The 1,144,594-nt window shown below is 44.0% G+C and overlaps 2 protein-coding genes and 1 pseudogene across 5 annotated transcripts in view; 1 reads left to right on the top strand and 2 right to left on the bottom strand.

Annotated features, from left to right (window-relative positions):
• The first annotated feature begins 355,580 nt into the window (after positions 1-355,580).
• Positions 355,581-969,908, top strand: SHANK3 (SH3 and multiple ankyrin repeat domains 3). 4 transcript variants are annotated; one of them, XM_069765496.1, is made up of 24 exons: positions 393,571-393,767; positions 494,265-494,304; positions 603,611-604,177; positions 673,264-673,467; positions 675,191-675,262; positions 747,599-747,707; positions 752,892-753,043; positions 755,278-755,445; positions 756,581-756,697; positions 767,296-767,373; positions 772,672-772,738; positions 774,282-774,615; positions 855,485-855,636; positions 895,349-895,462; positions 895,664-895,739; positions 896,829-896,911; positions 900,668-900,792; positions 901,460-901,595; positions 930,636-930,716; positions 932,251-932,378; positions 932,522-932,627; positions 933,504-935,736; positions 959,930-959,961; positions 961,902-962,142. In XM_069765496.1, the coding sequence occupies exons 1-24, from the start codon at positions 393,757-393,759 to the stop codon at positions 961,991-961,993; spliced, it is 5,277 nt and encodes a 1,758-aa protein (XP_069621597.1). In that variant the 5' UTR covers positions 393,571-393,756; the 3' UTR covers positions 961,994-962,142. The 4 variants fall into 4 exon arrangements, with proteins under 4 accessions (XP_069621595.1, XP_069621596.1, XP_069621597.1 ...); XM_069765494.1 differs by lacking the exons at positions 393,571-393,767; positions 959,930-959,961 and adding an exon at positions 355,581-355,666 and having other exon boundaries at positions 961,902-969,908; XM_069765495.1 differs by having other exon boundaries at positions 393,570-393,767; positions 959,930-962,025.
• On the bottom strand, positions 909,645-909,719 carry LOC138678081 (U2 spliceosomal RNA; annotated as a pseudogene).
• Positions 969,909-1,041,960: 72,052 nt separating the features above from the next.
• The window catches only part of MAPK8IP2 (mitogen-activated protein kinase 8 interacting protein 2), a 106,220-nt gene continuing 3,586 nt past the window's right edge, over positions 1,041,961-1,144,594 (bottom strand). Inside the window, exons 2-12 of the mRNA XM_069765497.1 lie at positions 1,113,606-1,113,711; positions 1,076,563-1,076,811; positions 1,074,044-1,074,116; positions 1,071,904-1,073,748; positions 1,070,934-1,071,009; positions 1,067,480-1,067,649; positions 1,066,009-1,066,118; positions 1,059,639-1,059,749; positions 1,055,738-1,055,808; positions 1,053,077-1,053,175; positions 1,041,961-1,043,780 (exon numbers count right to left, since the gene is read on the bottom strand). Coding sequence (XP_069621598.1) covers positions 1,043,708-1,043,780; positions 1,053,077-1,053,175; positions 1,055,738-1,055,808; positions 1,059,639-1,059,749; positions 1,066,009-1,066,118; positions 1,067,480-1,067,649; positions 1,070,934-1,071,009; positions 1,071,904-1,073,748; positions 1,074,044-1,074,116; positions 1,076,563-1,076,811; positions 1,113,606-1,113,711 — 2,983 coding nt within the window. The 3' untranslated portion in view covers positions 1,041,961-1,043,707. The remainder of the gene's footprint in view (positions 1,043,781-1,053,076; positions 1,053,176-1,055,737; positions 1,055,809-1,059,638; positions 1,059,750-1,066,008; positions 1,066,119-1,067,479; positions 1,067,650-1,070,933; positions 1,071,010-1,071,903; positions 1,073,749-1,074,043; positions 1,074,117-1,076,562; positions 1,076,812-1,113,605; positions 1,113,712-1,144,594) is intronic.

Genomic DNA, 1,144,594 nt, shown 5'->3' on the forward strand with positions numbered 1-1,144,594 from the left:
ACAATATTGGCCTCTGGGCTTGTGTGCCACTCCTGACTCCTGTGTGCGTCATCTCCCACTCAGTGGGCCATAGAAAGCCTATTTTTTGTTTTATTTGTTTTCTAAATTCTCCCTGAAAAAATCATTTTATTTTATTTGTTTTCTAAATTCTTCCTGTAAAAATCATTTTATTCTATTATTTTTTTTTTCTAAAGTCTCCCTGAAAAAAAAAAAAAATCAGTGGGAGATTAATATTGCCCTTTCTGCTTGTGTGCCAGTCTTGACTCCTGGGTGTGCCATCTCTCTCTCTCTCTCTCCAATTGTGGGCCATAGAAAGCCTATTATTTTTTTTGCTTGATTTGGGTTCCAAAATCTACCTGAAAAAATCACTACATCAATCATTGGGAGAAAAATATTGGCCTCTGGGCTTGTGTGCCACTCCTGACTCCTGTGTGTGGCATCTCTCACTCAGTGGGGCATAGAATGCCTTTTTTTTATTTTATTTTTTTTTATTTGGTTTCTAAATTGTCATTGGAAAAATCATTTTATGTTATTTGGTTTCTAAATTCTTCCTGAAAAAATCATTTTATTTTATTTTGTTTCTAAAGTCTCCCTGAAAAAAAAAATAAAAAAAAACAGTGGGAGATTAATATTAACATTTGTGCTTCAGTGACAGTCCTGCGTGTGTGGCATCTCTCTCATTTGGTGCCACCAAAAACAGAGTGTGTAACATTGTGCCTGATTTTCGTTGTGGTCTCACCCACCTGTAAAGGGGTAGCTAAATCATACTGAAGTTATAGCTCACCGTGTAAGTTGTGTGACAGCAACAAATACCGTTAGTTTGGTTACGTTTTTAAAACAATGAGGAAGTCTGGTGGAAGAGGTCGTGGCCGGGGGCGTTCATTGTCAGCTGGTAATGAGGGTAGTGGTAGTGGTGGAGCATCAGGTGGTCGTGGGAAAAAAAATATTGCACCTAAGTCTGGAGCTGTGGAGCCAGGTTCGTCGTCTGGCTACACAAGGCCTCGAACGCTCCATTTTCTGGGAGTAGGAAAACCGCTTTTAAAGCCGGAGCAGCAAGAGCAAGTTTTGGCTTATCTTGCTGACTCAGCCTCTAGCTCTGTTGCCTCCTCTCGTGAAACTGGTAAATGTAAAAGCAGCGCGTCGTTAGTGGATGTTCACGGTCAGGGACAAGTCGCTTCCTTGTCCTCTTCAGCAAAAACAACAACAGAGAAGAATGCAGCAGGCGACACAACGGGTTACTCCATGGAGCTCTTTACACATACCGTCCCTGGCTTAGAAAGTGAAGCAGTTAACAGTCCATGCCCATTACAAGTTGAATCTGACATGGAGTGCACTGATGCACAGCCACAGCCAGACTACTATGCTGGTCCTTTAACTCAGACCACAACATTGCCCTCGCAGGGTAATGATCAAGAATCAGACCCTGATGAGACTATGTTGCCCCATCACGAACGCTATACCACCGACCGACACGGTGACACAGACGAAGTTGCACACGAGCTACAAGAAGAGGTAATAGATGACCCAGTTCTTGACCCCGATTGGCAGCCATTGGGGGAACAGGGTGCAGGCGGCAGCAGTTCTGAAGCGGAGGAGGAGGGGCCGCAGCAGGCATCAACATCGCAACAGGTTCCATCTGCCGGGCCCGTATCTTGCCCAAAACGCGTGGCAAAGCCAAATCCTGTTGGAGGACAGCGTGGCCATCCGGTTAAAGCTCAGTCTGCAATGCCTGAAAAGGTATCTGATGCTAGAAAGAGTGCAGTCTGGCATTTTTTTACACAACATCCAATTGATCAGCGCAAAGTCATCTGTCAAAAATGTTCAACTACCTTAAGCAGAGGGCAGAATCTGAAAAGTCTCAATACAAGTTGCATGCATAGACATTTAACCACCATGCATTTGCAAGCTTGGACTAACTACCAAAGTCCCTTAAGGTTGTAGCACCCTCGGCCAATGAAGCTAGTCATCAACGCAACATCCCTTCCGGCAGTGTAGGGCCACCATTTTCCGCACCACCTGCAGTATCTGTGCAGGTTTCTGTTGTGAATTCTGTGGCAGAGTTCACTCCTGTGGTCACAAGTGGTACTTCGGCTGATTCTCTCTGGGATCTTCCGTTTGTGGAGGAAAGTGGTACTGCAGCTTCTGAGGTTCCTCCCTCAGGTGATCTGGTGAGCTCGTTAGCTTCTTCTCTACTTAACTCCACCTGATGCTTTGATCTATGCTTCCTGTCAATGTTTCAGTGTGGGACTTGTTTTTTCCCTGGATCATTCCTGTGGCCTGCTGCTCTGCAAAGCTAAGTTTTGCTTATGTTATTTTGTTGCTATTTTTCTGTCCAGCTTGCTTTATTGGTTTTTCTCGCCTGCTGGAAGCTCTGAGACGCAGAGGGACCACCTCCGTACCGTTAGTCGGTGCGGAGGGTCTTTTTGTCCCCTCTGCGAGGTTTTGTATAGGTATTTTTGCTGACCGCAAAGTTATCTTCCCTATCCTCGTTCTGTTAAGCTAGTCGGGCCTCACTTTGCTAAATCTGTTTCATCTCTATGTTTGTGTTTTCATCTTGCTCACAGTCATTATATGTGGGGGGCTGCCTTTTCCTTTGGGGAATTTCTCTGAGGCAAGGTAGGCTTATTTTTCTATCTTCAGGATTAGCTAGTTTCTCAGGCTGTGACGAGGCGCCTAGGTTCTGGTCAGGAGCGCTCCACGGCTACCTTTAGTGTGGTTTGATAGGCTTAGGGATTGTTCCCACGTCTCAGAGCTCGTTCTATTATTTTGGGTTATTGTCAGTTCACTGAATGTGCTCTGACCTCCATGTCCATTGTGATTCTGAATTGCCTTTCATAACAGTACAGGAAGCCCAAAGTGCTAATGATTCTCAATAGAGGGAAAAAAGAAGTTCTGAGACCATTTTTTTTTCTTTGCACTGTGTTTTGTCTTTTTTTTCCCCTAGACATTTGGGTGATTCAGGACACAGGTGTAGCAATGGACATTAAAGGTCTGTCTTCATGTGTGGATCAGCTCACGGCAAGAGTTCAAAATATTCAAGATTTTGTGGTCCAGAATTCTTTGCTTGAACCGAGAATTCCTATTCCAGATTTGTTTTTTTGGAGATAGAACTAAATTTCTGAGTTTCAAAAATAATTGTAAACTATTTCTGGCTTTGAAACCTCGCTCTTCTAGTGACCCAATTCAACAGGTTATGATCGTCATTTCTTGTTTGCGCGGCGACCCTCAGGACTGGGCGTTTTCTCTTGCGTCAGGAGATCCTGCATTGAGTAATATCGATGCGTTTTTCCTGGCGCTTGGGTTGCTGTACGATGAGCCTAATTCAGTGGATCAGGCAGAAAAAAATTTGCTGGCTCTTTGTCAGGCTCAGGATGAGATAGAGGTGTATTGTCAGAAATTTAGAAAGTGGTCAGGGCTCACTCAATGGAATGAATCTGCGCTGGCAGCAATATTCAGAAAGGGTCTCTCTGAAGCCCTTAAGGATGTCATGGTGGGATTTCCTATGCCTGCTGGTTTGAATGAGTCTATGTCTTTGGCCATTCAGATCGGTCGACGCTTGCGTGAGCGTAAACCTGTGCACCATTTGGCGGTATTACCTGAGCTTAAACCTGAGCCTATGCAGTGTGATAGGACCTTGACCAGAGTTGAACGGCAAGAACATAGACGTCTGAATGGTCTGTGTTTCTACTGTGGTGATTCCACTCATGCTATCTCTGATTGTCCTAAGCGCACTAAGCGGTTCGCTAGGTCTGCCACCATTGGTACTGTACAGTCAAAATTTCTTCTGTCCGTTACCTTGATCTGCTCTTTGTCATCATATTCTGTCATGGCATTTGTGGATTCAGGCGCTGCCCTGAATTTGATGGACTTGGAATATGCTAAGCGTTGTGGGTTTTTCTTGGAGCCCTTGCAGTGTCCTATTCCATTGAGAGGAATTGATGCTACACCTTTGGCCAAGAATAAGCCTCAATACTGGACCCAGCTGACCATGTGCATGGCTCCTGCACATCAGGAGGTTATTCGCTTTCTGGTGTTGCATAATCTGCATGATGTGGTCGTGTTGGGGTTGCCATGGCTACAAGCCCATAATCCAGTATTAGATTGGAAATCCATGTCGGTGTCCAGCTGGGGTTGTCAGGGGGTACATGGTGATGTTCCATTTCTGTCAATTTCGTCATCCACCCCTTCTGAGGTCCCAGAGTTCTTGTCTGATTACCGGGATGTATTTGATGAGCCCAAGTCCAATACCCTACCTCCGCATAGGGATTGTGATTGTGCTATCAATTTGATTCCTGGTAGTAAATTCCCAAAAGGTCAATTGTTTAATTTATCCGTGCCTGAGCACACCGCTATGCGCAGTTATGTGAAGGAATCCCTGGAGAAGGGGCATATTCGCCCGTCATCGTCGCCATTAGGAGCAGGGTTCTTTTTTGTAGCCAAGAAGGATGGTTCGCTGAGACCTTGTATAGATTACCGCCTTCTTAATAAGATCACGGTTTAATTTCAGTACCCCTTACCATTGTTATCTGATCTGTTTGCTCGGATTAAGGGGGCTAGTTGGTTCACAAAGATAGATCTTCGTGGTGCGTATAATCTGGTGCGAATTAAGCAAGGTGATGAATGGAAAACTGCATTTAATACGCCCGAGGGTCATTTTGAGTATCTCGTGATGCCGTTCGGACTTGCCAATGCTCCATCAGTGTTTCAGTCCTTTATGCATGACATCTTCCGAGAGTACCTGGATAAATTCCTGATTGTGTACTTGGATGACATTTTGATCTTCTCGGATGATTGGGAGTCTCATGTGAAGCAGGTCAGAACGGTTTTTCAGGTCCTGCGTGCTAATTCTTTGTTTGTGAAGGGATCAAAGTGTCTCTTTGGTGTGCAGAAGGTTTCATTTTTGGGGTTCATCTTTTCCCCTTCTACTATCGAGATGGATCCTGTTAAGGTCCAAGCCATCCATGATTGGACTCAGCCAACATCTCTGAAAAGTCTGCAAAAGTTCCTGGGCTTTGCTAATTTTTATCGTCGCTTCATCTGCAATTTTTCTAGTATTGCTAAACCATTGACCGATTTGACCAAGAAGGGTGCTGATGTGGTCAATTGGTCTTCTGCTGCTGTGGAAGCTTTTCAAGAGTTGAAGCGTCGTTTTTCTTCTGCCCCTGTGTTGTGTCAACCAGATGTTTCTCTTCCGTTCCAGGTCGAGGTTGATGCTTCTGAGATTGGAGCAGGGGCTGTTTTGTCGCAGAGAGGTTCTGGTTGCTCAGTGATTAAACCATGCACTTTCTTTTCCAGGAAGTTTTCGCCTGCTGAGCGTAATTATGATGTGGGCAACCGAGAGTTGCTGGCCATGAAGTGGGCATTCGAGGAGTGGCGTCATTGGCTTGAAGGAGCTAAGCATCGCGTGGTGGTATTGACTGATCATAAGAACTTGACTTATCTCGAGTCTGCCAAGCGCTTGAATCCTAGACAAGCTCGTTGGTCGTTGTTTTTTGCCCGTTTTGACTTTGTGATTTCGTACCTTCCGGGCTCTAAAAATGTGAAGGCGGATGCTCTGTCTAGGAGTTTTGTACCCGACTCTCCGGGTTTATCTGAGCCGGCGGGTATCCTCAAGGAAGGAGTAATTGTGTCTGCCATCTCCCCTGATTTGCGGCGGGTGCTGCAAAAATTTCAGGCTAATAAACCTGATCGTTGCCCAGCGGAGAAACTGTTTGTCCCTGATAGGTGGACGAATAGAGTTATCTCTGATCTTCATTGTTCGGTGTTGGCTGGTCATCCTGGAATCTTTGGTACCAGAGAGTTAGTGGCTAGATCCTTTTGGTGGCCCTCTCTGTCGCGGGATGTGCGTGCTTTTGTGCAGTCCTGTGGGATTTGTGCTCGGGCTAAGCCCTGCTGTTCTCGTGCCAGTGGGTTGCTTTTGCCCTTGCCGGTCCCGAAGAGGCCTTGGACACATATCTCTATGGATTTTATTTCTGACCTTCCCGTTTCTCAAAAGATGTCAGTCATTTGGGTGGTCTGTGATCGCTTTTCTAAGATGGTCCATCTGGTACCCTTGTCTAAATTGCCTTCCTCCTCTGATTTGGTGCCTTTGTTCTTCCAGCATGTGGTTCGTTTGCATGGCATTCCAGAGAATATTGTTTCTGACAGAGGTTCCCAGTTTGTTTCGAGGTTTTGGCGAGCCTTTTGTGGTAGGATGGGCATTGACTTGTCTTTTTCCTCGGCTTTCCATCCTCAGACTAATGGCCAGACCGAGCGAACCAATCAGACCTTGGAAACATATCTGAGGTGCTTTGTTTCTGCTGATCAGGATGACTGGGTGTCCTTTTTGCCTTTGGCTGAGTTCGCCCTTAATAATCGGGCCAGCTCGGCTACCTTGGTTTCACCGTTTTTCTGCAATTCTGGGTTCCATCCTCGTTTCTCTTCTGGACAGGTTGAGTCTTCGGACTGTCCTGGTGTGGATACTGTGGTGGACAGGTTGCATCAGATTTGGACTCAGGTAGTGGACAATTTGACCTTGTCCCAGGAGAAGGCTCAACTTTTCGCTAATCGCAGACGCCGTGTGGGTCTCCGACTTCGTGTTGGGGATCTGGTTTGGTTATCTTCTCGTCATATTCCTATGAAGGTTTCCTCTCCTAAGTTTAAACCTCGTTTTATTGGTCCGTATAGGATTTCTGAGGTTCTTAATCCTGTGTCTTTTCGTCTGACCCTTCCAGATTCTTTTTCCATACATAACGTATTCCATAGGTCATTGTTGCGGAGATACGTGGCACCTATGGTTCCATCTGTTGAGCCTCCTGCCCCGGTTTTGGTGGAGGGGGAATTGGAGTATATTGTGGAGAAGATTTTGGATTCTCGTGTTTCAAGACGGAAACTTCAGTATCTGGTTAAATGGAAGGGTTATGCTCAGGAGGATAATTCCTGGGTTTTTGCCTCTGATGTCCATGCTCCCGCTCTTGTTCGTGCCTTTCATGTGGCTCATCCTGGTCGGCCTGGGGGCTCTGGTGAGGGTTCGGTGACCCCTCCTCAAGGGGGGGTACTGTTGTGAATTCTGTGGCAGAGTTCACTCCTGTGGTCACAAGTGGTACTTCGGCTGATTCTCTCTGGGATCTTCCGTTTGTGGAGGAAAGTGGTACTGCAGCTTCTGAGGTTCCTCCCTCAGGTGATCTGGTGAGCTCGTTAGCTTCTTCTCTACTTAACTCCACCTGATGCTTTGATCTATGCTTCCTGTCAATGTTTCAGTGTGGGACTTGTTTTTTCCCTGGATCATTCCTGTGGCCTGCTGCTCTGCAAAGCTAAGTTTTGCTTATGTTATTTTGTTGCTATTTTTCTGTCCAGCTTGCTTTATTGGTTTTTCTCGCCTGCTGGAAGCTCTGAGATGCAGAGGGACCACCTCCGTACCGTTAGTTGGTGCGGAGGGTCTTTTTGTCCCCTCTGCGTGGTTTTTTATAGGATTTTGTGCTGACCGCAAAGTTATCTTCCCTATCCTCGTTCTGTTCAGCTAGTCGGGCCTCACTTTGCTAAATCTGTTTCATCTCTATGTTTGTGTTTTCATCTTGCTCACAGTCATTATATGTGGGGGGCTGCCTTTTCCTTTGGGGAATTTCTCTGAGGCAAGGTAGGCTTATTTTTCTATCTTCAGGATTAGCTAGTTTCTCAGGCTGTGACGAGGCGCCTAGGTTCTGGTCAGGAGCGCTCCACGGCTACCTTTAATGTGGTTTGATAGGCTTAGGGATTGTGGTCTGCAGAGTTCCCACGTCTCAGAGCTCGTTCTATTATTTTGGGTTATTGTCAGTTCACTGAATGTGCTCTGACCTCCATGTCCATTGTGATTCTGAATTGCCTTTCATAACAGGTTTCTTTGCCAGGCCAAAGCAGTCAGGGTCAGGGAATCACCAGTTTCGTAGTAGGAAACACTGCATCTAGGGCACCGGCGGCAACAATACCATCTCCAACCGTCTCTCAGTCTGCCATGTCCACCGGCACCCCCGCTAGTTCCACGATCTCCAGCTCTCCAGTCCAGCTCACCCTACATGAGACTATGGTTAGAAAAAGGAAGTACTTAGCCTCGCATCCGCGTACACAGGGTTTGAACGCCCACATAGCTAGACTAATCTCGTTAGAGATGATGCCCTACCGGTTAGTTGAAAGCGAAGCTTTCAAAGCCCTGATGGACTACGCTGTACCACGCTACGAGCTACCCAGTCGACACTTTTTTTCCAGAAAAGCCATCCCAGCCCTCCACCAGCATGTTAAAGAGCGCATCGTCCATGCACTCAGGCAATCTGTGAGCACAAAGGTGCACCTGACAACAGATGCATGGACCAGTAGGCATGGCCAGGGACGTTACGTGTCCATCACGGCACACTGGGTGAATGTTGTGGATGCAGGGTCCACAGGGGACAGCAAGTTTGGGACAGTTCTGCCTAGCCCACGGTCTAGGAAACAGTTGGCTGTAGCCGTTCGCACCCCCTCCTCCTCCTCCTCGTCCTCCTGCAGAAGCAAGAGCTCATCCACAGACCGCAGTCGCACAACCACTCCATCCGCAGCTGCCACTATTGCACACCAGGTCTCCCATTATGGGGCAGCTACTGGCAAACGTCAGCAGGCTGTATTGGCTATGAAGTGTTTGGGCGACAACAGACACACCGCGGAAGTTCTGTCCGAGTTCTTGCAGAAAGAAACGCAGTCGTGGCTGGGCACTGTAGATCTTGCGGCAGGCAAGGTAGTGAGTGATAACGGAAGGAATTTCATGTCTGCCATCTCCCTTTCCCAACTGAAACACATTCCTTGCCTGGCTCACACCTTAAACCTGGTGGTGCAGTGCTTCCTGAAAAGTTATCCGGGGTTATCCGACCTGCTCCTCAAAGTGCGTGGACTTTGCTCACATATCCGCCGTTCACCCGTACACTCCAGCCGTATGCAGACCTATCAGCGTTCTTTGAACCTTCCCCAGCATCGCCTAATCATAGACGTTGCAACAAGGTGGAACTCAACACTGCACATGCTTCAGAGACTGTGCGAACAGAGGCGGGCTGTTATGTTTTTGTGGGAGGATACACATACACGGGCAGGCAGTAGGATGGCAGACATGGAGTTGTCAGGTGTGCAGTGGTCGAAGATTCAAGACATGTGTCAAGTCCTTCAGTGTTTTGAGGAATGCACACGGCTGGTTAGTGCAGACAACGCCATAATAAGCATGAGCATCCCCCTAATGCGTCTGCTGATGCAAAGTTTGACGCACATAAAGGATCAGGCGTCTGCAGCTGAGGAAGAGGAAAGCCTTGATGACAGTCAGCCATTGTCTGGCCAGGGCAGTGTACAGGAAGAGGTAGCGGGCGAAGAGGAGTAGGAGGACGAGGAGGATGATGGGGATGATTATATTTTTAATGAGGAAGCTTTTCCGGGGCCACTGGAAATTGTTGGCGCGGCAAGGCCGGGTTCTGGTTTTTGGAGGGACACAAGTGACGTGGATTTGCCTGAAACTGCCCCTCAACCAAGCACAACCGCAGATTTGAGAACTGGAACTTTGGCCCACATGGCGGATTATGCCTTACGTATCCTCAAAAGGGACACACGCATTACTAAAATGATGAACGATGACGATTACTGGTTGGCCTGCCTCCTTGATCCTCGCTATAAAGGCAAATTGCAAAATATAATGCCACATGACAACTTGGAAATAATATTAGCAACCAAACAATCAACTCTTGTTGACCGTTTGCTTCTGGCATTCCCTGCACACAACGCCCGTGATCGTTCTCACACGAGCTGCAGGGGCCAGCAGACCAGAGGTGTTAGAGGGGCAGAAATCAGAAGTGGCGTTGGCCAGAGGGGTTTTCTGACCAGGTTGTGGAGTGATTTTGCTATGACCGCAGACAGGACAGGTACTGCAGCATCAATTCAAAGTGACAGGAGACAACATTTGTCCAGTATGGTTACAAACTATTTTTCATCCCTTATCGACGTTCTCCCTCAACCGTCATTCCCATTTGATTACTGGGCATCCAAATTAGACACCTGGCCAGAATTGGCAGAATATGCATTGCAGGAGCTTGCTTGCCCGGCAGCTAGTGTCCTATCAGAAAGAGTATTCAGTGCTGCAGGTTCAATACTAACAGAAAAAAGGACTCGTCTGGCTACCCAAAATGTAGATGATCTAACCTTCATTAAAATGAACCACAACTGGATTTCGAAATCTTTTGCCCCACCTTGCCCGGCTGACACCTAGCTTTCCTATGAAAAGGTCTTGCCTGTGGACTATTCTGAATGACTTTTCCAATCTCGTAATTTTCTGCACCTGATTGTCCAGCATACGACATGTTTACACCTCACTAAATGGCCAAACTCCCCACACGGGGCCGTGGTATCGCCACTTGGCGCCAGCACCCGTGAGAGTGCTGTTTGTCTGAAGAGGTGGGTGTGCCCGCTTTTGGTCGACGGCACTGCCACTGGGTCCCTCATAGTACAATAAAGTGTCTCTGGCGGTGGTGGTGCGCACCCAACGTCAGACACACCGTTGTAATATGAGGGGCCCTGGGCCTGTATCGCCGGCCACAAGACAGTTCCCCCCCCAGCTCAAACAGTGCTCTACCACTTGCAAAATTATCTCTCACAGCTCCACCAATGTTTAGTCTATGCGCTGACATCCTTCAATGCCTGGCACTGACAATACCATTGTATTGACATTTTTGTTATGTTAGGCCTTCGAAGCCTGTCTGCGGTCCCTCCTTCCACTAGGCCTCCACTGACCATTGTACTGCTGTCCGTGTACCCCTGGAACCAATTTTAAATTGCCAACAGCCCTATTTTTTTATGTTAGGCCTTCGAAGCCTGTCTGCGGTCCCTCCTTCCACTAGGCCTCCACTGACCATTGTACTGCTGCCCTTGTACCACTGGAACCAATTTTAAATTGCCAACAGCCCTATTTTTTTATGTTAGGCCTTCGAAGCCTGTCTGCGGTCCCTCCTTCCACTAGGCCTCCACTGACCATTGTACTGCTGCCCTTGTACCACTGGAACCAATTTTAAATTGCCAACAGCCCTATTTTTTTATGTTAGGCCTTCGAAGCCTGTCTGCGGTCCCTCCTTCCACTAGGCCTCCACTGACCATTGTACTGCTGCCCGTGTACCCCTGGAACCAATTTTAAATTGCCAACAGCCCTATTTTTTTATGTTAGGCCTTCGAAGCCTGTCTGCGGTCCCTCCTTCCACTAGGCCTCCACTGACCATTGTACTGCTGCCCTTGTACCACTGGAACCAATTTTAAATTGCCAACAGCCCTATTTTTTTATGTTAGGCCTTCAAAGCCTGTCTGCGGTCCCTCCTTCCACTAGGCCTCCACTGACCACACCACTGCTGCCCGTGTACCCCTGGAACCAATTTAAAATTGCCGACAGCCAGCCCAATTTTATTATGTTAGGCCTTCGATGCCTGTTTGCGGTCACTCCTTCCACTAGGCCTCCACTGACCACACCACTGCTGCCCGTGTACCCCTGGAACCAATTTAAAATTGCCTACAGCCATCTGTTATTATGTTAGGCCTTCGATGCCTGTCTGCGGTCACTCCTTCCACTAGGCCTCCACTGACCACACCACTGCTGCCCGTGTACCCCTGGAACCAATTTAAAATTGCCTACAGCCATCTGTTATTATGTTAGGCCTTCGAAGCCTGTCTGCGGTCCTTCCTTCCAATAGTTCTCCACTGACCAGACCAATGCTGGCCGTGTACCCCTGGAACCCAGCTGAAGGTGCATATAGCCTCCTTTTTTTCTTTGTTTTATATTTAGAAAGCCCAGATGAACTACGCTATGCAACGGTTCAAGCTACCCAGTCGACATTTCTTTTGCGAGAAAAGCCATCCCAGCCCTCCAGCGGCATGAAAAAGTCTGCATTGTCATAGCACTCAGGCAATCAAACAGTAGAAAGGTGCACCTGACAAGAGACGCATGGACCAGTAGGCATGTCCACAAAAAATTACGTGTCCATTACGGCGCACTGGGTTAATGTGTTGGATGCATGGTCCACAGGGGACAGCCTACAAAGTCTGTCTGCAGTCCCTAATTCCAATTTTCCTCCGCTGACCACACCACTGCTGCCCGTGTACCCCTGGAACCAATTTTACAGTGTCTACAGCCTAATTTTGTTATGTTAGGCCTACTACGCCTGTCTGCGGTCCCTCCTTCCAATACTCGTCCACTGACCACACCACTGCTGCCCGTGGACCCCTGGAACCTATTTTTAATTGCATAGAGCATCCTTTTTTTAATAGTAGGCGTACAAAGTCTGTCTGCGGTCCACTATTGAAATTGTCCTCCACTGCCCAGAGCACTGCTGCTTGTGTACCCCTGTAACTTTTTTAAGCTGCAGTGAGCCACATTTTTGGTTTAAGTCCTACTACCTGTGTCTGTCTGCGCCACTCAATTCAGCTGTGTTCCTTTGAAAAAAGCTGAGCGTCAATAGTCTTGTTTTCAGCCTCTAGGAATTTTAAAACTGCATTGGGGGTACAACTTTGGTAGGGCCTACTAACGGTGTCTGCCTCCCCAAGGTGTGCCCCAGGTTTCCTCGCCATTGCTTCGATCTTAATGCTCTCGTTTAGTAGTTGTTGGAAACTACACTGCATTAGGCCTACAAATTGGGTATGGGGTGTAGAGAGATGGTGTGTTCCACTCCAAGGTGTTCCCCAGGTTTCCTCTCCATTGCTTCGATCTTCATGCTCTCGTTTAGTAGTTGTTGGAAACTACACTGCATTAGGCCTACAAATTGGGTATGGGGTGTAGAGAGATGGTGTGTTCCACTCCAAGGTGTTCCCCAGGTTTCCTCTCCATTGCTTCGATCTTCATGCTCTCGTTTAGTAGTTGTTGGAAACTACACTGCATTAGGCCTACAAATTGGGTATGGGGTGTAGAGAGATGGTGTGTTCCACTCCAAGGTGTTCCCCAGGTTTCGTCCACATTGCTTCGGTCTTCCGACTCTCGTTTAGTAGTTGTAGAAAACTACACTGCATTAGGCCTACAAATTGGGTATGGGGTGTAGAGAGACGGTGTGTTACACTCCAAGGTGTTCCCCAGGTTTCGTCCACATTGCTTCGATCTTCCGACTCTCGTTTAGTAGTTGTTGAAAACTACACTGCATTAGGCCTACAAATTGGGTATGGGGTGTAGAGAGATGGTGTGTTACACTCCTAGGTGTTCTCCAGGTTGCCTTTCCTGAACTTCTATCTTCAGGCTCTCATTAAATTGTGGTTAAATGGAACAACTGCATTTGGCGTACTAGTTGGTTTGGGGCCTACTATCGGTGTCTGCCACTCCTTGCTGTTCTCCTGGTTTCCTGTCCTGAAATTCCATTTTCAGGCTCTCGTTAAGTAGTTGTTAATGTTAGACTGCATTTGGCCTACTAGTTGGGTTGGGGCCTACTATCAGTGTCTGCCACTCCTTGCTGTTCTCCACTGAACAAAGCTGTGCCGCCTGTTTACTACGGTTGCCAATTTTGAACTGCATTTCGACTACTTACTGATTTGGGCCTACTCTCTGTGTCAGCCTCTCATTCCAGTTGTCCTCCACTGCAATGCCCCCTGGTTAGTCCTGTGTTACCAATTTTGAACTGCATTTAGCCAACTTTATTCTTTAAGCCTATATCTGTGTTTCCTCCTCATCCTGCCCATTGCCCAGCCAGTGATAGATGAGTCTGCTGGTACATTGACCCATAACGCAAAATTCCCCGTGCACGCTACACAGCAAGATTGTGACCCTGCTGAAAGTCAGGTTCCTCTTCCCGCATACCATACCACCTTACACGGGGACAAAGAGGAAGGTGCAGATGAAAGTGCAGGTTCCTTCATCAGGTGGGGGGAGGAATACTAGTTGGCGACGTCACTGGCACAGGGCCTCTCATAGTACGCAAAAGTGTTGCTGCCGGTGGGAGGCGCCCCTGCCGTGCAAACACACCGCTGTACTTTGAGGGGCCCTGTGCCAGTGCCAATGCCAACGAGTGGGCCCCCCCTGCTTGCTCAGGATCACAGCACTTGCAAAGTTGAAATACTTACCTCTCCCTGCTCCACTGCTGTGACGTGGTCCAGATTTACTGGGCCCACTAATTACTTGAACCAGCCCTACCCCCCACAACTTTAGCCAAATGACCCCCAATTTCAAATGCCTTCCAATTATTATAAGCTAAATTACGATTGACAAGCTTCTGTAACAAGAATGGATGTTTTTGCCATTAAAATGGGCAGTGTAGGTGTTTTCCTGGCCTCCACTCACTGCCGACTATGCTCCCCCATTGACTTGCATTGGGTTTCGTGTTTCGGGAGATACCCGACTTTTCGCCATAATCGGCCGATTCCACTCGACTCGACTTCTAAGATAGTCGGGTTTCGCGAAACACGACTCGACTCTAAAAAGGTCAAGGTCGCTCAACCCTAGTCAGGAGGACTGAACACATGTAAGCACATGACCGGATGCAACGAACAGAAGAGCATATTAAAAAAATATAAAAGTTCAAATCACCCCATTTCGCCCCATAAAAAAATCAAATATAAACATATTTGGTATCACCGCATTCAGAATCGCCCGATCTAGCAATATAAAAAAAATTAACCCAATCGTTAACAGCTTAACAAGAAAAAGTCAAAATGCCAGAATTACGTTTTTTTTAGTCGAAACAACATTGCATTTAAATGCAATAACAGGCGATCAAAATATCATCCCATTAGATCATCATTGATGATGAGGTAGATTTTTTGATAAACCCTTACAGGTGCTGGTAGAATCTTTTTAAAGGATATGTTAATCAAATTCACAAATATAGTAGAATAGTGAGATATAGAATTTCTACTCACTTGGGTACTGAAAGGCAATATGCGGTTGGGAACCGTGATTCTTTTGTGTCCACAATTATTACTGGTGTCGTGATGGCTAAAAGTGCTTTTTCCAAGGCTGAACGGTTCCTCCTGCTTAGGCCGGGGTCACACTAGACTGTAAGGCTGGTTTCACACTAGCGTTTTTGAACGCATGCGTTTTTTTTTAAAAACGCATGGTACAAAAACGCATGTAAACGCGTGTAAACGCTGCGTTTTTTTTACGCACGCGTTAAACGCGTGCGTCAAAAAAACGCAGCGTTTACACGCGTTTACATGCGTTTTTGCATGCGTTTGCGTTTTTTGTGCATTTTTGGAAAAAAAAAAAAAAAGTTACAATAACCAACCAATGAGAATAGAGTGGGCTAGAGAGGGCGTACATGATTGGGACTCAATATATAGACCCTAGGGGTACATAAAGTTTCAGAGCTTGCTACTGTTTCCGGTGTCACGATGGATCTTTCAATAGCGAACTTTAATTTCCAACTGGAGTTCAGCTTCAAGATTTTCCTTGCCTGTGTTTTTGCTTGGGAGCAAGACCGAAACCGCCAAAGATGGAGAAGGAGACAGCGTCGGCGTTTTTGGAGGCACCCCATCATTGAAGTGCGTGAGACCCGCGGAGCATATCACACCCTGTATGCGGAGCTGAATGCCAACCCGGAGAAATTCCAGGATTACACCAGAATGTCGCAAGATTCTTTCCGTGAATTACTGTCTCGTGTCGAAGGTTCCATACGGCGACAGGACACACGGCTCCGTAGAGCAATTCCACCCGAGGAACGTCTGTTGGTGACATTACGGTACGTTCCAAAAATAAACCAATGATAGTCAAATTTTGGGGTTATGACATGTATTTTGGGTTGTTTTTTTAAAATTTTTCTTATTGAAAAACAACATAAAATAAGAGCCGTTTTATAATGTTTTTTTTGGTTTCTTTTCCTTCTAGATTTCTGGCCACAGGAGAGAGTTTATCTTCCCTGCACTTCCAATACCGCCTTGGAATCTCAACCCTGTCCGGAATTGTTGTGGACACCTGTCGTGCGTTATGGAATGTACTCCGTGAGGAGTTTATACCCGTACCCACCGTGGACATGTGGCGGGAAATATCCAAAACATTTTTGAACGTGTGTGATTTTCCAAACTGTTTAGGGGCGGTGGATGGGAAGCACATCCGCATTGTTAAACCTGCAAGAACCGGATCTGAGTTTTTTAATTATAAAAAATATTTTTCGATAGTGCTCATGGCAATAGCGGATGCGGAGTGTCGCTTCATCGCCGTGGACGTTGGAGCTTTTGGCCGTGGCAATGATTCCCAGACCTTCAAGAGCTCTGATATGGGCCGCCGTGTGTATGGCAACAATTTTAATTTCCCACCTCCACAGCCTCTCCCCAACACTCAAGGGTCACCGCTGCCATTTGTTATGGTTGGGGATGAGGCCTTCCAGATGTGTGAAAATCTCCTGAAGCCATATTCTAGTAGGGACTTGGACCATACTCGCAGAATATTCAACTACAGACTGACAAGGGCAAGAAGAACCGTAGAGTGCAGCTTTGGCATTCTGGTTGCAAAATGGCGCATTCTCGCAACAGCCATCAATCTAAAAGTGGAAACAGTGGACGAGGTGGTCAAAGCCTGTGTGGTTCTACACAATTATATAATGGCTAAGGAGCGACCCCACATTGAACTTGATGAACCAATTTCACACCCATTGCCCGATTTTCATCATCACCCGATGAGGTCAACTGCAGCCGTTGGTCTTATGCGTGACCAATTTGCGGCCTATTTTGTGTCCGATATTGGACGGGTTTCATGGCAGGACAATGTTGTTTAAATGTCCTGTTGTATGTTAATGTTTACCAAATATTAAATACTGATACCAATTTTTCAAATTAATAAACTTTTTTGTGTTCACCAGGTCTCCTGTCTTTTTCCTCTCTAAAGGTTGAACAAAGATGGGCAGTAGTAGTATATCATAATTTGTAATCCAAAACAAGGAGTGGGTGATAGTTGATGAGGTAATAATTTGATTTTTTTAATCATAATTGACCTCTGTTGCACTCCCTATTTTGGTTTACAAACAATGATATAAACACGCATACTTATAATGTAACCAGATTTAAATTTCTTTATTGGTAATCTTCTTGACGTCATTGCGTCACGACTGGCACGCTCTCTATTCCCGTCAAGTCAAGTGTAAGAAATAATGAATTCATGATGAACATAAACATGATCATGAATTCAAAATTTCTTACACCTGCCAAGGTGAGGATAGATAGTTAGCGTGTGCCAACCATTGTCCCATCAGTTTGACAAACATTGTCACATAATGTGCTATATAGAATATGGTGAATATACAAGTCAGTAATCAACTAAACAGGTCAGGTGTCTATTTTGACATCTGACCGGTTCAGTTGAGTTCTGAACTTGATTTACACCATTTTCTCTTTGTACAGTGACACTACACCAGTTAAAAATTAAAAATAAGAGTATGGAAATAACTACTATTTTTTTGGCCAACTCATATCTGTATACTAAAGAAACACATATAGATGTTGTCTGGTATTTTATACTACTGGAGATATGTGTAGGCCAAAAGAATAAAAGTGTGTAAACGCAGTTTATTGGTGTGTATTTAGAGCGGTGAAAGACACAATAAACCAAACATAATTGTTGAAAATAAACTTTTTTTTATTGGGGAAAAACACAAATTTATTTTTTTTTACCGCGCCGGGTTGAACCACGCCGGCTTGGGGTTGAGTGCCGTAACTGGGGGGTATTTAGAACTGAAGCCTGGCTCACCGTGGAGGAGGCAGAGGTTGCAGGAGAATGGGCAACAAAACTTGAAGGGTCTGGAAGTTCGGGGATGGGGCTTAAAACATGAGGGGCTTGAGACAAACTGCACGGTAGAGACACATCGGAAGGTGATGGGGGAGGAATAAACAAAGTTTTCTGTTTCTTATGGGTTTTGCCAGTTTTCTGTGTTTTCCGGGTTGGGGGAAGTCTTTTGGGGCTAGGGTGTAAACTTTGGGTGGGAGACACGTCAGGACCCGGCTCCACAATTTCACAGTCAGTCTCCATTGTGGAGCGCTCGGCAATCTCTGAGTCCAATGGGGGGAAAGATAAAGTCCCGCCTGGGTCCTGGTGCCTCGTTGGGGGGGGGGAAACAAAAACCCTCCCAGGATCCTGGTGCCTCGTTGGGGGGGGGGGGGGGAAATTAACACCCTCCCAGGGTCCTGGGGCATCGTTGGGGTGGGGGAAACAAATCCCATACCAGCGTCCTGCTGCATTGCTGGTGGGGGGGAACATAAAGCCATGGATGGTTCTTGGTGCATCGGGGTGGGTCCTGCCCGGAAACGTATGGCTTGGTCATGCATCATGGGGTGCCCGGTGCGATACGCCATGGATGTGTCCTGCTGCATCGGGGGGTTTCCTGCCCGGAAAGCAACGCCTCGGTCCTGCTGCATCGGGGTTGGTCCGGTCCGATATGCCAGGCCTCGGTCCTCCTGCATCGGGGTGGGTCCGGTCAGATATGCCAGGCCTCTGTCCTGCTGCATCGGGGGTGGGCCGGTCCGATATTGCATGGATGGGTCCTGCTGCATCGGGGGTGGGCCGGTCCGATATTGCATGGATTGGTCCTGCTGCATCGGGAGGTTGCCGGGCCGATAAGCCACGCCAGGGTCCTGCGTCATAGAGGTGTCAGCGGAGGAGGTCCAAGCCGGAGCAGCGGTCGTCACGGTGGTGGCGGTGGGATGTCCAACAGCACTCGTCATCGTGTTGGCGCTGTACTGGAGAACACCTGTTGAGGGAATAGAGGTGGCCGTGCAGTGGTATGCAGCAGAGGTAGGAATGGTGTTTACTTCGGACAGTGACGGCACAGTTGGATATGCCGCCACATTACGACTCTGACTCTGCTGCATAGCCTGCCCCAAAGCAACATTGCAGGCCTGCATCACACTCAGCTGGAGATCAGGGCTAAGGTGTTCCGACATGCTCTGGTGGATTTTATTAAAAAAATGATGAGCTGGCTTCTGGAGGTCGGCTTTAACTTGATCAAGGCTTTTAGCGACATCCTGGATGCGGCACTGTAACAGGTTATGGGACACATCCATTTTGTCACTTAAAGCCTTGATAGCTTCGTGTAAAACCGAGCTCAAGTGCAAAAACTCGGGCATGAGGGACCTATCCGAAGCCCTCTGTCGCTGCCGGGATGAGCCCGCAAAAATGGGTGCAGCGAAAGAGGACTGCGAAAGGGGAAGACCTGATGGGCCAGCTCCCTGGTCTCCAGTGACTGTGGAAGACCCACCTGGTGCTGCGCTGCTGGATGGCTGGGACGGGTCCGTGGCTGTCGGCTGAAGGACCGCTCCAGAACCTGTGGCGACAGTCGTGCAGTGTGTGCTGTGAAAAAATAAAACAGAAAATTAATACCAAACGATAACAAGACGGTACATCCTATGGAATTAAAAATGACAGATTATGTCAATGCAATACAACCGGAGGCATGTGACAAATACTTACGTTCTCAAGAGAAGGACCGGTCTCAGGAAGGCCAGCACACGGTGGTACTTGTACAGCCGGTGCCTTGCTCCGGAACCACTAGCTGCACTCTTCTCTGCACGCAGGTCCTTGTTGAAGCGGTCCTTCATGGAACGCCAACGTGTTCTTACTTTGTCCACTGTGAAATAACAATAAAATATAATGGTCAGAATCAGGACTTTTGGCCATGCTCTCGTGACTGTGTGTGATGACAGAAACTACGAAAAGTTTCTGTCATCACACACAGTCAAGAGAGCATGGCCAAGGTCTGTTTCTTCACACTATCGTGCAATACTTACCAAATGCATTACGGACCCGTGGCGTTGAATTCTCCCAGCCATCCCACAACGCTTGGGCCACCTCACTCCACAAACGACGGATAACACTATTGACGGAGTGCTGTTGATCCCGGCTGTCCCACAACGGGACTCGCTCCTGTACCAGAGTGATTAGCAGGTCATTATCGATGTGGTCATCGTCCCGTTGTGAAACCTAAAATTTAATTAAAAAAAATTAAGTTTGCTCAACCACATTTAAAAAAAAAAAAAAAAAAAATGAGAAAGGGCAGAAATATGAAAGACAACTTAAATAAGGACAGTCTGCCTGGTATACATACCCGCTGCCGTCTTCCACCTGGACCTTGACTCCGCTGCTCCGTACCTCTCTGTCCCTCAGTTGAAGTGCTCTATAGAATAAAAAAAATATAATTGCCTCGTGTCGATGTGACAGTCAATACTTACCAAGCTGACGGAACAAAAAATTACCTCGCTCACGTGATCCACTTCTGATTGCCGTGGCTGGAATTCATCATCAGACGAAGAAACCGGAGAAGACATTCTGATGCGTGTTGAAAGAAAAACATTGAAAAAATTAGGACATGTAGATCCAAAAAATTGAAGAATAAATGCATTGGCAAGGATATACTCACATTGCTCTGTGTCTTGTCCAACAATGCGTCCGGGCAGGGTGCTGTCTTCCTTGGAGTCTGATGAGAAGTGACCAGAAACTTCCCCCAGCCTTCCTTTTATAACCCTTCAGCTATGGGGGAGCCTTATCAGTGTCTAGACAACCTTATCTTAACTATGGTGCCAAAAAAAACGCATGCTTCAAAAAAACGCATGCGTCAAAAAAAACGCATGCAAACGCATGTCCAAAAAAACGCATGCGTCTCCATTGACTCCAATGCAATTTTTTTCCAAAAAAAAAACGCATGTGAACGCATGCGTTTTTTTGAAAAAAAAAAACGCTTTGCAAAATACTACATGTTGCATTTTAGAAAGTGAACGCATGCAGTTAAAAAACGCATGCGTTCAAAAACGCGGACATCAAAAAACGCACGCGTTTTTAATGTTAAATATAGGGAAAAAAACGCATGCGTTTTTTTTTGTAAAAACGCATGCGTTCAAAAACGCTAGTGTGAAACCAGCCTTATATGGACGAGTGCAATGCGATAAAAAAATTGCATAGCACTCGTCCCAATGTTAATCTATGGGGCAGCTTCCATCATCATCATTCTCGGCCGTATTCAGGATCCGAGTGAAATCGCAGCATGCTGCGATTGTCAGTGTATCTCGTCCGGGAATTGCCAATGCAAGTCTATGGGTGCGAGAAAAAATCGGATTACACACGGACCATGCGTGTGCATTGCGAGAAATACGGAAGACTTCTCCAGGTGAAAGGAAATTGAATCATCCATTATGAGGAAGCTTTGGCATGCTAATATTTTGGCCACGATGGATTGAAAAGCAGGAAGCACGCCTCCACGGAGTGTACTGTGTAGCAGCATGGCCAGGCATATAAATGTGGAGATGCTGATTGCTATGGTCCATGATAGGCCAGAATTATGGGACCAACGCGACGCGCGACGCACATTATGTGGACCGTGCACGTAAAGACGCAGCATGGAGTGCAATCTGTCGCCACATGTTCCCCGATTTTGATGAGCGACCTCATGAGGTTCAGCAAGAAATTTGTAAGTACCATCCTTTACCAAAATTGTGTATAAAATTGGGTTCCTGATAAAACTAACCAAGAACACATCATATGTGGTGTGTTTATTAGTGAGGTAAATGTTAAAATCTCACAAATATTGTTTAAATGTACTAGCAATAGTCCTTTAATATAGGACAAAGGGACTTTTATGTCCCCCTAGGCTCCAGGGCCCGTGTGCGATTGCAAACCCTGTACCTGTTGGAGTTATGTGCTTGATAGTTAAAACAATTCTTGTGTTTCTTTGCAGTGAATGATGTCAATAGACGCTGGCGGAGTTGCAGGGACCAATACCGGCGTGAACGTCAACTTTTTGGGCGTAGTGGTGATGCAGCCCCCCAAAAAAGAAAATATCTTTTTTTTGAGCGTCTTAATTTTCTTGCACCGGTGATGGAGCTCAGACCGTAAGTGCATGCATGTCACAAAATTTTGAACACATGTTATAACGTGAATATGTTTTTTTATTTTTTTAAATCCAGAACAGAGTCAAATCTGACAGAAAGGGAGACTGCATCTGATTCCGAGGTGGTGATTGACCCCGCTGGTGAAGGTGCCGAAATGGCTGGACCATCTGGCCAACCAACAAGCAGCAACCAACCACCACCAGCAGCACAACCAGCAGCAGCGTCTTCTGCCGCACAGGAGGCCAATCCAGAGGTGGAGGAAGGCGCCCATAGCAGCAGTCCAACCTTGGCTCTGGATACATCACCACAGCCTACTACAAGACCACACCATGGTCGGCGCAGAAGGGTGGCTTCTACCACTGGCACCAGGAGGCACTGGATACAGGGGTGTTGGACGATTTATCCAGGGCTGCCCATGACGATGGGGAGGAAGCGTACTTCCGCAGCCTTGCCCGCTACGTACGTCCCATTCCGCGCTCGCTCAGGCTGCGGACCAGAGGTTGTCTACAAATAGTGATAGATGCGGCAACATCCCCAAACAACCCTACTCCTGTGTTTAACTACCTAGAAACTTGGCAAATGTCATCAACAAACCTTCTGGCAGTGCAAGACCTTCCACAGGAACAAACAACCAGTCGCAGCACCACCCCCGCCACGTATATAGCACCACAACAACAGCCTGCCCAAAGCAACCAACAAACACTACTTAGGCCAAGTTATGATTATCCAGCAACTGCCCAATCTGACCACTTGAACAGTAACAAGTTTGGAGGCTGGTCCCAACATGTGTCTGCTCGACATGGCCATATTGCGGGGTATGACCAAATGGGACAATCCAGTACACAGGAGTTAATGCACTTCTACCCTCAACAATTTTTACCTCAGACGACACAGGATAGATCCTTGCAACACCACCCTCCATATATATCTGGCATACCACAGGTTGACAGTCAGGTTGGTCATCCACCTAGGCCAGGTTCTGCACATGCTGGACACCCGCCATCACCATCACCACCCCCCAAACCTACCAGAATCTGTAATTTTTTTAAACAAGTTTTTTGCCTGTCATTTACGCTGTTTTTGGTGTAATGTTATTTGTGCCCTTGGCATGCTATGCTTTCTTGTTTGCTCAGGTTAATATGCCTACAATTACATATGATGTGAATATGTTGTTGGCTACTAGCTATACAGTGGGGCAAAAAAGTATTTAGTCAGTCAGCAATAGTGCAAGTTCCACCACTTAAAAAGATGAGAGGCGTCTGTAATTTACATCATAGGTAGACCTCAACTATGGGAGACAAACTGAGAAAAAAAAATCCAGAAAATCACATTGTCTGTTTTTTTATCATTTTTTTTGCATATTATGGTGGAAAATAAGTATTTGGTCAGAAACAAACAATCAAGATTTCTGGCTCTCACAGACCTGTAACTTCTTCGTTAAGAGTCTCCTCTTTCCTCCACTCATTACCTGTAGTAATGGCACCTGTTTAAACTTGTTATCAGTATAAAAAGACACCTGTGCACACCCTCAAACAGTCTGACTCCAAACGCCACTATGGTGAAGACCAAAGAGCTGTCAAAGGACACTAGAAACAAAATTGTAGCCCTGCACCAGGCTGGGAAGACTGAATCTGCAATAGCCAACCAGCTTGGAGCGAAGAAATCAACAGTGGGAGCAATAATTAGAAAATGGAAGACATACAAGACCACTGATAATCTCCCTCGATCTGGGGCTCCACGCAAAATCCCACCCCGTGGGGTCAGAATGATCACAAGAACGGTGAGCAAAAATCCCAGAACCACGCGGGGGGGACCTAGTGAATGAACTGCAGAGAGCTGGGACCAATGTAACAAGGCCTACCATAAGTAGCACACTACGCCACCATGGACTCAGATCCTGCAGTGCCAGACGTGTCCCACTGCTTAAGCCAGTACATGTCCGGGCCCATCTGAAGTTTGCTAGAGAGCATTTGGATGATCCAGAGGAGTTTTGGGAGAATGTCCTATGGTCTGATGAAACCAAACTGGAACTGTTTGGTAGAAACACAACTTGTCGTGTTTGGAGGAAAAAGAATACTGAGTTGCATCCATCAAACACCATACCTACTGTAAAGCATGGTGGTGGAAACATCATGCTTTGGGGCTGTTTCTCTGCAAAGGGGCCAGGACGACTGCTCCGGGTACATGAAAGAATGAATGGGGCCATGTATCGTGAGATTTTGAGTGCAAACCTCCTTCCATCAGCAAGGGCATTGAAGATGAAACAAGGCTGGGTCTTTCAACATGACAATGATCCAAAGCACACCGCCAGGGCAACGAAGGAGTGGCTTCGTAAGAAGCATTTCAAGGTCCTGGAGTGGCCTAGCCAGTCTCCAGATCTCAACCCTATAGAAAACCTTTGGAGGGAGTTGAAAGTCCGTGTTGCCAAGCGAAAAGCCAAAAACATCACTGCTCTAGAGGAGATCTGCATGGAGGAATGGGCCAACATACCAACAACAGTGTGTGGCAACCTTGTGAAGACTTACAGAAAACGTTTGACCTCTGTCATTGCCAACAAAGGATATATTACAAAGTATTGAGATGAAATTTTGTTTCTGACCAAATACTTATTTTCCACCATAATATGCAAATAAAATGTTAAAAAAACAGACAATGTGATTTTCTGGATTTTTTTTTCTCAGTTTGTCTCCCATAGTTGAGGTCTACCTATGATGTAAATTACAGACGCCTCTCATCTTTTTAAGTGGTGGAACTTGCACTATTGCTGACTGACTAAATACTTTTTTGCCCCACTGTATGCTTTGAGCAGTAAAAATGGTTTTACAAATATGAGTGTTATGTATTGTTATGACTACATACATGCTGTGACTACTTAACCCCTTCATGACCCAGCCTATTTTGACCTTAAAGACCTTGCCGTTTTTTGCAATTCTGACCAGTGTCCCTTTATGAGGTAATAACTCAGGAACGCTTCAACGGATCCTAGCGGTTCTGAGATTGTTTTTTCGTGACATATTGGGCTTCATGTTAGTGGTAAATTTAGGTCAATAAATTTTGCGTTTATTTGTGATAAAAACGGAAATTTGGTGAAAATTTTGAAAATTTCGCAATTTTCACATTTTGAATTTTTATTCTGTTAAACCAGAGAGTTATGTGACACAAAATAGTTAATAAATAACATTTCCCACATGTATACTTTACATCAGCACAATTTTGGAAACAAAATTTTTTTTTGTTAGGAAGTTATAAGGGTTAAAATTTGACCAGCGATTTCTCATTTTTACAACGAAATTTACAAAACCTTTTTTTTAGGGACCACCTCACATTTGAAGTCAGTTTGAGGGGTCTATATGGCTGAAAATACCCAAAAGTGACACCATTCTAAAAACTGCACCCCTCAAGGTACTCAAAACCACATTCAAGAAGTTTATTAACCCTTCAGGTGCTTCACAGCAGCAGAAGCAACATGGAAGGAAAAAATGAACATTTAACTTTTTAGTCACAAAAATTATCTTTTAGCAACAATTTTTTTATTTTCCCAATGGTAAAAGGAGAAACTGAACCACGAAAGTTGTTGTCCAATTTGTCGTGAGTACGCTGATACCTCATATGTGGGGGTAAACCACTGTTTGGGCGCACGGCAGGGCTTGGAAGGGAAGGAGCGCCATTTGACTTTTTGAATGAAAAATTGGCTCCACTCTTTAGCGGACACCATGTCACGTTTGGAGAGCCCCCGTGTGCCTAAAAATTGGAGCTCCCCCACAAATGACCCCATTTTGGAAACTAGACACCCCAAGGAACTTATCTAGATGCATAGTGAGCACTTTGAACCCCCAGGTGCTTCACAAATTGATCCGTAAAAATGAAAAAGTACTTTTTTTTCACAAAAATATTTTTTAGCCTCAATTTTTTCATTTTCACATGGGCAACAGGATAAAATGGATCCTAAAATTTGTTGGGCAATTTCTCCTGAGTACACCAATACCTCACATGTGGGGGTAAACCACTTTTTGGGCACATGGTAAGGCTCGGAAGGGAAGGAGCGCCATTTGACTTTTTGAATGAAAAATTATCTCCATCGTTAGCGGACACCATGTCGCGTTTGGAGAGCCCCTGTGTGCCTAAACATTGGCGCTCCCCCACAAGTGACCCCATTTTGGAAACTAGACCCCCAAGGAACTTATCTAGATGCATATTGAGCACTTTAAACCCCCAGGTGCTTCACAGAAGTTTATAACGCAGAGCCATGAAAATAAAAAATAATTTTTCTTTCCTCAAAAATGATTTTTTTGCCTGGAATTTCCTATTTTGCCAAGGGTAATAGGAGAAATTGGACCCCAAATGTTGTTGTCCAGTTTGTCCTGAGTACGCTGATACCCCATATGTGGGGGTAAACCACTGTTTGGGTGCACGGCAGGGCTCGGAAGGGAAGGCACGCCATTTGGCTTTTTAAATGGAAAATTAGCTCCAATCATTAGCGGACACCATGTCACGTTTGGAGAGCCCCTGTGTGCCTAAACATTGGAGATCCCCCAGAAATGACCCCATTTTGGAAACTAGACCCCCAAAGGAACTAATCTAGATGTGTGGTGAGCAGGGGCGGACTGGGCCGGGTGGCAGGAATGCATCTGCCCCCCGGGCCGGTGCCTGAGCAGGTACACAGGGCCGCTGGAGGAGCAGCAGCTATTTTAATACATAGCGCGCCGCATCCCTCCAGCCGGCCCTATGTGCGCGCGTTGCCTGCTCTGACAAGTGCCGCGGCGGCCCGCACTAGTGTGCGAGCACGGCCGCGGTCCTTGTTCCTGCGTGTGCTCGTCTGCCAGCTGCTGCGCTGCCCATGTCAGAGCGGGCAAGCAGGAGACCAGGCGCGCGCGCGGCCCGCACTAGTGTGCGAGCACGGCCGCGGTCCTCATTCCTGCGCGTGCTCGTCTGCTGCCCATCAGTCAGAGTGGGCAAGCAGGAGACCATGCGCGCGCGCGCGCGCACATGGTGATATTTCAAAAAGCCGCGCGCGCATAGACGGTGTCTGACGCTGGCCGGCCTGCACCAGCGTCAGAGAAGACTGCTCACCAATGCCTGGGCCCTGGGATGATCCTCTCCTCCTCTTCACTGCCAACGCTGGCCAGGACGCGACACCCGACCCACCTCAGCTCTTCATCCTCCCGACCTCCCCCCATCTCAGGGACCTGGGTGAGTCCCAAGATGATTTTTTTTAATGTATATACAGCAGTATTGCCTATATAATGTGTATAGACTGCTATATATACATTATATAGGTGGTACTGCTGTATATAATCACTATACCACTATAATGCATGTATAGCAGTCTATATCTTATATGGGTGACACTGCTACTTATGCGTATATACCTTATATAGGTGACACTGCAATGTGTGTGTATGTATATGTGTATGTGTATATATATATATATATATATATATACACACACACACCGCAGTGTCACCTATATAAGGTATATACGCATAAGTAGCAGTGTCACCCATATAAGATATAGACTGCTATACATGCATTATAGTGGTATAGTGATTATATACAGCAGTATCACCTATATAATGCATATATAGCAGTCTATACACATTATATAGGCAATACTGCTACTGATGTGTATATAGGTGATACTTCTGTGTATATATGTCGTTATGTAGGTGATACTGGTGTGTGTGTGTGTGTATGTATACACACACACACGTACATATATACACAGCAGTAACACCTATATATAACGTATATACACATCAGTAGCAGTATTGCCTATATAATGAATATAGACTGCTGTATATATGATATATAGGTGATACTATCATTATATACAGCAGTAGCAGTATCGCCTATATAACGTGTATGCAACATTTGCAGTATCACCTATATAATGTACAGACTAATGTATATACGTTATATAGGTGACACTGCTGTGTATAGTCGCACTATCTATTTGTATCTAATCTATATATATAATTGCCTACGGGTTACTTCCGTCTTTCTGTCCTCAACTTCCGTAACGGAAATCCAGCGTTGCTGATTGGTCTCGCCAGCTGCCTGTCATGGCTGCCGCGACCAATCAGCGACGGGCACAGTCCGATTAGTCCCTCCCCTACTCCCCTGCAGTCACAGTGCCCGCCGCCCACTCCATACTTCCCGCAGTCAGTGCCCAGCGCCCGCTCCATACTCCCCGCAGTCAGTGTGCCCGGCGCCCGCTCCATACTCCCCGCAGTCAGTGCCCAGCGCCCGCTCCATACTCCCCGCAGTCAGTGTGCCCGGCGCCCGCTCCATACTCCCCGCAGTCAGTGTGCCCGGCGCCCGCTCCATACTCCCCGCAGTCAGTGTGCCCGGCGCCCGCTCCATACTCTCCGCAGTCAGTGTGCCCGGCGCCCGCTCCATACTCTCCGCAGTCAGTGTGCCTGGCGCTCCGCTCCATACTCCCCGCAGTCAGTGTCCCCTGCGCCTGCTCCATACTCCCCGCTCCATACTCCCCGCAGTCAGTGTCCCCAGCGCCCGCTCCATACTCCCCGCTCCTTACTCCCCGCAGTCAGTGCCTGCTCCATAATCCCCTCCAGTCAGCGCTCACACAGGGTTAATGCCAGCGGTAACAGACCGCGTTATGGCACGGGTAACGCATTCCGTTACCGCTGCTATTAACCCTGTGTGACCAAGTTTTTACTATTGATTCTGCCTATGCAGCATCAATAGTAAAAAGATGTAATGTTAAAAATATTAATAAAAAAAACCAAAAACCTGCTATACTCACCTTCCGTCATTGGACGATGCGCTCCAGCCGGCCGCCATCTTCCGTTCCCAGAGATGCATTGCGAACTTACCCAGAAGACTTGGCGGTCTCACTGGCGGTTTCCTGGGAATGGAAGATGGCGGCCGCATCACACAGCTTCGCTGGATCCCAGGGGTGAGTATATAACTATTTTTAATTTTAATTTTTTTTTTTTAACAAGGATATGGTGCCCACACTGCTAAATACTGCGTGGGCAGTGTTACATACCTACGTGACTGGCCAATATACTACGTGGCTCTGTGCTGAATATTACGTGGCTGGGCAATATACTACGTGACTGGGCAATATACTACGTGACTGGGCAATATACTACGTGACTGGGCAATATACTACGTGACTGGGCAATATACTATGTGGCTGGGCAATATACTATGTGGTTGGGCAATATACTACGTGGCTGGGCAATATACTACGTGACTGGGCAATATACTACGTTGCTGGGCAATATACTACGTGGCTGGACAATATACTACGTGGCTCTGTGCTGAATACTACGTGGCTGGGCAATATACTACGTGGCTGGGCAATAAACTACGTGGCTGGGCAATAAACTAAGTGGCTGGGCAATATGCTACGTGGACATGCATATTCTAGAATACCCGATGCGTTTGAATCGGCCCACCATCTAGTGTATGTGTATGTATGTATGTATGTATGTATGTATATATATATATATATATATATATATATATATATATAATCAGTTTCATCTATACAATGTGTGTACAGCAGTCACAGTATCACATACAATATATAGGTGATACTACAACTACACACATCAGTCGCAGTATCGACTATTGTATATACAGTAGTTTCAATGTGATATATGTTCAGCAGTCGCAGTGTCTCCTATGTGATGTATGCATCATAATATAGTATAATGCTGTCTTAATTACCGAATATTGTAGAGAGGTTTATAGTGTAGAGATGTTTATATAGTATGGCGCTATGCATATAGTGTGGAATTCACACTATTTACACTGCTGCCACATCTCTACACTATATAATATATGCACCGCTCTATATTCCTTAACACGGTATATAATATGCCGCTGTGTATATAATATATTGTAGTATACCATTTATACTTGTGTATAAGCCGAGTTTTTCAGCATATTTTTTTTTGTGCTGAAAACACCCCCCTCGACTTATACACAAATCATTGTCCCAGAAAGACGGAGAAGGAGCAGCAGGTGACAGAGGCAGGAGCCGGCGGCTGTGGCTAAAGCCTGTGCCGCTGCTAAAGAGAAATGAATATTCACTGCACTGGCAGTGAATATTCATTTCTCTTGTAGCATTGACAGCCACAGCCGCCGGCTTCCAGCACACATCCTACTTACCATCCCTGCGCACCCTCGCTGCATCTCGTTTCGGCGCTAGCAGCTCTTCAGGATGACCGATCACGAGTCTTCCGCTCATTAAGGTAATGAATATTCACCCCTCTCCACTCCCATAGGTGTGATAAATATTCATTACCTTAATGAGCGGGGGACATGTGATCGCCCGGCCGGAGCTGCTGGCACCGGAACGAGATGCTGCGAGGCCATGCAAAGAAGGTAAGTAGGATGTGGTTTTTTATTATTTTTTAGGAACCATGCATACATGAACAGGGATAAGGAGCCATGCATACAAGGATGGGGATAAGGATTCATGCAGACAAGGATGGGGATAAGGAGCCATGCACACACAGACGGGGATAAGGAGCCATGCATACAAGGATGGGGATAAGGAGTCATACAGACAAGGATGGGGATAAGGAGCCATACAGACAAGGATGGGGATAAGGAGCCATGCAGACAAGGATGGGGATAAGGAGCCATACAGACAAGGATGGGGATAAGGAGCCATGCAGACAAGGATGGGGATAAGGAGCCATACAGACAAGGATGGGGATAAGGAGCCATGCAGACAAGGATGGGGATAAGGAGCCATACAGACAAGGATGGGGATAAGGAGCCATACAGACAAGGATGGGGATAAGGAGCCATGCAGACAAGGATGGGGATAAGGAGCCATACAGACAAGGATGGGGATAAGGAGCCATACAGACAAGGATGGGGATAAGGAGCCATACATACAAGGATGGGGATGAGGAGCCATACAGACAAGGATGGGGATAAGGAGCCATGCAGACCAGGATGGGGATAAGGAGCCATGCAGACAAGGATGGGGATGAGGAGCCATACAGACAAGGATGGGGATAAGGAGCCATACAGACAAGGATGGGGATAAGGAGCCATGCAGACAAGGATGGGGATAAGGAGCCATACAGACAAGGATGGGGATAAGGAGCCATACAGACAAGGATGGTGATAAGGAGCCATGCAGACAAGGATGGGGATAAGGAGCCATGCAGACAAGGATGGGGATGAGGAGCCATGCAGACAAGGATGGGGATGAGGAGCCATGCAGACAAGGATGGGGATGAGGAGCCATGCAGACAAGAATGGGGATGAGGAGCCATGCAGACAAGGATGAGGAGCCATGCAGACAAGGATGGGGATGAGGAGCCAAGCAGACAAGGATGGGGATGAGGAGCCATGCAGACAAGGATGGGGATGAGGAGCCATTCATACAGGGACAGGGGAGCCATGCATACAAGGACGGGATGTGGGGACAATGCATACCCAGCTTATACTCGACTCAATACATTTTCACAGTTTTTTGTGGCAAAATTAGGTGTCTCGGCATATACTTGGGTCGACTTATACTCAAGTATATACGGTATGTTGTGGAGCTGTGTATACTTCTAATGTCCTGCATAAATGGTGTAATTCTCAGTATCTATTCTGATGTATATGTGTATCTGTCTATCTATCACTCCGATTAATTGTTAGAAAACTAGTGGACTCTTTATTGGCCCATGTGGCAACGTTTTGGATCCATAACTGAACATTTCTCTGATATGGAAGTGAAATGTTGCCACTTTGACTAATAAAGAGTATTAAAAAAAATCGGTTCCATTTTCTTCCACAAAAGTGGTACAATCATCTTCTCACTTGCTGTCCGTGTGCAGTTGTGGTTTTTTTTTCTCAGCAGATGTTGCAGTCTGATACACGGTGAGTCAGACCATTGAGGAGATGGAGAAATTAATTTCTCCGTCTCCTCCACACCTGTGCTGCGAGAGCATTGGAGCACGGACACTCTGATCACGCTCACAGCAGAGCAAGAGCCGAGTATCATTGGCATATCACATCCGATGCCATATTCTAGTGTTATTCCACCCTAATGAGCACCTGTATTAAGCCCACGTTCACACGGTCAGTATTTGTTCAGTGTTTTCATCAGTATTTGTAAGCCAAAACCGGGAGTGGAACAATCCAGAGGAAAAGTATAATAGAGACATCTGCACCAATTCTGTATTTATCACCCACTCCTGGTTTTGGCTACAAATACTGAGGTCAAATACTGACCATATACTGACCGTGTGAATGTGGCCTTATTCTGTATCTATACACTGCACAGTACCACTCCTCATTATACAGTGGGGCTGTGTGTGTGTCACTATACAGTGGGGCTGTGTGTGTCATGAATTATACAGTGGGTGTGTGTGTGTGTGTGTCATGATACAGTGGGACTGTGTGTGTCAATATATATATATAAATAATATCTCTATCTATCGCATTCTTGCAGTCACCAGACCACCTGTTGCCGGCACCAGAGAATCCTCATAGCGCACAGTGCGCACGATATGAGGATTCACACATAGTGACTGTAGACATGTAGCTTAAGATCTGACAACCCCTTTAAGGATGGGCCGCTACTCATGGGCCACTGCTTGTGCTTGCCCCCCAGGCTAAAATTTGCCAGCCAGCCCCTGGTGGTGAGGACTTTGAACCCCCAAGTGCTTCACAGAAGTTTATAACGCAGAGCCATGAAAATAAAAAAAAAAATTATTTTCTCAAAAATGATCTTTTAGCCTGCAATTTCTTATTTTCCCAAGGGTAACAGGAGATATTTGACCCCAAAAGTTGTTGTCCAGTTTCTCCTGAGAACGCTGATACCCCATATGTGGGGGTAAACCACTGTTTGGGCACATGCCGGGGCTCGGAAGTGAAGTAGTGACGTTTTGAAATGCAGACTTTGATGGAATGCTCTGTGGGCGTCACGTTGCGTTTGCAGAGCCCCTGATGTGGCTTAACAGTAGAAACCCCCCACAAGTGACCCCATTTTAGAAACTAGACCCCCCAAGGAACTTATCTAGATATGTGGTGAGCACTTTGAACCCCCAAGTGCTTTACAGACGTTTACAACGCAGAGCCGTGAAAATAAAAAATCATTTTTCTTTCCTCAAAAATGATGTTTTAGCAAGCATTTTTTTATTTTCACAAGGGTAACAGGAGAAATTGGACCCCAGTAATTGTTGCGCAGTTTATCCTGAGTATGCTGGTACCCCATATGTGGGGGTAAACCACTGTTTGGGCACACATCAGGGCTCGGAAGTGAGGGAGCACCATTTGACTTTTTGAATACGAGATTGGCTGGAATCAATGGTGGCGCCATGTTGCGTTTGGAGACCCCTGATGTGCCTAAACAGTGGTAACCCCTCAATTCTACCTCCAACACTAACCCAAACACACCCCTAACCCTAATCCCAACTGTAGCCATAACCCTAATCACAACCCTAATTCTAACCCTAAGGCTATGTGCCCACGTTGCGGATTCGTGTGAGATTTTTCAGCATCATTTTTGAAAAATCCGCGGGTAAAAGGCACTGCGTTTTACCTGCGGATTTTCCGCGGATTTCCAGTGTTTTTTGTGCGGATTTCACCTGCGGATTCCTATTGAGGAACAGGTGTAAAACGCTGCGGAATCCGCACAAAGAATTGACATGCTGCGGAAAATACAACGCAGTGTTTCCGCGCGGTATTTTACGCACCATGGGCACAGCGGATTTGGTTTTCCATAGGTTTACATGGTACTGTAAACCTGATGGAACACTGCTGCGAATCCGCAGCGGCCAATCCGCTGCGGATCCGCAGCCAAATCCGCACCGTGTGCACATAGCCTAATTCTAAATGTATGTGCACACGCTGCGGATCCGCAGCAGTTTCCCATGAGTTTACAGTTCAATGTAAACCTATGGGAAACAAAAATCGCTGTACACATGCTGCAGAAAAACTGCACGGAAACACAGCGGTTTACATTCCGCAGCATGTCACTTCTTTGTGCGGTTTTACAACTGCTCCAATAGAAAATAGCAGTTGTAAAACCGCAGTGAAATGCGCAGGAAAAACGCGGTTTAGCACTGCGGATTTATCAAATCCGCAGCGGAAAAATCCACAGAGGACCAGAATACGTGTGCACATACCGAAACCCTAACCCTAACCCTAGCCCTAGCCCTAACCCTAGCCCTACCCCTAACCCTACCCCTAACCCTACCCCTAACCCTACCCCTATCCCTAGCCCTAACCCTAACCCTATTCTAACATTAGTGGAAAAAAAAAATTCTTTATTTTTTTATTGTCCCTACCTATGGGGGTGACAAAGGGGGGGGGTCATTTATTATCTTTTTTATTTTGATCACTGAGATATAATCTATCTCAGTGACCAAAATGCACTTTGGAACGAATCTGCCGGCCGGCAGATTCGGCGGGCGCACTGCGCATGCGCCCGCCATTTTGGAAGATGGCGGCGCCCAGGGAGAAGACGGACGGACCCCGGCAGGATCGGTAAGTATGATGGGGTGGGAGGAGCACGGGGGGGGATCGGAGCATGGGGGGGTGGATCAAAGCGCGGGAGGGGTGGAACGGAGCACGGGGGTGGAACGGAGCACGGGGGGTGGAACGGAGCACGGGGGGGTGGATCGGAGTGCAGGGGGGGTGATTGGAGCACGGGGAGGGTGATTGGAGCACGGGGGGAGCGGACAAGAGCACGGGGGGAGCGGAGCACAGGACGGAGGGGAGCCGGAGCAGTGTACCGGACAGATCGGAGGGCTGGGGGGGCGATCGGTGGGGTGGGGTGGGGGCACATTAGTGTTTCCAGCCATGGCTGATGATATTGCAGCATCGGCCATGGCTGGATTGTAATATTTCACCAGTTATAATAGGTGAAATATTACAAATCGCTCTGATTGGCAGTTTCACTTTCAACAGCCAATCAGAGCGATCGTAGCCACGGGGGGGGGGGTGATGCCACCCCCCCTGGGCTAAACTACCACTCCCCCTGTCCCTGCAGATTGGGTGAAATGGGAGTTAACCCTTTCACCCGATCTGCAGGGACGCGATCTTTCCATGACGCCACATAGGCGTCATGGGTCGGATTGGCACCGACTTTCATGACGCCTACGTGGCGTCAAAGGTCGGGAAGGGGTTAACAAAATAATTATTTTGTAAGGACAAACATACTACACAATTCAAACAGGAACATTATGATATTTATTAAGTTAGAATATAACTAAAGATTAAAGCAAAACAGCTTTGTCTTGCCAGACTGTCGATCCCTCTGGTGACACAAAATAATTTGTTAACACATCACGAACTTTTAGGCCTGAGGGCTGACGACGTGAAGGAAGAACACGTGTAGTAGACAAGACAGTATTTGCATAATCAACTTCATCATCAGCAGATGATGGGCAATCATGGTATCTTGTAAAGTTGTGAAGAACAACACATGCTTTTATCACGCCAATGACATTGCCTTCACTCAGTTGAATTACTGACTGAAGTACCCGCCATTTTGCAGTGAGAATGCCGAAGGAACATTCTACCAGACGGCGGACCCAGGAAAGACGCAAATTAAAAATTCGCCGCCTGTAGTCCAGGCCTCTCCATGGATAGGGCCTCATGATGTTCCTTGATAATTGAAACGCCTCATCTGCTACCATCATGTAAGGCACCGCATCCAAATTAGCCCCTGGTATGTGACTTGGGAGTGGGAGATCCAAATCATTGTTGCGCATCCGCCGACCCATAATGGAAGAACTGAAGACTCTAGAGTCTCCAGTTCTCCCATAGGCCCCAATATCTACAATTATAAACCTGTAGTTGCTGTCGACCAGGGCCAACAGCACTACAGAGAAAAAACTGTTTATAATTATAGAATTGGGTCCCTGAGTTTGGCGGCTTACGCACACGGATGTGCTTTCCATCCACAGCACCAATACAGTGCGGAAACTGGCACGTGTCCTGAAATCCTTGGGCAATACGTAACCAGTCTGCCATTTTAGGCTCAGGCATCACCTCTTGATGGAGTCTTCTCCAGATTTCCGAACATGTATCCCGCACAATTCCAGAAATTGTGGATTTGCCCAGTAAAAACTCTAAATGCAGTGCCGCATATGAAAGTCCAGTGGCAAGGAATCTAAAAGAAAACAGAGTATGTTTTTTTAAAAAAATTGAACACATTACAGTGTTATATGGACAAAAACTAAGATTAGATAACTAAGAAGCCATGTTTAATCAAACATTAAGGACATGCAATGGCTTTAATGTTCTATAAAATAAAATATTATAAAAGCACATATGATCTTGAAGCTACCTAAAAATTTAATGATCTAATTATAAAAAGGGGTAAGACAATGAAATTAAAAACATTATTTCTAAAAAGAGGATTTATACATACGTAAGGTAAGGATAAGGCGCTCCTCTGCAGAAATAGATTTGCGCATCCTGGTGTCCTTCTTGGTGATCCCTGGTCGCAAAATCGCCAACAACATATCAAATGTTTGTATCCTCATCCGACAATAGTTGAAGAACTAGTCCGGATGTGTCCTCAGAGCAGCATACAGACCTATATTGATCCGTTGCTTCAAAAATGGATGTACCCACATCCGTCTCCGCCTCCTCGGATCTACAATAACTGGGTATGGCTCCCCAAAACGTTGGGAAAGTACCCAGTTGTAAAGCACACGCTCTGTGGTGTTAAAAGTCAGTAGATCAGACATGTTGCTCAGCAAGAAGAAATCCAGCAACACAAGCAGGGACTGTACTGCATAGATTGGTGGCTGCCACCTGTTTTAGGGCCATTAAATATTGTTCTTGATGATGATTTAAATTATTTTTAAGAAAACCGTTATATGTCCATTTTGCAAGCCTGCGAGAAAGTCTCGCCATGCGGTTGCCATATGGATGTCACACGGATAATTTGATGCGAGGAAATCGCATCCTCGCACTGCACACGGATCACTGTTTTGTAAACATTTGTGCGATTCTCGTCCGTGTAAAACGGACCGTATATTTATACGTTGTGTGTGTCCCCGGCCTCAGAAGGATATACACCCTTTTACAAGTGTGATTCTAAATGTCTGTGATCCAGTTCTCTCAACGTTAAGTATACTTACTACTGATAACGTCAGTAGTGAAGCAAGGTTTAGTTGGTGGTGGGTATGTAAGTTGCCGTCAGGTGGTGTTTGAAGTAGGTTACTTTAAATAGAGACAGTTACCCGTGCATAAAAAATGAGTGGTAACTTTTTTTATTGTTTTTTCCAATGAACAAAGTCAAAACCCATTGGCGTTCGATGAGGGATCACTTCAACAAGGACCTTCGTCAGGAGGGCCAGGTTCACAGTGGTGATGCAGCAAGTATCAGAAAGTACAAATATCGCATGCTGGCATTTTGGAGACCAGTCCTTGCCTAGAGAACGTAAGTATTTTTGTGTTGTATTCATTAATCTGTTTTTTTCTAGTCCACAGGAGATGGTGTTTTTACTATTATACATTTTTGGTACTAATGTTTTTCTTTTATTTTCACAGAACCTGGAGCAGCACCCTCGAACCTGGATCTGGAGCGGTCCTTCATCGAACAGCCACGGACACGTCCCAGCCATCCACCAGGGCAGCAGCAAGTGGGCCTGCAACACAATAATAATATAACAAGCCCAAACTGAAACAAAGAATGCGAGACCTCTCCACCATGCTCACAACCACAATAGGGGAGCCAAACTACAGAGAAGTATCATTCATAATTGCATATAGGACACTCCCAATACTGCATTATATAGAAGAAAACGGAGTATATGTTCATAAAAATATCAAGTTTATTAAATGTACATAGACAATAATCAAATTTCAAACAATACAAAAAGTAGTACACAAAGGTATTGCAGGCAGAAGAGATAGCTATGGTAGCACAGATAAAAAACAACGTGGAGAAAAACTGATGCCAATTTATATTTTCATAAAGTGCATAGTGCGACAGTTAAACAGAGGGGGAAGGGGTCAGGGTGTATCAGGTCTAAAGAGGCTAATCAAGTCCGTGTGGACGGATCCCTGAGCGCTGTACACAGGCTCCAATCACTGACAGTATAGTGAACGATCACATAAAAACCCTGAATCCTTACCCCACAAGATGGCACTCAGGAGAACACCACGCTGTAGCCCCAACGCGCTTTTCGCGTCAGCTTCGTCAGGGGCTGACGAAGCTGACGCGAAACGCGCGTTGGGGCTACAGCGTGGTGAAGGAAGAATTTGGCTCCATCTTATCTGCAAAGAGGCACTGGAAGCCTGAAGAAGAGGGGGCGTAAAAGGGAGTACTGTAGGACTATGCCGGCACCCCTGAATGGTGTCCCCTTCTCCCTCCATGCAGGAACGCTTTCTTCTTCACCGCACCGGCCTGCGGTGCATGCTCCTGTCTCCTCTGTGCACACCACCTCTGTGCCTAGGGAACGTGTGTGTTCTCATCTGTTCTTAAAGGGGAAGCGCACACATGGTAAATACTCCCAGAAACTGCTGGGAGGGATTTAGTTAAATGCGTGTTCACCTGCAGATGTTGTCCTTGATGGGATTTGAACAAGGACCCCAGTGCTGCAAGGCTGCAGTGCTAACCACTGAGCCATTGTGCTGCCCTCAGACAACTCAAACACAATAGACACTTAGTTATAGTTTGGTATATCAAAGCCACTGGCAGGGTATCTTTTGTATGCAGTATATTTTCACAAAAATATGTTTGGATTCATCTAAAATATATGTTTTTGCATTGTGGATTCTGCACAATAAAATGATCTGAGATTGCAAGCAACTGGATCTCTAAGTCACATCCAGTAGAAGTCTTAAATCTGCATGTATAGCCTGACATGTTGAACATTATCATTAATCAGCATGTAATGACAAAGAGAAATCAATATGATTAACTGGGAATTTATTTTCCTAAAAAAGAAAACACACAAAAATGTTCCAATGGCTTTGCAGAGTCAAGAAAATATATTTTCACTCTTATCAGGTATACTGTTTTGTGACAACCTTTTTCCTCCATGTCATTTGTGAAGGTACAGAAACAAGAGCCTTCGCATGTGTGGTCTGCAACAAAACTACAGATTCATTACCAGATTTTTGTGTTTTAGTACAATCTGATTGCTCATTGTGTTGTTCTTCTGTTATTCCTCTTATAAATTTATTACTAAATTGACAACTCATTACAAGTTAGGAGTGTGTCCTACACAGTCTAAGGGGGAAGTTTGGTCCCTGTGGAGAGTGCCAGACTAGTTTAAGGAGACTTATATGCCATCAAATACTCCATAGGGACTTTAAATATGTACAGTAAATTTGTCTGCATAGTCTCATACTGTCCAATCAGTTCTAAAAGCACCCCTTTGACCAAGGCTGGAGAAGGGTGTTTAATGAATAGGTTAAACTATGATACCACCTCATCTCTCTTTTCCACAATGTAAAAATTCCTTCTTCATGGAATCAAATAAAAATGAGTCATTACGTTATTGGTGGTTAAATGGTTAATGAGAACTTTTCTGAGAAACATTCCTGGTGTCCAGTAGTTTAAAAATCTCCTCAAGATCCATTACCATCTGGTTCTCTCATATGCAGGGATTTTACCACACATATCCTGTGCTCATATCATAGCCTGAGCCAGATGTGCAGTTACTAACACTAACACTGATATGGAAGGTCAAAGACAGGCCCAAGTGAAGGACCACATTCCATAGTCAGGATGCCTCCTCCAGACCCCCTCTCTCTCTAGTCCTCACAGAGTATAATGTAACCCCCCATAGAATATAATGCAGCCCCCCTCATATTATTATTATTATTAATTTATATAGCACCATTAATTCCATGGTGCTGTACATGAGAAAGGGGTTACATACAGGGTTATAGAGTATAATGTAGCCCCCTCATAGAGTATGATGCAATCACCCCTCATAGAATATAAATAAAATACAGCCCCCCATAGAATATAATGTAGCCCCCCCCACAGAATATAATACAGACAACCTCCCCGTAGTATATGATGTAGTCCCCATAGTATATAACACAGCTTCCCCATAGAATATAATGTACCCCCATAGTATATAACACAGCCTCCCCCATAGAATATAATGTACCCCCATAGTATATAACACAGCCACATATTATATAACACAGCCTCCCCCATAGAATATAATATACCCCCTATAGTATAATATACCCCCCAATAGTATAGAACACAGCCACATAGTATATAACAGCCTCCCCATAGAATATAATATACCCCCCATAGTATATAACACAGCCCGCATAATAAAAAGACAAGACCCCAAATTGTAAGTCAAACTTATATTATAATATATACCAAGAAAATGAGGAAAAGGCAAATATAATATAACCAAATAGTATCTTTATTAGATCATAAAAAGTGGCACTACAAAAGTGTGCCTGTGCTTGGAGATATAAGAGACACAATGAATAAATATGTGCTATCAAAAAGTAGCCTATAAGATGGAAAATATTCCAATACCCATAGCACAAACAAGTGAACGGACACACCAGAAGGTAGAATAATGATGCTCATAGAAGATCACTTAATCACTTGGACCTATGGCGTGCAAGGATGCATGTGAAGGAACATGTATGCATATACTGTAGATGCAGAGGGAGCCAAAAAATAATATATAAAAATAATAATATATACACGTATGTACTACAGGGCAGTAACAAAAAGGTGAAGGGTGCTAGCAATTAATGTACATAATATAAAAATATATATATGTAATATATACCCAAAGTATGTGGAAAGAATATATGAGGTGACACAAAAATATATATATGAAGTGACACAAAAGGTGTCTCCGTGCTGGCGGCCTCGACCAATCAGAGAGGCGGGATTTCCAGGACAGACAGACAGAAAGACAGACAGAAAGACAGACAGACGGAAAAACCCCTAGGCAATTATATGTATAGATCAGTTTGACTCACATTTTGGGGTCTTGTCTTTTTATTCATTAATCCGAATGGTTTGCCATTCACAGGTTTTAGCGGCCATATCATTACGTACATATTTATTTTACTATATATATTTTATATTATCGTGGTAATTTGTGGTCTGCTATATTTTTTTGTTCACAGCCCGCATAATATATAGCACAGCCCACATAGTATATAGCACAGACCGCATAGTATATAACACAGCCCGCATAGTATATAGCACAGCCCGCATAGTATATAGCACAACCCGCATAGTATATAGCACAGCCCGCATAGTATATAACACAGCCCGCATAGTATAGAGTACAGCCCGCATAGTATAGAGCACAGCCCGCATAGTATAGAGCACAGCCCACATCCCCCTGCACCCCCCCCAAGAATAGCCCCACAGTCCAGTACTCACTGTTATAGTAAAAAAAAAAACACTCCTCACCTCTCCTCGTGCCCGCGCTGGTCCTTGCTCCTGTCTCAGCAGCTGCACTGCCTGGCATACAGTGAGTATGTGATGACGTCATCACGCACCCGCAGTGTCAGAGGCAGAGCGCTGTAGTGATGGGCAGTCCGGCTCTTTTTGGTGACCCAGCTTACTCGGCTCTACTCACCAAAAAGAGTCGGCTCTTTTTGGCTCAAAAAACGGCTCTTCTTGCACATAGAGCTACTTTTCCTACTTTTATCACTCCTGTCCCTTAACTATAAAGCATGGGCCTCATTATACAGCTGTACAGGTGTCTAGTGAAGGCTTTTAGCATTGCCATCATTTCAGATTGTAAGCTCATGGTAACAGGCCCTCCCTCCTAGTCTGTATTTCTGACTTGTGTTATTTTCTAAAATCCATGTACTCACCTGTTCTAATTGTCCCCCCCAACCCTCCCCCCCCCCCCCCCCCCCCGTAATGCTCTTGACCGCTCATGCAGCGGAGCCGGGGAGAATGCGCTCATGCAGCGGAGCCGAGGAGAATGACGCCTGCAGCGAGCGGCCCTGGACCTCAGTGAGTGACAGGACACGGGGCCCGCTCTCTGCAGGCGTCATTCTCCCCGTCTCCTTTGCATGATTGGTCACATGGACTACAGTGGGGGACATTTAAAACAGGTGAGTATAAGGATTTTTTTGTATTTTATTCTTATTTTTACAGGTGGAGACAGTGGGAGCAGACTACTACTCTCATCATTATCCCCTGCTGGTGCTGAGAACCATGATGAGGGCAGCGTTCAGCACTCGGTGCTTGGGAACAGAGCAAACTGTGCACTGATTCCCAGGCTCCGATACGTGTTGCACGGATGGCATCCATGTGGGGTACGTGTCACATGAACTCATTGACTTGAATGGGTCCATATGATCTGTGCTGTCATCCACGACACACGGTCCGTGGAAACACAATGACATGTGCGCAGACTCATTTATTTAAATGGGTCTGTGTGTGTCACTCTCTCCGGTACGTGTGGAAACTGTCACCAAACGTACCGGAGATAGTGACGTGTGAAAGAGCCCTAATAAAGAAGTGCAGGTTTTATTTTAAAGTATAAATGTGTCCACAAAAGTATAATCTATGTAAATCTGAAATTAACATGATCTGTAAAAACTATTTAAAAAAAAATGTTTATTTAATGCCAGAATTGTTGGGTTTTGGTCACAATGCCACAAAAAAAAGCATTAAGAAGCAATCAAAGCATCATATGTACCCCAACTGTACCCCAACATTTAATATATAGAAGTCCCAGATGTTTTGAAAAATTGCAACTCAAGTAATTTTTTTGTTATGAATTTCTCAATTTTTTTCAACTCAATAAAAAAACAAAAAAAACAAGCCAACACAACATTTTTTATTTTGCCGCCGACAAAGTCAAAGCTACAGCTCTTAGGCCTTTTTCATACATCCCTGTCTCTGGTACATGTGGTGACAGTTTTCACACATACTGGAAACACGTACACATGTAGACCCAGTCAAATAAATGGGTCTGTGCACATGTCCGTGTATTTCCACGGACCGTGTGTCCGTGTGCTCCACAAGTAGACATGTTCGTTCTTTCCTGTCAGCACGGACGGCAAAATGTCCCGCACACGTGCACACAGAGAACACATGGCTGTCCTCCGTGTGACACTCATTGGCAACGCGAAGAAGTGCTACAGTAAGTTGTATGGCAAATAAAGACATGGCCAGAATAAAGTTCTTTATTGGAAATAAAAAAGTAAAACTGTGTTTTATTTTATTTAAAAATAATAAACACAGTTATACTCACCTAACACCTAATTCCACCAAAAACTAAGTAAAAAGCCTGATGTCATTGTTCTGACTTGAATATAAGGCTGGGGTCACACTTGCGAGTTCAATGCGAGAAACTCGCACATCAAGTCCCTGCACTGCCACCGGCACTGCCGCATGCTCCAGTCCCGAATGCCGGTGGCAGTGCAGGAACTTGATGCACGAGTTTCTCGCATTGAACTCGCAAGTGTGATCCTGGCCTTACTCTCATCATTCTCCACTGCTCGCGCCGATCGCTGGCAGAGCAGGGGAGAATGATGAGAGCTGCGTTCTGCACCCGGCGCCAGGAAACAGCGCTTACTGTAGTGCGTCTTCCTTGCCAGCCGTCTTTGTGGTATTGATGCGGCAAGGGATGCCACATGTGTGCCGCAAGTATTACACACATGGACACTGATATCTCTGGTACCGTTTTTCTGGTACCAGAAATAAATGGATGTGTGAAACCAGCCTTAGAAGAAGGGGAGGGGAAAATGAAAGAGCAGAAAAAAAAACAGTAGCATTGCATGATTGCACACTTAGGCCGGTTTCACACTTATGTTTCAGTCCGCAGCATACGCCTGTGTACTTTTTTCCTTACATCCACATGTGCCTATGTTTAACATTGTGTATGCAGGGATATGCGTTGTGTGCGGATACATCCCTGTGTGTCATTTTGACATGCCCGCCGCACTCGTCAAAACAACGCACAGGGACGCTGTTAAACATAGGTACGCAAGACACATGCAGAACTTAAGGAATAAAGTGCGTAGGCGTATGCTGCGGACTGAAACGCAAGTGTGAAACCGGCCTTGAGGGGTTATAGAGGCCATGTGTTTGAGTCAGTGCTGCTGATACTGTTATTTTACATACATCTGCATCTGTCCACAGTTTTTGTCTGCCTAAGATTTATGTTATTAGTTTCCCAATGTACAGCAGGAACTACAGGAATTAATGAGAGGTAGAAATCCTCCTCCTGTTATTAACCTAATCGCTGGCAGTGCCTGACCTCAGTGCCTCTGCTCATCCTGCAGCTGCCAGACATCCGCCACTGTCCAGTCTGTAATTTTGACTACACTCACTACACTGAGCAGTCAATCATAGTAATGTATGTGTTCATGTGGGAGGAGCCCAGTCACCACAGAGCATTGCCAATCATTCCCCACTTGTACACTCTGCTCTATGTCTCCTCCTCGGCTCCTACCAGCCCCCATTCAGGAAGGAAGAAGCTAAGCAAACAGCAGGGGAAAAAAAAATTAGCTCAGCTCCCAGTGGTGATCCGGCCCCCGTCGTTCACATCAAAGAGCCAGCTCTTAGTCTCGGATCATTCACAAACGACATATCACTACAGAGCGGGGAATGATGGGAGAGGGAGCGTCAGCTGACGCTCTCTCCTCCATCATTGCTTTGAACTGTACCGGCAGACGCCGGTATAGTTCAATGCGGCGGCGGGGGATTTGGCGCTGGCAGCAGGCGGGCCCCCTGCCTCACAGGGGCCCCATAGTGGCTGCATGATGTGCCGCTAGCTGGGGGCCCCTGGTCTGCCTGCCCCTAACACCGGCCCTGTCTGCGACCAAACTATGCAACAGGTTATGGGTTCAGCATAGAAGACAAAAAGGACTTGGTGAGTGCAAAAGAATACTTCAGAACAATTCTCTCCAAACAAGTAAGACAAATAAGTTAAAGATGAGCAGTAGTTCAGAGCTGAGACTCACAGTAGCTAAGCTGAACAATGACAACTATCAGTTATGGAAGTTCAAAGTGGAGATGTTATTGTCTAAAGATGATTTATGGGAGGTAATCACTACTGACAGACCCAATGATAATAATTAGACATGGGATAAGAGAAACAGACAACCAAGAGCTACTATCAGCTTATTAGTGGAGGATGGTCAGTTAATCCACATAAGGAATGAGAATACAGCAAAGGGAATTGGGAAGCATTGAGAAAGCTAGATGAAAAATCCAGCTTAAATCACAAACTATTCCTGCTAAGAAAACTTTACAAGATGAGATTAAGTGCAAGGAAAGACTTGCCGGAGCATATCAACTCCATGATGGAGGTAGTAGCACAGCTGAGATCAGTCGATGAGGACATTAAGGAAAGCCATATAGCAGCTAGATTATTGTGCAGTTTACCAGATTCATACACTGCTCTCATAAATGCACTATAGACAAGACCTGAAGCAGACATTACACAAAAGTTTGTGAAGACCAGACTTATAGATGAATATCATAGAAGGAAAGAGCAAACAAACGATTCCACTAAAAGGGATAGTGAAAATACTCTTAAAGCGACAGACAAGAAGCCCCATAATACAGAGACAAGAGAATGTTTCAGATGTAAAAAAAAGGGACATTTAAAGAAAGACGGTACTAAATGGAAAGCAGAACGTCAGAAATTACACCAAAAGGACAATAAACAAAAAGTAAAAGCACAATTTCTAACCCACATGCAGGTCACTGGAATGGTAGATTTAAAGTAACTGATAAAGAGTTATTGTCAGGCTGGTTTATTGACTCAGGAGCATCAAGTCACATGACTAGTGACAAAAGCTTCTTAACTGAACTTGATGAAAATACTGCAATACAAGTCTTTTTGGGGATCAAATGATTTTTATACATGTTGTGCTACTCCAAGCTGTTCAGGCTTGAGAGCCAACTACAATTTAAGTAAATCAGATGATGAGCATCTCTGTAATGAGGAGGGGGTGTTGTCTAATGACATCAAAACCCAATATAAGGTGTGCTTAATTATTAGGCAACTTCCTTTCCTTTGGCAAAATGGGTCAGAAGAGAGATTTGACGGGCTCTGAAAAGTCCAAAATTGTGAGCTGTCTTGCAGAGGGATGCAGTAGTCTTGAAATTGCCAAACTTTTGAAGCGTGATCACTGAACAATCAAGTGTTTCATAGCAAATAGCCAATAGGGTCGCAAGAAGCGTGTTGGGCAAAAAAAAGGCGTAAAATAACTGCCCATGAATTGAGGAAAACCAAGCGTGAAGCTGCCAAGATGCCATTTGCCACCAGTTGTGCCATATTTCAGAGCTGCAACGTTAATGGAATAACAAAAAGCACAAGGTGTGTGATACTCAGGGACATGGCCAAGGTAAGGAAGGCTGAAAAACGAACACCTTTGAACAAGAAACATAAGATAAAATGTCAAGACTGGGCCAAGAAATATCTTAAGACTGACTTTTCAAAGGTTTTATGGACTGATGAAATGAGAGTGACTCTTGATGGGCCAGAGGCTGGATCAGTAAAGGGCAGAGAACTCCACTCCAACTTAGACGCCAGCAAGGTGGAGGTGTACTGGTATGGGCTGGTATCATCAAAGATGAACTTGTGGGACCTTTTCGGGTTGAGGATGGAGTGAAGCTCAACTCCCAGACCTATTGCCAGTTTCTGGAAGACTTCATCAAGCAGTGGTACAGGAAGAAGTCGGTATCGTTCAATAAAAACATGATATTCATGCAGGACAATGCTCCATCAGATGCCTCCAACTACTCCACAGCGTGGCTGGCCAGTAAAGGTCTCAAAGAAGAAAAAATAATGACATGGCCCCCTTGTTCACCTGATCTGAACCCCATAGAGAACCTGTTGTCCCTCATAAAATGTGAGATCTACGGGGAGGGAAAACAGTACACCTCTCGGAACAGTGTCTGGGAGGCTGTGGTGGCTGCTGCACGCAATGTTGATCGTAAACAGATCAAGCAACTGACAGAATCTATGGATGGAAGGCTGTTAGTAAAACAGGGATGGAGGGCACCATCAACAATAGCAGTGAAATATTATAATAGGGGATCTGCCCAAAGTATGTCAATATAGAACATAACAAAAAAAAGAAAAGAGACATACCAAAAATTGGGGAACACCCTGAATACACGATGTACAAATTTAGAGATAATTTATTAAAGTCCAAACAACACATTCCACAAAAAAGATTTACATAAAAACATAAGCATTAAAAACAATAATAAGACAACCCCAAAAAGAGGAGAGGTGAAGCCCCCTGGAAACCCAACACATGGGTCCGGTGCCAATGATGAAGGTATTGCACTGTTACAATAAATACCGTATTTTTCAGACTAAAAGACGCACTTTTTCCCCCCAAAAAAAGGGGGGAAAATGGGGGGTGCGTCTAATAGTCGCAATGCAGGCTTACCTAGGTGGCAGAGGTGCGGTGGCAGAGGTCCGGTGGCAGAGGTGCGGTTGCGGGGGTGTGGCGGCAGAGGAGGCGCAGTAAGCGGGGTCCCTTTCCCCGGTATGGTGATGCAGCAGGCCCGGTATGCAGCAGAGCCGGGTGAATCCTCTTGTTATCGGTGGTGGCGGCCATTTTCCGGAGGCCGCGCGTGCGCAGATGGAGCGCTCTGCTTCCCGGGGCTTCAGGAAAATGGCCGCCGCGATCTCCATCTGCGCACGTGCGGCCTCCCGCGGCCATTTTCCTAAAGCCCCGGGAGCAGAGCGCTTCATCTGCACACGCGCGGCCTCAGGAAGATGGCCGCGCCCACCGATAACAAGAGGATTCACCCGGCTCTGCTGCATACCGGGCCTGCTGCATCACCATACCGGGGAAAGGGACCCCGCTTCCTGCGCCTCCTCTGCTGCCACACCCCCGCCACCGCACCTCTGCCACAGGACCTCTGCCACCGCACCTCTGCCACCTAGGTAAGCCTGCATGGTACGCCAGGGACCCCTCTCACGCCATACCTCTCACTGCACCTCCTGATCCCAGCACCTCCTGATCCCAGCACCTCCTCATCCCAGCACCTCCTGATCCCAGCACCTCCTGATCCCAGCACCTCCTGATCCCAGCACCTTCTCATCCCAGCACCTCCTGATCCCAGCACCTCCTGATCCCAGCACCTCCTGATCCCAGCACCTTCTCATCCCAGCACCTTCTCATCCCAGCACCTTCTCATCCCAGCACCTCCTCATCCCAGCATCACCCCACCTTGCCTCCTGTGACCCTGCTCTGCCACCGCCATAAGATACTGTAAATTCGGACAATAAGATGGACCCCCATGTTATAAAAAATCTTTTTTTCTGCAATTTTCACCCCAAATTTGGGGTGCGTCTTATGGTCCGGTGCGTCTTATAGTCCGAAAAATACGGTATATACAACTATCATAACAATTATGGGACATGGTTGAAGGTGACAATCACAATAGTGCAAAAAAAGCAAAAACAGGCTGCAAATGTACAGTCATGGCCAAATTTTTGAGAATGACACCAAAATTATATTTTCACATGATCTGCTGCCCTCTGGTTTTTATTAGTGTTTGTCTGATGTTTATATCACATACAGAAATATAATTGCAATCATATTATGAGTACCAATAGGTTATATTGACAGTTAGAATGAGTTAATGCAGCAAGTCAACATTTGCAGTGTTGACCCTTCTTCTTGAAGACCTCTGTAATTCTCCCTGGCATGCTCTCAATCAACTTCTGGACCAAATCCTGACTGATAGCAGTCCATTCTTGCATAATCAATGCTTGCATTTTGCCACAATTTGTTGGTTTTTGTTTGTCCACCTGTCTCTTGATGATTGACCACAAGTTCTCAATGGGATTAAGATCTGGGGAGTTTCCAGGCCATGGACCCAAAATCTCTATGTTTTGTTCCATGAGCCATTTAGTTAGCAGCTTTGCTTTATGGCAAGGTGCTCCATCATGCTGGAAAAGGCATTGTTGGGCGCCAAACTGCTCTTGGACGGTTGGGAGAAGTTGCTCTTGGAGGACATTCTGGTACCATTCTTTATTCATGGCTGTGTTTTTAGGCAAGACTATGAGTGAGCCGATTCCCTTGGCTGAGAAGCAACCCCACACATGAATGGTAGCGCTCACCTCTTCTTCTCCGAATAAGCTGTTTTCCAGATGTCCCAAACAATCGAAAAGGGGATTCATCAGAGAAAATGACTTTGCCCCAGTCCTCAGCAGTCCACTCCCTGTACCTTTTACAGAATATCAGGCGGTCCCTGATGTTTTCTCTGGAGAGAAGTGGCTTCTTTGCTGCCCTCATTGAAACCAGGCCTTGCTCAAAGAGTCTCCGCCTCACAGTGCGTGCAGGGCCGGACTGGCCGATTGGAAATTCTGGCAAATGCCAGAAGGGCCGGTCTGGTTGTGGGCTGCCTTGTGTGCTACATTGTTAAAAGAATCAATGTTCTCAAGATACCCATACTGTTAACCCCTTTACCCCCAAGGGTGGTTTGCACGTTAATGACCGGGCCAATTTTTACAATTCTAACCACTGTCCCTTTATGAGGTTATAACTCTGGAAAACTTCAACAGATCTTGGCGATTCTGACATAGTTTTCTTGTGACATATTGTACTTCATGATAGCGGTAAAATTTCTTCAATATAACTTGTGTTTATTTGTGAAGAAAATGGAAATTTGGCGAAAATTTAATTTTTTTTGCAATTTTCCAACTTTGAATTTTTATGCCCTTAAATCACAAAGATATGTCATGTAAAATAATTAATAAGTAACATTTCCCACATGTCTACTTTACATCAGCGCAATTTTGGAACCAAACATTTTTTTGTTAGGGAGTTATAAGGGTTAAAAGTTGACCAGTAATTTCTCATTTTTACAACACCAATATTTTTTAGGGACCACATCACATTTGAAGTTGAAGTCATTTTGAGGGGCCTATATGATAGAAAATAACCAAGTGTGACACCATTCTAAAGACTGCACCCCTCAAGGTGCTCAAAACCACATTCAAGAAGTTTATTAACCCTTCAGGTGTTTTACAGGAATTTTTGGAGTGTTTTAAAAAAAATTAACATTTAACTTTTTTTTTCACAAAAAAATTTACTTCAGCTACAATTTGTTTTATTTTCCCAAGGGTAACAGAAGAAATTGGACCCCAAAAGTTGTTGTGCCATTTGTTCTGAGTACGCCGATACCCCACATGTGGTGGTAAACCACTGTTTGGGCGCATGGCAGAGCTCGGAAGGGAAGGAGGGCCGTTTGACTTTTCAATGCAAAATTGACTGGAATTGAGATGGAACGCCATGTTGCGTTTGGAGAGCCCCTGATGTGCCTAGACATTGAAATCCCCCACAAGTGACACCATTTTGGAAAGTAGACCCCCTAAGGAACTTATCTAGATGTGTGGTGAGCACTTTAACCCACCAAGTGGTTCACAGAAGTTTATAATGCAGAGCCGTAAAAATAAAAAATCATATTTTTTCACAAATATGATCTTTTTGCCCCCAATTTTTTATTTTCCCAAGGGTAAGAGAAGAAATTGGACCTCAAAAGTTGTTGTGCCATTTATTCTGAGTATGCCGATACCCCACATGTGGGGGTAAACCACTGTTTGGGCGCATGGCAGAGCTCAGAAGGGAAGGAGCGCCATTTGACTTTTCAATGCAAAATTGACTGGAATTGAGATGGGACACCATGTCACATTTGGAGAGCCCCTGATGGGCCTAAACATTGAAACCCCCCCCACAAGTGACACCATTTTGGAAAGTAGACCCCGTAAGGAACTTATCTAGCTGTGTTTTGAGAGCTTTGAAGTGTTTCACTACAGTTCATAATGCTGAGCTGTGAAAAAAAAAATTTTTTTCACAAAAATTATTTTTTAGCCCCCAGTTTTGTATTTTCCCAAGGTTAACAGGAGAAATTCGACCCCACAAGTTGTTATCCAATTTGTCCTGAGTACGCTGATACCCCATATGCGGGGGGGGGGGGGAGAACCACCGTTTGTGCGCATGGCAGAGCTCAGAAGTGATGGAGCGCCATTTGGAATGCAAACTCAGATGGATTGGTCTGCAGGCATCACGTTGCATTTGCAAAGCCCCTGATGCACCTAAACAGTAGATACCCCCCAGAAGTGACACCATTTTGGAAAGTAGACCCCCTAATGAACTTATCTAGCTATGTTTTGACAGCTTTGAACCCCCAAATGTTTCACTACAGTTTATAATGCAGAGCTGTGAAAATAAAAAAAAAAAATTTTCACAAAAATTATATTTTAGCCCCCAGTTTTGTATTTTCCCAAGGGTAACAGGAAAAATTTGACCCCAAAAGTTGTTACCCAATTTGTCCTGAGTATGCTGATACCCCATATGTTGGGGGGGAACCACTGTTTGTGCGCATGGCAGAGCTCGGAAGGGAAGGAGCGCTATTTGGAATGCAGACTTAGATGGATTGGTCTGCAGGCCTCATGTTGCATTTGCAAAGCCCCTGATGCACCTAAACAGTTGATACCCCCAGAAGTGACACCATTTTGGAAACTAGACCCCCTAAGGAACTTATCTAGATGTGTTGTGAGAACTTTGAATCCCCAAGTGTTTCACTACAGTTATTAACGCAGAGCAGTGAAAATAAAAATTAATTTTTTTCCCACAAAAATGTTTTTTTAGCCCCCCAAATTTTTATTTTCCCAAGGGTAACAAGAGAAATTGGACCCCAAAAGTTGTTGTCAAATTTGTCCTGAGTACGCTGATTGTTATGATCCGGTGACCTAGGAGCTGCATGAGAACTTTCACTGGAGAAAGTGGCCACTGTACTGACCGCAATCCTGAACTTAACACCGCAACTAGAAGTAGCCGTGGAGTGTACCTAACACACCTAGACACCTCGTCACAGCCGGAGAACCAAATACCCCTAAAGATGGAAATAGGAATACTATCTTGCCTCAGAGAAAATCCCCAAAGGATAGACAGCCCCCCACAAATATTGGTGGTGAGTCTGAGAGGAAAAAACATACACAGGCAGAAAAACAGGATTATCACAGGAGGCCACTCTAGCTAGACAGGACAGGATAGTACAGAGTTCTGTGCGGTATGTATAAAAACCCTTCAAAACATCCACAGCAGAATATACAAAAACTTCCTACATCTTACTGAAAGATGTAGGAGCGTAAATCTGCAACTCCAGTGAATCCTACAATCAGAGCAGCAATAAAACTGAAACAAGCACACCGGCAGTGTGCCACAGAAACAAAAACCAAACACTTATCTTTGCTGAAATTGGCAGCGAGTAGGAGAAGCCAGCAAGTGATCCAACACTTCACAAGGAACATTGACTACTGGCAAGGGCTAAAGGATCCTGCCCACTTAAATATCCCAGTCAGAATTGTAATCATCCGATACACCTGGCCAGGTCTGTGACTCAGAGACAACTGCATTCCCACCTACAACCACTGGAGGGAACCCAAGAGCAGAATTCACAACAGCTGATACCCCATATGTGGGGAAGAACCACCGTTTGGGCGCATGGCAGAGCTCAGAAGGGAAGGAGCGCCATTTGGAATGCAGACTTAGATGGATTGGTCTGCAGGCGTCACGTTGCATTTGCAGAGCCCCTGATGCACCTAAACAGTAGATACCCCCCAGAAGTGACACCATTTTGGAAAGTAGACCCCCTAAGGAACTTATCTAGATGTGTTTTGACAGCTTTGAACCCCAAGTGTTTCACTACAGTTTATAACGCAGAGTTGTGAAAATAAAACTTAATTTTTTTCCCACAAAAATGTTTTTTTAGACCCTCAATAGTTGTTGTCCAATTTGTCCTGAGCATGCTGATACCCCATATGTTGGGGTAAACCCCTGTTTGGGCGCACGGGAGAGCTTGGAAGGGAAGGATCACTGTTTTACTTTTTCAACGCAGAATTGGCTGGAATTGAGATCGGACGCCATGTCGCGTTTGGAGAGCCCTGATGTGCCTAAACAGTGGAAACCCCCAATTCTAACTGAAACCCTAACCTCAACACACCCCTAACCCTAATCCCAACCATATCCCTAACCACAACCCTAACCCTGACACACCCCTAACCCCAGTCCCAACCGTAAATGTAACCCTAACCCTAACTTTAGCCCCAACCCTAATTTTAGCCCCAACCCTAACTTTAGCCCCAACCCCAACTTTAGCCCAAACCCTAACCCTTACTTTAGTCCCAACCCTAACCCTAGCCCTAACCTTAACCCCAACCCTAACCCCAACCCTAACCCTAGCCCTAACCCTAGCCCTAATGGGAAAATGGAAATAAATACATTTTTTAAATGTTTTTGTTTCCCTAACTAAGGGGGTGATGAAGGGGGATTTGATTTACTTTTATAGCGGATTTTCTAGCGGATTTTTATGATTGGTAGCCGTCACACACTAAAAGACGCTTTTTATTGCAAAAAATATTTTTTGCGTTACCACATTTTGAGACCTATAATTTTTCCATATTTTGGTCCACAGAGTCAAGTGAGGTCTTGTTTTTTGCGGGACGAGTTGACGTTTTCATTGGTAACATTTTAGGGCACGTAACATTTTTTGATCGCTTTTTATATTTTTGTGAGGCAGAATGACCAAAAACCGGCTATTCATGAATTTCTTTTGCGGGGGGGGGGGGGTCGGCGTTTACACCGTTCCGCATTTGGTAAAGTGGATAAAGCAGTTTTATTCTTCGGGTCAGTACGTTTACAGCAATACCTCATTTATATCATTTTTTTATGTTTTGGCGCTTTTTATACGATAAAATCTATTTTATAGAAAAAATAATTATTTTTGCATCACTTTATTCTGAGGACTGTAACTTTTTTATCTTTTCGCTGATGATGCTGTATGGCAGCTCGTTTTTTGCGGGACAAGACGTTGTTTTCAGTGGTAACATTGTTATTTATATCCGTCTTTTCGATCGCGTGTTATTCCACTTTTTGTTCAGCAGTATGATAATAAAGCGTTGTTTTTTGCTTCGGTTTTTTTTTTTTTTTACGGTGTTCACTGAAGGGGTTAACTAGTGGGATAGTTTTATAGGTCGGGTCGTTTTTTTTTCTTTATTTAGGTTTTTTTTTTTTTTTTACACATCTAAAAAAATTTGTTTTTTACTTTTTTACTTTGTCCCAGGGGGGACATCACTGTATAGTGACAGATCGCTGATCTGACACTTTGCAGAGCACTGTGTCAGATCAGCGATCTGACGTGCCCTGCTGCTTAGTTACCAGAGCCTGCTCTGGACCCGGAAGTACTCCGTGCAGGACCCGGAAATAGCCCCACGGCCATTTTGGATCCGGGGCCTGCAGGGAGGAGATGCTCGGTACAAGGTGAGCACATCGCCTTGTACCGATCGTCTCAGTGAAGCACGCAGGGAGCCCCCTCCCTGAACGATGCTTCCCTATGCCCCGAAAACACTGCGATCATGTTTGATCGCGGAGTGCCGGGGGTTAATGTGCCGGGAGCGGTCCGTGACCACTCCTGGCACATAGTGCCGGATGTCAGCTGCGATAGCCGATCGCACTGGACGTACTATTCCATCCTTGGGAATTAGGGCCTACCCCACATGGACGGAATAGTACGTCCAATGTCAGAAAGGGGTTAACAGTTGTGACGGAGCACAAAGCCGGTCACTCCGTCACTTACCTCAGCATGCCGTGGGTATAATTAGAAATATTGGTCTTGTAGTAAATCTTCCTTTCCTCCATCCAGGGTAATATTAGTAATATCTCCCATCTGGTTCTTGGGGATGGGGACACCATGGGCCTGTGTGATTTCAAATGCCAGGGCTGAATTTCATCCCCCGTCCGTACCTGTGTACAGCACTACCCTTACTTCCCCCATTCCATTACTGTGACCCCAGTCTAAATGTAGTAGCACCCTCCGAATGATCAGAGATTCTTCTCCGGCAATGTTGACTAACATTTGGCTGGTGAGAACAATACATTGGTCTAGTACTAGATGTTCTTTGATCAATGTGACTGGCTCCGGAGTCACGGAACCCCGCAGCCTCCACGTTCTCTATCCAGACCGATTGCAGATTCTGGTTCATGGTCGCTGAGGTGTCCCATCTAGTCTGGTGACACAAGTCTTTGTACCACATATGCCTCTTACAGTCGGACTAGTGGGATCTTCTCTTCCCCAGAATTCCATGCCCATTGCAGCACAGTTTTCACCGGTTGAGGATGTCGATAATGTGAGCTAGAACGTTCCCAGCATTCCTTGGCAAAAGTGTCCCATGCATCCACTGTTATAGCAGCTTAATCCCCCTCGATGCGGGATGTACTTGGGGCTTGTGAAACCTTCCCAACTTTATGAAGTCTGAAATCCCCGCAGTTCCTCCTCTCGCTGTTCCATGTGTCTCACTGGCCTCCCTGCAAGCCCCTGTTCCAGAGTCGTAGGGGCTGTTCTTTTACGTAGCCTGGGTCGATTGGCACACCAATTATCAGCCAGTCTTGCAGCTTCATTCATACTGAATGGTTTTCTATGTCACCCATTCTTTTAAGTCGCCCAAGAGCTTTGTCACAAATTGTTCCAGCATGAATATATCAAAGACATGTCCTGTTCCCGAGCCCCCGGTCCTTCTTTCCACCGAGTGCATGCCGTACGCAATGTGTTGGCAAACTCCCGGTGCGTGACAGCATACCTCTCTAGTAATGTGCTGTGAATAGTATAGTAACATCTCTGATCCCCAGAAGGGGATTATTAAAGTTATTAAAAGCTTCTCTTGCTTTTCCAGTCAGGAAAACTCTCAAAAATCTGGGCCAGTCGCTGACTGACACCTCATGCAGCAGACATAGGTTCTCAAATACCCAGAGATGTTCATCAATATCTGAGGTGTCTTCATTGAACTGTGGTATGTCCAGGTACCTTAAAGATGCAGGCCCCTCTCTCCTGTTATCTTCTTTCATCTACTCTGGGACGAGAGGGAGTATTGCTACATGCACACCCAGATATTTGCTTTCCACTGCCGCCTGCTCTATCTCCGTGGCCTGCTGTCCTAGTCAGCATCTGCCTCAACTCAGATGCTCGATTCTCCACCATCTCGATGACAGCCATGATCTCTGGTCCCACCACTTGGTCTGAAAGACCAAACAAAATTTCAGTGAGAGGTTGCTCGTAAGATTGCTAGAAAGGCAAATTGAAACCCCCACTTGACTGAAAAAGACTGTCAGAAAGAATTAGCAGGCTCTAAACAGTAGAACAATGTACCACAACTCCAGAGATATCTGCACAAATTTTGCCTTCATGGAAGAATCATCAGTTGAAAACCCCTCCTGCATCCTCACCATGAAATTCAACTTCAGAAGTGTGCAACAGAACATCTAAACACACCACCATAATTGTAATCAGGATTACTTCTTAGGGGCTCACTCAGAAGTTCCCCCACTTGAACCAAAATCTTAGCTACGCCTTTGAGGTGGATCAATTATGCTTTAGGGTTGTGTTGCAGCCAATGGCACTGAGAACATATCACAGGTAGAGGGAAGAATGATTCAATAAAATGTCAACATATCTTTGATGCAAACATTAGACCGTCTGTAAAAAAAAAAGCTGAAATTGAAAAAGAGGATTGCTTTTACAAAGGGAAAATGATCCTAAACACACGTCAAAATCCACAATAGAGTGTCCCAAAATGTGCAAGCTGAAGGTTTTACAATGGCCCTCATGGCCCCTGATCTGAACATCATTGGAAATCTGTGGCTAGACGTCAAAATAACAGTGCGTGCAAGACGACCCAGGAATCTCACAGAACTCAAAGAATTTCCCATAGAAAAATAGATAAAAAAATCCCTCAAACAAGAATTGAAAGTCTCTTCTCTGGCTACAAAAAGCATTTACAAGCTGTGATACTTTCAAAAGAGGGTGCTTCTACGTACTAACTAGTGTTGAGCATTCCGATACCGCAAGTATCGGGTATCGGCCGATATTTGCGGTATCGGAATTCCGATACTGAATTCCGATACTTCCCGCGTATCGGATACCGGAATCGGAAGTTCCCAGAATTCAAATTGAACGCAGCAGCCAATGAGGAATGAATGAAAGTGTGGGCACATCCTGTTTAGCATGGTGGGCATGTAAGTACTGGCAAGGCTGGGATTGGCTGCTGAAATGATGTCACTCTGCACTATAAAAAAGCGCTGCCGCCATTTTGCGCTCACTCTGCTGTGATTTCAGTTAGGGACAGGACGCTGTGTTCTAACTGAGGGCCAGTTGAGCTTGCTAATTGCTTTATTTTCCTTTCCAAAGGCTAATTTAGCAAAACGCTGTGTGTTCTTCACTGTTCACCTTGCTCTTGCCTTGCAGCGCTGTTTTAACAGCGTTCTGCAAGGTCTCTGTGTGTGTGTGTGTGTGCAGCTCACTCTGTAGTCTGTGTGCAGCCATATACCCGGTTGTATTCAGCTCAGGGGGGGTTCACACTGCCTCACACAGTTGTTCTTTTTTGCTCTTAGTGCAGCCTGCTGCACATTTTTTCTCAAATTTCCTATTAGTGTTTTTCCACCAGTCTCCAGCTCTATTGTGGAAAAACACTACATAGGATAACCTAGAGGGGGGTTTTTGGGCCTTGCAGCGCCGTTTACGGCTGTCTGCACGGTCTCCGTGTGAGCCCAGCTCGCCCTGTAGTCTGTGTGCAGCCATAGCCGGTTGGATTCAGCTCAGGGTTCGTTACTGGCTCATACCTTGAGAAAAATTTTCCTTTTTTTCAAATAGTGCAGCCTGTTTAAAATTTGAAAAAAAAAATTCCTATTAGTGTCTTTCCACTCGTATCCAGCTAAATAGTGGAAAAACACTATATAGGATAACCTAGAGGAGGGTTTTTTGGCCTTGCAGCGCCGTTTACGGCTGTCTGCACGGTCTCCGTGTGAGCCCAGCTCGCCCTGTAGTCTGTGTGCAGCCATAGCCGGTTGGATTCAGCTCAGGGTTCGTTACTGGCTCATACCTTGCGAAAAATTTTCCTTTTTTTTCAAATAGTGCAGCCTGTTTAAAATTTGACAAAAAAAAATCCTATAAGTGTCTTTCCATTCGTATCCAGCTAAATAGTGGAAAAACACTATATAGGATAACCTAGAGGAGGGTTTTTTGGCCTTGCAGCGCCGTTTACGGCTGTCTGCACGGTCTCCGTGTGAGCCCAGCTCGCCCTGTAGTCTGTGTGCAGCCATAGCCGGTTGGATTCAGCTCAGGGTTCGTTACTGGCTCATACCTTGAGAAAAATTTTCCTTTTTTTGAAATAGTGCAGCCTGTTTAAAATTTGAAAAAAAAAAAATTCCTATTAGTGTCTTTCCACCAGTCTCCAGCTCAATTGTGGAAAAACACTACATAGGATAACCTAGAGGGTTTTTTTGGGGCCTTGCAGCGCCGTTTACGGCTGTCTGCACGGTCTCTGTGTGAGCGCAGCTCGCCCTGTAGTCTGTGTGCAGCCATAGCCGGTTGGATTCAGCTCAGGGTGCGTTACTGCCTCATACCTTGAAAAACAATTTCCTTTTTTTCAAATAGTGCAGCCAGTTTAAAATTTGAAAAAAAAAATTCCTATTAGTGTCTTTCCACTTGTATCCAGCTAAATAGTGGAAAAACACTATATAGGATAACCTAGAGGAGGGTTTTTTGGCCTTGCAGCGCCGTTTACGGCTGTCTGCACGGTCTCCGTGTGATTTAAACTAGCTCTGTAGCCCGATCTGCACCAAAAAAAAAGTTAAGTTCACCAAACACAACTTAACACTTGTGTAGGCCACATTTGAAAAATAATAAAGTTTAGTCGACAATTTACAACATTAGTGTTTCTTACACCTGTTAGGAGGAGCATTACAGGAATAAGCACACTAAGGCCTTAGTACTTTTCTGCTTATCTTTATCTGTCAACCAAGATGAAGAGGGCAGGGAGTAAGGCACGTGGGCGTGGGCGCGGAGCAGGGAGAGGAGCAGGGAGAGGACGTGGTGATTCTGTGCCTGCTGCGGGCGCCGGTGACTCGTCGTCACTCAGTTTCAGCAGGGAACAGTCCTTCATGCGCAGCTTTGTCGGAGAGCGCCGTGCACCGCTGCTGCGTGAAGACCAAATTGAAGCCGTTGTCGGGTGGATGGCAGCTAACGCCTCGGCATCGACTTCAGTTAGTGCCACATCCTCTCAGGCACAGAGCACTGGAGAGCAGCCATCTGTCTCTTCACCACCTGCCAAATTGGCCAGGCAGTCAGAGAGCCCAGGACAGGAGCCGTCTCTACTTCTGTTCTCTGAATCTCTTGGCTTGGAAACAGGGGGCCAGCCAAGCAGCATTGGAGAAATGGAAGAAGAGGCAGTGTGCAGTGATGCCCAACACCTTTTTCTCTCTGACTCTGAAGAGGCAGGTGGGCCAGTGCCTCCGGTGACCACAGCGCAGTACGCATCTGATGATGAAACTCAGGTGCCGCTTTCTCGTGCGTACTGTGCTGCTGAGACTACCCAGGAGGAGCAGTTGGTGGCAGAGGGTAGTGGAGATGATGAGGTCCTTGACCCATCGTGGCGTGAGGAACAGGAAGGTGGTGGGAGCAGCTCAGAGGAAGAGCTTCCTCTTACGGGCCAAAGAGGGAGAGGGAGGGGGAAGACTGCGGAGCCTGTAGCCTCCACTTTGGCACCCGTTAGGAGCCTGTCTCTTTCCAAAGCCAAAAAGGGCGCTCCCAAGACTTGCAGTGCCTGGTCCTTTTTTGACACAGTTGCAGATGACATTTGTTTTGTCAAATGCAAGCTGTGTCATCATAAAGTAAAAAGAGGGAAAAATGTCAGCAACCTCAATACCACAAATATGTGGAAACATGTGCGGACCAGGCACGCGGTGGAGTTACAGAAACACACTGAAGATGTAGGCCAACCAACAGCGGCAGCTACCACCTCTTCAGCTCGTGTTGCCTCTTCCTCCAGCTCACGCACAGCTGGTTTGGCTTCCTCCCAGAGACCTTGTGTAATTCCACCCACAGCACCACCTTCCCAGTCATCCTCACACTCCCAGTCTACTCTACAGCCATCGGTAGTACAGGCATGGGAGAAAAGGCGGGCATTCTCGGCCAACCACCCCCGAGCACAGGCTCTGAATGCAGGCATTGCCAAACTGTTGTCCCTGGAAATGCTCTCGTTCAGGCTGGTGGAGACTGACAGCTTCCGTGACTTGATGGCATTGGCAGTCCCACAGTACAAGGTGCCCAGCCGCTTTTACTTCAGCAGGCAGGCTGTCCCTGCCCTGCACAGGCATGTTGAGGCAAACATAAAACATGCGCTACTGAACGCCGTCAGTAGCAAGGTCCACCTCACCACCGATGCGTGGACCAGTCAGCATGGACAGGGGCGATATGTTTCCCTCACTGCCCATTGGGTTAATGTTGTTGAGCCAGGTACAGATCGTGCGAGTGGCGCAGGACGTGTCCTGCCCACTCCAAGGATTGCAGGAATCCAGTCTGTACGCATCGACTCCTCCTCTTACACCAGTTCCTCTGATTCCTCTCTGCAGGATCCGTCACAGTCCACCCCCACATGGACCCGTGAACGTTTACCTATGACCGACATGAGCACAGCCGTGGCCAAACGTCAGCAGGCCGTCTTGAAACTAGTTTCATTGGGGCATCGAAGCCACACAGCGCAGGAGCTCTGGAATGCCATCAAGCAGGAGAGCGATGTGTGGTTACTGCCAGCGAATCTCCAGCCAGGCATGGTAGTGTGTGACAATGGCCGAAATCTGGTGGCAGCTTTGGCCCTTGGCAACCTCACTCACATCCCATGTCTGGCACATGTGCTCAATTTGGTTGTGCAGAGTTTTCTGAGGGACTATCCGGATCTTGATGCCCTGCTGCACAAGGTCCGCCTAGAGTGTGCTCACTTGCGGCGTTCCAGCTTGGCCAGATCCCGCATTGCTGCTCTGCAGCGCCGATTCCGCCTTCCGGAACACCGCATCATATGTGACCTACCTACCCGGTGGAATTCCACGTTACATATGTTGGAGCGGTTGTGTGAGCAGCAGCAAGCAGTTATGGAGTACCAGCTGCATCAGGCGAAAGAAGTCGCAGTCAGCGCCGATCAGACTTCACAACCACAGAGTGGGCCACTATGAAGGACGTCTGCCAGGTTTTGCGTCCTTTTGATTATTCCACGCGGATGGCAAGTGCAGATGATGCACTAGTCAGCATGACTGTCCCCCTTATCTGCCTGCTTCAGCAAACTTTGCAAGGGTTAAGGGATGATGTGGTGGAAGAGGTGGAGGATGAGGAGTCACCTTTTCCATCAGCTTCTGGAGAGTCAGCGCCACGTGGTTCCTCACAAAGGGGTACGCAGGGGCCAATTTGTGAGGAGGATGAGGAGGAGTCAATGGAGGAGGAAGAGCTCCGTCCAGAGGAGGGAGCGACACAATTGTCCAGTGGTCAGTGTGTACAGCGAGGGTGGGGTGATGACGAGCGGGCAGAGATCATGTCTCAAGCAGGGGACAGCGTTTCTGGGCCAGTTGGCACTCTGCAGCACATGGTGGATTTCATGCTGCAGTGCCTGAGAAACGACCGCCGCATCGACCACATTCTCAACATGCCTGATTATTGGGTGTTCACCCTCCTCGATCCTCGCTACCGGGACAACGTCCAAAACCTCATCCCTGCGTTGACCCGGGAGCGTAAATTGCGGGAGTACCACGACACACTGGTGAATTCCATCATCTTCTCCTGTCCAACTGAGAGGAGTGCTGCTAGTGCTTTACAAAGCAGCTCAGTGCGTCGAGGCAGTGGGGGAGGCTCTGCCCAAAGAGGGAGCAGAAGCAGTGCCTCTGCCCAAGGCAAGCCCAGTATGGCACAACTCTGGCACACTTTTGTGTGCCCGCCCCAAATGTCTACACCATCACCAGCGGCTCCAGTCAGCAGGAGGCAACGGTTCCGTCAGATGGTGACAGACTACATGGCTTGCCCTCTTACTGTACTCCCAGACGGCTCTTCCCCGTTCAAGTTTTGGGTCTCTAAGCTGGATACATGGCCAGAGCTAAGCCAGTATGCATTGGAGGTGCTGGCTTGCCCTGCGGCTAGTGTCTTATCGGAACGTGTCTTTAGTGCCGCAGGTGGTGTACTAACAGACCGTCGCATGCGACTATCCTCCGATAACGTTGACCGGCTTACTTTCCTGAAAATGAACCAGGCCTGGATCTCGCAGGAATTTGCCACTCCTCTGCCTGATTAAGTAATTGGGTGTCATCCAGGTCTCCTGCTGTGTTCATCTTTCTACCACCTGAACTGCTATTCCTGGGCTCCAACACCGCCAGTTGCGGCTCAGAAGTGCAGGCTGCACAGTAAAAACATACGACCCAGTGTTATTGGGTTTCAGTAACGTCAGCTGATCCCCAGCTGTGTAGCCGGCAATGTGTCCTGCGACCGCCACGCTGGCACAACAACCTAAATGTAAGGGAACCTGTCCCCCCCCCCCGTCGTTTGTTACTGAAAGAGCCATCTTGTGCAGCAGTAATGCTGCACAAGGAAAAGGTAGCTTTTTTTTTTTAGCTCTTTGCACACGCAGAACTTAACACTTATAAAATGTGTTCACTGATACCGTTATACCGTCCCGGAGCTGGGACTTTCCTTCGTAATGTGACGCAGCACAGCCGTCATTCCTACCCCCTTGGTGCCATGCGCTGCCTCCTCAGCGTTGTTTTAAGCTGTCACGGAGCCTGCACTGTTCTGTTATCCCTTGGGCATGCCCTATTTGCGCTGCCTGTCTTCTGACATAATTTGGTGTCAGGCTGGCTGCGCCTGTGCGGCCGCGGTGCCCGAGATCCCGCCTCGCAGTGTCTTCTGATTGAGTCACACTGCGGGCCTGGGATCCATGGGCATGCGCAGTGCATATCTTCCCCTCGGGCTCTCGCTCATTTCCCTCCGCCTTCTTTAGACTGTGCGCCGTCAGCTGATCCCTAGCATGCCACGGCCGTGACACCGCACAGTCTGAAGAAGAGGGAAGGAGGGGAGTGAGAGTCGAGGTTATGCACTGTGCATGCCCATGGTTCCAAGGCCCGCAGTGGGATTACGTTAGATGAGACTGCGAGGTGGGATCTGGAGCAGCGTGGACGCACAGGCACTGACAGCCTGACACCAAATTATGTCAGAAGACAGGCAGCGCTAATTGGGCATGGCCAAGGGCTAACAGAACAGCGCAGGCTCCGTGACAGCTTAAAACAACGCTGAGGAGGCAGCGCACGGCATCAAGGGGATAGGAATGACAGCTGTGCTGTGTCCCATTACGAAGGAAATTCGCACCTCCGGAACGGTTTAACGGTATAAAGGGACACATTTTTAGTGTTTACTTCGGTGTTTGCAAGGAGCATAATTAAAAGAGCAACCTTTTCCTTTTGCATCCTTAGTGCTGCACAACATGGCTCTTTCAGCTACAAACGTCTTGGGGGGGGGTTAAAGGTTTCCTTTCAACTTGCTCCAATCAGGCTTCGGCCTACACTCTGTTCCTCTGCTCCTCCTGCTGTCCCTGGGCTCTAACACCGCCAGTTGGTGCCTGGAAGTGCTGTGTGCACAGTCAACAGTCGCTCCTCTGTTATTGGGGTTCAGTAACGTCAGCTGATCCCCAGCTGTGTGTGCGGCAATACCTCCAATCTGCTCCTCCTGCTGTCCCTGGGCTCTAACACCGCCAGTTGGTGCCTGGAAGTGCTGTGTGCACAGTCAACAGTCGCTCCTCTGTTATTGGGGTTCAGTAACGTCAGCTGATCCCCAGCTGTGTGTGCGGCAATACCTCCAATCTGCTCCTCCTGCTGTCCCTGGGCTCTAACACCGCCAGTTGGTGCCTGGAAGTGCTGTGTGCACAGTCAACAGTCGCTCCTCTGTTATTGGGGTTCAGTAACGTCAGCTGATCCCCAGCTGTGTATCCGGCAACGTGTCATGCGACCGCCACGCTGGCACAACTAAAATGTAAGGGGACCTGTCCCCCCCCCCCCCTAGGCGTTTGTTACTGAAAGAGCCACCATGTGCAGCACTAATACTGCACAAGGGAAAGGTCGCTCTTGAAATTATGCTCCTTGCAAACGCTGAACTACACACTCATGTAATGTGTCCCCTCACACCGTCCAACCGTCCCGGAGGTGGGACTTTCCTTTGTAATGTGACGCAGCACAGCCGTCATTGCTACCCCCTTGGCACCGTGCGCTGCCTCCTTAGCGTTGTTTGATTCCGTCATGGACCCTGCGCTGTTATGTTATCCCTTGGCCATGCACAGTTTGCGCTGCCCGTCCTCTGACATCATTTGTTGTCGTCCTGGCTGCGCCTGTGCGTCCACGCTGCCCGAAATCACACCTCGCAGTGTCGTCTAATGTGATCCCACAGTGGGCCTGGTATCCATGGCCATGCGCAGTGCATATACTAGCCTCTCACTCCCCTTCTTCACGCTTCTTCAGACTAGGCGGCGTCAGCTGATCCCTAATAGCATGCCACGGCCGTGACGCCGCACAGTCTGAAGAAGCAGGAAGGAGGTGAGTGAGAGGCGATGATATGCACTGCGCATGCCCATGGATCCCTGGCCCGCAGTGGGACTACATTAGATGACACTGTAAGGTTGGATCTCGGGCAGCTTGGACGCACAGGCACTGCCAGCCTGACACCTACATGATGTCAGAAGACGGGCACCGCTAACTGTGCATGGCCAAGGGATAACATTACAGCGCGGGCTCCGTGAAAGAACCAAACAACGTTGAGGAGGTGGCGCCCGGCACCAAGGGGGTTGGAATGACGGCTGTGCTGTGTCACATTACAAAGGAAAGTCCCACTTCCGGGATGGTTTGACGGTGTGAGGGGACACATTATATGAGTGTGTACTTAAGCGTTTGCAAGGAGCATAATTTTCGGAGCCACCATTTTCCATGTGCAGTATTACTGCTGTACAAGATGGCTCTTTCAGCAACAAATGCCTGGGGGGGGGGGGTTAAAGGTTCCCTTTCAACTTGCTCCACTGCAGGCTTCGGCCTACACTCTGCTCCTCTTTGATTCCCTGGGTTTCAACACTGTCAGTTGCCACCTGGAAGTGTTGTCTACACAGAAAAAACACTAGGTGATGTGTCAGTGGGGTTCAGCACCGCCAGCTGTTCCCCTGCTGTGTAGTCGGCAACGTGTCCAGCACAAGCCACGCTGGCACAACAGAACAAAAGCTGCCACCAGTGCAGGCTTCGGCCTACACTCTGCTCCTCTCCTCCTCCTGCTGACCCTGGGCTCAAACACCGCTAGTTTTTGCCCGGAAGTGCTAGCTGCACAGAGAAAAACACCAGCCAATGTGTTAGTGGGGTTCAGCAACGCCAGCTGTTCCCCTGCTGTGTAGCCGGCAACGTGACCTGCAAACGCCATGCAGGCACAGGAACTGAAATTAAAAGGGAACCTGGCCCCACCCCCCAGGTGTTTCTATGTATAACAGCCACCTAGTACAGCAGTACTGCTGCATTTGTACAAGGTGGCTGACTTTTTCTCCTTGCCCACGTGGAACTCAACACGTACAAAATGTGTCTCATTGAGACCATTCCACTGTCCCTGAGGTGTGACTTTCCTTTGTAATGATACGCAGCACCCCCCTTGGTAGCGTTTCCCGTCTTTTGTCATCATGGTTAGCTGGCTGCGCCTGTGCATCCGCCCTGCTAGAAACAACGCCCCTCGTTGTCATATTTATTTTGTCAGCGAGGGTGTGGTTTATGGGCACGAGCAGTGCATATATTCGCCTGTCTTAACTCATCTCCTTCCGCCTTCTTCAGACTGTGCGGCCTCCTGGCCGTGGTAGGCGATAAGGGATCAGCTGAGGCCGCCCAGTCTGGAGCAGGTGTAAGGACATGTGTAAGCGGCAAACCTATTTACTGCACAAGGCCACGAATCCCAGCCACGCAGTGTGATTTTTTGAAAACACACTGTGGGTCTGGGATTCATGTCCATCGCTAACCGCAACGGCCGACATGAAATGAGGTCAGAAGACAGGAAGCGCTCACAGCGCATGGCCAAGGGATCACAATAGCGCAGACTCCTGTACAGCAAATAACAACGCTCAGGAATCTGCGCCCAGTACCTAGGTGCAAATTTTGACACCTGTGCTGCGTCTCGTTAAAAAGACAAGTCACTCCTCCACAACTGTTTGACAGTATAATGGGCTAAATAGTGTACGTGTTTTAGTCAGCGTGTGCAAGGAGCAAAACAAATAGAGCAACCTTTTACTTGTGCAGCATTAATGCTGCACAAGGTGTGGCTCTTGTACCTTGCAACACATGAGGGGGGTTAAAGGTAACCTTTGAAATTGGTTCAACTAGGCTTCGGCCTACACTCTGCTCCTCTACTCCTCCTGCTGACCCTGGGCTCAAACACCGCTAGTTTTTGCCCGGAACTGCTAGCTGCACAGAGAAAAACACCAGCCAATGTGTTAGTGGGGTTCAGCACCGCCAGCTGTTCCCCTGCTGTGTAGTCGGCAACGTGTCCAGCACAAGCCACGCTGGCACAACAGAACAAAAGCTGCCACCAGTGCAGGCTTCGGCCTACACTTTGCTCCTCTCCTCCTCCTGCTGACCCTGGGCTCAAACAACGCCAGTTTCTGCCCGGACATGCTAGCTGCACAGAGAAAAACACCAGCCAATGTGTTAGTGGGGTTCAGCACCGCCAGCTGTTCCCCTGCTGTGTAGCTGGCAACGTTTCCTGCAAACGCCACGCAGGAACATGAACTGAAATTGAAGGGAGCCTGCCCCCCACCCCCCCAGGTGTTTCTATGTATAACAGCCACCTTGTACAGCAGTACTGCTGCATTTGTACAAGGTGGCTGACTTTTTCTCCTTGCACACGTGGAACTCAACAAGTACAAAATGTGTCTCATTACAGACCATTACAATGTCCCTGAGGTGTGACTTTCCTTTTTAATGACACGCAGCACCCCCATTGTTAGCGCTGCCCGTCTCCTGACATCATTGGTTGGCTGGCTGTGCCTGTGCGTCCCCCCTGCCCGACACAACGCCCCCCGTTGTCTCATATATTTTGACTGCGAGGGTGTGATTGATGGGCACGAGCAGTGCATATGTTCCCCTGTTTTCACTCCCCTCCTTCCGCCTTCTTCTGACTGTGCGGCCTCATGGCCGCGGCATGCGATAAGGGATCAGCTGAGGCCGCCCAGTCTGAAGCAGGTGTAAGGACATGTGTGAGCGGCGAACATATTTACTGCACAAGGCCACGAATCCCAGCACCGCAGTGTGACTTTAGGAAAAGCCACTGTGGGTCTGGGATTTATGGCCATCGTTAACCGCACCGGCCAACATGAAATGAGGTCATGAGACGGCCTGCACTAACAGGGTATTGCCAAGGGATAACACAAGAGCGCAGTTTCCTGTACTGCAAATAACAACGGTAAGGAATCTGCGCACAGCACCTAGGTGTAAATTTGTACACCTGTGCTGCGTCTCCTTAAAAAGACTAGTAGTCACGCCTCCACTACTGTTTGACAGTATAATGGGCTAAATAGTGTACGTGTATAATTCAGCGTGTGCAAGGAGCAAAATTAAATAGAGCAACCTTTGACTTGTGCATCATTAATGCTGTTCAAGGTGTGGCTCTTGTACCTTGCAACACCTGAGGGGGGGGGTTAAAGGTAACCTTTGAAATTGGTTCAACTAGGCTTCGGCCTACACTCTGCTCCTCTACTCCTCCTGCTGACCCTGGGCTCAAACACCGCTAGTTTTTGCCCGGAAATGCTAGCTGCACAGAGAAAAACACCAGCCAATGTGTTAGTGGGGTTCAGCAACGCCAGCTGTTCCCCTGCTGTGTAGTCGGCAACGTGTCCAGCACAAGCCACGCTGGCACAACAGAACAAAAGCTGCCACCAGTGCAGGCTTCGGCCTACACTTTGCTCCTCTCCTCCTCCTGCTGACCCTGGGCTCAAACAACGCCAGTTTCTGCCCGGACATGCTAGCTGCACAGAGAAAAACACCAGCCAATGTGTTAGTGGGGTTCAGCACCGCCAGCTGTTCCTCTGCTGTGTAGTCGGCATCGTGTCCAGCACAAGCCACGCTGGCACAACTGACCAAAAGCTGCCACCAGTGCAGGCTTCGGCCTACACTTTGCTCCTCTCCTCCTCCTGCTGACCCTGGGCTCAAACAACGCCAGTTTCTGCCCGGACATGCTAGGTGCACAGAGATAAAAAAACCAGCCAATGTGTTAGTGGGGTTCAGCACCGCCAGCTGTTCCCCTGCTGTGTAGCTGGCAACGTGTCCTGCAAACGCCACGTAGGAACATGAACTGAAATTGAAGGGAGCCTGCCCCCCACCCCCCCAGGTGTTTCTATGTATAACAGCCACCTTGTACAGCAGTACTGCTGCATTTGTACAAGGTGGCTGACTTTTTCTCCTTGCACACGTGGAACTCAACAAGTACAAAATGTGTCTCATTACAGACCATTACAATGTCCCTGAGGTGTGACTTTCCTTTTTAATGACACGCAGCACCCCCATTGTTAGCGCTGCCCGTCTCCTGACATCATTGGTTGGCTGGCTGTGCCTGTGCGTCCCCCCTGCCCGACACAACGCCCCCCGTTGTCTCATATATTTTGACTGCGAGGGTGTGATTGATGGGCACGAGCAGTGCATATGTTCCCCTGTTTTCACTCCCCTCCTTCCGCCTTCTTCTGACTGTGCGGCCTCATGGCCGCGGCATGCGATAAGGGATCAGCTGAGGCCGCCCAGTCTGAAGCAGGTGTAAGGACATGTGTGAGCGGCGAACATATTTACTGCACAAGGCCACGAATCCCAGCACCGCAGTGTGACTTTAGGAAAAGCCACTGTGGGTCTGGGATTTATGGCCATCGTTAACCGCACCGGCCAACATGAAATGAGGTCATGAGACGGCCTGCACTAACAGGGTATTGCCAAGGGATAACACAAGAGCGCAGTTTCCTGTACTGCAAATAACAACGGTAAGGAATCTGCGCACAGCACCTAGGTGTAAATTTGTACACCTGTGCTGCGTCTCCTTAAAAAGACTAGTAGTCACGCCTCCACTACTGTTTGACAGTATAATGGGCTAAATAGTGTACGTGTTTAATTCAGCGTGTGCAAGGAGCAAAATTAAATAGAGCAACCTTTGACTTGTGCATCATTAATGCTGTTCAAGGTGTGGCTCTTGTACCTTGCAACACCTGAGGGGGGGGTTAAAGGTAACCTTTGAAATTGGTTCAACTAGGCTTCGGCCTACACTCTGCTCCTCTACTCCTCCTGCTGACCCTGGGCTCAAACACCGCTAGTTTTTGCCCGGAAATGCTAGCTGCACAGAGAAAAACACCAGCCAATGTGTTAGTGGGGTTCAGCACCGCCAGCTGTTCCCCCGCTGTGTAGCCGGCATCGTGTCCAGCACAAGCCACGCTGGCACAACCGACCAAAAGCTGCCACCAGTGCAGGCTTCGGCCTACACTTTGCTCCTCTCCTCCTCCTCCTGCTGACCCTGGGCTCAAACACCGCTAGTTTTTGCCCGGAACTGCTAGCTGCACAGATAAAAACACCAGCCAATGTGTTAGTGGGGTTCAGCACCGCCAGCTGTTCCCCCGCTGTGTAGCCGGCATCGTGTCCAGCACAAGCCACGCTGGCACAACCGACCAAAAGCTGCCACCAGTGCAGGCTTCGGCCTACACTTTGCTCCTCTCCTCCTCCTCCTGCTGACCCTGGGCTCTAACACCGCTAGTTTTTGCCCGGACATGCAATCTGCACAGAGAAAAACACCAGTCAATGTGTCAGTGGGGTTCAGCAACGCCAGCTGTTCCCCTGCTGTGTAGCTTGCAACGTGACCTGCAAACGCCACGCAGGCACATGAACTGAAATTGAAGGGAGCCTGCCCCCCACCCACAGGTGTTTCTATGTATAACAGCCACCTTGTACAGCAGTACTGCTGCATTTGTACAAGGTGGCTGACTTTTTCTCCTTGCCCACGTGGAACTCAACACGTACAAAATGTGTCTCATTAGAGACCATTACAATGTCCCTGAGGTGTGACTTTCCTTTGTAATGACACGCAGCACCACCCTTGTTAGCGCTGCCCGTCTTTTGACATCATTGGTTAGCTGGCTGCGCCTGTGCATCTCCCCTGCTCGAAACAACGCCCCTCGGTGTCTTATTTTTTTGGACAGCGAGGGTGTGATTGATGGGCATGTGCAGTGCATATGTTTGCCTGTGTTCACTCATCTCCTTCCGCCTTCTTCAGACTGGGTGTCCTCATGGCCGCGGCAGGCGATAAGGGATCAGATGAGGCCGCCCAGTCTGAAGCAGGTGTAAGGACATGTGTGAGCGGCAAACATATTTAGTGCACCAGGGCACGAATCCCAGCACCGCAGTGTGATTTTTTAAAAACACACTGTGTGTCTGGGATTCATGTCCATCGCTAACCGCAACGGCCAACATGAAATGAGGTCATAAGACAGGAAGCGCTCACGGCGCATGGCCAAAGGATCACAAAAGCGCAGACTCCTGTACAGCAACTAACAACGCTCAGGAAGCTTCGCCCATGCAAAAAGGTGTTGTTTTCGACACCTGTGCTGCTTTTCTTTAAAAAGACAAGTCACGCCTCCACTACTGTTTAACAGTATAATGGGCTAAATAGTGTACGTGTTGCATTCAGCTTGTGCAAGTAGACAAATTAATAGAGCAACCTTTTACTTGTGCAGCATTAATGCTGCAGAAGGAGTGGCTCTTGTACTTTGTAACACCTGAGGGGGGGTTAAAGGTAACCTTTGAAATTGGTTCAACTAGGCTTCGGCCTACACTCTGCTCCTCTCCTCCTCCTGCTGACCCTGGGCTCTAACAACGCTAGTTTTTGCCCGGAAATGCTAGCTGCACAGAGAAAAACACCAGCCAATGTGTTAGTGGGGTTCAGCACCGCCAGCTGTTCCCCCGCTGTGTAGCCGACATCGTGTCCAGCACAAGCCACGCTGGCACAACCGACCAAAAGCTGCCACCAGTGCAGGCTTCGGCCTACACTTTGCTCCTCTCCTCCTCCTCCTGCTGACCCTGGGCTCTAACACCGCTAGTTTTTGCCCGGAAATGCTAGCTGCACAGAGAAAAACACCAGTCAATGTGTCAGTGGGGTTCAGCAACGCCAGCTGTTCCCCTGCTGTGCAGCTTGCAACGTGACCTGCAAACGCCACGCAGGCACATGAACTGAAATTGAAGGGAGCCTGGCCCCCACCCCCAGGTGTTTCTATGTATAACAGCCACCTTGTACAGCAGTACTGCTGCATTTGTACAAGGTGGCTGATGTTTTCTCCTTGCCCACGTGGAACTCAACACGTACAAAATGTGTCTCTTTGAGACCATTCCACTGTCCCTGACTTTGTGACTTTCCTTTGTAATGACACGCAGCACCACCCTTGGTAGCGCTTCCCGTCTTCTGACATCATTGGTTGGCTACTTGCGCCTGTTCGTCCGCCCTGCCTGAATAAAATGCTCCTCGTTGTCTTAATTATTTTGACTGCGAGGGTGTGATTGATGGGCACGAGCAGTGCATATCTTCGCCTGTCTTAACTCATCTCCTTCCGCCTTCTTCAGACTGTGCAGCCTCATGGCCGCGGCATGCGAGAAGGGATCAGCAGAGGCCGCCCAGTCTGAAGCAGGTGTAAGGACGTGTGTGAGCGGCCAAAATATTTACTGCTCAAGGCCACGAATCCCAGCACCGCAGTGTGGCTTTATGAAAAGACACTGTGGGTCTGGGATTTATGGCCATCGTTAACCGCACCGGCCAACATGAAATGATGTCATAAGATGGGCAGCGCTAACAGGGCATTGCCAAGGGATAACACAAGAGCGCAGACTCCTGTACAGCAAATAACAACGCTCAGGAAGCTGCGCCAAGCACCAAGGCGTTATTTTGGACACCTGTGCTGCGTCTCATCAAAAAACCAAGTCACGCATCCACTACAGTTTGACTGTAGAATGGGGTAAATTGTGTATGTCTTTCATTCAGCGTGTGCAAGTAGACAAATTAATAGAGCAACCTTTCACTTGTGCAGCATTAATACTGCACAAGGTGTGTCTCTTGTACTTTGTAACACCTGAGGGGGGGGTTAAAGGTTTCCTTTGAAATTGGTTCAACTAGGCTTCGGCCTACACTCTGCTCCTCTCCTCCTCCTCCTGCTTCAACACGGGCTCTAACATCGCTAGTTTTTGCCCGCAAGTGCTAGCTGCACAGAGAAAAACACATGCCATTGTGTTAGTGGGGTTCAGCAACGCCAGCTGTTCCCCCAGTGTGTAGCCGGCAAAGTGTCCTGCAAACGCAACGCAGACACAAAGCTGCCTCCAGTGCAGGCTTCGGCCTACACTCATCTCCCCCTGCTTACCCTTTGCTCCAACACCGCTAGTTGGGGCTCTAGGAAGACAATCTTTAATAGGCAAGGCAACGCATCTGGGTTCCAGCACCGCCAGCTGGTTCTCGGCAGTGTTCTTGTCACAGGTACTCCCTCGTGCCAAGCCTGGTTTCAGCACCGTCAGCTGTTTCCGGGTTGTGTCAACTATACTGAGACGCCTATGCTTGCCCCGTCGTGGTGCGGTCGAGTTAGCCAACTCCAGGGTGCCTCCAGTTTAGGAGCTTCCTATGTGGGCTGCGTGAACTGGTAGTCAAGGCTGGTTCTGTAGTGCCAGTAGGCCCAGCTCCCCCTGTAGGACTGTTGGGGTTCGGTAACTGCGGCTGCCTCGCGGCCTAGCTGTTCTCTCCTCTCCTGTGGGCCTTGGGGTCCACCACCTGGTTCCAGCACCGTCAGCTGGTTCCGGGCCGAGCCTTTGGCTTAGGTGCCTCCTCCTGGGTATCCGAGTTCCGCCAACGCCAGGCGGTCCTTGGTAGTGCTTTTAAGCGCGGGCACCTACAGCTTAGTAACCGGGTTCCAGCACCGTCAGCTAGTCCTCGGTCGTGCCATTGGCTCTTGCACACTGGGGCAACGCATCCGGGTTCCAGCACCGCCAGCTGGTTCTCGGCAGTGTTTTTGTCACAGGTACTCCCTCGTGCCAAACCTGGTTTCAGCACCGTCAGCTGTTTCCGGGTTGTGTCAAGCTCACTGAGACACCTATGCTTGCCTCGTCGTGGTGCGGTCGGGTTAGCCAACTCCAGGGTGCCTCCAGTTTAGGAGCTTCCTATGTGGGCTGCGTGAACTGGTAGTCAAGGCTGGTTCTGTAGTGCCAGTAGGCCCAGCTCCCCCTGTAGGACTGTTGGGGTTCGGTAACTGCGGCTGCCTCGCGGCCTAGCTGTTCTCTCCTCTCCTGTGGGCCTTGGGGTCCACCACCTGGTTCCAGCACCGTCAGCTGGTTCCGGGCCGAGCCTTTGGCTTAGGTGCCTCCTCCTGGGTATCCGAGTTCCGCCAACGCCAGGCGGTCCTTGGTAGTGCTTTTAAGCGCGGGCACCTACAGCTTAGTAACCGGGTTCCAGCACCGTCAGCTAGTCCTCGGTCGTGCCATTGGCTCTTGCACACTGGGGCAACGCATCCGGGTTCCAGCACCGCCAGCTGGTTCTCGGCAGTGTTTTTGTCACAGGTACTCCCTCGTGCCAAACCTGGTTTCAGCACCGTCAGCTGTTTCCGGGTTGTGTCAAGCTCACTGAGACACCTATGCTTGCGTCGTCGTGGTGCGGTCGGGTTAGCCAACTCCAGGGTGCCTCCAGTTTAGGAGCTTCCTATGTGGGCTGCGTGAACTGGTAGTCAAGGCTGGTTCTGTAGTGCCAGTAGGCCCAGCTCCCCCTGTAGGACTGTTGGGGTTCGGTAACTGCGGCTGCCTCGCGGCCTAGCTGTTCTCTCCTCTCCTGTGGGCCTTCGGGTCCACCACCTGGTTCCAGCACCGTCAGCTGGTTCCGGGCCGAGCCTTTGGCTTAGGTGCCTCCTCCTGGGTATCCGAGTTCCGCCAACGCCAGGCGGTCCTTGGTAGTGCTTTTAAGCGTGGGCACCTACAGCTTAGTAACCGGGTTCCAGCACCGTCAGCTGGTCCTCGGTCGTGCCATTGGCTCTTGCACACTGGGGCAACGCATCCGGGTTCCAGCACCGCCAGCTGGTTCTCGGCAGTGTTCTTGTCACAGGTACTCCCTCGTGCCAAGCCTGGTTTCAGCACCGTCAGCTGTTTCCGGGTTGTGTCAAGCTCACTGAGACACCTATGCTTGCCTCGTCGTGGTGCGGTCGGGTTAGCCAACTCCAGGGTGCCTCCAGTTTAGAAGCTTCCTATGTGGGCTGCGTGAACTGGTAGTCAAGGCTGGTTCTGTAGTGCCAGTAGGCCCAGCTCCCCCTGTAGGACTGTTGGGGTTCGGTAACTGCGGCTGCCTCGCGGCCTAGCTGTTCTCTCCTCTCCTGTGGGCCTTGGGGTCCACCACCTGGTTCCAGCACCGTCAGCTGGTTCCGGGCCGAGCCTTTGGCTTAGGTGCCTCCTCCTGGGTATCCGAGTTCCGCCAACGCCAGGCGGTCCTTGGTAGTGCTTTTAAGCGCGGGCACCTACAGCTTAGTAACCGGGTTCCAGCACCGTCAGCTAGTCCTCGGTCGTGCCATTGGCTCTTGCACACTGGGGCAACGCATCCGGGTTCCAGCACCGCCAGCTGGTTCTCGGCAGTGTTTTTGTCACAGGTACTCCCTCGTGCCAAACCTGGTTTCAGCACCGTCAGCTGTTTCCGGGTTGTGTCAAGCTCACTGAGACACCTATGCTTGCGTCGTCGTGGTGCGGTCGGGTTAGCCAACTCCAGGGTGCCTCCAGTTTAGGAGCTTCCTATGTGGGCTGCGTGAACTGGTAGTCAAGGCTGGTTCTGTAGTGCCAGTAGGCCCAGCTCCCCCTGTAGGACTGTTGGGGTTCGGTAACTGCGGCTGCCTCGCGGCCTAGCTGTTCTCTCCTCTCCTGTGGGCCTTCGGGTCCACCACCTGGTTCCAGCACCGTCAGCTGGTTCCGGGCCGAGCCTTTGGCTTAGGTGCCTCCTCCTGGGTATCCGAGTTCCGCCAACGCCAGGCGGTCCTTGGTAGTGCTTTTAAGCGTGGGCACCTACAGCTTAGTAACCGGGTTCCAGCACCGTCAGCTGGTCCTCGGTCGTGCCATTGGCTCTTGCACACTGGGGCAACGCATCCGGGTTCCAGCACCGCCAGCTGGTTCTCGGCAGTGTTCTTGTCACAGGTACTCCCTCGTGCCAAGCCTGGTTTCAGCACCGTCAGCTGTTTCCGGGTTGTGTCAAGCTCACTGAGACACCTATGCTTGCCTCGTCGTGGTGCGGTCGGGTTAGCCAACTCCAGGGTGCCTCCAGTTTAGGAGCTTCCTATGTGGGCTGCGTGAACTGGTAGTCAAGGCTGGTTCTGTAGTGCCAGTAGGCCCAGCTCCCCCTGTAGGACTGTTGGGGTTCGGTAACTGCGGCTGCCTCGCGGCCTAGCTGTTCTCTCCTCTCCTGTGGGCCTTGGGGTCCACCACCTGGTTCCAGCACCGTCAGCTGGTTCCGGGCCGAGCCTTTGGCTTAGGTGCCTCCTCCTGGGTATCCGAGTTCCGCCAACGCCAGGCGGTCCTTGGTAGTGCTTTTAAGCGCGGGCACCTACAGCTTAGTAACCGGGTTCCAGCACCGTCAGCTAGTCCTCGGTCGTGCCATTGGCTCTTGCACACTGGGGCAACGCATCCGGGTTCCAGCACCGCCAGCTGGTTCTCGGCAGTGTTTTTGTCACAGGTACTCCCTCGTGCCAAACCTGGTTTCAGCACCGTCAGCTGTTTCCGGGTTGTGTCAAGCTCACTGAGACACCTATGCTTGCCTCGTCGTGGTGCGGTCGGGTTAGCCAACTCCAGGGTGCCTCCAGTTTAGGAGCTTCCTATGTGGGCTGCGTGAACTGGTAGTCAAGGCTGGTTCTGTAGTGCCAGTAGGCCCAGCTCCCCCTGTAGGACTGTTGGGGTTCGGTAACTGCGGCTGCCTCGCGGCCTAGCTGTTCTCTCCTCTCCTGTGGACCTTCGGGTCCACCACCTGGTTCCAGCACCGTCAGCTGGTTCCGGGCCGAGCCTTTAGCTTAGGTGCCTCCTCCTGGGTATCCGAGTTCCGCCAACGCCAGGCGGTCCTTGGTAGTGCTTTTAAGCGCGGGCACCTACAGCTTAGTAACCGGGTTCCAGCACCGTCAGCTGGTCCTCGGTCGTGCCATTGGCTCTTGCACACTGGGGCAACGCATCCGGGTTCCAGCACCGCCAGCTGGTTCTCGGCAGTGTTCTTGTCACAGGTACTCCCTCGTGCCAAGCCTGGTTTCAGCACCGTCAGCTGTTTCCGGGTTGTGTCAAGCTCACTGAGACACCTATGCTTGCCTCGTCGTGGTGCGGTCGGGTTAGCCAACTCCAGGGTGCCTCCAGTTTAGGAGCTTCCTATGTGGGCTGCGTGAACTGGTAGTCAAGGCTGGTTCTGTAGTGCCAGTAGGCCCAGCTCCCCCTGTAGGACTGTTGGGGTTCGGTAACTGCGGCTGCCTCGCGGCCTAGCTGTTCTCTCCTCTCCTGTGGGCCTTGGGGTCCACCACCTGGTTCCAGCACCGTCAGCTGGTTCCGGGCCGAGCCTTTGGCTTAGGTGCCTCCTCCTGGGTATCCGAGTTCCGCCAACGCCAGGCGGTCCTTGGTAGTGCTTTTAAGCGCGGGCACCTACAGCTTAGTAACCGGGTTCCAGCACCGTCAGCTAGTCCTCGGTCGTGCCGTTGGCTCTTGCACACTGGGGCAACGCATCCGGGTTCCAGCACCGCCAGCTGGTTCTCGGCAGTGTTTTTGTCACAGGTACTCCCTCGTGCCAAACCTGGTTTCAGCACCGTCAGCTGTTTCCGGGTTGTGTCAAGCTCACTGAGACACCTATGCTTGCCTCGTCGTGGTGCGGTCGGGTTAGCCAACTCCAGGGTGCCTCCAGTTTAGGAGCTTCCTATGTGGGCTGCGTGAACTGGTAGTCAAGGCTGGTTCTGTAGTGCCAGTAGGCCCAGCTCCCCCTGTAGGACTGTTGGGGTTCGGTAACTGCGGCTGCCTCGCGGCCTAGCTGTTCTCTCCTCTCCTGTGGGCCTTGGGGTCCACCACCTGGTTCCAGCACCGTCAGCTGGTTCCGGGCCGAGCCTTTGGCTTAGGTGCCTCCTCCTGGGTATCCGAGTTCCGCCAACGCCAGGCGGTCCTTGGTAGTGCTTTTAAGCGCGGGCACCTACAGCTTAGTAACCGGGTTCCAGCACCGTCAGCTAGTCCTCGGTCGTGCCATTGGCTCTTGCACACTGGGGCAACGCATCCGGGTTCCAGCACCGCCAGCTGGTTCTCGGCAGTGTTTTTGTCACAGGTACTCCCTCGTGCCAAACCTGGTTTCAGCACCGTCAGCTGTTTCCGGGTTGTGTCAAGCTCACTGAGACACCTATGCTTGCCTCGTCGTGGTGCGGTCGGGTTAGCCAACTCCAGGGTGCCTCCAGTTTAGGAGCTTCCTATGTGGGCTGCGTGAACTGGTAGTCAAGGCTGGTTCTGTAGTGCCAGTAGGCCCAGCTCCCCCTGTAGGACTGTTGGGGTTCGGTAACTGCGGCTGCCTCGCGGCCTAGCTGTTCTCTCCTCTCCTGTGGGCCTTGGGGTCCACCACCTGGTTCCAGCACCGTCAGCTGGTTCCGGGCCGAGTCTTTGGCTTAGGTGCCTCCTCCTGGGTATCCGAGTTCCGCCAACGCCAGGCGGTCCTTGGTAGTGCTTTTAAGCGCGGGCACCTACAGCTTAGTAACCGGGTTCCAGCACCGTCAGCTAGTCCTCGGTCGTGCCATTGGCTCTTGCACACTGGGGCAACGCATCCGGGTTCCAGCACCGCCAGCTGGTTCTCGGCAGTGTTTTTGTCACAGGTACTCCCTCGTGCCAAACCTGGTTTCAGCACCGTCAGCTGTTTCCGGGTTGTGTCAAGCTCACTGAGACACCTATGCTTGCCTCGTCGTGGTGCGGTCGGGTTAGCCAACTCCAGGGTGCCTCCAGTTTAGGAGCTTCCTATGTGGGCTGCGTGAACTGGTAGTCAAGGCTGGTTCTGTAGTGCCAGTAGGCCCAGCTCCCCCTGTAGGACTGTTGGGGTTCGGTAACTGCGGCTGCCTCGCGGCCTAGCTGTTCTCTCCTCTCCTGTGGGCCTTGGGGTCCACCACCTGGTTCCAGCACCGTCAGCTGGTTCCGGGCCGAGCCTTTGGCTTAGGTGACTCCTCCTGGGTATCCGAGTTCCGCCAACGCCAGGCGGTCCTTGGTAGTGCTTTTAAGCGCGGGCACCTACAGCTTAGTAACCGGGTTCCAGCACCGTCAGCTAGTCCTCGGTCGTGCCATTGGCTCTTGCACACTGGGGCAACGCATCCGGGTTCCAGCACCGCCAGCTGGTTCTCGGCAGTGTTCTTGTCACAGGTACTCCTTCGTGCCAAGCCTGGTTTCAGCACCGTCAGCTGTTTCCGGGTTGTGTCAAGCTCACTGAGACACCTATGCTTGCCTCGTCGTGGTGCGGTCGGGTTAGCCAACTCCAGGGTGCCTCCAGTTTAGGAGCTTCCTATGTGGGCTGCGTGAACTGGTAGTCAAGGCTGGTTCTGTAGTGCCAGTAGGCCCAGCTCCCCCTGTAGGACTGTTGGGGTTCGGTAACTGCGGCTGCCTCGCGGCCTAGCTGTTCTCTCCTCTCCTGTGGGCCTTGGGGTCCACCACCTGGTTCCAGCACCGTCAGCTGGTTCCGGGCCGAGCCTTTGGCTTAGGTGCCTCCTCCTGGGTATCCGAGTTCCGCCAACGCCAGGCGGTCCTTGGTAGTGCTTTTAAGCGCGGGCACCTACAGCTTAGTAACTGGGTTCCAGCACCGTCAGCTGGTCCTCGGTCGTGCCATTGGCTCTTGCACACTGGGGCAACGCATCCGGGTTCCAGCACCGCCAGCTGGTTCTCGGCAGTGTTCTTGTCACAGGTACTCCCTCGTGCCAAGCCTGGTTTCAGCACCGTCAGCTGTTTCCGGGTTGTGTCAACTTCACTGAGACGCCTATGCTTGCCCCGTCGTGGTGCGGTCGAGTTAGCCAACTCCAGGGTGCCTCCAGTTTAGGAGCTTCCTATGTGGGCTGCGTGAACTGGTAGTCAAGGCTGGTTCTGTAGTGCCAGTAGGCCCAGCTCCCCCTGTAGGACTGTTGGGGTTCGGTAACTGCGGCTGCCTCGCGGCCTAGCTGTTCTCTCCTCTCCTGTGGGCCTTCGGGTCCACCACCTGGTTCCAGCACCGTCAGCTGGTTCTCGGCAGTGTCTTTTGCTCTTGTACCTTCTGCTCCCCATCCTGGTTCCAGTACCGTCAGCTGGTTCCGGGCAGAGCCTTTGGCTTAGGTGCCTCCTTCTGGGTATCCAAGTTCCACCAACGTCAGGTGGTCCTTGGTAGTGCTTTCAGGCACGGGTACCTCCTGCTTAGTAACCGGGTTCCAGTAACGTCAGCTGGTCCTCGGTAGTTCCATTGGCTCTTGGACCTTCGGCTACCTATCCGGGTTCCAGTACCGTCAGCTGGTTCTCGGCAGTGTCTTTTGCTCTTGTACCTTCTGCTCCCCATCCTGGTTCCAGTAACGTCAGCTGGTTCCGGGCAGAGCCTTTGGCTTAGGTGCCTCCTTCTGGGTATCCGAGTTCCGCCAACGTCAGGCGGTCCTTGGTAGTGCTTTTTAGCACGGGTACCTCCTGCTTAGTAACCGGGTTCCAGTAACGTCAGCTGGTCCTCGGTAGTTCCATAGGCTCTTGAACCTTCGGGTAGCCATCCGAGTTCCAGTTCCATCAGCTGGTTCTTGGCATTTTCTCAGCCTTCTTGTACCTTCTGCTACATTTCCAAGTTGAAGACCCTAACGTCGACGACCCGGAAGACCACCCCGATGACGACGACCCGGAAGACCACCCCGATGACGACGACGACGACGGCGGAGACGACGACGGCGGAGACGACGACGGCTGAGACGACGACGGCGGAGATGACGACACTGGAGACGACGACCCTGGAGACGACAACATGGAAGACCGAGAAGCAGAAGAACAAGAGGCTGCAGAACAAAGAGCAGAAGAACATTAAGCATAAGACTTAATATCAGAGCAAAAGATATTATCTAAATTATATGCAGAAGAAGACTAAGCAGTGTATGGGGGTGAGTCCGTTCCTCCTCGTGGTGCCCCTGGATAAAGCCTGATGCTGCAGGCCAAACTGAACGCGGACAAATGTAACTTTTGTGACTGGCAGAACGGAAGGTGTAATCTTCCAACTTTTATAGATAACAACTACGGGAATGCCTGTCACAAATGAGAATATGATGAAGAAGTAGAATAGGAAGAATAATAACAGTGGAATAAAAAGAATATGTAGAATAGGAAGAATAATAATAGTTGAAGAAAATGAATATGAAGAATGTAATAAAAAAAAAAATATAGGTAGAAGATGAAGAAGAAGATGAATAAGGTGAAGAAGTTGATGTCAAAGATGCTGATGATGATGAAGATGAAAGTGTGGGAAAAGGAAAAAAAAGAAGGGGAAGGTCGTGGAATAGTGAAACATCAATATCTGACAAAATAAAAAAAATTTACATAGTCAATATCTTTTTCAATCCGAACGTCTTTAAAAAAAAAAAAATCATGCTATTCTATTTGATTGGACTAATCCTCATTGCCTTTAATGTCTCCGCCACCTCCCCCATACATCCTACATTATTCTTAGTTGTTTTCCTTCATGTAGAATGAACCTACAAGGAAAGAAAGGGTTTATTTTAATTCCGATATTTTGGTCCCATTGACTTGCATTGGGATCGGGTATCGGTATCGGCGATATCCGATATTTTTTGAATATCGGCCGATCCAAACCGATACCGATACTTTCCGATATCGGAAGGTATCGCTCAACACTAGTACTAACCCAAACTTTTGCATTAACACATTTTCCATTTTGTAATTTTGAAAATGTAAAAGATGAATATATATTTTGTTTTCCCCTAAAATACAAAGGAAATGTGTCATCTTTAACTTTAGCCCTTTTAGCGATCATTTCATATTCAACTTGCTTGTTCACAATAACAGTCATTTTGACCATGGGTGCCACAAACTTTTACATGCCACTGTAGAGAAGCTGTGTGGCCATCATACTGTATGTGAGGTGATGTGGGGCATTATTCTGTATATAGAGGACTATGGGGTCTTCATACTGCATATATGTGGCTGTGGTGTCGCAGTGTCCTAGGCATCGCAATGTGCCACAGTTTTCTTGTATAGTGCTGTGGTGATGTAGGAGCTACACAGGAAATTTTGCCCACACGACCTATATGGCACCATATAGTCCCAGCCTAAAAATATATATGCATGCTAATACAGCAAAGAATGGTCGTCTCACCGGATGGTCCCCTCCATGTGCGTGAGACCTGGGCAGTAGCTATGCTACTAACTTACATCCAGATACTTTGTTGTAGGCTACCACACCTTTATTTGCCACAAAAATCTGATTATTTTTTATAGTAGCCTTTGCATTTTTAAATTTTTATTTTCATAGGTTTGATTTCTACGCTCATTTTATTGTACTTTATTGTTTTAGACATATGATTATAAAACGTGGTTTCCTATAGTATAAAACATGTGTTATGTGAAGTGGAAAGAAATCTGAAAGAAAAGTATAGCGATTTTGCATCAAGGAATGCTATGTTCCAGAAAGTTTGTATCAGTTGGTACGGAAGTTAAGTACTCTTACACTCGTAAAGGCTTTGCACAAAGTACAAAGCCAGGAAAAAATTATAATCAGGGTAATACAGTAATCCTCTTCAAGTGTCTGCTTCATCTTCTCCTTCTTTGTGGCTGGTGGGACTGCCTCCACCTGCTTCCTGGAGCTCGATTTCCACATGTCTGGGCTAAAAGTGACCCAGATTCAGGCAATGTTGGAGCCTCCGACATATAGAAATGGGCAACAGCCCACGTCACCTGCACCATCGACTGCTCACACATAGGAGGTGGGGAACCCCAAGGACATTACGATCTCTCGGGGGTGGTAACAGTAGTGTCTCGAGCTGCCTCAAGGAGCCTCTCCCAGGCCCATTTATTCCTCAAGAAGCATTCCTCATCATGCTCCTTTCCTTTTGGTACCACACCCACTGCATGCAAGCATCCGTTCATTTTGGGGAATGTGACCCTAGTTACAGCTGTCAGCTCTTGCAGCCTTTGATGGTTGAACGAGATGTAATGACGGATAACAAACTCTTCATATGACCCCTTCTTCGCTGACGATCATAAGTAACTACCACCCCCGGCATGCCAACTGTCAGTACTTTACAGCTAGCGAGCGCGTAACATTTGTCCAGACCTGGTCCTGGCTCACCTTGTCTCTTCCTGCCAGCCTAGAACCCACAGCCCACTCACCAGATCCTAAATCCTGGCTCTCCCATCTGTAGTCCACAAACACCCCGGTAAAGGATACGGCCTGAGTTTGTGCCTTGGTGGGTCCGGAATATCGACCAGATCAGGACCACAGGCTCCTGCCATGTCTGTTGTTGCACCAGCTTCCTCAGGCTCCGATAATCCGCCGGTCAGTCCCTCGGAAGTCTTGTCACTTTTCTTTTGTAAACTGCTCCAGGTCTCTTATATTTGAAGGGTGCCTTTTCCGAACAGCAAATTTAAGATCACTCCGTGGGTGTTCAATGGTATTTAGATCCAGACTCATTGCTGACCACTTCAGATTTCTCCAGCGCTTTGTTTCCATCCATTTCTAAGTACTTCTTTAAGTTTGTTTGGGGTTTTGTCCTGCTGGAAGACCCATGACATTGGACGCAAACCAAGCCTGGTGTTACCTGAGGGTTGCTGTGTTGGACATGATCGGACACAAGTTTGAATCTTTGAACCTCCGGCCTAGTAGATAATACCTCATTGTATCTATGGACCATTTTATGTCTACACACTCCTTCTCGACGATGGCATAGTTCTTCTCGCATTACAAGAGCTTCCAGCTCAAATACAGGATAGGATGTTCTTCTCCATTTAGTGCTTGAGACAGCACGGCTCCCAAGCCAACTTCTGATGCATCCATCTGGACGAACTCTTTGCTGAAGTCTGGTGCGACCAGAACCAGATGTTTATGCAGAGTTCTCTTCAGTTCCTGGAACGTTATCTCTGTGTCATCAGTCCATCGTCGATTTGGTGCCTTTAAGAAGATCTGTCAATGGCGATTATAGCGTAGCTATAGCGTAATTATAGCATAATGAGGGCAGCACGGTGGCGCAGTGGTTAGCCCTGCGGCCTTGCAGCGCTGGGGTCCTGGGTTCTAATACCACCCAGGACAACATCTGCAAAGAGTTTGTATGTTCTCTCCGTGTTTGCGTGGGTTTCCTCCGGGCACTCCGGTTTCCTCCCACATTCCAAAGACATACTGATAGGGATTCTAGATTGCAAGCCCCATCTGGGACAGTGATGATAATGTGTGCAAAACTGTAAAGCGCTGCGGAATATGTTAGCGCTATATAAAAAATAAAGATTATTATTATTATTATAACTCGGAATGAATTGCTGTTAGTACCCCACAATTCCAAGTAAGGCCCTCACTTGCTTCTTGGATAGTGGTTGCGGCCACTCTTGAATCACCTCGATCTTGTTGATTTGCAGCTTAATTTCGGTTCTCCTGACAACATACCTAAGTACTTGGCCTCTTCCTTCAGTATGGCACATTTTTTCAGATTTATTGTGAACCCTGCATTTCTTGAAGCATCCAGAACCACCTGTACCTTTGGCAGAGGACTAGCCCAGTCAGGGCTAAAGACCACAATGTCACCAAGGTATGCTGCAGCATACTTCTTATGCGGAGCCAGGATCCGATCCATCACCCTCTGGAAGGTGGCCCCCTGCAGACCGAAGGGCATCCTGGTGTATTCAAAACACCTATCAGGCGTCTAGAAAGCTATCTTCTCCTTGGCACTCTAGGACATGGGGATCTGACAATAGCCCTTCATCAGATCAAGGGTTGTAATGTACCTCGGGGGTCCAAGTCTCTCAATGCGTTTGTCCACATAAAGCATCGGGTAAGCATCAAAAATTGAGACTGCATTCAGTCTGTGGTAGTTCACCGTCGGACTTCGATACGAGGACAATGGGACTCAACCATCCACTTTTCAACTCCTCTATCACCCCAAGGTATAGCATTCTCTTCACCTTATTTGATATCACCTCTCTCCGTGCTTGCGGAATTCTATAGGGTTTGAGGTTCATCATTACATGCAGTTCTGTCAACACGTCATGCTCCACCACCTGTGTATGCCTCGGCAACTCTGGGAACAGGTCACGGTTTTGCTGCAACAGCTCCCAACACTGTTGCCTCTGGGCTGGCGTGAGAGTCTCTGCAATGGTGACATCATCTCCTGTGACTTTGAGACTGGCTCCCAGGCAAGGGGTGTCCAGCGAGTCTCGATCTCGCCAGGGTTTAAGGAAGTTCATATGATAGACTTGGTGCGGCTTCATTCGGCCCGGCTGGTGTACCTTGTAATTAACTTCACCCAGTTTTTCCACCACCTCATATGGGCCTTTCCACTTGGCTAGGAACATGCTCTACACCGCGGGGATAAGCACTAGCACGTGGTCCCTGGGCTGGATTTGCCTCAGCCTTGCTGATTGGTTATACACCCTTGCCTTTGCCTCGAGTAGATGCTCCTTCGCGATAGGCATCACTTTCGCAATTCTCTCCTGCAGCTGGGCGACATGCTCTATGATGCTCTGGTGTGGCTTGACCTCAGCTTCCCATGTTTCCTTGGTGATATCCAGAAGCCCTCGCGGATGTCGACCATACAGGTGTCAAACAGCGAGAAGACTGTAGAGGCTTGGGGAAGTTCCCTGACAGAGAACTGCAAAAACAGAAGCAGGTAGTCCCAGTCTCGACCGGCCTTCTCAATTACCTTTTTGAGCATGGCTTTCAAGGTGTTATAGAAGCGTTCTATTAGGCTGTCGATCTGTGGATCGTACACTGAGGTTCACAGCGGGGCAATCTGGAGGACCCTGCAGAGTTTTTTAATTACCTTGCTCATGAAGGGGGTTCCCTGGTCTTCCAGAATCTCCTTCGACAGATCCAGCAAAAATATGAACAAGTTCCCTGGCGATACTCTAAGCCAAAGAGGTCCTAAGGGGTACTGCTTCAGAGTAGCGGGTCACATAGTCCATGAGCACTAGGATATATTGGTGCCCTTGTGTAGACTTAACTAGTAGACTTAACTAAAGGACCTACTAGGTCCATGGCAATTCGCTCAAATGGGATCTCTATTACTGGTAGCAGTTATCTGACAGGTGGGGCAGAACATACAATGATTCTCCCGATAACATCTCAGCCAATAGAACCTTTGCAATATTCTCTCCTGCATTTTCTCCACCCCCAGATGTTCCCCCAAAGCATGTGAATGGGCCATGTCTAGAACCCTCCGCCAGTATGGCCCTGGATCCAACAGCTACTCCACTATTTGACCTCCCTTCAGTGTAGTCACTCTATACAACAATTCGCTATTGACTGCAAAGTGTGGCTACCTGGTGTCAGTCCCCGGCTCTTGAGCAACCCCATCAATCACAGACACATTTGCAAAGGCCACTTTTATGGTAAGATCCCACATTTGAGCAGTTCAAAAATTTTCCCCAGAAACCCCCAGATCAGGAACTGGTCACTGGTCACCATTTTGTCCTCATCACCAGCTAGGACACACAAGGGAAACTCCTCCACCTCCGACTGCGACAGGGATTCATCAGGGTTGCGCCGGCTCCTAAAACAATAAAAAAACACTTGAAAAAAAATTAACAATAATCACTTAATATATTCATTTTATTTTATTAAATGTAGACACCAAACAATGACAAACTATTAAAAAAAGAGAAAAGTGAAATGACATAATAAAAAACAAGAAACATATAATAAAACCAAAGGGAAGCAGGTCAGCACACACAGCACTGATCACAAAAGGATATTATTAACACGATAAAAAAAAGTATTGCCAGTACCAAAAAAGTGCATAGTGCCTTTCAGATATTGCAGGTAAGTTCGTGCTTAGATTATAAGGCTATGTGCACACATTTCGGATTACTCTGCAGATTTTTAAGGACTGATTTTGGTAAATCCGCAGGGAATCTGCAAGGTGGATTTCCTGCGGAATTACCGCGGTTTTTTTTTTTTGCGGTTTTTGTGCGGATTTCACCTGCGGATTCCTATTAAGGAGCAGGTGTAAACCGCTGCGGAATCAGCACAAAGAATTTACATGCTGCGGAATAAACAACGCTAAGTTTTCGCGCGTTTTTTTCTACAGCATGTGCACTGCGGATTTTGTTTTCCATAGGTTTATATGGTACTGTAAATGCATGGAAAACTGCTGCGAATCTGCAGCGGCCAATCCGCTGCAGATCCACACCAAAATCCGCAGCGTGTGCACATACCCTAAAGAGTAAATAATACTAACAAGTACTCATGCTGGATGTGCTGGTGCCGCCACCCCAAACTCCAACGCACATTTCACACGTTGCTTCGTCAGGAAGTGATCACATCATGTTTCTGATTAACTTACTTGCAATATTTAAATTATATTATATACCCTCTGCCATTGGCAATACTTTTTTGTAATCATATTATTGATATTTTGTTGTGACCTTTTTGTCTACTGATTGTTCTTCCAGTGCAGATTCCTGGGAGACTAGGGAAGCATAATCGTCATGACTGTTAATAATGTATATACAGTATTTGCACTGCACTTTATACCAATTGATGTTTTATTGAATTTGCTTCCTTGGGCTCCTGGTACTTTATACTGTGGAATTAGAATCCTTTGTATTCATTGATCAATAATAATGCTGTGTATGCTGACCTGCTCCCCATTGGCTTTATTACAGGTCCTTCTCAAAAAATTAGCATATAGTGTTAAATTTCATTATTTACCATAATGTAATGATTACAATTAAACTTTCATATATTATAGATTCATTATCCACCAACTGAAATTTGTCAGGTCTTTTATTGTTTTAATACTGATGATTTTGGCATACAACTCCTGATAACCCAAAAAACCTGTCTCAATAAATTAGCATATTAAGAAAAGGTTCTCTAAACGACCTATTACCCTAATCTTCTGAATCAACTAATTAACTCTAAACACATGCAAAAGATACCTGAGGCTTTTATAAACTCCCTGCCTGGTTCATTACTCAAAACCCCCATCATGGGTAAGACTAGCGACCTGACAGATGTCAAGAAGGCCATCATTGACACCCTCAAGCAAGAGGGTAAGACCCAGAAAGAAATTTCTCAACAAATAGGCTGTTCCCAGAGTGCTGTATCAAGGCACCTCAATGGTAAGTCTGTTGGAAGGAAACAATGTGGCAGAAAACGCTGTACAACGAGAAGAGGAGACCGGACCCTGAGGAAGATTGTGGAGAAGGACCGATTCCAGACCTTGGGGAACCTGAGGAAGCAGTGGACTGAGTCTGGTGTGGAAACATCCAGAGCCACCGTGCACAGGCGTGTGCAGGAAATGGGCTACAGGTGCCGCATTCCCCAGGTAAAGCCACTTTTGAACCATAAACAGCGGCAGAGGCGCCTGACCTGGGCTACAGAGAAGCAGCACTGGACTGTTGCTAAGTGGTCCCAAGTACTTTTTTCTGATGAAAGCAAATTTTGCATGTCATTCGGACATCAAGGTGCCAGAGTCTGGAGGAAGACTGGGGAGAAGGAAATGCCAAAATGCCTGAAGTCCAGTGTCAAGTACCCACAGTCAGTGATGGTGTGGGGTGCCATGTCAGCTGCTGGTGTTGGTCCGCTGTGTTTCATCAAGGGCAGGGTCAATGCAGCTAGCTATCAGGAGATTTTGGAGCACTTCATGCTGACCTGGCACCTGCTCACAGTGCCAAAACCACTGGTAAATGGTTTACTGACCATGGTATTACTGTGCTCAATTGGCCTGCCAACTCTCCTGACCTGAACCCCATAGAGAATCTGTGGGATATTGTGAAGAGAAAGTTGAGAGACGCAAGACCCAACACTCTGGATGAGCTTAAGGCCGCTATTAAAGCATCCTGGGCCTCCATAACATCTCAGCAGTGTCACAGGCTGATTGCCTCCATGCCACGCCGCATTGAAGCAGTCATTTCTGCCAAAGGATTCCCGACCAAGTATTGAGTGCATAACTGAACATTATTATTTGATGGTTTTTTTGTTTGTTATTAAAAAACACTTTTATTTGATTGGATGGGTGAAATATGCTAATTTATTGAGACAGGTTTTTTGGGTTATCAGGAGTTGTATGCCAAAATCATCAGTATTAAAACAATAAAAGACCTGACAAATTTCAGTTGGTGGATAATGAATCTATAATATATGAAAGTTTAATTGTAATCATTACATTATGGTAAATAATGAAATTTAACACTATATGCTAATTTTTTGAGAAGGACCTGTATATGTTTCTTGTTTTTTATTATGTCGTGGCACTTCTCTCTCTTTTTAATAGTTTGTCATTGTTTGGTGTCTACATTTAATAAAATAAAATGAATATATTAAGTGATTATTAGTAATTTATTTTCAATTGTTTTTTTTTTGTTTTAAGTGCTGAGGTGTCTACTTGAAATCTAGATGATATAGAATAAGTTATATTTGTTTAGGGTATTCATTTTCTCCTTATTTTTTTAGTTAAATTGCACTGGCTCCTGCCTGAACTACTGGGCAACCCTGCCTTTCCCCACAAGTCCCAGAACAGGCTGAAGTCCCGCCCGATTATCACGGGGTGTAGTAAGTCTGTGACTACCCCAACCTCATGGGACTCTGCACACCGACTCATTTTAATCAGCACTCTGGCAACAGGGTAGTCTTTGGCATCCCCGTGGATACAGTGTACGTCCACACGTTTCCCTGAGATCAACTGGTTTGGAAGTGTGGCCCTTATCAGGGTGACCAAACTCCTGGAGTCTAAGAGTCCTGATACTAGTACTCCTTTTATGGTCATGGGGCATGACTGGGCCCCTCTCCGGGCTGATAGTCCTCACTGCAGGCTGGGTAGGAATAATATGAGCAGCACCTGCCCAGGCTACAATCCATCTGCTCAGGAAACATAGGACAACGGGCTGCTATGTGTCCAGGACAGTGTTCGACCATCTGGACTGGAGTCAAAGACTCCGGCTGTAACCATTTCTGGAACAAATGCAACAAGTCAAACATTTGTGAGCAGGGAGATTTGTCACAATACGCCCAATGATGAACCCTTTGGGCTCTGACAGACATAGTGACACCTGAACTTGCCAGTATCTCAGTTTTCAACTTGGCATATTCCTGGGCATCCTGCAAAGTCAAGTCAAAATAGGCTTTCTGGTGTTCACCTCTCAGATACGGGGCCAGCACCTCCGCCCGCTGCTTAGGGACAGCCTCTCCCACTCTGCAACCTGCTCATAAACAGTCAAAAATGTCTTTATATCATCCCCTGGGGTCATCTTTTGCCTGGCTCATCTTACCGCTTTCTGGACACACAAGTCATCAACTTGATGTGGGGGAGCTTTGGTTTCTCTGCCGTGGACATCTCCCGCCAGGAGTTCCATCTGCCTTTGCCGTTGTTGCAGCTGTTGTATAAGGAGTTTATTTGTCTCCTGTTGTACCTGGTGTTGTTACTGGCTCAGGATCAGGTGCTTGAGTAGCTCCTCCATTTTATCCGACCGCTGTTCCATCTCCATAGCTGCCTTAACCCAGGACATACGATTTGTCCACCGCTGCTACTCATGTTCCTGGAACATTTGCCCACATTCTCCACCACTTGTGGAAGGTCGGCTCACTTAGCTGGACCTCGAGGTAGACACAGGCACACATGTGGTTAAAGTCTCTGTGTGGTTTATCGCATCATTAACCAACAACCCAAGCTAGTAACAGGAAAACCACCTGTCGGGCTCAAATGAAAATAAAAAGTTCATATAGAGTCCTGCCCAGTTCCTCTGGGACAACACATATGGTAGCTCTCACAGAAGCTAGCAGTCAGGAGACTTCCTACCTCCACAATCAGACAGAGAAAAAAAACTACCTGAACATTTATTTTGTGGAGGTATGGTGAGTAGGGTCCCCCCCCATCTCTTACCTACTCACCTAAAAACTTGACCATGACATGGCTGCTAACTCCTTCAGCACATAGCATGCTGAAAAGAAACGTATGGGTTTCTAGATCACGGAGGAAAGTAATCTCTGGGACACATATCTCCCCTCACATACAGTGCCAGTGACCCTGTCACAACAGCAATAGAGCATATTACTTAATATATAATTGTCTAAGTCTTTTTCCGTCTGTCTGTCTGTCTGTCTGTCTGTCTGTCCTGGAAATCCCGAGTCTCTGATTGGTCGAGTCAGGCCTCGACCAATCAGCGATGGGCACAGTATCGACGTAGAAATCCTGCGTCTCTGATTGGTCAAGCCAGGCCTCGACCAATCAGCGACGGGCACAGTATCGACGTAGAAATCCCGCGTCTCTGATTGGTCGAGGCCGCCAGGCCTCGACCAATCAGCGACGGGCACAGCGACGATGATGTCATAAAGGACGTAGACATCCTGCGTCTGATCAGCAACGGGCACAGTTTCGACGTAGATGTCATAATGGTTGCCATGGCGACGATGATGTCATAAAGGTTGCCTCGACCAATCAGCGACGGCCACAGTCTGCGGCGAATTCTGGAATCATCATTGTCCATATACTACGGGGACATGCATATTCTAAAATACCCGATGCGTTAGAATCGGGCCACAATCTAGTTACTTAATATTAATGTTTCTGCCTTCCACTCCATAGCTCTTGACTTTAAATCCCAGTAGTGACAAGTTGCAAAAAAGGCTGAGAATGAATTAAATATATAGAGGTTTCCTCTGAACAGTCATGCTGCCAAGATGGCTTCTCCTTCCCATGTTCTGTGAAGGACGATTTTCCAGGGTGAAAGAGCACAGCAGTATTTGTACAGCTCTGGCAAAAATTAAGAGACCACTGCAAAATTTTCAGTTTGTCTGATTTTTCTCTTTATAGGTATATTTTTGAGTAAAATGTAAATTGTTCTTTTATTCTATAAACTTCTGACAACGTCTCCAAATTTCCAAGCATTATATTTTGTATTTTTTTCTGACAAAGAAAAATGGTCAAAATAAATCAAAACAGTGCTTTCAGACCATAAATAATGCAAAGAAAACAAGTTCATAATCATTTAGAAACAACAATTCTAATGTTTTAACTCGGAAGAGTTCAGAAATCAATATTTTGTGGAATAACCATGATTTTTAATCACAGCATTCATGCATGTTTTCATGCTTTCCACCAGTCTTTCACACTGCTTCTAGCGCAAAATTGTAAGCAGTTCTTCTTTGTTTGATGGCTTGTGACTGTTCATCATCCTCTTGATTACATTCCAGAGGTTTTCAATGGGGTTCAGGTCTGGAGATTGGGCTGCCCATGACAGGGTTTTGATGTGGTAGTCTCTTAATTTTTGCCAGAGCTGTATACAGCCAGCGTCGGACTGGAGCACCTTGGGCGCATCAGAGAAAATTATTCTTGTGCCCACTGTGTAGCTACATAAAAATAAAAATACAAGACCACCAATTGTGTGGTAAAACGCACTAATATCAGGGTACAATATAAGGTAGTACACATCTTAATTATATAGCAGGACTTGGGGTAACCCCCTCATAGAATATAATGTAGTCCCCATGTAGATTATAATGCAGTCTCTCTCATGGAATATAATGCAGCCCACCTCATGGAATATAATGTAGCCCTTCATAGAATATAGTGCAGCCCCCCTCATAGGGTATAATGCAGCACCCCACAAAATAATAATAATAATAATAATAATAATTTTTATTTATATAGCTCCAACATATTCCGCAGCACTTTACATTATAGAGGGGACTTATACAGACAATAGAGATTACAGCATAACAATAAACACAGATCAAGATGGATACCGAGAGGAATGAGGGCCCCGCTCGCAAGCTTACAAACTATGAGGAAAAAGAGGAGACATGAGAGGTGGATCATAACAATTGCTTTCGTTGTTTGGACCAGCCATAGTGTAAGAATCGGGTGTTCATGTAATGCTGCATGAACCGGTTATCAGCCTAAGTATGTAACAGTACAGACACAGAGGGCTATTAAATGCACAAAGCGTACGAGTACATGATGCGAGGAACCTGATTATGGTTTAAGTTTTTCGAATGGGCAACACAGGGATAGTTAGGTTGAGACTGTAGGCCCGTCTGAACAAATGCATTTTTAGGGCACGCTTAAAACTGTGGGGATTGGGGATTAATCATATTAACCTGGGTAGTGCATTCCAAAGAATTGGCGCAGCACGTGAAAAGTCTTGGAGACGGGAGTGGGAGGTTCTAATTATTGAGGATGTTAACCTCAGGTCATTAGCAGAATGGAGAGCACGGGTAGGGTGGTAGGCTGAGACCAGGGAGGAGATGTAGGGTGGTGCTGAGCCATGGAGTGCTTTGTGGACGAGGGTAATAAGTTTGTACTGGATTCTGGAGCGGATGGGTAACCAGTGTAATGACTGGCAAAAGGTAGAGGCATCGGAATAACGTTTGGTGAGGAATATGATCCTGGCGGCAGCATTCAGGACAGATTGGAGAGGGGAGAGTTTGGTAAGAGGGAGGCCGATTAGTAGAGAGTTACAATAGTCCAGACGAAAATGAATAAGAGAAACAATAAGAGTTTTTGCAGAGTCGAAAGTAAGAAAAGGTCGAATTCTAGAAATGTTATAATGTTGCAAAATATAATGCAACCCCCTCATAAAGTATAATGCACCCCCCATATAATATAATATAGCACCCTCACAGGGTATAATGTAGCCCCCCCATACAATATAATGCAGCCCATTCACACAGAATATAATGTAGCCCCCTCAGAGAATAATGCAACCCCCTCATAAGGTATAATGCAGCCCACCCATAGAATATACTGTAGCTCCTTCATAGGGCATAATGCAGCCCCCTCATAGTATTATGTAGCCCCCCAGAATGTAATGTAGCCCCCTGAGAGAATAATGCAGCCCCTCTCAGAATATAATGTAGCCCCTTCAAAATATAATGCAGCTCCCCTCATAGGGTATGATGCAGCCACCTCCACCTCATTGTTCTCATCACCACTTCCATCCTTGCCTTATCACCCACAACCCCTATCATTGCCCATTCCACCACCTCCATCATTGCTTTCTCCCTCACCACCATTGTCCTTTCCACCACTACCATCATTTTCCTTTCCACCAGCTCCACCTTTGCTTTCTTCCCCACCACCCCCACCATTGCCCATTCTACCACCTCCATCATTGCCTCCTCCCCCACAACCACCATTGTCCTTTCCACCACTAGCATCATTGTCCCTTCCACCACCCCCATCATTGCTTTCTTCACCACCACCCCATCAATGCCCATTCCACCACCTCCATCATTGCCTCTTCCCCCACCAAACCCATCATCCTTTCCACCACCACCATCATTGCCTTCTCCCCCACCATTCCCATCACTGCTCTCTCCATCACCCACATCATTGCCAATCTCCAATACACACACAGCACCATTCCCATCACTGCTCTTCTCATACACACACTGCTCTTCTCACACAGACACACACACACACACACAGCACAGCACCACTTACACTCATGCAGGCAGACAGAGACACAACAACACTCACCTATCTGCACGTTCCTCGCAGCCGCAGCACATCCAGGAAGCAGCATCTTCAGCGCCGGCAGCTTTCTCTCTGAAACAGCCACATTCAATGATGACGTCATCCAGCCACGCTGTGTCAGACAGGAAGCGCCGGGCAGTGGACAGGAAGCAGGACGGTCACGGCATCGGATCCCTGCAGGTCCGCTTCACTGCCAAGCTGCAGGAATTAGCCGCCCTGCAGGGGCCCACCTCCGGGGTCCCAAAGCAGCGGCTCCAAATTTATATGTGGGCAGTGTTAGCCTCAGCCTGCGGCTAACACTGCCCGCTATGTGAAATTAATACTCACTCCTCTCCACGCCCATGGGGGCATGGAGAAGCGTGAATATTCATTTCTCTTTAGCAGCGGGGACAGGCTCCTGTCTCCAGCTGCTGCTCAGCTGACACCGGATGGGCCCCCCTGACTCGGGCCCCATAGCTGCTGGGAGTGCCGCTATTAGTGACACACCACTGGCTGGGGTCCTCTGGAGCAGTGTGGGCCCTAGGCAGCTGCTGACCAGTATGCCAGCAGGTATCAGTGCCTGGGCCCACCGGAGAATCCAGCAGTATATAAATGAAGTCATATAGTAATCTGGTCAGCATGTATCCATCTATCTGACGGGGCTCCTTTACCTTGTGGGCCCTATGGATCCCATCTTTTGACATGTGCCACTAAAACAAAATCAAGAACTTTTTAAATTATTTCTTTCATCTTATGACCTTTTTCATAGAAGAAATTGAAACCTGGTGCTTCCATTTGTGTTATATGTTTTGCTGTTTTAGTGACAAGCACATGATTAGTTCAGTTCTTTGCAACATTAGTATCATTAAGTTATTGCCATGGTAGCCTGATCTGGGGAATAGTACTGCAATTAAAAGTAATCAACAATGAAACTGCCAATTTAAATATACAGATTACAGACAAGAAGAGATTATGCACCTTACTTTTATTATTTTTATGGACTGGTTACAGACTATCTTTACATTTAAAAAATGTATTCGATTTTTTGTGGCTCCTGAGAACAATTCCAAATTAGAGTGGAGACAGCATGCCCTTTCAGTGATACATGTTGCATTGTGAAACGCATTGCATTCTCCTCTGCCAGCTGTGTGAGATCGTAACCACCTCACATTTTAATACCCCATTTCACTACTCTATTTGGAAATGTCTCATCTCCTTGTTGCTGCTGCTGAGATGGTTGTTTTCGGTTATTACAGCCTGTTGTGACATCTAAAAGAGAATGTAACCTCTCAGTCAGTGGTAGGGAACGGTCCATTTCCAAAGGAGCATAAAATTAGGGCTACACGGTAACATGTGAAACATCACCAATTTTTAGAAAGGTTACACCACCAGAAACATTTGAGCAACTTGTCTGTGACTTTCTGTCACATAACTATTTTAGAACTGTGATTTTGCTGTAGAAGAAACTTGCATGCGACTTACATTGAAGTCTGTGTCAAGTGTGTCATATGAGACTTGCAACCGGCGATAAAAAAATCAAACACATTTAGAAACATTTAAAACTATGTGCTGCAGTAAGTCGCACTTAGCAATCGGACACTATAAGAAAATATTAGATGCAACACCAGAATCTCAATACTCTGCGACACGTCACCATTTATCTATAGCCTAAGGATATCTCCTTCAATGGTTTGAACTTTAACCCCTTTACAACTAATGACGAACATAGCGCTCATGAGTGGGTGTCAGTTCCCGCATCACCCGCAAGTACCTCCTCTCCCACTATCATCTTTCTGGTGTATCTCTCCTTATTTCATCCTGAGTGGAACATAATTCAGCCTAGATATTCGGGTTATTTTCTCCCCAGCATATACCCTATGTATAGATTGACCAGAGTTTTGTATCGATGCTATTGTCCTTTTCCAAAATACCTTGTATATACTTTATTTTGTATGCAACTTTATTTTCTGTAATTTTTGTTTACACTTGTTTTTGGTTTTCACATGTAGTTACTGACGAAGGTCCATTCAAGGACCGAAACGTTTATTGGGTACTACTACGATTAAAATTGCACTAAAGCATCAGTTGAGTGCTGGGTTCTTTTTCTTTATAGTCTATGAAGGTGTGGGAACCTAACCTAGCACCATTCTTCTCCAGTAGTGCACACGGTTTTTGTATCATCTAACCAGTTCCCGCATCATGACATGCTATGTCCATCATGCTTTAAAACTGTCACTGCGTGTAAACACTAGAGATGAGCGAACATCATCAGCTCCCTCCTTAAGCTATAGCGCTTACCGAAGAAGCTGAATCGGGGACCCGGATACCTGGAGCGCTCCCGATGATCAGCTGTTCAGTGCTGCAGCTGCATGTGTAGCAGCTGTGTGACAGTCACAACACATGACAGGAGAGCCAGTGTGATGTGACTGTCAAACATACACGACACATGCAGCTACTGGCCGAAAAGCTGATTATCGGTAGCGCACCGGGTATCCGGGTTTCCGATGCAGCTTCTTCAGTATTCTGCTTCAGTATTCAGCTTCCTCTTCTATAGCTTGCCGAATAAGGAGGAAGCTGACGATGTTCTCTCATCTCTAATCAACACACAGTGACAGGTCAGTACCATCTGCTGTCAATGACAGCTGAGCATCACTGGAAGAGGTGTGGGGACCCATGTCAGTGGTCCCTGAACTCAGAGCGCTGTGATCGCTGTATCCATGTAAATCTCTGAAATATGTGATTCAGATTGAACCCCCGATGGAAGATTTCCTATGATGAGGCAGATGGAGACACTGTGAACGGTCAATGATCCAGCAGTGTCCTTCATTTTAGGCATGCATAAAAGCACGATCAGCCACAGTTTTGTGCACATCTGAAATCCGAATACCACCAAAGCGAAGCTAGATGGAGTCCAGAGTAACTCTGCTGCCTCATTATATTGAATGGATCCCTCGGGGGTTTTATCTGAATCAGGTATTCTGTAGATTTAGATGGAAACCCCTATGTAAGTGCTCAGCATAGAGCACAGGATAAATGTGAACTGATCCAGAAATGTTCTGCACTTCAAAATGCAAAGAATAAAAGCTACTACTCAACCCACATAAAAGCAAGTTCCCACTCAGGTTTGTAATCTGTTAACAGAATTATAGGAGGCTTACATATTACTAGTAGCACACAGAATCTGGAAAAGTGACGTGGCTCTCACCAAACGAAATCCAGCAAAATCTGCTGTCCCAAATCCAAATGCCTCTCTCCTCCCGAGCCCCACAGTTTGCCTAAACAGTTAGCGTCGACATCCATAGCATTACTGTAGCAAGGAAAGCCCACATAATTTACGGGGTGCGTTTCTCCAGAAGCACAAATTTGGCACAATGCACAAGCACTACAATGTACAGGCACTACAATGTACTGGGCACTGCAATGTATGAGCATTACAATGACATATTTGCATTTTCATTTAGCAACGTTAATTGCTGATTATTTCTGGAAAACACCCATGGAATCAAAATCATCAATACAACTGTAGATAAATTCCCAGAGGGGTGTAATTTCCAAATTGGGGTAAATTGATGGGGATTTTGCTCTTCTGGCACATGGGGCTCTGTATATAAAGTCCACAAATCATTCTCCGAAAATTTGTTCTGCAAGAGCCAAATAGCACTCCTTCTCGCTGTGTGGCCAAACAGTATTGTACAACCACATATAGGGTATTACCTCGTTGAGAAAAAATTGGGTAACAAATTATGTGGTCGTTTTTATCTACTTCTCCATGTGAAAATGTAAAATCTGGGGGTGTTTCCATTGTTTAAGTACATCAGGGGCTCTCCAAATGCCACATGGTATCCACTATCTATTCCAGACAATTTTGCACTCGGAAAGTCATATAGCGCTCCTTCCCTTCCGAGCCCTGCTGTGGGCCCAAACAGTAGTTTTACACCATATATGGAGTATCGGAGTACAAATTTAGAGGTCCATTTTTTCTTATTACCCTTGTGAAAATGAAAAATTTGGAGCTGAAGCAACATGTTTGTGGAAAAAATGTATTTTTTTAGTTTTCACGGCTCATCGTTATAAAATTCAGTGAAGCACCTGTTGGTTCAAGGTACTCACTACACATCTAGATCATTTCCTAGAGGGGCGTAGTTCCAAAAATGGGGTCACTTGAGGGGGATTTCAACTGTTTGCGCATATCAGCAGCTCTGCAAAGCAACATGTCTTCCGCTAACTATTCCAGCCAATTTTGCACTCCAAACGTCAAACGGTGCTTCTTTCCTTCCGAGCCCTGTCGTGCACCGAAACATTAGTTTTCCACCACATATGGGGTATCGACGTACTGAGGAGAAATTTCACAACAAATTTTGGGGTCCATTCTTCTGTTACCCTTTTGAAAATAAAAAAAATTGGGGCTAATGTAACATTTTTCTGAAAAAAGTAAAAATGTTCAGTTTTTTCCCTCGACATTCCTTTAATTCCTGTGAAGAACCTGAAGGGTTAATACATTTTTTGAATGTGATTTTGAGCACTTTGAGAGGTGCAGTTCATAGAATGTTGTCACTTTTGGGTCTTTTCTATGAAATAGGCCCCTCAAACTCACTGCAAATGGGATGTGGGTCCCAAAAAAATAGTTTTGTAAATTTTGTTGGAAAAATTAGAAATTGCTGATAAATTTTAACCCTTCTAACTTCCTAACAAAAAAATATGTTTTAAAAAATGATGCAGATTTAAATTAAACATGTGGGAAATGCTATTTATTAACTACTAGATGGTGGACCGATTCTAACGCAACGGGTATTCTAGAATATGTATGTAGTTTATTTATGAAGATTTCAGAATAATGCAATGAATACACAGGATTCAGCTGGCCGCGTCCAAATAGCGTGGTTAAAATTCTGCGTCAATTCGTGGCCGGACTGCATCTGTCGCTGATTGTTCGCGGCCGTCCGGGCCCGACCGATCAGTAAAGCCAGGGTCGGCTCCAGGTTTTTGAGGGCCCTGAACAAAAGAGTCTCACAGCCCACGTAGCATATAACACAGCCCACGTAGTATATAGCACAGCCACATAGTATATAGCACAGCCACGTAGTATATAGCACAGCTACGTAGTATATAGCACAGCCATGTAGTATATAACACAGCCACGTAGTATATAGCACAGCCATGTAGTATATTGCACAGCCACATAGTATATAGCACAGCCACGTAGTATATAGCACAGCCCATGTAGTATATTGCACAGCCACGTAGTATATTGCACAGCCATGTAGTATATAGCACATCCACGTAGTTTATAGCACAGCCACGTAGTATATTGCACAGCCACGTAGTATATTGCACAGCCACGTAGTATATAGCACAGCCCACGCAGTATATAGCACAGCCCAAGCAGTATATAACACAGCCCACGTAGTATATAGCACAGCCAATGTAGTATATAGCACCACCCATGCAGTATATAACACAGCCCACGTAGTATATAACACAGCCACATAGTATATAGCACAGCCACATAGCATATTGCACAGCCACGTAGTATATAGCACAGCCCACGTAGTATAAAGCACAGCAACATAGTATATAGCACAGCGACATAGTATATAACACAGCCCACGCAGTATATAAGACAGCCCACGTAGTATATAGCAATGTGAGCACCATATCCCTGTTAAAAAAAGAATTAAAATAAAAAATTGTTATATACTCACCTTTTGGCGGCCCCTGGATCCAGCCGAGGCCTTTAGCGATGCTTGTCGCGACGCTCCGTTCCCAGTAATGCCTTGCGGCAATAACACGTGATGATGTAGCGGTCTCGCGAGACCGCTACGTCATCTGGAGTCATTGCGGCAATGCATTCTTGGGACCGGAGCGTCGCGAGGAGCGGGAAAAGCTGCCGCGGACGCCGGAAGGTGAGAATATAATGATTTTTTTTATTATTATTTTTAACATTATATGTTTTTACTATTGATGCTGCATAGGCAGCATCAATAGTAAAAAGTTGGTCACACTTACAGGGGTAAGCCGGCCGCGACCAATCAGCAACGCGCGATTTTCGTGACAGACAGACAAACAGACAGAAGTGGACCTTAGACAATTATGTATAGAGATTTTGTGTGGTATAACGATCTGATTTAATAGCATACAAAAATTGGAACATTTTCAAATTTTTTGTTCGAATTTTTTAAATTTCTGAAATAAACGCAAATCATATTGACCAAAATTTACCACTATCATGAAGGACAACATGTCACGAAAAAACAATATCAGAATTGCTGGGATATGTTAAAGCATTCCAAAGTTATTACCTCATAAAGTGATACTGGTCAGATTTGGAAAATTAAATTTAGTCATTAATGTACAAAGTAGTTCAATCCTTTAGGGGTTAAAGGGGTTGTCCGGTCTAAAATGAAAAGTCTGCAGTCACTCTGTGTGACTGCAGACTTGTGAATCCTCCCTCGCACTGTGCGCTGCAAGGATTTATCATTCTCTGCTCCGGGCACTGCAGTCAGGTATGCAATATGCATACTCTCAGGCAGGACCTGTTTAGTGGCCGCAGCCTCGCTCATTACTAGTGTTGGTTATCGTGGCCTTGCTCAAAATACAGTGGCATGTAAAAGTTGGGCCCCGTTGTCAAAATTGCTGTTATTGTGAACAGTTAAGCAACTTGAAGATGAAATTATTTCTAAAAGGGCTAAAGTTAAAGATGACACGATGACACATTTCCTTTGTATTTAAGGCAATATACAGTATAAAATCATTTTTTACATTTTAAAAATGACAAAAAAGCAACTGGGCTGATGCAAAAGTTTGCTGTTAGTTCCTAGTAGTGCCCCCTTTTGCAAGTATCACAGCTTGTAAATGCTTAGCCAACCAAGAGTATTTCAATTTGTGCTTGAAGGATTTTCATCCATTCTTCCTTGAAAATTCTTCCACTTCTGTGAGATTCTTGGGTCATCTTGCATGCATTGCTATTTTGATGTCTAGCCACAATTTTTCAATGATGTTCATTTCAAGGGACTGTGAGGGCTACTGTAAAACCTTCACATTGCACCTTTTGAGGTAGTCTATTGTGATTTTGACCTGTGTTTAGGATCATTATCTATTTGTAGAAGCCATCATTTTTTCAGCTTTTTTACTTATGATTTTATGTTTGCATCAACAATTTGCTGAAATTACATTTAATCCATTTTTCCCTCTACTCATGAAATGTTCCCAGTGCCATTGGCAGCAAGACAATCTCAATGCATGATTGATCCACCCCCATGCTTAATGGCTGGCGAGATGTTATTTTCCTTAAATTCTGTGCCCTTTATTCTCCACACATACCTTTGATTATTGAGTAGTGATGAGTGAGTGTACTCATTGCTCGGGTTTTCCCGAGCACGCTCGGGTGACCTCCAAGTATTTGTTAGTGTTCAGAGATTTAATTTTCATCACCACAGCTGAATAATTTACAGCTACTAGCCTGCTTGATTACATGTGGGGATTCCCTAGCAACCAGGCCACCCCCACATGTACTCAGCCTGGCTAGTAGCTGTAAATCATTCAGCTGTGGTGATGAAAACTAAATTTCTGAACACTAACAAATACTCGGAGGTCACCCGAGCGTGCTTGGGAAAACCTGAGCAATGAGTACACTCGCTCATCACTATTATTGAGGCCAAAGAGTTCTAATGGTTTCCAAAATCAGGCTTAGTTACAATAGATCGGGCATCAGGCTTGTTTACATGTGCTTTTGCATACTTGAATTTTATGGTGAGGACGCAAGAGAGGTTTTCTTCTGATGACTCTTCCATGAAGACCATATTTGTGCAGGTGTTTCTGAACAGTAGAACAATGCACCACAACACCAGAGTCTGCTAAAACATTCTGAAGTTCTTTTGCAGTGAAGCCGAGATTCTTATTTGCCTCTTTAGCAATCCTATGAGCAGCTCTCATTGACATTTTGTTTCATATTCCAGATCTTATCTTGACCTCCATTGTTCCTTTTAACTGCCATTTCTTAATTACAATTCAAACTGAGCAAAGAGCAACTTCAAAACGCTTTTCTAACTTCTTATAGCCTGAACTTGCTTTGTGGACCTCCACCATTGTCATTTTCAGAGTGCTGGGCAGCTGCTTAGAAGAACCCATGGCTGCTGTTTTTTGGCACAAGGTTAGAGGAGGTTGAATTTTTATAAAGCTGAAAAAATTGCATCACTTGGCCTTTCTTAACGATGATAGTGCACAAGAAAAACCCTAACAGGCGAATTAAGGTCTGAAACCTTGGTGAAAGTTATTTGAGCACACAAAAGTGTGCCCAAACTTTTGCATCCTCCAATTTTCCTTTTTGTAAATTTTAAATTGTAAAAAATGACAATATATTTTTTTGGCCTAAAATACAAAGGAAATGTGTCTTCTTTAACTTCAGCCCTTTTAGAGATCATTTATTCTTCAACTTGCTTAACTGTTCACAATAACAGTTATTTTGACCAGGGGTGCCCATATTTTTAAATGCCACTGTAAGTGTATTTAGCACGGCCACAGCCTCTCTTCTGCCCAGAAGTATGCATATTGCATACTTGACTGCCATTCTTGGGGCAGAAAATGGTGAATCTTTGCAGTGTGCACAGATGTGCACTGGAAGGATTCACAAGTCTGCAGTCACATAGAGTGACTGCAGACTTTTCATTTCACCCCCTTTAATGACATAGAAATAATGGTGTCCTATCTATATATAGGCTTATCATTACCAAGTGGCATCAACAAGTTGTCTGTTATGATAGTGTAGTAACTCACTCAGGATAATAGGTAACACACAAAAAACTGCAATTGAATCTGCTGGTTCCTTTACAGACTAGAGATCTTGACCCTGCAGACTCTTGTGGTTCCTGCATGAGAGCTAAGATAGCCCAAACCACACATTAAACAATGGCAACTTGGACGTATGCTGCCTAAAGGCTGTCGAGCACGTCACATTCCTCCTAAAGAACCAAAGGGCAGAACAGAGTGTAAATTACCTACACATGGTAAAGTGTACTAAAATTGAAATAGATACCAGAGTGAGTAAAACAATCCACGATATACAAAATAAAGGATTACATACATACTGTTACAAAATATACCATCTGTTTCCTAAAAAGAAACAGAAGATGCCATAGTAGCAGAGTAAAAATATAAGCTGCAAAGAGACCCTAGCTGGTCTATCACTGACTGGCTAAAAAATATCAGTATGGCTGAACATCCAAATGAAACTATCACTAGCAGGAAATACCAGCAGGGGAAAAGTATATAAAGCCACGCCCGAAAGGTGATAGGGAAGACAAATGAATAAATGAAAACACATATTACCCCCAAAAAACTGAAGTATGGATAACAGAAACCAAACACCCTGTGAAAAGGTGTGTTTGCTCTGGCTTGGTAGACAGAGAAGCCGACAACAAAGCACATGCTCCAGGGTACGAACCCAGACACATGACATTGTCATTTTACTAAAATAGTCAAGTCAAGATAGTTGATAAGTTATTTTCAAAAATTACATATTATTGCTATTATTTCTTTGCTATATACTTAACCGTTTAAGAATTGAGTGATTTTTTGTTTTTGCGCTTTTGTTTGTTTTCCGCTTATTGCAAAAGCCATAACTTTTGCTGGGATTAGTTTTACTTTAATGACACCATCCACTTTATCATGTGATTTACTGTAAAGCCGGAAAAACATTTCAAGTGTGGTGAAATAGCAAATAACTGTCATGCTGTGATGGTCTTCGGTAAGTAAGAGGGGTCTCAAACTTTCCATGGAACTGACCCTAACTATTCCTGTCCTGGAGATACTCTTGACGGTAGAGAGGCCTGAGTCTCTGACCTTATTATGTGTGGAGACACAGCATTGTATCTTAACTAACCAGATGTCTATTTTTAGCAAGCCATAAAGAATAGACTGTTATCTCTATGATGACTTTTGAATTTATGTGTTTATTTCTGGTTGGTCAAGAAAACAAACTTTTGCTTGTATGAGCCTGTAATATTGTTCTGGAAGTTGACATTTGATGTCATATTCTGTGCTCTTATCCTGGATGACTTGTGATGTTTGCTGATATGCTAATTACACATTGTCCAAGCCAGTTAGCTTGTTGAATTTGAAAACAGAGGCAGAAAAACTATGCAAATAAATCACAAAATCAGGTCTTCACCATTCTTCCCCTTTTCTGTGGCTGCTGGATTGAATGACACTTGAATGCCTCATGAGACCCCTAAGATAAATAGCCAATACATATGATCATAGTTACCTAGTGGAGATTCACCAGAGCCGCTCTGCCCAGATCTCATGAGGCATATACTGTATGTCTTGAAGGAGTATAATATAGTGAAACTACCTTTGACATTCTGATGGCGACTGGCTATATGAATATTTATATGTATTTTAACTATTAATATAGATGAGATCTATTGTGTTCTGTTAATTTTGGTACTATTTTCCTTGTGATTTTCTGTACTTGTATTTTTGCTATGATTGATATTTTTTACCTACTGGAGTGTTGTATCTTTCAATATATGTGGTTGATAATATTTCACTATTTAGTTATATTGCTTCACATGCATATATGTATATGTTTAAGTATGTATATATAGTAGAACAACCTCAAGCACTCCAAAAATAAAAAATGTTCATATCTTGAATCAATAGTGAAATTTTATTCTGGGAATTCACAGCCATGAGAAAAGGATGTAACAGAAGAAATTTATCCCCCAACGTTTCAACCACAAAAAGGTATTTTCCAAGGGTTCATTCTATACAAACAAAATACAACATAACATAGTGCAAACACAAAAGGAAATGTCAGATAGGTTTCTACAACGGGGGTACCCTACGAAGATACTTCAAAGGGCCACTACAAATATTGGGAACAGAAGGAATAGTACAAAAAGACACAGAATACCCTTTGTGAGTACATATCATCCACATTTACAAATGATTAAGAGCTGTATTTTACGTCACTGGGATTTACTGGGTAAGGCTTATCCGGATGTACCTGAGTTTAATGATACTCCAATTATGTGTTACAAGAAACCCCCTAATCTTATAAATCTTCTAGTCAGGGCAGACATTGGGTCAAATTAATCCCAATGTACACAAAGGACATTCCTTACACAGAAACTGTGCACATTCCCTTGCCTATATTGTTTACAGTGTTCCAATATTACAAGAGGAGAAACTTTTTCACACCCTAGATCTGGCAAAATATTTAAAGTGGATGTTTTTTTGACGTGTGAATCATCTTATGTAGTATATCTTATCAAGTGCCCTTGCCGTCTCAGATATGTTGGAGAAACTACCCAACATATCCAGGACCGTGTATCCCAACATAAGTCTACGATCAGATGCAAAAAACTTATGTTACCCATTCCAGCACATTTTGCTGCTGCAGGGCATAATGTGTCCCAATTGAAGTATCAAATAATAGAAAGTGTAGCATTACCCAGAAGGGGTGGTGATAGGATTAAGAGATTAAAATCTGGGGAATCCTATTGGATTTTCACATTGCAAACGCTGGAACCGTGTGGTCTTAATAGGGAGTATGAGATCACCTATTGACTATATAGTCACATTGTTTAACATGTATTTAATATATACAGTAATCATTATAATAATCCTTCTCTCTTTACTCTTACAGGTTACATAGCGAACCTGGTAATATATCCCTTATTGAGCTCTATTATCACTCTGTTTTTTCTTTTTTCTTTCCGTTAATATTTCTGTCAGCATGTGTTTCTCCTATTTTCTTTCTTAGCTATTATATTTAGCATTATACTTTACGATTAGTAGCGCATTTGCTCTGTATTTCTTCCCTTTTTGACCCTTCTCGGCTTTGGTCTGTCTATTAGCATGGCATTAAGTAAACCAGCGCATGCGCTTTGCATCCCCCTTTTTGCATCTCTCTCTCTTCATCGGTTTCCTTTGGCTGTGTTCGGCTTTTGAGATACAGCGCATGCGCACCTTTGACTTGTTTTTTCGGCTCTTTCCGGGATCGCTCGGTCTTTTCACACACGTGGTCTGCAGGATGTGACATCACCGCTCTATAAAAGGTCCTTCTACACCCGGAATACATCACTTTTCTGGGACCTACCGTCTAGAATGCTGTTCACGGTTACAGGTAATTCTAATCTTCACATTGCACGTGGCTTGATGGTCTTTGCGGCTTCTTCCACATTTACTTACTTATTTTCTGCTGAGCTCCGTTTATTATATGGGATATATTTCTTAACCCCTTCACCCCTGAAGCTTTTTTTGTTTTTTCGTTTTTCGCTCCCCTCCTTCCCAGAGCTATAACTTTTTTATTTTTCCGTCAATATGACCATGTGAGGGCTTATTTTTTGCGGGATGAGATGTACTTTTGAACGATACCATTGGTTTTTACCATGCCATGTAACAGAAAAAAATTCCAAGTGCGATGAAATTGCAAAAAAAGTGCAATCTCACACTTGTTTTTTGTTTGGCTTTTTTGCTAGGTTCAACAAATGCTAAAACTAAGATGCCATTATGATTCTGCATGTCATTACGAGTTCATAGACACCAAACATGTATAGGTTCTCTTTATCTAAGTGGTAAAAAAAAAATCCAAAGTTTGCTAAAAATTTTTTAAAAAATTGCGTCATTTTCCGATACCCATAGCGTCTCCAAGTTTTGTGATCTGGGGTTGGATGAGGGCTTATTTTTTGTGTGCCGAGCTGGCATTTTTAATGATATCATTTTGGTGCAGATACGTTCTTTTGATCATCCATTATTGCATTTTAATGCAACGTCGCAGTGACCAAAAAAGTGTAATTTTGGTATTTTGATTTTTTTTTTCTCGCTACGCCATTTAGCGATCAGGTTAATCCTTTGTTTTTATTGATAGATCGGGCGATTCTGAATGTGGCAATACCAAATATGTGTAGGTTTGATTTTTTGTTTATTGTTTTATTTTGATTGGGGCGAAAGGGGGGGTGATTTGAACTTTTATATATTTTCAATTTTTTTTATATTTTTAAACACTTTTTTTTAATTTTGGCATGCTTCAATAGCCTCCATAGGAGGCTAGAAGCATGCACTACACGATCGGCTCTGCTACATAGAGGTGAAGCACAGATCACCTCTATGTAGCAGAAATGCAGGTGTGCTTTGAACGCCGACCACAGGGTGGCGCTCAAAGCAATCGGCCATCAACAACCATAGAGGTCTCGAGGAGACCTCTGGTTGTTATGGAAATGCACCGATGACCCCCGATCATGTGACGGGGGTCAGCGATGCGAGCACTTCCGGCCGCACGGCCGGGAGCGCTAATGAAATGCCGCTGTCAGCGTTTGACGGCGGCATTTAACTAGTTAATGGGCGCGGGCGGATCACGATTCCGCTCGCGCTCATTGCGCAAACATGTCAGCTGTACAAAACAGCTGACATGTCGCGGCTCACCGCCGGAGCCCACCTCAAAGCGGGGGTTCTGCCAGCTGACATACTATTCTGTCAGCTGGCAGAAAGGGGTTAAATGGGATATATTTTCTGCTGATTGTCCCCTTGTGCCATATAAGACATGGCAGGCACTATTGGATTCTGTATGCCGCATGAGATATGGCAGGCTTACTCAACTTATTCTATAATATTCTATTCTCTCATTACTTATGACGCTGATCTCCTACGGGGTGGATATGTATTTCCATATGATGAAATAGATGTGAGTTATATTCATTTTTTGGTTTTGTTTATTATCTAATGGAGGACAATGGTATACAATAGATTGTCTAGTATATGATGGGCATATGAATTAATAGGATGCATTTTTTTCCTTGTAAATGAATACACAATATATCCAGATTGTATGTATTTCATTTTTGTATGTATTATACAGTGGATTATTAATTTCTGTTATTCTGTGTTTGCACTATATTATGTTGTATTTTGTTTGTATAGAATGAACCCTTGAAAAAGACCTTTTTGTGGTTGAAACATTGGGGGATAAATTTCTTCTGTTACATCCTTTTCTCATGGCTGTGAATTCCCAGAATAAAATTTCACTATTGATTCAAGATATGAACATTTCTTATTTTTGGAGTGCTTGAAGTTGTTCTACTATATTGAGTTTGGTTCTCCTCTGAAAGCACCAATTTATTTAATAGTGTGCAGGTAACCCTGATCTTTCTATATATGTTTAAGTATGAGTACGTGCGAGTGTTGGCATAGCCTTCTGTCCATATTACACTTGGCACCTACTGTGAGTACGGAAAGTATTCAGACCCCTTTACATTTTTCACTCTTTGTTTCATTGCAGCCATTTCGTAAATTCAAAAAAAGTTCATTTTTTCTCATTAATGTACACTCTGCACCCCATCTTGACTGAAAAAAAATGTAGGGATCATCTGCCATTCTTCCTTGCAGATCCTCTCCAGTTCCGTCAGGTTGGATGGTGAACATTGGTGGACAGCCATTTTCAGGTCTCTCCAGAGATGCTCAATTGGGTTTAGGTCAGGACTCTGGCTAGGCCAGTCAAGAATGGTCACAGAGTTGTTCTGAAGCCACTCCTTTGTTATTTTAGCTGTGTGCTTAGGGTCATTGTCTTGTTGGAAGGTGAACATTTGGCCAAGTCTGAGGTCCATAGCACTCTGGAAGAGCTTTTCATCCAAGATATCTCTGTACTTGGCCACATTCATGTTTCCTTCAATGACAACCAGTCGTCCTGTCCCTGCAGCTGAAAAACACTCCCATAGTATGATGCTGCCACCACCATGTTTCACTGTTGGGATTGTACTGGGCAGGTGATTAGCAGTGCTTGGTTTTCTCCACACATACCACTTGGAATTATCACCAAAAAGGTTTATCTTCGCCTCATCAGACCAAAGAATCTTATTTCTCATAGTCTGGGAGTCCTTCATGTGTTTTTTAGCAAACTCTATGCAGGCTTTCTTACGTCTTGCACTGAGGAGTGGCTTCCGTTCGGCCACTCTACCATAAAGGCCCGACTGGTGGAGGGCTGAGTGATAGTTGACTTTGTGGAACTTTCTCCCATCTCCCTACTTCATCTCTGGAGCTCAGCCACAGTGATCTTGGGGTTCCTCTTTATCTCTCACCAAGACTCTTCTGCCACGATTGCTCAGTTTGGCTGGACGGCCAGGTCTAGGAAGACTTCTGGTGGTGCCAAACTTCTTCCATTTAAGGATTATGGAGGCCACTGTGCTCTTAGGAACCTTGAGTACTGTAGAAATTCTGTTGAAACCTTGGCCAGATCTGTGCCTTGCCACAATTCTGTCTCTGAGCTCCTTGGCCACTTTCTTTGACCTCACAATTCTCATTTGGTCTGACATGCACTGTGAGCTGTGAGGTCTTATATAGACAGGTGCGTGCCTTTTCAAATCAAGTCCTATGAGTTTGCCTCCACTGAAGGAGTAGAACCATCTCAAGGAGAATCACAAGGAATTGGACAGCATGTGACTTAAATATGAGTGTCTGAGCAAAGGGTCTGAATAATTATGACCATGTGATATTTCAGTTTTTCTTTTTTATTAAATTTGCAAAAATTTCTATATTTCTGTTTTTTTCCAGTCAAAATAGGGTGTACATTAATGTGAAAAAAAAAAGATTTTTTTTTAATTTACCACATGGCTGCAAAGAAACAAAGAGTGAAAAATTTAAAGGGGTCTGAATGCTTTCTGTACCCACTGTATATTTGTGTTTCCTCTTGGATTGTAAGCACAATTCACACATATACCCACTTGTATATATTTCATTTATTTGTTATTTTCTGTACTTCCACTTTAATTATCATTTTGTTCTCTTCATTTATATATCACTCAGGTATTGATCATTCTTATATATTACCTCCCCACTTGCGCTTAACCTGAGCTTGTCTTTCTTCACTGGGTTTTATTTCCTTAGCCTTCTCCTATGGCTTCTTGTTCACTAAGGTAGGTGCACTTCTCATTTTCTTCTGCACACTGCTTTACACTGGTTCTTCCCACTGGGACTCTCACTATGCCTCAACTTTAGATTACTTACTCCCCTTCTATCCTGCCTACCATGATGTTTCCGCCTGCTGGCTCTAGTTGCCATGGACACGTGTCCCAGTGACATCACTCTCTATGCCCCCCTTGCCGGAGTGTCGGCGGTGGGCTTGGATTGCTACGTCGAACGCCATCTCCTGGCTTTCCAGTCCCCACCGTAGCTGCCAGAAGCACTGCTGATGCTGCTTGCACAGATGAGTATTAATTCCCTATAAATACGACCTGCGTCCCCCTCCTTTGACACGACCCCTGAAAAGGCAAACCGCGAAATGCACGTTGGGACCTTCCTCTTCCACGTCCTACAGCATGTTGGTCACTGGGCTGTTAGCTACTAGCATTCTGCCTCATTGATTTAAAAACATTGATTTAAAAACCCTGGTATATCCACACCAAGATTCTTTATCACATTTACTAGCTGTCATTTTTTAACTAATCGTGTACTTATTTACTTTTTTTTTGTGGCTGGAGTTAATCCCTCTATGGGAGGTGGAGCCGCATATTCATTACTGTAATGAGCGATACCATGTGACCGCTCACTACAGGAAGAAGCTGCAGCGCTGGAAGAAGCCGGGACGTGCAGGGACCGCGCCAGGAGTAGGTGAGTATAATTAGACAGTCCCCGCTCCCCCTCCCCTGCTGACCCCTGGGTATGACTCGATTATAAGCCGAGAAGGGGGCTTTCAGCCCAAAAAAGTGGGCTGAAAATCTCGGCTTATACTCGAGTATATACGGTAGGTCTTTCTTGACCATATTTATTGGTCATTATTTACAATTGGCTGTATCCCTTATGTATATTTTCTGTGGTCGGCTGTATTTTCTTCTTGGCACTTTATACTCTGAATATTGGATGTACCAGTCTTTATTAATATCACAGGCACTTTATATTGCCCCACAGACTCTATACATATGTCGCGGCCCTTTTGACTATCAGTCTTTTACCTGCATTTATTATATTTTTTCTTTTTTTTATGAAACATGTTATGTTTGTAACTATTACAGATGAGCTTCTTTGTTGACCGGGTTTTCGTCTTGAGTCTCTATGAGTTACATTAAGGCTGGTTTCACATTTGCGTTTAAAAACGCAGCGTTTTAAACGCAAACGCATGTGGTGAAAAAAACGCATGTAAACACGGTAAAACGCTGCGTTTTTTAGACGCATGCGTATTTGCATGTTTTATTACAAACGCGGCGTTTTGACCCGTTTACATGCGTTTTTTCATGCGTTTGCGTTTTTTAAACGCATGACGAGAAGTGTGTGACAGCTGCCAATCATCAAAATCAACAAGAAAACCCACTATAAACAGAATTAGCTAGGGTTAGGGTTAGGGTTTGGATCCCTAGTAACCCTAGGGATCCTAACCCTAAGGGATCTTAACCCTAACCCTACCCCTAACCCTAACCATCCTAACCCTAACCTTTAGGGTTAGGGTTAGGATCCCAAGGGTTAGGGGTAGGGTTAGGGGTAGGATCCCTTTATCAATTTTATGGTATGGGGTGGCTTATCAGTGTGTTTTCTTGTTTTTTTTATAAAAACGCACGCGTTTTTAATGCAACCAAACGCATGTGCTTAAAAACGCATGCGTTTACATAGACAGCAATACGTTTTTTTGCGGCAAAAAAAGGCATGCGTTTTTTTGCAGCAAAAAACGGCGCTAAAAATTACTACATGTTGCATTTCTGCAACACAACGCATGCATACAAAAGACGCATGCGGCGGCAAAACGCATGCAAACAAACGCATGCGTTTTTAATGTTAAGTATAGGAAAAAAACGCATGCGTTTATTTGCGCTAAAACGCAGTGGCAAAAAACACAAATGTGAAATCAGCCTTAGTTACATTGTTGTAAATGGTATAAAAGAGAGTATTCTTGTGAGAAAAAAACAGAAATTGACTTGGTCACAACAAGTGTGCATTTTTTTCTCCGAGTGCTCGTTATTTGAGGGCTCTATCTCTTAATTTGGCTTGAAATATTCTGCAGCACATTACATTAAATTGGAATATTAAGCTATAATTCATGCATGGCAATCTATAAAAAGGACAAAAATATTTAGTATGTTGTTAGATTTTATTCGATTATAGTAGATAAATATTTCCAAATGTTCCAAGTACACAAATTCTGTACAAGATTATTATTTTGTCTTTTAGCTTTTCAGACAAGATATTAATTTATTTTACAAGAAGAGTAATATTTTTTTTATCTGTTGAACACAATATAGTTCACCTTTTCACATTCGTTTTCCTGTGGTTAGAAGGATTATTTGCTGGAAAACTGCGTCTTTATGATTAGAAAGAGGTAAGCCTCCCCAGTGGTATGATTGACTTCAGTGCAGTGAATGCCAGCTTAGTAACTCCTTTAAAGCCATCTGGCAGGTTTTTGTCCAAGGACAATGGTTTAGGTTTGTACAATTTCTGTTGCTTCTGAAGTGTGTTCTGCTCCTTGAACAACATATTGTAAGGAGCTGGGAAATAATATTACTTTTAGAAGTTTATTGTAGAAGGTCAGCGAAGTATAATATAGTAAAGAAAAACATTAGGAATGTATTACTTAGCTCTTTACATGTACAACGTAAAGTGGAACTTCATTGGTGCCTCCATGTAAATGTGCTTTGCGCTTTCTATAAGTTGGTGTGTGCATTTCCTTCCAGGACATTTATAAGATAATGCAAGTTCTTCTTCAATCTAATGCCAATTGGGAAGCTGTATTTTAAAGCAGACCTCTTTTGCAAAAATAAATGATAATATATAAGGTAGTAGATTAGTAGCGTACAAAACAGGAGAGCAAACGCAAGTGCAATAGGGTCTTAACTGGTAAAACAATGAGAAACCAATAGGGTGTCAACTCACCTGATGGGGTTGCAAAATAGCAACATGGAAGACAACTTAAATCATCTGCATCAGAACACGGGTCCGTGGACCGAAAGAAGAGATTCAAGAAGTGGAGAAAAATACGTGAAACCTAAAGCAAACAAGGATACCTAAAATATAACTTTTATTACTCAACACTAAAAAATACTCTTTCCATAAACTATAAAAAATAATAAAGAAGACATATACAGTGGGGCAAAAAAGTATTTAGTCAGTCAGCAATAGTGCAAGTTCCACCACTTAAAAAGATGAGAGGCGTCTGTAATTTACATCATAGGTAGACGTCAACTATGGGAGACAAACTGAGAAAAAAAAAATCCAGAAAATCACATTGTCTGTTTTTTTATCATTTTATTTGCATATTATGGTGGAAAATAAGTATTTGGTCAGAAACAAACAATCAAGATTTCTGGCTCTCAGAGACCTGTAACTTCTTCTTTAAGAGTCTCCTCTTTCCTCCACTCATTACCTGTAGTAATGGCACCTGTTTAAACTTGTTATCAGTATAAAAAGACACCTGTGCACACCCTCAAAAAGTCTGACTCCAAACTCCACTATGGTGAAGACCAAAGAGCTGTCAAAGGACACCAGAAACAAAATTGTAGCCCTGCACCAGGCTGGGAAGACTGAATCTGCAATAGCCAACCAGCTTGGAGTGAAGAAATCAACAGTGGGAGCAATAATTAGAAAATGGAAGACATACAAGACCACTGATAATCTCCCTCGATCTGGGGCTCCACGCAAAATCCCACCCCGTGGGGTCAGAATGATCACAAGAATGGTGAGCAAAAATCCCAGAACCACGCAGGGGGACCTAGTGAATGAACTGCAGAGAGCTGGGTCCAATGTAACAAGGCCTACCATAAGTAACACACTACGCCACCATGGACTCAGATCCTGCAGTGCCAGACGTGTCCCACTGCTTAAGCCAGTACATGTCCGGGCCCGTCTGAAGTTTGCTAGAGAGCATTTGGATGATCCAGAGGAGTTTTGGGAGAATGTCCTATGTTCTGATGAAACCAAACTGGAACTGTTTGGTAGAAACACAACTTGTCGTGTTTGGAGGAAAAAGAATACTGAGTTGCATCCATCAAACACCATACCTACTGTAAAGCATGGTGGTGGAAACATCATGCTTTGGGGCTGTTTCTCTGCAAAGGGGCCAGGACGACTGATCCGGGTACATGAAAGAATGAATGGGGCCATGTATGGTGAGATTTTGAGTGCAAACCTCCTTCCATCAGCAAGGGCATTGAAGATGAAACGTGGCTGGGTCTTTCAACATGACAATGATCCAAAGCACACCGCCAGGGCAACGAAGGAGTGGCTTCGTAAGAAGCATTTCAAGGTCCTGGAGTGGCCTAGCCAGTCTCCAGATCTCAACCCTATAGAAAACCTTTGGAGGGAGTTGAAAGTCCGTGTTGCCAAGCGAAAAGCCAAAAACATCACTGCTCTAGAGGAGATCTGCATGGAGGAATGGGCCAACATACCAACAACAGTGTGTGGCAACCTTGTGAAGACTTACAGAAAACGTTTGACCTCTGTCATTGCCAACAAAGGATATATTACAAAGTATTGAGATGAAATTTTGTTTCTGACCAAATACTTATTTTCCACCATAATATGCAAATAAAATGATAAAAAAAAAGACAATGTGATTTTCTGGATTTTTCTTTGTCAGTTTGTCTCCCATAGTTGAGGTCTACCTATGATGTAAATTACAGACGCCTCTCATCTTTTTAAGTGGTGGAACTTGCACTATTGCTGACTGACTAAATACTTTTTTGCCCCACTGTAATTATGTACCTGTAAGGTCCTAGGGAGTAACTACACTGAGTCCTACCTGGCAGTGGAGGTTGGCATCCTAAGTTACTGCGGTAGGCGCCCCCACTCAACGTCGACTTACCCTAGGGAGTCCCTAGAAGACCCTAAATAAGGAACCCTAGGAAGAACCCTAGAAAATCCCTATGGGAAAAATCCTACCTGGCAGTGGGGGTAGGCACCCTAATGTGAAGCTGTAGGCGCCCCCACTCCGCGTCGACTGACCCTAGAGTCCCTAAAGAGTCCCTAAATAGGGATAGGATAAAGAAAATGTCCCAAAAAAACCCAAACACCCAAAAAAGGAAAAATACCTAAAGCAAATGACAAAACCTATAATCAAACAAAAATATAGAAAAAAATATATAGAAAAAATATATAGAAAAAATATGTACAACAAATCTTTGCTATTGCGTAAATATTAACGCAATAGCAAAGATTTGTTGTACATATTTTTTCTATATATTTTTTCTATATATTTTTTTCTATATTTTTGTTTGATTATAGGTTTTGTCATTTGCTTTAGGTATTTTTCCTTTTTTGGGTGTTTGGGTTTTTTTGGGACATTTTCTTTATCCTATCCCTATTTAGGGACTCTTTAGGGACTCTAGGGTCAGTCGACGCGGAGTGGGGGCGCCTACCGCTTCACATTAGGGTGCCTACCCCCACTGCCAGGTAGGATTTTTCCCATAGGGATTTTCTAGGGTTCTTCCTAGGGTTCCTTATTTAGGGTCTTCTAGGGACTCCCTAGGGTAAGTCGACGTTGAGTGGGGGCGCCTACCGCAGTAACTTAGGGTGCCAACCTCCACTGCCAGGTAGGACTCAGTGTAGTTACTCCCTAGGACCTTACAGGTACATAATTATATGTCTTCTTTATTATTTTTTATAGTTTATGGAAAGAGTATCTTTTAGTGTTGAGTAATAAAAGTTATATTTTAGGTATCCTTGTTTGCTTTAGGTTTTTAGTTTTTCTAGGATTCCAAATATATTTTTTTGTTATTTTGGTTTTTTGAGAAAAATACGTGTCAAACCTGCGCTACTGAAAGATCCAGGATGTCAGCTTAATTCTTTACAATCGTTTATTCTGAACAGGTTTAGCAGTCAATGTGTTTCAAGGTCACACAGGACCCATTCTTCAGGACAAAAACCTTGTTGGAAAGAACAATTGGCATGTGACATATTTTTAAGTCTTATGAATACAGGTGATCAGGGATGAAGAGGGGAAAGGATCACAGAAAGAGCGGTAATTATATGTGGCAGAGAAACTGGAGATTATACAGAAGGTAAAACGTGGTGTTACATTCGTCAGTTCAAATTTCCACTTGAGGTACTATGTTGACCTGAATCGGACAGTCTAGTTAGGGTTTTGCAATTGAGTTTAATTAAAAATGTCCAACCATTTGCCGTCTATAGCCTGTGTGCATTGTCAATTGCTGACTGGTGAATGAGTTAACTAATCATTTAGTAAACCCTCTAAAAAAGCAGGAGGTATGGTTACTGACAATTTTTTTTTTTTTTACTGGATTTTGGTCCCGGGATTTAGGAGCAAACAGAAAAACCTGGATGGGAGAGGTCGCTCCCATACTCCAGTCCTTGTCTTACAAGTATAATTACACTCCACTGGGTTAGTTCAGCAGAGTGAGTTGTGCTGCAGCTGAACAGAAGTGTTTTTGTTGGTGAAAGCATTTAACCTCTTCACCTGGAAGCCTGATTTCACCTTCCTGACCAGGCCAATTTTTCAAATTCTGACCAGTGTCACTTTATGAGGCCATAGCTCTGAAACTCTTAAATGGATTCCACTGATACTGAGATTTTTTTGTGAGATATTGTACTTCATGATAGTGGTAAAATTTATTTCATATGACTTACGTTTATCTGTGAAAACATCAGAAATTTGGTGAAAATTTTGAAAAGTTTGCAATTTTCAAACTTTTCATTTTTATGCTCTTAAAACAGAGTTACGTCACACAAGATAGTTAATAAATGACATTTCTCACATGTCTACTTTACATCTGCACAATTTTTGAATTTTTTTTTTTGTTAGGAAGTTATAAGGGAAGTTATACAGGTTAAAAGTTGACCAGCGATTTCTCATTTTTACAACAAAATTTACAAAACCATTTTTTTAAGGACCACCTCACATTTGAAATGACTTTTGGTGTGCTTATAAGACAGAAATACCCAAAAGTGACACCATTCTAAAAATGCAACACTCATGGTGCTTAAAACCACATTCAAGAAGTTTATTAGCCCTTCAGATGCTTCACACAAATTTGTGGAATCTGGTAGGAAAAAATTATCATTTAACTTCTTTCACAAAAATTTTCCTTTAGACCGAATTTTATTTTCATAAGGGTAACTGGAGAAATTTCCGCCATACAATTTATTGTGCAATTTCTCCTGAGCATGCTGAAACCCCATATGTGGCCCACTGTTTGGGCGCATGGCAGGACTCAGAAGGGAAGGAGCGCCATTTGACTTTTTAAATGAATAATTGCTTGAAAAACTAGCGGATGACATGTTGTGTTTGGAGAGCCCCTGGTGTGCCTAAACAGTGGAAACCCCCACAGTGACACCATTTCGGAAACTAGATCCCTCAGGGAACATATCTAGATGTGTATTGAGCGCATTGACACCCCAGGTGTTTCACAGAAGTGTATAAAGATTTGTCATGAAAATAAAAAAAATCACATCTTACCCACAAAAATGATTTTTAGTTTAGTAATCTTTGCATTTCATAAGGGTATCTGGATAAATTGCACCATTCTATTTGTTTTGCAATTTCTCCCGAGCATGGCGATAACCCATATGTTGGGGAAAACCACTGTTTGGGTGCACGGCCGGGCTTGGAAGCGCCATTTGACTTTTTGAATGTAAAATTTTCTGGAATAATTAGCGGATGTAATGTCGCATTTGGAGAGCTCCTGATGTGCCTAAACAACGGAAACCCCCAACAAGTGACACCATTTTGGAAACTGGACTCCTTAGGAAACTTATCTAGATGTGTGGTGAGCACCTTGAACCCCCAGGTGCTTCACAGAAGTTTATAACGTTGGGCCGTACAAATGAAAATAATTCCCATTTTTCTCCAAAAAATGTTTTTTCAGCACAAAATTTAGTATTTTCACAAGGGTAACAGGAAAAAATGAACAACAAAATGTGTTGTACAATTTCTCCTGAGTTCACCGATACCCCATATGTTGTCAAAAACTACTTTTGATGCACAGTGCAAAGCTCAGAAGGGAAGTAGCGCCATATTGGAGTTCAGATATTACTGCACTGGTTTGAGGGTGCCATGTTACATTGGCAGAGTCCCTGTGGTGCAAGAACAGCCGAATCCCTCATAAGTGACACTATTTTACAAACTAAACCTATTAATGATTTAAGCTATAGGTGCAGTGATCATATTGAGACCACAGATGTGTCACAAAATCTTATACCATTGGGTGGTAAAGAAAAAATAATTTACATTTTTACCATGAAAATTGTGTGTTAGCCCCAAATTTCACATTTTCATACTGGGAAATGGGTAAAAATGGCACAAAATGTTTCCCACAATTTCTACCGAATGTAGAAATACCCTATATGTGGCAATATAGTACTGCCTAGCCATACGGCGAGACTTGGGAGGGACGGAGCACTATTTGCCTCCTGGAGTGCAAATTTCCCTAGAATAGTTTGCGTACTACATATACAGATCCCCTAACCGCTAGAAAAGCAGAATCTCCCCTCAAGTGACCCCATTTTGGAAATTATACCCTTTTGGGAATTTATGTACAGGTATAGTGACGATTTTGACTCCATGAGTGTTTTCCAGAAACAAGCAGTAGTGGATGTTGGTGAGTGAAAATTGCAAAATGCCATTTTAGTGACTGGTACATTATGCCCAACTCATGCTTCTGGAGATACGCATCCGTAAATTAGGCAGGCTCTCATCACTGCAGAAATGCCAAACATGTGGGTGCTATATGTGGTTTAACCCCTTCATGACCCAGCCTATTTTGACCTTAAAGACCTTGCCGTTTTTTGCAATTCTGACCAGTGTCCCTTCATGAGGTAATAACTCAGGAACGCTTCAATGGATCCTAGCGGTTCTGAGATTGTTTTTTCGTGACATATTGGGCTTCATGTTAGTGGTAAATTTAGGTCAATAAATTCTGTGTTTATTTGTGATAAAAACGGAAATTTGGCGAAAATTTTGAAAATTTCGCAATTTTCACATTTTGAATTTTTATTCTGTTAAACCAGAGAGTTATGTGACACAAAATAGTTAATAAATAACATTTCCCACACGTCTACTTTACATCAGCACAATTTTGGAAACAAAATTTTTTTTTGCTAGGAAGTTATAAGGGTTAAAATTTGACCAGCGATTTCTCATTTTTACAACGAAATTTACAAAACCATTTTTTTTAGGGACCACCTCACATTTGAAGTCAGTTTGAGGGGTCTATATGGCTGAAAATACCCAAAAGTGACACCATTCTAAAAACTGCACCCCTCAAGGTGCACAAAACCACATTCAAGAAGTTTATTAACCCTTCAGGTGCTTCACAGCAGCAGAAGCAACATGGAAGGAAAAAATGAACATTTAACTTTTTAGTCACAAAAATGATTTTTCAGCAACAATTTTTTTATTTTCCCAATGGTAAAAGGAGAAACTGAACCACGTACGTTGTTGTCCAATTTGTCCTGAGTACGCTGATACCTCATATGTGGGGGTAAACCACTGTTTGGGCGCACGGCAGGGCTTGGAAGGGAAGGAGCGCCATTTGACTTTTTGAATGAAAAATTGGCTGCACTCTTTAGCGGACACCATGTCACATTTGGAGAGCCCCCGTGTGCCTAAAAATTGGAGCTCCCCCACAAGTGACCCCATTTTGGAAACTAGACGCCCCAAGGAACTTATCTAGATGCATAGTGAGCCCTTTAAACCCCCAGGTGCTTCACAAATTGATCCGTAAAAATGATTAGTACTTTTTTTTCACAAAAAAATTCTTTTAGCCTCAATTTTTTCATTTTCACATGGACAACAGGATAAAATGGATCCTAAAATTTGTTTGGCAATTTCTCCTGAGTACACCGATACTTCACATGTGGGGGTAAACCACTGTTTGGGCACATGGTAAGGCTCGGAAGGGAAGGAGCGCCATTTGACTTTTTGAATGAAAAATTATCTCCATCGATAGCGGACACCATGTCGCGTTTGGAGAGACCCTGTGTGCTTAAACATTGGAGCTCCCCCACAAGTGACCCCATTTTGGAAACTGGACCCCCCAAGGAACTTATCTAGATGCCTAGTGAGCACTTTAAACCCTCAGGTGCTTCACAAATTGATCCGTAAAAATGAAAAAGTACTTTTTTTTCACAAAAAATTTATTTTCGCCTCAATTTTTTCATTTTCACATGGGCAATAGGATAAAATGGATCCTAAAATTTGTTGAGCAATTTCTCCCGAGTACGCCGATACCTCATATGTGGGGGTAAACCACTGTTTGGGCACACGGCAGGGCTCGGAAGGGAAGGCGCGCCTTTTAACTTTTTGAATGGAAAATTAGCTCCAATTGTTAGCGGACACCATGTCGCATTTGGAGAGCCCCTGTGTGCCTATGCAATGGAGCTCCCCCACAAGTGACCCCATTTTGGAAACTAGACCCCCCAAGGAACTTATCTAGATGCATACTGAGCACTTTAAACCCCCAGGTGCTTCACAGAAGTTTATAATGCAGAGCCATGAAAATAAAAAATAATTTTTCTTTTCTCAAAAATGATTTTTTAGCCTGGAATTTCCTATTTTGCCAATGGTAATAGGAGAAATTGGACCACAAATGTTGTTGTCCAGTTTGTCCTGAGTATGCAGATACCCCATATGTGGGGGTAAACCACTGTTTGGGCGCACGGCAGGGCTCAGAAGGGAAGGCACGCCATTTGGCTTTTTAAATGGAAAATTATCTCCAATCATTAGCGGACACCATGTCGCGTTTGGAGAGCCCCTGTGTGCCTAAACATTGGAGATCCCCCACAAATTACCCCATTTTGGAAACTAGACCCCCAAAGGAACTAATCTAGATGTGTAGTGAGCACTTTGAACCCTCAAGTGCTTCACAGAAGTTTATAACGCAGAGCCATGAAAATAAAAAAAAAAAATTATTTTCTCAAAAATGAATTTTAGCCCGCAATTTTTTATTTTCCCAAGGGTAACAGGAGAAATTTGACCCCAAAAGTTGTTGTCCAGTTTCTCCTGAGTACGCTGATACCCCATATGTGGGGGTAAACCACTGTTTAGGCACATGCTGGGGCTCGGAAGTGAAGTAGTGACGTTTTGAAATGCAGACTTTGATGGAATGCTCTGCGGGCGTCACGTTGCGTTTGCAGAGCCCCTGATGTGGCTAAACAGTAGAAACCCCCCACAAGTGACCCCATTTTGGAAACTAGACCCCGAAAGGAACTTATCTAGATGTGAGGTGAGCACTTTGAACCCCCAAGTGCTTCACAGAAGTTCATAACACAGAGCAGTGAAAATAATAAATACGTTTTCTTTCCTCAAAAATAATTTTTTAGCCCAGAATTTTTTATTTTCCCAAGGGTTACAGGAGAAATTGGACCACAAAAGTTGTTGTCCAGTTTCTCCTGAGTACGCTGATACCCCATGTGTGGGGGTAAACCACTGTTTGGGCACACGTGGGGGCTCAGAAGGGAAGTAGTGACTTTTGAAATGCAGACTTTGATGGAATGGTCTGCGGGCGTCACATTGCGTTTGCAGAGCCCCTGGTGTGCCTAAACAGTAGAAACCCCCCACAAGTGACCCCATTTTGGAAACTAGACCCCCAAAGGAACTTATCTAGATGTGTGGTGAGCACTTTCAACCCCCAAGTGCTTTACAGAAGTTTATAACGCAGAGCCGTGAAAATAATAAATACGTTTTCTTTCCTCAAAAATAATTTTTTAGCCCAGAATTTTTTATTTTCCCAAGGGTTACAGGAGAAATTGGACCACAAAAGTTGTTGTCCAGTTTCTCCTGAGTACGCTGATGCCCCATGTGTGGGGGTAAACCACTGTTTGGGCACACGTGGGGGCTCAGAAGGGAAGTAGTGACTTTTGAAATGCAGACTTTGATGGAATGGTCTGCGGGCGTCACGTTGCGTTTGCAGAGCCCCTGGTGTGCCTAAACAGTAGAAACCCCCCACAAGTGACCCCATTTTGGAAACTAGACCCCCCAAGGAACTTATCTAGATATGTGGTGAGCACTTTGAACCCCCAAGTGCTTCACAGACGTTTACAACGCAGAGCCGTGAAAATAAAAAATCATTTTTCTTTCCTCAAAAATGATGTTTTAGCAAGCAATTTTTTATTTTCTCAAGGGTAACAGGAGAAATTGGACCCCAGTAATTGTTGCGCAGTTTGTCCTGAGTATGCTGGTACCCCATATGTGGGGGTAAACCACTGTTTGGGCACACGTCGGGGTTCGGAAGTGAGGGAGCACCATTTGAATTTTTGAATACAAGATTGGCTGGAATCAATGGTGGCGCCATGTTGCGTTTGGAGACCCCCTGAAGTGCCTAAACAGTGGAAACCCCTCAATTCTACCTCCAACACACCCCTAACCCTTATCCCAACTGTAGCCGTAACCCTAATCACAACCCTAACCCCAACACTCCCCTAACCACAACCCTAACCCCAACACACCCCTAACCCTAACCACAACCCTAATTCCAACCCAACTCTAAGGCTATGTGCCAACGTTGCGGATTCGTATGAGATTTTTCAGCATCATTTTTGAAAAATCCGCGGGTAAAAGGCACTGCGTTTTACCTGTGGATTTACCGTGGATTTCCAGTGTTTTTTGTGCGGATTTCACCTGTGCATTCCTATTGAGGAACAGGTGTAAAACGCTGCGGAATCCGCACAAAGAATTGGCATGCTGCGGAAAATACAACGCAGCGTTCCCGCGCGGTATTTTCTGCACCATGGGCACAGCGGATTTGGTTTTCCATATGTTTACATGGTACTGTAAACCCGATGGAACACTGCTGCGAATCCGCAGCGGCCAATCCACACCGTGTGCACATAGCCTAATTCTAAAGGTATGTGCACACGCTGCGGAAAACGCTGCGGATCCGCAGCAGTTTCCCATGAGTGTACAGTTCAATGTGAACCTATGGGAACCAAAAATCGCTGTACACATGCTGCGGAAAAACTGCACGGAAACGCAGCGGTTTACATTCCGCAGCATGTCACTTCTTTCTGCGGATTCCGCAGCGGTTTTAGAACTGCTCCAATAGAAAATCGCAGTTGTAAAACCGCAGTGAAATGCGCAGAAAAACCGCGGTAAATCCACGATAAATCGGCAGCGGTTTAGCACTGTGGATTTTTCAAATCCGCTGCGGAAAAATCCGCATAGGACCAGAATACGTGTGCACATACCGAAACCCTAACCCTAGCCCTAACCCTACCCCTAACCCTAACCCTAACCCTAGCCCTAACCCTACCCCTAACCCTAGCCCTAACCCTACCCCTACCCCTAACCCTAACCCTACCCCTAACCCTACCCCTAACCCTAACCCTAGTTCTTACCCCAACCTTAGTGAAAAAAAAAAAAATTCTTTATTTTTTTTATTGTCCCTATCTATGGGGGTGACAAAGGGGGGGGTCATTTACTATTTTTTTTATTTTGATCACTGAGATAGGATATATCTCAGTGATCAAAATTCACTCTGGAACGAATCTGCCGGCCGGCAGATTCGGCGGGCGCACTGCACATGCGCCCGCCATTTTGGAAGATGGCGGCGCCCAGGAAAGAAGACGGACGGACCTCGGGCGGCCAGGTAAGTATAAGGGGGGGGGGAGATCAGGGCACGGGGGGGGCGTCGGAGCACGGGGGGGTGGATCGGATCATGGGGGGGGGTGGATCGGAACACGGGAGGGAGGATTGGAGCACGGGGAAGGATTGGAGCACGGGGTGAGGGATCGCTGTGCGGGGGGGGGGTGGATCGGAGCACGGGGGGGGGGGTCGCTGTGTGCGGGGGGGGGATCGGAGTGCGGGGGGGTTTGATTGCAGCACAGGGGGTGTGATTGGTGCACGGGGAAGCGGACAGGAGGACGGGGGAGCGGAGCACAGGACTGAGGGGAGCGGACCACAGATCGGGGGGCTGGGGGGGCGATCGGAGGGGTGGGGTGGGTGCACATAAGTGTTTCCAGCCATGGCCGATGATATTGCAGCATCGGCCATGGCTGGATTGTAATATTTCACCAGTTTTTTAGGTGAAATATTACAAATCGCTCTGATTGGCAGTTTCACTTTCAACAGCCAATCAGAGCGATCGTAGCCACGAGGGGGTGAAGCCACCCCCCCTGGGCTAAACTACCACTCCCCCTGTCCCTGCAGATCGGGTGAAATGGGAGTTAACCCTTTCACCCGGCCTGCAGGGACGCGATCTTTCCATGACGCATATGCTGCGTCATGGGTCGGAATGGCACCGACTTTCATGACGCAGCGTATGCGTCAAAGGTCGGGAAGGGGTTAAGTACACTTTGGGGCTCAGAAGGGAGGAGGGAATTTGGATTTGGAAGCACAAAATTTGTTGAATTTCTTTTGAGGTGCGAGGAGCCATTTTGCTTTTCCAGAGCCTATGTGCTACCAGTAACATGGGAGCCCCCTATATTTCCATTAACAGATGATGGACCTGAGTGGGGACTTGCTTTCAAGCTTTTATTGGGAACATTTTGCATAACATTTAGGATCACATTTATCTGCTGCTCTATGCTGAGCACTTTATTTGTAGTTTCCATCTAAATTTCTAAGTGACTTGACATATGAAACCCCTGAGGGTTCCATTCATTATAATGAAGCAGCAGAGTTACTCTGGACTCCATCTGGCCTCTGTTCAGCAGTGTGCACAAAACTATGGCCAACGGCACTTTTATGCAATCTTAAAAAGATGGACACCGCTGAATCACAGGTCCTATGGCATCCACAGTGCCTCCATCTGCCTCATTACAGGGAATCTTCCAACGGTGTGGTCCGTCTGAATAACGTCTTTCAGAGATTATTTTCATTATTATTATTATTATTTATTTATATATCGCCATTAATTCCATGGTGCTGTACGAGAAGGGGTTACATCAAAATACAAATATCATTTACAGTAAACAAACTAACAATGACAAACTGGTACAGAGGGAAGAGGATCCAGCCTTACAGGCTTACATTCTACAGGATTATGGGGAAGGAGACAGTAGGTCGAGGGTTGTAGTAGCTCCGATGGTGTTGAGGTGGCTGTGTGGTCATTACAGGTTGTAAGCTTTCTTGAAGAGGTGGATTTTCAGGTTTCTTTTGAAGGATCCAAATGTGGTGGATATCCAGACGTGTTGGGGAACAGAATTCCAGAGGATGGGAGATATTCGGGAGAAGTCTTGGAGGCGATTGGATGAGAAGCAAATAAGCGTGGAGGAGAGAAGGAGGTCTTGGGAGGACTGGAAATTACGTGAGGGAAGATATTGAGAGATTAGTTTGGAAATATATACAGAGGAGAAAGATTATGGATGGCTTGGTAGGTCAGTGTTAGTAGTTTATACTGGATACGCTGGGAAATTGGAAGCCAGTGAAGAGATTTGCAAAGAGGGGAAGCAGGAGTGTAGCGAGGAGAGAGATGAATTAGTCGGGCAGCAGAGTTAAGGACGACGGACTGGAGGGGTGCGAGAGTGTTAGAAGGTAGGCCACAGAGGAGGATGTTGCAGTAGTCGAGGTGGGAGAAGATTAGGGCATGCACAAGCATTTTGGTAGAGTGAGGGTTGAGGAAAGGATGGATTCTGGAAATATTTTTGAGCTGGAGGCGACAGGAGGTGGCGAGAGCTTGGATGTGCGGTTTGAAGGACAGGACAGAGTCAAGGGTTACTCCGAGGCAGCAGATTTTGGGGATAGGGGAAAGTGTGATTTCATTTATTTTGATAGATAGATCGATCAGGTAGGGAAGATATGCGAGATGGAGGAAAGATAATTAGTTCAGATTTGTCCACATTGAGCTTGAGGAAGCAGGAGGATAAGGAGAATATGGTTGATAGACACTCTGGGATTCTGGAGAGCAGAGAGGTGACATCTGGGCCAGAGAGGTAGATCTGAGTGTCATCAGCATATAGATGGTACTGGAAGCCATAGGACCTTATGAGTTGTCCCAGGCCGAGTGTATAGATTGAGAAGAGTAAGGGCCCTAGGACAGAGCCTTGAGGGACTCCAACAAAGAGAAGGTGGGGTGAGGAGGTAGTGTGGGAGTAGGAAATGCTAAATGTGCGGTTGGTAACGTATGAGGAGATCCAAGATAGGGCAAGGTCTTTGACACCAAAGGAATAGAGGCTCTGTAGTAGGAGGCAGTGGTCAACTGTGTCGAAGGGAGAGACCAGGTCTAGAAGGAGGAGTATAGAGAATTGTCTGTTAGCTTTGGCTGTAAGTAAGTCGTTAGTAATTTTGGCAGGGCAGTCTCAGTGGAATGGTGGGGACGGAAGTCAGATTGTAAGTTGTCGAAGAGAGAGTAAAGGTACCTTCACACTGAACAACTTTCCAACGAGAACGACAATGATCCGTGACGCTGCAGCGTCCTGGATAGCGATCTCGTTGTGTTTGACACGAAGCAGCGATCAGGATCCTGCTGTGACATCGCTGGTCGTCGCTGAAAGTCCAGAACTTTATTTTTATTTTATTTTATTTATTTATTAGGTCGGTGTGATTCCTCCTGTTTGACAGTAAAAGCAACGATGCCTGCAATGTTTTTTCATGGAGGAACGACCAGCGAGAACAATAAGTACGTCACTGGATCGCTCCTGCATCGTTCTGCTGTTGCCGTGTTTGACGTCTCCTAGCGACCTAAACAGCGACACTGCAGCGATCTATATCGCTGTCTATATCGCTGCAGCGTCGCTAAATGTGACGGTACCTTTAGATGCAAAGTGAGAGGAAAGTCCAGCATGGACGTGCTGCTCAAGGAGTTTGGAAGCAAATAGGAGCGAAGATATGGAGTGATAGCTGGACATAGTGTTTGGGTCAAAGGATGGCACAACTGGTGAGGTGTCATTTGGAGAGAAGATGAGCAAGCTCCCCTTCAGTGATTTTGGAGAGGGAAGTTATGGGGTTAGGGCATTGGTCTGGTATACAAAAGGGTTGTGGTGGTTTGACAACAAAGAGTTGCCGTGTTTGATCTATCTTATTTTTGAAGTGCATGGCAAAGTCCTTGGCAATGATTAGGGAACTCGGAGGGGGCAGTGGTGGGCGGAGGAGGGAGTTAAAAGTGTGGAACAACTGTTTGTGGTTGTGGGATAAAGAATATTCAAGGGATGTAAAATAAGCCTGTTTAGCAGAGGTGAGAGCTGATTTGAATGCGAGTGTTGCTTGTTTGAGTGCAGTGAAATCATCTTGCGAATGTGTTTTCTTCCAATGCTGTTCTGCAATTCTGGATACTTGCCGAAGATTTTTAGTGATGTTATTGTGCCAGGGTTGTCTATTGATTTCACAATTTTATTCGGACATTTTTACCAAAAATATGCAGGGAGGGATGTGAATAAAGCGGACAACGGCCGTTTCGTGCCTCAGCACTTCAACAGGTCCTATCAACAACTCGTTGAAGTGCTAAGGCACGAAACGGCCGTTGTCCGCTTTATTCACATCCCTCCCTGCATATTTTTGGTAAAAATGTCCGAATAAAATTGTGACTTCTGAACACGGGTAAGTGCACTTTTTTTGGCCTTATTTCTTGGACTTTCATGTTGTACTTTTAAAGTTGCACCCCGTTGAATATAAAGGAATTCTTTCGGTTCTCTCCTGAACAAAAGGGTTGTTTAGATAATAGGGTCTAACCATTACAGCAGTGTGGGGTACTATTGTTCTGTTTTGTTGCCTCAGAAGATTTTGTCTATTGATTTGTCGTACTCTGCTATGCATGATGGGGGCGACCATGTCAATAGCTGATGTGGGAATGGCATTGTAGAAAGCAGTGGCACTGTAAGTGTCGTGGAGGGAGGATATGAATGCTAGTGGTAGGATAAAGTCAGAGAGTGTGTGGGTGTCTAGGTGTGCGAGGTTCCTGCTTGGGTGCGCATGTTGCTGGACATGGGTGACCGGTGAGGAGGACAGGGATGAGAAAGTGAGTAGATGGTGGTGAGAGGGGAGGTTGTGAAGTGAGATAGGGAGCAGAGACGAGTGAAGACCAGGTCTAATGTGTGTCCGTCTGTGTGGGTGGCTGTGGAGGACTATTGAGTAAGTCCAAAAGATGAAGTAAGGGACAGGAGTTTGGAGGCTGCTGACTGGTGGGTGTCAATGGGGATGTTGAAGTCACCCATGAAGATGGTGGGAATGTCAGCAGACAGAAAGTGAAGGAGCCAGGTGGAGAATTGGTCAATAAAGGCTGTGGTCGGGCCCGGAGGTCGGTATATGATGGCCATTTGGAGGTTGTAGGGGGAATAGATGCGGACAGAGTGGACTTCAAAAGAGGGGAGGATAAGGGAGGGTGGAGGTGGGATTGGCTTAAAGGTACAGTTGGAAGAGAGGAGAAGGCCCACTCCACCATGTTTGTTGCCAGGGCGAGGAGTGTGAGTGAAGTGGAGGCCACCGTAACATAGTGCAGCAGGGGAGACTGTGTCAGAGGGTGTCAGCCATGTTTCAGTGATGCCCAGAAAAAAAGATTACAATAGGTAAAGAGGTCATGAATAACGTGGAGTTTATTGCAGATGGAGCGGGCATTCCATAGTGATCCAGAGATAGGGTGCAGAGGGGTGGGCGTCATGGGCACGGATTTGAGGTGGGCAAGATTTCAGGTGTTTATATTGAGTTGGGAGCGATAGGAGGGGGAAGTAATGGGAGGTATGAGCTGTGGGGGTCCAGGATTGGGGGATATGTCGCCAGCAGTGAGGAGAAGCAGATAGAAACAGAGCAGGTGGGAGGAGAGTCGGCTGCTTGTTTTGTGTTTTATTAAGAGAGATCTGAGGTTGAGGAGTGGGTGGCTTGTTTTGTATTTTATTAGAAGAGATCTGAGTTTGAGGAGCATGGTAAATGGACGAAGTGAGAGGTACAGCATGTTTAGTGCATCACATACCCCCTCTGTTCAAACTTGTGGGGTTGAGCACCTGTCACACCCAGGGTCTCGAGACAGGTCACGCACATTACCTTGCCCTACCAATCGAGAGAACCGTCTCAGTTGGTTTTGAGCATCATACATCACATCTTTGTTAGGTTTTCCTCACCCCCAGCAGTAAACATGTAGGCCTTGAGCTTTGGCCCTTAAGTTGTGTCACCAGACCTTTAGTCAGCACACTTTCCAAGTGCGCCCATTCACGTCACCTTTCATTCCATGGCCGCCACCCACAGTTGTTGCGGTCATGTGTCCACTGTCCAGTTGACCCTAGCATCTGACCCTTCATTACTATGTCCGCTACTGTCTATGTCCCTTAGCTTTGTACAGGGACTAGAACTGTCACTTTCTGATACTCAACCTCCTTGTCTCTCTGAACATTTTTGGTGGTCAGCTATTCCATTATTTGGAGGGTCCTTTTGTTCCCTTTTCCTTGGGTTGAAGGCGGCCGCCACCTTATGTTCTGCAGCTGTTTATTAACCTGCAGTCGGTCCAGTCTTAGCTGCTCTATTTCTTTCAGGTACGCCACGCGATACACTAGGAGCATCCGGATATTCCTAAGACTCTCCATGGACCCGACAACAAGGAATGGAACCATCCCATCTTCACCCATGACCTGGGCCTCGTCATCAGTCGGAATCCTCAGTCTCTTCACACCAGAGCTATTCACCATCTCCTGCATCACTTTCCCAAGTCTTCCGATGACCTTCCCCACCAGATTTCTGGGTACTTGCACTATGTACTCCACAAAGCCCAGCCAACTTTGAGCTTTCCTTGCATGCTCTAGACGTCGAGCAGCTTCCTTATTCCTCAACAGGATTATCTTTTTCGTGTGGAGGCCATTGTAGGTGCATATCCCTCAGGACAGCCACCCGCTGTGACTTCCTTAGTCGACAGTATAACCAACTGTTTTGTCTCTGGTGCCCAGTGCAACCTACACTCGTTGACCGCCTTTTTAAAGGCCTCATGCACACCCTCACTGGTACATGCATCCCGCAAGTCCTCGGGTATCTCTATCACACACTTGAAGAGCAAAGTCTCATTCTCTCCATGGACGGATGGCTCCCGTTTTGCCTCAGACATTTCCAATAAGACATCTGTCACGACCGGGTGACTGTCTTGTTCTGCTTTTAGTGCCAACTCTTCCTCAGCTTCAACTTCTGCACAAGCCTTCACCAAGATGGGCATTAGCAGCTCCGCCTCATTACCACTCTGGCACTGCTGCTGTAAGTCTGCGACCACCATCTTCTCCTCTGGCGGAAGACCTCTTAATGCTTCTCTGAGCACGTCCACATCTTCCGTTAAGGCCTTATACACACTTTGCCATGTGGACAGGTGACCTCTGAGCTCAGAGACTTCCTTCTTCAGCTCATCCGCCCTGTGCTCAGCCACTTGTCTCAGGACCCTTTCTCGTTCGACATGGTCTATCACTGTCTCTTTTTAGTCATCTCTATTTCGTGATCCTGTTCTCTTTTGGCTAGCACATGTCGCACCATCACTTCTTTAAATATATTTTCAGATGGGCCAACTTAAGCACCTGTTCCTGCATCCGCAGGTTCAACTCTCTCTTTGGTCTCAACAGTGTCAGCTTCAGCCCTCTCTTGGGTTTCAGTAGCGACAACCTTAGCCTCGTCCCGATTCTTGGGGACTTCAAAGTACTTCACACCCTCCACTATTTCACCTCTCTCTGTTACCGCAGACGTGGGTCTACAACAGGTCAGTTCCTCATGACCTCCGTGGAGTCTCAGTACACCAGCACTCTCCAGGTTTTCTTCTCCCACAGCGCCATCAACTGGCCGGTCATCCAACTCCACCCTAGCGGTTGCTAGGGGCAACGACACGTCACCTTCCTTCCAGATCTCTTCAGTGTCTGAAAGAGAACTCATATGGGAGGTAGAAGTACACGACTGTTATGATCAGGTGGCCTTGGAGCAGCATGAAATGACCTTCGCTGGAGCAGTGGTAACTTTACTGACCGCAACCCCTGATCCTATCACCGCAACTAGAAGTAGCCGTGGGGTGTGCCTAACCAGACCTAGACACCTCGACACAGCCTAAGGACTAAATATCCCTAAAGATGGAAATAGGAAAACTCTCTTGCCTCAGAGTAGACCCCCAAAGGATAGGTAGCCCCCCACAAATAATGACTGTGAGTAGGAGAGGAAAAGACACACGCAGACAGGAAACAGGGATAAGCAAAGGAGGCCACTTCTACCTAGATAGGAAAGGATAGTACAGGATACGATGCGGTTAGCATAAAACACTACAAAATATCCACAGCAGAAAAATACAAAAACTCCACCACCTAACTAAAGATGTGGAGAGTATATCTGCGACTCCAGCGAGTCCAACTAGACTGAGAAAAACATCAGGCACAGTCTAGCAGGAACAAAATAGAAACAAGATAAGCACAGAAAATAAACACACAACAGTGTGTCTAAAAAATGAAGAAAACACTTATCTTAGCTGAATTGGCAGCAAGCAGGAGGGGCCAGGCAGAGGACCAACACTTCCAAAGGAACATTGACTACTGGCAAGGACTAATGAGTCCTGCACAGCTAAATACCCCAGTCCGAATTGCAATTAGCAGAAACACCTGTCCAAGACTGCTGCTCAGGAATAACTGCATTACCATCAACAACCACCGGAGGGAGCCCAAGAGCAGAATTCACAACAGTATCCCCCTCTTGAGGAGGGGTCACCGAACCCTCACCAGAGCCCCCAGGCCAGTCAGGATGAGCAAGATGAAAGGCACAAACCAAATCAGCGGCATGGACATCAGAGGCCGAAACCCAAGAATTATCCTCCTGGCCATAACCCTTCCATTTGACAAGGTACTGAAGCTTCCGCCTCGAAAAACGAGAATCCAAAATCTTCTCAACCACATATTCCAACTCCCCATCGACCAACACAGGGGCCGGAGGATCAACAGAGGGAACAACGGGCTCCACATATTTCCGCAACAAAGATCTATGGAAGACATTATGGATAGCAAAAGAGGCCGGAAGCGCCAGACGAAAAGACACCGGATTAATAATCTCAGAAATCCCATAAGGACCAATAAACCGAGGCTTAAACTTAGGAGAAGAAACCTTCACAGGAACATGACGGGAAGATAACCAAACCAGATCCCCAACCCGAAGCCGGGAATCAACACAGCGACGTCGGTTAGCAAAATGTTGAGCCTCCTCCTGAGACAACACCAAATTGTCCACCACCTGAGCCCAAATCTGCTGCAACCTGTCAACCACAGAATCCACACCAGGAAAGTCAGAAGACTCAACCTGCCCAGAAGAAAAACGAGGATGAAAACCAAAATTACAAAAAAAAGGCGAAACCAAAGTAGCCGAACTAGCCCGATTATTAAGGGCAAACTCGGCCAATGGCAAAAAAGCCACCCAATCATCCTGATCAGCAGACACAAAGCATCTCAAATAAGTTTCCAAAGTCTGATTAGTACGCACGGTCTGGCCATTTGTCTGAGGATGAAATGCAGAAGAAAAAGACAAATCAATGCCCAGCCTAGCACAAAAGGCCCGCCAAAATCTAGAAACAATCTGGGAACCTCTGTCGGACACAATATTCTCCGGAATACCATGCAAACGGACCACATGCTGAAAAAACAACGGAACCAAATCAGAAGAAGAAGGCAATTTAGGCAAAGGCACCAAATGAACCATCTTAGAGAATCGGTCACAAACAACCCAGATAACCGACATCCTCTGGGAAACAGGAAGATCGGAAATAAAATCCATAGAAATATGCGTCCAGGGCCTCTCAGGGACTGGCAATGGCAAAAGCAACCCACTAGCACGGGAGCAACAAGGCTTAGCCCGTGCACAAGTCCCACAGGACTGCACAAAAGACCGCACATCATGCGATAAAGAAGGCCACCAAAATGACCTACCAAGCAAGTCTCTGGTACCAAAAATGCCAGGATGACCAGCCAACACAGAAGAGTGAACCTCAGAAATCACTCTACTAGTCCATCTGTCAGGAACAAACAGCTTCCCCACAGGACAACGATCAGGTTTGTCAGCCTGAAATTTCTGAAGAACCCGTCGTAAATCAGGAGAAACGGCAGAAAGGACCACCCCTTCCTTCAATATACCGACTGGTTCCAAGACCTCAGGAGAATCAGGCAAAAAACTCCTAGAGAGGGCATCAGCCTTAATATTCTTAGAACCCAGAAGGTACGAGACCACAAAATCAAAACGAGAAAAAAACAAGGACCATCGAGCCTGTCTAGGATTCAACCGTTTGGCAGACTCGAGGTAAATCAGATTCTTATGATCGGTCAAGACCACAATACGGTGCTTAGCTCCCTCAAGCCAATGTCGCCACTCCTCAAACGCCCACTTCATAGCCAACAACTCCCGATTGCCGACATCATAATTGCGTTCAGCAGGCGAAAACTTACGGGAAAAGAAGGCACACGGTTTCATTAAGGAACCAACAGGATCCCTCTGAGACAAAACAGCCCCTGCCCCAATCTCAGAAGCGTCAACCTCAACCTGAAATGGAAGAGAAACATCCGGTCGACGCAACACAGGAACAGAAGTAAAACGATGCTTAAGTTCCTGAAAGGCAGAGACAGCCGCAGGGGACCAATTCGCCACATCAGCGCCCTTCTTCGTCAAATCAGTCAAGGGTTTAACCACGCTGAAAAAATTAGCAATGAAACGGCGATAAAAATTAGCAAAACCCAAAAATTTCTGAAGGCTCTTCATGGATGTGGGCTGAATCCAATCATGAATGGCCTGAACCTTAACCGGATCCATCTCTATAGACGAGGGAGAAAAAATAAAGCCCAAAAAGGAAACCTTCTGCACCCCAAAAAGACACTTAGACCCTTTCACAAACAAGGCATTGTCACGAAGGATCTGAAAAACCATCCTGACCTGCTGCACATGAGACTCCCAATCATCGGAAAAAATCAAAATATTGTCCAAATATACAATCAGGAATTTATCAAGATAATCCTGGAAGATATCATGCATGAAGGACTGAAAAACAGATGGAGCATTAGAGAGTCCGAATGGCATCACAAGGTATTCAAAATGGCCCTCAGGCGTGTTAAACGCAGTTTTCCATTCATCACCCTGCTTAATACGAACAAGATTATAAGCCCCCCAAAGGTCAATCTTAGTAAACCAACTAGCTCCCTTAATCCTAGCAAACAAATCGGAAAGCAAAGGTAAAGGATATTGAAACTTGACCGTGATCTTATTCAAGAGGCGATAATCAATACAGGGTCTTAAGGAACCATCTTTTTTAGCAACAAAAAGGAACCCCGCTCCCAACGGTGAAGAAGATGGCCGAATATGCCCTTTCTCCAAAGACTCCTTAATATAGCTCCGCATGGCGGTATGTTCAGGTACAGACAGGTTGAAAAGTCGGCCCTTAGGAAACTTACAGCCTGGAATCAAGTCAATAGCACAATTGCAGTCCCTGTGCGGTGGAAGGAAACTGGACTTGGGCTCATCGAATACATCCTGAAAATCAGACAAAAACTCCGGAATTTCAGAAGAGAGAGAAGGGGCGATAGACATCAGAGGAACATCATTATGAACCCCCTGACAACCCCAACTAGTCACAGACATGGACTTCCAATCCAAAACAGGATTATGTACTTGCAACCATGGAAAACCCAGCACGATAGCATCATGCAAATTATGCAACACCAGAAATCGACAATCTTCCTGATGGGCTAGCGCCATGCGCATGGTCACCTGTGTCCAAAACTGGGGCTTATTTTTAGCCAAGGGTGTAGCATCAATGCTCCTTAAAGAAATAGGGTTCTGCAAAGGCTGCAAGGGAAAACCACAACGCCTGGCAAACTCAAAGTCCATTAAGTTCAAGGTGGCGCCTGAATCCACAAACGCCATGACAGAAAATGATGACAATGAACAGATCAAGGACACAGATAACAGAAATTTAGGTTGTACAGTACTGATGGTAAATGAAATGGCGATCCTCTTGGTCCACTTAGGGCAGACAGAAATGACATGGGAAGCGTCGCCACTATAATAACACAACCTATTCTGATGTCTGAAACCTTGTCATTCCGTTCTAGACAGAATCCTATCACACTGCATTGGCTCAGGAATTTGCTCTGAGGATAACGCCATAGCGCGCACAGTTCTGCGCTCTCGCAAGCGCCGATCAATCTGAATGGCCAGAGACATAGAATCACTCAGATTGAAGGGTGTGGGAAACCCCACCATAACATCTTTAACGGATTCAGAAAGACCCTTTCCGAAAATTGCCGCCAAAGCATCATTATTCCATTTAGTCAATACAGACCATTTTCTGAATTTCTGACAATACAATTCTGCCGCCTCTTGACCCTGAGACAGGGCCAACAAGGTCTTCTCAGCTTGATCCACCGAATTAGATTCATCATACAGTAATCCTAACGCCTGAAAGAAGGAGTCTACATTAAGCAAAGCAGGATCCCCAGATTCCAGGGAAAATGCCCAATCCTGTGGATCACCACGCAGCAGGGAAATGATGATTTTAACTTGTTGAATGGAATCACCGGAGGATCGAGGTTTCAATGCAAAAAACAGTTTATAGTTGTTTTAAAAACTCAAAAATTTGGACCTGTCACCAAAAAACAAATCAGGAGTAGATATCTTCGGTTCTAAAGCAGGAGTCTGAACAATGTAATCAGAAATACCCTGTACTCTAGCAGCAAGCTGGTCTACACGAGAAGCTAATTCCAGAACACTCATGCTAGCACAAGGCTCTTCAGCCACCCAGAGATAAAGAGGGAGGATAACACAAAACAGACTGAAGAAAAAAAATGGCTCAAGATCTTTCCTCCCTTCTTCTGAGATGCAATTAACTCATTGTTGGCCAGTAGTACTGTTATGATCAGGTGGCCTTGGAGCAGCATGAAATGACCTTCGCTGGAGCAGTGGTAACTTTACTGACCGCAACCCCTGATCCTATCACCGCAACTAGAAGTAGCCGTGGGGTGTGCCTAACCAGACCTAGACACCTCGACACAGCCTAAGGACTAAATATCCCTAAAGATGGAAATAGGAAAACTCTCTTGCCTCAGAGTAGACCAAAGGATAGGTAGCCCCCCACAAATAATGACTGTGAGTAGGAGAGGAAAAGACACACGCAGACAGAAAACAGGGATAAGCAAAGGAGGCCACTTCTACCTAGATAGGAAAGGATAGTACAGGATACTATGCGGTCAGCATAAAACACTACAAAATATCCACAGCAGAAAAATACAAAAACTCCACCACCTAACTAAAGATGTGGAGAGTATATCTGCGACTCCAGCGAGTCCAACTAGACTGAGAAAAACATCAGGCACAGTCTAGCAGGAACAAAATAGAAACAAGATAAGCACAGAAAATAAACACACAGCAGTGTGTCTAAAAAATGAAGAAAACACTTATCTTAGCTGAATTGGCAGCAAGCAGGAGGGGCCAGGCAGAGGACCAACACTTCCAAAGGAACATTGACTACTGGCAAGGACTAATGAGTCCTGCACAGCTAAATACCCCAGTCCGAATTGCAATTAGCAGAAACACCTGTCCAAGACTGCTGCTCAGGAATAACTGCATTACCATCAACAACCACCGGAGGGAGCCCAAGAGCAGAATTCACAACACACAACCTTCTATTATCAGCAAGAGTCACTTGAACAACTTCTTTGTGGCCATTGTTTCTCCAGCGAAGGGAGGTCTTGCCCTTCTTGTGGGGCTCTTCTTTACTGTACTCCCTTAATTTCTCAGAGTCAGTCACCCCCGGAGTCTGTGTCACACCCCACAGTATGGTGAACCCTCAAGTCACTCTCTAACCGGGTGTCAGCTCCACTCGTTTTATCTACCACACCACTATCAGTCATATTGTGGCACACGTCAGGTGACATCATGTCTGTAAGTTAGGCAAACGCACCCTTCCCACTGGTCAACGCGACATCTGACCTGTCAGTTTTGGAAGGTATTAATGCTTTTAAGTATGCAACCCCATCAGCAGAGAATCCTCCATCCTCCTGCTGTAGAGAAGCTCCCCTCTCCCACAAGTCTGAGAACAACCCAGAGTCTCAGCCTATTATCACCGGACAGGTTAAGTTTGAGACTGTAACAATATCATGGATTGCACTGTCCCTGGCGGTCCCGAGGACCTCCCTGGCCACTGGATAGTCCTTAGTGCCCTCATGGATACAGGTGACTCTGACCCTGCTATTGGGTATTTCAAATCCCTTGGGTGCAACTCTCACTAGAGTCCCCAGGCTCCCAGAATCGACCAGTCCACACATTCTTTCTCATGCATTCGCAGGGCACATCCCTGAAAACAATCGCCGGGTGGATAGTTCACATAGCAGACTGGACACACATAATTCACATGCCCCTGGCAATAGTTCGTCTGCAGCCCCCCATTGGAACACTCCGCCCCTTTTTGGGTAACTACTATTCCTTGGGACTCCACCCCCTTTTGGGCAACTATCCCTGTTCGGGTTACCGCCCCCTTTTGGGATTCCACCCATTCTTGGGCAACTATCCCTGTTCGGGTTACCACCCCCTTTTGGGACTCCACCTCTTTTTGGAAAACCATCCCTGTTTGGGTCACTGCCCACTTTTAAAGACACCACCCCTTTTAGGGACACCACCCCTTTACTGGGGTACACTCCGTGGACTCCCCACGGTACTCTTAGGCACCAGTTCGCACAGTACACACACAAAAACAAAGCAAAACGTCTCTTTGGGTCGGCACTGGCCCTTTAAGAGTCTGCCCAATCTGGAACAATGTCCTTTCACAACACCTCACCAGCTCCTGCTGGCGCTACCACAGCTCCTGCTGCAGTCACAAACTGCGGGCACCTCCGGCTGCCGATCACAAGCCGCTGCTGCCACTGCAGCTCTGAGTGCTGCAGAACCTCTTGCTACAACTGCAGCTCTTCTCCACAAGGCTCTGCACCGCAGACTTCGTGGACCCGTGGATCCACAGAAAATCTTTGTAACCCTGCTGAGTTACAGCAATCACGTCCACACGTGCCTCCTGGACCGTTGCCTCCCCCATTGGTGAGTATGACACTATCGGCATAGACTTTGGCAAGAATCGCTGATGTGAAAGTAGCCTTTTGCAGCACATCGGGCAGTTTTTCTGCATCTGCCGCGTAACGGATCACTTACGGCAACACTGCGTTTGGCCTCATTCATTCCCCATGGGATTTGTGGCACTTGCTATGATCTGGCAAATGTGGTACCATACCTCCCAACTTTTGAAGAAGGTAAAGAGGTATAAAGTTTGCGGCGCACGTAGATCAGCGTCAAATTTTAGGCCACACCTCTGACCACACCCATTTCACAATTAGTCACACCCATATCCACGTCCCAACCACACCCATTTAGCACTGCTGATCACACTGTTTCATATACAATAATTATAATCAAAAATAAATATGGCCACACAGTGCTCCATACTGTATAATGGCCACACATGATGCTCCATACTGTATAATGGCCACACATGATGCACAATACTGTATAATGGCCATACATGATGCTCCATACTGTATAATGGCCACACATGATGCTCCTTACTGTATAATGGCCACACATGATGCTCCATACTGTATAATGGCCACACATGATGCTCAATACTGTATAATAGCCACACATGATGCTCTATACTGTATAATGGCCACACATGATGCTCAATACTGTATAACGGCCCCACATGATGCTCCATACTGTATAATGACCCCACATGATGCTCCATACTGTATAATGACCCCACATGATGCTAAATACTGTATAATGCCCCCCCATCTTCTATGCGTGGCTCATCTCCCTCCCATCCCATATGCATGGCTCATATTCCCCCCTCCTCCTGTATGCACGGCTCATATTCCCCCCTCCTGTATGCATGGATCATATTCCCCCCTCCTGTATGATGGCTCATATGCCCCTCCTGTATGCATGGCTCATAATCCCCCCCGTATGCATGGCTCATAATTCCCCCCCACCTCCTGTATGCATGGCTCATATTCCACCCCCCCTCCTGTATGCATTTTTATAATCCCCCCTTCCTGTATGCATGGCTCATAATCCCCCCCACCTCCTGTATGCATGGCGCATAATCCCCTGTATGCATGGCTCATCTCTCCACCCCCTGCTCCTTCTCCCATGGCTCTGCTCCCCATCCTCTTTCTCCCCCCCCCGTCCCTCATACTTACCTGTCCCACACCGCACGGCCACGCCGACATCCCTCTGGCTCTGTCCCGACTCCCGGTGCAGCACCTTCTTCCTGAGTGAGCGGTCAGGTGGTACCGCTCATTAAGTTCATGAATATGCGCATATTCATGACCTTAATGAGCGGTACCACGTGACCGCTCACTCAGGACGCGGTACAGATGCTGAGACCAGGCATCGCTGGAGCAGGGTGAGTATCATCTTCAAGGAGAGTGGGTGGGAGGCAAGTAGGCAGGTGGGCAGGAGGCGAGGGGAGGGGAGCGGTCGGTCGGGAGGTGACCCAGGACTTTAAAAACAAACAAACAAAAAAAAAAACCTTGCTCAGGTGCCACCCCCCCCGCATCGTCCCCGCCCTAGGCACGTGCCCTCAAGTGCCTAGTGGCAAATACGGCCCTGGCGACACATACCGGCCATTTACAATTCTGCCAGTCACTGTTTCATTATCACCATTATAACCACAGATACGCTTCCATGCATATCCTGAGGAGTGCACACAACGCCCCCTAGCTGTAGCAGGGGTCACTGCATCACACTAAGGAGAGTAAAACTAATCCCAAACTGTTCTTCAACTATATCAATAGTAAAAGAATCAAAAGTGAAAGTGTAGGCCCCTTAAAAAATTGTGAGGAAAGTATGCTTATAGATGACGAGGAAAAAGCTAATATATTAAACACCTTCTCTATGGTATTCACGGTGGAAAATAAAATGCTAGGTGAAATGCTGAGAGGCAAAGAAAACTCTATATTAAGGGTCCCCAATCTAACCCAAGAAGAGGTGCAAAACAGGCTAAATAAGATTAAAATAGATAAATCTCCGCATCCGGATGGCATACACCCACTAGTACTAAAAGAACTAAGTAATGTAATAGACAAACCATTATTTCTTATATTTAGGGACTCTATAGCGATGGGGTCTGTTCCACAGGACTTGTGCATAGCAAATGTGGTACCAATATTCAAAAAGGGCTCTAAAAGTGAACCTGGGAGAACTATCATCTCTGGTATTGGGACTCTAACTGAGAATATCTCTGGCTGGGTGGAGAACATTCTAAAACCCTTGGTGAGGCGCAAACCCAGCTATATACAGGACACCACGGATATTCTTTGCAAATTGTCAGTGCTGGGCCCACTTCCAGAGGACACGCTACTAGCCACCTCTCTATTCCAACATTCCTCATGAGGATGGAATTGCAGCATGCAAATATTTACTTCAAAAGAACAGAACAGAACTAGCCACAGAACCAATACTGCAATTTATCAGGTTTGTGCTCCATCACAACCATTTTTCTTTTGTGGAGTGTGGAGGGAGGCAACCAGGGTGTGCATATTTCCTCCATCTTTTTGTCTCAGTGTAACATTCCTGCTGAAGTGGTGGTTGGCGGGGTTACTGAGACTGTACCAATGGTTGTGGATAGTGGAGCAGGAGTCAATTTGGTGCCCTTAGCGTTCGGGCAATTGACTTTGTCCCACTCAGCCAGGGGAGAGTAACCCAAGTCGTAGATAATATAAACCTGCGTATAGGGATTCTTTATGAAGAATCCCTGTCATTCAATGTCTTGGAGGGTATGCCAACTCCCATCGTCTTACGCCTTCCATGGTTGAAGAAACACAACCCGGTCATAAATTGCCTGTCCAGGGAAGTAGTCAGCTGGGACCAGTCACGTATGCCTGGGAGCTACGATCTCTGCCGTCCTTCTCCAACCTACCCCTTCTTCTCAGGAGGAGGGATCAGAGAAAGGTGGTGGTTCCCTCTGTATGTAGTGAGGGTATGAGTCTGGTGACACAGGGGGATGCCTCTGTTGTCGGTTCCTTAAAGAGTTCACCATCCCTTGGCAAATGCATGAGTGGAAATAAACGTGCAGGTCCGGACCTGTGTGTGAATGAGTGCGTGTGGGTGTCCACCAAAAACATCAGGTGGAAGTATGCTTCTGGGACCTGGAGTTCTAGGGTGATCGGGCCATATCGGGTGTCGACCATTCTCAGCCTGGGGACTTTCCAGCTGGAGTTACCCCAGTAATGCACGTTCACAAAGTATTATACAGGTCGGCGCTCCGGATATTTGTTACGCCTCCAGAGCCTATGTTATTGCCATCTCCATTGGGCTTCGTTTGCCGTAAATCTGGGGATCAGGTGACTGCAGAGGTGAACTCTAGTGGATCAAGGCATCCTCACCATACGTCGTTTCCTGTGAAGTCTGGTGTTCAAAGTCCAAAGGCCCCTCATTGAAAGGGGAGTACTGTCACAATCCAATTATGGATGCCTGGCAGCTCTGGTTCCACTATGTTTTAAATGTAGCTTTTTTTCCTTTCTGGACCAGAGGGGGTTAATGTTAGTTTCCCCTGCTGGCAGCCTGCTGCAACTGCAGAGTGCCTAGGTCAGCTGATGTGTGTGGTGACGATTCCCACCATCCTTTAAATGGTCACCTGATGCATCAGCTGACTGTTGGTGATAGAAAATGTGGCACCCCTAGAGGTATTTGCCACAAATATAGTTACTGACACTGAATACAAATACTAAAATAGCAAGACTGCACTACCTCCTCCGGCCAGAGACTCCCCTTGATCCATTCTGGTCTGAGAGAAGAACTGGCAGTTGGGCAGTTGGGCTAAGGAGCTGAAAGTGAGAGGTCATACAGCTGAATTTCTAACAGCCCTATGACGGTTTCCAGGCCCAAATCACCGGCCTGAGGAGAAGAGGGATAGAGAAAAAGGACATTGTGAGAACCGGGTAGCATTAATCACTACCCAGAACAGGCGCAAAGACGGATACCGGATCCGTGGCTGTATTCATTACATATAATACAGCAACCGGAAAAACGTGAGGTGATATCAGCTTCACTAGGGTCGGACGCAGCAACAGACACAGAGTTCAGCGGTACTCCCGGAGGGGGTAAGCCGATAAAAGGACTCGGGTTGCCCGTCGAACCAGGACCCGGAGGGGACAGATTGGGCCGGCAGCCAGTTCACATACAGCAGCAGGGCCACACAGATATTGCGTACAATAAGAGGCGAAGACCCCGGCAGGGTCAAAGTAACTCAGAGTTCCCATACAGACTCCGGTGACAGGACTGGTTGTAAATCCTTTTTTGTTAAAGTAAACTGGTTAAACGTTTCAGTGCCTCAGTCTTTCATTTGGACAATAGCCATCTATCCAGGATTGGGATCATCACCGCTGGGAGAACCTGCTGCTGATCAAGTAAGTGCCTGTTCCCTCACGATACCCTTTACACTGTGCATTGCCTGAGGCCACAGCACCGGGTCAAGCCACCCGTGACATCCCCCTCAAGAGACAGACCCCATTGGTCCAGTGCTGGGTACCCCGGTCTCTCGGGCGTCACAATTGGCGTCACGAACAGGATAGAGCCAGCCCATATACCGGGTATTGTGTGCCGTGATTGGAGCCCAAAACTTTGAAAACTTGGATGAAAAATCGTGAAAATTGACTTTATTAAAGAAAATTCCATTTCCCATTAAAAACTATTGAAAGTGACTTTTCCCCATTGGTTATAATGGAGTAAAGATGGCCGCCATCCCTTGAGGTAATCACCTCATAACCGTTAGGCGCGAGACTGTTAATTGAGCTACGCCATTACCTGAGCCCCAGTCTAACTGAAAAACTTCAGAATCCGCCATTACAGAGCGCGCGGCGGGCGGGAGCAGCAGGGGGCGTGTCATTGTGGGCGGCACCAAGCTGAGCGCTCTGACGTCAGAGCAAGGGGAAAACCAATCCTGCTGCACAGCAGAACGAATCTACACTATCCCGACGGAAGCGGAGGACCGGAAGGATCCGGATTAACTAAGGGGGCACAGTATGTCGCAGCACGGAGACGCCGCAGCACCCGGCGGCGCTAATGCAGCTGAAAGACAGAGTGTTGATAGAGCGTCTGGTAGCGCAGCGGTGCAAGGAGTGGCGCCCATCATGCCGGTGCTGATGCCATATACCCTAGGTGGCCCGTGGCTTCCAATGTATGAAGGTGAGCCTAATACCCTTGACGATTTCAGAAAAAAGATGCTGGCCCATTTTAACATGTTCCCCGTGGGTGAAGTTCAGCGTGTTAGTCTCCTGATGATGCAGTTAAGTGGCCATGCTAAGCGAGAAGTCACAGCATGGGCAGCTGATCTAAAAGGCACTGTTGAACGCATATTTGCTGGATTAAAAGCTACATTTGAAACCACTGCCAGCAGCAAAGCTAAAATACGATTCTTTAATTGCAAACAAAAAGTTAATGAGGGCGTGAGAGACTTTGCCTTAAACCTGCAGGAAGCCCTTAAATCACTTACACTGGCTGAACCCATTTTTAACACCGGAGCGGATAAACTGCTAAGAGATCAATTTATGGAGGGACTCTACACCCCTTCTCACCGGGGGCATGTGAGCATGCTTGTTTTTAAGAACCCTGAATTGACATTTGCTCAATTAAAGGAGAGCGCTATACGTCTCCAGCTGGCAGAGGCACCTCGGGATCAGGATCCTGCGCAACCTATGGCAGAGGCACCTCAACAACAGGGAGTGCCAGTGACATCAGCTATGTCCGGGGCCATTGCTAAGCCCCTGGGGCCCAGTACTAATGAGGCTCTTCAACAAAAGCTTGACTCTTTAACTGATGTTTTTGCTTCAATGGCTAAAACCATGCAGGAGATGAGAGGACCCAAGATAGAGTTCGCAAACCGTAGAGAGAATGTTCCATGGATGAGACCCCGGAGATACCCGACATGGAGAGGACGACCCCGCGACCGCTACCAACCGGATGGACAGCCCATTTGCCGCCGTTGCCAGCAGCCAGGCCACTTTGCACGAGATTGTGATTTAAACGGGAATCCCCTGTGAATGCGGGCCGCTTCGCAGGAATGAACTTTCAAGGCCCAACACCCTGGCACGACAGGTACATCGGAGGACGACCCATTATCCCTATCGTGCTGGACGGAATTCCCCTCAACGCTTTGCTGGACACAGGTTCCCAGATTTCATCTATACCGTATATCCTTTATAAGAGGTACTGGGCTGATGCAGATATTGATAAATGCCCTCTGATGTTGAACTAGATATATGGGCCAGTAATGGTAAGTTGGTACCGAAACTAGGATTCAGGGAGATGACCATAAAGATTGGTAAAGTAGAATTGAAGAAACAGGGTATAATTGTTGTTGATGTTGACCGGCGGAACTGTGAACCAACTGTATTGATAGGAATGAATGTGTTAGAGAACTGCTTTTCCGAAGTTATTTCTGTCTTACAGCAAATTGCTGAAACTGCCCAATCCTGCCAGCAGAGAGTTCTCCAAAGGGAAATAAAAGTATTGATGTTAAGGCAACAGGTAGAAGTTGCAGGTGGAGAAATCGGCAGTGTGAGGGTAAGTGATCCAACATCTATTGTAATCCCACCAAAAACAGAAATGCTGGTATGGTGTAGAGCAGCCATTGGTACTAAGGGACGAGATTATCAAGCCTTAATAGAACCAGTGTACACCGACAGCAGGCCCACTATACTCACAGCACGAGGGGTAGTCGAGGTACTCCGGGGACGAGTGCCGGTACGACTTTTGAACTGTGGAGAGGAAGAGGTCACTTTGCCAAGGTATGCTACAGTGGCAAAGCTATATACTGTTGACAACAATGCCATCACAACCATTGAGCCCTAGGAACCAACCTGTCAGGTGGAAGGCAACGGCTCAGACGGAGAATTGGAGGATTGGTGTCAACAGCTACACGTGGGCATAAATTCAACACCTACCCATCAAAAACAAGGGGTGTATAGGCTAGTGACGGAATATGAACAAGTCTTCAGTAAACACCCATTGGACTTCGGACGGATAGAAGGGGTAGAACACACAATCCCCACCAGTGACCATCCCCCAATAAAAGAAAGATATAGACCCATACCGCCCGCTCACTATCAATGTGCAAAAGATATGCTGAGGGAGATGAAACAGGCCGGGGTAATAAGAGACAGCTGTAGCCCCTGGGCGGCCCCTCTAGTGCTTGTCAAAAAAAAGGACGGAACCATGAGAATGTGCGTAGACTACCGGCGGATTAATAACATCACCCATAAAGACGCCTACCCCTTGCCTAGGATAGAAGAGTCCTTGACTGCTTTGAAATCTGCTAATTATTTTTCCACCTTAGACTTAACAAGCGGGTATTGGCAAGTCCCTGTGGCTGAGAGAGATAAGGAAAAGACGGCATTCACCACACCAATGGGTCTATGTGAATTTAATCGCATGCCATTCGGACTCTGCAACGCATCCGGTACCTTCCAGCGGCTGAAGGAATGCTGCCTCGGACACAAGAACTTCGAGACCATCCTCCTGTACCTAGATGATGTGATCGTCTACTCAAAGACTTACGAACAACACTTAATAGACCTGGCAGAAGTGTTCGAAGCCTTATCCAGGTATGGCATGAAAATCAAGCCATCCAAATGTCACCTTCTCAAGCCAAAGGTACAGTACCTGGGACACATCGTGAGTTCGGAGGGAGTAGCACCGGATCCCGAGAAAATAAGCGCCATAAGGGATTGGCCAAGACCTACCAACGCAAAAGAAGTGAGGCAATTCCTGGGATTGGTGGGTTACTATCGCAGATTTATAAAAGGATTTACCAAATTGGCAGCACCCTTGCAAGACGCCTTGGTAGGGCAGACGAAGAAACCTTCAAACCGAAACCCTCCTTTTCAGTGGAACGATGAAAGGGAAGACTCCTTTGAACAACTAAAGAAGGCACTAACCGGAGAAGAGGTTCTGGCATACCCAGATTACCATCAACCTTTCATCCTCTACACCGATGCCAGTAATGTGGGACTAGGAGCGGTGCTGTCACAAAAGCAAGAAGGTTGGGAGAAAGTCATCGCCTTTGCAAGTAGAAAGCTCCGGCCTACTGAAAGAAATCCAGAAAATTATAGCTCCTTCAAATTGGAACTACTGGCAGTAGTTTGGGCTGTGACTGAACGTTTCAAACACTATCTGGCTGCTGCAGAATTTATTGTCTATACTGACAACAATCCGTTGACCCACCTGGACACAGCCAAATTAGGTGCGTTAGAACAGCGATGGATAGCCCGGTTATCTAATTACAACTTCAAGATCAAGTATCGAGCAGGTCGCAAGAATGGAAATGCCGATGCCCTATCCCGGATGCCACACTTGAGAGATGTAGAAGAAGAAACGGGGGAGCTTGAAGAAATTGAACTACCAGCCTTCCATCATCCCAAGGCAAAACATCATCAGTCAAGTACCTATCAGAAACAACAAGAGGTGAATTTTAATCCGTTAGCACACCATAGATGGGCTGACACCCAAGACAGCAATCCGGCTGTGAAGTTGGTGAAGGAACTGTTAACTGAGCAAAGTGCATATCCCGAGGAGGATGCCCCAGAAGAGACGCATCAACTCTGGAAAGAGAGAGACAAAATGTTCCTGTATGAAGGGAAGCTCTGTAGAAGGTACACCAATCCGAAAACACATGAATTGGTTTGGCAGATTATCGTGCCTAAACAAGATGTCAAGATGGTCCTCGAAGCTTACCATAATGGTGCTGGTCACTTCGGTTGGAAAAAGTTAGAAGTACTTCTAAGAGAAAGATTTTATTGGGTCGGGATGAGAAAATCAATCGAACAGTGGTGCAGAAATTGTGGCCCGTGCAACCTCAGAAGAAACGATCAAAAGAACCAAAGAGCACCACTGCAGCCCATAATCACCAAACAACCACTTGAACTTGTAGCCATGGACCACGTGAAGTTGACACCAAGCCGGTCCGGCTATGTCTATGCCTTGACCATCGTGGACCATTATTCACGCTTCTTGGTAGTAGTACCCGTAAAAGATCTGACAGCAAAAACAGCAGCCAAAGCGTTCCAAACGTACTTTTGTAGACCCCATGGATATCCGGAACAGGTTCTCACCGACCAAGGTACAGCCTTTGAATCAGAGCTCTTCAGAGAATTCTGTAATATGTATGGTTGCAAAAAGATCCGGACGGCGGCCTATCATCCACAAACAAACGGCTTATGCGAGAAGATGAACCATATTGTAATAGAACTACTAAAGACTTTACCTGAGGCAGAAAGGAATCAATGGCCAGAGAAATTGCCTGACTTGGTGGATCTGTATAATCATGTCCCGGTGAGTTCCACCAATTGCACCCCAGCTTACCTTATGCGTGCAAGACCCGGCCAATTACCAATCGATCTAGAAATGGGAATTCTGAAACCAGACGCAGAAGTCCAAGACTCCAATTGGGATATCATACGGCAAAAGCAATATCGCCAAGTGCAAGAGAGTGTGGAAAGAAGCCTTCAGCAAACTAGAGAAAGACAAGAGCGAACTTTCAACCAGAATGCTCTAGCGACCCCATTATGACCGGGTGACCAAGTGCTCAAGAGAAATTGTCGAACCAATAAACTAGACAATCAGTGGTAAGCCGTACCCTACACAGTTTTACCAACAAGAATGGATAATCCTAAAATGTGTCTCATTAGCAAAAACGGGGGCTTATCATCTGTACTAGTGTCAAGAGACAATCTTAAATTATGTCGGGAAGCATTGAAAGAGACAGAAGTTGTCCAGCCAGAACCAGAAGTTATTCAACCCATGCAGGTCCAACCAGTAAAGGAAAAAGAAGAGGAAATGTATCACACCTGTATAGGGGACTTTCCCAAAACCCTACCATGGTGCAGTAGTGGTTCCCATGGTGGCCTTTTACCCAACACCGAACCCAATACCAGAAGTCCCAAGACAGGAAGAGTCTGACCCCGTACTACAGGAGATTCCAGGCCAGGAAGAACAGATTCCTGATCAGAGTGATCCCATTCACGGTGGACTTGCCAACTCCATAGTCGTGGAATTATCTTTAGCAGAGCGGGCAGATACTACATCCGCAGTAGACAGTAGTACACCACATGGAGAGATACCGCTGTTACGTAGATCACAGCGTAGTACCCAGGGTCAATTACCGGCCAGGTATGCAGATTACCAACTATAAAACTATAGTCATTGTTATCATTCTGCAACGTTTAAGCCCAGTACCTACAGAGACTTGTCTGTATGAACTTCTTGCATATTCTTGAACTTTTTATCAGCCCGGAGGCACTAAATCAAAGCTCCGGAAAGACTGCTTTTTGAACTTTGCTTTTTGCTCTTTTTGAACTTTCTTTAGACGTTATATTGATAACTCCGTTGGAAAAATGGAACTAAATTCTTGGACACAAAGTGCAGTGCCTTTCCTAGTACCTTCAAGGATAGAACTGTATTAATGGACGCTATTTGAAGTGACTTTTTACAGAACTCTATTTTTGTTTCCTTGAGTGGTTTTTGTAACTTTTCATTTTTAAGACTCTGTACATATTAATTGTTATTTCAAAATGTTATCGTCCCACAGTCCCGGAGTACTGTTCTTAACTAAGGGGGAATGTGGCACCCCTAGAGGTATTTGCCACAAATATAGTTACTGACACTGAATACAAATACTAAAATAGCAAGACTGCACTACCTCCTCCGGCCAGAAGGGGGAGCTCCAGAGACTCCCCTTGATCCATTCTGGTCTGAGAGAAGAACTGGCAGTTGGGCAGTTGGGCTAAGGAGCTGAAAGTGAGAGGTCATACAGCTGAATTTCTAACAGCCCTATGACGGTTTCCAGGCCCAAATCACCGGCCTGAGGAGAAGAGGGATAGAGAAAAAGGACATTGTGAGAACCGGGTAGCATTAATCACTACCCAGAACAGGCGCAAAGACGGATACCGGATCCGTGGCTGTATTCATTACATATAATACAGCAACCGGAAAAACGTGAGGTGATATCAGCTTCACTAGGGTCGGACGCAGCAACAGACACAGAGTTCAGCGGTACTCCCGGAGGGGGTAAGCCGATAAAAGGACTCGGGTTGCCCGTCGAACCAGGACCCGGAGGGGACAGATTGGGCCGGCAGCCAGTTCACATACAGCAGCAGGGCCACACAGATATTGCGTACAATAAGAGGCGAAGACCCCGGCAGGGTCAAAGTAACTCAGAGTTCCCATACAGACTCCGGTGACAGGACTGGTTGTAAATCCTTTTTTGTTAAAGTAAACTGGTTAAACGTTTCAGTGCCTCAGTCTTTCATTTGGACAATAGCCATCTATCCAGGATTGGGATCATCACCGCTGGGAGAACCTGCTGCTGATCAAGTAAGTGCCTGTTCCCTCACGATACCCTTTACACTGTGCATTGCCTGAGGCCACAGCACCGGGTCAAGCCACCCGTGACATCCCCCTCAAGAGACAGACCCCATTGGTCCAGTGCTGGGTACCCCGGTCTCTCGGGCGTCACAAATTATTCTATGGAGACCAGCCGTGCAGTTGCAGCTCTCTGGTGTCAGCTACTTCTGGAGTTTGGAGTCCTGATACTGCGTCATCTCCAGTGTGGAGCTTGGCAGTGGAATCTGGAAGCTAAGTGTGGTGTTTTTTCATCACCTGTCTTGTGTTTGTCACTGTCCCCGTGTTGTTCCATCTGCAGTGGTAAGGTTAGCACCCTTGCTGGCCAGTGCACTAGCCAGGGCTAGCTCTTGTAAGCCTGTTTGTTGCACTCCAGCTCATATGAATTACAGTTATATGGAAAAAGTTTGGGCACCCCTATTAATCTTACGCTTAATATTTTATAAAAATTGTTTTTTTTTGCAACAGCTATTTCAGTTTCATATATCTAATAACTGTTGGACACAGTAATGTTTCTGCCTTGAAATGAGGTTTATTGTACTAACAGAAAATTTGCAATCTGCATTCAAACAAAATTTGACAGGTGCATAAGTATGGGCACCCTTATCATTTTCTTGTTTTAAATACTCCTACCTACTTTTTACTGACTTACTAAAGCACTTTTTTTTGTTTTCTAACCTCATTGCGCTTTGAACTTCATAGTCAGGTGTATGCAATCATGAGAAAAGCTACTTAAAGTGGCCACTTGCAAGTTGTTCTCCTGTTTGAATCTCCTCTGAAGAGTGGCATCATGGGCTCCTCAAAACAACTGTCTAATGATCTGAAAACAAAGATTATTCAACATAGTTGTACAGGGGAAGGATACAAAAAGCTGTCTCAGAGATTTAACCTGTCAAATTCCACTGTGAGGAACATAGTAAGGAAATGGAAGAACACAGGTACAGTTCTTGTTAAGGCCAGAAGCGGCAGGCCAAGAAAAACATCAAAAAGGCAGAGAAGAAGAATGGTGAGATCAGTCAAGGACAATCCTCAGACCACCTCTAGAGAGCTGGATTGCACATTTTCTGTTAGTACAATAAACCTCATTTCAAGGCAGAAACATTACTGTGTCCAACAGTTACTAGATACTAGATGGTGGCCCGATTCTAACGCATCGGGTATTCTAGAATATGCATGTCCACGTAGTATATTGCACAGCCCACATAGTATATTACCCAGCCACGTAGTATATTGCCCAGCCACGTAGTATATTGCCCAGCCACATAGTATATTGCACAGCCACGTAGTATATTGCACAGCCACGTAGTATATTGCCCAGCCACGTAGTATATTGCCCAGTGACGTAGTATATTGCACAGCCACGTAGTATATTGGCCAGTTACGTAGTATATTGCCAAGCCACGTAGTATATTGCCCAGTAACGTAGTATATTGCCCAGTTACGTAGTATATTGCCCAGTGACGTAGTATATCGCACAGCAACGTAGTATACAGCACAGAGCCACGTAATATATTGGCCAGTAACGTAGTACATTGCCCAGTGACGTAGTATATTGCCCAGTTACATAGTATATTGCCCAGTGACGTAGTATATTGCACAGCCACGTAGTATATTACCCAGCCACGTAGTATATTGCCCAGCCACGTAGTATATTGCCCAGCCACATAGTATATTGCACAGCCACGTAGTATATTGCACAGCCACGTAGTATATTGCCCAGTTACATAGTATATTGCCCAGTGACGTAGTATATTGCACAGCCACGTAGTATATTGCCCAGCCACGTAGTATATTGCCCAGCCACGTAGTATATTGCCCAGTGACGTAGTATATTTCACAGCCACGTAGTATATTGGCCAGTTACGTAGTATATTGCGCAGTCACGTAGTATATTGCCCAGCCACGTAGTATATTGCCCAGTAACATAGTATATTGCCCAGCCACGTAGTATATTGCCTAGTGACATAGTATATTGCGCAGCCACGTAGTATATTGACCAGTTACGTAGTATATTGCCTAGTCACGTAGTATATTGCGCAGCCACGTAGTATATTGCCCAGTAACGTAGCATATTGCCCAGTTACGTAGTATATTGCCCAGTGACGTAGTATATCGCACAGCAACGTAGTATACAGCACAGAGCCACGTAATATATTGGCCAGTAACGTAGTACATTGCCCAGTGACGTAGTATATTGCCGAGTGATGTAGTATACAGCACAGAGCCACGTAGTATATTGCACAGTGAAGTAGTATACAGCACAAAGCCACGTAGTATATTGGCCAGTCACGTAGTATATTGCCCAGCTATGTAGTATATTGCCCAGCCAGGTTTGTGACAGGTGAAAAAATAAAAAATAAACATATACTCACCTTTCCGGAGGACCCTTGTAGTCCACGGTGTTGTGAATTCTACTCTTGGGCTCCCTCCGGTGGTTATGAGTGGTAGTGCTGCTGTCTGTGGATCGCAGCATTTATCAGGTGTGTTCAATTTGGACTCAGCTATTTAGTCCTGCTTGATCCTTTAGTCAGTGCCAGTTGTCCATTGTTTTTGGAGGATTCACATCCCTTCTGGTCTCTCCTGTTCGCTGTGCTTTTCTTCAAAGATAAGTCCTGGCTTTGTTTTTGCTGTCCACCTGCTGTGGACCTTATAGTTCTGTGCATTTTCATGTTTCATCTTATCCAGCTTTGTCTGTGAAGGATTTTTTGCAGCCTAGCTGTGTCTTTGGAGATGCAGATATACCCCCCATGTCTTTAGTCAGATGTGGTGATTTGTATTTTCTGTGGTGGATATTTTCTAGTGTTTTAATACTGACCGCATAGTACTCTGTTCTATTCTTTCTTTTTAGCTAGTATGGCCTCCTATGCTAAATCCTGATTTCATGTCTGCGTATGTTATTTCCCTCTCCTCTCACAGTCAATAATTGTGGGGGGCTGTCTATCCTTTGGGGATTTTCTCTGAGGCAAGATAGGTTTCCTGTTTCTGTCTTTAAGGGTAGTTAGTTCTTAGGCTGTGTCGAGGGGTCTAGGGAGCGTTAGGTACCCCCCACGGCTACTTCTAGTTGCGCTGCTAAGTTCAGGGTTTGCGGTCAGTACAGGTGCCACCTTCTCCAGAGTACGTCTCATGCTGCTCCAAGGCCACCAGAACATAACAGTACAACTGGCCAACAATGAGTTAATTGCATCTCAAAAGAAGGGAGGAAAGGTTTTGAGCCATTTTTTTCCCTTAGCCTGTTCCTCCCACTTAATCTCTGGGTGGCTGCGGAACCTAGTAATAACATGAGTGTTCAGGAGTTAGTTTCTCGTGTGGATCAGCTTGCTGCTAGGGTACAGGGTATTTCAGATTATATTGTTCAGACTCCTGCCTTAGAACCTAGGATTCCCACTCCTGATTTATTCTTTGGTGACAGATCCAAATTTTTGAGTTTCAAAAATAACTGTAAACTGTTTTTTGCATTGAGACCCCGGTCTTCTGGTGATCCCATTCAGCAGGTTAAAATCATCATATCCCTGCTGCGTGGTGACCCACAGGATTGGGCATTTTCCCTGGAAACTGGCAATCCTGCTTTGCTTAATGTTGATTCTTTCTTTCAAGCATTGGGGTTATTGTATGATGAGCCTAATTCTGTGGATCAAGCTGAGAAAATCTTGCTGGACCTGTGTCAAGGTCAAGAAGCGGCAGAATCGTATTGCCAGAAATTTAGAAAATCGTCTGTACTGACTAAATGGAATGAGGATGCCTTGGCGGCAATTTTCAGAAAGGGTCTTTCTGAATCCATTAAAGATGTTATGGTGGGGTTCCACACGCCTGCTGGTATGAGTGATTCTATGTCTCTGGCCATTCAGATTGATCGGCGCTTGCGCGAGCGCAGAGTTGTGCACACTATGGCGTTGTCCTCTGAGCGGAGCCCTGAGCCTATGCAGTGTGATAGGATTTTGTCTAAAGCTGAACGTCAAAGATTCAGGCGTCAGAATAGGTTGTGTTTTTACTGCGGCGATTCTGCTCATATTATTTCTGATTGCCCTAAGCGTACAAAGAGAATCGCTAGTTCTGTTACCATCAGTACTGTACAACCTAAATTTCTGTTATCTGTGACCTTGATCTGCTCATTATCATCATTTTCTGTCATGGCATTTGTGGATTCAGGCGCCGCTCTGAACTTAATGGACTTAGAATTTGCCAGACGTTGTGGTTTCCCCTTGCAGCCTTTGCAGAACCCTATTCCTTTAAGGGGCATTGATGCTACACCGTTGGCTAAAACCTCAGTTTTGGACACAGCTGACCATGCGCATGGCGCCAGCCCATCAGGAAGATTGTCGTTTTCTGGTGTTGCATAATTTGCATGATGATATTGTGCTGGGTTTTCCATAGTTACAGGTACATAATCCGGTGTTAGATTGGAGATCTATGTCTGTGACTAGTTGGGGTTGTCAGGGGGTTCATGGTCACGTTCCTTTGATGTCAATTTCCTCTTCCCCCTCTTCTGAAATTCCTGAGTTTTTGTCAGACTTCCAGGATGTATTCGATGAACCCAAATCCAGTTCCTTTCCACCGCATAGGGACTGTGATTGTGCTATTGACTTGATTCCAGGTTGTAAGTTCCCTAAGGGCCGACTTTTCAACCTGTCTGTGCCAGAACATGCCGCCATGCGGAGCTATATTAAGGAGTCTTTGGAGAAGGGGCATATTCGGCCATCTTCTTCACCATTGGGAGCAGGTTTTTTTTTTGTTGCCAAGAAGGATGGCTCCTTGAGACCCTGTATTGATTATCGCCTCTTGAATAAGATCACGGTCAAATTTCAATACCCTTTGCCTTTGCTTACTGATTTGTTTGCTAGGATTAAGGGGGCTAGCTGGTTTACTAAGATTGACCTTCGAGGGGCATATAATCTTATTCGTATTAAGCAAGGTGACGAATGGAAAACTGCATTTAATACGCCCAAAGGCCATTTTGAATACCTTGTGATGCCATTCGGACTCTCTAATGCCCCATCTGTGTTCCAATCCTTCATGCATGATATCTTTCGGAGTTATCTTGATAAATTAATGGTTGTTTATTTGGATGATATTTTGATTTTTTCCGATGATTGGGAGTCTCACGTGAAACAGGTCAGGATGGTATTTCAGATCCTCCGTAATAATGCTTTATTTGTGAAGGGGTCAAAGTGCCTCTTTGGAGTGCAGAAGGTTTCTTTTTTGGGCTTCATTTTTTCTCCCGCATCTATAGAAATGGATCCGGTTAAGGTTCAGGCCATTCATGATTGGATTCAGCCCACATCTGTGAAGAGCCTTCAGAAATTCTTGGGCTTTGCTAATTTTTATCGTCGTTTCATTGCCAACTTCTCCAGTGTGGTTAAACCTCTGACCGATTTGACGAAGAAAGGCGCTGATGTGACGAATTGGTCCTCTGCGGCTGATTTTTGCCTTTCAGTAGCTTAAACACCGATTTACTTCTGCCCTGTGTTGCGTCAACTGGATGTTTCTCTTCTATTTCAGGTTGAGGTTGACGCGTCTGAGATTGGGGCAGGGGCCGTTTTGTCTCAGAGGAATTCTGATGGTTCCTTGATGAAACCGTGTGCCTTCTTTTCTCGGAAGTTTTCGCCTGCGGAACGCAATTATGATGTCGGCAATCGGGAGTTGTTGGCTATGAAGTGGGCATTTGAGGAGTGGCGACATTGGCTTGAGGGGGCCAAGCACCGTATTGTGGTCCTGACCGATCATAAGAATCTGATTTACCTCGAGTCTGCCAAATGGCTGAATCCTAGACAGGCTCGATGGTCCCTGTTTTTCTCCCATTTTGATTTTGTGGTCTCGTACATTCCTGGTACTAAGAATGTTAAGGCGGATGCCCTCTCTAGGAGTTTTTTTCCTGATTCCCCTGGGGTTCTTGAGCCGGTCGGCATTCTGAAGGAAGGGGTGATTCTTTCTGCCATCTCCCCTGATTTACGATGGGTTCTTCAGGAATTTCAGGCTAATAAACCTGACCACTGTCCAGTGGGGAAACTGTTCCTGATAGATGGACTAGTAAAGTGATTTCTGAGGTTCATTGTTCTGTATTGGCTGGCTGTTGTGAATTCTGTTGTCGAACTCCCTCCTGTGGTCGTGAATGGTACTTCGGCGAGTTCTGTCTATGGGCTCCCTCTGGTGGCTATGAGTGAAGCTGCTGCTTCTGAGGTTCCTTACACAGGTGACGTGGTTTATCCTTTGGTTGGATTCTCTATTTAACTCCTCTCAGATCGTTACTCCATGCCAGCTGTCAATGTTTTTGCATTCGTTCAGTTCGCTCCTGGATCTCTCTGGTGACCTGCCTTCTCCTGCAGAAGCTAAGTTCCTTATAGTATTATTTTGTTCTCTGTTTTCTTGTCCAGCTGGTTTTCATGATTTTGTCTTGCTAGCTGGAAGCTCTGGGATGCAGAGTGGCTCCTCCGCACTGTGAGTCGGTGCAGAGGTCTTTTTTGCACACTCTGCGTGGTCTTTTGTAGGTTTTTGTGCTGATCGCAAAGTTACCTTTCCTTTCCTCTGTCTATTTAGTAAGTCTGGCCTCCCTTTGCTGAACCTGTTTCATTTCTGCGTTTGTGACTTTCTTCTTTACTCACAGTCAATATATGTGGCGGGCTTCCTTTACCTTTGGGGAATTTCTCTGAGGCAAGGTAGACTTTATTTTCTATCTCTAGGGCTAGATAGTTCTTAGGCTGTGACGAGGCGCCTAGGTCTGGTCAGGAGCGCTCCACGGCTATTTTTAGTGTGTGTGATAGGATTAGAGCTTGCGGTCAGCAGAGCTCCCACATCCCAGAGCTCATCCTGTATGAGGTTTAATTATCAGGTCATTCTGGGTGCTCCTAACCACCAGGTCATAACAGTACAGCTGGCCAAAAGTATTAATGCATCTCAATAGAGGGATAAGAGAACTTCTGAGACCATTTTTTTTTCTTTGCACTGTGTTTTGTCTTTGTTTTCCCCTAGACCTTTGGGTGGTTCAGGACACAGGTGTAGGTATGGACATTCAAGGTCTGTCCTCTTGTGTGGATCATCTCACTGCAAGGGTACAAAACATTCAAGATTTTGTGGTTCAGAATCCTATGTTAGAGCCTAGAATTCCTATTCCTGACTTATTTTCTGGGGATAGATCTAGGTTCTTGAATTTCAAAAATAATTGTAAACTGTTTCTGGCTTTGAAACCCCGCTCCTCTGGTGACCGCGTTCAACAGGTAAAAATCATTATTTCTTTGTTACGTGGTGACCCTCAAGACTGGGCATTTTCCCTTGCGCCAGGAGATCCTGCATTGCGTGATGTTGATGCGTTTTTTCTGGCGCTTGGATTGCTTTATGATGAACCAAATTCAGTGGATCAGGCAGAGAAAATCTTGCTGGCTTTGTGTCAGGGTCAGGATGAAGCGGAGGTGTACTGTCAGAAGTTTAGAAAGTGGTCTGTGCTTACTCAGTGGAATGAATGTGCCCTGGCGGCAATTTTCAGAAAGGGTCTTTCTGAAGCCCTTAAGGATGTCATGGTGGGATTTCCCACGCCTGCTGGTCTGAATGAGTCTATGTCTTTGGCCATTCAGATCGATCGGCGCATGCGTGAGCGCAAAGCTGTGCACCATATGGCGTAATTCTCTGAGCATAGGCCTGAGCCTATGCAGTGTGATAGGACTTTGACCAGAGCTGAACGGCAAGAACACAGACGTCGGAATGGGCTGTGTTTTTACTGTGGTGAATCCACTCATGCTATCTCCGATTGTCCTAAGCGCACTAAGCGGTTCGCTAGGTCTGCCACCATTGGTATGGTACAGTCTAAATTTCTTTTGTCCGTTACTCTGATTTGCTCTCTGTCATCCTATTCTGTAATGGCATTTGTGGATTCAGGAGCTGCCCTGAATTTGATGGACTTGGAGTTTGCCAGGCGCTGTGGTTTTTTCTTGGAGCCCTTGCAGTATCCTATTCCATTGAGAGGAATTGATTCTTTGCCTTTGGCCAAGAATAAGCCTCACTACTGGACTCAATTGACCATGTGCATGGCTCCTGCACATCAGGAGGATATTTGCTTTTTGGTGTTGCATAACCTGCATGATGTGGTCGTTTTGGGGTTGCCATGGCTACAGGTCCATAATCCAGTGTTGGATTGGAAATCTATGTCTGTGTCCAGCTGGGGTTGTCAGGGGGTACATGGTGATGTTCCATTGCTGTCAATTTCGCCATCCACTCCTTTTGAAGTCCCTGAGTTTTTATCAGATTACCGGGATGTATTTGAAGAGCCCAAATCTGGTGCCCTACCTCCTCATAGGGATTGCGACTGTGCTATTAATTTGATTCCTGGTAGTAAGTTTCCTAAAGGCCGTCTGTTTAATTTATCTGTGCCAGAGCACGCCGCTATGCGGAGTTATATAAAGGAATCCTTGGAGAAGGGTCATATTCGTCCGTCGTCGTCACCATTGGGAGCAGGGTTCTTTTTTGTGGCCAAGAAGGATGGTTCTTTGAGACCTTGTATTGATTACCACCTTCTTAATAAGATCACAGTCAAATTTCAGTATCCTTTGCCGCTACTGTCTGATTTATTTGCTCGGATTAAGGGGGCTAGTTGGTTCACCAAGATAGATCTTCGTGGTGCATATAATCTTGTGCGAATTAAACAGGGTGATGAATGGAAAGCGGCATTTAATACGCCCGAGGGCCATTTTGAGTACCTGGTTATGCCATTCGGGATTTCTAATGCTCCATCTGTGTTTCAGTCCTTTATGCATGACATCTTCCGAGAGTACCTGGATAGATTCATGATTGTATATTTGGATGACATTTTGGTCTTTTCAGATGATTGGGAGTCTCATGTGAAGCATGTCAGAATGGTGTTCCAGGTCCTTCGTGCGAATTCCTTGTTTGTGAAGGGGTCAAAGTGTCTCTTTGGAGTTCAGAAGGTTTCATTTTTGGGTTTCATTTTTTCCCCTTCTGCTATCGAGATGGACCCTGTTAAAGTTCAGGCCATTTACGATTGGACTCAGCCGACATCTGTGAAGAGCTTACAGAAGTTCCTGGGCTTTGCTAATTTTTATCGTCGCTTCATCGCTAATTTTTCCAGTATTGCTAAACCGTTGACTGATTTGACCAAGAAAGGTGCTGATGTGGTCAATTGGTCCTCTGCGGCTGTAGAGGCTTTTCAGGAGTTGAAGCGTCGTTTTGCTTCTGCCCCTGTGTTGTGCCAGCCAGATGTTTCGCTCCCTTTTCAGGTTGAGGTTGATGCTTCTAAAATTGGAGCAGGGGCGGTTTTGTCGCAAAGAAGTTCTGATGGCTCGGTGATGAAACCCTGTGCCTTCTTTTCTAGAAAATTCTCGCCTGCTGAGCGCAATTATGATGTGGGCAATCGGGAGTTGTTGGCCATGAAGTGGGCATTCGAGGAGTGGCGACATTGGCTTGAAGGAGCTAAACATCGTGTGGTGGTCTTGACGGATCACAAGAATTTGACTTATCTCGAGTCTGCCAAACGGTTGAATCCTAGACAGGCTCGATGGTCGCTCTTTTTCTCCCATTTTGATTTTGTGGTTTCATACCTTCCGGGATCTAAGAATGTGAAGGCTGAAGCCCTGTCAAGGAGTTTTGTGCCTGACTGTCCGGGTGTTCCGGAGCCGGCGGGTATTCTTAAAGAAGGAGTAATTTTGTCTGCCATTTCCCCTGATTTGCGGCATGTGCTGCAAAAGTTTCAAGCTGATAGACCTGACCGTTGTCCTACGGAGAAACTGTTTGTCCCTGATAAATGGACTAGTAGAGTTATCTCTGAGATTCATTGTTCAGTGTTGGCTGGTCATCCTGGAATCTTTGGTACCAGAGATTTGGTGGCTAGATCCTTTTGGTGGCCTTCTTTGTCACGGGATGTGCGTTCTTTTGTGCAGTCCTGTGGGACTTGTGCTCGGGCTAAGCCCTGCTGTTCTCGTGCCAGTGGGTTGCTTTTGCCCTTGCCGATCCCGAAGAGGCCCTGGACGCATATTTCCATGGATTTTATTTCTGATCTCCCTGTTTCTCAAAAGATGTCGGTCATTTGGGTGGTTTGTGATCGCTTCTCTAAGATGGTCCATTTGGTACCCTTGCCTAAATTGCCTTCCTCCTCTGATTTGGTGCCATTGTTTTTCCAGCATGTGGTTCGTTTGCATGGCATTCCAGAGAACATCGTCTCGGACAGAGGTTCCCAGTTTGTTTCGAGGTTTTGGTGGTCCTTTTGCTAAGATGGGCATTGATTTGTCTTTTTCTTCGGCTTTCCATCCTCAGACTAATGGCCAAACCGAACGAACTAATCAGACTTTGGAGACATATCTGAGATGCTTTGTTTCGGCTGATCAGGATGATTGGGTGTCCTTCTTGCCTTTGGCTGAGTTCGCCCTTAATAATCGGGCCAGCTCGGCTACTTTAGTTTCTCCTTTTTTCTGTAATTCTGGTTTCCATCCTCGTTTTTCTTCAGGGCAGGTTGAACCTTCGGACTGTCCTGGTGTGGATGCGGTGGTGGACACGTTGCAGCAGATTTGGACTCATGTGGTGGACAATTTGACATTGTCCCAGGAGAAGGCTCAATGCTTCGCTAACCGCCGGCGTTGTGTTGGTCCCCGACTTCGTGTTGGGGATTTGGTTTGGTTGTCATCTCGTCACGTTCCTATGAAGGTTTCCTCTCCTAAGTTTAAGCCTCGTTTCATTGGGCCATACAAGATTTCTGAAGTTCTTAATCCTGTGTCATTTTGTTTGGACCTTCCAGCTTCTTTTGCCATCCATAATGTGTTCCATAGGTCGCTGTTGCGGAGATACGTGGCCCCTATGGTTCCCTCCGTTGATCCTCCTGCCCCGGTGTTGGTCGAGGGGGAGTTGGAGTATGTGGTGGAGAAGATTTTGGATTCTCGTGTTTCGAGACGGAAACTCCAGTACCTGGTCAAGTGGAAGGGTTATGGTCAGGAAGATAATTCCTGGGTTTTTGCCTCTGATGTTCATGCTGCCGATCTGGTTCGTGGCTTTCATTTGGCTCATCCTGATCGGCCTGGGGGCTCTAGTGAGGGTTCGGTGACCCCTCCTCAAGGGGGGGTACTGTTGTAAATTCTGTTGTCAAACTCCCTCCTGTGGTCGTGAATGGTACTTCGGCGAGTTCTGTCTATGGGCTCCCGCAGGTGGCTATGAGTGAAGCTGCTGCTTCTGAGGTTCCTTACACAGGTGACGTGGTTTATCCTTTAGTTGGATTCTCTATTTAACTCCTCTCAGATCGTTACTCCATGCCAGCTGTCAATGTTTTTGCATTCGTTCAGTTCGCTCCTGGATCTCTCTGGTGACCTGCCTTCTCCTGCAGAAGCTAAGTTCCTTATAGTCTTATTTTGTTCTCTGTTTTCTTGTCCAGCTGGTTTTCATGATTTTGTCTTGCTAGCTGGAAGCTCTGGGATGCAGAGTGGCCCCTCCGCACCGTGAGTCGGTGTGGAGGTCTTTTTTGCACACTCTGCGTGGTCTTTTGTAGGTTTTTGTGCTGATCGCAAAGTTACCTTTCCTTTCCTCTGTCTATTTAGTAAGTCTGGCCTCCCTTTGCTGAACCTGTTTCATTTCTGCGTTTGTGACTTTCTTCTTTACTCACAGTCAATATATGTGGGGGGCTTCCTTTACCTTTGGGGAATTTCTCTGAGGCAAGGTAGGCTTTATTTTCTATCTCTAGGGCTAGATGGTTCTTAGGCTGTGACGAGGCACCTAGGTCTGGTCAGGAGCGCTCCACGGCTATTTTTAGTGTGTGTGATAGGATTAGGGCTTGCAGTCAGCAGAGCTCCCACATCCCAGAGCTCGTCCTGTATGAGGTTTAATTATCAGGTCATTTTGGGTGCTCCTAACCACCAGGTCATAACAGCTGGCCATCCTGGGATTTTGAGTACCAGAGATTTGGTTGGTAGGTCCTTTTGGTGGCCTTCTTTGTCGCGGGATGTGCGTTCTTTTGTGCAGTCCTGTGGGATTTGTGCGCGGGCTAAGCCTTGCTGTTCCCGCGCTAGTGGGTTGCTTTTGCCTTTGCCGGTCCCTGAGAAACCTTGGACCATATGTCTATGGATTTTATTTCAGAGCTTCCGGTTTCCCAGAGGATGTCTTTTATCTGGGTGGTTTGTGACCGGTTTTCTAAGATGGTTCATTTGGTACCATTGCCTAAATTGCCTTCCTCTTCTGATTTGGTTCCGTTGTTTTTTCAGCATGTGGTTCGTTTACATGGCATTCCGGAGAATATTGTGTCCGATAGAGGTTCCCAGTTTGTTTCTAGGTTTTGGCAGGCCTTTTGTGCTAGGCTGGGCATTGATTTGTCTTTTTGTTCCGCATTTCATCCTCAGACAAATGGCCAAACCGAGCGAACTAATCAGACTTTGGAAACTTATTTGAGATGCTTTGTGTCTGCTGATCAGGATGATTGGGTGGCTTTTTTGCCATTGGCCGAGTTTGCCCTTAATAATCGGGCTAGTTCTGCTACCTTGATTTCGCCTTTTTTTTGTAATTTTGGTTTTCATCCTCGTTTTTCTTCAGGACAGGTTGAGCCTTCTGATTGTCCTGGTGTGGATTCTGTGGTTGACAGGCTGCAGCAGATTTGGGCTCATGTGGTGGACAATTTGGTGTTGTCTCAGGAGGTGGCTCAGCGTTTTGCTAACCGTCGACGGTGTGTTGGTTCCCGGCTTCGGGTTGGGGATTTGGTCTGGTTGTCTTCCCGTCATGTTCCTATGAAGGTTTCTTCCCCAAATTTCAAGCCTCGGTTTATTGGTCCTTATAGGATTTCAGAGATTATCAATCCTGTGTCTTTTCGTTTGGCCCTTGCGGCCTCTTTTTCCATCCATAATGTTTTCCATAGATCTTTGTTGCGGAAGTATGTGGTGCCCGTTGTTCCCTCTGTTGATCCTCCGGCTCCGGTGTTGATTGATGGGGAATTGGAGTATGTGGTTGAGAAGATTTTGGATTCTCGTTTATCGAGGTGGAAGCTTCAGTTACTGGTCAAATGGAAGGGTTATGGCCAGGAGGATAATTCTTGGGTTGTTGCCTCCGATGTTCATGCTGACGATTTGGTTCGTGCCTTTCATTTGGCTCGGCCTGGGGGCTCTGGTGAGGGTTCGTGACCCCTCCTCAAGGTAGGGGTACTGTTGTGAATTCTGCTCTTGGGTTCCCTCCGGTGGTTATGAGTGGTAGTGCTGCTGACTGTGGATCGCAGCATTTATCAGGTGTGGTCAATTTGGACTCAGCTATTTAGTCCTGCTTAATCCTTTAGTCAGTGCCAGTTGTCCATTGTTTTTGGAGGATTCACATCCCTTCTGGTCTCTCCTGTTCGCTGTGCTTTTCTTCAAAGATAAGTCCTGGCTTTGTTTTTGCTGTCCACCTGCTGTGGACCTTATAGTTCTGTGCATTTTCATGTTTTGTCTTGTCCAGCTTTGTCTGTGAAGGATTTTTTGCAGCCTAGCTGTGTCTCTGGAGATGCAGATATACCCTCCATGTCTTTAGTCAGATGTGGTGATTTGTATTTTCTGTGGTGGATATTTTCTAGTGTTTTAATACTGACCGCATAGTACTCTGTTCTATTCTTTCTTTTTAGCTAGTATGGCCTCCTATGCTAAATCCTGATTTCATGTCTGCGTATGTTATTTCCCTCTCCTCTCACAGTCAATATTTGTGGGGGGCTGTCTATCCTTTGGGGATTTTCTCTGAGGCAAGATAGGTTTCCTGTTTCTGTCTTTAGGGGTAGTTAGTTCTTAGGCTGTGTCGAGGGGTCTAGGGAGCGTTAGGTACCCCCCACGGCTACTTCTAGTTGCGCTGCTAAGTTCAGGGTTTGCGGTCAGTACAGGTGCCACCTTCTCCAGAGTACGTCTCATGCTGCTCCAAGGCCACCAGAACATAACACCACGGCAGCTTCCCGTCCCAGCGTTGGTATGGGCGCAGGACCTGTGAGGACGTCGCGGTCACATGACCGTGACATTATGGCAGGTCTTTCTAGCGCAGGCGCGCAGGGCCTGTGATGACGCCGCGGTCACATGACCGTGACGTCATGGCAGGTCCTTGTCACGCAGGCACGCAGGGCCTGTGATGACGTCGCGGTCACATGACTGTGATGTCATGGCAGGTCCTTCTGCCATTCCGTCTTTGCCACCGGAAAAAGCAGCGGAAGATGGTCGGCCTACGCGAGCGACTACGGAGGGTGAGTATAGCAGGTTTTTTTTTTATTATTATTTTTAACATTATATTTTTTTACTATTGATACCGCATAGGCAGCGTCAATAGTAAAAAGTTGGGGACACAGAGTTAGGCCGGCCTCACACTCAGCGTATAAAAATACGGTCCGTAAATTACTGCCTTAATACGCAGAAAAGTCCCCAAAATAGTGGTCCGTATCTCCTCCATAGGCAGGGTGTGTCAGCGTATTTTGTGCATGGCATCCTCCGTATGTAATCCGTATGGCATCCGTACTGCGTGTTTTTCTCGCAGGCTTGCAAAACCGACATACGGATATACAATGGATCCATGGGCTCAAAAAATCATAAAAACATATATACTGTATATATATATATACAGTGGGGCAAAAAAGTATTTAGTCAGTCAGCAATAGTGCAAGTTCCACCACTTAAAAAGATCAGATTCGTCTGTAATTTACATCATAGGTAGACCTCAACTATGGGAGACAAACTGAGAAAAAAAAATCCAGAAAATCACATAGTCTGTTTTTTTAACATTTTATTTGCATATTATGGTGGAAGATAAGTATTTGGTCAGAAACAAACAATCAAGATTTCTGGCTCTCACAGACCTGTAACTTCTTCTTTAAGAGTCTCCTCTTTCCTCCACTCATTACCTGTAGTAATGGCACCTGTTTAAACTTGTTATCAGTATAAAAAGACACCTGTGCACACCCTCAAACAGTCTGACTCCAAACTCCACTATGGTGAAGACCAAAGAGCTGTCAAAGGACACCAGAAACAAAATTGTAGCCCTGCACCAGGCTGGGAAGACTGAATCTGCAATAGCCAACCAGCTTGGAGTGAAGAAATCAACAGTGGGAGCAATAATTAGAAAATGGAAGACATACAAGACCACTGATAATCTCCCTCGATCTGGGGCTCCACGCAAAATCCCACCCCGTGGGGTCAGAATGATCACAAGAACGGTGAGCAAAAACCCCAGAACCACGCGGGGGGACCTAGTGAATGAACTGCAGAGAGCTGGGACCAATGTAACAAGGCCTACCATAAGTAACACACTACGCCACCATGGACTCAGATCCTGCAGTGCCAGACATGTCCCACTGCTTAAGCCAGTACATGTCCGGGCCCGTCTGAAGTTTGCTAGAGAGCATTTGGATGATCCAGAGGAGTTTTGGGAGAATGTCCTATGATCTGATGAAACCAAACTGGAACTGTTTGGTAGAAACACAACTTGTCGGGTTTGGAGGAAAAAGAATACTGAGTTGCATCCATCAAACACCATACCTACTGTAAAGCATAGTGGTGGAAACATCATGCTTTGGGGCTGTTTCTCTGCAAAGGGGCCAGGACGACTGATCCGGGTACATGAAAGAATGAATGGGGCCATGTATTGTGAGATTTTGAGTGCAAACCTCCTTCCATCAGCAAGGGCATTGAAGATGAAACGTGGCTGGGTCTTTCAACATGACAATGATCCAAAGCACACCGCCAGGGCAACGAAGGAGTGGCTTCGTAAGAAGCATTTCAAGGTCCTGGAGTGGCCTAGCCAGTCTCCAGATCTCAACCCTATAGAAAACCTTTGGAGGGAGTTGAAAGTCCGTGTTGCCAAGCGAAAAGCCAAAAACATCACTGCTCTAGAGGAGATCTGCATGGAGGAATGGGCCAACATACCAACAACAGTGTGTGGCAACCTTGTGAAGACTTACAGAAAACATTTGACCGCTGTCATTGCCAACAAAGGATATATTACAAAGTATTGAGATGAAATTTTGTTTCTGACCAAATACTTATTTTCCACCATAATATGCAAATAAAATGTTAAAAAAAACAGACAATGTGATTTTCTGGATTTTTTTTTCTCAGTTTGTCTCCCATAGTTGAGGTCTACCTATGATGTAAATTACAGACGCCTCTCATCTTTTTAAGTGGTGGAACTTGCACTATTGCTGAGTGACTAAATACTTTTTTGCCCCACTGTATATATATATATATATATATGTCAGTAGACACATATATGTATATATATTAATATTTCTTCCAGCGAGAGATAGCTTTAAAGCCGGTAATTCAATTGCCGGCTTTTGCTATCTCCTTCCTAAACCCGACATGATATGAGACATGGTTTACATACAGTAAACCATCTCATATCCCCATTTTTTTTGCATATTCCACACTACTAATGTTAGTAGTGTGTATGTGCAAGATTTGGGCTCTCTAGCTATTAAATTAAAGGGGTAAATGGCGGAAAAAATTGGCGTGGGCTCCCGCGCAATTTTCTCCGCCAGAGTAGTAAAGCCAGTGACTGAGGGCAGATATTAATAGCCTGGAGAGGGTCCATGGTTATTGCCCCCCCCCCCCCCCCGGCTAAAAACATCTGCCCCCAGCCACCCCAGAAAAGGCACATCTGGAAGATGCGCCTCTTCTGGCACTTGGCCACTCTCTTCCCACTCCCGTGTAGCGGTGGGATATGGGGTAATAAAGGGTTAATGTCACCTTGCTATTGTAAGGTGACATTAAGCCAGATTAATAATGGAGAGGCGTCAATTATGACACCTATCCATTATTAATCAAATTGTATGAAATGGTTAAAAAAACACACATTATTAAAAATTATTTTAATGAAATAAACACACAGGTTGTTTTAATATTTTATTGTTCTCTCAATCCACCTGAAGACCCTCGCTCTGTAACAAATAAAAAATAATAAACCAACAATATACATACCTTCCGTTGATCTGTAACATCCCACGATGTAAATCCATCTGAAGGGGTTAAAATATTTTACAGGCAGGAGCTCTGCTATAATGCAGCTGTGCTCCTGCCTGCAAAACCCCGGGGAATGAAGGTAATGTAGGTCAATGACCTATAGTTACCTTCATTCGCGGTGATGCGCCCTCTGCTGGATGTCCCTCGAGCGTGGGAACTTTCCTGGAAAGCTCCCAGGCTCGAGTTCATATGAGGACAACCAGCAAAGGGCGCATCACCGTGAATGAAGGTAACTATAGGTCATTGACCTACATTACCTTCATTCCCCGGGGTTTTGCAGGCAGGAGCACAGCTGCATTATAGCAGAGCTCCTGCCTGTAAAATATTTTAACCCCTTCAGATGGATTTACATCGTGGGACGTTACAGATCACTGGAAGGTATGTATATTGTTGGTTTATTATTTTTTATTTGTTACAGAGCGAGGGTCTTCAGGTGGATTGAGAGAACAATAAAATATTAAAACAACCAACCTGTGTGTTTATTTCATTAAAATAATTTTTAATAATGTGTGTGTTTTTTTTAACCATTTCATACAATTGGATTAATAATGGATAGGTGTCATAATTGACGCCTCTCCATTATTAATCTGGCTTAATGTCACCTTACAATAGCAAGGTGACATTAACCCTTCATTACCCCATATCCCACCACTACATGGGAATGGGAAGAGAGTGGCCAAGTGCCAGAATAGGCGCATCTTCCAGATGTGCCTTTTCTGGGGTGGCTGGGGGCAGATGTTTTTAGCCAGGGGGGGGGGCAATAACCATGGACCCTCTCCAGGCTATTAATATCTGCCCTCAGTCACTGGCTTTACTACTCTGGCGGAGAAAATTGCGCGGGAGCCCACGCCAATTTTTTCCGCCATTTACCCCTTTAATTTAATAGCTAGAGAGCCCAAATTTTGCACATACACACTACTAACATTAGTAGTGTGGAATATGCAAAAAATGGGGATATGAGATGGTTTACTGTATGTAAACCATGCCTCATATCATGTCGGGTTTGGGAAGGAGATAGCAATAGCCGGCAATTGAATTACCGGCTTTAAAGCTATCTAGCGCTGTATTAAATATTAATATATATACAGATATGTGTCTCAATTACATATATATATATACCTATTCTATGTGTACACATTTATTCTACCTATTCTATTGTAAGCTGTCAGTGTGATTTTACTGTACACCGCGCTGAATTGCCGGCTTTTCTCTCTAACACCGCTGCGTATTTCTCGCAAGTCACACTGCTGGTCCGTGTGTAATCCGTATTTTTCTGGCCCCTATAGACTTTCATTGGCGGATTTTTTGCGCAATACGGTGACAAACGCAGCATGCTCCGATTTTCTACGGCCGTAGAAGACCGTATAATACGGATCAGTAAAATACGGCTGATAGGAGCAGGGGCATAGAGAAGCATTATACCGTATGCAATCCGTATTTTCAGCACCTCTCTTACGTCCGTAAAACTCGCTAGTGGGAGGGCAGCCTTAATAGCGGCAGTAACGGAGTGCGTTACTCGCGGCATAACGCGGTCTGTTACCGCCGGCATTAACCCTGTGTTAGTGGTGACCAGAGGGGACTATGCGGGCAACAGGCACTGACTGCGGGGAGTAAGGAGCGGCCATTTTCTTCCGGACTGTGCCCGTCGCTGATTGGTCGCGGCAGCCATGACAGGCAGCTGGCGAGACCAATCATCGAATGAATAACCGTGACAGGACAGACAGACAGACAGACTGAAGTGACCCTTAGACAATTATATGTATAGATATGAAACTGAAATAGCTGTTGCAAAAAAAACCAATTTTTATAAAATATTAAGCTTAAGATTAATAGGGGTGCCCAAACTTTTTCATATAACTGTATCTTCTGGTCTGTAACCCCTCCATTGCACCAATTATTTCAATCTTCCTCTAAACCTTGTAGCATTCAGAATTTTATCCACAATGTACTCTTATTCACCATGGACATTTTCTGGTGGAGGAGATGGCTGAGCTCTCCTGAAAACGGGTTCTCACTGAATGGTTTGAGCAAGGATACATAGAATACAGGGTATATTTTCAGGCTGTTAGGAAGTTTTTTTCAGGAAGTTAGGAAAGCAACTAGATTAATTTGTGCAGAATTTTTTTTTTTAAAAAAAGGTCCTATGAATTTTTGACCCAATTTAAGAAGTATTGTTTCTCCTCGCGGAGAGTGACATGATAAGCATGTCGAGGTGAGGACACTTAAAGCCGCAATGCTCCTCTGGGAAATATGGAAATTGTCTCTTCAGAGAGGAAGAGGACTAGAACACGGTACGTTCGTTTTCAGATTTTTTGCAGATAGCCAAATCTTGTCACCAGCCTGAAGGGTAGAAAGTGCTTTGCAATGTTTATCCGCTGTTTCTTTGCAATCTTCTTGAGCCTTTTGTAACATCTCAGTTAGTTCTTCCTGAGCTTTCCGCAACTTTGTAAGTCTGTCAGTATTGAATGAAAGATTAGAAATAAATACCGGATGAAGGCCATAGTTAGCCAAAAATTTGCTTTGGAATGTAGAACTGTGCTTGGAGTTATTATAGGCACATTCTGCTGTTGGTAAATAGTCCAACAAGTTATCCTGTAGGTGAGAAATAAAACAGCGCAGGTATTGTTAGAGAGTTTGGTTAGTTCTTTCAGTCTGGCCATTGGATTGTGGGTGGAAGGCAGTAGACAAATTGCCAGTAACTCCTAAGGCTGTACAGAGGCTTTTCCAAAATTTTGATGTACACTGAACACCTCTATCAGAAATTACATTGTCTGGAATTCCATGCATCCTAAATATCTCTTTGACCAATAATTCTGAGGCTTGTTCAGCGGTAGGAATCCCTTAAATTGGCATAAAATGGTCCATCTTTCTGAGACGATCCACCACAACAAGGATGATGGTCATCTCTTTAGAGGGAAGTAGGTTCACAGTAAAATCCATTAAGATTGATCCCAGGGCCTGGATGGAACTGGAAGAAGTTGAAGGAGTCCTAGAGGTGAGGATTGTGGCGTATTGACCACAAAAACATGTGGAGACATCTTTTGGTAGGGGCCAATCATCCAGTGACTGTCCAGTTATTCAAAATGTCCATATCTAGTTCTAAAGGCTATTTTCCTCTAATTTCTTGGGCAAATTCGTATGAAATTATAAGCCCCTCTTAGATCGCGTTTTGTAAAAATCTTGGTAATCTTATTTATTTCCCTGTAATGTAATCAGTACATGGCCGCAGAGTTAAGTCCTTCATTTCTACAAAAAGCAAGAGTGCTCCATCTGGCAAAGAAGAAGGTTGAATGAAGCTTTTTCTCTAAATTTTCATCTAGGTTCAGAAAGATTGTAAATTCACCAAAAAGGAGTGGATGCTCCAGGAAGCAATTCAATTGGACAGTCGTACTAACGATGAGGAGGCAGTTGAACGGCTTTCTTCTTACTGCAGACCTCACTGCACTGCTGGTACTGAGGTGGTAGTTTATCATAATTCTGATGAGAAATCTCGGATACTTGAATTTGTTTGAGAACAGATAAATTAGCATGGCAATTGTTCTTACAGTACTCAGAGGGAAAGATAATGGTCGTCGATGCCCAGTTGATATACAGATTTCAAGTTCAATTGACTCGTGAGTAACAGGTACAGAAGATAAAAGTGATACATCCACAGTTTCCATATCAAATGGCATGGATTTAGTCTTACTTGCTATGTTATTATCAAGTGTAAATTGTAAGTCCATAAAATTTCCTCCTGTTCCAGAATTTAATATGGCAGAGCACTGTATTTTATTCAGCAACTTGTTACCTCAGTTGGGTTGCAACAGACTCCATTTTGTGTGCGAGATTATTCTGTTATGGACTGACCTAAGTTGGAGTAGTGATATGGCAACCACTAGGGGCAGCACCGGCAGATAGCATCATCAGGAAGTAGCCAGAGGTCGATAAACAGAGCAGCAGTATAGTTTGGAGGATAAGCAGGTAACATAGTCAAGATATAGCCAGAGGTCGGTACACGGAGCAGTAGTATGGTTGGGAGTAGAGATGGGCGGACACCTGGATGTTCGGGTCTGTTGGGTTTGGCCGAACAGTTACAAAAAGTTTGGGTTTGGGTACCAGAACATTACCCGGATCCGAACCCGAACCCCATTCACTTGAAAGGGGGGTCTGAACATCCAGTGTTTGCTACGCTGTCATGTACATGACAGCGCTGCAAATACCGCTTCTGATTGGCGGTGAAATCATCCCCACCAGTCAGAGAGCCGCGGTTCCCATGCTGCCAAAGGACAGCGTGAGCGCTCAGCTGTGATCAGAGGTATAAAGTTTACCTCCGGTCACTGGTGTCAGCGGATGGGACTACTGCTCCCATCATCCGAAACCCGCTGCCGCTAATAACAGCAAGAACAGGAGCAGCTGATGGGAATATTCATTAGCCGGCTCCTGCGCTGTAATTAAATAATTAAAACATTTTTTTTTAAACGGTGTGGGTTCCCCTGTATTTGTGATAAAATGCCAGGCAAAACTTACAGCTCTCAGCTTCAACAAGGCTGGTTATCAAGAATAGAGGAGTCCCAACCCTGTTTCTTTTTAATTAAATAAATAATTTAAAATAACGGCGTGGGGTCCCTCCATTTTTGACAACCTGCCTTACTAAAGCAGACAGCTGGTGACTGGTTTTCTCAGGTTGGTAAGGGGCTATGGACATTGCCCCCCAGCCTAAAAATAGCAGCCCGCAGCCGCCCAGAAAAAGCACATCTATTAGATGCGCCAATTCTGGTGCTTTGCCCAGCTCTTAGCCCGGTCGCATCTTGGCACCGTCCAAGTGGAAAACTGTTTTTCCCTCAGACATGGATTACGATGTAGGACAGAATGATGGATAGGTGAGGGATATCGTTGTTTTTTATTTTAGTTTTATTGCAGGAAAAAGAGAGCTTCAGTGCAATTAGGAATTAGGTGAGTATAACTGTGTTTGTTTATCTAATATATAAAGCTGAATATGTGTATGTGTGTGTGTATGTGTGTATGTCCGGGATTGGCATTTGCACCGTCGCAGCTACAGCCACAAAATTTTGCACAGTCACACGTCTGGACCCCGAGAGCGTCATAGGCTATGTTGTGAGGCGAAATTTTAACCCCGCGCGTTCCAATTCACCAAACAATTTTGCCCCTATCTACATAATGGGGAAAAAAGTGAAAGGACAAGTGTTGGAGGCGTGGCAGCTACAGCCACAAAATTTTGCACAGTCACACGTCTGGACCCCGAGAGCGTCATAGGCTATGTTGTGAGGTGAAATTTTAACCCCGCGCTTTCCAATTCCCCAAACAATTTTGCCCCTATCTACATAATGGGGAAAAGTGAAAGGAAAAGTGTTGGAAGCAAATTGACAGCTGCCAGATGTGAACAAGGGGGACTTAAAGAATGAGAGCGATGGCGCCAAAGAGTATATACCGTACAGTTGCTAAGGTGGGGCCCCGACATGGGATACTCACCACACACGGGGATATGAACACACACAAAATGCGCCACACACTACCAGATGCTTGAACACATATTACCCTCAGCACACATTTCACCACACATACACCAACCTCGCCACATAAAAGTCGAAACACAAAAGTCGCCGCTCAAAACTCGCCATGCGCAAAACTCACCACATGCAAAAACTAGGCTCACGCAAAACTCGCCACGAGTGCAAAACTCACCTCATGGAAAACTCACCACACGCAAAACTTGCACACGCGCAAAAATTGCCACATGCACAAAAGTTGCAACACATGCAAAAGTTGCCTCACACAAAACTTGCACATACTCAAAAGGCACCACACATAAAACTCGCCACGCGCAAAACTCGCCATGCGCAAAACTTGCTGCACACAACTTGCTGCACTAACCTGTCACATGCAACTCGACACACAAAAAGTTGCTACACGCATGTTGCCACACAAAACTCATCTCACAAAAGTCGCTACATGCATGTCGCCACACGCAACTCAACACACACAACTTGACAAACGAAACTCGCCCTAAAACACACACAAGTCTGGTATTATCTTTCAAAAATAAAAATCTGATTAATAAGCAGACAAACTACAAAAGCAACAAATGTACCATATAGGAAATACGGCAGCTGTCAGTCACATGACCTGTCTATTATGTGTATGTGTGAGCTAATATATACTGTCAGGGGGAGGGCTTCCTGTTGGCTGGGGATTTATCAGGCTGCCAATTTAGCTTACAAATACTGAGGTAAAAATACTGAGTAAACAACGTGTGAACGAGGTCTAATACAGGAGGAGATTACACACAGGTATATTCTATATACAGGGGAGATGACACACAGGTATATACTATATAGAGGAAGAGATGACATACAGGTACATACTATATACAGGAGGAGATGACATACAGGTATATACTATATAGAGGAGGAGATGACATACAGGTATATACTATATACAGGAGATGACACACAGATATATACTATATACAGGGGAGAAGACACAGGTATATTCTATATACAGGAGGAGATGACATACAGGTATATACTATATATAGAAGGAGATGACATACAGGTATATACTATATATAGGAGGAGATGACATACAGGTATATACTATATACAGGGGAGATGACACACAGCAGGTATATACTATATACAGGGGAGATGACATACAGGTATATACTATATACAGGAGATGACATACAGGTGTATACTATATATAAGGGAGATGACAAACATGTATATACTGAGGTGAAAATGAGAGGTGTGAGGTGAAAATGAAAAGGTGTGAGTGCAAAATGAGAGGAGTGAGGGAAAATAGTGCAGTGATCGGAAAATGACAGATGTGAGGTCGAAATGACAAGTGTTAGGGGGGGAATGAGAGGAGTGAGGGAGAAAATGAGAGATGTGAGGGGGAAAATGAAAGATGTGATTGGGAAAATGAGAGGCGTGATGGGAAAATAAGAGAAGTGAGGTGCTATAACTAACCACAGATATTTACTATGCCCAGGCAACGCCGGGCTCTTCAGCTAGTTTCTAATAAAGGACTTTATTCTTGCTGTGTCTTTATTTACCATATAACTATAGGATTAGTAATGGATAGGGGTCTCATAGACACCTCTCCATTACTAAGCCGTGGGCTTGATGTCACCTGACAATAAAAAGGTGACATCAACCGCACAAATATTAATTCCACTTGCCACTGCTTCAGGGCAAGAGGGAAGAACTGGGCAAAGCACCAGAATTGGTGCATCTAATAGATGTGCCTTTTCTGGGTGGCTGTGGACTGCTATTTTTAGGCTGGGGGGCCAATATCCATGGCCCCTACCAGCCTGAGACTACCAGCCCCCAGCTGTCAGCTTTAGCAAGGCTATTTGTCAAAAATAGGGGGACCCCACAACGTTTCAGATAGGACCTGAAGCACCTGACTGCTGGGGGCATGGCCTAAGCTCCGAGAGCTAGGAGCAGAAGGAAAACTCCTAGAAGGGTAACTACAGTATAACTACGAGTTACCAAGGGATTAGACAGAACGGATAGTCAGGACGTAGCCAATGGGTCCTGACTATGACAATGAGGTAGCGCAGTACAAGAGAAGCAGGCAGAGGGTAGTCAGGAAGTAGCAGAGATGACACCTGCTGCTTAGGAATGACCGACAGTATATAGCGGTATAACATAAACACACGCGTGTTAACTTCCCCTGGTATGTAGGGGCGAACCCTGTTGCGTTACAGGGCCGCAATACCGCAGAGTAAACGCTAGAGTTTTGGTCACAGGACTCTGCCCCAAGGACACGGGGTTAGAGTCTTTCGAGAGTCTTTCGGTGCCGCAACTGCGGTGCCAGGGAAAAACAAACTAAAGATTTACCGCACTATGTTCGTACAGCGCCGCTCTGGGGGACCCCACTAACCACCCTAAGCTTGGGCCAGGAAAGAGCACTATTTGCACATGGCTCCGCTCTGATGGATGCTGCTGTAAGCGCAGTACTGTTGTGCCTTGTGCTGGATTGCACAATCTGGCGCTAGTTAGCTCCAATCACCCACACTCAGTCAACAACGCTAGGGAAGGAGATCATTTAGGAGCTGTCATCAGATTGCATACACATGTCAACACATACACGATTCTGGAATTTTACTGTGTCCTTCTGGGACCTTTGCCGTGGTCCTATCAGGACTGCTTCAGAACCTGAGCATGTGGCCCCCAACCTCCAATGAGAGGTCATCCCACGGGCATGCTCAGTTGACAAAAAGCAGGACTTGGTCCCTGGAGCGTCTGCTCGCCACTGATTAATTCTAGTTACAATAGCTGAACCTGGCACAGCAGCAGTAACCAGATGCTCAGCATCAGCTTGAGCAAGACGCTGGGACCGACGTCTCTGCTGAGCAGCTCTTCTGGGGAAGAATGGGAGACTGCAGAGGACATGGTTCGAGATTCCCCCTGTGCAGCAGTGGGAACTCGACACCTAACATACTTGTTTCAAACAAGTGTAATATTTGCCTACTTGTCATTATTTTTTTGTTTTTCCGTTGATTGACCACTAGTCGCTGCTATTATATACCTTGAGAAATTGTAATGCTTTTCCACTTCTTACCACTGGAAGCTACTATTTTGTATCTGGATTTGCCCTTTGCTAAGATGGCCGATATTGTTCTTATGGAAGCCTTTTTTCGATTTTTGTCTCCTTAAAGCACGACTCCAGTTGTTTTGTTTGTTTAATTTTACCTTTGGAGTTGTATTACTAATGTAAATTCCCTGCCCCCAGTAATATACTCACCAGTACTAATCTGTTATCAGTCATCATCTTCAGGTTTTGACCTGCTGGATTGCTCCAGTGTTTCCTGGGCAAGTTGGAAGTCACTTCTCAACGTAAGTCTATGGTAGCAAGAACTAGGCTCTTATAGACGTACATTCAGAGCTTTGAATCTTTACCTTTGACTTCCAGAATCAATCAGAAGTTGCGGTCACAAGATGGCAGATTAGGATGAGCAGAGGACATTGGCTGGTAAGTATATTACTAGGGTCAGATAATTTACGTTAGTGGCACCACCCTAGCTCAGAAATACAAAAAAACTCTGCAGTGGTGAGTATTGTGTCTAGTGTCTAGCATTCTGTCCAGTTCCAGTCTCCAGCTAATGCAAACTGCTTACTCAGACTGTTCCTTCTCCTCTCAGAATTTCTCCTATAATTTAAAGTACTACTTTACAGGACTTTTACTACAACTTGAGGTGTCCTGCTCATGCTCTTCTGGCCACTGGATTTCAGCAGTGCTCCACCATTATTGTAACTATTTTTGCACGCTAATGTAGGTTCAGGTCATTAGTCCCGTTGTTAGGCTGTTACTTGCAGCCATAAAAATGTGGATGCATAAATGGGTCAGTATTACAGATGAGCGGCGTTCGAGTCAAACTGTTCGCCAATCTCAAATTCGAGCTGTTTTGGGTGGTGTTCGAGTCGTTCGACGAACCCGAACAATTTGCTTAAAATTCGGCTGTTCGAGTTTCTGTTCGATAACTGTTCGTTCAGCAAAAGCCTCGCTTGATTTGCACATTAAAACTGTTTATCATTGTCAATAGACTGTTTCAGTGTATAGTGGGCGGGGGGGAGGGGGGCGGGGGATAGATCTGTGATGAAATAACGCCGATCTCCTTTTTTTTTTTCCTGCATTTACAGTGGGGCGGTGCAGTCTCTCAGCCTATCAGCAGTGCGCACACACACAGCAATGTGCATGTGATGCACACAAGCAAGGGCATGTGTCATTGGCTGTGTATGTCACATGTCCTTGCCCTATAAGAACCAGCCATTTGCCCCGTCGCTATCATTTCCTCACTGCTGCAGCTTAGTGTTAGATGGCACCACTGCTGCTGTGGGCGCTATACAAAGAGTGTTTTTTTGGAGCGAATTGTCAGAGAGATAGGTTTAGGGAGGAGTTGGGACTTGTTGTAATATCAGCCCTTTTTAAGGGCAGTTACAGCAGTTCATAGCACTGTTTGCCAGGCTGGTCTGTGCCAGTGCTGTGCAAGTGTTTGTCACAGCATTTGTTGTAATCTAGCTCAGCCAATCCTTTTGGGCTAGTAGCATTGTCTGATAGTCATCTGAGTAGCCCGCCTGTGAAACTAACTACACCGCCTGTGTATCTCTATTTTCACTGCATCTACTCCAGTTAATAGTTTTGGGCCTAGGAGCAGTGTCTGCACGTCAGCAGAGTAGCCCGCCTGTGAAACAAACTATACCGCCTGTGTATTTCTATTTTCACTGCATCTAATCCAGTTATTAGTTTTGGGCCTAGGAGCAGTGTCTGCACGTCAGCAGAGTAGCCCGCCTGTGAAACAAACTACACCGCCTGTGTATCTCAATTTTTATTGCATCTAATCCAGTTAATAGTTTTGGGCCTAGTACCACAGTTTGGCCACTCAGTTCTGCTCGGTTTTCATCCATCAGTTGTTGTGCCAACAACTACAGATACAGAGTTGCCAATTAGTTAAGCACTAAAATGAGTGGCAAAAGGCCTGCTGATGGTGGAAAGGGGAATAGGCGTGTTGGAAAGGGAAAAAAAGGTTGTGTCCGTGGGGTAGGTGGTAAAGCAACAGTAACATCTGCAGAAGAAAGACCATCTTCCAGCCAAAGTAAGATGTCTACTTCTCTTCGTAGACAATCTGATATGATCCCTTTCTTATGACCATCGCTACAAGCATCGCCAAAAATTCCAGATGAGGCACAAAAACAGCAGGTGCTTGAACGAATATCAAGTGCTCGTTCAAGTGGGCTCTCTTCCATGTCAACTTCAACATCACAACTACTCCAGTCCTCAGAGTTGTCACCCCAATTGCACTTGCTTCCTCACAGCTCCCAAGTCTCCAGCTGCCCGTCTGAGCATGGGGTAACACACATAGTTGAGTCTGTAGACCTGTTTACGCATAATATAGCCTGGGAATCAGAGGTCTGCTCCAAAGCTTCAGTGTCTGCTAGTCAGCAAAGTAGCCCAGCCACCCACCGCCTGTTTAACTAAGTACTATTTTTAATGGCAAGTAGCCCAGGAAATCCTTTTGGGCCTAGTAGAATTTAGTGATACTCAGCAGCGTACCCCACCCATGAAGCAAGCTACACCGCCTGTTGATCTAATTACTAATTTTTAACTGCATCTAGCCCAGGAAATCGTTTTGTACCTAATAGCATTTTGTGCTACTCAGCAGAGTACCCCACCCATGAAGCAAGCTACACCACCTGTTTACCTAAGTACTATTTTTTAATGGCATCTAGCCCAGGAAATCATTTTGGGCCTAGTAGAATTTAGTGATACTCAGCAGCGTACCCCACCCATGAAGCAAGCTACACAACCTGTTGATCTAATTACTAATTTTTAACTGCATTTAGCCCAGGAAATCGTTTTGTACCTAATAGCATTTTGTGCTACTCAGCAGAGTACCCCACCCATGAAGCAAGCTACACCGCCTGTTTACCTAAGTACTATTTTTTTACGGCATCTAGCCCAGGAAATCATTTTGGGCCTAGTAGAATTTGGGGCAACTCAGCAACGTACCCCACCCATGAAGCAAGCTACACCGCCTCTTTACCTAAGTACTATTTTTTAACGGCATTTGGCCCAGGAAATCCTTTTGGGCCTAGTAGCAATTTCTGCTACTCAGCAGAGTACCCCACCCATGAAGCAAGCTACACCGCCTTCTTTCTTTCTTTCTCAATCTAACCCCTCAGCTCTGGGGTGTCCACTCTCCCTCCAGCTCTCTCCTTCTCACAGGTGGACTACCGCGTGTTTTCACACTGTGGTGAATCTTTTGGGCCCAGGCATAAGAAGTCGTTGAGGTAATGGATAATATGTACCTCCTTACAAACGTGCATGCCGACACATTCGAGGAAGCAATCAAACACCTCAAATAGTGAGCAGGATATGGAGCACCCTATGGGCAAACAGCGATCTATGTAGTATGCTCCTTCACAGAAGCAGCCCAATGGGAGGACACTATTCGGAGGCACAGGTAGTAACCGGAACGCCCCCTCAATGTCTGTTTTGGCCATTAGGGTGCCCCTTCCCAACTTCTTGGCCTGCCTGATTGCCTCGTCAAAGGAGGTACAGTACATAGTACTGTACTTGGTTCTGCGTCGATGTTGTCATTTACTGACCTGCCCCTTGGATATGACAAATGGTGGATTAGTCTGAATGTATTGGGTTCATTTTTTGGCACAACTCCCAATGGGGGTACCACTACGTCCTCTAAGGAAATTGTTCTGAATGGACCTGACGCCATTCTACCTAAAGATATTTATTTTTTTATTTTTTTTTGTCAAGACGTCTGGGTGTTGGTAGAGTGAGTTTAGATTTTTACTCCAGCCTTTCTTGATTTTAGAAGGGCATGACATGCCTATATCTGTGTCTCCTCCTCCTTTTACTCCTCCACCTGTTTTCTTTTCGCATGACTATATGTAGTTGTGACTTTTCCATGTTTGTTGAGTCTTCTGAGCAGTTTATCAGCTTTTGGACACCTTTTAAGGTGTTTTCTATGTGTTTTCCATGTGTTTATATGTGTTTGTGTTTGCCTGCCATTGGTTTCAATGGGGTTCGACGGTGTTCGTTGAACGTTCGACGAACAGTTCGGCGAACACCTCCCTGTTTGACGAACCGAACCAAACCCGAAGACTAAGGAGGTGGCTCAACACTAGTCAGTATTTGTCTGTGTGAAGCTGGCTTAAAGCTTGATATTGGACTAATTTTTGTGTCTACCTCATTTTCATCACACTTTGATCACATATTTCCAGTCCATGATCTGAACTGTAAAGAGAAATCAACTGACATGCTAATTTCTTATTTTGTTACATTTTCCCCTACAGTATATTAAAAACTTTCTATATGATGAGTAATGTACATGCCATTCACTATATAAGTACTGCTGCCACTTCCTTTTATGTAATCTGCTTGTGGAGCATTTGTATTTCATTTATTCTACCATTTCATTATTGCCATTATTTCTTGGATTCAAAGATTGCGCTGAATTTCTATTTATGGAACTTACAATGACACATCCAGAAAGCAAGTAATATATAATGTGGGCTGTGACATTCTGTGGCAGAATATTTTTTTATTAATAGGTAATTTGTGCAACTTTTACTTTTTGCAAATTTGAACCGGTACTTCTCTTTTTAAAATATATAGTGTAAAAAGATGAAGACAGCACTCCTTTTATAGAAAAAATATGGTGGTTTAATAGCCCGTAGGGGCTCCAGCAACGTTTCAGCTCTAGGTGTAAGCCTTTCTCAATGCTCTGGCACTTTACAGACAAATGGTGTCCCAGTCCCAGTGTGCAGTCAGGTGTGGAGTGCATCACAATCGCTTGTAGGCCACAGGTCTCGGCTGCCTCCAAGCTTCCGTACTCAAGAGCCGCCGCACACAATTCAGGGGACACCAAGTTCTTTGCAACAGGCAAATGTATACTGGTCAGCTCAAGTTCATCAGGTGGTGACAAGTAGGATAAGGCACTTCCTTATACAGTACCTCTTCAGCCCTGCCACTCATTTATCCTGGACTATCCCTATGCCCGCTGACTCCATCAGCCTCAGGGATTTCCTGCCACTTCAGCAGTGCACCCGGGACTGGCCAGCTGCCTGCCACGTAATTCCACATCCACCAACCTTGAAATGTCAGAAGACTAGGCCCACTCCATGGTACATGGCCCTATCCCTAGGCTCCAGACGTTACCGGAATGACCATCGGGGATATCAGGACGGTCCCCCACTGCCTCGAACAATTTTCCCATACTGCCCCTAGCAGCCCACTGAACCTGAAATTGACATTGACATTGCACTTCTTTAACTACTCACTGTCATGAAGTGCCCCCCTTTTATTAACACTAGTTCCCACCCACTGGGCTAGTTCTATGATTAACTATTTCCTATCCTATAGACTAAATCTATTGTTGTTATCCTATGGTCCTATACTGTTCCTAAGCCACTTACCACTACACATATTACACATTAACACTTTACATGACTTAAAAGCTGTACAATACCATAACACATTATATAAGGCACACATCACTATTACAACAAGACCAGTTGACCCGAGGGTCAAAACCTGGCTTCATCTTCCAGGGTCTATTACTCCAGAAGGTAACGACAAGTTTGTTAAGATAACAGTCCATTTAGGTACAAGGACAGTTGACAGGAGGGTCACAACCTGGCTTCTCCGAACATTTCCATGGAGCCAAGCGATCGGCAGGTCCCAATCCTGGCTTTCTCCAAATGTATCCATAGATTCGTGATGGTCAATGGAGCAGATCTGTATTCTTCCAACGGGGGCCAAGGTCCCCTAGACTAGAAAATAGAAAAAAGCCTGAGCACGGCAACGGAGAAGAGGAAGGTGCTAAGGTTAGGTTCCCAAACCATAGAGATAAAAAGTAAGAAACCTAGCACTCAACTTAAACGTGTATTGCAGGAAGATTTATTGTAGTATGAACGAAAACGTTTCGGTCCGTAACGACCTTCATCAGTTAAGGTCCCCTAGACTGGCATCCTGTAGAATAATCTGTGTCCCTCGTGATGGAGCCATGATGTCTTGGCTGCTGTGCTGTCTCTGGTCCTTTTGATATCTGGATGTCTCTCTGGCTCTCTCTCTGTCTCATAGAGGCATATCACCTATTTTTATACTTAACAAGTGTTCTTCATTCAGTATTTACATAAAAGTAAGAATGGAGATTAGATCAAGTAGCATTACTTGATTAATCTATTTGGATTGTTTTTCCTTCTCTGTTTTTGAGTCAACAAACTATCTGGCCTACACAGTGCATAATTAGCATTTCAGTAAACATCACTAGTCATGAAGGATAAGAGCACAATATGTTATATGAAAATTCAGCTTACAAGTCAATATTATAGGCTTACACAAGCAAAAGTCTGTTTTCTTGAACAACCAGAAATCAACGCTTAAATTCAAAAGTCAACATATAGATAACAGTCTATTCTTTCTGGCTCTGGTTAATTACGATACAATGCTGTGTCTCCACAGTTGTCTTCAAGGGCAGAAACAGAGTAAGACAGTCCACTCCCCTACACTGACATAAAGAAGTGGTAGCACACCACCCAGTATTCCCAAGCCGCATTTTTTTCTCATAGCTGCAGAAGCCCCATCCGCACCAAACACTTTGTAGTGTCTTGTTCTGCATCAGGACTTCTAATGCTGCCTTTTACCAACTGTTATGTGAGCATGTATTCCTGGCTCAGAGCTTAAAGGACCCTTTGTCCAAGTCAAGGTTCAGGCATTCAGCTACTGAGATCGCTCTTAGGACAAAAAAAGCAATTGTGTAAGACAGCAGTCTAATGTGTAAAAAAAGTGTGTGTCCCCTCCACTACTAGGTAATTAAATAAATTCATTTTCAAATCCTTGTCAACACCTCAAAAACAGCTTCTGACCTTCGTGACTTGCTGGAAGTTGTACTTTTCTACAGAGATTACATTCAACTAAGGAAATATGTTCAGGGTGACCTTGTATGAAATACAGACCTTGCTCGCATTATCCGGTCTGACTGCTGGCTCTCCTGACCTGTTATAACTGCCTTATAGGCATATTTCATGGATGTGTGAAATGGGACCTAAAGTTGTCCAGGTTTTTTCATGAAAGTTTACGGCCACTCTATGCTATGGCAGACTTGTGAAACATCAAATCATGTGCATTGTGCGGATTCTCCAGTGTCAGCGGTGAGACCAAGCAGTCTTTTGAATGTGCTATGCATACTCTCGGCCACATTCCGATTAGATTCGTATTGAGCAAAACTGCACACGTCTAGTTGGAATGTGCCCAGAAGTATGCATATTTGCATACTTGCACTAACATGACCGCTCGGTCTCACTACCATGATGTATGAATTCACAAGTCAGCAGTCGCATAGAGTGAATGCAAACTTTCATGAAAAAAAACTGGACAACCCTTTTAATGGATATGCCATCTTTAGGATTTCCACTAATTGGATGAATGGATCAATTTCCACTCACGGCTTTCTTCATATATTTTAACAGAGATGTGGCAGCAAATTTGCAATTGAGAGTCAGGTAATATTTGCATTAACTGGAATGAATTTTACTAGTGGTGGGTATCCCAGTTCAACACTGGATATGTACTGTATATTAATATAAATATGTGGGAGGAAACCAGAGTACCAGGAGTAAATTCGCCCAAACACAGGGAGAATATACAAACTCCGTGCAAGTGTATGTCATTGGTGGGATTTAAACCAAGGATCCGAGGTCTGCAAGGCTCCATTAGATAAGGCACTGATCTCCAGTTGACCTTATAGGGTAGCCTAATGGCTCAGAGGTTACAACTTATGGGGATCAGGATGGGAGACATGGGGACAAGGATGGGAGACATGGAGACCGGGATGGAGTTCATGTGTGGACAAAGTGGAGCACATATGAGGAGTGGACCACAATAAGAGACATGGGGACCAGGATGGGAGATATATAGGGAGGACCAGGATGGGGATATTTATGGACAGGATGGAACACATGGGAACCAGGATGAGAGCTATATGGGGGACCAGGATGGGAACATATGGGGACCAGAATGAGATATATTTGTTGACCAGGATGGAAGATATATGGGAAAAAGAATGGGAGACACATGAGGACCACATGGGAGACATATGGGATCAGGATGGCGCACATGTGAGGACCAGGATTAACCACATATGAGGACCAGGATTTGGGACATAAGGGAATCCTGATGGAGCTCATATGGGGACCAGGATGGAGGACATATGAGGATCAAGTTGGAGCAAATATGATGAACCAGGATGAGGGGCATATGGGGACAAGGATGGAGCACATATGGGGACCAGGATGAGGAACATATTAGGATCAGGATGAGAGACATATGGGGACCAGTATGGGAGACATGGGGATGAGGATGGAGCACATATGGGGAAAAGGGTGAAGCATCTGGATGAGGGACAAATGGGGACCAGGATGGGGAACATTACAGGGAGGGGACCAGCATAGGGACATTTCAGCATGGTCCAGGATGGGGACATTGGATCGCCCCCAGAGTAGGGCAATGGGGTACTCGGCACCAGATCCTGCGGTTTGGGGGGATGTCACGGTGGCTGACCCGGTCCGTGGCCCTCAGGGGTGTCCAGTAAAAGAGTTTATATAGGGGGCGAGGTGCAGTAAAGAACGAGGAGACAGGTTTGCAGTCTTTTACCTTGTTTACTGAAGACTTCAGATGGTATCCTCAGCCCGGAGCGCCAGATGACAGGGCAGGCAGAGTCCGGTCGGTGTGAAGGCAATTCCAGAGTCCCCTTATCCAGGTGGAAATCAGTAGCCTTCCTACTAGCGCCTGGGTGTTGTAGTACCTCCCTGCTGAGCTTCTCGGTAAGGTCCTCACAACTCTTGTGTATGTTCTGGATGTTATTTCTTCCTCTCTGTCCCCCAGATGGTGTGGATAGGACAAACCCGTATGACTGATTGCCTGAGGCTTGTTTATAGGGACACTAGAGATGCCCCGACCCCCACAAGTTGCCACCGTGTCTTCTTAGGTGTTTAGGTCGGACAGCTAACTTGGAATTGACTGCCCTGCCAGTCTCTGGAGCAAGGCTTAAAGACAGTTGCTCCCTCAGTGTCCCTGGCTACCGGCTCCTGCGCTTCAGAAAGGAGCAGCTTGTTCCTGGCTGATCTCTCTCTGGTATTTCTCTCTCCTGTGCCCTGCTTTCCTGCACACTCTGTGCAGGATGTTCACCTTTTTGGGTCCTTTCCCAGGAGTTACAGCATGTCATGCCAGCAGAGCTCCTCTTCTTCTATATGCCTTGCAGGAACTGAACCCTTTCCCTCCAGATCAGGATGTTAAATAGGGAAGTTCACCCTAAACAGGCTTAGAGCTCCCCCTTCTGGTCTGGAGTGTGAACATGTTGTATGTCATGATCCCAATGGCAGGGGATCACAAAAGGACAAGCACAAAAACAAAACAAGCTCTAGGGTGATGGAACCTGAGCTGACCGCGATCCTGAACCTAAACACACAACTAGCAGTAGCCGGGGAACGTGCCTACGATGATTCCTAGACGTCTCGTGCCAGCCGAAGGATTAACTTCCCCTATAAGAAGAAACACAGACCTCACTTGCCTCCAGAGAAACACCCCACAGAAATAGCAGCCCCCCACATGTAATAACGGTGAAATGAGAGGAAAGCACATACGTAGTTATGAAAATAGAATCAGCAAAAATGAGGCCCGCTAAAGCTAGATAGCAGAGGATACAAAAGTGAACTGCGCGGTCAGCGAAAAACCCTTCAAAAAACCATCCTGAAATTACTTGAACTCATGTGCCAACTCATGGAACATGAGGAGTAATTTCAGCCCACTAGAGCAACCAGCAGCAAGGAATCACATATCTGCAAGCTGGACTAAGACAAAAATTAAGCAAAACGTGGAACAGGAAAATCAAAACTTAGCTTGTCCTGAAGATAACAGACGCAGGGAGCAGAGGTAAAAAGACACGCTGATTACATTGATAGCCGGCGAGGAAATGACAAAAAAGCCAGGTTAAATAGGAAACTCCCATAACCTGATGGAACAGGTGGACACCAGAGACCGCAGAGAACACAAGTCACCCAGTACCATCAGTAACCACCAGAGGGAGCCCAAAAACAGAACTCACAACAGTACCCCCCCCTTGAGGAGGGGTCACCGAACCCTCACGAGAACCACCAGGGCGACCAGGATGAGCCCTATGAAAAGCACGGACCAAATCGGCAGCATGAACATCAGAGGCAATCACCCAAGAATTATCCTCCTGACCATAACCCTTCCACTTGACCAAATACTGGAGTTTCCGTCTGGAAACACGAGAATCCAAGATCTTCTCCACAACATACTCCAATTCACCCTCCACCAGCACCGGAGCAGGAGGCTCAAGCGAAGGAACAACAGGTACCTCATACTTCCGCAACAACGACCGATGGAACACATTATGAATAGCAAACGATGCCGGGAGATCCAAACGAAACGACACAGGGTTAAGAATTTCCAAGATCCTATAGGGACCGATGAACCGAGGCTTGAACTTAGGAGAAGAGACCTTCATAGGAACAAAACGAGAAGACAACCACACCAAGTCCCCAACAAGAAGTCGAGGACCCACGCGGCGACGGCGATTAGCAAACTGCTGAGCCCTCTCCTGGGACAACTTCAAATTGTCCACCACATGACTCCAAATCCGATGCAACCTATCCACCACCATGTCCACTCCAGGACAATCAGAAGGCTCCACCTGACCAGAGGAAAAACGAGGATGAAACCCCGAATTACAAAAGAAAGGAGAAACCAAGGTAGCAGAACTAGCCCGATTATTAAGGGCAAACTCGGCAAGCGGCAAAAAGGAAACCCAGTCATCTTGATCAGCAGAAACAAAACACCTTAAATAAGTTTCTAAAGTCTGATTAGTTCGTTCCGTCTGGCCATTCGTCTGGGGATGGAATGCAGACGAAAAGGACAAATCAATGCCCATCTTAGCACAGAACGTCCGCCAAAATCTAGACACAAACTGGGATCCCCTGTCAGAAACGATGTTCTCCGGAATGCCATGCAAACGGACCACGTTTTGAAAAAACAGAGGGACCAACTCAGAGGAGGAAGGTAACTTAGGCAAGGGTACCAGATGAACCATCTTAGAAAAGCGGTCACACACAACCCATATGACGGACATTTTTCGAGAGACAGGGAGATCCGAAATAAAGTCCATGGAAATGTGCGTCCAAGGCCTCTTCGGGATAGGCAAAGGTAACAACAATCCACTGGCCCGAGAACAGCAAGGCTTAGCCCGGGCGCAAACTCCACAAGACTGCACAAAAGAACGCACATCCCTCGACAAGGAAGGCCACCAAAAAGACCTGGCCACCAAGTCTCTAGTACCAAATATTCCAGGATGACCTGCCAACACAGAAGAATGGACCTCGGAGATGACTCTACAGGTTCAATTATCCGGAACAAACAGTCTTTCCAGCGGACAACGATCAGGTTTATCCGCCTGAAACTCCTGCAAAGCACGTCGCAAGTCTGGGGAGACAGCCGACAAAATCACCCCATCCCTAAGGATACCAGTGGGCTCAGAATTTCCAGGGGAGTCAGGCACAAAACTCCTAGAAAGAGCATCCGCCTTCACATTCTTTGAACCTGGCAGGTATGAAACCACAAAATTGAAACGGGAGAAAAACAGTGACCAATGAGCCTGTCTAGGATTCAGACGCTTGGCAGACTCAAGGTACATCAGATTTTTGTGATCAGTCAAGACCACCACACGATGTCTAGCACCCTCAAGCCAATGACGCCACTCCTCAAATGCCCACTTCATGGCCAAAAGCTCCCGATTACCAACATCATAATTCCGTTCAGTGGGCGAAAATTTTCTAGAAAAGAACGCACATGGCTTCATCACTGAGCCATCGGAGCTTCTCTGTGACAAAACCGCCCCCGCTCCTATCTCGGAAGCATCAACCTCAACCTGAAAAGGAAGCGACGTATCTGGCTGACGCAACACAGGAGCAGAAGAAAACCGGCGCTTAAGTTCCTGAAAGGCCTCCACAGCTGCAGGAGACCAATCAGTAACATCAGCACCCTTTTTAGTCAAATCCGTCAAAGGCTTAACAACACTAGAAAAATTAGTTATGAAGCGACGATAAAAATTAGCAAAGCCCAAGAACTTCTGTAGACTCTTAAGAGATGTAGGCTGCGTCCAGTCACAAATAGCCTGAACCTTGACGGGATCCATCTCAATAGTAGAAGGGGAAAAAATATACCCCAAAAAAGAAATCTTCTGGACTCCAAAGAGACATTTAGAACCCTTTACAAACAAAGAATTGGCCCGCAGGACCTGAAACACCTTCCTGACCTGCTGAACATGAGACTCCCAGTCATCAGAAAAAACCAAAACATCATCCAAATACACGATAATAAATTTATCCAGATATTCACGGAAAATATCGTGCATAAAAGACTGGAAGACAGAAGGAGCATTAGAAAGTCCAAAAGGCATCACCAAATACTCGAAATGGCCCTCAGGCGTATTAAATGCGGTTTTCCACTCATCACCCTGCCTTATCCGCACAAGATTATACGCACCCCGAAGATCAATCTTAGTGAACCATTTAGCCCCCTTAATGCGAGCGAACAAATCAGTCAACAATGGCAAAGGATACTGATATTTGACTGTAATCTTATTCAAAAGACGATAATCTATGCAAGGCCTCAAGGAACCATCTTTTTTGGCCACAAAAAAAAACCTGCTCCCAAAGGGGACGAAGATGGACGGATATGTCCCTTTTCCAAGGACTCCTTAACATAATTCCGCATAGCAGTATGCTCTGGCACTGACAGATTGAACAAACGACCTTTAGGGAATTTACTGCCAGGAATCAAATCTATAGCACAATCGCAATCCCTGTGAGGAGGAAGCGAACTGAGCTTAGGCTCCTCAAAAACCTCCCGATAATCAGACAAAAATACCGGAACCTCAGAAGGAGTAGATGAAGCGATAGAAATCGGAGATGCATCATCATGAACCCCCTGACATCCCCAGCTTAACACAGACATTGTTTTCCAGTCCAGGACTGGGTTATGAGTTTGTAACCATGGCAGACCAAGCACTAAGACATCATGTAAATTATACAGTACCAGGAAGCGAATCACCTCCTGATGAACGGGAGTCATACGCATGGTCACTTGTGTCCAGTACTGAGGTTTATTCATAGCCAAAGGTGTAGAGTCAATTCCCTTCAAAGGAATAGGAACTTCCAGAGGTTCCAGACTAAACCCACAGCGATTGGCAAATGACCAATCCATAAGACTCAGGGCAGCGCCTGAATCCACATAGGCATCGACGGAAATGGATGATAATGAACAAATAAGCGTCACAGACAGAATGAACTTAGACTGTAAAGTACCAATGGCAACAGACTTATCAACCTTTTTTGTGCATTTAGAGCATGCTGATATAACATGAGCTGAATCACCACAATAAAAACACAATCCATTTTTCCGCCTATAATTTTGCCGTTCACTTCTGGACTGAATTCTATCACATTGCATTATCTCAGGTGCCTGTTCAGAAGACACCGCCAAATGGTGCACAGGTTTGCGCTCCCGTAAACGCCGATCAATCTGAATAGCCATAGTCATGGACTCATTCAGACCTGTAGGCGCCGGGAACCCCACCATAACATCTTTAATGGCCTCAGAATGGCCATCTCTGAATTTTGCAGCCAGAGCGCACTCATTCCACTGAGTAAGCACCGACCATTTCCGAAATTTCTGACAATATATTTCTGCTTCATCTTGCCCCTGAGAGAGAGCCAATAAAGCTTTTTCAGCCTGAATCTCTAGGTTAGGTTCCTCATAGAGCAAACCCAATGCCAGAAAAAACGCATCCACATTGAGCAACGCAGGATCCCCTGGTGCCAATGCAAATGCCCAATTCTGAGGGTCACCCCGCAGGAAAGATATAACAATCTTGACCTGCTGAGCAGGGTCTCCAGAGGAGCGAGATTTCAAGGAAAGAAACAACTTGCAATTGTTCCTAAAATTCAGAAAACTAGATCTATCTCCAGAAAAAAACTCTGGGACAGGAATTCTAGGTTCAGACATAGGCGTATGTACAACAAAATCTTGTATATTTTGAACCTTAGCAGCAAGATTATTCAGGCTGGAAGCCAAACTCTGGACGTCCATGATAAACAGCTGAGGTCAGAGCCATTCAAGGATTAAGAGGAGGAAAGAAGCAGTCAAGCTGCAATTAAGGCTAGGCAGCAAACACTGAGGAGGGGAAAAAAAAAAAAAAAAAACTTCTTCAGACTACTTATCCTCCTACTTCAGCCAAAACGATGACCAATTTTTTCGGGCTGGCTATACTGTCATGATCCCAATGGCAGGGGATCACAAAAGGACAAGCACAAAAACAAAACAAGCTCTAGGGTGATGGAACCTGAGCTGACCGCGATCCTGAACCTAAACACACAACTAGCAGTAGCCGGGGAACGTGCCTACGATGATTCCTAGACGTCTCGCGCCAGCCGAAGGATTAACTTCCCCTATAAGAAGAAACACAGACCTCACTTGCCTCCAGAGAAACACCCCACAGAAATAGCAGCCCCCCACATGTAATAACGGTGAAATGAGAGGAAAGCACATACGTAGTTATGAAAATAGAATCAGCAAAAATGAGGCCCGCTAAAGCTACATAGCAGAGGATACAAAAGTGAACTGCGCGGTCAGCGAAAAACCCTTCAAAAAACCATCCTGAAATTACTTGAACTCATGTGCCAACTCATGGAACATGAGGAGTAATTTCAGCCCACTAGAGCAACCAGCAGCAAGGAATCACATATCTGCAAGCTGGACTAAGACAAAAATTAAGCAAAACGTGGAACAGGAAAATCAAAACTTAGCTTGTCCTGAAGATAACAGACGCAGGGAGCAGAGGTAAAAAGACACGCTGATTACATTGATAGCCGGCGAGGAAATGACAAAAAAGCCAGGTTAAATAGGAAACTCCCATAACCTGATGGAACAGGTGGACACCAGAGACCGCAGAGAACACAAGTCACCCAGTACCATCAGTAACCACCAGAGGGAGCCCAAAAACAGAACTCACAACAGTACCCCCCCCTTGAGGAGGGGTCACCGAACCCTCACGAGAACCACCAGGGCGACCAGGATGAGCCCTATGAAAAGCACGGACCAAATCGGCAGCATGAACATCAGAGGCAATCACCCAAGAATTACCCTCCTGACCATAACCCTTCCACTTGACCAAATACTGGAGTTTCCGTCTGGAAACACAAGAATCCAAGATCTTCTCCACAACATACTCCAATTCACCCTCCACCAGCACCGGAGCAGGAGGTTCAAGCGAAGGAACAACAGGTACCTCATACTTCCGCAACAACGACCGATGGAACACATTATGAATAGCAAACGATGCCGGGAGATCCAAACGAAACGACACAGGGTTAAGAATTTCCAAGATCCTATAGGGACCGATGAACCGAGGCTTGAACTTAGGAGAAGAGACCTTCATAGGAACAAAACGAGAAGACAACCACACCAAGTCCCCAACAAGAAGTCGAGGACCCACGCGGCGACGGCGATTAGCAAACTGCTGAGCCCTCTCCTGGGACAACTTCAAATTGTCCACCACACGACTCCAAATCCGATGCAACCTATCCACCACCATGTCCACTCCAGGACAATCAGAAGGCTCCACCTGACCAGAGGAAAAACGAGGATGAAACCTCGAATTACAAAAGAAAGGAGAAACCAAGGTAGCAGAACTAGCCCGATTATTAAGGGCAAACTCGGCAAGCGGCAAAAAGGAAACCCAGTCATCTTGATCAGCAGAAACAAAACACCTTAAATAAGTTTCTAAAGTCTGATTAGTTCGTTCCGTCTGGCCATTCGTCTGGGGATGGAATGCAGACGAAAAGGACAAATCAATGCCCATCTTAGCACAGAACGTCCGCCAAAATCTAGACACAAACTGGGATCCCCTGTAACATAGTAACATAGTAACATAGTTAGTAAGGCCAAAAAAAGACATTTGTCCATCCAGTTCAGCCTATATTCCATCATAATAAATCCCCAGATCTACGTCCTTCTACAGAACCTAATAATTGTATGATACAATATTGTTCTGCTCCAGGAAGACATCCAGGCCTCTCTTGAACCCCTCGACTGAGTTCGCCATCACCACCTCCTCAGGCAAGCAATTCCAGATTCTCACTGCCCTAACAGTAAAGAATCCTCTTCTATGTTGGTGGAAAAACCTTCTCTCCTCCAGACGCAAAGAATGCCCCCTTGTGCCCGTCACCTTCCTTGGTATAAACAGATCCTCAGCGAGATATTTGTATTGTCCCCTTATATACTTATACATGGTTATTAGATCGCCCCTCAGTCGTCTTTTTTCTAGACTAAATAATCCTAATTTCGCTAATCTATCTGGGTATTGTAGTTCTCCCATCCCCTTTATTAATTTTGTTGCCCTCCTTTGTACTCTCTCTAGTTCCATTATATCCTTCCTGAGCACCGGTGCCCAAAACTGGACACAGTACTCCCTGTGCGGTCTAACTAGGGATTTGTACAGAGGCAGTATAATGCTCTCATCATGTGTATCCAGACCTCTTTTAATGCACCCCATGATCCTGTTTGCCTTGGCAGCTGCTGCCTGGCACTGGCTGCTCCAGGTAAGTTTATCATTAACTAGGATCCCCAAGTCCTTCTCCCTGTCAGATTTACCCAGTGGTTTCCCGTTCAGTGTGTAATGGTGATATTGATTCCCTCTTCCCATGTGTATAACCTTACATTTATCATTGTTAAACCTCATCTGCCACCTTTCAGCCCAAGTTTCCAACTTATCCAGATCCATCTGTAGCAGAATACTATCTTCTCTTGTATTAACTGCTTTACATAGTTTTGTATCATCTGCAAATATCGATATTTTACTGTGTAAACCTTCTACCAGATCATTAATGAATATGTTGAAGAGAACAGGTCCCAATACTGACCCCTGCGGTACCCCACTGGTCACAGCGACCCAGTTAGAGACTATACCATTTATAACCACCCTCTGCTTTCTATCACTAAGCCAGTTACTAACCCATTTACACACATTTTCCCCCAGACCAAGCATTCTCATTTTGTGTACCAACCTCTTGTGCGGCACGGTATCAAACGCTTTGGAAAAATCGAGATATACCACGTCCAATGACTCACCGTGGTCCAGTCTATAGCTTACCTCTTCATAAAAACTGATTAGATTGGTTTGACAGGAGCGATTTCTCATAAACCCATGCTGATATGGAGTTAAACAGTTATTCTCATTGAGATAATCCAGAATAACATCCCTCAGAAACCCTTCAAATATTTTACCAACAATAGAGGTTAGACTTACTGGCCTATAATTTCCAGGTTCACTTTTAGAGCCCTTTTTGAATATTGGCACCACATTTGCTATGCGCCAGTCCTGCGGAACAGACCCTGTCGCTATAGAGTCACTAAAAATAAGAAATAATGGTTTATCTATTACATTACTTAGTTCTCTTAGTACTCGTGGGTGTATGCCATCCGGACCCGGAGATTTATCTATTTTAATCTTATTTAGCCGGTTTCGCACCTCTTCTTGGGTTAGATTGGTGACCCTTAATATAGGGTTTTCATTGTTTCTTGGGATTTCACCTAGCATTTCATTTTCCACCGTGAATACCGTGGAGAAGAAGGTGTTTAATATGTTAGCTTTTTCCTCGTCATCTACAACCATTCTTTCCTCACTATTTTTTAAGGGGCCTACATTTTCAGTTTTTATTCTTTTACTATTGATATAGTTGAAGAACAGTTTGGGATTAGTTTTACTCTCCTTAGCAATGTGCTTCTCTGTTTCCTTTTTGGCAGCTTTAATTAGTTTTTTAGATAAAGTATTTTTCTCCCTATAGTTTTTTAGAGCTTCAATGGTGCCATCCTGCTTTAGTAGTGCAAATGCTTTCTTTTTACTGTTAATTGCCTGTCTTACTTCTTTGTTTAGCCACATTGGGTTTTTCCTATTTCTAGTCCTTTTATTCCCACAAGGTATAAACCGCTTACACTGCCTATTTAGGATGTTCTTAAACATTTCCCATTTATTATCTGTATTCTCATTTCTGAGGATATTGTCCCAGTCTACCAGATTAAGGGCATCTCTAAGCTGTTCAAACTTTGCCTTCCTAAAGTTCAATGTTTTTGTGACTCCCTGACAAGTCCCCCTAGTGAAAGACAGGTGAAACTGCACAATATTGTGGTCGCTATTTCCTAAATGCCCAACCACCTGCAGATTTGTTATTCTGTCAGGTCTATTAGATAGTATTAGGTCTAAAAGTGCTGCTCCTCTGGTTGGATTCTGCACCAATTGTGAAAGATAATTTTTTCTTGGTTATTAGCAGAAACCTGTTGCCTTTATGGGTTTCACAGGTTTCTGTTTCCCAGTTAATATCCGGGTAGTTAAAGTCCCCCATAACCAGGACCTCATTATGGGTTGCAGCTTCATCTATCTGCTTTAGAAGTAGACTTTCCATGCTTTCTGTTATATTTGGGGGTTTGTAACAGACCCCAATGAGAATTTTGTTACCATTTTTCCCTCCATGAATTTCAACCCATATGGACTCGACATCCTCATTCCCTTCGCTAATATCCTCCCTTAAAGTGGACTTTAGACAAGACTTTACATAGAGACAAACCCCTCCTCCTCTCCGATTTTTACGATCCTTTCTAAACAGACTGTAACCCTGTAAGTTAACTGCCCAGTCATAGTTTTCATCTAACCATGTCTCGGTTATTCCCACTATGTCAAAGTTACCTGTAGATATTTCTGCTTCTAGTTCTTCCATCTTGTTTGTCAGGCTTCTGGCGTTTGCGAGCATGCAGTTTAGAGGATTTTGTTTTGTTCCAATCTCCTCACTGTGGATTGTTTTAGAAATGTTCTTACCTCCCTTCTGAGTATGTTTTCCTGGGTCGTCTTTGTTCGAGTCTAATGTTTTTCTTCCCGTCCCCTCTTCTTCTAGTTTAACGCCCTCCTGATGAGTGTAGCGAGTCTTCTGGCGAATGTGTGTTTCCCAGGTTTGTTGAGGTGTAGTCCGTCTCTGGCGAGGAGTCCATCATACCAGTAATTCACACCGTGGTCCAGGAATCCAAATCCTTGTTGTCTGCACCATCGTCTTAGCCAGTTGTTTGCATCAAGGATCCTGTTCCATCTCCTGGTGCCATGCCCGTCTACTGGAAGGATAGAAGAAAAAACTACCTGTGCATCCAGTTCCTTTACTTTCTTCCCCAACTCTTCAAAGTCCTTGCAGATTGTCGGTAGGTCCTTCCTTGCCGTGTCATTGGTGCCAACATGTATCAGAAGAAATGGGTGGACGTCCTTGGAGCTGAAGAGCTTTGGTATCCTATCGGTCACATCCTTGATCATCGCACCTGGAAGGCAGCATACTTCTCTTGCAGTTATGTCCGGTCTGCAGATGGCTGCTTCGGTGCCTCTCAGTAGTGAGTCTCCCACCACCACCACTCTTCGTTGCTTCTTGGCTGTACTTTTTGCTGTCACTTGTTGCTGTGTGCCCTTTTCTTTTTTGCTTGCTGGTATTGCTTCATTCTTAGGTGTGCCATCTTCATCCTCTACAAAGATTTGATATCGGTTCTTCAGTTGTGTGGTTGGTGATTTCTCCATGGTCTTCTTGCTTCTTTTGGTCACATGCTTCCACTCATCTGCTTTTGGAGGTTCTCTGACACTTTTTGCACCTTCTGTGACCAGTAGAGATGCTTCTGTTCTGTCTAGAAAGTCTTCATTCTCTTTGATGAGTTTCAAAGTTGCTATTCTTTCTTCCAGACCCCGCACCTTTTCTTCTAAAAGGGCCACTAGTCTACACTTCTGACAGGTGAAATTGGATTCTTCTTCTGGTCGATCTGTGAACATGTAGCACATGCTGCAGCTCACCATGTAGGTTGTCACATCTGCCATGTTGCTCCTAGATCCTGCTGACTTGCTGTGTGTTTTCCTTCTTGTGTAATCTACTCAGCCAAGCTCTCTTGCAATAATGTCCTACAGGCAAAAATTCGCGCGCCGTACGGCGCGCGGTTTGGTGATGCTTTCGAAGCAGCTGGTCCCGGCTGTACCCAACGATCTTCTAGCTTAGGGAGACTTCGCTTCTCCCAGAATGCACCTGGAATATGCAAATTAGCCTCCTGAAGCTTGAATCCCTGGTTTGGTGATGCTTTCGAAGCAGCTGGTCCCGGCTGTACCCAACGATCTTCTAGCTTAGGGAGACTTCGCTTCTCCCAGAAGGCACCTGGAATATGCAAATTAGCCTCCTGAAGCTTGAATCCCTGGTTTGAAACGATGTTCTCCGGAATGCCATGCAAACGGACCACGTTTTGAAAAAACAGAGGGACCAACTCAGAGGAGGAAGGTAACTTAGGCAAGGGTACCAGATGAACCATCTTAGAAAAGCGGTCACACACAACCCATATGACGGACATTTTTCGAGAGACAGGGAGATCCGAAATAAAGTCCATGGAAATGTGCGTCCAAGGCCTCTTCGGGATAGGCAAAGGTAACAACAATCCACTGGCCCGAGAACAGCAAGGCTTAGCCCGGGCGCAAACTCCACAAGACTGCACAAAAGAACGCACATCCCTCGACAAGGAAGGCCACCAAAAAGACCTGGCCACCAAGTCTCTAGTACCAAATATTCCAGGATGACCTGCCAACACAGAAGAATGGACCTCGGAGATGACTCTACAGGTTCAATTATCCGGAACAAACAGTCTTTCCAGCGGACAACGATCAGGTTTATCCGCCTGAAACTCCTGCAAAGCACGTCGCAAGTCTGGGGAGACAGCCGACAAAATCACCCCATCCCTAAGGATACCAGTGGGCTCAGAATTTCCAGGGGAGTCAGGCACAAAACTCCTAGAAAGAGCATCCGCCTTCACATTCTTTGAACCTGGCAGGTATGAAACCACAAAATTGAAACGGGAGAAAAACAGTGACCAATGAGCCTGTCTAGGATTCAGACGCTTGGCAGACTCAAGGTACATCAGATTTTTGTGATCAGTCAAGACCACCACACGATGTCTAGCACCCTCAAGCCAATGACGCCACTCCTCAAATGCCCACTTCATGGCCAAAAGCTCCCGATTACCAACATCATAATTCCGTTCAGCGGGCGAAAATTTTCTAGAAAAGAACGCACATGGCTTCATCACTGAGCCATCGGAGCTTCTCTGTGACAAAACCGCCCCCGCTCCTATCTCGGAAGCATCAACCTCAACCTGAAAAGGAAGCGACGTATCTGGCTGACGCAACACAGGAGCAGAAGAAAACCGGCGCTTAAGTTCCTGAAAGGCCTCCACAGCTGCAGGAGACCAATCAGTAACATCAGCACCCTTTTTAGTCAAATCCGTCAAAGGCTTAACAACACTAGAAAAATTAGTTATGAAGCGACGATAAAAATTAGCAAAGCCCAAGAACTTCTGTAGACTCTTAAGAGATGTAGGCTGCGTCCAGTCACAAATAGCCTGAACCTTGACGGGATCCATCTCAATAGTAGAAGGGGAAAAAATATACCCTAAAAAAGAAATCTTCAGGACTCCAAAGAGACATTTAGAACCCTTTACAAACAAAGAATTGGCCCGCAGGACCTGAAACACCTTCCTGACCTGCTGAACATGAGACTCCCAGTCATCAGAAAAAACCAAAACATCATCCAAATACACGATAATAAATTTATCCAGATATTCACGGAAAATATCGTGCATAAAAGACTGGAAGACAGAAGGAGCATTAGAAAGTCCAAAAGGCATCACCAAATACTCGAAATGGCCCTCAGGCGTATTAAATGCGGTTTTCCACTCATCACCCTGCCTTATCCGCACAAGATTATACGCACCCCGAAGATCAATCTTAGTGAACCATTTAGCCCCCTTAATGCGAGCGAACAAATCAGTCAACAATGGCAAAGGATACTGATATTTGACTGTAATCTTATTCAAAAGACGATAATCTATGCAAGGCCTCAAGGAACCATCTTTTTTGGCCACAAAAAAAAAACCTGCTCCCAAAGGGGACGAAGATGGACGGATATGTCCCTTTTCCAAGGACTCCTTAACATAATTCCGCATAGCAGTATGCTCTGGCACTGACAGATTGAACAAACGACCTTTAGGGAATTTACTGCCAGGAATCAAATCTATAGCACAATCGCAATCCCTGTGAGGAGGAAGCGAACTGAGCTTAGGCTCCTCAAAAACCTCCCGATAATCAGACAAAAATACCGGAACCTCAGAAGGAGTAGATGAAGCGATAGAAATCGGAGATGCATCATCATGAACCCCCTGACATCCCCAGCTTAACACAGACATTGTTTTCCAGTCCAGGACTGGGTTATGAGTTTGTAACCATGGCAGACCAAGCACTAAGACATCATGTAAATTATACAGTACCAGGAAGCGAATCACCTCCTGATGAACGGGAGTCATACGCATGGTCACTTGTGTCCAGTACTGAGGTTTATTCATAGCCAAAGGTGTAGAGTCAATTCCCTTCAAAGGAATAGGAACTTCCAGAGGTTCCAGACTAAACCCACAGCGATTGGCAAATGACCAATCCATAAGACTCAGGGCAGCGCCTGAATCCACATAGGCATCGACGGAAATGGATGATAATGAACAAATCAGCGTCACAGACAGAATGAACTTAGACTGTAAAGTACCAATGGCAACAGACTTATCAACCTTTTTTGTGCATTTAGAGCATGCTGATATAACATGAGCTGAATCACCACAATAAAAACACAATCCATTTTTCCGCCTATAATTTTGCCGTTCACTTCTGGACTGAATTCTATCACATTGCATTATCTCAGGTGCCTGTTCAGAAGACACCGCCAAATGGTGCACAAGTTTGCGCTCCCGTAAACGCCGATCAATCTGAATAGCCATAGTCATGGACTCATTCAGACCTGTAGGCGCCGGGAACCCCACCATAACATCTTTAATGGCCTCAGAAAGGCCATCTCTGAATTTTGCAGCCAGAGCGCACTCATTCCACTGAGTAAGCACCGACCATTTCCGAAATTTCTGACAATATATTTCTGCTTCATCTTGCCCCTGAGAGAGAGCCAATAAAGCTTTTTCAGCTTGAATCTCTAGGTTAGGTTCCTCATAGAGCAAACCCAATGCCAGAAAAAACGCATCCACATTGAGCAACGCAGGATCCCCTGGTGCCAATGCAAATGCCCAATTCTGAGGGTCACCCCGCAGGAAAGATGTAACAATCTTGACCTGCTGAGCAGGGTCTCCAGAGGAGCGAGATTTCAAGGAAAGAAACAACTTGCAATTGTTCCTAAAATTCAGAAAACTAGATCTATCTCCAGAAAAAAACTCTGGGACAGGAATTCTAGGTTCAGACATAGGCGTATGTACAACAAAATCTTGTATATTTTGAACCTTAGCAGCAAGATTATTCAGGCTGGAAGCCAAACTCTGGACGTCCATGATAAACAGCTGAGGTCAGAGCCATTCAAGGATTAAGAGGAGGAAAGAAGCAGTCAAGCTGCAATTAAGGCTAGGCAGCAAACACTGAGGAGGGGAAAAAAAAAAAAAAAAAAAAAACTTCCTCAGACTACTTATCTTCCTACTTCAGCCAAAACGATGACCAATTTTTTCGGGCCGGCTATACTGTCATGATCCCAATGGCAGGGGATCACAAAAGGACAAGCACAAAAACAAAACAAGCTCTAGGGTGATGGAACCTGAGCTGACCGCGATCCTGAACCTAAACACACAACTAGCAGTAGCCGGGGAACGTGCCTACGATGATTCCTAGACGTCTCGCGCCAGCCGAAGGATTAACTTCCCCTATAAGAAGAAACACAGACCTCACTTGCCTCCAGAGAAACACCCCACAGAAATAGCAGCCCCCCACATGTAATAACGGTGAAATGAGAGGAAAGCACATACGTAGTTATGAAAATAGAATCAGCAAAAATGAGGCCCGCTAAAGCTACATAGCAGAGGATACAAAAGTGAACTGTGCGGTCAGCGAAAAACCCTTCAAAAAACCATCCTGAAATTACTTGAACTCATGTGCCAACTCATGGAACATGAGGAGTAATTTCAGCCCACTAGAGCAGCCAGCAGCAAGGAATCACATATCTGCAAGCTGGACTAAGACAAAAATTAAGCAAAACGTGGAACAGGAAAATCAAAACTTAGCTTGTCCTGAAGATAACAGACGCAGGAAGCAGAGGTAAAAAGACACGCTGATTACATTGATAGCCGGCGAGGAAATGACAAAAAAGCCAGGTTAAATAGGAAACTCCCATAACCTGATGGAACAGGTGGACACCAGAGACCGCAGAGAACACAAGTCACCCAGTACCATCAGTAACCACCAGAGGGAGCCCAAAAACAGAACTCACAACAGTTGTATGTGTGTAATACCTGGATGTGGTTGTCTTTCATTGCCTTCAGACATGACATCACTTCTCCCCTGAATGGATAATGACATCACTGCGACAACCAGGACACTGGGGCGCCGCAACATAGGGACAGAATGAGGAACATACTGCACAATATTAGTTTATGGTAGCAAGTGAGAAACAAAATTATGGTAGGGAATATTATTACTGCTGTAATATATTTTACTTTTGAGGATACTGTTTTCAGTATCCCCTTGGGAGCTTGTGACTTATTATGCTGATTGTGATGTTTTTTAATAATTTACAATAAAATTTGCTTTAATGGGATACCTGAAGCTGGATTCTCTCTCCACTATCAATCTTTTGGAGACGGTGCTGCCACTTTTTCACAAGAACTGAACCTATCTGTCACGGGGTTACCGCAACATTGTGGAGCCAGAAGACCACAGCATCTGATTGTTCCTACTCTGGCACTGAGAAGAAGCACTTATCCTTCATTTTAAATGTGTTTATTCTTTCTGGCAGAATAGGGGTTAATCAGCCATGTTGGAAATCCCTTGTAAGGATTCCGGACTTTCCTGGTGTCTGTTCGCCCTGATCCAAGATGGAGTCTTGGATCTCGCCCTGTCATGGAACTTCCTGTCTGTCCTGACTATTTAAGTCCGGGTCTTCTGTTCACCTGTGCTTGAGTATTTTGTGCTGCTGGCTCCTGAGCATCTGCCTGTTTGCTGGAGAACTCCCTGCTTCTGCAGCTTACTACTCGGTGGTCTGCTTCACCCCATTCAGCTACTTAGTAACATAGTAACATAGTTAGTAAGGCTGAAAAAAGACATTTGTCCATCCAGTTCAGCCTATATTCCATCATAATAAATCCCCAGATCTACGTCCTTCTACAGAACCTAATAATTGTATGATACAATATTGTTCTGCTCCAGGAAGACATCCAGGCCTCTCTTGAACCCCTCGACTGAGTTTGCCATCACCACCTCCTCAGGCAAGCAATTCCAGATTCTCACTGCCCTAACAGTAAAGAATCCTCTTCTATGTTGGTGGAAAAACCTTCTCTCCTCCAGACGCAAAGAATGCCCCCTTGTGCCCGTCACCTTCTTTGGTATAAACAGATCCTCAGCGAGATATTTGTATTGTCCCCTTATATACTTATACATGGTTATTAGATCGCCCCTCAGTCGTCTTTTTTCTAGACTAAATAATCCTAATTTCGCTAATCTATCTGGGTATTGTAGTTCTCCCATCCCCTTTATTAATTTTGTTGCCCTCCTTTGTACTCTCTCTAGTTCCATTATATCCTTCCTGAGCACCGGTGCCCAAAACTGGACACAGTACTCCATGTGCGGTCTAACTAGGGATTTGTACAGAGGCAGTATAATGCTCTCATCATGTGTATCCAGACCTCTTTTAATGCACCCCATGATCCTATTTGCCTTGGCAGCTGCTGCCTGGCACTGGCTGCTCCAGGTAAGTTTATCATTAACTAGGATCCCCAAGTCCTTCTCCCTGTCAGATTTACCCAGTGGTTTCCCGTTCAGTGTGTAATGGTGATATTGATTCCTTCTTCCCATGTGTATAACCTTACATTTATCATTGTTAAACCTCATCTGCCACCTTTCAGCCCAAGTTTCCAACTTATCCAGTTGGATATACTTCTCGCCTTTGGAACTGCTGTGACTTGCAGCACACCAGTGGAAGGATTTCCTTAGTTGTACAAAACTTTTCCCAGTGTTGTGCCTCTTTGCACAACCACACCAGGTGAGCAAGATTTAAGCTGTGCTTTTCTGTCCAAGAACGATGTACTCATCTACTACGCTTAGATAGCGCTCTCCCTCTTTCTCCCCTCGTCCTCTCTTTTCCAGGCCATCATTCACATGACGCACCATCTGTGAACAATTGGACTCCTGCTAACAAGTACTGTGCACACGTGTGAGCAAGTTTGGCTGGACTTCATCATTTGAGTACTGTGTGCATTTGCACTATAACCTTATTGGACTTCCTCGTTCAAGTGTCTTGTTTGCTTCCACATTATTTCCTTGCTGGACTGGTTCACATTAGCGGTCGCGCCCCGCTTCTCAGTTTGCTGTGATTTTCTATATAGAGCTGAGGACCTCGTTACTATTGCAAGAATATCTGTACCATGTTTTGTTCGCTATTCTGTTTGCTGTGATTCTCTATATAGAGCTGAGGACCTCGTTACAATTGCAGAAATATCTGTTAGTTCTGTTTACATTTCTGTTTTTGAGTAAATACATCTTTTGTTGCAACTTTGCTCTCAGACTGGCTTTATCCCATGCTATCAGATTCCGTAGTACCCATATAATTATTACATCCCTGTGCTCACAGCTGTACTCGGTTAGCCACTCCTTTTCCCTTTATAATCTAGGCTCTGATACTAATCTTTGACAGAGCTAGCTTTATTGCTGCATGGCTAAGGGAGGGAGTGAAGTTGGTATGAGAATGAGAGTTGAAGGAGTTATTAGTGACTGTTGCTTGGTTTGTATGCATGGTAATTCCTTATTGGTTTATTCCCCTACCTTCTCACCCTGGTGCACATTTTGTATGCCTGGAGTTTTCGTAAAACCCTTGTTTGTGTGGCTTTGATGTCGGGTTGGTATACTACGATGCACAGTAGCGCCCCCTCTTCCCTGGGTGTGGGTAGAGAACAGACAAAGGGCTAACTCAGGCAAGGGAAGAGGCCCCGACATCTTTTCCATCTGAAGTATCCTGGGGAGCAGGGCGAGCTAGGATGCCCCCTACTGTTAGTGTTAGGGACAGGGAAGGAATCATTGGTCCCAGGTCACCTGACAGCTGTGTCGTGACACTATTTCTTGAATAAATGGTTTAATTTATCTGATCACCCTTCATAACAATTTATAGAGTTAATGCAAATTGACACTGTAAAAACTGAAGTAGCAAATTTTGTGAAAACTAACAATTGTATCAGTCTCAATATTTTTAACCTGTATAACCTCCAGACTATCTGCTCTTATGAACTATAACCTTCACACTGCCCATCTTTATGAACTATGGCCATCACACTGTTCCCCCTTATGAACTATAACCTCCTCACTGTCCATCCTTACAAATTATAACCTTCACACTATCCTTCCAAATGAAGCGTGTCTGCCCATATGAACTATAACCTCCACACAGTCCTCCCTTATAAACTATAATACTTACATCACCTCTTATAACCTAAACCTATTCTCCGTCCTCCTTTTTGAACTATAACCACCAGTTTCCCCACTTCAACCACTTCACTACAAACTGTCCTTCACACTGTCTCTCATGCTACCCCCTTCAGTCTATTCCCATCTTCAAACTGTTTATCCCTTATTCTGCCCTTATTAATATTTTGCCCCTCTTAATTCTACCCCTCTCTATGCTACATACAAGGCCTGCCTGAAGCTGAAACTGTGCCTGGAGGAAATAGAGATTTAGCACAGGACCAATATTACCAATAAAACTGCTATATGAGATTAAATAATACAGGTGCAATTTAACTACATAGTCACAGAATAATGCCATCGAACTTCAAGAAGCCTTTTTTTTATTTATAAAGCCCACCCACCCCTTCATACATACACACACACACACACACACACACAGTCACTGTGCAGCTTCTATATATCTGCCCAGTAGGGGAGCAGACTGTCAGAAAATCTCTGATTTCACGAAGCATAGGCACAGACAGCATGAGAAGCAAAGCTTGGAGAGTGAAGCAGCTCTTGCTCTGTTCCAGAAGAATGTCCTGCCAGCCAGTATCAAACGCCAAAGTAGGACCTTGTGCTCAAATTATCTGGCAGGAATAGTAGGGGCCAAGAGAGGGTGAGCATGTTCAGTTTACAGTGGCTTCGGGCAGCATGGTCCATCCGGAATCTGACTAGTCAGTAGGGTTGAGCGACTTTTAGTTTTTTAGGGTCGAGTCGGGTTTCGCGAAACCGACTATCTCAAAAGTGGAGTCGAGTGGAATCGGCCGATTATCGCGAAAAGTCGGGGATCGACCGAAACACGAAACCCAATGCAAGTCAATGGGGGAGCATAGTCGGCAGTGAGTGGAGGCCAGGAAAACACCTACAGTGCCCATTTTAATGGCAAAAAACATCCATTCTTGTTACTGAAGCTTGTCAATCTTAATTTACTTTATAATAATAGTAAAGCATTGGAAATTGGGGGTCATTTGGCTAAAGTTGTGGGGGGTAGGGCTGGTTCAAGTATCGAGTGGGCCCAGGAAATCTGGAACACGTCACGGCAATGGAGCAGGGTGAGGTAAGTATTTAAACTTTGCAAGTGCTGTGATCCTGAGCAAGCAGGGGGGGCCCACTCGTTGGCATTGGCACTGGCACAGGGCCCCTCAAAGTACGGCGGTGTGTTTGCATGGCGGGGGCGCCTCCCACCGGCAGCGACACTTTTGCGTACTATGAGGGGCCCTGTGCCAGTGACGTTGCCAATGAGTATTCCCCCCCACACCTGATGAAGGAACCTGCACTTTCATCTGCACCTTCCTCTTTGTCCCCGTGTAAGGTGGTATGGTATGCGGGAAGGGGAACCTGACTTTCAGCAGGGTCATATTCTGGCTGTGTAGTGTGCACAGGGAATGTAGCGTTCTGGGTCAATGTACCAGCAGACTCATCTATCACTGGCTGGGCAATGGGCAGGATGAGGAGGAAACACAGATATAGGCCCAAATAATAAAGTGGGCTAAATGCAGTTCAAAATTGGTAACAGGACTAACCAGGGGGCATTGCTTTGTTCAGTGGAGTACAACTGTAATGAGAGGCTGACACAGTGAGTAGGCCCAAATCAGTAAGTAGGCTAAATGCAGTTCAAAATTGGTAACAGAAGTAAACAGGCGGCACTGGTTTGTTCATTGTAGGAGAACTTCAAGGAGCGGCAGACACCGTTAGTAGGGCCAACAAAACAAGTAGGCCAAATGCAGTGTTATATTAAAAACAATTTAACGAAAGCCTGAAGATAGAAGCTAGGGAAAGGCAACCTGGAGAACACCTTGGAGCGGAAGACACCGTTTGTAGAACCCAGACCCAACTTGTAGGCCTAATGCAGTGTTGTTTCAACAACTACTTAACGAGAGCTTCAAAGATAGAAGCTAGGGAGAGGCAACCTGGAGAACACCTTGGAGCGGCAGACACCGTCCCTACAACCCAGACCCAACTTGTAGGCCAAATGCAGTGTTGTTTCAACAACTACTTAACAAGAGCTTGAAGATAGAAGCTAGGGAGAGGCAACCTGGAGAACACCTTGGAGCGGCAGACACCGTCCCTACAACTCAGACCCAACTTGTAGGCCTAATGCAGTGTTGTTTCAACAACTACTTAACAAGAGCTTGAAGATAGAAGCTAGGGAGAGGCAACCTGGAGAACACCTTGGAGCGGAAGACACCGTTTGTAGAACCCAGACCCAACTTGTAGGCCTAATGCAGTGTTGTTTCAACAACTACCGTATTTTTCGGACTATAAGACGCACCGGACCATAAGACGCACCCCAAATTTGGGGTGAAAATTGCAGAAAAAAAGATTTTTTATAAGATGGGGGTCCGTCTTATTGTCCGAATTTACAGTATCTTACCTGAGGGCTGGCGGTGGCAGAGCAGGGTCACAGGAGGCAAGGTGTCGGCAGAGGTGGGGCGATGCTGGGATGAGGAAGTGCTGGGATGAGGAGGTGCTGGAATGAGGAGGTGCTGGGATGAGGAGGTGCTGGGATCAGGAGGTGCTGGGATGAGGAGGTGCTGGGATCAGGAGGTGCTGGGATGAGGAGGTGCTGGGATCAGGAGGTGCTGGGATGAGGAGGTGCTGGGATGAGGAGGTGCTGGGATCAGGAGGTGCTGGGATCAGGAGGTGCTGGGATCAGGAGGTGCTGGGATCAGGAGGTGCTGGGATCAGGAGGTGCAGTGAGAGGTATGGCGTGAGAGGGGTCCCAGGCTTACCGTGCAGGCAATGCAGGCTTACCGTGGCGGCAGAGGTGCGGTGGCAGAGGTGCGGTGGCAGAGGTGCAGCGGCAGAGGAGGCGCAGTGGCAGAGGAGGCGCAGTAAGCGGGGTCCCTTTCCCCGATATGATGATGCAGCAGCCCGGTAAGCAGCAGAGCCGGGTAAATCCTGTTGTTATCGGTGGGCGCGGCCATCTTCCTGAGGCCGCGCGTGTGCAGATGAAGCGATCTGCTTCCTGGGGCTTCAGGAAAATGGCCGCGGGAGGCCGCGCGTGCGCAGATGGAGATCGCGGCGGCCATTTTCCTGAAGCCCCGGGAAGCAGAGCGCTCCATCTGCGCACGCGCGGCCTCAGGAAAATGGCCGCCACCACCGATAACAACAGGATTCACCCGGCTCTGCTGCATATCGGGCTGCTGCATCACCTCACCGGAGAAAGGGACCTCGCTTACTGCGCCTCCTCTGCCGCCACACCTCTGCCACCGCACCTCTGTCGCTGCACCTCTGCCACCGCACCTCTGCCGCCACGGTAAGCCTGCATTGCGACTATTAGATGCACCCCCCATTTTCCCCCCTTTTTTGGGGGGGAAAAAGTACGTCTTGTAGTCCGAAAAATACGGTACTTAACGAGAGCTTCAAAGATAGAAGCTAGGGAGAGGCAACCTGGAGAACACCTTGGAGCGGCAGACACTGTCCCTACAACCCAGACCCAACTTGTAGGCCAAATGCAGTGTTGTTTCAACAACTACTTAACAAGAGCTTGAAGACAGAAGCTAGGGAGAGGCACCCTGGAGAACACCTTGGAGCGGCAGACACCGTCTCTAGAACCCAGACCCAACTTGTAGGCCTAATGCAGTGTTGTTTCAACAACTACTTAACGAGAGCTTCATGATAGAAGCTAGGGAGAGGCAACCTGGAGAACACCTTGGAGCAGCAGACACCGTCTCTACAACACAGACCCAACTTGTAGGCCTAATGCAGTGTTGTTTCAACAACTACTTAACGAGAGCTTCAAAGATAGAAGCTAGGGAGAGGCAACCTGGAGAACACCTTGGAGTGGCAGACACCGTCCCTACAACCCAGACCTAACTTGTAGGCCAAATGCAGTGTTGTTTCAACAATTACTTAACAAGAGCTTGAAGATAGAAGCTAGGGAGAGGCACCCTGGAGAACACCTTGGAGCGGCAGACACCGTCTCTAGAACCCAGACCCAACTTGTAGGCCTAATGCAGTGTTGTTTCAACAACTACTTAACGAGAGCTTCAAGATCGAAGCTAGGGAGAGGCAACCTGGAGAACACCTTGGAGCGGCAGACACCGTCTCTACAACACAGACCCAACTTGTAGGCATAATGCAGTGTTGTTTCAACAACTACTTAACGAGAGCCTGAAAATGGAATTTCAGGACAGGAAACCTGGAGAACAGCACAGAGCGGCATACACCGTTAGTAGGCCCCAACCAAACTAGTAGCCCCACTGCAGTTGTGTGATTAAAAAACTATTTAACAAGAGCCTGAAGATTGAAGCTCAGGAAAGGCAACCAGGAGAACACCTTGGAGCGGCAGACACTGTTAGTAAGCCCCAACCAAACTAGTAGCCCCACTGCAGTTGTTTGATTAAAAAACTATTTAACAAGAGCCTGAAGATTGAAGCTCAGGAAAGGCAACCAGGAGAACACCTTGGAGCGGCAGACACTGTTAGTAGGCCCCAACCAAACTAGTAGCCCCACTGCAGTTGTTCGATTAAAAAACTATTTAACAAGAGCCTGAAGATTGAAGCTCAGGAAAGGCAACCAGGAGAACACATTGGAGCTGCAGACACTGTTAGTAGGCCCCAACCAAACTAGGAGCCCCACTGCAGTTGTTCGATTAAAAAACTATTTAACAAGAGCCTGAAGATTGAAGCTCAGGAAAGGCAACCAGGAGAACACCTTGGAGCGGCAGACACTGTTAGTAGGCCCCAACCAAACTAGTAGCCCCACTGCAGTTGTTTGATTAAAAAACTATTTAACAAGAGCCTGAAGATTGAAGCTCAGGAAAGGCAACCAGGAGAACACCTTGGAGCGGAAGACACTATTAGTAGGCCCCAACCAAACTAGTCGCCCCACTGCAGTTGTTCGATTAAAAAACTATTTAACAAGAGCCTGAAGATAGAAGCTCAGGAAAGGCAACCAGGAGAACACCTTGGAGCGGCAGACACTGTTAGTAGGCCCCAACCAAACTAGTAGCCCCACTGCATTTGTTTGATTAAAAAACTATTTAACAAGAGCCTGAAGATTGAAGCTCAGGAAAGGCAACCAGGAGAACACCTTGGAGCGGCAGACACTGTTAGTAGGCCCCAACCAAATTAGTAGCCCCACTCCAGTTGTTTGATTAAAAAACTATTTAACAAGAGCATGAAGATTGAAGCTCAAGAAAGGCAACCAGGAGAACACCTTGGAACGGCAGACACTGTTAGTAGGCCCCAACCAAACTAGTAGCACCATTGCAGTTGTTTGATTAAAAAACTATTTAACAAGAGCCTGAAGATTGAAGCTCAGGAAAGGCAACCAGGAGAACACCTTGGAGCGGCAGACACCGTCTCTACAACCCAGACCCAACTCCAACTTGTAGGCCTAATGAAGTGTTGTTTCAACAACTACTTAACAAGAGCTTCAAGATAGAAGCAAGGGAGAGGCAACAGAGAGAACACCTTGGAGCGGAAGACTCAGTTTGTAGACCACAACGAAACTTGTGGCCCCAATGCAGTTTTATAATTCTGACAAGCTGAAAATAAGCCTTTTTTTTTTTAGAGGACAGCTGTATTAAGTGGCGCAGACAGACACTGCTAGTAGGCCTTACACCACAAAGTAGGCTCACTGCAGGATGAAAAAAAGTTACATGGGTACACGGTCGGCATTGGTGTGCTCAGCGGAGGACAAATGGAAGGAGGGACCGCAGACAGACTTAGTAGGCCTAAAATTTTAAAAAATAGGCTCAAAGCAGTTTGAATTATCTTGCAGGGGTACACAGGCAGCATTGGTGTGGTCAGCGGAGGACAATTGGAAGGAGGGACCGCAGACAGACTTAGTAGGCCTAAAATAAAAAAATTAGGCTCAATGCAGTTTGAATTATCTTGCAGGGGTACACAGGCAGCATTGGTGTGGTCAGCGGAGGACGATTGGAAGGAGTGTCTGACACAGTTAGTACTCCCAAAAAATAAATAGATGTTAATGTCTCGCAAAACAACAAAACCAAAAAACAAAAGGGTGGCATACTTAGGGACAGGGGTGGGCTCCTCTGCTGAGTTTCAGACATAGTAATTTGGCGCTAAGTATTTATCAATATAGGACACTGACCCTGACTATTTTAACTAGCATCATACATGTCAACAAATTGGTATTGTCAGTGCCAGGCATTGAAGGATGTCAGCGCATAGACTAAACATTGGTGGAGCTGTGAGAGATAATTTTGCAAGTGGTAGAACAGTGTTTGAGCTGGGGGGGGAACTCTCTTGTGGCCGGCGGTACAGGCCCAGGGCCCCTCATGTTACAACGGTGTGTCTGACGTTGGTTGCGCACCACCACCTCCAGAGATACTTTATTGTACTATGAGGGACCCAGTGGCAGTGCCGTCGACCAAAAACGGGCACACCCACCTCTTCAGAATAACGGCACTCTCACGGGTGCTTGCGCCAAGTGGCGAGACCACGGCCCCGTGGGGGGAGTTAGCTCATTTAGGGAGGTGTAAACATGTCATATGCTGGACAAACAGCTGCTGCAAATTAAGAGATTGGAACAGTCAGTAAGACCAGTCCACAAGCGAGACCTTTTTATAGGAAAGCTAGGTGTCAGCCGGGAAAGGTGGGGCAAAATAATTTGAAATCCATGAGTAGTTCATTTTAATGAAGGTTAGATCATCAACATTTTGGGTAGCCAGACGAGTCCTTTTTTCGGTCAATATTGAACCAGCTGCACTGAATACTCTTTCTGATAGTACACTAGCTGCTGGGCAAGCAAGCTCCTGCAATGCATATTCTGCCAATTCAGGCCAGGTGTCTATTTTGCATGCCCAGTAATCAAATGGGAATGACGGTTGAGGGAGAACATCGATAAGGGATGTAAAATAGTTAGTAACCATACTGGACAAATGTTGTCTCCTGTCACTTTGAATTGATGCTGCAGTACCTGTCCTGTCTGCGGTCATTGCGAAATCACTCCACAACCTGGTCAGAAAACCCCTCTGTCCAACACCACTTCTGATTTGTGCAACTCTAACACCTCTGCCCTGTTGCCCCCTGCAGCTCGTGGGAGAACCATAACCGGCGCTGTGTGCTGGGAATGCCTGAATCAAACAGTCTACAAGAGTTGCTTGTTTGGTTGCTAATATTTGTTCGAGGTTCTCATGTGGCATGATATTTTGCAATTTGCCTTTATAGCGAGGATCAAGGAGGCAGGCCAACCAGTAATCGTCATCGGTCATCATTTTAATAATGCGTGGGTCCCTTTTGAGGATACGTAAGGCATAATCCACCATGTGGGCCAAAGTTCCAGTTGTCAAATCTGAGGTTGTGCTGGGTTGAGGGGCAGTTTCAGGCAAATCTAAGTCACTTGTCTCCCTCAAAAAACCTGAACCCGGCCTTGCAACGCCACCAGTTTCTATTGGCCCCGGAGAAGCTTCCTCATTCAAAAAATACTCATCCCCATCATCCTCCTCATCCTCCTCCTCTTCGCCTGCTACCTCGTCCTGTAGACTGCCCTGACCAGACAATGGCTGACTGTCATCAAGGCTATCCTCTTCCTCGGCTGCAGACACCTGCTCCTTTATGTGCATCAAACTTTGCATCAGCAGACGCATTAGGGGGATGCTCATGCTTATTATGGCGTTGTCTGCACTAACCAGCCATGTGCATTCAAAACACTGAAGGACTTGACACAGGTCTTGTACCTTCGACCACTGCACACCTGACAACTCCATGTCTGCCATCCAACTGCCTGCCCGTGTATGTGTATCCTCCCACAAATACATAACAGCACGCCTCTGTTCGCACAGTCTCTGAAGCATGTGCAGTGTGGAGTTCCACCTTGTTGCAACGTCAATGTTTAGGCGATGCTGGGGAAGGTTCAAAGACCGCTGATGGTTCTGCATACGGCTGGAGTGTACGGGCGAACGGCGGATATGCGTTCAAAGTCTGCGCACTTTGAGAAGCAGGTCGGGTAACCCCGGATAACTTTTCAGGAAGCACTGCACCACCAGGTTTAAGGTGTGAGCCAGGCAAGGAATGTGTTTCAGTTGGCAAAGGGCTATGGCAGCCATAAAATTCCTTCCGTTATCACTCACTACCTTGCCTGCCTCAAGATGTACAGTGCCCAGCCATGACTGAGTTTCTTGCTGCAAGAACCCGGACAGAACTTCTGCGGTGTGTCTGTTGTCGCCCAAACACTTCATTGCCAATACAGCCTGCTGACGCTTGCCACTAGCTGTCCCATAATGGACACCTTGTGTGCAACATTGGCAGCTCCGGATGGAGTTCTCGTGCGACTGCGGTCTGTGGACGAGCTCTCACTTCTGCAGGAGGACGAGGAGGAGGAGGAGGGGGGGCGAACGCCTACAGCCAACTGTTTCCTAGACCATGGGCTAGGCAGAACTGTCCCAATATTGCTGTCCCCTGTGGACCCTGCATCCACCACATTAACCCAGTGTGCAGTGATGGACACGTAACGTCCCTGGCCATGCCTACTGGTCCATGCATCTGTTGTCAGGTGCACCTTTGTACTCACAGATTGCCTGAGTGCATGGACGATGCGGTCTTTTACATGCTGGTGGAGGGCTGGGATGGCTTTTCTCGAAAAGAAGTGTCGACTGGGTAGCTCGTAGCGTGGTTCAGCGTAGTCCATCAGGGCTTTGAAAGCTTCGCTTTCAACTAACCGGTAGGGCATCATCTCTAATGAGATTAGTCTAGCAATGTGGGCGTTCAAACCCTGTGTACGCAGATGCGAGGATGAGTACTTCCTTTTCCTAACGAGAGTCTCTTCTATGACCTCCTCTTCTATCTCGTGTGCAACTTCGTCTGTGTCACCGTGTAAGCCGGTGGTATAGAATTTGTGACGGGTCACCATAGTCTCATCAGGGTCTGATTCTGGATCAGTACACTGCGAGGGCAATGTTCTGGTCTCAGTCAAAGGAACAGCATAGTAATCTGGCTGTGGCTGTGCATCTGTGCACTCCATGTCCGATTCAACTTGTAATGGGCATGGCCTGTTAACTGTTTCACTTTCTAACCCAGGAACGGTATGTGTAAAGAGCTCCATGGAGTTACCCGTTGTGTCGCCTGATGCATCCTTCTCTGTTGTTCTTGGTGAAGAAGACAAGGAAGCGACTTGTCTCTGACCGTGAACATCCACTAACGAGGCGCTGCTTTTACATTTAGCAGTTTCAGAAGTGGAGGCGAAAGAGCTAGAGGCTGAGTCAGCAAGGAAAGCCAAAACTTGTTCTTGCTGCTCTGGCTTTAAAAGCGGTTTTCCTACTCCCAGAAAAGGGAGCGTTCGAGGCCTTGTGTAGCCAGACGACGAACCTGGCTCAACAACTCGAGACTTAGGTGCTATATTGCTTTTCCCACGACCACCTGATGCTCCACCACCACTATCATCATTACCAGCTGGCAATGACCGCCCACGGCCACGACCTCTTCCACCAGACTTCTTCATTGTTTGAAAAACGTAACCAAACTAACAGTATTTGTTACTGTAAAACCAGTTACAAGGTGAACTCAAACTTCTGTTGGATTTATATATCCCTTTATAGGTGTGTGAGACTGCAGGGAAAATCAGGCCCAATGTATACCAGTACACAGCTTCAGTGGCAGACAGATATGCAACTAACAGGACTGACGCTGATGCAGACACTACCAATAAAAATCTCCCCCTTTTTATTTTTTCTGGGAGAATATTGAAGAAATGTGGCCCACTCTTATACAGTATATGTTCTGTGGCACAAAATTAGAGACAGATGCCACACACAGCACTAGCAATGAGGCAGAATTGCCAATCTTAATCTCCCACTATTTTTTTTATGGGATAATTTAAAAAAAAAAAAAACTGGCCCAGTATTACACACTAGGTTTAATGTGGCACAAAATTTGAGACAGGTGGCACACACAGGAGTGGCACTGAAACAGAAATGCCAATCTTAATCTCCCACAAATTTTTTTTCAGGGAGAATTGAAAAGAAATCTGGCCCAGTATTACACACTAGGTTTAATGTGGCACAAAATTAGAGACAGATGCCACACACAGCACTGGCACTGAGGCAAAATTGCCAATCTTAATCTCCCACTATTTTTTTTTCAGGGAGAATTGAAAAGAAATCTGGCCCAGTATTACACACTAGGTTTAATGTGGCACAAAATTTGAGACAGGTGGCACACACAGGAGTGGCACTGAAGCAGAAATGCCAATCTTAATCTCCCACTAGTTTTTTTTTTTTCAGGGAGAATTTAAAAGAAATCTGGCCCAGTATTACACACTAGGTTTAATGTGGCACAAAATTTGAGACAGGTGGCACACACAGGACTGGCACTGAAGCAGAAATGCCAATCTTAATCTCCCACTATTTTTTTTTATTTATGGGAGAATTGGCAAGAAATCAGGCCCACTGTTAGACTGTATGTTTTCTGTGCCAGAAAATGAGACACAGATGCCACACACAGGACTGCCACTGATACAGATTTGCCAATTTTAATCTGCACCCTTTTTTTTTTCTTCAGGGAGACTAGTGAATAAATCTGGGCCACTGTATTAGAGTATATTTTATGTGGCAGAAAGTGGCTTGAAGAGATATAACGAAACAAAAAAAAAAAAGGGACTGTCCTACAATTACTATCTCCCTGCAGTAATCTCAGCAAAGTATGGCAGGCAGCAATAACAAGGAGTGGACTGCTGCACAAAAAAGTCAAAAGTGTGGACAAACAAACAAGATCGCTGTGCAGAAAGGAAGGAGCAACAGGATTTGTGCTTTGAAAAAAACAGTTGGTTTGCACAGCGGTGTACAAACAGCAATGCAGCTATCAGGGAGCCTTCTAGGGCAGTCCAATGAGCTACAGCGCTGAGGAAAAAAAAATCTAGCCTCCACTGTCCCTGCTAAGAAAAGGTGGTGTTGGACAGTGGAAATCGCTACGGCACAAGCGGTTTGGGGGTTAATGTACCCTGCCTAACACTATCCCTGCTTCTGACGAAGCGGCAGCAACCTCTCCCTATGCTTAGATCAGCAGCAGTAAGATGGCGGTCGGAGGGAACGCCCCTTTATAGCCCCTGTGACGCCGCAGAAAGCAAGCCAATCACTGCAATACACTTCTCTAAGATGGTGGGGACGAAGACCTATGTCATCACGCCGCTCACACTCTGCGTCCACCTTCATTGGCTGAGAAATGGCGCTTTTCGCATCATTGAAACGCGACTTTGGCGCGAAAGTCGCGTACCGCATGGCCGACCCCACACAGGGATCGGGTCGGATTTCATGAAACCCGACTTTGCCAAAAGTCGGCGACTTATGAAAATGACTGACCCGTTTCGCTCAACCCTACTAGTCAGGTCTGGGTCTTGATAAGTATCTGCTTATATTTCTGAGCATTGTGTTCACCGGTAAAGGGATTGTCCAAAGCCTAATTGTCAATGTCTAACTATCTAATTTTAAAATGTATGTATGTAATACATTTTTGTAATGTATGCATATATGAATCACATTTCTAATTTACATTAATTGAAAGGTCCCTACTGCTCCCTGTGTGCGCCTATTTCCTGTTTCATAATTTTTTTAAACTTTGGATGGTGTTCCATTTGAGTCTCCAATCATCCACTGGGGAGTCTCAAATGGAACATCATCAATGGGTTCAGGCTGCAGTCATTACTCCCTGCTCCCTACTCCCTAAATGGGACATAAAGAGTGATGCGACTTTAAGGGGCTGGTTTCTATTCTAAACAGCATGTTGCCAATTCTAACAAATACTTAGTATGCTCTCACTACTCATAGTGCTTTCTTTCTTTCAAAACACACTAGTAATTTGGTTCCTTGCTCCCTAATGTAGTTATAACTGCTGCAATGTTTTACCATTAACCTCTGCGGAATATCTGATATTTATACTTTTTGTTCAGATAGATTGGTGAATTATTATTCTGACTCTTCAAGGCAGTATGAGTTTCTAAATCCTTAGTCATCAATCCCTTAGATATCTGTATGATTGTTGTACTCACATGCCAGTCATCCTCAGATAGTGCCAACTCAGCAAAGTTGCTATTCTCTGAAATCTTATATTAAGTACAATGCAGCCAGTGGAAAGAGTAATCCCAAACAGAGAAGTATACATGTGCATCCAAAGATGGCTACAGCAAACTGATAATGAAGAAGAAGGGAGGAGCAAGCTAACATCTTCAACTATAGGAGAGACAAAGGGACAAACGTCAGAGGGCAGAGCTTCTCCCTAGCAACAGCAAAATGAAATGCATAACATAGAAAATACATAACAAGTTGTTCCCATTCATGGGACACAACACTCCCCGTCTGAAATCTTCAGATTTCACAATGTCTATGTATGACGTGACAAGTCATTGCTATCCAGTGCCAACATGGAACCTGAAAACAGGAGAGAAGAAAACAATAGGCAACAATAATGCAACAATTCAAGTCCATACTTGAACAATGACGCGTAGTCCTTGAATAAAAAATAAAAATCGAATATGACTTCAGTAGAAAAGCCCATCTTCAGGTTGGGGAAGCCGCAACAAGCCAACTCCTCCAACAATCCAACAATCCAATGGTAATGTTTAATCCACTGAGAAGTGTTCAAGTACAGTTGCACGCAGAGCATTTTATGTCCTAACACGGCTGTGGTATGAGGAATTATGCTCCCCACTGTGACGGAGTCCAGCAAAAATGTTCAGTTCATGTGGCGTCCTCCTTCGGTAGAAGTAGCACGAGTTCAGTGACTGGGCGAAAGAAGATTCGAGATGAACCACCTTTTGTCACCTTGACTTCTACCTTCCGAGTCTTTCAGTCATTGCTGGGCACAACCTAGGTGATAAGGCCCATCGGCCAGGGGTTACGATGAGCCTCTTTGTCTTTCAAAAGGACAAGATCTCTTTCTTGTAGGTTAGGATTTGTGATGGTTATGAAGCAAGTGCAGATATTCAGTCTTCTATCGGTGCCAGAACACATTAGACAGATGTTGTACCTGCTTCCATTGACGTCTGAAAATGTGTTTGTGATCAAAGTCTCTGGGAGGGACTGGAACAGCTCTGATTTTCTGCGTAAGGAGTGTAGCTGGAGTGAGAATCATTGGAGCATCAGGGTCAGATGATACCGGAACCAAAGGTCTAGCATTAATTATAGCTGACACCTCTGCGAGGAAAGTGACCAGCACTTCATGGGTGAGAGGAAGCTTGTGATCCAGCAACATGGAATTGAGAATTTTTCATGCAATTTCAATCATGCGTTCACAGGATCCACCCATGTGTGATGAGTGTGGAGGATTAGGGGTTAGTTTGGCCTTACCTAGAATGAAACCACAGTGCACTTCATTGTGCACTCCCGAGGTCTTCAGATAAGCTACTGTCGCTATGGCTTCTGTGGACACATCGGAGAAAATGTGGACTTCTCTTCTGATGGCAACTGAAGAAGATTTTACAGAACAACAACGTGGGACTTGGAGTTGTTCTAGGACCTTCAGTGACTTCTTCCAAGCCTCACATCTTTGTTATTTCTGGGACGGCAGTGGAGCATCCTAATCGGTATTTTCGTCAGTGAGCTGTCTTAGCAGAATCTTGCCTTGAAGAGTGATGGGTGCGACAAACCCAAGAGGATCGTAGATACTGTTTATGACAGATAGGACTCCTCGTTTGGTGAATGGTTTGTCACAGGGTGACACTTCAAAAGTAAATGCATCCTGTTTAATATCCCATAGCAGACCGAGGCTGCATTGCGTGGGTGGGATGTCAGAACCTAAACTAACGTTTCTTAAGCTCGTGGCATAGTCTTCAGATGGAAACTCCTCCATTACCTCTTGACTGTTGGAGATAATCTTGTGCAGCCTGAGATTTGATGAAGAGAGCATTTCCTGAGTCCTGGAGAGCAGATCGATAGCCTCTTCACTCGAGAATAAAGACTTGAGCCCATGGTCTATGTACAGTTAGGGCCAGAAATATTTGGACAGTGACACAATTTTCGCGAGTTGGGCTCTGCATGCCACCACATTGGATTTGAAATGAAACCTCTACAACAGAATTCAAGTGCAGATTGTAACGTTTAATTTGAAGGGTTGAACAAAAATATCTGATAGAAAATGTAGGAATTGTACACATTTCTTTACAAACACTCCACATTTTAGGAGGTCAAAAGTAATTGGACAAATAAACATAATCCAAACAAAATATTTTTATTTTCAATATTTTGTTGCAAATCCTTTGGAGGCAATCACTGCCTTAAGTCTGGAACCCATGGACATCACCAAACGCTGGGTTTCCTCCTTCTTAATGCTTTGCCAGGCCTTTACAGCCGCAGCCTTCAGGTCTTGCTTGTTTGTGGGTCTTTCCGTCTTAAGTCTGGATTTGAGCAAGTGAAATGCATGCTCAATTGGGTTTAGATCTGGAGATTGACTTGGCCATTGCAGAATGTTCCACTTTTTGGCACTCATGAACTCCTGGGTAGCTTTGGATGTATGCTTGGGATCATTGTCCATCTGTACTATGAAACGCCGTCCAATCAACTTTGCAGCATTTGGCTGAATCTGGGCTGAAAGTATATCCCGGTACACTTCAGAATTCATCCGGCTACTCTTGTCTGCTCTTATGTCATCAATAAACACAAGTGACCCAGTGCCATTGAAAGCCATGCATGCCCATGCCATCACGTTGCCTCCACCATGTTTTACAGAGGATGTGGTGTGCATTGGATCATGTGCCGTTCCCTTTCTTCTCCAAACTTTTTTCTTCCCATCATTCTGGTACAGGTTGATCTTTGTCTCATCTGTCCATAGAATACTTTTCCAGAACTGAGCTGGCTTCTTGAGGTGTTTTTCTGCAAATTTAACTCTGGCCTATCTATTTTTGGTATTGATGAATGGTTTGCATCTAGATGTGAACCCTTTGTATTTACTGTCATGGAGTCTTCTCTTTACTGTTGACTTAGAGACAGATACACCTACTTCACTGAGAGTGTTCTGGACTTCAGTTGATGTTGTGAACGGGTTCTTCTTCACCAAATTAAGTATGCGGCGATCATCCACCACTGTTGTCATCCGTGGACGCCCAGGCCTTTTTGAGTTCCCAAGCTCACCAGTCAATTCCTTTTTTCTCAGAATGTACCCAACTGTTGATTTTGCTACTCCAAGCATGTCTGCTATCTCTCTGATGGATTTTTTATTTTTTTTCAGCCTCAGGATGTTCTGCTTCACCTCAATTGAGAGTTCCTTTGACCGCATGTTGTCTGCTCACAGCAACAGCTTCCAAATGCAAAACCACACACCTGGAATCCACCCCTGACCTTTTAACTACTTCATTGATTACAGGTTAACGAGGGAGACGCCTTCAGAGTTAATTGCAGCCCTTAGAGTCCATTGTCCAATTACTTTTGGTCCCTTGAAAAAGAGGACGCTATGCATTACAGAGCTATGATTCCTAAACCCTTTCTCCGATTTGGATGTGGAAACTATCATATTGCAGCTGGGAGTGTGCACTTTCAGCCCATATTATATATATAATTGTATTTCTGAACATGTTTTTGTAAACAGCTAAAATAATAAAACTTGTGTCACTGTCCAAATATTTCTGGCCCTAACTGTAGAAGTTCTTCTCTACAAACTGACAAGCATTGTGTCCATATTCTCTCTCACCTTCCTGGGCTGCACGTCTCAGTCCATAGATCGCTAAAGCAGATGAAAGGCTGTTGCCGAAGACATGTACCTTCATCCGGAAGTCCATGACCTTGTTGTGGATGTCGTTGCCCTTGTGCCATAGGAACCTGAGATAGTTTCTACTGTCTTGACTCACGATGATGCAAAGAAACATCTGCTGGATGTCCGCCATCATCACCACGGGTTCCTGTCTGAAGCGAATTAACACTCCTATGAGGCTGTTGTTTATGTTGGGTCCAGAAAGAAGGAAGTTGTTGAGGGAGACGCCTTCATGCTGAGCACTGGAGTCAAATACCAGCTTGATCTGGTTAGGTTTCCGAGGGTAGTAGACCCTGAAGGACGGAAGGTACCAGTATTCTTCTCCTTCCTTCAGTGGTGGTGTGGATTCTGCATGAACGCTGTCACAGATGTTTTGCATGAAATCGATGAAAGGTCTTTCCATCTCTGGCCTTCTTTTTAAAGTACGCTTTAGAGAAGAGAACCATGCTGTTGTTTGCCGCAGATTATTTGGCAACCTTGGTCTTGGAGAATGAAAGGGTAACAGAGCCACCCAGCTGTTGGTGTCGTCTTGAGCGAACTCTTTGTTCATAACCCTTATAAATTCTTTATCTTCTCTTGTGGGTGCCAACTTGTTGTCTTCACTTGTGGAATTGAACACCGTTGACCCGAGGTTGTCGTCCCAGGGACGGTCCGTGTTCACACTGTCAAGTGGTGGCTGTCGCCACTTGTTGTCGCTCAGTTTCTCTTTCACCCAGTAATGATGTGGGCATGGCTGGAAATAAGTGCTGTGACCATTTGGCAAGATGTGCATGTTGTAGTAAAAGATAGCGTTAGGTCTCTTCATTTTGTCCAGGCAGATGTTCCCTTTGATCACCCAGCCTAGGTCGAAGCGTTGAGCAAATGGTGCATCGTGTGGGCCATTGATTTGCTGGCGTACCTTGTGTAAACAGAGGATGTCTCTCCCAAGTAGAATCAGGATTTCTGCATTGTATTTGAGAGCTGGAATCTTGTTGGCTATAGTCTTCAGGTGAGGGTGATGAAGAGCGGCTTCCGATGTTGGGATCTCTTCCTTGTTGGACGGAATATGATTGCACTTGAGTGTGGGTAGGTATTTCTATTGTATTTTCAAGAGACATTACCATGAGACCACTGGCCCTTCTTCTGAAGACTTCTGAGATGCCGCTGCAGGTGCCTATGGTGTAGGGGTAGAAGCTTCCCTTTAAATCAAACAGATCAAAGAGTTCTGACCTTGCTAGTGATCGGTTGTGCTGATCGTCCAGGATGCTATACACCTTCACGGCCTTCTCTGGGTGACCCTTAAGGCTAGGTTCAGATTGCGTTAGGGAAATCCGTTTAGCACTAAGCGCTAGCAGATTGCGCTAACGCAATGTCTTTTTCGGGGTCGCGTTTAACGTCCCCGCTCTCGCAGATCCCCGATCTGCGAGAGCGGGGAACGGACCTCGGGCGCGCGGCGGACGCTGCAAGCAGCGTCCGCGGCATGCCACAAATCACCGGCACGTCGCTAGCGCGTGCCGAAAATGGCACTCGCTAGCGATGCGCGTTCCCATTGCTGCCAATGGGTGCGCTAACGGATGCGTTGCACGGCGTTAATTTCGCCGTGCAACGCTGTTCGTTAGCGCGGTCCCATTAACGCAATGTGAACCTAGCCTAAGAGATAACTTTACCAGGCAAATCTTCACACCAGACTTGTCCCAAAGACCTTCTCCGCAGACTTCTGTGCATGAAGAAGATACTGCAAGATGACTTGCTGCTTGGCCTGTACTCTCCCCTCCATGGCTTGTGGTGGGACAAGGCATAGGCATAGGGTTAAGCTGGGGTGGATGGAGCGCTTTTACGTGATCCTCGCTGTCACAATCTATACACTTGATTGTAACCTTACAGTCCTTAGCAAGATGTTCGGTAGAAGCACAACATCTTAAGCATACTCCAAACTTCTTTAGAAGCTTCTTGCGTTCTTGGAGCAGTTTCTTTATGATGCTGATACATTTCTTCAGCGAATGTGGCTTCTTGTGGATGGGACACTGACGGTTTGGATTCTCGATTCTTTCACCCTTGTCGCCCTCCTCAGGAACCAATGCTGGTGTGGGAAGCACGTAAGTCTTTTTTAAAGATACTGGGCATCTAGGTTTTTTGTCAATTTGACGAGGGCTCTCATATTTGGGAGTGGATGAAGCTGTGCTGGTGGGTTCTCCACAGGTGAAGTTTGGGTTGACCTTTTTTATCTTGTACCTAGCGTAGTCCACGTTTCTTGCACGTTATATGGCAGCTTGGCGACTATGGGTTTCACCCCACGTATGGTGTCCAGTAAGCTGATGCAAGGTAGATTTGTGTCTGTCTTGGCCAGCTTGAGTTCAAACAGCAGGTCACTGAGTTCCTGGAATTTTGAAGCATCCTTGCCAGATATTTTAGGAAAATCCTGTAATGGCTTGAGCAGTGCATCTTCCATAGCTTCAGGACTGATGAAACCTTTCTCTAGTCTGTCACATGCGGTCGTGAGACCAGCCGCTGGATCGCTGATGTAAATGGATCTGAGTCTCTTGATACGCTCTGTGGATCATTGTCCCAGCCACCTGATCAGCAGGTCCAGCTCTTCAGCAGCAGTAATGCCGAGGTCACTAGTTGCGGTTTTAAAGGCATACTTCCACCCTCTGTAGTTTTCGGGTTGGTCATTGAATCTTGTGAGACCGGTGTTGGTGAGTTCTCGGCGAATCATGTACCTCGCAAAGTCGGACATGTCTGTTCTTTCTTTTTTTTTTTTAAAGATAACTTGGCACACTCGTGGTTAGATGCAGCAAAAAAAAATTATAAGTGAAGGAGAGTACATACATTAGACGTTTCGGTCAGAGTTAGACCTTCATCAATGTACTAAACAAAAAGAAAAAACAAAATTCAATAAACAAAGTATATACAACACGTTAGGCAAAGGGTCAAAACAGAAGGCCCCTGAATAATGGTAATAGCGAACGATACATAGAAATGGCAAGTTATTGCTTATAACATTGTCGTTCAACGTCCTAATAATCAAGCATACAGTAAGAGATTGTTTTGGGTGTGATATATAATGGCTCGGTGGATACGGTGATTGTGACTGTTAGGGTGTGTTTGTAAAACACTAGCAGGAAACACAAAAGAAAAGGAAAGAAAGTAGTGAACGTACCCTCACTTGAAGCTATTCAAGCTTATGGGTCACAAAGGGTTAAGCCTGTAATGATAGTGAGAGCAGTGTGTTGGTCCCTGTAGGAGACATACCTGACACTTGCCAGTAGGTGGTACAAGTTACTGTTTACATACCCCACTTCTAGTAGAAAGACAAATGTGAAATCGGACGCTCCCGGTGCTGCTGGGTAAAATAAGGAATGTGGTGAGAAGCTGCAGCATCGCAGCAATGATGTGTCATCCCCGGATAGTGAAGGATAAAGAAGCACTTACCAAGTGAAGGATTTGATGGATGCGGTATCCACCGCTCGTCCAGTGTGTGGAGGGACATACAGTGGTGATTCTCGGCGTTCTATCCCAGGAGAGTGTGGAGATAGTGTACTCCTCTGGGGTTGCGTGGTGCCAGTCGAGTGATCTATTCCTGTGACCGATCTCTGTTTGAAAAGTGAGGAGGAGGTGTTCCTGTAGTTATTAGGTTAATATGAGAGATTCTGTAAGAGAAATCAACGCATTAGTCCAATGTACATAAATAGTATACACAATAATCATACGCGCAGGCAATATATAATAACAAAACTATAATAGCAAGAATTTGTTAGTGATTAGGACATAAAAGATTGCATATCATATTCCCTATTCAGGTCCATAGGGGCTAGGGTCTGCATTTCGTGTATCCAATAAGCTTCCCTTTTTTTCAGAAGGTGTATCCTGTCACCCCCTCTATGTAGTGGTGTGACCTGCTCGATCACCTGGAATTTTAATTGGGCGATAATGTGACCTTGGGTAACGAAGTGGTAAGGGATAGGTGATAATGTGTTCTTACATCTGATCGTGTATTTGTGTTTTGATATCTGTTGTTTTATGGACTGCGTCGTTTCTCCTACATAGCATAAACCACAAGGACATTTTATTAGATAAATTACGTATGATGTGTCACACGTGAAGAATCCCTTAATGGGATAATGCTTTCCATTATGGGCATGGTGAAAAGTAGTCCCTCTCTGTATACTATTGCACTGCGTGCAATGTAGACATGGGTAGGTACTAAATTTCGGATTCGTGAGGAACCTTTGTCTTGGCACTTGGTGGGAAGTCCCTGGGATCCTAGTGAAATGTTGGCCATAATGAGTAGAATGAAAGACCCTGGAATATTTCCCATGTCATTTGTTACAGAGGATAATGAAAAAAATAGTAATGCTTTCTGCTGTTGCTGGTAAGATTTAGAGGAACAGATTAGCCTCCCAGACAGCTATCCTTTATGATATCCAACAGGATTCTACTGAATCGGCAGAACATATTATACCCGGCTCTGGCAAAGTTAAAGGTTTAAAGTGTGTGATTATAGCGCCACTAATAATGTCCCACTCAGAGTATTAAAGTCATATTTACCTCCTCCCTCCCCCCTCATTTCTGCTGATGACTTCGCCTCTTTCTTTAAACAGAAGATCGATACGATCAGAGAAAGCTTTGGCCCACAGCGCCCACTACGCCTCTTAGCTCCTCAACCCTGCTCCTCAAAAACCAGCTTCTCCACCATGACAGAAGATCAGCTCTCCGCCCTCCTGTCAAGATCACACCTCACCACCTACACGCTTGACCCGCTCCCATCCCACCTCATCCCTAACCTTTCCACGGTCTTCATCCCAACCCTAACGCACCTCTTCAACCTCTCACTCACAACCGGTGTCTTTCCCTCATCCTTCAAGCATGCCAAGATCACACCCATCCTCAAAAAGCCCTCCCTCGACCCATCCTCTGTGTCTAGCTATCGCCCAATATCTCTTCTCCCTTATGCCTCCAAATTGCTGGAGCAACACATTCATCTTGAACTGTCCTCCCACTTCTCCTCCTGCTCCCTCTTTGATCGGTTACAATCAGGCTTCCGTTCCCATCACTCAACTGAAACTGCCCTAACTAAAGTCACCAATGACCTACTAACTGCCAGGAGCAAGCGACACTACTCTGTCCTCCTTCTCCTGGACCTGTCTTCTGCCTTTGCCCTATCCTCGAGCTGCTGGAATTCGTTCTGACGCATAATTTTTTTACTTTTAAAGATTGTTTTTACCATCAGAAGCGCGGCGCAGCCATGGGGGCGGCCTGTGCACCGGCCTACGCTAACCTCTTTTTGGGTTTTTGGGAGAGGTTGGTGTTTGGTGGTGCTGGGGGGGAGGCCGCCGACCATGTGCTGTGCTGGTGGCGTTATATAGATGACGTCTTGTTTTTATGGCGTGGAACGGAACAGCAGCTCGGGGATTTTATGACTGTGCTCAACACTAATACTTTCAACATTAGATTAACTTATAAGTTTGACCCCGTGAAATTGACTTTCTGGATATACTCCTGAGGGTAGGGGATGATCAACTTATAGAGACAGAGGTTTTTCGAAAAACTACGGCTGTAAATGCTTTGGTTCATGTTACCTCAGGGCACAGTCAAGCCACAATTAGGGCCGTCCCGGTTGGACAGTTCCTCCGGGTTAGGCGGATCTGCTCTGATGATCAGACTTTTGAACGTCAGGCAAGTGATTTAAAAACACGCTTTGAACAGCGGGGATATAGCCATCGGTGTGTGAGATATGGGTATAACAGGGCCAAAAACACCCCACGTAACCGGTTGTTATACTCGAAAAAGGTAAAGAGGACAGATGAATCAATACGATTCATATCTGAATTTAATCATGAGTGGGATAGTATACGTACCATTTTGAATAAACATTGGCGGATCCTTAGTATTGAGCCCTCCTTGAGTCCCTTCCTGTCCGACCGTCCTTTGATGACCCCGAGGAGGGCAAGAAATTTGAAAGATCTCTTGGTCAAGAGTCATTACGTGGCCTCTGTGACTCCTCTTTTTGGCTCAGTACGTCGCACCTTGGGATGCTATACGCGTGGACACTGTGCTGCCTGCGCCAATGTCCTGCGCAGCTCCTCATTCTCCTCAGCAGACGGCAAAAGAAATTTTGATATCAGACATTTTATATCTTGCAGCAGCAAAAATGTTATCTATTATGCTACTTGCAGCTGTCATCTCATCTATATTGGTTTAACATCACGTGAATTAAGAGTGAGGGTGAGGGAGCATGTGCGGGACATTGGCGCGGCCAGGACGGTGGAGGACGTCTCCCAATTAAAAACTATACCAAAACATTTTCACAAATATCATGACTGTAATCCTAGTGAATTCATGGTAAGGGGGATAGACCTCATCCACACGGGCATACGAGGGGGCAATATCAAACAACTCCTCGCCCAACGTGAACTCAAATGGATTGTGACTTTGGGCACCACCAGACCTGGGGGCCTTAATGAAGCTCTCAACTTTGCCCCATTCTTGTAGCCCTTAGTAAGATCTGTTTCTCCCCTCTGCGGTAAGATGTCTGCTTCACCTTTTTATTTCTTTTAATGTACTATGTTTAATTTGTGTTTTTTTCTTGTCTATTGTCTATAACAGGGCCAAAAACACCCCACGTAACCGGTTGTTACTAACTATGTTACTATTATTGTATCATACAATTATTAGGTTCTGTAGAAGGACGTAGATCTGGGTATTTATTATGATGGAATATAGGCTGAACTGGATGGACAAATGTATTTTTTCGGCCTTACTAACTATGTTACTATGTTACTATGTTATTATAGCCTTCTATATGATGCCCTTGGTATCCTCTGAATATTCCGACCTCACACCGGCATGCTGAAGCATCAGACAGATTTAACATGTGCCCTTTATATTATTGTTCATTGTGCCTGTGTATATTGTTATATGTGAGCATTTCTGGTCATTATACTGTCATTGTACCGGTACAGTTATCATATAGTACCTCTTTTGCCGTGGTGCGGTCTTGGTCTGCAGTGCGCGTGCGCCCGTTTGCTCCCGGCTCCGCCCCTCCTTGGTCCGGCCGCTTGGCGTCCTTGGCCGGTGACTGGGTGTCATGGTTACGCCATGCTCCCACTCAGTCGGCTTTGGAGGCTGGCCGGGCGGGGTGGTTGCGGCGCCGGGGGCCATGGACGCATGCGCCGTTCACAGGCAGTCCCCGCAGACTTCCGGGTCACATGTTCTTCATGTGACCAGAAGCAGTGGATATAAGGCTCGTTTGGTGGAGCATGGACACTTCCCCTTGAGAAAGCTAACAGATTGCTGGAGCGAAACGTGCGTCGGGGGTCTCGCCTAACTTCATCCATCTCTCTACCTGGGTAAGAGGAACTATTGGAGACTATCCATACTGCGCTCTTTACGCTATGGGCATGTATAGTACTGGCAGTCTGGTAGGTCTCTTCTAGTGTGCCCTGGACTTTGGATCGTTGATAGGATAGTACTATTCAGCTTTACTTAGGCTGCTATCCCAGACCTCATATGTACTTCTGTGAGGTATATGGTTCACATTAACCCATTTTCCATACAGGCACATGGTTGTTCCTCTGCATTACCAGCATATTAAATTACTCCTAGGATAGGGTGGGTTATAGGGATGGTCTTTAGTGTCCTTATTTTATATGTATTTGTATGTATGTTTTGTCAGTATCTTAATAAAATTTTGTACTTTTTAATCTTGGAATCTGTAAGCTCCTCTGTTCTCCTGTATGAGGCTTTGACACTGTAGATCACTACCTTTTGCTACAAATCCTCACATCTCTTGGCATCACAGACTTGGCCCTTTCCTGGATCTCTTCATGTCTGACAGACCGAACATTCAGTGTCTCCCTCCCCCACACCACCTCCTCACTTCGCCCCTTGTCAGTCGGTGTTCCTCAAGGCTCTGTTCTAGGACCCCTACTCTTCTCCATCTACACTTTCGGCCTGGGACAGCTCATAGAATCCCACAGTTTGCAGTACCATCTCTACGCTGATGACACGCAGATCTACCTCTCCGGACCTGACCTCTCCTGCTTGCTTACCAAAATCCCGCACTGTCTGTCTGCCATTTCAGCCTTCTTTTCTGCTCGCACCATCACATGTTTCTCAACGCAGGCAGTGAATAGCCAGGCCTTTCCCCGGGAAGGAACAACCAAGGGAAGGGCAGCATCCAATAAAGGAAAACATCCAATAAAGGAAAACCACCTATGCCAAGCATGGTATCCATCCACAGACAGCTGTTTCAGGGTTTTTGCCCCTCATCAGTGTGGAGTAGGAAACTGGCTATCAGGAGCAGTGCCTAGTAGAAAGTCTATAAAGGCACGGCATGTGATGGTGTCTCCACAGCTCCTCTACTTGCATTTGCATATTTGGGGGCAGTGTTCTGGATCACTGCGTTGAGAAACATGTGATGGTGTCTCCGCGGTGTTGGATGTTTTGGTCTCCACGAGGTCAATCATCCGTGCCTTTATAGACTTTCTACTAGGCACTGCTCCTGATAGCCAGTTTCCTACTCCACACTGATGAGGGGCAAAAACCCTGAAACAGCTGTCTGTGGATGGATACCATGCTTGGCATAGGTGGTTTTCCTTTATTGGATGTTTTCCTTTATTGGATGCTGCCCTTCCCTTGGTTGTTCCTTCCCAGGGAAAGGCCTGGCTATTCACTGCCTGCGTTGAGAAACATGTGATGGCGTCTCCGCAGCTCCTCTACTTGCATTTGCATATTTGGGGGCAGTGTTCTGGATCACTGCGTTGAGAAACATGTGATGGTGTCTCCGCGGTGTTGGATGTTTTGGTCTCCACGAGGTCAATCATCCGTGCCTTTATAGACTTTCTACTAGGCACTGCTCCTGATAGCCAGTTTCCTACTCCACACTGATGAGGGGCAAAAACCCTGAAACAGCTGTCTGTGGATGGATACCATGCTTGGCATAGGTGGTTTTCCTTTATTGGATGTTTTCCTTTATTGGATGTTTTCCTTTATTGGATGCTGCCCTTCCCTTGGTTGTTCCTTTCCGGGGAAAGGCCTGGCTATTCACTGCCTGCGTTGAGAAACATGTGATGGTGTCTCCGCAGCTCCTCTACTTGCATTTGCATATTTGGGGGCAGTGTTCTGGATCACTGCGTTGAGAAACATGTGATGGTGTCTCCGCGGTGTTGGATGTTTTGGTCTCCACGAGGTCAATCATCCGTGCCTTTATAGACTTTCTACTAGGCACTGCTCCTGATAGCCAGTTTCCCACTCCACACTGATGAGGGTCAAAAACCCTGAAACAGCTGTCTGTGGATGGATACCATGCTTGGCATAGGTGGTTTTCCTTTATTGGATGTTTTCCTTTATTGGATGCTGCCCTTCCCTTGGTTGTTCCTTCCCGGGGAAAGGCCTGGCTATTCACTGCCTGCGTTGAGAAACATGTGATGGTGTCTCCGCAGCTCCTCTACTTGCATTTGCATATTTGGGGGCAGTGTTCTGGATCACTGCGTTGAGAAACATGTGATGGTGTCTCCGCGGTGTTGGATGTTTTGGTCTCCACGAGGTCAATCATCCGTGCCTTTATAGACTTTCTACTAGGCACTGCTCCTGATAGCCAGTTTCCTACTCCACACTGATGAGGGGCAAAAACCCTGAAACAGCTGTCTGTGGATGGATACCATGCTTGGCATAGGTGGTTTTCCTTTATTGGATGTTTTCCTTTATTGGATGCTGCCCTTCCCTTGGTTGTTCCTTCCCGGGGAAAGGCCTGGCTATTCACTGCCTGCGTTGAGAAACATGTGATGGTGTCTCCGCAGCTCCTCTACTCGCTTTCTACAACTGAACATGGACAAAACAGAATTCATCATCTTTCCCCATCTCACTCTACCCCTCCACCAGACCTATCCATCAATGTCAATGGCTGCTCACTATCCCCAGTCCCACACGCCCGGTGCCTCGGGGTGATCCTCGACTCTGCCCTCTCTTTCAAGCCACATATCCAAGCCCTTGCCTCCTCCTGTCGTCTCAAACTCAAAAATATTTCCCGGATCCGTGCTTTCCTTGACCGCAACACTGCAAAAACGCTAGTGCATGCCCTTATCATCTCCCGCCTCGACTACTGCAACCTCCTACTCTCTGGACTCCCCTCTAGCACTCTGGCATCACTCCAATCCATCCTACACTCTGCTGCCCGACTAATCCACCTGTCCCCCCGCTATTCCCCAGCCTCTCCCCTGTGTCAAGCCCTTCACTGGCTTCCTATCGCCCAGAGACTCCAGTTCAAAACCCTCACACTGACATGCAAAGCCATCCACAACCTGTCTCCTCCATACATCTGTGACATGGTCTCCCAGTACCTACCTACACGCAACCTCCGATCCTCCCAAGACCTCCTTCTCTACTCCCCTCTCATCTCTTCTTCCCATAACCGCATCCAAGACTTCTCCCGTGCTTCCCCCATACTCTGGAACTCTCTACCCCAACACATCAGACTCGCGCCTACCATAGAAACCTTCAAAAAGAACCTGAAGACTCATCTCTTCCGACATGCCTACAGCCTGCAGTGATCCTCAACCTACTGAACAGCCGCACAGCCAGCTCTTCCCTCTCCTAGTGTATCCTCACCCGCCCCCTGCAGACTGTGAGCCCTCGCGGGCAGGGTCCTCCCTCCTTATGTACTCGTGTGCCTTGTTATCTGCTCATGTTTAATGTATTTGTCTATATTTGCCCCGTATTCACATGTAAAGCGCCATGGAATAAATGGCGCTATAAAAATGTATAATAATAATAAAAATAATAATATTTCCAGCTCTGATAACGCAAAAACCTGGTCCAGAGCCCCTCTTATGTAGACCAGGCAAGGGCAAAGAAATTTAATGTTTAAAGTAGAAAAATATTTAGAACTGAGAGTCCTCAGTGGTTGATACCTTTTACCAAGATATATATCTTTCCTATATGTGTAAAGTATGCACACAGAGGCTGCACAGGGGGATAGCCCCTCCTTCTCCCCTCTTCAGTCTCTTAGGGGGAGTCAGGGTCATAAAGCTGTGCTGCTGTGATAACCCCCCCTCTCAGTGCTGCTGACATCTCAGGTTTCACTGTGCATCCTTGTGTCTGATAACATCAGCATTCATGGCGCACTACTGATTTCAGCCATCCTGTTGCCTCTGGGGGGAAGAGGAGGGAAGTGGGTGGTAGTGGAACCTGCCTGACCTGCTAGGTGAACTACAACAGGACTATGACTGTGTACAGATAATGTCCCACAGGGGGGTTTCAGTCATGGTGCCGATATCCCTCTAGATAACCCAGACCATGAGCTCTTTGTGGATGGATTGCAGTATGGCATAGGTGGCCAGTTCTACACCAAATATGCTCTTGGTCCATGAAACCATAAATGTGGAACCGTTGCCCCCACACATGTCGGTCCAGGAAGAGTACTCTGACGTGATGCACGAACATGACTGCATAGATGAGTCAGGAGACCATGGGGTTTGCACATGTCCATGATAAACCTGATCCTAATGCAGATTTTGAGGTTTTTGTTTCTGTAGATGTTCTAATCCCACCTTGGACAACATCTGCAAAGAGTTTGTATGTTCTCTCCGTGTTTGTGTGGGTTTCCTCCGGGCACTCCGGTTTCCTCCCACATTCCAAAGACATACTGATAGGGAATTTAGATTGTGAGCCCCATTGGGGACAGTGATGATAATGTGTGCAACCCGTAAAGTGATGCGTAATATGTTAGCGCTATATAAAAATAAAGATTATTATTTATGGCTTCAGATACCCCAAGGATGGGCGATTCTACACTGGATATGCAGTAGTATCCTCACATGAGGTAATCCGAGCTGAACCACTCCCTCCTCACATATCGGTGCAGGAGGCAGAGTTGAAGGCACTCACTGAGGCGTGTAGAGCTGCTGCAGGTAAAGTCGCTAATATTTGCATAGATTTGAATTATGGATGGGGAATATCCCATGATTATGGCCCTATCTGGAGAAGCAGAGTGTTCCTTACATCAGCCGGTAAGCCCATTAACCATGCAGAGCTGGTGAAACAATTAATGGAGGCATTGATGTTACCAGACCAGGTTGGCATAATCAAGGTGAAAGCACGCACAAACGGTGACTCTGTGGAGGTAGAGGGCAACAGAAGGGCGAACGAGGCTGCTAAAGTAGCAGCAAGGCAGCCTAGGGAGCAGTGGAGGGTGGCGGGGAGTCAGCGTATTCCAGCCACACTGAGCCTAGATGTCCTGAAATCCCTCCAGCTGCCCAAACAGAGAAGGAACACTGTGGAAGAATGGGAGCTGAAATGAACTCGAATGGAGTATGGGAGAATAAGGATAAATTGTGTATACCAAGGTCCCTGTTCCCAATCATGGCGCAAGCAACACATGGCCCCAGTCACACCTCAAAATGACACATGTGTATCATGGTAAATGCCTTCTGGATCACTCCTGGTTTCAGTTACGTAGCGGCGAAACTCGTACAGTCATGCCTCACCTGTGCACAGCACAACACAGGTAAAACAGTAAAAGTCCCTAAGAAAGTGACACCCAGGCCTCTCTACTCATTTCAGAGACTGCAGATTGACTACATACAGCTACCCAGGTAGGAGTGTGTGAATATGTCCTAGTATGTGTAGATCTCTTCTCTGGTTGGCCGGAAGCCTATCCAGTAAAATGTGCAAATTAATGCTAAAATGACACTTAAACTTAAAAATTCAGAAGGCCACGACAGACACATGAAAGAATTGGGTAGTTGGGTAGAGTGCTTGTTTCTTGCTCTCTCTTCAGTCAGACCCACTCTAAATAGAAAGACAGGCTTGTCTCCTTCTGAAATCCTGCTTGGTAGTGCGCCAAAGACTGGTCTGTACTTTCCATAAGTACTACGGCCCATGTCCAGGCCTTGCAGAAAAAGACTTAATGTGTTGCATAAACATGTATTCTCATCCATTCCAGATCCTAATGAAAGTGCAGACGTGCATCAGCTGAATCCAGTTGATTGGTGGTCATATACAGACACGTGAGAAGGAGCCTAGACCCACATTTTGAGTGCCCATACCAAGTACTCCTGACAACACCTACCTCAGTGAAACTCTAAGGGAGACCACCATGGATTCATGCCTCACATTGAAAAAGTGGACTAACTACCCGAGTAATACATTTGACTTCCACATGAATAAAGATTGCACCAAGGGGGGTAAAAGCTCAATATTGCCCATCTAATGGCCAGCTCAGATGTCACAATCCATGTACTATGTTTTTCCTTTGTCCTTTTTGTTTGTCACTGTCCCCTGTGTGTATTATCTGCAGTGGTGAGGCTAGCGTCCCTTGCCGGCCAGTGCACTAGTCAGGGCAGAGTTAGGTATCAGTGAGGGACGATGTTCCTGGCGGCGGTGGGGGGAAGGACCCACTTAAGGAGTTAGGGCAGTGCAGGGACAAGCTCAGGTTAAATTCAGGTGGTGACCATCCCTATTTCCCTATCGGTAAGGCCTTCCTTTCCCCATTTTCCATCCCTTTTTGTTTGTGTTGCGCCATTCAATGACCGATCACCAGTTGGATCATATTACATTGTGACATCAAGTTAATAATTGATTTAGGGGGGACTGTGATGGAGAAAATGGCTAATGAAATCAATTATTAAACCTTATATAAGTCAGTTCAGATATGGTGTAGCAAGATGGAGTCTATTTCCTGATCAGCAGCACACTGGAAGGAACTTTTGGAATGTGAAGAAGTCATGGACATTGGACTGAATACCATATATGGAAAAGAAGTTGGAATGAACCAATCAGAGTGACACTAACTATTCAGAAGTTGTGCGACCTCCCCCATTTGCTGCTTGTAGTATCTTCCTTTATTCAGAGAATAAAGCAGTTGTGTGGAATCCTTTGCTGAGAGAGGAGTGTGTATCTGTCTCTGTGTATGTGAAACATTCTTTGCCTCTAAGCTAGCACTCAGCTTATATTTGGTCAGGTACAAGCAATCATATAGATCTCACTTTAAGGGATCACCCTCACAATACTGTCCCCTTGACTCCCACTGAGAGCTTGTTCAAAGACCTTTAACCTTGCCATGGCTGTCGCATGTTTGCATTCTTTCTCTAGGACTTCTATTTCTGCCTTCTTACGTGCAGATTCAGCTTCCATGTCCGCCTTCTTCTCTGCTTTCTTTTGGGCGAAGACGCCTTGCACCTTTGTAGTTTCCGCTTCGGCACGCGCTTTTATAAGCTCTTCACTGAAGGTAGAGAATGTTGATGCACTTGATTTGGATGAGTGCTTTTGGAGCGCCCCCAGACACAGGGCCACAGGTTACTCGGTACCGGTCCTCTCTGTCTCAATTCTGGGGTTGTCACGGTGGCTGGACCCGGTCCGTGACCCTGCTAAGGGGCGTCCAATGAAAGGGGTGAAGGTAGTTTGTCAAGGGTTCGTGACGCCACCTGTGGTGTTCGGTCAGGGTGACCGACGCTGCTTAGGGGTCCGCTGGGGTGATGGAATGGCAGCTGGATGGTATACCTTCACACAGGTGAAGTGTGTCCCCAGGGCTTCCCATTAGTGTAGGTCGCGATGATGTGAGGTGCAGTTAATAACGAGGACACAGGGTTGCAGTCTCTTTACCTTTTACTGAAGACTTCGGGATCCGCAATCCAGAGCACTGTTAACAGGGCTGTCTGAGACCGGCCGGTCCGAAGGCACATCCAGAGTTCCCTTTGCAGGTGGAAATCAGTGCCTACCACTAGCGCCTGTGTGTTGTAGTTCTTCCCTGCTGAGCATTCGGGATAGTCCTCACAACTTCTGTTCTCTCTCTCTCTCTCTCTCTTCGTCCCCCAAATTATCTGGATAGGACGCACCTGTTTGACGGGAAGGCTCGGAGCTATTCTGGGACCCTAGAGACGCCCCTCTCCACGCTTGCCCCCTATGTCTGCTTAGGTGATGTATGGTAGACAGCCAACCTATAATTAACTGTCCTGCGGTATTTGAAGTAAGGCATAGAGTCAGTTACTTCCTCGGTGTTCCGGTCACCAGCTACGCGCCTCAGTAGGAAGTTGCCGTTCTCGAGGCACGACTCCTACTGGCTCTCCTTTGTGCTTGATCTTGTTTCTGACTTTCCACAATATCCTTCTTTTCGTGTCCTTTCTTAGGATACCGCCGCAAGGTAGTGCAGGCGCGGTTCTGTTGCTTTCTATTCGTTCTGCTAGGCCCCTGTCAGGAACCCACCCCTGACAGGTCCTCCCTGGAGCTCTCCCAGGCTGCGTTCTGAACTAACTTCCTATCCGACCCCTAGTTTTACCAGTGTGAGGAGTGGCCTAATACATAGTGCCTTTTGCTCCCCCTAGTGGCTGGAGTGTGAAGTGTAATGTGTGCTGTGATACCTGGTCAGGTGAACTCCTTTAGTGCAATCAGACATAACATCACTCCCCCTAGCGGCAGAGCGACATTACTGCAATGACCAGGACTCTGGGGCGCTGCACTCCCCCCCGGTTTATTAATTATATATATATATTTTTTACATTTTTCTGTATACATATTCTTATTCAAGATTTATTTAATTTCATTTTTTGTATTTATTATTAGTTCATTAATGAAATTTGTATATTGTAGTGCACATATATATTATATATATATATATATATATATATATATATATATATATATATATATATATATATCATTATTTATTTAATCTGATTTATTGTTATATTTTGTATTTAGACTAATATATATTACTAGGGTCACATTATTTTTTCACATTGTAGGGTGCTTGATTAAATACACATTTTTCATATATTTTTATATAATGTATTTATTAGATATTAATTATATTTCATTAATTGGTATTTCTTATATAGTTTATTTTCTTATTTTAACTATGATTCACTGATAATGTTGCCTGTTATTATATTCAATTTTCCAGATACCTCATGCCCTTTTCTCCTGTATTATGCCTATTTATTTACCCACTCTAAATATGGCTGCAGCGGCGCTCATGCCGCCCTGTGCATGCGCCCGCCTACCTGCTTCTCTGGCCGCTTGGTTGTCATGTTACTGACTGTGACCTCAGTCGCCCTGGGTCTGGCGTGCGGCGATGGTGGCTGCATGACTCAGAGCGCGGCGCCATTTACCCATTCTAAATATGGCTGCAGTGCCGCTGTACACCACCCTGCGCATGCGCCTGCCTCCCTGCTTCTCTGGCCGCTTGGCTGTCATATGACCGACTGTGACCTCAGTCGCCCTCGGTCACGTGCTTCTGGGTGTCTGGCGTGCAGCGATGGCGGCTGCATGACTCAGAGAGCAGCATCATGTAACATAGCGCCGCTGATTGATATTCAACACAGCTGCCTCCCTTGTATATATACAGCTTCCGGGCCCCTGCCACAGCGCTCCCTGACGAAGCGGTAACGAAACGTGCGTTGGAGTTGTGTGAGCAGGGGATGGTGGAGCTCCTCACTGGTGAGCATTGTGGCATTATGTGATTTACCCCTTATTCTTTTATATCCCATTGTTGGTGGCTTGTTTGATCACTTGATCACGGCTATATATTTTTCTTTTTTCGATTGCATATGTATCAGCTTACACTGGCATTTATAATACACTTCTTGCACATTGTTGCACTTATTTTTAAGTGTTTTTTTCTTATATATATTTTTCACTCTTTACCACTATTGATTTTTTTCACATTTGTATGAATTTATATATTCATTACATTGATTGTTAACCCCTTCCCGACCTTTGACGCCACGTAGGCGTCATGAAAGTCGGTGCCAATCCGACCCATGACACCTATGTGGCGTCATGGAAAGATCGCGTCCCTGCAGATCGGGTGAAAGGGTTAACTCCCATTTCACCCAATCTGCAGGGACAGGGGGAGTGGTAGTTTAGCCCAGGGGGGGTGGCTTCACCCCCTCGTGGCTACGATCGCTCTGATTGGCTGTTGAAAGTGAAACTGCCAATCAGAGCGATTTGTAATATTTCACCTATTATAACGGGTGAAATATTACAATCCAGCCATGGCCGATGCTGCAATATCATCGGCCATGGCTGGAAATACTAATGTGCCCCCACCCCACCCCACCGATCGCCCCCCCAGCCCCCCGATCTGTCCGGTACACTGCTCCCGCTCCCCTCTGTCCTGTGCTCCGCTCCCCCCCGTGCTCTTGTCCGCTCCCCCCGTGCTTCAATCACCCCCCCGTGCTCCGATCACCCCCCCTGCACTCCGATCCACCCCCTCCGTACTCCGTTCCACCCCCCCGTGCTCCGTTCCACCCCCCCGTGCTCCGTTCTACCCCCCCTGTGCTCCGTTCCAACCCTCCCGCGCTCCGATTCACCCCCCCATGCTCCGATCCCCCCCCCCCCCGTGCTCCCCCCCCACCCTATCATACTTACCGATCCTGCCGGGGTCCGTCCGTCTTCTCCCCGGGCGCCGCCATCTTCCAAAATGGCGGGCGCATGCGCAGTGCGCACGCCGAATCTGCCGGCCGGCAGATTCGTTCCAAAGTGCATTTTGATCACTGAGATATAATCTATCTCAGTGATCAAAATAAAAAAAAATAATAAATGACCCCCCCCCTTTGTCACCCCCATAGGTAGGGACAATAAAAAAATAAAGAATTTTTTTTTTTCCACTAATGTTAGAATAGGGGTAGGGTTAGGGGTAGGGTTAGGGCTAGGGTTAGGGGTAGGGTTAGGGGTAGGGCTAGAGTTAGGGTTAGGGGTAGGGTTAGGGGTAGGGTTAGGGCTAGGGTTAGGGTTAGGGGTAGGGTTAGGGTTAGGGGTAGGGTTAGGGGTAGGGTTAGGGCTAGGGGTAGGGGTAGGGTTAGGGTTTCGGTATGTGCACACGTATTCAGGTCCTCTGTGGATTTTTCCGCTGCGGATTTGATTAATCTGCAGTGCTAAACCGCTGCGGATTTATGGCGGATTTACCGCGTTTTTTCTGCGCATTTCACTGCGGTTTTACAACTGCGATTTTCTATTTGAGGAGTTGTAAAACCGCTGCGGAATCCGCACAAAGAAGTGACATGCTGCGGAATGTAAACCGCTGCGTTTCCGTGCAGTTTTTCCGCAGCGTGTGTACAGCGATTTTTGTTTCCCATAGGTTTACATTGAACTGTAAACTCATGGGAAACTGCTGCGGATCCGCAGCGTTTTCCGCAGCGTGTGCACATACCTTTAGAATTAGGCCATGTGCACACGGTGCGGATTTGGCTGCGGATCCGCAGTAGATTGGCCGCTGCGGATTCGCAGCAGTGTTCCATCAGGTGTACAGTACCATGTAAACATATGGAAACCAAATCCGCTGTGCCCATGGTGCGGAAAATACCGCGCGGAAACGCTGCGTTGTATTTTCCGCAGCATGTCAATTCTTTGTGCGGATTCCGCAGCGTTTTACACCTGTTCCTCAATAGGAATCCGCAGGCGAAATCCGCACAAAAAACACTGGAAATCCGCGGAAAATCCGCAGGTAAAACGCAGTGCCTTTTACCTGCGGATTTTTAAAAAATGATGCTGAAAAATCTCACACGAATCCGCAAAGTGGGCACATAACCTTAGGGTTAGGGTTGGAATTAGGGTTGTGGTTAGGGGTGTGTTGTGGTTAGGGTTGTAATTAGGGTTATGGCTACAGTTGGGATTAGGGTTAGGGGTGTGTTGGGGTTAGGGTTAGGGTTAGGGCTGTGATTAGGGTTATGGCTACAGTTGGGATTAGGGTTAGGGATGTGTTGGGGTTAGGGTTAGGGTTAGGGCTGTGATTAGGGTTATGGCTACAGTTGGAATTAGGGTTGTGGTTAGGGTTAGGGTTGGAATTAGGGTTGTGGTTAGGGTTAGGGGTGTGTTGGGGTTAGGGTTGTGGTTAGGGGTGTGTTGGGGTTAGGGTTGTGATTAGGGTTATGGCTACAGTTGGGATTAGGGTTAGGGGTGTGTTCGAGTTAGTGTTGGAGGTAGAATTGAGGGGTTACCACTGTTTAGGCACATCAGGGGTCTCCAAACGCAACATGGCGCCACCATTGATTCCAGCCAATCTCGTATTCAAAAAGTCAAATGGTGCTCCCTCAATTCCGAGCCCTGACGTGTGCCCAAACAGTGGTTTACCCCCACATATGGGGTACCAGCATACTCAGGATAAACTGCGCAACAATTACTGGGGTCCAATTTCTCCTGTTACCCTTGTGAAAATAAAAAAATGCTTGCTAAAACATCATTTTTGAAGAAAGAAAAATGATTTATTATTTTCACGGCTCTACGTTGTAAACGTCTGTGAAGCACTTGGGGGTTCAAAGTGCTCACCACATATCTAGATAAGTTCCTTGGGGGGTCTAGTTTCTAAAATGGGGTCACTTGTGGGGGGCTTCTACTGTTTAGGCACACCAGGGGCTCTGCAAACGCAACGTGACGCCTGCAGACCATTCCATCAAAGTCTGCATTTCAAAAGTCACTACTTCCCTTCTGAGCCCCGACGTGTGCCCAAACAGTGGTTTACCTCCACACATGGGGTATCAGCGTACTCAGGAGAAACTGAACAACAACTTTTGGGGTCCAATTTCTCCTGTAACCCTTGGGAAAATAAAAAATTCTGGGCTAAATAATTATTTTTGAGGAAAGAAAACGTATTTATTATTTTCACGGCTCTGCATTATATACTTCTATGAAGCACTTGGGGGTTCAAAGTGCTCACCACACATCTAGATAAGTTCCTTTCGGGGTCTAGTTTCCAAAATGGGGTCACTTGTGGGGAGTTTCTACTGTTTAGCCACATCAGGGGCTCTGCAAACGCAACGTGACGCCCGCAGAGCATTCCATCAAAGTCTGCATTTCAAAACGTCACTACTTCAATTCCGAGCCCCGGCATGTGCCCAAACAGTAGTTTACCCCCACATATGGGGTATCACCATACTCAGGAGAAACTGGACAACAAATATTGGGGTCAAATTTCTCCTGTTACCCTTGGGAAAATTAAAAAATTCTGGGCTAAATAATTATTTTTGAGGAAAGAAAACGTATTTATTATTTTCACGGCTCTGCATTATAGTAACATAGTAACATAGTTAGTAAGGCCGAAAAAAGACATTTGTCCATCCAGTTCAGCCTATATTCCATCATAATAAATCCCCAGATCTACGTCCTTCTACAGAACCTAATAATTGTATGATACAATATTGTTCTGCTCCAGGAAGACATCCAGGCCTCTCTTGAACCCCTCGACTGAGTTCGCCATCACCACCTCCTCAGGCAAGCAATTCCAGATTCTCACTGCCCTAACAGTAAAGAATCCTCTTCTATGTTGGTGGAAAAACCTTCTCTCCTCCAGACGCAAAGAATGCCCCCTTGTGCCCGTCACCTTCCTTGGTATAAACAGATCCTCAGCGAGATATTTGTATTGTCCCCTTATATACTTATACATGGTTATTAGATCGCCCCTCAGTCGTCTTTTTTCTAGACTAAATAATCCTAATTTCGCTAATCTATCTGGGTATTGTAGTTCTCCCATCCCCTTTATTAATTTTGTTGCCCTCCTTTGTACTCTCTCTAGTTCCATTATATCCTTCCTGAGCACCGGTGCCCAAAACTGGACACAGTACTCCATGTGCGGTCTAACTAGGGATTTGTACAGAGGCAGTATAATGCTCTCATCATGTGTATCCAGACCTCTTTTAATGCACCCCATGATCCTGTTTGCCTTGGCAGCTGCTGCCTGGCACTGGCTGCTCCAGGTAAGTTTATCATTAACTAGGATCCCCAAGTCCTTCTCCCTGTCAGATTTACCCAGTGGTTTCCCATTCAGTGTGTAATGGTGATATTGATTCCTTCTTCCCATGTGTATAACCTTACATTTATCATTGTTAAACCTCATCTGCCACCTTTCAGCCCAAGTTTCCAACTTATCCAGATCCATCTGTAGCAGAATACTATCTTCTCTTGTATTAACTGCTTTACATAGTTTTGTATCATCTGCAAATATCGATATTTTACTGTGTAAACCTTCTACCAGATCATTAATGAATATGTTGAAGAGAACAGGTCCCAATACTGACCCCTGCGGTACCCCACTGGTCACAGCGACCCAGTTAGAGACTATACCATTTATAACCACCCTCTGCTTTCTATTACTAACTAAGCCAGTTACTAACCCATTTACACACATTTTCCCCCAGACCAAGCATTCTCATTTTGTGTACCAACCTCTTGTGCGGCACGGTATCAAACGCTTTGGAAAAATCGAGATATACCACGTCCAATGACTCACCGTGGTCCAGCCTATAGCTTACCTCTTCATAAAAACTGATTAGATTGGTTTGACAGGAGCGATTTCTCATAAACCCATGCTGATATCGAGTTAAACAGTTATTCTCATTGAGATAATCCAGAATAACATCCCTCAGAAACCCTTCAAATATTTTACCAACAATAGAGGTTAGACTTACTGGCCTATAATTTCCAGGTTCACTTTTAGAGCCCTTTTTGAATATTGGCACCACATTTGCTATGCGCCAGTCCTGCGGAACAGACCCTGTCGCTATAGAGTCCGTAAAAATAAGAAATAATGGTTTATCTATTACATTACTTAGTTCTCTTAGTACTCGTGGGTGTATGCCATCCGGACCCGGAGATTTATCTATTTTGATCTTATTTAGCCGGTTTCGCACCTCTTCTTGGGTTAGATTGGTGACCCTTAATATAGGGTTTTCATTGTTTCTTGGGATTTCACCTAGCATTTCATTTTCCACCGTGAATACCGTGGAGAAGAAGGTGTTTAATATATTAGCTTTTTCCTCGTCATCTACAACCATTCTTTCCTCACTATTTTTTAAGGGGCCTACATTTTCAGTTTTTATTCTTTTACTATTGATATAGTTGAAGAACAGTTTGGGATTAGTTTTACTCTCCTTAGCAATGTGCTTCTCTGTTTCCTTTTTGGCAGCTTTAATTAGTTTTTTAGATAAAGTATTTTTCTCCCTATAGTTTTTTAGAGCTTCAATGGTGCCATCCTGCTTTAGTAGTGCAAATGCTTTCTTTTTACTGTTAATTGCCTGTCTTACTTCTTTGTTTAGCCACATTGGGTTTTTCCTATTTCTAGTCCTTTTATTCCCACAAGGTATAAACCGCTTACAGTGCCTATTTAGGATGTTCTTAAACATTTTCCATTTATTATCTGTATTCTTATTTCTGAGGATATTGTCCCAGTATACCAGATTAAGGGCATCTCTAAGCTGGTCAAACTTTGCCTTCCTAAAGTTCAGTGTTTTTGTGACTCCCTGACAAGTCCCCCTAGTGAAAGACAGGTGAAACTGCACAATATTGTGGTCGCTATTTCCTAGATGCCCAACCACCTGCAGATTTGTTATTCTGTTATTCATTATAAACTTCTGTGAAGCACTTGGGGGTTCAAAGTGCTCACCACACATCTAGATAAGTTCCTTTCGGGTCTAGTTTCCAAAATGGGGTCACTTGTGGGGGGTTTCTACTGTTAAGCCACATCAGGGGCTCTGCAAACGCAACGTGACGCCCACAGAGCATTCCATCAAAGTCTGCATTTCAAAACGTCACTACTTCACTTCCGAGCCCCGGCATGTGCCCAAACAGTGGTTTACCCCCACATATGGGGTATCAGCGTACTCAGGAGAAACTGGACAACAAATTTTGGGGTCAAATTTCTCCTGATACCCTTGGGAAAATAAAAAATTGCAGGCTAAAAGGTCATTTTTGAGAAAATAATTTTTTTATTTTATTTTCATGGCTCTGCGTTATAAACTTCTGTGAAGCACTTGGGGGTTCAAAGTCCTCACCACACATCTAGATTAGTTCCTTTGATGGACTAGTTTCCAAAATGGGGTCATTTCTGGGGGATCTCCAATGTTTAGGCACACAGGGGCTCTCCAAACGTGACATGGTGTCCGCTAATGATTGGAGCTAATTTTCCATTTAAAAAGCCAAATGGCGTGCCTTCCCTTCCGAGCCCTGCCGTGCGCCCAAACAGTGGTTTACCCCCACATATGGGGTATCAGCGTACTCAGGACAAACTGGACAACAACATTTGGGGTCCAATTTCTCCTATTACCCTTGGCAAAATAGGAAATTCCAGGCTAAAAAATCATTTTTGAGGAAAGAAAAATTATTTTTTATTTTCATGGCTCTGCGTTATAAACTTCTGTGAAGCACCTGGGGGTTTAAAGTGCTCAATATGCATCTAGATAAGTTCCTTGGGGGGTCTAGTTTCCAAAATGGGGTCACTTGTGGGGGAGCTCCAATGTTTAGGCACACAGGGGCTCTCCAAACGCGACATGGTGTCCGCTAACGATGGAGATAATTTTTCATTCAAAAAGTCAAATGGCGCTCCTTCCCTTCCGAGCCTTACCATGTGCCCAAACAGTGGTTTACCCCCACATATGAGGTATCAGTGTACTCAGGAGAAATTGCCCAACAAATTTTAGGATCCATTTTATCCTGTTGCCCATGTGAAAATGAAAAAATTGAGGCTAAAAGAATTTTTTTGTGAAAAAAAAGTACTTTTTCATTTTTACGGATCAATTTGTGAAGCACCTGGGGGTTCAAAGTGCTCACTATGCATCTAGATAAGTTCCCTGGGGCGTCTAGTTTCCAAAATGGGGTCACTTGTGGGGGAGCTCCAATTTTTAGGCACACGGGGGCTCTCCAAACGTGACATGGTGTCCGCTAAAGAGTGGAGCCAATTTTTGATTCAAAAAGTCAAATGGCGCTCCTTCCCTTCCAAGCCCTGCCGTGCGCCCAAACAGTGGTTTACCCCCACATATGAGGTATCAGCGTACTCAGGACAAATTGGACAACAACTTACGTGGTTCAGTTTCTCCTTTTACCATTGGGAAAATAAAAAAATTGTTGCTAAAAGATAATTTTTGTGACTAAAAAGTTAAATGTTCATTTTTTCCTTCCATGTTGCTTCTGCTGCTGTGAAGCACCTGAAGGGTTAATAAACTTCTGGAATGTGGTTTTGAGTACCTTGAGGGGTGCAGTTTTTAGAATGGTGTCACTTTTGGGTATTTTCAGCCATATAGACCCCTCAAACTGACTTCAAATGTGAGGTGGTCCCTAAAAAAATGGTTTTGTAAATTTCGTTGTAAAAATGAGAAATCGCTGGTCAAATTTTAACCCTTATAACTTCCTAGCAAAAAAAAATTTTGTTTCCAAAATTGTGCTGATGTAAAGTAAACATGTGGGAAATGTTATTTATTAACTATTTTGTGTCACATAACTCTCTGGTTTAACAGAATAAAAATTCAAAATGTGAAAATTGCGAAATTTTCGCCAAATTTCCGTTTTTATCACAAATAAACGCATAATTTATTGACCTAAATTTACCACTAACAGGAAGCCCAATATGTCACGAAAAAACAATCTCAGAACCGCTAGGATCCGTTGAAGCGTTCCTGAGTTATTACCTCATAAAGGGACACTGGTCAGAATTGCAAAAAACGGCAAGGTCTTTAAGGTCAAAATAGGCTGGGTCATGAAGGGGTTAAATTGCACCCTTATTTGGGTTACCATTATTTATCTTATTTTTTTTTATACTGGTGATATTGTGATAACAGTTAGTATTATTTTATGCCCATTTGCCACGCGGGTTGCTTGCTCCCTGTCCCCTGCTGGACACATCTATTCTCATATATTTTTATATATATTTTTTTTTGACTATTATATCTGTCTACATATTTGATTTTTTAAAGAAATACTGTCATTTTAATAATATTTTTAATAAAATATTCTTGCATTGTCATCTGCTTATTATTTTTATTGATATTTTTGTGTGTAATCATTATCTGTCTAATTATGAAATAAAAATCTATGAAAAAAAAATTATTATTTTTTTTATTATTTTTTCTTTTGGATACCTTTGTTTCAGTTATATTATTATTTTTAGTATTCATAGTGTTTAATTTATTGGTATTTCTTTTCTATATAGGTTTTGAAATTTAAAAAATTATCTGTGTCTGACCGTGTACAGAACATACCACAGCTCCTGGGTAGGGGAGGAAGCAAAAGACAATACTGACATTACAGCAAGAGATCGCAGAGGATACATTTTGTGAGGTAAAATATTGTTTAAAAACAGTCAGTTAAATATTTTACCTGACAAAATTAATCCTCTGTGATCCCCTGCTGTAATGTCAGTATTGTCTTTTGCTTCCTCCCCTGCCAAGGAGATGTGGTATGCTCTGTACATTGTCGGACATACAGTAGACAATTTTTAAAATGAACTTGTGTTCATGGGAAAACCCATTTAATATGACCGACTTCCTCTGCCTGTAGACATGTCGTGCATCTGCCGCTGGGATCAGCCGAATAATTCACTGCGCCTGTACGGAATTCGCGTAGGTGCAGTAAATCATACTACTGCCATCTTTGTGCAGACAGATAGCGGTGGTGAGATTAAAACTGTGCATGCACTCCTCCTGTACAAAGATGGTGGCGGTCAGTGAATCATTTGGCTGATCCCAGCAACGGCGTTCTTGCGACGGTGTTCAGCTGGTTACCGCGCAAGAGGCTGCGTACGGCGTATACAGTGTGTGTGTGTGTGTGTGTGTAGAGCGTACAGCATATACAGTGTGTGTGTGCGTGGTGTGTACGGCATATACAGTGTTATGTTTGCTAATGACAGGTGTTATGAAGGCAATCCAGAAACACAGTGATCTGACAAATACCCAAAAATACAAGAACGAGCTCTGAGACGTGGAAACTCTGTAGACTGCACACCTGATCCTATCCTAAACACAACTAAAAGCGGCTGTGGATTGCACCTAACAACTACCTAGGCAACTCGGCACAGCCTAAGAAACTAGCTAGCCTGAAGATAGAAAAATAGGCCTGACTTGCCCCAGAGAAATTCCCCAAAGGAAAAGGCAGCCCCCCACATATAATGACTGTGAGTAAGATGAAAAGACAAAACGTAGGGATGAAATAGATTCAGCAAAGTGGGGCCCGATATTCTAGGACAGAGCGAGGACAGTAAAGCGAACTTTGCAGTCTACAAAAAACCCTAAAGCAAAACCACGCAAAGGGGGCAAAAAAAAAACCACCGTGCCGAACTAACGGCACGGCGGTACACCCTTTGCGTCTCAGAGCTTCCAGCAAAACAAAAGACAAGCTGGACAGAAAAAAAGCAACAAAAAAGCAAAAAGCACTTAGCTATACAGAGCAGCAGGTCACAGGAACAATCAGGAGAAGCTCAGATCCAACACTGAAACATTGACAAGGAGCAAGGATAGCAGCATCAGGCGGAGTTAAGTAATGAAGCAGCTAACGAGCTCACCAGAACACCTGAGGGAGGAAGCTCAGAAGCTGCAGTACCACTTGTGGCCACAGGAGTGAATTCAGCCACAGAATTCACAACAGTACCCCCCCCCCTTGAGGAGGGGTCACCGAACCCTCACCAGAGCCCCCAGGCCGACCAGGATGAGCCGCATGAAAGGCACGAACATGATCGGAAGCATGAACATCAGAGGCAAAAACCCAGGAATTATCTTCCTGAGCATAACCCTTCCATTTAACCAGATACTGGAGTTTCCGTCTAGAAACACGAGAATCCAAAATCTTCTCCACAATATACTCCAATTCCCCTTCCACCAAAACCGGGGCAGGAGGCTCAACAGATGGAACCATAGGTGCCACGTATCTCCGCAACAACGACCTATGGAATACATTATGTATGGAAAAGGAGTCTGGGAGGGTCAAACGAAAAGACACAGGATTGAGAACCTCAGAAATCCTATACGGACCAATAAAACGAGGTTTAAATTTAGGAGAGGAAACCTTCATAGGAATATGACGAGAAGATAACCAAACCAGATCCCCAACACGAAGTCGGGGACCCACACGGCGTCTGCGATTAGCGAAAAGTTGAGCTTTCTCCTGGGACAAGATCAAATTGTCCACTACCTGAGTCCAGATCTGCTGCAACCTATCCACTACAGAATCCACACCAGGACAGTCCGAAGACTCAACCTGTCCTGAAGAGAAACGAGGATGGAACCCAGAATTGCAAAAAAATGGAGAAACCAAGGTAGCCGAGCTGGCCCGATTATTAAGGGCGAACTCAGCCAACGGCAAAAAGGACACCCAATCATCCTGGTCTGCAGAAACAAAACATCTCAGATATGTTTCCAAGGTCTGATTGGTTCGTTCGGTCTGGCCATTAGTCTGAGGATGGAAAGCCGAGGAAAAGGATAGGTCAATGCCCATCCTACCACAAAAGGCTCGCCAAAACCTTGAAACAAACTGGGAACCTCTGTCAGAAACAATATTCTCAGGAATGCCATGCAACCGAACCACATGCTGAAAGAACAAAGGTACCAAATCAGAGGAGGAAGGCAATTTAGCCAAGGGCACCAGATGGACCATTTTAGAAAAGCGATCACAGACCACCCAAATGACTGACATCTTTTGGGAAAAGGGAAGGTCAGAAATGAAATCCATCGAAATATGTGTCCAAGGCCTCTTTGGGACCGGCAAGGGCAAAAGCAACCCACTGGCACGAGAACAGCAGGGCTTAGCCCTAGCACAAATCCCACAGGACTGCACAAAATTACGTACATCCCATGACAGAGATGGCCACCAGAAGGATCTAGCCACTAACTCCCTGGTACCAAAGATTCCAGGATGACCAGCCAACACCGAACAATGAAGTTCAGAGATAAGTTTATTAGTCCACCTATCAGGGACGAACAGTTTCTCTGCTGGACAACGATCAGGTTTATTCGCCTGAAATTTTTGCAGCACCCGCCGCAAATCAGGGGAGATGGCAGACACAATGACTCCCTCCTTGAGGATACCCGCTGGCTCAGATAAACCCGGAGAGTCGGGCACAAAACTCCTAGACAGAGCATCCGCCTTCACATTTTTAGAGCCCGGAAGGTACGAAATCACAAAGTCGAAGCGGGCAAAAAATAACGACCAACGGGCCTGTCTAGGATTCAAGTGCTTGGCAGACTCGAGATAAGTCAAGTTCTTATGATCAGTCAATACCACCACGCGATGCTTAGCTCCTTCAAACCAATGACGCCACTCCTCGAATGCCCACTTCATGGCCAGCAACTCTCGATTGCCCACATCATAATTACGCTCAGCGGGCGAAAACTTCCTGGAAAAGAAAGCACATGGTTTCATCACTGAGCAATCAGAACCTCTCTGTGACAAAACCGCCCCTGCTCCAATCTCAGAAGCATCAACCTCGACCTGGAACGGAAGAGAAACATCTGGCTGACACAACACAGGGGCAGAACAAAAACGACGCTTCAACTCCTGAAAAGCTTCCACAGCAGCAGAAGACCAATTAACCAAATCAGCACCCTTCTTGGTCAAATCGGTCAATGGTTTGGCAATGCTAGAAAAATTACAGATGAAGCGACGATAAAAATTAGCAAAGCCCAGGAACTTTTGCAGACTTTTCAGAGATGTCGGCTGAATCCAATCCTGGATGGCTTGGACCTTAACTGGATCCATCTCGATAGTAGAAGGGGTAAAGATGAACCCCAAAAATGAAACTTTCTGCACACCGAAGAGACACTTTGTTCCCTTCACAAACAAAGAGTTAGCACGCAGGACCTGAAAAACCATTCTGACCTGCTTCACATGAGACTCCCAATCATCTGAGAAGATCAAAATGTCATCCAAGTAAACAATCAGGAATTTATCCAGATACTCACGGAAGATGTCATGCATAAAAGACTGAAACACAGATGGAGCATTGGCAAGTCCGAACGGCATCACTAGATACTCAAAATGACCCTCGGGCGTATTGAATGCAGTTTTCCATTCATCTCCTTGCCTGATTCTCACCAGATTATACGCACCACGAAGATCTATCTTAGTGAACCAACTAGCCCCCTTAATCCGAGCAAACAAGTCAGATAACAATGGCAAGGGATACTGAAATTTAACAGTGATCTTATTAAGAAGGCGGTAATCAATACACGGTCTCAGCGAACCATCCTTCTTGGCTACAAAGAAGAACCCTGCTCCCAGTGGTGATGACGATGGGCGAATATGTCCCTTCTCCAGGGATTCCTTCACATAACTGCGCATAGCGGCGTGTTCGGGCACGGATAAATTAAATAATCGACCTTTAGGGAATTTACTACCAGGAATCAAATTGATAGCACAATCACAATCCCTATGCGGAGGTAGAGCATCGGACTTGGGCTCTTCAAATACATCCTGATAATCAGACAAGAACTCTGGGACCTCAGAAGGGGTGGATGACGAAATCGACAAAAATGGAACATCACCATGTACCCCCTGACAACCCCAGCTGGATACCGACATGGAATTCCAATCCAATACTGGATTATGGGTTTGTAGCCATGGCAACCCCAACACGACCACATCATGCAGATTATGCAACACCAGAAAGCGAATAACTTCCTGATGTGCAGGAGCCATGCACATGGTCAGCTGGGCCCAGTATTGAGGTTTATTCTTGGCCAAAGGTGTAGCATCAATTCCTCTCAATGGAATAGGACACCGCAAAGGCTCCAAGAAAAACCCACAACGTTTAGCATAATCCAAATCCATCAGATTCAGGGCAGCGCCCGAATCCACAAACGCCATGACAGAAAACGACGACAAAGAGCATATCAAGGTAATGGACAGAAGGAATTTGGACTGTACAGTACCAATGACGGCAGACCTAGCGGACCGCTTAGTGCGCTTAGGACAATCAGAAATAGCATGAGTGGAATCACCACAGTAGAAACACAGACCATTCAGACGTCTGTATTCCTGCCGTTCAACTCTAGTCATAGTCCTATCGCACTGCATAGGCTCAGGTTTAACCTCAGGCAGTACCGCCAAATGGTGCACAGATTTACGCTCGCGCAAGCGTCGACCGATCTGAATGGCCAAAGACAAAGACTCATTCAAACCAGCAGGCATAGGAAATCCCACCATGACATCCTTAAGAGCCTCAGAGAGACCCTTTCTGAACAAAGCTGCCAGCGCAGATTCATTCCACTGAGTGAGTACTGACCATTTCCTAAATTTCTGACAATATACTTCTATATCATCCTGACCCTGGCACAAAGCCAGCAAATTTTTCTCAGCCTGATCCACTGAATTAGGCTCATCGTACAGCAATCCGAGCGCCAGGAAAAACGCATCGACACTACTCAATGCAGGGTCTCCTGGCGCAAGAGAAAATGCCCAGTCTTGAGGGTCGCCGCGAAAAAAAGAAATAATAATCAAAACCTGTTGAATAGGATTACCAGAAGAATGAGGTTTCAAGGCCAGAAATAGCTTACAATTATTTTTGAAACTTAGAAACTTAGTTCTATCTCCAAAAAACAAATCAGGAATAGGAATTCTTGGTTCTAACATAGATTTCTGATCAATAGTATCTTGAATTTTTTGTACATTTATAACGAGATTATCCATTGAAGAGCACAGACCCTGAATATCCATGTCCACACCTGTGTCCAGAATCACCCAAATGTCTAGGGGAAAAAAAAAAAAGTGAACACAGAGCAGAAAAAAAAAAATGATGTCAGAACTTTTTCTTTCCCTCTATTGAGAATCATTAGTTAGGCTCCTTGTACTGTTATGTTTGCTAATGACAGGTGTTATGAAGGCAATCCAGAAACACAGTGATCTGACAAATACCCAAAAATACAAGAACGAGCTCTGAGACGTGGAAACTCTGTAGACTGCACACCTGATCCTATCCTAAACACAACTAAAAGCGGCTGTGGATTGCACCTAACAACTACCTAGGCAACTCGGCACAGCCTAAGAAACTAGCTAGCCTGAAGATAGAAAAATAGGCCTGACTTTCCCCAGAGAAATTCCCCAAAGGAAAAGGCAGCCCCCCACATATAATGACTGTGAGTAAGATGAAAAGACAAAACGTAGGGATGAAATAGATTCAGCAAAGTGGGGCCCGATATTCTAGGACAGAGCGAGGACAGTAAAGCGAACTTTGCAGTCTACAAAAAACCCTAAAGCAAAACCACGCAAAGGGGGCAAAAAAAACCCACCGTGCCGAACTAACGGCACGGCGGTACACCCTTTGCGTCTCAGAGCTTCCAGCAAAACAAAAGACAAGCTGGACAGAAAAAAAGCAACAAAAAAGCAAAAAGCACTTAGCTATACAGAGCAGCAGGTCACAGGAACAATCAGGAGAAGCTCAGATCCAACACTGAAACATTGACAAGGAGCAAGGATAGCAGCATCAGGCGGAGTTAAGTAATGAAGCAGCTAACGAGCTCACCAGAACACCTGAGGGAGGAAGCTCAGAAGCTGCAGTACCACTTGTGACCACAGGAGTGAATTCAGCCACAGAATTCACAACAATACAGTGTGTGTTTGTGTATGTGTGTGCGGTCTCCCCCTGTGCTCTGTCTTTCTCACCCCTGTGCACTTTCTCTCTCCCCCATCTGCTGTCTTCTCCTCTCATGTCATCTCTTCTTTGACCAGCAGGAGATTGCAGAGGATACATTTTGTGAGGTAAAATATTGTTTAAAAACGGTCAGTAAAATATTTTACCTGACAAAATGAATCCTCTGTGATCCCCTGCTGTAATGTTAGTATTGTCTTTTGCTCCCCTGCCAAGAAGATGTGGTATGCTCCATACACGGTCAGACACAGACAATTTTTAAAATGAACTTTTGTTCATGGGAAAACCCCTCCTCTGCCTGTAGACACTTTGCGCATCTGCCGCCGGGATCAGCTGAATGATTCACTGCGCCTGTGTGGAATTCTTTGTGCAGACAGATAGCGGCGGTCACATTAAAACTGCGCATGCGCTCCTCTTGTAAAAAGATGGCGGAGGTCAGTGAATCATTCAGCTGATCCCGGCGGCGGCATGTTCGCGGCGGTGTTCCACTGGTGGTACCGTTCAAGAGGCTGCATACGACATATACAGGTTGTGTGTGTGTATGTGGTGCGTACGCTGTATACAGTGTGTGTGTTGCGTACGGCATATACAATGTGTGTTTGTGTGTGTGGTGCGTACGGCGTATACAGTGTGTGTATGTGTGTGGTGCGAAAGTGTTCCGCTGGTGATACCGCGCAAGAGGCTGGTACCACTAGCAGTTTCCAAATTGAGACACCCATCACTTGGGTGTCCCAATATGGAGGTCGGTGAACTTCCGCCGCTTGGAGTTCTGGGATCCAGACACATCTGGACAGAACAGGATGTGAAGACATTACAAGGTAAGTACAGTACATATTAAGAAGACAAAACAACTGAGATGCAATTGAAGTGTAGACATTTAGGTTTAAATACAGGGGATGAACAAAAATATCCTGTGAAACGTTTATGAACTGTAATCATTTTTCTACAAATCTTCTTCATTTCAGTGGTTCAAAAGTAATAGGACAAATTAACTTTACCATAAAGTGCTCGTATTTAATATTGTGTAGAGAATCCTTTGCAAGCAATGACTGCCTGAGGTCTGAAAGCAATGGACATCACCAAACGCTGTTTTCCCCTTTGTTATGCCTTGCCAAGCCTTTACTGCAGTTTACTTCATTTGTTGCCTATTTGTCAGTCTTTCTGCTTTAAGTTTTGTCTTAAGCACATTAAATGCATGCTCAGTGGGGTTAAGATCTGGTGATTGAGTCAGCCATTGCAAAATATTCCATATCTTTGCATTTAAAAAAACTCTTGGCTTGCTTTCGCTGTATGTTTTGGATTATTGTCCATCTGTACTGTGGCGTGCCTTCCAATCAACCTTGAGGCATTCGACTGAATCTGAGCAGAAAGCATCGCCCTGTACACTTCAGAATCCATCCGGCTGCTTCTGTCTTCAGTCATATTATCAATAAACACTAGTGACCCAGTGCCATTGGAAGCTATGCATGCCCATGTCATCAAACTGCCTCTACCATGTTTTACAGAGAATTTGGTGTGCTTTGAATCATGAGCCGTTCCAAATCTTCTCCATACTTTCTCCTTCCCATCATTTTGGTACAAGTTGATCTTAGTTTCATCTGCCCAAAAAATGTTTTTCTAGACCTAGGCTGGCTTCTTTAGGTGTTATTTTTTGGCAAAGTCTAATCTATCCTTTCTATTTATAAGGCTCATTAACGGTAAAACACAGCTTTTTATTTACATAAATGTGAATTAAAAATACAGCAAAGACGCAACGTGTGAATATGGCCTTAGATACTGAAACACCTACTTTCAGGAGAGTGTTATTAACTTAGGTTGGATGCTGTGAAAGGGTTTTTCTTCACCATGAGAAAGATTCTGTGATCATCCACCATCTTCTTTGCAAGTCCAGGCTTTTTTGAGATCTCGAGCTCACTAGTGCTCTTATTGTTTTTGCAAAATGTACCAAACTGTTGATTTGGCCACTTCTAACATTTGTGCTCTCTCTGATGGATTTCTTCTTTCAGAGTAATGATGATCTTGTTTCTCTTCTATTGAGGGCTTCTTTGACTAGTTTTTGTGGGTTCACAGCAACAGCTTCCAAATGCAAATGCGACAGCTGGAATCAGCTTCAGACCTTTTACTTGCTTAATTGATTATTGATTAATGAGAAAATAGCCCAATCAGCCCATTAAAGAGATTTTGAGATAATTGTCCAATTATTTTTGGTTACTTTGAAGAGAGGCAGCTACATATTAAAGAGTTGAAATTCGTAAACCTTTAGGCCGGGGTCACACTAGCGAGTTTTATGGACGTATGAGAGGCGCAAAAAATACGGATTGCACACGGTACAATGATTCTCTATGGCCCAGCTCCTATCTGCTGTATTTTACGGATCCGTATTATACAGTCTTGTACGACTGTAGAAAATCGCAGCATGCTGCGTTTGTCAGCGTATGGCGCAAAAAATCCGCCAATGAAAGTCAATGGGGGCGAGAAAAATACGGATTACACACGGACCAACAGTGTGACTTGCGAGAAATACGTCAGACATCTCCAGGTGCAAGGAAATGTGCCAAGCCCTCAATCAGGAAACTCAGACATGCTAATTAGCTGAAAAAGCCAGACAGAGATCCCGGAAGTCTGGCGCTCGCCTCCACGGAGTTCCAAGCAGCATGGCAAACATCATAAATGTTGATATGCTCCTGGTCCTGGTCCCTGAAAGGCCCGAAATTTGGGACCAACGGGATGCCAATTATGCCAACAGGGCTCGGAAAGAGGCTGCTTGGAGGAGCATTTGTGAGATCCTTTTCCCAGAATATGACCAGCGGCCATGTGAGGTCCAGAATCAAATGAGTAAGTAGACTCATGTTTATCTATTAATTAATATGTGAAAATGCATTACCTACATGATTTCCTACCTATTCTATTTTACATTCAAATTCTTATCATTTATTTATCTAGCACCATTAATTACATGGTGCTGGACATGAGAAAGGGATTACATTCAGATTTTTGAAAATGTCGGTTACATTATAAAAATTTACAATTACATACTGCTACAGAGAAATCGATGTGAATACTTTTCTTCACAATGATGACAGAAGTATTAATAATAATAATAATAATATTTAATAATATTCTAGGTGTGATACCTTTATTGGCTAACCAGAAAAGAATATGTTTGCAGCTTTCAGAGCACAGTGTCTCCTTCTTCAGGCAAGATAACAAATAGATTAATAAGAAAAAAGCACAATATTTAAAGAATACTACAGTAGGACATTTGTTAGGGGGTGGGAAGTGTGATGAGTCCATAGATAAGCCAAGGTAATAAAATTAGGCATTTTCGTACAAATGGAGAGGCAGTGGGAATAATGTTCTAAGTTATGGTATCTGGAGTCCGTCTGGTGGAGGTGTATCCATGTAGTGACTAATAAATAAAGGTGTTAAAATTAAGTCCTAGTGTCAACGAATTAAACATATTCATTAGTTTGTCTTCACAAATTTTGTGACAGAGGGAAGAGGACCCTGTCCTTATGTCCAGAAATTCTTGTTCTTTTGCATTACATCATATTGTGCTGTTTGTGTTGACAATATTTATATTGATGATTTTTTGGGGGAAATGCAGGTTACTAGGTCACATTAAAATCTGAAAAATCACTGTCGCCTTGTGTTATCACTGTGCACAATGACCTTATCCAATTTTTTTTTGTTTCATTGCAGTGGAAGATGTTATGAGACGATGGCGCAGCATACGCGACCAGTATAGGAGAGAAAGACAGCAGAGGGCCAGGAGTGGGTCCGCAGAGCCTGCCAAAAAGTGGAAATATATATATTACGACCGACTCTCCTTTTTGGATCCCAGTATGGATCTGAGAGCGTAAGTAAAAACATCAAAACACATTACACATATATATTTTTTTTACGGTCAAAGTAAACAATAAATTACTTATTCTCATACTTTACTAACAGAACACAGTCCAACCTCACTGAGAGGGAGACCGGCTCGGACTCGGAGGCCATCATAGAACCGGTTGGGGAAGGTGGAGAGATGGCTGGTCCATCTTCACATCCTTCCAGTGTCCTCCCTCCTGCAACATCTTCAGTTCCAACTCAAGATCCGGCAACAAGTGGACAAGAAACTGCAGAACCACCCACAGCAGCACCACATCCAGGAAGCCAGGAAGAAGCAGGAAACAGTAGCAGCCCTATAGTTCCTCTGGAGACAAGACCACAGCCTGCTGTCATTTCCCGCCGTGGCCGCAGGAGGAGAGAGCTGCAAGAAAGTCGCAGGAATGTTGACACTGGGGTCCTAAATAATTTGGCCAGTGCTGCACAGGATGATGGTGAGGAGGCCTTTGCAATGAGCCTGGCCCGGAAACTCCATCCCATACCCCGTGAGGCAAGGCTACGTGTGAGAGGGTGTATTCAAATACTTATTGATTCATGCACCAACCCAAATTCCCTATATGAATTGTTTGAGATCATTGAGAGGTGACAGCTCTCATCACATAACCTCCTGCGCATTCCATCATCTCAGCAGGTGCATGATCAACAAGTATTTGAAGCACCCCCTCCATGTGAGCCTACACCTCTACCCCTTCCCACCCAAAACCAACCAAGGCCATCACATTAAAATAATCCAACATTCCAGCAACCTTCCCAATATGGCCACTTGTCCAGACCCAGTGCTGGAGGCTGGTCCCAACCTTGTTTTGGATGACATGGCCATATTGGGTGGGGTTATGAGCCAAGGCCTTTTTTGCAACCTCATGAGGACCAGACTCAAAGCACGTATCTTTCTAGCCAATACCCAACTGGCCAATATGATCAAGGGCATCATTTTGAGCATGCTCAAACATCCAACACACAGGATGATGTACAATTGGCCCAACAAAGGCCACATGACCAGAACCCAGAGCTTCCACCATCTCCTCCACCAACATACAGAAATCTGTAATTTTTTTATTTTAAAATTTTGCTAATTTTTTATATTTAATTTTCTTAAAATTTTATGTGTTAATCTGCTGTGATAGCACTTGGTTATATTTTGTTTGTTTTGGTTTTTTTATTATTACTTTTATAAAAAAAACCATATGATAATAATATGGCGTTTAAAAACAAAAAGTGCCTTGGGCTCAAAATAAAAAATAGAGTCCAAAATCATTTTCAGTTTGTTTGACAAATCATTCAAACATCAGACACAATTACTTGGTTGTTGAACATCTGCTACATTAGTCAAAGAAACACACATAGTTATTTTTTGGTGTTTTTAAAGATTTTAACTTGCAAAAACATATATAGATATACAGGGGCGGATTATCAGAGGGTCAATATGGGTGGTAGCCCAGGGCCCAGTGGTCTGGGGGGGCCCTGGGCTACCGCACAGATTGACCCTCTGATAATCATCTGTGAATGCCGGCGGCCGCCGCCGGCATTTATGTGCCCCCGTACCCGGTGGGCAGAGAGGGGGGGCCCGCATCGGGCCCCGTCTCATCTGCTCACCGGGCCCCTTCCGGCGCTGCGGCGGTTTCCTATTGACGTGCGGGCACGCGCCCGCACATCAATAGTTAACAACAACAGCCGCCAGCCAATTGGAGGCTGGCAGCTGAAGTCGGCCGCAGCGCACACGTCGCCGGCATCTGACGTCATTGTCAGTCGCCGGCGAGTGTGCTCTGTTGGAGGAAGCTCACCGCTGGAGCGCGGACAGGTGAGGAGACTGTTTGTTTTTTGTTTTGTTTTTTTATAACGGTGGACACACTGGGGCAGATTGCTGGAGGACACTGGGGCAGATTGCTGGAGGACACTGGGGCAATGCTGGAGGACACTGGGGCAGATTGCTGGAGGACACTGGGGCAGATTGCTGGAGGACACTGGGGCAGATTGCTGGAGGACACTGGGGAAGATTGCTGGAGGACACTGGGGCAATGCTGAAGGACACTGGGGCAGATTGCTTGAGGACACTGGGGCAATGCTGGAGGACACTGGGGCAGATTGCTGGAGGACACGGGGGCAGATTGCTGGAGGACACTGGGGCAGATTGCTGGAGGACACTGGGGCAGATTGCTGGAGGACACTGGGGCAATGCTGGAGACACTGGGGCAGATTGCTGGAGGACACTGGGGCAATGCTGGAGGACACTGGGGCAGATTGCTGGAGACACTGGGGCAGATTACTGGAGGACACTGGGGCAATGCTGGAGGACACTGGGGCAGATTGCTGGAGACACTGGGGCAGATTGCTGGAGACACTGGGGCAGATTGCTGGAGACACTGGGGGAAATGCTGGACATACTGGGGCACATTGCTGGACACACTGGTGGTAATATGCTGGACACACTGGGGCAGATTGCTGGACACACTGTCTGGGGGCAATGCTGGACACACTGGGGGCAATATGCTGGAGACACTGTCTGGGGGCAATGCTGGACACACTGGGGCAGATTGCTGGACACTGGGGCAGATTGCTGGACACACTGGGGGCAGGACTGGAGGCATGGGCAGAATGTAGACACGGGGCATGATTGGAGACACGGGGCAGAATGAAAGACATGGGGCAGGATTGGATCATGGGGCAGGATGGATACGATGGAGACATATGGGGCAGGATGTGGAGATCATATGGGGTAGAATGGATACTCATGAGGGCAGGATGCGAGAACATATGGCTGGAGCCAGGAATGAGACACACGGGGCCAGGATGGGGAATATTATTACCATAGGGGCTTAAGGGATATTATTACTGCAGTGATGTATTTATTTTATTTTTTGAGGATACTGTTTTAAATGGGGGGCGGTCCTGTTACTGTGCAGAGTGACACTATATCGCCTTTTTTTCTTCATGTGGTGTAATGTAGAAGTTGTGAAAAATTAAGTAATGTGTTCTGCAAGCGGAGCTCGAGATAACTGTGTTATTTCCTGCAGAAACTAGTCCTTCCTGGAAGAAATGATGGCGGTCTGTGCTGGATGAAAGATGAAGGACTTCACCTAGAGACGTCACTGGTGAGTCAGTGTTACCTATACACTGACACTATACACTATATACTAAATACAGCGGTCCTGTGTACAATGTCACCAGTGATCACGGTATTACCTATACATTATATACAGAGCTCCTGTGTATAATACCACCGGTGATCACTGTATTACCTCTACACAGACACTGCATACTAAGTACAGATCTCCTGTGAATACTGGCACTTATGGTGATAGTATTGTGTTTTTTTTTGTTTGTTTTTTTATTACTGATCAGTATTGTAGTATTCAGTCTCTATGTGGTCTGGAAATGGTGTTGTGGTATTTGTCCCTTGTATGTGCTATTTGGTCACCAAGTGGTGGTAATATGTGGTCTTGACATGGTGAGGTGGTATTTGTGCCTTGTATGTGATATTATTTGATCACTGTTGTTGTAATTTGTGGTCTGGTCATGGTGCGGTGGTATTTGTTCCTTGTATGTGATGATATTGGTCAAAATATACCTAAATTGTATTGCAGATTAACAAATATTTAATAGGTTACAGTAGAGTAGGGCCCAGCCATTTTTCTGGAATAATCTGGTTCGGGTATATCATGACCCCTGTCACATGACCCCCGTCACATGACCCCCGTCACATGACCCCCGTCACATGACCGGGGGGGCCCACAGTGTCTGAACAGCCCGGGGCCCTGGCTACCCTTAATCCACCCCTGTAGATATATATTTCAACATTACAACATAGAAACAGCATTATCTTGCCAGAGAGTAGCTCCATGAGTTGACACAAAATAATTGGTAAATATATCCCTAACTTCTAGGCCAGAAAGGGGACGCCGCAGAGGAAGGACTTGTGTTGTAGGCCTACCCACATTAGGCGACATGCCTTCACCACTGTCAGTTGAGCAGCACTCAATGAATTCGTGTGAAGTTGTGTAGAACAACACAAGCTTTTATTACTTCATTTACATTTGCCTCACTCAACTGAATGGCAGTCTGGAGAACACGCCATTTTGCTGCCATAATGCCAAAGGCGCACTCAACCAGTCTCCTTGCCCGTGAAAGTCTCACATTAAATACACGGCGCCGGTGATCCAGGTTGCGCCGGGGATAAGGCCTCATGACATGCCTGGTCAATTGGAAGGCCTCATCTGCCACAAGTACATATGGCACTGGTTCAGCATTGGAGCCTGGGAGTTGTTGTGGTGGTGGGAGGTCCAACAGGTTTTCATGTAGCCGCCGACCCATAATGGACGCTTTGTAGACTCTAGAGTCTCCAGTTATCCCATAGGCCCCAATATCTACAATTATAAACCTGTAGTTACTGTCAACTACAGCTAACAGAACTACAGAGAAAAATTGCTTATAATTATAGAATTGAGTGCCCGAGTTCGGTGGCTTATGCACCCTGATTTGTTTCCCATCCAGGGCTCCAATACAGTGCGGAAATTGACAAGATTGAGAAAAATCACGGGCTATTTTGAGCCAATCATCCATTTTCGGCTCCGGCATCACAAGTCCATGCAGTCTGGTCCAGATTTCCATACATGTGTTACGTACAATGCCTGAAATTGTTGACCGCCCTATGAGAAATTCTAGATGTAATCCTGCATAAGATAAGCCAGTTGACAGGAATCTGAAAGCACAAGACAAAAAATATATATGTTACAATGCTTAGACTAAACCATAGTTTTAAAAAAAAAAAAAAGGCAGGAGAACAGTGTACCTTCATAAATTTACCCTGGATAACAACATTTAACCTTTAAGACATATTTGTCTAGGATTGAGAAAACATTTTGTAAGATAATTAACAAAATAGACTAGGTTGTTAACATTGCCAAAAATTTTTTTTTATCAACATACAGTATGTGAGGATGGTGATTACATACCGTAAGGTAAGGAGAAGACGCTCCTCTGCGGATATGCATTCCCGCATCCTGGTATCCTGATAAGTGATTCCTGGACGTACGATCTCCAACAACATATCAAAGGTGGATATTGTCCTCCGACAGTAGTTGTAGAATTTCCCAGGATGTGTCCGCAGAGCTGAATATACCCTGTGAAAATGCCCTTTAGTGGTGCACCCACATTCTTCGTCTCCTCCTTCGCGGATCAACTATCACAGGGTATGGCTGGCCAAAGCGGCGTGACAAGACCCAATTAAATAACACCCGCTGAGTTGGTGTGAATTGCCGGAGGTCAGACATGTTGCACAAGTAACACCACAACACCTACCCAAGCACAGCAACAAAATGGCCATATGGGAGGGTTTCATCTGTTGTTGAGGCCTTAAATAGGATTAGGCTGATGATTTAAATTATTTTCAGGCCTCAAAACTGTTAACATGTCCAATTTGTGAGATTGCGTTAAAAAACGCATTACGGATGGCATACGGATTACATACGGAGGTAAACATGCGTAAAATATGCTGCCACACCCTGCCTACGGATGACATGCGGATCACTATTTTGGAAATTTTACTGCGTATTACGCATGCAAAATACGGACCGTATTTCCCTACGCTGAGTGTGACCCCGGCCTTACTCCAATTAGGATGTGGATACCCTCAAATTAAAGCTGAGAGTCTGCACTTTAAGCACATGATGATTATATAACTGTATTTTGAATATGTTTTGGTAAACAGCTAAAATGCCAAAACGTGTCACTGTCCAAATATTTCTGCACCTGATTTATAAAACATTTTTAATAATGCACTGAATAAAAATCATCAGTAGTTCCCTTACCAGCATATACTTTATTCTATCATTTTAGCTACAATACCCAATATTTTTAGAGCTTCAGAACAGCAGGTACGCTGTATAAAATGTTCTGAATGTCAGCCTAGTCCTGAATTTAGAGATAAGCAAATTTGTTGTAAAAGGTAACAGTTTTTCCCTTCTTTTGCCCTTTCTTCTTTCTAATGAATTAGCACTTTCTTAAGAAAAAAAAAATTTGAATAATGTGTTTTTTTTTCATTATGTTATAATTAATTCAATGGTCCCTCTGGAACTGAGCTCGGCCAAGACAGCATGAACAGGAAGTGCTTTCCATCTTATCTTGTGATGGTTGTGTCATTTCAGCTTAACTCCTACACTCTCTTTCTTCCAAAATACCCAATCTTACAATCCTGGTTCATAGTTATGTACTAGGAAATGTATTACATATATAGCACTTTAGTAAAAATAATGATTTTATTATAATTATTTCATAGACTAAGTAGATAAATGAATTAAATTAGACATATAATGGCTTTCACTGCTGCCCTCTTGTATCATTTAATCACTTTACCATAAGATGTATTATGAGTATGAACTAAATTGCAGTCCATATACAGTGCTATAAAAGAAAAGTACAAACATGTGTACCCTTCCCAATGTTTTTATATTTTTAAAAATCTGGCAAACTTTAATATTTCAGATAATCAAACAGTGACGCTAGTCACAACCCACAGACAGGCCATGAGTCAGCGAAGTCACATGTTCCGGTGACAATACCAAAAGAGCAAGTAGTAAACAAAGGGAAAATACAAAGTCGTAAGTCAGGTCACATGCCAATGAATTTCGGACCCAACTTTGCTGAAGTTACTTTTAGTCTAATATTCTTGGACAATAACCAAACTTTATCCCCAACTTTGAAAGTATTACAAGCTGAACGTTTCCTATCGGCTTTACGTTTTTGCCAAAACTGAGCCACCCCAATATTCCTCTGAACCTCCCTACAAACATTCACGGGTTTCTGAATGATCACCTCCACTTCAGGGCATCCAGAACTCATCCTAGAGAATTCACCAAAATGAGGATGAAAACCATAATTACAAAAGAAAGGAGAGGTCCCAGTGGATTGATTTACCCAACTGATAAAGGCAAACTCAGCAAGAGGGAAAAATGAAGGCCAGTCCTCCAGCTGAGCCGACATGAAACATCGTAAAATTTGTTCTAGCGACTGATTCGTCCTCTCTGCCCATTTGTTTCAGGGTAATAAGCAGAGGAAGATGACAAATCAATTCCTAACTTCCTACAGATGCCCTCCAGAATTTAGAGACAAATTGCAACCCCCCCCCCATATCAGATACATTGTTTAGAGGAATGCCATGTAATCTCACCACATAAATAACCTGGAAAGTGTTTCAGCATTAGATAACCCAGAGAGCAAAGTGAGCTTGTTTACTGAATCGGTCAACCACCACCCAAATAACCGTTTTTCCACCAGATAAAGACAAATCCTTAATGAAGTCCTAGGACAAATGAGTCCATGGTCTTTCTGGAATGGGCAATGGAGCCAATTCCCTAGCCGGCCGGTAATGACACACTTTAGCACGTTTTCAAATCTTTCAAGCGGATACAAATTCTTTAATATCGTGAAGCATGGATGGCCACCAAAAGAGTTTAACAACAGCTTTCTGTGTAGCAGTGACTGCTGGGTGACCACTTAAGACGAAGTCATGAAATTCCTTCAATAGCCGTAATCTAAGATACACAGACACAAATAATTTAAGTTCAGGAGTAGCGGATGGGGCCAATGACTGGACCTCATGAATTTCAGCTCCCAATTCTGAGGATACCATAGAAATCACAATTCTTTGATAAAGAATGGAGAGTAGAGGTTCTGGAGGAGAAATATTCTTAGACACCAGTCTGAACGCGATGGAAAAATTGAATCTAGAGAAAAATAAGGACCATCTGGCCTGTCTATGGGTTAAATGTTTAGCAGATTCAATATAGGCTACATTTTATGATCTGTCTCCAGAGTAACAGGATGAATAGCTCCCTCCAAAAAATGCCTCCATGATTCAAAAGCTAACTTGACAGCGAGCAGCTCGCGATTCCGCACATCATAATTTCTTTCAGCAGACGGAAATTTCCTGGAGAAAAATGCACATGGACGCTAGTTGGTCAGAGTTTTGGAAGCATGAGGCAAAACAGCCCCTACCCCAACCTCTGAGGCATCCACCTCTACTATGAAAGGTTTCTGGAGATTAGGTTGAATCAAAACTGGAACAGACATGAAGCACTCCTTTAATTTATCAAAGGAGCCAATAGCATCCATTGACCAAACCTTAAGATCCGCCCCCTTTTCGTGTGAGGTCAGTAAGGGTATGTGCACACGTCAGGATTTCTTGAAGAAATTTCCTGAAGAAAACCGGAAATTTTCTGCAAGAAATCCGCATTTTTTTCCCGTTTTTTTCGCGTTTTTTTTAGCATTTTGCAAGCGAAATTAGCTTGCAGAATGCTAAAGTTTTCCAAGCGATCTGTAGCATCGCTTGGAAAACTGACTGACAGGTTGGTCACACTTGTCAAACATAGTGTTTGACAAGTGTGACCAACTTTTTACTATAGTTGCTGCCTAAGCAGCATCTATAGTAAAAGATAGAATGTTTAAAAATAATAAAAAAAAAAAATTAAAAAAATGGTTATACTTACCTGCAAACAGCCGATCTCCTCAGCGGCGTCCGTTCCTATAGATGGTGTGTGTGTGCAGGACCTTCGATGACGTCGCGGTCACGTGAGCTGTCACATGAGCGGTCACGCGACCAATCACAAGACGGCGACGTCATCGCAGGTCCTTCACACACACCATCTATAGGAACGGAAGCTGCAGCGTGCACCGATGAGAGGCGGGAAGACTCTGGGGCCATCAGAGGGTGAGTATATGACTATTTTTTATTTTAATTCTTTTTTTTTTTACCAATTATATGGTGCCCAGTCCGTGGAGGAGAGTCTCCTCTCCTCCACCCTGGGTACCAACCGCACATAATCTGCTTACTTCCCGCATGGTGTGCACAGCCCCATGCGGAAAGTAAGCAGATCAATGCATTCCTAGGTGTGCGGAATCCCCGCAATTCCGCAAATTTAATGAACATGTTGCTTTTTTTTCCGCAATGCAATTTTTTCGCGGAAAAAAATGCAACATTTGCACTAGAAATGCGGAATACACTGTAAATAATAGGAGGCATATGTAAGCGGTTTTTTTTCGCGTTTTTATCACGTTTTTATAGCGAAAAAACGCGATAAAAACGCGAAAAATACTGAACGTGTGCACATGGCCTAAGGGGTTTCACGATCTGTGAAAAACCCTTAATAAACTTTCTGTAGTAATTGGCGAACCCTAAGAATCGTTGCATTGCTTTCAGATCACAAGGCTGAACCCAATCAATCATAGCCTGCACCGTCCCAGGATCCATTTTAAACCCCTCAGCTGACACAAAGAACCCCAGAAATGATATTTCCTGAACAGAAAAAGTAATTTTTTTCAATTTAGCAAACAAAGAATTTTCCCAGAGTTTCTGTAAAACAAATTGAATGTGCTCGTAGTGAGAATTCAGATCAAGGGAAAAAATTAGAATGTCATCCAGGTATACCGCAATTAACCTTCCAATAATATATATAAAAAATGTCATTCATAAAGTTTTGAAAAACGGCAGGGGCATTGGTTAAACCAAAAGGCATGACAACAAGATTTTCAAATAAACCCTCTGATGTTAAAAACGCCATTTTCTACTCATCACCCTCCCAGATATGTATAAGATTATATGCCCTCTAAGGTCAAGCTTAGAAAACCATTTAGGCCCGGTAAGCTGATTATATAGGCCGGGGATAAGTGGAAGCGGGTAAGAATTCTTAACCGTAATTTTGTTTAGTTCACGGAACTCGAAGCAAGAACAGCTACTATCTTTCTTTTTCACAAAAAAGAACCCTGCAGCTACAGGCGAGGAGGAAGGATGGATATGACCCCTCTATAAACTTTCATTTACATATTCTTTCATAGCGGTCCGTTCAGGTCCCGACAAATTATACAGGTGAGCTTTAGGCAATTTGGCATTAGGAAAAAGATTTGTAGCATAATCATAAGGACGAGGGGGCGGTAGTATCTCAGCCTCTTTCTCCGAGAACACATCTCCGAAGTCTTTCAGGTAAGTTGGCAGAGACTCCACACTGGCGGAGCAAATTTGTACAGAGCCAAGGCATTTCTTATGACAGTAGGAACTCCATTTAACAATATCCTTCCGACAGCAGTCAATAACAAGATTATGGATATGCAACCATGGAAATTCCATCACCAACCCAGCAGGTAAATTATCCAACACATAGCAGGAGATGGACTCAGAGTGAAAAGTTCCCATTCCAAGTGTGAATTCTACCGTTACCAGCTGGACAAAGTTCTGAAGTAACCGTGTCCTGTCAATCGCGACAATTTCAATGGGTCTATTCACTCTAACTGTCCCTAATCCTAATTTAAGAACCAGTCCAGAATCAATTAAATTGACGGCAGATCCACAGTCAATAAAAGCAAGAGCGGATAACCACAGGTTCTGAAAACAAAGTTCCATGTTCAACAGTACTTTATCTGAGGAGTAAAAGGGAACCTGGAAGTGTGGGTGACCTCCTCGAATATCACCCAGACTTAGACGTTTCCCAATGTCTTGCTGGCTTGAGGGCGTTTCGAGCAGTCTTTGAGAAAATGTCCAGCACGACCACAATAAAGGCAAAGTTCAAGATCACACCGACGCTTCCTCTCCACGACCCGAAAGAGTGCTACTCTAACCTCCATTGGTTCCGTATCTGGCAAGTGAACAGACTTGGGCACGATGACTGAAACTCCCTGTCGTTCACCATGCCTTTCATGAATTTGATGATCCATTCGAATTGCCTGGGTCATGGCCTCAACCAGGGAACAGGGTGGAATATGCAAAGCCACAGCGTCCCTTAGAGTGTCCAAAAGGGCCATGGGGAAACTGACAACTGAGAGCTGCATCATTCCACAAAACCTCAGAGGACCATTGCTGGAGCTCAGAGCTATAGTCTTCTGCGGTGTGGCCCCCGTGCGTCAGGTTCATGATCTTAGCTTCTGCGACCTGGGCTCTGTCAGGTTCATCATAGATCATAGAAATCCTATATAGAAAAGAAATGCCAAATAATATTGAAAAAAATATATCCAAAAAAGTAAATATTCCACAATAAACAAATACCCAAAAGAAAATATTTACTGAACAACAAATACAAAAACAATTTTTTTAAAAATTTCAAATTTTTTTTTTATTATAACAAAGACATAGCACAATCAAATAGCACCTTTATTAAAATATATCCACATATAGAAATATGTATAATCTACAAATAGAGAAAAAACAATAAATATGCATGTGCAATCTAGATCAACATGTGGGGGGGCTAGGGCGCACAAAACCTGATCGGCAAAAAAAATAAAAACTAAAATAAATAATATCACGGCTAAAGAAAAAACAACCATTCACATTGAAATATATCAACACTGTATATATAAAAATAATATTAAATAAATAACATTTCATGTGATGGTATAGATAAATAAAAAGTAAATGAATAAAATAATTGTGCATAAATTCAAATTTAAAATTCAATAAAAATTATCCAAAAAAATATCTATCATGCGCATATCCATATGTAATAGGCCTGTATTTGGTATATGATTGGTGAAATGACAAAAAATAAATAAACCAGTGGAATATTAAAACTGACTCCCTGACGAAGCGGTTGCGAAACGTGCGTTGGAGTGGTGTGTGGGGGAGCTGTGGCGCGCATTCCTGGTTGGTATTCATGGCTTATTTTCCTTTTGTGCATGGTTTATCCTTTTGAATACTTATGTGCATGCTCATTTGGGGCACTTGTGTCTAAATAAAATTAAAACTGCCTGCTACATTTGCTTTCTTTGATATATGGTTGATGATTAATATAATTTTTTACACATATTAATTCTCTTCACATTTCAATATTAAATACAGGTATATTATTTATCTTACCAAATCCATCACTGCAGTATATAGACTTATACACAGATATCAAACACTAATACACTTTTTCACGTTTTTATTTTATTTTATTTAATTGACACACTTTTTTTGATTCACCTTTTTAGTTTGCAATACACATCGTTGTTGTACTCAAATTCACGTTAAATATTCCACTGGTTTATTTATTTTTTGTCATTTCACCAATCATATACCAAATACAGGTCTATTACATATGGATATGCGCATGATAGATATTTTTTTGGATAATTTTTATTGAATTTTAAATTTGAATTTATGCACAATTATTTTATTCATTTACTTTTTATTTATCTATACCATCACATGAAATGTTATTTATTTAATATTATTTTTATATATACAGTGTTGATATATTTCAATGTGAATGGTTGTTTTTTCTTTAGCCGTGATATTATTTATTTTAGTTTTTATTTTTTTTGCCGATCAGGTTTTGTGCGCCCTAGCCCCCCCACATGCTGATCTAGATTGCACATGCATATTTATTGTTTTTTCTCTATTTGTAGATTATACATATTTCTATATGTGGATATATTTTTATAAAGGTGCTATTTGATTGTGCTATGTCTTTGTTATAATAAAAAAAAATTTTGAAATTTTTAAACAAATTGTTTTTGTATTTGTTGTTCAGTAAATATTTTCTTTTGGGTATTTATTTCATCATAGATCATCCCTAAGGCGTCAAAAAAGGCATCAATGGAATACCGATCTGGGGCTAGTGGGGAGAAAGAGAATGCAGTGTAGCATCCTGCAGTGTAGCAGTGTGCAGTGTAGCATAGAGGGTGGCAGGTCTCTATGCCTTTTCATGTAGCACTTTAGCACTTTATCTCCCATGCAAGCTAGTCCCCTGATGATCCAGCTTGAAAGCAATGCGTTGGGACACCGATATAGGGAGAGTGCAGGGCACGTTATATTTTAGGGGTAGATGTGGACTGCCCTTGTAAGGGCGGGAGCTTGGGGATTCAGCTTTATTGATAGCCCCTATAGGGATTGACAGGGTATTGTCTCCCGACGCTGTGGCATGATGGATTCTTTCATTCCAGCAAGTTTTGGCTCCACTTTACTGGTCCTTGGCAATTGGTGAGACTGTTATATTTTATATATTTGTTCATGTTTCACACCATTTGACCCCTGCTCCTTTTTTGTGATACCTGCTGATATTTATGCAACCAAGGTTATCCATTTATTTGTTTTGGCACTCAACTAGTGCTTTTGCATGTGTGTGTTACCCTTATCAAATAAGGTACCTTGGGTTGATTAATAAACACACTGGGCCATTGCGAGTGTTGTTTTATTAAACCCTTAGGAGTACTAATCCAGTTTTGATGTAGTACCTGACAGGTCACATTATGTTGTACCATTTTTATATTCCTCTTTAGGTGACACTATTTTTTGTACTTTGTTTTCTTTTTATATATACACATTAAAAGTTATGTTTTAATTCCTGCTTATGCTTTGTTCCGAGAAAGAGAATGCCCAAGTCTGAGGGCCTCCTCGTAATAGGGACATGATTATTCCTACCCACTGGGACTCATCCCCTGAAGACTGGGATCGTAAGGTCAAAAATATATTGCAGCTCTCCCTTAAAAGCCTAAACTGATTCTTCTCCTCTGAAAATTTGTTAGGAAGTGCCACTACAGGCTCAAGAAAGACCAACTGCATGTCAGAAGGTACAGGAGTCATTGCTAGAGTGGGTGACTCTGAGGCTGGGACTGTGAAGATTTTAGTTTTTGGTGTTCCCTTGCCAGATCCTGAACCATCTGGGTCAGATTCGTCACCTGATCACAGAGTGCACAAATGGGATCCATTGGTGTAGAGAAAAAAAGATTTTTGAAAAGTGATGCTAGTCACAACCCACAGACAGGTGTTATGAACTGGTGATTCAGAAACACAATGGACCTGGTGGTTAAGAGCACACAAGTGACCTGATAGTTACAAATAACAAAGGACAAGCTCTGAGACGTGGGAACTCTGCTGACCGCAATCCCTAATCCTATCATACCACACTAAAGGTAGCCGTGGAGCGCTCCTGACCAGAACCTAGGCGCCTCGGGCACAGCCTGAGAAACTAGCTAGCCCTAAAGATAGAAAAATAAGCCTACCTTGCCTCAGAGAAATTCCCCAAAGGAAAAGGCAGCCCCCCACATATAATGACTGTGAGTTAAGATGAAAAGATTTTAGCAAATAGAGATGAAATAGATTTTAGCAAAGGGAGGCCCGACTTACTGAATAGACCGAGGATAGGAAAGATAGCTTTGCGGTCAGCACAAAAACCTACAAACAACCACGCAGAGGGGGCAAAAAGACCCTCCGCACCGACTAACGGTACGGAGGTGCTCCCTCTGCATCTCAGAGCTTCCAGCAAGCAAGAAAAACCAATATAGCAAGCTGGACAGAAAATATAGCAAACAAAAGTAACACAAGCAAAACTTAGCTTATGCAGGGCAGACAGGCCACAAGAACGATCCAGGAGAGAGCAAGACCAATACTGGAACATTGACTGGAGGTCAGGAACAAAGAACTAGGTGGAGTTAAATAGAGCAGCACCTAACGACTTAACCTCTTCACCTGAGGAAGGAAACTCAGAAGCCGCAGCCCCACTCACATCCACCAGAGGAAGCTCATAGACAGAACCAGCCGAAGTACCACTCATGACCACAGGAGGGAGCTTGACCACAGAATTCACAACAGTACCCCCCCCTTGAGGAGGGGTCACCGAACCCTCACCAGAGCCCCCAGGCCGACCAGGATGAGCCAAATGAAAGGCACGAACCAGATCGGCAGCATGAACATCAGAGGCAAAGACCCAGGAATTATCTTCCTGACCATAACCCTTCCACTTAACCAGGTACTGGAGTTTCCGTCTCGAAATATGAGAATCCAAAATCTTCTCCACTATATACTCCAACTCCCCCTCAACCAAAACCGGGGCAGGAGGATCAACGGATGGAACCACAGGTGCCACGTATCTCCGCAACAATGACCTATGGAATACGTTATGGATGGAAAAAGAAGCTGGAAGGGTCAAACAAAAAGACACAGGATTAAGAACTTCAGAAATCCTATACGGACCAATGAAACGAGGCTTAAACTTAGGAGAGGAAACTTTCATAGGAATATAACGAGATGACAACCAAACCAAATCCCCAACACGATGTCGGGGACCCACACAGCGCCTGCGGTTAGCGAAACGTTGAGCCTTCTCCTGAGACAATGTCAAATTGTCCACCACATGAGTCCAAATCTGCTGCAACCTATCCACCACAGTATCCACACCAGGACAGTCAGAAGACTCAACCTGCCCTGAAGAGAAACGAGAATGGAAACCAGAATTGCAGAAAAACGGCGAAACCAAAGTAGTCGAGCTGGCCCGATTATTAAGGGCGAACTCAGCCAAAGGCAAAAAGGACACCCAATCATCCTGATCGGCAGAAACAAAACATCTCAGATATGTTTCCAAGGTCTGATTGGTTCGTTCAGTCTGGCCATTTGTCTGAGGATGGAAAGCCGAGGAAAAAGACAAATCAATGCCCATCCTAGCACAAAAGGCTCACCAAAACCTCGAAACAAACTGGGAACCTCTGTCAGAAACGATGTTCTCCGGAATACCATGTAAACGAACCACATGCTGGAAGAACAATGGCACCAAATCAGAGGAGGAAGGCAATTTAGACCAGGGTACCAAATGGACCATCTTAGAGAAGCGATCACAAACAACCCAAATGACCGACATTTTTTGAGAGACGGGGAGATCCGAAATAAAATCCATAGAGATATGTGTCCAGGGCCTCTTCGGGACCGGCAAGGGCAAAAGCAACCCACTGGCACGAGAACAGCAGGGCTTAGCCCGAGCACAAATCCCACAGGACTGCACAAACGAACGCACATCCCGCGACAGAGACGGCCACCAAAAGGATCTAGCCACCAAATCTCTGGTACCAAAGATTCCAGGATGACCAGCCAACACCAAACAATGAACCTCAGAGATAACTCTACTCGTCCATTTATCAGGGACAAACAGTTTCTCCGCTGGGCAACGGTCAGGTCTATTAGCCTGAAATTTTTGCAGCACCCGCCGCAAATGAGGGGAGATGGCAGACAAAATTACCCCCTCTTTGAGAATACCCGCCGGCTCAGACAAACCCGGAGAGTCGGGCACAAAACTTCTAGACAGGGCATCCGCCTTCACATTTTTAGAGCCCGGAAGGTACGAAACCACAAAGTCAAAACGGGAGAAAAACAGCGACCAACGAGCCTGTCTAGGATTCAACCGTTTGGCAGACTCGAGATAAGTCAAGTTCTTGTGATCAGTCAAGACCACCACGCGATGCTTAGCTCCTTCAAGCCAATGACGCCACTCCTCGAATGCCCACTTCATGGCCAGCAACTCTCGATTGCCAACATCATAATTACGCTCAGCAGGTGAAAACTTCCTGGAAAAGAAGGCGCATGGTTTCATCACCGAGCCATCAGAACTTCTTTGCGACAAAACAGCCCCTGCTCCAATCTCAGAAGCATCAACCTCGACCTGGAACGGGAGCGAAACATCTGGTTGGCACAACACAGGGGCAGAAGAAAAACGACGCTTCAACTCTTGAAAAGCTTCCACAGCAGCAGAAGACCAATTGACCACATCAGCACCCTTCTTGGTTAAATCAGTCAACGGTTTAGCAATACTAGAAAAATTATTGATGAAGCGACAATAAAAATTAGCAAAGCCCAGGAACTTTTGCAGACTCTTCAGAGATGTCGGCTGAGTCCAATCATAAATGGCCTGAACTTTAACAGGGTCCATCTCGATAGTAGAAGGGGAAAAAATGAAACCCAAAAATGAAATCTTCTGAACACCAAAGAGACACTTTGACCCCTTCACAAACAAAGAATTCGCACGCAGGACCTGGAATACCATTCTGACCTGCTTCACGTGAGACTCCCAATCATCCGAGAAGACCAAAATATCATCCAAGTATACAATCAGGAATTTATCCAGGTACTCACGGAAGATGTCATGCATAAAGGACTGAAACACTGATGGAGCATTAGAAAGCCCGAATGGCATAACCAGGTACTCAAAATGGCCCTCGGGCGTATTAAATGCTGTTTTCCATTCATCGCCCTGTTTAATACGCACAAGATTATACGCACCACGAAGATCTATCTTGGTGAACCAACTAGCCCCCTTAATCCAAGCAAACAAATCAGACAGCAGCGGCAAGGGGTACTGAAATTTGACCGTGATTTTATTTAGAAGGCGGTAATCAATACAAGGTCTCAGCGAACCATCCTTCTTGGCCACAAAAAAGAACCCTGCTCCCAATGGCGACGACGACGGGCGAATATGACCCTTCTCCAAGGATTCCTTTACGTAACTCCGCATAGCGGCGTGCTCAGGCACAGACAAATTAAACAGTCGACCTTTAGGAAACTTACTACCAGGAATCAAATCGATAGCACAATCACAATCCCTATGCGGAGGTAGGGCACTGGACTTGGGCTCATCAAATACATCCCGGTAATCCGACAAGAACTCTGGGACCTCAGAAGGGGTGGATGATGAAATAGACAGAAATGGAACATCACCATGTACCCCCTGACAACCCCAGCTGGACACAGACATTGATTTCCAATCCAATACTGGGTTATGGACTTGTAGCCATGGCAACCCCAACACAACCACATCATGCAGATTATGCAACACCAAAAAGCGAATATCCTCCTGATGCGCAGGAGCCATGCACATGGTCAGCTGGGTCCAGTACTGAGGCTTATTCTTGGCCAAAGGCGTAGCATCAATTCCTCTCAATGGAATAGGATACTGCAAGGGCTCCAAGAAAAACCCACAGCGTCTAGCATACTCCAAGTCCATCAAATTCAGGGCAGCGCCTGAATCCACAAATGCCATGACAGAATAGGACGACAAAGAGCAGATCAAAGTAACGGACAAAAGAAATTTCGACTGTACCGTACCAATGGTGGCAGACCTAGCGAACCGCTTAGTGCGCTTAGGACAATCGGAGATAGCATGAGTGGAATCACCACAGTAAAAACACAGCCCATTCTGACGTGTGTGTTCTTGCCGTTCAGCTCTGGTCAAAGTCCTATCACATTGCATAGTTTCAGGTCCATACTCAGATAATACCGCCAAATGGTGCACAGTTTTACGCTCACGTAAGCGTCGATCGATCTGAATGGCCAAAGACATAGACTCATTCAGACCAGCAGGCATAGGAAATCCCACCATGACTTCCTTAAGGGCTTCAGAGAGACCCTTTCTGAAAATTGCTGCCAGCGCACATTCATTCCATTGAGTAAGCACAGACCACTTCCTAAACTTCTGATAATATATCTCTACCTCATCCTGACCCTGACACAGAGCCAGCAAATTTTTCTCTGCCTGATCCACTGAATTAGGTTCATCATAAAGCAATCCGAGCGCCAGAAAAAACGCATCAATATTACATAATGCAGGATCTCCTGGCGCAAGGGAAAATGCCCAGTCTTGAGGGTCGCCACGTAATAAAGAAATAATGATCTTAACTTGTTGTACTGGGTCACCAGAGGAGCGGGGTTTCAAAGCCAGAAACAGTTTGCAATTATTTTTGAAATTCAGAAACTTAGCTCTATCTCCAGAAAATAACTCAGGAATAGGAATTCTAGGTTCTAACATAGATTTCTGAACCATAATGTCTTGAATTTTTTGTACTCTTGCAGTGAGATTATCCACACAAGAAGACAGACCTTTAATGTCCATCACTACACCTCTGTTCTGAACCACCCAAATGTCTAGGGGAAAAGAGAGACAAAACACAGTGCAAAGAAAAAAAATGGTCTCAGAACTTCTCTTTTCCCTCTATTGAGAAGCATTAGTACTTTGGGCCTCCAGTACTGTTATGAACTGGTGATTCAGAAACACAATGGACCTGGTGGTTAAGAGCACACAAGTGACCTGATAGTTACAAATAACAAAGGACAAGCTCTGAGACGTGGGAACTCTGCTGACCGCAATCCCTAATCCTATCATACCACACTAAAGGTAGCCGTGGAACGCTCCTGACCAGAACCTAGGCGCCTCGGGCACAGCCTGAGAAACTAGCTAGCCCTAAAGATAGAAAAATAAGCCTACCTTGCCTCAGAGAAATTCCCCAAAGGAAAAGGCAGCCCCCCACATATAACGACTGTGAGTTAAGATGAAAAGACAAACACAGAGATTAAATAGATTTTAGCAAAGTGAGGCCCGACTTACTGAATAGACCGAGGATAGGAAAGATAGCTTTGCGGTCAGCACAAAAACCTACAAACAACCACGCAGAGGGGGCAAAAAGACCCTCCGCACCGACTAACGGTACGGAGGTGCTCCCTCTGCGTCTCAGAGCTTCCAGCAAGCAAGAAAAACCAATATAGCAAGCTGGACAGAAAATATAGCAAACAAAAGTAACACAAACAAAACTTAGCTTATGCAGGGCAGACAGGCCACAAGAACGATCCAGGAGAGAGCAAGACCAATACTGGAACATTGACTGGAGGCCAGGAACAAAGAACTAGGTGGAGTTAAATAGAGCAGCACCTAACGACTTAACCTCTTCACCTGAGGAAGGAAACTCAGAAGCCGCAGCCCCACTCACATCCACCAGAGGAAGCTCATAGACAGAACCAGCCGAAGTACCACTCATGACCACAGGAGGGAGCTTGACCACAGAATTCACAACAGACAGGCCATGAGTCAGTGAAGTCAGATGTTCCGAGGTCAATACCAAAAGAGCACGTCGTAAACCAAGAGAAAATACGAAAACGTAAGTCAGGTCAGAATACCAAAGAAATACCGGATAAGCAAATGGGCAATAACAAACTGGCAGTCAGAACACGGTCCAAAGGTCAGCAGCAGAAGAAGATCAGAACTTACAGCACAGAAAATCAGGCGAACACATACTAAAGAGCACAAGCTTTAGAATAGCTTGACAGGCAGTGATCTGGAATAGACAGCTCACCTAAATAGCACCTACCAGTCTCAGACAGGTACAATGAGAGGTCAATAAAAGCACTGACTGCTCAGCATGTCCCAGCACAGGATAGAATAACAGAGTTGTCTGTCACTGAATCACAGACACTCTGAGCAGAGGAATCATGACACAAACTACTTTATTATTGGACAAAGAGAACCTACCTACAGTATGTAAATTTAAAGTGCAGTTTAAAAAGCATAGTTACTTACCGATAACGGTATTTCTCAGAGCCCATGACAGCATCACCAGAGAGAGGGGATCCCCCCTTCAGGGACAGGAAACCTACAGGATAAAAAGGGCGGTACCTCTCCCCCGCATCAGTTTGCTTACAGAGCATCGGAGGTCCTCCAGGTTAGTCACAACAAACAAAATATACAATTTTATCATATTACTTAACAAATGAACACCGTGTCTATATAGAAAAAACACATTTTATACAAAAGAATGTGCTCACCGCACACGTGATGAGGGGGGAAAATTAGCAGGTGCTGTCATGGGCTCTGAGAAATAACATTATCGGTAAGTAACTATGCTTTTCTCAGTCCCCCATGACAGCACCACCAGAGAGAATTGCAGAGATTATTGCTTAGGGAGGGACCACAGCCTGCAGAACCCTTTTTCCGAAGGTTAAGTCAGATGAAGAGGCTAGGTCTAAGCGGTAGTGTCTAAAAAAGGTTGAAGGTGATGACCAAAGGGCCGCCTTACAGATTTGATCTAATGGTACCTCCGACCTTTCGGCCCAGGAGGTCGCCATATCCCTTGTAGAGTGGGCCTTCAGACCCTCTGGAATGGCGTTCCTGATGGATGAGTACGCCAAGGCTATCGCGTCTGTTATCCAACGTGCTATAGTGCCTTTAGAGGCTCTGAGTCGTTTCCTGGGTCCCTGGAAACAGATAAAAAGAGGCCTTTCCTTCCTATGCTGCTGGGTGGAATTTATATACTGAACTAGACACCTTCTCACATCTAATGTGTGGAACTTTTCTTTTTTCTTATTTCTAGGGTCCGGACAGAAGGAAGGAAGGATTATTTCCTGACGTATGGAATGTGGATGCTACTTTTGGTAGATATGCAGGGTCTGTTTTTAGTACAACCTTATCATCCAGGATTTGTGTAAAGGGAGGGTTTGCAGACAGGGCTTGGAGATCACTTATTCTGCGGGCCAATGTTAGGGCTATCAGGAGGGCAGTTTTAAATGATAGAATTTTAAGGGGTATTGATTCTATAGGCTCAAACAGGGATTCTGTTAAAGCTGACAGGACTAGATTCAAATCCCAGGCTGGTAACCTATGAATAGTTACCGGTCTAGACCTTGCGGCTGCTCTGACAAATCATGTTACCCAAGGGTTGGCCGCTATGTTTTCACAGTACAATGCTCCTAGGGCTGCTATCTGTACTTTTAATGTACTTACTGAAAGGCCTAGATCTAAACCCCTTTGTAGAAATTATAATATTTCAGCAATTGGGACCCCATCTTGTAATCTTACCCAGGAGGTGGATAAAAATTTTTTCCAGGTTTTGCCATATATTTTTGTGGCCACGGACTTCCTACTTTTCATCATTGTAGAAACTAACTTGTCCGAAAACCCTCTATCCTTCAATAGTGACCTCTCAAATTCCACGCTGTCAGGTGGAGATTCTCTGACTGAGGGTGGAACACCGGTCCTTGTGACAGGCGGACCAGAAGATCCGGAAAAACCCAGGGATCGGTGACCGATAACATCCTCAGCCAGGAGAACCAGGTTCTTTTGGGCCAGAAGGGGGCAATTAGGATGAGTCTGGACCTGTCCTCCCTGACTTTTCGCAGAACTGCTGGGATGAGGATGATTGGAGGGAAGGCATACGCAAGACTCTGTGTCCAAGGAATGGTGAATGCATCTACGGCCTGAGGGTTCCCCCTGGGGTGTAGGGAACAAAAGGCTTTCACTTTTCTGTTGTGCATATTGGCAAAGTCGTCTATTACAGGGATTCCCCACAGATCTGTAATTTTTTCGAAGATATACTGATTTAGAGACCATTCTCCTTGTTTTAATTGGGTATGGCTCAGGAAGTCCACTTTCTGGTTCTCTACTCCTATTATATGTCGGGCAGAAAGGGATAGGAAGTTGTTCTCTACTAGGCTGAAAATTTTGGAGGTGGTTTTCATTAGTGCTTCAGACCTGGTCCCCTCCTGGTGGTTTAGGTAGGCTACCACTACTCTGCTGTCCGAAAATACTCGGACATGATGCCCTTGTAGTTTGTTTAGGAAAAACAGTAATGCCTGACTCGCTGCCCACAATTCTTTTTGGTTTGAGGAAGCCCCGAGTTCCTGACCTGTCCATACCCCCTGAGTGACCCTGTTGTCTAGATGAGCTCCCCACTCTGTGGTACTAGCATCTGTGGTAACTATCCGAGATACCTCTATCACCCAGGGAATCCCTTTTGATAGGTTGTTGGGATGTATCCATCGAGCTAAGGAATGAATAGTAGCTAAACTTAGTAACATAGTTAGTAAGGCCGAAAAAAGACATTTGTCCATCCAGTTCAGCCTATATTCCATCATAATAAATCCCCAGATCTACGTCCTTCTACAGAACCTAATTGTATGATACAATATTGTTCTGCTCCAGGAAGACATCCAGGCCTCTCTTGAACCCCTCGACTGAGTTCGCCATCACCACCTCCTCAGGCATAGTAACATAGAAAATCAAAGTCCTGGCCCTTTTTATATGGAAATATTGTGGAAGGACCTGAAATAAGGCGCTCATGGGAGAAAACCCACCAGCATATTAATAATCTTTATTTTTTTTTTTTTATATAGCGCTAACATATTCCGCAGCGCTTTACAGTTTGCACACATTATCATCACTGTCCCCAATGGGGCTCACAATCTAAATTCCTTATCAGTAGGTCTTTGGAATGTGGGAGGAAACCGGAGTACCCGGAGGAAACCCACGCAAACACGGAGAGAACATACAAACTCTTTGCAGATGTTGTCCTTGGTGGTGTTTGAACCCAGGACTCCAGCGCTGCAAGGCTGCAGTGCTAACCACTACGCCACCGTGCCGCCCATCTTAGAGTCATGTGACTTTCTAAACATCCCCTTAGTATAATCTGGTTTCTCAGAATGTCCCACTGGAGATGTCTCGTGTGGAGTTGTGCCCACTGAACTGCTGGAAGGCAAGCAGAGAGGGACCCCAGTAATGATATCGCCTTTCTCAGTCATGGAAGGGTTTGAGCGAGCTTTTGACACTAGATTTATTATCTTTTGTCTTTTCTGGACTGGGAGATGACATTCTTGAGAAATAGAGTCCAAGGTGAGACCCAAAAATTCCTGAACCCTGGTTGGTTCTAGTTTTGATTCTTGAAGGTTTACAAGCCAGCCTAAATTTATTAGAGTATCTATCACTCTGTCGCATTGTTGACGACAGAGCTGGGCCGAGTAGCTCACAATCAGAAAGTCGTCTAAATATGGAACAATCAAAATGTCTTTCTTTCTTAGATGGGCCATCATCTCCGCTATCAGTTTGGTAAAAATGCGGGGTGCAATTGATATGCCAAAGGGAAGAGCTCTGTATTGGTATTCCCTTATCTCCCCTTTCATGACCACTGCTAGTCTGAGGAATTTTTGAGAGTTCTTGTGAATGGGAACGTGATAATACGCGTCGCTGAGATCCAGTACTATCATAAAACAGTTTGGAAACAGGTTTTTGATTGTTGACTTTATTGACTCCATTTTGAATCTCTGGCTCCTTACATAAGTGTTTAACGTCCGTAAGTTTATTATAGTCCGGAAGGACCCGTCCGGCTTGGGAACCAGAAATAATGAGGAGTAAAATCCCTTCCCTCTCTCCAGAGGGGGGAGTTCGTGGATGACAGCTTTGTCTATCAGTTTTATGATTTCCAGTTCTAGGGCTTCTTGTTGTTGAGGAGAGGACCTCAGCGGTGTTACCACGTAGTTTTGGGGAGGTAAGGATAGAAAGTCTATTCGAAGCCCCAATCTTATTAAGTTTAGTATCCAAGGGCTGGTTGAAATTTTCTCCCAGGCCGGGAAGAACTGAGATAATCTCCCTCCCACCCAGGGGGAGTTGTCACTTGGGGGGGGTTCTATCCCGTGAGGAATTACCAAAAAGGAACCCCTTGTCTCTTCTTTTCCCTTCATCCCATCTGTTTTGCTCTCTCGGTGGTCTTTTCCTAAAAAAATTCCTATTCCGAAAGGGCCGTTTAGTGAATGCTGGGGCCAGGTTAGGGAACCCTTTTTTCTTGTCCCCTGCTTTCTGCAAGATATCATCCAGAGTCTCTCCAAAAAGAAACTTGCCCTCACATGGGATTAAAGAAAGCTTTTGTTTAGTTTGTAGATCACCTGGCCAACTCTTTAGCCATAGTGTCCTCCGGGCCGCATTCGAAAGAGCTGCAGATTTAGATGCTAGTTTAATTGAGTCGGCCGATGAATCTGCCAAAAACGCCGCTGCTCCTCTTATCATAGGGATAGACTCTAATACATTATTTCTAGGCACCCCATCCCTTAGCTGTTTCTCTAAGTTGTCAACCCTAATCATTAGGGATCGCGACATGCAAGCAGCTGCTATGGCTGGTCCTAAACATCCCCCTGCCGACTCCCAGGCCCCTTTAAGGACAGTATCTGCTCTTTTATCAAGAGAATCTTTCAGAGTTCCCATGTCCTCAAAGGGTACTGCAAATTTTTTGAGGCCTTAGCTACTTAGCTACCGCAACGTCGAGTTTGGGGGCTTTATTCCATGAAGTAGAAACCTCCTCTTCAAAGGGATATTTTCTTTTTATAGAGGGGACCAATGAGTTCTGTCTCTTTGGTTTTTCCCACTCCTTTTTAATTAATGCTTGGATGTTTTCATTAAGGGGAAAACTTTACGCTTTTTTTGGCATAGTCCTCCAAACATAATATCTTGGACCGTTTTGTCAGGACGAGGGTCCAATACCCCCATTGTCGACCTTACTGCCTTTACAAGTGCGTCAACCTCATCTAGGGGGACCTCCACTCTCATTATCCGAGGAGGAGAAGGAGGAGTCCTGTGTATCTGAGTCTCTACTCTCAGAGCTGGAAGAATCAGCGTGAGGGTAAGCAATAGGCTCCTTACTTTTAATTTTCTTTTCTCCTTTAAGGGAATTAAACGCAGTTTCTACCTTTGACTTAATTACGGATCGTAACTCAGAGGCAATATTTGGGGTTTCTGCAGCGCCCCAGACTCCTGGTCTTTGCATTAATGTCGTTCTTCCACCAGGGGGAGTGATGTTACGTCTGAAGGCAATAAAGGAGATCACCTTACCAGGTATCACAAACCACACAACACACTTCACACTCCAGTTCACCAGGGGGAGCTATGCTCCTATTTAGTAGGGCACTCCTCACATTTAGGTAAAACTGGTGGTCTGGATAGGAAGTTAAGCAGAAGCTGACTGGGCATTGACCGAGTCAGAACCTGTCAGGCAGACAGGGGAAAGGAGGAACATCAAACAGCTGCAGACAGAAAGGTCCCTGAAAGGGGTGGGATCCTGTCAGAGGCCTAGATAGAGGGTTACGGAGCTGCGCCTGCCCCGACGTGTGGCAGCATCCTAAGAAAGGACACTAAGAGAATTGCGTTGCTGAGAGTGAGAAATGAAGTCATAGCACAAGGAGAGGGATCCAAAGGGAGTTCTGCCCTGCAATAGGCTGCTTCCCTCTGAGGCGCAGAAGCCAGTAGCCAGAACACCAAGGGAGTAAGGAACTCTATGCTTTACTTCAGAGACTGGCAGGACAGTTAATTCCACGTTAGCTGCCTGACCCTATACCCAGGAGGCACGGTGGCAACTTGTGGGGGCTGGGGCATTGTACGGTCCCTGTAAAAAGCCTTAAGCCATCAGTCATACGGGTTTGTCCTATCCATACCATCTGGGGGACAGTTGATGAAACAATTGTAGTACACATATTACACACATAAATCACATACAAAAATGTCGGATAATTAATATCTATAATAAAGTGTAATGTGATATGTGTGCATGTAAGGACCAAAATACTAGGGACAACTGTAAAACAGGAATCCTAATACATCACAAGAAGAACACAGCCACTATGTCCCCTTAAAATATAAACCTTTATTCAATAGATATAAAACACAGAACATCAGAACAAGTTCATTCAGTAAAAAATGGGATTGGTAAGACCAACTAAATAACACCACTGTACACAGAAAAAGGGCTACATGGTATCCCCCATAGCAATGGCGCACAGAAAATATAGTGCAAATAATGCAGCAATTATTAATCCATAATCTATATGGGAATATAGGCCAGAGTAGTAATGTTGTCTCGTAGATATAACCCAACAAGGGATAAACTATGCACATGAGCGACAAATATACTGCTAATGCAGATGGGCACAAACACCCATTATGTCCATAGCTAATCCCATGTAATCACCAGTACATGAAAAAATGGCCACAAATAGAACCCAGATAATTACCTACAGGTGCGCCAGCATGGGGGGATCCAGAGCCCACCCCGACGCGCGTTTCGGAGCGCTACAACGGCTCCACCCCCTGAGGAAGGAGCCGTTGTAGCGCTCCGAAACGCGCGTCGGGGTGGGCTCTGGATCCCCCCATGCTGGCGCACCTGTAGGTAATTATCTGGGTTCTATTTGTGGCCATTTTTTCATGTACTGGTGATTGCATGGGATTAGCTATGGACATAATGGGTGTTTGTGCCCATCTGCATTAGCAGTATATTTGTCGCTCATGTGCATAGTTTATCCCTTGTTGGGTTATATCTACGAGACAACATTACTACTCTGGCCTATATTCCCATATAGATTATGGATTAATAATTGCTGCATTATTTGCACTATATTTTCTGTGCGCCATTGCTATGGGGGATACCATGTAGCCCTTTTTCTGTGTACAGTGGTGTTATTTAGTTGGTCTTACCAATCCCATTTTTTACTGAATGAACTTGTTCTGATGTTCTGTGTTTTATATCTATTGAATAAAGGTTTATATTTTAAGGGGACATAGTGGCTGTGTTCTTCTTGTGATGTATTAGGACATCTGGGGACAGAGAGAGAAAGAAAGAGACATTACATCGAGATCACCAACATCAGTTGTGAGGGCCTCACCGAGAAGCTCAGCAGGGAGGTACTACAACACTCAGGCACTAGAGGAAGGCTACTGATTTCCACCTGGATAAGGGGACTCTGCAATTGCCTTCAGACAGGCCGGACTCCGCCTGCCCTGTGATCTGGGGCTCTGGACTGTGGACACTGAAGCCTTCAGTAAAGGTAAAGTAAAGGTAAAGAGACTGCAACCTTGTGTCCTCGTTATTCACTGCGCCTTACAACATCCACCATTCTCAATCTACACTCTGGGAAGCCCTGGGGATACACTTCACCTGTGGGAAGGTATACCATCTAGTTGCCATAACATCACCCCAGCGGACTCCTAAGCAGCGTTGGTCACCCTGACCGAATACCACAGGTGGCCTCACGAACATTATCCTATAAACTTTCGTCCTTTTATTGGACGCCCCTCAAAGGGCCACGGACCAGGTCAGCCACCGTGACATCCCCAAAAACCAAGAACCTTTGAGAACCAAAGGGCCCGGCTCCGAGTACCCCATTGCCCTGACGTGGTGGCACTCCAACTTTGGCGTCACGAACAGGATCTACTTAAGCCTGAAAAATCTGGTCATGTGCGCCTAAGAACTGTGCCAGAATCGTATTCGAACTGTTTGTGCTGAAAGACTGTGTATTGCTATTTACCGCCAAAAATTCCCGCCAAAACCGCCACCATTACAGCGCCATGCGGCGTGCAGGAGGAGTGGGGTGTGTCATCGTGGGCGTAGCCTGGAAGAACGGCGCAAAAGTGGAGTCAGCCCCTCACAGATACTACTACGTCAGAAAAATATGCCCATCAACCAAAGGAATCCACCTCCTAGTCTGGGATGGTGGAGGAAGAAGGAACCGCCCTCCAGAAGAGGAGGAGGGGGAGAACACCCGCAGTGCTGTCCACCAATCAGAAGCCGAAGAGGCCCCACCGCCATGTATGAACTTGGAGGTTCTTGGCGCCGAAGTCGAGGAGCTTTGCCGCCAGCTCCGGAAATCCTGGTACCGCGCAGCTGCCAGCGTCCAGGAGCAGCAGCACAGCCAGCCGACGGAGCCGCCACCTGCAGTGGAAGAGACCGGCACCGGAGACGATGCGGCGGCAGGTAAGTAATCCGAACCTGCCCCGGCCACCGACGAGACCCCCGTAGTGCCTATCGACTCCCTGCCATCGCCACCTAGAGACTCGGAGCCGTTATCACCGGAGGCTTCACTTTGCCAACACCGCCCTCATCTGGCCAGGTGAGAGAAACAACAACAATTGCCATTTCAGAAAGAGCACCTGTAGTTCTGTGCTCCAGATTTGCAGGTGCCCTGGTGGAGCAAAGGACTGTCAGCACACAGACCCTCATCATGAGTGCAGATGCACTCTATGTAGTACCAAGTAGTCGCCCGTCTCCAGTCGGACTACCTCCACCAGTGCTACCTCCAGAACTACAGTAAACCTCGGAAACCCGAAAAACTGTAAATAGTTAACTGTTGTTCCTTCACTTTTCAAGTTTAAACCCATCCAGGGTTATGCCTTAAAGGGGTCCTCAGTTATAGGAGGATTCCAAGTTCTGCATTTGTTTTGCACAAGTTTTATTATTGCCTTTAACCCCTTCATGACCCAGCCTATTTTGACCTTAAAGACCTTGCCGTTTTTTGCAATTCTGACCAGTGTCCCTTTATGAGGTAATAACTCAGGAACGCTTCAACGGATCCTAGCGGTTCTGAGATTGTTTTTTCGTGACATATTGGGCTTCATGTTAGTGGTAAATTTAGGTCAATAAATTCTGCGTTTATTTGTGATAAAAACGGAAATTTGGCGAAAATTTTGAAAATTTCACAATTTTCACATTTTGAATTTTTATTCTGTTAAACCAGAGAGATATGTGACACAAAATAGTTAATAAATAACATTTCCCACATGTTTACTTTACATCAGCACAATTTTGGAAACAAAATTTTTTTTTGTTAGGAAGTTATAAGGGTTAAAATTTGACCAGCGATTTGTCATTTTTACAACGAAATTTACAAAACCATTTTTTTTAGGGACCACCTCACATTTGAAGTCAGTTTGAGGGGTCTATATGGCTGAAAATACCCAAAAGTGACACCATTCTAAAAACTGCACCCCTCAAGGTACTCAAAACCACATTCAAGAAGTTTATTAACCCTTCAGGTGCTTCACAGCAGCAGAAGCAACATGGAAGGAAAAAATGAACATTTAACTTTTTAGTCACAAAAATTATCTTTTAGCAACCATTTTTTAATTTTCCCAATGGTAAAAGGAGAAACTGAACCACGAAAGTTGTTGTCCAATTTTTCCTGAGTACGCTGATACCTCATATGTGGGGGTAAACCACTGTTTGGGCGCACGGCAGGGCTTGGAAGGGAAGGAGCGCCATTTGACTTTTTGAATCAAAAATTGGCTCCACTCTTTAGCGGACACCATGTCACGTTTGGAGAGCCCCCGTGTGCCTAAAAATTGGAGCTCCCCCACAAGTGACCCCATTTTGGAAACTAGACGCCCCAAGGAACTTATCTAGATGCATAGTGAGCACTTTGAACCCCCAGGTGCTTCACAAATTGATCCGTAAAAATGAAAAAGTACTTTTTTTTCACAAAAAAATTATTTTCGCCTCAATTTTTTCATTTTCACATGGACAGTAGGATAAAATGGATCATAAAATTTGTTGGGCAATTTCTCCCGAGTACGCCGATACCTCATATGTGGGGGTAAACCACTGTTTGGGCACTCGGCAGGGCTCGGAAGGGAAGGCGCGCCATTTGACTTTTTGAATGGAAAATTAGCTCCAATTGTTAGCGGACACCATGTAGCGTTTGGAGAGCCCCTGTGTGCCTAAACATTGGAGCTCCCCCACAAGTGACCCCATTTTGGAAACTAGACCCCCCAAGGAACTTATTTAGATGCCTAGTGAGCACTTTAAACCACCAGGTGCTTCACAGAAGTTTATAACGCAGAGCCATGAAAATAAAAAATAATTTTTCTTTCCTCAAAAATGATTTTTTAGCCTGGAATTTCCTATTTTGCCAAGGATAATAGGAGAAATTGGACCCCAAATATTGTTGTCCAGTTTGTCCTGAGTACGCTGATACCCCATATGTGGGGGTAAACCACTGTTTGGGCGCACGGCAGGGCTCGGAAGGGATGGCACGTCATTTGGCTTTTTAAATGGAAAATTAGCTACAATCATTAGCGGACACTAGAGTTGAGCGACCTTGACCTTTTTAGAGTCGAGCCGGGTTTCGCGAAACCCGACTATCTCAAAAGTCGGGTCGAGTGAAATCGGCCGATTATGACGTAAAGTCGGGATCGACCGAAACACGAAACCCAATGCAAGTCAATGGGGCAGCATAGTCGGCAGTGAGTGGGGGCCAGGAAAACACCTAGAGTGCCCATTTTAATGTCAAAACCATCCATTCTTCTTAATGAAGCTTGTCAAGCGTAATTTACCTTATAATAATTGGAAGGCATTTGAAATTGGGGGTCATTTGGCTAAAGTTGTGGTGGGTAGGGCTGGTTCAAGTAATTAGTGGGCCCAGGAAATCTGGACCACGTCACGGCAGTGGAGCAGGGAGAGGTAAGTATTTCAACTTTGCAAGTGCTGTGAACCTGAGCAAGCAGGGGGGGCCCACTCGTTGGCATTGGCACTGGCACAGGGCCCCTCAAAGTACAGCGGTGTGTTTGCACGGCGGGGGCGCCTCCCACCGGCAGCAACACTTTTGCGTACTATGAGAGGCCCTGTGCCAGTGACGTCGCCAACTAGTATTCCTCCCCCCACCTGATGAAGGAACCTGCACTTTCATCTGCACCTTCCTGTTTGTCCCCGTGTAAGGTGGTATGGTATGCGGGAAGGGGGACCTGACTTTCAGCAGGGTCACAATCTTGCAGTGTAGCGTGCACGGGAAATGTTGCGTTATGGGTCAATGTACCAGCAGACTCATCTATCACTGGCTGGGCAATGGGCAGGATGAGGAGGAAACACAGATATAGGCCCAAAGAATAAAGTGGGCTAAATGCAGTTCAAAATTGGTAACACAGGACTAATCAGGGGGCATTGCAGTGGAGGACAACTGGAATGAGAGGCTGACACAGAGAGTAGGCCCAAATCAGTAAGTAGTAGAAATGCAGTTCAAAATTGGCAACAGTAGTAAACAGGCGGCACAGCTTTGCTCAGTGGAGGAGAACAGCAAGGAGTGGCAGACACCGATAGTAGGCCCCAACCCAACTAGTAGGCCAAATGCAGTCTAACATTAACAACTACTTAACGAGCGCCTGAAAACGGAATTTCAGGACAGGAAACCAGGAGAACAGCAAGGAGCGGCAGACACCGATAGTAGGCCCCAAACCAACTAGTACGCCAAATGCAGTTGTTCCGTTTAACCACAATTTAATGAGAGCCTGAAGATAGAAGTTCAGGAAAGGCAACCTGGAGAACACCTTGGAGTGGAACACACCATCTCTCTACACCCCATACCCAATTTGTAGGCCCAATGCAGCGTAGTTTCCAACAACTACTAAACGAGAGCCGGAAGATCGAAGCTCAGGAAAGGCAACCTGGGGAACACCTTGGAGTGTAACAAACCCTCTCTCTACACCACGGAAGGGCTGATTCTTAGGAAGGAAGGCTGTCGGAAAGAAGCAGGGCGCGTCCGAGGGTGATTATATTCTTATTAGGTATATACTCACCCTCGGACGCGCCCTGCTTCTTTATTTGTAATGAATGTTTATTTGCAATGTGGTTTTGACTTACTCTATTTTTTTGGTAAATAATGATTTTATTATTTTCATTGTTTTGCATCTTCTTGGCAATAATATAAAGAAGACGCGACAGGACAACACTCGGTGGATGCCATATCTGTGTTTAAAATTGAAAAAACCTTTCAGTTAACTACTTGCAGGAGAAAGTTATTGTAGCTGGTGGCCATTTTTAGTACTGTACCAGATTTTTGTTGTATGTGTTTGTTTTTAATGTTAAAATGTCTGCATTTGATATCTCTCCAGTATTTTCTTTTTTATAAGCAAAATACTTATTTTTATATTTTCTGATGTTGGTTCCAGGGGTACACGGGCAGCAGTGGTGTGGTCAGTGGAGGCCTAGTGGAAGGAGTGACCGCAGACAGGCATCGAAGGCCTAAAATAATAACACATGGCTGTAGGCAATTTTAAATTGGTTCCAGGGGTACACGGGCAGCAGTGGTGTGGTCAGTGGAGGCCTAGTGGAAGGAGTGACCGCAGACAGGCATCGAAGGCCTAAAATAATAACACATGGCTGTAGGCAATTTTAAATTGGTTCCAGGGGTACACGGGCAGCAGTGGTGTGGTCAGTGGAGGCCTAGTGGAAGGAGTCACCGCAGACAGGCATCGAAGGCCTAAAATAATAACACATGGCTGTAGGCAATTTTAAATTGGTTCCAGGGGTACACAGGCAGCAGTGGTGTGGTCAGTGGAGGCCTAGTGGAAGGAGTGACCGCAGACAGGCATCGAAGGCCTAAAATAATAACACATGGCTGTAGGCAATTTTAAATTGGTTCCAGGGGTACACGGGCAGCAGTGGTGTGGTCAGTGGAGGCCTAGTGGAAGGATTGACCGCAGACAGGCATCGAAGGCCTAAAATAATAACACATGGCTGTAGGCAATTTTAAATTGGTTCCAGGGGTACACGGGCAGCAGTGGTGTGGTCAGTGGAGGCCTAGTGGAAGGAGTCACCGCAGACAGGCATCGAAGGCCTAAAATAATAACACATAGCTGTAGGCAATTTTAAATTGGTTACAGGGGTACACGGGCAGCAGTGGTGTGGTCAGTGGAGGCCTAGTGGAAGGAGTGACCGCAGACAGGCATCGAAGGCCTAAAATAATAACACATGGCTGTAGGCAATTTTAAATTGGTTACAGGGGTACACGGGCAGCAGTGGTGTGGTCAGTGGAGGCCTAGTGGAAGGAGTGACCGCAGACAGGCATCGAAGGCCTAAAATAATAACACATGGCTGTAGGCAATTTTAAATTGGTTCCAGGGGTACACGGGCAGCAGTGGTGTGGTCAGTGGAGGCCTAGTGGAAGGAGTCACCGCAGACAGGCATCGAAGGCCTAAAATAATAACACATGGCTGTAGGCAATTTTAAATTGGTTCCAGGGGTACACGGGCAGCAGTGGTGTGGTCAGTGGAGGCCTAGTGGAAGGAGTCACCGCAGACAGGCATCGAAGGCCTAAAATAATAACACATGGCTGTAGGCAATTTTAAATTGGTTACAGGGGTACACGGGCAGCAGTGGTGTGGTCAGTGGAGGCCTAGTGGAAGGAGTCACCGCAGACAGGCATCGAAGGCCTAAAATAATAACACATGGCTGTAGGCAATTTTAAATTGGTTACAGGGGTACACGGGCAGCAGTGGTGTGGTCAGTGGAGGCCTAGTGGAAGGAGTGACCACAGACAGGCATCGAAGGCCTAACATAACAAAAATGTCAATACAATGGTATTGTCAGTGGCAGGCATTGAAGGATGTCAGCGCATAGACTAAACATTGGTGGAGCTGTGAGATAATTTTGCAAGTGGTAGAGCACTGTTTGAGCTGGGGTGGGGGGAAACTGTCTTGTGGCCGGCGGTACAGGCCCAGGGCCCCTCATATTACAACGGCCAGAGACACTTTATTGTACTAGGAGGGACCCAGTGGCAGTGCCGTCGACCAAAAGCGGGCTCACCCACCTCTTCAGACAAACTGCACTCTCACGGGTGCTGTCGCCAAGTGTCGATACCACGGCCCCGTGTGGGGAGTTTGGCCATTTAGTGAGATGTAAACATGTCGTATGCTGGACAATCAGGTGCAGAAAATTACGAGATTGGAAAAGGCATTCAGAATAGTCCACAGGCAAGACCTTTTCATAGGAAAGCTAGGTGTCAGCCGGGCAAGGTGGGGCAAAAGATTTCGAAATCCAGTTGTGGTTCATTTTAATGAAGGTTAGATCATCTACATTTTGGGTAGCCAGACGAGTCCTTTTTTCTGTTAGTATTGAACCTGCAGCACTGAATACTCTTTCTGATAGGACACTAGCTGCCGGGCAAGCAAGCTCCTGCAATGCATATTCTGCCAATTCTGGCCAGGTGTCTAATTTTGATGCCCAGTAATCAAATGGGAATGACGGTTGAGGGAGAACATCGATAAGGGATGAAAAATAGTTTGTAACCATACTGGACAAATGTTGTCTCCTGTCACTTTGAATTGATGCTGCAGTACCTGTCCTGTCTGCGGTCATAGCAAAATCACTCCACAACCTGGTCAGAAAACCGCTCTGGCCAACGCCACTTCTGATTTCTGCCCCTCTAACTCCTCTGGTCTGCTGGCCCCTGCAGCTCGTGAGAACGATCACGGGCGCTGTGTGCAGGGAATGCCAGAAGCAAACGGTCAACAAGAGTTGATTGTTTGGTTGCTAATATTAGTTCCAAGTTCTCATGTGGCATTATATTTTGCAATTTGCCTTTATAGCGAGGATCAAGGAGGCAGGCCAACCAGTAATCGTCATCATTCATCATTTTAGTTATGTGTGTGTCCCTTTTGAGGATACGTAAGGCATAATCCGCCATGTGGGCCAAAGTTCCAGTTCTCAAATCTGCGGTTGTGCTTGGTTGAGGGGCAGTTTCAGGCAAATCCACGTCACTTGTGTCCCTCAAAAAACCAGAACCCGGCCTTGCCGCGCCACCAATTTCCAGTGGCCCCGGAAAAGCTTCCTCATTAAAAATATAATCATCCCCATCATCCTCCTCGTCCTCCTCCTCCTCTTCGCCCGCTACCTCGTCCTGTACACTGCCCTGGCCAGACAATGGCTGACTGTCATCAAGGCTTTCCTCTTCCTCAGCTGCAGACGCCTGATCCTTTATGTGCGTCAAACTTTGCATCAGCAGATGCATTAGGGGGATGCTCATGCTTATTATGGCGTTGTCTGCACTAACCAGCCGTGTGCATTCCTCAAAACACTGAAGGACTTGACACATGTCTTGAATCTTCGACCACTGCACACCTGACAACTCCATGTCTGCCATCCTACTGTATGTGTATCCTCCCACAAAAACATAACAGCCCGCCTCTGTTCACACAGTCTCTGAAGCATGTGCAGTGTTGAGTTCCACCTTGTTGCAACGTCTATGATTAGGCGATGCTGGGGAAGGTTCAAAGAACGCTGATAGGTCTGCATACGGCTGGAGTGTACGGGCGAACGGCGGATATGTGAGCAAAGTCCACGCACTTTGAGGAGCAGGTCGGATAACCCCGGATAACTTTTCAGGAAGCACTGCACCACCAGGTTTAAGGTGTGAGCCAGGCAAGGAATGTGTTTCAGTTGGGAAAGGGAGATGGCAGCCATGAAATTCCTTCCGTTATCACTCACTACCTTGCCTGCCTCAAGATCTACAGTGCCCAGCCACGACTGCGTTTCTTTCTGCAAGAACTCGGACAGAACTTCCGCGGTGTGTCTGTTGTCGCCCAAACACTTCATAGCCAATACAGCCTGCTGACGTTTGCCAGTAGCTGCCCCATAATGGGAGACCTGGTGTGCAACAGTGGCAGCTGCGGATGGAGTGGTTGTGCGACTGCGGTCTGTGGACGAGCTCTCGCTTCTGCAGGAGGACGAAGAGGAGGAGGAGGGGGTGCGAACGGCTACAGCCAATTGTTTCCTAGACCGTGGGCTAGGCAGAACTGTCCCAAAATTGCTGTCCCCTGTGGACCCTGCATCCACCACATTTACCCAGTGTGATGGACACGTAACGTCCCTGGCCATGCCTACTGGTCCATGCATCTGTTGTCAGGTGCACCTTTGTGCTCACAGATTGCCTGAGTGCATGGACGATGCGCTCTTTAACATGCTGGTGGAGGGCTGGGATGGCTTTTCTGGAAAAAAAGTGTCGACTGGGTAGCTCGTAGCGTGGTACAGCGTAGTCCATCAGGGCTTTGAAAGCTTCGCTTTCAACTAACCGGTAGGGCATCATCTCTAACGAGATTAGTCTAGCTATGTGTGCGTTCAAACCCTGTGTACGCGGATGCGAGGCTAAGTACTTCCTTTTTCTAACCATAGTCTCATGTAGGGTGAGCTGGACTGGAGAGCTGGAGATCGTGGAACTAGCGGGGGTGCCGGTGGACATGGCAGACTGAGAGACGGTGGGAGATGGTATTGTTGCCACCGGTGCCCTAGATGCAGTGTTTCCTACTACGAAACTGGTGATTCCCTGACCCTGACTGCTTTGGCCTGGCAAAGAAACCTGCACAGATACTGTAGGTGGTGCGGAAAATGGTGGCCCTACACTGCCGGAAGGGATGTTGCGTTGCTGACTAGCTTCATTGGCCGAGGGTGCTACAACCTTAAGGGACGTTTGGTAGTTAGTCCAGGCTTGCAAATGCATGGTGGGTAAATGTCTATGCATGCAACTTGTATTTTGACTTTTCAGATTCTGTCCTCTGCTTAAGGTAGTTGAACATTTTTGACAGATGACTTTGCGCTGATCAATTGGATGTTGTTTAAAAAAATGCCAGACTGCACTCTTTCTAGCATCGGATACCTTTTCAGGCATTGCAGACTGAGCTTTAACCGGATGGCCACGCTGTCCTCCAACAGGTTTTGGCTTTGCCACGCGTTTTGGGCAAGATACGGGCCCGGCAGATGGAACCTGTTGCAATGTTGATGCCTGCTGCGGCCCCTCCTCCTCCGCTTCAGAACTGCTGCCGCCTGCACCCTGTTCCCCCAATGGCTGCCAATCGGGGTCAAGAACTGGGTCATCTATTACCTCTTCTTGTAGCTCGTGTGCAACTTCGTCTGTGTCACCGTGTCGGTCGGTGGTATAGCGTTCGTGATGGGGCAACATAGTCTCATCAGGGTCTGATTCTTGATCAGCACCCTGCGAGGGCAATGTTGTGGTCTGAGTCAAAGGACCAGCATAGTAGTCTGGCTGTGGCTGTGCATCAGTGCACTCCATGTCAGATTCAACTTGTAATGGGCATGGACTGTTAACTGCTTCACTTTCTAAGCCAGGGACGGTATGTGTAAAGAGCTCCATGGAGTAACCCGTTGTGTCGCCTGCTGCATTCTTCTCTGTTGTTGTTTTTGCTGAAGAGGACAAGGAAGCGACTTGTCCCTGACCGTGAACATCCACTAACGACGCGCTGCTTTGACATTTACCAGTTTCACGAGAGGAGGCAAAAGAGCTAGAGGCTGAGTCAGCAAGATAAGCCAAAACTTGCTCTTGCTGCTCCGGCTTTAAAAGCAGTTTTCCTACTCCCAGAAAAGGGAGCGTTCGAGGCCTTGTGTAGCCAGACGACGAACCTGGCTCCACAGCTCCAGACTTAGGTGCAATATTTTTTTTCCCACGACCAGCTGATGCTCCACCACTACCACTACCCTCATTACCAGCTGACAATGAACGCCCCCGGCCACGACCTCTTCCACCATACTTCCTCATTGTTTTAAAAACGTAAACAAACTAACGGTATTTGTTGCTGTCACACAAATTACACGGTGAGCTATAACTTCAGTATGATTTAGCTACCCCTTTACAGGTGAGTGAGACCACAACGAAAATCAGGCACAATGTTACACACTCTGTTGTTGGTGGCAACAAATGAGAGAGATGCCACACACGCAGGACTGTCACTGAAGCACAAATGTAAATATTAATCTCCCACTGATTTGATTTTTTTTTTTTTAAGGGAGACTTTAGGAAAAAAAAATAATAGAATAAAATGATTTTTTCAGGAAGAATTTAGAAACCAAATAAAATAAAATGATTTTTTCAGGGAGAATTTAGAAAACAAATAAAACAAAAAATGGCTTTCTATGGCCCACTGAGTGAGAGATGACGCACACAGGAGTCAGGAGTGGCACACAAGCCCAGAGGCCAATATTTATCTCCCACTGATTGATGTAGTGATTTTTTCAGGTAGATTTTGGAACCCAAATCAAGCTAAAAAAAATAATAGGCTTTCTATGGCCCACAATTGGAGAGAGAGAGAGAGATGGCACACCCAGGAGTCAAGACTGGCACACAAGCAGAAAGGGCAATATTAATCTCCCACTGATTTGTTTTTTTTTTGTTTTTTTTCAGGGAGACTTTAGGAAAAAAAAAATAGAATAAAATGATTTTTTCAGGAAGAATTTAGAAACCAAATAAAATAAAATGATTTTTTCAGGGAGAATTTAGAAAACAAATAAAACAAAAGAAGGCTTTCTATGGCCCACTGAGTGAGAGATGACGCACACAGGAGTCAGGAGTGGCACACAAGCCCAGAGGCCAATATTTATCTCCCACTGATTGATGTAGTGATTTTTTCAGGTAGATTTTGGAACCCAAATCAAGCTAAAAAAATAATAGGCTTTCTATGGTCCACAATTGGAGAGAGAGAGAGAGAGAGATGGCACACCCAGGAGTCAAGACTGGCACACAAGCAGAAAGGGCAATATTAATCTCCCACTGATTTTTTTTTTTTTTTTTTTTTTTTTCAGGGAGACTTTAGGAAAAAAAAAAATAGAATAAAATGATTTTTTCAGGAAGAATTTAGAAACCAAAGAAAATAAAATGATTTTTTCAGGGAGAATTTAGAAAACAAATAAAACAAAAAAAGGCTTTCTATGGCCCACTGAGTGAGAGATGACGCACACAGGAGTCAGGAGTGGCACACAAGCCCAGAGGCCAATATTTATCTCCCACTTTTTTTTTTTTGTTCCAGGGAAAATTTATAAACCCAATAAAAAAAATAATAAATAGGCTTTCTATGGCCCACTATCTGAGAGACAGAGAGAGATGGCACGCTTAGGACTGGCACACAAGCCCAAAGGACAATATTAATCTCCCTTTTTTTTTTAAGGGAGAATTTATAAAACAAAAAAAATAAAAATAAATAGGCTTTCTATGGCCCACTATTTGTGAGAGAGATGGCACGCTCAGGACTGGCACACAAGCCCAGAGGCCAATATTAATCTCCCACTTTTTTTTTTTTTTCCAGGGAAAATTTATAAACCCAATAAAAAAAAAAATAAATAAATAGGCTTTCTATGGCCCACTATCTGAGAGAGAGAGATGGCACGCTTAGGACTGGCACACAAGCCCAAAGGCCAATATTAATCTCCCACTGATTGATTTATTGATTTTTTCAGGTAGAATTTAGAACCCAAATAAAGCAAAAAAAAATAAAAAATGGGCTTTCTATGGCCCACTGAGTGAGTGATGATGCACACAGGAGTCAGGAGTGGCACACAAGCCCTGAGGCCAATATTTTTCTCCCACTGATTGATGTAGTGATTTTTTCAGGTAGATTTTAGAACCAAAATCAAGCAAAAAAATAAATAGGCTTTCTATGGCCCACTGAGTGAGTGATGATGCACACAGGAGTCAAGAGTGGCACACAAGCCCTGAGGCCAATATTTTTCTCCCACTGATTGATGTAGTGATTTTTTCAGGTAGATTTTAGAACCCAAATCAAGCAAAAAAATAAATAGGCTTTCTATGGCCCACTGAGTGAGAGATGACACAGACAGGGATGGCACTCTAGCAGAAATGTCAATCTTAATCTCCCACAAAAAAAAAAAAAAAAACAGGGAGTGTCCTTCAATTACTATCTCCCTGCAGTAATCTCAGCCAGTTATGGCAGGCAGCAATAAGGAGTGGACTGATGCACAAATTAAATAAAAAGTGTGTACAAACCAAAAAGATAGCTGTGCAGAACGGAAGGAACAAGAGGATTTGTGCTTTGAAAAAAGCAGTTGGTTTGCACAGCGGCGTACACACAGCAATGCAGCTATCAGGGAGCCTTCTAGGGCAGCCCAATGAGCTACAGCGCTGAGGGGGAAAAAAAAAAAATGTAGCTTCCACTGTCCCTGCACACCGAAGGTGGTGTTGGGCAGTGGAAATCGCTACAGCACAAGCGGTTTGGTGGTTAATGGACCCTGCCTAACGCTATCCCTGCTTCTGACGAAGCGGCAGCAACCTCTCCCTAAGCTCAGATCAGCAGCAGTAACATGGCGGTCGGCGGGAACTCCCCTTTATAGCCCCTGTGACGCCGCAGACAGCAAGCCAATCACTGCAATGCCCTTCTCTAAGATGGTGGGGACCAGGACCTATGTCATCACGCTGCCCACACTCTGCGTTTACCTTTATTGGCTGAGAAATGGCGCTTTTTGCGTCATTGAAACGCGACTTTGGCACGAAAGTCGCGTACCGCATGGCCGACCCCGCACAGGGGTCGGATCGGGTTTCATGAAACCCGACTTTGCCAAAAGTCGGCGACTTTTGAAAATGAACGACCCGTTTCGCTCAACCCTAGCGGACACCATGTCACGTTTGGAGAGCCCCTGTGTGCCTAAACATTGGAGATCCCCCAGAAATGACCCCATTTTGGAAACTAGACCCCCAAAGGAACGAATCTAGATGTGTGGTGAGGACTTTGAACCCCCAAGTGTTTCACAGAAGTTTATAACGCAGAGCCATGAAAATAAAAAAAAAAAATTATTTTCTCAAAAATGATCTTTTAGCCTGCAATTTTTTATTTTCCCAAGGGTAACAGGAGAAATTGGACCCCAAATATTGTTGTCCAGTTTCTCCTGAGTACGCTGATACCCCATATGTGGGGGTAAATCACTGTTTGGGCACATGCCGGGGCTCGGAAGTGAAGTAGTGAGGTTTTGAAATGCAGACTTTGATGGAATGCTCTGTGGGCATCACGTTGCGTTTGCAGAGCCCCTGATGTGGCTTAACAGTAGAAACCCCCCACAAGTGACCCCATTTTGGAAACTAGAACCCCAAAGGAACTTATCTAGATGTGTGGTGAGCACTTTGAACCCCCAAGTGCTTCATAGAAGTTTATAATGCAGAGCCGTGAAAATAATAAATATGTTTTCTTTCCTCAAAAATAATTATTTAGCCCAGAATTTTCCCAAGGGTTACAGGAGAAATTGGACCCCAAAAGTTGTTGTCCAGTTTCTCCTGAGTACGCTGATACCCCATATGTGGGGGTAAACCACTGTTTGGGCACATGCCGAGGCTCGGAAGTGAAGTAGTGACGTTTTGAAATGCAGACTTTGATGGAATGCTCTGTGGGCGTCACGTTGCGTTTGCAGAGCCCCTGATGTGGCTTAACAGTAGAAACCCCCCACAAGTGACCCCATTTTGGAAACTAGACCCCGAAAGGAACTTATCTAGATGTGTGGTGAGCACTTTGAACCCCCAAGTGCTTCATAGAAGTTTATAATGCAGAGCCGTGAAAATAATAAATACGTTTTCTTTCCTCAAAAATAATTATTTAGCCCAGAATTTTTTATTTTCCCAAGGGTTACAGGAGAAATTGGACCCCAAAAGTTGTTGTCCAGTTTCTCCTGAGTACGCTGATACCCCATGTTTGGGGGTAAACCACTGTTTGGGCACACGTCGGGGCTCAGAAGGGAAGTAGTGACTTTTGAAATGCAGACTTTGATGGAATGGTCTGCGGGCGTCACATTGCGTTTGCAGAGCCCCTGGTGTGCCTAAACAGTAGAAACCCCCCACAAGTGACCCCATTTTAGAAACTAGACCCCCCAAGGAACTTATCTAGATAAGTGGTGAGCACTTTGAACCCCTAAGTGCTTCACAGACGTTTACAACGCAGAGCCGTGAAAATAAAAAATCATTTTTCTTTCCTCAAAAATAATGTTTTAGCAAGGATTTTTTTATTTTCACAAGGGTAACAGGAGAAATTGGACCCCAGTAATTGTTGCGCAGTTTATCCTGAGTATGCTGGTACCCCATATGTGGGGGTAAATGTGGGGGTAAACCACTGTTTGGGCGCACGTCAGGGCTCGGAAGTGAGGGAGCACCATTTGACTTTTTGAATACGAGATTGGCTGGAATCAATGGTGGTGCCATGTTGCGTTTGGAGACCCCTGATGTGCCTAAACAGTGGTAACCCCTCAATTCTACCTCCAACACTAACCCCAACACACCCCTAACCCTAATCCCAACTGTAGCCATAACCCTAATCACAACCCTAACCACAACCCTAATTCCAACCCTAACCCTAAGGCTATGTGCCCACGTTGCGGATTCGTGTGAGATATTTCCGCACCATTTTTGAAAAATCCGCGGGTAAAAGGCACTGCGTTTTACCTGCGGATTTTCCGCGGATTTCCAGTGTTTTTTGTGCGGATTTCACCTGCGGATTCCTATTGAGGAACAGGTGTAAAACGCTGCGGAATCCGCACAAAGAATTGACATGCTGCGGAAAATACAACGCAGCGTTTCCGCGCGGTATTTTCCGCACCATGGGCACAGCGGATTTGGTTTTTCATATGTTTACATGGTACTGTAAACCTGATGGAACACTGCTGCGAATCCACAGCGGCCAATCCGCAGCCAAATCCGCAGCATGTGCACATAGCCTAATTCTAAAGGTATGTGCACAAGCTGCGGAAAACGCTGCGGATCCGCAACAGTTTCCCATGAGTTTACAGTTCAATGTAAACCTACGGGAAACAAAAATCGCTGTACACATGCTGCGGAAAAACTGCACGGAAACGCAGCGGTTTACATTCCGCAGCATGTCACTTCTTTGTGCGGATTCCGCAGCGGTTTTACAACTGCTCAAATAGAAAATCGCAATTGTAAAACCGCAGTGAAATGCGCAGAAAAAAATGCGGTAAATCCGCCATAAATCCGCAGCGGTTTAGCAAATCCGCAGCGGAAAAATCCGCAGAGGACCAGAATACGTGTGCACATACCGAAACCCTAACCCTAACCCTACCCCTAACCCTACCCCTAACCCTACCCCTAGCCCTAACCCTAGCCCTAACCCTACCCCTAACCCTACCCCTAACCCTAACCCTAGCCCTAACCCTACCCCTAACCCTACCCCTAACCCTACCCCTAACCCTAACCCTACCCCTAACCCTACCCCTAACCCTAACCCTAGCCCTAACCCTACCCCTACCCCTAACCCTAACCCTATTCTAACATTAGTGGAAAAAAAAAAATTCTTTATTTTTTTATTGTCCCTACCTATGGGGGTGACAAAGGGGGGGGGTCATTTATTATTTTTTTTATTTTGATCACTGAGATATAATCTATCTCAGTGATCAAAATGCACTTTGGAACGAATCTGCCGGCGGGCGCACTGCGCATGCGCCCGCCATTTTGGAAGATGGCGGCGCCCAGGGAGAAGACGGACGGGACCCCGGCAGGATCGGTAAGTATGATGGGGTGGGGGGGACCACGGGGGGGGGTATCGGAGCACGGGGGGGGAATCGGAACGCGGCAGGCGTGGAACGGAGCACGGGGGCGTGGAACGGAGCACGGGGGGGCTGGAACGGAGCACGGGGGGGTGGAACGGAGCAGGGGGGGTGGATCGGAGTGCAGGGGGGTGATTGGAGCACGGGGGGTGATTGGAGCACGGGGGGAGCGGACAAGAGCACGGGGGGAGCGGAGCACAGGACGGAGGGGAGCCGGAGCAGTGTACCGGCCAGATCGGGGGGCTGGGTGGGCGATCGGTGGGGTGGGGGCACATTAGTATTTCCAGCCATGGCCGATGATATTTCAGCATCGGCCATGGCTGGATTGTAATATTTCACCAGTTATAATAGGTGAAATATTACAAATCGCTCTGATTGGCAGTTTCACTTTCAACAGCCAATCAGAGCGACCGTAGCCACGAGGGGGTGAAGCCACCCCCCCTGGGCTAAACTACCACTCCCCCTGTCCCTGCAGATCGGGTGAAATGGGAGTTAACCCTTTCACCCGATCTGCAGGGACGCGATCTTTCCATGACGCCACATAGGCGTCATGGGTCGGATTGGCACCGACTTTCATGACGCCTACGTGGCGTCATGGGTCGGGAAGGGGTTAAAGAAAAATGCAGAATCATGAACTGTGCATGATTACAAACTGCCTGTACATAGTTTGCACCTTCTTAAAGGTGCTTCCTACTGGTTTTACAAAGGAGGTTTTTACAGAGACTGCCTCTTAACAGAAGTTGCTGTTAATTTTGCTGTAAAAATAACTTTGCCTTACAGACCTGAAGAAAAACCCGTTGGTGCGGCAGAGTTCCGGGTCAGGATTACACATCTCGTAGCCCACCCAAGACCATTGTTCGGGGGTTCGTCACGGGTCCCTCGCATCACATCACCTTTGTTGCTAAAACTGACTTGATCGATGATGTGATTGATGTTTTGCACTACCTCAGAAAAAGACGTGAGTTTCCTCTTAAAGGGAATGTTGAAGCATTGCACTTTGCTTAAGAGTGATAATATTTGAAAGTATTGAGTAGTTAGATAGTAATAATGTTTACATAGCTGATAGTATGTAGCCAAGAATAGGAAATGTTAAAGTGATGTACTTTGAATAAAATTGAAGTTAAGTTAAATGATAGGAATAATAAATTGTTATGTGAATTTGTATTTAGCACCCTTTGAGTCAATACTTTGTAGGACCACATTTTGCTGCAATTGCTGCTGCATGTCTTTTGGGATATATCTCTGCCAGCTCTGAATATCTTGAGGCTGAATTTTTTGCCCATTCTGTGAACAATGATTTTCAAGTCTTGTCACAAATTCTCAATGGGATTTAGTTCTGGACTTTTACTAGCCCATTCAAACACATGAATATGATTTTATCTAAAAAATTCCATTGTATCTCTAGCAGTATGTTTAGGGTCGTTGTCCTGTTGGAAGGTGAACCAGTCATGCCGGTGAATCGCACGGCTTGTAAGCACCACCCTACTCACTGCGTGCACGGCTCTGTTCCTCCCATGGAATAAATATCTCTTTGGGCTGCCTCTTGCAGATACTTCCAGCATTACAACTACTCCCTGCTGTTGCTGAGAGTCTCCACCCAGCTATAGGGAGACACAGCCAGACTCTGCAGGAATTCTCAATCACTGTGTCCTGCAGAGTTTTGCTTCCGTGGCCTATCACCTGCCAGCAGGTGGTATATTAGGCAGCTCCTCCCTCCACACCTTGCCTGAGCTTAGCTCTTAGTGGTCGTTTGCTCTAGTGCGCTTTCAAGGTGTTGTATTGACCCAGCTTGTTCTCTCATTTTGTCTTCTGAACCTGTGCTGCCTGCCCCAACCTTGGACTGATCACATCTCTGCCTATGCCTCTGGTGCCTCGTATCTTGGTGGCTATTCTAATGGTCCAGGCCTAACCTCCCCATCAGAGGCCCTTGTGGAGACCAGGTAGCCACTTACGCATGCCCTTCCAGGGTAAGCTAGGCCAGTGGCGCAGTGGTCCACACCCATTATAGTCACAGTACCTATACCCCAGTCTCAAGTCTTTTGCAGCCTCTAACAGCTTTTCCTCCAGGATTGCCATGTACTTAGCTCCATCCATCTTCCCATTAACTCTGACTAGCTTCCCTATCCCTGCTGAAAAAAAGCATCTACACAGCATGATGCTGCCACCACCATGTTTGATGGTGGGCATGGTGTTTTCAGCGTGATGTGCAGGGTTAGTTTTCTACCACACATTGCATGTTTGGTCTCTGACATGCATAACACTGAGGCTGCACATTTGAAGATTCTATCACTCGAGCTCTTTTTCCTGCCCAGTTTTGGAGTGGCTGAGTCAAAATTGAGATGTTGTGGCAAAACTTTAAATAGGCAGCACATGCTCAAAAAATTCTTCATCATTGCCAAATTAAAAAAAATATTCAGTAAAGAAGGTCAAATTTGCTTGATTGCAATGGAAATGACTTATCTTAAGTTATTGCAAATGTTTGATTGTTCCAACCTTGGCAGAAATTACTGCACTCAGTTATTAGGTTTAGAAGAGGGCAATTATTTTTTCTTGTGGGATACAGGTTTTAAATATATATTTGTTTGTTTGTAACATAAAGATAATATCAAAACTGCATTTGTGATTAAAATCTTTGTTGTTATCTTATGGTAAAATTTGTTGGATGACCTGAAACATTTACGGTAAATGTGATAAATTAGAAAAAAATGGAGACAAATACTTTTTCATGGCACTGTACAAATAAGTGGACATTTTCTTTAATAAGGATATATATAGCAAAGAAAAATTATTCAATATTAAGATACTGTATGTGGTCATCAGTTCACAAAAATAAGAACATCATGACCTGTACCTAGAATCAAAATGGTACCTAACTATACAATAAAGCAACATTTACATTGTGCATTTTATTGTACTTTTTAGCTCAAATTATAATTGGATAGAAAAAGTGACCACTTTATAACATTCTGCGGCTTTGGATCCCCTTCTGACTGTGGCCAAAAAATTAATATGAATCTGACCATAGTCATTTTCGCTGAAGAAATGTGACCGCTGTAACCAGTCAGTGCCTGCTGACTCCAGAAAAAGAAGTGTGGGGACTGTTGAGGGGACACCAGCAGCAGTAAAGAGGAATAATGGGGGTCTGGTAAGTGTTTTTTATGTTAACACCATAATTGTACTATATTTAAACTGTCAAAGTAGTGGACAGACTCTTTTCTTCGGACTTAGTATTTTCTGTAAATGAGACCTATAAAATTAACTGACATTTGGTCAAATTTTAGTTAATAAGAAAGCCCCGTTCATCAAAAAAATAAAACATTTTTTGTGGGTTGATTAAATAAGAAATAAAAACAAAATCCCTTTAGATTGCAGAAATGTGGTTAAGCTTTGTATACATGTATTTGTGCTTTCAGAATTCACACAGTTTTTATTTGTGACTAGAACAGAATAGACATACATAGAAATCACACAAGCTGACTTCAAGTGCATCCTTTAATAAATGACTCCTGATGCCCAGAAATTCTTGGCATGACAAGGGCGCATAACTACCAATATTTCAATTGGCCAGAAAGAGAAAGGGTAGAATCTGCTCCTGAAATCCTTTTAATAAGCTTAGTTCTGAGAAACTCAGAAGAAGTCGACAAAATTACTAGCCCAAATGTTTCATCCATAGCACCCCCTTATCTACCTTCTCTTAGATTCTGGTTACTCTTACTGCTCAGGAATTCTGTATGGAGGGGGTTAATGGAGCAGCTAACTGCCAGTGACCATAGAGGGTCTTACAATGAACTAGCAAGACAGTAATTACAGAGAAAGTACAATATGCAAATTGCCTCTTCAGAGAGAAAGAGGACTTGAACTCTATAGCGCCACCTGTTGGAAGTAGCGATCCTACAAGTCACAATCAGCCCTTTAACGAGTCTTGCAATATGACTTAGGATAAAAGCCAATCAGAATCTCAATTTGCAGACACGGTGTTTTTTGGGCTATTGCCCCTCGTCAGTGCAAAGTGTGAGATCTGATTTGGCTAGAGAAATAAATAACAACAAATAACAAGAAATAATAACAAATAATGACAAGCTGGTCTCAAAGCTAACTGGGGTCAAAGAATGGCAATCAGCAGTCAGAGCATGCTATGAGGGGGCAGGTAAAGAGAAAAACATCCACATGAGATGCAGAGACACAAAGGGGCACAGCACATACTCACCTATTTTGTAATGCTGATAAAAGATATGTCCGTTTTTCCTAATTTTAGGGGAAAAAATTCCCTCCTGACTCCAAATTTGACAATTAGAATAGTGAACCTAAACCAGCATTAGTGAAGTAATTGAAAGGAAACTTAATAAACTGTTATTGGGTGACTGGCAATGCAGGATAAAAGGTTAATGCTAGAGCATGAAAAGGTTATTACATACATTTGCTGATATTTCATTATTGAAATGTTTTTTCATTGGGAGAATTGATATTGATTGCCACATTTTTTCGCTAACAGTTATGGGTATGGAAATGTTAAGGCTAGATGGCCTCACAACAGTACTAGTTTCATTGTGGATATTTACGCAATCTTACCAGCTTCCGCCATCTTCTCCACAAGGTCTTTTGCTTTTGTCCTTGGGTTGATATGCTCATGTCGGACCAAAGCACGTTCATCTCTGGGGCACAGAACCCGTCTCCTTCCTGAGCGGTATGATGGCTGGACATTCCCATCTTGTTTGTACTTGAGTATAATTGTTTATACAGATGAAAGAGGCACCTTCAGGTATCTTGAAATTGTACCCAAGGATGAGCCAGACTTCTGCAAGTCCACAATTCTCTTCATGATATCTTGGCTGATTTCTTGAGACTTTTCAATGATGCTACACAAGGAAGCAGTGTGTTTCAGGTGTGCATTAACCCCTTCATGACGGGAGGTTTTTTTCGGTTTTAATTTGTCGCTCCCCTCCTTCCCAGAGCCATAATTTTTTTATTTCTTAGTCAATGTGGCCATGTAAGGGCTTATTTTTTGCAGGAGGAGTTGTGCAGGAGGTTTAACAATGATAAATGTAAGGTTATACACACGGGAAGAAGGAATCAATATCACCATTACACACTGAACGGGAAACCACTGGGTAAATCTGACAGGAAGAAGGACTTGGGGATCCTAGTTAATGATAAACTTACCTGGAGCAGGCAGTGCCAGGCAGCAGCTGCCAAGGCAAACAGGATCATGGGGTGCATTAAAAGAGGTCTGGATACACATGATGAGAGCATTATACTGCCTCTGTACAAATCCCTAGTTAGACCGCACATGGAGTACTGTGTCCAGTTTTGGGCACCGGTGCTCAGGAAGGATATAATGGAACTAGAGAGAGTACAAAGGAGGGCAACAAAATTAATAAAGGGGATGGGAGAACTACAATACCCAGATAGATTAGCGAAATTAGGATTATTTAGTCTAGAAAAAAGACGACTGAGGGGCGATGTAATGTATAAGTATATAAGGGGACAATACAAATATCTCGCTGAGGATCTGTTTATACCAAGGAAGGTGACGGGCACAAGGGAGCATTCTTTGCGTCTGGAGGAGAGAAGGTTTTTCCACCAACATAGAAGAGGATTCTTTACTGTTAGGGCAGTGAGAATCTGGAATTGCTTGCCTGAGGAGGTGGTGATGGCGAACTCAGTCGAGGGGTTCAAGAGAGGCCTGGATGTCTTCCTGGAGCAGAACAATATTGTATCATACAATTATTAGGTTCTGTAGAAGGACGTAGATCTGGGGATTTATTATGATGGAATATAGGCTGAACTGGATGGACAAATGTCTTTTTTCGGCCTTACTAACTACAGTATGTTACTATGTTACTTTTGAACGACACCATTGGTTTTACCATGTCGTGTACTAGAAAACAGGAAAAAAAGACTAGAAGCTGCCATAGCTTCTGGTTTTAACTGTATGTACATGGTTAAAAATGCTGCATGAGGTCAATTTATAATATTTACACCTGTGCACTGTGATTGACCCAGTGTAAGTAATCTCCAGTGATAGGGGCAAGCACATTAATTTTAAAGGAGGAGCTCCAAATACGTTAGAAGCCAGGAATGACAACGATGACAAACATTCCTCTAGTTTCCTGTGCTCCAGTTATTATAGTTACTTAGCTAACAAAATATTAGAGCCAGTGTTAGGGTCATCTGCCTAAGGATCTGGCTTCACCAGGGGTCTACAGCCAGTAGCCGCTATGGGGTCGTGAGTAAGGGGAGCCCGGCGCCAATCACCTAATTCCGCATTGCGCATTCAACTTATCAGCATCTATGATATCTATTATAGATGCTGATACAGTTGAAAGCAATGATGGAGAAGAGAGCATCAGATGGCGCAGCAGTGAAGCTGATGAGACGTGCTGCAGAAGCCAGAGCAGCTGGGGAACGGAGAGAGGTAAGTATTGTATTTATTTTTTATAATACTGCAGGGCTGCATTATAGTGTGTAAGTGTGTCTGTGGAGGGGTGCATTATTGTGTGTGTGCTGCATTATACTGTGTGTGCGTAGGCGGCATTATACTCTATGAGAGGGCTGCATTATACTGTATGAGGGTGTGCATTATACTCTATGAGGGAGCTGCATTATACTCTGAGGGGTGCTGTACTATGTGAAGGGGCAGCATTATACTCTGATGGGGCTGCATTATACTCTATGAGGGGGTCTGCATTATACTCTGGGTGGGCTGCATTATACTTCAAGGGGGCTGCATTATACTCTGAGGGGGCTGCATTATATTCTATAAGGGAAGCTGCATTATAGTCTATGAGGGGGCTGCATTATACTCAGAGGGGGACTGCATTATACTCTATGGGTTGGCTGTATTGTACTCTATGTGGTGGCTGAATTATACTTTGAGGGGGGCTGCATTATGCTCTATGAGTTGAGCTGCATTATACTCTATGAGGGGAGCTGCATTGTACTCTATGTGGCGGCTGCATTATACTCTATTGAGGACTATGGGTTGCATTATACTATATGTACTATATGGGGGCTGCATTATTCTATATGTACTATATGGGGCCTGCATGTGAAAACTGCAGATATTCTGCTGATACCATGACACTGTATGGGGACAGATTGATCTATTAGTGATTATTCTATCCCCATCATTCTTCCTCAGCCAGTGTAAAGAGCTGGGGAAACAAGCATCAAATGACTGCAATATTTTTGATGACGCTCGTTTAACGGTCTGAACTCAGCACATGTAAATACATCCAAAATGTTTATGTGTGATGTGCACTATTTTAGCATTTTGGGCCTCATTTAAAATTTTTGCCCAGGACCCCACTTTGTCTAAAACTGGCCCTGCATAATATAAATCCTGTTATATATCTAGGCTCTAGAGTGGCTTAGTTCTTAATACTTAGGATCTCATGTGTTCTACGGTGATAATTGGGTTAATGTTGATATATCATACTTGATAATATATGCTAATGTCTAATAACATTTTAGGTTTAGGATAGCTGAGTGGTTAAAACGTAATATTCTGTGTTTTAGGCCGGTTTCACATTTGCGGTTGTGTCCGCAGCGTTTCTGAGGCATGCGTCTTGATTTCATATCTTTAACATTGTGAACGCAGGTTCATGCACTTGCATGCGTTCACCTGCGTTTGCTTATGCATGCATCTTTTTGCGGTGTGCGGCGGGGCACGGCTAAGGCACCATGTTGCAATTTTTGAGGTGACAAATTTCCGTCAAATATGCTCAGGCATGCGCATGCGGATGAGTGCATTAAAAAAAACACGTTACTGTGTATGGGAATGCATGCGTACGCATGACTTTGCATATGTATGCGTTCGATGCGCTTGCGTACTTCAGACTGCGCATGTCCAGGAACTGATTTAGACATGTCCATTGAGACGCCCTCCTGGAAATATCGAACGCATGCGCATAAAAACGCAACCGCATGCAAAAACGTATGCAAATGCATGCAAACGTAGCATTTTTTTCCGTCATGCCTAAGCTGATGCGGATAAGAAACACTGCGTTATCATGCATTTGCATGCGTTTTTGCATGTGTTTGCGGATGTGGATGATACGCTGCGGACTCAACCGCAAATGTGAACCTAGCCTTACTCAGTATCTTCTACAGAACTGGTAAGAGGGTTCTGGATAATAGGAAACTACAGAATTTACCCATGACTGTTAACAGTATGTTGCCACTATATACGTATTGTTATTTGATAACATTAATTTATGACACAAAGCTTTAGCTAAGACAGTCACATGTGCACTTCTATTTTATTATTTCTAAAAGATTCCTGAAACCAGTAGGAAATTTTCCATTTGATTTATTGTTGCTTTATTGACCAAAAGCCAAGCCTATAATAAAGCTGGTGGAATAGTCAGCTGTAGGGCTCTGGTATACTGCTTCACAATGGTCTGCACATCATTAAAAACAGAATACAAACAGATAGGAGAAATATGGAGGTGACAAGTAGTTAACACTGTCCGGACAAAGCAGATTGGTTCCAGACATCTCAGTAGGGTTGGCTTCACAATGTGTGCATGGACTTTACAAACCCTGTTCAGAAGTATATAATACTTCTTCAGAAAATATGCCATATGTGAACAGTGTAGTTTTATGGTGTTAGCTGAGCTAAAATACAAAAAAAATTCTATACAATTGGTAATAATCATTAATATAACTGGCATCCTCTGTGAGAATTCAGACAATAGGATGGCTGAGAATAGAATAAATCAGAAAAGGCTGCGAGAAAGTAGTTGGCCAGGAAGTGTCTTCATCAGATGGAAGAGAGAACTGGTTGTAATGTGAGGAAATAGATAAATTATGTACTATTGTAAAATCAACATTGACTATAGTCCTAAATGTTCTTTTATTTCAATTACTGTGCTTCCTACATACCGCCTCTTCCTTTCTTATTATTATCTTATTATTGGGAACAAGTTAATATTTATATACAGTATGTATAATATATACATACATATGTATATGTGTGATTTTATATTATATATATATATATATATTATAGCAAATTAATAGGATACACTATATATGAAGAATCCTTCTGAATTTTGACAACATTTGCATACATTTGACCTAAAAATACATCAGATTTTCATGCAAGTCTTAAAAGTGGATAAAGAAAACCAAATATAATGCGTGAAAAATATTACACTGTTATATTTTTTTTTAAATGATCAGGATTATCCAATATCACTTGTTTGTAAATGACAAAAGTATACCTTTGGGATTAGCAGATAATTTGAAGGTGAAACTAGGGTCTGGTGTTTTCAGTCAATAGGATGACAATCTTGTGTGAGTGGGTAACCTGTTTATATAAAGAACAGGGATCTATCAAAGTCTGATCTTCGCAATACGTTTGTGGAGGTGTATCATGGCATCGTGAGGAGCCGATCGTTACCATGGTGACTCAATGTAGTAATGATGATATTCGGGTCACCAGAGCTAGTAAACTTGCTACAACATGCTCAGAGCATTGTCTAGCAGTTTGTCAGTGCAGCGCTGTAAGGCTATGTGCCTACGTTGCGGATTCATGTGCGGATTTTTCCGCACCATTTTTGAAAAATCCGCAGGTAAAACGTACTGCATTTTACCTGCAGATTTAACATGGATTTACCGCGGATTTCCTGCGTTTTTGTGCTGATTGACAAAATCACAAAGTAAAAAAAAGTGAAAAACTAATTGTAAAAATATTTTTTTTAAAATCACAAAATAATTAAAAAAGTAAAAATATATTGTACCCAGAAATAAATATTTTATGAAAAAAATAACTTAAAAAAGTACTCATATTTGGTATCACCACATCTGGAACGTCCCAACCTATAAAACTGTCCCACTAGTTAACCCCTTTACTTAACACCGCAAAAAAATAAAAACGAGGCAAAAAATTATGCTTTATCATCATCCTGCAGAACCAAATAGCAGAAAGAAAGGCGATTAATAAGATAAATGTAAATAAAAATTGTATCCCTGAAAATGTCATCTAGTCCCGCAAAAAACAAGCCGCCATACAGCTCCATCATCGGAAAAATTAAAAAGTTATAGCTCTCAGAATAAAGCGATGCAAAAATAATATTTTTTTCTATAAAATAGTTCCTATTGTGTAAAAGCACCAAAAGATAAAAAAATATATAATTATAGTATTCCTCTGTGGGTCATTTGCATTGTAGCTGTTCCATCTTGCAAGTTCTGCATGGATATTTTCTCTCTGAACCCTGTTCACACAGGTACTATACCGATGATCAGGTTTTTAAATACATCAGATAGGGACTATGTACATTAGACAGGACTGCTCTATTAAGGGTATACCTTGGCGATTGGTGGAGCAGCTTAACATACTTTTTTTGCAAAAAACGTATTAACTAAATACCCTGTATTTTTTCATTTTTTGACTAGCACTTGCTTATTTACTGTGACTTTTTTTACAACAGAGTATTTTTTGACCTCTCTGTGCGCTTTTGTGTCTTCAAGTTCTTTGGTGGTGTGAACAGGTTTCTACGGACTTGTTCACTTTGCAAGTAGCCCATGTGTTTTTGGTATCATTATAGTATTGCAGTATTCATACTGACCCGAAGAATAAAGCTGTGTTATCAATTTTACCACACAAGGAACGGCATAAAAAAAAAAAAGTTCCTGAATTGCTGGTTTGTGTTCATTTTGCCTCCCAAAAATCGGAATAGAAAGCTATCACAAAATGTCATGCGTCTGAAAATGATACTAATAAAAGCGTCGACTCATCACACAAAAAACAAGCCATCACTTGACTCTGCCGAAATATGAAAAAATTATAGCTCTAAAAATATAGCGATGCAAACTAATTTTTGCAAAAATAAAGGGTTTTAGTGTGTTACAGCAGCATAAACATGAAAAATTATATAAATCTGGTATCTCTGTAATCGCATCCACCCAAAGAATAAAGTTGTCTAATCAAATATACCGCAAGAGGAATAGCATAAAAAATGTATAAAACCAATTCTTCACCTACTGCTAACTTGTTCTTTTTGCCTCCCAAAGATCGCAGTAAGGCTCGGTTCACATTCATCCTACACTCTGCGCTAAGTGCTTGCACCAGGGGCAGACTACCTATAATGAGGCAGATGAAGACACTGTGGACACTGTCTGGCCTATGATTCAGTGGTGTCTGTCATTTTTTGCATGTATGAAAACGCTGTCCGCCACAGTTTTGTGCACTTCTGAAAAAAAGGAAATCGCTGAACAGATTTAACTCTGGTGCCTTATTATAGTGACTGGATCCTTCAGGGGTTTCATCTGAATCATGTCACTCAGAGATTTAGATGGAAACCACAAAGTAAGAGCTCAGCATACTGCACAGGATAAATGTGATCCCAAATATTATGTAAAATGTTCCCAATAATAGCTTCAACTGAATCCACAAAAACATCCCCACTCAGGTTCGTCATCTTCAATGGAAGTGTAGAGGGCTTCCACGTTACTGGTTGCACAAAGGCTCTGGAAAAGCGAAATGGCTCCTCCCCCCAAAAGAAATTCAGCAAATTCTGTGCTCCCAAAACCACATGTCCCTCAGCGTTCTGAGCCCCACAGTGTGCCTAAACCACGTTTAGCATCCACATGTTTGGCATTTTTGTAGCAATGAGAGCACGCCTAATTTACGGGTGCGTGTCTCCAGAAGCATGAGCTGGGCACAAAGTACTGGTCACTACAACGTACTGGTCACTACAATGGAAGTTTGCAATTTTCGCTCAACAACATCCAGTGCTTCTTGTTTCTGCAAAACACCTATGAGTCAAAATCGTCACTACACCTGGAAATAAATTCTCAAAGTGGTATAATTTCCTAAATTGGGTCATTTGAAGGGGGATTATGGTCTTCTAGCACTTTCTACAAGAATAGCATAAAAGCCATCCCACTGTCGTCAAGGTGTCCCTGATCAGGACGGAACCTACACTGTATAATATTAAAAACCTTACCATGTGTCAGAGTTGACCTCAATGTGTGAATAAGGGCAGACAAAAGGACCATGTCCCAATCTATGGTCACCAGTCTGGGGAAGCTTTTAAATGTAATTACCAGCTTAGGAAAGGGAGTGTCACCAACGCGTGGTCGGTCAATGGACAGCACTACTTACAAACAATGGGATGGAAAAGGTGAGAGGAAGGGCCTACCCATAGGGAATGGGGAATGGTCACCATCTGAGCTCAAACCTGATCCTGTCCCTGCAATCCCCTACAGCCCTATATGGGTATTTCCCCCCACTGCCATCAGGATAACTCGTCCCTAGTAGTCACCTATTACTGCCCTGCCTAGTGCACTGGCCAGAAAGGAGCACTAGCCTCACCTCTGCAGATAATACACACGGGGAAGTGACAAACACCAAAGGGACAAGGTAACAAAAATACCACACTTAGCTTATGAACACTGCTGCTAAACTCCACACTGCAGATAACAACAGCAACTGGACTCCAACAACAGATGTGGCTGACACCAGACAGTTGCTCCTGCTAGGCTGGTCTCCAGAAAGAAACCGTATCACCAACAGTCAGCTGATGCATCAGGTGACCCTTTAAAGGATGGTGGGAGTGGTCAACACCTGACCCAGCAGCACTGCAGTAACATCAGTTTGCCAGCAGGGGAAAGAAACTGACATTAACCCCCAATGGTCCAAAAGGAAAAAAGTTTTAAACTGACTGGAACCAGAGCTGCCACAAATCTAAAAATGGATCATGACAGTACCCCCCTTTCAATGAGGGGCCTCTGGACCCTCAACACCGGACTTCACCAGAAAACGACACATGGTGAGGACGCCTCGATCCACCAGAGTTCACCTCTGCAGTCACCTGACCCTCATGTTTACGTTGAACACAGCCCAATGGAGGTGATGATAACGTAGGTCCGGAGGCGCCACAAATCTCCAGAGTGCCGACTTGTGGAATGAGTTGTATATGTGCATTACAGGGGTAACTCCAGCTGGAAAGTCCCCAGGCTGAGAATGGCCGACACCCGATATGGCCCAATCACCCTAGCATACTTCCACTTGATGTTTTTGTTTGGTGGACACCTACACTTTCTCATTCACACACAGGTCCGGACCTGAACATTTATTTCCATGCATACATTTGCCACAAGATGGTGAACAAGAGTTATAATAACAATAGAGGCGTCCCCCAGTGTCACCACACTCATACCCCCACAATGCACAGATGGAAATACCACCCTCCCCTGACCCCTCCTCCTAAGAGGACTCCGACACACAGGGTTTACTTGTGATGAGAGTTGAATCTTGCCCCTACTCCCTGGCAGCACCTCTGCTGTCCCCTCTGGAGAAGAAGGGGCTGGTTGCAGAAAAACGGCAGAGATTGTAGCTCCTGGGCAGCAGTCCTTACACGACTGGTCCCAGCTAACTACTTCCCTGGGCCACCAATCTATGACCGGGTTGTGTTTTTTCAACCAAGGGAGGCCTAAAACGATGGAGTTGACATACCCTCCAAGATGTAGTACGACAGGGACTCTTCATGATGAGTCCCTATACACAGGTGTATATCATCTACGACTTGGGTCACCCTCCCCCTGGCAGAGTGAGACTGAGGCAATGGACTGAATGCTTAGGGGTCCCGCTAGCATCCTACCCCTCAGACCATGGATTTGAACAAATCAAGCATCCACCAAATTGACTTCAGCTCCACTGTCCACAAGCACTGGTACAGTCTCAGTTACCAATCCCACCACGACTTCATCAGGTATGGTACACTGAGTCAAAAAGATGAAGGAAATATACACACCCTTGTCGCCTCCCTCCACATGACCAGGTGGACACGGATTCTGAGATGGTGATGGTACTTTGGCACGAGCTGGGCAGACATTGATAAATTGACCAGTCTGCTGTTGTGAATTCTGTGGCTGAATTCACTCCTGTGGTCACAAGTGGTACTGCAGCTTCTGAGCTTCCTCCCTCAGGTGTTCTGGTGAGCTCGTTGGCTGCTTTGTTATTTAACTCCACCTGATTCTGTCTTCCTTGCTCCTTGTCAATGTTCCAGTGTTGGACCTGAGCTTCTGGATCTTTCCTGTGGCCTGCTGCTCTTCTTAGATTAGTGCTTCTTTGCTTTTGTTGCTACTTTTTGTCCAGCTTGTCTATTCGTTTTTGCTGGAAGCTCTGAGACGCAAAGGGTGCACCGCCGTGCCGTTAGTTCAGCACGGTGGGTCTTTTTGCCCCTTTGCGTGGTTTTTTGCTTTAGGGTTTTTTGTAGACTGCAAAGTTCTCTTTGCTATCCTCGCTCTATCTAGAATATCGGGCCTCACTTTGCTGAATCTATTTCATCCCTACGTTTGTCTTTTCATCTTGCTAACAGTCATTATATGTGGGGGGCTGCCTTTTCCTTTGGGGTATTTCTCTGAGGCAAGTCAGGCTTGTTTTTCTATCTTCAGGCTAGTCAGCTCCTCAGGCTGTGCCGAGTTGCATAGGTAGTGACAGGCGCAATCCACAGCTGCCTTTAGTTGTGTTAGGATAGGTTCAGGTATTGCGGTCTACAGAGATTCCACGTCTCAGAGCTCGTTCTATTGTTTTTGGGTTATTGTCAGATCACTGTATGTGCTCTGATTGCTGGCACACTGTGTCACTGGATTGCCGACATAACAGTACAAGGAGCCTACCTAATGATTCTCAATAGAGGGAAAAAAGAAGTTCTGACATCATTTTTTTTTCTCAGCTCTGTGTTCAGTCTTTTTTTTCCCCTAGACATTTGGGTGTTTCAGGACACAGGTGTGGACATGGATATTCAGGGTCTGTGCTCTTCAATGGATAATCTCGTTACAAATGTACAAAGGATTCAAGATACTATTGATCAGAAATCTATGTTAGAACCAAGAATTCCTATTCCTGATTTGTTTTTTGGTGATAGAACTAAGTTTCTTAATTTCAAAAATAATTGTAAGCTATTTCTGGCCTTGAAACCTCATTCTTCTGGTAATCCTATTCAACAGGTTTTGATTATTATTTCTTTTTTGCGCGGCGACCCTCAGGACTGGGCATTTTCTCTTGCGCCAGGAGACCCTGCATTGAGTAATGTCGATGCGTTTTTCCTGGCGCTCGGATTGCTTTACGATGAGCCTAATTCAGTGGATCAGGCTGAGAAAAATTTGCTGGCTTTGTGCCAGGGTCAGGATGATATAGAAGTATATTGTCAGAAATTTAGGAAGTGGTCAGTACTCACTCTGTGGAATGAATCTGCGCTGGCAGCTTTGTTCAGAAAGGGTCTCTCTGAGGCTCTTAAGGATGTCATGGTGGGTTTTCCTATGCCTGCTGGTTTGAATGAGTCTATGTCTTTGGCCATTCAGATCGGTCGACGCTTGCGCGAGCGTAAATCTGTGCACCATTTGGCGGTATTGTCTAAGATTAAACCTGAGCCTATGCAGTGCGATAGGACTATGACCAGAGTTGAACGGCAAGAACACAGACGTCTGAATGGTCTGTGTTTCTACTGTGGTGATTCCACTCATGCTATTTCTGATTGTCCTAAGCGCACTAAGCGGTTCGATAGGTCTGCCGTCATTGGTACTGTACAATCCAAATTCCTTCTGTCCATTACCTTGATATGCTCTTTGTCATCGTATTCTGTCATGGCGTTTGTGGATTCAGGCGCTGCCCTGAATCTGATGGATTTGGATTATGCTAAACGTTGTGGGTTTTTCTTGGAGCCTTTGCGGTGTCCTATTCCGTTGAGAGGAATTGATGCTACACCTTTGGCCAAGAATAAACCTCAGTACTGGACCCAGCTGACCATGTGCATGGCTCGTGTTTCTAGACGGAAACTCCAGTATCTGGTTAAATGGAAGGGTTATGCTCAGGAAGATAATTCCTGGGTTTTTGCCTCTGATGTCCATGCTCCAGATCTTGTTCGTGCCTTTCATGTGGCTCATCCTGGTCGGCCTGGGGGCTCTGGTGAGGGTTCGGTGACCCCTCCTCAAGGGGGGGGTACTGTTGTGAATTCTGTGGCTGAATTCACTCCTGTGGTCACAAGTGGTACTGCAGCTTCTGAGCTTCCTCCCTCAGGTGTTCTGGTGAGCTCGTTGGCTGCTTTGTTATTTAACTCCACCTGATTCTGTCTTCCTTGCTCCTTGTCAATGTTCCAGTGTTGGACCTGAGCTTCTGGATCTTTCCTGTGGCCTGCTGCTCTTCTTAGATTAGTGCTTCTTTGCTTTTGTTGCTACTTTTTGTCCAGCTTGTCTATTCGTTTTTGCTGGAAGCTCTGAGACGCAAAGGGTGCACCGCCGTGCCGTTAGTTCGGCACGGTGGGTCTTTTTGCCCCTTTGCGTGGTTTTTTGCTTTAGGGTTTTTTGTAGACTGCAAAGTTCTCTTTGCTATCCTCGCTCTATCTAGAATATCGGTCCTCACTTTGCTGAATCTATTTCATCCCTACGTTTGTCTTTTCATCTTGCTAACAGTCATTATATGTGGGGGGCTGCCTTTTCCTTTGGGGTATTTCTCTGAGGCAAGTCAGGCTTGTTTTTCTATCTTCAGGCTAGTCAGCTCCTCAGGCTGTGCCGAGTTGCATAGGTAGTGACAGGCGCAATCCACAGCTGCCTTTAGTTGTGTTAGGATAGGTTCAGGTATTGCGGTCTACAGAGATTCCACGTCTCAGAGCTCGTTCTATTGTTTTTGGGTTATTGTCAGATCACTGTATGTGCTCTGATTACTGGCACACTGTGTCACTGGATTGCCGACATAACAGTCTGCCCACAGTAAATACATGCCCCCATACCACGATGAACCACAGGCAACCCCGTTTTAGATGACACTCCTCCCACCTGCATAGGTTCGTCTGTCTGCACCGCTGTGTCCTCCCTGGAAAGGACAAAAGGGGGCAGATAGATTTGGTGTATGTCTGTCCCTGAGGCGTCTATCCACTCGGATAGCAAGGGACATGGTGGCTTCCAACGACCTGGGAGCAGCCTACTGCACCAGAGTATCTTCAAGCCTAGGTGACAGACCCTGACAAAAATGGCTCCTAAGCGCAGAGTCATTCCACTGCGTATCAGTGGCCCACCTCCTAAACTCTGAGCAGTACTCCTCAGCCAACCGGCCCACCTGCTTGATTTTACGGAGTTGGGCCAGAGAGATGCCATCATGATCCCCATACACCAGCGCCAATGCCAAAAAACACTCGGCCACTGACCATAAAGATGGTGAACCGGTCGGCAGGGAGAAGGCCCAGGATTGGGGATCACCCTTGAGAAGGGAGACTATAATCTCCACACTCTGTTCCTCACTCCCTGAAGAACGAGGGTGAAGCCTTAAATACAGCTTACAGGGTTCTTTAAACACTATAAACTTATCTCTCCCTCCAGAGAAACGGTCAGGGAGAGATATTTTGGGTTCCGGTTGAGCCTGTAACTGAGCCGAGGCCCAGATCCCAATCAACTGTTGAAGCTGCTGCATCACCTCACCCCGCAGCTCCTTAAGCTCATCAGTGACAATCAGGATCAGTTGGGCAAAGGCCTGCATTTGAGCCATGGCTCACCCGAAAAAATTTGAAGGTTGGGGATAATGCCATGGTATGTGTTATGAATAGGTAATTCAGAACCACAATGGACCTTGAAGTTCAGAGCACACAAGTGACCTGACAAAAACCACAAAACATAGGACGAGCTCTGAGACGTGGAAACTCTGCTGACCGCAATCCCTAAACCTATCAAACCACACTAGAGGTAGCCGTGGATTGCGCCTAACGCTCCCTATGCAACTCGGCACAGCCTGAGAAACTAGCTAGTCCTGAAGATAGAAAAATAAGCCTACCTTGCCTCAGAGAAATTCCCCAAAGGAAAAGGCAGCCCCCCACATATAATGACTGTGAGTAAGATGAAAATACAAACACAGAGATGAAATAGATTTAGCAAAGTGAGGCCCGACTTACTGAATAGACCGAGGATAGGAAAGATAGCGTTGCGGTCAACACAAAAACCTACAAACAACCACGCAGAGGGGCAAAAAGACCCTCCGCACCGACTAACGGTACGGAGGTGCTCCCTCTGCGTCTCAGAGCTTCCAGCAAGCAAGCAAAACCAAAAAAGCAAGCTGGACAGAAAATATAGCAACAAAAGTAACACAAGCAGAACTTAGCTTATGCTGAGCAGACAGGCCACAGGAATGATCCAGGAGGAAGCAAGACCAATACTAGAACATTGACTGGAGGTCAGGATCAAAGCACTAGGTGGAGTTAAATAGAGCAGCCCCTAACGACTTAACCTCACCACCTGAGGAAGGAAACTCAGAAGCCGCAGTACCACTTGTGACCACAGGAGGGAGCTTGATCACAGAATTCACAACAGGTATGACCCAACCCAACGGGTAGTCGGTCAACGGACGGCACTACTTACAAACAATGGGATGGAAAAGGTGAGAGGAAGGCCCTACCCGTAGGGAATGGGGAATGGTCACCACCTGAGCCTGTCCCTGCACTCCCCTACAGCCCTATGCGTGTCTTTCCCCCCACCGCCATCAGGATACCTCATCCCTAGTAGTCACCTATTACTGCCCTGGCTAGTGCACTGGCCAGCAAGGAGCACTAGCCTCACCTCTGCAGATAATACACATGGGGAAACAAACACCAAAGGGACAAGGTAACATAAACACCACACTTACCTTATGAACACCTCTGCTAAACTCCACACTGCAGATAACAACAGCAACTAGACTCAAATCAACAGACGTGCCTGACACCAGACAGCTGCTCCTGCTAGGCTGGTCTCCAGAAAGAAACTGTATAACCAACAGTCAGCTGATGCATCAGGTGACCTTTTAAAGGATGGTGGGAGTGGTCAACACCTGACCCAGCAACACTGCAGTAACATCAGATTGCCAGCAGGGGAAAGAAACTGACATCAGTCAGCTGATACATCAGGTGACCTTTTAAAGGATGGTGGGAGTGGTCAATACCTGCATCAGCTGACCCAGCAGCAGTGCAGTGACATCAGATTGCCAGTGGGGGAAAAAAACTGACATTAACCTCTGATGGTCCAAAAGTAAAAAAGTTTTAAACTGAGTGGAACCAGAGCTGCCACAAATCCAAAACTGGATCGTGACAGGGAGGCCACGCTCCAGCTTGCACAAAATGCAAAAATACAAAGATAAAGCGCAAAAACTGAGCTTGGATTAAGTTGGTATACATGCAGCACATAAACTCATTTTCACATTGGTCTTGTAGGTTTTGTGTGCTTTATGGCCAATGTGAACATGTGTTTCTGTGCTGCATGTATACAAACAATCCAAGCTTAGTTTTTGTGTTTTATCTTTGTATTTTTACATTTTGTGCACCCAAACAGTAGATTTTCTCCACATATAGGGTATCTGTGTACTCAGGAGAAGTTGTACAACAATTATATGGTACAATTTCTCCTATCACCCTTCTGAAAATGCTAAACTTGTCGCTAAAAAATTTTCATGGCTCAATGTATGTGAAGGACCTAGGGTTTAGATAAGTTCCCTGAGGAATCTGTTGTGAATTCTGCTCTTGGGCTCCCTCCGGTGGTTGTAAGTAGCATTTTTGTGAGTTCTGCTCTTGGGCTCCCTCCTGTGGTTTTGAGTGGTATGGCTGCTTCTTGGATTTAGTTTCTGCAGCTGTTTTCACTGATCGTCTTTCTGGCTCGGCTATATTAGTCTGGCCTTATCCTTCATTCAATGCCAGTTGTCAATTGTTCCAGCCTGGAGTTATTGCTCTTTGGATTTTCCTGACTCTCTGACCAGTTCAGCAAAGTTAAGTCCTTGCTTGTTCTTTTGCAGTTCACTTGTTGTGGACTTTGTTGTTCAGCACTTTCTTTGTTTTGCTCATTTGTCCAGCTTACCAGTATGGATCTATTCAGCTAGCTGGAAGCTCTGGGCAGCAGAGTTTGCCCTCCACACCTTTAGTCAGGTGTGGAGATTTTTGCATTTCTCTGCGGTGGACTTTTTCTAGTTTTTTTTACTGACCGCACAGCGTTCTATCCTGTACTATTTCTATCTAGCTAGAAGTGGCCTCCTGTGCTAAATCTTGTTTCATACTACGTATGTCATTTCCTTCTCCTCTCACAGTCATTATTTGTGGGGGGCTAAACTATCCTTTGGGGATTTTCTCTGAGGCAAGATAGTTTTCCTGCGTCTATCTGGACAGCACGGTGGCTCAGTGGATAGCACTGCAGCCTTGCAGCGCTGGAGTCCTGGGTTCTAATCCCACCTTGGACACTATCTGCAAAGAGTTTGCGTGGGTTTCCTCCCACATTCCAAAGACATACTGATAGGGAATTTAGATTGTGAGCCCCATCGGGGACAGTGATGATAATGTGTGCAAAAATTGTAAAGCGCTGCGGAATATGTTAGCGCTATATAAAAATAAAGATTATTATTATTAGTTAGCATTCCACGGCTACTTCTAGTGTTGCGTTGAGCTTAGGGACTGCGGTCAGTATAGTTACCACCTGCTCAGAGCTAGTCGCATGTCGCTCCTTAATCACCAGACCATAACAGGGATCTATTATCCAAAATGGTGTCACTTGTAGAGTATTTCCACTTTTTAAGCACATCAGTGGCTCTCCAAACGCGACATGGCATTTGCATGCCTCTGATTTAAGGGCATAAAAATAAAAAGTTTGAAAACTGCAAAATTTTTGGCCAACTTTCTGCCTTTTTAACAAATAAACGCAAGTTATATTGAAGAAATACCACTATTGTGAAGTACAATATGTCACGAAAAAAAACATTCTCAGAATCAGTGGGATCCGTTGAAGTGTTCCAGAGTTATTACCTCATAAAGTGACACTGGTCAGAATTGTAAAATTGTAAAATTTGGCCTGGTCATGAAGGTGAAAACAGACTTTGGGACTGAAGGAGTTAAACCAATAGAAATATTGTGTAAGGACCTGAAGCTAGCAGTTCATGGGAAATAACCCATGAATATAACAGACTTGAAGCTGTATATACATTTATACCTGGTTATTATTTGTATAACTGGCTATTACTGCAGATTAGATAGACCCACAGTCATACCTAACACTGTACAAATTTAGAAATCAGATTGTCAAAGTCAGCTTTTATGTATCTGTCTACCTCAAATCTACGATATACTGTGTATAAATTGAAGTTTTTTTTACTAACTTTAACAATGCAAGTGTTTTACAGCAAAACTCACAAATAATTGTGGTTTATTAGACAGTATTTTTTGAGCTGTTAATTATGTGTAATGTACACCACAGTGGTACTTAGAGCAAATGCCAGCAGGCTCAGTTGTCCGAACAGACCGAAGTGGTATTAAATCAGCGTAAAGAGTACCATCCTCGCACCAGAAATCAATTCAGACAGTGCAGTGGTACCTAACCATTTAAAACCGATCTTTGAATCAGCAATCATCAAAATGTAAAAGGAACATTCTCATTCAAAGTTGTGTGGATGTGGACATGTTCCAGGAATCGTATTTGAAATGTCAGTGGCGCTTGCTAAACTACTTCCTTGCAGCAGATATTGTCACAGTACCACTTATCTGTCTCGTATACTAAAGGTGATATAAACAATGGTATATCTGCACTAGGAATAATCCCCTTTTGTTTATATAAAACAATAAACCGAAATGCAGCCTCTCTTATTTCGATTACCAATTAGTCCCACTTATATCTATGATTTTACCTTATTGGACACAGTGGAGACCTTCAGTATTTTTCAGTTTTTTTGCCCTGTACCCACTAGGCTCCTTTCAATGTAGTTTTCATCCAAATTTGGATACTATAAAATGGAAGTATAAAAAATTCTTTAGTATTGTGGGGGCGCACAGATCCTCCCAGAAGGATATATAAAATCTATATGTAAAAACACATAAAAATACATAAAAAAAACGAATATACTTTTGCTGAAGTTTTTTTGAGGTACTACCCGGGAAGAAATTACCTCCTATGATCCGGTTTGTTCCTCCTCTCTTTCGTAGCTTGGAAGAGTCCTCGTAATGTAGCCTGATATTCAGGTAGGTTTGTCACACAACTCCTGCGGGTTGTGAGCGCTGCTCCGGCCGGTAGCAGTGCTCCAACACACCCGTTGCTTGTGCTTAATAGCGTGGGGTGGCTGTGCGCTGTAAGTGTTAGCCGCTCGGTCTCCTGGCAATGCAGGACCTAGCGTGACGTCACAATCACGTGTTTGCACACGTGACTGGCTACGATGGACCAAAAAAACGACGCGTTTCGGAATAAACGTATTCCTTCCTCAGGGATGGTCCATGTAAGAATGTATGTCCTTTTATTCACAGCCGCAGTCACTTAACCCCTTAATGTATTAAAGGCGAACAGTTCAATCTCGCTGTTCAGACCTTTCGGCATAATTCAAAAATCATCCTGCTCTCTTCTCTTGACATTTGTTTAATGTAGTCTCCTTTCCGCCAGCTTCTGTTCACTATTTTTAGGCCCGTAATGATGGTGTTTTTTATGTCACCTGCATGTTGATTCAGAAAGTGCTTTGATAATGGATGGCCCTGGAATTTCTTTTTTATATTTCTCAAATGTTCATTTATTCTTATATATAATGGCCTCTTTGTTCTCCCTATATATAATTTATTACACGGGCACTTTATGGAATAGATGACTCCTTTAGTGTCACATGATATGTGATCTTTGATAATCCATTCATTCGGCCCGTTTGCAAGTGATAATTGTTTCTTATAGTTTAATCGGTTACACGGTTTACACTTAAGACAAGGAAAAAATCCTGGATGTGTGCGGTAGGGGAGATGCATAGTAAGGGCTTGTGGATTCGGAACCGTAGGGGCTATTTTATTAGCCAAACTGTTTGCTTTTCTATATACAAACGCTAGATGTTCCGATATTTTTTCTCCTATAATTTTATCGTCTTTTAAAATATCCCAGTGTTTCTTTACTGTCCTTTTAAACAGGTAAGTATTGGCGTTGTATTGTGTAATTATAGGGACCACCTCGGACATCTTCTGGTTATCATTTTCTTTATTTATTTTATTTTGTAGTAGTTGGTCTCTTGATAGTCCTTCAACTAATTCTTTTGTCCTAGATAGATGGTCCTGAGAATAACCCTTTTGAATGAATTTAGTGGTTAGAATCCCCACTTCCTGATTAAAATCCTGTATATTTGAACAGTTCCTATGGGCCCGGATAAATTGACTTCTTGGAACGTTTGTTAACCAGCTGGGAAGGTGGCAACTGTCAAGAGATATATAGTTATTAGCATCTGTGGGTTTATGGAAGGTCTTCGTGTGGATTTTCCCATTATCAATAAAAATAGTTAAATCTAAAAAATTAATAGATTCGGAACTGGTGGTGCCCGTAAAATTTTAAAAATACTCATTTTTATTTAGATTAATAATAAAATCGGACAATGACTCAGGGCCCCCAGACCATATAAAAACAATATCATCAATAAAACGCTGCCAGAGTACCAGGTTCGCACACCTAGGTCCCTTACTGTAAATAGAATGATGCTCCCATTTCCCTACGTATAAATTTGCATAACTTGGTGCGAACCTGGTACCCATGGCAGTACCCCACTGCTGGGAGTAGTGATGCGCCTCATATTTAAAATAGTTATGAGTTAATATGAATTTTATACAATCCAAAATAAAAGTCACTTGTTCCTCTGGCAGCAATCCTTGCTTATCTAGAAAGAATTTTACTTATTATTTGTATAACTGGCTATTACTGCAGATTAGATAGACCCACAGTCATACCTAACACTGTACAAATTTAGAAATCAATATGTCTAAAAATGAACCATACGGCGCTGCTTAGTTGCTCCAGGTGAAGGACCTTTCCGCATGTCAGATTTCCTTTTCTTTGATTGGACACAGATTTCCTTTTCTTTGATATTAAGGTAAACACATCTTGTTAATCACAGTCCTGTATGGGGAACCTTGTTTATGACATTTCCCAGTATTTTAACTATTTATGGCTTCATATAGGTGAACTTAGCGCAAATATCACATAGTTTTCTTTAAATTTAGAAATCAGATTGTCAAATTGTCAAACTGCAATTGACAGTGCAGTGGTACCTAACCATTTAAAACCGATCTTTGAATCAGCAATTATTAAAATGTAAAAGGAACATTCTCATTCAAAGTTGTGTGGATGTGGACATGTTCCAGGAATCTCCTCTAGGTATGTTCGATGAGCCCAGAGCGACTGATGGATTTACCAGTATTTCTTCTGACATGTTTCTTTACAGTGATTCTTCAGGGCAGTCTTCTGGATTATACAGTATTGTCTCATGCTACTGGCCAGATTAGATGGTGAATCCTTGTATGCTGTAGTGTATTTTATTCCCTCCCTTCAATTTGTATCCGACACGGTAACCCAACCGCGTCATATCTGGGTCACTTCTGTTCTGTGGAAAGGCAAAGGCTGGTGGTGAAAACGCATACGTCACTTTTGTATGCGTTCCAATTCGGCGAGTCATATTCTATATGGATAGCACAAGAGGGGCCTAGGTAGAAGACAAATATGTAATGTCGGAAATCAATCTTCTCAAAGTGGATATTTTTGGGAACAAATCTATCCCCCGAGAAATTGATTCAATCCCACCTATCCCCATACCACTTTTTAGGTGTCGGGATTCTCCCGCTGTGCGGGATAGATCCCAAGCATTGTCTGCTTCTGCGGTCTCACGTTCAGGGCCGGCTGATGCGATTGCTGCTCAGCACAGATGTCGGCCCCAGCATCTTGCTCAGACTCGTGGTATACATTTGGTTACTACTGGCTCTCCAGTCAAGTCTATGGTAACCAGTGATATACGGGTGCAGCATTGCACTCTGAAGTCTAAGTCCAGAGATCACCTTACTGAGCATGTCCGTGATGTGACAGCTTCTCATTGGTGGTCAAACGTTAGCTGCTCTGATGATGTGGCAGTCCCTGGTTGGCCCATGGGCGATGTCTCGGCCGACTGGGCATGAGTGTTAGGGGTGGAGCCTAGTGTATAAAAGGCACTCAGCGGCGCATGCGGGCGCGCTAGTGTCATTTATGTTTGATGTGTGTGTGTGGCTACTTAACCACTCTGTCTGCACATTTGTGTGTGAGTCTTTGCTCTTAGACTGTACAAGTTGGCAGGCAGGTTGCATAGTTATGTGGTTTCATTCCCTTGGCTCAACGCCTGAGTCTTTAGTCAGACATATGCTTAAGGTGCCGGTCAGGTACAGGTTCAGCAGAAACAGGACTTGGGTAACTAGCCGCTGGGCTTAGCATCTGTTTCTTTCATGTGCTCAATTGGCACAGTTCAGTGTTGTGAATTCTGTGGCCAAGCTCCCTCCTGTGGTCGTGAGTGGTACTTCGGCTGGTTCTGTCTATGAGCTTCCTTTGGTGGATGAGAGTGGTACTGCGGCTTCTGAGTTTCCTTCCTCAGGTGATGAGGTTAAGTCGTTAGGTGCTGCTCTATTTAACTCCACCTAGTGCTTTGATCCTGGCCTCCAGTCAATGTTCTAGTATTGGTCTTGCTTTCTCCTGGATCGTTCCTGTGGCCTGTCTATCCTGCATAAGCTAAGTTTTGCTTGTGTTGTTTTTGTTTGCTTTTTTTTCTGTCCAGCTTGCTTTATTGGTTTTTCTTGCTTGCTGGAAGCTCTGGGACGCAGAGGGAGCACCTCCGTACCGTTAGTCGGTGCGGAGGGTCTTTTTGCCCCCTCTGCGTGGTTGTTTGTAGGGTTTTGTGTTGACCGCAAAGCAATCTTTCCTATCTTCGGTCTGTTCAGTAAGTTGGGCCTCACTTTGCTAAATCTATTTCATCTCTGCGTTTGTATTTTCATCTCAACTTACAGTCATTATATGTGGGGGGCTGCCTTTTCCTTTGGGGTATTTCTCTGAGGCAAGGTAGGCTTATTTTTCTATTTTCAGGGCTAGCTATTTTCTCAGGCTGTGCTCGAGGCGCATAGGACTGGTCAGGAGCGCTCCACGGCTACCTTTAGTGTGGTTGGATAGGATTAGGGATTGCGGTCAGCAGAGTTCCCACGTCTCAGAGCTCGTCCTATGTTTTTGGTAATTGTCAGGTCACTTTGTGTGCTCTGAACTTCAAGGTCCATTGTGGTTTTGAATCACCTGTTCACAACAGTACTGGAGGCCCAAAGTACTAATGCTTCTCAATAGAGGGAAAAGAGAAGTTCTGAGACCATTTTTTTTTCTTTGCACTGTGTTCTGTCTTTCTTTTCCCCTTTACATCAGGGTGGTTCAGAACACAGGTGTGGACATGGACATTCAGGGTCTGTTCTCTTTGATGGATAATCTCGCTATAAATGTACAGAATATTCAAGATTTAGTGGTTCAGAATCCTATGTTAGAACCTAAAATTCCTATTCCTGAGTTATTTTCTGGAGATAGAGCTAAGTTTTTGAATTTTAAAAATAATTGTAAACTATTTCTGGCTTTGAAACCCCGCTCCTCTGGTGACCCAGTTCAACAAGTTAAGATCATTATTTCTTTATTACGTGGCGACCCTCAAGACTGGGCATTTTCCCTTGCGCCAGGAGATCCTGCATTATGTAATATTGATGCGTTTTTTCTGGCGCTCGGATTGCTGTACGATGAACCTAATTCAGTGGATCAGGCATAGAAAAATTTGCTGGCTCTGTGTCAGGGTCAGGATGAGATAGAGATTTATTGTCAGAAGTTTAGAAAGTGGTCCGTGCTCACTCAATGGAATGAATGTGCGCTGGCAGCTATTTTCAGAAAAGGTCTCTCTGAAGCCCTTAAGGATGTCATGGTGGGATTTCCTATGCCTGCTGGTCTGAATGAGTCTATGTCTTTGGCCATTCAGATCGGTCGACGCTTGCGTGAGCGTAAATCTGTGCACCATTTGGCGGTATTATCTGAGCATAAACCTGAGCCTATGCAGTGCGATAGGACTTTGACCAGAGCTGAAAGGCAAGAACACAGACGTCAGAATGGGCTGTGTTTCTACTGTGGTGATTCCACTCATGCTATCTCCGATTGTCCTAAGCGCACTAAGCAGTTCGCTAGGTCTGCCACCATTGGTACGGTACAGTCGAAATTTCTTTTGTCCGTTACTTTGATCTGCTCTTTGTCTTCCTATTCTGTCATGGCATTTGTGGATTCAGGCGCTGCCCTGAATTTGATGGACTTGGAGTTTGCTAGGCGCTGTGGGTTTGTCTTGGAGCCCTTGCAGTGTCCTATTCCATTGAGAGGAATTGATGCTACGCCTTTGGCCAAGAATAAGCCTCAGTATTGGACCCAGCTGACCATGTGCATGGCTCCTGCGCACCAGGAGGATATTCGCTTTCTGGTGTTGCATAATCTGCATGATGTGGTCGTGTTGGGGTTGCCATGGCTACAAGTCCATAACCCAGTATTAGATTGGAAATCAATGTCTGTGTCCAGCTGGGGTTGTCAGGGGGTACATGGTGATGTTCCATTTCTGTCTATCTCATCATCCACCCCTTCTGAGGTCCCAGAGTTCTTGTCTGATTACCGGGATGTATTCGATGAGCCCAAGTCCAATGCCCTACCTCCGCATAGGGATTGTGATTGTGCTATCGATTTGATTCCTGGTAGTAAGTTTCCTAAGGGTCGACTGTTTAATTTATCTGTACCTGAGCACGCCGCTATGCGGAGTTACATGAAGGAGTCTTTGGAGAAGGGTCATATTCGCCCGTCATCGTCGCCATTGGGAGCGGGGTTCTTTTTTGTGGCCAAGAAGGATGGTTCGCTGAGACCTTGTATTGATTACCGCCTTCTAAATAAAATTACGGTCAAATTTCAGAACCCCTTGCCGCTGCTGTCTGATTTGTTTGCTCGGATTAAGGGGGCTAGTTGGTTCACCAAGATAGATCTTCGTGGTGCATATAATCTTGTGCGTATTAAGCGGGGCGATGAATGGAAAACAGCATTTAATACGCCCGAAGGCCATTTTGAGTACCTGGTTATGCCATTCGGGCTTTCTAATGCTCCATCAGTGTTTCAGTCTTTTATGCATGACATCTTCCGAGAGTACCTGGATAAATTCCTGATTGTATACTTGGATGATATTTTGGTCTTCTCGGATGATTGGGAGTCTCATGTGAAGCAGGTCAGAATGGTGTTCCAGATCCTGCGTGCTAATTCTTTGTTTGTAAAGGGGTCAAAGTGTCTCTTTGGTGTTCAGAAGGTTTCATTTTTGGGGTTCATTTTTTCTCCTTCTACTATCGAGATGGACCCTGTTAAAGTTCAGGCCATTTATGATTGGACGCAGCCAACATCTCTGAAGAGTCTGCAGAAGTTCCTGGGCTTTGCTAATTTTTATCGTCGCTTCATCAATAATTTTTCTAGTATTGCTAAACCGTTGACTGATTTAACCAAGAAGGGTGCTGATGTGGTCAATTGGTCTTCTGCTGCTGTGGAAGCATTTCAGGAGTTGAAGCGTCGTTTTTCTTCTGCCCCTGTGTTGTGCCAACCAGATGTTTCGCTTCCGTTCCAGGTCGAGGTTGATGCTTCTGAAATTGGAGCAGGGGCTGTTTTGTCGCAGAGAAGTTCTGATTGTTCGGTGATGAAACCATGCGCCTTCTTTTCCAGGAAATTTTCGCCTGCTGAGCGAAATTATGATGTTGGCAATCGAGAGTTGCTAGCCATGAAGTGGGCATTCGAGGAGTGGCGTCATTGGCTTGAAGGAGCTCAGCATCGCGTGGTGGTCTTGACTGATCACAAGAACTTGACTTATCTCGAGTCTGCCAAACGGTTGAATCCTAGACAGGCTCGTTGGTCGCTGTTTTTCTCCCGTTTTGACTTTGTGATTTCGTACCTTCCGGGCTCTAAAAATGTGAAGGCGGATGCCCTGTCTAGGAGTTTTGTGCCCGATTCTCCGGGTTTGCCTGAGCCGGCGGGTATTCTCAAAGAGGGGGTAATTTTGTCTGCCATCTCCCCTGATTTGCGGCGGGTGCTGCAAAAATTTCAGGCTAATAAACCTGACCGTTGCCCAGCGGAGAAACTGTTTGTCCCTGATAGGTGGACGAATAAAGTTATCTCTGAGGTTCATTGTTCGGTGTTGGCTGGTCATCCTGGAATCTTTGGTACCAGAGATTTGGTGGCTAGATCCTTTTGGTGGCCGTCTCTGTCGCGGGATGTGCGTTCTTTTGTGCAGTCCTGTGGGATTTGTGCTCGGGCTAAGCCCTGCTGTTCTCGTGCCAGTGGGTTGCTTTTGCCCTTGCCGGTCCCGAAGAGGCCTTGGACACATATCTCTATGGATTTTATTTCGGATCTCCCCGTCTCTCAAAGAATGTCGGTCATTTGGGTGGTTTGTGATCGCTTCTCTAAAATGGTCCATTTGGTGCCCTTGTCTAAATTGCCTTCCTCCTCTGATTTGGTGCCATTGTTTTTCCAGCATGTGGTTCGTTTACATGGCATTCCAGAGAACATCGTTTCTGACAGAGGTTCCCAGTTTGTTTCGAGGTTTTGGCGAGCCTTTTGTGCTAGGATGGGCATTGATTTGTCTTTTTCCTCGGCTTTCCATCCTCAGACAAATGGCCAGACTGAACGAACCAATCAGACCTTGGAAACATATCTGAGATGTTTTGTTTCTGCTGATCAGGATGATTGGGTGTCCTTTTTGCCTTTGGTTGAGTTCGCCCTTAATAATCGGGCCAGCTCGGCTACTTTGGTTTCGCCGTTTTTCTGCAATTCTGGGTTCCACCCTCGTTTCTCTTCAGGGCAGGTTGAGTCTTCGGACTGTCCTGGTGTGGATGCTGTGGTGGATAGGTTGCAGCAGATTTGGACTCATGTAGTGGACAATTTGACTTTGTCTCAGGAGAAGGCTCAACGTTTCGCTAACCGCAGACGCTGTGTGGGTCCCCGACTTTGTGTTCGGGATTTGGTTTGGTTGTCATCTCGTTATATTCCTATGAAGGTTTCCTCTCCTAAGTTTAAGCCTCGTTTCATTGGTCCATATAGGATTTCTGAGGTTCTTAATCCTGTGTCTTTTCGTTTGACTCTTCCAGCTTCTTTTTCTATCCATAACGTGTTCCATAGGTCATTGTTGCGGAGATACGTGGCACCTGTGGTTCCATCTATTGATCCTCCTGCTCCGGTTTTGGTTGAAGGGGAGTTGGAGTATATAGTGGAGAACATTATGGATTCTCGTGTTTCGAGACGGAAACTCCAGTATCTGGTTAAGTGGAAGGGTTATGGTCAGGAAGATAATTCCTGGGTCTTTGCCTCTGATGTCCATGCTGCCGATCTGGTTCGTGCCTTTCATGTGGCTCATCCTGGTCGGCCTGGGGGCTCTGGTGAGGGTTCGGTGACCCCTCCTCAAGGGGGGGTACTGTTGTGAATTCTGTGGCCAAGCTCCCTCCTGTGGTCGTGAGTGGTACTTCGGCTGGTTCTGTCTATGAGCTTCCTTTGGTGGATGAGAGTGGTACTGCGGCTTCTGAGTTTCCTTCCTCAGGTGATGAGGTTAAGTCGTTAGGTGCTGCTCTATTTAACTCCACCTAGTGCTTTGATCCTGGCCTCCAGTCAATGTTCTAGTATTGGTCTTGCTTTCTCCTGGATCGTTCCTGTGGCCTGTCTATCCTGCATAAGCTAATTTTGCTTGTGTTGTTTTTGTTTGCTTTTTTTCTGTCCAGCTTGCTTTATTGGTTTTTCTTGCTTGCTGGAAGCTCTGGGACGCAGAGGGAGCACCTCCGTACCGTTAGTCGGTGCGGAGGGTCTTTTTGCCCCCTCTGTGTGGTTGTTTGTAGGGTTTTGTGTTGACCGCAAAGCAATCTTTCCTATCTTCGGTCTGTTCAGTAAGTTGGGCCTCACTTTGCTAAATCTATTTCATCTCTGCGTTTGTATTTTCATCTCAACTCACAGTCATTATATGTGGGGGGCTGCCTTTTCCTTTGGGGTATTTCTCTGAGGCAAGGTAGGCTTATTTTTCTATTTTCAGGGCTAGCTAGTTTCTCAGGCTGTGCTCGAGGCGCATAGGACTGGTCAGGAGCGCTCCACGGCTACCTTTAGTGTGGTTGGATAGGATTAGGGATTGCGGTCAGCAGAGTTCCCACGTCTCAGAGCTCGTCCTATGTTTTTGGTAATTGTCAGGTCACTTTGTGTGCTCTGAACTTCAAGGTCCATTGTGGTTCTGAATCACCTGTTCACAACAGTTCAGTTACAGAGCAAGCTCAACCCTTATGTTATACTTCTCGGTGAAAGCAAAAGGGTATAGTACCTAGCGTCAAACAGCTCTCTCTTGGCTCAGCATCTGCTTCATTTGTGTTTGCGGTTAGCACCGTTTAGTTGCAGAGCTAACCCAATCCACAAGCTATTATCCCTGTGACATTAACAGAGTTCCATTCACACTGAGTGGCGTTAACGCAATGTCTTCAAGGTAAAGCTTGCTGTTTAGTTCTGTCATTGTTTACACTAGCACCAGGGTCTGGTTTGTGATGGAGGATGAGCAGTGGCTTCAGAGGTACATCCTGCAACCAAGAGGGCAGGTTGTCCACTCTCAAGCGGGCAACTTCAGCTGTGTATCTTACCCTCTGTTATGGGCCTGGTGGTTAGGAGCACCCGGAACGACCTGATGGTGAAACTCACACAGGACAAGCTCTGGGAAGTGGGAGCTCTGCTTACCGCAACCCCTAATCCTATCACACAACTAGAAATAGTCGTGGAGCGTACCTAACTCGACCTAGACGCCTCTTCACAGCCTAAGAGCTAACTAGCCCTAAAGATAGAAAATAAAGCCTACCTTGCCTCAGAGAAATTCCCCAAAGGAAAAGGCAGCTCCCCACATATATTGACTGTGAGTTAAGATGAAAGTCACAAACACAGAAGTGAAACAGGTTTCAGCAAAGGGAGGCCAGACTTACTAAACAGACTGAGGATAGGAAAGGTATCTTTGCGGTCAGCACAAAAACTACAAAAAGGCCACGCAGAGTGTGCAAAAAGACCTCCGCACCGACTCACGGTGCGGAGGTGCCACTCTGCATCCCAGAGCTTCCAGCTAGCAAGGCAAAATCATGATAACCAGCTGGACAAGGAAACAATGAACAAATAGTTAACTAGCAGGGACTTAGCTTCTGCTGGAGTAGACAGGTCACCAGAAAGATCCAAGAGCGAACTGAACCAGTACAAGAACATTGACAGCTGGCATGGAGTAACGATCTGAGTGGAGTTAAATAGAGCAGCCAGCCACAGAATAAACTACGTCACCTGTGGAAGGAACCTCAGAAGCAGCAGCACCACTCACAGCCACCGGAGGAAGTCCATGGACGGAACTCGCCGAAGTACCATTCATGACCACAGGAGGGAGTTCGATAACAGAATTCACAACAGTACCCCCCCTTGAGGAGGGGTCACCGAACCCTCACCAGAGCCCCCAGGCCGATCAGGATGAGCCAAATGAAAGGCACGAACTAGATCGGCAGCATGAACATCAGAGGCAAAAACCCAGGAATTATCTTCCTGACCATAACCCTTCCATTTGACCAGGTACTGGAGTTTCCATCTCGAAATAGGAGAATCCAAAATCTTCTCCACCACATACTCCAACTCCCCCTCGACCAACACTGGGGCAGGAGGATCAACGGAGGGAACCATAGGCGCCACGTATCTCCGCAATAACGACCTATGGAACACATTATGGATGGCAAAAGAAGCTGGAAGGGCCAAACGAAATGACACAGGATTGAGAACCTCAGAAATCTTATACAGACCAATGAAACGAGGCTTAAACTTAGGAGAGGAAACCTTCATAGGAACATGACGAGATGACAACCAAACCAAATCCCCAACACGAAGTCGGGGACCAACACAGCGCCGGCGGTTAGCGAAACGTTGAGCCTTCTACTGGGACAATGTCAAATTGTCCACCACATGAGTCCAAATCTGCTGCAACCTGTCCACCATTGTATCCACACCAGGACAGTCCGAAGGCTCAACCTGCCCTGAAGAGAAACGAGGATGGAAACCAGAATTACAGAAAAAAGGCAAAACCAAAGTAGCCGAGCTGGCCCGATTATTAAGGGCGAACTCAGCCAATGGCAAGAAGGACACCCAATCATCCTGATCAGCAGAAACAAAGCATCTCAGATATGTTTCCAAAGTCTGATTAGTTCATTCGGTTTGGCCATTTTTCTGAGGATGGAAAGCTGAAGAAAAAGATAAATCAATGCCCATCTTAGCACAAAAGGCTCGCCAAAACCTCGAAACAAACTGGGAACCTCTGTCCGAGACGATGTTCTCCGGAATGCCATGCAAACGAACCACATGCTGGAAAAACAATGGCACCAAATCAGAGGAGGAAGGCAATTTAGACAAGGGTACCTGTTGTGAATTCTGTTATCGAACTCCCTCCTGTGGTCATGAATGGTACTTTGGTGAGTTCTGTCCATGGACTCTGTTCTGAATTCTGTTGTCAAGCTCCCTCCTGTGGTCGTGAATGGTACTTCGGCTGGTTCTGTCCAAGGGGTTCCTCTGGTGGTTGTGAGTGGGGCTGCGGCTTCTGAGTTTCCTTCCACAGGTGACGAGGTTAATTCGTTAGCTGGCTGCTCTATTTAACTCCACTTAGATCTTGGTCTTGTTCTCTCCTGGATCGTTCTTGTGACCTGTCTTCCCAGCAGAAGCTAAGTTCCTGCTTGTTTTTCTCTTGTTTGCTGTTTTTCTGTCCAGCTTGCTATTTTGATTTTTTTCTTGCTTGCTGGAAGCTCTGGGACGCAGAGGGAGTGTCTCCGCACCGTGAGTCGGTGCGGAGGGTCTTTTTGCGCCCTCTGCGTGGTCTTTTTGTAGTTTTTTGTGCTGACCCCAAAGTTGCCTTTCCTATCCTCGGTCTGTTCAGTAAGTCGGGCCTCACTTTGCTAAATCTATTTCATCTCTGTGTTTGTAATTTTCATCTTTACTCACAGTCATTATATGTGGGGGGCTGCCTTTTCCTTTGGGGAATTTCTCTGAGGCAAGGTAGGCTTTATTTTTCTATCTTCAGGGCTAGCTAGTTTCTTAGGCTGTGACGAGTTGCATAGGGAGCGTTAGGAGCAATCCACGGCTATTTCTAGTGTGTGTGATAGGATTAGGGATTGCGATCAGCAGAGTTCCCACGTCTCAGAGCTCGTCCTATATTATTAGTAACTATCAGGTCATTCCGTGTGCTCTTAACCACCAGGTCCATTATTGTCCTAACCACCAGGTCATAACAGGACTCCCTCTGGTGGCTGTGAGTGGAGCTGCTGCTTCTGAGGTTCCTTCCACAGGTGACGTAGGTTATTCTTTGGCTAGCTGCTCTATTTAACTCCACTCAGATCATTACTCCATGCCAGCTGTCAATGTTCTTGTACTGGTTCAGTTCGCTCTTGGATCTTTCTGGTGACCTGTCTACTCCAGCAGAAGCTAAGTCCCTGATAGTTAATTATTTGTTCATTGTTTCCTTGTCCAGCTGGCTATCATGATTTTGTCTTGCTAGCTGGAACTCTGGGATGCAGAGTGGCACCTCCGCACCGTGAGTCGGTGCGGAGGTCTTTTTGCACACTCTGCGTGGTCTTTTTGTAGTTTTTTGTGCTGACCGCAAAGATACCTTTCCTATCCTCAGTCTGTTTAGTAAGTCTGGCCTCCCTTTGCTGAAACCTGTTTCATTTCTGTGTTTGTCACTTTCATCTTAACTCACAGTCAATATATGTGGGGGGCTGCCTTTTCCTTTGGGGAATTTCTCTGAGGCAAGGTAGGCTTTATTTTCTATCTTTAGGGCTAGTTAGCTCTTAGGCTGTGAAGAGGCGTCTAGGTCGACTTAGGTACGCTCCACGGCTATTTCTAGTTGTGTGATAGGATTAGGGGTTGCGGTCAGCAGAGCTCCCACTTCCCAGAGCTTGTCCTGTGTGAGTTTAACCATCAGGTCGTTCCGGGTGCTCCTAACCACCAGGTCCATAACAGTACAGCTGGCCCAAAGTATTAATGCATCTCAATAGAGGGATAAGAGAAGTTCTGAGACCATTTTTTTTTCTCTGCAGTGTGTTTTGTCTTTCTTTTCCCCTTAACCTCTGGGTGGTTCAGGACACAGGTGTAGATATGGACATTCAAGGTCTGTCCTCTTGTGTGGATCATCTCACTGCAAGGGTACAAAACATTCAAGATTTTGTGGTTCAGAATCCGATGTTAGAGCCTAGAATTCTTATTCCTGATTTGTTTTCTGGGGATAGATCTAAGTTCCTGAATTTCAAAAATAATTGTAAACTGTTTCTAGCTTTTAAACCCCGCTCCTCTTGTGACCCCGCTCAACAAGTAAAAATCATTATTTCTTTGTTGCGTGGTGACCTTCAAGACTGGGCATTTTCCCTTGCGCCAGGAGATCCTGCATTGCGTGATGTAGATGCGTTTTTTCTGGCGCTTGGATTGCTTTATGATGAACCAAATTCAGTGGATCAGGCAGAGAAAATCTTGCTGGCTTTGTGTCAGGGTCAGGATGAAGCGGAGGTGTACTGTCAGAAGTTTAGAAAGTGGTCTGTGCTTACTCAGTGGAATGACTGTGCCCTGGCGGCAGTTTTCAGAAAGGGTCTTTCTGAAGCCCTTAAGGATGTCATTGTGGGATTTCCCACGTCTGCTGGTCTGAATGAGTCTATGTCCTTGGCCATTCAGATCGATCGGCGCTTGCGTGAGCGCAAAGCTGTGCACCATTTGGCAGTATTCTCTGAGCATAGGCCTGAGCCTATGCAATGTGATAGGACTTTGACCAGAGCTGAACGGCAAGAACACAGATGTCGGAATGGGCTGTGTTTTTACTGTGGTGATTCCACTCATGCTATCTCCAATTGTCCTAAGTGCACTAAGCGGTTCGCTAGGTCTGCCACCATTGGTACAGTACAGTCTAAATTTCTTTTGTCCGTTACTCTGATTGGCTCTCTGTCGTCCTATTCTGTTATGGCATTTGTGGATTCAGGTGCTGCCCTGAATTTGATGGACTTGGAGTTTGCCAGGCGCTGTGGTTTTTTCTTGGAGCCCTTGCAGTATCCTATTCCATTGAGAGGAATTGATGCTACGCCTTTGGCCAAGAATAAGCCTCAGTACTGGACTCAATTGACCATGTGCATGGCTCCTGCACATCAGGAGGATATTCGCTTTTTGGTGTTGCATAATCTGCATGATGTGGTCGTTTTGGGGTTGCCATGGCTACAGGTCCATAATCCAGTATTGGATTGGAAATCTATGTCTGTGTCCGGCTGGGGTTGTCAGGGGGTACATGGTAATGTTCCATTGCTGTCAATTTCGCCTTCCACTCCTTCTGAAGTCCCTGAGTTTTTGTCAGATTACCGGGATGTATTTGAAGAGCCCAAATCCGGTGCCTTACCTCCTCATAGGGATTGCGATTGTGCTATTAATTTGATTCCTGGTAGTAAGTTTCCTAAGGGCCGATTGTTTAATTTATCTGTGCCAGAGCACGCCGCTATGCGGAGTTATATAAAGGAATCTTTGGAGAAAGGTCATATTCGCCCGTCGTCATCACCGTTGGGAGCAGGGTTCTTTTTTGTGGCCAAGAAGGATGGCTCTTTGAGACCTTGTATTGATTACCGCCTTCTTAATAAGATCACAGTCAAATTTCAGTACCCTTTGCCGCTGCTGTCTGATTTGTTTGCTCGGATTAAAGGGGCTAGTTGGTTCACCAAGATAGATCTTCGAGGGGCGTGTAATCTTGTGCGAATTAAACAGGGCGATGAATGGAAAACAGAATTTAATACGCCCGAGGGCCATTTTGAGTACCTGGTTATGCCATTCGGGCTTTCTAATGCTCCATCTGTGTTTCAGTCCTTTATGCATGACATCTTCCAAAAGTACCTGGATAGATTCATGATTGTATATTTGGATGATATTTTGGTCTTTTCGGATGATTGGGAGTCTCATGTGAAGCAGGTCAGAATGGTGTTCCAGGTCCTTCGTGCGAATTCCTTGTTTGTGAAGGGGTCGAAATGTCTCTTTGGGGTTCAGAAGGTTTCATTTTTGGGTTTCATTTTTTCCCCTTCTACTATCGAGATGGACCCTGTTAAAGTTCAGGCCATTTATGATTGGACTCAGCCGACATCTGTGAAGAGCCTGCAGAAGTTCCTGGGCTTTGCTAATTTTTACCGTCGCTTCATCGCTAATTTTTCTAGTGTTGCTAAACCGTTGACTGATTTGACCAAGAAAGGTGCTGATGTGGTCAATTGGTCCTCTGCGGCTGTAGAGGCTTTTCAGGAGTTGAATTGTCATTTTTCTTCTGCCCCTGTGTTGTGCCAGCCAGATGTTTCGCTCCCGTTTCAGGTCGAGGTTGATGCTTCTGAGATTGGAGCAGGGGCTGTTTTGTCGCAAAGAAGTTCTGATAGCTCGGTGATGAAACCATGTGCCTTCTTTTCTAGAAAATTCTCGCCTGCTGAGCGCAATTATGATGTTGGCATCTGCAATTAGCAGATACACCTGTCCAAGATTGCTGCCCAGGGACAACTGCATTACCACCTACAACCTCCGGAGGGAGCCCAAAAGCAGAATTCACAACAGTACCCCCCCCTTGAGGAGGGGTCACCGAACCCTCACCAGAGCCCCCAGGCCGATCAGGGTGAGCCAGATGAAAGGCACAAACCAAATCAGCGGCATGGACATCAGAGGCAAAAACCCAATAATTATCCTCCTGGCCATAACCCTTCCATTTGACAAGGTACTGAAGCTTCCGCCTCGAAAAACGGGAATCCAAAATCTTCTCAACAACATATTCCAACTCCACAGCAACCAACACAGGGGCCGGAGCAATAACAGAGGGAACAACGGGCTCCACATATTTCCGCAATAAAAATCTATGGAAGACATTATGGATAGCAAAAGAGGCCGGAAGCGGCAGTCGAAAAGACACCGGATTAATAATCTCAGAAATCCTATAAGGACCAATAAACCGAGGCTTAAACTTAGGAGAAGAAACCTTCATAGGAACATGACGGGAAGACAACCAGACCAGATCCCCAACCCGAAGCCGGGAACCAACACACCGATGACGGTTAGCAAAACATTGAGCCTCCTCCTGAGACAACACCAAATTGTCCACCACATGAGCCCAAATCTGCTGCAACCTGTCAACCACAGAATCCACACCAGGACAGTCAGAAGGCTCAACCTGCCCAGAAGAAAAACGAGGATGAAAACCAAAATTACAATAGAAAGGCGAAACCAAAGTAGCCAAACTAGCCCGATTATTAAGGGCAAACTCGGCCAATGGCAAGAAAGCCACCCAATCATCCTGATCAGCAGACACAAAGTATCTCAAATAAGTCTCCAAAGTCTGATTAGTTCGCTCAGTCTGATCATTTGTCTGAGGATGAAACGCAGAAGAAAAAGACAAATCAATGCCCAGCCTAGCACAAAAGGCCCGCCAAAATCTAGAAACAATCTGGGAACCTCTGTCGGACACAATATTCTCCGGAATACCATGCAAACGGACCACATGCTGAAAAAACAACGGAACCAAATCCGAAGAGGAAGGCAATTTAGGCAAAGGCACCAAATGAACCATCTTAGAGAACCGGTCACAAACAACCCAGATAACCGACATCCTCTGGGAAAGCAGAAGATCGGAAATAAAATCCATAGAAATATGCGTCCAGGGCCTCTCAGGGACCGGCAATGGCAAAAGCAACCCACTAGCACGGGAACAACAAGGCTTGGCCCGCGCACAAGTCCCACAGGACTGCACAAAAGAACGCACATCACGCGACAAAGAAGGCCGACAAAAGTACCTACCAACCAAGTCTCTGGTACCAAAAATGCCAGGATGACCAGCCAACACGGAATAGTGAACCTCAGAAATCACTCTACTAGTCCGTCTGTCAGGAACAAAGAGTTTCCCCACAGGACAGCGGTCAGGTTTGTCAGCCTGAAATTCCTGAAGACCCCGTCGTAAATCAGGGGAAATGGCAGAAAGGACCACCCCTTCTTTCAGAATACCGACCAGTTCTAAGACCTCAGGAGAATCAGGCGAAAAACTCCTAGAGAGGGCATCAGCCTTAATGTTCTTAGAACCCGGAAGGTACGAGACCACAAAATCAAAACGGGAAAAGAACAAGGACCATCGAGTCTGTCTAGGGTTCAGCCGTTTGGCAGACTCGAGGTAAATCAAATTCTTATGATCGGTCAAGACCACAATACGGTGCTTAGCTCCCTCAAGCCAATGTCGCCACTCCTCAAACGCCCACTTCATAGCCAACAACTCCCGATTGCAGACATCATAATTGCGTTCAGCAGGCGAAAACTTACGGGAAAAGAAGGCACACGGTTTCATTAAGGAACCAACAGGATCCCTCTGAGACAAAACGGCCCCTGCCCCAATCTCAGAAGCGTCAACCTCAACCTGAAATGGAAGAGAAACAAAGTAAATCGACGTTTAAGCTCCTGAAAGGCAGAGACAGCCGCAGAGGACCAATTCGCCACATCAGCGCCTTTCTTTGTCAAATCGGTCAAGGGTTTAACCACGCTGGAAAAATTAGCAATGAAACGGCGATAAAAATTTGCAAAACCCAAAAATTTCTGAAGGCTCTTCATGGATGTGGGCTGAATCCAATCATGAATTGCCTGAACCTTAACTGGATCCATCTCTATAGACGAGGGAGAAAAAATAAAGCCCAAAAAAGAAACCTTCTGCACCCCAAAGAGACACTTAGACCCTTTCACAAACAGGGCATTGTCACGAAGGATCTGAAATACCATCCTGACCTGTTCCACATGAGACTCCCAATCATCGGAAAAAATCAAAATATCGTCCAAATATACAATCAAGAACTTATCAATATAAGTCCGGAAAATATCATGCATGAAGGACTGAAAAACAGATGGAGCATTAGTGAGCCCGAATGGCATCACAAGGTATTCAAAATGGCCTTCGGGCGTGTTAAATGCAGTTTTCCATTCATCACCCTGCTTAATACGAACAAGATTATATGCCCCCCAAAGGGCAATCTTCGTAAACCAACTAGCTCCCTTAATCCTAGCAAACAAATCGGTAAGCAAAGGTAAAGGGTATTGAAACTTGACCGTGATTTTATTCAAGAGGCGATAATCAATACAGGGTCTCAAGGAACCATCTTTTTTAGCAACAAAAAAGAAACCTGCTCCCAACGGTGAAGAAGATGGCCGAATATGCCCTTTTTCCAAAGACTCCTTAATATAGCTCCGCATGGCGGTATGTTCAGGCACAGACAGGTTGAAAAGTCGACCCTTAGGAAACTTACAGCCTGGAATCAAGTCAATAGCACAATCGCAGTCCCTGTGCGGTGGAAGGAAACTGGACTTGGGCTCATTGAATACATCCTGAAAATCAGACAAAAACTCTGGAATTTCAGAAGAGGAAGAAGAGGAGATTGACATCAAAGGAACATCATTATGAACCCCCTGACAACCCCAACTAGTCACAGACATGGACTTCCAATCCAACACAGGATTATGTACCTGCAACCACGGAAAACCCAGCACGATAGCATCATGCAAATTATGCAACACCAGAAATCAACAATCTTCCTGATGGGCTGGCGCCATACGCATGGTCACCTGTGTCCAAAACTGGGGCTTATTTTTAGCCAAGGGTGTAGCATCAATGCCCCTTAAAGGAATAAGGTTCTGCAAAGGCTGCAAGGGAAAACCACAACGCCTGGCAAACTCAAAGTCCATTAAGTTCAAGGCGGCACCTGAATCCACAAACGCTATGACAGAAAATGATGACAATGAGCAGATCAAGGACACAGATAACAGAAATTTAGGTTGTACAATACTGATGGTAAATGAACTAGCGATCCTCTTTGTCCGCTTAGGGCAGACTGAAATGACATGAGAAGCGTCGCCACAATAATAACACAACCTATTCTGATGTCTGAATCCTTGTCGTTCCGTTTTAGACAGAATCCTATCATACTGCATTGGCTCAGGAGTCTGCTCTGAGAACAACGCCACAGCGTGCACAGTTCTGCGCTCCCATAAGCGCCAGTCAATCTGAATGGCCAGAGACATAGAATCACTCAGACCGGAAGGCGTGGGAAACCCTACCATAACATCTTTAACGGATTCAGAAAGACCCTTTCTGAAAATTGCCGCCAAAGCATCATTATTCCATTTAGTCAACACAGACCATTTTCTGAATTTCTGACAATACAATTCTGCCGCCTCTTGACCCTGAGACAGGGCCAACAAGGTCTTCTCAGCTTGATCCACAGAATTAGGTTCATCATATAATAATCCTAAAGCCTGAAAAAAGGAGTCAACATTAAGCAAAGCCGGATTCCCAGATTCCAGGAAAAACGCCCAATCCTGCGTGTCGCCACGCAGCAGGGAGATGACGATTTTAACCTGCTGAATGGAATCACCAGAGGATCGAGGTCTCAGAGCAAAAAATAGTTTTACAGTTGTTTTTAAAACTCAAAAATTGGGACCTGTCACCAAAAAACAAATCAGGAGTAGGAATCTTCGGCTCTAAAACAGGAGTTTGAACAATATAATCAGAAATACCCTGTACCCTAGCAGCAAGCTGGTCTACACGAGAAACTAATTCCTGAACATCCATGCTTGCACAAGGCTCCTCAGCCACCCAGAGATAAAGAGGGAAGAGAAGATAAAGCAGACTGAAGAAAAAAAATGGCTTTCTTCCCTTCTTCTGAGATGCATTTAACTCATTATTCGCCAGTTGTACTGTTATGATCCGGTGACCTTGGAGCAGCATGAAAACTTTCACTGGTGTAGGTGGTAACTATACTGACCGCAAATCCTGATCTTAACACCGCAACTAGAAGTAGCCGTGGGGTGTACCTAACAAGCCCTAGACACCTCGTCACAGCCGGAGGACTAAATAGGAGGACTAAATACCCCTAAAGATGGAAATAGGAATACTACCTTGCCTCAGAGCAGAACCCCAAAGGATAGGCAGCCCCCAACAAATATTGGCTGTGAGTAGGAGAGGAAAGACACACACAGTCAGAAAACAGGATTTAGCACAAGAGGCCACTCTAGCTAAAATAGGAAAGGATAGGACAGAGTTCTGTCAGTATTAAAACCCTTCCAAAAATATCCACAGCAGATTATACAAAAAATTCCTCCATCTAACTAAAGACGTGGAACGTATATCTGCAACTCCAGAGACTACTAAACTCAGAGCAGGAATACAATAAAAAAACAAGCACACAGCCAGAACTGCAATTAGCAGATACACCCGTCCAAGACTGCCGCCCAGGGACAACTACATTACCACCTACAACCACCGGAGGGAGCCCAAAAGCAGAATTCACAACAGAGTAGCTCGTGTGAGGGTCAGTGTCTTAGGGCCCAAGTTCTTATTGGGGCATCTGAGGTCACAACTGACTTAACCTCCCTACCTAGGCACTACTGGCAGTACGCAGATGTTTTCTCCAAAAGGGCTACGGAGACTCTTCCTCCTCATCGCTGCTATGATTGCCCTGTAGACCTCATTCCAGGGGCAGAGCCTCCTCATGGGCGTGTCAACCCTTTGTCTCTCTAGGGGAATTTGGCGAGGGGTTTTATCAGGAAGTCAGTGTCTCCTGCTTCTTTGCTCAAAAGAAGAGTGGAGCGCTACGTCCCTGCAGTGATTATAGGGGTTTGAACGTGATCACTATTAAAAACAAATATCCTCTGCCATTAATCTCTGAGCTCTTCGATAGGCTGTGGGGTGCTAGGATATTCACGAAGTTGGACTTGTGGGGCCTATAATCTTATTCGTATATGTGAAGGGGACGAATGAAAGACCGCCTTTAATACTCGGGAGGTCATTATGAGTACTTGGTCATGCCATTCGGTCTCTGTAATGCTCCTGCAGTCTTACAAGACTTCGTAAATGACATATTTCGGGAATTATTATTCACATCTGTGGTAGTATATCTTGATGACAAACTCATCTATTCACCAGAAGTTGACACTCACCGTAGAGATGTGTGTAAAGTTTGTGAGCTCTTACCCACCAATTCTCTTTTTCCTAAACTGGAGAAGTGCATGTTTGAGCAAGAGTCCTTACCATTTCTTGGGTACATTGTTTCAGCCAAGGGTTTAGTTATGGACACTGCCAAGCTGGAGTCATTGTTGAATTGGCAGGAACCACATTCCCTTAAAGTGGTATAGCGCTTTATGGGGTTTATCAATTGTTACCGCCAATTCATTCCCCACTTCTCCACATTAGCAGCTCCATTGGTAGCTCTCACCAAAAAGGGAGCTAACCCTAGGCTGTGGTCCGAGGAGGTCTCCAAGGCCTTTACCTCCCTGAAGTCTCATTTTGCTAGGGCGCCAGTACAACATCGGCCTGTTGTTCAAAGGCCTTTCATTTTGGAGGTGGATGCCTCTTCTGGAATTATTCCATTGAGGACAGGGAGCTGCTTGCCATGAAATTGGCTTTTTCGGAATGGAGACATCTCCTGGAAGGAGTTCGGCATCCCTTTAAGGTTTTTACGGACCATAAAAATCTCCTGTACCTCCAGACTGCCTAACAGCTGAATTCTCGCCAGGCCAGGTGGTCCTTATTCTTCTCCCAGTTCAATTTTACTATCCATTTTTTGTCCAGGGAGAAGAATTTACATGCCAATGCTCTGACCCGTTCAGTGGTCTCCTCCGAGGAAAGGGTGAGGCACATCTAATAGCCCTTTCGGAGAGCCTTTGAACAGTGGCACCTGTGTCTCTAGAGCAGGTACCTCCAGGCAAATCTTATGTACCACCTAATCTGCAGCCAGAGGTTCTATCGTGGGCAAACACCTCCAAATTGGGTGGTCATTTCGGCATCAAAAGGACCACCAAACTTCTAGAGAGCTTATTGGTGGCCTCGGTTGTCTCGAGATGTCAAGGATTACGTGCAAGCCTGTGTCTCGTGTGCCAGAAATCCTGAGCCAGAGACCTTCGGGCTTGCTCTATCCCTTACCTGTGGCAAATAGACCCTGGGAGATGGTTGGAATGGACTTTATTGTGGATCAGCCTAAGTCTCATAATAATAAGGTCATTTGGGTTGTCACGATCATTTTTCCAAAATGGTTCACCTGGTTCCTCTTCCTCGTATACCATCTGCACGGGTTATGGTGGTACTATTTATCAAACATGTATTCTGCCTTCATGGGTTGCCTGGCAAGATGGTCAGTGACCAGGGTCCCCAGTTCATGTCTCATTTCTGGAGGGAACTTTGTCGTCTGCTCAGTATTGAGTTAAATTTGTCTTCGGCATATCATCCTGAGATGAATGGGCTGGTGGAGAGAACTAATCAGACACTTGTCAAATATCTACAGCATTTTGTGTCCGACAGGCATTACAACTGGTCATCCCTGCTGCCATGGGCAGAGATTGCTTTGAATAATGCTGTCTCCGATTCCACAGACTCCTTTTCTCCTGAACTATGGTCAGCATCCACATATCCCTGTGCCCATTCCCATCTCGTCTTCAGACCCGAGAGTGGTGGACTGACAGTGGAGCCTCGTGACATCTGGAAGAGAATGAGTGCTTCCACTGATGCGCATCGACGTCCTGCTCCAGTCTTTGCCCCAGGAGATTTAGTGTGGCTGTCAGCTTGTAACATCATGCCAAGTCCTGCTGGAAAATGAAATTTCCATCTCCAATAAGCTTGTCGGCAGATGGAAGCATGGAGCCCTCTAAAATTTCCTGATAGATGACTGTGCTGAATTTGGTCTTGATAAAACACAGTGGACCTAGACCAGCAGATGACATGGCTCCCGAAACATCACTGATTGTGGAAACTTCAAACTAGACTTCAAGCTGGTTGGATTATCTGTCTCTCCACTCTTCCTCCAGACTCTGGGACCTTGATTTCCAAGGTCTAGTGTGAAGTATCCACAATCAATGATAGTTTCGGGAGCCATGTAATCTACTGGTCCACTGTGTTTTATCAAGACCAAAGTCAGCGCAGCCGTCTACCAGGAAATTTGATAGCACTTCATGCTTCCCTCTGCCAATAAGCTTATTGGAGATGGAAGTTTAATTCTCCAGTAGGACTTGGCACCTGTCCACACTGCCAAAAGTACCAATTCTTGGTTTAAAGCAACATTATCACTGTGCTTGATTGGCCAGCAAACTCGTCTGATCTTAACCACATAGAGAATCTATGGGGTATTGTCAAGAGGAAGATGAGAGACACCAGACCCAACAATGTAGATGAGCTGAAGACTGCTATCAAAGCAACCTGGGCTTCCATAACACGTCAGCAGTGCCACAGACTGATCACCTCCATGCCACGCCGCATTCATGCAGTAATTGATGCAAAAGGAGCCCGGACCAAGTATTCAGTGCATTTACTGAACATACATTTCAGTAGGCCAACATTTCAGATTTTAAAATAATTTTTCAAGCTGGTGTTATAAAGTATTCTAATTTAATGAGATATTGACTTTTGGGTTTTCATTGGCTTTTAGCCATAATAATCATCATTAACAGAAATAAAAATGTGAAATAGATCACTCTGTTTGTAATGACTCTATAGAATATATGAGTTTCACTTTTTGTATGCTCCGCTCCATCGGCCTCAAGGACACCGTTCTCTCCTGGTTCTCCTCCTATCTCTCTGACCGATCCTTCACTGTATGTTTTGCTGGTTCCTCCTCCTCTCACCTTCCCCTTACTGTTGGGGTTCCTCAAGGATCAGTCCTAGGCCCCCTACTCTTCTCGTTGTATACTGCCCCTATTGGACAAACAATCAGTAGATTTGGTTTCCAGTACCATCTCTATGCTGACGACACCCAATTATACACTTCTGCTCCCGATATCACACCGACCTTTTTAGAAAACACCAGTGATTGTCTTACCGCTGTCTCTAACATCATGTCCTCCCTCTATCTGAAACTAAACCTGTCAAAAACTGAACTCCTCGTGTTCTCTCCCTCTACTAACCTACCTTTGCCTGACATTGCCATCTCCGTGTGCGGTTCCACCATTACTCCAAAGCAACATGCCCGCTGCCTTGGGGTCATCCTTGATTCTGACCTTTCATTCACCCCCTACATCCGATCACTGGCTCGCTCTTCTTACCTGCATCTCAAAAACATTTCTAGAATTCGCCCTTTTCTTAATTTCGACTCTGCAAAAACTCTGACTGTTTCACTTATTCATTCTCGTCTGGACTATTGTAACTCTCTACTAATCGGTCTCCCTCTTGCAAAACTCTCCCCGCTCCAATCTGTCCTGAATGCTGCAGCCAGGATCATATTCCTCACCAACCGTTACACCGATGCCTCTACCCTGTGCCAGTCATTACACTGGCTACCCATCCACTCCAGAATCCAGTACAAAACTACTACCCTCATCCACAAAGCACTCCATGGCTCAGCACCACCCTACATCTCCTCCCTGGTATCAGTCTACCACCCTACCCGTGCCCTCCGCTCCGCTAATGACCTCAGGTTAGCATCCTCAATAATCAGAACCTCCCACTCCCGTCTCCAAGACTTTACACGTGCTGCGCCGATTCTTTGGAATGCACTACCTAGGTTAATACGATTAATCCCCAATCCCCACAGTTTTAAGCGTGCCCTAAAAACTCATTTGTTCAGACTGGCCTACCGTCTCAATGCATTAACCTAACGATCCCTGTGTGGCCTATTTATAATAAAAAAAAAAAAAAAAAGGTTCCTCGCATCATGTTCTCATACACTTTATGCAGTATTAGCCCTCTGTGTCTGTACTGCTACATACTTAGGCAGGTAACTGGTTCATGCAGCTTTACATGAACACCTGAGCCTTACACTATAGCTGGTCCGAATAACTAAAGCAATTGTTACCATCCACCTCTCGTGTCTCCCCTTTTCCCCATAGTTTGTAAGCTTGCGAGCAGGGCCCTCACTCCTCCTGGTATCTGTTTTGAACTGTATTTCTGTTATGCTGTAATGTCTATTGTCTGTACAAGTCCCCTCTATAATTTGTAAAGCGCTGCGGAATATGTTGGCGCTATATAAATAAAATTATTATTATTATTATTATTTGTATTGAAGAACTGAAATAAATTAACTTTTTGATGATATTGTCATTTTGTGAGATGCACCTGCATGAATGACTGCAAAAATAAAGTTACACACAATCTTACCAAAGTCTGTGATCTGAAGAAAGACCACTGGATCGCCATTAAGCTATCTGACAGGGGTGGAAATGTGGTGATCATAGATTCCATTCATTATCAAGACTTATGTTGCACACTCCTGGAAGACAGAGAGAGTTTTCAAACACTGTCTTTTAGCCCAATAGCCAGCTTTTCATTTTAAATTAAGGTTTAAAATTAAGTTTGATCGGCAAAAATGAGCTTGAAGTTTTGCATCCACAGCATCCCACTATGGCACCTTTCTATTGCCTCCCTAAAATTCATAAGGAATTAAACCCTTTAAAGGGAAGACCAGTTGAATCAAGGATTGGCAGGCTAACTCAAAATCTATATATTTATGTGGATAAAGTCCTCAGACCATTCATAATTTCCTTAAATTCATACTGTATGTAAGAGACTCAATGGACTGATTAAAAAAAAATGATGGAATAGTTCTCAAATCTGATATGATACTCACGATGTTAAATCTTAATACTCTTCATTTTCACACAGCAGGGACCTTGAAGCAGCTGAAAATGTCCTCAAAACCAGGTGCTGTCAGTTCTACCTTTGTACTAAAAGCACTGTAATTCTGTCTTACGACAAATTTATTTCAGTTTGACAGAAAGTACTTGCACCAACTTAGTGGCACAGCAATGGGAAACTGTTAAGATGGTGGGAAAAACTGCTGTTTTTGGAGATACACCTGTATTGGAGTGAGAAAGGATCTACTGTGGACTCGCTACGTAGACAATATTTTTATCATTTGGAAGGGCATGCATTTCAGCAATTTTGTAGCGAATCTAAATGCTAATGACCAAGGCCTCCACTTCACTTTTGAAAACGACAACTGACAAGCATAGCCTATCTTATTTACACATCCTTATATGGAAAAGTGAGGAAGCTGAACTCAGGACTCAAACTTATAGGAAACCGACGGCCATAAATTCCTTATTGAGATGAGAAAGTAATCAGCCTCAAAAGAGGAAAGGGCAATGTATGAGAATCCATAGAAACTGTTTGGAAAATATGACTTTTAAACAACAGGCTTAGGAACTTAAAAACAGATTCCTCGACAGAGGCTACCCAAAAAAAATCTTTGAGAGCCTACAGAGAAACATTTTAAAAAGATTGCGTCCAACTTCTTACTCCCATGAACAGAGACATAAAAGATATAACAAACTTAATTTCATTATACCACGTAGAAGAATAAAGAGGCACCAACTTATTAATCTGCAAATATTAGTATGGATGGCCATCCAAATACAACTTCTTATAGGATATATCTGGGTGGTGCACAGCTCGAAGTCTAGCTGTTACAGAACTGCAACACAGAACTAGAATAGAAAGGGAAAACTGATCTTGCACTGAGACTAGGCTGATACCCTACGATGGAGTGGGCGACTCATTCCTTGCGAATAGACCCACCGACGATCCAAGGTTATTCTCAGCCAAGACCTATAGATAGGGGGAAGGAGGTCCCTGAAAGATCTAAGGACTGGGTATAAAAACAGGTCACCTCCTAAGAGAAACACACAGACTGCTGCAGAAACCAACTGAAACAGAAACTAAAGATAGCAGAACCAGAGATCCCAGAACTGCATAATCAATATCAAACACTGAAAGCTATCAAAGCACCTAGCCAGAACTCAAGCGGATTAACACTGTTGTCCAGCAAGGAATGGGAGGCAGGTGCTGGGTAATAAAGGGTGATACAATCACCTGATCTAAGACAACCCAGCACCAGGGGAAAAAGACCAGCAGCCAGAAAACCACAACAAGATGGCTGATAGTCAAAAAACAAAACAGATTCTAACACTAGCATGAATTCAAAAAGTAGGAATAGAAATGCAGCAGTCACAATTATCCTTTGAATTAAAAGTCTTTTATTCCACAAACATGGACATCATTCTTCCTAGCGAGCAGGTAAAAACAGGTTAAAGCAGGGGAGAAGAGTAACAATGGACTATGGCCATTTCGTTTCTATGGGTCCCCTATTTAACCCCTATTTTTACCTGCTCGCAGCAAAAAAATTATGTCCATGTTTGTGGAATAAAGGACTTTTAATTCAAAAGATATGGGTGACTGCTGCATTTATATTTCTACTCTTTGAATTCCTACCATTATAACTTACTCCAATAGGTCACAAGATGTGAGGGAAATACTTGAAAGACATTTGCCAATTCTACAGATTGATGAGTATATAGGGAACTTAATGGCCCTGTTCACACAAATCACCTACAAGAAAGGGAGATCTTTGAAGTACAGATTGGTCAATAGTCATTTCACACCCATGGAACATACTTCCTGCCTACACTCTACCATAAAGGGATGTTATAGATGTGGCAGGTGTATAGCATGTTACTCAATAATTCCCAGAAATGACTTTAGAAGTAATGTCACAAGAGACATATTTTTTATAAGGGCATTTATCAACTGCCGATCTAAAGGTGTCATTTATAAAGCCAAATGTAAATGTGGGCTATAATATGTCAGGGATGAGGAGGAGGGTTTGTGAATGTTTGTGAGACATTGCCGCAAACAAAGGCACGCCAATAGCTAGACATATTAATAGCATGAATGGGGGACATAGATCAGCTATAAAATTCATGGGAATAGACCAGACCGATGTACCACAAAGAGGAAAAGACTGGCACAAATACTAAAACAGACCAGATGGATTTTAAGTTGAAGACTGTAGCACCATCGGGTCTTAGTGAGCAATTATTATTTTGTTAAAATAAATAAAAGTTTACTCAATCATGAAATATAACTCTTATGCGGACACCCCATTATTACTATCTACCATAAGCTATGATTGTTTAATTGATTAACTCCTTGGTACCTTTATTTTTTAAAGAATATTTGTTTCCTAAAAAAGTGCCCCTGTACAATACTCATTTCTGAGGGTCAGGGTTGGTATTTGGCCTGATTGATAGGCTACCAAACGCCTAGCCTCCTCCCCCGATTCCATGTATTAGCTGCTCTATAGAAAAAAATGTAAGGATCGGGGGAGGAGTGCCAATCTATTAATATGCATTGGGGGCATGCTTATCTCTGCTCCTAGCCATCATTGGGCAGGTACAGGACCTGCCCTAACCCTCGCTTGTGCTGTCTGTGTTAGGGCTGAAGGAACGCACCGAGTAAATATTAAAATTATATAGGTGTGTTCGCAGCCCGGGGTCCACCTTGCAGGAGTGGAACCTGCTGCTAGTAAATGGCGGCACTATATGGCAGTACAACGCCTGAATAGACACGGGTTCCGTCATCTGGTCTGTATACGAGTGAATCTGTTGCTTCACAGAGTCGCTGGGATTAGGATAACCCTGTGCCCTGTTAACCTCACAGATGATCACAGCTCACTAACAGAGCAGGTAGCATACAGTGGTCATACAGTCAGCATCTGCACACAAATCCTCTCCGGAGGTGCTGGAATTCTAGTGACTATACGCCAGCCCTAAATTCACACACACAAACTGTCCAAGCGGCCATGCAAACCTTTTATAGAGGAAGCACTCCAGGACCTTCCTAGTTCCAATAGGAACTGCTTCAGGACCTGAGCATGTTACCAGTGTAACAGGCCATAGTATACGCCAAGTTCAGATATAGCCAGGGTGAATGCAACCTAGGCCTGATTATACCCTGGGTATATTATCACCTAGTTCAATTTATACAATGGGGTATCAATTGGCCTAGGCCATTTCATACCTTCTCATGCCAAATTATACTGCCCTTGATATCAGCAGCATTGAGTGATATACTCAAGAATTACTTAATTTTTCAACATCTTATTGAGGGTTCAGGTTTGTCAGGTACCTTATGTGAGAAGATAACTGACTGAAATCTTAAAATTCTAAACACATAGCGTTACAGTTCCGCCCCTCGGCATGTCTGGGATGCAGTTGCTGATAGCTCGGTCGTCCAGTTTGGTATAGGGGTGTGCTGAATCTGTCAATGCTTTGATTGACAGCTTGGCCATCCAATTTGGTATGGGGGTGTGCTGAGCTGTCGGTGTGTTGAATGACAACTCGACTATCCAATCTGAGACTGTGAGGCGTCGGCTGTCTCATGTGTATTCTGGTTAATGGCCATGCTTCTTAACTGAGCTGAATTTCCCAGAACACTGCCAGACGTACAGTACATTGATCTTGTGAGGTTTGTGCATAGTGCTCTCCGGTGCCTTGAGTTCTGTTTGCTTGATCTGTTGCCTGACCTTGGACTCCGTTCTGACCATCCGCCTGTTTAACCCCTTCAGCGCTGATCCGTTATCCTCCCGGTATTCTAACCTCGGAATGTTACATGACTACACTTTTGTCTCTTCCTTCTGTTTATGACGTACCCTCCTGGCTTCTGACGTTGGACTCCTTGACCACTCTGACTCACAGCTTGGCCATGAGAAGTGACTAGCGTCACACATAGACTTTTATTACTTGAACCAGAAAAACTTAAATCAGTAAAAATATTAGACTTCCACAAAGATATAATGAGGTAAAGAATCCTACCTCACTTGTCAGTAATTACACATTAAAATCAGCTGTGTGTATGACAGAAAGAGACCTGCACACTTTCTACCAATCAGAAACAGGGTGAGAAAAACAGTGAAGTGATAAAATCAAGTTACGATTGCATTATTAAGGTACTTTCACACTCAGCGACGCTGCAGCGATACCGACAACGATGTCGATCGCTGCAGCGTCGCTGTTTGGTCGCTGGAGAGCTGTCACACAGACAGCTTTCCAGCGACCAACGATCCTGAGGTCCCCGGTAACCAGGGTAAACATCGGGTTACTAAGCGCAGGGCCGTGCTTAGTTACCCGATGTTTACCATGGTTACCAGCGTAAACGTTAAAAAAACAAACACTACATACTTACCTTCAGCTGTCTGTCCTCCGGCGCTGTGCTTTCCTCTGCACTGTCAGCGCCGGTCAGCTGGAAAGCAGAGCAGTGACGTCACCGCTGTGCTTTCCGGCTGGCCGGCGCTGACACAGGATGCAGGAGGAGTGCAGAGAAGCAGAGCGCCGGGGACAGACAGCTGAAGGTAAGTATGTAGTGTTTGTTTTTTTAACGTTTACGCTGGTAACCAGGTAACCATGGTAAACATCGGGTTACTAAGCGCGGCCCTGCGCTTAGTAACCCGATGTTTACCCTGGTTACCAGTGAAGACATCGCTGAATTGGCGTCACACACGCCTATTCAGCGATGTCAGCGGGAGATCCAGCGACGAAATAAAGTTCTGGACTTTCCTCAGCGACCAACGATCTCCCAGCAGGGGCCTGATCGTTGTTCGCTGTCACACATAACGATTTCCTTAACGATATCGTTGCTACGTCACAAAAAGCAACGATATCGTTAACGATATCGTTATGTGTGAAGGTACCTTAAGGTAAAAGCCCTTATCTTACTGGACAACAGTGTAATCTCAGAAGAAATGACTTTTGTCCTTTACCAGTCATACTGTATTGTAAGATCACTCATGATATTAACAACACAAAAATCTTCCTACAACATGTAAGTCAGTTTTAAGTTACTAAAAAATGTCATCTAAAATGTATCGAATTTACATGGGATCATAAAATAGAGGGTTATATTGTAGCCGGGAGGGATTTGGCCTAAGACAGTTTATCTCCCGGGGTATACTCTGACCTGGGCTATACTATACCCGGGTTTAATCTGGAGAGGGCAGAAAAAAGAGAAGAAAGCAGATGCACTCACCAGATGCAGTTACAAAGCGTCCTTTATTTCAGTGCCAGCCGGCACATAATTCACGGCACGGGGGAGAGGGAAGTGGACAGGGAGAGTGCGACAGGTAAGATGACGGCCGTTTCGCGCTGCCTGAGAGCGCTTCTACGGGTCCACGGGTTGGACCCGTAGAAGCGCTCTCAGGCAGCGCGAAACGGCCGTCGTCTTACCTGTCGCACTCTCCCTGTCCACTTCCCTCTCCCCCGTGCCGTGAATTATGTGCCGGCTGGCACTGAAATAAAGGACGCTTTGTAACTGCATCTGGTGAGTGCATCTGCTTTCTTCTCTTTTTTTCTGGATTGTCATGGACTATTTTTCTGCAGATTGCACCTCCTGGTTCATTTCTTAGACTGCTACACACCTCGTTGGTTTGTCACCGGTTTTCTCTATTTTTTAGAGCTGTGCCGCTCTCTCTTTCTCTTTTTGGTCGTTTTAATCTGGAGAGGGGTTTATTTGGCCTGTTACACCTGCAGTGACGTGTATTTTACCACCGACCTTTACTTTCCATTGATCGGAAGTGACGTATTTGAGACACAGAAAAAACGCAATTGGGTTACTGTGCCAATACAAATTGAAGGGAGTGAATACAAGACACGGCAGCATGCGGGGATTACACACCTGATCTGTGGGCAAGGGTGGTGTTATGTAGGCAATCCAGTGACACAGTGTGCCAGCAATAAGAGCACATACAGCGATCTGACAATAACCCAAAAACAATAGAACGAGCTCCGAGACGTGGAATCTCTGTAGACCGCAATACCTGAACCTATCCTAAACACAACTAAAGGCAGCCGTGGATTGCGCCCGACACCACCCATGCAACCCGGCACAGCCCAAGGAGCCGACCAGCCTGAAGATAGAAAAACAAGCCTGACTTGCCTCAGAGAAATACCCCAAAGGAAAAGGCAGCCCCCCACATATAATGACTGTTAGCAAGATGAAAAGACAAACGTAGGGATGAAATAGATTCAGCAAAGTGAGGCCCGATATTCTAGATAGAGCGAGGATAGCAAAGAGAACTTTGCAGTCTACAAAAAACCCTAAAGCAAAAAAACACGCAAAGGGGGCAAAAAGACCCACCGTGCCGAACTAACGGCACGGCGGTACACCCTTTGCGTCTCAGAGCTTCCAGCAAAACGAATTGACAAGCTGGACAGAAAAAGTAGCAACAAAAAGCAAAGAAGCACTTATCTAAGCAGAGCAGCAGGCCACAGGAAAGATCCAGAAGCTCAGATCCAACACTGGATCATTGACAAGGAGCAAGGAAGACAGAATCAGGCGGAGTTAAATAACAAAGCAGCCAACGAGCTCACCAGAACACCTGAGGGAGGAAGCTCAGAAGCTGCAGTACCACTTGTGACCACAGGAGTGAATTCAGCCACAGAATTCACAACAGTACCCCCCCCTTGAGGAGGGGTCACCGAACCCTCACCAGAGCCCCCAAGCCGACCAGGATGAACCACATGAAAGGCACGAACAAGATCTGGAGCATGGACATCAGAGGCAAAAACCCAGGAATTATCTTCCTGAGCATAACCCTTCCATTTAACCAGATACTGGAGTTTCCGTCTAGAAAGACGAGAATCCAAAATTTTCTCCACAATATACTCCAATTCCCCCTCCACCAAAACCGGGGCAGGAGGCTCAACAGATGGAACCATAGGTGCCACGTATCTCCGCAACAACGACCTATGGAATACATTATGTATGGAAAAGGAGTCTGGGAGGGTCAGACGAAAAGACACAGGATTGAGAATCTCAGAAATCCTATACGGACCAATAAAACGAGGTTTAAATTTAGGAGAGGAAACCTTCATAGGAATATGACGAGAAGACAACCAAACCAGATCCCCAACACGAAGTCGGGGACCCACACGGCATCTACGATTAGCGAAAAGTTGAGCCTTCTCCTGGGACAAGGTCAAATTGTCCACTACCTGAGTCCAGATCTGCTGCAACCTGTCCACCACAGAATCCACACCAGGACAGTCCGAAGACTCAACCTGTCCTGAAGAGAAACGAGGATGGAACCCAGAATTGCAGAAAAATGGAGAGACCAAGGTAGCCGAGCTGGCCCGATTATTAAGGGCGAACTCAGCCAACGGCAAAAAGGACACCCAATCATCCTGGTCTGCAGAAACAAAACATCTCAGATATGTTTCCAAGGTCTGATTGGTTCATTCGGTCTGGCCATTAGTCTGAGGATGGAAAGCCGAGGAAAAAGATAGGTCAATGCCCATCCTACCACAAAAGGCTCGCCAAAATCTTGAAACAAACTGGGAACCTCTGTCAGAAACAATATTCTCAGGAATGCCATGCAAACGAACCACATGCTGGAAGAACAAAGGCACCAAATCAGAGGAGGAAGGCAATTTAACCAAGGGCACCAGATGGACCATTTTAGAAAAGCGATCACAGACCACCCAAATGACTGACATCTTTTGAGAAACGGGAAGGTCAGAAATGAAATCCATCGAAATATGTGTCCAAGGCCTCTTTGGGACCGGCATGGGCAAAAGCAACCCACTGGCACGTGAACAGCAGGGCTTAGCCCTAGCACAAATCCCACAGGACTGCACAAAAGTACGTACATCCCGTGACAGAGATGGCCACCAGAAGCATCTAGCCACTAACTCTCTGGTACCAAAGATTCCAGGATGACCAGCCAACACCGAACAATGAAGTTCAGAGATAACTTTACTAGTCCACCTATCAGGGACGAACAGTTTCTCCACCGGACAACGATCAGGTTTATTCGCCTGAAATTTTTGCAACACTCGCCGCAAATCAGGGGAGATGGCAGACACAATGACTCCTTCCTTGAGGATACTCGCCGGCTCAGATGAACCCGGAGAGTCGGGCACAAAACTCCTAGACAGAGCATCCGCCTTCACATTTTTAGAGCCCGGAAGGTACGAAATCACAAAATCGAAGCGGGCAAAAAATAACGACCAACGGGCCTGTCTAGGATTCAAGCGCTTGGCAGACTCGAGATAAGTAAGGTTCTTATGATCAGTCAATACCACCACGCGATGCTTAGCTCCTTCAAGCCAATGACGCCATTCCTCGAATGCCCACTTCATGGCCAGCAACTCTCGGTTGCCCACATCATAATTACGCTCAGCAGCCGAAAACTTCCTGGAAAAGAAAGCACATGGTTTCAACACTGAGCAACCAGAACCTCTCTGTGACAAAACCGCCCCTGCTCCAATCTCAGAAGCATCAACCTCGACCTGGAACGGAAGAGAAACATCTGGTTGACACAACACAGGGGCAGAACAAAAACGATGCTTCAACTCCTGAAAAGCTTCCACAGCAGCAGAAGACCAATTAACCAAATCAGCACCCTTCTTGGTCAAATCGGTCAATGGTTTGGCAATGCTAGAAAAATTACAGATGAAGCGACGATAAAAATTAGCAAAGCCCAGGAATTTTTGCAGACTTTTCAGAGATGTCGGCTGAGTCCAATCCTGGATGGCTTGGACCTTAACCGGATCCATCTCGATAGTAGAAGGGGAAAAGATGAACCCCAAAAATGAAACTTTCTGCACACCGAAGAGACACTTTGATCCCTTCACAAACAAAGAATTAGCACGCAGGACCTGGAAAACCATTCTGACCTGCTTCACATGAGAGTCCCAATCATCTGAGAAGATCAAAATGTCATCCAAGTAAACAATCAGGAATTTATCCAGATACTCACGGAAGATGTCATGCATAAAACACTGAAACACAGATGGAGCATTGGCAAGTCCGAATGGCATCACTAGATACTCAAAATGACCCTCGGGCGTATTAAATGCAGTTTTCCATTCATCTCCTTGCCTGATTCTCACCAGATTATACGCACCACGAAGATCTATCTTAGTGAACCAACTAGCCCCCTTAATCCGAGCAAACAAGTCAGATAACAATGGCAAGGGATACTGAAATTTAACAGTGATCTTATTAAGAAGGCGGTAATCAATACATGGTCTCAGCGAACCATCCTTCTTGGCTACAAAAAAGAACCCTGCTCCCAGTGGTGATGACGATGGGCGAATATGTCCCTTCTCCAGGGATTCCTTCACATAACTGCGCATAGCGGCGTGTTCAGGCACGGATAAATTAAATAATCGACCTTTAGGGAATTTACTACCAGGAATCAAATTGATAGCACAATCACAATCCCTATGCGGAGGTAGGGCTTCGGACTTGGGCTCTTCAAATACATCCTGATAATCAGACAAGAACTCTGGGACCTCAGAAGGAGTGGATGACGAAATAGACAAAAATGGAACATCACCATGTACCCCCTGACAACCCCAGCTGGATACCGACATAGAGTTCCAATCCAATACTGGATTATGGGTTTGCAGCCATGGCAACCCCAACACGACCACATCATGCAGATTATGTAGCACCAGAAAGCGAATAACTTCCTGATGTGCAGGAGCCATGCACATGGTCAGCTGGGTCCAGTACTGAGGTTTATTCTTGGCCAAAGGTGTAGCATCAATTCCTCTCAACGGAATAGGACACCGCAAAGGCTCCAAGAAAAACCCACAACGTTTAGCATAATCCAAATCCATCAGATTCAGGGCAGCGCCTGAATCCACAAACGCCATGACAGAATACGATGACAAAGAGCATATCAAGGTAATGGACAGAAGGAATTTGGATTGTACAGTACCAATGACGGCAGACCTATCGAACCGCTTAGTGCGCTTAGGACAATCAGAAATAGCATGAGTGGAATCACCACAGTAGAAACACAGACCATTCAGACGTCTGTGTTCTTGCCGTTCAACTCTGGTCATAGTCCTATCGCACTGCATAGGCTCAGGTTTAATCTTAGACAATACCGCCAAATGGTGCACAGATTTACGCTCGCGCAAGCGTCGACCGATCTGAATGGCCAAAGACATAGACTCATTCAAACCAGCAGGCATAGGAAAACCCACCATGACATCCTTAAGAGCCTCAGAGAGACCCTTTCTGAACAAAGCTGCCAGCGCAGATTCATTCCACAGAGTGAGTACTGACCACTTCCTAAATTTCTGACAATATACTTCTATATCATCCTGACCCTGGCACAAAGCCAGCAAATTTTTCTCAGCCTGATCCACTGAATTAGGCTCATCGTAAAGTAATCCGAGCGCCAGGAAAAACGCATTGACATTACTCAATGCAGGGTCTCCTGGCGCAAGAGAAAATGCCCAGTCCTGAGGGTCGCCGCGCAAAAAAGAAATAATAATCAAAACCTGTTGAATAGGATTACCAGAAGAATGAGGTTTCAAGGCCAGAAATAGCTTACAATTATTTTTGAAATTAAGAAACTTAGTTCTATCACCAAAAAACAAATCAGGAATAGGAATTCTTGGTTCTAACATAGATTTCCGATCAATAGTATCTTGAATCCCCTGTACATTTGTAACGAGATTATCCATTGAAGAGCACAGACCCTGAATATCCATGTCCACACCTGTGTCCTGAAACACCCAAATGTCTAGGGGAAAAAAAAGACCGAACACAGAGCTGAGAAAAAAAAATGATGTCAGAACTTCTTTTTTCCCTCTATTGAGAATCATTAGGTTGGCTCCTTGTACTGTTATGTAGGCAATCCAGTGACACAGTGTGCCAGCAATAAGAGCACATACAGCGATCTGACAATAACCCAAAAACAATAGAACGAGCTCCGAGACGTGGAATCTCTGTAGACCGCAATACCTGAACCTATCCTAAACACAACTAAAGGCAGCCGTGGATTGCGCCCGACACCACCCATGCAACCCGGCACAGCCCGAGGAGCCGACCAGCCTGAAGATAGAAAAACAAGCCTGACTTGCCTCAGAGAAATACCCCAAAGGAAAAGGCAGCCCCCCACATATAATGACTGTTAGCAAGATGAAAAGACAAACGTAGGGATGAAATAGATTCAGCAAAGTGAGGCCCGATATTCTAGATAGAGCGAGGATAGCAAAGAGAACTTTGCAGTCTACAAAAAACCCTAAAGCAAAAAAACACGCAAAGGGGGCAAAAAGACCCACCGTGCCGAACTAACGGCACGGCGGTACACCCTTTGCGTCTCAGAGCTTCCAGCAAAACGAATTGACAAGCTGGACAGAAAAAGTAGCAACAAAAAGCAAAGAAGCACTTATCTAAGCAGAGCAGCAGGCCACAGGAAAGATCCAGAAGCTCAGATCCAACACTGGAACATTGACAAGGAGCAAGGAAGACAGAATCAGGCGGAGTTAAATAACAAAGCAGCCAACGAGCTCACCAGAACACCTGAGGGTGGAAGCTCAGAAGCTGCAGTACCACTTGTGACCACAGGAGTGAATTCAGCCACAGAATTCACAACAGGGTGGAGGCCCTAGCGTCTTCTCTCCATCTGAAGTATGCCGTGGAACATGGTGAGCTATGGCGCCCCCTAGTGTTAGGGCCAGTAAAGGAGCCCCTGGTCCCAGGCTACCTGACAGCTGTGTCGTGAGAACTCCCCTGATTAATAACTGAGAGGAAATGTGTCGGGAGAAATACTGGTAATTTCCTCAGTCACTGTGGGCTCATCAAGCATACCAAGGAGAGATTAATGGAACATGTCAACATCCACACACCATTGTGTGACAACATTCCTTTTACATTATGATGATTGCTGAATCAAACATCGGTTTTAAATGGTTAGGTACTGCCGCACTGTCTGAATTAATTTCTGGTGTTAGGATGGTACTCTTTATGCTACTGATTTAATGCCAGTTCTGACAACTTTTTGACTGGGCCTGTTAGCATTTGCTCTAAGTACCACTGTGGTGTATCTTGGATTTTATGCATCTTTTTTGCCCTGGTTTGTGACCCATTTTGAGTTGTTTGGGCTTTTCAGGTGCAAGCGACGTGACTTTTCTATTTGGCACTGTGGTTATCCTATACAACTTTTAGGCATATTGACACTGTTTGTTGCTTTTCAGAAATTTATTATTTTTTAACAATACCTATTTTTTAACTTGAACAAATAAAAGTTATATTTTAATCACGCCACTATTCTCTACACTTACGTTTATTGGTGGGATCCCATATAATTATACCCAGCTACCTATCGTGTTATAAGCACAGTATTGTGTAGATAGATATTTTTATGTTACATACACAACACACATATAGTACACAGTAAGGGCACACCCAGCTAGACACATAAGTTGTCGGATGCACAACAATAGTGTATGGAATCATCTCCGGGAAACAGGAAGAGCAGCCATTTCCTCCAGAGGAAATGTGGGGAGGCAGGACACACATCTTTCATACTGAGCTCTGTAAATCCACACTTGCTTCACAGTATATACAGAACTTAGTAGAGCAACAACTCTCAACGTGTTGTCCTCACATATCTACAATCATAGACTGAAGCACCCAGGGATCTCCAGAGTTTCCTACCAGGGATGTAAGGTGAGGTTGAGGACTCTTCTATCGAGGCTTGTTTATTAGGGTGCACATATATGTGTGTAACATAACTCTCAGTATGTTTGTTCGTTAGCTCAGTTTGACGCTTTTCAGCACATATTCTTATAAACCGTGAGCAGGACCATCCTTTTTGTTGGTGCGATGGCATTTTGTTATGTAGTCGTCAATCCAAAATTGACTTATCTAAACTGTATGCGGAACTGTTCCGGCCAAAGAGTTGTATGAAGATTAAAATGCTTTGTGCTCTATTCAGCCGTCAAATTCAGTCTGCAGATATAAATTAATTTATGGTATATGTATATTTTTTTTATTTCTTCATTTTATATAGTTATGGGCCCAGCACTACTAAGATCAGTGAGCATCTTTAGCACAGGTTTTGTCTCCTAAAAATACTGTATAGTTTTAAATGATGATGTATGATTTACAGGGTTTTCTGCCAATAAAATATATATTGGTGTATAAATCAAATATAAAATGCCTATCTTACTGTTTTACATTGACCATTGTCATCTATATAATGTAGTCTTAATATATTATCACTAATAAGTGGCAGTAATGGCAATGAAAATGTGATACATCAAAGAAATGAAAATGCAGACGTTAAAGGTTAACAATGATCAGAATCTAAGGTGACATCTTGTCTATTATATGTACAGATGTATGAGACAATGCAACCTTTTCTTACCACTTTATGATTTGAAGACAGGGCCTAAAAATGAGGGTCAGAGATTTAGGAGTCAGAGCTCTGCTGTGAGAAGGAAAAATAACCAGAAATAAATTGGGTAAACAGACTTGGTTTTGCTTGGAAATAGGGAGCACATGTTAGGGTCAATCAAGCCTTTAAGAATGGCAGATCAGACACGTTCCCTTTATTCTCTATCAGTGCCTGATTTTACCTGTTTAGAAGCAATCAGTGCACACTCATCATCACAGCTACCTGTGATTCTTATGTCACGGGTATGTTACTGAGTGCAGGAGAGTGGGGGCGGATAGTCACAAGACATGATGGAGAATTAAAATGATGCCATTTGAGTTTGTCTTTTAGGTAGACGTTATACAGTGTACTTTTGGAGGAATATTTGAGTGACGGCTAAGCTCTCCATGTGTTTGTCTCTATTTCCTGCAAGCACAACCATTTCCTCTGACTAGGCAGGAGCATGATAGTAGTTGAATTGCTTATCTGGGTGTGAGTCTACTATAAAGCCCCATGCACATTGTAGTTTTACAGGTCTGTGTGCCACAGAGGCACATTGCGTCTATCTGTACACTACTTTCATAAGGCTACAGTTTTATAAGTAGACATATTAAGGTTTTTTTTCTGTTGAATTATGTTTGAATTAATAGATTTTTATGACTTTGTAGTGGAGCAGAATCCCAAATGGCCAAAGGTCAGAGGCAGACATATCATTGCTCCGAGGGCCCATTTCCATCTCATAAACAGGTGGAATTGTGCATTATGATGACCTATTGGACTGCAAAGGGCCCATGTACTATTTTTGCACCAGGGCCCTTTTCTGTCTGTGTCCACCAGTGCCATAGGTGCAACTGTAAAGCCTTTTGTTGATATGGTGCTTTCAGCTTGCTATGGGGCCATATTGTATTTCGGCAATGTGGCCATATTGCATTTCTTCCAAGAAGTATACAATGCCACATGTAAGCACCATACGAACTACGAACATGGAGTGCCTACTGGTCAATAGTATAGACTTAGGGTACCGTCACACTATACGATTTACCTACGATCACGACCAGCGATACGACCTGGCCGTGATCGTAGGTAAATCGTAGTGTGGTCGCTGGGGAGCTGTCACACAGACAGCTCTCCAGCGACCAACGATGCCGAGGTCCCCGGGTAACCAGGGTAAACATCAGGTTACTAAGCGCAGGACCGCGCTTAGTAACCCGATGTTTACCCTGGTTACCAGCGTAAAAAAAAACAAACAGCACATACTTACATTCCGGTGTCTGTCCCTTGCCGTCTGCTTCCCGCACTCAGTGACTGCCGGCCGTAAAGTGAAAGCACAGCACAGCGGTGACGTTACCGCTGTGCTCTGCTTTCACTTTACGGCCGGCAGTCAGTGAGTGCGGGAAGCAGACGGCAAGGGACCTGACGGACACCGGAATGTAAGTATGTACTGTTTTTTTTTTTTACATTTACGCTGGTAACCAGGGTAAACATCGGGTTACTAAGCGCAGCCCTGCGCTTAGTAACCCGATGTTTACCCTGGTTACAAGCGAACGCATCGCTAGATCGGTGTCACACACACCGATCTAGCGATGCCAGCGGGAGATCCAGCGACAAAAGAAAGTTCCAAATGATCTGCTATGACGTACGATTCGCAGCAGGATCCCTGATCGCTGCTTCGTGTCAGACACAGCGATATCGTATGGATATCGCTGGAACGTCACGAATCGTACCGTCGTAGCGATCGAAATGGCACTGTGTGACGGGACACTTAGTTGGACTATGTGTATTACATTACATAGTCACAATATCATGAAAATGGATCTTTATTGCATGTACAAACAAAGTCCTTTTCAGGTGGATTCCGCATGGAACCCCCATGAAAAAACACTAACAAAAAACCCTGAAAAGAAGGAACATATGCACAGCAGTGATGAGCGAGCACGCTCGGATAACATGTCATCTATGCATGCTCGGGTGTTATCTGGTTTTTTTCGGCATGCTCGCATATTATATTTGAGTCCCTGCAGCTGCATGTTTTGCGGCTGTTAGACAACTTCAACACATGTGGGGATTGCCAAACAAACAGGCAAACTCTGCATGTGTTGTGGCTGTGTACCACCGCATAACATGCAGCCGCAGGGAATCAAATATATTATATGAGCACGTCCAAGATACTCGGATAATACCCGAGCATGATCGCTCATCAGTAATGCACAGCAATGTCAAAATGACTGGCTGTGCATATATTCCGTCTTTTGTAATGCCACTTAACCACTACAGGCTTTGAAAGCTGTGACAAGAAGATTCCAGTCCATTCATATGGCCACCACTATATTGTATATGGAATTTAAAAAAAAAAAAACATTTGTGACAAAGAGAGGTCAGAAAGCAGGCTATAGATAACACACTGTCAGTGTTTTCCTTGAGCGTCTTCTTTAAAAAAAACAATATGAGCATCTTACACTGGGAGCTTTGCTAGGCCAGTGAACAATGCAAGTGCAAACAATCTCGGTAAAGTGCTTCACTACATTAATAATAAAAAAAAATACAATAAAATCTTCTCGAAAGCCTTTTCCAGTAGTAATCCATGATAATGCTGCAGCACACAAAGCATTACCTGCCTCTGGTATGTTTGCGCATTTCCCTCCATACAGCTACTTGCAGATGCTGTACATTACATATCAGCTCGCACAAAGTGTGGAGCAAGATGACAGCAAATACATTATAAGAAGGTGCGTGATGTATAATAGGCTGCGAGGCACAGAATGGGCTAAGGTCTAAGAGCCACAGCTCTGCTGTTAGACGCTGGAGAATCATAGGGTAGATTCACACTGAGATTTCTGACAGGTTCCACTCCAAAATTTACAGAAAAATCCGTATAATGACCTCTAAATAAGTTCCATATCAATTTCAAAGAGAAAACACACCTATATACACGTGACACTTATTCCATGTATTTTTTCCAGCCTGGAAAAAAAAGTGTCATGTAAATTCTTGGGATGTTTTTCATGGAAAATGCACCATTGAATCAATAGTAGCAGTAGAAAAAAACATGTATCAGACACAAAAAGTTGCCATATATCATTACTTTCTTGTCAGATTTTTGTGCCAAAAGAATCCATGCCAGGAAACTCAGTGTGAAGATATTACAATATGGATTTGCATTGATTGTCAGTTTATTTTGCAGAGAATGTGCACTCTTAGGCCATGTTCACACAGTGCGTTTTTTACTGCGGAACCGCCGCGATTTTGCCGCTGCGGCTCCGCAGCTGTTTTCCATGCAGGGTACAGTACACTGTACCCTATGAAAAACAGGAACCACTGTGCACATGATGCGGGAATCGGGAAAAAAAGCCGCGCTGAATAGCTGCGGTAAAAAAGAGGTACCATGTCACTTCTTTTTGCAAAACTGCAGCGGTTCTGCACCCATTGACCTCCATTGTGAGGTCAAACCCGCAGTAAAACCCGCAGATGAAAAATATATCTGCGGGTTTTACTGCGGTTTGTGGTGCAGAACCGCTGCAGTGTGGCTGCCCCCCGTGCCCCAATCCCACCCACCCATGCTCCGATGCCACCCCCCGCGCTCCGACGCCCCCCCCCCCCGTGCCCTCATCTCCCCCCCTTATACTTACCCGGCCTCCCGGTGTCCGTCCGTCCGTCTTCTCCCTGGGCGCCGCCATCTTCCAAAATGGTGGGCGCATGCGCAGTGCTCCCGCCGAATCTGCCGGCCGGCAGATTCGTTCCAAAGTGCATTTTGATCACTGAGATATAACCTATCTCAGTGATCAAAATAAAAAAAATAGTAAATGACCCCCCCCCCCCCTTTGTCACCCCCATAGGTAGGGACAATAAAAAAATAAAGAAATTTTCTTTTTTCCACTAAGGTTAGAATAGGGTTAGGGTTAGGGGTAGGGTTAGGGTTAGGGGTAGGGTTAGGGTTAGGGGTAGGGTTAGGGGTAGGGTTAGGGGTAGGGTTAGGGGTAGGGGTAGGGTTAGGGTTAGGGGTAGGGTTAGGGTTAGGGGTAGGGTTAGGGTATTTTCAGCCATTTTAACCCTAAAAAACTCCCTAGAAAACACACAGACTCTGCATAGAAAACTGCATAAAAAAACGCACTAAAAAACGCATCAAAAAACGCATCAAAAACGCACCAAAAAAAGGACCTGCGTTTCCTGCCAAGAGCTGCGGTTTTTAGTGCAGAAAAAAAAGGATGGAAATCAGGAACGTGTGAACATGGCCTTACATTTCTTTTTTAGATTTAAATAATCTTGCCTGTTTTCTGGTGCTCTTTGCACCTAAATTCTGTCATCGTGGCCCCAAGTCATAAAAGTATTTACGCCTTCTGGTATAAAACATTTGGAAACTTGACAAATGTTTGCAAAAACACAAGGCTGTGCAAAAATATTGTGATTTTTTTTTTTGCATTTTCACACAGTTTCACCCCATTTTAGCAGAGCTGGGGTGGAACGGACCATGATGAGTTGTGGGATGCCTTACTCCACAAATCTTACTCCAGTCTCATAATTAATCAGGTTCCTATGGCTCCAGCACGACTCCTCATCGAGACCAAAAGTTTTTCAAACAGATTTTATGGAAATTTGCAGAATTCCTTAATTATTAATTTTAGTATTTTTTTTTATTGCTTTAGTTGTTTACTTTGGAAAAAAATATTTCTCAGTGGGTGGCCATAAGAAGACACAAATAATACTATAATTGGAAACTCCCTCTGATTAGTTAGCAGTAACAATAATATAATACAGAGGGATTAGTGATTGAGATGCTAATAGTTTTCTAGTTGTCTGAGGCCTCACTCGGATGGGTGTTTTTTTGCATATGAGAAAAATAAAAAAATTTTACTGACGTGCTGGATCCGATTTTTGCCACCAATTTGGCATCCATTTTTATTGTATGCAAAAATTATAAATAATAATTATCAAGTGTCTCCTACCCATTAAACAGTAACAACGGCCAGCACTCGGGTAACATACAGATGGTACGGATGCATTAAAAAATAGACATGCCTGTGGTTTTTTTGTGGACATGCGTTCTGCCAAAAAATATTACCAGCCAGTGTGTTACCAGCACCACAAACTATAATGGGGGCTTAGTCTATCCATGAAAACATCGGAAAGAACTTGAATGCCAAAAACAGATATCTCAATGAGGCCTAAACCAGACCATACATGTTGGTAAAATGTCATCAAGTTAGCCAACAATGAGTCGGGCATCAAAGTGGCAGCAAACGCTATCAAATAAACACAATGAGTATCTTAAAATCGAAACCTGTTGCTATTTGTAATTGTGGTCTATAAAAAGATTCCCTGCGGACTTTAACACAATACACAGGATGTTTTACACCGTGACTGCAGAGAACAGGAATTTTACAGAGAAACACCCCATTAATTATATTTTCATCACCCTTTATGATAACTATCACACGGTCACTGGATTTTTTGCTTACCTTTTTATAATAATTGCTCACGTACAAACACTATCAGAAAAATATGTAGCAATATCTACTTTTATGACAATTTGACCAATCGTAGAGTTCCGTTCTGCGCGCCCGGTTTATCACTTCTTTCTGTGCATGCCGCACCGCTCGCGTAGTTCTTACTCCTCCTTTGCTATAATACACATGCTGTTAGTGCAGTCTCTTTCTGTATGCAATGAATAGCACCAAGATCCAAAAATGTGCTTGTCATGCAGTTTAGGAAACAAAATTAAGCATTTACACCACAGTTGAAGTAGAAGTCTAATAGCAAAGTACACTTGTGCTTTTTCCAGAGAAATCCCATGTACTTTGCATCTCTCGCCTATGATAATTTTCGTTAAATGCCTTAGGCATTATTTAAATAAGCTGTGGGCTGACCTGTGAGCCGAAGATCCCATATCACTGTAATCAAACGCGATCATACAGAGCTAATGTGCTGAAACATGCCAGACTTGCTACAGTTTGATAATATCACAGTTCTGTATCGGGACCTGCTGAGCATGCTTGTCAAGGATAATATGAGACATCAGTGGGCCCAGGGCAAAGATCCTGCTATTGGGCCACAAAAGCTGTTGGCGAGAAACATAAAGCAACTTGCAGATGTATAATGCATATGATTATGTCAAGTTCTCCAGATCACTAAATAGAATTCATTTCTTTACATTTGCTTTTGTTTGTCTTTCTCTTTGGCAACATTCGCACACACTTTTCTGTTTTTACATTTATCAAAAATGGACTTTTCTCTCTCATGTGTCATCTGCATTGCATCCATGTTGCAAAAAATTCTTTTAGTATGATTTTAAAAAATAAAGGATTTGGAATGTTTTAAAGGGAACCTGTCACCCCGAAAATCGCGGGTGAGGTAAGCCCACCGGCATCAGGGGCTTATCTACAGCATTCTGTAATGCTGTAGATAAGCCCCTGATGTTACCTGAAAGAGGAGAAAAAGACGCAGGCGCCGGGCCTCTCTGACCTTTCCGGCGCCTGCGCACTGCAGTACTTTGCTCTGCCCTCAACAGGGCAGACAAAGTACGCCTGCGCCGGAGCCGTGGCTGAAGATCAGAAGAGGACATCTTGGAATGAAGATGGGAGGCACCGCAGCGGACCAGAGACACCCATCTGACCGGACCAGCAGCGGGACCGCCCCTGGGTGAGTATAATCTAACGTCTTTTTCTCCTGTTTCAGGTAACATCGGGGGCTTATCTACAGCATTACAGAATGCTGTAGATAAGCTCCTGATGCCGGTGGGCTTACCTCACCCACGATTTTCGTGGTGACAAGTTCCCTTTAACTTAATATTATTGGCTCTTAACAATGGATCAGTAAAATATGATGGATGAAACATGGATGGAACACTGAAAAAGTGTATCTTCCATTTTTTGTCTTTTTTTTAACAGATCTCCATAAACTTTAAAGGGAATCTATCTGCAGGTTTTTCCTATGTAATCTGAAGACAGTATGCTGCAGAGGTTAAAGCACAGATTTCAGCTATGCCTCTCTTATCAAGCTCAGTGCTTTGGCTTCCTTGCAATGATTGTTTTAGAACCAGGAGCTTATTGATGTGACTCAGGACACACCCCCTCCTGTGATAGGCAGCTCACTATCTATAGACATTGTATATGGAGTGCTGTGGGCGGGGTTAGCTTTCTCAGCTCTGCTTCATTGCTATATCTAAAAACTCTGATTGGATTGTGTCAGAATGGCTGCACCCAGTAATCTACATTGTTAGGACTCTTTCAGACTTTAATATGTGCAATACGTGTGGTGATCGCAGTGCCAGCAGGGGAGAATGATGCAAGCTGTCTTCAGCACTAGGGAACAGCATGAACAGTACCGCTGCTTCCCAAGCGCCGGTACGTGTGGTACTGATGTGGCACACGTGCGGCACATGGTTGCCACACGTATACCATAAGTATTACACACACGGACAAACGGACTCTGATATCTCTGGCACTGTTTTTCCAGTACTGGAAATATCAGGATGTGCATATCAAAGAGTCCTTAGATTCAGCTTCCCTTTGCTTGCATCAGGCTACTCGCAGTTGAGGTAGCAAAAACCTGCTGACAGATTTTCTTTAAGGGCCAAGTCTGATGCGTAAAACGTATCAGAATAGGACATGCTCTAGGTTTCATGGATTGAACACATGGATCCGTTTTTTAAAATGGATGTGTGTATGTATGGATTAATGAAACTGTGGGTCAGAGTGCTGCTTAATAAAAAAAACAGCACATGGATGTGTACAAAGGATGTGTGAATGCAGCCTATACACTGGGGCTACACAGCGACTTTTGCCGGGACACCTGTCACATAGCCAAGGTTTGCTAGATGTCGTTGCTACATCACAGCACAATACAAGTGAATGGGGTTGTATTGCGACATTGAGCGTACTGCAACCCCAACAAGCAAGTCGCAAAAAGTCAACTGCGTCAGATGTTACAGCCAAAATAGTTGGTAGCGCAACAATCCTGCCTGTGGAAAACATTTTATGGAAATGCATAAAGTTGACCTAAATCAGTGTCAGAAACGTTCATGAGGAGGGCACCAGATATAAAGAATATACAGTTGCGATTTGTAGTCAAATGTTTAATTTTGATGGGAGGGTCGCTTTATACAGTAGCTCTGTAATTCTGAATTCAATAATATAAGGTTAATTACTGTTTCTGTGAAAATGTTTCAGTTTCTTTTTCTTATTTATCAAGCACCCTGATTCACATTTTGCATCCCGTTTTTTTCATGCATATTTTATGCATTTGTGGAATATGTTAACTCATCGAGAATAAAAAAAGGATGAGTCACACCTTACAGATATTGTGGCATAAAATGTTTGTGAATATCTTATTCATCTAAATAGAGCTTGTAGAAATCAATGGCCCCGATTCATCACTTGCATTTTTATTATGTCATTTTTTTTTTGTTGTTGTGGTTCTCACTGCCATTTATTGTACCAAATTATTCAAAATGACGCACTTGCTTCATGAATTTTGTGTAAAATAAAAGTGCTCTTTTTTACATCTTGCGACTTTAAAGGGACACTGTCACCTGAATTTGGAGGGAACAATCTTCAGCCATGGAGGCGGGGTTGCCTTGTGCAGGCATGTACTACGGAGGACAGAGAATGAACTTCAATCCAATACTGCAGCCAGCATGCAGCCAGCGGGTAAGGAAAGGGTGAATCAAACACCCAAAAACCCCGCCTCCATGGCTGAAGATTGTTCCCTCCAAATTCAGGTGACAGTGTCCCTTTAAAGAGCAAAAAGTTGCACTTTTCACAAAATTGCGCCAAAATAACTGGCGTACGTAAAATTACTCGAAAGGCTGACTGAGGTACACTCACATCAAATTGTGTAACTTTTTAAAGAAAGTTACATTTGACTTATCCGTCTAAAACATCTGGAATAGCCATATTGACGTAAAAATCAGAAAACTAAACGAAAGACAACTTTAAAGAAGCACAAATGGATTTAATATGTCACAAAATGAAAAGTCACTTGTTGGGAGGTATCCACGGTAAAAACTGACAAAAATACTATCATGAATAAGGTGCTATGTGTTTACTGCCCAAACAACACTATTTAGATTAATAAAACTCATTTTTACTCACATTAATATCTGCAACAAATTGGACTTGTGTGAATATTTCATACATGCAGTGTTCATATTTGTGCAAAAAGACCAGATAGTGGGAAAATTTCCCTACAAGATATATATATAAGCACCTAGATGGAGTATATAAGTTGACAAAATGTATTCAATGCCGCCTATTATTCATTTACCTGTGTGTCAGGATGATGCCGCAGGGATGGTGGTTCCAAGTATGGAAGGTCCTTGCAGTATGCACTAGTTTGTGCGTGCCAGATTCCACCAAGCAGAAAAGGCTTCCTTACTGGTGGGGCGCTGTCCCGGCCGGTGACGGACGTCCCTGTTCGTTGGTAGCAAGTTACCGTGTGTAGGTGTTCCCGGTCAGAAGCTGGAGAACAGCCAGCAAAGTGCAGGAAACTGCAGGACCTTGTGTGACGTCACGGTCACGTGATACCTAACGTGACTGGCTATGGCTATGGAGCGCCCTAAGGACCACAATCCAACTCATTTCGGAATCATTGATTCCTTCGTCAGGGATGGCTATTGTGTGAATATTTCCTTGTATATCTTTTTTTTAATTAAAACGGTTCACTACATTAGCATTGATGACCTATCCATAGGGTAGGTCATCAATGTCTGATCTGTCGGGGTCCGACACCTTGCACCCCCGCTAATCAACTGTTATTGGTGGTGGCCACTGACCGGCAAAACCATTCAAATTAATAGGAGGCGGATGTGTAGTACCCTGCCACGGCCACTATCAGAAGATGGCCAGCTTCACAAGTGAGTATTTCCATCCAACACCGTTAAAGGCCGATCGGCGGGGGTGTTGGGTGTCAGACCCCGACTGATCAGACATTGAGGACCTATCCTAATTGATGCTAAAGTAGTGGACATCCTCTTTAATTTCTAGCTGTAGCTTAACCCCTTTCTGACATCTGACGTAATATTCTGTCCATGGGCTAATTTGACCAGGGACGAATAATTACGTCATTTCGATCGCCCGCATAAACTGGCGGTGCACGGGCACTCACCACTGGGTGTCAGCTGATTCTGACAGCTGACATCTGGCACTAAGTGCCAGGAGCGTTCACGCACTGCTCCTGGTACTTTAACCCCCTAAATGCTGTGATTGCAGCATTCTGGTTGCCGGCAGAGGGATGGAAGCCCCTTTGCCTTTGGATCGGAGACCCCGCAGCATGATGCAGTGTCCCAGTCTATGCCACGGTGACCTGATGTCATAAAGATAAAAATAAAAATATCAAAAGATATTGAATCTATAAATAAATATTGGTATGAAAAAAACAAAAGCACACGTGGTTGGTATTGCTGTGTCTGCAACAACCCAAACTATAAAACTGTTGTACTAGTGAACCCCTTTAGTGAACACCATAAAAAAATATAAAACAAGGCAAAAAAACCTTTCTCATCATGCTGCCAAACATGAGTCTCAGAGGTCGCTCCCGGTGTCCGTCCGGCATCTAGGATGGGCGCTGCCATCTTCCAAAATGGCAGGCGCATGTGCAGTTCCCCAGGGTCCTAGTCATTGCAGTAATATCGTTCTCCTCTGGGGGGAGTGATGTTACGTTTGGAGGCAATGAAAGACAACTGAATCCAGGTATCACAAACATACAACACATTTCGCACTCCAGGCCACCAGGGGGAGCTATGCTCCTATTTATTAGGGCACTCTTCACACTTAGGTAAAACTTGTTGCCTGGATAGGAAGATAGACAGTTGCTGGCTGAGCTTCGCTCAGGTAGTTGGTCCCTGACAGGGGTGGGATCCTGTCAGAGGCTGAGAAAGAAGGACACGGAGCTGCGCCTGCCCTGAGTGCGGCAGCTCCCAGAAAGAGAGACGGAAGGAGAACTGTATTGTAGAGAGGGTGAAGAAGTCATAGCAAAGGAGTGGATATCAGAGGAGTTCTGCCCTGCACAGGCTGCCTCTTTCTGAGGTTCAAGATCCCGGTAGCCGGAACACCGAGGGAGCAACAGTCCTTTATGTCTTGCTCCAGAGACTGGCAGGACAGCTAATTTGATGTTACCTGCCCGCTCTATACCCAGGAGGCAAGGTGGCACCCACGAGAGGCTGGGGCATGATAGAGTCCCTGTAAAACGCCTCAATCCACCGGTCATATGGATTTGTCCTATCCATCTGGGGACAGAGAGAGAGACATAACATTTGAACATCTTCAACAGTTGTGAGGACCTTATGAGAGGCTTAGCAGTAAGGTACTACAACACACGGCGCTAGAGGAAGGCTACTGATTTCTACCTGGATAAGGGGACTCTGGATTTGCCTCCAAACCGTCCGGACTCTGCCTGCCCCATGGTCTGTGCTCTGGACTGTGGATGCTGAAACCTTCAGTAAAAGGTAAAGAGACTGCGACCTTGTGTCCTTGTTCATCGCTGCGCCTCTCACCATCCACCATATACACACTGGGAAGCCCTGGGGATACACTTCACCTGTGGGAAGGTATACCATCTAGCTGCCATAACATCACCCCAGCGGACCCCTTAAAGCAGCGTCGGTCACCCTGACCGAATACCACAGGTGGCGTCACGAACATTTCCCTTTAAAGACCTTTCCCCTTGGACCCCTTGGACATCCCAAGGGCCATGGACCGGGTCAGCCACTGTGACATCCCCCTGAGAACCGAAGGACCCAGTACCGAGTACCCTGCTGTCCTTGGGGGTGCTCCACATGCGCAGTGCGCCCGCTGAATCTGCCGGCCGGCAGATTCATTACAGGTACATTTTGATCACTGTGATAGGTTATATCACAGTGATCCAAATTAAAAAAAATAGTAAATAAAGCCCATCACCCCCATAGTTAGGAAGCATAGTGAAATAAATAAAATATATTTATTTTTATTTTTCCACTAGGGTTAGGGTTAGTACTAGGGTTAGAACTAGGGTTAGGGTTAGGGATAGGGTTAAGGCTAGGGTTAAGGTTAGGGCTAGGGTTAGGGTTGCATTTAGGGTTAAGGTTAGAATTAGGGTTAGGGTTGCAATTAGGGTTAGAATTGGGCTATATGCACACGTGCAGATTTGGCTGTGGATCCGCTGCGGATTGGCCGCTGCGGATTCATGACAGTTTTCCATCACAATTACAGTACCATGTAAACCTATGGAAAACCAAATTTGCTGTGCCCATGGTGCGGAAAATACCGTGTGGAAATGCTGCGTTGTATTTTCCGTAGCATGTCAATTCTTTGTTCGGATTCTGCAGCGTTTTACACCTGTTCATCAATAGGAATCCGCAGGTGAAATCTGCACAAAAAACACTGGAAATCCACCGTAAATTCGCAAGTAAAACGCAGTGCGTTTTACCTGCGGTTTTTCAAAAACGGTACGGAACAATCCGCACACTAATCCGCAACGTGGGCACATAGCCTTAGGGTTAGGGCTGGAACTAGAGTTAGGGTTGGAATTAGGGTTAAGATTAGGGTTAGGGGTGTGATGAGGTTAGGGTTAGGCTTGTGGTTAGGGTTATGGTTAGTGTTGGGATAAGGGTTGGTTGTGTATTAGGGTTAGGGTTGGGATTAGGGTTTGGATTAGGGTTAGGGGTGTGTTGGGGTTAGGGTTGTGGTTAGGGGTGTGTTGGGGTTAGGGTTGTGATTACAGTTATGGTTAGAGTTGGGATTAGGGTTAGGGGTGTGTTGGGGTTAGTGTTGGAGTTAGAATTGAGGGGTTTCCACTGTTCAGGCACATCAGAAGGTCTCTAATCACGACATGGCGCCACCATTGATTTTAGCCAATCTTGTATTCAAAAAGTCAAATGGTGCTCCCTCCCTTCCGAGCTCCGACGTGTGCCCAAACAGTGGTTTACACAAACATATGGGGCATAAGCGTACTCAGGAAAAATTGTACAACAATTTTGGGGGTCTAATTTCTTTTGTTACCCTTGGAAAAATAAAAAAATGGGGCTAAAAAATTATTAAAGTGGGGAAAAAAATGATTTTTTTATTTTCATGGCTCTGCGTTATAAAATTCTGTGAAGCACTTGGGGGTTCAAAGTGCTCACCACAAATCTAGATAAGTTCCTTGGGGGGTCTAGTTTCCAAAATGGGGTCACTTGTGGGGGGTTTCTACTGTTTAGGTACAATAGGGGCTCTGCAAACGCAACGTGACGCCCACAGACCATTCCATCAAAGTCTGCATTTCAAAACGTCACTACTTTCCGAGCCCCGACGTGTACCCAATCGCGAGACCGCTAAGTCTTCTGGGTAATTTCGCAATGCATCACCGGGAACGGAAGATGGCGGCCGGCGCGAGCGGCTCGGCGGACTACGGAGGGTGAGAATAGCAGGTTTTTGTTTTTTTTAATTATTTTTAACATTACATTTTTTTACTATTGATGCCGCATAGGCAGCATCAATAGTAAAAAGTTGGGGACACACAGGGTTAATAGCAGCAGTTACGGAGTGCATTACCCGCGGCATAACGCGGTCCGTTACCGCCGGCATTAACCCTGTGCGAGCGGTGAATGGAAGGGAGTATGCAGGCGCTGGGCACTGACTGCGGGGAGTAAGGAGCAGCCATTTTTTTCCAGACTGTGCCCGTCGATGATTGGTCGTGGTTGTTTTGCCACAACCAATCAGCGACTTGGATTTCCATGACAGACAGAGGCCGCGACCAATGAATATCCATGACAGAAAGAAGGACAGACAGAAAGACAGAAAGACGGAAGTGACCCTTAGACAATTATATAGTAGATGGATTCTTCTGGGGTTTCATGTGAATCACGTCACTCAGAGTTAGTGGAGACCACAAAGTAAGTGGTCATCGTAGAGCGCTGGATAAATGTAATCCCAAACGTTATATAAAATGTTCCCAATCAAAGCTTCAACTCAATCTACAAAAATGCAAGTCCTCACTCAGGTCACTTATGGGGGGTTCTGCTGTTCTGGCACCTCATGGGCTGTCCCAGTGAGTCATGGCACCTGCAAACCATAACAGTAAAATCTGGTGCTCCTTGCCTTCTGAGCTTTGTACTGTGCCTGAAAAATATTTCTCAATTACATGCAGAGTATTGGCACACTCAGGAAAAATGGACCTCAGTTTGTTGTAAAAAAAAATTCCTATTAGCCTCTAGAAAAAGTAAAAACTTGGGGCTAAAACAACATGTTAGTGGTTAAAGTGTAATTTGTTTTTTGTTCACCGCTCAGTAATATTAAATTCTGTAAAGCACATGTGGTGTCAATATGATCACTGGACCACTAAATGAATTCATTGGGGAGTGTAGTTTGTAAAATGAGTTCACATGTAGGTTTTTTTTTGTTGTTCTGGCACCTCAGGGGCTCTGCCAATGTGATACGGCACACTCAAATAATTCTAGCAAAATCTGAACTACAATATGGCGCTAATTCCCTTCTGAGCTTTGCACTGTGCCTCAAAACTCAAAAATAGGCGTACGCATTTGAAATTGCACGATAAATTGTATGATGTCATTTCTCCTGTTACTCTTATGAAAATGCAAAATTTGAGACTAAAATAACAGTTTTGTGAGGAAAATGTGATTTTAATTTTTTCACTACTCAACGTTATAAACTTTTGTGAAGCACCTACCCCAAGGTGCTCACCACGCATCTAAATACATTCATTGAGGGGTCTAGTTTCCAAAATGGTGTCACCTGTGGGGGTTTCCACTGTTTAGGCACATCAAGGGTTCTCCGAATGGGACATGACGTCCGCCAATTGTTCCAGCAAATTTTGCATTCAAAAAGTCAAACGGTGCTCCTTCCCTTCCGAGCTTTTCCGTGCCCCAAACAGTGATTTTCTTCATCATATTGGGTATCGGCATGCTCAACGGAAATTACAAAACAAATTTTGATGTTCATTTTTTCCTGTTACACTTGTCAGAATAATAAAAATTGGATCTGAAGCAAATCTTTTTGTGAAAAAAGTTGAAAGTTCATTTTTTCCACATTCTAAACATTTACGTGAAGCACCTGAAGGGTTAATAAACTTCTTGAATGTAGTTTTGAGCACCTTGAGGGGTGCAGTTTTTAGAATGGTGTCACCTTTGGGTATCTTTTATCTTATAGACCCTCAAAGGGACTTCAAATGTGAGGTGGTCTCTAAAAAAATGGTTTTGTACATTTTGTTATAGAAATGAGAAACAGCTGGTCAACGTTTAACCCTTATAACTTCCAAACAAAAAAGAATTTTGGTTCCAAAATTGTGCTGATGTAAAGTACATATGTGGGAAATGTTATTTATTAAGTATTTTGTGTGACCTATCTCTGAGATTTAAGGGCATGAAAATTCAAATTTGGAAAATTGCTAAATTTTTGCCAAATTTTCTTTTTTTCTTTTCACAAAAAAACCCAAGTCATATCAAAGAAATTTTACCTCTATCGTGACGTACAATATGTCATGAAAAAAACATTCTTAGAATCACTAGGATCTGTTGAAGCGTTCCAAAGTTATAACCAAGAAAAGTGACAGTGGTCAGAATTGTAAAAATTGGCCTGGTCGTTAATGTGTATACCACATTCGGGGGTAAAGGGGTTAACTAAATTGAATGCCAAACTTTATCTAAGGCCGGTTTCACACGTAGACACATTGAAATCAATGCATCTGTGCAGATGTCATTGATTTTTTGCGGACCGTGTCTCCGTGTGCCAAACACGGAGACATGTCAGTGTTCGTGGGAGCGCACAGATTACACGGACCCATTAAAGTCAATGGCTCCGTGTAAAACACGTACCGCACACGGACGTTGTCCGTGTGCAGTCCGTGTGCCGTGCAGGAGACAACGCTACAGTAAGCGCTGTCCCCCCCACTGGTGCTGAAGCCGCCATTGATATCTTCTCTGCAGCAGCGTTTGCTGTAGAGAAGATATTAATATTCTTATTTTTTTTGTTTCTCGTGTTTAAAATAAAGCTCCATGTCTCCACCCCCTCCCACCCCTTGTGCGCCCGCCCGCTGTTCTTAAAATACTCACCCGGCTCCCTCGCTGGCTGGCGCTGCTTCCTGTCCTGGCCGCATCTTCTACTGTATGAGCGGTCACGTGGGGCCGCCGATTACAGTCATGAATATGCGGCTCCACCTCCCATAGGGGTGGAGCCGCATATTCATTACTCCCCCCCGGTTAAATCCAGTACTCCTGGCCTGGGAAAAGAAGAACAACAATACATGTTAATAGAAAACACACAAAAATTCTTATATATATACTATGAACAAATAAACATAACAGTGCTTTCCGTTATGGAAGGTAAGGACGCTTGAACGTTGCAAAAGATTGGTCATGCACAGTCCATGACTCCCAGTTCTGTAGGTGTAACCATACAATAGCAGGGACCCCGGGTAAACAAAGGGGCCCCTGTGAAAGTTTTGGAGTGATTCACTGTCCATCACACCATTGTCCATTTTTAACCTATAACACAAATATTTACACAAGCATTTTCAACCAAATAACAACTATCGTTAATATCGCCAAGGTCTATAACGAAGTGGAGTCTGATTCCGGTGTGCTACGCGTGGACCTCCGCAGCGCAGAGATTGCTACTGGCCTGACAGGACCCGCTACGCTTGCTATCGCTAGTGTAGTGCACTGTCTTCTAGCTACACTTCTAGTGAGTCTGGGCAGCACTGGCATACTGGTGTCCTCAGTGCTACCACTATTAGTGGTGGGCATGGCAGATTCACCGATGACAGAGGGAGGACTCGCTGGTTCGACCGTTGGCATCGCATCTTCTGGTGGGGTCGGCTGCGCTGGCGGGTCCAGCTGCCCTGGCACCACATTTAGTTCTGGTGGTCTCGGTTGACGGAACGTTAGGACAGGTACCACAATGGCCTGATTTATTTGAGTCCAGGACTGGGGAAAATCGCCAAGAACAGTGTGTATCATCTTCTCTTCTTCCACGGGCGGAGAAATTCTGGGATCTGTTTCCCCAACTTTCAGCTTATCCGGGCATATTTTCAGGTGGTCTCTGGATATGGCCGCTGAGGTCTCCGCTCCGTCCTTACTGATGAGACAGACCTTTGTATTGTCGAATTCGGAGGGGAGAATGGTATACGGTTCTGCTTCCCATTGATCATCAAGCTTGTGTAGTCTCCTCTTTCTTTTGAGTACTTGCTCACCAGGTGCCAATGGAGCTGCGGGAGCATGCTGGTTGTAGTCCCTCTCTTGCTTCTGTCTGGCCTGAGCGAGACTCTTTTCCACACGTTCCTGTACTTTGCGGTACCTCTGCTGCCTCTCGGTATCCCAATCTGCATCTGGTGATATATCTTCGGGGGTCAGAACCCCCATGTCCAGATCGACGGGTAACTTGCTAGACCTTCCTCGCATCAGGTACGCTGGGGTGCAGTTGGTGGAATTCACCGGAATGTGGTTGTACATGTCCACCAAGTCTGGTAACTTTGTAGGCCACAAGTTCCACTCCTCTACAGGTAAAGTTTTCAGTAAGTCGATCACCACTTGATTCATCTTTTCACACATCCCATTGGTCTGTGGATGGTATGGCGTGGTTCTGATCTTCTTACACCCGTACAAATTGCAGAACTCCTGGAACACCTCCGCTTCAAATGCCGGCCCCTGATCGGTCAACACCTTCTCTGGGTACCCATGGGGTCGACAGAAGTACTGCTGGAAGGTTTTGGCAGCCGTCCTAGCCATCAGATTTTTGACTGGTATGACTACCAGGAATCTGGAATAGTGGTCTACAATGGTGAGAGCGTAGATATACCCTGACCGGCTAGGTGTTAGCTTTACGTGATCCAGCCGACCAACTCGAGCGGCCGTTTGGTGATGATGGGCTGCAGGGGAGCCCGTTGGCTTTCCCGATCCTTCCGGCGTAGGCTACAGGGGCCACACTCTCGACACCACTTCTCGATGGCCTTCCTCATGCCGACCCAGTAGAACCTCCCACGGAGTAGCCTCTCCAGCTTTCTCCATCCGAAGTGTCCTGCCCCATCGTGGAATGCTCCCAGGACCATGGGCACATCTTGTCTGGGGACCACAATCTGCCACACTAATTCGTGAGTGCGAGGGTCGATGTTCCTTCGGCACAGCTTGCCATTGTGAAGAAACAGTTTGCCCCTCTCCTTCCACAACTGTAATGTCTCCGGTGGATCATCCGGGCCAGGATGCAAACCTGCCTGCGTCAGGAGCTCCTTCACCAGACGGACCGTAGGGTCACCATCCTGGTTCTCTGTCCACCCGTGGTGGGGCAGGGGATTCAACGGGGCGCCCTGTTTGTTTCTGCGCCTGTTCTCCACCTGATGGGAACACTGAGTTGCCCTGGGACGATGGAAAGTGGGCAGCTCCACTTCTTCAAATGCTTCTGGGTCTTCCTCCGTTTCGGGTAGGTGAGGCATTCGGGATAATGCATCGGCATTCGCATTCTTGTGCCCCGCCCGGTACTTGATGGTAAAATCGTAATTAGACAACCGGGCCATCCACCGCTGCTCCAAGGTGCCGAGTTTCGCTGTGTCCAAGTGCGTAAGTGGAATATTATCTGTGAAGACGGTGAATTTTGCTGAGGCCAGATAGTGCTTGAACCTCTCCGTCACGGCCCAAACGACTGCGAGGAACTCCAGCTTAAAGGAACTGTAGTTGTCTGGGTTCCTTTCAGTGGGGCGAAGTTTCCTGCTGGCATAAGCGATTACTCCTTCCTTGCCCTTCTGGACCTGGGACAGCACCGCTCCCATCCCCACGTTGCTGGCATCCATGTACAATACAAATGGTTGGTCGTATTCCAGGTAGGCTAGTACTTCCTCTCCCGTTAATGCCGATTTTAAGCAAGTGAACGATCCTTCCAGTCCGTTGTTCCAATCCAACGGGGTATTCTTACCCTTGGGTTTCTTGGGCTGGCCCACCAACAGGTCTTGCAACGGCACTGCCTTCTTGGTGAAGTCCTTGATAAACCTCCGGTAGTAACCCACCAACCCGAGGTGGACGGTTTCACCTTTAGACCAAAGTTGGACAGCGCTTCAAAGACCTCGGCCAGGTGCTTCAGATGGTCTTCATAGGTCTTAGAGAAGACAATGACATCGTCTAGATACAGCAGCACGGTCTCAAAGTTCTTGTGTCCCAAACAGCACTCCATCATCCTCTGGAACGTCCCCGGGGCGTTGCACAATCCGAAGGGCATGTAGTTGAACTCGCAGAGACCCATCGGCGTTGTGAAGGCTGTCTTTTCTTTGTCTGCCTCTGCCACGGGAACCTGCCAATACCCACTGGTGAGATCTAAAGTAGAGAAGTAATTAGCAGACTTTAACGCAGCCAAGGACTCCTCTATCCTAGGCAGGGGGTATGCGTCCTTATGTGTAATGCGGTTTAATTGCCTATAATCCACACACATCCTCATGGTGCCATCTTTCTTTCTAACGAGGACTAATGGAGCTGCCCAGGGGCTACAGCTGTCTCTCACTACCCCAGCCTCCTACATCTCTCGCAACATGTCCTTGGCACACTGATAATGAGCTGGGGGTACAGGACGGTATCTTTCTTTTACGGGTGGGTGATCTCCTGTGGGGATGTGATGTTGAATCCCTTTTACCCGCCCGAAATCAAGGGGGTGTTTGCTGAATACCCGCTCATACTCGTGAACCGCCCTGTAGGCCCCCTGTATCTGGTGAGATGGAGTAGCATCAGTGCCCACATGTAATTCTTGGCACCAATCTTTTGATTGCTCTTCAGAGCCATTGTCCTCCACCAACTTGGACGGAGCCAAGGGCCCGGGTGCCTGTATCACACTATTATTAACAGTAAACAGCTTGGCAAGTGTGACATATTTAGTTAGGTGGACTTCCTCCTCCCCGCAGTTAAGAACACGTACCGGCACCCTCCCCTTGCGGACGTCAACCACCCCTCTGGCTGTCAGGAGGGTAGGCCTATTCTCCGAATACACAGGTTCTGCCAGGGCCTGATAGTCTTTACCTCCGAGACCTATGGCTGCCTGACACCATATTAACATTTCACTCCTGGGGGGTATTGCAATGGGGTTCGAATCACTCACTGTGACCCGGCCAATTTCACCACCAGTCAGCTCCACTTGCTGTCTCCGCATTAGGGCTCTGATTTATTTCTATAAGGCACGTTGTTCACTGTGACCAGCTGTCTCTGCTACTTGCTGCAACAAAACAATAACTTCTGCAAGACAATTTTCTATGACATTAGTACCGATGGTAATCATAGGGTTACGTTCACGCTGGTCAATATCAACAATGACAATTCCTTGGGCCTCCAATTCTACCCGCCCCACCTTAATAGTGACCTCTTTATACCCCACTTGCGGCAGTGGCTGACCATCGCTAGCTATTATGGTGAAATCATCATCAGGGGCACGGGTGATGTCAGTATCCTCCCAATAGCGCCTATTAAGAATGTAGGGCACAGTTGTCACCTGGGAACCGGTGTCCAGCAAAGCGTTCATGGGGATACCGTCGATCACGATGGGGAGAACAGGACGCCCCCTGACGTATTTGGCTCTCCAATTTTGCGGGCCTGGGCGTTCTACTCCTGGGGGTTGGCCCTTGGCCCCAGGGGTTGCTCGTTTAACCGACAGTACCTTGCAAGATGGCCCACCCGATGGCAGCAGCGGCAGATAGGTCATCCATCCTGATGAAAACGATCGTCGTCTCTGCCTCTGGTCGATGGGTCCCTCCTTGGTCGTTGCCAGGGGACATCCTCTGGTCTGGAAGCCAGCTGGATCTTCTCCTTGGGGGCCTCCTGTAGGGACTGGACGGTCCGGGCTAGGGCAGCAACGCTCCTGATCAGTTCCTGTACCTGGAGGCGCAGTCATGCAGGGGAGTCGTCGTCCAGGATATGGGGATCGGCTTCGGCGGAGACAGGTGCGTCCGGCGCCACCTCCTGGTGGTATGTGAGGGCTTGCCGCCTGGGAAGTGTGGCACGGCTGGGCTGCCGCTCCGGTAGCGCCTGGATAGCTTTATCTTTGAATTGCGCGAAAGTCAGGTCTGGATTCTGCATGGCCAGGAAGTGTAGCTGGGCCCTTTGGTTACTGCACAGGAGCCCTTCGATGAACCGCTCTTTCAGGAGTTTATCTTCATCTTGCATGCTGCTTGGGTCACTTTGTTTGATGGCCCGCAGCGCCTCCTGCAGATTAAGGGCATAGTCCCGTAAGCTATCCTGCGGCCGCTGCTTGCACCCATAGAACGTCAATTTAATTTCCGTAGCGGTGCGTGTGTCAAAGGTGGCTTTAAGCTTGGCAAATAATTGTTGTGCAGTATTCTTGTCCGCAGCGGGCCAGGACTTTACTTCCCTCAATGCCGCTCCAAAGAGTTGGCCGATTATCATATGAACCTTCTGAGGCTCCGTCAAGAGATAAAACTCGAGCAGGCTACAAATCCCTTCTTTAAAGTCAGTTAACGTATGAGCTTCTCCAAAGTATTGCGGGAGCCAGGCGGCCCCTGGTAGGTACGGCATATAGAAGGGCATTATGGCTGCTGTAGCGGCGGCACTATCCGGCTGGTTGGTGGGAGCGGTAAGCCCAGCGGCCTCTAGCGGTGATACCGGGTTTGTGGCTGCGCTTACCGCGGAATCCGGAAGTGCTCCCAAGTCTGCAGCTGTGGCCGCCGCCTCCGCTCCTCCGGGGTCTGACATGGCCGTTCCTCCCCCTTGCTAATCGGTCGGGGTCGGGGTTCTCCTTCCGGGGTCAGCGCCTCACCGCGTCTTCCGCTCCGCGCGCTTTTCCAGCTGGCTCCACCCACAAAGCTATGGCTCCTCCCTTCGTGCTCCACACGGCGCGGCAATGGCGGATTTTTGACAGCAAATAGCGGTATACAGTCTTTGCAATAAGTCACAGTTCCAAGGCACACATGACCTGATTCTTCAGGCTTAAGTACAATCCTGTTTGTGACACCAAGTTGGATCGCCCCCAGACACAGGGCCACAGGTTACTTGGTACCGGTCCTTTCTGTCTCAGTTCTGGGGTTGTCACGGTGGCTGGACCCGGTCCGTGACCCTGCTAAGGGACGTCCAATAAAGAGTGATGGTGCGTAGTGCGAGGAATAACGAGGACACAGGGTTCAGTTTCTTTACCTTTTACTGAAGGTTTCAGGATCCTCAATCCAGGGCACTTTCAACAGGGCTGTCTGAGACCGGCCGGTCCGAGGGCACATCCACAGTTCCCTTTGCAGGTGGAAATCAGTGTCTACCCACTAGCGCCTGTGTGTTGTAGTGCTTCCCTGCTGAGCATTCAGGATAGTCCTCACAACTTCTGTTCTCGTTCGTTTTAGATCTTTCTCTTCTCCGTCCCCCAGGTATGTTATGGCTAGGACGCACCTTTATGACAGGTAGGCCTGGAGTTATTCTGGAACCCTAGTGTGTTGTGAATTCTGCTCTTGGGCTCCCTCCGGTGGTTATGAGTGGTAGTGCTGCTGTCTTTGGATCGCAGCATTTATCAGGTGTGTTCACTTTTTGCAATTTGGACTCAGCTATTTAGTCCTGCTTGATCCTTTAGTCAGTGCCAGTTGTCCATTGTTTTTTGGAGGATTCACATCCCTTACTGGTCTCTCCTGTTTGCTGTGCTTTTCAACAAAGATAAGTCCTGGCTTTGTTTTTGCTGTCCACATGCTGTGGGCCTTATAGTTCAGTGCATTTTCATGTTTTGTCTTGTCCAGCTTGTCTGTGTAAGGATTTTTTGCAGCCAAGCGGTATCTCTGGAGATGCAGATATACCCTCCATGTCTTTAGTCAGATGTGCAGTTTTGTATTTTCTGTGGTGGATATTTTCTAGTGTTTTAATACTGACCGCATAGTTTGCTGTCCTTTTCTTTCTTTTTAGCTAGTAAGGCCTCCTTTGCTAATCCTGATTTCAGTCTGCGTTTGTCATTTCCCTCTCCTCTCACAGTCAATATTTGTGGGGGGCTGTCTATCCTTTGGGGATTTTCTCTGAGGCAAGATAGTTTTCCCATTTCTATCTTTAGGGGAAGTTAGTTCTTAGGCTGTGTCGAGGTGTCTAGGGAGTGTTAGGTACATCCCACGGCTATTTCTAGTTGCGCTGCTAAGTTCAGGGTCTGCGGTCAGTACAGGTACCACCTTCTCCAGAGTACGCCACATGCTGCTCCTAGGCCACCAGATCATAACAGTACAACTCACCAACAATGAGTTAATTGCATCTCAGAAGAAGGGAGGAAAGGTTTTGACCCATTTTTTTTTCCTTAGCCTGTTTTGTCTTTTCCTCCCTCTTAATCTCTGGGTGGCTGCGGAACCTAATAATAACATGAATGTTCAGGAGTTAGTTTCTCGTGTGGATCAGCTTGCTGCTAGGGTACAGGGTATTTCAGATTCAGACTCCTGCCTTAGAACCTAAGATTCCCACTCCTGATTTATTCTTTGGTGACAGATCCAAATTTTTGAGTTTCAAAAATAACTGTAAACTGTTTTTTGCATTGAGACCCCGGTCCTCTGGTGATCCCATTCAGCAGGTTAAAATCATCATATCCCTGCTGCGTGGTGACCCACAGGATTGGGCATTTTCCCTGGAAACTGGCAATCCTGCTTTGCTTAATGTTGATTCTTTCTTTCAAGCATTGGGGTTATTGTATGATGAGCCTAATTCTGTGGATCAAGCTGAGAAGATCTTGTTGGCCCTGTGTCAGGGTCAAGAAGCGGCAGAATCGTATTGCCAGAAATTTAGAAAATGGTCTGTACTGACTAAATGGAATGAGGATGCCTTGGCGGCAATTTTCAGAAAGGGTCTTTCTGAATCCGTTAAAGATGTTATGGTGGGGTTCCCCACGCCTGCTGGTCTGAGTGATTCTATGTCTCTGGCCATTCAGATTGATCGGCGCTTGCGCGAGCGCATAGTTGTGCACACTGTGGCGTTGTCCTCTGAGCGGAGCCCTGAGCCTATGCAGTGTGATAGGATTTTGTCTAGAGCTGAACGTCAAAGATTCAGGCGTCAGAATAGGTTGTGTTTTTACTGCGGCGATTCTGCTCATGTTATTTCTGATTGCCCTAAGCGTACAAAGAGAATCGCTAGTTCTGTTACCATCAGTACTGTACAACCTAAATTTCTGTTATCTGTGACCTTGATCTGCTCATTATCATCATTTTCTGTCATGGCATTTGTGGATTCAGGCGCCGCTCTGAACTTAATGGACTTAGAATTTGCCAGACGTTGTGGTTTCCCCTTGCAGCCTTTGCAGAACCCTATTCCTTTGAGGGGCATTGATGCTACACCGTTGGCTATAAATAAACCTCAGTTTTGGACACAGCTCACCATGCGCATGGCGCCAGCCCATCAGGCAGATTGTCGTTTTCTGGTGTTGCATAATTTGCATGATGATATTGTACTGGGTTTTCCATGGTTACAGGTACATAATCCGGTGTTAGATTGGAGATCTATGTCTGTGACTAGTTGGGGTTGTCAGGGGGTTCATGGTCACGTTCCTTTGATATCAATTTCCTCTTCCCCCTCTTCTGAAATTCCTGAGTTTTTGTCAGATTTCCAGGATGTATTCGATGAGCCCAAATCCAGTTCCCTTCCACCGCATAGGGACTGTGATTGTGCTATTGACTTGATTCCAGGTTGTAAGTTCCCTAAGGGCCGACTTTTCAACCTGTCTGTGCCAGAACATGCCACCATGCGGAGCTATATTAAGGAGTCTTTGGAGAAGGGGCATATTCAGCCATCTTCTTCACCATTGGGAGCAGATTTTTTTTTGTTGCCAAGAAGGATGGCTCCTTGAGACCCTGTATTGATTATCGCCTCTTGAATAAGATCACGGTCAAATTTCAGTACCCTTTGCCTTTGCTTACTGATTTGTTTGCTAGGATTAAGGGGGCTAGCTGGTTTACTAAGATTGACCTTCGAGGGGCATATAATCTTATTCGTATTAAGCATGCCCCATCTGTGTTCCAATCCTTCATGCATGATATCTTTTGGAGTTATCTTGATAAATTCATGGTTGTATATTTGGATGATATTTTGATTTTTTCCGATGATTGGGAGTCTCATGTGAAACAGGTCAGGATGGTATTTCAGACCCTCCGTAATAATGCTTTATTTGTGAAGGGGTCGAAGTGCCTCTTTGGAGTGCAGAAGGTTTCTTTTTGGGCTTCATTTTTTCTCCCTCATCTATAGAAATGGATCCGGTTAAGGTTCAGGCCATTCATGATTAGATTCAGCCCACATCTGTGAAGAGCCTTCAGAAATTCTTGGGCTTTGCTAATTTTTATCGTCGTTTCATTGCCAACTTCTCCAGTGTGGTTAAACCTCTGACCGATTTGACGAAAAAAGGCGCTGATGTGACGAATTGGTCCTCCGCGGCTGTTTCTGCCTTTCAGGAGCTTAAACGCCAATTTACTTCTGCCCCTGTGTTGTGTCAGCCAGATGTTTCTCTTCCATTTCAGGTTGAGGTTGACGCGTCTGAGATTGGGGCAGGGGCCGTTTTGTCTCAGAGGAATTCTGATGGTTCCTTGATGAAACCGTGTGCCTTCTTTTCTCGGAAGTTTTCGCCTGCAGAACGCAATTATGATGTCGGCAATCGGGAGTTGTTGGCTATGAAGTGGGCATTTGAGAAGTGGCGACATTGGCTTGAGGGGGCCAAGCACCGTATTGTGGTCCTGATCGATCATAAGAATCTGATTTACCTCGAGTCTGCCAAACGGCTGAATCCTAGACAGGTTCGATGGTCCCTGTTTTTCTCCCGTTTTGATTTTGTGGTCTCGTACATTCCTGGTACTAAGAATGTTAAGGCGGATGCCCTCTCTAGGAGTTTTTTTCCTGATTCCCCTGGGGTTCTTGAGCCGGTCGGCATTCTGAAGGAAGGGGTGATTCTTTCTGCCATCTCCCCTGATTTACGACGGGTTCTTTAGGAATTTCAGGCTAATAAACCTGACCGCTGTTCCTGATAAATGGACTAGTAAAGTGATTTCTGAGGTTCATTGTTCTGTGTTGGCTGGCCATCCTGGGATTTTTGGTACCAGAGATTTGGTTGGTAGGTCCTTTTGGTGGCCTTCTTTGTCGCGGGATGTGCGTTCTTTTGTGCAGTCCTGTGGGATTTGTGTGCGGGCTAAACCTTGCTGTTCCCACGCTAGTGGGTTGCTTCTGCCTTTGCCGGTCCCTGAGAGACCTTGGACGCATATTTCTATGGATTTTATTTCAGAGCTTCCGGTTTCCCAGAGGATGTCTGTTATCTGGGTAGTTTGTGACCGGTTTTCTAAGATGGTTCATTTGGTACCTTTGCCTAAATTGCCTTCCTCTTCTGATTTGGTTCCGTTGTTTTTTCAGCATGTGGTTCGTTTGCATGGCATTCCGGAGAATATTGTGTCCGATAGAGGTTCCCAGTTTGTTTCTAGGTTTTGGCGGGCCTTTTGTGCTAGGCTGGGCATTGATTTGTCTTTTTCTTCCGCATTTCATCCTCAGACAAATGGCCAAACCGAGCAAACTAATCAGACTTTGGAAACTTATTTGAGATGCTTTGTGTCTGCTGATCAGGATGATTGGGTGGCTTTCTTGCCATTGGCCGAGTTTGCCCTTAATAATCGGGCTAGGTCGGCTACTTTGGTTTCGCCTTTTTTTTGTAATTTTGGTTTTCATCCTCGTTTTTCTTCTGGGCAGGTTGAGCCTTCTGACCTTCCTGGTGTGGATTCTGTGGTCGACAGGTTGCAGCAGATTTTGGCTTATGTTGTGGACAATTTGGTGCTGTCTCAGGAGGAGGCTCAACGTTTTGCTAATCGTCGTCGGTGTGTTGGTTCCCGGCTTCGGGTTGGGGATTTGGTCTGGTTGTCTTCCCGTCATGTTCCTATGAAGGTTTCTTCCCCTAAGTTCAAGCCTCGGTTTATTGGTCCTTATAGGATTTCTGAGATTATCAATCCAGTGTCTTTTCGTTTGGCCCTTCCAGCCTCTTTTTCCATCCATAATGTTTTCCATAGATCTTTGTTGCGGAAGTATGTGGTGCCCGTTGTTCCCTCTGTTGATCCTCCGGCCCCTGTGTTGATTGATGGGGATTTGGAGTATGTGGTTGAGAAGATTTTGGATTCTCGTTTTTCGAGGCGGAAGCTTCAGTATCTGGTCAAATGGAAGGGTTATGGCCAGGAGGATAATTCTTGGGTTGTTGCCTCCGATGTTCATGCTGACGATTTGGTTCGTGCCTTTCATTTGGCTCGTCCTGATCGGCCTTGGGGCTCTGGTGAGGGTTCGGTGACCCCTCCTCAAGGGGGGGTACTGTTGTGAATTCTGCTCTTGGGCTCCCTCCGGTGGGTATGAGTGGTAGTGCTGCTGTCTTTGGATCGCAGCATTTATCAGGTGTGTTCACTTTTTGCAATTTGGACTCAGCTATTTAGTCCTGCTTGATCCTTTAGTCAGTGCCAGTTGTCCATTGTTTTTTGGAGGATTCACATCCCTTACTGGTCTCTCCTGTTTGCTGTGCTTTTCAACAAAGATAAGTCCTGGCTTTGTTTTTGCTGTCCACATGCTTTGGGCCTTATAGTTCAGTGCATTTTCATGTTTTGTCTTGTCCAGCTTGTCTGTGTAAGGATTTTTTGCAGCCAAGCGGTATCTCTGGAGATGCAGATATACCCTCCATGTCTTTAGTCAGATGTGGAGTTTTGTATTTTCTGTGGTGGATATTTTCTAGTGTTTTAATACTGACCGCATAGTTCGCTGTCCTTTTCTTTCTTTTTAGCTAGTAAGGCCTCCTTTGCTAATCCTGATTTCAGTCTGCGTTTGTCATTTCCCTCTCCTCTCACAGTCAATATTTGTGGGGGGCTGTCTATCCTTTGGGGATTTTCTCTGAGGCAAGATAGTTTTTCCGTTTCTATCTTTAGGGGAAGTTAGTTCTTAGGCTGTGTCGAGGTGTCTAGGGAGTGGTAGGTACATCCCACGGCTATTTCTAGTTGCGCTGCTAAGTTCAGGGTCTGCGGTCAGTACAGGTACCACCTTCTCCAGAGTATGTCACATGCTGCTCCTAGGCCACCAGATCATAACACTAGTGTCACCCCTCTCCCACGACTGCCTCCTATGTCCTTCTTAGGTGTTGTATGGTGTGACGGGGTGTACGGCAGAGCAAGAAGGGACAACAGGCCGAGGGATGATTCAACAGATTTATTATCAAGAACACTGGAACAACACATGCAGGTAGATCTACAGAGTCCACAATTAGTCCAACGGAACAGGTTCGGGGGCACCTCCCGATAATCCTTGTGCCAGGTAACAAAGCAATAGTCCACACGAGTCCAAGGGATCCCAAAACAATCCCACGGGCGACGAGATATGTCCTCAGCTCAAGTCTCGCCCCGTTCGCTTCCGCAGTCACAGATGGACATGGGGTCTTGCCTCAGCTAAGAATCCCCACTCCTTCTCCTTCAAGGATCAACTCACATCTGATCTCAAAATAAGAATGGATAGTCTGAGCTCCTGGGATCCGCCCATGAAGGGGTAGGGGTTACACCTTCTATTCAATGGAAGGGTCCACCAGAAGATTCTAGACTGGTGGGCTCCAGGCAGTCTATGTAATATGTACATTTGACTAGCCACCTGCTGTGAGGAAGAATGGCTATTCCTCCACTAGTGATGTTGACAAATCTTAATTACATTAGAGCTTTGGGCTGCAAGTATTGGGGGAAGGTGACATTGTTACAGGTGAACTCCCAGCCAAGAAAATACATAAATTACAGCTAATAGAAACCAGAGAACAGTTACATACATCAAATGGCATATTATTCAAATACAGGACAGGGCAAAAGTACATAACTGAAAATGTAGGCCCCTTAAACTGAAAATGTAGGCCCCTTAAAAACTGAAAATGTAGGCCCCTTAATAAATAGTGAGGAAAGAATGGTTGTAGATGACGAGGAAAAAGCTAACATATTAAACACCTTCTTCTCCACGGTATTCACGGTGGAAAATGAAATGCTAGGTGAAATCCCAAGAAACAATGAAAACCCTATATTAAGGGTCACCAATCTAACCCAAGAAGAGGTGCGAAACCGGCTAAATAAGATTAAAATAGATAAATCTCCGGGTCCGGATGGCATACACCCACGAGTACTAAGAGAACTAAGTAATGTAATAGATAAACCATTATTTCTTATTTTTAGTGACTCTATAGCGACAGGGTCTGTTCCGCAGGACTGGTGCATAGCAAATGTGGTGCCAATATTCAAAAAGGGCTCTAAAAGTGAACCTGGAAATTATAGGCCAGTAAGTCTAACCTCTATTGTTGGTAAAATATTTGAAGGGTTTCTGAGGGATGTTATTCTGGATTATCTCAATGAGAATAACTGTTTAACTCCATATCAGCATGGGTTTATGAGAAATCGCTCCTGTCAAACCAATCTAATCAGTTTTTATGAAGAGGTAAGCTATAGACTGGACCACGGTGAGTCATTGGACGTGGTATATCTCGATTTTTCCAAAGCGTTTGATACCGTGCCGCACAAGAGGTTGGTACACAAAATTAGAATGCTTGGTCTGGGGGAAAATGTGTGTAAATGGGTTAGTAACTGGCTTAGTGATAGAAAGCAGAGGGTGGTTATAAATGGTATAGTCTCTAACTGGGTCGCTGTGACCAGTGGGGTACCGCAGGGGTCAGTATTGGGACCTGTTCTCTTCAACATATTCATTAATGATCTGGTAGAAGGTTTACACAGTAAAATATCGATATTTGCAGATGATACAAAACTATGTAAAGCAGTTAATACAAGAGAAGATAGTATTCTGCTACAGATGGATCTGGATAAGTTGGAAACTTGGGCTGAAAGGTGGCAGATGAGGTTTAACAATGATAAATGTAAGGTTATACACATGGGAAGAGGGAATCAATATCACCATTACACACTGAACGGGAAACCACTGGGTAAATCTGACAGGGAGAAGGACTTGGGGATCCTAGTTAATGATAAACTTACCTGGAGCAGCCAGTGCCAGGCAGCAGCTGCCAAGGCAAACAGGATCATGGGGTGCATTAAAAGAGGTCTGGATACACATGATGAGAGCATTATACTGCCTCTGTACAAATCCCTAGTTAGACCGCACATGGAGTACTGTGTCCAGTTTTGGGCACCGGTGCTCAGGAAGGATATAATGGAACTAGAGAGAGTACAAAGGAGGGCAACAAAATTAATAAAGGGGATGGGAGAACTACAATACCCAGATAGATTAGCGAAATTAGGATTATTTAGTCTAGAAAAAAGACGACTGAGGGGCGATCTAATAACTATGTATAAGTATATAAGGGGACAATACAAATATCTCGCTGAGGATCTGTTTATACCAAGGAAGGTGACGGGCACAAGGGGGCATTCTTTGCGTCTGGAGGAGAGAAGGTTTTTCCACCAACATAGAAGAGGATTCTTTACTGTTAGGGCAGTGAGAATCTGGAATTGCTTGCCTGAGGAGGTGGTGATGGCGAACTCAGTCGAGGGGTTCAAGAGAGGCCTGGATGTCTTCCTGGAGCAGAACAATATTGTATCATACAATTATTAGGTTCTGTAGAAGGACGTAGATCTGGGTATTTATTATGATGGAATATAGGCTGAACTGGATGGACAAATGTCTTTTTTCGGCCTTACTAACTATGTTACTATGTTACTATGTTACATATCATGACATATGGTAGACAGCTAACCTGTAATGAACTGTCCTGCCGCTGTTTGAAGTAATGCGTGGAGACTGTTACTTCTTCGGTGCTCTGGCCACCGGCGATGCGCCTCAGTAAGATGTTGCCGTTCTCGGGGCACGACTCCTACTGGATCTCCTTTGTGCTGATCTCATTTCTCACTGTTCCACAATATCCTTCCTTTCTTGTCTCTTTCTTAGGATACCGCCGCAAGGTAGTGCAGGCGCGGTTCCGTAACAATCTGTCCTTTCGCTAGGTACCTGCCAGATTTCCCAGTTCTGACAGGTCCTTCCTGGAGCTCTCCCAGGCTTCGTTCTGCCTAACTTCCTGTCCGACCCCTAGTTTTACCAATTTGAGAAGTGGCCCAATAAATAAGTCTTTTGCTCCCCCTAGCGGCCGGAGTGTGAAGTGTAGTGTGTGCTTGGTGATACCTGTTCAGTAGAACTCCTTTAGTGCCATCAGACGTACCATCACTCCCCTTAGTGGCAGAGCGACGTTAATGCAACGACCAGATCTCTGGGGCGCTGCACTTGTGGTACCCAGTGGGCACACGGGCGGCACATGTGTGCCGCACGTGTGCCACACTGATGTGCCACAGAAACGCACGGGCACACGGATAATTCCGGTACCGATTTTTCCGGTACCGGCATTATCTGGACGTGTGGGACTGCCCTAAACTGCAACATGTACAAGCCACAACATGGGGAGGACTACTTCTGGAAATGCCAAGGCAACATTTTCAATAACACTTTCTACTCTTTGGAGGCCTGTCCATTTGGACAATAAAATGAACCACAGCAATCTCTTCGGTTGAGATGTAGAAACAATTGTGGGAATATATTAAAAACAATGTACGGTAAATAAAATGTGTCCTATATTAACCATTAAGATCCTACACTCATTTTTATGCGGCTTTTAGGAAATGAAAGCTGTGGCCTGCATGCTTGCTTTGGGAAACTCCCTGACTTTTGCTTCTGACTTTTTGTAATAAATCTACTCAGTGGTCTGTCAGGTTAATTGTACAGTGAAGTAATTATGTTATACGGAATTATCTCATTATACAAATGAGGATTTCATTCTATATAGATATCTGAGGCAGGGTTCTCTAATCACAAACTGTTGTTACCAGGTAGATGGTGGGCGGCTCTGGTCATGAAGAGCAATTGTTCTCAAATTTTTCTGTCAGTAGTCAGAAAATGTCAACTTTGATACCCGCGCGATGCCCTTTATAAGAATAAAGGAAGCTAATTAATCTCTAGTGGATCTACACTTAGGGTATGTGTACATGTTCAGGATTTGCAGCAGAAAAATTTGCTACAAATACAGGAGTGTTGGCAGGAAAAACGCTGCGTAAAATATGCACTTTTTAATGCTTTTTTTCTTCAAATAATTTGTATGGGGAAAACACAGAAAAAACACAACGAATTGACATGCTGCAGATTTGATACTGCTTTAAATCTGCAATTAAAAAATAATCAGAAATCTCATGCACTTTGTTGGTACAGTTAAACCCTACAGTTTTTTCTCAGCCAAAAATGCATTGAAGAAAAGTGCTAAGGCTATGTGCACACGTTGCAGATTAGGCTTAGGAATTTCTGATGCGGATTCTGCATCTCTTGGCAGAAAACGCAGGTGCGGATTTGACGCGTTTTTTGTGCGGTTTCGCTGCGGATTTTCTGTGTTTTTTACCCCTGCAGATTTCTGTAATGGAATGGGTGCAAAAACGCTGCAGATCCGCAAAAAAAGAAGTGACATTCTACTTCTTTTAATCCGCAGCGTTTCCGCACGGAATTTTCCCCACCATTAGCACAGCATTTTTAAATTTAACCATTGATTTACATTGTACTGTAAATCACTTGCGGATCTGCAGAGTTTCTGCACCACAAAAAAAGCTGCGGATCCGCAGGAAATCCGCAACGTGTGCATATACCCTAAAAATGATCAATAATGTTAGCATACTCTCATCAGATCAAAAGTGGGCAGTTTTTGCTCTTATATTATTTACACTGCTCTCCTGAATACTCCCTATTTTTTTTTACTTAGGGCAAATGTTGACTTTATCAAGGGGGCATTGCTTACAGGATTCTCTAGGGGCTGCTCTGCATTGTTACCCAGAGATCAATACCACATTGTTAATTACCATCAAAATTAGCACTAAGTGAAAAGGCCCATATCTTAAAACCATATGGCGTATTTAAAAAAATAAATAACAAAATATTGAATATTCAGGGGAGTGGTGAGATGAAAATAGGAGCAAAACTGCCACATTTGTCCTGGCGATAGGTAATCTTTAAAGTGGTTGCTTCTTATTAGATATTAATGGGATGTTGACAGGATATGACATAAATGTCTCATGGATGCAAATCCCAACTTTGGGACCCACACCTATGTCCAGAATGAGCGTGCCCCAATCCGACCTCCAGTGAGTGGTGAAAACAGCCCAGCAAATACTCTTGCCTGTATTAGCAATGAATTGGGAGCAGGTGTGGATCGCCTCCGTAGGGCAGTGGGGTACTCGGTACCAGGTCCTTTGGTTCTCTGGGGGGGTTGTCACGGTGACTGACCCGGTCCGTGGCCCTAGGGACGTCCGTTGTAAATGGGGAAAGGTCTTTAAAGGGATAATGTTCGTGACGCCACCTGTGGTATTCGGTCAGGGTGACCAACGCTGCTTTAAGGGGTCCGCTGGGGTGATGTTATGGCAGCTAGATGGTATACCTTCCCACAGGTGAAGTGTGTCCCCACGGCTTCCCAGTGTGTGGATGGTGGATGGTGAAAGGCGCAGTGAAGAACGAGGACACAAGGTTGCAGTCTCTTTACCTTTACTGAAGGCTTCAGCGTCCACAGTCCAGAGCACCGGATCACAGGGCTGGCAGAGTCCGACCGGTCTGAAGGCAAATCCAGAGTCCCCTTATCCAGGTGGAAATCAGTAGCCTTCCTCTAGCGCCTGGATGTTGTAGTACCTTACTGATGAGCCTCTCATAAGGTCCTCACAACTGTTGTAGATGTTCTAGATGTTTTGTCTTTCTCTCTGTCCCCCAGATGGATAGGAACAACCCGTATGACTGATGGCCTGAGGCTTTTTACAGGGACTCTAGCACGCCCCAGCTCCCACAAGTTGCCACTGTGTCTCCTGGGTATAGGTCGGGCACGTAACGTGGAATTATCTGTCCTGCCAGTTTTTGAAGTAAAGCATAGAGATCCTTACTCCCTCGGTATTCTGGCTACCGGATTCCTGCGCCTCAGAAGGAAGCAGTCTGCTCCTGGCTGGTCTCCCTCTAATATTCCTCTCCTGTGCTCTGCTTTCCTGCACACTCTCTGCAATATGTTCACTTTAGTATCTTCTTCCAGGAGCTGCAGCACTTCAGGCTCCAGGACTCCTTCCTCTCCCTCTGTCTTCCTGACAGGAACTGAACTCTGAACCCCTTTTCCCTCCAGATCAGGATGTTTTATAGGGGAGCTCACCTAAAACAGGCTTAGAGCTCCCACTTCTGGCCTGGAGTGTGAACATGTTGCATGCATTGTGTTTACCTGGTAAAGCGATCTCTTTTATTGCCTTCAGACGTAACATCACTCACCCTTAGAGGAGAATGATATTTCTGCAACGACCAGGACCCTGGGGCGTTGCAGGTGCATGAGCTACCACCTCTCCACTCACTGGTGGTCGGACGCTAACTGGATCAGGTGACCCCCATTCTGGAGATGGATGTATGTCCCAGAGCTGGAATCTAAATCTATGCCATAAATATCTCTAGTGAAACATCTCAATGATTGTGTTAACAGTAACTGTGAAAAGAATGTGCAGCTTCGCTGTACTTTATGTTTACCTGAAATATTTTACACATGTCCATGTTTCCAGTACGTGTGGTATCTGTTTTTTTTCACCTATGGTGCTATACAGACCATGTGTTGTGTGAAACACATGGAGTCATGCCCATTTTCTTCCAACAACAGGGATGACAAGGGCCAATATAAGTCTAAGGGTCGGTGAAAAACACATACAGCGTATGGATGGCATCAGTATACAGTCCATGTTTAACATTGCAAAGTATAGGAGAAGCTTTATAATTTATTTACTTTCTTTAGCCATACCAGGAAAACTTGGATGACACACTGATGTTAAGGAGGAACACCCGGATGACACACTGATGGTAAGAAGGGACACACAGATGACACACCGATGGTAGGAAGGGACACACGGATGACACACTGATGATAAAACGGGACATATAGATGACACACTGATGGTAAAAAGGACACACAGATGACACACTGATGGTAAGAAGGGACACACGGATGATACACTGATGGTAAGAAGTAACACACGGATGACACACTGATGATAAAAAGGGACATATGGATGACACTGATGATAAAACGGGACATAGGGATGACACACTGATGATAAAAAGGGGCACACGGATGACACACTGATGGTAAAAAAGGACACGGATGACACACTGATGGTAAAAAGACAAACGGATGACACACTGATGGTGAAAAGTGACACACGAATGACACACTGATGGTGAAAAGAGACACACTGATGACAAAATGGGACATACGGATGACACACTGACGGTAAAAAAACACACGGATGACACACTGATGATAAAAAGGGACACACGGATGACACACTGATGGTAAAAAGGTACACGGATGACACACTGATGGTAAGAAGGGACACACGGATGACACACTGATGCTAAATAGACACACGAATGACACACTGATGGTAAAAAGGGACACACGGAGGACACACTGATGGTAAAAGGGACATGCTGATGATAAAACGGGACATACAGATGACACACTGACGGTAAAAAAAACACACGGATGACACACTGATGGTAAAAAGGGACACGCTGATGATAAAACGGGACATATGGATGACACACTGATGATAAAAAGAGACACACGGATGACACACTGATGGTAAAAGGGACACGGATGAGACACTGATGGTAAAAAGGGACACACGGATGAAACACTGATGGTAAAAAGGGACACGGATGACACTGATGGTAAAAAGGGACACACGGATGACACACTGATGGTAAAAAGGGACACATGGATGACACACTGATGGTAAAAGGGACACGGCTGACACACTGATGGTAAAAAGACACACGGATGACACACTGATGGTAAAAAGGGACATGGATGACACACTGATGGTAAGAAGGGACACATGGATGGTAAAAACTGACACACGGATGACACACTGATGTTAAAAAGGGACACGGATGACACTGATGGTAAGAAGGGAAACATGGATAACACACTAATGGTAAAAAGAGACACACTAATGGAAAACACTGATGATACCGGTACCATTTTCCACAGACATGTGGAGACCTAAATGTAGCAAAGATTAGGCTTTCATTTGGTTAGAGAATCTTATCACATTTGGTATTGTGTGATTGAAACTTTGATTGCAAATGCCGGTAATTCTATATCATCAGAATTATCACACTGTATTAATTCCAGTAAAATGAAGGAGTCACAACAGACCCCATTGTAGTCAATGGGATTGCAGGGGCTCTTCTGGTATGCCATTAATTTTGTAGTTCTTCCCTTACTTAGTACAGACATTTCTATGTCGTTAAGAGTTCTTTTGGACAAATTAACAACCTGCAGGTGTAATCCTTTTTGAAGAGGTTGTGACTTTGCAAGGGGTAAGCTTTGTCTAAAAAAATAGTTCTAGACAAAGATTTGTGCCGTTCACCCCTAGGATAACCCCTGTTTCGGCTTCTCTGAAGCCCCCAAGATGTTTTCTGTTGAGTATCAGAATCAGGGTGTTCTGTTTCTGTGGATGATAAATCTGTTTCTCGTTCCCCACGTGCATACCAGTCCCCAACAACTAATATATTTTATTTTCCTTAAACCAGAAGATCCCTGAGATATTGCTTGTGCTACCTTTCTTTAAGATGGTATTGACATTTCTCAACAGTCTTGTGTAATTTAAAAATGGAATTTAAAATGGTATTGTGAGAAGAGCACAAGACGACAGATCTGCTAAATCTGTTATACATTGGGTTCCGGCTTTCAAATCCCACCAGGGACATTATCTGCAAGGAGTTTATATGTTCTCCCCATATTTGGTGGGTTTCCCCTCCCATTCTCCAACACATACTGATAGGGAATTTAGGTTGTGGCCCCCGATGGGGACAGCGATGAGAATGTCTGCTGTGCAAAATATTGGCACTATGTAAGCAAAATAAATAAATCAACAAATGATAACATAAGACAAAACCTGACTCTGTAAGAAAATCCCTATTTTAGTAAGAAGAAGCAGGGTATTATCATGCTCCCCGCCATACCGCTATCGCTCTAATATGGCTGCTACACACATGACTAAGCTTACATAAAATCCAACTTTATGTAATTGAACTTTCCTGCATAGTTTCCTCAAACAGAACAGTCGCTTCCCTCCTCATCCCCCTCTATCAATTCACACGAATCCTGTGAAAAGCATTCTAACACATACATAGCCTTCCTCCCAGCACACGCAGCAATACACCCACTGACTACACACCCCCTTTCTAATCATTTCCGCAACCTCTATTTCTTGTCCATCTCACTCTTATCCTCCTGTGGGTGCCTCTGTTACCGTTTCCCTTTTTTTATTTTCCATCCCCCTCACCCCATCTTTTCCATCACCCCTGCTCACACTTTTCACATTCTCTCTCCTTCTTTAGCAATCCACAACCTTATTACCATGGTGATGTCGCTCTGAGCTCTCTTTCTGAAACTGAAGAGAAGGTAAAAAAGAGAAGAGAATGAGAGAGAGGTAAGAAGAGAGTACCAAAGGATAGTCGAAGAAAGACTAGAGGAAGTCAGACGGGCTAGGAACCATGGTGGAAGAGGGACGAGGGTCTTGGAGGTCGGAAAGGTGTAGTGGGTCGGGTGTGATCAGACAAGACAGGTGAAGAGGGATGCGAAAGAGTGGCGTAGGAAGGATGACTGAAGAGGATGGTTATTCGGAACTGATGGGAAAATGTGTATATGAGGGAGAAACAGGACAGCAGGAGCAACATCTGAGAGGCCCAGATGCTCTCCCCTCTGTCACATTGTGCAGCCTCTCTTCCCGTGCCTGTCGCATTATAGGATGTATCACACAAATGCTCGTCTCACTTTATGTCTCCTGTGGTTTTTTTCGTTGTATGAATTGTGTAACTGGAAATGTGTCCTGCGTTGTCAGTGTGCACGACTGTGTATGTGGCTGTTATTAATGCAGCAGTGTGGGAAGGTAATTGCGTGGAGCATGCATGTGTGTGAGTGTGTAGGTGTACAGTATACAGCATCTACGCATATGAACGCACGTCATTGTTCATGGTAAACGTGCGCTTGTGGAGCTAGGTATGGGATTTTTGTCATTTTCTTGTCTGCCTATAGAATACCCATTAGATGAGATGACATACTTGAACAAAATGGCAAAAAAAAAGAAAAAAGTATTGAGACGAACATCAGGAATGTTTGCGTCTTCTGCACTCTCAGGGACTGAGTACATCATCATTTCGTGTAATAATTCTCTCCAGAAAATGTTATGTTGGTGCTTTGGGTAGAGTTGTGATTTAGGAAACCTGGTCACCTTAAATTATAGGTTTTTCTGTTTACAAAAAGAATGAATCTACAGAAAAAAAAAAAGTTTTGGTCTTTTGTTCTGTATTAAAGCTTATTATAACCCAGATGCATTAAAAAGAAATCTACTTCAGAGCTTAAGTTCCCCAGCGTTTCTTGTGAATCAAAGTCTGCAAAGATCTTTTTCTAGAGGCTTGTTCTGCGTGAAGTATAGTCTTTACTAAGTATAATTGTCTCAATACATTCTAGGAGATTGGTTAATCTGATCGGGATATATCTGATTACAAGCCCACTGATTGTTTCCTAGAATGACCAGCAGGACTGTCTGGACTGTAATAATGGCAGTAAGTCAGGATCAATAATGAAGAAGAATGAAATATTCTTACAATTACTCAAGTTTTTTTAAGTAGAGATATAGTGCTTCCCTTACAAAAAGGCAGAGATATAGGCTAAAGACAAGACAAAAAAGTTGATATATTTTATGACAAGATATCAAGTGCTCGCAAGATGTTTCTCCCATTATACTGTGTACTCCCATGTGCAGGTCAGTGAAAATCACAGTAGGAATACCGTAGGACCACTAGCACCTTTGGTGTGATATTCCATCACTATCATTATCTTAGTGCATGCAGTAATAATCCAAGGTACCAGATCCTACAGCAGCAGATTTTACGGGAAGCTTTAAAATAAAACTCACTTCTTAATACCTGGTGCTTTGGATTCTTGGTACATGAAAGGTACCTGGCAGCTTTCCAGGCAGTATGTATTGTCTGCACAGACAAAGCCTTCTTCTTCAGAAATAGCATTGACCTAGGAAGAAACCGAGGGCCCCAAGTTATTTGATGCAGCTCAATGACTAACGTAAACCAAATTTGTTCGTGTCATATAACATTTTTGGATTTGTCCCAAAATCCTAATATTCACAACTTGCCAAGATCAGCCTGTCGTGTCCATCTGAATCCCAAGGTAGAGAATAACCAATACAACACAGATGTCTCTTCACCCGGTATGTTGGCATTTCCCTCTGAAATACTGTAGGGGTAGGCAATGTTCCTCAGAGCTTCACTTATCCCAGAAATCCTTAAGCAGGACTTGTATAACATGGGAAGAAGATGACAGATCCTGGCAGGTGGCTGAGATGATTGTGGATGCTAAGTGTCAGTCAAAGCCATATTTCTAGATTATATACTGGTTAGTGTGTCATTCTGTTTGGATGAGGAATCCTTTATAATTCACTTTTATTTAATGCTCACTGGTGCTTATCACGGCTTTGAATTAGCAGCTTAGAGAATTTAACATATTGACTTCATGAAGGCGATGGGGGTGTTTTAGTAATATGTGTACAATACAAGATCCATTATCATTCTGAATATTAAGGTCAATGTTGAATAGAAATGTGACCTTCAACAGCAAGTCCAATTATGTGTAATTGCAGAGATTGTAAATTCTGCAAGTAGTCTTTGTAGGCAGAAGAGGAGCAGAGTAACATGATCTGACTAATTGATCATAATATATGTAGTTGCAGGACACTACTATGTTAGTAAGTAGGAGAGTTCAAGCTGTCACTATCTATTCCTGATATCTAAGACTAAGAAAACTAGATCATTTATGCAATCTGTAGAAGTAAGGAGAAGGCTTATCCTAAGGAACTGTAAGGTAATCATTTCTAACATATACCTATACCTCTCAGGCAACTTTCGTTTTTTGGAATGGCTCATTTTGAAAGTGAATACTTTTACTCTATAAGAAATTTAGCAGATGGGAATTTCTTGTGATGCCATATCAACATCCACACATTATATTTTCATTTTTTAATCGCCATGAACACAAAAGAAAAAAAAAAAATAAAGGCTTCAATGCATGCTTTAATGACGTTAATTACAACGCTGCAATTAACCAAAAATGTACCGTAAGTATGTGCCCTTTACTCAAAATCTAATCTACCAGTAATACTGACAAACAAAACCATCCTTCTCTATTCCCAATCTGTTCTTTTCTTGGCTATCTACACATACTGTAAGTGCAAAATTTATAGTGTACCGGAAAGTTAGGTATTTTCTGTGTCCCCTCTTTTTATATATACAGTGGGAAAAATAAGTATTTGATGCACTGCTGATTTTGCAAGTTTTCCCCCACACAAAAAATGGAAAGGTCTGTAATTTTTATCGTAGGTACACATCAACTGTAAGGCTATGTGCACACTTTGCAGATTCCACTGCGGATTTTTCCGCAGCGGAATTGCAAAATCCGCAGTGAAAACCCATCGCGGTTTTTACTGCGGATTTATCGCGGTTTTTACTGCGTTTTCTTCTGCGGATTTTCAACTGCAGTTTTCTATTGGAGCAGCTGAAAATCCGCAGAAAAGAAGTGACATGCTGCGGAATGTAACATAGTAACATAGTAACATAGTTAGTAAGGCCGAAAAAAGACATTTGTCCATCCAGTTCAGCCTATATTCCATCATAATAAATACCCAGATCTACGTCCTTCTACAGAACCTAATAATTGTATGATACAATATTGTTCTGCTCCAGGAAGACATCCAGGCCTCTCTTGAACCCCTCGACTGAGTTCGCCATCACCACCTCCTCAGGCAAGCAATTCCAGATTCTCACTGCCCTAACAGTAAAGAATCCTCTTCTATGTTGGTGGAAAAACCTTCTCTCCTCCAGACGCAAAGAATGCCCCCTTGTGCCCGTCACCTTCCTTGGCATAAACAGATCCTCAGCGAGATATTTGTATTGTCCCCTTATATACTTATACATGGTTATTAGATCGCCCCTCAGTCATCTTTTTTCTAGACTAAATAATCCTAATTTCGCTAATCTATCTGGGTATTGTAGTTCTCCCATCCCCTTTATTAATTTTGTTGCCCTCCTTTGTACTCTCTCTAGTTCCATTATATCCTTCCTGAGCACCGGTGCCCAAAACTGGACACAGTACTCCATGTGCGGTCTAACTAGGGATTTGTACAGAGGCAGTATAATGCTCTCATCATGTGTATCCAGACCTCTTTTAATGCACCCCATGATCCTGTTTGCCTTGGCAGCTGCTGCCTGGCACTGGCTGCTCCAGGTAAGTTTATCATTAACTAGGATCCCCAAGTCCTTCTCCCTGTCAGATTTACCCAGTGGTTTCCCGTTCAGTGTGTAATGGTGATATTGATTCCCTCTTCCCATGTGTATAACCTTACATTTATCATTGTTAAACCTCATCTGCCACCTTTCAGCCCAAGTTTCCAACTTATCCAGATCCATCTGTAGCAGAATACTATCTTCTCTTGTATTAACTGCTTTACATAGTTTTGTATCATCTGCAAATATCGATATTTTACTGTGTAAACCTTCTACCAGATCATTAATGAATATGTTGAAGAGAACAGGTCCCAATACTGACCCCTGCGGTACCCCACTGGTCACAGCGACCCAGTTAGAGACTATACCATTTATAACCACCCTCTGCTTTCTATCACTAAGCCAGTTACTAACCCATTTACACACATTTTCCCCCAGACCAAGCATTCTCATTTTGTGTACCAACCTCTTGTGCGGCACGGTATCAAACGCTTTGGAAAAATCGAGATATACCACGTCCAATGACTCACCGTGGTCCAGTCTATAGCTTACCTCTTCATAAAAACTGATTAGATTGGTTTGACAGGAGCGATTTCTCATAAACCCATGCTGATATGGAGTTAAACAGTTATTCTCATTGAGATAATCCAGAATAACATCCCTCAGAAACCCTTCAAATATTTTACCAACAATAGAGGTTAGACTTACTGGCCTATAATTTCCAGGTTCACTTTTAGAGCCCTTTTTGAATATTGGCACCACATTTGCTATGCGCCAGTCCTGCGGAACAGACCCTGTCGCTATAGAGTCCCTAAAAATAAGAAATAATGGTTTATCTATTACATTACTTAGTTCTCTTAGTACTCGTGGGTGTATGCCATCCGGACCCGGAGATTTATCTATTTTAATCTTATTTAGCCGGTTTCGCACCTCTTCTTGGGTTAGATTGGTGACCCTTAATATAGGGTTTTCATTGTTTCTTGGGATTTCACCTAGCATTTCATTTTCCACCGTGAATACCGTGGAGAAGAAGGTGTTTAATATGTTAGCTTTTTCCTCGTCATCTACAACCATTCTTTCCTCACTATTTTTTAAGGGGCCTACATTTTCAGTTTTTATTCTTTTACTATTGATATAGTTGAAGAACAGTTTGGGATTAGTTTTACTCTCCTTAGCAATGTGCTTCTCTGTTTCCTTTTTGGCAGCTTTAATTAGTTTTTTAGATAAAGTATTTTTCTCCCTATAGTTTTTTAGAGCTTCAATGGTGCCATCCTGCTTTAGTAGTGCAAATGCTTTCTTTTTACTGTTAATTGCCTGTCTTACTTCTTTGTTTAGCCACATTGGGTTTTTCCTATTTCTAGTCCTTTTATTCCCACAAGGTATAAACCGCTTACACTGCCTATTTAGGATGTTCTTAAACATTTCCCATTTATTATCTGTATTCTCATTTCTGAGGATATTGTCCCAGTCTACCAGATTAAGGGCATCTCTAAGCTGTTCAAACTTTGCCTTCCTAAAGTTCAATGTTTTTGTGACTCCCTGACAAGTCCCCCTAGTGAAAGACAGGTGAAACTGCACAATATTGTGGTCGCTATTTCCTAAATGCCCAACCACCTGCAGATTTGTTATTCTGTCAGGTCTATTAGATAGTATTAGGTCTAAAAGTGCTGCTCCTCTGGTTGGATTCTGCACCAATTGTGAAAGATAATTTTTCTTGGTTATTAGCAGAAACCTGTTGCCTTTATGGGTTTCACAGGTTTCTGTTTCCCAGTTAATATCCGGGTAGTTAAAGTCCCCCATAACCAGGACCTCATTATGGGTTGCAGCTTCATCTATCTGCTTTAGAAGTAGACTTTCCATGCTTTCTGTTATATTTGGGGGTTTGTAACAGACCCCAATGAGAATTTTGTTACCATTTTTCCCTCCATGAATTTCAACCCATATGGACTCGACATCCTCATTCCCTTCGCTAATATCCTCCCTTAAAGTGGACTTTAGACAAGACTTTACATAGAGACAAACCCCTCCTCCTCTCCGATTTTTACGATCCTTTCTAAACAGACTGTAACCCTGTAAGTTAACTGCCCAGTCATAGCTTTCATCTAACCATGTCTCGGTTATTCCCACTATGTCAAAGTTACCTGTAGATATTTCTGCTTCTAGTTCTTCCATCTTGTTTGTCAGGCTTCTGGCGTTTGCGAGCATGCAGTTTAGAGGATTTTGTTTTGTTCCAATCTCCTCACTGTGGATTGTTTTAGAAATGTTCTTACCTCCCTTCTGAGTATGTTTTCCTGGGTCGTCTTTGTTCGAGTCTAATGTTTTTCTTCCCGTCCCCTCTTCTTCTAGTTTAACGTCCTCCTGATGAGTGTAGCGAGTCTTCTGGCGAATGTGTGTTTCCCAGGTTTGTTGAGGTGTAGTCCGTCTCTGGCGTTTCCGCGCGGATTTTTCTGCAGCATGTGCACAGCGTTTTTTGTTTCCCATAGGTTTACATTGAAATGTAAACTCATGGGAAACTGCTGCGGATCCGCAGCGGTCAAATCCGCTGCGGATCCGCAGCAAAATCCGCAAAGTGTGAATATAGCCTGAGGCTGCCGTCACAGTAGCAGTATTTGGTCAGTATTTTACATCAGTATCTGTAAGCCAAAATCAGGAGTGGAACAATTAGAGGAAAAGTATAATAGAAACATATGCACCACTTCTGTATTTATCACCCACTCCTGGTTTTGGCTTGTAAATACTGATGTCAAATACTGACCAAATACTGCTAGTGTGACGGCAGCCTAAGAGACAGAATGTTAAAACAAATCCAGAATATCACACTGTATGATTTTTACATAATTAATTTGCATTTTATTGCATGAAATAAGTATTTGATACAATCGAAAAACAGAACTTAATATTTAGTACAGAATCCTTTGTTTGCAATTAATGAGGTGAGATGTTTCCTGTAGTTCTTGACCAAGTTTGCACACACTGCAGCAGGGATTTTGGCCCACTCCTCCATACAGATCTTCACCATATCTTTCAGGTTTTGGGGCTCTCACTGGGCAACATTGAGTTTCAGCTCCCTCCAAAGATTTTCTATTGGGTTCATGTATAGAGACTTGCTTGGTCATTCCAGGACCTTGAAATGCTTCTTACAGAGCCAATCCTTAGTTCCCCTGGCTGTGTGTTTCGGGTCATTGTTATGCTTAAAAACCCAGCCATGACCCATCTTCAATGCTCTTACTGAGGGAAGGAGGTTGTTGGCCAGAATCTTGCGTCAAAGTATGCTTCACAGTTGGAATGGTGTTCTTGGGGTTGTACTCATCCTTCTTCTTTCTCCAAACACGGCGAGTGGAGTTGATACCAAAACGTTCTATATTAGTCTCATCTGACCACATGACCTTCTACCCTGCCTTCTCTGGATCATCCAGGCAAACTTCAAGTGGGCCTGGACATGTACTGGCGTGAGCAGGGGGATCTTCTGTGCCCTACAGGATTTTAATCCATGATGTCAGTGTGTTACCATTGGTAATGTTTAAGACTGTGGTCCCAGCTCTCTTCAGGTCATTGACCATGTAGCTCTGAGCTGATTCTTTACCTTTCTAAGAATCATCCTTACCCCACAAGACAAGAGCTGGCATGGAACCCCAGACCGAGGAAGATTGACAGTTATCTTGTGTTTCTTCCATTTTGTAATCATTTTGCCAACAGTTGCTGCCTTCTCACCAAGCTGCTTGCCTACTGTCCTATAACCCGTCACAGCCTTGTGCAGATCTACAATTTTGTCCCTGGTGTCCTTAGACACCTCTTTGGTCTTGGCCATGTTGGGGAGGTTGGAGTGTGATTGATTGAGTGTGTGGACAGGTGTCTTTTATATAGGTAACGAGTTCAAACAGATGCAATTAATACAGGTAATGAGTGCAGAGTGGGAGGTCTTTTTAAAGAAAAACTAACAGGTCTGTGAGAGCCAGAATTCTTATTGGTTGGTAGGTGATCAAATACTTATTTAATGCAATAAAATGCAATTTAATTATTTAAAAATCATACAATGTGATTTTTTGGTTCTTGGGGAACTGCTGCAGTTAAATTTGGATCCAATTGGACACCTTTCTGATGGTATTACATGATGGATAAGTGTCTGCTGGTATGTCTTGGCACTGAGGACATAATTGATTCTGACTAAATGCCCATCTCCATTAGCTGAAATGCAGCACCAATCTTGTTAGGAACCTCCACCATGCTTCACTGTTGCCTACAGACACTCATTAGTGTACTGCTCTCCAGCACTTCGACAAACTGCATTCTGTTACAGTCAATTATTTTAATATTTTACTCATCAGACCAAAGCACCTGCTACAATATTTCTGCAGCCTGGTTCCTATGCTTTTATGGAAAATTGAGTCACTTGGTCTTTTTTCCATTTCAAATGCTTGGCTTTAGTAATTCTTCCATGAAGACCACTTCTGGACAGAATTCTCCGAAAAGTGGAGAAGTGCAGCTGGGTCTCACTAGCTGCTGTATGATCTGAGTTGATATAACTATTGGACATCTGATTTTGAAGAGAAATAAGCATAATGTGTTTCTCATCTGCTGCATTAAGTTTCCTTGTGCAAATTCTGATTCTGAGGTCCTCACCGTTGCCCATTTCTTGGTGTTCTGAGTGTGTGTGTATGTGAGAGTGTGTCTGCGTGTGTGTGCCTGCGCGTGTGAGAGTGTGTCTGTGTGTGTCTGTGCCTGCCTGTGTGTGTATGTGAGAGAGTGTGTCTGTGTGTGTGTCTGTGCCTGCGTGTGTGTGTGATGAGCTGCAGTGAGTGGTGTGTGTGTGCTGGTGAAGGACAATGATATTGGTGGGGGGGAGACAATGATGGAGGTGATGGGCAATGATGGTGGTGGGGGAGACAATGATGGAGGTGATGGGCAATGATGGTGGGGAGGCAATGATGGGGGTGATGGACAATGATGGTGGTGGGGGAGGCAATGATGGAGGTGATGGGCAGTGATGGAGGTGATAGGCAATGGAGGTGATAGGCAATGATGGTGGGGAGGCAATGATGGAGGTGATGGGCAATGATGGTGGTGGGGGAGGCAATGATGGAGGTGATGGGCAATGATGGAGGTGATAGGCAATGATGGCGGTGATGGGCAATGATGGAGGTGATGGGCAATAATGGAGGTGATAGGCAATGGAGGTGACAGGCATTGATGGTGGGGAGGCAATGATGGAGGTGATGGGCAATGATGGTGGTGGGGGAGGCAATGATGGAGGTGATTTGCAATGTTGGTGGTGGGAGGCAATGATGGAGGTGATGAAATGAGCAATGATGGTGGTGGGGGAGGCAATGATGGAGGTAATGGGCAATGATGGTGGTGGGGGGAGGCAATGATGGCGGTGATGGGCAATGATGGAGGTGATGGGCAATGATGGAGGTGATAGGCAATGGAGGTGATAGGCAATGATGGTGGGGAGGCAATGATGGAGGTGATGGGCAATGATGGTGGAGGGGGAGGCAATGATGGAGGTGATTGGCAATGTTGGAAGCAACATTGCCTCCCACGGCAATGATGGAGATGATGAAATGAGCAATGATGGTGGTGGGGGAGGCAATGATGGAGGTAATGGGCAATGATGGTGGTGGGGGGAGGCAATGATGGAGGTGATGATGGAGGTGGTGGAATGGGCAGTGATGGAGGTGGTGGTGGAGAATGATAGGGATGGAGGGGAGATGGAAATCATGGAGGTGGTGATGAGGACAATGATGGGGTTGCATTATACTTTATGAGGGGGCTACATTATATTCTGTAGGGGGACTGCATTATTCTCAGGGGACTACACTACATTATATTATGGGGGGCTACATCATACTATATGAGGGGGCTACAGTATTCTCTATGGGAGGGCTGCATTATATTCTGTGGTGGGGCTGTATTCTCTCAGGGGACTACATTATATTCTGTGGTGGGCTGCATTATACTATATGAGGGGGGCTGCATTACACCCTATTAGGGTGCTACATTATATTCTATGGTGGGGACTGCGTTATACCTGAGGGGGTTGCATTATATTTTGTGGGGTGCTGCATTATATTCTATGATAGGGGACTGCATTAAATTTTATGAGGGGGCTACATTACATTCTGTAAGGGGGCTTCCCCAACCCTTGCTACATAATTAAGACGTGAACTACCTTATATTGTACCCTGATATTAGCGCTTTTTACCGCACAATTGGTGGTCTTGTATCTATATCTATGTAGCTACATAGTGGGCCCCAAGAATGATTTTCTCTGGTGGGCCCAAGGTGCTCCAGTCCGACGCTGTGTGTAACTGAGCTGATGTAGCTAAGCCTACCATGTTTGATACTGTCCTGTTGTCCGAGTATCGCATCTCATGATAGCTGATGGTATGCTGCATCCCTGGTGTAACATATCATGCTTAACGTGGAGCCTATGTATCTAAACTTATCATGATATTTTAGACTCAACTCATCTCAACCCGGCGGGATGTGTGGTATTGTCTGTTGAATCTATGGTGTGCATCTAGTAATGCATTTCCGCCAGAAAATGGTATAAAAATGTGCTAATTTTTTGCGCACAGCATTTACAAACCATAAATTGTGACATTTTAAACTTTGTCTGCCGCTCTCAGCACTTTATAACATGTGGGTGAAAACTAGCAGACGGAGATAAGGTTGCCAACCTTCCAGAAAAAAATTGATTCATCTGTGATTATTTTTAAAGCTGGAGAACCTCTTCTAAATTATTTAGATTTTAATTATCATCATTTTTCAGTTCAGAGTGAATGCAGCTGATGTCTTAATATAAAAATTACAGGCTGTAGGCATGTATCACTTATAATCTTAAAGAGTTTGTTCATTACAATGATTGGTGGGCAGATCGATATATACTTTGGAAATAAGGGTTTCTTCAAATATCCTGCGTTTCCAAATGTGATTGTGAGCGACGCTATTGCTGTCTGCTCATCCCTATCACGTGATCCCCGACTGCAACTGCCTCTGATGTCCAGTGATGTCACGTCAACTTCCGGAATTGGAAGCTGACTCGGCATCACCAAGGCGGGACCAGTAACCCTGACTAACTGGGATGTGGGCAGAGTTTCACTGCACGTCACAGTCCAGCATTGCGCTGGCTTGCTGCGCTCTGTTAATGAAAGCAGGACTGTAGAGCGTCCGTGTGATGCTGGGCTGTGATGGGCAGGGAAGCTACGGCCACAACCCAGTCACTCAGAGTTCCTCGTCCCGCCTCGGTGATGCTGAATCAGGTTCCAATTCCAGAAGTTGACGTGACATTACCGAACAATAGAGGCAGCTGTAGCCGGAGGTCACGTGATGAGGGGGATGAACTGTATACTGATGTAAGTGAGACGCATATAAATATGTATAGCTCTGGCAAAAATTAAGAGACCACCACATCAAAACCCTGTCATGGGCAGCCCAATCTCCAGACCTGAACCCCCTTGAAAATCTCTGGAATGTAATCAAGAGGATGATGGATAGTCACAAGCCATCAAACAAAGAAGAACCACTTAAATTTTTACACCAGAAGCAGTGTGAAAGACTGGTGGAAAGCATGCCAAGACGCATGAAAGCTGTGATTAAAAATCATGGTTATTCCACAAAATATTGATTTCTGAACTCTTCCTGAGTTAAAATATTAGTATTATTGTTTCTAAATGATTATGGACTTGTTCTCTTTGCATTATTTGAGGTCTGAAAGCACTTGTTTTTTTATTTTTTTCATTTTGACCTTTTCGGAGAAATTCGGAGACATGCTGTCAGAAGTTAATAGAATAAATGAACAATTTACATTTTACTCAAAAATATACCTGTAAAGAGAAAAATCAGACAAACTGAACATTTTGCAGTGGTCTCTTAATTTTTGCCAGAGCTGTATATTACATAGATATATAGCTAGAAGAAAAGCTGGCAATTCAGCAGCCTCCAACTGTAAAATCACAGCAGGACCCGACAGCATTGAATAGATGGATTAAATACAGTATATACACATAGAATAGATAGTTATACGGATGTCAGTGACATAAACAATTAGCACACTGTGTGTGCAACTCAGTGTAGATGTATTTAATTAATTAAAGCTTATTTTTCTGAAAAAAATTGCGTGGGCTCCTGCGTAATTTTCTTAACCAGCAGAGGGAAAGCCGACGGCTGGGGCAGATGTTTGTAGCCTGGGAAGGGGGTAATACCCATTGTGCTTCCCATGCTATTAATATCTACTCAGAACGGTATACTTTTTTAATAAATATGCAAAAAAATTCTACATTTCTGCTTTTTTGAGTCTAGATGGGGTGCAGAGTGTACTTTAATGAGGAAAAAAATGAAGTTTTTTGAATTTACCAAATGGGTGCAATGAAACAAAGAGTGAAAAATTTAAAGGGGTCTGAATACCTTCCTTATCCACTGTATATATATGTGCTCCCTATAATTCATAGTTTTAATTTCTATATATAATTTCGCTACACGGTTTAAATTGCTTATTTCTTTTTTTATTACTACCTACACATTATAGTTTATATAGTCGTTTTGCAATAATAGTTTGACATAATCCCATTAATTTAAGAGTTAATCTTGCATATTTATGTGATTATGTCAGTCAGTAATTAGTACAATATCACACAAATTATTACATAATTAGATATTTTAATGTGTGGGCAGAATGAAAAAAAATGAAAGTACATAGTGTTTACATGATGTGTATAACATGGAAAAAGACTGCAATGCATAAAGTAGCTACTTTGTATTAATATATATACCGTATATATATGTGTGTGTGTATATATATATTTACAGTTTATGGGGCCGATACATTAAGACTGGCATTGTGTACGACAGTCTAAATGAGGAGGTTGCTGAACTGCAACCCACAAAACTCATTTAATGACACGTGACATTTAATGAATTTGGTGCGTCTTCTCGGTGGCGTGCATCTCACCAAAAATACTGCTCTCAGGGACTGGAGTAGCATTTCTGGTGGAAGAAACGCCGTCCCTTTTCCTCAGTATGACAGGCAGGCATAGATACTCACAGTCTCAACTCCTTCTCAGCGCTGCTGATTTTGGTGGGGCTGCTTCAAACTCGCATAAAAACGCCAAAGTCACAACATTTTTGGCCAACTCTGCGTTGCAGAAAAAATTTGCAACATTTCAAATGGTTTATCCCAGTTTTCTGTGGTTTATCCCACTTTGATGAATCACCCACTATGTTTTTTCTATATTGTACAAATCATGTAAACTGTATATACTTCAATTTTTTTAGATCTGCACTGATAGCCCCTCATAATACACATGTAGATACACGATACAAAGGAACAGAAGTGCAGAAATTAGTTACTCACTTCTTGTTGATATGATGTGTCATTCACTTTTATAACAGCATCCAAAGAGACCGGCTTCTGCTATGTTTTCTTCTTCTCAGCTGAAACACAGGATCATCCAGCCAGCTGTCAGCCTGCTTTCCCCTCACTGAAGAGTTCTCTTCCCAAAACAGTGAGATGTTGCCACAACTTGTGAAATCTCACTGTTTAGGGCCCTTTTACATATCATTTTTGCTCACGCTCGTTGGTCCCATTGTGGCTTGCATCTGACCCTCCCCACCCCCACGCAAAACAAGACTTGGGCGTATGCGCCAACCGGGCCATAGACTATAATGGTGCCGACAGAGTCACCATTTGCTCTGATGTGCATCATTTTTGGTCATATACGCTTACTGGAGGGGGACACCCGGACATAGTAGACTAATTGACTAATTGACCGGCATTAGTCAGTGCTGGGGGTGCTGTTATAGCTGCTGTTCTCTATACACTAAGCAGTGACTGAAACCATGCCAGCACCACCCCAATGACTGGAAGCTGAACACTGCGTGTGGGAATAAGTACATTTCCTCCTGGCAGCGGGGCTCTCAGTGCTGGCGATAAACTGATTAAATGACAAATATATATTATTATATTCCCTCAAGTTATTTATATACATTTCTTATTCCAGTAGTTGATCTGTAGGGAGCTCGTACACCTCTTCGCTCCGCATAGTTGAACTACAGTGCTAATAATGTAAATGGTATATTATCGAAATGTGTTAAGGTAGGCTTGGATGGCATGTGTAAGGGGCTTATATTGCTGTAGATTCCAAAGCTCTTTTTAGTTCATTAGTAAGGAAACAGAGCATAAAAGAAAGTAATAGACATTTGCTATTTAGCCACAGTAGCCAATTAGTGCTCCATGTAAATTGAAAGAGAGCATACACCAGTCGGTGAAGGACACCACAGATTAATAGGTGGGTGGCCAGCGGCCCTGCATAAGGAGATGAAACTGGTTGTAAGGAAGTGAAGGTTTATGAAAAGTGTATATTATAAATAGGAATGCGTAGAGATTGTTAGGGAAGGGCAGAACATGGGGCAATTACATTTATAATGTTCCATTTAAAATCTATCGTGATGAACTTCAGTGACCAACATTTGGGCAAAATTAGCATGTTAACAGCCATATCCAAAGACTCGCTGCACTTTGTGCATAACCTTTTTTTGTGTCTGTGAATACTAGAAATTCCTAGTGATCTGTTAACAGTAATAGTAAATTACAAGTATGTGAATGGAGAAGGTGACAACTGCAGCTTTACACAGCTAGAAAGGCAATTTCCTCAAAAAGACACAATTTTTAGTAATTCCTCTCAATTCCATAGTTTTACATGAATGTGTATTGGTTCCATGTGTAAATAAAGTTTTGGAAGGCTCCTCTTTCGTCACAGAGATATATATATATATATATATATATATATATATATTTATACAGTATACAGTATATCTATATACACTGCTCAAAAAAATAAAAGGAACACTAAAATACCACACCCTAGATATCATTGAATGAAATATTTCAGTTGCAATTATTAATTTATTGGTTAGTGGAATGTGTTGATGAAAATAAAACACTAAAATGATCAATTTAAATCAAATTTAATATTCCATGGAGGTCTGGATTTGGAATGACACTCAAAATCAAAGTGGAAAATCAAATTACAGGTTGATCCAACTTCAGTGGAAATGCCTCAAGACAAGGGAATGATGCCCAGTAGTGTGTGTGGCCTCCACGTGCCTGTATCACCTCTCTACAATGCCTAGGCATGCTCCTGATGAGATGACGGATTTTCTCTTGAGGGATCTCCTCCCAAACCTGGATTAAAGCATCAGTCAACTACTGGAGAGTCTGTGGTGCAACGTGACATTGGTGAATAGAACAAGACTCGATTGGATTCAGGTTCAGGGAACGGGAAGGCCAGTCGATAGCATCAAAGCCTTCATCATGCAGGAACTGCTGACACAGTTCAGCCACATGAGGCCTAGCATTGTTATGCATCACAAGTGACTCAGGGTGCACTGCACCTGCATATGGTCTCACAATGGGTCTGAAAACTCATCCCGATACCTAATGGCAGTCAGGGTACCTCTGGATAGCACATGGAGGGCTGTGTGGCCCTCCATAGAAATGCCTCCTCACATGTGTGTTTAGGATCATTATCCATTTATAGAAGCCATCCTTTTCCTCATGCTCTCCCCACACCATTACTGACTCACTGCCAAACCACTCATGCTGGAGGATGTTGAACGCAGCAGAATGTTCTCCACAGCATCTCCAGACTTTGTCACATCTGTCACATGTGCACAATGTGAACCTGTTCTCATCCGTGAAGCGCACAGGGTGCTAAAGTCGAATTTGTCAAATCTTGGTGTTCTCTGGCAAAAGCCAATCACTTTACACGGTGTTGGGCTGTAAGCCAACACCCAATTGTGGACGTCGGGCCCTCATGCCACCCTTATGGAGACTGTTTCTAACTGTTTGAGCAGACACATGAATGTTAGCTGCCTGCTGGAGGTTATTTTGCAGGGCTCTGGCACTATTCCTCCTTGCACAAAGGAGGGGTAGCAGTCCTGGTGCTGGGTTGTTGCCCTCCTACGGCCCCCTCCACGTCTCATTGTGTACTGGCCTGCCTCCTGGTATCTGCAGGAGACGCAGATGCAGACGCAGCTACCCTTCATGCCACAGTTCACATTGATGTGCCATATTGGATGCGCTGCACTACCTGAGCAACTTCTATGGGTTGTAGATACCACTTCATGTATTGTACAATACCTCTAGGGGTGAGAGCAATGCAAATGCAAAAGTGACCAAAACAACAGCCAAAATGAAGAGAACAGAGGAATGGTCTGTTGCCTATCATTTCTACCTGTTGTCTGTTCCATTTGCGCAACAGCAGGAGAAACTGATTCACAATCAGTGTTGCTTCATAACTGGACAGGTTATTGCACAGAAGTGTGATTGACTTGGAGTTACATTGTGTTGTTTAAGTGTTCCCTTTATTTTTTGATAAGTGTATTGATATATTACGCCAGTCTTGCAGTGCTTGTATTGTATTATTCTAGCACGGACCATTACTGTGGTCTCGCTTCATCTTTCAAGTCTGTTGTTGCAGCTGTGATTGTTATCTATAAAATGGAATATGGTCTGTGGTCAGTAAATAGGACATTGAAAAACACTATTTAAAGGATTGGCGGAAAGTCTTGAGGTATACACATCACCACGTATTACCAAGAAAATTGTCATGTTCCTATATTTATTTGACCTATTTTACAAAAATGTTAATTTACAAATTAAAATAAGACCCAGGAAGGCACTAACAATGCATCAATCATTTCCACTGTCCAAAGGTTAAGCAAAAGTCTATAACCTTTTTTGCCATGCAGGCAGCGTCGGACTGGAGCACCTTGGGCCCACCAGAGAAAATCATTCTTGGGGCCCAATATGTAGCTACATAGAAATAAATACAAAACCACCAATTGTGCAGTAAAACGCGCTAATATCAGGGTATAATATAAGGTAGTACACATCTTAATTATGTAGCAGGGGTTGGGGTTTAATCATAGAGGGGTAGCCCCCTCATAGAATTTAATGTAGCCCCCTCATAAAAGAATGTAGCCCCCTCATAAAATATAATGCAGCCCCCTCTCATAGAATATAATGCAGCACCCCACAAAATATAACGCAACCCCCTCACGTATAACGCAGTCCCCACCATAGACTATAATGTAGCACCCTTATATGGTATAATGCAGCCCCCCTCATATAGTATAATGCAGCCCACCACAGAATATAATGCAGCCCTCCATAGAGTATATGGTAGCCCCCTCATAGGGCAAAATGCTGCCCCCTCATATAGTATGATGTAGCCCCCCAGAATATAATGTAGTCCCCTGAAAGAATAATGCAGCCCCCATAGAGTATACTGTAGCCCCCTTATATATTAATATGTAGCCCCCAGAATATAATGTAGTCCCCTGAGAGAATAATGCAGCTCCACCACAGAATATAATTCAGCCCCCATAGAGTATACTGTAGCCCCCTCACATAGCATGATGTAGCCCCCCAGAGAAGGGAGAAGGACTTGGGGATCCTAGTTAATGATAAACTTACCTGGAGCAGCCAGTGCCAGGCAGCAGCTGCCAGGGCAAACAGGATCATGGGGTGCATTAAAAGAGGTCTGGATACACATGATGAGAGCATTATACTGCCTCTGTACAAATTCCTAGTTAGACCGCACATGGAGTACTGTGTCCAGTTTTGGGCACCGGTGCTCAGGAAGGATATAATAGAACTAGAGAGAGTACAAAGGAGGGCAACAAAATTAATAAAGGGGATGGGAGAACTACAATACCCAGATAGATTAGCGAAATTAGGATTATTTAGTCTAGAAAAAAGACGACTGAGGGGCGATCTAATAACCATGTATAAGTATATAAGGGGACAATACAAATATCTCGCTGAGGATCTGTTTATACCAAGGAAGGTGGCAGGCACAAGGGGGCATTCTTTGCGTCTGGAGAAGAGAAGGTTTTTTCCACCAACATAGAAGAGGATTCTTTACTGTTAGGGCAGTGAGAATCTGGAATTGCTTGCCTGAGGAGGTGTGTTATGGCTGGCAATCAGGCAACACAGCGTGCAGTAATCAGCGCACATACAGAGATCTGGCAATAACCAAAAACAATAGGACGAGCTCTGAGACGTGGAATCTCTGTAGACTGCAGTACCTGAACTATCCTCACACAACTGTAAGCAGCAGTGGATTGCGCCTATCAACTACCTATGCAACTCGGCACTGCCTGAGGAGCTGACTAGCCTGAAGATAGAAATACAAGCCTGACTTACCTCAGAGAAATACCCCAAAGGAATAGGCAGCCCCCAACATATAATGACTGTTAGCAAGATGAAAAGACAAACGTAGGAATGAAATAGATTCAGCAAAGTGAGGCCCGATATTCTAGACAGAGCGAGGATAGCAAAGAGAACTATGCAGTCTACAAAAACCCTAAAACGAAAACCACGCAAAGGGGCAAAAAGACCCACCGTGCCGAACTAACAGCACGGCGGTGCACCCCTTTGCTTCTCAGAGCTTCCAGCAAAAGTTAATAGCAAGCTGGACAGAGAAAACAGAAAACAAACTAGAAGCACTTATCTAGCAGAGCAGCAGGCCCAAGGAAAGATGCAGTAGCTCAGATCCAACATTGGAACATTGACAAGGAGCAAGGAAGACAGACTCAGGTGGAGCTAAATAGCAAGGCAGCCAACGAGCTCACCAAAACACCTGAGGGAGGAAGCCCAGAGACTGCAATACCACTTGTGACCACAGAAGTGAACTCAGCCACAGAATTCACAACAGTACCCCCCCCTTGAGGAGGGGTCACCGAACCCTCACCAGAACCCCCAGGCCGACCAGGATGAGCCACATGAAAGGCACGAACAAGATCTGGGGCATGGACATCAGAGGCAAAAACCCAGGAATTATCTTCCTGAGCATAACCCTTCCATTTGACCAGATACTGGAGTTTCCGTCTAGAGACACGAGAATCCAAAATCTTCTCCACAATATACTCCAATTCCCCCTCCACCAAAACAGGGGCAGGAGGCTCCACAGATGGAACCATAGGTGCCACGTATCTCCTCAACAACGACCTATGGAATACATTATGTATGGAAAAGGAGTCTGGGAGGGTCAGACGAAAAGACACCGGATTGAGAATCTCAGAAATCCTATACGGACCAATAAAACGAGGTTTAAATTTAGGAGAGGAAACCTTCATAGGTATATGACGAGAAGATAACCAAACCAGATCCCCAACACGAAGTCGGGGTCCCACACGGCGTCTGCGATTAGCGAAAAGCTGAGCCTTCTCCTGGGACAAGGTCAAATTGTCCACTACCTGAGTCCAGATCTGCTGCAACCTGTCCACCACATAATCCACACCAGGACAGTCCGAAGACTCAACCTGTCCTGAAGAGAAACGAGGATGGAACCCAGAATTGCAGAAAAATGGAGAGACCAAGGTAGCCGAGCTGGCCCGATTATTAAGGGCGAACTCAGCCAACGGCAAAAATGACACCCAATCATCCTGGTCAGCGGAAACAAAACATCTCAGATATGTTTCCAAGGTCTGATTGGTTCGTTCGGTCTGGCCATTAGTCTGAGGATGGAAGGCCGAGGAAAAAGATAGGTCAATGCCCATCCTACCACAAAAGGCTCGCCAGAACCTCGAGACAAACTGGGAACCTCTGTCAGAAACAATATTCTCAGGAATGCCATGTAAACGAACCACATGCTGGAAGAACAAAGGCACCAAATCAGAGGAGGAAGGCAATTTAACCAAGGGCACCAGATGGACCATTTTAGAAAAGCGATCACAGACCACCCAAATGACCGACATTTTTTGAGAAACGGGAAGGTCAGAAATGAAATCCATCGAAATATGTGTCCAAGGCCTCTTCGGGACCGGCAAGGGCAAAAGCAACCCACTGGCACGTGAACAGCAGGGCTTAGCCCTAGCACAAATTCCACAGGACTGCACAAAAGCACGCACATCCCGTGACAGAGATGGCCACCAGAAGGATCTAGCAACCAACTCCCTGGTACCAAAGATTCCTGGATGACCGGCCAGCACCGAACAATGAAGTTCAGAGATAACTTTACTAGTCCACCTATCAGGGACGAACAGTTTCTCGGCCGGACAACGATCAGGTTTATTAGCCTGAAATTTCTGCAACATTCTCCGCAAATCAGGGGAGATGGCAGACACAATGACTCCTTCCTTGAGGATACTCGCCGGCTCAGATAACCCCGGAGAGTCGGGCACAAAACTCCTAGACAGAGCATCCGCCTTCACATTTTTAGAGCCCGGAAGGTATGAAATCACAAAATCAAAACGAGCAAAAAATAACGACCAACGGGCCTGTCTAGGATTCAAGCGCTTGGCAGACTCAAGATAAGTAAGGTTCTTATGATCAGTCAAAACCACCACGCGATGCTTAGCACCCTCAAGCCAATGACGCCACTCCTCGAATGCCCACTTCATGGCCAGCAACTCTCGGTTGCCCACATCATAATTACGCTCAGCAGCAGAAAATTTCCTGGAAAAGAAAGCACATGGTTTGAACACTGAGCAACCAGTACCTCTCTGTGACAAAACCGCCCCTGCACCAATCTCAGAAGCATCAACCTCGACCTGGAACGGAAGAGAAACATCAGGTTGACACAACACAGGGGCACAGCAAAAACGACGCTTCAACTCCTGAAAAGCTTCCACGGCAGCAGAAGACCAATTAACCAAATCAGCACCCTTCTTGGTCAAATCGGTCAATGGTCTGGCAATGCTAGAAAAATTACAGATGAAGCGACGATAAAAATTAGCAAAGCCCAGGAATTTCTGCAAACTTTTTAGAGATGTCGGCTGAGTCCAATCCTGGATGGCCTGAACCTTAACCGGATCCATCTCGATAGTAGAAGGGGAAAAGATGAACCCCAAAAATGAAACTTTCTGCACACCGAAGAGACACTTTGATCCCTTCACGAACAAGGAATTAGCACGCAGTACCTGGAAAACCATTCTGACTTGCTTCACATGAGACTCCCAATCATCTGAGAAGATCAAAATGTCATCCAAGTAAACAATCAAGAATTTATCCAGATACTCACGGAAAATGTCATGCATAAAAGACTGAAAAACAGATGGAGCATTGGCAAGTCCGAACGGCATCACCAGATACTCAAAATGACCCTCGGGCGTATTAAATGCCGTTTTCCATTCATCTCCCTGCCTGATTCTCACCAGATTATACGCACCACGAAGATCAATCTTAGTAAACCAACTAGCCCCCTTAATCCGAGCAAACAAGTCAGAAATCAATGGCAAGGGATACTGAAACTTAACAGTGATCTTATTAAGAAGGCGGTAATCAATACACGGTCTTAGCGAACCATCCTTCTTGGCTACAAAAAAGAACCCTGCTCCCAATGGTGACGACGATGGGCGAATATGTCCCTTCTCCAGGGACTCCTTCACATAACTGCGCATAGCGGTGTGTTCAGGTACGGACAAATTAAATAAACGACCCTTAGGGAATTTACTACCAGGAATCAAATCGATAGCACAATCACAATTCCTATGCGGAGGTAGGGCATCAGACTTGGACTCTTCAAATACATCCTGAAAGTCCGACAAGAACTCTGGGATGTCAGAAGGAATGGATGACGAAATAGACAAAAATGGAACATCACCATGTACTCCCTGACAACCCCAGCTGGTTACCGACATAGAGTTCCAATCCAATACTGGATTATGGGTTTGTAGCCATGGCAACCCCAACACGACCACATCATGCAAATTATGCAGTACCAAAAAGCGAATAACTTCCTGATGTGCAGGAGCCATGCACATGGTCAGCTGGGCCCAGTACTGAGGCTTATTCTTGGCCAAAGGTGTAGCATCAATTCCTCTCAACGGAATAGGACACCGCAAAGGCTCCAAGAAAAATCCACAACGTTTAGCATAATCCAAATCCATCAGATTCAGGGCAGCGCCTGAATCCACAAACGCCATGACAGAATATGATGACAAAGAGCACATTAAGGTAATGGACAAAAGGAATTTGGACTGTACAGTACCAATAACGGCAGAGCTATCGAACCGCCTAGTGCGTTTAGGACAATTAGAAATAGCATGAGTAGAATCACCACAATAGAAACACAGTTTGTTCAGACGTCTGTGTTCGTGCCGTTCTACTTTAGTCATAGTCCTGTCGCACTGCATAGGCTCAGGCTTACTCTCAGACAATACCGCCAGATGGTGCACAGATTTACGCTCGCGCAAGCGACGACCGATCTGAATGGCCAAGGACATAGACTCATTCAAACCAGCAGGCATAGGAAATCCCACCATTACATCCTTAAGAGCTTCAGAGAGACCCTTTCTGAACAAAGCCGCTAGTGCAGATTCATTCCACAGAGTGAGTACTGACCATTTCCTAAATTTCTGACAATATACTTCTACATCATCCTGACCCTGGCATAAAGCCAGCAGATTTTTCTCAGCTTGATCCACTGAATTAGGCTCATCGTAAAGCAATCCCAGCGCCTGGAAAAATGCATCAACATTACTCAATGCAGAATCTCCTGGTGCAAGAGAAAACGCCCAGTCCTGTGGGTCGCCGCGCAAAAAAGAAATAATAATCAAAACCTGTTGAATAGGATTACCAGAAGAATGAGGTTTCAAGGCCAAAAATAGCTTACAATTATTTCTGAAGCTCAGGAACTTAGTTCTGTCACCAAAAAACAAATCAGGAATCGGAATTCTTGGTTCTAGCATCGATTTCTGATCAATAGTACCTTGAATCTTTTGTACATTTACAACGAGATTATCCATTGAGGAGCACAGAGCCTGAATATCCATGTCCACAGCTGTGTCCTGAAGCACTCTAATGTCTAGGGGAAAAAAAAGACTGAAGACAGAGCTAAGAAAAAAAAATGATGTCAGGATTTCTTTTTTCCCTCTATTGGAAATCATTGGTAGGCTCCTTGTACTGTTATGGCTGGCAATCAGGCAACACAGCGTGCAGTAATCAGCGCACATACAGAGATCTGGCAATAACCAAAAACAATAGGACGAGCTCTGAGACGTGGAATCTCTGTAGACTGCAGTACCTGAACTATCCTCACACAACTGTAAGCAGCAGTGGATTGCGCCTATCAACTACCTATGCAACTCGGCACTGCCTGAGGAGCTGACTAGCCTGAAGATAGAAATACAAGCCTGACTTACCTCAGAGAAATACCCCAAAGGAATAGGCAGCCCCCCACATATAATGACTGTTAGCAAGATGAAAAGACAAACGTAGGAATGAAATAGATTCAGCAAAGTGAGGCCCGATATTCTAGACAGAGCGAGGATAGCAAAGAGAACTATGCAGTCTACAAAAACCCTAAAACGAAAACCACGCAAAGGGGCAAAAAGACCCACCGTGCCGAACTAACAGCACGGCGGTGCACCCCTTTGCTTCTCAGAGCTTCCAGCAAAAGTTAATAGCAAGCTGGACAGAAAAAACAGAAAACAAACTAGAAGCACTTATCTAGCAGAGCAGCAGGCCCAAGGAAAGATGCAGTAGCTCAGATCCAACACTGGAACATTGACAAGGAGCAAGGAAGACAGACTCAGGTGGAGCTAAAAAGCAAGGCAGCCAACGAGCTCACCAAAACACCTGAGGGAGGAAGCCCAGAGACTGCAATACCACTTGTGACCACAGAAGTGAACTCAGCCACAGAATTCACAACAGAGGTGGTGATGGCGAACTCAGTCGAGGGGTTCAAGAGAGGCCTGGATGTCTTCCTGGAGCAGAACAATATTGTATCATACAATTATTAGGTTCTGTAGAAGGACGTAGATCTGGGGATTTATTATGATGGAATATAGGCTGAACTGGATGGACAAATGTCTTTTTTCGGCCTTACTAACTATGTAACTATGTAACTATGTAATATAATGTAGTCCCCTGAGAATAAAGCAGTCCCTCCACAGAATATAATGTAGCCCCCTCAGAAAGTATAATGCAGTCCCTCTCCACCCCCATCATTGTCCTCATCACCACCTCCATCATTGCCTACTCCCCCACCACCCCTATCATTCTCCCCCAAAACCCCATCACTGCCCATTCCACCAGGTCCATCATTGCCTCCTCCCCCACCACAATCATTGTCCATTTCATCACCTCCATCATTGATTCCCCCACCACCATCATTGCCCATTTCATCACCTCCACCATTGCCTCCCCCACCACCATCATTGCCCATCACCTCCATCATTGCCTCCCCACCATCATTGCCTAATCACCTCCATCATTGCTTCCCCCAACCATCATTGCCCATCACCTCCATCATTGCCTCCCCCACCATCCTTGCCTCTCACCTCCATCATTGCCTCCCCCCACCATCATTGCCCATCACCTCCATCATTGCCCATCACATCTATCATTGCCTAAACACCTGCATCATTGCCTCCCCCACCATCATTGCCATCACCTCCATCATTGCCACCCCACCATCATTGCCTATCACCTCCATCATTGCCTTCCCACCATCATTGCCTATCACCTCCATCATTGCCTCCCCCACCATCACTGCCTTCCCCACCATCATTGTCTATCACCATCATCATTGCCTCCCCCACCATCATTACCTATCACCTCCATCATTGCCTCCCCCAACCATCATTGTCCATCACCTCCATCATTGCCTCCCCCACCATCATTGCCCATCACTTCCATCATTGCCTCCCCTCACCATCATTGCCCATCACCTCCATCATTGCCTCCCCACCACCACCATCATTGCCCATCACCTCCTTCATTGCCTCCCCACCATCATTGCCCATCACTTCCATCATTGCCTCCCCTCACCATCATTGTCAATCACTTCCATTATTGCCTCCCCTCACCATCATTGCCCATCACCTCCATCATTGTCTTCCCCCACCACCATCATTGCCCATCACCTGCATCATTGCCTCCCCCACCAATATCATATGTCCTTCTCCACCACACACACACCGCATAACTCTCACGCTCACACACAAAGCACCGCACCACATACATACATGTAGGCACACAGACACACAGCACAGCTCACCTCCCCGCAGCAGCAGCATATCCCGGCAGCCTCTTCCTCGTCGGCAACTTTCTGTCTGAGCGGGCTGGATGATGACGTCATCCACCTGGGCTGTCTCAGACAGGAAGCAGGACGCCGGGATGTGCTGTGCTGTGTGTCTGTGTGCCTGCATGTGTGTGTGTATATGGTGCTGTGCTTTGTGTGTGTGGTGCGGTGGTGGGTTTTTACATGTGGGCAGTGTTAGCTGCAGCCTGTGGCTAACGCTGCCCGCTATTAAAGAGAAATGGTATTCACACCTCTCCACGCCCATAGGGACATGGGGAAGCGTGAATATTAATTTTGCTTTAGCACCTGGGACAGGATCCTGTCTCCAGCTGCTGCTAGGCTGGCACAGGGTGGGCCCCCTTGACTCAGGGGCCCCATAGCCACTGGCTGAGGGCCCCTAGAGTAGTGGGGGCTCTTGAAGCATTTGGGGCCCTAGGCAGTTGCTGGCTAGTATGTCAGCAGATGTCAGTGCCTAGGCCCACCGGAGAATCCTCCGGTTCTCCGGTGGTCCAGTCCATGCATGCATGCAGGTGATAGCGGTGCTGTCCCATCATGCAATGTGAGTTGATCAAGTGATGTTTGCATAAAAACCTGGCATACCTGCATTAGGCATGTTATGAATCAGATTTTTTACTTTTGCACTGGCATTGGTCTGGCATTGTTCTGCATTAGGAGGAACCCAGGGCCAACCGCACCAGCATATGGTCTCATAAGGGGTCTGAGGATCTCATCTCAGTACCTAATGGCAGTCAGGCTACCTCTGGCGAGCACATGGAGGGCTGTGTGGCCCTCCAAAGAAACGCCACCCCACCCCATTACTGACCCACTGCCAAACCGGTCATGCTGAAGGATGTTGCAAGGAGCAGACCACTCTCCACGGCGTCTCCAGACTCTGTCATGTCTGTCATATGTGCTCAGTGTGAACCTGCTTTCATCTGTGAAGAGCACAGAACACCAGTGGCGAAATTGACAATCCTGGTGTTCTGTGGCAAATGCCAAGAGTCCTGCATGGTGTTGGGCTGTGAGCACAACCCCCATCTGTGGACGTCGGGCACTGAGACCATCCTCATGGAGTTGGTTTCTAACCATTTGTGCAGACACATGCACATTTGTGGTCTGCTGGAGGTCATTCTGCAGGGCTCTGGCAGTGCTCCTCCTGTTCCTCCTTGCACAAAGGCTGAGATAGCGGTTCTGCTGCTGGGTTGTTGCCCTCCTACGGCCCCCTCCACATCTCCTGGTGTACTGGCCTGTCTCCTGATAGCGCCTCCAGCCTCTGGACACTACGCTGACAGGCGCAGCAAACCTTCCCGTCACAGCTTGCATTGATGTGCCATCCTGGATGAGCTGCATTACCTGAGCCACTTTTGTGGGTTGTAGAGTCAGTCTCATGCTACCATGAGTGTGAAAGCACAACCAACATTCAAAAGTGACCAAAACATCCGCCAGAAAGCATTGGTACTGAGATGTGGTCTGTGGTCCCCACTTGCAGAACCACTCCTTTATTGAGCGTGTCTTGATTATTGCCAATAATTTCCATCTGTTGTCTATTCCATTTGCACAATAGCATATATATATATAAGCCAAACTTGTATTAATAAGAATTAATAAGAATTGTTATATGCCCTGTGTTAGGAGCAGTAGCAAAGGTTATATATGTGACCGCAAACCAAAGTTCAGTTAGAGTGCTAACACTATTGTGCCAGGACCCATACATGATGCCTTGAATGTTACACTTACTGTGCAAATCGATCAGACAGGGAAGTTCATGTGCTGCTGGAAGAATAATAATAATTAATAATAATTTTATTTCTATAGTGCCAACATATGCCGCAGCACTTTACATTTTAGAGGGGACTTGTACAGACAATAGACATTACAGCATAACAATAAACACATAGATCAAAACAGATACCAAGAGGAGTGAGGGCCCTGCTTGCAAGCACACAATCTATGAGGAAAAAGGGGAGACACGAGAGGTGGATGGTAACAATTGCTTTTGTTATTCGGACCAGCCATAGTGTAAGAATTGGGTGTTCTTGTAATGCTGCATGAACCAGTTATCAGCCTAAATATGTAACAGTAGAGACACAGAGGGTTATTAAATGCATAAAAGCATGTGAGAACATGATGCAAGGAACCTTGTTATGTTAAAAATTTTGAGCAACTCATGGATAACTAGATTAATGTATTGAGGCGGAAGGCCAGTCTGGAAAAATGCGTTTTTAGGGCACGCTTAAAACTGTGGGTATTGGAAGAATGGAAGTCCTGACCTACATGGACTGATTGCGGTAGTGTCCTCCCGTGTATCCCTTATGCTGTAATATAGATGTACATGGCGCTCGGATGGTAGGGTTCCTGGACTTGCAATGCACGTATTGAAAGACGTGAGATGTGGCCACAATACCAACGTGTTTCGTAGGATCTCGATCTTCCTCACGGTGTTGCCAATGCACAGATGGTTACTTTAAATAGCCTTAATGGTATCTGCGTTCAATGATTGATGGGTGGAGATCACGGACAGGTCTCTCTCTAACGCCTCCTAATTTCTCATTCCTTTCATGATCCATACCATTAAGACTATTTAAAGTAACCATCCGTGCACTGATCACATCCTGAGGAAGAAGGACTAAAATCCTTCAATACGCATAGGTAATGTGGCCGCATCAGAACTACGTAGCTTTGTGCACTGATGTCACGCACCTTTCAACTCGTGAATTACAGGTCCAGGAACTCTACAGCCTGGAGTGCCCTGTACATCTGCATCACAGCACAAGGGGTACATGGGAGGACGCAACCTCAACAAGTCTATGTCAGTCAGGACTTCCATTCCTCCAGCAGCACATGAACTCTCCTGTCTGATTGATTCACACCGTATGTATAACCATCAAGACATCATTTACAGGTCTTGGCACTATTATGTTACCGCTCTAACTGGACTTTGATTTGTGCTCACAAGCATAAACTTTCTATTGCTCCTAACACAGGGCATTTGACAGTTCCTATTAATACAAGATTGCTTGAGCGAATTCTATTGTCACATACTGGTGTCACGTGTATGTATACATGAATCATCCAAAACAGAAAAGTGCACTTTTCTGTTTTGGATGATTCAATTTTAGTGGTGCATGACATATATTTTACATACAAGTGGTTATTTATTGGATTAAGTGTATGTATACATACAAGTGCTTCTCACAAAATTAGAATATCATCAAAAAAGTTAATTTATTTCAGGTCTTCAATACAAAAAGTGAATCTCATATATTATATAGAGTCATCACAAACAGAGTGATCTATTTCATGTGCTTATTTCTGTTAACCCATTACTTGCCAAATTAGAATTTTTATTTTATGGATTTTTCAGAAAAGGGCGTCCCAATATTCAATTAAAAATGACAATGACATGATTTCCTATTTTGAAAACATTCATTTTACAAACACAACACAAAAAATTGGATCTAATTATAAAATTTATAAAATCTTAGTTGCTAGAAGCAAAAGATTAGGCGTCCCAAAAAAAGGACATTGGTAGATAATGGGTTAATGTCGATGATTATGGCTAACCGCCAGTGAAAATCAAAAACTCATCTCAGTAAAATAGAATAATTAACAAAAAACACCTGCAAAGGCTTCTTAAGCAGTTAAAAAAGTCTGCTGACTTGACAGATGTCCATTAGGCAGTCATTTACACAGCCATAAGGAGGGTAAGCCAGAAAAGGTCATTGCTAAAGAAGCTGGCTGTTCACAGAGTGCTGTATCCAAGCATATTAATGGAGAGTTGAGAAGAAGGAAAAAGTGTGGTAGAAAAATGTGCACAAGCAAATGTGATAACCGCAGCCTTGAAAGGATTGTTAAGGAAAGGCCATTCAAAAATTTGGGGGAGATTCACAAGGAGTGGACTGCTGCTGGAGTCATTGCCACCACACACAAACGTATCCAGGACGTGGGCTACAAGTGTCGCATTCCTTGTGTCAAGCCACTCATGACCAATAGACAACGCCAGAAGCGTCTTACCTGGGCCAAGGAGAAAAAAATCTGGACCGTTGGTCAGTGGTCCAAGGTGTTGTTTTCAGATGACAGCAAATTTTGCATTTCATTTGGTAATCAAGGTCCCAGAGTCTGGAAGAAGAGTGGAGAGGCCACAATCCAAGCTGCTTGAGGACTAGTGTGAAGTTTCCACAATCAGTGATGGTTTGGGGAGTGATGTAATCTGCTGGTGTAGGTCTACTGTGTTTTACCAAGACCAAAGTCAGCGCAGCCGTCTAACAGGAAAATTTAGACCACTTTATCCTTCCCTTTGCCAACAAGCCTTTTGGAGATAGAAATGTAATTCTCCAGCAGGATTTGGCACCTGTCCACACTGCCAAAAGTACCAATTCTTGGTTTAAAAACAATGGTATCACTGTGCTTGATTGGCCAGCAAACTCACCTGACCTTAACCCCATAGAGAGTCTATGGGGTATTGTCAAGAGGAAGATGAAAGACACCAGACCCAACAATGCAGACGTGCTGAAGGCTTGCTATCAAAGCCACCTGGGCTTCCATATCACCTCAGCAGTGCCACAGGCTGATCGCCTCCATGCCATGCATGCAGTAATTTATGCAAAAGTAGCCCAATGTATTGAGTGCATTTACTGAACATACATTTCAGTAGGCCAACATTTCAGATTTTAAAATCATTTTTCAAGCTGGTGTAATAAAGTATTCTAATTTATTGAGATAATGACTTTTGGGTTTTCATTGGCTGTAAGCCATAATCATCAACATAAACAGAAATAAACACTTGAAATAGAACACTCTGTTTGGATTTATTTTCTTACAGCATAAACCACCAAAACCAACAACAGATGGACAGTCTTACTCTTTACATCAGGCTTCACTTCATTAGCTTGTGACACTAAACATGCTGATCCTTATCTGACCCATTGCCGTGGGTGACCACAAAGTTCATAGAGTTTCATAAACACCAACAGTCTATGGTACCTTACGGGAGCTCCTGCTCCTCCTGCTGACTCCTTGTCAGTCCTCTCTCCTGGGAAAGCTGCCTTACGGGGTTCACCAACATGCCTGGCAGGCACACATCAGTCAGTCCAGACCCACCAAAGGTCGGTAGCTTCCCCAACACAGACTGTCCAGGTCCACAGTTACTCAGGTGCTTCCAGGAAGAATCCACTCACAGGAGCTTCCAACACAGACTGTCCAGGACCACGGTCTCTCAGTGCTCTTCAGGGATCCAGTCCTACTCCCAGGACCTCCCAACACAGCTTTCCACAGTGCGCTATTCAGGATGTCCGTCCCTACCTGTTGCCGTCCAACACAAAGGCGTGAGACCTGTCCAGGTGCTATTCAGGACGTTCGTCCAACATCCCAGCCCACCAGTGTGCTATTCAGGACGTCCGTCCCCACCTGGGACCGTGCAACACACAGGCGTGTGACCTGTCCGGGTGCTATTTAGGAAGGACATTCGTCTAACACACCAGGCCACCAGGTCCAAAGCCCCACCACGTGCTATTCAGGGAGATAGCACTCCCAACACATAGGCTCTCCAGGACCTACAGCACAGACCATTCAGAGGCATACTCAGAGACATGTGACCCACAACCTGGTCACATTATATACTTGTAACCACTCCCTTAGGTGAGAATGTGTGTGTGTGGCTAGTTCGACCCACCCATCTCTTATAACTAGCCCTGCCAGCCTCCCTTCATACTTATACCAACAACTATACTTGTGGGACTACAGGTCACAGAACAACAACATTGCTTTAAGCTGACAGCGCAGAGTATCTTCCTCACATACCGGCCATTCACAATAATGCCGGACTTTGTCTCACCATCATATTTATGCGTGCAACTGATATGCACTCTCACAGCCTCAATACGCCTCCGTGCATATCCTGGTAAGATCATGAAGTGCCCCCTACCTGTAACAGAGGTCACTGCATCACATAATGTAAAAAAAACTTCCATTCCTCCCCCCAATGGGGGTGGTCTTTGTTGTCCTTTCTCATTCTCGGGTCCTCACCAGAGGCCTGGGAGCTTGAGTGTTCTGCTCAGGATCTTAGTTTTTCCCAGCATTGCACTTTTCTGGACAGAGAGTTCAGATGTTGCTCCTGGGATCCGTTGTAGCCATTTTCCCAACTTAGAGGTCACTGCTCCGAGTGCTCCTATCACCACTGCAATCGCTGTTGCCTTCACCTTCCACATCTTCTCCAGTTCTCCTTTGAGACCCTGGTATTTTTCCAGCTTCTCATATTCCTTCTTTCTGATGCTACTTAGTATCACTTGGCACTGCCACATCTATTATCATTGTTGTCTTCTGATCCTTGTCTACTATCACAGCGTTTGGTTGGTTAGCCAACACCTGCTTATCCGTCTGGATCTTGAAGTCCCACGGGATTTTAGCCCTTTCATTCACCACTTTCTCTGGGGTATCCCACCTGGACTTAGGGGGACTTAGCCCATATGCTATGCAGTTGTGGCATTCGATATATGCTCTTCCTGCTTGCATTTTGCATCCTGCCACTATGTATTGAACTGTTTCTGAGGTTTATTTGCATAGTCTGCACCTTGGGTCTTGTCTCGTGTGGTAGATTCCTGCTTCTATGGATCTGGCTTGTCTTGCCATGGCACTTCATGTTCCTGTTCTTCTTTCCAGATCTGTTGTTGTTGCTGCCTTAAGCTTTCTCTCAGCATCTCATCTTTTGGTGACATTTTTCTGATGTATTCCCGGATACTCCTTGCTTCATCCATGATGGTGGCTTGGATGCTTATCAAGCCTTGACCACCTTCCTTTCTGTTGATATCCAATCTTTGGGTGCTAGACTTAGGGTGGAGACCTCCATGCATTATGAGAAGCTTTTGTGTCTTCACGTCTGCAGCTTCCATCTCTTCTTTTGGACAGCACTCTGTGCCAGCAGGGTATCTGATAACTGGCAGTTCATATGTATTAATGGCGTGGATTTTATTCTTCCCATTAAGCTGGCTCTTCAGGACCTGTCTTACCCTTTGATGGTATTTGGATGTTGCTGCTTTCCTTGCCTCCTTACCATGGTTACCTTATCCCTGTGTAGCATGTTTGTACATCTGCTGTGTGCCCTGCTGGTAATTCCACTCCATCAGTCTTGACTACCTTGCCTCTCTTGATTAACAACCGGCCGCACTTCTCCAGTCCGAAGGACATCCCAATGTCTTCACTGTAGATCCTTGTCAGGTGGATCAGTGAATTGATTTCTCATTCATTTTTCGCATACAGCTTTATATCATCCATGTAGAGGAAGTGGCTGATGGTGCTTCCACTCTTGAACTTGTATCCATAGCCAGACTCTGTAATTATCTGACTGAGGGGGTTCAAGCCTAAGCAGAACAGCAATGGGGACAGTGCATCACCTTGGTATATGCCGCATTTGATGGTCACTTGTGCTATTTGTCTTGAATTGACCTCCATTGTTGTTCTCCATAGCTCCATTGAGTTTCTGAGGAAGGTTCTTAATTTCCTTTTGACATTGTAGAGAGCCAAGCATTCACAGATCCATGCGTGTGGCTATGAGTCATAGGCTTTCTTGTAGTCAATCCAGGCTGTGCTGAGATTGGTCTGTCTATATCTTGAGTCTTGAGCAACTGCTCTATCTACTAGGAGCTGGTGCTTAGAGCCTCTGGTGTTAGTCCCTATGCCTTTCTGAGCTGGATTCATGTACTGGTTCATATGGTTCTGTAGCTTGGTGGCTATGATGCCTGACAGGAGTTTCCATGTTGTTGTAAGACAGGTTATTGGGCGGTAGTTGGATGGAACTGTTCCTTTGTGAGGATCCTTCATAATCAGCATTGTTCTTCCTTGTGTTAACCAAGCTGGGTGGGGGCCTGCTTCTAACAGTTGGTCCATTTGCTTTGCCAGGCGTCCATGTACCGCTGTTAATTTCTTTAGCCAGTAGGTGTGGTTTATGTCTGGGTCAGGTGCTGTCCAGCTCTTCATGTTCTTGACCCGCTGATGGATGTCTGCTTCTGTAATGGTGCTGGTTCTTGCTCTAGGTGGTTGCTGTGTTTCATTCTCAGATCTTGCAGCCACATTGCACGGGTGTTTGTGTTTTATCCTTCTCCCATATGTACCTCCAGTATTGTTGAGTCTATGCTATTGGTGGTGATGCTGTCTTTGTGCTGTTACTCTGTAGTTGGAAGTACACCTTGGATGGTTCTTTGGAGAACAGGACAGTTATCTTCTTAGCCTCAGCTTCTCTAGTGTATCTCCCTAATCATGCAGCAAGTGCTGTGAGCCTTTGTTTAGCAGTCTTTAGGGCTTCAGTTGGGGTCAGGCCTTTGTACTTCTCCAGCTTGGTTTTAATCTTGACCTTTACACCCTTCTGTATTTCTGTTAGTTGGCTGACTTCCCTTCGTATCACCTTGATCTTTGTCTCCAGTCTTCTTTTCCAAGGGGGGGCACGTACTTCTGTTTTTTTGCTGGTTGTATAGCCAAGCATTTCCATGATTGCTGAGGCAGTAACATAGATCAGTTTATTAGTTTGAGTTATTGATGCAAGTGCTCTATTGGCATCTTCTAGCACACTGTCTGGCGGTGTTTCTTTGTTGAGCCATGGCAGTCAATGTCTGGTATTGATGGTATTTAGTTTATCTAAGATCTTCTGTTTCAGATCAGCTGCAGTGCTCTCTAGTTGCAAGATTGGATCGGGATTTTCAGGGGGTTCCACATGTTGTTCTTCCAGGTCTTCATGTGGGGTGGATCTGCAGTGCAGTTGATCCATCTCAAGTTGTGATAATAGCTTTCTCTTATTGACATTGAAATGACTAGTTGTTTCTCAGTCAGTGGACATGCAGGTCTTGTATCCATCCAGAGGTTCCTCATACGCTTCATATATCCTCTCTCATTTGGTCTGCTGTTATAGTAGCATTTCCTCAGATCCAGGTTCTCGTGCCTTGTCCATGTATGGTTTGTTCCAGTAGCCCATTGAACACCATTGTTGAAAAAAAAAATCATAAAAAAAAGCTAGACTGGAATTTGCCAAACTACATGTTGACAAGCCACAATGCTTCTGTGAGAATGTCCTATGGACAGATGAGACAAAAATGGAAGTTTTTGGCAAGACACATCAGCTCTATGTTCAAAGACGGAAAAATTAAGCATATAAAGAAAAGAACACGGTCCCTACGGTGAAACATGGAGGAGGCTCTGCTATGTTTTGGGGCTGCTTTGCTGCATCTGGAACAGGATGTCTAGAATCTGTGCAGGGTACAATGAAATCTCAAGACTATAAAGAGATTCTAGAGAGAAATGTGCTACAAGGTGTCAGAAAGCTTGGTCTCAGTCGCAGGTCATGGGTCTTGCAACAGGATAATGACCCAAAACACAGCTAAAAACACCCAAGAATGGCTAAGGGGAAAACATTAGACTATTCTGAAGTGGCCTTCTATGAGCCCTGACCTAAATCCTATTGAGCATCTTTGGAAAGAGCTGCAACATGTCGTCTGGAAAAGGCAACCTTGAAACACGAGACAACTGGAGCACTTTGCTCTTGAGGAGTGGGCCAAAATACCGAGAGGTGCAGAAGTCTCATTGAGGCTATGTGCACACGTTCAGGTTTTTTCGCGCTAAAAACGCTATAAAAACTCATTAAAAACGCATACATTATGCATTCTATCATTTAGAATGCATTCTGCATGTTTTGTGCACATGGATGCGTTTTTTTCCGCGAAAAAACGCATTGCGGTAAAAAAATGAGCATGTTCATTATTTTTGCGGATTTTCTGCATTTTTCCCGCAATTCTATGCATTTGGGAAAAAAAAGCGCACAAAAAAAGCACCAAACGCGTCAAAAACGCATGAAAAACGCGGTAAAATCGCGGTAAAAACGCATGCGGATTTCTGGCAGAAATGTCCGGTTTTTGTCAGGAAATACCCTGACAGTTACAGGAATCATTTGATTGCAGTGATTGCCTCAAAAGATTGCGCAACAAAATAATAACCCCTTTCTGCCATTAGACGTACTATCCCGTCGAGGTGACCTGGGACTTAATTCCCAGGGACGGGATAATACGTCATAGGCGATCGACTGCGCTCTCGGGGGATTATTACAGCTGACATCCGGCACTACGTGCCAGGAGCAGTTACGGACCTCTCCCGGCACATTAACCCCCGTAACACTGCGAACAAACATGATCGCAGCGTTCTGGCTGCATAGCGAAGCATTGCGCAGGGAGAGGCCTCCCTGCATGCTTCCGTGAGACCCTCAGAACAATGCGTTGTTCCGAGTGTCTCCTCCGTCTTCCTCCCTGCAGGTCCCAGATCCAAGATGACCACGGGGGGGCCTTCCGTGTCCTGCAGGGAGGTGGCTTGCAAGCGCCTGCTGAGAGCAGGCGCCAGCAAGCCTGCAGCACTGCCTGTCAGATCGCTGATCTGACACAGTGCTGTGAAAAGTGTCAGATCAGCGATCTGACACTATACCATGATATCCCACCCTGGGACAAAGTAAAAAAGTTAAAAAAAAAATATATACATGTGTAAAAAAAAAAATATATTGTTCCAATAAATACATTTCTTTAAACAATAAAAGTACACATATTTAATACCACCGCATCCGTAAAGACCCGATCTATAAAACTATCCCACTAGTTAACCCCTTCAGTGAACACCGTAAAAAATAAAAATAAAAAACGAGGCAAAAAACAATGCTTTATCATCATACCGCCGAACAAAAAGTGGAATAACACACGATCAAAAAGACGGATAGAAATAGACATGGTACCACCAAAAACGTTATCTTGTCCCGCAAAAAATGAGCTGCCATACAGCATCATCAGCAAAAAAATAAAAAAGCTATAGCCCTCAGAATAAATCGATGCAAAAATAATTATTTTTTCTATAAAATATTTTAAATTGTATTAAAGCACCAAAACTTTAAAAAAAATAAATGCGCTATCGCTGTATTTATACTGATCCAAAGAATAAAACTGCTTTATTAATTTTACCAAACGTGAAACGGTATTAACGCCCCCCCAAAAGAAATTCACGAATTGTTGGTTTTTGTTCGTTCTGACTAACAAAAATCGGAATAACAAGCGATCAAAAAATATCATGTGCCTGAAAATGGTACCAATAAAAACGTCAACTCGTCCCACTAAAAACAAGACCTCAAATGACCCTGTGGACCAAAGTATAGCAAAATTATAGCTCTCAGAATGTGGTAACACAAAAAAAACTTTTTGCAATAAAAAGCGTCTTTTAGTGTGTGACAGCTGCCAAACATAAAAACCCGCTATAAAAAAAAACCTGCTATAAATAGTAAATCAAACCCCCCTTATCACCGCCTTAGTTAGGGAACAATAATAAAGTAAAAAAAATTTATTTATTTCCATTTTCCCATTAGGGTTAGGGTTGGGGCTAAAGTTAGGGTTGCGGCTTAAGTTAGGGTTGGGGCTAAAGTTAGAGTTAGGGTTGGGGCAAAAGTTAGGTTTGGGGCGAAAGTTAGGGTTGGGGCTAGAGTTAGGGTTTGGATTATGTTTGTGGTTGGGTTAGGGGTGTGTCAGGGTTAGGGGTATGGTTAGGGTTGGGATTAGGGTTAGGGGTATGTTGGGGTTAGGAGTGTGGTTAGGGTTGGGATTAGAGTTACGGGTGTGTTGGGGTTCGGGTTGGAGTTAAAATTGGAAAGTTTCCACTGTTTAGGCGCACCAGGGGCTCTGCAAATGTAACATGACATCCAATCTCAATTCCATCCAATTCTGCGTTGAAAAAGTAAAACGGTGCTCCTTCCCTTCCGGGCTCTGCCGTGCGCACAAACAGTATTTTACCCCCACATATGGGGAATAAGCGTATTCAGGACAAATTGGAAAACAACTTTTGGGGTCCAATTTCTCCTGTTACCCTTGGGAAAATACAAAACTAGAGGCTAAAAAATCATTTTTTTTTTTTTTTCACGGCTCTACGTTATAAACTTTAGTGAAACACTTGGGGGTCAAAGTTCTCACAACACATCTAGATAAGTTCTTTGGGGGGTCTAGTTTCCAATATGGGGTCACTTGTGGGGGGTTTCAACTGTTTAGGTACATCAGGGGCTCTGTAAATGCAACGTGACGCCTGCAGACCATTCCATCAAAGTCTGCATTCCAAAACGCCACTTCTTCCCTTCCGAGCTCTGTCATGCACCCAAAAAGTAGTTTTCTCCCACATATGGGGTATCAACGTACTCAGGACAAATTGCCCAAAAACTTTTGGGGTCCAATTTCTCCAGATACCCTTGGGAAAATACAAAATTGGGGGCTAAAAGATCATTTTTTGTGGAAAAAAAAAGATTTTTTAATTTTCACAGCTCTACATTATAAACTTCTGTGAAGCACTTAGGGGTTTCAAACTGCTCACCACACATCTAGATAAGTTCCTTAGGGGGTCTACTTTCCAAAATGGGGTCACTTTTGGGGGGTTTTCACTGTTGAGGCACATCAGGGGCTCTCCAAACGAGACATGGCGTCCTATCTCAATTCCAGCCAATTTTGCATTGAATAGTCAAATGGCGCTCCTTCCCTTCTGAGCTCTGCCATGCGCCCAAACAGTGGTTTACCCCCACATATGGGGTATCAGCATACTCAGAACAAATTGCACAACAACTTTTGGGGTCCAATTTCTCCTGTTACCCTTGGTAAAATAAAACAAAGTGGAAGCTTCTTGAATGTGGTTTTGAGCACCTTGAGGGTTGCAGTTTTTAGAATGATCTCACACTTGGGTATTTTCTATCATATAGACCCCTCAAAGTGACTTCAAATGTGATGTGGTCCCTTAAAAAAAATAAACCCTTATAACTCCCTAACACAAAAAAAAATTGTTACAAAATTGTGCTGATGTAAAGTAGATATGTGGGAAATGTTACTTATTAAGTATTTTGTGCGACATCTCTGTGATTTAAGGGCATGAAAATTCAAAGTTGGAAAATTGCAAAATTTTCAAAATTTTTGCCATATTTCCATTTTTTTCACAAATAAACGCAAGTAATGTCAAGGAAATTTTACCACTAACATGAAGTACAATATGTCACAAGAAAACAATATCAGAATCACCGGGATTCATGCAAGCGTTCCAGAGTTATAACCTCATAAAGGGACAGTGGTCAGAATTGTAAAAATTGACATGCAAACCACCCTTGGGGGTTAAGGGGTTAAGTTAAGGGTACCATCATTTCTGTCCAGGCCTATTTCATGAGTTTTAATTTTTTTTTAACTCTGTGTAAGCATGGTTGAAAAGCAATGTCTGAATTTCCTTTATTCATTTTCATAGATTTTTTATTTATTATTACTTTTGTCAGATTCAAATTATTTCTGTGACCATTGTGAGTTTTTCTGTCATTAAACGAGGGGTACCAAAAATTTTGACCACGTGTGTATACATCTATAATGTGAGGAAAATAAGTATTTGATACACTGTCTATTTTGTAAGTTTTCCCACCTACAAAGAAAGGAGAGGTCTGTAATTGTTATCATAGTGCATAGAGACAAATTTGGAAACAAGAACGGGTACTTATCTATGTAGATTCATCATAAACCTCCACGCGTTTCACCACAAAGGATCATCAGGAGGTGAGATAAGTTCATGCAAATTTGTCTCTATGCACTGGAATTGGTGCATATCTAAGGTTAGGTTCACACTTGCGTGTGGATGATTTGCGGATGGCTGCGTATGACGACCCATCCACTTTCCAGGAAACTGTTCATGAAGAAATGCTCGGACCTGACACCCATGATGTTGGTGCATCATCTTGCTGGAAAAGCTCAGGGAACATGCCGTCTTCAGTGCATAAAGAGGGCAAAACATCATCATCATGGTTGTCATATGCCAGTTGAATGGCTACCAAGGTCTCCCGATCTGACCCCTTTAGACTTTTATCTTTGGAGTCATCTGAAGGTAATTGTCCATGTTGTAAAGATATGAGATATGCAGCATCTCAAACAACGGATACTGGAAGCAGTGTCGGACAGGAGTGACAAGGACCCACCAATAACATTGACTTTGGGGGCCCACTCTTCACCTGCATGCAAATATTATACTACCTTCGTTCACAAATTTACCTATATCTCTATATAATAAAAAAAAACTGGGTAGTTTGGTTAATGAATGATGAGATGCTGCTTTTTTTCTGATCAGAGTGAATCAAGAAAATTATGCCAAGTACTGCCCATACAGTGGGGTTGGGGGTCCAGCTCTGCCTAGGGGCCCACCAGGGGATTCCCCTGTTATCCTGTGGGCCAGTCCGAGCCTGACTGGAAGCCTATGCTATCATTTCTTCTGTGGTCTTGCTATCAATGTGTCAAGAGTGGGAGAAGAGTATTGCATTGACAATCCAACACAATGGGCAGCTCTTTGAACACATTTTATAAGTGGTCATAAATTTGTAAATAACTCATGAAAGAATAAAGTTACATTAAAACCAAGCACATCATTGTTTTTATTGTGAAATTCTCAATAAATTTGATGTGTCACATGACCCTCTTCCCATTGGAAAAAATAAAGCTGGATCCAAAATGGCCATCTTCAAAATGGCCGCCATGGTCACCACCCATCTTGAAAAGTTTCCCCCCTCCCATATACTAATGTGCCACAAACTGGAAGTTGATATCACCAACCACAGCAATTTTATTTAGGTGTATACATATAAATGGCCCACCCTGTATATCTGGATGAGACCTTGGTTTTTATATCACAACTTGAGATTTATAAGTACACCCTTGGGGTCCTGTGCTATGAGAAATGTTCAAGCATTCAAATCATTTTCACAGTATCTACCGGATTTAAGTTGTTACCTTGATTATCTTTTGCTAGAACTAGTAAATTTTCAGGGCTTCCAAGGGACAGCTGCCAAAGAGCAGGGGCGCCATATGGCTGTAAAGTAGGGTGCCAACCTCCATTGCTTAGGCAGGTGTCTAGTTATGAGGAGACAGTTTAGTGAAATATTGGGGCCGTCTATGTTTTTATTTATCAATAGGTTTTATCTCTTTGTATCACTGGGATGCATCTCGATTCACTATTTTTGCCATCACCTGAGCACATGCGACTTTGTTAAAGCAATTTTTAACTTGCTGCTATAAGTGCAATTTGTGCAAGCCTGGCTTACATGGTGGTTAGCTGGTTGGGCATCCATCATTTTGTGGTTGTGTTTGAATGACTTCATCATGCATTTAGGGCTTTACAGGGCAGTTAGGGGCAGCCACCAAGGAGTGGGGCACCAAATACGTATATATACTGTATAGGGTGCCAACCTCCGCTGATAGGCATGCATTAGGTGAGGCACTATATCCAGAGTGTAGCCTAGTGTGCACCTATTTTTTGTTTTTGTGTGTTTCTTGTCACAGTTTTTGTTAGTCAGTTTAATTTACTTAATAAAAGTTAATTTTTATTTTTAGCTTTTTCTTGGGTTTTTTCATGTGAACCGTTGTTATACAGCACCCACAGTATTTATTTAAGTTAGATGGGAAAACTTGCAAAATCGGCAGCATATCAAATACTTTTATTCCTCACTACATATATACTAGATGGTGGCCCGATTCTAATGCATCGGGTATTCTAGAATATGCATGTAGTATATAGCACAGCCCACGTAGTATATAACACAGCCCACGCAATATATAACACAGCCCACGTAGTATATAACACAGCCCACATAGTATATTGCACAGCCACGTAGTATATAACACACCCCACGTAGTATATAGCACAGCGATGTAGTATATAACACCGCCCACTCAGTATATAACACAGCCTAAGCAGTATATAACACAGCCCCCGTAGTATATTGCACAGCCGCACAGTATATAACACAGGCCACGTAGTATATAGCACAGTGACGTAGTATATAACACAGCCCACGCAGTATATAACACAGCCCACGCAGTATATAACACAGCCCACATAATATATTGCACAGCCACACAGTATATAACACAGGCCACGTAGTATATAGCACAGTGATGTAGTATATAACACAGCCCATGCAGTATATAATACAGCCCATGCAGTATATAACACTGCCCACGCTGTATATAACACAGCCCACGTAGTATATTGCATAGCCCACGCAGTATATAACACGTCCCACGTAGTATATTGCACAGCCCACGCAGTATATAACACAGGCCATGTAGTATATAGCACAGAGACGTAGTATATAACACAGCCCACGCAGTATATAACACAGCCCACGTAGTATATAACACAGCCCACGTAGTATATAGCAGTGTGGGCACCATATCCCTGTTAAAAAAACAATTAAAATAAAAAATTGTTATATACTCACCTTCCGGTGGCCCAGGCCTTTAGCGATGCTCCTCACGACGTTCCGTCCTGAGTAATACCTTTTGGCAATAACCCGTGATCATGTAGCGGTCTCGCGAGACCGCTACGTGATCTTGTGTCATTGCCGCAATGCATTCTTGGGACCGGAGCATCACGACTCGAGGAGCGGTAAAGGGTGCTGCGGACGCCGGAAGGTGATAATATAATGTTGTTCTTTAATTATTATTTTTCACATTATATGTTTTTACTATTGATGCTGCATAGGCAGCATCAATAGTAAAAAGTGAAGCGGTGTTGAAATCCCGCCCCAATATCGCTGATGAATCAGCGACCCGGGATTTCCGTTACGGAAGTTACAGTCAAACAGATGGAAGTACCCCTTAGACAATTATATATACCGTATACACTCGAGTATAAGCCGACCTGAGTATAAGCCGACCCCCCTAATTTTGCCACAAAAAGCTGGGAAAACTTAATGACTCGAGTATAAGCCTAGGGTGGAAAATGCAGCAGCTACCGGTAAATTTCCAAAGTAAAAATAGATACCAATAAAAGTAAAATTAATTGAGACATCAGTAGGTTAAGTGTTTTGAATATGGAATCAGGAGCCCCATATAAAGCTCCATAAAGTTTGATGGGCCCCATTAGATGCTCCATATTAAAATATGCCCCATATGATCGTGCATAAAGGGTAATAAGGGCCCCATAAGATGCTCCATAGAGATATTTTCCCTATATAGTGCTGCACAAACGTTATGGCCCCATAAGATGCTCCATACAGACACTTGCCCCATATAATGCTGCACATGGCCCCATAAGATCATCCATACAGTCACTTGCCCCATATAGTGCTGCACAAGTGTTATGGCCCCATAAGATACTCCATACAGTCACTTGCCCCATTATAGTGCTGCACAAGCGTTATGGCCCCATAAGATGCTCCATACAGTCACTTGCCCCATATAATGCTGCACAAGCGTTATGGCCCCATAAGATGCTCCATACAGTCATTTGCCCCATATAATGCTGCACAAGCGTTATGGCCCCATAAGATGCTCCGTACAGTCACTTGTCCCTTATAGTGCTGCACAAGCGTTATGGCCCCATAAGATGCTCCGTACAGTCACTTGCCCCATATAGTGCTGCACAAGTGTTATGGCCCCATAAGATGCTCCGTACAGTCACTTGCCCCATATAGTGCTGCACAAGCGTTATTGCCCCATAAGATGCTCCGTACAGTCACTTTCCCCTTATAGTGCTGGCCCCATAAGATGCTCCGTACAGTCACTTGCCCCTTATAGTGCTGCACAAGCGTTATGGCCCCATAAGATACTCCGTACAGTCACTTGCCCCATATAGTGCTGCACAAGCGTTATTGCCCCATAAGATGCTCCGTACAGTCACTTGCCCCATATAGTGCTGGCCCCATAAGATGCTCCGTACAGTCACTTGCCCCATATAGTGCTGCACAAGCGTTATTGCCCCATAAGATGCTCCGTACAGTCACTTACCCCTTATAGTGCTGGCCCCATAAGATGCTCCGTACAGTCACTTGCCATATTATAGTGCTGCACAAGCGTTATGGCCCCATAAGATGCTCCATACAGTCACTTGCCCCATGTAGTGCTGCACAAACGTTATTGCCTCATAAGATGCTCCGTACAATCATTTGCCCCATATAGTGCTGCACAAGCGTTATTGCCCCATAAGATGCTCCGTACAGTCACTTGCCCCTTATAGTGCTGGCCCCATAAGATGCTCCGTACAGTCACTTGCCCCATTATAGTGCTGCACAAGCGTTATGGCCCCATAAGATGCTCCATACAGTCACTTGCCCCATATAGTGCTGCACAAACGTTATTGCCCCATAAGATGCTCCGTACAGTCACTTGCCCCATATAGTGCTGCACAAGCGTTATTGCCCCATAAGATGCTCCGTACAGTCACTTGCCCCTTATAGTACTGGCCCCATAAGATGCTCCGTACAGTCACTTGCCCCATATAGTGCTGCACAAGCGTTATGGCCCCATAAGATGCTCCGTACAGTCACTTGCCCCATTGTTATGATACGGTGGTCTAGGAGTAACATGGAACGAGCTCTGAAGGAAGTGGTAACTGTACTGACCGCAGTCCCTAAGCTCAACACAACACTAGAAGTAGCCGTGGAATGCTCCTAACTCTCCCTAGGCATCTCGTCACAGCCTAAGAGCTAACTACCCCTAAAGAAAGAAGCAGGAAAACTATCTTGCCTCAGAGAAAATCCCCAAAGGATAGATTAGCCCCCCCACAAATAATGACTGTGAGTGGAGAGGGAAAAGACATACACAGAATGAAAGCAGGATGAGCACAGGAGGCCAGTCTAGCTAAATAGATAGGACAGGATGGAATACTGTGCAGTCAGTATAAAACACTACAAAAATCCACGCAGAGTTTACAAAAAATCTCCACACCTGACTAAAGGTGTGGAGGGCAAATCTGCCTCCCAGAGCTTCCATCAAGACAGAATTAATTCACACTGATAAGCTGGACAAACATAGAAAGCACAGAATGGATAAGTCCACAATCTGTGGACAGAAAAGAGCAAGCAAAAACTTAGCTTAGCTGAACTGGTCAGGATAACAGGGAACTCCAAAGAGATGTGAATCCAACCAGGAAGCATTTACAAGTGGCACTGGCTGAAGAAAGAGCCAGACCTAAATAGCCGAGCAGAAGAGACGATAAGTGGAGGCAGCTGATGACAGCTAACTCCAAGGAGCAGCCATACCACTAGAAACCACAAGAGGGAGCCCAAGAGCAGAACTCACAAAAGTGCCACTTACAACCACCGGAGGGAGCCCAAGAGCGGAATTCACAACACCCCATATAGTGCTGCACACGCGTTATTGCCCCATAAGATGCTCCGTACAGTCACTTTCCCCTTATAGTGCTGGCCCCATAAGATGCTCCGTACAGCCACTTGCCCCATATAGTGCTGCACAAGCGTTATGGCCCCATAAGATGCTCCGTACAGCCACTTGCCCCATATAGTGCTGCACAAGCGTTATGGCCCCATAAGATGCTCCGTACAGTCACTTGCCCCATATAGTGCTGGCCCCATAAGATGCTCCGTGCAGTCACTTGCCCCTTATAGTGCTGCACAAGTGTTATGGCCCCATAAGATGCTCCGTACAGTCACTTGTCCCATATAGCAAAGAAAAGAAAAAAAGATTGGACTACAAACAGGCCAGCACAACCACAAGGAATAGAAAAATACCAAATAGTTTATTAAACACCACAGCAAAGAACATCTAAAAACATTAAAAATACAACAAGTGTGTGTATGGGAGGTGGAGCCGCTTATTCATTACTGTAATGAGCGGTACCATGTGACCGCTCAGTACAGGAAGAATCTGCAGCGCTGGAAGAAGCAGGGACGTGCAGGGGCCGTGCCAGCAGTAGGTGAGTATAATTAGACAGCCCCCGCCCCCCCTCACCTGCCGACCCCTGAGTATGACTCGAGTATAAGCCGAGAGGGGGGCTATCAGCCCCAAAAAATTGGCTGAAAATCTTGGCTTATACACGAGTATATGCGGTATATAAATATATATACACACACACTGCTCAAAAAAATAAAGGGAACACTAAAATCCCACATCCTAGATATCACTGAATGAAATATTCCAGTTGTAAATCTTTATTCATTACATAGTGGAATTTGTTGAGAACAATAAAACCTAAAAATGATCAACGTAAATCACAACTAATATCCCACGGAGGTCTGGAGTTGGAATGATGCTCAAAATCAAAGTGGAAAATGAAGTTACAGGCTGATCCAACTTCAGTGGAAATGCCTCAAACAAGGAAATAATGCTCAGTAGTGTGTGTGGCCTCCACGTGCCTGTATGATCTCCCTACAACGTCTGGGCATGCTCCTGATGAGGCGGAGGATGGTTTCCTGAGGGATCTCCTCCCAGACCTGGACTAAAGAAACCGCCAATTCCTGGACAGTCAGTGGTGCAACATGACTTGGTGGATGGTGCGAGACATGATGTCCCAGATGTGTTCAATCGGATTCAGGTATGGGGAAAGGGTGGGCCAGTCCATAGCTTCAATGCCTTCATCTTCCAGGAACTGCTGACACACTCCAGCCACATGAGGTCTGGCATTGTCCTGCATTAGGAGGAACCCAGAGCCAATTGAACCAGCATATGGTCTCACAAGGGGTCTGAGGATCTTATCTCGATACCTAATGGCAGTCAGGCTACCTCTGGCGAACACATGGAGGGCTGTGTGGCCCTCCAAAGAAATGCTACCCCACACCATTACTGACCCACTGCCAAACCGGTCATGCTGAAGGATGTTGCAGGCAGCAGATCGCTCTCCACAGCGTCTCCAGACTCTGTCACGTCTGTCACATGTGCTCAGTGTGAACCTGCTTTCATCTGTGAAGAGCACAGGGCACCAGTGGCGAACTTGCCAATCCTGGTGTTCTGTGGCAAATGCCAAGCGTCCTGCACGGTGTTGGGCTGTGAGCACAACTCTCATCTGTGGACGTTGGGCACTGAGACCATCCTCATGGAGTCAGTTTCTAACCGTTTGTGCAGACACATGCATATTTGTGGCCTGCTGGAGGTCATTTTGCAGGGCTATGGCAGTGTTCCTCCTGTTCCTCCTTGAACAAAGGCTGAGGTAGCGGTCCTGATGCTGGGTTGTTTACCTCGTACGGCCCCCTCCACATCTCCTGGTGTACTGGCCTGTCACCTGGTAGCGCCTCCAGCCTCTGGACACTACGCTGACAGACACAGCAAATCTTCTTGCCACAGCTCGCATTGATGTTCCATCCTGGATGAGCTGCACTACCTGAGAGAATTGTGTGGGTTGTAAAGTCCGTCTCATACTACCACGAGTGTGAAAGCACAACCAACATTCAAAAGTGACCAAATCATCAGCCAGGAAGCATTGGTACCGAGATGTGGTCTGTGGTCCCCTCCTGCAGAACCACAGGACCACTCCTTTATTGAGTGTGTCTTGATAATTGCCAATAATTTCCATCTGTTGTCTTTTCCATTTGCACAACAGCATGTGAAATTGATTGTCAAACAGTGTTGCTTCATAATTGGACAGTTTGATTTCACAGAAGTTTGATTTACTTGGAGTTATATTCTGTTGTTTAGGGTTCCCTTTATTTTTTTGAGCAGTGCATATTCATCTCTTGTATACATTTATCTCTTGCACGTTGAGTCAGTCCATGAATTAATAGTTTATAACAGTGTTTGTTGAGCAGTGGACATTATAGCACAGTAGTGTATCGAGCTTTATATGTTTCTCTATTTGACAGGCCACCCGCATTCGTGCCAATCTACCAGCAGCTATATAGTGTTCAGTTTTTTAGGTATAAACGCCAGTGTGGTTGTATTAAATTATTTGTGATGGTACATGTAAGTATTAAAGTTTGTGGGTAAATTGTATCATTATAACTAAACACAAGAGCAGTTAGAAATTTCATTTGTACAACACCTAAAAAGACATAAAACACAACATTAGTTACTTAAAATAATAATAGGATAATAAACATAATAATAGCAATAGCAGACTAATCACATGATTGTAATTAAAGATGGACATACATATGAATGACAAATACTGATATTAAGAGATGAACCAAAACAAAAAATTGGTAGCATCATGACTACTACTACTATAAATGTAAACATGCTAAATAACTCCAAGGTTCAATGAAATTTGTAAAGAATATGAATCAAGACACTAAGGCTATGTGGACGTGTTGCTTTTTTTCAGCATTTTTTTTAATAGAAATAAGAAGCTGCTTTTTATAGTACCAGCAAAAGCTATGAGACTTCAGAAATCTCATGCACGCACTTATTTTTTTTTTTTTTTACCGAGTGTGATAGCTGCAGAGTTTTTTAAATCTGCAGCATGTGAATTCTTTCAGTGTTTTTGCAGCATTTTTTCACTCATAGAACGCAATGACAAAGTGAAAAAACACTGGAGCAAAAGTTTTTTGCAGCATTTTTGGTGAATAAAACTAACTTTATTAATCATGTGCTGTAGATAAAATACATGTGTAATCCACACCCCAAAAATGTTGCAAATAATGCAGCAGAAACCTTACATTTTGACTGGCAAGTGAGCAGATTTTGGCTGCCAAAAGTAACGCTGCAAAAAAGCTGCGCATGAACAAAGCCTTAGGGTTATACTAGTCCAAAATCAAAGTAGCCACCTTTTGCTTTGATGACTGCTTTGCACACTCTAGGCATTCTCTTGATGAGCTTCAAGAGGTAGTCACCGGAAATGGTCTTCCAACAATCTTGAAGGAGTTCCCAGAGATGCTTAGCACTTGTTGGCCCTTTTGCCTTCACTCTGTGGTCCAGCTCACCCCAAACCATCTCGATTGGGTTCAGCTCTGGTGACTGTGGAGGCCAGATCATCTGGCGTAGCACCCCAGTACTCTCCTTCTTGGTCAAATGGCCCTTACACAGCCTGGAGGTGTGTTTGGGGTCATTGTCCTGTTGAAAAATAAATGATGGTCCAACTAAACGCAAACCGGATGGAATAGCATGCTGCTGCAAGATGCTGTGGTAGCTATGCTGGTTCAGTATGCCTTCAATTTTGAATAAATCCCCAACAGTGTCACCAACAAAGCACCCCCACACCATCACACCTCCTCCTCCATGCTTCACGGTGGGAACCAGGCATGTAGAGTCCATTAGTTCACCTTTTCTGCGTCGCACAAAGACACGGTGGTTGGAGCCAAAGATCTGAAATTTTGACTCATCAGACCAAAGCACAGATTTCCACTGGTCTAGTGTCCATTCCTTGTGTTATTTAGCCCAAACAAGTCTCTTGTGCTTGTTGCCTGTCCTTAGCAGTGGTTTCCTAGCATCTATTTTACCATGAAGGCCTGCTGCACAAAGTTTCCTCTTAACAGTTGTTGTAGAGATGTGTCTGCTGCTAGAACTCTGTGTGGCATTGACCTTGTCTCTAATCTTAGCTGCTGTTAACCTGCGATTTCTGAGGCTGGTGACTCGGATAAACTTATCCTCAGAAGCAGAGGTGACTCTTGGTCTTCCTTTCCTGGGGCGTTCCTCATGTGAGCCAGTTTCTTTGTAGCGCTTGATCGTTTTTGCCACTGCCTTGGGGACACTTTCAAAGTTTTCCCAATTTTTCGGACTGACTGACCTTAATTTCTTAAAGTAATGATGGCCACTCGTTTTTCTTTACTTAGCTGCTTTTTTCTTGCCATAATACAAATTCTAACAGTCTATTCAGTAGGACTATCAGCTGTGTATCCACCAGACTTCTGCACAACACAACTGATGGTCCCAACCCCATTTATAAGGCAAGAAATCCCACTTATTAAACCTGGCAGGGCACACCTGTGAAGTGAAAACCATTCCCGGTGACTACCTCTTGAAGCTCATCAAGAGAATGCCAAGAGTGTGCAAAGCAGTCATCAAAGCAAAAGGTGGCTACTTTGAAGAACCTAGAATATTAGACATATTTTCAGTTGTTTCACACTTTTTTGTTAAGTATATAATTCCACATGTGTTAATTCATTGTTTTGATGCCTTCAGTGTGAATTTGCAATTTTCATAGTCATGAAAATACAGAAAAATCTTTAAATGAGAAGATGTGTCCAAACTTTTGGTCTGTAGTGTATATGAAGAATAGTTCAATATCAAAGGGGGCAGCTCCTTTATTGTGCCTATGTTAGCTAAGGTAGCGGTACATTCATAGCCCCTCAACTAGAGGCCTCTCGATGTCCTTGTGAAAAGTGGCTCAATAATGGCCTATTGAATAGTTTAGTTAGAAAACGCAGCTGCATACATTATTTCTTTTGATAACGCAGAGTATTTGCCAGCTAGTTGAAATTCGTGGTGTAGACCACAAGTCGCACCATACCCAATAGTGAACATTGTACGGATTTTCCTAAAAACTTGGGTAAGACTCACATTGAAACATGCACTGCTCCTTGCTTCCTCCAATCTATTCCGTAAAGCCTGAAGCAGGCAATATCATTGTACACCAGATTGGGCACTCACTACACTGTCTGGAAAAGTCCCAAGAACAACATCATGCAATCTATCATTCTTTCATCCCAGGTGTTTTGTTTTAACACTTCATATTTCATGTGTAAACTGATCCACTTAATTCGTCTTGTATCATAGCTGAATTTCCTGGCCTTATGTTGCTTGTTTCAAAATTCCATTTCACTATTATGTTCTTGTGCAGATTACTTCTTCTTTTTTAATTTATAGACTGAACCATAGCTTACAATTACTGTAGCTTTCATCTACATGATAACATGAAATATCACTTATAAAGCTGGAATTGGACAAAGTGCTTAAAGAGAAGCTGTCATCATGATCATCCAAGTTAAACTAAAGGTATGGGCAGAATGGCGTTGTCATACTGATTTATTGCATACCTTTAGTGTAAAAATCTGCAGCCTGGTTTTCGTTAAATCATCATGATAAATTTTGATTTCATTAGTGCTTTATATTTCAGGGTGGGACTTGGGGGCGGGACTGTGGGTAGAGTCTTTGGCTTAGAGGGCTCAGCCACTGCCCTTCCGCTGCCTCTGATGTATTCATCATCATGCATTCATTTAAATTTTCAGCTGACGCCGTCTTAGATGTGAGCGGCGCTCTCGCTGGTAGGATTCTTCATAAAAATTGTGCCAGCGCATGCGCAGATCAACCTCTGGCGTTCTTCAGGAAAATGGTGCCGGAGGTGCCGTATGTGCAGAATGATATCTCGGCGCCGGTGACATTTTCACGAAGACCTCCACCATTGAGAACATTGCCCACAGTTAAGACAGCGCCAGCCCAAAATTTAAATGAATGTATAATGATGAGTGAAACAGAGGCAGTAGAGGGGCCATGGCTGAACCCTCTGAGCACAAGACCCTAACCACAGTCCCGCCCACTAGTTCCGCCGCAAAGAACGAAGCACCGAGAAAACCAAAATTCATGATGATGATTTAACGAAAACTAGGCTGCAGATTTTTACAGTAAAGTTATGTATTATCAGTATGATGCACCATTCTGCATATACGTTTAGTTTAACATGGATGATACTGATGACAGGTTCTCATTAACCCCTTTACCCCCAAGGGTGGTTTGCACGTTAATGAGCAGGCCAATTTTTACAATTCTGACCACTGTCCCTTTATGAGGTTATAACTCTGGAACGCTTCAACGGATCCCGGTGATTCTGACACGGTTTTCTCGTGACATATTGTACTTCATGATAGTCGTAAAATTTCTTTGATATTACCTGCGTTTATTTGTGAAAAAAAACGGAAATTTGGTGAAACTTTTGAAAATTTTGCAATTTTCCAAATTTGAATTTATATGCAATTAAATCACAGATATATGTCACACAAAATACTTAATAAGTATCATTTCCCACATGTCTACTTTACATCAGCACAATTTTGGAACCAAAATTTTTTTTATGTTAGGGAGTTATAAGGGTTAAAAGTTGACCAGCAATTTCTCATTTTTACAACACTATTTTTTTTAGGGACCACATCTCATTTGAAGTCATTTTGAGGGGTCTATATGATAGAAAATAACCAAGTGTGACACCAATCTAAAAACTGCACCCCTCAAGGTACTCAAAACCACATTCAAGAAGTTTATTAACCCTTCAGATGTTTCACAGGAATTTTTGAAATGTTTAGAAAAAATGAACATTTTTTTTTTTTTCACAAAAAATTTATTTCAGCTCTAATTTGTTTTATTTTACCAAGGGTAACAGGAGAATATGGACCCCAAAAGTTGTTGTACAATTTGTCCTGAGTACGCCGTTACCCCATATGTGGGGGTAAACCACTGTTTAATCGCATGGCAGAGCTCGGAAGCGAAGGAGCGCCATTTGACTTTTCAATGCAAAATTGACTAGAATTGAGATGGGACGTCATGTTGTGTTTGGAGAGCCGCTGATGTGCTTAAACAGTGAAACCTCCCACAAGTGACACCATTTTGGAAAGTATACCCCCTAAAGGAACTTATCTAGATGTGTGGTGAGCACTTTGACCCATTAAGTGCTTCACCGAAGTTTATAAATGCAGAGCCGTAAAAATAAAAAATCATATTTTTTCACAAAAATTACTTTTTCGCACCCAATTTTTTATTTTCCCAAGGGTAAGAGAAGAAATTGGACCCCAAAAGTTGTTGAACAATTTGTCCTGAGTACGCTGATACCCCATATGTGGGGATAAACCACTGTTTGGGCGCATGGCAGACCTCGGAAGGGAAGGAGCGCCATTTGACTTTTCAATGCAAAATTGACTGGAATTGAGATGGGACGCCATGTTGCGTTTAGAGAGCCACTGATGTGCCTAAACATTGAAACCCCCCACAATTGACACCATTTTGGAAAGTAGACCCCCTAAGGAACTCATCTAGATGTGTTGTAAGAGCTTTGAACCCCCAAGTGTTTCCCTACAGTTTATAATGCAGAGCCGTGAAAATAAAAAAATAAAAATTTTCCCACAAAAATTATTTTTTAGCCCCCAGTTTTGTATTTTCCCAAGGGTAACAGGAGAAATTGGACCCAAAAGTTGTTGTACAATTTGTCCTGAATATGCTGATACCCCATATGTGGGGGTAAACCACTGTTTGGGCGCATGGCAGACCTCGGAAGGGAAGGAGCGCCATTTGACTTTTCAATGCAAAATTGACTGGAATTGAGATGGGATGCCATGTTGCGTTTAGAGAGCCACTGATGTGCCTAAACATTGAAACCCCCCACAAGTGACACCATTTTGGAAAGTAGACCCCCTAAGGAACTCATCTAGATGTGTTGTGAGAGCTTTGAACCCCCAAGTGTTTCCCTACAGTTTATAATGCAGAGCCGTGAAAATAAAAAAATAACAATTTTCCCACAAAAATTATTTTTTAGCCCCCAGTTTTGTATTTTCCCAAGGGTAACAGGAGAAATTGGACCCAAAAGTTGTTGTCCAATTTGTACTGAATACGCTGATACCCCATATGTGGGGGTAACCACCGTTTGGGCACATGGGAGAGCTCGGAAGAGAAGGAGCGCCATTTGGAATGCAGACTTAGATGGATTGGTCTGCAGGCGTCACATTGCATTTGCAGAGCCCCTAATGTACCTAAACAGTAGAAACCCCCCACAAGTGACCACATATTAGAAACTAGACCCACCAAGGAACTTTTCTAGATATGTTGTGAGAATTTTGAACCCCCAAGTGTTTCACTACAGTTTATAACGCAGAGCCGTGAAAATAAAAATCTTTTTTTCCACAAAAATTATATTTTAGCCCCCAGTTTTGTATTTTTTCCAAGGGCAACAGTTGAAATTGGACCCCAAAAGTTGTTGTCCAATTTATCCTGAGTACGTTGATACCCCATATGTGGGGGGGAACCATCGTTTGAGCACATGTCAGAGCTCGGAAGGGAAGGAGCGTCATTTGGAATGCAGACTTAGATGGATTGGTCTGCAGGCGTCACGTTGCATTTGCAGAGCCCCTAATGTACCTAAACAGTAGAAACCCCCCACAAGTGACCACATATTAGAAACTAGACCCCCCAAGGAACTTATCTAGATGTGTTGTGAGAACTTTGAACCCACAAGTGTTTCACTACAGTTTATAATGCAGAGCCGTGAAAATGAAAATAAAAATTTTCCACAAATTATTTTTTAGCCCCCAGTTTTGTTTTCGCAAGGGTAACAGGAGAAATTGGACCCCAAAAGTTGTTGTCCAATGAGTCCTGAGTACATTGATACCCCATATGTTGGGGTAAACCCCTGTTTGGGCGCATGGGAGAGCTCGGAAGGGAAGGAGGACTGTTTTACTTTTTCAACTCAGAATTGGCTAGAATTGAGATCGGAAGCATTTGGAGAGCCCCTGATGTGCCTAAACAGTGGAAACCCCCCAATTATAGCTGAAACCCTAATCAAAACACACCCCTAACCCTAATCCCAACGGTAACCCTAACCACACCCCTAACACTGACACACCCCTAGCCCTAATCCCAGCCCTATTCCCAACCGTAAATGTAATCCAAACCCCAACCCTAACTTTAGACCCAACCCTAACCCTAACTTTAGCCCCAACCCTAACCCTAACCCTAGCCCTAACCCTAACCCTAGCTCTAACCCTAGCCCTAACCCTAACCTTAACCCTAACCCTAGCCCTAACCCTAATGGAAAAATGGAAATACATTTTTTTAATTTGCAATTTTTCCCTAACTAAGGGGGTGATGAAGGAGGGTTTGATTTACTTTTTATAGCGGCGTTTTTAGCGGATTATTATGATTGGCAGCTGTCACACACTAAAAGACGATTTTTATTGCAAAAAATATTTTTTGTGTTACCACATTTTGATAGCTATAATCTTTCGATATTTGGGTCCACAAAGTCATGTGAGGTCTTGTTTTTGCGGGACGAGTTGACGTTTCTATTGGTACCATTTCCGGGTATGTGACATTTTTTGATCGCTTTTTATTCTGATTTTTGTGAGGTAGAATGACCAAAAACCAGCGATTCATGAATTTCTTTTGGGGGAGGCGTTTATACCGTTCAGCGTTTGGTAAAATGGATAAAGCAGTTTTATTCTTCGGGTCAGTATGATTACAGCGATACCTCATTTATATCATTTTTTATGTTTTGGCGCTTTTATACGATAAAAACTATTTTATAGAAAAAATAATTACTTTTGCATCGCTTTATTCTGAGGGCTATAACTTTTTTATTTTTTCTTTGATGATGCTGTATGGTGGCTCGTTTTTTGCGGGACAAGATGACGTTTTCAGCGGTCCATGGTTATTTATATACATCTTTTTGATCGCGTGTTATTCCACTTTTTGTTTGGCGGTATGATAATAAAGCGTTGTTTTTTTACCCTTTTTTTACGGTGTTCACTGAAGGGGTTAACTAGTGGGACAGTTTTATAGGTCGGGTCGTTACGGACGCGACGATAATAAATATGTGTACTTTTATTGTTTTTTTTTTATTCAGATAAAGAAATGTATAGGTACAATATATATATATTATTTTTTTATGGAATTTTTAAAAAAAAATTTTTACACATGTGAATATTTTTTTTTACACTATAACATTGCCCTGCTGGGGTGAGGGCATCATGTTATAGTGTAAGATCACTGATCTGACACTTTGCTGTGCACTGTGTCAGATCAGCGATCTGACATGCACTCCTGCAGGCTTACCAGCGCTTGCTCTGAGCAGGCGCTGGTAAGCCACATCCCTGCAGGACCCGGATGCAGCCCCGCGGCCATTTTGGATCCGGGCCTGCTGCAGGGAGGAGGTAAGAGACCCTCGCAGCAACGCGATCACATCTTGTTGCTCCGGGGGTCTCAGGGAAGCACGCAGGGAGCCCCCTCCCTGAACGATGCTTCCCTATACCGCCGGAACACTGCGATCATGTTTGATCGCAGTGTGCCAGGGGTTAATGTGCCGGGGGCGGTCCGTGACCACTCCTGGCACATAGTGCTGGATGTGAGCTGCCATAGTCAGCTGACACCCGGCCGCGATCGGCCGCGCTCCCCCCATGAGCGCGGCCGATCGCATATGACGTACTATCCTGTCGGTGGTCATACGGGCCCACCCCACCTCGACGGGATAGTGCATCTAATGTCAGAAAGGGGTTAAAGGGAACCTGTCATCAGGTTTGTCCCACATGAGGTAAAGCCAGTACCTTTCGGCCCTCATATACAGCATTCTATAATGCTTTATATATGCCTCTAATCCATATTTCAACCAAAGAAAAACACCTTTATTATACTCACCTATGAGGTGATCGAGATCGAGTCAGATGGGTGTAGTTGGTCTTGGTCCAGCACCTCCCTTCTTTCAATGCAGTCCTCCTTCTGTGCTTCATGTGGATGACGCCTCCTATGTCATCCACACAATTTCCCCAGCATCACACTCCTGCGCAGGCGTACTTCTCTGGCCTGACTAAGGCAGTGTAAAGCACTGCAATGCGCATGTGTCGGGGCTCTTTGATCTTTCACAGCGCATGCGAACTGCAGTACTTTTCTTTGCCCTGTTCAGGGCAGAGAACTAAGCCTGCGCAGGAGCGCAATGTCGGGGACACTGTGTGGATGACAAAGGAGGCATCATTCTCATAGAACACAGGAGGAGGATGGCACTGAAGGAAGAAGGGAGGTGCCGGACCAAGACTAACGACGCCCATCGAACCCAACTGCCCCGCAGATGAGTATAATAAAGGTGTTTTTCTTTTGTTGCAGGCTGAATTGGGGGTATATATACAGCATTATAGAAAGCTGTCTATGAGGGCTGAAAGGTGGTGGCCGTATCTCATATGGGACAAATCTGGTGATAGGGAATCTGTTAGAATGAGGCTTAAGTGCTCTAGGAATGTGAAAGCACTTCCCAAGCTTCTGCTTGCCGTTTCTATTCACTGCACGGCCTCCATTTCAGCTAGCTGGCTTACCTATAACAATCCAATGAGTTAGCCATCAAGCAGAGGAAGATGGGGATGGCCAGTAGATAAGGCAATGGAGGAAAAGTCTTGGAAAATGCTTGATACTCCTAGAGAACTTAAGCCTCATTTACATATGAATTAAAACAGAGGGTTTTTTAGTCAGGGAGCCAGCGCTGGAGGACAGACAGCGGTAGGTAAGTATCTAGTGTTTGTTTTTTTTTACTTTTAGGATGGTAACCAGGGTAAACATCGGGTTACTAAGCGCGGCCCTGCGCTTAGTTACCCGATGTTTACCCTGGTTACCGGCATCGTTGGTCGCTGGAGAGCGGTCTGTGTGACAGCTCTCCAGCGACCAAACAGCGACGCTGCAGCGATCCGGATCGTTGTCGGTATCGCTGCAGCGTCGCTTAATGTGAAGGGGCCTATAGACTGCATAAGTAAAGATATGGATGTATTATCTTTCAGAGCGCAACATGACCAGATAAACAGTTTGGGGATTGAATACAACTACTACAAAAAATCATATGAAGGTAAATCAAATAACACCCATAATAACTAATAATACCTACTCAAAAGAAGGGTGAAATGAATCAAATAACAAAAACCAATGTAAAAAATATAAATTTTATTAGATAAATATTAAAAGACATATTAAAAAAAGGGGAAAACACAAAACATCAAGGTAATATAGAAATATCCCTATAGTGCAATTCTTGGAGTGGGCTCAGGAACAAAATAATCCACAAATAAAAAGGTAGAAAAAGATGAACCCTCTAATAAGTAGCCAATATTTTTTTGTGCAGACATGCATTCAACAGAATATAATAATGCAATAAAAAAGAGGAAAAAATAGCATAGCATAAATACCCTACATCATAAGACTGTCCATACCCAATGTAATCCTACTAGCTCCAACGCACGTTTCGCCTGGACGTGGCTTTTTCAAGGAGTGAGCACTCCTTGAAAAAGCCACGTCCAGGCGAAACGTGCGTTGGAGCTAGTAGGATTACATTGGGTATGGACAGTCTTATTATGTAGGGTATTTATGCTATGCTATTTTTTCCTCTTTTTTATTGCCTTATTATATTCTGTTGAATGCATGTTTGCACAAAAAAATATTGGCTACTTATTAGAGGGTTCATCTTTTTCTACCTTTTTATTTGTGGATTATTTTGTTCCTGAGCCAACTCCAAGAATTGCACTATAGGGATATTTCTATATTACCTTGATGTTTTGTGTTTTCCCCTTTTTTTAATATGTCTTTTAATATTTATCTAATAAAATTTATATTTTTTACATTGGTTTTTGTTATTTGATTCATTTCACCCTTCTTTTGAGTAGGTATTATTAGTTTGGGGATTGAATTGTATTGATGGATTCCCTTTAAAAGTGAATACTTATTGAACACAATATTAGGGGGCTTGTAATACCACTTACGTACGGTAGTTATGTTCCAACCTACAGAATTATGCCTCCTTCACATGTCCAAGTTACCATCTGGGTGGTATAGTCTTTTGTCATCCATGCTGCTGGTAACAAGCAGACATGTCTCTGCCTGGTTTACATGGACACACGGTCTGTATAAAAACACAGACATGCAAACAGCCCATAGGTTATAATGGGTGTGTGGTATCCTTGGAAAATTAATACAGCACATACAGTAAACATGGACGTGTGAAGGACACCTTAGATTTTTCAAAGGGCTACAACTTTCATTGATTCCAGCCTATTGGGCACTAGGCAGCTATGCATTATTACGCTATGAGTAATGCCCCCTTGTAAAGACAGGTTGCATAAATGGAGTTTTTTTTCTGGTGCTTTCTATCCATATGTTTTCTGCAGGCATCCACACCAAAATACGCAACGACAATTGTCTCCAATGATTGCATTTTTGCCAATTTTGATCTGTCGTCACATGTTTTTAAATGCAGATGTGAAGCTGCGTTTTTTTTAGTACTTAAAAGCTTTGATTTTGCACTTAAAAATGCAAAAAAATTTTTTATATTTTTCCAGGCTCCCCATAGAAACCTATGGAGAAAAAACACACCAAAAAATCCATAGCTGAACAGCAACTTTTAAATGCCAACTGGACAGGAGTTTTCATTAAAATCCATCCACTAATTTTATACAGTTGAACACAACAGAATTTCTAGACACAAAAGCCCTAAATAAAAGGCCAATATCTTTGGAATCCTGTGGCGGTTTAAGAAAAAATATCAAAAAGTGAGATATTAGGAGAAGCAGGAATAAAATCGTAGCCAAAAATGGCCACTTTTGACCAGGTGACAGGTCCCCTTTAACTATAGGATAGTGCTATTTTATAGTACCTATATATCCAGCTGAGGAAGACAAACTGATGCTCCATTCAAATCAACAAAAATAGGTATTGAAGGGTTCTAACTGGTGATGAGTGAATGTGCTCAGATAAGATGTTATCCGAGCATGCTCGGGTGTTGAGCTTCTTCAGCGTGCTCGAAAAATATGTTTGAGTCCCCGCGGCTGCATGTCTCACAGTTGTTCGACAGCCACAACACATGCAGGGATTCCCTGTTTGTTATGCAATCCATGCATATGTTGCTGCTGTCGAACAGCCGTGGGACATGCAGCCGCGGGGACTTGAACATACAGGTGCTTCTCACAAAATTAGAATATCATCAAAAAGTGAATTTATTTCAGTTCTTCAATACAAAAAGTGAAACTCATACATTATATAGAGTCATTACAATCATAGTGATCTATTTCAAGTGTTTATTTCTGTTATTGTTGATGATCATGGCTTATAGCCAATCAAAACCCAAAAGTCATTATCTCAGTAAATTGGAATACTTTATAACACCAGTTTGAAAAATTATTTTAAAATCCAAAATGTTGGCCTACAGAAATGTATGTTCAGTAAATGCACTCAATACTTGGTCGGGGCTCCTTTTGCATCAATTACTGCATCAATGCAACATGAAATGGAGGCGATCAGTCTGTGGCACTGCTGAGGTGTTATGGAAGCCCAGGTTGCTTTGAGAGCAGACTTCAGCTTGTCTCCATTGTTGGGTCTGGTGTCTCTCATCTTTCTCTTGACAATACCCCATAGATTCTCTATGGGGTTAAGGTCAGGTGAGTTTGCTGGACAATCAAGCACAGAGATACTGTTGTTTGTAAACCAGGTATTGGTACTTTTGGCAGTGTGGACAAGGGCCAGGTTTTACTGGAGAATGACATTTCCATCTCCAAAAAGTTTGTCGGCAAAGGGAAGCATGAAGTGCTCTAAAATTTCCTGGGTAGATGGCTGCTCTGACTTCAGTCTTGATAAAACACAGTGGACCTACACCAGCAGATGACATGGCTCCCCAAACCATCACTGATTGTGGAAACTTCACACAAGACCTCAAGCAGCTTGGATTGTGGCCTCTCCACTCTCCCTCCAGACTCTGGGACCTTGATTTCATAATGAAATGCCAAATTTACTTTCATCTGAAAACAACACCTTGGACCATTGAGCGACAGTCCAGTTCTTTTTCTCCTTGGCCCAGGTAAGACACCTTTGGCGTTGTCTATTGTTCATGAGTGGCTGAACACAAGGAGTGCGACACTTGTAGCCCATGTCCTGGATACGTCTGTGTGTGGTGGCTCTTGAAGCAATGACTCCAGCAGCAGTCCACTCCTTGTGAATCTCCCCCAAATTTTTGAATGACCTTTTCTTAACAATCCTTTCAAGGTCGCGGTTATCCCGGTTGCTTGTGCACATTTTTCTACCACACTTTCATTTACAGCAGTGAATATTCCCCTAGACAAAACAAACAACTGTCACTGAATAAAGGTATTTGCAGATGTATACTTTTGATACTGAAGACAAATGGCACAGTTGGAAATCAGATCAGGACTGGCTCTTTTTTAACCCCTTGCCCAAGCAGCCAATTTTCAATTATACATTTGAATTTTTACCTTTTCTTCCAAGAGTCATAACTTTTTTCCTTTTCTGTCAATATAGTGATATGAGGGCTTTTTTTTCTTGGACGAGTTGTAGGTTTTGAATAACAGCATCCATTTTGCCATAAAATGCCCTTTAAATACCAGAAAAAAAAATTTCAAATAGGATGAAATGGGGGGAAAAATCAATTCCATCACAGTTTTTTTATTATTGTTTTTCCAGTCCCTTACATGGTAAAAATGACCTGGAAATATGACTCTCTAGTCCAGTAAAATAATAATGCCGATAACAAACTTGCATAGATCTCTTTTATTAAACCCCCTATGACAGATATATCCGTCATGGAGCACATTGCAGACTTTGGGGCGGGCTCAGAAGCAAAGTTCGCTCTACAGAGACAAAATGCCAGATACAGTGGGTACGGAAAGTATTCAGACCCCTTTAAATTTTTCACTCATTTTTCATTGCAGCCATTTGGTAAATTCAAAAAAGTTCACTTTTTTCTCATTAATGTGCACTCTGCACCCCATCTTGACCGAAAAAACTGAAACGTAGTAATTTTTGCAAATGTATTAAAAACGAAAAGTTGAAATATCACATGGTCATAAGTATTCAGACCCTTTGCTCAGCATTGAGTAGAAGTACGCTTTTGAGCTAGTACAGCCATGATTCTTCTTGAGAATGATGCAACAAGTTTTTCACACCTGAATTTGGGGATCCTCTGCCATTCTTCCTTGCAGATCCTCTCCAGTTCTGTCAGGTTGGATGGCGAACATTGGTGGACAGCCATTTGCAGGTCTCTCCAGAGATGCTCAATTGGGTTTAGGTCAGGGCTCTGGCTGGGCCAGTCAAGAATGGTCACAGAGTTGTTCTGAAGCCACTCCTTTGTAATTTTAGCTGTGTGCTTAGGGTCATTGTCTTGTTGGAAGGTAAACCTTCAGCCAAGACTGAGGTACAGAGCACTCTGGAAGAGGTTTTCATCCAGGATATCTCTGTACTTGGCCGCATTCATATTTCCCTCAATGGCAACCAGTCGTCCTGTCCCTGCAGCTGAAAAACACCCCCATAGCATGATGCTGCCACCACCATCTTGCACTGTTGGGATTGTATTGGCCAGATCTGTGCCTTCCCATAAGGCCAGCGTCACACATAACGAATGAAAAAACCGGTCTGTTTTTTTACGGCCGAGAATCGCACAAATGTTCCCTAACCGTGATCCGTATGTAATCCATTTGCAATGTGAGGATGCAATTTTCTCACATCTTATCATCCGTGTGACATCCGTGTGACATCCATATGGCGAGATTTTCTCGCCTACTTGCAAAATGGAGATATAATGGATCCCAGACCAGAAAATCATGACTAAATAATGTGGAAGCCTATTTATTGGCTCCACAAGTTCCATCCTGCAAGCAAAAAAAACTTGTGTGGTCTCCCACACAATCTTGTTCACCAGAGTGGGAAAGCTGATGGCCGGGGCCGATATTTGCAGCCTGGGGAGGAGTTACTACCCATGGATCTTCCAAGGCTATGAATATCAGCCCGCAGCTGTATATTTAGCCTTTACTGGCTATTCTAATAAGGGGACCCCCCAAAAAATGACTTGGCATCCCCCTATAATTAATAGCCAGAAAGGCTACGCAGACAGCTGCGGGTTGATATTTATAGCCTAGGAAGGGGCCATGAATATTGTCCCACACTGGCTAAAAATACCAGCACCCAGCCACCCCAGAAAAGGCACATCTGTAAGATGCACCAAATCTGGCACTTAGCCTCTCTCTTCCCATTGCCCTGTAGTGGTGGCATATTTTTAATGAAATAATTAAACACACAGGTTTTCCATCTTTATTACACTCTCAATCAAGGCAAAGACCTCGTTCTTCTGTAAGGAATAAAAAATAAAAAAGCAACAATATCCCATACCTGTCCGCTGTACAGTCAAGTCCCACGCTGCAATCCATCTCAAGGGGTTAAATAGTTTACAACCGGGACCATTGCAAAATTCTACTGCCCCAGCTGTAAACCACTGTGTAATGAATAAAAAGCTGCCTGTGCAGCTTCCCCGCCTGACTGGACATGAACTTTCTAGCATGGGAAAGTTTCTGAACTTTTTCTCATGCTGCCTCCTTAGAGTAAACTTGGTCCGAGTGCTATGCGATTTTTTATAGCATAGCACTAGTCCGTATTATATGGTAGTGTGACTCCAACCTAATTCTGTTTCTGATCTTCTTGGCCAGTTCCTTTGACCTTATGATTCTCATTCGGTCTGACATGCACTGTGAGCTGCTGTGAGGTCTTATATAGACAGGTGTGTGCCTTACCAAATCAAGTCCTATCAGTTTAATTAAACACAGCTGGACTCCAACGAAGGAGTAGAACCATCTCAAGGAGGATCACAAGGAAATGGACAGCATGTGACTTAAATATGAGTAGCTGAGCAAAGGGTCTGAATATTTATGACCATGTGATATTTCAGTTTTTCTTATTTATAAAATTTGAAAAAAATTACTACATTTCTGTTTTTTTTCAGTCAAGATGGAGTGCAGAATGAACATTAATGAGAAAAAAATGAACTTTTTTGAATTTACCAAATGACTGCAATGAAACAAAGAGTGAAAAATTTAAAGGGGGTCTGAATACTATCCGTACTGTATTTTATATAGCTAACATCTGCCTCCAACAGCGGTGATTGGCGTACCTGCAAATTGCTGCTGTTAACCAATGGGTTGCTATGACAGCTGGGGGTTGTGTCCTCTTTGATATCCTGCCTGAGAGGACATCATAAAAGACAATGATATCTATTATATACAGCAATGCGGTGGAATGTCTGATTTACTGCAATACCATAGTATGGCGGTATAAAGTGAAAATCACAGTCTCCTAAGATGCTCAGCCTGTGCCGTTGGCTGCTAAAGTAACCCATCACCATAATTGGGTTACAGGGGATTGATGGGAGCTGGAGCATGCGCACATCAGCAACCGATCCATTTAATGTCATCAAAATGGTTAACAGCAGGGTTCTGACCTACGGTCTGTTAGAAACATACTAACTACGTAATCTAGCCAGCATTCACCACATGTGTGCTCAGCTCCAGAGCCCCTCCACATATGGTGACCCCAGCAGAGGTGTATGTAGGTTTTCCATCACCCATGGCAAGAATTCAGTTTAGTACCCCCACACACACACGAAATGCGATAGCATCAGGTGCAATATGCTAATGACCCTCGGTTCCTGCTCTGCTGCAAGCGGGAGCCAAGTGTCACGCGTCTGTGCTCCGAGCCTCTTGCACAGAGAGAATCGGAGCACAGCTGCGGAGGCGGAGAAACTAATTTCTCCATCTCCTCCTCTGTCGGGGTCGCCATATATCGACCGCACTCAGATGATATCAGAGTGCTGTGCGTTCTGTCACTTGCACCCATAAGCTTATATTGGTGTGAGTGAGCCGAGACTCAGGCCAATTGATGGTGACAATCGAAGCATGCTGCAATTGTTCTTGCATGCCAATTCAGCATGAGAAAATAATCACAGATGTGAGCTGCCCCATAAATTAACACTGGTCCGAGTGCTATGCGACCTTTTCTCGCATAGCACTTGTCCATATTCTATGCTAGTGTGACCCCGGCCTCAGGCTGTGTTCACACGCTGCATTTTTGCAGATTTTTTTGTATTTTTTTTTAATGCAAACGAGTGCGCGCCCTTCGGGCGCATGCAGTGATTACGAACCACGCAATGGGGTGTACCCACGCACCAGGCTGGCATATGTGCAGACTAATAGCAAACATAAATACCTGGTGTACCTCTCCTGCCACTCCTACCTTGTGTATAAAAAAGATCTATAGTTAATACTGTTCTGGTAGAGCTATCCGATAGCGCTATCCATGAAGAAAGTGAATGGGTAGAGCTATCCCATAGCCCTTTTCCTAAAGGAAATGAATGGGTAGAGCTATCCAATAGCGCTATTCCTCAATGTTCCTGAGCGTAAGCTATTTCACATGATTGAGTGCACTTGGGATCTTCCCCCAAGGCCCTGCCCATACACAACGTTTGGTCCGTAGACCGCGGCTAAGAGTTAGTACCGCTTTTGTGTACAACATTTTTTGGCTTTTACAATTGTTAAAAAGCTTAATAAAAGACTTCTTTGTATAAACAGTTGACAGTAAACCATTTGTCAACATTAGGAATAAGTTTACCCTGCTTATGTGTGTCAAATACTTTTTGTTGGCTTTTCCTTCCCCTGGAAAAAGCCACATATAACTGCCCATGTGAAAACACTGGGAGAGGCAAATAAATTCCTACAATATCCAAGGACTGTCCCCGAGATTTATTGATGGTCATTGCAAAAGCCAACAGGACAGACAGGAAACTGATGCCGTAGCATCTGGACTGGCAAGTTTTTATCTTTGGAAATCAGGTCAATTCTTGGAATAAGAAATGTCTGACCCTTTGCTTTTCCATTTAAAGCAACGGCATGAATAACGTTTGCTTTTAAGCTTTTCACATAAAGCCTTGTGCTATTACAAAGGCCACGCTTTCTGTTAAGATTACGCAGGAGCATAGCTACAGCTCCTGGTTTCAGATTTAGTTCATGAGGAGGCATCCCAGTGGGATTCAAAGAGTTAAGAAACTCTACAGGGTAATCTGTGAGAATCACACCCTCCTCTTCAGCAATTGTGTCGACGGAGCAATATGTTGAGTGTACACCTTGAACTTGACTAAAAATTTTGTCATTCAAGGTGTGAACGTCATCATTCAATGGCATAAGAATTGCTTTATTGGCAATTGCTTCTACCGTTGCATCGGTAATCTCAATTAAGTCGCCAAAAACAGCTGTAATTGAATCACCCTCTTCAATAAAAGAATTTGGGATTTCAATTGTGTCTTCTGGTAGACTATATACATTTGACAACTCTCCATTGCCAAGTTTCAGTAACCATGAGTTGTACTCAACTTCGTCCTGAGACGTTCTCATATTCTGTTGTAACTGAAACCGTGAAAACTGATTTTAGGATTTTGAGTATTTAATGGTGGACTGTACAATTTGGGCTCTTTTTCCATCTTCCACTATTGATAGGGTTTAACGAAAGTCACCACCGTTTATGAAAACTTATCCACCAAATGGTCTTTTTTTTCCACATATGTCTTGGAACAAATTATCCACAGCGTTCATATTAAAACACGGAATCATTGTTACTTCGTCTCAAATAACGACAGATCACTCCCTAAGCTCCTTTGCTTGAAGTGAGGTTGTCTTAATTTTTGACACTGTGGTCTCATTTGTTGTAATTCCAAGGCCAAACTTGGAATGGTAGTTGCTATCCTTTTGTAGTAATGTAGCCGCCAATCCAGTGGAGGCTACTGAGCAAATAGACTTCTTTTCTGCTTGTAGTGTCTTGTGCAAGCAGTTGTACAAAAATGTCTTCCCACTGCCTCCTGGGCGGTCCAGAAAAAAACAGTGTGAGCTAGTGTCGTCTGACTGTGATGCAGCATTGACTGCTTGCATAATTGCATCGAAAGCTGATTTCTGAGCTTCATTAAGCATATCTTTCAATTGCTCAGCCTCCTGCTTTATTACAGCATAATTCAGTTGGTCCAGTATTTCATCTGGAACATTTACTGGAGTTGGCAATCCATAGTGAGCACAGGACTTTTTATTGCGTAAGAGCACTTCATTAATATCATGATGAGCCAGATGCTCAGCAATTTCTGGAGTATACCGCCTGGTGTAATCCTCCATAAATTCGGTTTTATATTTTTGCCATAATGCCAATGGTTTAGCTGGTTCCCCATATACACAAATTATAGCAAATAATTTGCGAAGTTGGTAGGGCATTTGGAAAACGATTGCATCCGTTATACTGTCTTCCCATTGGGAATCGTCTTCCAAAAGATGAAGATCAATGCATGCATTTTTATACGTGTCATGTATGACTCCATTGACAGTCCTTAAGTCAGCATAAGACTTTGCTCCTCTTATGTGAAGTAAAAGGAGTCTTAGGTAATACAGCTCACCATCTGTTAAAGAGACTGTATAAATTCAGGCAATTGTTTTCCCAAATTGAGCGCATCGTTTTTCATCCTTCTAGTACAGCTTTTCTATCCCAGACATAGTGTTCAGGGACTTCACTGTACAAATACTGACGGGCGGAAGCGTCAACTCTGTTTAGCTCAAAATAAGCCTGCAGAGTAGAGGCTTTTGAGTCTTAAATAACCATATCCACATTACCATCTTTGAAAAACACTTGCTGCATGTTTTCAAGGTGAACAGCAAGCCTTTTAATGGTATGTGAAGCATCATGCATTTTATTTTTTCTAATTCTCCATATGCCCTCAGGGGCGGAGAATCTAGGTACATGGCTGGTTCATTCCAGTTTAATGTATCAAACTTGATATTGGCACAGTCATGTCCTTTGTATACATATTTGAAAAGATATTTAACATTTTTTATTGAAGCACATATCTCAACATTGATAGGGCAATTGTACTTGAGTAATAAATTAGGGTTGTATGGAACTACCCATCTATTGTCGATTTCTCGCATTCCTCATCTGGTTTTCCCAGTATTGCGTCGACGGTACTGTGGATAACCATCAATATTGGGGTTTATCTCTGTTTTAAATTCCTTTGAGAATTTGTTTGTGCACTGACCATCTGTCATGCATATAGCACCAGGTTGATCTTCGCCACATGGGCCATGAATCATGTGCTTCATCACTGCCTCATGCAGTTTTGGATTTGCTGTCTCATTTGGGATTTCAGCAGAGACCAATTTGTCAATTATTTCTTTGTCCCTCAGTTTATCTTCCTCTCCGAGGATAAAGAGCATGTGAGTGTGTGGTAGTCCACGCTTTTGAAATTCTATTACATGCACATAGGCAACTACATGGCCAAAAATTTGTTTTTTCAAAATCTCGTTACGCACGGCTTGGAGTTTGATTTTAAATACTCGTGCAACCAAATCTGGTCTGAACTCTGGCCTTTGCCATGGTTTTAAGTTTTTAGCAACTTCCTTTCACTTTGGGTTACAAGTCATCGTAATAAAAAGATCTGGCTTTCCGAATTTTCGGACAATTGTCATGGCATCTTGGTAATTTTGCTGCATAGCTCTTGGGCTTCCAGTGAAAGTGGACGGTAAAATTACTGGTGTCCCAGCTTTTAGCCCTTGGAGTAATGCAGCATTATGGATATGATCCATAATGCTGGCATAACTGCCGACACGTAATGCCTTTTGATTTTGTTTTATATATTCGATCCTGTCGGATTCAATTTTGACATAACTGTCAACGATAAATTGTTGCATCAACTTCCCAGCATTTAAAAGGGGATTGAACTCGTCACGAATAGCAAGCCTGTATGCATAGTACTGCAACAGGGTGATTTTTTCTTGTCAATCTTGATCCACTGGTATGGATGGTAGATGAATGTCACCAATTCCTTGATGTTACACGCTTAGGGCAATTGGAGTTGTCAAAATTATTGTCCATCCACTGTTCCCATATGGGAATAGAAGTGGATATATCATTGCATCACACTTTCTGTGAAGAAAGCTGATTTGAACAGTTTGTTTTTCACTTTTGAGGTGAACTCTGATGTCCCTATTAAATGGGGGTTCACCCAGTGCATTTTGATAAATTATAGCTACTTCATTGCACCTTGGTGCATTGTAGCGCCTCTGGTCATCATTGTAGTCATTTATAATTGACATTGTTATTTCAAGAGGATCGCGATTTTCTAATTCAGCAATCCTCTCTTCCTCTATTTCAAATTCCCTCATGATTGTGAAGGTTCTTGCGAGTGGCTATCATTTTCTCTCCAAGAGATGATAGCAGTTCTAGGAGGCACTTTTAATTTGCTTGACTTCTTGTACTTAATGCTTCTTCACTGTCCAAGATATAAATCTGGGCAAACTTGGGAGTACCACCCACAGCGGGATGCAATGGGGCAGTTCTGTGGTAAATTTGTCCATAAATTCGAAAACAGTATGGACCATGCCCAGGAGGTGGCGCTACTTGTGCTCCCATTGATGCCAAAGCAAGCGAGCTATTGTATTGCCTTATATTAGCCATAAAGTTATTGAAGTGGTGATGCTCTCCTTTCATCAACTTGACTAATTGATCATCCATACGAATGGGACGTAATTGGATGCGCCCTCTCTTGCAGCAGGAAGGGAATGTTTTGTCCTGCGCCATTTTGTTTTTGAAATTTTTAGATTGGCAGAACTGACATCGAAATGGCAGTTTGCCAGCATAGTGCTCTTCAATACGTGTCTCATCAATTTGATTGAGAAGTCCTCTAGTGGCAAAAGTAACTTGCCGTCGTCGAGTGGCTCTTGCATTTTGGACACGTATTCTATCTTGTTCTCTTTTTTGTGTAATATGTGCATCACTTTGTGCATTACGTGTTGCTCCTTGTCGTGCAGCATTAGATGCTCTACATGATTCAGTTACTTCATTCGTTTCTCTTGCTCTGGCCGCCTTCTGTCAGGCTGCATCAGCAGTTCTTCCACAATTTTGTTCATCTTCTGTTTCATTAAGATGCAGGTTACGCATCCGTATGCGATTCGCTTCTCTACGTGCAGCAGCGTGCTCAATTTGATCCATCTTTGCAATCTTGCCTCACAGTGTTGCCTCACAGGCTAACATTCCAAAAAGGCTCATGCCTTAACTCGCCACCAGGGGGAGCTCCTCTCCTTAGGTATCCATGGTTACACCCAACTGTGGATGACTCATTGTGCACAGACACATGGACACGTCCAAATTAGGTATATTGATTTTCAGCTGAATTTCACAGTACCAGCAAAGTCTATGAGATTTCAGAAATCTCATGCACACACACTGATTTTTTCCCTGACTGTTTTGACATAAGAGCTTGGTTTTTGCAAAATGCAGCGTGTCACTTCTATTAGTGTTTTTTTCAGCATTTTTCACTAATTGAAAGCAATGTGTTGTGCAAAAACGCTGAAAAACTAAGCACAAAAAGCAGGTATCAGGTTTTTGGTGGCAAAACCTGATAAAGAGGAATCAGAATTTTTTGTTTATGCACTAAACTTAGATAAATGTAGCCTGACAAAAATGCAGTAAAAAATCGCAGCAAAGACTAAGTAGACCTGCTTTTTATAAGCAGCTGAAACGTTGCTTGAACTTGGCATAAAAAAACGCTGCAAATACGCAACATGTGAATATAGCCTTACAGTCATGTGCCAACAAATTGCTCTTCCTAATTCTCTCAATGTTCAGTGAAAAACTGACAGAAGCAGGAAGAAAAGCTTTTAGTCACGTGACCGTAAGTATGAAAATCGCATACTGGTGAAGTGGCTATGTGATGACTGATGGACCCTGCAAGCAGAGCTTAATCCTGACAGTGAGCATATTACACTCTGTTAGGATTGGCATGCTACAGGGCTTCATTTTATAATTAAAGGGTGCGTCCAGGTTTGAGATGTTTTACTGTGGAGAGACACCTCTGACAGCCGCATCATGCAGCCCGACAGCGCCTCCCTGCCCTGCCCCACCTGCCACCCTTCCCTAAATACCTCTCCGGACCCCAACAGTGACATACATGTACGTCATTTTGCGCTAAGGGATTAATGAATGGTTATGCAAGTAGGGCACAAGTGAAAAAACAGACAAAGAAAAAAGCACATGGCACAAGCCACATATTGCCATCCACTTATACTGTACATGTTGCCTCGGTTTGCTCTACATCATTTTTTTCACATAACTTATCTGGGCATGCAGTAATGCAGGTATGTGCCTTGGTACTTCCCTCTATGAGTCATGGTAGAAAGCTGCTGTAAATTTCACAGGGAGACATGTATTTTTTTCCATACCAAGCCACTGAGGCACAAATGCCAGGCACTTCCCTGACAATCACACAAATGGCTATTGTGATGTGTAGTAAGATTGGTTGTTCTGTGATTATAATAATGTATTCTAACCCACTTTTTTGTTAAGTAATTGTAGTAGTTTTTCTTTTCATGTCTCTTTAATTTTATCGGTGCCATTGTGAAAAATGGTATCTAATTACAGCGCTGTGAAAAAGTATTTCTTGCTGATGGCACTTATTATTGCATACAGTATGTGTCAATCTCAATGGCCTCTAATTGTTGCTGAGTAATTTGAATATACATACAATACATTTTATAATTAATATTACATTTACTAAAGGAAAGATATCTAGGATTTGAATCATCCGTATATAAAATGTAACTGCCCTGTTTCTCCAACTTTAAAGAGCAAAAAAAAATGTTTTTATTAATGTGCAAAATGTCCTTCAGGGTTTCTTTGTACAAGTAGGTTTTCATACAGAAACACCTATCAAGTTCATGGCATGGGCTGCAGTACTAACGTCACGTTGACAGACAGTGAGTGGGCTCAGCAGCTCTTTCTCATGTACATAGAACACACTGTTAAGAGACATTGAGCTCACTGATTGGTTGCCGGGAGCAGTGGCAAAACTCTCTGGTGGGCTCAAGGAAAGTGAGTACAGCACTGTTTGTTTCTCTATAATAGCCTGAAGCTGGGGATTAACTTTTAGTGAAAGTCAATAACTCCTTTTTAGTATCCTGAGATTAGAGGGTTAAATAGCCATGTTCAAAGGAATTGTCATGATTCCACCACTCATTGTGTCTAACACCTTGTGCTGAAGACAGCTCTCATCATTGTCGCCTGGTCTCCCTGAGATCAGCGAAACCAGGAGACAATAGCGGAAGTTGGATTCAGCACCCACTCTGTACGTCGTGTGTAAAATAAATAATTAAAATTGGTGTGGGCTCCAGCGCAAACTTTGATAGCCAGCAGAGGGAAAGCCCATGGCTGGGGGCTGATGTTACTAATTTGGGAAAGGGGACAATATCCCAAAAGGTTCCAAGCTATTAATAACAGCTTAAAGCTTAGCCTTTACTGGTTAGGTTAGGTGGACTCCAGAAAAAAAGCAAAGTTGAGTTCTCCTATAAATTCAAACCAGCAAAGGCTAAACAGGCAGCTGTGGGTTTATATTAATAGCCTGGGAAGGGGCCATAGATATTGCTCCCCCTCCCAGGCTACCAACATCAGCCGTCATATGCCCCAGAAATGGTGCATCCATAAGGTGCGCCAAATCTGGCGCTTTAGCTTGCTCTTCCCACTTGCCCTGTGGCAGTGCGAAGTGGGGTAATAAGACTGAGGTTGATGTCAGGTTTTGTTTTTTTCAGCTGACATCAAGCCCAGGTGTTAGTAATTTAGAGGTGTCTATAAGACGCCCATTACTAACCCCATAGTCATATTGCAAACAAAAGATACAGCAGTATTAAAGTCCTTTAATTGATATAACACACCCCACCCTCATTTTCCCATTTATTACTGTTAAAGTAAACATAATAATGAAAAAGAAAATGTGCACCTGTCCGACGAAAATCCATTTGTGTCATGCCAAAATCCATCTCTGCTTCATCTGTATTTCAAGCTGAACGGAGGCATGATGCGACCGTTCAGCCTGAAATCCAGGAGACAATGAGCTGAGTGTCAAGTGCGCAGCTTCATTGATGAGCGGTTACGTCATAGAGGTTACTGCGGGTTCACAATGTGAACGACCGATGAACTATGGTAACCTTCATTTCGTCACCGTTAGCACCATGTGTAATTTCTCATTGAGGTCACCGCAGTTCATTGGGCTGCTCACAATTAGCTGCCCTTGGAAATCGCAGCTTCAGTGATAGGCAGTAACCTCAGTGACATCACCGCAGGTCACTGAAGGTGCGCTATGACTCTCAGCTCAGTTTAGTTTCCCGTGCTTGTGTTCCACATGAAAGCTGGAGAACTAGAAATCACCTAGTCACCCAGGCATTTTTTTCCGTACATTCCCTCATCCATCTCAGGGGTGCATGATCTGACACTAGCCTGTACTTCCAGACCAACAGGTAGTGCCTCAGTGTATCAATTTCCCATTTGATGGCCAAGAATTCTTTCTTTACAATAGCATAGTTGTTCTTTCCTGCTCAGGTATGGGAATGGATGTTTGTCCCCATTTATTTCCTGGGAAAACACAGCCAACCTCGAACGTAACCGTCTGAACCATGAACTTCTTACTGAAGTCAGGTGTGACCAAGACCGGATGTTTGCATAAGGTGAGCTTCAACTCCTGAAACGCTATCTCTGCTTCAGTAGACCACTGGCCATTAACGTTTTTGTGTCTTTAACCCCTAACCCCCAAGGGTGGTTTGCATGTTAATGACCAGGCCAATGTTTACAATTCTGACCACTGTCCCTTTATGAGGTTATAACTCTGGAACGCTTCAACGGATCCTCCTGATAATTCTGACACTTTTTTCTCATGACATATTGTACTTCATGATAGTGGTAAAATTTCTTTGATATTACCTGCGTTTATTTGTGAAAAAAAACGGAAATTTTGTGAAAATTTTGAAAATTTCGTAATTTTCCAACTTTGAATTTTTATGCCCTTAAATCACAGAGATATGTCACACAAAATACTTAATAAGTAACATTTCCCACATGTCTGCTTTACATCAGCACAATTTTGGAACCAAATTTTTTTTTGTTATAGAGTTATAAGGGTTAAAAGTAGACCAGCAATTCCTCATTTTTACAACACCATTTTTTTTAGGGACTACATCACATTTGAAGTCACTTTGGGGGGTCTATATGATAGAAAATACCCAAGTGTGACACCATTCTAAAAACTGCACCCCTCAAGGTGCTCAAAACCACTTTCAAGAAGTTTATTAACCCTTCAGGTGTTTCACAGGAATTTTTGGAATGTTTTAAAAAATTAACATTTAACTTTTTTTCACAAAAAATTTACTTCACCTCCAATTTATTTTTTTTTTACCAAGGGTAAAAGTTGTTGTACAATTTGTCCTGAGTACGCTAATACCCCATATGTGGGGGTAAACCACTGTTTGGGCGCATGGCAGAGCTCGGAAGGGAAGAAGCGCCTTTTGACTTTTCAATGCAAAATTGACTGGAATTGAGATGGGACTCCATGTCGCCTTTTGGAGAGCTCCTGATGTGCCTAACCATTGAAACCCCCCACAAGTGACACCATTTTGGAAAGTACCCCCTAAAATCTAGATGTGTGGTGAGCATTTTGACCCACCAACTGCTTCACAGAAGTTTATAAAGTAGAGCTGTAAAAATAAATAATCATATTTTTTCACAAAAATTATCTTTTCGCCCTCAATTTTTTATTTTCCCAAGGGTAACAGAAGAAATTGGACCCCAAAAGTTGTTGTAAAATTTGTCCTGAGTACTCTGATACCTAATATGTGGGGGTAAACCACCGTTTGGGCGCATGGCAGAGCTCGGACGGGAAGGAGCGCCGTTTGACTTTTCAATGCAAAATATCTTGTCACCCCAGCCTTTTGCCATAAGTCCCAGAACAAGCTAAAATCCTGCCCTATTATCACTGGGTGTAGTAGGTATTTAACTACTTCGACCTCATAGGATTCTGTTCCACAGTTTGCTTTTATAGTCACTCTGGCAATGGAGTAGTTTTTATCGTGCCCATGAATACAGCGGATGCCCATGTGTTTTCCGGGGATCAACTAGTAGGGGAGCATGGCCCAACCTCCCTGATTCCAAGAGTCCCGCCACCAATACCACATTTTTTGTCACGAGACATGCCTGTGGCCCCTCACAGGGCTGATAGTCCACAATGTAGGCTGGATAAGCATAGTACGAACAACACCTCTCTATACTGCAGTCCATCAGTTCAGTGGACATAGGACAACAGGGCGGCCATGTGCCCAGGACCTTGACACCTCCAATACATTAAGTCCTTACCAGTGGGCTTCCCCTAGTTGTGGCTTTACTACCCCTTTTTTGAGACAAGGTGTAGTAGATCAAATATTTGGGAGCGAGTGGGTTTGTCACCACAATACCCCAGTGGTGGACCCTTTGTGCCCTGACAAACATAGTCACTCCGGATATTGCCAATATTTCAGTTTTTAGCGTGGCATACTCTTGTGCATCCTATAAGCCTTTTGGGGCTCACCAGTTAGATACGGGGCCAGAACTTGTCCCCTCTCCTCCGGAGGCAGCTTCTGTCACTCTGCTACTCTTTCAAACGCAGTAAAAAAAATGCCTCTACATTATCGCCTGAGGTCATCTTTTAAAAAGTTTTTTTTCTGTGGTGACTTAGCTTATGTAATTGAGTGTGTGGGAGAACGCTTACTGTTGATGGTCAGATTGGTAACTGCATCAGGAGTTTAGTTCTCTCCTGCTGGTCGTGCTGATGCTGCTGGCTTGGGATTAGGTGACTGAAGAAGAAGAGAAGAGAAGTAGCATCATTTGGCTTTTGCAGTGCAAATTTTGCCAGAATGATTTCGAGTGGCATTTGCACAATGCCTGAAATATAAGTACAGTTGAAACTCCCAAAAAGTGATTCCATTTTGAAAACTGCACTCCTCCAGGAAATCATCTAGGGGGTAAGTGAGTATTTTTACCCCAGAGTTTGCTTCATAGATTTCTTAAACACTGGGTTTTGAAAATGAAAAATTACATTTGCTTCAACAATATTTAGATTTAGCTTATTTTTTCCACTTTTACAATGCATAATAAGAAAAAACAAGTACACTTCAATTTGTTATGGAATTTCACAGTTGCAGACTGCTATTTGGGTACATGTCAAAGCACAGAACAAGAAAAAGCATAATTTGGCTCTTGCAGTGTAAATTTTGTCTTAATGTTTTTTTGGGCAAAATATCACATTTACAATGTTCCAGAGGTATTGATATTTGATCTACTACATTTGGAAAATATACCCCTAGGTTTGTAGTTAGCATTTCCATCCTAAATGTGTTGGATTGTGATTTTCGCATTATAGTCATATACCAAATGTTGTACCCAGTATGTTGCATTACAGAAAGGCAGCACTCTAATTATTATGCTGTGTTTCCTAGTTTTATAAGTCACCTAAGGCCTCTTTCACACGTCCGTGTCTCCGGTACGTGTGGTGACAGTTTTCACACGTAGCGAATACACATACACATGAAGACCCATTCAAATGAATGGGTCTGTGCACGTCAGTGTGTTTCCACGGACTATGTGTCCGTGGGTAAAACACGCTGATATGTCCGTTTTTTACCGTCAGCACGGACGGCAAAACATCCTGCACACGTGCACACAGAGAACACACATTAATGTCCTTCGTGTGACACGCATCGGCATCGGGGAAGAAGCGCTACAGTAAGCGCTGTTCCCCGCAGCAGGTGCTGAAGCCAGCTCTCATCATTCTCCACTGCTCTGCCGGCGATCGGCGCGAGCAGAGGAGAATGATGAGAGTTATAATGAAGTCCGAACTACAGCAGGTGGGGGCTTTTGGGATTCTTATCTCCATCATCCGACATCTGCTTCCGTTAATAACAGTGACAGTAGGTGCAGATGTTCGGGGTATTCCACAGCCGCCGGCCGCGATCTAAGGAAATAAATGAATGAAAAACCCGACGTGGGTTCCCCCCTATTTTATTGAACCAACCAAACAAATCTCACAGCTAGGGGGTGCAACCCTCAGCTGTCAGCTACTGCAAAGTTTGTTATCAAGAATAGAGGGGGCCCCACGCTGTTTTTAATGATTTAAATAAATAATAAAACATACAAAAGCCAGATTAATGTTTGCAAATTTTGGGTGCATAATGACATGATTTTTGGGCATCATTACCATCATTCCGTTTGGAGGAAAAAGGGAGAAGCCTAAGAGCACCATCCCAACTGTGAAAAATGGGGGTGGCAGCATCATGTTGTGGGGTTGTTTTGCTGCAGGAGGGACTGGTGCATTTTAGAAAATAGATGACATCATGAGAAAAAATTATGTGGCAATAGTGAAGCAACATCTCAAGACATCAGCCAGGATGTTTTAAAGCTTGGGCGGAAATGGGTCTTCTAAATGGACAATAACCAGAAGCATACTGCCAAAATGGTTACAAAGTTACTTAAGGATAACAAAGTCAATGTTTTGGAGTGGCCATCACAAAGCCGTGATCTCAATCCTATTGAAAAATTATGGTAAAAGCTGAAAAGGCAGGAGCAAGCAGTTTTTCTCTCTCTCTCTCTCATTATTCTGGCATTTGGCAAATATTAATAAGTATGGTAATCCTAATTGACCTAAAATGGGAAAGATTTGTTCTGATTTAATGTCAGACATTGAGAAAAACATGCATATGTATCTTGTTATATAGTGTATGTAAACTTCTGGTTTCAGCTGTATGTTTTACTATATTTGCACAATGAAAACACTTTTTAAAGAAATCATCTTTGTCACCATATTCTGGGAGCATGACTCATTTTATGTTGACAGAGCTGTATTAGAGTTTACGGTAGTTTTTGTTTGACAAGCTTTCATTAGTACAATTTTGGTGGACACATTTCTTCCACTTGGACAATATGTGAAAGCAGCAGCCAATCAGCGGACAGTGTTTGGCTGCAGTTCTTACTTGACGCCCCATTGTTACCTGCCTGGACTCATTAATAAGCAGTTATTCAGTAGAAGTAGTAGAAAAACTCTTTATGATTTGCGTCTTCCTCCAGTTTTTGACCAACAAAAATTAAACAGATCTGAAGGAAATTAGCCCCTGTGTTCTCTGCAGGTGTTCCACTAAATTGAATTTTTTAGCAGCATGGAAAAATCCTTCACACTAGACAGGTTTATCTACTTTTTATTTCTAAGTTTAATGTACCTTTAATTAGGCCCAAGTGCAGAGCTTTCAAGAATATATTTAACCCTTTTAAAACTAAGTCTAATGGCTCTGCTTGGTGAGTACTTTGGAGTATTTTGTACTTTGGAAGTAGATTTTATCATAGCCATTCTTATGTCCGAAACAGAATTTCTTCTTAGTGAGCAGAGATGCTGGACAGCTCCTTTCTAATTCCAATTTCAACCCAAAAGACTTGATAACCACTAAGTCTAGATGTACACTTGTGTTTCAGCCTCGGCTACCTTCCAGCATGTTGCTCTTTTTTTTCTTACCATATAATAGTCAATGGGGTGTATTGGGCGCCACTTGTGTCGGTCCTGTAAGAGATATGTTTCCTGAATAGGTTGTGGATCGCCCCCAGTGTAGGGCAATGGGGTACTCGGCACCGGGTCCTGCGGTTCGGGGGATGTCACAGTGGCTGACCCGGTCCGTGGCCCTCAGGGGTCTCCAGTAAAAGAGTTTATATATGGGCAAGGTCTAGGGATAGTGTTCGTGACACCATCTGTGTGATTCGGTCAGGGTGACTGACGCTGCTTAGGGGTCCGCTGGGATGATGTTATGGCAGCTAGATGGTGTACCTTCCCACAGGTGAAGTGTGTCCCCAGGACTTCCCAGAGTGTAGATGGTGAATGGTGTGAGGCGCAGTGAATAACGAGGACACAAGGTTGCAGTCTCTTTACCTTTACTGAAGGCTTCAACATCCACAGTCCAGGGCACCAGACCACAGGTGTTATGATCCGGTGGTTAGGACAAATAATGGACGAGCTCTGGGACGTGGGAACTCTGCTGACCGCAATCCCTAAACCTATCAAAACACACTAGAAATAGCCGTGGATTGCGCCTAACGCTCCCTATGCAACTCGGCACAGCCTAAGAAACTAGTTAGCCCTGAAGATAGAAAAATAAAGCCTACCTTGCCTCAGAGAAATTCCCCAAAGGAAAAGGCAGCCCCCCACATATAATGTCTGTGAGTAAAAACGAAAATACAAACACAGAGATGAAATAGATTTAGCAAATTGAGGCCCGACTTACTGAACAGACCGAGGATAGTAAAGGTTACTTTGCGGTCAGCACAAAAACCTACAAAAGACCACGCAGAGAGTGCAGGGAAAAATACCTTCCGCACCGACTCACAGTGCGGGAGGCGCCCCTCTGCGTCCCAGAGCTTCCAGCAAGCAAGGCAATATTGACAAAAGCAAGCTGGACAGAAAAAATAGCAAACAAGCAAAATAGCACAGAGGAACTTAGCTTCTGCTGGAGCAACTGGAGCTCAGAACGATCCAGGAGCGAACTAGAGCCATAGTACAACATTGACAGCTGGCATGGGGCAAAGATCTAAGTGGAGTTAAATAGAGCAGCCCACTAACGAATTAGCCTCGTCACCTGTGGAAGGAAACTCAGAAACACCCACAGGCACCAGAGAAAGTCCATGGACAGAACCAGCCGAAGTACCATTCATGACCACAGGAGGGAGCCCGACAACAGAATTCACAACAGTACCCCCCCCCCTTGAGGAGGGGTCACCGAACCCTCACGAGAGCCCCCAGGCCGACCAGGATGAGCCAAATGAAAGGCACGAACCAGATCGGCCGCATGAACATCAGAGGCAAAAACCCAGGAATTATCCTCCTGACCATAACCCTTCCACTTGACCAAGTACTGGAGTTTCCGTCTCGAAATACGAGAATCCAAAATCTTCTCCACCACATACTCCAACTCCCCCTCAACCAACACCGGAGCAGGAGGGTCAACGGATGGAACCACAGACGCCACGTATCTCCGCAATAACGACCTATGGAACACATTATGGATGGCAAAAGAATCTGGAAGGGCCAAACGAAATGACACAGGATTGATAACCTCGGAAATTTTATACGGACCAATGAAACGAGGCTTAAACTTAGGAGAGGAAACCTTCATAGGAACATAACGAGATGACAACCAAACTAAATCCCCAACACGAAGTCGGGGACCCACACAGCGCCGTCGGTTAGCGAAACGTTGAGCCTTCTCCTGGGACATTGTCAAATTGTCCACCACATGAGTCCAAATCTGCTGCAACCTATCCACCACAGTATCTACACCAGGACAGTCCGAAGACTCAACCTGCCCTGAAGAGAAACGAGGATGGAAACCAGAATTGCAGAAAAACGGCGAAACCAAAGTAGCCGAGCTGGCACGATTATTAAGGGCAAACTCAGCCAACGGCAAAAAGGACACCCAATCATCCTGATCAGCAGAAACAAAGCATCTCAGATATGTTTCCAAAGTCTGATTAGTTCGGTTTGGCCATTAGTCTGAGGATGGAAAGCCGAGGAAAAAGACAAATCAATGCCCATCCTAGCACAAAAGGATCGCCAAAACCTCGAAACAAACTGGGAACCTCTTTCCGAAACGATGATCTCCGGGATGCCATGCAAACGAACCACATGCTGGAAAAACAACGGCACCAAATCAGAGGAGGAAGGCAATTTAGACAAGGGTACCACATGGACCATCTTAGAAAAGCGATCACAAACCACCCAAATGACTGACATCTTTTGAGAGACGGGGAGATCCGAAATAAAATCCATAGAAATATGCGTCCAGGGCCTCTTCGGGACTGGCAAGGGCAAAAGCAACCCACTAGCACGAGAACAGCAGGGCTTAGCCCGAGCACAAGTCCCACAGGACTGCACAAAAGAACGCACATCCCGTGACAAAGACGGCCACCAAAAGGATCTAGCCACCAAATCTCTGGTACCAAAGATTCCAGGATGCCCAGCCAACACCGAACAATGAAGCTCAGAGATAACTCTACTAGTCCATTTATCAGGGACAAACAGTTTCTCTGCTGGGCAACGGTCAGGTCTATCAGCCTGAAATTTTTGCAGCACCCGCCGCAAATCAGGGGAGATGGCAGACAAAATTATCCCCTCTTTAAGAATACCTGCCGGCTTAGAAACACCCGGAGAGTCAGGCACAAAACTCCTTGACAGGGCATCAGCCTTCACATTCTTAGAGCCCGGAAGGTACGAAACCACAAAATCAAAACGGGAGAAAAATAACGCCCATTGAGCCTGTCTCGGATTCAACCGTTTGGCAGACTCAAGATAAGTCAAATTTTTGTGATCTGTCAAGACCACCACGCGATGCTTGGCTCCTTCAAGCCAATGACACCACTCCTCGAATGCCCACTTCATGGCCAACAACTCTCGATTACCAACATCATAATTGCGCTCAGCAGGCGAAAACTTTCTAGAAAAGAAAGCACATGGCTTCATTCCCGAGCCATCAGAACTTCTTTACGACAAAACAGCCCCTGCCCCAATCTCAGAGGCATCAACCTCAACCTGAAACGGGAGCGAAACATCTGGCTGGCACAACACAGGGGCAGAAGAAAAACGACGCTTCAATTCCTGAAAAGCATCCACGGCCGCAGAAGACCAATTGACCACATCAGCACCCTTCTTGGTCAAATCAGTCAACGGTTTAGCAACACTAGAAAAATTAGCGATGAAGCGACAATAAAAATTAGCAAAGCCCAGGAACTTTTGCAGGCTCTTCACAGATGTCGGCTGAGTCCAATCATGAATGGCCTGGACTTTAACAGGGTCCATCTCGACAGTAGAAGGGGAAAAAATGAACCGCAAAAATGAAACCTTCTGAACTCCAAAGAGACACTTTGACCCCTTCACAAACAAGGAATTAGCACGAAGGACCTGGAACACCATTCTGACCTGCTTCACATGAGACTCCCAATCATTCGAAAAGACCAAAATATCATCCAAATACACAATCAGGAATTTATCCAGGTACTCTCGGAAGATGTCATGCATAAAAGACTGAAACACTGATGGAGCATTGGAAAGCCCGAATGGCATCACCAGGTACTCAAAATGGCCCTCGGGCGTATTAAATGCTGTTTTCCATTCATCGCCCCGTTTAATACGCACAAGATTATACGCCCCTCGAAGGTCTATCTTGGTAAACCAACTAGCCCCTTTAATACGAGCAAACAAGTCGGACAGCAACGGCAAAGGATACTGAAATTTGACTGTAATTTTATTAAGAAGGCGGTAATCAATACAAGGTCTCAAAGAACCATCCTTCTTGGCCACAAAAAAGAACCCTGCTCCCAACGGTGATGACGATGGGCGAATATGGCCTTTCTCCAAGGATTCCTTTATATAACGCCGCATAGCGGCGTGTTCTGGCACAGATAAATTAAACAATCGGCCCTTAGGAAACTTACTACCAGGAATCAAATTAATTGCACAATCGCAATCCCTATGAGGAGGTAGGGCACTGGCTTTGGGCTCATCAAATACATCCTGATAATCCGACAAAAACTCCGGAACTTCAGACGGAGTAGAAGACGAAATTGACAAAAATGGAACATCACCATGTACCCCCTGGCAACCCCAGCTGGACACAGACATAGATTTCCAGTCCAATACTGGATTATGGACCTGTAGCCATGGTAACCCTAAAACGACCACATCATACAGATTATGTAACACCAAAAAACGGATATCCTCCTGATGTGCAGGAGCCATGCACATGGTCAATTGGGTCCAGTACTGAGGCTTATTCTTGGCCAAAGGCGTAGCATCAATTCCTCTCAATGGAATAGGATGCTGCAAGGGCTCCAAGAAAAAACCACAGCGCCTAGCATACTCCAAGTCCATCAAATTCAGGGCAGCGCCTGAATCCACAAATGCCATAACAGAATAGGACGACAAAGAGCAAATTAGAGTAACGGACAAAAGAAATTTAGACTGTACCGTACCAATGGTGGCAGACTTAGCGAACCGCTTAGTGCGCTTAGGACAATCGGAGATAGCATGAGTGGAGTCACCACAGTAAAAACACAGCCCATTCTGACGTCTGTGTTCCTGCCGTTCAGCTCTGGTCAAAGTCCTATCACACTGCATAGGCTCAGGCCCATGCTCAGATAGTACCGCCAAATGGTGCACAGTTTTACGCTCACGCAAGCGCCGATCGATCTGAATAGCCAAAGACATAGACTCATTCAGACCAGCAGGCATGGGAAATCCCACCATGACATCTTTAAGGGCTTCAGAGAGACACTTTCTGAAGATTGCTGCCAGGGCACATTCATTCCACTGAGTGAGCACAGACCACTTTCTAAATTTCTGACAATATATCTCTGCTTCATCCTGACCCTGACATAGAGCCAGCAAGATTTTCTCTGCCTGATCCACTGAATTAGGTTCGTCATAAAGCAATCCGAGCGCCAGGAAAAACGCATCTACATCACTCAATGCCGGATCTCCTGGCGCAAGGGAAAATGCCCAGTCTTGAGGGTCGCCACGTAACAAGGAAATAATGATCCTTACTTGTTGAACAGAATCACCTGAGGAGCGAGGTTTCAAAGCCAGAAACAATTTACAATTATTTTTGAAATTCAAGAACTTAGATCTATCACCAAAAAAAAAATCAGGAATTGGAATCCTAGGCTCTGACATCGGATTCTGAACCACAAAATCTTGAATGTTTTGTACCCTTGTGGTGAGATTATCCATCCAAGAGGACAGACCTTGAATGTCCATGTCTACACCCGTGTTCTGAACCACCCAGAGGTAAAGGGGAAAAGTGAGACAGAACACGCTGCAAAGAAAAAAAAATGGTCTCAGAGCTTCACTTATCCCTCTATTGAGATGCATCAATACTTTTGGCCAGCTGTACTGTTATGATCCGGTGGTCAGGACAAATAATGGACGCGCTCTGGGACGTGGGAACTCTGCTGACCGCAATCCCTAAACCTATCAAAACACACTAGAAATAGCCGTGGATTGCGCCTAACGCTCCCTATGCAACTCGGCACAGCCTAAGAAACTAGCTAGCCCTGAAGATAGAAAAATAAGCCTACCTTGCCTCAGAGAAATTCCCCAAAGGAAAAGGCAGCCCCCCACATATAATGACTGTGAGTAAAAACGAAAATACAAACACAGAGATTAAATAGATTTAGCAAAGTGAGGCCCGACTTACTGAACAGACCGAGGATAGTAAAGGTTACTTTGCGGTCAGCACAAAAACCTACAAAAGACCACGCAGAGAGTGCAGGGAAAAATACCTTCCGCACCGACTCACGGTGCGGGAGGCGCCCCTCTGCGTCCCAGAGCTTCCAGCAAGCAAGGCAATATTGACAAAAGCAAGCTGGACAGAAAAAATAGCAAACAAGCAAAATAGCACAGAGGAACTTAGCTTCTGCTGGAGCAACAGGAGTGTTGTGAATTCTGTGGCAGAGTTCACTCCTGTGGTCACAAGTGGTACTTCGGCTGATTCTCTCTGGGAGCTTCCGTTTGTGGAGGAAAGTGGTACTGCAGCTTCTGAGTTTCCTCCCTCAGGTGATCTGGTGAGGTCGTTAGCTGCTTCTCTACTTAACTCCACCTGATGCTTTGATCCATGCTTCCTGTCAATGTTCCAGTGTTGGACTTGTGTTTCTCTGGATCATTCCTGTGGCCTGCTGCTCTGCATAGCTAAGTGCTTCTTTGCTATTTGTTGCTATTTTTTTCTGTCCAGCTTGTCTATTTGTTTTGCTGGAAGCTCTGGGACGCAAAGGGTGTACCTCCGTGCCGTTAGTTCGGTACGGAGGGTCTTTTTGCCCCCTTTGCGTGGTTTTCTTTAGGGTTTTGTGTAGACCGCAAAGTTATCTTTCCTATCCTCGTTCTGTCTAGAATATCGGGCCTCACTTTGCTGAATCTATTTCATCCCTACGTTTGTCTTTTCATCTTACTCACAGTCATTATATGTGGGGGGCTGCCTTTTCCTTTGGGGTATTTCTCTGAGGCAAGGTAGGCTTATTTTTCTATCTTCAGGCTAGTTAGTTTCTCAGGCTGTGCCGAGTTGCATAGGGAGCCTTAGGCGCAATCCATAGCTGCCTCTAGTTGTGTTTGGAGAGGATCAGGAATTGCGGTCTGCAGAGTTCCCACGTCTCAGAGCTCATTCTATTATTTTGGGTTATTGTCAGATCACTGTATGTGCTCTGATCGCTATGTACATTGTGTTACTGAATTGCCTAGCATAACAGTACAGGAAGCCAAAAGTACTAATGATTCTCAATAGAGGGAAAAAAGAAGTTCTGAGACCATTTTTTTTCCTTTGCACTGTGATTTGTCTTTTTTTTCCCCTAGACATTTGGGTGGTTCAGGACACAGGTGTTACAATGGACATTAAAGGTCTGTCTTCATGTGTAGATCAGCTCACGGCAAGAGTTCAAGATATTCAAAATTTTGTGGTTCAGAATTCTTTGTTAGAACCGAGAATTCCTATTCCAGATTTGTTTTTTGGAGATAGAACTAAATTTCTGAGTTTCAAGAATAATTGTAAACTGTTTCTGGCTTTGAAACCTCGTTCCTCAGGTGACCCAGCGCAACAGGTTAGGATCGTCATTTCTTTTTTGCGTGGCGACCCTCAGGACTGGGCGTTTTCTCTTGCGTCAGGAGATCCTGCATTGAGTGATATCAATGCGTTTTTTCTAGCGCTTGGATTGCTGTACGATGAGCCTAATTCAGTAGATCAGGCAGAAAAAAATTTGCTGGCTCTTTGTCAGGCTCAGGATGAGATAGAGCTATATTGCCAGAAATTTAGAAAATGGTCCGTGCTCACTCAATGGAATGAATCTGCGCTTGCAGCCATTTTCAGAAAGGGTCTCTCTGAAGCCATTAAGGATGTCATGGTGGGATTTCCTATGCCCGCTGGTTTGAATGAGTCTATGTCTTTGGCCATTCAGATCGGTCGACGCTTGCGCGAGCGTAAATCTGTGTACCATTTGGCGGTATTACCTGAGATTAAACCTGAGCCTATGCAGTGCGATAGGACTATGACCAGAGTTGAACGGCAAGAACACAGATGTCTGAATGGGCTGTGTTTCTACTGTGGTGATTCCACTCATGCTATCTCTGATTGTTTTAAGCGCACTAAGCGGTTCGCTAGGTCTGCTGCCATTGGTACTGTACAGTCAAAATTTCTTCTGTCCGTTACCTTGATATGCTCCTTGTCGTCGTATTCTGTCATGGCGTTTGTGGATTCAGGCGCTGCCTTGAATTTGATGGACTTGGATTATGCTAAACGTTGTGGGTTTTTATTGGAGCCCTTGCAGTGTCCTATTCCATTGAGAGGAATTGATGCTACACCTTTGGCCAAGAATAAGCCTCAGTACTGGACCCAGCTGACCCTGTGCATGGCTCCTGCACATCAGGAGGATATTCGCTTTCTGGTGTTGCATAATCTGCATGATGTGGTCGTGTTGGGGTTGCCATGGCTACAAGCCCATAATCCAGTATTGGATTGGAATTCCATGTTGGTGTCCAGCTGGGGTTGTCAGGGTGTACATGGTGATGTTCCATTTCTGTCAATTTCGTCATCCACCCCTTCTGAGGTTCCAGAGTTCTTGTCTGATTACCGGGATGTATTTGATGAGCCCAAGTCCGATGCCCTGCCTCCGCATAGGGATTGTGATTGTGCTATCGATTTGATTCCTGGTAGTAAATTCCCAAAAGGTCGACTGTTTAATTTATCCGTGCCTGAGCACACCGCTATGCGCAGTTATGTGAAGGAATCCCTGGAGAAGGGGCATATTCGCCCGTCGTCGTCGCCATTGGGAGCAGGGTTCTTTTTTGTGGCCAAGAAGGATGGTTCGCTGAGACCGTGTATAGATTACCGCCTTCTTAATAAGATCACTGTTAAATTTCAGTACCCCTTGCCATTGTTATCTGATTTGTTTGCTCGGATTAAGGGGGCTAGTTGGTTCACTAAGATAGATCTTCGTGGTGCGTATAATCTGGTGAGAATCAGGCAAGGCGATGAATGGAAAACTGCATTTAATACGCCCGAGGGTCATTTTGAGTATCTAGTGATGCCGTTCGGACTTGCCAATGCTCCATCAGTGTTTCAATCCTTTATGCATGACATCTTCCGTGAGTACCTGGATAAATTCCTGATTGTGTACTTGGATGACATTTTGATCTTCTCGGATGATTGGGAGTCTCATGTGAAGCAGGTCAGAACGGTTTTCCAGGTCCTGCGTGCTAATTCTTTGTTTGTGAAGGGATCAAAGTGTCTCTTTGGTGTGCAGAAGGTTTCATTTTTGGGGTTCATCTTTTCCCCTTCTACTATAGAGATGGATCCGGTTAAGGTCCAAGCCATCCATGATTGGACTCAGCCGACATCTCTGAAAAGTCTGCAAAAGTTTCTGGGCTTTGCTAATTTTTATCGTCGCTTCATCTGCAATTTTTCTAGTGTTGCCAAACCATTGACCGATTTGACCAAGAAGGGTGCTGATTTGGTCAATTGGTCTTCTGCTGCTGTGGAAGCTTTTCAAGAGTTGAAGCGTCGTTTTTCTTCTGCCCCTGTGTTGTGTCAACCAGATGTTTCTCTTCCGTTCCAGGTCGAGGTTGATGCTTCTGAGATTGGAGCAGGGGCTGTTTTGTCACAGAGAGGTTCTGGTTGCTCAGTGATGAAACCATGCGCTTTCTTTTCCAGGAAGTTTTCACCTGCTGAGCGAAATTATGATGTGGGCAACCGAGAGTTGCTGGCCATGAAGTGGGCATTCGAGGAGTGGCGTCATTGGCTTGAAGGAGCTAAGCATCGCGTGGTGGTATTGACTGATCATAAGAACTTGACTTATCTCGAGTCTGCCAAGCGCTTGAATCCTAGACAAGCTCGTTGGTCGTTGTTTTTTGCCCGTTTTGACTTTGTGATTTCGTACCTTCCGGGCTCTAAAAATGTGAAGGCGGATGCTCTGTCTAGGAGTTTTGTGCCCGACTCTCCGGGTTTATCTGAGCCGGCGGGTATCCTCAAGGAAGGAGTAATTGTGTCTGCCATCTCCCCTGATTTGCGGCGGGTGCTGCAAAAATTTCAGGCTAATAAACCTGATAGTTGCCCAGCGGAGAGACTGTTTGTCCCTGATAGGTGGACGAATAGAGTTATCTCTGAACTTCATTGTTCGGTGTTGGCTGGTCATCCTGGAATCTTTGGTACCAGAGAGTTAGTGGCTAGATCCTTTTGGTGGCCCTCTCTGTCGCGGGATGTGCGTACTTTTGTGCAGTCCTGTGGGATTTGTGCTCGGGCTAAGCCCTGCTGTTCTCGTGCCAGTGGGTTGCTTTTGCCCTTGCCGGTCCCGAAGAGGCCTTGGACACATATCTCTATGGATTTTATTTCTGACCTTCCCGTTTCTCAAAAGATGTCAGTCATTTGGGTGGTCTGTGATCGCTTTTCTAAGATGGTCCATCTGGTACCCTTGTCTAAATTGCCTTCCTCTTCTGATTTGGTGCCTTTGTTCTTCCAGCATGTGGTTCGTTTGCATGGCATTCCAGAGAATATTGTTTCTGACAGAGGTTCCCAGTTTGTTTCGAGGTTTTGGCGAGCCTTTTGTGGTAGGATGGGCATTGACTTGTCTTTTTCCTCGGCTTTCCATCCTCAGACTAATGGCCAGACCGAACGAACCAATCAGACCTTGGAAACATATCTGAGATGCTTTGTTTCTGCTGATCAGGATGACTGGGTGTCCTTTTTGCCTTTGGCTGAGTTCGCCCTTAATAATCGGGCCAGCTCGGCTACCTTGGTTTCGCCGTTTTTCTGCAATTCTGGGTTCCATCCTCGTTTCTCTTCAGGACAGGTTGAGTCTTCGGACTGTCCTGGTGTGGATACTGTGGTGGACAGGTTGCAGCAGATTTGGACTCAGGTAGTGGACAATTTGACCTTGTCCCAGGAGAAGGCTCAACTTTTCGCTAATCGCAGACGCCGTGTGGGTCCCCGACTTCGTGTTGGGGATCTGGTTTGGTTATCTTCTCGTCATATTCCTATGAAGGTTTCCTCTCCTAAGTTTAAACCTCGTTTTATTGGTCCGTATAGGATTTCTGAGGTTCTTAATCCTGTGTCTTTTCGTCTGACCCTTCCAGATTCTTTTTCCATACATAACGTATTCCATAGGTCATTGTTGCGGAGATACGTGGCACCTATGGTCCCATCTGTTGAGCCTCCTGCCCCGGTTTTGGTGGAGGGGGAATTGGAGTATATTGTGGAGAAGATTTTGGATTCTCGTCTTTCAAGACGGAAACTCCAGTATCTGGTTAAATGGAAGGGTTATGCTCAGGAAGATAATTCCTGGGTTTTTGCCTCTGATGTCCATGCTCCCGATCTTGTTCGTGCCTTTCATGTGGCTCATCCTGGTCGGCCTGGGGGCTCTGGTGAGGGTTCGGTGACCCCTCCTCAAGGGGGGGGGTACTGTTGTGAATTCTGTGGCAGAGTTCACTCCTGTGGTCACAAGTGGTACTTCGGCTGATTCTCTCTGGGAGCTTCCGTTTGTGGAGGAAAGTGGTACTGCAGCTTCTGAGTTTCCTCCCTCAGGTGATCTGGTGAGGTCGTTAGCTGCTTCTCTACTTAACTCCACCTGATGCTTTGATCCATGCTTCCTGTCAATGTTCCAGTGTTGGACTTGTGTTTCTCTGGATCATTCCTGTGGCCTGCTGCTCTGCATAGCTAAGTGCTTCTTTGCTATTTGTTGCTATTTTTTCTGTCCAGCTTGTCTATTTGTTTTGCTGGAAGCTCTGGGACGCAAAGGGTGTACCTCCGTGCCGTTAGTTCGGTACGGAGGGTCTTTTTGCCCCCTTTGCGTGGATTTCTTTAGGGTTTTGTGTAGACCGCAAAGTTATCTTTCCTATCCTCGTTCTGTCTAGAATATCGGGCCTCACTTTGCTGAATCTATTTCATCCCTACGTTTGTCTTTTCATCTTACTCACAGTCATTATATGTGGGGGGCTGCCTTTTCCTTTGGGGTATTTCTCTGAGGCAAGGTAGGCTTATTTTTCTATCTTCAGGCTAGTTAGTTTCTCAGGCTGTGCCGAGTTGCATAGGGAGCCTTAGGCGCAATCCACAGCTGCCTCTAGTTGTGTTTGGAGAGGATCAGGAATTGCGGTCTGCAGAGTTCCCACGTTTCAGAGCTCGTTCTATTATTTTGGGTTATTGTCAGATCACTGTATGTGCTCTGATCGCTATGTACATTGTGTTACTGAATTGCCTAGCATAACACAGGAGCTCAGAACGATCCAGGAGCGAACTAGAGCCATAGTACAACATTGACAGCTGGCATGGGGCAAAGATCTAAGTGGAGTTGAATAGAGCAGCCCACTAACGAATTAGCCTCGTCACCTGTGGAAGGAAACTCAGAAATACCCACAGGCACCAGAGAAAGTCCATGGACAGAACCAGCCGAAGTACCATTCATGACCACAGGAGGGAGCCCGACAACAGAATTCACAACACACAGGGTAGGCTAGGCAGAGTCCGGCCGGTCTGAAGGCACATCCAGAGTCCCCTTATCCAGGTGGAATTCAGTAGCCTTCCTACTAGCGCCTGGGTGTTGTAGTACCTCCCTGCTGAGCAGGTCCTCACAACTGTTGTAGATGTTCTTGATGTTATTTCTTCCTCTCTGTCCCCCAGATGGTGTGGATAGGACAAACTCGTATGACTGATGGCCTGAGGCTTGTTTATAGGGACCCTAGAGACGCCCCGACCCCCACAATTTGCCACCGTGTCTTCTTAGGTATTAAGGTCGGGCAGCCAACTTGGAATTGACTGTCCTGCCAGTCTCTGAAGTAAAGCGTAGAGTCAATTACTCCCTCGGTGTTCCGGCCACCGGCTACACGCCTCAGAAGGAGGCAGCCTCTCTCATGGCAGAAATCTTCTGGTTTTCTTCTCCTTGTGCTATGACTTCGTGTCTCACTTTCTACAATACAATTCTCTTCGTATCCTTTCTTAGGATGCTGCCGCACGTGGGGCAGGCGCAGCTCCGTGTCTTTCTGTCTAGGCCTCTGACAGGATCCCACCCCTGTCTGGGGCCTTCTGTCCGCAGCTTTGTGGTGTTCCTCCTTTCCCGCTGTCTGCCTGACAGGAACTAACTGGGTGAAGCCCAGGCAGCGTCTGACTCTCTTTCTATCCAACCCACCAGTTTTACCCTAATTTGAGAAGTGCCCTAGTACAGGGGTCCCCAACTCCAGTCCTCAAGGCCCACCAACAGGTCATGTTTTCAGGATTTCCTTTGCATTGCACAGGTGATGCAATTATTACCTGGGCAAGACTAAGGAAATCCTGAAAACATGACATGTTGGTGGGCCTTGAGGACTGGAGTTGGGGACCCCTGCCCTAGTAGATAGGAGCAAGGCTCCCCCTGGTGGACTGGAGTGTGAAGTGTAGTGTATGGTTTGTGATACCTGGCAAGGTGAACTCCTTTAATGCCATCAGACGTAATATCACTCCAGCTGGTGGAAGAACAACATTACTGCAATGAACCAGAACCACGAACTCTGGGGCGCTGCAGTTGAATTTTACAGTTTCCATAATGAAACAGCAAAAGAACACTGGTATGAATCTGGCCTAAATTGTGTTATTATTTGATATGTTTGAACAATGTCTGTAACGTATGTTTCAACATGAAAGATATTACTATAATGCTGTAATTTGTACATCTATGCAGTAATAAGTAAGTCTAAGTTGTTGCTGTGACTGCCCAATTGTCTAGATCCCTAGATATGTGCTAACTTATTTTAGCTTTAGTTGTTTGCATTTTAAATTAGTATGTTCAGAGTTAACCTGCACATTAAACATGTTAGACAACTAAAATTTAAGGGTTCCTATCCAGACTTAACTGTAATATGGGGACAATAATAATAAAAAATAACTTTTATGTGATCCAGACCCAGCTGTTTTAATGGAATAATAATAATAATAATAATAATAATAATAATAATAATAATAAACCTTCATGGAATGCCAACAAGAATTACAGAAAGTGACATCTATTTTATATTCTGATATATTCAAAAGAAAAAAAAAAGAAATATTTTGCAACTTCTGCCAATCTGTGACATAAATAGATACAAACTTGGGCTTAGGATAGATATTTTTAGCTAATAAAATGTTTAAGCTGCAAATGCAACCCATTTGTTTTTAATCACTTTTCTAACAGGCATAAAATAGGTTTTTAGGCTAATACCTTGTTCTGGGAGATTTTATCCATTGTGTTTACTTTCACTAGCTTCACGTTGTATTGCTTACCGTAAGAATGGTTACAACTAAATTATATGATTTATTGCTACTAAATTATATAAAGGAATTGCAGATATTGCATTACTTCATTATATTACGCCTTATAGCGGCATACCGGGGGTATACTCTAATGCTGGGAGCACCAGTGCTGCTCACTGTAATATAACTTTTTAATGTGCAAATTGAGCAGGTTCACGGGGACACTGTGAGTTGTATGCAGGTTAGTACACTATTGTGGATTGCAGATGTCACTCAATAGTTAAAACTGGAACCATGTACTACAAAACGTTGGTGGCCAAAATTGCTCATGTTGCACTTGTTTAATATGTCAGGTGGCTGTACACGTGACGTAACTGCTGAATCTTCCATATTGATGCAGTTTTTTTCTTCCAAAGACTATTGGTAAGGCAAGGGGATTGAAATTCCCACCTTTTAATTATAAAACTAGAGAATGACAAAAAAGGGCAATAGGATTTTATCTGGCTAAATTGTATAAATAAAATTGCACAATCTGCAAGCAAGTTACCAGATTGCCTATACTGTTCACGCAACCATTAAAGAGGTTTGAGGCTGCTGCAGACCCACGAGGAGAAATCAAGGTAAAAATGGGTTAACGATCATGATGAAGAAGTTTCAAACTTCAAAACGCGTTGACAAACTGTATTACGGTACTTAGATTCCTGTCTTCTCAGACAGTGCAGGTTAACCCATTTGTTTCCATTTTTTCCTTGAATTCTCACCTTGTTGCTCCTGTGTGTAACACATAGAGACACCTGGAGGATATGTAAAGACCTACTTTTTAATCAAATTCTCTAATTACGGTAGAACTAAGCTATTTGTATACTATTATGAGGATAAGCACACAGTACTGAGATGTCTAATTCACAGTGCATTTGTACGACTGATGTTATGGAGTGGGCAATATGAGCCCTCTAGACAATCCGATTGGATAGGGCATGCTTTCTTATAGCATCCTAAATAAGAGTCTGGAGATACTCCGTTTTGTTAGTAAAGTATCTAGTAGTGTCTTAAAAACTTGATAATCAAATTCTCAAGGGGAACCTATAACCATGAAACAGTGATTGAGGAATGTTTTGTAATGCTATCAAAATAGAGAATGCATGTAATGTTTGATCATAATGTAACACAGTCAAAGAGGTAAACCAAGGATATGTTCACAACACAAAGGGAATTAGGGTATGTAGGAAGATCTATATTAAAAATAGAATTTCAGAAATACTGTATAGTCCTTTTCTGTCAGTATCTTTTTTTCCTTCTTAGAACATTACAAACCTAATCCTTAGTCCACTAGAGGAATTGAACAACACAATTTCTTTGGGAGAAACGGGAGTCTCATTTTTTATGTGGATTATGATTTCCGAACTTCATGCCAAACTAGAATGCCTGTAGTCATTAATGCTAGCGCATTCTTACATCTCTGATCCTTTTTGCCTTAATATATTCACTAGGACTGATTCGTGACTATTATTATAACAGATTTTTACAGTACGAAGAACGTGCAAATAAATGGCTGCAAACCGATTGCATGTATTCAAATTGATTGAAGAAAAGGAATATAAACCAGCTCACCCGTGATGCATAATCTGAGTTTCGGGAGCATGGACCCGCTGTGTCCAGGCGTATAGAATCCAAGAGAAGAAAATGTCCAGCTTCACCGAATCCGTGAAAATAAAGTTTTCTTTATTCACAAACTTAAACATGGAGGATACAAACTTCAGCACAAACCATATGGGTAAGAATCATGACATGATTAAGGGAGCTTAGTCTCCAGAAACGCATTGAGATTCGTACCTATATGTTTTGTGCTGAAGTTTGTATCCTCCATGTTTAAGTTTGTGAATAAAGAAAACTTTTTTTTCACAGATTCGGTGAAGCTGGACATTTTCTTCTCTTGGATTCAAATTGATTGCCTTCATGTATAAACATTTAAAGGGGTTGTCCACTACTAGGACAACCTCTTCTTAAACTAAATTTTCTGCACTGATAAAATAATAAAGTCTATACTCCGCACCTATGCAGGCTACATTTCCATGGTGTCGGCACTTGCTCTCCCCAGGGCTGTGATCTGGTGTTGTGACACCTGATGCCCAATCAGCACTGGCGTCACAGTCTCCGCCTTCATAAGAACTGAACATGAAGAGGAAACCAGGGCTGCAGCTGCTCCCGGACTTCCTCTTCATGTTCAGTTTATCCGAAGATGGAGACAGTGACGCCAGAGCTGATTGGGTGCCAGGCATCACATTTCATTCCACCGCATCACAGCCCCAGAGCCACGAGTGCCTACACCGCTGGAACAGTGCCGGCATGTGAGGGGAGTACAGGCTTTATTATCTTATCAAGGCCGAACATTTAGTTTAAGGGGTTGTCCTAGTGGTGAAAAACCTGTTTAGTGGCTTTTACTTATGTATCATGCATTGAGCACCGGGTCTTGCTCCTGTCTCTTATGTCCTGAGTCCTTGCAGAGTTACCTCTGACATCATTGTCCTAGTCTTTTAAGGTTGGCTCAAGCAGTTACCTGAGTATTCAGGAAGCATAGTTTCCAGATTCCACGTATTTTACAGAACTTTTCATCATCCTATACTTTACTCGCCTCAAAACTCCTTTTTGGTATCCAGCAATTTGAAACTACTACTTAGCACAGTTCTGTGAATCTTGGTGTTATTTTAATCTCAGCAATGCTGTAACAAGGTGCCTGAAAATGAACTCATCTCTTGTAATACTGGAGTTGTTCATACCTTTATCTCTGCAAGCAAGGTATCTAATTATTATTCATTTCTGCTATTCTTATTCTTTTCATACTCTCAGCTGTTCTGTTCACATGAGTTATTGCATCTCAGCTGCAAGTTATCTGATTTCCTATACATCTACAATTGCTGTGTGAAACCACATCTCTGCAAGCAAGTTACCAGATTGCCTACACTGTTCTTGTGTATATCAACATACAGGGCTCTGCTTCATCTGGTGTTTCCTGCTCTGGTTGTCTGCCTGTTGTCCTGCTTACACTGCTGTTCTGTTCCTTGTTGATGTGAGCGCTGCCAAGACTCGATCTTGTGCACCATCAACTCTGACCTGTGTAGCTCACTTTGGTGTATGTCTTAGAGACTCTACCTCACTAGGTGAGCCTCTAACACAGTGTTCCCCAACTCCGGTCCTCAAGAGCCACCAACAGGTCATGTTTTCAGGATTTCCTTAAAATTGCACAGGTGATTGAATGCTTGCCTGTCCAGGTGATTCAATTATCACTTGTGCAATACTAAGGAAATCCTGAAAACATGACCTGTTGGTGGCTCTTGAGGACCGGAGTTGGGGAACACTGCACAGAATACTCAGGCCGTGGATTCCAAAGGTGTGGTTGCTTCAACACCATTGCTGCTGCATATGGAGGACTTATCTAGAATGGTTCTGCAATTTGCTATGAATGCCTCAGCCATTGCTGCAGGAGCAGTTTTATTGAAAATTTCTTCTGAATGTAGAAATTATCATACCAGTTTCTTCTTTAAAGAGAACCTGTCAGCAGGATTGTGCATAGTAACCTACAGACAGTGTCAGGTCAGCACTGTTGTACTGATTAAAATGATAACTTGGTTGATGAAATCCATCTTGTGGTTGTTTTTTAATCTTTATTTTCAGTTTTCGGTTAATTATATGCCCATGCTTCTGGGTGACATAACTACCGTATATACTCGAGTATAAGCCGAGATTTTCAGACCTTTTTTTGGGCTGAAAGTCCCCCTCTCGGCTTATACTCGAGTCATACCCAGGGGTCGGCAGGGAAGGGGTAGCAGGGGCTGTCTAATTATACTCACCTGCTCCTGGCGCGGTCCCTGCAGGTCCCTGGCTTCCCGGCGCCCCAGCTTCCTCCTGTACTGAGCGGTCACATGGTACCACTCATTGCAGTAATGAATATGCTGCTCCACCGCCCATAGGGGTAGAGCCGCATATTCATTACTGTAATGAGCGGTAACGGTGACCGCTCAGAACAGGGAGAAGCTGCAGCGCCGGGAAGTCAGGGACCTGCAGGGACTGCGCCAGGAGCAGGTGAGTATAATGGGGAGGGGAGTGCTGCACGATATTCACCTGCTCCTCGTTCCAGGCGCCGCTCTGTCTTCAGCATCTTCTGCAGTGACGCTCAGGTCAGAGGGAGCGGTGACGTGATTAGTGCGTGCCCTCTGCCTGAACGTCAGTGCAGAAGACGCTGAAGATGGAGCGGCGCCGGAACGAAGTCAGGTGAATATTGAAAGTGTTGGGGGCCTGGGTGACGGAGAGGGGAGTATGTGATATTTTTTATTTTATCGCAGCAACAGCAAACGGGGCAAGTGTCTGTATGGAGCATCTTATGGGGCCATAACGTTTGTGCAGTACTATATGGGGCAAGTGTCTGTATGGGGCCATAATCAACGTTTGTGCAGCACTATATGGGGCAAGTGTCTGTATGGAGCATGTTATGGGGTCATAATTAACGTTTGTGCAGCATTGTATGGGGCAAATATCTTTATGGAGCATCTTATGGGGCCATAATTAACGTTTGTGGAGCATTATATGGGGCAAGTGTCTGTATGGAGTATCTTATGGGGCCATAATCAAGGTTTGTGCAGCACTATATGGAACAAATATCTTTATGGAGCATCTTATGGGGCAATAATTAACGTTTATGGAGCATTATATGGGGCAAGTTTCTGTATGGAGCATTTTATGAGGCCATAATCAAGGTTTGTGCAGCAATATATGGGGCAAATATCTTTATGGAGCATCTTATGGGGCCATAATGAACATTTGTGCAGCACTAAATTGGGCAAATGTGTCTATGGAGCATCTTATGGGGCCATTATTAACCTTTATGCAGGATTATATGGGGCATATTTTAATATGGAGCATCTTATGGGGCCATCATAAACTTCATGGAGCATTATATGGAGCTCCTGATTCAATATGGATATTCAAAAACACTTAACCTACTGATGTCTCAATTTTACTTTTATTGGTATCAATTTTTACTTTTGACATTTACCGGTAGCTGCTGCATTTCCCACCCTAGGCTTATACTCAAGTCATTAAGTTTTCCCAGTTTTTTGTGGCAAAATTAAGAGGGTCGGCTTATACTCGGGTCGGCTTATACTCGAGTATATACGGTATATAGCCCCATAGCCCTTTTGCGCTTTTGCACTTTTGTTTTTTTCCCACCCCTCTTTCAAGAGTCAAAAAGTTTTCTCTGTCGACATAGCTCTAAGAGAACTTTTTTTGCTGAGTGAGTTGTAGTTTTAAATTATCATTCATTTTACCATATAATGTACATGAAAACAGAAAAAAACTAAAAAAAAAAATTAAAAAAAGTGTTGGTAAAAAAGCTATTTATTTTTATTTTTTTTGTTTTTAGTGTAATTTTTTAACTAATTTTTAAGTCTCAAGAAGGTAATAGGGGATAGCGGCGCTGTTACGTTTGGAAAGTGCGAACTGCAGCAGGTGGAACCCTATATCACTACTAGGGTGTAGGAGCTAGAAAGTAAAGATATATACACACTAAGTATATACACCCGCGCTACGTCCTACGTTGCATTAAGCAATAACACTACCAATGTGAAATTTACCTGCTCGGTGGCATGAGATGAGAGATTTTGATAGTGGTACAAGTCAGGTCAAAGATAGAATAAGTATGTTTACTAAAAGAGAAAAGCAAGGGTATTTGTTAGATATATGTTAAAATGATCTGTTTAGGTGCATGAGTATATACACATTGACAGCGTTGTTCTATGATGAAGAGCTGGATCGCTCGTTTCGAACTGTCTGTTGCGTAGAGTAATGTATAAATCTGTTCCCAATATGAGCTTATACAGTGTCCACAGATCATACGCTGCTTGCTATCTATATGTTGCAACTGAATAGGTTGATGCAGAGTCCAGAAGTCTCAGACGGCGCTGAGACGACAATCAACAAGATGATAATACATGAGGCGAGGCTACTTAGCTGTCGTGTTCCTGCTCTTTTTCCGGGGGCTGTATGTAGGAGTCTTCTGCACGCGCTGTCCCAGCCGGTGACAGGCGTGGTGCGCGTAGCTAATAATCTTTGCCGGAAGTTGAGAAGGACCTTCGGATGGACCTTCGGTATCGGGGTCACTTGGTTGTCAGTCATGTGATGCTTCTCCAAGAAGGTACGGTCGTAGTGGAAGCCAATAACCTACGCGTTTCGGAATTACTGCGGATTCCTTCGTCAGGGTTGGCTTTCCCTGCGCTGGTCATCCTTAAATACATGTGTCATGTTTAGCATAATTTATTCAAATGCGAATAGCTCCACCTCATTATTCAGACCTTTCGGTCTTAGAGTATCTAATTCAAAAATCAAGCGGGTTTCTTCACGTGACATAAGTTTGATAAAGTCGCCATTTCTCCAGTCTCTTTGGACCACTTTGATGCCTATTATTTTTACTCCAAGGGTTGATCCCTTATGATACTTTGAGAGATGTCTGGACAGAGGATGTAGATCATATTCATTGCGAATATTGTGTAAATGTTCGTTGATTTTGTTGCATAGGGGCCGTTTTATACGCCCCACATACTGTTTTTTACATGGGCATTCGATCACATAGATTACTCCTTGTGTTGTGCACGTTATAAAATCTGTAATGTCAATTTGTGTACCGTTATGGGATACCACAGATTTTTGTTTGCTTGGGGCCACTGACTTGCACATTTTGCATTTTTTACATGGAAAAAAGCATTTCAGTATATGTTTGAATGGTCCTTTTATATTACTTTGTCGTTTGGGATTTTTTACTGTAGGTGCAATCGTTAGTCCCAGGTTACGTGCTTTTCTAAAAACGAATTTGGGTCGTATTGATATTCTGTCCCCAATTATTTTATCCTCTTTTAGGAGGTCCCAGTGCTTATTCACAATTTTTTTTTAGCAATATGGTGTTGCAATTATATTGGGTGATAATTGGTATGGAGATCTGATCCTGTTGTTTAGGGAGAGTTATCTCGTCCGTCACGATCTTGTCACGTAAAAGTTCCCCCCTTGGTAACTCCTGCACATTATCTCTTGCTTCTATTAAAAGTTGGTGGTCATAACCCTTATTCAGAAATTTTTTAATCAAAACGTCTGTTTCCCTAGCATAATCTAGAGATCTAGTACAGTTACGGTGTGACCTGACGAATTGACTACAGGGCACATTCAATGGCCATGTTGGAAGATGGCAACTATTTACAGATATAAAGCTATTGGAGTCAGTTGGTTTTATATAAGTACATGTTTGGATATGGTCCTCTGAGATAGAAATATTCAAATCTAAAAAATGTACGTTCTCTCTGCTTGTTGTGGCTGAACAAAAAAAGTTACACTCTGTAGTGCTAAAGCATGTCAATGTGAAATACCGTATATACTCGTGTATAAGCCGAGTTTTCAGCACATTTTTTTGTGCTGAAAATGCCCTCCTCGGCTTATACACGAGTCATTGTCCCAGAAAGACGGCGGGGAAGGGGGAGCGGCAGAGCAGCGGGTCACAGAGGCAGGAGTCGGCGGCTGCAGCTAAAGCATGTGCCCGCTGCTAAAGAGAAATGAATATTCACTGCGCTGGCAGTTTTTTTTCAGCAAGGAATTATCATTAGATGATTTGTAAACCAGCTGCCAGGTAGTCTAGCATATTCATGAGTTCTGTATAATCCTGCCCCCACCACTGATTGGTAGCATTCTGTGTACACTGTACATGGGCAGAAAGCTGCCAATCAGTGATGTGGGCGGCGTTATACAGAGCTCAGCATTCAGAGAACTGCTAGATCTGCAGCAAAAAAACAGTTCTTTTATAAGAAATGACAGCAAGCAGCCCAGTAAATGATATACAGTGGGGCAAAAAAGTATTTAGTCAGTCAGCAATAGTGCAAGTTCCACCACTTAAAAAGATGAGAGGCGTCTGTAATTTACATCATAGGTAGACCTCAACTATGGGAGACAAACTCAGAAAAAAAAATCCAGAAAATCATATTGTCTGTTTTTTTATCATTTTATTTGCATATTATGGTGGAAAATAAGTATTTGGTCAGAAACAAACAATCAAGATTTCTGGCTCTCACAGACCTGTAACTTCTTCTTTAAGAGTCTCCTCTTTCCTCCACTCATTACCTGTAGTAATGGCACCTGTTTAAACTTGTTATCAGTATAAAAAGACACCTGTGCACACCCTCAAACAGTCTGACTCCAAACTCCACTATGGTGAAGACCAAAGAGCTGTCAAAGGACACCAGAAACAAAATTGTAGCCCTGCACCAGGCTGGGAAGACTGAATCTGCAATAGCCAACCAGCTTGGAGTGAAGAAATCAACAGTGGGAGCAATAATTAGAAAATGGAAGACATACAAGACCACTGATAATCTCCCTCCATCTGGGGCTCCACGCAAAATCCCACCCCGTGGGGTCAGAATGATCACAAGAACGGTGAGCAAAAATCCCAGAACCACGCGGGGGGACCTAGTGAATGAACTGCAGAGAGCTGGGACCAATGTAACAAGGCCTACCATAAGTAACACACTACGCCACCATGGACTCAGATCCTGCAGTGCCAGACGTGTCCCACTGCTTATCCAGTACATGTCTGGGCACGTCTGAAGTTTGCTAGAGAGCATTTGGATGATCCAGAGGAGTTTTGGGAGAATGTCCTATGGTCTGATGAAACCAAACTGGAACTGTTTGGTAGAAACACAACTTGTCGTGTTTGGAGGAAAAAGAATACTGAGTTGCATCCATCAAACACCATACCTACTGTAAAGCATGGTGGTGGAAACATCATGCTTTGGGGCTGTTTCTCTGCAAAGGGGCCAGGACGACTGATCCGGGTACATGAAAGAATGAATGGGGCCATGTATCGTGAGATTTTGAGTGCAAACCTCCTTCCATCAGCAAGGGCATTGAAGATGAAACGTGGCTGGGTCTTTCAACATGACAATGATCCAAAGCACACCGCCAGGGCAATGAAGGAGTGGCTTCGTAAGAAGCATTTCAAGGTCCTGGAGTGGCCTAGCCAGTCTCCAGATCTCAACCCTATAGAAAACCTTTGGAGGGAGTTGAAAGTCCGTGTTGCCAAGTGAAAAGCCAAAAACATCACTGCTCTAGAGGAGATCTGCATGGAGGAATGGGCCAACATACCAACAACAGTGTGTGGCAACCTTGTGAAGACTTACAGAAAACGTTTGACCTCTGTCATTGCCAACAAAGGATATATTACAAAGTATTGAGATGAAATTTTGTTTCTCACCAAATACTTATTTTCCACCATAATATGCAAATAAAATGATAAGAAAACAGACAATGTGATTTTCTGGATTTTTTTTTCTCAGTTTGTCTCCCATAGTTGAGGTCTACCTATGATGTAAATTACAGACGCCTCTCATCTTTTTAAGTGGTGGAACTTGCACTATTGCTGACTGACTAAATACTTTTTTGCCCCACTGTATAGCTGGAATCAGGGTCTCTGCCATTACAATATGTTGCTCTCAAATGAAGTAGCAAAAAATTGGTGAGAGATTCCCCTTAAAATTGGACAACTGCTTTAAAGGGAACCTGTCACCCCCAAAATCGATAGTGAGGTAAGCTCACCGTCATCAGGGGCTTATCTACAGCATTCTATAATGCTGTAGATAAGCCGCCGATGTTACCTGAAAGATAAGAAAAAGACGTTAGATTATACTCACCCAGGGGCGGTCCTGCTCCGATGGGTGTCTCAGGTCCGCTCTGGCGCCTCCCATCTTCATTCCATGATGTCTTCTTCTGGTCGTCACGCCGCAGCTCCGGCGTACTTTGTCTGCCCTGTTGAGGGCAGAGCAAAGTACTGCAGTGCGCAGGCGCTGGGCCTCTCTGACCTTTCCTTGGCGCGGCGTGAAGACCAGAAGAGGACGTCATGGAATGAAGATGGGAGGCGCCGGAGCGGACCTGAGACACCCATTTGACCAGACCCCAGTGGGACCGCCCCTGGGTAAGTAAAATCTAACCTCTTTTTCTCCTCTTTCAGGTAACATTGGCAGCTTATCTACAGCATTACAGAATGCTGTAGATAAGCACCTGATGACGGTGAGCTTACCTCATTATCGATTTTGGGGGTGACAGGTTCCCTTTAACTGAAAGAAAAGATGGCAATATGGTGTGCATTACGAGTAAAATGTATTCTTACCTGTCATGCATTAAAATGTGTGTGTTTTTTTTTTTTATATTTCCAGGCACCAAAGTCCAGAAATATTTGAGCAGAACATTAAAGAGGTAAAGTTATTTAACATAATTAGTAAATTAAAAGTAAATTAAAAGCCATTTATTTGCTGTCATGATGTTGTAATTTGCTTATTCATTAGTACATTGTAAGAAAAATATATGACTAATTTTCTTCTAAATGACAAGAAGCAGAATTAACCGTTTTACCCAGATAACCAATGGTTTGATCATGACGGCTCTGTAATTTTTTAAATACCCGTACAGCTTCCTCCTGTTATTCAATTCATTAGGGGTTGTTTATCAAGTGGATACAGATAGCTAAACTGAAAAGAGGATACAGTGCCAGACTTCTGAAAAGCACAGAACACTTCAGCACAGACCATGAGTGTTCCTGTTGTAGATTTTATTTTTAATGAAAGTAGAATCTAGGCTGTATTGTCTCAGTCAGTGACTGTGCAGCATGTCACCACAGGTCATTATACCTAGCTGTTATTCTGCAACTGTTGGTTTCTAGAGGGACCGAGTATATGTTGCTCAATCCTGAGCCGGCTGTAAAAACATGCCTTTGGCTGAGTATCCAGTAGATGAAGAAAAAGGATAAATGTTGATTGCAATAGCGCACTGTGATTATTTTTCAGCCAGTATCTAGGAGATGCTGGAATAGACCTGCCCTATAGAATATGTACAAGGCAGCTAAAATGCAGTAAATGAACAGAGAAATTACGTTACTCTGATTATTGCAATTTATGAAATCTGATACTGATAAGGGGGAAAGTCATATCCTACTGCACTTTACATTAATACAAAATGGCTATTATCGAGACCTATTGTAGGAAACATTTGCTGGGTAGAAGCTAAGAAAGGAGATAGCAGTATTCAATAAAAGTCTTGTCATCCAGGTGCTTCGAGTTCGTCATTAAAAGGGGTATTAGGATTATTGAATGCTGCGGCACATTACCAGGATAACATTAATCCTTCATCTTTTTGAATACCATTTTTGGGTGAAGATGAGGTTTCCCTTCTGTATGGTGCTATATCACTTACCGTATATACTCGAGTATAAGCCGACCCGAGTATAAGCCGACCCCCCTAATTTTGCCACAAAAAACTGGGAAAACTTATTGACTCGAGTATAAGCCTAGGGTAGGAAATGCAGCAGCTACCGGTGAATTTCAAAAATAAAAATAGATGCTCCATACCGTTCATTATTGCCCCATAAGATGCTCCATATAAAGCTGTGCCACATATAATGCTCCATACTGTTCATTATTGCCCCATGGATGTGCCATATAAAGCTGTTCCATATAGTGCTCTGCACCGTTCATCATTGCCCCATAGATGTGCCATATAAAGCTGTGCCATATAGTGCTCTGCACCGTTCATTATTGCCCCATAGATGTGCCATATAAAGCTGTGCCATATAGTGCTCTGCACCGTTCATTATTGCCCCATAGATGTGCCATATAACGCTGTGCCATATAGTGCTCTGCACCATTCATTATTGCCCCATAGCTGCCATATAGTGCTCTGCGCCGTTCAGTATTGCCCCATAGCTGTGCCATATAGTGCTCTGCGCCGTTCATTATTGCCCCATAGCTGCCATATAGTGCTCTGCACCGTTCATTATTGCCCCATAGCTGTGCCATATAGTGCTCTGCGCCGTTAAGTATTGCCCCATAGCTGCCATATAGTGCTCTGCGCCGTTCATTATTGCCCCATAGCTGCCATATAGTGCTCTGCACCGTTCATTATTGCCCCATAGCTGCCATATAGTGCTCTGCGCCGTTCAGTATTGCCCCATAGCTGTGCCATATAGTGCTCTGCGCCGTTCAGTATTGCCCCATAGCTGCCATATAGTGTTCTGCGCCGTTCAGTATTGCCCCATAGCTGTGCCATATAGTGCTCTGCGCCGTTCATTATTGCCCCATAGCTGCCATATAGTGCTCTGCACCGTTCATTATTGCCCCATAGCTGTGCCATATAGTGCTCTGCGCCGTTCAGTATTGTCCCATAGCTGTGCCATATAGTGCCCTGCGCCATTCAGTATTGTCCCATAGCTGTGCCATATAGTGCTCTGCGCCGTTCGGTATTGCCCCGTTGATGTGCCATAGAAAGCTGTGCCATTGCTGCTGCTGCTGCAATAAAAAAAAACCCGCCATACTCACCTCTCTTGCTTGCAGCTCCTGGCGTCTGGTCCCGGCATCTCTCCGCACTGACTGATCAGGCAGAGGGCGCCACGCACACTATATGCGTCATCGCGCCCTCTGACCTGAACAGTCAGAGCGGAGATAGACGCCGGGAAGATGGAGCGGCGCCGGGAAGATGGAACGGCGCCCGGCGTGTGGAACGCGGACAGGTGAATATTACATACTTACCTGCTCCCGACGTCCCGCTCCTACCCCCGGACAGCTGGTCTTCGGTGCCGCAGCCTCTTCCTCTATCAGCAGTCACCGGCACCGCTGATTAGAGAAATGAATATGCGGCTCCACCCCTATGGGAGGTGGAGCCGCGTATTCATTTCTCTAATGAGCGGTCCCACGTGACCGCTGAAGAGGAGAAGAACTGCAGCGCCGAAGACCGTGTGACAGGCAGGGGGAGTGCCAGGACCGCCGGGACTAGGTGAGTATGCCTCAGCGCCCTCTCCCCCTCACCCGCCGACCCTGCCGCCCACCGTGACTGTAGTATAAGCTGAGAGGGGCACTTTCAGCCCAAAATTTTGGGCTGAAAATCTCGGCTTATACTCGAGTATATACGGTATCTTGTGTCTAGTGCTGACTCATTGTGGCCACGTTGTATTAGTCTTCCTTCACACAGGGTTTTTTGTTGTTTAAATGTGCAAATAGATGTACAGAAAACTCAACTGATAACGAAATAGATAAAAAATAAATAATGCAAAGCAAAAAAGTACATTGATTGTCACACAAATGTCAAGCCTAGAATATGCTAAAATTGAAAATAATCCATTGGGCTCAAAACTGCATAGGAAATGTTACATATACAGTTAGATCCAGAAGTATTTGGACAGTGACCCAATCTTCGTGATCGGCATGCCACTAGTTTTCATTTAAAATTGAACAACTGAGATGATTTGAAGTGTGAATTTTCAGGTTTAATTGAAGGGGTTGAAAAAAATATCTTGTGAAATGTTTAGGAATTGTAACCATTTTTCTACAAATCCTCCTCATTTCAGTGGCTCAAAGGTAATTGGAGAAATTAATTTGACCATGAATAAAATGTTCATTTTAGGTACGGTACTTTGTAGAGAATTCCTTGCAGGCAATGACTGCCTGAAGTTTGATACAGGAAAGATATACAGTATATCTTGGTACCGTGTTAGCCAGTACAAAAATATTTAGAATTCAGAGTCCTCAGTGGTTGATACCTTTTAATGGCTAACTGAAAAGATGGTAACAAATTGCAAGCTTTCGAGACTACACAGGTCTCTTCATCAGGCAAGGACTAAAACAAATTCTGAAGAATCACATATTTATGCACCACACAAAGGAATTTGCTCCTCAGACCTTGTGGGGGCATCACAACACAGAACCAGACCCCAATCAGAGGATAATAAAACATTCACACTCATTATCTATGAACTGTTCCAAAATTTATGGACATAACTGTTTATCACTCTCCCATAATGGTAGTTCTGCTTCACAACACCTGTCTTATCTAGGATGTTATTTCTGTGCTGTGTTGTGCATAAATATGTTGCAACACTTTTCCATACTTTATTTTCCTCATATTTCTGGTACAGGTTGATCTGTTTCATCTGTCCAAAGAATGATTTTCCAAAATTGGGCTGGTTTCTTTAGATGTTTTTTTGGCAATGTTTACTCTGGCCTTTGTGTTTTAAAGGCTGACTTATAGTTTGCACCTTGTGGTGAACCCTCTATATTTTCTCTCATGAAGTCTTCTCTATATGGTAGACTTAGATACTGAAATACCTACTACCTGGAGATTGTATATTGTAAAGGGTTTTATTTTCTCCAAGGAAAGGATTCTGCGATCATTCACCACTGTTGTCTTACATGGACGTCCAAGCCTTTTTTAAGTTCCCAAGCTCACCAGTGCGTTCTTTTTTTTTTTTTTTTTTGCATAATGTACCAAACTTTTAATTTTGACACTCCTAACATTTCTGCTATCTTTCTGATGGAGATTTGTTTCAGCCTAATGATGGTCTGTTTTACTTCCATTGAGAGATCTTTTGACCGCATATTGTGGGTTCACAGCAACAGCTTCCATATGCAAGTGCCATGCTTGCAATCAGCTACAGAACTTTTACCTGCTTAGTTGATGATTCATTAACAAAGGAATAGCCCATGCCACCCAGTAAAGGCTTTTGAGATAATTGTCCAATTACCATTGGTCCCTAATGAGGAAGCTACATATTAATGATATGTAATTCCTAAAACCTTACTCCAATTAGGAAGTGAATACCCTCAAATTAAAGCTGAGAGTCTGCACTTTAAGCTCATATTGATTATATAACTGTATCTTGAATATGTTTTAGTGAACAGCTACAATTCCAAACTTATGTCAATGTTCTAATATTTCTGGACCTAACTGTATAATGTCAGCATGCGAAAAGAATTTAAACATTCCTCCCATAAAAAAGTGAGTTATACTTTACCCGTGTCTAGGTAAACTGGATACCAAGAGTAATCCCTATCCTTTTACAGGTGCACAAAAGTTTGTCACATAGCTTCCCAGACTAAAAAATGGAGAATCTGCAAACATCTACCACTGATGCTGACCTTATAAAATGATGGCATACAGCTGTATCTAAGCTGCTATCAAACAACTGTGCCTAAGTTCATAGTTGCTATTGTTTGTATGTGTATAAATACAGTACATACTAACATACGGTGATAAGTAATGAGATACGATTCCTTGATAGGGGGAGGAAAAAATTCATTTTAGCTGCAACTGCCCTCTAAGCACAACCAGGATTCTTAATGGTTGGCATTAGAGACTATTTCTTGGAAAACATTACAATAAATATATAAGCGAGATTGCTCTCCACTCATCACAAAGCACTTATTAACCTTCACCCTCCAGTGCAACCATTATTAAAACTATTTGTCAGTATCACCCATTCTGTTCTTCCACATGGCAGTGAGGTTGAGAACCCAGAATTGCCAATAATAGAGCAGACATAGAAAATAATAGAAAAAAAGCAGCTGGAGCCATGGGGGACATCAAATTGTTGTACACTGGAAGAAGATTAAAAATGCATAAATTATGCATTTAAAATTCTCAACTTGCATCCGTTTGAGTTATATACTAATGCTTAAAAAATAAATAAGGGCCATAGAAATCTAAAATCATCTGTATTAAAAGCTAAGTCCTAAATCTTAGTGGGCTATATCTCATGTGTTTAATTTGAGTTTCATTGATTGCATATAAAGGTTATGGACAGTTTTGCATCTTTTTTGCATGTATTACGTGAAATAAAAAATCTATGATTGCTTTTCTTTAAATGGAACCTGTCACCCCCCGGGACGTATATGACCTATTAATATGGGCATACAGGTAATAGAAATTTTACACTAGTCCTACCTTTATGCCTCATATTAATTGTCTTGTTGAGAAATGTTACATTTTTTCTGTATGCTAATGAGGTGCTGACGATTCACTGTGACTGCACGACTATAAGGGGCTCTCCACACTTCCTCCCTGCATAGTCATCGCTAGGAACCATGTGTACATAGCAATGACTATGTGGGGAGGAAGTGGGGAGAGCATAATGGAGGTCACTGGGGCGGAAGTCACCAGCACCAGCACAGGAGATCCCTGAATGCAGTGCCCACAGATGGGAGGATGAGGTGTGGATTTTTAAGGGAGTGCAGGGCAGAGGCGCAAGTCTCTGGGGCCATAACCGATGTGCATATGGGGGGTTGTTAGTGTTAAAATTAATATAGGAGGTGGGGATTTCTTCCAGGCACCGCACGCCCCGGAGCCTGGAAGAAATCATTAGCATACAGACAGAATATAACATTTCTCAACAATAAGACAATTAAAATGAGGCAGACAAAAAGGACTAGGTTAGCGTTTCTATTACCTGTATGCCCATATTAATAGGTCATATACGTCCCGGTGGATGACAGATTCCCTTTAAAATTTTCAAACTGTCTTTGTTCTGCAGCTTCCATGTTGTAGGATGCATAGCAAGCTGCATGATGCTGTTTAATGTCAGTCCTGACACCTGGGCTCGCTTTTGGTTCTGTCTTCCCTTGAGTGTGATTCTAAGCTCAATTCTGAATAAGTTTTGTATAATCTGAATTAAGTTTTCACATTCAGGGACAGCACAGACTTTATACTGAGATGACTGAGCTCAGTGCTTGGATTGCTTAAGCAGCTTGTAATGTATTAGAAAAAATGCAAGCTGCAAAAAAAACAAAATAGCAAAATATTTCATTAAAATTAAATATACAGTATATATTTCTTTCACTTACTACATGCAAATGAACAATTTTCTACTTTTTGTTTTAGTTAGCCAGCCATTCCTGAGAGGTACACACATTCTTCCTGTGTTATTTATATCAAGGGTGCACAACCTGCGGCCCAGGGGCTACATGCGGCCCAAAGTGCCATTCTGTGTGGCCCCGACCGAATAAACAGAAACATGCTTGACTCAAGGCAGCTACACACAGAATAGTAATGGCAAACAGCAGAGGAGTAAGTAGGATTTGTCAAGTATTAATGGTGCACTGTGTAGACATTCCGGGATGCTTCATACATCAGGAGAATAGGGTCACTTAACCCATGTGGTACTCCAGAAGGAAGCATGTGACTTAGACAGGTCGCCTTCCGTGCCTTGTTCCACTGTAGTTTATGGGAGATCTGAATCATTAGACAGTGAGCAAAAAAACATCATCTATTGTAGACGGCCATTTGCATGTATGACCTCTTCAGGGTCTATTCACATCATTTTTTATGAGGGTATAGAATCAGATTTTATTGAAAATCCACATTAAGAAAATGCCTCAAATACTTTTTGATTGGGTTTCCTATTAGTTTTATTGGGGAATATGCTAAAAAAAAGTGGAAAACCAGTACTGTGTGCACTATAGGATCTTTCCCCCTTAAAAACAGTTGTAAACTTATTCAGAGAGGATTGAGCACGTTTTTCTACGTGAATATAGGCACAGAATCTATTTCTAAATCATCATTAAAAAAACTCAGTGTGAACGTACCTTTAGATTACTGGAAATACGAGTCCTGTAAGTAGAATTTGTACCTATCAGACATTTATGTTATATGCTTGTGATATGCTACAAATGTCACAGAAAATAATACCTCTTTAATTTTAGTGCGGCTTCCCGGATTGGTTCAGTATGACAATGTGGTCCTTGGAACAAAAACAGTAGTGCACCCCGGGCTATATAGGGTTACGGTGAATTTACACTGCCGACCGCAGCTGTTAAATGACTGCCGATTGGCTACACACAAGACAATTGGTGGTTGTTTACTAGTCTGTTTTGATGGGTCGACCACGCTTCCATAGGCACATGACAAACGCTAACAAGCGCAAAGAATATAATTGTTCTGGGCAGCATAGGTCCTGTTTACACAGGATGATGTGCTGCCAAGTATTATGATTTGTAATCATACTTATAAATAATTTGAGATAACCAACAAACTTTTTGCTCATTCATCGGTTGATTGGTGGCCTATTTGTAGTGGAAGCCTCCCCCATACATGATTATGCAAGGCTGATAATGAGTATTCCTAGGAATGCTTGTTCCTGATTACTGGCCAATATAACTGCATCCTTACACAGTACAGGATGGTAAATGTGCTTTATGGCAGCTGCAACCAATGGCAGCTAATAATCATACTCATCTGTGACTATAGTTCCCACCTTTTCAGCACCAAAACCAGTACATTAGAGCTGATGTCACTAAATCCCCAATGCTACTGATAACAAAGTGACTAGCTGCCCACGTTCCGGTATTTGCAGCAAAGCTAGAAAGTAAGGCTAGGTTCACATTGCATTAGGGTAGTTCGCTTAGCGCATAGCGCTACAGACTGCGCTAACGCAATGTGCCAAAAGGGATCGTGTTTGCCGATCCCGCTAGCGCAGATGCCCGATCTGCGCTAGTGAGGAATGGACCGCGAACGCTGAAAGCAGCGTTTGCGGTCCGTCACTCAAATGACGGCACATCGCTAGCGCACGCCCAATGTGGGCGTGCGCTAGCGATGCGTTCGCCATTACAAACAATGGCGGCATTAACGGACTACGTTACACCGCGTTATGCCGCGGTGTAACGTAGTCTGTTAAACGTACCGCCATAACGCTATGTGAACCTAGCCATACATCAATAATGAGCATGTAATATCTCGTTTTAATTCTACTGTAAACCTTTAATATTGCACATGCAGAGCATATCATTCATAAACTCTGATATTATATTTTGGAGTATCCATCAACTCTAGTGTTTAGTAGTTGTCTTCAAAGTCAGATCCGCAAGGGGTTGTATTCTGCTTAACTATAGGGGTCCGTGATTGTATCAGAGGCTGGGCTCACCATAGGACTTTGTGGTGGGCCAATCATATCATGGTGGCTGATGTAAAAGCTGCTTAGAAGGTATTTCCAGGTTAAATGATGCTTCTCCTACCATCTCCCTCCTATAATGAGGAGCAGTTCAGATGTAACAGTATGCCATCATTTTATAAGGTTAGTCTCAGAGTAGAATATTTGCAGATTTGCCATTCGTTAGTCTGGAAAGTTCTAATAAAGTGATTACAGTAAGGAACCGATGGTTGTGTCATAGCCATATAATCATTTATGTGACTTACATCAGGGTCTTTAAAATATATTTATGCATCCACGGCTTACACAAATGTCAATTGTTTGCTTCCTGAATTCCAGCATAATCAGCAGATAAAGATCCTTCCATACATAAATCCTTACATATTTCTGTTTAATGAAAATAGTGAGTACAAATGCTAACACGGTATATTTTATTTTTCATTCCATTGCTGAATATTTTACTGCACTCCATGAAGATAATCCAGTGTTAATCTGGCATTCCCATGTATAATATGCACGACATAAATCTATTCTTTCTGCGATGAAGAACACCTACCTCTAATGGCATCCTCAATGCTAAGCCAGTCCTGTTTGAGGCTACAATGTGCAATTTATAAAGTAGATTATACTAAGCTATATACCTCTCAGTTAACAGCAGTGGGTATGACATCACCATAGAGAACTCATGTGCACAAAAGCCCATCTCAGCACTTAAGCTCCCAGTAACTGTTGCTAGTTGCAGTCATTTCTCCAGCAACATGATTTATAGTAATTAATACATGAAGAAGGAAAGAGGAACATATTTGCCAAACACATGTGCTTTGTCTTCATGAGGGTACATGTGCTGTGTCTTCATGAGGGTACATGTGCTGTGTCTTCATGGGGGTTAATGTGCTGTGTCATCATGGGGGTTAATGTGTTGTGTCTTCATGGGAGTACATGTGCTGTGTCAACATGGGGGTTAATGTGCTGTGTCTTCATGGGAGTACATGTGCTGTGTCAACATGGGGGTTAATGTGCTGTGTCATCATGGGGGTTAATGTGCTGTGTCATCATGGGGGTTAATGTGTTGTGTCTTCATGGGGGTTAATGTGTTGTGTCTTCATGGGAGTACATGTGCTGTGTCTTCATGAGGGTACATGTGCTGTGTCTTCATGGGGGTTAATATGCTGTGTCATCATGGGGGTTAATGTGTTGTGTATAAATGGGAGTACATGTGCTGTGTCATCATGGGAGTACACGTGCTGTGTCATCATGGGAGTACATGTGCTGTGTCATCATGGGAGTACATGTGCTTTGTCTTCATGGGGGTACATGTGCTGTGTCTTCATGGGAGTACATGTGCTGTGTCATCATGGGAGTACATGTGCTGTGTCATCATGGGAGTACATGTGCTGTGTCATCATGGGAGTACATGTGCTTTGTCTTCATGGGGGTACATGTGCTGTGTCTTCATGGGAGTACATGTGCTGTGTCATCATGGGAGTACATGTGCTGTGTCATCATGGGAGTACATGTGCTGTGTCATCATGGGAGTACATGTGCTTTGTCTTCATGGGGGTACATGTGCTGTGTCTTCATGGGAGTACATGTGCTGTGTCATCATGGGAGTACATGTGCTGTGTCATCATGGGAGTACATGTGCTGTGTCATCATGGGAGTACATGTGCTGTGTCATCATGGGGGTTAATATGCTGTGTCATCATGGGGGTTAATGTGTTGTGTATAAATGGGAGTACATGTGCTGTGTCAACATCGGGGTTAATGTGCTGTGTTATTATGGGGGTACGTGTGCTGTGTCTTCATCGGAGTACATGTGCTGTGTCTTCATGGGAGTACATGTGCTTTGTCTTCATGGGGTACATGTGCTGTGTCTTCATGGGGATACATGTGCTGTGTCTTCATGAGGGTGCATGTGCTGTGTCTTCATGAGGGTACATGTGCTGTGTCTTCATGGGGGTACATGTGCTGTGTCTTCATGGGGGTACATGTGCTGTGTCGACATGACGGTACATGTGCTGTGTTTTCAATGGGGTACATGTGCTGTGTCTTCATGGGGATACATGTGCTGTGTCTTCATGGGGGTGCATGTGCTGTGTCTTCATGGGGGTGCATGTGCTGTGTCTTTATGGGGGTACATGTGCTGTGTCTTCATGAGGGTGCATGTGCTGTGTCTTCATGAGGGTACATGTGCTGTGTCGTCATGGGGGTATATGTGCTGTGTCTTCATGAGGGTGCATGTGTTGTGTCTTCATGAGGGTACATGTGATGTATCTTCATGAGGGTGCATGTGCTGTATCTTCATGGGGGTACATGTGCTGTGTCTTTATGGGGTGCATGTGCTGTGTCGTCATGGGGGTATATGTGCTGTGTCTTCATGAGGGTACATGTGCTGTATCTTCATGAGGGTGCATGTGCTGTGTCTTCATGGGAGTACATGTGCTGTGTCTTCATGAGGGTGCATGTGCTGTATCTTCATGAGGGTGCATGTGCTGTATCTTCATGGGGGTGCATGTGCTGTTTCTTAATGAGGGTGCATGTGCTGTGTCTTCATGAGGGTACATGTGTTGTGTCTTCATGGGGGTGCATGTGCTGTGTCTTCATGGGGGTATATGTGCTGTGTCTTCATGAGGGTACATGTGCTGTGTCTTCATGGCGATAGCACTTTAAAAAGCGAATATTTTAATACATTTTGCATCAGAAAAGCATATGCTGTAATATTAAGGGCGAAACTGAATGGAATTAGGTCAGCAAATGAGAGGAGATCAGAGCCCTATAATTCAGAACGACATATTTTTTCATTATAGATCATAAGCCACACCAAGTCTCCTGCAGTTTCTTTTTCTGACAAATTTATACGGAAAGCAAAAATCATTTGTGTAAAATTGGAAGCATATACAGGTAAAGTAAGAACCAATGTCAAGTACCACTATAAGTGAAACATGGAGCCGTAATATGGTATATAATGACATGTAAAAGTTTGGGCACCCCTGGTCAACATTGCTGTTATAGTGAACAGTTAAGCAAGTTGAAGATGAAATGATCTCTTAAAGGCTTTAAGTTAAAGATGACACATTTCCTTTGTATTTTAGTTAAAAAAAAATTCACATATTGTCTCTTTTTCATGTTAAAAATTGCAAAAAAGGTATATGGCCAAATGCAAACGTTTGGGCACCCCTGCAGATTTGTATGCTCAGATAACTTTAACAATGGTTTCAGATCTTAATTAGCCTGTTAGGGTTATAGCTTTTTCACTATCATCGTTAGGAAAGCCCAGGTGATGCAAATTTCCCAGCTTTATAAAAACCCAGTCTTCTCTAACCTTGTGCCAACAAACAGCAACCAGGGGTTCTTTTAAGCAGCTGCCTAGCATTCTGAAAATGAAAATGGTGGAGGCCCACAAAGCAGGAGAAGGCATAAGAAGTTAGCAAAGCATTTTCAAGTTTCCCTTTCCTCAGTTCGAAATGTAATTAAAAAATGGCAGTTAACAGGAACAGTGGAGGTCAAGATAAGGTCTGGAAGACCAAGCAAAATTTCAGTGAGAGCTGCTCGTAGGATTGCTAGAGAGGCAAATCAGAACCCCCGCTTGACTAGAAAAGACTTTCAGAAAGATTTGTCAGACTCTAGAATTGTGGTACATTGTTCTACTGTTCAGAGATACCGCCACAAATATGGCCTTCACAGAAGAGTCATCAGAAGAAAATCTCTTCTGCGGCATCACCATAAAATTGAGCATCAGAAGTATGCAAAAGAACATCTAAACAAGCCTGATGCATTTTGGAAATTAAAAGGACAAGAAGGAATTAATGTTTATGTGAGTGTTCACCTGCTTAGGTTCTTGAAAACGTGATCCTGTCAGTTGCTGTTCCACACATTCAGTCTCATATTGAGTCCAGATGTAAGATTAAGGGAAGAAAAATTTGGGTGGTCAATGATAGCGCTGCCTAGGATGTTTCAATACCAATGACGGGGTTCAGTAATTTTTAAAAGTCTCTTATTTACTACATGTTTCTGAGCTATTCTGGCTCTTTCTTCAGGCAAAAATACCGACATACAATAAGCAATGTGTTCAGACCCTCATATACACCCTTATGCGTGTCAACTGACAAACCAAGTGTTCACAGGAACAGTTGGCAGTTAAATTATGCAAATTAATAATGATTACCACATTACTGAACTCTGTCATTGAGATTGGAAGATCCTAGGCAGCACTATCATTGACCACCCAAATTTTTCTTCCCTTCTATTCTGAAGTTGAAAAGAGGATGGCTTCTACAAATGAATATGATCCTAAGCACATGTCAAAATGCACAATAGACTACCTCAAAAGTCACAAGCTGAAGGTTTTACAATGGCCCTCACAGTCCCTTGATCTGAATATAATGGAAAATCTGTGGCTAGACCTCAAAATAGCAGTGCATGCAAGACGACCCAAGAATCTCACTAAAATGGAAGAATTTTACAAGGAAGAATGGATGAAAATGTCTCCAACAAAAATTGAAAGACTTTTGGCTGGCTACATAAAGCGTTTACAAGCTGTGATACTTTCAAAAGGGGGTGCTACTAGGTACTAACCATGCAGGGTGCCCAAACTTTTTCATCAGCCCGTTTTCCTTTTTGTAATTTTTAAAATGTAAAAGATGTAAACATATTATTTTTTGTCTAAAATACTAAAGGAAATTTGTCATCTTTAACTTTAGGCTTTTTAGAGATCATTTAATCTTCAACTTGCTTAACTGTTCACAATAACAGTAATTTTGACCAGGGGTGCCCAAACTTTTACATGCCACTGTATGCATGAGCCATCATATTAAAAACCCACTTCTAATCAATAAAACTAAGAACCACAAATCCCACATATTATATAGATATGAGGGTACAAGAAGAGATCCAACAAGGTAATAAAATGATAATTTTATTTTATCCATTTAAAAACGTGTTGACGCCCCCAGAAGCATTCTGTAATGCTGTAGATAAGCCCCCGGTCTGACCTGCAAGTGAAGAAAAATAAGTTACTGTATATACTCGAGTATAAGCCGACCCGAGTATAAGCCGACCCCCTAATTTTGCCACAAAAAACTGGGAAAACTTATTGACTCGAGTATAAGCCTAGGGTGGGAAATGCAGCAGCTACCGGTGAATTTCAAAAATAAAAATAGATGCTCCATACCGTTCATTATTGCCCCATAGATGCTCCATATAATGCTGTGCCACATATAATGCTCTGCACCGTTCATTATGGCCCCATAGATGCTCCATATAAAGCTGTGCCACATATAATGCTCTGCACCGTTCATTATGGCCCCATAGATGCTCCATAGAAAGCTGTGCCATATATAATGCTCTGCACCGTTCATTATGGCCCCATAGATGCTCCATAGAAAGTTGTGCCACATATAATGTTCTGCACCGTTCATTATTGCCCCATAGAAAGCTGTGCCATATAGAATGCTCTGCACCGTTCATTATGGCCCCATAGATGCTCCATAGAAAGCTGTGCCATATAGAATGCTCTGCACCGTTCATTATGGCCCCATAGATGCTCCATAGAAAGCTGTGCCATATAGAATGCTCTGCACCGTTCATTATGGCCCCATAGATGCTCCATAGAAAGCTGTGCCACATATAATGTTCTGCGCCGTTCATTATGGCCCCATAGATGCTCCATAGAAAGCTGTGCCATATATAATGCTCTGCACCATTCATTATGGCCCCATAGATGCCCCACATAAAGCTGTGCCACACTTATAATGCTCTGCACCGTTCATTATGGCCCCATAGAATGCTCCATAGAAAGCTGTGCCATATATAATGCTCTGCACCGTTGATTATTACCCCATAGATGCTCCATAGAAAGCTGTGCCATATAGAATGCTCTGCACCGTTCATTATTGTCCCATAGATGCTCCATATAAAGCTGTGCCACATATAATGTTCTGCACCGTTCATTATGGCCCCATAGATGCTCCATAGAAAGCTGTGCCATATAGAATGCTCTGCACCGTTCATTATGGCCCCATAGATGCTCCATAGAAAGCTGTGCCATATATAATGCTCTGCACCGTTGATTATTACCCCATAGATGCTCCATAGAAAGCTGTGCCATATAGAATGCTCTGCACCGTTCATTATTGTCCCATAGATGCTCCATATAAAGCTGTGCCACATATAATGTTCTGCACCGTTCATTATGGCCCCATAGATGCTCCATAGAAAGCTGTGCCATATAGAATGCTCTGCACCGTTCATTATGGCCCCATAGATGCTCCATAGAAAGCTGTGCCATATAGAATGCTCTGCACCGTTCATTATGGCCCCATAGATGCTCCATAGAAAGCTGTGCCACATATAATGTTCTGCGCCGTTCATTATGGCCCCATAGATGCTCCATAGAAAGCTGTGCCATATATAATGCTCTGCACCATTCATTATGGCCCCATAGATGCCCCACATAAAGCTGTGCCACACTTATAATGCTCTGCACCGTTCATTATGGCCCCATAGAATGCTCCATAGAAAGCTGTGCCATATATAATGCTCTGCACCGTTGATTATTACCCCATAGATGCTCCATAGAAAGTTGTGCCATATAGAATGCTCTGCACCGTTCATTATTGTCCCATAGATGCTCCATATAAAGCTGTGCCACATATAATGTTCTGCACCGTTCATTATGGCCCCATAGATGCTCCATATAAAGCTGTGCCATATATAATGCTCTGCACCGTTCATTATGGCCCCATAGATGCTCCATATAAAGCTGTGCCCCATATATATTGCTCTGCACTGTTCATTATGGCCCCATAGATGCTCCATATATAATGCTGCTGCTGCAATTAAAAAAAAAATAATCACATACTCACCTCTCTTCGCTCAGGACGCCGGCGCTTTCAATATTTACCTGCTCCTCGTGCGGCTCCGTCTCCAGCACTGACGCTCAGCAGAGGGCGCGCACTGACTACTCTGTTATGATCTGGTGGCCTTGGAGCAGCATGAGACGTACTCTGGAGAAGGTGATCCCTGTACTGACCGCAAACCCTGAACCTAGCAGCGCAACTAGAAGCAGCCGTGAGGGGTACCTAACACTCCCTAGACCCCTCGACACAGCCTAAGATCTAACTACCCCTAAAGACAGAAACAGGAAACCTATCTTGCCTCAGAGAAAATCCCCAAAGGATAGATAGCCCCCACAAATATTGACTGTGAGAGGAGAGGGAAAAAACATACGCAGATATGAAATCAGATTTTAGCATAGGAGGCCATACTAGCTAAAAAGAAAGAATAGAACAGAGTACTATGCGGTCAGTATAAAAACACTAGAAAATATCCACCGCAGAAAATACGGATCACCACATCTGACTAAAGACATGGGGGGTATATCTGCATCTCCAGAGAAATAGCTAGGCTGCAAAAAATCCTTCACAGACCAAGCTGGACAAGACAAAAACATGAAAATGCACAAAACTATAAGGTCCACTGCAGGTGGACAGCAAAAACAAAGCTGAATTCACAACAGTACCCCCCCTTGAGAAGGGGTCACCGAACCCTCACCAGAGCCCCCAGGCCGATCAGGATGAGCCTGATGAAAGGCACGAACCAAATCAACGGCATGGACATCAGAGGCAGAAACCCAAGAATTATCCTCCTGGCCATAACCCTTCCACTTGACAAGGTACTGAAGCTTCCGCCTCGAAAAACGGGAATCCAAAATCTTCTCAACAACATATTCCAACTCCCCATCGACCAATACAGGGGCCGGAGGATCAACAGAGGGAACAACGGGCTCCACATATTTCCGCAACAAAGATCTATGGAAGACATTATGAATAGCAAAAGAGGCCAGAAGCGCCAGGCGAAAGGACACCGGATTAATAATCTCAGAAATCCTATAAGGACCAATAAATCGAGGCTTAAACTTAGGGGAAGAAACCTTCATAGGAACATGACGGGAAGATAACCAAACCAGATCACCAACCCGAAGCCAGGAACCAACACACCGACGACGGTTAGCAAAACGCTGAGCCTCCTCCTGAGACAGCACCAAATTGTCCACCACACAAGCCCAAATCTGCTGCAACCTGTCGACCACAGAATCCACACCAGGAAGGTCAGAAGGCTCAACCTGCCCAGAAGAAAAACGAGGATGAAAACCAAAATTACAAAAAAAAGGCGAAACCAAAGTAGCCGAACTAGCCCTATTATTAAGGGCAAACTCGGCCAATGGCAAAAAAGCCACCCAATCATCCTGATCAGCAGACACAAAGCATCTCAAATAGGTCTCCAAGGTCTGATTAGTTCGCTCAGTCTGGCCATTTGTCTGAGGATGAAATGCAGAGGAAAAAGACAAATCAATGCCCAGCTTGGCACAAAAGGCCCGCCAAAACCTAGAAACAAACTGGGAACCTCTGTCGGACACAATATTCTCCGGAATACCATGCAAACGTACCACATGCTGAAAAAACAATGGAACCAAATCAGAAGAAGAAGGCAATTTAGGCAAAGGCACCAAATGAACCATCTTAGAAAATCGGTCACAGACAACCCAGATAACCGACATTCTTTGGGAAACAGGAAGATCGGAAATAAAATCCATAGAAATATGCGTCCAAGGTCTCTCAGGGACCAGCAATGGCAAAAGCAACCCACTAGCGCGGGAACAGCAAGGCTTAGCCCGCGCACAAATCCCACAGGACTGCACAAAAGAACGCACATCCAGTGACAAAGAAGGCCACCAAAAGGACCTACCAACCAAATCTCTGGTACCAAAAATCCCAGGATGGCCAGCCAACACAGAACAATGAACCTCAGAAATCACTTTACTAGTCCATCTATCAGGAACAGTTTCCCCACAGGACAACGGTCAGGCTTATCAGCCTGAAATTCCTGAAGAACCCATCGCAAAACAGGGGAGATGGCAGAAAGAATCACCCCTTCCTTCAAAATGCCTACCGGCTCAAGAACCCCAGGGGAAGCAGGAAAAAAACTCCTAGAGAGGGCATCCGCCTTAACATTCTTAGTACCAGGAATGTACGAGACCACAAAATCAAAACGGGAGAAAAACAGGGACCATCGAGCCTGTCTAGGATTCAGCCGTTTGGCAGACTCGAGGTAAATCAGATTCTTATGATCGGTCAGGACCACAATACGGTGCTTGGCCCCCTCAAGCCAATGTCGCCACTCCTCAAATGCCCACTTCATAGCCAACAACTCCCGATTGCCGACATCATAATTGCGTTCCGCAGGTGAAAACTTCCGAGAAAAGAAGGCACACGGTTTCATCAAGGAACCATCAGAATTCCTCTGAGACAAAACGGCCCCTGCCCCAATCTCAGACGCGTCAACCTCAACCTGAAATGGAAGAGAAACATCTGGCTGACGCAACACAGGGGCAGAAGTAAATCGGCGTTTAAGCTCCTGAAATGCAGAAACAGCCGCGGAGGACCAATTCGTCACATCAGCGCCTTTCTTGGTCAAATCGGTTAGAGGTTTAAAGGGAACCTGTCACCCCGTTTTTTCAGATTGAGATATAAATACTGTTAAATAGGGCCTGCGCTGTGCGTTACTATAGTGTATGTAGTGTACCCCGATTCCCCACCTATGCTGCGCAATACATTACCAAAGTCGCCGTTTTCGCCTGTCAATCAGGCTGGTCTGGTCAGGTGGGCGTGGTGACATCGCTCTCTTCTTCCCCAGCTTTCCGTTGGTGGCGTAGTGGTGTGCGCATGTCCAAGTTCCGAATTCCCTGCGCGCACGTGAAGAAACAGCGCGCGATCTGCGCTGTTATCCCTTTCATCGGTGGGGGCGGCCATCTTCCTGGGGCCGCGCGTGCGCAGATGGAGTGCTCTGCTGCACGGGGCTTCAGGAAAATGGCCGCGGGATGCCGCGCGTGCGCAGAAGAGATCGCGGCGGCCATTTTCCCAAAGCCGAAATGCAAACTCGGCTTTGGGAAAATGGCCGCCGCGATCTCTTCTGCGCACGCGCGGCATCCCGCGGCCATTTTCCTGAAGCCCCGTGCAGCAGAGCACTCCATCTGCGCACGCGCGGCCCCAGGAAGATGGCCGCCCCACCGATGAAAGGGATAACAGCGCAGATCGCGCGCTGTTTCTTCACGTGCGCGCAGGGAATTCGGAACTTGGACATGCGCACACCACTACGCCACCAACGGAAAGCTGGGGAAGAAGAGAGCGAAGTCACCACGCCCACCTGACCAGACCAGCCTGATTGACAGGCGAAAACGGCGACTTTGGTAATGTATTGCGCAGCATAGGTGGGGAATCGGGGTACACTACATACACTATAGTAACGCACAGCGCAGGCCCTATTTAACAGTATTTATATCTCAATCTGAAAAAACGGGGTGACAGGTTCCCTTTAACCACACTGGAGAAGTTGGCAATGAAACGACGATAAAAATTAGCAAAGCCCAAGAATTTCTGAAGGCTCTTCACAGATGTGGGCTGAATCCAATCATGAATGGCCTGAACCTTAACCGGATCCATTTCTATAGATGAGGGAGAAAAAATTAAACCCAAAAAAGAAACCTTCTGCACTCCAAAGAGGCACTTTGACCCCTTCACAAACAAAGCATTATTACGGAGGATCTGAAATGCCATCCTGACCTGTTTCACATGAGACTCCCAATCATTGGAAAAAATCAAAATATCATCCAAATATACAACCATGAATTTATCAAGATAACTCCGAAAGATATCATGCATGAAGGATTGGAACACAGATGGGGCATTAGAGAGTCCGAATGGCATCACAAGGTATTCAAAATGGCCTTCGGGCGTATTAAATGCAGTTTTCCATTCGTCACCCTGCTTGATACGAATAATAATAATAATAATAATAATCTTTATTTATATAGCGCCAACATATTCCGCAGCGCTTTACAGTTTAACAGTTTCAAACAAAAAAGTCATAAGTAACAACGTTAACAATACAATAATTAAAGCAAAATAAGCCGACCCTGCTCGTGAGAGCTTACAATCTACAATGAGGTGGGGGAGATACAAAGTACAGGTGTGTATTTACAATGATGTATTTACAATCATGGTCCAGCCATCTTCAGGGGGTGGGGGATAGATGGAGATAGTGAATGGGCTACACACACGCAAACATAACATAACTTTGATTAGTGAACGTGATAGGCCGCTCTGAACAAATGTGTTTTGAGCGAGCGCCTAAAACTATGCAAATTATGGATGGTCCTAATATCTTGGCGTAGAGCATTCCAGAGGATTGGCGCAGCACGGGAGAAGTCTTGGAGTCGGGAGTGGGAGGTACGGATTAGTGCAGAGGTTAATCGAAAGTCATTTGCAGAGTGCAGTGGTCTGTTAGGCTGATAGACAGAAATGAGGGAGGAGATGTAAGGGGGTGCCGCACTCTGGAGAGCTTTGTGGGTGAGAACAAGTACTTTGAATTGTATCCTGTAATGAATGGGTAGCCAGTGTAACGACTGGCGAAGAGCAGACACGTCCGAGTAACGATTAGCCAGATGGACGACCCTGGCTGCTGCATTAAGGATGGACTGGAGAGGGGAAAGTCGAGTGAGGGGGAGGCCAATTAATAAAGCGTTACAGTAGTCCAGGCGGGAGTGGATCAGGGCGACAGTGAGGGTTTTAGCTGTCTCCATGGTGAGAAAAGGGCGGATTCTGGAGATGTTCTTTAGGTGTAAGCGGCACGAGCGGGCAAGAGATTGTATATGGGAGGTGAAGGAGAGATCGGAGTCAAACATAACACCCAGACAGCGTGCCTGCTGCCGGGGTGTTATTATGGTGCCACCCACGGAGAGGGAAATGTCAGATTTAGGGAGGTTAGTAGATGGTGGGAGCAGAAGAAGTTCAGTTTTGGAGAGGTTGAGTTTCAGATAGAGAGCGGACATGATGTTGGAGACTGCGGACAGACAGTCAGTGGCGTTCTGTAGTACAGCGGGGGTAAGGTCAGGGGATGACGTATATAGTTGTGTGTTGTCGGCATAAAGATGGTACTGAAAGCCAAATCTGCTGATGGTCTGTCCAATTGGGGCCGTGTAGAGAGAGAAGAGAAGGGGGCCAAGGACTGAGCCCTGAGGTACCCCAACAGTGAGAGGAAGAGGAGATGAAGTGGAGCCAGAGAACAGAACACTGAAGGAGCGGTCAGAAAGGTAGGAGGAGAACCAGGAGAGAGCAGTGTCCTTAATGCCTAGTGACTGGAGCCTAGAGAGAAGGAGAGGGTGGTCAACAGTGTCGAAAGCTGCAGAGAGATCGAGAAGAATGAGCAGAAAGTGGTCACCATTACGTTTTGCTGTCAGAAGGTCATTGGTCACTTTGATGAGTGCAGTTTCTGTCGAATGTAGGGGGCGGAAACCGGACTGTGAAGGGTCTAGGAGGGAGTGAGTGGAGAGGTAACGGGTAAGGCGGGAGTATATCAGGCGCTCCAAGAGTTTAGAGATGAAGGGGAGATTGGAGACCGGTCTGTAGTTGTTTGTGCAGGATGGGTCGAGGGTGGGTTTCTTTAGTAATGGAGTAATGATAGAGTGTTTGAAGGAGGAGGGGAAAATGCCAGAGGAGAGGGAGAGATTAAAGATTGTAGTTAGGTGACTTGTGACAACTGGAGAGAGAGACTGGAGGAGATGTGAGGGAATGGGGTCGGTAGTGCATGTAGTCAGACGAGAAGAGGAGAGGAGCTTGGAAACTTCTTCTTCTGTGATGGGATCGAATGTGGAGAGTGAGCCAGGGGCAATGAGGGGAGGGATGGGAGTCACTGAACTTAGTTGTTGGGAGCGGATTTCCTGACGGATATTGTCTATTTTCTCTATAAAGTGGGAGGCCAGGTCACCAGCACGAATATCTGTGATAGGGGCTTGTGCTTTTGGCCTGAGGAGGGAGTGAAAGGTGTCAAAAAGTTTCTTGGAGTTGTTGGATAGTGAGGAGATCAGAGTGGTGAAGTAGGTCTGTTTAGCGAAGTGAAGGGCAAAGTTATAGGTCCTTAACATAAATTTGAAGTGTATGAAGTCTTCTGGTGTGCGTGTTTTCCTCCATAAGCGTTAAGCACACCTAGAGCATCGCTGGAGAAATCGTGTTTGCGATGTGAGCCAGGGCTGTTTCACTCTTTGTTTGGAGGTTCTGAGGGTGAGGGGAGCTACTTGGTCCAGGGTGCTTCTAAGAGTGTCATTGAAGTGATGTACAGCCAGATCAGGACAGGAAAAGGAAGAGATTGGGGACAATGATGAGCGTAGGGAGTCTGAAAGTGTAAGAGGGTTAATGGCTTGTAGATTTCTGACTGAATGGTGTAGGAGGGTGCTGGGGTGAGCGAGGATATGCGAGTGTGAAGGAGAGAATGTTGTGGTCAGAGAGGGGAAGCGGTGAGTTATCTAGGTAGGAGGTTGAGCAGAGCCGGGCAAAAACCAGGTCCAGGGTGTTACCGTCTTTGTGTGTTTCAGAGGTTGAGAGCTGTGAGAGGCCGAGAGAAGTGGTTAGTGACAGAAGCTGGGATGCATATGTGGAAGTGGGCCTGTTAATGGGGATGTTGAAGTCTCCCAGGATAAGGGTTGGTAGTTCTGAGGACATGAAGTGCGGCAGCCAGGCAGAGAAATGGTCCAGGAAGTGGGTGGGTGAGCCTGGGGGCCGGTATATGACCGCTACTCTGAGGGAGAGGGGACGAAAGAGCCTGATGGTGTGGACCTCAAAAGAAGGGAATGAGAGTGATGGAATTGAGGGGATGACCTGGAAAGTGCATTGTGGGGACAGGAGTATGCCAACTCCACCACCAGGTCTGTTTGTTGGTCTCGGGGAATGGGAGAATTGTAAGCCACCATGGGTTATGGCAGCAGGAGAGACAGTGTCAGAATCCTGAATCCAGGTTTCCGTGAGGGCCAGCAGATTCAGAGAGTTTTTCAGAAAGTAATTGTGTAGGAAAGGAAGCTTGTTACATACAATAAGATATATGCCCCTCGAAGATCAATCTTAGTAAACCAGCTAGACCCCTTAATCCTAGCAAACAAATCAGTAAGCAAAGGCAAGGGGTATTGAAATTTAACCGTGATCTTATTCAAGAGGCGATAATCAATACAGGGTCTCAAGGAGCCATCCTTCTTGGCAACAAAAAAGAACCCCGCTCCCAACGGTGAAGAAGATGGCCGAATATGCCCTTTTTCCAAAGACTCCTTAATATAGCTCTGCATGGCGGTACGTTCAGGCACAAACAGGTTGAAAAGTCGGCCCTTAGGGAACTTACAACCTGGAATCAAATCAATAGCACAATCACAGTCCCTATGCGGTGGAAGGGAACTGGATTTGGGCTCATCGAATACATCCTGGAAGTCAGACAAAAACTCAGGAACTTCAGAAGAGGGGGGAGAGGAGATTGACATCAAAGGAACCTGATCATGAACCCCCTGACAACCCCAACTAGTCACAGACATGGATTTCCAATCTAACACCGGATTATGTAGCTGCAACCATGGAAAACCGAGCACAATATCATCATGCAAATTATGCAACACCAGAAAACGACAATCTTCCTGATGGGCTGGCGCCATGCGCATGGTCAGCTGTGTCCAAAACTGAGGTTTATTTTTCGCCAACGGTGTAGCATCAATGCCCCTCAAAGGAATAGGGTTCTGCAAAGGCTGCAAGGGGAAACCACAACGTCTGTCAAATTCTAAGTCCATTAAGTTCAGAGCGGCGCCTGAATCCACAAATGCCATGACAGAAAATGATGATAATGAGCAGATCAAGGTCACAGATAACAGAAATGTAGGTTGTATAGTACTGATGGCAACAGAACTAGCGATTCTCTTAGTACGCTTAGGGCAATCAGAAATAACATGAGCAGAATCGCCGCAGTAAAAACACAACCTATTCTGACGCCTGAATGTTTGACGTTCAGCTCTAGACAAAATCCTATCACACTGCATAGGCTCAGGGCTCCGCTCAGAGGACAACGCCACAGTGTGCACAATTCTGCGCTCACGCAAGCGCCGATCAATCTGAATGGCCAGAGGCATAGAATCACTCAGACCAGCAGGCGTGGGGAACCCCACCATAACATCTTTAACGGATTCAGAAAGACCCTTTCTGAAAATTGCCGCCAAGGCATCTTCATTTCATTTAGTCAGTACAGACCATTTTCTAAATTTCTGGCAATACCATTCTGCCGCTTCTTGACCTTGACACAGGGCTAACAAGATTTTCTCAGCCTGATCCACAGAATTAGGCTCATCATACAACAACCCCAATGCCTGAAAGAACGAATCAACATTAAGCAAAGCAGGATTGCCAGTTTCCAGGGAAAATGCCCAATCCTGTGGGTCACCACGCAGCAGAGATATGATGATTTTAACCTGCTGAATAGGATCACCAGAAGACCGGGGTCTTAATGCAAAAAACAGTTTACAGTTATTTTTGAAACTCAAAAATTTGGATCTGTCACCAAAGAATAAATCAGGAGTGGGAATCTTAGGCTTTAAGGCAGGAGTCTGAATAATGAAATCTGAAATACCCTGTACCCTAGCAGCAAACTGATCCACCCGAGAAACTAACTCCTGAACATTCATGTTAATACTAGACTCCGTAGCCACCCAGAGGTAAAGAGGGAGAAACAGACCAAACAGGCTAAGGAAAAAAAAATGGCTCAAAATCTTTCCACCCTTCTTCTGAGATGCAATTAACTCATTGTTGGCCAGTTGTACTGTTATGATCTGGTGGCCTTGGAGCAGCATGAGACGTACTCTGGAGAAGGTGGTCCCTGCACTGACCGCAAACCCTGAACCTAGCAGCGCAACTAGAAGCAGCCGTGGGGGGTACCTAACACTCCCTAGACCCCTCGACACAGCCTAAGATCTAACTACCCCTAAAGACAGAAACAGGAAACCTATCTTGCCTCAGAGAAAATCCCCAAAGGATAGATAGCCCCCCACAAATATTGACTGTGAGAGGAGAGGGAAAAAACATACGCAGATATGAAATCAGATTTTAGCATAGGAGGCCATACTAGCTAAAAAGAAAGAATAGAACAGAGTACTATGCGGTCAGTATAAAAACACTAGAAAATATCCACCGCAGAAAATACGGATCACCACATCTGACTAAAGACATGGGGGGTATATCTGCATCTCCAGAGAAATAGCTAGGCTGCAAGAAATCCTTCACAGACCAAGCTGGACAAGACAAAAACATGAAAATGCACAGAACTATAAGGTCCACTGCAGGTGGACAGCAAAAACAAAGTCAGGACTTATCTTTGTAGAAAAACACAGCAAACTGGAGAGACCAGCAGGAAAGTGAATCCTTCAAGAACAATGGACAACTGGCACTGACTAAAGGATCCAGCAAAGCTATATACCCCAGTCAGTTTTGCAATTAGTAGATACACCTGTCCACTCCTGCAGTCCAGGCACAACTGCATTACCCTCTACAACCACCGGAGGGAGCCCAAAAGCTGAATTCACAACACTACTCCCTATGGGAGGTGGAGCCGCATAATTATTGCTGTAATGAGCGGTACCATGTGACCACTCAGTACAGGAAGAAGCTGCAGCGCCTGGAGAAGCAGGGACTGCAGGGACTGCGCCGGGAGTAGGTAAGTATAATTACACAGCCCCCACTCCCCCTCCCCTGCCAACCCCCGGGTATGACTCGAGTATAAGCCAAGATGGGGACTTTCAGCCCAAAAAAATGGCCTGAAAATCTCGGCTTATACTCGAGTATATACGGTCCGGTCCGATGGGTGGCGCAAGTCCGGTTCCAGCGCCTCCCATCTTCTTATGATCTTCTTATGATCACCGCCCTCCTGGTGCTTCATCGCTCCCCGACATCTCGCTCCTGCGCAAGCATACTTATGTGTCTTGTTGAGGGCAGCACAAAGTACTGCAGTGCGCAGGCGCTGGGCCTCTCTGACCTTTCTCGGCGCCTACGCACTGCAGTACTTTGCTCTGTCCTCAACAAGGCAGAGAAGTACACCTGCTCAGGAGCACGATGTCGGGGTGCGATGAAGAAGCTGGAGGGCGGCATTACAAGAAGATGGGAGGTGCCGGACCTGCGACACCCATCGGACCAGACCGCACCGAGCCGCCTTCCCCCCGGATAAGTATGATAAAACTTATTTTTCTCCACTTGCAGGTCAGACCGGGGGCTTATGTACAGCATTATAGAATGCTGTATATCAGCCCTGAAAGGCGGTGTCTGCATCTTATAGCGGCAAAATCTGCTGACAGGTTCCCTTTAATCTATGCCCATTGAATAGGTCTGTACTTGGCTGTCTATATAGCATTACTGATGTAAGCACTTATTCTTATTCTTTAATCCAGCCTCAATTTTCTTATGCTATTAGAGAACAAACTATGGTATTTATAGTTTTTGCATTATGATTAGAATTGCCTGTACTTTTGCAACTTGAATATAGGTCTTTTGAGTGGATTTATTAATATAGTGTTGCTTTGTTATTTAAGGGGGTCACTGTACTATTATTTATTGATTAGTTTTTTGCCTTTATCCCTTATTCTTATCACTCCTCGCTCGTTTCGCTCAGCGTCCCCTATACGGCATTGCTGCTTATGTTGTTACATTGTGGTTTTTAAATTATCATTTTATTACCTTGTTGGATCTCTTCTTGTACCCACATATTTATGTGATATATGGAATTTGTGGTTCTATGTTGCTTGCAGTGCCAACATTTACCTAGACGTCTTATGATTTCAATAAAACTAAGGTATAGGATTTATTATACTAACCCTTTAATGACCAGAGCTTTTTTCGGTTTTGCGTTTTCGTTTTTCGCTCCACTTCTTCCCAGAGCCATAACTTTTTTATTTTTCCGTCAATATGGCCATGTTATGGGTAAAAGTTATGGCTCTGGGTAGGAGGTGAGCGAAAAACAAAAACCAAAAAAACGAAAAAGGGCTGCGTCTTGAAGGGGTTAATGCAATGTTGCGGCAACCAAAAAAATGTAATTTTGGTGTTTTTACTTTTTTTCTCGCTATGTCGTTTAGCGATCAGGTTAATGTTTTTTTTTATTAATAGGTACGGCAATTCTGAACGCAGCAATGCCAAAAATGTGTATGTTTGTTTTTTTGTTGTTTTATTTTGAATGGGGGGAAAGGGGGGTGATTTGAACTTTTATTTTTTAATTTTTTTTTATATTTTTAAAAACATTTTTCTTTAACTTTTGACATCATGGGACGCTAGAAGCTGCCGCAACTCGATCGGCTCTGCTACATAGAGACGATCTGATCATCGCTTCTATGTAGTAGAATTGCAGCATTGCTATGATCGCCAACCACAGGGTGGCGCTCATAGCAATCTGGCACTGACAACCATAGAGGTCTCCAGGAGACCTATGGTTGTCATGTCGATGAACCGATGACCCCTGATCATGTGACGGGGGTCACCGGTGCGCGTATTTCCGGCATGATTGCCGGAAGCGTGCGTTAAATGCCGCTTTCAGAGTTTGACAGTGGCATTTAACTAGTTAATTGCGGCGGGTGGATTGCGATTCCACCCGCCGCTATTGTTGGCACGTGTCAGCTGTACAAAACACATCAAAGGGAGGGAAACTGACATCGGCATACTATTACGTTGAATGACAGTAAGGGGTTGATTAAATTTTTGGTGGAGGTTTTTAAGAGCAGCAGTTTCTCTGGTGTCTTTCTATGAACTGGTCTGTTGGACTTAATCGGAATCTGTCAGCAGGTTTTTGCTACCTGATCTGAGAGCAGCTTGATGTAGATAATGGGACTATGAATCCAACGATGTGTCACTTAGTTTACTGGTTGCAGCCGTTCTGATACAAAGTTTTTAGATTTAGCCATGCTGCAGATCTGAGAAATCAAACCCCCACCCACACCTGGCTCTGTATGTATACTGTCTATAGAAAGGGAGCTGCTTATCACAGAGGGATCAGAGTCAGATCAGGAGGCACCCAAACAATGATAATCACAAATTGGTAAAGCCTTCAGTCTCAGTAAACAACAAAACGCAGCCGGACGTGTGACACATCATTGAAATCTGTGTTTTAACCCCTACCTCATGTTGTTCTCGGATTACGTAGCATAAAACTGCTGACAGATTCCTTTAAAAGACTAGAAAGAAAACTAGAGTTAAAATATAAAAAATGAATTGAATAGCTCATAAAAAAATGCTAAGAACACTTTAAATACATCACATCTGTTACAAGAGTTTAAAAAAGAGTAAGTACAAGAATTGCATCAGTGTGAAGGAACCTTCATAGAGTGATATAGTACATATGATATCGTTAGTAAAATCAGAGCAATATGAATTGAACACAATAATAGCAGGCGAAAGCAATTGGGAAACAACCATGGATTGAAGGCATAAATGATGGATGAGATAAATAATATGATCTAGAGGGGAATTGTACTTTTGGGGATTAGGGTCAATACAACAAGCATCTAATATTGGAGAATAAGAGCTGTTGGTAGCTACGAGGACGAGCTGCAGTCTGTGTGATCAGTGTACATTGGTAGCTACGAGGACGAGCTGCAGTCTGTGTGATCAGGGTACATTGGTAGCTATGAGGATGAGCTGCAGTCTGTGTGATCAGTGTACATTGGTAGCTACGAGGACGAGCTGCAGTCTGTGTGATCAGGGTACATTGGTAGCTATGAGGATGCGCTGCAGTCTGTGTGATCAGTGTACATTGGTAGCTATGAGGATGAGCTGCAGTCTGTGTGATCAGTGTACATTGGTAGCTATGAGGATGAGCTGCAGTCTGTGTGATCAGTGTACATTGGTAGCTACGAGGACGAGCTGCAGTCTGTGTGATCAGGGTACATTGGTAGCTATGAGGATGCGCTGCAGTCTGTGTGATCAGTGTACATTGGTAGCTATGAGGATGAGCTGCAGTCTGTGTGATCAGTGTACATTGGTAGCTATGAGGATGAGCTGCAGTCTGTGTGATCAGTGTACATTGGTAGCTATGAGGATGAGCTGCAGTCTGTGTGATCAGTGTACATTGGTAGCTATGAGGATGAGCTGCAGTCTGTGTGATCAGTGTACATTGGTAGCTATGAGGATGAGCTGCAGTCTGTGTGATCAGTGTACATTGGTAGCTATGAAGATGAGCCGCAGTCTGTGTGATCAGTGTACATTGGTAGCTATGAGGATGAGCTGCAGTCTGTGTGATCAGGGTACATTGGTAGCTATGAGGATGAGCTGCAGTCTGTGTGATCAGGGTACATTGGTAGCTATGAGGATGAGCCGCAGTCTGTGTGATCAGTGTACATTGGTGGCTATGAGGATGAGCTGCAGTCTGTGTGATCAGTGTACATTGGTAGCTATGAGGATGAGCTGCAGTCTGTGTGATCAGTGTACACTGGTAGCTATGAGGATGAGCTGCAGTCTGTGTGATCAGGGTACATTGGTAGCTGTGAGGATGAGCTGCAGTCTGTGTGATCAGTGTACACTGGTAGCTATGAGGATGAGCTGCAGTCTGTGTGATCAGGGTACATTGGTAGCTGTGAGGATGAGCTGCAGTCTGTGTGATCAGTGTACACTGGTAGCTATGAGGATGAGCTGCAGTCTGTGTGATCAGTGTACATTGGTAGCTATGAGGATGAGCTGCAGTCTGTGTGATCAGTGTACATTGGTAGCTATGAGGATGAGCTGCAGTCTGTGTGATCAGTGTACATTGGTAGCTATGAAGATGAGCCGCAGTCTGTGTGATCAGTGTACATTGGTAGCTATGAGGATGTGCTGCAGTCTGTGTGATCAGTGTACATTGGTAGCTATGAGGATGAGCTGCAGTCTGTGTGATCAGTGTACACTGGTAGCTATGAGGATGAGCTGCAGTCTGTGTGATCAGGGTACATTGGTAGCTACGAGGACGAGCTGCAGTCTGTGTGATCAGTGTACATTGGTAGCTGTGAGGATGAGCTGCAGTCTGTGTGATCAGTGTACATTGGTAGCTATGAGGATGAGCTGCAGTCTGTGTGATCAGTGTACATTGGTAGCTATGAGGATGAGCTGCAGTCTGTGTGATCAGTGTACATTGGTAGCTATGAGGATGAGCTGCAGTCTGTGTGATCAGTGTACATTGGTAGCTATGAAGATGAGCCGCAGTCTGTGTGATCAGTGTACATTGGTAGCTATGAAGATGCGCTGCAGTCTGTGTGATCAGTGTACATTGGTAGCTATGAGGATGAGCTGCAGTCTGTGTGATCAGTGTACATTGGTAGCTATGAGGATGAGCTGCAGTCTGTGTGATCAGTGTACATTGGTAGCTATGAGGATGAGCCGCAGTCTGTGTGATCAGTGTACATTGGTAGCTATGAGGATGAGCTGCAGTCTGTGTGATCAGTGTACATTGGTAGCTATGAGGATGAGCTGCAGTCTGTGTGATCAGTGTACATTGGTAGCTATGAGGATGAGCTGCAGTCTGTGTGATCAGTGTACATTGGTAGCTATGAGGATGAGCTGCAGTCTGTGTGATCAGTGTACATTGGTAGCTATGAAGATGAGCCGCAGTCTGTGTGATCAGTGTACATTGGTAGCTATGAAGATGAGCCGCAGTCTGTGTGATCAGTGTACATTGGTGGCTATGAGGATGAGCTGCAGTCTGTGTGATCAGTGTACATTGGTAGCTATGAGGATGAGCTGCAGTCTGTGTGATCAGGGTACATTGGTAGCTATGAGGATGAGCCGCAGTCTGTGTGATCAGTGTACATTGGTGGCTATGAGGATGAGCTGCAGTCTGTGTGATCAGTGTACACTGGTAGCTATGAGGATGAGCCGCAGTCTGTGTGATCAGTGTACATTGGTAGCTATGAGGATGAGCTGCAGTCTGTGTGATCAGTGTACATTGGTAGCTATGAGGATGAGCTGCAGTCTGTGTGATCAGGGTACATTGGTAGCTATGAGGATGAGCTGCAGTCTGTGTGATCAGTGTACACTGGTAGCTATGAGGATGAGCTGCAGTCTGTGTGATCAGTGTACACTGGTAGCTATGAGGATGAGCTGCAGTCTGTGTGATCAGGGTACATTGGTAGCTATGAGGATGAGCCGCAGTCTGTGTGATCAGTGTACATTGGTGGCTATGAGGATGAGCTGCAGTCTGTGTGATCAGTGTACACTGGTAGCTATGAGGATGAGCTGCAGTCTGTGTGATCAGTGTACACTGGTAGCTATGAGGATGAGCTGCAGTCTGTGTGATCAGTGTACATTGGTAGCTATGAGGATGAGCTGCAGTCTGTGTGATCAGGGTACATTGGTAGCTATGAGGATGCGCTGCAGTCTGTGTGGTCAGTGTACATTGGTAGCTATGAGGATGCGCTGCAATCTGTGTGATCAGTGTACACTGGTAGCTATGAGGATGCGCTGCAGTCTGTGTGATCAGTGTACATTGGTAGCTATGAGGATGAGCCGCAGTCTGTGTGATCAGTGTACATTGGTAGCTATGAGGATGCGCTGCAGTCTGTGTGATCAGTGTACATTGGTAGCTATGAGGATGAGCCGCAGTCTGTGTGATCAGTGTACATTGGTGGCTATGAGGATGAGCTGCAGTCTGTGTGATCAGGGTACATTGGTAGCTATGAGGATGAGCCGCAGTCTGTGTGATCAGTGTACATTGGTGGCTATGAGGATGCGCTGCAGTCTGTGTGATCAGTGTACACTGGTAGCTATGAGGATGAGCTGCAGTCTGTGTGATCAGGGTACATTGGTAGCTATGAGGATGAGCCGCAGTCTGTGTGATCAGTGTACATTGGTAGCTATGAGGATGAGCTGCAGTCTGTGTGATCAGTGTACATTGGTAGCTATGAGGATGAGCTGCAGTCTGTGTGATCAGTGTACACTGGTAGCTATGAGGATGAGCTGCAGTCTGTGTGATCAGGGTACATTGGTAGCTATGAGGATGAGCCGCAGTCTGTGTGATCAGTGTACATTGGTGGCTATGAGGATGCGCTGCAGTCTGTGTGATCAGTGTACATTGGTAGCTATGAGGATGAGCTGCAGTCTGTGTGATCAGTGTACATTGGTAGCTATGAGGATGCGCTGCAGTCTGTGTGATCAGTGTACATTGGTAGCTATGAGGATGAGCTGCAGTCTGTGTGATCAGGGTACATTGGTAGCTATGAGGATGAGCTGCAGTCTGTGTGATCAGTGTACATTGGTAGCTATGAGGATGAGCCGCAGTCTGTGTGATCAGGGTACATTGGTAGCTATGAGGATGCGCTGCAGTCTGTGTGATCAGTGTACATTGGTAGCTATGAGGATGAGCTGCAGTCTGTGTGATCAGTGTACATTGGTAGCTATGAGGATGAGCTGCAGTCTGTGTGATCAGTGTACATTGGTAGCTATGAGGATGAGCTGCAGTCTGTGTGATCAGTGTACATTGGTGGCTATGAGGATGAGCTGCAGTCTGTGTGATCAGTGTACATTGGTAGCTATGAAGATGAGCCGCAGTCTGTGTGATCAGTGTACATTGGTGGCTATGAGGATGAGCTGCAGTCTGTGTGATCAGTGTACATTGGTAGCTATGAGGATGAGCTGCAGTCTGTGTGATCAGTGTACATTGGTAGCTATGAGGATGAGCTGCAGTCTGTGTGATCAGGGTACATTGGTAGCTATGAGGATGAGCTACAGTCTGTGTGATCAGTGTACATTGGTAGCTATGAGGATGAGCCGCAGTCTGTGTGATCAGTGTACATTGGTGGCTATGAGGATGCGCTGCAGTCTGTGTGATCAGTGTACATTGGTAGCTATGAGGATGAGCCGCAGTCTGTGTGATCAGTGTACATTGGTGGCTATGAGGATGCGCTGCAGTCTGTGTGATCAGGGTACATTGGTAGCTATGAGGATGAGCTGCAGTCTGTGTGATCAGTGTACATTGGTAGCTATGAGGATGAGCCGCAGTCTGTGTGATCAGTGTACATTGGTAGCTACGAGGACGAGCTGCAGTCTGTGTGATCAGGGTACATTGGTAGCTACGAGGACGAGCCGCAGTCTGTGTGATCAGTGTACATTGGTAGCTATGAGGATGAGCTGCAGTCTGTGTGATCAGTGTACATTGGTAGCTACGAGGACGAGCTGCAGTCTGTGTGATCAGGGTACATTGGTAGCTACGAGGACGAGCTGCAGTCTGTGTGATCAGGGTACATTGGTAGCTATGAGGATGAGCTGCAGTCTGTGTGATCAGTGTACATTGGTAGCTATGAGGATGAGCTGCAGTCTGTGTGATCAGTGTACATTGGTAGCTATGAGGATGAGCCGCAGTCTGTGTGATCAGGGTACATTGGTAGCTATGAGGATGAGCTGCAGTCTGTGTGATCAGTGTACATTGGTAGCTATGAGGATGAGCTGCAGTCTGTGTGATCAGGGTACATTGGTAGCTATGAGGATGAGCTGCAGTCTGTGTGATCAGTGTACATTGGTAGCTATGAGGATGCGCTGCAGTCTGTGTGATCAGTGTACATTGGTAGCTATGAGGATGAGCTGCAGTCTGTGTGATCAGTGTACATTGGTAGCTATGAGGATGCGCTGCAGTCTGTGTGATCAGGGTACATTGGTAGCTATGAGGATGAGCTGCAGTCTGTGTGATCAGGGTACATTGGTAGCTATGAGGATGAGCCGCAGTCTGTGTGATCAGGGTACATTGGTAGCTATGAGGATGCGCTGCAGTCTGTGTGATCAGTGTACATTGGTAGCTATGAGGATGAGCTGCAGTCTGTGTGATCAGTGTACATTGGTAGCTATGAGGATGAGCCGCAGTCTGTGTGATCAGTGTACATTGGTAGCTATGAGGATGAGCTGCAGTCTGTGTGATCAGTGTACATTGGTAGCTACGAGGACGAGCTGCAGTCTGTGTGATCAGGGTACATTGGTAGCTACGAGGACGAGCTGCAGTCTGTGTGATCAGTGTACATTGGTAGCTATGAGGATGAGCTGCAGTCTGTGTGATCAGTGTACATTGGTAGCTACGAGGACGAGCTGCAGTCTGTGTGATCAGGGTACATTGGTAGCTATGAGGATGAGCCGCAGTCTGTGTGATCAGTGTACATTGGTGGCTATGAGGATGAGCTGCAGTCTGTGTGATCAGTGTACATTGGTAGCTATGAGGATGAGCCGCAGTCTGTGTGATCAGTGTACATTGGTAGCTATGAGGATGAGCTGCAGTCTGTGTGATCAGTGTACATTGGTAGCTATGAGGATGAGCTGCAGTCTGTGTGATCAGGGTACATTGGTAGCTATGAGGATGAGCCGCAGTCTGTGTGATCAGTGTACATTGGTGGCTATGAGGATGAGCTGCAGTCTGTGTGATCAGGGTACATTGGTAGCTACGAGGACGAGCTGCAGTCTGTGTGATCAGGGTACATTGGTAGCTATGAGGATGAGCCGCAGTCTGTGTGATCAGGGTACATTGGTAGCTACGAGGACGAGCCGCAGTCTGTGTGATCAGGGTACATTGGTAGCTATGAGGATGAGCCGCAGTCTGTGTGATCAGTGTACATTGGTAGCTATGAGGATGAGCTGCAGTCTGTGTGATCAGTGTACATTGGTAGCTATGAGGATGAGCTGCAGTCTGTGTGATCAGGGTACATTGGTAGCTATGAGGATGAGCTACAGTCTGTGTGATCAGTGTACATTGGTAGCTACGAGGATGAGCTGCAGTCTGTGTGATCAGGGTACATTGGTAGCTATGAGGATGAGCTGCAGTCTGTGTGATCAGTGTACATTGGTAGCTATGAGGATGAGCTGCAGTCTGTGTGATCAGTGTACATTGGTAGCTATGAGGATGAGCTGCAGTCTGTGTGATCAGTGTACATTGGTAGCTATGAGGATGAGCTGCAGTCTGTGTGATCAGTGTACATTGGTAGCTATGAGGATGAGCTACAGTCTGTGTGATCAGTGTACATTGGTGGCTATGAGGATGAGCTGCAGTCTGTGTGATCAGTGTACATTGGTAGCTATGAGGATGAGCTGCAGTCTGTGTGATCAGGGTACATTGGTAGCTATGAGGATGAGCTACAGTCTGTGTGATCAGTGTACATTGGTAGCTATGAGGATGAGCTGCAGTCTGTGTGATCAGGGTACATTGGTAGCTATGAGGATGAGCTGCAGTCTGTGTGATCAGTGTACATTGGTGGCTATGAGGATGCGCTGCAGTCTGTGTGATCAGTGTACATTGGTAGCTATGAGGATGAGCTGCAGTCTGTGTGATCAGTGTACATTGGTAGCTATGAGGATGAGCTGCAGTCTGTGTGATCAGTGTACATTGGTAGCTATGAGGATGAGCCGCAGTCTGTGTGATCAGGGTACATTGGTAGCTATGAGGATGCGCTGCAGTCTGTGTGATCAGTGTACATTGGTAGCTATGAGGATGAGCTGCAGTCTGTGTGATCAGTGTACATTGGTGGCTATGAGGATGAGCTGCAGTCTGTGTGATCAGGGTACATTGGTAGCTATGAGGATGAGCTGCAGTCTGTGTGATCAGTGTACATTGGTAGCTACGAGGACGAGCTGCAGTCTGTGTGATCAGGGTACATTGGTAGCTATGAGGATGAGCTACAGTCTGTGTGATCAGTGTACATTGGTGGCTATGAGGATGAGCTGCAGTCTGTGTGATCAGTGTACATTGGTAGCTATGAGGATGAGCTGCAGTCTGTGTGATCAGTGTACATTGGTAGCTATGAGGATGAGCTGCAGTCTGTGTGATCAGGGTACATTGGTAGCTATGAGGATGAGCTACAGTCTGTGTGATCAGTGTACATTGGTAGCTATGAGGATGAGCTGCAGTCTGTGTGATCAGTGTACATTGGTGGCTATGAGGATGCGCTGCAGTCTGTGTGATCAGTGTACATTGGTAGCTATGAGGATGAGCTGCAGTCTGTGTGATCAGTGTACATTGGTAGCTATGAGGATGAGCTGCAGTCTGTGTGATCAGTGTACATTGGTAGCTATGAGGATGAGCCGCAGTCTGTGTGATCAGGGTACATTGGTAGCTATGAGGATGCGCTGCAGTCTGTGTGATCAGTGTACATTGGTAGCTATGAGGATGAGCTGCAGTCTGTGTGATCAGTGTACATTGGTGGCTATGAGGATGAGCTGCAGTCTGTGTGATCAGGGTACATTGGTAGCTATGAGGATGAGCTGCAGTCTGTGTGATCAGTGTACATTGGTAGCTACGAGGACGAGCTGCAGTCTGTGTGATCAGGGTACATTGGTAGCTATGAGGATGAGCCGCAGTCTGTGTGATCAGTGTACATTGGTGGCTATGAGGATGAGCTGCAGTCTGTGTGATCAGGGTACATTGGTAGCTACGAGGACGAGCTGCAGTCTGTGTGATCAGGGTACATTGGTAGCTATGAGGATGAGCTGCAGTCTGTGTGATCAGTGTACATTGGTAGCTATGAGGATGAGCTGCAGTCTGTGTGATCAGTGTACATTGGTAGCTATGAGGATGAGCTGCAGTCTGTGTGATCAGTGTACACTGGTAGCTATGAGGATGAGCTGCAGTCTGTGTGATCAGTGTACATTGGTAGCTATGAGGATGAGCTGCAGTCTGTGTGATCAGTGTACATTGGTAGCTATGAGGATGAGCCGCAGTCTGTGTGATCAGGGTACATTGGTAGCTATGAGGATGCGCTGCAGTCTGTGTGATCAGTGTACATTGGTAGCTATGAGGATGAGCTGCAGTCTGTGTGATCAGTGTACATTGGTAGCTATGAGGATGAGCCGCAGTCTGTGTGATCAGTGTACATTGGTAGCTATGAGGATGAGCTGCAGTCTGTGTGATCAGTGTACATTGGTAGCTATGAGGATGAGCCGCAGTCTGTGTGATCAGTGTACATTGGTAGCTATGAGGATGAGCTGCAGTCTGTGTGATCAGGGTACATTGGTAGCTACGAGGACGAGCTGCAGTCTGTGTGATCAGGGTACATTGGTAGCTATGAGGATGAGCTGCAGTCTGTGTGATCAGTGTACATTGGTAGCTACGAGGACGAGCTGCAGTCTGTGTGATCAGGGTACATTGGTAGCTATGAGGATGAGCTGCAGTCTGTATGATCAGGGTACATTGGTAGCTATGAGGATGAGCCGCAGTCTGTGTGATCAGTGTACATTGGTGGCTATGAGGATGAGCTGCAGTCTGTGTGATCAGGGTACATTGGTAGCTACGAGGACGAGCTGCAGTCTGTGTGATCAGGGTACATTGGTAGCTATGAGGATGAGCCGCAGTCTGTGTGATCAGTGTACACTGGTAGCTATGAGGATGAGCTGCAGTCTGTGTGATCAGTGTACATTGGTAGCTATGAGGATGAGCTGCAGTCTGTGTGATCAGTGTACACTGGTAGCTATGAGGATGAGCTGCAGTCTGTGTGATCAGGGTACATTGGTAGCTATGAGGATGAGCCGCAGTCTGTGTGATCAGTGTACACTGGTAGCTATGAGGATGAGCCGCAGTCTGTGTGATCAGTGTACATTGGTAGCTATGAGGATGAGCTGCAGTCTGTGTTATCAGTGTACATTGGTAGCTATGAGGATGAGCTGCAGTCTGTGTGATCAGTGTACATTGGTAGCTATGAGGATGAGCTGCAGTCTGTGTGATCAGTGTACACTGGTAGCTATGAGGATGAGCTGCAGTCTGTGTGATCAGTGTACATTGGTAGCTATGAAGATGAGCCGCAGTCTGTGTGATCAGTGTACACTGGTAGCTATGAGGATGAGCTGCAGTCTGTGTGATCAGTGTACATTGGTAGCTATGAAGATGAGCCGCAGTCTGTGTGATCAGTGTACATTGGTGGCTATGAGGATGAGCTGCAGTCTGTGTGATCAGTGTACATTGGTAGCTATGAGGATGAGCTGCAGTCTGTGTGATCAGGGTACATTGGTAGCTATGAGGATGAGCCGCAGTCTGTGTGATCAGTGTACATTGGTAGCTATGAGGATGAGCTGCAGTCTGTGTGATCAGTGTACATTGGTAGCTATGAGGATGAGCTGCAGTCTGTGTGATCAGTGTACATTGGTAGCTATGAGGACGAGCTGCAGTCTGTGTGATCAGTGTACATTGGTAGCTATGAGGATGAGCCGCAGTCTGTGTGATCAGGGTACATTGGTAGCTATGAGGATGAGCTGCAGTCTGTGTGATCAGGGTACATTGGTAGCTATGAGGATGAGCTGCAGTCTGTGTGATCAGTGTACACTGGTAGCTATGAGGATGAGCTGCAGTCTGTGTGATCAGTGTACACTGGTAGCTATGAGGATGAGCTGCAGTCTGTGTGATCAGGGTACATTGGTAGCTATGAGGATGAGCCGCAGTCTGTGTGATCAGTGTACATTGGTGGCTATGAGGATGAGATGCAGTCTGTGTGATCAGTGTACATTGGTAGCTATGAGGACGAGCTGCAGTCTGTGTGATCAGTGTACATTGGTAGCTATGAGGATGAGCCGCAGTCTGTGTGATCAGGGTACATTGGTAGCTATGAGGATGAGCTGCAGTCTGTGTGATCAGGGTACATTGGTAGCTATGAGGATGAGCTGCAGTCTGTGTGATCAGTGTACACTGGTAGCTATGAGGATGAGCTGCAGTCTGTGTGATCAGTGTACACTGGTAGCTATGAGGATGAGCTGCAGTCTGTGTGATCAGTGTACATTGGTAGCTATGAAGATGAGCCGCAGTCTGTGTGATCAGTGTACATTGGTGGCTATGAGGATGAGCTGCAGTCTGTGTGATCAGTGTACATTGGTAGCTATGAGGATGAGCTGCAGTCTGTGTGATCAGGGTACATTGGTAGCTATGAGGATGAGCCGCAGTCTGTGTGATCAGTGTAAACTGGTAGCTATGAGGATGAGCTGCAGTCTGTGTGATCAGTGTACATTGGTAGCTATGAAGATGAGCCGCAGTCTGTGTGATCAGTGTACATTGGTGGCTATGAGGATGAGCTGCAGTCTGTGTGATCAGTGTACATTGGTAGCTATGAGGATGAGCTGCAGTCTGTGTGATCAGTGTACATTGGTAGCTATGAGGATGAGCCGCAGTCTGTGTGATCAGTGTACATTGGTAGCTATGAGGATGAGCTGCAGTCTGTGTGATCAGTGTACATTGGTAGCTATGAGGATGAGCTGCAGTCTGTGTGATCAGTGTACATTGGTAGCTATGAGGACGAGCTGCAGTCTGTGTGATCAGTGTACATTGGTAGCTATGAGGATGAGCTGCAGTCTGTGTGATCAGTGTACATTGGTGGCTATGAGGATGAGCTGCAGTCTGTGTGATCAGTGTACATTGGTAGCTATGAGGATGAGCCGCAGTCTGTGTGATCAGGGTACATTGGTAGCTATGAGGATGAGCTGCAGTCTGTGTGATCAGGGTACATTGGTAGCTATGAGGATGAGCTGCAGTCTGTGTGATCAGTGTACACTGGTAGCTATGAGGATGAGCTGCAGTCTGTGTGATCAGTGTACACTGGTAGCTATGAGGATGAGCTGCAGTCTGTGTGATCAGGGTACATTGGTAGCTATGAGGATGAGCCGCAGTCTGTGTGATCAGTGTACATTGGTGGCTATGAGGATGAGCTGCAGTCTGTGTGATCAGTGTACACTGGTAGCTATGAGGATGAGCTGCAGTCTGTGTGATCAGTGTACACTGGTAGCTATGAGGATGAGCTGCAGTCTGTGTGATCAGTGTACATTGGTGGCTATGAGGATGAGCCGCAGTCTGTGTGATCAGGGTACATTGGTAGCTATGAGGATGAGCTGCAGTCTGTGTGATCAGGGTACATTGGTAGCTATGAGGATGAGCTGCAGTCTGTGTGATCAGTGTACACTGGTAGCTATGAGGATGAGCTGCAGTCTGTGTGATCAGTGTACACTGGTAGCTATGAGGATGAGCTGCAGTCTGTGTGATCAGGGTACATTGGTAGCTATGAGGATGAGCCGCAGTCTGTGTGATCAGTGTACATTGGTGGCTATGAGGATGAGCTGCAGTCTGTGTGATCAGTGTACACTGGTAGCTATGAGGATGAGCTGCAGTCTGTGTGATCAGTGTACACTGGTAGCTATGAGGATGAGCTGCAGTCTGTGTGATCAGTGTACATTGGTAGCTATGAGGATGAGCCGCAGTCTGTGTGATCAGGGTACATTGGTAGCTATGAGGATGAGCTGCAGTCTGTGTGATCAGGGTACATTGGTAGCTATGAGGATGAGCTGCAGTCTGTGTGATCAGTGTACACTGGTAGCTATGAGGATGAGCTGCAGTCTGTGTGATCAGTGTACACTGGTAGCTATGAGGATGAGCTGCAGTCTGTGTGATCAGGGTACATTGGTAGCTATGAGGATGAGCCGCAGTCTGTGTGATCAGTGTACATTGGTGGCTATGAGGATGAGCTGCAGTCTGTGTGATCAGTGTACATTGGTAGCTATGAGGATGAGCTGCAATCTGTGTGATCAGTGTACATTGGTGGCTATGAGGATGAGCTGCAGTCTGTGTGATCAGGGTACATTGGTAGCTACGAGGACGAGCTGCAGTCTGTGTGATCAGTGTACATTGGTAGCTATGAGGATGAGCTGCAGTCTGTGTGATCAGTGTACACTGGTAGCTATGAGGATGAGCTGCAGTCTGTGTGATCAGTGTACACTGGTAGCTATGAGGATGAGCTGCAGTCTGTGTGATCAGGGTACATTGGTAGCTATGAGGATGAGCCGCAGTCTGTGTGGTCAGGGTACATTGGTAGCTATGAGGATGAGCTGCAGTCTGTGTGATCAGGGTACATTGGTAGCTATGAGGATGAGCCGCAGTCTGTGTGATCAGTGTACATTGGTGGCTATGAGGATGAGCTGCAGTCTGTGTGATCAGTGTACACTGGTAGCTATGAGGATGAGCTGCAGTCTGTGTGATCAGTGTACACTGGTAGCTATGAGGATGAGCTGCAGTCTGTGTGATCAGGGTACATTGGTAGCTATGAGGATGAGCTGCAGTCTGTGTGATCAGGGTACATTGGTAGCTATGAGGATGCGCTGCAGTCTGTGTGGTCAGGGTACATTGGTAGCTATGAGGATGAGCCGCAGTCTGTGTGATCAGTGTACATTGGTGGCTATGAGGATGCGCTGCAGTCTGTGTGATCAGGGTACATTGGTAGCTATGAGGATGAGCTGCAGTCTGTGTGATCAGTGTACATTGGTAGCTATGAGGATGAGCCGCAGTCTGTGTGATCAGTGTACATTGGTGGCTATGAGGATGCGCTGCAGTCTGTGTGATCAGGGTACATTGGTAGCTATGAGGATGAGCTGCAGTCTGTGTGATCAGTGTACATTGGTAGCTATGAGGATGAGCTGCAGTCTGTGTGATCAGTGTACATTGGTAGCTACGAGGACGAGCTGCAGTCTGTGTGATCAGGGTACATTGGTAGCTATGAGGATGAGCCGCAGTCTGTGTGATCAGGGTACATTGGTAGCTATGAGGATGAGCTGCAGTCTGTGTGATCAGTGTACATTGGTAGCTATGAGGATGAGCCGCAGTCTGTGTGATCAGTGTACATTGGTAGCTATGAGGATGCGCTGCAGTCTGTGTGATCAGTGTACATTGGTAGCTATGAGGATGAGCTGCAGTCTGTGTGATCAGTGTACATTGGTAGCTATGAGGATGAGCCGCAGTCTGTGTGATCAGTGTACATTGGTAGCTATGAGGATGCGCTGCAGTCTGTGTGATCAGTGTACATTGGTAGCTATGAGGATGAGCCGCAGTCTGTGTGATCAGTGTACATTGGTAGCTATGAGGATGAGCTGCAGTCTGTGTGATCAGTGTACATTGGTAGCTATGAGGATGAGCTGCAGTCTGTGTGATCAGGGTACATTGGTAGCTATGAGGATGAGCTGCAGTCTGTGTGATCAGTGTACATTGGTAGCTATGAAGATGAGCTGCAGTCTGTGTGATCAGTGTACATTGGTAGCTATGAGGATGAGCTGCAGTCTGTGTGATCAGTGTACATTGGTGGCTATGAGGATGAGCTGCAGTCTGTGTGATCAGTGTACATTGGTGGCTATGAGGATGAGCTGCAGTCTGTGTGATCAGTGTACATTGGTAGCTATGAGGATGAGCTGCAGTCTGTGTGATCAGTGTACATTGGTAGCTATGAGGATGAGCTGCAGTCTGTGTGATCAGTGTACATTGGTAGCTATGAGGATGACCGCAGTCTGTGTGATCAGTGTACATTGGTAGCTATGAGGATGCGCTGCAGTCTGTGTGATCAGTGTACACTGGTAGCTATGAGGATGCGCTGCAGTCTGTGTGATCAGTGTACATTGGTAGCTATGAGGATGAGCTGCAGTCTGTGTGATCAGGGTACACTGGTAGCTATGAGGAAGCGCTGCAGTCTGTGTGATCAGTGTACATTGGTAGCTATGAGGATGCGCTGCAGTCTGTGTGATCAGTGTACACTGGTAGCTATGAGGATGCGCTGCAGTCTGTGTGATCAGGGTACATTGGTAGCTATGAGGATGAGCTGCAGTCTGTGTGATCAGTGTACATTGGTAGCTATGAGGATGCGCTGCAGTCTGTGTGATCAGTGTACATTGGTAGCTATGAGGATGAGCCGCAGTCTGTGTGATCAGGGTACATTGGTAGCTATGAGGATGAGCTGCAGTCTGTGTGATCAGTGTACATTGGTAGCTATGAGGATGAGCTGCAGTCTGTGTGATCAGTGTACATTGGTAGCTATGAGGATGAGCTGCAGTCTGTGTGATCAGTGTACATTGGTAGCTATGAGGATGAGCTGCAGTCTGTGTGATCAGGGTACATTGGTAGCTATGAGGATGAGCCGCAGTCTGTGTGATCAGTGTACATTGGTGGCTATGAGGATGAGCTGCAGTCTGTGTGATCAGTGTACATTGGTAGCTATGAGGATGAGCCGCAGTCTGTGTGATCAGTGTACATTGGTGGCTATGAGGATGAGCCGCAGTCTGTGTGATCAGTGTACATTGGTAGCTATGAGGATGAGCCGCAGTCTGTGTGATCAGGGTACATTGGTAGCTATGAGGATGAGCCGCAGTCTGTGTGATCAGTGTACACTGGTAGCTATGAGGATGCGCTGCAGTCTGTGTGATCAGTGTACATTGGTAGCTGTGAGGATGAGCTGCAGTCTGTGTGATCAGTGTACATTGGTAGCTATGAGGATGAGCTGCAGTCTGTGTGATCAGTGTACATTGGTAGCTATGAGGATGCGCTGCAGTCTGTGTGATCAGTGTACATTGGTAGCTATGAGGATGAGCCGCAGTCTGTGTGATCAGTGTACATTGGTAGCTATGAGGATGAGCTGCAGTCTGTGTGATCAGTGTACACTGGTAGCTATGAGGATGAGCTGCAGTCTGTGTGATCAGGGTACATTGGTAGCTATGAGGATGAGCCGCAGTCTGTGTGATCAGTGTACATTGGTAGCTATGAGGATGAGCTGCAGTCTGTGTGATCAGTGTACATTGGTAGCTATGAGGATGAGCTGCAGTCTGTGTGATCAGTGTACATTGGTAGCTATGAGGATGAGCTGCAGTCTGTGTGATCAGTGTACACTGGTAGCTATGAGGATGAGCTGCAGTCTGTGTGATCAGTGTACATTGGTAGCTATGAAGATGAGCCGCAGTCTGTGTGATCAGTGTACACTGGTAGCTATGAGGATGAGCTGCAGTCTGTGTGATCAGTGTACATTGGTAGCTATGAAGATGAGCCGCAGTCTGTGTGATCAGTGTACATTGGTGGCTATGAGGATGAGCTGCAGTCTGTGTGATCAGTGTACATTGGTAGCTATGAGGATGAGCTGCAGTCTGTGTGATCAGGGTACATTGGTAGCTATGAGGATGAGCCGCAGTCTGTGTGATCAGTGTACATTGGTAGCTATGAGGATGAGCTGCAGTCTGTGTGATCAGTGTACATTGGTAGCTATGAGGATGAGCTGCAGTCTGTGTGATCAGTGTACATTGGTAGCTATGAGGACGAGCTGCAGTCTGTGTGATCAGTGTACATTGGTAGCTATGAGGATGAGCCGCAGTCTGTGTGATCAGGGTACATTGGTAGCTATGAGGATGAGCTGCAGTCTGTGTGATCAGGGTACATTGGTAGCTATGAGGATGAGCTGCAGTCTGTGTGATCAGTGTACACTGGTAGCTATGAGGATGAGCTGCAGTCTGTGTGATCAGTGTACACTGGTAGCTATGAGGATGAGCTGCAGTCTGTGTGATCAGGGTACATTGGTAGCTATGAGGATGAGCCGCAGTCTGTGTGATCAGTGTACATTGGTGGCTATGAGGATGAGATGCAGTCTGTGTGATCAGTGTACATTGGTAGCTATGAGGACGAGCTGCAGTCTGTGTGATCAGTGTACATTGGTAGCTATGAGGATGAGCCGCAGTCTGTGTGATCAGGGTACATTGGTAGCTATGAGGATGAGCTGCAGTCTGTGTGATCAGGGTACATTGGTAGCTATGAGGATGAGCTGCAGTCTGTGTGATCAGTGTACACTGGTAGCTATGAGGATGAGCTGCAGTCTGTGTGATCAGTGTACACTGGTAGCTATGAGGATGAGCTGCAGTCTGTGTGATCAGTGTACATTGGTAGCTATGAAGATGAGCCGCAGTCTGTGTGATCAGTGTACATTGGTGGCTATGAGGATGAGCTGCAGTCTGTGTGATCAGTGTACATTGGTAGCTATGAGGATGAGCTGCAGTCTGTGTGATCAGGGTACATTGGTAGCTATGAGGATGAGCCGCAGTCTGTGTGATCAGTGTAAACTGGTAGCTATGAGGATGAGCTGCAGTCTGTGTGATCAGTGTACATTGGTAGCTATGAAGATGAGCCGCAGTCTGTGTGATCAGTGTACATTGGTGGCTATGAGGATGAGCTGCAGTCTGTGTGATCAGTGTACATTGGTAGCTATGAGGATGAGCTGCAGTCTGTGTGATCAGTGTACATTGGTAGCTATGAGGATGAGCCGCAGTCTGTGTGATCAGTGTACATTGGTAGCTATGAGGATGAGCTGCAGTCTGTGTGATCAGTGTACATTGGTAGCTATGAGGATGAGCTGCAGTCTGTGTGATCAGTGTACATTGGTAGCTATGAGGACGAGCTGCAGTCTGTGTGATCAGTGTACATTGGTAGCTATGAGGATGAGCTGCAGTCTGTGTGATCAGTGTACATTGGTGGCTATGAGGATGAGCTGCAGTCTGTGTGATCAGTGTACATTGGTAGCTATGAGGATGAGCCGCAGTCTGTGTGATCAGGGTACATTGGTAGCTATGAGGATGAGCTGCAGTCTGTGTGATCAGGGTACATTGGTAGCTATGAGGATGAGCTGCAGTCTGTGTGATCAGTGTACACTGGTAGCTATGAGGATGAGCTGCAGTCTGTGTGATCAGTGTACACTGGTAGCTATGAGGATGAGCTGCAGTCTGTGTGATCAGGGTACATTGGTAGCTATGAGGATGAGCCGCAGTCTGTGTGATCAGTGTACATTGGTGGCTATGAGGATGAGCTGCAGTCTGTGTGATCAGTGTACACTGGTAGCTATGAGGATGAGCTGCAGTCTGTGTGATCAGTGTACACTGGTAGCTATGAGGATGAGCTGCAGTCTGTGTGATCAGTGTACATTGGTGGCTATGAGGATGAGCCGCAGTCTGTGTGATCAGGGTACATTGGTAGCTATGAGGATGAGCTGCAGTCTGTGTGATCAGGGTACATTGGTAGCTATGAGGATGAGCTGCAGTCTGTGTGATCAGTGTACACTGGTAGCTATGAGGATGAGCTGCAGTCTGTGTGATCAGTGTACACTGGTAGCTATGAGGATGAGCTGCAGTCTGTGTGATCAGGGTACATTGGTAGCTATGAGGATGAGCCGCAGTCTGTGTGATCAGTGTACATTGGTGGCTATGAGGATGAGCTGCAGTCTGTGTGATCAGTGTACACTGGTAGCTATGAGGATGAGCTGCAGTCTGTGTGATCAGTGTACACTGGTAGCTATGAGGATGAGCTGCAGTCTGTGTGATCAGTGTACATTGGTAGCTATGAGGATGAGCCGCAGTCTGTGTGATCAGGGTACATTGGTAGCTATGAGGATGAGCTGCAGTCTGTGTGATCAGGGTACATTGGTAGCTATGAGGATGAGCTGCAGTCTGTGTGATCAGTGTACACTGGTAGCTATGAGGATGAGCTGCAGTCTGTGTGATCAGTGTACACTGGTAGCTATGAGGATGAGCTGCAGTCTGTGTGATCAGGGTACATTGGTAGCTATGAGGATGAGCCGCAGTCTGTGTGATCAGTGTACATTGGTGGCTATGAGGATGAGCTGCAGTCTGTGTGATCAGTGTACATTGGTAGCTATGAGGATGAGCTGCAATCTGTGTGATCAGTGTACATTGGTGGCTATGAGGATGAGCTGCAGTCTGTGTGATCAGGGTACATTGGTAGCTACGAGGACGAGCTGCAGTCTGTGTGATCAGTGTACATTGGTAGCTATGAGGATGAGCTGCAGTCTGTGTGATCAGTGTACACTGGTAGCTATGAGGATGAGCTGCAGTCTGTGTGATCAGTGTACACTGGTAGCTATGAGGATGAGCTGCAGTCTGTGTGATCAGGGTACATTGGTAGCTATGAGGATGAGCCGCAGTCTGTGTGGTCAGGGTACATTGGTAGCTATGAGGATGAGCTGCAGTCTGTGTGATCAGGGTACATTGGTAGCTATGAGGATGAGCCGCAGTCTGTGTGATCAGTGTACATTGGTGGCTATGAGGATGAGCTGCAGTCTGTGTGATCAGTGTACACTGGTAGCTATGAGGATGAGCTGCAGTCTGTGTGATCAGTGTACACTGGTAGCTATGAGGATGAGCTGCAGTCTGTGTGATCAGGGTACATTGGTAGCTATGAGGATGAGCTGCAGTCTGTGTGATCAGGGTACATTGGTAGCTATGAGGATGCGCTGCAGTCTGTGTGGTCAGGGTACATTGGTAGCTATGAGGATGAGCCGCAGTCTGTGTGATCAGTGTACATTGGTGGCTATGAGGATGCGCTGCAGTCTGTGTGATCAGGGTACATTGGTAGCTATGAGGATGAGCTGCAGTCTGTGTGATCAGTGTACATTGGTAGCTATGAGGATGAGCCGCAGTCTGTGTGATCAGTGTACATTGGTGGCTATGAGGATGCGCTGCAGTCTGTGTGATCAGGGTACATTGGTAGCTATGAGGATGAGCTGCAGTCTGTGTGATCAGTGTACATTGGTAGCTATGAGGATGAGCTGCAGTCTGTGTGATCAGTGTACATTGGTAGCTACGAGGACGAGCTGCAGTCTGTGTGATCAGGGTACATTGGTAGCTATGAGGATGAGCCGCAGTCTGTGTGATCAGGGTACATTGGTAGCTATGAGGATGAGCTGCAGTCTGTGTGATCAGTGTACATTGGTAGCTATGAGGATGAGCCGCAGTCTGTGTGATCAGTGTACATTGGTAGCTATGAGGATGCGCTGCAGTCTGTGTGATCAGTGTACATTGGTAGCTATGAGGATGAGCTGCAGTCTGTGTGATCAGTGTACATTGGTAGCTATGAGGATGAGCCGCAGTCTGTGTGATCAGTGTACATTGGTAGCTATGAGGATGCGCTGCAGTCTGTGTGATCAGTGTACATTGGTAGCTATGAGGATGAGCCGCAGTCTGTGTGATCAGTGTACATTGGTAGCTATGAGGATGAGCTGCAGTCTGTGTGATCAGTGTACATTGGTAGCTATGAGGATGAGCTGCAGTCTGTGTGATCAGGGTACATTGGTAGCTATGAGGATGAGCTGCAGTCTGTGTGATCAGTGTACATTGGTAGCTATGAAGATGAGCTGCAGTCTGTGTGATCAGTGTACATTGGTAGCTATGAGGATGAGCTGCAGTCTGTGTGATCAGTGTACATTGGTGGCTATGAGGATGAGCTGCAGTCTGTGTGATCAGTGTACATTGGTGGCTATGAGGATGAGCTGCAGTCTGTGTGATCAGTGTACATTGGTAGCTATGAGGATGAGCTGCAGTCTGTGTGATCAGTGTACATTGGTAGCTATGAGGATGAGCTGCAGTCTGTGTGATCAGTGTACATTGGTAGCTATGAGGATGACCGCAGTCTGTGTGATCAGTGTACATTGGTAGCTATGAGGATGCGCTGCAGTCTGTGTGATCAGTGTACACTGGTAGCTATGAGGATGCGCTGCAGTCTGTGTGATCAGTGTACATTGGTAGCTATGAGGATGAGCTGCAGTCTGTGTGATCAGGGTACACTGGTAGCTATGAGGAAGCGCTGCAGTCTGTGTGATCAGTGTACATTGGTAGCTATGAGGATGCGCTGCAGTCTGTGTGATCAGTGTACACTGGTAGCTATGAGGATGCGCTGCAGTCTGTGTGATCAGGGTACATTGGTAGCTATGAGGATGAGCTGCAGTCTGTGTGATCAGTGTACATTGGTAGCTATGAGGATGCGCTGCAGTCTGTGTGATCAGTGTACATTGGTAGCTATGAGGATGAGCCGCAGTCTGTGTGATCAGGGTACATTGGTAGCTATGAGGATGAGCTGCAGTCTGTGTGATCAGTGTACATTGGTAGCTATGAGGATGAGCTGCAGTCTGTGTGATCAGTGTACATTGGTAGCTATGAGGATGAGCTGCAGTCTGTGTGATCAGTGTACATTGGTAGCTATGAGGATGAGCTGCAGTCTGTGTGATCAGGGTACATTGGTAGCTATGAGGATGAGCCGCAGTCTGTGTGATCAGTGTACATTGGTGGCTATGAGGATGAGCTGCAGTCTGTGTGATCAGTGTACATTGGTAGCTATGAGGATGAGCCGCAGTCTGTGTGATCAGTGTACATTGGTGGCTATGAGGATGAGCCGCAGTCTGTGTGATCAGTGTACATTGGTAGCTATGAGGATGAGCCGCAGTCTGTGTGATCAGGGTACATTGGTAGCTATGAGGATGAGCCGCAGTCTGTGTGATCAGTGTACACTGGTAGCTATGAGGATGCGCTGCAGTCTGTGTGATCAGTGTACATTGGTAGCTGTGAGGATGAGCTGCAGTCTGTGTGATCAGTGTACATTGGTAGCTATGAGGATGAGCTGCAGTCTGTGTGATCAGTGTACATTGGTAGCTATGAGGATGCGCTGCAGTCTGTGTGATCAGTGTACATTGGTAGCTATGAGGATGAGCCGCAGTCTGTGTGATCAGTGTACATTGGTAGCTATGAGGATGAGCTGCAGTCTGTGTGATCAGTGTACACTGGTAGCTATGAGGATGAGCTGCAGTCTGTGTGATCAGGGTACATTGGTAGCTATGAGGATGAGCTGCAGTCTGTGTGATCAGTGTACATTGGTAGCTATGAGGATGAGCTGCAGTCTGTGTGATCAGGGTACATTGGTAGCTGTGAGGATGAGCTGCAGTCTGTGTGATCAGTGTACAGTGGTAGCTATGAGGATGAGCTGCAGTCTGTGTGATCAGTGTACATTGGTGGCTATGAGGATGAGCTGCAGTCTGTGTGATCAGTGTACATTGGTAGCTATGAGGATAAGCTGCAGTCTGTGTGATCAGTGTACATTGGTAGCTATGAGGATGAGCTGCAGTCTGTGTGATCAGTGTACATTGGTAGCTATGAGGATGCGCCGCAGTCTGTGTGATCAGTGTACACTGGTAGCTATGAGGATGAGCCGCAGTCTGTGTGATCAGTGTACATTGGTAGCTATGAGGATGAGCTGCAGTCTGTGTGATCAGTGTACATTGGTAGCTATGAGGATGATCTGCAGTCTGTGTGATCAGTGTACATTGGTAGCTATGAGGATGAGCTGCAGTCTGTGTGATCAGGGTACATTGGTAGCTGTGAGGATGAGCTGCAGTCTGTGTGATCAGTGTACAGTGGTAGCTATGAGGATGAGCTGCAGTCTGTGTGATCAGTGTACATTGGTGGCTATGAGGATGAGCTGCAGTCTGTGTGATCAGTGTACATTGGTAGCTATGAGGATAAGCTGCAGTCTGTGTGATCAGTGTACATTGGTAGCTATGAGGATGAGCTGCAGTCTGTGTGATCAGTGTACATTGGTAGCTATGAGGATGCGCCGCAGTCTGTGTGATCAGTGTACACTGGTAGCTATGAGGATGAGCTGCAGTCTGTGTGATCAGGGTACATTGGTAGCTATGAGGATGAGCTGCAGTCTGTGTGATCAGTGTACATTGGTAGCTATGAGGATGATCTGCAGTCTGTGTGATCAGTGTACATTGGTAGCTATGAGGATGAGCTGCAGTCTGTGTGATCAGGGTACATTGGTAGCTGTGAGGATGAGCTGCAGTCTGTGTGATCAGTGTACAGTGGTAGCTATGAGGATGAGCTGCAGTCTGTGTGATCAGTGTACATTGGTGGCTATGAGGATGAGCTGCAGTCTGTGTGATCAGTGTACATTGGTAGCTATGAGGATAAGCTGCAGTCTGTGTGATCAGTGTACATTGGTAGCTATGAGGATGAGCTGCAGTCTGTGTGATCAGTGTACATTGGTAGCTATGAGGATAAGCTGCAGTCTGTGTGATCAGTGTACATTGGTAGCTATGAGGATGCGCCGCAGTCTGTGTGATCAGTGTACACTGGTAGCTATGAGGATGAGCTGCAGTCTGTGTGATCAGGGTACATTGGTAGCTATGAGGATGAGCCGCAGTCTGTGTGATCAGTGTACATTGGTAGCTATGAGGATGAGCCGCAGTCTGTGTGATCAGTGTACACTGGTAGCTATGAGGATGAGCTGCAGTCTGTGTGATCAGGGTACATTGGTAGCTATGAGGATGAGCTGCAGTCTGTGTGATCAGTGTACATTGGTAGCTATGAGGATGAGCTGCAGTCTGTGTGATCAGTGTACATTGGTAGCTATGAGGATGAGCTGCAGTCTGTGTGATCAGTGTACATTGGTAGCTGTAATGTATAAGAATTAGATCTGTCTCTTTAAGAAAGCGAGGGCGGGAGTTGAGAGTAGTTTCAGTTTCAGTTCTGGCCTGAGGAGGAAAATGTTATGCTGCTGTTATGCTGTGTGCTGGAGGAAATGAGAAGAATAAACTACAGTTAAAGCTTACTCTCTATTAAATTCCTTACACCGTGTGGACATTACAACTGGCGACGAGGATCGGATAGAATCACCTGCTTCTGTGAGTACTGACCCCTGCTTTACTGCTTCACACGCCAGCGCCACTGAGAGACTCCATCATGGCTGAATACTTGCACATGTTCCCACAGTTTGATATGACTGATGTCACTAATCTCTCTCATAACTGGAGAAAATGGTTAAATCGATTTGAGAATTTCCTGGAAGCAATAGATATAAAAGAGGAGAACAGAAAAAAAGCCGTGTTCCTGCATTGTGCGGCATACAGAACATTACCAGCAGTGGAGACAGACACGTACAGCAAATGCTCCAAAGCTCTCACTGACTACTTCAACCCTAAACAAAACATCAGATATGAAAGATACAAGTTCAGGATTGCTAAGCAGCTTCCAGAAGAATCCATAGACGCCTATGTCACCCGGCTAAAAGAACTAGCACATGGGTGTGCATTTACTGACGTAGATGATGAAATCCTAACTCAAGTAATTGTCACCTGCTCGTCTAATACCATAAGGCGTAAAGCTCTGCAGCAGGATCTCTCTCTGCATGATTTACTCAAGATGGCCCGTGCTATAGAGATAGCAGATCATCAGGCAACTGCAATGGAGAGTGGGGATAATTTACATGTGCATAATCTCAAACATAACAGTGCACAAGGCAAGCAGGCCCCGCAACAGAAGAAATGTTATAGATGTGGACAAGATTTCCCTCACCACATGAACAAATGTCCAGCTATAGGACAAACTTGCAGTAAATGTGGAAAAGGGAACCATTTTGCAGTTGTCTGCAAATCAGCGCCCAACAAGTCTCCTCTGTCAATTACAAAGCCTTCAAATATAAAAATGGTAAATCAGGATATAGGAGAAGTGTCTGTGGCTGAGAACTATGTGTTCACGACGTCTGCCACTGGCTCAGTGCAGTCTCCATGTATTACACTCACCATCTGCAACACGGATATCACCTTTACCATAGATACAGGAGCTTCGGTGGATATCATAGACAGCAATACTTATGAACAGTTGAAAACAAAGCCAGTCTTACAGCAAGTGCATACTAAAATCTTTCCATATGGATCTAAAACACCTCTAGTTACAATGGGACAATTTGATGCTGAACTTAGCTATAAAGAAAATAGGCAGAAAACCACTTTTCACACATTACAAGGATCAGGAGGCTGTCTTCTCAGCTATCACACTGCCTTGAAGCTAGGACTCATCCAGATTGTTCATACCATAACAGACCCTGCGGACCTGGATGTACAAGCTATGGTGAATAGTTTTCCCTCCCTATTTAGTGGATTAGGAAAATTAAAGGACTCTCAAGTGCATCTTCATGTGGATGACAGTGTCCGTCCAGTAGCCCAGGCTCACAGGCGTATTCCATTTCACCTGAGAAAGAAGGTAGAAAAGGAACTCCAATTACTCATGGATGATGATGTCATTGAAACTGTTTCTGGTCCCACTCCGTGGGTCTCTCCACTTGTGGTAGTTCCAAAACCAAAGACTCCAGAGCAGGTAAGACTGTGTGTTGACATGCGCCTGCCCAACACTGCTATTCAAAGGGAAAGACACATCTCACCCACAATTGATGACATTATTAATTTATTAAATGGAGCAACTGTTTTTTCAAAGCTCGACCTCAATAAGGGCTATCATCAATTAGAATTGAGTCCAGAATCCAGATACTTAACAACATTTTCCACCCATGTAGGTCTCAGAAGATACAAAAGATTGACGTTTGGGGTCTGCTCAGCAGCAGAAATTTTTCAAGATACGATAAGGAGTGTCATTCAACATATTCCAAATGCCTTTAATTACAGTGATGACATACTGGTTTTTGGGAAAACTCAAGCTGAACATAATCGTGCTCTATATGCTATCTTTGAATGTCTGCTCTCTGCTGGACTCACTTTAAACAAAGAAAAATGCGAATTTGATAAAAATTCATTGGAGTTTTATGGTCACATTTTCTCGGCGGAAGGAGTACGACCTGATCCCAAGAAAGTGGAATCCATCAGAGCAGCTTCAATTCCACAGGATGCCAGTGAAGTGCGCTCTTTTCTTGGAATGGCAAGTTACTGTGCTAGATATATTCCAAATTTTTCGACAATCAGCACTCCATTAAGGGAACTTACGAAACAAAATTGCGTTTTTCAATGGTCCCAAGACTGTCAGGCCTCTTTTGAAACAATCAAAAAGGAACTCTGCTCAACAACCACCATGGCCTATTTTGATCCAGCTCTTCGAACCGAACTGATTGTGGATGCTAGTCCCGTGGGACTGGGTGCAATTTTAGCACAATACAAGGATGACAATCAAAGTCCCCACATCATTTCTTATGCAAGTAAAAGCTTAACAAGCACTGAAAGAAAGTATTCACAACCTGAAAAAGAAAGCTTGGCAGTCGTCTGGGGATGTGAACACTTTCACTTATTTCTCTATGGCGCTCCCTTCACCATTGTCACAGATCATCAAGCTCTCCTTACAATTTTTGGAAATCCCCGAGCTAAAATGCCAGCACGGATTGAACGATGGGGTCTACGTCTACAGGACTATAATTACAAAATTGTTCACAAACCTGGAAAATACAGCAATCCGGCTGATTATCTCTCAAGACATCCCACGAATGATGATTTACCTGTGCATTCCTCCATTGAAGAATACATCCACTTTGTTGCAGCTCACGCCGTGCCAAAAGCACTTTCTGTTGATCAGTTTGTGAATACGACAACAAGTGACAAGACACTCTGTGCCTTAATACAAATTATTCAAAATAGAAGGTGGCATGAAATTCAAAAGAAAAAATTTCCTGAAGATGGGATTGATCTGAAAGAGTTAAAACTATTTTCAAATGTACGTGAGGAATTATCAGTCACTGAAGATCAACTCATCCTTCGTGGTACCAAACTGGTTGTACCTAAGGCCTTGCGCAACCTAGTCATACAGATAGCACACGAAGGTCATCTAGGAATTGTTGGCACAAAAAAGTTACTCAGAGAAAAAGTGTGGTTCCCAAATATGGATAAATTGGTGGAAGAGAAGATTGGACATTGCTCCACTTGTCAATTAATTACTCCATCATCAACTCTAGAGCCATTACAAATGTCTCCGTTACCCACTGCTGTATGGGAGGAAGTGGCAGTCGACATATATGGACCATTACCAAATGGCCAATACATTCTAGTAACAATTGATGAATATTCTAGATACCCTGTCATTTCATTCATCTCTTCAACGTCTGCTAATAGTGTCATACCAGAACTGGACGACATATTCTCTGCATATGGTATTCCAAGAGTGGTCAAAACAGATAATGGACCTCCATTCAATGGACATGTGTTTGCACAGTTTTCTGAATACTTGGGGTTCGGCCACAGAAAAATCACACCTTGCTGGCCGCAAGCTAATGGAATCGTAGAACGTTTCATGCGCACCATGGGGAAACGAATCAAGGCAGCTAGCCTGGAGCACACCCCACTTAAACAGTCACTATACAAATTCCTGCGCAATTACCGCAACACGCCACATTCCACCACTAATGCTGCGCCATCTCATCTAATGTTCAGCAGAACTCTTCGTACACGGATCCCTGATGTGACCAGTCATCCCTTACCAAATGACTCTTCAGTGCGATCAACGGATTTCTTTAACAAGCAAGCCATGAAACATTATGCAGACAGAAGGCGACGGGCACAGCCATGTGCCATCAAAAGAGGTGATATGTTTGTTGTGCGTCAAAAATCAACCAACAAAACCTCAGCTGTATATAGTCCTGCAAAATATAATGTTACTGAGAGAAAAGGCAGTATGGTCACGGCTGAGCGAGACGGACACTCCATCACTCGAAATTCCTCACATTTTAAAATCATACCGCAGAACAATGGTAATGAACTCCCACCAGTGGAAGATTTGATACCCGACGGTGGAGAGGACCAACAAGAGGTGACTGATCCGTCAGCACTGGACACCGCCAATGAACGCAGACATTACCCTACACGGGAAAGAAGGGCTCCATCGAGACTTATTGAAGAGATATAGTTTAAAAAAAAGGGGAACAAGACAATACAGACATATGTTTTTTCTTGGACATTTTTGTGTTGTTACATTGTCAATATTTGTTTTAGGTTGCTAATATATGTATATAAAAAAAAAAAAAAAAAAAAGGGGGATGATGTAATGTATAAGAATTAGATCTGTCTCTTTAAGAAAGCGAGGGCGGGAGTTGAGAGTAGTTTCAGTTTCAGTTCTGGCCTGAGGAGGAAAATGTTATGCTGCTGTTATGCTGTGTGCTGGAGGAAATGAGAAGAATAAACTACAGTTAAAGCTTACTCTCTATTAAATTCCTTACACCGTGTGGACATTACAGTAGCTATGAGGATGAGCTGCAGTCTGTGTGATCAGTGTACATTGGTAGCTATGAGGATGAGCTGCAGTCTGTGTGATCAGTGTACATTGGTAGCTATGAGGATGAGCTGCAGTCTGTGTGATCAGTGTACATTGGTAGCTATGAGGATGAGCTGCAGTCTGTGTGATCAGTGTACATTGGTAGCTATGAGGATGAGCTGCAGTCTGTGTGATCAGGGTACATTGGTAGCTATGAGGATGAGCTGCAGTCTGTGTGATCAGTGTACATTGGTAGCTATGAGGATGAGCTGCAGTCTGTGTGATCAGTGTACATTGGTAGCTATGAGGATGAGCTGCAGTCTGTGTGATCAGTGTACATTGGTAGCTATGAGGATGAGCTGCAGTCTGTGTGATCAGTGTACATTGGTGGCTATGAGGATGAGCTGCAGTCTGTGTGATCAGTGTACACTGACATGGCGATTTGCACACAGGGTTCGGATCACCTTAGAGCAGTACAGCCACTTGTTCAATTAAACCTTAATCCTTTAAGAGATTATTTCGGAATCTCTGAAGTCACAATTTACCAATAGTCTTTTGAAGATCCACAATCTTATTTTACAAGAAAATGCCATCAGCATGTAAGGACATTACAATCACGACCATGGTCAGACGCATCTCCTCGCAGAATGGTAACATTCCTTGGTGGCTTTCTGCATTACTACACATTCATCTTAGAGGACATGGGAACTAGATATGTTAATTCATGTATTATTTACTGCATTTAGCTGCCTGTTAACATTTTGGTATACAGCTGAGTTGCTTTCATGAAATGACGTTAACTCTTTAATATGTCTCCAAATTGCTGCTCCTATTTTTGTTTTCTTGTGTTCACGGAGCCCCCCAATATGTCTATAAATAAAGATCAAAAGAAAATTGAAGGACAGCATCCAATCCAGGTAAAAAAAACACTCCTTTTTATTGTGCCAAATACATTTTGCACAATAAAAAGGAGTGTTTTTTCACCTGGATTGGATGCTGTCCTTCAATTTTCTTTGGGTATGTACATTTCCATTCTGGTCCGTGGAACTAGGACGGGCATCCCGCTGTCGGTTGTGCTGTCGGCTACTTCTTGAATTTTATAAATCAAGATCAGTCCCATGGAAAGGTCTAGGTCATTACCACGGCTTTACCTTTTCATGCACAGATACATTACATCTGAAGGACCATATACGCTGACATAAAGTCAGGTACTAGAAATGTAAGGAGAACTTTCCAGCTACTGCAAAGTAACGTGAAAGAATGACTTACGGAAGGAACGGAAGCTGCTGTGATCACATGGTCACTTAGTGGCATTCAAGCTTATCCCAAGCTTTTCACCAAAGGATGTTTTAACGTTTCAAACCTTGTATAGTTAATTCATGATCATGTGAGTTTGCGTAATAGAGGGACAGAGAGAGGGAGACAAAGAAAGAGCTTTAATAATTCAATAAATGCTCGAGTTACAGGCATGCATGATGCCTCTTCTTGCCAGGCTCTCTAGCCAACCTAGCTATTCGTACTCCTATATTTGTTACATTTCAAAACAAGCATGGTTTTTGAAAGTTTTCCAAAAGATGCACTGAAGGATATCCCTGTGGGGTAAGTACACATTGTCAATACACAATTTTGGGAGCTGCACAATGGTCTCATCTTGCCCACTGAATAGGACAGTTGTACTTTGCGGTTTGGCCAATTATCTGCTCATCACTGAGCTTGTGCCCAAATTAAACCATCAGGGTTGACTAGATTAACATTTCCGAACACTGTACCACCCTCTAGACTGGGTAAGTAAACCACATGAAAGAAGCAAAACCGCAGCCTACAGATTGCATGGTTATGCACCTGGCATGGTTAGCATTCACTTCTTTAATCTTTTTTTAAGATTTCAAGGGTCACTAATCTTTTGGCTATTACATATGGTGACCATATCCATAAAATCATTATTAATGGGGTTTTCCATCTCATAAACCATAAAGAACCTGTCATCTGATTCATGCAGCCTAAACCACGGGCAGCATGAATCAGAGCCTTGCTGCACGATTGCATCCATTCTCTCTGAAACACTGTCGCGTTTCAAATAAGTTATACTTTAATGATCTGGGGACCAGTGACGAGACTAGGCCGGCTCCCACTCTGGCCGGCTCTTCCCAGCACTGCTAGAGGTGATTGCACATGAAGAAGAGACCTGACAATCTTCTATCGTGGTGCTTTGGAGAGCCAGGCAGCATTTCAAAGGAAAATATAATTTTGCTTCAATTGTGTAGCCCATCTCTGATTCATGCTGTCACTTATTCGGCAGCATGAATCAGATGACAGTTTACCTATAAATGATACATTTTATCTGATTATAGCATCCAATGGGTATGCAACTGCATTTAGATCTATACACCTCCCTAGTGGCAGTGGCAAGCAGAATTTTAGCATTTAGGCTGGTACTATACCGCAATTTTGGCCACGAAAGAGTTCATTTGGGCAAAGCTACATCGCAGCACAATGCCATGGGATTACTTCTGGAATGGCAACGTCTGCAACAACCACATTGCAAAAAATTCAAGCGGTTCTGATTTTTCGCGACTTGCTTAACCCCATTCACCTGCATTATGCTGCGATGTAGCAGTGGCACAAAGTGAAAATTGGCCATGCAGTCTGTGTTATGGCTAAAGATGCCACCTAGCTTCAACCTTAAAGGGGTTGTCCATCTTTGGGGACATTTGTTTCTTCATCTTAAATGAATGCAATTAGGACTAAAAATAATTTTTGCAATTGAGTTTCCTTACAAATTTTGCACCATTTGCCTTCTATAGCTGCTGTACTACATTGTCTATTGCTGGCTGCAGAATTAGTTATTGAGGTTGGCCAAATTATCTTTATTTTCTCAAATATGTTGGGGACATGATTTTGTGGCACTTACAATTATATAGTTTGACAAAGTAATGGAGGGGAGATATGTGTCATTGAGGTTGTTAGCTTCAGTGATATGAACCTGGAGAATGCTCCAGCACAATAAGTGCTGAGAGGGGTTAATCGGCCATGTTAAGGGCCAGGTTTAATGAATATTGAAGAGTAAGTTGGAGGCTGTTCTCCATTTCTCCACCGCAGGGTGTGGTTTATAAGGTAAATAGTCAATGTTCTGAATCATTCAGTGTTCGGTGTGTCTGGAGTGTGCTCATGTGAAAGAGAGCTGAATCTTGTGCTTGTTTCCTGAGCAAGCGGATCCCTGTCGCAACACAGACTGTGCCTTTTGTTTTGTTTCCTGATAGGCCAGAAAGACCATGTTTATTTTCCTAGCTCTGCACTGGTTTATGTAATACATTTAATAAACCAGTGAAAGATTTAAAGATACAGCGTTGCTGTGTCTACGTCTGTGTGCAGCTGAGTGAGCCGATCTACCACAATAGGTATGACAGCTTCTCCTCCTGTTCCTGTTAGTGCAGCTTTCCTCGCAGACTGCACAGCTCTCCAGTCAAAACAATGGCTGCTACTGAAGGAGCATGTGACCAGACCTGTCCATCAGCCTCCTCCAATAGAAAAGCAGTTTTCTCATGTGGCGTTTTTAATTGGACAGGGCTGATGGAGAGGTCTGATCACATGTTCCTCCATCAGCAGCCATTTTATGGACACAGGAGCTGTGCAGTATTTGGAAACTGTACTAACAAGAACAGGGAAAGAACTTGTTATATGATCTGTATAATATCAAGTGCCACAAAATCATGTCCCAAAACATCTGAGAAAATAAAAATAATGTGGCCAACCCCGGTAAGGCTACGTTCACACTAGCGTTGTGCGCCGCTGCGTCGGCGACGCAACGCACAACGCACGCAAAAATGCGGCAAAACGCACGCAAAAACGCAGCGTTTTGCGAAGCATGCGTCGTTTTTTGCCGAAAATCGGACGCAAGAAAAATGCAACTTGTTGCGTTTTCTTGGTCTGACGCTTGCGGCAAAAAAGACGCATACGTCGCACAACGCAACTAACAAAAACGCATGCGTCCCCCATGTTAAGTATAGGGGCGCATGACGCGTGCGTCGCCGCTGCGTCGCCCGATGCTAACCCGACGCACACTAGCATAACGCTAGTGTGAACGTATGGAAACAGGAACACATGGGCTACTTGCACAGTGAACAAGTCTGTAGGATCATGTTCACACACCACCAAGAAACCTGAAGACACAAAAGAGAATAGTAAAACCAAAAACACTCAGTTTGAAAAAATTATTGCAGTAATCCGCAAGTGCTAGTAAAAGATGTAAAAAACAGGGTATTTGGTTGATACGTTTTTTGCAAAAAATGTATACTAAGCTGCTCTACCAATCTTCACGGTATACCCTTATCAGAGCAGTCCTAACTAATGTATGCAATCCCTATCTGATGTATTTAAAAACCTGATCATCTGTATATTACCTGTGTGAACAGGGTTCAGAGAGGAAAAATCCATGTGTGCATACAGAGTAGAACAGCTTTTGTGCAGATAGCCCAAGAGGAGTGGTGGGTAACTCCCCAGTCTTGTAGACACAAGAGAACAATTATGGAAACAGGAACACATGGGCTACTTGCACAGTGAACAAGTCTGTAGGATCATGTTCACACACCACCAAGAAACCTGAAGACACAAAAGAGAATAGTAAAACCAAAAACACTCAGTTTGAAAAAATTATTGCAGTAATCCGCAAGTGCTAGTAAAAGATGTAAAAAACAGGGTATTTGGTTGATACGTTTTTTGCAAAAAATGTATACTAAGCTGCTCTACCAATCTTCACGGTATACCCTTATCAGAGCAGTCCTAACTAATGTATGCAATCCCTATCTGATGTATTTAAAAACCTGATCATCTGTATATTACCTGTGTGAACAGGGTTCAGAGAGGAAAAATCCATGTGTGCATACAGAGTAGAACAGCTTTTGTGCAGATAGCCCAAGAGGAGTGGTGGGTAACTCCCCAGTCTTGTAGACACAAGAGAACAATTATGGAAACAGGAACACATGGGCTACTTGCACAGTGAACAAGTCTGTAGGATCATGTTCACACACCACCAAGAAACCTGAAGACACAAAAGAGAATAGTAAAACCAAAAACACTCAGTTTGAAAAAATTATTGCAGTAATCCGCAAGTGCTAGTAAAAGATGTAAAAAACAGGGTATTTGGTTGATAAGTTTTTTGCAAAAAATGTATACTAAGCTGCTCTACCAATCTTCACGGTATACCCTTATCAGAGCAGTCCTAACTAATGTATGCAATCCCTATCTGATGTATTTAAAAACCTGATCATCTGTATATTACCTGTGTGAACAGGGTTCAGAGAGGAAAAATCCATGTGTGCATACAGAGTAGAACAGCTTTTGTGCAGATAGCCCAAGAGGAGTGGTGGGTAACTCCCCAGTCTTGTAGACACAAGAGAACAATTATGGAAACAGGAACACATGGGCTACTTGCACAGTGAACAAGTCTGTAGGATCATGTTCACACACCACCAAGAAACCAGAAGACACAAAAGAGAATAGTAAAACCAAAAACACTCAGTTTGAAAAAATTATTGCAGTAATCCGCAAGTGCTAGTAAAAGATGTAAAAAACAGGGTATTTGGTTGATACGTTTTTTGCAAAAAATGTATACTAAGCTGCTCTACCAATCTTCACGGTATACCCTTATCAGAGCAGTCCTAACTAATGTATGCAATCCCTATCTGATGTATTTAAAAACCTGATCATCTGTATATTACCTGTGTGAACAGGGTTCAGAGAGGAAAAATCCATGTGTGCATACAGAGTAGAACAGCTTTTGTGCAGATAGCCCAAGAGGAGTGGTGGGTAACTCCCCAGTCTTGTAGACACAAGAGAACAATTATGGAAACAGGAACACATGGGCTACTTGCACAGTGAACAAGTCTGTAGGATCATGTTCACACACCACCAAGAAACCTGAAGACACAAAAGAGAATAGTAAAACCAAAAACACTCAGTTTGAAAAAATTATTGCAGTAATCCGCAAGTGCTAGTAAAAGATGTAAAAAACAGGGTATTTGGTTGATACGTTTTTTGCAAAATATGTATACTAAGCTGCTCTACCAATCTTCACGGTATACCCTTATCAGAGCAGTCCTAACTAATGTATGCAATCCCTATCTGATGTATTTAAAAACCTGATCATCTGTATATTACCTGTGTGAACAGGGTTCAGAGAGGAAAAATCCATGTGTGCATACAGAGTAGAACAGCTTTTGTGCAGATAGCCCAAGAGGAGTGGTGGGTAACTCCCCAGTCTTGTAGACACAAGAGAACAATTATGGAAACAGGAACACATGGGCTACTTGCACAGTGAACAAGTCTGTAGGATCATGTTCACACACCACCAAGAAACCTGAAGACACAAAAGAGAATAGTAAAACCAAAAACACTCAGTTTGAAAAAATTATTGCAGTAATCCGCAAGTGCTAGTAAAAGATGTAAAAAACAGGGTATTTGGTTGATACGTTTTTTGCAAAAAATGTATACTAAGCTGCTCTACCAATCTTCACAAGGGATCATCTGTATATTACCTGTTCACACAGGTAATATACAGATGATCAGGTTTTTAAATACATCAGATAGGGATTGCATACATTAGTTAGGACTGCTCTGATAAGGGTATACCGTGAAGATTGGTAGAGCAGCTTAGTATACATTTTTTGCAAAAAACGTATCAACCAAATACCCTGTTTTTTACATCTTTTACTAGCACTTGCGGATTACTGCAATAATTTTTTCAAACTGAGTGTTTTTGGTTTTACTATTCTCTTTTGTGTCTTCAGGTTTCTTGGTGGTGTGTGAACATGATCCTACAGACTTGTTCACTGTGCAAGTAGCCCATGTGTTCCTGTTTCCATAATTGTTCTCTTGTGTCTACAAGACTGGGGAGTTACCCACCACTCCTCTTGGGCTATCTGCACAAAAGCTGTTCTACTCTGTATGCACACATGGATTTTTCCTCTCTGAACCCTGTTCACACAGGTAATATACAGATGATCAGGTTTTTAAATACATCAGATAGGGATTGCATACATTAGTTAGGACTGCTCTGATATGGGTATACCGTGAAGATTGGTAGAGCAGCTTAGTATACATTTTTTGCAAAAAACTTATCAACCAAATACCCTGTTTTTTACATCTTTTACTAGCACTTGCGGATTACTGCAATAATTTTTTCAAACTGAGTGTTTTTGGTTTTACTATTCTCTTTTGTGTCTTCAGGTTTCTTGGTGGTGTGTGAACATGATCCTACAGACTTGTTCACTGTGCAAGTAGCCCATGTGTTCCTGTTTCCATAATTGTTCTCTTGTGTCTACAAGACTGGGGAGTTACCCACCACTCCTCTTGGGCTATCTGCACAAAAGCTGTTCTACTCTGTATGCACACATGGATTTTTCCTCTCTGAACCCTGTTCACACAGGTAATATACAGATGATCAGGTTTTTAAATACATCAGATAGGGATTGCATACATTAGTTAGGACTGCTCTGATAAGGGTATACCGTGAAGATTGGTAGAGCAGCTTAGTATACATTTTTTGCAAAAAACGTATCAACCAAATACCCTGTTTTTTACATCTTTTACTAGCACTTGCGGATTACTGCAATAATTTTTTCAAACTGAGTGTTTTTGGTTTTACTATTCTCTTTTGTGTCTTCAGGTTTCTTGGTGGTGTGTGAACATGATCCTACAGACTTGTTCACTGTGCAAGTAGCCCATGTGTTCCTGTTTCCATAATTGTTCTCTTGTGTCTACAAGACTGGGGAGTTACCCACCACTCCTCTTGGGCTATCTGCACAAAAGCTGTTCTACTCTGTATGCACACATGGATTTTTCCTCTCTGAACCCTGTTCACACAGGTAATATACAGATGATCAGGTTTTTAAATACATCAGATAGGGATTGCATACATTAGTTAGGACTGCTCTGATAAGGGTATACCGTGAAGATTGGTAGAGCAGCTTAGTATACATTTTTTGCAAAAAACGTATCAACCAAATACCCTGTTTTTTACATCTTTTACTAGCACTTGCGGATTACTGCAATAATTTTTTCAAACTGAGTGTTTTTGGTTTTACTATTCTCTTTTGTGTCTTCAGGTTTCTTGATGGTGTGTGAACATGATCCTACAGACTTGTTCACTGTGCAAGTAGCCCATGTGTTCCTGTTTCCATAATTGTTCTCTTGTGTCTACAAGACTGGGGAGTTACCCACCACTCCTCTTGGGCTATCTGCACAAAAGCTGTTCTACTCTGTATGCACACATGGATTTTTCCTCTCTGAACCCTGTTCACACAGGTAATATACAGATGATCAGGTTTTTAAATACATTAGATAGGGATTGCATACATTAGTTAGGACTGCTCTGATAAGGGTATACCGTGAAGATTGGTAGAGCAGCTTAGTATACATTTTTTGCAAAAAACGTATCAACCAAATACCCTGTTTTTTACATCTTTTACTAGCACTTGCGGATTACTGCAATAATTTTTTCAAACTGAGTGTTTTTGGTTTTACTATTCTCTTTTGTGTCTTCTAGTGTGAACGTAGCCTAACTCCTTCTGGAGCCAACAATAGACAGAGAGGCTATAGAAGGCAAATGGTGCAAAAAGTTTAATGAAACCCAATTGCAAAAATGATTTTCTCCTAATGTCCTGGGCCAGTTTGCACCTGCACCCATTTTTGATCTAGTTTATCTATTTACTATAACAATTCCACCTTTTCTAATCAGCTGCATTTTCCTTCAAAATAATCTATAATCTTCAGCCAATCTCCTCTGTATAAACGTTGTGTATACTGTAGTACATACAATACCACAGTCAAGAGGTGAACTCCCTATTTCCACTCTTATGCTCCTCCATTCAATGCCATGCATCCTACAACTGCCCATTCGCACCCTTCTATTCTTTCAGTGGGATTGCACTGATCATTTTATATCAGATGATCTTTCTATAGGATTTTGTTTATTAAAAAAATCTATTCCTTTCGTCCCATTGCACTACAATGAGTAGCTAGAACTGGATTGTTTTTCCTGCTTTGAGAGGCAGCCTTTTCACTAAATGCATCCTATCACTGGATTTCAATCTATTAATACTGCACCCATGCTGTTCCTATTGTATACAGCTTCTTTTAGCGCCCCCACAATAGTACATATAGGGTAATATGTAATGAAAGCTGCCACCTGGGCTAACATTTAGAGACAGAATGCTGCTAAAATATTACTTTTTTTCAGTTACGTACATTAACTACTTAATGACCTGTGGATTTACCCTTTGCGACCATCCAGAGGGCTCCTTCCACAGCGTTTCTGAATGCATTAAAAACGTCATGTATTTTAAGTGTTTACTTCAAGCGCTTTCATTTTATTTTTTTATGAGTGTGTTTGGTGCTTTGTTTTTACTTTATTACATTTTTTTTCATATTTGAAGTCCCATAGAGAAGGCTGTGGGAGATGCTGCATTTGGAGAACACAGCAACATCCCTAAAACCGACTTTACACTACTTTTATGGTGCAGAAAATCATGATTATTGAAAACACAGCAAAATGGTGTGTAACTTGTCATTCCCAAACCCCAGTCCCCGCGGCCCCCACCAGATCATTAGTATTAGGCGTTCGGCAGGGCTGTGGATGGCAGCCTTCTTCCTCCGTTAAGCCCGTAGCTCCTCCTACGTCTGCCTGCGTCCTGCGTACCTATCTTTAACATTGGGTACACAGGCCATGCGGATGTATGCGGATGCCTCCTCATTAGTGTTGAGCGATACCTTCCGATATCCAGAAGTATCGGTATCGGATTGGATCGGCCGATATTCAAAAAATATCGGATATCACCGATACCGATACCCGATACCAATGGAAGTCAATGGGACAAAAATATCGGAATTAAAATAAACCCTTTCTTTCCTCGTAGGTTAATTCAACATGAAGGAAAACAACTAAGAATAATGTAGGATGTATTGGGGGAGGTGGAGGAGACATTAAAGGCATAGAGGTTTAGGCCAATCAAATGGAATAACAGGAATTATTTTTTTTTTTTAAGACGTTCAGAGTTGCAAAGATATTGACTATGTTAAGATTTTTTATATTTTGGCAGATATTTATGTTTCACTATTTCCGTGCTCTTCACCTTCTTTTTTACTTCTCCCACACTTTCTTCTTCATCATCCTCAGCAGCAGCATATTTTTCATCAACTTCTCCTTCACCTTATTCATCGTATTCTTCTTCACCTTCTTCCTATTATTTTTTTTTTACATTCTTCATATTTTTTTATTCAACTATTATTGTTCTTCATATTCAACTTCTTCATCTTTTTCATATTCTTCTTCTTCATCATATTCTTATTTGTGACAGGCCTTCCTGTAGTTGTTATCTATAAAAGTTTGAAGAATACACCTTCCGTTCTGCCTGTCACAAAAGATTTACAACTGGATTTGTCCGCGTTCAGTTTGGCCTGCAGCAGCAGGTTTTTTCCAGGGGCACCACGAGGAGGAACGGACTCACCCCCATACACTGCTTAGTCTTCTTCTGCTTATAATTTAGATAATATCTTTTGCTCTAATTTTTAGTCTTATGCTTAATATTCTTCTGCTTTTTGTTCTGCAGCTTCTTGTTCTTCTGCTTTTTGGTCTTCAGGGTCGTCGTCTCCAGGGTCGTTGTCTCCAGGGTCGTCGTCTCCGGGGTCGTCGTCTTCTTCTGGGTGGTCTTCAGGGTCGTCATCTCCAGGTTCATCATCTCAAGGGTCGCCATCTTCGGGGTCGTCGTCATCTTCGGGGTGGTCTTCAGAGTTGTCATCTTTAGGGTCTTGAACTTGGAAATGTAGCAGAAGGTACAAGAAGGCTAAGGAACTGCCAAGAACCAGCTGATGGAACCCAGATAGCTACCCTCAGGTACAAGAGCCAATGGAACTACCAAGGACCAGCTGACGGTACTGGAACCCGGTTACTAAGCAGGAGGTACCTGTGCCAGAAAGCACTACCAAGGACCACCAGACGTTGGTGGAACTCGGATACCCAGAAGGAGGCACCTAAGCCAAAGGCTCTGCCTGGAACCAGCTGACGGTACTGGAACCAGGATTGGGAGCAGAAGGTACAAGACCCAAAGACACTGCCGAGAACCAGCTGACGGTACTGGAACCCGGATGGGTAGCCGAAGGTACAAGAGCCAATGGAACTACCGAGGACCAGCTGACGGTACTGGAACTCGGTTACTAAGCAGGAGGTACCCATGCCAGAAAGCACTACCAAGGACCACCAGACGTTGGTGGAACTCGGATTTCCAGAAGGAGGCACCTAAGCCAAAGTCTCTGCCTGGAACCAGCTGACAGTACTGGAACCAGGGGGACTTATTCAAGTTATTCAAGATTGTCTTCCTAAGAACCAGCTAATGGTGCTGGAACTCAGATAGGCAGCAGAAGGTCCACAGTTAAAAAAAAATTGCTAGGCCGCGAGCCGGCCGTAGTTACCGAAAACCCACAGTCCTACAGGGGGAGCTTGTCCTATTGGCACTACGGAACCAGCCTTGATTGCCAGTTTCCACAGCCCACATAGGAAGCACCTTAACTGCAGGCACCATAGAGTCGGCTAACCCGACCGCAACCCGACAGGACAACGTATTGGAGGCAAAGTGACCTTGACACTACCCAGAAACAGCTGGGGTGCTGGAACCGAGCTGGGCAGAAGGGAGTACCTGTGCCAAAGACACTTCTGAGCAGCAACTGGCGGTGTTGGAGCCCAGGGATTACATGAGAAAAAGAGTGTAGGCTGAGGCCTAATTGGAGCAAGTTGAAAGGGAACCTTTAACCCCCCAGGCGTTTGTAACTAAATGAGCCACCTTGTGCAGCACTAATGCTGCACAAGGAAAAGGTGGCTCTTTTACTTATGCTCCTTGCACACGCTGAAGTTAACACTTATAAACTGTGGCCCCTCATACCGTGAAACCGTCCCGGAGGTGGGACTTTCCTTCTTAATGAGACACAGCACAGCCGTCATTCATACCCCCTTGGCGCTGGGTGCCGCCTCCTCAGCGTTGTTTGAATCTGTCCCGGAGCCTGCGCTGTTATGTTATCCCTTGGCCGTGCGCAGTTAGCGCTGCCCGTCTTCTGACATCATTTGTTGTCAGGCTGGCTGCGCCTGTGCGGCCACCCTGCCCGAGATGCCGGATTAATGGGCATGCACAGTGCATATCTTCGCCTCTCACTCATCTCCTTCCGCCTTCTTCAGACTCTGCGGCGTCAGCTGATCCCTAAGTGCCCAAGGTTTCACATAACAGCGCAGACTCCGGGACAGATTAAAGCAATGCTGAGGAGGCAGCACCCGGCGCCAAAGGGGTATGAATGAAAGGCTGTGCTGCATCTCATTACGAAGGAAAGTCCCACATCCGGGATGGTTTCACTGTATGAGGGGACACATTTTATAAGTGTTTAGCTCAGCGTGTGCAAGGAGCATAACTAAAAGAGCCACCTTTTCCTTGTGCAGCATTAGTGCTGCACAAGGTGGCTCTTTCAGTTACAAACGCCTGGGGGGGACAGGTTCCCTTTAATTTCTGTAGTAGTTTGAATGTGGAGGTAGCAGGAGCAATTGCCGGATACACAGCTGGGGATCAGCTGACGTTACTGAAACCCAATAACACGGCAGCAAGTGTTGACTGCGCAGATGGCACTTCTGAGCAGCAACTGGCGGTGTTGGAGCCCAGGGAATCCAGGAGAAGTAGAGTGTAGGCCGAGGCCTGCACTCGCGGCAGTGTAATATCTGTTGTTGTGTCAGCGTGGAGGTAGCAGGACAAATTGCCGGATACACAGCTGGGGATCAGCTGATGTTACTGACACCCAATAACACAGCAGCAAGTGTTGACTGTGCAGACGGCACTTCTGAGCAGCAACTGGCGGTGTTGGATCCCAGGGAATCCAGGAGAAACAGAGTGTAGGCTGAGGCCTACATTCGAGGCAGTTTAATATCTGTTGTAGTGTGAGTGTGGACGGAGCATGTTGTGAATTCTGTTGTCTAACTCCCTCCTGTGGTCGTGAATGGTACTTCGGCGAGTTCTGTCTATGGGCTCCCTCTGGTGGCTATGAGTGAAGCTGCTGCTTCTGAGGTTCCTTACACAGGTGACGTGGTTTATCCGTTGGTTGGCTTCTCTATTTAACTCCACTCAGATCGTTACTCCATGCCAGCTGTCAATGTTTTAGCATTGGTTCAGTTCGCTCCTAGATCTGCCTGGTGGCCTGTCTTCTCCTGCAGAAGCTAAGTTCCTTATTGTTATTTTTGCTCATTGTTTCTTTGTCCAGCTGGTTATCCTGATTTTGTCTTGCTAGCTGGAAGCTCTGGGATGCAGAGTGACACTCCGCACCGTGAGTCGGTGCGGAGGACCCTTTTGCACACTCTGCGTGGTCTTTTGTAGGTTTTTGTGCTGACCGCAAAGGTTCCTTTCCTATCCTCTGTCTATTTAGTAAGTCTGGCCTCCCTTTGCTGAAACCTATTTCATTTCTGCGTTTGTGACTTTCATCTTTACTCACAGTCATTATATGTGGGGGGCTGCCTATTCCTTTGGGGAAATTCTCTGAGGCAAGGTAGGCTTTATTTTCTATCTCTAGGGCTAGCTAGCTCTGAGGCTGTGACGAGGCGCCTAGGGAGCGTCAGGAGCGCTCCACGGCTATTTTTAGTTGTGCGATAGGATTAGGGCTTGCGGTCAGCAGAGCTCCCACATCCCAGAGCTCGTCCTGTATGAGTTTAACTATCAGGTCGGGTGCTCCTAACCACCAGGTCATAACAAGAGCAGGAGCAATTGCCGGATACAAAGCAGGGGAGCAACTGACATTACTGAACCCCACTAACACAGGAGCGAGTGTTTTTCTCTGTGCAAACAGCACTTTCGAGCAGCAACTGATGATGTTGGAGCCCAGGGAATCCAGGAGAAGCAGAGTGTAAGCCAAGGCCTGCACTCGAGACAGTTTAATATCTGTTGTTGTGTCAGCGTGGAGGTAGCAGGACAAATTGCCGGATACACAGCTGGGGATCAGCTGATGTTACTGACACCCAATAACACGGCAGCAAGTGTTGACTGTGCAGACGGCACTTCTGAGCAGCAACTGGCGGTGTTGGATCCAAGGGAATCCAGGAGAAACAGAGTGTAGGCTGAGGCCTACACTTGAGGCAGTTTAATATCTGTTGTAGTGTGAGTGTGGATGGAGCAGGAGCAATTGCCGGATACACAGGAGGGGATCAGCTGACGTTACTGAAACCCAATAACACTGGGTCATGTGTTGACTGTGCAGATGGCACTTCTGAGCAGCAACTGGCGGTGTTGAAGCCCAGGGATTACAGTTCAGGTGGTAGAAACATGAACACAACAGGAGACCTGGATACTGTTGCCAACCAATTATTTAATCTGGAAGAGGAGTGGCAAATTCCTGCGAGATCCAGGCCTTGTTCATTTTCAGAAAAGTAAGCCGGTAAATGTTATCGAAGGATAGTCGCATGCAACGGTCTGTTAGTACACCACCTGTGGCACTAAAGACGCATTCCGATAATACACTAGCAGCAGGGCAAGCCAGCACCTCCGATGCATACTGGCTAAGCTCTGGCCATGTATCCAGCTTGTCTAAGCTCTGGCCATGTATCCAGCTTAGAGACCCAAAACTTGAAGGGGGAAGAGCCGTCTGGGAGTACGCTGAGAGGGCAAGACATGTAGTCTGTAATCATCTGACGGAAACGTTGCCTCCTGCTGACTGGAGCCGTCTGTGATGGTGTAGACATTTGTGGCGGGTACACAAAGCTTTGCCACAGTTGGGCCATGCTGGTCTTGCCTTGTGCTGAGGCACTGCTTCTGCTTCCTCTTTGTGCAGAGCTTCCTCCACTGCCTCGATGCACTGAGCTGCTTTGTAAAGCACTAGCAGCACTGCTCTCGATTGGACTGGAGAAGATGATGGACTGCACCAGTGTGTCTTGGCACTCCCGCATTTTACGCTCCCGGTTCAACTGTGTTATGAGGCTTTGAAAGTTGTCCTGGTAGCGAGGATCTAGGAGGGTGTACACCCAATAATCAGCCGTGTTGAGAATGTGGGCGATGCGGCGGTCGTTTCTCAGACACTGCAGCATGAAATCAACCATGTGCTGCAGACTGTCAACTGGCCAAGAAACACTGTCCCCTGCTTGAGGCATGATCTCTGCCTGCTCTACATACTGACTACTGGAGAATTGTGTAACTCCCTCCTCTGGACAGATGTCTTCCTCCTCCATTGACTCCTCCTCATCCTCCTCACAAAGTGTCCCATGCCTAGGCCTTTGTGAGGAACCACATCGCGCAGACTGTCCAGAAGCAGATGGCATTTGTGACTCCTCATCCTCCACCTCTTCCAGAACCTCATCCCTTAGCGCTTGCAGTGTGTTTTTAAGCAGGCAGATAAGGGGGATAGTCATGCTGACTAGTGCATCATCTGCACTCGCCATCCGCGTGGAATCATCAAAGGTATGCAAAACCTGGCAGATGTTCTTCATAGTGGCCCACTCAATGGTTGTGAAGTCTGAACGGCGCGCAGTGCGACTTGTTTGTGCCTGATACAGCTGGTACTCCATTACTTCTGGCTGCTGCTCACACAACCGCTCCAACATATGTAACGTTGAATTCCACCTGGTGGGTAGGTCACATATGATGCAATGTTCTGGAAGGTGGAATCGGCGCTGCAGAGCTGCAATGCACGATCTTGCCATGCTGGAACGCCGCAATTGAGCTCACTCTAGGCAGACCTTGTGCAGCAGTGCATCAAGACCCGGATAGTCCCTCAAAAAACTCTGCACGACCAAGTTGAGAACATGTGCCAGACATGGGATGTGAGTGAGGTTGCCTAGGCCCAGAGCTGCCACCAGATTTCGGCCATTGTTACACACTACCATGCCTGGCTGGAGATTCGCTGGCACAAACCACACGTCGCTCTCCTGCTTGATGGCATTCCAGAGCTCCTGCGCTGTGTGGCTTTGATTCCCCAAAGAAATTAATTTCAATATGGCCTTTTGACGTTTGGCCACGGCTGTTCACAGATCGGTTGTAACAGGTAAGCGTTCACGGGTCCATGTAGAGGTGGACTGTGACGGCTCCTGCAGCGCTGATTCAGAGGAAATGGAGTATGAGGAGGAGTCAATGTGTACAGACTGGATTCCTGCAATCCTTGGAGTTGGCAGAACACGTACAGCGCCACTCTCACGATCTGTACCTGGCTCCACAACATTTACCCAATGGGCAGTGAGGGAAAGGTATTGTCCCTGTCCATGGTGACTCGTCCATGCATCGGTGGTGAGGTGGACCTTGCTACTGATGGCGTTTAGTAGCGCATGTTTAATGTTTCCCTCCACATGGTTTTGCAGGGCAGGGACGGCTTGCCTGCTGAAATAAAAGCGGCTGAGCACGTTATATTTTGGGACTGCCAATGCCATCAATTTACGGAAGGTGTCAGTCTCCACCAGCCTGAATGACAGCATTTCAAGGGACAGTAGTTTTGCAATGCCAGCATTCAGAGCCTGTGTTCGGGGGTGGCTTGCCGAGAATGGACGCCTTTTCTCCCATGCCTGTGCTACCGATGGCTGTTGACTGGGCTGGGAGTGTGAGGATGACTGGGAACTCGGTGCTGTGAGTGGAATTACGCTGGGTCTCTGGACCACAGTGCCAGAGGTTCTTCCATGGCGATCCTGTGAGGAAGCCGAACCAGCTGTGTGTGAGCTGGAGGAAGAGGCTACAACACGAGCTGAAGAGGTGGTAGGTGCTGCTGTAAGTTAGCCTAGGTCTTCAGTGTGTTTTTGTAACTCCACCACATGCTTGGTCCGCACATGTTTCCACATATTTGTGGTATTGAAGTTGCTGACACTTTTCCATCTTTTGACTTTCTGATTAAACAGCTTGCATTTGACAAAGCAAATGCCATCTGCTACTGTGTCAAAAAAGGACCAGGCACTGCAAGTCTTGGGAGCGCCCGTTTTGGCTTTTGGAAGAGGCATGCTCCTAATGGGTGCCGAAGTGGAGGCTACAGGCAACGCAGTCTTCCCCCTCCCTCTTCCTCTTTGGGCCGTTCGGGGAATCTCTTCCTCAGAGCTGCTCCCACCACCTTCCTGTACCTTATGCCATGATGGGTCAAGGACCTCATCATCTACACTACCCTCTTCCAACAATTGCTTCTCCTGGGTAGTCTCGGCAGCACAGTATGCACCAGAAAGTGGCACCTGAGTCTCATCATCAGATATGTACTGAGGTGTGCTGACCGGAGGCACTGGCCCACCCGCCTCTTCAGATTCAGGGAGACAAAGCTGTTGGGCATCAATGCATACTGCCTCTTCTTCCATTTCTCGAATGCTGCTTGGCTGGCCCCTCTTTTCAAGCCAAGAGATTCAGAGAACAGAAGTAGAGATGGCCCCTGTCCTGGGCTCTCTGACAGCCTGGGCAATTTGGCAGGTGGTGAAGAGACAGATGTGTGCTCTTCAGTGCTCTGTGCCTGAGAGGATGTGGCACTAATTGAAGTCGATGCATAAGCTGCCATCCATCCGACAATGGCTTTAATTTGTTCGTCCCGCAGCAGCGGGGTACGGCGAGCTCCTACAAAGCTGCGCATGAAGGACTGTTCCCTGCTAAAACTAGGGGGATGATGAGTCACCGGTGCCCTCAGCAGGCACAGAATCCCTACGTCCTCTCCCTGCTCCACCTCCACGCCCACAACTACATGCCTTACTCCCTGCCTTCTTCATCTTGGGAGACTGATAAAGATAGGCAGAAAAGTACTAAGGGCTTAGTGTGCTTATTCCTGAACAGCTGCTAACAGGTATAAGAAACACTAATTTTATAAAGTGTGGACTAGACTTTAATATGAGCTAATGTGGCCTACACAACTGTAAAGTGGAGTGTTTGGTGAACTTTGTTAACTTTTTGTTTTTTTCGCAGAACAGACTACAGAGTGAGCTGCACTCACATAGAGACTGTGCAGACAGCCGTAACCAGTGCTGCAAGGCCAAAAAAAGCTCCTCTATGTAATCCTATATAGTGTTTTTCCACAATCTAGCAGGATACGGATGGAAACCCACTAATAGGATAAATTTGAAAAAATGTGCAGCAGGCAGCACTAATTGAAAAAAGGACAATGGAACAGTATGAGGCAGTGACGCACCCTGAGCTGACTACAACCAGCTGTGGTGGCAGAACAGAGTACAGAGTGAGCTGCACTCACACAGAGAGCGTGCAGACAGCCATGAACGGCGCTGCAAGGCCAAAAAAAGGTCCTCTTTGTAATCCTATATAGTATTTTTCCACAATCTAGCAGGATACGGATGGAAACCTACTAATAAGATAAATCTGGAAAAATGTGCAGCAGGCAGCACTAATTGAAAAAAGGACAATGGAACAGTATGAGGCAGTGACGCACCCTGAGCTGACTACAACCAGCTGTGGCTGCAGACCAGACTACAGAGTGAGCTGCACTCACACAGACACCTTGCAGACAGCCGTGAACAGCGCTGCAAGGCAAAAACAAGGTTCTCACACAGCGGTTGCTAAATTATCCTGGGTAAAGCACAATGAAGCAAATCGCTATCTCAAAACTGGCCCTCAGTCAGAACACAGTGTCCTGTCCCTAACTGAATTCACCGCAGAGTGAACCCAAAATGGCGGCGGCGGCGACTTTTATAGTGCATCATGACATCATTTCAGCAGTCAATCACAGCCATGCCAGTAGTTACATGCCTAACATGCAGAACAGGATGTGCCCACACTTCTAATGATTCCTTATTGGCTGAATTAAATGAAACTGGCTCTTTGCATTATGGGAACTTCCGATTCCGGTATCCGATATTGCAAACGCATCGGAACTCAGTATCGGAATTCCGATACCGCAAATATCGTCCGATACCCGATATTTGCAGTATCGGAATGCTCAACACTACTCCTCATGCGTCGTTTTGACGCTGTGCCGACCGCAACAAAATGCAACATGTTGCGTTCGACGCAGGTCAATGCAGCGTCAAGATGATGCATGCGGAGACATCCGCATAGATCTGCATGGCCTGCGTACCCAATGTTAAAGATATGTATGCAAAGGAAAAAAGGGAATGGGAAAAAATTCAGCTCACCAGTTTGAAACATAGGTCCTTGTGTGCAAGTTTGCTCAGGAACAGAAGTCTTGATTGACTCAGAATGAAATTCATGCAAGGAGGTGCCTGGATCAGAGGGGTTGTCCACAACAGAAAAAAAAAGGAGGAAGTAAATAGCATGAAACTTGGATAAAAGTTCAATTTATTTAGACAATTCCATTAAAATCCTTGTTTCATTGTGGTACAGCAAATGATGGGGTACATGATACGACCAACGCGTTTCGACTTGATAAGGTCTTAATCATGGTCTACAAGGATTTTAATGGATTTGTCTAAATAAATTGAACTTTTATCCAAGTTTCACGCTGAAGATTTACTTCCTCCTTTTTTTTTTCAATGTTAAAGATAGGTACGCGGGACGCAGGCAGATGTAGGCGGAGCTGAAGGAAGAGGTGCAGCAGTGGGCGGGGCTTAATGGAGGAAGAAGGCTTTCATCCGCAGCCCTGCCGAACACAAGTCTGAAACCAGCCTAATAGAGGTGATGGAATTATTATCAAGGCATCAGAAATGGCCACAGGTTCTCTCTACTGTAATACTAAGGGAATCTTGAAAACATGATCTGTTGGGGGCCATGAGGACTGGAGATTGGGAAACACTGGTTTAATCAAATGAAAAATGTAAAGCAACCTTACACCCAGGTACCAAAAAGTGACTATGTGTCATGTACAGTCACCCTACCTGGTGCCCTCTTGCTACCACCTCAGCTGTACCACTGCAGTGGCAAAGGTAGGAGTGTAAGGACGGGATCACACTACAGCGAGATACGGCCGAGTCTCGCAGGTTAAAAACAAGCTCTGGCACCGGCACTCCGGAACGGAGCGTGCGACTACATGTATTGCTATGCGGCCGCACGCTCCGCTCTTGAGTGCCGGTGCCAGAGCTTGGTTTTAACCTGCGAGACATGGCCGTATCTCGCTGTTTGTGATCCGGCCTTAAGGCTCCTTTCCACTTGCGAGGAAAACGGACGAGTGCAATCCGATAAAAAATCAGATTTTACTCGGACCAATGTTAGTCAATAGGTGTCTTTTGCGAAATCAGACTGAGAAAAAAATCGCAGCATGCTGCGTATTGCTGCGATTCTTGGACGAGACTCGCCAATGCAAGTCAATGGGTGCGAGAAAAAAAACGCACAACACTCGCACCATTTTTACGCACCGGTGTCCTTTGAAAAGCCGGCAATTCAGCGCGGTGTACAGGAAAATCACACTGACAGGTTAGATTAGATACTGATTAGATTACTGATTAGATTAGGTTAGATACTGTATATACACATAGAATAGGTATATATACATATATATATATGTCAGGGAGACACCTATATATATATATAGTTATATTTAATGCAGCGCTAGATAGCAGAAAAGCCGGTAATTCAATTGCCGGCTTTTGCTATCTCCTTCACAAACCCGACATGATATTAGACATGGTTTACATACAGCAAACCATCTCATATCCCCTTTTTTTTGCATATTCCACACTACTAATGTTAGTAGTGTGTATGTGCAAAATTTGGGCGCTCTAGCTATTAAATTTAAGGGTTAAATCGCGGAACAAAATGGTGTGGCTCCCGCGCAATTTTCTCCGCCAGCGTGGTAAAGCCAGTAACTGAGGGCAGATATTAATAGCCTGGAGAGGGTCCATGGTTATTGGCCCCCCCTGGCTAAAAACATCTGCCCCCAGCCACCCCAGAAAAGGCACATCTGGAAGATGCGCCTATTCTGGCACTTGGCCACTCTCTTCCCATTCCCGTGTAGCAGTGGGATATGGGGTAATGAAGGGTTAATGTCACCTTGCTATTGTAAGGTGACATTAAGCCAGATTAATAATGGAAAGGCGTCAATTATGGCACCTATCCATTTTAATCCAATAGTATGAAATGGTTAATAAAACACACACACACATTATTACAAAGTTTTTTAATGAAATAAAGACACAGGTTGTTGTAATATTTTATTAGACTCTTAATCCACCTGAAGACACTCATTCTGTAAAAAAGGTAAAATAAAAGAACAACAATATCCCATACCTTCCGATTATCAGTCTCGTCCCACGCTGTAAATCCATCTGAAGGGGTTAACTAATTTTACAAGCAGAAGCTCTGCTAATGCAGCTGTGCTCCTGCCTGTAAAACCCCGAGGAATGAATGGAATGTAGGTCAATGACCTGTAGTTATCTCGAGTTGCGGTGATGCGCCCTCTGCTGGATGTCCTCATATGAACTTGACCCTGGGAACTTTTCAGAATATTCAGAATCGCATACGTTACATCTGTTTTTTCGGTCCAGATTACGGACCGTTTTTTTCCTGGCAAGTGGAAAGGAACCCTTATAGGAATTCTGTCATGGCCAGACACACTATTACCTGCAGAGATAGTGCTAGTCTGCTAGTAAATAACGTTTAAATCCTATTTAGCCGGCTTACTGGAGCAGCGGCTACAGGACGAAAATAAGGAGTTATTTTAACTGCAGTAGCTCACTTCCAGTTGGGGTGGTGCAGAAAACAATAAGCCCATGTGCACACGTTGCTTATTTAGTCAGTTTTTTAATATTTATAAGCCAAAACCGGGAGCGGAAAAATCAGAGGAAAAGTGTAATAGAAACACGTCACCACTTTTGTATTTATCTCACACTCCTGGTTTTGGCTTACAAATACTGACGTAAAAACGTACCAAATACGCAACGTGTGCATGTGGCCTTAAAGTCACTACTCACTACACTGTGAAAGTGGGCACTGGTGCAGCGTGCGTGTGCAAAGCAGGCAATCAATCAATTATACCGCTGTATCTTTAGGGAAATAGCCTTTTTGGACATGACAGGTTCCCTTTAAGCCTGAAACACACCTCTACAGTACCAGTTACAGTAGGGCAGACTTAGTGGGCGTAAAATGGAGGTCACCGGTTAGACTGAATATAAATGACAAATGTATAGCCAATTTTCAGTGACAGGCTGAAGGTTCGCTTTAATATGGGAGAGACCCAATCATTGTACCTAGTTACATTTTGTAGTACATATGACAGAAAGTGATAACTTCCTGTCTTCATGAGCTCTGCACTATAAATATCCACATACAGTACACTTGCTGAACTTTTTAGTCGCCTATCATATCACTGTCAGGGTGCAGCAACATAGAAATCCTCAGCAATTCTCATGAAGCCTTGCCTATTTTATTTAACACCGGATTTCAGCATTTTCACCTTGATGGGTTATCCTTAGTCCAGGGTCACACCAGGGAATACATCAGACGGGTGCTATCCAATGTTTTACGCGAGCACGCTGTGATTTAACTTTGAAATTGGAAAGTACTCATGTATTCAAGTCTGTGGTTGCGTGGAAAACATCGAACTGCACTCGGGTGACATTTGAGTGCAGTCAAATCACCGTAGACTCACACTATGGAGAAATTTTGTTCTCTAACTTCTTACAGCGTACTACGGTTCTCTCATCTGAGAGAATCAGATAACACTATAGTGACACTGTGCAAATTTGGATTAGTTTGATCTGAGTGTCATTAGCATAATCAACCCAATTGTCTCAGATGAAAGTCTACAATCGTAAGACCCCAGCCTTAGAACTAGAAAAGCCTACCCAAACCACAATCAGCAGACAGAAGGTGAGTGGGTTATTGGCACAAGTGACCATATTATATAAGAAATGTATGAAAGGTTATTTCCAGGTTTTACACTTACCGTATATTCTAAAATTGTGATCAGATTCCAACCCCAGATACCCACATGGTCTCAAGAACCCATAGGGTATGCCATAAATGTCTGATGGATGCGGGTACCACCTCCAGAAATGAATCCCTATTCCCCAATTCTGACAGATGTCCAAACACCATTAGTGGAGATGCAGCCATTCATTTATTGGCTTTCTCCATTCAATGCTATAGGAATTCTAAATGCAGCTGAGCGTATACTCTGCTACTCCCATAGAAATAAATTGAGAAAGCCAACAGATGAACTGCAACGTCTCCACTCACTGGTGGTCAGATGCTGGCTAAAATTGGGATAAAAGGACCTCTGTCCTGGAGATACAAGTGCTTCTCACTAAATTAGAATATCATGAACAAGTTAATTTATTTCAGTTCTTCAATAAAAAAGTGAAACTCATATATTATATAGAGTAATTACAAACAGAGTGATCTATTTCAAGTGTTTATTTCTGTTAATGTTGATGATTATGGCTTACAGCCATTGAAAACCCAACAGTCATTATCTCAGTAAATTAGAATAATTTATGACACCAGCTTGAAAAAATGATTTTAAAATCCTAAATGTTGGCCTACTGAATTGTATGTTCAGTAAATGCACTCAATGCTTGGTCGCGGCTCCATTTACATCAATTTCTGCATCAATGCGGTGAGGCATGGAGGCGATCGTCCTGTGGCACTGCTGAGATGTTATGGAAGCCCAGGTTGCTTTGATAGCAGCCTTCAGCTCTTCTGCATTGTTGGGTCTGGTGTCTCTCATCTTCCTCTTGACATTACCCCATAGATTCTCTATGGGGTTAAGGTCAGGTGAGTTCAAGCAAGCACAGTGATACTGTTGTTTGTAAACCAGGTATTGGTACTTTTGGCAGTGTGGACAGGTGCCAAGTCCTGCTGAAGAATTAAATTTCCATCTCCAAAAAGCTTGTCGGCAGAAGGAAACATGAAGTAATCCAAAATTTCCTGGTAGACGACTGAGCTGACATTGGTCTTGATAAAACACAGTGGACCTACACCCGCAGATGGCATGGCTCCCCAAACCATCACTGATTGTGGAAACTTCATGCTAGACCTCAAGCCACTTGGATTGTGGCCTCTCCACTCTTCCTCCAGAGTCTGGAATCTTGATTTCCAAATGAAATGCAAAATTTACTTTCATCTAAAAACAACACCTTGTACCACTGAGCAACAGTCCAGTTCTTTTAAAATAAAGATTATTATAAAATAAAGATTATTATTCTTTTTGTCCTTGGCCCAGGTAAGACGCTTTTGGCGTTGTCTACTGGTCAGGAGGCGCTTGACACAAGGAATGTGACACTTGTAGCCCATGTACTGGATATGTCTGTGTGTGATGGCTCTTGAAGCAATGACTCCAGCGCAGTCCATTCCTTGTGAATCTCACCCAATTTTTGAATAGCCTTTTCTTAACAATCCTTTCAAGGCTGCGGTTATCCCGTTTGCTTGTGCATCTTTTTCTACCACACTTTTTCCTTGTTCTCAACTTTCCATTAATATGCTTGGATACAGCCAGCTTCTTTAGCAATGACCGTTTGTGGCTTACCCTCCTTGTGGAGTGTGTCAATGACTGCCTTCTGGACATCTGTCAAGTCAGCAGTCTTCCCCATGATTGTGGAGCCTAATGAAACAGACTAAGGGACATTTTTAAACACTTAGGAAGCCTTTGCTAATATATGAGCTTCACTTTTTGTATTGAAGAACTAAAATAAATTAATTTTTGATAATATTCTAATTTACTGAGAAGCATATGTGGGTGCAGGTCCCAGACGTGGGACCCGCATCTATTCTATGGATATGCCATAAATGTCTTTAGTAAAACAACAAATTAAATTTAGGTTTTTTTAAACTACAGTCATGGCTGAATGTGTTGGCACCCTTGAAACTGTTCTAGAAAATGAGGTACTTCCCTCAGAAAATTATTGCAATTACATATGTTTTGTTATACCTGTACATGTGTTTACTTCCTTTGTGTGTATTGGAGCATCACAAAAAACTGAAAAAAAGGAAAATTTCACACAAGATCCCAAAAATAGGCAGGACAAAATAGTTGGCACCTTTCCAAAATTGCGAGTTAACAACTTTGTTTCAAGCATGTGATGCTTGTTCAAACTCACTTGTGACAAGTAACAGGCGTGGGCAATATGAAAATTACATCTGAAACCAGATAAAAGGGAGAGAATTTGATTTAACCTTTGCATTGCATGTCTGTGTGTGCCACACTAAGGGCTCATACTCACCTGTGTGAAATACGGCCGAGGCTCGCATGTTAAAACCCGGCTCTGCCGCCGGCACTCCAGAGCGGAGCGTGCGGCCGCATAGCAATACATGGAGCTGCACGCTCCGCTCCCAAGTGCCGTCGGCAGAGCCGGATGTTACCATGCGAATCTCGGCCGTATTTCACGCAACTGGGTATGTGCTCTAAGCATGGAGAACAGAAAGAGGAGAACTGTCTGTGGACTTCAGAACCAAAATTGTTGAACAATATTAACAATCTCAAGATTGCAAGTCCATCTCCAGAGATTTTGATGTTCCCTTGTGCATAGTGCGAAACATAATCAAGAAGCTTACAATGGCACTGTAGCTAATCTCCCTGGACTTGGGCAGGAGAGAAAAATTAATGAAAGGTTGCAGCGCAGAATATTCCGGATGGTGGATAAGCAGCCCCAATCCTGTTCCAAAGAAATTCAAGCGATGCTGCAGGATCAGGGTACATCAGTCTCAGCACAAACTACCGTGTTTCCCCGAAAGTAAGGCCCTGTCTTACATTAATTTTACCCCCAAAAGTCCCACCCTGCCTTACTTTCGGGGGAGGGCTTACATTGGGGAAAAAAAATGACAATTTTTTTTAACAATAAAATTAACATTTATTAACAGGCTGAACAGTATGGTCAAACAAATATTCAAACAAATGTCTCAAGAATATCTTGTTACGTACTAAAGTTCCGTATCATTACGGTATTTTCATGTATAACATGCAAAACAATGAACAGTAACGAACAGTCTCAATACCGTATGTAACACTGTAACATAAAGCAAGATTTATTCAAGGACAACCATGTCATCCTCTTCTGGAACATCATCATAAACATCCAAGTTTTGAGGTTCCTCTGGGATTGCTTGGGACTCAAGTTCCTGCAGAATCATTGGGCCATATCGCTCATGTGTAGCCACGGCACTGTCCAGAAATGAGCAGGTCTTGTCCAGGTAGCCAGCTCGTAGGGCATTTTGAATGCAAATGTCCGCGATCTTAGCCCATGAATTCTTGACCCAATTCCCGATCTCTGGCAGTCTGGGCTTCACAAAGTTCCCACGCACATTTCTCTCCATTCTGTTCTCAATGTAGTCATTGATCTCGGCACGGAGATTGTCCTTGAAGGGCTTGTTTATGGCGATATCCAGAGTCTGGAGATAAGCCGTCATCCCTGCCGGAATCATGATCTGGTCGATTCGTCGCTCGTGAAGAAAGTTCTTCATGTCTTTGGCGCGGTGTGTGCTGGCTGCATCCCAGATCAGCATCCCTCTTTGGGTGCCTCGCATAACAAGCGGCAGCATTAAATCAAGCCACTTCCTTATAACCGCTTGTGTGGCCCAGGCTTTCTCAGTTTCCAGCACATAAATGCCAGACACCCTCTCAATCTTGTCCTTCTTGCCCTTTGCAATGAGTAGCGGTGGGACTTTAGTGCCATCCAGCCGAATTGCCAAAATGCAGGTGACACGTGCACTTTCATATGCAGTGGAGGGAACGTACACGGAGGAGGCACCTCGTTGGTCAATGGTGGTTTGAGCAGCTTGACCCATGAACACTGCGGTTTCATCCATGGCAATAATGTTGGAGAAACTGTACTTTGTGAAGTCAGTGTCATCCACAAACTTTTTGTAGGCAAAAGCACGTTTCACTATTTCTGCATCCTCCACCCTAAAGAGTGTGGTGGATCTTCTCAGAGACAGGTCATTGCGTTCAAGAAAGTTATCCACCCAGTGCTGTGAGGCCTTGAATTCCTCAGGGGAAATCTCAAACTGTGGTGCACTTGCAAGAGCAAATTCCTGAATCTGAGCCCTGGTCACCACCAATGTCTTCGCTCTCCTGTCAGCAACCCACTCAGAGACCAGGGCTTCCAGCTCAGTAAACATTGGTTGCCGACCACATCCAACCTTACGCATTTTAGCCTTTCCGGTCTCCGCTCGTTCACTGAGGTGATCATAATCAGCTCGCCATTTGCGGACCAAACGTTCAGCCAGCATTTTTTGTTTGCAGAATTCCGCAAGATTCTTGCCCCGAGATTCCTCCACTATCCCTTTTTTGTACTCCACAGAGTAGCTTTTTCTTTTACCGGGACCGGAAGAGCTCATCTGGGGGTAAAAATATACGGTATCAGCATTGTTTCTGGTTCCGTATCTGTTTTACAGTACGGTACTTTACATTACGGTAGACTGTTCAACAAGCAAGCAATCCCTGCAGCCTCCCCATTGTTGTACAGTCCGACATCCCTCCCCATACAGTATCCCTGCAGCCTCCCCATTGTTGTACGGTACAGTACGGCATCCCCTGCAGCCTCCCCATTGTTGTACAGTCCGGCAACCCTCCCCATACAGTATCCCTGCAGCCTACCCATTGTTGTATGGTACAGTACGGCATCCCCTGGTGCCTCCCCATTGTTTGAGAGTCCGGCATCCACCCCATCCTCCCCCCTGCAGCATCCCCATTGTTTGAGAGTCCGGCATCCACCCCATCCTCCCCCCTGCAGCCTCCCCATACAGTGGTTCTGCCCCCCACTCTGCCACCACACACACTGACACATACGGTACCGGTACAGCCCCACACGGCACCCACACACATATCGTACCGGTACCGTACACACACTGACACATACAGCTCCATACGGCACCCATACACATACCGTACACACACGCACACACAGAGAGAGTTTCGGAAATTAACGTTACTTTCCTTCTGTTTCGATCTCCTCTGCGGTGCCGGGCTGACGATTCGGATGCCGGGGAAGCTGGACCAATCGGAGCGAGCCTGCAGGCGGTGACGTCGCAGCTGATTCGGCCAATCAGCTGCGAGCCGGCTTACTGCCAATCACAGCTCGAGCTGATGGCCAGCAGGGACTAGGGAGCCTGTGACGAACAGGCTGATCGGCCAATCAGCCTTACATTCCCCGGCCCCCCCCCCCCTCCCGCTACCCTGCCTTACAATCGGGGGGTGCCCTACATTGGCGGACCCCCCGAAACCCCCCACCCTGCCTTACTTTCGGGGGGGTCTTACTTTCGGGGAAACACGGTATCAGTCGACATTTGAATGACATGAAATGCTATGACAGGAGACCCAGGAAGACCACACTGCTGACACAGAGACATAAAAAGCTAGACTGCAGTTTGGCAAAATGTACGTAAGCCAAAATCCTTCTAGGATAGCGTCTTGTGGATATGAGATTTTTGCTAAACCACATCATTCTACTGTTTAACAAAAACGGAATGAGGCCTGCAAAAAAAAGAAATTAGTACCTAGAGTAAAATATGGTGGAGGTTCAAAGATGTTTTGGGGATGTTTTGTTGCCTCTGGCACTGTTTGCCTTGACTTTGTGCAAGGCATGATGAAATCTGAAGATTACCAAAAGATTTTTGGTTGCAATTTAGTGGTCAGTGTTAGAAAGCTGGGTTTGCGGCCTAGGTCATGGGTCTTCCAGGAGGGCACTGACCCCAAAACATACTTCAAGAAGCACCCAGAAATGGATGGAAACAGAGCGCTGGATAGTTCTGAAGTAGCCAGCAATGAACCCGCATCTGAATCCCATTGAACATCTGTGGAGAGATCTTAAAATTGTTGTTGGGAAAATACACCCTTCATTTATGAGAGGCCTGGAGCAGTCTACAAAAGAAGAGTGGTCAAAAATTACATGTTGAGAGATGTAAGAATCTTGGTGGTTATAAGAAGTGATTGATTGCAGTTATTTATTCCAAAGGGCGTGCAACCAAATATTAAGTTGAGGGTGCCAACAATTTTGTCTGGCCCATTTTTGGGTTTGTGTGTGAAATGATGTCTAATTTGCCTTTTTTCTCAGTTTTTTTTTCTGTCTTGTTTTCAATACATACAAAGGAAATTAACATGTGTATAACAAAACGTGTAATTGCAATAATTTTCTGGGAGAAATGCTTAATTTTTTGAGACAATTTAAAGGGTGCAAAATTTCAAGGGTTTCAAGGGTGCAAAACACTTTCAGCCATGACTGTATATTGCCACTTTTAGGCAATAGGGAACTTCATTGATAGTAGCTTGTAACCTGGGCTAGAATTGACAATTGCATTAAGTGTAGTTATTTAATCTTATCCATTCTGCTGTGATGCAGTTGACAAGATTTGCAGCCTTTTCAGCTATATCTGATGGGGAGAATTTTCAGCCTCTGCCGTATATGAACATAACTTTACTCTTTATTCACATACACTCAAAATCCCCTTTGAAATTATTTAGTGCCATATTATTTAGTGTAGGTCCATTTTAACCACTTGCCCACCCACATTCAGGGACTGGAGAAAATTGTGATTAGAACATGCGCATAGAGACAATGAGCTACCATTAAATTAAATGTAAAGTTAGAATCAATTTATGGAATAAATAATAATATTTGTTAACAAATACATGGAAAACATATTTTTAATAAAATATTTATTTTAGAAGATACGTTCAGTACAGCATGAATGCCAATCCTTAAATAATAATAAATAATAATCTTTATTTTTATATAGCGCTTTAGCAGCGCTTTACAAGTTGCACACATTATCATCACTGTCCCCGATGGGGCTCACAATCTAGGATCCCTATCAGTATGTCTTTGGAATGTGGGAGGAAACCGGAGTACCCGGAGGAAACCCACGCAAACACGGAAAGAACATACAAACTCTTTGCAGATGTTGTCCTGGGTGGGATTAGAACCCAGGACCCCAGCGCTGCAAGGCTGCTGTGCTAACCACTGCGCCACCGTGCTGCCCCTATTAAAGAGGTTGTCCAGTCAAAACCGATAAGTCTACAGTCACTCTGTGAACGAATTCCCCCAGTGCACGCACTGTGAACTGTGAGGATTCACAGGTTTCTGAGCCGGGAATGGAGGGTATGTATGAGTTATACATATCCCCGGCCAGTGGGTGTGGCCTCACTTCCATGTGCAGCGCCCCAGGTCCTGGTCGTTGCAGTAATATCGTTCTCCTCTAGGGGGGAGTGATGTTATGTTTGAAGGCAATAAAGGAGATCTCTTTACCAGGTAACACCAACACACAACACATTTCATACTCCAGTCCGCCAGGAGGAGCTATGCTCCTATTTATTAGGGCACTCTTCACAATTAGGTAAAACTGGTGGTCTGGAGAGGAAGTGAGTTAGTTGCTGCCTGGGCTCCGCTCACGGAGTTAGTTGCTGCATGAGCTCCACTGAGGGAGGCAGTTGCTATCTGAGCTTCGCTCAAGTAGTTGGTCCCTGACAGGGGTGGGATCCTGTCAGAGGCCTAGACAGAATGCCACGGAGCTGCCGTTGCCCCACGTGCGGCAGTTTCCAGAAAGAGACACGAACAGAGAACTGTATTGTAGAGAGTGAGAAGTCATAGCAAAAGGAGAGGAAACCAGAAGGAGTTCTGCCCTACACAGGCTGCCTCCTTCTGAGGCGCAGGATCTCGGTAGCCGGTACACCGAGGGAGCAACAGTTCTTTATGCCTTGCTCCAGAGACCGGCAGGACAGCTAATTTCATGTTACCTGCCCGCCCCATACCCAGGAAGCAAGGTGGCACCCAGGAGAGGCTGGGGCATGATAGAGTCCCTGTAAAAAGCCTCACGCCACCGGTCATACGGGTTTGTCCTATCCATCTGGGGGACAGAGAGAAACATAACATCTAGAACATCTACAATAGTTGTGAGGACCTTATGAGAGGCTCAGTAGTAAGGTACTACAAGACCCAGGCGCTAGAGGAAGGCTACTGATTTCCACCTGGATAAGGGGACTCTGGATTTGCCTCCAAACCAGCCGGACGCTGCCTGCCCTGTGATCTGGTGCTCTTGACTGTGGATGCTGAAGCCTTCAGTAAAAGGTAAAGAGACTGCAACCTTGTGTCCTCGTTCTTCACTGCGCCTCTCACCATCCACCATCTACACACTGGGAAGCCCTGGGAATACACTTCACCTGTGGGAAGGTACACCATTTAGCTGCCATAACATAAGCAGCGTCGGTCACCCTGACCGTATACCACAGGTGGCGTCACGAGCATTATTCCTTTAAAGACCTTTCCCCCTTTTACAACGGACCTCCCAAGGGCCATGGACCGGGTCAGCCACCGTGACATCCCCCTTGAAAACCGAGGGACCCGATACCGAGTACCCCACAGCCCTTGGGGGCGATCCACATACATTTGTATGGAGCAAGGCCGCTCGCTCTAGTTGGACACGCCCACTGGCTGGGTGTGGCCTCGGATCAATACAAGTGAATGGAGCGAAGCCATGCCCACTGGCCCGGGGTTATGTACAACACATACCCTCTGTTACATTATCTGAAACTGGAAAATCCCGCATCACACAGTGCGTGCACTGGGGGAGATTCATAAGTCTGCAGTCACACAGAGTGACTACGGACTTATTGGTATTGACCAGACAACTCCTTCAACGGGTTTTGCCATTACTTATATATTGATGACCTATCTTATGGATAGGGCTTTAATGTGATATCGATGGGGGTCTGACACCCAGCACCCTCATGGAGTACCTGTTATGTCCTCTGGTAGCAGGCAGGATGTAAACAATGTACAGAGCAGACCCTCACAGCACTGTACACTGTTTAGTGGCTGCTGCCAAGTACTGCAGATCTAATGCTTTTCTTTTCAATAAGATGTATTCTGCAGTAGCAGCCACTACTGTTTGCATCCAGCTGCCAAGGCATGTGATAACAGCTGATTGGTGGAGTTGTTATATTGATGACCCATCAAAAGGCTAGGTCATCAATAAAAAGTACTGGAAACCCCTTTAAACCCCCCAAACGGTCTATTCCTTAAAGTGAAGGTGCCACCGGTTTTCTTGTAGTTTGTTTTTGTGTGAAATTAAGCTTAAAATAGTAATTAAAATGTATTTATGCAATGTTTGCAAATATTTCTCCATGAAAAATATTATATATTTTCTTACAAATATATATATTTACCACTAGGGTGAGTATTTTCTGTTTTAGACCTCAAGCAGCTATAGTAAGACTTACCAGCTTTCCTGTTAGCAGCAAAATTGGGGCAGTAACTGCTGACATCACCATTTCCCTCCCCTTTTGGGTGTTCTACTATCCCTGGGGCAGAATGAAGAGTAGCATCACAGGGCAGCACCATTTTGTGGGTGACTGCCTTGCGATCTGCTATCACCACCAGTTACTGTCTCTCTCTCTCATCAGTCTCTCTCACCCAGATTACATGATTCTCTCACCCCCCTCCACAATGTCTGGCTACTCACTGCAGACTGGCAGCTCCTTATCTTACCTTACTGAGGAATTAATCACAACTCCTGCAAGCAGCTGACAGCTCCTGTTTCGATAATGCTAATGGTATACTGTTCCTCCTTGATGTCTCTGCTATACTGCCGTGCTTTTCTCTTACATTTTACTCCCATTAGCTGTCAATCTAGGATATGTTCTGCTGGAAGCAGTACTGCTTATGTTAGCAGATGCAAGAGCTCCATGAATATGGCAGCAGAACACTCCCACTACTGTAAGTTGTGCAGCCCACAGAGGCATGCACAGTTCACAGCAGTGACAGTTCTATTACAATAGATAAGGTCGGTGTCAGTCTGTTATTTCCTATGACCATGGGTTGCCATATTATAACACTGAAAGTGTCGTGCTGCTACTGTGAAAGCAAGATGTCAGCCCCCAGTGCCTTCTTTAAACTCCTATAACACACAAAATGTTTCAAATGCATTAAAACTTGGTTATAACAGCATGTTATGCTAATTTACATTGATTTATTAATGATCTACAAACGCGATACCTTCCCTTTAAGAAATTAAATAGGCTTTCAGACCTCATGTTTAATAATTTTCTTCAATAAAAAGTACTGGAGACCCCTTTAAACCCCCAAAAAGGCCCATTCCTTAAGAAATTAAATAGGCTGTCAGACCTCATGTTAAATAATTTAATAAAAACATTTTCTTACATAGTTAGCCTTAAGGTACCTTCACACTAAACGACGCTGCAGCGATCCAGACAACGATCCGGATCGCTGCAGCGTCGCTGTTTGGTCGCTGGAGAGCTGTCACACAGACAGCTCTCCAGCAACCAACGATGCCGGTAACCAGGGTAAACATCGGGTTACTAAGCGCAGGGCCGCGCTTAGTAACCCGATGTTTACCCTGGTTACCATCCTAAAAGTAAAAAAAACAAACGCTTCATACTTATCTTCCGCTGTCTGTCCTCGGCGCTCTGCTTCTCTGTACTGGCTGTGAGCACAGCAGCCGGAAAGCAGAGCGGTGACGTCACCGCTCTGCTTTCCGGCCGCTGTGCTCACAGTGAGTGCAGGAAAGCACAGCGCCGGGGACAGACAGCAGTAGGTAAGTATATAGTGTTTGTTTTTTTTACTGCGCTTAGTAACCCGATGTTTACCCTGGTTACCAGCGAAGACATCGCTGAATCGGTGTCACACACGCCGATTCAGCGATGTCAGCGGGAGAGCCAGCGACCAAATAAAGTTCTGGCCTTCTAGCCCCGACCAACGACATCACAGCAGGATTCTGATCGCTGCTGCGTGTCAAACTGAACGATATCGCTAGCCAGGACGCTGCAACGTCACAGATCGCTAGCGATATCGTTTAGTGTGAAGGTACCTTTAGCGTTCATCACGCCTCTAGCTTCACCTGTTATCAGTGTTAACTACTGATTCTGGATGTTATATCTGATTGGCACGTCACCAAGATCACCAGTGATTGGCTGCTCTTGTCACATGATATTACTTGGTCAGCAAATACAACAATGAAATGGTAGGGAGCCAAGTAACAGCAACATTTTAAAGCAATTGTGACAAAATTAAGTCATAAAGTTTATTTTTTATAAATAAGATCATGAGCCTGTAAAAAAAAGTCTCAAGGGTCAGAAACACAAAGCATGATTTTATGATGAAAATATAAATATGTTTTATTACACTCCAACAGCCCTAAGTAATGTCAAAGAGTAAACAGATGTTCCTGTTTTATCAGGCAAGAACCCATGTGTTGCTGCGTTGAGGTGTAATCAGCCTGTAACATTCCAAGGGGGTGATTGCTGGTCACGTGGGCAAAGTTGATGCACACATATGATGCACGGAAAATAGTAGCGATCCAACTAAACAAGCCGCAAAAAAAAGATCATCTACTGGCAACCTATATATAGAAGGGAAAGATCTAAAATGATGAAATAATTAAACAAGTACATAGAAATCTGTAGAAAGAGCCAAGAAATGTGGGAAAATAGGAGACATGTTGGTATACCTTAACTACTGTGCCAACTTCCCTTTCACACATACACTGTGGTGTGTTAAAGTCTAAAAGTGAACATTAGTTCGTTAGTGAGCAATTTAGCTTGTGTCTATGCCTCAAAATGTGAAGCTGTTTAATAAGAGATCCTTCCTTATGGCAGCACTTACCAATCTGTTAGGTACAGTGCCGTAAGGGAGACCATGTAAGGAGGCCAGTCACCCAACATAGCAATCACTGTGCGGCTGGGGTTCCCTGGACATTATTTACCTTGTTCTCCCCAGCATTGCAGCAAGTCCACGTTTAATCACATCATAAACTTGGATTTACACAAGGTCTCCATGAAGAAATGCACCTGACATGCAGCAGCCTTGATATTACAGTCTCCTTAGGCTTCTTTCACATTTTCATCTTGAGACGGCCGTCATAATGCGTCGGTGCGACGTATCGACGGACGTTGTAAATAGATTGGCAAACGGATGTAACGCATCCAGTAAACTGACGGATCCGTCGAATTCGGTAGTACCTGAATTTTAATGCATAAAATTCTAGAGAGAGAGATTCCTGTGTGACGGTCAGCGACGGATCCTGCATCCATAGGCTACCATTAAGGCCAACGACGGACAGCGCAGGAGCCGTCGCTGGGCAATTTTCCGACGTGCAAAAAAAAGTTCCTCTGAATGTTTTCTCAGCCCGAAGGACCGCTATTTTCGACGGATGCAGTGCACGACGGATGAAACGGATGGCAATCCATCCCAATCCGTCGCTAATACAAGTCTATGGGAAAAAACAGGATCCTGCAGAAAAATTTGCAGGATCCAGTTTTTAAAAAAAATCTACGGATTTTGACGGGAGGAAAAAGACGGAAGTGTGAAAGAGGCCTTAGGTGTACCATTATATGTACAGTATCCTATAGCTTCCCCTACACACCTGCTGCCCAGCACCAGACCATGCACTGCTGTATTCTGTCTTCCAGTGTATATGCCCAACTTTCTATTACTGATACCATGCTTCAGCCCTGGTATTGCCGTCTGCTACTGTATGTATACCTGCTGGCATGTGTTGGCCCTATGGGTGCAGTCTCCCATATCGAAATATGTGCAGACCCTTGTATCATCCCCTCTGTATTACATATACCTATTGCCATGCACCAGCCTTGGTATTGTAGTCTCCTTATGTATGTTTTATAGTATATACTTCACAAATCCCCCCGTCTGTATTACATATACTTTGTTGCCAATTTTCAGCCTTGGCTTTACAGTCTCCTATGTCTCTCATTCCATACTACTTACAACTTATGCCATGATCCAGGCCTGGAATTGCAGATTACCATTCTATGTGCAACCCCTTATAGGCTCTGGTATTGCAGTCTCTCGTCTCCCATTATATATACAGATCACATATCTCCCCCTCTGTATTATATACACCCACTCCAGCCCTGGTATTGTACTCACATACATGACTCATTATATACAGTTCACATATCTCCCTCTCTGTATTACATACACCTGCTTTCATGCTCCAGATTTCATTCTGCAGGCTCTTATAATATACTAGATGGTGGCCCGATTCTAACGCATCAGGTATTCTAGAATATGCATGTCCACGTAGTATATAGCACAGCCACGTACAATATTGCCCAGTTACGTAGTATATTGCCCAGTCACGTAGTATATTGCCCAGTAATGTAGTATATTGCCTAGTGACGTAGTATATTGCCCAGCCACGTAGTATGTAGTATATTACCCAGCCACGTAGTATATTGCCCAGTCACATAGTATATTGCCCAGTCACATAGTATATTGCCCAGCCACGTAGTATGTAGTATATTGCCCAGTGACGTAGTATATTGCCCAGTGACGTAGTATATTGCCCAGCCACATAATATATTGCCCAGTCACGTAGTATATTGCCCAGCCACGTAGTATATTGCCCAGTCACGTAGTATATTGCCCAGCCACGTAGTATGTAGTATATTGCCCAGCCATGTAGTATATTGCCCAGTCATGTTGCCTAGCCACGTAGTATATTGCCCAGTCACGTAGTATATTGCACAGCCCACGTAGTATATAGCACAGCCCACGTAGTTTATCGCCCAGCCACGTTGCACAGCCCACATAGTATATTGTTCAGCCCATATACTATATTGCACAGCCCACGTAGTTTATTGCCCAGCCACGTTGCACAGCCCTTGTAGTATATTGCACAGCCCACGTAGTATATTGCACAGCCCACATAGTATATTGCACAGCCCATGTAGTATATTGCGCAGCCCATGTAGTATATTGCCCAGCCCACGTAGTATATAGCAATGTGGGCATCATATCCCTGTTAAAAAAAAAGAATTAAAATAAAAAAGTTTTATACTCACCTTCTGGAGCCCCCGGATCCAAGCGAAGCGGTTACCGACGCTCCTCCCGCGCTCCGGTCTCAAGAGTGCATTGCGGTCTCGCAAGATGATGACGTAGCGGTCTCGTGAGATCTTTACGTCATCATCTCGCGCGATCGCAGCATGGACCGGTTACCGGAGCGTCGCAGGCGGGAAAGGCCTGTTGTGGATCCGAGGGGCCGACGGACGGTGATTATATAACGATTTTTTATTTTTTTAATTATTTTTAACATTAGATCTTTTTACTATTGATGCCGCATAGGCAGCATCAATAGTAAAACGTTGGTCACACAGGGTTAATAGCAGCGTTAACCGAGTGCGTTACACCGTGGCATAACGCGGTCCATTAACGCTGCCATTAACCCTGTATGAGCGCTGACTGGAGGGGAGTATGGAGGGGGCACTGACTGCGGGGAGGAAGGAGCGGCCATGTTGCCGCCAGACTGCGCCTGTCGCTGATTGGTCGTGGCTGTTTTGCCGCGACCAATCAGCGACTTGGATTTCCATGACAGACAGAGGCCGCGACCAATGAATATCCGTGACAGACAGAAGGACAGACGGAAGTGACCCTTAAACAATTATATAGTAGATATATATATATATATATATACATTACTGTATATATATACTGCTGTCATGCTATAGATTTGATTGTTTAGTGTCTTGTAGTGTGTGTGTATATACAGTGGGGCAAAAAAGTATTTAGTCAGTCAGCAATAGTGCAAGTTCCACCACTTAAAAAGATGAGAGGCATCTGTAATTTACATCATAGGTAGACCTCAACTATGGGAGACAAACTGAGAAAAAAAATCCAGAAAATCACATTGTCTGTTTTTTATCATTTTTTTTGCATATTATGGTGGAAAATAAGTATTTGGTCAGAAACAAACAATCAAGATTTCTGGCTCTCACAGACCTGTAACTTCTTCTTTAAGAGTCTCCTCTTTCCTCCACTCATTACCTGTAGTAATGGCACCTGTTTAAACTTGTTATCAGTATAAAAAGACACCTGTTCACACCCTCAAACAGTCTGACTCCAAACTCCACTATGGTGAAGACCAAAGAGCTGTCAAAGGACACCAGAAATAAAATTGTAGCCCTGCACCAGGCTGGGAAGACTGAATCTACAATAGCCAACCAGCTTGGAGTGAAGAAATCAACAGTGGGAGCAATAATTAGAAAATGGAAGACATACAAGACCACTGATAATCTCACTCGATCTGGGGCTCCACGCAAAATCCCACCCCGTGGGGTCAGAATGATCACAAGAACGGTGAGCAAAAATCCCAGAACCACGCGGGGGGACCTAGTGAATGAACTGCAGAGAGCTGGGACCAACGTAACAAGGCCTACCATAAGTAACACACTACGCCACCATGGACTCAGAACCTGCAGTGCCAGACGTGTCCCACTGCTTAAGCCAGTACATGTCCGGGCCCGTCTGAAGATTGCTAGAGAGCATTTGGATGATCCAGAGGAGTTTTGGGAGAATGTCCTATGGTCTGATGAAACCAAACTGGAACTGTTTGGTAGAAACACAACTTGTCGTGTTTGGAGGAAAAAGAATACTGAGTTGCATCCATCAAACACCATACCTACTGTAAAGCATGGTGGTGGAAACATCATGCTTTGGGGCTGTTTCTCTGCAAAGGGGCCAGGACGACTGATCCGGGTACATGAAAGAATGAATGGGGCCATGTATCGTGAGATTTTGAGTGCAAACCTCCTTCCATCAGCAAGGGCATTGAAGATGAAACGTGGCTGGGTCTTTCAACATGACAATGATCCAAAGCACACCGCCAGGGCAACGAAGGAGTGGCTTCGTAAGAAGCATTTCAAGGTCCTGGAGTGGCCTAGCCAGTCTCCAGATCTCAACTCTATAGAAAACCTTTGGAGGGAGTTGAAAGTCCGTGTTGCCAAGCGAAAAGCCAAAATCATCACTGCTCTAGAGGAGATCTGCATGGAGGAATGGGCCAACATACCAACAACAGTGTGTGGCAACCTTGTGAAGACTTACAGAAAACGTTTGACCTCTGTCATTGCCAAAAAAGGATATATTACAAAGTATTGAGATGAAATTTTGTTTCTGACCAAATACTTATTTTCCACCATAATATGCAAATAAAATGTTAAAAAAACAGACAATGTGATTTTCTGGATTTTTTTTTCTCAGTTTGTCTCCCATAGTTGAGGTCTACCTATGATGTAAATTACAGACGCCTCTCATCTTTTTAAGTGGTGGAACTTGCACTATTGCTGACTGACTAAATACTTTTTTGCCCCACTGTATACATATATAATGTACTAGCTGAAGAGCCCGGCGTTGCCCAGGCATAGTAACTGTGTAGTTATAGCACCTCACTTCTCTCATTTTCCCATCACTCCTCTCATCTTCCCCCTCACTCCTCTCATTTTCCCCCCTAACACCTGTCATTTTAACCTCACACCTGTCATTTTCCCCTCGGTATATACCTGTATGTTATCTCCCCTGTATATAGTATATACCTGTATGTCATCTCCTCCTGTATATAGTATATACCTGTATGTTATCTCCTCCTGTATATAGTATATTACCTGTATGTCATCTCCTCCTGTATACAGTATATACCTGTATGTCATCTCCTCCTGTATACAGTATATACCTGTATGTCAACGCCTCCTGTATACAGTATATACCTGTATGTCATCTCCTCCTGTATATAGTATATACCTGTATGTCATCTCCTCCTGTATATAGTATATACCTGTATGTCATCTCCTGTATATAGTATATACCTGTATGTCATCTCTGCTGTATACAGTATATACCTGTATGTCATCTCCTGTATAGTATATACCTGTATGTCATCTCCTGTATATATTATACACCTGTATGTCATCTCCTCCTGTATATAGTATATACCTGTATGTCATCTCCCCTGTATATAGTGTATACCTGTATGTCATCTCCTCCTTTATATAGTACATACCTGTGTGTCATCTCCCCTGTATATAGTATATACCTGTCATCTCCCCTGTATATAGTATGTACCTGTATGTCATCTCTTGTATATAGTGTATACCTGTATGTCATCTCCCCTGTATATAGTATATACCTGTATGTCATCTTCCCCTGTATATAGTATACGTTATGAACTGGTGGTTTAGGAGCAACATGGGACGAGCTCTGAAGGAGGTGGTACCTGTACTGACCGCAGTCCCTAAGCTCAACACAACACTAGAAGTAGCCGTGGGATGCTCCTGTCACTCCCTAGGCACCTCGTCACAGCTTGAGAATTAACTACCCCTAAAGATAGAAACAGGAAAACTATTTTGTCTCAGAGAAAATCCCCAAAGGATAGATAGCCCCCCACAAGTAATGACTGTGAGTGGAGAGGGAAAAGACATACACAGAATGAAACCAGGATGTAGCACAGGAGGCCAGTCTAGCTAGACAGATAGGACAGGATAGAATACTGTGCGGTCAGTATTAAAAACTACAAAAATCCACACAGAGTTTACAAAAATCTCCACACCTGACTAAAGGTGTGGAGGGCAAATCTGCTTCCCTGAGCTTCCAGCTTAAGGCTACGTTCACATTCGCGTCTTTGGACGCAGCGTCGTGGACGCAACGCACGATGCACGAAAGACGCAAGTAGAACGCAGGCATTTTTGACGCATGCGTTCAACCTTTTTTATATATATAGGGTCTTTTCAGTGTCTCTATTTTTAAAGTAAAGAACACATTCGTCGTACAACGCACAACAACGCAAGTACTTGCGTCTTCTGTGTTGCCAATACACTTCAATGGAGGTTTTGAAGCTTCGACGACGCAAATGCAACGCAAGTGCGACGCAAGCGTTTTTTTTTAAATTTTGGACGCAGAAAAAATGCAACATGTTGCGTTTGCAATGCCCTGCCAGGTGCGTCGAAACGACGCATGCGTCGCGAAACGCACCGAAACGCATGAAAACGCACGCCCATGCGTCCCCAATGTTAAAGATAGGGACGCATGACGCGTGCGCTGTTTTGCGGCGACGCCGCTGCGTCCAAAGCCGCAAATGTGAACGTAGCCTAACTGAATTAATCCATACTGACAAGCTGGACAAAACATAGAATGCACAGAACGAATACGTCCACAACATGTGGACAGAAAAGAGCAAAGCAAGGACTTATCTTTGCTGAACTGGTCAGGATATCAGGGAAATCCAAGCAAAGATGTGAATCCAACCAGGAACCATTGACAAATGGCACTGGCTGAAGGAAGAGCCAGGCATAAATAGCCGAGCAGAAAGACAATCAGTGGAAGCAGCTGCAGACTGCTAAATCCAAGGAGCAGCCATTCCACTTAAAACCACCGGAGGGAGACCAAGAGCAGAACTCACAAAAGTGCCACTTACAACCACCGGAGGGAGCCCAAGAGCGGAATTCACAACAAGTATATACCTGTATGTCATCTCCCTGTATATAGTATATACAGTACAGACCAAAAGTTTGGAGACACTTTGTCATTTAAAGAATTTTCTGTATTTTCATGACTATGAAAATTGTAAATTCACAATGAAGGCATCAAAACTATGAATTAACACATGTGGAATTATATACTTAACAAAAAAGTGTGAAACAACTGAAAATATGTCTTACATTCTAGGTTCTTCAAAGTAGCCACATTTTGCTTTGATGACTGCTTTGCACACTCTTGGCATTCTCTTGATGAGCTTCAAGCGGTAGTCTCCGGAAATAGTATTCACTTCACAGGTGTGCCCTGTCAGGTTTAATAAGTGGGATTTCTTGCCTTATAAATGGGTTGGGACATTCATTTGTGTTGAGCAGAAGTCTGGTGGATACACAGCTGATAGTCCTACTGAATAGACTGTTAGAATTTGTATTATGGCAAGAAAAAAGCAGCTAAGTAGAGAAAAATGAGTGGCTATCATTACTTTAAGAAATGAAGGTCAGTCAGTCTGAAAAATTGGGAAAACTTTGAAAGTGTCCCCAAGTGCAGTTGCAAAAACCATCAAGCGCTACAAAGAAACTGGCTCACATGAGGACTAGGAAAGGAAGACCAAGAGTCACCTCTGCTTCTGAGGATAAGTTTATCCGAGTCACCAGCCTCAGAAATCGCAGGTTAATAGCAGCTCAGATTAGGCACCAGGTCAATGCCACACAGAGTTCTAGCAGCAGATACATCTCTACATCAACTGTTAAGAGGAGACTTTGGGAAGCAGGCCTTCATGGTAAAATAGCTGCTAGGAAACCACTGCCAAGGACAGGCAACAAGCAGAAGAGACTTGTTTGGGCTGAAGAATACAAGGAATGGATGTTAGACCAGTGTAAATCTGTGCTTTGGTCTGATGAGTCCAAATTTGAAATCTTTGGTTCCAACCACCGTGTCTTTGTGAGACGCATAAAAGGTGAATGGATGGACTCTATATGCCTGGTTCCCACCGTGAAGCATGGAGGAGGAGGTGTGATGGTGTGGGGGTGCTTTGGTGGTGACACTGTTTGGGATTTATTCAAAATTGAAGGCATACTGAAACAGCATGGCTACCACAGCATCTTGCAACGGCATGCTTTTCCATCCAGTTTGCCTTTACTTGGACCATCATTTATTTTTCGACAGGACAATGACCCCAAACACACCTCCAGGCTGTGTAAAGGCTATTTGACCAATAAGTATAGTGATGGGGTGCTACGCCAGATGACCTGGCCTCCACAGTCACCAGACCTGAACCCAATCGAGATGGTTTGGGGTGAGCTGGACCGCAGAGTGAAGGCAAAAGGGCCAACAAGTGCTAAGCATGTCTGGGAACTCCTTCAAGATTGTAAGAAGGCCATTTACGGTGACAACCTCTTGAAGCTCATCAAGAGAATGCCAAGAGTGTGCAAAGCAGTCATCAATGCAAAAGGTGGTTACTTTGAAGAACCTAGAATATAAGACATATTTTCAGTTGTTTCACACTTTTTTGTTAAGTATATAATTCCACATGTGTTAATTCATAGTTTTGATGCCTTCAGTGTGAATGTACAATTCTCATAGTCATGAAAATACAGAGAAATCTATTGGTCTGTACTGTACCTGTATGTCATCTCCTGTACATAGCATATACCTGTATGTCATCTATTGTATATAGTGTATGCCAGTATGTCATCTCCCCTGTATATAGTATATACCTGTATGTCATCTCCTGTATATAGTATATACCTGTATGTCATCTATTGTATATAGTGTATACCTGTATGTCATCTCCCCTGTATATATAGTATACACCTGTATGTCATCTCCTCCTGTATATAGTATATACCTGTATTTCATCTCCTGTATATAGTATATACCTGTATATCATCTCCCCTGTATATAGTATATACCTGTATGTCATACCCTGTATATAGTATATACCTGTATGCCATCTCCCCTGTATATAGTATACTAGATGGTGACCCGATTCTAACGCATCGGGTATTCTAGAATATGCATGTCCACGTAGTATATTGCCCAGCCACGTAGTATATTGCCCAACCACGTAGTATATTGCCCAGCCACATAGTATATTGCCCAGCCACGTAGTATATTGCCCAGTCACATAGTATATTGCCCAGCCACATATATTGCCCAGCCGCGTAGTATATTGCCCAGCTACGTAGTATATTGCCCAGTCACGTAGTTTATTGCCCAGTCACGTAGTATATTGCCCAGACAGGTAGTATATTGCCCAGTCACGTAGTATATTGCCCAGCCACGTAGTATATTGCCCAGTGACGTAGTATATTGCCCAGCCACGTAGTATATTGCCCAAACACGTAGTATATTGCCCAGTCACGTAGTATATTGCCCAGCTATGTAGTATATTGCCCAGTCACGTAGTATATTTCCCAGTCACGTAGTATATTGCCCAGTCACGTAGTATATTGCCCAGCTACGTAGTATGTTGCCCAGCCACGTAGTATATTGCCCAGTAACGTAGTATATTGCCCAGCCACGTAGTATATTGCCCAAACACGTAGTATATTGCCCCGTCACGTAGTATATTGCCCAGCTACGTAGTATATTGCCCAGCCACGTAGTATATTGCCCAGCCATGTAGTATATTGCCAGTGACGTAGTATATTGCCCAGTGACGTAGTATATTGCCCAGTGACGTAGTATATTGCCCAGCCACGTAGTATATTGCCCAGTTACGTAGTATATTGCCCAGTGACGTAGTATACAGCACAGAGCCACGTAGTATATTGCACAGCGACGTAGTATAAAGCACAGAGCTACGTAGTATATTGCCCAGCCACGTAGTATATTGGCCAGTCACGTAGTATATTGCCCAGCTACGTAGTATATTGCCCAGTCACGTATGTCACAGGTTAAAAAATAAACATATACTCACCTTCCGAGGGCCCCTTGTAGTTCGGTCACATGACCGTGATGTCATGGCAGGTCCTTCTCGCGCAGGCAAGCAGGACCGTTGATGACGTCGCGGTCACATGACCGTGACGTCATGGCAGGTCGTTCTCGCGCAGGGCCTGTGATGACGTCGCGGTCACATGACCGTGACGTCATGGCAGGTCCTTTTGCCATACCATCCTTGCCACCGGAACTTGTCGCTTGCATGGAGCGGTTACCGGAGCGTAGCGAGGAGCGGGAAAAGCGGCAGAAGGTGAGTATATAATGATTTTTTATTTTTTTTTAATTATTTTTAACATTAGATGTTTTTACTATTGACGCTGCATAGGCAGCATCAATAGTAAAAACTTGGTCACACAGGGTTAATAGCGGCGGTAATGGAGTGCGTTACCCGCGGCATAACGCGGTCCGTTACCGCTGGCATTAACCCTGTGTGAGCGGTGACTGTGGGGAGTATGGAGCGGGCACTGACTACAGAGGAGTAGGGAGGGACTAATCAGACTGTTGCCATCGCTGATTGGTCGCGGCAGCCATGACAGGCAGCTGGCGAGACCAATCAGCGACTTGGATTCCATAACAGACAGAGGCCGCGACCAATGAATATCCATGACAGACAGAAGGACAGACAGACAGAAAGATGGAAGTGACCCTTAGACAATTATATAGTAGATATCTGTATGTCATCTCCTTTATATAGTATATACCTGTATGTCATCTCCTGTATATGGTATATACCTGTATGTCATCTCCTCCTGTATATAGTATATACCTGTATGTCATCTCCCCTGTATATAGTATATACCTATATGTAATCTCCTCCTGTATATAGTATATACCTGTATGTCATCTCCTGTATATAGTGTATACCTGTATGTCATCTCCTGTATATAGTATATACCTGTAGGTCATCTCCCCTGTATATAGTATATACAGTGCCTAGCGAAAGTATTCAGCTCCCTGGAACTTTTCAACCTTTTCTCACATATCATTCTTCAAACATAAAGATACCAAATGTGAATTTTTGGTGAAGAATCAACAAGTCGAACACAATTGTGAAGTTGAACGAAATTTATTGGTTATTTTAAATTTTTGTGGAAATTCAAAAACTGAAAAGTGGGGCGTGCAATATTATTCGGCCCCTTTACTTTCAGTGCAGCAGTGTGGATCTCTGAATGATCCAATGTTGTCCTAAATGCCTAATGATGATACATATAATCCACCTGTGTGTAATCAAGTCTCCATATAAATGTACCTGCTCTCTGATAGTCTAAGGCTATGTGCACATGTTCAGGATTTTTCGCATTTTTTTTTCGCGTTTTTTTCGTCCCTTTTCTGCAGAAAAAACGCTTACAAAACGCATGCATAAGCATCCCATCAATTTTAATGCATTCTGCAATTTTTTAATGCATGCTGCGTTTTTTACCGCGATGCATTTTTTAGTGGAAAAAAACGCATCGTGGTAAAAAACGCAGCATGTTCATTAATTTTGCAGATTTTTCGCGTTTTTGCCGCTATTTAATGCATTGGGAAGCTTTGGAAAAAACGCAAAAAAACGTGAAAAAAACGCATGTGGATTTCTTGCAGAAAATGTCCGGTTTTGTTCAGGAAATTTCTGCAAGAAATGCTGACGTGTGCACATAGCCTCAGGGTTCTATTTGAAGCACAGAGAGCATCATGAAGACCAAGGAACACAACAGGCAGGTCGTGATACTGTTGTGGAGAAGTTTAACCCCTTACCGACCTCCGCAGTACTATTGCTGTGGAGGTCGGAACCCCTGCTTTGATGTGAGCTCCGGTGCTGAGCCCACTTCAAAGCCGGGACATGTCAGCTGTTTTGAACAGCTGACATGTGCCCACAATAGCGGCGGGTGAAATCGCGATTCACCCCCTGCTATTAACTAGTTAAATGCCGCTGTCAAATGCTGACAGCGGCATTTAACCAGCGCTTCAGCGATGCGTCGACATGGCAACCAAAGGTCTAATTGTTGAAGCCGGTTTGCTGTGAGCGCCACCCTGTGGTCGGCGCTCATAGCAAGTCTGCAATTCAGCTACATAGGAGCGATCTGATGATCAAACCTACTCATATTTGGTATTGCCGCGTTCAGAATCACCCGATCTATCAATAAAAAAAAGGATTAACCTGATCGTTAAATGGCTTAGTGAGAAAAAAAAATTGAAACGCCAGAATTACGTTTTTTTGGTTGCCGCGACATTGCATTAAAATGTAATAGCGGGCGATCAAAAGAACGTATCTGCACTAAAAAGGTATCATTAAAAACGCCAGCTCGGCACACCAAAAATAAGCCCTCACCTGACACCAGATCACGAAAAATGGAGACGCTATGGGTATCGGAAAATTGTGCAATTTTTTTTTTAGCAAAGTTTGGAATTTTTTGTTACCACTTAGATAAACCGTAACCTAGACACGTTTGGTGTCTATGAACTTGTAATGACCTGGAGAATCAAAATAGCAGGCCAGTTTTGCATTTAGTGAACCAAACAAAAAACAAGTGTGGGATTGCACTTTTTTTGCAGTTTCACTGCAATTAGAATTTTTTTTTCCAGTTTTCTACTACACAACATGCTAAAACCAATGATGTCGTTGAAAAGTGCAACTTGTTCCGCAAAAAACAAGCCCTTACATGGCCATATTGATGGAAAAATAAAAAAGGTTATGGCTCTGGGAAGGAGGGGAGCGAAAAACGAGAATGCAAAAACGGAAAAGGGCAAGGTCGTGAAGGGGTTAAAGCCAGATTTGGATACAAAATGATTTCCAAAACTTTAAACATCGATCGTATTGAAATGGAAGGAGTATCATAACACTGCAAATCTACCAAGACCCAGCCATCCCGCTAACATTTCATCTCAAACAAGGAGAAGACTGATCAGAGATGCAGCCAAGAGGCCCATGATCAGTCTGAATGAACTGCAGAGATCTACAGCTGAGGTGGGACAGTCTGTCCATAGGACAACAATCAGTCGTACACTGCACAAATCTGGCCTTTATGGAAGAGTGGCAAGAAGAAAGCCATTTCTCAAAGATATCCATAAAAAGTGTTGTTTAAAGTTTGCAATAAGCCACCTGGGAGACACACCAAACATGTGGAAGAAGGTGCTCTGGTCAGATGAAACTAAAATTGAACTATATGTTTGGCGTAAAGGCAACACAGCTCCTCACCCTGAACACACCATCCCCACTGTCAAACATAGTGGTGGCAGCATCATGGTTTGGGCCTGATTTTCTTCAGCAGGGACAGGGAAGATTGTTAAAATTATTGGGAAGATCGATGGAGCCAAATTCAGGACCATTCTTGAAGAAAACCTGTTGGAGTCTGCAAAAGACCTGAGACTGGGACGGAGATTTGTCTTCCTACAAGACAATGATCCCAAACATAAAGCAAAATCTACAATGGAATGGTTCACAAATAAACTTATCCAGGTGTTAGAATGGCCAAGTCAAAATCCAGACCTCAATCCAATCGAGAATCTGTGGAAAGAGCTGAAAACTGCTGTTCACAAACGATCTCCATCAGACCTCACTGAGCTCGAGCTGTTTGCCAAGGAAGAATGGTCAAGAATTTCAGTCTCTCGATGTACAAAACCAATAAGAGACATACCCCAAGCAACTTGCAGCTGTGATAGCAGCAAAAGGTGGCACAACAAAGTTATAGGGGCCGAATAATATTGCACGCCCCACTTTTCAGTTTTTGAATTTCCAGAAAAATTAAAATAACCAATAAATTTCGTTCAAATTCACAATTGTGTTCCACTTGTTGTTGATTCTTCACCAAAAATTTACATTTGGTATCTTTATGTTTGAAGCATGATATGTGGGAAAAGGTTGAAAAGTTCAAGGGGACCGAATACTTTCGCAAGGCACTCTACCTGTGTCATCTCCTCTTGTATATAGTTTATACCTATGTGTCATCTCCTCCTATCTATAGTATACACCTGTATGTCATCTGTTCCTATATATAGTATATACCTGTATGTCATCTCCTCCTGTATATATATGCCTGTGTCATCTCCTCCTGTATATAGCATATACCTACGTGTCATCTCCTCTTGTATATAGTATATACCTGTATGTCATCTCCTCCTATATACAGTATACACCTGTATGTCATCTGCTCCTGTGTATAGTATATACCTGTGTCATCTCCTCCTATATATAGTATACACCTGTATGTCATCTGCTCCTGTATACAGTATATACCTGTATGTAATCTCCTCCTGTATATAGGATATAACTGTATGTCATCTCCTCCTGTATACAGTACCGTATATAATCAGCTTAAAAATACCGCGCTATAGACTGTACATATATGTGTAAAAATATAAATGTAGACACACTAGAAACAAGAACCGTGCTAGGAAGATACAGATGATTAACCCCTATTGGCAGGGGTGCAATAAACCTGAGTATAGCAATAGAATGCAACAACCAAAATAATCCCCTATGGACAATGTGTAGGATACACCACAGGACAATAAGCTATCCCCCTGGCGATAGCAGTAAAAGCACTACGCTAGTAAGACCCCAACTCCTACAATAGGAGTAATATCAGCAGGCACGGCTGCCGTAAAAACAAGATTATTATAATATGCCTCTTACCATGTGCTGCATGAGGCAGGACACCCGGCTATTCCTGGTGGATGTCGGGGGGATGTGCGGTACTGGCCGTGTTGCAATGGCGGTGAGGAAAGCACAACACATGTGCTGATGGTAACCGGAGGGTAGGCGCCGCTAAACGCTCGGACTATACCGGTGTTGCGTGCCGCTGATAAGTGCAGAGCCAGGGAACGTCCCGGCCGGAGGCGTCCCTGGTTGTACTTAGAAACAAAGATGGCCGCCGCTGTCTGACAGCGTGTGACGTCACAGGCCTATGGGGCCTCGCTGGGGCCAAAAGACTAACCAACGCGTTTCGAGGTGGAACGCACCTCTTCGTCAGGGTTACGGCTCCACCGTGTATAGCCACTTATATCCCCAGCGGCTTGGCTAACTACCTCCGCCCCTCTGCATTAACCCTCTACCTACCAAATGGTCCCATGAGCCCAGCAATAACCGTGCATCAGAGGTATGATGCCTATATTGTAACGGACACCACATTTATTTTGTGCAATATATTACTTAAAAACAAAAATTTATTTAAATAATTTACATTTTGTTTTAAAAAGATATTAGAAAAGGGGGAATGTGAATACCCGTAAAAGCTCACTTGAATAAAATTAACACATAGTAAAACCTGAACCAGTTATTCCTAACTGGGCCGGCATTAAGCAGAATACTCCTATAAAACATAATACATAAATCAATAAATAAAAAGGAGGGAAGCATAGGATAAAAGCCCAACGATACAATGCCTGTATTTGTATCCGCACATCCATGGGCATAGATTTGGATGTACATGGCAGGGATCTGCGCTATTGAATACCCCTAAAAAGCATATAATTCTAGTTCATGGTTAAGGCCTTTTGGGGCCAAACTGTCCAACATAAAAATCCATTCAGATTCCCTCCTAGACATCTGTTTGATAAAATCACCCCCCCTCCAATTCTGATGAACTAGAGGAATACCGCAAAAACGGATGTCTTTGAGGGACTGTTTGTGTTTCTCTTTAAAATGACGTGAGAGGGGGTGTCCCATAAAACCCTTTGAAATATTTTTACAATGTTCCCTTAGGCGTATACTCAAATGCCGTTTGGTGCGGCCCACGTAAAGTTTTTTACACGAACACTGTATAATATAGATTACCCCCTTTGAATTACAAGAAATATTATCTCTGATCCTAAATGTTTTCGTTTCATCCATATTTGAAAAGGTGAGTTGTTTCACCTTTTTGAAAGTAGTATGCACACAAGCAAAACATGTCCCACAGGGTGAAAACCCAGTTTTTAGATTTGGCCATAGTGGTTGAATCATAAGGTTTTTTTATATTGGTCATTTTAGTTGTTGGAGCTATATATACAAGCGCTGCGGAATATGTTGGCGCTATGTAAATAAAAATTATTATTATTAATTATTATAAGGTGACCCAATGACTGGGTTTTTCTATATATAAACCTGGGGATAGTTGGCAAAAGGTTCCCTATTATTTTATCCTGTCTTAGAACTGACCAGTGTTTCTGTACAATGTTCACAAATTTCTTATGATTTGCGTGAAATTGCGTGATAAATGGTAATTTCAGAATCTGTTCCTGCAGGTTCCCATTGTTATTACCACTTTTGATATTATTTCTATTGTTGTTCTTTATACTACAATTTTTCAATAGAGACTCCCGTGGTGTAAGGGCCACTTGACTCTGTGCCTTTTCCAATAGGGGTCTCCGTATATACCTGTATGTCATCTCCTCCTGTATATAGTATATACCTGTATGTCATCTCCTCCTGTATATTGTATATACCTGTATGTCATCTCCTCCTGCATATAGTATTTACCTGTGTCATCTGCTCCTGTATATACCTGTATGTCATCTCCTACTCTATATATATATACCTGTATGTCATCAAATCCTGTATATAGTATGTATTGTACCTGTGTGTCATCTCCTCCTGTATACAGTATATACCTGTGTGTCATCTCCTCCTGTATTAGACCTTGTTCACACGTTATTTGGTCAGTATTTTTAGCTCAGTATTTGTAAGAACAGACGTTGCAGTCAGGGTTGTCACTGTCTGTGCCATGTTGTTATATGTATAGGAGGTTCAGCTTCATCCTGGCCACTTTGCAGTGTTAATTAATGTTGTGTATATTTCTAAGTATGGAAAGTGGGGGTGTCCTGAGTGGGATGACAGTACTTGACAGAGAATGAAAGAAGGTTGTGGTCAGAGAGCGAGAGAGGGTAGATGGTAAAATCATACACTGAGCAGAGCCAGGAGGCCAGGTCCAGGGCATTTCCATCTTCAGGCGTAGGAGAGTAAGGCTACTTTCACACTTCCGTCGGTACAGGCCGTCGCAAACCGTCGGCCCGAGGGACGTTGTGCAAAATAGTGCACAACGTGGGCAGTGGATGCAGTTTTCAGACGCATCCGCTGCCCCTTATGAGTTCTGGGGAGGAGGGGGCGGAGTTTAGGCTGTGCATGTGCGGTCGAAAATGGCGGACGCGTCGCAAAAAAAACATTACATTGAACTTTTTTTGTGAAAACGGTCCACCAATTACCGACCCATCCAGTGCACGATGTATCGAACGTGTGTCCATACGTCGTGATGCGTCAGTAATACAAGTCTATGTGCAAAAAACGCATCCTGCGGGCAACTTTGCAGGATGCGTTTTTTGCACAGAACGACACATTGCAAAGTCTATATAAAGACGGAAGTGTGAAAGTAGCCTAAGTAAGCTGCGAAAGGCCAAAGGAGGAGGTTAGAGATAAAAGGTGAGTGGCAGATGGGGAGAGGGGAAAACCAATGGGGATGTTAAAGTCTCCCATGATGAAGGTGGGGATGTCATAAGATAGAAAATGTAGAAGTCAGGTGGCAAAGTGATCAAGGAACTGAATGGAGGGGCCCAGGAAGACGATAAATAACCGCCACTTGCAGGGAGAAGGGGATGTAGAGTCTGACAGCATGTACCTCAAAAAAGGGAAGATAATTGAGGGTAGAGATATGGTACAAAGGTCTATGTGTATATAGTACAGAGGTGTGTGTATGTGGCTAGGGGGCGTAGTCTGTCTCCATGTGGAAGAAACAGACCGGTATATAACATGGCATGGGTATGGATGGCGCTCCTGCACCTTTTCATTTTTTGGCATTGCTCCATGTCCCCTGATGAACCCCCAGGATTCCCACGGTGGAGGGGGGGTGGGGGAGGGGAACGCGTCGGGCGTAATAGGGAGGATATCCCGGCATGAGACCGACAGAGCTGTAGGATTGCATGACTACCCACAACGCTTCTGGGACGCAGATGAGTAGAAGCGCTTACTACATTATTAGATTGAACTATGGGGTGGTCTCTGTATAGTTGTTTTTGTTAAATATGCTCTGTGGGTCCCGTTTTATGTTGGGATGTTTTTGTGCTGTTGTGGGCTACTGTCCTATTGAGAACATTTATATATCTGGGAGTCATTTGACCACTTAAAATTTTGGACATACACAACCATATGTTTATTTATAACATTACAAATATGAGATGGAGTGGCCCGTTGTTATTTTACATCTTGGATAAACGAGATATTGGTACTGTGTGTCTACCCAATGAGTTGTGATTTTTCTACTACTCCCTATTAGGGACTCTCTTTTTGGGGGCAAATAACAAATTTTGTTTTTTTGCTATGTTCATTTTTTTGATTTTTTTCTATTTTAATTTTTATATTTTTTTGATTTTTGTATATTTTTTTCATTTTTGGGGGTATCATTGTCACTATCTACCACGTCTTTTTAGGGAACACAGGGTCTGTATAGGGCTATCAGGGCCAGTCGTCGAGGAGCGGGGGCGCCTACCGCTGAAACTTAGGGTGCCAACCTCCGCTGTCAGGTAGGGACTAGTATTAGGCACCTGACAGGGTCTGTTAGTCCGGATTGGGTTTTTGAGCTGTGTTCATATTTCCCTGTATTTAAATACCAATGTTTCTAAATTTGGAACAAACAGATTTTAGCTTTAATTAATAACAGTTATATTTTAGGGATCCTTGTTGTCTTTTGGTTTTTGTGTGTGTATGTGGTCCAGAGGTATATGTATATATGGTCCAGAGGTGTATGTGTATATAGTACAGAGGTGTGTGTATACAATATACACATACACCTCTGTACTATATACACCTCTATACCATATACACATACACCTCTGTACTATATACACATACACCTCTGTACTATATACACCTCTATACCATATACACATACATCTCTGCACTATATACACCTCCGTACTATATAAACATACACCTCTGTAATATATACACATACACCTCTGTACTATATACATACACCTTTGTACAATATACACATACACTTCTGTACCATATACACCTCAGTACCATATACACATACACCTCTGTACCATATACACATACACCTCTGTACTATATACACATACACCTCTGTACCATATACATATACACCTCTGTACTATATACACATACACCTCTGTACCATATACACATACACCTCTGTACTATATACACCTCTGTACCATATACACCTCTGTACCATATACACATACACCTCTGTACTATATTCACCTCTATACCATATACACATATCTGCACTATATTCACCTCTGTACTATATACACAAACTTATCTGTACCATATACACATCTGTACCATATACACCTCTGCACCATATACACCCCTGTACGATATATACATACACCCCTGTACGATATATACATACACCTCTGTACGATATACACCCCTGTACGATATATACATACACCTCTGTACGATATACACCTCTGCACCATATATACACCTCTGTACGATATATACCTGCTGGCATGCTTTGGCACTAACATTAGTGACTACTAATACTCTGCATTACATACAGGTTCTGCCATGTTCCAGCCCTGGTATTGCAGTCTCCAATATTTCCTAGTGGGTTTGTATATAGACATGCAGGGGGTGATTATATATACAGTGTACATATATATATACATGCAGTGGGTGATAGATATACACACAGTATCTATCTATCTACAGTATATTCCCATGCAGGGGGTGATTCTATACACAGTGTACATATATATACATGCAGGGGGTGATTATACATACAGTGTACATATATATATATACATGCAGTGGGTGATAGATATACACACAGTATCTATCTATCTACAGTATAGTCCCATGCAGGGGGTGATTCTATACACAGTGTACATATATATACATGCAGGGGGTGATTATACATACAGTGTACATATATATATACATGCAGTGGGTGATAGATATACACACAGTATCTATCTATCTACAGTATATTCCCATGCAGGGGGTGATTCTATACACAGTGTACATATATATACATGCAGGGGGTGATACACACACAGACAAGTCCCCTTTGTATCACACACCCGCTGCCATGCTCCAGCCCTGGCATTGCAGTGTATGATCAGGGTGCCAGTCACACTGTTCTCCTCCATGAGGTGCAGGAGACTTCTCCCCTCCCGCCCTTTCTGACTGGCCACAGTCCTATGGCCGCTGCCGGCGCTGTGCCCGGTAGCCGTGGCATTAGCCGTGGCTGCAGTGTGCCCCTGCCATGCCGCCTCCATGCTCTCCCTCAGGCATGGCGCCCCTGCTCCCTGCAGCTCTCCCCTGTATTACATGCAGTGTGTGCTGTCTCTCACCCCCTCTCTCTCTCCCCCTCTCTCTATTAGATGCAGTCTCTCCGCTCCTCCCCCTCTCCTGCTCATGTTGTGTCTCCGGTTCCTGAGCTCCCGGAGCGGACCGGACCCCCCTCACCCAGCCCCCCCAAGGGGCCCCCGAGGGATCTCGGGGCTCCCCGCACTCTCCGCTCCTCTCCCGGGGGAGACCCAAAGACCCCGGAGCCATTGGGACAGTCCCCCCGAAGAGGGAGAAGCCCCGTCACCAGGGACAGACACCCCGACATCATCAGAGACTCCCCAGACTCAGACAGCGGAGAGGAGCCCGGCATCGGGGACACCGAGAACGGAGAGCACGGAGCCGCTAGCGCGCACAAATTCCGCTCCTCCATTGATCCCCCGACTGGCGGCACAGGCTCCCCGATTCCAGACACCGCCGACCCCACCGGAGACAGCCCGACCAGCAACTCCCCGACAAGTGACAGGGATCCCAGCACAGACCCCCCGGGGAGAGACCGAGACCCCCCTGGCTCAGACAGAGACCCACCCGGCCGGCGGATGGAAGAGACATCGGGGAACGCGGTGATCATCAGGATCGGCATCCCGGACCTGCAGCAAACGGTGAGCCGGGGGACGGGGTGTGCGGGGACGTGTGTGAGTGTGGACGGTGTGTGTGAGTGCGTACGGTGCGTGCGCTGCATGTGTGTACCGAGCGTGTGTGTTCTCCATGTATGTGAGTGTATGTGTGTGCCTGTATACATGTGGGTGCTGCCTGTGCTGGATCTATACTGTGTGTGGCATGTAGTGTACCTGCGATCTTATAGTAAGCAAGGTGTCTGTCAGCAGATCCATCCATCCATCCATCCATCCATTGATTGTGTAGTAGCCTCTACACTGTATAATAATTTTAATGAATTTGTATAGGTGTACACAACTACATTGTATATAGATACAGGGGATGCTGGAGTATAGTGTGTGCCGCAGTACACTGGGTGCTGGGGTATATTAAGTGATAGGTGCTGAGTACAGTGGGTGATGGGTGCTGAGTACAGTGGGTGTTGGGTGCTGAGTACAGTGGGTGTTGGGTGCTGAGTACAGTGGGTGATGGGTGCTGAGTACAGTGGGTATTGGGTGCTGAGTACAGTGGGTGATGGGTGCTGAGTACAGTGGGTGATGGGTGCTGAGTACAGTGGGTGTTGGGTGCTGAGTGCAGTGGATGGCAGGTACTGAGTACAGTGGGTGATGGGTGTTGAGTACAGTGGGTGGTGGGTGCTAAGTGCAGTGGGTGGTGGGTGCTGAGTACAGTGGGTGTTGGGTGCTGAGTACAGTGGATGGCGGGTGCTGAGTACAGTGGATGGCGGGTGCTGAGTACAGTGGATGGCGGGTGCTGAGTACAGTGGATGGCGGGTACTGAGTAAAGTGGATGTTGAGTGCTGAGTACAGTGGATGGTGGGTGCTGAGTACAGTGGGTGTTGGGTGCTGAGTACAGTGGATGGCGGGTGTTGAGTACAGTGGATAGCGGGTGTTGAGTACAGTGGCTGTTGGGTGCTGAGTGCAGTGGATGGCGGGTACTGAGTACAGTGGGTGTTGGGTGCTGAGTACTGTGGGTGTTGGGTGCTGAGTACAGTGGATGGTGGGTGCTGAGTACAGTGGGTGCTGAGTACAGTGGGTTTTGGGTGCTGAGTACAGTGGATGGTGGGTGCTGAGTACAGTGGGTGCTGAGTACAGTGGGTGTTGGGTGCTGAGTACAGTGGATGGCGGGTGCTGAGTACAGTGGGTGTTGGGTGCTGAGTACAGTGGATGGCGGGTGCTGAGCACAGTGGGTGTTGGGAGCTGAGTGCAGTGGTAGGCGGGTACTGAGTACAGTGGGTGCTGAGTACAGTGGGTGGCGGGTGCTGAGTACAGTGGATGGCGGGTGTTGAGTACAGTGGCTGTTGGGTGCTGAGTGCAGAGGATGGCGGGTACTGTGTACAGTGGGTGCTGAGTACAGTGGGTGTTGGGTGCTGAGTACAGTGGATGGCAGGTACTGAGTACAGTGGGTGCTGAGTACAGTGGATGGCGGGTGCTGAGTACAGTGGATGGCGGGTGCTGAGTGCAGTGGATGGCGGGTGCTGAGTACAGTGGGTGCTGAGTACAGTGGGTGCTGAGTACAGTGGGTGCTGAGTACAGTGGGTGTTGGGTGCTGAGCACAGTGGGTGTTGAGAGCTGAGTGCAGTGGATGGCGGGTACTGAGTACAGTGGGTGCTGAGTACAGTGGGTGTTGGGTGCTGAGTACAGTGGATGGCGGGTGCTGAGTACAGTGGATGGCGGGTGTTGACTACAGTGGATGGCGGGTGCTGGGTACAGTGGCTGTTGGGTGCTGAGTGCAGTGGATGGCGGGTACTGTGTACAGTGGGTGCTGAGTACAGTGGGTGTTGGGTGCTGAGTACAGTGGATGGCGGGAGCTGAGTGCAGTGGATGGCGGGTGCTGAGTACAGTGGGTGTTGGGTGTTGAGTACAGTGGATGGCAGGTACTGAGTACAGTGGGTGCTGAGTACAGTGGATGGCAGGTGTTGAGTACAGTGGATGGCGGGTGTTGAGTACAGTGGATGGCGGGTGTTGAGTACAGTGGATGGCGGGTGTTGAGTACAGTGGATGGCGGGTGTTGAGTACAGTGGATGGCGGGTGTTGAGTACAGTGGATGGTGGGTGTTGAGTACAGTGGATAGCGGGTGCTGAGTACAGTGGCTGTTGGGTGCTGAGTGCAGTGGATGGCGGGTACTGTGTACAGTGGGTGCTAAGTACAGTGGGTGTTGGGTGCTGAGTACAGTGGGTGCTGAGTACAGTGGGTGTTGGGTGCTGAGTACAGTGGGTGTTGGGTGCTGAGTACAGTGGATGGCGGGAGCTGAGTGCAGTGGATGGCGGGTGCTGAGTACAGTGGGTGTTGGGTGCTGAGTACAGTGGATGGCAGGTGCTTAGTACAGTGGATGACGGGTGCTGAGCACAGTGGGTGTTGGGAGCTGAGTGCAGTGGATGGCGGGTGCTGAGTACAGTGGGTGCTGAGTACAGTGGGTGGTGGGTGCTGAGTACAGTGGATGGCGGGTGCTGGGAGTTTGCAGTGCCCGTCCTCAGGTCCTCTGTGAATGACTAGTGCAGTAGTTGGCAGCAGCTGGTGAAGTTCAGTAGTAGATTGGAGCGCTGTGCCAGCATAGTGCAGAGGATGTGTGCTCCAGGCCGATACACTCAGTATATAATGATGATCCCTAGGAGGTGGCACCCACATCATACATGGCACACATCCTGGCGTGTGATGGACTAGTAGGGGTGTGACCAGCTGGCAGTGACCACCCTGTGCCATCCATGGTGATAGAGGCAGTGTCAGCCTTGGCTCTTGCAGTAAAGTGCTGCATCGCTTTTGCTGGAGAGGGTGACAGTATTCTGCTGTAGCTCGCTCTGATTTACTGTAATGCTTGCAGTTGACTACTAATACCAGGATGGCATGAACTAGACGACGCTGTGATCTGCAGGGCTGCTAGAGACACCATGTCGGTGGCAGTGGTGTCATTTCCCTTGGCTGTGGCCTGGCTCTGCAGGTATATGTGCTGTGGATCACACACCATGCAGTGTGAGGTGGGAACGCTTCACTGTGATCCTGCATGTAGATGGCAGTGCATGGCAGGACAGCTTTGTACCAGGATACTGTCAGGGACTGCTCATATGTAATGCTGTAGATGGCAGTGCTACCCCTTAGTACCATGGACAGCAGTGGTAGCAGTAACACTACACTATAGATGGCAGTGTTTCAATGTGATTATACAGTACAGTACTATAGATAGCCAGGCTGCTTAAAATTCCATTTTTTACTGTATGATCCGCAATATGAGACGTGAATGTTACCCAGGGGTATTGTATTGTCCATCCCAAGTAAGGCTGGGGTCACTCTGGCCTCAGAAATTCTGTTTTTACTAGATCCTTGCCTGAGACTGAGATTTATCCCTTTTGCAGCAGATCCTGATGGATCCCATGGACTCATGATGGGTCTGCCAGGCATCCATTAATTCGCAAGGCAGAATAGCACTCAGACCCACTATTCTCACCATCAGGGGCAAATGAAAGGGAACCTGTAGGCACCTTTTCACATATGGAAATTGTGGTTTATTGTGCAAATAGTGGCATACTCATGAAAAATGTAGTCATGTCATACTTCTACTCCCGAACGTAAACATGGGATGACATGTTCCATTAAAGGCATTGGTCACTATTTTTTTTATTGATGGTGTACACTTGGAATAGACTTGGAATTTATTTTCCCTAAACCATCTTAATTATGTATCTGATGCAGTGCAAGTGCATGAAAATACATACTACCTTCGTCTTTCCCAGTTTCCTGCCCTGCTTCGGTCTTCTTCTGGGTCATGTGACCTGAAAACAGACTGACCGGCTCACCCTAGGGTTTGTGTATGTGGAAGGAGAGTCGCTCTCTCAGTTTCAGCCTATAGAGCCTTGTTTTGGTTCTCATAGACTGTGAGCCGGCACTGCTGAAGAGAGGTCACGTGGGGCAGAAGTGGACTGCAGTGGCACTGGAAGCTGCAGAAGACAGCGATCAGTAAGTATTTTCAGACACTTTTACTATATCACATAGCAAATAATAACTAAAGCCACAGTCTGGTGCCCGCAGAACCTCTAGACGTCCCTTGGTGTTTTCCATAACCCACATTAATATCATTGGAGAGCAGCAAGTGGACATAGGAAGAACACACAAGCGTCCTCCTGAGGGTGACCATTTCAGCCGCATTTTCACCATGCAAATCCACTGTCTGTGTTCCATGTATCCCACCCATTGGAGTTTAATCTAATAGAGCTATGGACCTAATTGGGACAATACTCTAATATCGCAAGGTGCTGAAACGTCCTCTGCAAATTTGAACTGGCCTTTTATATGATATTCTGGGTGTGTGAATGCCACCTATTGGGTTGGAATCCAATGAATATATGGTCCTAATTGACATGACCTCAACCATTTCCTCTGCGGGATATTAAGAAATGTCTGTGTTTCATGTATCCCATTGATTCAGATGGAGTTAAATGTTTTTTTTTTTGGTCCTGATCAGAACATTAGGTAGATGGCACCCAGGAAGAACAAGGTGACCACACGTCTTTTTGAGGATTCCTAGTTTCAAACATCTTAGTTTAGCATGCTCCAACAAACTAAATATTACTGTGGGACAAGTGGCTGGAATGACCCATATCGGATAAGGTGACAAATTGTCCTTTGGTGGACAGTAGCCTCAATCGTCTTTCTTTGAAGTCGCCTAATCCTCCAAGTATCCCACCAATTGGGATGGAATTGTATATACTGTATCTATATATACCACTGATTTGGGTTGAATTGAATATATCTGATTTCCATCAATTAGGGTGGAATACATTGAGTGCTGTTATACCCCAAAACAGTCAGAACATTATGCATTGTTTGTAATTTGTAGACAATTCACTAGGGTCAATTGTCCCCCTGAAATGAACTTGGTTGCAGGACGGTTGGGACTTATCAATTAGTTCTCCGTTAAAATTAATGCCTTAATTATTTTATTTCTAAAAAGGCACTGCTCCTTGCTCCGGCGGGTACAAGCGTTACCCTCAAAGGTTTTACTATTATTTTGTCTTGTTTGGTGCACTACACTGCATTTTTGGTTTTAATGGTGTAATAAAAGTGAAGTATTAGACGCTCTAGGTTCTGTGATGTGACAAATGTGAGCACAGCCTTACATGAGTGGTCACTGTTCTTGGAAATGAGTGGTATCTATAGAATCTGCAGTGTTTCCATAATGCCCATCAATTTCACTTGGTGCTTTCCATTACGGTGGAGCACCATCAGTGATGTATGGCCTGCTGTCCTCCATGACATGTTGTGAAATGATAGATTACACTCAGTCGCTACTGAATGCTACCAGTAGAATAAAAGAGAAAATACAATGACCACGACCTGCAATTCTGATATTGCCTTATTAGGTTTTGTTAAAGCAGATCTCCGGTTATTATTTTTAGTTTTCCATCTTTTAGCAAATAGTAATGTGTATTGCAATACTCGGTGGTCGCCGTCTTCTGCCATTTCCAGTGCCGCTCTGCTCTGGCATCATGTGACTGCATTTGTTTCCTTCCTGAAGTCTTTCCTGTTCTTTGCTCCCTGCACAGTCTTTCCTTCATGCAGATTCTTTGGCGCCATCTACCTCCACAGATTCTCATCCTCTCACTTCCTTCCTCTTCTTCCTCAGACTTCCTCACTTTTTCATCCATGCAGTTTGCAGTTTATGTGTCAGCTGCCTTCATAGCTTCCCATCATTTCCTTCCTCTTCATGTCTTCCTGCTCATCCCTTTACTTTGCAGACTCGTTGACTCTTCATTTATATACACCGTGTACTCTTGTCTTCCCTATCTTTTTTCCTAAAACGTACCTTGCTTATATTTTGTCAACAGACTGCATGTTACTTCCTTTGTCCATTCATCCTATTTTTACTTCATTCTCCAAAATGTCCTTTGTCACTTCCTCCCTTGGCAGACTCTGCTGTCACTTACTCATCAGTCTTCTCTGTCACTTCCTTCCTCCACAGTCTTGTCTGTCTCTTTCCTCCAGTTTCCTCTGTCACTTCCTTCCTCCACAGTCTTCTCTGTCACTTCCTTCCTCCAGTCTTCTCTGTCACTTCCTTCCTCCACAGTCTTCTCTGACACTTCCTTCACAGTTTTCTCTGTCACTTCCTTCCTCCACAGTCTTCTCCTCTGTCACTTCCTTCCTCCAGTCTTCTCTGTCACTTCCTTCCTCCACAGTCTTCTCTGTCACTTCCCTCCTCCAGTTTCCTCTGTCACTTCCTTCCTCCACAGTCTTCTCTGTCACTTCCTTCCTCCAGTTTCCTCTCATTTCCTTCCTCCACAGTCTTCTCTGTCACTTCCTTCCTCCACAGTCTTCTCTGACACTTCCTTCATCCACAGTTTTCTCTGTCACTTCCTTCCTCCACAGTCTTCTCCTCTGTCACTTCCTTCCTCCAGTTTTCTCTGTCACTTCCTTCCTCCACAGTCTTCTCTGTCACTTCCCTCCTCCAGTTTCCTCTGTCACTTCCTTCCTCCACAGTCTTCTCTGTCACTTCCCTCCTCCAGTTTCCTCTGTAACTTCCTTCCTCCACAGTCTTCTCTGTCACTTCCTTCCTCCAGTTTCCTCTCACTTCCTTCCTCCACAGTCTTCTCTGACACTTCATTCATCCACAGTCTTCTCTGTCACTTCCTCCCTCCACAGTCTTCTCTGTCACTTCCTCCCTCCACAGTCTTCTCTGCCACTTCTTTCCTCCACAGTCTTCTCTGACACTTCCTTCATCCACAGTCTTCTCTGTCACTTCCTCCCTCCACAGTCTTCTTTGTCACTTCCTCCCTCCATAGTCTTCTCTGTCACTTCCTCCCTCCACAGTCTTCTCTGTCACTTCCTCCCTCCAGTCTTCTCTGTCACTTCCTCCCTCTGCAGTCTTCTCTGACACTTCCTTCATCCACAGTCTTCTCTGTCACTTCCTTCCTCCACAGTCTTCTGTCACTTCCTTCCTCCACAGTCTTCTCTGTCACTCTGTTACTTCCTCCCTCCACAGTCTTCTCTGACACTTCCTTCATCCACAGTCTTCTCTGTCAGTTCCTCCCTCCACAGTCTTCTCTGACACTTCCTTCATCCACAGTCTTCTCTGTCAGTTCCTCCCTCCACAGTCTTTTCTGTCACTTCCTCCCTCCACAGTCTTCTCTGTCACTTCCTCCCTCCACAGTCTTCTCTGTCACTTCCTCCCTCCACAGTCTTTTCTGTCACTTCCTCCCTCCACAGTCTTCTCTGTCACTTCCTCCCTCCACAGTCTTCTCTGACACCTCCTTCATCCACAGTCTTCTCTGTCACTTCCTCCACAGTCCTCTCTGTCACTTCCTCCCTCCACAGTCTTCTCTGTCACTTCCTTCCTCCACAGTCTTCTCTGTCACTTCCTCCCTCCACAGTCTTCTCTGTCACTTCCTCCCTCTACAGTCTTCTCTGACACTTCCTTCATCCACAGTCTTCTCTGTCACTTCCTCCCTCCACAGTCTTCTCTGTCACTTCCTTCCTCCAGTTTCCTCTGTCACTTCCTTCCTCAACAGTCTTCTCTATCACTTCCTTCCTCCAAAATTTCCTCTGTCACTTCCTTCCTTCACAGTCTTCTGTAACTTCCTTCCTCCACAATTTCCTCTGTTACTTTCTCCATCCAGTCTTCTGTCACTTCCTCCCTCCACAGTTTCCTCTGTTATTTATTTGGTTTGCATCCTCCTCTGTCACTTCCACAACAGACATCTGTCAATTCTTTCTTCTGCAATCTTCTCTGTCTCTTCCTTCCTCTAGAGTCTCCTTTGTTACTTCATTTCTGTAGACTCCTCTGTTACTTCCTTCCTCCACAGACTCTACTGTCATTTCCTTCCTCCTTAGTATTCTCTACCACTTTCTTTCCTCCATAGATGCCTCTGTCACTTTCTTTCTCTACAATCTACTCTGTCACTTCCTACCTCCACAGTGTTCTCTGTCATTTCCTTCCTCCACAGACTCATTTCTTTTCCTTCCTCCTCAGACTCCTGTTTTTCCCTGGAGACTTTCTTCCTTGACAGTTTACTTGTCTCCTTTATCCATAGTGTCCCTAATTACATCTTTCTAAGTAAACTGTTTTTTGTCATTACTCCTGCAGTCTTCCTTGTCACTTCCTTCTTTCACAGAGACTCTACCTTTTTTCCAGCCTTCATTTTTCATATACATCCTCTTTGGTGTCATCCTCCCCATTTACCTTCTCATGCAGGCTCCCTGTCCCATCTTTTGTAAGCATATCACTTCCATTGTATACTCAGATCTTCAGGCTTTGCATTCATCATCTGCACCTTCCATTTCAATGATTTCTGCAGCTGCTGACAACAATAGCACCTATAGGGTGCCCCATACATTTAATGACAAATTATATGGGAATGTCTTCACTGAATAATAATGTAAGAATGAGACCCATGCCACAGTGCTCTAACAAGGAATCCTCCTCTCAAAGACAATCTGTAAGCAAGTTTCTTTGTGTAACCTGAGAGCAGCATGTTGTAGGGGCAGAGGCCCTGATTCCAGTGATGCCACTTAATGGACTACTTGGTGCAGTTTAATAAAATCAGTCTTTTTTCAGCATGAGATTATCACTAGAGGATTATTCAATCCCTGGCAAAAATTTTGGAATCACCGGCCTTGGAGGATGTTCATTCAAAGAGCAGATCACAGACATGGCACAAAACTAAAGTCATTTCAAATGGCAACTTTCTGGCTTTAAGAAACACTAAAAGAAATCAAGAACAAAAAATGTAGTAATCAGTAATGGTTACTTTTTTTAACCAAGCATAGGGGAAAAATTATGGAATCACTCAATTCTGAGGAAAAAATTATGGAATCATGAAAATAAACAAACAAAAAAACACTCCAGCACATCACTAGTATTTTGTTGCATTGTTGCACCACCTCTGGCTTCTATAACAGCTTGCAGTCTCTGAGTGATGGACTTAATGAGTGTCAAACAGAACTCTTCATCAATCTGGCTCCAGCTTTCTCTGATTGCTGTTGCCAGATCAGCTTTGCAGGTTGGAGCCTCGTCATGGACCATGTTACATAGTAACATAGTAACATAGTTAGTAAGGCCGAAAAAAGACATTTGTCCATCCAGTTCAGCCTATATTCCATCATAATAAATACCCAGATCTACGTCCTTCTACAGAACCTAATAATTGTATGATACAATATTGTTCTGCTCCAGGAAGACATCCAGGCCTCTCTTGAACCCCTCGACTGAGTTCGCCATCACCACCTCCTCAGGCAAGCAATTCCAGATTCTCACTGCCCTAACAGTAAAGAATCCTCTTCTATGTTGGTGGAAAAACCTTCTCTCCTCCAGACGCAAAGAATGCCCCCTTGTGCCCGTCACCTTCCTTGGTATAAACAGATCCTCAGCGAGATATTTGTATTGTCCCCTTATATACTTATACATGGTTATTAGATCGCCCCTCAGTCGTCTTTTTTCTAGACTAAATAATCCTAATTTCGCTAATCTATCTGGGTATTGTAGTTCTCCCATCCCCTTTATTAATTTTGTTGCCCTCCTTTGTACTCTCTCTAGTTCCATTATATCCTTCCTGAGCACCGGTGCCCAAAACTGGACACAGTACTCCATGTGCGGTCTAACTAGGGATTTGTACAGAGGCAGTATAATGCTCTCATCATGTGTATCCAGACCTCTTTTAATGCACCCCATGATCCTGTTTGCCTTGGCAGCTGCTGCCTGGCACTGGCTGCTCCAGGTAAGTTTATCATTAACTAGGATCCCCAAGTCCTTCTCCCTGTCAGATTTACCCAGTGGTTTCCCGTTCAGTGTGTAATGGTGATATTGATTCCCTCTTCCCATGTGTATAACCTTACATTTATCATTGTTAAACCTCATCTGCCACCTTTCAGCCCAAGTTTCCAACTTATCCAGATCCATCTGTAGCAGAATACTATCTTCTCTTGTATTAACTGCTTTACATAGTTTTGTATCATCTGCAAATATCGATATTTTACTGTGTAAACCTTCTACCAGATCATTAATGAATATGTTGAAGAGAACAGGTCCCAATACCGACCCCTGCGGTACCCCACTGGCCACAGCGACCCAGTTAGAGACTATACCATTTATAACCACCCTCTGCTTTCTATCACTAAGCCAGTTACTAACCCATTTACACACATTTTCCCCCAGACCAAGCATTCTCATTTTGTGTACCAACCTCTTGTGCGGCACGGTATCAAACGCTTTGGAAAAATCGAGATATACCACGTCCAATGACTCACCGTGGTCCAGTCTATAGCTTACCTCTTCATAAAAACTGATTAGATTGGTTTGACAGGAGCGATTTCTCATAAACCCATGCTGATATGGAGTTAAACAGTTATTCTCATTGAGATAATCCAGAATAACATCCCTCAGAAACCCTTCAAATATTTTACCAACAATAGAGGTTAGACTTACTGGCCTATAATTTCCAGGTTCACTTTTAGAGCCCTTTTTGAATATTGGCACCACATTTGCTATGCGCCAGTCCTGCGGAACAGACCCTGTCGCTATAGAGTCCCTAAAAATAAGAAATAATGGTTTATCTATTACATTACTTAGTTCTCTTAGTACTCGTGGGTGTATGCCATCCGGACCCGGAGATTTATCTATTTTAATCTTATTTAGCCGGTTTCGCACCTCTTCTTGGGTTAGATTGGTGACCCTTAATATAGGGTTTTCATTGTTTCTTGGGATTTCACCTAGCATTTCATTTTCCACCGTGAATACCGTGGAGAAGAAGGTGTTTAATATGTTAGCTTTTTCCTCGTCATCTACAACCATTCTTTCCTCACTATTTTTTAAGGGGCCTACATTTTCAGTTTTTATTCTTTTACTATTGATATAGTTGAAGAACAGTTTGGGATTAGTTTTACTCTCCTTAGCAATGTGCTTCTCTGTTTCCTTTTTGGCAGCTTTAATTAGTTTTTTAGATAAAGTATTTTTCTCCCTATAGTTTTTTAGAGCTTCAATGGTGCCATCCTGCTTTAGTAGTGCAAATGCTTTCTTTTTACTGTTAATTGCCTGTCTTACTTCTTTGTTTAGCCACATTGGGTTTTTCCTATTTCTAGTCCTTTTATTCCCACAAGGTATAAACCGCTTACACTGCCTATTTAGGATGTTCTTAAACATTTCCCATTAATTATCTGTATTCTCATTTCTGAGGATATTCTCCCAGTCTACCAGATTAAGGGTATCTCTAAGCTGTTCAAACTTTGCCTTCCTAAAGTTCAATGTTTTTGTGACTCCCTGACAAGTCCCCCTAGTGAAAGACAGGTGAAACTGTACAATATTGTGGTCGCTGTTTCCTAGATGCCCGACCACCTGCAGATTTGTTATTCTGTCAGGTCTATTAGATAGTATTAGGTCTAAAAGTGCTGCTCCTCTGGTTGGATTCTGCACCAATTGTGAAAGATAATTTTTCTTGGTTATTAGCAGAAACCTGTTGCCTTTATGGGTTTCACAGGTTTCTGTTTCCCAGTTAATATCCGGGTAGTTAAAGTCCCCCATAACCAGGACCTCATTATGGGTTGCAGCTTCATCTATCTGCTTTAGAAGTAGACTTTCCATGGTTTCTGTTATATTTGGGGGTTTGTAACAGACCCCAATGAGAATTTTGTTACCATTTTTCCCTCCATGAATTTCAACCCATATGGACTCGACATCCTCATTCCCTTCGCTAATATCCTCCCTTAAAGTGGACTTTAGACAAGACTTTACATAGAGACAAACCCCTCCTCCTCTCCGATTTTTACGATCCTTTCTAAACAGACTGTAACCCTGTAAGTTAACTGCCCAGTCATAGCTTTCATCTAACCATGTCTCGGTTATTCCCACTATGTCAAAGTTACCTGTAGATATTTCTGCTTCTAGTTCTTCCATCTTGTTTGTCAGGCTTCTGGCGTTTGCGAGCATGCAGTTTAGAGGATTTTGTTTTGTTCCAATCTCCTCACTGTGGATTGTTTTAGAAATGTTCTTACCTCCCTTCTGAGTATGTTTTCCTGGGTCGTCTTTGTTCGAGTCTAATGTTTTTCTTCCCGTCCCCTCTTCTTCTAGTTTAACGCCCTCCTGATGAGTGTAGCGAGTCTTCTGGCGAATGTGTGTTTCCCAGGTTTGTTGAGGTGTAGTCCGTCTCTGGCGAGGAGTCCATCATACCAGTAATTCACACCGTGGTCCAGGAATCCAAATCCTTGTTGTCTGCACCATCGTCTTAGCCAGTTGTTTGCATCAAGGATCCTGTTCCATCTCCTGGTGCCATGCCCGTCTACTGGAAGGATAGAAGAAAAAACTACCTGTGCATCCAGTTCTTTTACTTTCTTCCCCAACTCTTCAAAGTCCTTGCAGATTGTCGGTAGGTCCTTCCTTGCCGTGTCATTGGTGCCAACATGTATCAGAAGAAATGGGTGGACGTCCTTGGAGCTGAAGAGCTTTGGTATCCTATCGGTCACATCCTTGATCATCGCACCTGGAAGGCAGCATACTTCTCTTGCAGTTATGTCCGGTCTGCAGATGGCTGCTTCTGTGCCTCTCAGTAGTGAGTCTCCCACCACCACCACTCTTCGTTGCTTCTTGGCTGTACTTTTTGCTGTCACTTGTTGCTGTGTGCCCTTTTCTTTTTTGCTTGCTGGTATTGCTTCATTCTTAGGTGTGCCATCTTCATCCTCTACAAAGATTTGATATCGGTTCTTCAGTTGTGTGGTTGGTGATTTCTCCATGGTCTTCTTGCTTCTTTTGGTCACATGCTTCCACTCATCTGCTTTTGGAGGTTCTCTGACACTTTTTGCACCTTCTGTGACCAGTAGAGATGCTTCTGTTCTGTCTAGAAAGTCTTCATTCTCTTTGATGAGTTTCAAAGTTGCTATTCTTTCTTCCAGACCCCGCACCTTTTCTTCTAAAAGGGCCACTAGTCTACACTTCTGACAGGTGAAATTGGATTCTTCTTCTGGTCGATCTGTGAACATGTAGCACATGCTGCAGCTCACCATGTAGGTTGTCACATCTGCCATGTTGCTCCTAGATCCTGCTGACTTGCTGTGTGTTTTCCTTCTTGTGTAATCTACTCAGCCAAGCTCTCTTGCAATAATGTCCTACAGGCAAAAATTCACGCGCCGTAAGGCGCGCGGTTTGGTGATGCTTTCGAAGCAGCTGGTCCCGGCTGTACCCAACGATCTTCTAGCTTAGGGAGACTTCGCTTCTCCCAGAAGGCACCTGGAATATGCAAATTAGCCTCCTGAAGCTTGAATCCCTGGTATGTTCTTCAACTTCCACCAAAGATTTTCAGTTAGATTGAGATCCGGACTATTTGCAGGCCATAACATTGACCTTATGTGTCTTTTTTCAAGGAATTTTCTTTTACAGTTTTTGCTCAATGGCCGGATGCATTATCATCTTTAAAAATGATTTCATTACCCCCAAACATCCTTTCAGTTGATGGGATAAGAAAAGTGTCCAAAATATCAACATAAACTTGTGCATTTATTGAAGATGTAATGACAGCCATCTCCCCAGTGCCTTTACCTGACATGCAGCCCCATATCATCAATGACTGTGGAAAGCTGCATGTTCTCTTCAGGCAGTCATCTTTATATATCTCATTGGAACGGCACCAAACAAAAGTTCCAGCCTCATCACCTTGCCCAATGCAGATTCGTGATTCATCACTGAATATGACTTTCATCCAGTCATCCACAGTCCACGATTGCTTTTCCTTAGCCCATTCTAACCTTGTTTTTTTCTGTTTAGGTGTTAATGATGGCTTTCGTTTAGCTTTTCTGTATGTAAATCCCATTTCCTTTAGGCGGTTTCTTACAGTTCGGTCACAGACGTTGACTCGTTTCCACCCATTCGTTCCTCATTTGTTGTGCATTTCCTGTTTTGGAGACATATTGCTTTAAGTTTCCGGTCTTGATGCTTTGATGTCTTCCTTGGTCTACCAGTATGTTTGCCTTTAACAACCTTCCCATGTAGTTTGTATTTAGTCCAGATTTTAGACACAGCTGACTGTGAACATCCAACATATTTTGCAACATTGCATGATGATTTGCCCTCTTTTAAGAGTTTGATAATCCTCTCCGTTGTTTCAATTGACATCTCTCATGTTGGAGCCATGATTCATGTCAGTCCACTTGGTGCAACAGCTCTCCAAGGTGTGATCACTCCTTTTTAGATGCAGAGTAAGGAGCAGATCGAATTTGATGCAGGTGTTAGTTTTGGGTTTGAAAATTTACAGGGTGATTCCATAATTTTTTCCTCAGATTTGAGTGATTCCATAATTTTTCCCCTATGCTTGGTTAAAGAAAGTAACCATTACTGACTACCACATTTTATGTTCTTGATTTCTTTTAGTGTTTCTTAACCTTCGTCAGGCTGCATAATTTTACAACGTTAACAGGCTGCAGAGGTACAATTGTACCTTCATATATATTTTATTGAAATTTGGCCAATATAATCTGGACCAAAACTGCAGAGATGTCACGAAATTTCAGCCCTCTACGGCTTTTCAAAAAAAAAAGTTATTGCAATTTTAAAACGGAATAGTTACAATTGTACCTACTCAGCCGGACGAAGGTTAAAGCCAGAAAGTTGCCATTTCAAATGACTTTACTTTTGTGCCATATCTGTGATCTGCTTTTTTTCTACAAAATTAAACAACTGAATGAACATCCTCCAAGGCCGGTGATTCCATAATTTTTGCCAGGGGTTGTATCTCATGCCATGTAGGCCCCCCACCATCACTATCTGTTTTCTTCCAATGTACATATAAAGGTGTCCATCTGACACATCCTTCCTCTGCAATTTCTGGAACCACATCACTGGAATCAGAGTCTCTGCCCCTACATGATGCTACTCTCAGATTATATGGCAAAAAAACAGATGACAGATACCCTTTAATATGTTAGCGACCCTTAGGGTATGTGTACACGCTGAGTATTTTGTGTGCAGAAATTTCTGCATCTCTTGGCAGGAAAATGCAACTTTAACCTTCACGACCTTGCCCCTTTCCGTTTTTGCGTTCTCGTTTTTCGCTCCCCTCCTTCCCAGAGCCATAACTTTTTTATTTTTCCGTCAATATGGCCATGTGAGGGCTTGTTTTTTGCGGGACAAGTTCACCTTTCAACGGTGAACTAGAAAACGGGAAAAACATTCCTAGAAAACGGGAAAAACATTCCAAGTGCGGTGAAATTGCAAAAAAAGTGCAATCTCACACTTCTTTTTGTTTGGCTTTTTTGCTAGGTACACTAAATGCTAAAACTGACCTGCCATTTTGATTCTCCAGGTCATTATGAATTCATAGACACCAAACATGACTAGGTTACGTTTTATCTAAGTGGTAAAAAAAATATAAAAATTTGTGCCATTTTCTGTTACTTGTAGCATCTCCACTTTTCGTGATCTGCTGTCAGGTGAGGGCTTATTTTTTGCGTGCCGAGCTGGTGTTTTTAATGATACCATTTTGGTGCAGATACGTTCTTTTGATCGCCCGTTATTACATTTTAATGCAATGTCGCGGTGACCAAAAAAAAAAGTAATTCTGGCGTTTAGATTTGTTTTTCTCGCTACGCGGTTTAGCGATCAGGTTAATGCTTTTTTTTATTCATAGATCGGGCGATTCTGAATGCGGCGATACCAAATATCTGTAAGTTTCATTTTTTTTTAAATTGTTTTAATTTGGTTGGGGCGAAAGGGGGGTGATTTAAACTTTTATATTTTTCAATTTTTTTCATATTTTTTAAAACATTTTTTTTTTACTTTTGCCATGCTTCAGTAGCCTCCATGGGAGGCTAGAAGCTGGCACCACTCGATCGGCTCTGCTACATGGCAGCGATCATTGCAGCTGCAATGCAGGCTTGCTATGAGCGCCGACCACAGGGGGGCGCTCACAGCAGGCCGACATTAGTAACCATAGAGGTCTCAAGGACCTCTATGGTTACCATCCTGACGCATCGCCGACCCCCGATCATGTGACGGGGGTCGGTGATGCTATCATTTCTGGCTGAGTGGCCGGAAGCGCTGGTTAAATGCCGCTGTCAGTGTTTGACAGCGGCATTTAACTGGTTAATAGCAGCGGGTGAATCGCGATTTCACCCGCCGCAATTGCGGGCACATGTCAGCTGTTCAAAACAGCTGACATGTCCTGGCTTTGAGGTGGGCTTAGCGCCGGAGCCCACATCAAAGCAGGGGATCCGACCTCCACAGTAATAGTGCGGCGGAGGTTGGGAAGGGGTTAAAGATGTGAGTTTTTGTTGTGTTTTTCGTTCGTTTTTAGACAGAAATGTAAGCTAGTTGAAAAAAAAAAAATTGACATGCTGCAAATAATTTTCTGCACCAAATCAGCAAGTCAAAAAAATGTGACTTGTGCATGACACGTCAGGTTTCTTATTCAATTTGCGGATATCAGGTTTTGTTAACAAATCCGCATGGAAAAAAACTCAGCAAAATTGCAACGTGTGTATATGGCCTGAACTTCAGACTTATCCTTTTTATCCCAGGTAGATGTTCCATTGATGTGGCCTAAGAAAACTTCTTGTATGGAAGTGCATAGGTTTGGTGGTGTGCTCTCAAACACGTGCCTCTTTTGCCGGAGGTAGTGAGAACGGGAGCCTTTGGAAGCGCTGCGCATATGCTGCAATCAGGCTCATACAATGAACACGGCCAGAAAACCATCAGTGAATGCAGTGTGATCGGCAGCACTGGCCGGTGACCTGATGGTGTCCAGCAGTGGGAGACGGTCCGGTATGTTATGAAGATATAGCATCTTTTTGCTAGATCATGCTGCCATAACCCCCAGTATAGGACAGGAGAATCTGCACTCCTTACTTCATATAAATGTAATAAAAATAGTTAAAGAGCCAACCATGTTTTCTTTTGCGGAGGCTTCGTGTTGAGGAGCCTCGCTGGCCATTGAGGAGTGCTGTGAGGCTAGCTGCTGATCTCTTGTTGAATGGGTCACTATCAGATTCCTCCGCTGTTGGCTCATCTCTCATAAGAACAAAAGGATCAGCCATTGAAACTTGACCGATTCTTCTTCTCTCAGGGGACTGTAGGGCGTCTGTTTCCGCAGAAATTGGAGGGTCAGCCGCCAATAATCTAATGGTTATGGGGCACTGTATAAAGGTTATTGCAGGTGCTTCTACGACCGAACGTAGACCTATAGGAATTCCCCATAAAAGAGACCTGCCATACATGCCACGTTCCAGTGGGATTGTGGCGGAGCTGTCATCATCCGCAACATGAGAATCGCTCCGAGCAGGTTGCTACTATGAAGCAATAGGAACCTCGTTAAGTAAACATCTAAATAGTGGGGAAATTATGGACAGCTGGCACCTTGTTATAGAAAATCAGGGTAAAAGAAAGGCCTAAGGATCACAGGAACGGCAGGATGCGGCGTGCACATAACAATTCAGCATACATTATGTCTCCGTATATAATGGAACTGCTATTCAGGTATAGGGAAGCGGCATCAGCAGCCATTCATTTCACAGGCCACAATCTGGGAAAGCGGGCTCACAAGTATCAGAGGACTTGTAATCTACCCTACTAAAGCGAGTCTTGACAAAAACATCATATTTTTCACAATGGGGAAGAGTAATTTCTTCTATTGCTCTCGTCTTTCCAAAGCCATTAACCCTCAAATGTAAAGATGGGATGTTCGTCTTCTTCCAGGGCCCCACGAGCTGAAGCTCTGTAAGCGCTGATCGCTATTGTATGTGATTGTGGCAGAGAAGATCCCATTAGGTTGTCCTGGGCAATATCACCCTCTGGCACAGATTTCACACTGCGTTAACTAATTGTTTAACTATCCCAAAGTTGGTACAGATACAATTTTTTTTAACTTCCCTCTTGAGAATCCGAACAGCATTGTGATTCGCTCTGTGATGCCATATCCCTGCTCTCATCGCTATCCTTTATTTATAGGACGCAAATACCTTCTTCAGCAATTTACAGTCTGGAGATTGATGAGTTCATATCTTTAATAAGATTTCAGATCGTTCTACGGTTGTCTCACCGAGACGTTCCAAATTGATATACTACGTGGATGGCAACAAACTCAGCCAATTTTTATTTTTTGCAAAGTTGATAAGATTGTGAGATTGATGTCTAACGAAACATGGGGATTTCATTATTCCATTATGTTTGTCTCCAAAGCTCCATAAGTGGAATCTTATATCAGTGGTCCTCGCATATGAAGAGCCCCCCCCCCAGTGTGGTGCGGCTGGAGAAGCAGTTCTGACTGTAATCGATGGGTGCTCATCTTTTGTCTTTGGCTCACTTTCCTCCGGTTTGGGATTACTATAGTGTTCTGACTTAAGTCTACATTCCCTAATTTAAACCATAGTATAGTTGTTTGTGGAATCCTAAGACTTAGACTTAGACGAGCAAAAGGGTAACAATGTTTTGAACGTTTCACCGCTGCCGGGCTTGTGGAACCAGAACTGATAGACCTTGGGATGAGCTGACTTGTTGATTCTGATATTTTGCCTGGATGTCCACCTCTTGGCTATTGAATGGATGGATGGACTTCATTTTGTATTCTTCCAACTATCATGGCACTCCCATGCTGTGGGGTCAGAGTCCGGGAGTCAGGGAAATTGAAGACTTGGGAGTCGTTAAGTCATGAGTCAGGGAAAATGAGGAGTCGAAGGTTGGCTTACCAACTCCACAGACCTGGCAGTAACTGTATTGCATTGGATTATTAAAAGGTTTTTGTAGAATTAAGAAAAAAATGTATAATTTTTGGCCAAAATGACATTAAAATACACCAAAAATAGATCTGGAAAGTAAGGTTCGGCACCATTTGTAAATAATATGTCACACCCATGCACTCATGTGACAAAACCATATGAGCACACTGTCCCTGGTTCAGTGCTTGTGTACATGTGTACGTACAAGCTACATGGGGCAAAGCAAGAGTTTCGTATATGAAATCCAGATACTGTAGCTGCCTGATTATAGAGCTGCAGCGGTGTTTGAAAGTGTGTAAACCGTTTCAAATTTTCCGTATTTGTGCATAAATTTGACATACAACTATATTAGATTGTTAAACGGGTCTTAAAAACAGAAAAAAAGAAAACCAAATCCAAACCATAGCAAAACCGTCTCTAAAGAGCTTGTATTTTACCAACCCACAGTCAGGCAGATTGTGCACAACTAGAGTAAATTCAGAAGCATTATTACCCTTCCAAGAAAGGTTACTCCAAGTGCAAGGTGTATAATAGTCACTGAGGTACAAAGGAATCCAAGATAGCCTCTAAGCAACTAAAGGCCTCTCTCACATCAGCAAGTATTAATGTACAGGTGTCCTTTATTGGGAGAACATAGAACAACAATGGTGTGCATGGCTGGATTGCAAGAAAAAGACACTGCTCTTTAAAAAGAACATCACTGAGCATCAGCAGATTGCTAAAGAACACCTGAACAAGCCAAGACGTCTACTGGAACAATATTTTCTTGATAGATGTGACCAAAATAAACCTTCTGCATGATGGGCGGTAACTGAGCTCTGAACTGAAAGGTATTGCTTTACCCTCATTAAAATGGTGGCATCTAAGCTACACACTGCACACAGCATCTGTTTAGTCACATGGAGAAATATTTGTGTCTCCCACTGGTTCGCTGATGAACCCTGAAAAACACAGGGGGAAATGCATCTGGACAACTACAATGAGAAGGGACAACTAATGATAAGCATCTTTTTTACTGATGATATGTGACGACCATATTGTTGGGCATATTCATTCAGGTTCTTGATTGTGGGATATACAGAGTAATGGGAAATATTTAATAGCATACTAACTGTGTGAATATTTGGCAAACACATTATGTTTTTGGAGACTGATCCAGTAGAGAGGGTGCTTGGAGTAATATATGTCCTTTGTACAGTATTTGTTGAACCTGGATACTGTTACACTGTGATGGATTCTACGGTGCCTATATAGGAGCTGGGTAGACCCACTGCCATATCTAGTGCAAGTTAAGACGTGGTTATCCAACATGTCTTTTTCACTGTCTGTGCTGTATCTGAATCATAGCTAGGGTGTTCATTAGGGAATTGAGGGATACTAACGTTGAGTGGGGGTGCCATGTCGCTAAAAACAGGGTGCCAACCTCTGTAGCAAGGTACGGCAAGCGAGAGGTAATACTAGGGAATTGATAGTCTTCCATATACCCTACCCTAATCTCTATATATTACCATCTGACCAACCCTGGATACTATACTGTCACAACTCGGCGCCCACTGTCTGAAGATGTGCTGGTGCTCGGAGCAACGGAGAAACGCGAAGGAGAGGTGAGTATTGTATGTATTTATTTTTTATGGGGGTGCTTTATATTATTTAGAGTCTGCCTATGGGTGGCGGCATTATACTATAGAGTCTTTACTTTGGGGTGCATTATATTAGGGCCTGCATTATATTAGGGCCAGCATTATACTGTAGAGTCTGCCTATATGGGTGCATTATATTAGAGTCTGCCTTTGGGGTTGCATTATATTATTGAGAGTCTGCCTATGGGGAGTGCATTATACTATACAGGGTCTGCATATGGGGACTGCATTATACTATATAGAATCTGCCTATGGGGAGTGCATTATACAATACAGAGTCTGCCTATGGGGAGTGCATTATACAATACAGAGTCTGCCTATGGAGAGTGCATTATACAATACAGAGTCTGCCTATGGTGAGTGTATTATACTATATAGTCTGCCTATGGGGGTGCATTATACTATACATAGTCTGCATATGGGGACTGCATTATACTATATAGAATCTGCCTATGGGGAGTGCATTATACTATATAGTCTGCCTATGGGGAGTGCATTATACTATACAGAGTCTGCATATGGGGACTGCATTATACTATATAGAATCTGCCTATGGGGAGTGCATTATACAATACAAAGTCTGTCTATGGGGGTGCATTATACTATATAGAGTCTGTCTATGGGGAGTGCATTATACTATATAGAGTCTGCCTATGGGACGTGCATTATACTATATAGAGTATGCCTATGGGGGAGTGCATTATGCTATATGGAGGCCTATGGGGAGTACATTATACTATATGGAGGCCTATGGGGAGTGCATTATACTGTATTGAAGACTATCTGGTGCATTACACTATATGAAGGCTATGTAGGGGGCTTATTTTTACAGGGGAACTCAGGTTACCGTGACTGTTAAAGCGGCACACAGGGCATTATTACTTTCTAGGGGACAAATTGTAGGCACTGTTTTCTAGGGCACTTGCACCTGGCATTACTATATTATAGAGGGTTGCATTTGGATTTAGAGGGCACAGAGACCCACACAGCAGGTGCAGTAACAGGGACACACAAGAAAACGGTGGCTCAGTAATGGGATTTCAGCAGGATGAGGAGTTTGTGCCGGTTGGGAATAGTTCCATTGGGACAGTGTTGAAAATATGAGACATGAAATGTGTCTTTGATGTCATCTCTGCAGCCGAGTCCTGGCTGGAGAAGTTGTCATGTCGGTCTGGGCAAGATGGAAAAGACGTGAAAAGTGAACGATTCCATCAGAAAGAACGTCAGCGGTAAGTCACCATCTATGACTGTGCTGTTATCTCTTATACAGTGTTGCAAAAAAGTATTTAGTCAGTCAGCAATAGTGCAAGTTCCACCACTTAAAAAGATGAGAGACGTCTGTAATTTACATCATAGGTAGACCTCAACTATGGGAGACAAACTGAGAAAAAAAAATCCAGAAAATCACATTGTCTGTTTTTTTTTAAACATTTTATTTGCATATTATGGTGGAAAATAAGTATTTGGTCAGAAACAAAATTTCATCTCAATACTTTGTAATATATCCTTTGTTGGCAATGACAGAGGTCAAACGTTTTCTGTAAGTCTTCACAAGGTTGCCACACACTGTTGTTGGTATGTTGGCCCATTCCTCCATGCAGATCTCCTCTAGAGCAGTGATGTTTTTGGCTTTTCGCTTGGCAACACGGACTTTCAACTCCCTCCAAAGGTTTTCTATAGGGTTGAGATCTGGAGACTGGCTAGGCCACTCCAGGACCTTGAAATGCTTCTTACGAAGCCACTCCTTCGTTGCCCTGGCGGTGTGCTTTGGATCATTGTCATGTTGAAAGACCCAGCCACGTTTCATCTTCAATGCCCTTGCTGATGGAAGGAGGTTTGCACTCAAAATCTCACGATACATGGCCCCATTCATTCTTTCATGTACCCGGATCAGTCGTCCTGGCCCCTTTGCAGAGAAACAGCCCCAAAGCATGATGTTTCCACCACCATGCTTTACAGTAGGTATGGTGTTTGATGGATGCAACTCAGTATTCTTTTTCCTCCAAACACGACAAGTTGTGTTTCTACCAAACAGTTCCAGTTTGGTTTCATCAGACCATAGGACATTCTCCCAAAACTCCTCTGGATCATCCAAATGCTCTCTAGCAAACTTCAGACGGGCCCGGACATGTACTGGCTTAAGCAGTGGGACACGTCTGGCACTGCAGGATCTGAGTCCATGGTGGCGTAGTGTGTTACTTATGGTAGGCCTTGTTACATTGGTCCCAGCTCTCTGCAGTTCATTCACTAGGTCCCCCCGCGTGGTTCTGGGATTTTTGCTCACCGTTCTTGTGATCATTCTGACCCCACGGGGTGGGATTTTGCGTGGAGCCCCAGATCGAGGGAGATTATCAGTGGTCTTGTATGTCTTCCATTTTCTAATTATTGCTCCCACTGTTGATTTCTTCATTCCAAGCTGGTTGGCTATTGCAGATTCAGTCTTCCCAGCCTGGTGCAGGGCTACAATTTTGTTTCTGGTGTCCTTTGACAGCTCTTTGGTCTTCACCATAGTAGAGTTTGGAGTCAGACTGTTTGAGGGTGTGCACAGGTGTCTTTTTATACTGATAACAAGTTTAAACAGGTGCCATTACTACAGGTAATGAGTGGAGGAAAGAGGAGACTCTTAAAGAAGAAGTTACAGGTCTGTGAGAGCCAGAAATCTTGATTGTTTGTTTCTGACCAAATACTTATTTTCCACCATAATATGCAAATAAAATGTTAAAAAAACAGACAATGTGATTTTCTGGATTTTTTTTTCTCAGTTTGTCTCCCATAGTTGAGGTCTACCTATGATGTAAATTACAGACGCCTCTCATCTTTTTAAGTGGTGGAACTTGCACTATTGCTGACTGACTAAATACTTTTTTGCCCCACTGTATCTGGATTTCATATACGAAACTCTTGCTTTGCCCCATGTAGCTTGTACGTACACATGTACACAAGCACTGAACTAGGGACAGTGTGCTCATATGGTTTTGTCACATGAGTGCATAGGTGTGACATATTATTTACAAATGGTGCCGAACCTTACTTTCCAGATCTATTTTTGGTGTATTTTAATGTCATTTTGGCCAAAAATTATACATTTTTTTCTTAATTCTACAAAAACCTTTTAATAATCCAATGCAATACAGTTACTGCCAGGTCTGTGGAGTTGGTAAGCCAACCTTCGACTCCTCATTTTCCCTGACTCATGACTTAACGACTCCCAAGTCTTCAATTTCCCTGACTCCCGGACTCTGACCCCACAGCACTGGTCACTACTGAGCATGTGCATAAAGTGCAGCACAGATTCATCTTGACTAAAAGTCGAGATCCTTAGATCAGGAACAGAACAGAAGTTTATAGGACATTTCATAACTTTCCTAAATTCTTCTGAAAAGTTACAGCACATCCTGCATTGTACTACTGTACCCAATGTATTATATATTTTTGGAGTTGTTGCATTTTTTACTGACTCCACCGAAATGGACACTGACTCCACAGTCCTGGTTACTTCTACCTATATCCTAGTAGTTGGTGAAAATTCCTTTGCATAGTCTTTTCCAGCTGAAGTCGAACAGTTAAACATTTATTTATAATGTAACTACGCGTTTTGTTCAGTAAATGGCACAGCTCAAGTATTATAATTACCAAGTGTAGTCATGTAATGCACATCTGTTGGTCTGTTTTTCATTGTGGGCTCATACTTATCATCTTCTGCACATCTGCTCTATGAAATATCCACAGTGGCGTCATTCATGGCAATAATTATTTCTCTGCATCTGTAGAGTACTTTGCGTCATGTAAGAGGCTCTAGTTGTGTGCTGAAGGGTGAGGTGGGCTGTGTGCTGCATAGCGTTGTGCCCACTACATTATGCTGTGTGCAGAAGCAATGCTAATGGCTTGTTTGACTACTTTGTGCTGGGCATGGCGCTTTGCTTCTTTCAGTGTATTGGTGTTCGAAAAAATACTTTGACTTCCATGCAAGAAAGCGGCTGGATATAATATTATTTATAACCCGAGCTAGAAACAGCATGTATAAAATAATAATTATTTTAGTCCTTGGGGTAGGTTGTAGACCGCTATCGCTGTTCGCTGCATAGCATTCTTCACTGGACCTTGTCAGTCTGGAGGACAGATTGATGCATTGACCGTTCGGGCAGTTTCTCACTTGTTACCTTGTTATCCTCTCACACATGATGCTTCATTGATTTTCTATTGAAAGAATACAGCTCATGTTGGGCTTTTCCTTTAGGCAGCTGTGAAATATAACGTAGCTTGCAGCCTATTTGTACAGATACAAAAGTGATGTTCGGGGAAAAGTGACTCCTGTCATATGTCCTACACGATTTTATATGGTTGGCTGAAAATAGCTTCTAATTCTATCCAAAGCAAAGATGGTTATAAGCTCAGTACTGACATGAACCCAGCTGCCACCAGTGTGGATTCTGGTCCTCAACCGGTACATGTGCATGGCCAATCTCCAATACGAGACCTCTCCTGGTTGCTTTAATAGAAAGCAGTTTGGATAGGGGACATTATACCATTCTGAAGATTTCACAGAGGTAAGTGGGAGGCATATTTTATTTCTATTTGTGTTTTTCCAAGCGTTCACTGTTTAATATCGTATATGGAAATATTGGTAGCTCTATGTCAGGTTCTTGAGAGTAGCCCAAGCCCCACAGTGGTGCCCAAAGAACAGAATAGTCCTAATAGGGTCCATAAAGTAAGTCAAGTCACGTTAATTGATGTTGTCTTGTTCACTCAGTAAATAGTCCTACTGCGTATAGTATTGCCCATATACTGCCATAACCAGGCAGATATTGCGAAACCTACGTATGAGAACTCTCTACACACATGTTGTAACGGTCAGTTAACTAAACAAGAAGGGGTCCGGATGACAAGTATTATGGATACTAAATTTTGGATATGGTCTGTTAATCCAGGGAAGTAGCCTGATTGTCATTTGTGGACTTGGGAAATTATTGTTCCCTTAATATGGGACAATTAGTATCTACCTCTTGGGATTTTTAACTTCCCTTGGATCAACATGTTAGGGTATATAGAGGATATAAATGAGGGGGTTAAATGTATTTTATAGCTGGCCTCTACTCCTGCATATCGATGGTGGTCTCACACTGTGGATGTGTTACACTAACTCAGTAGGGGCAGCATGGTGGCTGAATGGCCCTGCAGCACTGGGATCCTGGGTTCAAATCCCTACAAAGAGTTTGTATGTTCTCCTCGTGTTTGCACGTGTTTCCAGCAGTTCTCCGGTTTCCTCCCACTCTCTATAGACATACTGATAAGGAATTTAGATTGGGAACCACAGTGAGGACATAGATGGTAATGTCTGTAAAGCGCTGTGGAAATTAATGGCGCTATATGAATGAGTAAAATGAGCAAATGCCTTAATTAGTTTTATAAATCAGTCCTTCATAAGCTGTGAGACTTTTTTAAAGTGGTTGTCTGTCCTTAGGTTACCTGTCTTCCCTCCATCTATGTGACATCAGACTTGGGAATCCTCACAGTGCGTGCCGCGAGCAGCTGGCGCACAAACGCAAGAATCTGATTTACATAAAAATCCTCACAGTGTACAGTGCACGCAATGTGAGGTTTCACTGCAAGTCGGCACTAACAGGAGACTTGTAGCCTAAGGCTGAACATTTAGTAAAATGTATTGTTAATTTTAGTGTCACTTTCAGTGCAGTTTGGGAGGCCCAGGTATTGCTTTGGTGGGTTTGTAGAGGCCAATGTAAAAAAAGGTGGCCATTAAGTACCCCTAACCAATCACTAATAGACTTTTCAGGAATCTGAACACCCCTCGCTCACATCTCCAAGTAAGCCAAAGTGATCAGCAATCAGACATCAATGGGCAGAATTATCAGAACTCTCTAAAATACAAGTAATGTGTTCGTATCCATGACAACCAATTACAGTCCAGCTTTTATTTCACCAAATTAGTTTAAGAAACTTAGTTTCTAGTTTAAGAACTTGTTTTGGCTAACATAAGCAAGTATGAAATGCTATTTAGATTCCGTAGTTTATATAAATCTACCCCAATGTGTGCCTATAGCTAGGCCTACTCACAGATTGTACCATGTACTAAGTTGTACCCAAAATCTGAATCACAATAGTATTTTTACCATAATAATACAAAAAAACATTCCATGAAAACATGACTGAAATCTGACAAAAATGCTGCAGATCACCACATCTTTCACCTGCATCCAGCCTGGTCCCCAGAGTGGAGGATTCACTTTGTGAGTATCACACTGGCTAGTAGCGCGGGAGTTATGAGTCAACCCCTGTACCTTATTGATATCAGTGAAAGAGTATTTCCAACCAAGCTAAAAATACCACAAATTAATATTTCTTGAATTGTTCAGCCTTTTCCTTTGGTACAGAAATGACAGCCATCGCAGCTGCTATAGAAGGCGGTCACTTATTTTTCCTCAATCTGTCAAGCAGTACAGTGATATAGGGGCAAATAAAAAGTACAGACAAATAAGTCGCATTACATATACTGTATGAGTAATTTCCAACATTCACTGAAGTCACTTTTGCAAAACAAAAAAAAGAGAATAAGTAGTTATGACTAAGAAAACATAATAGGATAATTTGAATTTTAAAAACTTGAAAGAATACAAATAACTCATGGATTTTCATTTCTTTTAGGTAAAAATGGTTGTTCGGCAACATAAATTCTTTATATGACTAGATGTTGAAATTAAAGGGTTTAACCGCTTTAACTTAATGTTTACAAATGTGTTGGTGACATGATATTGTGGCACTCGCCAATAAATGAGTATTGCAGGTTCTCCTCCTATTTTTATTAGTCTGCACAACGCTGGTGGAGGAGCGTGTCACCAGACCTGATCCTGAGGAAAGTTGGAACTTGTCATATCTATATTTAGTACCAAATGAGAGAAGAAAAAGTGGCACTCACCCTACTGAACAGTGTAACTGTTGTCCTTTATTTGCGATTAGCAGTTTGCAGACATATTTCTGCGGCGGCTAGTGAGGAGAGGGGTGCGGGGAGTGAACGACTGGACGACGGCCGTTTCGCGCACTTGCGCTTCTACGGGTCCATGTGTGTCTCTGTGGTGATATCACTTCCTATATATAGGATGTGGCTACTACAGGTGATCAATCTATAATTGATATATCACATTAAAACAATATTTCCAATTCTACTAAGCGGACTGCACATAAATACAAATTATAAGAAAATTGCCATATCTAATTTGTCATTTAAGCCCAAAGGGCCCTGGGCATTAGCACGCATAATCCATTTGGCCTCACGCTTTAGGAGTAGTTTATTATGATCTCCACCCTGTGGTGGAAACTTGACAATTTCCAAGCCTGCAAAGCGTAGCTGGCTAGGGCCTCCACAATGTTTTTCCTGCATATGTTTAATAAACCGTACGCGTCCTTTGCCTGTTAGTACCGAGTTATAATGTTCACGGAATCTGATAGACATACTGTAGGCCTAATTGTCTTTCCAATGTAAAAATAATCGCGCGGGCAGAAAATTACGTAAACTACAAAATTACTTCTACAGGTGATGAAATCTCTGACAAAGTGCTCAATAGTACCTATTTTTATAGGATTATTGGTTTTATGCAGATGACAAAAGCTGCAGTTCCCGCATTTATAATTGCCCTGTGGTAGGGTTTTTTTTTATCCAATTATTATTATGCGGTAAAAGGCGGTTTTGGACCAAAAGGTCACCTAAATTTTTTGTCCTTTTATACGCGAACTGCGACGCTAGTGTGGTCAATTTACTTAAATCATCATCTCTTTGCAAAACATGCCAATTTTTTCGTATAGAGGCCTGGATTATTTAATCCATGGGACTATGTTTAAACGCAAATGAAAATCTTTGGTGGTATTTAGATTTTTACTAGGAGTTACCCTTTTGCCCTTTTTTCCTTTTTTAAGGAGATTTATTTGGGTGAGATTTGCCGCACGCGATTCTGCTTGATTTAATAAATTTGGAGGATAACCTCGGTTGATAAATCGCGTTTTTAATTCGGTAATTTGTTTTTTATAATTATCCTCACAGCTGTTAATTTTTCTTAATCTCACCATTTGGCTATAGGGAATGCTCTGTTTTGTGTGCATAGTATGTGCACTCTGAAAATGTAACACATTGTTTGTCACTGTCAATTTTCTATGGACTGTTGTAATAATTTTTTCCTCTTTAATTTCAAGGCTAACATCTAAAAATTTATTTTTACCAAAAACTGATGTGAATCGCATGTTCTCATCATTGTTTTCATTAAGAAATGTTATAAAGTTGTTAAACTCCTGTTCAGACCCATGCCAAATTATAAAAATATCGTCCACAAAGCGTAAATATATCCGTATATGCTTCAGATATGGATTCAGAGACCCGGTGACATGCTTCTCCTCAAACGCTGCTAGGAATAAATTTGCATAAATGCATGCCACCGGCGTACCCATTGCGGTACCGAGTTTTTGAAGATACCACTTTTCCATAAATTTAAAAGCATTTTGGGAGAGCACGAAATCCAAACCCTCCATTATAAATGAGATAAAATCAGGATCTTTATCTGTATGTGATAGAATTCGATGTATGGCTTCTAAGCCTTTGTTCTGTAGAATTCTGGTGTATAGATTCACTATATCAATGGAGGTTAGTGAGAAATTAGGTTGCCAATGGAAGTCTTTTAGGACTAATAAAAAATCTCCTGAATCTTTAATAAATGATGGAATTTTTAACAGAAGAAGCTTCAATAACCAATCTAGAAATTGGGATAACGGCTCTGTCAGAGAATCTTTCCCCGATATAATCGGGCGTCCCGGAGGTTGTTTTGAATTCTTGTGGACTTTAGGTATACTATACCAGTGGGGGAAATTTGGATATTCTGGTAACAATTTCTCCGCTCTATTTTTTGTGATGATTCCTTTCTCTACGTATTTTCTTAATAATGTTCTCAATTTGTCCTTAAACCTAGCTATAGAATTATTTCCTAGAATTAAATAAGTGTTAGAATCATTTAGTTGGGATAAGGCTTCATCTATATAATATTTTTTTATCTAGAATAACCAAATTTCCGCCTTTATCAGCTCTCCTTATAATAATATCATCCCATTTTTGTATTTCCGCCAGCGCTCTTTGTTCACGGGATGATAAATTCTTAATAGGTTTTTTATACAGCAGCGCCTCTATATCCTTTAATATGAGGTGATGAAATAGATCTACCCCGTTACCAGGAGATGTGGGGGGTAGATAGCTGGATGTTACTCCACCTAGAAAAGGTTCAACATAATCTATTGTATCAGGAGATGTATCAAGAAGAATATGGGGAGATGAAGTTTCCTCACAGCTTTCATCTAGATTTGCTAATAAAAGCGCATCTTCTATATCCTTTCTATTAGCGGGTGGATATGCCATGAAACCTAAACTCCCAATAGTCTGTAGAAATAACGGATTTATTTCCCTCTTGAGCTTTCAAAAAATGTTTATGTAGATGCAATTTTCTAATGCTGTTATATAGATCAATTTTAAATTCACATAAATCAAAAGGTTCTGGCAGACAAAAATTTAAACCCCGTGATAAGACGCTAATTTTATCTTCCGTGAGAGTTTTTTTTAGACAAATTGAAAATTTGTAGAGTATCTTTATTTATGTCCTCTTTATCCTTTATTTTCTCCAGGAAACTTGTTTGCGTTTTTTCTTGACGCTTTTTTCGGCCCCCTCTCCTGATCTTTCTCCTAAGGCTGCCGTCACACTATCAGTATTTGGTCAGTATTTTACATCAGTATTTGTAAGCCAAAACCAGGAGTGGGTGATAAATGCAGAAGTGGTGCATATGTTTCTATTATACTTTTCCTCTGTTCCACTCCTGGTTTTGGCTTACAGATACTGATGTAAAATACTGACTTAGGGTACCGTCACACAGTGCAATTTTCATCGCTACAACGGTACGATCCGTGACGCTCCAGCATCGTAACAATATCGCTCCAGCGTCGTAGACTGCTGTCACACTTTGCAATCTACGACGCTGGAGCGATAATTTCATGACGTCATGACGTATGTGCGATGTAGAAGCCGTTGGTTACTATGCGCACATCGTATACGATATATGTTACACCATGCGATCATGCCGCCACAGCGGGACACTAGACGACGAAAGAAAGTTTCAAACGATCTGCTACGACGTACGATTCTCAGCGGGGTCCCTGATCGCAGGAGCGTGTCAGACACTGCGATATCGTAACTATATCGCTCGAACATCACGAATCATGCCGTCGTAGCGATCAAAATTGCACAGTGTGACGGTACCCTAAATACAGCTAGTGTGACGGCAGCCTAAAGGGGCTGGTCTACTTATTGTAGACGAGGATGTCGCTCCTTCTTCTATTTGATCTTAAAAAATACTGGAATCTGAGTCTGTTATCCATCCATCTCCAGGCGGTTTTTGTTTTCTAGGAATTTTATTAGAGCGTTTTTTATAAAAAAAAAATGTTAGTATTATTTTTATTTTTATTCCAAGAGAATATTTGTCCTGTTTCATAATCTCGTTTATCTCTGAAGAATTTCTCTTTTTTCTTTTCTTTAGTCTCCATTTGTATAACTATTAATTTTTTCTCCAGTTTAAAAAAAAATTGTAATCCTTGAGGAAAGTTCTGTTTTAGATTTATCCAATTGTTCCCACAATGTAGCATAGTCTTTTTCATTTTGCGTTATAACTAGTTGTAGCAAGTTATGCGAACATTGCAAGTGTATCTGCTCCCATGCTTTTTGAAATCTTGAGTCTATATTTAGTAATTGCAGCAAAATCATGTAGCCAACCACTTTCATAAATGCACTTAAATTCTAAAATCTGTACGAATTCAGTGACGGTCTGAAACTTGCCCTTAAAGAGGCTGTGTGGCCTTAGGCTCCAAGTCTGCAGTCAGTCCATGTGACTGCAGACTTTTGAGTTCTCACAGTGCCCACACTGCACGCTTTGAAGATTCTCCAGAGCCGTGATAAGGTCCAACCTCGCTCAATACACTTGCATAGAACGAGACTGTGCATGTCTAGTCAGAATGTGGCCGCATGTACAGTCATGGCCAAAAGTTTTGAGAATGACACCAAAATTATATTTTCACATGATCTGCTGCCCTCTGGTTTTTACTAGTGCTTGTCTGATGTTTATATCACATACAGAAATATAATTGCAATCATATTATGAGTACCAATAGGTTATATTGACAGAATGAGTTAATGCAGCAAGTCAATATTTGCAGTGTTGACCCTTCTTCTTCAAGACCTCTGCAATTCTCCCTGGTATGCTCTCGATCAACTTCTGGACCAAATCCTGACTGATAGCAGTCCATTCTTGCATAATCAATGCTTGCATTTTGCCAGAATTTGTTGGTTTTTGTTTGTCCACCCGTCTCTTGATGATTGGCCACAAGTTCTCAATGGGATTAAGATCTGGGGAGTTTCCAGGCCATGGACCCAAAATCTCTATGTTTTGTTCCATGAGCCATTTAGTTATCACCTTTGCTTTATGGCAAGGTGCTTTATCATGCTGGAAAAGGCATTGTTGGGCGTCAAACTGCTCTTGGACGGTTGGGAGAAGTTGCTCTTGGAGGACATTCTGGTACCATTCTTTATTCATGGCTGTGTTTTTAGGCAAGACTGTGAGTGACCCGATTCCCTTGGCTGAGAAGCAACCTCACACATGAATGGTTTCAGGATGCTTTACAGTTGGCATGAGACAAGACTGGTGGTATCGCTCACCTCTTCTTCTCTGAATAAGCTGTTTTCCAGATGTCCCAAACAATCAAAAAGGGGATTCATCAGAGAAAATGACTTTGCCCCAGTCCTCAGCAGTCCACTCCCTGTACCTTTTGCAGAATATCAGTCGGTCCCTGATGTTTTTTCTGGAGAGAAGTGGCTTCTTTGCTGCCCTCCTTGAAACCAGGCCTTGCTCATAGAGTCTCCGCCTCACAGTGCGTGCAGAAGCACTCACACCAGCCTGCTGCCATTCCTGAGCAAGCTCGGCACTGCTGGTAGTCCGATCCCGCAGCTGAAACAGTTTTAAGATACGGTCCTGGCGCTTGCTGGTCTGTCTTGGGCGCCCTGGAGCCTTTTTGACAACAATGGAAGCTCTCTCCTTGAAGTTCTTGATGATGCGATAGATTGTTGACTGAGGAGCAATCTTTGTAGCTGCGATACTCTTCCCTGTTAGGCCATTTTTGTGCAGTGCAATGATGGCTGCACGTGTTTCTTTAGAGATAACCATGGTTAGCTGAAGAGAAACAATGATACCAAGCACCAGCCTCCTTTTAAAGTGTCCAGTTATGTCATTCTTACTTAATCATGACTGATTGATCGCCAGCCCTGTCCTCATCAACACCCACACCTGTGTTAATGGATCAATCACAAAAACGATGTTAGCTGCTCCTTTTAAGGCAGGACTGCAATGATGTTGAAATGTGTTTTGGGGGTTAAAGTTCATTTTATGGGCAAATATTGACTTTGCAAGTACAGTAATTGCTGTTAAGCTGATCACCCTGACATTCAGGAGTATATGCAAATTGCCATTAGAAAAAATGAAGCAGTAGACTTTGGAAAAATTAATATTTGTCTCATTCTCAAAATTTTTGTCCATGACTGTATACAAATTATATACTTATGGTCACGCACCTGCCGCTCTGAGTGCCGGTACTGGAGAATCCTTGTAGTGTGCACAATGTAAGGATTCACCAGCCTGCAGTCACATTGTTACTTCAGATTTGTAGGTTTAAGGTCGGGCAACCCTTTTAAACCACTTTCAGAGGGCAGGATTTTTGTAAGCATTTTGCTGCTATGTTGGTAATTTAAACCTTCACTGAATACAAAAATTGAAAAATATCATAATAAAATGTCCACCTATAGCCAGACTCATCTCTAAAAGTCTGCAGCATATCTGCCACATCTGAAAATAACCTAAGATAGTATGAGGGGGAAAAAGACTTATGGGGCGCAAGTCATCAGTCAGAGTGCTGGAGATAGCTGAGCATTGCACTTGTCTGGTTTTCGGCGGAGTTGGGATCAGTGGAGACTCCCAAGTCATCAGGACGTTATCCTCTATCTAATGGATAGGGGATCATTCCAAAATTGGGAATATCCCTTTAAGGCTTGAGCCAATTTGACCAGAAAAAGAAAAAATTTAGGTGGTGATCAGACTGGCTCAACATTTAATTCTAAATGCATTTATATAAGATTTTTTTTGTCTTTCCAGAGTCTGAGTCTCTTTTCAAGCAGTTTACAGTTGCTACAACGAGTTCCTGATGTCAGTTTCAGTGAGTGCCTCGCATCCATACACAATAATGAATGCTAATACCGACAGGCATATCAAATCTCCAGTTGTATCCAAACCATCAATTTAATGATGCAAGTTAGATAGCATGTCTCAATCAACCAGTCTCCACCAGCATCTAGAGCCATGGAAACCGTACATAGAATTATTTATTACTCAGCATTAGTTTTATTCTAAGTCTTAGTTTATAGGATATATATCTGTAACCATATTCTAGGGAGATGTGGCACAAAAAAATGTTTAAGACACAGAACTGCTCTCCTGGTGAAGAATAAACCTATATGTGTTGTGGCCCTGAGTAATAATTTCTGGATTTTTATTAAATGATTTTTTTTTTGTCTTGTGGTACTTGTCGTTTTCTGTGCCAAATTCTTCAAAATACCGTGCGTGGATTGATGAAAATCAAAGATGCTCTCTTTTTTGCCTTTTACCTTATCGTTCTCCTTTTTTAGAGCTAAGAGTAATAATAATCTTTATTTATATAGCGCCAACATATTCCGCAACGCTTTACAGTTTAAGGGTATGTTCACACGTTCAGGATTTCCATCCTTTTTTTTTTCAGGACAGTTTTTTTAAAAAAAACTGCAGCTCTTGGCAGAAAACGCAGGTCCTTTTTTTGGTCCTTTTTTTGTCCTTTTTTGATGCGTTTTTTGATGCGTTTTTTTATCCTTTTTTTATGCAGTTTTCTATGCAGAGGCTGTGTGTTTCCTAGGAAGCTTTTTAGGGCTAAAATGGCTGAAAATACCCTAACCCTAACCCTAACCCTACCCCTAACCCTACCCCTAACCCTAACCCTACCCCTAACCCTACCCCTAACCCTACCCCTAACCCTAACCCTACCCCTAACCCTAACCCTACCCCTATTCTAACCTTAGTGAAAAAAAAAAAAAAAAATTCTTAATTTTTTTATTGTCCCTACCAATGGGGGTGACAAAGTGGGGGGGGTGTCATTTACTATTTTTTTATTTTGATCACTGAGATAGGTTATATCTCAGTGATCAAAATGCACTTTGGAGCGAATCTGCCGGCCGGCAGATTCGGCGGGCGCACTGCGCATGCGCCCGCCATTTTGCAAGATGGCGGCGCCCAGGGAGAAGACGGCCGGATGGACACCGGGACGCCGGGTAAGTATAAGGGGGGGAGATTAGGGCACGGGGGGGGCATCGGAGCACTGGGGGGGGGCATCGGAGCACGGGGGGGGGCATCGGAGCACGGGGGGCGGGATCGGAGCACGGGGGGGCAGCCACACTCCGCCCACGCACTTCCGCCCGCTCCCCCGCACTTCCTGCTGCAGCGGTTCTGCACATCAAATCGCAGTAAAACCCGCAGATATATTTTTGATCTGCGGGTTTTACTGCGATTTTGACCTCACAATGGAGGTCTATGGGTGCAGAACCGCTGCGGTTCAGGAAAAAGAAGTGACATGCTCCTTCTTTTTTGCCGCAGCTATTCTGCGCGGCTTTTTAAACGAAATTACGGATCATGTGCACAGCAGTGACTGTTTTCCATAGGGTTACATTGTTATGTACCCTGCATGGAAAACAGCTGCGGAACCGCAGCGGCAAAACCGCTGCGGTTCCGCAGTAAAAAACGCACTGTGTGAACATGGCCTTACAGTTTCATACACAACAGTCCTAAGTAACAACGTTAACAATACAATAATTAAAGCAACATAAGACGACCCTGAGAACTTACAGTCTACAATGAGGTGGGGGAGACACAAAGTAGCATGATCCGTTGATATAAAAGAGACAGATTTTGTATAGGGTAGTGCTATACATTTTTGCAAAAATTTGGTGACATTTTGAAAAGTCACAAGTGATGAGTTATGCTAAAATATCTGGATAAAGAAAAATGCGATTACACTGTCTAATAAAAATAAACCATGAAGCCAAGTTAAGTTACCTTTCAAAAAGGCGCAAATTCAATAATGGGTAAGGTGCAAACATAAAAGTTACTATCAGAAGCATTTTTAGTCCAGAAGACAAGGAATGGAGGCAGTGATGAATTGGGGCCTATGACTTTTGGAACTAACCCTGCATTCCACATCTGAAGCTCCAGCAGGTATAAATGTGGTCATACTGGGACTGAAAAGCGGATAGCAGCTTGAGTCCTCATTTTTTAACATGTGCTCTTCTAGTGCCACAGTTAATGTAATTTTTGCTCTTTCTGGCTACACTGACAACCATTTGGGTTTTTATTACAGACTCATTCTCAATAGACCACTGCTGCTGCCAGAGCGCTTCCATTTAACTGTGTTAAAGTGTTTGCAAATTCATAAAATAGTACACTAATCTATAGCAAATCCCTCCATCTACCACAATTTGCATTCATGCTAGTACAAGAGTTTACAGCTATAGAGCATGTGTAGGGAAGGGATTGAGACACCATTAGGAAGTACCCAGAACATATAAAAGGCATGTAGTCACGCAGGTATGATAGGGAGAGAAAGGGGGTCCTTCCCATGATGACCGCCTAACCATGGTGGATGTTACTAGTGGATATACATCATGATAATCGGCAGCATTGTATGCTAATATCTCTTGAAAGGAGCATTTTCCAAAGTTGAGTTAAAGGTGTTAGCTGAGACCATGTTCATTTTTTCTATGGGGCTAAGAACTTACAGGCAGGTAGTTGTTAACTGTTCTACCAGGCAGCGTTCTCTGCCGGCTCAGAGTAGTCATGGGCCAGAAATTCTCTTGCTTCCGGTGACATGAGCAGCTCGATCTCTTCACGTCTGCTCTGTTGATTGGGTCTTACTGCTGAGGTCATGCTGCCTAACTGCGGGGAGCCGGCTGTCAATCAGCATGACAGTGGAAGTAAACTACAGACACTGTCAGGTTGGCAGTGTAAACTGATTAAAATAATACCTGGGGTAAAGAAATCTGTCTTGTGGTTCTTGTTTAATCAGTGTTAGAAGTTTGCAGCTAATGAGATGCCTGTGCTCCGGGGCAGGACTGTAGGCAGAGTCTTATGTTCCTGCTCTAAGCCAGAGAAACCAAGGAAAGACCTGCATACAGGCCGCCCCGGGGCGAAGCACAAATATGTTCCTCATCATAGAGACAGAGAGAAAAAGACTGTTTATGCTTCAAGACGGCCTGTGGGCAGGTCTCTTCGCTTGCTTAGAACAGGAACATAAGACTCTTCCTACAGTTCTACCCTGGAGCACGGGAATATCATTAGCTGCAACCTTCTAACACTGGTTACACAATAACCACAATATGGATTTCTTGACCCAGGTATCATTTTAATCAGTATAACACTGCCAACCCCACAATGCCTGTAGTCTACTTAGCAAAATCTTGCTGACAGGTTCGATTTAAAGGACTTGTGCCCATTCAGAAAATCCCGGTCTTCAGGTGCAGTTTGTTACAAAACTCCGCACTGATTAGCTACCAAGGTGTTAGCGTAACATCAGCACCACAGTCAATATCAGACATCGGGAACAGAGGTGGAGACTGAACATTGGACCTGGGGAGGGTAAAGCACAATTTGTTTTTGTATTTTTTATAAAAAAAACCCTGCATCTGCAGACCAGGTAGTAGCTGAGTTAAGACAAAATGGTGTGTTTGGAAGAATATTATGCATTTGTATTTTTTTTTAAGTATTTTCAAACACACTAAACGGGTACAGTATTTTGTTCTATTTATTCTGATTATGATTCACTTCTGGTTGTGGCATGCTTCCAAATAGTGATGCAAAAAATTGGCCCTGCTTTACACTTTCCCTTGTGAAAGTGTCTTTAGGCTGTTCATTATACTGCTGCAGAAAACTGTGTGACACAAGCAGTCCTAGTCTTTAAGTGCAGAAGAAATGCAATGTGAATACATCCAAAATGTGACAGATGTATATTTATATAGAAAATAGAGGAAATCTCTGAAGATTTCCGGTCCCCTGGCACTTTCAAATTCCCCCAAGTGGATGGCAGCCAATGGAAAAGATATGGGGGTGTGGGAACCCTTTGCATAAATGTTTTCTCCAGCTATGTTAATTAGTACTTCCTTTACTACAAAATTTGATATTTTACTGCGGATTCCTTCAGCTCGTTTTGTTGCTACCTATAAATATACAGTCATAGCTGAAAGTGTTGGCACCCTTGATATTATTTATGAAAATGAAGTATTTCTCCAAGAAAATTATTGCAATTACACATGTTTTATTATGCACGTTTATTTCATTTGTGTTTATTGGAAGAATACGAAAAAATGCAAATTGGACATCATTTCACACAAAACCCCAAAAATGTGCCAGACAAAATTATTGGCACCTTCAACTTAATATTTGGTTGCACACTCTTTGGAATAAATAACTGTAATCAATTGCTTCCTATAACCATCAACAAGCTTCTTACACCTCTCATCTGGAATTTTGGACCACTCTTGTTTTGCAAACTGCTCCATGTCTCCTATTTGAAGGGTGTCTTCTCCCAACACCAATTTTAAGATCTTTCCACAGGTGTTCAATGGGATTTAGATCCGGGCTCATTGCTGGCTACTTCAGAACTCTACAGAGTTTTGTTTCCAATCAATTCTAAGTGCTTCATGAAGTATGTTTGGGGTCTTTGTACTGCTGGAAGGCCCATGAGGTAAGATGCAAACCTAGCTTTCTGACACTGGGCATTATATTGCGACCCAAAATCCATGGGTAATTTTCAGATTTCATGATGCCTTGCGCACAGTCAAGGCACCCAGTGCCAGTGAAGCAATGCAACCCCAAAACATCTTTGAACCTCCGCCATATATACTGAAGACACTGTATTCTTTTCTTTGTGGGCCTCATTCCGTTTTCGGTAATCAGAGTGATGTGCTTTACTAAAAAGCTCTATCTTGGTCTCATCTGTCCACAAGATGCTTTGCCTAAACGGCTTCCTCATGTATTTGGCAGACTGAGGTCTAGCTTTTTTATGTTTCAGTGTCAGCAGTGGGGTCTCCTGCCGTAGCGTTTCATTTTATTCCAATGTCATCTGATAGTTTGTGCTGACACTAATGCACCCTGAGCTTGCAGGGCAGCTTGAATTTCTTTGGAAGTTGATTGGGTCTGCTTATTCACCATCCGGACTATCTTGCGTTACAATAACCCAACCATTCATCAATTTTTCTCTGCCGTCCACATCCAGGGAAATTAGCTACAGTGCCCTGGGTTGTAAGCTCCTTGATTATGTTGCAAACCATGGACAAGGGAACTGTAGAGATGGATTTGTAAGCCATTAAGATCTTTGGAGATGGACTTGTAATCTTGAGATTACCTTGCTTAGTGTGGCACACACAGACACACAATGTAAAGATTAAGTCACCTTCTCCCCTTTTTATCTGGTTTCAGATGTGATTTTCATATTGCTCATATCCGTTACTTACCACAGGTGAGTTTGAATGAGCATCACACGCTTGAAACAAAGTTGTTTACCTACAATTTTGGAAAGGTGCCAACAATTTTGTCCTGCCCATTTTTGGAGTTTTGTATGAAATTATGTCCAATATGCCATTTTTGTGTTGTTCCAATACACACAAAGGAAATAAATGTGTATAACAAAACATGTAATAATTTTCTGGTATAAATGTAAATATATGTTTACAGTTGTGTTCAAAAGTTTACATACCCCAGCAGAATTTTTGCTTTCTTGGCCTTTTGTCAGAAACTATGAATGATAACCCCAAAACTTTTTCTCCACTCATGGTTAGTGGTTGGGTGAAACCATTCATTGTCAAACTACTATGGTGTCTCTTTTTAAATCATAATGACAACCTAAAGCATCCAAACGACCTGATCAAAAGTTTACATACCCAACTTTTTAACACTGTGTCTTGCCCCCTCTAACATCAATGACACCTTGAAGTCTCTTCAAATCTCAGATGGTAAAGCTGCCAACTCTTCTTGGCAAAAAAGCCTCCAGTAAATTCCTGGGCTGTCCAGCACAGAAGTTGACACAAATGGGTTTGAATGGCTACTAAAGGTAACATCCTCACCTATGACTTGTTTGCTTGTAATCAGTGTGTGTGCATAAAAGCTGAGTGAGTTTCTGGGATCCAGACAGACTCTTGCATCTTTCATCCAGATGTTTCTGGATTGTGAGTCATGGGGAAAGCAAAAGAATTGTCAATGGATCTACGGGAAGAGGTAGTTGAACTGTATAAAACAGGAAAGGGATACAAATAGATATCTAAGGAATTGATAATGCCAGTCAGTAGCATTCAAACTGTGATTAACAAATGGAAAACCAGGGACTCTGTAAAAACAAAACCACGGTCAAGTAGACCAAAAGACCACAACTGCCCTAATTTTTGGGATGCAAAGAAAATCTCACAAATAACATCAGCTGAAATACATGACTCTCTGAAAACTAGCAGTGTGGCCTGTTTCAAGATGCACAATAAGGAGGCACTTGAAGAAAAATGGGCTGCATGGTCGAGTCGCCAGAAGAAAGCCATTACTGTGCAAATGCCACAAAGTATCTCTCCTACAATATGCAAAACAACACAGAGGCAAGCCTAAAAACTTCTGGAACAAGGTATTTTGGAGTGATGAGATCAAAATTGAACTTTTTGGCCACAGCTATAAACGTTACATTTGGAGAGAGGTCAACAAGGCCTATGATGAAAGGAACACCATGCCTACTGTAAAGCACAGAGGTGGATTGCTGATGTTTTGGGAAAGTGAGCTACAAAAGGCACAGGAAACTTGGTCAAAGTTGAAGGAAAGATGAATGCAGCACATTATCAGCAAATACTGGAGGCAAATTTGCACTCATTAGCCCGGAAGCTGCGCATGGGACTTATTTAGACGTTCCAACATTTTCCAACATGACATTGATCCAAAACAGAAGGCCAAGTCGACCTGTCATTGGCTACAGCAGAACAGCAATATGTTCTCCCTGTGTTTGCGTGTGTTTCCTCTGGGTTCTCCGGATTTCTCCCACATTCCAAAGACATACTGATAGGGAATTTAGATTGTGAGCACCATCGGGGACAGCGATGATAATATGTACAAACTGTAAAGCGTTGCGTAATATGTTAGCGCTATATAAAAATAAAGATTATTATTAAGTCAAAATTGAAAATAATTCTGAAATCCTCCAGTTTTTACTCTAACGACAAAGCCTCATAATTGGCTGACACTTCCTGGTGAAATCAGAGTTTAGTATTCATCTTCATATCGTATTCATCTTCGTATCATCACCGGCAGGTGTGCAATGAAACGATCCTCCATAAACAATCTATGATTTCTCCTCTCTGCATACATCCCTCTTCACAGGTCACAGAGCATGCACACAACACTATCCTATTGAATTTATCAGATAATTTTCAGTTCAGAGAAAAATTATTCCATAAAAAAATAATAAAAATAAATTTAGTTATGGATTGAAATCAATGTTCCAGGCATGTGTAGCAATTAATAATTTAATGCAAATGCCTTTACTACAACAGCGGAGTCCTTAAGGAATATAACACGAATTGTGGCACCAAGCATCATCCTCTCATATGTTCTTCCTTAGGATAGAGGAACTAATGTTTGAACATACAGCATGAAGTAACCATATAGGGCAATAGATTAATATTGGAAAAAAACGGCATCGATACCTATTTCCCTGTATGATGTCTCTATGATGATGATCCCATCAGAGGGCTCGGTAACCTATTCCATATCGGGTCCTCAGTGTCTAAAGGCAGAATGAGGTAAGAGGCGAGATAAGCATAATAGTGATAACTATATAAATTAATTATAATTCATATAATACGATATTTTCAGGTAATCAAGAGCTTGGTGGGCCCATATGAAATATAAGAAAAATAATTGACTATATAAGTACATGTTGTGACCTTGCGTTGACTTCTTTTCACACCTTATTATGTATGAGCAATGGTGCTCCCACTCAATGTCAATTGGCCCTAGTAGGCTCTGCCTTAGATTAACTAAAATCCTAACAATGGCGCCATTATTGTCTGGCTCTATCGATCTAAAACTCAAGTACTAAATACACTGTACAACCATCTTAGTCCCCCAATAATGGAATACTCTCATATAGTGAGGTATACGTTTTCTCGCATCTCACGAGCATTACATACAAGATTGATACAAAGCTTAAAAGTACGAAAAAGCAAACGGTAAGCTTAGCTGCCCAATTATGGTATTCTCTCATATAGTGTGGTATACCGCGCCTCAACGCTTTTCTCCTCCCTATATTTGGAGGCTCCACAGGAGATCAAAAGGGGCATATGGCAAAAATCCAGAGACGATCCAATCAGCCACTTCTACGTAGGCCATGGAAAAGAGAATAATGTATGTAAAGACAGTTCCTCTATCCTAAGGAGGAACATGTGAGAGGTGAATGCTTGATGCCACAACACATGTTATATTCAAAGGCCTCCGCTGCTATGCTAAGGAATCTTATTTCAATTACACCCTTCTACACATTTTCAAAAGTTGTCAGGTTCAGTTATGAAATGAGAAATGTCTTATTGATTTTGACCTCATGAATTCAAATCTGACAATGAAAATTTTTAGTTGGCTTATGTTTTTATGATATCAAAGAGTTTTCCTTTTACTGCTATATATAATTGATGCATAAAAGTTTTTGTACTTTGAAATATTATTATTATTGTAAATATTTTTTATGCCAATTTTCTGATATTTATTTAGGTGCTAATGTAAGAAATGAATCTTTTAGGGCCTGTTACAGCCAAGATCCTTATATGTTTTGAGGAGATTTTTCACCAACTCTTCATAGTTACCTGTTTTTCAGTTTCCCAAAAAATTAGTTACCACTAATGCAAATTCTACGCATGCAGGCTTCTCCTTGCCCTACAACAAACGGAGAAACTCCTCATCTTGAAGAAGCTTACAAATCTGAGAGCCAATAAAGACTCTTTCCATTATCTTTGCTTCACTCAACCTTGGAAATTTATCAATGAGATACTTGAATGCTTTTCCTTTTTTTATCCATTGCCATTACAAAGTTCTCCATTAGGCCCAACTTGAGAATGCAATGGTGGTAACAGAATCTTGTGTGGGTCAAAAAGTGGTGGATACAGGATGTTTTGACTCCCTGGCTTAAGTGAATGTCGGAAAGGCCAGTATCTTTTATTGTAGTGATATTCTCTTGCATGACTATCCCACTCATACAGAAAGCAGCAGTACTTTGTATATCCATCCTGGAGACCAAGTAAGAGTGCAACCATCTTTCAGTCACCACAGAATGGCCACAAATGTTGGTCACTTCAACAGCTGTGTCATGTTGTCATACATTTCTTTCATGTGGACTACATAACAAACTGGAATTGAAGGTAGCGCATTGTCATCATGCATTAAGACGGCTTTCGGGATTGTTTTGGATAATTAGATGAAGAGCCACAATTCCTCTGGATTCTGCTTTGTCTTCAGAGCTTCCATTAAACTGTTGATGTTTTTGCATGCCCCAAGATCGCCCTCCATGAAGTTGCGGACCAAAGAAATCCAAACATCGACCCCTAGGAGATTCCACTGCTGTAGCCTGGAACCTAAGAGCTCAGCCTTACCTTTGGGTAGATCCAAATCTCTAATAAGATCGTTCAATTAACTTTGTGTTATAAGGTGTGGTTCAGTTAAGGTTGCTGACAAAAAGACTTGGTCATGAAAGTAAGATGATACCAAGCTCCTTCTTCTTCCTCACTTGACTGAAAATGTTTCTGGTGCTTTTGGAACCAGCAGTTCTTCTGTATGTGGTACTGGGCGTATTGCACAGGGAATGTTTGGATACTGTAAAGTACACTTCTTCTTCCTTGAAGCTCCTTTATTAATAGGGGCATCATGCAGAAATAGCAACTGGTATTGTGATTGGATGGCTCTCTCCAAATCATTGGGGCTGGAAAAGGCATAAATTGCCTCTTCCCATGCAACCATTGGTAAGATGTGATGCCCATGTATTGCAGCATATGTGTGGAGCTCAACTTTTGTCCTGATCTCCTATTATGCAGCCAAAATACAGGTTGTCCTAAATCTCTTTTGAGCAGTCCTGAGCACCTTGGGATTGGGTATGTCAGGCCATGTTGGGCCACCTTGATATTCAGAAGCATAAAGTCCTTCTCTTGGCTCTACCATATAGATTATCAGCACCCTTGTCTCTACTGTTCTGGACGTTGCTCTTCTAGTTTATTGCCTCTGGTAGATCTATCATCCTCGTTGTACTATATGCCAATCGACGTTGTATTTCTTCACAGCCAAATCCCTGGTTGTTTTTAATTGAGGTGAGTAGGGAAAAGCTTTTTACTAATTTTGTGTCTTTACTGGTAGCTTTCTCTTTTTTTTTTTTTCTGTTGTCATAACCTTTGCTTTTTCTAAGATCGACTGAGGCTTACTGCTTTAGATTTTCTTGCAAAGGTCTTTATCATCTTAGTGCATTGTAGTCTGCATAACAAAGGATGTTCTTGTCTCCGTACCTTGAGTCATAGATCATCAGTCATTTCACAGGTTAAATACATGTCAACTGTCTGCTGTGCTGTCCCATAAGCTGTAGGAAATGTGGTAACTGTGAGGTCACTGGGCTCATCATCACAAAATTGGGGTCCCCACCACTCCGTCCACTGTGAGGTAGCTTTTGCATTTGAGCAGAGTTGTCCTAATACCACTCTCTGTATGAATTATGGAAGCCTCCTAGTTCGACTCGTCACACCTGACTTGTAGGTGAGGAACAATAGTGCACTCTCGACCCTTGTACAGGTGATGTGTGTCTGTTCCCGCTGTGGGATATGTAATAGATGATATGTGTTCATGGGCAGAACATTTCATAGTCAGGACTTTTTTTAAAAAATGTTCATTTTTTTCCCCTTTTTCTCTGGCCCCGATTCATCAAGTAGTTTACGTCAAAATTCTGAAAGATCAGAAACATTTTTGCACAATTCAAAATTGTATGTTTTGCAGCTTTTGGTATTTTTTTTTTTAAGTGTGGTGGAGCTGGGAAGTGGCATGGCCAAGTTCACACAACAAATTAATAGTAATTTACATCACAAAAGTAGAGTAAATTTTGCGAGAAATGTACGCCAGTTCCGGGCTGGCGCAACATTTATGGCAGAAGTACACAGCAGTTATAAGGTCAATCAAGTTTCTTTAGGAGGCTCAAACCTCTTAAAGGGAATCAGTCACAAGGTTTTTGCCACCTAATTTGAGAGCAGCATAATGTAAAGAAATAGAACCTGTTTCCGGTGATGTGTCATTATCTGGACTGCTTGCTGTAGTTTTGGTAAAATCACTGTTTTAACATGTAGTTCTCTATATCCATGTGCTCTGTTTAACCCCACCCCACCACTGATTAGCATTCTACTGCCTACGCACAGTGTACACAGAAAGCTACCAATCAGTAGTGTAGGTGGGGTTATACAGAGCTTAGCATTCACAGGACTGATAGATCAGCAGCAAATAAAACTTATGTATGTAGTGTAATGTCAATGTGTTAATATACTCACCTACTGTGGTCTTCTCGATTATCCAGCTAAACTCCACTACTTTTCTGAGTGACCTCACTGCTCTTCAGACTCTCCAGGTCATACTTTGCTCTGTGGGCAGCAGAAGTGTCTTGTACAAAGTAAGCGACGAGTCAGAACGAGGCTCCATAGGCTTTCAACATAAAAGAGATAGCACAGAGTGATCTGGAGAATCTGAAGAGCAATGATGTCACTCAGAAGAGGACCGGAACGGTGCTGGATACCGGAGAAGGCAGTGGTACGTGATTATATTAACACACTGGCACTACGCTACATGCACATATACACAGATTTAATGAAAAAAATGTTCATGAGAGTGCTTTTTTAAGACTGACGTGCAAAATACCAGCGCAATAGACAGCATCTATGTCCAGGGTGTTTAATTAGAAGTTTATTCTGTCATAAACATGAACGTTTCGACTTGTAATAGGTCTTATGTTTTCTGAATATCTGCAGTAAACAGAGGTCTATAAGAAAAACTTCCGAAAAAATGCTTTGTATGTAGTGCATTTCATAAAGCGCTATAGATTTTAAAGTAACTTCTTAACATCATTTTTTTTCCTATTACAAATTTGTATTAACAATAAAAGTTAGAAATTTTGCAATTCTCACACTGGCCACTGGGACTTTTTTAGACTCTAACTTTCTGTTGTTTCAGGAAACAACACATGTACATAGTCACAATTAATAGATTTAGACTATTTCTTTTAGAATGAAACATCTAATGAACTGGGTCAAAGGTCTTTGTGAAGGGAGAGGGAACAGGGTCAGCTATGACATTGCCAATTGTGAATGGTGGACCCTTTGTATTTAGGTATTACCTGTCATTATAATCCTGCCACTGATGATAAGGAAACCACTGTAAGGCCATGTGCACACGTTCAGTATTTTTCGCGTTTTTTTCGCTATAAAAATGTGATAAAAACGCGAAAAAAACGCTTACATATGCCTCCTATTATTTACAGTGTATTCCGCATTTCTTGTGTAAATCTTTAATTTTTTTCCGCAAAAAATCGCATCGCGGAAAAAAAAGCAGCATGTTCATTAAATTTGCGGAATTGCGGGGATTACGCACACCTAGGAATGCATTGATTTGCTTACTTTCCGCATGGGGCTGTGCACACCATGCGGGAAGTAAGCAGATTATGTGCGGTTGGTACCTAGGGTGGAGGAGAGAAGACTCTCCTCCACGGACTGGGCACCATATAATTGGTAAAAAAAAAGAATTAAAATAAAAAATAGTGATATACTTACCCTCTGATGGCCCCGGAGTCTTCCCGCCTCTCAGCGGTGCATGCTGCCGCTTCCGTTCCTATAGATGGTGTGTGTGAAGGACCTGCGATGACGTCGCCGTCTTGTGATTGGTCGCGTGACCGCTCATGTGACCGCTCACGTGACCGCGACGTCATCGAAGGTCCTGCACACACACACCATCTATACGAACGGACGCCGCTGAGAAGATCGGCTGTCTGCAGGTGAGTATAACCAATTTTTTTTAATTTTTTTAATTATTTTTAAACATTGTATCCTTTACTATTGATGCTGCATAGGCAGCATCTATAGTAAAAAGTTGGTCACACTTGTCAAACACTATGTTTGACAAGTGTGACCAACCTGTCAGTCAGTTTTCCAAGCGATGCTACAGATCGCTTGGAAAACTTTAGCATTCTGCAAGCTAATTTCGCTTGCAAAATGCTAAAAAAAACGCGAAAAAAACAGGAAAAAAACGCAAAAAAAAATGCGGATTTCTTGCAGAAAATTTCAGTAACTGGCTTAGTGATAGAAAGCAGAGGGTGGTTATAAATGGTATAGTCTCTAACTGGGTCGCTGTGACCAGTGGGGTACCGCAGGGGTCAGTATTGGGACCTGTTCTCTTCAACATATTCATTAATGATCTGGTAGAAGGTTTACACAGTAAAATATCGATATTTGCAGATGATACAAAACTATGTAAAGCAGTTAATACAAGAGAAGATAGTATTCTGCTACAGATGGATCTGGATAAGTTGGAAACTTGGGCTGAAAGGTGGCAGATGAGGTTTAACAATGATAAATGTAAGGTTATACACATGGGAAGAAGGAATCAATGTCACCATTACACACTGAACGGGAAACCACTGGGTAAATCTGACAGGGAGAAGGACTTGGGGATCCTAGTTAATGATAAACTTACCTGGAGCAGCCAGTGCCAGGCAGCAGCTGCCAAGGCAAACAGGATCATGGGGTGCATTAAAAGAGGTCTGGATACACATGATGAGAGCATTATACTGCCTCTGTACAAATCCCTAGTTAGACCGCACATAGAGTACTGTGTCCAGTTTTGGGCACTGGTGCTCAGGAAGGATATAATGGAACTAGAGAGAGTACAAAGGAGGGCAACAAAATTAATAAAGGGGATGGGAGAACTACAATACCCAGATAGATTAGCGAAATTAGGATTATTTAGTCTAGAAAAAAGACGACTGAGGGGCGATCTAATAACCATGTATAAGTATATAAGGGGACAATACAAATATCTCGCTGAGGATCTGTTTATACCAAGGAAGGTGACGGGCACAAGGGGGCATTCTTTGCGTCTGGAGGAGAGAAGGTTTTTCCACCAACATAGAAGAGGATTCTTTACTGTTAGGGCAGTGAGAATCTGGAATTGCTTGCCTGAGGAGGTGGTGATGGCGAACTCAGTCGAGGGGTTCAAGAGAGGCCTGGATGTCTTCCTGGAGCAGAACAATATTGTATCATACAATTATTAGGTTCTGTAGAAGGACGTAGATCTGGGTATTTATTATGATGGAATATAGGCTGAACTGGATGGACAAATGTCTTTTTTCGGCCTTACTAACTATGTTACTATGTTACTATGTTACTAGGTTTTCTTCAGGAAATTTCTGCAATAAATCCTGACGTGTGCACATACCCTAAATCCTTCCTGACAGGATAGATAGTGTGAGTCTTAAAAGGAAGCCCAAGGTAAATTTAATGAGAACCTGTCAAAATGATTTGTAATGCAAATGAAGACTTGGCTGTAATGGCGCTGTAATACTGAATAAATAGATACCCTTTGTGAAGAAATCCCCATTGTCATTCATCTGTAATTAACTTTTGAAGTTTTCTGCTAATCAGTTTTCAGTGCACTGTATCTTCTCCCTGTCTGTGATTCCCTTTCTCCTCCATATGCCTCAGTTTTTTTTAATGACTGGTCACTGCTGAGATTTCAATCAGCAGAGGCATGCCATTGAAAGGCCGGAAGGGTGGGGTATCACAGACAGGGAGGAGAATGCCCTGTCCGGCCCCTGTGCACCGAAATCTAATTAGCAGAAACTGCAAATAGTGATTAAAGGACAACAAAGCGGATTTCTTCACCAAAGGTATCAATGAAATCAGTATTACATTGCCATTACAGCCATGGCAACAGATTCTGACACCATGTCGCATTGCAGAGTCCACGAGGTGCAAAATCAGCAGAGACTCCATACAAGTGACCCCATTTTGGAAATTAGACCACTAAAGGAATTTATCTAAGGTGTGGTGAACATTTTGAACTGTTTCACAGAACTTTATAACATTGGGACATAAAAAAGAAAAAAAAGAAAAAAAATTTTTTTAGCCACAAATTAGTAATTTTTACATGGGATAATAGGAGAAAATGAACCCTACAATTTATTGTGCAATTTCTCCTGAACGTAGTCATACCTCATATGGGCAAAAAGCAATAGTGCAGACTAATCTACACTGTACAACACCCTCTGGGGAAACAGATACCATCAGCTATGGAGGATTACCATTATTAAAACTTAACCTTTAATGGATATAGCTTAAAATATAAGAACCCAACAGACAAACACAAAAATATATACAAAAGTGCCCAAAATAACCAGTGCTCAAAAAATAAAAGAATGGAACGATCTCACCATTCAGGACGGACACATGGATCTTTCTCAGCCGATGGGGCTATGAAGAATAACGCTCCAGGGAAAAAGAAAGCCACGGGCTAGGGCACCAATCCTGTCTACCCTGTAAACCCTATGTAGCTCCTGTCCTTACAAAGACAGGCCCCAAGTGGACCCTGCTATGGACAACCACCAGATGATTAGGTGTAGATGAATGAGTATCCTCTTCTCCCTACGCGTTTCATCACCAGTGTAGGAGACTCATCAGGGGAGTTTGAAAAAGTATATGTGCTACAATACACAGGAGTCCAAGCAAAAGACAGAAGACAAAGTCCGTATTTCAGTATGGGTCCCACAGTGGCTGGGCACCCATCAGCAAGGTATGTCTGTGTTTGCATTCAAAATGTGTCCTCACTCGCACCCCCACAAGAACACCCTTATATAGTACTAATCACCGCCCCCATCTGTTAATACCCTATGGTAGGCCAGTGTAACCAAGATAAACATATATCATACTCACTAAACATGTGTACAGAGCGTGCAGCGATGTGTATACCGGATGTGCGGCCGCCATGTTGTACGCGTCACTACCACACATGCGCAAAAGACGTGCGTTCCAAAGCTGGAACGCACAATCGCCATATTGTGGGCGTCGCTGAAGATAAGTTACAGAGGCGCCAAATGGATATGCACAGAAACGTCGGCAGTGCGTTCCAAACCATGGAACGCACAGACATCGCCGTCTCATCGGCGTCACGATAAGAACGTCCCACTGGGGGCGTGGCTGAAAATACAAAATAGCGGCGCCAGATACAGATGACATGCGCAGTATCACTGCGCTAAGATAGTGCGCTCCAAGTCCCGGAACGCACAGACGTTGCACATATATGGGCGTCAGAATAAGAACGCTGCAGCGTTGCCATGACAGCTAATACCTGCCAAGAGGAACGTAACCCAAACCTGGGACGCACCTATAAAGAAAGGCCCAGTCACCATATTGTACACATCACTGAATAGTAATACCATGTGGACAAGAACATGCTCCAAGTTAGGGAAAGCATGAATACTAAAATCGTATTTTGAGCATAATTGATCATGCAACGCAACGAGGCATAGTCACTAAAGCAACAATATGACATGCCGTGTACATAGTTAAAATATCATGGTACAGCGATTTACAGAGTACACATAGTGTGACAATGGGGGACGATGTGATTATTGGTATATAGGGGGGCACTAGTTGATAGTCGATGCCACAACAGTTAGTTAGATACCCAAAAGGTTGAAAATTTATAAGGCTACCTAACAAATAAAAATGCGTGAGGAAACAACATAATTGAATAAAAGTTGGATTCGCAAAATGGTGAAGTTACACCCCTTATTAATAGTGCAATATATCCAAGTGGATAAAGCACTAAGTTCAGAGACACGGAGTGTCACCAATAAAGGGGAAAAAACAGTGGTCTAACCCCTGGGGGTCACAATGAACCTGCTACAAACTCTGCTTTCTTTGGCTGGTTGAATAGCTAGCGCCCAGATAAATGATACACAGTACCATCAGAGACAGTAACCAATGGCCTATAAAAGAGATGGCCTGACATGAACAGGGAACAAGAGAGACGGGGAGGCTTGGAGGGAGAGAATAACAAATTCACTGGATTGACCCAACATGAGAGACATGTTCAGAGGAAACAGCTGAAATTCAGCTGTTCATTCAGTCCTTTGGGATCACATGTATCGAGCAGAAATATCCATTTGGCCTCTCTTTGGAGGAGCATTCTATCTAAGTCGCCACCCCTAGGTGACATCCGAACTTTCTCAATACCCATAAAGGAAAGACCCTTGGTGCTACCCCCATGAGAGGCATTAACATGTCTCGCAATGGTGGTATCTCTCTGATTACGTATGTCACCGAGGTGCTCTCCCACACTTCTCCTAAATTCTCGGATGGTTTTACCAACATATGATTGGCCACAAATGCAGAGAGCCCTATAGATAACCCCGGTGCTTTTACAATTAATAAACTCCTTGATTTTATACACTTGTTGGGTATTTTCATCAGAAAATTCTTTACCAGGTCTTATGAACTCACAAGCCACACATGTACCACATTTGTAGCATCCAGCCGGTCTCACTGGCAGCCAGGTTTCCTTTTTAGGGGGATTAAAATGACTATGTACAAGTCTATCCCCCAGGGTTCTGCATCTACGGTATGTGATGCTAGGTGTCACACCCACAAAGTCCCTCAGGTCCACATCCATACCCAGAATTCCCCAGTGCTCTTTCAAGATCTTTCTGACGGAGGTTGCCCCGTTATCAAACGTACAAATGAGTCTTGTTTCGTTGGTATTGCTCTCTTCCCTCTCCGAGGGGGTAAGGAGTGACCCTCTGTTCTGTCTATTGGCATATCGGAAGGCCTCCCTTAATACCCGGTCGGGGTACCCTCTAGCCAGAAACCTCCGTCTGAGGTCATCCGCCTTATCCTTGAAGTCTCTTTGATTTGAACAGTTACGGCGCAGTCTAAGATACTGGCCCTTCGGGATACCCCTTTTGAGAGGGTAGGGATGATGACTATCCCATCGCAACATAGAGTTGGTTGCGGTGGGCTTGCGATAAACTGTGGTCTCTAGGGAATCCCCCCTCTCTGATTTTGAAATCAGGATGTCCAAGAAAGGTAATCTATCCTCCTGTGTCTCAAACGTAAACCTTAGACCAATGTCATTTTCATTCAATGATGTAATAAACTGGCAAAAAGTGTCTCTCGTGCCCCTCCAGAGTACAAAAATATCATCAATATACCTGACCCATAAATCCACATGGGCCAGGTATTTTTCGTATCTCTCGGAGAAGGCAATACTGTCCTCCCACCAGCCCAGGAACAAATTTGCATACGTGGGGGCACAAGGGCTCCCCATTGCAGTGCCCCTGAGCTGGTGGAAGACCTTGCCATCAAAGCAGAAGAAATTGTTATGCAACACAAAATCAAGAAGGCTAATAATGAGTTCATTATGGGCCCTGTACTGGCACCCCCTTGTGCCGAGGAAGTGTTTTACACCCCGAATCCCACAGTCGTGTGGGATCGAGGAGTACAAAGCCTCAACGTCAATACTGGCCAGGAGGGTGCCAGGTTCCAGAGAGATACCATCTAACCTACGGAGTAAATCCATGGTGTCTCTTATGTAGGAGGGGAGAGAGGTGATAAATGATCTCAACACTTTGTCGATGTACACTCCTACATTCTGCCCAATGCCTCCTATGCCCGACACAATGGGTCTGCCCTTCAAAGGGTCAAGGCCCTTGTGAATTTTTGGTAGGGCATAGAAGGTTGGCATGATGGGATGGCGGGGTAGCATGAATAGAAATTCATCCTCACTAATCAGTTTATCCATTTTAGCTTTTGTGAGGATAGCCCCCAACGACGACAAACATCTGGCAGTTGGATTATGTGACACCACAGTGTAAGTCGTACGATCATTAAGTAGGGACAGACACAAACTTTTATATTTCTCTACCCCCATCACCACCACATTCCCCCCTTTATCGGATGGTTTGAAAACTAATGACTCATCCGTTTCCAACCCCCGAAGGGCCACCATTTGTTCTCTGCTTAGATTGTGTCTGGCTTGATTGTGTGTCAGTTCTTTAATGTCATTAGTACATAAGTTTAGAAAAACGTCAATTGCGGATAAGTCCCCCCCAGTAGGTGCCATTTTCCTGCTGGCATTTTTCAATAGGGTAAAAGGACCTTGTCCTGCATTGGTTACAGGTGAAGTTTCTAGATCTGCCAACAGTTGTACATCTTGCAATAGTTCAGAGGGGATATTAAGTTTGCAACATAACCTGTTCTCTCTCTGCTTGAAAAATTTGTGCCATCTTAGTTTTCTAATAAATAGATTAAGATCCTTAATCATATTAAAGGTGGAGAAATCGGAGCTGGGAACAAAAGATAACCCCTTAGAAAGGACCGACATTTCTACCACAGTAAGTTGTCTGTCAGATAGGTTCAAAATCTGTGACTCTCCTCCTCCCTGTTGAAGAGATTGCGATTGTGACTGCGGAGCTGGTAGGGTCGGTCTAAAAAACCGGCTTTGGAACGCACGTCTTTTGCGCATGTGTGGTAGTGACGCGTACAACATGGCGGCCGCACATCCGGTATACACATCGCTGCACGCTCTGTACACATGTTTAGTGAGTATGATATATGTTTATCTTGGTTACACTGGCCTACCATAGGGTATTAACAGATGGCGGGCGGTGATTAGCACTATATTAGGGTGTTCTTGTGGGGGTGCGAGTGAGGACACATTTTGACTGCAAACACAGACATACCTTGCTGATGGGTACCCAGCCACTGTGGGACCCATACTGAAATACGGACTTTGTCTTCTGTCTTTTGCTTGGACTCCTGTGTATTGTAGCACATATACTTTTTCAAACTCCCCTGATGAGTCTCCTACACTGGTGATGAAACGCGTAGGGAGAAGAGGATACTCATTCATCTACACCTAATCATCTGGTGGTTGTCCATAGCAGGGTCCACTTGGGGCCTGTCCTTGTAAGGACAGGAGCTACATAGGGTTTACAGGGTAGACAGGATTGGTGCCCTAGCCCGTGGCTTTCTTTTCCCCTGGACCGTGATTCTTCATAGCCCCATCGGCTGAGAAAGATCCATGTGTCCGTCCTGAATGGTGAGATCGTTCCATTCTTTTATTTTTTGAGCACTGGTTATTTTGGGCACTTTTGTATATATTTTTGTGTTTGTCTGTTGTGTTCTTATATTTTAAGCTATATCCATTAAAGGTTAAGTTTTAATAATGGTAATCCTCCATAGCTGATGGTATACCTCATATGGGGTCAAGAACTAGCGTCTGGGCGTACGGCAGGGTTGTAAATGAAATAGTGCTATATGATTTTTGGAGCATAAATTTAGCAGGAATAGATTGTGGACGCAGTGTTGCATTTGCGAGTGCCTGGAGTTACAAAATGACAGAAACCTCCACAAGCGGCCCCATTTTGGAAACTAAACTCCTCAAGGAATCTATCTAGGGTTTTAGTAAGATTTTTTAGCCAACAGATGCTTAAAAGAATTTTAGAAGAAAATGTGAGAATGAAAATGAGTTTTTTTTTGCAATGAAATGTTACTTTAGCCCTAAATTTTTCATTCTCAGAAGTGATAATAGCAGAAAATTGACGCCACAATTTGTTATAAAATTTCCACCAAATGCTGCAATCCCCCTTCTCTGGTTATACGATAATGATTAAGGAGAAGGCGAGGACGGCCTTGCTTTTGGAATGCAGATTTTGTTTGAATAGATTTGCATTTAGCAATGCCCCTGCAGTACTAATCTGCAAGGAAAAAAAGAACTCATTTTGGAAAGTACACTACTGAAGACATTCTTATAGAAGTTTACTGAGTATTCTGAACCCACAGAGGCCTCCCTTGTTTGTAAGATGAGTTGAAGTTCTATTTTGGGATATACCGTATAACATTTTAGACCACTTTTAAGTCTAGGTTCAAATTTTTTTCTTTGCTGAACATGTACATCAAGGTTTCTGTCTAAATCCCCCCCAAATTATATTTTTTAACTACTAGTCACTGTTGTCAACTACACTTTTGTGCTCTAAAAAGACACCTAAAAACACAGACACTGTTGGGATAGAGGCCAGACAAGTCCAGAGTGCCTGATTATAATAAACAATCCTGTTGGGGGTTTCTCAAAAAGACGCGATTTATGCGGAAACCCCAACATACCGTAAGTGCTTTTTGTAGAACACAGGATAAATGTGAACTGAGACTTATATTGATTTTTGAGAGTCAGAACAAACAAATACACAGCAATTTAAGAATTGATTTTTACAACATGCACCGTTCGGTATAAGTAATGAGGCAACTTTGTTCTTTGTCAGTACAATCACAGCGATACTAAACACAGTGCAATACTAAGTAAAATCTGACAACATGATCTTTTGGTGGCTTTTGAGGACTGGAGTTAGAGAACACTGCTCTAGGCCATTCTCTCTATAAATTGGTGCCCAGAACTGAATTGCATATTGCAGATGAGATGCATTAATGCCTTGTAAAGTCGCAGTACTACATCCCTGTACTGCAAATTCATGCCCTTTTAATACATGACAATAATTTTCTTACCCAAGTAATGCATTGACATTGCATACTGTATTATGTGGTCTACAAGTACTCCAATAGCCTTCTCTACAAATTACTCCTAGTTATATTCCTCTTAGAACATATGTTGTCCCCAGTTTATTAGTGCCCATGTGCATAACTATACTTTTTTCCACATCGAACCTCATCTGCCATGTAGATGTCCAAACACTCAGCTTGTAACTTATGAACATCTTCCATAGACTGCAGTATACTATTCCATAGACTACCACATATCTTGGTGTCATCTGGCAAAAATAGAAACAGCACTGTGGATCCCATCTTCTATAGTATTAATAAATAACAGGGGCCTAGCAATAAGGCCGGGTTCACATTTGCGTATCTGTGCGCAGCTTTTGATCAGCATGGATCCGCATGCGTCATGCGTGCCTATCTTTAACATAGTGTATGCAGGGACATGCGTTCGCATGCGGATGCATACACATGCGTCGTTTCGCGGTGTGTGGCGGTGTCTGGCGAACGCAACAGGTTGCATTTTTTGAGGCGTCAATTCTGCGCAGCCATGCGCATGCAGATGATTGCAGCTTGAGTGCGTAAAAAAACACATTACTGTCTATGGGAACGCATTGGTACGCAAGCACATGCATACTCATGTGTTCAATGTGCTTGCGTACTTCAGACTACGCATGTCCAGGAACTGTTTTGAGACACGCCCTCTTGGAAATATCGAACGCATGCACATAAACAACTGAAACGCCGGCAAAAGCGCATACAAACGCATGCACACGCAGTAAAAACATGCGTTTGCATGTGTTTTGGCATGTGTTTTGGCATGCAGATTACACGCTACACACATTGACGCAAATGTGAACTTTGCCTAAGTGAGCTAAGTTCCTTAAGAACTCGTGGATGCAACCCATCTATTTCCGGGGCCTTGTTCACATTGATTTTGTTTAACTTACAGTAGCTTGGAGTATATCTACATTTAGCCAACTGAGTATATTAGTTAATGTATTAAGAGCATTGGAATGGTCCACATCAGCCACTCTCTCTTTGTTAGTATATACAAACCTGAAGAACCCGTGTAGGTATCTTGTGTTCTCTTGATCCTCAGTGACCAACTCCCCATTACCATTATGTAGGGGACCCAGAAGTACAGAACTCCTTTTTTTGTATAAAGAATTTGTTGGGATCTGTCTTGCTTTCCTTGGCTACCTCCCATTATTTATTTTTTTTACAGATTCTGTTCAGCTCTTTGTAGTTTAAAAATGCTGGAACTGACCCCTCAGATTTATTTATTCTATCCTTTTTAACAGTAGAAGTAAGCCAAGTAGAGTTTAATTTTTGTCATTTATACTTACCGTACCTAAAGGAGGAGATTTTACAGTCTGAAAAGCAAACTCATTTATCACTTCTATCACTATCTGACTGCAGCTGCTCCCATTTGTACTTTTTAAAATTAGGTTTTGCAATCCCCGCCGCCAGAGGTGTTTTTTTGTTAATTACGTTTTAACCCTTTAGCTCAAAATTACAAATGTGTGATGGGGGGTCACTATGTATGGAACGGTTTCAGGAGCTGAGCTCTCTTCCACATGTGTCTGATGTCAGCTATATTACATAGCTGGCAACTGTGCCTAACAGCAACTGAGGGAGCTGAACCCTGATAGCTGCTGTTAACCGTTGTGACAGGGTCACTGGCGCGGTGTATGAGGGGAGATATGTGACACTGCGCGTAATGGCGTCAGTGATGTGAAACCAGAGTATTTTCCTCCAGCACACTACATGTTGAGAGGGTTAAATTAAAGTAACAGACATGGGCTGGTTTTATGTGGACATCTATAGAGTGGGTGGGAGGGTGGCCACCATATCTCCACCTGCAGAGCTGACACCGGCAGGTGTATTGGCAGGACCTGGGATTATGTCACGGACATGTGATCATCACATGGTCTGGCCTGAATAGCTTGACTTGAGAGTCAGTGTGTATTGTGGTTTGGAGAGAGCAAGTCTTCAAACGGCGGCTCCAGGCTGAGCTGAATACACCTGGTGGTATGAGCAGGCGAATCTCTCAGACAAATGGACTTTGTCATATGTTATCGTTTTGTTTTGTGCCAGAAAGGCTTTGCTTATTTTGTTAAACTCTGCTATGGTCTATGCTGTCTATAATAAACCAGCATGTGATTTACTACAAGAAACGTTCTGGTGTCTACCTTGGGAAGCAGCTAAAGGCCCCTTCACATTAAGCGACGCTGCAGCGATACAGACAACGATCCGGATCGCTGCAGCGTCGCTGTTTGGTCGCTGGAGAGCTGTCACACAGACAGCTCTCCAGCGACCAACGATGCCGGTAACCAGGGTAAACATCGGGTAACTAAGCGGAGGGCCGCGCTTAGTAACCCGATGTTTACCCTGGTTACCATCCTAAAAGTAAAAAAACAAACAGTACATACTTACCTACCGCTGTCTGTCCTCCAGCGCTGTGCTCTGCACTCCTCCTGTACTGGCTGTGTGAGCACAGCGGCCGGAAAGCAGAGCGGTGACGTCACCGCTCTGCTTTCCGGCTGACCGACGCTCACAGCCAGTACAGGAGGAGTGCAGAGCACAGCGCCGGGGACGGACAGCGGTAGGTAAGTATGTACTGTTTGTTTTTTTTACTTTTAGGATGGTAACCAGGGTAAACATTGGGTTACTAAGCGCGGCCCTGCACTTAGTTACCCGATGTTTACCCTGGTTACCAGTGAAGACATCGCTGGATCGGTGTCACACGCCGATCCAGCGATGTCCACGGGAGATCCAGCGACGAAATAAAGTTCTGGACTTTCTTCAGCGACCAACGATCTCCCAGCAGGGGCCTAATCGTTGGTCGCTGTCACACAGAACGATTTTATTAACGATATCGTTGCTACGTCACAAAAGCAACGATATCGTTAACAATATCGTTATGTGTGAAGGTACCTTAAGTGTGTCAACCCCTAACACGATTTATACAGCATTTCAAACAATGCAATTGTGGGCACTGATGGGTTACCACAATACCCGGAAGCCTGGTGAAGGTTTTACAAAAAAATGTTTTTATGAGTATATAAAAAAAAATATCGAATAACTCCAGTAAAAGTAAAGAAATAAAAATATGTAAATATATGTTTGGTATCTTCGCGCCCATTAAAGTCCAGTCTTTCAAAGTATAAAATTAATAAACCCAATATGTAAAAATGCTGTAGCAAGGAAAAGAGATCAAAATTGCAAAATAGTGTTTTTTTCAGTCATCACTCCTCAAAAAAAATGCAATAAAAAATGATTACAATTTCATATGTATCTCAAATTGGGATCAATAAAACCTTCAGCTTGCAAATGTAAAAATCAAGCCCTCACACAGTTCAGTCATCGAATTAAAAGTGTTCCGGGTCTGAGACAATTAGTAAATAAACGGGAGCATTACCAGTGCGAGACATGTAACTAACACTGAACAGTAGAACTGAACGGTGCCTTCATACAAGCACATTTGCTGCAGCTCTCACAGCAAATGTGCCCATATTTGTGCTCAAATGTTTCTTACATGTCCATATAGATGGCTAAGGATGGATGATTCTTCTGACAGATTCCCTTTAAATAAAAAGAAAAATATGCAAGTTTCGTATCAATGAATCATTTTTCAGAGTAATTTTTACCACTTTTTTACTGTTTTTCAGGACATTAAATGTTAAAATAAATGAAGTCATTCAAAACTACAACTCGTCGGGCAAAAAATAATCCCTCATATGGCTATAGAAAGCAAGGAGAAAATGAAAGGGTCAAAATTAAAAATTACCTTTTCTTCAAAGAGAATTTTTTCATCAGGTTTTTGCCATTTAATCTGAGTGCAGCATTATGTAAGAGCTGAGATCTTGATCCCAGTGATGTATCGCTTACTAGACTGTGTGTTGCTGTTTAAATCCGTAATAAAATCAGTGTTTTATCAGCAGGAGAATATAACTACTGGACTAAGTGACTAAGTGTCTCATACCTCATATACATCACCAACAGAAAAAACACAAGCCAAATAAGAAAAATATATATGATTTTATTAATGCAATAAATAATGTAAAAATTCATGTGAATAATGGGGCAACATAGAGTGAGGATGAAAAAGGTGGGGACACCTGTGCAAAAAAACCATGTAAATCTTCCTCAACTAAACCGCTAGCACCTTTCCTCTCTCTTAGTCACTGCTGAGTATGGTGTCCGCTCTTGGCCCCCTACACTATTGTCTTCTTTCTGCCTTCTAATTTGTTCCCCTTTCCATCCTTCTACTCTAGCCCATTTATGAATTCTTGCTGTAGTTGGTGAATCTCTATGGTCGGGTGCATACAATCTGGAAGCGGCAGTGCTTTGGATGCAGCACATGTTCACTGCGTCCAAAGCGCCGCCGTCTATTGAACGCAAGTGAATCCGCATATGATCGCTGAACTATCCAGATTCACCGCATCCAATACGTTGTATGGGTGAAATTTCTCTGTAAGAGAAATTGACATGTTGCGGTCTGGAAAGGCGCGCTGCATGTCCGTCTCCGTGGGAAAGCCACGGGTGTCTGTGCACGCATATTGGACATGGGATTTCTTGAAATCCCATCCACTATGCTGTAAAAGCTGGACGCTGCAAGTTAGACGCTGCACAAATACACAGCGTCCACCCCGCACCGTTTACTGGTTGTGTGCACATGCTCTCAGACCCCCTTCTCAATTCTACTGTGTTCTTATGGTTATTAGATCCTAAAGTATTTTTGGACTGGGAGTCGAGGACTTTTATCTATTTTTTTGCTGTGTAGGTGTGACCTGGCTATGTCACCTAGAAGATCTGCTACCTCGACAAATGTTTGTTAATTTGTACTCTGTTTTTCTTTCTGCATATTAAAAAAGTTCAATAAAATTTCAATAAAATGTAAAAATCCCCTACAGTTCCAATATATACTCAGTGTAATAAATATCCGGTATCAAATGTTCGTTAGACATCAAACTTCACAGTAAAAGTGATGGAAAAATGTAAGAAACCATTTTATAAACCACAGTGAGATAATATTATCATGTCATCATAACTAAAATTAGAAAAAACACAAATGACCGCACAATTAAAGGGTCATCACAGAGCAAGGTTATATACATGTAGGGGACAGAGAAATAGACCCACCAATCCTGACGCGCGTTTTTCTCTAAGCATGTCCCCACCTTTTTAGCCTCACTGTAATCATATAGTTTTCTTATTCGGCTTGTGTTTTTTTTTCTATTGGTGATATAGATGCATTTTACACTAAGTGATACATCACTGGAATAAGGGAGTTTGTCCCTGAATCATACAGTTCTCAGATGGGGTAACAAAAAACTGTGATAGATTCCTATTAAGAGGTTAACCAAAGTGAAATGATTTTGTGGTCACTGGTACCAAGGTTTTCACAGACACATACATTTCCAACTTGCTGGCCTTTTGTCAGATCTTTCAAGAAATGGGCCTGAAAATGATCCTGCATCAAGCTGAGTTTTCTCCCCTTTGCAGTTGAAGCAGAACCATGCTCCCAGACAGTCTATGGGGTCACTACTGCCCCTCACCATCTGATTGTGCAGCTGACCTCCCAACTCCTCAGTAATGTTGGGGCATCTATAGATAACACCAAAAATGACTTTCTATGTAAGTACCCTGAAGGTTTCAGCCTCCTCACAACCTTCCACCCTTATTACCTCTGTCACACTCGATTTCATAACATACACAATGTATTGAAAAGTCTTCATGGAAACCGAGTATTCTGTATTCTGCATCCTTTCCACTTCTGCTTTCATTCCCAACCTTCCATCCTTGGCGATCCACTCTCCAATTACCATCAGTGCGGCTACGTTGTTAGCTATTGTCCACTTCAGCATACTTCTGACCATCAAAGTTGTCAGTCTGTTGCATCAGTTGTTGGAGCATAAACCTATATAATTGTGGTATAGGACATAGGTGGATGAAATTGAATAGACATCCGTCAGTCATCACAAGAATTACTTACAGTGATGTCCTTCCTAACGTTTTTTCTGACCATGACGTGAATAGTACATGATGGGTTCTTCTGATTGACGTAGTCTCGGTGCAGTCCATTTTAGATGGTTGATCCCTAAAATATTGATTTCTCAATGATTTATCTGTCTTCATGACCATTTACAGTGGCTATATGTATGATCTGCTTATTGGCTACCTCTTAAACATGCAGGCTTCAACGGGGAAACAGGGCATTTAGACATATATAACAGATTGGCATTAGATGGTTCGGCAATTCAGTGTGCATTAGGGAATTACAATACAGTACTAATCTAATGCGTATGGCCAGCTTTACCCATTTAATTACCTAAACGTCTTTTTATTAAAATGGTTGTCCTCTACTTGGACTGCTCCTCCTCACCCACTATGTTCTCCCCTCTGGTGCCAGTGCCCTTCCGGGACTCGTGTGACGCTGTTATGTATGGAGTGCTAGATCTGAACTCCTCATTCCCTGATTCACAAGGGTGACCTCACCTATGTCATTAGAGTCCACATTGACAAGCCCTGTGGTTTAGGTAAAGACTTCAGTTCCTTCTTTTCTTAAATCACTTATGATTTGAAGAAGACTGGAGGAAGGAATTTATAAAACGTCAGACATAACCTGGAGCATAATGAGATATATTCCGGGAGAAGGGAGATTGGTTAACAAGCTCCTTTTAAGTTGGTCATATGTATATTTCACGGTTTGGGGATCCTAAAGATTTGGATAGGATCCACTTATAGTCTTTTGCTTAATGGACCAGCTATGTTTTTGTCATTTTGTGGTGCTCCACTATATGCACAAGACCGGAGCAGCCAACTAAGTCACCTATTTATTTGCAAGAATGCCATGTAATACTAAGTGCCACCTCAGCCACAGAATGATTTAGCTTAGTGGACATTACAGTGCAGGGTACTCCCTTCTATATTTTATGTTCTGATATAGAAGGAAAACCTTTTATACTATGGCAAATTATTCACTTCTGACATTAAAGGGAATCTGTCATCAGGTTTTTGCTATTTAATATTAGAGCAGCATAATGTAGAAACTGAGACCCTGATTCCATCTATGTGTATTTTGCTCAGCATCTTGCTGAAGTTTCAATACAATCAGTGTTTTATCAGCAAGAGATTATCACTGCAGGACTAGGTCTCATGTGCAGGCCAGTCAGGCTAATCTGTGTTAACCCGCCCCCACCACTGATTGGCAGTTTGCTGACAGTGTACACAGAGGTGTGGGCTGGGTTATACACTGCTCAGTATTCTGACCACTGCTACTTCTACCACAGGGAAAATACGGATTCTATCAAGACTACATGAAGTAGTCCAGTAAGTGATACATAGCCAAGCTCTCTGTCCCTACATCATGCAGATCAAAGATTACATGGCAACAACCTGCTAGCAGATTCCCTTTAACATGTGTACATGAAGTACATGGAGGACAACTATACTCATTTTGTTGTTAGGCAATTCAGGTCCATATTTTGTGTAATACTTGGAAGACCATTACTGTGATTGCTTCATAATGGCAAAACTGAATAATTGCAGTAGCTAAAATATAGATAAGCGTGATTCATACTTCTTTATTAGCTGGGATTACACACAAGATCAAAGCAGTTTTATTAAGTCATTGCCTCCTCCGCCATGTCTAACTTTCTTGTTAATTTGTTGATCTTGTTAGTTCATAAATAATCAGGGACCTCTCTCTACATAGATAACTATGCCAATATGTCTTGTTCTTCCACACAAGTCAAAAGTAAAGCTCTGCTATCATGGCCACAAGTTTTCAGATGGACACAAATTTAGATTTTCACACGGTTTGCTATTTTAGTGATAGTTTTGGACAATCTGATAGAGGCTTCATCAGAGAAAATAACTGTAACCCAGTCCTCTGCAGTCCAATCCTTGTATATCCTGCAAAGTTATTTTTTCTGATGAAGACCTTTGAGATAAAAGATTCAGAGCTCCAGCTTTATCTCATCCCTTTAAAAAATTGGGAGGGTGCTAACTTTGTAGTGCATGAAGGAAGCCTTTCAGCTCAATCACGAGCTGAACCACAGGCAGCATGAATTGGAGGCCTTCTGCTTGCAGCCGTCTATGTTTTACATTGAAACACTGTGGCATTTGAGAGAATACGCACTTTGAAATGCCAACCAGAGAATATTTGTCTCGGGAGAATAGTCCGTGGAAAGTCCCTGGTGGCTGCTGCCCACCCCACTTCTCGGGACTGACAGGTGTACTGCCATACTCACACATAAGGAGAAAGCTGAACGTGGTGATGAGAAGCCGCTGTGGACCTTCCATGTTATGGTCACTCATAGACGCATAGGCACCGGCCAGCTTGCCAAAGTTAGTTTTTCGTAAAATCCTCAGTGATTTCTCCGAATCGTGCTGCTCTTGGGTCGGGCTACAAAAATGAGCTGACAGGTTTCCTACATTGCTCCTTGCTGACTTGTACCTTTCTTCTTGCTGTGATCTACTTTGTGCGTTTCATTTTATCTAAGCTTACTTGGTTTTTACTCATTTTTGTGTCACCTCCATTCTGCTTTTATAGCTCCCCATTTGCCAGCAGGTAAAGAATTCTGAATGAATCATGCTCATCAGGAAAGGGAGATCATTAGTGAGCAGTTGCCGCTCCCACCTTCTGAGGCAAATTACATATACAGACAGACTGACTAATCTGAAGAAGTTCATTTTCTATACATCTATAGATGTAGGATTTAGCTAGGAACAGGCTTTTTGCCAGACACTGGAGTTTTGTGGTGAATCAGTTTATTTTAGGATTGATTGATAGATGGAGGTGTGGGAGAAGCACGGCATTCTTCCTCCTGTTCTCTCTGTGCTACAGAGGCGTTGGAATATGAAGTATGTCAGTAAGTCATGATATAGTGGATACTATGGCACATTGTGTTCCCTACAGGAGGACTGTATTCGCGAGGCTGCCGTTGTCTCAGGTGCGTGGGTGTCCTGATAATCTGGGAATTTCTGTGATTCTGAGCTGGCTCTGACCTGTCTCACTGTATGAAAAGAGTGAGGTTTATATGGTTACACAAACCATTATAAGATCATGAGAGGAGATGCCACACAATACTAATTAAAGCTAAAGAATGGAAAATCTAAAAACTTATTACTATGTATTACTATCAGCGACAGTTCTCAATCATCTGCATAAAGATCAGGATTTTACCTTACGGCTGGATTAATGATAGACGCTTGGTAGTCAGCATGCCTATTATATATTGGTGTACAGTGGATAGTCACTGGCCAATCAAGAAGCTGCAAAAAAGATGCTTAAAGAGAAAAAACTCTTCCCAAACGTGTAAAAAAAAACCTTCAAAACCGCTTTACGAAAAGAAAAACTCCCCAAAGAAGCGGTTTCCACTTGGAAAACGCAATGGCCCCGATGCTTCAATGGAATTTAGCCAAAATTCTGGTGTAAATTGCTTTGAAAAGCCCAAAAAAGTTTGCACAAAACATTGTGCGACTTTTGGCTGTTTCACGCAAGTTTATCCCAGCTCTAGGAAAATGGTTGGAGGGATGGGTTTGGCGGGGCCCTAACGCCACAGCGCATCTACGGTGATTTATGACCAGCTTCCTTACACCAGAAATCTTATTTCAGTCAAAGACTGGAGTAAGATTTTTGGCAAGGTGCAGGAGGCGCACACTACTCATCAAGATGCCCCTGATTCATTAAGTGGCATGGCCTGTTAATGAATCAGTAGCCGCTGACTCCACTCCTCTCCCTCATCAAGCTGACTTAAATCGCTGGTTTAAAAGGCAACAGTGTCAATGTTTTTGACGGTCTCAAAAAAGCTCCACGTGTATATACCATCATCTCATAGGGTACACATACGTTGTCATAGTTGTCTTGATTTGGACATTGTCATTGTGTCCTCTGTATAGCACTCCAGTTATAGTACGGGGCAGTGCGCGCAGTACTAAGTGATCGCTGTGGCTAAATTTAGTAGAATACAGAGCGCTGCTGTTTTTAGAACCTGGGAACACTTTACTTCAATGAGATTTCAATTCATTGTATTGTTCAGTCTGATTGCCACATCTAAATATGAAGTACCAAAGTAAGGCTGTGCACAACAGGGATTGTCCATGTAAAAATACCTTTCAGTGTGCCTAAATTAAGTATATACATATAATCTATACTTTTTTAAGAAAGGATCTGATGATGTCTCAACCTCCCTTGATCCCAGCAGCTTCACTTCTGATTTGTGTTCCATACAGGATCAAGCACGTCGCCGAAACCTGCATGTGTGATTCCAGCCTCACAATGGTCAATCAGTCAGGTTACAGAGTACTTACTAGAATTTGATTCAATTTTGGGATTTGCTGCTTTACACTACGTACGGTGTCATGTAAAAGTTTGGGCACCCCTGGTCAAAATTCCTGTTATTGTGAAATGATCTCTAAAAGGGCTAAAGTTACAGATGACACATTTCCTTTGTATTTTAGGCAACAAAAAATGTATTGTCATTTTTTTCATTTAAAACATTACAGAAAGGAAAATGGGACGATGCAAAAGTTTGGGCACCCTTGGAGATTTGTGTGCTCAGATAACTGTGACCAAGGTTTCAGACCTTAGTTAGCTTGTTAGGGTTTTGGATTGTTCACTATCATTGTTAGGAAAGGTCGGGTGATGCAAACTTCCCAGCTTTATAAAAACCCAGCCTCCTCCAACCTTTTGCCAAAAAAACAGCAGCCATGGACTGTTCTAAGCTAAGGGTGGGGAACCTCAGAGCCGCAGCCTCGGTGACCTATTCAGCCCCCAGGCAGATTCCCGGGCTCCGCAGTGCTGGGGTCGGCACCTGTATTTTGCCATCTGCCGGACCATTAATTTCTTCTTGCTCTGTGAGCACATACATACAGTGTTCACTACTGAATGCTGAGGAGCATGCAAAATGAAAGATTACGTCCTGACACCAGTGCCAGCGTCAGGACGTACTTTGTGGGCGGAGTTAGTGCGCAGTGTGTACGGCCCCCAAAAAATGGTTTAAATATCCAAATAGCCCTTGGCAGAAAAAAGATTACCCAACCTTGGTCTAAGCAGTTGCCTAGCACTCTGAATATGAAAATAGTGGAGGCCCACAATGCACAGAAAGGCTATAAGAAGATAGCAAAGAATTTTCAAGTTGCCCTTTCCTCAGTTCGAATTGTAATTAAAGGGGTGTTCCCATCTCCAAGATGCTATCCCAATATGTAGTAGGTGTAGTAATAATATTAAAAGCAAATACGTCCAATTAGAAATGTGGTATAGTTTTTCTGATTCGCTATGCCTCCTTCTTCATGTGCAGGCATTGCAGGACCTTAGGTATCCATGGTTACGACCACTGATATAGTGACAGTTAGCTAGTTGCTAGTGGTCGCAGCCATGGATACCTAATGTCCTGAAATGTACCTACATATTTGGATAGGATCTTGGAGTTGGGCTGTGTTCACACGTTGTGTTTTTGATGCGGTTTTTCTTATGCAAATTAAAAGCTGCGTTTTACAGTACCAGAAAAAGCTATGAGACTTCAGAAATCTCATGCACACACAGAAATTGAGCTTGGTTTGAGTTGTATACATGCAACATATAAGTGCATGTTCACATTAGCCAATAAAGGGAACCTGTCACCCCAAAATTCGTCTATAAGCTAAGGCCACCGACATCAGGGGCTTATCTACAGTATTCTTTAATGCATTCTGTAATGCTGTAGATAAGCCCCCGATGTTAACTGAAAGATAAGAAAAACAGGTTATATTATACTCACCCAGGGGCGGTCCCGCTGCAGTCCGGGTCCGATAGGCGTCGCGGTCCGATCCGGCGCCTCACATCTTCATACGTTGAAGTCCTTTTCTTTGCTTCCTGCTACGGCTCCGGCTCCCTTTTGAGGGCAGAGCAAAGTACTGCAGTGCGCAGGCGCGCCGGGAGAGGTCTTACAGGAAGAAGACGCCAAGGCCTGGGGAAAAGAGCTGGAGGTTCCAGGGATAGCGAAGTTACCGGGGGGGGGCGCGGGGGGTCTTGAAGGACCCCATTTTTCTCTCCCCTGGTATGCTAGACCATATCGGAGGAGAGAGAAATTAATGGGAAATTGGATTTTTTTTTTTGCGATCTTCGTTGTTCGGTGAATAACGGCGATCACAAGACTGGGGTTGGTAAAAACAGACCTGAATACATGTTTTTCTGACGCTGTGCGGGTGCTATACCCTTATTTCTCAGTGACGTTAAAAAGCAGGGCTGACGAATAAGGCCCCTTAACTGCCGCTGTTAAAAGGCGTATTGTCGGTCGTTAAGGGGTTAAAAAGCTTTCCAAAGCTGAGGTGTCCAGAATTTGGGACCCAGATTTTTGTCTGCCCTTATTTACATAGATCACTTCTGACACATGGTATGGTTAGACATTATTGTTGGACCTTCCCAAATAGGGCCACCTTGCAGATGGTGAGATGGCTTTTATGCTATTTTTTAAACAGTGTTTACTAAGATCCCTATGTTATTTATATGCTCTTTTGCTTTTTACTTATTCAGTTACAGCAGAGTTTATGCTAATTTTGTTTCATGTAGGTTTTGTGAATTGGAAAACTTCTGTGTTTTTGAACACTGCAGCATGTCATTTCTTTCATTGTTTTTGCAGCTCTTTTTCACTCATAGAAGCAATGAGTAAGTGCACAAACACAGCTATCTGGTTTGGATGCGTTTTTGGTGCAAAACTTTAAGGCCGAATGCCCACGATCCGGAACTAGCAGCGCTTTGGACGCAGCGTATGTTCCCTGCATCCAAAGCGCTGCGTTCTATTGAACGTAGGTAAATCCGCATGTGTTCACTGAACCGTGCGGATTTACCGCATTCAATACATTTCTATTGATGTAATTTATTTTGCAGAGACCAGCGTCAATGCAAGAGAAATATACATTCTGCGGTCTTGAAAGACGGTTTCTGTGGGTGATCCACAGGTGACTATGTACACAAGGTGGACATGGGATTTCTAGAAATCCTATCCACTGTGCTGTCACACCTGGCCGCTGTGAGTTTGACGTTGCATAAATACGCAGCGTCAAACCCGCAGCAGTTACTGATCATGGGCACGCACCCTTAGTAAGTTGCATCAAGTTTTTGGGGGGGCATTAAACTTTATCAGCATGCACAAAAGACAATAAAAACGCAGCAAATACGCAGTCAAAAAACACAGAAAAACATTATTTTTGAAAGTAGCTTCTTTACTGCTAAGAGAGAAGATTTTGCTTGCAGAAAAAAAAACGCAGCAAAAATGCAGCGTGTGAACACAGGCTAAGAAATGGCAGTTAACAGGAACAGTGGAGGTCAAGATAAGGTCTGGAAGACCAAGTAATATTTCAGTGAGAGCTGCTCGAAGGATTGCTAAAGAGTCAAATAGGAACCCCCGCTTGATTGCAAAAGACCTTCAGAAAGATTTTTCCAAGTAAGGATGGATGAAAATCTCTCAAACAAGAATTGAAAGACACTTGTCTGCTACAAAAAGCATTCACAAGCTCTCATACTTTCAAAATGGAGTGCTGCTAGGTACTTACCATGCAGGGTGCCCAAACTATTGCATCATCCCATTTTACTTTTTGTAAATTTTAATATGTGAAAGACGAAAACATGTTTTTTAAGTTGCCAACAATTTAGTGTCTTTCATGTATATTGGTGTTTCTCATGAGTAAGTTACATTTTTGGTTCCATACAAATGTCGAGCATGAACCATGAACTTTCAGTCATCTCCATCATACTATGAACGATATGGCTTAGAGTGTCTGAAATGGAGGTTGGATTGAATGTGTTTGTAGATATTTAATGGCTCCAGTGTGAGTTCATGGCTTGTGAATGCGATCGTCTGCTGGATCCATATAGGAAACATTGTTAGCCTGACATTCACCATGTCATATGCTAGTTATCCTGATAAAGCTGAGTTTTATATCTGAAAAGAGTCTAACACTTGATTTTGCTTCTTTCGATGTGTAGAAGTGCCTCCGGCTGAACCCTGATGCTCCGGTTTGGGTGTCCAAACAGCGCATCTTGTGCACTCTAAACCACAGCCTGAAGGACGTTCTAAATTATGGACTCTTCCAGCCAGCATTTAATGGTAGAGCTGGGAAATTCCTTGACGAAGAGCGACTGCTACGGGAATATCCACCTTCTTTGGCCACACCTGTACCCTACCTGGAGGTAAGATCATAGCTTTTTACTTGTCATTATAAAGGATCATGCTTTTGTACAACTTTATATACGGTATATATGTACCGTATGTACTCGAGTATAAGCCGACCCGAGTATAAGCCATCCCCCCTTATTTTGGCACAAAAAAACTGGGAAAACATAATGACTCGAGTATAAGCCTAGGGTGGGAAATGCAGCATCTACTGGTAAATTTCAAAAATAAAAATAGATACCAATAAAAGTAAAATTAATTGAGACATCAGTAGGTTAAGTGTTTTTGAATATCCATATTGAATCAGGAGCCCCATATAATGCTCCATACAGTTCATGATGGGCCCCATAACATTCTCCATACAAAAATACGCCCCATAAGATGCTCCATATTAAAATATACCCCATATAATGCTGCACAAAGGTTAATAACGGCCCCATAAGATGATCCGTAGAAACATTTGCCCCATACAATGCTGCATAAAAGCACCTACTTCCTGGAAAGTGTTCTTCACTTGTGTTGATGTTTTTTTTTTTTTTTTTTTTTTTTACCATGGAAAGGATTCTGTAATCATCCACCACTGTTGTCTTTTGTGGATGTCCAGGCCTGTTTGAGTTCCCAGTCTCACCAGTGCACTCTTTTTTTTTTTTGCAGAATGTACCAAACTTTTGATTTGACCATGACTAACATTTCTGCTATCTCTCTAATGGGTTTCTTCTTTTTTTTCAATGTAATGATGGTCTGTTGCACATCAGTTGAGGGATTCTTTGATCGCATGTTGTGGGTTCACAGCAACAGCTTCCAAATGCAAATGTTTCACCTGGAATCAGCTCCAGACCTTTTACCTGCTTAATTGATTATGGATTAACAAGGGAATAGCCCATGCACCCCATTGCTGAGCTTTTGAGATAATTTTATAATTACTTTTGTTCCTTTAAAAAAGGCAGCTACATATTAAAGAGCTGTAATTTCTAAACCCCTAGTCCAATTAAGATATGAATACCTTCAAATTAAAGCTGAGAGTCTGCACTTTTAGCCCATATTGATTATATAACTGTATCATGAGCATGGTTTGGTAAACAGATAAAATTCCAAAACTTGTGTCACTGTCCAAATATTTCTGGACCTAACTGTATATGTGAATTTAGCTCTTTCATTGACAAGTCCAGAAATACCTTTACATGGCCAGTCTGTTCCTCCATTACTGAGAAATAAGCATTTGAATTGATATGCCGATGAGCCTTTAGATCTGAAGCCTCACCTCACTGCCCAGTGCTTGACTGGTGGTTCCTTTGCCTGAAGACAAATAGCAGGAGGAGGCACCCCTGGGCCGGGGATAGAGCTGGAATGACAGAGGCTTCCAATCTACTATAGTTCTTCAACCTCATTTTCATAGTAATTAAAACTCTGATTTCTCGGTAATGGAGGAACGGACTGGCCATGTAAATGAATTGCTGGACTTGTCATTGAAAGAGCTACATGCACATATAAATAGGAGATAAATACCGTACCTGTTTATCATTGTAAATAAACAAAGCTTAGCTTAGTATTGGCATTGAAGATTTTCTATATGAAAGAATAGGATCGGAATGTACAAATATCAAGAACTGACTGATATTGTGTGAGTGATGGATTTTATATTACATGCTGAGTAGTGCAAGCATATCGTAATGAAACAAATGTACATAAGCACATATATGTTACCTGAACCTGTTTTATCTATGTTTTATATCTTTTTAGTTCCGCTATAAGAGAAGAGTTTACACACAGACGCTACTGGACGACAAACAGTTTGCCAAACTTCACACCAAAGTAAGAGACTGCTTTATAATCTGCTTACATGGTTTATATATTTATAAAGGTGGACAGTTTTCTGTGTCTGTAAGTATCAGGTCCAGAATTTCTCAAATAAAGGGAAATGCAAAGCTCAAAAAAATAATAGATTTGTTTTGAACCCATTGTGTATAGTGTTATTCCTCTTTATTTTTGGTAGAGTACCTAGATCAGGGGTCCCCAACTCCAGGCCTCGAGGGCCGCCAACAGTGCAGGTTTTCAGGATTTCTTTAGTATTGCATCGGTGGTAATGTGATCATCTGCACAGGTGATGATTCCAACCCCTGTGCAATACTAAGGAAATCCTGAAAACCTGCACTGTTGGCGGCCCTCGAGGCCTGGAGTTGGGGACCACTGACCTAGATCTAAGTATTTTGTCAGTTTCAGACAACATGAGTAAGGCTACTTTCACACTGGCGTCGTACGACGCACGTCGCAATGCGTCGTTTTGTAGAAAAAACGCATCCTGCAAAGTTGTCTGCAGGATGCGTTTTTTCTCCATAGGCTTGTATTCGCGACGCATTGCAACGCATTGCCACACTTCGCAACCGTCGTGCGACGGTTGTGTTGTGTTGTGGCGGACCGTCCGCACCAAAAAACGTTGCATGTAACGTTTTTTGGTGCGTTGTGTCCGCCATTTCCGACCGCGCATGCGTGGCCGGAACTCCGCCCCCTTCTCCCCGGAGCTCACAATGGGGCAGCGGATGCATTGTAAAACTGCATCCGCTGCCCCCGTTGTGCTGCGCTTTCACAGCATGCGTCGGTACGTCGCCACAACGCATTGCGTCGTGCGTCGTACGATGCTAGTGTGAAAGTAGCCTAAGTTGATTTGTCATCAGGTTTTTGCAGCCACATCTGAGAGCAGTATAAAGAAGACACAGAGACCCTGATTTTAACATTGCTTATCTACTTGGCATCTTGGTATAGTTTTGATGAAACACTTTGGGCCTGACTCATTAAGACTTAATGATGGGGCGCGCATCTTGCAAGTGCTGTGACTCTTCGCCAGAAATGTACTCTAGTCAAGAACTGGAGTACATTTTTTGGTTAAATTTATGCCACTAAAATGGCCTATCTTTTCATGAATTAAACAGGCAGACATAGCCACTCTGTTCTCCCCGTGCTCTGCCCATTTTGGCTAAAACACCAAAAGTCGTAGAGTTTTTGTGCATCTTCTGAGTTATTAAGGTGTTTTACTCCCGAAAACTGGCAAAAACATCTTAAAGGGGTTGTCTTACTAACAAAGTACATTTTCATTATTAGATTTTGGAATAAATAATAAGTTCCACAGTTAGATGTGTTATAAAAATGTTCCTGTGCTGAGATAATCTTATAAATGTGTCCCTGCTACGTACTGTGTAATGGCCGTGTTCGGTCTAACTGTTCAGGAACATGGCTAGGGTAGAAATATACAATTTGATAAGCAAGTATACAGATGAAACAGCAGGGCCTGGCAGTTGCTACTTTCTGAGGTAATACATTTTCCTGTCTGTTTTACCAAAGTACTGAGTATTTTTGCGGTGTCACCAGTCCTGCTCATCATAAATCAAGTAGTTGAGATAAAAGCTCAGCGGCTGGTAGAGTTCCTACCTCACTGACTTGAGTTATGATGAGCTCAGAGGACTGGAGATGTGGGAAAAAACTCACTCCTGTTTTATCTCCGTGTGTGAAATGTGTCAACTCAGCAAGGAAAATGTGTTACCTCAGGAAGGGAAATGTGTTACCTAAGGAAGGAAAATGTTTTACCTCATGCAGGGAAATGTTTTACCTCTGGAAGGGGAATGATTTACCTCAGGAAGGGAAATGTGTGAAGGGAAGTGTTACCTCAGGCAGTGAAATGTGTTGCCTCAGGATGGGATATGTGTTACCTCAGGCAGTAAAAAATTTTACCTCAGGAAGGGAAGTGTGAAACCTCAAGAAGGGAAATGTTACCTCAGGCAAGCAAATGTTACCTCAGGAAAAAAAATATGTTACCTAAGGCAGTGAAATGTGTTACCTCAGGCAAGAAAATGTGTTACCTCAGGCAGTGAAATGTGTTACCTCAGTCAGGGAAATGTGTTACCTCTGGATGGGATATGTGTTAGCTCAGGCAGTGAAATATTTTATCTCAGGAAGGGAAGTGTGTTACCTCAGGAATGGAAATATGTTACCACAGGCAAGGATGCACAATAAAAAATTATATTGTGGCACCGTGTTAGCCAGAAAAGTCGATAGAAATACTTTTATACCCAAAAATTACAAAAGTATTCTCAGAGTGATACCTTTTCTGGCTATCAAGAAAAAATATATTTGCAAGCTTTTAAGCTCACAATGGCTCCTTCTCCAGGCAGGAAATATGTTACCTCAGGAAGACAAATATGTTTCCTCAGGCAAGGAAGTACAGTATATTACCTTAGAAAGCAGCAGCTGTGAGCTCCTGCTATTTCGTCTATCATAAGTGATTTGTACTTCCTCCCCTCGGCCTGGAGTTGTTGGTATCTGCCGACCACGAAATGGAGCAACTATTCATGTTGAGACATAGCCATTAAACATTAAATAGCAGGGTCACATTTATAAGATTATCTCAGCACAGATAATTTTTTTAAAACATCCATTTGTGGAACTTGTTATTATTCTTCCAAGATCTATTGAATAAAATGTACTTTCATTGTTGGCCATCTACTTTAATGAATCGGGGGTCTTTATCTGCTAGCACTCTCAATAATTGCTCTCTTGCCACTGATTATCAGCTTTCTGAATATGTATAGCGTAAGAAGACAAATGTCAATCAGTAATACTGGCGGGGATAGACTGAGCGAACAACTGACAGGATGAGCAGATAAAACAGTGATATTATGAAAACTAGAGCAAGGAACCCAGGAAGTGACCGACGACTAGAATCAAGGTCTCTGCCCTTATATTATGCTGCTCTCTATAAAACCTGAGAGAGATTCCCTTTATACATGTTCAGCATAGATGTGCCACCTAAAAAAGCACACACTCATTGCCGTCCCTGAAGGGCTAACGCACTTGACTGTAATATACTGTAGTTCCATAGTGAAGAGACATAATATGGAACCGATACACTTCTATGGGACTCTGCTGTTTCTTTGTCTTTCAATTATGGAGGTATGTAGGTGACTTTTTCTATAGGATTTTGTAATATTAACCCCTTCCCGACCTTTGACGCCACGTAGGCGTCATGAAAGTCGGTGCCATTCCGACCCATGACGCCTATGCGGCGTCATGGAAAGATCGCGTCCCTGCAGATCGGGTGAAAGGGTTAACTCCCATTTCACCCGATCTGCAGGGACAGGGGGAGTGGTAGTTTAGCCCAGGGGGGGTGGCTTCACCCCCTCGTGGCTACGATCGCTCTGATTGGCTGTTGAAAGTGAAACTGCCAATCAGAGCGATTTGTAATATTTCACCCATTATAACGGGTGAAATATTACAATCCAGCCATGGCCGATGCTGAAATATCATCGGCCATGGCTGGAAATACTAGTGTGCCCCCACCCCACCCCTCCGATCGCCCCCCCACCCCCCCGATCTGGCCGGTACACTGCTCCGGCTCCCCTCCGTCCAGTGCTCCGCTCCCCCCCGTGCTCGTGTCCGCTCCCCCCGTGCTCCAATCACCCCCCCGTGCTCCAATCACCCCCCCTGCACTCCGATCCACCCCCCCGTGCTCCGTTCCACCCCCCCGTGCTCCATTCCAGCCCCCCCGTGCTCCGTTCCACGCCCCCCGCGCTCCGTTCCACCCCTCCCGCGCTCCGATTCCCCCCCCCGTGCTCCGATCCCCCCCCCCGTGCTCCGATCCCCCCCCCGTTGGCCCCCCCCCACCCTATCATACTTACCGATCCAGCCGTGGTCCCGTCCGTCTTCTCCCGGGCGCCGCCATCTTCCAAAATGGCGGGCGCATGCGCAGTGCGCCCGCCGAATCTGCCGGCCGGCAGATTCGTTCCAAAGTGCATTTTGATCACTGAGATATAATCTATCTCAGTGATCAAAATAAAAAAAATAATAAATGACCCCCCCCCTTTGTCACCCCCATAGGTAGGGACAATAAAAAAATAAAGAAATTTTTTTTTTTCCACTAATGTTAGAATAGGGTTAGGGTAAGGGGTAGGGTTAGGGTTAGGGTTAGGGTTAGGGCTAGGGGTAGGGGTAGGGTTAGGGGTAGGGGTAGGGGTAGGGTTAGGGGTAGGGTTAGGGGTAGGGTTAGGGTTAGGGGTAGGGTTAGGGCTAGGGTTAGGGTTAGGAATGTGCACACGTATTCTGGTCCTCTGCGGATTTTTCCGCTGCGGATTTGATAAATCCGCAGTGCTAAACCGCTGCGGATTTATGGCGGATTTACCGCGTTTTTTTCTGCGCATTTCACTGCGGTTTTACAATTGCGATTTTCTATTGGAGCAGTTGTAAAACCGCTGCGGAATCCGCACAAAGAAGTGACATGCTGCGGAATGTAAACCGCTGCGTTTCCGTGCAGTTTTTCCGCAGCATGTGTACAGCGATTTTTGTTTCCCATAGGTTTACATTGAACTGTACACTCATGGGAAACTGCTGCGGACCCGCAGCGTGTGCACATACCTTTAGAATTAGGCTATGTGCACACGGTGCGGATTTGGCTGCGGATTCGCAGCAGTGTTCCATCAGGTTTACAGTACCATGTAAACATATGAAAAACCAAATCCGCTGTGCCCATGGTGCGGAAAATACCGCGCGGGAACGCTGCGTTGTATTTTCCGCAGCATGTCAATTCTTTGTGCGGATTCCGCAGCGTTTTACACCTGTTCCTCAATAGGAATCCGCAGGTGAAATCCGCACAAAAAACACTGGAAATCCGCGGAAAATCCGCAGGTAAAACACAGTGCCTTTTACCCGCCGATTTTTCAAAAATGGTGCGGAAATATCTCACACGAATCCGCAACGTGGGCACATAGCCTTAGGGTTAGGGTTGGAATTAGGGTTGTGGTTAGGGTTAGGGGTGTGTTGGGGTTAGGGTTGTGATTAGGATTATGGCTACAGTTGGGATTAGGGTTAGGGGTGTGTTGGGGTTAGTGTTGTGATTAGGGTTATGGCTACAGTTGGGATTAGGGTTAGGGGTGTGTTGGGGTTAGTGTTGGAGTTAGAATTGAGGGGTTACCACTGTTTAGGCACATCAGGGGTCTCCAAACGCAACATGGCGCCACCATTGATTCCAGCCAATCTCGTATTCAAAAAGTCAAATGGTGCTCCCTCACTTCCGAGCCCTGACGTGTGCCCAAACAGTGGTTTACCCCCACATATGGGGTACCAGCATACTCAGGACAAACTGCGCAACAATTACTGGGGTCCAATTTCTCCTGTTACCCTTGTGAATCTAAAAAAATGCTTGCTAAAACATAATTTTTGAGGAAAGAAAAATGATTTTTTATTTTCACGGCTCTGCGTTGTAAACGTCTGTGAAGCACTTGGGGGTTCAAAGTGCTCACCACATATCTAGATAAGTTCCTTGGGGGGTCTAGTTTCTAAAATGGGGTCACTTGTGGGGGGTCTCTACTGTTTAGGCACACCAGGGGCTCTGCAAACGCAACGTGACACCCGCAGACCATTCCATCAAAGTCTGCATTTCAAAAGTCACTACTTCCCTTCTGAGCCCCGACGTGTGCCCAAACAGTGGTTTACCCCCACATATGGGGTATCAGCGTACTCAGGAGAAACTGGACAACAACTTTTGGGGTCCAATTTCTCCTGTAACCCTTGGGAAAATAAAAAATTCTGGGCTAAATAATTATTTTTGAGGAAAGAAAACGTATTTATTATTTTCACGGCTCTGCATTATAAACTTCTATGAAGCACTTGGGGGTTCAAAGTGCTCACCACACATCTAGATAAGTTCCTTTCAGGGTCTAGTTTCCAAAATGGGGTCACTTGTGGGGGGTTTCTACTGTTTAGGCACATCAGGGGCTCTGCAAACGCAACCTGACGCCCGCAGAGCATTCCATCAAAGTCTGCATTTCAAAACGTCACTACTTCAATTCCGAGCCCCGGCATGTGCCCAAACAGTAGTTTACCCCCACATATGGGGTATCACCGTACTCAGGAGAAACTGGACAACAACTTTTGGGGTCAAATTTCTCCTGTTACCCTTGGGAAAATTAAAAAATTCTGGGCTAAATAATTATTTTTGAGGAAAGAAAACGTATTTATTATTTTCACGGCTCTGCATTATAAACTTCTATGAAGCACTTGGGGGTTCAAAGTGCTCACCACACATCTAGATAAGTTCCTTTGGGGGTCTAGTTTCCAAAATGGGGTCACTTGTGGGGGGTTTCTACTGTTAAGCCACATCAGGGGCTCTGCAAACGCAACGTGACGCCCACAGAGCATTCCATCAAAGTCTGCATTTCAAAACGTCACTACTTCACTTCCGAGCCCCGGCATGTGCCCAAACAGTGATTTACCCCCACATATGGGGTATCAGCGTACTCAGGAGAAACTGGACAACAACTTTTGGGGTCAAATTTCTCCTGTTACCCTTGGGAAAATAAAAAATTGCAGGCTAAAAGATCATTTTTGAGAAAATAATTTTTTTTTTTATTTTCATGGCTCTGCGTTATAAACTTCTGTGAAGCACTTGGGGGTTCAAAGTCCTCACCACACATCTAGATTAGTTCCTTTGGGGGTCTAGTTTCCAAAATGGTGTCATTTCTGGGGGATCTCCAATGTTTAAGCACACAGGGGCTCTCCAAACGTGACATGGTGTCCGCTAATGATTGGAGCTAATTTTCCATTTAAAAAGCCAAATGGCGTGCCATCCCTTCCGAGCCCTGCCGTGCGCCCAAACAGTGGTTTACCCCCACATATGGGGTATCAGCGTACTCAGGACAAACTGGACAACAATATTTGGGGTCCAATTTCTCCCATTATCCTTGGCAAAATAGGAAATTCCAGGCTAAAAAATCATTTTTGAGGAAAGAAAAATTATTTTTTATTTTCATGGCTCTGCGTTATAAACTTCTGTGAAGCACCTGGGGGTTTAAAGTGCTCAATATGCATCTAGATAAGTTCCTTGGGGGGTCTAGTTTCCAAAATGGGGTCACTTGTGGGGGAGCTCCAATGTTTAGGCACACAGGGGGCTCTCCAAACGCGACATGGTGTCCGCTAACAATTGGAGCTAATTTTCCATTCAAAAAGTCAAATGGCGCGCCTTCCCTTCCGAGCCCTGCCGTGTGCCCAAACAGTGGTTTACCCCCACATATGAGGTATCGGCGTACTCGGGAGAAATTGCCCAACAAATTTTATGATCCATTTTATCCTACTGCCCATGTGAAAATGAAAAAATTGAGGCGAAAATAATTTTTTTGTGAAAAAAAAGTACTTTTTCATTTTTACAGATCAATTTGTGAAGCACCTGAGGGTTTAAAGTGCTCACTAGGCAACTAAATAAGTTCCTTGGGGGGTCTAGTTTCCAAAATGGGGTCACTTGTGGGGGAGCGCCAATGTTTAGGCACACAGGAGCTATCCAAACGCGACATGGTGTCCGCTAACGATGGAAATAATTTTTCATTCAAAAAGTCAAATGGCGCTCCTTCCCTTCCGAGCCTTACCATGTGCCCAAACAGTGGTTTACCCCCACATGTGAGGTATTGGTGTACTCAGGAGAAATTGCCCAACACATTTTAGGATCCATTTTATCCTGTTGCCCATGTGAAAATGAAAAAATTGAGGCTAAAAGAATTTTTTTGTGAAAAAAAAGTACTTTTTCATTTTTACGGATCAATTTGTGAAGCACCTGGGGGTTCAAAGTGCTCACTATGCATCTAGATAAGTTCCTTGGGGCGTCTAGTTTCCAAAATGGGGTCATTTGTGGGGGAGCTCCAATTTTTAGGCACACGGGGGCTCTCCAAACGTGACATGGTGTCCGCTAAAGAGTGGAGCCAATTTTTGATTCAAAAAGTCAAATGGCGCGCCTTCCCTTCCAAGCCCTGCCGTGCGCCCAAACAGTGGTTTACCCCCACATATGAGGTATCAGCGTACTCAGGACAAATTGGACAACAACTTTCGTGGTTCAGTTTCTCCTTTTACCATTGGGAAAATAAAAAAATTGTTGCTAAAAGATAATTTTTGTGACTAAAAAGTTAAATGTTCATTTTTTCCTTCCATGTTGCTTCTGCTGCTGTGAAGCACCTGAAGGGTTAATAAACTTCTTGAATGTGGTTTTGAGTACCTTGAGGGGTGCAGTTTTTAGAATGGTGTCACTTTTGGGTATTTTCAGCCATATAGACCCCTCAAACTGACTTCAAATGTGAGGTGGTCCCTAAAAAAAATGGTTTTGTAAATTTCGTTGTAAAAATGACAAATCGCTGGTCAAATTTTAACCCTTATAACTTCCTAACAAAAAAAAATTTTGTTTCCAAAATTGTGCTGATGTAAAGTAAACATGTGGGAAATGTTATTTATTAACTATTTTGTGTCACATATCTCTCTGGTTTAACAGAATAAAAATTCAAAATGTGAAAATTGCGAAATTTTCAAAATTTTCGCCAAATTTCCGTGTTTATCACAAATAAATGCAGAATTTATTGACCTAAATTTACCACTAACATGAAGCCCAATATGTCACGAAAAAACAATCTCAGAACCGCTAGGATCCGTTGAAGCGTTCCTGAGTTATTACCTCATAAAGGGACACTGGTCAGAATTGCAAAAAACGGCAAGGTCTTTAAGGTCAAAATAGGCTGGGTCTTGAAGGGGTTAAGTCCTGTAATGGATACTGTGCTTAGTGGATGTTATTATGTAGTGCTGTACAGAGACTCCATGATACACCATGATGCAGTGCCAGATCCGACATACAGCTGATACCAACAGTTCCCTACTAAGGCTATGTGCACACGTCAGGATTCTTTGCAGAAATTTCCTGAACAAAACCAGACTTTTTATGCAGGAAATCTGCATGCGTTTTTTGCGCGGATTTTTTGCTTTTTTTTTTCCGGAGCTTCCCAATGCATTAAATAGTGGGAAATCTGCGAAAAATCCGCAAAATTAATGAACATGCTGCATATTTTACCGTGATGCATTTTTGTGTGGAAAAAAGCTCAACATGTGCACAAAAATTGCGGAATGCATTCTATTAATAGGATGCTTAATGCATGCGTTTTTGTCGCGGTTTTATTGCGTTTTTATAGCGGAAAAAAGCGTGAAAAATCTGGAACATGTGCACACAGCCTTACCGTATTGAATTAATGGAATCTATCGGGATCTATCAAGGTGTCCATAGTTTTGATATCAAAATAGCACTGCATAAATGGTTCTGTTTTCCATTAATCTTGAATGAATCTGCGTTGGAGGCTCTTAACAAACCCTCTGATGGGGATGAATTCAGTCTGAGTCATGTTTGTGTTGCTACATGCTGCAGAGTATGTACCAATTTTTCTACATATGGACTAAGTATGCCCATATACACAATTTGTATAGTGATGGAAATTGATTGAGAAAATGGGTTTTCAACCAAAGAAATCCCTGCCCTGTCATATACAATGTATGCTATGCATTACCTTCTTTTAATCTATTTACTGTTTTTTTTTTTTTGTGAAAAGTGAATGTCATCTAAACAATGGGTGAACAAATGTGCCAAAAGATTACAAGAAAATTAGGTGCATAATTACAACATAAGCCTCACAATAGCACTAACCCCCCACATGTAGCCATGTTTTGAACAAGAATCGGCAATTAATCCACATCAGACTGTGGAGGATTCAAAAGATTACACCCACACAGCAATTCAGTCATATAGAAAATGGTATGTTGAATGAGCCACATGCATCTGTCTTGTATACATTTGGACTTAAATTGAATGAGAGCCATATAGGAAAAGGCTTAGAGGTGAGACATATTTTATCTTTAACAGTGTGTCAAAGGTAATGGAGCAAGCACAGAATCCTAATTACTTGTCTAAAGAGGATGACGAGAAGATCCACTACAATCATACTGTCATATAGAAAGCCTCATTTAGTTTAGTGTTTACTCAGAATGTACTCATGCTACTGTATTTTTCAAAAGTGATTTTAGTTGACAATTCAAGACATTATACTCTCTCTAAGGCTAGTTTCATATTTGCGTTGGAATCTGCAGCGTATCTTCCGCAACCTGAAACGCACGATAAACCGTATGCAAACGCGTGCAAACGCAGTGGGTTTTAGATGCATAAGCTTACGCATGCGGTCAAAAAAACCGCAGCGTTTGCATGCTTTTTCATGCATTTTGCATGCGTTTGCGTTTTTTGTGCGCATGGTGTAAATTTTACAGGAGAAAAATCTAGATAAACAGACACCGCCAATGGGATATCAGTGGGCGTGTGTTATGAAATATCTTTATATAGACCCTTGGACAGCTGAAATCTTCAGTTTGGTACTGTATCCTGTGTCACGATGGATCTTCGCATGGAGAGCTTTTATTTTAACCTGGATTTAAGTATCAAGCTGTTTCTTGCCTGTGCATTTGCTTGGGAGCAACAAAGAAATAGAGAAAGACAGAGAAAAACATGGCGTCAGCGTTATTGGAGACACCCCATTATTGAAGTCCGGGAGAGCCATGGAGCCCACCACACCCTATACAGCGAGCTCAATGCCAACCCAGACAAATTTCCGGAATATACCATAATGTCTCAAGAGACCTTTCGGGATTTGCTTGCTTGTGTCCAAGGAGCCATCCAGAGACAGGACACCCAGCTCCGTAGAGCGATTCCTGCAGAGGAACGTCTCCTGGTCACATTAAGGTACGTAATAATTCTAAACAAACGCCTGTCATAATTATTATTGTTCTTCCTTGGATTATTTTTTTTCTACTTTATCTGTTTAGCTTCTTAATTTTTGTCTTTCTCTGTTTGGCAGATTCCTGGCTACCAGAGAAACCCTATCAAAGATTCAAAGATTCAAAGAAGCTTTATTGGCAGGACCAAATACGCATCAGTTTTGCCAAAGCAAGTGTATAAAGGCAATAGGGATAGGGACTGTTGGGTAGGAGCTGTAGGGAAGGTGGATGGGGCAGATCCATTGTGGGGGCTATAGTCCATGGCATAGGGGAGGTGGATGGGGCAGATCCATTGTGGGGGCTATAGTCCATGGCATAGGGGAGGTGGATGGGGGCAGATCCAGGGTGGGGGCTATAGTCCATGACATAGGGGAGGTGGATGGGGGCAGATCCAGGGTGGGGGCTATAGTCCATGGCATCATAGTTCTCTTTCTCGCAGTCTATGACATTCGCTCACATACCGCGCTGCTATCTCCACTGCTCTCTCTTCTTCTCCCAGTAGGATATATGTTTTCTCTTCCTCCTTCATGGTGATGAAGTCCGGGAAGAGATGTGAGAGTCTCCTGAAGTGAGTGTCCCTCACTGCTGAGTATTTGGAGCAGTGTAGCAAGAAGTGGGTTTCGTCCTCTATGGCCTCCTGGTCACAGTGTTGGCACAGTCTTTCCTCCCTGGGCTTGTAGCTCTGCCTGTGTCGGCCACATTCGATGGCCAGACTGTGGGCACTGAGTCTATACCGGCTCATGATCTTGCGATCTCTGGGGTCCGGGAGTTTCTCCAGATATGGGGCCAGTCTGTAGTCTCTCTGTAGGCTCCGGTACATGGTCAGTTTCTGTGAGCTGATGATATCATTCTTCCAGTCACTGACATACCTCTCCTGGCCTTCGTCTACCATCTTCCTGATTCCGGCTTTTGTCAGGTTGTTGTGATTGGTGTTCTGCTCCAGTTTGGTTTGGCTGGGCTGTTCCGAGGGTTCTGGTTTTTCTGTTTCACCTACATGTATCAGAGCTTTATGGTGATGGGAGCTTGGATTGCTCCTATGCAGGTGAGCCCGGAATGACAGCGCTCTCTTTAGAATTGTTAGGTGCAGAGGGAATCTGCCCAGCTCGGCCCGACAAGCACTGTTGGAGGTGCTCCAATGGACCTGGAGAAGGTGCTTGCAGAATTCCAGGTGGAATATTTCTGTTGGACTGGAATCCCACTTTGACCAGTCTGGGTAGGTGTGAGGATCCCAGACTTCGCTGCCATACAGGAGGATTGGGGCGATGATGGAGTCAAAGATTTTTAGCCAGACCCTCACTGGTGGCTTCAGATGGTAGAGTTTCCTTCGGATGGCATAGAAGGTTTTGCAGGCCTTGTCTTTCAGGGTCTCTATGGCTTGTTTGAAGCTCCCTGACCGGTGAATCTCTAGGCCCAGGTAGGTATATTTGTCCGTTCCTGTGAGGTCGCAGTTGTTGAGGACGAATGATGGGTGTTGGTCTGATCTTCTCTTTCTCCTCTGGAACACCATGGTGTTGGTTTTCTTTAGGTTGACTGGTAGAGCCCAGGTGGAGCTGAATTTCTCTAGGATTTTCAGGTTGTCCTGGAGGCCTTTCTCGGTTGGTGACAGCAGCAGCAGGTCATCTACATACAGCAGGAATTTCACCTGAGCGTCGTGGAGGGTGAGTCCTGGTGCTGAGGAGGATTCCAGGGCGGTAGCCAGCTCGTTGATGTAGATGGTGAAGAGCGTTGGACTTAGGCTGCAGCCTTGTCTGACTCCGCGGCTCTGCTGGAAATAAGCCGTTCTTTTGCCGTTCACACTCACGCTGCATCGGTTCTCGGTGTAGGAGCTTTTGATGACATCGTAGGTCTTTCCTCCTATTCCACTCTCCTGCAGTTTCAGGAATAAGCCCGGGTGCCACACTGAATCAAAGGCCTTTTTAAAGTCCACAAAACAGGCGTATATCTTCCCATTCTTTGTATTGTAGACGTGTCTCTGAATGAGGCTGTGCAGAGTATAGATGTGGTCAGTGGTGCGGTGGTTCGGCATGAACCCTGCTTGGCTCTTGCTGAGGACGTTGTGCTCGGTGAGGAAGGTGAGGATCCTCTTGTTCAGGATACTGTTGAACAGTTTTCCCAGGTTGCTGCTGACGCATATGCCTCTGTAGTTGGCTGGGTCATACCTGTCCCCACTCTTGTGGATGGGTGTGATGAGGCCTTGGTTCCAGGTACGAGGGAAGTAGCCGGCACTCAGTACAATATTGAAGAGTTTAACCATTGCAGCCTGTATTTCTGGTGGGCTGTACTTCAGCATTTCTGGTAGGATTCCATCCAGGCCACCGGCTTTTCTACATCTTATGGAGGAGAGTCTCTCGGTTACTTCCTGTAGTGTTATAGGTGTATCCACCGGGTTTTGGAAGTTTTTGATTTTTTCCTCCATTGCTTTTAGTTTCGACATTATGTTTTCCTGTTCTTGGCTTAGTCCTTCCTTTGGAATGTCTTTATAGAGGTCTCTGAAGTATTGGAGCCAGAGGTTGCCATTTTGGATATGGGTGTTGTTTTTCTTGTCTTTGGTGCCCATGTGGTTCCATAGTTCCCAGAAGGAGTTGTCTTGGAGGGCGTCTTGGAGTTGGTTAAGCTTGGTAGAGATGTAACTCTGCTTCTTCCTCCTGAGGATGGTTTTGTACTGCCTTTTGTATGGAGTCATAGGCTTCCCTCAGACCCAGGTGGTTGGGGTCTCTGTGTTTATTGTTGGAGGCTGTTCTCAGGGTCATCGCTATCATCTATCATCGCCCTATCATCGCTCCATTTTCAGTACCGGCTAGGAATTTCCTCCCTGTCTGGAATTGTTGCGGACACCTGCCGGGCTTTGTGGAACGTTCTCCTGGATGAGTTTATACCCCTACCCACTGCGGAAATGTGGCTGGAAATTGCCGACAAATTCTGGAGAGTGTGTAATTTCCCCAACTGTTTGTGAGCAGTGGATGGAAAGCACATACGGATTACCAAACCCACCAAAGCTGGATCGGAGTACTTTAACTACAAGAAATATTTTTCTGTAGTGCTCATGGCAATAGCAGATTCGGACTGTTGCTTTATTGCCATAGACATTGGAGCTTTTGGCCGTGGCAATGACTCCCACACTTTCCAGAACTGGGATATGGGCCGACGTTTGTATGTCAAAAATTTTAATTTTCCCCTGCCACGACCTCTCCCCAACACTTAAGGCCCACTGATGCCATTTGTTATGGTTGGGGATGAGGCCTTTCAGATGTGTGAAAACCTACTGAAGCCATATTCCAGTCAGGACTTGAACCTCACTAAAAGGATTTTTAACTACAGACTGACCAGGGCCCAAAGAACTGTTGAGTGTACCTTTGGGATTCTTGTCTCAAAATGGCGCATTTTTGGGACAGCCATTAATCTAAAAATGGAGACAGTCGATGAGGTTGTCAAAGCCTGTGTGGTTCTCCACAATTACATAATGGCTAAGGAGCGACCCAACATTGAACTGAATGAACCAGTTGCAAACCCATTGCCAGATTACCGGCATCACCCTCTGCGGTCAACAGTTGAAGTTGCCCACATGAGGTACCAATTTGCTGACTACTTTGTTTCTGACATCGGATGTGTGGCATGGCAAGATGATATTGTGTAAAATGTTCTGTTGGGTTTGGGTCTGTACCAGTCATGTTTAACCCCTTAGTGACAGAGCCAATTTGGTACTTAATGACCAGGCCAATTTTTGCAATTCTGACCACTGTCACTTTATGAGGTTATAACTCTGGAACGCTTCAACGGATCCCGCTGATTCTGAGATTCTTTTTTCGTGACATATTGAACTTCATGTTAGTGGTAACATTTCTTCGATATTACTTGCGATTATTTATGAAAAAAACGGAAATATGGCGAAAACTTTTAAAATTTTGCAATTTTCAAACTTTGTATTTTTATGCCCTTAAATCAGAGAGATATGTCATGAAAAATAGTTAATAAATAACATTTCCCACATGTCTACTTTACATCAGCACAATTTTGGAAACAAAATTTTTTTTTGTTAGGGAGTTATAAGGGTTAAAAGTTGACCAGCAATTTCTCATTTTTACAACACCATTTTTTTTTAGGGACCACATCACATTTGAAGTCATTTTGAGGGGTCTATATGATAGAAAATAATGAAGTGTGACACCATTCTAAAAACTACACCCCTCAAGGTTCTCAAAACCACATTCAAGAAGTTTATTAACCCTTTACGTGCTTCACAGGAACTGAAACAATGTGGAAGGAAAAAATGAACATTTAACTTTTTTTTGCAAACATCTTAATTCAGAACCATTTTTTTTATTTTCACAAGTGTAAAAACAGAAATGTAACCATAAATTTTGTTATGCAATTTCTCCTGAATACGCCAATACCCCATATGTGGGGGTAAACCACTGTTAGGGCGCACCGCAGAACTTAGAAGTGAAGGAGCGCCATTTGACTTTTTCAATGCAGAATTGGCTGGAATTGAGATCGGACACCATGTCACATTTAGAGAGCCCCTGATGTACCTAAACAGTGGAAACTCCCCACAAGTGACACCATTTTGGAAACTAGACCCCTTAAGGAACTTATCTAGATGTGTGGTGAGCACTTTGAACCCCCAAGTGCTTCACAGAAGTTTATAACGTAGAGCCGTGAAAATAAAAAATCGCTTTTGTTTACACAAAAATGATCTTTTCGCCCACAAATTCTTATTTTCACAAGGGTAACAGGAGAAATTAGACCACAAAAGTTGTTGTGCGATTTCTCCTGAATACGTCGATACCCCATATGTGAGGGTAAACCACTGTTTGGGCGCACCGCAGAGCTTGGAAGTGAAGGAGCGCCGTTTTACTTTTTCAATGTTGAATTGGCTGGAATTGAGATTGGACGCCATGTCGCGTTTGGAGAGCCCCTGATGTGCCTAAACAGTGGAAACCCCCCACAAGTGACACCATTTTGGAAACTAGACCCCTTAAGGAACTTATCTAGATGTGTGGCGAGCACTTTGAACCCCCATGTGCTTCACAGAAGTTTATAACGTAGAGCCGTGAAAAAAAAAATCGCATTTTTTCTACAAAAATGATATTTTTGCCCACAAATTTTTATTTTCACAAGGGTAACAGGAGAAATTAGACCACAAAAGTTGTTGTGCAATTTCTCCTGAGTACGCTGATACCCAATATGTGGGGGTAAACAACTGTTAGGGCGCACCGCAGAGCTTGGAAGAGAAGGAGTGCCGTTTTACTTTTTCAATGTAGAATTGGCTGGAATTGAGATTGGACGCCATGTCGCGTTTGGAGAGCCCCTGATGTGCCTAAACAGTGGAAACCCCCCAAAAGTGACACCATTTTGGAAACTAGACCCCTTAAGGAACTTATCTAGATGTGTGGCGAGCACTTTGAACCCCCATGTGCTTCACAGAAGTTTATAACGTAGAGCCGTGAAAAAAAAAAATTGAATTTTTTCTACAAAAATGATCTTTTTGCCCACAAATTTTTATTTTCACAAGGGTAACAGGAGAAATTAGACCACTAAAGTTGTTGTGCAATTTCTCCTGAGTACGTCGATACCCATTATGTGGGGGTAAACCACTGTTTGGGCGCACCGCAGAGCTTGGAAGAGAAAGAGTGCCGTTTTACTTTTTCAATGTAGAATTGGCTGGAATTGAGATCGGACGCCATGTCGCGTTTGGAGAGCCCCTGATGTGCCTAAACAGTAGAAATCCCCCACAAGTGACCCCATTTTGGAAACTAGACCCCCCATGGAACTTATCTAGATGTGTGGTGAGAACCTTGAATGCCCAAGTGCTTCACAGAAGTTTATAATGCAGAGCCGTGAAAATAAAAAAAAAAGATTTTTTAGCCACCAAATTTTTATTTTCACAAGGGTAACAAGAGAAATTGGACCCCAAAAGTTGTTGTCCAATTTGTCCTGAGTATGCTGGTACCCCATATGTGGGGGTAAACCACTGTTTGGGTGCACGGCAGAGCTCGGAAGGAAGGAGCGCCGTTTTGGAATGCAGACTTTGATAGAATGGTCTGCGGGTATTATGTTGCGTTTGCAGAGCCCCTGATGTACCTAACCAGTAGAAACCCTCCACAAGTGACCCCATTTTGGAAACTAGACCCCCCAAGGAACTTATCTAGACGTGTGGTGAGAACTTTGAATGCCCAAGTGCTTCACAGAAGTTTAGAATGCAGAGTCGTGAAAATAAAAAATATTTTTTTTCCACAAAAAAGATATTGTAGCCCCCAAGTTTTTATTTTCACAAGGGTAACAGGAGAAATTGGACTGCAATAGTTGTTGTCCAATTTATCCCGAGTACGCTGATGCGCCATATGTGGGGGTAAACCACTGTTTGGGCGCACGGCAGAGCTCGGAAGGGAAGGAGCGCCTTTTTGGAATGCAGACTTTGATAGAATGGTCTGTGGGCATTATGTTGCGATTGCAGAGCCCCTGATGTACCTAAACTGTAGTAACCCCCCACAAGTGACCCCATTTTGGAAACTAGACCCCCCAAGGAACTTATCTAGATGTGTGGTGAGAACTTTGAATGCCCAAGTGCTTCACAGAAGTTTAGAATGCAGAGTCGTGAAAATAAAAAATATTTTTTTTTTCACAAAAAAGATTTTGTAGCCCCCAAGTTTTTATTTTCACAAGGGTAACAAGAGAAATTGGACCCCAGAAGTTGTTGTCCAATTTATCCCGAGTACGCTGATGCCCCATATGTGGGGGTAACCCACTGTTTGGGCGCACGGCAGAGCTCAGAAGGGAGGGAGCACCATTTGACTTTTTGAGCGCAAAATTGGCTGTCGTGTTTGGAGACCCCCTGATGTACCTAAACAGTGGAAACCCCCCAATTCTAGCTCCAACCCTAACCCCAACACACCCCTAACCCTAATCCCAACCTCATCCATAATCCTAATCACTAACCCTAACCATAATCACAACCCTTACCCCAAAACAACCCTAATGTCAACCCTAACCATAACCCTAATCAAAACCCTAAATCCAACACACCCCTAATCCTAATCTCAACCCTAACCTCAAACCTAACCCTAATCCCAATACACCCCTAATCACAACCCTAACCTTAACCCTCAATCCCAAACCTAACCCTAATCCCAAGCGTAACCCTAATGCCAACCCTAACCCTAATACCAATCCTAATCCAAACCCTAACCCTAATCCCAGCTCTAACCCTAACTTTAGCCCCAACCCTAGCCCTAACTTTAGCCCCAACCCTAACCCTAGCCCTAGGGCTACTTTCACACTTGCGTCGTTTGGCATTCCGTCGCAATCCGTCGTTTTGGACAAGAAACGGATCCTGCAAATGTGCCCGCAGGATGCGTTTTTTGCCCATAGACTTGTATTGCCGACGGATCGTGACGGATGGCCACACGTCGCGTCCGTCGTGCACTGGATCAGTTGTGTTTTGGCGGAGCGTCGGCACAAAAAAACGTTCAATGAAACGTTTTTTTGTACGTCGCATCCGCCATTTCTGACCGCGCATGCGTGGCCGTAACTCCGCCCCCTCATCCCCAGGACATAGATTGGGCAGCGGATGTGTTGAAAAACTACAGCTGCTGCCCACGTTGTGCACAATTTTCACAACGTGCGTCGGTATGTCGGGCCGACGCATTGCGACGGCCCCGTACCGACGTAAGTGTGAAAGAAGCCTAACCCTAAGTTTAGCCCCAACCCTAACCCTAACCCTACCCCTAACCCTACCCCTAACCCTACCCCTACCCCTAACCCTACCCCTACCCCTAACCCTAACCCTACCCCTAACCCTAACCCTACCCCTAACCCTACCCCTAATCCTACCCCTAACCCTAATTTTAGCCCCAACTGCTGTTCTCCTGCCGGCCGGCAGATGGAGACAGATGGCGGGCGCACTGGGCATGCGTCCGCCATGTTCTGCTGACGGCGGCCAGTAGGAGCAGCAAGAGGATCCAGGGACCTAGGTGAGTATGCTAGGGTCCCCGAATCCCCCTATTTCTCTGTCCTCTGATGTGCGATCACATCAGAGGACAGAGAATTACACTTTACTTTTTTTTTTTTTTTTTTTGCTGTCGCCGGTAAACAGTTAATTACCGGCGATCGCAAAACAGGGGTCGGTAATACCGACCCCAATCATGCTCTTTGGGGTCTCGGCTACCCCCGGCAGCCGAGACCCCAAAGATTCTCCCGGTGCCGGCCGGCGGGCGCACTGCGCATGCGCCCGCCATTTTGAAGATGGCGGCGCCCACCGGGAGACACGAGGAGCATCGGGGGAGCTAGGTGAGTATTGGGGGGCCACCTGGGACCCCTTTTCTCTGTCCTCCGATGTGCGATCACATCGGAGGACAGAGAAATTAAAAAGAGATCACTTTTTTTTTTTTTTGCGATCGCCGGTAAACGGTTAATTACCGGCGATCGCAAATGCGGGGTGGGTTAAAAACCCCCCGAATCATGTTCTCTGGGGTCTCGGCTACCCTCGGCAGACCCCAGAGAAAATCGGCCTCTGGGGGGCGCTATGGACTTTTTCCACAGCGCCGTTAATTAACGGCGCTGTGGTTTAAGTACCCTTAGCGGCCGCCGTTAAAAGGCGTATCGGCGGTCGCTAAGGGGTTAAAATGTTCCTAATGTTTGTTGTTAATAAACAACGTGTTTTGATACCTGTACCGAGTCTCCTATGTCTTTCCTCTCAAAACCACTTATGTTGTCAGTGGTATGGTAGTTGACGTCATTACATCCTGCGTCTCTTCTGCAGTATCTATTGAACACAGAGTGAGGAGAAAATGGAGGTATAATACAAAGCAGATCTATACTCACCAGGTCAGGTGTCAGAAGTAAAGAGTTCATGATGCACAAAACCCAGCATCATGAATTCACTATTTCTGACACCTGTCCAGGTGAGTATAGGTATGCCTTGTATGACCTCGATTGTCTCTTCAGTTTGTGTGAAATAGATTACGTAGACTGAAGAGAAAATGGAGGTAATACAAGTCATATCTATACTCACCATGCCATTTTTCAGAAATAGTGAGTTCAGGATGCTGGGTTTTGTGCATCCTGAATTCACTATTTCTGGCAGCTGTTCAGGTGAGTATAGATACGCCTTGTATTACCTCCATTGTCTCTTCAGTCTGCGTCACATAGATTAAGCAGTCTGAAGAGATTCTGGCGAAAATACAAGTCATATTAATTTGTGACAACTCATAGCTCCATACCAAACACAAGAACCAAAGATGCAGTGTTCTACTTGTCTCACACCTGGAGCTATGAGGTGGCAAAAACACAAAGTGTATGGCGAAGTGTGTTTAGTCGGCGCACGGTGTGTGTTGCCGGCGGCGAAATAAACAAAGAACCAAACAGTATTTGGGGCAAAAAAAAAATTACATTTATTTTTTACAAAAAACAAAAATTTTACTGTGGCGGCTTGGGGTAGAGTGACGGAACTGGGGGGGGTGTTGACCTGTAAGGCCTGGCTGGCTGAAGACGACGCAGGGGTTGCAGGAGAAGGGGCGATTAAAGTAGTGGGGTCAGGGAGTTCAGGGATGGTACTGGAGGCATGGGACATGAGACACACTGGAAGGGCGAGACAAACCTGACATCACAGACACATTGGGAGGTGAGGGGGGAGGGATTGCGATAGTCCGCTTTTTTTACCGTATTTGGGATCTGCGCTGCTGACTTCCTGCGGCCTGGTCATGGTGGCAGGCCTGTCATGGTCCAGGTGCTGCTGCATGCTGGTGGTGAAGGGCATGTCAGGGTCCGGGTGCTGCTGCTGCAGCTGGGACCTGGTGATGGTGACCGGCCTGTCATGGTTCGGGTGCTGCTGCATGCTGGTGGCAGTGGAGGATGTCCAAGCAGGAGCAGCAGTTGGCATGGTGGTGGAGGTGGGCTATGCAACAGCACTCGGCATGGTGGTGGCACTGTAGCGGTGTCCGTCAGTGCTTGGAATGGTGGTGGCTGTGCAGTGGTATACAGCAGAGCTCGGCATTGAGGTCAAGTGTGCCAGTGTTGGCACAGTTGGAAATGCCACCACTGGCTGCTGAAAATACCGACTCTGCTGCATAGCCTGCACGTAAGCAGCATTGCAGGCTTGCATGACATTCAGCTGGAGATCAGAAGTAAGGTGTTCAAACATGCCCTGTTCAATTTGATTGAAAAAATGATGTGCTGACCTCTGGAGGTTGGCTTTCACTTGGTCAAGGCTTTGGTTGACATTCTGGATACGTGTAGTCATAAGGTTGAAGCCACTATCCAGTCTGTCTCCCATCGCCTTGAGTCCATCATGAAAGATTGAGCTCAAGTGCAAAAACTCGGGCATGAGGGACCTGTCCGAGGCCCTCTGCCGCTGGTGGGAAGAGCCCCCCCAAAAAAGAGGCAGAGGACTGGGACAGGGGAACACCTGATGGACCAGCTTCCTAGTCTCCTGTCTGTGTTGCAGGCCCACTTGCTGCTGCGCTGCTGGATGGCTGGGATGGGTCTGTGGCTGTTCGATGAAGGACTGCTCCAGAACCAGGCTCAAGAGTGATGCTGCAGGTGCTGTGAAAAGAAAAGAAAAACATTAGTACCAAACATTTACAATAGTAAAAGCGCCAACTTCTGTGGAATAGAAAAATACATATTAGGCAATACAACACAATCCAATACACCACAAAAATACTTACGTTCTTTGGGCAAGGACCGGTCTCAAAAATGCCAGCATGCGGTGATGCTTATATATTTTATGATCCTTGCTCCAGAACCACTAGGAACTCGGCTCTCTTGACAAAGGTCCTTGTTGAAGCGATCCTTCATCGAACGCCAACGTGTTCTGACTTTGAGCACTGTTTAAAAAAAAAAAAAAATGGTTACACAATGCACTTTTGGCCGGGATCACAGAACTGTGTGTGATAAGAGAAACTCTCAGGAGTTTCTCTCATCACACACAGTTGTGGGATCCCGGCCAAGGTCACTGCTGCATCACACCGCATTGCAATACTTACGAAATGCCTTGCGGACCCGAGCCGGGGGCGTCGTCCCATCCATCATCGCTTGGGCCACCTCATTCCGTAGTCGCTGGATTGGCACGTTGTCCGAGTGCTGTGGAACCTGGGTGTCCCACAATGAGACTCGCTCATCGACCAGGGATATAAGGATATCATTATCAATGAGGTCTTCATCCCGTTCTGGAACCTAGAAAAGAAAGAAAGACATTAATGTTGGAGAGATTAAAATAAGAAAAAGAAAGAAAACAATAGATATAGAAAACAGACAAGAATAACTAAAGTGAAGAAAAAAAAAAAGCCGAGAACAAAAAGGTAAAGAAATAAGCAAAGTGAAGAAATGAACAGTCAAGAATAGTACAATCAGGATACAATAAACAGAGTACAATTAGTCAGGTATACTTACACACCGCCTTGCCACACGAACGTGTCAATGCTGCTCCTCTCAACAGGTATTTTGGCGCACTTCTCAAGAGCAAACTGCCCCAGTTGTCTCGTGTTTAAAGGTTGCCTTTTCCAGATGTTATGTTTCAGCTCTTTCCAAAGATGCTCGGTAGGATTTAGATCAGGGCTTATAGAAGTCCACTTCAGAATAGTCCCATGTTTTCCTCTTAGCCATTCTTGGGTGTTTTTAGCTGAGAACCATGACCTGCGACTGAGACTAAGATTTCTGACACTGGGCAGCACATTTCTCTCTAGAATACCTTGATAGTCTTGAGATTTCATTGTACCCTGAACAGATTCTAGACACCCTGTGCCAGATGCAGCAAAAGCAGCCCTAGAACATAACAGAGCTTCCTCCATGTTTCACAGTAGGGACATTGTTCTTTTCTTGATATGCTTCATTTTTCCATTTGGGAACATAGAGCTGATGTGCCTTGCCAAAAAGTTTCCATTTCCATTGGACATTCTCCCAGAAGCTTTGTGGCTTGATAACATGTAGATTGGCAAATTCCAGTCTAGCTTTTTTATGATTTTTTTTTTCAACAATGGTGTCCTCTTTTGTTGTCTCCCATGAAGTCCACTTTGGCTCATACAACAACGGATGGTGTGATCTGACACTGATGTTCCTTGATCTTGAAGTTCACCTTTAATCTGTTTTTCTGGGGTCTTTTGTTACCATTCGTATTATCCGTCTCTTTGATTTGCCATCAATTTTCCTCCTGCGGCCACATCTAGGGAGGTTGGCTACAGTTCCATGGATCTTGAATTTCTGAATAATATGTGCAACTGTAGTCACAGGAACATAAAGCTGCTTGGAGATGGTCTTATAACTTTTACCTTTAACATGTTTGTCTACCATTTTCTTTCTAATCTCTTGGGACAACTCTTTCCTTTGCTTCCTCTGGTCCATGTTGAGTGTGATACACACTATGTCACCAAACAGCACAGTGAGTATCTGTAGCCCTATATAGAGGCCCACTCACTGATTCCAAGATTGTAGACACCTGTGATGCTAGTTAGTGGATACACCTTGATTTAACATGTCCTCTTTTGTCACGTTATTTTCAGGCGTACCATCATTTCTGTCCAGGCCTATTTCATGAGTTTTATTTTTTTTAAATTCTTTGGAAGCATGGTTGAAAAGCAATGACAAACATGATCGTGGTGTGCCGGCGGTACAGGGATGCAGGGAGGGGGCTCCCTGCGGGCTTCCCTGAGACCCCCGCAGCAACTTGATGTGATTGCGTTGCTGCGAGGGTCTCCTTACCTCCCTCCCTGTAGCAGGCCCGGATCCAAGATGGCCGCGGCATCCGGGTCCTGCAGGGAGGGAGGTGGCTTACCAAGTGCCTGCTCAGAGCAGGCGCTTGGTAAGCCTGCAGTTCTGTAAGGCAGATCGCTGATCTGACAGAGTGCTGTGCAATCTGTCAGATCAACGATCTGTGATGTCCCCCCCGGGACAAAGTAAAAGAGTAAAAAAAATTTTTTCCAAATGTGTAAAAAACAAAACAAAATCCTAAATAATGAAAAAAAAAATATATATATTATTCCCATAAATACATTTCTTTATCTAAATAAAAAAAAACAAAACAATAAAAGTACACATATTTAGTATCGCCGCGTCCGTAACGGCCCGACCTATAAAACTGGCCCACTAGTTAACCCCCTTCAGTAAACACCGTAAGAAAGAAAAAAAACGAGGCAAAAAACAACGCTTTATTATCATACCGCCGAACAAAAAGTGGAATAACACGCAATCAAAAAGACAGATATAAATAACCATGGTACCGCTGAAAACGTAATCTTGTCCCGCAAAAAACGAGCCGCAATACAGCATCATCAGCAAAAAAATAAAAAAGTTATAGTCATGAGAATAAAGCGATGCAAAAATAATTATGTTTTCTATAAAATACTTTTTATCGTATAAAAGTGCCAAAACATAAAAAAAGATATAAATGAGGTGTCGCTGTAATCGTACTGACCCGAAGAATAAAACTGCTTTATCCATATTACCAAACGCGGAACGGTATAAACACCTCCCCCAAAAGAAATTCATGAATAGCTGGTTTTTGGTCATTCTGCCTCACAAAAATCGGAATAAAAAGCGATCAAAAAATGTCACGTGCCCGAAAATGTTACCAATAAAAACGTAAACTCGTCCCGCAAAAAACAAGACCTCACATGACCCTGTGGACCAAAATATGGAAAAATTATAGCTCTCAAAATGTGGTAACGCAAAAAATATTTTTTGCAATAAAAAGCGTCTTTCAGTGTGTGACGGCTGCCAATCATAAAAATCCGCTAAAAAACCCACTATAAAAGTAAATCAACCCCCCCTTCATCACCCCCTTAGTTAGGGAAAAATTAAAAAAATTTATTTCCATTTTCCCATTAGGGTTAGAGCTAGGGTTAGGGTTAGGGCTAGGGTTAGGGCTATGGTTAGGGCTAGGGTTAGGGTTAGGGTTAGGGCTAGGGTTAGGGCTAGGGTTAGGGTTAGGGTTGGGGCTAGGGTTAAGGCAACAGTTAGGGTTGGGTCTAAAGTTAGGGTTAGGGTTGGGGCTAAAGTTGGGGTTTAGATTACATTTACGGTTGGGAATAGGGTTGGGATTAGGGTTAGGGGTGTGTCAGGGTTAGAGTTGTGGTTAGGGTTACTTCATCACCCCCTTAGTTAGGGAAAAATAAAAAAAAATTATTTCCATTTTCCCATTAAGGTTAGAGCTAGGGTTAGGGCTAGGGTTAGGGCTAGGGTTAGGGCTATGGTTAGGGCTAGGGTTAGGGCTAGGGTTAGGGTTAGGGTTGGGGCTAGGGTTAAGGCAACAGTTAGGGTTGGGTCTAAAGTTAGGGTTAGGGTTGGGGCTACAGTTGGGGTTTAGATTACATTTACGGTTGGGAATAGGGTTGGGATTAGGGTTAGGGGTGTGTCAGGGTTAGAGTTGTGGTTAGGGTTACTGTTGGGATTAGGGCTAGGGGTGTGTTTGGATTAGGGTTTCAGTTATAATTGGGGGGTTTCCACTGTTTAGGCACATCAGGGGCTCTCCAAACGCGACATGGCGTCCGATCTCAATTCCAGCCAATTCTGCGTTGAAAAAGAAAAACAGTGCTCCTTCCCTTCCGAGCTCTCCCGTGTGCCCAAACAGGGGTTTACCCCAACATATGGGGTATCAACGTACTCAGGACAAATAGAACAACTTTTGGGGTCCAATTTCTCCTGTTACCCTTGGGAAAATACAAAACTGGGGGCTAAAAAATAATTTTTGTAGGAAAAAAAAAAGATTTTTTAATTTCACGGCTCTGCATTATAAACTGTAGTGAAACACTTGGGGGCTCAAAGTTCTCATAACACATCTAGATAAGTTCCTTGGGGGGGTCTAGTTTCCAATATGGGGTCACTTGTGGGGGGTTTCTACTGTTTAGGTACATTAGGGGCTCTGCAAATGCAATGTGATGTCTGCAGACCATTCCATCTAAGTCTGCATTCCAAATGGCGCTCCTTCCCTTCCAAGCCCTCCCATGCGCGCAAACGGTGGTTCCCCCCCACATATGGGGTATCAGCGTACTTAGGACAAATTGGACAACAACTTTTGGGGTCCAATTTCTCCTGTTACCTTTGGGAAAATACAAAACTGGGGGCTAAAAAATAATTTTTGTGGGAAAAAATGTTTGTTTTATTTTTATGGCTCTGTATTATAAACTTCTTTGAAGCCCTTGGTGGGTCAAAGCGTTCACCACACATCTAGATAAGTTCCTTAGGGGGTCTAGTTTCCAAAATGGTGTCACTTGTGGGGGGGTTTCTACTGTTTAGGTACATTAGGGGCTCTACAAACGCAATGTGACACCTGCAGACCATTTCATCTAAGTCTGCATTCCAAATGGCGCTCCTTCCCTTCCGAGCCCTCCCATGCGCCCAAACAGTGGTTCCCCCCCACATATGGAGTATCAGCGCACTCAGGACAAATTGGACAACAAATTTTGGGGTCCAATTTCTCCTGTTACCCTCGGGAAAATACAAAACTGGGGGCTAAAAAATAATTTTTGTGGGAAAAAAATTTTGTTTTATTTTTACGGCTCTGCATTATAAACTTTTGTGAAGCCCATGGTGGGTCAAGACGCTCACCACACATCTAGATAAGTTCCTTAGGGGGTCTACTTTGCAAAATGGTGTCACTTGTGGGGGGTTTCTACTGTTTAGGTACATTAGGGGCTCTGCAAACGCAATGTGACACCTGCAGACCATTTCATCTAAGTCTGCATTCCAAATGGTGCTCCTTCCCTTCCGAGCCCTCCCATGCGCCCAAACAGTGGTTCCCCCCCCACATATGGGGTATCAGCGCACTCAGGACAAATTGGACAACAAATTTTGGGGTCCAATTTCTCCTGTTACCCTCGGGAAAATACAAAACTGGGGGCTAAAAAATAATTTTTGTGGGAAAATTTTTTTTTTTACGGCTCTGCATTATAAACTTTTGTGAAGCCCATGGTGGGTCAAAGCGCTCACCACACATCTAGATAAGTTCCTTAGGGGCTCTACTTTCCAAAATGGTGTCACTTGTGGGGGGTTTCTACTGTTTAGGTACATTAGAGGCTCTACAAACGCAATGTGACACCTGCAGACCATTTCATCTAAGATTGCATTCCAAATGGCGCTCCTTCCCTTCCGAGCTCTCCCATGCGTCCAAACAGTGGTTCGCCCCCACATATGGGGTATCAGCGCACTCAGGACAAATTGGAAAACAAATTTTGGGGTCCAATTTCTCCTGTTACCCTCGGGAAAATACAAAACTGGGGGCTAAAAAATAATTTTTGTGGGAAAAAAATGTTGTTTTATTTTTACGGCTCTACATTATAAACTTTTGTGAAGCCCATGGTGGGTCGCAGCGCTCACCACACATCTAGATAAGTTCCTTAGGGGATCTACTTTCCAAAATGGTGTCACTTGTGGGGGGTTTCAATGTTTAGGCACATCAGTGGCTCTCCAAACGCAATATGGCGTCCCATCTCAATTCCTGTTAATTTTGCATTGAAAAGTCAAACGGCGCTTCTTCCCTTCCAAGCTCTCCCATGCGCCCAAACAGTGGTTTACCCCCACATATGGGGTATCAGCGTACTCAGGACAAATTGTACAACAACTTTTGGGGTCCAATTTTTTCTCTTACCCTTGGGAAAATAAAAAATTGGGGGCGAAAAGTTAATTTTTGTGAAAAATATGATTTTTTATTTTTACGGTTCTGCATTATAAACTTCTGTGAAGCACTTGGTGGGTCAAAGTGCTCACCATACCTCTAGATAAGTTCCTTAGGGGGTCTACTTTCCAAAATGGTGTCACTTGTGGGGGGTTTCAATGTTTAGGCACATTAGGGGCTCTCCAAACGCAACATGGTGTCCCATCTCGATTCCAGTCAATTTTGCATTGAAAAGTCTAATGGCGCTCCTTCGCTTCTGAGCTCTGTCATGCGCCCAAACAGTGGTTTACCCCCACATATGGGGTATCGGTGTACTCAGGACAAATTATAAAACAACTTTTGGGGTCCATTTTCTCCTGTTACCCTTGATAAAATAAAACAAATTGGAGCTGAATAAATTTTTTGTGAAAAAAAGTTAAATGTTCATTTTTATTTAAACATTCCAAAAATTCCTGTGAAGCACCAGAAGGGTTAAATACCTTCTTGAATATGGTTTTGAGCACCTTGAGGGGTGCAGTTTTTAGAATGGTGTCACACTTGAAAAAAATGGTGTTGTAAAAATGAGAAATTGCTGGTCAACTTTTAACCCTTATAACTCCCTAACAAAAAAATTTTTTGGTTCCAATATTGTGCTGATGTAAAGTAGACATGTGGGAAATGTTACTTATTAAGTATTTATAAGTTGTTGTACAATTTGTCCTGAGTACGCTGATACCCCACATGTGGGGGTAAACCACTGTTTGGGCGCATGGGAGAGCTCAGAAGGGAAGGAGCGCCGTTTGACTTTTCAATGCAAAATTGGCAGGAATTGAGATGGGACGCCATGTTGCGTTTGGAGAGCCACTGATGTGCCTAAACATTGAAACCCCCACAAGTGACACCATTTTGGAAAGTAGACCCCCTAAGGAACTTATCTAGATGTGTGGTGAGCGCTTTGACCCACCAAGGGCTTCACAGAAGTTTATAATGCAGAGCCGTAAAAATTAAAAAAAAAAAACTTTCCCCCCAAAATTATTTTTTAGCCCCCAGTTTTGTATTTTCCCGAGGGTAAGAGGAGAAATTCGACCCCAAAAGTTGTTGTCCAATTTGTCCTGAGTACGCTGATACCCCATATGTGGGGGGGAACCACCGTTTGGGCGCATGGGAGGGCTCGGAAGGGAAGGAGCGCCATTTGGAATGCAGAGTTAGATGGAATGGTCTGCAGGTGTCACATTGCGTTTGCAGGGCCCCTAATGTACCTAAACACTAGAAACCCCCCACAAGTGACCCATTTTGGAAACTAGACCCCCCAAGGAACTTATCTAGATGTGTTGTGAGAATTTTGAGCCCTCAAGTGTTTCACTACAGTTTATAACGCATAGCCGTGAAAATCTTTTTTTTTCCCACAATAATTATTTTTTAGCCCCCAGTTTTGTATTTTCCCAAGGGTAACAGGAGAAATTGGACCCCAAAAGTTGTTGTCCTATTTGTCCTGAATACGCTGATACCCCTTATGTAGGGGTAAACCCCTGTTTTGAGGTCGGAAGGGAAGGAGCACTGTTTTACTTTTTCAATGCAGAAGTGGCTGGAATTGAGATCGGACGCCATGTCGCGTTTGGAGAGCCCCTGATGTGCCTAAATAGTGGAAGCCCCCCAAATTATAACTGAAACCCTAATCCAAACACACCACCATACCCTAATCCCAACAGTAACCCCAATCACACCTTTAACCCTGACACACCCTTAACCCTAATCCCAACCCTATTTCCAACCGTAAATGTAATCTAAACCCTAACCGTAACTTTAGCCCCAACCCTAACTGTAGCCTTAACCCTAGCCCTAACCCTAGCCCTAACCCTAGCCCTATCCGTAACCCTAGCCCTATCCCTAACCCTAGCCCTAACCCTAGCCCTAATGGGAAAATGGAAATAAATACATTTTTTTTAATTTTTCCCTAACTAAGGGGGTGATGAAGGGGGGTTTGATTCACTTTTATAGTGGGTTTTTTAGCGGATTTTTATGATTGGCAGCCGTCACACACTGAAAGACGCTTTTTATTGCAAAAAATATTTTTTGCGTTACCACATTTTGAGAGCTATAATTTTTCCATATTTTGGTCCACAGAGTCATGTGAGGTCTTATTTTTTGCGGGACGAGTTTACGTTTTTGTTGGTAACATTTTCGGGCACGTGACATTTTTTGATCGCTTTTTATTCCGATTTTTGTGAGGCAGAATGACCAAAATCCAGCTATTCATGAATTTCTTTTGGGGGAGGCGTTTATACCGTTCCGCGTTTGGTAAAATTGATGAAGCAGTTTTATTCTTCGGGTCAGTACGATTACAGCGATACCTCATTTATATCATTTTTTTATGTTTTGGCGCTTTTATACGATAAAAACTATTTTATAGAAAAAATAATTATTTTTGCATCGCTTTATTCTGAGGACTATAACTTTTTTATTTTTTTTGCTGATGATGCTGTATGGCGGCTCTTTTTTTGTGGGACAAGATGACGTTTTCAGCGGTACCATGTTTATTAATATCCATCTTTTTGATTTTTGGATCCGGGCCTGCTACAGGGAGGGAGGTAGGCAGACCCTCGCAGCAACGCGATCACATCGCGTTGCTGCGGGGGTCTCAGGGAAGCCCGCAGGGAGCCCCCTCCCTGCGCGATGCTTCCCTGTACCGCCGGCACACATAGTGCCAGATGTCAGCTGCGATAGGCAGCTGACACCCGGCCGTGATCGGCTGCGCTTCCCCCGTGAGCGCTGCCGATCGCATATGACGTACTATCCCGTCGGTGGTCATACGGGCCCACCCCACCTGTACGGGATAGTACGTCTCATGTCATAAAGGGGTTAAACATTCCAAAAATTCCTGTGAAGCACCAGAAGAGTTAATAATCTTCTTGAATATGGTTTTGAGCACCTTGAGGGGTGCAGTTTTTAGAATGGTGTCACACTTGGGAATTTTCTATCATATAGACCCCTCAAAATGACTTCAAATGAGATGTGGTCCCTAAAAAATATGGTGTTGTAAAAATGAGAAATTGCTGGTCAACTTTTAACCCTTATAACTCCCTAACAAAAAAAATTTTGGTTCCAAAATTGTGCTGATGTAAAGCAGACATGTGGGAAATGTTACTTATTAAGTATTTTGTGTGACATATCTCTGTGATTTAATTGTTGAAAAATTCAAATTTGGAAAATTGCGAAGTTTTCAAAATTTTCGCCAAATTTCCGTTTTTTTCACAAATAAATGCAGGTTATATCAAAGAAATTTTACCACTATCATGAAGTACAATATGTCACGAGAAAACAATGTCAGAATCACTGGGATCCATTGAAGCGTTCCAGAGTTATAACCTCATAAAGGGACAGTGGTCAGAATAGTAAAAATTGGCCCGGTCATTAACGTGCAAACCACCCTTGGGGGTAAAGGGGTTAATGACTGAAAAGCCCACAATGGTCACAGTAATAACTTGAATCTGACAAAAGTAATACTGTAATAAAAAAAAATCTTTAAATGATTGGTACCAAGAATTTTGACCACGTGTGTATCTATTTGGATAGCTATACAGTGGGGCAAAAAAGTATTTAGTCAGTCAGCAATAGTGCAAGTTCCACCACTTAAAAAGATGAGAGGCGTCTGTAATTTACATCATAGGTAGACCTCAACTATGGGAGACAAACTGAGAAAAAAAAATCCAGAAAATCACATTGTCTGTTTTTTTAACATTTTATTTGCATATTATGGTGGAAAATAAGTATTTGGTCAGAAACAAAATGTCATCTCAATACTTTGTAATATATCCTTTGTTGGCAATGACAGAGGTCAAACGTTTTCTGTAAGTCTTCACAAGGTTGCCACACACTGTTGTTGGTATGTTGGCCCATTCCTCCATGCAGATTTCCTCTAGAGCAGTGATGTTTTTGGCTTTTCGCTTGGCAACACGGACTTTCAACTCCCTCCAAAGGTTTTCTATAGGGTTGAGATCTGGAGACTGGCTAGGCCACTCCAGAACCTTGAAATGCTTCTTACGAAGCCACTCCTTCGTTGCCCTGGCGCTGTGCTTTGGATGATTGTCATGTTGAAAGACCCAGCCACGTTTCATCTTCAATGCCCTTGCTGATGGAAGGAGGTTTGCACTCAAAATCTCACGATACATGGCCCCATTCATTCTTTCATGTACCCGGATCAGTCGTCCTGGCCCCTTTGCAGAGAAACAGCCCCAAAGCATGATGTTTCCACCACCTTGCTTTACAGTAGGTATGGTGTTTGATGGATGCAACTCAGTATTCTTTTTCCTCCAAACACGACAAGTTGTGTTTCTACCAAACAGTTCCAGTTTGGTTTCATCAGACCATAGGACATTCTCCCAAAACTCCTCTGGATCATCCAAATGCTCTCTAGCAAACTTCAGACGGGCCCGGACATGTACTGGCTTAAGCAGTGGGACACGTCTGGCACTGCAGGATCTGAGTCCATGGTGGCGTAGTGTGTTACTTATGGTAGGCCTTGTTACATTGGTCCCAGCTCTCTGCAGTTCATTCACTAGGTCCCCCCGCGTGGTTCTGGGATTTTTGCTCACCTTTCTTGTGATCATTCTGACCCCACGGGGTGGGATTTTGCGTGGAGCCCCAGATGGAGGGAGATTATCAGTGGTCTTGTATGTCTTACATTTTCTAATTATTGCTCCCACTGTTGATTTCTTCACTCCAAGCTGGTTGGCTATTGCAGATTCAGTCTTCCCAGCCTGGTGTAGGGCTACAATTTTGTTTCTGGTGTCCTTTGACAGCTCTTTGGTCTTCACCATAGTGGAGTTTGGAGTCAGACTGTTTGAGGGTGTGCACAGGTGTCTTATTATACTGATAACAAGTTTAAACAGGTGCCATTACTACAGGTAATGAGTGGAGGAAAGAGGAGACTCTTAAAGAAGAAGTTACAGGTCTGTGAGAGCCAGAAATCTTGATTGTTTGTTTCTGACCAAATACTTATTTTCCACCATAATATGCAAATAAATTGTTAAAAAAACAGACAATGTGATTTTCTGGATTTTTTTTTCTCAGTTTGTCTCCCATAGTTGAGGTCTACCTATGATGTAAATTACAGACGCCTCTCATCTTTTTAAGTGGTGGAACTTGCATTATTGCTGACTGACTAAATACTTTTTTGCCCCACTGTATATCTATATATAGTACCGATTTAAAAGATTGGACAGACTTTTTTATGCAATTTCCTTGTTTTTATTGGAATGTGCAGTTTGTAGACTCAGACAGAAGGCAGCAAAAGCATGACGTAACACATGGAAATAACAAGTAAAGAAACACTTGTGAAACAAATCAAAATATGTATTAAACTTTACATTTCTAAAATTCCCCCTTCATCCTTTTACTATGAAGACAGCTTCATACACCCCTGGTGTTCTCTCTAATGATCAGATAGCCTTGTCAAAAGCTCACTTGTGGAACCACCAGTGTTTGTGGACCATCAGATGTGTTTTACAGAGGCAGTATTGGTCCCTAGCTCCATACAGTAATGAGCCCTATTCCACAACTGTTTTAAGCCAGAGTATGACAAGAACCACTAAGTGAAGAGAAACAACAGTCCATCAATAGTTTAAGACAGGGGTGGGGAACCTCAGCCCCAGGGCCATTTACGGCCCTCGATGACCTTTTATCATGCCCCCGAGCAGATTCTCAGGGACCACATTCTTGGGCAGGGAGGTATATTTTGATTGCCACCAGCTCATTAATTTCTTCCTGCTCTGTTAGCGCACACACACGCAGTGTTCACTACGGAACACTGAAGGGCATGCAATGAAAGATTACGTCCTGACACCAGTGCCAGAGTCAGGATGTACTTTGTGGGTGGAGTTTGTACAGCCCCTGAAGGATGGTATAAATATCCAAATGGCCCTTGGCAGAAAAAAGATTCCCCGCCAATGGTTTGAAAGTCATTCCCTCTGGAAAACTCCTAGAACATTGACGTTATCATAAAGTGCTTTCATGAAAACTATCTGTCCTTATGATAACACTGTCTCCGAAGACATGTGAATGAGCCATATTCAACACCCTCCTTCTATAGGGTCCTTGTACCAACAATTGATCCACTATTTACTCTCTAATCTTAGTAACCCAATATAATAAGTCCCCGTCTCCTGTGCTGTGCCGTTTAGAACGGTTATATTATTGAACACTTATTTTGAGTTAGTTCCCTATTTTGGGTGGAACCAAAATTTTCTCCAGTCACCCCTATCTCAGAAATGCCTCAGGGGATGCCACATCCTCATCCACACACTATTACACAAAAGGGAAACCCATCAGACTTTGGGGGTGGTGAGACTTCTTGTTATGGACTGGCCTGGGTTGGAGTTGCAACCAATAGGGGCAGCATCGGCAGGTAGCGTAGTCAGGAATATCAAGAGGTCGGTACACAAGAGCAACAGTATAGTTGAAGGATCAGCAGGTTGCATATTGAGGAATAGTTAATAAAACACACTAATGTTAACCGGGTATCAATAAATTAATAGTTATAAAAATATAGGACTATATATAGATTTATTATTAAATGAGAACACCCAGAAACCACCCGGTGTGTTAGTAGCGTAGTAGAACACTACAAAAGATCAGAGATATCGTGCTCACCACATAGCAAAAATCAAGAAATTAATCAGGACAGGGAGTATAATCATATGAATATTATTTTATTACGTTCCAAATATTAAAACATATGTTAAAACCAAAATTATTTAAGTATATATGTATTCAATTATTTAGTGCCCATAGCCATCTGGCTGACATAAAAAGTAGTTTAAATCTCCATAAGGTCATTGGCATCGGCCAATTAAAAAATTTTTTTAGAAAAAATATAAAAACTATATATAAAAAATTATAATATACATTATTTATATAAAAAAGGTGCCGCAATGTGCATATAAAAAAATTGAAAGTGGCAAGTGTAAGGTGCAGTATATTGCATTAAAGCTAAGGTGCAGCAAAGATAGTGCTAAGGTGCTAAACGGTAGGCAATATAGGGAGACACTTACCGTATATACTCGAGTATAAGCCGACCCGAGTATAAGCCGACCCCCCTAATTTTGCCACAAAAAACTGGGAAAACTTATTGACTCGAGTATAAGCCTAGGGTGGAAAATGCAGCAGCTACTGGTGAATTTCAAAAATAAAAATTGATGCTCCATACCGTTCATTATGGCCCCATAGCTGTGCCATGTAGTGCTCTGCACCGTTCATTATGGCCCCATAGCTGTGCCATATAGTGCTCTGCACTGTTCATTTTGGCCCCATAGCTGTGCCATATAGTGCTCTGCACCGTTCATTATTGCCCCATAGATGTACCATAGAAAGGTGTGCCATATAGTGCTCTGCACCGTTCATTATTGCCCCATAGCTGTGCCATATAGTGCTCTGCACCGTTCATTATTGCCCCATAACTGTGCCATATAGTGCTCTGCACCGTTCATTCTTGCCCCATAGCTGTGCCATATAGTGCTCTGCACCGTTCATTATTGCCCCATAACTGTGCCATATAGTGCTCTGCACCGTTCATTCTTGCCCCATAGCTGTGCCATATAGTGCTCTGCACCATTCATTTTGGCCCCATAGCTGTGCCATATAGTGCTCTGCACCGTTCATTATTGCCCCATAGATGTACCATAGAAAGGTGTGCCATATAGTGCTCTGCACCGTTCATTCTTGCCCCATAGCTGTACCATATAGTGCTCTGCACTGTTCATTCTTGCCCCATAACTGTGCCATATAGTGCTCTGCACCGTTCATTCTTGTCCCATAGCTGTGCCATATAGTGCTCTGCACCGTTCATTATTGCCCCATAGCTGTGCCATATAGTGCTCTGCACCGTTCATTATTGCCCCATAGCTGTGCCATATAGTGTTCTGCACCGTTCATTATTGCCCCATAGCTGTGCCATATAGTGCTCTGCACCGTTCATTCTTGCCCCATAACTGTGCCATATAGTGCTCTGCACCGTTCATTCTTGCCCCATAACTGTGCCATATAGTGCTCTGCACCGTTCATTCTTACCCCATAGCTGTGCCATATAGTGCTCTGCACCGTTCATTTTTGCCCCATAGATGCTCCATTGCTGCTGCTGCAATAATTAAAAAAAAATGCCATACTCACCTCTCTTGCTTGCAGCTTCCGGCGTCTCGTCTCGGCGTCTCTCCGCACTGACTGATCAGGCAGAGGGCGGCGCGCACACTATATGCGTCATCGCGCCCTCTGACCTGGACAGTCAGTGCAAGAGGACGCGAAGATGGAGCGGCGCCCGGCGGGTGGAACGCAGACAGGTGAATATAAAATACTCACCTAGTCTTGACGCTCCCCCTGCCTGTCACACGGTCTCCGGGTGTGGCAGCTCTTCCTGTCAGCGGTCACTGGCACCGCTCAGAGGAATGAATATGTGGCTCCACCCCTATGGGAGTGGAGTCCATATTCATTTCTCTAATGAGCGGTCCCACGTGACCGCTGAACAGGGGAAGAGCTGCGGCACCCGGAGACCGTGTGACAGGCAGGGGGAGCGTCAGGAGCGCCGGGACTAGGTGAGTATGCCTCAGCGCCCTCTCCCCCTCACCCGCCGACCCTGCCGCTCACCGTGACTAGAGTATAAGCCGAGAGGGGCACTTTCAGCCCAAAAATTTGGGCTGAAAATCTCGGCTTATACTCGAGTATATACGGTACTTCAATTGATTTGTAAATAGACCACTATGGACAGCCAGGGCAATCTGAGGCACCCCTGTATCTGGGGCACGATATCTCTAATATTGAGGAATAGCCAGAGGTCTATACACAGGAGCAGCAGTATAATATTGGATGTAGCAGCAGGTGAAAAGAGAGCTTGACTAAAGGCTGGGAGCTCAAAAATCTTGCAAGGAAGGAAGTGAAATGCCAGGTTTATGTAGGGTGTTCAATAAGGAGATTACAGGGTGAAGCCAATCAGGATATCAGGGTGGAGACAATCAGTACTGGTACCTGGGTTAGCAAGGAACTGTCCAGAGAGCTGAATAGCTCAAAGGGAGGCGCTGCCGCCTGGTGCACAAGAGTTGCTGGCTTCGAGCCCTCCTAGTACTTCCGTCCTTCCAGGATGGTCTCTGCACATCTCAGGAGCTGGCTGCTCTGGTGGTCTCTGATGTAAGGCTCTTGTAAGCCTGGGCGCATGGATGTTGCCCTCTGGCTCCCATGAATTATCTTCTGGTCCGTAACTTGTCCATTCCATAAAATATTGTAATCTTCCTCTAAATCTTATAGAGTCCAGAATTTCATCCACAATGTACTCTTCTTCACCGTGGACTTTTTCTGGTGGTGGAGGTGGCTGAGTTCTTCCTGGAAATGGGTTTTCACTGAATGACCAAGGATACATGGAACACATGGTGAATTTTCAGTCTGTTAGGAAGTTTTAAACGGAAAACAAGTGGGTTAATTTGTGCAGAAATTTGAAAAGGTCCTATGAATTTTTGACCCAACTTAGAAGACTTTACGTTAGTTTTCAGATTTTTTGTAGAAAACCAAACTTTGTCACCGACCTGGAGGGTAGGAAGGGCTTTGTGATGTTTATCTGCTGCTTCTCTGTAATCTTCTTAGGCCTTTTGTAACATCTCAATTATTTTATTCTGAGCTTTCTGGAACTCTATAAGTCAGTCAGTAACAGCAGGAACCAAAGTATTAAATGGAAAACTAGGAATAAACACTGGATGCAGCCACAGCAAAAAATAAACTTTGGGATGTATAATTGTATTTAGCGTTATTATAGGCAAATTCTGCTGTTGGTAAATAGTCCAACCAGTCATCCTGTAGGTAAGAAATAAAACAGTGCAGGTATTGTTTGAGAGTTTGGTTAGTTCTTTCAGTCTGGCCATTGGATTGTGGGTGGAAGGCTGCAGACAAATTGACAGTAACTCCTAAAGCTGTACAGAAGCTTTTCCAAATTTTTTATGTAAACTGAACACCTCTATCAGAAATGACATTGTCAAGAATTCCATGCAGCCTAAATATCTGTTTAACCATTAATTCTGTGGTTTGTTCAGCGGTAGGAATCCCTTTAGTTGGAATAAAATGTGACTTGGACTTTGGATGCCCCAACCCATTTTTTCCTCTGCCCGCTGATACCTTTCAACCTGTCCGACCAAACCATCGGCGTTCCGTGGATCTCCCTGGATAACCCAAGTCTGCATCGGGCTTGGGGTAGCGGACTCCGACTGCAGCCACTTTTGGATGAGGTGCAGCAGAAAAAACGTCTGGGAGCGACTGATAATTCAAAATGTGAAATATTTGGCTTTAACTAAAGGAAGTTTGTTGGCCAAAAGGCTGGAGAGCGGTATAATAATGAGTGCACTGCTATTAGGGAGGTGTCTGATTGGATCCAAATTTATTCTGCAGCTGGGCAGCCACCCCAATCATACAGCAAATTTAATTGAGAATCATCTTCAATGTAAATAAAGAGCAAAGAGTCCTGGAAGTGATTGATGATATGGCCCCCACAGAGCCCTGAATGCAACAATATCGAGTCTATCTGGGATTACAGTACATGAAGAGACGGAAGGATTTGCCCAAGGCTATATCCACAGAATATTTGTGGATAGTTCTCCAAGAAATTTGGAACAACCTCCTTGCCGAGTTCACCCAAAAACTGTACAAGTATACCTAGAGGAATTGATAATCTGATGCTGTTTTGAAGTCAATGGGTGATTATACCAAATACTAATTTGATTTATATTTCACTTTTATTCACTCACTTTGCATTTTGTTAATTGATAAAAATAAAACATTAACAATTCTAATTATGAAAGCATTTCTCCATACAGCATTTTTTCACACATCCTATAACGTTTGTACAGTACTGTATGCATATGTACGCATAGAAATAAGCACAAAATATAGAAAATTCATGACAATATAATAAATATCCCAACACATCCCCACCTTCTCTTGCCTCACATTGCAATTATAACTGAATCTTTATGTGTTCCACAAAAGCTTCCTCTCTATCCTCAGAAAATTCTGTGTCTGGCTGGAAGGCAACTATCTGCAGGGTAGACTTTCACGCTTGCTCTATTAGCAATATATCATTAACCCCTTCACCACCTTGGGATTTTCCATTTTTGCATTTTTTTTTTTACTCCTATTCTTTCCAGAGCAATAACTTTATTTTTCCATCAATACGGCCATGTGAGGGCTTGTTTTTTGCGGGACGAGTTGTAGTTGTTGAACTACACCATTGATTTTACCAGATAGTATACGAGAAAACACTGAAAAAATTCCAAGTGCTGTGAAATTGCAAAAAAGTGCAATTTCACCATTGTTTTTTCCCACCATATTCACTAAATGCCAAACTAGCCATTATGATTTTCCATGTCTTTACGAGTTTGCAAATACCAAACATGTAAAGGTTCTTTTTTTATTTAAGTGGTGTAACAAAAATCTAAAATTTGTAGAAAAATAAATAAAAAAAAAAGGCTCCATTATCTGAGACCAGTAGCATCTCCATTTTTTGGCATGTGGGCCTGGGTGAGGGCTTATTTTTTTATTAGCAGAAATGCTCATCTGCCATGAATGCAATGACGACCTCAGGTGTCTCCTGAAGACCCCGGGTTTTCATGTCAACCCATGAGTGCCCCGCACTCATGTGAGAGGGGCACCAATGGGGGGAAGCTAGTGACGCGCTTCCATTGTGGGCATGGTAAATGCCGCTGTCAGAGATTGACAGCAGCATTTAACATGTTGACAACCGTAGGTGGATCGTGATTCCATCCGCGGCTGTTAGGGGCATATGACAGGTGATCAGATCAGGTATCATGTGCCTGAAAACATGCGGGCTCAGCAAAAGAAGCATAAAAAAGTTCCAGCACCAGGTGTCTCTTCATAAAAATCTTCAATATTTTATTTTCATATTAAGGAAAAAACATCATGCGGGGACGCAGCCCCTAAACATCTGACGCGTTTCGAACAAAGTTCTTAAAGGGAACCTGTCACCCCCAAAATCGATGGTGAGGTAAGCTCACCGTCATCAGGGGCTTATCTACAGCATTCTGTAATGCTGTAGATAAGCCACCGATGTTACCTGAAAGAGGAGAAAAAGAGGTTAGATTATACTCACCCAGGGGCGGTCCTGCTCCGATGGGTGTCTCAGGTCCGGAACAGCGCCTCCCATCTTCACTCCATGACGTCCCCTTCTGGTCTTCACGCTGTGGCTCCGACGCAGGCGTACTTTGTCTGCCCTGTTGAGGGCAGAGCAAAGTACTGCAGTGCACAGGCGCCAGAAAGGTCAGAGAGGCCCGGCGCCTGCGCACTGCAGTACTTTGCTCTGCCCTCAACAGGGCAGACAAAGTTCGCCTGTGCCGGAGCCGCGGCATGAAGACTAGAAGAGGACCTCATGGAATGAAGATGGGAGGCGCTGTTCCGGACCTGAGACACCATCAGAGCAGGACCGCCCCTGGGTGAGTATAATCTCACCTCTTTTTCTCCTCTTTCAGGTAACATCGGCGGCTTATCTACAGCATTACAGAATACTGCAGATAAGCCCCTGATGACGGTGAGCTTACCTCACCATCGATTTTGGGGGTGACAGGTTCCCTTTAATCATAGGCATATGAACAATGCATAAAAACGTCCTTAAATGCCAATTCTATTAAGTAAAACCATGTACACCTTTTACTTGACATGACTAGTTTGCATTCATTACAAATTCAAATGTGAGACAGCCTACCTGAACTCATCACGCCTACTCAGATCATCACCTCCTTGTTCACACAAAATAAGTTTGTGAAAGACATCTATACTCATTCCGTACAGCATTTCTATATATAAAATAAAAAAAACAAAACAAACACACAATAAGTCCCAATATGGCCTGTTTATGATATGTGTCACAGCTGAGCATCAGCTAAAATAACATCCAATGTAGCCTATGTATGCTGTGTATCACAGCTGAACATCTGCTACAATAACATCCAGTGCAGCCTGTGTGCGCTATGTGTCACAGCTGAGCACCTGCTACAATAAAAGAGGGGGAGGCGACCTATGCCGTACCTATGCGCAGGGTTGTGAAGTTGGTAAGCCAGACCTTCAACTCCGACACCTCAATTTCCCTGACTTCCAACTCCATGACTCCGACTCCACAGCACTGCGTCGCTACTGAGCATGTACATAAAGTGCAGCACAGATTCATCTCAGCTAAAAGCCGAGATCCTTAGATCAGGAACAGAACAGACATTTATAGGACATTTCATAACTTTCCCAAATTCTTAGGAAAAATGTACAGCACATCCTGCCTTGAACTGCTGAACCCAATTTATTATAAATTTTAGCAGTCTGGGTCAGTCCATATTATACCTTTTAAAAACCTGACCTGCACATCCAAACATAGACTCAGTGTGAACAGGTGCTGAACCTAGAGTCGCCAACTCGTATATAGTTAAGTAAATAAGGCAGCACACTGCAGCGCTAGAACATACAAACTTGAAAAACGAAATTTGAACTGCATTACTGCACTAGAAATATGAAAAATCAGAGGTTTTAGCGCATAAAAATGGCCAATTTTATGTGTACCTGGTAGCCTCTTTACGGCATCTCTCTTATACCAGGTCCTACGCTTGCCTTACCTCGCTGAGAATAAACGTCTCCATCTGAATGGGTACATGTGAAAACCTCTTACTAGACTAAAATTCTCTCTCTCTCTGTGGAGGGGTATTGGACCTGCTGTAATTAAAACACCTGTAGGCTAGGAGGCGGAGTGCACGATCAGAAGGCTAGAGAATACATTTCAAAAACCTGACCTGCACATCCAAACATAGACTCAGTGTGAACAGGTGCTGAACCTAGAGTCGCCAACTCGTATATAGTTAAGTAAATAAGGCAGCACACTGCAGCGCTAGAACATACAAACTTGAAAAATGAAATTTGAACTGCATTACTGCACTAGAAATATGAAAAATGAGAGCTTTTAGCGCATGAAAATGGCCAATTTTATGTGTACCTGGTAGCCTCTTTACGGCATCTCTCTTATACCAGGTCCTACGCTTGCCTTACCTCGCTGAGAATAAACGTCTCCATCTGAAAGGGTACATGTGAAAACCTCTTACTAGACTAAAATTCTCTCTCTCTGTGGAGGGGTATTGGACCTGCTGTAATTAAAACACCTGTAGGCTAGGAGGCGGAGTGCACGATCAGAAGGCTAGAGAATACATTTCAAAAACCTGACCTGCACATCCAAACATAGACTCAGTGTGAATAGGTGCTGAACCTAGAGTCGCCAACTCGTATATAGTTAAGTAAATAAGGCAGCACACTGCAGCGCTAGAACATACAAACTTGAAAAACGAAATTTGAACTGCATTACTGCACTAGAAATATGAAAAATGAGAGCTTTTAGCGCATAAAAATGGCCAATTTTATGTGTACCTGGTAGCCTCCTTACGGCATCTCTCTTATACCAGGTCCTACGCTTGCCTTACCTCGCTGAGAATAAACGTCACACTGTGTCTATGTTTGGATGTGCAGGTCAGGTTTTTGAAATGTATTCTCTAGCCTTCTGATCGTGCACTCCGCCTCCTAGCCTACAGGTGTTTTAATTACAGCAGGTCCAATACCCCTCCACAGAGAGAGAGAATTTTAGTCTAGTAAGAGGTTTTCACATGTACCCATTCAGATGGAGACGTTTATTCTCAGCGAGGTAAGGCAAACGTAGGACCTGGTATAAGAGAGATGCCGTAAAGAGGCTACCAGGTACACATAAAATTGGCCATTTTTATGCGCTAAAAGCTCTCATTTTTCATATTTCTAGTGCAGTAATGCAGTTCAAATTTCGTTTTTCAAGTTTGTATGTTCTAGCGCTGCAGTGTGCTGCCTTATTTACTTAACTATATACGAGTTGGCGACTCTAGGTTCAGCACCTGTTCACACTGAGTCTATGTTTGGATGTGCAGGTCAGGTTTTTGAAATGTATTCTCTAGCCTTCTGATCGTGCACTCCGCCTCCTAGCCTACAGGTGTTTTAATTACAGCAGGTCCAATACCCCTCCACAGAGAGAGAGAATTTTAGTCTAGTAAGAGGTTTTCACATGTACCCATTCAGATGGAGACGTTTATTCTCAGCGAGGTAAGGCAAGCGTAGGACCTGGTATAAGAGAGATGCCGTAAAGAGGCTACCAGGTACACATAAAATTGGCCATTTTTATGCGCTAAAAGCTCTCATTTTTCATATTTCTAGTGCAGTAATGCAGTTCAAATTTCGTTTTTCAAGTTTGTATGTTCTAGCGCTGCAGTGTGCTGCCTTATTTACTTAACTATATACGAGTTGGCGACTCTAGGTTCAGCACCTGTTCACACTGAGTCTATGTTTGGATGTGCAGGTCAGGTTTTTGAAATGTATTCTCTAGCCTTCTGATCGTGCACTCCGCCTCCTAGCCTACAGGTGTTTTAATTACAGCAGGTCCAATACCCCTCCACAGAGAGAGAGAATTTTAGTCTAGTAAGAGGTTTTCACATGTACCCATTCAGATGGAGACGTTTATTCTCAGCGAGGTAAGGCAAGCGTAGGACCTGGTATAAGAGAGATGCCGTAAAGAGGCTACCAGGTACACATAAAATTGGCCATTTTTATGCGCTAAAAGCTCTCATTTTTCATATTTCTAGTGCAGTAATGCAGTTCAAATTTCGTTTTTCAAGTTTGTATGTTCTAGCGCTGCAGTGTGCTGCCTTATTTACTTAGTCCATATTATACCGACTCCACCAAAATGGACACCAACTCTGACTCCAACACTACTGCCCTGCCTATATGTCATAGGTCATGAAGGGGTTAAAGGGAATCTGTCATGTTGAAAATTGTATCTGATCTGCTGAACTGCAGGCAGGATGTTATAGGACAGGAGGATCAGGTTAGAATTATATACATTTTTGTGTGAAATTTTTCAGCAATACTTGCATTTTATTCATTGAAATTCTTGGTGTTTGTGTGGATGAGTCCAGTGGGTGGTCCTATTCGGTGATTGACAGTCTTCCTTGTATATCTGTGTATGCAGAGATGGCTGTCAATCACTGAGTTGGACCTCCCACTGGAGTCATATACATACAAACACCAGGGATTTCAGTGAATAAGATGCAAGTTACACGGAATTCTTTCCCACTCACTTATAGATCATTCTATTCAACATCTTATAAATCCATATTCTGTATACCTTTTTACTGTAAAATTATTGCATACCTAATGATGATGGGTTTCAAAATTTTTGATTAATGCATTTGAATGTGATAATGAACCCAATTCAGTCCTGCTCCACAATAGTACGCTGTGGCTTGTTCTCGCAAGCATGGCCTAATAGATTGCCTGTCAGATATCACTAACAGGACTAGTACTATGGAATACTAAGTATCTCAAGCGAAGAAATGATCACAGCCTCAAGCCCTTTAGAATGACAAAAAAATGAAATACAGCTCAATAGACAAAAACATCTTACAAAATAACCAATTTTTTTATACATTTAATTGTAATTAGTCAAAATGGTAAACTATAAAAATATTACATATTCAACGGCAATGCAAAAATAATGATCCTTAGATTCCAGGTAATATATAAAAAAGGCCACACTGTCTGTAAGGGCTCCTACTCACTTGCAAGCAAAACGGACGAGTGCAATCCGATAAAAAATCGGATTGCACTCGGACCGATGTTATTCAATAGGCGACATCTCATTCAGTCCGAAATCGGACTGAGAAAAAAATCGCAGCATGCTGTGATTTGCTGCAAGTCTCGGATGAGACTCGCCAATGCAAGTCAATGGGTGCGAGAAAAAAAAACGGACGGAATACTGACCATCCGTATTCCATCCTTTTTTACAGATACCTTACCATTCTGTGGCATAGAACACTGTAAATGGTCCTGTAAATGATTGTATAAAAATAGTTGCAGAGAAAAAAAACGCATGTCATACGGATGTGAAATGGATGGTGCGATTAAAAATCGCATTGAACTCACATGACAATCGCATGACAATCGCATAGTTTGCATCCAATTTTTTCAGTCCAGACCGTTTTTTTTCTCTCAAGTGAGTATGAGCCCTAACACCCATATCTTTACAGAATGCTTTACAGAAAGCTGTAGATAAGCCCCTAATGGCGGTGGCCAAAGCTTATATACGAAAAAGTAGTTGACAGATTCCCTTTAAAATGCGCTAATTAAACACTAAAAGAATGAACGTCTGCACTTGCTGTGCACAGGTTCAGTCTTTTGAGCGTTTTTTTTAACACCTTCAGCTTTTCAAAGTCATCAAGAGATTGAAATAGGTGACCTAACCATTGCTTCAGTGAGGAGAGGACTAGTGATATAGAAACATGCTGTCTGTTCATTCACACCTCCTCTCTACTGAAGGTGTTTAAAGGGAAGCCAAGAACAGACAGGTCAGAGGGAGCTTGCAGCCACATTGTGTGCACCCACACTGACACTTGGAGCGCGCTACTGCACTCATCGCTTTCAGTTTCACAATTGCGTTTTTTTCAAATCAGGCAAAATCAGGTTTTTCAGCCAAATCCTGATCCTTTCAGGATCCAGTTTTTGCCCATTCACTTTAATGGTGGGTAGGTAGAATCAAGTTACTTCAGGTTGCTTCCTGACACCATTAAAGTGAATGGACAAAAACTGGATTCTGAAAGGATCAGGATTTGGCTGAAAAACCTGATTTTGCCTAACTTGAAAAAACACGCAAGTGTGAAACCAGCCTCAGTGAGTAAGCGCAGACTTGCAAGCTGACTTTAGATAGCACTCACTTTTACTAACGGAGCGCTGGCAATAAAGATAAGCTTTAGTATACACTACCGGTCAAAAGTTTAGGGTCACCCAGACAATTTTGTGTTTTCCATGAAAACTCATAATTTTTTTAATCAAATGAGTTGCCAAATGAATTGAAAATTTAGCCCAGACATTGACAAGGTTGGAAAAAAAGATTTTTATTTGAAATAATAATTTTCTCCGTCAAACTTTGCTTTCGTCAAAGACTGCTCCCTTTGCAGCAATTACAGCATTAAAGACCTTTGGCATTCTAGCAGTTAATTTGCTGAGGTAATCTGGAGAAATTTCACCCCATGCTTCCAGAATCCCTCCCACAAGTTGGTTTGGCTTGTTTGGCACTTTTTAAGTACCATACGGCCAAGCTGCTCCCACAACAGCTCAGTGGGGTTGAGATTTGGTGACTGCGCTGACCACTCCATTACAGATAGAATACCAGCTGCCTGCTTCTTCCCTAAATAGTTCTTGCATAATTTGGAGGTGTGCTTTGGGTCATTGTCCTGTTGTAGGATGAAATTGGATCCAATCAAGAGCTGTCCACAGGATATGGCATGGCGTTGCAAAATGGAGTGATGGCCTTCCTTACTCAAAATCCCTTTTACCTTGGAAAATCTCCCACTTTACCAGCACCAAAGCAACCCCAGACCATCACATTACCTCCACCATGCTTGACAGATGGCATCAGGCAATCTTCCAGCATCTTTTCAAGTTGTTCTCCGCCTCACAAATGTTCTTCTGTGTGATCCAAACACCTCAAACTTGGATTCTTCCGTCCATAACACTTTTTTCCAATCTTCCTATGTCCAATGTCTGTGTTCTTCTGCCCATATTAATAGTTTCCTTTTATTAGCCAGTCTCAGATATGGCTTTTTCTTTGCCACTCTGCCCTGAAGGCCAGTATCCCGGAGTTGCCTCTTCACTGTCAACGTTGACACTGGCGTTTTGCGTGTACAATTTAATGAAACTGCCAGTTGAGGACTTGTGAGGCGTCGATTTCTCAAACTACAGACTCTAGTGTACTTGTCTTGTTGCTCAGTTGTGCAGCGAGGCTCCCCACTTCTCTTTCTACTCTGGTTAGAGCCTGTTTGTGCTCTCCTGTGAAGGGAGTAGTACACACCAGTGTAGGAAATCTTCAGTTTCTTGGCAATTGTTCGCATGGAATAGCCTTCATTTCTAAGAACAAGAATAGACTGTTGAGTTTCACATGAAAGTTCTTTTTTTTCTGGCCATTTTGAGAGTTTAATGGAACCAACAAATGTAATGCTCCAGATTCTCAACTAGCTCAAAGGAAGGTCAGGTTTATACCGTAGGTTCTCTAATCAGTCAAACTGTTTTCAGCTGTGCTAACATACTTGCACAAGGGTTTTCAAGGGTATTCTAACCATCCATTAGCCTTCTTACACAGTTAGCAAACACAAAGTAGCATAAGAACACTGGAGTGATGGTTGTTGGAAATGGGCCTTATATACACCTATGAAGATATTGCATTACAAACCAGACGTTTGCAGCTAGAATAGTCATTTACCACATTAACAATGTATGGAGTGTATTTCTGATTCATTTAATGTTAGCTTCATTGGAAAAAACTGCTTTTCTTTAAAAAATAAGGAAATTTCTAAGTGACCCTAAACTTTTGAACGGTAGTGTACAAATACGAGAGTGCTGCGAAACACCCTCATTGGCATATTAAATAAAGTACCGTATATACTTGAGTATAAGCTGACCCGAGTATAAGCCGACCCCCCTAATTTTGCCACAAAAAACTGGGAAAACTTAATGACACGAGTATAAGCCTAGGGTGGGAAATGCAGCAACTACTGATAAATTTCAAAAATAAAAATAGATACCAATAAAAGTAAAATTAATTGAAACATCAGGTTGTGTTTTTGAATATCCATATTGAATCAGGAGCCCCATATAATGCTCCATAAAGTTTATGATGGGCCCCATAAGATGCTCCATATTAAAATATGCCCCATATAATTTTGCATAAAGGTTAATAATGGCCCCATAATATACTCCATAGACATATTTGCCCCACATAATGCTGCACTTCTTCCTGTACTGAGCAGTCACCGTTACCGCTCATTACAGTAATGAATATGCGGCTCCACCCCTATGGGAGTGGGGTCCATATTCATTACTGTAATGAGCGGTACCATGTGACCGCTCACTACAGGAAGAAGCTGCGATGCCGAGAGAACCAGGGACCTGCAGGGGCTGCTCCGGGAGCAGGTATTATTAGACTCCCCTTCCCGGCCGACCCCTGGGTATGACTCGAGTATAAGCCGAGAGGGGGACTTTCAGCCCCAAAAAATGGGCTGAAAATCTCGGCTTATACTCGAGTTATATACGGTAGATTTTACTTTATAGTGCCAATAAAAACTATTCTATAGGAATATGCCCCCTAATCCCCATTCTAAAACATCAGCCTCCCCCAAATCCCCAGCCTGCATAGCACCAGACTCCCCTTTTCACCAGTATATAGCAGCTCCAGCTTCACCTGTTCACCAGTATATAGAAGCCAGCCTCCCATGTTCCCAGTATACAGCAGCTCCAACCTCCCCTGTCACCAGTATATAGTAGAAGCCTCCCCTGTTCACCAGTATACAGCAGCACCAGCCTCCCGTCACCAGTATATAACAGAAGCCTCCCCTGTTCACCAGTATACAGCAGCATCAGCCTCCTCTGTTTACCAGTATACAGCAGAGCCTCCCCTGTCACCAGAATCCCCTGTTCACCAGTATACAGCACAGCCTCCCCTGTTTTGCAGTATACAGCACAGCCTCTCCAGTCACCAGTCTCCCCTGTTCACGAGTATACAGCAGCAGCCTCCCCTGTCACCATCCTCCGCTGTTCACCAGTATACCACACAGTCTCCCCTGTTCACCAGTATACAGCAGCAGCCTCCCCTGTCACCTGCCCCCCCTGTTCACCAGTATACAGCACAGCCTCCCCTGTCATCAGTCTCCCCTGTTCACCAGTATACAGCAGCAGCCTCCTGTCACCAGCCTCCCCTGTTCACCAGTATACAACAGCAGCCTCCCCTGTCACCAGCCTCCCCTATTCACTAGTATACAGTACAGCCTTGCCTGTCATCAGACTCCCATGTTCACCAGTGTACAGCAGCAGAAGTTTCCCCTGTTACCAGCCTCCCCTGTTCACCAGTATACAGTAGCAGGCTCCCCTGTCACCAGCCTCCCCTGTTCATCAGTATACAGCAGCAATCTTCCCTGTCACCATCCTCCCCTGTTCACCAGTATACAGCAGCACCCTCCCCTGTCACCAGCCTCCTCTCACCAGTATACAGCAGCAGCCTCCCCCGTCACCAGCCTCCTCTCACCAGTATACAGCAGCAACCTCCCTCGTCACCAGCCTCCTCTCACAAGTATACAGCAGCAGCCTTCCCTGTCATCAGCCTCCTCTCACCAGTATACAGCAGCAGCCTCCCATCACCAGCCTCCTCTCACCAGAATACAGCACAGCCTCCCCTGTCACCAGCCTCCTCTCACCAGAATACAGCAGCAGCCTCCCCCCCATCTTCAGCTCTATGAGCGCTCACCTCCTCCTGTGTCCTCCTCCCATGTCGTCTTCCTCCTCCTCCTCCTCTGCTGTTATGTCTGCAGTGAGAGATGATATCATCCTCCTCACATGCACAGACGCTGCAGCACCTCGGATGTCAGTCAGCTCCCTGCATTGAGGTGAATATAGAGGTGCGCCCCTAACCCCCCCTCCCCCCTCCCCCCCAAAAAAAGACAACAGATTTCCAGGAATGTCTAAAGGAGGGGAGGTTAAAAAAAATAATAAAATGTTCTTCCCTGTCTTGGTGCCGCTCCCTGCAGTCTGATGCCCTAGGCACGTGCCTAGTGGCAAATAGGCCCTGTATACAGTGTATATAAAAAGTCTACACACCCCTGTTAAAATGCCAGGTTTTTGTCACGTAATCAATCATATCAATTAGAAAAATGTTCCCATATTTAAGGGGAATCTTAACAACAGAACAATCACATCCCTCATTATAAAAGGGTGTTAACACTAATGCAACTGCATTATTTTAGTTTTGTTATTTTTACTTTCGCCCTCAAAATTATTTAACTTTGTTTCTCATTTTGCATTTCAGTGAAAAACATAGTTTAGTAGTCGCCGCTGACTGAGCCGCACAGGAGACTAGTCGGACAGATGGGTCTCTGGCAGCTTCTCCCCTCCTGCTGTCCTGGAGTGATAGTTCTTTCCTTAGACACGCATGCAGGAAAAGACCTTTCAGTCACTGGCAGCAGATAGAGAGAAGTTGCCTGTCCGACTAGTCTCCCGTGTAGCGGCTGCTAAACTACATTTTTCACTGAAACACCGCACCGCTCTTGGGGGTGAAAAGACAAATAACAAAACTAAAATGATCTCGTTGCATACATGTGAATTATAATTGGGATGTGGTTGTGCTCAGAATTAGCCAGTCACATTTACAAGCATATTAATCAGTAGTCAGTACACATTTACAGTGATTCTGATTAACCCTATATAATGTTTAGCTGTTCTAGTGGGATATTCTTGACATTTTCACAGTTGAAAAAGCCACGGTCCATAAACAGCTTACAACACAGCAAAAGGGATAATATTGTTGAAAGTTATCAGTCAGGTGAAGAGTACAAAATTTTTTCCAAGGCAATAGATACACCAAGAAACACTGTGATGATGGTCATCAAGAAGTGGCTTAAATTTGGTACAGCATTGACATTGTCTAGAACTGGATGTCCATCAAAAATTGGTAAAAAGACATGCAGAAAATTGGTCTGGGAGGACAACTCTCCTAAGTCGTCTATTTGGGCTTGCACGTCATAGAAAGTTGAATAAAATTATACATCGATTTCTGCTGATGTCATTTCCTGAGAAATCCACATATTTCTTAATATGTAAAGGAGAGGTTAAGATAAATGGGCCGAAAACTGATCTGTTTGAGAATCTCCCTGGAGATTTTTTTAAATGAAAGGGGATGTTACCAGTGTGAGCCAAGCAATGAGTGACACTTTGCTCCTGTGCTGACATACAGCTCTATAGTGTTCTCGGAAATAACACAGTACAGTAGGGCTAACATTGTACTGAGAAAATGTTTACTTCTGTTGTACTAACACATAGCAGTAGCAGTTGTCCTCTCATAGTGCTTCAGCTTCCATCTCACAGGCATCCAGGGTGGGGGAAGGGCAGTACAGCAGATCTGACATAAATAATAATCTTTATTTTTATATAGCGCTAACATATTACGCAGCGCTTTACAAACATTATCACCACTGTCCCCAATGGGGCTCACAATCTAAATTCCCTATCAGTAAGTCTTTGGAATCTCTACAAATGTATATTGGAGGCTATGTGGGGGCTCATACTGTATATTGGAGGCTATGTAAGGGCTTATACTGTATATTGTAGGCTATGTGGGGGCTCATACTGTATATTGGAGGCTATGTGAGGGCTTATACTGTATATTGGAGGCTATGTGGGGGCTCATACTGTATATTAGAGGCTATGTGGGGGCTCATACTGTATATTAGAGGCTATGTGGGGGCTCATACTGTATATTGAAAGCTATGTGGGGGCTCATACTGTATATTGGAGGCTATATGGGGGCTCATACTGTGTATTGGAGGCTATGTTGGGGCTTATACTCTATATAGAAGGTTATGTGAGGGCTCATTTGGTATATAGAGAGGCTATGTGTGGGCTTATACTGTATATAGGGGCGATATTGGGGCTCATATTGTATATATGAGGCTAAGGGGTCTCATACTGTATATAGGAGGTTGTCTGTGGGCTCTTACTGTATATAGGGCTCTGTGTGTCTGGTATATAAGGCATGTCAGCATACTTATTTCTGCTTAATATTAAGTGACACAATTAATGGGGATGGATCTCACATGATCAATCAGTGTAATTTTACATAAAACCAGAATATCCAAGGAACCCTAATGTTGTTGTGTACTGTGGGACCTGAATTGAGTTGTAGCTCACACAGTATGATTTTAGCATTTGATAAAAGTTGCTAATTGCTTACCGCCCCGCACCCAGCAACACACCCTTGAAGGTGTCAGACAGATGTCAAAAAAATTTTTGGAAACAGATTATAAAACTATAAAATCCAAAAAGTGATTCGTACTTTAATGCCCTTTTCTTAGCTTTGTTTCTTCATGGCCCCCATTGGTCTCTGTATTTTCCAGTTGGTTGTGTGCCCGAAGCGGCCACTGGTCGTTAGACAGCTTGTGATCAGCAGCAGGGAAGTACAGAGATTACCCAAACCCTTAAGCCACGTCACTGTTGAAGCCAACAAGTGATTGAATGCTTTTGTCAATTAATGCCCATGGCTCATACCCTGCCTCGTTTCCTAGTTCCCGACTCTTGCTATACACTGATGTCCTTGACAAAGACCGCTCTCAATCGAGACGTAGGACCAGATCTGTTTTTGATTTCTTGCCGGATCAAATAAATTAACACTGCAGCAAGACCCAGTCTCATTTTCTTACGTGGTGCTGAGGTTCCCACTTCAATTAATCTGAACCACGAGTCCCTTCCTCAAGAACACTATATTTAAAAAAATAAATAAATAAAGTCAGTTTTGCTTTTCTCCTTCATTTAGATCTCATATGATTAGCAGTAAGGAAGTACAGAGACTTCACAAACCCTTTAGTCATGTGACTGCATAAACAAACCAGTGATTGGCTGCTTTGGTCACGTGACTGGATCAGCTATGGGATGGTACAGAGACCGGCAGGGTACTGGGAGGCACTGGAACTGGAACGCGGGATCAGTAAAATGGGTATGACTTTTTACATTTTGCACACATTCTGAAGCTGACCATACATACTACATAGCTGTCAGCTGAATGATCGCGTGTCTGACCGCTGTGTCTCCCGACGCCCTCATACACGGGAACACTCGCCTTAGGCTAGGGTTCCTGTGTCCTCTATGAGAGGGGTGCTAGCAGAATAATCCGCTGACCTCCCGACAAATGAAAGGATAAACTGTTAGAATTCCTACCACTCCATCTGTATTTCCCATCTGGGAGGCCCCTATACACATTACACAGTCGGCTGATTACGATGACATCAGCAGGTTAGACCCGGCTTGACATATAAGATTTTTTTTTTTAATACTAATTTTATCCCAGAAGACCTTACTTGTTCTACGAGAAGGGAATAACCTTTCCTAATACAAATAATTTAATAATTTAATAAAGCTGCAATTACCATTTTTTCCTTAGTCATTCCAAGCAGCTGACTATCAGCTCCATCTATGATTTCACGTTCCGTTTCTTATAAAGCATAGTCTCTAGCATTGAGGTAAAAGCCACGTACCAGAATAAGTAAAACACCATTAAAATTAGCTCAACAGACTAAACAATTCCAAAAAAGACAATTAAGGGAAACACACAAGGAAGCTGAGTTGCCTGCAGTCACGGAGGGTGTAAAGTATGAACATAACAGGAGCGAGGGGTTAAACACTATACAGCACAGATGTGTTTTACTCCTGGAATTTCTTATGTTCATTGCATATTTGAAGTTTTAATTCCCTGTTTCATAATCCTGTTGTTTGCTTGTGCTGGTGCCAACTTTTCCATGGCCCAGGTTTTTGCGGTGGGTTGTGCACTCCACATCTCCATGTATTAGCAGCTCCCTGTCTTACCCGTCCGTGCACCTGCTGCTCCTGTTACACTGGTGCACAAATTAGACTTGTCAAACATGCTCCTATTTTCCCAACAATATATGTGGAGCGCTAATTAACATAAATATACTTCTGGCAGAAGACATACTTTGCTATCTTCTTAATGCACAGCCTCGCTTTATAGAAGGCAGAGTATTTAATATTCTGTTTGAATAAAGCGGAATCAAATATTTAACATGGTTACACTTCTGGCTCATGGGCATTTACAAAAAATGCCAGCTGTCTAGTGGTTGGTGCATAATGCACCCATTCAGAGTAGAAGCAGGCGATATTTATTATTTTGCCGCCAATAAACTTTGCAAGAGCCTGTGAGGCAAGAGATGTGTTGTGGCTCATTGATCACTGAAATCACCAATTACTTAGTCAATGGCATTAGGAGAAATTGTTTCCTCTAAATACATTTTCATACATTTCATACTGTCAGCAGGGGGTCGGTCAGCACAACACACACACAACTGGATGGTATAGGGTAGAGGAAGGCCCCACCGATAAGGAATGAGGGATGTCACCACCTGAACTCACACCTGAGTCTGTCCCTGCACTACTCTAACGCCCTAAGTGGGTCCTTCCCCCCACCGCCATCAGGAATCTCATCCCTCACTGTCACCTCGCACTGCCCTGGCTAGTGTACTGGCTGGTCTCCATAGAATAACTCTATCATCAACAGTCAGCTGATGCATCAGGTAACCATTGAAAGCATGGTGGGAGTGGTCACCACCTACATCAGCTGACCCAGCAGCTCTGTAGTTGAAGCAGATTGCCAGCAAGGGAAAATTTACATTAACCCCCGCTTATCCTGAAAGGAAAAAAGCTACATTGAAAACAGAGTGGAACCAGAACTGCAACGAATCGAAAAATGGATTGTGACATACATTTTCAGGGGTACTTTTGAAGTGGTCTTATTAGATTTACCCATCAGTCCCCACATGTAACTGTTGGCATTCAGAAAATTTGAGCAATATAATGCCTTCCATGTTTGTGAATGAGGTTGTGTCAGCAGTGTATGCATGGAAATCTCTACAAATCCTAGTCAGATGAATGGGACAGTCACAGAATATTTTTCCCAAAAATCTGCCATATGTAATTTACCCTCTCATTAGCCATCACATTTTGCCTTTTGAAAATAGGGCTGCACACATTTGTCAGTCCCATGTGCGGTATTTTATACACTTGTTTGTTTAGGCTCACATTCATTGAACAGTGCATACAATTAGACTTAATTGCTTCCTATTCCTCCTCCTCCAGTGTTTTCCCCGATTATTCATTCCTTTCTTGAAGCTTTATTGTCAGAAGGTTGCTCGTAGGTGAGAGAGGGAATAAACCATGAGTTGATTTACAGTTCTTTTAAAGGTTTTTGTTATTGTTCCTGGCTGCATGCGTAACATTTCATTTTAAAGGGAACCTGTCAGATGTTTTTTGCCCCTTAAACTGCCTCCACTACCTCACTGGTCCTCACCATCACCTAACCATCCTTATTTTGATAAAAAAAAAAAAAGAAGCTTAACGGGAACCAGTCACCAGGTTTTTGCTACCCTATCAAAGAAGTAGCATAATATAGGGGCAGAGACCCTGATTACAGCGATGTATCAGTTAGTGGGCTGCTTTCACTGCTTTATCTGTTGCAGTTATACCAGTTCTCTGAATGCTGAGCTCTGTATAACTCTGCCCACACCACTGATTGGCGGCTTTCTGTGTACACTGTGCATAGGCAGAATGCTGCCAATCACTGTTGGGGGTGGGGTTATACAGAGCTCATGAATATAGAAGACTAGACTGTGGCCCGATTCTAACGCATCGGGTATTCTAGAATATGCATGTCCCTGTAATATATGGACAATGATGATTACAGAATTCGCGGCAGACTGTGTCCGTCGCTGATTGATCGAGGCAACCTTTATGACATCGTCGCCATGGCAACCATTATGACATCATAGTCGCTGTGCCCGTTGCTGATTGGTCGAGGCCTGGCGGCCTCGACCAATCAGAGACGCAGGATGTCTACGTCCTTTATGACATCATCGTCGCTGTGCCCGTTGCTGATTGGTCGAGGCCTGGCGGCCTCGACCAATCAGAGACGCGGGATTTCTACGTCGATGCTGTGCCGGTCTCTGATTGGTCGAGGCCTGGCGGCCTCGACCAATCAGAGAGCCGGGATTTCCAGGACAGACAGACAGACGGAAAAACCCTTAGGCAATTATATATATAGATTATAAGGCCCTCTAATAATTATCTCTTGCTGATAAAACCGTGATTTTTTTCAAAACTACAGCAAACAGCCAAATAAGGGATGCATCGATGGAATCAGGGTTTCTGCCTCTACATCATGCTGCTCTCATATTAGGTGGCAGATAACCTTAAGACAAATTCCTTTTCATGCTTATGGGCTGTGTGTGCATTACACCTGTCTGCAGTCATAGTGGTGAAAATGGTCAGGAAACAACGCAAGATGGCTGTATTCCTTCCACTCTGACTTGATTGATGTCCCTGAGAAAAAGGTACATTATCCCAAGTGTCAGTTGGTAAAATTCCAGCACCATAGAAAAATTGATTCCTAATTAAAAATGTGTTCAAATTCATATAAAAGATTTTTAAAACATCTAAAAGATAACATTGAAGTCAATGTTGCCACCACCAGCAGATAACATCCATGACAATAGATACGCAAGTGATCACTAGAAAATAAAAAAAATAATTTTTTTATTTAGAAATAATTTAAATGAATACAAGTACAATAATAACAACAAAGTGCCTCAAAATGTGGGGAACGTATGGCAGAAAAAAACAGTATAGGACCAACCCTAAAATATGAGTACAATCATAGCTCCAACAGTATACATACAATTAGTTTTGTATATTCCACACACATTTACTATAATATCTTTAATAGGAAATAGCTGTTGATCTGGACAAATACGTTTGATCCTCAGAAATTGACCAATTGGTGTGCCACGTATAGTGGAAGCCGGATGGGAAGAAGTCGCATGTAGCAATGAGTTAGTGGCAGTGGGTTTATGACAAAGGTCAGTAGTGATGTTGCCATTACTAAGGGTATTGATTTGGATATCAAGGAATTCTAATTTTCTCGCAGTTTTGTATGATAGCTTTATGTTCCAATCATTGTTCTTTAGTCTCACCAATAGAAGATATAGATCCTTAACTGGGCCTTCCCACAGGAATCAGATGTCGTTGATATAACGCATCCAGTAGTGGGTATTTTCAATTCCTGATACTTGTTTGCTGCTGAAAATTTCACATTCCTAGGCTCCTAGAAATAGGTTAGCATATGAGGGCACGCACGATGCACCCATGGCGGTACCCTGTAAGTTCAAGTACACCTGTTTCAAGTAACAGAAGTAGAAGGGGTTCAATATTGCTGGATTTGATGAACCAGGATGTCACTGCAAGTCCATCCGAATGTTTGATGAACGTATACAGCGACTACACATCCGCAGTAACCATACTCATATTTTCTGAACAAAACATACTGTCTAACCTGTGTATTGCAGCTTGGTGCGTTTGATAGAAGAGTAGTAACTAGTGGTTTCAGGAAGTAGTCAATGGTATCACATATTATTTCAAAAAGACAGCCATTGCCCACCAATGTATGAATCTTTGGTAGAATGTAGGTAACTGTGGATTTGAAGATTAAATGGCATCAAGCATTTGTTTTGGAATGACTCCTTCAGTAACTGCTTTTCCAAGATGGAATATAATTCGGCTTGAAAAATAGTAATAAGATTAGAGGGCAATTTCCTATAACAGTTAGCATCGTTAAATCATTTATTCACTTTTGTTAGGTGTCGAGTTCCCGCCTCTGCACAGGGGGAATCTCGAACCATCTCTGCTGCGGTCTCCCATTCTTCTCCAGCCGCAGTGGAGTCTGCTCAGCGGAGACGTCGTTCCCAGCGTCTTGCTCAGTCTCACTCTGTGCATTACTGCTGCTTTGCCTGCTTCTGCCTTTGAAGTCCTGCTTTTTCCCTTCTGAGCATGCCCAGGGTGAGATCTCCCATTGGAGATCGAGGGTCACATGCTCAGATGCTGCAGCGGTTCCCATTGGTCCTTTATTGGAAGGTCCTGAACGTGCTGCAGCTATATAAGCTGCGCATGACCGCACGGCCATGCGCTAGTGTACATTTGTAAACGTGTGTGTGTTGTGAGTGAATGTCGTTCATTAAAATCCCCTCCCTATTGGATGACTGTTCGCAGAAGGTGGGTGATTGCTATCTAGCGCTCGACTTAGCTACCAGCACGTTACACACCATACAGCGTCTAATTGCTGTGACCGCCAGTGCAGCACCGTGCGCTTTCACAGCGCTTTCCTGACCCAAGCCTGGGTGGGTAGTGGCGTCCGCCAGTGCGGCACCGCATGCACTCTCGTGCATCTGTTATTATTACTTTCATTACGCTGACACCCCCTTAGCGGTGTTGAGCGCAAGTAGTCTAGTCGGACTCGGATCCCAAGTCTAGGGACTGAGCTTGGTGACTCCTTGCTTGCGCTCTTGTGTGTGGTACCGCGGCCCTGTGACTTAACAGGGTTCGCTTTCTTCACACAGGGTGAAGTTAACCTGTGTGTGCATTCACATTGTACCGTCATATAGTCCGTCATTACTTGGCAGCAGGTTCCATCTCTGCACGGTGGACCCCGGGCTGCGAACGCACCTTAATCTATCTTATTATTTGGTGCGTTCCGCTAGCCCTAACAGCTTGTTTCTCATAAAGGGAATTTGGCCAGATCACCAGGTTGCCTCCCTTATTGGACAATTTAAAGACCAAATCATTGCATTTTTGAAGTTCTTTTATTGCTGTTTGTTCATTTTTGGTGAGATTATGTGACCATTTTTTGGTACATGTCAGTTGGCCAACATCTTTTGTAACCAATTTTGTAAAAATATCTACTGCAGGGCCGACACTGAGAGCAGGGATTTTCTTAGATTAAAGGTATGTGCACATGTTCAGGATTTTTCATGTTTTTTGCGATAAAAACGCATTAAAAAACGCATACATAAGCATCCTATCATTTAGAATGCATTCCGCAATTTTTGTGCACATGACGCGGTAAAAAAAGCAGCATGTTCATTAATTTTGCGGATTTTTTGCGTTTTTCCCGCTATTTATTGCATTGGGAACCTCCGGAAAAAAACGCACAAAAACCGCTTAAAAAACGCATTAAAAAACGCGAAAAAAAAGCGTGCAGATTTCTGGCAGAAATGTCCGGTTTTTGTCAGGAAATTTCTGCAAGAAATCCTGAACGTGTGCACATACCCTTAATGTAGAGATGTGTCAGAAAATGTCTTACCTGGGCAAAGGTTTAACAGCGGTAGCCATAGCTCTGCACCAATCCATATCCCAGGTAACATATTTTATCTGTAACAGTGGGTCCAGCAAAATATTTCTCATGATGCACTGACACTTCATTAGAGAAGATATTCTTTGCACATATGCACTTGCACTTTTTATTACTCCTGGCCCCTTACTGATACACTATAGTGGGATGGATTTATCCTTATGAGACAGCGACCTTACATAGTCTGTTATAGTAGATTTAAAGATATTAAAGTGAATGTGTGTGGAATATACAAAACCAATTTTATGTATACTGTTGGAGCTATAATTGTGCTCATATTTTAGGGTTGGCCCTATACTGTTTTTTTCTGTCAGACGTTCCCCACATTTTGAGGCACCTTGTTGTTATTATATTTGTATTCATTTAAATTATTTCTAAATAAAAAATTGATTTTTCAAAAAAAAAAAAAAAAAAAAAAAAAAAATTTTAGTGGTCACTTGCGTATCTACCATCACGGATGTTATGTGCTGGTGGTGGCATTATTGATTTCTGTCTGAATAGGTGACATCCCTAATTGTTCTTTTGGACTTACCTTTCATGATATGATACAAGATAACATAGTTTACATGCCTGGTCCAGGCTGTACATCAACCCAAACCTTGGCTTTCAGGACATCACACAAGAATAAATATCACTTACCATTTATAACCTAGGCGCTCCAGTGCTATTGCAATTTTTTTTAGATACTGGACAGCCCCTTTAACAATTTTGAGTTCTATTTGCAGGTAAGACAAAGGGGAGAGGCTCCTTCTGCAGGAAATTGTCTCACAGCCGGACACAGGATAGTGAGGACAGGGGGAAATAACTGATTTACTAGGACGCATACAGAAGATTTCTTACAAATAGGATAAAATAGGAAAGGAAGCAGAAAGTGATAATTTGCCTCTATGTATTTTTATATATTGCACATCATGCATACGTTACAATGCCATCTGATATTAACCATGACAACTGATTATATTAATATTTATCCATCCATTCATTTAGTTGAATTAAAACAAAAATCATCTTCTGTGTTAGATCATTCTGGCTGGTGCCTATTATATGATTGGCTTATTGGTAGTAATATAATGTTAATAAAGAGGTAAATCACTTCTTTTGGGTTGGAGTCACGCGATCGCATACTCTCTCTGCGAGACAATTGAATTGAATACTGTATGTTAACGACACTATGCTCAAACTCTGATCCGAGTGTCACATTACTGTATGCGTGAGAGAAATGGAGCACGGTAGTGGAGAAGACGGAGAACAAAATCGCTCCATCTTCTCCATTGTCTGAATCTGCGAAATCGGACTGCACTCAGATGACATCCGATGTTTTACTCTCACCCATAGACTTGTATGGGTGCATGTCATCCGATTAGCAGAGCCACTTGCAGCATGCTGTGAATTTTTTCTCATCCCGAATTGGCATGAGAAATAAAACGCAGATCTGCACTGCCCCATACTACAACATTGGGCCGAGTGCTATCCGATAAAACATCAGAGAGCACGTATGTATACGCTTGTGAGATTAGGGAGGAGGAGCAGAGGGGCGATTTGTTCTCCTCCCTGTTAACGCCATACATCAGGGGTGTCAAACTGCATTCCTTGAGGGCTGCAAACAGGTCATGTTTTCAGGATTTCCTTGTACTGCACAGGTGATAATTTAATCACCAACTCATTATTTGTGTAGGTGATTAAATTATCACCTGTGCAGTACAAGGAAATCCTGAAAACATGACCTGTTTGCAGCCCTCGAGGAATGCAGTTTGACACCTCTGCCATACATGATGGTCTGTCTTAGTACAGAGATAAGTGACGGCGCTGCCGGACTAGTATGGGAATGTAAGCACTGACAATAAAGTTTCATTTTGCCTAAGTGAACCTGTTTGGGAAAATTCCTGTTGCACTCCCCCTTTTTTTTCCGCCAGGAAACTAATTGCGAAGAATTGGATATCAGAGGGTTCCAAAAGGAACAGAAGTGCATATTTTGACAAATTTTGTACTCCAACTATTAATCATTGTCCTTTAATGTTGTACTAAAGAGCCCTAATAGATACTCTATATGTATGGACTTCGCGCTGGTTAGCCGGTCCAGACAAAGTGGGAAATGACATGTTGTAGATGTTTTGGATTTTATATCTATTCGTGTATTGTAATTTACGGTACGGTCGAGTACGACTGGTGTTCAAAAGAGTTTGGGAGAGGGGGAGGGTTACGTTGTGATTTAAATGTTCTGATTTGGATATCCTGCTTTATAGCTGTTAATGTTTTAACCCCTTAGTGACAGAGCCAATTTGGTACTTAATGACCAGGCCAATTTTTGCAATTCTGACCACTGTCACTTTATGAGGTTATAACTCTGGAACGCTTCAACGGATCCCGCTGATTCTGAGATTGTTTTTTCGTGACATATTGTACTTCATGTTAGTGGTAACATTTCTTCGATATTACTTGTGATTATTTATGAAAAAAACGGAAATATGGCGAAAATTTTTAAAATTTAGCAATTTTCAAACTTTGTATTTTTATGCCCTTAAATCAGAGAGATATGTCACGAAAAATAGTTAATAAATAACATTTCCCACATGTCTACTTTACATCAGCACAATTTTGGAAACAACATTTTTTTTTGTTAGGGAGTTATAAGGGTTAAAAGTTGACCAGCAATTTCTCATTTTTACAACACCATTTTTTTTTAGGGACCACATCACATTTGAAGTCATTTTGAGGGGTCTATATGATAGAAAATAATGAAGTGTGACACCATTCTAAAAACTACACCCCTCAAGGTTCTCAAAACCACATTCAAGAAGTTTATTAACCCTTTACGTGCTTCACAGGAACTGAAACAATGTGGAAGGAAAAAATGAACATTTAACTTTTTTTTGCAAACATCTTAATTCAGAACCATTTTTTTTATTTTCACAAGTGTAAAAACAGAAATGTAACCATAAATTTTGTTATGCAATTTCTCCTGAATACGCCAATACCCCATATGTGGGGGTAAACCACTGTTAGGGCGCACCGCAGAACTTAGAAGTGAAGGAGCGCCGTTTGACTTTTTCAATGCAGAATTGGCTGGAATTGAGATCGGACGCCATGTCACGTTTAGAGAGCCCCTGATGTGCCTAAACAGTGGAAACTCCCCACAAGTGTCACCATTTTGGAAACTAGACCCCTTAAGGAACTTATCTAGATGTGTGGTGAGCACTTTGAACCCCCAAGTGCTTCACAGAAGTTTATAACGTAGAGCCGTGAAAATAAAAAATCGCTTTTGTTTACACAAAAATGATCTTTTCGCCCACAAATTCTTATTTTCACAAGGGTAACAGGAGAAATTAGACCACAAAAGTTGTTGTGCGATTTCTCCTGAATACGTCGATACCCCATATGTGAGGGTAAACCACTGTTTGGGCGCACCGCAGAGCTTGGAAGTGAAGGAGCGCCGTTTTACTTTTTCAATGTAGAATTGGCTGGAATTGAGATTGGACGCCATGTCGCGTTTGGAGAGCCCCTGATGTGCCTAAACAGTGGAAACCCCCCACAAGTGACACCATTTTGGAAACTAGACCCCTTAAGGAACTTATCTAGATGTGTGGCGAGCACTTTGAACCCCCATGTGCTTCACAGAAGTTTATAACGTAGAGCCGTGAAAAAAAAAATCGCATTTTTTCTACAAAAATGATCTTTTTGCCCACAAATTTTTATTTTCACAAGGGTAACAGGAGAAATTAGACCACAAAAGTTGTTGTGCAATTTCTCCTGAGTACGCTGATACCCAATATGTGGGGGTAAACCACTGTTTGGGCGCACCGCAGAGCTTGGAAGAGAAAGAGTGCCGTTTTACTTTTTCAATGTAGAATTGGCTGGAATTGAGATCGGACGCCATGTCGCGTTTGGAGAGCCCCTGATGTGCCTAAACAGTAGAAATCCCCCACAAGTGACCCCATTTTGGAAACTAGACCCCCCATGGAACTTATCTAGATGTGTGGTGAGAACCTTGAATGCCCAAGTGCTTCACAGAAGTTTATAATGCAGAGCCGTGAAAATAAAAAATATTTTTTTTTTCCACAAAAAAGATTTTTTAGCCCCCAAGTTTTTATTTTCACAAGGGTAACAAGAGAAATTGGACCCCAAAAGTTGTTGTCCAATTTGTCCTGAGTATGCTGGTACCCCATATGTGGGGGTAAACCACTGTTTGGGCGCACGGCAGAGCTCGGAAGGAAGGAGCGCCGTTTTGGAATGCAGACTTTGATAGAATGGTCTGCGGGTATTATGTTGCTTTTGCAGAGCCCCTGATGTACCTAACCAGTAGAAACCCTCCACAAGTGACCCCATTTTGGAAACTAGACCCCCCAAGGAACTTATCTAGATGTGTGGTGAGAACTTTGAATGCCCAAGTGCTTCACAGAAGTTTAGAATGCAGAGTCGTGAAAATAAAAAATATTTTTTTTTCCACAAAAAAGATATTGTAGCCCCCAAGTTTTTATTTTCACAAGGGTAACAGGAGAAATTGGACTGCAACAGTTGTTGTCCAATTTATCCCGAGTACGCTGATGCGCCATATGTGGGGGTAAACCACTGTTTGGGCGCACGGCAGAGCTCGGAAGGGAAGGAGCGCCTTTTTGGAATGCAGACTTTGATAGAATGGTCTGTGGGCATTATGTTGCGATTGCAGAGCCCCTGATATACCTAAACTGTAGTAACCTCCCACAAGTGACCCCATTTTGGAAACTAGACCCCCCAAGGAACTTATATAGATGTTTGGTGAGAACTTTGAATGCCCAAGTGCTTCACAGAAGTTTAGAATGCAGAGTCGTGAAAATAAAAAATATTTTTTTTTTCACAAAAAAGATTTTGTAGCCCCCAAGTTTTTATTTTCACAAGGGTAACAAGAGAAATTGGACCCCAGAAGTTGTTGTCCAATTTATCCCGAGTACGCTGATGCCCCATATGTGGGGGTAACCCACTGTTTGGGCACACGGCAGAGCTCAGAAGGGAGGGAGCACCATTTGACTTTTTGAGCGCAAAATTGGCTGTCGTGTTTGGAGACCCCCTGATGTACCTAAACAGTGGAAACCCCCCAATTCTAGCTCCAACCCTAACCCCAACACACCCCTAACCCTAATCCCAACCTGATCCATAAACCTAATCACTAACCCTAACCATAATCACAACCCTTACCCCAAAACAACCCTAATGTCAACCCTAACCATAACCCTAATCAAAACCCTAAATCCAACACACCCCTAATCCTAATCTCAACCCTAACCTCAAACCTAACCCTAATCCCAATACACCCCTAATCACAACCCTAACCTTAACCCTAATCCCAAACCTAACCCTAATCCCAAGCGTAACCCTAATGCCAACCCTAACCCTAATACCAACCCTAATCCAAACCCTAACCCTAATCCCAGCTCTAACCCTAACTTTAGCCCCAAACCTAGCCCTAACTTTAGCCCCAACCCTAACCCTAGCCCTAAGGCTACTTTCACACTTGCGTCGTTTGGCATTCCGTCGCAATCCGTCGTTTTGGACAAGAAACGGATCCTGCAAGTGTGCCCGCAGGATGCGTTTTTTGCCCATAGACTTGTATTGCCGACTGATCGTGACGTATGGCCACACGTCGCGTCCGTCGTGCACTGGATCAGTTGTGTTTTGGCGGAGCGTCGGCACAAAAAAACGTTCAATGAAACGTTTTTTTTGTATGTCGCATCCGCCATTTCTGACCGCGCATGCGTGGCCGTAACTCTGCCCCCTCCTCCCCAGGACATAGATTGGGCAGCGGATGCGTTGAAAAACTACAGCTGCTGCTCACGTTGTGCACAATTTTCACAACGTGCGTCGGTATGTCGCGCCGACGCATTGCGACGGCCCCGTACCGACGTAAGTGTGAAAGAAGCCTAACCCTAAATTTAGCCCCAACCCTAACCCTAAATTTAGCCCCAACCCTAACCCTAAATTTAGCCCCAACCCTAGCCCTAACCCTAGCCCTACCCCTAACCCTACCCCTACCCCTAAACCTACCCCTAATTTTAGCCCCAACTGCTGTTCTCCTGCCGGCTGGCAGATGGAGACAGATGGCGGGCGCACTGGGCATGCGTCCGCCATGTTCTTCTGCCGGCGGCCAGGAGGAGCAGCAAGAGGATCCAGGAACCTAGGTGCAGGGCCGGCGTCAGCACCCGGCACACCGGGCAAATGCCGGGGCCCTGGGGAGAGGGGGGGGCCCACTCATGCTGTCATAGATACAGCTGGGAGAGCAGAGCAGGAGATAACATGCTCTCTCCCCCCACAAAGTCACTGCTGGCTGCGTTCTCTTAACCCCTATGTGCCAGCTCTGACACAAGCATCTTCTCACTCAGTCAGTGCAGCCAGGCAGGCACACATAGGGGTTAACAGAAGGCAGCCAGTGTGACATTGTGGGCGGAGAGAGCACTTCTCTGCTCTCCCCCCTGGGTGGCTGCAGACAGTGCTGAAGTTTATCAGGCAGATTCCGAGGAGCTCTGTCCTACCAGTGCCTGAGTGAGTGTTATGGTATCCAGCAGTGGTTGCAGTTGTGGCTCAGTCTGCTGCTGTCTGTCTCCGCTGCCTAAAAATGTGGGTGATGTCTGGAGGAGCAGCTGGTGGGGTGCAGCCTGCAACCTGCAGTCGCCCAGCTCTCCCAGAACCCCAGAATACATGCATGCTGCACCAAACCTGCACCAGTGGGGTAGGAAGAAGCTTAACCCCTTCCCATCTGCATGAAGGTTATTGCTAAACCTTAAAGATAACAATCCGACCCGCATAAATGGGGTCAACCAGATGCCAGGAAGAAGGGGAGCTGCTGCCATGGATAAATCTGAGCTGTGGGCTGTACGTTGGGGCCCCAGGCTGGTGACTGGAGGGACTCTGCCCAGTGCTGGCATGTGGGTGATTTCTGCGTCTCAGCTTTTCTCCTCCACATCACACTGCAGGCACAGCAACATTGGTTGTCTCTGTCCAGGTCCCAGCAGCTGCCACTGCTCCCACCAAGGACATGGCATAACTTAACCCTTCCCCTGCAGCCACCGGCAACAAATCCACATTATTCCTTGATTAAATCAGGTTCCAACCCAATAGAGGAGCAGACATTTCCTGCTGCCATTAGGGTCCGGGAGGGGGTGACATTGGCTGCCCTGCTACTCTGTAGTGGGGGGTGACAAGTGTAACATGGGGTAACGATGACGGAGAAATGCACAGGATAATAGTGAGCGCGACAGAGGGCAGTGCATGGTATGGAGCAGTCAGGGGGTGGGCTGCAGGATCCCCCCATACTGTACATGACTGCTCGGGACAGGGAGGCGTTTAATGAGCTTCTAATGACGGGGCACTAATTGGGTCATTAGGGTTTGTGGAAAGGATTCAGCATCAGGTCCCTCATTAATGCCCGAGCCGCCTGTTACTTTGTAGCACAGATCTGTTGGGGCCGCAAAACCAAACAACGTTGTTTATGTAGAAAAGTCTTTGTTTCATAGAAAAACTCAAAACAGAAAAGCACCTCTCCTGTATATATACACTGCACAGAGCCTTTCCTCCTGTATATATACACTGCAGAATCTACAATAGCTGTCACTCATGTAAGAAGTGAAATCTGGCATTGTACTATACATTTCTCTGCCGTATCTGTGCATCATAAATCGGGGTATGTGTTAAAGGGGGGGCCCACTGAGACTCTTTCGCCCGGGGCCCTCGAAAACCTGGAGCCGGCCCTGCCTAGGTGAGTATGCTTGGGTCCCCGAATCCCCCTATTTCTCTGTCCTCTGATGTGCGATCACATCAGAGGACAGAGAATTACACTTTACTTTTTTTTTTTTTTTGCGGTCGCCGGTAAACAGTTAATTACCGGCGATCGCAAAACAGGGGTCGGTAATACCGTCCCCGATCATGCTCTTTGGGGTCTCGGCTACCCCCGGCAGCCGAGACCCCAATGATTCTCCCGGCGCCGGCCGGCGGGCGCACTGCGCATGCGCCGCCATTTTGAAGATGGCGGCGCCCACCGGGAGACACGAGGAGCATCGGGGGAGCTAGGTGAGTATTGGGGGGGCCACCTGGGACCCCTTTTCTCTGTCCTCCGATGTGTGATCACATCGGAGGACAGAGAAATTAAAAAGAGATCGCTTTTTTTTTTTTTTTTTGCGATCGCCGGTAAACGGTTAATTACCGGCGATCGCAAATGCGGGGTGGGTTAAAAACCCCCCGAATCATGTTCTCTGGGGTCTCGGCTACCCTCGGCAGCCGAGACCCCGGAGAAAATCGGCCTCTGGGGGGCGCTATTGACTTTTTCCACAGCGCCGTTAATTAACGGCGCTGTGGTTTAACCCCTTAATCCCATATGACGTACTATCCCGTCCAGGTGACCTGGGACTTAATTCCCATGGACGGGATAGTACGTCATATGCGATCGGCCGCGCTCACGGGGGGAGCGCGGCCGATCGCGGCCGGGTGTCAGCTGCCTATCGCAGCTGACATCCGGCACTATGTGCCAGGAGCGGTCACGGACCGCTCCCGGCACATTAACCCCCGGCACACCGCGATCAAAGATGATCGCGGTGTGCCGGCGGTGCAGGGAAGCATCGCGCAGGGAGGGGGCTCCCTGCGGGCTTCCCTGAGACGATCGGTACACGGTGATGTGCTCACCGTGTACCGAGCGTCTTCTCCCTGCAGTCCCCGGATCCAAAATGGCCGCCGGGCTGCATCCGGGTCCTGCAGGGAGCACTTCCGGGTCAGGATCAGGCTGCAGCTGCAGCTCTAATCCTGCCCGGCTGTATGTCAGATCACCGATCTGATAGAGTGCTGTGCACACTGTCAGATCGGTGATCTGTGATGTCCCCCCCTGGGACAAAGTGAAAAAGTAAAAAAAAAAATTTCCACACTTGTAAAAAAAAAAATAAAAAAAAAATTCCTAAATAAAGCAGAAAAAAAAAAATATTATTCCCATAAATACATTTCTTTACATAAAAAAAAAACAAAAAAACAATAAAAGTACACATATTTAGTATCGCCGCGTCCGTAACGACCCGACCTATAAAACTGGCCCACTAGTTAACCCCTTCAGTGAACACCGTAAGAAAAAAAAAAAAAAAACGAGCCAAAAAACAACGCTTTATTATCATAACGCTGAACAAAGAGTGGAATAACACGCGATCAAAAAGACGGATATAAATAACCATGTTACCTCTGAAAACGTCATCTTGTCCCGCAAAAAACGAGCCGCCATATAGCATCATAACCAAAAAAATAAAAAAGTTATAGTCCTCTGAATAAAGCGATGCCAAAATAATTATTTTTTCTATAAAATAGCTTTTATCGTATAAAAGCGCCAAAACATAAAAAAAATGATATAAATGAGGTGTCGCTGTAATCGTACTGACCCGAAGAATAAAACTGCTTCATCAATTTTACCAAACGCGGAACGGTATAAACGCCTCCCCCAAAAGAAATTCATGAATAGCTGGTTTTTGGTCATTCTGCCTCACAAAAAAATCGGAATAAAAAGCGATCAAAAACTGTCACGTGTCCGAAAATGTAACCGATAAAAACGTCAACTCGTCCCGCAAAAAACAAGACCTCACATGACTCTGTGGACCAAAATATGGAAAAATTATAGGTCTCAAAATGTGGAGACGCAAAAACTTTTTTGCTATAAAAAGCGTCTTTTAGTGTGTGACGGCTGCCAATCATAAAAATCCGCTAAAAAACTCGCTATAAAAGTAAATCAAACCCCCCTTCATCACCCCCTTAGTTAGGCTAGGTTCACATTGCGTTAATGGGTTAACGCTAACGGACAGCGTTGCACGGCGAAAATGTCACAATTAACGCCGTGCAACGGGTCCGTTAGCACAACCATTGACAGCAATGTGATTTTCAGGTGTAGCGCATCGCTAGAGCGTGCCATTTTCGGCTCGCGCTAGCAAGGTGCCATTCTTTTGTGGCGCACCTCAGACGCTGCTTGCAGCGTCCGCGGCGCGCCCGAGGTCCGATCCCCGATCTTCCAGAGCGGGGACGTTAACGCGACCACTAAACACGACACCTAAAAAGACATTGTGTTAGCGCAATCCGCTAGTGCTAAACGGATTTCCCTAACGCAATGTGAACCTAGCCTTAGGGAAAAATAATAAAATTAAAAAAAATGTATTTATTTCCATTTTCCGGTTAGGGTTAGGGTTAGGGCTAGGGTTGGGGCTAGGGTTAGGGTTTGGATTACATTTACGGTTGGGATTAGGGTTGGGATTAGAATTAGAGGTGTGTCTGGGTTAGGTGTGTGGTTAGGGTTACAGTTGGGATTAGGGTTAGTGGTGCGTTTGGATTAGGGTTTCATTTATAATTGGGGGGTTTCCACTGTTTAGACACATCAGGGGCTCTCCAAACGCGACATGGCGTCCGATCTCAATTCCAGCCAATTCTGCATTGAAAAAGTAAAACAGTGCTCCTTCACTTCCGAGCTCTCCCGTGCGCCCAAACAGGGGTTTACCCCAACATATGGGGTATCAGCGTACTCGAGACAAATTGGACAACAACTTTTTGGGTCCAAGTTCTCTTGTTATCCTTGGGAAAATAAAAATTTGGGGGGCTAAAAATCATTTTTGTGGGAAAAAAAAGGATTTTTATTTTCACGGCTCTGCGTTGTAAACTGTAGTGAAACACTTGGGGGTTCAAAGTTTTCACAACACATCTAGATAAGTTCCATGGGAGGTCTAGTTTCCAATATGGGGTCACTTGTGGGTGGTTTCTACTGTTTGGGTACATCAGGGGCTCTGCAAATGCAACGTGACGCCTGCAGACCAATCCATCTAAGTCTGCATTCCAAATGGCGCTCCTTCCCTTCCGAGCTCTGCCATGAGCCCAAACAGTGGTTCCCCCCCACATATGGGGTATCAGCGTACTCAGGACAAATTGAACAACAACTTTTGGGGTCCAATTTATTCTGTTACCCTTGTAAAAATACAAAGCTGGGGGCTAAAAAATCATTTTTGTGAAAAAAAAAAGAATTTTTATTTTCACGGGTCTGCGTTATAAACTGTAGTGAAACACTTAGGGGTTCAAAGTTCTCACAACACATCTAGATAAGTTCCATGGGAGGTCTAGTTTCTAATATGGGGTCACTTGTGGGGGGTTTGTACTGTTTGGGTACATCAGGGGCTCTGCAAATGCAACGTGACTCCTGCAGACCAATCCATCTAAGTCTGCATTCCAAATGGCGCTCCTTCCCTTCCGAGCTCTGCCATGCGCCCAAACAGTGGTTCCCCCCCACATATGGGGTATCAGCGTACTCAGGACAAATTGGACAACAACTTTTGGGGTCCAATTTATTATGTTACCCTTGTGAAAATACAAAACTGGGGGCTAAAAAATTTTTGCGAAAAAAAAATAAATTTATTTTAACGGCTCTGCGTTATAAACTGTAGTGAAACACTTGGGGGTTCAAAGCTCTCAAAACACATCTAGATAAGTTCCTTAGAGGGTCTAGTTTCCAAAATGGTGTCACTTGTGGGGTTTTTTAATGTTTAGGCACATCAGGGGCTCTCCAAACCAACATGGCGTCCCATCTTAATTCCAGTCAATTTTGCATTGAAAAGTCAAATGGCGCTCCTTCCCTTCCGAGCTCTGCTATGCACCCAAAAAGTGGTTTACCCCCACATATGGGGTATCGTCGCACTCAGGACAAATTGCACAACAACTTTTGTGGTCTAATTTCTTCTCTTACCCTTGGGAAAATAAAAAATTGGGGGCGAAAAGATCATTTTTGTGAAAAAATAAGATTTTTTATTTTTACGGCTCTGCATTATAAACTTCTGTGAAGCACTTGTTGGGTCAAAGTGCTCACCACACATCTAGATAAGTTCCTTAAGGGGTCTACTTTTCAAAATGGTGTCACTTGTGAGGGGTTCCAATGTTTAGGCACATCAGGGGCTCTCCAAACGCAACATGGCGTCCCATCTCAATTCCAGTCAATTTTGCATTGAAAAGTCAAATGGCGCTCCTTTCCTTCCGAGCTCTGCCATGCGCCCAAACAGTGGTTTACCCCCACATATGGGGTATCGTCGCACTCAGGACAAATTGCACAACAACTTTTGTGGTCTAATTTCTTCTCTTACCCTTGGGAAAATAAAAAATTGGTGGCGAAAAGATTATTTTTGTGAAAAAATATGATTTTTTATTTTTACGGCTCTGCATTATAAACTTCTGTGAAGCACTTGTTGGGTCAAAGTGCTCACCACACCTCTAGATAAGTTCCTTAAGGGGTCTACTTTCCAAAATGGTGTCATTTGTGGGGATTTCAATGTTTAGGCACATCAGGGGCTCTCCAAACGCAACATGGCATCCCATCTCAATTCCAGTCAATTTTGCATTGAAAAGTAAAATGGCGCTCCTTCCCTTCCGAGCTCTGCCATACGCCCAAACAATGGTTTACACCCATATACGGGGTATCAGCGTACTCAGGACAAATTGGCCAACAATTTTTGAGGTTCAATTTCTTCTCTTACTCTTGGGAAAATAAAAAATTGGGGGCGAAAAGATCATTTTTGTGAAAAAATATGATTTTTTATTTTTACGGCTCTGCATTATAAACTTCTGTGAAGCAATTGGTGGGTCAAAGTGGTCACCACACATCTAGATAAGTTCCTTAGGGTGTCTACTTTCCAAAATGGTGTCACTTGTGGGGGGTTTCAATGTTTAGGCACATCAGTGGCTCTCCAAACGCAACATGGTGTCCCATCTCAATTCCTGTCAATTTTGCATTTAAAAGTCAAATGGCGCTCCTTCCCTTCCGAGCTCTGCCATGCGCCCAAACAGTGGTTTACCCCCACATATGGGGTATCAGCGTACTCAGTACAGATTGTACAACAATGTTTGGCATCCATTTTATCCTGTTACCCTTGGTAAAATAAAACAAATTGGAGCTGAAATAAATTTTGTGTGAAAAAAAGTTAAATATTAATTTTTATTTAAACATTCCAAAAATTCCTGTGAAACCCCTGAAGGGTTAATAAACTTCTTGAATGTGGTTTTGAGCACCTTGAGGGGTGCAGTTTTTAGAATGGTGTCACACTTGGGTATTTTCTATCATATAGACCCCTCAAAATGACATCAAATGAGATGTGGTCCCTAAAAAAAAATGGTGTTGTAAAAATGAGAAATTGCTGGTCAACTTTGAACCCTTATAACTCCCTAACAAAAAAAAATTTTGGTTCCAAAATTGTGCTGATGTAAAGGAGACATGTGGGAAATGTTACTTATTAAGTATTTTGCGTGACATATCTCTGTGATTTAAGGGCATAAAAATTTAAAGTTGGAAAATTGCGAAATTTTCAAAATTTTCGCCAAATTTCCGTTTTTTTCACAAATAAACGCAAGTTATATCGAATAAATGTTACTACTAAAATGAAGTACAATATGTCACGAGAAAACAATGTCAGAATCGCCAAGATCCGTTGAAGCGTTCCAGAGTTATAACCTCATAAAGGGACAGTGGTCAGAATTGTAAAAATTGGCCCGGTCATTAACGTGCAAACCACCCTCGGGGCTTAAGGGGTTAAGTACCCTTAGCGGCCGCCGTTAAAAGGCGTATCGGCGGTCGCTAAGGGGTTAAAATTAATTAAAAAATTGGCTGATTTAAAAAAAAAAAAAAGTTCAATTTTGTAGCAAATACAAATACACATTTATAATAAGGACATGGTCAGAAGCATCATTACGGGGCTGATATAGCACATCTAACAATTTATGAGGATGAGGTTCCCTTTAATCCTGCCCATGGGATGTCTCATTTTTGCCTGTGCATGATTGCAAATGTTTGAAGAACTTTTGGCCTTAGGTGCAGCTGGAACTAGGCACATTTATTCATAATGCCTGAGAATCTTACAAAGTGGTTAGATTAAGTGCTGATTGATAATGACATTTTATTCTGGGATTCCTCATGTCCTGATGAAATTATTCAACTCTAAAGAATTGGTTGGAGCTTATTGTACGTGATTACATCTGCTCTTTTCTGATTACCAGAGCGTTTTATTTAGTAATATACAGTTTACAAATGTAATTTCCAATTTTCCAATTGATTTTTTTTCTCCTAATTTTTTTTTTCTAATTTACATTGTAGGGGAATCTAAAGAAATTCATGGAGTACATTCAGCTTCAGAATATCGAGAAGGTGACAAGGCTGCTTGAGCGGGGTCTGGATCCTAATTACCAGGATCCAGACACAGGGGGTAAGAGACTTTGAATGCGGCAGCATAGTTTACAAAAAGAAATGGAAAGAGAAGATCTTTATATCTTTGACTCTTTTTTTTTCTGCAGTCAGGAAATGTCATCTTTGTAATGCATTGTTATCAACACAATGGGTAAAATCCATGTTATTTCTGTGAGGAATCCACAAACGTAAAGGGCATCTGACTGCTTTGTAAAATCACAACATGTCGTCAACTTTGCAGTTTCTCCTGTGTGTGCTTGCCAGTGATGAGGACAAGTCAGAGACCCCTGAGACCAACAACCCTGAGTTGGGGGCTTCCAGGGAGAACATTGGGCCAGCTCAACTGAAGGACCTTACGCTAAAAGGGGCGTTTGGTAACATCACCATGTTAAAGGGAACCTGTCACCTGAATTTGGCGGGACTGGTTTTGGGTCATATGGGCGGAGTTTTCAGGTGTTTGATTCACACTTTCCTTACCCGCTGGCTGCATGCTGGCTGCAATATTGGATTGAAGTTCATTCTCTGTCCTCCGTAGTACACGCCTGCGCAATGCAAGATTGCCTTACACAGGCGTGTACTACCGAGGACAGAGAATGAACTTCAATCCAATATTGCAGCCAGCATGCAGCCAGCGGGTAAGGAAAGGGTGAATCAAACACCTGAAAACTCCGCCCATATGACCCAAAACCAGTCCCGCCAAATTCAGGTGACAGGTTCCCTTTAAACAGGGTTGCTCAAGAGCGGGGAGCCAATACTAGGTTTCCACACTTTGTAGTAAACAGGGATTTGCTATATTGTGTGACTAGGCAAGGGCGAGAGGTATTGGAGCAACTGGTAGTACCAGAGCCATGTAGCGTGTTAGACCTGGCCCAACCCATTCTCATGTCTTGGAGGGGCTTCTGGGTGTAGGCAAGACACAAGAGCAGATTCGTCGAAGTTTCTACTGGCCCGGATGTCACCGAAAGATTTCAAACTATTGTTGGTCCCGTCTTACTTGCCAGCTAAGCGCCTCAGTCTCTCACATAGGTGAAGTGTGTTCATTGGCTGTGAACTCGCAGGACCTGTCAGATGGCACCGCGAGCAGGGGAACTTTATCACGCTCGCGGTGCCCTCAGCCAGTGCATAGAAGTTCACAGGCAGACACTGAGCACATGGTGCTCGGTGTCTACTGGATGACAGGCTGCATGGTCGCAAAGGTGAGGAATATTGTTGTTTGTTTTTTTACCTCTTTTGCAGATGACGAGGGCAACGGGGGAATGGGCGATGTATTAAGTATGTTTTAATTAAAGGGACTCTGTCACCTGAATTTGGCGGGACTGGTTTTGGGTCATATGGGCGGAGTTTTCGGGTGTTTGATTCACCCTTTCCTTACCTGCTGGCTGCATGCTGGCTGCAATATTGGATTGAAGTTCATTCTCTGTCCTCTGTAGTACACGCCTGCGCAAGGCAAGATTGCTTTGCGCAGGCGTGTACTATGGAGGACAGAGAATGAACTTCAATCCAATATTGCAGCCAGCATGCAGCCAGCAGGTAAGGAAAGGGTGAATCAAACACCCGAAAACTCCGCCCATATGACCCAAAACCAGTCCCGCCAAATTCAGGTGACAGGTTCCCTTTAAGATGTATTAAATGAGTCTGTGTCTTTCTTTCTATTAAAAGATTTTTTTTCTCAGTTTCTGTGTTTTCATACAGTGTGACTATGTAAAGGGGGCATCTTATTGATGCCTCTCCATTACTAACCACTATGCTTGATTTCACCTGACAATACAAAGGTGACGTCAACCCCCTCAATTATCACCCAACTTGCCACTGCTACAGGGCAAGTGGGAAGAGTGAGGCTAAGTGCCGAAATTGGTGCATCTTAGAGATGCGCCTTTTCTGGGGCGGCTGAGAGCTGATGTTTTTAGCCAGTGTCCATGGCCCCTTCCTAGGCTATTAATATCAGCCCGCAGCTGTCCGCATAGCCTTTGCTGGTTATTAATTATAGCGGGACCCTGCGTAATTTTTTTTTTTGGGTCCCCAATTTTAATAGCCAGTAAAGGCTAAGTATACAGTTATAAGCTGATATTAATAGCCTGGGAAGCTCCTTGGGTATTACCCCCTTCCCAGGCTATAAACATCGGCCCCCAGCCGTCGGCTTTCCCTCTGCTGGTTATGAAAATAGCGCGGGAGCCCAAGCCATTTTTCCCCGAAAAATAATCTTTTATTTAAAGGGAATCTGTCACCCCCAAAATCGAGGGTGCGGTAAGCCCACCGGCATCAGGGGCTTATCTACAGCATCCTGTAATGCTGTAGATAATCCCCCGATGTATCCTAAAAGATGAGAAAAAGAGGTTATATTATACTATATTATACTTATATAGCAGTGGGTGTTCCCACTGCTGGTCCGGTCCGGCGCCTCCTATCTTCATCAGATGACGTCATCTTCTTGTCTTCAGGCTCCGGCGCAGGCTTACTTTGTCTGCCCTGTTAAAGGCAGAACAAAGTACTGCAGTGCGCAGGCGCCGGGCCTCTCTGACCTTTCCCGGTGCCTGCGCACTGCAGTACTTTGCTCTGCCCTCAACAGGGCAGACAAAGTACGCCTGCGCCGGGGCCGCAGCGTGAAGACCAGAACAGGATGTCATCGTGAGAAGATGGGAGCCCCCGGACCGCGACGCCCATCGGATCGGACGGCCCGCCCATGTGAGTATAATCTAACCTTTTTTTCTCATCTTTTAGGAAACATCGAGGGCTTATCTACAGCATTACAGAATGCTGTAGATAAGCCCCTGATGCCGGTGGGCTTAGCTCACCGTTGATTTTGGGGGTGACAGATTCCCTTTAATACATGTACAGTAAGATACACACACACTGTTCTAATTGTATTTGTCACACACAGACATCTGTATATCTACCTATTCTATTTGTATTTACTGTATGTAATCCATCTCTTCTATCCTGTCGGCTCCTGAAGTGATTTTACAGTACACAGCAGATGAATTGCTGGCTTTTCTTCTTTCTTTTAATCTATCTATGTAATATATATTGTTGTTTTTTTTTATTTTAGTTTTATTACAGGAGAATGAGGGCTTCGATGGAATTAGGTGTTAAGTGAGTAATAGTATAACAGTGTTTGTTATTTTTAAATAAAATGGAAAGCTGTGTTAAGTCTTATTTCTAATAAAGGACTTTATTCTGGCTGTGTCTTTATTTACCATATAACTATAGGATTAGTAATGGATAGGTGTCTTATAGATGCTTCTCCATTACTAAGCCGTGGGCTTGATGTCACCTGACAATAAAAAGGTGACATCAACTCCACAAATATGAACCCCACTTGCTACCGCTACAGGACAAGTGGGAAGAGCTGGGCAAAACACCTGCTGAATGGCCACCAAGGTCTCCCAATCTGACCCCCTTAGACTTTTATCTTTGGGGTCATCTGAAGGCAATTGTCTATGCTGTGCAGTTACTAGATGTGCAGCATCTGAGAAAACTGATACTGAAAGCCTGTCCTAGCATTTCATCTGCGGTGTTGCTATCAGTGTGTCAAGAGTAGGAGAAGAGGGTTGCAGTGACAATCTAGCACAATGGACAGCACTTTGAACACATTTTATAAGTGGTCATAAACTTGTAAATAACTCATGAAAGGAAAAGTTACGTTAAAACCAAGCACACCATTGTTTTTCTTCTGAAATTCTCAATAAGTTTGATGTGTCACATGACCCTCTTTCCATTGAAAAAAAATATAGTTGGATCCAAAATGACTGACTTCAAAATGGCCACCATGGTCACCACCCATCTTGAAAAGTTTTCCCTCTCCCATATACTAATGTGATATCACCAACAATTCCCATTTTATTTAGGTGTATCCATATAAATGGCCAACCCTGTATTATGATTTATCCATGCCTTTGTTTTTCTTAATCTTATATCTAAAATCATTTGTGGTTTCTTCCATATCTTAAGCCGACATGATAATGCAAGGGATGCAAGATGCTTATTGAAATCAATAAGTTCCCATATAGATGATAGCTATATATAATATACAGTATATTTGTATAATGCGTATGCCACTCCATAGTCTACTGACTGATCACTGGACAGCAACAGGGGGTCTGACATCTGTATGCTGGGTTTTGTTTTTTAGAAATTCAATGGCAGATTCATTCAGGAGCATAGCTTTCCGTTGCATGCTGCTTTTCGTATAGTTAGGATACAACAACACGGTGGAATTCTCAGGAATTTTTTTAAAATGAAATCTGCAAATGAACCATTAGTGAGATGTCCGATTTGCTCTTCGTACCAACACAGGATTTTCCAGTGACAGTGAAAAATAAGTGACCTGCTAGTTGTCGTAGGAGTTTCGACAGATTGCAACACGCAGAATATTCCCCAGTTAAATACAAACTGAAAATCCGTAGAAGAAATCCTAAAGTCAGTCTTAAAGTGGCTGTCCACTACTCGGACAACCCCTTCTTCTTTGCCCCAAATAAAATAATAAAACTTATACTCACCTCTGGAGCTCTTCAAGCGATCCCCGGGAGTGCCGGTACCAACACTATTGGAACAGCGCCGGCAGCGGAGGTGAGTGTGAGTGTTATTATTTTACTGTGGGGAAACATAGGTATTGATAAGGGGGTTGTCTGAGTAAATTTAAAAAAAACAAACACATAACTATAGTGCAGTTTCTTTCACATATATTGTGTGTTATCTCCATTTTTGCTTATAATCTGTATTTCTCTGTCTGTTGTTGTTTTTTGCTATTCATCTCATGCTTTAATCCATCACTCATTAGTGCGTCACAAGGGTTTTTCTGTCATTTCAGTTTAGTGTCACTTTCTATACCTGTCTAAACAGCTTCTATTCAGTTTTGCACGTTTAAATCATTATCAAGTTGAATATTTTCGATATTGATGATGCTTTGATCATTTCTTGCTGATATTTTGTGTTTTATTCCATTTATGTTGTCAGTGATAGCTTAGTGTGTCCTAGTATATTGTTCGAAACCTTCATGTATCTTCAGTTCAGGCACTGTTCAAGCCTTTGCACAACAATTTGATGCCAAGTGCAAGGTATTACCTGTATCTCTATCTATAGCCATGGTTTCTCATGGTCTTTGTTCTTTACAATATGCGGCATGCTTTTCTACATAACCAAAGAATAATCTTTAGGACCATGAATGATGTTGACTCTTTTAATGTGATGTCGATTTCATCCTCAGAGTGTCCTCTCACCTTTGCTGCACAGCTAGAGGGAGGAGCGGAGCTGGTTAAGGTTCTGAGGAGCGGTGGTGCACACTTGGACTTCAGAACACGTGAGGGGCTCACGGCTCTGCACAAAGCGGTGCGATACCGCAATCATGCCGTATTAATGGTGAGTAGTATTTCTTTAGATTTCATAAAAATATACAGTTTTGAGCAATTTCTTAAAACCTAGACCACTAGTATTTTTTTTTTTCAATTTTTTATTTGATACACTGCCTATTTTGCAGGTAATTCCCACCTACAAAGAATGGAGAAGTCTGTAATTTCATCTGTGAGAAACAGAATCTAAAAATAAAAAAACAGAAAATCATATTGTATAATTTATACATAACTAATTTTCATTTTATTGCATGAAATAAGTATTTGATACAATAGAAAAATAAAACTTAATATTTGGGGCAGAAACCTTTGTTTTGCAATGACAGAGCTCAGACGTTTCCTGTAGTTCTAAGTTTGCACACACTGCAGCAGGGATTTTGTTCCACTCCTCCATATAGATCTTCTCCAGATCTTTCAGGTATCGCGGCTGCCGCTGGGCAACATTGAATTTCAGCTCCCTCCAAAGATTTTCTATTGGGATCAGGTCTGGAGACTGGCTAGTCCACTCCAGGACCTTGAAATGCATCTTACGGAGCCACTCCTTAGTTGCCCTGGCTGTGTGTTTCAGGTAATTGTCATATAGGAAGACTCAGCCATGATCTGTCTTCAATGCTCTTTTTGAGGGAAGGAGGTTGTTGACCAAAATCTTATGATACATGACCCCATCCATCCTCCCTTCAATATGGTACATTCCTCCTGTCCCCTCTGCAGAAGAGTACCCCCAAAGTATGATGCTTCCCCCACCATGCTTCACAGTTGAAATGGTGTTTTTGTGGTTGAACTTATCCTTTTTCTTCCACCAAACACAGTGAGTGGTGTTGATACCAAAATGTTCTATTTTGGTCTCACCTGGCCACATGACCTTCTCCCATGTCTCCTCTGGATCATCCTGATGGTTATTGGGAAACTTAAAATGGGCCTAGACATGTGCTTGCGTGAGCATGGGGACCTTGCGTTCCTTGTAGGAATTTAATCCGTGACATGTGTGTTACTAACGGTAATGTTCTAGACTATGGTCCCAGCTCTCTTCAGGTTATTGCCCGGGTCCTCTCGTGTAGTTCTGGTCTGATTCATGACCTTTTCTCAGAATCATCCTTACCCTACGAGGTGAGAACTTGCTTGAAGCCCCAGACCAAGGTAGATTGACAGTCATCTTGTGTTTTTCTATTTTCTAATAATTGTGCCAACAGTTGTTGCCTGCTCACCAAACTACTTGCCTATTGTCCTGTAGCTTATCCTAGGCTTGTGCACGTCTACAATTTTGTCCCTAGTGTCATTAGACAGCTCTTTGGTCTTGGACATGAGGGAGAGGTTGGATTGTGACTGAGTGTATGCACAGGTGTCTTTTATACAGGTAACAAACAGGTGCAATTAATCAATTAATACTGGTAATGAGTGCAGAGTAGGAGGGCTTCTTAAAGAAAAACTAACAGATCTATGAGAGCCAGAATTCTTGCTGGTTGGTAGGTGATCAAATACTTATTTTATGCAATAAATTGCAAATTGATTATTTAAAATCCTACAATGTGATTTTCTGGTTTTAGTCTTTGATTCTGTCTCTCACAGATGATAAAAATAACAGACCTCTCTATTCTTTGTAGCACAATTGAGATACGTCTATTACTACTCTGTATACTAGAGCACTTACAGTAGGTCATGTTCATATTCAGAGTTTTTAGAGCGCTGTTCTTCTGCAGAAAAGAAGCTGCTTTTTACAGTACCAGCAAAAACTATGCGATTTCAGAAGTCTCGTGCACACGCTGTTTTTTTCTTGACCCAATTTGAGATCGGCTGTTTTTTTTAACCTGCAGCTGGTCACTTCTTTCAGTGTTTTGCAGCATTTAGATCTCAATGAGAAAGTGCAAAAACTAAGTTAATTTAACATGTACTGTGATCAAAACGCATATGCAATCTACACAAAACAAAACACACAGCAAAAACACAGCTAAACTTGTGTGTTGTGGACAATGATTTTACTGCCAAGAGAGCAGGTTTTGCCTGCATAAAAAAGCACTGCAAGAACGTTGTGTGTGCATATAGCCTTACTCACTATTATCAATTTTTACTTATACTTTAAAGTTGGCTAGAAAACAAGCATTCTGCTCATAAGCCAAAAGTATAATGTAAGAAAGGTCCAAATAAGTTAAGAAAGAATACTATTGTTAACTTGACTAATCTAATTGTTAACTGTCCTCTTTTTTTCACAATAACCGACGCACAAACGTTTTCTTACCGGACAATCAGACCCTTTTGGATTTAGGTGCTTCTCCAGACTATAAGGACAGCCGTGGCTTAACCCCACTCTATCACAGTGCAATGGTAGGGGGAGACCCATACTGTTGTGAGTTATTGCTCCGGGACTACGCCAACCTTGGCTGTGAAGATGAAAATGGATGGCAGGAGATCCACCAGGTGAGACTTTGGATTTCTTTGGGACTAATCAGTATAGTATAACTGCTGCACAATGTGCACACTTTAAAGCGTACCTATCGTTCTACCTGTAGTTCCTGGTTCCCGTCCTGCAGGGTCACTATAAGTATTTAGAGGCCCTCTCAGCCTTGTCAAAAATCAATCTAGAGTTAACAGTAAGTATTAGACCTGGAGGAGGGGGATGCAGCTGCAGATGCTCAGTGTCTTAGTGCAATGGCACAATATGGGGGCCCTGGAGAGGAGTCAGATCATTGGTCAGTAAACACTTTTCAACTGTGATATCACATACCCGCCCAACAAGCATACAGAAAAACATTAGTAATCACAGAAACAAGCAGTGGGGAAAGGAAAATATCACAGATCTGGAAATTAGAGGCCACATTACTATACCTAGCATGCATCCACAGCTGCCCCAAGAATGATTTTAATTTTCTTTTTTGTAACGATAGGTACTCTTTAAAGACTGCTGTTAGGTTGTGATCATCATACCATAAATTACATCCTGGGTGAGATCTTGGCTGTATGACAGGTCTGATGTTTTATGATATTTTGTTGTTTCATTGAATTTAATTTTCTTGAGGGATTTGTTTCGTAAACAATATTTATCACCTATCCACAATGTACATCATGTGTGATCCATGGGGTCTGGTCACTTGGACCCCCAATTATCACCAGAATGGGGGCTTAAACTTTCCTTTGTGAATGAAGCTGTAGTGACCCTGTGACCACTACTCCCCTTGCTGTCTGTAGACGTAGTGGTCATGCATGCGCACTTCAGCTCCATTGACATAAGGGATTTGGGGACCCCCGTTCTCTTGATAGGTGGAAGTCCCAGTGCTCGTGTGATAGGTGAGATATGTTGTTTGTAGGGCAACCCCTTTAAAACTATCAGTGTTTCATTGCTCTTTTTCTTTACAATCCTTAGCTCTAATGTTTTTTTGTTCTTACTGTGGGTAATCCTTTAGCCATCTGGACTGTCTACAGTGTCTGTGGATCACTGTGCTTGTTTGGCATTGTCCGTCTTTTTTTTCCATATATTGTCTGTACTCACTAGGTATCTAATTTTGTGTCTCTTCTTGAAATAATCTCCTGTTCTCTGCCTTCGTGTGTTTCGTAGGCATGCCGGTATGGACATGTTCAGCATCTGGAGCATCTTCTTTTTTACGGCGCTGACATGAGAGCACAGAATGCATCTGGGAACAGTGCGCTGCACCTTTGTGCTCTTTATAACCAGGTGACCGAAGTTTACTGTTCTGTTCCCATCCTTCTGCTAATATGTAACAGGAAAGCAAAGTGTCCATTTTATGTGTACGGTATTTACATTTGGGTGGAAAATATGATTGTTACATATGCTTTTAGTTAAAAAATTGCACTGTTATATGTCAGCACAGCTTTTACCGTGCACTTACCATATATACTCGTGTATAAGCCGAGATTTTCACCACAGTTTTTAGTGTTGAAAACGCCCCCCTCGGCTTATCCACGAGTCATTGCCCAGAAAGCCGGCGGGGGTGGGGGAGTGGCAGGAGCCGGCGGCTGTGGCACAGTGACAGCTGCAGCCGCCGGCTTCAAGAAGACATCATACTCACCCTCCTTGTGCCGTCCCTGCATCTCTGTCTCGGCATCCGCAGCTCTTCCCCTGTTCTGAGCGGCCTCGTGGTACTGCTCATTAAGGTAATGAATATGCACTCGTCTCCACTCCCTTAGGCGTGGAGTGCATATTCATTACCTTAATGAGCGGTACCACGTGACCGCTGAGCTCTGGAAGAGCTGCCGGTGCCAGCACAACGGAGTTTGCAGCGATGTCGCTAGTAGGGTGAGTAGGACGGGATGTGAGCCATGCGGGACCAGGGGGGAGACGAGCCATGCGGGACCGGGGGAGCAGAACCATGGGGAAATAACCATGATTTTTAGTCACAGTTTTCATGCATCTTGGCATGCTTTCCACCAGTTTTTCACACTGCTTGTTGGTGATCTTATGCCATTCCTGGTACAAAAATGTAAGCAGTTCTTCTTTGTTTGCTTGCTTGTGACTATTAATCTCCCTCTTGATTGCATTACAGAGGTTTTCAATGGGGTTCAGGTCTGGAGATTGGGCTGACCATGGAAAAAACAGTCCTCAGAGTTGGGGAACATTGCCTGAGCAGAAGGAATCAACTGTTTTTCAAGGATAACCTTGTATGCGGCTTGATTCATACGTCGGTCCTCCTGCCCAATTCCAGCCTTGGTGAAGCATTCCCAGATCATTAACGTTCCTTCACCAAATTTCATAGTGGGTGCAAGACACTGTGGCTTGTACGCCTCTCCAGGTCTCCGTCTAACTATTAGACAAACAGGTGTTGAGCAAAGCTGAAAATTAGAAATCAGAGAAGATTACCTTACACCAGTCCTCTATGGTCCAATCCTTATGGTGTTTGGCAAACTTCAGCCTGGCTCTCCTTTTCTTCTCATTGATGAAAGGCTTTTTTCTAGTTTTATATGACTTGAGTCCTGCCTCTAGGAGCCTGTTACGAACTGTTCTTGCCGTGCACTTCACCCCAGCTGCCATTTGCCATTCCTTTTGTAGGTCTCTTGAAGTCATCCTGCGGTTGCTGAGTGACATTTGAATAAAATGATGGTCATCACGGTCAGTGGAGAGTCATTTTTCTCCCTCTGCCGGTCTGTAGCTTTGTTGTCCCCAATGTCTGCTGCTTGACTTAGTTGTAATGGACTGCCTTCTTAGAAATTTTAAGGATGGAGGCAACATGACGCTCACTGTGTCCCTCTGCTAGTAAAGCCAGAATTGAGCCCTTCTTTTCCTCACTCAAGACTTTTCAACTCCTTTGGCATGGTTAAAAGTTATTTTTTCACTCCTATTACTTTTGGGATATTACTAGCACTTGTTTTGCCATCCAGCTTGTCCTATTACAAGAGGATTGTGAACACTGCAGCAGTATGTTTTATTCTTTCCTTTGTTAAGATTTGGTTCAGGTGATCACCTAATCAGAAGCACATTAAGTAGAATGAGGTGTACTCTGGTTGGAATCCACCTGACTCTGGAATGGAATGGCTGTCAGACATGTAGAGAAGCTGATTTTTATAAAACTGTGCAGTGGTCTCTTTTTGCCAGAGCGGTATATATACACATACACTCAATATTGAAATTACAACACGAAGATGGAAAAGTCGTGGACTTAGGCTACTTTCACACATCAGGCTTTTTGTTTCAGGCACAATCCGGCAATTTTTGGAAAAAACGGATCCGTTTTTTTTTAAACGCCGGATCTGTTTTTTTCCCATAGAGTTGTATTAGCGCCGTATTGTGCCTGATGGCCAGACGTTTCATCCGTTTTTTTCCGGATCCGTCCAATTAGTCGTTACCGGCTGACGGAGAAAACGTCCACTGCAACATTTTTGTGTCCGGCGAAAAAAAACGCACAGTGATGGAATCGGCCAAAAACACATGAAACGGAGGTGTGAAACAATGAATCCAGCGCCTGGATCCGGTTTTCAAACTCTCACTCTCCCTCTCCTTCTCTCCCCAAAACAGGAAGTCAAAAATCCATGTGCATTAAAGAAAGACGGATCAAGCTAAATAACGGATCCAGCGCATCAGTTTTTCTCAATTTGCGCCGGATCCGTTTTTTTTTTAAATTGGCCAGATTTATTCTGAAAACAAAAAACTGATGTGTCAAACTAGCCTTAGGCATGTTATTTTTATGCAAGATATGAAACAATGGAAGAAAAAATTTCAAAATATTTTGATTTATTCAGTATTGAGTATGAGCGCTAGACACAAAATATTAGCAGTTACACTACTTGGCTGCTATCAATAAAGTTATTAGTGGATGTCTGGGGAATTTTCTGCTCCGTTAAATGCTTTTGGGCATGCAAATCCAAGTGCTGTTTCTGGCATCTCTCTTTGCAAGTGTCAACCAGTGACATTGGAGATGCTGCACACCCTGGTAGCAGGTTTAGGCCACCCAGACTGCTCACAGAAGCACGATCAACATGCAGTCTGGTGTTGTCATGTTAAAAAACAGCTCCTGGGACACTTTGGAGAAATCGACATACCATGTAACGCCAAGATGTTAGTGTACCTGGAAGGAAGACTAGAAGGGTCCAGGTATCGTAGATTATTCCACCCCAAAGGCCTCTTCATGTTGTTGCCCATGTTGTCACTAGACCAATCTTTGACTATCCAAGAGCAAATCTGGAGACATCACTGAAAAGGACAGACTTCCATTACAGCCTCCATTGCTATCTCTCTCTGCATCATGATAGCCTTTGAGAGTGGTCCTGTGAGGACAATGCAACACCAGTATCTGGACTTTTGGCTTGTAGCCCAGTGTCATGAAAACAACTGTAGATGCTGTTTTTGATGCCTTGACGCCACCGCTGTGCTTTCCGGCCGCTGTGCTTACACAGGGCAGAGAAGCAGAGCGCCGAGGGACAGACAGCGGAAGGTAAGTATGTAGTGTTTGTTTTTTTTTTACTTTTATGCTGGTAACCAGGGTAAACATCGGGCTACTAAGCGCGGCTCTGCGCTTAGTAACCCGATGTTTACCCTGGTTACCGGCATAGTTGGTCGCTGGAGAGCTGTCTGTGTGACAGCTCTCCAGCGACCAAACAGCGACGCTGCAGCGATCCGGATCGTTGTCGGTATCGCTGCAGCGTCGCTTAGTGTGACGGTACCTTTATGCTTGGTTTGTGACATCCACTTTCACATGCCGCATTGAATGGATCACTGTGCATTTTTTTTAGTCTGACGTCTGTGCAGAGGTGCACATCTGTTCAACTTTTGTCATTACAGGTTGTCATTTTTCTCCCAGCCACTGGGACACACAGCATTGTACAGTGCTGACAACATCTTGACCTACGCACGTTGCCATTTGTGAAAAAGCGAAGTCTCTCCTTTCCAAGGACTCTTTCTCAGTTTGCAACAAGTGGCAATAACTAGCATGTCAATGTACAGTAGACATCGCCCAATCATCCTGCAAGACTGGTTCAAAAAATTTGCTTTCAATCTGACGTGTATGCTCATTCCACGTGCCACAGATTGGAGCAAGGTGCTCGAAAATGTGATCATTTGCAGATCGTAGCGACACCTGCTACTTTCCTGATTTTCATAACATTATGGCTTGTCCTTGGTGTTGCAATTTCAGTGTTGTGGAGTGTATTTCTAGTTATTTACACCGATTCTTCCATTTATGTCATCAAGCCTATCTTTCCCAGGACTCTTCTAGTCCTCTATTCATACCGCTGCTATGTAGCCGCTGGAGATCACAGTTGGAAACACAACCACCACTGAGCACTATGCTATGTAAAACGGCTGAGTGAGCTCCGATGTTTCTCAAACTGAATGGGGAAAGTTTCCTTGTGATCAGTTTTCTGTATAATCACAAAGGGATTTTTACTCATCAGCTTACAGTGGTCCAGAAATGGATATAAACTGAATGCAAGCTTTGCCAAAATCACTCCAGTTTTACATGTCTGACATTCATGGTCTGAATATGGACTACAGTGTCCAGAAAACCTGAAGGTCTCCTGACCGAATTCACCAGCCTCGTAGACAAACATAAGGCTGTTGAGTTTGGGTTAACGGACCCGCAGCCAATCCGGACATCACGGTACATAGATTGTCAGTCTTTGTGAAAATGTCCTGTGTTCCAACATATAGGATATTCTCAAAATTTTCTCATTTGGATAGATTTGTTTTCTTTGATTATGTACCAATTTTGATTTAGTCTTTCAAATACTGATGCAAATAAGGAAAGTGGCCTAAATCTGAACCAAGTATGGCAAAGTTCCCAAACCTTGCATCAATGTTTGTAGTTATTTCTTTTACGGAAATTCAGAAGTGTCCATTCTTACATTATCACTTTCCTTAAAATACACCAAGATGGCATAAGAAAAAATATGTGCACTGCTCTAGCAGGATTGTTATTATATGCGTCTGCACAGGGCCGGCGTCAGCACCCGACGTACCCGGGCAAGCGTCGGGGCCCTGGCGAGACAGGTGGGCCCATTCAGGGCCGGCGTTAGGGGCAGGCAGCTGCCAGTGCCTAGGGCCCCCGCTCCCCCAGGGGCCCTCAGCTATCGGCACATCACACAGCCGCTATCGGGCCCCTGTGAGGTAGGAGGGCCCGCCTGCTGCCAGCGCTGACTCCCCTGCTGCATTGAACTATACCGGCGTCTGCCGGTAAAGTTCAAAGCAAATGATGGAGGAGAGAGCGTCACCTGACGCTCCCTCTCCCATCATTCCCCGCTCTGTCTCTGACACTGCGGGTGCGCGATGACGTCATCGCGCACTCGCTGTGTGTCAGGCAGTGCAGCAGCAGCAGCCGAGACCGGAGCAGGGAGCAGCACAGGCACGTTGAGAGGTGAGGAGTGTTTTTTTTTTTTTTAAACTATAACAGTGAGTGCTGGACTGGACTATGAGGCCATTCTTGAGAGGAGGGGGGCTGTGCTGTATACTACATGTCTGTGCTATATACTACATGGCTGTTCTATATACACGTGGGCCGTGTTATATACTACGTGGGCTGTTCTATATACTACGTGGGCTATGTTATATAATATGTGGCTGTTATATGTTACGTGGGCTGTGCTATATACTACATGGCTGTTCTATATACTACGTGGGCCGTGTTATATATTATGTGGCTGTGCTATATACTATATGGGCTGTTATATGCTACGTGGGCTGTGCTATATACTACGTGGCTGTGTTATATGCTACGTGGGCTGTTATATACTACATGGCTGTGTTATATGCTACGTGGCTGTGTTATATGCTACGTGGCTGTGTTATATGCTACATGGGCTGTGTTATATGCGATCATGAATCGTGGTATATGTTAAAGGGGGGTGCTCACTGAGACTCTTTCACCCGGGGCCCTCAAAAACCTGGAGCCGGCCCTTGGTCTGCATAACAATATATTAAAACGTGTTATGAGAAAGTAGATTCCTTACATAAATTTGTGAAAATGTAAGGGTGGTCACATTAGGGATCCGCTATAGGTGCAGAGTTGAACCTTGAACCTTCACAAACCCACCAATCAATATTCTTTGATCCAAATTCAAAGGGATTCAAGCTTCAGGAGGCTAATTTGCATATTCCAGGTGCCTTCTGGGAGAAGCGAAGTCTCCCTAAGCTAGAAGATCGTTGGATACAGCCGGGACCAGCTGCTTCGAAAGCATCACCAAACCGCGCGCCTTACGGCGCGTGAATTTTTGCCTGTAGGACATTATTGCAAGAGAGCTTGGCTGAGTAGATTACACAAGAAGGAAAACACACAGCAAGTCAGCAGGATCTAGGAGCAACATGGCAGATGTGACAACCTACATGGTGAGCTGCAGCATGTGCTACATGTTCACAGATCGACCAGAAGAAGAATCCAATTTCACCTGTCAGAAGTGTAGACTAGTGGCCCTTTTAGAAGAAAAGGTGCGGGGTCTGGAAGAAAGAATAGCAACTTTGAAACTCATCAAAGAGAATGAAGACTTTCTAGACAGAACAGAAGCATCTCTACTGGTCACAGAAGGTGCAAAAAGTGTCAGAGAACCTCCAAAAGCAGATGAGTGGAAGCATGTGACCAAAAGAAGCAAGAAGACCATGGAGAAATCACCAACCACACAACTGAAGAACCGATATCAAATCTTTGTAGAGGATGAAGATGGCACACCTAAGAATGAAGCAATACCAGCAAGCAAAAAAGAAAAGGGCACACAGCAACAAGTGACAGCAAAAAGTACAGCCAAGAAGCAACGAAGAGTGGTGGTGGTGGGAGACTCACTACTGAGAGGCACCGAAGCAGCCATCTGCAGACCGGACATAACTGCAAGAGAAGTATGCTGCCTTCCAGGTGCGATGATCAAGGATGTGACCGATAGGATACCAAAGCTCTTCAGCTCCAAGGACGTCCACCCATTTCTTCTGATACATGTTGGCACCAATGACACGGCAAGGAAGGACCTACCGACAATCTGCAAGGACTTTGAAGAGTTGGGGAAGAAAGTAAAGGAACTGGATGCACAGGTAGTTTTTTCTTCTATCCTTCCAGTAGACGGGCATGGCACCAGGAGATGGAACAGGATCCTTGATGCAAACAACTGGCTAAGACGATGGTGCAGACAACAAGGATTTGGATTCCTGGACCACGGTGTGAATTACTGGTATGATGGACTCCTCGCCAGAGACGGACTACACCTCAACAAACCTGGGAAACACACATTCGCCAGAAGACTCGCTACACTCATCAGGAGGGCGTTAAACTAGAAGAAGAGGGGACGGGAAGAAAAACATTAGACTCGAACAAAGACGACCCAGGAAAACATACTCAGAAGGGAGGTAAGAACATTTCTAAAACAATCCACAGTGAGGAGATTGGAACAAAACAAAATCCTCTAAACTGCATGCTCGCAAACGCCAGAAGCCTGACAAACAAGATGGAAGAACTAGAAGCAGAAATATCTACAGGTAACTTTGACATAGTGGGAATAACCGAGACATGGTTAGATGAAAGCTATGACTGGGCAGTTAACTTACAGGGTTACAGTCTGTTTAGAAAGGATCGTAAAAATCGGAGAGGAGGAGGGGTTTGTCTCTATGTAAAGTCTTGTCTAAAGTCCACTTTAAGGGAGGATATTAGCGAAGGGAATGAGGATGTCGAGTCCATATGGGTTGAAATTCATGGAGGGAAAAATGGTAACAAAATTCTCATTGGGGTCTGTTACAAACCCCCAAATATAACAGACAGCATGGAAAGTCTACTTCTAAAGCAGATAGATGAAGCTGCAACCCATAATGAGGTCCTGGTTATGGGGGACTTTAACTACCCGGATATTAACTGGGAAACAGAAACCTGTGAAACCCATAAAGGCAACAGGTTTCTGCTAATAACCAAGAAAAATTATCTTTCACAATTGGTGCAGAATCCAACCAGAGGAGCAGCACTTTTAGACCTAATACTATCTAATAGACCTGACAGAATAACAAATCTGCAGGTGGTTGGGCATTTAGGAAATAGCGACCACAATATTGTGCAGTTTCACCTGTCTTTCACTAGGGGGACTTGTCAGGGAGTCACAAAAACATTGAACTTTAGGAAGGCAAAGTTTGAACAGCTTAGAGATGCCCTTAATCTGGTAGACTGGGACAATATCCTCAGAAATGAGAATACAGATAATAAATGGGAAATGTTTAAGAACATCCTAAATAGGCAGTGTAAGCGGTTTATACCTTGTGGGAATAAAAGGACTAGAAATAGGAAAAACCCAATGTGGCTAAACAAAGAAGTAAGACAGGCAATTAACAGTAAAAAGAACGCATTTGCACTACTAAAGCAGGATGGCACCATTGAAGCTCTAAAAAACTATAGGGAGAAAAATACTTTATCTAAAAAACTAATTAAAGCTGCCAAAAAGGAAACAGAGAAGCACATTGCTAAGGAGAGTAAAACTAATCCCAAACTGTTCTTCAACTATATCAATAGTAAAAGAATAAAAACTGAAAATGTAGGCCCCTTAAAAAATAGTGAGGAAAGAATGGTTGTAGATGACGAGGAAAAAGCTAACATATTAAACACCTTCTTCTCCACGGTATTCACGGTGGAAAATGAAATGCTAGGTGAAATCCCAAGAAACAATGAAAACCCTATATTAAGGGTCACCAATCTAACCCAAGAAGAGGTGCGAAACCGGCTAAATAAGATTAAAATAGATAAATCTCCGGGTCCGGATGGCATACACCCACGAGTACTAAGAGAACTAAGTAATGTAATAGATAAACCATTATTTCTTATTTTTAGTGACTCTATAGCGACAGGGTCTGTTCCGCAGGACTGGCGCATAGCAAATGTGGTGCCAATATTCAAAAAGGGCTCTAAAAGTGAACCTGGAAATTATAGGCCAGTAAGTCTAACCTCTATTGTTGGTAAAATATTTGAAGGGTTTCTGAGGGATGTTATTCTGGATTATCTCAATGAGAATAACTGTTTAACTCCATATCAGCATGGGTTTATGAGAAATCGCTCCTGTCAAACCAATCTAATCAGTTTTTATGAAGAGGTAAGCTATAGACTGGACCACGGTGAGTCATTGGACGTGGTATATCTCGATTTTTCCAAAGCGTTTGATACCGTGCCGCACAAGAGGTTGGTACACAAAATGAGAATGCTTGGTCTGGGGGAAAATGTGTGTAAATGGGTTAGTAACTGGCTTAGTGATAGAAAGCAGAGGGTGGTTATAAATGGTATAGTCTCTAACTGGGTCGCTGTGACCAGTGGGGTACCGCAGGGGTCAGTATTGGGACCTGTTCTCTTCAACATATTCATTAATGATCTGGTAGAAGGTTTACACAGTAAAATATCGATATTTGCAGATGATACAAAACTATGTAAAGCAGTTAATACAAGAGAAGATAGTATCCTGCTACAGATGGATCTGGATAAGTTGGAAACTTGGGCTGAAAGGTGGCAGATGAGGTTTAACAATGATAAATGTAAGGTTATACACATGGGAAGAGGGAATCAATATCACCATTACACACTGAACGGGAAACCACTGGGTAAATCTGACAGGGAGAAGGACTTGGGGATCCTAGTTAATGATAAACTTACCTGGAGCAGCCAGTGCCAGGCAGCAGCTGCCAAGGCAAACAGGATCATGGGGTGCATTAAAAGAGGTCTGGATACACATGATGAGAGCATTATACTGCCTCTGTACAAATCCCTAGTTAGACCGCACATGGAGTACTGTGTCCAGTTTTGGGCACCGGTGCTCAGGAAGGATATAATGGAACTAGAGAGAGTACAAAGGAGGGCAACAAAATTAATAAAGGGGATGGGAGAACTACAATACCCAGATAGATTAGCGAAATTAGGATTATTTAGTCTAGAAAAAAGACGACTGAGGGGTGATCTAATAACCATGTATAAGTATATAAGGGGACAATACAAATATCTCGCTGAGGATCTGTTTATACCAAGGAAGGTGACGGGCACAAGGGGGCATTCTTTGCGTCTGGAGGAGAGAAGGTTTTTCCACCAACATAGAAGAGGATTCTTTACTGTTAGGGCAGTGAGAATCTGGAATTGCTTGCCTGAGGAGGTGGTGATGGCGAACTCAGTCGAGGGGTTCAAGAGAGGCCTGGATGTCTTCCTGGAGCAGAACAATATTGTATCATACAATTATTAGGTTCTGTAGAAGGACGTAGATCTGGGGATTTATTATGATGGAATATAGGCTGAACTGGATGGACAAATGTCTTTTTTCGGCCTTACTAACTATGTTACTATGTTACTAAATGTAGAAAAATTTCTATTTATGCATTCTTATTTGACAAAAAGGCAGAAAAAAAAAACAATTTATTTCCTGGCCACAAATAAAAAGTAACTTTAACTCTTAGGAAGATAAGCCATGTATATTATTGATCTCTACGTTCATTGTGTTTAAAAACCCAGGATCCTGTGTCAGGAACAGTTATAATAATGTTTTAATATATGGTATTAATCAGGGGATTACAGTTAATATGTGATCTTTTCCGAACAGAGCGGAGCATCGGGAAACTACAGCCTGCGTGGGTCGTCTCATTTCTTTCCCAGACATTTCTAAATTTGGTATCACCACTGACTCAACATCATGTATTCAAAATGTTTCACCAATCACAGGCTTCATCAGGAGGTTAAGTCTAAGAGTGAACCTTAACTCTAAGGGCTCACTTACATGAGCGAATAAATTGGATGAGTTCAATGATGAGTTCAGCTTATGTTCAGAAAATCACGACTGGGCAGTGCTGCTTGTGCATCAGTAATTTTGCATCTATCCTTACCTGACTCTGTTCCTTCCTAGGAGAGCTGTGCTCGGGTCCTTCTCTTCCGTGGAGCAAGCAAAGAGATTAGGAACTTCAACAACCAAACAGCTTTTCAAGTAAGGACAATTACTGCTATAAAGCATGTGTGAATCCGCGGGGAAACTTTCTAAGTGTTCTTAAATAAGCTGGCAGAAGCATTGAATGGACAGCATCAGCTGTATTGTATTGTTCTTCGCAGTGGGAAAAGAAATCATTAGAAAGTATTGATAGAAGTGTTAGACCCTAGTTCCATTCGAAGCCTGAAAATTTCGGTGTGACTGCAGTCTACCATAATATCGCCCTGTCCAATCCATCTCTGAGGCCGATCTATAGAACACTGGCTAACTTCCGGATCACAACACCCGGTCCAACAAGTGGATCCCCTGACCGCAGCTAAGTGCTGTGTATGAGGCAGTAAGCTAAGGCCAGGAGCTGGACGTTCTGGCTGAGGATGACGATCTGAGCATAGATTGAAAGAGATTATGACATTGTCATACCTTTGCGTCCATTTTTCTTTTCATTTAACAACCATTAACATTATCAAAACATTCAAAATCAAAACATTATTGGACTGATGCAGACACCTTCACCTTTGTTTGACTCTCATAGACAGTAATAGGATTAGGTAGAAAGGCTGGAAACTAATAGTTAGCTCTCTAAGAGATACCAATCTTTTGATTTCTTTCTTTTCTCTGTTAATGTTTTTCTCCTCGTGGTTTTGCAGCCGTTTCCAAATGTTACGTAAATGTGATTATTGTTAAATGTCATTCACTTTTTGTGATTATAAAAACATTTTTCTAGTTTGCTTTACAAATACAATATTTGTTTCGATGTGTGTTTTCTAGTGACTTATACTATAATTGCCATTTCAATATGAAGTAACATAATATATAGTATTGCAGCTTTAGGAGCATATTTTTCCAGGTATTAAATGATAAAAAGTCTAGAACCGATATTGGAAATAGCTTAAAAACACCAGGGGCAAATTCATTAAGACTGGCATTGTGGCATTGTATATGTGCTGTAGATATGCTTTATTCATTAAAGGGAACCAGCATGAAGTAAGATGACCACCTTTCAGCCCTCATATATTCTAATATGCTGTATATCTGTCCCCAACCTGACCTGCAAGACAAGAAAACGACCTTTTATAATAGTCACCCATGGGGCGGTCCAGTCTAATTGATGTTGCTGGTCTTGATCTGGTGCCTTCTCTTTTCTTGTGATGACGTTCTCCTTCTCTGCTTTGTGTAGATGACATGTCCAATGTCATCCACTCAGTGCCCCCGGCATTGCTGTTCTGCGCAGGCGTTCTTCTCACTGCTCTGTCGAGGACAGAGTAAAGTACTGCAGTGCGCATGCGCCGGCGCTCTTTGATCTTTTCCTGCGCATGCGCAATGCAGAACTTTACTCTGCCTTTGGCAGAGCAGAATGAAGTACACCTGCTCAGGAGTGCGATGTTGGGCACAGTGTGGATGTCGTAGGATGCGTCATTCATATGAAGAAGGGAAGGAGGACGGTGATCGCAAGAAGAGATGAGGCAATGGATCAAGATCAGCAACACCCATTTGACCTGTCCACCACTTAGGTGAGTATAATAAAAGGCCTTTTTCTTGTCTTACAGGCCGGATTGGGGACTTATATACAGAATATTAGAATGCTGAATATGAGGCCTTACAGGTATTGGCCTTACCTCATATGGGAAAACCCTGGTGACGCGTTCCCTTTAATAGGGGCACATCTGTTAATGAGTTAGGCCCATCTTACAACTCCCGTGTGCCCTCATAAGAAATATTACTCCATTTAGGGACTCGAGTACATTTTTGGCATAATTTGGATTAAGTTGCCTGACGTTCTTTACCTCGCCCCATCCAACCCAATATTTGCCCTCTTCAGCACAGCTGGCCAGGAGTGGTGTAAAACTGACAAAACTCAAATATTTGTGTTTATGAGCATTTCCTCAATAATATCCATAGGTTTACATTTGGTAGGCTTATGCCTGGATTTATGTCTTTGGTAAGGGTTTACAAAAAAATAGACATTTTCAATTTTTGACATTCTGTATTTTACTACACTCCTACTGTATTGCCCAAATATGTTGTGAATTTAGCAGAAGAAAATATGTGGCAATACTATTGAGTTTTTGGTGAGGTTTTGATGCTGCACATTTTTACTGCTCAAAAATACAGCGTCTCAAAGTGGATGGGATTCTTAAAAATCTGCCCACTCTGATTTTTTTTTTTTTTACGTAGCGTAAATTGACCTGCGGTGCGTGTTTGAAATCCGCAATATACCAATGTCTCTTGTACACAATTTTTTTTGTGCAGATTTTCCCCATAGAGTTGCATTAAATGTGGAAATCTGCAAGTAAAAAATCTCATGTGCGTTTTTTAGCAGCTGAACTTACTAAAAATGCATTTAATCCACACATGACTGTATTAATAAAGTTTCTTCAATGCCTGTATCGGTGAATTATAAAAAATAAAGCCGCTTTGCTTGCAGCTTGACATACCAAGAGACTAAAAATGCATGTAACCTAATTCACAGGATAGGTGCAGAAATTCTGCAACATCGAAAAACTCATCATGGGAACATAGCGTTAGGCCACATTCACATGGTCAGTATTTTACATCAGTATTTGTAAGCCAAAACCAGGAGTGGAACAATCAGGGGTAAAGTATAATAGAAACACATCACCACTTCTAGATTTATCACCCACTCCTGGTTTTGGCTTACAAATACTGATGTAAGATACTGACCAAATACTGCTAGTGTGACCGTGGCCTTATAGTCCAATAACACTAAAATAGATACCCAGTAGATATTTCTGGCATATGCCCAGAAATCAGACATGACTGCAGAGTGATGGTAGTGTATGAGGGAAGCACTACGGGTTGTTACAAGGACACCCATGATGTCCCTGTGATGAGCAGATAATCTCTGTCTATCTATATAAGCCTTTATTAATCTGGATTACTGTCAGACTGGTGTCAGATCCCCTCCCACACTGTAACCATCTGTTGGTGATGTGTCATATATTGTTTATTTATGTGTCACAGCCTAATTGGAAGTAATTAATAGTTCATTACATGAGGAATCAATGGTGCAGTGTTTTGCCTGAAGAAGACCTATTACTTGGGGAAGTCCTCTTGAATTTGGTATTTGCTAAATGAATGCAGGTACATGTGGACATATTAGATGCATTTACAAGTATTTGAAGATCACCACTGACTTGTAATTACGCCTTCCATGGTTGTGACTAAGTCAGATGAAAGCTTTGGAGCATAAGTATCTAGATTAAAAGGCACCATCTGACCTCTGTAGGTGGAGCGCGCTCATTGCAAGGAGGATTACGTGTTACTCGAGAGCAGTTTATTTTAGGAAATTAAATACCTAGAAATTAGGAGACTGCTTAAAACTCCTTAGGATCACGGTCATGGCCTGCTGCATTCTGTCACAGCTCATAGGTGAGGAGCAGTGTGATAGTCCTGCTGTTCCAGAATCCCTACGGCAACACTTCCTGTCTTGTGATCATGGAGTCATTAGGGTGGTCACGAGTGGAACTGTTGAACTTAATGCCTTGTAAGATCTGCCTGATAACCGTCTACACAATTAGAAATTAAGGAGGTGCCCTAACCCTAACTACATTTTATGAAGCCTGCATAGTGCGCTCGTGCTGCTATTATATGGCTATTACAAGGATTTTAACCCCTTCACCCCGGGTGATTTTCAATTTTTTCGCTTTTGTTTTTCATCCCCTTCTTCCAAGAGCCGTAACTTTATTATTCCATCCACGTAGCCATATGAGTGCCTTTTTTTTTTTTTGCACGACACGTTGTACTTTTGAATGACACGATTTATTTTATCATGTGATGCACTTGTAAACGGTGCGTTGAAATTGCAAAAAAACAATTCCACAATTGTTTTTTGGGTTTTTTATTTACCATGTTCACTATATGGTAAAGCTGACCTGGCAATATGATTCTTCAGGTCAGTATGAGTATGCAGGTACCAAACTTGTATGGTGTTTTTTTTTTATTTAAGTGGTGAAAAAATTCACTTTTTTCACTTTGTACTGTATTTAATAGTCCCCTTGTCCCCTAGCACTGTTATGTACAGCTAAAGTAATGATCTTCTATGAATGCCAGCCATGGGACGGCATTCACAGAGGAATCACAATGACAGGCACGAAGGTCATTAGCAGACCCTCTATTGTCATGACAACCCACCGAAATGTTCACGTCACCGACGCGCCTATGGGCGGGTGGAATGACGTGCTCACTGCCAGCAAGTCAGAGATTCACAACTGTGTTAAACAGGTTAACAGAGGCAGGCAGAGCACTACTCCATCTGTGGCTGTTAAACACACATGATGGCTGATTAATTCAGCCATCATGTGCAGTGAAAGATGCAGACTCAGGGTGTGTGAGTCTGCATCAAAGGCATGGACACGAAATATGACATACATATATGTCAATGGTCATGAAGGGTTTAAGTTTAGTAATTGGAGAACATCCATACACATCTGTATGAGCTGAAGAAAGCACATACCCATACATTGTAGGCTCAACCACACAGTGGCACACACAGACTTACCACCAGTCTATCTTTTGACTCTTGCAGAGTACAGTGTCTGTGGTGATATCATGGTCACATTATGGTAATGTCATCAAAGGTCCTGAAGTAGTCTCCACATCTGATGCTTCACTGATAATACTATTAGCAATGAAGTTCCTGCCATGGACGCTGGGGGCCCCCAAGGGAGTGGGGGCCCTGGGGAATTGCTCGGTCTTGTCCCTAATGCCAGCCCTGACAATATGGTTGTAATAAAAATGAGGCCTCTGCATGGAACTGCAATCTGTTAGCCAAAGTGAAGAGCCCCTAAAAGATTCACCTGATTACAGCTAGGTCTTCTGACTGGTTTCTATGGGCAAGTTGTCTCTGGTGCGGCTCAGTACTTGGTGGCTTTTAAAGTATTTTTTCTCTTAAACGCCGCATACAGCTCCTGATAAATGCTGCCTCTGGATAGGGCAGCATGTATCAGCTGTCAGTTCTCATTAATGATGCACAGAAACAAAAAGCATGCTGAACTTGAAATAGAGTAATAGATTCTGTGGAAACAGGGAACTCTTAATAACGCGTGCAAAAAATAAAAAGACAGCTTAGATGTTTTGAGCTTTTAGTCATGGCATATAGTTAAAAACTAGGTGAGAAATTGTCACCTATACTGTGAGGTGTCCAGACTAGGCCCTGAGACCCCCTCCATTCTCTTCATTACTTCTGATGCCTGTATATTCCCATCCTGCACTGTTTATTGATTGTTTTCTAGGATTGTTATTACAACTCTTGTGTTTTCTCCTTTTCTTTAATCACAGGTTGCTATAATTGCAGGAAATTTCGAGCTTGCTGAAATCATCAAAACTCACAAAGAGTCCGACATTGGTAAGAGGCACAAACTTGCCAGAAGGCAACGTGATCTCAGATTGTGGTGTCGTCCCTCTGATTCCCATAGCATCCTCTTCTTGTGAACATAAAGCTAAAATTATCTCATTACTTGCTTTGATTCATGTCTTATCATGCTTTTTGTGATTGTGTCGTTTTCATAGATGTAGATACAATTTAGGTCTTGCAAAGTATTCATGTGCGGTACCACTTTTTTTTTCACACCATCTAAAACTGCCTCAACCCCAAACCATGAGAATTTTATAAAACTTTCACTGTTTCACGTAATACACTGTGACCTGGACCTGCACATGTTCTACACCCCTTGTCTCATTTTCAGTCTTCCCTCTTTGATGTTGTCCTTCTCTTTTTCTCTTGCACTTTATGTCTTACGTCTGATTCAGACGTCCATCCAATATTTTTCACAAATAGTACACAAACACATTATAGGCTGTTCCCATGGCTGTGTTTTTCCTGATCGAGTGGCCTGGAAAAGAAAAGTGTCCATTTTTGTTCCAAGTCACAAATCAAACTTGCTAATGCAAGTCTATGGGTCTATGAAAAAATTATTTACAGCGCACTGGTGGCATCACTATACAGTCTTTGTGCTGTCTGTGATTAAGGCTACGTTCACACTAGCGTTATGCTAGTTTGCGTCGGGTTTGCGTCGGGCGACGCAGCGGCGACGCATGCGTCATGCGCCCCTATATTTAACATGGGGGACGCATGCGTTTTTGTTTGTTGCGTTGTGCGACACATGCGTCTTTTTTGCCGCAAGCGTCGGACCAAGAAAACGCAACAAGTTGCATTTTTCTTGCGTCCAAATTTCGGCAAAAAACGACGCATGCGTCGCAAAACGCAGCGTTTTTGCGTGCGTTTTGGTGCGTTTTCATTTGCGTTGTGCGTTGCGTCGCCGACGCAGCGGCGCACAACGCAAATGTGAACGTAGCCTAACTGCTTCAGGACCACCCATTGACTTTCATTTAAACACCCTGGTGGTCCTGCTCCTACTCTACTCTTAAATATTACTAAATAGGAGTGCAGCTACACATGATCATGTATTTGTAGGAGCAGTATGGTGGCTTTCAGGCAAAGAAGAAATTCCCATAGAGAAGGCAGAGATGTTAAATACCCTCAGTGCCTTCCCTGTCTCTGTATACACAGTGGTAAACAAGTGGTGTGTGCACAATAATAAGCAGCGCGGAAGGCGCTTCCTCCTCCATCATGTGATCGCTGTATATAGGGACGGAGCAGGAGCTGCTGGGCAATAGGACACCATGACACCTCTGTTATGCAGCCAGGAGGCTACATTTCCCCTGTAACTGAGGCTAATGTACAAGCACCATGTATCAAGAAAAAAAGTCTCAAAAATTTCCCGAAAATGTGCTTCGTCAGGAACGGGAATAAATGACCCGGTTTTGAACTGGTTAACATTGTAATGGGTAGGAAAATGTTTGCAGGCTTCCGACGAAACATTGATGGTAAAAACTGCTAATGTTCTTTTGGCTGATAAGAACTTTCTCTCCCGTTTCTCTTTCACCAGTGCCTTTTCGGGAGACTCCAAGTTATACAAAACGCAGACGTGTTGTGAGCTGTGTGGGTCTCTCATCGCCGCGTTTCCTACAGCGTTCCGCCAGTGACAACAACCTCAATTCAGATGGGGCTCATTACTCTCCAGTGCCGTCACTCCGTGGTCTGCCCCCTCAGTTGCTCACCCGGGGTCCTGACACCCCCGGAGGGGCAGCTGTGGGGGATAGTAGCCTCGCAAGCACTGCCAGCTCCCGTAGCACACACAGCCGCTCCCCATCACTACATCGTGCAAGAGAAGAGAGAGATACCGACAGCCACACTCTGCGAAGGGGAAGAGGAAAGAGCAGGTAAATGATTCATTATTGAGTTCGGTGGCAATTGTATAACTCTTCAATATGCCTCCCCTAGTGGTGACTCCAGGCCGGTGCCATGTTACCATGATTTTACATATTTAAGAGAATCTGTCACCTGCAAAATTAATTTTAAACTATCTATACAGTGATCTTGGGGGCTTTGCCACTATTAATATACTAGCACTGGTATAGTGCGTGAGAAAATATCTTTCAATTTGTATGCAATTGAGGAGACTTCAGGGCTTGGCCAAGTGTTCCCCATTTTGCATATTGGAGTCTTCCCCCTGCTTCTGATTCATGCACCAAAATCATGGCTACAATCAGGGTGCACCAAAGCCTCTCATTTGTACACAAATTAAAAGTTTGTTCTCAGGTGCTCATACGTGTAAGAGCTCGCTCACACGACAGTATAACACAGCCGCGTGCTCTCTGATGTTTTACTATGGGGCAGTGCTGATCTGCCATTTTTTTTCTAATGAGAAAACAATCGCAGCACGCTGCGGGTGCATCCGATGGTTGGACCATGCACACCTATACAAGTCTATGGGTGCGTGTGAAACATCGGACTGTACTCGGCTGTCATCCGAGTGCAGGCTAACTACTGCGGACACAGAGAATGGAGAAGATGGAGAAATTGTGTTCTCCATCTGCTCCACACCTGTGAGGCGATCCTAGCATGCGAGAGCATCAGATCACACTAAGCGGACACTGTCATGGTTTATTCCAAGTGACATAAGCATAATATTCCCGATTGTCTTATGACGTACAGTCCTAGTATGGGCTATATCACTGTATAGCTCATTTAGAATGAATTTTGGGGTGACAGACTTCCTTTAATAATATATCCCTACCACATGTCTTCATTGTGATCTCTCCCGAGTCGACCAATGGGATCTAAGGATCACAAAAACAAAGGGACAGCTGCAGCCCTTGTTGGCATGCCCCGGCCTGTTCATATACTACCAGACACAGCAAAATATGTGCTAATTGCAAAATGACAATCTGAGCAATGTGTCTGGTTTTGCAGCTCAGCCACTCTCCATTTCAGGTGAGTCTGACAGCAGGTTCATTATATTGGGTTATTATTAGTGATGAGCAAGTGTGCATGCTCGGGTGGTCTCCGAGTTTTTTGGCATGCTCATAGATTATGTTTCTGTCCCCGCAGCTGCATGATTTGCAGCTGCTGAACAGCCTGAGCACATGCAGGGATTGCCTGTTTGTTAGGGAATTATTATTATTAATTTATATAGCACCATTAATTCCATGGTGCTGTACATGAGAAAGGGTTGCATCAAAATATAAATATCACTTACAGTAAACAAAACTAACAATGACAGACTGATACAGAGGGAAGAGGACCCTGCCCTTGCGGGCTTACATTCTACAGAATTCCCACATGTATTCAGGCTGTCTAGCAGCAGCAAATCATGCAGCTGCGGGGGCACAAACATAATCTACGAGCATGCCCAACACACTCGGAAAATACCCGAGCTTGCTCTGAAAACTCGAGTAACGAGCACACTCGCTCATCACTAGTTATTATAAGATACAGACATGAAACATACTAAAGCTTTTGAGTTATTCATTGTTACATTTGCAGCCTACCCAATGTTAAAGGGGTGTAAGGAGTAATGAAATATCTAACCCATGTATTGAAGGTTATTAAGAAGCAGAGATTAGCAAGCTTTAAAAATGTACCAAACTAGATCAGTAAATGGATGTTTCTTTATTTCCCTCCATCACCATCATTTTCATCATTTAGTTTTTCTCTTCATGAAGTGCATCCTTCTTGTCTATTCCCTGCATTACTATTTAGTTTTTATTGAAATTCTGAAACTTTTAGGAAGAACACATAAGATGCAGATCCCATCCTGTGCATGTGAAGTTTGCTTATTGCTTGGGTTTCCATAGCACGTGCTGTAGACGGCAATGTGTTGCTGTGTTCACCCCGCAATGTCTCACAGATCTGAACTCTGCTAGAACAAAGTGCCTGATACTTTTTCTGGACAATCCTATGAATGACAATTACAGTTATTAGCTGCCCTTGTGTTTGTCTGAAAAATATCAGAGCGTAGGTGACATAAGACATAACTGTAAAAAAAAGATATAGACAGCACATCCAGATATTATTTATTGATTAATAATACCAAACTAAATGTGAGGTTCTTAGTTAACATTTTGATCAGAGTGTATAAGTACACTGCGAGGTCCTGGCAATCCTCTAAGTGGGTATTTAATCTGTCAGGCGTTGTGCCTTGTGACACTGAACCAGCTGGAGCAGAGACACACAGCACCAATACTTAAGGAAAAGCCACCATAATATTTGCATGTGCGTTCCCTGTTTTTTTCTATAGTTATGTAGTTGACAAAAGATTACTCTTAGTGGGAAAAAAAAAGAAAATCTAGTAATTATGAAATTATGATACATACTAATGGCTAACAAAAATAAAATAAATTATGTTACAAAGCAAGCTTTCAAGACTCCTTAGGTCTCTTCTTCAGTCATGGTACCTAAGCAGATATAGCTACCAGCTGCTGCTGCTCCGTAGGCTTGTTATACCCGCAGGTGGCGCACATGGTTCATGGATCCACTGTGCCACAGACTCGGACTGAGGCTAGGTTCACATTGCGTTAAAGCAGCCCGTTCAACACATGCGTTAAACGGGCTGCGTTAACGCAAGTGCCGACGTGTCATATCACTAGCACAGATAGAGCTAGCAGATGCTCTGCCTGCGCTAGCGGTGTCGGACCCGGAAACGCTGCAGCCCGCGTCCCAGGGTCCGTCACTCAATGACGGCACATCGCTAGCGCACACCCATTTTGGGCATACGCTAGCGATGCGCCCAAAATAGAGCTCAATGGCAGCGTTAACAGACTGCGTTACACCACGTTATGCTGCGGTGTAATGCAGTCCATCTAACGGACTGCCTGGACGTAATGTGAACCCAGCTTTACTTAGTATGGGCGTAACTAAGCAGTATCTAAGCTTCTGATGGTGGAGTCTGGTTTGAGCTGCAGGTATACGCTAGGTACCTTTCCTAGGCAGTCCCCTTTACTGTAGCTGCTGAACAGAGTGTCAGATACACAGACACGGATAGGACTCCGTTCTGACTACTAGGTTCTGGATCCTCTGTAAAAAGGTTACAGACACGGACTCGGGCTTTGTTCAGACTACTAGGTTCAGAATCCACTGATAGAACAGTTACTGACAAGGAATCTCAGCAGGGCCGATTCAGAGACTGATAGGACAGTCTGGATAAACAGAACGCACAGAGAGGCAAACGTTCAGACACACGGGTCTCAGATCCTGATTCAGGTACTAGCCGCATGTGGATTGGGGGATGAGGTTCAGGCACTGGCCGCATAGGGATTAGGGGCTCGGGTTTCAGTCATTGGCCACACACGGACCAGGGGATGTGGATCAGCTGCTGGTCGCACTAGGACCAGGGACTAAAGGTTTAGGACTAGCCATGCAAGGACCGGGGACTACGATTTCAGGACTGACAACGCAAGCACCAGGGACTTCAGTTTCAGCCACTCGCCACACCAGGACCAGGTGACCTAACAACTCTCTACTAATGAAATTCGTAGCATTGGCCCCTCCCTTTAGAAGAGTTTGCCTTTTTAACAAGATGCCTCCCAGCTATTGGCTGGGGACCATCTTGCAGGTGCGCGTTCTAGCCCTTTAAGAACAGAAAGAAAAACGTGCTTGTGGCAAGGTATCAGGTCAGAAATACAATTACAACAGGGATATAAATAGATTAATTTTTATTATTTATTTGCGTGGTAACAATAAATTAAAATTAATTAAATATTAAAAACAATTTCATTATATATACACATGTATGTCATTTCATGTGCCCATACCTATTTGGCTACCATAATATGTGGTATATATATATATATATATATATATATATATATATATATATATATATATATATATATATATATATATATATATATATATATATATATATATATATATTTTATACATATATCTGCAGCGACTGAATATATGAAAAAAATAGTACTAAAATAGCAGAGGGTATATCTAAAAACATGTGAAAAAAAGACCCATGTGTGCAAAAAAAAAAAAAAGGGATTATTTATATATATATAGCAATCTGCTTATGAAAGAAGCACTAATTAAAGTGCTATAGTGAGAAGCAGGTGCCAGTGCAATAAGTGCAAAAAACGCTAAGGATATATAAGGTGCTGCTAGTTATACTCAATATCTCCAGTCACTTACTTTAATATAAGTAGACTACACCCCCTGACGAAGGAGTTAAGCGTCCAAAACGCGCGTCGGGGTGCATCATACCGCATTGGCTACCTACCCAATACCGCATATATATTAAAGTAAGTGACTGGAGATATTGAGTATAACTAGCAGCACCTTATATATCCTTAGCGTTTTTTGCACTTATTGCACTGGCACCTCCTTCTCACTATAGCACTTTAATTAGTGCTTCTTTCATAAGCAGATTGCTATATATATAAATAATCCCCTTTTTTTTTTTTTTTGCACACATGGGTCTTTTTTTCACATGTTTTTAGATATACCCTCTGCTATTTTAGTACTATTTTTTTCATATATTCAGTCGCTGCAGATATATGTATAAAATATATGTATATATATATACACCACATATTATGGTAGCCAAATAGGTATGGGCACATGAAATGACATACATGTGTATATATAATGAAATTGTTTTTAATATTTAATTAATTTTAATTTATTGTTACCACGCAAATAAATAATAAAAATTAATCTATTTATATCCCTGTTGTAATTGTATTTCTGACCTGATACCTTGCCACAAGCACGTTTTTCTTCCTAGGGCTTAGTAGTGTTGCACTACACTTTCTTGACACACTGGTGTGTGGGGGTAGTCTGTTTTTATATGATTTTATTCATCTATACAATATATATGTAATTTTAATTGGTAGATTTTTAGACTTTATACCCTTATAGATCTAGTGTGTTTTAATTACTTTAAGAACAGAGTAGCACGCAAACTAGGCGTGCCTCCGGGAGCTACACCAGGATGCAGGGAACTAGGAACGAAGACAAATGCAGTTTAGTATCCGATAAAAACACTCTTTATTGATAACAGAATTTAACAATAAAAACGAGGAACCAAACCAACAGTGTGCAGTAGGGCTAGCGGATGGTATGAAGTGCCAGAAGCAACATGAAAGGTAGTAGCCCAAGGAACGGTATGCCCTGCTGTAGATCCAGGCACAACAAATAGATATTATATACTAACAGTTAACATGTCAGAACAACTTGGCGGCAAATAAATAGTGGCACCGATATAAGTCTCTATAATACACCTCGGCAGTAGGCAGTAGTATGGCCACAAATATGTGAAGCAAGTGCAGTATACATATCACCTGATAACGTGGACCTGGACCAGCGCAGGGGACACCGAACCGCCCCGACACGCATTTCGGTAGATGTACCTTCCTCAGGGGGCGCAGGGAGAACGCCCAGGGACACGCCGAGCGACGGCGTTACAATGCTGGAAAAAAACCAGCAGTAAATGCATGTGATATACAGATAATTCTGCAGCGCTGATGATCAAAGAGATATTCAATGGAGGTGATGTTCAACAAAGAGCAATTTTATTAATCTATGCATTTCAGAGTTGGACAAACTCCTTCGTCAGGAAAAAACTATTGCCTCCCTTTTTACTATTGCCTCCAAATATGTTTTAGACAGCCTCTATCCATGTACTCTTATAAGTCATATACATGCGTCGGGGATGTGAGTAGGCAAATTACCTCTCTTGTAGTCCAAAACTATCTTGCAAGAACCTCCTAAAATATTTAGCTGCTTTATAAGACAATGCCCAACCCTTTTAAGCTGCTCTGCTGGAAACTCATGTACAAGCAGCCTGTTTTAGGATGTTGGTCCCTCATCAGTGTACAGGAGAGCCTGACTCAGTGCAATACCGTTGAGGCAACGTGGGGATGTACTGGTTCTCTTTAAAGAGACCAACTGAGTATGGAGTCTTGCAGACAATGCTCCTTTGGGAGACTGGTATGCATTTAGCTCTATCGCAGAAATCCCACTATATTAGCCAGAGAATAGGGATGCTGGAAAAAGCAACCCAGATAATTCATTGCTTTTAACAGATGAGGTGACATATTTATATAAAAAAGCAGAAGCAGCACCAGGGTAAGGTGGGTGGAGCCAGCACGCCAAGCAATGTGGCAAAAACATATTTATTAGTCCATAGAGATGGACTTATAACCTTGAGATTATTGATTCTGTTCAACAATTTTGGTTCTCAAGTGCTCAGACAATTCTCTTTTTGTTCTCCATGCTTAATGTGGCACACACAGACAGAATGCAAAGACTGAGTCACCTTTCCCCTTTTTATCTGGTTGCAGGTGTGATTTTGATATTGCCCTCACCTGCTACTTGCCACTGGTGAGTTTGAATGAGCATCACATGCTTGAAACAAGGTTGTTTACCCACAATTTTGGAAAGGTGCCAACAATTTTGTTAGACCCAGTTTTGGGGTTTAGTGTGAAATTATGTCCAATTTGCCTTTTTATTCTCTTGGTTTTTTTGTGTTGTTCCAATACACACAAAGGAAATAAAAGTGTTGTAACAATGCTATTCACTTGGGAACGATCTGAGGTATCACAGGAACCATTTCTATTTAAAGTCTGGCTGGTTTATTTCAGTCCTCATAAACCATATCACAGGGAAACTTAAATGCAGCCTTTGTCCGGCAAAAAGTAAAACATAAAGCAGCAAGTCCATACAATAGTTCTGGTTAGCCCACAGGGATAGAGTCCAGCTTTAGTCCTTTAGCAAAGGCACTCAATCCAGATATCTGCAACCTTCACACACACTTAGCCATGTGGGAGACAAACAGCTCTCAATTTACAAAGTGAACCACACCTAGGGGAGGAGATATGGTGAGCAACTCTCCCAACCCTTGAGCCTCTCATAATCAATGTGTCATGGCCGATTAACCCCTTTTTAGTCCTATATGTACTAAAGCATTACTCCAACAAAACATGTGCAATTGCAATATTTTTCTGGGAGAAATGCTTCATTTTCTGGAACAATTTCAAGGATGCCAACACTTTTGGCCTTGACTCTATATATATATATATATATATATATATAAACAGGAAAAAGAAGGCAGCACTCCCAAAGTTTTCAAGTGAAAAAAGATGAAGATTTAATCGACCCACATCACTGTGCGACGTTTCGGCTCGCACAATTTTTCTTTTTCCTGTTTAGTATTCAATTTGGATGAATGTTTGGACCATTCTATCCAGGGGGCTAGGCACCCGCACCTGGTGAGCATTGTGCTGTTCCATTTTTTCTATTTATATATATATATATATATATATATATATATATATATATATATATACATACATACATATATGTGTATATATACATATATATATGTGTATATATACATATATATATGTGTATATATACATATATATATGTGTGTATATATATATATGTGTGTGTGTATATATATATATATATATATATATATATATATATGTATATATATATATATATACATACAGTACAGACCGAAAGTTTGGACACATCTCATTTAAAGATTTTTCTGTATTTTCATGACTATTAAAATTATAAATTCACACTGAAGGCATCAAAACTATGAATTAACACATGTGGAATGATATACGTAACAAAAAGTGTGAAACAACTGAGAATATGTCTTATACACATTCTTGGTATTCTCTTGATGAGCTTCAAGAGGTAGTCACCAGGAATGGTTTTCATTTCACAGGTGTGCCCTGTCAGATTTAATAATTGAGATTTCTTGCCTTATAAATGGGGTTGGGACCATCAGTTGTGTTGAGCAGAAGTCTGGTGGATACACAGTTGATAGTCTTACTGAATAGACTGTTAGAATTTGTATTATGGCAAGAAAAAAGCAGCTAAGTAAAGAAAAACAAGTGGACATCATTACTTTAAGAAATGAAGGTCAGTCAGTCCGAAAAATTGGGAAAACTTTTAGTGTCCCCAAGTGCAGTTGCAAAAACCATCAAGCACTACAAAGAAACTGGCTCACTTGAGGACCGCCCCAGGAAAGGAAGACCAAGAGTCACCTCTGCTTTTGAGGATAAGTTTATCCGAGTCACCAGTCTCAGAAATCACAGGTTAACAGCAGCTCAGATTAGAGACCAGGTCAATGCCACACAGAGTTCCAGCAGCAGACACATCTCTACAACAACTGTTAAGAGGAGACTTTGTGCAGCAGGCCTTCATGGTAAAATAGCTGCTAGGAAACCACTGCTAAGGACAGGCAACAAGCAGAAGAGACTTGTTTGGCCTAAAAAACACAAGGAATGCACATTAGACCAGTGGAAATCTGTGCTTTGGTTTGATGAGATCTTTGGTTCCAACCACCGTGTCTTTGTGCGACGCAGAAAAGGTGAACAGATGGACTCTACATGCCTGGTTTCCACCATGAAGCATGGAGGAGGAGGTGTGATGGTGTGGGGGTGCTTTGCTGGTGACACTGTTAGGGATTTATTCAAAATTGAAGGCATACTGAACCAGCATGGCTACCACAGCATCTTGCAGCGGCATGCTATTCCATCCAGTTTGCGTTTAGTTGGTCCATCATTTATTTTTCAACAGGACAATGACCCCAAACACACCTCCAGGCTGTGTAAGGGATATTTGACCAAGAAGGAGAGTGATGGGGTGCTACGCCAGATGACCTGGCCTCCACAGTCACCAGACCTGAACCCAATCGAGATAGTTTGGGGTGAGCTGGACTGCAGAGTGGAGGCAAAAGGGCCAACAAGTGCTAAGCATCTCTGGGAACTCCTTCAAGACTGTTGGAAGACCATTTCTAGGGACTACCTTTTGAAGCTCATCAAGAGAATGCCAAGAGTGTGCAAAGCAGTCATCAAAGCAAAAGGTGGCTACTTTGAAGAGCGTAGAATATAAGACATATTTTCAGTTGTTTCACACTTTTTTGTTAAGTATATAATCCAAAATGCGTTAATTCATAGTTTTGATGCCTTCAGTGTGAATTTACAATTTTCATAGTCATGAAAATACAGAAAAATGTTTAAATGAGAAGGTGTGTCCAAACTTTTGGTCTGTGTGTGTATATATATATATATATATATATACACGGTATATATATACATATATATATATACAAGTGCCTCTCATTACATTTTTTTTAGAATACCATCAAAAAGTTAATTTATTTCAGTTCTTCAATACAAAAGTGAAGCGCATACAGTTAGGGCCAGAAATATTTGGACAGTGACACAATTTTCGCGAGTTGGGCTCTGCATGCCACCACATTGGATTTGAAATGAAACCTCTACAACAGAATTCAAGTGCAGATTGTAACGTTTAATTTGAAGGGTTGAACAAAAATATCTGATAGAAAATGTAGGAATTGTACACATTTCTTTACAAACACTCCACATTTTAGGAGGTCAAAAGTAATTGGACAAATAAACATAACCCAAACAAAATATTTTTATTTTCAATATTTTGTTGCCAATCCTTTGGAGGCAATCACTGCCTTAACCCCTTTACCCCCAAGGGTGGTTTGCACGTTAATGACCGGGCCAATTTTTACAATTCTGACCACTGTCCCTTTATGAGGTTATAACTCTGGAACGCTTCAACGGATCCCAGTGAATCTGACATTGTTTTCTCGTGACATATTGTACTTCATGACAATGGTAAAAATTCTTTGATAGTACCTGCGTTTATTTGTGAAAAAAACGGAAATTTGGCGAAAATTATGAAAATTTCGCAATTTTCCAACTTTGAATTTTTATGCAATTAAATCACAGATATATGTCACACAAAATACTTAATAAGTAACATTTCCCACATGTCTACTTTACATCAGCACAATTTTGGAACCAAAATTTTTTTTTCTTAGGGAGTTATAAGGGTGAAAATTTGACCAGCAATTTCTCATTTCTACAACACCATTTTTTTTTAGGGACCACATCTCATTTGAAGTCATTTTGAGGGGTCTATATGATAGAAAATACCCAAGTGTGACACCATTCTAAAAACTACACCCCTCAAGGTGCTTAAAACCACATTCAAGAAGTTTATTAACCCTTCTGGTGCTTCACAGGAATTTTTTGAATGTTTAAATAAAAATGAACATTTAACTTTTTTTCACAAAAAATTTAATTCAGCTCCAATTTGTTTTATTTTACCAAGGGTAACAGGAGAAAATGGACTGCAATCATTGTTGTACAATTTGTCCTGAGTACGCCAATACCCCACATGTGGGGGTAAACCACTGTTTGGGCGCATGGCACAGCTCGGAAGCGAAGGAGCGCCATTTGACTTTTCAATGCAAAATTGACAGGAATTGAGATGGGACACCATGTTTCGTTTGGAGAGCCCCTGATGTGCCTAAACATTGAAACCCCCCACAAGTGACACCATTTTGGAAAGTAGACCCCCTAAGGAACTTATATAGAGGTGTGGTGAGCTCTTTCACCCACCAAGTGCTTCACAGAAGTTTATAATGTAGAACCGTAAAAATAAAAAATCATATTTTTTCACACAAATTATCTTTTCGCCCCCAATTTTTTATTTTTCCAAGGGTAAGAGAAGAAATTGGACCCCAATAGTTGTTGTACAATTTGTCCTGAGTAAGCTGATATCCCATATGTGGGGGTAAACCACTGTTTGGGCGGATGGGAGAGCTCGGAAGGGAAGGAGCGCCGTTTGACTTTTCAATGCAAAATTGACAGGAATTGAGATGGGATGCCATGTTGCGTTTGGAAAGCCACTGATGTGCCTAAACATTGAAACCCCCCACAAGTGACACCATTTTGGAAAGTAGACCCCCTAAGGAACTTATCTAGAGGTGTGGTGAGCACTTTGACCCACCCAGTGCTTCACAGAAGTTTATAATGCAGAACCGTAAAAATAAAAAAATCATATTTTTTCACAAAAATTATCTTTTCGCCCCCAATTTTTTATTTTTCCAAGGGTAAGAGAAGAAATTGGACCCCAATAGTTGTTGTACAATTTGTCCTGAGTGCGCTGATACCCCATATGTGGGGGTAAACCACTGTTTGGGCGGATGGGAGAGCTCGGAAAGGAAGGAGCGCCGTTTGACTTTTCAATGCAAAATTAACAGGAATTGAGATGAGACGCCATGTTGCGTTTGCAGAGCCCCTAATGTACCTAAATAGTAGAAACCACTCACAAGTGACACCATTTTGGAAAGTAGACCCCCTAAGGAACTTATCTAGATGTGTGGTGAGCGCTTTGACCCACCAAGGGCTTCACAGAGGTTTATAATGGAGAGCCGTAAAAATAAAACAAAAATTTTTTCCCACAAAAATTATTTTTTAGCCCCCAGTTTTGTATTTTCCCGAGGGTAACAGGAGAAATTGGACCCAAAAATGTGTTGTCCAATTTGTCCTGAGTGCGCTGATACCCCATATGTGGGGGGAAACCACTGTTTGGGCGCATGGGAGGGCTCGGAAGGGAAGGAGTGCCATTTGAATGCAGACTTAGATGGAATGGTCTGCAGGCGTCACATTGCGTTTGCAGAGCCCCTAATGTACCTAAACAGTAGAAACCCCCCACAAGTGACACCATTTTGGAAAGTAGACCCCCTAAGGAACTTATCTAGATGTGTGGTGAGCACTTTGACCCACCAAGGGCTTCACAGAGGTTTATAATGGAGAGCCGTAAAAATAAAACAAAATTTTTTTCCCACAAAAATTATTTTTTAGCCCCCAGTTTTGTATTTTCCCGAGGGTAACAGGAGAAATTGGACCCAAAAATGTGTTGTCCAATTTGTCCTGAGTGCGCTGATACCCCATATGTGGGGGGAAACCACTGTTTGGGCGCATGGGAGGGCTCGGAAGGGAAGGAGTGCCATTTGAATGCAGACTTAGATGGAATGGTCTGCAGGCGTCACATTGCGTTTGCAGAGCCCCTAATGTACCTAAACAGTAGAAACCCCCCACAAGTGACACCATTTTGGAAAGTAGACCCCCTAAGGAACTTATCTAGATGTGTGGTGAGCGCTTTGACCCACCAAGGGCTTCACAGAGGTTTATAATGGAGAGCCGTAAAAATAAAACAAAATTTTTTTCCCACAAAAATTATTTTTTAGCCCCCAGTTTTGTATTTTCCCGAGGGTAACAGGAGAAATTGGACCCAAAAATGTGTTGTCCAATTTGTCCTGAGTGCGCTGATACCCCATATGTGGGGGGAAACCACTGTTTGGGCGCATGGGAGGGCTCGGAAGGGAAGGAGTGCCATTTGAATGCAGACTTAGATGGAATGGTCTGCAGGCGTCACATTGCGTTTGCAGAGCCCCTAATGTACCTAAACAGTAGAAACCCCCCACAAGTGACCCCATATTGGAAACTAGACCCCCCCGGGAACTTATCTAGATGTGTTGTGAGAACTTTGAACCCCAAGTGTTTCACTACAGTTTATAACGCAGAGCCGTAAAAATAAAAAATCTTTTTTTTCCCACAAAAATTATTTTTTAGCCCCCAGTTTTGTATTTTCCCAAGGGTAACAGGAGAAATTGGACCCCAACAGTTGTTGTCCTATTTGTCCTGAGTACGCTGATACCCCATATGTTGGGGTAAACCCCTGTTTGGGCACACGGGTGAGCTCGGAAGGAAAGAAGCACTGTTTTACTTTTTCAACGCAGAATTGGCTGGAATTGAGATCGGACGCCATGTCGCTTTTGGAGAGCCCCTGATGTGCCTAAACAGTGGAAACCCCCCAATTATAACTGAAACCCTAATCCAAACACTCCCCTAACCCTAATTCCAACGGTAACCCTAACCACACCTCTAACCCTGACACACCCCTAACCCTAATCCCAACCCTATTCCCAACTGTAAATGTAATCTAAACCCTAACTGTAACTTTAGCCCCAACCCTAACTGTAGCCCTAACCCTAGCCCTAACCCTAGCCCTAACCCTAGCCCCAACCCTAACCCTAGCCCTAGCCCTAACCCTAGCCCTAACCCTAGCCCTAACCCTAGCCCTAACCCTAGCCCTAACCCTAGCCCTAACCCTAACCCTAGCCCTAACCCTAGCCCTAACCCTAACCCTAGCCCTAACCCTAACCCTAGCCCTAACCCTAGCCCTAACCCTAGCCCTAGCCCTAACCCTAGCCCTAACCCTAGCCCTAACCCTAGCCCTAACCCTAGCCCTAATGGGAAAATGGAAATAAATACATTTTTTTATTTTTCCCTAACTAAGGGGGTGATGAAGGGGGGTTTGATTTACTTTTATAGCGGGTTTTTTAGCGGATTTTTATGATTGGCAGCCGTCACACACTGAAAGACGCTTTTTATTGCAAAAAATATTTTTTGCGTTACCACATTTTGAGAGCTATAATTTTTCCATATTTTGGTCCACACAGTCATGTGAGGTCTTGTTTTTTACGCGACGAGTTGACGTTTTTATTGGTAACATTTTCGGGCACGTGACATTTTTTGATCGCTTTTTATTCCGATTTTTGTGAGACAGAATGACCAAAAACCAGCTATTCATGAATTTCTTTTGGGGGAGGCGTTTATACCGTTCCGCGTTTGGTAAAATTGATAAAGCAGTTTTATTCTTCGGGTCAGTATGATTACAGCGACATCTCATTTATATCATTTTTTTATGTTTTGGCGCTTTTATACGATAAAAACTATTTTATAGAAAAAATAATTATTTTGGCATCGCTTTATTCTCAGGACTATAACTTTTTCATTTTTTTGCTGATGATGCTGTATGGTGGCTCGTTTTTTGCGGGACAAGATGACGCTTTCAGCGGTACCATGGTTGTTTATATCTGTCTTTTTGATCACGTGTTATTCCACTTTTTGTTCGGCGGTATGATAATAAAGCGTCGTTTTTTGCCTCGTTTTTTTTTTTTTTTTCTTACGGTGTTTACTGAAGGGGTTAACTAGTGTGCCAGTTTTATAGGGCGAGTCGATACGGACGCGGCGATACTAAATATGTGTACTTTTATTGTTTTTTTTTTTTTTTATTTAGATGAAGAAATGTATTTATGGGAATATTTTTTTTTTTTTTTTCATTATTTAGGAATATTTTTTTTTAATTTTTTTTACACATTTGGAAAATTTTTTTTTTACTTTTTTACTTTGTCCCAGGGGGGGACATCACAGATCAGTGATCTGACAGTTTGCACAGCACTCTGTCAGATCACTGATCTGACATGCAGCAGTGCAGGCTTCACAGTGCCTGCTCTGAGCAGGCTCTGTGAAGCCACCTCCCTCCCTGCAGGACCCGGATCCGCGGCCATCTTGGATCCGGGACCTGGAGCAGGGAGGGAGGGCGGCAAGACCCTCGCAGCAACGCGATTACATCGCGTTGCTGCGGGGGTCTCAGGGAAGCCCGCAGGGAGCCCCCTCCCTGCGCGGTGCTTCCCTGCACCGCCGGCACATCGCGATCATCTTTGATCGCGGTGTGCCGGGGGTTAATGTGCCGGGGGCGGTCCGTGACCGCTCCTGGCACATAGTGCCGGATGTCAGCTGCGATAGGCAGCTGACACCCGGCCGCGATCGGCGCCGCTCCCCCCGTGAGCGCTGCCGATCGCATATGACGTACTATTGCGTCCTTGGGAAGTAGGGCCCACCCCCCATGGACGCAATAGTACGTCTGATGGCAGAAAGGGGTTAAGTCTGGAACCCATGGACATCACCAAACGCTGGGTTTCCTCCTTCTTAATGCTTTGCCAGGCCTTTACAGCCGCAGCCTTCAGGTCTTGCTTGTTTGTGGGTCTTTCCGTCTTAAGTCTGGATTTGAGCAAGTGAAATGCATGCTCAATTGGGTTTAGATCTGGAGATTGACTTGGCCATTGCAGAATGTTCCACTTTTTGGCACTCATGAACTCCTGGGTAGCTTTGGATGTATGCTTGGGGTCATTGTCCATCTGTACTATGAAGCGCCGTCCAATCAACTTTGCAGCATTTGGCTGAATCTGGGCTGAAAGTATATCCCGGTACACTTCAGAATTCATCCGGCTACTCTTGTCTGCTCTTATGTCATCAATAAACACAAGTGACCCAGTGCCATTGAAAGCCATGCATGCCCATGCCATCACGTTGCCTCCACCATGTTTTACAGAGGATGTGGTGTGCCTTGGATCATGTGCCGTTCCCTTTCTTCTCCAAACTTTTTTCTTCCCATCATTCTGGTACAGGTTGATCTTTGTCTCATCTGTCCATAGAATACTTTTCCAGAACTGAGCTGGCTTCTTGAGGTGTTTTTCTGCAAATTTAACTCTGGCCTGTCTATTTTTGGTATTGATGAATGGTTTGCATCTAGATGTGAACCCTTTGTATTTACTGTCATGGAGTCTTCTCTTTACTGTTGACTTAGAGACAGATACACCTACTTCACTGAGAGTGTTCTGGACTTCAGTTGATGTTGTGAACGGGTTCTTCTTCACCAAATTAAGTATGCGGCGATCATCCACCACTGTTGTCATCCGTGGACGCCCAGGCCTTTTTGAGTTCCCAAGCTCACCAGTCAATTCCTTTTTTCTCAGAATGTACCCAACTGTTGATTTTGCTACTCCAATAATGTCTGCTATCTCTCTGATGGATTTTTTTTTTTTCAGCCTCAGGATGTTCTGCTTCACCTCAATTGAGAGTTCCTTTGACCGCATGTTGTCTGCTCACAGCAACAGCTTCCAAATGCAAAACCACACACCTGGAATCCACCCCTGACCTTTTAACTACTTCATTGATTACAGGTTTACGAGGGAGACGCCTTCAGAGTTAATTGCAGCCCTTAGAGTCCATTGTCCAATTACTTTTGGTCCCTTGAAAAAGAGGACGCTATGCATTACAGAGCTATGATTCCTAAACCCTTTCTCCGATTTGGATGTGGAAACTATCATATTGCAGCTGGGAGTGTGCACTTTCAGCCCATATTATATATATATAATTGTATTTCTGAACATGTTTTTGTAAACAGCTAAAATAACAAAACTTGTGTCACTGTCCAAATATTTCTGGCCCTAACTGTATATTATATACTAGATTGTGGCCCGATTCAAACGCATCGGGTATTCTAGAATATGCATGTCCCCGTAGTATATGGACAATGATGATTCCAGAATTCGCGGCAGATTGTGCCTGTCGCTGATTGGTCGAGGCAACCTTTATGACATCGTCGTCGCCATGGCAACCATTATGACATCTACATCGATACTGTGCCCTCCACTGAATCAGAAACGTGGGATTTCTACGTCCTTTATGACATCATCGTCGCTGTGGCCCGATTCTAACGCATCGGGTATTCTAGAATATGCATGTCCCCGTAGTATATGGACAATGATGATTCCAGAATTCGCGGCAGACTGTGCCCGTCGCTGATTGGTCGAGGCAACCTTTATGACATCATCGTCGCCATGGCAACCATTATGACATCTACGTCGATACTGTGCCCGTCGCTGAATCAGAAACGTGAGATGTCTACGTCCTTTATGACATCATCGTCGCTGTGCCCGTTGCTGATTGGTCGAGGCCTGGCGGCCTCGACCAATCAGAGACGCGGGATTTCTACGTCGATGCTGTGCCGGTCTCTGATTGGTCGAGGCCTGGCGGCCTCGACCAATCAGAGAGCCGGGATTTCCAGGACAGACAGACAGACAGACGGAAAAACCCTTAGGCAATTATATATATAGATAGTCATTACAAACAGAGTGATCTATTTGAAGTGTTTATTTCTGTTAAAGTTGATGATTATGGCTTACAGCCAATGAAAACCCAAAAGTCATTATCTCAGTAAAATAGAATAATTAACAAAAAAACCCTGCAAAGGTTTCCTAAGTGTTTAAAAAGGTCCTGACCGCTCATGTGACCGCGACGTCATCGAAGGTCCTTCACTTACCGCATTCTAAGGAACAGAGGGAGACGCTTGCAGCGCTGTGATCCAGGGCCCATCCGAGGGTGAGTATATCCATGTTTTTTATTTTTATTCTTTATTTTTTACATGAATATGGATCCCAGGGCCTGAAGGAGAGTCTCCTCTCCTCCAGACCCTGGGAACCACACGCCGAAATGCAGGATCGCTCCCTGCACACGCCGTACCCGGCGTATAAGACGACCCCCGACTTTTGGGACAATTTTTGGGGGTCAAAAAGTCGTCTTATACGTCGGGAAATACGGTAATCATTCTTGGCTGAAATCAGTATTGATGCATTTTTTCTGTTGCTGCATACAAGGAAAGGCATAGAGTAAATCTGAATAATTCTCTGGGTTTTTTTTAGGAATAGGCTTGTAAATAATTGAAATTGAATTTCCTTTTCAGAATTGGGGAAGCCAATATCCTGCACTTCTAGCTTGTCATGCTGTGTTTTTCATTAGCATTCGTATGATAGGCTCAGCAGGACCTTCTGCTTGACACATGCAGGGGAAATTGTATACTCAATTAGCTAATACAATTGTACTCTATGTTAGGTTTATAAAGGCGCATGGAAGGCCTCTTGTTTCTAGGAATACCTGTAAGTTTAGCTGTAGTCCATTGTTGCATAGTAAGGTTGGAACATTTCTACTGATCAACCTTGATACTTTGATGAAGCACACCAAGAGCCCAGTATAACCTATCGGTGTAGGACGTGGCTAGAAAGATATTTAATGTGTTTTGCAGTCAGTCTTTAGAATGACCTCGACTGTGAAATATTGCTCTCGTGATTTTTAACACGCATAAAATACCTGTTTTTTGACTGTTTCTTTGATCAGCAAGCATCAGCCCCAGTGTTATAAGGTGCAGATCTTTTCTTCTGCTTGGTCAGTGTCTTTCCCATGGTCAGTCAATAACTACTGAAGGACAAGCCATGAGGAATATTTTTCACTAAGATAAGATTTGTGTTTGTTTCATTGTAAAATTAGCAGAGATGAAATACTACTAAAAAACATTTTAGGTTCAATATTTTCTAACAGCAAAAAAACCCCAACCAAAATACTGGCTATTGTCTTGGGAAATCCTGACTTGTGTCTTGCAGGGATTACCTCCATGTTGTCTTAATTACTTTCCTGTTAAGATATTTAAATATCGGACGAGTACATCCACTGTATTGATTTTATGAGAGGACAGCACCAGCTGTGCATGCTGATTGCCTTGATCTGCCTTACTGTAGGCGAAAGCTGCAATTCATTAAAATGATGTCCGCTTATAAATGAAGAGAGTGTAATACACCACCACCAAAACTAATAAAATGGAATCATTGTGTCAGTGCAGGCAGAACTGGCCCCCCAGCTCCCACCCCCTACATAAGCAGCACACATAAAGCTCCATATACAGAGATGTGGTGTACAGCATTTCATCACTTATTTCAAATGTTACTATAGTCATATAAATGCATAGGCTAGATGCGATAACTGAGTATGTTGCCTCTCTAGTCTCTGCCTTCTCGACATTACTGCTGGATTCCATTTCTCATTAATTATGTTTCAGCTTCTTGCTGCTTCCTTAGGCTTGCTGCTGTGTGAGCATGTATCCCTGGCTCATAGGGCAAAGAGGGACCCTAATGCAAGATGTCCGGTTACCGAAAGGGTTTCTCAGGACAGAAACAGTCTGATGCAAATTCCCCTCTGTGGGGAACTGTAACTCCCAGCATTCCCTGACATGATTTGCAAGTATCCCACCCAGCGGCCAGAGACTTCTGACCTGGTTGATCGATCTGAGTTCCGCGAGTTGATCTGCCCAATCTATTGAAAGCCTACTTTCTGATAACAGAAGCATAAAACAGCACAGAAAGCCTGCATGCCAAAACTTTGCTATTTTATGCTTCTGTGCGAATTTTTTTTTACTTTGCCGTGTAATTTATTGTGCATTCACAGAACTAACATACTGAAGCTCCTTTTGATATTTGCGCATACAGTGTTGTAAAAAGTCTGCAACTTCTTCTATTTTTACTTATTGTCATAGTTAAATGTTTCACATAAGCTGACTGTTAAGCTGTGTGCGCACGTTGCAGATTTTTCACGTTTTTTTTCGCGTTTTTTCGCTATAAAAACGCGAAAGAAACTCGTACATTATGCATCACATCATTTAGAATGCATTCCGCAATTTTTGTGCACATGATGCGTTTTTTTTCCGCAAAAAAAAAACACATCGCCGTAAAAAGCGCGCAGCATGTTATTAATTTTGCGGATTTCCCACTATATTATTGCATTGAGAACCTCCGGGAAAGGCCGCAAAAAAACGCACTAAAAACGCGGTAAAATCGCGAGAAAAACGCATGCGGATTTCTTGCAGAAAATGTCATGTTTTGCTCAGGAAATTGCTGCAAGAAATCCTGAACGTGTGCACATAGCCTTAGTGTACGATAAAGACAATACAGGTAAGGCTACGTTCACATTGGCGTTCCGCCAATGTGCGTCGCTGTTGCGCCGGCGACGCAGCGGCGACGCAGCGGCGACGCGCCCCTATGTTTAACATAGGGGACGCGTGCGTCGTTTTGGTGGCGTTTTTCGCCACGTGCGTCGTTTCCGACGCTAGCGTCGGACGCAAGAAAACGCTACATGTAGCATTTTCTGTGCGTCCGATTTTCGTCGGAAAACGACGCACGCGTCGCAAAACGCGCGCGTTTTTGCGCTCGTTTGCGCGCGTTTTAGCGTGCGTCGCGCGTTGCGTCGCCGACGCACGGCGGCGCAACGCTAATGTGAACGTAGCCTAAGCACAAAATACAGCTTTTAAATTACATTAAATAAATTAAAATTGAATTACATTTGTAAAGCTACAAATTAATTCAAAACTTGTATCATCAGTGTGAAACATTAAACGCCCCCTTCATACCTTATAGCTTGGTTGTGCAACCCTTGGCAGCAACCACTGCAATCAAAAATTTGCAATAACGTGTGATGAGGAGGAATTTCAGCCCACTCTACAGTCATGGACAAAAATTTTGAGAATGAGACAAATATTAATTTTTCCAAAGTCTACTGCTTCATTTTTTCTAATAGCAATTTGCATATACTCCTGAATGTCAGAGTGATCAGCTTAACAGCAATTACTGTACTTGCAAAGTCAATATTTGCCCAGAAAATGAACTTTAACCCCCAAAACACATTTCAACATCATTGTAGTCCTGCCTTAAAAGGAGCAGCTAAAATAGTTTTAGTGATTGATCCATTAACACAGGTGTGGGTGTTGATGAGGACAGGGCTGGCGATCAATCAGTCATGATTAAGTAAGAATGACATCACTGGACACTTTAAAAGGAGGCTGGTGCTTGGTATCATTGTTTCTCTTCAGTTAACCATGGTTATCTCTAAAGAAACACGTGCAGCCATCATTGCACTGCACAAAAATGGTCTAACAGGGAAGAGTATCGCAGCTACAAAGATTGCACCTCAGTCAACAATCTATCGCATCATCAAGAACTTCAAGGAGAGAGCTTCCATTGTTGTGAAAAAGGCTCCAGGGCGCCCAAGAAAGACCAGCAAGCGCCAGGACCGTATCTTAAAACTGTTTCAGCGGCGGGATCGGACTACCAGCAGTGCCGAGCTTGCTCAGGAATGGCAGCAGGCTGGTGTGAGTGCTTCTGCACGCACTGTGAGGCAGAGACTCTTTGAGCAAGACCTGGTTTCAAGGAGGGCAGCAAGGAAGCCACTTCTCTCCAGAAAAAACATCAGGGACCGACTGATATTCTGCAAAAGGTACAGGGAGTGGACTGCTGAGGACTGGGGCAAAGTCATTTTCTCTGATGAATCCCCTTTTCGATTGTTTGGGACATCTGGAAAACAGCTTATTCGGAGAAGAAGAGGTGAGCGCTACCACCAGTCTTGTCTCATGCCAACTGTAAAGCATCCTGAAACCATTCATGTGTGGGGTTGCTTCTCAGCCTAGGGAATTGGCTCACTCACAGTCTTGCCTAAAAACACAGCCATGAATAAAGAATTGTACCAGAATGTCCTCCAAGAGCAACTTCTCCCAACCGTCCAAGAGCAGTTTGGCGCCCAACAATGCCTTTTCCAGCATGATGGAGCACCTTGCCATAAAGCAAAGGTGATAACTAAATGGCTCATGGAACAAAACATAGAGATTTGGGTCCATGGCCTGGAAACTCCCCAGATCTTAATCCCATTGAGAACTTGTGGTCAATCATCAAGAGACGGGTGGACAAACAAAAACCAACAAATTCTGGCAAAATGCAAGCATTGATTATGCAAGAATGGACTGCTATCAGTCAGGATTTGGTCCAGAAGTTGATTGAGAGCATGCCAGGGAGAATTGCAGAGGTCTTGAAGAAGAAGGGTCAACACTGCTGCATTAACTCATTCTGTCAATATAACCTATTGGTACTCATAATATGATTGCAATTATATTTCTGTATGTGATATAAACATCAGACAAACACTAATAAAAACCAGAGGGCAGCAGATCATGTGAAAATATAATTTTGGTGTCATTCTCAAAAATTTTGGCCATGACTGTACTTTGCAGAATTTTTTAAACAGAGAATGGAATTTATGATTTCATGAATTATGACAGGTCACCCAGATCCTGCAGAAGCAAATGACCCCCACTTTCTGACTGCTGCCACCATGTTTGATTGCTGGTGTGATATTCTTATGGTAAAATGCTTTGTTAGCTTTACACTAGATGTTACAGGGCTCATGTCTTCCACAAAAGTTCTATCAATGATTCATTAGTCTACAGAATATTATTCCAAAGATTTTGTGAGTCATCTACTTGAGGTGTTTTTTGACAAATGTGAGACAAACATTTATAAAGATTTTTTTTTTCAAAAGTGGCTACAAGTTTCCCATGGATTCCATTTTTGTCCAATAACTCTCTTATTGTGAAATTTACTGTGTCAAGCAAGATCTGCGGTTCTTTAGCTGTTCATCTGGTTTCTTTTGTAACCTCTGTGACGACTCTTTAATTTTGACCACTACTGGTAAAGTTTACCATTTTTCCATTGATGGCTAATGGTTTTTACTGTAATTTGCTGGAATCCCTGAGCCTTATCAATTGTTTTGTAACAGTTCCAACCATCTGTATGTGAATATGTTCAGAACATTGCCTCACATGGGACTTTTGGAGACCTTCTAGGCTTTTCACATTGTCAGACTTTTTCTAGTTAAGTGATATTTACGGTAGATTCAACAGATCTGGCAGTCATCATGGCTGGTCTGGGTATTGCAATTGAGTCCAATTTAACAAGTCCGTTAGTTTTTCACATAGGGGCTAGGGCTGAACAGAATTTTTCTCTCAATATATTAATTATTTAATTATTTGTGTTTGCTTGGGTTCTCCGTGTCTAATATTTAATGTAATGTGATCATCTGAAACTTTCGGGTGTGAGAAATATGCAAAAACAGAAGAAATACTTTTTGTCAGCACTGTATTCTTCTGTAATTTTATATTTGAAACCATGCTATTTCTTTTTTTCTGCTTTTTTACATTTACATTTTGTCTCTGTTTCACACTTACTGCTTTTGAATCGCTCTCTTCCCAACCACACTGTGATTTCTTTCAATTCCTTAGCTGCAGTTATTGTTTCTGATTTTTGGTTGATAAACCTTTGTAAACTTTCAAGCTAAGGGAATCTAGTGAAGAAAATGGCATAGGACATGACCTTTGAAACTGATCAAAAATTTGCCAACTATTTGAAGCTGGGTCTTATGCATATGAAACACTGAGATAATCAATAAGTGAAAAGAAGGGCAGTCATGAAAAAGATTGACTTTTTTGAACCCTTTAATAATTTTCCAATACATATCCATTCATTTAGTTATACTGACACAGATAATACATTTGTGGTAGTCAACTTGAAACATGGTTGCATCAAACTCCCGAAACTGCATGAGGTATAGCCATTTTCGTGACACTTACACATATGGCTCTTTTGTATTTCCAGTGTGTGTTTCTTTTGTGTTGCTTAAAACATTTTCTCAACAAAAAGTGTCTGCTTTTAGACTATTAGGGCTATGTGCACATTCGCTATGAAAACTCTTACAAAACGCATCCCATTATTTTTAATGGATTTCTGCATTGTTGTGCCCATGCTGCATTTTTTTCCTCAAAAAAATGCATTGCAAAAAAAAACGCAGCATGTTATGCGGAATTTCTGTATAAGACAGTACCCCTATAGGCAGACCCTGTAGTATAAGGCAGCACCCCATAGGCAGACCCTGTAGTATAAGACAGCACCCCTATAGGCAGGCCCTGCAGTATAAGGCAGCACCCCATAGGCAAACACTGTAGTATAAGACAGCACTCCTATAGGCAGACCCTGTAGTATAAGACAGCACCCCTATAGGGAGACCCTGTAATATAAGGCAGCACCCCCATAGGCAGACCCTGTAGTATAAGGCAGCACCCCTATAGGCAGACCCTGTAGTATAAGGCAGCACCCCCATAGGCAGACCCTGTAGTATAAGGCAGCCCCCATAAAAAACACAATAAATACTCACCTCTCTTCCTCCTTGTTCCAGCGGTGCTCCGAGCTCCGGCTCCCGCTCATCTCCTTACAGCGGGCGCTGAGCAGTGATGTCATCGTGCCCGCTGTCAGTGTCGGCGATGTCAGATGCTGTCAGGGGGATGATGGGAGAGGGAGCGTAACGCTCCTTCTCTCTTCAATACGGTGAGCTGTATCGGCTAGACGCCGATACAGCTGACCTTGCTATGACGGGTGAGGGGCCCACTGCTGGCACTGGACCCCCCCGCCTGCAATGGGGCCCCATAGCGGCAGAGCAGGGAGATCGGTTCTCCCTGCTCTGACGCAGAATGCAGCTGTATCGGCGTGCTGCGTAAGGTCTTGTTGACTTAAACGTCTTCTTTTCTGGATATTCCACATTTCAAAAAGTACTCCTGTTGAACATATTTTATGAGTATCTCTTTCATATCATTGGATCAGAATCCTATTTCTGTACATTCGTATCCAGAAGTGCCGTGCTTTTTTTTTCACAGCTATTTTAAAAATTGTCCGTCTGCATCGCCTTGGGAAAACCCGTTTAACCTTCTAATGGAGAAATGTAGGCTGTATTTGCACTAGTCACAAAGGGAGGATGGATATGTACAAAACCTATTTTAACATATGCAATTATATGCCAGCTTGTGGCCCTGTTACCATTTACCGTACTTGTTTACGTGTAATGTTAGCGGAGGAAGTTATCCAAACCTTATCAGAGAAACCATAATTGAGGGGAAAAATGGCAGAAATAGGCTCTAAAGGTGAGCTGCGGGACTTTACTCTGTCCAGTGTGTATATCTGGTACCATGTCAGAGTTGTTAACCACTTGTCATAGGGGTGTTGGGTGTCGGATCCCCACAATTTGATAATGATGGCTTATCCTTGTAATCATTGTAGTGGAAAATTCCCGAAGAGTGAGCCATAGTGTGAACTATGAGGTTGCAACTTTTTTTTATTGGAAGACCATATCATGCCTGTGTAACACGTGTCCTATACCTACTTTTTTTTTTTTTACTTCCTCCAGGTCAGTGTTCAACTTCTGTAGCTTTTTTTCTCTGCTATACTCAGTTCTTCGAGATTATTCTGTTTATCTGCATGAACTGGAACTTTTGCACCTGTTGTCTCACCTTGAAAAGCAGTGTCACACTGGTGAAAATGTGACAGCGTGAAGGCCCTGAATTTGCATATTTTGTTTCTGTGTAGAAAACTTTTAAGAAAATTACCATTTTTTTCTTTTTTCAAAGTTGCACAGTTTTCTTTTGCAACATTCATTCAAGCATATTTCAACATTATGCAAGCGTGATGATGTCTGGGGTATTTCTTTCATTACCTTCTATCTGAGTTGTTAGAAGCCAAGCTAGCTGTGGATATATCAAAGATTACACAAATGTTTTTAGTTGTAGGGGGGAACTCTTTGGAAGAGGACTCTACTAATTACTCTCCCGATACTAGTCCAAAAAAGTCCAAGCCAAGGACCGAGGAACCATCTGTGTCTTCCCTGTCTTGTACCTTTCATGATGCAGCGTCGCTTGAGGCGTGTATGAATACTCTGGTTGATAAACTTAGTACCAGATTGCGTCTTGATATGGACAACCAGACAAAAATATTTTAGGAGACTCTAGAGTTTTTCACTTCTCGGTTGGATAACCATGAAGTTAGACTGGGAGAATTGGAAAAGACACATGCTCTGTCCCTAAAGGAACAGTCTGACTCTAAGTCAGAGATTAGTCAGTTGAAGCTTAAGTTTGCAGATCTAAAGGACAGATCCCGTCGTAACAACATTAAAATTAGAGGTATATCTGAAGATATCTCACCCATTAAGCTCCCTGAGTTTGTTCAGGGGATTTTTAGGAGGATGATTCCCAATCTTTCGGATACGGATCTCATTATAGATCGTATCGATCGTCTTCCTAAAGGTACCTTCACACATAACGATATTGTTAACGATATCGTTGCTATTTGTGACGTAGCAACGATATCGTTAATGAAATCGTTATGTGTGACAGCGACCAACGATCAGGCCCCTGCTGGGAGATCGTTGGTCGCTGAGGAAAGTCCAGAACTTTATTTCGTGGCTGGACTCCCCGCTGACATCGCTGGATCGGCGTGTGTGACACCGATCCAGCGATGTCTTCACTGGTAACCAGGGTAAACATCGGGTAACTAAGCGCAGGGCCGCGCTTAGTAACCCGATGTTTACCCTGGTTACCATGCTAAAAGTAAAAAAAAAAAAACACTACATACTTACCTACCGCTGTCTGTCCTCCAGCGCTGCGCTCTGCACTCCTCCTGTACTGGCTGTGAGCCGGAAAGCAGAGCGGTGACGTCACCGATCTGCTTTCCGGCTCCCAGACAGTACAAGAGGAGAGCAGAGAAGCAGAGCGCAGCGCTGGAGGACAGACAGCTGTAGGTAAGTATGTAGTGTTTGTTTTTTTTTACTTTTAGCATGGTAACCAGGGTAAACATCGGGTTACTAAGCGCGGCCCTGCGCTTAGTTACCCGATGTTTACCCTGGTTACCGGCATCGTTGGTCGCTGGAGAGCGGTCTGTGTGACAGCTCTCCAGCGACCAAACAGCGACGCTGCAGCGATCCGGATCGTTGTCGGTATCGCTGCAGCGCCGCTAAATGTGAAGGGGCCTTAAGCCTCCTTCTGTCCCTAAAGACCTCCCTAGAGATGTTATCATGAAAATTCACTTTTATCATATTAAAGAGAAAATACAAAACCTGGTCAAAATTAAAGGAGGATTCCCAGAACCCTATCACCATCTTAAGTTGTTTGCTGACCTGTCCAAAGCAACTATTGAGGGTTGGAGGCACTTTAGATCACTCACCTCCGTTCTGAGAGAGAAAGGCCTTCCTTACAAGTGGAGTTTTCCTCTGAGGCTCATCTTTAATTATAGGGGGAAAAATGCAGTTTTTCTTACACCTGAGGAGGGTCTCCTATTTTTGAAATCCCACGGTGTTATTTCTTCCATTCCTGCATCTATTTCCACAGATCCAGGCCATGTCACTTGAGTGTTCTGGAATCACTGCGTTGAGAAACACGTGATGGTGTCTCCGCGGTGTTGGATGTTTTGGTCTCCCCGAGGCCAATCATCTGTGCCTTTATAGCCTTTTACTAGGCAGTGCTCCTAATAGCCAGATTCCTACTCCACACTGATGAGGGGCAAAAACCCCGAAACAGCTGTCTGTGGATGGATACCATGCTTAGCATAGGTGGCTTTCCTTCATAGGATGCTGCCCTTCCCGTGGTTGTTCCTTCCTGAGGAAAGGCCTGGCTATTCACTGCTTGCGTCGAGAAACACGTGATGGTGTCTCCGCAGCTTCTTTACATGCATCTGCATATTTCCCATAAGGGATGGGGGCAGTGTTCTGGAATCACTGCGTTGAGAAACACGTGATGGTGTCTCCGCGGTGTTGGATGTTTTGGTCTCCCCGAGGCCAATCATCTGTGCCTTTATAGCCTTTTACTAGGCACTGCTCCTAATAGCCAGATTCCTACTCCACACTGATGAGGGGCAAAAACCCCGAAACAGCTGTCTGTGGATGGATACCATGATTGGCATAGGTGGCTTTCCTTCATAGGATGCTGCCCTTCCCGTGGTTGTTCCTTCCCGGGGAAAGGCCTGGCTATTCACTGCTTGCGTCGAGAAACACGTGATGGTGTCTCCGCAGCTTCTTTACATGCATCTTTAAATGTTTAAATTCCACTTCAAGGGAATACACGTATTTTTCTGACTCTCATTTGTCAGCTTCTCGCATTGATCTGATATTATCAGATGTGTTCTCCCTCCCTAGATTTTCTTCTATATCCATTGGTAATAAATCCATTTCGGATCATGCCCCTGTCATTGCCAAATTGATTGAAGGTCACTCTATTAATCAACCGTTGTGGAAGTGGAATGCTTCTATTTTTCAAAATCCTACATACCATGAGGAAATTTCTAGTTCTCTTAACCTTTATTTTTCTGAGAATGTGTATGACCCTTCCAAGCCATTCCTCCAGTGGAACGCGCACAAGGCGGTTCTACGTGGCGCTCTCATTCATATTTCCTCCTGTATTAAAAATTTTAACCACCAAACGATTAAATGTTTACAAGCCTTGATTAAAGAGAAGGAGTTGGAGCTGTCATTGGCCAATAGCCCAACCCCTTGTTCCAAAACTTTGACTGATTTATCCCATCTTAGGAATGAATTGAGGGCCACAATTTTTTCATTTTATGACTTTGCAGTCAAACAATCAAAACTCAATCATTATATGTTCCTTAACAAGCCCACTCGTTTTATGTACAATAAAATTAAAAAAGGTTAGAATACGTGACCGAATCAACACTATCATTTCTCCTAAGGGCATTTCTCTCATCCACCCACAGGACATTGCAAATGAATTTGCACAATATTTCAATCAATTATATAATTTGCTGTCTGATCCATCTCTTCCTATTCCAGGTGCGAGATCTATTGATGACTTTTTGTCTTCTGTCAATCTTCCACAACTTGATTCCATGGATGCAGACTTTTTGGCTGCTCCTTTTACTGCAGAAGAGATTAGTGACACAATAAAACAATTTAAATCTTATAAGGCCCCTGGTCCTGATGGTTATAGCAATAATTATTATAAATCATTCCGTGTAATTCTTGTCCCTCATTTAGTTCAAATTTTCAATGCCGCTGCATCCGTTGGTTCTTTCCGTAGGGAAAATTTGGATGCCACAATTATACTTATTCCCAAGCCTCATACTAGTCCTGATCAAATACTTAATTACCCTCCCATTTCATTAATTAATACTGATCTGAAAATTTATTCCAAAGTCTTAGCTAACCTCCTTAACATTATTATGCCCAAATTAATTTCCACGGACCAGATTGGATTTATCAACCAACGGCAATCCATTGAAGGTACCAGGAGGCTGATAAATATTATTAAATTAATTAATTCCCCAAAAAATTAACTCAACTTTAATTTCCCTTGATGCAGAGAAAGCATTTGATCTCTTAAATTGAACTTTTCTCAAATGTTCCCTACAAAAATTTGGCTTTGATTTGGACTTTATAAATAAAATGACGGCTTTATATTCCGATCCTCAGGCAAAAATTTATATTAATAATCGCTTTTCTTCCCCATTTCCAATCTCTATTGGTACCCGGCAAGGTTGCCCCCTTTCTCCATTGCTTTTTGCCCTTGCCATAGAGCCATTAGCCCAGCTCATTAGAGATAATCCCTCCATAGAGGTAGTTTGCACGGATCGTAAGGAATTTAAAATCAGTTTATATGCTGATAAAATTCTCCTGTCCCTTACCAATCCTTGTCATTCTATTACACATTTGCAAACCCTTCTTAAAATTTTTTCATTTTTTTCATATTTTAAAATAAACAAGTCCAAGTCGAAAATTTTTCAATTAACTCTCACTGTTTCTCAAATCTGTAATATAAAGGATATTTCGCCCTGGAGTTGGGCGGAGAGGGATATTGTTTATTTGGGTCTGAGGTTTTCTAGAAACCTTAGCTCCTTGATTCCCAGCAATTTGGATTCTCTTATTGCTTCCATTTCTAAAGAGTTTAAATTTTATGATGATAAAGTATTATCGTGGTGGAGAAAGTGCCTTCTTCCCAAGATTCTCTATGTCTTCATGTCCCTTCCTTTATTTGTTTATACTTCCTATTTGACCAGTTTGCAGTCACACCTCAATCTGTTTGTTTGGGGCAACAAGAGAGCTCGTATAGCCTCTAGTCAACTGTATAAACATAAATTGCGTGGGGGTATGGGTCTACCTAATATTTCAGCCTATTATTTATCTAATTTAATTAAACAGAGTCTATATTGGTGGTCTGCAAATCATACACCTTCATGGGTGGAATTGGAATTATATTTTAATAGAAATTCTCCACCTTGTAATATTATTATGAATTTATTCACCTCTAAGTCTTTGCTTCAGTCTGGTCATCCAATTTTTGTAGCTGTTCTTGTGGCATGGCGGAAATTTCTCAAAATTAAAAGCGGTTTTGCCAAAATGGCACTTATGCTGAGACTTCCCCTCTCTTTTTTGGCTACTGTTTTCTCGTTTGATCTGCATTCAAATTGGGCTGACTGAGGAATCTCTAAACTACATGACATCTTTGATGGTAACAAGTTTGTGTCATTTACCCACTTTAAAGATAGGTTTGGTGTTCCCTCATCAGCTATTATGCAGTTTACTATTTTAAAGGATTTTTTGAGACCACTGGTGACTAGTCGCCTTCCTTTATCGGAGCCGGCGATAAATATTTTATGCAACTCCGGGCATAGCATATTTTGGTCTACTCAATATATCTACCAGTGGTTTAATAATGATTTCAAAATTATAAAATCCCCATACATGAGCAAATGGGAATCTACTTTGAATCTTTCTGTAGCTCTAGATGATTGGGCACTGGCCATGTCCTTGACTTATTCTGCCACCATGTCCATGGCTCTTCATGAGTCTTATTTTAACCCCTTCCCGACCCATGACGCCACGTAGCCGTCATGAAAGTCGGTGCCAATCCGACCCATGACGCCTATGTGGCGTCATGGAAAGATCGCGTCCCTGCAGATCCGGTGAAAGGGTTAACTCCCATTTCACCCGATCTGCAGGGACAGGGGGAGTGGTAGTTTAGCCCAGGGGGGGGTGGCTTCACCCCCCCGTGGCTACGATCGCTCTGATTGGCTGTTGAAAGTGAAACTGCCAATCAGAGCGATTTGTAATATTTCACCTATTATAACTGGTGAAATATTACAATCCAGCCATGGCCGATGCTGCAATATCATCGGCCATGGCTGGAAACACTAATGTGCCCCCACCCCACCGATCGCCCCCCCAAGCCACCGATCTGTACGGTACACTGCTCCGGCTCCCCTCCGTCCTGTGCTCCGCTCCCCCCGTGCTCTTGTCCGCTCCCCCCGTGCTCCAATCCCACCCCCGTGCTCCGATCCAACCCCCCTGCACTCCGATCCACCCCCCGTGCTCCGTTCCACCCCCCCCGTGCTCCGTTCCACCCCTCCCGCGCTCCGATCCACCCCCCCATGCTCCGATCCCCCCCGTGCTCCCCCCCACCCCATCATACTTACCGATCCTGCCGGGGTCCGTCCGTCTTCTCCCTGGGCGCCGCCATCTTCCAAAATGGCGGGCGCATGCGCAGTGCGCCCGCCGAATCTGCCGTTCCAGATTCGTTCCAAAGTGCATTTTGATCACTGAGATAGATTATATCTCAGTGATCAAAATAAAAAAAATAATAAATGACCCCCCCCCCCCTTTGTCACCCCCATAGGTAGGGACAATAAAAAAATAAAGAATTTTTTTTTCCACTAATGTTAGAATAGGGTTAGGGCTAGGGGTAGGGTTAGGGGTAGGGCTAGGGTTAGGGCTAGGGTTAGGGTTTCGGTATGTGCACATGTATTCTGGTGCTCTGCGGATTTTTCCGCTGCGGATTTGATAAATTCGCAGTGCTAAACCGTTGCGGATTTATGGCGGATTTACCGCGTTTTTTCTACGCATTTCACTGCGGTTTTACAACTGCGATTTTCTATTTGAGCAGTTGTAAAACCGCTGCGGAATCCGCACAAAGAAGTGACATGCTGCGGAATGTAAACCGCTGCGTTTCCGTGCAGTTTTTCATGTGTACAGCGATTTTTGTTTCCCATAGGTTTGCATTGAACTATAAACTCATGGGAAACTGCTGCGGATCCGCAGCGTTTTCCGCAGCGTGTGCACATACCTTTAGAATTAGGCTATGTGCACACGGTGCGGATTTGGCTGCGGATCCATAGCAGTGTTCCATCAGGTTTACAGTACCATGTAAACCTATGGAAAACCAAATCCGCTGTGCCCATGGTGCGGAAAATACCACGCGGAAACGCTGCGTTGTATTTTCCGCAGCATGTCAATTCTTTGTGCGGATTCCGCAGCGTTTTGCACCTGTTCCTCAATAGGAATCCGCAGGTGAAATCCGCACAAAAAACACTGGAAATCCGCGGAAAATCCGCAGGTAAAACGCAGTGCCTTTTACCCGCACATTTTTCAAAAATGATGCTGAAAAATCTCACACGAATCCGCATCGTGGGCATATAGCCTTAGGGTTAGGGTTGGAATTAGGGTTGTGGTTAGGGTTGTGATTAGGGTTATGGCTACAGTTGGGATTAGGGTTAGGGGTGTGTTGGGGTTAGTGTTGGAGGTAGAATTGAGGGGTTTCCACTGTTTAGGCACATCAGGGGTCTCCAAACGCAACATGGCGCCACCATTGATTCCAGCCAATCTTGTATTCAAAAAGTCAAATGGTGCTCCCTCAATTCCGAGCCCCGACGTGTGCCCAAACAGTGGTTTACCCCCACATATGGGGTACCAGCATACTCAGGATAAACTGCGCAACAATTACTGGGGTCCAATTTCTCCTGTTACCCTTGTAAAAAAATTAAAAAATGCTTGCTAAAACATCATTTTTGAGGAAAGAAAAATGATTTTTTATTTTCACGGCTCTGCGTTGTAAACGTCTGTGAAGCACTTGGGGGTTCAAAGTGCTCACCACATATCTAGATAAGTTCCTTGGGGGGTCTAGTTTCTAAAATGGGGTCACTTGTGGGGGGTTTCTACTGTTTAGGCACACCAGGGGCTCTGCAAACGCAACGTGACGCCCGCAGACCATTCCATCAAAGTCTGCATTTCAAAAGTCACTACTTCCCTTCTGAGCCCCGACGTGTGCCCAAACAGTAGTTTACCCCCACATATGGGGTATCACCATACTCAGGAGAAACTGGACAACAAATATTGGGGTCCAATTTCTCCTGTAAACCTTGGGAAAATAAAAAATTCTGGGCTAAATACGTTTTCTTTCCTCAAAAATAATTATTTATTATTTTCACGGCTCTGCATTATAAACTTCTATGAAGCACTTGGGGGTTCAAAGTGCTCACCACACATCTAGATAAGTTCCTTTCGGGGTCTAGTTTCCAAAATGGGGTCACTTGTGGGGGGTTTTTATTGTTTAGCCACATCAGGGGCTCTGCAAACGCAACGTGACGCCCGCAGAGCATTCCATCAAAGTCTGCATTTCAAAACGTCACTACTTCAATTCCGAGCCCCGGCATGTGCCCAAACAGTAGTTTACCCCCACATATGGGGTATCACCATACTCAGGAGAAACTGGACAACAAATATTGGGGTCAAATTTCTCCTGTTACCCTTGGGAAAATTAAAAAATTCTGGGCTAAATAATTATTTTTGAGGAAAGAAAACGTATTTATTATTTTCACGGCTCTGCATTATAAACTTCTGTGAAGCACTTGGGGGTTCAAAGTGCTCACCATACATCTAGATAAGTTCCTTTCGGGGTCTAGTTTCCAAAATGGGGTCACTTGTGGGGGGTTTCTACTGTTAAGCCACATCAGGGGCTCTGCAAACGCAACGTGACGCCCGCAGAGCATTCCATCAAAGTCTGCATTTCAAAATGTCACTACTTCACTTCCGAGCCCCGGCATGTGCCCAAACAGTGGTTTACCCCCACATATAGGGTATCAGCGTACTCAGGAGAAACTGGACAACAACTTTTGGGATCAAATTTCTCCTGTTGCCCTTGGGAAAATAAAAAATTGCAGGCTAAAAGATCATTTTTGAGAAAATAATTTTTTTTTTTTATTTTCATGGCTCTGCGTTATAAACTTCTGTGAAGCACTTGGGGGTTCAAAGTCCTCACCACACATCTAGATTAGTTCCTTTGGGGGTCTAGTTTCCAAAATGGGGTCATTTCTGGGGGATCTCCAATGTTTAGGCACACAGGGGCTCTCCAAACGTGACATGGTGTCCGCTAATGATTGGAGCGAATTTTCCATTTAAAAAGCCAAATGGCGTGCCTTCCCTTCCGAGCCCTGCCGTGCGCCCAAACAGTGGTTTACCCCCACATATGGGGTATCAGCGTACTCAGGACAAACTGGAAAACAACATTTGGGGTCCAATTTCTCCTATTACCCTTGGCAAAATAGGAAATTCCAGGCTAAAAATCATTTTTGAGGAAAGAAAAATTATTTTTTATTTTCATGGCTCTGCGTTATAAACTTCTGTGAAGCACCTGGGGGTTTAAAGTGCTCAATATGCATCTAGATAAGTTCCTTGGGGGGTCTAGTTTCCAAAATGGGGTCACTTGTGGGGGAACTCCAATGTTTAGGCACACAGGGGCTCTCCAAACGCGACATGGTGTCCGCTAACAATTGGAGCTAATTTTCCATTCAAAAAGTCAAATGGCGCGCCTTCCCTTCCGAGCCCTGCCGAGTGCCCAAACAGTGGTTTACCCCCACATATGAGGTATCGACGTACTCGGGAGAAATTGCCGAACAAATTTTATGATCCATTTTATCCTATTGCCCATGTGAAAATGAAAAAATTGAGGCGAAAAGAATTTTTTTGTGAAAAAAAAGTACTTTTTCATTTTTACAGATCAATTTGTGAAGCACCTGAGGGTTTAAAGTGCTCAATATGCATCTAGATAAGTTCCTTGGGGGGTCTAGTTTCCAAAATGGGGTCACTTGTGGGGGAGCTCCAATGTTTAGGCACACAGGGGCTCTCCAAACGCGACATGGTGTCCGCTAACGATGGAGATATTTTTTCATTCAAAAAGTCAAATGGCGCTCCTTCCCTTCCGAGCCTTACCATGTGCCCAAACAGTGGTTTACTCCCACATGTGAGGTATTGGTGTACTCAGGAGAAATTGCCCAACAAATTTTAGGATCCATTTTATCCTGTTGCCCATGTGAAAATGAAAAAATTGAGGCTAAAAGAATTTTTTTGTGAAAAAAAAGTACTTTTTCATTATTACGGATCAATTTGTGAAGCACCTGGGGGTTCAAAGTGCTCACTGTGCATCTAGATAAGTTCCTTGGGGCGTCTAGTTTCCAAAATGGGGTCACTTGTGGGGGAGCTCCAATTTTTAGGCACACGGGGGCTCTCCAAACGTGACATGGTGTCCGCTAAAGAGTGGAGCCAATTTTTCATTCAAAAAGTCAAATGGCGCTCCTTCCCTTCCAAGCCCTGCCGTGCGCCCAAACAGTGGTTTACCCCCACATATGAGGTATCAGCGTACTCGGGACAAATTGGACAACAACTTTCGTGGTTCAGTTTCTCCTTTTACCATTGGGAAAATAAAAAAATTGTTGCTAAAAGATAATTTTTGTGACTAAAAAGTTAAATGTTCATTTTTTCCTTCCATGTTGCATCTGCTGCTGTGAAGCACCTGAAGGGTTAATAAACTTCTTGAATGTGGTTTTGAGTATCTTGAGGGGTGCAGTTTTTAGAATGGTGTCACTTTTGGGTATTTTCAGCCATATAGACCCCTCAAACTGACTTCAAATGTGAGGTGGTCCCTAAAAAAAATGGTTTTGTAAATTTCGTTGTAAAAATGAGAAATCGCTGGTCAAATTTTAACCCTTATAACTTCCTAGCAAAAAACAATTTTGTTTCCAAAATTGTGCTGATGTAAAGTATACGTGTGGGAAATGTTATTTATTAACTATTTTGTGTCACATAACTCTCTGGTTTAACAGAATAAAAATTCAAAATGTGAAAATTGCGAAATTTTCGCCAAATTTCCGTTTTTATCACAAATAAACGCAGAATTTATTGACCTAAATTTACCACTAACATGAAGCCCAATATGTCACGAAAAAACAATCTCAGAACCGCTAGGATCCGTTGAAGCGTTCCTGAGTTATTACCTCATAAAGGGACACTGGTCAGAATTTCAAAAAACGGCAAGGTCTTTAAAGGGAACCTGTCACCCCGTTTTTTGAGATTGAGCTATAAATACTGTTAAATAGGGCCTGCGCTGTGTGTTCCTATAGTGTATGTAGTGTACCCCGATTCCCCATGTATGCTGAGAAATAACTTACCAAAGTCGCCGTTTTCGCCTGTCAATCAGGCTGGTCAGGTCGGGAGGGCGTGGTGACATCGCTGGTTCTTCCTCAGCTTTACGTTGGTGGCGTAGTGGTGAACAAGCAGCGCGCGATCTGCGCTGTCATCCCTTTCGTCGGTGGGGGCGGCCATCTTCCTGGGGCCGCGCGTGCGCAGATCGAGTGCTCTGCTGCACGGGGCTTCAGGAAAATGGCCGCGGGATGCCGCGCGTGCGCATTAGAGATCGCGGCGGCCATTTTCCCAAAGCCGAGATGCAAACTCGGCTTTGGGAAAATGGCCGCCGCGATCTCTAATGCGCACGCGCGGCATCCCGCGGCCATTTTCCTGAAGCCCCGTGCAGCAGAGCACTCGATCTGCGCACGCGCGGCCCCAGGAAGATGGCCGCCCCCACCGACGAAAGGGATGACAGCGCAGATCGCGCGCTGCTTGTTCACCACTACGCCACCAACGTAAAGCTGAGGAAGAACCAGCGATGTCACCACGCCCTCCCGACCTGACCAGCCTGATTGACAGGCGAAAACGGCGACTTTGGTAAGTTATTTCTCAGCATACATGGGGAATCGGGGTACACTACATACACTATAGGAACACACAGCGCAGGCCCTATTTAACAGTATTTATAGCTCAATCTCAAAAAACGGGGTGACAGGTTCCCTTTAAGGTCAAAATAGGCTGGGTCATGAAGGGGTTAAGCTTATCACTAGGTGGTATTATTCACCATCTCGCTTAGCATTTATTAATCCTTCCAATTCCCGTCTCTGCTGCAGGGATTGTGGACATTATGGTAGCCTTTCCCATTTGTTTTGGTTTTGTCCGTGTATTAGACCTTTTTGGGATGAAATCTCTTGTCTTATTTCTATTACGGTATATTAAAACGTTCGGATTTTTCTCTGTATCCTCAGCTGGCCCTGCTCTCGTTGAATGCAGATCAATTGACTACACCTTTTAGGAAACTTGTTATACATCTGCTTTTAGTTTCTAAGAATGCTATTGCTTTTTTTGGAAATCTTCTAAAGTACCCTCTTCACAACAAATTATTGACAAACTGGCTTTGCATAAATCCTATGAACAAAAATTGGTGTTACTGAATGGCTGCTTTCCTTCCTTTTTGAAAAGATTGTCTCACTGGCTGGAAATATTTCCATAAGAATTTACTATATTTATTGTTTTGTTATTTTATTTTATTCTATTTTTACTTTTATGCTTCATGAATGTTTCATACCATTGCATTTAAGTTAACCTTGCTCTCTCTATGTCTTGTTTTGGTTGAAAATGTTAATAAAGTTGTTTGGAAAAACAAATATTGTTTGTTACCAGCACATGAACATTTAACAATAGATTTGATAATTATTAATGATAGCAGAGATTAATAATCATTTAACTTTGGGCATGTCTGATAACAAATCCATCAGTTTTAATTCATCATGATTGAATGTTCCAGATTGCTTTAGTATCATAGACATAAGTATTGTAAATAATCATCGATTCCCCGGTAATACATCACTTTAAATGTGTTGAAAAAGCATAATACAATGATGTAATTTGAATCCATGTTAGAATGACAAAATCAGGCAGTCTGAGCAACTTTGACTGAAAGGGTCTCGTATTTAAAAACCTGATAATCGTCTGATGTTTTCTTGTGCAATGATGTAGAGAATATACTGAGGATGGTGTGATTGGAAAAGAACATCTAGTGAAAGGGTATCCTATGTATATAATAATCTAATATATAATTGCCTAGAATACTACTTCCTGCAATTTGTGCCAACTTCCGTGGCTTTGTCCGGAGCTAATGTCCGGAGCTAATGTCCGGAGCTAATGTCCGGAGCTAAGTGACGTCAACAGTGTCCAGTGTCTGATTGGTTGCCGCCTGCTGCGAGCGACCAATCAGAAACGTGCCGTACTGTGACACACTCCGCCCGCCATTTTGGTGTGATTTTTGAATTTTTACCTCACAGCAAGTTTCTACTGCGTGGAGGCGGGCCCAGTGACATTGCTCTTCAAGCTCCTGCCGAATTTCGTCAAAAAAATGATAATACCATTTACCAAAACTATATATATTTAGTTGTGAAGTGGTTCAGTGACATTTTCACACCAATTTTGAACTTTTGTTTGGTGTTTTCTCCATATACTGCCTATTATTTTTGTTCTTTCTTACTATTATTTATTAATTGTATTATTCTTACATTTGAATAAATAAAGTATATATGGATTCTAGACTCCCGATTCTTTAGAATCGGGCTGCCATCTAGTAATTAATAAATATTTATATAATGCCAGCATATTCCGTAGCACTTTAGAATTCAGAGAGGATATATACAAACAATATCAGACATTACAGAGTAACACATTGAATGAACAAGAGGAGTGATGCCTTTGGGCACAAGCTTACAATCTGAGGAAATAGAAGTGTCAAAAGGTAAAAAGTACTTGTATCGTATTGTCCATTCATCATTATAATAAATAAGTGTATTTACTTAATAGTGCATGGACCAGTCATCAGAGAGTATCTGTATGTCACACATGTGTCACGCCAACATGGGAGATCTGAGGGTAAAATATCACAACGTATTGTGAATCGTAGATCTTCCATTTATCCTGTGTATTTGTTTCACATACCGTATATACTCGAGTATAAGCCGAGATTTTCAGCCCAAATTTTTGGGCTGAAAGTGCCCCTCTCGGCTTATACTCGAGTCAAGGTGGATGGCAGGGTCGGCGGGTGAGGGCGCTGAGGCATACTTACCTAGTCCCGGCGATCCTGGCGCTCCCCCTGCCCTCCCACGGTGTTCGGTGCTGCAGCTCTTCCCCTCTTCAGCGGTCACGTGGGACCGCTCATTAGAAAAATGAATAGGCGGCTCCACCTCCCATAGGGGTGGAGCCGCGTATTCATTTCTCTAATCAGCGGTCTCGGTGACCGCTGATAGAGAAAGAAGCTGCGGCACCGAAGACAGCTGTGTGTTATGTTTGCTAATGACAGGTGTTATGAAGGCAATCCAGAAACACAGTGTGCTTAGCGATCAGAGCGCACACAGTGATCTGACAAATACCCAAAAATACAAGAACGAGCTCTGAGACGTGGAAACTCTGTAGACTGCACACCTGATCCTATCCTAAACACAACTAAAAGCGGCTGTGGATTGCGCCTAACAACTACCTAGGCAACTCGGCACAGCCTAAGAAACTAGCTAGCCTGAAGATAGAAAAATAGGCCTGACTTGCCCCAGAGAAATTCCCCAAAGGAAAAGGCAGCCCCCCACATATAATGACTGTGAGTAAGATGAAAAGACAAAACGTAGGGATGAAATAGATTCAGCAAAGTGGGGCCCGATATTCTAGGACAGAGCGAGGACAGTAAAGCGAACTTTGCAGTCTACAAAAAACCCTAAAGCAAAACCACGCAAAGGGGGCAAAAAAAAACCACCGTGCCGAACTAACGGCACGGCGGTACACCCTTTGCGTCTCAGAGCTTCCAGCAAAACAAAAGACAAGCTGGACAGAAAAAAAGCAACAAAAAGCAAAAAGCACTTAGCTATACAGAGCAGCAGGTCACAGGAACAATCAGGAGAAGCTCAGATCCAACACTGAAACATTGACAAGGAGCAAGGATAGCAGCATCAGGCGGAGTTAAGTAATGAAGCAGTTAAGGAGCTCACCAGAACACCTGAGGGAGGAAGCTCAGAAGCTGCAGTACCACTTGTGACCACAGGAGTGAATTCAGCCACAGAATTCACAACAGTACCCCCCCCTTGAGGAGGGGTCACCGAACCCTCACCAGAGCCCCCAGGCCGACCAGGATGAGCCGCATGAAAGGCACGAACAAGATCGGAAGCATGAACATCAGAGGCAAAAACCCAGGAATTATCTTCCTGAGCATAACCCTTCCATTTAACCAGATACTGGAGTTTCCGTCTAGAAACACGAGAATCCAAAATCTTCTCCACAATATACTCCAATTCCCCCTCCACCAAAACCGGGGCAGGAGGCTCAACAGATGGAACCATAGGTGCCACGTATCTCCGCAACAACGACCTATGGAATACATTATGTATGGAAAAGGAGTCTGGGAGGGTCAAACGAAAAGACACAGGATTGAGAACCTCAGAAATCCTATACGGACCAATAAAACGAGGTTTAAATTTAGGAGAGGAAACCTTCATAGGAATATGACGAGAAGATAACCAAACCAGATCCCCAACACGAAGTCGGGGACCCACACGGCGTCTGCGATTAGCGAAAAGTTGAGCTTTCTCCTGGGACAAGATCAAATTGTCCACTACCTGAGTCCAGATCTGCTGCAACCTATCCACCACAGAATCCACACCAGGACAGTCCGAAGACTCAACCTGTCCTGAAGAGAAACGAGGATGGAACCTAGAATTGCAAAAAAATGGAGAAACCAAGGTAGCCGAGCTGGCCCGATTATTAAGGGCGAACTCAGCCAACGGCAAAAAGGACACCCAATCATCCTGGTCTGCAGAAACAAAACATCTCAGATATGTTTCCAAGGTCTGATTGGTTCGTTCGGTCTGGCCATTAGTCTGAGGATGGAAAGCCGAGGAAAAGGATAGGTCAATGCCCATCCTACCACAAAAGGCTCGCCAGAACCTTGAAACAAACTGGGAACCTCTGTCAGAAACAATATTCTCAGGAATGCCATGCAACCGAACCACATGCTGAAAGAACAAAGGTACCAAATCAGAGGAGGAAGGCAATTTAGCCAAGGGCACCAGATGGACCATTTTAGAAAAGCGATCACAGACCACCCAAATGACTGACATCTTTTGAGAAACGGGAAGGTCAGAAATGAAATCCATCGAAATATGTGTCCAAGGCCTCTTTGGGACCGGCAAGGGCAAAAGCAACCCACTGGCACGAGAACAGCAGGGCTTAGCCCTAGCACAAATCCCACAGGACTGCACAAAAGTACGTACATCCCGTGACAGAGATGGCCACCAGAAGGATCTAGCCACTAACTCTCTGGTACCAAAGATTCCAGGATGACCAGCCAACACCGAACAATGAAGTTCAGAGATAAGTTTATTAGTCCACCTATCAGGGACGAACAGTTTCTCTGCTGGACAACGATCAGGTTTATTTGCCTGAAATTTTTGCAGCACCCGCCGCAAATCAGGGGAGATGGCAGACACAATGACTCCTTCCTTGAGGATACCCGCTGGCTCAGATAAACCCGGAGAGTCGGGCACAAAACTCCTAGACAGAGCATCCGCCTTCACATTTTTAGAGCCCGGAAGGTACGAAATCACAAAGTCGAAGCGGGCAAAAAATAACGACCAACGGGCCTGTCTAGGATTCAAGCGCTTGGCAGACTCGAGATAAGTCAAGTTCTTATGATCAGTCAATACCACCACGCGATGCTTTAGCTCCTTCAAGCCAATGACGCCACTCCTCGAATGCCCACTTCATGGCCAGCAACTCTCGATTGCCCACATCATAATTACGCTCAGCGGGCGAAAACTTCCTGGAAAAGAAATCACATGGTTTCATCACTGAGCAATCAGAACCTCTCTGTGACAAAACCGCCCCTGCTCCAATCTCAGAAGCATCAACCTCTACCTGGAACGGAAGAGAAACATCTGGCTGACACAACACAGGGGCAGAACAAAAACGACGCTTCAACTCCTGAAAAGCTTCCACAGCAGCAGAAGACCAATTAACCAAATCAGCACCCTTCTTGGTCAAATCGGTCAATGGTTTGGCAATGCTAGAAAAATTACAGATGAAGCGACGATAAAAATTAGCAAAGCCCAGGAACTTTTGCAGACTTTTCAGAGATGTCGGCTGAATCCAATCCTGGATGGCTTGGACCTTAACTGGATCCATCTCGATAGTAGAAGGGGTAAAGATGAACCCCAAAAATGAAACTTTCTGCACACCGAAGAGACACTTTGATCCCTTCACAAACAAAGAGTTAGCACGCAGGACCTGAAAAACCATTCTGACCTGCTTCACATGAGACTCCCAATCATCTGAGAAGATCAAAATGTCATCCAAGTAAACAATCAGGAATTTATCCAGATACTCACGGAAGATGTCATGCATAAAAGACTGAAACACAGATGGAGCATTGGCAAGTCCGAACGGCATCACTAGATACTCAAAATGACCCTCGGGCGTATTGAATGCAGTTTTCCATTCATCTCCTTGCCTGATTCTCACCAGATTATACGCACCACGAAGATCTATCTTAGTGAACCAACTAGCCCCCTTAATCCGAGCAAACAAGTCAGATAACAATGGCAAGGGATACTGAAATTTAACAGTGATCTTATTAAGAAGGCGGTAATCAATACACGGTCTCAGCGAACCATCCTTCTTGGCTACAAAGAAGAACCCTGCTCCCAGTGGTGATGACGATGGGCGAATATGTCCCTTCTCCAGGGATTCCTTCACATAACTGCGCATAGCGGCGTGTTCGGGCACGGATAAATTAAATAATCGACCTTTAGGGAATTTACTACCAGGAATCAAATTGATAGCACAATCACAATCCCTATGCGGAGGTAGAGCATCGGACTTGGGCTCTTCAAATACATCCTGATAATCAGACAAGAACTCTGGGACCTCAGAAGGGGTGGATGACGAAATCGACAAAAATGGAACATCACCATGTACCCCCTGACAACCCCAGCTGGATACCGACATGGAATTCCAATCCAATACTGGATTATGGGTTTGTAGCCATGGCAACCCCAACAAGACCACATCATGCAGATTATGCAACACCAGAAAGCGAATAACTTCCTAATGTGCAGGAGCCATGCACATGGTCAGCTGGGCCCAGTATTGAGGTTTATTCTTGGCCAAAGGTGTAGCATCAATTCCTCTCAATGGAATAGGACACCGCAAAGGCTCCAAGAAAAACCCACAACGTTTAGCATAATCCAAATCCATCAGATTCAGGGCAGCGCCCGAATCCACAAACGCCATGACAGAAAACGACGACAAAGAGCATATCAAGGTAATGGACAGAAGGAATTTGGACTGTACAGTACCAATGACGGCAGACCTAGCGGACCGCTTAGTGCGCTTAGGACAATCAGAAATAGCATGAGTGGAATCACCACAGTAGAAACACAGACCATTCAGACGTCTGTATTCCTGCCGTTCAACTCTAGTCATAGTCCTATCGCACTGCATAGGCTCAGGTTTAACCTCAGGCAGTACAGCCAAATGGTGCACAGATTTACGCTCGCGCAAGCGTCGACCGATCTGAATGGCCAAAGACAAAGACTCATTCAAACCAGCAGGCATAGGAAATCCCACCATGACATCCTTAAGAGCCTCAGAGAGACCCTTTCTGAACAAAGCTGCCAGCGCAGATTCATTCCACTGAGTGAGTACTGACCATTTCCTAAATTTCTGACAATATACTTCTATATCATCCTGACCCTGGCACAAAGCCAGCAAATTTTTCTCAGCCTGATCCACTGAATTAGGCTCATCGTACAGCAATCCGAGCGCCAGGAAAAACGCATCGACACTACTCAATGCAGGGTCTCCTGGCGCAAGAGAAAATGCCCAGTCTTGAGGGTCGCCGCGCAAAAAAAAAATGATGTCAGAACTTTTTCTTTCCCTCTATTGAGAATCATTAGTTTGGCTCCTTGTACTGTTATGTTTGCTAATGACAGGTGTTATGAAGGCAATCCAGAAACACAGTGTGCTTAGCGATCAGAGCGCACACAGTGATCTGACAAATACCCAAAAATACAAGAACGAGCTCTGAGACGTGGAAACTCTGTAGACTGCACACCTGATCCTATCCTAAACACAACTAAAAGCGGCTGTGGATTGCGCCTAACAACTACCTAGGCAACTCGGCACAGCCTAAGAAACTAGCTAGCCTGAAGATAGAAAAATAGGCCTGACTTGCCCCAGAGAAATTCCCCAAAGGAAAAGGCAGCCCCCCACATATAATGACTGTGAGTAAGATGAAAAGACAAAACGTAGGGATGAAATAGATTCAGCAAAGTGGGGCCCGATATTCTAGGACAGAGCGAGGACAGTAAAGCGAACTTTGCAGTCTACAAAAAACCCTAAAGCAAAACCACGCAAAGGGGGCAAAAAAAACCCACCGTGCCGAACTAACGGCACGGCGGTACACCCTTTGCGTCTCAGAGCTTCCAGCAAAACAAAAGACAAGCTGGACAGAAAAAAAGCAACAAAAAGCACTTAGCTATACAGAGCAGCAGGTCACAGGAACAATCAGGAGAAGCTCAGATCCAACACTGAAACATTGACAAGGAGCAAGGATAGCAGCATCAGGCGGAGTTAAGTAATGAAGCAGTTAACGAGCTCACCAGAACACCTGAGGGAGGAAGCTCAGAAGCTGCAGTACCACTTGTGACCACAGGAGTGAATTCAGCCACAGAATTCACAACAGCTGTGACAGGCAGAGGGAGCGTCAGGATCGCTGGGACTAGGTAAGTGTAATATTCACCTGTCCGCTTTCCAGCCGCCGGGCGCCGCTCCATCTTCCCGGCGTCTCTCCGCTCTGACTGTTCAGGTCAGAGGGCGCGATGACGCATATAGTGTGCGCGGCGCCCTCTGCCTGATCAGTCAGTGCGCAGAGAGACGTCGGGACCAGACGCTGGGAGCTGCAAGCAAGACAGGTGAGTATGTGTTTTTTTTTTTTTTATTGCAGCAGCAGCAGCGGCGGCACAGATATATGTGGAGCATCTATGGGACAAAATGAACGGTGCAAGCACTATATGGGGCACAGCTATGGGACAAAATGAACGGTGCAGAGCACAGTATGGGGCACAGCTATGGGACAAAATGAACGGTGCAGAGCACTATATGGGGCACAGCTATGGGACAAAATGAACGGTGCAGAGCACTATATGGGGCACAGCTATGGGACAAAATGAACGGTGCAGAGCATAGTATGGGGCACAGCTATGGGACAAAATGAACGGTGCAGAGCACAGTTTGGGGCACAGCTATGGGACAAAATGAACGGTGCAGAGCACTATATGGGGCACAGCTATGGGACAAAATGAACGGTGCAGAGCACTATATGGGGCACAGCTATGGGACAAAATGAACGGTGCAGAGCACAGTATGGGGCACAGCTATGGGACAAAATGAACGGTGCAGAGCACAGTATGGGGCACAGCTATGGGACAAAATGAACGGTGCAGAGCACAGTATGGGGCACAGCTATGGGACAAAATGAACGGTGCAGAGCACAGTATGGGGCACAGCTATGGGACAAAATGAACGGTGCAGAGCACTATATGGGGCACAGCTATTGGACAAAATGAACGGTGCAGAGCACAGTATGGGGCACAGCTATGGGACAAAATGAACGGTGCAGAGCACTATATGGGGCACAGCTATGGGACAAAATGAACGGTGCAGAGCACAGTATGGGGCATAATATGGGGCAATATGAACGATGCAGAGCACTATATGGGGCACAGCTATGGGACAAAATGAACGGTGCAGAGCACTATATGGGGCACAGCTATGGGACAAAATGAACTGTGCAGAGCACTATATGGGGCACAGCTATGGGACAAAATGAACGGTGCAGAGCACTATATGGGGCACAGCACTATATGGGGCACAGCTATGGGACAAAATGAACGGTGCAGAGCACTATATGGGGCACAGCTATGGGACAAAATGAACGGTGCAGAGCACTATATGGGGTACAGCTATGGGACAAAATGAACGGTGCAGAGCACTATATGGGGCACAGCTATGGGACAAAATGAACGGTGCAGAGCACTATATGGGGCACAGCTATGGGACAAAATGAACGGTGCAGAGCACTATATGGGGCACAGCTATGGGACAAAATGAACGGTGCAGAGCACTATATGGGGCACAGCTGTGGGACAAAATGAACGGTGCAGAGCACTATATGGGGCACAGCTATGGGACAAAATGAACGGTGCAGAGCACTATATGGGGCACAGCTATGGGACAAAATGAACGGTGCAGAGCACTATATGGGGCACAGCTATGGGACAAAATGAACGGTGCAGAGCACTATATGGGGCACAGCTATGGGACAAAATGAACGGTGCAGAGCACTATATGGGGCACAGCTATGGGACAAAATGAACGGTGCAGAGCACTATATGGGGCACAGCTATGGGACAAAATGAACGGTGCAGAGCACTATATGGGGCACAGCTATGGGACAAAATGAACGGTGCAGAGCACAGTATGGGGCACAGCTATGGGGCAATATGAACGATGCAGAGCACTATATGGGGCACAGCTATGGGACAAAATGAACGGTGCAGAGCACAGTATGGGGCACAGCTATGGGACAAAATGAACGGTGCAGAGCACTATATGGGGCACAGCTATGGGACAAAATGAACTGTGCAGAGCACTATATGGGGCACAGCTATGGGACAAAATGAACGGTGCAGAGCACAGTATGGGGCACAGCTATGGGACAAAATGAACGGTGCAGAGCACAGTATGGGGCACAGCTATGGGACATAATGAACGGTGCAAGCACTATATGGGGCACAGCTATGGGACAAAATGAACGGTGCAGAGCACAGTATGGGGCACAGCTATGGGACAAAATGAACGGTGCAGAGCACAGTATGGGGCACAGCTATGGGACAAAATGAACGGTGCAGAGCACTATATGGGGCACAGCTATGGGGCAATATGAACGGCGCAGAGCACTATATGGGGCACAGCTATGGGACAAAATGAACGGTGCAGAGCACAGTATGGGGCACAGCTATGGGACAAAATGAACGGTGCAGAGCACAGTATGGGGCACAGCTATGGGACAAAATGAACGGTGCAGAGCACTATATGGGGCAGAGCACTATATGGGGCACAGCTATGGGGAAATATGAACGGTGCAGAGCACTATATGGGGCACAGCTATGGGGAAATATGAACGGTGCAGAGCACTATATGGCAGCTATGGGGAAATATGAACGGTGCAGAGCACTATATGGCACAGCTATGGGGAAATAATGATCTATTTTTATTTTTGAAATTCACCGGTAAATGCTGCATTTCCACCCTAGGCTTATACTCGAGTCAATAAGTTTTCCCAGTTTTTTGTGGCAAAATTTAGGGGGGTCGGCTTATACTCAGGTCGGCTTATACTCGAGTATATACGGTATTTAATGAATTTGGTTTCCTTTGGTTCTGAAGAGGTCAACAACCCTTTCTATGCTGGTAAGAAACATGCATTTCCATTTCAACTGCTTCTGATCTGGTCATTAATTCTTCCTATACAACCTAGCCAGACCCTCTCTGTCTTTCCGGTGAAAGCTCTGCTTTCTTGCTCTTAGGGTACCGTCACATTAAGCGACGCTGCAGCGATATAGACAACGATGCCGATCGCTGCAGCGTCGCTGTTTCGTCGCTGTGTGGTCGCTGGAGAGCTGTCACACAGACAGCTCTCCAGCGACCAACGATGCCGAAGTCCCCTGGTAACCAGGGTAAACATCGGGTTACTAAGCGCAGGGCCGCGCTTAGTAACCCGATGTTTACCTTGGTTACCATTGTAAATGTAAAAAAAGACAAACAGTACATACTTACATTCCGGTGTCTGTCCCCTGGCGTCAGCTTCCCTGCATTGTGTCAGCGCCGGCCAGCCGTAAAGCAGAGCGGTGACGTCACCGCTGTGCTTTACGGCCGGCCGGCGCTCACAGTCAGTGCGGGAAGCTGACGGCGAGGGGACAGACACCGGAATGTAAGTATGTACTGTTTGTTTGTTTTTTACATTTACAATGGTAACCAGGGTAAACATCTGGTTACTAAGCGCGGCCCTGCGCTTAGTAACCCGATGTTTACCCTGGTTACCAGTGAAGACATCGCTGAATCGGCGTCACACACGCCGATTCAGCGATGTCTGCGGGAGATCCAGTGACGAAATAAAGTTCTGGCCTTTCTGCTCCGACCAACGATGTCACAGCAGGATCCAGATCGCTGCTGCGTGTCAAACACAACGATATCGCTATCCAGGAAGCTGCAACGTCACAGATCGCTAGCGATATCGTTGTTAAGTTTATACAGACAAAAACGGAGTACAAGTCCATACTAAAATAACAAATTTATTGAATACAAATAGATAATAATCCAATATCAATTATATTTAGACAAATGAGTATACAAAAAGTTGCAAGCAAAAGAAACAGTGGAGGTAGCACAGATGAAAACCAGCGCGGAGAAAAACTGATGCCAAATGTGTTAATAAAGTGCCTAGTGCAACAGATAGAGCCAGGGGAAGGGGGTCAGGAAGTATAAGGTCATATCGACTAATCAAAATCCATGTGGACACTCACAGAGCCCTGTACACAGGCTCCAATCAATCACATATTGTAAGTGATTGCGCCAAAATGCGTGGATCATCTCTGAGTGCTAGCTCCAGGGGTAAGGATTTAAGGGGGGTTTTGGCGCAATCACTCTACAAGAAAATGGCGGATAGTCACAAACTAAACAGATTCTAACAGTACCTCTCCTATAACGAGGAGCCCCCGGATCCTCTAGGCCGTGCTTTATTTGGAAATCTGCTGTGAAAAGCCTTAATTAACCTTGAGGCTGAGACGTCCACAGCTTTCACCCAGGAACTGTCCTCAAGACCGTAACCCTTCCAGGACACAAGATACTGTAACCCTCTATGCCACCTGGAATCAAGAATGCGTGAAACCTCAAACTCGCAGACCTCATCAATTGGAGGAGCAGATGGCATAGCCACCTTATCTGGCGTGTCAACCTTCTTCAGCAAAGATACATGAAAAACTGAATTAATTTTCCAGAACGAAGGAATGTCTAATCTTACCGCTGCCGAGTTGACAATGTGAACCACTTTGAAAGGTCCTACAAACTTCGGCCCCAACTTTTTAGAAGGGATCTTCAAAGTAGATTCCTAGAGGACAACCAGACCATGTCCCCAACAACAAACCTCACCTCCCTTCTTCTCTTGTCAAAATATTTCTTAGACCTCCTATTAGCCTGTTTAAGATTATGGCGCACACTGGTCCAAACCCTTTCCAAATTCCCAGAAAAACTCCTCCTCAGGCACCGCCGCCCCAATCCTAGAAAAATGACCGAAAGATGGATTCTTCCCAGTACAGCAAAAGAAAGGAGAACACCCAGCCGAAGAAGACATATGATTATGGAGAGCAAACTCAGCTAATGGTAGATATTCCGACCACATCTCCTGATTGTCCGCTACAAAATATCTCAAAAACTGCTCAACGTCCTGGTTCTTCCTCTTGGTCTATCCATTGGACTGCGGATGATAGCCCGACGAAAATAGCAAATGAACCTTAAGTCTGTCACAAAAGGCATGCCAAAAGCGAGCCACAAACTGTGGTCCCCTATCGGAGACAATGTCTGTGGGAACACGATGGAGTCTGACAATCTCTTTCACAAATGCCCTGGCAAGTGTCTTAGCGCAGGGTAGTTTATTGAACGGGACCAGATGACACATCTTACTAAACCTGTCCACAACGACCCAGATAACAGAAAAACCCTCAGAGACCGGCAGGTCTGTGATAAAATCCATTGCAAGATGTGTCCATGGAGAACTAGGAACCTCTTAACGGGCAAAGCAACCCTGCCGCCGGAGCATGAGAAGCCTTAGACATAGCGGACACGGTACACTGACGCACCCACTTGACAATTTCTCTTAGCCACCCTGGCCACCAGAAACTCCGACCGATCAACTTTCTTGTTTCGGCAATCCCTGGATGACCCGCCAAACAACACTCATGACATTCCGTAAACAAAGCTCTCCTCAGGGCTTTAGGCACAAATAATTTCCCATGCGGAGTGTTGGTTTGTGCCGCATCCTGGGCTTTAAGAATGCTATTTTCCAACTCAGAACCTAATACTGCCACCACCACCCATCTCTGCAGAATAGATTCTTCCTTTTCAGTATTAACCGCTGGGGAGAAACCTCGAGACAAAGCATCAGCTTTAACATTTTTTGTCCCAGGGATATATGTCACAGAGAAATGGAACGGGGCAAAAAACAATGCCACCTAGCTTGACGGGCTTTCAAACGTTTAGCAGCATCCAGATAGATCAGGTTCTTATGATCAGTAAAGACTTGTAGAGGATGTCTAGCGCCCTTCAAAAAATGTCGCTAATGCTTAAACGCAAGCTTAATAGCCAGCAATTCTCGGTTCCCAACATCGTAGTTGAGCTCCACCTCTGAAAGCACAGGGATGCACCCCATCCTCTCCCTTTTGGGACAGAACAGCCCCCACTCTTACTGATGAGGCGTCCACCTCTACCAGAAAGGGCTTAGTCTCATCTGTCTGGATCTGTCTTGATCTCAAGGAGAGCTAAACCTCTCCTTGAGATGCTCAAAAGCCTTAACAGCCTCAGGGGACTAGGCTGAAACCCTACGATGGAGTGGACGACCCATTCCTTGCGAATAGACCCACCGACGATGCTAGGTTAATCTCAAGCGAAGACCTATAGATAAGGGGAAAGGGTTCCCTAAAAGAACTAAGCACTGGGTACAAAAACGGGTCACCTCCTAATAGAAAACACAGAGAAGGCTGCAGAAACCAATAGAAAACAGAAACTAAGGCTAGCAGAACCAGAGGTAGCAGCACTGCACAAATAACACACACAGAAGACAAAGCAAAGCACCAGGCTAGAGCTCAAGCAGATTAACACTTTTGCCCAGCAAGGACTGGGAGGCAGGTGTCGGTTAATAAAGAGTGATACAAACACCTGACCCAAGACAAACAGGTGACATAAGCGAATAGTAAATATTGTAGGCAGTGAAAAAAAGATTTGAGACATATACAGTTGAAACCAGAAGTTTACATACACTATATAAAAAGACACATATGCATATTTTTCTCAATATCTGAAATGAAAACAGAAAAAACCTTTCCCATTTTAGGTCAATTAGGATTACCATAATCTACTATATAATTGTCTAAGGGTCACTTCCGTCTTTCTGTCTGTCCTTCTGTCTGTCTGTCACGGATATTCATTGGTCGCGGCCTCTGTCATGGAAATCCAAGTCGCTGATTGGTCGTGGCAAAACGCCCACGACCATTGCCATGACCAATCAGTGATGGGCACAGTCCGCCGGCACAATGGCCGGTCCTTCGGCACAGTCCGCTCCGGCAAAAATATCTAATGTTACAAATAATAATAATAATAATAAAAAGTTATTCTCACCCTCCGACGTCGCGCCCTGTGCTTGGCAGTGCAAGCGGCAGGTTCCGGTGGCAAGGATGCTATGCGAGAAGGACCTGCCATGATGTCACGGTCATGTGACCGCGACATCATCACAGGTCCTGCACTCATACCAAACCTGGGACCAGAAGCTGCCACGTGCACTGCACACAGGCGCCAGGACTACAGCAGGCCCTTGGAAGGTGATTATATGTATATTTTTTTATTTTAAGTCTTTTTTAACCTGTTACATACGTGGCTGGGCAATTACTACGTGGCTGGGCAATATACTATGTGACTAGCCAATATACTACGTGACTGGGCAGTATACTACGTGTCTGTGCTGTATACTACGTGGCTTTGTGCTGTATACTACGTCGCTGTGCAATATACTACGTGGCTGGGCAATATACTACGTGGCTGGGAAATATACTACGTGGCTGGGAAATATACTACGTGGCTGGGCAATATAATACGTGACTGGGCAATATACTACGTGACTGGGCAATAAACTACGTGGCTGGGCAATATACTACGTCACTGGACAATATACTACGTGGCTGGGCAATATACTACGTGACTGGGCAATATACTACGTCACTGGACAATATACTACGTACCTGGGCAATATAGTACGTCACTGGGCAATATACTACGTGGCTGGGCAATATATTACGTGGCTGGGCAATATACTACGTGGTTGGGCAATATACTACCTGGCTGGGCAATATACTACGTGGGCTGTGCAATATACTACGTGGACATGCATATTCTAGAATCCCCGATGCGTTAGAATCGGGCCACCATCTAGTTAATAATGTTTGTCAAATGCAAGAATAATGAGAGAGAGAGATAGAGAATGTTTTAAGGCATTTTTATTGCTTACTGCAAAGTCAAAAGTTTACATACACAAAGATTACTATGCCTTTAAACAATTCTGGACTGCCCATATGATGATGTCATAAGTTTGGAAGCTTCTGTTAGTTTTTTTGGCAACATTCAAGTTAATTAAAGACACCTGTGGATGTATTTTAATCATGTCTCATACTTGAAATACAGTTAGAATTTATGTGCAATTGCACTTCAGTTATTGCGTTCTGACCATAAGCAGTGCTGGCTTCTTCCCTTTTTTTTGCGATGTATTTTAATGCACACCTGAAATGCACTTTGTGTAGCCTCATGGTAAAGTCTAAAGAAATCAGCCAAGATATCAGGAAGAGAATTGTGGAATTGCACAAGTGTAGCTCATTCTTGGGTACAATTTTAAGATACCTGAAGGTGCCTCGTGCATCTGTACAAACAATTATACGCAAGTACAAACAAGATGGAAATGTCCAGTCATCATACCGCTCAGGAAGGAAAAGGGTTCTGTGTCCCTGACATGAAGGTATATTGGTCCGACATGAGCATATCAACCCAAGGACAAAAGCAAAGACCTTGTGAATATTGATGGCTGAAGCTGGTAAGATTGTGTCAATATCCACAGTGACATGAGTACTGTATCCACATGGGCTGAAAACTCACTCTGCCAGGAAGAAGCCAGTACTCCAAAACAAACATGAAAAATCCAGATTAAAGTTTGCAAATGCACACAGGAACAAAGACCTTAAGACTAATTTTGGAGACATGTTCTGTGGCCTGATGAATCTAAAATTTGAACCTTTTGAGCATAATGACCATCGTCACGTTTGGAGGAAAAAGGGAGAATCTTGGAAACCTTAGAACACCATCCCAACTGTGAAACACGGGGGTGGCAGCACCATGTTGTGGGGTTGTTTTGCTGCAGGAGGGACTGGTGCATTTCACAAAATAGATGGCATTATGAGAAAAGAAAATTATTTGGCAATACAGAAGCAACATCTCAAGACATTAGCCAAGAAGTTAAAGCTTGAGCGGAAATTGGTCTTCCAAATGGACAATGACCCGAAGCATACTGCAAAAATGGCAACAAAGTGGCTTAAGGATAACAAAGTCAATGTTTTGGAATGGCCATCACAAAGCCGTGATTTCAATCCTATTGAAAATGTATGGGCAAAGCTGAAAAGGCAGATGCGAGCAAGGCGACCTACAAACCTGGCTCAGTTACACCAGTTTTGTCAGGATGAATGGGCCCAAATTCCGACCAACTATTGTGAGAAGCTTGTGGAAGGATATCCCAAACGTTTGACCCAAGTCATTCAGTTTAAGGGCAATGGTACCAAATACTAATGAAATGTACGGTATGTAAATTTGTGACTTTGCCCTAAGTAATAAAAGCGCCTTAAAACATTCTCTCATTCTGGCATTTGGCAAATATTAATAGTTATGGCAATCCTAATTGATCTAAAATGGAAAAGGTTTCTTCTGATTTCATGTCAGCTATTGAGAAAAGCATCCATACATGTCTTTTCATATAGTGAATGTAAACTTCTGGTTTCAACTGTATAACACCAATCAAGTGTGTTGCCTGGGAGTTATGGTACAGCCACTCAAAGAATTGTAAAGTATAGGATTTAGGAAGGTTAGAAGAGGTTGGAAAAACATGACTTTCAGTTTTGGAAACATTTAGTTTCAGATACAGGGAGGACATAATGTGAGAGACAGTGGACAGACAAACAGTGGGTTATGATTTGTCCAATTGTTATTTTAGTTAATTATATATTTTAATGCTATGGTGTGTGTTATTTGTGTGTTTGCTTTGGTCCCCTCCCGGTTTTCCTTTTTTCTTTATATGATATGATAACTCAGTGCACTGATCTAGAATGTGATAGGGCTTAATTCTAAATTTCAAAGATCTATTGATTTTTCTAAGAAACAAGTACCCCATATAATTTTCTTACACAAGAGGCATTTCACCGACCAGAATGTGATTATTTTGAAAGATATGTTATGACACATTGCACGCTAGGTAATTTTTTCTCTTTTTGTGGTTAACATTTATGTGTACCCACCTTTGGACTTTTGTTCCCAAAAGGTTGCATTTTATCCAGCAAGCCATATATTATGCATGGATGTCTTTAATGGAGTTCCTGATACCACTATACACCGTACAGGTGCTAAAAGTATGGCTTCTATACATTTGAACTTGTGATCAGATCTGCCATTAAGGAAACTATGACAATGTATTTTCCTAGGATTTTTATCAAGATTTATACATTTCTAAATGTGACATGCGTCCCACGTAGTAGGCTCCTTTTTGTTCGATCTTTCTTTTTGGTGCTTGTCCCATAAACAGTTGGACGCAGTAGATGCCAAAATTAGTGAAGAGGAAATAGAAGATGCTATTAAAGCACTACCTTCTGAGAAATCTCCTGGAACTGATGTTCTGGTAGGGGATTTGCTTAAAACACCGTCTATTTGAGCTTAGTGAGACATTCTTTAAGCATTATGAGCTCCTGGATTCTATGAGGGAGACACTAGTACTGGTTTTGCGGAAGTTATGGAAAGGCTCCATGTCCCCAGATTCTTATCACCCTATTTCCATTGCTTAGCAGAAAATTATTGATTCTTGATTGAGACAAGTACAGTTGTCATTAATACATCCTGTCAAAAATTGATTCATTTTCATTAAAGCAAGAGACATTAACATTCAACTTTTATTCTTAAATATTGGGACTGGAAGTATTTCACTACTGTCTCACCTCTTGTTTGGTTCCAGTTTGTGTACTTGGATTAAACTACAATATGATTCTCCTTGAGAAAGAATTCAAACTAAGTTGGAAGTGTCACAACCTTTTACTTTGTGGAGGGGGCCACTTGTCTTTTTTCGCTTTTCCCCTTAGATATTGAGCCATTGGTCAGAAATATTTTTTTCCCTGTGTCGTTCCTATAATCAGGGGCAGACTCAAGATGTCTTATTAGTACCAGTAACTGATAAGTTTAAGTATTTTGGGGTTGTAATTTCTTGTGTTCATAAATCTTTTTAAAATGATATATTTGCCCAAATTCTTATATTTATTTAATTTCTCCCCAGTTATGATGGTTAGAGGAACATTTCACCTCTTGGAAAGTTTGATACGGAACTTCTACTGGCAAGAAGAAATACCTAAGAATCAGCTTAATTAGTTTGTGTGCACATAAGCATCATGGAGGCTTGGCGGCTCCTAACCTGTTCTTTTACTTCCTGGCCACTTGGTTAGTGTTCTCCCATTAGTGGTTAGATATTGATATGAGAAATGATGCTACTGTCCTACCAGGAGAGCTGATGGGTTCTTATAAATGGTTATCTAATCTACCCTGTGGATAAAAAGCAGTCTCATCAGCTCCAATTCCTTGGCAGCTATAGTGTGGGCAATAGCAAAGAATATATTGAGGGACTCCAATACACGACTATTGGGGCTTAGAGTGCAGCTCTGGTTTAAACCTCACCTTCCACATTTATGCTCTCTTCCTGATGTGGTCCAGTGGGCGAGCTACAATGTCAAATTCTCCTTTCATATTTTGCAGATACCTCTGATTTGCTTACTTTTAAGGATTTTCCAAACTAGATATTGGGCTCCTGATGCAGCTAAATTCCCATACTTACAATTTCAACATTCAGTGCGTGCACAGTTTGCAGTCACATCAGTGTGCCTAGGTTTTTCAAAATTGGAGGAGCCCTTGGGGACCTGTGATTTGCCTAAACCTCTCACACAAGCATATTCTCTTCTCATATTCAACTGTAATCAGGTCTTACGTGAAATGGGTGTAGGATCTAACAGACTTGATGGTGGAAGGAAGTGGAAGATACTTTTTAGTCCTAATTAGTGAGTGCTAGGGACTGTTTTATATTTAGACACATTTTTAAAACTGAGTTTATTATTAACTGGAAGGATTGAGAAGGTTGCGGATAGCCCCTGTGCTGCATCCGTTTTATTATGAACACTTTGAATTTTATGGATTGTTTGGCAAATTTTTGACAAAAGGGCTCAGCGAAAGATGCAAAACATCTTTGTTGTGTCTAAAACCCATGCTGGTGCTCCTACTAACGTGCCTGGACACACAACTTATAGCTCGGCAGCACAGATACAAATGCAAATAATTGGATCCGTAAGTAGTTGAAAAATACTACCTGGTTTGATAAATCCAGATTTTTGTTGCACCTTCTGATAGAAAGGTAAAAATGTGATACTATCGAGAGACTATTTTTGTCAGGTGAGAACAGTGTTTCCTGGGGGAGATGGAAAAATGCTATGGGGAATTTTTTATTGGCATCTCTTGGTGATACATTGATGCATATGGATGGACATTTGGAGAGTGGAGCATTGTGGTTGATCAAGTTCAACCATTCATCTTACCCTATGGCAGAATGATACTTGTAGCAGGAGAATGCACCATGCTACAAGGCTTGGTATAGTCGTGGACCGCGTACAGGAACATGACAGTGAGTTTTCTTAACTTTGCTAGCCAACATAGACCCCAGAATTTAGTCCTATAGAGCAGAGGTCCCCAACCGCCGGTCCGCGGACCAGGACCGGGCCGTTGAGGTTTTTCAGCCGGTCCGCGGCGCCGCTGACAGCTAGCTTCGCGGCCCTGCGCCTGGTCAGAGCACACTCTGTGACAGCTCGCAGCTCCCGGCAGAGAACATTATGCAGGACGGGGCGGGGCGTCAGGCGGGTCTTAGTGACGCAGCCCTCCTGCGCAGCATGGTGTGTTCCTGATGGGGTGGGGCGGCAGGCTCTCCTCACTGACACGCCCAGTGGCGTATCTAGGGGGGGGCAGCCGGGGCATTTGCCCCGGGCGCAGCCGGCAGGGAGGGGCGCAGTCGGGCCGCCTCATTCGGCGGTCCGCAGTGTCTCCCCCGGCGGCTGCATTCTGCCGCCCCCGGTCAGGGAGTCAGCTGTTCTCTGTGCCGACTGTCAAGCTGCAGAGCGCCGGCTCCCAACGTGTGCAGAGGTGGAGGGGAGCCCCTGCAGGGTGGCTGCGACGGGCAGGGAGAAATCCGTGCAGCTCCGCTGCCCAGCGATCTGTCTTCCTGCTTCCTCTCACACAGACGCGCCGCTGGATGACGTCATCATTCAGCGGCCGGCTGTGTCAGAGGAAGGCAATGAGATGCTGTGGTAGAGTGCGAGGAGAGGTGAGAGGGGTGTGTGAATGTGTGTGCGAGAATGTGTGTGTGTGTGAGAATGTGTGAATGTGTGTGTGAGAATGTGTGTGTGTGAATGTGTGTGAGAATGTGAATGTGTGTGTGTGAGAGTGTGTGTGTGAATGTGTGTGTGAGAATGTGTGTGTGTGAGAATGTGTGTGTGTGTGTGTGTGTGTGAATGTGTGTGTATGTGAATGTGTGTGTGTGTGAATGTGTGTGTGTGAATGTGTGAATCACATTCTCATTATAAATGTCATAATTACATGATAAGTATGCACTAAGCTCCACCACTCCATAACCCCACCCCCATATGACCAGAGCCCCACCCCTGCCCCACCCCCACCCCACCGGGCCATGGAAAACTGGTCTTGCTTAAAGCCGGTCCCTGGTGCAAAAAAGGTTGGGGACCTCTGCTATAGAGCATGTCTAGGATGAGGTAGAAAGGGTTGCTGAGACATGTCAGTACCTCTGTCTAGTATCTAGGATAGTAGCTCTTAATAGGGTAGCGTTTTCATAAATAAGAGTTTGGCTGATAACTTAGTGTCATGCGTCTGGATTCGAACTCTTGATCTTATCTTCTGTGGTCGGCATCTCTTTCCTCTGTTTGATACCTCTTTTCTTTAGTTCTATTATCTTTGTTTCTGTCGGTTTTGGATGCTAGGTGTTTCTTATTTCCTCTTTTTGTCTTATGACTTATGACTTTTTAAGACTAAAGTCTTATGACTTTTTAGGTGCAGCTTTATATACCTTCCCCTGCTGGTGTTTCCAGCTGATGATAGTCTTTGTTGGAGCCATTCACTTAGCTGTAGTTTATGTTGGTTTCAGTTTTTTGTGCGTGATTCCTTTATTCCTTAGGGAATTGTTACTCTAGCGATTATTTTAGCTTCTAAGGACATTCAGGATAAGCTTGAGTCACGTAAAGGAGCCATTGCGTTATCTAAGGGTGCCAACCTCCGCGGTCAGGCAGGGAAAGACCAGGGTTCAGTTATGCTGAAGGCATAATTTTGACCTTAAAGGGAATCTGTCACCCCCCAAATCGTATATGAGCTGCGGCCACCGGCATCAGGGGCTTATCTACAGCATTCTGTAATGCTGTAGATAAGCCCCCGATGTAACCTGAAAGATGAGAAATAAAGGTTTTATTATACTCACCCAGGGGTTGTCCCGCTGCGGTCTGAGTCCGATGGGCATCACGGTCCGGTCCAGCGCCTTCTGTCTTCATACAATGTCGTCCTCTTCTTGTCTTCCTGCGTGGCTCCGGCGCTGGCGTACTTTGCCCTGTTGAGGACCACGACGCCAATCGGACCCGAACCGCACCGGGACCGCCCCTGGGTGAGTATAATATAACCTTTATTTCTCATCTTTCAGGTTACATCGGGGGCTTATCTACAGTATTACAGAATACTATAGATAAGCCACTGATGCCGGTGGCAGCAGCTCATATACGATTTTGGGGGTGACAGATTCCCTTTAATGACCGGGCCAATTTTTAAAATTCTGACCACTGTCACTTTATGAGGTTATAGCTCTGGAACACTGAAACGGATTCCTCTGATTCTGGGATTGTTTTTTTCGTGACATATTGTACTTTATGTTAGTGGTAAAATTTCTTCGATATGACTTGTGTTTACTTATGTAAAAAAAAACTGAAATTTGGCAAAAAGTTTGAAAAGTTTGCAATGTTCAAACTTTTAGTTTTTGTGCCCTTAAATCAGAGAGTTGTATCGCACAAAATAAACTCATATATTATATAGAATCATTACAAACAGAGTGTTTATTTCTGTTAATGTTAATAATTATGGCTTACAGCCAATGAAAACCCAAAAGTTATTATCTCTGTAAATTAGAATACTTTAGAATCCCAGCTTGAAAAATGATTTTAAAATCTGAAATGTTGGTCTGCTGAAATGTATGTTCAGTAAATGCACTCAATACTTGGTTGGGGCCCCTTTTCCATCAATTCCTGCATCAATGCGGCGTGGCATGTAGGCGAACAGCCTGTGGCACTGCTGAGGTGTTTGATAGCAGCCTTCAGCTTGTCTGCATTGTTGGGTCTGGTGTCTCATCTGCCGCTTGACAATACCCCATAGAATCTCTATGGGGTTAAGGTCAGGTGAGTTTGCTGGCCAATCAAGTGATGCTGTTGTTTGTAAACCAGGTGTTGGTACTTTTAGCAGTGTGGACAGGTGCCAAGTCCTGCTGGAGAATGAAAATTCCATCTCCAAAAAGCTTGTCGCCAGAGGGAAGCATGAAGTGCTCTAAAATTTCCTGGTAGATGGCTGCACTGACTTTGGTCTTGATAAAACACATTGGACCTACACCAGTAGAAGACATGGCTCCCCAAACCATCACTGATTGTGTAAACTTCACACAAGACCTCAAGCAGCTTGGATTGTGGCCTCTCCACTCTTCCTTCAGACTCTGGGACCTTGATTTCCAAATGAAATGCAAAATTTACTTTAATCTGAAAACAACACCTTGCACCACTGAGCAACAGTCCAGTTCATTTTCTCCTTGGCCCAGGTAAGATGCTTATGGTGTTGTCTATTGATCATGAGTTGCTTGACACAAGAAATACGACACTTGTAGCTCATGTCTTGGATACGTCTGTGTGTGGTGGCTCTTGAAGCAATGACTCCAGCAGCAGGCCACTCCTTGTGAATCTCCCCCCAATTTTTGAATGGCCTTTTCTTAACAATCCTTTCAAGGCTGCAGTTATCCCAGTTGCTTGTGCACCATTTTCTACCACACTTTTCTTCTACTCATCTTTCTATTAATATACTTGGATACAGCGCTCTGTGAACAGCCAGATTCTTTATCAATGACCTTTTGTGGCTTACCCTCCTAATGGAGTGTGTCATTGTCTACATTCTAGACATCTGTCAAGTCAGAAGTCTTCCCCATTATTATGGAGCCTACTGAAACAGACTAACGGTACTGTCACACTAGACGATATCGCTAGCGATCCGTGACGTTGCAGCGTCCTCGCTAGCGATATCGTCCAGTGTGACAGGCAGCAGCGATCAGGCCCCTGCTGGGAGATCGCTGGTCGGGGAAGAAAGTCCAGAACTTTATTTCGTCGCTGGACTCCCCGTAGACATCGCTGAATCGGCGTGTGTGACACCGATTCAGCGATGTCTTCACTGGTAACCAGGGTAAACATCGGGTAACTAAGCGCAGGGCCGCGCTTAGTAACCCGATGTTTACCCTGGTTACCAGCGTAAAAAAACAAACAGTACATACTTACATTCAGCTGTCTGTCCCTTGCCGTCTGGTTCCTGCACTGACTGCTGGCCGTAAAGTGAAAGCAGAGCACAGCCACAGCGGTGAGTCACCGCTGTGTGACTCACCGCTGTGCTGTGCTTTCACTTTCACTTTACGGCCAGCAGTCAGTGCAGGAACCAGACGGCAAGGGACAGACAGCTGAATGTAAGTATGTACTGTTTGTTTTTTTACGCTGGTAACCAGGGTAAACATCGGGTTACTAAGCGCGGCCCTGCGCTTAGTTACCCGATGTTTACCCTGGTTACCGGGGACCTCGGGATCGTTGGTCGCTGGAGAGCTGTCTGTGTGACAGCTCTCCAGCGACCAAACAGCGACGCTGCAGCGATCCGGATCGTTGTCGGTATCGCTGCAGCGTCGCTAAGTGTGACGGTACCTTTAGGGACCTTTTTAAACACTTAGGAAGACTTTGCAGGTGTTTTTTGTTAATTATTCTATTTTACTGAGATAATAACTTTTGAGTTTTCATTGGCTGTAAGCCATAATCATCAACATTAACAGAAATAAACACTTGAAATAGATCACTCTGTTTGTAATGACTCTATATGAACTTTTTGATGATATTCTAATTTTGTGAGAAGCACCTGTAAATTTTTTGTTGTTGTTGTTAGGACGTTATAAGGGTTAAAAGTTGACCAGCGATTTCTCATTTTTCCAACAAAGTTAACAAAACCAATTTTTTTAGGCGCCACATCACAAATGAAGTAACTTTGGGTGGGTCAATATCTCAGAAAATGCTCAAAAGTGACACCATTCTAAAAACTGCACCTCTCAAGGTGTGCAAAACCACATTCAATAAGTTTCTTAACCCTTCAGGTGCTTCATGAGAATTAAAGGAATGTGGGAGGAAAAAATTAACATTCAGCTTTTTTCATAAAAAAATTACTTTAAAACCAAACTTTTTTATTTTCACAACAGTATCAAGAGAAAATGGACCTCAAAATCTGTTGTGTAATTTCTCCTGAGTACGCTGATACCTCATATGTGGGAGAAAAGCCATTGTTTGGGCGCATGGCAGGGCTCAGACTTTTTGAACGTAAAATTTGCTGGAATCGATGGCAGGAACCATGGTGCGTTTGTAGAGCCACTGATGTGCCTAAGCAGTGGAAACCACCCAATTCTAACTCCAACCCTAACACAGCCCTAATCCCGACCCTTACGCCAACACACCCCTAACCCTACTCACAACTCTAACCACAAGCCTAGCCTAGCATAACCCTAACCCCAACCCTAACTATAACGCAACCGTAACACCAACACCACAACCCTAACCTCAACACAACTGTAACCCCAGCTCAACCCTAACCCCAACATAATCTTAACCCCAACATAACCCTAGCCCCAACACAACCCTAGCCCCAACCCTAAACCTAACTGCAAAGAATGGAAAAAAATTTAAAAAAAATTAATTTTATTATTTTTTCCAACTAAGGGGTAACCAAGGGACGTTTGATTTACTATTTTTTTTAAATTTTGATCACTGTGATAGGGTCTATCACAGTGATCAAAATTAACCAATAGAAAAAATCTATTGTTGGTGGGTAACGGCCAGCAGATCTCACCAGGTGCATGTGCAGTGCCATATGCGGAGGGCCGGGGGATGGAGCAGGAGGGTCCTGGGATGGTGGAGGTATGAGGTAGGACTTGAGGGACCCCATTTCTTTCTCCTATGGTATACTAGATCATATCATAGGAGAGAGAAATTAATGGAACATCTGACTTTTTTTTTGCAATCGCCATTATTCAGTGAATAATGGCAATCGCGTGACTGGGGACAGTAGAAACTGACCCAAATCATGTTCTCCGGGGTCTCAGCTACCCCCGATAGCCGAGAACTCGGAGATTTTCCAATGCTGAGTGGTGATATTCCCTTATTTCTTATCGCTGTTAAAATGCGACACAGAGAAATAAGGCCCCTTAACTGCCGCCGTTGGAAGGCGTGTCGGCAGTTCTTAAGGGGTTCAGGCCACCTTCACACATTAAGTGTTTGATCAGTATTTTACCTCAGTATTTGTGAGCCAAAACCAGGAGTGGGTGAAAAATGCAAAAGTGATGACATGTTTATATTATACTTTTTCTCTGATTGTGGCTTACAAATTCTTACCGTATATACTCGTGTATAAGCCGAGATTTTAAGCACATTTTTTTGTGCTGAAAATGCCCCCCTCGGCTTATACACGAGTTATTGTCCAGAAAGCTGGAGGGGGAGCGGCGGAACAGCAGCAGGAGCCGGCGGCTGTGGCACAGTGACAGCTGCAGCCGCCGGCTAGCAGAAGACATCATACTCACCCTCCTCGCACCATCGCTGCATCTCCCTCCCTGCATCGCCGCTGTCCCGGCCCCGGCAGCTCTTCCTGACTGTGCTGAGCGGTCACGTGGTACCGCTCATTAAAGTAATGAATATGCACGCGTCTCCACTCCCATAGGCGTGGTGCGCATATTCATTACCTTAATGAGCGTTACCACTCAGTACAGGAAGAGCTGCCGACGCCGGTACAACGGGGATGCAGGGACGGAAATGCAGCGACGGTGCGAGAAGGGTGAGTAGGACGGGGGGATGTGAGCCATGCATACAATAATGGGAGGGGGGAGAGCCTAGCTATGCGGGATCGGGGAAGCCATGCATACAACAGGGGGAGCCACAAATACCAGGACAGGACGGGGCAGCCACATACCAGGACAGGATGGGGGAGCCACACATAGCAGGACAGGGATGAAGGGAGCATACCCGGCTTATACTCAAGTCAATAAGCTTACCCAGTTTTCATTGGCAAAATTAGGTGCCTCGACTTATACTCGGGTCGGCTTATACTCGAGTATATACGGTATGTGGAATACTGAACATGTGAATGTGGCCTAATGCTTGTAGGATTTCGTTTTCCTAGATGTATGTGAGAAGATTGGGATGTCAGACAAGGAGTCGTGAGCTTGATTACAGTGTGCTTACTGCGTAGTGAGCACTGACTGTTCTCTGCCCCAACACCACCCCTGTGACTGGAGCTTCATTTTCTCCCTGCTGTCACACTTTAAATTAAACTACTATACAAATTTAAAACATATTTACCTGCAGATTACCATTAGGTCTGCAAGACAAATAACATTTTTTTTCTTTGCTGACTGATTCCCATTAAGAGATTCGACAGGCACTCCATTAGCTTTCCTACTATCTGTACTCAGCAGGTGCTTCAATTACTCAACTCCATTCTTCCTTGTGACTAGTGCTATTGATATCATAGTTATGTGTCCTCATCTTAGAGGGACAATTTATTGAATTAGCATAATATCTACAGAGTGTTTTTTTAGTGCTGGATTTCAGGCAAACTCAACAGGGAAACCATTTTTCTTTAAAGGGAACTGTCGTGTTTTATGTTACCCCACGTGTTGACAATATAGTATAGAGAAGAAGTTGAGCAGAATGATCTATTGTTTTGTGGGAAATTATTCAGTATTGTATTTTATTCAATGAAATCCCTGGGGTCTGAATGAGTCCATATAAGTCCAGTGGGCGGTCCTACTCTGTGATTGGCAGCTATCTCTACATTCACAGTTATATAGGGAAGACTGTCAATCACTAAATAGGACAACCCACATACAAACTCCATGGATTTCTATTAATACAAAGCAAGGTTTAGTGAAAAAATTGTCGCAACAATTTCCTACTGATCTATAACATACTGCCTTCAGATCAGATATCATTTTCCATGTGATTTTCCCACTTTTATTTCCTATTGAATCATTAGAAGGTTGAGAGTTTAAATATATAATTTTATTTGTATAGTGTTCAGAAAAATAATTTGGGTTAAGATACAGTATTCTTTCGTAGGAATGTGAACAGATTGTTTGGTTATAGCATAATCAACTAAGTACAGTGTTTGCCTAAGAATATCCCAATGTGTTTAACCCCTTCATGACCTTTGGATTTTTCGTTTTTCCGTGTTCGTTTTTCACTCCCCTCCTTCCCAGAGCCATAACTTTTTTATTTTTCCGTCAATTTGGCCATGTGAGGGTTTATTTTTTGCGGGACGAGATGTACTTTTGAACGACATCATTGGTTTTAGCATGTCGTGTACTAGAAAATGGGAAAAATGTGGTGAAATTGCAAAAAAAGTGCAGTCCCACACTTGTTTTTTGTATGGCTTTTTTGCTAGGTTCACTAAATGCTAAAACTGACATGACATTATGATTCTCCAGGTCAGTACGAGTTCATAGACACCTAACATGACTAGGTTATTTTTTACCTAAGTGGTGAAAAAAAATTCCAAACTTTGCTAAAAAAAAAAAAAAAAAAAAAATTGGCGCCATTTTCCGATACTCGTAGCGTCTCCATTTTTCATGATCTGGGGTCGGATGAGGGCTTATTTTTTGCGTGCCGAGATGACGTTTTTAATGATAGCATTTTGGTGCAGATACGTTCTTTTGATCGCCCGTTATTGCATTTTAATACAATGTTGCGGCGACCAAAAAAACGTAACTCTGGCGTTTCGAATTTTTTTCTCGCTACACTGTTTAGCGATCAGGTTAATGCTGTTTTTTAATTGATAAATCGGGCGATTCTGAACGCGGCGATACCAAATATGTGTAGATTTGATTTTTTTTTAATTGATTTATTTTGATTGGGGCGAAAGGGGGGTGATTTAAACTTTTATATTTTTTTTTATTTTTTTCACATTTTTTTTACTTTTTTTTTTTTAACTTTTGCCATGCTTCAATAGCCTCCATGGGGGGCTAGAAGCAGGCACAGCACGATCGGCTCTGCTACATAGCAGCGATCTGCTGTTCGCTGCTATGTAGCAGAAAATCAGGTGTGCTGTGAGCGCCGACCACAGGGTGGCGCTCACAGCTGCCGGGGATCAGAAACCATAGAGGTCTCAAGGACCTCTATGGTTACAATACTGAAGCATCGCCGACCTCGGATCATGTGACGGGGGTCGGCGATGCCGTCATTTCCGGCCGGATCCGGTAGTTAAATGCCGCTGTCTGCGTTTGACAGCGGCATTTAACTAATTAATAGGCGCAGGCAGATCGCGATTCTGCCCGCGCCTATTATGGGCACATGTCAGCTGTTCAAAACAGCTGACATGTCCCGACTTTGAATGCGGGCTCACCGCCGGAGCCCGCATCAAAGCGGGGCTTCTGACCACGGACGTACTATCCCGTCCGAGGTCAGAAAGGGGTCAAGCAATTGACAAGCCAAAAAAAAGTGTCAGTCCTTTTCTTTTATTTTCTTCGCAATTGTTGAAAATATTTTTGGCCAAATACAGTATCATATATTTTAGGGCTTGTCTACAGTTTGAACTTATCACACATCTACAAGGTGACTAGAAAACAGGAAAAAAATTCCAACTTTTTTTTTTACTTTTGCCATGCTTCAATAGCCTCCATGGGAGGCTAGAAGCAGGCACAACGCGATTGGCTCTGCTACATAGTATTTATGACTGCTCGGAGATTTAGTTTTCCTTGCCTCAGCAGCATGATTTATGGCTGTTAGCCAGTCTGAGTAGATTTGGGGGTTTCCTGGTTGCTAGGGAATCCCCACATGTAATCAAGCTGTCTAGTAGCTTTGCTTGAGATGAAAGTTTAGAGGGACGGCCGGGTCTTGGTAGATTTGCAGTGGAATGATACTCCTTCCATTTCAATATGATCGCTTGCACAGTGCTCCTTGGGATGTTTAAAGTTTTGGAAATCATTTTGTATCCAAATCCAGCTTTAAACTTCTCCACAACAGTATCACGGACCTGCCTGTTGTGTTCCTTGGTCTTCTTGGTGCTCTCTGTGCTTCAAATAGAACCCTGAGACTATCACAGAGCAGGTGCATTTATACGGAGACTTGATTACACATAGATGGATTATATTTACCATCATTAGGCATTTAGGACAACATTGGATCATTCAGAGATCCACAATGAACTTCTGGAGTGAATATGCTGCACTGAAAGTAAAGGGGCCGAATAATATTGCACGTCCCACTTTTCAGTTTTTGAATTTCCACAAAAATTTAAAATAACCAATAAATTTCATTCAACTTCACAATTGTGTTCCACTTGTTGATTCTTCACCAAAAATTTACATTTGGTATCTTTATGTTTGAAGCATGATATGTGGGAAAAGGTTGAAAAGTTCCAGGGGGCCCAATACTTTCGCAAGGCACTGTATAATATGGATATTACCTATATGGTATACATTATGGACATTACTTATACTGTATATATTATGTTATGGACATTACCTTTACCATATACATTATAGAACATTACCTGTATCTCATATTATATGGACATTTCCTATACTGCATACATTATGGATGTTACGTACTGTATAATGCATACATTGTGTACATTTTCTATACTTTATATATTATGTATGTTACCTATATCTTATAGAATATACTGTAGATTTTACCTATACTGTATTTATTATAGACATTACATATGCTGCATACTATAAGGACATTTCCTTTACCGCATATATTATGGACATTACTTATACCGTATACATTATAGACATTACCTATACCACATACTATATGTAAATTTCCTATACCGCAAATATTATGTACATTACCTATACCTTATAGAATATATACATTACCTATACTGTATATATTATAGACATTACATATACCGCATACTATAAGGACATTTACTTTACCTCATATATTATGGGCATTACTTATAAAGCGTACATTGTGTATATTACCTATGCTCGAACTACAATACAGACCAAAAGTTTGGACACACCTCATTTAAAGATTTTTCTGTATTTTCATGACTATGAAAATTGTACATTCACACTGAAGGCATCAAAACTATGAATTAACCCATGTGGAATTATATGCTTAACAAAAAAGTGTGAAACAACTGAAATTATGTCTTATGCTCTAGGTTCTTCAAAGTAGCCACCTTTTGCTTTGATGACTGCTTTGCACACTCTTGGCATTCTCTTGATGAGCTTCAAGAGGTAGTCACCGGGATTGGTTTTCACTTCACAGGTGTGCCTTGTCAGGTTTAATAAGTGGGATTTCTTGCCTTATAAATGGGGTTGGGACCATCAGTTGTGTTGTGCAGGAGTCTGGTGGATACACAGCTGATATTCCTACTGAACAAACTGTTAGAATTTGTATTATGGATAAGAAAAGGTAAGCGGGCACCGCCATATTATAAGTATCCAGAGATAATGAGAGGGGTGCTACCATAGCGTCCTACAAATGCATGTTTGAAAAGTGAAAAGAAAAAGAAGACGCAAATAGAGGTGCACACACCAAATATACATGTGAACAAAGGCTTTATTGAAACAGTAACAAGTGCACATACATGTATAAAAAGCATTTAAAAACATCTAAAACACACACAAGTCATGACTCAAAAGGGTCATGACGGCTAAATATAGGCAAAAAATCCATGAGTGATACTGTGAATGCTTAGCAATCTTTAAATCACGTAGCTGCTTACTAAGAGCAGTTTTAAATACTTTTTCCAAAGTTAATATTTCAAAAAATAAATAATAATAATTACCAGGCATAGATATAGCCTATTAGTTAAAATTCTGAAATGTATACAATATTACAAGTGCAGCATGGTTCCACTTAGAGAAAAACACTCTTATCTCATGAAAAACAGTACTCAGATACACTCATGAAGAGAATGTGCAAAACAAATAATCAATGTATAGCCATAAATAATAACCCTAATAATACCAATAGGCATGCATATTAACAAAATTCATACTTGCCAAGCTATCAATATGTAGCCATGTGGGGCATCCCTACCCGTATCGCTACCATATGTAGCTTCGTCAGGGAAAGATTTGTATTATGGCGAGAAAAAAGCAGCTAAGTAAAGAAAACTGAGTGGCCATCATTACTTTAAGAAATGAAGGTCAGTCAGTCCGAAAAATTGAGAAAACTTTGAAAGTGTCCCCAAGTGCAGTTGCAAAAACCATAAAGCGATGCAAAGAAACTGGCTCACATGAGGACCGCCCCAGGAAAGGAAGACCAAGAGTCACCTCTGCTTCTGAGGATAAGTTTATCTGAGTCACCAGCCTCAAAAATCGCAGGTTAACAGCAGCTCAGATTAGAGACCAGGTCAATGCCACACAGAGTTCTAGCAGCAGACACATCTCTACAACAACTGTTAAGAGGAGACTTTGTGCAGCAGGCCTTCATGGTAAAATAGCTGCTAGGAAACCACTGCTAAGGACAGGCAACAAGCAGAAGAGACTTGTTTGGGCTAAAGAACACAAGGAATGGACATTAGACTAGTGGAAATCTGTGCTTTGGTCTGATGAGTCCAAATTTAAGATCTTTGGTTCCAACCACCGTGTCTTTGTGCGACGCATAAAAGGTGAACAGATGGACTCTACATGCCTGGTTTCCACCATGAAGCATGGAGGAGGAGGTGTGATGGTGTGGGGGTGGTTTGCTGGTGACACTGCTGGGGATTTACTCACAATTGAAGGCATACTGAACCAGCACGGTTACCACAGCATCTTGCAACGGCATGCTATTCCATCCGGTTTGCGTTTAGTTCGACCATCATTTATTTTTCAACAGGACAATGACCCCAAACACACCTCCAGGCTGTGTAAGGGCTATCTGACCAAGAAGGAGATTGATGGGGTGCCACGTCAGATGACCTGGCCTCCACAGTCACCAGACCTGAACCCAATCGGAATGGTTTGGGGTGAGCTGGACTGCAGAGTGAAGGCAAAAGGGCCAACAAGTGCTAAGCATCTCTGGGAACTCCTTCAAGATTGTTGGAAGACCATATCCGGTGACTACCTCTTGAAGCTCATCAAGAGAATGCCAAGAGTGTGCAAAGCAGTCATCAAAGTAAAAGGTGGCTACTTTGAAGAACCTAAAATATAAGACATAATTTCAGTTGTTTCACACTTTTTTGTTAAGTATATACAGTGGGGCAAAAAAGTATTTAGTCAGTCAGCAATAGTGCAAGTTCCACCACTTAAAAAGATGAGAGGCGTCTGTAATTTACATCATAGGTAGACCTCAACTATGGGAGACAAACTGAGAAAAAAAAATCCAGAAAATCACATTGTCTGTTTTTTTAACATTTTATTTGCATATTATGGTGGAAAATAAGTATTTGGTCAGAAACAAAATTTCATCTCAATACTTTGTATTATATCCTTTGTTGGCAATGACAGAGGTCAAACGTTTTCTGTAAGTCTTCACAAGGTTGCCACACACTGTTGTTGGTATGTTGGCCCATTCCTCCATGCAGATCTCCTCTAGAGCAGTGATGTTTTTGGCTTTTCGCTTGGCAACACGGACTTTCAACTCCCTCCAAAGGTTTTCTATAGGGTTGAGATCTGGAGACTGGCTAGGCCACTCCAGGACCTTGAAATGCTTCTTACGAAGCCACTCCTTCGTTGCCCTGGCGGTGTGCTTTGGATCATTGTCATGTTGAAAGACCCAGCCACGTTTCATCTTCAATGCCCTTGCTGATGGAAGGAGGTTTGCACTCAAAATCTCACGATACATGGCCCCATTCATTCTTTCATGTACCCGGATCAGTCGTCCTGGCCCCTTTGCAGAGAAACAGCCCCAAAGCATGATGTTTCCACCACCATGCTTTACAGTAGGTATGGTGTTTGATGGATGCAACTCAGTATTCTTTTTCCTCCAAACACGACAAGTTGTGTTTCTACCAAACAGTTCCAGTTTGGTTTCATCAGACCATAGGACATTCTCCCAAAACTCCTCTGGATCATCCAAATGCTCTCTAGCAAACTTCAGACGGGCCCGGACATGTACTGGCTTAAGCAGTGGGACACGTCTGGCACTGCAGGATCTGAGTCCATGGTGGCGTAGTGTGTTACTTATGGTAGGCCTTGTTACATTGGTCCCAGCTCTCTGCAGTTCATTCACTAGGTCCCCCCGCGTGGTTCTGGGATTTTTGCTCACCGTTCTTGTGATCATTCTGACCCCACGGGGTGGGATTTTGCGTGGAGCCCCAGATCGAGGGAGATTATCAGTGGTCTTGTATGTCTTCCATTTTTTAATTATTGCTCCCACTGTTGATTTCTTCACTCCAAGCTGGTTGGCTATTGCAGATTCAGTCTTCCCAGCCTGGTGCAGGGCTACAATTTTGTTTCTGGCGTCCTTTGACAGCTCTTTGGTCTTCACCATAGTGGAGTTTGGAGTCAGACTGTTTGAGGGTGTGCACAGGTGTCTTTTTATACTGATAACAAGTTTAAACAGGTGCCATTACTACAGGTAATGAGTGGAGGAAAGAGGAGACTCTTAAAGAAGAAGTTACAGGTCTGTGAGAGCCAGAAATCTTGATTGTTTGTTTCTGACCAAATACTTATTTTCCACCATAATATGCAAATAAAATGTTAAAAAAACAGACAATGTGATTTTCTGGATTTTTTTTTCTCAGTTTGTCTCCCATAGTTGAGGTCTACCTATGATGTAAATTACAGACGCCTCTCATCTTTTTAAGTGGTGGAACTTGCACTATTGCTGACTGACTAAATACTTTTTTGCCCCACTGTAATTCCACATGTGTTAATTCATAGTTTTGATGCCTTCAGTGTAATTGTTCAATTTTCATAGTCATGAAAATACAGAAAAATCTTTAAATGAGAAGGTGTGTCCAAACTTTTGGTCCGTACTGTATATAGCATTTGATTTGTGATTTACGAAGTTGGATTCTCACAGATCTAGTGTTTATCACCAGTTCTGTGGATAGGTAACAGCTTTGTTTTACCAACAGACCCTTTTAGGAAACATTTCATGGTTTACATGCAGTCCGATCTGTGGACAGCATAGTATACATAAGGTGAAGCTGAGCAGAATGATACATAGGATTTTTGGAAAAGTTTCAGTATTACTTGTATTTTTTTTTATTGAAATCTCTGGTGTGTTGTATGTAAATGAGCCTAGTTAGCGGACCTACTCAGTGATTGACAGCTATCTCTGCATGTACAGTGTTACGGTGGTAACTCGAATGCTTCTTCAGAGCCACACCACTCAAAGTGGTCACTCCGTGGCTTCTCCTCGTGTCAGGCAATCTTGCTGAGTTTGCCTCTTGTAGCAGTCTTCAGCAGTGCTCCATCTGCTTGTTGTTTCCATTTGGCTTTAGGGGGGGCTTGGCCATTCTCTGCTAGGAATTTGACCCTTCTGTGTCCTTCAGAGATTAGGTTCCCTGGCCAATCAGTCACACCCCTCCAAGGTAAGCCCGGCTCATGAAACAGTGGGATCTCATCCACCAGCGTTACATACAGTCATACAGGGAAGACTGTCAATTAGAGTTGAGCATATTTTTAAATATTTGGTTCGGATTACGATCGCTGGCGAACACAGCCGAATGCCGTTGGAGTAAAATAGGAGTAGAAATGAGCGAATATGTTAGAAATCAATTGTCAAACATAAATTCAGCACAAATAGGGTACAAATATGGCAAATTCAGATTCGACGATCAGTTCCGAACATATTCGCTCAACTCTACTGACAATCACTTAGTAGGACCACCCACTGGACAATGAATAAAATGCATTTTTTACTAAAACTTTTGCCATAGAAATGAAATGTATATCAAGCTGATCCACTACTCCCGCTCTATAACCTACTTTACTTCCTGCAGATCATATGCCAGTTTTTTTTTCAAAATGTAGTTTAGTTGCGGGCACCTATTAAATCAGTTACTGCTCACAAGCACCTGGTGTTCATTTTTCGATTTTCTCCACTTTAGTTATTTACATGAGCATTACCCCATGGTGTCATGCTTGTTGAATTCAGTAGATTTGACCCGTGTTGTAGTGTAATTCTATTATCTAGCTGAAATAAAAATGTGTCTTTAATTTATGTTGTCATGGCAACTAAACAGCTGTTGTTTAATAAAGTCCCCATTATACAGTCATGGTAAATACATGGTTAAATAAATCAATTTTAGGCTTAGCCTTATTATAGATCACTCTGTTCAAACTTCAGATGAAAAAAAAACAGAATTCATAAAAAAATCCAATTATACTGTATCATCAAATGTACAGGACTTGATGATATTACTCTGTGTAATCTCCTTCGCTTATCTAACTAACGCTCAGGCCCCATAAAAATAGTCAGCTATTTTGTACTTTAGCCGTCCCTTTATAAATATAATGTGAACGACCCCTGTCATTCATTTAGTAATGGATCTCAACAGATTCTCAGAAATTACCTATATATTTACATTCTGTCACAATTTGGTCTCTATAAAGCAGACATTGGGGGCCCCAGCTAGAGTGACTTTGTTATTTCAAATTTAGTATTCCTCTGTCCCTAGGATAGGGGATAACTTCTCAATCGCTGGGCATCTGATGCCTGGGATCCCTACCAACTGAAGTGCCCCTCTTAAATGGAGTGATAGTTGATCATGAGCACCTCCACTCCATTTATTCTTCATGGGAGTGTGCTCGGCAAACTCTGGTGGTGCTAGAGAATGAATGGAGCACATAACTGACAACTGCTTTATCTTAGACCTCATTCAGATGCCAGTGTTGCACAATTTTTTTGTATCCATTCTCTTCACGGATGCAACTCATGCCCATTATAATCTACTAGATGGAGGCCCGAAGCTATCGCATCAGGAGGGCGGTAATGTCACGATGGGGGCTGGCATGTGGCGATATTGTTACCTAATGGTATCCTGTGATAATCTAATGACTTTTGCATCAGGGGACTCATGTGCTTGACGCCTACACTTATATGCATTGTTTTTGTCCCAGTGATGCTGTTGCTTTTCAAGAGTCTCATTTGCCCTTTGTTGTCTTCGACGTTGTGCATTTGCTGCTTTCCTTTCATTGTCATTGGCGTATTTTTTATGAAGAGCCCTGTTGCCATTGATATCTGCTTTTTAAAGGGGTTTTCCCACGAACAAAAGTTCATTTTAAAAATTGTGTGTGTCTGACCATGTTCCGAACATACCACTTCTCCTGGGCAGGGGAGGAAGCAAAAGACAATACTGATATTACAACAGGAGATCGCAGTGGATACATTTTGTGAGGTAAAATATTTTTTTTATAAGCAGTCAGTAAATATTTTACCTCACAAAGTAAATCCACTGTGATCCCCTGTTGTAATGTCAGTATTGTCTTTTGCTTCCTTCCCTGCCCAGGAGATGTGGTATGCTCCGTACATGGTCAGACACAGTCACCCCTGTGTCTGACCGTGTACAGAACATACCACAGCTCCTGGACAGGGGAGGAAGCAAAAGACAATACTGACATTACAGCAGGAGATCGCCATGGATACATTTTGTGAGGTAAAATATTTTTTAAAAACAGTCAGTGAAATATTTTACCTCACAAAATGAATCCACTGTGATAACCTGCTGTAATGTCAGTATTATCTTTTGCTTCCTCCACTGCCCAGGAGATGTGGTATGCTCCCTACACAGTCAGACACAGACAATTCTTAAAATTAACTTTCGTTCATGGGAAAACCCCTTTAATGTGACCGGCTTCCTCTGCCTGTAGACACGTCGCGCATCTGCCTCCGGGATCAGCTCAATGATTCGCATAATTCGCGCAGGTGCAGTAAATCAAACCGCTGCCAACTTTGTGCAGACAGATAGTAGTGGTCACATTAAAACTGCGCATGCACTCTTCCTGTACAAAGATGGCGGCAGTCAGTGAATCATTCGGCTATCCCGGCGACGGCATGTTCGCAACAGTGTTCTGGTGGTACCGCGCAAGAGTCTGCATGTGAGTGTGAATGTGAGTTTGAGCATGAGTGAATGTGAGTGTGAGCGCGTGAATGTGAGTGTGAGCTTGAAGGTGAGTGTGAATGTGAGTTTGTGTGAGTGCGAATGTGACTGAATGTGAGTGTGACTATGAGTGTGTGAATGTGAGTGTGAATGTGTGAGTGAGTGTGTGAGCATGTAAGTGAGTGTGTGTGAGTTTGAATGTAAGAGTGCAAGAGTGAGTGTGTGAGTTTGAATGTGAGAGTGTGAGTGTCATAGTGTGAGTGTGAAGGTATGAATGTGAAAGTGAGTGTGTGAGTGTGAATGTGACTGAGTGTCCTCCAAAAGCCAAATAGAGCTCCCGCCTTCTCAGCCCTGACGTGTGGGCTAACAGTAATTTCTGACAACATATGGGGCACCACCACATTCAGAAGAAATTGCACTATAAATTATGAGGTACAGTTTCACCTATTTATCCTTGTTTTCCTGACAAATTTGCATCAAATACAAAAATTACATTGTTACACCCCCCCTCACTGCCCCCCCCCCCCCCCCAAAAAAAAAGGTCATATTTACATGTCTCAATGTTATAAAATTCTGTGAGGCACCTATGGTTTCAAAATACTCACTACACCCCTACATGAATTCCTTAGTGACATTTCCAATATGATTTCATGGGGGGAGGGGGATTCTAAAAGCCAAGAAGCGATCCTTCCCATCCAACCCCTGATGTGTGCTCAAACAGTAGTATACAACCACTTATGGGGTATTAATGATTTCGGTAAAAATTGCATAGCAAATTATGGGATTCGTTTTCTCCTCGTGTAGAACAGTGTTTTATTGGGGAAAATAATTGGTTCCCAGATCTAGAAGTTATGAATTTTCGGGAATCACTTGTATGTTAAAAATACTCAATGCACCCATAGATAAATTCCTTGAGGGGTTTAATTTCCAAAATGGGGTCACTTGTGGGGAGTTTCTACTGTTTTTACATGTCAGGGACTTTCCAAATGAGGCATGACATTCAAAATCTCTGCCAGACAAATGGCACTCTTTCCTTTTCTAGCCCTGCCAAGTTCTCAAACAGAAGTTTTTAACCACATATGGGGTATCATCGCATTCTGGAGGAATGTCAAAATAAATTATTTGGTCCATTTTCTCCTAATATCCATTGTGAAAATTACAAATTTGGGTCTTAAGCAATTTTCAATGTGAGGACCTAATGTTATTATATTCTGTGTAGGTATATTCTGTGTATATTATGTGGGTTCAAAATGCTTACTATTTCCCTGGCTAAAATCCTTGATGGGTGTAGTTTCCAAAATGGGCTAACTTATGGGGGGTTCCACTGTTTAGGCACATCAGTGGCTCTCCAAATGCGACATGACGCCAGCTCTCGATTCAAGCCATTTTTGCATTCAAAAAGTCACTCCTCTCTTTCCAAGGTCTGCCGTGCACCCAAACAGTAGTTTTCCTTCAAATATGTTGTATCAGCGTGTTAAGACTCAATTGCATAATAAATTTTCTCTTGTTACCCTTGTGAAAATAAAAAATTTGGAGCTAAAAGTACATTTTTGTGGAAAAAAGATGATTTTTGGGGGGAGGCTCTACATTCAAGGTGCTCACCACACATCTAGATAAATTCCTTGAAGGGTCTAGATTTCAAAATGGGGTCACTTTTGGGGGGTTTCCACTGTTTAGGCACATCAGGGGCTCTCCAAACGCCACATGGCGTCATCTATCAATTATAGCCATTTTTGCGTTCAAATAGTCAAACGTTGCGCCTTCCCTTCCGAGCGCCGCTCAGGAGAAATTGAACAACAAATTTGGGGTCCATTTTTTCCTGTTACCCTTGTGAAAATTAAAAATTTGGAGCTAAAGTAATTTTTTTGTGAAAAAAAGTCACATTTAATTATTGTTTTTTTCACATTGCTTTAGTTCCTGTGGAGCACCTGAAGGGTTAATCAGCTTCTTGAATGTGGTTTTGGGGTGCAGTTTTTAGAATATTGTCACTTTTGAGTATTTTCTGTCATGTAGCTCCTCCCCGTCCCCCAAAGTCACTCTAAATGTGATGTGGTCCCTAAAAAATGGTTTTGTAAATCTCAGAATCACTGAGATCTGTTGAAGCGTTCCAGATTTATTTCCGTATGGAGTGACGCTAATCAAATTTTAAAAATTTGGCCTCGTGAATAAGGTCACACTAAGGGGTTAATGTGTTTTTGAAGGCATACCACTGAATTTATGGAGAGTCGCCATTAAAAAAAACTCCATACCTAAAGCATGCTGATTTTTAAAAGAAAAGCCTCTGACCAAAAAATTGATAAGTGTGTATAGATATTAATATCTTCTTATCGGGATGTGTTTTTCAAGCTTATCAGCCTTTGACAGCATACCTCCTCAGGGTAAAAATAATACATTTGTGAGCCACTAACATAAACAAAATCCCCAAAATAAAAGATAATCTTTATTAATAATTAAAATAAGTTTACTCATTTGACCCACACTAACTATTATTTGGCTCAAAGGGTCACAGTCAATGTCCCTACTCCGTATTGAGCAGAGAGTACGAGGGATGAAGGAAAAGGAGGATACCCTCCTCAACAATGCACCCTATAGATAACCCTGCCTTACCGCGGAGGTTTTCCGCCCTTAAAAGCACACAAGAATAGTTCCTCCGCTCAACGCTTCTATTTTGGGGGGTATTTTGTTCATGATAGACAATATACAGTCGTGTGACCCCAGCTTTAGAGTTTCTCCATGCCTCTTATCGCTCACTGCTTGAAAGCATTTTTTTTTTACTGTGCTACATTGGACTATTCAAAACTCTAAGCAACTCTGTTTTTTGCATTACGTCCTTTATTTTATGACTATTACAGAGTTGTCATTAATCTGTGGAGCGATTAACATGAGCGCATACAATATGCACTATATTACTGGGAATCTGTCAGCAGGGTTTTGCTATTTAATGTAAGAGCAGCATAATGTAGAGGCGGAGATCCCCTACATTTCATCTGTATTGCAGAGGAAGAATTAAATCAAAGAAGAGTTTTTAGAACTATTTATTATCTGCACTTATATGTTTTGCATTGTGCAAATTGCCTCTTCAGAGAGGACTTGAACTCTATAGTGCCACCTGTTGGAAGTCGCAATCCTGCAAGTCATTATCGACCGTTTAATGAGTCTTGCAATATGACTTACGATAAAGCCAAATCAGAATCTCAATTTGCATGTTTTGCATTGGCATGTCATGAGTATTACATTCTTTTTCGACCCATATCCTTTATATACACAAAGACGTTGTATGGATAGAAGCACCGACCATTCTACCCATCCACAATTGGACTTTTTATTACAACAATAGCCCTATGCTGTGTTGGACCAATCACACAATGGACACCCACAGACTCCACTGTGGTCTGTCTGATTTTGCAGCAGCATCCAGAATTTTGATATGGGGAAATCTAAATGCATCTGTATTTTTCCTTCAAACTAGGGAATCTTTGACGCAGTCTTGGGTACAGAGGTAAACAGGACCTTACTCATCATCCATGACAAATTCCTCTATATAAAGGTTGAATAACGCATGTTAAGCATGTAGGCTTGGGTTTTACAGTCAGTTGTGGTTTCCATAGTACAAAAAATCTTGTTATGATAAGCCATATGACATTACTTTAGTAGGTGGAAGGCAAACTCGGATATGTTTTAAAACATATTGTTTTGTTCTTGTCTCAAGGTTATTGACCTAAAAAATGTCCTTCTGTTTGATAGCCTCCTTGTAAATTACTGTGGTGAAGCAGCTATGGTCTTATCAGGGGTAGAGACCATATTTGGAAAGATTCTACATGTATGTATTATGTAAAAATACCTTTAAAATGTCTTAATATAATATAAAATGAAAAAGTTATGTGTATACAAAATCTATACATTCCAGGGATTGAGCTAAAAATATCAAACTTTAAAGTTTATATCCATTTTATTAAAGAGGTTCTCCCTGAACAGAAAAATAAAAATAAAATGATATTGCAGGTAAATAGTTTTAATTAGTAAATCAAACTTGATTTGTCTAGAGAGGCAATCACTGTAGTACTTTAAAATGGCTGTGGTCTCCTCCCACTGAGAAAAATTGTCCTAGAATGTTACTAGCTAATAGTTAATAATATTTCCCTGTCTGGCCATCATAGCTGGCTGACTGACAGATTCTGCTGCCAACAATAGACAGTGCAAAACAGAAGCTGCAGAAGGCCAAATGTGTAAAATTTTTAATGATACCCAAATGCTAAAATGTCTTAGCCCAAAATACATGCATTTAAATTTAAAAAGATGTCACGAAGGGTGGACAACCCATAAAATGGGTATTCTCATGTTAATAATTTGTTTCCAAGGGGCTGGGCCGCTAGACCTTGGCCGGGTGTGCACATTAGTAAATTTCCAGAAGAGTTAACTCCTAACATCCCTGCCAGCTATTTCCAATACATTGTTCTCTATGCAGCAGTTAGCTGCTCAACTCTCTCAGCTCTTGACAGGAGTCTTATCAGTCCAACATAATCATATTCTCAGCCCTCAACATTGGAAGTTTCCAGAGCATTTCTCCTAATCACAGCTCTCACTTTTCTGAGCCGCCCTGTGCTTTACAAAGGCTCTGTTATCTCTATATGTAAATATAATGATAACGTGTACACTCAGAACAAACACTGAAAAACTGTTAATGTGTAGTAACAGAACAGAGCTTCTAACCAGAAATTTTGCTCAAGGAGGAGCACACCTTTCCCCCAAGCAACCAGGAAGTAAGGAGACTGCAGAGCTTTTTAGCTGCTTAATAGACTTTTTGAGAATACCTCTTTGAATCTAGCATAAGGGAGGGGGATGGAACCTCTTATTGCACACAGGGCTGTGGAGTCGGTAAGCCAAACCTCTGACTCCTCAATTTCCATGACTCCGACTCTACCAAAAATGGGCTCCGACTCCATGACTCCAACACCACAGCCCTGCCAGGGCTGTGGAGTCGGTAAGTCAAACCTCTGACTCCTCAATTTCCATGACTCCGACTCGATCAAAATGGGCTCTGACTCCACGTCTCCGACTCCACAGCCCTGCTTGCACATGTTCACTGGCACCTGTCTAAGTAATATTATAGGGCATGTTTTGGTCAGTGTAACAAGGCAGCTGCTATTATAATGTACTATAGTGATTACCTCCCTAGGCAAACTAAGTAATGTTCTAATTAAATGTATTTAGGAATTTATATGTAATGTGATTTTCCTTCTTTCTTTACTTTTTCGTATTCTCGAACATTCTCCTCTGAGGTTCATAAACTACTTGAACATCAATATTCTAAGTATACAAATATTGAAATACTATTTGGGAAATATCTGCATTTGGCGCAAAGAATGTTACCCCATTAGCTAACCAGCTCCTGTTGTCCAGGAAAGCGTATGATTATGGCTTAGTAGGTCTTTTTATTAGTAAATCCATAATCTACTGTCTATAACACTGGCTCCTGTGTATTTCGTATAGTGGAACCCCATACTGGACTGACTAATACGTCAGTTCAAATATTTCTGACTTTTTATCCGTCTCCCCTTTGGGGGCCTGCATGTTTTATCCTTATGAATGAGCAGAATTTCTTGAGAGTGTATACTCATGTGACCTGCATTGTCTAGGTAATGTCACTTCACCTAGGCGTAAAGCTCGGCCTCCTAAGCTGCATGCCTCTACTGCCCTCCATTATCTCATTAGGACATGCACATACTGTGAGGCTTCCAGTAAGGAGCGGCCTCGTATTCCTTCCATCACATGAAGAAGTCACTGTCTGCCATGCCTGCTAGTGAAGCCTGCATGTCTAATATGGAGTGGTCTCTCTGTTTAGGAGCAGTCTCTTTCTGTCACACATTTTTGCATTAATATTCAGCTCCCATCACACTCTCTCTGCAGTAATTCAAAATCTGTCAGGCAGCCGAGAGAGGAGGGAGAAGGAGCGAAAGTCAGAGGGAGGGAGGGGTAAGAGTGAGGGGAAGAGAGAAGGGACAAATATTGTTTGAGAGGGAATAAAAACAATGGTTAAGATATCTGTAAGGCAGGAGAAGTCAATGTGAAAGCATGGTTGTATCACTGCGAAGACACATTGACATTGGGAAGAAATGAGGATGAAGATACAAATGAAACATAGGAAGAAAAGACACAGGAATGTCACTAGAGGTTGATAAGTGAACAGGTTGTGCAAAACAGGGCATAAGGAAAAAAGGTATGTCAGAGAAAGAAACAGTACATATTCCAAGAGGGAGTCAATGAGAAGTACTAAAGGAAGAATGCAACTGGTCAAGAAAAATGTGGATCTTATCTACATGGAGCTTCGAAAATGAGAGATTGGGTAAGGAATAGAGTAGAGGGGGAGGAAGAAGCTGTGAGAGGTTAATCAGGGAGGAAAAGAAGTGAAAGAGAGGCCACAGAGATAGCACCAGTGATAGACGATGAAGGGCTGTCTATTGATCAAGGTGAAGATTGGTGAGTGTGGGGCGGGGGTGAGCAGGTCCGGAGATTGTGGAATCCTGGGGGAGAGAGAAGCATGAATGGACAACCCCCCCTTCTCCTCCCTCTGTCCTCCCTCCTCACTCTCCCCCTCCTCTGCTGCTGACAGTTTAACTGAAAAGAACAGGGAGAACTGCAGACAGCCGTGCTTTCCCTCAGCTTCTTCTCCATCCAATCCTTTTGACAGTCCCTCCATCTCCCTAGCTCCTTATGTTTATCTTCTTGTGCTCCTATCTTGCTCATCTCCCCATATCTTCATTTATTTCCCGTCCATTCCTCATCATTGCTCCTCCTCTGCCCTTTCCTCTCTCCTTTGGATTGCTACTCCCCATCATTCTGACTCACTATATCTCTGAACCACCCTTTTGTATCCTTTTTTCATCCCTTTCTCAGTTTAATCTTGTTTCCTCCAACCATCGTATCTTATTTACCAAACACCTTCCTTAGCTTATTGCTTTTTTCCCCCACAAAATGCCTTTTTTTTTATTTCGCTTTGAATTTGGTGGGCTGGGTGGAGGGGAGAGGTGATTTAAGGACAAGTGGAGAGCAAAGTAGCCCTCAATAAGGTGGGGGTAGTAGTTTGGAGAGAGAGGTTTGAAAGGGTTTATGAACATTATGAAATTGGGGAAGTGTCTGTGTCCCAGTATGGTGGTTTGGGCCCCCATGACAAGTGTGGAGGGGTACCACCCACCCACAAAGTTGAGATGTCAGTGAAAGTTTGGAGAAGTTGTGAGCTACTGGCCACCCACATGGCACGTCCAGGTCCACTCAGCACCATCACCTATGTGTTTGTTTACAGCCCAGGGCCCCTGGATACGAGGAGTACCGGCCCTCGGGGGCCCAAAAGAAAACTGTACAGCGCGGTACCTGGAAGAACATTTATAGCAGTGAAGTCATACGAACCACAAGGACCTGGAGAGATCCAACTCAACAGAGGGGAGAGAGTGAAGGGTGAGTGCAAGACTCATTTCTTAGTTCAGATACAAAAACCGTGTGCACTACTGGAGAAGAATGGTGCTAGGTTAGGTTCCCACACCTTCATAGACTATAAAGAAAAAGAACCCAGCACTCAACTGATGCTTTAGTGCAATTTTAATTGTAGTAGTACCCAATAAACGTTTCGGTCCTTGAATGGACCTTCGTCAGTAACGTACTGTAGAATAATAGAATAGACCGTATGGTCATAGGGTACACAAAAGCAGCGTCAGATCGGGCGTCTGCGCTAGCGCGATCGCTAAACGCGATCCCTTTTTGTACATTGCGTTAACGCAGTCCGTTAGCGTATGCGCTAAACGGACTGCACTGAAGCAATGTGAACCTAGCCTAAGAGACAAAGCAGGGGTGCTCTACAGTGAAGTCCTGATGGCAACAGGAAAAAGGCAAACCATTGTAGTTGCGCACCTGGGGAAGTTCTGCAGCTGCACGCACAACTCTGGTGACGGGTAGTGATCCAACACGCAGACTGCTGCTCAGCCAGAAAACAGGCTCCTAAATATAAAATAAGGGCAGTAAGAAGAAAAACTAGTGTCGCGGTGGACACTGTCATAGAAAGGATGGAGGATATTTATATAGAAAAAGCATTTATTAGTTTGAGCAACGCATTTCAAAATTTCACATTGAGGATGAAATGAGACCAAGTTCGAAACGCGTTGTTTTTACCAATAAATGCCTTTTCTACATAAATATCCTCCATCCTTTCTATGACAGCGCCCACTGCAATGCTTTTTTTTGTTACTGTCTTTATTTTATATTTAGTAACAGATGGCCTTCTATGGGATGCAATCACCACAAGCCAGCCTACGTTTCATATGTTCCTTTTATATTGTATTCTGGATAATGACTTGGGGTCCTTTGTCTTTATATGAATATGAGTGAAATAAAACCCCACTTTTAGTCCTCTAACTGTATCCTAATCTACATATATATACCTATTTATGATCTGATGGAAAGGTACTTTATATTGTGTAATTAATGTGCATATCTCCACAGGTCTGTGTGATCTTTATGTATCATAGCCGCTGTCTCCTATAGCAGAAGTTTGAGAGTTTGTTCTAAAGTTCACTTTTTAATATAAAATTTGAGTAATGTATTTATTTTTTCAATTTCTTTTGTTTGTCTACAAACAAGGAACAAAAATTAACAAACTTAAAAGCTGATCTGTTACCAGATTTGACAGTACAGATTGCATTCATTATTAAATAGATCTCTTAATCATGACGAGGTTGGTGTACTTATTTTTAAAATTTACTTCAGAATGGCTGATTACGCCCATTGAAAAGGTTAACCTCAATCTATGTCCTCCTAGACTGTGTGACAGCTCCTCATTGCCCATCTTCCCCACCGTTGAGAAGCTGCAGCTGTCAGACTGTGTGAGTGGAGACTTAGTACTTCGCTTGTTACTTGCTAATTTTAAAGGGAACTGGCCCAATAATTAATGCCGCCTCGACTATGGGCAGGAGGAATCTGAGATCTGCTCCTGCATGCTCAACATATATGGTTTACAATGAAATCCGGCAACTTTTCAGTTGAGAGCATGCTCAGAGACAAGTTGGTTAGGCTGATTTCTGCTGGGTTCTCCCCTCCTGATTAGCTAAACTGACTTATTGCCCCCTAAACACACACACATAGGTAAACCTGTCAGTCTAGCAAATAGGTTGGGGAGACTTCAGGGACCTGCCTCTTGGACTCGTCACCTCAACTATGTCTTCCTCTAAAATGTTGTAGCATTTCAGAGTAAACCATAGATGTTTACAATGAAGAAGTCAGTCTCTGATTCATGAAAGAACTAACAAGTTCCTTTTAATGTCAGGATTTTACAGCCATACTGACATTGATTTTCAAAGCAAGTACAGCAGCCTCATCAAGTCACGTCAATTAATAACTATTACATTATAATGTATGTATGTTGTAGTTTCATGTTTTTAAAGTGTAAAAGGTAAACATAAGTCCATCAAGTTCAACCTACAGCCTACATGCTTGTATTGTGGAATCTGGTGAAAGGTCCACTTTAAGAGAATGTAATACCACAGTTTGTCTTATGCTTCTGGCCTCCTGGCAATGGCTGCATGCAGCCTCATATAGTTATATGATCCATTTTAAAAAAAAAGACATACCGTACTGTGCAAAAATTTCCAACAGGTGTGGAGTAAATGCTGCAAAGTAAATAAAAAGGTTAATAGTTTATTTTTAATAACAAACAGAATTCAAAGTGAGCAAACGAAAGATAATCTAAAACTAATCTTTATTTGGTGTGACCATCCTTTGCCTTCAATCAATAACAACTCTTCCAGGTACATTTGCACACAGTTTTTGAAGAAATTCGGCAGGAATGTTTTCCCAAACATCTTGGAGAACTAACCACAAATCTTCTGTGGATGTAACCTTGTGCAAATCCTTCTGTCTCCTCCTGTTTGGGGTTGTGATCCCGGTGTAAAAAAAAAAAATTGATGTCAATAGGTTTCCTGATGGTATTGCATGATGAATAAGTATTTACCTGTGTTTCTCAGCATTGAGGACACCATTAAAGCTAACCTGTCAGGCGAATCATGCTGCTTGATAACAGCCAGGTTTATTATTCTCTGAAATTCTCCAGTGTTTAGAGAAGATGTGCTGTAAAGAACCGTCCCGGGATCACAGTTGGAAACTAGACTGGTCTAGCTCCGTCCCCAGCCGGCATTGCCCAGCCTTGATTGATGTTTCTCTGTCCTGTGTACATAGAGAGACCTGTCCATCACCTGCAGTGGTGCTGGTAAGGGAGGACCCGGACTAGTCTTGTCTCTGGCTTTGGTCCCTGAATGAATTTTTAAAGTATATTTTTTCTCAAACGCCAGATAATTTCAAAGTATAATATTCCTGGCTGCAATCATACATCCAGGATTGTATTTAATTGTATTTATGCTGTCCACAGTTTGGGAAGCATGAATTACCTGACAGCTTCCAATTAAACTTGACCCAATTCCCAGCTCCATTTGGTGAAATGCAGCCCCACACGTGTATGGAACCGCCACCATCAATACCAGGCGAACAAACAGCCTGCTGTTACATCCAAATGTTTCACATTTTGACTCATCAGTTAATAAAAACCACTTTGGGCCACCAGAGTTCAGTGAACAATAGATAGATATAGCTTGCAGTTTGATGAACTTCTGGAGATCTTCCTTTGTAAAAGGGAAGTAATCATGATGTGTCCTTCATCTGATGCACCAAGTTTTCTTGGCTGCTCTATGCTTCTATGGTCATCAACGTTGCCCATTTCTTGGTGCCTCTTCAAAACAGCTTGAACAACACAAATTGAAATCCCAGTCTGCTTTGAAATCTTTGGCTAGAAGAGACCTTACTGATGCAGTATAGCTACCTTGTGACTTGCTGTGCTCAGTCTTGCCATCGTTGTATAACGTGTGACATGAAACTGTCTTCCACAACATCCCGTTTGTAGCAGAGTATCAGGCTAGGGTCACATTGCGTTATGTGACCGCGTTTAACAGACTACGTTACACCGCGGCATAACGCGGTGTAACGTAGTCCGTTAACGTCGCCATAGCCTGCAATGGCGAACACATCGCTAGCGCACGCCCACATTGGGAGTGCGCTAGCGATGTGCCGTCATTTGAGTGACTGACACTCGCGGTCCCTTTTGTCCTAGCTATGCTATTTAGCTATGCGCTAAACGGACTGCCCTAATGCAATGTGACCCTAGCCTTACTGTTCCTTATTTAAGCCTCCTGCACAACTGTTTCTGTTTCACTTAATGACTTTCTACCTACATATAAAACTGATGTCTTAAGCGTGATGAGGGTATGTTAAAGTTGTTGCTGTACAAACATCTCCCCATGTTGGAGTCTCTGAATATTCTGGAATCGTTAGTCAGGCCATAAGCACCAATATCCATAGCAACAAAATGGTATCTTGCATCCGCAATAGCCATCAATACAATGGAAAAGTATTTTTTATAGTTGTAGTATAGTGACCCACTATGCGCTGGTTTGTGAATCCGAATGTGCTTGCCGTCCATGGCACCAATACAATTGGGGAAATTAGCCACATCCTCGAACTGTTGGGAAATCGCTAGCCACATTTCTGATGTCGGTGTTGGTAGCACAAGTGGTTGCAAGTTGTTCCAAATGGCATCACAAGTTTCCCGAAGCAGTTGGCAAATTATTGACTTCCCAAGTCTAAATTGATAATGCAGTAACGCAAAAGATTCTCCGGTAGCAAGTTCACACAGGGCATTTTTGCTGCATTTTTTTTTTTTTCAGCAAACCTGCACTCTTGGCAGAAATGGAACGGCGTCAAAAGCGCTTGTTTTGGTGCAGATTTTTGGTACGTTTTTCAGGATCCCGTGTTTTGGTGCAGATTTTTGCTACGTTTTTCAGGATCCCGTGTTTTGGTGCAGATTTTTGGTACGTTTTTCAGGATCCCAAAGTTCAGCTTTGCGTCCACCACAGAAGCATGAATACAGGTCACCAATACAAGACATGAAAAAATACACATACAATGTAACAGCCGGGGGAGGTGAATTGGACTGGAGTAATTTTCCTAAGACCCTGGCAGTGTATTGAGTTGGTAGGACACTGTTTAACTTTTGAAAGAAAGGAGGAATTCAGCAAGGAAACTTGTCAATATTTTTTAAAACTTAGCTTGCAAATTAAACTGGTAAATATTTTTAAAAGTATTTACACGTTTCCTGATGAATTCCTCCTTCCTTTCGGATGTTCATGCTGCAGCTGCTCTGGCTTCATTCCTGTGAGGACCTCCATGCTCCACACACCCTGTCAGGTGAGCTGACTAACCTTGGAGTTTTTTCCATTACTGTTTAACTTTCACACTTTGCTCAGCCATTGAGTTGCTCACACATCCTGCAATCTCACACCTCGGTCAGCCACAGGATTTGTTCGATTTCACACCTTTGTGAGCCAATGTTTACTTTGTATGCATCACTAATTTAATGAAAGTACTAATCCAAACAGTCATTTCAGATGACCAAGACAAGATGGTAAACCTGGAAAAATCACAAAAATAAATGGGTTTCATATACTGCTGTATGTGCTTTTTTCATTTTGTCAGCATTTTTTTCATCACTCATTGCTTTCAATGGTTGAAAAGAGCTGAAAAACGCTGAAATAAGTGACATGCTCTATGTCCAAAAACACAATGCAAAGCACAAAATACAGGTGACCAAAAAAATGTGTGTGCATGAGATTTCTGAAATCTCATAGACATAGCTGCTACTGTAAGACGCAGCTGAAAAAAGTAAAAAACGCAACAAAAACACCTAGTGTGAACTTAGCCTTATAGATCCATCAAGGTGGATTGGATTTATAGAAATGTCAGGTCCACCTTGCATTTTTATTTACTCAGCGTAAACTGACCTGCGGTGCTTGTTTGAAATCCTCAAAATGTGAGTAGGCTGAGTTTTACTGGCGGATTTTTCCCGTAGAATTGCATTAAAAATTGCTTGTCTTTTTAGTATGTTTCCGCTGTGAAAACGCATTAAAAACACATGTAAGCCACAGATGATGATATCAACGAAGGTTAGTCAAAGCTATATTCCAGGAAATATCAAAAACAAAGCAGCTTTATTTAAAACATGACATACCAAAAAGAGACAAAAAATGTAGCGTCAAAAATGTGTGTACAAAAATTCACTCAAAAACGCAATGAAAAAAAAAAAACCGGAAATAACTTAATTTAACTAACAAGCATAGAAACGCTGCAAAAAATCTGCAATGTGAAAACTCCCCAAATACTCATCATGGGGGCGTAGCCTAATCGTTCAAAATCCCTGATGATGATCAATCTAAATATTGATTTGATTTAGACTTTCTCCTTTGTTCATTCACTTTGCATTTTGTTTTTTGATAAAAAAATAAGCTATTAACACTTTTTTTTCAAGCATTCGTCCAGTTCAGCATTTATTCTCCACCTTTTCCCACAGCACACCTGCAGCCTACAACCTTTGCACAGTACAGTACTCCATCACATTGATCTGTGCTGTTGAGCTCCATTCAGTGTTTACCTCCAACTCCAGCCTGTTTGTAATTGTTTGCCTATATTGAGGATAGGTCATAAATATCAGATTCCTTGGCCACACCTTTACCTGTTCCCTTTGTGACCAGCCCCTGGACATAGGCTTTCCCATAGATTCACAGTTCACATGGTTAAGAGGTCTTGCTGCCTCTGGATAGTGTACCTCCTTTTGTCTTTTAAAGGGAACCTGTCAGCAGGATTGTGTTCAGTAACCTACAGACAGTGTCAGGTCTGCGCCATTATACTGATTAAAATGATACCTTGGTTGATGAAATCAGTCTTGTGGTTGTTGTTTAATCTTTATTTTCTGAAAAAAAAAAAAAAATCTATTGGCATTCCGATAGATGATACTGCGCAGGCGCCGGCAGCACCATCTTGATGGAGACAATTTTTTTTTCTCTAGCAAGATGGCACCGCCTGCGCAGTAGCATCTATCAGATGTCGGCGCCACGTTGAGATAGATTTTTATTTTTTTTCTGAATTTATGCCAGCAAATAAAATAATTAACCCCTTCATGACCTTGGGATTTTTTTCGTTTTTCCGTGTTCGTTTTTCACTCCCCTCCTTCCCAGAGCCATAACTTTTTTATTTTTCCGTCAATTTGGACATGTGAGGGCTTATTTTTTGCGGGACGAGTTGTACTTTTGAAAGACATCATTGGTTTTAGCATGTTGTGTACTAGAAAACGGGGAAAAAATTCCAAGTGCGGTGAAATTGCAAAAAAAGTGCAATCCCACACTTGTTTTTTGTTTTGCTTTTTTGCTAGGTTCACTCAATGCTAAAACTGACCCACCATTATGATTCTCCAGGTCAGTACGAGTTCATAAACACCTAACATGACTAGGTTATTTTTTACCTAAGTGGTGAAAAAAAATTCTAAACTTTGCTAAAAAAAATTGCGCAATTTTCCAATACTCGTAGCGTCTTTATTTTTCATGATCTGGGGTCGGTTGAGGGCTTATTTTTTGCGTGCCGAGATGACGTTTTTAAGGATAGCATTTTGGTTCTTTTGATCGCCCGTTATTGCATTTTAATGCAATGTCGCGGCGACCAAAAAAACGTAATTCTGGCGTTTCGAATTTTTTTCTCGCTACGCCATTTAGCGATCAGGTTAATGCTTTTTTTTAATTGATAGATCGGGCGATTCTGAACGCAGCGATACCAAATATGTGTAGATTTGATTTTTTTTTATTGATTTATTTTGATTGGGGCGAAAGGGGGGTGATTTAAACTTTTATATTTTTTTATTTTTTTCACATTTTTTTTAACTTTTTTTTTTAACTTTTGCCATGCTTCAATAAACTCCATGGGAGGCTAGAAGCAGGCACAGCACGATCGGCTCTGCTACATAGCAGCGATCTGCTGTTCACTGCTATGTAACAGAAAATCAGGTGTGCTGTGAGCGCCGACCACAGGGTGGCGCTCACAGCTGCCGGCGATCAGTAACCATAGAGGTCTCAAGGACCTCTATGGTTACCATTCTGAAGCATCGCCGACCTCCAATCATGTGACGGGGTCGGCGATGACATCATTTCCGGCCACCCGGCCGGATGCGGTAGTTATATGCCGCTGTCTGCGTTTGACAGCGGCATTTAACTAGTCAATAGGCGCGGGCAGATCGCAATTCTGCCCGCGCCTATTACGGGCACATGTCAGCTGTTCAAAACTGCTGACATGTCCCGGCTTTGATGCGGGCTCACCGTGGTCAGTTGATTAGAAAAGCGTGTCAACAGAGAAACATCTGAAGATGCATTCTCCTTGTCACCTAATTGTTGCATGCGATCACAGGTAGCAGTGGTCTTTTCAATTATGAACCGTGCTTCTTGAGCCATTGCACACCTCCAAAGCTGCCTGCGATGGATTTCCAAAGGTGCTGGAAAGTGAGTGGATCACATGAGTGTATATTTTCTCCTCTGAGAGAATTGAATTGATTTTTTATGACACTCAAATCAAACTCTGGTCCGAGTTTGCTCAGAGTGTCAACTTAATGTGATCTTATTCTCCTGGATAATAGAACCATAGCACAATGTGGAAAAGATGGAGAACAAAATTTATCCATTCTGTGAGTCTGCAGAAATTAGACTGCACTTGGATGACATCTGAGTGCAGTCTGTTTTCCACTCACTCACCCATAGATTTGAATGGGCAAGTGACATTCGATTTGTACTGCAAATTGATTTTTTCCTCATGCCGAATCAATATGAGAAAAAAAATGGAGGTATACTCTTGTGTGAGCGAGCACCACAAATCATTCTTGTAATTGGGTTTTATTAAAATGTTGTACCATTTTCTTCATGATTTAACTGAATATCTGTCGTTCTGAGCTCCAGCCAGATGTTTTATCACTGGAACATAAAAGATGACTATCACAGGGAAACAAAAAGCCTGCAAATGTCAAACAGTGCAACACTTTTAATGAAGCCCAATTGTAAAAATAGATGCATTTATTTTAACCCCTTAACGACTGCCAATATGCCTTTTAATGGTGGCAGTTAAGGGTACTTATGCCTCAGCGCCGCTTTTTAACGGCACTGAGCAAAAAGTGTATAGCGCCCCCTCAGAGTCAGAATTTCTCCGGGATCTCGGCTACCGGGGATACATGAGACCCCAGGGAACATGATTCGGGTCGTTTGTTATTGACCCCAGTGTTTCAATCGCTTTTACGACCGCAAAAAAAAAGTCAGATTTCCCATTTAATATCTCTCTCCCCTGATGTGACCCTATAACAGTAATCAAAATAAAAAAGTAGTAAATAAACCTCCCCTTTATCATCCCCCTTAGTTAGGGAAAAATAATAATATAAAAAATATATATTTACTTCCATTTTTCCATTAGGGTTAGAGTTGGGCTAAAGGAGGTTGGGCTAAAGCGAGTTGGGCTAAAGTGAGTTGGGCTAAAGTGAGTTGGGCTAAAGCTAGGGTTAGGGTTGGGCTAAAGCTAGGGTTGGGGCTAGGGTTAGAGTTGGGCTAAAGTTAGGGTTAAGGTTGGGCTAAAGCTAAGGTTAAGGTTGGGCTAAAGCTAGGGTTGGACTAGGGTTAGGGTTGTGGTTATGGTTGGGGTTCCGGTTAGGGGTGTGTTAGGGTTAGGTTTGTGGTTCGGGTTGGAATTAGGGTTAGGGGAGTGTTGGGGTTAGGGTTAGAGTTAGAATTGGGGGGTTCCACTGTTTAGGTACATCAGGGGGTCTCCAAACACGACATGACGCCACCATTGATTCCTGTCAAAATATCAAACTGTGCTCCCTCCCTTCTGAGCCCTGCCGTGCGCCCAAACAGTGGCTTTCCCCCATATACGGGGTATCAGCGTACTCAGGAGAAATTCCAAACAAGTTTTATGTCCATTTTCTCCTGATACCCTTGTGAAATTAGAAAAATTGGTTCCAAAGTAAATTTTTTGTGAAAAAAGTAAAATGTTAATTTTTTCCTTCCACATTGCTTTAGTTCTCGTGAAGCACCTGAAGGGTTAATACACTTCTTAAATGTGGTTTTGCGCACCTTGAGGGGTGCAGTGTTTAGAATGGTGTCACTTTTGGGTAATTTCTGTTATATTGACCCCCCAAACTCACTTCAAATGTGAGATGGTCCCTAAAAAATGGTTTTGTAAATTTTATTGGAAAAATGAGAAATCACCAGTCAACTTTTAACCCTTATAATGTCCTAACAAAAAAAAAATGTGCTAATGTAAAGTAGACATGTGGGAAATGTTATTTATTAACTACTTTGTGTGACACCACTCTCTGATTTAATGGTACAAAAATTAAAAGTTTGAAAATTGCAAACTTTTAATTTTTTTTTCCAAATTTCCATTTTTTTCATAGATAAACGCAAGTTAGATTGAAGACATGTTACCACTAGTGTTGAGCGATACCGTCCGATACTTGAATGTATCGTATCGGATAGTATTGGCCGATACCCGAAAAGTATCGGATATCGCCGATACCGATATCCGATACCAATACAAGTCAATGGGACACCAAGTATTGGAAGGTATTCTGATGGTTCCCAGGGTCTGAAGGAGAGGAAACTCTCCTTCAGGCCCTGGGATCCATATTAATGTGTAAAATAAAGAATTAAAATAAAAAATATTGATATATTCACCTCTCCGGCGGCCCCTGGACATCACCGCGGGTAACCGGCAGGCTTCTTTGTTTAAAATGAGCGCGTTTAGGACCTGAGGAATGACGTCGCGGCTTCTGATTGGTCGCGTGCCGCCCATGTGACCGCGACGCGACCAATCAGAAGCCGCGACGTCATTCCTCAGGTCCTAAATTCCTAGAATGAGGAGTTTAGTGCCTGAGAATGACGTCGCAGCTTCTGATTGGTCGCGTCGCGGTCACATGGGCGGCACGCAACCAATCAGAAGCCGCGACGTCATTCCTCAGGTCCTAAACGCGCTCATTCTAGGAATTTAGGACCTGAGGAATGACGTCGCGGCTTCTGATTGGTCGAGTCGCGGTCACATGGGCGGCACGCGACCAATCAGAAGCCGCGACGTCATTCCTCAGGTCCTAAACGCGCTCATTTTAAACAAAGAAGCCTGCCGGTTACCCGCGGTGATGTCCAGGGGCCGCCAGAGAGGTGGATATATCAATATTTTTTATTTTAATTCTTTATTTTACACCTCACTATGGATCCAATACCCGATACCACAAAAGTATCGGATCTCGGTATCGGAATTCCGATACCGCAAGTATCGGCCGATACCCGATACTTGCGGTATCGGAATGCTCAACACTAGTTACCACTAACATGAAGTAAAATATGTCATGAGAAACCCTTCAAGCAGATGTAGGGAATACGTGTGGCAACGATGTGCCGCATCAGTATCATACGTTCCGGTGCTTGGGAATCAGCGGTACTGCCGAGTGCTGAAGAGAGCTCACATTACTGTCCCCTGTTCGCAGGGGACAATGTTATAGTTTTATTCAGCTGATAATAGCGAGAGCAGGTGGCTGCTAATGGGAGTATTCATCAGCCACCACCTGCGCTATAAATAAATAATTTTTAAAAAAAAACGACGTGGGTTCCCCTGAATTTTTGATAACCAGCCAGCCAAAACTGGCAGCTGCGGCCTGCAATCCTCAGCTGTTAGTTTTAGCAAGGCTAGTTATCAAGAATAGAGGCGTCCCCACGCCGTATTTTTTAAATTAAATAATTTAAAAGAACGACGTGGGGTCTCCCCCAATTTTGGCAACCAGTCAAGCTAAAACAGACAGCTGGGTGCTGGTATTCTCAGGCTGTTAAGGAGGCATGGATATAACCCCCCCACCAAGCCTAAAAATAGCAGACGCACCAATTCTGGGCTTTGCCCGGCTCTTCACTCTTGCCCTGTGGCAAGTGGGGTTCATATTATGGGTTTGATGTCACCTTTGTATTGTCTGGTGGCATGAAGCCCACGGCTAAGTGATGGATAGGCGCCTGTACACGTCACACTCATGACACACAGATGTCACTTGAATGGGTCTATATGTGTAAGTGTCTCCAATACGTGTGAAAACTGGCACCAAACATAGTGGACACACTGACATCTGAGAGAGCCCTGACTCATTAAGTTTGATTTTTGGTTTGACAACTTCTGTTCACAGTAAAATCAGGCTGGCTTTCACTTATTATTATTTTCTTTCACATACTTCTACACATACATACCAAAACAAACTCTTGGCATGTCACAAACTTTCTTTCAGCGCTTTAAACTTTAATACGCAAAAAGTATATTAATATACACACTGTATGGTATTGCGTATTAGCGCTGCAAAGCTACTTTTCCAGTTTTTTTTTCGCAAAGGTACTCTAGCACACTTGCTACATCTGTATATAGAACAAACTAGAAGAGAAAACCCCTATAAAAACTTTCAATTGAATAATATTAAAACCATATGTGTTACATATGTGATACATTACAATGATATTGGCTAAAAAGAACAAAATTATCAACAATTATGCAAAATAGATGGATTCTAAGCTTACTGTTCTATTTTGACTGTGAAGACCTAGTCATGAAATTATGGAAATCACAAAATCAATACACATTTTTATGATATACAAATTATGAAAAATGGAAACCAAATGTTAAAAAACATCTTGGTTTATTCAGTATCGAGTAAGAGAGTCATGTGTAGAAATACACTTGCACTCCTTGGCATGCTTTCAATGAGGTTATTAATGATTGTCTGAGGAAGTTCTTCAAAACTAAATGCACTTGGGAATGCAAAACATCAAGATCCGCTGCTGGCAGCTCCTTTTGCAATTGCAAACCAATGACTTCCCAGATGTGCTCGACTGAAGGCAAGTCTGGAGATGCTGCAGATTGCTCGTCTAGCCCATGTTTAGGACAGGCCGACAGGTAGATTACTCGCAGTAGCATAAGGAACGATCTAGCATTGAAAAAACGGCTCATGGGACACTTTGAAGAAAGTGCTTGAGAAAGGTCCACACTTTGGACTGAAACGTCGCACATGGGCCAATAAAATACTCTTATTTTTTCTACTGGAGTGCTGCCTTCATCTTTCTGGACAATAGCATGAGGTTTGGTATATACCTGGAAGGATTTTTTGCACCCTCTGTCTTCTTTTGGTGCTGCTTTTTGTTTTCTTTTTCTAAAATGAAGACTAGAGAGGTGTAGATACCATACACTATGCCTCCCAACACCATAATACCTGTGTAGGACCATTCTGCATTTCCTCGTGACTGCCTTTTTATGCCATTGCCCACATGGTCACCAGACCAATCTTTGGCTGTCATTGCATAGAAGATAAAAGTGGGACTCGTACTGTTTCACAACCTTAGTCCTGGCATGTGACATCCAATTTCACTTGCAGTACAGAAGGACTTATTACCAGTGGTATGGCCATTTCTCCAAAGTGCCCCATGTGCTGTTCTTCAATAAAACAACGGCAGGCTGCATGTTACTCGTGCTTCTATGAACAGCCTGTGTGGCCTAAATCTGCTTCCATGTCCAGGAGCATCTCAGAACTTGTCTCCAGCTGAACACATCTAGGAAATCATTGGTCAGCAATTGCAAAGGGGAATACCCGTAGTGAATTTTGATGGTTTGCATGCTCAAGTGCATTCAGCTTCAGCAAGTCAGAATATTCCTCAGACAAACATTAACCCCTTTCTACCATTGGACGTACTATTCTGTCCATGTGGGGTGGGCCCTACTTCCCAAGGACGGAATAGTACGTCCAGCGCGATCAGCCGCGCTCACGGGGGGAGCGCAGCTGATCGCGGCCGCCCCCGGCACACTGCGATCAAACATGATCGCAGTGTTCCGGCGGTATAGGGAAGCATCGCGCAGAGAGGGGGGCTCCCTGCGTGCTTCCCTGAGACCCTCGGAGCAATGCGATGTGATCGCGTTGCTCCAAGGGTCTCCTACCTTCCTCTCCCTGCAGGCCCCGGATCCAAAATGGCCACGGGGCTGCATCCGGGTCCTGCAGGGAGGTGGCTTACCAGCGCCTGCTCAGAGGAAGCAACGGGAAGCCTCACTGCTGTGCACGTCAGATCGCTGATCTGACACAGTGCACAGCAAAGTGTCAGATCAGCGATCTGTCACTTTACTGTGATGTTCCCCCCTGGGGCAAAGTAAAAAAAAATTCCTAAATAAATAAAAAAATATATTGTTCCAATAAATACATTCCTTTATCCAAATAAAAAAACAAAACAATAAAAGCACACATATTTAGTATCACCGTGTCCGTAACGACCCGACCTATAAAGCTGTCCCACTAGTTAACCCTTTCAGTTAACACCGTAAAAAAAGGGCAAAAAACAGCGCTTTATTATCATACCGCCGAACAAAAAGTGGAATAAGACGCGATCAAAAAGACGGATATAAATAACCATGGTACCGCTGAAAACGTCATCTTGTCCCGCAAAAAACGAGCCCCAACACAGCATCATCAGCGAAAAAATAAAAAAGTTATAGTCCTCAGAATAAAGCGATGCAAAAATAATAATTTTTTCGATAAAATAGTTTTTATCGTATAAAAGCTCCAACATATAAAAAAATTATGTAAATGAGGTATCGCTGTAATCGTACTGACCCGAAGAATAAAACTGCTTTATCCATTTTACCAAACGCGGAACGGTATAAACGCCCCCCCAAAAGAAATTAATGAATAGCTGGTTAAACAAGACCTCACATGACTCTGTGGACCAAAATACGGAAAAATTATAGCTCTCAAAATGTGGTAACGCAAAAAATATTTTTTGTAATAAAAAGCGTCTTTTAGTGTGTGACGGCTGCCAATCATAAAAATCCAAAAGAAAACCCGCTATAAATAGTAAATCAAACCCCCCTTCATCACCCCCTTAGTTAGGGAAAAATTAAAAAAATGTATTTATTTCAATTTTCTCATTATGGTTAGGGCTAGTGTTGGGGTTAGGGCTAGGGTTAGGGTTGGGGCTAGGGTTAGGGCTACAGTTACGGTTGGGGCTAAAGTTAGGGTTGGGGCTAAAGTTAGGGTTAGGGTTTGGACTACATTTACGGTTGGGTATAGGGTTGGGATTAGGGTTAGGCGTGTGTCAGGGTTAGGGATGTGGTTGGGGTTACCATTGAGATTAAGGTTAGGGGTGTGTTTGGATTAGGGTTTCAGTTGTAATTGGGGGGTTTCCACTGTTTAGGCACATCAGGTGCTCTCCAAACGCGACAGGCGTCCTATCTCAATTCCAGCCAATTCTGCGTTGAAAAAGAAAAACAGTGCTCCTTCCCTTCCGAGCTCTCCCGTGCGCCCAAACAGGGGTTTACCCCAACATATGGGGTATCAGCGTACTCATTTATTTTCACGGCTCTGCGTTATAAACTGTAGTGAAACACTTCGGGGTTCAAAGTTCTCACAACACATCTAGATAAGTTCCTTGGGGGTCTAGTTTCCAATATGGGGTCACTTGAGGGGGGTTTCTACTGTTTAGTTACATCAGGGGCTCTGCAAATGCAACGTGACGCCTGCAGGCCAATCCATCTAAGTCTGCATTCCAAATGGCGCTCCTTTCCTTCCGAGCTCTGCCATGCACCCAAACGGTGGTTCCCCCCCACATATTGGGTATCAGTGTTCTCAGGACAAATTGGACAACAACTTTTGGGGTCCATTTTCTCCTGTTTTCCTTGGGAAAATACAAAACTGGGGGCGAAAAAATAATTTTTGTGAAAAAAAAAGATTTTTTATTTTTAAGGCTCTGCGTTATAAACTGTAGTGAAACACTTGGGGGTTCAAAGTTCTCACAACACATCTAAATAAGTTCATTGAGGGGTCTAATTCCCAATATGGGGTCACTTGTGGGGGGTTTCTGCTGTTCAGTTACATCAGGGGCTCTGCAAATGCAACATGATGCCTGCAGACCAATCCATCTAAGTCTGCATTCCAAATGGCGCTCCTTCCCTTCCAAGCTCTGCCATGCACCCAAACGGTGGTTCCCCCCAACATATTGGGTATCATCGTACTCAGGACAAATTGGACAACAACATTTGGGGTTCAATTTCAACTCTTAACCTTGGAAAAATACAAAACCTGGGGCTAAAATATAATTTTTGTGGGAAAACAGATTTTTTATTTTCACAGCTCTGCGTTATAAACTGTAGTGAAACACTTGGGGGTTCAAAGTTCTCACAACACATCTAGATAAGTTCCTTGGGGGGGGTCTAGTTTCCAATATGGGGTCACTTGTGGGGTATTTCTGCTGTTTAGTTACATCAGAGGCTCTGCAAATGCAACGTGACGCCTGCAGACCAATCCATCTAAGTCTGCATTCCAAATGGCGCTCCTTCCCTTCCGAGCTCTGCCATGCACCCAAATGGTGCTTCCCCCCAACATATTGGGTATCATCGTACTCAGGACAAATTGGACAACAACATTTGGGGTTCAATTTCAACTCTTAACCTTGGAAAAATACAAAACCTGGGGCTAAAATATAATTTTTGTGGGAAAACAGATTTTTTATTTTCACGGCTCTGCGTTATAAACTGTAGTGAAACACTTGGGGGTTCAAAGTTCTCACAACACATCTAGATAAGTTCCTTGGGGGGTCTAGTTTCCAATATGGGGTCACTTGTGGGGTATTTCTGCTGTTTAGTTACATCAGAGGCTCTGCAAATGCAACGTGACGCCTGCAGACCAATCCATCTAAGTCTGCATTCCAAATGGCGCTCCTTCCCTTCCAAGCTCTGCCATGCGCCCAAACGGTGGTTCCCCCTCCCCCCACATATTGGGTATCAGCGTACTCAGGACAAATTGGGCAATAACTTTTGTGGTTCAATTTCAACTGTTAACCTTAGAAAAATTCAAAACTGGGGGCTAAAAAATAATTTTTGTGGGAAAAAAAGATTTTTTATTTTCACAGCTCTGCGTTATAAACTGTAGTGAAACACTTGGGGGTTCAAAGATCTCACAACACATCTAGATGAGTTCCTTAGGGGGTCTACTTTCCAAAATGATGTCACTTGTGGGGGGTTTCAAAGTTTAGGCACATCAGTGGCTCTCCAAACGCAACATGGCGTCCCATCTCAATTCCTGTCAATTTTGCATTGAAAAGTCAAATGGCGCTCCTTCCCTTCCGAGCTCTGCCATGCGCCCAAACAGTGGTTTACCCCCACATATGGGGTTTCAGCGTACTCAGGACAAATTGTACAACAAAGTTTGGGGTCCAATTTCTTCTCTTACCGTTGGGAAAATAAAAAATTGGGGGCCAAAAGATAATTTTTGTGAAAAAAATATGATTTTTTATTTTTACGGCTCTGCATTATAAACTTCTGTGAAGCACTTGGTGGGTCAAAGTGCTCACCACACATCTAGATACCGTATATACTCGAGTATAAGCCGACCCGAGTATAAGCCGACCCCCCTAATTTTGCCACAAAAAACTGGGAAAACTTATTGACTCGAGTATAAGCCTAGGGTGGAAATGCAGCAGCTACAGGTGAATTTCAAAAATAAAAATAGATCATTATTTCCCCATAGCTGTGCCATATAGTGCTCTGCACCGTTCATTATTTCCCCATAGCTGTGCCATATAGTGCTCTGCACCGTTCATTATTTCCCCATAGCTGTGCCATATAGTGCTCTGCACCGTTCATTATTTCCCCATAGCTGTGCCATATAGTGCTCTGCACCGTTCATATTGCCCCATAGATGCTCCACATAAATCTGTGCCGCTGCAATAAAAAAAAAAAAAGCCATACTCACCTCTCTTGCTTGCAGCTCCCAGCGTCCGGTCCCGGCGTCTCTGCGCACTGACTGATCAGGCAGAGGGCGCCGCGCACACTATATGCGTCATCGCGCCCTCTGACCTGAACATTCAGAGCGGAGCGACGCCGGGAAGATGGAGCGACGCCCGGCGTGTGGAACGGGGACAGGTAAATATGACATACTCACCTGGTCACGGCGTCCGGCTCCTTCTCCCGGACAGCTGGTCTTCGGTGCCGCAGCTTCTTCAGCACCGCTGATTAGAGAAATGAATAGGCGGCTCCACCCCTATGGGAGGTGGAGCCGCTTATTCATTTCTCTAATGAGCGGTCCCACGTGACCGCTGAAGAGGGGAAGAGCTGCAGCACAGAAGACCGTGGGTCGGCAGGGGGAGCGTCAGGATCGCTGGAAGCAGGTAAGTATGCCTCAGCGCCCTCTCCCCCTCACCCGCCGACCCTGCCACCCACATTGACTCGAGTATAAGCCGAGAGGGGCACTTTCAGCCCAAACATTTGGGCTGAAAATCTCGGCTTATACTCGAGTATATACGGTAAGTTCCTTAGGGGGTCTACTTTCCAAAATGGTGTCACTTGTGGGGGGTTTCAATGTTTAGACACATCAGGGGCTCTCCAAACGCAACATGGCGTCCCATCTCAATTCCAGTCAATTTTGCATTGAAAAGTCAAATGGCGCTCCTTCACTTCTGAGCTCTGCCAAACAGTGGTTTACCCCCACATATGGGTTATTGGCGTACTCTGGACAAATTGTACAACAAATTTAGGCATCCATTTTCTCCTATTACCCTTGGTAAAATAAAACAAATTGGAGCTGAAGTAAATTTTTTGTGAAAAAAAGTTAAATGTTCATTTTTATTTAAACATTCCAAAAATTCCTGTGAAACACCTGATCGGTTAATAAACTTCTTGAATGTGGTTTTGAGAAAATGGTGTTGTAACAATGAGAAATTGCTGGTCAACTTTTAACCCTTAAAACTCCCTAAGAAAAAAAATTTGGGTTCCAAAATTGTGCTGATGTAAAGTAGACATGTGGGAAATGTTACTTATTAAGTATTTTTTGTGACATATCTCTGTGATTTAATTGCATATAAATTAAAAGTTGGAAAATTGCAAAATTTTCAAAATTTCCGCCAAATTTCCGTTTTTATCACAAATAAACACAGGTAATATCAAAGAAATTTTACCACTATCATGAAGTACAATATGTCACGAGAAAACAATGTCAGAATCACCGGGATCAGTTGAAGCGTTCCAGAGTTATAACCTCATAAAGGAACAGTGGTCAGAATTGTAAAAATTGTCCCGGTCATTAACGTGCAAACCACCCTTGGGGGTAAAGGGGTTAATAACTTGATTGACAGCATTCCAGGGTGTGTAAGTGCGTGCACTTGTGCATTTTGTGTTCATACACAATACAGAATAAGGGTATGTTCACACTATGCGGTTTTTACTGCGGAACCGCGGCGATTTTGCCGCTGTGGGTCCGCAGCTGTTTTCCATGCAGGGTACAGTACAATGTTACCCTATGGAAAACAAAAACCGCAGTGCACATGATGCGGAAAAACCCGAAAAAAAACGCGCTGAATTGCTGCGGAAAAAAGAAGGACCATGTCACTTCTTTGTGCAGAATCGCAGCGATTCTGCACCCATAGAAATGCATTGATCCGCTTACTTCCCGCATGGGGCTGTGCCCACCATGCGGGAAGTAATGCGGATAATGTGCAGGTTATACCCGGGGTGGAGGAGAGGAGACTCTCCTCCAGGCCCCGGGAACCATTTTTGTGTTAAAAAAAAGAATTAAAATAAAAAATAATGTTATACTCACCTCTGAAGTCTCAGCGCTGCACGCGGCCGTCCGGTCTCAGGTTTGCTATGCGACCAGGACCTTCGGTGACGTCGTGGTCACATGACCGTGACGTCACCGAAGGTCCTGGTCGCACAGCATCCTTGGAACCGGACCGCCGCCTGCAGCACCGAGGAGATCGGGACGTCAGAGGGTGAGTATATCATCATGATTTTATTATTTTTAACATTACTATTGATGCTGCATATTGCTGAATATGCAGCATAATAGTAGGGGTAAAATCCCGCAGCGGAACCCGCAGGACAAACCGCGATAAATCTGCAGGGATAATCGCAGCGGGTTTGCCCTGCAGATTTATCAAATCCGCTGCGGGAGAACCCGCAGGACAGAACGCAAAGTGTGAATGTGGCCTAAGTCATGATGTTTTGAAAATTTTGTTTCCTTTTTTAAACATTTGCATATCACAAACATATATATTGGTCCTGTGATTTGCATGATTCCTTGACCTTTCCTTCTTTGGAAAAGAATGAATATACAATGAAAATAAGAAGCCTACACACCCTTGTTAAAATGCCAGTTTTTTTAATTATTCAAGAAAAATAATACCAAGAATAATTTGAGAACTTTTCGCACCATTAGGCTATATGCACACATTGCGGATTTGCTCTTGTAAAATTTTGTGCGGTTTCTACCTCTCTTGGCAGAAAACGCAGTTGAAAATTCACACGGTTTTTATGCTAATTTTAATGCAGATTTTCATGCGGATTTTCTTGCGTTTTTGTAAATCCATAGAGCTAAATAAAGATATATTATTAAAAAAAAAAAGAATTGTGATGTTATTTCCTTTTTCAACCTCTTCAGCCAGATACCCTCATTATTATTAAATAAAGACACACATACAGTCACCAGCCTATGTAGGAGCATTAACATAATTAACCTACATAAGCTGTAGGAAAAAAGCAACTGTCAGAAATCTGCGTGAAATGCAATATCTGTTTATTTTTTTAAATTTAAAAAAAAAAATTTCGTAGGCTCCCACATAATTTTAATAACCAGCAGAGGGAAAGCCGACAGCTGAGGACAGATTTTAATATTATGGGAAGGAGCCAATAGCCATAAAGGTTCCCAGGCTATTAATATCAGCTCTCAGCTGTTTGCTTAGCCTTGACTTGCTACTTTACAGTGGAAACCTAGAAAAAAATTGACATGGGGTTTCCCTGTAAAATCGAGCCAGCAAAGGCTAGGCAGACAGCTGCGGGCTGATATTAATAACCTGAGAAAGGGCCATGGATATTGGCATCCCTTCCAGGCTAAAAACATCAGCTCTCAGCCGTCCCAGAAATACCACATCTTATAGATGCGGGAATTCTGGCACTTAGCCTTGCCCTTCCCACTTGCCCTGTAATAACCTCACGAAAACAAAAAGAAGACCGACCAGAAACGTCCAAGATAATGTAAGAATAAAATATATAATTTTTATTGAATCAGTTTTTAAAAACAATGAGCTCACAAGATCTGTACATGTAGTAAATAAAAAGTACTTAATTTATTGTATACTATAATAATAATAATTATAATAATTTTTATTTATATAGCGCCAACATATTCCGCAGCGCTTTACAAATTATACAGGGGACTTGTACAGACAATAGACATTACAGCATAACAGAAATACAGTTCAAAACAGATACCAGGAGGAATGAGGGCCCTGCTCGCAAGCTTACAGACTATGAGGAAAAGGGGAGACACGAGAGGTGGATGGTAACAATTGCTTTAGTTATTCGGACCGGCCATAGTGTAAGGCTCAGGTGTCCATGTAAAGCTGCATGAACCAGTTAATTGCCTAAGTATGTACTATAAAAACGCCAACAAATCCAGAAAAGACAATATTTGTTAAGTAGTGGAATACTCTGCAATTACAAATGGCTCATGGCTGTATATACGGTGGGGCAAAAAAGTATTTAGTCAGTCAGCAATAGTGCAAGTTCCACCACTTAAAAAGATGAGAGGCGTCTGTAATTTACATCATAGGTAGAACTCAACTATGGGAGACAAACTGAGAAAAAAAATTCCAGAAAATCACATTGTCTGTTTTTTTAACATTTTATTTGCATATTATGGTGGAAAATAAGTATTTGGTCAGAAACAAAATTTCATCTCAATACTTTGTAATATATCCTTTGTTGGCAATGACAGAGGTCAAACGTTTTCTGTAAGTCTTCACAAGGTTGCCACACACTGTTGTTGGTATGTTGGCCCATTCCTCCATGCAGATCTCCTCTAGAGCAGTGATGTTTTTGGCTTTTCGCTTGGCAACACGGACTTTCAACTCCCTCCAAAGGTTTTCTATAGGGTTGAGATCTGGAGACTGGCTAGGCCACTCCAGGACCTTGAAATGCTTCTTACGAAGCCACTCCTTCGTTGACCAAATACTTATTTTTCACCATAATATGCAAATAAAATGTTAAAAAAACAGACAATGTGATTTTCTGGAATTTTTTTTCTCAGTTTGTCTCCCATAGTTGAGGTCTACCTATGATGTAAATTACAGACGCCTCTCATCTTTTTAAGTGGTGGAACTTGCACTATTGCTGACTGACTAAATACTTTTTTGCCCCACTGTAAGTATATATAGAGTGCATATGTAAAATATATAACGTGCTAATGAATCATATTCAAACACAGCAAAATTAATTATCAATCTTTTAAAGTGCATATAGAACAATGGTCAAATAAATCCATGAAAAAAAGTGCCAAAAAATGCAAAAAAACATATATATGTATAATATTTCACTATAAGGTGCAATAGTGCAAACGGCCAGGTAGCCAGTAGAGGTCAGTGTCTCCACATACACATTTGTAAGACCAGGACCATGATGTAACTATGAGCTGCACTGTTTAAAGTCAAACTTCCAATCATAAAGATAAAGTAAGATGAAGTACTTACAGCGCAGTGTTATATGTGCCTGGTCTCCTGGAATGGTGTCCAACACCCGACGCGCGTTTCGGCTCGTTGCCTTCGTCAGGGGTGGCAAGTGTAGCTCGGCTCGTTGCCTTCTGTAGCAGTGGCAAGTGGAGTTCATATTTGTGGGGTGGATGTCACCTTTGTATTGTCAGGTGACATCAAGCCCACAGGTTAGTAATGGAGATGCGTCTATAAGACACCTATCCATTACTAACCCCATAGTTACATGGTAAATAAAGACACGGACAGAATAAAGTCCTTTATTTGTAATAATCACACAGACTCCTTTATTGAATCTTAATTTACCATACTTACTGAATGCTTAATACCGACACCCTCGTCTGCTGCAAATAAAATAATAAACCAACATATAATACTATCCTGTCTGATGTAGTCCACAATAACGAGTGTCCCACAGAGATTTCACGTGTAGAACAGTCACATCAGGAGATGTGACCGCTCTACCCATCCTCCAGCGATACACTGACATGAGGTAATTGCCCCCGTAATGTATCACTGAGAGTTCACTGGAGTTCATCAGCTCCGGTGCTCTCACGGCACCGCTCCGTGAGAATTTTCTCATGCAGCGGTGCCGCATGTGAGAGCACCGGAGCTGATCAGCTGATGGACTCCGGTGAATTCTCGTGGCGCCTCAGTGATACGCTGCGGGAATGATCTCCTCCTGTCAATGTATCGCTGGCGGCCAGGTAGAGCAGTCACATCTCCCGATGTGTTGCAGTAATCGAGGCGGGAGATGATGAGGGTACGCACAACAGTTTTAGTAGATTGCGGGCTGAGGAAGGGACGGATTCTGGAAATAAATACATATTTGCTATTGTCATGGCATTGCCATTTTTGCTCATAGGTACCCCTCAATTGTGGCAAAAAAAATTACATCCATACCTGCAAAAAAAATAAGCTCCCCACACAGCTCCTTGTACTTAAAAAATACATGGGTCAGATCATATGTCAGCACAAACCGAATCATATTTTTGTTTAAGGTTTTTTTTTGTTTGTTTGTTTTTAAATACAGTGAAGCATAAAATATAGAAATGTGGTATTCCTGTAATCATTATGACTCACATACCATTTCTACTATTCCGTTTGTTCCATGTAACAAAAGACATTTATTTCCCTTTTTACATGATAAAAGTAATGGTGTTATTGAAAAGTACAACTGTTAATGCAAAAAAAGCAAACAAAAAAAACGTGTGGCCAATATTTGACATGGATGCTGGCCAAGTCTAGCAAATGGAACTGATCAAGAAAATGGTGACAATACAAAAGCTAAAGTTAAAAATTCAATAGGGCATATCACTGAAGCAGAACTGATCGGCCCAGGTCCACTGGCACATAGATTATGTAAATCAATAACTGATAATTATTCAAAACCAAGCCTACAAGTCTATGTGGGATACTATGCACTATAGTAAGACACATAAGAGGAATCTTCCAACTGGTTCTTGCTCCTTCATCTGAGAGCAGTATGCTTTTGGGACAGAGACCTTGACTCCAGCTATATATCATTTACTGAGCCTCTTACTGCAGGTTTGATACAATTACTGCTTTATCTGCTGCACATCTACCAGTTCTACGAATGCTAATCTCTGTATAAACCTGCCCATACCACTGATTGGCAGCTTTCTGTATACACTGTGCATAGGCAGAAAGCAACCAATCAGAGGTGGTGTGCAGAGTTATGCATTAGCATGAGAGAAAATACCACTTAAATGACCAGGCAACCCCTTTAAACTTTTGAACCATCAATGTTATTGTGCTAAGTGTCCTTTCTGAAATACTTGGGATTTTTTTGGGGAACCCAATCCTGGTACTCTTTTTAGAGTTGTTTCATAACTCAGTCTTTACATCTCCAGCTCTAATCTTTCTTCTTTGTTGTGCTAGAGAAGTACAGTACTCTTTGCTATCGGTTTTATATATTTTGCACACACACAAGGTCACTGTATATGTAGTGACATTCTTCATTTATACTAGAGAACAATGGTAGGAAATCTTTCCATTACCTGTATAGGCTCTGTGCCTGTATTATTTGTCACGTAATATTATGTTGACTTTATGTGAAGCCTGCTTTGTATTATACTGTATATTAGAATGTTTTATGTTTCTATTATTTTGTTGTTCTCATGTGGATTGACAATTCTTTGTATGACTGTTCTATTGTGAGAATGTTGGATGTTCTTGTGTTTTCATCTCATGCTTTGTCTCACCGGCTTTTTATTCTCCATTCTCCATTGCAGATGCTTTCGTACATAACTTAGGTAACTATCACATTCTTATCACAATTAGATGGTGCCCCTCACCCTGTGTAATTGTTAATCGCCCTTTTACCCTTTCCTTATCCTTATTTTATGTTCTGAACACCCCTTTTTAAGAGACAGTAAGGAGGAATCTTAGTCTCGAAGGCTTATTTTAGGCAAATATTTTAAATTTTGCCTAGATTAGGCAAGTATATTGACCAATCAGGAAAGAAGGACCATGTAACAGACCTTGGTTTATGTGTCAGCTAAAGTGTACTTTTTGTTGCATGGCAGGATAATCAGGCTTCTTGTTACAACTACCTAGCCATGTTCAACACAGAACAAGTGAATATACCAGAACTTTGACAGCGTTGACTTGTGTGAATTCAGTATTTGCAATACCATAGTTTGACAAATGACTCTGTTTTTGAGTCTATAATGGAACATTTGTCAAGAAATGATTTGCTCTATGTTAGGTCTTAATGTGTTTTCAGCCTCTGTATTTAAGCATGGGTGCTGTTATATTAGGGCTAATCACTGGTGAATAACATGTTTTATATATATATATATTTATGTTTTATATTTATTTACAAATAGATATGAGCTTTTGATGGAATTCACAGTGTTAGGGCTCTTTAAGGCTTCTTTTCACACTAGCGTCGGAATCTCCCCGTCGCAATGCGTCGGGGAGAGATTCCGACGCTAGTGTTTGCTGCATTGCACAATGGGTGCAGCGGATGCATTTTTCCGGCACATCCGCTGCCCCATTGTAAGGTGCGGGCAGGTGGGGGCGGAGTTCCGGCCGCGCATGCGCGGTCGGAAAAAGCGGTCCGTCAGGAGAAAAAAAACGTTACATGTAGCGTTTTTTTCTCCCGACGGTCCGCCAAAGCACGACGCATCCGTCGCAAGACGGATGCGAAGTGTGGCAATCCGTCGCAAATGCGTCGTCAATAGAAGTCTATGGGGGAAAAACGCATCCTGCAAGCACTTTTGCAGGATGCGTTTTTTCTGCAAAACGATGCATTGTGACGCTAGTGTGAAAGTACCCTAAGACATCATTGTGTCAGGTACGTGTGGTGACAGTTTTCATAAGTACCGGATACACTTACACACATAGACCCATTCAAGCGAATGAGTCTGTGCACATGTGTTTCCATGGACCACGTGTTCGTGGGCAAAATACGCTGGCATGTCCGTTTTTTAACAGCGGCACAGGCTGCAAAACGTCCCGCACAGGGATGACACATGTATAACATCCATGTGTCATTAGTGTGACACGTACCGGTACCTGGGAAGCAGTGATACTGTTAGCGCTGTTCCCCGGCGCCGGGTGCTGAAGGCCACTCTCCTTGTTCTCCCCTGCTCGCACTGCGATCTGTACTAACAGGTGAGAATGTTGAGAGTTGTATTCAGCTGATAACAGCGAGAGCAAGCGGCAGCTGATGGGAATATTCATCAGTCTCCTCCTGCGCTAAAAATAAATGAAAAATACGGCATGGATTCCCCTGTATTTTTGATAACCAGCAAGGCAAAACTGTCAACAAGGCTGGTTATCAAGAATAGAGGGGTCCCAATGCTGTTTTTTTTTTAATGATTTAAATAATTTTAAAAAACAAAGTGGTCCCCCCCCCCATTTTTGACAACCAGCCTTGCTAAAGCAGGCAGCTGGGGACTGGTATTCTCAGGCTGATAAGAGGCCATCGATATTCATGTATTGTAAATAGACACACAGCAAGTATAAAGTCTTTTATTTGAAATGAAAACAAAACACACTTTTCCTTTTTTATTTAAAATAACAAACACGGTTATACTCACCTAATGCCCATTCCAATGAAGCCCTCGTCTCCTGCAATAAAACAAAATAAAAAACAGTAACATCCCTCACCTGTCTGACAATTCTCACAGTGATCTGCGGTGAACTCACTGACTTTTTCTCACAGTGTTGAGGTCACTGCAGTTCAGCCCATCTGGGAACCCAGCCTCAGTGACCCGCAGTAACCTCAAAGATGTCACCGCTGGTCACTGATGCTGTGCACGCAGCAGCTCATTCTCTTGGAGTTCTCAGCCTGGACAATTGCATCTTGGCACCATCCAGGTTGAAAACTGTTCATCCCCAGACATGGATTACTGTGTGTGACAGAACATCCGATAGGTGAGGGATATTGTTGTTTTTCATTTTTGTTGTATTACAAGAGACGAGGGCTTCAATGGAATGGGTGTAAGGCGAGTATAATGTGTTTGTTATTTTTAAATAAAAATGAAGAAGTGTGTTTTGTTTTTATTTGAAATAGAAGAGTAAAATCTTGCATGTGTTTATTTACCATATAACTATAGGATTAATAATGGATAGGTGTCTTATTGACGCCTCTTCATTACTAAGCCATGGGTTTCATGTCACCAGACAATACAAAGGTGACATCAACCATACAAATATGAACCCCACTTGCCACAGCCACAAGGCAAGTGGGAAGAGTCGGGCAAAGCACCAGAATTGTTGCATCTAAAAGATGCACCTTTTCTGGGCGGCTGTAGGTTGCTATTTTTCTTTTTTTCCGTGACACATTTTACTTTATGATAATGGTAAATTTAGGTTGATATGTTTTGTGTTTATTTATAAAAAAAATATCAGAAATTTTACAGCAGTGTTTAAAAAAAATTTTCAAACTTTGAATGATTACTCAGCAGTGAGGGACACTCACTTCAGGAGACTCTCACATCTCTTCCCGGACTTCATCACCATGAAGGAGGAAGAGAAAACATATATCCTGCTGGGGGAAGAAGAGAGAGCGGTGGAGATAGCAGCGCGGTATGTGATCGAATGCCATAGACTGCGAGAAAGAACTATGATGCCATGGACTATAGCCCCCACAATGGATCTGCCCCATGCACCTCCCATATGCCATGGACTATAGCCCCCACCCTGGATCTGCCCCCGTCCACCTCCCCTATGCCATGGACTATAGCCCCCACAATGGATCTGCCCCATCCACCTCCCATATGCCATGGACTATAGCCCCCAACCTGGATCTGCCCCCGTCCACCTCCCCTATGCCATGGACTATAGCCCCCACAATGGATCTGCCCCATCCACCTTCCCTATGCCATGGACTATAGCCCCCACCCTGGATCTGCCCCATCCACCTCCCCTATGCCATGGACTATAGCCCCCACAATGGATCTGCCCCATCCACCTCCCCTATGCCATGGACTATAGCCCCCACAATGGATCTGCCCCATCCACCTCCCATATGCCATGGACTATAGCCCCCAACCTGGATCTGCCCCCGTCCACCTCCCCTATGCCATGGACTATAGCCCCCACAATGGATCTGCCCCATCCACCTCCCCTATGCCATGGACTATAGCCCCCACCCTGGATCTGCCCCATCCACCTCCCCTATGCCATGGACTATAGCCCCCACAATGGATCTGCCCCATCCACCTCCCCTATGCCATGGACTATAGCCCCCACAATGGATCTGCCCCATCCACCTCCCATATGCCATGGACTATAGCCCCCAACCTGGATCTGCCCCCGTCCACCTCCCCTATGCCATGGACTATAGCCCCCACAATGGATCTGCCCCATCCACCTCCCCTATGCCATGGACTATAGCCCCCACCCTGGATCTGCCCCATCCACCTCCCCTATGCCATGGACTATAGCCCCCACAATGGATCTGCCCCATCCACCTCCCCTATGCCATGGACTATAGCCCCCACAATGGATCTGCCCCATCCACCTCCCCTATGCCATGGACTATAGCCCCCACAATGGATCTGCCCCATCCACCTCCCCTATGCCATGGACTATAGCCCCCACAATGGATCTGCCTCCATCCACCTTCCCTACAGCTCCTACCCAACATCCCCACAGTCCCTATCCCTATTGCCTTTATACACTTGCTTTGGCAAAACTGATGTGTATTTGGTCCTGCCAATAAAGCTTCTTTGAATCTTGAATCTTATCCCTTTAATTCAGATAGTCATACCACAGAAAAACATTAATAAATAACATGTCCCACATGTCTGCTCCATTTGTAAAATGTTATTTTATTTTGTTAGCATTTTAGGAGGTTTAAAAATGTAGCAGCAATTTTTCCTTTTTTCAAGAAAATTTACTAAATTATTTTTTTAGGGACCTATCTAGGTTTGAAGTGACTTTGGTGGTCCTATATATTTGAAAAATCCGAAAAGTGATACAATTTTAAAAACGGCACTTACCCCCCCAATATATTGAAAACTGCTGTCAGGTAGTTTATTTACCCTTCAGGTGCTTTTCCAGAATTAATACAAAGTGACATGACAGGAATGAAAAAGTGTATTTTTGCCACCCTAAATGTCGCTGGCTTCTGAACAGGTCACTATAGGTGGCAGACTCTAAGGCCACTGTTTGGCCGTAAACTGCCATGGTGAACATCAGGGCCACACAATCATGATCTCAGGGTGCTAATGGGGATAAAGAGGAAGTCCCTGCACTCTGTTAACCATTTATATGATGTAGTGACTTTTGACAGCAGCATCTAATGGGTTAAACAGATATGGACGGTGCCAACACTGATCATGGCTGATGCAGCAAGTTGTCAACTATAGTATACAGCTGACACCTGCTGGATTGTCACTTGTGTGAGGATGCTATTTCTTTATATCTCAGGTCAGTAAAAAGTTGTATTGGCGGTCATTAATGGGTTAAACTGGAGAACACCCCTTTAATGTTTTATTTTGTAGTGAGTTGCCTGCCACTTGGAAAAAGCAAATAATGAAATAATAAAACATGGAAATAATCATGTAGCTAAAACTATTGAAACATACACTTGTAATCCTAGATAACACTGTAGATATGATACTCTCAATGACCACATTAGGGGGTCATTCACAGTGATAGGACCCCCCTTTAACCTGAGAATAGTCGGAATTCTTCATAGCATAGATGTAGCAATGTAAAGGAAACATTTCTTTGGTTGCTGAGCAATTATTTGCTGCTTATTCATTCTCATGCGGGAGGTGCTCCTTTACATTGGGATCTGATGACTGTGGAGTCACCACGCTGAATTCATAGTCTTCATTGTGGAAACTGAGATGATGTGGGTTTTCGGATATGCTGGAAGTAGCAGTTAGAACACGGACTGACTGTAGAGAAGGATATGACATTTAATTCAGGCGGTAATCAAGACTCTCGTGTGTCAAGATGACATTTTTACAACACAACTACAAGTCTGAAATGTTGGCATGATGGATTCATACGGTTGATGGCCAAAGTTTGATATTTACAATTCAATGCTAGTAGTAGGACTCAAGATGTTTGTTTCTAGTTCGTTTTTTTTCCCCCATTGTAGCCATGGCCTCTTGCTCCCAGCTAATATGTGCAGACCATGTAGAGGCCCCACATGGTTGTTTCAGTTCTGTCATCTCCCTGTCAGCTTGAGCCATCTGGTCATTCTCTGAACCCGCTCATTAGCAAGTTGGTTATGCCCACTTCTGTACAGCATTATCTGTAGACTCCAGAGACTGTATGAAAATGACCAAGACTAAGGTGAGCTGTTTATGTCTGATGGCCATCATGTGTTGTGCTCTTTGAGGACATCACAATTTAGGATGCATATGTACTGTTGGCAATTTACAGTACCGTTCAAACGCTTGGACCCTCCTGTTCATGCAATGGTTTTCATTTTCCTTATTGGAATAGTCACCTTGTAGATTCAGACTGAAGGCAGCGAAATCACAAAGGAACACATATGGAATCAAGGTGTAAAGAATTCCCAAAAGTGCTGAGCACTAGTTGACTGCTTTGCTTTCATTCAACGGTCCATTTCAATTGGGTGGAGGTCAGGAGATTGTTGAGGCCATATCGTCTGATGCAGCATTCCGTCCTCTCCTTCTTTGTCACATAGCCCTTATAAAGCCTCGAAGTGTGTTTTGTGGAATTGTGCTGTTGCACGAACACAGGTGCATTTTATTGATGCCATTTTGAATGCACAGAGATACCGTGACGAGAGCCCGAGGCCCATTTTTGTGCCATCCATCCACGACCATCATCTCATGTTGCAGCATGATAATGCACGGCCCCATGTGGCGAGGATCTGTGCACCATTCCTGGAAGCTGAACGCATCCCATTTCTTGCTTGGCCAGCATACTCACAGGACATGTCACCCCTTGAGCATGTTTGGGATGCTGTGGATTGGCACATACGACAGCGTGTTCAAGTTCCTACCAGTATCCAGCAACTACACACAGCCAGTGAAGAACTTTATGCGTAGAGAATGTTTTGCACTGCATGAGGCAAATGGTGGTCACACCAGATACTGGCTGGTTTTCTAACCCCCTACGACTCCCGCAATACTGTAAAACTGTGCATTTTATAATGGCCTTTTATTGTGGCCAGCCTAAGGTACACCTGTGCAATAATCACGGTGTCTTTTCAGCATCTGGATATGCCCCACCTGTGAGGTGGAAGGATTAGCTCGGCAAAGGAGAAGTGCTCACTAGCACAGATTTACACAAATTTGGGTAGATCTTTGAGTTAACTCATGAAAAATGGGAGCAATAACCAAGGAGTTGCCTCTATATTTTTGTTCAGTTTATTTAAAAGGGGATACTAACCTGCATTTTTATTTATAAAACACTTCATCCCCTCAGTGCATCAACCCCCAAAAAAATACCCCTTTTACAAACCGTTATACCCATCAGTCAAAGCAATTAAGGGATTCTGTGTAGTTATCTGTACAGAAAAACCTTGGCGCTTAAAGGGTTTGTCCTGTCTTAAAGGGAATCTGTCAGTAGAAAAATGGCTATTAATCTGCAGATATGGGAATAATCTGCAGGTTAATAGCGTTATTAACCTGTCCAACGCCTACACTTAGCGAATGCTGCTGGGAGAAAATAAATTCATATTGTCACATTGGCAGCGCCGACGCGGGTTCGGTCACCGCTCTGAGTATACAAAGTGTCAGCTGTAACCGCGCCCCCAACCCTGGCTGACAGCCTGCCCCAATGTTGAGCCAGGGTCCGTGATGACATGGGCGCAGCCGCTGCTCTGTGTTCTCAGAGTGGTGACTGAAGCCTAGCCGACACCGACCCCATGACTGAAACCTGAACGATGGGGGGGGGGGGGAATAAAGTTTATTGTCGCCCCACAGTGGTTAGTTAAGTGCAGGTGCCGGGCAGGTTAATAACGCTATTAACCTGCAGATTAACCCCATATCTGCAGGTTAATAGCGTTTTTTTCTGCTGACAGGTTCCCTTTAAGCTACAAGTCTGCAGTAATTCTATGTGACTGCAGACGTGTGAATACTCACATCACGCACACTTCTCGGTGTGACAATTCAATGGGGAAGGGGGGTCATGTGGCCGCAGGTATGCAATATGCATACTCCTGATCGAGGCCGCACCCATCTAGTGGGAATCTGGCGAGAGGTTTGCATATTGCATGCTTCTGGTCACATGACTGCTTGCTCCGTACATCAGAGAATCCTCACAGCGCGCAGTGCACACAATGTGAGGATTCACAAGTCTGTGGGCATGATAGCATAATTTGCAGGAGCCGACGTCATCACCAGCCCCCTGCAAATCACGCACATGCGTGACGCACGTTTCGTCATTGTCACTGCACCTTTGTAACCTCTTTTAGGTGAGAGGTTACAGGCCTCCTATACACATCCAATGATCGGCCAGTATCATGGAATTCTGTGAATTTTTCCTACATTAATGACGTGTGTCTTGTGAATTAACTCTTGTGTCTTGTGAATTAAGTGTTAACGTGTAAGATTCACTTTTCTATTTACAATGTTGTCGTTGGAATTAGCACAGTTCCTATGATATGGATAATTCTTGGACAATGCGTCCAGTGAAACTTTGAACAATACTATGTTAGATTACAGCTGTCATTATAGAAATGAATGTCCGCCAGTTGAATTTCTATGCTGTCTATCACCGCGCTCATTGGCAACTTGTATCTTTTTCTCTCAGTCCATACTTTAGATGAAGAGCAGTTATTTTTGGACTAGGCAAAAGCTGTAGAGCTAATGGATTTATAGTAAAGCAATCATTAAATCCCCCAAGTCTGGAGAGCATTGATGTAGAATAGGGGAGGATGAGCATGTAAAAGGTTATTCCCAAAATACTAGTTATCCCTTATCTGGTATATTAGATAGGAGATAACTTGCTGATCACTAGTGGTCCAACTACTTGGACCTCCAGGGATCCCAAGAACAGGGATCTGAGCCCTACCTTGAATGGAGCAAAGGTATAATGCTCAGTCTCTGCTCCATTCATTAGCTTTTTGAGAAAGTAGAGTTGTCTGTGGGAACACCGGAGAATGCAGAGAATAAACACTCTACTATTTTCTGCAGAGCCATAGACAATGTATATACTGGAGACTGAGCATGTTCACCTTCACTCCATTCAAGTCAGTGCTTTGAAAAGCTCCACTTGTGGGAGACCCCAGTGGGGGACCCCAACTAACTTAAAATTTTGACTATAACCCTTCAAAATAAGAAATATGGGGCCGGGAGATAGTGTAGAATGTTGGAAAAAGTCATAGTAACCAACTTAAGAAGCATCAGTATAACATGCATCATGTCATGAATGTAATTTATTGGTAGAAATCAGAAGGGGTGGTCTTTGCTAGTGGAGCACGTGGGTAACCTATTACCAATTATCCTGAGGTATTTTACCAGGATCAGGTGAGTCATTCTCAGAATTCTTCTTTAGAGTGCTTTCTTCTTTTGCCTTTATTTTCTTCAGCCCAGTAAGTACTTTTTAAGAGACTTTGATCTCAATTCATCAAAGCTTTTACACCAGTATGGCGAAAAAAGCTTTGAAAAGTCCCATATTTTTGGCACAATGATCATGACGAGCGGTGGGGTTCGTTATGCACAAATCTTGCTCCAGTAGGAACTGGAGTAGGATTTGTGGCGAGGCGCACACAGTGATGTGCACCACCTGTCAGACACTCCTGATTCCTGACAAGGCATACACCTCTTCATTACGGTAATTTAGGAGCCTCTGAGTCTTGAACACCCGTCGGTCTTGGGGAATCGGTCCCATAATCTTTCACCCAAATAATTAACTTCTACCTTAAAAATGTCGTGCTCTTCAATGTTACATGCCTAGTATTTCCCATATGTCATCTGACCTAATTTTCATTGTATTTATTATTCAGAACATCATTGTTTGAGGTTTGGTGTGTGATAGAACAGTGGAGGTCTTTCCTTGAACAGCAGTTCATTGAATGGCGTAATGCATGTTCAGCAGGAGGTTACCTACAGTCTCAGAATAAGCTGCCTATACATGAAGGATAACACTCTTTCTGGCCATTGTCTGCAATCTTAACCAGTTTTCCCCGAGCACAGCTCCAGAGAGGGTGTAGACTGCTATAATGTCAGTTATATAAAGTAAATACAGAGAAGTGAAGATCCTGTTCCCAATCTCTGTGGCCATTTGCAAAAGCAGCAGCAACATGGAGGAGATTATGTAGCAGTACTAAGCAGTGTAGCTGTAAATCCAGTGCTGGGGAGAAACAGTTAAACACTTTCTACAAAGAAATAGCTCTATATCTGTGTGTCTTTCTGCTTTAGTCTCACTTCAGCTCCTTTTTTCTCCTCCCCCTCAATAGACTTTTATAGGCAGCAACTGTAATCTAATCCTTCCGTGAGCTGATAATTTATCTTTGCTGATGGAAGATTTGGACAATGAAATCATAGTAAATGATCAGTGTAGAAGGGAGAAGGAGAGAATTCTGATAAGTGGGGTAGGAGCATTTTTCTCTAGTAAGATTTATTGCAGAGTATCTTTTTTTGCACTATTGATTTATGAGAAAAAAATTAAACAAGTTTTATTCTTTAATTGCACTTAAAGAGTTCATAAAAATGAATTGCAAAGTGCGCTGTTGTCCCACCTCTATAACTGTATATAATAATATTATAAAACTGAGTATACGAGTCAATAAAATTCCTACTTGCTAACTGTTGATCCAGAGTTCCAGTTGTTCGAAATGTTAATATACCTAAGAATGTCTGAACATGCTCACTGGCGTTCCTGCTGCAGATTAGTGGTGTCAGTTTAAATGATCTGGAATGGAAGGGGGAAGGGAGCATTACATGTCCAAATGCCCCCTATTGGGAGACTCTCAGTATGGTGTGGAAAAGTCACTCCTGTATCTCCAAGTGTTGGAGCGGCGCTCCGGCCGGCAGCACCAGATCAAACTGAATGTTACGGAGCAAACTTTTCCGTGATCCGTGACATCATCAAACTACAGAAAGGTCCGTAGAGTAAAAGGAAGCCGATGATCCTATTGGGATAGGTTCGGTATATCCCTTGCTCATTGCAGATTTGGTATACACACCTGGGTGGGAGCTTTTACTGTTTTTGACAGTAAGGCTTTGTGCACACGTTGCAGATTTGTTGCGTTTCCACAACGTTTTTTCCGCTCGGAAATGCTATGTATCCGCACTAGATTATTAAAGCAGTGTTAATCAATAGCATTCCTAATTGTTGTGCACATGCCGTGGAAAATTCTGCCCTTATTCTCAGCGTTTTATTTTCCGCAGCATGTCAGTTCTTTTTGTGGATCTGCAGCGTTTCTGCAACTATTGACTTCCATTGAGTCAGTCAAATTGGCAGCAAAACCGCAGGTTTAAAAAGGTTTGCGGATTTGCTGCGAATGTGCCGGCAAAAACGCTGCAGAAAGGAAATGATTATTTCACATCTGTCCCAAATTTCTTAAATAATGTGGGGTGCTAGATAGTGATGAGCGAATATACTGGTTACTCAAGATTTCTCAATCACGCAGCTGAATGATTTACATCTGTTAGCCAGCTTGATTACATGTGGGGATTCCCTAGCAACCAGGCAACCCCCACATGTACTTATGCTGGCTAACAGATGTAAATCATTCAGCTGCGGCAAGAAAAACTAAATCTCCGAGCACTGAAAAATACTCGTAGGACACCCGAGCGTGCTTGAGAAATCTCGAGTAACGAGTATGTTCGCTCATCACACGTATGCCCAGTGGTAGGCTTAAGGTGCCAAAACAACTACCAAATGCTAGATTTAAAGTGCCAAATGCAGTGTAAACCCAGACAAAATTAATTTACAAGCGTCTGAATCATCCTATATAATCAACCTAATCAACACCCCCCGGAAGAAGCTTGGATGCGAAACGGCGTATGGGTTGGGGCGGTACGGCCGTTCCCCTTCTTTCCACTATCAGATCTCATTCTGGTTCATTGATTCAGGTGATGAACTTATAACTTAATGCATTTCACTATATGTTTTTGCCCCATGATTTCACTTGAAATTTGATGCCTTTTTTCATAGTTTTATGAGTTGGATTCATTATCATAGCTAGGTTGATTATATAGGATTAATTTTGTCTGAGTTTACACTGTCCCTTACGGCACTACCGCTGTGTGAGAACTTTCCCATGCAGCGGTGCCGTAAGTGAGAGCACTGGAGCTGATCAGCTGATGAACTCCAGTGAACTCTCATGGCAGTGCTGTGATACACTGCCAGAGGGATTACTGCTGCTGAGAGCTGATGTTTTTAGCCTGGGGGGGCCAATATCCATGGCCCCATCACAGGCTATTAATATCAGCCCACAGCTTCTGCCTAGTCTTTGCTGGTTTGATTTTATAGGGGACCCCATGTCAATTTTTTTCTGGGGTTCCTCTGTAAGCTAGCCAGGAAAGGCTAAGCAAACAGCTGTGAGCTGATATTAATAGTCTGGGAACCTTTATAGCTATTGGCTCCTTCCCAGAATATTAACATCAGCCCTCAGCCGTCGGCTTTCCCTCTGCTGGTTATTAAAATTAAAATTACGCTGGAGCCCACACAATTTAAAAAAAAAATGTTTTTGAAAAATAAACAGTTATTGCATTTCATGCAGATTTCTGAGGGTATGTTCCCACAGTCAGTAAACGCTGCAGGTTGGATGGTGCGTACATCCACAGCGTCCAACCCGCAGCGGCCAGATGTTACAGCATAGTGGATGGGATTTCAAGAAATCCCATGTCCACTATGCGTGCATCGGCGCCCGCGGCTTCCCTGAGGAGACGGACATGTGGCGCATCTCTCTAGACCGCAGCATGTCTATTTATCTTGCGGAGATGCTCAGTCTCTGCAAGATAAATATCACCAGAAAATGTATAGGGCGCGGTGATTCCGCACGGTTCAATGAACACCTGCGTTCAAAAGCCATCAGCGCTTTGGACACAGCAGACATGTGCTGCATTCAAAGCGCTGCCGATTACTGACCGTGGGGACGTAGCCTAATAACAGTTGCTGTTTTGTTACAACATATGTAGGTTAATTATATTAATGCTCCTACACAGGCTGGTGACTGTGTGTGTGTGTCTCTATATTTAATTGTGTGTGTGTGTGTCTTCATTTAATATTAATGAGGGTATCTGGCTGAAGAGGTTGAACATGGAAATGACATCACTTTTTTTTTTAAAATAATATATCTTTATTTAGCATGAAAATTCCCATAAAAAATGCATCAAATCCGCGTGGATTTTCAAATGCGTTTTCTGCCAAGAGAGACAGAATCTGCAAAGAATTAGACACAAGCTAATCTGCAACGTGCGCACATAGTCTTAAAAGATAACCTGTCACCACGATAATGCAGTCCAATCTGCAGACACCATGTTGAGTAGATCGATATATACCGTAGTTTGTTGGAAAAGATTCGGTATAACCTGCATTGCAATCATTGAATTCTCTGCTCTTTCTGGGGTTTTTGGTTCAGTCGGCGGTCCTCTCAGTGACTGACAGCTTTCTATGTGTTAGTGTGCATACTGTGATGGATGCCAGTCACTGATAGAACCACCCACCGGACCAAACACCCCAGAAAGAGCAGAGAACTAATTGGTGAAAACAGGTTATATTGAATCTTCTTTCATATAACTATATATCAAGCTGCTCAGCCCTCCCTACTCTATTACATGGTTCCTGCAGATTGTACTGTATTGTCATGGTGACAGCTTCCCTTTAATCCATATTTTGAATATAGAATAGAAACGTATACTGTGTTATCAGTGGAGACATCCCTAGTGCATTCATTGGCAACATTCATTTCATGATAGGTCTTAGAAATTATAGTTAAAAAATCTGAAAATGATCTGTTACTTACAACTACTCACCTATACATTTTCCCTGGTGAACCTTATTGTCCCATCTTGTTTAAAGGGACTCTGTCACCTGAATTTGGCGGGCTATGTAAATGCTCTGTGTCCGGTCCTATGGGCGGTGTTTCCTCTTCTTTCATTCACCCCTTCCTTTCCCGCTGGCCGCAATATTTTCTTGAATTTGAGTAGGTTTCCTCCGTAGTTCACGCGTGCGCAATGCAATCTTGCCTTGCGCACGCGCAGTATGCTTTGCCCAACTGCGGGCAAAGCCGAAAAGCATTAGTGCGCATGCGCCGCCGCACTTTGTCTCGGAAGTATTTCGCTGTGTTCCGGGACATAGTGCGGCGGCGCATGCGCACCAATGCTTTTCGGCTTTGCCTGCAGTTGGGCAAAGCATACTGCGTGTGCACAAGGCAAGATTGCATTGCGCACCCGTGAACTACGGCGGAAACCTACTCAAATTCAAGAAAATATTGCGGCCAGCGGGAAAGGAAGGGGTGAATGAAAGAAGAGGAAACACCGCCCATCGGACCGGACACAGGACATTTACATAGCCCACCAAATTCAGGTGACAGAGTCCCTTTAAGTAATTAATGTTGGTGTATAGAAATATTGTGGTTTATATCTAGAAGCTGAAAACCAATCCAGACCTAAAACTACCGTAATATATATCATTATTGAATTATCTTTTCTAAATGTATGATATATGCTGTTTAAAGCACCTTTGCAAGATGTGCAGTTAGCTGGTAGATTAATTGCAGGATGTTCATTTTTTGTGTATTGTATTGTTGTGTAAGTGAAAAAAAGTGTTCTAGTTTTTCCCAGTCTTACAAGAGAAGTAACATTAAAGTGTTCTAGTGTCGTACATTCAGATTTGGAAATGAAGGGCATAGGAGGAGGTGCAAGATTTTTTTTTTTTTTATAAGATTTTTTTCTGCCTTCAATTCAAACCCAAATCCCTGTTCCAGAATGTCGAATCCATTTGTTTTATTCCGCCATGCATGTGACCTTAAGATATCCTTTCCCCTACTCTCCTGTTTCCATTACTGACCTAACCTTCCTTTTTCAGCTTATGACAATCAAGCAGTTATATTGCTTAAAGGGGTTGTCCAACCCTGTTGGAATATTTGTCAAGCATTGGAGCTTTGTGAATCCTAAAACCATGGAGTGTGCACACTGTTAGGATTCAGCTAGGCTTGCTGGTTCTAGCAGTCATCATATGATGGCAAGTGTGCAAACTGAATGGTCACCTGTCGACTAGGTCTGATCTGAACATTGAGAGATTTGGCTGAGAATTGAGTTGGCACGTGGTCGCATGTAACAGATGTCATATAGCAGTAGCAGAGTGGTACCCACATGACAGTGTACCTGTGACGCCAGCAGTATATACTTATATAACCTTAATACTTAATCTTACCTCCTGAAAGATAGGCATCTGGTGGCCAAAAGTCTAGTTACCCCCTTCCAAAATTAATATTTTCTTACCACTGACAAACCCTACTAACTAGTAACATCAATGTTGTACTTAAAGTGTAAACCCTGGAATACTACTTACATATTTTATAACAGCTGTAAGACATGCAGTGCACATCTTTGATATGTATCTATCCTAATTTATTCTTTGTTTGTCTTTTTTTTTTATCATTTTTTGCTCCCTTAATTGAACACGATGTTCATTTTACTGTCGTGCAAAATAATTAACTATTTGATACTAAATGTCACTAGATAATACAATACACTTATTATCTAACAATGAATGTACAGTATAAAAAAAAGTTAATGTGTCATGGAAAACTGTGTATGATACATTCAAAGAGGCTGTGGCATCTTCTGTCTTCAAGAGAGCCCCCCTCGCCTGGCTCCCTGCTCGCTGAGAGGGCGCTGAGTGCTCCCGAGGATTGACAGTTTTAGACCAATGGCGTAGCAGTGCCGCGGGTCCAAACTGTGCGATCTCTGATGATGCAGCTTTGTCTCTGCCACATCAGAGAACCACAGAGGCACTGAAGCTCGTCGGATCCGGATACAGAGCAGCGCTTCCAAGCTGTATAGAAAAGAGCTTGTAAGTGCTGCACTCCATGCCTGGCCACGTCTGATAGACTGCAGCGGTGGTTGGAAAATTAGGCAATGAGGAGTAATGATAATTCTCTTCATGCTGGAGAACAGAGAAAGTTACTTACTTTCCTATACAGTATGTTCCATTACGATTCTATCCTGTGTCCATCAATAAACCCGACGTTATCTGTGGGCTCACTTACATGTATTATTTTTGTCTCATTTTGTAACTTTTTCCATTTGCAGTGCTGAGTATTGGTGAAGGCGGATTTTGGGAAGGATCGGTAAAGGGTCGGAGTGGATGGTTTCCAGCAGACTGTGTGGAGGAAGTGCAGATGAGGCAGCCAGATCCGCGTCAAGGTATGACAAATACAGCGGTATCCTTCAGGGAGAAAATTCTATCCACAGGCATTCATTGATGGACGATTTTACATTTTTCCCTAATGATTTTACTATAAAGTTTCTGCTTATGTAGTACGTATCAGTAAGTGCTTCGAGGCTGTACAATAACATGGGCTAGGACTTCATTGTGTCTCACACATAGTTGGCTCTGTCTTTTAGAAACTCGTGAAGATCGGACAAAGCGTCTGTTCAGACACTACACAGTTGGATCCTATGACTCCTTCACTTCTCATAGGTAAAATCAGTTTATCATACAGTTATTCTCAGTTTTCAAAATCCATAAGCTGTCGTTGTTCTCAGCAGCACAGGTCCTGTTTACACAGGCTGACCCAGCTTCAGATACACAGTGAATGGTCACTAATGGATTGATCAGTGCACATTGGTTGCCATTGATCTCGGCAGCACAGGTCCTGTTTACACAGGCTGACCCAGCTTCAGATACACAGTGAATGGTCACTAATGGATTGATCAGTGCACATTGGTTGCCATTGATCTCGGCAGCACAGGTCCTGTTTACAAAGGCTGACCCAGCTTGAGATACACACTAAATGGTCACTAATTGATTGATCAGTGCCCATAGGCTGCCATTGATCTCGGCAGCACAGGTCCTGTTTACACAGGCTGTCTCGGCTTCAGATACACACTGAATGATCACTAATGGATTGATCAGTGCCCATAGGCTGCCATTGATCTCGGCAGCACAGGTCCTGTTTACACAGGCTGTCTCGGCTTCATATGCGCATTAAATGATCAGTAATAGATTGCTAAATATTGATAAACAGACCTTGGTCTCGGCAGCACAGATCCTGTGTATTCAGCACGATGCACTGCTGTAAACGATGATCTTTGGTGCAGCACCAATGCTCATTGTACCCAATAAATGAGTGTTTTGTTTTGTTAGACTGCAATAATATCATGAAGTAGAGTTGCTAGTAAGTCTCTCTCATGAAAGTCTTGCAGTATAAATGAACCTTTAGTTGGAAATATACCTTAGAAAGCTGCCGGCTGAACGAGACAACTCGGGTAATGGCTTATCTTCTGTGAGTAGTAAGGCTTGGCGTCTAACACCCTACATGCCCAAGCCTCGTCCACATTTGGCGGATGACAGGTCCTGCTGACTGATTGGGCCATTTAATACATAGGGGCCCCCAGTACATTGACAGTAGTAGAGCTCACCAATATTGTCATGTAAATTGTGATTGGATTGACGTCTATGCACAATGCTCGGATTTGTAGTAAGATGGAGACTCTTCTGATATACAGGTCACCAGCTTCTCTTTTGCTTTTTTTTCGTGGTATTGATCTGTTATGTGAATTTTTGCAGTGATTATGTCATCCAGGAGAAGGTTGCACGACTGCAGAAGAGGGAACTGGAGGGATTTGGTTTTGTGTTAAGAGGAGCAAAAGGTATGTCCGACTAGCGAACCATGCTGCACGAAAGGTTGTGGCTGTAGAATTATTACAGGATAGCTTTACAGAGGTGGGACAATAGCTGGGATAGCTTCTGAAGATGAGGAAATCGGTTTCCAACACATTTGTAATGACAGTTTGCCAAGACCGAAACAACAAATCTACGGTAGTTTGCTCCTTTGATATCAGTAGTCTCAGCCATTACTAGGCTTGTGCCAAAATACAACCGGTCTTAGTACATTGCTCGTAGCGGGTTCCCATTATGAGCAATAGGAGTCAATGCCTGTCTTTCTTGCCTCTGAGCTTTATTCAGTGTAAGCCTACGTTCCCATAAGTGTTTGGTGAGTTTTTGATGTTGCAGATTTTCGGCATCACTTCTGCCCCTCTTAGGTACATTTCCATTTTTGAGTGCATTTTTAGCATGTGTTTTTTTGACGCTGTAGGCTTTTTTTTTTGTATGACCTGTCATGTTTTTAATATAGATGCTTTGCTTTGATAGTTTCTGGTATTTGGCTTTGTCAAAACCTTATTGATACAGTCCTGTGTGTGGATTACATGCTTTTTTAGTGATTTTCCCGCAGCGAAATGCACGAAAAGCAGACATGTATTTTCTACCTGCAGATTTTCTGCACCTAATGCAAATCTGTGGAAAAATCTCCACTTAAACCTCACAAGAGGAAATGACATGTTGCGGATTTGAAACCCCCGCCGCAAGTTAATTTGCGCTGCATAAAAACATTGCACAGGGGCCATGAGATATTTATACATCCCATCCACATTGCTGGAACTGTAAGACGCTGCGTCAGGAACTCACCAAAACTCATTGTGAGAACCTAACCTAAAAGCACTGTGTCTTATTACGGAGAACTCTCTATAGCCCCACATTGAATCAGAGGCACAAAGTATAGGGCTACATATACATAGTACTGTGCAAAAGTGTAGCATTTTGTCAATTGGTAAAAATAAACTATTACATGTTTACGTTTGAAAGCCTCCTTTCTTTGCACAGTATTGTATTTATATGTGTCTGTATATATATACTGTATATATATATATGTATGTATATATATATATATATATATATATATATATATACTGCTAGAAGATTAGAAGATGCTTATTTCATTTAGCCTATTGAAAACACATTCACTGACAGGCAGAGTTTGCAAACCTAAAGGGGTATCCCCATCCTCAAGATCCTATCCCAATATGTAGTAGGTACAATAATAACAATATTAGCAAATATCTCCAATTAGAAATGTAGTATAGTTCTTCTAATTCACTGTGTCGCTTACCCCATGTAGACAATTGTAGTAGCTTAGGTATCCATGGGTACGACCACTCATAGTGACAGTAGTCGTAACCATGGATACATACGCTATTGCAATGCTGTGCACATGGGGTAAGCGACATAGCAAATCAGAAGTACTGTACTATACTACTTTTCTATTTGGAGGGTTTTGCTAATATTATTATTTTTATTATTAATAAACCTTCTACATATTGTGATAGGATTTTGAAAATGGGAATACCCCTTCAATGATGGTTAGGAGGAATAGCATTTGATGGAACGTTCATTCTCCTGCCAGGTATGTAGGGTGTAAGTGCACCTAATATTCATTGAATCTTTAGCTGGCCATACTGATTAGATAGTTGTGGGTTGAACAATGCTTTGGTCGATCTTTTGGTTAACAGCCATCTCAGCCGACACATACACAGAAGCGCTCATTCGGTCGAAGCTGCCAACTGAGATGTCGGTCATCATTTTATCTCAGGGAGAACAATGCAATCGGCACTCCGAAATCAGACATGATCAATGTCTCTCATGACAATCAGTTAGACAGCGTCCTCATATACAGTACAGACCAAAAGTTTGGACACACCTTCTCATTTAAATATTTCTCTGTATTTTCATGCCAAGAGTGTGCAAAGCAGTCATCAAAACAAAAGGTGGCTACTTTGAAGAACCTAGAATATAAGACATATTTTCAGTTGTTTCACACTTTTTTGTTAGTATATAATTCCACATGTGTTAATTCATAGTTTTGATGCCTTCAGTGTGAATTTACAATTTTCATAGTCATGAAAATACAGAAATATCTTGAAATGAGAAGGTGTGTCCAAACTTTTGGTCTGTACTGTACAAACCCGACGATATCGGCAGGTTCAGACCACATTAGTCTATTGTGCATGGGGGCCTTTACGGTCACATAATGTGATGAAATGTCACTGCAGCTTTGGGCATGGATTACTGGCAGGGGGTGATGTGCGATTGACTGTTTCCCATACCAGCCACATACCCTGTCACTGTGGCGGCTGCAGCATTAAAATAGCAAATTAGGGAGCCCCGTTGGAGATAGGTGCAGGTCCCAGTGATGTAGACCCACACCATGCCATATCTTGTAGTTATGCCATAAATATTTGTTAGGAGACAACCCATATAAAGCAGATGTATCAGCATATTTCATAATACAAACTGCATACATTAATAAATAAATAGATCTCTTAGACCTGATAATTCTGGGATATTTACTGTGAAAATACATGTCAGAATTGCTGTATAATTCTAAAATAAGTGAGTATTTTATGAGTACTGAAGGAACTCAATGTAATACTTGGCAAGAATGCTTCCAAAAATGATTTTACATTGATTTTCATAGTAAGTACACCAGACTCATCAAGTCTTAGCATTCTATTTAGTATTGTATGCAGTTTGTATTGTGAAATCTGATGACAAATGCCCAGCTGTATGCAGATTAGAAACCTTGCAACATAAATCCAACTATTTGGTATCTGGTTATGTATTAGATGTCCTGGCACTGTCTACCTCTTACATCATTCAAGCTTTCAGTCTTAGACCTCATTTAGTGTTTGCATGAAGTCCAGCCCAACTATGGGTCTGATCTCTAATGGCTACAACTATCAGGACCGTGAAGATGTAGTTAGTCCAAGATTTGTGACTATATTTTGGGTAAAATTACTTTATGCCATGTTTTGGATGTTTTTTTAAGATGTATTGTATTTCCCACTCTATACACTTAATGGGGTTTTCCCATGAACAAAAGTTAATTTTAGTCAATAGATCTTGGAATAATAATAATTTCCTCAATTGGATGTGAGTAAAACAAATGTTCCTGTGCTGAGATAATCTTATAAATGTGCCCCTGCTGTGTACTGTGTAATGGCTGTGTCTGACCGTGCAGGAACATGGTCTGATCATACCACAGCTACTGGGCAGGGGAGGAAGCAGAAGAGTATACAGACAGGACAGTACAGAATCACAGCTGATTCTTTCTTTGAGGTAAAGCATTGCTTAAAACATGCAGGGAAATGTTACCTCACCAATAGAATCAGCTGCGATCCCGTGCTGTACTATCTGTATACTCTTTTGCTTCCTCCCCTGCCCAGGAGCTGTGGTATGATCAGACCATGTTCCTGTACAGCCATTACACAGTACACAGCAGGGGCACATTTATAAGATTATCTCAGCACAGGAACATTTTATTTAATCACTTCCTATTGTAAACCTTATTTTCATTCCAAGATCTAGTGAATAAAATGAACTTTAGTTTGTGGGAAAACTCCTTTAAGTATATGGACTATGGCATGAATGGCAGGATAGTACATGAGTAAATAGTAGTTTATGAATTTGCTTGCTTTTTCCAGTCCTATTCATACATATATTTAGAACAAATTATGGGATGTTTAAAATTAACATATATTAATTTATTGTCAAAATAAATCTTCTTGTAGCAGAGACCCCAATCGAGGAGTTCACACCTACACCAGCTTTCCCTGCTCTGCAATATCTGGAATCTGTGGATGTCGATGGCGTAGCATGGAGAGCAGGTCTTAGGACAGGAGACTTCTTGATCGAGGTGTGGAATCAGCATGCAGTCTCATACTTTAAGGCCATATTCACACATGGTAGTTTTGCTGCTTTTTCATCTCTGACTTCAATGTGGCAAAATTCAGCATTGAAAGCTGCATGTAAAAGCACCTTCTCTGCATACTCCAGCGCAGCATTCTGTATACACAGTGAGTAACTCCAGCATGACTGTGGCAAGACCGTGGTAAAATCCACCTGTTTTGCCGCGTGTGAATTCACACTATTGAATCCATACTGCCATCATCCTGGGATCTTCCTATTCTTTTCTAACCCCGACTTTTCGATCAGTTGCTGTGGTCAGATTCTCCACTTTTTCTTTGCACTTACACATATTGTCCCCTCTTCATTTTTGTATCTTTTTGTCCATTCTGTTCAATCCCAGTAACATTATATCCAGTAGGAAGGATTGAAAAATAGCATTACGATCCATGTAAATGTAATAGCATGCTGAATGTGTACAGAAATGTTTTCCAGTTTTTTCGTCTGCTTCATTAGGTTGCTTGTGTCTCAAGGCAAGATTATATTTTTGGAATACTTAATACATGAACCAGATAAAATTCCTTATGCCACAGTCTATAGCTAATCCATCCTCACCTGCTACTCTATAACTATCTCTCTCTAATTTCCTTCTGATTACCGCCATTTGTTTTCTGCAGGTGAATGGAGTAAATGTTGTGAAGGTCGGTCATAAACAAGTGGTGTCACTCATTCGCCAAGGGGGGGCTCATCTTACCATGAAGGTGGTGTCTGTGAGTCGCAAACCTGAGAGCGAGGAGGCCCTGCGTAGAAGGGGTAAGAATAGATCTATGAATATATGAAATCACAGATTTTTAAGCCATGTAAAAAAAAAATCATACCAAGAAGAAATATTTCAGAACTTTTCCCACCGTTAATGTCACCTATAATCTGTACAATTCAAGTGAAAAACAAACCTAAATAAATTCGAATGGAAAAACAAAAATACAGGAATAATAACCAAAAATAATGTGGTTGCATAAATATGCACAGCCTCAAAGGGGTTTTCCCACAAACAAAGCTAATTTTAATCAAGTTTTAATTAATACCTCTTTGAATAATAATCATTTCCATAACTGGATGTGTTTTAAAAAAATGTTCCTGTGCTGAGATAATCTTATAAATGTGCCCCTGCTGTGTACTGTGTAATGGCCGTGTCTGACTGTACAGGAACATGGTCTGATCATACCACATCTCTTGGGCAGGGGAGGATGCAAAAGAGTATACAGACAGGACAGAATGGGATCACATCTGATTCTTTATGTGAGGTAAAACATTGCTGAAAAACAGGCAGGGAAATGTTTTACCTCACAAAAAGAATCAGCTGTGACCCACTGCTGTCCTGTCTGTATACTCTCTTTTGTTACATCATTTGCCCAGAAGATGTGGTAGACCATGTTCCTACGCATTTATAAGATTATCTGAGCACAGAAACATTTTATTTAAACGCATCCGATTTTGTAATTTATTATTATACCAAGAACTATTAATTAAAATGAACTTTGTTCGTGGGAAAACCCCTTTAGAGACTGACACTTTGTTGAAGTGCCTTTTGAATTCGTAACACCATTCTTCATTTTCGGTAGTAGTCTATCAGCATGAAATTTGAATCTTTGCCCACTTTTCCTTGCAGAAGGGCTACATATCTGTTATTTGTGTGGTCATCTCCTGTGTACAGCACCCTCTTCAGGTCAAACCACAGATTTTCGATTTGATTCAGGTCTGGACACTGGCTATGCCATTCCAAAACTTCTTGTGAAGCCATTCTTTTGTTGATTTGGAAGTATGCTTGGTTTTTATCACGATGAAAGGTGAAATTCCTCTTCATGTTCAACATTTTAGCAAAGGCCTAAATGTTTTGTTGCAAAATTGACTGATATTTGAAACTTTATAATTCCTTCCACTGTGAATAAAGCTCCAGTTTCAGGTGCTGAAAAACAGCTACATAGCGGAATGCTGCCTCCACCATGCTTCACTTTGGGCAAGCTGTACACTGATTACTATGTAAAACAAGGTTAAATGTGATTGGCTATTTCTGAACACAACCACATCCCCAATTATAAATTCACACTTATGCAACCACACTATTTTAGTTGTGTTATTTTTGTTTTCCCTCTCAAAATTATTTCAGTTTCTTTTTCAATGAAGTTGTACAGAATTTTGGTGACATTAAAGGAGGAAAACGTGTGGTATAGTATGGTATTATTTTTTGTACATTACCAAAACCTGTAATATGTACAGAGGTGTTTAGACTTTTTATGTCCACTGTATGTAGCAAATCCATGTTATGACGATATAATTCTAGTCCTGTTGGCTGATGTATGGAAAATTTTGAAGAATGCTTTAAGTCAAACATGTAATTGTTATCTAAAGGTATTTTTACATACTTTTTGATAGATAAGATATACTATGAAAGGAATTTATTAATTTGGTGGATTTGATTTCGCCAATTTATTGCTCCTGGCCCCTTTATAAGTCTTACCTGTTTATTTTTCCCTATCCAGGCACATTTTGTGTCTCTTTCAGCAAGCACTATTTATCAAATATAATTCTTATCAAGTTTTTTTCTAATAAACATATCTTTTAGTATACATCTTAGTATGGTTCACGTCTTGTCTTCGGAATACGCATAGATTCTTAGGGCGTTGTTTATTGTATCTATATTGAAGTGCCATGCTACAATTAATAAATATGTGAATTGAAGATACAATGTAAACTTTTTTATGTTTTAATTTGGCTTCTTAATACCTTTTCTCACAAACATAAGTATTTTATGTAGTTTTAAAGCAGTAATTCGGTCTCATAAATTGATGGCAAATCGCTTAAATATGCAATCACTATATGATCCGTGGGTAGTTGGGATTGGTGGATGCATGGATGTTCAGGTCTGTTGGGTTCGGCCAAACTTTATAAAAAAGTACCAGCACAATACCCAAACTTGAACCCGAACCCCATTCAAGTGAATGGGGGCCCAAACATCCGGCGGTTCCCACGCTGTCATGTGTGTGACACCGTGAGAAACACCGGCTCTCACCTGCAATAACCTTACTGAAGTCACCGCTAGTCACAGCTGCTGAGTATCGCGGTTCCCACACTGACACAGAGCACAGCATGTGAACCACTAGCTATGATTGGCGGTGAAAAGGTTACCACCAGTCAAGTGTTCGCTGATGACTACTACTGTCATACTGTCATCAGCGTCACATGCTCTAGCTGATAGTGAGAGCAAGCGACTCTGATTATTATTATTATACATTTTTTATAGCGCCATTTATTCCATGGCGCTTTACATGTGAAAAGGGGGCAAATATAGTCAAATACAACAAATATGAGCAAAAAACAAGGCACTAACAGGTACATAAGGAGGGAGGACGCTGATGAGAGTATTCATCAGCCGAAGTCTATGCATAGCTGTAGCTTTACTGCTATCCACAGTCCACAGAGCTGTAGCTTTACTGCTATCCACAGTCCACACGCACAGGAGACAAAGAAGGTAATGGACTTGGTATTGCGATTTCTTTGTGGGATCATATCATTAATAGATAGGTATAAGAGATGTGGGGGAGTCTTTATTCAAATATTTTTTTTTTTGTGTGTATTTATTTTTCCTACTGGGTTATAATGGGGGCGTATGACTGACACCTCTCTATTACTAACCCCCAAAACAATTACCCTGATTGTTACCGCACCAGGGCAATCAGCAAGAGCTGAGGCTAAGCGCCAGAATTGGCTCATCCAATATGATGCGCCACTTCTGGGGCAGCTACAGGCTGATATTTGTAGGTTGGGAATGGCCCAATAACCATGGTGTGGGGAAACGGGGGGTCGTTGGGTGCCCAAGTCTGCTAGCCGAATCCGCATGGACCAGAGATTGTCCCGCCTAATCCCGCTCTCCTGTCAGGGTGAGGGTAAAACAGTGTGGCAATACTTTATTGAGTATTCACAATAAGTTGCTCACAAGATATAGCACTCATACCTCCCAAACGGAGGGTGAAGTACCAACTAACTATATGTCACTCACAGACAGTGTGACCAAAAAGATAGACTTGATCCACACTATGGTACTAAAAATAACAATTTTATTGAAGACAATATAAAAACATAAAAATACATCATACTATAAGTCAGGAAAGGTGCAAAAATCCACAAAACGAGGGACAATACTGCCATAGGCAACTTCAAGACCCAGATACGTGCTGTCACATATAACTTAGATAAATAAGGTAAACAAATAGTCCAAACCAATATACACGTCCCCACTATTAGGAGCTATGGGTAACAATATCGTAATATATAGTGAGATACTGGAATCACCCTAATAGGAATGGTTCCAGAGTATTAGTACTCCCTAAGTTGGTGGCTAGAATCTAGATAGCAAAAGAAGCGAACGCGAAACGCGCGTCGGGGCAGAGGGACGCCGGGGCACTCACCCAGCACATAATTTAAGGTAACTAGTCTATACTGTTTTCCATGTTTATGCTATCTAGATTCTAGCCACCAACTTAGGGAGTACTAATACTCTGGAACCATTCCTATTAGGGTGATTCCAGTATCTCACTATATATTACAATATTGTTACCCATAGCTCCTAATAGTGGGGACGTGTATATTGGTTTGGACTATTTGTTTACCTTATTTATCTACGTTATATGTGACAGCACGTATCTGGGTCTTGAAGTTGCCTATGGCAGTATTGTCCCTCGTTTTGTGGATTTTTGCACCTTTCCTGACTTATAGTATGATGTATTTTTATGTTTTTATATTGTCTTCAATAAAATTGTTATTTTTAGTACCATAGTGTGGATCAAGTCTATCTTTTTGGTCACACTGTCTGTGAATACTTTATTGAACCACAGAACAGGCAGACAACTCGGCAGTTCCAGCAAAATTCCCCAAGATGGTGCACATTACAGTCTCACCCTTCCACTGACCCACCAGGTTTACGGCAGATGTTACATCAGAGCTCCCAGGGTCGCTACTCCACCTGTGAGACACACACAGAGAAGAGGTAATGACAAGCGTAGGGAGATGACAGTCCATAGAGTCCATACAAGGTCCAAAGCCAGTTGACACGAGAGTCACCACCTGGCTTATCCAAACATCTCCATGGAGCATTGCGACCATCGGGTCCCAATCCTGGCATTAGGTGCGCCAATCCTGGCACTTAGCCTCAGCTCTTCCCGCTTGCACTGGTGCGTTGGCAAGTGGGGTGATGGTTTGGGGTTGATGTCAGCTGTGTAATGTGCGCTGACATCAAGAATCAGGGGTTAGTAATGTAGAGGCTTCAATAGGACACCCTCAGTACTAACCCCACAGTCAAAAGTAATAAACACACACACAGAAAGGTCTTTTAATTGTACAAGACATTCTCCAACCTTATTTTACCCATTTGTTACCTTAAAAAAAAATAATCAGGGGTCTGCCATAAATCCATCGCACAATGATCCTTGACTCTCCTACATCCGGATGCAGTGCTGAGTGGTGACATCAGTAATGTGACAGCTCAGCACAGGAGCCGGAACACAATGACAGCAGCGTGTGAATCCGGCTGCTGTGAAGAGCACCGACATCAGTAAGCTTATCGCATTTCATAGCCAATGAACTGCGGTAACCTTACTGATGTCATCACTCACAGCATGAGAAAATTCACTCCCTGCGAGCGGCGACATCAGTAACGTTATTGCAGTTCATCAGCTGTGAACTGCGATAAGCTCATGGATGTCGGCGCTCTTCACAGTAACCGGATTCACACGCTGCTGTCATTGTGTTCCAGCTCCCGTGCTGAACTGACTTATTCGGGGATCGTCATGGGATGGATTTATGGCAGACCCCTTTGTCTGTTTTACCTGCGCTTGTTATCAAAAATAGAGGGCAAGTATTGGCTTGGCTGTGATGCAGGCAGACGTCCCCGCGCCAGAAAAGATTGTTGATTGGCTGCAGCCTTTCAACAAACTTTGATTGGGCTGCCAAAACCAAACAGTAACACGGACTTCCATGAGAAGTCCTTGTTCGGGGTCCATGCATTGACACTAGGTGTCTTGTACGGACCACAAACTTTACTGCTCGGGTTTACCCATCCCTACTGGGCATCAGCACCTCACCTGTCATAATGTTATGGCATATCTTAATGATACTGTTAAAAAAAAAAACTACAAAGTCCGGAATCAGTGCTTATCCCTTGTCTGACATTTGACATACAGTTACGTCATATGCTGGGTCCCTGTGTTTGATGCAGGCTCGCAAGCGAAGTCCTCAGCCTTTCCCGTCAGATAATGGCTGAATAATTCAGCCATCATCTACCTCTAACAACCTTGGGTGGAGCGGAGTAGAGTATACTGTGGTTAACCTGGTAAATGCCACTGTCAATCTCTGACAGTAGCATTTAACACACACCTGCTGAGGCGCATGTGCCCATCAACGCGCCCGTGACTGTGTCGTGCTGGGCACCTATGAGTCTGCTGAAGACTTGTCATGACGATTCTCCTATGAAAGACAGCGTTTAGCTGGCATTCATAGTGGCATTCATAGGAGTCCGTGATTTTACATTACAAGATTTTATATTACAAGCAATCGGATGATCGCAGCTTCAAGTTCCGTAACGACAACAAATACAGCACAAAGTGAAATTAATTTTTTTTAATTACAGAAGCTCAAATCACCCCCTTTTTGTCCCATTAAAAATAAAGCAATGTAAAAAATATGCATATTTCATATCGCTGCATTCTTAAAAAGTCCGATCTATCAAAGTATAATATAGATTAATCTAATTGGTAAATGGCGTAATTAGAAAAAAATTGAAACTCCAAAATTAGTTTTTTGGGGCCCAGCAACATTGTAATAAAATGCAATAAGAGGCGATCAAAACATCTTATCATCATCGAAATTGTATCACTAACATTCTCAGCTCAGGGCACAAAAAATAAGCCCTCACACAGCCACACATCCCGAAAAATGAAAATGTTACATGTTTTGGAAATTGGCGACACAAGCAAAATGTATTTATTTTATTTTATTTTTTTTCACAAATTTCCAAGTTTTTTTTCACAACTTAAATAACTGTTTTAAAAATGTCATGTTTGGTATCTGCGTAATCATACTGACCTATGATGGACCAACTGTAGAATTTCATTTTTTTCGCAATTTTAGCATCACATGATAAAATGTATGGTGTCTTTCAAAAGTACAACTTGTCTCTCAAGGAACAAGCCCTCACATGGCTATGTGGACAGAAATATAAAAAAGGTAAAAAAAAAAGAAGAATAGCTCGGTCATTTAGGGGTTTAAATGACTTGTCAGTTCTGCTTACATGTCTGTTTAATAAGTACCTGTGACAACTGGGTGTTTCCTGTTGGGGGTGTGTCCCAACACAGTGACATTGTCCAATCAGTGGTCACAGTGTCAAGGCAATGTAAGGACATGCCTCTTTCACGAAAGGTATACTGACGCCCAGTTGTCAGATTATCCATAATAACGGAGGATCAGCATAGCACAGAGTTGTATTAAAAGATGCTCCAGAATTGTTACTTCATAGGTAATAACATTTTTTTCTAAAACAGTCATGTCAGAAGTGGTGACAGGTCCTTTTCAAAGTGTGGCACGGTTTTCAGGAAATATATGGAAATTGCCAATGACAGATGCCAGCTTCGTTTTACAACAGCCTGGAGACAGCTTATGGGCCTTGGACTTCAAGCTGGTGTAAAATCTGCCACATCTATAGTTGGAGAGGGCAAACTGCAATAGTAATATTGAAATATTCCGCAGCTGTGTGGACGGATATTCAGATAACTAGCTGTATTTTGGAAAACGTTGTTGAAAATCATTTCGAATCACATTTTTTACAAATATTTTAACAAAACACACTGATATCTAACCTCTTCTAATATTGCTACATATAGGCATTTCTTAGGTGGGAGATTTTCCCCACAATGCTTTACACGTACAGCATGTCGTTGTGATCATGCGGGCACAGCAGCTGTGTCTGAGCGAACACCAGCGGGAGTGAAGCTGTGATTGAGGAAACTCCATTTCCAACCATTTAACTCTTAAAGATCAATACGAAACGCACTGGAGACAAAGGTATTGGGTTACCGTACTTTGACTTGTGCCTGAGTGCCCAGCATCGCAATCTCCGAGACGAATGTGTCTGATAGCATTAATAAAATAATTAACAGTATATCACATACTTTAGGTGCGCCCTGACATGTAGACTTTTCCTGCACGGTAGTTTCGATAAAAAAAAGTGCACTTTGATGCTGGTCTCTTAAAACCCTCTCCAACAGGAGAAAGGCCCATAAAACCATTCCATGTCCCTCTGAGCCAAAAGGCCACGGCGAGGGTTAAGGACTCAGTCGTCTCCCTCAGCCGAAGCCAAGCAAATCTCAGTCACGCACTCAACCCCTAGATCTATCTGAAGGGAACCGCGTCTGAGAAATCCAGGTGTCAGACCCACGTGAAAAAGTGAACACACAAACATTGAAAACGAAATAAGTTAAGTGAAAGTTTCCACAGCGTAACGCTAGCTGGATTTTGCATCGGGAATTAAAAAATTCCCCTATCCTTGCCAGAAAGCCTGGATTAAGGGTGTGTGCTTAAATAGTAAGGACATTTGATGTGCAGTGCAAATGTGCCAAAATCTGTGGGCTCACCAGATCCAGTGAATTAAGGCACCGCAGGGTCACCACTTCGGGGGAACTTCTCACTTCGGGCTTTTTAGTTTACCCCTCCCAATAGCATCGATCCTGGGGGCCATGCTTTCCATCAAATGATTTTATGAGCCACCTGGCGTACTAACTAGCGCTCCAATCCAGTGTGCATTGTATCAGTCTACTAGGGTGGCCCACACCAAAGTTGCATTTTCCAAAGATACTACACTTGATCTTAGCCAAAAGGCCGAGAAGTGAACTATCAGGTAAATTAGTTTACTTGTGTTTACTCATTGTGTTTTTTGAGTTTGTTTCTTTTGTACATGGAGTTTTACCGCTTTTCTCTAAGGGTTAAGGTTTTTCCTTGTGGAGAGTGACAAGCCAGGTCTGGCATGTCAGAGTAAAGAGACTTATAAGCCATGCATGCTCCTCGGAGAAATGAAGTATGCAAATTAAAGAGGCAATTTGTATATCACTTTTTTGTAATGCTGTGTATTTTGTCCCTTTTTTTGCCATGCCATATTTTCAATGAAGCTGTCTTATTTCCTGATATTTGGCTTTGGCAAAACTTTATTGATAGAGTCCTGTGCGGATTACGTGTATTTTTACCTGCGGATCTTTCTGCATGTAATATTATTATTATTATTATTTATTGTTATAGCGCCATTTATTCCATGGCGCTTTACATGAAAGGAGGGGTATACATAATAAAAACAAGTACAATAATCTTAAACAATACAAGTCATAACTGGTACAGGAGGAGAGAGGACCCTGCCCGCGAAGGCTCACACTCTACAAGGGATGGGTGAGAATACAGTAGGCGAGGGTAGAGCTGGTCATGCAGTGGTTTGGTCGATCGGTGGTTACTGCAGGTTATAGGCTTGTCGGAAGAGGTGGGTCTTCAGGCTCTTTTTGAAGGTTTCAATGGTAGGTGAGAGTCTGATATGTTGTGGTAGAGAGTTCCAGAGTAGGGGGGATGTGCGAAAGAAATCTTGTATACGATTGTGGGAAGAGGAGATAAGAGGGGAGTAGAGAAGGAGATCTTGTGAGGATCGGAGGTTGCGTGCAGGAAAGTACAGGGAGACGAGGTCACAGATGTATGGAGGAGACAGGTTGTGGATGGCTTTGTATGTCATGGTTAGGGTTTTGTACTGGTGTCTCTGGGCAATGGGAAGCCAGTGAAGGGATTGACAGAGGGGAGAGGCCGGGGAATAGTGGGGGGACAGGTGGATTAGTTGGGCAGCAGAGTTTAGAATAGATTGGAGGGGTGCAAGAGTGTTCGAGGGGAGGCCACAGAGCAGAAGGTTGCAGTAGTCAAGGCGAGAGATGATGAGGGCATGGACTAGGGTTTTTGCAGATTCATGGTTGAGGAATGAACGGATTCGTGAAATATTTTTGAGTTGAAGTCGGCAGGAAGTGGAAAGGGCTTGGATATGTGGTTTGAAGGAGAGATCAGCGTCAAGGATTACCCCGAGACAGCAAGCTTGTGGGACTGGGGAGAGTGGGCAGCCATTTACTGTAATGGATAGGTTCATTGGGGGGGTCACGTGAGATGGGGGAAAGATGATGAATTCTGTTTTGTCCATGTTAAGTTTCAGAAATCTAGCGGAGAAGAAGGATGAAATAGTGGACAGACATTGAGGGATTCTAGTTAGTAGGGAGGTGATATCTGGTTCAGAGATGTAGATCTGTGTGTCATCAGCATAGAGATGATACTGAAAGCCATACAATAATAATACAATTCTGTATGGACAATTTGCGCACAAAACTCAGTGTTACTCATCAGAGAACATGCCATATAGCAAATTTCAAACACGCACCACTGGTCACAGGTTTATGCTGCATAAAAAAGTACAGTGGGCATGAGATTGTTAATAATAAAAATAAAGACAAAAGACCATAAAAAAATAATCACATTTGCAACAAGGTTTTTTTTTACTTAAATAAAAGCATCTGTATTTGAAAGCATACAGCATACATACTATGTGTTGTTGTACTCGTAATGACCTGTGCAGCCGAGTTATGGCATCTTAGGTGAACTGTAAAAAGCTAAAAAATGAAAAAAGTTTACACCATTATAAAAAAGTACAGTATATCAATGTATATAACACAATCAATGGTCAATAAAATACACAGGTTATACAGCTCTGGCAAAAAATTAAGAGACCACTGCAAAATGTTCAGTTTCTCTGATTTTTCTCTTTATAGGTATATTTTTGAGTAAAATGTAAATTGTTGTTTTATTCTATAAACTTCTGACAACATGTCTCCGAAGTTCCAAGCAATACATTTTGTATTTTTTTTTCTGAAAAGGAGAAGTGGTCAAAATAAAACCCCCCAGTGCTTTCAGACCTCAAATAATGCAAAGAAATCAAGTTCAGAACCATTTAGAAACAACAATACTAATGTTTTAACCCAGGAAGAGATCAGATCAATGTTTTGTGGAATAACCATGATTGTTAATCACCTTTCATGCGTCTTGGCATGCTTTTCACTAGTCTTTCACGCTGCTTCTGGCACAAACATGTAAGCAGTTTTTCTTTGTTTGATGGTTTGTGAGTATCCATCATGCTCTTGATTACATTCCAGAGGTTTTCAATGGGGTTCAGGTCTGGAGATTGGGCTGCCCATGACAGGGTTTTGATCTGGTGTTCTCTTAATTTTTGCCAGAGCTATATACCGTATATACTCGAGTATAAGCCGAGATTTTCAGCCCATTTTTTTGGGCTGAAAGTCCCCCTCTCGGCTTATACTCGAGTCATATACCTGGGTGTCAGCAGGGGAGGGGGAGCGGGGGCTGTGTAGTCATACTTACCTGCTCCCAGCGCGGTCCCTGCAGTCCCTGGCTTCTCCGGCGCTGCAGATTCTTCCTGCACTGAAGCGGTCACATGGCACCGCTCATTACAGAAATGAATAGGCAGCTCCACCCCCATAGGGGAGGAGCCGCATATTCATTGCTGTAAATGATCGGTGCCATGTGACCGCTCAATTACAGGAAGAAGCTGCAGCGCCGGAGAAGCCAGGGACTGCAGGGACCGCGCTGGGAGCAGGTAAGGGGAGCGCAGCGCTATAATTACCTGCTCCTCGCTCCGGCTCCGTCTGCAGCGTCCTCTAGCAGTGACGCTCAGGTTAGAGGGCGCTGTGACGTAGTCAGTGCGCGCCCTCTGCTGAGCGTCAGTGCTGGAGACGGAGCCGCAGAGGAGCAGGTAATTATTGAAAGCGCCGGCGTCCTGAGAAGAGAGGTGAGTATGTGATTTTTTTTTTTTTTTTATGGCAGCACCAGCAGCATTCTAAGGAGCATCTATGGGGCCATAAAGGTGCAGAGCATATATGGGGCAGCATTCTAAGGAGCACCTATGGGGCCATAAAGGTGCAGAGCATATATGGGGCACAGCATTATAAGGAGCACCTATGGGGCCATAAAGGTGCACAGCATATATGGGGCACAGCATTATAAGGAGCACCTATGGGGCCATAAAGGTGCAGAGCATATATGGGGCACAGCATTCTAAGGAGCACCTATGGGGCCATAAAGGTGCAGAGCATATATGGGGCACAGCATTCTAAGGAGCACCTATGGGGCCATAAAGGTGCAGAGCATATATGGGGCACAGCATTATAAGGAGCACCTATGGGGCCATAAAGGTGCAGAGCATATATGGGGCACAGCATTCTAAGGAGCACCTATGGGGCCATAAAGGTGCAGAGCATATATGGGGCACAGCATTATAAGGAGCACCTATGGGGCCATAAAGGTGCAGAGCATATAAGGGGCACAGCATTATAAGGAGCACCTATGGGGCCATAATTGTGCAGAGCATATAAGGGGCACAGCATTATAAGGAGCACCTATGGGGCCATAAAGGTGCAGAGCATAAATGGGGCACAGCATTATAAGGAGCACCTATGGGGCCATAAAGGTGCAGAGCATATAAGGGGCACAGCATTATAAGGAGCACCTATGGGGCCATAAAGGTGCAGAGCATATAAGGGGCACAGCATTATAAGGGGCATCTATGGGGCCATAAAGGTGCAGAGCATATAAGGGGCACAGCATTATAAGGAGCACCTATGGGGCCATAAAGGTGCAGAGCATATATGGGGCACAGCATTATAAGGAGCACCTATGGGGCCATAAAGGTGCAGAGCATATATGGCACAACATTATAAGGAGCACCTATGGGGCCATAATCAACGGTGCAGAGCATATATGGCACAACATTATAAGGAGCACCTATGGGGCCATAATCAACGGTGCAGAGCATTCTATATAGCACAGTTGTATATGGAGCATCTATGGGGCAATAATGAACGGTATGGAGCATCTATTTTTATTTTTGAAATTCACTGGTAAATGCTGCATTTTCTACCCTAGGCTTATACTCGAGTCAATAAGTTTTCCCAGTTTTTTGTGGCAAAATTAGGGGGGTCGGCTTATACTCGGGTCGGCTTATACTCGAGTATATACGGTAGTTAGGAAATGCTACACTATTATTTTTTATTTTAATCTGTGAAATCTCAAAAATCAATACATTATGGAAGGAAACTGGAATTGAAGGGTTAATCTGAAAACTTTTTGGCATTTTCTACCACACTTAGAGTGTATATTCAGGGCTCACCAGCTTCCTTATGTGTCTCTCTGGATTCACAGACGAGCTGTTCCGCTCAGCAGACAGCGTGGGTACAGAGGGAATGTGGGCACAACCTTTTATAATTAGTGTTATTTTAGTAGCTCTTTAACTCCTAGAAATTGCCTTTTACTTAACAGTTTTTACAAGATTTATAGAAGGCAATTTTGTAATGTGAGATTTTATTATTATTTGTATGTTTTTGTTATATTAATTGTTTAATGAGGTAATTTGTATATACCATCCCACTGGCAGGCAGGTTTTAATGCCAGAATTTGCTTGATTTTCTCTTTATTTCTGATGAAGAGAGATTAAACTATCCATGATACTATGTGCTTTTAAGGACCAATGATAATAATATGTTTAAGCATCTGCTAGATGACACCTAAGGCCATGTTCACATGTTCAGTATTTGGTCAGTATTTTGCATCAGTGTTTCTAAGCCAAAACCAGAAGTGGAACAGTCAGAGGAAAAGTATAATAGAAACACATGCACCACTTCTGGATTTATCACCCACTCCTGGTTTTGGCTTACAAATACTGATGTAAAATACTGACCAAATACTGACAGGGTGACGGCAGCCTTAGGCAGAATTCAAATGCTTGAAAGACAGATAAACCTATATTATCACTTTAGTAAGATTCAAAGTGACTTGACAAAAGGACCCAAGATGATACTGTTATATTTTCTGCAGTATTTTGGAGTGGGCCATATGTACAGCTCACACCGCACTACACACAAAGCCTGTAGGCCCCATACACATTACATTCTGCCAGTGGTCTGATATGTATGGAGGGCACTGTCTCACTGATGGGGGGATGTGATCATGTATATCCGATGTTTAACTGCTGATCTCACTGTCCTCCCATAGATAAGCCGTGGGCCGACATGTCACACGGTGGCTTTCTCATAGAGAACACCGGGGCGCTCAGTTGAGCTCTTGTATATGGGAGAGTCAGATGTTGGCTGAACGATGGGCTGAAGCATCGTTCGGCTGACAGCTGTCAAGTGTGTATGGCCAGCTTAAAAGTAACGCCTCCAGTAACGGCACATCTATACCTAGTATAATCGTGATTCACTGTTGTTTTGAATTGTAGTGGTAGTAAGATCAATTCTAAAACTACTTGTCTTAACATTAATTATATCTGTAATATTCATAAAGACAGATTTACAGTTGGCCTTGCCTCCTAGGGTTCAGTGGTGCGGACTGTGTTCCCAAACAGTCTTGTGATGTATTCGGAATTACACCGCACACCATGCTGTGCCAGAATCTGGAAACTGTATAGATCAGGTCTACCTCCAAAGAAAAATAATTACTCTGTCTAAACATTATTACCATAACATGAATGGATAATAGCGCCGTAGTGTTACTAAATAACACCATACTGTGACTTGTTAGCACCATAGCACAATAAATAATACCACCAAACCGTCAACTGGATAACACCACCATACTGTTTATGACCAAAAATATATGTTGTAACATCAAAATAATCACGTACTGTCAGTGAGTATTACCGTCATATTAAGATTGAATCGTGAGCACATAGTGGTGATTTGTTAGGTCCGACAAAAAATTGGACATATGAACGGCCACATAGAAGACTATGGGTACAAGTGCTATCCGTGAAACCCACGGGTAGCACTCGTCCGATAAAAATGATTGTGTGCACGAGCACTAATAGTAGCAGCGTAGGCAGGCGGCGGCTCCTTCCTAAGCGGGGCGGCAGCGCTCAGTGTAATGGTGAGCAGTCAGCCCATTCATTTGTGGAGCAGCCCTACTACGACTCTACCACTCAGCGCTGGGCACACTGATTACACAGGGCAGGGCTCATATCTCTCCTATTTCTCACTGATTAATGCCATGACTGGTCATCACTCCCTGCCGTCCGGTCCCCAACAGTCAGGCAAGAGGAGCATGTGGTGATTGTTAGCACCACCCCTCTAGTGGCAAACACGGCCTTGATTTTGAGCATCAATTCTACTGTTTGACATATTGGTTTTATTTGAAGGAAGAAAGCTGACACAGCCGTAATCCTTCGTGCACTTAACAATGCTTTGGAATCTGATTTGCTACGTTAATTAATTCTTATGGTTATCTGCGATTATCATAAGTGTATTAAGTTGCTTCCTTTCATGTTTAAAGATCAGATGGAGTTCTCGTACATTTAATAGAAACGCTGTTTTTTTCTTTCTGATGTTGAATCATTCTGTGACATTGTTCCTTGGCTGCTTTAGGTTGTATACGACTCCAAGTTCTTTCATGTACTTACGATAAATACAGCCGTCAAAGAATAAAAAGCTTTGCTTTATTTCTCTACTGTAAACAGATCTGACAGATGCAATAAAATGCATTTAAAGGGTATTTTCAGATGAAAAGTATTTCAATATTCAATCAGCATTCATGTACAAATAAGGCGGAAAGGTTGCTAAATACAAATCAATCTCTTGGAATGTTTTCTTAATTGGTAAAGTGTAAAATGTAAACAGTCCCCGATCCCTGGAGGACTCCTGGTTGGTAGAGAAGCAGAGAGACCACTTCTGCACATTGCCACCTGTAGTGCTACATTTCATACAAGTGACATTACTCACTACATTTTCAGACTATGTTGTTGATGACACAGCTGAGGTGAGATATCTTAATGGAGTAGTGAACCATACTTGTCGTTTGTATTGAAATACGACATATTATTTTGAAGGGTCTTGATCCGATGGGCATACAACAGATGATGGGAAGATAGGTGGAACTTAATAAAAGTCATCATGTCAGGAAGGATACAATGGAACTAGAGAGAGTACAAAGGAGGGCAACAAAATTAATAAAGGGGATGGGAGAACTACAATACCCAGATAGATTAGCGAAATTAGGATTATTTAGTCTAGAAAAAAGACGACTGAGGGGCGATCTAATAACCATGTATAAGTATATAAGGGGACAATACAAATATCTCGCTGAGGATCTGTTTATACCAAGGAAGGTGACGGGCACAAGGGGGCATTCTTTGCGTCTGGAGGAGAGAAGGTTTTTCCACCAACATAGAAGAGGATTCTTTACTGTTAGGGCAGTGAGAATCTGGAATTGCTTGCCTGAGGAGGTGGTGATGGCGAACTCAGTCGAGGGGTTCAAGAGAGGCCTGGATGTCTTCCTGGAGCAGAACAATATTGTGTCATACAATTAGGTTCTGTAGAAGGACGTAGATCTGGGGATTTATTATGATGGAATATAGGCTGAACTGGATGGACAAATGTCTTTTTTCGGCCTTACTAACTATGTTACTATGTTACTATGTCATGGGTTATAGAATTATAGACTAGATTTAATGTAAAGCTCAAACCAATAGTAAAAGTGTTGGGATTCTTCAGATGTGCCCAAGGTCAGGGGAGGATTTCATAGTGCAGAAGGGAGGAATTACAAAAAATGCCTCTCTGGCCTGTTAGATGGGCAGTTGTCCAGCCAACTGCTGACAGCGCTGATGTACTCAGTAGCATTCACTTAAGCTCTTCTGAACATGGTACTTTTGTGCTTGCAATTTATGTGTCGTTAAACTGGGATGCATATGGACACCATAGATAGGGGTCACAAGTTTGCTCTGTAAGCCACAACGGACAAGGGTCCATTTACTGTACACTGTGAAATGCAGCATTAAACAACCACTAGACGGCCACATGTTTGCCGGTCGGCAGTCATTTAATCGCCTATTTACACAGGGCCGACCCTGCTTCATATCCCTTTAACAATCTGTAATAGATCGTTCAGTATGCATAGGCTGCCATTTTTGTAGGCGGCACAAGTCTTCTTTATGCAGGACAGTGTGCTGCCCAGAGCAATGATCCCTTTGTACTAACCAAAAGATAATTTCAAAACGTTTATCCATCAAATGATCGCCAGCCTGTTTAGGCCTGTTAATCTTGAAACAAGCTTTCCTAAAGTCCCAACCTGGCATACCTAGCCGTTCATATAAGCATTTTACGGGCGGCACGGTGGCACAGTGGTTAGCACTGCAGCCTTGCAGCGCTGGGGTCCTGGGTTCTAATCCCACCCAGGACAACATCTGCAAAGAGTTTGTATGTTCTCTCCGTGTTTGCGTGGGTTTCCTCCGGGCACTCCGGTTTCCTCCCACATTCCAAAGACATACTGATAGGGATTCTAGATTGTGAGCTCCATCGGGGACAGTGATGATAATGTGTGCAAAAACTGTAAAGCGCTGCGGAATATGTTAGCGCTATATAAAAATAAAGATTATTAAAAAATAAAGATTATTATTTCCCCTACAAAGGCCAGTCGTGACTCCAGATCTTATCGCTAGCCATTAGAGAAACCAGACGCCGCGATCAGCTTCAGGCTGTTAGTTTCTAATTTTCATTGTCTCCACCCAAACCGAATGCTAGTCTGCATTAGTTGCGCATATTCACTGTTTTCTTTCATGCCCATTCCTTTCTTCCATGGGGTAACTAGACAGCAGCCACTTGAATGGGTCCACTGGCTTCTTTAGCAGCCTACCTAGCCCCTCGGCAGCTTAGACATTGAGGCTACTCTCCATTCTGGGTGTCTACATTGATTTGCCCTAAAGCAAGTATAATTACAAATATGTATTTACTTCAATGGCACTTATGGACTACAGGAGGCAAATTTCTAGCTGCTTTATTATTTGTGCACATTTCTTCTCTCATTATGAGCATGGTTCCTCTTACTCCATGGTGGTGGCTGCTATCTTCTGAGGATAAAGTGAGTTCAAGTTTGCCTATGGAGTAGTTTCCTCACTAATTAGTACTTTCCTTTGAAGCAGGGAAAGTGCTCATTAGTACCTCCAGCACTGGGCAGCATTGTCAGAATGGCTGTGCTAAGAACACCTTTAAAGAGGCAGCAATTCTTTTAACATTAAATGGCACTTTCTCTTTGAAGATCTGGATGGCATCCTACACAGCTGCCTATCCTGTCTACACCGTGACCTCTCCCAGAATATACATATTCTGTAGGAGGCAACACATATGAAAAGACGGGTACATTAAAGAAGACACTAGATTCTAGATGCTTAAAGGGTAATTTCAAAAATCATCCCCATCGCGTAGGATGAGTGATAACTTGCTGATCTCTGGAGATGTGACTGTTCGGACCCCCAACAATCCCAAGATCAGGGCTTTGTAACTCCAAGAACTTGGCTCTGCATGCTCGTCTTAAAAGGAGCGTTGGGGCTTATACTCAACCTCTGCTCTATACTTTGTCAATGGGACTATAAGAAATAGCTAAGTACAGAGCTTTCTCCGGCAGTCCCATGGTCAATAAATGGAGTGGATGTCAATCTTGCTCACCTCTATTCCATTCAAGATTGGATCTGAGTGCTCTGGTTTTTTTTGTTCCAGAGCGTCAGTCTTTATATTTCTTGGGGTACCAGTGAATGGACAACCAGTGATCAGCAGGTTCTCCTTGTTTTTTGGGGTAAATAATCCTTTATAGTGGCCAGCAAATCCTGAGAATTATAGTATAACAAGGAATTGAACTCAGTCGTGTACCTCAGCTTGCAGATATAATCAGCCAGTTCACGTTGACTGTTCCTTGGCTTTCTTCCCAGCAGTCTGCTGCCACCAATGCACCCTACACCTACTGCGGATACAAAACCTTCTCTGCTAACTAAATTCCAAGGAAACGGAAAAAATACTCTGCAGCACAAATGCCTGTGTTCTTATTGCTATAGATTCACAGTATGTGAAGCTCCAGCTTTGTGTGATTTCTATGTCAAGGCAAAAAGATAATAAAGGTCATTTACAAAGATCGATTTACACATACTATTTACAAAGAAAAATGTGGATGTCAGAGGGTTAATAATAATAGCAAATCTATACTTTATACATAGACTCCGTATATGTTGCTATATGTAATAGGTAGTCTGCCGAAGCTATAACATTATATTTAGTTCATGTTAGACTCTTATCATATTCTGTTCTAGAAACAATGTTTGCATACGATTTTATAGATTATTATATTAATAAAAAAGCTATGAGCCTTGATAAAAAAAAATATAATCTTTATATAAATAGAAAAGAAAGCACAGGGAGGGGAGCAGAGAGGCTCAGAGAGGGAAATCCCATACTAAGTGTCTGAGTCTGGCTGAGCAGCAGGTGGAAGGAGCTCTCCTTGGTATTGAATCAGATCTGCAGGATAGTGTTTGGGCGAGAAGGAAGGAAAATAAGATATGAAAGTATGTAACGAAAATTCATGTAACTTTGTAAAGCCTGATCAGTTCTTATGTATATAAGAAAAGGGTTTAGTAACTCTAAGAAAGGTAGCAGAACTTACTGGAAGAATCATTGGCTTGCATGTTGTTTTTCAAAGAAATCTGTTATTTTTGCCAATAATGCGTTTGTCATAATTTACAATTTTGCTTCAAAGATTAAAAGCGTGAATGTATTACAAGATGTTTTCTTAATTCTAATTCTGAACTTAACGACAGGGGTTCAATTATTCCTCCTACTCACATAATTGCTGCTCATCCACAGACCTGTCTGCCCTGTTGCAGTAGGCTTAGAGGACTGCCAGCTCTCCAGCTCTTTCAGGTTGTTTGCCCATTTGTTATTGATAGAACTGTGTAGAATTGAGTTTATGACGCCTAACCAAGTCAAGCAGTCGTGAAATGTCTCATTTTCAAGTCTTGATTTTTTTTCGCACTTCAAGAAATCTGATGGCGCTGACTCAACACAGGGACTTTGAAGAACTTTTGGCTAATTGATCCATATCATAATGATTCTTGGTGATCTAAAATGCTTTTGTAAATGGAATAATGTTTCTGAATATTTCCCGCAATAAGAATAATAACAAACAATATACCTAACACGTGGCTGACAATCAGTTTCTAATAGACTTCATTATTTGAAAAGCATCTACAGTTGTATGAAAACGTGTTTGCCCCCTTCCTGATTTCCTATTTTTTTTGCATGTTTGTCACACTTAAATGTTTCAGATAATCAAACAAATTTAAATAGTAGACAAAGATTACACAAGTAAACACAAAATGAAGGACTTTATTAAGGGAAAAAGAAATCCAAACTAACTCCCATGTAAAAGTTCAATATAATGGGATGATGGGGCTGCACAGCCAATGCCCATCTCATCACTAGCCAAACTAGGTGTTACATGGACAGGTACATGCCACTGTCATTGCTCACTGTGCCCTGACAACAAGATCCCTTGGGTTCTGTTTATTTGTGAACGTATTTTTGATTGCTGATTTTGATTTGGTGTGGGCCTCTCCATGAATCTGCCTTATTTTTACTGTCTGCCTTGACATCTGTTTATCAGGAAGTATGAACTGTGTTAAATCTGACCTATCTTTTTGTTAGTTGGTTCTAGTATCTGTAAGCAGGTTTTAGTTATGTTTTCCGAGGACAGCATAAGGCAATGATTAAAACCTTGAATTCAGCGAAGCGTCACTTATAGGCTGGGTGCTGTTGATTACTTACAATGAAGGTTTTTATCACAAGGATATTATCATTTCTTTGATTAGCTTCTCCCTGCCAAGTCGTCCGACTCCTCGCCCTTCTGTGATAATCAGCCCACTGTAAGTAGACAATGTACATACAGCGCCTGGTGTGGGCAGGTTAGCCTTTTTCAGCTCTGCTGCATTTTATATCTAAGACCTCTGATTGTGTCACAACTGCTGCACCCAGTAAACTAAGTGACACATCACTGGGTTCAGGGTCTCTTTTACTATATTATGCTGCTCTCAGATGAGGTAGCAAAAACCTAGTGACAGATTCCCTTTAAGGTAAACTTCGTTAGACCCCTTAAAGGGGTTGTCTATAACTGGACAACTGCCTTTTTAATGCCTCCAGTGTGCTTAATAAAAGTAAAAAAAAGCATATTGTCTCCTGGACCAGTAATGCTCAATCTCTCCAAGCGCTCTGTCCCCTTGGTAATCTTATGACATTGTTTATGGCTACTGATTTAAGCAAGATTGCTGGGGGACACAGCATTCAAAGCGGAGTAGCGTTCTCCGTCTGGTAGGTAAAAATGCTTTTTTTGTATCTTATTAAGCACACTGGGGGCATTCAAAAGGGGTTGCCATATAATGAACCTCCCTTTTAAATAGGTGTACCCTCTTGTTTGGCTTGATAAAGGCCCTGCGTGACTGAAACGTCACCTGTCAGTGTTTTTTGTGTGTACAATGGTGTCAGTAAAACTTTTTGGAATGAGACTACCCAGTACCTTGGATTTTTGGATTGTCTGCAGGCAGCATGTATCAGACACTGGCTGTATGACTTCAGCCAGATATGTTTGACCTTGAAACATTGCAAGGTTTTGGAGAAAAATATACTTTGTGAGCCGCCGGGAACCAAGCTGCATAGGAGACCAGTCAGACAGCCGTCAGGTTCCGCCTGTCCACTCCCCTTCAGTGACAGGTCTCTCACTGCATGCGTGTATAGGAAAAGATCTGTCGGTCATTGGCATCGGGCTGGAAGAAGCCACTGGGGACCTGCCTATCTGACTTGGCGTTATTGGCTTTTAAAGTTTGTTTTCCTCTGAAACACCACAGCGTTTCAGTGTCAAACATACCTGGCTGAGACCATACAGCAAATGTATGATACATGCTGCTCATGGGTCAGGCAGCATGTTTCAGTGGTCTGGTTCCTTTTAAGCCTCTGACTTTATAGTTATGAGCCATTGGTGCCTCTAGTAGAGTAATTTTAGCTGAACGCCCATGCAAAATACATTACATGTGTTAAGCGGTTTAAAAAAAAACTTCTGATTTATCAGATTTTATGGATAGAAGTTGTGAAAAGTCAACTCAAGATATAATCAAACCTTTGTGATTGTGTGCATTTCTTAATTGTACCGTAATAATAACATATGACCAACACTCATGGGAATATGCAGACTGTGCATGCTCATCTGTTGTAGTGTAACACTAGTCACTACTCACGGACAAATCGTGAGGCAGGAGAGTCAAACGTTTTGGGGTCAGATACCCTGACAGCATGTAGTAAACTAAAGGGGAAAGACAAAGGCAAAGTCAGGTCTCGGCACAGGATCAGAACACCAGGAAGATAGCAGATCAGATCAAAGGGGCTAGGCAAATGCATGGTCAGAACGAGGTCCAAGGTCAGGCAGCAAGATCAACAAATAAAGCACAGGAATACAAGGTTTACATTCTCCACCAAGCAAATGTTGAGTCTGGCAGAGATCTGGGACTGACAGCTAAGTAGCTGGGTAAAAACTTGGAACAGGTAACACTGGAAGGAAACTCCGCACCTCTCAGTCTCATATTGGGTGGCTGAGCTGTCAATCAAAATTCTGACAGCTCAGCACACCCCTGCACTAGATTGGACGACTGAGCTGTCAGTCGCTGTCCAAGACAATGACCCAAGGAATCGTGACAGTGAGTGGTCTATATAAAGCACTGTAATCCTTTCAGTCCCCCTCTATGATCCTCCTGAAAACATGGATACAGCTCACTGCTCCCCCGTTTAGCTGTACAATATCTACTATATAATAATTGTCTAAGGGTTTTTCCGTCTGTCTGTCTTTCTGTCTGTCTGTCCTGGAAATCCCGCGTCTCTGATCAGCGACGGGCACAGTATCGACGTAGAAATCCCGCGTCTCTGATTGGTCGAGGCCGCCAGGCCTCGACCAATCAGCAACGGGCACAGCGACGATGATGTCATAATGGTTGCCATGGCGACGATGATGTCATAAAGGTTGCCTCGATCAATCAGCGACGGACACAGTCTGCTGCGAATTCTGGAATCATCATTGTCCATATACTACGGGGACATGCATATTCTAGAATACCCGATGCGTTAGAATCGGGCCACAATCTAGTCTACTATATAATTGTCTAATGGTCACTTCTGTCTGTCTTTCTGTCTGTCTGTCACGGATATTCATTGGTCACGGCCTCTGTCTGTCATGGAAATCCAAGTCGCTGATTGGTCGTGGCAGAACGCCCTCGACCGTTGCCACGACCAATCAGCGACGGCCAGAGTCTGGCAGCGAAATGGCCGCTGCTTTACTGCCCTGCAGTCAGCGCTGAGTGCTCGCACAGGGTTAATGCCAGTGTTAACGGACCGCGGTGTAACGCACTCCATTAACACTGCTATTAACCCAGTGTGACCAACTTTTTACTATTGATGCTGCATATGCAGCATCAATAGTAAAACTATCTAATGTTAAAAATAATAATAATAAAAAAAAGGTTATTCCCACCCTCCGAGGTCGCACGCTGTCCTCGGCAGTGCAAGCGGCAGGTTCTGGTGCCAAGGATGCTATGCGAGAAGGACCTGCCATGACGTCACGGTCATGTGACCACGACGTCATCACAGGTCCTGCGCTCATACCAACCCTGGGACCGGAAGCTGCTGCGTGCACCGCACACAGGCGCCAGGACTTCAAGGGGCTCTCGGAAGGTGAGTATATGTTTATTTTTTTATTTTAAGTCTTTTTTAACCACGCATATAGTGCCCACATTGCTATATACTATGTGGGCTGTGTTACATACTGCGTGGGCTCTGTTATATACTACATCTCTATGCTATATACTATGTCGCTGGGCAATTTACAACGTGACTGTGCAATATACAACGTGACTGTCCAATATACTACGTGCTCTGTGCTATATACTACGTAGCTGTGCAATATACTATGTGGCTGTGTCGGTTCTGTTATATACTACGTCGACTGTGCAATATACTACGTGGCTCTGTTATATACTACGTGGCAGTGCAATATACTACAACATACGACGTGGCTCTGCTATATACTACGTGGCTCTTCTATATACTACGTGCGTGTGCAATACACTACGTGGCTATGTTATATACTACGTGGCTGTGTTATATACTACATAGCTCTGATATATACTACGTACGCTGTGTTACATACTACGTAGCTCTATTATATACTACGTCGGTTGTGTTATATACTACGTCACTGCAATATAGTACGTAGCCTGTGCTATATACTACCTACATATTCTAGAATACCCGATACGTTAGAATCGGGCCACCATCTAGTATGATATAATGGTAGAATGTTATGCACACACACTTTGTAACATATATTCAGATTGTTACAGAAGCAACATTAGCTACTGTATAATGCTAAGGATAATTATAGTACTTGTTTACTGTGATCATGCAAGTAAAGATGACTGAGAATACATTGACACAAGTGGACCAGCACTACCCCAAAGGCCTAGTCAGAATTACAGTAGTTACATCATGTTATCTGAGCATAATGACAGTAATGACTTTACTCTGCTAGACTGTTACTATAGTTACAAGACATAGCATGCCCTTAAATAAAGGCACTTTATAACCGTGTCTGATGAGAAGCAAAAGGTGAACAAAACACTAAATAAATGTGGCAAATGTCACATGGGTTCAATTTGAGACATAATTCTGGCACATTTCAGTTACTAAACTCTTCTGCAATAGACTTTGTTAGTACTATTGCAATTAATACTGATTATGAAATTAAGAAACAGAGAAGGACACCTTTGTGCATCACTTTAACCCTAGGGTTGTTTTATACAGGCTGCCAACATCCTTTGAATAGACTTTAGGGTTGTCATGTGATAATGCTTATTAGAATATTTGTATACCTTAAAGGGGTTGTCTATAAATATACATATCACCTATCCACATAATAGGTAATACAGTATATGTTCACTGTAAATCTGAATGCTGATCCACTAATCACATGATTGGGGTTTCTGAAGTCCCCAATGTGATTGGAGTGAATAGTGTGCATGTCTGACCACTGCTATATTGATGGTCTATCGCAGTCTATCGTGTAGTTGTAACAAGGTGGCATGGGGTGGTAGTCGTGGGCGAGTTCACTAAGCGACAGTCAGTGAGCATCCCGGCACCTTGCACATGAAAAGACAAGTGATGTCCCAGTGCTGCGATACAGTCAGATACCTTCAGCGCATGTTCACTTCGGTTGCAGAGGATGAGAGCCCAGGAAATACCACAAGCCACAGTTCTGTTCCAACGGTTAAACTTTACTGAACACATGCAAACAAGATAATTCTTCCTTTACTTTCCCTTCAGCCTCTGTATGTTGCGTGCCACCAGCTCCTATCCGGGTCCCGAACCCCACATTTCTCCTAGGGGTGATCCCGCAGGGCCATTGTCCATCGACGCTGCCCATCAAGCTAGGTCAATGTTTATCCCCACAACCGGGGAATCCTCTGTCCTTGCTGTGGTACAGGTCTCACCCTGGGCAAGCCTGCCTGGGCTCTACTCTAAGAGCAGGAAGTGCCTTCCCTAAGTCCCCGAGGCTTTGCACTGTCTCCCTTTTAACTCCTCCCAACGGTTTAAACTTTCTGTACCCCATTCTGTCCCTGAGCTAAAGCACCTAGGTACAAATACATTTACATTATGGTAATAATACATTAAGAGAACATAACATTATTAAACCGCACATTACATTAATAGAATGTTAGGAAACCGCACGTAACACATGTGTTCGTTATTCAGGAGAGAGAAGGCAATTGAGGGCCCCTGCCACCTCCTTACATAGTCACACGTGCTTACTACCACTTTATTCACAGAAAGGACTTTGGAATTGGTGGAAGTCTCAGCTGGTGAAAGTCAGCCTATCATACATTTATTATTTTTTAAATCTCTCCGGTTGTAGGTAAGTGATAAATGTTCTTTTTTCACACTACAAAGTTATTTACTACAATAAATAGGTTTTACCTCCGGCATATACAGTGGTGTTTGAAAGGTTGTGAACATTTCAGAATAATCCAGATTTTTGCACAACTTTGACCTAAAAACTATCTCAGAGTTTCACACAAGTCCTAAAAGTAGATAAGAACCAAATCAAACAAATTATCATAGTTAAAAATATCAGACATTGTACTTTGATAAATTGAGAAATATATCTAATATCACATGCTGGTGAGTGGGAAAAGTATGCGAAAACTTTGCTTTCAGTATCTGTTGGAATCTAATCGCATTGTGCATCAATAAGTTCACCAAAGCATTTGCGGTAATTGTTATTTAGTCCTCCTGCACATCAACTTGGAGAAATTTTAGCCCATTACTCATAACTCTGTTATGGGCGGCATGGTGGCGTAGTGGTTAGCACTGCAGCCTTGCAGCGCTGGAGTCCTGGGTTCAAACACCACCAAGGACAACATCTGCAAAGAGTTTGTATGTTCTCTCCGTGTTTGCGTGGGTTTCCTCCGGGTACTCCGGTTTCCTCCCACTTTCCAAAGACCTACTGATAAGGAATTTAGATTGTGAGCCCCATTGGGGACAGTGATGATAATGTGTGCAAACTGTAAAGCGCTGCGGAATATGTTAGCGCTATATAAAAAATAAAGATTATTAATATGCTGGTGGGTTTTCTCCCATGAGCGCCTTATTTCAGGTCCTTCCACAATATTTCCATATAAAAAGGGCCAGGACTTTGATTTAGACATTCCAAAAACTTAATTTTATTCTACTCTAGCCATTCTTTTGTAGAACAACTTTTGTTTGTTGAACAACTTTTGTTTGTTGTTTTGTTGCTTAACCCTTGATCGTTTAAGATTCAGCTCACGGACAGATTGTCATGGAGTTACTGCGACATAGAGGTACCGGAAGACTGCGCTGTCTGATTTATCCTACTTTTGCACTGACTAGAAGCACTTCACCTTCATATTGAACGGTGCAGGTTTCTTCAAGCAGTGCAGGTGCTAATCTACTCAGTTGAGAGCTCTTGGAAGCTTACCTGCTTAAAGGCTCTCAGCTGTTCTCCTTGACCACTCCCATCTCCTATGTAAACTGGACTCTGGCAAGCAGGCATTTTCCTTTATCTCTGTTCATATTACCTTGTTAGTCTGGTTGGTCTATAGCAATACACTACTACTCCCCTCTTCCTTGGATGGGGGAAGGAACAAACTGGGAGGGAATTCAGAAGCTCAGCAAGGTACGTGGCCCCGGCGTCTTCGCCATTAGAAGTAATCCGTTAGGGACAGGGAAGGAGCCCCTGGGCAAGGGCTACCCAATAACAGAGTTGTGACACCAATGTTCTGATGTTTTCTTTTAGAATTTTCTTGTAGGATTCAGAATTCCTTGCTTCATCAATCATGGCAAGGCTTCCTGGCCCAGATGCAACAAAATAGGCCCAAACCATGATATTACGACTACTGTGTTTCACAGATGGTATAAGGTTTTTATGCTGTAATGTATTGTTTTTTTAATCCAAATATGACCCATCACATTTAAATAAAAAACGCTCTATTCCAGTCTCATCTATATACAAAACATGGTTCTAATAGTCGTTTGGCTTGTCCAGCTGATTTTTAGCAGTAGCTTTACCCTTACAATTTAACCATGCACACCACTGTTGCTCAGTGTCTTCCTGATGGTGGACTAATGAAGATTAACATTAGCTAATCTGAGAGAGGCCTTTAGTTGCTGAGGTTACCTTGGGTTCCTTTGTGACCCTACACCTTACACTTGGAGTAATCTTTGTTAGTTAACCACTCCTGGGGAGGGTAAAAATGGTCATGAATTTCTTCCATTTGGACCCAATCTGTCTAACTGTGGATTGGTGGAGTCTAAACTTTTTAGAGATTTTTTCCAGCCTGATGAACATGAACTCTTCTCACTGTCTCAACTCTTCTCACATCTACTCCTATTTTATTTCCACTGTATCCCTGAGTAATTACCATAAATGTTTTCTTTTTTTAATTCCGCCACATGGTTCGAGAGTTATGGGCCTTTTTATATAGTTCTACTTTTTATGGTCTTTACTACAGGTGTGTGGTTTAGGGTAACTGTGCAAAGCAGAGTTAAGAAAGACATGCTTCCAGAGAATTCTGTGAGCCACACCTCAAAAGTAAAGACCATAAAAATGATCACTAAATAAAAAGATGCAAATCTCTGGAACTATATGACGGATTTAAAAAAGCTAAAACCAGAATACCCGATGGAGCAGCGGGAATTTATTAAGAGGATAAACTGGATACTTTTGAACTGGTAACAGATCATCTTTAAGACCCCTTTCTATGAGCCAAAGGACTCAAGCCTTTATTATTGACCTTTTATTTGACATGTAATACTATATTTTTCTTGTAGTGGCCACTACTGGGTGACCAATTGTGTTGATAGGAATTAACCCTAAAAAAAAAAACAACCCAAAAAATGATGATTTTCTCAGCTGGGCCTATTGTGATCAGTTGATCACTGTGCTGGCTTCACACAAATAAAGAAAATAAACCCTATGAGAAGAAGGCAAGTTATCGGCGGCAGTGTGATGCTGGGAGCAATGCTGTGCTGGCAGACTTGGCATTCATCTGATGGCTACTTTGATTCATGCCTCCTACCTGAGCATTGCTGCAGACCAACTACATCCCTTCGTGGTAAAGGCAGTGGTCTTTTTCAGTAGGAAAATGGTCCTTGTTGCACTGCAAAAAAAAATGTTCAAGAATGTGAGGAACATGAGTTTAAGGTGTTTACTTGGCTTCCAAATTCCTAAGAAAGGATACCAGATACCACAGGGAACCTTCAGAGGTCTTATGGGGTTGAGTCAACTGCAAAGTATGAGTTAGGTGGTTAATGTTATATCTGACCGGTGTGTGGGTACACGGTGTTAATAAGAAGCAGCCATAGCAACCCGATCACTTGACTCATTATCAACCTGAACTTGATTAAGTTCCATATTATAACTGGTCGCGGTAGAAAGCTGCTCCACCTCTATTGCACCGATGTAGCCTGTGTGTGCACACACCATGTAAACCCTAGAACACCTTTATTTCGGTGCGTCTATTAGGACACTGCGTGAATGAAGCTGTCTGTTTTTAGGTAATCTACATGGATTAAAGATCATTTTAATCAGTCTGACAGTTTTTCTCCTAATATGTGATAAATGTGTGCTCAGTTCTTCCATGCCGTGGAGTTTCTCTCTTCTTAGCAGAGGCTGGTTGTCTTGCGGTTGGTAGTGTGAGGTCTTTAAGTGTCAGTGTCTCTTTGTGGCATAGCCTGTCTCTCTCTCCACCTCCCTCCATCTGAAGCGTGAAGCGAGAGTTACCATGGAAACGCAGGGAGAGCTGCTAACTGTATCCCAGTGCATTCAGGATAGAGGGAGGGAGAGAGACAGAGCAGAGGATGTCTAAAAAGAGGGCTATAAGGAAGATGGTCTGAGGACAATTAAGAAGCAAAGAAGTTGTAAAATAATGAGAACGCGAGAAGAAGGAGGCACAGACAAAAGATGGGAAGGCTGTCGTAACTAGACAACAAGCTGTAATCAGTATTGCGGAGACCTGTGGAGCTGCTGCATGCGACGCAGGGAACCTGCAGTACAGAAATCTGTTTCTGTAGATGGGCAGAAACCCTAAGTGACTGCAAAGCATCCGCGACCCCGTATGGCTGGGCCAGGGTTCCCAGTAATAGGCTCCCAGAATGAAGTCAAAGCGCAGGGTTGGAAAGCTGCTAGCGCAGTGCGATCCCTCGTCTCGGGAGTATGAGGAGATGGTTTTGGAAAAGCGACGGCTTCTTCCAGACCCTCGCCGCCTGCTGGATATGACATGTAAGGTCACTTCTCTTTTTCTTCCAGCTCCTCCACCTCCAAAGAGAGCACCAAGCACCACTCTTACCCTGCGATCTAAGTCCATGACAGCGGAGCTGGAGGAACTAGGTAAGACGATGGCGGAGGGGGGGGGCAAATGTGTGTTAAACTTCGATTACTTGTATGCTAAGACCAACAAGTTACCAGTGATTTATTTATTGGTTTCGATTAAATAGTGAATTTAAAAAGAAAGAAACGTTAAGAATGTTTAATTATTCAAAGGGAGAAATTCTTCTTGTTTGTGACCACTACCTAGACGATTACAATATATACCTGTGAAGAATACTGTCCAGCTATTTCAGCACTTTGTATCATCATGTCCATGTGGAAAACATATCAGATCATAACGGGCACGATATGGCTATAGACCAGAGGGTTTAGGACTACAGAACACAACCTGATATTTGTAGGTTTTCAGGGCAAAATGTCAGGATTGTGTAATGTTGAATAGACTGGATGTGGTGGCTGGGAAGTGAGCGTGCAGGATGACGGTGCATTAACGGGTAGAATCCTGCAGACTCGTACACATGTCCAAGATGAAATATTTCATAATGGGCTCATGTCAGGGTTTCTCACCTTTCTTGTATCTGCTGTATGCATTGTAAATGCTTGCTAAGTGCTTGATATAATAGATGACTTTAGTTATAAAACCCTGACTTGTGATGTGCTTTCATCAAACCCTTTATGTTTTAAATATTTTAAAAGCTACATATTATATTAAGAGATTTAACGTGAACTCGCTCAATTTATGAATTATGTATTAAAAGTGCATATTCACTCTGATATACCCTTGGGAATACACACAGCAGGTTGGGCAGCCCTGTTACTCATTTTTGGATATTCTAGTCTATTCTACAAGTAATATGTGGCTGTCCCTGGTCTTATTGGGTAAAGTACACCTGGGCAGGACTAAAGTCGACATTGCATGTATCTCTATACCTACGTAAATGAAGGGTTTGTTCACATGTCACGTTTATGCAGCTTTATTTTTTTTTCCTGCACCAAAAACCAGAGTGGTGGCGGGAAAAAAATGTTAATGGTTTTTTACGCATTAATTTGAATGGGGGAAAAGCGCTGCAAAAACGCTGAAAGTATTGACATGCTGCGGTTTGGCTAAAATGTACATACATTTAAGAGATCCCAATCATTACGCTCCTACAGTAAAACACACCAAATACTCAGTAATAAAAAACACAGCAAAAATACTGCAAAAACACCACGTGTGGACATACCATTAGCTATGCACTGTGGCAATGCAACAGTTACAGCATGAAGCGTATTTTCTTGTAATATCTTACTGTGTTGTACAATGTCAGTTGTGTACAGACTTACTGTTTCTCATGTATCAGAATATGGCAGCATACTATCATAAATATATACACTCTCTTTTATGTTGTATTCATGAGGAAACAAACATTTCCACTTGATCTTGACAGACATGATTTTAACCATTTAAGTAATTATTTGTGAATTCTAATAATGTCTTTTTATTGCTTTTTTTTTATTATTTTCCTATAAAATTATAAAAAAAAATCATAAAAGTTTTTCACAATTTTTCAATTTTCCTCGTTTATCGGGAAATAAACTTGTTTATTGCCTCCAGAACGATTGGATGAGATTTTGGTGGCTTCTGATCCCTCCATGAGGCCAGAGATTGCTGAAGCTGACTCAAGAGCCGCTACAGTAAAACAGCGACCAACAAGCAGGCGCATCACCCCAGCTGAGATAAGTGTAAGATCGAGCAGCAGCCTAACCTAATTCAATTTGTTACAGCGTCAGACTGTGACTGCAAGCTCTCCAACATAAATATCGATTTTAAGTTACCTTCTTCATCTATCTGTTCATTTTCTCTTTTTTCTATTCATCAATTGTAGTCGCTGCTAGAAAGACAGGGGATTTCTTCACATGCAATATCTCAAATCCCTGGTCAAAAATCTCATATTCCTTTCCATCATGTGATGTCTCGGACAAAGTCTGTGGGTAAGTTATAGTGTATCTTTGCTCCAAAATGAAAGCTTGACAGCCTTACTTCCATTCCAAAAAATTAGTCCTACGGCCACCATAGACATTGGACTAATGTTGGCCAAACCTGCAAACTGTAGTCCAACAGACAAAATGTGTATGGAGGTCTTCTTCCTCTCTCAGATGATGTCAGGGAATATAAGGACCCAGCATGTCTGATTTTAGACTTGATGAGATAAACTACTGTGAGAGGAGCCTGGTGGCGATTCTCAGGAATTAGGCTCAGCAGAGCTAGCACTCCTGTGTATGGAGCAGTCGAGTGAGATAATTGCCACATGAACCAAACCATAGTTCCGCCGACAGCTATCTTTGTGGACCTCCTAATCCTTTTAGGTAGTTCAGATTATTGATGGAAATGTTGATTAATTGGATGATACACATCTCCTTATCAAGTTTATCTCTTGAGGCCTAGCTTGATAAGGAGAATTTGGTGTTTAAAATATTTGTCCACCCTAACTAATAGAGTAGCTATTAGAGATGACCTTCCTGTACATTTGCTGTGCAGTGATTTAGGAGCCCAGTGACTTTTGCCTACTGAATCACTTATAGGAGGTAACTTTGATTGAGAGCCACCTCCTGCATTAATGGCAAAGATAGTAGAAAATTGTCATCCAACCTTTTAATTTATGTGATCACTTATGCCAATCAATGGTGAATGCTTATGCAGTTGGATTGTCAGCCTTGGCGATATCATTTGGACAGGCCGGTGACAGCATTTACAGTAGACTGTAAATTATTATTTCCCATAATACCATCAAAGTTTTAATGCAGTATAATTAAAAAAAATACTTCCTAGTATGAAAACTATGGTTGTAATTTTGTGTTTGCCTTTAGGTGAAGATGAAAAACTATCAGATCCATTCTTTGATGGAAGATTCCCTCGCAGCACCTCAATGCAAGATTCTTTAAGAGAAGGCCCTATAATTCCACCACCTCCACAGAAATCTGCTCCCCCTCCTCCATCCCCATATTACTTTGACACTGGGCCACCACCAGCTTTTTCCCCACCACCCCCTCCTGGTAGGGGATATGATACAGTGCATTCCAGCTTTAAACCAGGATTTGAAGCCAGACTCCATGGGCTTCCACATGGAATGGGTTCTGCAGAGCTGTTAAGCATGGATCGTGCTCTCCCTCCTCCTGATCGGCAGAAGCGTGCTCGTTCCATGATCATTCTTCAAGATACATCTCATCTCCCAGTGGAACCTACAAGTATTCCTCGACCTGGCCCATCTCCGACTCCTCCGGAAAAATTGAAAAGAAGAAGTCGGGCGGTGGATAATCCTTATGCTAATATGGGTTTGTTTGCACCATTGAAGCCACAACGCAAAAAGAGTCCCCTTGTGAAACAGCTTCAGGTGGAAGATGCACAGGAACGAGCTGCTTTAGCCATGGCTGGGGGTTATTCACGGGATCCTTCACCATCTCGACGCAGCCCACGACAGAGTATGATGGAGTTAGGAAGTGCCCACCACGATCCATTAGGTAGTCCTTTTGCAACAGCACTTGCTGGAGTAATGAAGGAACGTGAGCGACGGCTGGATGAGAAGCGAAAATCCACAGTCTTCCTCTCGGTCGGAGCATTGGAAGGAACACCACCTTCTCCAGACCTCCCCTCTCTGCAACCATCACGCTCTGTTGATGAGCGATTGTTGGGGAGTCGTGATGTCCTCCTGCCTTCTCCAGGTTCTTCACTTAAGTCTTTGATGTACAGCAGTCCCCATTCTACATTTATCCACCCCCTTACTGGTAAACCCCTTGATCCGAATTCACCTCTTGCACTTGCGCTGGCCGCAAGAGAACGTGCGCTTTCTGCCCAGGCACCCTCTCCTCCTCCACCAAGGACACCTACTCCAGTAAGGAGCCCAGATTCTGATAGAGCTCCTCCACTCTTTCTGGAAATTCAAACCAAAGAGGGGGAGGTGGGAATGGAAATAGAAGGGTCAGCATCACCTATATATAGCCCTTCTGGGGCATCTGTAAAAGGCCAGTGGGGTGTTCCATTAAGGAGAGATGGAGAGCGTCGTGTTGAGAAAAGTCCAGAACGACCTGAAAGCAGGGTGGAGGAAAGGAAACCTATGATTCTAAGCATTGTTGACACCTCTCAGCAGAAAACAGCAGGGCTTATAATGGTGCACGCTACCAGCAATGGGACCGAAGATAAAGATCAGGAGGCACCAGTTACAACTGACCAGAAAGAGGCTATACAGCCACAAGATACTGAAGAGAAGGCTCCATCAAGCTCTTCTTCTGATAAAACTCTTGGTCAGGGAAGCTCAGAGGAAGAAGTAGAGCCTTTTGGCGCTAATAATCTACCACCAGCCATGCTGTCCTCAAGTGATGAGGAAACAAGAGAAGAGTTAGCAAAAATTGGGCTACTGCCTCCTCCTGATGCTTTTGCCAATGGAGTCCTGGTCACTAAACCTGGCACCCCCATCAGCCAACTGTCTCGACCCGGTACCTTGGCTGTGCCATCTGCCAAGCAAGCTAGTGGTGCACCATCCTCAGGGAAGCCTTCTGATGCTCCTCTTCCGCATCCAGAGTCAGCTACTGACTCAGGTGTAGAGGAAGTGGACACCAGGAGCTCGAGTGACCACCATCTGGAAACTACAAGCACCATCTCTACTGTGTCTAGCATGTCCACTCTGTCCTCAGAGAGTGGGGAGCCCACTGACACCTACACCTCGTACGCCGACGGTCAAACTTTTATACTCGAGAAGCCGCCAGTGCCTCCAAAGCCCAAACTCAAGTCACAACTGATGAAGGGCACCGTGACCTTCAGGGACCCCCTGCTCAAGCAGTCCTCGGACAGTGAGCTTATTGCCCAGCAGCAAATTGCAGCGGGCCGTCCGCGCTACCTCTTTCAGAGAAGATCTAAGCTATGGGGAGATCCAATAGAGAGTCGGCCTCTATCACACGGGGGCCCTGTGGAAATAGAAAAGCCGTCTGTAATTGGGGAGATCAGTTCTCGACTTCAGCTGCTAAACAAGGACACAAGGTCACTTGGGGAGGAGCCATCAATCCCGGGAATGGACCCCGGCAAGAAATCTCCAGTGGTGGCAGCTCGGTAAGAAGGACCAGTTAGAATAAAAGTTATTTAGATTAAAGTATAGTTGGTGAGAAATCAGTGTTAATAGATCTGCTGTTTACAGCTATAATAGGACAGATTAGTGCAAGATACAAGACCAATTAATTGGTGCGATACATTGAAAATTTGTAGCTATAATTATAGGTAGTTTGATTTATTTATTTTTATTTGTGATCATAATTTTGTCTTAGAATTTCACAATATAAAAACAGTGTTTTGTGTCAGTCTTCTCATTACACAGCAGTACCTATGAAAAGTATTCCTTACTTCATTGATTTGTTTCATCTTTTATTGGATGGAAGTGGATTTAATTTTTATTACACGGTAGAATAATGTCATAATGAAATCAAATCTTTACATTAGTCACAACCAGTAGTTGTAAAATAATTGAATGCATAACTGTTCATCCCCTTCATGTGCATGGCTTTCAGAACATTTTCTGTCAACAGTAAAGAGTTAAATTGTCCATTGTATTGAGTTCTAAACTCTTGGACACACTAAAACATGAAAGAGGTTTTTGGGGAATATTTTGTTCCTTAGCGCACAGCCTTCGAATGGTTAGAAACCACAAAGGACTTTACTCACCATCCCGTGCTCCATCCTGCCTTTCCGCTGCTCCTACTGATTGTTTGCAGCCTGCAGCAGTGAAGTCATGACTGCATAGGACATGACCACTGCGGCAAATCATTGGGCTCAGTGGCTCTGCTGATGCAGACAGCACAAGCCATTGAGCCCAGTGATTGGCTGCAGCGGTCTTGTGTGCTGAATTCACCATTGCAGCTTGTAAATAGTCACCATGGATAACCTGAGCTGGAGCAAGAGCTGGCGAGTACACAACTAAAGAAAGTAGGGAGAAACTGCTAAAATAATTCAGAATTTTTTATCTATTGCTGTGAATTTTAATTCTCCAGAATACTTAAAAGTAGATGTGCATTATTGGTTTCTGTTTATGGCATGTAACTTTCTAAAGATTTGTTGTCATTTTGACTTTAGTTTGGTGTGAAAAAGTGTAATGAAATCCCTTCACCATCCACACAATAATCCTGAAGAAGGCCTAAATTAGGAAATTACTTGTTATAGGTGCTGTCTATCATTATGTCTTATATGTCTTCCATTCCTCACAAACTTGTTTGCTGTATGCTAACACATCCTACAGTATTCAGGTATTGGTTTCTTTTCTGACATTGTATTCATGCATATACACTTTGTAGTATACATTATATTCTTGTCATGTAGATGTGTTGTCTCCAAACCAACACCATAAGACGTAGGCTATGTGCACACGTCAGGATTTCTTGCAGAAATTTCCTGAACAAAACCGGACATTTTCTGCAAGAAATACGCATGCGTTTTTTGCCCGTTTTTTTTTGCGGATTTTTTGCGTTTTTTTCCCCGGAGATTTCCCAATGCAATAATATAGTGGGAAATCCGCAAAAAAATCTGCAAAATTAATGAACATGCTGCGTTTTTTACCGCAATGCTTTTTTTAGCGGAAAAACCGCAACATATGCACAAAAATTGCGGAATGCATTATAAAGGATAGGATACATATGTATGCGTTTTTTAAGCGTTTTTATAGCGAAAAAACGTGAAAATACTGAACGTGTGCACACAGCCTTAGGGTTACACAGCAGCTTTAGCCACAACGTACTGTAGGTCGTGCGGTTAAAGTTCGTTGTGTGCAGCTACTATATTGAAGGGAAATGCAGATGAATGGAATTGTATTGGAACTCTTAGGAGATCCCGACAAGCAAGTTGAAAAAAGTCGGAATCAATTGGATTTTTTGATACTTATTTGTCACTTTATCCTACAGTCTCAGTGTGACCCCATTTACCTGCATTATGCTGCAATGTAGCAGCTGCACAGAGCAATATTTGTCCATGTCAAAGTCACCAACTAGCCCCAGCCTAAAATTTATATTGTATCTTCATCAGAAAATAGTCTCACTAATTACTGTACAATTATCTCACTACGTTCAACGTGTACATAGATGCCTGTCCTCTTTATTATATGTATATATAGGGCCTCAGTTCTTACTGTTACCCATAGGTTGCTTATCCGTGCTCGTCATATTGACTCTTTATTCATTGAGATGCTTATTTTTCTGGCTATTCTTTACTATGTTGCGCAGCTTTCCCATTGCGTTGTAGTGACGTGCACAATCTGCTCTTGACTTCCATCTCCATCATCAACCATTCACTGCTTTTTAAACATTCCTGTTAACGCTTGCCAAGCCATCCATTACTTTATTGTAACTTCCAAATATATTTCTGTTTCAAAGGCTATTGGTTGGAAAAAGCAGTCAGTTTAAAGGGTGCCTGCCACGAGGATGACGTTGGTTTTAGATGAGGTTCTTGGAATGGTGTCCCAGTTCACCCAGAAGGCACTAAATGTCATCTGTTGGCTCTGCTGGATGGTTGGAAGACTTATCATAGGGAGTTACATGGCTGTATATTTTAATTTCTTTCATAGTCACTTCAGAAAGCCCTTCAGTAATTGAAATTGTGCCCTGTAGATCATTCAGTCTGTTATATAGTCAGAAAAGCAAAAGTGGTCCAACTGGTTCCCTTTAGCCCTATCACTGATTGTAGTTTGGTATTTTTTAAGGTATGGTCATCTAAAATATATTTTAACTACAGGTTTCACTAATGAGAATTTTTATGTAGGTGGCACTCTGAGACATTGGCACACCAGCTAGTATAGCATTTATTAACCCCAAAGATATGAAATAATACACTATATCAAGTTGGTTACCCCAAAGGGAGTTCCTTCGTGCTCACCAGATCCCATCCAACAATGTGTTCTTTAAAAAATGTTATTACGTATGCCTAATATAACTTGTATTATGCTTCTTTAGAAATATGGGGTGAAACGTCTGAGTGACTGGCTCCATGTTTAAGCAATGTTACCCATCATTATTATCACCAGGTCATAATATATGGTTGGACTTGTGGAATCAGAGTTAGTTTGGGGTGGATTTCGAGTTGGTAGAAATGTACCAACTCCAACTTAAAAAATAAATTAACATATTATAGGAGTAGTCTCAAGTTTGAAAGTTATGCTGATAGCTGTGGGTCTGACTACTGGGACCCTCACCAATCAGAAAGCGAGGGGAACCCTGTGCGAATGGAGTGGGGATCAATCATGCTGTTCCATTCATTTTTAATGGGACACCAGAGATAGCAGAGTTCAATGTAGATCTGGTTTTTGGCATTCCCATAAGAATGATTGGAGCATCAGTGCACATGATCGACCACCGCTCCGTTCACATGCTGCTATTTGGAGCCTCTGTTCTCGGGGTTGGTGGGAGTCCCAACGATCAGACCCCCAGCAATAGGGAAGTTATTACCTATCCTATGGATGGTAAATAACTTTTAAAGGGAATCTGTCACCCCCAAAATCGAGGGTGAGGTAAGCCCACCGGCATCAGGGGCTTATTATCTACAGCATTCTGTAATGCTGTAGATAAGCCCCCGATGTATCCTGATGAGAAAAAGAGGTTAGATTATAGTCACCTGGGGCGCGGTCCCGCTGCTGGTCCGGGTCCGGCGCCTCCTATCTTCATCAGATGACATCCTCTTCTTGTCTTCAAGCTGCGGCTCCGTTACAGGCGTAGTTTCTGTCCTGTTGAGGGCAGAGCAAAGTACTGCAGTGCGAAGGCGTCTGGAAAGGTCAGAGAGGCTCGGCGCCTGCTCACTGCAGTACTTTGCTCTGCCCTCAACAGGGCAGACAAAGAACGCCTGCGCCAGACCCGCGGCGTGAAGACCAGAAAAGGACATCATCTGATGAAGATAGGAGGCGCCAGACCAGCAGCGGGACCGCCCCTGGGTGAGTATAATCTAACCTCTTTTTCTCATCTTTTAACCCCTTAATCCCATATGACGTACTATCCCGTCCAGGTGACCTTACTAAATAAATAAAAAAATATTATTCCCATAAATACATTTCTTTATCTAAAAAAAAAGCAAAAAAACAATAAATGTACACATATTTAGTATCGCCGCGTCCGTAACGACCCAACCTATAAAACTGTCCCACTAGTTAACCCCTTCAGTGAACACCGTAAGAAAAAAAAAAAAAAAACGAGCCAAAAAACAACGCTTTATTATCATACCGCCGAACAAAAAGTGGAATAACACGCGATCAAAAAGACGGATATAAATAACCATGATACCGCTGAAAACGTCATCTTGTCCCGCAAAAAAACGAGCCGCCACAAAGCATAATAAGCAAAAAAATAAAAAAGTTATAGTCCTGAGAATAAAGCGATGCCAAAATAATTATTTTTTCTATAAAATAGCTTTTATCGTATAAAAGCGCCAAAACATAAAAAAAATGATATAAATGAGGTATCGCTGTAATCGTACTGACCTGACGAATAAAACTGGTTTATCCACTTTACCAAACGCGGAACGGTATAAACGCCTCCCCCAAAAGAAATTCATGAATAGCTGGTATTTGGTCATTCTGCCTCACAAAAATCGGAATAAAAAGTGATCAAAAACTGTCACATGTCCAAAAATGTTACCAATAAAAACGTCAACTCGTCCCGCAAAAAACAAGACCTCACATGACTCTGTGGACCAAAATATGGAAAAATTATAGGTCTCAAAATGTGGAGACGCAAAAACTTTTTTGCTATAAAAAAAAGCGTATTTTAGTGTGTGACGGCTGCCAATCATAAAAATCTGATATAAAAAACGCTATAAAAGTAAATCAAACCCCCCTTCATCACCCCCCTAGTTAGGGAAAAATAATAAAATTAAAATTTTTTATTTATTTCCATTTTCCCATCAGGGCTAGGGTTGGGGCTAGGGTTAGGGTTAGGGCTAGGGTTGGGGTTAGGGTTGGGGTTAGGGTTGGAGCTAAAGTTAGTGTTAGGGTTGGGGCTAAAGTTAGGGTTAGGGTTGGGGCTAAAGTTAGGGTTAGGGTTGGGGCTAAAGTTAGGGTTAGGGTTTGGATTATATTTACGGTTGGGATTAGGGTTGGGATTAGAATTAGGGGTGTGTCAGGGTTAGGGGTGTGGTTAGGGTTACCGTTGGGATTAGGGTTAGGAGTGTGTTACGGTTAGGGTTTCAGGTAGAATTGGGGAGTTTCCACTGTTCAGGCACATCAGGGGCTCTCCAAACTCGACATGGCGTCCGATCTCAATTCCAGCCAATTCTGCATTGAAAAAGTAAAACAGTGCTCCTTCCGAGCTCTCCGGTGCGCCCAAACAGGGGTTTACCCCAACATATGGGGTATCAGCGTACTCAGGACAAATTGGACAACAACTTTTGGGGTCCAAGTTCTCTTGTTACCCTTGGGAAAATAAAAATGTGGGGGGCTAAAAATCATTTTTGTGGGAAAAATAAGATTTTTTTTATTTTCGCGGCTCTGCATTGTAAACTGCAGTGAAACACTTGGGGGTTCAAAGTTCTCACAACACATCTAGATAGGTTCCTTGGGAGGTCTAGTTTCCAATATGGGGTCACTTGTGGGCTGTTTGTACTGTTTGGGTACATCAGGGGCTCTGCAAATGCAACGTGACGCCTGCAGACCAATCCATCTAAGTCTGTATTCCAAATGGCGCTCCTCCCCTTCCGAGCTCTGCCATGCGCCCAAACAGTGCTTCCCCCCCACATATGGGGTATCAGCGTACTCAGGACAAATTGTACAACAACTTTTGGGGTCCAATTTATCCTGTTACCCTTGTGAAAATACATAACTGGGGGCAAAAAAATCATTTTTGTGAAAAAAAAAAAGAATTTTTATTTTCACGGCTCTGCGTTATAAACTGTAGTGAAACACTTGGGGGTTCAAAGTTCTCACAACACATCTAGATAAGTTCCTTGGGGGGTCTAGTTTCCAATATGGGGTCACTTGGGGGTTTCTACTGTTTGGGTACATCAGGGGCTCTGCAAATGCAACGTGACGCCTGCAGACCAATCCATCTAAGTCTGTATTCCAAATGGCGCTCCTTCCCTTCCGAGCTCTGCCATGCGCCCAAACAGTGCTTCCCCCCCACATATGGGGTATCAGCGTACACAGGACAAATTGGACAACAACTTTTGGGGTCCAATTTATCCTGTTACCCTTGTGAAAATACATAACTGGGGGCTAAAAAATCATTTTTGTGAAAAAAAAAAAAGAATTTTTATTTTCACGGCTCTGCGTTATAAACTGTAGTGAAACACTTGGGGGCTCAAAGCTCTCAAAACACATCTAGATAAGTTCCTTAGGGGGTCTACTTTCCAAAATGGTGTCACTTTTGGGTGGTTTCAATGTTTAGGCACATCAGGGGCTCTCCAAACGCAACATGGCGTCCCATCTCAATTTCAGTCAATTTTGCATTGAAAAGTCAAATGGCGCTCCTTTCCTTCTGAGCTCTGCCATGCGCCCAAACAATGGTTTACACCCACATATGAGGTATCAGCCTACTCAGGACAAATTGCACAACAACTTTTGTGGTCTAATTTCTTTTCTTACCCTTGGGAAAATAATAAATTGGGGGCAAAAAGATCATTTTTGTGAAAAAATAGGATTTTTTATTTTTACGGCTCTGCATTATAAACTTCTATGAAGCACTTGGTGGGTCAAAGTGCTCACCACACATCTAGATAAGTTCCTTAAGGGGACTACTTTCCAAAATGGTGTCACTTGTGGGGGGTTTCAATGTTTAGGCACATTAGGGGCTCTCCAAACGCAACATGGCGTCCCATCTCAATTCCAGTCAATTTTGCATTGAAAAGTCAAATGGCGCTCCTTCCCTTCCGAGCTCTGCCATGCGCCCAAACAATGGTTTACACCCACATATGGGGTATCAGCGTACTCAGGACAAATTGCACAACAACTTTTATGGTTTAATTTCTTCTCTTACCCTTGGGAAAATAAAAAATTGGGGGCAAAAAGATCATTTTTGTGAAAAAATAGGATTTTTTATTTTTACGGCTCTGCATTATAAACTTCTATGAAGCACTTGGTGGGTCAAAGTGCTCACCACACATCTAGATAAGTTCCTTAAGGGGTCTACTTTCCAAAATGGTGTCACTTGTGGGGAGTTTCAATGTTTAGGCACATTAGTGGCTCTCCAAACGCAACATGGCGTCCCATCTCAATTCCAGTCAATTTTGCATTGAAAAGTCAAATGGCGCTCCTTTCCTTCCGAGCTCTGCCATGCGCCCAAACAGTGGTTTATCCCCACATATGGGGTATCAACGTACTCAGGACAAATTGTACAATAACTTTTGGGGTCCATTTTCTCCTGTTACCCTTGGTAAAATAAAACAAATTGGAGCTGAAATAAATTTTGTGTGAAAAAAAGTTAAATGTTCATATTTATTTAAACATTCCAAAAATTCCTGTAAAACACCTGAAGGGTTAATAAACTTCTTGAATGTGGTTTTGAGCACCTTGAGGGGTGCAGTTTTTAGAATGGTGTCACACTTGGGTATTTTCTATCATATAGACCCCTCAAAATGACTTCAAATGAGATGTGGTCCCTAAAAAAAAAATGGTGTTGCAAAAATGAGAAATTGCTGGTCAACTTTTAACCCTTATAACTCCCTAACAAAAAATTTTTTTGGTTCCAAAATTGTGCTGATGTAAAGTAGACATGTGGGAAATGTTACTTATTAAGTATTTTGCATGACATATCTCTGTGATTTAAGGGTATAAAAATTCAAAGTTGGAAAATTGCAAAATTTTCAAAATTTTCGCCAAATTTCCATTTTTTCACAAATAAACGCAAGTTATATCGAATAAATTTTACCACTAACATGAAGTACAATACGTCACGAGAAAACAGTGTCAGAATCGCCAAGATCCGTTGAAGCGTTCCAGAGTTATAACCTCATAAAGGGACAGTGGTCAGAATTGTAAAAATTGGCCCGGTAATTAACGTGCAAACCACCCTCGGGGCTTAAGGGGTTAAGGTACCGTCACACTCAGCAACTTTGCAAAGAGAACGACAACAATCCGTGACATTGCAGCGATCTGGATAGCGATCTCTTTGTGTTTGACACGCAGCAGCGATCTGGATCCCGCTGTGCCATCACTGGTCGGAGCTAGAAGTCCAGAACTTTATTTCGTCGCCAGGTCGGCGTGTATCGTCAAAAGCAACGACGCCAGCAACGAGCCTAGATGTGTGTCGGATCGGTACACTTCGGCTGTTTGACATGGAGCTAACAACCAGCGAGAACGATAAGTGAGTCGCTGTTAGGTCACTGGATCGCTCCTGCATCGTTCTGGAGTTGCTGTGTTTGACGTCTCTACAGCGACCTAAACAGCGACGCTCCAGCGATCTAGTTTAGGTCGGCTCGTTGTCTATATCGCTGCAGCGTCGCTGAGTGTGACGGTACCTTTAGGATACATCGGGGGCTTATCTACAGCATTACAGAATGCTGTAGATAAGCCCCTGATGCCGGTGGGCTTACCTCACCCTCGATTTTGGTGTGACAGATTCCCTTTAAACTTGTGAAATCCCTTTTATTTTCATAGGAATTTTGACATTTATTGAAATGTTAATATTTCAATCTAAGGCCCTATTTAAAAATGATGATACGATGTTACCATTTTAGTGAAATAAATGTTATTACTAATGGCCATTTATGAAGGATTCATAGCCTGGTTCAGAGTGTGAAAAAATAATGCATTCGGAGTCAGAACCTTGATTTTCCAGCTCCACAGCCCTGGCTACTAGAGCAACCAGAACAGTGGGCCTGACCTACATACACAAAGAGATGTATCCCAAGATTGTGTGTAGGTTGGCACCACATTGCCATATTGAGTAAACTTGCTTATATCAAAGTAATGTGTGTAATCATCATGTAGTTTTTAACTGGGTCATGTCACTTTTTAGTTCTATGTACCTACTGTACACAATTAGCCTTGGATATGGTGGGCAGGCCAACAGACCTATTGTAGTGCTAGCAGAGTTTCATGGTACCATTGATCGATACTAAGCAATTGACCCAATCACAGGGAACTTTGCTCAAACAGTTCTCATCTCTAATGTTGGCCAAGCACAGGAGTGTTTTTTTTTTTCATTTTTATAGGAAGTCAGTTCTTGTCATTATGGTATGTGTTATATTATTAAGTAGAAGCCTCATTGTTGGGGAATCAGGTCAGCACCCAGGAACTCTATAACAAATGTCCTCCATATCTTATGCATCTGGATTTATGAAATTAACATTCACATACAAAAATGGATTAAATATAACATTGGGCTAATGCTATATTTTGTATGTCCAAGGTTCGATTTGGAGGTCCTGAGAAAATAATTTGGTGGAGATCACTATTCAACCTCTTGATCTTCATTCTATGTCAACAAGTTGCTTGGGTCTGCATGTGGCCCCCATTTCTTAAAAGGGTTCAATGGGAATTGAAAAAATGAATAACTAAAGGATATGTAATTATAAGTAAATGCCTAAATATTTTTAATTAGAAAATGACAATTGTTTAGTCTAGATATAGAGAGATAATCACTATAGAATTAAAATGGCTACTGCCTTGTTACGCTGAAATAAACTTGTTCTAGAATGTTAGGATAGAAGCCATTGAGCATGTGCAGTAAAAAGCTCCACCCCACCCTCCCTTCATGTGTAAGGTAGATGTGATCCCTGTGGATAAGCTCAAGTAACACTAAAGATGCCAGGAGTGCTGAGGTACGAATAGGCTGCTCACACTGCTGTCCACCATGTCTGTCTGATGATACCAGGCATGCTGACATAAGAAGAGGCTGCATACACTGCTACCGTGCCTTTCTGATTTAATAAGTGGTGCTGATGTAAGAAGAGACTTCTCACTGCTGGCCACCCTGCCCGTTCTGATCTAATGCTAGAGATATCAGATGTAAGAAGATGCTGCTCATACTGCTGTCCACCCTGTCTTTCTGAATGACTATGCATGGTATGGGTTATCTCCAGGTCATTGCAGTGGTGCTGTCTGCCACACATGCTCACTGGCACCTGTCCTATTAACATTCGAAGACAAGTTTCTAACAAAGGTGTGGCCATTTTAATTCTATAGTGATTATCTCCCTAGACTAAACATTACTAAAAAGTATTTATTTATAATATTTCCTTTAGTTATGCATCTTTTTTCTATTCCTGAAGAACCTCTAAAGAAATATTTCAACCTAAGACATCTCTCACCTATCCCATGGAGGTCTGATAACCAGATCCTCACTGGTCACCACAGTTGGAGTTCCCATTTCCCCAGCCCTCACTAACTATGTGATTTTGAATTGAGCAGCATCTTGCATGTGCTTTGGTACTCTGTATAAAATCTGTGAGACTTTACAGCACATCTATTCAGACTCCTTCTTGCATTCAAAAAAAAGGAGACCCAAGCACATTTGTGTTCACCTCTTCTCAGCTGGATAGGATGAACGCATTAGTGGATTCCTATTTTCCAGAGAGTTGGCGTCCCAGTGGTTAGCAGTGTTTATACTGCCAATAGAAATAGTGACAAGCAGAGGCATAGCTAAAATCGCTAGGCCTCAGCACAAATGTTTTAAAGGGCTTCCAACTTTAATATTTTTTTTGTTACAGGCCTTTATAGTGATGAGAAAAAAATAAGTACGCGGACTTTGAATTCTATGCTTGTATATCAGGACATAATAAAAACTCTGGTCTTTAGATGATCTTACAATTACCGATAATAATAATAATAATCTTTATTTATATAGCGCCAACATATTCCGCAGCGCTTTAGGTAAATACAACATTTCAATTGGGTTGAAGTCTGGATTTTGACTGGTCCATTGCAACAACTTGATTCTTTAATATTTCAGGCCCTCTGTAGTAGATTTGTTGGTGTGCTTGGGATCATTGTCCTGTTGCATATTCCAGTTTTGGTTAAGCCTGACACTGGAGCATTTTCATACACAGAGGAGTTGAAGGTCAACTCAGTGAGTGAAAGGTACCTATGTCCTGTTTCTGCAAAACAAGTCCAAATTATCATAGCTTCACCGCCATGCTTGACATTTGATATGACGTATTTGTGCCAATACACGGAGTTTGGTTTTCTCCAAATGTGGCGTAAGTTAAACATTTCCATTTTGGTCTCTTTTTTCAAAGAACATTGTTGCAAAGTCATTGTGGTTTGTTAAGATGAAATTTTGAAAATGTTATTGTGCTGCCTTATGCTATTTAGAAAGAAGAGGCTTACCCCTAACATCCCTTCCAACCAAGTCTTACCTGTTTATTCTTTTTCTAATTGTATTGTCATGAACTTGAACATATAACATTTCAACTGAGGCCTTTAGGGTCTGAGTTGTAGTTCTTGGGTGTCTTGCAAGTTCTGAATATTCTGACCTCTGGATGGATTTGTGGGATGTCTGCTCTTCCACATGTGAATAATCTTTCTCATTTTAGAATGGTGGACTCCAAATTGTGTGGAAATGTCCTTATAATCCTTCCTTTATTGCTGGGCAGCAACAATTGCTTCTTCTTTGTCATTGTATTAACACACTTGCTGATAAACGATTAATTCAGGGCACTTGATTAGCAGTACATTAGAGTTAATAGCTGTAAGGGTGTACTTACTTTTTCACACACTGCTTCTTCCTTTTTCACTACTTTTCATTAGATGAATAATGACACGCTGCAGTTTTTCACATGTTGTTCTTCTGAGGTTGTGTTAACCTAATTTTAAGACTTTTTAAGGAAAACATTTTTTAATATGTCCTGATATGTAAAGTAGTAGAATTCACACAGGGTGTACATCGTTTTTCTCTTGACTGTATATATGAAGTCAATCTGTGACATTTGGGGCTACTAAATGTTGCACCAGATGGTATGCTGATGTTTGAGTGCTTATTACAGGTCAAGAAGGACCAACCATGATATTTTTACTCGCAGACCAGTAAACTCTATTAATGGAAGTATTGGTTGGTGATGCACTAGCCTAAAGCTGCAATGAAGACTGTCAGCCAAGACCTACGGTATATCAGGTTTACCAAGCAGATAGTTTTAGTGTGGTTCAGTCTAGTAAATTAGCTCCAAGTGCATTCAGTGATTTAGGGGAATTCTTTACTATTCTATAATTAAAATGCAGAAAAGTGTTTAATTTGCTGTCATTCATTAGAGACTAACAATGTTGGTCAGCTGACACAGATTAGACATTTCTCTGGGTGTGGATTGTGGTAGAGGCTCTTACTGTGTCACAGCGAGCAGAGCAGGATCCTATATAGACACACACACATATATTGATATATATTATAATATATAGTATGGTTTGAACTATAGAACCAGACTCTATTATATAGTCATAACAACAAGCATAGTAATGGAAGCTAATTCCTCCTCCTAAAGTCATGCCAATCGTTTGTGATTGAGCATGTATCATATTTTTGCGTTATTCAGACAGTACATCTGACTATATGATACTTTGTATTAAATCCTGTTAGGGGAAAGTGTGATGCTTGTCACCGACTTGCATCCAATAGTGCTGCTTTCTTAGCCTGCAGGCAAGTTTTCAGAAATTCCCAGTCCTCAAATAATCTATAATGCATAGAAATAGAAGGTGGGAAGCACAACTGCAGATTATTTTTATCTATCCTTTACCTCATCCCTTCAGCTATTTGAAGAGACTGATTTTCTTTAGTGGGAGATATACTTTAAAGGGAATCTATCAGCAGAATTTCACCCCCACCCCCCGAAAGCCAATTTATATGCACATGTTGCTCTTTCAATGATAAGTCCAGCAATACCTTTACATGGCCAGTCCTTTCCTCCATTAATCAACGTTTGAATTGATATGCAAATGAGTCTGAAAGCTATAGTAGATCGGAAGCCTCTGTCACTTCAGCTCTGTTTCCCGCCCAGCGCTGCCTCCTCCTGCTTGACTGGCAGTCTGTATGCTGTGTGACTAGGCAAAGGAGTCGTCAGGCAGGAGGAGGATTAGAGCTGGAGTGACACAGGCTTCAGGTCTACAGCCTCATTGGCATATCAGTTCAGATGCTGATTTCTCAGTAACAGAGGAACAGACTGCCATGTAAAGGAATTGCAGGACTTGACTTTCAAAGAGCTAGAAGAACATATAAATAATTTTTTATGTCAAATTGTGTTGACAGATTCCTTGTAAATGTTAATGAGCTTTCCTATAGTAATTGTTTGCACACTGCTCCCTACCTTTTTGGATAATGATATATACAAAACAAGAACATAATGAGAAACTAGAAATATGGACATCCACTGACCACTGGCACAGCTGGCAACAGAGCTTCCAAAGCTATCCAGAACCAACACACCTGTGATGGATCTGTCTTCGAACAAACAGAAGTAGGCAGAAAATACATTTATGAGCATAATCAGGTAAAAAGTTGGGACATCCAGGTCTTCTTTGTTCTTAATTGAAGAGAAATATCTAATATCTCCCGACAATCCACCTGAAGGTCCCGACAGAGAAAGACAAAAAGTACTGTCTACCTGAGCTTTTACCGTACTTAGATTATTTAGCATTTTCAGAGAGTAGTGGTAGAAATTGATGTCATAAAATAATACCTTATGATAAATTGTGTTACACACATATAAAGAATATTCTGCACTAAGTAGACAGACATATCACCTAAAAAGCAGATTTCCTCCTGTCCGCTCAGACATAGTGCATGTATCTGCAGCACAAGCAATATCTTATGAGAACTCCTGTTACCCTTTTATTGGAAGCACATTACAGCGACACTAGAAATAACTTGGCATCATCCATCACTTTCATTTCCTTAGACCACTCACAGGGTGCAGTGTCAATCTGAGCCAGCGCTTGCCGATAAATGTTAGCAGGTCATCATCCTGGTCATGCTAATACTAACCCTTTTCTCTTGGCTTACAAACACAGCAACAAATGGGTGACTGAAACCATCCATAAAGAAAGAGAGCAGGAAACAAAGTCTTGAAAATTCTACTGCTCTTGTTATTACTCTTCGCTATTGTTATTGTTGCCTTTGACTTTCACTAGAAAAGCACATGTCAAGGCTTTAGGACCCCGTTTTAATGATTTGGATGTTTAGTATTTGATAGACATTAAAGATGGTACAACTTGATTCGTAGGACCCAGTCCAGCGGCACATCGGTAATCTGACGGGAGCTCTACGAATCGCCTCATACCTGCTTGTTTCCAACTCTTTTTTTTTTATTAGTCGGCCTTCTGTGACGTCACATACGCAAAATGCTTCAAGGATAATGTCACGACAGGCCAGCTAATGAAAAGAGGAGCCAGGAAGGCTGTCAAGAGGCGATTCGTAGGGCTCCCGTCTGGTAGCCACAGATGTGGCCAACTGTTGTGGCCGCTTGATTTGGGCCTGCAAATCGATTCGCAGCAACTCTAGTAGATTAGTAGTACTAAGTGTTAGGAGTACTTATATGTAAATGTCAGCTTAACCCCTTACCGGCATCGGACGTACTATACCGTCCGATGCCGGCTCCCCTGCTTTGATGCAGGGCTCCGCGGTGAGCCCGCATCAAAGCCGGGACATGTCAGCTGTTTTGAACAGCTGACATGTGCCCGCAATAGGTGCGGGCAGAATCGCGATCTGCCCGCACCTATTAACTAGTTAAATGCCGCTGTCAAACGCAGACAGCGGCATTTAACTACCGCTTCCGGCCGGGCGGCCGGAAATGACGTCATCGCCGACCCCCGTCACATGATCGGGGGTCGGCGATGCTTGTATATTGTAGCCATAGAGGTCCCAGAGACCTCTATGGTTACTGATGAGCGGTGGCTGTGAGCGCCACCCTGTGGTCGGCGCTCACAGCACACCTCCATTTCTGCTACATAGCAGCGATCAGCAGATCGCTGCTATGTAGCAGAGCCGATCGTGCTGTGCCAGCTTCTAGCCTCCCATGGAGGCTATTGAAGCATGGCAAAAGTTAAGAAAAAATGTGAAAAAAATAAAAAAAACATAAAAGTTTAAATCACCCGCCTTTCGCCCCAATCAAAATAAATCAATAAAAAAAATATCAAATCTACGCATATTTGGTATCGCCGCGCTCAGAATCGCTCGATCTATCAATTAAAAAAAAGTATTAACCTGATCGCTAAACAGCATAGCGGGAAAAAAATTCGAAACGCCAGAATTACGTTTTTTTGGTCGCCGCGACATTGCATTAAAATGCAATAACGGGCAATCAAAAGAACGTATCTGCACCAAAATGCTATCATTAAAAACGTCATCTCGGCACGCAAAAAATAAGCCCTCAACCGACCCCAGATCATGAAAAATGGAGACGCTACGAGTATCGGAAAATGGCGCAATTTTTTTTTTTTTTTTTTTTTTAGCAAAGTTTGGAATTTTTTTTCACCACTTAGATAAAAAATAACCTAGTCATGTTAGGTGTCTATGAACTCGTACTGACCTGGAGAATCATAATGTCAGGTCAGTTTTAGCATTTAGTGAACCTAGCAAAAAAGCCAAACAAAAAACCAATGTGGGATTGCACTTTTTTTGCAATTTCACCGCACTTGGAATTTTTTTCCCATTTTCTAGTACACGACATGCTAAAACCAATGATGTCGTTCAAAAGTACAACTCGTCCCGCAAAAAATAAGCCCTCACATGGCCAAATTGACGGAAAAATAAAAAAGTTATGGCTCTGGGAAGGAGGGGAGCGAAAAACGAACACAGGAAAACGAAAAATCCCCTGGTCATGAAGGGGTTAAAGTATTTTTAATGTTGCAATCTCCTAAGAAGAAGCCAGCAGCATAAATAATTTGGAACATATTCCTGATATGGCTATGGTGCTTCTAATATCATGGAGGGTACATGCCACCACATGGGGTAGTCTTTATACTACTCGGGTCACAGTCAGGATCAATAGATCGTCTCACTAACTGCAGCAAAAGGTAGTTGACATTTCCTATATCTATGGGAAATTGGATAACAATCTCCATACCCCAAAAAAGTGTAGTACCACAGCCATATCACGTATATTATGTAAAAGATACACCTATTTTATTGGTTAGTTTCGTCAAATTGTAATGGTAAAGGTTGTTTAAAAGAAATTAACTTGCAAAGCCTTGTAAGATGAAGAAAATTATTATATAGGGAGATAAACAAATCCTTGTTAAAGAACAGTGATTAAACTCAGACTGGTGTCTGCATATGAGAAAAATGACTAACGTCTGAATGAAACATTAGGGCTTGCTCACATTAGCGTATAAATCGGACTAGTGCCAGGTGAGAAAAAAATCGCATTGCACTCTGACCAATATTATTAAATGAGTCAGTGCTCATCTGAGAGTTTTCACGACATGCTGCGAGTTGCCACATATATTGGACAGGACTCATCACTGCAAGTCAATGGGTGTGAGAAAAATAACGAACGGCACACGGACCATACATTTGCATCTCAAGGGAAACCCAAAATTTCATCAGCCAAGTACAGGAAGTTCACATCTCGAACCGTCAAAATTAGATGGATGGATAGTTACAGGTGCTTCTCACAAAATTATAATATCATCAAAAATCATCAATTTGTTTCAGTTCTTCAATACAAAAAGTGAAACTCATACATTACAAACAGAGTGATTTATTTCAAGTGTTTATTTCTGTTAATGTTGCTGATTATGGCTTACAGCCAGTGAAAACCCAAAAGTCATTATCTCAGTATATTGGAATAATTAACAAAAAACACCTGCAAAGGCTTCATAAGCATTTAAAAAAGTCCCTTAGTCCATTTCAGTAGGCTCCACAATCATGGGGAAGACTACTGACTTGACAGATGTCCAGAAGGCCATCATAGATACACTCCACAAGGAGGGTAATCCACAAAAGGTCATTGCTAAAGAAGCTGGCTGTTCCCAGAGTTCCCTATCCAAGCATATTAATGGAAAGTTGAGTGGAAGGAAAAAGTGTGGTAGAAAAAGGTGCACAAGCAACTGGGATAACCGCAGCCTTGAAAGGATTGTTAAGAAAAGGCCATTCAAAAATTTGGAGGAGATTAACAAGGAATGGACTGCTGCTGGAGTCATTGCTTCAAGAGCCACCACACACAGACGTATCCAGTACATGGGCTACAAGTGTCACATTCCTTGTGTCAAGCCACTCCTGACCAGTAGACAACGCTAGAAGCATCTTACTTGGGGCAAGGAGAAAAAGAACTGGACTGTTGTTCAGTGGTCCAAGGTGTTGTTTTCAGATGAAAGTAAATTTTGCATTTTACTTGGAAATCAAGGTCCCAGAGTCTGGACTAAGAGTGGAGAGGCCACAATCCAAGCTGCTTGAGGTCTAGTGTGAAGTTTCCCAATCAGTGATGGCTTGGGGAGCCATTTCATCTGCTGGTGTAGGTCCACTGTGTTTTATCAAGACCAAAGTCAGCGCAGCCGTCTACCCATGAAATTTTAGAGCACTTCATGCTTCCCTCTGCCGACAAGGTTTTTGGAGATGGAGATTTCATTCTCCAGCAGGACTTGGCACCTGTCCACACTGCCAAAAGTACCAATACCTGGTTTTAAAACAACAGTATCACTGTGCTTGATTGGCCAGCAAACTCGTCTGACCTTAGCTCCATAGAAAATCTATGGGGTATTTCAAGAGGAAGATGAGACACCAGACCTAACAATGCAGATGAGCTGAAGGCTGCTATCAAAGCAACCTGGGCTTCCATAACACCTCAGCAGTGCTATAGGCTGATAGGCTGATTGCCTCCATGCCACGCTGCATTGATGCAAAAGGAGCCCTGACCAAGTATTGAGTGCACTTACTGAACAAGCATTTCAATAGACCAACATTTCAAATTTTAAAATTTTTTAAGCTGGTGTTATAAAGTACTCTAATTTACTGAGATAATGACTTTTGTGTTTTCATTGGCTGTAAGCCATAATCATCAACACAAACAGAAATAAACACTTGAAATACATCACTATGTTTGTAATGACCCTATTTAATATATGAGTTTCACTTTTGTATTGAAGAACTGAAATAAATTAACCTTTTGATGATATTCTAATTTTTTGAGAAGCACCTGTATATAGATATCCAATACATGGATGGATAGATATCCAATAGATAGATATTTTATAGATATATAATTTTGCAAGCTCCTACACATTATAAACTTGTAACCTTTAGTGCCTTTAATGTGTAGTTTATTGTTGAGCTTTTTAGGCTTGTTTAACCTTATAAATGAATGAAAAAAATTACTTGGGGGGGGCCCCTATTTTATGAAACTAGCAAAGGTAAAGCAGACAACTGAACTGGGGCTTATATTATCAGTCCGGAAAGGTCCATGGTTTTTGAACCCTTCCGAGCCTTAAAATGCCAGGCCGCAGCCACCCCAGAAGTGGTTCATCACATTGGATGTGCCAGTTCTGGCTCTTCTCCTTCGCTCTTCCCAGTTGCCCTGGTGCAGTGGCAATCTGGGTAATGTGGCTTGGGTTTGATGTCAGCTGTGATTTGTCAAAAATCTATCAGACACCCCATTACTAATGCAGTGATTAAAAAAAAAAAAAATACTTCATTTGAATAAACACTCAACGACACTTTCCTTGGTTCACCAATTTATAAAAAAAAAAAAAAATGAAACATGCAGGTCCGACATAGTCCACAAATGAAAACCTGAAAAACATAAGAGAGAAAAAAAACAAGACATTGTATTTTGTTCACTAATTTATTAGAAAATATTGGTTCCACGAAGGTCTGACATAGTCCAGCGCTTCGTACGATATCCCCTTTTTCCGTTGTTAAAAACCTATGGAGACTCGTTCTGAGTCTCCACAGGCTTTTAGCAGCAGCCACTCCCAGCTCTCGGTGCCCTACGTGAGTCCCAGCGGCACAGAGGGCAGCATGACCCTGCGACTCTGTTGACCGCTATCGTTACTGACGTCACCGCTCTTCAGAGCCCCTTCTGATGTGCAGCATGAGACGGCAGTGGTTGCTGCTAAAAGCCTATCGACACTTAGAACGAGTCCTAATCAAAGCAATAGTATAAGGATAATAAAATATTACTCATAGAAATTTAAACGAAATTTGAAAAAAAAAGTTAAAAACTAATAATTTGTTGGCTGGGACCCTTAACAATAAACAGATTGCAACATTTTTACCTTTTCCCACTCCAACTCTAGTTACGACTCCTTCTTAAATTGCCAGTAATTAGTAATAACAAATTTACTGTAGTAACATGGTAACATTATTGCATCACTTTATTTAGGGACCTTAGCGTGATAGAACATAAAATATAAATTAACATTTCTAAACTTCTGAATTAACCAATATTAGTAACGGAAAATTATTTATTTTTTTAAAGTTGGAGTCAGTACTTTCCTATACACTCCACCAACAACCATTTCCAGTTCCAACTCCACAGCCCAAGAACAGTGCGCACACCTGTCCTCAGGTTGTTTGAGGTATTGCAGGTTAGTTTTGTTCACTTTAGTGAAGATGAAGCTGAGCTACAATATCAGAGACAACCCATGAACAGGTGAACAGCTGTTTCTGAAAGAAAGCCTTTTTTTTATTAGTTTTTTTTAATTCTTAGACAATCCTATAAATTCAGAATCAAGTTGTCTGTTAAGGTTATTAATAAACTGCACAGTTACAGTGGGCACGGAAAGCATTCATTCACCTTTAAAATTTTCACTCCTTGTTTCATTGCAGCCATTTGGTAAATTCAAAAAATTTCATTTTTTTTCCTCGTTAATGTACTCTCTGCACCCCATCTTGACTGAAAAAAAACAGAAATGTAGCAATTTTTGTAAATTTATTAAAAAAGAAAATCTGAAATATCACATGGTGATGAGTATTCAGACCCTAAGCACAGTACTGAGTAGAAGCAGCCTTTTGAGCCAGTACAGCCATGATTTTTCTTGGGAATGATGCAACAAGTTTTTCACACCTGGATTTGGGGATCCTCTGCCATTCTTCCTTGCAGATCCTCTCCAGTTCCGTCGAGTTGGATGCTGAACGTTGTTGGACAGCCATTTTCAGGTTTCTCCAGAGATGCTCAGATGGGTTTAGGTCAGGGCTCTGGCTTGGCCAGTCAAGAATGGTCACAGCGTTGTTCTGAAGCCACTCCTTTGTTATTTTAGCTCTGTGCTTACGGTCATTGTCTTGTTGGAATGTGAACCTTCAGCCAAGTCTGAGGTCCAGAGCACTCTGGAAGAGGTTTGCATCCAGGATATTTCTGTACTTGGCCGCATTCATGCTTCCTTCAATTAAAATCAGTCATCCTGTCCCTGCAGCTGAAAAACACCCCTATAGCATGATGCTGCCACCACCATGTTTCACTTTTGGGATTGTATTGGGCAGGTGATGAGCAGTGCCTGGTTTTCTCCACACATACCGCTTAGAATTATCACCAAAAAGGTCTATCTTCATCTCATCAGACAAGAGAATCTCATTTCTCATAGTCTTGGAGTCCTTCATGTGTTTTTTTTTTAGCAAACTCTATGCGGGCTTTCGTATGTCTTGCATTGAGGAGAGGCTTCCGTTGGTCCACTCTGCCATAAAGGCCCAACTGGTGGAGGGCTGCACTGATAGTTGACATTGTGGAACTTTCTCCCATCTCCCTACTGCCTCTCTGGAGCTCAGCCACAGTGATCTCTGGGTTTTTTTTTACCTCTCTCACCAAGGCTCTTCTCCCACTATTGCTCAGTTTGGCTGGACGGCCAGGTCTAGAAAGACTTCTTCCATTTAAGGATTATGGAGGTCACTGTGTTTTTAGGAACCTTGAGTACTGCAGAAATCCTGTTGTAAGCTTGAACAGATCTGTGCCTTGCCACAATTCTGTCTCTGAGCTGCTTGGCCAGTTCCTTTGACCTCATGAGTCTCATTTGGTCTGACATGTACTGTGAGATCTTATATAGACAGGTGTGTGCCTTTCCAAATCAAGTCCTATCAGTTTAATTAAACAAAGCTGGATTCCAATGAAGGAGTAGAACCATCTCAAGGAGGATCACAAGGAAATAGGCAGCATGTGACTTAAATATGAGTGTCTGAGCAAAGGGTCTGAATACTTATGACCATGTGATATTTCAGTTTTTCTTTTTTATTAAATTCGCAAACATTTCTACATTTCTGTTTTGTTTCAGTTAAGATGGGGTACAGAGTGCACATTAATGTGAAAAAAATGAACTGTTTTGAATTTACCAAATGGATGCAATGAAACAAAGAGTGAAAATTTTAAAGGGGTCTGAATAGTTTCCATACCCACTGTGTATTCTTGCTGGCTTCCGAGGCTCCCTTAACTGGTACCCTGCTGACCTCTGTGTAATCTAACCTCCTGGGGTGATGTTTCGCTCCTAACAGAGGCTTCAGTGGTCACCTAGGACTACCTTGCTTGGCTGCTCTGAGAGGGTACAAGGCAAGGGGACCTCTGAAGCTCCAGGGGAGGTAAGTACGGTGTTGTTGCACATTGCTGCTATGGCTTTTTAGATTTTCTTATATATTCTTATAGATTACTACTGAAAAGTCCCTCACATATTCTTCTGCTTGTGGACATACCCCAACAAAGTATTTGATTTCATGATAACTGAATAGAACTAAACCTGGTGTTCATCATGTGACCCAATGCATTTAGATCCCAATGCATTGTCAATCTGTAGAACAGGTTCACGGGGTTATGCAATAGAACTACATTGGAGTAATGATTATTATTGTTGTTAATAGAACAATCATTTGTATTCACTTATATAACTATTGAAGTTTATCAATATGATTTACTTTTTAGTTTTCATAAAAAATGCTCTTACAGAGTAGACAGGATGACCAGTAGAAAGATGCTCCTGCACAGAAAATAATAGACAAGCTGTGATGTGTTGTGCTCCTTCTGGACAATGCACCCACAGTAGATAATCCACCGCTGACAGCGAAACCCTACCTCAGTCATATGAGTCTGCCCATATTCTATGTCATATAACCCTGTTGCTAACTGAATTCCTGGGGTCACATAACTAACCTGTCAGCCCAAAGATACATTACACATGATTAATTCATCATATGCACCATTTTATTGTGTAGGGATACAAGACAGCAACATAAATATTTATCAGTATTTAATGGAGTTGGCCACTTTCTGATAAAATTTCAGACATAAAGTAACCTGATGTGAAATGTATAAAATGCTGAATTATGGAATTTGTAAGTCAGGAACGACTCTGATGCCTCTACAGCGTCCACAAGGTATGTGTGTATAGACTAGACGTGTCGGCTGCTTCTAAAGGCAGTCGCAGGATTTACCCACCTGACCTTCACAGTGGCTATGTCCCGTTCACAGATCATACCCCGATTCAGGCTGTGAAATTTCCTGCATCTGCACAAGTCTGGGTGAAGATCATGTGGATAAGTTGTAACAAATTCTGTATCCATGATACCCTTGGGCAAAAAGAGAGGGTGGAGACATCTGGTCATGGTATTTCTGAAATCTAGTGTGAAAGTAGCCAACCACTTTAATACACATAAACATCTCAACATTGCAACACCAAGAAGGAAAAGTTGCAGAATTATGGAAATCACAGGATGGAAAGACATGTTAATGATATGCAAATGATGAACAAATGAAGACAACATTTTCAAAACATCTCACTTTAGTTAGTATCCAGTATGAGCACCACATATAGAAAAAGATGCACTTATATGCCTTGTCATGCTGTCAATATGGTTATTGTTCTGCCACTCTAAAGACACTTCAGCACACAGATCATCAATATCTGATGCTGGCAGCTCTCTTTGCAATTGCCGACTTTTAACGTTCCACATGTGTTCAATGGGAGACAAGTCTGGAAACACTGCAGGCCATAGTTGCACATGTAGGTCATGTTGTCTGCTCACAGTAGCATATATGGCATTGCCATTGCTTATTTGACTTTGCGTGTGAAAAAATGTCTCTTGGGATACTTTAGAGACATGGCGGTACTACTGGTTTCATGACCAAATTAATGTAACTCAAGCTGTTAGTTTACATGGAATGAAGACAATAGGGACCTGACTACCATACATTTTACCACCACGTACCTTAATCCTTGAAGTAGACAAGGTGTGATGTTCACTTATGACGACCTCTTTAAGGCGTTACCCAAATGGTCTCCAAGTGGAGACCAGATGTTCGAATTGCGCAGTGGAGGCCGGAATACGGTTCTGTCATTTTTAATGATACCAGCTTGTCTTGGGTACAATGATTGCTGCAGAATACTTGGGCAACACCATGAAGAGCCCTCTACGAAGTAACTTTACATGGTCTTACTCCTAGGATTATGGTGTGGGGTGACATAATGCACGGTAAGTTGACCGTTTAGTCTTCATTCCAGGTACACTAACAGTTCGGTGTTACAATGTTTCAATTGTGTATCCAGTTGTATGGTTATTTCCGCAGAGTGTCCCAGGAGCAGTTTTTTCAGCATGGCAATGCAATGTTGCTTATGCTACTGTGAGCATTTTGTGTGCTACCATGGCCTGCACCATCTCCAGACTTGTCTCCCATTGACCACATCTGGGACATCATTGGATGGCAATTGCTAAATGGAGCTGCCAGTAGCGGATCATCGTGATTTGCGTTCCCGGGTGCATTCAGTGTGGCAGGCAATGTCTCAATCATTAATTACCTCTTTGATAATATGCCAAGACGTACAAGTGCATGTATTTCTGGGCATGGTGCTCATACTGAATAAGTCTAAATGTTTCTAAAATGTAGTTTCTATTTTTTCATCATTGGCAAATCATTAACATGTCTATCTATACTGTGATTTCCATAATTCCACAACTTTTTCTTCTTGGTGATGCAGTTTCAATGTTGAGGAGAGTATATTGGACAGGTTTATGGCTTTGGTAAAAATCTTCATTTAGTGGTTGTACGGAATTGTTATAGAAACTGAAATGAAAATGTGAAAGCCTCATATATAGAAGATAGTCCAGAATCAGTACAGGTTTGTCATATAGGAGGTCTCTGTGTTATGTTCTGTGTGATGGCTGACCATGCATCTTGCCTGACTGTAGTGTGGTAATAGCTCCTCTGACAACTCATGGAGGAGACTGTCATGATTTATTTGTTCTTGGTGCTGCAATGTTAACATTTCTCTCTCCCATCCCATTTTTCACTCCATCTCCTCCCTATCCCTCTTTTTCTGTCTTGCTATATCCCTTTTTCTCTCTCCAATTTTTAACCCTAATTTGTTATCTATCTCTTGCCCCTTCCTTCTCTGGCTATCTTGCTTTTTCTCTTTTCCTCCCCTTTGCTCATATTGCATGTTGATCCGTCTCAGACACTCAGATGTTCGGAATTTTGGCACATTGTGTAAGTCTTTGCATGCAGCCACCAATCAGCGGCAGGCTCTGTCTGTGTGTCTGTCTTCTTCCTTGACCTGTCTTGTGATCTCCAGCCCGAGGGTCGGGGGGGTCAGTTTTCCTTCTCCGAGGTCAGTGGAGTAATATTTGGGAGTTTTATTTTCCTTGTCTATAAGCTTTTCATCAAAAATGTAAATACAAGGGAAAAATCTGTCATGGAGATTATCTTACAATTGAAGAGAATTGATGCCATTTGATAACCCCTTCTGTCATAATCATGTCCCACACATGTAAAATAGCTGTATATAGATAAGGAAACCTCTCCAGCCATTGCCAGAGAACACTGGCTATAATATTCCCTGGGTGTAACTATGTATCATACTTCCCTCCATGTACAGTATCAGATTCTATAATGTTTCCTGAGAAGTACCAGGAGCAGTCATGCTGCCATTTCCTTCTTCCTTTCACTCCTTCCATAGACCCACAGTTACTAAACGGTGGTAAGTGAATATGTGCAAAGTGCGTGGCCCTCTTAATGAATGAGGGTGACATAGTTATTTTACACATATTCCATTGTTAGAAAACCATGAATCATTTCCTTTACACTTCACAAATACTTGTTTCTTTGTGTTGGTATATCACATAAAATCCCAATAAAATATACGGTATTTAAGTTTGTGGGTGTAATGTGAAAAAATGTGGACAAGTTAGTGGGGGTATGAATACTTTTTCAAGGCATTGTATAGATAAGTGCATGAAGGCATGAATTGGAAAACGTGCTCCGAACCTGCTCCAATTCTATATGTGCTGTCAACACTGATGACATTGTCATTGGAGAGTTATAGAGCGAGAGTACTCAACCTTCTCTCCAGTTGGCCATCATTGTGACGTTTCTATATTACTTTGATGATAAAGTGATGTAAAAATATCCAAGTGGTTTCCAAAGGAATCTTATGGCTCTATACAAGTAAGCATAATAAATAATTAAGGAGACTTCTGTCTGTGCAAACATGTAATGTGTTATACCTATCCCCATCTGTCCGAAATAGGACCATGTTTTAATAATAATAATAATATGTTTTAGATGTGCCTATTTGCATGTGGTATGGATAAAGTTCTCATACGTTATAATGTATGTCGCCATATTCATTTACACCAACTGTACTTGTTTTATATATCAACCCCATGTGCAGTGTATTGTTGCAGTGCCCAGGTTTGTACTGTGCATCACATGCTGTATGCGCCATAGCCTCCATGACAATGGCAGACAGAAGGGAATTGTAAAGCACATGAGCTTACACACTTTGATCATACTTGTGGTACTGCCGTTTAGTAACTGCCTAAACACTTATGTGGTTTCATAGTTCATGTTACACCCACATGATTTCTTCTTTTCATTCCGTGTCTCATTTAAGTGTTTTCTTCCATTTCCCATGCCCCTCAAAGAATAGGGTCTTAGAGATGCTTAAAGATATATGATGTTAAAAAGTTTAGATTATATTTAACGCATATTACTTTCTCTCTCCTTTTTGCTCGTTGTGTCTCCTTCCTTGTTTCCTATCGTTTTACTATTTTGTTGCATTGGTAACATTTCTTCCTTTATTACATGTCTTTACTTATGTGACCCCCTTCCTCTATTTTTGTAATCTGACCTAATAATATCTGTGTTCCTCTTTTTCCTAAAATGTCATATCCTACATTTCTTATTTTCATTTCTAACTGTCCACTTGAATTATCTAATCTTTTGCTTTTATCTTTTCTGACCCATTTCTTGTGCACTTCTATGTGTTTTTTATTATTGGTCGTCTTGCTGTCTGCATCTGATTTTTTCCTGCTATCTCCCTACATTTCTCAATCCCATTGATTGTTTCTCTTTATTGCACTTTCCTTTTTCCCATTACTTTGTCCTCTCTACTCCCTCTCCTTATATGTTTTCTTTCCCTATCACAGCTTGTTCAGCAGTCTTGGAGAGTTGCACACTATTTCCCAGCGCAGCTATGGAACGTCCTACACCGTGCGCCCCGGAACCCGACACCCCTTGACTCGGCGAGCACCTAGCCCTGTGTCACCTTCATCAGAGAGGGTGGATCCATTGGGTGGAGCACGTTCCTATACGCTTACACCCCCCACCATACTGAAGTCCTCCAGTCTTTCAATTCCTCATGAACCCAAGGAGGTGCGTTTTGTTGTAAGGAGTGTCAGTGCCCGGAGTCGTTCTCCTTCCCCATCTTCTGGGCATCCCATGCACAGTTCTCGCCCATTCTTGCAGAAGCCCCTTTCTATGTGGAATAAGTATGATGTAGGCGACTGGCTAGAGAGTTTGAACCTTTCAGAACACCGTCTTAAGTTCCAGGACAACGAAATAGAGGGCTCCCATCTACCTGCTCTTACCAAGGACGATTTTGTAGAGCTGGGGGTAACCCGAGTGGGTCATCGCATGAACATCGAGCGTGCCCTTCGTCAACTAAGCACCAGCTGACCCGGTCAGGAGCTGCGGTCCCATCTCCCGGGAGGGCAACTCCGCACCGCTGCGGGGGGAGGAATTACTTTACATTCACATAAGGACAGTCACCGCTCAGAATATGTGAAACACACACCTATTGATGTACACAAATCCGAACAAGTAGCAGATACAGAATGCCTTGAACATACTGGAAATGGTTCGCATTGCTCCGAGCCTTTAAGTTGCTGTTCACACACACATACCGTGACTATTACATGTGCTAGCTTAATCACACTTAACCTGTCACATGCAGACACACTTACTCTGACACACACTGACACGCAAGTGTTGACCCACACACTAACTGAAGGGAGACCATGTACAATAAGTGATAAATCAGATGCATAATATTCTGAAAGTATACACCACATGTAATGCCACAGAAATAATCCTCTCCTTGTGCGGTGCAATGGGGCCCAGTAATTGATCCCCCCCTCCCTCTTTCTGTGCCAAGGAGGGGAGGTGGGATCAGTCACGGGGTCCCAAGGCCAGGCCACTGTGTGTTAATGCCACCTTTTTTACCTGAATCAACAAAAGAATCGCAGTCAGACAGTGAGATCAGTCTGCAGGGGACCGGGGTGGAGCTGCAAACCTCCCATACCAAGATCTGACTCAAGTCCTGGAGAGAAATCCATGGATTGGGCTGGAAGAGGCCGCAGATTCCAGCCACCGCCACTGTGGGACGCTTTTTATGCATCTTTTTAATTAGCTATATATTTGAAGAAAAAAAAGGACTTTACCTATATATATCTCATATAAATATATAAATATATATATCTATATATATCTATATACACGACACCCTCTCACTGGACTTTTTTATATCTGCAGATCTGGGGGTATTTAGAGGTATATGCAGATCCTGCAGTACCTCATTTTGGGGTTTTGAATTTCCTTTGATTATTTTTTCTTTTTATTGGAAGTAATGAGCGTTTTTACAATAAACCCCTCACCATGCCACCAGCATTCTTTAGAATGGAACATGCATCTCTACATCCGATTTCCATCTCAAAAAGGGAAATCATATTTGGGGTTACTTTCATTGGTTACTTCATTTCAATGTCATATTTATTTGCACATGGGTATTCATTAAACTTGGGTCATTCATTTAAAAAAGGTGGAAGATTTGTCCTTAAGTTGTGACTATTACGTCTGACTGTTCTGGGATATTTCTTATTGTAATATTTCATATTTCCTTTAATGTAATATTCCATAGGGGTTACAGTTATTCTAGCATTTGACGTGACTTTTTATGGTTTCACTTGGTTAACTCATTGGTTGGACATTTAGTTTATAATTCGGGGGTCACATTTAGATATATGGTTTTCATTTAAATTGAAATCTTATCGAATTATTCCAGGGTTTTTGTCTATTCAGGTGTTCAGAATTAGCAATTATTTCCTCACATTGCTTTGTGTGGTTTAGCCGGAGAAAGAATAGACCCCCATATAAACGCGCTGAAATTGATGTACATATTCCCAAACAAAATGTCACCAAGGGTCTCCTCCCCCCCCCCCCCCAGATAATTGGCATCCCAGAAACAAATGGAACTGCAATGGATATTTTGGAGATGTCCCCGCATCCATGGTCAGTTTTTTTCAGTACATTTTGTATTGTTATGATTGAGGCCACTGGTGAGAGAGGAGGGAGGATCACAGAGCCGGCTGGGTCCTCTCATGTACTGTGTCCCTGTTCACCTGAGGATGGATTACCCGAGGGTGACCAACCTGGATCCGGCGTGCCTTATTGCCATGATAATCGCTTCAGGTCCCGAATGGGGAGAAGCAGTGTAATGTTATCCCATTTCCTGCAGTGCCTTATCGCCATTGTGGAGCTTAGACAAGACCCTCTGACTGTGTTACTCTAGCAGCTGCCGATGGAGCACATAAATCTACAGTCCACAAGATGGAGCTATGGCTGCTGCTTCTCTGACTGGATCTCTACAGCCCAATCCCTACACACCAATGGCGCCTCATGGACAGGGTTGTCTATCCAGTTAACTGCTTAGCAGAGGGATGTCAAGGAGCGAGGATCTTAAGGCCGCATGCCTCTGCAAGGAAAGACAGGACACTCAAAATTTCAGTGTAAATTCGCCCCACTGACTATGCTTCAATTATGTGAACATTATTTTGTCAAGTGTCACCTCAGTTTCCAGGTTGACCCAGCAATATAACATCAAACATTTGTTGTGAAACGTTCCAGTGCAAAAAAAAGTTGTCCCCTTTCTCATATTTTTGGGAGTCGAGAGGAGATACGAACGTTTCATATTTGCCACACATAGCTTCTTACTATCTGCTAAATCTTGCAGGAATCCAAAACGCTAAATTTACTAAATAACCCTAGCTTCCCAGAAGCCAATTTAAAATCCATAAATGTATATTATACCGTTAAAAAAAAAAAAGTTCACAGTCGACTGTAGGAAATGTAATACATTTTTTTTCCACCAACAAATAAAGCCACAAGTTTACCTGATCAAGAGAAAAAAAAAACTAAATCGTGAAGTAAAAGTAAAAAAAAAAGGGAAAAACTTTCAATAGAATAAAAAAAAGACTATACAACTCCAGTGATGAAACACTTAAGAATTAATATATGGAATTTACAGAAAGCATGAGAGAAATGATGTGCCAAATTGAAGATAATAACATGTAAAAAAAAAAAAAAAGTTTGCATATTTTTATCTTTCTATAAAACGCTCCTTTTTGTGTTGACCCCTGTTACACTGTGTACAATGTATATAGCCCTATATCTACTCTGTAAAAACTCTACAAAGCTCATCCCTGATTTGTATGAATCCTCTCCCATCCGTGTACCTCTGACACTATTTTAGGCACCATGCCCCTATGTTACACAGTCCGTTCCTACCAAAATCCATGTGTAACTTTGAAATGACGTTCCAGACTCACTCTCTTCTTTTTCCGGCTTTGCCAAAGCTTGAAGGGGAGGGACCGATGTTAATGTCTGATTGGGGAATCGGGATCCTGCCATGGGGTAAATATCATCTGGTGCTAAAAAGAGAGGGTTGCGGTTTAATCTGCGCCTCTCGTATCTTAATGTTTTTAAGGCTTTCATACAGACAGTGTGTGTTTCCCACAGAGCACTGCACAGCTACTGGGGCACTTGTTCCATGTGTTGACCGTGGACCTAGAGCAATGGAGGAGTAGATCAGGTTGTGACTAAACTGTGTGTTGAAAACGATGGCTTGTTTGGCCGCAAAAGCAAAGTAGAAGCTCGATGTACAGGCTCTTGCTTCTCCAGATTATTTTACATATATGGCTGCATGGGATGGATAGCATGAGCATTACATTATGTTGTGGGACTTTATGACCAAAGAAAAAAATATTAGGACATTGCTGCTAGTAAAGCCACAGGGCACAGTGGAAACTGGTATACATTTTTTATGTATATATACATACATACATATATATATATACAATAGGTGTTATTTCTATTTCTAAATGTCCTTTGAGACAAGTGTTGCCCAATTAGTCCAACCGGCCTCTGCCCATGCCACCCAACAATATTCTCCGTCCAGTGTTATCCACGTGAACATCATGCATTGATAATGAGCACAACCGAATGATTATGTTTAATTACTCAACCGCTATCTCTACTGCTCGTAGCGCACTGTCATGCGGTTCATTTATGGTATTTCAGCATCTTGTTTTGCATATTAACTTTTTTTCCTCAAAAGCCATTCATTGTGGCGCCTAATCGTGCACCATTGCAATACCGCATTACCATGTTGATAAAAATGAAACTGTGATACTTATATATATATATCTATATAGACCAAGGTCTTACAGTTCAATGACATCTGGTAAATTACAGATAGTACACAATGTTTAAGCACTTGAAATATTCTTAGGAATCCAATGTATATATATCTGTGATTGAACTTGCCATGAAGTATTAGGGCAGTACTAGAGCACTTTGGTGCATGGATTTTACGGTGCACCAGCGTCACTGATACAGTTGCAAAAAAGAACAGAGAGCCTGGTGTTCATGTTCAGTTTGCTTATCCAGGTTTTTGCACCAGGCTTTAGCTTTATGCACAAGCACCTATCAGAAAATAAAAAAAACTGAAGTCCCTTCCATAAACCACTAGTCATTTCACACTGCTGGTAAGAATACCTGAAAAATCTACATTCCAGTACTGAGGACTGACGGAGAAATGCATGGGTGAAAGAGAATCCATCATCAGGTTTTTGCTATGTAATCTGAGAGCACTATGATGTCGGGGCTTAGAGCCTCATCACAGTGATGTGTCACTTATTTGGTTGTGTTAAATCAGGGTTTTATCAGCAGGAGATTATTACTACAGGACTAGGTGTTTAATTCCTCCTGGTTAACGGCTCCGTGTAACCCCAACTCCATCTTTCTGCCTATGCATAGTGTACACAGAAAGCTGCCAATCAGTGGTGTGGGCGGGGTTATACAGAGCTCAGCATTCAGAGCACTGCTGGATCTGCAGCAGAGAAAACAGTGATTGTATCAAAATGATAGCAAGCAGCCCATTAAGTTACACATTGCTGGAGTCAGGATCTCATCCCCTATGCCATGGTGCTCTCAGCCTACATCGTAACAACATGGTGACCGATTCCTTTGAAATGCTGGTGGCGCTTGGCAGTCACTCTCTAGTGGTGCCAGCTGCTTGCAAACATTAACCAGCAGAGAGCCCGGAGGATTCCCTCCATTTTTACCAGAATTTCCTTTAGCATTTTCTCTATTGCATTATATTTTGCTTATGTTAGTAGAAGCTTTTAGCAATTCTCACCATGTCAGACATGCCAACATTTATTTTCATTCACTTCATCCCACAAGTTTATATTCCCAAGCGATTCTTGAAATACTGTCAGCAGTGATCTGAGGTTGTGGCTTGTGCAAACCTCGAAGGAGAACTTCAAGCCTTTACAGTTACTATTCCTCTGAACATTGCAGCTAAAGAGCAGCATATATCTGGGTGACGGAGATCTGCCCGCCAAGCTGCAGGAGGCTTTTTGGGGATATTAGCGCCTCATATTGCACTGACTTGCCCTCTACTCTGGCTTGCACTACGGTTTTTAAGCTAATATGAGCCATTTCTGGGTTTGATTATTGTAGTACTTGTCAAACAGTTTCATGCAAGTAAGGTGCTCAACCATCCTGATACATTCACATGGCTGCCATAGCGGCCTCACTTCTGCCCCTTCCGCATTCATGACGGACACTCCATCCTGTGCAGTATACAGCTCTGGCAAAACTTAAGAGATCACCACATCAAAACCCTGTCATGGGCAGCCCAATCTCCATTGAAAACCTCTGGAATGCAATCAGGAGGATGATGGAGAGTCACAAGACATCAAACAAAGAAGAACTGCTTACATTTGTGTGCCAGAAATAGTGTGAAAGACTAGTGGAAAGCATGCCAAGACGCATGAAAGCTGTGATTAAGAATCATGGTTATTCCACAAAATATTGATTTCTTAACTCTTCCTGAGTTAAAACATTAGTATTGTGGTTTCTAAATGATTATGAACTTGTTTTCTTTATATTATTTGAGGTCTGAAAGCACTGGGGTTTGTTTTTATTTTTACCATTTTTCTTTGTCAGAAAAAAATAAAAAATTTAATGCTTGGAAATTCGGAGACATGTTGTCAGAAGTTTATAGACTTAAAGAACAATTTACATTTTACTCAAAAATACACCTATAAAGAGAAAAATCAGACAAACTGAACATTTTGCAGTGGTCTCTTCATTTTTGCCAGAGCTGTATATTCATGATGGAAATGATTGTAGATGCCAATGCATCCCCTATGGGAAGGAAGAAAGCATGGTTGTGTGGAGAATAACCCTGGATCTAACACACTTCTATTTCTCTAGGTGAAGCTTGATGAAAATATTAACGTTTTTTAATAGATGATCTTAATCATGTTCTGTCACATTTTCGAATTCTATAATGAACAAGTGCATGTATCTGTGGCTGAATCATCATATGATTGTACAAATATGTGATATAACGCACATGCACCTAAAATATAGTATACAGAAATATTGCGGGAGTCGTTATTGTTGCCCTTACTGCATAGGCTGACGGTCATTTATTATTCTTCCACTGTTGATGACGTCCGAACTGAAAGTGATAAATCAATGGACCAGTACGAGGATGCCGACGTAGCAGAGCTGGGTTTGTAACCTCACTCATTTACATATTGAGTTAAGATAATGAGCTGGGTTTGGCTGCAGTTTTATGTAATGAGTTGTACTACGCTCCTCAATGCATTATATACGGTGTGTACAAGGTGCAGAACATAATGAATACATCAATGTAAAGGAATCATTTTTCTGCCGTTATTCAGAGAGAAATCATTTGGTTAGGCACAGGGTTATTCTCTATCTGTGTTTCTTTTTCTTTATTGGAGGGGTGGGGGGATAGGTAGACACCATTTAACCTATAAAAGTGATTTTATCAACTTAATGCCAACACTGCATGTATGTTGTCCTTGTCATTGATTTGGTTGACCCTGTTTAGTGTGATATGACGTGCGGCTCCTTTGATGGCAGTGTAGTGGGATGCATTGGCTCTGCAGTAAGACCGCTTTATGCGAGATAATTAGGACACATTATTAAAGGATTTCTACTAGAAGGGTAAATGTGTTTGCCTGCTGGACTAATTGCCGTAAGCTCAACATCATATTGTAAAACGCATGGAGGATTAGAGGAGATTAACATCGGTACACAGATTGGAGTGCTTCTTCAGATGGCTAGTGCAGGCTGCATGGGAGGACTCCTGCCTCTGCCCTCCAACAAAGGGTCAAAATGGACTGAAAGGCTGTTTGGGGGCCATTTCTTTCTTCCTTTGTGCACACAGATGAAATGTAGACACAGCATATTCCCAGTGCATGTATAAAGGTAATGTAAATCTTCCCGATGTGTTTGAGCAGGCAATAATTGACAGTGGGAATATGTCACTTTGAAGGGTTGAGCCTAAGAGAGTTGTTGGCACGGTGTTTCTTGGAATTCATAGGGTTCATGTTAATAGTAGCATGATATATGTAAGCTAACCAAAGCAGGGAAGTATTTCTGTTACCTACTGCTTTTATAAGGCCTCCTCCCATTTTACATGCTGCCATCGTCAGGAGTGGAATATGGCAGGTCTACACTAATAACAATTTGGACTCCATCTGGGTATTTGACAGTTATCATGAAATAGACCCATCAACACACATGCAGTTAATACAGTTTTGGGGTGTCCCATTTAGGTGCTCATTCTTGATGCAGAGCTTGAAGGAACTGAGGATGCACTATCTAGGATTTGATGGCGGCTTGGGAATTCTTCCTTGATGTTTGTGTCGGCATCAGGTAGTCTTTATTTTGGTGATGATGTTAAGGGCGGGGCGTCTGGATTTCTTCTCTTACCCCTGCATAGGGTGTCACTTAGTGTGCTGGATGACGTAATAAATTTATAACAAATTTAACCTCTGTCGTTGTCTTTATTTTTTAATTCTGAATTAAAATGAAGTTGCTATAAGTAATTCATTAACTTTACTAAACTGCTATCTATTGCCTTGGAAAGGATCCCTGAAAAAATAAAAATTGTGACAAACTTTGTGCTTGTCCTTTGACTCTTAGATAATCTGATATCCAACCTCTACAAGTGATCTTATATTCACTACAGAATATAAGGGGTCTAATCACATAATGCAGCCAAACAGCTGCAGCAGAATGCAATGATTTCGCAATGTAGACATTTTACTGTGATTTTCCTATGATCTTGACAATAGACCTCAATTCAGTTGCATCTTGTGACAAAGCTCCAAGGAACGTCTGCCCAGAAAAGAGGTAAGAGGAAGAGAAAAGCGCTCCCTGTGTGAATCGGCCACCACATAGGACAAGGTCCAAGTAAGTATTGCTCACCTTCACTTGTTGTGCTGGACTTTAGGGCACAAAAAGGAGGATTCTTGTGATCAGACTCCGCACTGACCATCAGCTCCCCACCCTCTCCGGACAGGAGTTTTACAGAATGAGCACACTCTTGGATAAGACGAATGCCTTCACCGATCAGTTGCGGCACCAACCTCCAACTCCACATACTCCTGGGCAGGAGCTTGAGATGCAATTCAGGAGGAAAAATAAGGGGGCAGATATGTTTTGGGTGCTGTGATGGAGGAAACCAGTGTATTCATAAGGTGAAACATTTAATGGCACTATACATTTCAGGCTCGGTCTGTCTCCTTGAACACATGCATACAAACTAGAAACAGCCTTTTTAGAGCCAAGACAAACAGTCATTTATATAACATATTATACATTAACCATCATAGGAAGCAGAAAAGGATCCCAACATTTTTATATGTGAAGGGGACAGACCGTGCTATCAAACATCTCATCTTGTGAATAGGCTGGTTTCCTCCATCGCAGCGCCTGGAGCATATTCGCCTCTTTCTTTTTCCTCCAGAATAGCAATAAACAACTCCTGATGATTGTTTATTTATCTCCATTCCTTTTTATTATCAGAGACAGTACTGTGCAAAGCTTTAGGCTGGTGTGGAAAAAATGCGGCAAAAGTAAGACTGCTTAAAAAAAATGGACGTGTTAATTGTTTATTCTTATCAATTTAAAGATGCAAAGTGAATGAACTTAAAGAGAAGGTACCGCGTTTGTAGGTCATTAATAAATCACTGTAATGTAGCATAACATGCTGCTATAAGCAAGTTTGAAATGCATGTGAAACAGATTTCATGTGTTATATGAGTTTAAAGAAGGCACTGGGGGCTGACATCTTGGCTTTGCAGGAGTAGCAGGGCACTATCAGTGTCAGATTACGGCACCCCATGGACATAGGGTCAGCGCCGGTCTATTATTTCCTATCTGTAACATTGCAGCAGCATTAGCAGTGAGCTGGGCACGCCTCTGTGGGCTGCACAACTCACTGCTGTAGGTGTGACTAGCTGCCATTTTATTATAGCCCTGTGCTATCTGCCGAGCTCCACTTACTCTATCGCAGGAGAGAAGCGCTCACTGCTCCTCTGTACTCCAAGCAGGCACACATCCTCTGCTCCTCACACGCTGCCCTGTGTGCTTCTCCTGTTGTGTCTCTGCCTCCCCCTCACACACAGTCCCTGTGATCTCCGGTAAGCTGCACTCACAGCCTGCAGAGAGGGAGGTGACACCTAGAGAGAGAGAGCAGGGCAGCTGACAGGACAGGGATTAAGGTGGGGGAAGGGGGATGGCAAGACTTGTATTCACAAAAAATGCTGAGTCCACTGTGTTCTGCTCCTCTGTAAACAAGCTGTGCCTCTGATGCAGTAACTGCTGGTGATAGCAGGTCACAGGGCAGTCACACACAAAATGGTGCTGCCCTGTGATGCTGCTCTTCATTCTGCCCCAGGGATATTAGACCACCCAAAAGGGGAGGGAAATGGTGATGTCAGCAGTTACTGCCCCAATTTATCTGCGAACAGTAAAGCTGCTAAATCTTACTATAGCTGCTTGAGGTCTAAAACGGAAAATGCTCCCCCTAGTGGTAAATATGTATATTTGTAGAAAAAGTATATAATATTTTTCATATAGAAATGTTTGCAAACAGTGCAAACATTGCATTAATACATTTTAATTACTATTTTAAGCTTAATTTCACAAAAAAAACAAAATACAAGAAAACTGGTGGCACCTTCCCTTTAAGAGAAATCTACAATCAATATTTGGTGTGACCATCATTTACCTTAAAAAAAAAAAGCATCAGTTTGTCAAAGTAACCTTATATACAGTTTATGAAAGTACTTGGCAGGTAGGTTGCTCCAGACATCATGGAGAACCAACCACAGATCTGTTGTAGGTATAGGCTTGCACAAGTCCTTCTACCTGTCCATGTAATTCTGCTCAGACTCAGTGTTGAGATCAGGGCTCTGTGGTGGCCGTATCATCACTTCTAGTGCTCCTTGTACTTTTCTCTGAAGATAATTCTTAATTACATTGGCTGTATGTTTGGGGTCAAAAGGTTATTGAAAGCACAATTCCTCCCACATAGATAAAATGCAGGACCATGTAAAGCTAGCTCTGTTAATAAAATGAAGCAGGAGGGGTGCAAGGTTGCTGGATAGGCTGAGCAATGCTGCTCTGGACCATCCACGGTGTACAGGTATGTAAGTAACCCATGGAGTTTGGAATTACAGGTATGTTTATTCTCAAAGAAAGCGGCCTACGTAGACATGTGCTTACTGAATATGTGATTTTCCCTGACACAGTACCCTTTGCCAAATTGTAGATTTCTTTTGCAAATACTGTTGTTTATTGATGGTCTTTAAATCAGGAGTTTGGTAGCCTTCTGCACTTTTCCTCTGCTCTGGCCACCAGTTTCATAAAGATGCTTCTCACATAGCGCGCCTGCATCTCTCAAGGGACAGTAGTGTTTTTTGTATTCACTTTTTTGTTGAAGGTATTGATTGATTTTAGGGCTTTGTAGGAGGGCAGTGCAGCTGAGTTTAGCTGTGTCACATTGCAAGCAATTTGATCAGCTCTACTGATTACTGCACTGAGTGAGAGTATGGCTGTCATTACACCTCTGTTATGGACTACTGCTGTTTAAGATGTAATGACACATTGCTCTGCTCTCCATGCAGAGCAGTTATAAGTTTAGCACAACAGATTTAAATGTCATTACTGATACATGTCTGGACTGGCAGTGTGGGATAGGGGCAGTACAGCAGAGCTGATAAGGGTGTGCAATGCGACACAGCTAAACTCAAGTCTACTGCCCCTCACTGACTTATGCCAGAGGTTAGAGCAGGAGATCAGAACTGTTTTATTACATCTCACAGGCTGAGAAATCTGCTTTAAACTATGGTGGGAGGCGTGATCTTTCTCTTGATTGTTACTGCACGCATATGATTGATCTTACAAGAAGAAGTACATGCCCCCAATGAAAACTTTGAAAACACCCACTTGGATTTTTAAAAAAAAGTTAACTTATCAGTTGACAAATACTTCGCTAATATCTCCAAAACAGAGAGGTAAAATAAAGTTGGTTTCTGCTGAGCAGCCACTTTTAAATCATGTGTCCGGTTCAACATGAAAAATTTGATTGTAAGGTCCTCTTTAAACTCATGTTAAATAGTATTCAATACACTGCTGCCATCATTTAAAGTGATTCCAGTAGATTCCATATATAGTTTAGCTGTTCTAGTTGGATTTTCCTGACAGTTTCTTAGTTGCATTTTACAGAAAAAGCCTTGGTCTGTAAACCCTTACAACACAGCAAAGGGATCTCAATATTGAAAGTGAGTACAAAAGTTTCCAAGGCATTAGGAATACTATGGATCATTGAAGACTGTCATCAACAGTGACATTACCTAGAATTTGATATCTCTGAAAATGGATGAGAAAAAAAATGGTCTGAGAGATTGCAAAAAGCCTACAGAAACATTGAAGAAGCTGCAGGAATTTCTGGCAAATACTGGATGTGTACTGCATGTGCCAACAATCTCCCAAATGTGTCTTGTGCTTTAGGGTAGCAATACAGAATCCTTTTATTAATAAACATCTAAGCCTGGCAATGTTTTGCCAAAATCTACATCAAGACTGCCAAAAGCATTTAGTAAAACATGTTATGTCTGATGAGACGAAGGTTAAACTTTTTTGCCACAACTGAAAAATGTTTAGCTCAAAACCAACACAGCCATTACAAAAAAAAGCATTATGACCATAGTGAAGTATGGGGGAGGCAATATTATGCTCTGGGGCCATTTTTTAGCAGCTGGAACTGGGGCTTTAGTTAAGATGCAAAATATAAACACCTCCAAAACTCAGTCAATTTTGCAACAAAGCCTTCAGGCTTCTTCTGCTGAAATGATGAAGCGGAATTTCACCTTTCAGCATGACAACCCTAAGCATTCCTCCAACTCAACTGTTAGAAGATCAAAGTTTAAGAAGACCCATTAAGACCCCAATCCAATTAAAAACTTGTGTTGACCTAAGAAAGGTGCTGTACACATGAGATGCCCCTGCAATTTGACAAATTAGGAATACTACTGCAAAGAAGAGTGGGCAAAGATTCTAGATGTGTCATGCTGATAGACTCCTACCCAGAATGACTGAATACTGTTATAAATTCAAAGGATATTTTAAAGTATTAGTTTAAGAGTGTGCATATTTATATACGTCATTGTAGTTCTTTTCTTTTTCCACCCAAAAGGATTTCAGTTTATTTTTCAACTTTATAAATTATTGATGTTAGAAGTGGAAACATTTCTGAAATTATCCTTCTTAGCATGATTTTTATTGTGACAAAAACCTGTCATTTTAACGGGTGTGTATACTTTTTATATCCATTGTAGCAGTGCGAGGTGGGCAGGTAACTTGCAATAAGCACCTATGTTATAAATAAAGCAATCTAGTGTATGAGAGAACAATTTGCTGAGACAATCTTGGCGTTTAATTGGTATTATTCCACAAGAAGTATACAATAAACCAAAACATGAAAATAAACTATTCTATAGCTCAACAGCAGCATGCAAATCAATAATACATTGTTTGATTACACTTCCCCCACCCACAACTAAGCTTTTTTTCATGAAAATCTCTCATATTTTTATATAGATTGGACAGATTTTTCTTTATCAAATGATAGTCAAACAGTTCTTCTGCATTCGGATAAATTTCATACACCGCTCAAACTAAAAACCATTTTTAAGGGGTTAATCCTCCCCAAAAATGTTAATGCCTTTTCATAGGATAGAGGATCCTATCAATAGAGGATAATTTGCTGATTACTGGAGATCCAACCACTGCGACACCCAGGAATCCTGAGATTTGGCTTTATAATGAGTTAAGGTACCTTCACACATAACGATATCGTTAACGATATCGTTGCTTTTTTTGATGTAGCAACGATATCGTTAAGGAAATCGTTATGTGTGACAGCGACCAACGATCAGGCCCCTGCTGGGAGATCGTTGGTCGCTGGGGAAAGTCCAGAACTTTATTTTGTCGCTGGATCTCCCGCTGACATCGCTGGATCAGCGTGTGTGACGCCGATCCAGCAATGTCTTCACTGGTAACCAGGGTAAACATCGGGTTACTAAGCGCAGGGCCGCGCTTAGTAACCCGATGTTTACCCTGGTTACAAGCGTAAACGTTAAAAAGCAAACACTACATACTTACCTTCAGCTGTCTGTCCCCGGCGCTCTGCTTCTCTGCACTCCTGCATCCTGTGTCAGCGCCGGCCAGCTGGAAAGCACAGCGGTGACGTCACAGCTCTGCTTTCCGGCTGACCGGCGCTGACAGTGCAGAGGAAAGCAGAGCACCGGAGGACAGAGCTGAAGGTAAGTATGTAGTGTTTGTTTTTTTAACGTTTACGCTGGTAACCATGGTAAACATTGGGTTACTAAGCGCGGCCCTGTTCTTAGTAACCCGATGTTTACCCTGGTTACCGGGGACCTCGGGATCGTTGGTCGCTGGAGAGCTGTCTGTGTGACGCTGCAGCGATCGACATCGTTGTCGGTATCGCTGCAGCGTCGCTTACTGTGAAGGTACCTTTACTGCCGTCCAGAACCAAGGGGTGCGCAGCCTCGTTTTTAGGGTTCTAAAGCTATTATGTTGGGATTGCTTGAGGTTTCTTCAGTTGGAATCCCAGTGATCAGCAATTTATCCGCTATCCATGTTCTTTGAGGGGAATGACCCTTTAACATCTTGGTACATTGAACAATTCATATAGTAGCGTTCAAAATAATAGCAGTCCAGTATGACTAACCAGATTAATGACTGTTTTGGTATAAATTATATTACCACATGTCAAACAATTTACCAGTTGGTGCAGTAGATTCTAAGAAAACCAACAGACTCCCCATCCATGATCTGCAGGTTTTTGAGTCTGTGAATTAGAATAATTGTAAGGGGGTGTTAAGAATAAAAGCAGTGTGGGGTTCAATTAGTGAGGTCAATCATTCTGTGAAGAAACAGGTGTGAATCAGGTGGCCCTCATGTAAGGGTGAAGACAGGACATGTACATGCATTTCTTCTTGAATGCCTGAGAAGTAGGGGTCATTTGAGACATTGTTCAGATGAACAGCGAACTTTGATTAAAAAGTTGATTGGAGAGGGTAAAACTTATAAAGAAGTGCAGACAATGATAGGCTGCTCAGCTACAATGATCTCCAATGCTTTAAAATGGAAAGCCAAACCAGAGAGACGTTGAAGAAAATGAAAGACTACCATTCCAATGGATGGAAGAATAGCCAGAATGGCAAAGGCTCAGCCAATGATCAGCTCCAGGATGATCAAAGACCGTCTCAAGTTACCTGTGAGTACTGTGACAGAAGACGCCTGTGTGACGCTAATCTCTTAGCAAGAAGTCCCCATAAAGTCCCACTGTTAAAATAAAGACATACTGGAGCGGATACAATTTGCCAAAGAACACATCAACTGGCCTAAAGAGAAATGGAGAAACATTTTGTTACTGATGAAAGTAAAATAGTTTTTTGGTCCAAGGGCTGCAGACAGTTCATCAGACCGACCACCTGTTAGGGCTAGCGGAACGCACCGAATAAATATAGATGTTTTACTGTAGTTGATGTGTTCGCAGCCCGGGGTCCACCGTGCAGGAGAACGGCGGCACTGTATAGCGATATGAACTAGCTCTGTTACTTGACAGAGTAGCCTTGAAAGCAAAGCACTGCGCCCTGTTAGACTTCACAGAGGCACAGGTTAACTACCCAAATGAGAGCAGTCAGTGGTCATGCATGCACACAAAACTCCTTGCCGGAGGTGCCAGCATTCTAGGGGCTTATTTCAGCCTGGTCCCTGAATACATACAAACACAATCTCCTCGCCGGAGGTGCCAGCATTCTAGGGGCTTATTTCAGCCGGGTACCTGAACACAGTCTTACATGACCACACAGGCGCAAAGCACATAACTTAGAAAGATACTAGCGCATGGCCGTGCGGCCATGCGAGCCTTAAATAGTCGCAGCACGTACAGGACCTTCCTAGAAGGACCAATGAGAAGCTGCTACAGAGCCTGAGCACCTACAGGACCTTCCTAGAAGGACCAATGGATTTAGCTGCAGTATCTGAACATGTGACCCTCGATCTCCACTGAGAGATCTTACTCTGGGCATGCTCAGAACGAGAAAAGCAGGACTTAGTCCTAGAAGCGTCTGCTCGCCGCTGCCCAGCACTGACTTCAATGGCAGAAGCAGGAAAAGCAGCAGTAATTCTTAGTACAGAGTCAGACCTAGCAACACGCTGGGACTGACGTCTCTGCCGAGCAGGCTCCACTGCGGCAGGAGAAGAATGGGAGACCGCAGCGGAGATGGCCCGAGATTCCCCCTGTGCAGAGGCGGGAACTCGACCCCTAACACCACCAAACTCTGCATTGAAGCTACAGTACACTCTAAAGACAGTGAAGCATAAAAATAAAGATTATTATTATTAAGCATGATGGTGCAAGCATCATGATATGGCAGGTTTCTCTTACTATGGTAAACTGTTTGCTACATACCAGGGATCATGGACCAGTTTGTATGTTAAAATACTTGGAGAGGTCATGTTGCTTTATGCTTAAGAGGATACGGCCTTGAAATGGGTGTTTCAACAAGACAACGACCCTAAACACACCAGTAAACAGGCAAAATCTTTGGTTCCAGTCCAACAAAATTGAGGTTATGGAGTGGCCAACCCAATCCCCGGATCTTCACCTGATAGAACGCTTGTGGGGTGACATTTAAAATGCAGTTTCTGAGGCAAAGCCAACAAATGCCCCAAAATTGTGGGTTGTAGTGAATGCATCCTGGGCTGGAATAACAGTTGACAGGTGCCAGAAGTTAGTTGAGTCTATGCAACATAGATGTGAAGTAGTTCTAAAAAACTGTGGGTATACAACTGAATATTAGGTTAGTGGGAAAAAAAGTACATATTGTGAGTTTGTAAAGACAAATGCATACACTGCTATTTTTTAGAACAGCCCAGTGCTCATTTTTTGTTATTTTTTGTAAAGTAGTTAAAAAATATATACTGGGTTTTTCAGACTATAAGATGCATTTTTTTCCTCCAAAAATGTGGAGGAAAATGGGAGTGCGCCTTATAGTCCGGATGTACCTGTTCTGGCTCTGTTAGGGAGGTTTGAAAGCAGCAGCAGCGACTGTGCAAGCTGCTGAAAAAAAAGAATATTCACTGCATTCCATGCCCATGGGAGTGGAGGGCAGTGAATATTCATTTCTCTTTAATAGCATCCTGTTATGAATGGCCCCATCCTTATCCCGGTATGATTGGCCCCATCCCAATCCTGGTATGGATTGCCTTATCCTGGTATCATTGGCCTCCATCTCTCTCCTGGTATGATTGGCCCCCATCCTGGTTTGCAGGGCCCCAACTAAAACAAAATTACACTTACCTTCCTGCGCTCCCTTGCAGTGTCTTGTTCCAGTGCCAGCAGCTGCTTTATGCTTGTAAGCAGCAAATGGCAGTAAAGTCATGCGCTGCTTACAAGCCGAGCACAGCTGCTGGAATACTTACTGCTTTGCACACCGGGACTATGTGTGTGGAGAGCAGTGAGTATTCATTGCTCTTTAGCATGCAGTGTCAGCCGCCGGTTCCTGCAGCTGCCTGGCTTTCATGTATCCCCGCTACTAAAGGGAATGAATATTCACTGCTCTCCACTCCCATAGGCGTGGAATGCAGTGAATATTCATTCCCTTTAGTAGCGGCACACGTGATCTCTTCACTAGCTTCAGCCATGCAATGCATAGCTAAAATGATCACAGAATCGTAGAACGTTAGCGTTGGAAGGGATCTCAGTCATCATGTCCAACCTCCTGCTCAATGCAGTATTCACTAAACCATCTCAGACAGATGTCTATCCAGCTATTAAAGGGAACCTGTCACACAACCCCCCCCCAGACATTTGTAACTAAAAGAGCCACCTAGTGCAGCACTAATGCTGCATTTGGACAAGGTGGCTCTTTTAGTTATGCTCCTTGCACACACTGAAATATACACTTATAAAATGTGCCCCCTCATACCGTGAAATCGCCAGGGAGGTGGTACTTTCCTTCCTAATCAGACGCAGCACAGCCGTCATTCATACCCCCTTGGCGCCGGGCGCCTCCTCAGCGTTGTTTGAATCTGTCCCGGAGCCTGCTCTGTTATGTTATCCCTTGGGCATGCGCAGTTAGCGCTGCCCATCTTCTGACATCATTTGATGTCAGGCTGACTGCGCCTGCGTGGCCGCGCTGCCCAAGATCCCATCAGCTAACGCCGTACAGTCTGAAGAAGGCGGAGGGAGATGAGTGAGAGGCGAAGATATGCACTGCGCATGCCCATGAATCCCAGCCCCGCAGTATGAATAAATCTAAAGACACTACGGGGTGGGATCTCGGGCAGCGCAGCCTCACAGGCGCAGTCAGCATGACACCAAATGATGTCAGAAGACGGGCAGCGCTAACTGCGCATGCCCAAGGGATAACACAACAGTGCAGGCTCCGGGACAGATTCAAACAACGCTGAGGAGGCGGCGCCAAAAGGGTATGAATGACGGCTGTGCTGCGTCTGATTAGGAAGGAAAGTCCCTCCTCCCTGGCGATTTCACGGTATGAGGGGGCACATTTTATAAGTGTTTATTTCAGCGTATGCAAGGAGCATAACTAAAAGAGCCACATTGTCCAAATGCAGCATTAGTGCTGCACAAGGTTGCAATTTTAGTTACGCCTGGGGGGGGTGACAGGTTCCCTTTAACGCCTTTACCCCCAAGGGTGGTTTGCACGTTATGGACCGGGCCAATTTTTACAATTCTGACCACTGTCCCTTTATGAGGTTATAACTCTGGAACGCTTCAACGGATCCCGGTGATTCTGACATTGTTTTCTCGTGACATATTGTACTTCATGATAGTGGTAAAATTTATTTGATATTACCTGCGTTTATATGTGAAAAAAACTGAAACATGGCGAAAATTTTGCAATTTTCCAACTTTGAATTTTTATGCAATTAAATCACAGAGATATGTCACACAAAATACTTAATAAATAACATTTCCCACATGTCTACTTTACATCAGCACAATTTTGGAACCAAAATTTTTTTTGTTAGGGAGTTATAAGGGTTAAAAGTTGACCAGCAATTTCTCATTTTTACACCACCATTTTATTTTAGGGACCACATCTCATTTGAAGTCATTTTGAGGGGTCTATATGATAGAAAATACCCAAGTGTGACACCATTCTAAAAGCTGCACCCCTCAAGGTTCTCAAAACCACATTCAAGAAGTTTATTAACCCTTCAGGTGTTTCACAGGAATTTTTGGAATGTTTAAATAATTAACATTTAACTTTTTTTCACAAAAAATTTATTTCAGCTCCAATTTGTTTTATTTTGCCAAGAGTTACAGGAGAAAATGGACCCCAAACCTTGTTGTACAATTTATCCTGAGTACGCCGATACCCCATAAGTGGAGGTAAACCACTGTTTGGGCGCATGACAGAGCTTGGAAGCGAAGGAGCGCCATTTGACTTTTTAATGCAAAATTGACTGGAATTGAGATGGGACGCCATGTTGCGTTCGGAGAGCCACTGATGTGCCTAAACATTGAAACCCCCCACAAGTGACACCATTTTGGAAAGTAGACCCCCTAAGGAACGTATCTAGAGGTGTGGTGAGCACTTTGACCCACCAAGTGCTTCACAGAAGTTTATAATGCAGAACCGTAAAAATAAAAAATATTTTTTTTTTCACAAAAATTATCTTTTCGCCCCCAATTTTTTATTTTCCCAATGGTAAGAGAAGAAATTGGAACCAAAAAGTTGTTGCACAATTTGTCCTGAGTACTCTGATACCCCATATGTGGGGGTAAACCACTGTTTGGGCGCATGGGAGACCTCGGAAGGGAAGGAGCGCCGTTTGACCTTTCAATGCAAAATTGATAGGAATTGAGAAGAGACGCCATATTGCGTTTGAAGAGCCACTGATGTGCCTAAACATTGAAACCCCCCCACAAGTGACACCATTTTGGAAAGTAGACCCCCTAAGGAACTTATCTAGGGGTGTGGTGAGCACTTTGACCCACCAAGTGCTTCACAGAAGTTTATAATGCAGAGCCGTAAAAATAAAACAAAGATTTTTTCCCACAAATATTATTTTTTAGCCCCCAGTTTTGTATTTTCCCAAGGGTAACAGGAGAAATTGGACCCCAAAATTTGTTGTCCAATTTGTCCTGAGTGCGCTGATACCCCATATGTGGGGGGGAACCACCGTTTGGGCGCATGGGAAGGCTCGGAAGGGAAGGAGCGCCATTTGAAATACAGACTTAGATGGAATGGTCTGCAGGCGTCACATTGCATTTGCAGAGCCCCTAATGTACCTAAACAGTAGAAACCCCCCACAAGTGACCCCATATTGGAAACTAGACCCCCAAAGGAACTTATCTAGATGTGTTGTGAGAACTTTGAGCCCCCAAGTGTTTCACTACAGTTTCTAACGCAGAGCCGTGAAAAAAAAAAAAAAATTCCCCCCAAAATTATTTTTTGGCCCCCAGTTTTGTATTTTCTCGAGGGTAACAGGAGAAATTGGACCCCAAAATTTGTTGTGCAATTTGTCCTGAGTGCGCTGATACCCCATATGTGGGGGGAACCACCGTTTGGGCCCATGGGAAGGCTCGGAAGGGAAGGAGCGCCATTTGAAATACAGACTTAGATGGAATGGTCTGCAGTCGTCACATTGCGTTTGCAGAGCCCCTAATGTACGTAAACAGTAGAAACCCCCCACAAGTGACCCCATATTGGAAACTAGACCCCCAAAGGAACTTATCTAGATGTGTTGTGAGAACTTTGAGCCCCCAAGTGTTTCACTACAGTTTATAACGCAGAGCCGTGAAAATTAAAAAATCTTTTTTTTTCCCACAAAACTTATTTTTTAGCCCCCAGTTTTGTATTTTCCCAAGGGTAACAGGAGAAATTGGACCCCAAAAGTTGTTGTCCAATTTGTCCTGAGTACGCTGATACCCCATATGTTGGGGTAAACTCCTGTTTGGGCACACGGGAGAGCTCGGAAGGGAAGGAGCACTGTTTTACTTTTTCAATGCAGAATTGGCTGGAATTGAGTTCGGACGCCATGTCGCGTTTGGAGAGCCCCTGATGTGTCTAAACAGTGGAAACCCCCCAATTATAACTAACCCAAACACACCCCTAACCCTAATTCCAACGGTTTCCCTAACCACACCTCTAACCCAGACACACCCCTAATCCTAATCCCAACCGCAAATGTAATCCAAACCCTAACTGTAGCCCCAACCCTAACTGTAGCCTTAACCCTAACTGTAGCCTTAACCCTAACTGTAGCCTTAACCCTAAATGTAGCCTTAACCCTAACTGTAGCCTTAACCCTAGCCCTAGTCCTAACCCTAGCCCTAACCCTAATGGGAAAATGGAAATAAATACATTTTTTAAATTTTTTTTATTTTTCCCTAACTAAGGGGGTAATGAAGGGGGGTTTGATTTACTTTTATAGCGGGTTTTTTAGCGGATTTTTATGATTGGCAGCCGTCACTCACTGAAAGACGCTTTTTATTGCAAAAAATATTTTTTGCGTTACCACATTTTGAGAGCTATAATTTTTCCATATTTGAGTCCACAGAGTCAGATTTTTTTTTTTTATTTTTTTTTTTACACACTTTGCACAGCACTCTGACAGATCACCGATCTGTCAAACAGCGCTGCAGCGTTACCAGGTGCCTGCTCTGAGCAGGCACTTGGTAAGCCACCTCCCTCCCTGCAGGACCCGGATCCGCGGCCATCTTGGATCCGGGACTTTCTGCAGGGAGGAGGTGAGAGACCCCCGGAGCAACGCGATCACATCGCGTTGCTGCGGGGGTCTCAGGGAAGCCCGCAGGGCTCAAAGCAATCTGGCCATGACAACCACAGGAGTCTCCTGTAGACCCCGAGTTGTTATGCCAACCCATCCGGGACACGGGTGTCAATGGGCGGGGTTTGTGATGGGTTTTTGTGGTGAGCATGTCATATGTTGCTGTCAGAAATTGACTGCGGCATTTAAAATGTGAACAGCTGCGGATGGATCGGAATTCCACCCATGGTTGTTAGGGGCACATGTCTCAGAACCGGAGCCCGCATGTAGTGCGGGGACACGAACTATGATGTACTGATACGTCATAGATCATAAAGGGGTTAAGTCGGGGGAAAAAACAAGTGTGTGCTTAAGATATCTGTAATCTCATAGCATTTCCTATTACAATAAAAAGCAATTTGCATTGAAAAAATGCAGCATGTGAACATAGCCTTTTTATATCGGGGACATACAGGCATGCCTGCAGATTGACTATGCAAATTGGCTCTTTAGAGAAAAAGAATAGAACTTTAGTGCCACCTGTCACTCTCCACAAAGAGAAATGTTACCCCTTGAATCCCGTTCAGATTGACTTACATAGGTATAGATGAATATTCTTTTAAAGATTTATGTTAATTAGTAATTATGTAATTATAAGTTTGCGCTAACCCTTTTATGTACTGTATAATTGTCTAAGGGTCACTTCCGTCTTTCTGTCTGTCACGGATATTGATTGGTCACGGCCTCTGTCATGTAAATCCAAGTCGCTGCTTGGTCGTGGCAAAACGCCCACGACCAATCAGCGACGGCCATAGTCTGGCAGCGAAATGGCCGATGCTTTACTACCCTGCAGTCAGCGCTGAGCGCTCACACAGGGTTAATGCCAGCATTAATGGACTGCAGTGTAACGCACTCCTTTAATGCAGCTATTAACCCTGTGTGACCAACTTTTTACTATTGATGCTGCATTAATAGTAAAAAGATCTAATGTTACAAATAATAATTTAAAAAAAAGGTTATTCTCACCGACGTCGCACGCTGTCCTCGGCAGTGCAAGTGGCAGGTTCCGGTGCCAAGGATGCTATGCGAGAAGGACCTGCCATGACGTCACGGTCATGTGACCGCGACGTCATCACAGGTCCTGCGCCCATACCAACCCTAGGACCGGAAGCTGCCGCGTGCACCGCACACAGGCGCCAGGACTTCAAGGGGCCTTCGGAAGGTGAGTATATGTTTATTTTTTATTTTAACTCTTTTTTAACCACGCATATAGTGCCCACATTGCTATATACTACGTGGGCTGTGTTACTGCGTGGGCTCTGTTATATACAGTACTACATCTCTGTGCTATATACTATGTAGCTGGGCAATATACAATGTGACTGCAATATACAACGTGACTGTCCAATATACTACATACCTGTGCAATACACTACGTGACCTGTGTTATATACTACTTGGCTGTGTTATATACTACGTAGCTTTGCTATATACTACGTACGCTGTGTTATATACTTCGTATCTCTGCTATATACTACGTACGCTGTGTTATATACTACGTCGGTTGTGTTACATACTACGTCACTGTGCAATATAGTACGTAACCTGTGCTGTATACTACCTACATATTCTAAAATACCCGATACGTTAGAATCGGGCCACCATCTAGTATTTGTATAAATGTGTATTGTACAAATAGGATATACCAATAATAAAAAGTGTATTAGCATATATAAAGGAGATGCCATAATCACAGCAAGCCATACTGAAACCAAGTGTTTTATAAATACTTATGTGACCAATTTATGATAATGCAAAGTACTACATGGATACCTTGGCTGATTTCCCTCCCAGCCTTTTCTTTTCTTTTGATCTAATAATGTTAACAAAAACATTAGATTAAAACGAACCGAAACAGAATGAGAAAGATCATTAGTAGCATAAGAGAGAGAAAACGACAACTGTCATATGTCAAATAATTTTTAATAAGTGTGGCTTGTTAAACTGAAGAGAGCTGCTGCATCAGCATTACTGATCTTGTCTCTAGGTTGTGATAGAATAGGGGGGGTTTAGGTTTCCTCCACTTCTCGCCCTCCTCTTGGTCTGCCCAAATTCAGTGGTTTCATTGTGCCTCCCTTTTTATATAAAAACTAGATGGTGGCCCGATTCTAACGCATCGGGTATTCTAGAATATGTATTTATATATGTATATAGCAGCCACATAGTATATAGCACAGGCCACGTAGTATATAGGAGCCATGTAGTACAGGTCCTTCTCAAAAAATTAGCATATAGTGTTAAATTTCATTATTTCCCATAATGTAATGATTACAATTAAACTTTCATATATTATAGATTCATTATCCACCAACTGAAATTTGTCAGGTCTTTTATTGTTTTAATACTGATGATTTTGGCATACAACTCCTGATAACCCAAAAAACCTGTCTCAATAAATTAGCATATTTCACCCATCCAATCACATAAAAGTGTTTTTTAATAACAAACAAAAAAAACAACAAATAATAATGTTCAGTTATGCACTCAATACTTGGTCGGGAATCCTTTGGCAGAAATGACTGCTTCAATGCGGCGTGGCATGGAGGCAATCAACCTGTGACACTGCTGAGATGTTATGGAGGCCCAGGATGCTTCAATAGCGGCCTTAAGCTCATCCAGAGTGTTGGGTCTTGCGTCTCTCAACTTTCTCTTCACAATATCCCACAGATTCTCTATGGGGTTCAGGTCAGGAGAGTTGGCAGGCCAATTGAGCACAGTAATACCATGGTCAGTAAACCATTTACCAGTGGTTTTGGCACTGTGAGCAGGTGCCAGGTCGTGCTGAAAAATGAAATCTTCATCTCCATAAAGCATTTCAGCCGATGGAAGCATGAAGTGCTCCAAAATCTCCTGATAGCTAGCTGCATTGACCCTGCCCTTGATGAAACACAGTGGACCAACACCAGCAGCTGACATGGCACCCCACACCATCACTGACTGTGGGTACTTGACACTGGACTTCAGGCATTTTGGCATTTCCTTCTCCCCAGTCTTCCTCCAGACTCTGGCACCTTGATTTCCGAATGACATGCAAAATTTGCTTTCATCAGAAAAAAGTACTTGGGACCACTTAGCAACAGTCCAGTGCTGCTTCTCTGTAGCCCATTTCCTGCACACGCCTGTGCACGGTGGCTCTGGATGTTTCCACACCAGACTCAGTCCACTGCTTCTTCAGGTTCCCCAAGGTCTGGAATCGGTCCTTCTCCACAATCTTCCTCAGGGTCCGGTCTCCTCTTCTCGTTGTACAGCGTTTTCTGCCACATTGTTTCCTTCCAACAGACTTACCATTGAGGTGCCTTGATACAGCACTCTGGGAACAGCCTATTTGTTGAGAAATTTCTTTCTGGGTCTTACCCTCTTGCTTGAGGGTGTCAATGATGGCCTTCTTGACATCTGTCAGGTCGCTAGTCTTACCCATGATGGGGGTTTTGAGTAATGAACCAGGCAGGGAGTTTATAAAAGCCTCAGGTATCTTTTGCATGTGTTTAGAGTTAATTAGTTGATTCAGAAGATTAGGGTAATAGGTCGTTTAGAGAACCTTTTCTTGATATGCTAATTTATTGAGACAGGTTTTTTTGGTTATCAGGAGTTATATGCCAAAATCATCAGTATTAAAACAATAAAAGACCTGACAAATTTCAGTTGGTGGATAATGAATCTATAATATATGAAAGTTTAATTGTAATCATTACATTATGGGAAATAATGAAATTTAACACTATATGCTAATTTTTTGAGAAGGACCTGTATATAGCAGACAAATACTACGTGGCCTGTGCTATATACTATTACTATGTGGCTGCTATATACATACATATTGTAGAATACCCGATGTGTTAATACAGGCCACGCAATATATAACAGTGGCCACGCAGTATATAACAGCCACGTACTATATAACAGCCCACGCAGTATATAGCAGCCACGCAGTATATAACACAGGCGACATATATAACACAGGCCACGCAGTATATAACACTGGCCAGGTAATATATAGCACAGTCCACGCAGTATATAGCAGCCACGTAGTACATAACACTGCCCACGCAGTATATAGCAACCACGTAGTATATAACACTGCCCACGCAGCCTATAACAGTGGCCACGTAATATATAGCACAGCCCACGCAGTATAGAACACAGCCCACATAGTATATAACACTGCCTATGTAGTATATAGCAGCCATGCGGTATCTTAACACAGCCCACGTAGTATACAGCAGTGTGGGCACCATATTCCTGTTAAATAACTAATTAAAATAAAAAATAGTTATATGCTCGCCCCTGGGATCCAGCGAAGCTCCGGCAATACGCGCGCGGCCGCCGCCATCTTCCGTTCCCAGGATGCATTGCGAAATTACCCAGATGACTTAGCGGTCTCGCGAGACCGCAATGCATCGCCGGGAACGGAAGATGGCGGCAGGCGCGTGCGGCTCGGCAGACTACGGAGGGTGAGAATAGTAGGTTTTTTGTTTTTTTATTTTTAACATTACATTTTTTTTACTATTGATGCCGCATAGGCAGCATCAATAGTGAAAAGTTGGGGACACACAGGGTTAATAGTGGTTATGGAGTGCATTACCCACGGCATAACGTGGTCCGTTACCGCCGGCATTAACCTTGTGTGAGCGGTGACTGGAGGGGAGTATGCGGGCGCCGGGCACTGACTGCGGGGAGTAAGGAGTGGCCATTTTCTTCCGGACTGTGCCCGTCGCTGATTGGTTGTGGCTGTTTTGCCGCGACCAATCAGCGACTTGGATTTCCATGACAGACAGAGGCCGCAACCAATGAATATCCGTGACAGACAGAAGTGACCCTTAGACAATTATATAGTAGATAAACTGACTCACCTACCTCAGACACATGAAGAATGTAAGCTATAGGCTGGACCACGGTGAGTCATTGGACGTGGTATATCTCGATTTTTCCAAGGCGTTTGATACCGTGCCGCACAAGAGGTTGGTACACAAAATGAGAATGCTTGGTCTGTGGGAAAATGTGTGTAAATGGGTTAGTAACTGGCTTAGTGATAGAAAGTAGAGGGTGGTTATAAATGGTATAGTCTCTAACTGGGTCGCTGTGACCAGTGGGGTACCGCAGGGGTCAGTATTGGGACCTGTTCTCTTCAACATATTCATTAATGATCTGGTAGAAGGTTTACACAGTAAAATATCGATATTTGCAGATGATACAAAACTATGTAAAGCAGTTAATACAAGAGAAGATAGTATTCTGCTACAGATGGATCTGGATAAGTTGGAAACTTGGGCTGAAAGGTGGCAGATGAGGTTTAACAATGATAAATGTAAGGTTATACACATGGGAAGAAGGAATCAATATCACCATTACACACTGAATGGGAAACCACTGGGTAAATCTGACAGGGAGAAGGACTTGGGGATCCTAGTTAATGATAAACTTACTTGGAGCAGCCAGTGCCAGGCAGCAGCTGCCAAGGCAAACAGGATCATGGGGTGCATTAAAAGAGGTCTGGATACACATGATGAGAGCATTATACTGCCTCTGTACAAATCCCTAGTTAGACCGCACATGGAGTACTGTGTCCAGTTTTGGGCACCGGTGCTCAGGAAGGATATAATGGAACTAGAGAGAGTACAAAGGAGGGCAACAAAATTAATAAAGGGGATGGGAGAACTACAATACCCAGATAGATTAGCGAAATTAGGATTATTTAGTCTAGAAAAAAGACGACTGAGGGGCGATCTAATAACCATGTATAAGTATATAAGGGGACAATACAAATATCTCGCTGAGGATCTGTTTATACCAAGAAAGGTGACGGGCACGAGGGGGCATTCTTTGCGTCTGGAGGAGAGAAGGTTTTTCCACCAACATAGAAGAGGATTCTTTACTGTTAGGGCAGTGAGAATCTGGAATTGCTTGCCTGAGGAGGTGGTGATGGCGAACTCAGTCGAGGGGTTCAAGAGAGGCCTGCATGTCTTCCTGGAGCAGAACAATATTGTATCATACAATTATTAGGTTCTGTAGAAGGACGTAGATCTGGGGATTTATTATGATGGAATATAGGCTGAACTGGATGGACAAATGTCTTTTTTCGGCCTTACTAACTATGTTACTATGTTACTATGTTAGCTTCTATAATCTTGTCTGTTAGAGGTCCATTGGTTCTAATTTGGGTGCATATGTTGAGGTCTAGTAGAATTTGGATACTGGCTTCAAAGTCTATGTAACCGTAGACCTCATCTTACACAAAATCTGTTCCATTACTCAGAAGAATTGGATTCTACATTCACCACCTTCCAAATAAGATTTATGTACCATAAAGATGTAAGTTTTAGTTTTTTAAATAAACTCATGGATGGTATTGTGACTCAGGGCTCTTTCTATCTCAATCAGTTGTGATAATTAGTTTTCCAGATGAGCCCAATTAAAAGAAAACTACTTAGGGATGTTCCACATTATTATAGCGGTATTTGTCGCTCATATAGTGACAGCTGTTAGTGGTCAGAACCATGGATACCTAAGCTACTGCAATATCCTACCCATGGGGTAAGTGGCATAGTGAATCAGAAGAACTATACTACATTTCTAATTGGAAGCATTTGCTAATATTATTACAACTACTACATATTGGGATAGGATTTGGAGATTGGAATACTCCTTTAAGTATTCCACAGGTTTTAAGCAATATGGCAAAGAAAAATGATCTCTCTGCAGCCTAGAACAAATTATGAAAACATTAGATAATTCATGAAAACTTTGGTGTGATCATTGTACTGTGAAGAGATTTGTGGCTGATATAAAGAAAAGACAGGTTTGTGCAGATAAAGGCATAACAAGGAAGATTTCTGCCAGACAATTTAATTGGAATAAGAGAGGTGCTACTAAAACACCATTGCAAAGCTGCTGGTGCCTCTGGAGTTCTACGAACATCAAGGTGTAGGATCTTCCAGAGGCTTGTGCATAAGCCTACTATGATACACCTAAACAGTGCTCACAAGCAGAAATAGTTGCAGTGGGCCCAGACATACATGAAGACTAATTTTAAAAGTCTTGTTTACTGATGAGTGTTGTGCAACCCTGAATATTCCAGATGGATGGAGTAGTGGGTGGCTACCATGTCACAAGAAGGCTCCGACATCAGCAAGGAGATGGCGGAGTCATTTTTGGGCTGGAATCATAGGGAGAGAGCTGGTAGAGCCCTGTAGCGTCCCTGAAGGTGTGAAAATGGTGTTGGCAAAGTACAGTTGTGTTAAAAAAGTATTTGCCCCTTTCTGGTTTCCTATTATTTTGCATGTTTGTCACACTTAAATGTTTCAGATCATCAAACCTATTTGAATATTAGTCAAAGATAACACAAGTAAACGCAAAATGCAGTTTTTTTTTAATGAAGGTCTTTATTATTAAAGGAAAATGAAAAATGGTGACACCTGGGAGACATATTGGATACAGTCACCCCCCACCCCTCCAAATGAAAAAAAATCATTTTCGGCAGGGTTACAGAAGAGCAATTCCCAAAACTTTGCGGCCCTTACAAAGTAATTTTGCTTTTACTGAAGACCCCTTGGGCATGTGCACACGTTAAGTATTTGGTGCTGAAGTTTCAACACCATTTCTGCATCTCTGGGTATGAGAAATGCAATGTAAAATAGGTGTGTTTTTTCATGCTTTTTTTACATGTGGTTTTGTTGCAGATATCTCCACATTCATTCGTATGGGTGAAATCTACAGCAAAAAACACTGAAAGAATTAACATGCTGCAGATTTAAATCTGCAACAAATTTGTAAGTCAAAAATAAGCAACGTGTATTTGAGACTTCAGGATTCTCATTCACTTTGCTAGCATCAAGAAACCCTTCACGTTTTTTGCCAAATCTGCATGGAGATAAACATGACAAATCTGCAATGTGTGCACAGGCCCTTAACCCCTTCCCGACCTTTGACGCACTGTATGCGTCATGAAAACCCATGCCAATCCGACCTGTGACGCAGCATATGCGTCATGGCCGGATTGGGCTCCTGCAGGCCGGGTGAAAGGGTGAACTCCAATTTCATCCGGCCTTCAGGGACAGGGGGAGTGGTAGTTTAGCCCAGGGGGGGTGGCTTCACCCCCACCCCCCCCCCCGTGGCTACAATCGCTCTGATTGGCTGTTGAAAGTGAAACTGCCAGTCAGAGCGATTTGTAATATTTCACCTAAAAAACTGGTGAAATATTACAATCCAGCCATGGCCGATGCTGCAATATCATCGGCCATGGCTGGAAACACTTTTGCGACCCCACCGATCGCCCCCCCCAGCCCTCCGATCTGTGGTCCGCTCCCCTCCGTCCGGTGCTCCGCTCCCCCGTCCTCCTGTCTGCTCCCCCCATTCTCCAATCCCACCCCCCGTGCTCCAATCCACCCCCCCTGCACACTGATCCACCCCTTGCACACCGATCCACCCCCCCCGCACACCGATCCACCCGCCCGCACACCAATCCACCCGCCCGCACACCAATCCACCCACCCCATGCTCCGATCCACCCCCCCCCCGTGCTCCGACGCCCCCTATGCCCTGAGCTCCCCCCCCCTTATACTTACCGAGCCTCCCGGGGTCCGTCCGTCTTCTTTCCTGGGCGCCGCCATGTTCCAAAATGGCATGCGCAGTGCGCCCGCCGAATCTGCCGGCCGGCAGATTCGTTCCAATGTGAATTTTGATCACTGTGATAAAACCTCACAGTGTTCAAAATAAAAAAAAACAGTAAATGACCCCCCCCCCCCTTTGTCCCCCATAGGTAGGGACAATAATAAAATAAAGAATTTTTTTTTTCCACTAAGATTGGAGTTAGAACTAGGGGTAGGGGTTGGGTTACGGTATGTGTACACGTATTCTGGTCCTCTGCGGATTTTTCCGCAGCGGATTTGATAAATCCACAGTGCTAAACCGCTGCGGATTTATGGCGGATTTACCGCGGTTTTTCTGCGCATTTCACTGCGGTTTTACAACTGCGATTTTCTATTGGAGCAGTTGTAAAACCGCTGTGGAATCCGCAGAAAGAAGTAACATGCTGCGGAATGTAAACCGCTGCGTTTCCGTGCAGTTTTTCTGCAGCATGTGTACAGCGATTTTTGTTTCCCATAGGTTTACATTGAAATGTAAACTCATGGGAAACTGCTGCGGATCCACAGCGTTTTCCACAGCGTGTGCACATACCTTTAGAATTAGGCTATGTGCACACGGTGCGGATTTGGCTGTGGATCCGCAGCGGATTGGCCGCTGCGGATCCGCAGCAGTGTTCCATCAGGTTTACAGTACCATGTAAACATATGGAAAACCAAATCCGCTGTGCCCATGGTGCAGAAAATACAGCGAGGAAACGCTGCGTTGTATTTTCCGCAGCATGTCAATTCTTTGTGCGGATTCCGCAGCGTTTTACACCTGATCCTCAATAGGAATCCGCAGGTGAAAACTTCACAAAAAACACTGTAAATCCGCAGGTAAAACGTAGTGCCTTTTACCCGTGGATTTTTCAAAAATAGTGCGGAAAAATCTCACACGAATCCGCAACGTGGGCACATAGCCTTAAGGTTGGGTTGGAATTAGGGTTGTGGTTAGGGTTACGGCTACAGTTGGGATAAGGGTTAGGGGTGTGTTGGCGTTAGAATTGAGAGGTTTCCACTGTTTAGGCACATCAGGGGGTCTCCAAACGCAACATGGCGCCACCATTGATTCCAGCCAATCTTTTATTCAAAAAGTCAAATGGTGCTCCCTCCCTTCCGAGCCCAGACGTGTGCCCAAACAGTGGTTTACCCCCACATATGGGGTACCAGCATAGTCAGGACAAACTGCGCAACAATTACTTGGGTCCAATTTCTCCTGTTACCCTTGAGAAAATAAAAAATTGCTTGCTAAAACATCATTTTTGAGGAAAGAAAAATGATTTTTTATTTTCACGGCTCTGCGTTGTAAACGTCTGTGAAGCACTTGGGGGTTCAAAGTGCTCACCACATATCTAGATAAGTTCATTGGGGGTCTAGTTTCCAAAATGGGGTCACTTGTGGGGGGTTTCTACTGTTTAGACACACCAGGGGCTCTGCAAACGCAACGTGACGCCCGCAGACCATTCCATCAAAGTCTGCATTTCAAAAGTCACTACTTCCCTTCTGAGCCCCGACGTGTGCCCAAACAGTGGTTTACCCCCACACATGGGGTATCAGCGTACTCAGGAAAAACTGGACAACAACTTTTGGGGTCCAATTTCTCCTGTAACCCTTGGTAAAATAAAAAATTGCGGGCTAAAAAATCATTTTTGAGAAAAGAAATTTTTTTTTTTCATTTTCATGGCTCTGCGTTATAAACTTCTGTGAAGCACTTGAGGGTTCAAAGTGCTCACCACACATCTAGATTAGTTCCTTTGGGGGTCTAGTTTCCAAAATGGGGTCATTTGTGGGGGATCTCCAATGTTTAGGCACACAGGGACTCTCCAAACGCGACATGGTGTCCGCTAATGATTGGAGCTAATTTTCCATTTAAAAAGCCAAATGGCGTGCCTTCCCTTCCGAGCCCTGCCGTGCGCCCAAACAGTGGTTTACCCCCACATATGGGGTATCTGCGTACTCAAGACAAACTGGACAACAACATTTATGGTCCAATTTCTCCTATTACCGTTGGCACAATAGGAAATTCCAGGCTAAAAAATCATTTTTTAGGAAAGAAAAATTATTTTTTATTTTCATGGCTCTGCATTATAAACTTCTGTGGAGCACCTGGGGGTTTAAAGTTCTCAGTATGCATCTAGATAAGTTCCTTGGGGGGTCTAGTTTCCAAAATGGGGTCACTTGTGGGGGAGCTCCAATGCATAGGCACACAGGGGCTCTCTAAACGCGACATGGTGTCCGCTAACAATTGGAGCTAATTTTCCATTCAAAAGGCGCACCTTCCCTTCCGAGCCCTGCTGTGTGCCCAAACAGTGGTTTATCCCCACATATGAGGTATCGACGTACTCGGGAGAAATTGCCCAACAAATTTTAGGATCCATTTTATCCTATTGCCCATGTGAAAATGAAAAAATTGAGGCGAAAAGAAATTTTTTGTGAAAAAAAGTACTTTTTCATTTTTACGGATCAATTTGTGAAGCACTTGAGGGTTTAAAGTGCTCACTAGGCATCTAGATAAGTTCCTTGGGGGGTCCAGTTTCCAAAATGGGGTCACTTGTGGAAGAGCTCCAATGTTTAGGCACACAGGGTCTCTCCAAACGCGACATGGTGTCCGCTAACGATGGAGATAATTTTTCATTCAAAAAGTCAAATGGCGCTCCTTCCCTTCCGAGCCTTACCATGTGTCCAAACAGTGGTTTACCCCCACATGTGAAGTATCAGCGTACTCAGGACAAATTGGACAACAACTTTCGTGGTTCAGTTTCTCCTTTTACCATTGGGAAAATAAAAAAATTGTTGCTGAAAGATCATTTTTGTGACTAAAAAGTTAAATGTTCATTTTTTCCTTCCATGTTGCTTCTGCTGCTGTGAAGCACCTGAAGGGTTAATAAACTTCTTGAATGTGGTTCTGTGCACCTTGAGGGGTGCAGTTTTTAGAATGGTGTCACTTTTGGGTATTTTCAGCCATATAGACCCCTCAATCTGACTTCAAATGTGAGGTGGTCCCTAAAAAAATGGTTTTGTGAATTTCGTTGTAAAAATGAGAAATCGCTGGTCATATTTTAACCCTTATAACTTCCTAGCAAAAAAAAAAATTTGTTTCCAAAATTGTGCTGATGTAAAGTATACATGTGGGAAATGTTATTTATTAACTATTTTGTGTCACATAACTCTCTGGTTTAACAGAATAAAAATTCAAAATGTGAAAATTGCGAAATTTTTGAAATTTTCGCCAAATTTCCGTTTTTATCACAAATAAACACAAAATTTATTGACCTAAATTTACCACTAACATGAAGCCCAATATGTCACGAAAAAACAATCTCAGAACCGCTTGGATCCATTGAAGCGTTCCTGAGTTATTACCTCATAAAGGGACACTGGTCAGAATTGCAAAAAACGGCAAGGTCTTTAAGGTCAAAATAGGCTGGGTCATGAAGGGGTTAATATTTCAATGGACTACATGGCTCCCATAAAGTATGATGCCACCCAAACACATTATGATTAGTGATGAGCGAACGTGCTCGCCACTACTCGCCCGAGTATCACTATGCTCGGTGTACTCGGCAAGCAGCGAGCATTTCCGGGATTATTCGGCGGTAACTGGTGTCTCCACCCACCATTTTTGGCGGACTTTAGAGACCCAATCACGGTACAGGGATTGTCTGAGAGCCCATGAAACGCTGCAGACATCTTTGTTGTGGTCGTGCAGTGATTAGCTTGGCCGCACAGCATCATCCCGAGTATAAGAGACCTGGCGCCGCCCTTTTTTTCCCTCATTGTGTTCCTGATTCAGCGACAGTAGGGAGACCTGGTGCCGACATAGGGTCAGAATCATGGTTTTTAGAGTTAGTGTAGGTCTGCAACTCAAATCCATAACTCCTCAGAAACCAAAAGTCCTTTTTAGGGCTAATTCGTGGGCCCCGATATTGCAGCGCTAGGTAGGCAGGGCACAGCATATCCACATCAATGCCATTCCTGCAGGCACTCTATGTGCAGCCATTGTTCCTACTGCATCCTTCCCAAAGCTCCATAACTGCTGCTGCAGCTTCCTTACTATATACCTAGTTGCATTTTTTTTTTCAAAAATTCACCCCAAAAAAACAAAAATATACAGTCTGCTCTGTCAGACTGATGCCTGTTGAAAAATCATAGTTTGTCAGGCATACGTGGCATAGTTGTGTGTGCTAGCCTTGTGCCCCTTTTTTGTGTTTTAAATTCACCAAAAAAGGCCTCATATCTGCGTGCTCCAACTTTCGGCATTGTAGGCCTGTGGACCCCTTTTTTTGCTGTCTATACAGCACTATTTAGCTTCCAAAATTACAAAAAGGCCACATATTTGCCAGTGTGGTATTTCCGTGAGAGCCCTCATATATCTGTGTGCTCCAAGTTTGGTCATTGTAGGCCGGATTACCACTTTTTTTGCTGTCTGTTACTGAAATTCTATACAGCACTATTTAGCATAAATGAAATATAAAAAGGCCACATATTTGCCAGTGTGGTATTTCCGTGACAGCCCTCATATATCTGCGTGCTTCAAGTTTGGTCATTGTAGGCCGGAGGACCACTTTTTTTTGTTGTCACTGAAATTATATACAGCACTTTTTAGCATAAAACAATATTAAGAGGGCACATATTTGCCAGTGTGGTATTTCCGTGAGAGTCCTCATATATCTGCGTGCTCCAAGTTTGGGCATTGTAGCCCGGTGTACCCTTTTTTGCTGCCTGTTGCTCTAATTCTATACAGCACTATTTTGCATAAAAAAAACGCCACATTTTTGCCAGTGTGGTATTTCCGTAATAGCCCTCATATATCTGCGTGCTCCAAGTTTGGCCATTGTAGGCCGGAGGACACCTTTTTTAATGAAGGTCTTTATTATTAAAGGAAAAAGAAAAATGGTGACACCTGGGAGACATATTGGATACAGTCAGCCCATCCCGCCTTTCCCCCCCCCCCCCCCCCCCCCCCCCAAATGAAAAAAAAATCATTTTTGGCAGGGTTACAGAAGAGCAATTCTAAAAACTTTGCGGCCCTTACAAAGTAATTTTGCTTTTACTGAAGACCCCTTGGGCATGTGCACACGTTAAGTATTTGGTGCTGAAGTTTCAACACCATTTCTGCATCTCTGGGTATGAGAAATGCAATGTAAAATAGGTGTGTTTTTTCATGCTTTTTTTTACATGTGTTTTTGTTGCAGATTTCTCCCCATTCATTCGTATGGGTGAAATCTACAGAAAAAAACGCTGAAAGAATTAACATGCTGCAGATTTAAATCTGCAACAAATTTGTAAGTAAAAAATAAGCAACGTGTATTTGAGACTTCAGGAAAACTGTCTGATACTCTAATTCTATACAGCACTATTTAGCATAAATTTACTTCACAAAAATTGAATACAGTCTGTTATATCAGGCTGAGGCCTGCCTGGTGTTTGGGTTTGAAAAATCGTGGATTTGCAGGCATACTGATCAGATATTATTTTGCTACTAATAAATATATTTGTGTTGTGCATTTGAAATAGTGCAGTAGTCCATTTAAAATGGGCAAGGCAAGGGACGAGGAAGTGGACGTGATGATGATGGTGCATGCAGAGGACGATGCTGTGGCCAAGGTGAAAGTGGGCAACAACAAAGACCCACATCTTCTTGCTCGACCTTCCTGTCCCAATTTCTAGAGGACCGTAGCACACCACTATTGAAGCCAGAGCAGTGTGAAACGGTTGTTTGTTGGATAGCGGATAATGCTTCCAGTCACTTAGCCACCACCACTACCATCATGTCTTCCACACGGTTAAGTCTGAGTAGCCGTGAGTATGGCCCAGATATTCCTCACCCTGATCCTCCTTCCTCCCACCATACCGTGCCCTGAGACAACTGATCCCACACTTGGACACACTGCAGAGCTGTTCAGTTTTCCATTTCAAGATTCTGAACTCTTGGCCAGTCCACTTGAAGTGGGGACAGATGAGATCCCATGTACAGATGCCCAAAGCTTTGACCAGCCCTGGTCACGTGAAGGCGATGGTGGGAAAGTGTCAGAAGAGGTGGACGATGATGAGACACAATTGCCAGAAAGTAAGGAGGAGGAGCAGGGTGTGGATGTGGAAGACGAGGTGGTGGATGACATAGTGACTGACCCAACCTGGCAAGAGGACATGCATAGCGAGGGCAGCAACACATATGGGGAAGGAGGCATATCACCACAACAGCCAGGAAGAAGCAGTGTGTGGCCACAGACAGAAGGCGTGCATCTGTTCCCCATAACACCAACATTTAGGAAGTAGCCATTCCAACTGTTAGATTTTCCTGAGTCTGGTTATTTTTTAAAGACTGCCGATATCGCCAAACATTCCATTTGCAGCACCTGCCATGCGCGCATCAGCAGGGGTAACAAAACAACCAGCCTGACCACCACCAGCATGATAAGGCACATGGCAGCAAAGCACCTGACTTTGGGCCAAACCCCAGGCTCCAGGACCACTGCCTGCAGGTCACACCACTGCTTCTTCGACTGTTTTGCAGAGAAGCCAATCCCCAGTACACCGTGCATGTTAGGATGCCTCTAGCCCTGCACCTGTTGTGGCCCACAGTCAAGCAGCACCATCATCAAGCCCATCCACGTCCTTGTCCCAGCACAGCCTTCAGTTGTCTATAACCCAGTCTTTGGAATGCAAGCGGAAATACCCCAACGACCCACAGGACAGAGTCCTAAATTCTAATATTTCTCTTCTGCTTGCGCTAGAAATGCTGCCTATTAGGCTCATTGAGACGGAAGCATTCCGCAACCTGATGGCCAAGGTACTCGGTCCCCAGTCACCACTATTTCTCCCGATGTGCTGTACCGGCATTACACCAGCATGGGTCCCATAACATTACCTGTTCCCTCAACAATGCTGTTACAGGGAAAGTCCACCTAACCATGAACAAGTGCTTATGGGCAGGGACTGTACATCTCACTGATGGCACACTGGGTTAACATAGTAGAAGCCGGAACCCAGTCGGACCTTGGGATGGAACACATCCTCCTCATGCCGAGGATTGCTGGCCCTATGCAAATCAGGGTTGCCCCCAGTCTACAGCTCCTAACATAGTAACATAGTTAGTAAGGCCGAAAAAAGACATTTGTCCATCCAGTTCAGCCTATATTCCATCATAATAAATCCCCAGATCTACGTCCTTCTACAGAACCTAATTGTATGATACAATATTGTTCTGCTCCAGGAAGACATCCAGGCCTCTCTTGAACCCCTCGACTGAGTTCGCCATCACCACCTCCTCAGGCAAGCAATTCCAGATTCTCACTGCCCTAACAGTAAAGAATCCTCTTCTATGTTGGTGGAAAAACCTTCTCTCCTCCAGACGCAAAGAATGCCCCCTTGTGCCCGTCACCTTCCTTGGTATAAACAGATCCTCAGCGAGATATTTGTATTGTCCCCTTATATACTTATACATGGTTATTAGATCGCCCCTCAGTCGTCTTTTTTCTAGACTAAATAATCCTAATTTCGCTAATCTATCTGGGTATTGTAGTTCTCCCATCCCCTTTATTAATTTTGTTGCCCTCCTTTGTACTCTCTCTAGTTCCATTATATCCTTCCTGAGCACCGGTGACCAAAACTGGACACAGTACTCCATGTGCGGTCTAACTAGGGATTTGTACAGAGGCAGTATAATGCTCTCATCATGTGTATCCAGACCTCTTTTAATGCACCCCATGATCCTGTTTGCCTTGGCAGCTGCTGCCTGGCACTGGCTGCTCCAGGTAAGTTTATCATTAACTAGGATCCCCAAGTCCTTCTCCCTGTCAGATTTACCCAGTGGTTTCCCATTCAGTGTGTAATGGTGATATTGATTCCTTCTTCCCATGTGTATAACCTTACATTTATCATTGTTAAACCTCATCTGCCACCTTTCAGCCCAAGTTTCCAACTTATCCAGATCCATCTGTAGCAGAATACTATCTTCTCTTGTATTAACTGCTTTACATAGTTTTGTATCATCTGCAAATATCAATATTTTACTGTGTAAACCTTCTACCAGATCATTAATGAATATGTTGAAGGGAACAGGTCCCAATACTGACCCCTGCGGTACCCCACTGGTCACAGCGACCCAGTTAGAGACTATACCATTTATAACCACCCTCTGCTTTCTATCACTAAGCCAGTTACTAACCCATTTACACACATTTTCCCCCAGACCAAGCATTCTCATTTTGTGTACCAACCTCTTGTGCGGCACGGTATCAAACGCTTTGGAAAAATCGAGATATACCACGTCCAATGACTCACCGTGGTCCAGCCTATAGCTTACCTCTTCATAAAAACTGATTAGATTGGTTTGACAGGAGCGATTTCTCATAAACCCATGCTGATATGGAGTTAAACAGTTATTCTCATTGAGATAATCCAGAATAACATCCCTCAGAAACCCTTCAAATATTTTACCAACAATAGAGGTTAGACTTACTGGCCTATAATTTCCAGGTTCACTTTTAGAGCCCTTTTTGAATATTGGCACCACATTTGCTATGCGCCAATCCTGCGGAACAGACCCTGTCGCTATAGAGTCCCTAAAAATAAGAAATAATGGTTTATCTATTACATTACTTAGTTCTCTTAGTACTCGTGGGTGTATGCCATCCGGACCCGGAGATTTATCTATTTTAATCTTATTTAGCCGGTTTCGCACCTCTTCTTGGGTTAGATTGGTGACCCTTAATATAGGGTTTTCATTGTTTTTTGGGATTTCACCTAGCATTTCATTTTCCACCGTGAATACCGTGGAGAAGAAGGTGTTTAATATGTTAGCTTTTTCCTCGTCATCTACAACCATTCTTTCCTCACTATTTTTTAAGGGGCCTACATTTTCAGTTTTTATTCTTTTACTATTGATATAGTTGAAGAACAGTTTGGGATTAGTTTTACTCTCCATAGCAATGTGCTTCTCTGTTTCCTTTTTGGCAGCTTTAATTAGTTTTTTAGATAAAGTATTTTTCTCCCTATAGTTTTTTAGAGCTTCAATGGTGCCATCCTGCTTTAGTAGTGCAAATGCTTTCTTTTTACTGTTAATTGCCTGTCTTACTTCTTGGTTTAGCCACATTGGGTTTTTCCTATTTCTAGTCCTTTTATTCCCACAAGGTATAAACCGCTTACACTGCCTATTTAGGATGTTCTTAAACATTTCCCATTTATTATCTGTATTCTTATTTCTGAGGATATTGTCCCAGTCTACCAGATTAAGGGCATCTCTAAGCTGGTCAAACTTTGCCTTCCTAAAGTTCAGTGTTTTTGTGACTCCCTGACAAGTCCCCCTAGTGAAAGACAGGTGAAACTGTACAATATTGTGGTCGCTATTTCCTAGATGCCCGACCACCTGCAGATTTGTTATTCTGTCAGGTCTATTAGATAGTATTAGGTCTAAAAGTGCTGCTCCTCTGGTTGGATTCTGCACCAATTGTGAAAGATAATTTTTCTTGGTTATTAGCAGAAACCTGTTGCCTTTATGGGTTTCACAGGTTTCTGTTTCCCAGTTAATATCCGGGTAGTTAAAGTCCCCCATAACCAGGACCTCATTATGGGTTGCAGCTTCATCTATCTGCTTTGGAAGTAGACTTTCCATGGTTTCTGTTATATTTGGGGGTTTGTATCAGACCCCAATGAGAATTTTGTTACCATTTTTCCCTCCATGAATTTCGACCCATATGGACTCGACATCCTCATTTCCTTCGCTAATATCCTCCCTTAAAGTGGACTTTAGAGAAGACTTCACATAGAGACAAACCCCTCCTCCTCTCCGATTTTTACGATCCTTTCTAAACAGACTGTAACCCTGTAAGTTAACTGCCCAGTCATAGCTTTCATCTAACCATGTCTCGGTTATTCCCACTATGTCAAAGTTACCTGTAGATATTTCTGCTTCTAGTTCTTCCATCTTGTTTATCAGGCTTCTGGCGTTTGCGAGCATGCAGTTTAGAGGATTTTGTTTTGTTCCAATCTCCTCACTGTGGATTGTTTTAGAGGTGCTCCTGCACCTCTTCATCCTCCATCTCTGAAATCAACACGTCAGTCAGAAGCTGGAAGCACTGCAGCACTGCCTCAGCCAAGTGGCAACAGGTTGTGCTGAAGCTAATCTGCATAGGTGACAAACCGCACAATGCAGAAGAGTTGTGGACAGCGCTGAAAGAGCAGTCAGATGTGTGGATAACACCACTGAACCTACAGCCAGGCATGGTGGTGTGTGACAATGGCCGTAACCTGGTGGCGGCTCTGTGGCAATGTGAGCTCACACACGTACCTTGCTTGGCCCATGTGCTTAACTTCGTGGTTCAACGTTTTCTGAAAGGCTACCCGGAGCTGCTGGATCTGCTAGTAAAAGTACGCCATCTGTGTGCCCATTTTAGAAAGTCAGCTACTGCTTCAGCCGCCCTTGCCGTGCTTCAGCAGCGTTTGCAGCTTCCAGCTCACCGGCTGGTGTGTGATGTCCCCACGCGCTGGAACTCTACGCTGCTTATGTTGGAAAGGCTTTGTGAGCAGAAGAGGGCAGTTGTTGACTACCAGCATCAACAAGGCTGTCGATATTCAGTTCAGACTCCACACATAAGACCTCAGGAGTAGACATGCATGTCCAACATATGTACCATCCTCCAAAACTTTGAGGACTGCACCAAGATGGTGAGCGGCGATGACGCCATAATTAGCATCACCATCCCACTTCTCAGCATTCTGAAAACCTCTGCTCACAATTAAAGAGGATGCATTGCAGGCAGAGCACGAGAACATGGAGCAAAGAACCATACAGGGGGATTACACTCAGCCCAGCCTCATGTGGATTGGTAGTCAATGAGGGGGAGGAAGAACAGGAGCTACTTTCATGCGCTATAGATGGTACTACAAACATAGCTGTCATACCGTCTGTTCAGCGGGGATGGCCTGAGGACAGCATGGTAAGTCGTCCTGTTCGTGAGGACACAAAAGTCTTGCCTGTTAGCAGTCTGGCACGCATGGCTGACTTTATGTTGCGCTGCGTTTCACGTGACCCTCAAATTACAAAAATTTTGGGTGACACTCATTACTGGTTGGTGACACTTATAGACCCATGCTACAAGGAGAACTTTCAATCTCTTCTACAGAGGCAGAGAGGTATACTAAAATGTTGCAGTACCAGTGGGCCCTTGTAGCGGAATTACTTAGAAAATTCCCATGTGAGAACGCTAGCAGCAGACGTCAGAGTTTGCTGTACAACCAAGGAGTCCAAGCGAGAAAGACAGAACTGCAATCCAGCTCAGGCAGGGGATCAATAGCAAAGTTCTGGGACAGTTTTCTCAGACCCTCCCATCGTGACTGCACAGAGGCAAAGGGTGTTGTCACAAGAAGTGCAATGTTTGTGAAGATGGTGAGGGAGTACCTTGCAGATCGTACAAATGTCCTCTGTGATTCCTCTGTGCCTTTTAATTATTAGGTATCAAAGCAGGACACGTGGCATGAACTGGCTCTCTACGCCTGGCCTGTCCTGCTGCTAGCGCTCTGTCAGAGTGGGTTTTTAGTGCCGCTGGTGGAATTACAACAGATAATCGCATCCGCCTGTCAACTGAAAATGCTGTCAGGCTGACTCTTATAAAAATGAACAAGGGCTGGATTGGGAAAGTCTTCGGTACACCACCAAGTGAAAACAGCGAAACATAACCTCAAATACATTCTCTCTTTTGGGGAGGTGTATTCTCATGCACCTCTTCACAACCACACATGGGTATACTCTTCCACATTTGGTCTGTTTGTTGTTATCCTCCTTATCCTCATCATCCAGACCAGAACCACTAGATGACCAGGGTGAATGTGCTCTGTACTGTTATAGGCCGGTGAATTTTGGGTGCGGGGCTGGAAAGGCACTATTTTATTTAGTAAAAACAGGACCCCACATTGAGGAATTGGGCATTACATTACATTGGGCCTACTTCTTGTCTCCTGCAGTGTGTCCTTCACCTGCCACTAGATCACCAAGTTGAACGTGCTCTGTATGGTGCATTTTTGGGCAAGGGGGTTGTGATGACACTAGTCTATTTTTAAAAAAGGTACCCCAACTGGGGAATTGTTTGGCAGCTCATGCACTGAATTACAAGATTCAGAGACACACACCACTACATTGGGCCTACTTCTTAACTCTGTCTCCTGCATTGTGTCCTTTACCTGCCACTAGATCACCAGGGTGAACATGCTCTGTACGGTGCATTTTGGGCAAGGGGGCTGTGATGGCACTATTTTTTATTTTTTAAAGAAAGGACCCCACATTGGGGAATTGGGCATTACATTACTTTGGGCCTACTTCTTAACTCTATCTCCTGCAGTGTGTCCTTCACCTGCCATTAAATCACCAAGGTGAATGTGCTCTGTAGGGTGCATTTTGGGCAAGGGAGCTGTGATGGCACTAGTCTATTATTAAAAAAGGTACTCCCATTGGGGAATTCTTTGGCAGCTCATGCACTGCATTAGAAATTTCAGAGACACATGCCACTACATTGGGCCTAATTCTTAACTCTGTCTCCTGCAATGTCTCTTGTTTAACTGCCACTAGATCACCAGGGTGAATGTGCTTTGTACTGTTATAGGCCGGTGAAGTTTGGGCAAGGGGCCTGCGATGGCTCTAGCATATTTTTAAAAAAGGTACCCCACATTGGTGAAACCACATCCTTGTTGTCAAAGAGTTCATAACATTTGTGTACCTTAAAGAGCTCCTTTTAAAAGCTTTTTGTGTTGCCTGGTTGCTCACATTGGACACAATACACTTCATATAAATTTGATAAAGCAATGCTGTTAGTTTGGCTCATTAGTTCATTAAAAATATAGCTTTGTCCACTATATTAGTTTCTCTCCTTGAGAGCCATAACTTTGGCTGCCTCAAATGTAAAAATGGCGAATATACAAATGGCAATTTGTAACCAAGATTTAAATACTGTATACCCAATGCATTCAGACAATCACATAGCTGCATTTTTTGTAATACATTTACAGATGTGACAATGCTCATAGTGACACAATCTTGAGAAATGTTTGTTTATTCACTTCACAAACAGTTCTAAGCCTCTATATGTTTGCTGTTTGTCATTGTAAAACATTAAGGTTTACTGAAACTATGCCGGTGGTGGGTTGATCTAAATCCTTGTGGCTTTAATTTTCTAGTGGTTTATGGCCCCTCGTCTGATGACTCCATGGTATCTCAGTTTCATCCAACCTTGAAAAGTGGCCACTTGAAGGTCTGGGTGAAACTAGAGTTACTACATAGTGTAAATCACTATATAAAACCAGAGAAACATGACTAAGACAGATGCCAAAACTGGGGTACCTGTACAGTGTGCTGATACCTGCATAATTGGGGATGCCCATGCAGTGTAGGTAATCTCCCAGGGGTTCTCTGTCTTGGTGTTGCTTCTCTGATATTCCAGACAGATGATGTTTAAAAGCCTTTTGGTGATGATCTAAGTATACTGTATGTAGTTAATCTTCATATATACGTAATCACTATATTTAATCCTTATATGTACTTATTAACCTGTGAATGTTAACATATACAAACGTGTACGCACACACACTATTGAATAATCCTATTCCTTGAATTTTGTAGTTTGGAATAAAATTGTGTTGTATTGCAAGTATTAGCTTTTTTTAAAGGGAACCTGTCACCTGAATTTGGCGGGACCGTTTTTTCGGTCATATGGGCGCAGGCATGTACTACGGAGGACAGAGAATGAACTTCAATCCAATATTGCGACCAGCATGCAGCCAGCGGGTAAGGAAAGGGTGAATCAAACACCCGAAAACTCCGCCCATATGACCAAAAACCGATCCCGCTAAATTCAGGTGACAGGTTCCCTTTAAAGCTGTATCTGAACCTTAGTGTTAAAAACATGGCAAATAAAAATTTCTAATTCTCCTGTAAATAATTGTGCAAAGAGGGAACCATCATACCATTAAAAAATACTAGTGGATTTTCATGGGCCCATCCAGTACGTGGGTTCCAAGGCGTAATGGGGTGCATATGACTGACTACGCAGCAGGGCTGGCCATGCTGCGAATGTGTAAAACAAAGGAGTACGGAATACAAAATGCATATTGTGAAGTGGATTTTCATGGGCCCATCCAGTATGTGGGTTCCAAGGCCTAATGGGGTGCATATGACTGACTATGCATCAGGGCTGGCTTTGCTGCCAATGTGTAAAACAAAGGAGTACGGGAGTAAAAAATGCATATTATGAAGTGGATTTTCCTGGGCCCATCCAGTATGTGGGTTCCAAGGCCTAATGGGGTGCATATGATTATGCAGCAGGGCTGGCCTTGCTGCCAATGTGTAAAACAAAGGAGTACAGGAGTACAAAATGTATATTGTGAAGTGGATTTTCCTCGGCCCATCCACTATGTGGGTTCAAAGGCTTATTGGGGTGCATATGAATTGGTAGCAGGGCATACCTTGAATTCAATGCAACACTTTTTCAGGAGTCCCCCCTGGACATCTTATGACAGGGGTATTGTGGTGCGTTGTAATTCTTGGCAGCCCATCCACTCACAGCATAGGCTACAACAGCTTGGGAGACCCAGTGTTTCATAATGGCCCTTTAAGAAGATTAATGCCGCCTGATGCACCAGTAAAAAAAAAAGGCTCTGTAACTTTGAGTCCCTCCTTCATAAATGAAACAAGATGGGTCTGCTTATGTGTCACACACCACATGGCCAGCTAAGGTTGTTACATTTTACAATGACATTTCCCAGTGAATTCATTTGTAGTGGTTGAAAGCACTGTTAAAGTTGAAAAACACTTCAAAAACGCTGCGTCTGAACTAAGCCTAAGTGGGGCAGGAAATGTTCGGTCTGGGGTGAAATATTTGGCCTTACAGGCAAGTCATTAACCTGCAAAGGATGTACCTTGACATATTTCCAAGCAAAACCCGTTTTGGTTTCGTTTTAATGTGTTTTTTGTTTCACCGAGAAAAAAACGCATGAATCTTGGAAAAAATGGTTTAAAGCTGTGAACTAGGAGCCAGGAATGCTTCCAGGGGTGATCCACATGATGTTCCTGTGTCATTTGAGCAGTGTTTCCATCATTTTCAGATGTTTTTAGACCTTAAAAGGACCCCTGAGGGGGATCGCAGTAAAAATACTTGGGTCTCCCATAGACTTACATTGGGCTCGTTGCTCGGGTCGAGTACCCGAGTATACCAATCTGCTCGACCCGAACTACGAGCACCCAAGCATTTTAGTGCTTGCTCATCACTAATTATGATACACCCACAGTTAATTTCTCCACAGTATCCTCTGCATGCTGAGTATGATGATCTTACTGTACCCCCTCACCCCGCAAAGTATGATACCCCCACAGTGACCCCAACACAGTATAATGGCACACACACAGATTATGATAGCCCTCAAAACAGCCTTCCATACAATATGACATTCCCACACAACCCTTCATACAGCATAATGGCCCTCTATACAGTATGATGGCTTCCACACAGTATGATGATCCCAACTCTCCACACTGTATGATAAAATCCTCCATGCTGTATAGTGGCCTTCACACAGTATAATGGCCCCTACTAGTCCTCCAAACAGTATAATGTGTAACGGGAGAGCCTGGAGGGGCATGACTAAGTGAGCACCTGGCTCTTCACTAGAGACCCTAATGATGGGGTTAGGCTTGGCTCCCAATGGAATCAGGTTCTACTTCAGGACAGACCACAGATGCACGGCAGCTGACCTGCAAGGGACAGGTAGCTGGATTGGCCCAGTAGGAGAATACGGCTGATACAGGCAGGAACCACAGACACAGATGGATCTGGCTGATATATACGGTAGATTGGCAGGTGCAGGTGGGGTCGGCAGATATACAGATTGGCAGGTGCAGGTGGGTCCGGCTGATATACAGATTGGCACCCCAGGTGCAGGTGGGTCCAACTGGTAAACAGGCCAGCACCTCAGGTGGAGGCAGGTCTGGCTGATATACAGACTGGTACGGGTGGTTCCGGCTATAATACAGACTGACAAGGCAGGTACTAGCAAGGACAAACAGGAACAAGGCAAGCACCAGCAGGTAGGGCTAGGAAAGCAAAGACTCTAGCGGGTACTAATGGACTGGGACCTGAGAACTAGCAAATGAGTTGGGAACCAACTAACAACATTGCACAGGTACCTCCATGCAGGTAGAGGTGCCTTAAATAATAAGTGTCTCTCAGCCATTATCCCTTTAAGAAGGGAGTGCGTGCACCCCAATCACAGTGCCTTGCGTAGACCCCAGGCAGCAGCTGGAGAGGACGGAGAAGGAAGTGCGGGACATGCCACGGCGTTGGATCAGTTGGCATTCCTGCCGGAGGGGAGAAACGTGCAGGGATGATGGTGCTACAGTACATGATGACCCCTCACAAAGAAATTCAAACAGTATAATGGCCTTGACACAGTATGATTGACCCCAAATAGCCCTCTAAATAGGATAATGGCCTCCAACATAACCTTCCCAACAATATAGGGGCTCCAAAATGTACACCTTAACTTTTTTTAAAAAATAACTCTCCTGTTCCCCATGTACCAGCCTCTGCAGCATGTGGTCTGACAATCTGCAGTGCTCTGCATAGCAAAATGATGTACTGACGTCATCACTCCCGCTGTACTGAGAGGTCAGAGCTCAGACGCACAGGGAAAATATTGGAGTAGTTTGCTAATGGCTCCCTATACCTTCATTCCTTTCAACTGTATCTTCATCAAGGCACAGATACATAAATGTACATACAGAGCCTGGTGTGGGTCGGGTTTGCTTTCTCAGTTGTGCTGCATTGCTAAATCTAAAAGCTCTGATTGTATTAGAACTGCTGCACCCAGTAATCTAAGTGATACATCGTTGGAATCAGGGTCTCATTGCCTACATCATGCTGCTCTCGGAGGAGGTAGCAAAAACTTCTGACAAATTCCGTCAAAGCACTGTCAGTCAAAATGCCTATCGGCAACTCTGCACCTCCACTTAAATATAAGCACAAGTAAAACCAAAGTTACAGCTTTACTGTGTTTCTTTGCACATAGTAAACAATTTCTTTATAGGGAATTTTTTTTCCCTCATTGATTAGAATAAAAATAATGAATAGATACCCTGCAGTGAGTGAATAAGTAGTAACTTACATAGGGTACTTAGTTGACACTATTTACCCCTTCACGACATGCGCAGTAATAGTATGGCGCATGTCGTGTCTCCCCCTCTGATGTGGGCTCCGGCGGTGAGCCCACATCAAAGTCGCGACATGTCAGCTGTTTTGTACAGCTGACATGTGCACGCAATAGCGGCGGGTGAAATCGCTATTCACCCGCCGCTATTAACCTGTTAAATGCCGCTGTCAAACGCAGACAGCGGCATTTAACCGGCCGGGCGGCCGGAAATGATGTCATCGCCGACCCCGTCACATGATCGGGGGTCGGCGATGCATCAGGAAGGTAACCATAGAGGTCCTTGAGACCTCTATGGTTACTGATGCAGGCCTGCTGTGAGCGCCCCCCTGTGATCGGCGCTCACAGCACACCTGCATTTCTGCTACATAGCAGCGATCTGATGATTGCCGCTATGTAGCAGAGCCGATCAGGCTACGCCAGCTTCTAGCCTCCCATGGAGGCTATTGAAGCATGGCACAAGTAAAAAAAAAAATGTTTTTAAAAATATGAAAAAAATATAAAAAATATAAAAGTTTAAATCACCCCCCTTTTGCCCCATCCTAAATAAAACAATTAAAAAAAAAAAACCTACACGTATTTGGTATCGCCGCGTTCAGAATCGCCCGATCTATCAATAAAAAGAAGCATTAACCTGATCGCTAAACAGCGTAGCGAGAAAAAAATCCGAAACGCCAGAATTACGTTTTTTTTGTCGCCGCGACATTGCATTTAAATGCAATAACGGGCGATCAAAAGAACGTATCTGCACCGAAATGGTATCATTAAAAACGTCAGCTCGGCACGCAAAAAATAAGCCCTCACCTGACCCCAGATCATGAATAATGGAGACGCTTCGGGTATCGGAATATGGCACTTTTTTTTTTTTTTTTTTAAGCAAAGTTTGGAATTTTTTTTTACCACTTGGATAAAAAATAACCTAGACATGTTAGATGTCTATGAACTCGTAATGACCTAGAGAATCACAATGTCAGGTTAGTTTTAGCTTTTAACCCCTTTACCCCCAAGGGTGGTTTGCACGTTAATGAGCAGGCCAATTTTTACAATTCTGACCACTGTCCCTTTATGAGGTTATAACTCTGGAACGCTTCAACGGATCCCGGTGATTCTGACATTGTTTTCTCGTGACATATTGTACTTCATGATAATGGTAAAATTTCTTTGATATTACCTGCGTTTATTTGTGAAAAAAACGGAAACATAGCGAAAATTTTGAAAATTTCGCAATTTTCCAACTTTGAATTTTTATGCAATTAAATCACAGAGATATGTCACACAAAATACTTAATAAGTAACATTTCCCACATGTCTACTTTACATCAGCACAATTTTGGAACCAAAATTTTTTTTTGTTAGGGAGTTATAAGGGTTAAAAGTTGACCAGCAATTTCTCATTTTTACAACACCATTTTATTTTAGGGACCACATCTCATTTGAAGTCATTTTGAGGGGTCTATATGATAGAAAATACCCAAGTGTGACACCATTCTAAAAGCTGCACCCCTCAAGGTTCTCAAAACCACATTCAAGAAGTTTATTAACCCTTCAGGTGTTTCACAGGAATTTTTGGAATGTTTAAATAAAAATGAACATTTAACTTTTTTTCACAAAAAATTTACTTCAGCTCCAATTTGTTTTATTTTGCCAAGAGTTACAGGAGAGAATGGACCCCAAACCTTGTTGTACAATTTGTCCTGAGTATACCGATACCCCATATGTGGGGGTAAACCACTGTTTGGGCGCATGACAGAGCTTGGAAACAAAGGAGCGCCATTTGACTTTTTAATGCAAAATTGACTGGAATTGAGATGGGACGCCATGTTGCGTTTGGAGAGCCACTAATGTGCCTAAACATTGAAACCCCCCACAAGTGACACCATTTTGGAAAGTAGACCCCCTAAGGAACTTATCTAGAGCTGTGGTGAGCACTTTGACCGACCAAGTGCTTCACAGAAGTTTATAATGCAGAACCGTAAAAATAAAAAATAATTTTTGTGAAAAAAAAATGATCTTTTCGCCCCCAATTTTTTATTTTCCCAATGGTAAGAGAAGAAATTGGAACCAAAAAGTTGTTGTACAATTTGTCCTGAGTACGCTGATACCCCATATGTGGGGGTAAACCACTGTTTGGGCGCATGGGAGAGCTCGGAAAAGAAGGAGCGCTGTTTGACTTTTCAATGCAAAATTCACAGGAATTGAGATGAGACGCCATGTTGCGTTTGGAGAGACACTGATGTGCCTAAATATTGAAATCCCCCACAAGTGACACCATTTTGGAAAGTAGACCCCCTAAGGAACTTATCTAGATGTGTGGTGAGCACTTTGACCCACCAAGAGCTTCACAGAAGTTTATAATGCAGAGCCGTAAAAATAAAACAAATTTTTTCCCACAAATATTATTTTTTAGCCCCCAGTTTTGTATTTTCCCAAGGGTAACAGAAGAAATTGGACCCCAAAATTTGTTGTGCAATTTGTCCTGAGTGCGCTGACACCCCATATGTGGGGGGAACCACCGTTTGGGCGTATGGGAAGGCTCGGAAGGGAAGGAGCGCCATTTGAAATACAGACATAGATGGAATGATCTGCAGGCGTCACATTGCGTTTACAGAGCCCCTAATGTACCTAAACAGTAGAAACCCCCCACAAGTGACCCCATATTGGAAACTAGACACCCAAAGGAACTTATCTAGATGTGTTGTGAGAACTTTGAGCCCCCAAGTGTTTCACTACAGTTTATAACGCAGAGCCGTGAAAAAAAAAAATTCCCCCCAAAATTATTTTTTAGCCCCCAGTTTTGTATTTTCTCGAGGGTAACAGGAGAAATTGGACCCCAAAATTTGTTGTGCAATTTGTCCTGAGTGCGCTGGTACCCCATATGTGGGGGGGAACCACCGTTTGGGCGTATGGGAAGACTCGGAAGGGAAGGAGCGCCATTTGGAATGCAGACTTAGATGGAATGGTCTGCAGGCATCACATTGCGTTTGCAGAGCCCCTAATGTACCTAAACAGTAGAAACCCCCCACAAGTGACCCCATATTGGAAACTAGACCCCCCATGAACTTATCTAGATGTGTTGTGAGAACTTTGAGCCCCCAAGTGTTTCACTACAGTTTATAACGCAGAGCCGTGAAAATTAAAAAATCTTTTTTTTCCCACAAAACTTATTTTTTAGCCCCCAGTTTTGTATTTTTCCAAGGGTAATAGGAGAAATTGGACCCCAAAAGTTGTTGTCCAATTTGTCCTGAGTACGCTGATACCCCATATGTTGGGGTAAACTCCTGTTTGGGCACACGGGAGAGCTCGGAAGGGAAGGAGCACTGTTTTACTTTTTCAACGCAGAATTGGCTGGAATTGAGATCGGACGCCATGTCGCGTTTGGAGAGCCCCTGATGTGCCTAAACAGTGGAAACCCCCCAATTATAACTGAAACCCTAATCCAAACACACCCCTAACCCTAATTCCAACGGTAACCCTAACCACACCTCTAACCCAGACACACCCCTAACCCTATTCCCAACCGCAAATGTAATCCAAACCCTAACCCTAACTTTAGCCCCATCCCTAACTGTAGCCTTAACCCTAACTGTAGCCTTTACCCTAACTGTAGCCTTAACCCTAACCCTAACCATAACCCTAGCCCTAACCCTAGCCCTAACACTAGTCCTAACTCTAGCCCTAACCCTAATGGGAAAATGGAAATACATTTTTTAATTTTTTTTTATATTTCCCTAACTAAGGGGGTAATGAAGGGGGGTTTGATTTACTTTTATAGCAAGTTTTTTAGCGGATTTTTATGATTGGCAGCCGTCACTCACTGAAAGACGCTTTTTATTGCAAAAAATATTTTTTGCGTTACCACATTTTGAGAGCTATAATTTTTCCATATTTGAGTCCACAGAGTCATGTGAGGTCTTGTTTTTTGCGGGACGAGTTGACGTTTTTATTGGTAACACTTTCGGGCACGTGACATTTTTTGATCGCTTTTTATTCCGATTTTTGTGAGGCAGAATTAGCAAAAACCAGCTATTCATGAATTTCTTTTGGAGGAGGCGGTTATACCGTTCCGCGTTTGGTAAAATTGATAAAGCAGTTTTATTCTTCGGGTCAGTACGATTACAGCGACACCTCATTTATATCTTTTTTTATGTTTTGGCGCTTTTATACGATAAAAACTATTTTATAGAAAAAATAATTATTTTTGCATCGCTTTATTCTGAGGACTATAACTTTTTTATTTTTTTGCTGATGTTGCTGTATTGCAGCTCGTTTTTTGCGGGACAAGATGACGCTTTCAGTGGTACCATGGTTATTTATATCTGTCTTTTTGATCACGTGTTATTCCACTTTTTGTTCGGCGGTATGAAAATAAAGCGTTGTTTTTTGCCTTTTTTTTTTCTTACGGTGTTTACTGAAGGAGTTAACTAGTGGGCCAGTTTTATAGGTCGGGTCGTTATGGACGCGGTGATACTAAATATGTGTACTTTTATTGTTTTGTTTTTTTTATTTAGATAAAGAAATGTATTTATGGGAATAATATATATATATTTTTTTCATTATTTAGGTTTTTTTTTTTTACACACTTGTAAAAAATTTTTTTAACTTTTTTACTTTGTCCCAGGGGGGGACAATACAGATCGGTAATCTGCCAGTTTGCACAGCACTCTGACAGATCACCGATCTGTCAAACAGCGCTGCAGCGTTACCAAGTGCCTGCTCTGAGCAGGCACTTGGTAAGCCACCTCCCTCCCTGCAGGACCCGGATCCGCGGCCATCTTGGATCCGGGACTTGCTGCTGGGAGGAAGGTAGGAGACCCCCGGAGCAACGCGATCACATCGCGTTGCTGCAGGGGTCTCAGGGAAGCACGCAGGGAGCCCCCTCCCTGTGCGATGCTTCCCTGCACCGCCGGCACATCGCGATCATGTTTGATCGCGGTGTGCCGGGGGTTAATGTGCCGGGGGCGGTCCGTGACCGCTCCTGGCACATAGTGCCGGATGTCAGCTGCGATAAGCAGCTGACACCCATCCGCGGTCGGCCGCGCTCCCCCCGTGAGCGCGGCCGATCGCCTATGACGTACTATTGCGTCCTTGGGAAGTAAAGCCCAACCCACATGGACGGAATAGTACGTCTAATGGCAGAAAGGGGTTAATGAACATAGCAAAAAAGCCAAACAAAAAACAAGTGTGGGATTGCACTTTTTTTGCGATTTCACCGCACTTGAAATTTTTTTCCTGTTTTCTAGTAAAAGACATGGTAAAACCAATGGTGTTGTTCAAAAGTACAACTCGACCCGCAAAAAATAAGCCCTCACATGACCATATTGACGGAAAAATAAAAAAGTTATGGCTCTGGGAAGGAGGGAAGTGAAAAATGAAAACGCAAAAACGAAAAAGGGCCGCGACTTGAAGGGGTTAAAAGAGCATAAACGCCATCCCACCATGCCAAGGTGTACCCAACCAGGATGGTCCCCAACTTCAGTGACTCACCTCTATGTGTAAACAGGCCTCAAAATGGATGGAGGCAGAGCACGACCTTGATGGAATGCTTTTACGCTCTTATGATCAAAATGGTGTCAACAAGGCACCCTGTTTTTTTACATTAACACTTTGTTTTCTTACTGCAGGGTATCGATTCATTTAGTTTTTGTCTGTTAATAGCTGCAGTGTGAATGTGCACCTTCATATTAGACTATAGTAATGGCCTAGTTTTTCAGTTTTGGTTGTCAACATTTGTAAATTCATTTTGGAGTTTTAAAAATAAAACAGAAACCAGATAATCATTCCGTTATACTCAAAGTCACTGTCCAGGTTCTACTTCTCCATTTTTTTTTCCGTATTATTTTTTTCTTATATGCCACCAGGTGGCAGAACTCACTGACGTTCTATAAACCCAGCTAAACGACTCTACCAGCAATGCTGTGAAGATAGCAAAACTTTATTGCATCATGTTAAACTAAGTTAAGCAGCTAAATACATGAGCGAGTATAAAACTTTAGCCCCAATTTATCATTTCCTTTGCACCTGTTTTTTTGTCTGCACCCAATTATTCTATTTGCTTCTTTTTGAAGTCTATTTTATATGTGCTTGCCTGAATGTTGCTTTCTTTTCCTGTTGTGTGGGCGGAGTCAAACAATTCCAGATGTTTTAGCTTGATAAATCATTTGCAACTTTTTATAAAGTCTCAAAATATGGTGCAACTTCATTCCAGTCTCCCCATGGTGTATTTTTGAGTATGCCAGCAATTTTTTTGTCTTGGTTTAAGACAGACAGAAAGACCATTTTTCCTTTGCACCAAATTTGTGAATCGCATGCACCATTTTAATGATTTTAATGTGCAAGAAATTTTGTCTCCAGTGACCACAGGTGAAATGATTCTTAAAACTTGACGTTTGTTTATCATCATATTAAAAAGCACAGATATGCAGATATGGGCAATCCCAGTGCAAGGAATGAATCCTACATGTTTCAACATACACGGTCTTAATCATGGATTATAATAATAATTCCGCAGCGCTTTACAAATTATAGAGGGGACTTGTACAGACAATAGACATTAAAGCATAACAGAAATCACAGTTCAAAGTAGATACCAAGAGGAATGAGGGCCTGCTCGCAAGCTTACAAACTATGAGGAAAAGGGGAGACACGCGAGGTGGATGGTAACAATTGCTTTAGTTAGTCGGACCAGCCATAGTGTAAGGCTCAGGTGTTCATGTAAAGCTGCATGAAAAAGTTAACTGCCTAAGTATGTAATAGCACAGACACAGAGGGCTATTACATCTTATGTGCATACCAGAACGTCAAAGGGAGACTGCATATTGGAGGCTACATCTGTTAGGGCTAGCGGAACGCACCAAGTAAATAAAAATGTTTTATTGTAATTGATGCGTTCGCAGCCCGGGGTCCACCGTGCAGGAGAACCTGCTGCTAGTAATGACGGCACTATATGGCAGTATGAACTAGCTCTGTTACTTCACAGAGTAGCCATGAAAGCAAAGCACTGCGCCCTGTTAGACTTCACAGAGGCACAGGCTAACTGCCCAACAGAGAGCAGTCAGTAGTCATGCATGCACTCAAAACTCGCCGGAGGTGCCAGCATTCTAGGGGCTTATTTCAGCCAGGTCCCTGAATACATACAAACACAAAATCTCCTTGCCGGAGGTGCCAGCATTCTAGGGGCTTATTTCAGCCGGGTCCCTGAACACAATCTTACATGACCACACTGGCGCAAAGCACATAACTTAGAAAGATACTAGCGCATTGCCGTTTCGCCATGTGAGCCTTAAATAGTTGCAGCACGTACAGGACCTTCCTAGAATGACCAATGAGAGGCTGCTACGGAGCCTGAGCACATAGAGGACCTTCCTGGAGGACCAATGGATTTAGCTGCAGTATCTGAACATGTGACCCTCGATCTCCACTGAGAGATCTTACTCTGGGCATGCTCAGAACGAGAAAAGCAGGACTTAGTCCTAGAAGCGTCTGCTCGCTGCTGCCCAGCACTGGCTTCAATGGCAGAAGCAGGAAAAGCAGCAGTAACTCTTTGTGCAGAGTCAGACTGAGCGAGATGCTGGGACTGACGTCTCCGCTGAGCAGGCTCCACTGCGGCAGGAAAAGAATGGGAGACCGCAGCAGAGATGGTCCGAGATTCCCCCTGTGCAGAGGCGGGAACTCGACCCCTAACATTAACCCCCCTTCTTGGGCCTCGCTACGCTCGAAGGCAGCAATGAGCTGCGGAGCCTGAATGTGCTCAGCAGGCTTCCAGGACCTGTCCTCAGGACCATAACACTTCCAGTCCACCAAATAAAATTTTTTGCCACGTACCACCTTGCACCCCAAAATAGCGTTCACCTCGTAATTGTCCATAGACGAACCCGATGTCCCGGCAGATGACTCAGAAAACCGAGACATGTATACGGGTTTAAGGAGGGATACATGAAAGGTGTCGGTGATATCTAGGCGTGGAGGTAGGGCCAGACGGTAGGCCACAGGATTAACCTGTTCGAGGACCTTGAAGGGACCCAAGTAGTGAGGTGCAAACATAGTAGACTCAACACGCAGCCTGATGTTACGGGCGGAGAGCCACACTAAGTCGCCAGGAGCAAAGGTTGGAGCAGGGCGCCGATGTGCATCGGCGGAGGACCTCATTCTCTCCTTGGAGGCCCGGATGGCATCCTGAGTGTGGTCCCAAATGTCCCTTGCCTCTACTGCCCAGTCTGCCACCCTGGAGTCAGCAGAAGACACGGGCATAGGCACAGGAACCCGCGGATGCTGGCCGTAATTAAGGAGGAAAGGAGTCTGACCGGTGGAGTCGGCTACAGCGTTAAGCGCAAACTCTGCCCACGGTAAAAAGGATGCCCAGTCATCCTGCCTGGCAGAAACAAAATGTCGTAAATATGTGACCAGGGTCTGACTGGCCCTCTCAACCAACCCATTCGTCTTGGGATGATAAGCCGAGGAGAGATTCAACTCAATACTGAGTAGACGACAAAGCTCTCTCCAGAATCGAGACGCAAACTGGGGACCCCGGTCACTGACAATCTTGTCAGGCATACCGTGTATGCGAAAGATATGCTTGATGAACAACGCTGCCAGAGCCCGTGCAGAAGGTAGCCGTGGAAGAGGCACCAAGTAAACCATCTTGGAAAAATGGTCGGTGATCACCCAGATAATGGTGCAGCTACGAGACTTGGGTAAGCCTACCACAAAGTCCATCCCGACCATCTCCCAGGGCCTGTCCGCCACCGGCAGGGGGTAAAGCAACCCAGCTGGCCGTTGCCGAGGAGACTTGTTCTTGGCGCAAGAGACACATGCCCGAACATAGTCTGCGACATCACGAGCCATATGCGGCCACCAGTATGTCCTCGCCAGTAACTCACATTTCCTTTTGGAACCAAAATGTCCACCCACCCTGGACGAGTGAGCCCAAGAGAGAACCTCTGGTCGCAAACTGGATGGTACAAAAGTCTTGCCCAGAGGCACAGACTCTAGGGAAACCGGGGCCACAGTTCTCAGGCTCTCGGTGGGGACAATAAGCCGAGGCTCCTCTTTCTCCTCCTCAGATGATACAACGGAGCGAGAGAGAGCGTCAGCACGAATGTTCTTCTCCCCAGAAAGAAAATGGAGGGTGAAATGAAAGTGGGAGAAGAACAAGGACCATCTGGCCTGGCAAGAATTTAACCGCTGGGCTGTCTGCAGGTATACCAAATTCTTGTGATCTGTGAAGACTTGGAAGGGAAAACGAGCTCCCTCCAAGAGATGTCTCCACTCCGAGAAAGCCAACTTCATGGCTAGCAACTCCCTGTCCCCGATGGAATAATTCCTCTCTGCTGGTGAAAAGGTCTTAGAGAAGAAGCAAGGATGCTTCCAACCTTGAGCATCCTTTTGGAAAAGGACTGCTCCAGCACCAACAGATGAGGCATCCCACCTCCATTATAAATGGCTTATCTACATCAGGGCGATGCAGGATCAGAGCTCTAGCGAAGTGTGACTTAATGGAGTTAAAGGCCTTGGAGACCTCCTCAGACCACAATTTGGGATTTGCTCCCTTCTTGGTGAGGGCAACCAAGGGAGCTACCAAAGTTGAGAAGTGTGGAATGAACTGGCGATAGTAATTAATGAACCCCATAAAGCGCTGCACCGTTATAAGAGAATGGGGTTCCTGCCAGTCCATCACATCCTGTAGTTTGGCAGGATCCATAGCCAATCCCTGGGCAGAGATGATATAGCCTAGGAAAGGTAAGGACACCTGCTCGAACACACTTCTCCAACTTGACATAGAGGGAGTTTGCCCGTAGGAGGTCGCAGAGTTTGCAAACATCTTTCCAGTGGGAGTCAATATCTGGAGAGTAGATGAGAATATCATCCAGATAGACTATGACCGAGGTGGAAAGCATATCCCGGAAGATGTCGTTCACAAAGTCTTGGAAAACGACTGGGGCATTACAGAGCCCGAAGGGCATCACCAGATATTCATAGTGCCCATCCCTGGTGTTAAAAGCCGTCTTCCATTCGTCCCCCTCACGGATGCGAATCAGGTTGTAAGCACCCCGAAGATCTAATTTAGTAAATACCCTTGCTCCCCAAAGCCTTAACGGTGATGGCGTTAAGGCCCCTGTAATCTATGCATGGATGTAGTTCCCCATTCTTCTTCTGCACGAAAAAGAACCCAGCCCCAGCAGGTGACACTGACTTCCTGATGAACCCTCTTGCCAGATTCTCTTGAATGTACTGAGACATTGCCTCTGTCTCCGGGAGAGATAACGGATAGACTCGACCCCGGGGAGGCTCAGCACCAGGCAAGAGATCAATAGGACAGTCATAGGGGCGGTGGGGCAGAAGGGTCTCCGCCGCCTTTTTGGAGAACACGTCCGCATAGGACCAATATTGCTTGGGGAGAGAGGATAGATCTGCGGGTACCTCAGTAGTAGCAACCTGAATGCACTCCCTCTGACACCTACCCGCACAAGATTCACCCCATCCCAGAATACTGCCTGAGGACCACCTCGATATGAGGAGTGGAACCGTAGCCAGGGTATCCCGAACAGGATCTCATCAATTCCCTCAGGAATGACGAGCAGAGATATAATCTCCTGATGGGATGGCGACATGGACAGAGTAAAAGGGATGGTCTGGTGTGTTATCTGTGAGGGCAGCGTCGACCCATTCACCACTCGTACCGTTACTGGTTGAGCTAGCATTACAAGGCGTATTGCGTGACGTTGGGCGAAGGCAGAAGACATAAAATAGCCCTCCGCCCCAGAATCCTTGCAGAGCTCTACCGAGTGGGTGGATGAGCCTATAGTAATTGTTCCCTTAAAGGACAATTTGGAGGCAAACGTCGCCATGTCTAGTGTACCTCCACCTACTACCACTAGATGCTGACGTTTCCTCGGCCGCTTGGGACATCTGGTGGCAAGATGTCCTGACTGCTGGCAAACATGACAGACCTTGAGTGCACTAGCGGTCCGGGACTTAGATCCCACTCGTGACTCTTCCATGGCCTCATGTGACTCAGGGACCAGGACCGGAGATTCCAGAGGTTTGGCGGAGGTGGGAGCAAGCCGAAACCTCTGCCTACACTGGGCTCGTTCTAACCTCCGCTCGTTAAAACGGAGGTCAATACGAGTGGAGACAGCTATTAACTCCTCCAGTGTGGCAGGAATCTCCCTAGTGGCCAGAGCGTCCTTCACGTGATCAGCCAGCCCCCTTCAATATATGGGGATAAGGGCTTTATCCGACCACTCCAGCTCAGATGCTAGGGTATGGAAGTGGATGGCAAAATGGCTGACCAAGGACAAACCCTGAGTCAATGCCAGCAGTTGGAGCGCCATGTCATGGGTGACTCGAGGTCCTAAAAATACCTGTTTCAGAGTGCTCAGGAACAGCGGAGCACTCTGCACCACATGATCGCCACGCTCCCACAGCGGCGTAGCCCATTCCAGCGCCCTGTCCAACAAGAGAGATACAATAAATCCCACCTTTGCCCGCTCTGTGGGAAAACGTGCAGCCAGGAGCTCGAGGTAAATAGAGCACTGACTCACGAAACCCCTACAAGATTTACTATCTCCAGAAAATTTTTCTGGCAGCGGGAGGTGAGATGTCGGAACAGGGGTGGCAGTGGACAAGGTTGCTGCAGCCATGCTAGCAGCCTGTACAGCTATTGCGGTAACATCCACAGCTGAGGTTGTGCTCTCAAGAGCCGCCAACCTGCCCTCCAGCTGCTGGATATACCGCAAGGACTGCTGTATGTCCGCCATTTACTAGCCAGACCCTGGTGCTAGTATTCTGTTAGGGCTAGCGGAACGCACAGAGTAAATATAGATGTTTTATTGTAATTGATGCGTTCGCAGCCCGGGGTCCACCATGCAGGAGGACCTGCTGCTAGTAATGGTGGCACTATATGGCGGTATGAACTAGCTCTGCTACTTCACAGAGTAGCCGTGAAAGCAAAGCACTGCACCCTGTTAGACTTCACAGACGCACAGGCTAACTGCCCAACAGAGAGCAGTCAGTAGTCATGCATGCACACAAAACTCCTCGCCGGAGGTGCCAGCATTCTAGGGGCTTATTTCAGCCAGGTCCCTGAATACATACAAACAGGGCTGCCACTAGGAATTTTGAGGCCCCATACTGGCAAAATTTTCAGGGCCCCCCCGAGACTCCGCCCAGGCTCCACCCCAGCCCCGCCTCCACCCCTCAAACTGGCCACAGCCCCACCACTCTTTTGGAAAAACTCCACTTCTCACCAATCACACATTAAGAGTTCCCATCACCAGATCACACATATAGCCGGCAGCTTTTGTTTTGCCAAACAATTTTTTAAGCCGCCACCACAACAAGGTAGACTCTTTTGGTCTGGCCCTACTCTACTGCAACCTATTAATCATTTGTTAAAATAAGCAATACAATCTAGGTATATTTTTATTTATTTTTCAATTCTTAAAATGACCAATAATATTACATACAAGGGACAAATACTACCTCACCATGATCAGACACCATATTACCACCACAAAGAGACCTATAATACTACATACAAGGAAAAAGTACCGACACGCCATGTCCAGATCACATATTACCACCACATAGTGACCAAATAGCACAAGCAAGAAACAAATACCCCCCCACCATGGCCGGACAACATATTACCACCACATAGTGACTGAACACTACAATACTGATCATTAATAAAAAAAAACACAATACTAATCTCACCATACGTGTTATTATACACAGTAGATCTGTACTTAGTATGCACTGTCTGTGTAGAGGTAATACAGTGATTATCGGTGACATTATACACAGGAGCTCTGTATATACAGTCAGTGTACAGGTAATACAGTGTTCACCGGTGACATTATACAAAGCAGCGCTGTATACAATGTATTGTGTACGGGTAATACAGTGGTCCAGATTACATTATACACAGGAGGTCTGTATACAGTATTAGTGTACAGGTAATACAGTGATCAACAGTGACATTATACACACGAGAACTGTATATATTGTACAGGTTATACTGTGATCAATGACATTATACACAGGAGCTCTATATATAGTATCAGTGTAAAGGTAATACAGTGATCACTGGTGAAATTATACTCAGGACTGCTGTATATAATATTCAGTGTACAGTGCCAGTCTACAGGTAAAACACTGACTCACCAGTGACGTCACTAGGTGAAGTCCTTCATCTTTTCTTTTCATCTTCATCCAGCACAGACCGCCATCACTTCCAGCCAGGGCTCGTCTCTGCAGGAAATAACACAGTTAGCTAGAGCACCACTTGTAGAACACATTACTTAATTTTTTCTCAACTTCTAAACTACACCAGATGAAGAAAAAAGGCGATATAGTGTCGCTCTGCACAGTAACAGTACCGCCTCCCGCATTTAAAGCAGTATCCTTAAAAAATAAAATAATGCATCATTGCAATAATAATATCCCTTAATTAGCCCTTATGGTAATAATATCCCCCATTGTGACCCCCATGTATCTCATTCCTGGCTACAGCCATATGTTCTCCAATCCTGCCCTCATGAGTATCCATTCTGCCCCCATGTGATGTCCGATCCTACCCCATCTGTCCCGTGATCCTGCCCCATTTGTCCCATGATCCTGCCCTATCTGTCCCGTGATCCTGCCCCATCTGTCTTTATTATATCCATCCTGCTCATGATCCTGCACCATGTGTCTCCATCCTGCCCCATGATCCTGCCCCATGTGTCTCCATCCTGCCCCATGATCCTGCACCATGTGTCTCCATCCTGCCCCATCTGTCTCCATCCTGCCCCTTGGACCTGCCCCATCCTGCCTCATGATCATGCCCCAAGATCCTGCCCCATTTGTCTCCATCCTGCCCCATGATCCTGCCACATCTGTCTCCATCCTGCCCCATGTCTCCAACCTGCCCCATGTTTCCATCCTGCCCCATCTGTCTCCATCCTGCCCCGTGTCTCCCATCTTGCCCCCCAACCTGCCCCATGTCTCCCATCCTGCCCCCTGTGTTTCCCATCCTGCCCCCGTGTCTCCCATCCTACCATGTCTCGCATCCTGCCCCGTGTCTCCATACTTCCTCCTGTGTCTCCATACTTCCCATGTCTCCATTCTTCCCCCTGTGTCTCCATACTTCCCTGTGTCTTCATACTTCCCTGTCTCCATTCTTCCCCAGTGTCTCCATACTTCCCAGTGTCTCCATACTTCTGGGTCTCCATTCTGCCCCCTGTGCCTCCATACTTCCCTGCGTTTCCATACTTCCCCGTGTCTCCATACTTCCCCGTGTCCCCATACTTCTCTGTGTCTTCATACTTCCCTGTGTCTCCATACTTCCCGTGTCTCCATACTTCCCCCGTGTCTCCATACTTCCCCCGTGTCTCCATACTTCCCCCGTGTCCCCATACTTCCCTGTGTCCCCATACTTCCCCGTGTCCCCATACTTCCGTGTCTCCATACTTCTGTTTCAATTCTCCGTTTCCATTCTTCCCTGTGTCTCCATACTTCCCCGTTTCCATTCTTCTGTGTCTCCATACTTCCCTGTGTCTCCATTCTTCCGTGTCTCCATACTTCCCCCTGCATCTCCATTCTGCCCCGTGTCTCTATACTTCCTTGTGTCTCCATACTTCCTTGTGTCTCCATACTTCCTTTTGTCTCCATACTTCCTTGTGTCTCCGTTCTGCCCCCTGTGTCTCCATACTTCCCATGTCTCCATACTTCCGTGTTTCCATTCTCCCTGTTTCCATTCTTCCCCGTGTCTTAATACTTCCCTGTCTCCATACTTCCCCGTTTCCATTCTTCTCTGTGTCTTCATACTTCCCTGTGTCTCCATACTTCCCCGTGTCTCTATACTTCCCCGTGTCTCCATACTTCCCCATGTCTCCATACTTGCCCCGTGTCTCCATACTTCCCCCGTGTCTCCATACTTCCCGTGTCTCCATACTTCCGTGTCTCCATACTTCCCTCCTGTCTCCGTACTTCCCTCGTGTCTCCATACTTGTGTCTCCATACTTCCCCCTGTGTCTCCATACTTCCCCCTCATCTCCATTCTGCCCCGTGTCTTTATATTTCCCCGTGTTTCCATTCTTCATTCTCCATTCTTCCCCCGTGTCTCCATACTTCCGTGTCTCCATACTTCCCTCATGTTTCCATACTTCCCGTGTCTCCATACTTCCGTGTCTCCATACTTCCCCGTGTCTCCATACTTGCCCCATGTCTCCATACTTCCCCCTGCATCTCCATTCTGCCCCGTGTCTTCATATTTCCCCGTGTTTCCATTCTTCATTCTTCCCCCGTGTCTCCATACATCCCCATGTCTCCATACGTCCCCCTGTGTCCATACTTTCCTGTGTCTCCATTCTGCCCCGTGTCTCCATTCTGCCCCGTGTCTCCATTCTGCCCCGTGTCTCCATTCTGCCCCGTGTCTCCATTCTGCCCCGTGTCTCCATACTTCCCCGTGTCTCCATACTTCCCCGTGTCTCCATACTTCCCCCTGTGTCTCCATACTTCCCCGTGTCTCCATACTTCCCCGTGTCTCCATACTAACCCCCTGTGTCTCCATACTTCCCCGTGTCTCCATACTTCCCCCTGTGTCTCCATACTTCCCCGTGTCTCCATACTTCCCCGTGCCTCCATAATTCCCCGTGTCTCCATAATTCCCCGTGTCTCCATACTTCCCCGTGTCTCAATACTTCCCCGTGTCTCCATACTTCCCCGTGTCTCCATACTTCCCCGTGTCTCCATACTTCCCCGTGTCTCCATACTTCCCCGTGTCTCCATACTTCCCCCTGTGTCTCCATACTTCCCCGTGTCTCCATACTTCCCCCTGTGTCTCCGTTGTTCCCCCCTTGTCTCCATATTTCCCCGTGTCTCCATATTTCCCCGTGTCTCCATTCTTCCCCAGTGTCTCCATACTTCCCCCTGTGTCTCCATATTTCCCCGTGTCTCCATTCTTCCCCGTGTCTCCATACTTCCCCCGTGTCTCCATTCTTCCCCGTGTCTCCATACTTCCCCCGTGTCTCCATACTTCCCCGTGTCTCCATATTTCCCCGTGTCTCCGTTGTTCCCCCCCCCGTGTCTCCATATTTCCCCGTGTCTCCGTTGTTCCCCCGTGTCTCCATATTTCCCCGTGTCTCCATATTTCCCCGTGTCTCCATACTTTCCCCGTGTCTCCATTCTTCCCCGTCTCCATACTTCCCGTGTCTCCATACTTCCCCTGTGTCTCCATACTTCTCCCTGTGTCTCCATACTTTCCCCGTGTCTCCGTTGTTCCCCCGTGTCTCCATACTTCCCCCGTGTCTCCATTCTTCCCCCTGTCTCCATACTTTCCCTGTGTCTCCATACTTTCCCCGTGTCTCCGTTGTTCCCCCGTGTCTCCATACTTCCCCCGTGTCTCCATTCTTCCCCCTGTCTCCATACTTTCCCCGTGTCTCCATTCTTCCCCGTCTCCATACTTCCCGTGTCTCCATACTTCCCCTGTGTCTCCATACTTCTCCCTGTGTCTCCATACTTCCCCCTGTGTCTCCATACTTCCCTGTGTCTCCATACTTCCCCGTGTCTCCATACTTCCCCGTGTCTCCATACTTCCCCGTGTCTCCATACTTCCCCCTGTGTCTCCATACTTCCCCCTGTGTCTCCATACTTCCCCGTGTCTCCATACTTCCCCCCTGTATCTCCATACTTCCCCGTGTCTCCATACTTCCCCCTGTGTCTCCATACTTCCCCCTGTGTCTCCATACTTCCCCCCTGTGTCTCCATACTTCCCCGTGTCTCCATACTTCCCCGTGTCTCCATACTTCCCCGTGTCTCCATACTTTGCCCTTTGTCTCCATACTTCCCCGTGTCTCCATACTTCCCCGTGTCTCCATTCTTCCCCGTGTCTCCATACTTCCGGTGTCTCCATACTTCCCCTGTGTCTCCATACTTCTCCCTGTGTCTCCATACTTCCCCCTGTGTCTCCATACTTCCCTGTGTCTCCATACTTCCCCCTGTGTCTCCATACTTCCCCGTGTCTCCATTCTTCCCCGTGTCTCCATACTTCCCCCTGTGTCTCCATACTTCCCCCTGTCTCCGTTGTTCCCCCCCGTGTCTCCATATTTCCCCGTGTCTCCATATTTCCCCGTGTCTCCATTCTTCCCCAGTGTCTCCATACTTCCCCGTGTCTCCATTCTTCCCCCTGTATCTCCATACTTCCCCGTGTCTCCGTTGTTCCCCCCCCGTGTCTCCATATTTCCCCGTGTCTCCATACTTCCCCGTGTCTCCATATTTCCCCGTGTCTCCATTCTTCCCCCTGTGTCTCCATACTTCCCCCGTGTCTCCATTCTTCCCCGTGTCTCCATATTTCCCCGTGTCTCCATTCTTCCCCCTGTCTCCATACTTCCCCCGTATCTCCATACTTCCCCCGTGTCTCCATACTTCCCCCGTGTCTCCATACTTCCCCGTGTCTCCATACTTCCCCGTGTCTCCATACTTCCCCGTGTCTCCATTCTTCCCCCGTGTCTCCATACTTCCCCGTGTCTCCATATTTCCCCGTGTCTCCATATTTCCCCGTGTCTCCATACTTCCCCCGTGTCTCCATTCTTCCCCCTGTGTCTCCATTGTTACCCCCGTGTCTCCCATTCTGCGCCGGGCTTGCCGCTTTCAATAAAAATAAAAAAATCTTTCCTCTTACCTGGCCGTGCTCCTGCGGCGATGCTCCCTCATGTCAGTAATGCCCTGGTGATATACTATACATTTATGTATTGTGTGTCTATGCATTGTACCTGTGTGTTAAATGCAACAGGTACAGTCTATGTGAATAAAGTCTTCACTGGGGGATGGGCTCAGTATCAATGACATTAGGCAGCCTGTCAGAGAATACAGCTAGTGATTAGTGCCAGTGTTCCCCAGCTCTGAGCTCTCTGGTCGGTGCTGTGTGTGGATGAGAATCCTACACCAACCAGATAGCACAAAGCTCCGGGGTCACAGTCAGTAAATCATTTCTTCTAGTCTCTGACTGCAGCCCCTGCCTCCCCTCTTTACTCTCCTAAACAATCGGACACATTCAGGCCCTTCTTTACTTCCTGTTCAGGGGGTGATTGAGGTCCTGCACACAGCTTCCCTCCAGCCACGAGTGTGCAGACTCTGTTTATCCTGCACAGGCTGGAAGTGTGTGCAGTGCAGGGACAAGAAGGCAATAGCAGGTGCCAGACAGGACGAGCCGGGAGGAGGAGCAGGAAGAAGACAGATGGGAGATGCTGCACTGTGCACACAGTTGTGAAAAGTAAAGAAGCCTTAATACCTGATGGGTGACGGTGACTGGCCCCCTTGCCTCTGGTTCTCGGTGAGCTGCTCAGCTGAAGCAAAGGGGGGCGGGGCCCGAGCAGCCAGCATTTCCGGGCCCTCCTCTTTCCTCCTGATCTCCGGGCCCCATACAACAGTAAGGGCTGTAATGCCCTGATGGCGGCCCTGCATACAAACACACAATCTCCTCACCGGAGGTGCCAGCATTCTAGGGGCTTATTTCAGCCGGGTCCCTGAACACAATCTTACATGACCACACTGGCGCAAAGCACATAACTTAGAAAGATACTACCGCATGGCCGTGCGGCCTGAAATTGTTGCATCACGTACAGGACTTTCCTAGAAGGACCAATGAGAAGCTGCTACAGAGCCTGAGCACATACAGGACCTTCCTGGAGGACCAATGGATTTAGCTGCAGTATCTGAACATGTGACCCTCGATCTCCACTGAGAGATCTTACTCTGTTCATGCTCAGAATGAGAAAAGCAGGACTTAGTCCTAGAAGCGTCTGCTAGCCGCTGCCCAGCACTGGCTTCAATGGCAGAAGCAGGAAAAGCAGCAGTAACTCTTTGTACAGAGTCAGACTGAGCGAGACGCTGGGACCAATGTCTCCGCTGAGCAGGCTGCACTGCGGCAGGAGAAGAATGGGAGACCGCAGCGGAGATGGCCCGAGATTCCCCCTGTGCAGAGGCGGGAACTCGACCCCTAACAACGTCTTGCCACCCGGCTGATCAGAACTAAACAAAATTGTTCGGATAATGACTTCTATAATCAAGAGGCTGCAAAATTCATATCTTGATTGCATCAAAGGGGTTACCCAACCTGGAGCTTGACAAGAGCTAAAACAATAGTGGAAAAAAATGATAGAAAAACTTTTCTATCAAGCAATAAAAAAACTATATAATAACTACTCCTGGTCAAACAATGAAGAAAGGGAATATTGTATAAAAATACAGATTTTTCACTACAATCTAACGAAATAACAAATGTTATAAAAAAATATGTCCCTTTATTATACAAAGATAAAAAATTGTGTCATGTCATGATTCACAAGAATATCAGATTTGTGGCAAAAAAATCTCCCACTTTGGCTAGCATTTTGTCTCCCAGTAATATAGTCAATGCTGACTCCAATCCTCCTCCATCTTGGCTCTCTTGCAATGGTTTCTTTGGTTGTGGTCACACACAGTGTTTCTTGCAGCCACGTAATCAAAAGTAAAACTTTTGCCTCAGCAGTAACGCTAAAAAGGTTTTCAATTAAGGGTTTTATCAATTGCAATACCCCAGGCGTTATTTACCTAATAGAGTGCGTGGCTTGCAATATTCAATATGTAGGCCAGTGCTCCCCAACTCCGGTCCTCAAGAGCCACCAAAAGGTCACGTATTCAGGATTTCCTTAGTATTGCACAGGTGACGTAATTCTTGCCTTTCCAGGTAATGCAATTATCACCTGGGCAATACTAAGGAAATCCTGAAAACATGACCTGTTGGTGGCTCTTGAGGACCGGAGTTGGGGAACAGTGATGTAGGCTGTACCATAGGTCCACTAAAAAAATGCATAAGGAGACATTTATCTGATACCGTGAACCCGGAGGCATTAAATGTCTCTTCTGTTTCTAAACATTTCTTCCCTTGTCACAACCTGGATACAAAACATTTCAAAGTTTTGGATATTGAAAAGGTTAAAAAAAAAAAAATCAGCACGGGGTGGTAATTTCCAACGCAAACTGTTAAACCGAGAGTTGTTCTGGATCTTTAAATTGTGCTCAAGGGTCCCATCAGGTCTGAACATCAGGCAAGATCTCATCCTACAATATGACTAATGTTCTCTGAATAGTCTCTTTCTACATAAATTTGTTAAGGTATAGTGTTTATACTATGCAACTGGCAATAATTAATGTAACGTTTCTTGCTTATCCTGATAATAAATAATAATCTTTATTTTTATATAGCGCTAACATATTCCGCAGCGCTTTACAGTTTGCACACATGTATAAGTTTTTTAATAATATATTGTTTTTATGTGTACACTACTTATTTTCAGATGTCAAAGGAGGATTGAGTCAGGGCTCTGACTAATTAACCTGAATTAATTAACTTGCCTTACCATTCCCTTTGACCTTCTGGTATGCATATATGTCTGTCACTCTAAGGCTGCTGTCACACTAGCAGTATTTGGTGAGTATTTTACATCAGTATTTGTAAGCCAAAACCAGGAGAGGAACAATTAGAGGAAAAATATAATAGAAACATATGCACCACTTCTGCATTTATCATCCACTCCTGGTTTTGGCTTACAAATACTGATGTAAAATACTTACCAAATACTGCTAGTGTGACGGCAGCCTAAGATGTAATCCATGATTAAGACCATGTAGATCGAAACATGTAGGATTCATTCCTTGCACTGGGATTGCCCATATCTGCATATCTGTGTTTTTTAATATGATGATAAATAAACGTCAAGTTTTAAGAATCATTTCTCCTGTGGTCGATGGAGACAACTTTTCTTGCACATTGGATTTCCATACCGCCAGGACCAGGGCGACTCCGTGCGCCGATGACCAGCCAAGGAGCCTGAACATAATTGGGTGAGCTGAACACTTTTCTTTTTATATATTTTAATGAGTTTGGCTCTGGAAACTAATACTAAAACCATAACTACTACTACTACTACTACTGTAAACCTCCTGCTCTGTGGCCTCCCCTCGAACACTCTTGCACCCCTCCAATCTATTCTAAACTCTGCTGCCCGACTAATCCACCTGTCCCCCTCACTATTCCCCAGCTTCTCCCCTCTGTCAATCCCTTCACTGGCTCCCCATTGCCCAGAAACTCCAGTACAAAACCCTAACCATGACATACAAAGCCATCCACAACCTGTCTCTTCCATACATCTGTGACCTCGTCTCCCGGTACTTTCCTGCATGCAACCTCCGATCCTCACAAGATCTCTTTCTCTACTCCCCTCTTTTCTCCTCTTCCCACAATCGTATACAAGATTTCTCTCACGTATCACCCCTACTCTGGAACCCTCTACCACAACACATCAGACTCTCGCCTACCATCGAAACCTTCAAAAAGAGCCTGAAACACATCTTCCGACAAGCCTATAACCTGCAGTAACCATTGATCGACCAAACCGCTGCATGACCAGCTCTACCCTCGCCTACTGTATTCTCACCCATCTCTTGTAGATTGTGAGCCTTCGCGGGCAGGGTCCTCTCTCCTCCTGTCCCAGTTATGACTTGTATTGTTTAAGATTATTGTACTTGTTTTTATTATGTATACCCCTCCTTACATGTAAAGCGCCATGGAATAAATGGCGCTATAACAATAAATAGTAATAATAATAATAATAACAACACAAAAAGGAGAGTCATTGAAAATGGAGGAAAGAACTGAAGGAAACATCAATTTGCTGCACATGAATGCACATATTCTCATTATAAGTATTGATCTGTGAGCCGACTTGCATTTTAAAACTGGAGAGCTATGTACAGGAAAACTGTCAGTGGATCATGCATGACGTCAGCATCACATGCGCTGTGAAGAAGTTCCATTTGACTAATTGTTGAAGCAGAACACATATTTCTTTGTCATCTGCTAGAACTAGTGTTTGTGCACCCAAAAACATTAGCTTGGAAATTGGTTTATGAAAAGCAAAGTCATCACGGGCATTATTGCTGAATTTTGAACTCTATTTTCATAGGTGACAGTTCTACTGCGCCACCACACACTTCACTATGTAACAGTCCTACTGCGCCACCACACACTTCACTATGTATCAATTAACCGCTTCGTGACCGCCGACGGTAGATAAATGTTGGTGCTAGCATGGCTTTGTGCAGCACCGACGTTTGTCTACAGTCAGTGGTTTTGTGCTCACCGAGACCACCACGTACCTTATAATAAGGGGATTCTGGTGCACAACATTTTCTGTGACCTCTGACCTCATCGAGATCTAATTGGTTCAGGTCCCGATTATGTCAGCGTCACACCAGCCAATGAGACAAATCACTGAGAAAGTTTGTTGTAGCAACGAACTTTCCTGGGCGATCTGCCTCATAATAACGCTCTTTCTCCTCTGATCTCCTGTCAGAGATTAGAAGAGAAACAGTGTAACAAGTGCTGCTGGCAACAGCTGTGTCAGTCAGCGATCTTGATATAAAGTTAAAAAAACAGATAAGGCAGGTTAGGGTTAGTGCTATAGTCAGGACTAGTGTTACGCTAAAGTTAGGGTTAGTGTTAGGCTAAAGTTAGGGTTTATTCTAAAGTTAGGGTTAGTGTTAGGATAAAGTTAGTGTTAGGCTAAAGTTAGGGTTAGTGTTAGGCTAAAGTTAGGGTTAGGGTTGGGGCTAAAGGTAGGGTTAGTGTTAGGCTAATGTTAGGGTAGGGGCTAAACTTAGGGTTATGGTTGGGGCTAAGGTTGGGGCTAGGGTTGGGATTAGGGTTAGGTTTGTGGTTAGGGTTATGGTTGGGATTAGGGTTAGGGGTGTGTTGTGGCTAGGGTTATGGTTAGGGTTGGAATTATGGTTAGGGGTGTGTTGGGGTTAGGGTTGGCATTAGAATTGGGGGTTTCCACTGTTTAGGCACATCAGGGGCTTTCCAAACGCAACATGGCTTCCGGGCTCAATTCCAGCCAGTTCTGCGTTGAAAAAGTCAAACGGTGCTCCTTCCCTTCAAAGCTCTGCCGTGTGCCCAAACAGTGGTTTACCCCCACATGTGGGGTATCAGCGTATTCAGGAGAAATTGCACAACATATTTTGTTATTTATTTTCCCTTTTTACACTTGTGAAAATGAAAAAAAATTGGTTCTGAAGTAAAATGTTTGTGAAAACAAGTTAAATGTTCATTTTTTCCTTTCCACATTGCTTCAGTCCCCGTGAAGCACGTAAAGGGTTAATTAACTTGTTAAATGTGGTTTTGAGCACCTTGAGGGGTGCAGTTTTTAGAATGGTGTCACTTTTGGGTATTTTTGGGTATTTTCTGTCATATTGACCCCCCAAACTCAGTTCAAATGTGAGGAGGTCCCTAAAAAACCTTTAACCCTTATAACTTCCTAACAAAATATGTTTCAAAAATTGCGCTGATGCAAAGTAGACATATGTGAAATGTTATTTATTCATTATTTTGTGCAATATGACTGATTTAAAGGCATAAAAATTAAAAGTTTGAAAATTGCTAAATTTTCCCCAAAATTTCCATTTTTTAACAAATTAACGCATGTCATATCAAAGACATTTTACCACTGTCATAAAGTACAATATGTCACAAGAAAACATTCTCAGAATCACCAGGATCCGTTGAAGCATCCAAGAGCTATGACCTCATAAAGTGTGACACTGGTCAGAATTGAAAAAATTGACCTGGTGCGAAGGCAAAAACAGGCACTGGCGCGAAAGGGTTAAAATCACCTGTGCCAAATGGGAGGCGTGCACATCCCCCCCAAAAAAAGACAGATCATGCAATATGCTGAAAAAGAGAACGGACAGCACCATCAAAAATCATACATTGATCTAATGTCGCTAGGCAAAACTATATATAACTGAACATGAGGTTCTTAGTTTAACATTCTGATCAGACTGTATGAAGTCCACTGCCACGTCACAGCAAACCTCGTAGTGGGTCCCTATCTCCCTAATGGAGTGGAGCTGTGAACCGACCACCGCCACAGCAGAAATGCAGCGGCAGGGCAGATGGCCTGGTGCCTCACAGCACCCATGCTGCAAGTCTGAGACCCCATGACTCCAGACCAAGCCACCCCACCAGCACAAAACCATAGCAACAATGGCCGCCACACAGCACCAACACCAAATGAAAGGAGCATTCAAACTCACCTTCCTCAAGCTCTTCAGTGAGAGCAGAAATGGGCTGTGTTCTAATGCGCTACCACACACTTCACTATGTAACAATTATACTGCGCCACCACACACTTCGCTATGTAACAATTATACTGTGCCACCACACACTTCACTATGTAACAAATATACTGCGCCACCACACAGTTCACTATATAACAATTATACTGCGCCACCACACACTTCGCTATGCAACAATTATACTGTGCCACCACATACTTCACTATGTAACAATTACTGTATACTGTACCACCACACTTCACTATATAACAATTTTACTGTGCCACCACACACTTAACTATGTAACAATTATACTGCACCACCACATGCTTCGCTATGTAACAATTATACTGCACCACCACACACTTTACTGTGTAACAGTACTACTGCGCCACCACACTTCACTATGTAACAATTATACTGCGACACCACACATTTCGCTACGTGACAATTATACTACGCCAACACACACGTCACTTTGTGACAATTATACTGTGCCACCACACACTTCACTATGTGACAATCATACAGTAGCCGCCGGATGAGATCCGGAGGGTGGGAAGGAGGCGGACATGACCTGGGGCAGGGAGCGAGTGACGGTGGTATAGGGAGATTGGAAAAGAAAGCAGGGGGGGAACAGAAGCGAGGGAAGGCAAGGCGGGAGGAAATTACATAGGGGGAATGACATGGGGGAAGTGACCTAGGCAGAGGCGAAGGGGGGGTCAGGGGGAACAAAAAGGATGTGGGGAGGGGCCGTAGCCCTCTTTTTCCCAGGGCGTCCAGATAACAAGTCACCCACCACGCTCCCCCACCACGCAGGCCCTCGTTTTCTTACAGGAATGGACGTGATTTCTAGGCTTCAGGCAGCTGCCAGTGCTCACCCCCCTTGATGGCTGGAGAGCATAGTGGAAGGTATCCTGGGGGTGGGCGGTGGTAGTCCTGGCCAGAACACACGGGTGGCTGCAGGAGGAGCAGGTCCTGGGTCTAGGAGTGAGCGGAGAGCAGGGTCCCAGAGGAAGGCGGGGGGTCCCCTCACAGACAGCGGCAGGAGGAGAGTATCGGCGGGCAGGCAGCAGCCGGCGGAAGCGGCACGCTCTGCCGTGCAGCCAGAGCGCCTGGAATCAAGGTCGGTAGGTGGCGGACGCAGTAGGGAGACCGTGGCAGCCCCCGCATTGCAGCAACAGGGCCAGGGATCTCCGGGTATTATCCGGCTGCAGTTCCTGCTGTACAAGCGGCCAGGGGACAGAGCGATAGCCCCCGGTCGAGTGGGAGAGCCGTGGCACATGGGCGGCGCTATCTTGTTTCCGGGGTCCTTCACAAAGTACCCCGGAAGCCAGGCTGTCTAACAAGATGCCTGGTGAAAAAAATAAAAATGTGGGGCTGTTCAGGGATATGCCTGAGGGGTAGGAAAGGGCCAGGAGACCAGCCCGCAGGACTAGGCCCCCTGAAAGGCTGTCCCCCGAATGCCGATCAGCAGCGCAGGGGAAGGAGCCCCTCAATAAAGCCCAGGCCGGGCCATAATGGGAGGTGCTGGCCACGGGCGGATAGCGACCACAGGCAGCTAGGGGGCCCCTTAGGGTGACAGGGCCAAAGCCACCACCAGGAAAGCGGAGGGGTGGCCGGGCAGACAATGAGAGTCAGGGACAGCGAGGCCATTACACGGTGCAGCAATAGGAAACAAGGAGGACGAGGGTGCTGAGGACGAGTGTCTATCCCAAGGACCCACGTGGCCCCCATCCCTGGACGTGGACAGCGATGATGACAGTGGGGAGGATTCCAGGACCACAGTGGCCAGGGGGAGGATGATTCCCACGCAGGCTGGTAATTATGAATCCATGTTTTGTTTGTTGCCTTACGCAGGCCCACTACAAAGGGGAGGGGGATGTCAGGGATCTCAGGGGGATAGCGTAGTACCCAACATAGGGTCCCTAGAGTCCATTGCCTGGGAAATGAAGGCAATGTTAAGGAGTTTAACAGACAGAATGGACCATCGAGAGGGACACGGGCCGGCACATTTAGCAGCTTGAACGAGCCCATACGCTCCTCTCGGTGCCACAGAGGGTAGGGAAGGTATTATCAAGGGCTCCGAAACAATGTCAACGGGGAAGAGGAGAACGGTCAGTTAGATGACAAGGCATGGGGAGAAGTTTATATTTGCTTCTCAGGTCCCTTGGGTGCCCACATTAAAAAAGAAGTGAAAGAAAAAATCTGAAAAGATGAGTATGTGGACATTTTTTCGCTGTTGCCACTAGATAGGTTGAGTGCAGGGAAGTCAGGAAAAGAAGGGGGAAAAAAGGAGGAGGAAAGACAGAGTACAGTGGTACCGCAAACGTTTTCAAACTGGTTCCACGCCTTTACGATCTTAGCTAGGGTCATAGGGAAAAAAGCGCCTGAAAACTGCTGTCAATTGTTTTGCTACATGGACTCCATTGGGGAGGCTTACAAAGCGTATGGGGGGCAAGCGTGGCTGCGGTATGACGAACAACTTTGTCAGCGCAAGGCCATTCGACCACCCATTAGATGGGACCAAAAGGATATAGGCCTGTGGCTTAAGATTATGTCCCCGAACCACAGATATAGGAACTCCTTTCATGCAGGGGTGGCAATGCCGGCCAAACAGGGTACAGCGCAGGAGGTCAGGCTGCGGGAAGCTTTCAGAGCCGGGGCGGGAATCAGAAACTTGGGCTGTGCTGGCAATTCAACGAGGGACAATGTAAATTTGCAACAGGTTGTAAATTTAGGCACCTGTGTTCCACCTGTAATGGAGTGTCGCATGGGGCCAATTGGTGCAAGAAAGTACAGTGGTAGGGTGGGAAGAGCCGGCCATGGTCAGGGGGCAAACACCAAACTACACGTGATGCTCCCCTACCTAAATAGGTACCCAGCTAGAAAAAAAGCGGACTTTTCCAGGGGCCTCACAGACGGGTTTATTATCCCTTCCCCAGCGTTCCAAATGCCACGGAAGTTGAAGAATCTGAGTTCGGCCTATTAGCACCCCGGCGTGGTAAAAGAAAAACTGAGGAAAGAGGTGCTGATGGGCCGAATGGCGGGTCCTTTTAAGTTCCCACCCGTATCGGGCTTGGTGGTTTCTCCTTTGGGCATTGTCCCGAAGAAAGAACCAAACAAGTACCGAATGATCCTTCATCTGTCATACCTTCGTGGTAAGTCCGTCAATGACGCAGTGATCCGGAGTTATGTTCGGTACTATACGCATCGTTTGACGAGGCAGTAAAATGGGTGAGAAAATGTGGAAGAGGGACGCTGATGGCCAAAAACCGATCGGTTATTGCCGGTTCATCCGGATAGTCAGCGGTTGCTCGGGTGCTATTGGGAGAGTACTTTGTGAACAGATGCCTACCAATGGGATGCTCTTTGTCGTGTTCGCTGTTTGAGGCCTTTATTACCTTCCTGGAGTGGGTAGTAAAGGACATCACGGGGCTGGGCTCGTTGAACCACTACTTAGATGATTTTTGGTGCGTAGGCCCCCAGCAATCGGAAGTGTACGATACTATCTTAAAGAGTCTGCAGCGGGTCGCAAAAGAGTTTGAGGTTCCATTATTTCCCGAAAAGACAGTCGGGACGACGTCGTGTATTTTCTTCCTTGGGATTGTGATCAATACAATCCGATGGGAGTGTCATCTTCCAGAAGAAAAATTGGCAGCCCTTAAAGCAGAAATAGGCAGGGCATTGAGGGTTAAAAAACTGAAGCTGCCAGAGGTTCAGTCCTTGCTAGGGAGTTAAAAATTTGCATGCCGGGTCATCCTATGGGTAGTCTTCACAAGGAGATTAGCGGGGGCAACGGCGGGCGTGAAGTCGCCACATCATTATGTGTGCCTAACGGAAGATAATAAAGCGACCTGGCAGTTTGGGATACATTCCTGGAGAAGTACAATGGGCGATCTTTGATGATGGAAGGGGGATGTTGCAATTCAGACATTGACTTATACATGGATGCAGCAGGCAGTTATGGTTTCGAAGCATACTGTCAGGGGCAGTGGTGCGCAGCCGATTGGCCAGAAGAATGGGTGCGCTCGGGGCTGGTCAGAAACATTGCATTATTGGACATATTTCCCATTCTCGTTGCGGTAACACTATGGGGGGACAGCTAAAAAACAAAAAGGTGCTGTTTAAGTGTGGTAACATGGGTGTGGTTATGGCGATAAATAATATCACTGCGTCTTCACCGCCAGTAATTCGAGTGTTGCCTCAGCTGGTGTTGGAATGCTTGTCCATTAACACTCATTTTACAGCATTGCATGTCCCAGGTGAAATTTAACTCTGTAGCTGACGCACTTTCTCTTTTCCAATGGGAATGGTTTCGGGCGTTGGCCCCCGAAGCAGAGGAAGAGGGCCTACCCTGCCCTCCCAGACTCTGGAGCTTGGCATCAGGACTACAGAGCTGCTGATCAAGTCATCCTTAGCAAGTAGCACATGGGCAGCTTATTTACGGACATGGCAACAGTGGGAACAATGGTTAGGGCAAGGAAGGGAGGACTTGACTGAGGAAGAACAAATTGGGGTTTTATTGATGCGAATTAGGCAGGCCGCGGATAGTAGGTGGTCTACAGCAAAGATGAGTCAATTAATTTCAGGGCTAGCATTCGGGTTTAAACTGAGGAACAGAACGGACTTGAAAAAGAGTTTTTTAGTATGACAGGCCATTAAGGGTTACCGGAAAGGAAAAGGCAGGAAGGATAGCAGGAGGCCGGTGTCATTCGGTCTGTTGGAGAAACTAGGATTACAGTTAGAGACGGTGTGAAGGTTTTTCTTTGAGTTGGGCCTGTTTAGGTTGGCCTTCTCACTGGCATTCTTCGGGGCGATGAGGATAGGGAATTAGTAGCATCAGGCAGAGCGATAGCGGGGGGCATTATAGCCGAAGATATCAGGTATACGAAAGAGGGATTCGAATTTTGGATCAGATCAAAAACAGATCAGGAGGGAAAAGGAAAAAGGGTGTTGTTGGGAAATGTGAGCGGTTCTGTCATGTGTCCTTGGAGATGTTTCGTGGGATTCATGGCCAACAGGCCTCGACAGGGTGGACCGCTGCTATGTCACGAGTACGAATCCTTCTTGTCCAAGTACCAATTTATTAGAGTATTCCAGATGTACTTGGTAAGGACAGGCTTTGATCCGGGCAATTATACGGGCCATTCCTTCCGCATTGGAGCTGGAACGGAGTAAAGAGGATTGGCTGGTGGGAGTCGCAATGATACAGGTCATACGTACGACCTCAAGGATATGAAGCAGCCGATCCATCCAGGATATAGTACACCTCACTAATTTTTCTTTGGTTTGTTGCAGGACAAGTCCCAATCGTTATCTGGATTTTAGGACATTCTTACATTTTCTGGGGAGCACAGCTGGCAGACAGACGGACGGGAGAAAGTTAGGTTTCACAAGGGAAAGGGCGGTGATTAGGTGGCTTGGGTATAGGGGTTTGTCATGGGGCCGGGTGCTCCACAAGTTTTATCGGGCAGTGTACCTCTATGGAGTCCCGAATGTATTAGTCTTACATGTAGGGGGTAATGATTTGGGATCTAGCTTGGGAAAGGGACTGAGTATCAACATCAGAAGGGATTTAAGGCAGCTGGTATCGACGTGCCCAAGTATGAGAGTGGTATGGTCTGACATGGTACCTAGAAGGAAATGACGGGGGCACGTTCAGTGGAAAAGATTAACAAAGCTCGGGTTAAAGTCAACAAAGAGGTATCTAAGTTCGTGGCACGGAATGCGGAAGTGGCAATACGTCATGCAGGGTTAGATTTTACGGTAAAAGATTACTGGTTAGCAGATGGGGTGCATTTAAACACACTGGGGATGGATTTGTGGATTGAGGGCTTACGGGAGGGGATAGAGGGACACAGCAGGACTGGTTGGTGGGGTCTCGATCACTTGAAAGGTGGGTCAAGTTGCTTTCGGTGTGGTGTTGGTGGGTCCTCGAAGCTGGCAAAAAGTTATGGAATGGGGCGATTCTTGCATTGCGGGGATCCACTTCATTTGATGGTTATGGGCTGTTGGTGGTCTGGTGAGACTTGGGTGATACCCAACGAGGCAAGATGGGGTCACATTAGTATGAGACCTGGGGGGCCACCCGATGTTGGAGGTCGGGTGCATGGTAACCGATGGGTGGGTACCCGACGATGGAAGTGGGGTACAGGTTAACGGTGTGCAGGCAACCTCTTCCCTCAATTCATGGTGCTTCCGAGCCTGGGAAAAATGCAGCTGGAAGTAAGGCTGGGAGGGAAGGGGCAATGCTGACGGAACAATCACCAGACCAGGATCGTGGTAGCTTCTAGGGCCCCACCAAGTGTCTTTAATTATTATTAAAATTGCCTGCTATAGCCATTCTTATTCAAACAGACTAATGGTTGTGGCTTGCTTATTCAGGGGGGGAGAGAACATCGGGAGGAAAAGGGGGGTAGGCGTTTGGGGGGTGAAAGTCACAGGGAGTCGACCTTGCTCAGGGTAAAGTAGCCGCTGGACGAGACCTGGAGGGAAAGAGGCGGACATGACCTGGGGCAGGGATCGAGTGTCGGTGGTATAGGGAGATTGGAAAAGAAAGCAGAGGGGGGACAGAGGAAGGAAAGGGGGGGAAGGAAATGACATAGGGGAAATGACATGGGGAAGTGACCTAGGCAGAGGGGAAGGGGGGTGGTCAGGGGAAATAAAAAGAATGCGGGGAGGGGCCATAGCCCTCTTTGTTCCCAGGACGTCCGGACAAGGCCCTTGGCAAAGAATGACTGGGTCGCAGTGTCCGCATAAACAATGTCAATAACGATGTTAATACTACAATATCCATGAGGAGTTATTTGGCAGTTACCTTTAAGCCCAGGGGAAGGGCAATCCATTGCCATGGTTCCCTGGAGGTTTCCCCCACAGGGGGTTTTTCCTCTCCTGACTGGCGGCAGATGGCTCTTTGTGAGTCGGAGATTCTGTTATACTCAACGTAATGATAATTTGAGCCTTGGTGGGTCCTCGAAGCTGGCAAAAAATTATGGAATGGGGGATTCTTGCATTGCGGGGATCCCCTTCATTGGATGGTTATGGGTTGTTGGTGGTCTGGTGAGACTTGGATGATACCCGACGAGGCACATCGGGGTCATATTGTTATGAGACCCGGGAGGCCACGCGATGTTGGAAGTCGGGTGCGCGGTAACCTATGGGTGGGTACCCGACAATGGAAGTTGGGTACAGGTTAACGGTGTGAAGGCAACCTCTTCCCTCAATTCATGGTGCTTCTGAGCCTGGGAAAAACGCGGCTGGAAGTAAGGCTGGGAGGGAAGGGGCAATGCTCACGGAACAATCACCAGACCAGGATTGTGGTAGCTTCGAGGGCCCCACTATGTGTCTTTAATTATTAATAAAATTGGCTACTGTGGCCATTCTTATACAAAAAGACTAATGGTCGTGGCTTGTTTTATTCGGGGGGAAGGGAGAGAACATCGGGAGGAAAAGGGGGGGTAGGCGTTTAGGGGTGAAAGTCACGGGGAGTCGACCTTGCCAGGGTCATGTGTCACCACACACACTTCGCTATGTAACAATTATACTGCGCCACCACACACTTCGCTATCTAACAATTATACTGTGCCACCACACACTTCGCTATGTAACAATTATACTGCGCCACCACACACTTCGCTATGTAACAATTAGGCTGCCGTCACACTAGCAGTATTTGGTCAGTATTTTACATCAGTATTTGTAAGCCAAAACCAGGAGTGGAACAATTAGAGGAAACATATAATAGAAATATATGCACCACTTCTGCATTTATCACCCACTCCTGGTTTTGGCTTACAAATACTGATGTAAAATACTGACCAAATACTGCTAGTGTGACGGCAGCCTTATACTGCGCCACCACACACTTCGCTATGTAACAGTTCTACTGCGCCACCACACATTTCGCTATGTAACGATTAAACTGCACCACCACACATTTCGCTATGTAACAATTATACTGCGCCACCATACATTACGCTATGTAACAATTATACTGCGCCACCACACACTTTGCTATGTAACAATTATACAGCGCCACCACACACTTTGCTATGTACCAATTATGCTGCGCCACCACACACTTCGCTATGTAACAATTATACTGCGCCACCACACACTTCGCTATGTACCAATATACTGCGCCATCACACACTTCGCTATGTAACAATTATACTCCGCCACCACACACTTTGCTATGTAACAATGATACTCCGCCACCACACACTTTGCTATGTAACAATTATACTGTGCCACCACACACTTCGCTATGTACCAATTATACTGCGCCACCACACACTTCGCTATGTAACAATTATACTGCGCCACCACACACTTCGCTATGTAATAATTATACTGCGCCATCACACACTTTGCTATGTAACAATTATACTCCGCCACCACACACTTTGCTATGTAACAATTATACTCCGCCACCACACACTTTGCTATGTAACAATTATACTGTGCCATCACACACTTCGCTATGTACCAATTATACTGCGCCACCACACACTTCGCTATGTAACAATTATACTGCGCCACCACACACTTCGCTATGTAACAATTATACTGCGCCATCACACACTTCACTATGTACCAATTTTACTGCGCCACTACACACTTCAGTATGTAACAATTATACTGCGCCACCACACACACATCACTATGTAAGTAATGCAAATTACACACAGAATTGACGCAACTCCTTTTTTTTATTTAATGCTGAACGGAAAAATATGAGCTATGACATGAAAAAGATAAAATGCCGTTATCTCTTCAAATGTCCTTTTTGTAGTCTGAAGTTCTTTATTCATAGAACAGAGCAGGTTTTCAAGATTTCTACCCAACAACCAGAGGACTTAATAGCACAAGTTTCATTTCTCCACATGACGTGACCACTGGTGGCTACTATTTACTATTTTCTCTTAATGGGATCTGACAAACCTGCATTTGGACTTTGAGATCGTTTTAGTTCATTCCTGTATACAACCCTCGTTTTTCCTAATGAAATGTCCCCTATAACACACAAGATGCATATGAATGCTTTACATAAAAGCACTTCCATAACAATGCACTATCCTCGTGGACAATGTTTATATGATATTTATATGACTTGCGATGTTGTTCTCATCCTCCAAGGAGACTTCACGATGTTAAGTGTTGGTTTAGTCTCTACCTAATGTCTACATAGACGTCATGCTATACTTGAGGTGTCTTCATGCCATCAATTCCTTTTTCTGCAGGTGTGACATGAATATGATAGAGCAAAATATTAGAATGGAGAATGATCTGCAAACACTAGGACAGGTAAAGGAGTAATGAGAGGCTCATCTCACACTAGGGGTGATTGTGAAATGAAGGGCAGATCGTCTATGGTACTCTCCAAGTGATTGCTGATGTGACAACTAGGACCTCGCCCCTAAGAGCATTTACACAGAATGTCAATCACAACTGTATTATCTCAGTAGATACTGTAACAGAAAACATTGCTTTAAAACCTTTATTATATCTACCAGCAACATAGAAAGTACAGATTCAGACAAGTCTCAGCAATAAATTTTACGAATGCCTTAAATTTTGCTGCCTCCCATTTTCTGTTGCCGGAGTAAGCAGTTTTAACCTGCCACATTAAAAAGTTACCAACTGGTACTATGTAAGATGGACAATGGTGGTCTCCAGGTCACTGCTATGAGAAAATATAAGTGAACGAAGAACTACAGGTCACCGGAAGCAAAAGGACTACTACAGTCGTAGGCAAAACCGTAGCAAAAACTGTACATCACTGAAATGCAGGAAGAGTATTTGACACGGGAGCTGCAGGCTTGTCAGATCATATATGAATAAAAGGGACAGGCCTGCTCAGAACCAGAGAGACTGAGAGGCCATCAGTAAAGAAGACATCATCTACAGGGACGTGCTAGGCAGATACTAAGATCAGAACATCAGCTGATCCATAGGATAAAATGTGCAGCAGGAAACATGGTTAACTGGAATCATTTGCATGTGTTGTGCACTGCAGTCTACCATGTGAGGCGTTAAGGTGGAATATTCTGCAGGATAACAGTTAACCCAACATGCTCTGCAGTCAGAAGCAAGGAAGGGGTTACTCCAAAATGCTCTACAAATAGGAGCCAGGATTAATTCAAGGTGCTCTAAAGGCAGATGAAGGAAAGGGGTTGAATTCAGGAGATAGAGAGAAGGCCTAAAGGAGAGTAACTGGTCTCTGATTGTAGGAAAGGGTTAATGTATAATCTGTATGATAGAAATTATATTACTCCTACTAAAGATTTGTGGTGGGGGATGGCGGGGTTCATGCAGGCGCACTGCTTCTTGTGTCCTGGCTGAATGATGGTGACATGAAATTTGTATATATATTTATATTCCCAGAGCCCCCTCCCCCACCCCACCAATTCCCATTTTAATATCTACAACCCCCTAAGTTACTCCAAGTAAATGTCTTCTGTGGGACAACTGAATTCCACGTGTTCCTGATAGAATTCCGAGAAAGCCCGTCTAGAAAAAAAAGAGAACAAGGTAAAGTCATGGGATTATGCACTGATCAAGCTATACAATACGAAAAGGCTCTTATATCAAGCTATCTGTCACCCCATACCTAAGAATGTAATGACATTAAGGCCCAGATTCATTAGGACAAGACTTTTGCATGTCAGTCTTGATGAGGGAACCAGGGGCTGTGGAGTCGGTAAGCCAAATCTCCGACTCCTCAATGTCCCTGACTCCCGACACCACAGCCCTGGTCACTACTGAGCATGTACATAAAGTATAGCACAGATTCATCTCAACTAGAAGCCCAGATCCTTAGATCAGGAACAGAACAGACATTGATAGGATATTTCATAACGTTCCCAAATTATTATGAAAAAATATTCAGCACATCCTGCATTGTACTACTGTACCCAATGTATTATATATTTTAGGAGTCAGTCCATTTTATACCAACTCCACCAAAATGGACCCCAACTCCATGACTCCGACTGCACAGCCGTGGAGAGAACTGCAGAAATAATAATAATAATCTTTATTTTTATATAGCGCTAACATATTCCGCAGCACTTTACAGTTTGCACACATCATCATCACTGTCCCCGATGGGGCTCACAATCTAGAAAAGACGCAACTAATTCATTAAAAGGTGCATACCACTTAATGAATTAAACAAATGTGATCAGTAGCATAAGCCTTCATGTTCCTTGCCAGAAATGTTACTCCAGTTGAGGACTAGAGTAACATTTCTGGCATAAGAAATGCCGCCAATTTAAATGAATTTGTTGAAGTGGGCGCTGCCACACCCTGTCCTGGCTCCTCCGTAGCTCTGCCAATTTGACAGTTGTTTATTGAATTTATTACCTTTTGTTTGACTTTATAAATGTTAATAATATGAAAATATTTTTTTCTATTAATTTAAACCCCCAAATTATGAAAAAAGACAGTGATAACCAGGGTATTCGAGTGGTGATTAGAATCATAGAATAGAATGGTAGAGTTGGAAGGGACCTCCTGGGTCATCTGCTCCAACCCTTTTCTCAAAGCAGGATTCACTAAATCATCCCAGACAGATGTCTGTCCAGCCTCTGTTTGAAGACTTCCATTGAAGGAGAACTCACCACCTTTCGTGGCAGCCTGTTTCACTCATTGATCACCCTAACTGTCAAAAAGTTTTTTCTAATATATAATCTGTGTCTCCTCCCAGTTTCATCCCGTTGCTTCTAGTTTTTCCTTGTGCAAATGAGAATAAAGATGATCCTTCTACAATGTGACAGCCCTTGAGATATTTGTAGATAGCTATTAAGTCTCCTCTCAGTCAAATCCTGTAACCGTTCTTCATAGGACATGGTTTGCAGATCTGTCACCATTCTAGTCGCTCTTCTCTGAACTTGCTCCAGTGTATTTTTTAAAACATGGTGCCCAAAACTGGACACAGTCTTCCAGATGAGGTCTGACCAGAGTAAGTGGGCAATAATGACTTCACGTGATCTAGACTGTATGCTTCTGTTAATACATAATTTTGCCTTTTTTGCTGCTGCATCACACTGTTGATGCATGTTCAGTCTGTGATCTATTATTATACCCAAGTCTTTTTCACATGTGCTGTTGCTTAATCCTATTCCTCCCATTCTGTATATGCTTTTTTCATTTTTATTGCCCAGATGTAGTACTTTGCATTTTTCCCTGTTAAAAACCATTCTGTTAGTTGCTGCCCACTGCTCGTTTTTTTATATCTTTTTGAATTCTCTCTCTCTCTTCTCTAGTATTAGCTATCCCTCCTAGCTTTGTGTCATCAGCAAATTTAATCAGTTTACCCTCAATTCCTTCATCTAAATCATTGGAAAAGATGTTGAACAATACAGGGCTCAGGACAGAGCGCTGCGGTATCCCATCTGAGACATTCTTCCAACTGGATGTGCAGCCATTTACGACCACTCTTTGGGTCTGATCACTAAGCTAGTTATGAACCCACTTAACAGTTGCCTTGTCCATTCCATACTTAGTCATTTTTTCAATAAGGATTGTGTGAGATACTTTGTCAAATGCTTTGCTGAAGTAAAGATATACAATATCTACAGCATTTCCCTGATCCACCCAGTCAGTGATTCTGTCATAGAAGGAAATTAAGTTAGTCTGACATGACTTAGTAGTTACAAACCCAGGCTGACTCTGTTTAATCACTTAATTCATCCAGGTACTTACATACATGTTGTTTAATAATTTGTTCAAAGATTTTTCCTGGTATAGATGTCAGACTCACTGGCCTATAATTCTCTGGATCCACCTTCTTCCCCTTTTTGAAGATAGGAATAACATTTAATCTTCTCCGGTCTTCTGGGACTTCTCCTGTTCTCCACGTATTTTCAAAGATTATGGAGAGTGGTTCAAAAATTTCTTCTGCTATCTCCTTCAGTACTCTGGGGTGTAATTCATCTGGACCTGGTGACTTGAATTCATTTATGTTAGCTAAGTGTTTCCTCACTATCTTTCGGTTTATAGATATCCTGGATTCTTCTATTTCCTTAATAGGACAGTGCAAATCAGTTGATGTTACATTTCCTTTCTGAGAGAAAACAAATGCAAAATAGGAATTTAAAAGTTCGGCCTTCTCAACATTCTTTCTTACCATTTCATCATTTCCATCCTGTAAAACTCCTATAGCATCTTTGACTTTTCTTTTACTTTTGACATATCCCCCAAATCCTTTTTTTATTGCTTTTGATGTCTCTTGCAAGCCTTAATTCATTGTCGGCTTTAGATAATCTGATTTGTGCAGACAGCATTATATTCTTCTTTAGATATGCCTCCCTCTTTCCATTTGATAAACATTTCTTTCTTCCTTTTTTAGCATGTGTTTAAATTATATGTTCATCTATCTTGGTTTCCTTAAATGCTTCCTATTCTTCCCTCTTTTCGGAATTGTTAACGATTGTGCTTTGAGAATCTAATTTTTCAAGATTTCCCAACCTTCCTGGACATTTTTGTCCTTAAGGATATCCAGCCATTGCATCCCTCTGATTCTCTTTCGGAGTCCCTTAAAATCTGCCTTTCTGAAATCTAACCTTGACGTCTGAGTCTTCACAGGTCTTCCTCCTCTAGTTATCCAAAATTCTAAAATAGCATGGTTGCTACCTCCTAGGGTCCCAGATACTCTTACCTCCTCAACCATTTCCTCCCTGTTTATAAGGATTAGATCCAAGGTAGCAGATCCCCTTATTTTCTCCTCTACCTTTTGGAAGATAAAATTGTCAGCAAGAGAGGATAAGAATTTGCTTGATCTGTTAGTTTTGCGAGAGAGATTCCAAACAATTGTCTGGATAGCTAAAACCTGCCATAACAACCATGTCATATTTTTTGGAGAACTTGGCCATTTGATGCATAAAGAGTTCATCCATATCTTCAGCTTGCACAGGCGTCCTGTAGTAAATGCCTACAATGGTGTCCCCTTTCCATTGTTCTGTCCTTGTATTCTTACCCAGTTTCCACAGAACTTCCAGTCTCCGAAGCTCCAATCTCTGTGCAGATATATGCTTTTCTAACATACAATGCAACACCTCCTCCTCGTTTATCAAGTATGTTTCTTGCAAATAAGTTGTATCCTTCTAGCCTTGTATTCCAATCATGTGTATCTTCCCACCAAGTTTCAGTGATTCCAATGACATCATATTTCTTTTCCTGCGTTAGTAGTTCCAATTCTCCTTGTTTGTTGCCCATGCTTTGTGTATTCGTATAGAAACATTTTAGTTTTTGATTGGTTTCTCTTTCTCCAATATTTTTATTATTTAGATTTTTTTGTCTTTGTTCTTCCCTTCCACTTCTAATAGCAGAGTTCTCAATAGTAACATAGTAACATAGTAACATAGTTAGTAAGGCCGAAAAAAGACATTTGTCCATCCAGTTCAGCCTATATTCCATCATAATAAATCCCCAGATCTACGTCCTTCTACAGAACCTAATAATTGTATGATACAATATTGTTCTGCTCCAGGAAGACATCCAGGCCTCTCTTGAACCCCTCGACTGAGTTTGCCATCACCACCTCCTCAGGCAAGCAATTCCAGATTCTCACTGCCCTAACAGTAAAGAATCCTCTTCTATGTTGGTGGAAAAACCTTCTCTCCTCCAGACGCAAAGAATGCCCCCTTGTGCCCGTCACCTTCCTTGGTATAAACAGATCCTCAGCGAGATATTTGTATTGTCCCCTTATATACTTATACATGGTTATTAGATCGCCCCTCAGTCGTCTTTTTTCTAGACTAAATAATCCTAATTTCGCTAATCTATCTGGGTATTGTAGTTCTCCCATCCCCTTTATTAATTTTGTTGCCCTCCTTTGTACTCTCTCTAGTTCCATTATATCCTTCCTGAGCACCGGTGCCCAAAACTGGACACAGTACTCCATGTGCGGTCTAACTAGGGATTTGTACAGAGGCAGTATAATGCTCTCATCATGTGTATCCAGACCTCTTTTAATGCACCCCATGATCCTGTTTGCCTTGGCAGCTGCTGCCTGGCACTGGCTGCTCCAGGTAAGTTTATCATTAACTAGGATCCCCAAGTCCTTCTCCCTGTCAGATTTACCCAGTGGTTTCCCGTTCAGTGTGTAATGGTGATATTGATTCCCTCTTCCCATGTGTATAACCTTACATTTATCATTGTTAAACCTCATCTGCCACCTTTCAGCCCAAGTTTCCAACTTATCCAGATCCATCTGTAGCAGAATACTATCTTCTCTTGTATTAACTGCTTTACATAGTTTTGTATCATCTGCAAATATCGATATTTTACTGTGTAAACCTTCTACCAGATCATTAATGAATATGTTGAAGAGAACAGGTCCCAATACTGACCCCTGCGGTACCCCACTGGTCACAGCGACCCAGTTAGAGACTATACCATTTATAACCACCCTCTGCTTTCTATCACTAAGCCAGTTACTAACCCATTTACACACATTTTCCCCCAGACCAAGCATTCTCATTTTGTGTACCAACCTCTTGTGCGGCACAGTATCAAACGCTTTGGAAAAATCGAGATATACCACGTCCAATGACTCACCGTGGTCCAGTCTATAGCTTACCTCTTCATAAAAACTGATTAGATTGGTTTGACAGGAGCGATTTCTCATAAACCCATGCTGATATGGAGTTAAACAGTTATTCTCATTGAGATAATCCAGAATAACATCCCTCAGAAACCCTTCAAATATTTTACCAACAATAGAGGTTAGACTTACTGGCCTATAATTTCCAGGTTCACTTTTAGAGCCCTTTTTGAATATTGGCACCACATTTGCTATGCGCCAGTCCTGCGGAACAGACCCTGTCGCTATAGAGTCACTAAAAATAAGAAATAATGGTTTATCTATTACATTACTTAGTTCTCTTAGTACTCGTGGGTGTATGCCATCCGGACCCGGAGATTTATCTATTTTAATCTTATTTAGCCGGTTTCGCACCTCTTCTTGGGTTAGATTGGTGACCCTTAATATAGGGTTTTCATTGTTTCTTGGGATTTCACCTAGCATTTCATTTTCCACCGTGAATACCGTGGAGAAGAAGGTGTTTAATATGTTAGCTTTTTCCTCGTCATCTACAACCATTCTTTCCTCACTATTTTTTAAGGGGCCTACATTTTCAGTTTTTATTCTTTTACTATTGATATAGTTGAAGAACAGTTTGGGATTAGTTTTACTCTCCTTAGCAATGTGCTTCTCTGTTTCCTTTTTGGCAGCTTTAATTAGTTTTTTAGATAAAGTATTTTTCTCCCTATAGTTTTTTAGAGCTTCAATGGTGCCATCCTGCTTTAGTAGTGCAAATGCTTTCTTTTTACTGTTAATTGCCTGTCTTACTTCTTTGTTTAGCCACATTGGGTTTTTCCTATTTCTAGTCCTTTTATTCCCACAAGGTATAAACCGCTTACACTGCCTATTTAGGATGTTCTTAAACATTTCCCATTTATTATCTGTATTCTCATTTCTGAGGATATTGTCCCAGTCTACCAGATTAAGGGCATCTCTAAGCTGGTCAAACTTTGCCTTCCTAAAGTTCAATGTTTTTGTGACTCCCTGACAAGTCCCCCTAGTGAAAGACAGGTGAAACTGCACAATATTGTGGTCGCTATTTCCTAAATGCCCAACCACCTGCAGATTTGTTATTCTGTCAGGTCTATTAGATAGTATTAGGTCTAAAAGTGCTGCTCCTCTGGTTGGATTCTGCACCAATTGTGAAAGATAATTTTTCTTGGTTATTAGCAGAAACCTGTTGCCTTTATGGGTTTCACAGGTTTCTGTTTCCCAGTTAATATCCGGGTAGTTAAAGTCCCCCATAACCAGGACCTCATTATGGGTTGCAGCTTCATCTATCTGCTTTAGAAGTAGACTTTCAATGCTTTCTGTTATATTTGGGGGTTTGTAACAGACCCCAATGAGAATTTTGTTACCATTTTTCCCTCCATGAATTTCAACCCATATGGACTCGACATCCTCATTCCCTTCGCTAATATCCTCCCTTAAAGTGGACTTTAGACAAGACTTTACATAGAGACAAACCCCTCCTCCTCTCCGATTTTTACGATCCTTTCTAAACAGACTGTAACCCTGTAAGTTAACTGCCCAGTCATAGCTTTCATCTAACCATGTCTCGGTTATTCCCACTATGTCAAAGTTACCTGTAGATATTTCTGCTTCTAGTTCTTCCATCTTGTTTGTCAGGCTTCTGGCGTTTGCGAGCATGCAGTTTAGAGGATTTTGTTTTGTTCCAATCTCCTCACTGTGGATTGTTTTAGAAATGTTCTTACCTCCCTTCTGAGTATGTTTTCCTGGGTCGTCTTTGTTCGAGTCTAATGTTTTTCTTCCCGTCCCCTCTTCTTCTAGTTTAACGCCCTCCTGATGAGTGTAGCGAGTCTTCTGGCGAATGTGTGTTTCCCAGGTTTGTTGAGGTGTAGTCCGTCTCTGGCGAGGAGTCCATCATACCAGTAATTCACACCGTGGTCCAGGAATCCAAATCCTTGTTGTCTGCACCATCGTCTTAGCCAGTTGTTTGCATCAAGGATCCTGTTCCATCTCCTGGTGCCATGCCCGTCTACTGGAAGGATAGAAGAAAAAACTACCTGTGCATCCAGTTCCTTTACTTTCTTCCCCAACTCTTCAAAGTCCTTGCAGATTGTCGGTAGGTCCTTCCTTGCCGTGTCATTGGTGCCAACATGTATCAGAAAAAATGGGTGGACGTCCTTGGAGCTGAAGAGCTTTGGTATCCTATCGGTCACATCCTTGATCATCGCACCTGGAAGGCAGCATACTTCTCTTGCAGTTATGTCCGGTCTGCAGATGGCTGCTTCGGTGCCTCTCAGTAGTGAGTCTCCCACCACCACCACTCTTCGTTGCTTCTTGGCTGTACTTTTTGCTGTCACTTGTTGCTGTGTGCCCTTTTCTTTTTTGCTTGCTGGTATTGCTTCATTCTTAGGTGTGCCATCTTCATCCTCTACAAAGATTTGATATCGGTTCTTCAGTTGTGTGGTTGGTGATTTCTCCATGGTCTTCTTGCTTCTTTTGGTCACATGCTTCCACTCATCTGCTTTTGGAGGTTCTCTGACACTTTTTGCACCTTCTGTGACCAGAATAGTATTTGTCAGGTGTATGGCTTTTTCTGGCCTTTTGCTTCCCTTCCCACATTGTTCTAGTTTAAAGCTCTCCTGATGAGTGTAGTAAGGCAACTTCCAAATACATGTTTTCCTGTTTTCGTAAGGTGCACCCTATCGCTAGCATTTAGTCCATCGTATAGGTAATTCACTCCGTGATACAGAAATCCAAATCCTTGCTGACAGCACCATCGACGTAGACAGTTGTTCACCTGCAGAATCTTATTCCATCTCCTTGTTCCATGGCCATACACTGGAAGGATGGAAGAGAAGACCACCTGCGCTCCCAGTTCTTTCACTTTCTTACCTAAGTTTTCAAAGTCACTGCAGATGGTTTCCAGGTAATTTCTTGCGGTGTCATTTGTCCCCACATGTACTAGTAGGAATGGATAGTCATCTGTAGGTCTGAAGGGTTATGATATCCTGTCAGACAAATCTTTAATTTTTGCACCTGAAAGACAGCACATTTCTCTTGAGGTTATATCCGGTCTGCACATTGCAGCCTCTGTTCCTCTCAACAGGGAATCCCCCATGACCACAACTCTCCGTTTCATCTTCACAACATTTTTCTTTCTCCATCCAGGAAGACTGAGGACGTCCAAGGTTGTTCTTTGTGGGCAAAGTCTTATCTTGATGTATTTCTTTGTCTTTCTTCTGCGTGAGAGCCTGGTATTGGTTTCTTAGCAGTATGGGTGCTGACTGCCTCTTGATTCTGATTGCAAATTACTGAATTTTTCGGACTATAAGATGCACCCCCCCAAATTTGGGGGAAAAATGGGGGTGCATCTTATAGTCCAAATGTAATTACCAGGAATGTGGCGGCAGCAAGAGTCGGGTGATTCTGCAGGCCCTGGCCTGGGAAGAGGGGGTATTCGGTAATTCGAGCATCCCACGGTGATGTGGCATGTTCGGCAGTGCTCGGTTCTGCTGGGACTCAGCCAACATATTCTGAAAGCCTGGAGCCCCCGCACTTCTATTTCTGCAATGTGAGGGCCTCCAGAGGCGGCGCATGTGCACATTAAGATCTCAGCAATGAGATCTCATCCCAAGATCTTGGGAGACGAGATTTCTGTGCAGAGATCTCAATCTGCGCATGCACCGCCTCTGGCGGACATTTTCCCAGAGGCCACCGCATTGCAGTAATGGAAGTGTGGGGGCTATGGGCTTTCATAAAATGTCGGCAGATTCCCTGCACCAAAGAGCACCTCCGAACGTGCCGCATTTGCCTTGGATGGGAGTCAGATCATTGCCGGACTACCAAACACCTCCTGTGACCTCGCTCCACTAGCGCTGCCAATCCCAAATCTTCTCTACCCGGAAAGCTGAATTCAGACTGTAAGACGGACCACCATTTGACCCATTGATTTTTCCCTATTTTCCTTCTGAAAATTTGGGGTATGTCTTATGGTCCTGTGCATTTTATAGTCCAAAAATACGGTAGTTATCACCTCCCTTGTGTTCTCATGTGCCTTATACCAGGAATTTTGATGCTTCTTTGAGGTTCTTATATAAAAATGTATGTGAATAGCATTTGTAATTATTGCTAATTATTGGCCGTTTATGAAGGAGTCAGAGTTTGGAAAAATAGAGGAGGATGAGTAGGAATTTTGATTTCTGACTCCACCTCTCTGGTCTTGTATAAGAATCTAGAAAATAAAACTCACCCCACACACTCAGCCACACGTCGCATTGAGTCTTGGGAAACGAAGACATGGCAAGCAAATCGATTCAAAACGGGGTGTTTCGTAATGAAGCCGAAATAACTAAAAGGACAAGTGAAATATACAAAGTTAGGAAAATCACATTCAGTGGTATGTAAGAGTTTGGGCACCCCTGGTCAAAATTACTGTTATTGTAAACAGTTAAGCAAGTAAAGATGAAATTATCTCTAAAAGAGCTAACGTTAAAGATGACACATTTCCTTTGTAATTTAGGCCAAAAAAAATACATATATTATCATTTTTTACATTTTAAAAATTACAGAAAGGAAAATGGGCTGATGCAAAAGTTTGGGCACCCTTGGAGATTTGTGTGCTCAGTTAACTGTGACCAAGATTTCAGACCTTAATTAGCTTATTAGGGGTATGGATTGTTCACTATAATTGTTAGGAAAGGTCAGGTGATACAAATTTCCCAGCTTTATAAAAACCCAACCTCCTCTAACCTTGTGCCAAAAAGCAGCAAGCATGGGTTCTTCTAAGCCCAGCACTCTGAAAATGAAAATAGAAATCATATAATGAGCAAAGAAAAGCACCAGACAACCAAATTATAAAAAGTAAACCTTTATTCCAAAACAACATAAAAACCACATATAGCTGAAGAGGAAGGTAATGACAGTAACTGGCCAGAATATGCAACTGCAACCAAAAACATGCAACAAGCAGGCAATAATAAACAGATTGTATAATGCTCAAGGAGTTATAAGAGCGTGTGCAACCAAATGTTCCTGAATGAAGTAAAACAATATAAAGCGGAAATATTCTAATAGAGGTAGGGTCAAAACAAAGTTGTAAACAATGTTGAGAAATCAAAGAGCAAAACAAAGGAGATGTGTAATAAATGACTGGTATTAGGGTTGCGGTGATACTGCCCCAATGCGCGTTTCGGCGAAGTGCAATTAGTTTATTACTGCCTGCTTGTTGCCTGTTTTTGGTTGCGGTTCCATATACTGGCCATTTACTGTCATTACTTCCTCCTCAGCCATATATGGTTTTATGTTGTTTTTGAATAAAGGTTTACATTTTATAATTTGGTTCTCTGATGCTTTTCTTCGCTCTTTATATGATTTCTACGGTCTTTGCACTGAACCTACTGCACTAATCCTTTCATCCCTGTATACTGGTCACTGGACTGTATATTTTCTGGGGGTGCTTTGCCTGTATAGGATTTAAATGAAAATAGTGGAGGCCCACACAAAAGGAGAAGGCTATAAAAAGATAGCAAAGCATTTTCAAATTGTCCTTTTCTCAGTTTGAAATGTAATTAAAAGATGGCAGTTAACAGGAACAGTGATAGTCAAAATAAAGTCTGGACGACCAAGCAAAATTTCATTGAGAGCTGCTCATAGGATTGCTAGAGAGGCAAATCAGAATCCCTGCTTGACTGCATGAGACCTTCAGAAATATTTAGCAGACTCTGGAGTTAACGCTACATTGTTCTACTGTTCAGAGACACTGCACAAATATGGCCTTCATGGAAAAGTCATCAGAAGAAAACCTCTCCTGCGTCCACACCATAACATTCAGCATCAAAAGTATGCAAAAGAATATCTAAACAAGCCTGATGCATTTTGGAAACAAGTACTGTGGACCGATGAGGTTACTTAGCTTATTAGGCAATAGCACACACTGCAATACATATTGAACACCATGAGGCACCATACTATGTTAGTAAATGTCATGACACAATTTTTTGAAATAACATGTAAAAGGCAAATGTTTATATTATGGTCATGATAGTCAATGGTGTGAAAACCTCTTTAAAGTTGCATAAGAACTTAGAATAAGAATAATCTCTAATGGTCCTTGCCAGTCAGGAGGACAAGGGAATGGCGCGGTCTTTGCCAAAAAGAGAAATCAAGGTGCAAAAATTTCAGGGTGTTGTAGGTAATATTTTATTAAAACTGATAAAAAAAACACATAAAAAGTATATACACAACGCATTTCGGCTGTTTGCAGCCTTCTTCACGTGTATGGAGAAAATAAGTTTGACCCGAAATGTATTGTGTATATAGTTTTTATTTATTTTTTTATCAGTTTGAATAAAATTTTACCTACAATCAACCTGACATTTCTGCACTTTGATTTCTCCTGGTGGCAAAGACAGCGCCATTCCCTGTTCCTCCTGTCTGGCATCTACTTCGTGGGATACTCCTGCTTCAGGGTCCAATCCCTCCTCACCAGGTCGGCAGCAGTCTCTTGCAAATATATTCATAATTCAAGTGGGAGTTGTGCCTTTGTTTGCACAACCGCATCAGGTGAGCAATTTCCTATAGATACCTTCTCAACTGGTTATATCTTACTACGCTTAGATAGCGCCACATGTTTTCTGTTTTAGGAACTTTAACACTGCTCTAATGGTCCCTGTAATATGAGGCTGTCGTGGCATCAAATCTCCAACAGTCACCTGAACGTACAAGCTAGTATATAGCTAGCTGTCTCTAGTACAAGGTTTAATGAAAGTTTAGTGAATGAGAAACTTCCTGAACTCATACTGATCCACTTTCATTTGCCTGTGTACGTGATGTAGAAAGTGGACTGTAAGCTCTGATGCCCATTTAGATATTCTGTCCACTGCCACCGGACAGGTATCAGACCACTTCTTACCAGCTGTTGCGTGGATGACAACCACAGAAGGAAATATTTTTCATTTGGAAAAAGTGACTGCAACGTTCATCCTGCAAAACAATGATGGAAAAGGCAAAGAGAACTAGTGTGAATAGGATGTTATCCATTCTTGCGTACAACTCCATATTACTGTGTTGCAAAGCGCAGTAGTCTGCTGTACTTTCCGCTGCAAAGAAAAGTTATGATATGCAGTATACATGTATTTATAACGGGTCTCTATGGTGCGGAAGAGCAGTGCAATTACAGTAACCTGCTGTATGTCCACACCGAAAATTGTAAACCGTCCAAATTACCTCTAACATTTTATTATAATATGTAGACTGCCTGATGATGATACTGGGCTCAGAGGACATTACAAATCTTCAACATGGACAGATAACATAGCAGTGCATAGGAGCATATATAGTGGTGAAAATAAGTATTTGATACATATATTGCATGAAATGAGATCACCTAGCAACCAGCAAGAATTCTAGCTCTCGCAGACCTGTTAGTTTTACTTTAAGAAGCCCTCTACTCTGTACTCATTACCTGTATTAACTGCACCTGTTTGAGCTCATTACCTGAATAAAAGACTCCTGTCCGCACACTCAATCACACTCCAACCTCTCCACGATGTTCAAGACCAAAGAGCTGTCTACGGACACCAGGGACAAAATTGTAGACTTGTACAAGCATATGAAACGCTACAGAACAATAGGCAAGCAGCTTGGTGAGAAGGCAACAATTGTTGGCATAATTATTAGAAAATGGAAGAAATACAAGATGACTGACAATCTTCCAGAGTAGGCATGGGAGAAGGTCATGTGGTCAGATGAGACCAAAAGAGAACTTTTTGGTATCAACTGCACTCGCCGTGTTTGGTGGAAGAAGAAGGATGAGTAAAACCTAAAGAATATCGCCTCAACCGTGAAGCATGGTGGGGGAAACATCATACTTTGGTGGTGTTTTTCGGCAAAGGGGACAGGACGACTGCACCCAATTGAAGGGAAGATGGATGGGTTCAAGTATCACGAGATTTTGGCCAACAGCCGCCCTTACCTTAGAAGATGGGTCATGGCTGAGTCTTCCAGTATGACAATGACTGAAACACACAGCCAGGGCAACTAAGGAGTGACTCGGTAAGAAGCATTTCAAGGTCCTGGAGTGTCCAAGCCAGTCTCCAGACCTGAACCTAATAGAAAATCTTTGGATAGAGATAAAACTGAATGTTGCCCAGTGACAGCTCTGAAACATGAAAAAACTGGAAAAGATCTATATGGAGGAGAGGGCCAAAATCCCTGCTGCAGTGTGCGCAAACTTGGTCAAGAACTACAGGAAACATCTGACCTCTGTAATTGCAAACAAAGGATTCTGTACCAAATATTAAGTTCTGCTTTTCTATTGTATCAAATACTTATTTCATGCAACAAAATGCAAATTAATTATGTAAAAATCATACAATGTGATTTACTGCTTTTTATTTTTAGATTTTGTCTCTCACAGTTGAAGTGTACCTACGATAAAAATTACAGACCTCTCCATAAGTGGGAAAACTTGAAAAATTGGCAGAGTATCAAATACCGTATATACTCGAGTATAAGCCGAGATTTTCAGCCCATTTTTTTGGGCTGAAAGTCCCCCTCTCGGCTTATACTCGAGTCATACCCGGGGGTCGGCAGGGGAGGGGGAGCGGGGGCTGTGTAGTTATACTTACCTGCTCCTGGCGCGGTCCCTGCAGTCCCTGCTTCTCCGGCGCTGCAGATTCTTCCTGTACTGAGTGGTCACATGGCACCGCTCATTACAGAAATTAATAGGCGGCTCCACCTCCCATAGGGGAGGAGCCGCATATTCATTGCTGTAAATGATCGGTAACTGTGACAGCTCAATTACAGGAAGAAGCTGCAGCGCCGGGGAAGCCAGGGACTGCAGGGACCGCGCCAGGAGCAGGTAAGTATACGGGGAGCCCAGCGCTGCGCGATATTTACCTGTTCCTCGCTCCGGTGCGGCTCCATCTCCAGCGTCCTCTGGCAGTGACGCTCAGGTCAGAGGGCGCTGTGACATAGTCAGTGCGCGCCCTCTGCTGAGCGTCAGTGCTGGAGACGGAGCCGCACGAGGAGCAGGTAAATATTGAAAGCGCCGGCGTCCTGAGCAAGAGAGGTGAGTATGTGATTTTTTTTTTTTTATTGCAGCACCAGCAGCAATGTATATGGCACAGCTTGATAAGGAGCATCTATGGGGCCATAATCAAAGGTGCAGAGCAATATACCGTATATGGGGCACAGCTTTATAAGGAGCATCTATGGGGCCATAATCAACGGTGCAGAGCATATATATATATATATATATATATATATATATATTTATATATATATATATATATATATATATATATATAACGTATATATGGGGCACAGCTTTATAAGGAGCATCTATGGGGCCATAATCAAAGGTGCAGAGCAATATATATGGGGCACAGCTTTATAAGGAGCATCTATGGGGCCATAATCAAAGGTGCAGAGCAATACACAGCTTGATAAGGAGCATCTATGGGGCCATAATCAACGGTGCAGAGCATATATATGTATGGGGCACAGCTTTATAAGGAGCATCTATGGGGCCATAATCAAAGGTGCAGAGCATATATATATATATATGGGGCACAGCTTGATAAGGAGCATCTATGGGGCCATAATCAAAGGTGCAGAGCAATATATATGGGGCACAGCTTTATAAGGAGCATCTATGGGGCCATAATCAAAGGTGCAGAGCAATATATATGGGGCACAGCTTTATAAGGAGCATCTCTGGGGCCATAATCAAAGGTGCAGAGCAATATATATGGCACATCTTTATAAGGAGCATCTATGGGGCCATAATCAACGGTGCAGAGCATTCTATATGGCACCGCTTTATAAGGAGCATCTATGGGGCCATAATGAACGGTGCAGAGCATATATGGCACAGCTTTATAAGGAGCATCTATGGGGCCATAATCAACGGTGCAGAGCAATATATATATGGCACAGCTTTCTATGGAGCATCTATGGGGCCATAATGAACGGTGCAGAGCATTCCATATGGCACAGCTTTATGTGGAGCATCTATGGGGCCATAATGAACGGTGCAGAGCATTGTATATAGCACAGTTGTATATGGAGCATCTATGGGGCAATAATGAACGGTATTGGAGCATCTATTTTTATTTTTGAAATTTACCAGTAGCTGCTGCATTTCCCACCCTAGGCTTATACTCGAGTCAATAAGTTTTCCCAGTTTTTTGTGGCAAAATTAGGGGGGTCGGCTTATACTCGGGCCGGCTTATACTCGAGTATATACGGTACTTATTTTCTCCACTGTACAACATTTTACAGGTATCGTTAGGAGTATGAAAAGGAGGATCTGGAGCAGAAGATAATTTTTCCTGATATTAATAATTAGTGTAATGTAATCACATGAAAACATTATTTTAATAAACGTTCCCCACGTTGAGTAGCTGGTAACAGGAAGGTCTTGAATATATGATCTGAAGAAAAAGGTGGAGTCAAAAGTTACCCCAAAGCATCAGACTTGGGAGAATGGAAAATTTTGAAGTCATCAACAGTTATTGTGAAGACTCGTGGGATATTTTGGGGTAGTGGAGAGGGAAGATAAGGAATTCAGTTTTCACCATGTTCAATGTACGAAAGAAAGAGAAGATGGCTACAGCTAATAGGCACGGTGGGATTCTGCCTTCGCACATGCCTTTTAATAGATTTGATGCATCTTGGGTGCGCCATGCGCCAGTCTATGCCAACTCACACACACACAGTAAATATGACTGTTCACAAGTTGATGTCATTCTATATATTCTTTATGTCATCTTTAAAGACTAACACTTGCAGTTTCTTTCTTGTCTTACCTCAGGTCTGTCGTTTCCTCTCAGAATGAGCTTGACACCACGCAAGGAAATCTCCAGTTCACAGCTCGCAGGCGGCCGCAGGTGCACTGTCAGCTTCCTTGCAGTTGCAATCTGGTGGTGGTATAAAATCCAATAATAACTAATAATTGTAGAGCACTGTAGTGAGATATATAACCTGCCATAACGGATATCAGGATTTGGATCTACACAATTATACATCATATACGGATTCTTTCATTTTGCTGAGAATGTCATCAGAAGTACCGTACATGGAAACCAGATACCTCTGGGTACTATAGGAAGTCCTTTACTCTACAATAATTAATATTGAAACAACGGAACTTTCTCATTACATTCCTTCTTAACGGGAACCTGTCATGTCCAGAAAAGTTATTTACCTACAAATTTGGAGGGAAACTACTGGTAAAAAGTCTTTAAATCTTGTATAGCCAGCATACTAAAGCAGCGACAACTGGTAGAAAATTAAGTTTATTCTCCCTGCAGCCGGTCGGTTCCAGTCATCGAGACTATGTGATGGGCTGATAAAGTCACCACTCACTACACCCCAAGAGCAGCAGTTGTCACTTCCCAGGATTTTTATTGACAGCCTACTATGCACTCATACGCTGCACAAACACGTTGCAGAGTAGGCTATCAATCAAAGTGCCTGGATTTGATTAAAAGTACTAGGTGTATAGTGAGCAGACAATATAATTTCATTTTCTGGTTCCTCACATTGGGGGACACAGAACCATGGGATAGTCTGCTGCCACCTAGAGGCTGACACTATTCTTGCAATTGAATAAAATTGGCTCCTCCCCAGCAGACTATACTTCGCCTGCTGAAGCCAGGCTTCCTCAGTCTTCTGCAGTGTCAGATGGAGGCAAGGTCTGGCATTCCTGTCTTAGGTTAGACGCTAAGCATTTTGCTTTAGTTTTTCACATAGATGTCACAGGGTAGCAGAGTGTAAACTGTGCACTCTGTTACACCCACGTAGCAGTGGAGCGTAGAAGCTGTAATTGTTCAGTCCGTATCCTCTCGCGTCGGTGTGGCTGCACTAATGTACCTTGACACTGCTGGTAGTCAAGTACGGGGGTGGAGGTCCATAAACCAAGTAGCTCTTGTCTGCCATCCCACATAGCGTGCGTGTGCATGGAGAATAAGTTAAAGGGATCCGGATCTTCAGCATAAGTTATAAGTACAACCATGTCATGAGTCCTTTCTCTCCTTACTCCCCCTCTAGCTCCCCACTCCTACCTGGGCGGTGCTAATAGCAGTCCGGCAATGACATCCACAGGGGTCTCATGCAGACCCCGTGTTGTCATGTCAACCCATCGGCGACCCGCGGCATGTGACACGGGTGCCGATAAGTGAGATTAGTGACGTTTTTCCATCACGATCACATTAAATGCCGCTGTCAGAAATTGACAGCAGCAATTAACAGTTTAACAGCCGCGGGTGGATTGCAATTTCACCCACGGTTCTTAGGGGCACATGTCAGCTGTTCAAAGCAGCTGACATGTGCAGGGAAAGATGTGGGCTCAACGCCGGAGCCCACATCAAAGGGAGGGACACAACATGCACATTCATGTACTGCGCATGTCGTGAAGGGGTTAAGAGACCGGGAAATAAATTAGGAACAGTATGAGGACACCACCTAATAATTATGGGATCATACTAGCACATACTAATGAAGATATAGTCAAAGGAAAAAAGCAATATGCAAAAGCTAGTAGATCACCTTTTAAAAATATCAATTTATTGAATACATTAGTGACAAACCAAAACAGTACATTATATTAAAAACATTTAAAAGAAGCTACAAGCCCAAACAATGTAACACATAGGTGACATAATATAATAAGACAAGCACATAACCTCATTTAGCCATGTAGATGTGATGCAGTGACCCCTGTTACAGCTAGAGGGCGCTACATGTGCTCCTCAGGATATGCATGGAGGCATATCTGTAGTTGTAATGGTTGAACTAGCCACACACACCTCCCACCTGTGGGAGTGGCTACGAGTAAATAATGTGACCATGTGGGTCACATGGGGAAAAGATGGATGGACCGGAGTGGTCTGTGTACCAGGTCCTGGAGGGCCTCTTCGTTGGGAGGTCCTGGGAGTAAGACTAGATCCCTGAAGAGCACATGGGGAGGCCTTGGACCTTGGGGGCCTGTGTGTTGGACGGTCCCAGATGGGGATGGACTTCCTGAATAGCGCACAGAGAGGACGCGTGTGCAGAGTCCGTGATGACACTGCGTTTGGGGAAGCTACAGCCCATCTGAGGATCTGGACTGTCAGGTGGCCTGGTGAGCAAGGCATTGCCAGGGACGGTGATCCCAGTTCGGCAGCTTTCCTGAGAGAAAGAGTACTGACAGGAGTCCGTGTATGGAGCAGGAGCTCCTGGAAGGTAACCCAGCGTATGGGGAACCATGCAGTCACCCATGGTAACTGGACGGAGTAAGGTCCAGCATGATTAGAGACTGCAAACGTAATGTCGTATGTTGGTGCCTGTTGTGCTCCATGGACATTAATGAACTGTATGGCGCGCGGTCACCCATGATAACTGGACACAGAGGTTCGGCGTGTTTAGTGACCACATTTCAAAGCCGTATACTATGATGTGAAGATTGATGTAAAGACTGTGTGCTTGTTGTTCATATTTCTGTGGCTTATGACTCCATAATAAACCACATGGACTGTTAAAGTGAAAACCCGTGCCTAAGTGCTTGAATCCCGTGCCAAGCGAGTGTTCCCCAATACTCAGTAAGTGCAATCTTACATATGGTGTAGAATGCAGGCAACGATCCAGGAAGCACGTGTGAGGTGTTTGCTGTGGCTCGGCAGGAAAAAGATGGATGGACCTGAGTGGTCTGTATGCCAGGTCCTGGAGGGCCTCTTTGTTGGGAGGTCCTGGGAGTAGGACTAGATCCCTGAAGAGCACATGGGAGAGGCCTTGGACTTGGGGGGCCTGTGTGTTGGACGGTCCCAGATGGGGATGGATGTCCTGAATAGCGCACAGAGAGGACGCGTGTGCAGAGTCCGTGATGGCACTGTGTTTGGGGAAGCTACAGCCCGTCTGAGGATCTGGACTGTCAGGTGGCCTGGTGAGCAAGGCACTGCCCAGGATGGTGATCCCAGTTCGGCAGCTTCCCTGAGAGAGAGAGAGAGTACTGATAGGAGTCAATGTATGGAGCAGGAGGTCCTGGAAGGTAACCCAGCGTATGGGGAACCATGCAGTCACCCATGGTAACTGGACGGAGTGAGGTCCAGCATGATTAGAGACTGCAACCGTAATGTCGTATGTTGGTGCCTGTTGTGCTCCATGGACATTAATGAACTGTATGGCGTGCGGTCACCCATGATAACTGGACACAGAGGTTCGGTGTGTTTAGTGACCGCGTTTCAAAGCCGTATACTATGATGTGAAGATTGATGTAAAGACTGTGTGCTTGTTCATATTTCTGTGGCTTATGACTCCATAATAAACCACATAGACTGTTAGAGTGAAAACCCGTGCCTAAGTGCTTGAATTCCGTGCCAAGTGAGTGTCCCCCAATACACTCAGTAAGTGCAATCTTACAATAAAAAATATATGACACACAAGGTATCCATAGGTTGCAAATAGAAGGTATATCAAATGCACTAAACAGACACAAAATATAATGCAATGCAAAAGGTACCAAAAAATGTTCAATCAGTGGCTAAGAGATAACATGATAATCATCAGAAGCCAAATGGCCAAAGTACCTAGGTAAAAATAATGTGAAAAAGCATAAGGTATACCAGGCGTAGGAGGCAAAATGTGAGCCTAAAAGATAAGGAACCTTTGGACAAGGCAAAGAATATGAAATGAGGGATGAAGACCCCACGTGTATCCACACCTGCTGTGGCTTCCTCAGGGGTAGGGGTGAATGAATATACACCTTGGCGTCACTTTTATATAGGCACAAATCAAATGGAATATGAAACACACAAGGTATAAAAATACCTATCCGAGGCAATGATGGAGACCGGGAGCAGCAAGTCGGCGTCCAGAACTCATAATTGTGCATGCGTGACATGTCAGAGGATCAGTGCACAAGTACACTCAGTACGTAACTTACACTAGGCATGTGCCAAAAGTCCAGGATTAGTGTAAAATCAAATGATGTCAGTGCTGTCATAGCCCATAGCATGCGTGCACCACTACGCCAAAGCTAATGAATAAATTACATGGCATTGGAGTTCACGTTAGGTTGAATGAATAAGACACCTAGTTCACAATGTGCATGCGCCAGGATGCAAGAAGCAATAACTACTTTACATTATACAACATCAGCACTCTTATAACATATATTATATGCACGCTAGGTTATGTGGAATATTCAAAGAGCTACATAAGTTAATACCATCCAAAGGATGCCCACATGTAAATCATTATGGGAAACAGAAAAATCCAGCCTGACATGATGATGTAAAAAAGTGCATACCATACCATTGCCTGCTGGATCAAGCTGGCTATTATCCATGCCTATAGGGCTAAGACCAGGGTGGCCCTATTTAGGATTATGGCGTAAGCTACGTGAGCGGTGGGAGTCGTCATCAGGCATTGGCTTTACAGCTCTGTAAATCAGCTACTTGGGCAACGGTGCATAGATTTTCTAAGTTTTACAGGGTCCACACTTTTGACAGATGCAAGTCTTGGTGGGAAGGTTCTGCATGCGGCAGTAGCCCAAACGTTCACTTGAGTTACGGCGGAAGACTAAGAGGTAACTATGATATTTAATTTTTTTCCACCCTATGAACAGCTTTAGGACGTCCCATGGTTCAGTGTCCTCCAACGAGAGGAACGAGAAAAGTATATTTTTGGTACTTACTGTAAAATCTGTTTTTCGTAGTCTTCATTGGTGGACACAACCTCCTCTCTTAGTTGCCTGGCTATGTTTCTCTTTTCTTTAATTCTATTTTTTTCTCATCCTACTGCTTTCTCACAAAACTTAGGAATCCTGACTCCGGTAGGCGAGGTATAGTCTGCTGTGGAGGAGCCAATTTTATTTACATGCAATAATGGTGTCAGCCTCTAGGTGGCAGCAGACTATCCCATTGTTCTGTGTCCCTCAACGAAGACCAGGAAAAGCAGTTTTTATGGTGAGTACCAAAAATCTACTTTTCTCACTGTATCTGCTGGTCCAGGAAGCTGGATAAACATGAATTAAACAATATTTACCTACAGATTATCACTATATCTGCAGGTAGATAGCATTTCTGGAAGAGACAGGTCCCCATTAAAGAGGACCTTTCACCAGTTTTAACAAGATGAAGAGGCTGCAGAGCTGAATAAAATGTTGTTTTTCATTTTTTATTTCTCATCTTCACTGTGGAAATATTAGCTTGTAAAGTTTAAGCAAGAGGGATTTAGCTGAGATTCGTCTCTGGAGGGCTGTTACTTTTTTCCTGAATGAATTTGACCAATCATAGGCAAGAGGCATACGGTAACACCATAGGAGAGTGCCAAAACCGTCTTTCTCTGTGTGAGACATGTAATAACACACACAGACCTGTTCTCCTAACTGATCCCACTGCCGGCATCTACTGTGATGACAAGTGTGGAATGGGAGAATAGCAGAGAAGAGCTGTGTGTTATTACAACCACCTCTGCAGCTGCAGCACTCATCTCACAGCCGTCTCTACTACCCCTCCCAACATACTGACAGTGCATTGAGATGAGAGCTGCAGATGAGGAAGTTTAACATTTTTGTAATGATACACATCTCTACTTTTCTCCCCCGAGTTTGTAATTACAGTAGATGCAGACAGTGACATCAGTGAAGAAGAGCAGGGCTGTTTGCTATTACAAGTCTCACATAGAAAAAGCCAGGTCTGACATTCTCTGGAGGCATATTCTCTTTTTCCTTTTCCCCTGCTTATACAGTAATTAGTCAATGTAATGCAAGAGTAAAAGTACATGCCCATCTCTGCTAACGCCCCCTTGGATGAAGGGGAAATTGGAATGTAAACTTATAAAACTAATATCTTAGTAACAGAGAAGAGAAATTAAAAACTATATTTTACTCAGATCTTCAGTCACTATTCTAATATGTGACCAGCTTAACTTGCAAAAACATGTATTTCAGTTTTGCATGTATCCAATTATAACACTTCGTAGTTTGGTAAAATACTATGTTAGTCTTCCTGATACAGCTGCTAAAAATTCCTCGCCTAATCTTGTCAAATGCCCTCGCATTGCAATAGCATTAGGTATTTTTGCATTACACATTCTTCCAATTAGCCATATGGATTTGATTAATATGCATGGTAAATATTATTAAAAGCTGGGATATATGGAAACCCGGAACCACAGCCTATTATCTTACTTCCTTACCTTTTGCATGGCTGCACACAGAATTCCGTTGCCCTGGTGATGTGGAACTTCAACAGAACCCAGAAACTGCACATCAAACATCTGGACCCAAGGAGAATTGCCTTTAATCACTGTACAGAAATTATGAAATGCATTATTAATATGGTAGAAACATACTGTAGATAAAGGGCAGTAAGCAATTAGAATACATCTAATCATCTACACTGTCATCACTGCATTTGAAGATCAGGACAAAAATCTGGAGAGATGACGATAGTGGTGTTTTCAACCCTGATTTCTCATACATGATTTTCCATGAACAAACGTTCATTGTAATCAATACATCTTGGAATAACAACAATTTCCATAAGTGTATGTGTTTTTAATGAAATGTTCCTGTGCTGAGATAATCTTATACATGTGCCCCTGCTGTGTACTGTGTAATGGCCGTGTCTGACCGTACAGGAACATGGTCTGATCATACCACATCTCCTGGGCAGGGGAGGAAGCAAAAGATTATACAGACATTACAGCAGCGCTGATTCTTTTTGTGAGGTAAAACATTTCCCTGCCGGTTTTTAAATAATGTTTTTCTTCAAAGAAAGAATCAGCTGTGATTCCATGCTGTCCTGTCTGTATACTCTTTTGCTTCCTCCCCTGCCCCAGGAGCTGTGGTATGATCACACCATATTCCTGCAAGGTCAGACACAGCCATTACACAGTACACAGCAGGGGCACATGTATAAGATTATCTCAGCACAGGAACATTTTATTTTCCGTACATATATCCAATTGTGGAAATTATTATTATTCCAAGATCTATTGATTAAAATGAACTTTTCTTCGTGGGTAAACCCTTTTAAGCATGGCTGTAAACATGAGTCTCAAAGAGCATTTTGTTAGGTCCACAGTGAATTCCAGAGAAAATGGCGCATGAGACCATCTTTTAGTCACTTCTCTATAAAGGAGTCAGGGTCGGTTCCTTCAGCTCGTTTTGCAATTTTTCCCAGAAAAGGCAACAGTGAAAAACTATCACAAGTGGCAAATAATGAAATGTATAAGGTCAAAATGGCCATTGTAAATGAGGCATAATGAGAAAATACTGGAATCCTAAAACATACTATCAACTCTCCACAAGTGGCAAATAATGAAATGTATAAGGTCAAAATGGCCATTGTAAATGAGGCATAATGAGAAAATACTGGAATCCTAAAACATACTATCAACTCTCAGATGTCCACATACGTTAAGGGATATTCCTAGCTCAGATATTTATCTCATATCCACATGGTAGGGAAGGGGGGGGGGGCTACCTTGTCAGGCAGGATAGGGTTTGGGGGACCCTCCCTTTCAACCTAGGTGTGGTTTCATAAACCGACTTGCATCTATTAGACATTTGAGGAATATGAGATAGATGTATGAGATGGGACTCCCCCTTTAAAACACAACATCATATTTATCTGTTCAAGATTCAACCTATGTAGAACCTTACCAACATTCTCCTTCACTGGACATACAACTTCATGGGCATAAAATGAGGGGAAGATCCCTCTCTCTCCCGTCCTCATGTTATAACCACGACACCATGAACCATCCTCACATTCTACCAGTAATGGGTCATCAACATCTAGTTCAAGCTCATCTTCATGACGAGGAATAAACCTAAAAAACAGAGTCACAGAAAGTAAAATGATGACTGCCTTCCCAGCGTAACTGCATACAATGTTTACAGGGAACCTGTTACCTTATTAATTATCATCAATTACAGTGGTCTTGTCCTCATTATTATCTACCTTTCTTTTTTTTTTTTTTAACAGCCTTCAGCCCAATTTCGAGCCATGGCAACTTGATGGATGAACAATCTGTAGGAAGATCAATCTTGTGCAAATATAGATAGGTCCACCATGGTCTTCTCTGCCATTTTCAATAGTATCAAGCCATCAGGTTGCTGGTCTTTGTTTTTGACTTATTCCTTCTAATCTTCTGACCATGATGTCCTTCTCTAGTGATCGCGCTCTTCATATGATGCGTCCAAAGACGTCAAGTCATAGCTTGGTGATCATTACTTCCAGTGGCATGTATGACTTGATTTGTTTAAAAATTGATTTATTTGTTCTTCTGGTCATCCATGGTATTGATAACATCCTTCTCCAGCATTGCATTTCAAAGGTGTGGATTCTTCTTCTGTCTTGTTTCTATATTGTCCGGAGCTTGCATTCTTTTTTTTTTTTTTTTTACAGAAGTCAATATTACCACTAAATAGGCTCTGAAGAAGCTCTTGTCTAAGGCTACTTTCACACTAGCGTTTTCTGCAATCCGTCACAATGCGTCGTTTTGCAGAAAAAACGCATCCTGCAAAAGTGCTTGCAGGATGCGTTTTTTCCCCAAAGACTTGCATTGACGACGCATTTGCGACGGATTGCCACACGTCGCATCCGTCGAGCGTCGTGCTTTTGCGGACCGTCGGGAGAAAAAAACGTTACATGTAGCGGAACTCCGCCCCCACCTCCCCACACCTTACAATGGGGCAGCGGATGCGCCGGAAAAATGCATCCGCTGCCTCCATTGTGCAATGCAGCAAACGCTAGCGTCGGAATCTCTCCCCGACGCATTGCGACGGGGAGATTCCGACGCTAGTGTGAAAGGAGCCTAAGTGACACACTTCTCTGCACATGCAAATGTTTAGTCTTGGTGTTTTCAAGAATTGTAAAGGCCATCAGTGATTTTGCTGGGCTTAGTACCCAATAATCATTTTTTTGGAGACCGAAAAAAGAATGATCAATGAATGCCGCTTTTGCCAGTGACAACACAGGACGCTCTGCTGACAAGTACCTCCGTATACAAGTGGTAAATCGATGTTGACTATTTGCTTCGAATGGTAGATATCCTGTGTACGGATGGGGTCTGTATGATACAGCTGCTACGCTTTCTTGGTATTCTGGGCAGTAATTGTTGGCAGTAATTTGTAACTCTGTTATTTTCACATTACTATACGATGCCATTTGGCTATTCTGAAGATAACGTCCAATATCCAATTACACTTTTATGATTGCTTAGACCAAAAATTGAAGAATAAATCAATTAATTTGTGGATTTATGATGGTAACGATGACATGGAAGCAACCCTTTATAGAAGAATAATTCTTTACTTTCTGTAAAGTTTATTCATTTGTCATACTTTACTGGTAACAAAATAATTTTTCCAAAGAGAAATCAGCAGCTAACACTTAAGATTAGAAGGATTAAAATAACATAATAGTTTCAATCAGCCACAACACTTAAAACAACTGCCTAATATACAGGTCTCCCCTCTTCTTGCCAAAACAGCTTTGACTCATCCAAATAACATCTTAGGCCACGTTCACATGTTCAGTATTTTGTTACTATTTTATATCAGTGTTTGTAAGCTTAAATCAGGAGTGGAAGAATCAGAAGAAAAGTATAATAGAAACACGTCACCACTTCTGTATTTTTCACATACTCTTGATTTTTGCTTTCGAATACCGATGTAAAATACTGACTATGACCAAATACTGAACGTGTGAATGTGGCCTTAGGCTGGAGCTACACAAAGACATGTGTTACACAAAAGCCAATCGCTGTGATTTCAGTGTCATGCAACACATGTTGACCGTGTAGCCCTATCCTAAGATTGTTCTGCGGTATTGGCCACCAAGATATTAGCTGATTTCCTGTTAATTGTCGGGTGGGACCTCCACAGGTTCGAATTGTTTTCAGAGTAACCCAAAACCACTTGATCGGACTGAGATCTGAGGAATTTGGAGGCCAAGTCAATACCATGAATGCTTTGTCACGTCTCTCAAACAATTCCTGAACAATTGCTGCTGTGTGACAAGGAGCATTATCCTACTAAATAAGGCCATTCTGTAGGATTGAACCAGACGGCCTAGTTTTTGTTCCACACGCACATCAATTAATCGTGATGTATTCTTGAGGGTTCATAAATCCTTTGCTGGTTCAATTGTTGTCTTTCCCTGAACCACTTATGGTATCTGCTTACTATTGTGGTCTATTAAGGCAATGAAGAACCTTAGTGAAGTCGCTCAGATCAATAAGCTTTGTTTGTTACGCTTTGACAATTGCCATTGTAACTAAGTAATCAAAGTTATTAAACTCACCTATAGGTGGTATTAATGTTTGTTGTATATTCCAGGTATATTTTGTGTTTAAAAGTTATGTTCAAAGTCTTTTGACAATTACTGTATTTTTCGGATTATAAGATGCTCCGGATCATAAGACGCATCCCAAATTTTGAGGATAAAAAAATGTTTTTTTTAATAAAATGGTGGTGATTCTGAAAATCCATGCATCTTATTGCTTACCGGAGGTGGTGACTGCAGTGAAGCGGGGTCCCAGGGTCGGATGAGGTGGTGTTCCGGTGCTGCTGCAGGTGTCTGGCACTGCGGGGGTGTCCGGCAGTGTTGCAGAGGTGTCCGATGCTGCTCCGGGTGTCTCCGGTGCTGCGGGGGGGCTCTGCTGACATTTTGTGAAAGGTCAGAGCCCCCACAGTTCCATGGTTTCCTGTGCGGTGGACTCAGGGAAAATGGCCGCTGGGGGGCGGAGCATGCACAGATGGAGATCTCGGGAACAGCCGGGCACCCGCAGCACCGACGGACACCCCCTCATCTCAGCCTGTGGCCTTAAGCAATGGTACTGGTAAGGTATATCCGCATTATAAGATGCACCCCCATTTTCCCCCCAAATTTGGGGGAAAATAAGTGCATTTTATTTAACTGAAAAATATGGTAATAGTTAGTAAAATTGATTTGTGAATTTATAATAAATTGAGAAATTTTACTAGATAAATTGTAAGGAAAAATGATGCTCAAATTGATTACTTTGGAATAGTTTATAATGCAGGCAGTCCAATTACAAAGTTAAAAACATGCTTAATAAAGAAGTACTATGGGATAAAATTCTCATACCTGAAAACAGCTCTGTGTGTCTGTTCTCGTTCTTCTCCATTGAGTACACAAGAAAATAACCCAAATGACTCGGTGCCTGTAAGAAGACCAATTAACAACATAATCAACAAATCGTGCAAGGCACAATAAATAAAACACTGTACATATATCAGAAAATATCCTTAGGATAGGTCATCAGTATCAGATCAGTGGGGGTGCGACCCCCGAAATTCAGCTGTTCCTGACACCAGCAGCTGCGTATGATCAGTTGTGGAAACACACAACTCTGTCAACTGAATCATGGCCATGGATAGGCACTGTATATCTGCCCCCTATTCGAATCAATAGGGGGCAGATTTGCAGTACTCGGGTGTCGCAACTACGCATTTGGCAGAGCTGTGTAGTTCTGCTCCGAGACGTTGTGCAGGACAGTTTGTGGATTAAGTCCGCGCTGCCACAATAATACAGATTCAAATGTAATGAAAAGCTCTGGTGGTTTATTTATTTATTGAATAAACCACCAGAGCTTTTCATTACATTTGAATCTGTATTATTGTGGCAGCGCGGACTCAATCCACAAACTATCCTGAACAACGTCTCTGAGGTCACCTGGGCGGCCAGTGGATCTGCAGCAGCCGATACGCACATGCTTTTGCCTTACACCATCAGGTGAGCAGCTCCCTGAAAAAAAACTGCACTTAATCTGAGGATAAGACCCTATATGCGCTTTTTGTCTACCTAATCTTCTAGTTCTGCTCCGAAACAGAGTACATCCGGTTGGCACAGGAAGCAACTGATCAGCAAGGCTGCCAGGTGTCACGCCCACAACAATTAGATATTGATGACCTGTCCTAAGGCTAGGCCATCAATATATAAGTCCAGGACAACCCCTTTAACTAAAACATACAACTCAAGAGTAACGATAAGACCTCTTTAAAATGACAAACTAATGATTCATCACATACATACTGGTCATAAATCATTAACTTACTTGATGATCGTGATGTGCTGTTAACGAAAACATTGAGAAACTTCTTGGAAAAAGGCATGTTAGGCTCTGGCGATGAGTCTTCAGATGAAGACTCATTTTCATGGACTTCCACATCATCTCCAAATTCATCATCATCCAAGTCACATGTATCACATGCTCTAAGAAGATCACTGCCATCACTCAGTATAGATGTACATCTCTGGAGACTAACCAGCTCAAGTTGGGTGTGCTCATCCACCACCAAAGTGTATTTCATTGAATCGTAGGCCAAAGAGTCATCTAGGATTCTCGATTCACCTGTAGACCGCTCCAGAAAAGTTTCTTCCCCAGCACAATTATGGTAAGGTGAACTCTTTAGACTTCTGTAATATGGAATATCTTCATCTTCCTCACCCGTAAAATCTAAGTTAAAGCCATGATTAGTTTTTGCTGTTGAAATGTCCATTGTGGGTTGATTTTGGTCCAGCTCTTGACAAAGATCATCACATAGATCATTATCCTCTAGGATGCCAGAATCTAAGTCACGATCAATATCCCAACCATCTCTTCGTTCCTGAAGAATTTGTTCTGTCCCAGGCCAAGGTTTCTGTTCAGTTATATGCTCTGGAGACTGTGGACGACACTTTGTTGTATGGGATAATCCCTCCAGTTGTACAGGAAGTCCCTCAAAAATTGGAGTTACAGTGTCACATGAGTCATGCAGAACATACAAACCAGGACCACTTTCCTCTCTATCAAGACGATTAAGAGAATATTGTAGTGTCTCCATATCTACCAACTCTATACTCTGTTCATCTGCTTCTAGCTCTTCTGAGGGCTCCTTGGAACTTGCAAGTTCAGCCTCAATGTCTGCATCAACTGTCTCGGGATCCAGTTCAGAGGCAGGAGAAAGTGTATCACATGATGGACTTGTCTGCCTTTGAAAACACTCATCTGGACATGAAATAGGATATGATCCTTCAGAAATCATCTTATTTACCAGGTTGCTGAGCAGCCAAGGGGAGTCTGAGTCCTCACTTAGGTCAGCTTCTGATTCAGAGTCTGAGTCATATTCACTATTAGCATCTGTTTCTGGCATAAGCTTAGGCCCAACAGGTAAGTAGAATGAGCGACGTATACTTTCCAGACTACGTTTGTTCTGATCTGCTTTCTCCTGACATAGACCTTCTTCATTCCATGTGCTATATTTCTCTTCTGGCTCCATCATCAATGGTCCACGTTCTTCTTCCTTGTCAAGTAAGATAGAGTCTTTGATTCCTTGACGGCCTCTGTCACCCACATGATCTGGTTCTGGATCAGAGGTTGGAGAACTTGCCTCTTCAATAGAGTTTGTAAGGTGAGAAGACCTTCCACTGCTTGACTCACTGGTTAAGTCCAGTTCTGTTTCTGATATTGATGAAATCATATTACCAACAAGTCTACCTCCTTCACAAGCAAAGGCTGCTTCTATTTCACCTTCTATGTCTGAATCCGAGCCTGGGGAACTCAAGTCCTGACTACAATGTCCTGTTAGCAGGAATCGACCTCGACTAGTCAAATCAGCCTCAATTCCAGGATCAGAAGATGGAGACGTTGTTTCGTTAGAAGAATTTGATGGATGTCCTCTTGTGTTTCCTCTCTGCTCAGGACTCAAATCTTCCAGATTTTCTTCCAGTGGTGCAGATACTCTCAACTCTAAATCTGATGACCAAGGCCCTTCTTGGCTAGATACATGATGTCTATCTGGAACAATCCTTGAAACCTCAGTGACTTCTTCACTATCCAAATTTGTCTCAGCATTTTCACGGTCATCTTCTTTTTGAGTTACCAGATCAGCATGGGTAATCTGGGTATGGGATGCCAGTTCTGTAGATTCAAAATTTGGTCATTAGTTTAATATATACTGACAATCAATAATTACATATGGGGAGTTTAAACCCCAAAAATGCATGCAACAAGCATACTGCACCTTGAGAGAAAGTGTGATGTCAAAACATGAGGTGAAGGGAGCAAATAAATGAATTTCATTCTACAACAAATTATTTTAAGATGAAAAAAGAAACATTCTCACCCATGAGGATGACATAAAACTAATACAAATGAAGAAATCGAGGAAAGTACTTATAGACAGCCATGCAAAGAATGAGTCTAACTCTCTCACCAGTCTCATTCCTCTCAGGATCTGCCCAGCTGTCACTCTGAGAAATGAATCCACCGTTGTTGTTAAGTGTGTCCTGAGATTCAGAGAATAGAATATCTCAAAATTATCTAATGTCATTGGTGGCACCCAACATATGGCAAAATAACCACAAAAAGTACATTTTCATAAACTCCCGTAAGAATTGAGTTGTGATCTTTTGTTTGTTATTTCTGCTGGAACTTTATAAATAAACTGACAAGTAGATGTGGCCATTTGCCTTATCAAAGGGGCATGGCTATGTCCAAAGTGCAAAGGTGTACAGTCAGCACCGACTGAACAGTCTGTGTGTAGAGACACACCACCAGCAGGTAACACCCAGTTGTCAATTTATTTATACACTTGTAGAAGGAATATCAGAGGAGTAGCTCAATGCAAAGTTTAAAGTTCACATTTGATATGACCATAAATCAGTTTAGAAGAAAGTTCAAGAGTTGGGGTTACAAACCCAGTCAAAAGAAGCTCATGGACAGATACACTAATAACTCATTCTGCAGCCAGAAGAAAACAGTGATACTTAGAGGCTGTAGAAGCCAAAAGGCTCAACAGAGTGTATCTAAAATGTTTTGTTTTGCTTTTTTAAAGTGAATACAAAATGCATGCATTTATATTAGTTTCCTCAAAATATCAAATCCCTTCAATTATTAATAAATATATAAAAAAAAAACTACAAGGCAACGCTAGAAAATCTAGTGATTATAGGAGGAGAATGAAGAAACTGATTAAACACATTAGTGGTGTATCTCCATTAAATGTTTCTTATACAAATTCTAAGAATTAAAAAAAACGACATGAAGTGGAATCCAAATGGATGCAGAGTAGTAAGGAAAAGGTCAACAAAAGAAAATCTGAAAGGTCAATGAAAATAAGGGAGCCAGACTTTATTATCACTACATAATAAGCCTCATTGATACAAGTATTTCTAACAATTTATTACTCTTTTAACAGCACAATTAGTTGTGGTATAATTCTCGGACATTTATTATTTATCTCTTGCCCCAGAGTGGACATCCAGTGTGTAAAACCTACAAAACTAGGCATAGCTTCATTGTTAGAATGAGACACTTTGACTATGCCATATGTTAAAGGGGGCAATCAAGTATCCATATAATTTATAGGTCCACCTCTTTATGGTTATAAATTTCTTTCAAGATGTGTTACTTTGTATAAATGTTAGGTGTTATCTCCTAGCCATGGCATAAATATTGATTGGAGGGGTTCAATCAAAGTGACCCCCAATGATTCAGAGAACGAGGCTCTAGATCCCAGGAATCGAGCACTGCAGAGCCATGTCTTCAATGAAGCAATGGTGTGCATGCGCAACCTCAGCTTCATTCAATATATATGGGACTGCATTAAATAGCCAAGCACTGTACTTGGCTTTAGAACTGTACTCGGCTTTTTCCGCAACTCTCATAGACAATTAATGAAGCAAAAGTGGAGAAAACACACGTCTGCTCCATTAAAGACAGTGCTATTCAGAGTCAGGCTCCCAGCAGGAACCAGTGCTTATTCTCAGGCTCAGAGTGGTTGACTGCTAAGACCTCCAGCGATCAGTAAATTATCCCCTATTAGTTAGAGGATATCTTACAATTTTCAGACTAACCCTTTAAATAACAGAAAACCACTACTTTAAAAGCTATAACTTTGGCATGGACAAAATTATTTTATACATGTTGGTGATTACCTTTAGTTAATAAAATTGTTTCAGTTACAGTCTGCAGTCTTGATTCATTCATTTCAGACCCCCTGATATGCTCTTTGCAGCCTGCTTCAAATGTTTTTCTTGTGAGAGTGTCTCTCCCAGTAATATAGGCTGGATGTCAGGACTGTGTGTGTGAAGGATTTTTTTCTTGTGAGTGTCTCTCCCAGTAATATAGGCTGGATGTCAGGACTGTGTGTTTCATTTTCAGACCCCCTGATAGGCAGTTTGGAGCGTGCTTCAAGTTTCAATTTTTTTTCTTCTGAGAGTGTCTATCCAAGTAATATAAGCTGGATGTCTGAACTGTGTGTGAAGGATACTCATTTCTTTTTCATGTACTTACCCCCCTTTATGACACCTATTTTCTCTGCCCTCACTGATATTGTACATGCTACAAAGCACTAGCACTAAGCAACAAAAAGGACTTACAGACATCTGCAGTAGCAAAACGGTAGCAAATTTTTAATGAAGATTATTTAAAAAGTTGCTTGTCTTTGCATTTGGGAAGCAAATGAACAATAAGACTATTTTGTGTTAAGGTGTACATAGCCTTTAAAAATAGTTAATCGCCATTCTACAACTTATATCCAGATCTGTAGGCTCTGGAATCAGTGTTTGGTATGATCTCTATACAGAACAAGCAGGTAATTTAGTGTTCCAGAAATAATTAATAATGTGACAGTCTGGGTAACTACTTTTTATGACTACGACACTGTGTAGCATTCATGCAATCTATACTCTCTTCCTAAGTTTTTATATATACAATCTTTCAATGTCTTACCTGTGTTCGCGGGGCACTGAGTCTCAAGGTGCATGGCCTGTTTTTAAGGGTATCTTCAGGTGGAAGGGGAGAAGGACTAGGTGATGGAGGTACCTCCACTTGTTTCCTGTTTTCTTGAGGTGGGATCTCATCTTCCTCCTCTTCCTCATCCTCATCTTCTTCCTCATCAATCATTTCAAATTCCTGGAAATCCTCTTGGAAAGTGCAGATGGCACGTGAAGGATCACATCTCCCAAAGCCAAGACCCTCCTGAAAAATAAAATAGTCATAATTTTGACATCACTTGCAGACAAAAGTGGTTAATGCCTAATGACAGCCCAACATGTAAGATAACTTTGTTCCTTCAGTACCTGTGATTTATAAAGGAACCATATAATAAATTTAAGTTGTTTAATGAAATGGAGCAGGCTTATTTTTAAGGATTATTTTGTAGGTGAACCCCTTTAAAATCATTCCAAGGCTATGGGCATCTTACATTTTTTTTATGTTTTAAAGGGATATTAAAGTAATGGAATATTTGGTATCGACTGTCTAATGTGTATTGGCTCCAGACAATTAATTGTCAGTGGAATTAAGGATCCAGCATGTCCAATTTCAGACTGAAAATCTTTTCGTTTACTGGGAGATAAGCCGCCAGCAGAGATGTCTGCCAGCACCTCTCAAAGTGAACACAGGAGCATTCGGCATACAGCTGTATAATTAATATGGCGGACTTAACAGTCAATGAACAAATTTTGCCTCGTCTAATACTGTATATATATCTCCTCCATCTGCTCTGTACTTTCTCACTGGTGTACCTGAGGGGTGCAGGATGGTCATTTTACCCTAGACGCAGTTGTTCGGCTGCCTGTGGTGGTCTGAGGTGTCTCCCAGGCAGCAGTATTTCCTTCACCCCCTCCCTCGATTGAGATTCAGATGTTAGTCAAGTCAGCTGTCAAACTGACAGCCAGCTCAAGAAAGGTGTAAAACGCTGGCTGGCTCCCAGACAATGTTTGAGGAGACGTTTTGAGAAAATATTTGAGGTGACAGTATGGTAAAGGGGGGGAAGGTTGTAAGGAGACAGTATGGAGAGGAGAGGAGGGAAAAATATGTAAAAAGACAGGTGTGAAATAGAGGGGTGTGAGGAGACATTATAGAGAATGTGTAGAATGGGGGTATATAAAGGTGGGCAGCATGGGAAGGCAGTGTGGGGGGAGAAAAGTGTGCTGGGACAGTATTTTGTGAGAAAAGTGTGAGATGACTGAGAGGGGAGAAAGATGCTAGTGTGCAGAGACCAGCTGTGGACGTGAAAAGTCATTATGGCATTTGTACAAGATGAAGAAGAAAAGAAAGGGAACAATAATAATCTTTGTGGTACTGACTATGCCTCATCAGTACTGTTGTTCCTGTGATGGCTGTTAACAACAACCTGATAGCAACAACTCCTATAATCTCTTTATGGCAGGGGTCACACTTGTAAATGACATGCGAGAAACTCGCATGAGTCTCTCACATCAATACCCGGCATAGCCGCCGGCACTCAGGACCAGAGAGTGTGGCTGCATGTATTTCTATTTCTGTATTTCGCATGTGTGGGGTCGCACGCATTCAGCAAAGCATCACATTAGACAAGCATCAAGTTAAAGGGCAGTTATTCCATGGCAGGAAACTAATATCCATCTCCTCTCTTTACACAGGTATGCACTGAATATCCCCAGCTCTCCCTGGATCCTGAATGTCTTTGTACATTGCAATGATTTTCTATGTGTCAGCAAGCACCCTGAATGGTAATTTCATGTCATTCAACTCCTTTGCTAGAATTCATCATCAGTTACATGGTTTTCAGTACTCATTGTTGTAGCTCCAGGGGGGGTGTCTCTGTAGATGTTTATCACAGGAGAGGTGTTTAGTATAGAGATGTAATCAGGACTGCATCTTTGATCATCTATCCACACCAAGATGTGTTGAGCAGCTGTCCCTAATTTATAACTAATCAGCTCCCATAATCCTGCTGTCCTCTCCCTGCACTAGGGGCCTATAAATTTAGATTCATTCTTAGGGATTCACGGCATGTGTGGGGTCGCACGCATTCAGCAAAGCATCGCATTAGGCAAGCATCAAGTTAAAGGGCAGTTATTCCATGGCAGTTAGTCAGGGCAGGAGTCAGGTAACCCACACTCTGCTCTCCCTTCTATCCATGTGCTTTATTCCTATCCTCCTATGTTCCCTTGCAATCCACAGTCACCGCCCCATCCCCCACCATCACGACTCATATACATCAGCTCCTCTCTCCTTCCCTCTCCCATGTACAGCCCATTTTGCCCAAACACACTGCACAAAAAACTTCTTAAAATTCTAAAAACTTCTTGCTTTTTATCTTCCAACTCCTACTGATTTTGGGAGACATCTCCCCCAACCCTGGTCCACCATCCCACAACCTCAACTGCTACCCTATCTCACATCAAAACCATTCTAACCTGATTAATATTACTTGCACTCCCTCATCTCCTTCTTTTAATTGTGCCCTTTGAAATCCACGGTCTGTATGTAACAAGCTTCCTTTCCTGCACAACTACTTTCTGAACATCTCTCCAAATCTATTGGCCCTCAGTGAAACCTGGATCCAGGATTCTGACACGGTCTCCCCTGCTGCCATTTCCCATGGTGGCCTACAATTCTCCCATTCCCCGAGACCCACAAACAGACCTGGTGATGGAGTCAGCATACTCCTCTCCCCACAAGGCACCTTCCAGGTCATCCCCCCAGCTCCATCACTCTTATTTCCTTCTTTTGAGGTCCACACCACAAGGCTCTTCCATCCCCTCTCCCTCAGAATAGCGGTCATATACCGGCCCCCAGGCTCATCCACCCACTTCCTGGACCATTTCTCTGCCTAGCTGCCGCACTTCATGTCCTCAGAACTCCCAACCCTTATCCTGGGAGACTTCAACATCCCCATAAACAACCCCACTTTTACATCTGCATCCCAGCTTCTATCACTAACCACTTCACTCGGCCTCTCACAGCTTTCAACCTCTGAAACACACAAGGACGGTAACACCCTGGACCTGGTCTTTGTCCGGCTGAGACCACCTTGACGATGGTTGATGGGCTCACACTATTTGGCCAATTTCTGTGCAAAGCGTCTCAAATATTTTTCCTAATGTTCAAAAAGCCATTTTGCTATTCATATTTCATGTATTTCATATTCGACATGCTTTGGCAAAATAGAGTGCAACCTTTTTTTGTATATGGAGGTAGCTGCTTCTGGTATGCACCTATTCACACTAGTTTGGATGTGCCACTCGTTTTTCTGTCATTTCTATGTTAGCTTACTGACTGAGCACTCCTCCCTTCACCATGTGGTTTTTAATTACATCTAATCACACTTGGTTCCAGCCAACCCATATATGTAGGCTTGACTGAGAGAGGTGTCCACATTCACCCATGCATACAGACATTAGCCTTTGGTAAGTGTTCACATTTGGACAGGCAGGTCAGGGACCCATCAGATTAATGAGACCACCTTGACGATGGTTGATGGGCTCACACTATTTGGCCAAATTCTGTGCAAAGTGTCTCAAATATTTTTCCTAATGTTCAAAAAGCCATTTTGTTATTCATATTTCATGTATTTCATATTCGACATGCTTTGGCACGAGAGAGTGCAACCTTTTTTTGTATATCCTACACTCCAAAACAAGAAGAGAATGTCCAGCTTCACTGAATCCGTAAAAAAGAGTTTTCTTTATTCACAAACTTTAAACATAGAGGATACAGATTTCAGCACAAACCATATGGGTAAGAATCTCAACGCGTTTCTGGAGACTAAGCTCCCTTAATCATGGCATGATTAAGGGAGCTTAGTCTCCAGAAACGCGTTGAGATTCTTACCCATATGGTTTAAAGTTTGTGAATAAAGAAAACTCTTTTTTAAGGATTCAGTGAAGCTGGACATTCTCTTCTTGTTTTGGACTTTATACGCCTGGACACAGCGGGTCCATGCTCCTGAAGTTTGGTTTATGCATCACGGGTGAGCTGGCTTATATTTCTTCTTTCCAAATATCCTACACTCCTACCTACCATTCAGTCAGAAATCTACTGAATTAACCCTCATACACTTTCAGATTTTCAGACTCCTTACACTCATCACTGTCCCCAATCTCCACTTTTTCCTGTCCTGATCTGGCGGTACATCACTTCAATGACACTCTTAGAAGTACCCTGGACCAAGTAGCTCCCCTCACCATCCGAACCTCCAAACACAGAGTAAAACAGCCCTGGCTCACTCTCCACATTTGATCCCATCACAGAAGAAGAAGTCTCCAGGCTCCTCTCTTCTTCTCGTCCGACTACATGCACTACCGACCCCATTCCCTCTCATCTCCTCCAGTCTCTCTCTCCAGTCGTCACTACTAACCTATCTACAATCTTTAATCTCTCACTCTCCTCAGGCATTTTCCCATCCTCCTTCAAACACTCTATCATTACTCCATAGTAACATAGTAACATAGTTAGTAAGGCCAAAAAAAGACATTTGTCCATCCAGTTCAGCCTATATTCCATCATAATAAATCCCCAGATCTACGTCCTTCTACAGAACCTAATAATTGTATGATACAATATTGTTCTGCTCCAGGAAGACATCCAGGCCTCTCTTGAACCCCTCGACTGAGTTCGCCATCACCACCTCCTCAGGCAAGCAATTCCAGATTCTCACTGCCCTAACAGTAAAGAATCCTCTTCTATGTTGGTGGAAAAACCTTCTCTCCTCCAGACGCAAAGAATGCCCCCTTGTGCCCATCACCTTCCTTGGTATAAACAGATCCTCAGCGAGATATTTGTATTGTCCCCTTATATACTTATACATGGTTATTAGATCGCCCCTCAGTCGTCTTTTTTCTAGACTAAATAATCCTAATTTCGCTAATCTATCTGGGTATTGTAGTTCTCCCATCCCCTTTATTAATTTTGTTGCCCTCCTTTGTACTCTCTCTAGTTCCATTATATCCTTCCTGAGCACCGGTGCCCAAAACTGGACACAGTACTCCATGTGCGGTCTAACTAGGGATTTGTACAGAGGCAGTATAATGCTCTCATCATGTGTATCCAGACCTCTTTTAATGCACCCCATGATCCTGTTTGCCTTGGCAGCTGCTGCCTGGCACTGGCTGCTCCAGGTAAGTTTATCATTAACTAGGATCCCCAAGTCCTTCTCCCTGTCAGATTTACCCAGTGGTTTCCCATTCAGTGTGTAATGGTGACATTGATTCCTTCTTCCCATGTGTATAACCTTACATTTATCATTGTTAAACCTCATCTGCCACCTTTCAGCCCAAGTTTCCAACTTATCCAGATCCATCTGTAGCAGAATACTATCTTCTCTTGTATTAACTGCTTTACATAGTTTTGTATCATCTGCAAATATCGATATTTTACTGTGTAAACCTTCTACCAGATCATTAATGAATATGTTGAAGAGAACAGGTCCCAATACTGACCCCTGCGGTACCCCACTGGTCACAGCGACCCAGTTAGAGACTATACCATTTATAACCACCCTCTGCTTTCTATCACTAAGCCAGTTACTAACCCATTTACACACATTTTCCCCCAGACCAAGCATTCTCATTTTGTGTACCAACCTCTTGTGCGGCACGGTATCAAACGCTTTGGAAAAATCGAGATATACCACGTCCAATGACTCACCGTTGTCCAGCCTATAGCTTACCTCTTCATAAAAACTGATTAGATTGGTTTGACAGGAGCGATTTCTCATAAACCCATGCTGATATGGAGTTAAACAGTTATTCTCATTGAGATAATCCAGAATAACATCCCTCAGAAACCCTTCAAATATTTTACCAACAATAGAGGTTAGACTTACTGGCCTATAATTTCCAGGTTCACTTTTAGAGCCCTTTTTGAATATTGGCACCACATTTGCTATGCGCCAATCCTGCGGAACAGACCCTGTCGCTATAGAGTCCCTAAAAATAAGAAATAATGGTTTATCTATTACATTACTTAGTTCTCTTAGTACTCGTGGGTGTATGCCATCCGGACCCGGAGATTTATCTATTTTAATCTTATTTAGCCGGTTTCGCACCTCTTCTTGGGTTAGATTGGTGACCCTTAATATAGGGTTTTCATTGTTTCTTGGGATTTCACCTAGCATTTCATTTTCCACCGTGAATACCGTGGAGAAGAAGGTGTTTAATATGTTAGCTTTTTCCTCGTCATCTACAACCATTCTTTCCTCACTATTTTTTAAGGGGCCTACATTTTCAGTTTTTATTCTTTTACTATTGATATAGTTGAAGAACAGTTTGGGATTAGTTTTACTCTCCTTAGCAATGTGCTTCTCTGTTTCCTTTTTGGCAGCTTTAATTAGTTTTTTAGATAAAGTATTTTTCTCCCTATAGTTTTTTAGAGCTTCAATGGTGCCATCCTGCTTTAGTAGTGCAAATGCTTTCTTTTTACTGTTAATTGCCTGTCTTACTTCTTTGTTTAGCCACATTGGGTTTTTCCTATTTCTAGTCCTTTTATTCCCACAAGGTATAAACCGCTTACACTGCCTATTTAGGATGTTCTTAAACATTTCCCATTTATTATCTGTATTCTTATTTCTGAGGATATTGTCCCAGTCTACCAGATTAAGGGCATCTCTAAGCTGGTCAAACTTTGCCTTCCTAAAGTTCAGTGTTTTTGTGACTCCCTGACAAGTCCCCCTAGTGAAAGACAGGTGAAACTGTACAATATTGTGGTCGCTATTTCCTAGATGCCCGACCACCTGCAGATTTGTTATTCTGTCAGGTCTATTAGATAGTATTAGGTCTAAAAGTGCTGCTCCTCTGGTTGGATTCTGCACCAATTGTGAAAGATAATTTTTCTTGGTTATTAGCAGAAACCTGTTGCCTTTATGGGTTTCACAGGTTTCTGTTTCCCAGTTAATATCCGGGTAGTTAAAGTCCCCCATAACCAGGACCTCATTATGGGTTGCAGCTTCATCTATCTGCTTTAGAAGTAGACTTTCCATGGTTTCTGTTATATTTGGGGGTTTGTAACAGACCCCAATGAGAATTTTGTTACCATTTTTCCCTCCATGAATTTCGACCCATATGGACTCGACATCCTCATTTCCTTCGCTAATATCCTCCCTTAAAGTGGACTTTAGACAAGACTTTACATAGAGACAAACCCCTCCTCCTCTCCGATTTTTACGATCCTTTCTAAACAGACTGTAACCCTGTAAGTTAACTGCCCAGTCATAGCTTTCATCTAACCATGTTTCGGTTATTCCCACTATGTCAAAGTTACCTGTAGATATTTCTGCTTCTAGTTCTTCCATCTTGTTTGTCAGATGTCAAACTCCGTTACTAAAGAAACCCGCCCTCGACCCATCCTGCACAAATAACTACAGATAAAACTCCCCTTCATCTCTAAACTCTTGGAGTACCTAGTCTACTCCCGCCTTACCCATTACCTCTCCATTCACTCCCTCCTATACCCTTCACAGTCTGGCTTCCGCCCCCTACACTCGACAGAAACTGCACTCATCAAAGTGACCAACGACCTTCTGACAGCAAAATGTAACAGTGACCACTCTCTGCTCATTCTTCTCGATCTTTCTGCAGCTTTCGACACTGTTGATCACCTTCTCCTACTCTCTAGGCTCCAGTCACAAGGCATTAACCCCTTCCCGACCCATGACGCCACGTAGGCGTCATGAAAGTCGGTGCCAATCCGACCCATGACGCCTATGTGGCATCATGGAAAGATCGCGTCCCTGCAGATCGGGTGAAAGGGTTAACTCCCATTTCACCCGATCTGCAGGGACAGGGTGAGTGGTAGTTTAGCCCAGGGGGGGTGGCTTTACCCCCCCCCCCCCCCCGTGGCTACGATCGCTCTGATTGGCTGTTGAAAGTGAAACTGCCAATCAGAGCGATTTGTAATATTTCACCTATTATAACGGGTGAAATATTACAATCCAGCCATGGCCGATGCTGCAATATCATCGGCCATGGCTGGAAACACTAATGTGCCCCCACCCCACCGATCGCCCCCCCAGCCCCCCGATCTGTCGGGTACACTGCTCCGGCTCCCCTCCGTCCTGTGTGCCGCTCCCCCCGTGCTCTTGTCCGCTTCCCCCGTGCTCCAATCACCCTCCCCCGTGCTCCAACCACCCCCCCTGCACTCCGATCCACCCCCCCCTGCAGTCCGATCCACCCCCCCTGCAGACCGATCCACCCCCCGATGCTCCAATGCACCCCCCCGTGCTCCGTTCCACCCCTCCCGCGCTCCGATACACCCCCCCATGCTCCGATCCCCCCCCCATGCCCCCCCCCCACCCCATCATACTTACCGATCCTGCCGGGGTCCGTCCGTCTTCTCCCTGGGCGCCGCCATCTTCCAAAATGGCGGGCGCATGCGCAGTGCGCCCGCCGAATCTGCCGGCCGGCAGATTCGTTCCAAAGTGCATTTTGATCACTGAGATAGATTATATCTCAGTGATCAAAATAAAAAAAATAATAAATGACCCCCCCTTTGTCACCCCCATAGGTAGGGACAATAAAAAACTAAAGAATTTTTTTTTTCCACTAATGTTAGAATAGGGTTAGGGGTAGGGTTAGGGGTAGGGTTAGGGTTGTGATTAGGGTTATGGCTACATTTGGGATTAGGGTTAGGAGTGTGGGGGGGTTAGTGTTGGAGGTAGAATTGAGGGGTTACCACTGTTTAGGCACATCAGGGGTCTCCAAACGCAACATGGCGCCACCATTGATTCCAGCCAATCTCGTATTCAAAAAGTCAAATGGTGCTCCCTCAATTCCGAGCCCCGACGTGTGCCCAAACAGTGGTTTACCCCCACATATGGGGTACCATCATACTCAGGATAAACTGCGCAACAATTACTGGGGTCCAATTTCTCCTGTTACCCTTGTGAAATTAAAAAAATGCTTGCTAAAACATCATTTTTGAGGAAAGAAAAATGATTTTTTATTTTCACGGCTCTGCGTTGTAAACGTCTGTGAAGCACTTGGGGGTTCAAAGTGCTCACCACATATCTAGATAAGTTCCTTGGGGGGTCTAGTTTCTAAAATGGGGTCACTTGAGGGGGGTTTCTACTGTTTAGGCACACCAGGGGCTCTGCAAACGCAACGTGACGCCCACAGAGCATTCCATCAAAGTCTGCATTTCAAAACGTCACTACTTCACTTCCGAGCCCCGGCATGTGCCCAAACAGTGGTTTACCCCCACATATGGGGTATCAGCGTACTCAGGAGAAACTGGACAACAACTTTTGGGGTCAAATTTCTCCTGTTACCCTTGGGAAAATAAAAAATTGCAGGCTAAAAGATCGTTTTTGAGAAAATATATATTTTTTTTTTTTCATGGCTCTGCGTTATAAACTTCTGTGAAGCACTTGGGGGTTCAAAGTCCTCACCACACATCTAGATTAGTTCCTTTGGGGGTCTAGTTTCCAAAATGGGGTCATTTCTGGGGGATCTCCAATGTTTAGGCACAAAGGGGCTCTCCAAACGTGACATGGTGTCCGCTAATGATTGGAGCTAATTTTCCATTTAAAAAGCCAAATGGCGTGCCTTCCCTTCCGAGCCCTGCCGTGCGCCCAAACAGTGGTTTACCCCCACATATGGGGTATCAGCGTACTCAGGACAAACTGGACAACAACATTTGGGGTCCAATTTCTCCTATTACCCTTGGCAAAATAGGAAATTCCAGGCTAAAAATTCATTTTTGAGGAAAGAAAAATTATTTTTTTATTTTCATGGCTCTGCTGTGAAGCACCTGGGGGTTTAAAGTGCTCAATATGCATCTAGATACAGTGGTCTTGTATGTCTTCCATTTTCTAAAATGATAAAAAAACAGACAATGTGATTTTCTGGATTTTTTTTTCTCAGTTTGTCTCCCATAGTTGAGGTCTACCTATGATGTAAATTACAGACACCTCTCATCTTTTTAAGTGGTGGAACTTGCACTATTGCTGACTGACTAAATACTTTTTTGCCCCACTGTAAGTTCCTTGGGGGGTCTAGTTTCCAAAATGGGGTCACTTGTGGGGAAGCTCCAATGTTTAGGCACACAGGGGCTCTCCAAACGCGACATGGTGTCCGCTAACAATTGGAGCTAATTTTCCATTCAAAAAGTCAAATGGCGCGCCTTCCCTGCCGAGCCCTGCCGAGTGGCCAAACAGTGGTTTACCCCCACATATTAGGTATCGTCATACTCGGGAGAAATTGCCCAACAAATTTTATGATCCATTTTATCCTATTGCCCATGTGAAAATGAAAAAATTGAGGCGAAAAGAATTTTTTTGTGAAAAAAAAGTACTTTTTCATTTTTACAGATCAATTTGTGAAGCACCTGAGGGTTTAAAGTGCTCACTAGGCATCTAGATAAGATCCTTGGGGGGTCTAGTTTCCAAAATGGGGTCACTTGTGGGGGAGCTCCAATGTTTAGGCACACAGGGTCTCTCCAAACGCGACATGGTGTCCGCTAACAATTGGAGCTAATTTTCCATTCAAAAAGTCAAATGGCGCGCCTTCCCTGCCGAGCCCTGCCGAGTGGCCAAACAGTGGTTTACCCCCACATATTAGGTATCGTCATACTCGGGAGAAATTGCCCAACAAATTTTATGATCCATTTTATCCTATTGCCCATGTGAAAATGAAAAAATTGAGGCGAAAAGAATTTTTTTGTGAAAAAAAAGTACTTTTTCATTTTTACAGATCAATTTGTGAAGCACCTGAGGGTTTAAAGTGCTCACTAGGCATCTAGATAAGATCCTTGGGGGGTCTAGTTTCCAAAATGGGGTCACTTGTGGGGGAGCTCCAATGTTTAGGCACACAGGGTCTCTCCAAACGCGACATGGTGTCCGCTAACGATGGAGATAATTTTTCATTTAAAAAGTCAAATGGCGCTCCTTCCCTTCCGAGCCTTACCATGTGCCCAAACAGTGGTTTACCCCCACATGTGAGGTATTGGTGTACTCAGGAGAAATTGCCCAACAAATTTTAGGATCCATTTTATCCTGTTGCCCATGTGAAAATGAAAAAATTGAGGCTAAATGAATTTTTTTGTGAAAAAAAAGTACTTTTTCATTTTTACGGATCAATTTGTGAAGCACCTGGGGGTTCAAAGTGCTCACTATGCATCTAGATAAGTTTCCAAAATGGGGTCACTTGTGGGGGAGCTCCAATTTTTAGGCACACGGGGGCTCTCCAAACGTGACATGGTGTCCGCTAAAGAGTGGAGCCAATTTTTCATTCAAAAAGTCAAATGGCGCTCCTTCCCTTCCAAGCCCTGCCGTGCGCCCAAACAGTGGTTTACCCCCACATATGAGGTATCAGCGTACTCAGGGCAAATTGGACAACAACTTTCGTGGTTCAGTTTCTCCTTTTACCATTGGGAAAATAAAAAAAATTGTTGCTAAAAGATAATTTTTGTGACTAAAAAGTTAAATGTTCATTTTTTCCTTCCATGTTGCTTCTGCTGCTGTGAAGCACCTGAAGGGTTAATAAACTTCTTGAATGTGGTTTTGAGTACCTTGAGGGGTGCAGTTTTTAGAATGGTGTCACTTTTGGGTATTTTCAGCCATATAGACCCCTCAAACTGACTTCAAATGTGAGGTGGTCCCTAAAAAAAATGGTTTTGTAAATTTCGTTGTAAAAATGAGAAATCGCTAGTCAAATTTTAACCCTTATAACTTCCTAGCAAAAAAAAAATTTGTTTCCAAAATTGTGCTGATGTAAAGTATACATGTGGGAAATGTTATTTATTAACTATTTTGTGTCACATAACTCTCTGGTTTAACAGAATAAAAATTCAAAATGTGAAAATTGCGAAATTTTCAAAATTTTCGCCAAATTTCCGTTTTTATCACAAATAAACGCAGAATTTATTGACCTAAATTTACCACTAACATGAAGCCCAATATGTCACTAAAAACAATCTCAGAACCGCTAGGATCCGTTGAAGCGTTCCTGAGTTATTACCTCATAAAGGGACACTGGTCAGAATTGCAAAAAACGGCAAGGTCTTTAAGGTCAAAATAGGCTGGGTCATGAAGGGGTTAAGGACACTGCTCTCTCCTGGTTCTCCTCCTTTCTGACCGCTCCTTCAGTGTTCTGTTCTCTGACTCCACTTCGTCTCCTCTTCCTTTCACTGTCGGAGTACCTCAGGGCTCAGTCCTTGGCCCCCTTCTCTTCTCTCTCTACACGGCCCCAATTGCACACACCATCAGCAGATTTGGCTTTCAGTACCATCTTTATGCCAACGACACACAACTATACACGTCATCCCGTGACCTAACTCCCGCTGTAATACAGAACACTAGTGACTGTCCGCAGTCTCCGACATCATGTCCACTCTCTATCTGAAACTAAAACTCTCCAAAACTGAACTTCTGCTCCCACCATCTACTAACCTCTCTAAACCTGACGTTTCCCTCTCCGTGGGTGGCACCATAGTAACACCCCGACAGCAGGCGCGCCGTCTCGGTGTTACATTTGACTCCGAACTCTCCTTCACATCCCATATACAATCTCTTGCCCGCTCGTGCCGCTTACACCTAAAGAACATCTCTAGAATCCGCCCTTTTCTCACTATGGAAACAACAAAAACCCTCACTGTCGTCCTGATCCACTCCCGCCTGGACTACTGCAACGCTCTATTAATTGGCCTCCCCTTTACTCGACTTTCCCCTCTCCAGACTATCCTTAATGCAGCAGCCAGGGTTGTCTATCTAGCTAATCGTTACTCAGACGCATCCGCTCTTCGCCAGTCATTACACTGGCTGCCCATTCATTATAGAATCCAATTCACAGTACTTGTTCTCACCCACAAAGCTCTGCACAGTGCAGCACCCCCTTACATCTCCTCGCTCATTTATGTCATTTTGCAAATGACTTTCGACTAACCTCTGCACTATCCGTACCTCCCACTCCGGACTCCAAGACTTCTCCCGTGCTGCGCCAATCCTCTGGAATGCTCTACCCCAAGAAATTAGGACCATCCACAATTTGCATAGTTTTAGGCTCTCCCTCAAAACACATTTGTTCAGAGCGGCCTATCATGTTCCCTAATCAGTTATTTTGTTTGTGTGAAGCCCACTCACTACTTCCATCTATCCTCCACTCCCTGAAGATGGCTGGACCATCATTGTAAATACATCATTGTAAATACACACCTGTACTTTGTATCTCCCACACGTCATTGTAGATTGTAAGCTCTCACGAGCAGGGTCGTCTTTATTGTGCTTTAATTATTGTATTGTTAACTTTGTTACTTATGACTATTGTGTTTGAAACTGTTAAGCTGTAAAGCGCTGCGGAATATGTTTGCGCTATATAAATAAAGATTATTATTATTATTATTATTATTTCTATGCAGCTGAACGCTCCAGGCCCGAGTGCCGGTGGCCATGCTGCGTATTGATGCACGAGTTTCTTGCATGCATGGCACTCGCAAGTGTGACCCCGGCCTTCCATTGTTAATGACATACTTGGAAATGTAGTAACATGTGATACATTTGTATACAGGGATGTATATGGGGCTGACCTTACATTAAACAATCGTACTAAGTTTGGTGATGTAGTCATATACTAATAATGGATCTGTTTATGTATTTCTGTACTGATGGTGGTTATGGTAATGTATTCATATACTAATGATGTTTCTGGAGATGTATTCCTTTAATGGTGGTGGTTGTGGTGCTGAATTCCTGTACTGATAGCTGTCCTGGTGGTGTATTTATGTACTGTTAGTGGTTCTGGTGATGTATTCATGTACTGATCGGGCTTCTAGTGCTGTATTCCTGTGCTATTATTGGTTCTGATACTGTACATATGTAACAATCCAACACCTGTTAGGGTACCGTTACACAGTGCAATTTTCATCGCTACGACGGTACGATCCGTGACGCTCCAGCGTCGTAACAATATCGCTCCAGCGTCGTAGACTGCTGTCACACTTTGCAATCTACGACGCTGGAGCGATAATTTCATGACGTATGTGCGATGTAGAAGCCGTTGGTTACTATGCGCACATCGTATACGATATATGTTACACCATGCAATCATGCCGCCACAGCGGGACACTAGACGACGAAAGAAAGTTTCAAACGATCTGCTACGACGTACGATTCTCAGCGGGGTCCCTGATCGCAGGAGCATGTCAGACACTGCGATCTCGTAACTATATCGCTCGAACGTCACGAATCGTGCCGTCGTAGCGATCAAAATTGCACTGTGTGACGGTACCCTTAGACAAAGGCCATCTGATAAGTTAAAGCGATAAAGTATAATTTAATTAATAGATAAAATAATAAAAATAAGCTCCACAATTGGATATGCTAAAATGTTACTATCCCAAGATAATCTAAATGTGCCCCTGTGTAATGGATGTGTCCAACCATACAGGAACAAGGTCAAATATACCATAGCTCCTGGACATGGGAGGAAGCAAAAGAGAGTATACATATATTACAGCATGGAATCGCAGCTGATTCTTTCTGTGATGTAAAACAAGTTTTTAAATAGGCTGGGAAACGTTTTTCCTTACAGAAATCAGCAACTGTGTTCCCATGCAGTCCTATCTGAACCCCTCTCTTTTGCTTCCTCCCCTGCCCCGAAGCTGTGGTATGTTTAGTTCATGTTCCTGCATAGTCAGACATATCACCGATGCAGTTGCACCGGGGCCTGGAGGTGGAGGGGTGCCCGCCAGCACCAGCAACTGTTTCATCTGTATGTGAGACCAAGGACGCACATTCGGCTAAAATATATTGTGACACAGCGAACCAGTTGGCTCCCGAAAATCAGAGCCCGACAGCTGACATTGGAGTGCCAGTGATTGGGGGCGCATGACAGTGACATCATTCATCATCAAAGGGATGCCAAAGTCAGCTGCCGGCTCCCGTTCCAGCTACAGAAGAGGACTCCACGCAGCGTGGGAGCAAGGAGGGAAGGTGAGTGTAACAACTCTGCTGGCATCACAGCATGGCCTCACATCTCTCACACAATCTTACCCACTGCTCCAGGCCATGATGTGCTTTCTCTTTAATGCCAGCTCCATGTTCTGTGTCTCTGCTCTCTGCATGCCTCATGGCTATGTGTATAGGGGGCCGGCGCCTGAACTCTCTGGTTCTTATAGGAATCAGGTGCACCTGTCCAATCAATTCCTGACCAATTACCAAGAGGCCTCCTGTATATAGTGCAGCTCCACCCTGTGGTCTGGGCCTGTGCAATGTGTTAGCTCAGTTTGTGTTTAGCTGCTGAGTTTGCCTGGCCTTGCTCTGAGTTTCTCCCTCTGAGCCTTTCTCTGTGCTTTTGCCTTGTTCTTGTAGTCCGCCCTCCAGGAGGCAGAATATCCTGGTCCCTGTGTCTTTGTCCCTGTGTCTTGTTCTATTGCCTTGTCTGTACTTTGTCTTTTCTCGGTCTCCTTGTCCGTGGCTTCCTTCCTTGCTTTCTTTCCTTGTGTTTTCTGTCTGCTTATACTCCGCACTCTTGCGGCTCTGCACTCAGACCTTGCTTCGCACTCTCTGGCTTTGCTCTGTGGCTCCGCTCTTTGCGGTTCAATCTGGCTCCGCTCTTTGCGGTACTATCTGGCTCCGCCTCCTGTGTTTCTGCACTTGGCTCCTTCTCTGCTCTTGGTTCCGCCTCCAGCGTCTCCGCTCTTGGCGTTACCTCCAGCGTCTCCGCTCTTGGCGTTACCTCCAGCGTCTCCGCTCTTGGCTTCGCCTCCAGCGTCTCCGCTCTTGGCTCCGCCTCCAGCGTCTCCGCTCTTGGCTCCGCCTCCAGCGTCTCCGCTCTTGGCTCCGCCTCCAGCGTCTCCGCTCTTGGCTTCGCCTCCAGCGTCTCCGCTCTTGGCTCCGCCTCCAGCGTCTCCGCTCTTGGCTCCGCCTCCAGCGTCTCCGCTCTTGGCTCCGCCTCCAGCGTCTCCGCTCTTGGCTCCGCCTCCAGCGTCTCCGCTCTTGGCTCCGCCTCCAGCGTCTCCGCTCTTGGCTCTGCCTTCTCCTTCTCTTCTCTTAGTTCCACCTTCTACTTGTTACTTGGTCCTCCTGTGTGAACAGGTCCCTACCTGTTCCTTCATTCTCCTTTCCTTCTGGCTTGTTTCCGTACCTGCATCTTCTGTGTGTACAGGTCCCTACCTGTTCCTTCATCACACTCACAATAGGACTGCACTCGGGTGTCATCAGAGTGCAGCCTGATTCATACACCACATCAACCCGTCCTGTGTATCCTGTGTTCCTGCCGTTCCTGCCCTGCCTTCCAGTCCTGTGTTCCTGCTGTCCTAGCCTGTCCTGTTTCCTGCCGTGTCTCTGCCAGCCCTGAGTTCTCTGCCGTGTCTCTGCCAGCCCTGTCTCAGCCGTGCCAGCCTACTCGTCTGTGTTCCAGCCGTGCTCTTCTGCCAGTCCTGCCTAATGCCCGCACCAATCCTGGTGTTCCTGTCTCCCAAGTGGGATCAGCAGCCACAGCCAGACACCACCCTGGAGTAGCACCTGGCAGCTGCCTGCTGCACAAGCCTGTCCTCACCATCAGAGGCTCCAGTGAAAACCCAGGCAGCTGTCATAGTCACGCCCCTTCCAGGGTAGTCTGGTTTGTGGCACAGTGGGGCCACAAACCCCCCGAGATCACGTCCACCAGTCTGGGCGCGAGCGTGACAGTGAGTAGTGTAGTTGGTTTTAAATGCATTACAAAACAGGGCACAAAGGATGGGAAAAATATATACAGTGGGGCAAAAAAGTATTTAGTCAGTCAGCAATAGTGCAAGTTCCACCACTTAAAAAGATGAGAGGCGTCTGTAATTTACATCATAGGTAGACCTCAACTATGGGAGACAAACTGAGAAAAAAAAATCCAGAAAATCACATTGTCTGTTTTTTTAACATTTTATTTGCATATTATGGTGGAAAATAAGTATTTGGTCAGAAACAAACAATCAAGATTTCTGGCTCTCACAGACCTATAACTTCTTCTTTAAGAGTCTCCTCTTTCCTCCACTCATTACCTGTAGTAATGGCACCTGTTTAAACTTGTTATCAGTATAAAAAGACACCTGTGTACACCCTCAAACAGTCTGACTCCAAATTCCACTATGGTGAAGACCAAAGAGCTGTCAAAGGACACCAGAAACAAAATTGTAGCCCTGCACCAGGCTGGGAAGACTGAATCTGCAATAGCCAAGCAGCTTGGAGTGAAGAAATCAACAGTGGGAGCAATAATTAGAAAATGAAAGACATACAAGACCACTGATAATCTCCCTCGATCTGGGGCTCCACGCAAAATCCCACCCCGTGGGGTCAGAATGATCACAAGAACGGTGAGCAAAAATCCCAGAACCACGCAGGGGGACCTAGTGAATGAACTGTAGAGAGCTGGGACCAATGTAACAAGGCCTACCATGAGTAACACACTACGCCACCATGGACTCAGATCCTGCAGTGCCAGACGTGTCCCACTGCTTAAGCCAGTACATGTCCGGTCCCGTCTGAAGTTTGCTAGAGAGCATTTGGATGATCCAGAGGAGTTTTGGGAGAATGTCCTATGGTCTGATGAAACCAAACTGGAACTGTTTGGTAGAAACACAACTTGTCGTGTTTGGAGGAAAAAGAATACTGAGTTGCATCCATCAAACACCATACCTACTGTAAAGCATGGTGGTGGAAACATCATGCTTTGGGGCTGTTTCTCTGCAAAGGGGCCAGGACGACTGATCCGGGTACATGAAAGAATGAATGGGGCCATGTATCGTGAGATTTTGAGTGCAAACCTCCTTCCATCAGCAAGGGCATTGAAGATGAAACGTGGCTGGGTCTTTCAACATGACAATGATCCAAAGCACACCGCCAGGGCAACGAAGGAGTGGCTTCGTAAGAAGCATTTCAAGGTCCTGGAGTGGCCTAGCCAGTCTCCAGATCTCAACCCTATAGAAAACCTTTGGAGGGAGTTGAAAGTCCGTGTTGCCAAGCGAAAAGCCAAAAACATCACTGCTCTAGAGGAGATCTGCAGGGAGGAATGGGCCAACATACCAACAACAGTGTGTGGCAACCTTGTGAAGACTTACAGAAAACGTTTGACCTCTGTCATTGCCAACAAAGGATATATTACAAAGTATTGAGATGAAATTTTGTTTCTGACCAAATACTTATTTTCCACCATAATATGCAAATAAAATGTTAAAAAAACAGACAATGTGATTTTCTGGATTTTTTTTTCTCAGTTTGTCTCCCATAGTTGAGGTCTACCTATGATGTAAATTACAGACGCCTCTCATCTTTTTAAGTGGTGGAACTTGCACTATTGCTGACTGACTAAATACTTTTTTGCCCCACTGTACCTGGATGGGGCACATTATACCAGGATGGGGGACATATATACCTGGATGAGGCCCATTATACCTGGATGGGGCACATTATACAAGGATGGGGGACATATAGACAAGGATGGGTCACAGTATACCAGGATGGGAACATAAATATATACACGAGGATAGGGCACATTATAGCAGGTTGAGGCACATATATATATGAATGGGGAACATTATACCAGGATGGGGGACATACAGTTGTGCTCAAAAGTTTACATACCTTGGCAGAATTTTTGCTTTCTTGGCCGTTTTTCAGAGAATATGAATGATAACACCAAAACATTTTCTACACTCATGGTTAGTAGTTGGGTGTAGCCATGTATTGTCAAACTACTGTGATTCCACTTTTTAAATCATAATTACAACTCTAAATATCCAAATGATCAAAAGTTCACATACCCCATTTGTTAATATTGTATATTGCCCCCTCTAACATCAATGACAGCTTGAAGTCTTTGTGGTAGTTGTGGATGAGGTTTTTTATTTTCTCAGATGGTAAAGCTGCCCACTCTTCTTGGCAAAAAGCCTCCAGTTCCTGTAAATTTCTGGGCGGCCTAGCATAAACTTGAGATCTCCCCAGAGTGGCTCAATGATATTGAGGTCAGGAGACTGAGATGGCCACTCAAGAACCTTCACTTTGTTCTGCTGTAGCCAATGACAGGTCGATTTGGCCTTGTGTTTTGGATCGTTGTCATGTTGGAACGTCCAAGTACGTCCTATGCGCAGCTTCGGGGCTGATGATTTAAAATTTGCCTCTAGTATTTGCTAGTAACGTGCTGCATTCATCTTTCCTTCAACTTTAACCAAGTTTCCTGTGCCTTAGTAGCTTACACATCCACAAAACATCAGCGATCCACCTCTGTGCTTTACAGTAGGAATGGTGTTCATTTTATCATAGGCCTTCTTGACCTCCCTCCAAATGTAACGTTTATGGCTGTAGCCAAAAAGGTCAACTTTGGTCTCATCACTCCAAATTACCTTGTTCCAGAAGTTTTGAAGCTTGTCTCTGGGCTGTTTTGTGTATTGTAGGTGAGATACTTTGTGGCATTTGCGCAGTAATGGCTTTTTTCTGGTGACTTTCCCATGCAGCCCATTTTTCTTCAAGTGCCTCCTTATTGTGCATCTTGAAACAGCCACATCGCTAGTTTTCAGACTGTCCAGTATTTCAGCTGATGTTATTTCTGGGTTTTTCTTTGCATCCCGAACAATTTTCCTGGCAGTTTTGGACGACATATTTGTTGGTCTACCTGACCGTGGTTTTGTTTTTACAGAGTCCCTGATTTTCCATTTGTTAATCACAGTTTGAACGCTGCTGACTGGCATTAACAATTCCATGGATATCTTTTTGTATCCCTTTCCTGTTTTATACAGTTCAACTACCTTCTCCCGTGGATCTATTGACAATTCTTTTGTTTTCCCCATGACTCACAATCCAGAAACGTCAGTGGCTGGATGAAAGATGCAAGAGTCTGTCTGGATCCCAGAAATTCACTCGGCTTTTATGCACATACACCGTTACAAGCAAACAGGTGACAGGTGAGGATGTAACCTTTAGTAGCCATTCAAAACCATTTGTGTCAACTTCTGTTGTGCTTATTATCAGGGCAAAATCACCAGGGTATGTAAACTTTTGATCAGGGTCATTTGGATGTTTTGGGTTATCATTATGATTTAAAATGAGAAAACACAGTAGTTTGACAATAAATGGCTTCACGTTACCACTAACCATGAGTGGAGAAAAAGTTTTGGTGTTATCATTCATATTCTCTGAAAAAAGGCCAAGAGAGCAAAAATTCTGCCGTGGTATGTCAACTTTTGAGCACAACTGTATATACCTGGATGGGGCACATTATACCAAGATAGGAACATATATACCAGGTTGGGAGACATTATCACAGGAAGGGGCCCAGTATTATGAAAAGGGCTTCCCTTATTACGTACCATTATTATTACGTACCATTCTCTGGTGCCTTATTATATAACATCTTATGTTGTTATGTACAGTGCTATCCCATTATTACATAGTATTAGGTCTTATTATATATAGCACCATCCCTTACATAGTGTATTCTCGTTATTGTTACTCACAGCGCCCTCTCTTTATTACATAGTCCTCTCTTGTTAGAAATAACATGACGGCTGATGGGGCAGCATCTAACCAGAAGAACAGTCCTCCATTAGAAAATAAGTTTTCCCATACTCCATCAGCAGGCATTTCTGTTTATATTCAACAAGAGAGGATGGTATGTAATAAAGAATAGGGAGCTATAAGTAACAAAAATAACGAAAACCGATATGTAAGGTGCAGTGTTGTACATAACAACAGAGAGCACTGTGTAATAACGGACGGTAATATGCATAAAGAGAGGAAACTATGTAATATACAGTACAGAGCAAAAGTTTGGACACACCTTCTCATTTAAAGATTTTTCTGTATTTTCATGACTATGAAAATTGTAAATTCACACTGAAGGCATCAAAACTATGAATTAACACATGTTGAATTATATACTTAACAAAAAAGTGTGAAAGAACTGAAAATATGTCTTATATTCTGGGTTCTCCAAAGTAGCCACCTTTTGCTTTGATGACTGCTTTGCACACTCTTGGCATTCTCTTGATGAGCTTCAAGAGGTAGTCACCGGAAATGGTCTTCCAAAAATCTTGAAGGTGTTCCCAGAGATGCTTAGCACTTGTTGGCCCTTTTGCCTTCTCTCTGCGGTCCAGCTCACCCCAAACCATCTCGATTGGGTTCAGGTCTGGTGACTGTGGAAGCCAGGTCATCTGGCGTAGCACCCCATCACTTTCCTTCTTGGTCAAATAGCCCTTACACAGCCTGGAGGTGTGTTTGAAGTCATTGTCCTGTTGAAAAATAAATGATGGTCCAATTAATCGCAAAACAGATGGACTAGCATGCCACTGCAAGATGCTGTGGTAGCCATGCTGGTTCAGTATGCCTTCAATTTTGAATAAATCTCCAACAGTGTCACCAGCAAAGCACCCACACACCATCACACCTCCTCCTCCTCCATGCTTCACGGTGGGAACCAGGCATGTAGGGTCCATCCGTTCCCCTTTTCTGCATCGCACAAAGACACGGTGGTTGGAACCAAAGATCTCAAATTTGGACTCATCAGACCAAAGCACAGATTTCCACTGGTCTAATGTCCATTCCTTGTGTTCTTTAGTCCAAAAAGTCTCTTCTGCTTGTTGCCTGTCTTCAGCAGTGGTTTCCTAGCAGCTACATTACCATGAAGGCCTGCTGCACAAAGTCTCCTCTTAACAGTTGTTGTAGAGATATGTCTGCTGCTAGAACTCTGTGTGGCATTGACCTGGTCTCTAATCTGAGCTGCTGTTACCCTGCGATTTCTGAGGCTGGTGACTCTGATAAACTTATCCTCAGAAGCAGAGGTGACTCTTGTTCTTCCTTTCCTGGGGCGGTCCTCATGTGAGCCAGTTTCTTTGTAGCGCTTGATGGTTGTTGCAACTGTACTTGGGGACACTTTCAAAGTTTTCCCAATTTTTCGGACTGACTGACCTTCATTTCTTAAAGTAATGATGGCCACTCCTTTTTCTTTACTTAGCTGCTTTTTTCTTGCCATAATACAAATTCTAACAGTCTATTCAGTAGGACTATCAGCTGTGTATCCACCAGACTTCTGCACAACACAACTGATGGTCCCAACCCCATTTATAAGGCAAGAAATCCCACTTATTAAACCTGACAGGGCACACCTGTGAAGTGAAAACCATTCCCGGTGACTACCTCTTGAAGCTCATCATGAGAATGCCAAGAGTGTGCAAAGCAGTCATCAAAGCAAAAGGTGGCTACTTTGAAGAACCTAGAATAGAAGACATATTTTCAGTTGTTTCACACTTTTTTGTTAAGTATATAATTCCACATGTGTTAATTCATAGTTTTGATGCCTTCAGTGTGAATTTCCAATTTTCATAGTCATGAAAATACAGAAAAATCTTTAAGTGAGAATGTGTGTCCAAACATTTGCTCTGTACTGTATATATTTATAGCTTGGTTGCCATAAAATGATGGGGCCTGTTGTGAATTCTGTGGCAGAGCTCCCTCCTGTGGTCACAAGTGGTACTTCGGCTGATTCTCTCTGTAAGCTTCCGTTGGTGGAGGGAAGTGGTACTGCGGCTTCTGAGTTTCCTCCCTCAGGTGATGTGGTGAGGTCGTTAGGTGCTGCTCTACTTAACTCCACCTAGTGCTTTGATCCTGGCTTCCTGTCAATGTTCCAGTATTGGACTTGTTTTCCTCCTGGATCGTTCCTGTGGCCTGCTGCTCTGCATAGCTAAGTTTTCCTTTGCTATTTTGTTTGCTTTTCTTCTGTCCAGCTTATCTATTTGTTTGCTGGAAGCTCTGGGACGCAGAGGGTGTACCTCCGTGCCGTTAGTTCGGTACGGAGGGTCTTTTTGCCCCCTTTGCGTGGTTTTTAGGGTTTTGTGTTGACCGCAAAGTTACCTTTCCTATCCTCGCTCTGTTCAGAAAGTCGGGCCTCACTTTGCTAAATCTATTTCATCTCTACGTTTGTCTTTTCATCTTACTCACAGTCATTATATGTGGGGGGCTGCCTTTTCCTTTGTGGTATTTCTCTGAGGCAAGGTAGGCTTATTTTCTATCTTCAGGCTAGCAGGTTTCTCAGGCTGTGCCGAGTTGCATAGGTAGCGTTAGGCGCAATCCACGACTCCCTCTAGTGTTGTTGGATAGGATTAGGGATTGCGGTCAACAGAGTTCCCACGTCTCAGAGCCCGTTCTATGTTTTTGGATTATTGTCAGATCACTGTATGTGCTCTGACCTCTATGTTCACTGTGGTACTGAATTGCCTAATCATAACAGTACAGGAAGCCCAAGTACTAATGATTCTCAATAGAGGGAAAAAAGAAGTTCTGAGACCATTTTTTTTTCTCTGCACTGTGTTTTGCCTTTTTTTTTCCCTAGACATTTGGGTGGTTCAGGACACAGGTGTAGCAATGGACATTAGAAGTCTGTCTTCATGTGTGGATCAGCTCTCGGCAAGAGTACAAAAGATTCAAGACACTATTGATCAGAAATCTATGTTAGAACCAAGAATTCCTATTCCTGATTTGTTTTTTGGTGATAGAACTAAGTTTCTGAGTTTCAAAAATAATTGTAAATTATTTCTGGCCTTGAAACCTCGCTCCTCTGGTGATCCAGTTCAACAGGTTTTGATCATTATTTCTTTTTTGCATGGCGACCCTCAGGACTGGGCATTTTCTCTTGCGCCAGGAGATCCTGCATTAAGTAATATTGATGCGTTTTTCCTGGCGCTAGGATTGCTGTACGATGAGCCTAATTCTGTGGATCAGGCAGAAAAAAATTTGCTGGCTCTGTCAGGGTCAGGATGAGATAGAGATATATTGTCAAAAATTTAGAAAGTGGTCCGTGCTCACTCAATGGAATGAATCTGCGCTGGCAGCTATGTTCAGAAAGGGTCTCTCTGAAGCCCTTAAGGATGTCATGGTGGGATTTCCTATGCCTGCTGGTTTGAATGAGTCTATGTCTTTGGCCATTCAGATTGGTCGACGCTTGCGTGAGCGTAAATCTGTGCACCATTTGGCGGTATTGCCTGAGCTTAAACCTGAGCCTATGCAGTGCGATAGGACTTTGACCAGAGTTGAACGGCAAGAACACAGACGTCTGAATGGGCTGTGTTTCTACTGTGGTGATTCCACTCATGCTATCTCTGATTGTCCTAAGCGCACTAAGCGGTTCGCTAGGTTTGCCTCCATTGGTACAGTACAGTCAAAATTTCTTCTGTCCGTTACCTTGATCTGCTCTTTGTCATCGTATTCTGTCATGGCATTTGTGGATTCAGGCGCTGCCCTGAATTTGATGGACTTGGAGTATGCTGGGCGTTGTGGGTTTTTCTTGGAGCCCTTGCAGTATCCTATTCCATTGAGAGGAATTGATGCTACGCCTTTGGCCAAGAATAAGCCTCAGTACTGGACCCAGCTGACCATGTGCATGGCTCCTGCACATCAGGAGGTTATTCACTTTCTGGTGTTGCATAATCTGCATGATGTGGTCGTGTTGGGGTTGCCATGGCTACAAGTCCATAATCCAGTATTAGATTGGAAATCCATGTCGGTGTCCAGCTGGGGTTGTCAGGGGGTACATGGTGATGTTCCATTTCTGTCAATTTCGTCATCCACCCCTTCTGAGGTTCCAGAGTTCTTGTCTGATTACCGGGATGTATTTGATGAGCCCAAGTCCGATGCCCTACCTCCGCATAGGGATTGTGATTGTGCTATCAATTTGATTCCTGGTAGTAAGTTCCCAAAAGGCCGATTGTTTAATTTATCTGTGCCTGAGCACGCCGCTATGCGCAGTTATGTGAAGGAGTCCCTGGAGAAGGGGCATATTCGCCCGTCATCGTCGCCATTAGAAGCAGGGTTCTTTTTTGTAGCCAAGAAGGATGGTTCGCTGAGACCTTGTATAGATTACCGCCTTCTAAATAAGATCACGGTTAAATTTCAGTACCCCTTGCCGTTGTTATCTGATTTGTTTGCTCGGATTAAGGGGGCTAGTTGGTTCACCAAGATAGATCTTCGTGGTGCGTATAATCTTGTGCGAATTAAGCGAGGCGATGAATGGAAAACTGCATTTAATACGCCCGAGGGTCATTTTGAGTATCTAGTAATGCCATTCGGACTTGCCAATGCTCCATCAGTGTTTCAGTCCTTTATGCATGACACCTTCCGAGAGTACCTGGATAAATTCCTGATTGTGTACTTGGATGACATGTTGATCTTCTCAGATGATTGGGAGTCTCATGTGAAGCAGGTCAGAACGGTTTTTCAGGTCCTGCGTGCTAATTCTTTGTTTGTGAAGGGATCAAAGTGTCTCTTTGGTGTGCAGAAGGTTTCATTTTTGGGGTTCATTTTTTCCCCTTCTACTATCGAGATGGATCCTGTTAAGGTCCAAGCCATCCATGATTGAACTCAGCCGACATCTCTGAAAAGTCTGCAAAAGTTCCTGGGCTTTGCTAATTTTTATCGTCGCTTCATCTGCAATTTTTCTAGTATTGCTAAACCATTGACCGATTTGACCAAGAAGGGTGCTGATGTGGTCAATTGGTCTTCTGCTGCTGTGGAAGCTTTTCAAGAGTTGAAGCGTCGTTTTTCTTCTGCCCCTGTGTTGTGTCAACCAGATGTTTCGCTTCGGTTCCAGGTCGAGGTTGATACTTCTGAGATTGGAGCAGGGGCTGTTTTGTCGCAGAGAGGTTCTGATTGCTCAGTGATGAAACCGTGCGCCTTCTTTTCCAGGAAGTTTTCGCCTGCTGAGCGAAATTATGATGTGGGCAACCGAGAGTTGCTGGCCATGAAGTGGGCATTCGAGGAGTGACGTCATTGGCTTGAAGGAGCTAAGCATCGCGTGGTGGTCTTGACTGATCATAAGAACTTGACTTATCTCGAGTCCGCCAAGCGGTTGAATCCTAGACAAGCTCGTTGGTCGTTGTTTTTTGCCCGTTTTGACTTTGTGATTTCATACCTTCCGGGCTCTAAAAATGTGAAGGCGGATGCTCTGTCTAGGAGTTTTGTGCCCGACTCTCCGGGTGTATCTGAGCCTGCGGGTATCCTCAAAGAGGGAGTAATTGTGTCTGCCATCTCCCCTGATTTGCGGCGAGTGCTGCAAAAATTTCAGGCTAATAAACCTGATCGTTGTCCAGCGGAGAAACTGTTTGTCCCTGATAGGTGGACGAATAAAGTTATCTCTGAGGTTCATTGTTCGGTCTTGGCTGGTCATCCTGGAATCTTTGGTACCAGGGAGTTAGTGGCTAGATCCTTTTGGTGGCCATCTCTGTCGCGGGATGTGCGTACTTTTGTGCAGTCCTGTGGGATTTGTGCTCGGGCTAAGCCCTGCTGTTCTCGTGCCAGTGGGTTGCTTTTGCCCTTGCCAGTCCCGAAGAGGCCTTGGAGACATATCTCTATGGATTTTATTTCAGATCTTCCCGTTTCTCAAAAGATGTCAGTCATTTGGGTGGTCTGTGATCGCTTTTCTAAGATGGTCCATTTGGTACCCTTGTCTAAATTGCCTTCCTCCTCTGATTTGGTGCCATTGTTCTTCCAGCATGTGGTTCGTTTACATGGCATTCCAGAGAATATCGTTTCTGACAGAGGTTCCCAGTTTGTTTCGAGGTTTTGGCGAGCTTTTTGTGGTAGGATGGGCATTGACTTGTCTTTTTCCTCGGCTTTCCATCCTCAGACTAATGGCCAGACCGAACGAACCAATCAGACCTTGGAAACATATCTGAGATGTTTTGTTTCTGCTGATCAGGATGACTGGGTGTCCTTTTTGCCTTTGGCTGAGTTCGCCCTCAATAATCGGGCTAGCTTGGCTACCTTGGTTTCGCCATTTTTCTGCAACTCTGGGTTCCATCCTCATTTCTCGTCAGGACAGGTTGAGTCTTCGGACTGTCCTGGTGTGGATACTGTGGTGGACAGGTTGCAGCAGATTTGGACTCAGGTAGTGGACAATTTGACCTTGTCCCAGGAGAAGGATCAACGTTTTGCTAATCGCAGACGCTGTGTGGGTCCCCGACTTCGTGTTGGGGATCTGGTTTGGTTATCTTCTCGTCATATTCCTATGAAGGTTTCCTCTCCTAAGTTTAAACCTCGTTTCATTGGTCCGTATAGGATTTCTGAGGTTCTTAATCCTGTGTCTTTTCGTCTGACCCTTCCAGATTCTTTTTCCATACATAACGTATTCCATAGGTCATTGTTGCGGAGATACGTGGCACCTATGGTTCCTTCTGTTGACCCTCCTGCCCCGGTTTTGGTGGAGGGGGAGTTGGAGTATATTGTGGAGAAGATTTTGGATTCTCGTGTTTCAAGACGGAAACTCCAGTATCTGGTTAAGTGGAAGGGTTATGCTCAGGAAGATAATTCCTGGGTCTTTGCCTCTGATGTCCATGCTCCCGATCTTGTTCGTGCCTTTCATGTGGCTCATCCTGGTCGGCCTGGGGGCTCTGGTGAGGGTTCGGTGACCCCTCCTCAAGGGGGGGGGTACTGTTGTGAATTCTGTGGCAGAGCTCCCTCCTGTGGTCACAAGTGGTACTTCGGCTGATTCTCTCTGTAAGCTTCCGTTTGTGGAGGGAAGTGGTACTGCGGCTTCTGAGTTTCCTCCCTCAGGTGATGTGGTGAGGTCGTTAGGTGCTGCTCTACTTAACTCCACCTAGTGCTTTGATCCTGGCTTCCTGTCAATGTTCCAGTATTGGACTTGTTTTCCTCCTGGATCGTTCCTGTGGCCTGCTGCTCTGCATAGCTAAGTTTTCCTTTGCTATTTTGTTTGCTTTTCTTCTGTCCAGCTTATCTATTTGTTTGCTGGAAGCTCTGGGACGCAGAGGGTGTACCTCCGTGCCGTTAGTTCGGTACGGAGGGTCTTTTTGCCCCCTTTGCGTGGTTTTTAGGGTTTTGTGTTGACCGCAAAGTTACCTTTCCTATCCTCGCTCTGTTCAGAAAGTCGGGCCTCACTTTGCTAAATCTATTTCATCTCTACGTTTGTCTTTTCATCTTACTCGCAGTCATTATATGTGGGGGGCTGCCTTTTCCTTTGGGGTATTTCTCTGAGGCAAGGTAGGCTTATTTTCTATCTTCAGGCTAGCTAGTTTCTCAGGCTGTGCCGAGTTGCATAGGTAGCGTTAGGCGCAATCCACGGCTGCCTCTAGTGTTGTTGGATAGGATTAGGGATTGCGGTCAACAGAGTTCCCACGTCTCAGAGCTCGTTCTATGTTTTTGGATTATTGTCAGATCACTGTATGTGCTCTGACCTCTATGTTCACTGTGGTACTGAATTGCCTAATCATAACAGGGGCCCAAACACATTTCTTGCACAGGGGCCTCAAGCTGTCAGTATCCACCCCTGACATAGTGATTACACAATACACAGCAGGGGCACATTTATAATATTGTCTCAGCACAGGAACATTTTTTTAACACATCCAATTGTGAAACATTTTATATTCCAAGATCTTTTAATTAAAGTGTACGTTGTTTGTGGAGCAACCCCTTTAAAGGTTACTTAATCTGTGTTTATGGCAGGAGCATTAATTATAAAATTAAACCCTGTAGCTTGCCAAATTCTATACTGTCAGGATACAGCTCTGCTTGCCGATTCCACTCACATACAATTTACATACTTACAGACACGTGCCAAATAGCTTTTCTCAATGAGGCTGGGGCTGTAGATTTTCATGGAACATTGAGAGAATAAGGGAAGAGGCAGGGCCGGCTCCAGGTTTTCGAGGGCCCCGGGCGAAAGAGTCTCAGTGGGCCCCCCCTTTAACACATACCCCGATTTATGATGCACAGATACGGCAGAGAAATGTATAGTACAATGCCAGATTTCACTTTTTACATGAGTGACAGCTATTGTAGATTCTGCAGTGTATATATACAGGAGGAAAGGCTCTGTGCAGTGTATATATACAGGAGAGGTGCTTTTCTGTTTTGAGTTTTTCTATGAAACAAAGACTTTTCTACATAAACAACGTTGCTTGGTTTTGTGGCCCCAACAGATCTGTGCTACAAAGTAACAGGCGGCTCGGGCATTAATGAGGGACCTGATGCTGAATCCTTTCCACAAACCCTAATGACCCAATTAGTGCCCTGTCATTAGAAGCTCATTAAACGCCTCCCTGTCCCGAGCAGTCATGTACAGTATGGGGGGATCCTGCAGCCCACCCCCTGACTGCTCCATACCATACACTGCCCTCTGTCGCGCTCACTATTATCCTGTGCATTTCTCCTTCATCGTTACCCCATGTTACACTTGTCACCCCCCACTACAGAGTAGCAGGGCAGCCAATGTCACAGGTCACCCCCTCCCGGACCCTAATGGCAGCAGGAAATGTCTGCTCCTCTATTGGGTTGGAACCTGATTTAATCAAGGAATAATGTGGATTTGTTGCCGGTGGCTGCAGGGGAAGGGTTAAGTGATGCCATGTCCTTGGTGGGAGCAGTGGCAGCTGCTGGGACCTGGACAGACACAACCAATGTTGCTGTGACTGCACAGTGTGACCTGGAGGAGAGAAGCTGAGACTCCGGAGCAGAAATCACCCACATGCCAGCACTGGGCAGAGTCCCTCCAGTCACCAGCCTGGGGCCACAGGGCCCCAACCTACAGCCCACAGCTCAGTTTTATCCATGGCAGCAGCTCCCCTTCCTCCTGGCATCTGGTTAACCCCATTTATGCGGGTCAGATTGTTATCTTTAAGGTTCAGCAATAACCTTTATACAGATGGGAAGGGGTTAAGCTTCTTCCTACCCCACTGGTGCAGGTTTGGTGCAGCATGCATGTATTCTGGGTGAGCTGGGCGGCTACAGGCTGCACCCCACCAGCTGCTCCTCCAGACATCACCCACATTTTTAGGCAGCGGAGACAGCAGCAGCAGACTGAGCCACAACTGCAATCACTGCTGGATACCTTTGCACTCACTCAGGCACTAGTAGGACAGAGCTCCTCGGAATCTGCCTGATAAACTTCAGCACTGTCTGCAGCCACCCAGGGGGGAGAGCAGAGAACTTGCTCTCTCCGCCCACAATGTCACACTGGCTGCCTTCTGTTAACCCCTATGTGTGCCTGCCTGGCTGCACTGACTGAGTGAGAAGATGCTTGTGTCAGAGCTGGCACATAGGGGTTAAGAGAACGCAGCCAGCAGTGACTTTGTGGGGGGAGAGAGCATGTTATCTCCTGCTCTGCTCTCCCAGCTGTATCTATGACAGCATGAGTGGCCCCCCCCCCCTCTCCCCAGGGCCCCGGCATTTGCCCGGTGTGCCGGGTGCTGACGCCGGCCCTGGGAAGAGGATAGGCAGCTGTACAACTCAGATCAGGATCGCAACGCAATGCACGGACTGGCCAGTGTTGTGAATTCTGTGGCTGAATTCACTCCTGTGGTCACAAGTGGTATTGCAGCCTCTGGGCTTCCTCCCTCAGGTGTTTTGGTGAGCTCGTTGGCTGCCTTGCTATTTAACTCCACCTGAGTCTGTCTTCTTTGCTCCTTGTCAATGTTCCAGTGTTGGATCTGAGCTACTGCAATTTCCTGTGGCCTGCTGCTCTGCTAGATAAGTGTTACTTTGTTTTTGTTTCCGTTTTTTCTGTCCAGCTTTGCTATTCTCTTTTGCTGGAAGCTCTGAGACGCAAAGGGTGCACCGCCGTGCCGTTAGTTCGGCACGGTGGGTCTTTTTGCCTCCCTTTGCGTGGTTTTGCTTTAGGGTTTTTTGTAGACTGCATAGTTCTCTTTGCTATCCTCGCTCTGTCTAGAATATCGGGCCTCACTTTGCTGAATCTATTTCATTCCTACGTTTTGTCTTTTCATCTTGCTAACAGTCATTATATGTGGGGGGCTGCCTATTCCTTTGAGGTATTTCTCTGAGGCAAGTCAGGCTTGTATTTCTATCTTCAGGCTAGTCAGCTCCTCAGGCAGTGCCGAGTTGCATAGGTAGTGTTAGGCGCAATCCACTACTGCTTTTAGTTGTGTGAGGATAGGTTCAGGTATTGCAGTCTGCAGAGATTCCACGTCTCAGAGCTTGTTCTATTGTTTTTGGGTTATTGCCATATCACTGTATGTGCGCTGATTACTACACACTGTGTTGCCTGATAGCACAGCATAACAGGCCAGTGGCTCTCCTGATCCAAGCATGACTTCTGCACAGAAATACATGTTGTCCCGCATGAGTCGATGGCCAGTCTGAACATTGCATTGAGATCTTTGTCCAAGTAATAAGGCAATCTGACTCTTCCCTTAGGAAGTGCAACTAGTCGGCATGTAATGTGAGTAGGCAAATCGCTTAAGAGCAGTTGCATAACGATTAATCACACCGCTTAAGCTATGTATAGGACTGGAAGCCAAACTGACTTGTTGGGCCCCACCACCTCCGGGCAAAAAAAAAATTAGATTCGCCTCTGACTTTTTATCAACATATATTTGATAGATAAGAGAGGTAAAGGACAGACTGGAAAATAATATGGGTTCGCTTATATATAGTATGACCTGGGCAAAAAAATGACTGATATTCAGTTGTATGATTGCTGATCAAACGTTTAATAGCCTGTTTACCCATGCCGACCCCAGTTCAGTTGAATATTCATGAGCAACCATTGTAAGTAGAGAATACAACTAGAACTCAGAAGGATTGTCATGTAAGTAACGTGAAGAAAATAAACCTCACATAGTCCAAAATATATTTATGATATCATTATAAGATTTGTACAAAAACATGGAAAATGAGAATATTGGTGAGCGATACTCTTTTGTTACGTATCTAGATGAGAATATAAGTACTACTAAACTGAGGAAATCAGATTAAAATTATGTCTGGGAATTTTCAGTCATAAAACTCTCAAGTCCTTTAATCACTTCTTGTAATAAGCTGATTATAATAATCTACTCACAAAAATGGATTCAAGAAAAGAGTCTGAGGCTAAGTAATTAATTAAAAAAAGCTATCTGGCCTGACCATGAACGCAGCAATTAAAACCGCTTCAATCATGTTAAAGGTAGGTGACCTTGACAAATGCTAATCGCACCGTCTTAGAGCTTGTTCACATGCAGCATTGTTGCTGTAGCTTTTTTTTATTTGTAAAATCTAGCTGCGGCACATTTATTGAAAGCTGCAGCATGTCAATTCCTTCGGCTTCTTGGCGGCATATTTTTTTTACGCATTCAATTAAATGCATAAAAATGCATCAAAAATATATGTAATGCATAAAGCATTTTTTTCCTGCCAACACTGCATTTGACAAGAGGGAAAAAACACTGCAAAAAAAAGCTCTGTGTGAACATAACCTGAGGCTACATTCACAGATCCGAGGGTCACTATTTGACTATGAATGGCAATGTATGGACCGGCTGCAGGCTTCCTCACCAAATTCAATAGCCTCATATTTATTTCTACACACCGAGCCACAAATGTGTGAATGTAGCGTTAAACATTGTCACATACACACTTCTCGGCATGTGACATGGGGTGCACCTACAAGGGTTAATCTTCTCACTCAATCAACACTCAACCTCTGTTCTAGGCTATAAAGTGAGAACAAATCACACCCCGACACAGTCCACACACCTAAAAATTTCCGTTGTGTCTAATATATTTAAAGGGAATCTTTCAGCAGGTTTTGGCCATCTAACCTGCGCGCAGCATAATGTAGAGACAGAGACCCTGATTCCAGCGATGTATCACTTACTGTGCTGCTTAAGGTACCTTCACACTGAACAACATTACAACGATAACGATAGCGATCCGTGACGTTGCAGTGTCCTGGATAGCGATATCGTTGTGTTTGACACGCAGCAGCGATCTGGATCCTGCTGTGACATCGCTGGTCGGAGCTAGGAGGCCAGAACTTTATTTCGTCGCTGGATCACCCGCTGACATCGCTGAATCGGCGTGTGTGACGCCGATCCAGCGATGTGGTCACTGGTAACCAGGGTAAATATCGGGTTACTAAGCACAGGGCCGCGCTTAGTAACCCGATGTTTACCCTGGTTACCATTGTAAATGTAAAAAAAAAACACTACATACTTACATTCCGGTGTCTGTCGCGTTCCCCGGCGTCCGCTTCCCTGTACTCCTCCTGCATCCTGTGTCAGCGCCGGCCATAAAGCAGAGCGGTGACGTCACCGCTGTGCTCTGCTTGTATGTGTTTTTTTTTTTTTTACATTTACAATGGTAACCAGGGTAAACATCAGGTTACTAAGCGCGGCCCTGCGCTTAGTAACCCGATGTTTACCCTGGTTACCCGGGGACTTCGGCATCGTTGGTCGCTGGAGAGCTGTCTGTGTGACAGCTCTCCAGCGACCACACAAGGACTTTCCAACGATCACGGCCAGGTCATATCGCTGGTCGTGATCGTTGGAAAGTTGCTGAGTGTGACGGTACCTTTAGTATAGTTTGATAAAATCACTGTTTTATTAGCAGAAGATTATCACTAGAGGACTAGTAAACCTGCTGCCAGGTAGTCCTCCATATTCATGATCTCTCTATAATCCCACCCCCAACACTGATTTGGTAGCTTTTTGTGTACACTGTACATGGGCAGAAAGCTGCCAATCAGTGTTGTGGGCGGGGTTATACAGAGCTCAGCATTCAGAAAACTTCTAGATCTGAAGCAAATAAAACACTGATTTTATCAAAATGACAGCAAGCAGCCCAGTAAGTGTTACACCGCTGGAATCAGGGTCTCTTTCACTATGTTATGCTAGTTTCAGATAGCATACCAAAAACCTGGTAACAGATTCCCTATAAAAGAATAGCTGACTACTGTTTTCATGTGTCTTCAGGACAAAAAAGTCTGCAGAAGGGCTCATTCATACGTCAGGTTTTTTTTATTACGAATGTTATCCATGTTTTTCATGGATTGCACGCGTATCTAAAATAGTAAGCTGAGCCATTCACATGTCAATGATTTTTCACAGATCAAGTGGGCCATGCAAAATTGCAGAGATACGTCGGCTATTCATCTGACAGTTGTCCATTTTTCATGAACTGCTAGATAGGAAAAATAAGACTTTTTTTATTTTGTTTCTCGAAAAAAAAGTGATGAAACTTGGACCAAACTCTATGGCTATGTTCACACTTTACATTTTTGCTGTGTTTTTTTCTGCAGGCAAAACCTGCTCTCTTGGCAGTAAAGAAGCTCATGTATTTTTGCTGCATTTTTTCTGCGTTTTTCAGAATACCAAAAGTACAGCTTTGCATCCACCACAGAAGCATGACAATGAAAGGTATTAGGTCACTAATGCAAGACATATGTGAAATCATAAAACCATTTTTGGAAAAAATGTAAATTTGATTAAATTATTTAGTGGAAAAATATTTTTATGGCTGAAAAAAGTGACTAATCAGAACAAAAAAGTTCATGAAAAAATACAGAATTACAAATGTAATAGCGGGGGGAGTTGAATTGATCGGGAATAGTTTACCAAATACATCGGCAGAGCACTGATTTCGTAGGACACTGTTTACTTTCACACTTTGGTCGGCCCTTGAGTTGGTCAGGTATGGTTCAGTTTTACACCTTCGTGAGCCAATGTTTGTGTCACACATATCACTAATGTAATTAAACTACAGTAGTAATCCTAACTGCCATGGTCAGGTGAGGAGACTAAGACATTATGTTTAAACTTGGGAAAATCACAAAAATAAATGGGTTTCACATACTGCTGTACCTGCTTTTTTTCACTAAAATTGCAGCAAAACCTGATACCTGCATTTTTAGGGTATGTGTCCACGTTCAGGATTGCATCAGGATTTGGTCAGGATTTTTCATCAGTATTTGTAAGCCAAAACCAGGAGTGGAACAAATAGAGGAAAAGTATAATAGAAACATATGCACCACTTCTGTATTTATCACCCACTCCTGGTTTTGGCTTACAAAAACTGATGGAAAATCCTGACCAAATCCTGATGCAATCCTGAACGTGGACACATACCCTAACACTTATTACTTTCTATGGGTGAAAACACGCTGAAAGAAGTGACATGCTGCAGTTTAAAAAAAAATGCAATAGTTTTCCCATTCAGTCAGGAAAAAAAACAAGGTGTGTGCATGAGATATCTGAAATCTCATAGCTTTTGTTGCTACTGTAAAACGCAGCTTTTAATTTGCATAGAAACGTGCAGCAAAAAAGCAACATGTGAACATAGCCTTATGGTAAAAACTGACATACTGACCAAACACTGATGACACTCATATCGATTTTCCTGTACGAGAAAATCACTGACGTGTGAATTAGCCCCGAGTCCTGCGGGACCTATTTAATCGATGGTACCTGAACACGCCATCATTTTACCCTTACCAAGCGAGCATAACTTGATAAACAATCCCCTTACCTATGTAAACTTGAAGTCTTGAACCTTGAAGGCTACAACTTATGTATTAGAAACAGGATTAACAAGAGGGAAGGAGGTGTTGCATTTTATGCTAGGAAAACGTGTATCTCCACAGAGATCCAATCTTCAGAGACTGGTAGCTCTGCATAAACTGTTTGGGGTAAGAATACAAGGAGAGAAGAACAAAAAGAACACTATTGTAGGTGTTTACTATAGGCCACCTGGACAGACTGAAGATATGGATGAACTCTTTTTACATCAGATTCTCTGTTCTCAAAAAAATACAACATAGTGATCATGGGAGATATCCAGATATTTGTTGGGAATCTCTCTCAGGCAAAAGTAATGGGTCCAGAAAATGATTATCTTCTTTTGCTTAGAACTTTATCTTTCAAAAGGTACAAGGGAAAACAAGAGGATCTGCAATCTTGGACCTAATTCTTACCTACAGGAAGGAAATGGTAGAGGAAGTAAAGGTGGCTGGGAATTTATGAGGTAGCAATCATATTATCCTCGAATTTTGGATTAGAAGAGGAGGAAGACCAGTGAGGACTCAAACTTTAAGGTTGGGCTTCAGTAAAGTATATTTTAATGGATTCAGAAAGAGGGTAGGAAAAGTCCAGTGGCTGGATGTGCTAAAAGACAGAAATGTCCAAGAAAGATGGGAGATTTTTGCTAAATGAAATTCTCACTGCACAATCGGTAACAATCCTGAAAAGGAAGTATTGGAAGCATTTAAAGACACCAAGATGGATGAACAAAGAACTTAATCACTTGTTAAACAGGAAAAAAATAAATGTATATTACCGTATATACTCGTGTATAAGCCGAGATTTTCAGCACATTTTTTTGTGCAGAAAGCGCCCTCCCCCCCCCCATCCTCAGCTTATACACGAGTTATTGTCCCAGAAGATGGCGGGGGAGGGGGAGCAGCAGGTCACAGGAGGCAAGAGCCGGCTGCTACGGCTAAAGCATGTGCCCGCTGCTAAAGAGAAATGAATATTCACTGCACTGGCATCTTCAAGAATGTACCACTTCCCAGCCACAAGGCTTTCTGTTTGCAGGGCCAAGCTATTCCTGAAGATTGACAGTTTGGACCAGTAACATAGTGTACAAACTGCATAAACCCAGATGCTACAGCAGCATTCATGTATTACTTAGTTTAGTGGGTACAGCGGTTCTGACACAGAGCTCTTAGATTTAGCAGTGCAGCAGAGCTCAGAAAGCTAACCCTGCCCACACCAGCTTTTGTATTCACATTGTCTATTGACAGTGAGCTGTTTATCACAGGAAGGGGCGGAGTCGGACCAGTGCTCACATGCTTCCCTAGTCTGGGCAATGATAATCCCCAGGTGATGAAACCCTCATTGTAAATAAACAACAGCATCCAGCTTGACATGTAACATAATACTGAAAGCTGTGTTTTAACCCTTACCTCATAGTGTCCTCAGGTTACATAGCAAACATTTTTTGACAGATTCCCTTTCAGAAATGTAAGCAGATAACTAATAGAGGTTCGGCAAGTCTTTATATAGAAAAGTCAGACAGAAAGAGCTGCTGGAAGCTGCAAATCACTTTTTATTTTGAGGACAGGGGCTACCCTCACGCCGTATCCAAAGGTGCAACCCTTCCTAGCACATGTGCTTGTAGTACTACCCTGATATCAATGATAGCAGCATCAATAATGGTGATGGTCCAGGTTACCTACTGCGAGATGCTTCCTGGTACCCTCTTGTCCTAATCGGCTATGTGATTGACATTGTTTGACTTGTTTTTACACACTATTACTATCTCATTGCATTACCTTGTCACAGTGGTCTGAGTCATAGTTCAGTCCAATTCCGCAGTCATCTGTGATTTCTGATAAATCTTCATCATCAAATTCCTCCAAACTGATGTCTTGTGATGGCCTAGTTACAAAAGTGAAAACAACATGTCAGTATCCCGAGCAGTGACAAAGTGTAGGAGAAAATGGTAAATGGGTCAAGTGGACAAATATGTCCCATCAAAATAAAAATAAAAAATGACATTTTTGTATGAAAAGCTGTGCTACATACCGTAAATTGCATTAAACATATTTTATCTACAGGGATTTCCTGGGCATCACCAGCTTTAGAGACGCAGTACAGTCAGTTTTCCTTTGCATTTAGAACCAGAATGCATTAGATTCAGATCTGCTTCGTCTGCATTCTTTCCTATAAAAGCCTGTCAATGTAAATGTGAATGGCTGATGCTTCACTAATGGATGCACCTTGTGCTCACCTTCAGGACTCTCATTGATGGCTTTCCATTGAAGTATAGAAAGCCGGAGGTAAAATCAGTGCACCCTGTGGTGAAACAAATAGGCATTAATAGTTGAAAGGGGCTGTACTAGATGTGATAATTACCAAACCAAAATATGATATACTGCTAATTGGCTTATATCACTATTAGATCGTGGTTGTCAACTGATATAATTTAGAAAACAATGCTCCTGTGTCTAGATCTTGCCATTACATGTTATAGCGCACCCAGGTGTTCATTGCATCCCACTTAATGCATTTAAAGAGTTTGTCTGGAAAATTAATACTGATGACCTATCCATGGAATAGGTCAAGAATATCAGATGGGTGGGTAGTCCGAGTCCCAGCACCCCAACCAATGAGCTATTAACTCCATTCCCGGTGACTACCTCTTGAAGCTCATCAAGAGAATGCCAAGAGTGTGCAAAGCAGTCATCAAAGCAAAAGGTGGCTACTTTGAAGAACCTAGAATATAACACATATTTTCAGTTGTTTCACACTTTTTTTGTTAAGTATATAATTCCACATGTGTTAACTCATAGTTTTGATGCCTTCAGTGTGAATGTACAACTTTCATAGTCATGAAAATACAGAAAAATCTTTAAAAGAGAAGGTGTGTCCAAACTTTTGGTCTGTATTGTATCTGGCACATCTTTTAGCTGCCATGTGCTACTGTAAGAAATGTACTCCGATTGAAGACTGACCTACATTTCATACTTTACGTACTTTTTGTGGCATAAATTATAATTAATTTGTCAGTGCTCTTGGCACATCTGGTTCCACCCGAGCGCCAAACACTTTTCAAAAAGTTGGCGGAGATGTCTGTGGTTGGTGCACAAATGCCAAAAGTTGCTACATTTTGTGTAGTTTTGAAATGAGCAAAAAAATTGCGACATTTCAAGCAGTTTTAGATTAAAATTCTGGTGAAAAGAGCTTGATGAATCGGCCCTTAAGTGTTCTTGGTGTAACCTCAAAATCAGTGTTTCTTCAAACATGGGATCTAATAACAGTTATTAGCAAGCCTGTCTGTATAATGTTGTGACTGGAGCACACTAGTCAGAAACAACTGCAAGAGGGAATTGCAATGTTCCCACAGCTGTAGATTTAACCTTCAAAGCCCTGTGTTACTGTATCTTGCGCCTGACTTAACTTTCATCAGAGTCCATATAGCGCACTTTATATGTGACCCACTTTAGCTCAGACTTGGATGACCATATTTTCGGTCAGTGGGTGTCTATGGACGCAATGGATCACATATGGGCAGCCCACTGACCAATGTTAGTCAACATGGAAGTGCACATGAGCCAACATAGATCTAGAGTCAACGTGAAACAAATTTACGTCATGTACTACTTTCGGGTTTCTTCACCTGAGCTCGTTTCATGGCAAGCAGTTCTGCTCCTGTGATGAGCACATGGAGCTTGTACATAGACCCAGTCACCTCTGCAATTTGAGAACATGACTGGTCCGAGAATACCGACGTTCTTCAGAAGCCGGTCTTCATCTATTAGTATTTTTCTTTCAAGCTCCATAATCACAGCCCCTCCCTCAGTAAAAGCAGATGCAGAAATGTCTAAATACTGTTTCTATGGCTGCTTTTGTCACCTAGTCAATAGGGAGGCAGCAACCTCCTCTTCCATGTCTCCATTAGCAGACTCACCAGTACGGTGAGAAACAAATCTGGTAATTAGGAAACAAAAAATGGGCCCAGGAATATGATAAACAACTTTTCTCAGGAGGGCCATGTTGCCCGAACCATGGGCAGCATTAATTGTGGCCACCTCACTGATAACAATGAAGTATGTTTTAGAGGGAGTCTTATCAACGAGTCTAGGCTGATGTCCCTTGGACAGCTTCTCTCTGGCGTTTCCTCACTCCTGACTTATTTTTCAAATCTGATTTTTCTGAAACACCACATAATTTCAGAGAGAAAAATAGCCTGTCACTAATTCATGATGCCCTGGTTACGTCAGAATGACCCAGCTGAAATGCCCCCTGTAAAGAGAACCTATCAATGCAATATATAAAGTAAAAACATGTCTGTAATGGCACTGTAATACTGACTACATTGATACCTGTGGAGAAGAAATCTTCTTTAATCATCATTTTAAGTTCTCTGCTAATTAGATTTTGGCGCACAGGGGCCGGACTGTGCACTGGGTCTTCCCCTCCCTGTCTGAGTCCCTGGCCCCTCCGCTAATCAAAAACCATAAGCAGGCCCGGGGAATCAGAATGGGAGGAGAAGACCCAGTGCACAGTCCGGCCCCCGTGCACCAAAATCTAATTAGCAGAAAACTTCAAATGGTGATTAAAGAAGAATATCAAAGCAGATTTCTTAATCAAAGGTATTAATTTAATTCGTATTACAGCGCCATTACAGCCATGAGTTTACGTTATATAACAAAATCATGCAGACAGGTTCTCTTTATGTGGGCAGAAGGCTAAAGAATACTGAAAAGTGGCATTTATATAGTGTACTGTACTTATCGTTTTAAGCAGACCTAAACCTTTCTGAATGCAGCAGTACAGAGGGCGACTCAACTGGGAAATATACTCCCCGCTCACACACGCCAACGACCTCCATACGCTCTAAAAGAGAAACCACTTTATTCTTACTTTATTCTAAATCAAAGACATTTTGTGACTAATCTTTACTACAATTGTCCTGCTATTTCATGCATTCATGTGTCTCAAGGATTACTGTCTACATGCAGATCCAGAGAATGACCGTCCTAGGTTTTTCCTAACTTTTGTCTCCCAAAAAAGTATCCTTTCAAGAAGTCTGAACTGCATTTTCTTAAAAAAAAACATCAGTGATTTAATCCACTATATTGACTGAACTTCAGAACAGCCTTATTTAATGGAAGAACCACTGTACAGGGAACGCAATAAATGTGGAAAAAGCACGAAAATAGCTCATTTATTCTCAGAATCAATGAGGATACCAGAGATAGCATTTCCAACCAGTAATTTGAGCGCTGAACTTGGAGCACTACCAGCAGATCTTAAAAATAAAGGAATTATGCGTAACCCAGTTAACAACATAGTACAATCTGAAAACGCTCCACGTACACAGACATCTAAGCAAATCATTAGCAATAAATGGCTGTGCTTGTTAATGGTAACATACTGTATAGATTCATCGCTTATTGCAAGATTTCAGAATATGCATTAGACAGAACCAGACAGAATATTATCTAATATCGGTTTCCTGGTATCACTTACATTATGAAAAAGAGCTAAAATGACCTGCTGGCATTTGTTAATCTGCAATATATAAGAAATGCTGTATCCCCATTCACCTCTGAGCCAGTTTTCACCTTCATGACCAGGCCAAATTTTACAATTTTGACCAGTGTCACTTTATGAGGTAATAACTGGAACGCTTCAACTGATCCCAGTGATTCTGAGATTTCTTTCTCTTCATGATAGGGGTAAAATTTGTTTGATATGACTTGTGTTTACTAGTGGAAAAATTGGAAATTTGGCGAAAATTTTCACTCTAATGTACACTCTGCACCCCATCTTGACTGAAAAAAACAGAAATGTAGAAATTTTTGCAAATTTAATAAAAAAGAAAAACTGAAATATCACATGGTCATAAGTATTCGGACCCTTTGCTCAGACAGTCACATTTAAGTCACATGCTGTCCATTTCCTTGTGATCCTTCTTGAGATGGTTCTGCTCCATCATTGGAGGCCAGCTGTGTTTAATTAAACCGATAAGACTTGATTTGGAAAAGCATACACCTGTCTATATAAGACCTCATAGTTCACAGTGCATGTCAGACAAAATGAGAATAATGAGGTCAAAGGAACTGGCCAAGGAGCTCAGAGGCAGAATTGTGGCAAGGCACAGATCTGGCCAAGGTTACAACATAATTTCTGCAGTACTCAAGGCTCCTAAGAGCACAGTGGCCTCCATAACCCTTAAATTGAAGAAGTGAAGTTTGGAACCAACAGAAGTCTTCCTAGACCTGGCCGTCCAGCCAAACTCAGCAATCGTGGGAGAAGAGCCTTGGTGAGAGAGGTAAAGAAGAACTAAAAGATCACTGTGGCTGAGCTCCAGAGAAGCAGTCGAGAGATGGGAGAAAGTTCCACAAAGTCAATTATCACTGCAGGCCTCCACCAGTCGGGCCTTTATGGCAAAGTGGCCCGACGGAAGCCTCTCCTCAGTGCAATAGTAAGAGACCTAGCACTCAACTTTAGGTAAGATGCAGCAGGAAAAATTTATTGTAGTAAATACACGAAAACGTTTCGGTCAATTGTGACCTTCATCAGTTACAGGAGGTTATTAAATAAAGGCCTTTAACGGGAATTATAATCGCTGCACAATCATATATCAAAATTAGTTCAGCGTGGTTGTTGTAGGCAAACCTGCTATGAGCAAATAGGAAGATTCCTGGAGCTGCAATGCTCTCCGACGCGGCATCCACCGGTGAGACAAGCGGTGAATGCCACGTCGGAGAGCATTGCAGCTCCAGGAATCTTCCTATTTGCTCATAGCAAGTTTGCCTAGATAAAAACAACCACGGTGAACTAATTTAGATATATGAAAAAGGGGGGTATATGGTGTGAAAGGGGGGAGAAAGTGACTGGGGTGGATTAGGAAAGATCAGGGATCAAGAAAGGATCAAGAATGTAAAGCAGCAGGAAAACCAAAAGTGATGGCACAGGCTTGAAAAAGTGTGTGGTACCACAAGGTCCAGCACAACGTGACAGAACTCTCAGTGACTGCTCTCCTCACGTCTGGAAGCCGGAATGAGGAAGTGCCGAGTGGTCACAGAGTTCAGATCGCGCCTCTGCACTCTTATTAGTGCGATAGATGTTGTTGATCGCACCAATCAGAGCTGGCCCTGGTGACGCCGTCGTTGCTAGGCTCCAGCCTATGACTAGTGCTCTTACAGCACAGTCTGGACATCAATGTTTCAGGCAATTCCATTGCCTGAAACACTGAAAACGCTGTGATTGACTGTTCAGAATTAAACAGCCAATCACAGTGATCATAGTTACAGGAGGTGGCGCCACCCCAGGCATGATGACTCCAGGTGCCCTGCTGGCACCTTCATGCGATTACCGTGTTAGAATGACATGACGTATATATACTGCATTGGTCGGGAAGTCTTTCCCAACCATGACGTATATATACTGCAAATGTCAGGAAGGGGTTAATAATGTCCAAGATACTCCCAGTACATTGCACCGAATATATTCAGTATGGTATCATCTGAACTCTTTATATTAAAAACAAACAGCACAAATGAAAAATGAATGCGCCTACCAATCATGTTAAGCCTTATGGCCAAAAGCTATTTGTAGTGACATTCACCATATACATACATGTATTTTCCAAGTTGAGAAGGCCGTAAACTGCTGCCAGACACCTTTGGAGGTGGCTCATCTCCCATTAAAACAAAAGGATCAGACATAGTAAAATCCAACACACCTAACCATTTTCCCCCTAACATCTGGGGAAAGTCATACACATAGAGTGGCTGGCCAGGTTCAGGCGACTTCTAATGTGAATTTCCACCTTTACATGGCAGCTATAGGGAATACCAGAAATACAAACTACACTAAATGAATGTATGATAATAAACCAAGCTAAATTAAAACCAAATAAGAAATCTAAAACTTTGTCTGAGTCATTCTTAACTTGGCTAGCATGAAATATATAGCATAGCATAAATATACACAACATTAAGGTTATGTGCACACGGTGCGGATTTGCTGCGGATCCGCAGCGGATTTTTCCGCGCAGAAACGCCGCAGATCCACATTGTGATGTACAGTATAATGTTAGTCAATGGGAAAAAAAAGCTGTGCAGATGGTGGAGAAAAATCAGTGCGGAATTGATGCGGATTTCAAAGAAGTGCATGTCACTTCTTTTGTGCGGATCTGCAGTGTTTCTGCACTCCTCCATGTTAAAAATCCGCAGTGCCAAAATCCGCACAAAATCCGCAGCAATTCCACATAAAAAACGCACAAAAACAGCGGCAAATCCGCGGCTGCGGATTCTGCCAGGAGATGCGGATTTTGTGCAGAAAATTCTGCACCTTTTTTCCTACGTGTGCACATACCCTTAGACATCTTATATACTTAATGAAGGTATGTTTTGATGAGTCTGCTCATAATCTAGAATATTAAATAGTAAAAACGTAAAGGCATCTCCAAGAGACACCACAGATGTACCGTAGACGCCTTGTGGTCTAAAAAGTTAAACAGACATAACATTAGCTTAATATGTACATGTGCTTTAAAGTGCCAGGAGGCTGTACGTAAAGGAGGGCAGGCTGGTGGTCATCTGTCTATAAATCTGCTTTTATACATATTTATGCCATAAGTTGAGTTCTACAGTTGAAGCTGGTCTATGTGCCATACTACATATCCACTCTAAAATTGTCTTATGAAGTAATGATTAATGATGACTCTTGAGCGAATATACTCGTTACTCGAGATTTGCCGAGCACGCGCTCGGGGGGTCCTCCGAGTATTTTTTAGTGCTCAGAGATTTAGTTTTCCTCACCTCAGCTGAATGATTTACATCTGTTAGCCAGCATAAGTACATGTGGGGGTTGCCTGGTTGCTAGGGAATCCCCACATGTACTTATGCTGGCTAACAGATGTAAATCATTCAGCTGAGGTGAGGAAAACTAAATCTCTGAGCAATAAAAAATACTCGTAGGACACCCGAGCGTGCTCGGGAAATCTCGAGTAACGAGTATATTTGCTCATCACTAGTAATGATCCTACTATGTGGTGATAGGTTTTTAGCATTGGGTTGGTTGTAGGATAAATATGAATAGTTTACGGTTTTTACTTAAAGGGACACTGTCACCTGGATTTGGAGGGAACAATCTTCAGCCATGGAGGCGGGGTTTTGGGGTTTTTGATTCACCCTTTCCTTACCCGCTGGCTGCATGCTGGCTGCAATATTGGATTGAAGTTCATTCTCTGTCCTCCATAGTACACGCTTGTGCAAGGCAAGATTTTCTTGTGCAGGCGTGTACTATGGAGGACAGAGAATGAACTTCAATCCAATATTGCAGCCAGCATGCAGCCAGCGGGTAAGGAAAGGGTGAATAAAAAACCCAAAACCCCGCCTCCATGGCTGAAGATTGTTCCCTCCAAATCCAGGTGACAGTGTCCCTTTAAAGGCGATTTTTGGGATATTGGGATAATATTTATGGCCTACCCTTAGGTTAGCCAATCAATATTTGAATGGTGGCTGTCTGGCTCTGTAAATGGTTGATAATGATTTGGAGGTTTCTTGCTTCCAACAGGTAGGTGGTGCTATAGAGCTCAAGTCTTCTTCCTCCCTGAAGAGGCAATTTACATATTAAATTTCCCAGAGGAGCATTGCATGGCGAATAAGCCTCAGTACATTAACATGCCAGGGCCACTATGTCACTCCTCACAAAGAGAAATGTTATTCCTTAGACCTGGCTCAGTAGGGGCATTTACACAGCAATAGTGAAAGAGTGTTGTTAAAATGCTCATTTCACCTTTATCTTGCTGAATAAACATACTGGCGATCACCCAATGAATGAGCAAAACACTCGTTCATAGGGTGAAATCATGTTTTGTGCAAACAAAAAGAAAATCATTCTCGGATGTGAATCATCCTATGTCTTGTTCTTCGGGGTGAATCATTCTATGTATTGCTCTTGGGGGTGAAGCATTCTATGTCTTGTTCTTGGGGGTGAATCATTCTATGTATCGTTCTTTAGGGTGAATCATCCTATGTCTCGTTCATGGGGGTGAATCATCCTATGTCTCGTTCATGGGGGTGAATCATTCTATGTCTCATTCTTGAGGGTGAATCATCCTATGTCTCGATCTTGAGGGTGAATCATCCTATGTCTCGTTCTTGAGGGTGAATCATCCTATGTCTCGTTTTTGGGGGTGAATCATTCTATGTCTCGTTCTTGAGGGTGAATCATCCTATGTCTCATTCTTGAGGGTGAATCATCCTATGTCTCGTTCTTGAGGGTGAATCATCCTATGTCTTGTTCTTGAGGATGAATCATCCTGTGTCTCGTTCTTGAGGGTGAATCGCCCTATGTAGACAAGACTCACCCTGCCAAGAAACATGGCAGCCTATGTCCACTGAGCGATCCAGTGTAAACTGGTATTCAAATGACTGCCGATCAGTAAAAGTTTACCAATCGGCGGTCGTGTTGTGCCGTTGGTCGGGCCATGTAAAAAGACCATTAGCCAATTAGCTCATCAATGGGGCCAAGCCCCCGGTTTGACCGTAGGAAAGTTACAATGAATGTTTCAGTCTTGTTGGCAGCTGTAACATGACTATAAATACAAACAAAAAGCCAAGTCATAAACAGCTCATCCACAATCACGAGAGTAACTGAAAAAAAATGGACAACAGTGTGTATATAAAAAAACAATTACAATATAAGCTGACCCGAGTATAAGCTGAGGCACCTTTTTACCACAAAAAACTGGGAAAAATTATTGACTCAATAAGCGTGGTATGCATTGTCCCCTCATCCCCATCCTGGTATGAATGACACCCTCATCCCTATCCTGGTATGCATTGTCCCCTCATCCCTATCCTGGTATGAATGACACCCTCATCCCTATCCTGGTATGAATGACACCCTCATCCCTATCCTGGTATGAATTGTCCCCTCATCCCCATCCTGGTATGCATTGTCCCCTCATCCCCATCCTGGTATGCATGACACCCTCATCCCTATCCTGGCATGCATTGTCCCATCATCCCTATCCTGGTATGCATTGTCCCCTTATCCCTATCCTGGTATGCATTGTCTCCTCATCCCCATCCTGGTATGCATGACACCCTCATCCCTATCCTGGTATGCATTGTCCCCTCATCCCCATCCTGGTATGCATGGCACCCTCATTCCTATCCTGGCATGCATTGTCTTCTCATCCCTATCCTGGTATGCATTGTCCCCTCATCCCCATCCTGGTACGCATTGTCCCCTCATCCCCATCCTGGTATGCATGACACCCTCATCCCTATCCAAGTATGCATTGTCCCCTCATCCCCATCCTGGTATGCATGACACCCTTATCCCTATCCTGGTATGCATGGCTCCTCATCCCTATCCTGGTATGCATTGTCGCCTCATCCCCATACTGGTATGCATGGCTCCTCATCCCTATCCTAGTATGCATGGCCTCCTCAACCCCATCCTTGTATGCATGGCACCCTCAGCCCTATTCTGGTATACATGGCTCCTCATCCCTATCCTTGTATGTATGGCTCCTCATCCCTATCCTTGTATGCATGGCTCCTCATCCCTATTCTGGTATGCATGGTGTTAGGGCTAGCGGAACACACCGAGTATAGGAAGGAAACAACAAGGTGCGTTCGCAGCCCAGGGTCCACCATGCAGAGATATCTGCTGCAAAGTAATTGGTGGCACTATATGGCGGTATAAGCGAACTCTGTTAACTTCACAGAATCGCAAAGATATGAAAACGCTATGCCCTGTTAACCTCACAGAGGATCTCAGCTACCTAACTGAGCAAAGAGTGGTCATGCAGACAGCATAGCACACAAACAACTCCTCACCGGAGTGCCGGTATTCTAGGGGCTTATTTCAGACGGGCCCTGAATCCAAGCATACAAAACTCCTCACCAGAGGTGCCGGTATTCTAAGGGCTTATTTCAGCCGACCCTGACCACATGCAGACATGACCACCAAGTAGCAAAGCTCATAACATAGGTGGATACTAGCGCTTGGCCGTGCGGCCATGCGAACCTTATATAGCTGCAGCAGACAAGGACCTTCCTAGTGGTCCAATTGGAGCTGCTACAGGAACAGAGCATGTGACCCCTGACCTTCAATGAGAAGTCCTCCCATGGGCATGCTCAGTGTGTACAAATTAGGACTTAGTCCCAGAAAAGCCTGCTCGCCGCTGACCAGTGCTGGCTGCAAAAGCAGAGCCTGGAAAGGCAGCAGTAACCCTTTGCACAGTGTCAGGCTGAGCTGGGACCGCCGTCTCCGCTGAGCAGGCTCCACTGCGGCTGATGCGGAATGGGAGACCGCAGCAGACATGGCTCGAAATTCCCCCTGTGCAGTGGTGGGAACTTGACCCCTAACACGTGGCAGCGCTTTACAGGTTGCACACATTATCGTTGCTGTCCCCGATGGGGCGCACAATCTAAATTCCCTATCAGTATGTCTTTGGAATGTGGGGAGAACCCGGAGGAAACCCACGCAAACACGGAGAGAACATATAAACTCTTTGCAGGTGTTGTCCTTAGTGGGGCTTGAACCCAGGACCCCAGCGCTGGCAAGGCTGCTGGGCTATCCACTGCGCCACCGTGCTGCCCAGGTCCTGGGTCATTTCATGTCCTTTGCTTCTTGTATCACTTTTTGACATGCTCCAGGTAGACCCCTGTTTGTTCATTTTTGTCGATGGTGCCCTCCGCCTTCTTTTTTTCTATGCTCAGTTTGATGAGATACTGTAACAATACAGGACTGGGACCCACAACTACCTCCAGAACGAGGTTCTTAAGGGAGTTAAATCAAAAACTAGTGTGCTTAAATTCCCATAAACGTGACAGTGGCTGCAGCACCAGCCAAAACTGGAGTACATGCCTTGCACCACACTTAAAGGGAACCTGTCACCCCCAAAATCGATGGTGAGGTAAGCTCACCGTCATCAGGGGCTTATCTACAGCATTCTGTAATGCTGTAGATAAGCCCCGGATGTATCCTGGAAGAGAAAAAGAGGTTAGATTATACTCACCCAGGGGCGGTCCCGCTGCGGTCCGGTCAAATGGGTGTCTCAGGTCCGCTCCGGCGCCTCCCATCTTCATTCCATGGGAGCCGCGGCGTGAAGACCAGAAGAGGACGTCATGGAATGAAGATGGGAGGCGCCGGAGCGGACCTGAGACACCCATCGGAGCAGGACCGCCCCTGGGTGAGTATAATCTAACCTCTTTTTCTCCTCTTTCAGGTAACATTGGCGGCTTATCTACAGCATTACAGAATGCTGTAGATAAGCCCCTGATGACGGTGAGCTTACCTCACCATTGATTTTGGGGGTGACAGGTTCCCTTTAATGTGTGTTTTAGACAGTTTGAACAATTAGTAATTTAATTATGTCACAAATCGAAATTTTGGAACGTGCCATTAATAAATCTGCCACATTTTAAAATATTAGTGTAAAATAAGTCAACTAAGAGGTTGCATAAGGAAAAGTGACCTAAATATGCAGCAAAATGCACCAAACTTATCGCACTGTGCTAGCCTGTATGAAACATTGGATGCAGCTTCTGCCTGACCTGGTTTTCAGCTAAATTATAGACAGTAATAATAAATTCCCCCCACCACCACCTATCCAGCTCTCTTTGCAGGATGGTAATCTGCGCTGATCTCTATGCTGTATTGCAATTCATAACAGATGGAAAGATTGAGAATAATAGATTAGAGGAATGGACGGAGGATACGGAGGCATCCATATCAGGTGATGGAATCTCCTATGGTCTCTACAGTGAACACCTTCATTATTGGTTTTCAGTACTTCAGTCACTGCAGTAATAGTAACTGAGTTTGAGTTTATACTGTTCATTCTATTTAAGGATTGATGGTTTTGTTGTTAATTATAATTTTACTATAGTTTTTTTCTAATCAAAGTCGTTCATCCATTATTTTCCCATAAGCTCAGCGATGTATAAAATAAACTGAGCTCTTACTCATCCTCCCGTGTCAAGCCATGCCTCTAAATCAATGTTCTGGGCTTTGCAGTTGCAGCCTGCAATGATGACAATACGTCGACAATGCTGTAGCCAATCACTGAGCACTATGGAAAAGCAGTTGAGCTCAGTATTTGGCTATAGTGCTGATGACATGAAGTCATCGGTGCAGACCATTAACACAGACGGAAGAGGCACGGGGAGCCACTGCTGGACCAAGGAGGATGAGTAAAAGCTCAGTTTATTATTTATATACACCTACACCTATATCACCTACTGTATCCTCACCCATCCCTTGTAGATTGTGAGCCCTCGCGGGCAGGGTCCTCTCTCCTCCTGTACCAGTTGTGACTTGTATTTTTCAAGATTATTGTACTTGTTTTATTATGTATACCCCTCCTCACATGTAAAGCGCCATGGAATAAATGGCGTTATAATAATAAATAATAATAATAAAATAATAATAATATATATCTGACCCAATGGACTAATAATATTCGAAATGAGACAATCAATTTGCATAAGAGGAAAGGTAGTGTTCTCTTTATTAGCAGTAAATGTAATAAAATACAGGACCAATCTTTGATATTGGTAGCAACAGGGATTTCTTAAAAGGGTGGTCCAATACCAAGACCACCCACTCCTTAACAAACTGTGATCAGCATCAGAATCCCTTTAAGGGTAGGGTTAGGGGTAGGGTTAGGGGTAGGGTTAGGGTTAGGATCCCTTTAGGGGTAGGGTTAGGGGTAGGGTTAGGGGTAGGGTTAGGGGTAGGATCCCTTTATCAATTTTATGGTGTGGGGTGGTTTATCAGTGTGTTTTTATGTTTTTTTTTTTTTTTTTTTAAACGCATATGTTTTTAACGCATGCAAACGCATGCAAACGCATGCACAAAAAAACGCATGCGTTCCCATTGACTCCAATGTGTTTTTTTACCCAAAAAAACGCATGAAAACGTATGCGTTTTTTTGTGTCCAAAAAACGCCTCTCAAAAATATTACAAGTTGCATTTTTGAAAATGAACGCATGCAGTAAAAAAACGCATGCGATTGAAAACGCGACCAAACGCGTACACAAAAAAACGCATGCATTTTCAATGTTAAATATAGGGAAAAAAACGCATGCGTTTTTTTGTGCAAAAAACGCTGCAGACAAAACTGCAAGTGTGAAACCACCCTAAGTCACAAATCTATGGAAGCACCTACTTTCTCCTTTAAGCACAGCATAAAAAATAAGGTTAAGAACTCCTTAAATTCAGCATTTTTAGATTACTGGTTTAGAAAGCATATGGTCACAAGTTAAGCTACAACGACTTAATTCCGCCCACAGTTATTGAGAAACTGAAAGCAACAAAATCAGAACCTAACTAGAATCCTTTGGTAAGTAATAAAAACAACACAAGGGTATCAAAAAAAAAAAAAAATGACCATTTTCCGAGACCCGTAGCGTCTCCATTTTTCGTGATCTGGGGTTGGATGAGGGCTTATTTTTTGTGTGCCGAGCTGATGTTTTTAATTATACTATTTTGGTGTGGATATGATCTTATTGCATTTTAATGCAATGTTGCAGCAACCAAAAAAACGTAATTCTGGCGTAGTTAACTTTTTTTCTGCTATGCCATTTACAAATCAGATTCATTCCTTTTCTAGCTTGATAGATCAGGCAATTCTGAAGGCGGCGATTTTGAATGGGGCAAATTGAACTTTTATATTTTTTTTCAATTTTTAAAAAAAACTTTTTTTTTTACTTTTGCATGCTTCAATAGTCTCCATGGGAGACTAGAGGTTGCAGTTGTCCGATCGGCTCTGCCTGTGTGTAGCAGAAATGCTCACTTGCTATGTGCACTGACCACTGGGCGGCGCTCATAGCAATCTGCAAATAACAACCACATGGGGTCTCCTACAGACCCCGGGTTGTCATGCCAACCCATCGGCGGCCCGCGTTCATGTGGCATGGGCGCCGATGGGCAGGATTAGTGACGTGCTTCCGGTGCCATCAGTGCTATATCGGTGTTATATATATTCATTGTTATAATAAAAATATGATGTATGAACCCTGACTTCATTGTCCCTCTTCAATTATCGAGAAGGACAATTTTAGATGTGTAATGGAGATTCAACAAATCGATCAATGGCTTTTGACCTTTCAACTAACTAGGCCAGTGTTTGTCCACCAGGATTCCCAAAAACTGTGGACTTCCTTGATCCACAAACCATGATTCCTCAGAACACAGTAGCACCAAGAGTGGTCACTTGTAGGCTAGGTTCACACTTGTACTGCGCTCTACACAAAGCACTACTTTAAGGTTCCCATTGGAATCCCCCAAAAACTATATTCCAATGGGAATCCCAAGTCATTCATTTGAAACGAGACACCGTGGACACTGCTTGGCCTCCGTCCTGACAGTATTCGACATTTTCAAACATGCAAAAAAACATGTTTAATCTGTATTCAACAGCTCATATATATATATATATATATATATATATATATATTAGGATGCGTAGGATTCCCCTCCATATGTAATAAAGAAAAGGACTTGGCATTCCAAAATGGTGCAAAATTCGGGAGTAATTCATTTCAGAATAGTATATACAACTTTACGTTTCGGCCATCACTCGGGCCTTCATCATAAGCATATTGAGAAGTATAGGGAAGAACCAGGAGTGGCAGCACTAAGGGACAGGCTTGAAATGCTGTGTAGAGAAGCCCATACTTCACAATCTACTCCTGATGAAGGCCAGAGTGATGGATGAAATGTAATGTAGTATACACAGAGGATTGCTATTCTGAAATAAATTACTCCTGAATTTTGGAGTGCCAAGACCTTTTCTTTATCCCTGAGGTTACCCGTCAGAATACAGCTTTTCATGAATCAGATGGAAACAAGAACATAGTATGTGACATACAGCACTGTATAAGTGTGAACATAGCCTAACAAAATGGGAAAACAAACCGATTGCATACTGTTAAAAGATGCTTCTCAAAGCAGATAACATGTCTGATCTGAAATATAACACCAGATAAGAAATAATTGCTTTCTCTGTCCATATATCAGGCGACTCTAATGTAGGAGTGGGATTAAGGATAACCAAGCAGGGTAAAAAAATGTTCATGGGTTCCCCTAAGGTAATAAGGTTGGGAATCACTGCGCTAAGCAATGAGAAAAAAATGTAGTAATAGACTTTAATTCCACTAAATCCTTGACCATAGTTACATAATAATCCCGTCGTTCCTAAGCTGAAGCAGCGATCAGTCCATAAAGACCTAGAGAGAATCAAATATGAAATGGTTTTATGTAAAAAAGCTGCTAATATGCAGCACAATTACACCCAAAGGTCTCTGAATCTAAAACTGCTTGGTTTTCACTCATTTTCTTTTCATCATTACTTTCTTCCTCTTGTCATTATCAGTGATGAGTCTGACTAATTAATCAGGCTTCCATTTACAGATATTGATTTCATGTTATGAGTCATTTCCGGCTACAGAAAACTAAAAGACCCTCTTTTGTGAATCTGTCGTATGAGTCTATAAGATTTTGCACTAGTGTTATGTTTTTTTTATAGGGAAAAATCCCTAAAAAAAGTCTTGTTCATCAAATATAACAAACACTTTTACATTTTGAAATATTTTTGAATGTGGAATGTAGTCATTAAAGATAAAACTTCATTTTTTTATGCTTAAAGGGAATCTGTCAGCAAGGTTTTGCTACCTCATCTGAGAGCAGCGTAATGTAGGGAAAGAGACCCTGAATCCAACTATGTATCACTTAGATTACTGGGTACAGCCGTTGTGACACAATCAGAGTTCTTAGATGTAGAATTCAGCCGAGCTGAGAGAGCTAATCCCGCCCCCGCCACAGCTATCCCCACCCACATCAGGTTATGTATGAATATTGTCGAATGAGAGTGAGTTGCAAATCACAGGAGCTTGCAGTGATAATGTCCTAGTGATAAAACCTTCACTGTTAGCAAACAACAGCATGGAGCTTGAAAAATGATGCATCGTTGAATTCAGCATTTTAACCCCTACCTCATGCTGTCCTCTGATTATGTAGCAAACGGTGCTGACAGATTCCCTTTAACAGTATACATGCTCATGGTAGGATGGTTGCTCAGTGGTTAGCACTATAGACTTGCAGAGCTGGGGTCCTGGGTCCCCCAAGGTCAACATCTGCAGGAGTTTATATATTCACCCTGTGTTTTAGTGGGTTTCATGCCACACTCCAAACACATAATTAAAAAAAATCTAGATTGTGAGCCCCAGCAAGGGACAGTGATAATAATGTCAGCAAAGCTGAGGACACTAGTGGTGCAATATAAGAGTGTAAAATAAATTAAATGATAAGGAATATAACTGTAAGAGCATAATCCCTAAAATTTCCCTTAATAAACATCAATTCCTTGGAAGTTTGTAATGTTCTATGGTTAAGGGTCCACCACAGACTACAAGTGACTTACAGGCCAATATAGCAGGATCTGTAGCGTAGCTACAGGGGGGCAGAGGGTGTCCGATACAGTTACATTCTGCGGCAGAGCAGGGAGAATTAATCTCCCTGCTCTGCCGCTATGGGGCCCTTGAGCAGGCGGGGGGGCCCGGTGCCAGCAGTGGGCCCCCCGTCGTCATCGGAAGATCAGATGTATCGGCATTTAGCCGACACAGCTGATCGCATTGATGGGAGAAGGAGCGCTACGCTCCTTCTCCCATCATCCCCGTCAGTGTCAGCGTCTGATGTCGCCGACACTGACAGCGGGCACGATGATGTCACTGCCCAGCGCCCGCTGTCAGGAGATCAGCGGGAGCAACACAGGAACCAGGAAAAAGAGAGGTGAGTATTTATTTATTTTTTATGGGGGCCGCCTTATTACAGGGTCTGCCTATGGGTGCTGCCTTATTACAGGGTCTGACTATGGGGATCTGCTGCCTTATTACAGGGTCTATGGGGGCTGCCTTATTACAGGGTCTGACTATAGGGGTGCTGCCTTATTATAGGTCTAACTATGGGGGTTGCCTTATTACAGGGTCTAACTATGGGGGTGCTGCCTTATTACAGGGTCTGACTATAGGGGTGCTGCCTTATTACAGGGTCTGACTATAGGGGTGCTGCCTTATTATAGGTCTAACTATGGGGGTGCTGCCTTATTATAGGTCTAACTATGGGGGTTGCCTTATTACAGGGTCTGACTATGGGGGCTGCCTTATTACAGGGTCTGACTATAGGGGCTGCCTTATTACAGGGTCTGACTATGGGGGTGCTGCCTTATTACAGGGTCTGACTATGGGGGCTGCCTTATTACAGGGTCTGACTATAGGGGCTGCCTTATTACAGGGTCTGACTATGGGGGTGCTGCCTTATTACAGGGTCTGACTATAGGGGCTGCCTTATTACAGGGTCTGACTATGGGGGCTGCCTTATTACAGGGTCTGACTATGGGGGCTGCCTTATTACAGGTCTGACTATGGGGGGGCTGCCTTATTACAGGGTCTGACTATGGGGGTGCTGCCTTATTACAGGGTCTGACTATGGGGGGTGCTGCCTTATTACAGGGTCTGACTATGGGGGGTGCTGCCTTATTACAGGGTCTGACTATGGGGGTGCTGCCTTATTACAGGGTCTGACTATGGGGGCTGCCTTATTACAGGGTCTGACTATGAGGGCTGCCTTATTACAGGGTCTGACTATGGGGGCTGCCTTATTACAGGGTCTGACTATGGGGGCTGCCTTATTACAAGGTCTGACTATGGGGGCTGCCTTATTACAGGGTCTGACTATGGGGGTGCTGCCTTATTACAGTAGTTACCTATGGGGGCTGCCTTATTACAGGGTCTGACTATAGGGGCTGCCTTATTACAGGGTCTGACTATGGGGATCTGCTGCCTTATTACAGGGTCTGACTATGGGGGCTGCCTTATTACAGGGTCTGACTATGGGGGCTGCCTTATTACAGGGTCTGACTATGGGGATCTGCCACCTTATTACAGGGTCTGCCTATGGGGGGGCTGCCTTATTACAGGGTCTGCCTATGGGGGCTGCCTTATTACAGGGTCTATGGGGGTACTGCCTTATTACAGGGTCTGCCTATGGGAGTGCTGCCTTATTACAGGGTCTGCCTATGGGGGTGCTGCCTTATTACAAGGTCTTGACTATGGGGGCTGCCTTATTACAGGGTTTGCTTATGGGGGTGCTGCCTTATTACAGGGTCTGACTATGGGGGTGCTGCCTCATTACAGGGTCTGACTATGGGGCTGCCTTATTACAGGGTCTGACTATGGGGGTGCTGCCTCATTACAGGGTCTGACTATGGGGGTGCTGCCTTATTACAGGGTCTGACTATGGGGGTGCTGCCTTATACTACTTATACTATAGAATCTGCCTATGGGGGTACTTCCTTATAACAAGGTCTAACAATGGGGGATGCCTTATTACAGGGTCTGACTATGGGGGTGCTGCCTTATTACAGGGTCTGACTATGGGGTGCTGCCTCATTACAGGGTCTGACTATGGGGGTGCTGCCTTATTACAGGGTCTATGGGGGTGCTGCCTTATTACAGGGTCTGATTATGGGGGTGCTGCCTTATTACAGTGTCTGCCTATAGGGGTGCTGCCTTATTACACGGTCTGACTATGGGGGTACTGCCTTATTACAGGGTCTCCTTATGGGGGCTGCCTTATGCTATAGAGTCTGCCTATGGGTAGTGCATTATACTATATTGTGGACTATTTGGTGCATTATGCTACTGTATATGGAGGCTATCTAGGGGGCCATCATACAGTATGGAGATTACAGTGAGGGGGCCATCATACAGTGTTGGAGCCATCAAACAGTTTGGAGGCTACTAAGGGGTCAGTATACTGTGTGGGTGGTACTATACAGTGAGGGGGCATTATACTGTGTATAAGAGAGCATCATGCTGTGTATAGAGGAGCTGTACAGGGGGGAGACTCAGGACATTATTAAATGTAGTGGGCACTTATTGTTATAGGGGAACTTAGGTTACTGTGGCTATCAAAGGGGCACACATGGCAATATTACTTTCTAGGGGCAAATATGGGCACTCTTTTCTAGGGCACTTGCACCCGGCATTACTATACTATAGAGGGTTGCTTTAGAATTTAGAGGGCACACAGAACCACACAGCAGGTGTAATAATAGGGTCACATACGGCAGCAGCGGCTCAGTATTGGGGTATCAGGTGCAGTAATAGGGAAACATACGGCAGCAGCGGCGCAGTATTGGGGTATCAGGTGCAGTAATAGGGACACATAAGGCAGTAGCGGCTCAGTATTGGAGTATCAGGTGCAGTAATAGGGACACATAGGGCAGCAGCAGCTCAGTATTGGGGTATCAGGTGCAGTAATAGGGACACATACGGCAGCAGCGGCTCAGTATTGGGGTATCAGGTGCAGTAATAGGGACACATAAGGCAGTAGCGGCTCAGTATTGGAGTATCAGGTGCAGTAATGGGGACACATACGGCAGCAGCGGCTCAGTATTGGGGTATCAGGTGCAGTAATAGGGACACATAAGGCAGCAGCGGCTCAGTATTGGGATATCAGGTGCAGTAATAGGGACACATAAGGCAGTAGCGGCTCAGTATTGGAGTATCAGGTGCAGTAATGGGGACACATACGGCAGCAGCGGCTCAGTATTGGGGTATCAGGTGCAGTAATAGGGACACATAAGGCAGCAGCGGCTCAGTATTGGGATATCAGGTGCAGTAATAGGGACACATAAGGCAGCAGCGGCTCAGTATTGGGTATTAGCAGGATGAGGAGTTTGTGCAGGTTGGGAACAGATGGTGATGGCTGGAATGTGAGAAGAGAAATGTGTCTTTGTTGTTTTCTCTGCAGACGAGTTGTAGCTGGAAGAAGTTGTCATGTCGGTCTGGGCTAGATGGAAAAGACGGGAAAAATGAACGATTCCATCAGAAAGAACATCAGCAATAAGTCACCATCTTTAACTGTGCTGTGATCTCTTACATGTTCTGTAGGGCTGGTATCTACCACTGATCATATGGTGGTAATATCCATGTTGGTCGTTATATAGAGATTATCTTCAGTAACAGTGCGGTCATCTGCTGAGGTTCTCCTCCACTATTACCCAGTTGTAATCAAGGTTACCTGGTTAGGGGCCCACTCAGAAGTTTCGCCCCCCTGACCCAAAATACTAGCTATGCCTCTGAGCAGGATAATTGCATGGGACTATTTCTCCAGTGTAGTTTTGACATAGCATTGCTAACAGCAGAAGCAGAAAATATAGGGAAAAAAAATGTTCTTCTCTGCAATAACTGACTCCCACACACAGTGCTAAATGCAGAACAATTGTGTGATACATTTAAAAAAAACAATACCTGTCAGTGAACTAAACATAAACCTGGCCTTTAAATATGTATTAGTGCTGCTTGCAGAGATTGCAGTGTGGATGCTCTTGTGATCCTGCAGGCATCTATGTGGATGGCTCTAATCAACTGTAGCTTATGAGACTGCTTTCATCTCTCTCTGGTTCTAAGAACTTTTTGGGATAATGGGTTTCTAATCAAATCCATAACTAGTGGTGATTTAAAACCCGCCGCTCATATCAGAAAACTGCAGATGTAACATCACTCCAGTGAAATCAGCCTGGGCACTCAGCATTATGTGACTATAAACGTGATACATTATAGTGATTACAGTATTTATGAGCTGTCCATCTTTGCTATTTTAGGCTATGAATGAGTTCCCAAGGTACAATATGCCTTAGAATCAATGTAAAATCACTTCTGTTATTAGAGAATAACAATACAATGTGGAATTATAGAGGATACAATGTTGCGCCTTCACTTTGTGAATCTATTTTATTGCTTGTATCGATAATACAAGCTGAGCATCTCCATTAATAACAATGATCTGACTGCATTTGAATAATATTGATCTATATGGGATTTGCATTGCTTTATCTTTTTGGACAGGCTTGAAAAATGTAGAACCGGACCATTAAATCGCAGAAACTTGCACTCAGGATGGCACCGCATAGCCCCGAACATACAGCTGTATGCAGTTATGCAGCTAGGCTGGGCTATGCAGTAAAATCCACAATAGGATTTTTTTAATTCGATTTTCAACCTTGTCTTTGGACAATGTGTATGTCTTAGGCCGGTTTCATACATCCTAATATTTCGGGTACCAGAAAACATGGTACCGGAGATATCCGTGTGTCCATTTGTCACATCTGTGTGGCATCCGTGCGCTATCCATGTGCTGTCCGTGTATTGAAACAATTTGTTTTAATTTTAACCCTACGACTTTAAAAATGCACACGGATGGTACACAGACGGTACACGGACGCCATCCGTGTGCAGTACGTGTTTACACAGACCCATTGACTTGTATGGGTCCATGTGATCCGTGCAGATGCACAAAAACGGACATGTCAGCGAGTTTTGCACACGAACACACGGTTCGTGAAAACACGCTGACATGTGCATAGACCCATTCATTTGAACGGGTGTACGTGTGTCAGTGTCTCCGGTACGTGAGAAAACTGTCACCAGAGACAATGACGTGTGAAACAGGCCTTACCATCAGTTATTTTTCTTGGCAAAAACAAAACGTTTCCAAGCTTCTTACACCCTACCTATTAGGCCGGTTTCACACGTCCTGATATTTCCAGTACCGGAAAAAACGGTACTGCAAATATCCGTGTCCGTGTGTGCACTACGTGTCGCAACCATGTGCCACCCATGTGCTGTATCAGTACCACACGGACAGCCACCAGGGGAAGAAGTGCTATAGTAAGCGCTGTTCCACGGTGGCTGGTGCTGAAGCCAGCTCTCATCATTCTCCCCAGCTCTGCCGGAGAGCAGAGGAGAATGATGAGCGTTGTATTGAAGTCCGAATGACAGCAGGTGGGGGCTTTTGGGATGGCTATCCATATCATCCGACACCTGCTGTCGCTATTAACAGTGACAGTAGGTGCGGATGATCGGGGTATTCCACAGCCGCCGGCTGCGATCGTTCGGAAATAAATGAATGAAAAACCTGATGTGGGTTCCCCCTATTTTATTAACCAACCAGACAAAACCTACAGCCGGGGGCGGCAACCCCCAGCTTTCAGCTTCTGCGAGTTTGGTTATCAAGAATAGAGGGGTTACCAATCAATTTTTTAAATTATTTAAATTATTTTAAAAAACGGCGTGGGGTCCACCCATTTTTGACAACCAGCCTTGCTAAATCTCACAGCTGGGGGCTGCTATTTTCAGACTGGTAAGGGGCCGCCCCTAAAAACAGCAGCCTGCAGCTGTCCAGAAAAGGCGCCTCTATTAGCTGCGCCTTTTCTGGGGCCTTGCCAGGCTCTTCCCGCTTGCTCTGTAGCGGTGGCAAGTGGGGTAATATTTGTGGGGTTGATGTCACCTTTCAGGTGACATCAAGCCCACGGCGTAGTAATTGAGAGGCATCTATAAGACACCTATCCATTACTAATTCTATAGTTGTAATGTTAATTAAAGACACGACCAGAATAAAGTCTTTTATTTGAAAAAATTACACAGACACCTTTATCTTTCTAAATTAAACCATACTTACTGCAACACCTAATTCCCCGACGCCCTTGATCTCCTGTAATAAAAGTAAAATAATAAACCAACAATATACCATACCTGTCCGTCGTTGTGTCCCACGCTGTAATCCAAGTCTGGGGGCTAATTAGTTTTCAACCAGGACAGTGCCAAGATGCAACCATCTCGGCTGAAAACCACTGGTGAATGAGCTGCAGAGAGCGCATCATTCTTCAGCGGTGACATCATCACGACCGGCCTGAACTGAGGTGACCTCTGGATCGTGGGAAAAAGCCGGTGATGATGTCACCACTGGTGAATGATCCTGCACTCTCTGCTGCTCATTCACCAGTGGTTTTCAGCCGGGATGGTCGCATCTTGGCACTTGGCAGCGTCCTGGTTGAAACCTATTTAGCCCCCAGACTTGGATTACAGCGCTTATAGTAGCGCTTCTACCCAGGAGCCGTCTGCGTCACACGGAGGACATCAAAGTGTGTTCTCCGTGTGCACATGTGCCGGACGTTTTGCCATCCGTGTTGATGGCAAAAACGGACATGTCAGCGTGTTTTGCTAACGGACACACGGTCCGTGGAAACACACTGACATGTGCACAGACCCATTCATTTGAATGGGTCTACGGGTGTACGAGGCTCCAGTATGTGTGAAAACTGTCACCACATGTACTGGAGAGACGGATGTGTGAAAGGGGCCTTAGATAGTGAAAAATGGATACACTAGGAAATAAGATGGATTGAAACTGTGCGCGGTTTTACTCACTGACCCATTAACTTAAATGAGAGATTTAATGAGTCTACAAAAAACATGTCAACATAAAAAAATGAAGAAAAACAGGATAAAATATATACGCGAAAAACGGATGTGTGAATGACGTCTTAGTCTTGCGCAACCAATATATTCCTATGTAAACTGCGCAGATTTTATATTGGCACAATTTTTCGATGGCTTGAAAGAAAGAAAAAAAAGAAATATTTTTGAAAAAGTCACATAATGCAAGATGAGTGATACCCAATATTCTTTGGACATGCAGTGTTAAAGAGAATCTATCAGTAGATTGACCCTCCAAAGTCGTCTACATGGACATGCAGGCGATAGGAAAGTGAATAAAATGATTACTTGATATCTATGATCCAATGTCTTATTCCAGAAAAATCTATCTTTTTTTAATAAGTAAATGAGCCATTTTAAAAATTAAATTAGGGGTTACCTCCAGCAAAATGACGGTGGCAGCGCCTGCGCAGTAGCATCTATCTCTTAGCGATGGCGGCGGATGTGCAGAAGCATCTATCTCTTACTGATGCACATGTGCCGCCATCATGGTAGACATGACCCTACAGTTTTTTTCCCACGAAAGACAGTTCCATCTCTCCCCAGGGGATGTTTTTCTGCCCAACTACTAACGCTCACAAGAATGTAACACTGGAAACCTTATTATTTATTTTTTCCTTATTATTTGTTTGTTGTAAACAAATTTGCCTCTCAGGCTGCAGTTTTCTTCTAGACTGCAGCATGTTTTACTCCAGGGGTTCCTTGTATTTTACCCTCAATCTATACAAGTCTTATGTGACCTGCTGCAAAATTACTGCCGACCACTTATATTACTATGTTTTATGGTTAGAAGTGTGCTTCTATTGCTGTGCAGTATTTGACAAACATCAAACTTATAATTGTAAGGGTATGTGAGCACGTAGAATGATCCTTTGCGGATTTTTCCGCAGCGGATTTGATAAATCCGCAGGGCAAAAACTGCGCGCTTTTCCTGCGGCTTTACCATGGTTTTTGTGCGGATTCCACCTGCGGTTTTACACCTGCGGTTTTCTATTATGGAGCAGGTATAAACCGCTGCGGATTCCGCACAAAGAATTAACATGCTGCGGAATGTAAACCGCTGCGCTTCCGCGCGTTTTTTTCCGCAGCATGGGCACTGCGGATTGCGTTTCCCATAGGTTTACATTGTACTGTAAACGCATGGGAAACTGCTGCGGACCCGCACCTGCGGAAACACTGCGGATCCGCAGCAAAATCCGCAGCGTGTGAACATCGCCTAACTGTCCAAAGCTCACATTTAGGCTGGCTGCAGACAAGTGTAAGAACAATCGTGAAAACTTTACTGTTTTTTGATCCGTTTGTCCGTGTTTTTCATATACAACTTCCAAGGTTTGACATAGAATTGTATACGCAAAAATCAGATCGCACTCAGATGTTTTGGGGTTTTTTATGGACCCATAAACTTGAATGTGTGAGTCTCATCTCAGGTCTAAGGGTACCGTCACACTATACGATTTACCTACGATCACGACCAGCGATATGACCTGGCCGTGATCGTAGGTAAATCGTAGTGTGGTCGCTGGGGAGCTGTCACACAGACAGCTCTCCAGCGACCAACGATGCCGAGGTCCCTGGGTAACCAGGGTAAACATCGGGTAACTAAGCGCAGGACCGCGCTTAGTTACCCGATGTTTACCCTGGTTACAAGCGTTAAACTAAAAAAAAAAAAACAGCACATACTTACATTCTGGTGTCCGTCAGGTCCCTTGCAGTCTGCTTCCCGCACTCAGTGACTGCCGGCCGTAAAGTGAAAGCACAGCCGCTGTGCTCTGCTTTCACTTTACGGCCGGCAGTCACAGTGCGGGAGGCAGACGGCAAGGGACCTGACGGACACCAGAATGTAAGTATGTGCTGTTTTGGTTTTTTTTTAGTTTAACGCTTGTAACCAGGGTAAACATCGGGTAACTAAGCGCGGTCCTGCGCTTAGTTACCCAATGTTTACCCTGGTTACAAGCGAACGCATCGCTGGATCGCATCGCTAGATCGCTAGATCGGTGTCACACACACCGATCTAGCGATGACAGCGGGAGATCCAGCGATGAAAGAAAGTTCCATACGATCTGCTACGACGTACGATTCTCAGCAGGATCCCTGATCGCTGCTGCGTGTCAGACACAGCGATATCGTAACGATATCGCTGGAATGTCACGAATCGTACCGTCGTAGCGATCGAAATGTTATAGTGTGACGGTACCCTAAGGGGTAACGTTTCTCCTTGCGGAGAGAGACATAGTGGCTCTGGCATGCCAAGATAAGGAGAAGCAGAGCAAGCATGTCACTCTCCACAAGGAGAAATGTTACCCATAGACCTCAGTCCAGAGCCTCTCACCTAGCCAAATCAGTTCTCATACTTTGCACTGACGAGGGGCAATATCCCGAAACACTGTGTTTGTAAATTGAGATTCTGATTTAACTTTTATCTTAAGTCATATTGCAAGGCTCGCTAAAGGGTCGATAGTGACTTGTAGGATCGCTACTTCCAACAGGTGGCGCTATAGAATTTGCATCTTGAGTCCCATCAGAAACTCTGAGGAAAGTAGTGCATGCTGTGATTATTTTTCTCATGGATAGATGGACAAAGAAGAGAATTGTTCATCTGAAAAGCACTATTGAATAACATGGGTCAGTGTGCTATCTGATCGCACACGTCCCATTTCTACGCTTGTCTCATCAGTCCACAGGGCCTCTCACATGACCTCACAGCTTCCCACTTTTGGGAAGCCTATGTGATAGGCTAAGGTGACATTCACAGAACCATGTCGTGTCTATTTTTACATCAGTGCAAAACAATTTTTTTTTGTGTCATCTGCTTTGCCTCCGTGTTGCATCATCCGTTTTAAAAAACTGAAGCAGGTTGACTGTCTGCACTTTTATTTATCTACTAGCACCACTCCAGCATATTGGTTTTTTTTCACCAGCACTGGAGTGGTGCTACTAAACTAGGTCCCTGCCCCGTTGCCTGCTGCTATCTTCCCCTTTTTTTCCACTCCGGTTAAGTTGTGACCTCCTGATCACCAAGCAAACATTGGAGTGATCTGGCAAGTCACAAACTGCCAAAAACCAAAGATAGCAACAGCAAAAGAAGGTGAAGATGGTGGCAGGTAAGCATCAGACTAGTGGCATGGGGCCTTAGATTAGTAGCACCACTCCAGCGCTGCAATAAAAAAATGCTGGAGTAGTGCTTTAATTGGTAAATGGCATAACGAGCAAAAAAATCAACCAGAACACCAGAATTATGTTTTCTTGGGGGCCGCAATAAAAGAAGATTAAAACACTGTATCTACCTCAAAATAGTATTAATAAAAACATCAGCAAAAAAATAAGCACTCACCCAGCCCCAGATCATGAAAAATGAATACGCTACAGGTCTTTGAAAATGGCGCCATTTTTTATTTTCTTTCCAAACTTTGGATCTTTGTTTCACCGCTTATATAAAAAAGAACCTATACTATATGTCTGCAAACTCGTAATGACCTGGAGAATCATAATGGCAGGTCAGTTTTAGCATGTGAAGACAATAGTAGAAAAACACCAAAAAAAACTATTGCGGAATTGCACTTTTTTTGTTCACTGCACTTGGAATTTTCCCCCAATTTCCAGTACATTGCATGGGCACGGGATGTGTGAATATAGTCCAAGTGGCAGTTGTACCTTCCAGATACAGATGTATTATACAATTACTTTACATAACAAAAGGGATCATCATTTATCTGCTTATGTGAATTCTAAAACTATTTGTCAATCCTTGGGCTGATTTAAATCGTTCATAGTAAGGGTGCAGTCAGATGACGGTAGAGATCGAAACGCAGTGCACGGACTAGCCAGCGGCTCTCCTGACCGGAGTGTGACAGCTTCATATATTTCTATGTAGCTGTCACACCAGACAGTCTGTGCTCGATACAATTTATACAGCCGTTTCACTGTAACCTAATAAAGTTTAAGAATTGCATCAATTGTTTTAATAAACTTAAAAATAGCTAAAAATAAAACCATTAATTTAAATTATTATTTCAGAAGTCAATAATACATGTACGGTAAATAATAAGCAACTTTGTAATATATCTTATCAGAGAAATCTGCTTCTTCCTCCTCTTGGACTGATCTTTCATTCCCAATACATGGGAAAAATCAGTCAAATCTATTCAGTGAAGACTTTTTTTTAAAGATGTTTTCATAACTGAGATAGGAGATGACAGTTGGTGCTTATAGCATTCTATGGAGAAGGGAGGATGAGCTAGTGGCAGACACAGACAGAATGCTGCAAAAAAGTTACAGTTCTTCATGGAACTTTAAGAGCACTAACTGTCATCTCCTATTTCCATAATGGGAAAATGTGTCGTCTTGAGAATTTTTGAGAGTGAACGATCAGTCCAGAAAAGTGAAAGAAGTGGATTTCTTTAATAAGACATGTTACATATGTTACAAAGTTTTTCATCTTCACCACTATTTCATCTTCTCTACTATTGATTTATGAAAAAATAAATACCATGCATAAATTAAAATTACAATTACTCTGTATCAAAACCCACTATGATTTAGGTGTTCCAACACATTATTGAAAAAACTGAAGGCAATAATTGCGATTAGATATTATTAATTATAAGCTAATACATTCTAACATAATTTTACACAGTTAAAGATTAAGGCCGGCGTCACACTAGCAGTATTTGGTCAGTATTTTACATCAGTATTTGTAAGCCAAAACCAGGAGTGGGTGATAAATGCAGAAGTGGTGCATATGTTTCTATTATACTTTTCCTCTATTGTTCCACTCCTGGTTTTGGCTTACAAATACTGATGTAAAATACTGACCAAATACTGATAGTGTGACGGCAGCCTAAGGGGTGGCGGGGTAGCTTTAAAGGGAACCCGTCAGCAGGATTGTGCACAGTAAACTACACATAGTGTCAGGTCGGCGCCGTTATACTGATAACAATGATTTAAGGCTACGTTCACACTAGCGTTGCGCCGCCCTGCGTCGGCGACGCAACGCGCGACGCACGAAAAAACGCGCACAAACGCACGCAAAAACGCGCGCATTTTGCGACGCGTGCGTCGTTTTTTGACGAGAATCGAACGTACAGAAAATGCAACTTGTTGCATTTTCTTGCGTCCGACGCTAGCGTCGTAAACGACGCAAGTGTCAAAAAACGCCACCCAAAAAACGCACGCGTCCCCTATGTTAAACATAGGGGCGCGTCGCCGCTGCGTCGCCGGCGCAACAGCGACGCACATTGGCGGAACGCCAATGTGAACGTAGCCTATGCATGCCATCATACATCCATTACTTAAAAAACCATCCCTTGATCAAAACTGTGCCGCTAATTATAGACCTGTCTCTAATCTTCCCTTCATCTCTAAACTCCTCGAACGCCTGGTCCACTCCCGTCTTACCCGCTATCTCTCAGATAACTCTCTTCTCGACCCTCTTCAATCTGGCTTCCGCTCTTTACACTCTACTGAAACTGCCCTCACTAAAGTCTCTAATGACCTACTAACAGCTAAATCTAACGGTCACTACTCCATGCTAATTCTCTTGGATCTCTCTGCAGCATTCGATACTATGGATCATCAGCTCCTCCTCACTATGCTCCGCTCCATCGGCCTCAAGGACACCGTTCTCTCCTGGTTCTCCTCCTATCTCTCTGACCGATCCTTCACTGTATGTTTTGCTGGTTCCTCCTCCTCTCACCTTCCCCTTACTGTTGGGGTTCCTCAAGGATCAGTCCTAGGCCCCCTCCTCTTCTCTTTGTATACTGCCCCAATTGGACAAACAATCAGTAGATTTGGTTTCCAGTACCATCTCTATGCTGACGACACCCAATTATACACCTCTTCTCCTGTTGTCACGCCGACCTTTTTAGTGAACACCAGCGATTGTCTTACCGCTGTCTCTAACATCATGTCCTCCCTCTATCTGAAACTAAACCTGTCAAAAACTGAACTCCTCGTGTTCTCTCCCTCTACTAACCTACCTTTGCCTGACATTGCCATCTCCGTGTGCGGTTTCACCATTACTCCAAAGCAACATGCCCGCTGCCTTGGGGTCATCCTTGATTCTGACCTTTCATTCACCCCCCACATTCGATCACTGGCTCGCTCTTCTTACCTGCATCTCAAAAACATTTCCAGAATTCGCCCTTTTCTTACTTTCGACTCTGCAAAAACTCTTACTGTTTCACTTATTCATTCTCGTCTGGACTATTGTAACTCTCTACTAATCGGCCTCCCTCTTACCAAACTTTCCCCACTCCAATCTGTACTGAATGCTGCTGCCAGGATCATATTCCTCACCAACCGTTACACCGATGCCTCTACCTTGTGCCAGTCATTACACTGGTTACCCATCCACTCCAGAATCCAGTACAAAACTACTACCCTCATCCACAAAGCACTCCATGGCTCTGCAACACCCTACATCTCCTTTCTGGTCTCAGTCCACCACCCTACCCGTGCCCTCCGCTCCGCTAATGACCTCAGGTTAGCATCCTCAATAATCAGAACCTCCCACTCCCGTCTCCAAGACTTTACACGTGCTGCGCCGATTCTTTGGAATGCACTACCTAGGTTAATACGATTAATCCCCAATCCCCACAGTTTTAAGCGTACCCTAAAAACTCACTTGTTCAGACTGGCCTACCGCCTTAATGCATTAACCTAACGATCCCTGTGTGGCCCATTAAAAATAAAAAAAAAAAAAAACAGGTTCCTCGCATCATGTTCTAATTCACTTTATGCAGTTAATAGCCCTCTGTGTCTGTACTGCTACATACTTAGGCAGTTAACTGGTTCATGCAGCTTTACATGGACACCTGAGCCTTACACTATGGCTGGTCCGAATAACTAAAGCAATTGTTACCATCCACCTCTCGTGTCTCCCCTATTCCTCATAGTCTGTAAGCTTGCGAGCAGGGTCCTCATTCCTCCTGGTACCTGTTTTGAACTGTATTTCTGTTATGCTGTAATGTCTATTGTCTTTACAAGTCCTCTCTATAATTTGTAAAGCGCTGCGGAATATGTTGGCGCTATTTAAATAAAAATTATTATTATTATTATTACCTTGGTTGAAGAAATCTGTCTTGTGGTTGTTGTTTAATCTTGTTTTTCTGTTTTGATTTAATGATATGCCCGTGCCCCGGGGCATCCTGTGGGGGGGACTTCATGTGGTGCTCTGCTTAGGTATACGTAATGCAGCCTACTGACAGGTCACTGATCCCTCACTGACCTGCCCCCTAGTTTACATAATGAATATTATATATACAGTATATATTCAAAAAAAAAAAAAACCCTTCTGCAGGCAGGTGACAGCCATGGCACCTGCGCTGCAGCATAATCACAAATATACTGTGAACACAATTAATATGTATGAGGTTCACCTATTTAAAAAAAAAACATTTGAAAATGGCATCCACCGCACCTGCGCAGGAGCAGCTATC

The sequence above is a fragment of the Ranitomeya imitator genome, chromosome 4 (genome assembly GCF_032444005.1).
Source record: "Ranitomeya imitator isolate aRanImi1 chromosome 4, aRanImi1.pri, whole genome shotgun sequence".
Taxonomy (NCBI): Eukaryota; Metazoa; Chordata; class Amphibia; order Anura; family Dendrobatidae; genus Ranitomeya; species Ranitomeya imitator.

Bases quoted from the DNA above. Each gene is read 5' to 3' on its own strand.
- SHANK3 (XM_069765493.1), top strand. The intron at 755,446-756,580 runs GTGAGACTTTGG...TGTGTTTCGTAG, and splicing joins GATGGCAGGAGATCCACCAG to GCATGCCGGTATGGACATGT. The intron at 935,737-961,901 runs GTAAGAAGGACC...TCCCTATCACAG, and splicing joins TCTCCAGTGGTGGCAGCTCG to CTTGTTCAGCAGTCTTGGAG.